Source organism: Eubalaena glacialis, chromosome 6, assembly GCF_028564815.1.
Source record: "Eubalaena glacialis isolate mEubGla1 chromosome 6, mEubGla1.1.hap2.+ XY, whole genome shotgun sequence".
Lineage (NCBI taxonomy): Eukaryota > Metazoa > Chordata > Mammalia > Artiodactyla > Balaenidae > Eubalaena > Eubalaena glacialis.
The window spans coordinates 61,699,532-62,852,964 of NC_083721.1; the positions used below are offsets into that span (position 1 = coordinate 61,699,532).

General features: G+C 37.3%; 2 protein-coding genes and 1 non-coding gene across 14 annotated transcripts; 1 reads left to right on the forward strand and 2 right to left on the reverse strand.

Moving 5' to 3' along the window:
• The first annotated feature begins 52,823 nt into the window (after positions 1-52,823).
• TIGIT (T cell immunoreceptor with Ig and ITIM domains) lies at positions 52,824-68,424 on the forward strand. Its single transcript, XM_061193107.1, has 4 exons — positions 52,824-52,887; positions 54,247-54,576; positions 56,941-57,047; positions 68,194-68,424. The coding sequence occupies exons 1-4, from the start codon at positions 52,824-52,826 to the stop codon at positions 68,422-68,424; spliced, it is 732 nt and encodes a 243-aa protein (XP_061049090.1).
• TRNAR-CCU (transfer RNA arginine (anticodon CCU)) lies at positions 56,457-56,529 on the reverse strand. Its single transcript has one exon. It is a non-coding gene; the product is annotated as a tRNA-Arg (tRNA).
• Positions 68,425-98,247: 29,823 nt separating the features above from the next.
• ZBTB20 (zinc finger and BTB domain containing 20) lies at positions 98,248-893,433 on the reverse strand. Of its 12 annotated transcripts, XM_061193108.1 has the most exons (12): positions 893,394-893,433; positions 891,286-891,380; positions 712,738-712,789; positions 657,314-657,359; positions 564,365-564,438; positions 460,743-460,790; positions 265,519-265,558; positions 146,626-146,726; positions 138,881-139,044; positions 138,318-138,505; positions 110,384-111,988; positions 98,248-99,590 (listed from the first exon to the last, which is right to left on the reverse strand). In XM_061193108.1, exons 9-12 carry the CDS (start codon positions 138,889-138,891, stop codon positions 99,169-99,171), a joined length of 2,226 nt encoding a protein of 741 aa, XP_061049091.1. In that variant the 5' UTR covers positions 138,892-139,044; positions 146,626-146,726; positions 265,519-265,558; positions 460,743-460,790; positions 564,365-564,438; positions 657,314-657,359; positions 712,738-712,789; positions 891,286-891,380; positions 893,394-893,433; the 3' UTR covers positions 98,248-99,168. The 12 variants fall into 12 exon arrangements, with proteins under 12 accessions (XP_061049091.1, XP_061049095.1, XP_061049093.1 ...); XM_061193112.1 differs by lacking the exon at positions 712,738-712,789; XM_061193110.1 differs by lacking the exon at positions 564,365-564,438.
• Positions 893,434-1,153,433: the final 260,000 nt, after the last annotated feature.

A 1,153,433-nucleotide genomic window follows, 5' to 3' on the forward strand; every position in this document is an offset into this window, starting at 1 on the left:
GCCAGCACACAGCCTCTGAAGTGTGTGAAGAAGAGAGGAAGAGACAATTAACACCGAGCACCAATCTGCATTTCCTTTTTAGCTGCCATTGACACGCTGCTCAGGTTTTGAAAACCAGCATTTCATGCTACTCCCTAGAGAGCCAGCACCAGCTTCAGCAGGATCCATCTGCACAGCAGTCACAGCGCTGAAATCTTCAGCCAACCCAGAATTCATTTATTTATTTATTTATTTGAAAGATGAGAGAAGAGGGGGTGAGTGTGCGAGCCAGCGAGCTGGGTGAAAAATAGATTAGAAGCTGGTAATATTTCACAAGCACGCTTGGCCAATCCCTGCGCCGGTCTAGGCAGGGGTGAGCGGTGGAGTTTTCCTTTGATCATCATCTAGATTTGTGTGAGCGGTGAGTGAATGAGCCGGAGCCGTGTGACCACAGGGGATGACAGGCTGTGGGGTTCGAGGCAGGAAGGACACACGGGCTGAGCTTCGGTGCCGCTCATCAGCCTGTGTGTCAGCACGTTCTTGCTGACGGGGAACAGCAGAGAGAAAAGCCGTCCTGGGAAGTCGCTGCTGGGGTAGGATGAGTTACAAGATGCTTCTGGAGGAGGGAAATGTGTATCATCAACTCCTCAGGTCTGGCCAACTTGCTTTACTTCCTCCAGCCCCCAAAGGGTTGAGAATTGAAGCCTAATAGCTTCGATAAGCTTGCTTATTTTATCATTATTATTTTTTAAACTGAATTCACCACCATGGGAGGTCACAGAGTCAATGGTCACAGCTGGCTTTTAAAAAGGGGATGAGTCATTTTGTGACTGGTAAAACAGAGTCTCAGCCTGAGATGGGGGTAATCAAATTTCCTGCTTCAAGGCACCAGTTGATCACTACAGGGGTCAGAAAGAAGTGTTTTTCTCATGCAAGTCCTGGCACGAATATCTAGGTGAATGCAAAGCAAGGTAAAAAAAAAAAAAGGGTTGGCTTTATTTTTTGAGAGAGCAGCAGGGCTGAAAAACCCATCCTTACTTTAATAGACCAATGAGTGCTCTAAGTCCATCTAGCTCTGCCCAGATGGCAGTTGTGATTATAGCGTTACGGACACATTTCTCAACTAAGCAGGGCAAGATGGTACTGTCTGCATGGGCCCAGATTTGTCCATGGGTGGGCACAGGTGTGCTCAGATGGGGAAAATAATTCAGGGCAGGAGTAGGAGGTAGGGTGAGCACATGGCCGTTGAAATAGAAATTGGCGAGTTAAAAAAAAAGATTCATAAGAAGCGCATAGTGATCTCTGGGTGCAGTTGTCAGGTCAAACCACATGTTCTCAGGATTCAGGGGTGTTTTGCATCTCTCGTAGCAACACAGATGTGTAACTTGGCCTTCTCAGCCCACCAGCCAGGCAGCAAAAATAAGGTTATGAAAAACAGCTTTTGTTTTTCTGACTCTGTCCTTACTAGGTGGGACCTCCAATCCTTCAAATCCTCAAATAGTTTTTGGAGTCCTCCATGACAAGGATGTCTCTCTTCTACTGTTCTGAACAATGCCCCCCCAGTCAGACTGTGTGGATTCAAATCCCGACTTCATTCATTCAGTCAAAGTACATTTAAAAGGAGTGCCCACTTATGAACCTGACACTATAGGAAAGAGCAGTCCGAGTTCTCACGGAATTTAGTTTCCAGGGAAGGGAGACACATGTAAACAAATAAACAACTGAGTCTGTAATATTCCAGATAAAGATAAGTGCTATGGAGAAAAATACATTGGGGTGGAAGATAGGGAGAATGGGTGGGGAAGGTAATGGTGGTTCCATGCTAGATCAACTGGGCAGTGAGGGGCTTACTTCTGAGGTGGGTCTTTAGTAGAGACTGAAAGGAACAAACTGTCTAGGGGACAGAATCCTGGAGGAGAGGGCAGCAGGCACTGAGCCAGGGAGCAGGTGTGCTCAGCGTGTCCCAGGAAGAGCGAGGAGGCTGGCTGACTACACGAGTCTGGATGTCAGAGGGGACGTGTAGCCAGGTGGAGCTGTCACCTGAGGGTTGGTTGTAGCCAGAGAAGGGAAAAGACCTAAAGACTGAAACCCTAGGAGATTCCAGCATCTAAATGTTGAGGGAGATGAGGAGGAACAAGCAAAGGAGATGGAGATGACCAGATGGTGACAGAGTGGTGCTCTGGAAGGGAAGGGAGGGAAGCATTTTAAGAAGGAAGGTATGAGCATCTGGGTCAAATGCTGCTGGAAGGTCAAATTAGAACTTACCACTGCATTGAGCATTGAGTGGTCATTGGTGACCTTGGCGAGAGCTGTTTTAGTAGAATGGAGGGAACAAAAGTCTACTTGTGATGTATTTAAGAAAAGACAGAAGAAGGGATTCGCTAGCGGTCCAGTGGTTAGACCATGGCACTTTCACAGCCCAGGTTCAATCCCTGGTCGGGGGACTAAGATCCTGCAAGCCGGAGCATGGCAAAACAAAACAAAACAAAACAAAATGAACAAAAAAAACCCCCAAAAAACACAGAGGAGAAGAATGGGAGAGAGTGAATGAAGACAACCATTTTAAGGAGTTTTGTTGTGAAGGGGAACAAAAATAGAGCAGTAGTTTGATTTAGATGTGGGATCAAAGGGCCTTTGTTTGTTTGTGTTTTTGATTGGAGAAATAGCACCGTGTTTGTATACAGATTCAGTGGATAAGGAAAATTGTTATGAAAGCAATGTCATTGAGTAGGCACGAGGGGATGGGATATAATGCAAAGTGGAGGGGTTGGCTTTAGGTAGAAGATGGACAGTTCATGCATAGCCACAGGTGGGAAGGTAAAGTACATGGACATAAGTGCAGAAAGATGTAGATGTGATGGTAGAAACTTGTGCCAATTCTTTTTCTGATTGCTCAGATTTTCTCAGTAAATTCGGAAGTGAATTTATCAGCCAAGAATTGTCAAGGAGGAAGAGAGGTGTTGGAGGTTTGAAGAGAGAGAGGAACAGGTGAAATGATCCTGGGAAAGTAAGACGATTAGGGAAATACAGCAGGCTACCAGGCAGCACTGGGGAGGCCCAGTTGAGGCCTGTGATAACGACTAAGGTGAGACCAGTCAGCAAGGTTGTTTTCTTCAGTCATGCTTAACTGCTCAGGTGCAGGTATGGAGTAAGGGGAGAGTTGTCTTGCACTAGGCTTAGGGTTTTGCCAGCTGAGTACAATGAAGGGAGAGCAGGTTGAGGATGCTGAAGGTCTACACAGGGAGTAACACAGTGATGGAATCTAAGTTGGGTAAGAGGGCAGGAGGTAGGGAAGGGTGGGGGGCAATAACAAGGTGCCAGGAACAATGGTTTGTCAGTCCTGGTGTGGTCCAAGAATTGTTGGAACTGGGAACCTAGAAAAGGTGAGCTGGAATGGGAGGAGACCGTGGTCTCAGAGGGAGATGTTGGAACAGAGAGTGCGGTTGCATTGCAGTTAGTGATGTCCAGGTGGTGGCCTGAACATGGGCTGGCTGGCCAAGATGGTAGCAGCGAAGTCACTGGAAGGAGAGGAGCTGAAATAATGGGGGGGGGCAGCACTTGGGGAGGAGCATCTCCCTGCCAGGCAGCTACCCCTCGGGCTCCCCTACTTCCTGCTGTGGTTTATATGGGTGGTGTCTTTTGGAGCCCAACTCCCTGAAGTCTAGTTGGATGTTGCAAAGCAGCAAGAATTATGATAGAAGAAGTAGCTTTGGAAAGAGTCCAACTAACTAAAATCTTCAAGGAATGAGTGGGAGGGATGCAGAGGTCAGTGATCAGGTGGGGACATAAGGAGGAAGCCCAGCTCACCGCCAGCCCAGGGCCTCCGGAAGAATGGAAGCGAAGGCAGACTCCATCATGGTGGCTGCAGCTCCTCCGTTGGTTTGTTAAGTGACTCTGGGAGAGTTATTTAACTTCCCTGTGCCTCAGTTTTCCCAAATGGAGAATGGAGAAAGTAACTGTACCTCCCTCACAGGGTCATTCTGAGGATTTAATGAGATAATGTATGAAATGTGCTTATAATACAGTACACGGCCCAGAGTGGGTTTTTGTTTTTTTGATTGAGAGCACTTTTATCAGTTATCTGGGTCACCAGAGCCCAGTGTTTGTTTTTTTTTTTTTTCCCTTGGGTGAACGTTAATTTTATTTTTAAAGACAACTTGATTGCAAAAGATCATATGGCAAAATAGACAACAATAGTTAGAAAAACCCTGCAGGAGAAAAGTGAGGGAGCTGGCCCTGCAGATACAGCATCTATAACTTCAAAAGAGTGGTGCTGGGGCAGCTCCAAAAATCATCAAGTCAAGTCAAGTACGTTCTCACGTCAGCACAGGAGGGTGGAATCTCCAATCAGTGGGCAAAAGGTGAGCTTTCGATAAGTGGAAGGGGGATACCTAGACACCTGCATGGGAAGGGTGACACGGACCCCTTCTCTGCCCTGCCCGTCGGCATCCTGCATCAGAGATACAAATGCAGAAATGAAACCACACACGCACTGGCAGAAAACAGACGGAGTCTTCTAACCTAGGACTAGGAAGGACTTAAAACCCAAATGCTATGGAAGAGTGATCAATTCACCCACGTTTAAACAAAAGAACTTCTGCAAACAAAAACATGCCATAAGCAAACTAAAATACCAAAATGATTCTAAAAATGATACACTGACTTTAAAAATGTGACTTGTATTGCAAATATCTCTATAATCTGATAGAAAGATGGGCAAAAAAGGCAGGTGCCCCACTCATAAGGAAAATGCAAATGAAAACTACAGGGACATAATTTCTTACAGGTCAGCGTCAGGCTGTGGGCACACAGGCTCTCTGCTGATGCATCGCTGGTGGGACAGCAACAGCGGCAGCCCACATGGAGAGAAATGTCACAGTTACTTCCATCTAGAAGGCTGCACTACCAAGACCACACGATTTTAACCTGAAAATGATAATAACTACAAAAGACTGAAGACATATCAACTATACAGAAATCCACGGTAACATAGCACTTTAACATCACATTTTTAAAAATGTGATGGTTCACTTTGTTTTTTAATTAATAAACTGTATTTTTTAGAGCAGTTTCAGGTTCATAGCAAAATTGAAAGTACAGAGTTCCCATACCCACCCTGCCACCTCCCCGCCACGCATGGCCTCCCCCACCATCAGTGTCCACACCAGGTGGGGCATCGGTCACCGCTGAGGAACCCGCACCGACAGGTCATCACCCCCCAGAGCGCACGGTTCATGCTGGGCGCGGCAGTTCACTTTTGGAAGCTGCTTCAGCACTGAGTTCTTACTCTGAAGTCAGACAAAAGAATCACGAATCAGGCACGGATCCCACCTTTCCTGTAGGGACGGTATTTTGGAGTAACCAACTGGTCCCCGATGGAAAATTCTTCCTTACAGGCCTGCTCCAGCTGCACCGAAGGTGAACTGGAGGCACGTTTCCCCAGGAGGTGGGGTTGGAAGTGCTCAACGAAGCAGCAGGGCAGGCGGGCGTCACCTCTCTCTGCAAAGGGCCGGTGTGGCCAGAGCGCGGGCAGCAGTCGAGAAAAGAGAAGAACCGGGCAGAGCCTAGAAGCAAATCAGGAACTGGGGAGTGAGTGAGAGGCACTTCAGGAAGGTTCTGGAAGCAGCGAGGCTGCGATTTCCTTCCCTGGGCAGCTTGGGGCCTTTCTGAACCTTCTAGGCAGAGGCCGCCCAGTCCCCCCACGGCCTCTAGGACGGGGTGACAGCCGGGAGCCACCGAACCCTCTGAAGCCCCTTCAACCAAGATTGTGTCTAGCTTTACACCCTGTGCCTTGTGTGTTTTTCCAGCACGAGGGGTAACACTCAGTACGCGTGTTCACATCCCCCTCCTTCCTACCCCCCAGTCCGGACTCTCCACGGGCCCCGAGGCCGAGAGACGCGTTGGCATCGGCGTCCCTGCGGAAACGTCCTCTCGTCTCCCGTGGCGCGGCCGCCGTGGGACTCCCACCCTCGGCCCCCGGCGGAGAGCCGCACGTCCGGTCCAAACCCCTCTTTTCATCTGGCAGCTCCAGGACGGACCCAGAGGCCCCGCAAGGAGGTAACAAGCCGCGCCCACCGCCCGCCTTCCGCTTCCGCCGGCCGGAGCCCAGTGTTTTTGAAGGGATAGAACGAGCCCTTGGCAGGTGCTGAGGAGCTTCTCAAGGAGGGCGACGTGCAGGCTGAGACCGGACGAGAAGCCGACTTCGCCATGAGAGCTTCAGAGAGGAGGGTGAAGAAAGCAGGCCCACTGCCAAACGGGGCAATTAAATATGTAGAGGGCTGAGAGGCTTGACGGGAAAAATGGAAGTAAAGCGTGTTTATACTCAGAGCCATGACGAGGGCTGCCCAGAGGCGCTATTGGTAACTGATGTGCTCTGACAATAATGACAAGCAGTTTCTGTGGACTTACAGGGTAGAGTCGCGTAGTGATATTACTGACCACAGAGAGTAGTGTCTGGAGTGAAAATGGATATTACTGTTTCCTCAGAACACATTAGAAGGTGACTTCATGGTGAATAGATTTTTCAAGATATTTGACGTTCACTGACTTTCCATTTAACTCCTCTTAGTCATAGAGGCCATTACCGTAATGACAATCCCTGGATTTATCTCTGTTAATGGCAGAAGACATGTGAGAGATAAGCCCTCCCTGTGTGTGTCCTGGACACGTGAATTTAGCTGCTTGGCCGCCAAAGCCACTGAGACCTGAGGGATTCCGGGAGCGCAGGTGGCCCGGAGTGCAGCTTCAGCCCAGGAGACACTCACCCACAAAGGCTGAGGGGCGCGATTAGCACGAATGGTATTGCCTTTTTCTAAGGTGATCTTTATTTTATGTCACTTGGCATTAAGCGACATAATGCATGTAAAATGCTTAGCACGGAGCCTAGCACATAGCAAGCACTCAGGAAGTTTTGACTCCTTAACTGTTATTTTCTCGGGTTTTTCTGACGAGACTTAGGGGTCTTCCATATTTGGCATTCTCCAAGGCCTGGGGATGTGTGGGAAGAGTTGGGGGAGGGTCGGTGGCACTACTAGGCCACGAAGCTAGTGGGTTATATTCCCCTTGGGAGGCCCAAGGGAGTTTTTCCTTGGGTGGGCTTTTCTTGGGGCATCAGCCAGGACGCAAGATGTCAAATGGCAGTTCACCAGCAAGGATACCACATAGGGGTTTGAAGGCAGAGCTTTATAGGTCAGACAGGATGCATTTGCCTTCTGCCCTGTCTGCATTGGCAGCCAAGTGAGCAGTGATGTGGAGCCCAGGGAAGGAGGCATGGAGAGCAACACCTCTAATTGTAGCCCAGCCTCTGGGCCAAAGGAGCAGAGCCCTCTTTACCAGGATGGGGAACAATAGCAAAGGCTTTTTGAACCCCACGGATGGTTCTCAAAAGAAATGTTATTGGCATTACGGGAGGGACAGTTCTTCACTGGGTGGCACTGTCCCAAGCAATGCACAATATATGGCGCCTGTGGACCCCGCCCACTAAATGTCAGGAGAGCCTCTCACCTCACAGGTGCTGCAATAACCAAAAAGACCCTACACATGTCTTAACCTCCTCAGGCTGAGAACCCCACATGGACAACATTCCAGGGACAACATGCCTGGAATGTCCTCCCTGCAAATATGCCTGCACACCTGCTGCCTGGCCTCGGCGGGGGCCCCTTCCTGTTCCTGGTTCTCAAACGGGGGAGGCTGACAGCTCGAGCTCTCACGGTTGAACGAGTATTTAAAGATTGCTGACGCTGACTGTCTCCTCCCTGGGGATGTGACCCTCTCTGAAAGAGCTGTGTTAGTCACACTACCTCTAGCCATGCATGAGTGTCCCACTTGGTCACATGCCACCAGCAGAGGGGAGGACAGTCTCTAAGGCTGAAGAAGCTTTAAGATTCAGAGCCTCTGCCATGGCTCATGTATGAAAGAAACTTGAGAAAATCCCCCAATTTGAAACCCATCTAACATTTCATATGACGTTACTATCATTTGAGAAGTTCGGCTGTGGAATGATGTTAAGAATAGCTACAAATTATTACCAGGCTGTGTGTGTGAACTGGACACCGTATACCAGGTGCTTTCAACAGTCCTGTGAGTTCATTTTTTTTCATTACTACCTACTTTATGATTGGGGATTGAGGTGCAGAGAGGTTAAATGCCTTGCTGAAGATCATACCAACTGGGTTAAGAGTCAGGATTCGAACTCCTACGTTTCTGATTCCAAAACCTCACATACTCTGCATTTGGCGATACTGCCTCACAGGCGTGGGGATAGTTAGTTAACACAAGGAGGTGCAGGTCAAGTGAAGGGGAGAATTGGCTAAGAGGAACAGTGGGCAGCAGCCCGAGGGAAGTTGAAGAGTTTGACCAGGTCCAACTCAATCTGGAAGTTACTCTTTGTGGAAAAAACAGTGACGTTGCCTTCCTCGTGCTGACCAGAGTGCACGAAGCCATCAGACTGGTCAACTCTGGAGCAGAGGGGCAGGCCAGGCAAACAGACAGGAAAATCAGCAGTGAGCATCTCGCTGAGGTATTGGAGGGAACGGCTGTTTGAGGAGAGTTGTTGGTAAAGACTCGGCATCTGGAGTACATGTTGAACGCATACAGGTATCAAGAATGCACATTTTCGGGAAATAGTAAACAAGGCATGTAGACAAGAAAGATATACCCCAGCATGGACTCATGTGGGGCAAAAGCAGTGCCCAATAGAGAGGAGAATTCCAGAGAAGCCAGAAAGAGACACATTTTCTTACCCACAACAAGCAAAAGTATATTTCTTCAGTTTCTTAGTGGGGAGGAGTTTGAAATGTACAAACCCCTTTTATATGACTTATTCATTGTTGTGTACAATTATGCTTAAGCTATGTGCAGTTTTCATTATATAATGTAGATTTATTATCAACAACTACCTTTTTTGTCATCATAAAGATCCACTGGGTTATTTGACAATTAGCAGTGAAAAATGCACATGCCCTATGAGCCACTTGTTGGAATGTGTCTTATGGAACTACTGGCCTGGGCAAATAAAGCTATATGGACAAAGATATATTTATTATAGTACTGGTTGAATAAATTATGATTCAGCAGACAGTGGATAATTATGCAATTATTAAAAAAAGTTTGAATAGATGTTATATTAAGTAAAAAAAGCAATATGCAAAATAATCTTATTGTGCAACATGCAAACAGTCTTATTATTTAAGAAAGCCACTGTATGTGGATATATATGCCTACACATATTCGTGTAAACATTAAAGAAAAAAGCCTGGAAGGACTGTGGATACCTTTCAGAGCTGAAGTTAGAAATAAGAAGGAATTTTCAGTTTTTACTTTATCCCCTTATGCAAAAGGTAGAAGTGATAGGATTGTGGGTGATTTTTATTTCCTTTTTGTGCCTTTTCTATATTTTCCCAAATTTCCTATAATGACCCTGTGTTGCTTTTATGATCAAGCTTCATTTCTGCGTGCATGATGTAGAGGCTAAGCTTGTGAGTCCGGAGTCACGTCGCCTGGGTTCATACCCCAGCTCTGCGGCTTTGCCATGGCTGATGACCGTGGTGGATGACTTCACCTCTCTGGGACACAGTTTCCTCATTTGTAACATGGAGATAACAACAGTGTGCACCTTATGAGATTGTTTGGAGGGTTAAGTGAGACCTTTGTGTAAGGAGTGTGGTCAGTTTTGGGGAAGTGTTGGCCATTACTGTTGAGTATGGACCTCTCTACAGGAAAGATCAAGCTCAAGGGCACCGGTAGATGGTTTGATGTTGAGGAAGCCACCTGATATTGGAGGGACAGGACCCAACTGGAGGCAGAAACTTGCCAAAGGAAGATGGAAGTAGTGGGAGCTTGATCGGGGTGATTTTCCTCTCTCGGTAGAGCCACAGGGAAAAGGTCCAGAATAGCCCTTTCATTTGGGTTCATTTGGGTTCTTTCCCACCTTTCTTGTGGTCCAGCAAGGTTTTTCTTTCCTCCTGCAGGCTTCAATACTGCCTGATTTTCTGCGAATGAAGTCTGAATGTTTTCGAAGAGGACTTGCTCTCGTCCTGCTCCACTGGGAGGAAGGGACAAAAGGAGTCCACCCTTCCCCCCAAGATCTGCAATCCCTTTAGCAAATCTGACCAGGCTGGACCTGTCACTGAGTCATTCCTCAACTTTCTTCATTCTGAAGCTTGAACAAATGATGAGACAACAGGAGCTGGGTTCTGCCCATGGTGGAAATTGGTTTCTCAGAATTTACTGTTGGACTCTAAAGCGGTGGACACTGAAAATAATTCATGGCCCCATTTGGGATTCCTTTTCAGATAAGTCATAAGCCAGACAAGTCCACACTTTGACTGGTTAATGTAACAGACAGGCCTCCACATCACTGAAAATGGTCACCTGGATGCTCTCTGAGGACAACTACACACTGAAAAACAATCTAGCATGTGGAAGCTCCAGGTCTGAGGGCAGCCCTGCCTCTTGCTGGGTTAGACTGCTGCTGTGCCAGATTGCCTCTTGAGATCCCTTACAGTTCTGAGAATACAGGGGAAGGCACATATGGCCTAGATGCCTCACAGTGTGGCCCCGGTCAGGACAGCAAGCTTCACCTCCCACCAATTTCCCTTCCCTGCACTCTGCCCCCTGCCCCCCAAGCTAATTTGAGACTCGCTCGTCTCTGACATCCAAGTCGTGTTTGTTTCCCTCTCCAAGCCAGCTCATGCCCTCCCACCCACAGTGTTTTTGTGTTGTTTCTCTGATTGGCTACTTCCAGTGGATCTTGAATGACCTAATTCAACTATAATCTGTTCTATAAGGTCTTTCTAGAGCCTTCTATGCAGAATTGATTATCTCCACTTTGGTGTTTCCTAGCACTTCGTTCATACTTATCTCTCTTATTTTCTTTTTTACTTTATTAATATTTTAGTTCCTTATTACCTAACTTATTTATCTTATCGTGGTGTGTTATATAGTTAATCAGCAGTCCTCAAAACTCAGTGGGCAAAAGAATTTAAAAGCAGCAGCTGCAACAACAATCTATTGAATACCTATGATGTTCAGGCCTAGGACTGGGAAAATAGTGGCCTGCCGGATAGATGGGGCCCCAGCCTGTGTCTTAGGATATTGTGTCCTCTCTCCCAGATGGGACTTCTGATTAGGCAGCTCTACCACGGAGCCTGGGAATCTGCATGTGTTAATTAATTATAACCCCACTTGATTCTGATTCAAGTGGTCAGAGACACACTCTTTGGGTAACAGTGTAGTAAAGTTACAGCTTATATGAATGTAATGAATATCATTTATAATATTGCTGTAGTATAAATTTGAATCCAAGTGTTTTGAGCCTGGTATGTGAGAACTAGACATTAACTAGTGCATGAAGCTAACTAATCATCTAAGACCCCTCATGTCAATGATGGTTTGTGGTTCTCTTCCAGTCTTTGAATAAATGGTGTAGCAGTTCCTAAATAGGTATACTGGGGAACTTATTCTGCAATACATGGGAAAATGTGCTAGGTGCTATAATTGCAGCATAAAGAAAGTATTATTGGGCAATAGAAGAGGGCGAAATTAATTTTGACTGGGATAATTAATTTATAGCTAGCAGTTGAATGAAATGCCAAAAGCAAACAAACACACACAGGTGTTCGGGATTGTTTTTCTGACACCATTTGCTATTCATTTGTGTGTTGCCTGCTATGAGCAGCAACATGGGCCCAACTGGAGATCTGTGAATGCCAATCTTCAAGACAAGGAGCTGCCAGGGAGGACTTTGATATGGTCAAAGGATTTTATTTTGTATTTCAGAAATCTCATTACAATTATACCTGAATAGAGAATATTGAGATATATTTAATTCCAAGCCCAAGAAAATCATAACTTGGGGAAAAGACTTTGCAGACATTACACAATAACTTACCTTTACAGAATTTTGACATTCCCCAGAGGAAGAATGAAATTATGCAACTTTTATATGACTGATCAATTCCAGAATAGTCTATTTGTCTGAGCAGTGGACTTTAGGCAATTCTCTTTCTCCTCGTAGCAGTGCTTTGTTGATTGGCTGAGGATTTAGTCAGAGGAGCTAGGGAAAGACCCTGGGATTTAGCAATAAACAACCACGTTTACATAGGACATTTATGTATTCATTAACAAATTCTAGAACTATTTGTTTAGCATCTACTATATGCCAAGCATAGTGCTAAGCACTGGGAGTCAGTACTGCACAAAACAGGCCCTGACCTCACTCTCATGCAGATACAGTCTAGTGGGAGCTACAGAAAAGCACACAGGTAATTTATAAGATAGTGTGACAAACTCTATATCGGAGCGTGTACAAAGTGCTATGGGGCACTTAAGAGGGGTATCTGTTTACATTTGAAGTGATTAGTAAAAGTAGCTAAGATTGTTTCATGGCCTGAGAAGTAGGGGTAATGAGGAATTCTTTGGGAGAATCCATAAGCTGACTCATAAGACAGACAAGAGAGGAAGTGCAAAGTTAGTTATCAGAGGTAGCAAAAAGGCAATTAGAGGCAGCAATTTAAGGACTGCCTGTGGGTGAGCATTCCTGAAAATGATCCTTTTGTCTGGTGTCTCTAAAAGCTGGGCATGGGTTTGCTGTGTGATGTGGTGTCCTAAGGGTGCCACCCAGGGACTAATACTCACAGATGTGAAATGGCCTGGGCCTGGAACAAGGCCTCCAGGTAGACTGAACATGTCTCTGACTAGTGCCCCAGAGACTTACAGTTCATGCTCTGTATTGGTGGATTCAGCTTCAGAGAACAAAAACCATTCTAATTAAATTCACTAATTTAAGCGGAAATATTACCAGATACTAATATTACCAGATATTTAATGGCTACAAAATTACTTGAGGGCTGGAAGAATTGACTCTAGGATGAGCTTCCAAAAATACTTCCAGCCCCCGAAGTCATATATACCTCATTTATAATCAGAACAGTTGCATGTCTGCTGCAGGAGGCTGCTAAATTAGGAAGCTGCTGGCTCTGGAACATGCTGCCTCTGCCTTAATCCATGCCAGAAAATGGATGGATGCTCTGTCTCGCTCCTTTCAAGTTTCTTCAGTGAAACTTGAGTCTTTCTGGAAACCTAGCTGCAAGAGAATCTGGGAAATGTAGTTTTTGGCTTTCTGGACTCTTCAGCACAGGCAGGCACACTAGGAGGTTAGAATAAATTTGGAGCAGGCTAATTACAATATCTGCTACAGGTGCATATCCCTCCTAGGTCTAATCAGGTGCTATAGGGAGATATGAAGCCCAAAGAACATGGAATATTGGATCCTTCTGGCTCTGAAGGGTTGGGGACATGGGGGAAATTGGGAGGTTGTGGGAGCTGGAGAAGGACAGCCATGGAGTTGATGAGGATGTGATGGGGAGGGCCAGGCACAGCCAACAGAGTATTAATAGTGCAATGCGAGATGTGAGAGGAGTGACAAGGGTACAGAATTCAGAGAGGGAGCAGAGCCTCAGTGGAAGAGAAAGCTGTTGAGATTTCAAAAACAGGAAGTCAGGAATGGCCACCTGGTTATTCTGATTAATTCTGCTAGAAGTCATGATGTTGAGCCATTGCTGAACTAATCACGAGGACATATGCATACTACCAGTGTCTTCCCAGCTTCCTGGTCATCTGTTGGTTGATTTTAGCCTCAAGCTTTTCCGAGAGACAGATCACTGAATTTGATTACCTCGGTGAGCAGCTTGCCTTCTGAGATAGGCCTTGCCTTTGTCTTTCCTGGTGGGATTGGGTCATAAGCCCCCACCTGCAGGCTCAGTCTGATCCAGATCCTGAGCCAATCGTGACAGAGGCAGGAGGTGAAAGAACTCCAGCCTCATCATTCAGGAGGATTCAAAATGAGGACTAGATGCCAACAGACCTGGGATGTGGACCGTCATAGATTTATTCCTTTATTCACTCACTTAACCACATCTGTTGAGCCCCTGTCATGCAGCGGGCACATGTGTACTCTGCATGGTGATACACTGGCAAGCAGTCTGGAAGATGAGTCAGACTCCCTTAGGTGGGAAGTGATGGAGAGCAGATAGGCAGAGAGAACAGGAAGTTCACAAGCCCTGTTGCTGAAGTAGGAGCAACAGGAAGCAGCATGAGGGATGGGCAGGGCCTTATTGGCCCCATTGTGGAGCTTTGCTTTCTCCTAAGGGTAAAGGGAAGCCGCTGAAAAGGGTTTTAGGTGGGAGGATGGGCATGATCAGATCGTGCTTTGTTATCAATCCCCTCTTTTCTTTCTCTCTTGAAGGACTGATAGAATGGGGAGGGGCAAAAGTGGATACTGGGGAATCAGGTAGGAAGCCTTTGCGGTGATAGTGAAGTTAAAAAATGATAATAAATCAGAGGGTGATGGTGATAAAGGGACAGGACAGAGACATTTAGAGGAGGAAGACAAAAATATAAGAAAGAAGAGCAGTTTTGTTCTTTCTCTCTACTCTAGTCACTTCAAACTCTATTTTCACTTTTGGCTTGGTTTTCTGTTTTCATATGTATCTTTTCATCTTATATCCTGGTATAAGAAAATCAAAGGGGATAGATTTATTTAAGAAAAGTTACATCACAATATGGATATGCTTACATAGAACCCATGCTCAAGACTTTGAAGTGGTATAAAAATCTGGTTTTTTTTTAGTGCCATAGATAAGAGCATGGATTTTGCAGACAGAGTATTAGCTATGTGACCCCAGCTGAGCTATTTCACCTTTCTAAGCTTCAGATTCACCATCTATAAAATGGGGAAAAAAATAGTACCTAACTTGGTGGGTTGCTCTGAGAATTAAATGAGATAATCCATAAAAGGCCATTAGCATAGAGCCTGGCATAATGAAAATGCTCAATGAATGTTAACTAGTATTATTATTCATAGCATTTAGCTGACCATCCATGATGCAGTTGACTGATGCTCTTGCAGGCCTTCAGAGCCAGCACCGAGCACGGTACAAACAATGATTGTACGACAGACTTGTGCACAGATTGCAAGGACTCTGAAAAGGTGGCTCAACATATTGAATCTAATTCTGCCTGTTTTCTCCCAAGTCAGGTTCTGCCTCCGAGACTGTGCAGAACTTGTTGGAGAGGCACTGCCTGGTGGGGAGGATGGGGAGAAGAGGGGCCAAGAGGATGGATGAAAGGGAAGACTATGAAGTGGAACACAGGATTTCTGCTCCTGTTGGCTCATTTTGGCAGTAGCTTTATTATGGCTCATTTTTTTTTTTTTAAATAGGGCTCTGATTTGTTTTCTTATTCCTCATTCATTTAGTGAACAATTACAATGTGCCAAGCATTGTTGCAGGTACTGGAGAGACAGCCATGAACAAAGTCCCAGCTTCTGTGGAGCTTACATTTTGGCGGGGTTGTCTCTTGTGTTAGCAGATTTTATTCTCCTGGAAGTCTTAGCTGGCCCAAACTTCTTCCTCCCTGATAGGAGTGAAAGGAGCCCATGGAACACATTGCCTGTTCTAGATCCATATTGAAAAGAAAGTTCTGTTGTGTGGAGTTTGGAGCTTAGTCCTCCTGGGGGAATTCAGTTTGTATTTTGTAAGGGAGGAGAATAATGGAGACGTCAATAACCCCAATGAATATTCCTCCTATTAGTCTTCAGAATATCCACATATGTAATGTATTATTGTCACAGATGAAGAAACTGAGGCTGAGAGGTTACATGATTTTCCCAGTGGAGGTGGGACTCAAGATTTAGACTTCACATCCCATGCTTTATTTCTTTCTTTTATAAATTGGGAATTATTAGCTCAACTGCAAACAAATAAATTTAGTGGCATTAGCTCAGCTGGCCGTTGACTTGTTAGTGGTTGGAATTTCTGGTTAATAGATTTTACGCTTTCAGATAGACTAGTCTTCATGAAATATAACATAGCTTAGTGGTTCCCAAATGCTGGTCCATGGACCAATGATGGTGTATGACAAAGTTGTCACCAATCTCAGCAAAATGCCAAATAAAGTAAATTTAAGTTAAAGGCTGTTTCTTTCATAATCTGCTTACCCAAATTTCCACTATGGAATGATTGTGTTAGTAGGAGGTAGTTAGGTTTTTGTTTATTTGTTTGTTTGTTTTAAAATGTTGCTTTACAAAATAAAAAGTTGGCAAGCCTATGTCTGTCAATTCTTTTTTTGTTAAAATTTACCGTTTGGTAAATTCAAAAGGCTGGGGAAACCTGATATAGCTAACTAAATGAAAAATAGAAGTTCTGTTTCTGGCAATATGGAATACTAGATATTAAAAAAAATCCTTCTGGTGCAGAGCACCTAAAAAAGAATGTAAAATTGGAAAAATTATATATTTTAAAAAATGCATAGTTGTATTGGCAAGAAGGAAAATTCCTAGAGGCCAAAAATGACAAGAAAGCAGAAACCAGAGAAAACTACATTTGGGAGAGGAGAAACAAATCTTAAGGTGTTAGCAAGGTGGAAAATAGGATCAAATACTGTTGCCTAAAGCTGGTGTTCCCCAAAGATGACATCCTTGGTGGAAAGAGGAAATAGGAAAATAATGTGCCCCTCAAAGGAAGCCCAGTTAAATACAACTTCTCACCCTTGGGATGCGAGGAAGGGTAAATTTCTTCTGAGAAGTTCATAACCATGAGTCACTCTCATTGGATTTGAGGTTAGAATTCCCATCATTAATATGAGCTGAAGAATCCCAAGCTGAGAATTCAAAATAATCTGAGTTGGGTAGTGCCCCCAGGTGCCTGATAGGAGCAAACATAAATTTTCTCTGAAGGCATGTGCTATGATTTCAGGCCTCAAAAAGTTCCTGCAGTTATGATTCCAATTAAATTTTGGCTCAAGATTTTAAAAAATCACAAAATAAATGAGGAAATAAGATGTCGGGAAGAAATCAAGAGAAACATCAAGAAGCAGAATCAGAACTTTAAAAACTTCAGATATTAGAAATGGATACAATATATAAATAGAAGTATTGAAAGGATAAGAAATTACCAAGAATATTTATTGAAAAGAATCAATTAGCACGACTTCCCTGGCGGTCCAGTGGTTAAGACTTTGCCTTCCAGTGCAGGGGGTGTGGGTTCGATACCTGGTCAGGGAGCTAGGATCCCACATGCCTCGCGGCCAAAAAACCGAAACATAAAACAGAAGCAGTATTGTAACAAATTCAATAAAGACTTTAAAAATGGTCCACTTCAAAAAAAAAAATCTTTAAAAAAAAAAGAGAATCAATTAGAACTTGTGTAAATGAAAAATATAACCACTGGCATTTAAAAGTTTCAGTTACACAGGTGAAAGAGAGTTAATGAATGTGACGATAGATATTTTCAGATTACTTTGAAAGCACAGAGGAACAAAGAGATTGAAAATATGGGAGGCAAGTTAAAGAGAAAGGGAAGATAAAGTGAGAAGGTACGATATACATCTAATTGGAATTAAGGAAAGTAATAATAAGAGATAATGGCAGAGATGCATATCCCAAGTTATAATGCATGAAAAGTTTCCAGAATTGATGAAATACAGAAATCCTCAGATTCAGAAATCCTTGTGCGTACCAAGCATGATAAATTAGAAAACCACACCTAGATACTTTAATCCTGTTTAATCCTATTAAAATTATAGAATACCAAAGATAAACAGATCTTGAAAGAAGCTACAGAGAAAAGAAAAATGACCTATAAAGGAATGATGATAAGCTGATAGCTGACTTATCAACAACATCAGTGAAAATGAGAGATATACATTCAAAATCCTTCACTAAAAAATAGTTAAGAAGCCAAAAGTCATATCTAAAGAATTACACCTCAAAAGCTTTACATTTGATTAGCTTTAAGAAAACACATGTTTACCTGTTAAGAGGAATGAAGTGCCCCACAAACTTGGAATTTGAACATGGGCCTTTCCCCCCTATTTTTCCAACTAGCTACTTGTTCACGTGTCCTACAGGCCTCATTATTATGAAGCTTAGCATCTTCTTACAGTTCTTATGCACCTTGAATTAAATTGTCTTAGAACATTGGGCACTTACTCCAAAATGGGTTAGTCCTCTTCTAATGCCAAACGTAGAGGGAACTGAAATTTGGTCTGTTTATACCACCCAGCGCAGTTACCGTTTCACTGCCACATGTATTGCAATTGAACATTTCTATGGATATTTGTCCATTACAAGGACGCCTTGACAAGTTCAGATCATTGCATTCACAGTGAGACCCCACTTGGAGTCTCTTAAACCACACCTTTCTGGAGTGACACAATCATAGCTTCCCAGGGAGCAGGAGGTCACACTAACTGCCAGCACCCCCCTCAGATGCAAAATTACTGTCCCTGTTTCTCAGAGTGGCCACCTTATTTTCCAGAGTGGAGGCAGAGTTTTAAAACCACAAGAAACACCAGTGGTCTTCTATTCATTTTTCCCAGGGCAATGCTTAGTTTAGCCATGTAAATGCCATCTGAATGAATTGCCCCACAAACTTGGAATTTGAATATGGACATTGCTCCCTATTTTTCCAGTTAGCCACTTGATTGCTCACATGTCCTACAGGCCTCATCATCATGAAGCTCAGCCTCTTCTCCTGAGAGTTCTCATGCCCTTTAAATTGAATTATCTGAGAACATTGGGCACTGACTCTAAGTCTGCTTAGCCTACACCTATGACCAGGGGAGATGGCTCAGTGACTCTCACAGAAAAGTGATCTCTAGGTGATATTTTCTCCTCTGCTATAGATTGTGTCCCTCCAAAATTCATATGTTGAGCCCTCACCCCTAATGTGATAGTATTTGGAGATGGGGTCTTTGGGTTGTGATTAGGTCATAGAATGGAGCCCTCCTGAATGGGATAATTACCCTTATAAAGAGACCCTAGAGAGCTCTCTTGTCCCTTCCACCATGTGAAGACACAGTGAGAGGACAGTCATCTATGAACCAGGAAGTAGTCTCTCACCAGATACTGAATCTGCCAGCACCTGGATCTTGAACTTCTCAGAACTGTGGGAAATTGACTTCTTTATAAGCCACCCAGTTTATAGTATTTTGTTATAGCAGCCCAAACCAAGACATTCTCCTAAACCAATAAGGTCATCTTACTGCTCTTTCACAGTCCACTTTCAGGAACTGACTCCAAATGGGCAGAATTTATTTATATCACAGCATAGCTGCTAATTTCTCTTGCTAAAGGAGAACAAAACTCACAAAATCAGTCTTTTGTGGGGCAACTCTATTGGGCAAACCATTTCAACTGAAATACCAGAACAGGGTTTTACCTGCGGGTGACAGATTTTCTTGTGGGAAAATCCCACTCCTTGTTTATTTCTAAATAGGGAAAATATTTCTGATGATATATAATTCCCAATGAATTAATGTTAACAAATATTCACATATATTGTGAGGGAAAACACAGGCAAATCCTAAGGTATAATCAGTTGATATCGAACTTGTTTTCCTTACTGGAAAATAGGTCTGATTGCTTGGCATGAATATTATGTTGGAAAAAAGCAGCTAGGCTTCTCTTCATTCAGAACACTAACATACATCCCAAAGTCCGAAGGTAAATCCAGTATCACCAAACCACATTCATTCAGCAGCAAACATTTAGAAATCAGCTGAGGCCAGCAAATGTGTGTGTGTGTGTGTCCGTGTGTGTGTGTGTGTGTGTGCACACAACATATTGACATTAACACAAATCAAAGTACTTTCCTTGTGATCAACTCCAAGAAGATTAAAACCTAACCACCTGCTAAAAGGCATTTATAAGTTAACCAGGATTGTAAAGAAAATGAATGTTCATTGAAGAGTGCCTATGCTAAACTCTCATTTTTTACATTATTGTATGTGGACTCATTTTTAAACTACCTTATTTATTAAGTGTGGCCAAGCAGCTCTGATCTTTGATCCTTGATCTCAGTTGTTTTTATTTTTTTAAGGTATAATAACACCAGGACTTTAAAATTCTGTAATAAAATTCATGTTTTATAAGAAATAATAGGAGTCACTTTTATTCCAAGGTGCCATTTTTATTAAAATATTTATTGCAAAATAATACATGCTCTTTATTTTTTTTTTATTTTTTATTTTTTTTAAACATCTTTATTGAAGTATAATTGCTTTACAATGGTGTGCTAGCTTCTGCTTTACAACAAAGTGAATCAGTTACACATATACATATGTTGCCATATCTCTTCCCTCTTGCATCTCCCTCCCTCCCACCCTCCCTATCCCACCCCTCTAGGTGGTCACAAAGCACCGAGCTGATCTCCCTGTGCTATGCGGCTGCTTCCCACTAGTTATCTATTTTACATTTGGTAGTGTATATATGTCCATGACACTCTCTCACCCTGTCACATCTCACCCCTCCCCCTCCCATGCTCTTTATTTTTAAAAATGCAAACAATACTGAAGTATATAAAGTAAAAACTGAAAGTTCCCCACAACCCTGGTCCATCCCATTCCCCATAAAGAGTCACTGTTAACAGTGTTACGTTCATCCTTCCAGATCTGGATTTATTTCCTGCAACTTGCTCTTCTATCTAACACTGGATCTGGGACACATTTAAACATCACTACATACAGAGATATCTTACTGTTTCATAGTATTTCATAGACCAGATGTACCATAATTTCCCTATTGATGGACATTTAGATTGTTTTCAATATATTCAAAATAAAGCAATATAAAACATTTGTTTCATATATAAAAATAAAATCACAGTATTTTTTTGTACACATAACTGCACATTTATGAGAATAGTTCTCTAGGCCAGATTTCTAAAAATCGAATTAAATGTCAAAGGGTCTACATGTTTTACATTTTAATACATTGTATGCATTTTTTAAAAGTTAAAATTTTTTCCTGAGTTTTTCATTAGTTAAAAGTTAGCTGGATTTTATTTAGTTTCTTGTAGCTCTAGTTTAACCTCTAGAAAACTGCTGAAATGGTTTAGAGAAGCCCCTCTACAGAAGACTAAAGAAGCTGGGAGACCATGGAAGAAAGAATTAGGGCTCACCAGGGAAAACCACACAGCTACACAAGCATCCCCACGTCCCTGAGAAAATGCATCAAAACAAACTAGTATAAGGAAGTCAAAAAAAAAAAAAAAGAAAGTGCTGGGTGTTCAAAACCACATGAAGAAAGAGATTAAAAAAACACTAAAGCCTTAAATAGTCTTAAATGATGCAGTAAAATGTGCCCATTCATATGTGGATCCTTATCTCCTTAAATATAAAATAATTAAATGTGGCAGTATTTTTAATATTCTAATTCGTTACAGGTTTCAAGTATTTCATGACTTAAGTCTGCCTATTTCTCACAAAGACTCGTGCTCCTCAAGACTAGAGATAATGTTTTAGCACAAAGAGTGCTTTCAACGAATCTTTATAGAGCTGCCTTCAAGTGCCCAACTCTCCTGTCACTAGACAGATGTGAATATATATATATATATTCCAGCTCCTGGAACCAAAACTCTCAGTTCCTAGTTGGCTAAGGACTGAAGTCCCGGACAGTGACAGGCTATAACAGTAGCTCAAGACTTAGCTACTATATAGCTATATATATATGACAAATAAAGGATCAAGGCTCTTTTACCTTTCAGACATCCCCAAAATAAAGAACCAAATTCAAATTTTCATAGGTTTGGCTTTCAGAGAAGCCTGAAAGAAGCTGAGCATACATTTCTTTTCTTCTCTTCTACAGCACCCTCCTCCTCGTTGTTTTAAAAATATTCCTGAGATGGCTTAGTGATAAAACCTGTGGAGAGAGCTATGGCTGAAGTTTCTGCTAAGTGCACGATAACCAAGAGGTTTCAGATGCCAAGTAAGATATTTCCCGTGGCCCAAAGATTTTTTCTTAGTAGTTATATTCAAAAGGTCTTTTCTCAGTATAAGTGCTCTGATGTTGGCTGAGGCAGGCCCACCTGCGAAAGGTCTTCCCATTTATCTTAATTAATAGTTTCTTTCCAGCATGAATTCTTCGAGGGATGAGCAGCAGCTCTTTTCTATAGTCTTTGCATTCAGAGCGCTTCTCTACAGCAGTACTCAAATGTCAAGGAAGAGAAAAGCTGTCACAAAAGGCATTCCCACATTATTTGCACTCACAAGTTTTTTCTCTAGTGTGGATCTTATTATGCCGGACAAAAGCAGAGCGGTGGGCAGAGGCCTTTCCACATTCCCTGCACTCATAGGCCTTCTGGCCAGTGTGAATCTGCGGGTGGTACACGAGATGTGACCTACGGCTGAAGGCCTTCCCACACTCTGCACACTTATGGGGCTTCCGCCCAGTGTGAATATCCTCCTGTGCCGGACGAAGTCGACCTTTTCACGAAAGGCCTTCCCACACTCCTGGCACGTGTAAGGCTCCACTCCAGTGTGGATCCACTGCTGTCGAACAAGGAGGCAATTCTTGTTAAACACTTTCCCGCATTCTTTGCATTCGTAGAGGCTCTTCCCTGCAGGAACCAAGCTGTCACTTGGTCCCTGTGAGTCACATTCACGGACAGCATCTCCTGCAGAGTCTTGCTTTTGTAAAACCCTTGAGCACTGACGATCATCCTTCCCCACCCCACTGCGCTCCAGGCTAATTCTCTTAAGGAGAACCTCCTTGTGGGAGGCTGTAACTGGCTTTAAGTGCCCTTCCTGCATTGCCAACAACCCTTCCTGATCTCTGGCTTGCCCCAACCCTGGAGCACCTTCTGGCTCCCTGAGTCAGTCTTCCCTGGAGCAAGACTCACCTGGACAGGTGCTTCAGCAAAGAACTCCCTTCCCTGTCTCTTACTGCTGCTTCTGCTGTTAGGTCCACTCTGGCTTGGGAACAGCATGGCCCAGTGAGACACAGACTCTGCAGGTCTCCAGTGTCACTTCCCAGGACAGGGTCTTCTGGGCCTAGTCCAGCTGCCCTCACTCCTAACAACTGAAGGTCGCGGACATGTCCAACACCGCTGCCCGGGACGCTACTGCAATAGAGCAAGACAAAGGTCCACGCCACACCAGCTTCCGCCTGTGCAGAGCGCTCCTCCGACTACAGATACCAGGGAGCCCTGCGCTCAGCAGCTGGCGGGACTACAAGTCCCAGAGGCTCCAGTTTACTCGTGTACTTCTGGGAATTGAATTTTCAGTTACTCTGGAAGGAAGTTCACAAGTGTGGATGGAAATTCTCTCCAATTTTGGCACGGAGAACCTCCAAACATGCACGCGCACATACACGCAAGGAATTTGGTCCTGCAGGGTGTGGGGAGGGAAAGAGCCCTACGTACCGCTTTACTTTATCCGCTGACCCACATCAAACTGTACCCAGAGGATGGGTGTTAAAGTCAGTTCAACCCAACCAACTACGGAGTTGGAGAAGGCTGGACATTCAGGATCACTTTTACATTGCTGATGGTTCTGTCGTTAGGAAAACCACATTGAAAAGTTTTGGCCTTGCCTCGTAAAGGTCTTTCCAAAGAGAAGCTTTCCCACAGGGGTACCAGAAGACATGGACCAGAAGGTACACGATAGCAGGCACCAGGAGAGAGTCCAGAAAGGAGGATGGATAAACGGCTTCTCCACAGAATGGAGAAGAAAAATGGAGAATTCAGCGGCACGGCAGTGCTCTAGTTCGCTGCTGCAGCGGGGGAATTGGAAGCACCACAATTTACGTTTCAGAATCTTCAAAAACTAAGGGCCCATCAGTGCCAAGTCCTGGAACTGGTGAGGACGGGAGAAAGACCTGGGAAAAGCCAACAGAGTTTTCTCACCCAAAGGGTTTGGTGGAAGTCAGTACAGTCAGGAGACAAAGCAGAGAGCTCAGCTGTGTTTTTTCCAGACAGCAGGACTCTCTCTAGGATGGGAGGCAGTAGTGGATGGCCATGACTGAGGCGGCTATGCATGAGCTGGTCTGAGTATGTGCTGGACTGTCTTGCCCGGACAGGTGTCCCTGTCAGTCTCAGGATGCTACACATTTGAGACAAAGTTCTCTCCAGCAGTGGTTCTCCAGTTGTGGTCCGTGGTCTCAGTTATGTACACTTTTAAGAGTTCAAGAAAGGCTGATCACTACGTACTGGCGTCATAACCATGATAATGTGGGCAATTACAAAATTAGCTGGCTTTACTTCTTGGAAAAGTCTAATTTTTTTCTTTAGTGAATTTGTCTTTCAATATATGGTTTAAATGGTATATAACAGTTTCCAAAATGATTAATACTCAGTCATTTAAGCTACCCCAGTAGTAATGCTTTTATTTTATTTTTTTAAACATCTTTATTGGAGTATAATTGCTTTACAATGGTGTGTTAGTTTCTGCTTTATAACAAAGTGAATCAGCTACATGTATACATACATCCCCATATCTCCTCCCTTTTGCGTCTCCCTCCCACCCTCCCTATCCCAGCCCTCTAGGTGGTCACAAAGCACAGAGCTGATCTCCCTGTGCTATGCAGCTGCTTCCCACTAGCTATCTGTTTTACATTTGGTAGTGCATATGTCCATGCCACTCTCTCACTTTGTCCCAGCTTACCCTTCCCCCTCCCCGTGTCCTCAAGTCCATTCTCTACATCTGTGTCTTTATTCCTGTCCTGCCCCTAAGTTCTTCATAGCCATTTCTCTTTTCTTTTAGATTCCATATATATGTGTTAGCATACAGTATTTGTTAGTAGTAGTGCTTTTAAATAGCCTGACTATCTCAGCAGGAAGTTGGTATACATGAGGTGGCATCAATACCTATACCATACTCAGAGTGCCATCTGGGAGTTCTCAGGAGGACTTCTCGTGAAGGCTCATGTGTCAGCCTGGGCTGTTGCAGGTGACTTCACTCTTGTGAGTGTAGACTGCCACCTGTGATTTTCAGTTCTTGGGCGTAGCCATGGGTTGAGTGTCCACCACCACTCCTTTTCCTCCCTTTAGCATTGCAGCCCAAGTATGAGCATAGACTTTTCCTCTAATATTAGACCAGGCTATGAGTTTATTAAGACTTGGTTGATGACTGAGGATTGCAGAGGGACTTCCACACAGAGAATAACTTACAACCGGCCTCTTGCCATGGCTGTTCTTAGACCACCTGTTTCCCAGTCTGTCCTCCTGGGGCCTCTGAAGGACTGCTTTTCTGTACAAAACCCATTCTCCCCACTTAAGGAAGAGGCCAGGTTTCCTCTACTACTCAGAAACACCTCAAACATGCCTCCATTCCCCAGAGTCTAGGCCCAAGTCAAGGTTCAGAGAGAGGAAGAAATTTCCTTTTCAACCCCATTTCAGGCCTGCCTTCCCTATTTTTTATTCCCATCTTTTACCTTTAAGGATGACTAATTGGTGTAGCATCTACTTCCTCTAGTGGAGACTCCACCCCCACTCACACAGTATTGGTCTTACCTTGTGTCTCCAATAGTCTGTCCCTTTAAAACACAATAGAGCAACCTTTCTACAAGGTAGCGTATCGATACTTACTACTATGGGTTGAACTGCGTCCCCCCAAAAAGATGTTGAAGTTCTAATCCCCAGTACCTGTGAATGTGACTTTATTTGGAAATAGGATCTTTGCAGATTATCAAGTTAAGATGAGGTCATTAGGGTGGGCCCTAGTTTAATATGATTATGTTTCTTCTTTTATAGTTTCAGAAAAAAAAGAAAGCTTCTTTTTTAGAAAAGAGTGATTATCTTGGGAATGAATAGTGTTTTCAACAAATGGTGCTAGGACAACTGTATTCCCATGAGAAAGAAAGAACAACTTGGATCCTTACCTCACACTATACACAAAAATTAACTCAAAATGGGCCATAGACTCAAATATAAGAACTAAAACTATAAAACTCTTAGAAGAAAACATAGGAGTAAATTTCTGTGATCTTGGATTAGGAAATGGTTTCTTAGACATGGCACTGAAAACATGAGCAACAAAAGAAGAAATAAATCGAACTTCATCAAAATTAAAAACCTTTCTGCTTCAAAGGACACCACTGATAAAGTAAAAAGACAACCCACAGACTAGGAGAAAATATTTGTGAAGTGCATATTTGATGAGGGATTTGTATCCAGAATATATAAATAACTCTTACACCTAAATAATTGAAAGACAAAAAGCTTAATTAAAACGGGCAAAGGGCTTGAACAGCTATTTCTCCATAAAGGATAAATAAATGGTGAATAGTACATGAGAAGATACACTAACATCTTTAGCCATTAGGGAAATGAAAATCAAAACCACTTGATACCTACCAGGATCACTAAAATTAAGAACACAAGAATAAGTATTGGTGAAGATGTGGAGAAATTGGAAACCTCATACATTGCTGGTGGGAATGTAAAATCGTGCAGCCATTTTGGAAAGCAGTCTTGTAGTTCCTCAAAAATTTAAACATAGAGTTACCACAGGACCCAGAAATTTTACTCCTAGGTATGTACCCAAGAGAAAAGAAAAAATATGTCCACACAAAAACCTGTACATAAATGTTCATAGCAGCATGATTTATAACAGCAAAAAAATGGAAACAACCCGAATGTCCATCAACTGATGAACGGATAAGCAAAATGTGATTTATCTGTACAGTGGAATATTATTCAGTCACAAAGAGTGAAGTACTGATAGATACTACAACATCAATAAACTTTGGAAACATTATGCTATGTGAAAGAATTCAGACACAAAAGAACACATATTGTATGATTCCATCTACAATATATGAGTTGTCCAGAAAAGGTAAATCTACAGAGCTGGGGGTGGGAGGAAGGGATGAGGGTTGACTGCTAAGGGGTATGGGGTTCCTTTTTGGGGTGAGAAATATGTTCTAAAATTATATTGTGATAGTTGGACAACTCTGTGAATATACTAAAAACCAGTGAATTGTATACTTTAAATGGGTGAATTTTATGTATGTGAACTGTATCTCAATAAGACTTTTTTTTAAAAAAGAGAACCATATTCAAGTGTTCAAAGAATATTTCATTTCAGGCATATAGATAATAATACAGTGACCGCTCATATACTTAACATGCAGCTTAATAAAGAAAATCCTACAGATGTAATGGAAACCTCTTGTGTATTTTTTCTTGATTCAATTAACCTAACACCACCTCTGGAAGTAACTAGTTTGTTTACTAGCGGTGAACTTGATATTTATCATTTGTTATTTCTTGAGTGTTTTGTCCTTTTGCTACATTTGTATTTATGTATATATATGAAAACGTGTATTTATTCATAAACAGTATATGATACTGATATTCATATATTACCCCTTTTATTTTTAACTTTTCTAAAGGTTAGGTAGTTCGGTTTTAAGCAATACCTTGCATAGGACATCCACGGTGTAATTCAGGCTGGGTTTCCACAAGCCTTGTGGGGATCTTCTTCCAGAAGCCCAAAGAGAGGTAAAGATCCTTCTGCCTACAAGCTACAGGATCAGACAGGAATTTAGCTCCCTGAATGATGGCTGCTCCATTACCTCTACTTCTCAGTGGTCTCCAAGTCCTTTTTTTTTTTTTTTAATTTATTTTATTTTATTGATTTTTTTTATACAGCAGGTTCTTATTAGTTATCTATTTTATACATATTAGTGTATATATGTCAACCCCAATCTCCCAATTTCCAGTTCTTTTAGGAGATGTTTCAATATGGTTAACGTTCCACTGGAGAGCTCTGTGTTTCATATATTCTAGAAAAGTGTGCACTTTATTTTCTAGATCTGTTCTATTGCCAGTTAGCAGAAAGAGAATACTCCCATCACTTCATCTTCTGGTCCCTGAGTCTAGTTATAGCAGCAAAGGATCCCAGTTCTGTCACTGAGAAGACCTGAAGCGGGTCATTTCTACCTGGGAAGTCCTGAGCATGGCGGGGCGCCCTTGGACTTCTTTCCCACTTGGTGCTAGGTCCTCCATGGGTCTGTTTGTGCTGATAGGCCTAGAGTCTCTGCAAATTTGTCCTCTACAAACGTTCAGGTCAGAAAGAGCGTCCCTCACCATGTCAGATCTGTCTACTAGACTCTGTGTAAAGCACAGAGGAGGGGGAGGAAAAGGAACTTCCAGTGTGAGCACATCCAGGGCTGAGCTGTGGAGCTGAGCCCTCCTCTCCCGTCACTGGGTGCTGGTAGAGAGGAAGGGAGCAGTCAGGTCAGGAGCAGGTCTGGGGAATGGAAGAGAACGAGGTGGCACCCAGCCCTGCTGAGATACTCCCCTTTGGCCTGTGCGGCCACCGGTCCTGCCCTCAGTCACATCCCACAGATATCTTGAATGCAGCCAAGTCCCATTCCTCCCACCGTAGCAGGCCTGTGAAGCTGGCCCTTGAAATGCTTCAGTAAGGAGATAGTGGAAGAGAAACGAGAAAGCTGATCGACCCTGGGCTCTTAGCAACAGGGTCCCCTGACCTTCAGGCAGGAAAATGCAAATTAAAATAGCGACTTTTAAAGAGAGCGACATGGGTAATATATTTCCACGCTGACACACTTTCTGCCTTCAGAAGAAAAAAAACAAGCAAGTCCAATAGAAAGGAAAGGTCTTGAAATGTTTTTGAGGTGAGTTAAAACAGCTTTAAGTGCTGAGGGTCTTTTGATTGCTCCCTTCCCCCATCCCAGCTCCTGGAGGAGGGAAGACCAGTGGGAACCCAAGACAGTATTTAAAGCAAAGGAAACAAAGAAACAACTAAATCTCCGTAGGTACTTCTGGTGGTCTGCCAGATTCTAGAAATTTATTAACTCAATTTCTTTCTTCCTTCTGTGGAACAGGCCTCTTGAAATACTCATCCTTTCCGGACTCACATGTGTCTTCCTTCACCTCTTTGCCTGTGCCTTGCTCCTGCCTGGAAGGTTTTCATTCCCTCTCTAAATGTCCCAGGCCCAACGAAAATGTCCTTTTATCCCAAAATGCAGATTCTCCTTAATTCTCCATGTTAGGAGTAAACTCTTTTTGTATTTCCCTAGTCCTTTATCCTTTATCTCACATCATCACTCTTCACCTTCTGCCTAGTGGTGAGGCTGATGTGTGCACAGCCTCACTCTCCCCAGGCCACAGCTCACAAGAGCAGAATTCCTGTGGAATTCACCTTTATATCTCCCGGAGCAAGAAACACTGTGCCTTGCGTGTGGGCCATGAGCAAACATGTCTTGTCCGAGTTGATTCCTTTTATAAGTCAGAAAAAAAGTGTTTTCTAATCTTTTGACCAACGAAGAGAAGCATGTCCCCAAGATGAGACTGACCAGCCCACGTAGAAGTCTTTCAGCACCGTTTGCTGCTTCAAACAACCAACAAAAAACCCCCAAACGTCAAAGCCAGTAAAGCGTCTCCATTGGTTTTCCGTCTTGGGAGCAAACTTCCCTTCACGTGGCTCAGCTCTGTTTCTGCCTCGCGAGGGAGCCGGTCCACTTCCCAGGCAGAAGCAAAGCGCCTCCTGACACAGTCGAGGACCAGCTCCTTTTCCCTTTCTGCTTGTGGGAGTCGCCTCTGGGCACTGGAGCTGCTTGAGGAGCTCAACACCTGCCTCTCAGATGCCCAGCGGATTCTGAAGTCCTTCCCCATGGTGGTTGCTGTAGGGAAGAATGAGTTTCTGTTTGCCTCAGAAGATATTCTTTCTGACTGGAGGTTTCCCATGTGCTTCTGGTCTGTTCTACTTGTCTGTCATTTGCCGACAGGTTGCCTGACTCCTCAGTTTTTCATATAAATAAGTAAGTAAATATTTGTTTATTGGCATGTTTCCCATTACCAGGCCAACAGTGAATCCTTCAGAGGTTGTTATAAGATGTCAAAGTCTCACTCTGTAACATCCCACTAAAAAGATTCAGAAATAGGAAACAGAGAAAGCTTCATTGCTTCTCAGCCTAGGAGGATTTAACAACTCACCGTGGGGAGACCCAGGTTTGTCAGTTTCTTCACTGAAAAGGCAGGATTAGATCAGATTATTCTGATCTATTAATTTTTTCCCTCACCACTTTTAGGCTATCTCAACTAGTCTGCAGTGAGACTGTAGGACATGGGTCATATAGGTCCAAATGTGAAAAAGTGAATAAATCTCAGGCTAGGAAGGGAATATTAAAAAGAAAATGTCAGAAGCAGAATTCGTGAATTCATAGAACCATAATTACATTTATAACTCCAATTTGGGATATAAAAGGCAAAGATCAGATGGACCTCTATGTTCCATTTTAATTCAATATATCTCAGGATTCCCCACGTCAAAACTCTCAAAGTCCTTTGCCAAAAAAAATCTGGTCCAGTCTTGGCAGTCTCTAAGCATCTGGATGGATGATCATGCTATCCCTAAGAAATCTTTATCTAACTCCTCCCATTCCCATTTTTCCCAGCAAGACACTCCCAGCCACAGGATGTGGGCTAAGATGAGGAAGGAGGGACCCTGAATATAATCCATGCTAAAGTCTAGTAGGGGATCCCCAAACCATGCCTTCCCATTCTGGGCTATGCTAGCCCTTGCTCATAGCTTCTTCTTATTTTCTGGTCCAATTTGAGGCTGCTCCATACTGTTGCCAAAGCTGCCAATTGAAATCTCTTCAATTAGTGGCTGGTCAGGTGTGGCTGTTACTTTTTGAGAATTTCAACTGTCCCTCTGAAAAAATTTTTCGGTCGCCTTTCCATAAGGCGGGTAACGGAGCTCACCTGGGGATGTGCTAGGACTTTTTTGCTTTTTGGTGGATGTAGGACTGATTGCTGCAGTGCTGCCCTCTGGAACTAGCCTTATACAAAACAGCTTCATTTACCCCAGTGCAATCTCTCGCTCCAGACTCTTCAGAAGACAGTGCTCAGTTTTATAGATTTTTATTGTGTCCACAGTTTGAAATTCCTCCCTAGGAGTTGATAGAGAATAGCTCTTCATCATCCTGACATTCTGAGTACATCCCAGAACTCGAGAGCAAGTCTTCCCTGGAGAACCCTCTCTTCAACATTCTCCATAATAGAGGAGTATACATCCTTTAAAGCAGGGGTCTCCAACCCCCTGGCTGCGGACCGGCACCTCCTGCTGTGCGGCCCTGTTAAGAACTGGGCCTCACAGCAGGAGGTGAGCAGCCGGCAAGCCAGCGAAGCTTCATCTGCCACTCTCTATCGCTCGCATTACCAGCTGACCCATCCCCCCCTCCTCCCCGGTCCGTGGAAAAATTGTTTTCCGTGAAACCGGTCCCTGGAGCCAAAAAGGTTGGGGACCGCTGCTTTAAAGTACCCAACTGGTCTGGTCCCTAAGTATTTCTCAAATAGCCTCTTTGATTTATTCATTAAAGCTTAATTGAAGGACTCTGGTTCTGGCCAAGATAGAATAGCTCCATTTCTAGTCCTCCCTCTTACAACTAAAGAAAACCCAGACATAATACAACAAACACAGGGAGACTCTGAAAGGTGGAAGGAAAAAGGTATACTGCTTCCAATCTCAGGACTTGAGGATAGACACATGGTGAATTCCGTGGGCTTTCCTCCAGTATATCTCAAACTGCAGGGTGCTGGAGAAACCTTCAACCTGGAACCCCTAACAGGCAAAGACAAAAAAAGCCCCAAGATTCTTTTACCTGTAGTCAAAAGACCAGGAAAAGAGAAGCCTAGTAGAACAGAAAGTCTTTTTGATAATACCTGGCTCACTCCAGCCAAAAAGCCAATACATTGGAAAACCAATGATCAATTTGTGGTGACAGATATATAAAGTACAAGTGGACACGGGTGGGGGGGAAGGGGAGGGTGGCACGAATTGGGAGGTTAGGATTGACAAATATACACTACCACGCGTAAAACAGATAGCTAGCGGGAACATGCTATAAAGCACAGGAAGCTCAGCTCGGTGCTCTGTGATGACCTAGATGGGTGGGATTGGGGGTGGGTGGGAGGGAGGTCTAAGAGGGAGGGGATATAGGTATACATATAGCTGATTCACTTCATTGTACCACAGAAACTAACACAATTATACACCGATAAAAAAAATAAAATAAAATAATCTATCTATCTATATATATAAAAAAAGAGTGAACGAAGAGAGATAAGACTGAAAATGTAAGCAGGGCGTACATGTGGAGGACCCTGAGTACCAGATGAAGCATCTTTGTTAAAAATCTTTAGACTTTATCTTGTAGATTTAGAGGCACTACAGACATGATTTAAGGAAATAAGAAGTTTAGATTTGAGTTTTAGGTGGATCGCTGCAAGGGCTAACTCCAAGTGAGAGATGAGGAAGGCTTCCACTTGGGCAGGGGCATTGGAGATGGGGAGGTGGAGAAAGATTCCAAAAGTTTAAGCACTTGGTAACTGGATGTTGAGGGTAATGGTGAAAAAAAACTAAGTGTCAAGAATGACTTCTAGGTTTCTAACTGGGTGACTGTGTAGATGGCATGTCATCGACTGAGACAGAGAGCACCGGGAATGAGCTTGTTTGGAGGAGGAAATGTTGAATTCACCTTTGAACATGGTGAGTTTGAGGCGCCTGTGGATCACCCAGATAGAGAAGTCCGCCCACATCATCACCCGCCCAGGTCTGAAGGGAGCTGTCTGGGGGGAAGAAGTAGATTAGAACCCAGTTAATATGTCACTGACACCCTGGGGCTCCGAGTCCTATGCAGATGAGTCTGGGGCATATGGTCATGACTCACCCATAATTTTCCCCTGGAGCTCAGAGTTATTTTGTTCAACCAGGGCCTTTCCATGGTGCTACACATCTAAGTTTTTTTTTTTTTTTTAAAGACCTGGGTAGCCAGTATTTATGTAGTACATTAAATTAAATTAAATTAAACTCTCAGGGTGCTCCTGTCTTAAGTTGAGCCCTTTGAACAGAGGTAAGAATTTTTAAGATGATCAAAATGGGAGCAACCTTACTTCCCCCAAAATTTCCCCCTGATATTTGGTGGGAGAGGGAATGAATGAATCACTGCTGCAACTGCAGACTTCTTACATGAGAGCTGGAAAGGACACTAGTTTTACTTTTAGTTGAGTTGAGGGAAGAAGGGAACTTTTGCCTACAGGAGAAGGGATGGTGGCCAGAAACAGCCTTGACAATGTGCTATTCTCTGATGACTCAGATAATCTTGAATCAGCTTGGATCACCAGGCTCCTCGGCAGAGACAGCCAGCAGCATCCGGACCCACAGATCAGCAGACATCAAACTAAGAACTCAGGAGTTCGGCTACCAAACCTTGCAGAAACTCCTTTGTGTACAGGAGCAGGGAAGGTATGATTCATATCCACAACCCTGGATAATAAAGGCAGTCCCTGGGAAAGGACACAACCTCAGGCCCCATAGTCCCACAGAGGTGATGCTAAAATTTAATTTATTACTCATTAATGCTATGATTTAATCCTGAAAAGAGATAAGGTGGTTGGTTATGAATTTAAGAGCTGTCTCATGATGAGGGAGAATAAGGTGGGGAGGTTTTAAAATTAAGTTGGTCATTAATGATTTATTAGGCTCCTGTAATTTGCTAAGCTCTGCAGTTTGTGCATTAGAGAATATGAGGATTCAGAAGACGCTGTCCCTACATTCAAAAGGTTTACAGTGTGGTGCGAGAGGGAGATGTACACAGGTGGAAGTGAAGTCTAGAAGATGTTGTTAAAATCGTTCCATGCCCTTAGAAGTCACAAAGGAGATATTCAAAGGCATTGTTTAGAATTGTTAGAATACTTATATTTATGTAGTGATTCTCTTCATTTTAAGTCATTTATACTTTTTGGTTCTTAAAACAGCCCTTTGTGGTTAATGAATGGTATAACTCACAATTTGTGGATGAAGAAACTTAGTTCAGCCAATTCCTAGTGCATGAGGTTACAAGACTTAAGAGTGACAGGGTCTGGGCAAGAACTTACACCTCCTTGACTAAGAATCGTGGAAATGGCTTGCTGGTAGCATGCAAGGAAATACCGCTGAGCCAGAAGTGGCCTTGCCCACCCAGGAACAAGCAGTGATCTTTCTCTTTTTACCTGAGTTTCCCAGGCCTCCTCTGCAGACAGGAATGGGGGTGATTAACTTAATAATTCAAGTCTCATTCCCTTTTTCCTGTTGGTATAGGCTTCCCACCCCTGGAACATTCTTCCCTAATGATTTCTTGGAAGCCCCATCCTGGGGAGGGGATTCACGTGGACTCGACACCAGTGAAAGCAGGCATCGTCACAGGATATTCTGGGAATCTCCCTCCATGGAAAAGCAGAAGAACACTCCCCTTCCTTAGTGATAAACTCAGTTACAAGGAGGCCTTAAAGTAGGGACAGGAATAGCTCTTTCAGTTTTTATTTTAAAGGCTTGTGTCTCACTAGAATCCAGGATCCAAACTGTGTCGAAGTGTTGGGAGCTAGGATAGGTCCAAGTGACACATGCCATTCAGGATCTGACAATCACAGCAATTCTGAGAGCTGAGGATGTTTCCTAAGTCAGACTGTCAGTGCCTCCCGCTGTCTTCTGTCTCCTGTGCTCTCCAGTCAGTCTCTCCAGCAAATAGGTTCCTGGCAGGCCTGCCCGATCTGGGTCAGACATATGCAAATTCCAATTTTTATGATATAAAGAAGGGGCCGAGATAGGAGCAAGGCAAGTAGCATGCAAGATACAAAATGGTAGCTCTGAGGTGGGGGACTGAGGGGTCTGAGCCCAGTAAAATAGCTCAAAAAGGAAAACAGAGGGTATCACAAAATGTCTTCCAAACAGGATGAAGAGATAGGGTGGGGATAGAGACTAAGGGAAGTCTGGACATCCTATGACCAAGCACAGCAGCCAAGTTAGTGAAGAAGGACCCACAATGGCAAAGTTGGCGTGTCTGAACCCCTAGGAAAGGATCTGAAGGACTGATGAGGTCAGATGGACTGAAAGGGACCATTTGATTCTCATAAACCTGTACTACCTCCAAGAGCCCTCAAGAAGCAGAGAGAAACCCAGAGAGCTGGGAATAACTGTAGGGTTAATCAAGCTCTTTTCATCTGGGTCTGGATGACTGAGTGGTAGGAAACATTGTGGGTGATATGGCTGAACTGTAAACTGCTTGCAGCAGTTTCAAAAAAAAGGTCCCAAATTCTGTGAGACTCCTTTCACTGAGAGGTAGTGTCCATGTCCCCTTCTCTTGAATCTGGGTGGGTTTGTGACTGTTTTGACAAATAAAACATAGTGGAGGTGTGTTATGTGACTTTTGAGTCTAGGTCATAAAAGGTCATGCGTGGTTCTCTGGAGGCAGGCACCAGCCTCCATGTAAAATGTCTGACTACCCCAAGGTGGCCAGGATGGAGATACCATGTGAAGGCTCTCCAGTCAATGGGCACAGCTGAGCTCAGCCTTCCAGCCATCCACACCTAGGCACCAGACAGGTGATTGAGGCCATTTTGGATCCTCCAGACCATCCCATCTGATAACTAAGTCCGACTGAGTGACATCAGTGAATGCACAAGGAGCAAAAAAGCCCACTGTATGGCCTGAATTGTATTCCCCTCAAAGTTCATATTTTGAAATCCTACCCCCCACCTACTACCTCAGAATGTGACTGTATTTGGACATAGGGCCTTTAAAGAGGTGATTAAGGTAAAACTGAGGTTATGTGAGCAGGCTCTAATCCAACATGACTGGTGGCCTTATAAGAAGAAGTTAGGACACAGACACACACAGAAGAAAAGACCATGTGAAGACGTATGGATAAGGTGGCCATCTACAAGCCAAGGAGAGAGGTCTGTTAAAAGAAAATTCCGGGACTTCTCTGGTGGTCCAGTGGTTAAGACTCCATGCTTCCAAAGCAGTGGGCACAGGTTCAATCCCTGGTAGGGGAATTAAGATCCCGCATGCTGCGTGGTGGGGCTAGAGAAAAAAAAAAGAAAATTCTCCACAGACAACTTACTGATCTAGTAGGCTTCATTTGGCAGCATCCAATCTAGCAGATAGAAAGGAGCTCCAAAGAGTTGTACAAAGCAAGAGGGATTTTAAAGACCAAAGTGAGCAGGAATAAGGCAGTAACACTGGGTGTTTGCTGATTGGTTAAAGCAGGGTTACTTTCCTTACATGGTGCAAAGGGGAGTCCTGGAGCTGGTTCAGGTAACGGGCTGAGCAGGCAAGCCCTCATCAGCTGACCTTATTCTTCTTTTTCTGGGAGAGCTGAGGGTAGAGACGTAGTTAAATTTTGGTTTGCAAATGTGGGGCTTAGCATCAGCGATTCCATCTTGGATCTAGTCTGGTTACTTTAATAAGCCTCAGAAGAAATCAACACCTTGGTCTTGGACTTCTAGCCTCCAGAACTGTGAGAAAATTAATCTCTGGCCTTGCAGACTAATATATTCACCCAACTAAGAATTTGTCACAGAAACTGTGAAAGATAACAACATCGCACTGTTTTAAGTCGCTAAGTTTTGGGATAGTTTGTTCCACAGCAATAGGAATGGGGACAAGCTTGGACTGCTAAAGTGACTCTTCTTCTAAAGATATCTCATTTTCTAGTCACATTGTCAATTTAGGACAGACCACGGTGGGCAAACTTGAAGAATTGATACCACCAGAGAGAGGGAGAGGATGGAGTAAAGGCCAGAGCCCAGACTCCAGGATTTGGTGGCACTTGAAAACCAGAAACTTTTAAACAGAGGTTTAAAAATATTTTCTCATTAGTCTGAGAAAAATGTAAAAAAAACACAAAAAACGGTGCATACAATGAATGCAGCTTTATATAACCATGTTAGGGGTATGTCATTTGGTCAGGTGGGATTCCTTGGGAGAGAGAATTACAGTACCAGATTGCAAGCTGAGGGCCCCATCTGACCTACATTCTGATTTTTTAAAAGAGTGATTATAGCTCTGGAGGCAGGGGTGAGGTCTCATGGCCTCTACCAGGAAGCACTTTTCTTAGCCGTGGGAGATAGTACATTACAGCTAATTACAGGCTGTCTGCTAAGATTTTCTAATTACTTCACTTACGTTAGTCTTGCTTTCCCAAGGAGCCTGTAAGTTTTTGGAAAGCATCTTGAGGACAGGGGTGCACATCTCTGGATTTTTCTACACCAGGCAGAGCCCTCTTCAGTGTCCCAAAACATATCGGATAGCAGGGCTAGGTGGTAGAACATGTGTCACTGTAAGCATGGGCTCTGGGGTCCACCTGGTTGGGTTCAAATCCAAATTTTACTTATTAGCCACGTGACCTTGGGCAAATTGTCTAACCTCTCCAAACCTGTTTTCCTCATCTGCAAAATGGGAATACTAAAAGTAACTACTTTATAAAGCAGTTGGGACTGTGCCTGGCACCTAGTAAATGCTCCATTCACACTGTAAATATTCACATTAATAAACTTTCTTTTTCCCCTTTCATTTGGCCCTAAAAGTTCAAGAGCTCCCTCCTACTCACTACTGTCAGGTTTGGGGTTTGCGTGTGGGGGGAGGAGCAGGGAGCAGAAGCTATTGGAATTCAGGGGCATGGGTTTTGGAGAGATCTGAAGCCCAGCTTCCATTTGTGGAGGGGCGGTGAGTTTGCATACACCTCCATCTGTGACATAGGGCCCTGGGGCAAGGATTGCTAAGGCAGGGCTGTCCCTGCTTCTCTCTCCCCCTACTCTCACTCTCAAGTGGACAAATCGCAGGGGACCATCAGCCTTCTGTATTAGACTGGAGGCCACCACCAAAGCCAGAAGGACTAAAGATCTTCCTCAGCCATGGCAGGGGCTTTGATAAATTAAGAAGGAGCAAGTTAATTAGAAAATGCTTAATTAAGAAACCAGTTCCCTAGAAGAAAGGGAATTAAATGAAAAATAGACCTTAATCAAGAAGCTTTGGGCACAAAAATCCAGTGCTGGAGTTGGCTTGTTTGAGACGATTGGGCACTTCCCAAACTTCTTTTTTTTTTTCTTTTTAAGATAGATCTTTATTGGAGTATAATTCCTTCACAATACTGTGTTAGTTTCTGTTGTACACCAAAGTGAATCAGCCATATGCATACATATGTCCCCATATCCCCTCCTTCTTGAGCCTCCCTCCCATCCTCCCTATCCCACCCCTCTAAGTCGGCACAAAGCATCGAGTTGATCTCCCTGTGCTACGCTGTTGCTTCCCACTAGCTATTTTACATTCGGTAGTGTATATATGTCGATGCTACTCTCACTTCACCCCAGCTTCCCCCTCCCACCCCGTGTCTTCAAGTCCATTCTCTATGTCTATGTCTTTATTCCTGCCCTGCAACTAGGTTCATCAGTACCATTTTTTTAAGATTCCATATATATGCATTAGCATACGGTATTTGTTTTTCTCTTTCTGACTTACTTCACTCTGTATGACAGACTCTAGGTCCATCCACCTCACTACAAATAACTCAATTTCGTTTCTTTTTATGGCTGAGTAATATTCCATTGTATATATGTGCCACCTCTTCTTTACCCATTCATCTCTCGATGGACACTTAGGTTGCTTCCATGTCCTGGCTATTGTAAATAGAGCTGCAATGAATATTGTGGTACATGACTCTCTTTTTTTTTTTAAATTTATTTTATTTATTTATTTTTGGCTGTGTTGGGTCTTCGTTTCTGTGCGAGGGCTTTCTCTAATTGTGGCAAGTGGGGGCCACTCTTCATCGCGGTGCGCGGGCCTCTCACTATCGCAGCCTCTCCTGTTGCGGAGCACAGGCTCCAGAAGCGCAGGCTCAGTAGTTGTGGCTCACGGGCCTAGTTGCTCCACGGCATGTGGGATCTTCCCAGACCAGGGCTCGAACCCGTGTCCCCTGCATTAGCGGGCAGATTCTCAACCACTGCACCACCAGGGAAGCCCCTATGACTCTTTTTGAATTATGATTTTCTCAGGGTATATGCCCAGTAGTGGAATTGCTGGGTCATATGGTAGTTCTATTTTTAGTTTTTTAAGGAAACTCCATACTGTTTTCCATAGTGGCTGTATCAATTTACATTTCCACCAACAGTGCAGGAGGGTTCCCTTTTCACCACACCCTTTCCAGCATTTATTGTTTCTAGATTTTTTGATAATGGCCATCATTCTGACCAGCGTGAGGTGATACTGCATTGTAGTTTTGATTTGCGTTTCTCTAATAATTAGTGACGTTGAGAATCTTTTCATGTGCCTCTTGGCCATCTGTACATCTTCTTTGGAGAAATGTCTATTTAGGTCTTCCACCCATTTTTTGATTGGGTTGTTTGTTTTTTTGATATTGAGCTGCATGAGCTGTTTGTATATTTTGGAGATTAATCCTTTGTCTGTTGATTCGTTTGCAAATATTTTCTCCCATTCTGAGGGTTGTCTTTTTGTCTTGTTTGTAGTTTCCTTTGCTTTGCAAAAGCTTTTAAGTTTCATTAGGTCCCATTTGTTTATTTTTGTTTTTATTTCCATTACTCTAAGAGGTGGATCAAAAAAGATCTTGCTGTGATTTATTTTCTTTATTTTTTTGGCTGCATGGGGTATTAGTTGTAGCACGCGGGCTTCTCTCTAGTTGTGTCGCACGGGCTCCAGAGTGCGTGGGCTCTGTACTTTGCGGCACACGGGCTCTCTCATTGAGGTGCGTGAGCTCAGTAGTTGAGGCGCGTGGGCTTAGTTGCCCCAAGGCATGTGGGATCTTAGTTCCCCGGCCAGGGATCGAACCCGCATCCCCTGCATCATTGGAAGGCGGATTCTTTACCACTGGATCACTGGGGAAGTCCCCTTGCTGTGATTTATGTCAAAGAATGTTCTTCCTGTGTTTTCCTCCAAGAGTTTTATAGTGTCTGGTCTTACATTTAGGTCTCTAATCCACTTTGAGTTTATTTTTGTGTATGGTGTTAGGGAGTGTTCTAATTTCATTCTTTTACATGTAGCTGTCCAGTTTTCCCAGCACCACTTATTGAAGAGACTGTCTTTTCTCCATTGTATATCCTTGCCTCCTTTGTCATAGATTAATTGACCATAGGTGCGTGGGTTTATCTCTGGGTTTTCTATCCTGTTCCATTGATCTATATTTCTGTTTTTGTGCCAGTACCATATTGTCTTGATTACTGTAGCTTTGTAGTATAGTCTGATGTCAGGGAGTCTGATTCCTCCAGCTCTGTTTTTTTCCCTCAAGACTGCTTTGGCTATTCAGGGTCTCCATACAAATTTTAAGATTTTTTTTCTAGTTCTGTAAAAAATGCCATTGGTAATTTGATAGGGATTGCATTGAATCTGTAGATTGCTTTGGGTAGTATAGACATTTTCACAATATTGATTCTTCCAATCCAAGAACATGGTATATCTCTCCATCTGTTTGTGTCACATTTGATTTCTTTCATCAGTGTCTTATAGTTTTCTGCGTACAGGTCTTTTACCTCCTTAGGTAGGTTTATTCCTAGGTATTTTATTCTTTTTGTTGCAGTGGTGAATGGGATTGTTTTCCTTAATTTCTCCTTCTGATCTTTCGTTGTTAGTGTATAGGAATGCAAGAGATTTCTGTGCATTAATTTAGTATCCTGCAACTTTACCAAATTCATTGATTAGCTCTAGTAGTTTTCTGGTGGCATTTTGAGGATTCTCTATGTATAGTATCATGTCATCTGCAAAGAGTGACAGTTATACTTCTTCTTTTCCAATTTGTATTCCTTTTCTTTCTTTTTCTTCTCTGATTGCCGTGGCTAGGACTTCCAAAACTATGTTGAATAGTAGTGGTGAGAGTGGCCATCCTTGTCTTGTTCCTGATCTTAGAGGAAATGTTTTCAGTTTTTCACCATTGAGAATGATGTTTGCTGTGGGTTTGTCGTATATGGCCTTTATTATGTTGAGGTAGGTTCCCTCTATGCCCACTTTCTGGAGGGTTTTTATCATAAATGAGTGTTGAATTTTGTCAAAAGCTTTTTCTGCATCTATTGAGTGATCATATGGTTTTTATTCCTTAATTTGTTAATCACATTGATTGATTTGTGTATATTATCACATTGATTGATTTGTGTATATTGAAGTATCCTTACATCCCTGGGATAAATCCCACTTGATCATGGTGTATGATCCTTTTAATGTGTTGTTGGATTCTGTTTGCTAGTATTTTGTTCAGGATTTTTGTGTCTATGTTCATAAGTGATATTGGTCTGTAATTTTCTTTTTTTGTGATGTCTTTTTCTGGTTTTGGTATCAGGGTGATGGTGGCTTCATAGAATGAATTTGGAATTGTTTTTCCCTCTGCAATTTTTTGGAAGAGTTTGAGAAGGATAGGTGTTAGCTCTTCTCTAAATGTTTGATAGAATTCGCCTGTGAAGCCATCTAGTCCTGGACTTTTGTTTGCGGGAAGATTTTTAATTATGGTTTCAATTTCATTACTTGTGATAGGTCTGTTTATATTTTCTAATTCTTCCTGGTTCAGTCTTGGAAAATTGTACCTTTCCAAGAATTTGTCCATTTCTTCATGGTTGTCCATTTTATTGGCATATAGTTGTTTGTAGTAGTCTCTTATAATCCTTTGTATTTCTGCGGTGTCAGTTGTGATTTCTCCTTTTTTATTTCTAATTGTATTGATCTGCATCCTCTCCCTTTTTATCTTGATGAGTCTGGCTAAGGGTTTATCAATTTTGTTTATCCAGACTTCACATTCTGCGACATGTTCTTGGTAGCTTGAAATCGCCACAGTGGGAGTATTTACGCCACTGACATTGACTGAGGCTATAGACCTGGGACTTTTTTCTTGGCAATCTGTTGTTAATCATTTACTGTCATGCAACTGCAGAAATCTAACTTGTGCTCCCAGTCAGAGGCCTGTGTGCCTCTGGGCCTAGAAACTTGTAGTGGAAGCACAGTCTTGATTCCTTCAAAGCTGATGTCTCCAAAGTAATTTGCACAACATGAATCACTAGAGTGTATAAAGAAGATCTCAAATTCGTTATATAAATATTTTTACTGCATAGCTACTTTTTTTTCTATTCTCAATTTTTGTTGTATAACATATAAAATATATTACTACAGCCATATGTGTACATACTTTATGTGAATATACACATTTGGGAGGTCACTCCTTAAATTAAAAAAAAAACTGATGGTGTGCAGAATAAAAAGGAATACGTGGCGACCATGGTTTTAGGGTAAAGGAAACAGGAATTAGTTCTAAGAAATTCAGACATGGTGATTCAGGTGCAGTGTTTGTGTGTGTGTTGGGAGGGGTGGTGTTAGAAGTTAGAGGTGAAAATAAAAGGTGGAAAGGGTGGCCTCACTGCTGTTTTAGGGTGAGGTATTGAATTAATATGCAAGAAGGAAGGTTGGTCTGTGCAGTGATCAAAGTGGTGAGACGGGTTTTTCTTCCAAGATCTGGAAGGAGAGTACTTGCAGGTGGACGTCACAAATGCTCAGTCACCTGGAGGCTTGTTACAGCAGAGACAGCTACCCCCAAACCCCCACCCCTGGGATTGGGATTCAGTAGGTTTGGGATGGAACCTGGGGATTTTCATTCTTCCAAGTTTTTAAGTGATGTGATACTGCTTGGCCAGGCTCACACTTTGGAAACCAGTGATTTAAAGAAGAGTTTAAGGATGAAAGGGGTATTGCTGATGACAGTCCGTGAAACCCAGAGAACAGAATGGGAGACTTTGGGGTGGGTGAGGCCAGAAGGGTGGGAAATCAGGTCAGATTAGAGCCTTAAAGGAAGAGAATCCAGGTGATGAGCATTGACCTAGGAGGCTTGGACTTCTGATATTGGTTAACACAAGCAAGATTACAAGTCATGCTGGGCTTAGCCCTACATAAAACCTCCTCGTTGGCAGTGGTCTTTGGGGCAGATTGTAATGGTGAGGCGGGAGGTGGTTTGGCTTGGTGGAAGGTGGGGTGAGGTCTTACTGAGAGCCAGATAGAGCTTGGGAGGGCACAGCTCACTTTTGACCCCTCTTTGTCCTCCAGGCAGAATTCTACATGCTCTTGGTTATTTGTTCCTCAGATCACGTCTCACCTCTTTTTTTGAAGTTTTTTCTTGGACACTCTGGAAGGGTAACCTCCATTCCATAAGGCAAAGAGGACGTGTGTCTCTTTCGAGTGAGGATGATTATGGGGCCACAGTCTGACCCTCCCACTCGCCCTCTGGCCCCACTGGAGGCACGCTTTCCCTCAGCACTGTTAGGGGAGCATCAGGTATTTGTGTTTACACTTGACCTGTTGGACCAAGGGAGCAGGCTAGGTGCATCGACCCGGTGAGACCAGACAGGGACTTATGAATCAATAGGTCCCTCTTTTACTGAGACTTCTATCATACCTTCCCTTGAGCCACGACAACATCCACCTCCATAACGTTTTGTTTTTCATAATATATGTTTGTAAGCATTTGTCTAAACATGCGTGGTGTCCCACCGTATCTCTGAGGTGTTGCCTAGGAGCACACGAATCTGGGTATGAGGATTAACAGTGTCATTGCAACTCTGTCCAGGCATTGGCTGCATGCCAATTGTTGTTACTGCTTCTGCATTTACTTTTATATTATTTCGATATGTCTCCTTGCTCTGAGATGAGACATCCTTGCTTCATCCACACAGCTACCGCTTTCACCTTTTACTGATACAAATAACTATCCTATAAACCCACCTTTGTTCCTGTGTATGAGTCATTTGCACCTATTACCTACCTTATATTTTAAATTATTTTGGTTTGGGTATAAAACTTCATAACTAGGTCGTAAACTCCTTGAGTAAACTTTTTCTTCTTCCTATCAACCATAATGTCTAGCACAGCAGTTTTGCAAAGTAAGTGCTCAATATCTGTTGATTGATTGACATGAAGAAATGTGTTGGGGCTGTTAGGTTTGTTGTGACAGAGAATCAAGCAGCCTCAGCTCAGACCAGGAACTGCCTATCCAATATGAGGAATTTGGCTAAATTCTGAAAAGCTCCTTTAACTATTAGGCCACTTAAAAATAATTATATATTTCCAACTGTATTTTTTCAGTTGTACGCATAATTATTATTATGCTGAACAGTATTTATACTTAAATGTTTGGTAGTTCATGTAAGCGACTGAAATTAGTAATGTTTTACAGCTAAACCACATTCATTTTTAATTGTTCTTTTCTCACAGCCTTACTATTGACAATTTCTCTGATGCAATATTCATTTGAATTCTAACCACCCTGTCTCATGGGCAGATGGATTAAAACACAGAGGTCCTGAGTTCACTCCCATAACAGGCAGGGGGTCTCCTTGTAAAGGGGTCTTGCCCCTGGGCTTTTCATCCACATGTTCCCCCAAACTGCCTGCACATCCTGTCTGGCGCCCTGTTTCTCCCAGCTACACTTGAACATTTCCTTGCATTTAATTTTGACTTTTTGCTATGAATTTTTAATTTACAGAGAAGTAGAAAGATAAAAATTAATTCCCATTGCCTAAATTTGGCAAGCAACATTTTGCCACCCTTTCTTCATTATTTAAGGATTTAAAAGTTACAGACATTAATACATTTCATGCTTAAAAATTTCAGCAGAAATCTCTAAAAAAATTTTCCTACGTAACCACAATGTCATTGTTATACTGTGTTAGTTTATCGAGATTACTGTTACAAAATACCACAGACTGGGTGGCTAAAACAACAGAAATTTATTTTCTCACAGCTCTGGAGGCTGGAAGTCCAAAATTAAGGTGTCAGCAGGTTTGATTTCTTCTGAGACCTCTCTCCTTGGCCTGCAGATGGCCACCGTCTCAGTGTGCGCTTACTTGGTTGTCTCTCTGTCTGTATCTCTGTCTCTCTGTCCAAATTTCCTCTTTTTATAAAAACAACAATCATATTGGGTAAGGGCCCACCCTAAAGACTTCATTTTAACTAAATTAGCTCTTTAAAGACCTTATCTCCAAATACAGTTACATTCTGTGGTGCTGGAGATTAGGACTTCAACATAAGAATCTGGCGAGGGGGGGGGACACAATTCAGGTCATAACACACACTTAACAAAACTAACAGTAGTTTATTAATATAATTAATGTACAATCCATATTTGATTTCTTACAATTGTCCCCCAAATGTCTTTGTTCAAAATAAGGGTCAATCGAGGACCATGATTTGCATTCGGCTGTTATGCCTCCTAAATTTATTTTAATCTAGAATAGTCCTCTTCCCCTCTTTTTTCCCATGACATTGTCTTATTGAAGTAATTGCCCCACATTTTGCATTTTTCTCTGCTCTGTAGTTGGGGGTAATTTAACTTGTTCACCTATATGCCATACTGGGTTTCCCATAAGCTAGAAGTTAGGCCTGAAACCCTGCTTAGATTCAGGTTAAACATTTTGGGAATGAATATTTCATGGATGATATATACACTTAATATTGGGTCCAATTATGTGGCACAGTATGTCTAGCTGTTCAAATTCAAGTGGCATTTAGATTAGTCACTGGGATAAAATGGGGACACCTTGATCCCTCCCTTGAGCAGTTATATTTTCCCCCTTGTGACCAGAAAGGAATCTGTGAGGCTGCCTTAGCACAATGGAATATCCACTTTGCCATCACATTTCACCTAATGGTTTTCGTTTCCATTGGTGATCCTTAACTAAATCAATTATTTCATTAGGGTTGACAAAATTTATTCTCTATTTATTAGCTGGAATTAGTCTGTAAAGAAGTGCTTTCCCTTATCAAGTGGGGCTATTTAGCTATCCTTAAATATAGTTCCAAATGGAAAGACAGGATAAATCCTTTTAACTTTAATTACCAATTTTTAGAACAAGAAGTTGGTGTAGTAATTGCTTCCAATAGTGACAAATGAGGCTTGTTTTGTTTAGAGTTTTCTGTTTCTGGAGTGTCATTTATAGATTTGTGGCCTTTAATATATCCTTATAGCCTTTTTTCTTTTTCACACTCTATTTGACCCAACTTTGGCCATTTGTGGCCCCTGCAAATTGGTCTGGTCTTTTTGACATGACCCCATGAATCTTTGAAAGAATGAGATGTCCCAGGCTTACCTTGTATATTCCTTGATCCAAACCTGGAGTCAATCATTTCCCTCAGAAGCCTGGTCCCTCAAATGCAGAATGGTTTTAGAAAGCATTCTGCCCCTAGTGATACTCATTGCTACTGGAATATTGTTGTTTTGGGGCTCTTTCAATGGACCACACTAGACAATATATATATTCTTTTAATTCATGGCGTTGTATTGATCAAATTCAAATTTAACATTACAGGGTTTTACTTAATTAATTGAATTTATACTTCTATCTATTTTCTCTTATACTGAAAAGCTTGGCTTCTAACAACATTAATGTAACAACTTTGTTTTTGTATCATTATTTCAGAATTATAATACAACGGAATGACTGGAATATATGGTTTTTTATCCTAGAACATATCCCACTAAGTAAATACAAAGTGCTCAGTTTTAAACTCAGTTGATTATTTTCTCTGTGTGATTGTGTTATTAACTTTAAATGTGATTGGATTAATTTTCTTTTTGCCTTTGATTTTTAGGGATGGTTTTTCTTTTTCATTTTTATATAATACATATCATTTGAATATGTAAAACAGTCACGTGTCTTAGAAGTTAAAAGCTATATTCCAAGAAGTTCCTCTTCCATCCCAATTCCCCCCTCCCTACCCCTTCTCCCACCACCTAACAGTAACCAAATTTTAAAATTAATTCTGATCAGTTCTTACAGTGTTTCTTATTACAAATATGGGCAAATTTGTACTCATATTCTTACTCCCTTTTGTCCCTTTCTGCAAAGGTTGCATACTGTATTCACTGTTTGGCTCCATGATTTTTCATTAACAATGTCTCCTGGAGATCACTCCATATCAATACATTGGAATTGTTCTCATTCTTTTTATGGTTGCCCAGTTCTCCATTATATGGAGGTACCATAGTTTATTCAGTAAGGGGCTGGGTATCATAGTTTATTCAGCCAGGAACCTATTGATAGACATTTGGATTTTTTCCTGTTTTTTTTGTTTTTGTTTTTGCTTTTGCTAGTGACTGATGTCTCAATGAATAACTTTGTGCACATGTCATTTTCTATTTGTGCAGTTGTGTCCTTAGAATATATTTCTAGAAGTGGGATTCCTGGGCCAAAGGGTAAACACAGCTGTGATTGTGATAGATATTGACCAATTTTCTTGCAAAAGAGTTGCATCATTTTTTATTCCTAACAACGATATATGACACTTGTTCCCCCACAGCCTTACCATTAGAATATATTGTTAAAATTTTGATTTTTGTCAATTTGGTGGGGGAGAAATTGTATCACAGTATAGTCTTAACGTAGCCCTCTCTCTCTTTATGACTGGAGTGAACTTTTCAAATGTTTAAGGGACATTTGTATTTCTTTTTCTATGAACTTTCAGTTCATGAATTTTGGTCTTTTTCATATTGATTTTTAGAAATGCTTTATGTTAAGGAAATGAATCATTTGGTTGTGAAGTAAGTTCCAGTATTCTTTCCTAGTTTGTCATTTATCTTTTGACTTTTATGATTTTTGAAATGCAAAAGCCTTTTTTTTAACAAAAAAAAAACTTTATGTAGTCAAATTCCTCACCAATTGTATTTATTGATTCCAGATTTTGAGTCACAGTTTAAAAAGTTTTCTCAGCTCTCAGGGTTTAAAGGAATTCACCCATGTTTTCTTTCAGTATTTGTAGGTTTCATTTAAAAGTATATTTGGATAGCTGATTCATTGGAGTAAAGTTTTCTTAATATGGATTTTGCACATTTCTTGTTAAATTTATTTCTAAGTATTTTATTTTATTTTATTTTTTGCTGTTATTGTAAATGGGAGATCTCTTCCAAAATATTTTCTAACTGGTTAATGATTGTATGTAGGAAGACTGTTTATTTATATTAATTTTATATCCTGCCAATTTTACAGAATTCTATTGTTTATGATATCTTTCCCATTGATTCTCTTGTGTTTCCGATGTATATAAGCATGGTAACTAGAGATAGTTTTATATCCTTATTTCTAATTCTTACTCCTCTAACTGCTTCTCTTAATTGAATTGGCTAATACTTCTGATAAGTTGTTAACTAGTTGTGGCAATAGTGATCATTCTTTTTTTTTTTTTAATAAATTTATTTTTTAATTTATTTTTGTCTGCGTTGGGTCTTGGTTGCTGCGCGGGCTTTCTCTAGTTGAGACGAGCAGGGGCTACTCTTCATTGCAGTGCACAGATGCGGTGGCTTCCCTTGTTGCGGAGCATGGGCTCTAAGCACGTGGGCTTCAGTAGTTGTGGCTCACGGGCTTAGTTGCTCTGCAGCATGTGGGATCTTCCCGGACCAGGGCTCAAACCAGTGTCCCCTGCATTGACAGGTGGATTCTTAACCACTGCGCCACCAGGGAAGCCCCGATCATTCTTGTCTTATTCCTGACCCTAGTGGGAACACCTCTAGTGTTTTCCCATCAAAAGGGATGTTGGCTTCGGGGCTGGTGTGTGTGTGTGTGTGTAATTATGTTAAGAAAGAATTAATTTTTATTTTACTGAGTGGTTTTTTCTTTTTTCGGTCAGTCATAGGGATTGAATTTTCTTTTCAGTATCAGGAAATGACCGTATACTTTTTTCTATATAGATCTTGTATTTAATATTAAAGGATTTCCTAGTATCGAATCATCCTTGTAATCCTGGAATAAACTCTACCTGGTCATTATGTATTTTGCTTAATTTGCTATTGGCATCCGTGTGACGATATTTTATTTAGAATTTTCCCCTCAATATTTGTAAGAGATTAGGATCTGATTTTCTTTTATTGTGTACAATCTTAATAATTTTTACAACAGTTTGAAATTCACTTCATAAAACAAATTTGGAAGTGTTCCTTTATGTTCTCTGTCTGTATATTTTAAGTGACATTGAAATTATCTGCTCTTTACAGGTCTGTTATATCCCCCTATGACACCATCTTGGTCTGGCATTCTTTTTGTTGGTGGAAGGAGGATGCTTGATGATTGAGACACTCTTTGAATGATATGTTCGCATGTATTTCTATCCCAGTTCTAGTTGTCCTGGATGTTGAGGGATGCAGGTAGCAGGAAGCAGGAAGTAAGTTTCCAGGGGTAGAGGACATCTTTCCCACGGCAGATGGAGCTAGGGGGTGACTGATAGTATAATCACATCTAGGATGGGGGTGGAGGGGAAGCGACGTTGGTGGGTGGGAGGGCTGTGAAGAGAGGCTGCAGAAAAGGTCTCAGCTGAAGACAGAAGAGGAGTTGCTTCCTCCCAAAGACTTTTCTTCTGATTGCACTCCAGCCTCTCCTGGGAGCCTCTGTCCTATTTTCACAGCTGAGAAGGCAAAGGAAATTTACCATAATCCTCGAAACTCCTTGGCAGCGTTTACTGGGGTGCGGGGGTGGGTTCCTCAGGGTCACCTCACCCGAGGGAGCTTGAACAAACAATGGCAATCCCACCCCCAAATTCTCCCCATTGGCATTCGCTCTGAGCCAGTTGCAGCCAACAAACCGCCTGGCTCACAGACTTATGAAAGAGCCTCAGGTCAGAGATACTCCTTTCATGTTGAGTCTTTGATTTCCTCTCTCCACAAGGGGCTTTGGGACCACCACCCACTGCCTGGATGGCTCTGCTGTGAAGTCACTTTGCTATGGCAAAGGGCGGATGGGGCTGAGGGGGACGCAGGGCAGGCTCTTCCGGGTGCTCTGGGCGGCCCGGCCGCGTCCCCTTCTCTCCCCGGTTTCCGGTCTCCCTGCTCCCACAGGCCTCTGCGGACCCTTCGGCCACAATACAGCTCACACCAGGAGGCGCTGGTCTGCGGGGCAGAGAGAGAGGGAGCACTTAGCTGGGAAGGTCACCGCCCCTGCAGCTGCTGGTGTTGCAGTTGGTAAGAGGCTGGGAAGAGGGCGGAGAAGACAGTTGTGATATCCCTGAGGCTCCCGCACCCCTTCTGAGCCAGAGGGAAAACTCTGGAGACTACGAAGTCCAAAGACAGCTGAGAGATTGGTCTGTGCCCTGAGAGAACACTAGGTTGTATTTCGCGTATATGAGTCATGGCCTTGTGGAAAGTGTGACCACCCTCAGCCCCCTGGGCCCAGTGCTTGTGACCTCCCCCCGCCGAGCCATGGGCTTCCAACTGGAGCTGGGGAGCCAGCTGTGGGCTCGAGGGGGGCTTACAGGGAGAGGGGAAGGCTGGGCTGTGAAAGGACTTGAGGGGCCTGGTGAGGGTTTTACATTCTAGGCCAGTGCTTCTTCCCCCTTTACGTGCAAATAGAGTCCCTTCCCCGACACCTACACCCACCCCACTGCCTCAAGGCTAACCATCCCTGTCCAGCCCACAACCCCAGAAGTCAGGGGAGAAAAATATGGTGGCTCCTTTTAGAGCTTTAAATGGAAACGTGAGTTGGCACCCAACTAACCACAGGGGTTCACACTTTGTTGCAGGAGCTGCCAAGGGGGACCCCAAAGGCTCAGCGTGGCCCGGGGAGCTCTTGCTCCAGACCTGTTCCTCGCATCTGTGCTGCTTTGCTCTGGCTGCTGCCAGCGACTGTTCCAAGAGGAGTCCCAATAGGAGGCTCCCAGAGGGATTTGGGAGGTTCCCTGGGGAGACTCTTCCGTCATTCACCTTCCTCCAAGGCGTCCTCAGGGTTTGGCTGGTACAGTGGCTACTTTTCCACAGTAACATCTTATTCTCATATTTGATATCAGATGCCTAAGCCAGAATGAAGAGATTTGTAGAACTCTGGCCTTGGAGTCCAGAGACCAGGGTTTTACTCCTGGCAAAATACATGATATAGACAGGGATATTCTCCTCTGATTTTCCTTTCACTTCCTTAGTTAATGTTATTATCAATACTATCATTGATGTATTGAACCCTTCCTGTGTTCCAGGCACTGTGCTAAACACCTTACCAGACATTAGTTCACTGAATCCTCACAAGGACCCTATGAGGGGGGTGAGGAGCGGGTACTATTGTTTTTATTTACAGATGAGGAAACCGAGGCTTAAGGAGGTTGAGTAATTTCCCAAGGTCATCAAACCAGGATGAATTTGGACCCAGGTCTTTTTTCTTCCCTAGGGTGTTAGTCACCACCTTCAAATGTCTCTGGAGAGCACCACTGATCAAAATGGACTTGACCGTGCTCTTCTTTGGACTGACTGCTTAGAAACAAATAGAACAATTCTTTAACCCACTCTAAGTTTCTTTGGATTTCTAATTATACAGTCATCCTTCAGTATCTGTGGGGGATTGGTACTGAGAACCCTGCAGACGTTCAGGTCCCTTACATAAAAATGTCATAGTATTTTCATATAACCTAGGCAAATCCTCCCATAAAATTTACATCTTTTCTAGATTACTTATAATACCTAATAGCATGTAAATGCTATGTGAATAGTTATAAATACAATGTAAATGCTATGTAAATAGTTGCCAGTGCATGGCAAGTTCAAGTTTTGCTTTTTGGAACTTTCTGGATTTTTTTTTTTAACATTTTCAATCTGTGGTTGGTTGAATCCACAGATGCAGAACCCATGGATACAGAAGGCCAGCTGTATAAGACAGGTCCTGCCTCTGTGGCTTTTACCAACCCCCACTATAGAAACACAGTCTCTGAGTTTTTTATAGTCCAAACGCCAGAGTCCGCCTTTGTGCTCTATTCCCCAGAGCTGCTGTCGGCTCTCCCACCCCTCGCCCCTCTGCCTTGGCAACCAGTTTTGAAAACACCCCTCTGGTTCAACCTCTGTGCCCACATTAGGTGGACACGCGTTACGTCTCATAGCTTCTTCAGCTGCAGGCTCTGTGACTGTGGAGAGGCGGTGGAGGAGACGTGTCTTGATGTGAGCCTTGAAGGACAGGTCGAATTGGGGTGGGCAGAAAGACATTGGTGAGGCATAAGTTGTCTAAGGGGCTGGGGGTGGGGTGTAGGCGTGTACATGGGTCGTAGTGTAGAGTTGGGAATAGGTAGTGTAGAGTTGGGAATAGTTTCCTCCCCAGGGAGGGGAGGAAACTGGTTTGAGATGGAGCGTCCTGCAGAAGAGAAGGAGGACAGGAGCCCGGAAAGTGTGGAATGCTCAGGGTGCTGGGCTGGAATGAGAGGCAGAGCACCAGGCTTCAGATGTTCCCCCGTTGGAGCAGCAGACTTTCAAGACATAACACCACGGGGCATGGCCAAGGCAGGTGAATGTGTACCCTCCACCTCCTCTCCGCAGGGTGTGGCTTCACCAGAGCAAGCTTTGACTTTGACAGAAGGGGCGGTGATTATCTACCCTCATATCTCCAGAGCCTAGTCTCGAGTCCAATGCGTCGCAGGCACTCAGGGACTTTCAAAGGCATGAACTGAGAGAGGGAGGGCGGGAAGCAGGAAGGAAGGGTGGGTCAACAGTAGGACTTGATGATGAGCTGGGAGCTCCAGACAAGTGTCAGCCAATCCCGATCCAGGGTCAGGCAACTGGGGCTCACCCTTCTTTGCATCCCCGATTGTCACGGGGTCACGGTATGCGAGAAAACTGACTCTTCTGGTCTCCTCTGACTCTACTGGGTCAGAGAGACTAAGCCCGAATTCAACAGTTTCTCAGTCCAAATAAACAAGACAGAAGAAATAAGGTTCAAGGAGAGAGAATCTTAGTTCTTTCCCTCATTCAGGGGAAAGTTGCTCTGTTTGACCAAGACTTTTGTCCCACTCATGTCTTGTTTCTGAAGTAAATGTCTCTTGTTCCCTCGACCATTAGATTTCAAGTGCAGTTCCTGGCCTTTAAGTGCACAAACTTAAGTTTCTCTTGTCATTGCACAGTCGGGGCAGCCCAGTGAACCCTGTCAGGAACAGGTTCTCCAGAATCTTGGGCATTACACAGATGTGCTTGAGCTCATTAAATAAAGGCTAATTTAAACAAAAAGTGCATTGAGACAGAACTTAAAAACAATAGGTTGACTAATAGTAATCCAAAGACCAGTGTACCTCTAACCACATTTTTGTTTATTTTTAAATGTGTTTCCTTCATGGTCTTTCTTGTGGCTCACCCTGTGCCGTTTGTGCACTTGTTGTGAGTTTTATCTTCGACGTTGTTTTTGCTGAACTTGGTTTTTCCGAGACCTTGTCTCCTCAGAGGCTCAGTTTCACCCTGCCATCAGCAGTTGGCCAGTTTCGGTGGCAGAAGAGGCCACAGCTCCTTCCTGGGCAGCAGCATGCAGTGGTGTCTCCTCCTGCTCTGGGCCCAGGGGCTGAGGCCGGCTCGCCTCCCTGCCTCAGGTACGGCCTGAAGTCTAGCCTGGGATTGGAAGGGGAGGGAGAGCGGGTGGAGGAAGTGGGAGGCTGGAGCCATGGTCTTATCATCTGAGGGAAGGAAACACAGTTTTCAGAGCCCTGTGTCCCCTCGTTGAGAAACGGCTGTCTCTGAGAAGGAGATGCAGTTCTGTACTAGGCGGCAGATGAAGGACTTGGGGATGGGGGGTGCCCGACTGGCTGACCCAAGGAAGGAAGCAGGAGGAGAGAAAGGGACTAAGGAGGAGGGATGATGAGTTTGCTGAGAGAAGTTCACTCCTGCACCATCCTCCTTTCTTCTGTCCTTGAGGAAACTTCTAGAAAAACATTGTATTTCCGTAATGGAAAAACCTGCACGAACTTTTTGGCCAACCCAACATGTTTCCTGTGGATTAAAAAATGTCTTTGTGGGCTTCCCTGGTGGCGCAGTGGTTGAGAGTCTGCCTGCCAATGCAGGGGACACGGGTTCGAGCCCTGGTCTGGGAAGATCCCACATGCCGCGGAGCAGCTAGGCCCGTGAGCCACAACTACTGAGCCTGCGCGTCTGGAGCCTGTGCTCCGCCACAAGAGAGGCCGCGAGAGTGAGAGGCCCGCGCACCGCGATGAAGAGTGGCCCCCGCTCGCCGCAACTAGAGAAAGCCCTCGCACAGAAACGAAGACCCAACACAGCCATAAATAAATTAAAAAAAAAAAAAAAAGTCTTCGTCACAGATTCCAGAGATTCTACTATTATAGATTTAATTTATGTTAAATCTATTTCCTTCTATATTAAATATCATAAACAAATATTTCTGAGGGGGGCAGAAATATTTAAAAACTGTAGTATAATATTGTTTCCCTGTTGCTTTCTGAACCGTCTGGAGCAGGGGTGGAGGTCAGTGTCGAGGATGGTGGCTTTGCCTGGAGAAGCAGATTTGCTCTCCAAGCCTCCTTTCCTTTGGATGTCATGGCTCTCCTGAAAAATTTTCCGGGCACCCCAAATGGCTGTCAACCAAAGCAGCCAGGTTTTGTTTCAAAGGATAATGTGCCCAGCACAGAACTGGCTGCTGGAAGATATAATCAAACAGAAGCGGTGGCTGACAAGGGCTTATATTCTAGGTAGAGAGACAAAATAAGTGTGTGGAAATGATCAATGAGTTCATCAGGAAGGTGTATTCCCACAGAATATCCTAAGAGGGTGAAGTGCTACGTTGTGTAGTAATTACAGTCTGTACGGGGGAATGACAGGGCAGGCTGGAGAGACTGTCATTCCAAAAATCAATTCTGGCCTAAAGCCGCCTTGGAATTTCTACAGGAAGGTTCAATGCCAGCTGCTAAAAGTGCATGCTTCTTTTGCCCCTTCCCTAGGAGCTGTGACAGGCAGAATAGTAACAACGGGGAACATTTCTGCAGAGGAAGGTGGCTCTGTCACCTTGCAATGTCACCTCTCCTCCACTACTGCCAAAGTGACCCAGGTCAACTGGAAGCAGCAAGACCAAGTTCTGGCCATTCATCATGCCAGCTTGGGCTGGCACATCGACCCAGCCTTCACGGAGCGAACGGTCCCAGGCCCCAACCTGGGCCTCACCCTCCAGTCACTGACCAGGAATGACACAGGAGAGTACATCTGCATCTATCACACCTACCCTGACGGGATCTACAAAGGGACACTCTTTCTGGAAGTCCTACAAAGCTCAGGTATGCCCTCTGGAGCAGGGTGGCTGGTGATTGTCATCCTCTAGGGTAGAAAATGCATTCCTGCCCAATACTGCAGAGTGGGGCCTCCCAACCCTGGTTCACGTTCAAATCACCTGGGAGCTTTTAAATGATACTGATGCTGGCACCCCATCCCAGACCAGTTCAGTCACAGGGGCAGAGCAGGTTGTGCTAGGTTCTAAAAGCACCCTGATGATTTGAATGGGCAGCCAGGATTGAGAACCACTGTTCGGGTAAAAGCACCTCATGTATATTTGTTAGGAAGACCAGTTGTTCAGGTCTTGTGAGAAAGGATCTCATTAATTAGTTTAGCATCGATCATGCAAATTAGAATTAGCCACTAAGTTTATAAAGGATTAGAGCTCAGTGCTAAGTGTAAATGTACAATAATTTACATTTCTGTGGTACTTCATAGTTTCCCAAATGCTTTCACTTTCATTATCCACCTGGACACTTAAACCAGTTCTCTGGAGGGTGGGAAAGGGTTGTTATCATGGCTGAGGGACAGGATAGCAGAGTCATGATGGGCTCAGGCAGCCTGGGTCCAAATCCTGGTGTTGCTGTTGACCTCAGACAAGATTATTGGGCTTCTCTGTGCCTTGTTTTTCTCGTCTGTGAAATGAGGAAAAGATGTAAGACCTCACGAGGAGCTAACATAGGATTTAATTACTTACTAAAAAAAAAATGCCCTTAGAACAGTCCCTGGAACATGACAAACATGAATTCAGTACGTAAGTAAGCATGAACATAAGTATGAACACGATCCCCCGATTCCCATCTGACTGTTGGGTGGAGGTAGAAGCTGAGGCTTGCCCAGAGCGGTACAGCCGATTTTAACACAAGTGTTCTGGTTCCACTCAACTACACCCTCAGAACTGCTATTTGCTGACATCAGTGGTGTTGGAGATTAAGTTTGATGAGTTAGCAAAATATGTGTAAACTGAGAAGATAAAAGGTTATCTTAAAGTTTCTTCTCAAGTGCTGCTTCTTGAGGGCCCCTGGCATAGGCCAGTGCAGCATGTGGGGAAGAGCCTCCATCCTTTTCTGGTTCTATGGAGAGCCCTCTGCAGCCCCTCTGACCCTCTCTAACTTTGGTCTCCATCAGTCCTCTTTCCCTACCTGTGGCCAAGGCAGGAGACTGAGTCCTCAGAGCAGGAGGAACACATTCTGGGGAATTTGGGCTCCCCCCCTGCTCCTGGTACCTTGTGGGTACTGGGGGTGCTGCCCTTGCCCTAAGTGATTACATGCTTTAGCCATCCTCCCGGCAATCTAAGCCCTTTGTTAGAAGGAAGAGGGGCCCGGCCTCTGCTACACCCTTCTCCTTTCAAGACTGCCCTGGACACCCGGGTTCTGCCCAAGTTCCTGGGAAGGAGGTGGGGATGGGATGAGGCAGCCTGGAAACCCTTCCACTTATAGTCCAGCACACATCCTGACAATTGTCCCGTTTCCCTCACACTCTCCTTGGGTCAAGCATCACTCATCTTTTCAAAACTCTCTTCCTGGCTCTTCCTCCTTGCATTTACATTTTACATCTTCATAGAACTTCACTTACTCATGCTTTAATTCATGTCATGAATATTTATTAAGCACCTGGTAGGTGCCAGGTGCTGGCAAAACAGCAAAGGATAAAGCTCCAGAACCTTACTCCCTCCAGGGTCTCACAGCCGAGTTGGAGTAAGTGTTATAGGCTTAAGGTGAAAGGTTATATGCTTTTTTACTTCTTTGTACTTTAATGTTCTTTTAATTTTTTTTTAATATGTATTTATTTATTTATTTTGGCTGTGCCTGGTCTTAGTTGTGGCACGTGGGCTTCTTAGTTGCAGCATGCAGACTCTTAGTTGCGGCATGCATGTGGGATCTAGTTCCCTGACCAGGGGTCAAACCCGGGACCTCTGCATTAGGAGCGCAGAGTCTTACCCACTGGACCACCAGGGAAGTCCCTGTTCTTTTAATTTTTAATTAAACTTTTTTTATACTAGTATGATTATAAATATGAAGTTTAATAAAGAAAATAATCACTTTCTGGTTTTTTTCTTGTTGTTATTCGTTTCACTTCATGATTATGACTGAAATTGATTTTGTCAAAAAGAGAAAGGAGTGTTAAAATGGTCTGCGCTGGTGTCAAGTGTGTGGGGTACACCCCTTGAGAGATCAGGCATTAGTTTCATGATGGGCCCGGCAGATGCTCTGCTGTCCGAAGAGCTGGACTTGAAGACGCCAGTCCTGTGGTTAGAGAAAGGCCTGGCCAATTCCCACGCCCGTGCCCTGACACTGAGGCTTCCCTTGTAATGGTTGCCCTTTGCTTCCGGCCTCTGCCCACTCACCTTTGTTTTGTCCTCCCTCTAGTGGCTGAGCACAGCGCTGGGTTCCAGATCCCATTGCTTGGAGCCATGGCCACAGTGCTGGCAGTCATCGGCACAGCAGTCATTGTGGTGGTCATACTGGCCAGAAAGGTAATGACTCTGGCTGCATATCTCAGTCCTGGGCATCCCATTTCTGCCACCCTGGTCCTTTCATGTCCCCTTTCTGTCTAGAAGTGATCTCTCCCACTGTTCATTGTGCCTTCTTCACAGTCCTTGCTCTGCCTTTCAGTGGCATTGTTTATGCTCTTTTGCTGTCCCTTCCCTGGTCTGGGAGCTCCTGAAAGGTAGGATCTGTATCCTTCCCATCTTGCTGTGGCCTACAATTCCTGGCTTCTGCTTGTCCCTTAAGCCACTCCTCTGAGAGTTTGATTTAGCCACTGTGATTTTGATGCGTCTTGGGCATCTACTCTGTGCCAGGGGTTTTTGAACATTAGCTCCTTTAACTTTAACAACCCTTCAGTAGTGCTGGGCTATCTAGCACTTCCACAGAATGAGAAATCAACACTCCAAAGATTTAGGGGTAAAAGGTACATGGCAAGATGAGTAGGTTGTAAATCCTCCGTTACTCTTGCTTAAGAGGTCACGTGGCTGAAAGAGTATTGGATGGGGAACTGGAAGTTTCTAATCTCAGCATTGAGTGTGTGATGATAGGGATGCTGTTTCATCTTCCAAGTCTCCATTTCTTCATGTATAAAATGGGGATTATGATTCTGCTCGCTCTATATCACAGGGTTGTGATGAACAGGTGGCATATTGCATGTGAAAGCTTTGTAAACAATGAAGAAATATATCCACATCCTTGTGTCGTAACTGGTAGTTAGTGATTAGAATAAGCAAAAGAATTCCCACTCCTGTTTTGTCTGCCCTGTTGGGTCTTTTAAGCCATCCCAGGTTGACTTAAGTTACTAAACAAACACTTGGGGGAACACAGGCCTGTGATTCCCAACATTGTTTTCCACCTTGTTTCAGATCCTCTTCCCTAGAGCCTGACTCACTTTCCGTCCAACTCTGGTTCCCCTCCGTTAACAATTCAACTCTGCAGCCTTGCTTTGCTCTCTCTGGACTGGTACCTGGTGCTGTTATTCCTGATACATGTGGGTTTACAGTTACCACTTTATTTTCTTCATATTTGTTTTGCCTGTTTTATTCCCCAATCTTTCTTGCTGCCTTTTGAATTAAGTACTTTTTGTTATTAAAAAGATCTATTTAGTAGTTATGCATTTTTCTTTTCTTTTAGTGGTTACACTAGAGATTACAAAATAGATCCCTGATTTATTAAAGTCTAATATGTATTAGTACTTTCATCATTTCTTGGATTTTGCAAGAACCTTAGAACACATTAACTCTTTACCTACCTCCCCAACTTACTGCTATTATTGTCATGGATTTTAGTTCTCTATTTTAAACCCCAAAGAAATGATTTATTGTCTTATGAGCCAATATTCATTTAGATTTACCCTTTCTGTTGCTCTTCACTTCTTCCTGCATGTTCTTTCTTATAACTAGGATAGTTTTCCTTCTGCCCAAAGAATATCCTTTAGTATTTCCTTGTGGGCAGGCATGCTAGTGATGAATTATCTTGCTTTTTGTTCATCTGAAAATATCTTAATTTTTCCTTAATTTAAAAGTGATATATTTGTTTTGCTGGGTATAGAATTCTATGTTGGCAGTTATTTTCCTTCAACATGTGGAAAATATTGTCCCATTGTCTCTGGCTTCTCATATTTCTGTTCAGAAATTATATGAGAATCTTATTTTTGCTCCTTGGAAGATAATGTTTTTTGTTTTTTTTTCCTGGTTCTTTAGAAATTTTCTTTCTCTTTGGTTTTCAGCAATTATATGGTGATATAATTGGATATAGTCATCTTTGTATTTATTCTCTTTGGGGTTTGGAGTGCTTTTTGAACTTGTAGCTTGATATCTTTTGTCAGTTTTATATCATTCTTGGCTATTATTTCTTCATGTATTACTTCTTTGTCCTTGTTTTCCTCTCCTTCTGGAATTCTAATCACGTGGTATTTTCAACATTTTCACTTTTTCCAACATCCCTTACCCTCTTTTTTGTATTTTCCATCTACTTGTCTCATCAAATGTTTTCTTTGGCCATGCCTTCCAGTTTACTAAGTATCTTCTTTGATGGATCTACTCTTCTGTTAAATCCATCCCTTAAGTTCTTAATTTCCGTTATCATATTTTTCAGATCCAGGATTTCTATTTTGTTCTTTGTTTGGATAGTTTAAAGTCTGCCAAAATTCCCAATCTTGTTTTTAATTCTTTGAAAATGTTAATCATAGTTATTCTGAAATCTGTGCCTGATACTCCTATTAATTGGGTTCTCTATGGGTCTTTTAATATTCTCTCTTTTTGCTTGTTTTTTGGACCTATCTTATCTTTTTGACTGTTTACTTTTCATTGAATGCTATATTTCTACATGAAAACCCGTGGCCATAATTTGAGGCTGTGGATAATAACATCTTCCTCTAAAGAAGATTCCTTTTTGCTTCCATCAGGTAACTAATCTTCAGGCAGTAGCATTCCCATCACCTTAATTAAATCAGTAGTGAGAGGATTTAAAGCTGGATTTAATTTCTGCTACTTCCTTACTTGTAGAGTGTAGTCCTTTGGGGTTCCAACTCAAAGCCTGTAGTGTTTGCCAGAGTCTCCCTTCCTCGGTGGCCTCTGAACTCCAAATTTTGTCCCTCCAGCTAGAAATTCTGTGTAGCTCATTTGCCTCTCAGCCATGACTTTCAGGCAATTTCTCTAGGAGAAAATCCATACCTCTCCCAACCCCACAATGCTCATCTCATCTCTCTGGGCTTCCTACTCCTGGATCTTGCTCCCCAGACCACAAATTTCTCACTGATTTGATAGATTTCTGATTAATACAGATAGATGTTTATAATATTTTGTTCAGTTTTTCTACCTATTCTTCCTGGAAAGGTTGGTTCAAAGCAACATAGGCAATCATTGTTCTACCAGAAGCAGAACTCATATTTCTGATGTTGTATTTCATATCTGCACTCAAAGGCTGACTTTTACAAGCAGAACATATTTACCCAGTCCACCCACTCTGTACCTTTGGCTATATTGGATCAAGACCCCCAACTCGAGTTCTAGCCCCTCTGTGCCTGATTCCTGAACAGCCATTTAGCCTGAATGTGGCCAGGTCACTGCCAGTCCCATAGAGGGAGGGATTTGGACAGATGTGTGTTCTTAGGCTCTGGTTCCATCTTGCTTGCTTATTGTGAGTTCTTGTCTTCTTTTTCCTTTTCTCCCTCTCTCAGAAATGGACCATCCTTTGACTTTCTCTTCTTTTTTATTTAACATCTATTTTACTATTTTATTCTTGTTACTCCTCTGAAGACCGAGAGCTACTTCCCTCTCCAGGCCTCAGAGTTGAGATGAATTGCACAAACTAGAATTGCTTAATAAGAAAGTGCTATTGTAATGTTCCTCCACTTAGACCTCATGGTATTTTGCATTTTAAACAGCCTTAATTCTATATCCCTGCCTAGGATAAAAATTGTATATATTTTCCTAGTGTTAATTCTGCTTATGGAGTTACACTTTTGTGCACATTCATGTCTATTACCAGTGACTAATCTTGAACATTTAGTCTAATATCTTACATCTTAAATTCTCTTAGTTTGCTGTGTAGATAAACTCAGTTTGCTTTCTGTAACCTACCATCAATAACTAGGGTATTGTTGTAAAAATAACACGTTCCATTTGACACATGTTCTGTCTTCAGTCAGATCTACAAATGAAGAGAGCCCAGGAACACTCACTCTAACCTTATTTTACTGAGAACAGATTGGAGTGAGGATGGGAAAAGGTATTTTGGTAGCAAAACCAAAGTCTTGTTCCCCTCTGAGTTACAAATTGGCCAGGTCTCCCCCAGTCACTGGTCTAACAGTGCTCCAGGCACCTGTTGGACCTTGTTAATTTGGTCTAGAGGAAGTGAAAGAGATTCTCCAAATGGTAGGAAAGCTCATGTGATAGGTGAAAGTTACATAAAATCTAATATCAGAAGATGACTGCCTGGTCCACCAACTTGCCTACAAAAATCTCTTGTCCTATGGTTCAAACCCTCACTTCCAGGTTTATGAAACAAACACTGAGATTGCTGACCTACCTGGTTCATAGAGATGTGGCCACTTATTCCTTGTCATTCAACAGACATCATGGAACAGAGTACTGGGGATCCAGCAGTGGCTGAGATGTGGCTAGTGCTATCGAGGAAGTCAATGACTTACAGTATTTTCATTTATGTCTTGGCTATCACAGTAGACAGGTTTAGTAAATGAAACCTCTAGGGGAAGATGAGGGAAAGAGAAGTGATTGACTAGAGGGGAGAGGTGAAGAGAATGTTGATTGATCTCTGAGCTAGGCAGGGAGCTGTTATGGTGGTTGGTGAACAAATGTCCTCTGCTGTCACCAGAGCTCTGTAGCTCTGGCATGGACATATGGAAAGCTCTTTAGAAGCAGCAGAACACATTTTCCTGTTAAGGATTAAGACTGGTTCATTTTCAGGCCAGTATCCCAGAGCAACTTTGGTCATCTTTGTATAAGGGAAAGGGGAAAAGGTGAAAAGAGAGAGTCCAGTAGCTATCAAGTTCTGTGGCTCCCCTTCTAAAATGTTTTATTCACCAGTCCCCTCTTTGACATGTCCACTGCTTCCTGTCTAAATCAGTTCCTCTCTGTTTTTTCATGTGCTTTGGCTATAGTTTCCAGTCTTCTCTCTCTCTTTGCTCAAATGCATTTTATACCTGTATTATTCAAGGTCCATCAGGGAACACATAGTATTCTCAAGATGAGTAGTTTGAGGATAGTTTAATACGGAGATTTACAAAGGACTGGGAAGCATATAAGGAAACCATAAGCGGGAGTGTAGGAGTGTGTTGTTACCAACCCTAGTTCTTTAGGGGAAAGGAGAGAGGATGATTACTGGAACCTGGGAGGGAGGATGATTACTAGGACCTGGAAAGAGAGAGTTGTGTGGAGGGATCACCTTGAGAAGTACTGTAATCTTTGATTGAAGGCCACAGCCAGTCCAAGTCCACCCTGCAGAGAGAATGCCAGGAGAATATACACCCTCAGCTCGCACTCTTTCCCTCCATTCTCCTATTGTTGCTTTGCATTGGCTAAACCCAAACTCAAGCCAGAGGACAAGGGAACTCACTGATTCAGTACACGTAGTTCAGTCTTCTTTGGGCACAGAAGAGGGTGCAGAAGGTTGGAGAGTGACGTTGAGGGGTGAACAGACAGTATCCAAGCCAGTACTATTATAGACCTGGAAATGGGCAAGAAATCTTGACTTTCCATGCTTCAGTCTACTCTCATGCATCCTTGATCTTTTGGTTATACATTTAAGCAATACCCTTGTTGGCTGTCCATCTATATTTCTCCTAGGAACACACTGGGCTTTATTAGCCATCTTAATATCCCTGTGGGCCAGGCTTCCTTGGCTGCCATTGCAGTAGTTACATCCACCTTGTTTCTTAAGTGCTGCCATCTGTCCCTATATTATTTTGGGATCTCCTCATCCCTCTTTCTACTGGGGATCCAGTTCTGTAAAAGCATCGCCTACTTCAGCCCCAGCCTACAGAGGAGAGATATCTCTGAGCCCCTCAATGATGCTGGTGCTCCCTTCACTAGCACATTCCTTTCCACCTCAGTAAAAGTGTGTCTTCTGGATCTTCCCAAGAAACATAATCAGCTGTTGGATTTAAAAAATTACTTAGTACAGGGATTGGCGAAGTTTCTTTGTAAAGGGCCAGGATCTTTTAGCTTTTGTGGACCTTACGGTCTCTGTTGCAAAAATTCAGCTCTGCCATCGCACTGTGAAAGCACCACAGACAACATGTAAATGAGTGAGTGCCACTGTGTTTCAATAAATCTTTATTTATAAACACTGAAATTTGAATTTCATATAATTTTCATGTTTAATAAAATACTGTTCTCTTGAATTTTTTTTCAATCACTTAAAAATATAAAATCCATTTTAGCTCATGAGCAGTACAAAAGTCTGTGGTGCCCCAGATTTGACCCATGGGCCTTAGTTTCCCAATCCCTGATTTAGTAGACTGTATTGGGAAAAACTCTGTGTCTTTTCCTCTTCTCTACTCTTAGCACTGCACAGAACACTTCTGACACTAGATGTGTGGGTTTATTGCCACACTGACTAATTCTCCTACAACCCCTGAGTGTCCTACAGTCAATCCAGTTCTGACACTATCTGCTTGGAGTTAACATCAGGTTAGGGGCTCAGTTCTCCAAGACTGCCCTCCTTCAGATGCCAATTGCAAGTCCCAGGTTGTCACCTGTACCTTTGACTGACTGGCTGTATATTGCACTTCCTACAACCCTCTCCTCGGATTCAATAATTTGCTAAGACAACTCACAGAACTCAGGGGAACACTTACTTACATGTACCTGCTTATTATATAATAAAGAATTTGATAAAGGATACAGAGGAATACCCAGATGAAGGAAATACATAGGGTGAGATCTCGAAGTGTCCTGAGCACAGGTGCTTCTCTCCCCACGGTGCTGGGTGTGCCACCCTCCCAGCATGTAGATATATTCATCAACTCCAAATCTCATACTTCTGGGATTTTTATGGAGACTTCATCACACAGGCAAGATTGGTTATTAACTCATTTTCCAGCCCCCTCCACTCTCTGGAGAATAGGGAGTGGGGCTGGAGGTTCCAAGCTTCTCATCATGGCTTGGTCGTTCTGGTGACCAGCCTCCATTCAGGAGCCCAGCAAAAGTCGCCTCATTGGAACAAAAGACACCCCTGTCACCCAGGATATTCCAAGGGATTTAAGAGCCCTGTGTATGACATTCCTATCACTCAGGATATTTTAGGAGTTTAGGGAGCTCTGTGTCAGGAACTGGGGTTAATAGAGACCAGATATTAGCAGGAACTGGGGATAGAGACAAATATATGCTTCTTACTATTCCACATGGGTCCATGATAACATCCCCACTTCTCTGAGCATTTTGTTTCTTTCTTCCCTAGTTTTCCAAAGCACTGTTGGCATCTCTGTTGACAGCTGTGTCCCAGGGCCTTGTGAGGGTGTTAGATCTTGAGTCATGGGATGTGTCCTAATATTGACAAATGATGTGTCCCTCATCCAGTCTTAAGTTCTACTCACCCAGCCCTGATCCACTCCCCTCAGGATTCACTCCCAAACATACTCTCCCAGTTCCACCAGTATGTGTTAGCTCCTTTTGTTACAACCTCTCTCCTCCCTCAGCATGCCCAGGATTCCCTCAGTTAGTGTAGGTTGAGATTTTTGCTAATTATGGGCCAATGGCCAATAGGGGAGGGGAGGCAGGTCCTGACAGGACCCATCTTCCATCCCGGGGAAGGGGGTTACCTCTGCATCTCCAGATGATGCAAGAGAAGCTGGTGGTTCAAGGCTCCCAAGTGCATCTACCAAGAGATCCTCCTCCCAATGCACAGAAATGCCTCCATTCCCGCCCAGACACTGATTTTGGTGGAGTCTTGCCCAGGCTTAGAATTCAGCCTTCTTTGAAGTTCTGTCGCCCTTATAGGTAGGTCCTCTGCCTGCTCTTCAGTGTTGGAGGTGAGTGTTTCTTTAAATGTTGCCCAGGAAGAGGAGCTTTGATTCTCACACTTTGCTTTCAGTTGCTGGTAGATCTGTCATGTTCTCTTCTCAGTCCAACAGCAGAATTTAGTAAAAACCACCCAATCCCACAGTCCTAACAAGCACTGTCTGCTCTATACTTCTCAAATGTCAGAGCTGTTGCACCACTCATAATCCCCTTCCCTTTGTGTCTCTTCCCATTTCACCACCAGTGGTGGGGTCTGTATCCCATCCAGCTGGTGAGGGATTCCCCTCCACAATCCCATCCTAGAGTCTGCCTTCTAGGGCCATTCCCAGGAGCAACTGTTTTAGATTTGTGCCCAGACATAGAGCCTGGCATGGGAATTCCGGTGAGAGTGACTTATTGGGCTGGGCTCTCAGATGAAGAGTAGTGAAGGAAGCAGGGTAGGGCTAAGGGATGTGGTTTTGGGGGAGATGTGGTTGAAGCAGATTTGGTCACACCTTGAGGAGGGAGCCAGCCTTTTGAAAACCCACCTCAGCCAGTTGTTGACTGCTGGCTGCTCACCAGGAAAGGTCCAAGAGCAATTCTCCAGAGAAGGGGCAGCTGTGAGCCACTCATAGCCTAGTTTCCCAGTGTCTGGGGAAGGGAAGCACTGGTCAGGTGGAGAGGCGATCTCAGCAGGGCACCAACAGTATTCCCTACAGACCCTGAGAGCCAGTAGGTTGAATTATTTAGGAGTTTGGCGTTTGGAATCAGACTTAGGGTTTGGATCCTGGCTCTACCACTTGAGTAGCTGGGCCACCTAACTTTGCTGACCCTCAGCTTCTTCATCTGTAAAATGGGAACAATTATGGTATTGCCCTATTAGGGCTGTAGAAAAACTCAACTCATATAATTCACATAAGGCCCCTGGCATTTTTCCTGGATGTAGTAATAACCATTATTTATTAAGCTCTTATAATTATTATAAAATTTATTTACTGCAGCACCTCATGATACCTGGTGCTCAATAAATTAGTTATATTGCATAGAGTGATTGTGACTAAATGAATGGATGTTACTTGCTAAGCTACTACTGGGAAAAGTGCACCCAGGGGAGCTTCTGTGAGGAGAGATGGGTGTGTCCATCTCCAGGACGGTGACTGCCAAGTGTCTGTTCTCACGTGCTCCGAGAGGGTAACATTTGTCCTGCAAATCTCCATAGTCGCTATCGTCGTAGCTTCGTTTGGTCTTTTAGAACAACATCAAGGCCTTAATTCCAGACTTGTTTTTTACACTGATTACAATTACAGGGTTCCCTGTGCAGGACGGAATGAAAACAGAACAGCTGAGAGACCCAGCTCAGGCATATTTACATTTCCCAGAGGATTTTTGGAAGCCAAAATAGTCCTAAGATTCAAAGGCAAGGGTAGGCAGTCTAAGAATGGGAACGAGAACACACCAACACAAAAAGCCACAATCAGCTCTTTGAGAAAGAATTGGGTGTCTGTATTTTTAAAATGGATAGGGTGGCATCAAGGGATGTAGGACTTCTCTGAAGCAAAGAATCAGCGTGACCTACGATAACAACCCTTTTCTTCACACCTACAGTAAGGTGCAGCCACTTCTACTGAAAAGGAATGAATGAAACAGTCCGTGGGCCCCAGCTCCTCAGGGCCCGCAGTGAGGCCGCACCTGTAACTTCTGATATGTGTTCAAGGCGCGCATCCATGCCGCCCACCCTCCCGCTCAGCCTCTCTGCGTCTATTTATGTCCTGCAGAGCTTGACACCAGCCGATGAGGATGGTGCTGTTTCCTATCCCGGAAGCAGGGGGGTGGGCACAATGAAATTTGGTTTGTGTTTGTTGTTATTTTCCAAGCCTGTGTGCGGTGGCTCTTTGTGATTCTGTCATTTGGACCTACAGTGGGGCTAGGTGACCTGCTTTAGAGCAGTATCCATGAAGGCCGAGAGGCTGTCACCTTTGCATTGCGCGCCATTAGGCATTTCTTCTGCCATCCCGCTTGTGCCTGCTGTTCTTGGATTTTCTTGCCTGTAAAGCACACCCCTCACCTATGACGCTGCCATATGGACGTGATGGCTGATTTCACATCCTTGATTTTCCCAAACAGGTTTCACGGTCTATCCTCTTGTCTCATAAGTGTAAATGTACTTGTCTGACCATGAGTCCATATTTTGATTTGGAAAATCCCGTTTATTTAGATTTGGGGCCGGGTGGCGGGAGTGAGCAAGGAAAGAGAGAGAGAGAGTGAGTGTGTGTGTGTTCGTGTGCATTTCAGTCCTAAGACCTATACTGAGCATCTGTTATGAACTCCGAGGTTACCAAGAGGAATACAGCACAGATCCTCCCCTCAGGGGAGCTCACAGTTTGGGGCCTGAGGAGACAGAAGGGTAAACAAATTCCAGGCAGCACTGAATGTTACAACAGAGAGCACCCAGGGCCGTAGTGGAACACACAGGAAGGATGTTACTCTCCCGGAAGAGTCAGGGACGTCTTCTTGGACAACGTGCTGCAGAGCCGGGTCTGGAGGAGCGAGCAGCCAGCTTTGCAGGGAACTGTGGTGAATGGACAGTGGGCGTAACATATACCAAACTGGAGAGGCAGGAAACAGTGCATGGCATTCGAGACACTGCAAGATGAGAGGCAGCTTGGCTGAGAAGAGCATGGTCTGGAGTCCCACAAACCCAAGTCAGAACTGGGACTTCACCTGTCTGAACCTATCAGCTCACTCACAAGTGGAAACATCATTAGGGTTGTTGCTGAGATGACATAAAGAAGCTAGCCCGCGTGGTGCTCACGGCAGATTCTCAATCAACGGTGCCTCTCTGGCATCCAGGCCCTATACCAGGAGTTGGGCTGTTGGTTGGGGAAGCACTGCAGCAAATGAAGCTGGAAAAGTGAGCGTGACCAAATCACAAAGGGCATTTTGGGGGGGCATCACACACAGTCTGCTGTGGGGCGTAAAGCGAAACTACACGGGGCATGTGGGCTTGCTGTGGGTGGTGAGACCCGCCCGCAGCTGGACCTCTGGGTCTGGAGCTCAGGGCGGAAGCCTGGGCTGGTTTGGATAGGGATTTAGGAATCCCTAGAGGAGAGAGGGTGGCTGCAGCTGTACATAAGGATGAAGTGTCGAGTGTGCTGCACAGAGGAAGAGAGAGTACCGGGTGCGAGAAAGCAGAGACCGAAACCCCGAGGAACCTCTTTACCTGGGGAGCTGAGTGTCAGCGGAAAAAAAGAGCAGGCCTGGCCGCAGAGGAGGAGAAGCGGAGAGAGTGATGCCACGGGGCCCAGGGAAGGAGAACATCTCGAAGAGGAAGCGGTCAGCGGCGTCAGAGGCAGCGAGGAGTAAGAGAGAGGTGGGACTGGAAACCGCCTGCCCAGCTCAGCGAACAGGCAGGAGCGCGTGGGCCGCCGTGCGCGTGCAGCCCGGAGCCTTTCAGGGGAGCGGTTAGTGCTGAAATCTACTGTGAAAAGGCTGAGAAATTAAGGGTTAAGGAATTGCTGTGGATAAGAACACAACTTCGTGAGTGTGTGTGTGTGTGTGTGTGTGTGTGTGTAAGAAAGGAAGAGATCATTAGAACTATGGATCACGTTGGGGAGTAACTTTTAAATAACATCCCCATATACTCACTCTGTAGTTTTTTTGTTTTTGGAAGAAATCGCTCAGAATCCGTTCTGCGGAAGGTGGCCTCGGGAGGAGGCCATCTGAACAGGAGGAGTGGAGGCCCAGCGTCCTGTCCTCCCCAGGCAGCTGTGTGCGGGCGGACGCCGGCCTCTGCAGGGAGCAGCCGGGAGAGGACCACGCAGAGCCCGAGCCGCACGACTACTCCAACGTCCTGAGTTACAGAAGCCTCGCGAGCTTCAGCGTCCCCGCCGAGAAGGGCTAGCTCCCGGGGGCACCCTCTGGGAAACACAGTCCTGTCTGTGCTATCAAAGGTGGACGCATTGGCGTCTGCCCATCACGGCTGTGTGTGTGTGTGTGTGTGTGTGTGTGTGTGTGTGTGTGTGCATGTGGACGTCTGCACACGTGTGTGTGCGGTGTGTTCGGTTGAGTGAATGTATGTCGTCCTCCTCTGTGTCTGCATTCCCTTTACCCTTCCCTTCTGTTCCATCTTGGCAGATCCCGGGGAGGAGCTTGTATCTTGATTACCAATGCAAAGTTAAAAAAACAAACAAACACTTGACCTGGTTTTGAATCTGGCAGTTGGAACAGATCCTGTGGCTGAGATCTGCATTCCCCCTAAAAGCACTGGGCAGGGTTCAGGGCTACAGGAGTCTGTGGTGGATTTCAGGGATGGGTGACTGCAGAGCCACCTCATCTCATTTGCCACTGTCGTCTGCATCAGCGTTCACACATTTGTGGCATTTTAGGACTAAGGCATGCTACCAGCTTGTATGCGGAGATTGGAGGATGACTAAACCATCGACCCGGGTCCCAGCCCTTTGAGAACTTAACAGTTCAGTGGGGAGACAACATTTACATTAAAAGGTAGTGAGGAGATAAGGGTCCAAGACACAGGCCTTTGGGAAGAGATGTCAGTGCAGGGTGAGATGGTCAGGATAAGCTTATCTGTGGGGAAGTGGCCTGGGAGGATGTAGGGAACAGTGAGGCTGGGCTGGGAGAGCAGGATTTTTGTCTAGGGAATTCATAGATTCTAAAGTTGGGAGCTGAAAGTCCCACATGGAAGACCCTGGCATCAAGGCAGCCAGCCAGACTTCCGATTCTATTCTCTGGGCAGACTTTCAAATCTCCTTTTGCTTGATGCACGCAGAAGCTAGTGATGGCCTGATATACTCTAGGCTCTTCCAGTCACGTGCGTTGGGGAAGCCCACAGAAATGGTGTATATCCGCTGCAGGAGCTGTAGTTCAGCCCTTGGGCCAAGATCCACCTCTTCTCTATCAATCTGCCATTGAGCCTTTGAAGAAAGAATCTGTTTCCCACCGAAAGGAAAATCTGGATTTTAAAATAGGGACTCTTCACAGGAAAACAAAGGAGGGGGATGGAAGTTTTAAAAAAATGATCACCACAAACTAGCTGCCTGGAACCCTTAAATTCACACCCTGAGCTCTTTGTGCTGGGGTTAGAGTGGCATCTGAGCTGCTCATTTCTGTTTAGCTGACATTCAGGCTTTCTCCTCCCACCACCTCTCTTAGAAGGATGAGGGAGGTTGGGTTTATAGGAGACTGATTTTCTTTCATGGGCACAGGAACTGAGAGAAAATGTGAAGCAAGACTGTCCTTTACCAATGGTTAAAATAGAACATTGCCCTGCTCCCTCAGAATTAGGCTGGTTGAGTGAGGAGACAATTCAACTCCTACTCCTCCTTGGACTTTGATTTTGATTTTTGTCAGTTCTCTACCAAACAAGTATGTAGTCAGGAGCAATGAGCTGAAATCTGTCCAGAGTGCCAAGTCCTTTGGAAGAAAGATAGATATCTGTAAAATGCTGTTATTTGCCATGGCAGTTCACGGCATTTTTATTGCAAAACTAGTGCAGAATTGTTGGGAGTAGAAGACAATTCACAATTCACAGTTCACAAATGAACTAACATATAATGACAAAAAGGGAGTGGTGGTTTGATTTGGAAAAGGTGTACATTGGGCTGAGGCTGGACTGACAGTTGGGTGTTATTTAACGTGATTATGGTAACAGGGAAACATTTACAGATGCCATTTGGATGGTGCTAAAAATACAAAGGAACCCATAGATGTTGTAAATGGGACAGGTTACTAAAATGAGATTGAATTAGATGGAAAATAAATTTGAAAGTGGAATTCATTGAACCAGATTTTCCTTGGAGAACTGAGAAGACAATCCCCTAAAAGCCAGATTCCTGGAGACATGCCTGTCCAGTACGGCAGCCACTTTCCACATGTGGCTCTCACGTGGGATGTGGTTAGTCCTATTGAGATGGGCTGTGCTAGAAGTAGAAAATACATGCCAGATTTTGAAGACTTAATGTGAATAATAAGAATGTAAACTGTCACATGAGTAATTGAAAAAATATTGAGTACATGTTGAAATTATAATATTTTGTATATATTGTGTTAAATAAAATATATTATTAAAATTAATTTCACCTGTTTCTTTTTACTTCCTTAACGTGGCTACTGGAAAATCTAAAATTGCCTATGTGGCTCCCATTGTATTTGTGTTAGACTGTGCAGCTGTAGACTCTAAACCCCAGCCAATGTGGTACTGGGGTAGGGTGTCTATCACTGACTGGTGGGCTCTGTTTCTCTCTCATCCAAGACAGGGCTTGAGGAGTCTTTTCCCTCTTATTATGTCTTTTGAGAAGTATAAGGAAGGATCACAGGAGAGATTGAGGTGGGAGACCACTAAGTGTAGACAGGAAGAGCTCCTAAGCTCTCCTGGATTCCCTCTTAGATTCCATGATAGGGGGAAGGGAGAATAAATGAATCAATAAATGTGAGTTCGAAGAAAAATACATTTACTGACTCCCTACCCCTTATTACTCCACATTCTAAGCCTGGGTATATAGAGTCTGATCTGTAACCCAAAGAATTATACTGAACAAATAAGAGAAATTTATGAGTCATGGAGCTTTGAGGTAGATGATCTTCATGATTGGATAGAACCTTCCCATGCAATTTTATTTCATGACTTGTTCCTTCTCAGCCTGCGGGCCCCTGGAAATGAACCATCACGGACTCAGGTTTATACAGATTCCATCAGTGCTGGGCTGGACAGGCAGGGTGGCCGTGTGTGCTGCACACGAATGGCAGCGTTCTGGTGGGCTCACCAAACCCCACCAAAGGAGGGAGTCAGCAGCATGGCTGTAGCTGCCAGCTGTGAGGTGCGAGTGTTTTGTTCCATCTTCTGGTTCCTTCTAGTCCTGCAAAACTGCAGTAATCCCCCACATCCACTCCAAGCACACCTGCCCAGAGGCCCAGGAGAGCCTTATGCGTGTAAGAGCCTGAGTTTTCTGGAAGTCAGAATTATATACTTTGATGCTTGAGAGAATTCTTTTTTTTGCATAAGTTAGAGTCTAGGACAATACTATCCGATAGAGCTTTCTCTGATGATGGAAGTCTTCTATACCTGTGCTCTCCAACATGGCAGCCCCTAGCCACACGTGACTACTGAGCACTTGAAATGTGGCTAATATGACTACGGAACTTAACTTTAAATTTTATTTAATTTTGATTAACTTAAAAGTAATGTAAATAGCAACATGTGACTGGTGGCTAGTATATTAGATATCATGATTCTAATAATTGCCTTGCATGTGGAGAAAACACAGAGATGAGTGTCTATAAGCCATTGGATGGATCTGCAGATGTTATGCATTTGAAAGGGCTACCACCAGGAAGAAACACGGAGGTCTTCTTCTGTTCTCTTCTGTCCTTCCTTTGATCGAGACAAGCATGACACCAAAAGCGAGCTGTGCATTTACTTATTTCAGACTCTTCCCCAAAGGTTATCTGTGGTAGCTAAGTGGTTCATATAAACAGGGGAAGAACTGGCAAGAAGTCTGCAACTCACAGGTGTTACGCAGGAGTAGACTTGCGTCACAAGACTTGCCTTGGCCTACAGTCATTCTGACTTCATGTCAGAATGTTGTTAGGAACGTCGCCTCTGCCACTAAAAGTCTAGTTGATTTTATGGAGGTCAAAAGAGCAGTAGCTGTGGTGGTGTAGTAGCTGTGGTGTCGTGGATTGGGAGTCAGAACACTTGTCCAAGTGCTGAACGCTGCTAGTTAGCCTCACGACATTGGATGAGCCACTTAACCTCTTGATCCTCATTACAAATGTTTCCTTATTTGTAAAATGGTAATAATAATATCTACTTTATAAGGTTCTTGGGGAGATGAAGTCAGATAATGTGGTTGAGTGTTTGTAAGCTGTAAAATGCTGAATTAATGTTATTATTGTGCCTGGCACTGCTTATGGTGCCACAGAGGTCCCTGGGGGGCATCAAATCTTGTTGGGATTTAAGGAATGCTAAGACGTTGCAGATGTATCCTTGAGGTCTGCAAGCTCTCGGTAAGTATTTAAAACTTCTCTGTGTTAAGTGTGATGATAGTCTTTAGAAAAGTCAATCGTGTCTTGGATATTGATGACCTTCTTATAATAAGGTACTGTCATTGTCTTCAGTTTTCATATTTGTGTTTCTAATTAAGTTGATTTCAAGACAGGGAAGCTTAATTCATAAAAGATTCATTTGCTCCAGGAAGGTGGAGCAGTGGAAGAGTTTGCAATAGTTGAAATACTAGGAAAGTGATGGGAGAGTTGTTCTTACTTTGTACCCTGTCATGTGGGGCCGCAGCATCAGGTCCGGGGCAGGCAGTGCACCTCTCTTTGTGAGCAGTGACTTCAAGTCAGCAAAGCCTCATCCAATATATTAAATTTGTGTCGTTTACCTGTACTTATTTTTATTTTAGTTTTTTAAAAAACTGAAGTATAGTTGATTTACAATGTTGTGTTAGTTTCAGGTATACAGCAAAGTGATTCAGTTATACTTATATAACATATACATATACATTCTTTTTCAGATTCCTTTCCCTTATAGGTTATTACAAAATATTGAGTATTGTTCCCTGTGCTATACATTAGGTGCTTGTTGGTTATCTATTTTATATATAGTAGTGTGTATATGTTAATCCCAACCTCCTAATTTATCCCTCCTCCACGTCCCCTTTGATAACCGTAACTTTGTTTTTTATGTCTGTGGGTCTATGTTTTGTAAATAAGTTCATATTTTAGTTTTATAATTCTGTGAGAGGTATAAGCATAATAGGTTTACCTGGTGTTATGTTTGAGCATATTTCAGAAAGGGTTTAATAAAAATACATTATATTAATTATTAATTAATGTATTAATAGGCATTATAATAAAAATAATCACAGAGTCTTCCCGTGGGGAGGGGGTCTGTGAGAAGTACTTTTTTCCTTTGTAAGTAAGTATATACACATTACTCAAGTTTGAGAAACACTGGTGTGGTATATATATCATTGGATTTCAAAAATTTGACTTCAAGCACTAGTTTATTAATTGTTTTATATTGGGAAAGACATATTTCTGAACTTCTGTTTCTATAAGTTAGTGTAATAATGTTTCACAAGGTAATTGTAGGGATGGATAAAGCGTGTGAAGGAGAAGCTTTGTAAACTGTTAAGTGCCGTATGAGTAGTCCATGTGCCATTTACTATTGTTACAATCCGTGTATAAACCACACCACCACATTTTCAACAGGCAGGAAAGAGGCTTCAGGAGAGATGATGCACAGAGAGATCAAGGACTCTGGGTGAAGCTGGCTGGCATCATTAAGATGTTGCTAAGAGTCACAGAAATCAAATAGGGCAAGATCATGCATCAGGAAAATGTTTTCTTCCTTTTGTTTTGTACTTCCTAGAATATCAGGTGAACTTAGGGGCTCAGTGATTGAGTTGCAAGAAGTCAGCATCTAAATTCATAGAGGTCACCTTTCAGCCCAGGTTCTCCCCATCCCAAGCTCATGCCTGGGTATCAGTGTGTTCCTCACACTGGTGGGAATGTCCGTCCACACTCACCTCCTCCAGCCCAAAGCCTGCACATTCTTGGGAGTCCCCAGACGAGACTGTGTATTCCTTGAACACTTCCTTGATGGACCTGCCCGTGTCTCTTTTTGTTAGTTTATAAACTCCCACGGCACTGAGAGTCTGAATGGTACAATCTAACTCTTGATGTATATGTATCTTTATTTATATATTTCTAGTTGTTAGATTTGAAAGCTCACCAAGAGCTGAAATAATTTCCTCCATTTCTTGCATACACTGCACAGTTTTGAATGAAATGTAGATGCTTACTGAAGACAGCAAATCTAATTCAGTTGGGTTGACATCACCCGGGACAAACAAGATATAAGTTTTCTCCATCACACCAGCAATTTCTGTGAGAATGATGAGGTTAGAGAGCCCTATGGGTAGGGTCGCATATGAGAAAGGGCCTATGGAGCAAATAGGAGTCCCTCAGGAGTCCCCACAGTCATCAGATGGGGACGTATTTTGAACCATGAACTTTCTTTGGATACAAAGATACAGGGATAGATGGGCATAGTGTCATATGGGATTGGTTATTTCCACAGTAGGCAGAGAGATAATGATTTGCACATGGAGAAGGGGGAAAAAAGGTGAATCAATTCAGGTAACAGTAAATGAGCCATGTGCCATTTATGAGGTGTGGACAGGAGAAGGAAAATGCCCCAAACGGCCTTATATTTCCCCAAAGTGATTTCAGTATCACCCATCCCGGAATTCTCACTTCTTGTAGCATGAGGATTGCTATGTTGAGAATTCTCCTAGCCTTTCAGCTATAATTCTCAATTTGGATAATCTCAGACTAGGCCTAGGCCACAATGTATGAATGTGTAGAAACATTGCCACAATATAAAGAAGACACAACGGGAAACCAAGAGAAGAGTTTTTTTTTTTTTTAATTATTCCTTCATATTCAAACTTCACAAACAGTGTGAACTTGTACAATACCTCGGAAAGTGAAACTTACAAAAAAAGTGCTGGTAACATTTAAAAAAAAACAACAAAAACCCCAAAAAACAAACATCATTCTTAGCAACATCAATTACTCTTCCACACAAAACAGAAACCTTGTAAAATTTATTTTCGTATTTTTAAGGCGTAATACTTCCGTATAAAGTATATGCAAGAGATAAAACTTCACAGTATTCCAAAATGTCACAATAATAATAATAATAATATAGTATAATGAAGCGCTACAGTTAATTTTTCTTTTTTTGAATGTTTTTTTCCTGTTTAAATAACAAATACAAGTCACAGGTAAATATACGTGAGAAAAATACGAGGCTAATATTAAATGGCAGGTAAGGATACTGTCACTGTAAGAAAAAACTGGCAGGATGTGTGTATTTAGTCTATATTTTAAAGCACTTGATAGAAAAGGCGTATGCAAGGTTTTTCAAAACAATTTTTTCGTTTGTTTGTTTGATAACTGACAACAATTTAAGAGTATAATGAGAAAAAAAAAAGGAACAAACTCCCTCTCAAAACTATTGACCTGCTCAACCCAAACCACGTGTATATATTGATGGTGGATGGGTGTGTGTTCGCGTCTCCATGGGTTTGTACGGTACACAGACTGATACAAGCAGTGTCCCTTGCCCACCTGCAAAGGTTGGAGGTTACAGTCTCTGCAGTCATCGAGCTCAGGTTCCTTGTGGGAAATTATTCTTTCAGTTTAAAGCTCTCTTTTTCCTTGCCTCTCCCTCCTTCCAAACTCTTCCCCAATTCCCAGGTCTTCAGTCTGAAAAGACAGTCTGGTTAGAAAAGTTGCCCTCCACTTAAAATTCACTGGGAAATAGAAACTGCGTAAACAGTGACACCCACACAGACACTGAAAATACCACTTGGACGAATGAATATGTTTGTGCATGTGTGTGGGGTGTGTGTGTGTGTGTGTGTGTGTGTGTGTACAGTAGCAATTGCAAAAAAGGGACCATATTCCTTTCCATACTAAGATACAATGTGATAAGAAACATTTCTGTGCAGGGAATAGGGCTTCTTCGAATCTTATCACAACACTGTGGCGGGAAGATCAGGAAACGGGTTCACCTTTCAGCAGTCACCACAGTAAACTTCATTGAGAACACGCATGCCCAGCTCTCTCGTCTGTGCGCATGTGTGTGTTAACAGCTAGCCATTCAGCCAACAGGTAACAGAAAGACAGCAGATAGCAAAACACGTCAATAAGGTGCTCAAAGAAAAAAGTGGCACCCATTCCTTGAATGGATGGCCACATTAAGGTGCTTCAAAAAAGTTTTTTTTTTTTTTTTTTCAGTTTTATTTCAAACATTAAGAGAGTACTGATTTGCACATGGTAGTTCTGAGTCAGGCCAAGGGTTTTGAGATTTCTGACATCTTCCACTGAAAAGGGCTTTCGCTGTAGTTGTTTTGTTCAGTTTGTTGTGGGTCACTTGAGTTTAAAAATGTTTAATAGCCGAAAACTGAAATCAAATCAACATGACTAAAAGAAATAGGTGAAATGGTATAGAACATTACTGCATTCCCATTGGATCAAGATGGTTTCGCCCATTTTTCCTCTTTCACTAATACTGTTCCTTTTTTTCTTTGTTACAATCCATTCCTTGTGAACATACAGAAATGACCAAAGTCACTGCAAGTGGCTGTTTTTATTTTTTGTGATCTGTTGCAAGAGTCCAACCTTGTTTCCTCTGCTGCTGTTTGTGTAGCATCTGGTTTTGTAATGAAAGCATCTGGATTTGTTATGTGCATGTGTGTATATATGCACATATACACACCTATACATGTATAATATATACACTATATATATATAGGGATATATATAGGAAGTGTGTATACATTTATACATAATATAGTGTATATCGTTTCAACTGGAGATAAACTGAACTGGGTTCAGACACTAGCACATGTTTATCTTTCCCCTGCCCCCTCTGTACATTTTAAACAGTCTGGAGCTTTTATGTATTTATTTTTAAAGTGCATTTTTAATGCAGAATAACTACTCCACTGATTCCTTGGAAAACATTTTTGATGAGAAAAAATCTGACGGTTCGCAGCCCCCAGCAAGAGAAGCCCGGGTCTGGCCGTGCCAGGGGCTGACGTGGCAGTGCCAGGCTTGTGCCTGAGTGATTACTGGGCGTTCTGGACTCTGGGCACCTCAGCAGCAGCAGCGCCTATGAGAAGGCAGAGACAGAAGAGGAAGAAGGAAGGAAAGCTCAGATGAGGAAGGATGAGTTTGCGGTGTGTTCCGAGTCGGAAGCGTTAACTTCGTGTGGATTTGTGCAGTTCCTGCTTGGCTTCGGCTCAGAGATGCCATCTAGTCCCCTCCCCACCAACTGACACCAGCCTCCTGACGCCCTGCACGCTCCAGCATTGCCCAGGCGTCCCCGCTCCCGAGGCTGACTTCTGGGTCAGCTCCCCGTGGGGATGTGAGTGCCAGCGTCCAGTAGGAATAAGGCACCAGAGAAATCAAAATGTTACAAAAAGATGCAAAACCCCGTTTCAAAGAGCCTCTCCCATTGCTCCGTTAAAATATTGCATGTGATACCATTCGTGTGTAAAGTGTGTCATATGCAGTCTCTGAAAGGAACTGGAGGCCCTTCAGCACCAGAGATCTTTAGGGATGCACCCTTTGTCAAAACACACCCACTCTCCCCACTCCCACGCCCACCCCACGCCACACGCAAAAGCACCAAAGTGGGAGAACAAGGCTGCGTGCCATTGCTCACCTCATTTTTGATAAAGATCAAAGAAGTGTACGAAACGAAATTTTCAGGAATTGCTCTAAAATTAAATGGGTTTTGGCTGTCATGTAGCCGGTTACTTGATGCTCTAAATGTCCAGAGAGTATGATGAAGGGGTGGAAATGTTTGTGTTAACGTTTGGGGGAACGTGCTAAACAAAAATTACTTCCTAAATGACACCCAAGTCCTGCACTAACACTTCAACCTCCCCTATTTTTTAAACATTGTGAAAAAGGAAGAGGTTCATCTAACTATAAAAGGAAAAAAATGAAGGCACAAGATTTTATTCGGTCCCACAATCCTTAAGAAAAATGGTGTTGTGCAAGTGTGTGTGTGTGTGTGTGTATGTGCACACACAAGTGAGATGGCAGACCAAGGGCCATTGGGGCAGTCGTCCAAGGGAAGCTGGAAAAGGAGAACAAGAGAGAATTTCGAGACAGACAGAAGAAAGGAGAAAGGAGGAAATGGAGGCCTCTCTTCAGCTTTCTGTCATAGACAGTCTCAAGATTTGGCTGCTTTAGGGTCCAGAACGGAATTCATTTGTCTTGGTCTAGAAAGTGCCCCCAGTTAAATATCTCCAGTTACTCATGTTACAGCTTTTGGTGTTTCCCTTTTCCCTTCCCTCCAGCCAAATGATTTTTTTTTTTTTTAAATCACAGTTTTAAAAATTATTTTTTCAATCTTGAAAAAATATGGAAAAGCTATTGAACAGCCTTAGGGCACTCTGCCTCTCCATCTTCACAGTGAGCAGATGCACGGACAATCCACACAGCCAAGGATGAGGCAGGCAAGCTCCCCTGTGCTAGGGGGTCCCTTGCCCCACCTTCCCCAGGGCTGGGGGTGCCTTTGCAGCACCCACAGCCGCTTCTTTCCATTGGATCCTTCCTCCCCCCACCCCATCCGTGGAAGGTGGGCTGCCGAGAGAAGCAAAGCCATTCTAGAGAGCGATGGTAACAGGAAGGTCTTAGAAGCCGAGGATGGAGGCGATGAGGGGGCGTCTCTGCTCAGGCAGGTCAGCACTGCTCTCTCGGCAGCCTCCCCCCAGGATGGGAAGCGTGGCTGCCCGCTGAGAAGTTGAAGCCCCGCTCACATGGACTTCACGAGACCTCAACTCTCAGGCTCACCACCTTTATGCCTCTGTTGCATCAGAACTGGCCCCCAGTCCTTAAGAAGGCAATGATCCAAGACGGAGAGGCAGAGGCAACCGGCTGTGTCATACAAAACAAAGGGCTACGGACAGTGGGATTTCAGAAAGAAATTTAACTTTGGTTTTCCAACTTTTTCAAACCGTAAAAATTAAAGCAGGTCTTCAGTGGCTTCGATCATCCGACAGCTGTTACATTTTTTCTCATTTGGCAAGGCTAAGGCAGGGGGTGGGGGGAAGAGAAAAGGGGTTTCCCATAATTGGTCGAAGACACAGGGTGGTAAAATGCTTCCACACTTAAACTCACAGTCCAGTGTTTTTGACATTTCATAAATAGCTTTTTTTTTTTTCTCTAAAAAAAGAATAAAACAAGAACAATCCCTTTACTTACTCATCTGAAACAAAATAAACAGCAGTGGGTACAAACTTCTTCTTGTAACAATTACAAAAAACAACAATATAATCCCAACTTTTAACACGCATCTTGAATCAGTTATTTTTTTTTTTAACCTCAAAACTGCAGCATATCCTTAAGGGCAAACTTTTCGATTAGTTTTTTTCTTTTTTTTTTTTTAAATAATGTCTTCACCAAAAAAACAGTCTTGTACCAATAAAATGCATTCAAAAATAGAAAATATTACACAACAAAAATATGTATCCTTCCTTTCCAAAAAAGATTCTTCACAAAAAAATGTAGAAAAAATTCCAACAATTTTTTTCCTCTCCTAAACATTAACTTTCAGTCTAGGGCACGATTATTTATTGATTTAAATGTCTGCTTTTGCATAAAACATGGAAGATGCAAAACAATTACTGTATTAGGTTTGTGAAGTTATGTCCACTCCCACCCCAACTCTAAAACAAAACAAAACCAGAAAAACCCAGCAAACATTAAACAAAAGATACAGCTGGTTGACTAGAAAAAAAATCTCTCTTTCCTTCCACTGTGCCTTTGTATGGGTTACTGGCTCTGTTGGTATCTGGGAATGCTCAAGAAGGGAGATCAGTTTGGAGTCAAGAGGTACTTTAGCGTTAGCTGATGTTCTGAGGAGTCATTTACAGTCTCCCATGTTGTGGGTTTATCTGCTGCAAATCCTCAGGGAGAAAAGAAACATGAGGATAAGCAGAGGACTAAACTGTGTCTACGTGTGTACTGTACAAATACCTCTATACAAGCCAGTTTCTCCATCATAGCACATTTTTCTTCCCCCTTACAGTGGAGCTCAAGTGTCCGATAAATGGTAACGGAGAGCTCCAGTGGTATGCGGAAGGCTGGGGCTATTTCCTCTGTAGTCACCACGCCCACATTTAACCAGTTTGGGCACTAATTGGAACAATAACGAGATCTCAAATCTCAAAGCAATGTCCTGTTTTCCCCATCCCCATGGAACCCAGGTATCTTTTCCATTTCAGTACTGCACCTTAAACATATATTTTTCTTATTTGATGGTATTCCTCTTTTGTGTGGGATGTATTTTGTATGTGTATCCAGTACAAACAGATTTTTTTTTCCCCAAGCTTTTTTTCCCTGTTGCTTATTTGGTTGCTGGTTTTTTCTTTGTGGTTTTTGTTCTGTTTTGTTTCTGATTTTTTAAACAGTGAAATATGTCCAATTTTATTTCCAGTGCATTAAACAAATTTTAAATTAAAAGAAGAAATAAAACTTTTCCCCCATCCTTCTAAAGGAAATGACCCACAAAAGTACAATATAATAAAATCAGGCATTGCCAAAAATAGCATGATGTGCAACCTCAATTACATCAAAGAAAAACAAACAGACAAACAAGAATTATAAAACATAAGCATGAAGGAGCCAAGACTATAATCCCAACTATGGTATGATTGGCAAGCACTGGTTAAAAAATAGGTAAGGCTACTCTTAGATTTCTAACTCAACATAGTTAACCACTGCTCTCCTGTCTTTTCCTTCAACTCTTAATCTTTCACTCACTAGTTCTTTATATCTTTAAAATGAACAAAATTTTTTTTAATATTTTTGGTCTACAGTAGAATTACATATTAATAATATAATAAAAAGGTATTTCATTAACAGGTTGGTACTGCATCTATGTGGGGAAAATAGAAAAAAAGCACTCAAAGAGACATTGCAAATGGACTCTATTCTTATAAAAATCACCACAAATATGATAGAAATTATGATCAGGGCAACAGATTCAACTGAAAACAGGTGGAAAAAGATATCTTTTGGGTAATACAAACTCCTGACAAGCTATGCCCTAGAATTACAGCCTCCAAACCTTTCCTGTGATTTCCACCTTTCCATAGGATCACTCAAAATTCAAATGGAAATGGAAACAAAACGAAAATAAAGTGGACAGGTGAAAGTGAGCCAGCCAAAGCTTCCAAGTTATCTTAGTTGACTGGTCAAGACCAGCTGGACAGCATTTGAGAAACTGGTAGGCCACAGGAGAGCCACTGATGGTATTTGTTTTTAATATTGGAGGAGTTCCCAGCCCACTGATAAAGAGAGAAACCAAGGAACCAAACAATTCTTCTGGTACCATATAATATATGAGATGAAATATAATTCCGATAGAGGGGATATGAGGGTGAGGTGGGAAAGAGAAGAGACAGGAGAAGTAGGCAAACTTTGGGCACCACCTCCCTTTGTTTTCTTCAGCACATTGGTTTCCTTCTTTCTGAGCATCCTTTAGGATTGGCCCTGGGCCCCAATGTCCTCTGAGCAAATATGTGTCAGCACAGCTCTTGACATGACATCTATGCTTACTGGCTTTCCTAAGGGCTCGATGGCTCTGGAGGCTCCCTGCCCCCCCCCCCCCATGCCCTTGATGAAGCAGAGAAGGGGTGTGAAGTTGTAATGACAGAGGCCCTTTCCATTAACCATTCCTACCTGATGGTTAATTCACACCGATGGTCCAGTGTGGGGAAAAAAATAAGAAGGAAAAGAATTGGTAAAAGTTGAGCTTGGTAATCAACAAGTGTGAAGTTTTCTTTCAGGAAAAAAAAAAAAAAGAAGACGAAGAAGACAAAGAAATGACATCCGTCAGGAAATACTGCTTTTGGTTTCTCTGAACTATCCTTGGTTTTTCTCTCATTCAGTTGCTCCAGTTTAAAGTTTAGAATCTAGTGCAAATATCATCACATCACAGCATTCCAGGAGCAATACACTATCCCTTCATCCTAGGTGAATACTATCCCTTCAGACCTCCTCAGAAGACTGGGGGCAATGATCCAGAAAAGCATAACTGAACAGATTATTAACCTAGTACTCGCTACAACAAGAAAGGCACTATCACAAGAGATCAGCCTCAGCATCTTCCTTGCCGTGGGCATGGATGTTTTCACCACTCCAGCAACTACAATGAAACCCAGACTGTGGCTTTTCCAGTACTTGAACTCACTGGCCAGTTATCTGACTCTCCCACTGGCCACTGCTGTTGGCTCCGGCCGTGCAGAGCGCTGACCGGCTCTGTGTCCATGCTGCCCCACATTTCACCAGTGATCCTTGTTTGGTTCTACATGATTTAGCTCACTCTCTTCCATGGAAGTTTCTTTCTCTCCATCAGTCTCCAGGTCATGACTCTATTATAAAGACAGTTTACAGTGTCAAGTACTAGCGCTTATCTATTTTTTCCTAGTTTTTTAAACCTCTAACCAAACCCTAAGTCATAAAGACAATTCAGTAGCTCCTCTAACAACAAGTCTCTTGTAAATATCACTGTGAACAGAATGAAAACCAAAGTATCATCCCTTGACCACCAAAGCATATCCCTTGAGCCTGTTGTATTACTTTTGTCTGCAAGAGAGGAGGTGGGGTTCTGGAAAGGAAAATCTTTGGTGACAGAACTGGAGTGGGTATGCAAGTTTCAAGGAAGAAGTTATTTTCCAAAAGCCTCAAGAGAAGTATCCTAGGGCAGTTACTGTGAATATATTTTAAAAGGTCAATTATTTCTTTCTGTAACTTTGGTTTGGTGCAGTCGGCATCTTCTCAGTGCTTACCCAATACACATCTCTAAGTACCTGTTAAGAGCTCTGAATTTAGAGTTTCTTATTTGAAAGGGAGATAATACTTTGAGCGCTTAAGGGACTGCTTCCATTAGTTCTGAAAGCTCTAAATGGAGTTTTTCTGCCTAGCAAGGCTGACAGCTTCCTTAAAAATTTTTTAACTTGGAAAAGTAGACTTGGATGGATGCTAAGGAGGAGAGAGAAAGAGATAGGTATCAATGTAATCTTAAGAAAGGCCGCAACCGAGAGTTTTCCAAACTGATGCTCCAACATGTGATAGTGATCAGAGAAATTCCACGTTACCCATTGATATGGGTTGCGACCCTTTCTTACTGAACCAGAATCTTCAAAGCTGTCACCTTGGATTCTGGACAAGTCCTTCAGCATCTTCACTCTCCTGTTATTATTCCCTACACAATCTATTGCTTTTCCTGTGGTGAAAGATTCTTTTATTAATAGTCACTAAAGAGCTGTCAAATTCTAATTACTTCTAAGATTTAAAAAGGCGATAAAAATAAATCCAATAAAGAAAAATTGAAAGAAAATGCAACAACTTCAAAACTAGGCTTTTAGGCACTGTTAAGGTCTTCTGCTTTATAAAGGATAGTCTCTGATGGAGCAGCTAGTAAGTAGGTTCTGATTAATCCTCCAACGCTTCCTCCAATTTCAAAGTTGGCCTAGCTTGTTTCAGATAAACCTTTCACCTCACTGGTCTTCAATGTTTATTGCACTGTTCCCTTACTGTCATCTTAAAGGATTTTACCACATGCATGGCCTTCCTCTTTGGTTAGCCTGATCTAGGTTTCACCCAGCGATGAAAAAGCAAGCTCAGGCTGAAAGGACACCTCCAATATGGACAAGGTGAGGTTTTTCTGAAAGGAGGCCCTACCTCGGGCCAAGGCGAAGACTTTCCGGTCACCTCGGTTGGCTTCCTCACCATCGCAACTCTTACTGAAAGCTTAGTTGGAGACAACATTGGGCAAACTTCTCCTTAAACGTCTTCAATTTACAGTACTAACTCAGCTTCTTTATAATAAGAAAACAGATCCTATCAGCATGGCAGTTTCTAGGCCTGATCAAGAGTTGGCAGATTCCACAGATTTTTACCAACCCTGCTAAGACCAAGCATGACGGAAATAACCCTCCATTTTTGTGGTGCTTCTAGTTTCAAAACTTGCCTCTTTCTTTCTCATACCTCACACACTCTCTCCCGGCACAAGTAAATACATTTCAGTAGTGCAATGCAGTGCAGTCATATTTATTTAGTGCAAAAAAAAAAAAAAAAAAAAAAAAAAAGCCCTATTACAGCCCCAAGCTCAACCCTAAACAGCTCTTACTAAAAGTTACCAGTGCCACAAAAGTGGGAAATTCAGTCTTTACCTCACACTTCTGTGAGTCATCTCTTTCGTTGTCCCTGTTTGGTTCAGCTCAAAGGAAGGAAACAACTAGCATATGCCTAGGCATTATTCTGTAAAATGTTAAGCCAATAGGCAGAAAATAAAGGGAAGGAGTTGAGTTGAAACCAAGGGTAGTATTTAGAAGAGGAAAATAGCTATTTAATGCAAAGATCAGTAGTGGTTTTTACTGAATGCTTTTCATCATGTCAAATGGCTCCGATGCTAGAGGGAATGGGTACAGAAAAAGATAAAGCTTTCCTGTTTCCCAAAACACGGTCCTAAATTTAACAGTGCTGGGTTCTTATATTTGAATAGTGCAATCAGCTATTCCTCGAGGGCTTTGGGCAGCAGCCACCTTACCTAACATAAATAGGGACACTAAGAGCACTCACTTTTTCACATTGACCTTCTCTCTTGCCTCATTCCTCTCCTATCCATTTTTTCTGACTACACATAAATACAGATCTACATACACATACACAGAAATTCTCAAGGCCCCTCTCAGGATGACAGATTGAAAACTGGTACAAATAGCTCAATGACACACTCACACAAAAAGTACAATCATTAAATATAAAAGTGAATTATTACACCAAAATTAAGGGTCTGCATTGTACCTCTTCTTGTATTATTCTGTAAGAAAAAACATTCATAGCAGGATGTCTTATGGAACTTACTTTTTGCTTAAGATTAATCTGGACTTAGTTTGGGATATGGCAGTACTGAGTGATTTTGGAGAGATGCCTTGCATTTGATCATCCTCCAGAATCATTCTCTCCAGTTTGCCTGGGTCCCTACCCTCCAGGTGTAAATCTGCTTGTCTGCACATACCACATGCATGCTGGAAGTCTCAGGAGGATCAATATGTAGTTTAGAATAGATTATGGAAACATTAGTGGGGTCAGCACACTCAAATTCCTTTGGAACACTACGCTATCATAGAGTTCCTTGATTCTATCAACTTCTTGCCTTTGTTTGCCACGATGAGGATTACCAAGAGACTCTGCTTTCATTTACTCTGAAAACCACAGTTCTTTTAACGATAGTGCAAAAAACCAAATTTAATTAGATATATGAAAGTTACCCTTAATTTATATCTCAATAGGCCCCTCGGGAAAACGTAATCACTGGGACTAAAGAAGGAGTTTAATTGCTGACAATGCTTTTGATAATCCTCTCTTACAAATCTACATATAGCTGGTTCCAAATCAAAGTCTGTGCCAAGGACAGCAGAGCAGAGTAACTCACCTTATTTTTCAAAGAACCCTCTGGCAGTGAACATACACTAAGCACTTTAGTCTATGTCTAAAGCTTGTATTAAATTTGAACCATTATTTTATTGTCCGTTATCTCTCTGCATAAGCCCCGGAGAGCAGATTAGTAATGGGAGCAGTCAAGGGTTTCTGTAGTTTCTCTATCTGGTTTTGATAGCATTAAGAGAAGTCTTAAATCACAAAGAAGTGAGGTTATTTTACTAATTCTTAGGCCTATAATAGTGAGAATGGGCAAAAATGGCAAAGGGCGAGTGGTGCTGACTTTCCCTGCTAACCCTGAGAACTGGCTTTAGGAATCCAGAACTGTATCAGATTTAGTCCCATCACATTGTCCTGTTTCCCCTCTTTGTTTTTCCTCTGTTCACTTAATTGAAATTGCAGTTATTTTAAAGATTCAGCTAAGAATGCAAATTATAGCACAAAAGACAGGTTATAAAAAGGTTTGTCAGGCTATCTGTAAATTGAATTGAGTTGAAAACAGTATGCTTTCAAATGAAGCACTACAATTTCCTCTTTTTTTAAAGTTTCCAATTTGGTTTTTCTTTCTTTTGTGGTGGTGAGAGTACGGATGGGTGAAGTACTGGCAATGCCAATCTCCCTCTGTGACTGTCACCTCCAGTGCCAGGTTGGGGAGAGGACAGGCAATGGAGGAGTGGTGTTTCACCATTTAAGACCTCATGAACACATGCAGTTTTGAAATGAAGAGAACAGAAATCTGAACAATTATAGCAATCCAGAGATCAACTGATTTTGGCATTTTAGTAGTATCCTTTCTTTTTCTTTTCTGGTGATTCTGTCCTATATTAATAAGAAACATCCAAAGAGGATTTTCATTACATCAGTCTATCCTCAGCCTTATTTCAAAAATTTGAGGAGACAATAAGGATTTGTAGTGTGAACTTCCTTCACAGTCAATTCCCATCCTTAGGCCTCATACCTGTAAGTTTAGGTAAATGGGGTTTCTTTTTCAAGGAACAGCTTTTATTTTAACTATTCTACCCTCAAAGTGCAGGGAGACTCTTTCTCCTCAAAGCTCTCACATTCTACTCGAAAAGGAAGATAAGATTTTCATGGAGAATAGACTCCTTAATGATAGAATGGAAGGCTTTTCATTCTAAGAGGGAAAGGAGTAAGGTAAGGGTGGGCAGTGATCTGACTGATGCCTATGGCCATGGACAGTATCAAATGAAAGAATCAAAATTTTTTACTGCCTTGAGAAGAAAGAGATAAAGGGAAACAAACAAATCAACAAACAAACTTCACTAAAATACACATTCCTCCAGTTTCAGGTTTCTAAAAAGTAATAATTATGCTTAAATCAAGGTTTACAGATAGCAAACAACTGTTTTAATGTGTAAAAGTATTATCCCTTTGCTTTACTATGTTAGTTTCACTTTCTTTGAAGGAATTGTATCCGTGCACACTTGTCCTAAAGTCCAGTGCAGAAAATAAACTGGTTTGCTACCAGCCTCAATCTCAGAATATTTCCTAAGCTCTATCTGCAAATCCTAAAACTATATATCTGTAAAATGAGATGCAGAGCTTCTGAAATGCATTGTGGGGGTGGGGCCGGGGGAGGAAGCAAGCTTTTTATGGAGGCAAAGAAAGAAATCCCTTCCTGTCCTCCCAAATGTATACTGTAATGTTTCTGACCGTTATTTTGCTGCATTACTTACCGTCAGGGCTACCGGTGTTAGCTTAGAAAAGCAGGAGGCTCGGAAGTAACAAGAAATTCACATCCTGGACTCTCCAGAATATTCAACAGGATTTCAACATTAATCTAGACTAATGCAGAGGCTGTGGTGAGAAACCTGGGGTGTCAGGGTTAGAGCTCTTCTTGGAGCACTAGAAGGAACAAGGTCAAGAAGGCATCCTGCAAGAATCTTTGTGATAAACTGGACCCACTGGGACCTATCGGGACCAGATACGCTCCTCTTCCACATTATACTTTAAATGATGGCATTTAGGATTTAAAAGAGAGTCTTTTGTTCTTTCAGAAGTCAATGCCTGAGGAGAGGAATACTTTAGATGAAGAGTACTTAAAAAAAAAAAAGATAGAGGGAGTCAGAATGGACAAAGAAATAGAAGGAGATAAGAATGATGGGGAGAACATGCTAACTGAAGATGACGGTCCTAAGCAACATACACACTGACTTTAAGAAGTGTTGGTTTCCTGCTAGATGTGGGACTCAGGGAGGTTTTCGAACCTCTTCTTTATTTCATTGCTCTCTATGCTGTGAGCTGTTAAAAATTGGTTTGATTAAGGTAAAACCTGCGTCAAGCCTCAGATCAAATTAAGACTACATTTCTGACATTAATGTTGCTTCTGTTTGTCAACGGGTAAAGCAAGAAATGGAAGCATACCCCTGTGTGCTCAGAATCAGGTAGCGCTCTAGATGCCACAGAATGGTCCACCCAAGAGCCGAGAGCCAAAGCAGTATCACAGTAAGAGTGCTGGACGGGGAGTCAGGAAAGACTGTGTTACAGAGTTGTTCAGATTGCGTCATAAGCGTCCTGTAAAGGGGGAGACCCAGAAATGTATGAGTCTTTTGGACAATGCTCTGGCAACCAGACAGCTGTAACTCACTGAAATGAGATCTAGCATGATGACCAAATTACATGGTGAATGCTTAGTTACTGGGGAGTGTATTACATGGCTCTTCAAGTATCTGCTCTGCCCTATTATTATTTTATTTAAGCACATATTACGTTTATGTTTAAAAATATCTGGTTGCAAAATAGACACTTTAGAAACTTGATGGATCTTTTCATCCCTTAGTAAACTACTGCTTAAAGTTCTAAACCAATCAACAATTATTTGTTTTTCAAAAACATGACGTGAAAAAAATTCTCCCTAATTATCTCCTGTGATGCCTTTGAGTAGAAGTGGATTTACCTGTTTTAGAAGAGCTCACTAGGGCTTGAGCAGGTATCAAAATTATTCTGAAATATTACCCCTTTCATTAGATTTCTCTAAGTCTAGTACCTGTATGTCATTTGGCTAAATATTAGTAGGAGTTGAAAGAGTCATCACTGATGATTTTTTTTCTCCCTCAGAAATGGTCTACTCATATCAGGAATTTGAACACTGTGGTATTTAAAAAAAGAGAAAAAAAAAAAAAACCAGAAAATATTTTTCTCTCTGTCTTTGGCCAAATGTGAAGGTGAAAAGAATTTGTGACCTCAGCTAGTACGGCTGACATTTAAAACTGTGACTCAGGTCCTCCCACTCTCAAAAGAATATTGATAACTTTTAAAACCTGAAGGTACAGTGAAGACATGCTTCACTCTGCCTACGAGTCTCATGCTGATGAACTCACTCGTGTCAGTGCTCTTTCACCACATAAATCTCAAAGGAGGACATTCACAACGGGGTAGGGGGAAGGGAGGGAAATGAGCCCTCAGGTGTCATGATGATTAGAGTTCTTAAGGCAGTGAGGAGAGGAAGAGGTAATTTAAAGTCTTAGAGAGAAACAAGAAATAAAGAGAACGGGTGAGGAAAAGGAAAGAGGAAAATAGTGACGTTGATACAATTTGGGTATTAAGTGATCACTGGAAAAGGAAGAGCTCACCTCACCCTCAATTCACTATGATGTTGGTCTAGTAGAAATATATTTAGTTGAAAACTTTGGAGAAACAGGTGGATATCTTTGCTTTTAGGCTCAATACTAGCCCCTTCCAAGCAGATTAGAGCAGGTAGTTCCTTAATGAGTACTGCAAGTAGAGGGCAAGGAGGGGAGTTGGATAAGGGGAGGGGGGAGGGCTTGTTGGAGGGGCACAGCAGAATGGGATGGGATTTGAAAACAAAATCTACTGGAAAAGACGAAAGGAAGGAATTGGTGTTATTCACACTGAGAAGCCTTAACGGGTGGTTCAGTGTGGGAAGGGCTCTCAACACTGAGTATGACGAACAGCTGTTTTCATCCTGTCCTGAATGTAGAACTGGTCTCAGGCATCCAGGACGAATGTAAAGTTTATCCATCAGTGGGGTTTTCCAGGCATTGGGTTGAGTAGCTGAGGGAAGCTGAAGGAGCTCTTTATCTAAAAACACTATTTGAAAATATTTCTTGTGAGGAAGACAGGATGCCTGATTTCTGACGTTTCCGTGATGGCCTGGTTAAAGAAGAAAGGCACCAAGTTCCCACCTTAACAGACAAATGTAGATATTGAGGGCTAGATACCCAAGAACCACTATTTTATGGATTCTGCAGACTAAAAAAATGAACTATAATTTTCTGAGTTCTAGTTCTATCAGCCTCTGTCATGAAAAAGTTCCTAAATTCTGATTTTATTAAAAAGAGTCTCCTAGGAAAATGAACATTATATTGCTAAGCTGCCTCCAGGGAAGCACTGAAGACTAGTTAAAATAACTGTAAGCATACTGAAAACAGAAAGTAGTCAGTAAAGAACTAGTATTAAAAATCAATATTTGAAAATACAGTTGGGACAACTAGGCCTTTAACTGCCTTCTGCTTCTCAGATGAGCAGCCCTTTGAAATGCAGCCTGTAATTGTTGGTCAGATCATACGGAGGTTAAGAGGCCCCTTGGTCATATTTTTAAAAGCAAATATAGACAGTGACAGTCCTAGAGGGGAAAATCACAGATACATTCATATGCACTTCTTTTGTTCTTCAGATATTGAGAGGGTCAGCTAAACAAGATCACTTTGACTGTGAACCTCTTTGTGTCGGCCACACCAAAAAAAATGTTTTCTTAAAAAAAGTTTTCACTTTCCTACATTTGCTAAGTCTGAGCTTAAAAAAAATTCTAAAATCCTGTAAAGACAATACTGAAGCTGATAATATAAAAAGCAAACTAGAGCAGTAACGATTATTATTAAATGCACCAGATTAACTGCAGCAGGTTGGTGATGGGTGATAAATGCAAAGAAATAGTATTTCAATCAACTCATGATCATAGGCAGATTCAAAAGTTAAAATGAATATAATGTAATATATATTTCAATATAGAGTTGTTATATATAATGTGTATGTTCTAGCTTTCAGAAATACTGCAATGTAGTGTACTGTATGTAAGTAAGCATACCTAAATAGTAACTCATATTCTTCCACAAAGTCACTAGTACTGTTAACTAAAAAAAAAAAACTCATTTTTTTCCAGTAAAAAGAAATACCTATGGTTACAGTCACAGACTTCTTTTGGATATAGAAAGACAATATACATTTAAAACAATAGTAACAACAAAAAGATTGCAACTGTAAGTAGCCTTACTTAATTGGGGAGGGGAAAAGTCACCAAAATAGAAGAGGAAAGAAAACGTCCTCTGAATTCTGTAAGTGAGCAGAAATAATCCACATGTCATAAAAAATAAGAAACCATCTAGTAAAAGAAGGGCGTGGGAGTGAGAAAACTGAATCCGACTGTTTCCAGGCCACCCTTCAAAGTCAGCTATGAGAGCCAGGTCCGTTTGTTCAGAATAGTCCACTAGAGCGTGTTCTACTTTAATGTTCGAGATGGGCAAGAGCCATCAATTCTTAGAGATTACCGAAAACGATTCTTCTGAGAGTCTATTGGTTTGCTAGACATGGTAAACAACCCACTCCTGGAAAGACTTCAGCAAAGGCCACATTGGTTTCAGGAGACACAGTTTGTGATCGATGATGGTTCCCTGCAGATGCAGGCAGGATTAGGAAGCTTTAGTTTGGGAGTCAAACTTACAAGTGGGTGGGTGTTTGTGTGCACACACTGGGTTGCATAGAGGAAGGGAATGGAGGCTTTTAAGCCATGGAAGGGCTCAGGCAAAAGTGTGCATGGGCCTTGCCTGCCTGGCCTTGGTGCCCGCTCCTGCACAGGAAACCTGGGTAGAGGGGGTGCCCCACATTGCTGCTCCCTCTTACCTACTTGCCAGTTGAGTACATCTGTTCTACCTTCTTCTGGAGGAAAGCAGCCTGTCACTGTGGGTTTGCTGTGGATCCAACAAGCTGCCTTTGTGTCTCCCAACTCTGAAACGCTACAAAAAGCAACAGAGTGGGCAGGTGACTGCTTCCTGGGAAGGGAGCCACCAGTCTTGAGCACGATGGCGGGAAGAGGCAACAGTATCTACGCACCAGGACCTATGCCCGTGTGTGCTTTGTTTGAGATGCACACATACTCCCAGACCACAGCAAGTACACATGCAAACATGCATGTCCACACACACGTCAGTAAATCCAATAGAAGTGCAGTTCGTTAAGTGCACTCTCCTCCACACAAGCATATTCAAGTTTCTCATGAAAGGGGTACATAGAAATTACTGATGGCTGGGCTCCTTCAGAATGCCCTAAAGCCTCATCACAGACAGTGGACAGCACTAATGCACCCAACTAAGGCAACGGAGCAAAAGCAGATGCATGAGATATCTGAGACCTTTGACTAACTATAAATTCCAGACTTTATCTTGTTGTCACCAGGGAATACGAATGTGGAACAGTTTTGTACTGAGAGCACCTCACGCTGCGTGTGTACATGCATAATGTATACTCATTTACAGACATTTTGGACAGCAGCTGTGACATACTAGATGGGTTAAGTCCCTTTCATTACTAGAATCTACATATAAATTGCAATGATTCTGCTGGGCAACAACAAACTTCTGTTGCAACGGTAGTAGAAACAGATGTCTCCTATGGGGTTAATTTTTTTTTTTTTTTCCTGCCTTGGGTTAGAATCTCATTGAAGCATTTTGAATCAAGAAAACCTCTGAATTTGAAAGAGGGCTAGTTAGGGACTTTTTACACCCTAATTAGGTATCTCAAAAGCCAGGACTCCAATAACTGCGGCTAGATTTTCCCTATGATCTGCAGATCGTGCTCCTTCATTGAAGACTTGAAAGTTGTGAGTTTGCATTTAAACAAAGAACCACCAGATAACCCAGATGCTCACTGAAACTGAGAAAAAAAAGTTTAGAGATACACACTGTACAGGAAAAGACAGCTTTTTGTTGAGATTGTTCTCTCTGTTAAGGAAATGGTTCAAACTAGCATTTTAGGCACCTGTGATTGTGTCTTATGGGACTCGCTATTTAGCTAATAGGATGTCTATTTTACATCCAGCCCAGACCTATGTCACTGAGATAGGAAATAGCAGCCACTTCCTGAGGGCAGCCAGTTCCTGACAAGTTTGGTGCCTCCCCCTAAAGCCACTGTTTCCATAGTCTTCAGTCATGAATAGGGCTCATTTTTGTAATAATGCAACCATAAAAAGGCAAGAAGTGTCCACGTCTTCACACCCTTCCAATCTATCTTCTGTTCTCTTCCCTGGGCTTTCTGACTTAAGGCAGTAACTCTTTACTATAAGTGGCTTCCTGTGAAAATACCTTAACTGAGGTTGCTTCAGATAAGGTTTAGTCTGAAATTATTCAGTTTTTGGAGCAACAGGCTGGGCCTGAAGAACCACCGGAAACCAGGCATTTTTGGTCAGCGGTGTGGAAAATGATGTTTCTTGTTTCAACCCAGGGCATTTCTACCCCTCGTTCAGTGAAATACATAGTTCTGAAAAAGAACGCATGCTGTGCAGCCCTCACCTTCTACCTCTTCACCCTAAAAAGAATCCAGACGGACCCTAGTGTTCCATGCCATTTTCTGGGATCTGATAACGCGCACCACTGACCACTATGGATTTGGTGTCCCAGGAGAAAAAATATTCAGAGACTAATCAAGTTCTATGGGGTGTTTTGGTCAGGCTAATCATCTTAGCACCTAGTGTTAGAAATGATGCTTTGGGTTAGTAATTTCCAGGCTCTGCGTTTACAGGAACACTGAGTCACCACAGCTTTCCTACTTGGGGAGGTTTAAGCAGTATCAGAAATGGCAACTCTACACAAACAGCTGTTGCGAATCTGAAAATATTCTCTCTGGAGCAAGAGCTCCTCTGTGCCCCTTTTCTGTCTCCATATGCGGCCTGAGCCCCAGGGTAGAGATTGCTTTTGAAAGTTTGCCCCGTGTCATCTATTTCCCGGGCACCTAAGAGAACAGCCCCTTTTTTCACGAGAGCACAGAAGAGAAAGCAGCTGCTGCCAGACCACCGTGAGGGCGCGTCTAGCCTCGGAGAGCCCGGCTCAGCTCAGGCACCCTCCTCGCACACCGCACACCATGGGGCACTGGGTTGCCCGGCTCTTCTGTGGAATCAGGGAGTCGATTGAAATTCTAGTGCACCCTTCCTTTTGTTAGACACCAAGTCCCATGGTTCTGTCTTTAGTGTCGTATTTTTCTCTTTATAAAATTTCTTTCTCTGGGGGACAAAATTGGCCATTTAAATAAAGTTCTTTTATAGTTAGTAAAGAGGTTTCTCAGAGCCAGACATCACTGAAAAGTCTGTCAACCCTACCCATGGAAAAGCCCAGAGCTTTCTCTAAATGCCTCTTGCCAAAGCTCCTAGTGCTGCGATTGGATGCTTTCTGGCTTCGCATTATTGGTGCTGAATACGCTTTGCAATCCTTCTGTTCCCTTCTCCAGGGCTCCCACTACCCTGGACTTCAACTCATGACTATATTATTCTTTCAGAAGATTTCTTTTAAGAGTCAGGTCACAACAGAAAGGGCGCTCTCCCTTTTCCTAAATCCCAAGGGCATCTCAGGTGGTGCCTACTCCTCCCTTGCACCTTCGTTTTGCCTCTTTTTGCTGCGGCAGCGCACTGGCTATAGCAGATGCAGACCTGATGTGGTTATCTGATACCTTTGCTGCAGTCACACATCCTCTGCTCCCAGCCCCGACTGATTAAATGACATCTTCTAGAACAATAGAGGAAGGCTCCAAAATGGGCATAGCTAGTGGGAATCCTGGCCAGATCTACCTCACTGCTCTACCTTTCCTCAGGGCAGCAGGTATTGGGAACATTCTGGAGGAGCCACATCGAAGATGCGACGTGACCCTTATTATGTTCTCTCGGGGCTCTGAGGGATTTTATACGAAGCACACCTCACTTTCAACTTCTGTGCTGAGGGAAAACACTGATTAGGGGCCTGGGCTGGGCACATACTGTTGGTGTGCTTGTATGATGGGGTACAGGTAGGTGAAGGCATTAGGACTAACATGAAACTAACACACCCAGAGGAAACCTTTTCTCTTTTCATATCACAATGCACAAATTCTAACTGTTCATGAGTTGGAAGAAGTTTTCTTGGTCCTTACAGAATGTTGAGCTGATGATACAAAATAAAATCCCTGTGACTTTTAAACAAAGCAAATTCAAGTCTTTCCTTCTAAGGCCAGGAGCTACTGTGACCTCCGAGATGCCTAGGAAGAAGGAATGGGCTTCAGCCTGAACAACAGCAGGAAAGTATTCACCACACTTACTCATGGCACAAACAGATTCAGAGCATTAGGAATTTGCGGAAGAAAAAGTCTATAAAACTGTTATTAGAAGCTAAAGTTTACAACTCAAACTGTATAATAAGAAATATTTTGATATAGAGACTTTCATTTCAGAGTCTATTTTGCCCTTGCTTGTTTCTCAATCTTTTCCCATGTGTAGATTTGTATCAGATCCATATGTCTCAATTCCTTCCTTTTTTTGGGCTCTATTTTACACATTTGGGGCTTTGGGGGGGGTACAAATTTTGGCATTTATTATATCAATAGGGGAAAATTTGCCCACTCTGCTAAGATGCTACTGATGTTTTAGTGCTAGAAAATTTTATTTTTCATAAACTGTATCTAAATGTCTAGAGATAAACGTTCCCCTTTGACTTTTTCCTTTCCTTTGTCCAGCTAATCCAGTTTTAAGTCATAAATTGCTAAAAAAAAAAAAAAAAGAAAAAAAAGAAAAAACAGTACTTTTCCATACCAGTTCTTGTTCCCTGTACTCATCCTAAGAGGTCTTAAATCTGGAACACTTGCTTCCATTTCATCTATTTTTTTTTTTCCCTGGCTACTGAAATTTTTTTTTTTTTAGCATTCATAGCATCCTAGCATAAAGTTCCAAATGTAAGACTGTTGGATCTGAAACTAAAAGAGTAAAAGAATCATGCTCATCTTCTATTCTTGAAGCAAAATGTTTCCCCTTTCCTAAGATGTTGGTGATTATTTAATTTGGAAGGAAGGATTGACAAACTAAAAGCATCTCTATCCTTTTGAAATAGGCACGGACTAGTTTATTTCCTAAAATGTAGGTCAGTTTGGAAGCAGCCCTTTCAGAGGCCAGAACATGGAGTAAGGTCCCACAGCAAGTTCACTGCTCCCCAGCTTAGATCTTCCACTCCAATCTAGCTGCTTCCTTTCTCCAGAGAACAATCTGTCAACTATTTTGGACTATGAGATGTTTGGGAGGAACAGACACACAGTAAGAAAAAGTCTACTGCTATGCAAACCTGGAAAGTCCATATTGTTATAATGATTACATCACCTCACCAGGAATCCTTTGGGAGTCCTCTAACATTTAAAAAAAAGAGATACTTCATTTGAAGGGAAAGGGTGAATATTAGGGTTTAAACCCAACTGGTATTTTTTTCCCCACGTGTTGTATAACAAAAAGTAAATTTTAACCCAATTGCTTAGTTTTTTACATGGCAGATCAGCACTAAGGCGAATGGGTCTCCCTCAGATTTGACAAGCAGATAGCTAAATGTGGCCCATACTGCCACCCAAGATCAAGTTTCTGGAGGTCCTATAACATCTGTCTACTTTGCTAAGGTTTGTGTAAGGCCACTCTTTTAAACGAGCTACTGTCCAATAATTCAAAATATTTTAAAGTGGCTTTTGGCCTTCTTCCATTTGTAACATATGCTGAGTGATTTCATGTCATTTTCCTCTAGATTAAAAGGATCTTTTTTTAACGTCAATTTTTTCTTTTTTACATCATGGGTTGAATGACTTGTTTTTCAAAATATCAAAATTCTAGGCCATGGTTAATTAACTAATGCTCCCTCTGTTGGTAGTAAATGGAAATACTGGAGTCTTACTTAAGATAGCTATTTCAAAAAGCAAGAGAAAATGGACTATTTCTTGTTTCTGAAGCTGTTTCCCACTAGCTTTTAAAACAGGTCAATTTTGGACAGATAGTTTTTAGTAGGACTCCTCTTAGAAATCACGATGGGTGATACTTAAAGGTCAGTCAGTTAATCATCCAAGTCTACATTAAAACTACTAGCAAAATATTTACTGAATGAAGGACCACAGGACCAAATGAAACTCACATATACGCCAGTCCAGTCGCACTAACCCTACTAAACATCACCAAGAACTTATGGAAAAGATACAAGTTGACCAATCCTAAAATGTATGAGTAAAACCAATTTAGTTATTATACAGTTGCTTCCCATGGAAGATTTCTCCTCATCTGTTGCACAGTTTTTGTAAATAAGTTGCTGATAGGAAAATTAAATTAAAATGCAAAGTAATTTTGAAACTGAAATACTTTCTTTCCTTCTTTTTTTCTTTTTAAACTGTAGTTTAGTGTTTCTGCTTTGTTTAAAGATTTACGTTTCCCCTTAAGTGTGTTAAAATATGCCCAGCAATGAAATCACCTTTGGAGTTTTCATTAGGTTTAAAAATTCCTATATTTGAGTTGGAATCCCTTTAGGACACTGTCTATAATGGAAAAATCTCTATTCTGATACCTTGATCAGGACCGAGGAGAGAAATCCCAACTAGGAAGAGAGAGTGGCATCTAAGATGATGCAATGAATCGGTGGCCTTCTGAATGGTGGATGTTGGCATCTGGGAGATTTTTGTTAGTTTCTTTAAAACCTTACCAACAAGCAAGGGTTAATAAATCATCTAAAGAATAATCATCTTATTTAGCCCTCTCAACCATGGTGGAAATAGAAGGTGATCTTTGAAAGGAAGAAAGTAATTTCGGCATCGAGGCATTCTGATCTGCAACAGGCTTCTGGTAACGCCGCTCTCTGTAGTCGTGAAGGGTGAGGAGGGACAGTAGAGTTTTGTGAACTCCTCCTCCCGGCTGACCACAAAAGGAAAGAACACTTTTGTCAAGACCTCTAGACTACTAGTGTTTCATCAAAGAAAAAAGGTAAAGTCAATAGAAATTCTAGAATCATAAGATCTCAATGAACTTTCAGAGAAGCAAGAAATCTGTTTCTGAAAGATAAAGTCCCTCCCATGAAAAAGAACAGAATTCTAGATGAATCAGTTGAAAAAAATATTCAGTGGAGCAACATAAGCTTGCTAAAAGTCGAAAGACTACATATCAAAATACAAAGCAGCAGTTCAAATTACAGCAGGGGTGGGCTGGCCAGAGGCCCTCATCAACCCAGGCAATACTTAAAATAATAAAAATTAAGAAAAATTTAAAAAAATATGAAGAAAATATCCTTCCTCTCTTTCAAATATAACTTTAATTGCCTTTTATTCTTTCTATCTGGAAGCAGTATCGCTAACCTTAACAGTCTTGACTTACCAAAAAATATATATATGTGTGTGAAATAAAATAAAAGAGAAGGGATTGGTGGCAGTGTATGCAAAACCAAAATGAAAAAAAAATTACTTTTAACAATCTCACTTTTTTTGTTTTTTTTTTTACACAAATACTGTTGTAAATATATTAAAAAAATCAGCATTCTATCTGGTAAACGTCACTTTTGCCCCTCTATAAAATTTTGAATTAAAAAAGCCTCAAGAACTTTTTATTATTCCCCCCCCCCTCCATTTCTCTTTCTTTTTCTCTTCCACAAGAATATATCCTGACACTTTTTTTTTGTTTGTTTTTGTTTTTTGCAAAGATTGTTGGAAATAATCCTTCTCTTGTACCTAGAAACATAGGTGCAAACCTCTGATATCTTTGTTTTATCTGCATTCCTGCCTTTCATGAAAGTCCCTCTTGATTGTGCTGAGTCTGGGGCTCAGCGAAGACACTGAATAAATACGATAGCCACTGTTGCTTGATGGTTGTCCAAGTCTTCCTGGCTTCTGCTGAAAGGGGGGGGGCATGGAGGAGGTGGGCCAGGGTGTGTGGACCGAGCAGAATCTGGGGGAGAAGCCTGCCGTCTGCCTTTCCCACACCACCAAACCCACGCCCCTTCCCACACCCGCAGCCCTTGTATGAAATCAGACAACGTTGGGGGTGGAAAACAGCAGGGCCTTTCCTCTGGGTTTTCAACCAGAAAGTGATATTCCACAGTTTTAACTGGTTACTGTGAAGTCCAAGCGGCCAGAATTGTGAAAATGTCCACTGAAACACTGCAAGCGGTGTACTTAAAGACAGTAGGCCTTTTAGATTTTGTTATATATTTTTGTAGTGCTCTTCACAAGTGAAAAAAGAAAATTTTTTTTTTTTTACTTTTTTTTTTAAAGATTTTTTTGTAAAGAAGGGTTGTATTTAGAGGCCAGTAGCTAGAGATCCAACCAGTGGACCTCCTGAAGCACTACCAGGCCTTAAGGCCACCATCCGAGGGAGACTGGGAGAACTATTATTCCCCTGAGCCTCCGAAATGTAATGTACCAGCAGGCAAAAACAGTTCTTCATGTAGTACAAAATGAAACGAAACAAAAACAAAAACAGAAAGTAAAAACGAAACCAAAACATTTCTTAAATTCTAGTGCCATAGCTTTTTTTCGTTTGTTTCTTTTTTGTTGTTTTGTTTTGTTCATAAGAAAGAGAGAAAGATACTACTTATCCGTCAGACACATGCATCCTCATGTGGTCGTTGAACTGCTCGATTTGGTCAAACTTTGCTGGACAGACGGAGCAGACGTAGGTGGTCCCCTCCGTGCAGGCCACCACCCCTGGAGGGCCAGCTCGGGCCCCCGGGGGTGTGCCTGCGGGAGGGGTCCCGTTGCTGGCACTGTGCAGGGCCACGTGTCGCTCCAGGAGGGTCTTGTGGGAGAACTTCTTTTTGCAGATGTAGCACTCGTAGGACTTCTCGCCCCGGTGGAGGCGCATGTGCACGTTGAGGGAACTCTTCTGGGTGAAGCGCTTGTTGCAGATACTACACTGGTAGGCCCTCACTCCCGTGTGTGTCACCATGTGCTTGATAAGGTAATCCTTTAAGGAGAAGGAGCGCCAACAGATGCTGCATTGGTGGGGCTTCTCACCTGTTCACGTGGGAAGAGACAGCAAGCGGGACAGAGCGAGACACAGCGAGGGAGGGAGAATGAGAGACAGAAAAACAAGACAACAGAAAACAAAAACAAAAACATTAAAAAAAAAATCTGATTGGTTAACGGATCACCCCTGATTGGAAAGGTCCAGTCCTTCCTGGCCTCTCATGTTCTGAGAAAACTTGCTTTAAGGTGCTGCCAGGACAGTCTAGAGTTTTCCATGTCCCCATGCCAGAAAATGTCTCTCTTGGAAAGCTACTCGACATTCTCCAGTAAAAGTCTTCCAAGGTCATTCTGTGGAGAGAAGGGAGTGCTACTTTATAGGGGTCATTTTTAGTGCCATCATTCGGGGATTTAACTGTGTGTTTGCCATTTGCATTAGCAAACAAATATAAGAAATAAAAGAGAGAAGAGTTCTTTGGAGACATGGGGTCTCTAGAATCTTTGGGAACTAAGGTTGGTGGTCACACAGCTTGGCTCTTTGGGGACAGTCTCCATTTCTGGTATTTTGTCTAGTAAATGCACTTATGCTTTGATTATAGGTCTGGAAAATATTGCCCATCGTAGGAATAAGTCATTCTGAAGAGCTATGCCTTTGATTTTTATCTATTTTAGACAGCAATCTTCCTAAAATGTAACTTGAGAGAGTTAATTGGCTATTCTGTCTGGACTGCCCTGAGCTGCAGATTGGCCTTGTCTGGTGTGGAGGTTGAGTAGGTGGTAGACAACACAGTGATCTCGGAGTCAAATGGTCCTGTTCAAATCCAGGCACCAACGCATGGCCTGCCACTCTGACAAATCTGCAAATGCCTCTGAGGTATACAGTTCTGCTTACCTTACTGTGCTGGTGCTGACATAAAATACATAGGAAATCACTTTGCAGACCACCAAGAGTGGTGTGGGAATACTTGCCTGGTGTTCTCATTACAAGACTATCCACCAACACCCCCTCCCCTCATTAAATGGTTCCATACGCCTTTTTTGAACTCTTGGGTCAATTTTTAAAATAGTTTTCTCTTTCTTTGCTCTCAGTGTGTTGGCTGAAACCCTTCTTTCTCCTCAGTTTACTGCATTGGTTTGCTGTTGGCTTAGAGACCAAATGATCAAGCTTGCTAAAAAACTGTAACGTAAATAAGAATATTGTCACCGAATGACCACATGAAATATTCTTCTATAAGTTAACATCCATGGGCCTGTAACATCTCTTTGGATAAAGAGAGACTTGTTTTTGTTTGTGCTGTTTGTTCTCGGCTCTGCTCTTGGCGGGTGAGATGAACGACATTACAGTGTTTCCATCTCTCCCAGCTCACCGCTGGTTGCCCAATGCAGGCACCCACCTCAGAGAGGAAAGGCTGTCCATGTACTCTTCCATAACTCAGCCTAAAGCCCAAAGCCTCTGAAACTCTCTGCGGTAATATTTCAACATCTGGACGAGGCATCAGGGTAGGAAATCTAGTTCTTGAATTTGAGTTAACATCCATTTAAAATATGTGCCTTGACTGTGTTTCCATTTTTTCCAGCATGAAACAGAAGAGGTTTGATGTGTCATGGTGATAATGGCAATGAAAACAACCACCACGTATTCTGTGCTTACTGTGTGCCAGGCTCACAGCTCGTGATCTGCTTTATGAAACTTTATATCAACAGAAAGCTTTTTCGTTGTGTTTGTAAACATAAAAAGATATATTTTGAAGCACACAATCCTAAGAAATGGCTATTTGGTTCAGGAATGACTCCACAAATTTCTAAACCAATTTCCTTGATCTTTGAACTTTTTCCTTTAGTTATTCACAAACGTTTTGGCCTAGCTCCCTCTCCCCTCTGCTGTCTTCCAGTCTCCTTTCCCTTCATCCTCACTGATGAAAAAGCATGAGTCATAGGATTGCAGAGTTAGAAGAGAAGAGTTTCACTTTTAGGCTAAAATGGGGAAATTTAGGGAGGCCTCATTCCTAAATGAAGAGTTCAGTCTCTGCATGGTGTTTATGTAGGTACATTTTTTTGAAATGAGAGATTCCCTAAGAGAGACAGTCATGCATGTTATTTTTAGTTGGAACATTTCTGTCAGCTGTAAACATGCTTGGAACTCAAGCTGGTCTTTACCATCCTTGTGCTTTCAGTACACTTTCTAGAGGCTATGCTAGGCCGGCCGACTATCTTTTAAAATATGTCTACCTGTCACCTTTAATGGGAAGTGTGCCTTCTTAATTCAGGTGGTATTTTGGCTGCTAGGAAGTTGAAACTTTGTCTGTGTTAAAAATTCTCCTGCTGTTTGAAACTTTCACCTTCTTATAGTGTATTTTTCCTCTAGGCAAGGTCAGTGAGGATGGCTTTTTACTTTCACACCCTTCTAATCTGACTATAAGTTGATACTTCACAGTTGTCATCTTTCCCTCCATAGCATATATATGTCTTGATATGTTGTTTGTATGCACCTAGTATTGGTTCGGCCATTAATTATCCGTGTGACCCTGGGTTTTCTAAGTGTTTTCATCTCTCTGGGTTTGTTTCCCCTTCTCTAAGTGAGGAGTTGGACCAAGCACTTGCCATGTCCCTTTGCAGATTTAGTGGCCTTCTGCCCACCATGGGCCACGCCCCAGAGGACTCTGGTCCAGGTCTTGTCAACACATGACCTGAGGGCAACTTGCTTAAATCACTCAATGCATCAGCAGTCCCACATTTTAAATAGGACAAAGTATCCTGCCACAGAAAAATGGTGTGATAGTTAATGAGTAAAAATGTTTGCAAAGCACTTGGGAGCTCCATAAAGGAAAGTGCTCTAAAATTATTCAGGTGCTGTGTTGGTGGAGCATAGGCATTCCAGGAACTGTCTTACTAAACAGGGTGCATTTTCAGATTAGTCAGGTATAAACAACTCATTTCTCTATGTATGGATTTGAAACAATATCACTCACTAGAAATGAGTGATTCTTTCCCATTATCTTCCTGCATATTACTTATAGTGATCCCCAAAGGGCTTTCAACATTATACATGAAATGGATGTGGTCTGTTGATTATTGCTCTCAGTGTGGAGAAATGAAGTTAAGATGAGTGGTAGTGGATGGCTTTTCAGATCTGAGCCTATGGCCAGGAATGGTAAGTCTGATTCGTTAGAAAGGGACACAAAGTACTAAGCAGAGAGTAGAATTAGACACAGGACGGGGAAGCTCATATAAGCCCCTATACTTCAAAATGATCCATTTTGGGGCCATACAGATGCAAGAGTCAGATATGAACTCCATTTCCTTGGCTGAATGACCTGGGCATGTTACTTCACCTCTTTAAGCCTCAGTTTCCTTATCTGTAACTTGAGAATAATACAGTTAAGCACCTGTCTTGTGAAGGTATTTTGAAAATTAAAGCGATAAAGCACTTTGCACAGAGTATGTGATCATTTCAAGAAAAATTCAACTGTTCCCTTCAGCACAAAGGAAGTGGTGATAAATGAAATCAACTGAAAAATGACTTCCATGGCATGGGGAAGCCAACACAAGATTTTGAAAAAATTGTTTCAGGTAATCAATAAAGCAAGTGATTATACTGCAGCTATGCAATTCAGAGTTAAGGGTCTAGTCTAGTCTCAGCTACAAATGCTAACGGAAAGAAGTGGCACCATGAATAAAATGTCAGCGAATAGCATAGACAGAGGATTTCTTAGCAGGCAGCAACTGAACTCTGGAGGCTGAAAAACCAGACAGCAAGTGGAGGAACAGAAGAGGCGGCAGTGTCCTTTACAATCCCATGGGTTGGGGAGTAGTGAATGCATATATTTGTCTCCATTTTTGGATGCCTGCTCTCTAAAGCATCACTTTCCAGCTCCTTCTCGTGGACCAGCACTGACACTCTACCATGACTGACAGTGAGAAAAGAAAAAAGAGGAAGAAAGATACTGTTAGGTTAGTAGATGCAGAGGGTCTGCCCAAAGTTTGGGGCTGAGCCACCCCAATTCTGAAGAGTGACCTCTGTATTGGGGGCTCAGCAAGAACCCATTTATTCTGCTGAATCTTTTTCATTCTAACCAGGCTTCTCCTAGGCTGCAGAGAGGACAGTGAATGCTGTTACCAGGACACTTGTTTGAAACACGGTTCCCACCTGTCTCTCGCATTCTCTCGGCCTCTCCATCACCTGCTCTAGCATACACCTTCCTTCAGGTGAGTACAGTGTGGGGTCAGAAAACCAAGCCTGGGTGCTTGGTGAGAGGGCAGACAGCAGGGAAGGAAGGGGCGAGCAGGGGCAGGGGAAGGTGGCTACTGGCAAGGAAAGCAGAAGGGGTCCTGGAAATCGCAAGTCCTCTGAAAGGGGAAAATCAAGACTGGAACAGAAAATGGGAAAGGTTCAGTGACAAGAATGGAAGGTGCTCAGCTCGGGTCATGCAGAGCCTTCACTGGCTGAAGAGTGTGCTCTCCACCCAGAGGAGTCGAGTTGGAGCGGGGCCTTCACGACCGCCTGCCGGCCTCTCTCTCCAGTTCCAGGGATGCGGTCCTGGTGCCATCTTGGTCTGTGAGGCTGTCTAGGGGGGACTGCCTGCTGGGGACACACTGCATTCACAAAACTTCTGTGGCTTTAGCAACAACTAAAAAGTTTTGGTGTCAAGCAGAATTTTAAAGATCTCAGGGACCTTCACCCACATTACTTGACTTTTCTTACAGCTTTATGAGGGGGTAGATGTTAACAGCCCCAGAAGATGGTCTCTCCATTAGAGTGGTAGAATAACATCCTGCAGGTCCCTCTACAAGTCAGTAACAGCTGAGAGTATGACACCCCCTGAGCCAGATCATCCCCTCCTTCTCCAGTTAACAATTTCCTGCTCTCTAGATTATGCTGCAAAATGTATGATGCTGCTATAAAACACAACATGTAAGTTCCTAAATGGCTTGGGTAATTTTAAAGTGTTACAGGTAAGTGCTTTCACATAAATTATGTTATTCGATTCTCAGAGCAACCATGTAAACTAAGTACTATTAAAATCTGTACCTATGTGACAAAAAACTGAGGCTCAGATTGACTACAGAATTTACCTAAAGTCACTCCGTCAGAAAGTGGTAAAATCAAGGCTTTCTCACTTCAAACCTTATACTTGTTCATTACTTCACTGGCTTGATACAATTAATAGCCCAAGCTCTATACGAGGATGATCACATCACGATCTTGATCTCACTATTATTACTATATGGATGACATTGTTATGCTACTATCATCACTATATCTATTTATATAAAATCCATGGCCAAAATAGCTGAGCTTCTTAAAGTAACAAAGAAAATTATTAATCGTCCAGAGGACACTAATGGGCATTAGTGACCATCGGGTGGGCTGTTGACACTATGATTCAGAAAAGGCCCAACTGTCTACCATTTGTTGGTGAAGAAAACACAAGTGGGAACACAGATATAATACAGTCTTTGTGTATAGAAAAAGAAGAAAAGAAAAAGAAATTTAAGTCTTGCTGAGAAAATAATGCATTTATATATAAGTCTCCTGAATTAAATTCTCCTGGAAAGCATGCTCACATATTTTCTCCTGGAAATTGAGTGAACGTTCATTCACTCACTCAACAAATATTTGTTAAGCAACTACATATGCCTGTATTCATCTATGGATTTTAAAGCAAGAGTCCTAAGATTGGGTCTTAAAAGAAAGCTCTGTCTGAAGAGCACTGTCAGATAAAATACATGGCACCAGGTTAAATCTAAATTTCAGATAACCAATGAATACTTTTTTAGTATAACTACACCACATATATTGAATGGGACATACTTAGACTAAAAATTATTTGTTGTTTATCCAAAAATTCAAATTTAACTGGGCATCCTGTATTTTTGTTTGCTAAATCTGGCAACCCTGTACCTGGTGATAAATAAATACCCTGAACGCCATCTTAGTCAGTCTTGTTATTATGTGTGCAACTTTGTTATAAAGGGCAAAGTACGAACAGACAGAACGTGGTATCTGAAATGTGCTCAGATCCTTGGAGAAAGTACTTCATATATAAATGTGCAAAGTATTTTTGCATTATTTCTATGGAACTACATCATACAATAAATAAACAACTCTGGAAATAGGCCACTTTTCCGTTTGGAAGTGATTAGATATCATCAGAGAAGGATTCAACTCATTCATTGATTAAATATTTCTTGAATGTTTACTATGTGTAAGGTGTTATGCTGGGTATATTGAAGTATAAGATATATATTTCTTTATATATCATATATATGTAATTATATATAAAATTGTTTCTGTTTTCACAAAGTTTACATTCTAATGGGAAGGCATAAAGGCACCTACATAATGATAAGTCATTGTTATAAGTCAATGTTAAGTGCCAGAAGGGGTACATTTGCCATGGAACCTTCCATATGCAAGACATTTGCTTCCATAACATAATTTATCACTATAAAATCAAGCTGTTGTCCATAACTATGTTTTACTTTTTCCAAACACATAGGTTCTTGTGAGTGGAATTTTGGGGAACAATGTTATGTAACAAAAGCAACCTGAAGCCATCCTCCTCCTAATCACCCAGGCCATCTAGGGAAGCGATTCCCAACTTAGTGTGAATCAGGGCTTGTTAAAACACAGATTGCTGGGTTCCCTCACCAGAGTTTCTGATTCAGGTCTGGGATAGGTTCGAGAATTTGCATGTTGCTGCTGCGGGGATCACACTTTGAGAAGTACTGCTCCCACGTTATCTTTGAATTTTCCCTATTGCTTGGCTTCCACATCCACGTTCATACCCAGGCTTATCCTCCTACGTCCTCTGTCTTTTCCTTCCCTCCCATTCCTTTGACTTTTGCTTTTTCTCTTAGGAGAGGGCATAGAGGAGTCCTGCTTTGTTCCATGACAAGATGGTTTGTGTTATCTTTGCTTTTTTCCAATTCTCTTGTTTTCAAATGTGTCCTTAACTCTTGCTTTTCTTCCTCACAACTTTTATGAAGCTGCAGTAAAGCGAACTTGGGAAACTCCTAGAAGAGATGAAGTCCTACCATGGTTTGTTTGGCAGTAGATAGAGTGGTTTGGTGAGAGATTTTCTTGAAAAAATCCTTAAGGGATGAAAGAAAAAGTTCATGTTATGGAGGAAGTTCAAGGGAAACCCAAGGGGTATCACATTGCTTCAGCATTTGAATTCCAGTGAAGAAGGAAACATGTCAAGAGTTTATTACTCAGAGATTGGAGATAGAGCAAAAAAACTCAATGCCTCTGGGAGAGGAGGGGGCTAAAGTAACGATGACAATTTTTTTTTTTTTAAAAACATTAAGTAGTACTTTACCTTTTATGAAAAGCTCTCACATGCGTAATACCTTTACAGCTACTCAAAAGGTGGGAAATTATTATTTCCACTTTAAACTCAAAGAAACTGAAGGTAACGAAATTAAATGACTTGCATAAGGTCACAGTTAGAGGAACCAAACCCGAACCCAAATAATCTAATTCCAGCACAGTCGTCTTTCACTTATGTCCCTACTCTAAGTTTCAGTGTTATAATCATTATGGAATATTCTCTACAACCAGAGCTTCCTTGGTTCTCTAAGGTAGAGCTTAGCTCCGAGGTGAATACGATGGACTACTTATTTGTTACAATCACATCCTTCCAATGAATATGTGGATCATTAACATAGAGTTAGAATTCAGATCTCAGAATCGATTCTCTGCAGTTGTTGAAAGCAAGTATCATTTACATTAAAACTTGCAGTTGCTAACCTGCAAAGCCAGTTATCATGCATAGTGGCTGTGAGGCCGAGAACCTAAGTTGCTTTCCTTTTAGCTCTGTCAAGCTATTCTTTCTTGGTAAGATTCTTTTATGTTAGACCGTAGGTAAGAATACAGAATCCATCTCTACTCTTCCAAGTAGTCTAGAAAGTATCTACTTTCTAGAATCTTATTTTAGACTAACATTTGGACTTTCTGCTGTGGATTATTATCATTTCCACTGGGCTCCTGTAAAGTCGGGAGGCCCCACTTTTTTGATGTTTTCCCAAGAAATTGGAGAAAACTTTGTTTTGAAATGTCGGCCAAAGTGAATCCAGGTCCTGAATTACTTCCATATGTTCAGGCTGTCTTGCCTTTTGAAAACCTAGACTAACTGTTCCTAAACTTTGTTAGGTTATAGACTCCTTCACTCAGACAAAAGTCTTGATAGAGACATGACCGTTCCAAACTGCCACTGCCAAATGATTCGGGGGTGAAAGGGAAGAGTGTTGATTCTTTTAAATGAGGTGCTTGAGTCATATATGTACATTTATTGTTCCTGGATGTGGCTAGGTTATACACACCAACACAAAGACCTTCATAATTTACTGAGAAACTTCATAGTTTACTAGAGATCTGAAGGCTACCCTCTGAGCATAACTCAGATTTATAAAATGACTATACTTGTAGCTTTTGTATCTGTGATGTCTAAATTTGCAAACCCATTGCTGGTTTTCTTATGGGCAAATCTAGTTATTTGGGTTAACCACAGAATCCTTTGGTGAATCCATTGAATAAATGTGTTTATACACCCAAAAGACACTTTTCGGTAGTACGCTAAAAATTTTATGTTCCAGATTTAAAGCCTTATTTCAATACGTGATCTAATAGAGTGTGTAAACTTTATATCTGCTAGGTCTACTGGAAGAGATGCAAAGAAGGGGAGAGTAGAAATGTTCAGGGATCCAAGACCAGCAAAGTCAACTTTGGCTAAGAATACACTTCCACAAATGAGCTCTTTTTTCCCCTTAATCCTTAATTTGATGGATTTATAAGATAGCTGCTCAGAGAAGGAAAGGACATAAACTATGGGAGAGCACTCTGTAAACCATATATTGCCACATAAATAAAAATATTACTATTTGATTAATTTACTAAATAATGATGATACCATACCACATGGAAAATGTCCTCGATTGATCTCAGGTTATTAGATATTCACATTTACCCTAAGTAAACATAGTGACTTACTACTACTACCTGATTTTCTTCCTGAATTCAGTAGTGAGTCACTATGTTTTCTGGAGGTATGAAAACTCATCTTTAAGAACAACTGATTCACATAAAGGCACATACGTGGATTTACATATTGTCCTGACTTAAGTTGGACTGCAAAGAAGGAAAATTGCATCCTAAGTAATGTTCTATTTCAGTTGCTCACTTCCATGTTGGTGTGTCTGTTGCTGTCCTTCCCTTCTATTCCCCAATTTAAATTGATCTGCTTTATGTCCTATCCCCTAGCTATTCCTGCTAGCTGACCTGAGAAACAATGTTGCTTTGAGGAACCAAATTGTTTTCATGTATTGTAATTCATGTATGTAACTTCCCCCTGACAATTTATTTGTCATTTAACAGGGACATTCTGGAACTAGAGGTTTACCTAGAGAGAAGAGTGATTCTCATAATAGGAATTCCAAATATGGTGATCGACATTGGGGTAGGTATTTTCAGGTACAAGAGAATCCATGTGAAATCATATCACATATGTAGTCCCTTATATGGAGGAGCATCCATGGAATTCTCGCTTCTATGCCTGTCCCATTACGGAACTAGGATAGGGCACTGGCTGGGAGGTCAGGAGATCTTAGCTCTAGAATCATGGACTCCAGGGATGAAAGACCATCTTGCCCAACTACTCGCCTGATGGATGATTGAATTGCCTCTATAACATTGCTATGAAATGATCTTCCATTCTCTCCTTGAACACCTCTAATTACAGGAACTCACTCCCTTTGGAGGTTGTCTGCCTGTCTTAGAGCAACTCTGCCTGTTAACAAACTTCCTCTTTTATTTAATTGAATCTCTCTATAGCTTCCATTCATTGGTCCATTTCTACATTTTGGACCCAAACAGAACAAGCTTAAGGGATCTTCCCTCCAAACCATTTAAATAATGCTAACAGTGTGAACAATAGCTACCATTTATACAGTGCTTATTATGTGCTGGAAATTGCTTTAAGAACTTCATATATATTAATTCATTTAATCCTCAAAACAGTACTACAAGAAAGAAATATCACTACTATCCCCATTATATAGACAAGGAAACTAACGTATAGAAAGGTTAAGCAACTTTGCCAAGAGGACAAAGCTCAGTAGGCACTTTCAATTCAAACCTAGGCACTGCTGAACACCTCTGGCACCTTCAGCAATGACTAATATGCCATGGCTTCACGTCCCTTTCCATCTTACTCATACTCCTCTGAGTGTGCCCCAGTGAGTCTATTGTCCTTTCAATAGGGAGTGCACAGAACTGACTGTGGTATCTAGATGTGGAAAATAGAGAACAAGCACTAGAAAACAGAGCAAGTCTATCACTCCTCCTCATTTCAGGGACCATAAATGCAGCCTCCGCTTGCATCAGCCTTGTTGTGGCCTCCTCAAGCTGATGGTTCATATAAAACTTACTACAGACTAAAACCCTTATTCCTGTTCTGCCTACACGACTTTGGTCTGTAACACAAGGTGACTGGAGTATATGATCTCCAAGGACTTTTCCAGTTCTAACCATCTAGGATCAAAAACATATTTCAAAGTTCAGTGAAGTTAGGGAATGTTGTGCCTGCAAATTCTGTATTAGGTTTTCTCATTTGGCCCTTTTCCACAAAGGGTTTCTGTGACTTTGTCTTTCGGTGACAGGGTGCTTGGTTCCTGGGATGGGGGCATAGTCGGGGCTTCTAGAAGATGGTTTACAATGGGGTCTTCCTTAAAATCTGAAAGATGACTCCGTACCTTCCCTTGCACCTGCTGTCCTGCACCCCCCTTCCCCAGCCCCCTCAGCCCCTCCCCCTGCTGCCAGCTCTCCAGGGGGGGCCTGCGCTCACCTGTGTGTACGAACATGTGCTTGACGTAGTTCTGTTTGGCGGTGAAAGTCTTGTTGCAGAGAGTGCACTCATAAGGCTTTTTTTCGCCCTGCCCACTGGCTGTGCTGTGGCCGGCGGATGGGGCCAGGGGCTGTGGCGCTGGCAGCTGTGCAGTAAAGGTTGACAGGCCGGGCTGGGACACTGTCACAAACTGGGTCTGCTGGCCTGCCAAGGGCTGTGGCAGGCTGAAGAGGAAAGGCTTGGGGCCGCTGCCCGCGGGCTGGGTGGTGAAGAGGGCCGGCAGGTAGGTGTTGCCGGCTGTGCCAATGACCTGTGTGTTGCTGGTTAAGGTCAGAGGCATCCTCAGGTTGCTGGTGAGGGTTTCCGTCTGGCGTAAGTAGAGCTGGGTACTTGGCAGTGGCTGCCCGATGGACGTGTTGACCGCAGGCTGCTGCAGGGCGCTCTTGTCAGAGCTGTTGCTTACGGTGATCACCGTGCTGTCCATCTCCACCTCGTTGCTTCTTTCCGGGGAGGAGGCACCGGTCTCTAGCTGGTGCGGCGGCGGGGCGCCCTCAGCCGGGGCTTCCGCGGCCTGCTCAGGTTGCGCGGATTCGGCCTGGCCGTCCCGCGCCGCCCCGGGCCCGAACTGCTGCTCCACGGAGTCGGGTTCGGTGCCTATGGAGGAGCTGACGCCCGAGTCGAAGCTTTCGCCCTTGGGCTCACTCTCGGTGCCCTCGGCCTGGTCGGTGTCTTCCGTACACTCCTCGGACTCGTTGCGCTCCAGGATCTGCACCCTCTGCTGCCCGTAGTAGTCGTAGTCGTCCTCCATCTCCTGCTTGATGTGGATGTTGCCCACCAGGGTCTGGATGCGCACCGGCCGGGGCTGTTTGCGGCAGTGCGTGGTCTCGGGGGTGGTGGATAGGTAGCGCTCCATCTGCTGCGAGCGCTCGTGGATGCGCGTGATCCAGCTGGGGTCTTCCATGTGGTGGTCGCGGGGCAGGCCGAGCGCCGTCTCGTGGTGGCTGACCACCGCACCGCTGTAGAAGGAGCGCTCGCCGCTGCCATTCTGCATGGAGCAGGCATAGAGCGCCGAGTAGATCCTGTCCACGCTGTGCTGCGGGTGGCTCTGCAGGTAGCCCGACTCGGTGTCGCTGCTCTGGCCCGAGGTGCCCGACTCGGGAGTGCCCCGTGGCGTGTCCTGGCCCGAGTCCTGGATCCCCGGGAACACATCGCCCACGTTCTGCGACACGATGCGCGTGCACTCATCGATGACCGTTTTGATCTGCAGGATGCTGGCGGCCGTCAGGATCTGCAGGGCTTCCGACTGCGAGACCCGCAGCACGCCACTGTACATGAAGTCAATGAGCTTTTGCACCGACTGCACCGACACCACGGACGGGATCTCAATGTCGCTGTAGCCCAGCAGCAGCTTGTCCTGGAAGAAGGGGCTGCCGGCTGCCAGCACGCAGCGGTGTGCGCGCAGCATGCTCCCGTGGATGCGCACCGTCACGTCACAGAAGTGGCCACGGTTGCGCTGCTCGTTGAGGGTCTCGAGCACGGAATTGCTGAAGTTGTGAAGGTTGATGCTGTGAATGCGCTCGGTCATCCCCTTGCAACTGATGTCACCTGCACGGCAAGAGAGACACAAGACAGGGCATGGGTCAGATCTAGCTGACTGCATCCCTAACATCTAGTCTCAGGTGGGCAATGCTCATGGCCCCTAGAAGCACCCTCCCCCCACCCCTTGCAGACACAAGCAGGCTCTGTGGCTTTGCACAAGGGTCAACTTGTGGGTGTGATGTCCTATGGGAACAAGGCCTTGAATTTTGTTCCAGCAGTACTCCAGCTATTTTGGTGTATTGAATCCATTTTAACCCCGTGGACCTTCAGCCAGGGTTGTCAGTTGAAGCAGAGCAGCCTAAAACACAGATGGGTCATTGCCTGCTATACTACAACTTCAGCAAAGAGGGACTGAAAGGCAAATGTAAGACTTGTTACACTTTAGGCTCAAGCAGGCCCTTTAAGAAAGCTTACATTTTCCTTATCAAAATTTCTTACTTTATTCATAGACAGCAAAAATACTTATAGTTAAATTCCCTTCCTATTAATTTATACGGCACATACCCCAAATCCATACGAGGTAGGCAAAAATTCTTGGAAAATTCAACCCTGTCTAAGATATCCACCCAACAGCTGCCACCATGTTTTCCAGTTGAGGGACAGGCTCTAGAATGCAGTCTGCTGGCTAAAGGGGCACTTGCCCACTGCTTTCTGTATCTACACATTTTTCTCATCATCTCTCACAACCTGTTTGAGTACTTTCTAGGGTGGCTGTCTGTGATGTGGTGGTGGTCTGAATTTTCCGAGACTTACTGAAGAAGAAATGTTAAACAGGTCAAAGATGGCAGCGTTGACCTGGGAGACTGCAGTACACTAGGTGACCATATTTGCCATTCAAACTGGGCACTTTTGAGAGTGAAAGGGAGCACTGTTGATAATTAGGTCAGGACAGCAGGAGTAAACCCTGAGTGGGATGTACGATCACCCAGGAATTGGGTGCTCTCTGTGCTTGCTAGAGGGAGGTATCAAACAGCTCCCAGTAGGAAGGCAGCAGTCAGCTACGTGGAGGATGTGGATAGCCTGACCTATTGCCACCCATATACCCCAGGCTGTGCAGGCAAGGGGTAATATTGGTAACATCTAGACCCCAGATTGAGAAGGATAACAGGTGTCTATAACACTGAGTTTTAGGGCTTTCCTATTTTTCTACTTTACCTCTCTAAAGAATCCCTCTCTCCAAACCATTCTTCAGTCAGATTCCCCATTCTTGCCTTCACAACTGAACGATCAGCTTGAGGGAGGCCAAGTAAGTAGGCTTTCAAAACCAGGTGACCCAAGTATGGATTGTTGGCTGTGACCCAGATCCTTATATCTTGTTAGAAGTAACCCAGAGGTAATGGCCTACACACAGAGGAATGTCCACCTCCTCACATTCTTTCTCCTCTGCCCTAGGAGAGAGGGCCGGCTCAGGGAAGTCTGAGCTCAACTAGATTTTCTACCTTGCTACGCCCTACCTCCTCATGCTCTCTGAGCTCAGTGGATATGACCTCATTCTTATATACGAATTCATTTCCTTTGCTCTCAGCTTTACATTTAGTCAGCCTCACATATATCCACTTAACTTAATAAATGCCTATGGGCTCTATGTTCTCTTTCAGTGATATGATCTGTGCAAATTTTTACATAAGAGAATTCCTTCTCATTCCGACTTCCGTTAGGTCTGTTACGTGCCTAAAATATTTCATTAGGCTACTGTTTCTATTTCTTTTCTTTTATATAAAACAAATTGTCTTTGCCAGAGTAAGGAATCATGATGAATCCTCTATAGCTGTGTTAATACAAAACATGGCACCAGAGGAAGGGCCCAATAACCTAGGAAGGAAAATTCAGGAAATCAGTCAACAGACCAAATTCCAACATCTTGCTGAGTCCCTGATGCATGTGTACTGCGATACACATGAGCAAACACTTTTCAAGAGCTTACTATGTGTCAAGTTCTAACTACTTTATGTATATTATTTCATTGAATCCTCACAACAACCCTATGATGTCGGTAGTATTATTATCCCCATACCTCAGATGACGAAACTGAGGCCACAGAAATTAGGAAATCCACTCAAGGCCATGTAGGCAATTGGTGGTCGAGCTGGCATTTGAACCCAGGCAGTCTGGTTCTAGAGTTCACACTCTTATCTGCTTCACTGTATTGCATTCTTTGCCCCTGAATGAAGTCTGGCCCTTAGGTGTCCATGGTCTGCTGTAAAGTTGTGTGAAAAGGTTTGTCCAGCATGCTCTCCAGCTACTTCTATACCTATCCATAAATTAGCATGCTGTTCATGTTTCTAGGCCTTGGGACTTCAACATAGCCTCAGTCATCTAATAAAGAACATTTTTTGATGTTTATAAATGGAACAGTGCAAGAGATAAAAGTGAGGCCTGGCACTAAAATGTAGAGTTTTCTATATACAGTTTTACTATCACCAAGATCTCCATCATTTAAGTAAAATGGTAAGTACTAAAACTGGTTGAGTCTCTGATAAAATCACCATCTCTGAGTAGGATGGGCTTATTAAAAAAATTTTTTTCCACACAGGTGAAAACACTCTTTAAACCCACAATTGCTCATAGCACCACTTGCAGTTATATCACTAGCGTTATATATTACAAAGAGTTGTCTTCTTTCTGATAATCCTGGGAAGAAGCTCAATCACAATTATCATAACAATTAATAACCATGTAGTGTTTTACAGTGTACAAACTCTTTCACATGTATCATCTCATTTACTCCTTATAACAATCCTATATGTTTTCAGGACAGGTCCTATTATTACTATTTGATGTAAGAGGAAGTCGAGGCTTTCAAAGTATCTAAATGACTTGACCAATGTTTTACACACCTAGTAAGTGGCAGGGGTGGGATTAGAACCCATGCCCCTTGATACTCTTTTTATCACATGATACTGGATTGCTGATGAATGAAACTTGGATTGCCCAAAGACTGAGGGCCATCCTAATTCTCAGGACGTAGAAGAAAAGATAAAGACGCTGAAAGTGATGATGGAGGTTGCTTTAGAGTTGGAAATGGTCAACAACAAGAGCTATCATTACATTACACACATTCATACATATACACATACACACACACACACACACACACACAAACACAGAGTCTCAAGAAGAAAATTCAAACTGCTTGTTGGACTGAACTGGTCAAGTCAATCTAAATAATCAGGTAACCCTATGGAGATAATCACAACAAAAATTGCTAAATAGTCTGAGTTACGGTTATTGCAGTAATGTTGTTACCAACTTCATTAAAAACCACAGAGACAAACTCAAACCTGCACACATATACAACTTGACCTGACTAGCCTAGCTGGATTTTTGTAGACACAATTTTTAAACGTTTCTCCAAGAGCACTGGTCCTGTACTGCAGTGAGCAGCCGTGAAAGGCTGAATCGTTTTGCTGATATGTGTACAGATGTGATGGGGGACCCTGCCGGTCCATTCAAGCATGCCTCGTCCCTCCAGCACACAATGCTGAAGCAAGTCCTTTCCCAGGCTTTCTTTCATTTTTAACACTAACACAGTGGGAAAAAGTTTCTGCCACGGCAAGGCAATGTCCAGGCTTTTGTGAAACAGGTCCTTTTCATCCAGTGGGCATTAATGTATAGATTCCAATGGAATAAATCTGAAATACTCTACTGTAGAAGATTTGTTCCCCATTGAAAACAAACCTTGATTAGATGGTTATTCAGAGACTGTATAGGAAGGAATGGTGTGAAAATGTTAACTCCATTCTTTCTTAGATTGGCACTGAATAGGCAATTGGGCTATTCAAAAAAAAAACAAAACAAAACAAAAAACAAAAAAAAAACCCCTCATCTACAAAACCATACAACTTAACAAAGATTTTGTGTGTCTGGGGATGCCACGTCACCCTCCCCTCCCAAAAAAAACCCCACAGTGGTGTGAACAAAGAACTGATGGGGCAAAATGAAAAAAGTGATAAAAATAGTTCTCTGTGTGTTTTAAAATAGTAACCTACCTTCTCTCCACTAGAGTAAAAATGTAGAGTCAGCCTGTGATGGCATTCACTAGGACACACAAGGAATTCTACTCCTGAAAGAGATCATGTGTTCTAAGTGATCGTGTTCTGTGAGTGGGCACAGGATGGATGAGCTGAGGCAGGAGTGAGTACTGGAGGGGTATTCTGCTCGTGGTGAAACAGCTGATGGAGGGCCTGGCTCTCTGTGCTGTAGGAAGCCAGGTCCTGCCTGTCCCTGAAACGGCGGGTGTCCAGGGATAGGACTTAGCATGAGAATAAAAAAGCTGCCTGTGCACAAGGGAAAAGGAACAAGAAAGGAAACAGCAGGCAATACAATCTCTTTTAATTAGGTGTGAAATCCAGTCCTTTCTCAGCCCGGATATATAAAATGAGACTAGTGCAAGGGTGAGGTGTTGTAGAGGGAGATGGGAATTGGAAGTCTCTCTGGCTTGGAAAGAAACACCAGCTCTCAAGTTAAAACCAAGATGAATTTTGGTCAAGTCAACAGGCCGAAGTCAAATGTCAGGGCTGAAGAGCCCTTGAGCTTTCAATCTGGGCCGCCAGGCTCACGTGCGCTAAGTGGGTCAGCACATGAAATAGGGCCAGGTGGCCAGGCCTCCACAAGCAAGCCTCTTATCACACCCTTTCCCAGATTGTGCTTTGATAGCATGCTGAAGTTGCTCTTTCATATATCAGGTGATTAGTGATGATGTTAAACTCTCACATTTTGGTGCTACCTACCAAGCTGGTCCCACTGGGAAAGAGCCAGTTCTTGCTGGAGAAAGCTGGGATGCATGTGGCAACTCAGGCCTCTTCCTCCCCAAATCGACATCTGTTGCCCTGCCAGGGGCAAGACCTCAGTCATGTATATACTTCACCTATGTGTCGAGGGGATACCTGCTGAGCCTCTGCACCACAGGAGGTTAGGGGTTGCTTGCTCACAGGTTCCACCATCTACAGCAGATGGTCCTGTATGTCCCTAACCCCTCATTCTATCTCACTGGCATCTCCACAGTCTTTGGAGGGTGGCTCTGGGGAAATCACTTATGCAAGTGAAAGGTGGTAGGCAGACCAAGACCTTTTTCTCCTACAGTGGCTCCATACACCTAGCATATCCCAGCTCTCATTGCCCCTGCAGGTGAACTACGGGAAGGTCATCAGCTTACAACAAGGAGAGGTGTGCTGCTTTACTTATCCATTCCTGGTGATAAGGGGGATGCTTTGGGCCATCTCCCAATGAGAATTCTCCCCTATCTTCCAGATTGTCTTAAGCCTGCGCTACAGGAACCATTAGCGATTTCATCATTTTCTTTTTTTTATCATCAGTAACAGAATTCTTCTCCTAAAACATAAATCAATTCTTCAACTTTCAGAAATCTGACTTTCAAACAAACATATTTTCAGGAATACACGACCAATGAAAGTTGGGAGCACCCTGTATGTACGTTTATAGTCACTGCTTATTATTTCAGGTAGACAGAGATATTAAAATTACTAATGCTTTTCTATTAAGGATCTCAATATTATGGTTGGGTATGTCTTTTATATTACTTGAATTTTCATTCATATATGTAATTCATACATTTAATGAACTTTCATCCATTCTGGAGCACATTTTAAGTATTTAAAGGTCCTTAAGAAGCATATGTAGTGGTATCAATATATATATATACAATAGAGTACTACTCAGCCATAAAAAAGAAGAAAATTTCGCCATTTGCAGTAACATGGATGGACTTGGAAGGCATTATGTTAAGTGAAATAAGTCAGACAGAGAAAGATAAATACAGTATGATATCACTTATACGTGGAATCTAAAAAATACAACAAGCTAGTGAATATAACAGGAAAGAAACAGATTCACAGATATAGAGAACAAACTAGTGGTTACCAGTGGTGGGGAGAGGCAATGTAGGGGGTGGGGGAGTGGAAGGTACAAACTATTGGGTGTAAGATAGGCTCAAGGACATATTGTACAACACAGGGAATATAGCCAGTATTTTGTAATAACTGTAAATGGAAAGCAACTTTTAAATATTGTATAAAAAATTTAAAAATTATTTCAAAATGTGTATTACATATATGTATTTCATATACTTATATAATTGTAAACTCAATAAAGGGACCAGTGTCAGCATTATAGTTGTATGAATAAATGAGTTTTGTGACAAATAAACATTAAAATTTTACTTGAAAGAGTAAAAAAAATATTAGGCCACGTCTTAGCAACTATATAGGACCTATGGTATGCTTTTCTATGTAAAATTTATCCTCGACCTAATTCAATTCCTTATTTTACTTCTACTCTGATTTCTTTTTTATAGCTATAGATAAATATATTTTCCTATTTATTAATGTATTGAATATTCTTTTAAGCCAACTTAAATCCTTTTAGCTATGAGGTGAGGATATTATCAAACAATTAATCAACAAATAATTGTACATCAACTTTATGGAACCAATTCTAAACATAAGTTAACACTTCATTTTGGGGTATTATCAAGCCCCATACTTTATGAATTTACATACTTTGAGCATCTGATTCCAGTGGACTAAAACACTGAAAGTTCAAACACCTTTACTCTCTTACAGTACAGCTTGTGAAAGCTAAGTTTTAAGGCTGTGAACAAAGGCATTGGATAGCTATAATCCTAGACAACATTCTGAAAGACACCTATGCCCTCATTCCAAAGCTGAAATGAAATGGCTTCTTCTTGAAGAGGGAGGACCTGCTGGGACTAAGGAGAAAAATCAATGAAATCTGAGGTTGATGCCTTTAAATCCTCTTATATTGTAAACCTTTTGAGACACCTTTTAGGAGTTTGATTTTTTTTTTTTCCTAAAGCTCTTTCCTTACAAATTTAGCTGTTGCCCTATTGTAACCTTTTCCTTTGTTCACTAAATCTGGGGAACAAAAACACAGAGATACTGCATCCCTGGGTGGGATAAAAAAAATGAACAAAATGATCTACTTAAATTCACAAAGGATGCAGTTTGAACTTGCTTTGGATAGGCCTTAAAGAAGGGCCCATATATTCAAATGCACAGTTAATAAATTAGGTCCGTTATTTTTCTTGAGAAGAAACTATACACTTAAATAGTGTTTATATAAAAACAAGCATCTTTTTGGGCTTCCCTGGTGGCGCAGTGGTTAAGAAACCCCCTGCCAATGCAGGGGACATGGGTTCGAGCCCTGGTCCGGGAAGATCCCATGTGCTGCAGAGCAACTAAGCCTGTGAGCCACCACTACTGAGCCTGTGCTCTAGAGCCCGTGAGCCACAACTACGGAAGCCCGTGTGCCTAGAGCCCGTGCTCTGCAACGAGAAGCCACTGCAATGAGAAGCCCGCACACTGCAACGAAGAGTAGCCCCCGCTCACCACAACTAAGGAAAGCCCGCACGCAGCAACAGAGACCCTATGCAGCCAGAAATTAAAAAAAACCCAACCAAACAAAAAAAACAAGCATCTTTTTACTTACTAACCTGTTCACCTTTTGATCTCTGCATCATCATATACTTATGTTTTAAAGGAAAAACAAAATTTTAACTTCAGTGAGGTCAAAGATCCAGCATAACTCCCAGGAATGGCATTCCTTTGGAAAATATCATCAACTGGTGATGAAGTATAGTTAGGTAAGAAATTAATTTTTTGACTTTGGGAAAACTTTTGTTTGAACTTCAGTAAGTGAGAAAACAGAACCCTATAGTGTCATTTTAAAAAAGCTTTTTGACTAATCACGGAGCTTCCCAATTCACAGAACCTCCTCTGTTGCTTACTGTTCTGAAACTGCTTTTGAAGCATATCTTCAGATTCATGCTCAAATGATCTCTTTGCTTGTGTCTCCCTGGAAAAAAAATAAGTTGCTTCCATTGTGACAGCTGGTTTTTAAGCATAGCTGTTTGTTGGTAGGAGGGGGCTAAACTCTTTCTCTATGGAAAGTGTGGACTTGAGCCATGATAGACTGTAGATTCCTACTGAGGAATGAAGGCCTTCTATCTCAAAGTAACAAGGAAAAGCCAAGGAAAAAGGTAAATTTGTTTTGCTGGATGACTGGTTAAGATAGAAGCACAGAGGTGATTTGATGTGGGCCAGTTTAAGAAAGTAGCAGAAACTACATCTCAACAGCCCACCTAGGGTGATCCATTATAGAAGCAGGCACAGGATTTCCTTAAGAAAAAATAAGATGTAAGTTCCTTTTTGGCTCATGCTGAGATGAAGAAGAGTCTAAATAATTGTTGTCAGAACTTAAAACCTTGGGAAGCACTGGTAAGTAAGTGAAGTGGAAGGCATACTTCGTAATTATTCTCATTAGGAGTAAGGTATTTTTATTTTATTTTTAGTATATTCTTGATGTATTCTCTTATATAATATTTTATTATATTATTTACGTATTACAGGAAAAAAGATATGAAGCTGTAAGAGTCTTCTATTGCTATAGGTAACATTCTAATTATCTTGACTTACTTCACTGATTTGATTTGATCTTATTTTCTCATTTTTCCCCAAATAAAATCTCTGCATTAATCTAAGAAGTCGGACATTTTGCCATCTCTTGATGTATTGCATTCATTCTTAGTTCTCTTCTCCTGCTGAATTTGTCCTGAGTTCTGAGATTCTTGTGCTTTCTCTACTTTAACAAATCTTATGTACCATTTGAGAACCCTATTCAAAGTTCTTCCTTCTCTGTGGAGCCTTCTTTGATTACTGAACTCCATCCTGAGTTTTCTCTTTAACTAGTTCCCACTGATGGGTGAGGTAATAAACTGAAACATTAATTTCTGTTTTTTCCCCATGGAATTAGAAGACTTTCATAATAATAAGGCAATTAAGAAAGACCAAACCTTCTATACCATTCTGGGCTCCCTTACTCCAGGGACTTGTGCCTTTAGAACCCAAATCAGAAGTTAAGCCCTAAAAACAAAGGCCCAAGACAGAAGGCTTTGTTTTTTGAATCTAGGTCCTCTATGGGGAATTAAGCTGGGCCCTTTCTGGGTGAGGAGGGGGACACGGGTGCTTTGGAGTTAGACTGAGGTGGCCTGACAGAGGAGAAAAAGAATCAACTTCTCCTCAAATGACGAAGGTGCCAAGGTTTGAGGTCTCTGCCTGTACACGACTCCAGTTGGGGTGATTGCTTGGCACACTTTTGGAGGCTGGACATAAAAAGACACCCAGTTGAGAGGAACAGTGACGCTCCTGGGCTGGGCCCTTGCTCAGCAGAGAGAACCATTGTGAAGTGTGTGTCTAAACCCAACTAACACAGTAGTACCGGGCAGTCAGATGTACCGGCCAAAATGGCATCTTTGTCAGGTAGACAAGTCATGTTGATGATGAAGACCATTAAAGACTAAGGATCTGACTGATCCCTAGATTTTATGAGTCTTGTATAAGTCTAGGGAGGGGAAGGGAGTCCTAAAACTTGACTAAATTTCTTGCTAACTTAGTGATAGGGGCCTTGGGTTTAATTTTCTATAGAAAAATAAGGAAATGTTTCTTGTACCTGAATGTTGTAGGACAGGTCTGAACTTTCTCACAGTCCTTAACAGTATATTATTGATTATTGTGCCTTTCCATTTTTTTTGCATTTGTGCCCGCCTTATCTCTATAAGAAGACTCCCAGCTTCCCGAAGGCTAGCACCTTGCCTTGTTATAACTACAACTACCGTCACAAATTATCAGATCCCTCACTCTGCCCAGCACACTTCTTTCCGCTGAGTGGGTCTTGTCTGAGGGTTTACTTGCTCAGCTCTCCACCACACATCACAAACACGCTAACAACAAGTAGGCACCTTGTGGCTCCTGAGGGTGCACCTTTTCTCTGAGCTATGTCTGCATGATGTAGTCCCAGGGATCTTTGTGCCCCTGAAGTTCTGGGTAATGCTCTTCACCCCGTCCTTTATCACCGTACCCCCTCTCATCAGGGAAGTTCAGTGTTCAGTATGAATTCAAGGTCTAAGGCAATTGGTTTTTTTATGTGTTCACTGCATTTCCCACAATCTGTGCTCCTTCATTTATGATTTCTGACACATGCCATACTGTTCCCATCTCTTTGGTTCCATTTCCCCCAAGTGACAGCTCATTGGGTCCTCCTGTCGTCTGAAAATTCAGTGGAACCTTGCAACTCAAAGTGAGAAGAGACAGCCAATCTGTGATGTGATATAGAAGTGATCAGGCCAAACTCCAGGCACTCTTGCCTAACTTAGTGAAGGTAAACTGCTCGGTAACAGATGTTACAGAGATTATCTATCAATCAGCTTTGATAATGGGTATTTATATTTGCATAACAGTGTCAGGGATTGTTTAGAATATTTTCACTTGGTGGCCACTGGGTGTCCTCATTTACAAAGTAAATATGCAATATTTAGTCTGGGTCACCATAGAGGATAGAAAGACACTAGTTTTCTCTTTGGCCTTTCACATACTGGATATAAATTTATTGCTGAACTCACAACCAGGTCACACATTAATACTATTTAAAAAGGTTCAGGTCAACTGTTAAAGTTTATAATCAAAAGTAACTTCTGCAGATCCCAGACATGAATTTACAAGGCTGCTTCCTCAGTCAGGGGGATTGTGATCCAGCTATTAGAATGAACGCGTACTCATTTGAAAATTGGCATGGGACTTTGGCTATCTGCCGAGAGAGTCAGGAGAGAGGAGCAGAGACGGTCTTAATTTATTCTTGAAAGAAAAGAGAACACCAAATATCTCCATGGGATATTTGTTAAATTCTGTTTTTATCTCAACTTTTCTGAAAACCAAGTAAAAATAATAATGAGAAAGATAAAATATGTCCTTTGCTTGGGAAACCTGAAATAATGTGAAAAATAGTACAATAAGCTGTGTCATATAATGGTTATCAATCATTTCATATTTAAAGACAAAGAATTAAGTTATTCCTTTGTGGACCAATTATCCCACGTGTAAAAGAAAGAAGCTTGTGCCTCACAAGGATGGTGTAGGACAAATAAAATAGAATCTGAAAGCATATAGGGTTCCTAAGAAGAGAAACAGTATACAAGATAGATTTAAGGCATTACTAATCTTCTAATTATGGGTGAGTCACAGTTGTGTGACTTGTTCCTGATGGCAGACAGGAGTCAAGGCCAGAGCTCACGCGGCAACAAATATTTATTGTTGCGACCACACCAAGGCACTGCGTGTGACATGCTTCTGGGCAATCACTTTGTGCTCCCTAAGGTGATTTTTGCATGCTTGGGATGGTCAATGCTTCTAAATCATATTACATATATCTCTGAGGAGATTATTTCCTTGCATGGCCAAAAGGATTTGCTTCCCCACCTTGCAAATTCTCAAACTTGAGATAGAGACCGACTACTGAATATATAACAATACTTGCCTTCAACTAGCTAATCTTTTTCAAAAGCAAAGTTAACTGTAATTTTTTTTCACTAGTGTGTATCTCCAGATTAATAATTATTTGCTGGCATGTCATTTCAGTACATAAATTAGCAATATGATTCTGTGCCATAACCAACAGTTTATACAGATAATATCAGGGAAACTAGGAAGATCCGACAGCTAGTCACTGCCTTGCAGAGATGCTCTCTGGTCGTACTTGGCTTTGCTTAACAGCCTTTTCTGCTTTTAAAGGACCACCCACCCATGCCTCTAGTACAGCCATCTGTAACTCTTAATCAACTGTTTAAATCTGCAACAAGTGCACAATAGCCAGGTCACTTTCACCCTGAGATTCTACTAAAGGATCGCCAGGTATTCAGAGCGTATGGAGAAATGTCTCATTTCTTCTAAGATCCTTAAATTCCTGGGATCTATAGCATTTTCTAGCCCTTTAGTTAGTAGATTCGTTTCTGAGCTACTGTAACCCTAAGACACATATCTGCAGAGCCCTCCTGATTGTGTTTTAAGCGAAGCCTTTCTCCTTTCAGTCTCCTCAGTTTGCTCCTTTAATTTCACTGTGAGTACTTCTCGAGGCTCGGTGACTGAGCGCCACACAGCGCAGGTCTTATCTGATGTGCCGGCGCCTGGTGTGGTCTAAGACACACTGGCGTTTTGTTCTTGAAGTATGGGACTGATGTTCTGAAACCTAGACTCCAACGCAAAGGAGATCATTAGCCCGTTTTGAGTGTCTCTCTTCTTCCCGCCTGGCCTCCTGCTACCCTCCCGGATACTTCCTTAGTCCTGTGCGTTGGCAGCAGATGGCAACCATGTTCCAAGGCTGAGCGTGTACAAAACCGTGCTATGGAGAACAGAGTGGCTTCAACGTTAGCTTTCTGTTCAAGTGGGGCGGCGGGGACTTCTGGAGCCGTGACTCATCTCTCGTTCATTTAATCCTCCACGTATTCATCCAGGAATTTGTTTTTTGACACATCTTTCTACTGTCCAGCTAGTGGAGGGAGGGTGGCTGGGAAGTACTCTCTGGAGGGCCCTTCCAGCATGAGGGCCCCAGGATTCTACGCCAACCTCTTGTTTCCCTGGGCCAGCTCTGCCTGCTGCAGATCACATCATGCCCTTCCCGTGAGAGGGGCTTGGGAGCACTGCGTGTGGAGTGGATTTCTCAAGAACTGTCTCCTTGCTAGACTGACCGTCGCACGCTGTACTTCCTAGGCAAAGCTTTTTCACCTGGGAAAAGGGTGAAGCAAGGAGGAGGCTGTGGGGCTGCAGAAACCTCTGCAGGATGGCACAGTCATGGGAAGTGGGAGGGGGAAAACCTTTCCTTTTTGTTGTTTCAAGGTTTGCTGGGGCTTTCGCCTAATCATCTGTTTGAGCATCTTGAAAATAAGTGTCTATTTTCATGATATCTATCAAAAACAGGCACCAGATTATCCTACAAAGTCGACCTTAACCCTGCCATATTGCTACTAGAATCAAAACATGTAGCAGCCTACATCCAACAGAAAGGGATTCTCTTTTCCCAGCATAAAAACCAGAGGGTATCTGTGATACACTTTGTTTTGTAGGTCTGCTGAATGAAAACAATTAGGTAAAAAATCAGTAACTCTACTTTTATAAACTGGAGTGATGCTCACAAACACACTATGCTCTCGCTTTTGCTCAGTTCTCCCTACCACATTCACTCATTTATTCATTCAATAAATATTTGCTGAGCACCTACTATGGCTAAGCACTTCTCTGCTAGGTGCTAAGAATTCAGCAGTGGACAAGATAGACAGAATTTATGCCCTTACAAATTCTTCCACCTGGCCAGAATAAGCATTTAATAATTTAACTGCTAGAATATTCCTCAAGGAACAGGAATAATTAATTTGTCTTACCTAGTATTTCTTCTGACTCTTTCTCAAACATGTTTCTCGAAGGTCCAGACTCCTTTAACCAAGAAGTTCTGTCTTAAAACTCTCTCTATTGTTATATTCATTCCTTTCTTGGCTACAATGTGGAGAGTTCAGATTGCAACTGCTACACTTTTTTTTTTTTTTTTTTTTTTTTTTTGGTGGGATTGCAACCCTGAGGATCTTTACTTTTCAAGCTACATGTATATTTTCTCTGTAAATATTGTATCATCTAATTTGTGTCTTTGGATTCTGCTGATTAGCCATCAACATGTGATTTAAGGAATACAGCATATGAGATGTAGAAATCATGACTCAGTAAGTTATTAGTTTAAAGCTCTGACTTGGGATTTCTACGGACTTGCACACAATCTAGTTAAGCACTTGATCTGCGACTATTACTAAAAGCCTTATAGCTCAAGTTCCATACCCGTGTGTCTCTGGAATTCTATACTCAGCAGCAAAAGTGCTCCAGAGTTGAGAGAAGCAAATGTCTGAAATTATCTACAAGCATTACCCCAAACTATGCAGGCACCACGGGACAGGAAAGGCTCACTAGGTACAATCAGCCAATAGGTCTTACTGAATTTCTTAAGATTATGTTTTTTTGCCAACTACTGCGAACTGCTTCAGAATGGAAGAAGGTAAGTGAGCTGAGTGATTAAGAGAATCCTCCTCGGCAGTGAAACACATTTACTCTTGCAACTTCACTTCTATTCTGATTTATTTCAAAATACTCTGAAGCCACCAGGCAGACTGTCTTTCAAAACAGGTAAAAGATGCATTTCTTTAGTTGTAAGTGCGTCATTTTGGAAGGGGCTGTCTGATGTGGCAGCACAGCAGTTTGCCCATTCTCAGGACCTGATGTTTTGGCCTCTTCAGGTATCAGGGCTGGAAGATGGACAGTGAGAGGATGCCTAAGGGTGCACAGTAGAGGCACGCACAGGTTCCACAATGCAGTCTGAGGTCAGACAGTAGAAAAATCCGCTCTCCATAATCTGAAAATCTCTCATTGATTAGAATGTACTTGAGACAAGAAGGAACTTAATAGGTTAATACTATACTATAATGTAAATAATACCCTAAGCCTTCCCTAGACCAAGAAGAAAACATTCCGAAAGTTTTTTTTTTTTAACTTCTCTGAACCACAGTTTCCTTATCTGTAAAATGGGGTGTTTTGTAAGAATGATATAATGTATTTGACAAAAAGTAGATGTTTAGTAGTATTAGTTCTCCTCCAATGTTAGAAAACACAAGAAAAATGGGGGAATAAAAGAAGGCAAAAAGATGATGGAGAGGCTTCCCTGTCTGCCCAGGCCTGAATCCAAGAAGGGACAAGGAGAAGGGCATTGGCCATTTCCTGAAGTGAAGAACAGACCCTCCTACAGACCTATGGCTTTTGTCTCAGTCATTCTCAGGGGGAGGGATGGAGCACCTGCTACAACCTTCATTTATGTCGCATCCATTTTAGTTCACATTTACTTAATAATTTAAAACGCTTAAACTATAGCTAATGCTCAGATTCACTGAGTGCTGTCTGTCTGGTCTGTTTTAGGGGCTTTCCATATAGCAGTCCCTCTAACCCTTATAATAATGCTATGAGATAGATACTATTTTCATTCTCATCATGCACTCGAGGACATGGAAACATAGGGAGGTTAAGTAAAGGCACGTAAACTGCATGCATAGGCTGAAGTTCACATGAAAAAGGGCAAACAACCAGACCAAGGGGTAAGAAAACATTTTCAGAGCAACACATGGTCCGAATCTTAGTCCGTTATCAACATGTTCAGGAAATAGCTTTCGAAGTCTGTTACCACACCTGCCCCTGCCCTGAGGGCACACTGAGAACCCGAAAGAAAGAGCTTCAGGAGTCAGTCCACATCGGACTTTTCCTCCTCTGCTTCTTGGTTTACTCTTGGGGGCCAGGTTTGAGGATGTAGATTCTGACTGGGATTTGTCCTGGGGAAGTGGCTCTTTCCTTCTTTTAGTTCTCTGACCCCAATCTAAGCAAAGTTACACACTCGTGTCCAAGAACAGCCCGCACGTTGGCATGCATCCACGTGTGCCTATCTTCTTAGGAAGTTCACAGACTCTGAGAGGGAGGCCCAGTCATGGTGCCAGTGGAGTTTAAGGCCTCCAGCTCAGGAATTCCTCCTCTGGAGGGAGGGGTTACACTCTGCTTAAAGTCTCTGCCTGTGCCACTACCCAAGGACACCATGTCTGCTGGGGAGTGCCACTCAGCATGTCAGCCAAGGATTATGAGGCTGCTTCAGGAGCCTAGGATCCAATCACCCCTCTGGGACCTAATGTCAGGAATAAAATGGAATAGGCTACATTTAGGGGGGGTTTCTTAAAATTGGAAAAAAATATCCAGGCCTGCCTGGAGAGACCTACAATATTTCCCTGAAAAAAAAGATATACTTCCTTTTCCATGGGGTTAACTTCTCATGGTTGAAGTTCAGAATTTGCATGTGCATTTTCCATGAGACGTGGGATTACACTCTGTAGCTCAAATTTATATACACCTTTCTTTCATTATCTCCTTTATATCCAAGTACTGGTTGAGATATAAGGCAAAGAGACAATAAGTGATTATACAGGCAAGGAAATCATTACAGCAGAAAACTGAATGACAAAGTTAATTTAGTTACCACTTCTTGAAATTGTTCACGTGGTGTTCTACGTGCCACACCAAGCTTTCTTAAAAATTATGCATGCCCTCAGCTAATACTGCGTGAGATCTTGGCATAAAATTGATAACACGAACCTAGCTAAAACCACTGAGGATAAATGAGTCGGAGGAAATTCTTTTTTGGAGTTGGAGAGGAAAGGAAAACCTCCTCAAGGTCCATTTTGACGTCAACTATGAATTCATTGTTCCCTGTGAAATTATAAAAACTCATATTCAAAATTCCTCCATGTGGTTGTTTGTATAATTTCTAGTAGTGAGAAAATAATTTTCTTATTTAGTTTTACAGTAATTTAATAGCAGAGCGAAATAGCATTTCATTTAGTTGGTTCCAGAGCACCACCCTGAAGTAGGAGTAATTGCAGATACTGTGTGTCCAGGGGACTGTGGCCTTAGGGGTGTGTTTAACCATCAAAGAGAACAATACAGACTAAATAAACAAGTGAAAAATGCCCCACAAATAATGAACTTGATGTCTTGTGACAATGCAGGAGTACATGAGAACAACATATAGGCTTGTTATTAGCAACTACTTGAATTGGATCTATCATGAAAGAAAGTCACAGAATGTGGCATTTAAAAAAAATGGATTATGCTTTGAAATAACTTGTTTTAAAAATTTTTAGAAAAGTTAAAGGCTCAAAGTCTATAATATCTGTCCTCTACCTAATGCTCAGAGATTACTGAGGGTTCGTGAATATTTGTGAAGTCATCTGAAGAGGATGTAACAATTTTCGCCAGACACTAGTTCTTATTAGCTACAGGGAAGAGGAACCAATGTCGGGAAGAAGTAGAGAAAGAACTAATATAATAAAATTACTGATTCTTTGGGCTTGGGTAGTGATTTCAAATTTTCTTTACATATACTTATCATCCCAACTGCCCTGTAAAATGAGAGATCTAATTCTCTCACCTTGCCTATTTAATTGCAGAGTCTCCCTTAACACTGGTTTTTATTCTTCAGTCTATAAATGGGCTTGGGGCTGCTGTATCATAAAAATATTCACCACCCTGCTTTTGCATTACCTGTTCATTATTTCTTTTTAAAGTATTAAACTTTAAAAAAAACTGGTTCACTACTGTTGGTGTTCCATTCATTCTGTGTGCTCCTGAACCCTTTTCTAAGGTGTTTGCGTGATGCATCGGACTCTGTTCTCTCGACAGCCTCTGGGAAGCTGCAGTACCCGCACTGCCTATCTTCTACCTTTCCTCTCCCTGCTGGTCTCTCTGCACTGTCCTGCTTTTCCTCCTATATATTAGACCATCTTTTCTTTCCCTCCTTTGAGGGTTCTTCATTTTCTTTCTCTTTCTTATCACTCAATATAAATATTTCCCAAGGTTCTATTTTCCTTTTTTTCTCTCAACAAAAATCTTCTTTGAATTTACTCCTACATTCATGGCTTAAAGTATGCCCCTCTTGGCCAAAGCATTTGCTAGCCCTAATTTCAAATCATCCTGCTTTACTCCAGTACCCTATTTATAACGCAATGTTAGTTGCCTGCACAGGGTCTACCCCTGGTATCTCATATTCAGCACTGTACAAAACTGAATTGTATTCTGCTCCTCTCATTATTCACTTTTCACCTTCTCTCTTTGATATCTTGGAATTATCTTTGATGATTTCCTCTCTCTTATCTAATACTCTGTCAGCTCCTGGAGCTGTCCACCCTCATCCACAAAGTCTGTTGAACCTGGATCTTCCCCATCCCCCTGTCACCAGCCTCCTCAGGTTACCAATAATCTGAACAACTGACAAGGCTTCCTGGGCTCTGCCCTCTCTCTAGTCACCCCCTTCCACATCCAGGCATGTTCCACATCCCTGTTGCTAGATTAGATCTTCCCAAAGCAAAGTCCAGATCATGGCAACCCCTACTTAAAACTTTTCCACAGTTTTGCCCCAGAATACAAACACCTTATACCTTACCCTAATGCCTAACCTCCAATGAAATTCTATTCATCCTTCAAGAGACCTCAGATGGAACCTTCCCTGATAAACTGAACTGGATGTTAATGTTAACTGGATTATAATGTATTTTATGAACTTTCTAACTTCTATCTAAGATAGTGGTGATTTGAGGGCATGTACTAAGTCTTAGAATTCTTGGTGGCAGGGTCTGTTTGTCTCCAACTTTCTACCCCTGCAGAACTCAGTGTAGTGCCAGACACCTAAGATATACTCTACACATGGTTGCCAAGCCAGTGAATCGAGTCAATCGATGCTCTCGTGCATCTGGGTAAACAGGGACGTAGCTTTAACCACCCTGCAGGGCGGTTGGTTGTGCATGTATCTGATCTTCTCCATGCGACTCTAAGCCTCTGAGCACAGGGCTCCAGTTCATAAAGCTGCATCCTGTACAATACCTAGGCTTGGTCCTCTACACGGAAGGCATTCAGTAAACTGATGGATAAATAGTCCTGACTCCTTCTGGTTCAGAGAATGTAAGTTCTCTTAGACGCAGACTCAATAACAGGCAGCGCAGTATGGTGGGGATGGAGGGAGCAAGGTTCTATTTTTGGCTCTTCCATTCACTATGCTGAGAACCTTTTGGTATGACCCTTGTTCTCTTTGGGCCTACGTTTCCCCGTGTATATAATAATAGGTTTAAACCAGCTAAACTTTAATCTCTTTCAATGTTGATGAAAAGTTCTAACTGCACTCGTTCCTTAGAGAGAACAATAGACGTGGGAGCAGAAGAAAAGCAAAAAAAAAAAAAAAAAAAGCAGATGTGCTTATTCAGCATGTGGTAATAAGAGGTTTCACTACAGTACCTGGTATGAAGTGATTGGTGGAAGGATCTGACTTGAAATTTCTAGAATCTTCATGCATGCTCTCGATCAAATGATCCTTCTCTGAAGGCAGTAGTACATGTGTGTGTTTGTTTTTTTTTTAAGGTCAGGATGTGAGAGGCCCTGACAGATATGGAGGAACACTAATTTCATATAACGAAATTTGCCACGAGTGGAGGAAGCACATATGAAACTGTCACCAGCAGCTGCAGATAAGAATTAAAGATGCGCTTCAGCAAGACATGAGATGGAAAGATGAAGAATAGAGCCCTGAAGGTCAGCAATCAGCCTTACCAATTATACGTGGACAATCATAAGCACATTCATGCAATATCTGGCAGAGTAACACGACACGGTGTGACTCAAAGCAATGGGCCATGAGACCAGATTTCCCAAGGGACCTGGGAGGATTTCATAAGAAGACTGATGGCTAGAATCTGGAGGGACCAGGAGTCAATGACAGAGTTCCAGCATGGCCCTTACAGGTGACTCTATGGCTCCAGAAATGAACCTCTCAATAAGAAAAGTTATTTTGAACGATTCATCAATAAATTATCACTAGATTTTTCCTAATACTTTCCTACATCTACTGACCTCATGCAAAGAAAGGCACTTTTCCCATTAGAAAATAAGTGGTGTCTTGCTTTATTATTTATTTGGAAAGCAAATGTCTCTAAAGGGACATGTAGCTCAGCCCAGCTGACTTTTAATGACAGGCAATGTTACCCAAATACAAACTGTCCTGTGAGTTTAAATTAAAATGAGGCAAACCGTAAGAAGGTCTGAGTCTGGTAACTGAACTGCCCTGTTTTCTGAGAACACCACGCTCTTTTTGTGCCTCTGTGATTTTGCTTCTGTTCCTTCTGCCTGGAAGGCTGTTCCTTCCCTCCTCAGCTTTACACACACCTATTCCTTCCTGATCCAGGTCTAATGTCACCTCCCCTGCGAAGCCCCTTCCACTGCTTCAGGAGGTTGGGAGCTTTTTGTGTATCATTAGACATTTTCTTACCACATTTGTATGTCCCCTTTTACAGGTTTAAAAGTTGGGGAAAGTGTGTGGGAACACCATGAGTTCCTAAAGTGTGGGGACGGTATTTTGCTTGTACCTTCACCCCCGGTCCTAGCTGAGGTCTTGGCACAGACGCAGGGGTTCAACAGCATTTGATGCGTGGCTAAATGGAGAAAGGCATGAGTGAACAAGGTAAGAGTGACTTCCGGAAGTTACTGAGTCAAATGGCTATGGAAGATGTCCAGTTACATTAGCATTGTAGGGAGAGGACAATTTTTATTAAAAAGAGAAACACTTTCATAAAAAGAGGTAGATTGTGACATGAAACTTCAAGACACATGATTTTTAAAAATAAATGTGTCCCCAGATATATGAAGTGGAAACTCCAGGAAATTAGAGCAAATAAAAAAAAATTAACTGGCCTTCTAACGTGTAAGTGTGGGATTAACACTCAAACCTCTAAATGAGAGGGTATCAAAGGTAATAAAAATAATTCTAAAGAGATTATGTATCAATTAACTCAGGAAAAGAAAGGTGACTTTTAAAGAGGGAAAGACTATCTTTAAAGAAATGAATCCACACTTAATAAGTAAGAGGTTTACTTGGTTAATGAAATAGCAGGAAAACAAGATTAAACTGTTAGCAATGAAAAGGTAAATATATAATTCTTTATAGGAAGTAGAATAAAGAGGAATGTGAGACACTCTGGGGACAATGAGAGCATTTAGTTACATCAAAGATGCTCTATTTACTGTTTAACTGATATGGAATCTATGAGAAAATTAATAGCAAGCCATAGGATAATAACTATCTGTAGTGGCTTATTTCATCCCATTTTGACTATTTCTTCTGCAAATTAGTGTGACCCCAAAATGTTTTCAGGATTGTCCAACTTGTCCTAAATTCCATAAATAAACTCTTTCAGAGGATGCTGTTTTTTGTCATGTCTCTATTACAGTTCTTCACAGATGGACCATTTTTGTCCTTCCAAAGTCTAAGAATAACTCTTTCAGTTATCAAGACATACCAAAATCCAGTACAGCTGCTCCTGTGGGATTCCAGTTAGTTTAGACACATCTGCTGAGATACATGCATTTGAATCCAAATGAAGCTTTTGTTTGATGATACATTTTGAACATTTATGGAGGTTTTTTTGGGGGCGAAAATGTTTTTCATTTTTTGGCACTCCAAACAGAGATCTTCAGTTATAAACACTGCCTTCTGAGCACCTCCAGCAGAAATCCAATCCTTTCATGCGAACAGGTGCCTCAGGAAGTTTTTGGAAGGTTTTACACTGAATCAGCTTTCTGATTGGAAACTTTCTGAACACGCAGTCGAATTTGCCAAAGAGACCTTCAAACTTGCTTGAGCAGTTTTCACTCATACAGACATGCATTCACACATACAGACAGCCCAAGTAAAAGCAATCAGAGCCCTGTAAAGCTGAAGTCTTTTTCTTAAAGGTTAGCTACTACACACAACCAAGCTAAACAAAAGGAATACATGACAGGAGAGATAATGAAGAAATAGCAAGTACAGAGGTTCAAATTCTCCATAAGCGTGTTCCCCTTAAAGCTTGACCTGAGCATTTAGATGACACATCCCTTCAGTAAAAATTCTATCATCTCACCCAGTTTCAAATAAACCTTCAAGTATTTGTGTTCTTAAACACTGTACCTCAGAGTATTGCTACTAATCCTTTTTACTAACAAACTTGTTCAAACAGTTATTTTTGAAACACTTCCTTCTCTAACACAAATAGGTCAACCAGATTCAAATCTAAAGGAATTAAAAACACTGCTCTGTAAATCAGGGATTCTTTGGAAAAAACTCTATTTTACGTGAGTCCCTACGACTTTTCTTTTCCAGTTTGAATATAAACTGAAAAGCTGTTACAGAGTAAGACAACTTTTTAAGCCTTAAGCCTGAAGAGTTATTACAGAGTAAAATCACTCCCCCATTGGGCATGCCCAGAATTCAGGGGGAAATCTGCTTTGAAGTTGTTCTGATGGCCCTGGACCAGATGCTCTAAGGTGGCCAGAAACCTCTGTCTACACCCACTTAGCAGATTTCTGGCTCTTTATCAGGGACTAAGGATTATTTGCAGAAATGAATCATTTCCTTCAAAATATCCTTTACCCTATTTACATGCTTGCATATTCCTTCCATTTTCTTTTCCCCCTACAGCTTTACTAAGGGAATTAATTATCTAGAAGAACAGGAACATACAGTAAGTACATCTGAGATGCAGGATGAGACACAGTATGTCATCTATTAGGCCTGGCTAAGACCAGCAGCTGATGCTAAATGGGAAGGAACATGCACCAAATGTTTTTTAATCACAAAGTTAGTAATTAATTGCTCTTTAAAATACATTTTATGCTTCTTTCTGTCTGTGTACATGAAATACACATTTATTACATGCCAAAAATTACAACATTATGGCTTAAATGTGACTGGCACGGAAGTCCGGAAATCAGAGTTAATGTTCCCACAGCAACTTTAATTCTGTCCGTGCGCACATGTAGAGCTCTAATCGTCTTCCGTTCCAGGATAATACATATAGATGGTTTGGGAAGGGAAGCTAAAGACCCATATCCTCAACTGTAGTTACAGGAAAAAAACAAAGGATAAAAGCTGTGCTCCTTTCCACGTACGTGGATGAAAAACAATGTCCCCACGCCTGGTGTTGTGTAATCCGGGAATGAAAGAATCTGCTATAATACTGGGACTCAAGGGGACAGTTTCTTTTGCTGTGGGAACCTGAACTTTGCATTTCCTGACTTTGGGGTAATTAAAATGTCAGCCTTAATGTGGCATTAATGGAGTTTGCCATAAAAAATCCTCTTTGTTTTGTTCTCTAAAAAAATTGCTTAAAAGTTCACACTGAACCAAGTGTACTGATATCTTCAGGCTTGGGGACTGAGGCAAAGGGGTGGGAGGGGGAAGGCCAATGAAGGTGGACGGCAAGAGAGAGCCAAGGAAGGACCTACCCGGCTCCTTGACAGCGTTCAGCCCGGCAGGGTCATGCTACCTACAGAGCGAAAGTTAAACCCACCCTCACAACAGTTTGGTAATGTGTAAAGGTTAAATTAAAAATAAATAAAAACTGCTAACGTGTAAGCGCATCTTGGCAAGGACACAAAAAATGAGACGATCTGATGAGGCCAGTGCAAAACCTGAGAAGGTAAGTAACCACGGATGTCAGCTTCCAACGAAACAAAGACATTGGACTTAGGTGGTTCTACAGCCCAAAGCAGGGAGACTGCCAATGGGGGTGGGATGGGGGTGCAGAATCGCTTCTCCCTTCAGTGGGAGCCTTATTTGGGGGAAAACAAAATGGGAGCATCTTTCACATGTACATGACTGTGATGTGCTACGGCTTGATAGTTGTCAGGAAAGGTTTTCCCGTGGAGAGCTTCGTCTGCTCTCCTGACTTGGTTTAGTCCTGTTAAGTGTTTAAAGGGAGAGTCTGGCTCAACTCATCCTCAGCCTGTGCAGTGGGAACTGTTCTGTCAAACGCCTAGGGGTTTGGTACCCTTTGCATTCCGAAACTCATCCTAATGCCTTCCGCTCCCATCATCTGCGTTTGTTTACCATGAGACCGTTAGAAAGGGTGACGAGGTGACAAGCTAGGGGGTGATGGGGGAATATTGCTAAAAGGTGATTGTAGTGGGTGCACTGAAAAGCAGCACACGTTTCAGTAGCGATATTAACCTCACCATTTCACCAAGGAAAGCATTTCTCAGCCATATTCCCTCTTGCTTTGACTTTTACTGGGATCTTCTGCTGAATTTGAAGTGGCTCGCAGGTTAAATAGCCAACTGAGAATTTAAGGGGTCGGACTTGTTCTCTTTGCTCCAAAACATGGCCTGTGTCCTTCAGATGCAACAACGCCATGGCTTGCCCACCCTGATCAGTTCATAGGCAGAGCTGACTTTTCTTCCGTGGGGAGGTGTACCCATCGTGCTCTATAACCTCGTCACCAATATGAGTAGTTGAACATTTTCAAGATGCCTGTTTCGAGCCAGGAATGCCATCTCCGGGCTCAGAGCAGAGAATTCAGGCTGCTCACAGTGAGGGCAAATCCACAGACATCCCCCTCTCCCCCTCCCCGTATCTGAACGAGGCAACTACTAAGCACGGCATTCATCTATCTGGGTGTCAATTTTCTCAGTTTTCTCATCTGTAAATTGGGAAGAATTATAATGACTGATGGGAAATGGACATTAAGGCATCACTAAGAATAATTTTGCTAAACACATGACAAATAAAAAGGTGCTGTAATAATTCAGGCACTTGTGAAAGCTTGGAACACCACGTACTGGTGGAATGTTTCTGAAGTTAAAGATACTAACAAGTCAAGGGCACTATTTTTAAATGCCCCAAATCTGTTAGTTCTAAATAGAAACTGAATATTTTACCTTAAAGAAATTAGGCTTTTAAATTAATCTACGGTTAGAGTGACATTTGAAAGTAAAAAAAAAAAAAAAAAAAAAAAAAAAAAATCCTCTTGAATGCAAGAAGAGCATCCAAAAATCTTAACAGCTTAAAATAAACCTCTTTCCTGTCTTCTCTCAAGCAAACTCCAAATGGACAGATTTCTGTGAATCTTTCCTCAAAACAATTTTCTTCTAAGTGTAGGCTCAAATCAGGACAAACTACAATCCAAATATATTTGGAGAAAAGTATAATCAATTTAAACAACAGGTTGGAGCAGAGAAGGCTTATACATCTTAATGGCAAAATCAGAAGGACTTTCTGAACAGCTGGAGATTAGGCTTCTCCTCCCTATTTGTTCTCCTTCCAACTGTATTCAGACCTTACTGAGCTTGGATCCACTGGCTTCCTCAGGGTCACCAAGGGGCTGTGCCTTGTACATATTCCAAGCTAACGCCCAGGCCTGGTCAGATGATGCTTATGGCAAAGTATAATACACAGAGCCCAATGCTCTTTCTATTCAGCAAAACATTCATTTTATTGTAGTGGGATTTCTGGGCTAAGGCCATTCTATGTAATCTTCCCCATAAGCTGTGGCAGAAAGCCAGGCATTGGAGGTCTGCATGCAGGAGCTCCAGGTCCTTCTCCACAGGAGCAGGCTACCTTCCTGGTAGGTAGGGACAGTATGCACATGTCTATGGGCACCGCGCCACGCTGTTTTCCAATTCTTCCTGTAATTACTATTAGGCTGGAGACTGCCAGGCAAGAAGGCCAAGGATGTTACCATTTTGATGGTCCACTGAACACAGTCCCTGCTTCTGACCCCCAAGTTTCTGTATAGAAGCAGCAGCTTTGTACAACTTACATGGGCTGCAGAGATTTGGATCCTGTTATTTCTCGTTTCGTTTTCTAGTGACAGCTGGAGTGTGGTCTCAGCTCAGTCACGAGTAGAAAAAGGCTCCTTCACCCAAACCCCAACCCCTAGGTCATGTCCCTTTATCCAGGGACTATTATGATGAAGAAAGTAGGGAATGGAATGTCCCAGGCTCATTCACCTCTCACCCTTTTTGCAGAGTTACGTTTGCTTTGTCAGAAAAATAACAACAGGAGATTTAGAATCTCATTTCCTAATTAATAATTTTTGCTTTGTGGACAGGATAAATGGAGTCCTTTTTGGAAAATAAAACTTTCTTGGTCTTATCTTAATCCAAAGACGAATACGCCAGCTTTCTGCCTGACATCCACTGTGGAGATCAGTTCTGAATAGTTGTCGGGTATCTCAAGACTAAAAGGAATATTCTTTCCGATTGGACTCCAAGTGATTCCATTCCTTTCCATTGTCAACACATGTGTTTCTTTCTCTCTGAAGTATTGAGTTACGTTTCAGAAAATACCTCCCAAACGTGATTTATCAACTTTCTTAAAATAGAATTTGAAGAAGTGACGACTCTCAGATTATTGGGAAGATAGCAAAAACAAACAGCAACGGAGTGACTTCAGTAGTGACAATCTCATTAAGCTGCCCATTTCCCAATTTAGCTCATAGGCAGTTGTTTTAATTAAAAAATATTTTTAACCTAAATTCTTATTGGCTACGTGAAGTCTGGGTGGCTTCTGAATTCTTGGAAGCCATTCTCTTTTCTTCTGTAAATTTATGCTGTCCTTTAACCACTTCAAAATAAATTAAAAACTGGAAAGACAGAAATTCAGCCAAGCTACAATAACTAATGCAAAGCTGACTTGTGTTATGTAATCTCAAAATGGAAGTTTCCTTTTGAGGTCCATATTTGGTTGTTCAATTTTGTCATGGTGGAAGTACCATTATTCAGATCATGGGGACAAAAGAATAATTAGAAAACAGCGACACGGCTTCTGTTTTTGAGTTAATGTTATGAAAGAGAATGTGATTGATGTAATTAATCAGCCTTTTGAGGCCAAATGGCTGGTCACCTGGTTTTGAAATACACTCTAGCTTTGAAAATATAGATGTTGGCTGACTCAAAATGGTGGCAAGTTACTTTTGGCTACTTTAGAAGACCGAATGGAAACAGCTTGCTCTGAATGCAAAAAAGCCTGAACCCGGGGGGAGAAGCCTGCTCCCGGCACCGCGAAGACACCATCACCTTAGTGGTGTAAGTGGTGTACTCACAATCAGATGACCCGGTGTGAGCGTGAGAGTTTGTCAGTGAATGTGTTGAGTGGATGAGGGCTGGGCCTGGAGACAAAACAGCTTCAAAGTTCAGGCAGGGAAGGCCCGGCTTGGCGCTGGATCCACCCGGCTGAGTAATCTCATTCTCCTCAGATGCCTTCTGGTTTTCAGCTGTCTTGGGTTTCTTCCTGAAAATAAACAAAGGGCCCTTTGAAGGAACTGACTGCATATTTGGGAAAAGGCATTTTTAGAATCTGTTAAAGATAACTTGATTTTTTTTTTTTTCTGAGGGGGGATGGGAGGGAGTCCAGTATGTCCCTTGTTTTAAAACAAGCTGATTCTTGTTTTTTTCCCTCCAGTAATGGCCTAACTGGGAACACATGAAAGCATATGGGCCAAGCAAACAGCACCACATTTGGACTCTGTTGGCTGCATAAAAAGACCCTGTCCCAGAACTTTAGACAGCTTGAGCTACGTATGGCTGACATTATCCAAGAAAGCATCCTTTTTTCCCCCCTTAAGAGTTTTAACATGGTCTGGAAAAATACTAGTGGAGGTTTTACCGTTCTAGCATTTGTCAGGAAGCTTAGAGACAGGACCCGTGGAGTAATGGGAGGAGCACTGGACTGGGAGTCTGGAGACTTGAGCTATGGTACTAGCTGTGCCTCTAACTTGCTGTGTGGCCTTGGGCACCTCACTTCACCTCTCTGGGCTTCAGTTTCCTCATCTGTAAAATAAAGGGCTTGGATTAGAAGGCCTTAAAGGTTCCTTCCGGTTTTCAGTTTCTATTCATGGAACACATTATGTAACAGTCAACTTTCTTGCTGTTATTAGATTTTATTTTAGATCAACATATAATTTCAAATCACAATCTAAATTTGCCGGTTGTACAGATGAGAGGGGTAGTGATGAAAGGATTTGTTAAAGCAGCAAATGAAAAGTGAAAAGAAGAGCTTAGACTCCAGTAGGTAAAGAAGGAAGGTGTCACACAGAGATCCTCTATTCCAACTCTTTACCCACGTGAAGCTTAAGATTCCCTTTGTTTTTTGATTTAGTGCATGATCCTGGAATACAGGAGTGTGATTGTGTGTTTGGGACTGTGTGTTTGAAAAGAGATGGGTGAAGGGAATTAGAAAGTAATTGTCACTAATTGTTGTTTGGGACCAGGAATAAGAAGTAAAAGAGCTCAGCCATCAGTCAGCTCCTCTCCCTAGGACCATGCAACTGATGTAAATGAATAAATACTTAGCTTATGCTGCATGCACCCTAGGCCCTAGTCAAACCCGATTGGATTACTTGTCATACCCTGAACATCCCCCCAATTTTCTTGGTTCTGTGCCTTTTTTGTCATCATGTGTATGGTGAACAGAAAAAGTATTTTCTTATTTTTTTGGTAGGAGAATACGTGTGGTACAGAATTTGTTGTAAGTAGGTCTGTTCCCATGTTTCCCTTGTTTCTCTAAGCATGGCAATGGACTTGTTATACAGAATATTTTGTATTGAAATTTGTTGTACTGGGTAGTTAAATCTACCCTCACAGAATATGGTGTTATGATTAGCATGCTGTGTTTCTGGTCCAACAGGTTGTGAAATCAAATCTGCTTTTCCAGAGGGCAGGAGGCAGAGATGGCATGGTAAAGATGAAAATAGAAGGAGAGCTTTCAGACATATTTTTCAGGATGGAGGAAGCCAGTACAAAAGCAACAAATTGGATTCCTTTACCCACTCTTTGTTGCATGGGTGACTAAGGAACAATCCCCCAAATCTTGAGGGTCTACATGGACCTTCAAGGAGCTCGTTTCTGGTTTTCAGTGTAGGGAAGTATCCGAGATCAAAGTTTCCAAAGCCCAACTCGTTTTTTTCCATGGAAACCAACGCTTCCTCTACGGTCCCTATTTCTATCACTGCTGTCTGTCACCAGGTTTGTCACCGGGTTGGAAACCTCAGGGTCATACACCTTCCTCTGCCTTAAAGCCAGTTTGTCAAGTCCTGACAATTGTGCTTCCTTCATATTTTGCACATCTATATTTCCATTGCTATCACCATAACACTTTTTATTTAGACTGTTTACTTTCTGACTCCCATCCTCCTTGACTTCTCTACTCTCACAGCTTTGATTCACTAAATCTGAGATGACCACGTTAGGCTGACAGTCAAGGTGAATTCCATGTCTATGAGACTGTAAACTCTCTGAGGGTGAAAAACATGTCATAGCTATTTTTGAATTCCCTGTGTTCACCCATTCGTTCCTTCTTCCTTCCCTCCCACTATTCATTTATTCATGTATTCATTTCACAAATACTTGTTACGTGCTTATGATGTGCCAGCATGGGCTAGGAAATAAAACAAGCCTGGTTTCTGCCCTCCCAGATTTGCTGTCTAGTGTATACTGTTAAGCAGAGTTGCTTAGACAAAGCTGTCATTCAATATAGGTGTGTTGATGGAATGAAATTGAGTTGAAATTAAAGTATATTTTGAGAATAGTTATAGTCTGAACCCCAATTAAGTTTCCTATTCTTTATGCAGCAGGGAAATCTACCTTGACTGGCTGCTTTTCCTTTGAATCCATGAAATGCATTTGATAAGAGTAGGACCACTTTGCTCACTGAAGCTAGGCTGGTCCTCATGAATCATTTAAATATTGGGATGAAACACTGACAGACATCACTTAACGGAAAAAAAAAATTATTTCTGATACTCATAAACAAGGCCTAGGCTAGTTTCAGATGTGTGCTTCAGGAAATTAAGGAAGCCCTCTTCCAAACATGAGTACGTGGTCAACCCACCAACATTACTCTTTTATTTTTAACTTTGCAAAAGTTGTATTGTTCTTTATATCAATGGCCTTGCTTCCTTCCCTAGATTTGATCCTGCTTTCTAGCTGACATCTTGCACCATATTCTCCTGTTTGTTGTCTCAGGGGTCACCTCTGGAGAACATTCAGAGCACAGAGGCACTGAAACCACTTCTACAAACAGAAAATACTGAAAACTCAACCTTTGGGCTCACCCCTTCATTTGCCTAATATCACTTTACTTGTCCTTAGACCACTGGGCCGTTTCCCAACTGCACAGATAACAGAGAGACACTCATTGTCCTTAGAAACAATTCATTTTCCATCTCACTCTCTCTAATAGTTCTTTTGGACTCCTTTTTCCAGAGCTGAGAAACATTAAAACGTAGCAGCAATCTACATCTAGACATGCACAGGTGCAGTTATTTTCACCCTATTTTTGCAGTTCATATTTTATTAAGGAGGAAAAAGCAAGTCCTTAGTAATTAACTGAAAATACCTTCTTTGGCTGTGTAAAAGAATTATATAAGCACAGCACATCTGAGGGCAAGTCTCTCCAAGCCTCGGTGGCTGTGCACTATTCCCTGGAGCCTGTAGAGGGCAGCAGCACACCGGCGGACTCCAGGCAGCATGTCAGGCAAACTCCCCACCACACCAGAACCTTCCTTCTGGTCACCATGCCAAAGGTTGGTTTGCCAAGCTCTGGCCGGCCGCTTAGCTTCTTTCTTTCTTTTCCCTCTCTCTCCCTCTCCCTTTCTCTCTCTCTCTCTCTCCCTCCTCCCTCCCTCCCTCCCTCCCTCCATGTTAAAATTATACACTCTGATGAAGTCGCCCCTCAACCGGAAAATGAAAGCTCCAATGAAAAATTAGGCGAGCCAACGACAACAAAGAAAGAAAATGGGAGAAAGGAGAAAGGGGGCTGGTGAGGGGGAAGGATTTAAGAACAAGAAACGGGCAGATGTTTCGTAAATACATGCAAAGCAAAACTGGGTGTACGCGAACACTTCCGCAGAGAAACAGACCAATCACTGTGCACTTCCTCCCGCCGCACGGGTGGAGCTCTGCATTCAAAAAAAGTGTGGCCGCAGGCACCTGCGTTTCAACGGTCAGTTCTGACATTCTATCTCCCAATTGTCCAAAGAGAACAAAAACATTTTCATCTCCCCACTACAGACATTTCTGTTATGAGAAGAAGGCTGCTTCAAGAACTGGGAAGGCGATTTAAGGTGACGGGAGGCTGAGTTAGCCAGCGGGACCTACTGGTTTTTAACTCTCATTGTGCTGGCCCTGGCAACAAGTTTTGGGCTGAAACACAGCAGTGAGTAAGGCTGCGGATGATGCCGGCTCTTTCCTTACTAAGACCGTATTTTATGTGTCAAGAAATATACACGAAAACATACTGAGGAGATGGTAGGTATTAAGCATGTTAAATGCACGGAAATTAACTAGGTCGGTGGCATTTGATGTATAGATTTCACACTTCTTTGCACATATTGCACACATACAGCGATGGCAATGCTTTTGGCAACATATGGAAAATAAATATTTTATCTGTGTGAGCTCTCATCAGTCTCCGGGGGCTGCTGAGGGAAGAGTGTTCTCTTCTGTCCCCCTCTCCCAATTTTCTCTCTTCGCTGGGCTCCCACCCTCTCCTGCACATTAACATGCCTTCCACTTATCAGCCTGGTTGGATGGAAAAGAATTAGTCAGAACCTCTTTTTGATAAATACTCAGTCACTGGATCATGACAATTTTGACCCATGACCTTGCTCATGAAGTCCTTTCCCCACCCCAATCGTTTTGGCGTGGTAACTATTTATTTGCTCTCCTTCCCAATAATACATGGAAGAGGCTTAGTAGAGTGTTTGGGAAGAGGGGCAAAGGGGAGGTGGTAACAAACCACCCCAGTGGGGGTTGGTAGTAGAACTGAGCTCTACCATCAGTAGCTGTGCACCCTAGGCAGATTCCTCTGCTTCTCTGGGCCTCAGTTTCCTCATCTGTAAAATGGAAATAATAATACCTTCTAGGGCTGATGTGAGGATTAAATGAGACACTTCCTGTCAAGTGATTGGCATAGCGCTGGCACACGGTCAGTGCCCCATGAGGGTAGCTCTTTCACAGAAAGCATCAGTTCTGCGGTTTTCATCATTTCACCTAGAAGGAGGCACTTCCTTTATCTTTTTTTTTTTTTAACATCTTTATTGGAGTATAATTGCTTTACAATGGTGTGTTAGTTTCTGCTTTATAACAAAGTGAATCAGTTATACATATACATATGTTCCCATATCTCTTCCCTCTTGCGTCTCCCTCCCTCCCACCCTCCCTATCCCACCTCGCTTTATCTTTTTTAATATCTAGATTTGGGCAAGGGCAAATGGATTGTAATTGCAGCAAAGGCAGAAAGAATGCTAGGATAAGCAAACTCTTCTTCAACACTTTGATTTTACTGTATCACCCCCCCTGACACCTTCTTTCTATTCACGTGTTTGTCACTGCTGCTACTACACTATTAGCTCCTCTTGAAGTTGAGGGTCAAGCAAGCTACATTTGGCCTAGAGAAGCCCATCAAACCTGAGGACTATGGTCTATTCATTGAAACCAACCTTTGGCACTCTATCTTATCACATCTTCTTACAATTTATCCTCTCACCGCTTGGTCTAATGTTCTCAGATCCATTTAAGATGTTTTCATGATTAAAATATTTTATTCTCTCAATTTTTCAACCTTCTTGGCAAGGTTGATTTATAATGTTTTTCAGTATATTTCTCCCTCACTGTATCAGTCAGGATCTTGGCAAGAAACAGATGGCACACTCAGAGGTTTTAACTGAAAAGAGTTTAATGAAAGGACTCTCTACTGGGGTACAGAGGAGGTTAAGGGATCCTCAAGGGATGGTGATACACCAGGGACTAGCAATGGTGCGAGGTTGTTAATCTCAGCGTTAAACTGCTAAACCGAAGGAGCAAGGAAAGGTGTGGAGTTCCCTAAGCCTAGTCAGAACTGAAGTAGGGAAGGGGCTGGACTCATAATACCCTGACCCCACTCTCCTCCCACTCTCATGTCTCTTGCTGATGCCTCCTATTGCCTAAATTCAAAGGGAAGCCAGAGGAGAAGGCAGCCTAGGTAACATGGTCCAGAGAGGTCGGTCTCCTGGGCCATGTATCAGGGCAGAGAATGTTCTGGGGTTTTTTGTGTGTGTGTCAGGGGTAAGGGGGAGATGAATAAGCATACTTATTTTTCCCCTCTCCATTTCCTTTACCCTTTTCTTCCCAATTATACTTTCTGGAAGGAAAGACACAGCAAATCAAATGAAATCAGTTCTCTCTCAGTGTCCATTTACCTGTTTTGTCTATTTGTAATTTATGGGGGAAGAAAACTGAACATAAGCTATGTGAGAGCAAGGATTTTTGGTTTGTTTTGTTCGGTGCCACACCCCTAGTGCCTAGAACAGTGCCTGGCACATAGTAAATGCCCAGTAAATTTTAGTTGGCTGAGTAAATATACTCATGTCTGCTGTGCCAGACGCTACATATACGTTATCTCATTTAGTCACTGCAACAATCCAGGTAAGTAGGGAGGTTGCCGAGCCCAGTCGTGCAGGTGGTGTGGGAGTGGGTAGGCCTTAAAATCTAACACTCACCCGCTCCTTACCCACCTCCAGGCCTTGAAACTTCACCCAGGTATTGTGAATACATAGGGAGGGATACATTTGTAATTAGTCCACATTTTTATACCATATTCACCTTACTGAATGAAGGTTTTGCACCTATCAAGTCTCTGTAAGTTTTATTATTTCTCTTTTACACATGAGGAAGCTGAGTTTCTGAAAAGCAAAGGCTGCAAGGATTAGAACCCAATTTGTCCATTCTCTAGGACCTGCAAAACGTGAATGCAGGCACTGGCATTCTGCATAGGGGAAATATGTCCAGTGGCACAAACAGAGGCTCCCTTGTGGGCTTCCCGGAGATTTTTAGGAAATCTTAGCTCCTGATTTCTAGGTCTGGTTATGGGTTCTCTGCAGTACAGGAAGGTAGGAGTGGCAAAGACTCTCTTCCCTCCCAAAGGATAAACCAGGCTGAAACTTTGGAAACAGGCTGCATCCTGGTGTGCCTGTGATACTTGCACCAGCAATAGTTACTCTGTGATGAAGAAAAACTCAGAAAACTGTCCTGATGTGGGGATTTCTAATGCATTCTTTCGCTTGAACTTAAGGACGAATGAAGGTGCTTCCACAAGCAAGTTCCTTGCATGGGTATGGAATGAGGACACTCTATTTTTGACCTTTTGTCATGTCTTTAGTCCCCAGTCCCTCGAGCCCATTAGTACTGTAGATCAGTCTGATGGTTCCCACCTCCAACCTGGCCAGGCAGGCCTGCCTACTGCCTTCATATCCGTCACCACCAATTACAATTCAGGTGACTGACAGCATTAAAGGTAAAATGCAAAGCAAAATAAAACAACACAAAACTCTGACTTCATCCCTTTGGGTTTGATTTATGCCAGAATAGCTAAAGACAGAGAAAATATGAATGTGAAAATCCTACCTGAAGCCTGAGTGGTTTGGAGACCTGAAGTCTCCCAGGTTTGGCGTTTTCCAGTAACAGAGATGTCTGTAAAACACCATCCCGTTACCTGCCTCACACCATATAGGAAAATGTGTAAACATAACAACCAGAATGAGTTTTTGTTCTAAAATGTATAATTATTTTGCACGCATAGTCTCTAAGGAATCTAAATTTCTGGATTTTCTAGTAAAAGAGAGCATATTTTCATCTGTTACTTCTAGCAATGATCAATGAATACTTGATGTCACTCCTTCATCAGTATTTTTCTGTAGGCATCATAGCTCCTACCCCAACTTATTTCTGCAACTTGACTTGCAAGGGTTGTACTTCTCCTACGTAAATGTCTGATGTGGAGGGAACTAAATCAAGTACTCAGAGCTATGCATCCAGAGGGCAGAGCTGACCTGGGCACAATGGTTTAGAGATACGGCTGAAGAAGCCCGCAGCTGCAAGGGTGGGTGTTGGCCCCCTTAAGTAACAAGAAGACCACAGCACGGGACACAGAGATGCAGCTACATCACAGGTGGACACAGGCATGGAAAGCTGGCTCACGGATGTGTCCAGGGTGGCGTGAAATGACAAGCTGCAGTGAGATTCAACAGAGTGGCAAAGAAGGGGGATGAGAAGCAAACAGATAGGGCTGGAGCTGCCACCGCTTCAGGCAGAGGCGCAGATGACCAAGCAGAACAGCACCAGTCCCTGCAAGGTGCCCTCAGATGCAGCTCAGCACAGCCACCCAGCGAGGCGGGCGCGATGCTACCCAGGGTGCGCACTGCAGGCTGGAAGCAGAGAACCAGTGCACTTCAGGACGGAGTCTGGTCACCTTGCCGCATCCAAGAGATGAAGCCATCTACAATTTCATCTGCTCTTACAATTGTGTGAGTTTTTTAAAAAAAAATTAAACAAAGTGAACTAAGAAGCCTTTCATTGGAGGCATAATGTACTCACAGTAGTTTTCAAATAAATGGTGTCACTCTTCAGGTAAATCACTCCAAGGCTTGGGCCTAGTGCAGATGTTCATTGGGGCAGGGAACAGAGAGCGGCTGCATCTGGATCAGACAAGGAACAAACAAAAATAAGGCTGTTAAATGAAGAGGTGATGGTGATCACTCATTCTACAGAGCCAGAACCGTGGGACTTGGTTGAGAGTCGGGTCCTGCACTTTGCACCAGAGAACAGTGAGTCGGGGAGGGAGATGGAGAGGGTGTTGTCCAGGCCCCGTTTTCAGTGTTTCCACATGGCTGCCTGTCTGGTGTGAAGCTGTCAACAGCACCCGCCAGTGTGGAGCTGACCGTGTGATCCTGAGTTGGAGTTGAGGTGGAGGGTGAGGGTAGGGGAAGCCTGGCCACAGCGGACTCTTCTTCCAGTGTTCATTCCACCGCAATCTCTCTCTCATTGTTGCTCTGAGATTCTTGCCTATCTTAAAAACGCCCACTGACCTGGCCACGTTTCTGAGCTCTTGCCTTCTCTCCACCCTTCACTACACTCTGTTTTCTGCCATATCCTCTAACCCCGAGGAGTTCAGCCTCAGGGGCTACAGAATGGACCCTTGTCTGTCTCAGAGCCTCAGGCCCAGAGGTCTTTTCCCAGGACTTTCCCCTTTGGCCACACTGCGCCCTGATGACCACTTTATTCCGGAAACTCTCCTCCCTTCTCATTGGGACGCTGCATCATCCTGACTTCCCGCTCTCAGTTCTCTTCTGCCTCTTTCACTGGCCTGCCTTCTCTCTCCTGTTTCCTAAATGCAGACAGGCCTCAAGATTCTCTCTCTCCTCAAGCTTTGCCTACACAGCCACCCTCCATGGCCTCAACAGTCACTTCTCCATAGAGAACACCCACATGGCTATCTTTAGTTCTCGCTTGTCTACAGAGCTCCAGACCCGCATTCTAAATAACTGCTGGTTATCAGTTCGCTGATTCATTTGCTTGTTTGTTCATTCATTCATTGTTTACATAGACTCTGTTAGGCACCTAGAAAAGATGAATAAGATGGGGCCTCTAACTTTGAGAAGCTCACATCTCCATCATACACTGCACAGGCACTACTAATTCAGAAAGTTTCCAGCAGAATTCATTGCCTTTCCCTCAAAATATGTTCCTTCTCCAGCCTTCCCATTTCCTGCTACTGGTACCATCTTCGTCCAGTTACTTGTGCCTACAATGAGGAGTCTTCTTTAGTTCCTCCTTTTCTTTCATTTCCCATATCCAATCAGCTGCCAACTCCTGTGGTTTTTACTCAGGCTGTGAATCAATACTCACTTTTTATCCCAACATCTATTTATCGTTTTATCACGTGTTGCCTGGACTTCTATGAGTGCCTCCTAACCGGCTTCCCTTCCCCCAGATCCTCTGTACCTCTAGTCCATCCTTCACAACAACACTACATTTACTGTTCTAAAGTACCATTCTAAACACATTACTCCTTTGCTCTTTGCTTACTGGATTAAATGCAAACTTCTCAGCTTGGCATTCTAGCCTCCTACAATATAGCCCCAATCTAATTTCTTACTCTTTTTTTCTACAGTGCATTCCACACTGCAGAAGTCCCACTTGTTCCCACCATGGTCATGGTCTTTCCTCCCCTTTCCCAATGTCTACATAGAGCTTCTTTAGGGGTCATCCAAACACCACCTCGCTTATGAGACATTTTCCAAAGGAAAGTGCCCTTCTCAAATCCTTAAGCACTTTTTGCACCACTCCCTTCCCACGTTCTATGGACTCTAATAATTATTTGTGTAATTTGTCTCCCCCCCCTTAAGCTTCTTGAAGGCAGAGGCCATTTTTACTTTGTGTACTTTTTACTTTGTACCCATAGTGTTCAATGCCTTGCACACAGGTTAGTGCTCAGCTGATGTCTGCTGATTCAGACCCCAAATAGCCAAAGCAATTTTGAGAAAGAAAAATGGAGCTGGAGGAATCAGGCTCCCTGACTTCAGACTATACTACAAAGCTATAGTCATCAAAACAGTACAGTAATGGCATAAAAATAGAAATATAGGTCAATAGAACAGGATAGAAAGCCCAGAAATAAACCCACATGCCTATGGTCAATTAATCTGATAAAGGAGGCAAGACTGTACAATAGGGGAAAGATAGTCTCTTCAATAAATGGTGCTGGGAAAACTGGACAGCTACATGTAAAAAAATGAAATTAGAACATTCTTCAATAACATACACAAAAATAAGCTCAAAATGGATTAAAGACCTAAATGTGAGACCGGACACTATAGAACTCTTAGAGGAAAACATAGGCAGAACATTCTCTGACATAAATCGCAGCAATATCTTTTTTTGATCCGTCTCCCAGAGTAATGGAAATAAAAACAAAAATAAACAAATGTGACCTAATTAAACTCAAAAGCTTCTGCACAGCAAAGGAAACCCCCCTGAAAAATGATGGGTTGGGGTAGATGAGCTTTAAGGTCTTTCCATAAATAAAACGAAAACACAACCCGCAGATTGGGAGAAAATATTTGCAAATGATGTGACTGACAAGGGATTAGTCCCCAAAATTTACAAACAGCTCATGAGGCTTAATATCATCAAAACAAACAACCCAATCAAAAAATGGGCAGAAGACCTAAACAGACATTTCTCCAAAGGAGACATACAGATGGCCCAGAGGCACCTGAAAAGATGTTCAACATCACTAATTATTAGAGAAATGCAAATCAAAACTACAATGAGATATCACCTCACACCAGTCAAAATGACTATCATCAAAAAAAATCCACAAACAATAAATTCTGGAGAGGGTGTGGAGCGAAGGGAACCCTCCTATACTGTTGGTGGGAACGTAAATTGGTACAGCCACTATAGAGAACAGTATGGAGGTTCCTTAAAAAACTAAAAATAGAGCTACCATATGATCTAGCAATCCCACTCCTGGGCATATATCCAGAGAAAAACATGGTCTGAAAGGATACAGTTCATTGCAGCACTGTTTACAATAGCCAAGACATGGAAGCAACCTAAACATCCATCAACAGAGGAATGGATAAAGAAGATGTGGTACATATATACAATGGAATACTACTCAGCCATTAAAAGGAATGAAATAATGTCATTTGCAGCAACACGGATGGACCTAGAGATTGTCATACTGAGTGAAGTAAGTCAGACAGAGAAAGAGAAATGTATGATATCGCTTGTATGTGGAATCTAAAAAGAAATGATACAAATGAACTTATTTACAAAACAGACTTAGAGAACTAACTTATGGTTACCAGGGGAGAAGGGTGTGGGGGGAGGGATAGTTAGGGAGTTTGGGATTGACATGTACACACTGCTATATTTAAAACAGATAACCAACAAGGACCTACTGTACAGCACAGGGAACTCTGCTCAATGTTACGTAACAACTTAAATGGGAAAAGAATTTGAAAAAGAATAGATACATGTATACATATAACTGAATCACTTTCCTGTACTCCCGAAACTTTCACAACATTGTTAATAAACTATACTCCAATATAAAGTAAAAAGTTAAAAAAGTTCTAAAATAAAAGTTTATTAAAGAAAATAAAAGCAATAAAGATGCTTGCTTAGAGTCATGGAAGCTGAGATTGAACTGGAAAGACCTTAAAGCTCATCTACTCCAACCCCTCATTTTTCAGATGAGGAGATCAAGGGAACTGACTTGCTCAAGGCCACATCCTTACTAGCAGCTGAGCAATGACAATTGATAGAAAAGGTCACAAATCTCTGAATATCTACCGGTGTTGCTTGGCACCAACAGACCCAGCAGATCATCAGCAGTGACCAGACCAGAGAGAGTGAGGGGTTGGGTGCATAGCCTGCAAGGATACACTGGGTTCCACAAAAAGAAAAACTTTGTTTCACTTATTCACTTCAATAAATCAAACTAATAAATGTCCTTTTATAGTTAACTGATGTTTAAAAAATGAGTATGGATTTAAAGAACAAGGAAGCAAACCTTTTTAACATTACCAGCAGAAACAATTGTGACAATACTGCAAATACCACTGGGGTGATTCAACTCAGGGTGAAAAAGCAGAATGAAGAAATTTCTCACGCTTTTGAAAAGCAGTGGGTTCAGCTGAAGTTCTTGGTGAGAATATGCTGCGGTAATTCTATGGTTAAATTCATCTTACAGCAACATAGGCTATTGGCAATCTTGCTATTATGCCACACCAATAAATCTTTTTCCACCTCGCTTTGCCCAGTATTTATCTTATAGGCTTGTTTAAATTTTTACTTATTTTCCTTTCATTATATCACCAATCTACTCGTAGAAAAGGATAGATGACTGCTCCCAGGTCTGTTCTAATTTTCGTCCCCTGTTCTTCTCTTGTGGTAGACGAAACATTAATTGTTTAATCTCTCTATCCTCATTCTCAAACAGAATCATTTTCTTTCTCCTGAAGATGTAAAGCCCAACAAAACACGTTGTGGGGATAACAGTGTTTACCTAGGTGAGGAAAACAGACTTTTCCAGGGGATCTCAGTAGATTTTACTTGTCCAGAAAAGCTCAGCTCTTAAATGCTAGCCTCCGGCCCTACAAGACTTCACCTGTCTCCCCCAGGTGAGCACCTTACTCACTGTTACTCACCATAGGAGAAACGTGGTGCTGGTCATTATATTCTCTTTGGCCAGTATGGTGGAGCCATGCTATGCATTGGGAGATCCATTAAATAGTAACACCCACGTAAACAGCAAATTGGGCTCAAGAGTTCCTCATAGTTCTTACTAAACCATCACATGGCTGGACAGTTATCAACTCTTCACCAGACAGAGCTTCCTTCTCTTTTCTTCCCTTGGCAACTACATTAAAATGATAAAGGAAATCACTGGTCGGTATGTCCAGTACATTGCAGTGAAAAATCACCTGGAAGCATACACACCCATTGTGTAATTACATAAGTGTACATTTTAAGTATGTCTAACATTAGATTTAAATTGTGCATTTTATAATTAAATGGAGACATAATCTTTCTGTCCTTTAATCACACTCCTCTTTCACAGCTCCACATTTTCTTGCTATGATTTTCCATTCACTTCTGGGTATATTGTCACCTCTCTCCTTCTTCTTATTTCCCTCTTGCCTTAGCACACACCCGAGGGTTTTTAATTAGAACTATTGCATGGTGTGTCATATTTCATTACTTAAAGAGTAGTTATACTCTAAAAAAGACTCAGTGAAAATGCCTTTATGAGGTTTCATATTTATCCTTTTTCCATGGCGTCCATATCCAGTGTACTCAGTTTTTAAGTCAAAAGGTAAAAGGCTGCTGGGGTCATACATTTTTCCCAGAATCTGGAAATCCAGCTATTCTCTCTGCCACTTACATCATCACTGTAATAAAGAATCTGCCCTGGGAGCCCAGCTGGCAAGGTTCTGAATGGTGCCAGAGGCAGAAGAGACAGTGGGTCATTTCCATTCCAGACTGCTGTATTGTTGACAGCTCTGCAGATCTGTCTCGGAAGCCCTTAGAGAGCAGAGCTGTTATGTAACACACTGACACAGACTGCTGCGAGGAACTTTCTGTGGAGATCTCATTTCAGTATGGCCATTCCCCTTCTTTGGAAATCACACCAAATCATTCTAAAACGACAGATGGGGCTTCTCTGACAAAGGCTTACAAAAAAGATAATAGTAACAATAACTTGTTAGATGTCTAAATGTTGTTAGGGACTGCATGAGGAATTTTTATGTGTAAGTTCATTCTTATTTAATCCTCACAGCAATGTCGTGCTGTAGGTGTTAGTATACCCATTTTACAGATGTGGAAAAGTGAGACTCAGAGTGCTTAATGAACCACTCCAAGATTAGAAAGCTGTGGAGAGTGAGGCCAGAATTCAAACCCAGATCTTTCTGACTCTAAATCTGTGCTTTTTTTTACTACACAACAACTGCTCCAACACAGCATGGACACATTTCTAGTTCCCACTGTGATTTCAGCACAAGAAAGAGGTTTATGTTATTTCCATAATGGTTCAGAGTCACTGAAAGAACTGGGAGTACAGAGCTCAGGTGAAGGAACTCTTTCAGAAACTATCAATAAGTATAACTCCTTCCTAGCTCCTTTCTAGTTGAAGATGAGGATGCCTTGTACTGGTTTTCTCAAACTCTAATGAACAAATGAATCACCCAAGATTTCTGATTCAGCGTGCCTGGGGATGGAGTCTGTGATTCTACATTTCTAACAAGCTCCCAGGTGATGCTGATGACACTGATCTGGTACCATAGGTCCTATGTCTGACACTCACCTTCCTACTGAGGGTTGTTTTCAAAGGAGCAGTTCAAGCTGAAAAACTTGGCTAACAGCTCACACGGCATGCCTGACTTCTGATTCTGGGCCACTTTGTCAGGTCATCGGGCATTAGACATAATTCAAGGAGCTTCTGGCACAGAGCACATCGTGAAAAAAAATCATTTCTAGATCCCACAACTGGAAATTAAAATGATAATGTCTCTAACATATGAAGTTCCTATTTTTTTACATTATTGTTATTTTTAACAATAGTATCTGGTAATAATTCAAATAACACCTTTCCTCTGAGAAATTCAATGAGCTTTACTAACCTTAATTGTCTAACAGCGATTCCCAGGTGTAGAGAAAGCTGTCTCAAAGATCACAGTAAATTTAAAATTGTTCCACTTCCCTCCTTTCTTCGCCCCCAAATGTAGTGATGAATTAGTGGTGAGGGGTTACTAATTGGCAAAGACCCACTAGCTCATAATTTGAGGCACAGGAAATTTCGTAAAGCAAGGATAAATGCAAGAAATAATCAACAGAGAGATGGTTGTAAGTGCAGAGAATGTTGGTGAAAGAGAAAACGAGAGCGTTAAAAAGAAGTAAGAGTAAGGAAAGAAAGAGCAAAATCATAGAACTAGCTGCATGACCTTGGATGAGTCACTTAACCACTAGGTGGCTCAGCTTTTTCATCTGTAAGAAAAGGAGGTGAATTTTATGATTTTAAAAGTCCTTTAAAACTCTAATAGTCCCCTGAGAAGAAAGATGTGGGAATTAAGTAGCTCATCAACCTGTTAAACCACTAAACCTGTTAAAGAAATCTGTTTGACTTTTAACTTTTTAACTAATTACCTGAAACGAATTCCCAAGTCTATATTACCAACCCACCTCCCTGGAAACTGATGAGAAAACCATTTAATGAATAAGGCGCCAATCATGGCCAGAAAAACTAATCAGGAACCCCATCTTCAGCTTTTTGATGCTACAAGAAATGTTTTACTTAAAAAAATTTTAGCTCCTTAATTAACCACTAGTTAATACCCATGTCCAGAAGAAGTACCTCTGGTGGCCTGAGGACCCCTGGGATAGCCCTGCCAATAGAAGGTCCCACTCACTGTTTGTCCCTTTAAATCTATGTTAATTTTCTCTACAGGGATCTTGATTCCTCTTTGACAATTCATAAACTCTGTTAATAAGAGTTGCACATCCCAGGAGCCTTAGTGTTGTCAGGTACAGTTGATTTTTGTTTTTAAAATAAGAGCTCTTTGGGATCAGGTGAGAGATAGATATATAGATATAGATATATACATACACACATACATATGCATATATACGTGTTTATACATATGATGATACTTTTTCTGTTTTTAATGAATACCTGGTGATGGAAACCCCTTCTCTAAGTCATTTGATACTGGAATCTTCTGGTCCAAAAAGGCTGCCACAGGACCTGGTCATAAGGTCACTTTAAACTCTGTAATGAGGATTCCAACATGAGAACAATTTAGAGTGCAGCATGTTATTTGGTGTTATATCAGAGTTATCTATACTTTGCCCCTCGCACTGAGCATGTTTTCTGGACTAATCATTACATTTGTGGCTAAATGGAGAAACATCAAAATGGCATTAGCCAGAAGAACACATTGTCACTGTCTCCAAAGTGAAAATCACTTCCCTCTTCCTGCTTTCATCACCTCCATAGTAATCTGGCTACCTGTATTAAATGCTTACTGTGCAGCAAGTCTTGTGCTTGGCACTTTTTATACATTATTTAACTTTATCTCTTACACTCACTCTTCAGAGATGGGAATTATATTCTGATTTTATAGATGAGGAAGCTGATGTTTAGGAAAGGTGAAGGTTTTTTTTGCCATAGATCACGAAGCTAGAGGATAACAAAGCAGGGCTCTAGGGCCAGGTTTTAACCACAATGCTTTGGGGCTTAACCTACACCAAGCTGTGATCACTAAACAACTGATCTCCTGCCTTCATTCCACTGCGGTTTATTTGAGGTCCTCGTCATAGGCTTATGGTATTAGATTCTCCATCATGGTCCACTAATGCCTTCTTCAATCTTTTTTTAAACTTTTCCAAAACCTTCTATGCTTGATTTATGTTTTCCCTCCCTACTTTCATTAATATGTCAACCTAAAACCCATTACCATTTTTTTTGACAGACCTTTATCATCACCTTTTTCAGCTACTTGATAGCCCTCATTCTCATTCCAAATTACTTTTTTGAGGCCTCACATTTGACCTCAAGTGTTCCAACCCCAGCTTGAGAATTCCCCTTCCTTAACGCCTAAGGAACCTACTCGTTTCACCTGGTCCATTAGTAGGCTCCTGCCGGCTTCACCGGATGTCTTTGTCCAGTCTGACCTTATCCCATGATCAACCATTTCAACACTATTCTCAACAACTCTCCAGATTTCCTTGCTCCCCTGGCCTTCTATGTACAGGGCCTCTTCTTATGTTATTCAGTTATGAATCCGTATCACCACTCACCATTCCCTCCCACTCTCAGTACGAAACCCTGCACATGCATGCCATCTGTACCCTTAGTCCTGCTCAGTGTTGTTTCTGAGTACAAGCCTACACTAGTTTTTCTTCATACGTTTTACTTTATCAAGTCTCATTCTTCATTCTCTTTTTCAGTTGATGACCTTGCCTCCTACATTAGTAAGAGGATCTAGAGCATCCAGTGTGGTAAGCTCACTGGCTCTCATCTCCTTCTCCAATATCTCTGAAGTTTTATCATTTTGTTTCCTCAAGATATATCTTTACCTTTTTCTACATTCCCCTCCTATCTTGGAGTTTATCCTCTCTACGTCTGATCTCTATGCTTCCCTTTGGTTCCATCAGTGATATCTTTTATTTTTTCTGTACTTGAAGACAGAAAAAAATAGTAGTACTATTAGTACTTCATAATAGTACTAAATTAATCGCAACAGTGTAGTGTTTTGCCCTGTCATCTACTCCTGCCCTTCAAAATCTTTCCAGCTGGTATATCTCAAAGTGAGTTTTATAGAACACTAGAACCTCAAGATGAACCTCAAAAAAAGTTCGTTGGTCAAACAGATACAGGAAACACAGAATACGATATGTCTCTCTTACAAACTCATAATGCCCATAAGGATATTAAAGGTGTTAAGACCCCACCATTGTCCAAACTTACTGGATTACAGAACCATCCCCCACTCCCCCATCTTTCTACCGGCACATTTATTAACTTCAGAATATGCTTAGAGAAGATGCTTTAATGGATTTCCCCTGGCTCTAAACTCTTTAGCTTGGGTATGTTAGTTCACTGAATCTGTATCAAATAATCCCTCTCAGATTTCCTTTCCGTCAATACTCCATTTGGTCTAAACTGGTTAACTTACAGAATGTCAGAAAGACTAAGCACGTTCGTATCTCTGAGCCTCTGAACATACCATTTTGGCTGCTTGGAAGGCCTCTATGACCTTTTTGTTATCTAGGCCTTTCCTTTCTTTCAAGGCCTGTATCAATCATGTATCTGTTATGAAAACTGTCTCAGCCCATGCTGACCTCTGCTACTCATTTAACACTTAGATAAATGGTTGTAGTTTAACCCCTGTGTCCTCTATCACTGGTAAGAATGTAAATTCTCTAGGATATAGACCTTGGTTTACACATTATAAAAACTCCAGCACCTAGGGTGGCCCTTTGTGCAATACTAGGGGGTTATAATCATATTATTAGAGGCCATGAACAGAAATAGTTAACACTGGGGCATGTTAGGTCAAAACTTGATTTCTGTAGCTATGGGGTCAGTTTAATATGCTAAAGGCCCAGGTGAACGTACCACCACCTTGTGGGGAAGAAACACCATCCATTATTACCATCATCACCTCTACAAATGGTAACATGTATGCTTTGGGGAGATGAAGGCTAGATCTAGAAGAGCAAAGGCAGCTCTGTTCCTAGGTGAAGATGAGACTTTGCATTAGTTGACTCCAAATGGAGAGAAGACTAAAATAATCTAGGACCATCAGAGGACCCATGAAAGGAACCAGTGGAACAAATGCCTCTCTACCAATGAGGAAATCATCATTCATGATCATTAAATCATGGTACCTGGATGATAAAGAAAAGCCTCTTTTCCTGCACAAGGAAGTCGGTCTTGTGCGAGGATCCACTGCTTATCACCATGCCTGGGACACAGAATATGCCATTCTGTAGGGTAGCAACCACCTGCAGGATGTCGAAGGACTGAACGTGCTCCTGCCTTCCAGGCATCTTCCAGCCTCTATCTCTTTGGGTCAATCTGGAGACACGTTGCATTGACGAAGTTAAGACAGCTCGGCTGCCGCTAGCACAACATGTTACCCCCAAACAATGAATTCCATCATTCCCGTAAAGCTCTTTTTCTGCCACACCACATAGACCACTGAGCAGATTTTAAGTCTCAGGCGAGTGTGCAATAACCAGATATTAAGGGGCTTTGAGTTTTTCAGATTAGATGTATTCTGAAGTTAGGACTTAATGGATTCCCTAATAGTGAGTTTGTAGTGAGGCTAGGACTAAAAATTTGGTCTCTTGATGCCCAGTCAGGGAGTTTGATTATGAGAGAAACAGACTGTAGCTTTCTTCCTTAAAACTGCAGCAACATATGATTTTCACATTTTGGTAGAGGAGAAAATGAATTTCATTAAAGTATAGTTTGTGAAGTATTTTGCTATCTTCCTGGATAAAAAGTGGTATACAAACCAAAGATTTAATTGAAAACTATTTATAAGTTACAATGTTTACTTAGGCTTACTTCAAAATAGGTATATATTGTATTATATAATGTATGAAAATAGTAGGATAATGGTAAAAATGCTATAATAGAAAATTCTGTGTTGGTCCTTAGTTAAAATTCATAACAATGTATTATTTATTATTAGTAGTAATCAATAATAAGCATTTTTAAAACTGGAATTTTTATTGTGGGAGATTATTGGGTGGGTGAAGCTAAATGGCTTAGCTATTTTTCTGTCATGTCCCTGCTTAGAGTTGCTTTCTGAACAATTTATACATTTGAGAGTGAAAATGAAGGGTAGCCTGACTTTTGAATGTGTCACAGGCCACTGGGTCAAGGCTGTTGCTTTCTGAGAGTCATGGGCAGTTTCTGCAGTAAAGTATCTTAACTTCTTCTTTTTGTTGTAAAAATAGTTTACTTTTGTGTTCTAGGTGAAATTTGAGATCTCTGCATCTCTCTCCTGATGTCACACGTGGTGGAGATGGGGGGATACTACTGGCAATCTCTGCACTGATTTAGACCCATCAGAGCGTACGTGGTACTTTCATGGCCACTCTTTAAAAGTGAGTTCTCCCCACCACGAGTTACACAGATGAGAAGTCTGGGGTGGGGGAGGGAGGTTTAAGTTGCCCAGCTAATGAGCAGAAGAGTTTAAATCTAAAAACCATGGTTTTCAGCAGAAAATCCTTTTTTATCCCCCAAAATGCCATGGCTGCCAACAAGCTTTGTAGCAAATCCGAGAAGCAGAGTACTAGATGGAGAATCAGAAGAACTGCCTTGTCTTCTAGGATCTGATAAGTACTAGTTGTGTGATCATGGTCAAGTCACTAACTTTTCTGAGTCTTATAAAATCATGAGCAAGGAAACAATGAATGACATAATTACCTTCCAGCCATAAAACCTCTCACCTGTAAAATGGTACTGATTAATAATGTGTGCTTGGCCTCTCTCCCAAAGTTGTGAGGCTAAAATAAGCTGATGTACGTGGAAATGCTTTGCATTCTGTGAAGTGTCGAATCAGTGTAGTCGCAAAGAACAGCTACTGGAGGAATCAGGAAAGGGCCCCATGTGTGTCCACACACACAGCCAGTCCACTTCCGTTCAGGTTTGAGGAGAAGCTGTACTAAAGCACCGGCAGCAGCTCAAATCTCACTCCATCCTCTCCCCTTCCCGCGTGCTGCAGAGCGTCACTGGAGCAAAGTTACTTGAATGCGTGAGCCAAACACTCAAGTTCCAACCTTGCTGAGTAGAAGCCACAGAGGATTCTGAGCCACAGTGCAAGGTAACAAGCACTGTTCCTCCAGGTGTGTCTGAAACACGGGGGAGACCCTGGGGCGTGATGTACAGGAAGCTGGGGAGGGAGGTCAGACATCCCTGCTCCCGAGGCCCAGTTTTCTCTTGTACACAGCTCCAGCCCACATGATTTGGCCTGGTAGTCCCAGGAGACAGAACAGACCCAGAAAGAGCCAGGGGCCTCCTCTCCTGATAACCTAAGTGCTCTGATTGAAAGGCAGAGGGTATCAGCAGAATGGCTGTACTGAGTCGGCATTGATTTCTCCAGCCTTTGTCTGCGTCTGGTTTCTGTCTCGTTTGGAGGTGGTTACTGTTACTACAAGCAGCATGAATCATGTCTCTGTTAAAACACAGAGCTTCAATTGTCTTACATAACCCCTGGTAACTGCAAGTCTAATAATAGCAAGCCATTTACAGGTAGGGAGTCTGTCTTCTCCCAGACGTACACGCACACACTACTTCCAGTGCCTCCCAGTAAAGTGAGACAGGCAGCAGAGGGAGAAAGGGGACAGCACGATTGACTTTGGGGGCAATTTTAAAACATATTGAATAATCATGCATCGCAGGGCCTGATGACCAACATGTTTAACTAAACTAGTTTTATAAACTGCAGGAATCAAGCATTCTTCTTCAAAGTATTTGAAACAGCAAGGAATCCAAACACGCCAGATAGACACCTTCTCTAGCATCCTAATACCGTATAAAACCCCCAAACTCCAGCGATGGGAGGGTGTGCAGGGGATAGGAAGGAGGCAGAAGTTTCACCAGATTTGCAACTAGCTTGCACCAGATAGGTTTAATTTTCCGAGGACTTTTTCTTCTCTCCTTTTTGTGTGACCAGACAGAGATATTTCAAAGGTTCTTGGCTACAGTCATTGCATAAAATTGTAGAGAGTGAAAAGCACTGAAAACATGGCTGCAATGTCCCACTCGTCAGGCTATACCTTGTTGGGTACTGTTACCTGAGCCACTTTCTTTGGGAGGGAGAACCTTGTATCTGAAGACCTGTATTTCCCCCATGAGCATAATCTCTGCCTTGTAAGACAAGATGAGGTCTTCTTGTACATGATCCCCACTCCACCACCCGTTAAAGTGATGACCAAAAAGCAAAATAAAAGGACAGGCTGGAAAAAAATGACTCAAAAATTATGAATGTAAGTTTTTCTTTAAACCACCCATTTGACCGGGAAAAAAATGGCTCTAGATAGCAAGTTTAAAAGTGTATGAGGAAAAAATAATCTAAATTTGTAACATGCATGTCTCCATTTCCTCACTGCCTCATCATGGCCATCCTAAGAAAAATCACTGCAGGCTATGTTTTTGGAGTGTGCATTCCCAGGAGCCCAGTAGCTCTAGATATCATAGAAATTGGACCAGGGGAGGACTTCATGGAAAATTACAGAGAGAGGCTACATCCTGTCACTCATTTGGGCTAGGACCACAGAAGGAAAACTTCCTTCTCTGTTTTGACTGTTCAATACCATGAAACAGTGGGCTCGGCTAGTTCAAATCAAAGAATGCCCTAGGACACACCAACTTTAAGGACCAGCGCCTGGGCTATTCTGTATGCTCTTCAGCTGTTTAGGAATACAGAAAGGCATGTGGATATAGTTATAAGTCAAAATGGTTATGTTGCCCTCAAAATAGTATTTATTCTGCCTATTTCCTTTTGGAATACTCCCTACATCCATAAGCAAAAGAGTTTTGAATAAAAGGAGGAAAGAAGAGAAAGAAAAAGAAAAAAAAAGAAGAGAGGAGAGAGGAAGAGGAAGGAAAATGACTAATGTCCTGTTATCCCAGCCTGCAAACCTGGCAGGAGTTGATAACAAAACCTCTACTACTGCTGTCTAGTAGTACTTGCTACGTGCCATGTGGATATGGTTTCTGAAGGAAATGAGTTCTAGATTTTCCTCACAAATATCCAAATGCAGAATAGTAGGGATCTTGACCACTAAATCACCCCACATAACAGCAGTGGAATGTAGCTGACGGGGCTAGACTCTTATTTCATTCACTTTGTGAATTAAATTGCTCTTTGAGTTGGTATGCTGGTGAATTAAATGTTTTAATAAAAACAGCCACGAGACACCACAGTTTCTTTCACAAAAGACTTTTCCCTCTGACTGCTATTGCTGAATGATTCCTGCTTCTGGAAGAGCAGGTAGTTTGCCTCTTCTCCTTTTCGTGGTCTCAAAAGCCAGGCTCTTCTATGCATGTGTGAAGAGACTACACTCACCTGGTATTTCAGGGCACTATGTCAGCCAGTTCCTTCACAATGGTGTGTTTGGCACTCGAGCTAGGACTTGGTGGGCCAGACACATTTAAAATGTAAGAGTGGATTATTATATTATTTTGCACTGCAACAGTAAGAGTATTTCTGGATTGTGGCTGACAAGTAGATCATAATAACCGTATGTGGTGCAACAAACCACAAGACATTGTATCAGAAGCTCAGAGGTAATATTTTCAAATGACCCAGAGATTTTTTTGAAAAAGAGAAATGATGGATGCTTTTTCCCCCTTTCAATAAGCATTTATTGAATGCCTAATGTCAGTGATGGACTCTTTATTCACAGAAGGGAGCTGGGCTACGCCAGACTCTCACCATGTTCTTTCTCTTCTAACACTGAATGAAATATCAGTAAAACACCAAGTACAGCCTTTTTTCAACCTGATAGGCAATCAGTATGTAGTAACTGGCCATGTTGATGAGAGCAGGAGCTGGTGATACTGATGGCAGTGGGAAGGACTTCCTTACAAAGGCACCTCAGTTTAGGAACATCCAGGGACAATTCAGAGGGGATACCTAAGCAGATCTGGTTTGACCTATTTATGCTTTCCAACAAAGGTCTAGAACTCTAGAAATCTTGAAAAATCTAATAATATGATCATTTCATTTTTACAGGAATGATAGAATTTTTATGAAGAGGCATCTCTATTTATCCAGTGAGCTTCTCTGTATTTGTAGAATACTCAGAATACTTCTGAGAACCCATCTTAATTTTTAGAACCATTTCTAAGAATCCAGCAATTTATTATTTTAAAATAAACTTCAAAGCAATTAATTAAGAAGCTTGTTGATAATCAAGATACACAAAGCAAGGCTGGTAGGATAAGGCAAATTTAGAGTTCTCCAAAACGACTGCAGAGAAACTGAAGAAATGACAAGAGTGTTTGGCTGGAAGGCATCTGACTGTAGATCAGACGATGTGGGTCCCCAGCCATGTTTGTCAACTGCTGTAGATATTACAAGTCATCAAACTTCTCCTGAGTCTCACTTTTCACCTATTTAAAATGGGAGTGTTGGATGTGATGGTCTTTAAAATTCTTTGCAGTTGTAACATTTGATGATTTTAATCATCAAATGTCCTCTTGTTTTGGTAAACAGGTGGCTTTCCCTTCATCTGTGTCTATGTGGTTTGCATTGGGTTTTAGGTTTCTAGGTTCTAGAAGTCACATAGTAAATTTTCAAGTCATTTTTCCTTGTGTACATGATCAAATGATAGTGGATAACTCTCTCTTTCTTTCCATATCCATGTCTCTTCTCAAATCAGACTTACACGCCTAACATTAAAACACAATCATTCCGTCACTGACGAAGATTCTTCTCATCCTCATCACAGACCCTCACTCATGCTCATGCAAGCTTATCAGATTGGGTTATTTCTATATTTATGTCCTGGCTATTTTTTCTCTTCCAACTTGTTTATGAAATCCCTGGTAAGCATAAAGCTGCAAAAACAAAAACAAACAAATAAAACAAAACAGCTCTGTTTGAATAATTTACTTCAGTTAAGGGAGTATAAGAAAACATTCTAACACTCAGGGGAAAAAAAGCTTTAAAAAATACTCCTGCCATAAAAAGAAACAAAATTGAGTTATTTGTAGCGAGGTGGATGGACCTAGAGTCTGTCATACAGAGTGAAGTAAGTCAGAAAGAGAAAAACAAATACCGTATGCTATCACATATATATGGAATCTAAAAAAAAAAAAAAGGTTCTGAAGAACCTAAGGGCAGGACAGGAATAAAGACGCAGACGTAGAGAATGGACTTGAGGACACGGGGAGGGGGAAGGGTAAGCTGGGACAAAGTGAGAGATTGGCATGGACATATATACACTATCAAATGTAAAAGAGACAGCTAGTGGGAAGCAGCCACATAGCACAGGGAGATCAGCTCAGTGCTTTGTGACCACCTAGAGGGGTGGGATAGGGAGGGTGGGAGGGAGACTCAAGAGGGAGGGGATATGGGGATATATGTATGCATATAGCTGATTCACCTTGTTATACAGCAGAAATTAACACAACATTGCAAAGCAATTATACTCCAATAAAGATGTTTAAAAAAAAAAGTACTAGAAAGACTAGTACAGTGGCCACCCATATACCCAACGCATAGATTAAAAACTTATTGTTTTGTCATAAGAAAAATACTCCTGTATCTTAGAAAAGACTAAATAAAATGTTATATCAATGATAGCTTCATATGTTGTTATTCTTTTTCATTATATAGAATGCTACATATGGGGTTTATAGTCTGTTGTACAGATGTGGATATTTTTCCCAATCTTTCTCAGGCCACTGCATCTTCGAAGCCAAGAAGGTCCAGGGCTTGCCAAGCTACCTTTACATAGACAAAGGAGCCACAAAGAAAACCCAGTACCTGGAGCTTATATCATATCCTGCCTAGGCACTCCATTTACTCATGACTCACTCTTTTCCATCTGTGTCCTGTTCCTTTGCTGGTTTGACTCCCTTCACCTAGGATGCCCTCTGTTTGCCTCCCTTTACTGCTCAAAATTCCCCCTATCTTTCAAGACCCACCTAGCTCAAGCCCCATTTCCAAGAAGCAACTTAGGTTGACCCAACTTGGGACCCAGTGATAATTTTCATGGCTAGCAATCGATAATTAGCCCTTGTAATAACTGGAGTCACTGAAAACACGTATCTAAGAAGTTCTCAGAGAACACCAGAGAAAAAGGTTGTAAAGAGTTGCAGGGTCCTCATAAAAGGAAAAAAAAAATGGTAGTTTTAAGAACAGGACCAATATAGAAGCTGTGGTACAAAAAATAAAAGTTGTAGCCTTGTAAAGAAAAGCTGTAGTTTGTACAGAAAGGACTTTTTTAGAGTTGACTTTTTTTTTTTTTTCTTTTAATAAAGTGAAGGATATTCTTTCTTGAAAGTAAGAGTTAAGACACTGGATATAGCAATGTACAGTATCATGAAGTTTGGTTGCACTAATTGTGAAGCTAAAATATCAAGATTTTAATAGAAAGAAAATGGGGCACAGATTAATAAGGCAAAGACAGAGGTGTGTGTATAAAATCTGAATTTCATCTCCCCCCAGTCTCCCTCAGTCTGACGGCCACACCATGCATTACGATCAACTCTGCCAGTACCTAGCTGGGCTTAAGTGATGGGCCATGATACATTCTGATAGTAAAAGATAGAATGAAGCTAAGGAATGCTGGATGCTGTTATACATGTATATGATTTTATTTATGTGTATATTTTTATATCTATATATACAAACATATATATTTGTATGATGTTTGGCAACCTCACCCATGGTATTCCTGTGAAGTAGGCATGTGGTAAACATAATTAGCCCATTAAACAGATGGTAGGGCTCTGGCATATCTCACCATATTCTAAAATGGTGGAGCTGTGAGCAGGGACTGGAGAGAGAGTGCAGTTTGATATATGGGTAGCTGCAAAGCTCTGTGAATTGCTACTTTCCTGAAGACAATCTGGGTAGGTTGCATTTGGCTGAGAACTGGGGATGGTTTGGGAAGATTTAAAAATATACAAGGGGACAACTTTTCACATTCATTCAGATATAGTATCTTCATTTTCACTTACTAGAGACTTTTTTTTAAAAACAGCTTTTTCTCTTAACTCATCTGTGTTCCAAGCAAACTCAAATTGCTGAGCAGATTAAAAAAAACAAAAAACAAAAAAACAAACCCTACACGTCAAGTAGAAACACCAGGTAAATTTTTTTTTATTTGTCTTTACAAAGTGCACTCTTGGAAAGGATCAAGTTGAACAGAGGTTTGGTACCATAAATATAAACACATAGCTCTCATTGTCGCTCAGTGACCTGATATGCGCAAAAGCACATGTGATGAACTTTTACCTGGCTGAATTATGTGGCCATGGCATTGCCACTCCATGGTACAGCTGGCTGCAGAGAGCCTGTAATCAAATATTCTAGCCCAATTCTTGGTCAGTTGAAATAGGGGCTAGCAGAAGAGAAAGGGTTACTACAAGTTAAGACCTGAATTTACAAATGTATTTGAACTGGCTTCAAGAAGACGTGAAACATCAATACATCTGGAGAATAGAACTTGCAATTGACTGTTCTTTACCATCTGGTCTCAAGAACATTTTCTGCTTGGAAGTTGCATAAGCAATGAAAAAACACACAAACAACTTCCTGTACCACGCTTTTGGTCACTTATAATGATGCATTACAAAGTAAACCAGCTAAATATGAGCAACTCTGCCTTACTCCAGATGACAAATACAGTATATAACTAAGATCAGTGACAGAGAACATCTTTATTTTAAGAGATCTAGACTAGAAAAAATATTCAAGAACAAATATCCTTCCTTCTAAGGTATTTGTCTTGAGTAGTTTTGGCTAGATTGATTTTTAATGTCACTACAAAACCATGTCTAATTTTTTCCAAATTAAAAAAAGAACAACACAAAGAGCTATACTGGGGAATGAAACGTTCCATATATTTTTTTTTAATGACATAAACTTGCCTCTTTAAGCAATAACATATATCTTACACTTTTTTTAAATAGAAAACTTTTACATATCTCTGTTTTCTTAAACAGAGTAGGCTGCTATCATTTACATTTTTTCTTATAATACAGGGTTATCCTTGCGAATACCCATTGCTCCTATTTTTCAGAAATACACTTTTTTTTTTTCTCTTGAGAATCAGCCTCATCTCTCTCTGCTCAGTCTAATGGCCTCAGTCTAATGATCCACTGCCATAGCTCGTTGGTGTCACTGTCCCAGTTTTTAAGAGCCATCTCCTTCCAACCTGTTATGCTATGTATATTTTCTACTCTGCTTAGGATTGGAAAATTAGATAAGTGAGTGCTATAGAGACATTATTGCCTGGAAGGGTTCGGTTGGAAACTTTGGGACGCTCATTTTGATGTTTGAAGGTCTTCATTTATTTCTTTGTTCAGGGTTGTAATTCAGAAGTCTGAACTGCAAGAAAGCAGACTTCGAGTTGTTGTACAACACCGAGTGTGACATTTATGCTATTTTATTCCAAGGGTTTTTATTTTCAAAGAGTTGCCCAGAAATCCATTCTTGATCACTTTATTTGTAGGTCTCTGATCCATTCCATTTCACTCCCTTGATTTCTGCAGGCAATGGAACTAACATGATAACATTGAGAAGTAAAGAAATAGCACATTTTTTAGGATAAGGTGGGACAGTCTTGGTAATTGACTTCATCATAGGGATAGAAGCAAAAGTATATAGTCAAGTTAGAAAATCTCTCTGGACTTCCAATTTTTTCCTAGATTTTCAACGGGGCTCTGGCCTTAGTGGATATTAGAAAAACACTAAAAAATTGTAAAGCTATTTATGTTAATTTAAGCATTCAGAAAAGTAACATCTGATCATCTTTTTCCCCTTTCCCCTAAAGGAGAAATCACTGTAATTCAAAATCTGTGATAGTTGGGATAGGGATTTTGTTGAAATTTACCTTTTTCCTAATCTCTGAAAATGGGACTTCTAAGTAAACTAATAGTGTTAAGATTGTTGGGAGGGAGGGAGAAAGGAGAACCATGTTTACCTATAGGAGGAGAAAATGAAAACTTAAAATATTTAAAAATACACATACCTGATATGCCACTGACAATTCTTATTTATTGAAATCAGTGCTTAAGAAACTCTACCTGTGAACACTTTGAAATCCCAGTTCAAACCACATTAAAATATTCCATGATTCATACTTTCAGCCAATTCAGATTGGTCTCTCTTTCCCAGTTTATCCCAACTGGTGAAGTTTTACAAAATAACCATCTTGAGCTTCCTAGAGTTACATTTTTACTTGTTTGACTTATTTGCTGATTTTTGTAATGTGCTTATATGATAAAAATTCTATGTAAGTGCTAGGACTATTGGTTAGAGATTATTTTTGGATCAAGAGAGTTTGCAAGAAACTGTCAATTTTGTAGCAGCCAAGGTTATGCAGACTAAAGCAGAAGTTCGGGCATAAACTGTCTTCCACCCGTTCTCCACAACAGCAGCTGAGGACATGGCTGACGAGTTCTGAAATTCATTTACAACATTGCTAATCTTTTAGGAATCTTATAACCTTGCCTGAGCTTTCCATCATCACTGGAGAAAGACCTTGACAGAATTAGAACTGGTCGTCATGGTCTCCCTTCCTTCTAGTGATCCACTTTTTCTCTGGTATTGGAACAGTCAAAAGACTCCATGTTTTTAAATTCCGTAGAAGACTAACGATTGAATAATTTTCTCACATCTCTGTTTGCACTTTCGCAGTCTGGTTGCATTGATTTGTGTCTCATAAGTAGACATTTCCTTTGTTGGTTACAAATCAATGCTATAGAACAAACCTGCCAGCCCATTCCCACCTCCCCATCCCCCCTTGCAGTTTGAAAAACAACTCACAGTTTTCTTTTTAAAAATTAATTTAATTGCTTGGTAACGTATTAAAAAAAGAGGACCCCCCAGAGTTTAAAAAAAAAAAATCCATGGGAAAAAGAGCTCCTCCCAAGCGGGTGGCTGCGTCTTCTACCACCTAAAGCAGGGCCTGCCTAGTGGGAGGGCAGCGCTCAGCCCCATCCTCCTGGTTTGCTCCCTTAACCCAATCACTGACCTCACCTTCATACCCCACAAGGCTGCCCAAAGCAGCACACTGTGATGTCACAGTCAGATATGATTTCATGGCAGGGAAGAAACAAAAAGGCGGGAAAGGTTGAATGTATTCTGCTTTTATTCAGATCTTCTAAGAGGGGGCAAAAGGGAAGATAATTTTTTTTTCTAGGAGAAAAAGAGCACAAGCTTTCTCAATGTGAATGTGAAAACTCAGTTCTGAAGATACCCTGGCGCTTTTACCCCAAGTGGATAAGCACGAATAAAGAAGCACAAAGAAGTACTATCATTAATCTGAAGGCTCTTGCCTGCACTCAGCTACAGGTGGAAAGCAAGCAGGCACGATTTGATTTACCTAGATTAAAAGAGCAATTTTCTGTCCTCTTTTTTTTCCTTTTAAAAATAGCCAATCGATTTTGGCCTAGCTGCTGCTGACTGTACCGGGTCCATTTTCATACACCACTGATTAAATGGTATGCTCGTGGCTGAAGGCACTAGAGCAGGAACAAGCAGAAGCTGCCGAAGGAATGGGGATGGAGACCAAAGGCCACAGCTCAGGAAGGCCCCAGGTTCACGCTAGTTCCGTGCTCCATGAAGGCCACAGTTGCTAGCACTGTACTGCTGATAGCTCATTTTAGACTTGGACTAGCTGAAATATAATTCTGGGAGTGTGAAGCCTGGAATTCATTTAGCTTTTTAAATTCTGACCTTAAGTACCAAAGGAAAAAATAAAGAAAACAAAGTCCTTTTTTTTTAATATGGATGGGGAAAATATTGTGTCCTAAATTGCAACGGCATCTGACATGAAGATGGGAATGTGCTTCTCAGGAATCAGCTTATTTAACTGTTTTATGAAAAAGTTAAATTTTTATCTGTTACGGAGTTAGAGTCATCTACCAAAAGAGGATCTAGTTGTTTTGAGACCTTGGTGGGTGAAATTACATGAAAACGAAACACAGAATACAGGACTTTTATATAGGGTGACTCTATGCTGGGATTTATTGAGCTGCCCTCTGAAAAGAGAGATCTCTACTAGTTCTGGGAAATAACCATCTTGGTTATGATGAGAAAGTACAACCTTAACCAGAATCTGTGTGGCTGGGAAAATAAATTCTGGAGGGATTCTCTCAAATCACTCTTAGAGAGACCCAACAGCCACAGATGTGTCTTCAGAAAAAGGCAAGTCCACCTGACAGGTGAGGCTATAGCTCGACAGTAGATCTGAGGACACAGGGACTGGGTCTGGGAATTAGTAAAATCCATTTCTAAAAAGTGAACCTACTTTTTTTTTCTTTCGCCTACTGCTTCCTCTCTCCCTTCTCTCCTTTTTTTTTTTTTTTTTCTCTCCCATTATTGTTTACTTAATTTGAATCCTGGCCTTAATGTGGACAGAACAGTATCCAGAGGTACTATTAAGATAAGAAATTTCAGGAAGAAAGATTTAATGACGGGCTTAGGAGTTTTTGGAGGAAGAATAGAAAATTAGAGAGAAACGAGAGAAAAACTCAGAAGTTAAATGTCAGAATCAGCACGATGGCTGAAGACAAGCTTCTGCAAGACACAGCCAGCCGGCCTGCATTTTCCAGAACAAAAACAAACAGGAAGTAACAGGGCCAGAACCCCTCTCTCCTCCATTCCTCCCTCCCATGTAAATTGCGGGAAAAAAACGAAAATGTGTCCAGATCAAAAAGTTTTCCTTCAAAAGCTGGAAACTGACCAAAGTAAAAGAAATAAGAGGGAGCTGGTTCTAGCAGGTAAAATGCCAAAGAGACATCATATTTTGGCGGGGGGTGGGGGAAGAGAAACTAGGGATCAAACGCACACACAGTTTGGAGAAAAGTCAGGGTGTATGGGTAACTAAGGGTGAATGTAGCAGACAGGTGGCAAATCAGAAGTCTGGAGGAGAGAAAGGGCTTCGTTTCGGACAGTCATTTTCTGGAGGAGGGGTGGGGAGTGCTAGGGAACATGACCACTCTTGGGGTGCAGGGGAGACAAAAGGCTGAGAGGAGGCCAGTGAAGGAACTAAACCAGGGCGTCGTCTGGGGGCACTGAGTCAGGTCGGGGTTCATTTTGGATGATAACAAGCTCTCAGAACATGGCTTTGAGTCTTAGAAAAAAACGTCGCTGGAACAGATGGCTACTTACAGGGTTAACAACACACTAAGCTCTTCCATTTCCAAATCTGATGCTGAAGTCCTGCCTAGAGCCGCAAGCACGTACATGCAAAACATCGAAACTCCACAAAATGTGGGTTCGGGGCCAGAGAGGAGTTGTGTGAAATGTGCCACCTTCTCGTGCACACCCCAGGACAGCACAGAGCTCTGGCAGGGAAATCGCCAGTGAAAGCGGAGACTTCCAAGCCATCCCACAGAGATAAACCACCCCAGGTCCCCAGTGACTTCAGGCAGCAACGAGGACGGTTTTCATGTTCCAAAACTAATTGGACAGTAAGGAGTGTCTGTAAGAATAAAAGGGGGTGGGAGTGGAGGATGGAAATAAAAGGGGAAAAAAGTGTCCTTGTTGAAAGTTTTAAATTACAGGCTCAGTAAAAAACTGGCATTCCACCACATCCGGTCTAGTTACCAAATGGAAAAATAGGGTCATTAACATGTTTATTTGAATTACATTAGTCCTTCTCTTTCATATTTAATTTATTCTGTTAGAAAAAAACCACAAGGCTCTGCAGGCTGGTGAAAGGCAGGAGTGTAATGGATCAGGGAGCTGAAATGCAATGATCTTTACCCATTATCTACCCTGCTAAGGCTTTTCAGAACTTACTAGGATCATTCAGGGATTCTGCCCCTCAGGAGGAAGGAAAGGGTACAGAGAGATGAAAGGCACGGATGCCACTGAGTTATTAAAACATTGAAGTACATTTGAACTAAGGTGTGGGAGTGGGATTTTAATGTAAAGGAAGTTGAGGAAAAGAAGAAAAAGTTGGGATAAATGACCTCTTTCTGGATTGGATGTCCAGACACAAGGTCGATGCTAGGCTTACTGAACATTCTCCACGTGATATGGATGGTGTAGAATACAGAGAAATCTCCATGTGATTGGTTTTCTGGGTGTTAAAAGGTCAAGTCTTCATGATGATCTCATGAGCCTTGCTGTTGCCCAAAACAGTTCCGATCAACATAAGTATAAGCAAGTTTAATGCAATACATTTAGGGGAAAATGAAAGAAAGTATATTTTTAGGACGGTGTCTGGAGATGACCTGGTTATCACTGTGGTAGTGACAAGACCAGTCCTTACTCTACAATTTACTCACTACACTTGCACACATAATTTAATCAGTTCTCCCCATCCATAAAATGGGACCATGAACAGTTACCGCCGAGTTGAGAGGAACAAGTAAGGTAATCTATGTACAAGTGTTCCCTAAAGCACTATACAAACGTAAGACATTCTTATTTCCTGAAGATTGCGGTGCCAAGTACAGGCCAAACAATGTGCCAAATAGCCTTAGAAACAGGATTAGAAACAAAGCAGGAAATGCTCTGACTAAACTGAGGGGACACGGATCCTCCATCTCAGGGCTGACTGGTGGTATCACTCACTACCTGCAGGGACTTCTCACCGGGGTGTTGACCTTGGGTTCACAGACTGCCTCCACAGTAGGCTGCCACCCACTCATAGTGAGTCACGTAAAGTTCAGATCTTACTTCGTGCTGCCGATGCTAATGTTGAGGTAAGCAGGTTTAGGCTTTTTAGTTGCAGATTTCTGCTGGCATTGTCAGAATGGTAGCCCCCGCCTCTCACTGCAACACAGGCCGGCCAGTCCAACCTAGACTTGGTTCTGGGCCCCTGAGCGCTCCAAGTTCAAGTTCCAGTTCCAATGGAACAAACTGGATAGGGAAGCACTGCCTTGTGCCTCTTCCTTAGGACCTCCAAAATGAGTAAAAATTTCAGTTTCTACCTTGACCTTCAGGCAAGTTTCTCACTTTGCCACAGACAGAATCACATTTTCTGTTATGATGCTTCCTTTTGGTCCTGTTTGTTGAACATTTTGCCAGCTGCCTCTAAGCTGAACCTTGGCTCAAATACAATCGCATTCACATTAAGATCATTCTGGTTTGAGCCCAGAGTATACCTAGGATGTAATTTTGACAGAGGATGGGGAGAGTCAAATGATAACAACTCTATTAAAGATAATGGTAGCCTGTTTGTGGGACACTGTTTCTGGATGAAGCACTTTGATAAACAAACAAACAAACAAGCAAATAAATAGATAAGACTAGGAGAAAGCTCAGAATCCATGGAAATAATCATCATATAAGATGAAGATTTCCATTTATAATGACCAAATCCAGGAAGGGATATGATAAATGTCTATAAAAAACGAAAGGCCTGGGTAAAGTGAATGCTATGGATTTGTTTATCAAATTCTAGTGTACGTGATATAGAAATCATCTTGTTACTCTTTAAAAGAAACAAATTAAGTAAAAAATCGTTTACACAATAGGCAGGAAACATAAAATTCATTAAAAGTTGACGACAGAAACAGTATCATGACAGCTTAGGTAAATTCATGGATAATAAATCTATAGTGGTTTATTCAGGGAAACTAGGATGTCTGGAGGAAAGTAACTCTAATTCTTGAAGTTATGAAAGGACAATTGTGTCTTACATAACAATTTCCTGGTCCTGTGATCAGAAGGTGAGTGCTGAGCTGAAAGGTCCATGGGCCCACCCAGTGGGGCTTTTCTTATAACCACATGCTCATAAGAAACTAGCAGCCAACTGTAGTACGGAGAGTAAGCATGCTGGGGCCAGTAGTGTCACAAATTCTCCAACCTACAGTCACGTGTGTGGGACTGCCTAAGTCATGTCTTTCTCTGCAGCAATTGTTATCATCTCCATGTTATAGATGAGAGAACTATGGATCAGAGAAGTTCAGAGAGGAAAAGTAATTTAACAAAGGACACACAGCTGGTAAGTGGCAGACCTGGGATTTGAACTCAGGATTATCTGCTTCCAAAGCTGTGCTACTCCACTGTTGCTGTTTTCTTCCCAGTAGCCTGATATATTAACAGCTTACAATGACCAGTGTCATCTGTTAAAGCTACATGAAGTCTGGTTCTTCATTTCCCTCCATATCTAAATTGTGTGTGCAGTAGCTTCTTGCTAAGAAACCACATGAACATCCACAACTTTAAGATGACTCCAGGTCTCATTAAGAGGGAACAAAAGAAGCAAGCAGATCATGAGAGGGTAAAGGCATATGGCTAGTAACACATGCAGCCATGGATTACTATAGAGTACCACCGACTACACTGTATACTAACAGCAATTCTTTCTTATCTTATCAACCCATCTAAGGATTCATTCTTACTTTTCCTAATCTAAGCTCATATATTTCAATAAAAGTAACATCTAAGAAGTGAAGGGATATTGCAGATGCCAAGAACCTCCTTGCCTTATTAATTCTAATGATGACTGGGTTATCTAAATGGAAGACGGGAAACGCAAGAAAGATCTGGATGGTGGGGAGAAGCATGGTGAAGAGGAGAAGAGAAATCAGAGAAAAATCCAGGGTTCACTTTCCCAGACTCTGGGTGATTTAGGCCTCATGAGCTTGGTTTCCTCCATATTTTGAAGAGCTTAAATTCAGTTGCAGGAGACTTTGTGATATAAGAGTGCTGCTAACCTAAAGCTATGATAACATATTTTAGGAGCTTTCTGTCCCTCAAAACAAAAATAAGAAGCCTTTCAAAACTGTTTATGCCTTTGAATATGTTGGTAAACACCTGTAATTTAACTTCTGTCCTTGCAGAGTGGGGCCAGTTATTTTTTTATATATTCAGGATTATTGTATCCATTTGTAAGTGAATAGGAACTATTTATGTGTATTATTAAAAATTCAGGTAAAAGTAAAGTCACTTATAATCTTTTATCCAGGGTTCTCTTCCATTTTCTTCTTTGCATTTCTGTTCCCTTTTTTCTTTTTGCATGATATTAGCCACAGGTATAATAAGTTTCTATAATACTTACTGGGCACTCATTGCTTTCACAAATACTCCCCTGGAGATGGACTACCCAAATAGTGACTATCACTTGCCAAAGAAAAATCAGTGTGGTGGGCTTCCCTGGTGGCGCAGTGGTTGAGAATCTGCCTGCCAATGCAGGGGACACGGGTTCCAGCCCTGGTCTGGGAAGATCCCACATGCCGCAGAGCAGCTGGGCCCGTGAGCCACAATTACTGAGCTTGCGTGTCTGGAGCCTGTGCTCCGCAACAAGAGAGGCCACGATAGTGAGAGGCCCGTGCACCGCGATGAAGAGTGGCCCCCACTTGCCGCAACTAGAGAAAGCCCTCGCACAGAAACAAAGACCCAACACAGCCATAAATAAAAAAAAAAAAAATAAATAAAAAACCCACAAAAAAACCCAGTGTGGTTTGATGTTATTTAGAAAGGATTGAAATAATTCTGTGAGCAGAAATTCTTTTATTATTTAAGAATACCTCCTACCTAAAGACTTACTTTCCCTCAACACCAATTTGACAATCTCACCCTAAATAAGGCCTGGGGATGTGGCATTACCAAACCTGGCAAAGCTATGTCATGATGTCAGTGCTTCACTGAGTTAAAGAAACTGGTAAGAAGAAAGAGGATATGAGAAAAATGTCAGGGGTTATTGTCTAGACCCAGAGAAACACTTCTCATTGTGTTAAAAGACTCACATCATGTACTGACTGGACTCTCTTTACTTTCCATGCAGCAATATTGACTGTAATATTTAATTTTCACAGTTTTTTCCTACTGGTAAAATATCATTGAAGACTGGTTAGCTCAGCCCCTTGAATTTAATTCTGACTATGTTAAGTTGTGGGATTGATCTCTGCTTAGCTCATGCCCTTCAACTTGGGGGAGGAGGGACATACAGTGGACAGAACATTAGAGTGATGACCAGCAGCTCTGAGCTCTGGTTCTGGCTCTTGATACTAATTAGATGTGTCGAGTTGGGCAAAATGACCGAACTGTCTAGGCCCAAATGCCTTCATCTGTAAAGAGAAGGACTCCTTTCAAATTTAAAGCTCCGATTTTGTCTGACTGTTTTTCTTGGTTAGAGTATGGTTTCAATGAGGTTAACATCATAAATTCATTCTCATACAAGTAAGATGGCCCAGTATAGTGCTTCCCACATAGCACTTGCTCAATGAACATTTGTTCAATCACTACATTTCTTGGTATAGAGAAAAACTCCGTTTCATAGTCAAAGATTCTAATTTAGGTTAAAATGGAGAGCTGCCAAGAGAGACCATAGGGCTTAGTACCAATGCATCTCAGCCCCTGGGCAAAATAATTCAAAACACAGGTCTCACTAATGTTGAGTCAGTGGTATTGCTATAGCTAGTTGTGGTATAAGAACAAGGTCACCATCTGTTACTCCTAAAATCAGCCAAGAGTGCTCTTCCCAATACTATCTTCCAAAAAGATATTAATTCTAAAAGAATTCTCTGAACTTGAGATTACGGAATAGCTCATCAAATCCTCATGGCACTCATTTGAGGTATGAAAATCACAGATAACTTTCTCTTCATTTTTCATGTGGGAAAAGAGAAGCCTGCTTCCATTGCAGGTCACCTTAGTTGCTACAGGGGTGGGAAACAAGTTAACCTTTAATACTTTAAAGCTTGAACCACTACCTCTTTGTAAAATACTTGAGTCTAGACTTTGCCCATATGTAGGATATCCAGTGATTCAGGTGGTGATATATGGCCCCAATTTTGCCTCAGATAATGAGAATCATGTCATAAAAGAACATGTAAAAATATAAATTAAGTGAGACAGTATCAACCACCAGACCAATGTAATCAGATAAACCATAATTTGAATTCTTTGGCAATACTTTAAAAACTAACTAAAAAGAGGGATTAGAACCTGGGAGATGAAGGATCAAACATTAGAACAAGTCACCTCAGATCATAAATGTTCTCTGACATCTTCAATTTGCTTCCAACATCTAGGGTTTTCTTTGTTTCCTTTTGTTTTTGGTTCTACGAGTGCATCGTGTTTGCCTTCTCTTCTTCTAGAATAGGCCAGGTAGAGCTGTGGAGGGTGAACCCATCCCAGAGGGCTGACAGAGCTCCTCCTCTGGCCACACAGCAGATCTACCGAGTCTCAGGTCTCCTGGGGGGGCCAGCAGCAACAAATAAGCACTGGTTTTATTTTAGTAGCTCCATTGCAGTCCTGCAGGCAGCTGTCCTTACTGCACACAAGCAGTCCCTCTTTTCAGGGGGTTATAACTCAACCATCAAAATACCAGAATATGCTCTGGTTTGAAACTTGGTGTACAGAGTCCCAAGGCCCAGAATGACTGTGGTTTACTTCCAAATTTAAGAAAATATTGAGTTTTGTAGGTTATTTGTTTACTGTTTTCAAATATGTTTGAAGAGTCTTTTAAACTTTCCATAGGAAAATGTAGTAAAAAAGACACACCATTTTAGCACCTTTGGTAATTCATTCTGAATTTCAGCATACCACTGAAAGGACCAAGTGGTGGGGAAGAAAAAAAGTTTGTTTTATTTTCTTACCAAAATACAGATGTTTTGAGCACTTGGGTCCTCATCAGTGTTCAAAATATTGGTGTGTTGTAACACAATAAAATAAAGGCGTTAACCTCTTTGTTTCATTCCTTTCAGTGACGTGCAGAATGGATTAATGAGTTCTTGTTTTGGCCCTTGTATAACTCAAAAACTCGTTTCAACTTAGATAAATGAAGTAAGTAATTAGTTCATAATATGGCCTAATCACCTCTGGTATTTTGAAACAAACAAAAACACAAAAATGGCTGTTGCACATTTGTACTTAATTACTTCCATATAAAATACCCGTGGAGATTTTATTATAGGTGGCATACATTTCAAATCTAAGCTTTGTTTGCGATAGAAAACCTGGGCTAATGTATTGTGTAGATTCTGTACCCTTCCCTACTATTTTCCTAAAGAAAGACAGTCTATGAAACCACATTCTTGCTCTCTTAATTGGCAAAGGAAAGCACTTCATTTCAAAAACTCTGGAGAATAGGTTACTTCCCTCAGAGGCTCAAAGGATGTTAATAAAAAAAAATAGTATCATTTCTAGAATTTATGCAATGTTCAATTTTTGCTCTTGGAGTCTGAGCAGTTCTTGTTTGCATACACGTCTATCTGGGGATTGCTCCTGGTGATCAGGACAGCCTTATGGAAATCCTTCCAGATGAATACACCCAAAAGAGCAAAAAATCTTGCTATGTCTCTAATGTAAAGGGAGAAAGGACTTTTTAACAACTGCGTAATTGTGAGTTTTAGCCTTAAAGGAACTTTCTTGGCTTGGATTTCTTCCACCCTCCCCCTCAGATACTTAATAATCAAAGTATATGCCAAGAAACTAATGATGCAAACCAGAGTACTGCACATGAACCTGGACCTCCTTCCCATTGTGTAGTGTGCGTAGTATGACCAAGATTGGACCCAGAAAGTCAATGATAGAAAATAGACAATCCAATATGATCAGTCAGGAGGTGCTGCCACCTTGGGTGGACTCACAGATCCATTTCCTAGCCTCCATAAATGGGTAAAAAGAGCCCCAGTATAGGTTTTGAAACTTCTAGGCTAATCTGACAACCAGCTGCAAAAGGAAGAAGGAAGAAACCTTCATTAGTAAGCATCCAGGTCATTTCCTCGGCATGGACCCACTGCCGTGTCAGCTGCACACCTCACTGTTCTCTAGGTGACATATTTATAACACCTTTTGAGTTCTGATACAGAAATCTAAGCACAAACAAAAATTTCCCCAAGCTGTGACAGCTTTATGTATTTCACTCACTTTAGAACTTGGACCCACTTTTCTTTGGATGTTTGGCCTGGGAGAGCTCTTCCTTTAGCTTTCTGACTCATGCAAATCCATCTCATGCAGAGCTGCGACCCTTGTCAGTTGTGGCCATCCCTTCACTTAGCGATGCTTGACACATAGTAGGAGCTCCATAAACATTTGCTTTCCAGAATTGAACTAGCCTTATTGTAAGGGAAAAGGGAGTACATAACAGAGTTCTAAATGAACTTGAAGGAGGACTGATAGATCTTGAGTACATTAAAAAAAAAATTCAAGCAGTGAAAACAGTTGGGGTTTGACACAGCTTCCCAAGGGAAGTAGTGGAAGTTTCATTACTCAGGGCATTTTAAACGAGAGTAGACAAAACACTAGTGGGGTATGTTGAAATAAAATATGCGTAGTCCGTCTGTGAATTAGTGTTTACTTTCAATATAATTATAAGTGAAGCAACACTGTAATGGGAATTTTTCATACACAGGAAAGCTATGGCTACTATGTTTCCACATCGACCATATGTTGCACATATTGGTTGGTGTGGATGTGCATCCCTACTGCCCTCTAGTGGATGAAATGTAAGACCTACCTGATCAGACCAATCTAGCAAGCTCCTATGGCCTGGGGATATATCAATCCTTAATCATTTAGGGTACAAAGAAAATAGCTGTGTTGATGCATTCTCCATCAAATTATAAAATTGAAGGGCATTAAAAACAACAGAGTCAAACTCTGTAATTAAGACTGCCATTTAATGTTTGTTCGCACACGGTATTCATTTCTGTGTATCTCTGCCAAAGATCCATTGTGTAATGTTGTCCTCACATGACATTAAAAACACCAGTTCCCTGGTAAATGTAAAAAAGAAATCGTGCTGCCTTGAAATACATGGAGTTTACTTTTGGAAACAGAAAATTAATACAAACGCAGTAAAATAATTTGAAACACAAATAATGGCTAGAAGAAACTTGAAAATCAGGACTACTCTTTAAATCTGAGCAAGCATATTAGCAAACTATGGGTGTGCTGGCTGATATTCAGAAGAGGGCAGGCAAAATGGGCTTCAGAACAGGGAAGCTTATTTAAAAAGGACTGACTAAACACACTCTTACCCATAGTAACGGAGCAGGAAAATAAGTCAAAACACATATTTGGTACTGTGGGTATATATTTAATGCTATCATATTTTAGACTGCTTTTCAGGTGTAGAATCCAGATGCTCTATCCACTAAAGAAAGATATGGCTCTGTGTAGTTCTTTAGTGTTTTGGCTTTAAGACAAGGGATAAATCTGAAGGCTGTTCTCTTTGTATAATATCATTGTTTTAAAGAATTTATACTTTAATCACTAAACTTTAGTTTCAAACATAGCATGTGAAATAATCCTCCTAAAATACTGAGAGGGAACAATTGTAAAACCTGAGTTGCCAAAACAACTGAAATTACCAGGTAGAGTAAATGAAATCGGAATGAAGAGAAACGTAGCCTATGCATGCTGAGTGCAGCAGGCCAATGGCCATGACTATAAATGTGTAGTAATGTGTACAAATGTGTGTGTGTGTGTGTGTGGGGGAAATGGACTAATTCTTTAAATATCATAGATTATTAGAAGCTGGTGATGTGTATGGTGCAGGTAGGTGTACATTTGAGGTGAGGGGGATCTAGATGGGCATGAAACCAGATTGCTCCCTTTGAGGGAGTGACAGTTTTCACAGCACCTGATTTGGTAAAGGAGTGATGGTTTAGCAATCAAATGTAGATTCCAGAGGGCTTCCTGTCAACTTTAAAAAAGCAACAGACCTACCTAGATCAAGGTGAAAAACAACAGGAAATCTCTCATTACCTGAGTGACCTAGAAGAAAATCTGACCCAATAAATATCCTGATAAGTTGGTTTTCACCTCAACCAGATTTACTGTGCAGCAATTAGCACCCCTATAGACAGATGACTGGAAGCCCCAGGAGAATTGGGGGTAAGCAGTATGGGCCACAGGGAAGAAATCCAGCCAATTTCCTACTTAGCACCACGGACAGAGCTGTCAGCAGTAAGGAACATCCTTGGCGTTATCCTTGGAGTTAAAGAAACACAAAGAAATCAGTGTTGTATTTTAAAGATGCTTCCTATCCCCAGTATGACTAGCTTGTGGGATTGTGTTGGAATTGTGTTCTGCTGCTTCCCCACAGGGCAGCCATTGGAGATGAAAAGGACTAGCTCTGAATAGAAAGGTGTCTTGCCCACCTGTGAACATGGAGGAAGGAAAGGTTGATACTGGAGAATGATGTCTCCTTGACCTTTCTGTCAATTCTGGTCTTTGAAAAATCATAGTACTCTGAGGAATAATACCCAGGCTTTCCTATGACAAGATGAGTCCACATGTATTTCAGCCTTCGGATCTCTAGGGCACAGAAATTGCTATGGGGCAGAACTAAGAGAAAAGACTAAGTAAAAACAACCTTAAAAGAAAGTCAAGCACCTCTATTCCATCTCCTGTCATAGCAGATCACAAATCAGACCCTCTTTTTCCTCTTAGTTCTGGTCTTTACAGGGTGAAAGGCACTGTTCAATTCCGTAGCTGAATAACAGAATCTGGGAAATTAAGGTTATCTCTCTCACACCTGAGCAGTGAGTGGGTCTCCTTTTCTGTCCTGCTAAAGCTTGATGCAGAGACCTAGTTTAGGGAAAGAAAGCATCCTGGCACAAATTATCTGACGTTAAATCTTACTGTTGCTTGCTGAAAATTTGGTCAAAGCTTTTCCTATTTGATTAACAAGAAACTTATCATTTCTAAAAGAACCTGATTGCAGGGAACTTCTGGGTTGCAGTTTTAATCAATTTTTAGGGTTTTCTTTGATATCTTTTGTTTTTTAGGCCTTTATGTCCACAAAGGGAGTTTAGGGGGGCTATAAAGGGAGTTGGAACCTGGAATTTCTGTTGGCTCACTACAAATGTTCACCAAATGGTAAAGTCCTCACTTGAAATCCCAGCAAGACAAGATAAGCTCTGTCTGCCCAGCAGCCTTTCAGAGGCATTAAGGGTAAGAGAGAAGGTAAGTAATTCACTATGCGTCCCCATTTCTATAATGGGAAAGGACGTCTTGATACATTTACAATACTCCTCTGGGGATATTTCATCAGTTATACCTAAACTCTAATGGACAATAATTGATTTGAACTTTCCACTTAGCACAGAGCTGTAAACAGCTTCACTGCAGACGGCAGCAATGAGCCGACGTTTTGTAAAGTGGAGAGAGATTCAGAAAACTTTTGTACTGGGTCAGGCCGTAGCCTAACAGCTTTTGTATCCAGGGAAGAAACAGTTTGTCCTCCTGGTTTTAATAGCTGGGCTAATCGAGTTTCAGGCCTGCAGTAGGTATAGGTTATCTCTTGAAGGCATTCCATTTTAACCCCTTACTATTATGATGGGTTTATAACCCAGCCATAAAAATGCATTCCTAGTTTAGGTACACATCAGGACACACTCAAAAACATAACTTGCAGAATGTTAATTTCCTAATGAAGGGGAAAAGAAGACATTAATAACATTTTAAGACTACAGTTTTGTGGGCTTTTTTCCAGCTCTCTGTGGTTGGTGAACCTCTCAGGGAACATATTCCGTTTCCTCAATGTCTCTCATCTGGTTGACATTGCTCTGTCTCTTCCCCTCTCTCCCCCGACACCTCACTTTGTTTCTGGCCGTATCCTAGTGCAGTCTCCCGCAGAAGGACCCCGAAGCCTCATCTGTTGCAAGGCACGGGCCGAGCACGAGGGTACCTCTGTTCCACAGCTGCTTCTGCCCTCCCTCCCTAGCCCTGCTGAACACAGAAGTAAATGAAATTTGAGGAATTCTTATTCTATTTAAAACAGTTTTTCTCTCTCCCTCAGGCATGACAGCAGGTAAAAAATAAAGAAATGAAAGACGAACTATATTTTGCTTAGCCCACTGCATCTTCTGCTCAAATTGTGGCTTTCCTACCTTGTCCCGTGATTCCTCAAAATGGGATTCAAAGCGCACCTGGCTGCCGCTCTAAGACAACAAAGGGCAGAGACGCCTTTGGAGTTGTTGCTGCCGCTTCCCTGGTGTCAAAGATCCACAAACCTCATGGCAGGACCTTATACAGTCACAAGTTATAGCTTTGTAAAAGCAACTTTGGTCTGCTGTGTGAGGAATACACAGCAAGAAGGTACATTTTGTGAATATAATGCTACCTGTCATTAGTCACCTTATGTGAGTCTGACACAGAATATGAATTTTCTGGTAATTCAGCTGATGAGATTACCAGAGCAAAAACATCTCACTGTCAGAAAACAGATTTACCCTCCACCCCCAAATGTAGCTCCCTTTCTAGAAATCTACAGGAAAAACAAGATACAATCAGGTTTTGTAAGATGTCCAGATTCTGAAATGGATTAAAATCAAGCTAAACATTACTTGCTCCACTTGGCCCTGAAAAAACCAGTCTGTGGATTCCAGACATCAAGCCTAGTTCTGGTTTTGATTCTCACTGATTATGTAGGTAACACTAAGTCCCAGCTTTCCCATTCCCCATTTGGAGAGAGTGATACCTGTGCATTTATATTCATTCAGATACATGTTCATTCATATTTATGTACATTCATTTACTGATGAGATGAATGAAATTATATGATAAGCCCCTAGACAAAAAGATGTTATATATTTAAGGTCAGTCACGTTTAGAGTGGCATGACCAACGACTGACAACAGTGAAAGTTCACTGCATTTTATTCCCTTCTTGGGTAGAATGCAACACAGAAATGGCATTTCCTACTTGCTGGCTCTAGCTCTACCCAAGTTCTTTTCTAGGCAAGCCCTTTTCTTCCATGGTCAAAGGGAAATATTTTAATATTTGACCTTTGAATCAAATTTGGCATCCTCAAATTTGGTTTTACCAATGTTTAAAATTCGCCTAGCTTTCATTGAATCACGAATACCTTCTCTCAGCATTAAGCTTCCATGGAACACTCTTTAACCACAGAATTTCATACGCTGGTACCTGGCGATTTCAAATTATTTTTCTCAACAATCAACAGTTTAACAATTATTAGTCTGCAGGTATTTATAAAGTAGACCATCACTGTATCAGGTTCTGCTCTTATAAATTTTGCTAAGCATAAAATGCGCTTTAAAAATAAAATGATAACAAAAGTTAACAAAGAAGTGGATAACTTAAATTCACTCTGTCTTTTATATCAACCTTGGGATTCAAAGTTCCATAATTAATGGAGATGGGAAAAGCTTAGAGTGGGTTCAGGACAAAGGTCAAAGAACTCTCCCTCCTTCCTTGCCCAAAATATTTTAAGAGGTGATTTGATAATGGTTATCAGTAAGATGATGTGTTAATAGATGTTCTTCATCTAGAATTCAGATCAAACATTTAAAAAGGGGCTTAAGAAACATCAGGGATTTAGTTTAGTTATAAAATTCTGACATATTTCAGGAGGTGTTAAATCCTCATATGAAATACTGTGATGTCCTATTATAAGTCTTATGAAACACATTTGGTCTCCTTTTGTCTATGACAATTTAGCTAGAAGGCAGGGTAGGTAAACCAAATGAGTCCTAGGCTTTAGCTTTTTATAAAAGTTAAAAATGAGTTGTAGAGCTTATCTTGAAATAATCTTTCACAAAAAGCTTATTTGTGACACTAGGACTGACACATCCCCCATGCTAAGTTGACTGCTGTCACAGGGAGCCAATCTCATATGAAATGTTTGATCCCGTTATTGATCAGTCTTTATAAATACTTGGCAGAGGTCAAGGAAGCAGATCTAACACCTATAAAACAAATAAGAGATGTATTTCCTTGTTTGCTTTTAAAAATGACATTTACTGATTTTTTTCTTTGTAGTATTCAGCTGTATGCAGCCATATTATAATTGTCATATAATAACCTTAATTCAGGGACACATCTTTTAAAACAATGTATTATTCAGCAACCTTCGGTAAACATGCAATTTAGGAGTGGAAAAATGCGCACAGAGACAAGTAATCATAGATACAAAGCATGGTGAATTTCTGTGCCATGCACTTCACACCCCAACTCATCTCGCAGGGAAACTAGAGAAGGGGCAGAACCATTTCTATTATGATAATTCACAAAGGGAGGCCATATAGATATGCATGCAAAGTCTCTCCCCACCTCTCCATTTACATGCCAGGATTTCAACTCTGTGACACTGAGTCCCTTCATTTAGCCAATTAGTCTTTCCAGCTTCATGTAATGCACGCCAAGAAGAAGGAGAAATAGAAGTGCTGACGTTCACTGCTTTGAAAGTTGCTATTCTAATGCCAAAGCTGCCTCTTGAGCAATTTCCAGAATGTATTAACATGGGAGCAAAGCTCTATTCCGAAAGACATGGATCACATTATGCAGGGGAGCCCCCTTCAATGTGTCACAATTGCGCAGAATCTCCTCCATCTCTCACAAGACCTTAACAGTTGTAGTTAGCACGGACTCAAATTTATGGTCCTTACTCAGGCAAAACCTAGGAGGTCTTCCTGAAGAAAAGGGGCCAATTTAAAAATATTTAACAAGCAAAGCACGACATGTTTTCTGGACTATAGCACTGGCCAAGTCTTTGCATGGCTGTACTGAAGAAAGCCAGTGAAGTTCCAAAGCAAACCAGTTTCTCAGTTTAGGTTACAGTGAAGGATTCTTCAGTTTCAGTCTTTTTTTTTTTTTTTTTTTTAAACCAACTGAGTCTAGGTTCAGTTTTAATTATTTTAATTCAACATGCAACCCCTAGAATTTTCCCTCAATATTAAGAATCAATATGAAAATGAAAAGAGTTGATATTTAAACAAAACATAAATATGCTTCTACACTTGCAAAACTGTGTAGCTGTGCATCTCGTACCTGCTTACACACGTGATTCTGATACTTGGCAGGCAATAAGAAGTTGCTCTGAAATACTCAAAACTATTCATTCCCCTTCTTCTGTTGACCATCCTGGCCAGAGCTGAAACAGTGATGGAGATTTCAACATCACCCTCTCCTTTTCTCTTATCAACGGATTTACACACGTCTGTTTGTGTCAGTCTGGCCTCTACAAATTCAGCCTTTCTTTGCTTAAGTCATGACATTCATAAGAAGTGATGGGACAGGTCCTTCACGGAGGCAGCACAGCACAGTGGAAGCAGCACGTGACCACGATCAAAGACCCCTATGACCTAGTTCTGGTTCTTCTACAAGTTAGCTCTGCTTAACATGACCACTTCTCTCTTTGAGGCTTCCTTTTTCCCACACACAGAATTTGGGCATTGGCTGAGAAGATACTGCAAGGTTCCTTCAGTTTCTTTCTGTTTCCCCAAAATCCTTTTCAAAATGGTTTCTTACTTTGTCTTTGCCTTCTGTAGTTTAAAATCTTGGCTCAATCTTATCCCTTCAATTATTCCCTCAATATTCCTTTACTATCTTCTAACTGTGCTGTCCCTCGAAAGGCATCATCTTAAGACTCAATAGTTTTTTCTTCTTATGTTCGTGCATTTGAGGAGTTGATACACTGATCCATCTTTTCCTATAATCTACCTCTCTTAGTTTTGGTTAACTAAGTTAATTTAGTAAACACTTCTTCTTTGGAATACCTCTGATGGGACGTTCTGCTAGCACCTCAAATTCCCTACAGAGCATCCTCTCCTTTTAAATCATTCTGTTATCCAAATGCCATGAAACCACAGTCCATGACACCATCCAATGCCCCAAACTTCCGCTAAACTTTCACATTTTAAAATATTTTGCTTCTTATATATAGTCAATTACCAAATATAGAAAGTTTCTTAAAATGATCTTAAACATACATTTTTTCTACTATCCTTGGCTAATTCTTGATCACAGTATACCTAGGATATGAAAATTGCCTCCTCACTCCAAACATCTTCTCAATGGTTTGATTATCAGAGTTCCCTCTTCAGTCCTCCAGTCGATTTCTATCCTACTTCAGATCAGTTATGAATTCCAAACTACCAGCACTGAAAGCCCTTTACAGGTTTGCTCATCTAATTTGTCAGAAAATGGTGCCACGAAGGCCTCCCTATATCCACTAAGGAAACCTCCTTTACCTTCTGGCTTCTTCCCATTGAGAGTCTTTCCTTTATGTAGAAAAGTCCATCTCTGAACCTTTCCCACATAAGCCTGCATCTGTGGAATAATTCCTCAGCACTGAAGAACGTTTCTCCTTCCTTCAAATGATAACTTAAATGCTGCTTCTGCTAGAGAGACTTCCAAGATTACTGTCAGCCAATTGCCAACCCTCTAAAACAAGGTAAAAATCACCCTAGCTGCTTTACCACACTTTAAAAAATTTATTGTATTTTAAATGTATATTGTAATTGCTTATAAATTCCATTGATGTTAGGAAAAGTATAGTGGGTACTCAACCAATACAGTTTGATTAATTTATTGTGTTGTAACTTTAGGTCTTGATTTCAAATAGTTATATATATATATGTCCTGTTTTGTTACTTTAAGACACATAAAGCTACTTAAGTCTCCTGATTTTTGAGACCTGTCAACTGCTCTGCATTTGGTAGGTGTCAGTAAACACTTGTTGAATTGGGTTGAGGAGGTATCATCTTAAACAGGTTACTCTTGGAGGAGGGAGTAATCAGAAGAAGACTATTAACATAAATATTCTATAACAACTTCTAAGTGTAATAAAAAATAATACTCAAATGAGAGTTTCTCAAATTTCTCTCATCCTCTTGATTATTTAATAGTATATTGATAAAGATATACTTTTAAAAATAGCTTTGATTTTAAAACACTAAATTTACACACCAAGAATGAGACACTAGCAAAATCTCCTAGTCTGATTTATTTCTCTGTAATATATCTGTCGTGAGAACATCAGCAGGAATACACCGAAGAAATATGTCCCTCACGGGATCAACTATATAAAAAGACAGAACACATCATCAGCACAAAAATCATTATCCATCTAATCCCCCATTCTAGATGGCTCCGGTGAGCCCCTCCATCATTACTGACTAGGGTTAAGATCGACCTTAATGGATTAATTAAACCGAAGCAGGACTGAACTGCAGACCGAAGAGGAGGCAATCCTGACACAGACGAGGCAACAACCCTGTTCTTTCATTCAAATGTGTAAGACTTGGCCTCCCCCAAGTGCTGTACCTTTCTACTGTAAAGGAGCTGTCTAAAAATAAGATTTGGTGACTGTTGCCTGGGTCTTGCCCTTAGCCCTCATAAAAATCAAATACTTGGGTGCTAATCAAAATTTATCATGCAAGAAATTAAATGTTCAGAAGTTGCTTCAGGAAGGTGGGAGCATCTGCAAGAGAGGTAAAGCAATAGAGGCAGCACGGTCCTTCTGGTAATCAAGAAGGGCCAACGAGGGGAGAAGTTGTTGTTGGAATGCTGGTGAGACTCTGAGAGAGGGCCAGGACACAGAATGTGCACAAAGAGCTGAGAGGAAGAAATGCCCACCATAAAGTCCCCGGGACAAGCCCAAAGGCAGCTGTCAGTAACAGCAACCTTGAGAACTGCTTATTTAAAGAGGATTTTGAAATTCAAATGTAAAAGGAGAAGATGTTAATCCAAAGGCACAATTTAGGGTCTTTTTTCTTCTTGTAAAAGGAGAAGGAAAAAAAACCCCAAAACAACCCAGAAGTACTGTACCATACTGGCAGTTTACTCTTTCAAGAACTAAATCAACATATTAATGACATGAACACCTACTTTCCTGATGGGGACAATTAGGCTCTATCACACACAGCATTAAATATGCAGGTATTAAAAGAAAAAAAAAAAAAACCCACCAGAAACACCTCACTCTGGAGGTGGTGAGGCTGACTGGGCAGACCGTCATTAATATCAAGCTATCCTGAGAGTCTAGAAAAGCATCTATGAAGACTAGAACTGGCCGGCCTCACTTCCACCAAAGCGGAAGTGTCCTTAAGGATTCCAGAAGTGGAGATCTGAGCAGCTTTCAGTTGCTTTGTTGAAGTAACAGAAGCAGGGCAGGCTCCTCTGGGGGTCAGGCTGGCCCCATCACGTTGAATCCCTGTATCTAAGTGATAAGTAATTGAAATGAAAAGACACCAATTTCAATGGCTGCTCTGAGTTTAAAAAGCAAGTACAAATTCCCACCCCCCTAGTAGATTCCACTTGTGATTCTTGCACTAGGGGAAAAACTGGCACGAAGTTCAAACAACAGCACACCTCTCAAAAACACACGTCATTTCTCACCGGAGAGAAAAAATAGAATTATAGAGTTGGAAGGGTTTCCTACCTTAGTGATTATTTAATCTAGTCATTTTGTAAATGATGAAACTGAGGACTTGTCAATGGTCACAGAGTTAATTATGCAGCTGGCAATTTTATCAGAAAGGAATTCACAGATAGATTCAGGGCTATCAGTGATCCAATGGAACCGGGTCCCTTAAGGCCTTTCATTTACACAATCATATATATATACATATATATATATATATACACACACATATATATACACACACACACACACACACACACACACGCATACACACACAGAGGGAGAGATCTACAGATACAGATATATATATACATATATATATATATATACATAAAATATATTGCTGGACAGTAAAAATAGGATCCTGTGTCACTATCATGGCCACTATGATGGTCAAGAAGCCGCAGGCTAAATTTGTTTACTTGACAAACATTTATTGAGCTCCAACTATGTGCAAGTACTACAAAAAATTCTCAAAGAATTTTACATCTGTGACACAATCACGTAGAATAATCGAGTAGTCAAACTTGTTCCCATTGGATGAATGTAAAACTTAATCATTAATTTTGAATCAAGAGAGAAGGCATTACATATTAGTCAGAGATCAGAAATAATTTGGAATGTTTCTAGTACCCCAAACCTAAAGGTTGAGCCACTGATTTCAGCTGTTCTGTGCATTTAGACATGTTTTCCCTTCAGAATCTACCCCGAATTCACTGCCCTAAGTAGCTCAGAAACGGGGCTTTCTAGGCCTTGCTGCTCTGCTCCTGCTCCTGACCGGCCTCTGAGAGGGTATTTAGGTCAAGGATGAGGGTGGAGCTGGGGATAAAGCAAAGAACCTGGCTGAGCCATGCGTCTATTAGCTCCAACACACTACTTAATCTCCAAGTCATTTCACTAACAGTTATATTTTAGTATATATAGCACAGCAGAATGATTTCCTTTGAGATGAACAAAAATTGAGTGGCTAAAACCTAACGAATATGATTGGTTCAAGTAATCTGGATATGGAGAAAAATCACTAATAGTAAGCTTAAGACCAAAGAAGTGATCATATCACCCAGGCATTTCTCTTAAAAAGAAGGGAGGAGAGAAATAATAAATTTAAGTGCCTACCATGTTTCAGACACTACGCTAGGGGATTTACATATATAATTTTATTTAATCCTGACAAAAACCTTCCAGAGTAGAGATTATCATACCCCTTTCTTCAGGTAAAGAAACTGAGGCACAGCAAGACTGTGGTTTAACTGGACTTGCAAAGTAGAAACTACCTTATGACACTCATATACGGATCTAAGTTTGTCCAGCTACAAAACCTGTGTTCTTTGCCAAAGTTTGCTGAGAGGGAAACCCAGAGGTGAAACAACTATGAATGCCATTGGAAAATATTTTTAGTGAGTGTCTGCTATATGCTGCTAAATTGTGTGAAGAAGTTTATACAAATATAAACACACATTTTCTACCACCTTGACATTTAAATATGCTAACATGAACAAACTGACATTGGACCCACCAAAAAGAATATTAAATATAGAAAATTCAAATGACTCATGTACAAAAGCGTATTTTTTTTTCCGGCTATAGAAGACAGTCTACCTGATACTGCAAAGCTTTTGTGCATCTAATGCTTAAAAACATAAACAAACAAACAAAAAATCCCCAGACTCTTTCAATACCAGAAAAACATGCATAACCCCACAAAAATCTAGCACAATCAATTCTCCAATAATTGCCAATAGACAGGGATTTTTCCTCAGAAAGTATTTAAAGGTGAGCACATAGTTTGTGCACAAAGGCTTCATTTTCAATCCAGGGTTGACATTGTCACTGCCTCCGCTTACCTTGTCTTCATAAAGTGTGGAAAGGGAAAAAGGTTTGAGTTTTTCTTCCACATATGAAGGCTTAGCTGTAGGGAGAGGTTGTTTAAATAAAAACACCGAGTTTCTTTCCTAGAGGTAGGTTCAGGCATCAGGAGATCCCCTCCTCCCTGCGCTCCACCATCCACTCACTCACACACACACACACACACACACACACACACACACACACACTCCAGTTCAAGCTTCCACCCAGTTGCATGAGAGGTAGAAAAAGAAAGGGAAGAAAAGAAAAGCAGGAAAGGGTGTAGAAGACGAAGAAAGAGGGAGGGATAGGAAGAGTGGCTAAGGAAGTAGTGCCGTTCGTTCTCCAGAGTGCTCCAGAAAGTGAAAGTATGCAAAGAGCCAGCTTAGAAGCACACAGCTCCCAGCTCTCCAGGGATGGCTCTCTCAGAGCATCAGCTGCAGAATTCAAGCTTTCTGTGGCCAGGATGGCGCTGAAAGAAGGAAGACGCTGGACAGGGGTTGGAGAGTGATACTAGAGAGCTTTCCAGCCCCTTCCACCCCACATGTAAACACAATTATTCTCGAACTACTGTAACTTCCCAGGGTTTATCCAAATGCAAGGGAAAGGTGCATTCTAAGATGAAATGTGATGCAAGAATTTTTAATTATTTATTATTACGTCACAATTATTTATTTTAATTATCTATCTATGACACTGCAATCTTCCATTGCCACTTGATAATCATGATTACAACACGTCACTTTAATTGCTTTGCTAAAGAAATAAAAAAGAGGGATTGAGGTGGACAGGAATTGTACTGCAACAATAAGGACACATGACCGATATCCCCAAATCAACAACAAAAATGTCGATGGCAAGGTCCTGAAATCATGGGGGTTTGCCTAATTTTTCCACACTCAGAACCAAAGGTGAAATTCAAGTTGTAATAGGCCCTCAATAGATAGTATTGACGGCTACTGCAGTTAGTCTTTTTTGAATAAAATTCAAGGTTGGGATTCCAAAGATTCCCCCATGCTGGAAACTGCATTCATATTAGCTTTTCTGGGGAGCCACACAGAGGAGGGAAAGGGTAGAAAAGGAAGCATCCTCTTCTACCCCCTTGATGGGGGTTAGCTGAAGGCCATGGAGAATAACAGAGGTGCAGTCGGCTCTTTCTTAGACAGACAGCAGAGGGGGGCGGAAACCACACACTTGTATTTTGCTAATGTAAAAGTCCCAGTGGAAACATTAGCACTCAAAGACATTAATGTGGATTTGGGACACTCCCTGAAGGATTTTGATTCCATTAGAAAAAAAAAAAAAAAGATGGTGACAGATATAATCCTGCTTTGATATGTTTAACGCCATTTAAAGAGAAACTGCACCCATTTACCTCAGGCCAGGACACCAAGAGTTCAAAAAGTGAAATATCATTTCTCAGTGCAAAGAAAAAGCTTGGAAAATATTATGTGAAAATTAATTTGGCATGCTTCTTTGAAATTTTAGATTTCTGGGATGAGCAAATGGGTACAGTTTTCTTTTAACTGTTTTTGAACACCATGTGTTGAGAAGAAAACAACAGAATGGCAATTGCTCATCCAAAATGCTAACTTGTGGCATGGCACAGTCAAGATGGCCTGCCACAGCCAAAAAGCAGGTGTATGCTATGCCTGTCACTTCAGTAGCATGCACGCCACATGTCCCTGCATTCGGCAACCTCTTGCATTTGCTTTCGGAACCTTTCTGAGGGGGACAGTAAACATGACTCAACAGAACGTCTAGCCTAGGAGGGACCGGCCCCCCTGGCTTTCTGTGAGGCAGACTCTCTGAGGAAGAACCGAGGCACAATTGGAATAATATACCTATTTTGGAATTCTGTGACCTAGCACGGCAGTGACTGGTTTCAGATCATTTTGTGTGGCTGAAGTGTAGGATCTAATCAGGATGGAGAGTAATGGTGATGCTTTTGCATGGCTGGAGAGGGTCTATGCAATCGGCTGTCTCATTCAGGCTGAGGACACGGTCAATGCAGCTGGTACAGATCTTACGCACCTAACGTAAAAGCTTAGAGTAATAATCCCCTCACCTCTCAGGTCCACGAATAAGCTCAATGCATAGGATGTTCAAAATCATTTGGTGGGCTGGGATGCCACAGCTTCCTCAATCTGACATTATGAATCTGATATTACATTTGTTCCAGAAATTAAAATGCTTTTATATAGACTAGTTCTCATTCAACTATGTAACAGTCCTATGAGGAAGAGGAGGAGACAAAAAAAACAAAACAAAACAAAAAAAGATTTTCCTTCTTCCCTGTAAAAGGTCTCATAAAGAAGCCAAATTAAAAACCGTAACCATTTTTAAGCCTAAGCCAGGTACCATGTGGAATGATAACTCAAGATATCTGTGTTGCAAGGGTTGACAAGGTCTGAAGATAAAGATGTAGATGGAGACCAAAATGAATGTTTCAACATTAAGAAATGGGAAATGACTGCTTTATTCTATGATTTTAATTGATAAATCAAAACCATTTATTAAAAACCTACTATGTGAAAATACTGTCAGCGAAGAGTAGGGAAGAATGAAACCTATAAATACTAAATTGGAAAAAAAAATCCTAGAGCTTTACAGATATAATTGAATGATATATTCTGTAGGCTACTTTCTGGGTAGGCATTTATGGAGCTCAGAAAAGCTAGTTTGTTGCCAAATATTTATATGTTATTGTTAATTTCATTCATTAAAATTACATTATTCACTATATACCTTTTATTTCTGACGGTACATTCTAGGTGCTGAAGGAGATACAAACTGTATAAACACAACCTCTGTATTTATGAGCTTGCTGTGCAGTGTGCAGTGGTAGGAGGAATGACACACATAAACATACTCTAGTATAGGACAGTACGTAATCAGTGCCAAATGAGACATATAAATAAGTGCTTCAACAGTTCAGAAGAAGCAAGACCTCCTGGCTATGGAACAACACTTTCATAGATTTACTAAAGTTGCTCAGTGCACAAAAAGGAAGGGATTTGGATCAAACTTTAAGGCACCAGGCATCCGTGTGCATAGGGGTTTAGCTAGGCTATGAGGGGAGGGGTATGTACCCTGGATCCATAACGCCTCTCAAGCTGAGTTGTCCTGCAATTAATGTTGACCAAGAGCATGCGTGGCTGAAAGAGGAGTCAATATGGTTGATAGGCTAGGTCAGTGGTTCTGCACTAACCCTAGATATTAAGATGATTATTAATTCCCTGTTCGAAGTTGGCATCATAATGACATCATTTTCTTCCCATACAATTACAAAAAGTTCAGTCTTTACTCCAGCGTGGTGGGAGGTACAATTCAGGGCTCATCCTTCCAAGTGAGGGAAAATGTAAAAATGCCATTGGTACAGGAATCACAATGTTTTTCAGAACAGCAACAAATGAAATCCCCCACGCTCCCTTAGGAGGATGAGTCAGAATCCACGCTCCCTAGAAATGATGACAATGGAGTTCGGGTGAAGCAGCTATGTTGGGATCCACACAAGAAGGCAGGTTACCATTCAGTAGGAAACAGAATTTGGGTATCCTGACTTCTAGGTCTGGGTTCTATCTATAGAATCACTTTCTTTTTCAATTTTTTATTCCTCTTGGACACTCTAGCCCTTTACATCATGAATAGTGGCCTTCTGTAGTTGGTCTCTGTGTGTGTGTGTGTGTGTGCGTATGTGTGTGTGTCTTTTTAAGAGGGAGGATGGCATTACTGATGTGCTTTTGTAAAGAATTCAAGGTTGTCTGGATCCTCAAAGAATGCAATTGAAAAAAATACTGTTTCTTTGAGTCAATGGTGCTTACATTTGGGCAGAGTTTTCTTTTTCCATCCTCAAATACAGTATTTGAGACAATCTACCCACAATGGAAAGATTTTAGAGCTTCAAAAGTGTAGGCAAACCAAATCAGAATTAATCTCTGCGAAAACGGAGACTCAGGCACATGGAGAAAGTTTAGAAAAAAATCTGGGCAGGAGGCAGTCCCAGAGAAAGATGCCTGACATCTCTCTGAATTTAAGGTGAGCTAGAGTAGGACAGGTGAGGAAGGGCCAAGGAAAGTTCCAGCTGCCATGTGATCTGCTGTTTCACCTATGTCCATCTAACTTGAGTCTGTGTTATCAGGGGGTCTAGTTGATTTGGTTAAAATGTGTCCTATGGTCTGACTGCATGAACCCAGAGGAGGCTAATAAAGGGAAGTCTAGGCTAACTGGGGCTAAGGTGAAGTGGCCAACAGCTATTCACTCGAAAAGGACTGACCAGATCAGTCTGCAGGGTATCTCTAGCAGTGTTGCCTTTTATTATCATATTAAAAGCCATGTATTTTATTGGGAAAAAATTAATTAACTAAAAAAAGAAGACTTGCAGATCATAGAAGCAAAAAGGGTAGAAGATAACAATGATCACTTTTGAACACTTGGTATATGCCCATCAGTTTTTCTTCATATGTGGATTTCTCTACATATGTTATCTCATTTGATCCTCATGCTAACTATGAAAGATTGACATTTTGCCCATTTTCTACGCGAGGACCCTAAGGTTCAGAGAAGCTAGGTGAATATCCTCTGGTCACACAGCCAGTAGGGGCTAAGCTGGTATTCCAGTCTGAGTGGTAGGACACAAAACCTGAGCTCTTTTCCGTGCCTTGTGCTTTTCATGGCATGAAATCAGTGTTGGGGGAACTCTGCCCAGCATCTCTGGTTAGCAGAGTGAATCGCTTTTATCTTTTGCCAACATGTCATAGAAAAAAACCAAAACAACAAAAAAATTAAAACTCCTGGCTCTAGGAGATTTCCTATCAACCACCTGAAGTTTGGCTTTGTTACATATTATTTGAATATCTTGACAATCTTATAAAAAGTCTAACAAGAATAAAGAATTTTGCATTTATGCTAGCTCCTGTGTTAGTTAAAAATCTCCTATTCCTGCATAACAAGGTGCCTGGGGGACTCGCTCACAGCCAGAAACTTATCTGAAAATGCTGGAAAGTCAGAATTTGGGGCCTATATACTGACTAATATTACCAGCTGTGAGTCGGCTTGAACATCAGTAATACGATATTTCCCGCTACAATTTGATTTGGTTAAAATGTGTTTGAAGTTCACCCTTTTATTAACTAGAATTACCACCCCCTGAAACTGGAGGGCCCCTGAGAGCAGGCTACTAGTGCAATCCAACCTCCCACCCGCCATCAGTGCATTTCCTGGCAACAAATACTATTAAATTGATAACTACAGAAATAGGTCAAAATGTCTTTTCAATAGTTGCTAATGTTCCCCTAATGCTCCATCTCCTCCCTTTGATTCTCCTGCTAACATTTTCTCTAACATCACAGGAGCAACAACTAGTATAGAGAAACGACAAGAAGATGGAGAAGCGGGCAGCAGTGGATGGAGGAGGTCTTAGGCATTCCCCCAATTATCAAATAGAAAAGCTAAACTTCCCTAGGGGCCAAGGGCCCCCAAATCAGCTCTGCCGCTGAGTTGGGTGACCCGGGAAAAAAAGCTGTGTCCCATATGAGCCTTAATATCCTCCTGTGCAAAAGAGGAAACTCAAGATGACTGATTATTCAAATTTGTAAAATGCTCAGAGTTCACAGGAGATAGGAGCCTTGACTAATCTCAAAGCAGTGGGGTTTTAAACTTATTTACACTACTTTCGTAACCATATCCATTAGAGCCTTGGCTATCCAAGATAGAAACTTCGTTTTATATAAAGAAATGATACCATGGCATATTTTTGTGAAAGAGACCCTCTGCAATCATCCCGGGTTTGATTATTCACTATGTAAACCTACATCCACACCCCACCCCCAGAAGAAAGTTTGATTTTCTGAATTCACGTCACATATGTGACTAAAGATAAAGAAGCGGACGGGTGGGTACAGATGTATCAGGACATGGCTGATTCTAGGCAGATAGTCTGGCTCAGAAGGGACAGCCACCTGCTGTAGGCAAGGAGCATAAGCCCCCTTGTTAATGAGGTACATTTCAATTTCCAACACTTCTGAGATGCAAACGTAACGTAGGGGTTTAAGCCATTTGTGCCTGGATGCTCTAATCACTTCAATCCCAAGAGGGTTACCTCAGTGTAAAGTAGTTTTGAATTGGAGCTGGGGGGGGGACAGGGATAATTTTGGAACTGGGGAGGCTGAAGGAAAAAATCAGATGAACACAAGGACCCTGGGCCCTGGAGGCAGAGGAGAGGAGGAAGGGAGTGGCCATGACTGAAAAGGACTCAATCTATTTAGCAGTTTTTGCTCAGGGCCTTGTCCAGAGCTAGTGAACCACTGAAAAAATCTCTTGCGAGATGCCATGGCCTCCGAGTAATGCTTTTGACCTTTCCTCTGTGCCATGGTTGTACTGTCACTAGACAGGAGGTCAGCATTGATTTGAAAACTTGCAAACTTCGGTCTACCTGGTTCAGGCAAATAAAGGTTATTCTAATCTTCTATAATTTAAACTCACAGAGACTGCACAGTCTGGCACCTCTCCATCAGCTTCCTCTGCCTTCCTTCCTTTCATGGGGGAGGGAGAACAGAGGTGTGGAAGAGAGGGCACGGGAGAGGAGGAGGGGAGGTGGAAGGGGCTCTCCTTCCAGAGTTTTCGATGTGAGTGAGGCTTTGTGTCAGACGAGCCTCTCTCTGGACCCTCCCGGTAACCCAGGAGACAGTTAGTGGTAGGAAGTATTTTATAGGTTCAGGGAGGCTAACTAGCTTTAGGTGGCCATTCAGGTTCCTTCTCCCAGCTCCTAGTTCCTCTGGCACATTTCCTCCTCCTCCTGGTTATGGGTGCTTAGAAACTGGTTTACAACCCAGTCATCTAGAATATATCTTTTGGGAATATTGAGGATGCCCTGAATAATCACAAGCACATCTGGCTGGGAGTCAGGAGCCTTGAATGCTTCTGGTTAAGACCTAGTTCTAACAAACTATCACTGAGGACAAATCCAGGTACCTCTATGGGGTCTGATCCTGACTTTACAATCCTGTCATTCACACTCATCAAGGTGGTGGCAGGGGTGTGAATGCACAAAATTCAGCAGAATCATTCTCATTATATGTCATATGTAGATTAAAGCGAGGAACTCCCTCATGCTAATGCCAGTTTTGGGTAAGAAGGATGAAAGGATTGATAGGAGCTGAAGGCAGAAGGGGTCATGAGAAAGATGTGGAACACACAGCAGCAGCAATGGAGGAGCTTAAGAGGGACGGAAGCCCAGGCCAGAGCTGGGAGATGAAATTGTTTGTTGAGTACACTGATGTGTTTGATCACACAGTGGTTGGAAAGTCCTAGTCTAAAATAAGCTGAATGTTAGATGTTCTTTTTTAAATCTCAATTTAATGGTTGAAGCCTATTTTAACGAGCCAATAACGGGCAAAGACCTCATTACTACAACTATTTCTCCCAAGTATTAACCTCTAGCAAAAAAATATTTGGCTGAGACCACTACAGAGTTTCTGATTACAAAACAAGACCATCTTGATGATAATCATATCAAAGTGTTTGGAGGAAGGAGGGAGAGATGGGTTCTTCTGAACCATATTGTATGGACAGAAATCTTCAGAGTTGAACACAGGAATTAGCTTCTGAGGAATCAAGAAAGAGGATCATTTTAAGTAAGAGAAGATATGTGACTGATACCTTCAGTTGGCATGCCAGGAAAAGATAAATTCCAGGCAGGACCAGCTACATAATCTGTGGGGCACAAGGGAAAATGAAAATGCGGGGCCCTTTATTAAAAAAATCATTAAGGATTTCAAGACAGCAACAGCAGCGCATTAAACCAAGCCCAGGGCCCTTGTGAGCCCTGGGTGTGACCGCTCAGTTTGTACAGCCAGGAAGGTGGTCCTGATTCTAGCTGTATTGTTTTCACCAAGGCATTCTAGTCCCATAGTCACCAAGACCTAAATTAAGAAAGATGCACCACCACTCTCAAAACTCTCAGTTAACCGTGTCTTCTTAGGGTAAGGAGGCAACTGAATTCTGCAGTAAGGATCAGAAAGATCTGGGGTCTGCCAACATGTTTGATAGAGTGCAACTGCACTGGCTTCTGCTACATTTGTTACAGCCACCAATCCCCACTTCTGTCACCACCCAAAGATGCCCAGGATATCAATGTCTGGGAATTGAAACATATTTTCTAAAAACACAAATTTCCCTGAAAAACAAAACAAAACAAAACAAAACAAAACAAAACAAGCAGAAGTTACTAAAAAGAAGCTGAGTTTCCTGGATATAAGTCCTATCCCTGATTTCTTACTGGGCTTACCTTGAGCAGGTCTTGGGCATGTGCTCAGGCTCAGAAACACAGGTGAATTACCACAATAACTCTTTTCAGTTTGGGAAAAAATAGAGGAAACAGGAGAACCTGGTCTTAGCCCAGCAGAAACTCACTGGGTTCACTAACAGTGTGCTTGCTCCCTTTCTCTTTCTCTCTCTCTCTTTCTGTCTCATTATGCTAAGTCGGAGCTATGACTTCACTCTCCATGGAAGCTAAGTTTCTCTTTCCTGGGTGCTTGGAATGGACCAGGGAAAAGCCATTAGAGGGTAATGGTCATGTCTAAAAAATCACATTTATTTATCTTCACCTGCCCTCCTGTCATTATCATTCCACTGAGGTCTGTATATAGAAAGCAGAGATTAAATAGCCAAGATGAACATCAAAAGAATAACAGCAGTACCAAATAGATCAATGTGACCTCTTTCCCAATGATCTTAGGGGCTTTATATATACTGAGCCTGATTCTTGTAGGGACAGACCAGTAGCCTGGGCAGATGCCTAGGATGTTTGTGTAGGCTGACACTTACCCTCCCCTTACTATACATCTCTGTTCCATTTTCTAAAAAATAAGGTCTAATATAGAGAACTAGTTCACGTCTACAGCCAGAATTATACCTTGATACTAGACCTTGATTTAGGACTTTTTTTAAAGATATTTATTGGCAAAACTAATCTTTTTTCTTTTTTTTTTTTGCTTAATAGGTTTGTACTGCCTTGAGTAAGGCCACTAGGGTCCATAAGTAGATGGAAATGTGTTTGAATCTCTATAATTATGTTTAGATTTCAAAAAGTCTTCCATTCCACAGAGGTGATATAGGTTCAGTCATCATTTTCAAGTGTTTTAACAATTGGTAATTAGCAGAGGAGGTCTTAAAATTAAAAAAAAAAAAGTGATTGACCTTCACAACAGATGCATATATAAAATCTTGATTCATTTATTTTCAAATCATTCTCCTGCTGGAAATATATAGCTATAATATATACATTTATATATGTGTGTACAATCAGCCTTAGCAATACCACTGAGAAGGAGATGAGGATAGATGGTTTTCTATTTATTTGACAAATACACTATTACATAGACAGGTTAAGTGATTTGTCCTGTAAGGAAGGGTGGAGCTGGAAAAAAAAAACCTGTCACATCTGCTCTCAGGTTATACCACTCTGGAATTGGGTAGCCGTTATTGTTTTTGAGCGACCTGATCTAAATGTTTGGCGAGGCAATTTTCCTGAAAAAAGATTTTACACTTTTTTTTTTCCCTCGGTACTTTCTTTCCCCCTCTCTTTTCCTCCTCTCTGAGATTATTATAAACTAGCGATAAATGTGTCCGCTCTAAGTTTATGCTTGCTCTTCATGGATTTGGATGGATTTTAGCTCTTAAGAAAGCATAAGAAAAAAAATCACCTCTGAAAGGTAATAATGATAAATAATGCTGGGACAGTTGGTTTGAATTAATGTCACTGTAATAGTTGATATGGGTACAAGTGAGGTCTTGGACTCACCTTTCACAAGAGCTAGTCTGTTGGCTCTGCACTGACCCAACAAGAAGCAAAGGCTTCTATGAGGCAGAACTCACTTGTCAATTCCCTGCTGTTCTCCTGGGATCTCAGACATAGGCCAAACATTTCTGTTGCACCTTTCTGTGAACTGCTGCATCTTGGAACTGCCCTCTACTCTACATTAGGGCTACACCCTCTAAGTTCTTGACCTTAGATAGTCCTTCTCTATTTTGGTACATATTTGCATGATGCTCACAGTGCTATACTTGATTAAAAAAATTGGCCTGTTATTTGGCCAAGGAAAGACTATTTTGGTATTGTTTTAATTCTTTACTATCTATTTTGTTAATTATTTGTGTGAATACAAAAAAATCCTAGATTTCTTGCCTCTTGTCATGCTACTATTTCCCAATGTTATCTGGTAAATACTTAGGAAATACAATTTTATTTTAATATGTCCTAAACAAAACACAATTGTGAAAGAAAACTGGTAGAGAAAAACATAATAAATTTTGAAGATAAATAACAGTTAATTCTGAAATATCTGCCACTCTTACTCCTTTACATTAGAACCTAATGTTGCCAAGAAATTAGTTATCCGTACTGATTTTTTTTTAAATGAAGGGACAAAATAAGTTTCTTTTCTGATGATAAGAACTGTAACCCCTGCAGCATAACAGCACCTGAGCAGCATCTGTGATGTGAAACTGGCTTCAGTGATTTCTCTTGAAGAAGACTGCTCAGTCAGGACCTTCAAGAAAGCTGCTGCTGTTTAGGACCCAGACTCTACGAGGAACGTCCCGGTTCCCTACAGAACTTGGGCTGGCTGTCATCCCATCCGGTACCCAGTCTGCAGTTGCCACTCAGACACGTAGAGTGTGTGTCTGGGGACGACACACAGTAGAATGGGAAAGGATACAGAGCTCGTCGTACCAGCACCTTTATTGTAAGGAACTAGTTATGCTGCAACTGCTTTGCTCTTTTATATTCTAGGCAACACACCGGTGAATATAAGTCATAACGAACATATTTAACATTTTTTCCATCAGTTCAATACATTATTCATAAATATTAGAGATGGAAAAGACCTAGTAGATTATGGAGTCCAAACCTCCTTTCTGTACCTCCCTTTCCCCCAACTGTTGATGCTAGCGCAACAAAACAAGACAACAACAAATCACACAAGGAAAGCGACAAATTCACAAGTTTTACAAGTAAAAAGGAAAGCTCCAAAGAAGTCTGTATGGAGGGTGAGGAAGTTCAAGGCCTTCTCTTCCTGCTGGTGGTGGAGCTCTGAAGACTAAAAGTATGGTGGCCCTTTGCTGTGAAGGCAAGCCAAGGGAGAAAAATGCCAGTTTCTCCTCTTGAGAATCAGAATTCAAGGTAAAGCGCAAGAGGCAATCCCATGTCCTTGGCTAAGTGCTTCCTATCTGTCTCTACAACCTGGTGTGGATTCCAGCATTCTTCTCTCCTGTTAGAACTTGAGATACTGACGATAATGATAAAAGAAAATGTATAAATGAATAGAGAGTTAAAACTACTAGAGTATGCTCCCTGGGATTATCTGTACTATCAAGATAGGGAAACTTTGCAGATGCTACTGTCTCTCTAGAGGAATAAATGCTTGCATTTTAATATTCTCAGCAGCTGGTTCCTGTTGAATGCCATCAGGATGATTCAGCCACCCACCAGGAACACCAGTAATGGCAAGTGCACACAGAGAAATCTGCAAAACTTTCTTCTCTTGATGCCAACACTATTACTCTGGCAAAGTCAGAACCCTTTATTGAATTACCAGTTCTACTAAATGTGACCTTGTTCCCCTCACAAATACCGGCTCGCTTTCAAATAAATGGAACTTCTGGCTGATTAAGATGCAGCATACTTCCTGATTTAAGCACACCCTACGGTCAGCTTCTCCTCAGCTATGGCCATGTGATTTGCCCCCTTTTATTTTCTCACTATTCACTGTAACCCTGAACAACCAGTAAGATGCATATATACCCTGAGTCCACCTTGTATGCCATCCCACCAACAGCTGACTTGAAGTATTTAATGCTATATCTCTATCCTGACATGCCTCAAGTTCTTTTATCATTTCCAGTTTTTAGAAGTTTCTCATTTCCACAGAATGGGGTTGCATGCCAGGAAAACAGAAATGTGTAGATGAACTGCATTGACCCTAGACCTCATTGATACAGAATTACCATACCACATTCAAGTTAGATAAAAAATTATATACTTGCCCCCTTCTTCAAACAGACCAGCTTAGACACTAAAAGAAAGAAATGCCAAAGATGACAGCTAGCTCTCAAAAATGTCTCACTGCCTCATTTTCTGGTCCCCAAAGTAAAATCTAAGGACATTCAACACAGATTCAGGAGCTCTCAACAGCCATGAAAATATATGGCTGGAGAGGGAATTTATAAATGTAACGAATACACAATTGGCTTATAACAGATGCAACTAAAATTAAATTCGATATCTTGACCTGCTCTCCAAGTGAAAGTTTCCAGTTCAGGCTGCAGACAGAGGTATAACCAGCTCATTAATCACAGGAGCCAGAACTATAAGCTGACACTTCTGGGGATGCTGCAAAGAGCAATCCTATGTGACTGGGGGGCCTGTGTGGAACCTGAAAGGGAAGGCGGCACTGACAGTCTACAGTGAGCAATACTGATATTGTTTATGGCGTCCATAGTTTGGCCAGGGCTGACTATTCTAAACTTCCAGGAAAGAATTGAAGGATCTTTGTAAGGAGGTAATGGGGCCTATGGACTTGCACAAAAAGATTCAATATATTTTTATTCAGCTCCTATTATGTAAAAGTCATTGTGTTTGTTGCTTGAGGAGATTTTGAACTCAATAAGATCAATCTATGAGCTCGAAAAGAATACTGTTGGGGAAGAACTAGGGGAAAGGGAATATGAATAATAGTAGTAGTAGTAACAACAACAATGATACTGAGCGATGATCATGCGCTAGTCATGGTACTAAGCACTCTATACGCTCCATTTCAGGAATTCTTACAATATCCCAGCAAGGTAGTTATCATTTTCCTACTTATAGATGTGGAAATTGAGGCCCAGTGAAATTAAGGGCACTGCCTCAGATTACATAGACCTGTTCCTTACTTTACAAATAAACATACAAATGGCTAATCTATAAGAGAGAATATGACAAAAGCCATTAAAAGATAGAGTATTGTAGAAATAGAGAAGGCAGAATTTGTCTCTATTTGGCAGCACCAGGTGAAAAGAACAGGGGTGTGGAAATGTAGTGTGCGCTTAGGAGACAAGGAGGAGCCCAGTTAAAATGTGTTTAAACTTATTAACTCAGTACCCCCTGATTAGAACTCACATTTTGATACAACAGTTAGATACACTGATTTGTACAGGAAGATTTCTAAGGAGAAGGACTTCTTTCTAAAGGATTTTCTGACTACAATTTCTCAAAAAAATTTTTTCTTTTCTTTTTTCTTTCTTTCTTTTTCTTTTTCTTTTGGTGGGGATAGCGGGAAGAAGAGAAATGAGATACAAGGTTACCTTGGAGGGGATATGAGGGTTGCATGAGGGAAGCAACATTAACAGCAGAGAGTGTCCACGGAGTGCCAATGTGGGTGTATTTTCTTTCATTCCCCAGAATGCCTTATCCTTACCACACATATTTGCCCCCTACCCCATGTAAGGTAGGGTTATTGGTATAGAAATAGGAACGCTAAGGGCCTGGTTACTTTGCTTTCTTCCTCAATTACTTCTGAAATATCATCCACTTTTTATTTTTATAAAATTTGTTTTAGGGGTCAGGCTTGTGGTGTAGAGTAGAAGCTAGAAACCTTGAGTTCTCGTACAATTTGCCTTTCTCATCTTGAGAAAGTTATATCACTTTTCCATTTACATTTTCCTATTAGCATGGTGTAAGCCCAAATAGCATTTCTTCTTCTGTTAAACACCCTGTCCCTTTGGTGAAAATAAAATTTTGTGCTTTACTGAAAAATTTCCACTCTTCTCTATTTATAACCCCTGGTTCACAGAATCCAATGTATAGCACCACTAGTCAAGATGAATTTGTGGAGCTTTAGTTTCTCTGTTTTTTAAGCTTTTATATTAAATAGTGTTTTCCAAATGTAAGTCACAATATATAAAATACATATTTTTAAAAATTCTACATGGTCCTGCACCAGATATTCAGTATTCCTTTCTGGAGAGTTTGGTAACCCACTCACCCTTACTGAGATATCTAAGGCTCCTTCAAGTTCTAAGATGCCATGATTATGATTCTGTGATGCTGACATTTGCTTTGTCAACACTTAAAGCAGAGCTTTTCAACTTCAAACAATAGCATAACAAGTTGCTATAACAATTACACTTATATGAATCTTTAAGCAGATGAGCATAACAGCTCTTTACAACTATTACCACACTGGACAGCCAAAGCTTAGGAGGTTGTTGTAATTCTCTGCAAAAGTGAATTCTACACTTGATTATATCCTATAAGGAAAAGTATTGCCTTTCTATCTACTTTTAAAATTCATGGACTGTTCTTTCTTGGTATCTGTTAGTTTTGCAGCCAGCTACAAGCTTTAAGCATCTCCAATAACTTTCATCATTAGCCTCCACTCTGTCATGGCTCCTGTGTCTCACCCTTCTGACCTTGCCCACTGAGGTCACTCTTCCTGATGTAATCACACATGCTTCTTTGTAGTTACATTCGTCACAGTGCTCATTAGAATTATCATCATTCCTACTGCACCTTAGGTCAACGAAATTAAATGTGCTTATGCAATTTGTTGTCATTTTAATTTTTCAGCCAGGATTTCTTCATCCAGAAGGACAATTTTATTTTATCTGATCAATAAATAACTAGCCAGTCGAATGACTCTGGAAAGGTTGGTAGAAAGTCGTTCATTGGGGCAAAATCTTAAGTCTAGAGAGGTTTTTGTAAATTTGGACAGTGGCATTTCACTGACCTTGAATCCATAGGTTCAAAATGTATTGATGTCAACTTAGTCTTTCAATCTAGTAAAGCAATAAGGATAAAATATGTGTGATTTACATTTATGTGTGTGTTGAATTTAATAAATTAGTCAAGAGTCAAGGCATTTTTAAAGAAATATTGAAGTCTGTTCCACAGTGACTAATTCACTTTCAGATATAGTCTAAAATATTCTTTTTGGGTTTCCCTGGTGGCGCAGTGGTTAAGAATCCACCTGCCAATGCAGGGGACATGGGTTCAAGCCCTGGTCCGGGAAGATCCCACATGCCGTGGAGCAACTAAGCCCGTGAGCCACAACTACTAAGCCTGCACTCTAGAGCCTGCATGCCACAACTACTGAAGCCTGTGCGCCAAAACTACTGAAGCCCACGTGCCACAACTACTGAAGCCCACATGCCTAGAGCTTGTGCTCCGCAACAAGAGAAGCCACTGCAATAAGAAACCCGTGCACCACAACGAAGAGTAGCCCCCGCTCGCTGCAACTAGAGAAAGCCCGCGTGCAGCAACGAAGACCCAACACAGCCAAAAATAAAAAATAAAATAAATAAAATAAATAAATTTAAAAAAATATTCTTTTTGCTGTAGCTTTAACCTTTTTTTTTTTTTCAAATAAAGAACGTACATAGACTGTGAAGTGGCAATGTAGTTCATTGTGGCAGTCTATATATTCCTCAACTTTTGTTCTTTCTATGGTCAGGGTATGTACAAATAAATAAATCTACAATAGTTTAAGTCTAGAAATTTTTGTTTGGCTAAACTCTGAAAACATAGCTTAAATAGAGTTGAAAGCTTGGCATCTCATCATTTCTTTATATTATAAGGCTTACAATGCCACCTTATAAAAGATACATTCGCTTATTTTCATGTTCAATCAAAAGTGTAGGGTTTCAGGTCTAGGAATGGATTACAGATCGTTCTCTCCTGGTTATTTTTGGTTTTAAGTATATTGATCATTTTATCATTTTCTTGTTTTAAACTGCTTTAAACACAGCACAAATGTTATTCTCATCATGCCAGAAATGGGTTTGGAATTGATTTTGAGTTTCCATCAGTTTTACTCTTTGCTCTCTGTGAGAAGTTTTTCACTTGCTTAAATTCAAAAGGATAGTTTTGTTCAAAAGATGTCAGAGTACAGCATTCAGAGATCCTTAGCTGGACAAGAAAACTGACATTTTCTTCTTTACAAAAAAATAAAAATCATTGCATCTATTGCCATGGACTTTATTGAAATTAGTGAAGAATCATTCATACGAATGCAATTTCAAGGGCTTCCTCCCTCTTTCTCTTCATGTAAGTGTTCGACAAAAGCATGCATCTTCTGAGAAGCTGGCCTGATTGGTCCAGGTTGGCACTGTTTCAGTGTTTGGCCTACAGCGGCTGCTTAGGAATAATTTCATCTCATCCTCTCTGTTTTTCTGGACTGTATTGGACTCAGACACGTGGTATGCAAAGGAAATCCAAGTCCCTTAAAAATGCTATTTCTTTTGGTACTAAAGCCAAGCCCAGTTCTACTTTGGCCAAATGATCTTATCAAGATTTAACAAGAGATATTCAGTAATATCTCCAATCTGGGAGAAGACATTCCACTAAGAAAGATAATTTACTACAGAATATCTATATTTTCTCTTCTGGTACCAGGCAAGGACATGATCGAACTTTATCCTATTGGTACTGAGAATACTATAACACTGACGCAAATTTTATGACAATTATTCATTTCAATTAATTTAAACGGAAATAAACAAGTAGCTCTTTCCATATTAAAGCAGATACTGGAGATCTATTTTCAGTTATTGCTGAAAATATTTTGGCTTCCATAAAGGCACCTTCCTAACACAGCTGCTTTGCCCTCCTCTGCACTGTCACAATTCAGAATTTGTCACATTTCAGCCAGGTTCTCTAGACTAATTGGATGAAACAATTGCATTACAGTATTAAAATTCCTTTGCAGAATCAAATGAGAGGAGATCTGCACAGTTCAGATAGCCTGGAAGATTTGCAACAAACACAGCCCAAATCCTGTATGTTCCATACATCTTTCTGCATTTACAGTAATAATCACGTCTATAGTGTTAGGAGTTAACTTCACACTTGAGAATATCAACAAACATAGGGAGAAATTTAAATATGTAAACTTCATTTCCCACCCCATCCTTCCTTCTCCCCTGTGCTGTTTTGTGTTTCAAAGCGGAGTGCTGCATCTTTTTTGAAAAGTGTCAGGAAATCGCTTTCCTAGCAATCTAGGCCCTTGAGTTTATATGTGTGGTATGACACACCTTGAAACAGAGAGCCCCACAAACCAGAGTGGGACGTTAATTTAAATACAGACTTAGGGGGAAGAGCTCCATCTACTGAATCAGTTAGATCACAGTTTGTACCCTATAGTTATCCCATTCACTACTTTCAACCTCTTAGAGGCTCTGGGGAAAACGGAAAAGTTACAGACCCCCAAACAGCTTTGAGTCTGATGCCATTTTGAATATTTCCCAGTTACCCTGAGCCCCTTTCCTTTGCCCTTCCCAATCTCCAAAGCTTTGCATGTTTCAATATGAAAGAAAAATGGGATGCTTTGCTGGATAAATCATCCCTGGAAAAAGGTAGAAATCCATTGGTAATTGAAGGAAAAGCCCCAAATACCTGAAGGGAAAGCAACAGAAAAAAATCGCTCTACCTGACCAGTTGGCAGCCCAGGTAAGAAGCAAAGGGAAGAGTAGCCTACTCACTCCTCCCGCCTTACATCATTGCTCGGGAAGTCTGCAGCCACCCAGGATCAGCTCTTCTGGGCTCTCCCCAGCTGCACAGTGTTGTTGTGGCATTGGGAATTTGCTGTGGCTTCATAAGATTATGGGGATATGCTTCAGCAAGCCAAAAAAGTCACAAACAAAATTCAGGAGAGAAAATAAAGTACAAAACCAGCTGATCTTACTGGAGAAGCACTTGGCATTTTCCTACATATGCCACAATTTTCTTTGGTATTTCCTGGTTCTATGATCAGAAAAGTTATCATATCATGTTTATTACTGTTGTGTTTTCAGGGTTGCTGATGGCGGGGCATGGTACAGTGAGAGCAAACAGACCAGACATGGGAGTAGCAAGGTAAAGATTACTTCTCCTACTTGTTTGAAAGCTTTCCAGGAGATCATGAGGTTAAAAAGTTTTCTTCTTCAGAATACTGAAGACATATAGAAATAATATACAGAAAAAATAGCCATAGCCTTTCTAGATTGGGAAAGTAAAAAAACTTGTTTAACACAGTAACAGATACGGAACAAAGCAAATCGTATCGGAATAAACCTGAATGTTAATACAGCTGCATAAGATTCAGGAGTATGTAAGACTTATAAAAATACTTTATAAGTTGAGATAAATTATTAGAATACAAAAAGACATTAATAAGTATATACATATATTAAATAATCAGAGGGAGGCAATAGTTAATTGGATTTTTAAATTACAGAAAAATAATAAAATATAATAAATTAATAAAAGTTTGCATTAAGGCTAATCCTCTTTCATGTAAAAATAGAATTAATATAAATGTAAAGTGAAGCTGTGTCTCTATATGTGTGTGTATGTGTATATATATATGTATATTTGCACAAAGTATTACTGACTGACATTGAAAGGTGATATGTTGCATAGAAATAAAAACTTTGAATTATTTTAAATTGGGCATTTAAAGTATCACCATTAACCTGGCAGGTTTTTTTCTTTTTTTAAAATAACATCTAATTTTCAAGTTCTATTTTAAATCATAGAAAGAAAAAAAAATTAGAAAAGCATTGCATAGATGCACAATATGTATTTTGTAAAAAATTTCATTTCTTAGAATATTTAGTTCTCAAAAAACGGCTAGTTGGCTTTTCTTCAAGCCTCTGCAAGACAAGTTCAGTTCTGAGTCAAGAAAAGCTATGAGAAATTTCACCTCAAAATGAAATTTGTTTGGATAATTATAAAGGCCTGAAAAATGAGATTATCTCCACCATAACTATAACAAACACCTAATGAATAAATACATTTTGGCAAGAATCGATAAGAATTGCAAAGCCTGAGAGGGTCATTGCAGACTTGAAAAAGGTAACCAAGTGAGGAAACATCAAATGGAGTTAATGGAGATAAAGCATTCTGAAAAATGTAAAGTGTTAACAGTCACCGACAGGAAAGAATATACTTCCACAGGGATGACAACAACAAAATGAAACAAAACAACCCAAAACAACTGGAAATATATACCTCCTGGAGCAAAGTATGACTACTTATTCAGCAAGAGGAGAACCTACTTCTTTGTCATTCCTTTTGGAAGCCTGGTTTTAAAAAAAAAAAAAAAAAAAAAAAAAAAGGTTGCACAAAAGATACATGTGTTCTTTTTCTGGTATTATTACAGGCCCACCTAGATTTAGCTTTTGATTCCAGATGAGATCAGGCATGTTCAGACTAGCACATCTTTGCTCTGTAAGCACAGAGCTGCTATCTTTTCACTGGCAAATTCTCGGATCCCCAAATTTATGCACAATAAATGCCCTTAAAAATCTGCAAATTTTCTACTTCAGTCAAATACCTCATTGAGTTCAATTTTTTTCTTATTTTACTCTTCTAGTAGTAAGCCGAAAAGTTAAGGCAGGCGACTCCCATAAGAAAGGAAAGTTGAATAGTACTTACCCTAAGTATAATGTGCAAGCCTTAATGGGGGAATCTACTTTTGCTCTATGGTTTTTAGAAGGGAATCCAGGTTTAAACTCAGCTCTCGCCCTTTTCCCTTCTGGAAAACTGAGTAGACTCACTGAAGGTGGCTCTGAGAAAGATCCTACAAATCAACAGCCTTACCTGTGGCCATTCAGAAGACTGCACTTTGGTGTGTGTTTAAAACTATGAATAAAGTCAGACACAGCGCATGCTCAGCAGGCAATTTAAAAATATTTATAACATTGTTGTTTCAAAAACAAATTTCCTCAAACAAAGCAAAACTCACATTTCCGATCCATGCCAAGTTTAACGTTCTGAGACAAAGCTGTTTTGGAGTTTTCTGCTGGGGAAAAAAAGGGCTTCTAAAATTTTTGTTGAACGAAAAATAGTTCCCTCTTCCCTTTTGGATACTCTTAAAGAGGTGGAATAAAATTCCCTCTAAGTTTCAACAAAATTCACCTTGGGCTAAGATAAGGCAGTAGATATTTAAGGTCTGTAAAAAATAATTTTGGGGACAGTAACAAGGAACTACAAACTATGAGTTTAAAGAATGTAATGGTCATCTGTACCTTCAAGGCAGTCTTGCTTGTTACTATACAAAAAAAATCCTGATACAAATAGGATATATTATGTTACGTATAGATAGGTTATGCGTTGATAAGAATAATGCATAGACAACTATTTGCATACCTAGAGAAGTTATGTTTTTCTTTTGCTAACTAAAATCTGAACTCTTGAAAACTGAAAAAGAAATACATCAAAAATTTAGGAGAAACCCAGGAATAATGTCAGTATAATTCCTCTGTTTTACATAGCAGGCATGGAGAGGAAGGCAATCACGTATCTATTAGTTAAATTTTGAGTTACACAAAATAAAAATTGGATTAAATACAGTTTTTAAGGCCCTAATTGCAGCAGGAATGCCTGTGTTACCCTGACTGGAAATTTTTTCTCCTCCTTGAGTATCCCTAAGTATTCCATTTTACCATCTATCACCAAACCCTGCCCGGCCCACAGATCTCACAGATCTTATTTAAATCTCTCACTTAATTCTTAAGTCACTGAATGACTTTCAGCCCCTGCTCTACTTTCCAGGGGTGCTCAGCTGGCCTCACAAAAGCTCCACAGACACATCGTTCAGTATCTCTGATGCTTTCAAGCTCAGCAGAGGGTGCCAAAAAAAAAAAAAAAAAAAAAAATCAATGATTAAAAAAAAGTTTATTAAAGTGAAACTAGGAGTGCAGATTTGAAGAAGTTGCTTCTACTTTTATTTCCCTCTCAACTCAGCACAGGTGTTTCCTAACTTATACTATTGTGCATGCTGATGAGGGGGAGGGTGAAATTAAGGTGAGGGAATGGGCCAAGGGCCGACCAGCAAGCATTTAGGATTTCCAGCCTCATGTATTAATGGACATGTCTAAAAATGGACCCCCCAAAAGCCTAGAATGAGGTTTCTTTTTGGCAAACGATTAAACCAGTACACTGAAATAATTAAAGCTTTGTCCTTAAAGAAAGCATCAGATCAACAGAACAAAAACAAAGATAAAAATTGCACACACATATGCATGCGCGCACACACACTCTCTCGCACACACAGATACACAAAACTAGCGGGTGAGGGGAGAAGGAAATTAAATAAAAGAAAACAAACAGAGTCCTAACAAGCCATTCTCCGAAAAGGAATCGAAATAAAAAGTCATATGATATCTGATAGTGCAGGACACGTCGCCAAGAACTGGAGCGGATTGCCTACAGGAAGAAAGGGCCAGTGTATTCCAGCTCAAAGAGCTTTTCTTTCCTCCTCCTCTATTTTTTTTCCCTTTTCTCCTCGACTGTGAATGTGTTACTCTCAGGTCAGATGCACGAAGAATCCCAGAATGACAGCTATCACCTTTCACTGTACTCCTGGCGGCACAACTGGCTCATAGGAGCTGCCTGAGTTGGGATCAAGAGGGGCTAGTGCAGCTTTCAGTAACAGCCTCTTCCAGTAGCCCCTCTGTCTCTTTCATAGACCCCCTTGGTCACATTAAAAATAGAACAACAACAACAACAAAAAAGCACAAGCAAAAAACAAAACAAAAAACAAAAATGCAAACACAACAGCCCACAGCAACAAAAGAGTTCAAGGGAGAAGAAAAAATCAGAAACAAGCCAAAAGGGGGGAAAAAAAAAAAAGCTCTTGCCTTCAATATAAAACTTTTTCAAGACCGAGTTTCTTTTCTCTTATTTTGATGACTTTGTTTTTAAAGATCTTTTTCTCCTTAAGCACTCTTAAGAGCATTACAAATCTCTACAAAAATACAGAAAAGTCTCAAGGCAATACAAGAATTTTCCTGAGGAAAACACATAACGGTAAGAAGTGAGTTACCCTAGAAAAATTTGGATTCGCCAAAAGTTCCCCTAATTCTAATGTCTTTCAGCGACTTCAAGTGCAAACACTGGCCACCTAGCTCTTGTTTTTTCTCTGGTGGGTCATTACTGAGGCAACACATACACAGTAAGGTTTCCCGAAAAGACTCCTTGTTATCAAGTTACTTCAAACATAAGGCGCTCACACCTCCCAGCCAGAAGGGCTTATTGACTAGACACCACTCTCTGCCCTGATATGTATTACACCCTTAAGAAGCAGTTACTTAAATGTATTCTAAAAATATGGAAAAATGTATATATTTTCCCTACAGTTTCCCACCCCAGGGACAGGAACAGATTATACTTTCAGTGAATGAAAAAAAAAAAAAAGAAGAAAAGAGTTTCTGAATCTTGAAACAACTGTTGTAGCGGGTTTCCACTTAGTAAAATAGTTATCTGTAGTTAGGTACTGTACATAATGTATATTTAAGAATTTTTGTGGTGCTTGTGAATTTTCCCCCTGTTCAGTGTCGTGTCTATTAAGTATCTTAAAGAGATTTCCAAATAACAATTGAAATATAAATGCATTAGGAGGAGAACTTTTAGAAAGAAAACACTTTCTTGAGTTTATAATTCAAGGATGTCAGTATAAAGATATAAATGTACAGCATATGTAAAAGGTGGAATTGTTTACACGTCTTGCACAGACAGTTCACATGATTTCTTTCTTCTTTTGTTGGAGCATTAATTTGAAAATGATAAGCATTCTGGAATGTTTGCTACAAACACAAATTCATGGTGAAAATATACATGCATAGGCAAAAAATCAAATGGAGAACACGCAAAGCTACGTGGCAATCAGAATCGTAGAAAAATCTCTGTGTAGACTATATTTCGCTTGAACTAGGATATCACGGATGGGGCAGTAATCTCTCTGGGGTTTTGTAATTTACGTCATTAAATAGAAACAAAAATAAAATACAAATATCTGTTCCCTTAGCACCTTTTCTTAATAACTGACAAGTGACACAAGCGGTACCTTTTAAACGGATGCAAAAACTTGTGAGACCGAATGAACTAATGTACCCCATTGGTATTTTGGGAACCCAAATCCCATAATTAACTTTTTACCTAAGTGGCAAAAGTAGAAGATGTCCTTGCCACTAAATTGATTATTTTGTGGAGTCTTGTTCTCTCCTCCACAGGATTTTAGGGACCCAGAATGGGTGAAGAGATGATAGCAGAGGATGAATCCTGAACAACTTTTATTGTGAGTAGAAAAAAATAGCATAGAGTGAGCATAGAACAGTTGGATTTAGAAAGATTAAAAGACGAGAAAAGAGCAACATATCCAACTTAATTAGTCTTTTTCCTTTTCATTTTTTATGTATATATATTGGGGTGATGGGGAGAAAAGATAACCGGATTTCTTTTGAATGTCTTTGTGTCTTTATAGAGTGAATGTTCTGTTCCTGTCTCTCTCTTTTTAGGCGAAAAACTAATAAAAATAGAAAAACATATATCAGACATTAAGCTCACTCCCCCCCCACCCACCCCTTCCCTTTGTAAAGAACTCTTTGTTCTCTAGTGAAAATGCTGAAAAATCCCCGGGCAGCTACTCCCTGAAACAAGTGCAAAACACTTAGAGGCTTTTGGGCTGGCTGGGAGCCAGAAACCCTCCCGCTGTCTGGTTAGAAGAGGAAAAAAAGAAGAGAGAGGGAGAGAGGGGAAGAGAGATGGGGGGGGGGGCAGAGAGAGAGAGAGAGGAAGAGAGAGAGAGAGAGGAAGAGAGAGAGAGAGAGAGAGAGAGAGAGAGAGAAATTGGAGCTTCCTTTAATAGACATAGGAAGCAGCGTTTTTTTTTTTTCTTTTTCTTTTTTTTCAAAACTGGCGGTCAAGCGTTAAGTAACTCCCGTCTAAATCCACCTGCTAGAAATGAACTTGGGTAACCCCCCAGGGGTGCACAAAGACAGGGAAGACAGTAACATAGTCCATACTCTTTCCCACCCCCCGTTGTACTGCTTCCATTCTTTCTGCTCCCATACACAAATGCCCACAGATCTCACGCCACCCCCTTACCCCCCAACAACAAACACAGCGAAATACATGCTCCCTAGGTCTCTTAAAAAAAAAAAAAAGGCTTTTCCATCTCGGTTGCGACACAGTGATAAGGGGTAGCGAACATCTCATACCTGGTGTGAATGCTAATCAGTCAGGAGTTCTCCTTTTCCCAAGACAGGGAACTGTTTCCTTCCAAATTTATTAGAACCTCCTCCACTGCCTCTTTGAAAAACCTTCTTTGTCACCCTCTCCCAAGTCCCGATACTTCTTTAAAAAAAAAATGGCTTCGGAGCTCCTTCTATTCTTGATATTGATTCTCTCTCTCTCCCCCCACCCCTCCTCCTCTCTCCTGTCTGTGTCTCTTCTGAGTGGTCTATTGATAAGTCCCTGGAGGCACTGGGTCAGCCTGCCCGTAGGAAACCAGACACAATGCACAAATCTCCGAGTGCCATTCTGCCATCAGCAAGCAGACCACGTTTAGGAGAGAGAGAGAGGAAAAAAAAAAACAGTAGAGCAAGAGACAGAGAGAGAGAGAGAGAGAGAGAGAGAGAGAGAGAGAGAGAGAGAGAGACCAACCGAGGGAGGGAGAGACCGAGAGGAAGAGGTGGGGGAGAGAGAGAGAGAGAGAGGGAGAGAGAGAGAGGGGGGGAGAGAGACAGAGGGAGAGAGACACGGAAGGAGAGAGAGAGAGTGTGAGAAAAAGACTGATTGGAACAGGAGGGAGGGAGAGAGAGAAAGGGAGAGGGAGAGAGAGAGCGCGAGAGGGAGAGCGACACTGCCAGTCAGGTTAATCATCCCTACTTTAATTAGCTGTTCGGCTTAGACATAAAACAATTGAATTTGAATGATCTGTCAGCAGGCTCGGCTGAACCAAAGGGGAAAAGCGAATATTACAAAAAGACTGTTGGTGTGTTCTGATAAGCAATACTGCTCCTACTGACAAATCCTCAAAGGGGGAACTATTAAAACTTACAACTAAACAAAAAGTGCAAATGTAAATGGTACTAGATAGAGGTCTTTTCAAAAAATGGAGTTTTCTACCCTAGTTTTATCAACGTAGATATTTATGTGCAGGTGCCAGCATATTAGGGTCTGTGTGTAATGTGTGAAAGTTTATTAACGATGGTCTAGGAGTGTAGCAGACAGATGCTGCAGAGAACAAGACAGGTACAGTCGGATGCCGAGTCTAGACCTTGGAGGGAGATGGATGCTGGAAGAAGAGGAACCGTGGCAAGAGATCAGCACAAAGTCAGTGGGCAGACAGGCAGACAGATTTTAGGCACGGCACGATCGCGTCTAAGAAGGCAAAAGTTCTGATGTAATAATAGGTGCAAAACAATCCATCCATCCTTCTCTCTCGGGAGCACTCCAAGGTACAGTTAAAATGCATTAACCTTTGTGACAAACAGAGCTGGCAAGGCAGACTATGGCAGACACTGAAGGCGATTCGCAGACCCAGAGAATACCAGAGCCGGGAAAAGCCACAGAGATCAATCTCTCCAACGCCCTAGCAGATTAGGAAACTGAGGGCCAGAGACTCAGGTTAATAAATCATAAAGGCAACAGCATTGTCGACATTGGAACCCAGGGCTCCAGTGGCCCACCAGTGCTGTTTCCATCATACGAGACAACTTCCAGCTTTCTTTAAAGATTCTGGCCCAACAGGTATGGAAATCACCCTTGTCTTCATAATAATAAGATTCTTCCACCTATACAGTTAGTGCACAGACCTCTAATTCTTAAAAATGTCTAAATAGCTAAGTGGAAATTTTTTGGGGTTCATTTTGAATTCTAGGGGTAGGGATTTAAGTGCTTAATTCATTCTCAGAGAAAAGCAGAAAAATATTACATTGTACAGGCCCAGTCTCAGCAAGGTATAGCTGGTGCCACATTCCAAGCTAGTGAAGGCCAGTTGATCGATCTACAAAGACCTCTCCCAGACTTTGCAATTCTCTTTGTGAATATCGTCCACTATACATCACCATGTAAAAAGATGTGGTTCTTTCACACAACTCATTTTTAAAATATAGGCACACTGTAGGTGAAAGAGATTGAATCTTTCAGTTTACAGTGTCATTTTCAATCACTGATGAGATTTTCTACCTGGAAGATTAGCTATAGGCAACTTTTCCTATATGTTTCAATTGAAATGAGCTACTAAAATAGAAAGGGGGAAACTGTATTATCTGCCTATGTATTTGATGGTATCTTTTTTGGACATATATGATCATATTCAGTAAGGATCTTCCTCTTACAGCAGATAATTGAAGGTAAATTTTTTTTAAGGGGGAAAGGGGTGCTTATGAAGAGAACAGTTCTATCAGATGTTACTGGAGAGATTAAGTCTCTTGTCCTAAAACAAGAATCATGGTGTATATAAAAGTGAAAACTCTCAGTCATGCTTCAGCAACGACGTTGCTACTTAGGGTGACAGAAGAAAACTGAAAGAAATGTCAGGCACCTGGGAGCCCACTAAAAGGCAAGTAATCTGAGAGAAGTCATGGCCAGAGTAATTTAGTTTATTTGCATGACAACCTCTTTAACAATGACTGCTGTGACATGTCTAAAACATACGGTCCACAGTCAATCAATTTAGGGGGAGGAGGAATCAGTGATTTTGACATTGGTAGGTCCTCCTGCAGGTCTCAAAGCACCTGATAGGCAAGAACCCAAGGCAGAGCAATGCAGTCCTTAGTGAATGTGTTCTAGGTGACCTGCGTGAAAGGGGAATGAGCTTTGGAGTCAAACAGACGTTTGTAAAAGTGTGTAAGTCACAGCTGCTCTCAGAGTCTCAGTTTCCCTGTCTGTAAAAGGTGGTAATATCCATCCCATAAGGTTATTTTGAGGATGACATGAGCTAACACAGATAGAATCTGTGGCTGGTCATTACATGGTAGCTTTTATTGAGCTTTTATTGAGGAAGGCAGAAAATGAGGGTGTGAATAAACAAAACTGCATACTATGGATGTGCTGAGTGTATTACGTTCAAAGCATGCAGGTTCAAGACATGAATGCGCGTAGCAAAGCAAGGATCTAATACAGATCCAGAAGTCTAATACAGACTTCTGTTGGAAAGGGTAAAGTTTAAAAGCCCTAAGTTCTGGAATCTAAACTTCAAGGATTATCTGAGGGGTGTTTGATCTCTTTGTTTCCAGACTTTGGTATATTTCCTGGCTAATAATAATAATAACCAACATGTCACTGAGCACTTGATTTGTGATAAGCACTCTGCTAAGTACTTAACATTTTTCATCATACTTTAGCGCCACAACAACCCTATGAATTAGGTACTACAAATCCTCACTTCATAGAAAAGAAAATCAAGGCATAGAAGATTTAGGTGACTTGTTCAAGAGCACACAGCTAATAAGTGTGGAGCCAGAGATGAAACACAGGCAATCTGACTTTAAAGCCTGCATTCTTAGCCATAATGCTGGGCTGGCACAGGGTAGGTATTCAGTAAATATGTGTTGAATAAATGAGCAAATGCATAAAACACCAGTGTTTCGATTTCATTACAAAATAAGTGCAAATCCATTCACGATCACCTGAGAGGATCTTGTGCTAGGACTATACAATCTGTACCTCCTCTGTAGCTCACTTCAGGTGGCAGCCCTTCCTCAGAAGCCAGGGTCAGCCATGTCCCTGGATGGTGCTGAAAATGGATGAGGTGAAGATCGCTGGCTATGACCACCCAGGGCATTTAAATATCTGACGGCATTTTCAGCACTTTGAGGGTAGTGTTAGCACATGGGTTATTAATTGGCTTAATTCCAGTTCGGATAATTACATCGTGTCTCTTTAATTTTTCCCTGACTATGCCATTCTTCACTTCCTGTCACAAATGTGCTCTTTAAAAAAGCATAGGAACACACACAAACATATAGTTATATTTAAGGTTTGTATAATCATCTAGGGTGTTCTTTTTTCTAAATGAATAGTATATAGTAGCCATGTAATAAATGAATGAATGGGCAAAAGAATTAAAGTCGTTGCAAAATAAAGATAACTAGTTGAGATTTTTGTTTGGCACTGAAATAAACAGATTTTTAAACCATTTCCTTGGTGACAGGATTCCAATCATTTTTTTTTTCTCATGGGCAGATATTTCAAGAGCTGATGACCTGCTCATGATAAGCTGATTTCCTTATACTGTGTAGTTTCCAGCATAAAAAATAGCAATGAAAACTGATCTTTTAAAGTAGAAAGTAAGACTAGGTCCCGAATGGCATAGTATATTGAACTCATAGGTTTTAGAACAGTCATTAATCCAGTTATTAGCCTCTGACTTATTTAACAGCATTTTTCTTCACCAAACATATTACTAGAATAATCTTCAAATAAAGAAGAAAAGGACAAGGGTTCCCAATTTAATAAGCTTAGGAAAGTTTGACAGTCATAAACACACACAGACCACCTCTTTCTCCCAAAGAATTCTTGACCTTTGAAATACTGACTGTGTCTACATGATACCAAAGAAAATCTCCTAGAGGCACCCATTTTAGTCATGTGCACAAATAGTTAAGTGCATCCATGGCAGAGCGTGGTTTATTAGTCCTTTTCAGTGTACATTTGTATGAACAAGTCACCAAATATAAGGAGCATAGAAAGGAAAAGAATAAAGGGTTAATTTATTTACTATGCATGAGAGTGTCTAGACCTTTGCTTCCTCAGCTTTTAGTTCAAAATTCCATGCATACTCTGCACATAATAATAAATGCCATAATTCAATGTATGCCATAATTTGATTTACTTTCAAGCACCTTTTCTGGTTCAGCTCTCAAAGCTTTCCTTCCTATAAACTTCCTCCAAATTATTCTTCGTGACCCTCTGTAAATCATCATTTGAAATTGGTGTTTGTGGGATGACTCTAATGCTGCAGAGAGATTTGTATCAAACTAGTCCTGTTTTCTTTTGTGAATCAGTGGTCAACTTCCATGCCCTTATCGGAGAACAAGCCAAATTAAATTTTTAAAAAAGAATAAAACCGGAGCCCTTTCCCACTTCTTTGACCCCTGTAATAATGACAGCAGTCATTCAGTGACTGTCCTCTCATTTGTTTCTCATGCTTTGAGACTGAGATCTTCGGGACAAGGTCTGTACACTCTGCTCGGCGTATTTAACATATTGTCTGGTATCACATCTGGCTGTGGTGGTAGATGATATCTCAGAAAAGCGGGCGGCAACAACTGTTAACTCTCTTAGTTCTTCATATGCAATTGCAATTTATTTTCTCTGTACCTCGAGTTTCCAATATGTAAAAGGGGTATACTTATTGCCCTAAGACTAGTGATTTGATGCTTAGACTAAAGTAGTATTATTGGGTAGGATATTTAAGAATTAGCAAGGGAAAAGCACTTATACTAGAGATTTTTATAGCCTCACCACTATTTTTATAGCAAGAAGTCCTTGGATAACACATTCTAAATTCAAAATTTAAGTGAATTTTTAATTCAAAAGAAAAGTGGACAATATTTATACTGAATATTAGAGATAGTAAACAAACTCTTGGTTTTAAATTTAAATGTCATCTAGAAACAGCCTGTTAAATTTTATAAAAGCACAGAATCTTAGCCCTAGGTGGCATTTAGGAGATTCTCTGGTTCTTTCAGTTTGCAGAGAAAAGCTGAGTGGCTTAGACATATTATCTGATAAGTACTGGAACCCAGTTTGTCTGTTTCTTGGTCCCATGCCCTCCTCAGCCACAGTGGGCAACATGGCTGTCACACTCTTGCCTTTCATAGTCCTGACCACCCTCCTTTTGGACATATTTTATTAAAGGGGCTCTTAAACTCTGGTGCTGAGAAAGGGGTTCTGTGTTCCATGTGTAGTCTGATAGACATGCCACAGTGGAACTGTGGTAGGCCGAATAATGACCCCGAAAAAGATATCTCTAATCCCCAGAACCTACGAATGTTGCCTTATATGGCAAAGGAGTCTTGTGGATGTGATCTAAATGTAATCACAAGGGTTTTTATAAGAGAGAGACAGAGGGTCAGAGCTAATAGTAAGAGATGTGATGACAGAAACAAGAGGTTGGAGTTATTTGTGGAAGGGGTCGTGAGCCAAGGAGTGCAGATGGTCTCCAGAAGCTAGAAAAGGCAAGGAAATGGATTCTTCCCTAGAGCTTCCAGAGGAACCAGCCCTACTATCAGCTACCTTGATCTGGACATTATTTCACAACACAGCTAAAATATTTCTTAGCTTTTTTTTTAAAAGCAGATATATTACCTTGTTGATTCAAACTGAGTTTGTGATACAAGATTTCTTACTAGTCTTCAGAAAAATATTGACTAGGATAGGTCAAGAATGGGTCTCTCCTTCTTGCCCTTAAGAACTTCCTCCTAAGTTGACATGGAGAACTATATGTAAAGATTATTGGTTAATGGATCAGTTGCCTATGGATCCATCTAATCACACTTGCCTATGTCCAGTCTTACAGCAGCTCTTCATCAGTGGGTTGGTACTCATCTCCAAGTTAATCTACAACAGTCAACGGTAGGTTCTAGTTAGAAGCAAACTGAAGGGTTTTGCTGTGTAATTCTTGAGTGCAAGAAGATCGAAACTTATTCTAAACAGTGAGGTGCTCTCTTGCTAGCCCCCACCCCAAATTTGTTCTACTTTTTCCTAGTGGAGGTCAGAAATGGAGAAAAGCAGCAGCATAAGGCAACATCATGCAAAACAAACTTTCTTCTTAGGACTTTGCCACTCAGATATGCATACAATCTGAGGACAGTGCTCCTAAAAGAGTGGTTCTTGGCAGCATCAGCATTGTCTAGAAACTTGTTAGAAAAATAAATTCTTGGACCCTACTCTAGGTCTACTGAATCAGACACTCAGAGGTGACTATCTGAGTGCCTCTGTTTTAATAAGCTCTTTAGATAATTCTAAAGTCTAGCTGAGAATCATAGGGCAAATCTGTGAGATCTGGCAAGGCTAGTGAAAAACATGTTGGACTCTGAGTGATATCACCTGTTCATCTGGGTGTACTTTAATTGTGGCTCTGTTGCTTGCCCACTATATGACCTTAGATCATGTTCTTAGTTCATCTCATCACATACAAAATGGGGATGACAATATTACATTATTAGTAGTATTAGTATTATTATTAGTATTATTATCATTGCCCTGTCTATGCAAAGGGCTAATATAGGACATAATAAGATCATGAATATGAAAACACTATATACTTTATAACTGCAGCATTATTATTATGGAAGAAACATCAATTTGGATTGCGAGTGTCCTGGGACCAAGGTGTTGGGGATATCACCTTGATATTTCACATTAACCGAGGCTCTGAAGAAATAAGAGTAAAAAAAAGTTCAAGAAGCTCAAATGTCAGTTCTAATTCTCCAAGCCAAAAATGAAGCCTGGAAGTCTGTAGACTTTTAAAGGATGTGATAATGAATGGAGGACCCACTGACATTTTTAGCTTCTAGAACCAGGTGCTGAATTTTTTGATTTGTTCATCAGGTAGCAAAATGCAGTGGCAGTTTTGAATGCTATATCACCAATGAAAGCCTGTGGCTTGTGAGATTCAGAGTCATACTTCTTTATAAATTCCCAGTGCCACTCAGTTTTAGTAAAGCAGCCCATGATCTCTTTCATTTCCATACCATATTCTTAAGTAAGTAAGAAGCTCCAGGAAGCCAGCTCAAAGACAACTGATTATATTCATAGATTTTTCAATGGAAAAGATATAAATCCTGGTAGGTGGGAAGGGTTGTCCAGATCAGGATTGAGACTTTTTTAGATATTGAAGTCCAACCTCTTAAGGAGCCGAAAAACCTCCCACACAACCAGTTCAGAGACAACCATGATTTTCATGGAAAATCATCAGGATTTTATCCAATTTCTTAGTAATGAAAATTCACAGTATTTATCAAGGGCTCTGTATAAGCGGGAAAAAAATATCTTATAAAAGATAGCTAACCATCCCTTTTCCTTCTTGCATGAAATCATAGTAGGTATGCCTTTTGGCCTGAGGGCTCTTCCATCCTCTCATGATTAAAGTCTACATGTCACATTTTGGCAACTCTTTGGTGCCTGGTGCCTTGCAGGACAGTTGTGGTGTGGAAAAGATTCTGTTTGGATTGCTACTTCCTCTGAGCCAGTCACAACATGTGCATCAGGGGAAGCAGCTGCACCTTTTAAGAGCTCTGTGTCCTTAAGCAAGTCATCTGCCCTTTTAAATTCATAGATTTTTCACTTGTAAAATGTGGATATGTGACTTAATAATCTCACAAATTGTTGAGATCACAAGTTGAGGATCAAAAGGAATGATATATTCTAAATGCTTTGTAAGCTAAAGATCCCATTTGCTTGGCACTATTGATGTTATTATTTACACTTCAACAGAAGAGTAAAGGTATATATGGAAATACTGCATATGGTAGCCTGCACACTTTCAGGCATTTAAGTTGTATATACCACCACGGTTTTCTCCTTAACTTACATTAATCTTTTTGTCAGGTTATAGTTAAGGTGGTAACTAAGGATGTTATTTCCTTTAAATCCCTATATAATCTTTGGGTCAATTATGATCAGTTATACATTAAACAGACACTGCTGCAGAATTTATTATGGTTCTGTTCTGGCCAATACTCCCTAAGTAAGAACAAATTCAAAATAAAAGCAACATAGCATCCAAAGCTGGTATTGAGGAGTGAAAATATCTTCAAAGGCCATTCCTTGGTTGCTTAACATCAAACATCTACTTAGAAATGTCTATTAGTTCAACAAGCATTCCTGAAGGAAAATCTGTAGCAAAGCTACTGGGTGTTCAACATTTCAAACGACAGGAACATGTATTTTGCCACGATGCAGATTATTATTGCTTGAATTGCCCAAACTTTGTTTAAACTAACCTATGAGTAGAGTTCAGATGAACAGCCCATGCACTGTTGCCACTCAGTAGCTCTAAGAATAGGTGGTACCCAATCAATGAGTCCTTCCAATGGAAGGGAAATTACCTGGTATATTTTAATATAAATCATTAATGTAATTGTGCAAAGAACATATCTAAGCATCTAGAACTGTTATTTAAATCTTTAATTGTTGTATACAATCCCATCTTTTCTGTTGTGCACCCTTAACTAGACTATATGCTCCCTGAGGATAAACCCTGACTTACACTTCTCTGAATTTCCCAATGCCTCCAGTACAGTGGTTTACACATAGCATTTGCTTCCAAAATATCTGCTTTTTAATTGGATTCAATTCTTACTGGCTTTTCTTGGGGGCAATTAAGCCACATAAAGTGGCCATAGATAAAGGCATCATTATCACTGAGGTGAAAGTTGCAATTCTTAATTTTTTTTAAAATTATGGATTGGGCCACTTATTTTTCCCATGTGACACTTAACCTGACTAATTATAGAGGTAAATAGAAAAACATGATTCTCTTCTAAAAAGCTCACTTCACAAGCAACGTTTTTAGGAATTCAGCTAATATGTCAAGCAGAATCATTCTGCACAATGAAGGTGATGGTGAGTATGTACTACAGCTTTGACGGCAAATATTTTAAATTAAAGCAAGCTACACACAAATTACATAAACATAAATATGCACTCTCTCACAAACCCGCATTTGCACATCCTTAAACTTAAATTAATGCAAAGAAGAGATATATTCTTTTGTTCTAGTGGAATACAAATGATGAAGACTAATAAATGAATACGTAAAGCACTGGGTAACCAAATCAATGTCTGCTCAATTCTGGTCAAGGAGGTGAAGTGAGGTTTCCCTTTGAGTCAGAGAATGTAGTGGGTAAAAAGGACGTGAATAGCTGGGGGGATTTCCTGAGGCCATTGCAGACCAGCTCACATACTGTTAAGAGGCTCGTTTTTATGAGACTTTTGGTTGCATTTGTAACGCTTGCTCGAGGTCCCCTAGAGCATTAAGTGCCACATCACAGCACTACAACTACAGGACTAAATGTGAGAAGTACATTCTAAGCTTCTTTTTCTTTCAGATCCAAATATCTGGGAGGTTGTAGATATTTTCAAGACCGTTTTTCCTCCTTTGTTTCCCCCCTCCACTCCCATCCCTCCCCCCCAACAAAAATCCTTTCTAACAGGACTACATGGAAAGGACTTTCTGTTTTCAGTAAAAATCTAAATTCTTGTACTTAAAAAAAATGATCAACTGTAAAACCTGTGGATTAGTACAGTTAATTATTTCCATAGATAGAACATATTTCATTAAAAAAAAACAACAACAACAAAACCTGCTCTGACTGGTAAGTTTTTTCTAGATTAAGGATTTAGCCACAGTTTGATAAGTATTTGTTGTCTGCCAGGCTTGGTGCATATTAATTGGTGCACATTTTACTACTGCATTAAATTATTGATATTTTGAAATTATTATCTGGTACTGCCACCATTTTTTTTTTTTTTTTGAACACTGCCACACATTTCTTTCAAGTTTGGTTCAAAACAAAAAGTCTGGAATCTAATTTATCAAGAAAACAACTGTGAAGTTCAGAAAAAGGATAGGAATCACCAAAAGAATGAGATCCAATCTTAAAATCACTAGGGAGAACAAAAACTCACTTAATCCTCAAAGCATATGTAAAAGTAGGCATTCTGGTTTTGTTGATGAAGAAGCTGAGGCTTCCAGAGGTTAAGTAACTTCCCCAAGGCGCAGAGTTGACAGGTGGCGGCGCTGTGTGTCACACCTTGGTCTGTCTGACAAAGCCTGTTCTATTTTCTTTTACACTCTCCATCCCCAGAAAGTCTCTGGCTATCTAGGAGTTTCTTTGGGATGTGCCATCAGGTTCATGGGGTGACATAACAATTACAACAATTATAATAATTGTTAAATGTATACGTATATGTATTATGTATTAGGTATATACATATATGCTTAATATACATATGATTATATATACTATATATGCCATATATATGAATACTTAATACTTAGCACTTAGAGTGTGCCAGATATTATTCTAAGTACTTTATTGTTTAGTATTTATTCTTTACAGTTTAGTACTATTTACTTAGTCTCATAACATCTCTGTCAGGTAGAAAATATTATTATCATCCCATTTTACAGCTAAGAAATGTAAGGCATACAGCTAGAAAGTGATACAGCTCAAGCTACTCTCCATTACCCTACCTGTCTCAGGTACATTTTCCTATGTGTTACTACCTGGAGAACATACCTGACCTCTGCCTATTCTTTGAAGACTTTGCTCCCTCTTAGGAGATAATGAGTAGCTCTTAGAAGGCAGAGTAACTTAACTAGTCAATAGTTTACTTTCTAGGGAACAAAAAGACACAACTTAGTGGAAAATTCCCATTTGTAGAAGAGCAAGTCTCCAAAGCAAGATATTATGGCCTGGAAAGTAGGGAAGACACTTTGGGTAGGTGGGTTTTCTGGGTCTTTCAAGCCCTAACGCATATACGACCATTGATACATAAACCCAATTTAATTCAATATATATTTAATGAGCACCTGCTATGAGTAAAAGACACTGTTAGAACCTAAGACCTAGAAAATAGTTACAAAGATGAATAAGAAGCCATAACCCTAATTTTTAGAATATGGGAGAAAATAAACACCACATAACTAAAATACAATGCAAAATAAGGCCATTACCATAAAGTGTTGCTAACAAAATTCCGTAGGTTCAGTGGCTTAAGGAATATCATCTGATGATGGACACTGAAAAAAGTTACCCTAGGAAGGCAGTGTTTGAGATGGACTTTGGAATGTGGGAAAAGTTCCAACTGTTAGAGTTTAAGCAAGGACCATGGGATGAATAAAAGCATGGAGATAGTAAAGCATGAACTGTATTTGAGGTTGATTTGATTAGCTTCTAGCATACTCGAAGGATAGCAGCAGGAGTTTGAGATGCTCTTGGTGGCACATCCAGGTGGGTTTTTCTAGTTGGCAGCTGGTACCATGTCTGTGGTACCTGAGTCTACAAGCTAGGACTAGATACTCAGATCTTCAGGGAGGTGATCCGAATGTCTGGATGAAGCTAAAACTGCTCACAGACTTCAATAATGCAGCGAGGGAAGAAAGAAAGGCAAACTTACATTTTGTGGGCAGATGAAGGAAGAATGCATGAAGGGGCAAGAAAGAGCATTCAGATGAACAGGAGGATCATGAAAACAGATGTTATGGAGCCAAAAGGTAAAGACTGATCTAGAGAAGTGGAGATAGATGGTCAAAACAGTCAAATCAGTAATGGTGAAGAGGCATATTTAAGAGCTAGAGTCTTTCTTCATCATTGAACTCATCTTTAAAAGGCCTACCTCTGGAGAGACCTTCAAGATGGCAGAAGAGTAAGATGCGGAGATCACCTTCCTCCCCACAAATACATCAGAAATACATCTACATGTGGAACAACTCCTACAGAACACCTACTGAACGCTGGCAGAAGACCTCAGACTTCCCAAAAGGCAAGAAACTCCCCACGTACCTGCGTAGGGCAAAAGAAAAAAGGAAAAACAGAGACAAAAGAAGAGGGACAGGACCTGCACCTCTGGGAGGGAGCTGTGAAGGAGAAAAAGTTTCCACACACTAGGAAGCCCCTTCACTGGCAGAGATGGGGGGTGGCGACGGGGAAGCTTCGGAGCCATGGAGGAGAGCCCAGCAACAGGGGTGCGGAGGGCAAAGCAGAGAGATTCCTGCACAGAGGATCGCTGCCGACCAGCACTTACCAGACTAAGAGGCTTGTCTGCTCCCCTGCCGGGGCGGGTGGGTGCTGGGAGCTGAGGCTTGGGCTTCAGAGGTCAGATCCCAGGGAGAGGACTGGGGTTGGCTGCGTGAACACAGCCTGAAGCGGGCTAGCGCGCCACAGCTAGCTGGGAGGGAGTCCGGGAAAAAGTCTGGAACTGCCTAAGAGGCAAGAGACCATTGTTTCGGGGTGCGTGAGGAGAGGGGATTCAAAGCACCGCCTAAACAAGCTCCAGAGACAGGCGCGAGCCGCGGCTATCAGCGCGGACACCAGAGATGGGCATGAAATTCTAAGGCTGCTGCTGCAAGAAGCCTGTGTGCAAGCACAGGTCACTATCCACACCTCCCCTCCTGGGAGCCTGTGCAGCCCGCCACTGCCAGGGTCCTGTGATCCAGGGACAACTTCCCCAGGAGAACACATGGCACACCTCAGGCTGTTGCAACGTCACGTTGGCCTCTGCTGCCGCAGGCTCGCCCCACATTCCGTAACCCCCCCAGCCCCGCACCGTGGCCTGAGTGAGCCAGAGCCCCCTAATCAGCCACTCCTCTAACCCCATCCTGTCTGGGCAGGGACAGATGCCCTCAGGCAACCTACACGCAGACGCAGGGCCAAATCCAAAGCTGAACCCCAGGAGCTGTGCGAACAAAGAAGAGAAACGGAAATCTCTCCCGGTAGCCTCAGGAGGAGCGGATTAGATCCCCACAATCAACTTGATGTACCCTGCATCTCTGGAATACCTGAACAGAACAAATCATCCCCAAATTGAGGCAGTGGACTTTGGGAGCAACTGTAGACTTGGGGTTTGCTTTCTGCATCTAATTTGTTTCTGGTTTTATGTTTATCTTAGTTTAGTATTTAGAGTTTATTATCACTGGTAGATTTGTTTATTGATTTCATTGCTCTCTTCCTTTTTTTAAAAAATATAGATATATATATTTTTTTCCTTTTTCTCTTTTTGTGAGTGTGTATGTGTATGCTTCTTTGTGTGATTTTGTCTGTATAGCTTTGCTTTTACCATTTGTCTTAGGGTTCTGTCTCTCTGTTTTTGTTTTGTTTTGTTTTGTTTTTTTAGTATAGTTTTTAGCGCTGGTTATCATTGGTGGATTTGTTTTTTGGTTTGGTTGCTCTCTTCTTTCTTTCTTTCTTTTTCTTTTAATTACTTTTAAATTTTTTTAATTTTTAATAATTTTTATTATTTTAATAACATTTTATTTTATTTGTTTCTTTCTTTCTTTCTTTCTTTCTTTTTATCTCCTTTTTCTTCTGAGCCATGTGGCTGACAGGGTATTGGTGCTCCGGCCAGGTGTCAGGCCTGTGCCTCTGAGGTGGGAGAGCTGAGTTCAGGACATTGGTCCACCAGAGACGGCCCAGCTCCACATAATATCAAATGGTGAAAGCTCTCCCAGAGATCTCCATCTCAAGGCTAAGACCCAGCTCCACTCAACTACCAGCAAGCTACAGTGCTGGACACCCTATGCCAAACAACTAGCAAGCCAGGAACACAACCCCACTGATTAGAAGAGAGGCTGCCTAAATCATAATAAGGTCACAGACACGCCAAAACACACCACCGGACGCGGTCCTGCCCACCAGAAAGATAAGATCAAGCCTCATCCACCAGAACACAGGCACCAGTCCCCTCCACCAGGAAGCCTACACAACCCACTGAACCAACCTTAGCCAGTGGGGGCAGACACCAAAAACAATGGGTACTACAAACCTGCAGCCTGTGAAAAGGAGACCCCAAACACAGTAAGTTAAGCAAAATGAGAAGAGAGAGAAACACACAGCAGATGAAGGAGCAAGGTAGAAACCCACCAGACCCAACAACTGAAGAGGAAATAGGCAGTCTACCTGAAAATGAATTCAGAGTAATGATAGTAAAGATGATCCAAAATCTTGTAAATAGAATGGAGAAAATACAAGAAACGTTTAACGTGGACCTGGAAGAAGTAAAGAGCAAACAAACAATGATGAAGAACACAATAAATGAAATTAAAACTTCTCTAGAAGGAATCAATAGCAGGATAACTGAGGCAGAAGAACAGATAAGTGACCTGGAAGATAAAATAGTGGAAATAACTACCACAGAGCAGAATAAAGAAAAAAGAATGAAAAGAATTGAGGACAGTCTCAGAGACCTCTGGGACAACATTAAACACAACAACATTCAAATTACAGGGGTCCCAGAAGAAGAGGAGAAAAAGAAAGGGACTGAGAAAATATTTGAAGAGACTAGTTGAAAACTTCCCTAATATGGGAAAGGAAATAGTCAATCAAGTCCAGGAAGTGCAGAGAGTCCCATACAGGATAAATGCAAGGAGAAACATGCCAAGACACATATTAATCAAACTATCAAAAATTAAATACAAAGAAAAAATATTAAAAGCAGCAAGGGAAAAACAACAAATAACATACAAGGGAATCCCCATAACTTTAACAGCTGATCTTTCAGCAGAAGCTCCGCAAGCCAGAAGGGAGTGGCAGGACATATTTAAAGTGATGAAAGAGAGAACGCTACAACCAAGATTACTCTACCCAGCAAGGATCTCATTCAGATTCGACAGAGAAATTAAAACCTTTACAGACAAGCAAAAGCTAAGAGAATTCAGCACCACCAAACCAGCTTTACAACAAATGTTAAAGGAACTTCTCTAGGCAAGAAACACAAGAGAAGGAAAAGACCTACAATAACAAACCCCAAACAATTAAGAAAATGGTAATAGGAACATACATATCGATAACTACCTTAAATGTAAATGGATTAAATGCTCCCACCAAAAGACACAGACTGGCTGAATGGTTACAAAAACAAGACCCGTATATATGCTATCTACAAGAGACCCACTTCAGACCTTGGGACACATATACACTGAAAGTGAGGGAATGGAAAAAGATATTCCATGCAAACGGAAATCAAAAGAAAGCTGGAGTAGCAATTCTCATATCAGACAAAATAGACTTTAAAATAAAGACAATTACAAGAGACAAAGAAGGACAATACATAATGATCAAGGGATCAATCCAAGAAGAAGATATAACAACTGTAAATATTTATGCACCCAACATAGGAGCACGTCAATACATAAGGCAAATGCTAACAGTGATAAAAGGGGAAATCAACAGTAACACAATCATAGTAGGGGACTTTAACACCCCACTTTCACCAATGGACAGATCATCCAAAATGAAAATAAATAAGGAAACACAAGCTTTAAATGATACATTAAACAAGATGGACTTAATTGATATTTATAGGACATTCCACCCAAAAACAACAGAATACACATTTTTCTCAAGTGCTCATGGAACATTCTCCAGGATAGATCATATCTTGGGTCACAAATCAAGCCTTGGTAAATTTAAAAAAATTGAAATCGTAACAAGTATCTTTTCCGACCACAACGCTATGAGACTAGATATCAATTACAGGAAAAGATCTGTAAAAAATACAAACACATGGAGGCTACACAATACACTACTTAATAACGAAGTGATCACTGAAGAAATCAAAGGGGAAATCAAAAAATACCTAGAAACAAATGACAATGGAGACACGACGATCCAAAACCTATGGGATGCAGCAAAAGCAGTTCTAAGAGGGAAGTTTATAGCAATACAAGCCTACATCAAGAAACAGGAAACATCTCGAATAAACAACCTAACCTTGCACCTAAAGCAATTAGAGAAAGAAGAACAAAAAAACCCCAAAGCTAGCAGAAGGAAAGAAATCATAAAGATCAGATCAGAAATAAATGAAAAAGAAATGAAGGAAACAATAGCAAAAATCAATGAAACTAAAAGCTGGTTCTTTGAGAAGATAAACAAAATTGATAAACCATTAGCCAGACTCATCAAGAGAAAAAAGGAGAAGACTCAAATTAATAGAATTAGAAATGAAAAAGGAGAAGTAACCACTGACACTGCAGAAATACAAATGATCATAAGAGATTACTACAAGCAACTCTATGCTAATAAAATGGACAACCTGGAAGAAATGGACAGATTCTTAGAAATGCACAACCTGCCGAGACTGAACCAGGAAGAAATAGAAAATATGAACAGACCAATCACAAGCACTGAAATTGAAACTGTGATTAAAAATCTTCCAACACACAAAAGCCCAGGACCAGATGGCTTCACAGGCGAATTCTATCAAACATTTAGAGAAGAGCTAACACCTACCCTTCTCAAACTCTTCCAAAATATTGCGGAGGGAGGAACACTCCCCAACTCATTCTACGAGGCCACCATCACCCTGATACCAAAACCAGGCAAAGATGTCACAAAGAAAGAAAACTACAGGCCAATATCACTGATGAACACAGATGCAAAAATCCTCAACAAAATACTAGCAAACAGAATCCAACAGCACATTAAAAGGATCATACACCATGATCAAGTGGGGTTTATTCCAGGAATGCAAGGATTCTTCAATATACGCAAATCAATCAACGTGATACATCATATTAACAAATTGAAGGAGAAAAACCATATGATCATCTCAATAGATGCAGAGAAAGCTTTCGACAAAATTCAACACCCATTTATGATAAAAGCCCTGCAGAAAGTAGGCATAGAGGGAACTTTCCTCAACATAATAAAGGCCGTATATGACAAACCCACAGCCAACATTGTCCTCAATGGTGAAAAACTGAAACCATTTCCACTAAGATCAGGAACAAGACAAGGTTGCCCACTCTCACCACTATTATTCAACATAGTTTTGGAAGTGTTAGCCACAGCAATCAGAGACGAAAAAGAAATAAAAGGAATCCAAATCGGAAAAGAAGAAGTAAAGCTGTCACTGTTTGCAGATGACATGATACTATACATAGAGAATCCAAAAGATGCTACCAGAAAACTACTAGAGCTAATCAATGAATTTGGTAAAGTAGCAGGATACAAAATTAATGCACAGAAATCTCTTGCATTCCTGTATACTAATGATGAAAAATCTGAAAGTGAAATTAAGAAAACACTCCCGTTTACCATTGCAACAAAAAGAATAAAATACCTAGGAATAAACCTACCTAAGGAGACAAAAGACCTGTATGCAGAAAATTATAGGACACTGATGAAAGAAATTAAAGATGATACAAACAGATGGAGAGATATACCATGTTCTTGGATTGGAAGAATAAACATTGTGAAAATGACTCTGCTACCCAAAGCAATCTACAGATTCAATGCAATCCCTATCAAACTACCACTGGCATTTTTCACAGAACTAGAACAAAAAATTTCACAATTTGTATGGAAACACAAAAGACCCCGAATAGCCAAAGCAATCTTGAGAATGAAAAATGGAGCTGGAGGAATCAGGCTCCCTGACTTCAGACTATATTACAAAGCTACAGTAATCAAGACAGTTTGGTACTGGCACAAAAACAGAAATATAGATCAATGGAACAGGATAGAAAGCCCAGAGATAAGCCCACGCACATATGGTCACCTTATCTTTGATAAAGGAGGCAAGCATATACAGTGGAGAAAAGACAGCCTCTTCAATAAGTGGTGCTGGGAAAATTGGACAGGTACATGTAAAAGTATGAAATTAGAACACTCCCTAACACCATACACAAAAATAAACTCAAAATGGATTAAAGACCTAAGTGTAAGGCCAGACACTATCAAACTCTTAGAGGAAAACATAGGCAGAACACTGTATGACATAAGTCACAGCAAGATCCTTTTTGACCCAGGTCCTAGAGAAATGGAAATAAAAACACAAATAAACAAATGGGACCTAATGAAACTTAAAAGCTTTTGCACAGCAAAGGAAACCATAAACAAGACCAAAAGACAACCCTCAGAATGGGAGAAAATATTTGCAAATGAAGCAACGGACAAAGGATTAATCTCCAAGATTTACAAGCAGCTCATGCAGCTCAATAACAAAAAAACAAACAACCCAATCCAAAAATGGGCAGAAGACCTATATAGACATTTCTCCAAAGAAGAGATACAGATTGCCAACAGACACATGAAAGAATGCTCAACATCATTAATCATTAGAGAAATGCAAATCAAAACTGCAATGAGGTATCATCTCACACCGGTCAGAATGGCCATCATCAAAAAATCTAGAAACAATAAATGCTGGAGAGGGTGTGGAGAAAAGGGAACACTCTTGCACTGTTGGTGGGAATGTAAATTGATACAGCCACTATGGAGAACAGTATGGAGGTTCCTTAAAAAACTAAAAATAGAACTACCATATGACCCAGCAATCCCACTACTGGGCATATACCCTGAGAAAACCATAATTCAGAAAGAGTCATGTACCAAAATATTCATTGCAGCTCTGTTTACAATAGCCAGGACATGGAAGCAACCTAGGTGTCCATCATCGGATGAATGGATAAAGAAGATGTGGCACATATATACAATGGAATATTACTCAGCCATAAAAAGAAATGAAATGGAGGTGTTTGTAATGAGGTGGATGGAGTTAGAGTCTGTCATACAGAGTGAAGTAAGTCAGAAAGAGAAAAACAAATACAGTATGCTAACACATATATATGGAATCTAAGGGAAAAAAAAAAGGTCATGAAGAACCTAGTGGCAAGATGGGAATAAAGACACAGACCTACTACAGAATGGACTTGAGGATATGGGGAGGGGGAGGGGTGAGATGTGACAGGGTGAGAGAGTGTCATGGACATATATACACTACCAAATGTAAAATAGATAGCTAGTGGGAAGCAGCCGCATAGCACAGGGAGATCAGCTCGGTGCTTTGTGACCACCTAGAGGGGTGGGATAGGGAGGGTGGGAGGGAGGGAGAAGCAAGAGGGAAGAGATATGGGAACATATGTATATGTATAACTGATTCACTTTGTTATAAAGCAGAAGCTAACACACCATTGTAAAGCAATTATACTTCAATAAAGATGTTTAAAAAAAAAAAAAATTGAAGGAGAAAAACCATATGATCATCTCAATAGATGCAGAAAAAGCTTTTGACAAAATTCAACACTGATTTATGATAAAAACCCTCCAGAAACTAGGCATAGAGGGAACTTACCTCAACATAATAAAGGCCATATATGACAAACCCACAGCCAACATCGTTCTCAATGGTGAAAAAACGAAACCATTTCTTCTAAGATCATGAACAAGACAAGGTTGTCCACTCTCACCACTATTATTCAACATAGTTTTGGAAGTTTTAGTCACAGCAATCAGAGAAGCAAAAGAAATAAAAGGAATCCCAATCAGAAAAGAAGAATTAAAGTTGTCACTGTTTGCAGATGACATGATACTATACATAGAGAATCGTAAAGATGCTACCAGAAAACTACTAGAGCTAATCAATGAATCTGGTAAAGTAGCAGGATACAAAATTAATGCACAGAAATCTCTTGCATTCCTATACAGTAATGATAAAAAGTCTGAAAGAGAAATTAAGGAAACACTCCTATTTACCACTGCAACAAAAAGAATAAAATACCTAGGAATAAACCTACCTAAGGAGACAAAAGACCTGTATGCAGAAAACTATAAGACAGTGATGAAAGAAATTACAGATGATACAAACAGATGGAGAGATATACCATGTTGTTGGATTGGAAGAATCAACATTGTGAAAATGACTATACTACCCAAAGCAATCTACAGATTCAATGCAATCCCTGTCAAACTACCAATGGCATTTTCATAGAACAAGAACAAATAATTTCACACTTTGTATGGAGACACAAAAGACCCTGAATAGCCAAAGCAATCTTGAGAAAGAAAAACAGAGCTGGAGGAATCAGGGTCCCAGGCTTGAGACTATACTACAAAGCTACAGTAATCAAGACAGTATGTTACTGGCACAAAAACAGACATACAGGTTAATGGAACAGGATAGAAAGCCCAGAGATAAACCCACACACATATCATCACCTTATTTTTGATAAAGGAGGCAAGAATATACAATGGAGAAAAGACAGCCTCTTCAATAAGTGGTGCTGGGAAAACTGGACAGCTACATGTAAAAGAATGAAATGAGAACACTCCCTAACACCATACACAAAAATAAACTCAAAATGGATTAAAGACCTAAATGAAAGGCCAGACACTATAAAACTCTTAGAGGAAAACATAGGTAGAACACTCTATGACATAAATCACAGCAAGATCCTTTTTGACCCAGCTCCTAGAGAAATGGAAATAAAAACAAAAATAAACAAATGGGACCTAATGAAACTTAAAAGCTTTTGCACAGCAAAGGAAAACATAAACAAGACAAAAAGACAACCCTCAGAATAGGAGAAAATATTTGCAAATGAAGCAACTGACAAAGGCTTAATCTCCAAAATTTACAAGAAGCTCATGCAGCTCAATATCAGAAAAGCAAACAACCCAATCCAAAAATGGGCAGAAGCACTAAATAGACATTTCTCCAAAGAAGATATACAGATTGCCAACAAACACATGAAAGGATGCTCAACATCACTAATCATTAGAGAAATGCTAATCAAAACTACAATGAGGTATCACCTCACACCAGTCAGGATGGCCATCATCAAAAAATCTACAAATAATAAATGCTGGAAAGGGTGTGGAGAAAAGGGTGCACCCTCTTGCACTGTTGGTGGGGATGTAAATTGATACAGCTGCTATGGAGAACAATATGGAGTTTCCTAAAAAAACTAAAAATAGAACTACCATACGACCCAGCAATCCCACTACTGGGCATATATCCTGAGAAAACCATAATTCAAAAAGAGTCATGTACCACAATATTCATTGCAGCTCTATTTACAATAGCCAGGACATGGAAGCAACCTAAGTGTCCATCGACAGATGAATGGATAAAGAAGATGTGGCACATATATACAATGGAATATTACTCAGCCATAAAAAGAAACGAAATTGAGTTATTTGTAGTGAGGTGGATGGACCTAGAGTCTGTCATAAAGAGTGAAGTAAGTCAGAAAGAGAAAAACAAATACCGTATGCTAACACATATAAATGGAATCTAAAAAAAAAAAAAAATGGTTCTGAAGAACCTAGGGGCAGGATAGGAATAAAGACGCAGACGTACAGAATGGACTTGAGGACACAGGGAGAGGGAAGGGTAAGCTGGGACGAAGTGAGAGAGTGGCATGGATATATATACAATACCAAATGTAAGATAGATAGCTAGTGGGAAGTAGCCACATAGCACAGGGAGATCAGCTCGCCACTTTGTGACCACCTAGAGGGGTGGGATAGCGAGGGGAGGAGGGAGACGTAAGAGGGAGGAGATATGGCGATATATGTATATGTATAGCTGATTCACTGTGTTATAAAGCAGAAACTAACACACCATTGTAAAGCAATTATACTCCAATAAAGATGTTAAAAAAAAAAAAAGGACTACCTCTTATCCCTTTCTACTGTTTCCCTAAACTCATACATATACTCAACCACACACATGAACAAACTATTTTTTTGCGGGAAAAATTTATGTCATTATAAACTCTGAAGCACCCGACCTACGTCTGGAAATTCTATGAGTAAAGTTCAAATTTTATTGTTTGATCTTTATTAAAAAGATGACTGACTTTTTGATGTGCAAGTCAATTGTTTTTTGGTGGGAGTGCAAATTTATTCATATTTAACAAATACTTTTGGAGGCTTTCCTATCTGCCAGGCATTGTGCTAAGTGCTGGGATCACATTAATTTCCATAAATGCTTAGACGGCTTTTACTTGTTAGTTTTGCTCCCTATGGTTGGCACAGAGTTGATTCCTTTGCAATGATGAGTTTCAGTTCCAGCCCCTGAGAGTTTTTGTGTTCATATTATAAAGTGCATATTTATGTGAAATTTTTCTGCTCCAAGATGTTTACAAAATGTTTTGAATAATTTTTGGTATCAGCAAAGGGTACTTTAGAAGAACAAACCAATTCCAGGTCAACACAGGAATTGGTTCTCTTGCTTTGCCATGGTGGTAGTCTAGCGTGTGGGCAAGCAGGAATGGCTTCTCAAGTATTTAAAACAACTCTGAAATTCTTATTCTTAATTGTATCCTCTAAAGAATAAAGACAAGAAGAATAATCAGCTTCAGATAGAGAGATGAAAAATAGCTTCAGGATATGTTCCAACTGTTGGGTAAAAATGGAGTAAAGAAGTCATATGGCAGGGGATCTAGAATAGATATCCTTGGGGCTTATTTATTTACTTATTTTTATATATTTTTTGTATACGTGTACATTTTTTAAGCCTGCCCTGAGACATCACTTTAGCCTTCTTCCTCTGTGCATAAATATTTTTTCTCGTACAAAACAGGAGTCTTGCTGTACAAATTGTTTTGTAACCTTCATTCTTTCAAGACATATATTTTTAAGCCCTGTATAGTATTCCATTCTATGGATATATCAACATAGTTTTAAGCAATTCCCTATTTTTGGACATTTTTATTGCATTCTAATTTTTATCATTTTCAATAATGCTTTGTTGAACACCAGTGTGCATAGCCTTTGCAATACTATCATTTATTGGAAAGAAATTTTTGGAAGCTTTAAAACTTAATACCACAAGCAAAGAAAGCAAGGAAACTTAATACATATACTGTAAGCAAAGAAAGAAAAGTGAAGTGCCTCTAGGAGCCAGGGTGATAGAGTAAATGAGTTTAGTGGATGTGACATAAAATGTGGGGCAATAGGTACTTTGTCTAACAGGAGACAACATGGCTTGTCTGAAGGGAACAGTTACTACCCAGTTCCAGATACTGGTCCTGTGTAAAAATGCAGGTCTAATATTTCAAGTTCACCACATTTTCAAGATAACCTGGAAAAGATCTGGATTTCTTTTCCATGAGATCTTGATCTTTAAAGGTTGGCTCAAACTCTCAAATTATTTGAAAATACTATATGGACAAAATTGTTTTTCAATAGGCTAGTTCGATGCAGCTCACAGGTCACTGGTTTGTAACCTTCAAATTAAAGAAAAGAAAACATGGTGTTTGAAAATATATTTCTAGGCATGAAAATATATTTCTAGGCAGTGAGTTAAGCAAATAAAGTTTGCTTCAAGTTTTTGCAGTAACAAGAGATGTGACTGGAGAAACTGAACCTGAATATGCAAATCTTGGAAGGTAGGTAAATTCTGCTCCCCATTTAATCATCCATGAAATATTAGCTAGAAGACGCTTCTAAAATGTTTCAAACTTCACAAAGAACCATGCTTTAATTATATAAAACTTTAACCCAAGGTACTGTATGATGACATCTAACGATCATTTCCCTTCATTTTCCACCTGAACACACATTTCACTTTAACATCCACCTGCACTACTTCCTTTCGTAAAGAGGAGGTGGTATTTGGCTATTCTCTGGCTCTGATTCATGAGAAATCAGCCCAAGACCAACATTTCTGTTCTTAACAGATTTTGGTTTTTAAATCAGTAGAACACAATGTTTCCCTGGGCTGAGTTCTAGCATGCCAAGTTTTGGCTGGCCACAGACTTTGACATCTGAGTGAAAAATCTTTCAACAATGGCATTTAAACTGAAGAATCAACAGACCTTTAATTATAACACTGCTTGTAATCCCCCCCTCCCCACTCCTTTTATCATGATGTTCAAATTGCCTAAAATCACTAACTGCACGGACAGCATGTTATTTCACTTGCCATTGGAAATATCATAATTTGGAAACTTGGTAGCTTGAGCTTGTGTATTAATTTTTGAAAAATCAGTATTGTTTTATTCACTATAAGTTAAAGAGGCATATGGAATGAAGTTCAAAATTATTGATTCATTCCCAATAGGGAAAAACACTTGGCATACAAATTTTCAATTTATCTAAAATGTTCAAGATTTATTTAGATAAGAGTAATATTTCTACTTGGAAATTAGGCATTAAATATATCAAAATATGGAGTCTCTTTTTTGTGAAATTTCTCTAAGTGCCTGGGTATTTTTCCATAAAATGTTAAGTGATCATTTTTTATGGCTTTTTTAAATGACACAGCCAGAGAGTACCCTACGTTTCCCTTATATAATAACAAAAGACACTTCTAAACTGCTAAAGTATATTAGGAATCCTTTGAAAACTTCCTTTTTAGAAATCAGTGTTGAAAAAGTATAGTTTATATCCAATCTGTCTATCTGGATATACTTAATGGACAAATTGGGGTTAAAAATGTAAATGTGGAAAATGTTTATTTCCATATTCTATAGTAGCTAGATAGTTTTTTGTTTGTTTTTAAATGTACAGATCGGTTATATGTGGAAAGTGGGCAAAATTTCTGTTCCTTTTCATCTTGAAGAGAAACCTGGCTCTAGATCTCCAGGAAATGCATTTATTTAGACCAAACAATATGCCAGCTTTTTACATATAATTTCTAATCTTCATAATATGTCTGCAAGATGGGTGTCATTAATCTTGGTCAAATTATTTGATTTATCTGCGCCTCAGTTTCCTTATCAGTAACAGACTAATTATAGGGGCTTTTGAGTCTTTTTGTCATTGTATTTTAAGTGGTGGAGTTTGTATGTAACCCCAGATCTGACTTCAAAGCATCTGCTTTCTCTTTTGCGGGGAGAAAAATACCTCCCTGAAGTGTAGACAACTGTTCCCTGTGTTACTGACCTTGCTTTCTGAATACAATGGGTTATCAGAGAGGTCACTTAATTATGTTTAGCACTCCCTTGTGACTCTGAAATTCATCTTCATTCAGAGTATAAAATTCACAGTATAAGAAGTCATAAGTCTCCGATTTCCTGCAACAGACCTTGTTTCCAAGCTTGCCTTTTATTATCCCCACAAATATGCTTGTATTTATAAAATTATGTCCTGTTTTTGTTCATAAAATATGGTCCCTATCATTATCAACTTTCTGTGTAAAGTAGCAGAAAAGGTCAAGTGCAGGAAACTGGTCCTGACCAGCACAGTACACTCAAGAGTTAGCTTCTCCAAGGTAGAACCAGTAGAGGAAATGTGAATCAAAGTTGTTGAGGGAAGTGGAAATAATGAACAATATTAATACTGTAACTACATGTATTGAACTCCTAACAAAATGTTCCTGATCCTATTCATATATCATAGTTAATCCTCACAATATGCCCATTTTACATGTGAGGAAACAGGCTTAGAGATGATAAATACCTCACTTAAGGTCATACGCCTAGGAAGTGGCATCTGACTCCAGAGCTAAGCTTCATCTATTTTACTAAAGTATCTCCAAGATCAGGGGAACAAAAATCTAAGAGGTAAATTTAAAGAGCAGTAATAAGATTATAAATAGAAAATGGAACCAAGGCTCAGAATTTGGAGTGGGAACAGATTAGGAACAAGGTGGTAGGTCCAGCATGGTGGAGGCCAGCAGGTGTTTGATACATGGTGGTGTCATGTGACATTAAAAGTATAGCAACAGGGCTTCCCTGGTGGCGCAGTGGTTGAGAATCTGCCTGCCAATGCAGGGGACACGGGTTCGAGCCCTGGTCTGGGAAGATCCCACATGCCGCGGAGCAACTAGGCCCGTGAGCCACAATTACTGAGCCTGCGCGTCTGGAGCCTGTGCTCCGCAACAAGGGAGGCCGCGACAGTGAGAGGCCCGCGCACCGTGATGAAGAGTGGCCCCCACTTGCCGCAACTAGAGAAAGCCCTCGCACAGAAACGAAGACCCAACACAGCCATAAATAAATAAATAAATAAATAAAATTAAAAAAAAAAAAAAAGTATAGCAACATGCAGAGCTGAGAGAGAGAGGTAGGGTGGGAAGGCAGAGAGAGAGGGAGAGGGAATATGCGTGGGGGGGGGTAAGGAAGATACATAGGTCCGCTTGGCTGATTTCCTCTGTTATTTTCTTTTACGAATGTAAATAAAGCTTTGTGTGTTGGGGCACAGAGGGCAAAGAGGATGTGTCTGAGAGACCTACTCAAAAATATCTCTTTTCCCTTGTCATTAACTGGAGGAAAAAAAACCGGTTGTCTAACAAGCTTCATTTTTAAAATACAAATTTCTCCAAGAGGGTTAAACCTCATTCACACCTTGGAGTAAATTACTTTAATGAGGCTACCAGACCACCTAACTGAGTGTAAATAGTCAAGATGCCACAGTTTGACTGGGGAAAGGTAATGGATAACTGTGGGGCTGAGGAGTAGAAGAAGGGTGATGGGTGATGATACAAATGAGGATGAGAGAGGATTTCCCTAGTCGAGAGGGAGGGCACAAATCTAATTCTGTGAAAATACTGTTAAGATCCATATGAATGTAAAGTATCATCATTATCGTTAGTTCTCCTCTGCACTTAGGTCTATGGGAGTAGCCAGCGCTCAATCAAAATTACAACTGGTCGCTAATTTCTGGTGTAAATAAAGACTCAGCAGAATGCCCTACTTATAGCAGCTCCTCAATAAATACTAGTTGGGCAAATGGGATGTCAAAATTAGTTTGGAAGTTGGAAACTTTCAGATTTCCCGTGTTCCAACCTGTTTCTCCAGTCTGACCGGTCAAGTTCAGGAGACTGTTTCCTCAATGGGAGGAAGGGAGAAAGAATACAGAAAGTGAACGAAGAATTGACACCTCAGCCCTCTCCCTTCTTCCCACCTGCGTGGCCCAGGCCAGCACGCTCTGAACTCTGGGGCCCTCAGAATGTATCTCTTTTTGCTGAGGCAATGCTGTAATAATGGAGCTATGTACAAGTTCAATTATGAAATGTATGATGAAAAACGAATAAAACAAAGAGGGTGTGTTAAAGGTGAGCCCATTAATCAAGGAGAGGGCTCATCCTCCCCTGGAATCTCAATAGGCTTCAAAAAAATTTCACTCTAGACCCGTTCTGGGTCTGCCCTATGGTCTGAATGTCTGTGCCTCCCGCCTCCAAATTCATATCTTAGACTTCTAATCCCCAGTGTGATGATATTAGAGGTGTGGCCTTTGGGAGGTGATTAGGTCATGAGGATGGAGCCCTCATGAATGGGATCAGTACTCTTCTAAATGAGGCCCCACAGAGCTTTCCAGCTCCTTGTGCCACGTGAGGATACAGGAAGTCTGCAGCCCAGAAGAGGATCCTCACCTGATTATGCCGGCACCCTGAACTCGGACTTCCAGTCTCCAGAATTGTGAGAAATAAATTTCTGTTGTTTATAAGCCATCCAGTCTATGGTACACTATTTTGTTATAACAGCTCAAACAGACAAAGACAATCTACACAAGAACTTCTGACATGCTGATATATGCAATCTAAACAAGCACGGTGGGAGCATTAAAATCAACCATAGAGCACAGGCATAGCTGGGCTCTGGGTGTGTGGCTAGTCCCCGGGTGCACAGAGAAGCGCTGCTGTAGGTGCGCACGTGCCTGACCCTCCCTGGTTTTCTGCCCCTTCCATCTCCCCCGTCACACTTATCTTTCACACTGTATAACATCACAGGAGACTTCTAAATTATAGTGCTTTTCAAATACATTTTCTATCTTACTCTTAACTTAAAGAAGAGAGAGGGAGTATTTTGTTATAGATGGAATTTGACAGTAAACGTTATTTTGGATATATTTTCTTATTTGTCAATTGTGGCAAAAAAGGCCCATTTTGTCTGAAGGATTGCTAACTCTTTAGAATGTAAGAGCTGGAATGTGTAGCCCAGTGGTTACCAACCCTGGCTGCATATCGGAATCACCTAGGAAGGTTTAAAGAATACGGGTTCCTGAGCCTTGGCCTCTGCCCCTCCCTTCCCCAAGTGATTCTTATATAATGTCAGTTTTGACTGCTTTCAGCTAGTTATGGTGACCAGGGATCTTAATCAACGTCTTCATTTAACTGATGAGGAATCTGAGACCCAGAGAGGTACAGTGACTTCTCTAAGGTCACACAGGAATATATTATATGTGAAGATAAAGGCTGTGGATCATGTGAAATTGATACCATTAGCTATATTCCAAATTATTTCATTACTTTAGAGTATATTTTGTATGTTTTTATGTATAATTCACACACTTGCAAGCCACTTATGTGGCATTCCAAATACGGTTAAGAAGAGAAAGAAAGTGTAAAAGACCTGCAAGTCAAGTAGACCACACATAAATCCCTCAAGTCTCTCTGATAAGCTCTGCTCTCGCCACTTTGTCCTCTTTGTCTTTGAGACAGAGACAACATCTTGATCTCCAAGCCTTGCCCTTCTGCTGCACTGTAGCCTCATGTCTCCAAAAGCCCAGCTGAACTCTCATGGATTCCCCGTCCGTACCTTCATGCTGTATGTTCAACATTAAACTCGTGCTTTCTGCTCACAAATCTGCTCCTGATCTTTAGCCCTCTGCTTCTGTTTATGGCCCCACTCAGGCTCAACATCATAATGACGTTTTTTGTGCCTTCCTCTTCCTTGCTCTCCAAATATAATGGATTAGTTCTCCTTCTGCCATGTCTCAATCAGTTTACCAGCTCCGTTCGTTCCCTCTGCCCCTGCCCTAGTTAGGGCCCTTGTTGCCTTTTCCTGGACTACTGAGATAGTCTCCTACCTGATCTGTGTCCTCTGGTCTCTCCCTACTCCAATCCATTTTGCTCACGGTTGGCAGAGCCAATCTGAGGCACAGCTCTGATTATGTTACTCCTACTAAAAACTTTCAATAGCTTCCCATCGTCTACTGAATAAAGTCCAAATTCCTGGCCTGGTAATCAAGTCCTTTCACTTTCTGGTTCCAATTTATTTTTACCATTTTATTTCCCACTACTCGCCTTCACACACTCCATGCTCTAGTTAAACCCAACTACTTCTTTGCAGAGTCATTACCCTTTGATTCTTCCCGGCTTTGCTCACGGTTTCAGAAATGTTCTTTTCTTCTATCTGTCTGCTCAAGTCCTCCTTGCCTTTTAAGGCCCAGATCCAGTGTCGCCTCTTCGGTAAAGCCCCCAGTTAGCTCTTCTCTGAACTACAATAATACTTCATCTATACTGCTTTCATAGAGCACAGCACTTTCTACTATGGATTCTAGCAAAGTAGGCACACATCTCAGACCTGCTGCTGGATGAAAACTTTTCTGAGGGCAGGATTTGTGTCTTGTTTATCTGTGTATCCCTCCCACTGCTGAGTACACAGTGTACCACACTTGTTTACATATTTGTTAAGTGAATGAGTAAATGCATGGACTTTATGTGCAACCTAAGTGATGTTGGTTGTTTTTTTTTCCTAGTCTGAAGCAGATTAGAAGTAGTGTATTAGAGAAGAAATGCGGATTAAGATGAGGCTGGCACAACAAGAAGAAACTTGATCACTGAAGAAGAGAAATAAAAACTGTAAAAAGAAGACATGAGAACTAAGAATATTATAGTAATCTGGGGGTAAATAAACACAGAAGCAAATAATCTTAGAGACTAAGGACCAAATAGTTAATGCCACTTGCAAATGCTTGGAAACCACAAAACAGTATTCAAATATACAGCATTATTTTTATACTTCCACATCCTCATCAGCATCAGTAGAAACACAACACAATTGTTGTTTAATGATGATGACCCTCAGGCATTTAGAAAAGTATGAATTATGGTAAATATATTCTAAGAAAGCTGGATATCAATTTAAGATACTATACATCAAAACTTAATATTAATAAAATAAAATATCTTTTGATAATTCAGAGGAGATAAGCTTCTGTTATATGGGATACTCTATTTGCATAAACTGATTTCCATAGTGAAGTCAGATAAATAAGCTCTCTCCCTTTACACATGAAGACACCTATATATTTTTCTAAACATAAGAGAAACAATTGTTGTATCATTAAAAATAAAATATGCTCAAAAAAAATATGCCCATGATATACAGTTTAGGAAAACAGAAAAGGGCTAAGACAAAAAAACATAGTTTTCCAGGATCTACAATTTATTACTAAAAAATAGTTGTGTGGATACATGTACACGTATGGCTAAGTCGCTTTGCTGTTCACCTGAAACTGTCACAACACTGTTAATCGGCTATACTCCAACATAAAATAAAAAGTTAAAAAAATAGTTGTGATTACACAATATGTATAATTATATATGCTGCCCCTCAGTATATAGCATAAATAGTCCAAGTTATTATAAGCTCTTCATAAGCATTTTAATGACTCAAAAATTTTAATGGATATGTCATAATACACTTAACCAATTCCCTAGAGTTGAACATACAGCTTATTTCTAGTTTTATAACATAGATGTGTCTAAGAAGATTTGCTATGAGCTGATAATTGTTGCTGGGTGAGGAACTCATGAGGGTTCACTATGATGTTCTTTCTACTTTTGTATATGTTTGAAATATCTACAATGAAAAGGTAAAACAAATATTCATGATAAACATTTTGTGTACAAAGTTTTTTATTTACTTGTAATTATTTTCTTAGGTTAGACTTTGGTACTAGCTGCCTGGTTCAAGATCTGACTCCATCATTATCTAGTTATGTAACTGCGGGCAAACTGCTGATGTGTTCTCAGCTTTAGTTCTCTCAACTGAAAAATGGGTGTGATAATGGTGACTGATAGGGCTCTAGTAAGGATTATCATATGACATGATATACATCACGTGCCTTGCACAGCACCTGGCACGGTGTTAGTGTATGATAAATATTACCTTGTAAAAACAAAATACTGGTTGCATAATTATATGTGTTGTGGTTATAAAAAAATCATCATGTATAAACTGAGAAACATGCCAGAAATAACACACTGAAGTGTGCATCATGGCCATCTCCAGGTGAGGCATTTATTCTAAAGATACTGACAATGCTAAAATAATTTAGACTCTTAACTACCATTATGGAGCATTTTCTATGTGACCGATACTGGACCAAATGTTTCACACATATTGATATTATTTCATTTAATCTTCACGAGAATTCTTGGAAGCAATTACTATTACTATTCTTATTTTATAACTAAGGAACTCAAGGCTAACCGATTAATTAACTTGCCCCCAAGGACACAGGAATAGAAAGGGCCTGTTGTCAAACACAGGTCTGAACCCCTGGAATTCATCCCTAAGCTATTGGAAATGGCCTTTGGACCTTGCTCTCTTTTGTAAAGACCTCAGTGTTTTTTCTTTTTTTTTTTTGGCCGCGCCCTATGGCATGTGGGATCTTAGTTCCCCAACCAGGGATCGAACCCCTGTCCCACTACATTGGGAGCATGGAGTCTTAACCACTGCGCCGCCAGGGAAGTCCCCTCAGTGTTTCTAATCTTTATCCCTCAGAGGCAGATTTAAGTTTTGGACAAAATTTTGGCCCAACTTTGGAAGTTAAACTGGACCTCTGGTTAGAGCATATTTTCCTCCCTTTCACTTTCGTCAGTATTATTTAATTAGAAAAAATGTATTCTAGAAAACAATTTTAGAGAAGAAGAAGGAGTACTCCATAAAATAAGCTGCTCTTTAAGAATGCACATCTCATGGTCCAAAAAAATTAATATACATGTTGGTTTAGAACAATGATTTCCCATTGGTTTGATTAACTTATGTCCTAACTGTAAAATAATTCATTATCAAACACACGCACATGCACACTTCTTTAGAAAACCTATAAAGTGGTCCATAGTACATATTTCACTTTAAATATATAATCTCTAAATGTGTATGCATATGTGTATATGTGTAAGATACAGACAGTGAAAGTTTGAATTTGGAAAATGCTTCAAAAGTCGAAAAAGATGGTTTTCTACAAATGTTACGAGAAATTAAGTCACAGGAAGTCTTAATTAAAAAAAAACGGTCAGATGGCAAATTAAGTCTTTTATTTTGGGTCTGGGAGGCTACTCCTGTGCAATGTACTCTAGACAAGAAACACCAAAGGGGATGCTGCATCTCTTCTGCCTCAGACAGCACGTTTATGCATCTGTATTATAAAACATGTGCCAGCACTAGCAAGCTCACAGTACGGAGCAAAGTGCTACAGTTACAGCTAGGAATCTGTATTTCAGGGCTGCCTCTATTTACCGGTCGGTGGGTTTTTTGGGGGGGATCTGTTTCTCCCCGGGGGTCCCAGTGGGGTGTTTTTTGTGGGGTGCGGTGATGAAGGAAGGAGTTTTTGTGAGTTCTATTTTGGATTTTGGTGAGTAGAAAAGCAGGGAATTTGCCAGCCTGCTACTCAGTTATACTGAAACATGATGCAAACTGCCTCAATTTGGAGCACAGAAGGTGCTGAAAAAATTTTCTGAGGAGGTCTTGAAATATCTAAGCCTGTCTTCAAGGAAGGACTCGTTTCTCTCAAAAATCACCCAGTAAATAATAGAGTATGTTGTTGTTGTCTCTCCTCCCATAAGTGGCTCCCTAAGCCACTACCCAAGGTATCACACTTGAAAGGTAGCCATTATGATATTTAAAAATTACACTGTGTTCTTTAATAATTCCCAGGAGAGTATTAAGAGGAATATGCTTGAATGTGGGCCTTCTTTACAAAGTCACGTCCACATGTGCACACTGTTAGGAGTATAGGCTGCAAATGTTTGAACAAGCTGTATTTCCATATTTGCATTGTCCAGTCTATTTTCTTTTTCCTATTTTCCTGAATATGCCTGAACACATGTGTCCAGTATAAACCTACAATTGCACGGCCATGTCTACGTGTGTTTCCAATTCCAAACTATCTTCAAAATGGTTCAGCTTTCTAGAAACACAGCCATATAATTTGTTTGATTTGAAAAACTGCTTGGCAAATGCACGCAGGTCATAATGGCAGGTAACAGATCATTTACTGAAGTGCTGAAACAAACAGAAAACAAAGTCCAGGACACCATCGCAGAGCAGCACTTCCCTTGTGAGATCCTCTCGGCTGAGGAAGGACTGAGTGAGACAATAATAAAACAAATACCCGTAGGCTTTTCAAACAGTTAACAACCCGCTCTGGGTTAGCAGCGTTTCTGGACCTTGATGGTACAATGATGTCCTCAACCCTTGCTTTCAGACACTGGATTGCTCCTTGAGTAGCCTTTATCATTTCCCCCCTCATTTTTGTTGAAGATGCCCTTGAAATTAGATCATATTTGTTCCTGACAAAGCATATGCATATTGTGGCATCACTCTAAAACCAAGGATGGGTTTTAGCTCTATGAAGAAAAAAAATTCCAACAACCTTTCATGCTGAGATTTCTCATGCTAGTTCTCAGCACAGAAGTGATTTTTTTTTTTTTAAAGTTGCATAAAGCCTAGCAAGGTTTAAGTTTTCCCAGCAAGAAGAAAGTGTTTTTCAGCTGTTAAATTTTTCAGATGCTTTTTCTGAATTTGGATACAACTCAAAAACATGTTTGTTTTAAAATGTAAACCTTTTTATGTACAGAGGTTTGCATATCGAGAAATGCTATTACTATGTTTAAAGGTACTTGCTTTTGAAATAAGGAAGTCATGGGCACTTAAATATAACAAACTGAACGTTGCATTATGGACATTTCATTAGGCACTAACATAAATACGATGTTCTGGAGGACCACGGAGCACACGTTTGCTGGCAGGATCACTTATGACACTGGAAGTGGATGTATTTCCATGTGAGAGCAAATGGTGGCCAGGTTTGGACTGAAGGGCATCCTTACAGTCATCTGGTGTGCTTTCCCAAGACCCTTCACTCCAGTTGCGTGGCACTTCTTGGCCCTAACTTGCTTGATTCCTCAGCTTGTTGACTGGGCCAAAGTTGATACAGCATATGGTATTTTAAGCACAAAAATGAAGAAACACATTGAGGTCTCAGCAGAGAGGCAGAGATGAGGGTAAATCATCAGAAGGCCTGCTGTCTGCCTATTTAATGGGTCTAGTCACTCTTCAATTTTAAGCACATTGTAGATATGTTGAATAGGAAAATATATTATCTTGATCTACCCATTTTTTAAAAAACATTTTTATTGAAGACTCACAGTAAGAAGTTCATTTTACATTGTGATCCAGTGATTGTTTACATACATACATGGAGATACACACACACACACACACACACACGTGTGCGTGTGTTCCAGAGACAGAAGGTAACCAATCTACCCGCATTTTAAATCTTAAGATTCTTTGTAATTCTATTGAGTATTTTAAAAATTTTATTTTATTGAAGTATAGTTGATTTACAATGTTGTGTTAATTTCTGCTGTACAGCAAAGTGATTCAGTTACACACACACATATATATATATATATATACATTCTTTTTCATATTCTTTTCCATTATGGCTTATCATAGGATATTGAATATAGCACCCTGTGCTATACAGTAGGACCTTGTTGTTTATCCATTCTAAACATAATAGTTTGCATCTGCTAATCCCAAACTCCCAATCCGTCCTTCCTCCCTCCCACCCCCATTGAGTATTTTATTGCTTGGAAAGTTGAATATCAAGGATTAGAAATTCAGCACACTTCAAACTTCTAATCAAGTACTTTCCAAAATTAAGAAAAGTACCTGATCTTATGGTTTAGTCTTTGAAATGCAAACAAAATTCATCCTTTCCCTTATTCATTCATAATTTATTCATTTATTTATTCTCCAAACATTTATTGACAGCCTACTATATGCCTTACACTATATACCTGCAATATTTCTAGGCCAGTTACTTCACAGTTGCTTTAGAATTTATGGCAGTGCTGGCCAGATGGTTCTTGAAAAGGAGAATCTTCCAGAGTAAAACAACCTGTTCATAGTGCTTCCTATCTAGCAACTAAGAGCCCTGATAGCATCTCTCCTAACCTCTTATTATGGTTCTAGTATAAAACCATAAGTCTATTTTTATTTACTTTTCATATTTAACCCTAATTTTAAATGTTGAGTGCAAACATGAGACTTTAAGAATATTTGAAAATAACTTTCCCAATATAAGGTCTTCCTCACATCTTACATGATACATAGAGAATATTCACACAAATTTTCCCATGCTACTGATATGCAGAAAACTGACTTACCTACTTTATAGTGATTATGAAAATAAATGAGCTAAAGCATGTGAAGTTCTAAGAAGCAGAGTAAATAAACATTATTATACTAGAACCACCAGAGACAGTGTGTCTGCTCCCCTCTTGATGAGGGCAGTATATGTACAGTAAGAAGACAGGTTCTAAATATTTATTACGAGACCTTCTTCAGGTGGGTGTGTCCTTCTATTGCAGTAGAAGCCATTATATAAGTATAGAGCTGGAGCCCAATTCAATTACTTACATGGGTCTTCCAGAAAATGGTTAAGACCAGGGACTTAGAAAAATGCAGAAGACTGACCATACACACAGGTGGAGGAGAAATGAGTCTCTCTCCTCATCATGTAGGTCATAATTCAAGGTCATGGAGTTGCTACGTTTTAAGAGTAAAATGTTTTGAGGCTTTTAAGAGAATTTTAAATGAATTAACTTTATTTTGGGAACTATGATTTGGGCATTATTAAAATATTACAATTGGATATTGTTTCATAAACATAATTATAGGCCACCTTTTCAAAAGATCTTAATAACTCAGTTTTTTTACGGGTACAGTCAGTTGTCTGTTTAAAGTTATTACATCTTCCAAATCATGTTACTTTGCACAAATGACAAACTGGCATGTGCATATCAACACAGAGAAAGAAGGAACTGCTAAGGTCATGTAATTAGGGACATGGCAGGCTTCAAGCACGGAGGCCAAAGGTGCCAGAAACATGGGCAAACAGCTTAAAATTGTCCCTTCTTTTGTTTGTGCATTGTTTCTATATGGAAAATTACATTTCTCTGAGAGTATATGTGTAAATATGCATCTGCTAGTATTTTGGCAACTCTAAGTTACCTAAATTAGTTTTGATCAACACTGTCGGATTTTTAAACCCACCAACGTAATAAAAGCAAGTTTAAAAAAACACAAACAAATCCTACAGTACATTGTGTGCTCTGCTGTTCCAAGCCTCAGTTTCAAGACAAAAGGAGAGCGAGACTTTGTCATTTGCTAGCTGTTAATAATCAAGAGAAGATCTGCCAGACAAGCTCTTCGAGGGCTCTGTCTGTCTGGACCAGGTATATACTGCAATACACAAAGGGCTTTGCAGGGGGAGAAAAATGAGTGTTCATGGACAATGATGCAGCTTTCTTAATTAAGATTTTCATTACTGATACATACATTAAGTTCTGCAACTGCAAGAGCCAAAGCACTGTCATGTGCAGGTAGATGTCCCTGATTCCACCTTCAGGCAGTAAAGCTAAAACATATTAAATGTGCACCCAGCAAATGTTGTGGGAGCCAGGAGAGCTCCAGAAATATTTCTGTTGAATGCAGAGAGGCCCCATTAAAAGCAACTTTGTAATGCATCTAATAGGCAGGAGAAAAGCCCATACCAACAGACAGTGCGCGCATGTGCTCCTGTACGGGACTGCTTTGAGGGTCCAGCCACAGACAAAGGTAGCTGTAGCTGACCTAGAAATAATCTCTACAATCACATCAATAGCTCAGGCCTGAAAAGGACCTTTGATCTTTAAGGTTTTTTAAATGCCTGTTGTTGAGAAAGGAAATAAATGACTGATTTGGGGTAGTTTTTGGAAGATGGTAAAGACTCCTGTCCAAAGCTGGCCTTGACTCTGTCCCTTTGGGTCACTCAGTCTGTTTTCCCTGGATCCTCAGGCTGGTCCACAAGTCAGTGTGATCTGCCAAGGGTGTACTGTTCCCATGAAATAATCTGACTGTGGTGTGGGGAAATCTTTCTTCTTAGATCAAGTTATTTTTTGCTAAGAGATGAGAGGAAAGTAAACCCCTGCACAATCCTAGAAATGGATGAATATCTAGAGTATGTGTTTTCGATTACATCTTAACTAAAGCCTAACTCGTTTTAGGGTTGCTGGCACTGTTAATGTGCACCCAGCTCTCCCTTGTTTTTCTGGCTTCTAATTGCATCCCTTCCTGTTTCAAAGTCTGTGTCCCTTTGCGGGGCTACCCATAGAGCTCCTGTCTCCTCTCTAAAGAAAACCCCTATCTCTTGGTCATTACCAAAGACGAAATGATTATTAGACACTGAACTTCATGAAAGATCATTGTATCACAACAGTCAAAAATTATACATTCATTTCCTATTAGGTAAAAGCATTTACCTGGAATTTAAATGTAATCCCTCATTTTCTCACAAAGAATAAACCAGAATCCAATATCAAAATCACTCAAAAGGATGTCTTTAAAGTGTTTTGGCTATAGTTCTTTGTTGTTTGAGGAAAAGGGGAAAATTCCCAATAATAGTGGCCAGTAAGATCTCTCTTGGATTCCTGCACCAAGATTCAGATCTCTGAAGTAGTTTTCTGGATGTTAGTGTACATTTCTGAAATTCTTTTCCTAGGTATATCAGAGAGTTGGAGTGGAGTGGTGAACACACAGCCTACTGTGAGGTGGCTGACCTCTGTACCAATTCTAGATGAGTGATGTTAATGACTGGTGATAATAAGATGATCAAGAAATTGACTCTTTATAAATAGATAGAGATAGATAGATATAGACACATTGTCAACAGATACTTCATGCATTTTGGGAAAACTAAACAGTATTAAGGTTCTTCCTAAGCTTCATTGAAAAGTCCTATTATAAAACTGGTAGACTGGTAGTCATATAGGCTCAAACACATTCTAGAAAAAAAAAATCTACATTTTCTTACTCTCCTCCACCACATTTTATGATTGTGGTGTCCTCTTTTGCATCTTCATGTTCATCCTTTTGCTGTTCATTGTGGTTATCATTGCTTTCACAGATTTTTTTTTTTGATTTTTAAAAGAATATACATATGTATAACTGAGTCACTTTGCTGTACAGAAGAAATTAACACAACATTGTAAATCAACTATACTTCAATAAAATTAAAAAAAACTGGTAGAGGAGTATGTGGAATCTATTGGTAAAGAACTAATGTAGTGGACACTATTCAAGTCTGATGATGATGGAGAAAAGCAGGGGGAAAAATCCCAGAAAATGATTCTAACTAGAGACTTCCTGTTACTTCTCTTATGCGTCCTTGACTAGGTTGTAAGGACCAGAAAGAAGGACATTGTCGGAGGATTTAAGTGTAACTTTTACTCAAATTCTGTCATGAGACACAGGCTTCTCTCACCCAAAATACAGGGTTAATTTTAAATTAGAGGTGATAATTATTTTCCATGTACTAAAAGCCTAGAAATTTCCAGGAAGGAACTAAAGGTGGAATCAGTTTTACCCTACCAAAGTGTGAGAGGTAAGGTGGTCCATTTTAAATAATCTGGAAATGATTCTCTGGAACAAGGTAGGTATGCCTGATTTGTCTTCAATAACCTCACATTAGAAGAAATGAGAAATAACAGAGACTACAGAAAGAGTGCATAAAAGAAGAATCCAATGAAAGAAAAAGAAAAAGAAAAACCTTAATTTTATCACTACAAAGACCTCCTGTGCAAGAGAGTAGAAAGACTCTTTGAATAAGTAGGTGGCATATATACCATATATATATGTAATGTATACCCTATATACACACCTTTGCCCAGCTTTAAATTGGCAACCATGTTTGGGGAAGAAAAGAAAAGGGTGAGAAAGAACATGAGGAAGACTCAACGTTAATTAATAACACTCAACATTAACCATCATTATTGGGTCCCTGTTTGGCCTCTGAGTATAAGCTATGTTATAGAGGGAGGGGTATAATATGTGAAGTTTTCTAAGGGCATCATTAAGAAAGCCAGACATTCGGCACTCTGAGTTGGCAGTATGGCAGCGCGGTCTCTAACTGCTCCAGGGGCATCACTGAAACCCAGCTCGTAGTCACGTGCTCCCACCTCCTGGGCAGTTTCACTGCTCAGGTAGAGGAGTCATTTACTAGGCCTGGTTCCTACCATTTGCCTTAGCTTGTGGTTGGCTTAAAGGAGCTTCTGTACAACCTTGAACATGATTGCCTCTTTTCTGCTTTCTTTCTGGACACTACCTAAGGATTTAAGGCACTGCATATGACTTTCAGACATGGTTTTCTGTTAAAGAGGGAGAAAGGATGCCCCGGAGCACGTGCCATCCCTTATCATCTGCAAATGAACTTTTTGTGCTGAAGGAATGCTCCAATTACCACTCAGAACAGCGCTGCACAACATCTGCCCCTCTGAGAGGCTTGGGGTACACACTCCGGGAATCAGATGCTCCCTATCCCAAAACACAGGGAAGATGCTCTGTCAGTCTGCACTGTGAAGGGCAGGGGCTGATGCTGTCAGTGTGGCATTTCTGCCTCTCTAGCGTCTTTCACTTTCCCTGAAGTTGCTGATAAATATTCCATTTCATTAAGTATGTAGTAATACACATGGGAGTCAGAGAGAGAGAGAGGGAAAGGTGGAGGTCACTGATGACATGGCCTCTAGCACTTTATTTATGAGAACATCCAGAAATCTCTATCTACGTCTGGTAGAAGAATAGTGTCAATTCTGCCCTGGAGACATGGATCAAGCAATGTTGCCAGTGTGTATTTTTCCCTTCCCAATAACTGACTGATTCTGGAGTCTGATGGCAGAGCTCAGATGATCATTTTCACATTCATGTGAGTGAGCAATTAGCCTGCCGCTTTGGGGGATGGTGATGTCAAATAAACATGAATGTATGTAACCAAGGGAAGTACTATCAGTCCCTCACCCAGGAACTCCGCGGGTCCCCTGAGTAGTGCTTTTCCCCCCACAGCTTTCGCTGGGAGGGCGGTGAGGGTGTGGGCTGCGTGCAGAGCACAGGAAACAGTGCTGGGGGTGACCTCACAGGACCTGAGGAGCACTGCCTTTGAGCAGAGGATGAGACTAAACAACTAAACACTTGTGAGGCTGCTCATTTGCCCTCTCCAAGTTTTTACTGTATTATTCACCTTTTCATTGTTGACTTATACCTACTCTTAAAATATTAGGGATATACAGCAGAAACTAACACACCATTGTAAAGCAATTATACTCCAATAAAGATGTTAAAAAAAAAAAAGAAAAATCAGTGAAAAATTCAGCCAAAAAAAAAAAATATTAGGCAGATGTCACAATATTTTCCCCAGTTTTTTTAAAAAAAATACTTTCTACCATAGTGATTTTTATTTTCATGTAATAAAATTTAATACATTTTTCTTTAAGTTTTCAGACCTGATTGTATGCTTGGAAAAAGCATCTCATACCCTCAATACGAAACTCTTCACTTATATGGCAAAAAGTACAATTGACAATTATAGAATTAGTGAAGATGCAGAGAAATGGGCAGCCTCTTTCTTTGCTGGCGGGGGTATACATTGATACAGTTTTGTTGCAGGACAGTTTAGCAGTAGATAAACTTTACTTTGGCAGTTCCACTACTAGAAATTTATCCTAAGGAAATAATCAGGCAAGTGAATTTTTAAAAAAATGCACACATGTATAGAGATGATTACTGTAGCATTGTTTAGTTAGAAAAAATTTCCAAATATCCTAAATATCCATCAATAAGTGACTAATTCAATAAATTACCCTCCACTGGAGTACAATGTGGCTGTCAAAAAGATAATGTAGATCTATATTTATTAACATGGAAAATGCTTATTACAATGTTGAGTAAAAAAACAAGATTACAAAACAGCCAGTAGATTTTCCTTTCATTTTGAAAAGAGAAAGACAAAGAGAAAGAAAAAGAGACAGATAAATAGATATGTTTGGAAATGTATTCCCCAAAGTGTTACCAGTGGTTATCTCTGGGCAGTGAGATTTTTGAATGGATTTTTTTTTCTTTTATATCATCATTGTAACAAATGCAAGCCAAACTAAATGTATACTTCAGAAGTAAAAATTAGAATTTTAACCTTAGGGGAAAAAAGCTTAAATTCTGCAACAACTACTTAAAAATTCAAATATGAGTTTCATAGTCTTAGCAGTTAGTAACTCTCTTAAATAGGGTGACCATTCTCTTGAATGGGTGGCATCACTGCCTGCCTCAAGTTTCCTCCAAGTTTGACAATTCAGGTGACACATTATAGTTCTCACCTTAAAAGACTTTAAAGTATAAAAGCTCAAATACTGGAAATAACCCAAATATCTATACCTAGGGCATTGTTAGGAAAATTCTGGGGATTTTATATGACAGAAAATTATTCAGACATTATGGTGGCATTTACAAACAGTATGTAATTACACTGAGAAGCACTTGTTAGTAAAAAAAATTAGGATACAACCCTATACATACAGTGTATGCTCAACTATGTTAAAATTCAGAGAAAAGACTAGAAGGTGATCTAAAAAATTGTTAATAATAGTTTTTTTCTGTTTAGTGGGATTGTGGATGTTTTCTCCATACTCTATACCTTCTTAATATTTTACAATAAGTGTGAATTATAGAATCATGAAAGAAGTAAATATTAAAAAAAATACAGCTGCTTTGCTCAGCAGCTGCCAAATTTTACCCCAGATGTATCTGCAATTTAGTTTTGAGTCAAATGGTCCTAATGTCATTTCCTAAAGGGAATTTAGCAGAATGGAATGTGTTCAAATAAAGGAAAGCTGTCATTACCACCACCTCTTTGTAAGCCACCACTTTATAATGCTTAGAATAAATCTGAGTGAGGAATCCTACTGCTACTGGAATTAGGAATTTCCATATTCTTCAGATCTTCTTCATATCTTGTCTTACATTACCAGAAGCTGGAATTTAGTTAGTCTATAGCACTCTGGAATGTCTCCAGGTCTGGAAGCTGTTTTGGAAGCTGACGGTGTAGGCCACCATTAGGAATGGAGGCTCATCTACTCATTTCAGGTGGGAGTTCCCTTGAATGACAAGGGTGAGCTGCTATATAAGGTCTTCTATAGATAATTAGCTTTCTTTTTCTTATTTTTTTCTTCTCTCTCATCTACCCACTCTTCTTCTCTCCATCCCTCTTTTAAATAAATCACCTTTCTGTATAGTTAGAGGGAAGCTTTTAAAATTTAGAGAAAATTCACACGGTACCAATACCACACTTCAAGTAGATGATCTAATTGTTCCTAAATGACCGTATTTTAGCAAAATGATGATGGGAGAAATCAGAATTGTCACTCATATTTGTATGATGCATATTAGAGGCTTGGCAATAAGGCAGACAGTAGATATTTTGTGAGAAAGCAAGAAAATAATTGGGTAATGCCAGGATGGGAGGAAGGAACGGGCAGAAGAAAGAAAAGTAATGACGTGGGTTTCTGTGTCTTTTGGTAAAGGTTATCTAATCACCTGTTCCTGGCCTTTTGGACTAGATGGCAGCCTTTAAACTTCACTAGACTGTTTTTTCTGTACCAAACACAGTGCCTGGTGCAATGTAGGTACTCATCAGATGCTTAGAGAACTGAACTGAGCCCTTTCACTGCCTTTTCATTCTGGCCTCTAATAGAACCAAAAAGAAGCTAAAAACTCTAATATCTTTTCATGTACATTAGGTAAAGCTCCATCCTAATTTGAACTCAAGTGCACATCTCCTCTGAGTTTCCACCTTCATCACTGAACTGCTTCATCACTGAACTGCTGGAGAAAATCACACAAGACAGACAGGTACCACATTAACCCACCAGGCTCACCTGGACCTTCCACACTGCCAAGGAGAATCCTACTGTTTTTCTGGCTAACCTACTGTCCCATTTGTCCCAAGAACTATTTTAAACCTCTACTTTCCTCGAATCTCCTCCTCACTTATTCTTAGCAGGACCTTGCTCCCTAGGAGCCATCACTTGGGAAACCTCTCAACTTCTCACTATCAAACCTACACATGGCTCGCATCTATCCCTACCCTTCCTTCTTTTTTCTTGTAACTATAGAAGAGATGTCCCTCCTTCTCTCCTTCCACTTGTGCTCAGGAGTCCATGTCTCTGTCCTTATCAGGAATCTTCCACCACCAATCATCCCATCCTCTTGTCTCTCCTGTACACTGAATCTCTCCTCTCTACTGTATTCTCCTAAGCATATAAAGATGCCAGTATCTCCATTTTTTCCCCCAAATCTTTGACCTCACTCCCCCATTCCAAAGATATTATACTAGCTCATTTTCTTTTCCTTTACAGTAAAACTTCTAAGACTGATCCACATTTGCTGTCTTTGTTTCTTCACTTCTTACGCTTTCCTCATCCTATGACGAATAAATTACTGCTTCTACCTCTTCAACAAACCACCTTTGGCTAAGGTCAACAATAACATCCAGATTAATATATTAAGTGATATATTTTTCAGTCCTTAACTTACTTGACTTCTCAGTGGTCGCTACTGACCGCTCTCTTTGAAACACTTTCTTCTCTTGGCTTCCGTGCCAATGTTTTCTGATTTTCCTACTACCTCTTAGCTGTTCCTTCTGAGGATATTCACAGCCTCATTTTTCTCTACCAGCTGATTAAATATTAAGAGTTCTTCAAGTCCCAGTTGGGGCCTTCTTCTCAATCCAACCTTGCCCCTAGGCAATTATCATCCATGCCAACAGCTTCATTCGCCTTTGCTTTACTTCTGAATTCCAGTTGTATATATTCCTCTGCCTACTCAATATGATCACTTATCTCTATCAAAAGCATCTGACAGTAGACATTTTAAAAACAGATCTTATGATCTTTTCTCCAACCCAGTTCTCCTCTGGTGTTTCATACAACCCTGAGTGGCACCATCCTCCATATTGTTTTACAAGCATAAAACCAGTAGTCATAGTTGCCACTTCTTTCTCCTTCATCTCCCACATCCAATCCATAAGAAAATCCTGTATATTTTGCTTCTGAATTACCTCTTGATTCCATTTATTATTCTTCCATTCCCTTTGTCACTACCCTAGTCTATCTCTTGTCTGTTCTATTACAGCAGCCTCCTTACTTTTGCTCCTTCTAGACCATTTACCATAATGAAAATAGCTTGATCTTTTTCTTTAACTTTTAATCTCAAGATTATGGTAGTTTATCATGCAATTGTAAGAGATAATACAGAAAGATCTGGTATACCCTCTACCCCTCTATTATTGATATATTGGCCCAATATAATATCTTGTTTAACTATGGTACAATATCACAGTCAGGCAATTGATATTGGTACAATCCATCCACCTTATTCAGATTTCACTCATTTTGCATGCACTCATGTATGTGTGTGTATGTAGTTCTACGCTATTGTATCCTTATGTATAGATTTGCATGGTCACCACCACAGTCCAAATACAGTTACATCATAAGAATATTCTGGCCTACACTTTTACAGCCACAGTCAGCTCCATCTCTCCCCCACTCCCTAATCTCTGATAACCACTAATCTGTCCTCCATCTTTATAATTTTCTCATTTCAAGAATCCTATATAAATGAAATTGGCTTTTTCACTCAGTGTAACACCTTTGCTATTAATCCAAGTTGTTGTACATACCAAGAGTTCATTACTTTTGAGTGCTGAGCAGTTCCATGGTATGGTCGTACTACAGTTTAACCATTCACTCATTGAAGGACATCTGGGTTGTTTCCAGTTTTGGGCTATTTTGAATAAAGCTGCCATAAATTTTGATTTTTGTGTGGATATGTTTCTGCTTGTTTGGGATAAATGTATAAGAGTAGCATGATCTTTTTAGAATAAAAAATTGATCATGCCACTTTCATTCTTAAATTTGCTTTCCTATTGCCCTGAGGCAAGTCCTTAATATGGCCGACAAAGATCCTGATATTATCAGGCCCTGTATTATCTCTTCAGCCTCAACCTGGCTGCTTTTCACCTCATTCTCTCTATTCTGCTATATTCAGGGCCTTCATTCATGCTGTTCCCTCAGCCTGGAAACCTCTTCCACCACCTAATCTCACTTCTTATTTTTCATCTTCAGATGTCAGCTCAATGTCACTTCCTCAGGGAAGCTTCTCCTGTACTTCCAGACTCACTTATTAAATATTCCCCTCCTATATTTATTATTATTATTATTAAATATTCCCCTCCTATATTTGTTCTTAGAAAACCTGGCATTTTTATGTCATAACAGAAAGCACAGTTTGCAATTATAAGTTCTTTCATGTGACGGTTTGGTTAATATCAGTCTTTCATCCCCCAAATTATAAACTCCAGTAGGGCAGAGTCCATGTCTGTTTTGCTCATTATTATATTTTCAGCACTTAGTGGACATTTACTTTGTGTTTAATGAAATTCAGCCAAGGCTTTTAAGACAGATAGTCTTGGATTCAAGTTCTATCCCTATCACTTCCTAGGCATTCTTGGAAAAATTACTCAAACATACAAAATCTCCATTTTATCTTCAAAATTAGGATTATAACATCATCTATTTAATAAGAGTAGTTGAAAAGGTTAAATCATATAACCATTACAAGTATTTTGTCCACTACCTAAAGAAAGGCAAGCACTCAACAAATGTTATTTCTTATTGTTATTACTAGTTTAACAAAAGATAAGAGTTTTTGTATTTTTTTTCCCAAGTAGGTTTTAGTCCATTATCTTCATTTCTTGCTTGTCCCTGGGATTCTGATTCTGGTAACTTTGAGAGTCTGAAAAGGATCCCTTAGTTTAGGTCTCCAATAATTCTATGACTACTGGTTTCAACCTCAGGTATGTCCCCTTAGGCAGATGAGAGCCTTATTTGGCCTCTTGGCTCTGGTTCCCATTTTCATCTTACTCAATATTTCCTCTTCTTGTTTTCCAGCCTGTGGATCTTAGGGTTTATAGGAATGCCTCTTCCCCACTCCCAATTTCCATAGGGAAGTTTTCTAAACATATCTTGCCTCTGGCCTCATTCCTTATACTTCTCCATGGAGGAGAGTCATCATGTTGGTAAGACAGCCCTTGGTCCATGTTTCTCAGTTAGGTGGAACTGATCTATCAAAGTTTATAAGTACAGGAATTTAGACTTTCTCCTTCCTTGACTACTTAGACTAGTGGGAATTAGTGATCTGGAAAAGTGTTGTTCTTATGCAGACCCAAATTTTCCCCTGGGAGGAAGGGAGTCAGTGAGCTCTTTTTACCTCTCATACTAAGTTAACATCTGTCCCCCGAGACTTTGGCAAAAATTTTGGTTCCTCAGCCATCAGTTCTTTTGTCTTATTTTCCAATGGGTTTAGAATTTGAGTGGGGAAAAACAGTGCTATTTATTGTACCCCTTCAAAGATTCCCACACTTAGGTTTATGCTTTTGCTTGGAATACCATTCCTTTATTCTTCATCTTGTTTACATTCTAGCCATTTTCAAGACCCAGCTAAATCGCATTTTACATGAAGTTTTCCAGCCCTCAAGGCTCTCTTTCATGAATGAAATCCTATAGTACTTATTGGAATGTCTCATTCCTTTTGGAATTGTTATTTATTATTTTCTATGCATATGAACACTCAATAGTATGACTTCTTTTCCTAACTGAATTTTAAGTTTCTTAAGAGCAAGCAAGGGCAATGTCCTAGTTTATGTTTTAACTCTCCACTAAATATGATTCTTTGTATATAGTAAGCACTTATAGCTTATGGATGATTGTGTTTAAGGCCGGCCTACTAACCAGGCTTTGATTTGAAGGCCCAAGTTACAATTGATATGGCTTAGTGGCTGGATGGTTCCTGAAGGGTTAGGGTTAGGGTTAGTGGTGGCAGTGGCCTAAGAAAGAAAGGTTAATATGAGTGTGTCCCTGAGATGTGTATCAGTGTGTTTTCATTTTAGTAATATACTCCCCCCACTTCCTTTATGAAAAGCATATGGAAAGCATGGCTTAATAGGTAGAAAGGCTAAGAGAAATGCAAGCAGAGGGAGGTAATGCTCCTGGCTGTGGTAGACTGGTCTGCAGAAGTGTTTTGATTCTCTGAATTAGTCAAAAGATTGAAAAAAATAGCCACTACTACTACAGGAAAAAAAAATGAGGAGGAAGGGTCCTGAAAATGGTATCTGAGCAATGAAAGACAGTGAATATTTTAAAGATCACTGAATTTAATTTATTCAACCTAAATGCATAAAAGTACAGGTGGGGACATTATTTATGCAGGTATATGCAAATCACTTTATAAAATAGGCAAAGCCCTTCTGCTTTTTATAAGTTGCCAAGGTGGTTCCTGATATTTTAAAAGCTATGCACCTTTCATGCAATTTCCTAAGAGTTGGAATCCCTCTGTCGGAATCATAGTCATTGTCAGAGCAAGTTTATTTTTTTTCTCTCCTCTGGGACATTGACAAGGCTCTCATAACCATCACAAAAAGAGTGGTTTCCACAGCGATGTGACTGGAAAAAATCACTTGGAAATCACTGAGGAGCAAGTCACAATGTTCAAAGCAGAGAACATAGGCTTTGAAAACATGAACCCATCTGACCTCTTGAATTTAGAACAGTGAATTCCTGAGCTCTGAAACATGGGGCCCGGCTGTGCATGCCATATTGGTGCTATAAGACTGGCAGTAGGTTGGCTGTGGCATGGTCTATTTCAAACTCCTTCACAGTGCCCAGTGTTGCATGTTCCCAGATGACATTTGGTTGGCAGAAGCCGGGCCTCCAAAGCTGGCAGTCTGGAATGCAGCCCACTGTGTTTTGACAAACACATAATTGACCATCTGATCACCAGCCTACGTTCTGCACTCAGGTCACTGAAGGGACCTGGGCTTTCAATAGGTCTCTACTCCTTATCTTGTTCATCTCCTCAAACCTCTCTCCAGAAAGTAATACAGAGAAGACTTAAACACACCCACAGACATCCTCTCATTTGCAAAAGAGAACATGGTACACACAACATAAGCTGTTGAAAATTTCCTTTAAATTGTCCTGGCAGCCCAAAGTGAACAAGAGGAAAGCACACTTATGGTGAACTCTAATTCAGAAAGAAGGAACAAATATACTGCATTGTTTCAATACCCGGCTGTGCATAAGTTGCAATTCAGCTCAATGGCCTGGAACTTCTCCTCAGAAAAGGGAAGCAGTGGGAAAATGATAGGAAACTGGGGCAATGATTGACTTTAGGGGGATATTATTAAGAAATGGTTTCATTTTCAAGTGAAAGAAGAGAAAAGCGGGACACTGGCAATGTCCTCTCCTTTTCTGCCTGCCACTCCCCCAAGGCCACTATGGGAGAGAGAGACACACATCTCTGGAGAGCAGTAGGTCAGCCTCAAGTTGCGGTCTCTGGTGAAGGTCCCATAAAGGTGCATTTTGGCCTGAAATTTGGCCCCAAACAACACATCAACCTTTCTCCTAGAAGGCAAAGATTATGCACGGGGCCAAGCCAGGCTGGCATTAGGCAAATGTCAATGTCTATGTCGGCACTACCGAATCGCCCCTCCCCTCCACTCCCAGCCCCACTGCACAGTTCAGGCCCTAGGTTTTCATCTATGACCTGGTCTCCCTTTTCTCAGTCACCAGACTGCTCTTCTTCTAAAACATAAATCTACTTAAAATTCTTCAAAGCCTCCCCAAGCCTGCTGCTTCCTGTCCAAACTTCTTTGCTCGGCATACAAGGCCCTCGTGATCTGCCTCCTGCCCACTTTCCAGCCTCATCTCCTTTGAAAGGATCCCCTTTCAATCACCAAGCTCTAGCCACGAACTCGGGATGCGGCTGCTGCACAGATGCCTCCTGACTTCCCTCTGGCTTTTTTTCTGATTATGATCCCCTTTTGCTTTCCCCTCCCCCCATCCACCTGGTAAACTACAATTCACTCTTTAGACTTTCAGGCCCAGCTTGGGCACCTCCCATATGCAGGCGGGCGCTCCCTTCTTGTTCCCCTCGCTACATCTTGTATATACCTCCATTCCAGTGCCTATCACATGGCATGGCCTTTATTTACTATATATCTCCCCTACTGGACTGTGGGATTTTTAACAATGGGGACCATTTCTTATTTATCTAGCAGTTTTAGGAACTGAGCATAGTGACGAGCTTTCCATAAATGTTTGTTGACTGAAAACTGAATGAAGAGCTGCGCATGATAATCAAAACCTAAGCCAAGCAGTAGTATTAGCTTCTAGAAGCAGGGTAGGGGCCTACTAGCAATCTAATGAAGGCAGAAGACCCCAGCAGTAAGGCACTTTAGACGGTTATCACAGGGTGAAAGGAAGAGTGAGGGATAGAGGGTGTGATGGAGGAATGTCTTGTTAACAGAGAATGTAGGCAGTTAATTTTCAGCCTTTTCAACATTTAGTTTTCAATATGGAAAGGTGTTGTTCTGAGAATGAACCTTAGTCCGAACTGTAGAGAGGTCTACCTTTCAAGAACCTAGTTTCTCAAATAGGGCGAGTCTGTGCTCTCTGCTTCAAGGCAGCATGGCAGGTTATAGAGGGCTCCTCTTTGATCTGCTAAAGATTAATGGGATGAAACACTTTTGGGGGAACATCTGGAAGCTATTCAGCTCCTATTGAAATCTGTGTCAAATCCAGACTGGGACTCTGGACTAAATGCAGTGCCGAGGAGAAAAAAGTTGAACAGGCAGAATGCTGCACCTGTCTGGAGGAGGCCATTAAAGAGGCACTAGGAACCAGAAGCACTGGGGAGATAATGTTTTGATCTGTCCCCAGGGAACTTTTCTTCTCCCTTTGACGGCACCTGGGGCACCACCTCTGGAGCCATCAGCTGTGTCTGTGGGGCACTTGAGGACAGCAGGACTGTCATAGGCCTTGTCACCTTTGAAATAAAGGCAGTCTCAGGATTGGGAACAATCTAAGCAAGCATGAAGCCTGGCCTGGGGGGTGGGAAAAGGTTAGTGGATACGTGGATGGGCTATTAGCCCATTCAGGTCATTTGCTCAGCCCCCTCTCTGGTTAAAAACTTGGATCTCTCTAGAAGCTGCGAGATTGATGGTTGATATAGCATAGAATCAGCTTCACATTTTCCTATGAGCCAGAGACAGCCTTTCAATTACGTTTTTTATCTCAAAGGTCTCCCCTCGATTTCTAATCCGTGACCCAGGTCTCCAGGCTGCTGCACTGCTTGTGTCTGAGGCTTGCCCTCCAGTGCTGACGTCATAATAGCTGAGCCGTGCGGGCAGAAGTGCACGGTGCTGATTCATCCCCGGTGATGTGAGGATTAATGCCTTGTCTAACACAGAGCTATTATGTGAACTGTTTTTACACAAAAGAACTGCAACAAAAATGATTTGCCAGTCAGAGGACTAGAAATATGCAGTGCTAGGTAACTGGAGTCGGGATGCAGAGACGTAAAGTGGTAACCACAAGCATGCACGCTGACACCCTCCGAAGCACTGACAGACCCACTCTATCAACACCAAGAATGAGGAATAACAAGACTTGTCAGGGGCAGAGAGGACCCACCCCTGCTGTATAAATGCATTACACACAGCACCAGTCTCTGGGGAGTTTAATCAATCTCCTTTCTCTGTCAAATAAATGTCACTTTAGACTTTAGCCTTAGCATCCTTTGGAGGATTCTACTCCCCTACATATATTTGCAACTAGCTTCTAGGAATGTGAGTGGAAGCCACACGCAAGCAAAAGAGCCATGGGAACCTCCTTTCTGTGCAAATGATTGCAACACAAGAAATACCTCAGAGTGTGAAGGAGTCGGTGAAGATAGTATGTTGTGAATAAGGGACAGTGTTCACCAGATAGTGAGAAGCAGCTGGAAGGATGCTGATAATATTTATCACGTGAGGTAACTGCCATTACCTGTAGCATATCTTGGGTGGTGTCTCAGGTAGTGACTTTGATTATTTGGGTTCGTGGCCCTAGAATCTCTTTCAAGCAGCTCAAGGTGAAATTTATCCAAACCAACTCAGTGCAGCCTGATTTGGGCTTTAAATTATAAATGTTCTCTCTTTTCATCTGAAATCAAGTTGTGTTTTTTTTTTTTTCCCCAAATGACTTTCCATCTTTTCTAAAAAAAGAATGGTACCTTCTATAAACCTCCTGGCACATGATTTCTCTCTCTCTTTTTTTTTTTTTCTGGACTTTACTATTTCACATACAATTTTAGCCTAAATAACTAAAGTTTTGTACTTCAGTCTTGTACCTCCTGTAAAAGGATATTAGAAATTTTGTCCAAAAAATGAAAGCTCTGATCTAGAAGTTGAAATTAAAAACTATTGGGCCTAGGGATGGGTGTATAACTGAAGAATAAATAATTGCCCATTGATTGACAGTGGAGCAAAAGCCCAACTGTGGCTGGTATCTGGCTGAAGAATGTAAGCTGTAGTTTAGAAGAGCAGTGACTTTTGCAAACAGCAGCCGTGGCTGAGTCAAAGGAAGTCTTTATATAAGTCCAGTGGCTTGGGCTGCTGGTCTTTTCAGCCCCCTCATGATGGCAACTACTACTACCACCAACAGCATTGACTCCAAACACAAAAGAAGCTAATACACACTGAAGAAGCACTGGAAACCACAACAATGTCAACTGGAGAACATGCCAATAAAGACCCAAATTTCCCAAATCTGGTGCTTTTTTTGAAAAGTAAAAAAAAACCACTTTTACTTACATAAAGAGAAGGGGCAGGCCACAGAATGACGGTCAAGGAACTGAAAATCAAAGACAAAACAAGGAATTAAAAATAAACCCAATGATACTGTGGAGAGAAGGAAAGCAAATCTAAGTTTAGACAGGACTAATTGCTCCTAAAGCATGAGCAGTGAGAGCCCATTTTGTCACCTGGAGCCCAAGAAAGAGGAGATTCAGCCTCGTAAAATTTCCAAAGGTGTGACCTGCTGCTATCTGACCAACACAGAAGGAGTGCCAACCTCTTTCTTTGTCAGCTTCATTCTGATCGAAATCATACGAGCATTATCTAGAGCTGCGCTGTTCAATACAGTAGCCACTAGCCACATCTACCTATTTAAATTTAAAATATTTAAAATTTTAGTTCCTCAGTCTACTAGTCACATTCCCAGTGCTCCACAGCCACCTGTGGCTAGTGGCTGCCTTACAGATAGAACGTTTCTATCGTTGCATAAATATCTATTGGGCAGCACTGATGAGAATAGATAAAAGCTTTACTATGTAGTGCGTGACAGATCTTAGCTAATTTTGACAAAGATGAGTGAAACTGATAAACTTTGCTTCTTTTAAGGGTTAGATTTAGTATGTTTAATGCCCAGAAGATACTCTGGGCAAATTCAAAGCCTCCATGTATTGTCAATTGTTAGCTGAGGACTGCTATTGCCTTGTCTACCCTGTCTCACCAGCCTAAGAGTGTCCCCTCTGACAAAATGATTTTAAACGAAAGCATTTGTCCCCCAAAATGCATTTTTAATAATGAAAACTTCAGGTTTGGGGGGAGTTGACCTTAACAGTTTCTCATTCTATATTTCAAGTCTGATAATTCTCCTTTGTAATCTTCAACACACAAGCCAAATAAGCGATTATGGGACTGGCCTGTTTGCCACTGTTTTGATAGCTTTTCTTACAGAAGAATAAAACTGAAGTAACAGAAGATCCAAGAGAAATTAATAAACCAAACAAGGATGCTGAGAAGACAAAGCAGGTCTCCCTACCCCACCCAACTCAAATATGTCAAGGACTTAATATACACTGATTGAATTCTTGTCTCTCTGATACCATGATTTTAACCACTTCACATATGGCCTTCAGAAATATGAAAAACAAACTGTATTAAAAGAGATCAAGTAGAAGGACCTGACTAAAGCATAGAATAAGGCTAAAGTAGAAAACTAGCAATTAGAGACTTCACTTCTCAGCAAGTTTTCTGGGAAAATGCACCATCACAGAGGTTCCTCCAAAGAAAAAGTTTTTCCTTTTATGGACAAGGTGAAACCCTGTTCCATGAACATGCAGGAGTGAAGTATGGTGTTCCCCTCTTTGGACAAGAAGAGTTAAGATGAAAATCTGCAGCCTGGACCATAATGTATGCCAACACAAGAGAGGCTGGAGGTCTCCAATGTTTTGAAATTGTTTCACAAAATTGATGAGCTTAATAAAAATTTTAAGCAAGATAATTAACTTATGTATGATTCATTGAAAGTACACACAAACTTGAAATACGTACATATATATATATATATTAAAAAAAGACCAACTAGCCTCAACGACTTTAAAGCTCTAAGTTTTGCTACATTCCAATCCCTTCCACAAGCTAGGATCCTAGACCACTTCACTGGTGCATCTTTTAAAACCTTTTTCCTTCCTTCCTTTCTTCTTTTCTTCCTTCCTTCCTTCCCTCTCTCTTCCCTTTTTTCCCTCCCTCTTCCAACCTTTTTGAGCTTGCTTTCTCTCCCAACCCTTGAGAAAATGGAGAAAAATATGATTAGTGGTTATCTATGCAATATGCTCACTTATTTTTCTGTTGTATGTTATAAACCCAGTAAGTCTCAATAATAATTATGCTCTTTTTGAACTATACTTAGTATTTATGCTCTTATATCTGAGAGCATAACTTTCCTTTCTAGGAAAGGAGTATTTATTCATAAAAGTTAATCAGTCAAAATTAAATTTTTGATGTGATCAAAAGAGATCGATGTAAACTGTACCCAGATTGATTAATACATCCAAGGTCTGGAATGAAAAGCTATCTTTCCTGGATGTCAAATGACACACAGGCTGTCAATGACAGGAATCCAAGATGGAGAGAAAAATCACAGTGTGTATGTCACAGTCTAAGACAAATTAAAGCCAAGGTAAATTGAAGATTTTATTGGATATAATTGTTGTCTTTATGTATTAATGAAAAACAATACTATCTATCCCAAATTTAATACTAAGGCTAAAAATTTAATCTCAGAGTTCTTATACAATTTATAAACATTCATAAATGTCAAAAGGCCCCATTTCTTGACTGAATTACAATCTGCTATGCAATTTTGAAAATATGTATTAATCTACATGGGTTTATTTTTGTTCAGTTCAAATTGTTATTTTATTGATATGTGCCCTTTCTGCCTAAGTGATATTCACCTTGTATGTTTGTAAATTGTTTTCATCTGAAATGCAAAGAATTATCTATCATAGTTTTGCATAAGCTTAAGAACATTTGCATTAAGCATGCTGGGTTCAAAGCACAAATATCTAGCCAAGAATATAGAACTATAAAGCCCCAAATGAATCAAGACCTTAAAACCTGGCGGGGGAGGCAAGAGTAGAGAGGGGGAGAAGGGGTGATTTGTAGTGACGTCTAATTTTAGTTTTGTGATTTCTGAGTAGAAATTATTATATAGTATCAATCTCCAAGCAACTAAAAGTATTATTAACTGTAACTTAAAGATTAGTCCATTCTGATTTCCGTTTATGTTCTACGGCAATGGTTCCCAACATCTGAGGTGATACAGATCCCTATGAGAATTTCTCCTCCCAGAAATTCTTCAAAAACAGCAAGTTCCAAGCATCTCCCAAAGTCCCTGAAGGTCTTCCAAGAATTCCAGGTTAGTAACCCTTGGTCTAAGGGGAGAGGGGAGAAAATGCTCTTTCAGTCCCCCTGCTCTTCACCTCTAGGATGTTTTAACAAGTCGCTATAAAGTTAAAGCCAGGAGTAAAATGAAATGTACAGAAAATGGATCTCTACATGGGTGAGTGTGTGTCACTAGAGACACACAGACTCCTTTACAGGACTTCCAGACTCTGACTTTCCTAGTCCCTTATAAATTCTTTTTTAAAAAGTCCATAGAGCCTTAGGAACAATGAGGTAGAGGAATAGTGAGCAGAGAAATGATAATAAGAGTTACTAGTCACTGAGTACTTTCTGTGGTTCCAGGCATCTTAAGTAAATGTTTCTTAAGTTTGAATACGGGTGTACCCAGGGAGGTGGAGCAGTCTGACAAGAGTGTGCAAAGCCACAGCATAAATAGTAAAGACACGGCTGTCTCTTCAGAGGGTCAGTTGTCTCTGTGACTAAGTAATTTAACCTCTTATTTGTATATGTACTCATTTATCCAATAACTATTTCTTGGACGTTATAGAAAAAAAGAACAGATCCTGTTCTTGCCCTCATGGAACTTCCGGTTTAGTGAAACAAACAAGGATAAATTGAGGGGTAGAATGCAAAATGTGTATGTATCTTGTAGGATGAAACCCGAGACCTCACTGAAAAGCCTTATTTGCAGCAGACTGTTTCAGGTGATGTCCAGGCACCCCGAATATCGGATGCTCACCTTAGCTTGATGATCACCTCCCTGGAAGAGTTTGAAAAGCAGCATTAACGGTATATCATTTAATCCTGACTACAAGAGTAAATACTATTACTTCCACTTTACCAGAGGAAAAAGGGAGATTTGAGAAATTAGGAAACTTACCCTAAATCAGACAGCTGCTGGGATCTGAATAAGTCTGTACCATTCTGAGGTCTACCTATTTATAACCCTTAAGTTCCAGTACCTATAGGTGTTTCCCACTTTATGTTTGCCCTTGAAGTCTGGCCTCATTAAGAATTTTGTAGCCTAGTTTAAGTTTCTCCTTTGGAAGGAGACAGTTTTGGCTTGATTTGCATTCTAAATATTTCAGGGTGGTAAGGGAAAGCTACTATTGTACCCATTTTTGGGTGCAGAAGCTGAGACACTTGACAGCTGAGGTACCTGGCTGGGTTAAAAAAGGAGTCTGGGCTGTCAGTCTCTCGTTCCTCTTGACTAACTCCAAGCCTAGGCAATGGTACTGTCCAAGGGCTTTTCCGCACGTGGGATTCACACTGGCTGATAAAGAGTGAGAGAAACTTTGCTAAGGGAAAATAATAGTGCAATAAAAAAATGGAAAATAAGTAATCATAACTCACAAAAACTGGTTACTTTTAGCATTGTGAATAGAAAAGGGAGAGCTTATTCATCACAAATGAATCAGAAAATTAGAATGTGTCACAGCATTGATGACAGAGCTGAGGAATTCAGATGAACTGAAGTTCAACACTTATCCTTCTATCTGAAGAGGGTAAATGATGTGACAACAGGACAGAAAAGACCTCTTAGACATGCCTTTAATCCATCCAATTTTTTTTTTCAACTACTTTCTCCAGCAGTTAGGGGGGTTTATATCTTTGTTTTCTATGGGTAGAGATAACATTTTAACATCCTTTTAATGTTCTAGAAGTATTGTGTTAATTAATTCTTATGTGGGAGTCATTCCAAATAGTAGGATGAAGATTTTTACCTTACTGATTTTCCTAATACCTTTCTGGCTTCCAGTGTTTTCAAAGGATGAGGCCCTATTGGATTTTTAGATTCATATGTCTCATAATATGTGCCAGCTTCATAGGTTCCTGTCAATTGATATTCCATCTTCACTCTGGATACATGATTTCCTTTATCTGACAGATTCAAGAAATTTTATGCTAGATATAATGACATTTCATGCACCCTGAATTTGGAGGTTTTTAATTCTCTATTTTCTACCTGGCAAAAGATTTATAAGTTAAAGTCAGATGGAAGGCTTATTCAGACGTGCATACAAAACATGCTCAATTTCCCACTAGGTACTTTGGGGTCTCCTGCAAGTTTCTTGAAGTGTTTTCATTCCTTTGGTCAGTCTTAAGGAGACTGACTATAAATGCCATAAATGGTCATTCATATCTTGGGGTCTGCTTTTCAAGACCATCTTGAGAAGAACAGTAGGGAAATCACAGTGAATGCCTTACCTTTCCTTAATATGCTATGATAACACAGAATGATGTCTGTCTTCAAAAACCGAGATGATGAAATCATGATCAATAAAAAGAGAGAATTCAAAAACTAAAGTTCAGCAATTAGGTATAGGACTGTTTCTGAGCCTGAGACATTGCTGAGATACAACTTGACACTCTACCCCATCCCATACAAATCCTCTTGAGTCTTCCTGATTCTTACAGGTATAAAGCCTGAGAAATAAGAATGAAGTAAAAGCAGTAAGGCTGGGAGGGGTGGCAGGGCAGGGTGGGAGGTAGTATCAGGAACTGAATTTGTTTAATATATTTAGGATGATTTCTTACAGCTCCTAAAACAGACTTAATTCGATGGCATGATGACATTCAGGAGCTCTCTACAATCTTATTCCGAACAACTTTCCTTCCTTATTTCAAACTCCTAAAGTTATAGCTTTACATGTTCTAAATGGATTGGTGTACAAGACCTTTTATTATAGTACATTAATATCTTTTAGGGGATGCTGAAAAGGTCTGGTATTGTTATCATGTGGTCCAATCAAGTAGAAACACTTGGTCATAATGCTGCTCACAGCTTACTATTAATGCCATTTGGTACAAAAAAAGTTGTGCCTATTATAGGACAAACTCATCCCAAGACTCCTTGGTATATAAACACAGAAAGTAACATGTTAGTGGTACAGAGGGCTTTGGAATAAATATGGGCACAGCAGGAGGAAGAAACATCCAGATCAGTGTGAACAGAAGGCTGTCTTTACTCAAATGGTTCCCTTGAATTTTTTTTAATACAAAGGGAAAAATTATAACACAAAACTTATATCGAAAGATACAAATTAAGCAGGTACTTTCACCCGATGGTCTGTTAGATACTAAACCACGAGGACAACGTGGGCACAGTCTGTGTTTTAAAGACTTGATAAAAGCTTTCCATAATACAGATTGGAAAATGTTACTTTTGTCCTTGTCACCACCAACTATTTGCTTAAGAGCAATCCAAGATCTTTCACGATCTGGCCCCAATCCACCTCTCTTGTTTTTCCCCACCACTGCTTCCATACGTACTGTAACAGGCTATTTGCTCTCCCTGAACATGCTCAGGCCACCTCTGTCCCTGAGCCTTTGCTAACAGTTCACACTAGAATCTCCCAAGCCTAGAACAGTGTCCTAAACACAGCATGACACTCCAATGTTTGTTGAATAAATGCTGTCCATCTATTTCAGGAGACAAAGATGATAGAAAAAAGTTGTTAAATCAGTAAACAAATAGCACCAGAGAGAGGGCAAGGAAAAGTTAATTTTAGTGCATTTTAGAGTGGGGGGCAAAATGAGCCTTTAAGATTAAGAAAACCGATGCTCTTTATTCTTGGGTCTAGCCAATGCTATGAGTCAGTTACTTTTTTGGGAACAAGTTTCAACCTCAAGGTTAAATGAACACAAATGCTCTGTCCATCAGCATATAATGAAAAAGCTGTGGCTATTTCTACATCGGCACAGTGAAATTAAAATATGCAGTGCCTTTCTCAGGGGCATCATGTATGACAGAACTTTTTAAAATAGTCCCCTTTGCCACTCTTGTACAGAAAGAGCTATAGAGATAAAAGTAAATGTTTAAAAAACTGGAATAATTTCACTTAAGAAAGAAAGAGCTGAGGTGTATCTTCATAGTTTTCTGACTATAAGAAGAGTTGTTATAAAGAGAATAACGATAGGTATTTTTGTCCTAGGGCGAAATGATATTAAACTGTCCAGTGAAGAATTTAAGTTAAGACTTAAGGATGAACATCTTAAATGTACAAGTGGTAAATAATCAAACAGATTGCTAAGAGCTGTTATGAAATTTCTATCTTCACGGTTATTTAAAAGTAGGAAAGATCCTCATCTATTTCGGATGGAATAAATACAGCTCTGCCTCCAGTCAGGAGGGTGAATTCAATACTTCTCTAGTCTTGTTTTGCTCTATATGACTACAAAATCCTATAACATGCTGACTCCCAAAATCGTACAGAATCACAACACAGTTGAGTAAAATACATTTTATGGTTAGACGAGGATAAGGCAACACAGAAAGTCTGTAAGGTACTAAATTCAAAATAGTGTATATAGTGCTTATGTATTGATTCAATTTGCCAAGTGTATATGAATTACTCAAATAGAATTGAGCAAAAATATACTTGAATCTACTATGGTTTTAACGTAATGATTAGCTACAGTAAAACATTCTAACAATTAATTCTTTCACGTCCAAGAAATTTAGCTGAATATTTCATAAACCTGTTATGAATATGCATTTAAATTCAATATCCAATTTTTTTTTTAAAGTTAGAAAAAAGACCAGAAAATAATGTAAGAATTCACTGTTATTATTCCCAGGACTATCTTCAAAGACATCAGGAGAACCAGTGAACAAATACTTTTAAATGGCCAGAATGGGCTCCATATGACTAAGAATGTAAATCTTATGACAGACTCAGGGAAAGCTCTAACAGGGGCGGCAAGTTACTGGCTTTCTTATCTATTTACCTTGCAGCTTTGGAGCTCAGCAGAAGTGTCCATTACATACAGCACACAGGACTAGATGAACAGTTCCAATGACCTTGTCTGAACCAAATTCACTTAAAGCAGTTTGCCACATTTCTTAAATAGAAGATGAGCCCTTTCTATCTATGGCCCAGATTTGGACTGGATCACTGAACTATTGCCCAACTCTTATAAGCAAAGCAGTAACATGTACCAATCAACAGGCAGCCCATAGCAGAGGCATCAGGAAGGTCAAAATACACACACATAAGAAATTGGCAGTACATTATAGAAGAAAGCTATTTCTAAAGATGGACTTTGGCTACTAAAGACTTTGAGTGTTATTCAACCTTTGTTAGGAAAAAAAATCAGTCCCCATGTAACTTGTAAAGATCTGGTTAAAAAAAGAGATTGAGACAGAGAAATGTAGTTTTATTTTGCAAACCATTATTTTCATAAGGACACAAATCAGAGATAAACTACGCCAATTTCTTCATAGCTGACTTTTTATAGGATATTATTCTAGTCTTCACTAATGACTTCTGGAGGTTGGTTATTGCTGTGATCAGGAGCTGGGAGGATAGACGTCTAAGACCTTTCAAGAGAAACATTTTGTTCAATATCAGTACAGAAAATAAAGCCAGCATTAAGCTGACTTTGACCACCTAACTAGGATAATGGTTGGTACATGTAGCCATTGCTTATGCTGTTTCGAATGTCAAGAATGAATTGAGGACACAGGGAGGGGGAAGGGTAAGCTGGGACGAAGTGAGAGAGTAGCAATGACATATATACACTACCAAATGTAAAATAGATAGCTAGTGGGCAGCAGCTGCATGGCGCAGGGAGATCAGCTTGGTGCTTTGACCACCTAGAGGGGTGGGATAGGGAGGATGGGAGGGAGATGCAAGAGGGAGGGGATATGGGGATATACATATGCATATAGCTGATTCACTTTGTTATACAGCAGAAACTAACACAACACTGTAAAGCAATTTTACTCCGATAAAGATGTTAAAAAAAAAAAATGAACGAACTGAACAGCAAAGGTGTCAAGCTAACCAGCAACTGGAATTTTGAAAGCCTGTGGTACAATAAGCTGATAATGTTGTTGTTAGAATTCATAAAGCTTACTCCTGGCTCCCTCCCTCCATCCCTTCCTATTTCTACATCCACATTCCTATCATCAGGCAGTTGAAGAAAAAGAAACAAATGTGACCTGGACTGCCTCTTCGGGGACACACTCAGTCAGCTCTCCATCCTCCTCAACCCCAACCTGCTCTCAGTTATCTGAAAAGTTATTAATTTAACTGCTTTTAATACTTCTTCTTAGGGGAACTGTCATTTTCTTAACTGTCTCTACAAGATCCAAATGCAGGTTTTTCCAAGGTAATGAAGGAGGTATTTGGTGATTATGTGTTTGTGTGTGTGGTGATGGTGGTGGAGGTGGATTCTGCTCTGGACTCTACAGATTGTTCAGCTTTACTGCCCAAGGGCGTCACCTGATTCCCCATCTCAAGAAGCAATACTGCCTATAGTTTAACTGCAAATAAAGATACATACATATACATGCATATATCATATATATGTGTGTGTATATATATATTTCCTTTTGGAAGTTATAAACATTGTGGGACTTTCTGTCTATACACTCGGTGAGGTGTTCATACTGATGTCAGAGTAATTTAGGCAGAAACATAAGAAAACATAAATGGTTTGCTCTGAAACTTTACAAACATGTTCTTTGTTAGTGATTTCCTCCTGGTTAATCTCCATTGGTTCCTGGCTCTTAGGAGCATGTGCTCAAGGAGACTTTTTCACAGTATCTTTCTGCCTCAGAAAACCCTGTGGGTGAAATTTACTTATAAACACCTGAATTCTTGTATTCACCTATTAATGATCTAGGAATTGATGATGTTTCCTGTCTGCTCTTTCACCTTCCACTTCATGAAAGGATTAGACTGTAAACAACCTAGAGGAATCCTTCAGGCCAAACCCTGGCTGAGCTGATCTCAGCAGGCAGGGAACCCGTGGAAGCCTGTGAAACACAATTATGAAAATAGAAATAATTCACCCATATTTTCAGGAAGAAATTATGTTGTTTCCAAGATGAGACCTAGAAAATAAGGCACATTAAAAGAAACTGAGCAAGACATGAATTTAAAGATTCAGCAGAGGTAAATTTCAGAAAGTGCCCAATTTGCTAGAGCCCTCCTCAAGCCGCAGGTTCATTTTCAGGATCTGACAGTGGCCTGCCCAGATATTTCAAGTGAGGTCCACTCGTCCCTGACAAAAGGCAGTGAGTATTTCTCACCTCCAAAGGCAATCAAATTTGTGCCACGGAGTCTGAAGGTTCGTGGCTTTCTTTTATTTTTAGAAGTCTGTACATGTGTGGTTCCTCTGTATGAGCTGGTCCTGAGGAAGTGATCCACCCACAACTCTACAGAGCGAATTAACCCCATACTGAGCTTTTTTTTTTTTTTTTCCCCTCATTTCACACACCTACTCAATGTTTTAAATGACCCAGCAGTAGCATGATCAGATGATTTTTTTTTTTCTTCTCAGTGAGGAAAGCCTGGTGGTGGGAGAGCTGGGACATATCTGCTCTAATTCAAAACAGAAGTGTGGCCCTAAAACATTACCAAATAACATTTTATCAGCAGTGCAGAAATGCTCAAAAATGCTTGAATGAAACCCTTTCATCCAACTTACTGAAGTTTCTATTTTAAATAACAAATAATACATAATAAATACTGAGGTAGAGAAGTTTGAGCTATATCCTGAAAATTTTTTAAAATCCCATTTTACTGGAAAAAAATTAAAGAGACCCACAGCCTCCTTCCTCATCTTTAACAGCTTCAAGAGAAGGACCAATGAGAAGAACGACACAACCCATCCTTTTTCCATTTCAAGGAATAGGCTCATGTTTTTCCAGATTTATTTTTGCCAAAGTGAATGTCTTGAAAACTCTAAGATGATCGCTGTTTTCTAACTTTTCAAAAAAGAAAAGAAAAAAGTGAACATGATGATGGTGGGTGATTTAATGGAATCAGCTTGTCAACATGATGAAACTGAAAAAGCTTTTACAGAATATGTCCACATGCTAAAATAAAAAATCTTTAACATAATGTATATAGTGTAGCGTGATTTTTGTTATGGCAAAAGAAGGGAATATCATTAATTTAGACAGTAAGTGTAAGGTTCTGCTAAAAACTCCACGGATAAATCATAGAAATACATCTTGGCCAGACAAACGGAGCCAGACAAGTTCTAGTTCTTTCAGAAGCTATCAAAAGAGCCATCAGATTTTAAGTCTGTCATCTCTGGTATGTGATAAGAAAAATTCTGAGCTATTTCCCTCAGTTATACTAGAATACAGCTTCAAAATTTTAACGATTTATACATAAATGGACAAGAAAATGACCTCTCCTGAATGTCCCATTTTAGGCAAACTATCAGACCTCTCTCATTCTCAAAAGTAAGTGTGGCAAATTGGCTCATTTTGGTAGGACTTGGCCATAGAACATGCACGTCTTGTGTGAACTTTCAACCTCTCTTTCTTTTGCAGAGTGATTTATGCACACACTATTTGATGCCCAGGAGTTCTGTAATTCTTAGCACAGTAGTCAGTAAGTACAAGGGAAAACCTCTCACATTTAAAATTCATGTTTGAAGTGTCTTAAATCTTATGCTTTTGAACTGAAGGCCTTATGAAAGTTCTAAAACACATTCACTACTTCCCCCTAAGCGTCTTATAGGTGTGGCTGCCAACTGAAAGTGTTAGGTTGGTAAAACTGGTTCAATAGGCAAAAAAGAGGGTCCAAATGAGACAGTGCTTTTATTTACACTGGTTGGAAACTTTGTATTTGATTTATAGCCCAAATCAAGCTCTTACATCTGTGCCTCCAGCCTTTGGCTGGAACTGCTTCATCTGGTCAACCTATAGTAGGATTGTTGTTATGATTTCAAAGACTCCTGCCCATCACTGATGCTAAGGGATTCTAAAGGACTTACCATAGTCTGCGAGCCCCAATCCCTCACTACCTCTCTAATCTCATTTCTCATCACTTGCATGCACAATTGGTCCAACTGCAACAGAATATGGTTACCTAAGTGGAACAAGAACAGGAATGTGAACGAGGATTGAAATGAATAAATTAAAAACAATCAGTGACTCTATGCCCTTGTGAAAATTTAACTCTCTCATTGGAGAGACAACTGTGTTTGTAACTGAGACTAAGAAAGTGTATGAACTTTCCTTGAGAATTGGTTAGATAAGGGAGAACATGCAAAGCATTGTCCAGATGGCTGCATGCATTTATTCATTAATTTAACAGAAGTTTTTTCAGAGTCTACTATTAATTACTCTGCTAATTGGACTCCATTCCCGCTCTCAAGGACCTCTACTCTAATGTACACTTTAGAGAGTTTTTATGTCTCCATTATCACTAACAGTTTACTAGCCCGCTTAGGTAGGTTATCAGAAATATAACCACCTACCTATAACACTTCTTGTTCCTTATTCACTCTTTTCAATTGCCCTGTGACACCCATTAAGCCCTCATCAATAATCTGACCCTTTGTGGCCTATATTATCAACTCAGTTAATGTCAACTTAGATAAGAAACCCTTACCCCACCACCAACTACCTTTTCTTTTTCAAACAGTCAAGAAAATATCATAAATGTCTTCCCAGAACTATTTGTTTGTAATGGGTCCTTACAATCTTATTTAAAACAGCATTTTTGTCTTTTCTTTTCATTTCCTGAGAAGCGTATCTTGAGTTACAGACAAATTATGAGTCAGTGGTCTCCCAGACACAACACTCACTGCTCTCTGGGGTAGAACATTTCAGCAGCCAGCAGAGAATCCTCATCTTAAATAAGCTCCATCTCAGGAAGGATTTAATGGAGCACATGTCTCTGGTCCCTCTGCCCCTTGTAAGGAGGTACCCCCTCCATTATATTTCTGTCTTTTCTAAACTTAGCTATCTTAGGTCAATTGCAGTGAACATGGTATAAACATCACTAACTCCTCAACTTGTTAAACTTCTTCTCCCTCAAATGCCTTATAAACAAAAATACAAGAATTTAATGTATGTACAGAGCAGCAAATGTTCTCTCCCTGTTTCTTTTCAGATATTTTCTTCTTACATAAACAGTGGTGATAGAATTATAAGTGCCACTGCTCTGCCTCCATGTTAATATTCTTATTATCTTGTATAAACAGGAGTGAATGAATACGTACATGACACCAATCAATCCCTTTTTTAAAAATGCAGTTCTCATCTTTTTAAACAGTGGAGGAAGAATTAATGAATTCAACATGTAGTTTACCTGTCTATATTTTGGATGTTAATAAAGTAAAACCAAATTATTGCCTAAGTTCTTTTCAGACTTACATCAGCCATTAACACTCTCCATGCCAGCATGGGCCAGGGGAAAGTGGAACTCATGGCCCTGGGTCCAAGTCCCTGGAGTCAGCTGGCAAGGGGCTTGGAAGGCTGGAGAGGATGTTAAGCTGCTAGGGCAGGAGATTTTGGCTTGTTGGGTAGATAGGAGATATTCACTGGCAGTGAAATAAATTCTTTTTGTAGAGCACATTGCTAGGGAGAGGTCATCTGGGGCATTAGGTGACAGGAATATCAAAACCAAACATACAAGTGCTCTGAGGAAACCAGGGAAAAGGGAAATCACTATTTTTTTCCATCTCCTCATTGGCTTCCCTTCTTCCCTAGTATGCTTTCTCTTTCCATCACTTCATACTTCTTCCCCCTCCATTCTTCAGGTTTTCCTCTGCCTCTTTCTAACAAAGAAGCACTTAGGAACAATTTTAGGGACTAGTGAGACCAAAAAAAAAAAAATTAGAGAAGACAGGATGATATACTGTACATTTATATATACACAAGAAAATACAACCTATATTTGATTGACCAAGAACTATAAACTGGGAATTTTGAGATTTAAAAAATTCATGGTATGTCTGGTCATATTAATCTCCAGACCAGCTGGTTTTTAGCATCACTGGAAAGAGCTATAAGAGAATCATGAGCAGGAAAAAAAACGGGGGAAAATGGAATTGTGTAAGGATTCATATTTGTAAGGAGAAAGGGAATTTAGAGCTGTCTATTGAAATTCCCCCAAATTATTTTTTGGACTTATATATGACAATACCAAGAGAAGAAGCTTGGGAATTCTGATTGGGTTTGGGGAACTACTAAACCCTGTGTGTTGTCAAGCAAATAAAGGATAACCAGAGCATGGCACCTCACAGTGGGTAACATGGGTGGCTTCTCTGCCACCCTGACATATGGAGGCAGGGCCCGCAGGAGCAGAGGTGCCTTATGAATTCCAGAGAGATGCTCAGGTTCATCTGACTGCATAGGGAATGAAGGGCTAGCTGCACCGTGTCATCTGTGAGGTACCTAAATGTATCCTGTAACCAAGCGCCGCCATTTTAAGCCTTGTCGTCTTGGAAAAAATTCTAATACAAAGCTTATGGAAATACTTTATTTGGTCGCCGGGTGGGGGAAGATGCTGGGACATATGACAACATTCAATGGCCAAGGACAGGAGGAAGCAAGAAGAAAGAGGAAACCCAGAAAGAGAGAGTGAGTGCCAAAAGTAGGGTGCCAGCTCTGGAGATTCTGTAACCGAATAAACAGAGAATCTTAAACTAAGAGAGATAAAAGAGCATGCTTTGAGGGAAACATCAGTATGCTTTTGGAATCTGAGGCAAGAAGGAAAAATATTTGCCTCTTGTCAATTTTCACCATTGTCCTATGGAAGGTTCCTCTTTCTTCCACTTTTACACACACAGGTATATTCTTTTCCTAAGGATTAGCCTTCTGTGATAATGGTGGTAATGATGGCAGTCTTAAGTTATTGGCAAAGTTGGGAATGAAACTCTGACCTCCAGGCTATGTTTCTGAGTCCAGTCTATGTCCTCCAAAGTGTTCAGTCTACTTTCTGTGATTTCTCTGCGACCAGCGGCAAACGGTATGTGTGGTAGGGGCGGACTTCCTTCCTGGGATATACATGGCTCCAGAAAATAAATGCCTTCTTACCATGACTTTTTGATTTTCTTTTTTTTTTTCTCTTTTCTCCTAGGCTATTAATCTCCAATTTCTTCTCTACCAGTCTGGGCCCTCATGGTTAATTTTAAGACATCCACCATTAGTTTCCTCATCTATGGCTCTCAATTGTAGCTCGCTAGTTCTTGAGGCCAGAAGAACCCATTCAAGTATGTTTGCCTCAGCTCCCAGGCTGCTGAGCAATGCTGAGGAAAAATTGAAAAACTGGACAGCCTGCTGCCCTTCCAGAGTCCTGGTTTCCAACTTGAGCTGGGGTTCTGGAACTACTTTACAATTCTTTTATCTTTCCCTAGTCAGTTTCCTTTTTTAATCCCCAGTTTCCATTTATCATTGTAATTAACTCCTTGTAACTTACCTCCTACTCTTTATTCTCAGCTACTGTGTTAACCTTGCCTCTTTTTTCACAGAGAAGACAGAAACCATCAAATGGCAGTCCCATCACCATGTTACCTCTGTCAGAACCCATCCCTAACATCTGAGAGACTTTTTTCTCTGGCACTAAAAATCTCCTCCAGGATCTTACTATATCACTTACTCCTTTCTTCTGTATTTTCCATTTTCCTACTGCATGCCAACATGCTTCAGTTGCCCACATGTAAAACAAACAATAACAACCATAACAAACTAACAAACAACAAACCATCTTCTGTGGACCCAATCTTTCCCTCCTTTGAACCACTTTCGAGCTTCCTAAACTCCAATTTATTCCTCAGCACAGTAAAATCTGGTTTCTCTACCTGTGTTTCCAATTAAACTGCCAAGGTCTCCAAAAACCTCTGAATTGCTAGTTCCTAAGATCTATTCTTCAACCTTCTTGTTTTATTTCTTCCTTTTTAAAGTCAGGTTCATTGATGAATAATTTACATACAATAAAATTCATCCTTTTAGTACCCTTCTACAGTTCAATAGGTTTTGACTTCTGTGTTGGTTCCTTGATGTCTACAAAATAAAATCCGAATGCCTTGAATTCATATAAAATCTATTCAAAATCTCTAGCAGTCTTCCCCATGTAACCCATTCTCTGGTCATACATCATTTAACAAAATGTACTCTGTACATTCATGCCTCTGGGACTTTCTTCATGTTTCCTCTCTATAAACACACACGTTTTTGTGTAATATAGTAAACGTTATTAATATCACCACATCAAGTTCCATATAGAATTATAAAACTAGATGCTATTTTGAGAAGTTGATGTTTTCAAAATAGAAAGTAACTTTAAAAATATTACTACCTGAAGATCTCTGCTGTTTTAGTGTTATGGGTTGAATCGTGTCCTCCTCAAATTCATATGTTGAAGTCCTAGCCCCTAGTACCACAGAATGTGACTGTATTTGAGAATAGGGTCATTGCAGATATGATTAACAAAGATGAGGCAATCCTGGAGCAGCGTGGGCTGCTAATCCAATATGACTGGTATCCTTTTAAAAGGGGAAGTTTGGACACAGACAAGCACATGAGGAGACTGCCATGTGAAAATGAAGGCAGAGATCAGGGTTATGCTTCTATAAGCTGAGGAACACCCAAGATTGCCAGCGAATCATCAGAAGGTAGGAGAGAAGCATGGAACAGATTCTTCTTCAGAGCCCTTGTAAGGAACCAATCCTACTGACACTTTGATCTTCGGTATTTAGCATCTAGAACTGTGAGACAATAATTTCTGTTATTTAAGCCATCCAGTTGTGTGGCACTTTGTTATGGCAGCCCTAGTAAAGTAACACATTTAATAAATAAACATCTTTGAGTATGCTGGAATACTAAGTAGCTCATTCACTCATCAAGTCCTTAATTGATACCTACTATGTGCTAGACACTGCTCTAGGATACGAGGATGCATGGTATATATGAAAAGCTCAAACAATATTTGTTGAATGAATGAATAAGAACTTCATCATGTTACTGTATTTTTTTGAATACTAATAAGCAGTTAATCTATTAATCAACATAGGATTGATTGAATGCCTGCCATTTATTCATTGATCAAATATTTATGGAATACCTACTATGGGTCAAATAACATTCTAGGCACCAAGGATAAAGTTATAGATAGGACAAGTTCTCCACTTTCATGGAACTTAAATTCTAATGGGGGGAACAGACATCAAACATGAAAACAAGTGAAAAAATTATGTAATTTTACTCTGTGCCCCACATTGACAATCACAAGTATTTATTCTGTAAACCCTCTAACTCTTGAACAATGCCCAGGGCAGTACTAAGACTTAAAAATATTCCTAAATACCATGCCCTGTTATTTCCCTTACGTTCCTGCAATCTACATATAAGCCTGAAATATCCCTAAGGTTAATGACCTTAAGCGGTTCTTTAGACTTTCTGATTTAATAATAGTTTTAGGAGTTTACACATTACTTCAGAGTCTACAAAATAAAGATCAACATGATAAAGTCCAAGAGTGGAGGTAGGGTAATCCACAGGCAGTGCACAGGCGAAAACTGTTTGAGCAGGACATCCCCAAAGCTGGCTTTCTCAGTCAGTCAATGTCATTCAACACGTATTTCTTAAGCACCTCCAGTGTGTCAGCCCCTGTGCTGAAGATAGCAGAACTGTGGGCAGAGCAGGCATGGTACTGACCCCCATGGAGCCTACATTGTGAAGGGAAACACCTGAACGTCTAATTTCATAGTCCATTTCTTAATTACGATTGTGATGAGGCTGTGTGAAGAGAGCTAGAAGAACTCCTGGGTTAGGGGACTTGGCCGTGAGAGGTTCGTGAGAAGCTTCCCTGAGGAAGTGGTACCTCAGTACTGGCTTTGGGGCTGGGGTATGGGTCTTTGTTTGAGCAGGGATCACAAAGTCTTATGTTTCTTCTTCCTCATTTCCTTTCATCCACGTGCACACATTTCAAATACTTAAAAGTATTCTTCAAATACACTAAGAACACCAAAACTAAACACAAGAGAAGGACTCTCCAGAGGAAAGAGGCCAAAAATAGAAGGGAAAAATACCCCTAATCTCACCATTTGTTTTGAAAACACCCAAAAATGATTAAAACACATTATAAACTAAAACATATGAACTAATCACTTGCCAAGTTTCATTTTTAAATCATAGCCATTTTTGAGGTTCCTAAACTGAAAAAGAGTCTTCAATATGAACTTGTGTTTTTCTTTTCTTGGCCCTCAGTTGGCTTGAAGCATTTGCTGTTAAGCTGTATGGAGGGAAAGGGATCCAGCTGGTCAGGAACACATGGCATACCTCCCCTAGAAGGGAAGTGCCGTGAGATCAGGCCTTTGTCTATTCGTAGTTATATCCTTAATACACAGAAGAGTGCCTGGAAGATAGTAGGGACTCAATAAATACCTGCTGAATGGCTAACTGAATGAATATTCTGGGCCTCTGAAGGAATTCTCCAGCTCTCTTTCCTTACCCAAGCTGCATCTTGCTTTAAGCCAGTGGTCCTCGGGCAATTTTTGCTCCCACAGGGGACATTTGGCAATGTCTAGAGACATTTTTAAGTGTCAAGACTGGAGAAATTGCTACCGGTATCTAACGGGTAGAGGCCAGAGATGCTGCTAAACATTCTACAATGCACAGGATAGCTCTGCATAACAAAAATTTATCTTTCCCTAAATCTCAACAGGGCCAAGGCTGTAAAACCCTGCCTTAGGCCCTTTTTACTAGTGGGCTGTACTTGGGAGTATGGTCCTCCATATATTTGGGAGAAGTTCAGTCCTACTGTATTTGGGGGGAGTATGGTCCTCCATATATTTGGGAGAAGTTCAGTCCTAGAGGAAGCAACCAGATGGATGAAACCTTGTTTCATCCTCATTCCCTTCATGAACTGCCCCCCCTGGGACTTTTGACCCCACTGGGTCAATATGCAGTTGCTGGAGAAACCACTTGAAAAAGTCTGTCTCTACAATGGTGGGGAATAATTTTTACAGTGTATTGGTAATTCCCCTGAGCTTACCTAAGAATATAACCTAATTTAAATAAAATTAGCTTGTTTAGAGTCTAGTCATGTGTCTGTAAGAAAAAGAATGTCCTCCCCTAATTCAACCAGTTTCTCCATGTCTGATCAGGGTGTGCACACCAGTCTAGCTTTATAATAAATAAGATCAACTTCAAGAATCCCCCAAAACCCTATAATGTGCCCGTAGAGAGACTGGGTTTATAGCATTTCCTCTGCTCCCTTCCTTGCCCTGTGTATTAAAATAGTAGTATCTGATTCCAGTTTCAGTGGGGGGAACTTCCATGGTGCCAGAGGAGTACATGCACCGATTTCCTGCCAATGATGGTTGCTCCAGGAATCTTGGTGTTGTGGCCTGTGTCCCAGTTACCATAGAGACCGCATACACTAACAGTGTAACATTATGATTGGTGGGGAAGATACATTTTGCAGAAGCTTTTTGGAGGGAGAAAGAGAAGACAAGAGAAAGAAAGTGAGACTGCCAATAAAGAGGCACAGCAAAGAGAAGTCCCTGACCATCACAGATTCTAGAAATTCGGGACCACAGAGATTACAACTAGTAATATAAGACCAACATAAACTTTCCCCCAAAGGCTGCCTCCATCAGGAAAATTTCAAGTATGAGGAGAAAGAACTGATATAAAATATTCTAAAACAAAAAAAAGTAAATAAATGAACCTACCAAGGTCTAGAGGTGACAAAAGTGGTATGGCAAGAAAACATTTTTAAGTGATTCAAGGCAAGGGAAAAAAAAGAAATCTAAGAGAAAAATAAAATTGAAAGTTACATTCCTGAGGATGGCTGACTTACAGAGAGGCTGGCTGGCAAGGAGTAACTTAAGTTCTGAGTGCCTATGTTTCATGCCCCGAAAGTGGAAAGAAAAAGAATAAAGATGAGTCCCCTCTCATTTTTTAACAAGGGTCTCCTTAAACCTCCCAATGGTTTGACATTATAGCAGATGAATACACGCTGGTCACAGAAAATCTGACAAAAACTCTTAGCAAATACATAAATTAGGGGACATTGTTCACAATGCAAATAGGCTCATTCCATAGTTTCATAAAATAATGAGAGCTTAAAGTGCACTGACAGTGTGCTTTCATGTACATACTAATTCTCTGCATACAATTTTGAGGTATAGTGTTTTTACAGAGATCAAGGCATGTCTGCAATGTAAAGGGTCCAAGTGTTGAATTGTAGATGTTTTTAAATAGAAAGGAAGGCTGGAGATAGGATGTGGGTTGGTGTAGGGGACGAGTAGGAATGAATTTAGGAGAAAACCAGTCTAAGGAAATGTCAGATAAGTGATTATGTCCAGGTCCTTGACCTCTAGGTCTATGTCTGGTAATGTTTTATTACACATACTTCAGCCTAATATATCCACTGCCCACTGGAAATCCCTGTTTCCAAATTTTAATTATCATCAATATATTAATAATCTCTGAAATCTATATCTCAAGCCATTAGTTCTCAAATCTACATCTTGAGCCATTAATTCTGACCTCTAGCCCTCTATATCAAATGATCTACTTGACAATTCCAACTGGATATCACAACATGTCCAAAGCTCAATTATCTTCTCCTTTATAGTTTCTCTCCTTCCTGTCTTCTCTATGTGAGCAAATAGCATCAATATTCACCCATATGCCCAAGGCCCATACCTGGGAATCATCACCCCTCAAATAATCACCAGATTTGTAATTCTAATGTAATTTCTTTTAATAACCAACGGAGGCTTTTGTGCATAGAAAGCAATATTAACAGTTAATTGGGTTTTAAACTATTATGTGTGTGCATGTGTGTACCTATCTATATACACATATATTATTCTATTTAATAATCTAAAAATTTTTTTATAAAATAAGAAAAATGCTTTCAGGAAGGGTGAGGTTACTAGGCAGAAAATTTGGGACCTCAAACTATTTCAATAGTTGGGACCTCAACTATTTTGGGAAGAATGAGAGTTAGGATCTGATCTGGGAGCACCTTCCAGAATGATTCTTTAGGGTCACCAATGAACACACCAAATATTCTTGTAGTGACTATGATGATGAGGGGTTCTAAGTCAACATCCTACAAAGGGAATTTTACAACTCATGTCCTCTGTGTTCAAGTTCCACTCTTATCCAGTTCTTTTATAATCACTTTCCACTTTATAGCCTGATAAAGGTAGACAGCATTTTGTTTTCTCCATCAATCAGGTTTCTTGACTCTGGTGACCTTTTACTTGATGATGTTTCTCACATTTCTAGGTCTCTTGCTCCCACTGCACCACATTAGCTTAGGCCTCCATTGCCTGTCACTTGTAATATGGTAACAGTCCGTTGTACTATGTTCTCTTACATTTCTGAGCCTTTGCACATGTAATTACCTGTGTCTAGCACAGCCATATTCCCTGATAAGCATTTACCAAATGAAAAAAAAATGCTTTAGATGTTGCTGCTTTGGGTACTAAACAGAAATAGTGGCCTATCTAATACTCTGGATAAACCTGCACAAAGTGCTCTTACTTTCAAAATTAATTTTGAAGAATGAAAATTTTGCCATGGAGAATCATGGGCCAATGATACAATTTTAAGTTTTGCATCTAATAAAAACATCTGTAAACTCAGAGACAGAAGCACTCATTTTTTTCTTCAATTCATCCAGCAAGTATTTCCTTAACACCCTTTATATACCAGGCGCTATTCTAGACACTGGGGATTTCTTAGAATGTAAAACAGACCAAAAAAAACCCCACCAAGATACAAACCCCTGCAATCATGGGGCTCATATTCTATGACAAGGTGAAATAAATACGTAAATAAAATATTTATCCGAAGGGAATAATTGCTATGAAGAAAAATGAAGCAAAGGAAGGGGGTACAATTTTAAATATGGTTGTTATGAAACGCCTTACTTAGAAGTGAAAATTGAGCAAAGACCGGAAGACAGTGAGCAAACAAGACTTATCTGGGGAAAGCACTGCAGGTGGTGAGAAAAGCAAGTGCAAAGGTCCCGAGGTGAAATCATGTATGGTAGGTGAGGAAAGCAAGGAGGTCAATGAAGCTTGAGAGGAGTGAGTGAGGGATCAAGCGTTAAATGAGGACACAGAATTAACTGAGGAAACTGAACGTGTAGGGCCTTGTGGACTACTCTAAAGGCTTTGGTTTTTCCTCTGGGTAGATGGGGAGCCATTAGAAAATTCTGAGCAGAGGAGAGACGTGGTCTGACTTAAATTACTTTACATGCATTACAAAGAATCACTCTGGCTACCATTTTGAGAATAGACTGTATGTGGCAAGTCCAGAAACAGAAAAGATACAGATAGGAGGCTATTGCAATAATCCAGGTAAGAGATGATAGTCGCTTGAGTCAGGATAGCATGGTGGTGAGGATGAGAAGTGGTAAGATTCTGGATGTATTTTGAAGGTAGAACTGCAGAATTTGTTGATAGGTTGGATTTGTGAGATAAAGGGCTGGGAGGGAAATAAATTTTTGACTTGAACAACTCTAAAGATGGAGATGCTATTTACTACAGAGGTGGGAAAGAATGCCTATTTGTCAGGTAAAACAAGGAATTCCACGTGGGGATGTCACGTTTGTGGTGCTCATTAGACTTCCGGTGGAGATTTTGAGTAGGCAGTTAAATATGTGAGCCTAGAATTCACATATTCTAGCCTAGGGTAAAGGCCTGGACTAGAGATACAAACTTGAACCGTAAGCTTAGGTATGAATATTAAGGAAGTGAACAGAGATGATTAAAAAAGAGGTTCAAGGACTGAGCCATAGGACGCTCCAGTGTTTACATGTTGGGAAATGAGAACATATCAGCCAAGAAGAGTGAGAAGAAATGGCCTGTGAGGTAGGAAAGAAATCAGGTGAGTGTGGGGGACTGAAAGCTAAGGGAAGAACAAGTTTTAATGGAGAAAGAATAACAAGCCATGTAAACAATGCTGAGAGATCCGGAAAGACTGCAAATTGCTTGATGGATTTGGCAACATGGAAGTCACCGATAGTGTGAACTGCTTTACCACGTTGGTGGGTGCAAAGCTAATTAGAGAGGGATCAAGAGAGAATTAGAGAATAGGATTATTGGAGAGTGTCTATAGTGAGTACCATGACATTTCTTGAGAAGTTTTGCTATAATGGGAATCAAAGAAATGGGACAGTAGCTACAGGGAGTGTGGGATCATAAGAAAGTATTTTTTAGGGTGAGAGAAATGACAACATTCTTGCGTGCTGATAGGAAAGATTTGGTAGATAGGGAAAATTGATCAAGGAAGAGAAAGGGGAGATTTTTCAGGAGCACGGTGGATGAGTGAGTGAGAGGGGGCGGGGTCTAATGCACACTGAGGGGTAGGTTGAACAGGAGCAGGCAGAGTTTATCCACAGTTACACGAGAGAAAGCAGAATATGTGGATACAGATGCAGATGGGAGCGTAGATGTGATGGGGAGTGAGTGTTTTTGCAAGTTCTTTTTTCATTGCTTCTATTTTCTCAGTGAAGTAGGAAAGAGGGTCATAAGTTGAGAGTAAGGACGGGGAAGGAGGTGTTGGAAGTTTGAGAGAGGGAAAGATGAGAAATATTCTCGTAGTGGCATGGGAAAGCGAATGGACAGGGAAGTGTCATGTAATTACATGGCAGCACTAAGAGCTTCTCTGAGTGATCATGAGTTTAAAGTGAGAGTCATCAGTTTACCTGTGTGCTTTTCTCCAGCCTCACTCAGCTGGCATACAGGCCTGGAATAGATGGGGAGTTGCATATGATCGGTGTAGTTGAGATTTGCCAGTTGAGAGGACAGTGAAGCAAGAGAAGACCGAGGGAGTTAAGGGTGTATGCAAAGAAATGATTAAAATAATCGTCCATGGAATCTAGGCTACATAAGGAAGGGCAAATATGAGGGGCTATGGGTAGAATCAATGTATTGGAGGCCCTAGTAGGCTTCAGGGATTGTTGTAATAGAGGGAACAGTGGGATTGGGTTGGAGAGTGGGATGCTTGAAATTGAGGTTATGGAAAATTTGTAATTATTAGTAAATAAAAGATCAAAAGTAAAACCATGGGAGTGAGTAGCTATGGTAGGGGAGAGGACAGATCATGAGAGAATTAAGGAATTGAGAGGTAAACTATTGGAAGGGTTATATATTTAGACACTGAAATGACCGAGAATTGTGATGAGGTAGAAATGAAAAGAGCGTTAGTGAGCCAGCGGCTAAAATCCTCAAGAAACTGGAGGTGGCAACCAGAGGTACTCCATACTCCACTGAGAAGGGGTATGGGGACGGTGAGCTTTCCTACCCGCTCCCCAGCTTTTCCCCTCTCTCGCTTACCATCTTCCCAGCTTATATGACTGGCATTAGCAAACTTTTAATTTCCCAGACTAGCTAGCTGTAAATAACCCGTGACTTCCCTTTGTTCTTTCTATCTGAATTACTTCCAAGTCTGAAGAATTTCCACTTTCACATACTGGCTCTCCTTTCTCCCCATTTTGGGCCATCACTACTCTTGCCAATCACTCTTTTTTCTATAACTCAGTTTAATGTTCTTTATGGTATTAATCATCATCAGAAATTATCTTGTTCATTTATTTGTTTGTTTTTTGTTGGAGGGACGTTCTATTTTCCCTCATTAGAATGTAAGTTCTGGAAGGGGGAAAAGCCTTGACTGTTTTGTGTTTGAAATATAATATCCCCCTCAATAAATATTTCTAGAATGAATTAATGAATGGACCCCTGTCACATGCTGATGAATCCTAATTTTCTCAGGTTCACACACTGGCCTTACTTTACTTACTACCTCTTTCTACTTCCCCTCCTGCTCAAACCAACCATTTCAGCAGTTAAGGGTATTATACTGCTCCCTCCAAACATCCTGTTAATTTCTATCCTGATGATTTCATCATATTTCTCCCCTGCTTTTAATGTCAGCCCCCCCCACACCAATTCTTCAAGGCTCAGCTTGGGTCTCATCTCCTGGATGGCTTTTCTATGATTACTCTGAGACCTGCTGATTTCTCCCTTCCCGAAAATCCTGCTATGCCTAATAATGTCAGCTGCCTTATTTTTTGTAACTGTTTAAGGGGTGTTAATTTTATCTTTTCACTTTGAACACAGGTTTATTTTTGGCTCAGGGATCTTGACTTACATCTATGGTACACTCTGTAAGAATTAACATAACATAGGACAGATAATGAATGTTCCAAAAAATACCACGGCTTCATTGGATAGTTTCATTGACTTCTATCTTCAACAGTCTGACAAACTTGACTCCTTTCCCACCTTTCATTCTGCTTTTTGCTAAATCTTACTAATCTTCTTGCTGTACTGATATTGTCTTCAGGACCATGCCCTCTGTCCGCCACGCAGAGTTCTTCACCCTTGCATTGCAATTTCCATAACTAAATCATTGTCTTTGCCATTATTGTTCCTGGAGATTCTTGGCAATTTTGCTACGTTCAGGACATAGCTGCCAAGATCATCTTTCTTCTTGGTTGATTTGAATCTTTCTTTAAAAAGAAATCCTTGCAGTTCTTTTTCATCAAACCTTATGTATCCCCTTGGGATTTATTTTTCCTTGGCTCCATCGTTGGCCTGGTCCTTCTCTACTTTCTCTAACTGTGTTCAGTCCCTGCTTCTCACTCGATTTGCCCTTTGTCTCATTTGAAGGAATCGGTTTTCACACCTTCTTTCAAACCACCCAGTATATTTAGAATAGCTTCTCAAATAATATAAAATTTATAATATTTACGAATAAGTGACACAATGCCAAGATATGCTGTCTCTTCTTTCAAATAACATCTGAAGATGCACCTGTACCACTGAGTTCTATATTTAAGACATTGAATAAGTATCATTCATCCATCTGCTTTCATTCTGTCTTGCATTTTTCAGGACCTGCTTAAGAGTTGTATTGTGAGGTCTTTGGGGCTGGGGACTGTCTGGCATAGTTCACAAACTGGCCTCTGCTCTGTATATTCATGTTTCTTTGACAAATAATAAATAATAATAATAGCCCATTGTGCTTTTTTACATTCCATGCATAAGACGCTGGAAAAAGGAAAACTAATAACCAGGGATTATAATAGAAACTCTGAAACAAGACTAACCTTTTGCCAGGTTTTGCTGCGGTAACACAGACTTCTATCGGCCTATATTCTAATAAATAATTACCTACTTAAGTCATTTGTAAATTGCTCCTTTGCCAACATTATGTATCATATCACATGCCTATGTGGTTTTTAGGACAGGGAAAAACAACTAGAACATTACAGCTATGTGGGGGATCGGAGCAAAAGCAGCAAAATAAGAGGTTTACTCTGCTGGGTGCACAGTTTGTAAGAATTAGTCTCACAAGTAGAACTACTTGACAGAATACATGCCTGCTCTCCCGTTCCCCTCCTCTCCTTCCCCTTCTCTTCGCCACTCCAGATCTCTCCTCAATAACGGAAGACTTTCTTTTCCTTCTCCTCCTTCTTCTTCTTTTTTAAAAATTCTAGGTGGGAAGTGTACCATTTTGTATGAAAACCCTGTTTTTCCTGTGAGTGTAACAAATGTTCTGATTGAAGTTGCTCTGTGAGAACGGCTGTGTGTGTAAGGGACGAGGGGGGGACTGTTGTAGGGGGTGGAGTACCTCCGTACTTATCCACAGATGAGCCACATTTAAACTCCAGTTTTCAAATGAAGACAAAAATGTTATACCATTGCCTTGTTACTGCAGTGGCCACTAGATGGCAGGTCCAAAAATCTGATTCGCACCTCACAGGAGGGCAGTTCTTACATAGGAAGTAGAGTAATTCTGGCACTCAAGCACTGGTTTATCAATAAGCCTTTGTTGTTTGCCAAAACACTGGGTGGATAAGACAATATCCATGTTACTTCACAGGGCTGCAGTGAGAAGGAAGCCCTTTGATATCTAGGTTTGTACAGCATTGTCATCACATACTCACACATCCAGACACAGCTAGATCTTTGGACTTCTATTAACAGACTTTCTCAGACCTGGTTTTTATAAATGTTCAGTTGTATTTCATTATCTAATGGTCTTCGCAATACCTTGCCATAATCTCAGGGGTATAAAAAGTAGTTGTCTAATCTGCCTCTGTAAGAACACATGGAAAAAAGACTGTCAAACAGGTTGGGGGTATATATAACTGCACTCTGTACCACTTAGCAATACATATTTACCAGTAATTCCAATTTAGTATTTTCTATTTCTATCTCTATATGTCGATCTATATCTATATTTAATATACCAGAGGCTGGCTACATATTCACGTAAATTGTTTTGGAAAAGAGAATGTTTGCATATAAAAGATCTACTATTTAATAGGAAAAACAATTAAGCCCTATGATTGAAATGGATATGAGTAAATTTAGAACAAATTCTTTGCTGTACCCAGTGTCATTTCCATTTTCCTGCACTGAGATGGAAGACTTCTAGAAGTGGATCTTATGATACTATAAAAGAAGTCATTCTTAGGCCAGTTATTCTGAAGATAGAGTTCATCTCTCCCTTCATGATATTTTTCATGATACTAGATTATCCTGATGTAAGTGATTTGACTACCTGGACATTGAGTACTTTTCTTTACCTTTTAATTAAAGAGTTGATCTTACGATTTTTAAAAGTAAAGAATCACAAGTTCTGAGATAATTTATCCTTCTCACTTGAGAAAATATGTTCTAAAGTCAAATTTATTTTTGTACAAAAGTTGTGACATGCATTTTGATATACATTTAAGCATCCATGCCAATTAAAATTCTGTAACAATGAAAGCAACACAAACTCAATTATAGCCGTACAACTCACTCATCACTCACCTTTTGTTCCCTCTTTCTTTTAAAATTTAGGTAAGAGAATAATTGTAAACATGTTGATTTCATCTACCCTTGCTCTGTATATTTGGACGGTTAAATGTCTACATGAGACATGTGAAGAAGAGGACATATACGCTGGTCTTTAGAATAAGAAACAAGTTTTTCTTTTTCATAAGGAATAAATATGGACTATACTGATTACAGAAGAGATTTTACATCAGCACTAGATGACTTCCTTTCGTTTGGCAGTAGAATTTAAATACGATGACAGAAACAATTTATGATGAAGCTCCATGGTTATTTCTACATAATTGTGGTGAATGGAATTTAACCTCCTTTTTTCACCCCACCAAAAATGCTAAAGCTTGTGCTTCCCTCACAGAAAAAGCACTGGAATGGAAGCTGAGGCCTGGGCTCTACCCTGGTTTTGACAGTGCTTCACGGGGTGAGATCCAGAGGGTAAGGCCTCCCCGGGCTCCTCTTCTTCGCCTCTGAAATGAGGCTTTAAGGAGAAAGTCCGTGATCCTTCTCTGCTTTAACATTCAATAGCCAGTGAAGTAAATTACCATGCTTTGTAGATTTTTTTTTTCTCAGAAATAGACTAATTTTCTCAGATGAGAGAACAATGTTGTTAAGGAGTTTGTATTGAAAGCTAACATGTCCCAACCAACATTGTGGATCTGACTCATGGAGGGGAAGCTGGAATTGCTTCTTCCTTCGACCCCTCCTTTCCCCTTTCTGCATCACTCTTCCACGGACTCCCCCATTGTCTGTAAGTCTAAGTCCTACCCCAGAGGCCCTCCCTGACCCTTAGGCAGTCACTGGCTAATTATTCAAAAAAACCTTTACTTTTCCTCTTAGATATATAACCAAACTCCATTTCCCAGCCCTTCCTGCAGACAGCTACAGCCTTGTGACCAAATTCTGGCCAGTGGGATGTCAGCAGAAGTGACATGTGCTGCTCCAGGGCTAACCCGTAAAAGTTCCTTTGCAATTATTGCTCTCTCCCTTCACCAGTCTTCTGACTGGATGCCACACCCAAGGTGACCTTGGAAGCTACGTGCTGAAGATGACAGAGCTTCGGCCAACCTGGATCCTTGACCAGTCTTTACTTGAGCAACAGATAAACTTTTATATTAGGCCACTGAGACTTGGAGGTTTATGCATTATGGAAACTAATATTACCTTAAATAAGAAGCCCTCTAAACCAGAGATTGGCTCTCCCTCCAAGACATTTTATTTATGTCTCTTTGATCATGTTTTCATCTTGTAATGGATTCTTTATACTGATATGTAAGATCTTCGAGGACAGTATGTGTTTTATTCATTTCCTCATCCTTCACAGATCTCTAGCTAGTTGAATAAATGCTGAATAGAACATGGCTAGTTTGGAAATTGCAGACGGTGGTAAAAGAAGTTTTGATTAAAAAAAAAATCCTAGCTTTTTTCTTGTCCTATTTGGGTGGAAGGCAGGGATGATGAGCTTTTTCAGAGTGGAAATGTTATATTGTGACAACCGTAGCCATTTAATATATTTTGTGTACTGCCTTCCTAATAACCATGCTCCTAAAATAAAGTGCAAATTAAATATTTTGAAAAATTTAAAAAAATACCAAAGAGGGGGATAAGTGAAGAGATAAATTGAGAAATGTGAGAACTACGGGATTAAAAAAAAATGTCTAGAGTTACAGGGGGCTTCTACTAGCCCTATCACCTATGAAATTATAGCTATAAACTATTATCTCAAATAATACCTTACTCTCAGTGTTAGTATTGACTTCTTTTGAGCCAAATTCCTTGGACATTTTCTGTTTGATTTGTAGTTGGCTTCACCACAGCCCCTCCCTGAAACACTTCACCCTTGGTTTCCTCAATACTGGCCGGATTCTCTCATTCTCTGTCTCTGACTGTCCTTTCTCATCTTTTCTTTGGCTCTCTTTCTTATCTACTCTTTAAGTATTAGAATTTCCTAGTATTCTGGTCTGGGTCTTTTCCTCACAACTTGTCCTTGAGTCATCTCACCCAGTCTCATGGTTTCACCGACCACTTCCTAACGAGTAACACCCGAATATCTCCGGCCCAGCACTCACTTTCTCTGGAGCTTCGGTCCTGTATTGTCTATGGTGTGCTGGACATTTTAAGACATTTTAAACATCTTGCAGCAACCTTGAGTACGAGTCCCAAAACAAACCTATTCTTCCTCCTCCTGTGCTCCCTCTCTCGGTAAACAACATCGAGTTAGACTCATTAAACTCTCCTTACTCTCCTCTGTCCCTGATCTAAGTTAGCTAATTAAATTCTAAATCCTAAAGTGTTTTTACAGTCTTTTTGAGATTTTTAACCTAAGTTTGAGGACTAGAGAAGTGAAGGCAGATTAAAAATAGTACTTCTTTTAACTCAATGTCAGAGACCTACCACTATGAATTTCTTCACACAAACATATAAAAAAGGCAAGAAGTATAGAATGACAAAAAGGAGATTTTCATACCCTTCCATCATACCCAAGTTACTCTGTAAACCAGCAGAGAATCATGAGAGCTGTTCTGAGAGTGAACGTTCTCACATTCTGTTTCTTAAGTTGGGACTGCTTTGAAGCAAAATTGAATCAATGGAAAGAAAGGATTTTCGCAGAGGTGACAGGAGCTTTGCTCACTGCTGTTCCTTCCATAACCTCTGCAAAAGAAAAGTTTAAAAAATGTCCCTAATGTCTAAACCTACAGAAATTTTAGACCTGTGGCTTTCATTCCTTCCTGGGTGTAATTGTAAGAGCTCGCATTGATTTTAAGTGTTTTATTTTCCACTGACATTCACATGAGACTTCCCCCTCATCTGATCAGTTGCTTTGATTTCTTTGTCTTAAAATTCATTCTTCAGTGTTTTGTACAATTCTTCAACATTAATAATAACCTCCTATAGCAACTGTGGTCCTTTCTCTTCCCCTGGTGATATATTTATCATCTATTACACAAACTCCTCTTTGCTTCCTCCTTTGCACCACCAGCTCTAACATCTTAAATTTTCATTTGACATACTGCTTACCTAAATTATTTCATGTGTGTTCCCATCCATGGAAATTCATTTTTGTGTGACATAAATCCTTACCCTATTCTATTTCACAGTAATAAAACTTTATACTGAATTGCCAAAGAGATAGGTAACCAAGCACACAGTTTAAATTAAGTGCAAGATACACATGTTTGAATATTCTTCTCTCTGTCTAAGATGTATAGAGACAGGTCCTGCTTGTGTCTGAGCACTCTGCCATGTTACTCAAATTGCGGGGGTTAAACCACGTAAGAACAGGTTTCTCACTTTGAGTCAAAAGTAACTGCTGCTAGGAAACAATAAAATGCACAGTAATGAAATCATATGTGCATTAAAAAAAATCTCTTCTAAATAATGGTTATGATTGGGTACAGTCTATGAAAGAAGCAGCTCCTGACTTGAGCACATGCCAGTGAGATTAAAACTCATCCAGGGTTGGCATTCTCATTGATTGCTGTCCCTTAGCACCTTCAGTGGTTTCCAGTCTTCGTCCATGCTAACCTTTGCTAGTTGTTGTAGCCATGGTAAATACCCTGTTTACTGGATTTTATTAGGATTTTAAATTTTGACATTTGGAAAAAGCACAATCCTTCTTTTCCATCCTGTCGTTTTTAAGGTATAAGTGTCCAGGCTTTTTCCAGTTTTAAGTTTCTCTCTCCTAGCTTCAGAAAATTATAATTTTGGAAAGTCACAATTATATTGCTAGTTTGTGGCCAGAACATTATCAATTCCATATAACAAAATTTTAGTCTGAGGCATGATTCATAAAACTTAAGCACCAAAGTTTACTTCTGTTCCAGTTACTTGGCATTTTTGGTGAAATGAGTTTTGGTCTGAATCACCCATTTAACTATGCTGATTCTCTACCACTTTTGGTGACATAATAGTTATAATGCTAGATATCTGCATAGCACTGTAAAGTTTTCAAAGTGCTGCCATATACACAGTTCTTACTTGACACGTTGTATTATAAGCAATCAGATATTACAGCCATTTTATAGATAAAGAAACACAGGAACAGAGAGTATTACTCTGGATCACACATGGTTAGCAGCAAGGCCAGAACAAACTCCTATTCCAGGGTTCTTTCCACTATATCACATTATTATTGTTTTTATTATTTACTTACCATTGCATACTTATTACTGCTTTTCAAATATCCGATCATCACATCCTTCTCTGCACTGCACTAATGTTGTAACCCTATTGTATTTGATCTCTTTACTAGGTTGTACCCACCCTTACAGTTCCCTACAGCCCTCACTAGACTGTGAGCTACTCCAGGACAATGTTTCATCCGTGTTTGTATCTCTAGCCCCTGGTGAGATCCTACCATGTGTTTGCCAAGTGACTGTGCGGTAAATATTCACCTTCTCTTAGTTGTAAACTGTTTTCAACTCACGATTTTTAAAAATACGATATAAAGGTTAGTATTATCTAAGAGGAAGGCATTTCATCCACGTCACAAGTAGGAGAATGGAAAAATCAAGAGAGTGAACGTGGTTTATTTGAGAGTATCGGTGAGTCAGTGACAGAGATAGGAAACAAAAACAACCAGGGGTCTTCATGCTCAGGCTACATCTCTACCACCACAGCCAAACTTACTGGGACCGGACAGACTGTGGGGACTGTGTAAGCAGCGTGAACAGTATTTCCACATCCCTTGGGCAGGCTATTATTGTTGAAAAGAACTGTGGCAAACTGGACATTTTGTTCCCTTCTAATTTATCTGTGTTCCTGTAGCCATGTCTCCACTTCTAAACACTAATCACTTCTCTAGGTGAGCTTAAGCACTTAATTATTAAGAGCCCTCCAAATTTCTAGTGCCATCTTCAATACAGTTAGTGCCCTTTCTGTCCCATTTGCCCCCTGTGCTTGGTACTGAATCAGTATAGCAAATATCCCTAATGAAGAATCATGACACAGGGTTAAATTTACAAATTAAGCAATTCCTTTAGTTTTTATGTCGATTCCTTTCATCTTTGAATCCCCATCCTCCATTTGCTTAAAATACATCCCACTGTGAAACTAAAAAAAACAATGCTACTATGACAGTTCAAAGAGAAATACTGAAACCTAGGCCATTTTCCAGAGACGCGTCTCACCTGTAAGCTCTTGCATATAGCATCAGATAACCTAGTCTTCCAGGGAATGGTAGGACAATACATTAGCAGATTTAATATTAATCTCCAGAATCCCAGATTTATTCCCGTCCAGGTTAAGTGCTCTTTTGATTATTATAGCAAAAAATAATACAAAAAATCGATTACAACCATTAATGGAGGCTTAAAATATTAACTTCCATAGCTTTAACCCAATATCTATAATTAAATGCAGAAAAGCTAAGTTAATGTAATGTTAAGGTTGAGCTTCTAATTGCACAAAAGTCATGAAATTTAAAATTAAGGTTTCTAGTGCCACTCTCTGTTAGTTCTACAACATTCCTCATATGATTTTCTACAATATATGTTTCATTTAAATGTGTCTGTGATAGAGTTCCTAAGAAAGAATATAAAGTACAATCGATTAGAATTCAACTCTTAGATGTCTGCTTAGAGTTTTATGTAATCAAAAGTACTGGAAAAGTGCAATTAGTTTAGAATTACAGTGCCCCATTTGAGTGATTACCATATCCTTGTTTAGGAATTTGTCCATTTTCCCTATAAATCCTTTAACTTTCACTTCTAGCCATCCCCTGGAGAAGAAAAGAGAATTTATGTAAAAACAAAACCAAAACAACCTGTGGGCTGGGATAGTACATATGGGTCTGTTCTTTAAATATATGACAAAAGGTATTCATGTGAAACTACTACTTAAGAGAGTAACTCGGAATATTCAAGTTTATGGGAACATCTAATAGGACAAGCCAAGGCTACAGAGATGGGTAGATAGGGATTCAAGTCCTTTTAATGCTACTTACTAGCCAAGCTGACTTTAAGCAAATTACCTAACCTCTCTCAGTCTTGTTATCAGAGTAATTATACATACTTTGTAAGGTAATTGTGAAGATTAAACGAAGTGACATATGTAACACAGGCTTTGCAAAGCTCTCTTGGAATTTATAGCACCATCTCAACTATTGTCATTAAAGAATGAATGACCATAATTTAACCATCATTTGGTTGTCCACATGTATTTCTGAAACACAGAATAATCATTTAAAATTTATTCTATTGAAAGGTACATAGAGCTGTTATATATATTTTTCATAATAGTTTCCTTAGGATAGGTACATGTCTATGGCTTATTACTGAGCATCCAGATATGTTCAATACATGATGGATCAGGTACATCAGCTAATTCTGAAGGCAGATGAGTGAAATGAATTCTTGGATATTGGGCTTCCATGCTCAATATTTTCTTCAAATGTTATGAAACAGTTGTGTCTAAATAGAGAATACGCTTGAGAAGTTCTAGTCCAACATGCAATTTAGAGAGAAAGTTATAAATCATAAATATAAGGGCTTAAAGCTAAAGTGCCACCTCAACCAAAACAATCATAAAAACTCCTAAGTGCATTCTGGCAGGAATAAAAGCAGCAAAGCCTGTTGTGGACGCTGCAGAGCCCAAGAAGGTAACCAAGTGAGTAAACAGTAAGGCAGGATTATCCTTATTTGGGAGGAATCCATTCCAGACAGGAATTAAAGGGGAGGGGGTGAGGGAAGGAGAATGCAGTTTGGGAGGAAGGGCTTTTGCATCTGAAAGCAGCTAAGTTACCTTGTGGAATGAAAAGGAAATTTGTTTTTTCCTGTCAACAGTAATCTTGTTTGAGGTCTAGCAGACAGGTACACAAAAGATACATGTGTTCCATCTACTTGGTTTTTCTCCTCTGGCAGTGGGGTATACAGGCAAGGTTCAGGTTAATCAGACCCACTCAGAGTGACATGGCCAAATTCCTTTCCAAAAGTATAAATACCAATTCTTCAATAGCTTTATTCAATAGACTGATAATTTATTGCACGGTTCCTGGCACATTCACAGCCAGGATTTGCTCCTGGGTGTACTACAATGCAATAAATGGGTTTTAATGAAAGGTGGGGAGATTTATACTGAAACCATGAATCACAATAGATAATTATTGAAACCCAAAAAATCTCACACACATGTAATACCCAGAAAAACATACATAACCAATAATTTCTGAACCCTGTTGGCTCTTCCTATGTTAAATCAATGGTATAAATGAGATTTCGAACAGAGGGGAGTAGTTGGATCAATGCCCTCAGCATCACATATCATCTCTGACTTCCTGTGATGTGAAGCAAGTTACCTATCTTTTTTGGTACTTCATTTTCTTAACAATTAATAAATTGACTATAAAACCTTTAGCTAATATAAATTCTATTAGAAAATGGCCTGTTTCCAGAAAAAGCCAAGGACACTAGCTATCTACACCCAAAGACTTATATTCCCCAAGCTTTTTAACAACATCAGCATATATTTATAACATTACAGTTTATATTTTTGAGACCAAGAAAATAGTTAAGGTTTCAATGGTCATAAAGAAAGCAATGGCTATTTTCTGAGAAAGGAAAGACTTTTCTTTCTATGATAGTTTAACTCAAAAACGTTTGAAGTCCTTTTCTTTAAAGATTTTCATACATCATTTACCTTTGAGAGTAAGCGTGAAAAATCTCAGGAAATAGGTAAATATTGTTCATTTAAACACGTCCCTCCCCACTCCAGGAAGCCTCACAAAGCTAGATGACAAACAAATTGGAGGTACTTCATTAATTCATTCAGCAACGATTTATTGAGCACCTACTATGTCTGACATGAGGCAGTGAACCAGAGGGTCCATAGATAGCATACAACACCATCTCCTAGTACCATGAAGGGAAGACTAGTCATAGTTAGGCTTAGTGGTTTTGGTTATGAGGTAAATGAAGTTCAAAACAGTGATCATTTGTTTCATTTCATTAAAAATTTTTGAAATAATTGTTTATTTATATCATTTAAGTGTTTGTTTACAAATTATCTCCTTGCTAAAATGCCAAGAATTGCCAACTGAGCCATTTTTGAAATAACGAAAACAAATCAATAAAAAACACAGTGATTTGGGGGAAAAATCTATTTTATAAGAAAGGCACATTACCTAAGACCAATAAAATTACATGAAGTGTTCTTAAAAACTATATTTTCAAATGTGTAGGGTTTCTTCCAGCTATGTTGAAAACTCATTCATTCAGTCTGTATTTAATTAGTGTCTAGAACATGGAAGATAGTATCTCTAGTAGCTACTTTTACTCCATCAATATATTTAGAAGAATGACTACCTATTTCATGCAGTTATCATGAAGAAACCCTGTCAGAAAACTAAAATGAAATGGCTCATGAAGTTGATATTTATATTAACAAGGATTCTGCTCATACCTCTTCTTTCTCCTTGGGATGGCATTGTCCATGAGCATCCCTGTATATGAAGGAGGCAAAAACTGCTTTGGATATTTATGCTCCTGGCTAGGCTAGTCAAAAAGGAATATGAACTTGTTACTGGATGCTTCTGTATGACACAGAGGCACAACGTATGGCCTTTTGTACATAACCAAAAGGGCTGCTAGTCTCTTTAGAGTGTTTAGAATAAAAGCCATTTATTCTCTTTTCAGGGTAATCTGAACATTGCCCTTCTCAGGACTTTCTGCTTCCCACATAAACTACCACCTGTGCAACACTTTCTGGTTTGAAAAATGCTTTCACGTGTGTTGTGTTGTTCAGTTAGAAGGCAGCAGCGTGGGGACTAAGAGAACTGGCTTTGGCACCAGAGAGATCAGGGTGTTTACCAAAGTCACTTACTAGTTGTGTACTATGTGCAAGCTGCTTGGTCCCTTCAAGCCTTTTTCTTATTTGTAAATTGGGGATAATAATGCCTACCTTGCAGCAAGGTAGAGGTTAGCTATGGTGTAGGTAAAGTGTGATTGTCATCGACAACCCATTGCAGGGACACCAAAGGCTTCTCAATAGTCTGCTTCTCTTTATCAGGCTGGAGGAAAGGGGTCCACACCATTACTTAAGAGTAGACACAATCCAAGCCTCTAGCTAAACTAATGGTCTCTTCAAATCTTTGATCTGAACCATCTTCATAAAACGTTTCTTTAATTCATGGCCAAAACAGGCCTTTCCATATACTCTCAGAGAGAGAGCCCTTCTTTGGGAGCAAGAGATAAAAATTTAATTCTACGTCTTTTTTAACCCTGAAACTATGTTCCCTGAAGCAATCCATGTGCTGCCATCAGATTTTATTAGGTGGGCTAAAATAGAGTCAGAAGGAGATTTTCTTACATAATAGCTGTCCCCATGAGACCTTCGGAGAGTCAGTTAAAGTTTTCTAATGAAGAATTTTTGAGATCCATAAGTACAGGAAAAATCTTGATGGCCTCTCTTGCTTACTGATTCATTGATAATTCTCAAGCATTGGGCTGGCACAACTAGAGTAAAATTTTGCACAGTGTAAAGTGGTGGGCGTGGATGTTTCCGGAGCCAGTCAGTCTCTGGCAGCTGACTGAATCACACTTGTGCTTTCCTGCCCACTTACATCTTCAGAGAGCAGCCTGGGTGGGGATGCTCATCAGATGTGCTCATTTAAGGACAAACCCATTTGAATATTATAACAACATTTGGCAAACTTCCTCTACCGAATGGTGAACCTGGCCCACTGCCTCTGAGAACTATTGCTTGGCTGGGAAACATAGGTCCTCTGATGTTCCTCACATGGTAGACCATATTCAAGGCCTCCCAACTAAACACCCTTTGTAAGAGTCCTGCTCCTCAAACATTTTCAAGTTCCTGGTCTGGACCAGTGGGTTACAGACATGCAGTGAGTCCTTTTGCAACATATGGCTATTTTTAAACGTGTCTGGAGAATCCAAATGTCTTATTGAGATCTAGTGGTCACACACTTCATTAGGAAGTCAGAAACGGTCTACTGAAGAAGTTCTATGTGGAGAATTCTGCACCATACTTAAGGCAATGCTCTCTATTCCCTTAAGATGTCTGTAGTCTTGCTGGGAATCTGAGAACAACAAAACCTGTTCAGGCAAAACTACTTAACACTTCTAGATCAACATACAAGTGAGTACAGACAGGATATATAAAGACTAGGGTAATAGGACAGAAAAGAATTTGGAAGGGAGTGATGGATCTACATATTCTAAAGTGAGCGAGAAGAGCATCACAGAGTGGAGAGAGAGCATGGACAAGGGCATGGGGGTGGGAAAGGGTCAGCCTATGATGCTTGATGTAGAGAAAGCAGGGCAGTCAGAGCAGGAGGGTCACTGTGGGTGCAAGGAACTGCATGAGGAACTGACTCATCTGGTCATAAAGACTGCCAAGATGCCAACCAAACCCCTGTTCATTCTGCTTTGGGGGAAACAGAGGTTAATGGGGACCTTGGAGCTGGGGAAGAAAGAGAGGCCAAGGAGAATAACTGATAGTAGAGGAGCTTACAACCAGATGAGGAATTTGGATTTTAATCTAGAGGTAGAAAAGAAGAAGAGTAGAATCCTAAACCAAGAAATGGGATGAAGAAAATGATGGATGAGGGCAATTATTTTAGATGCTTAAAGGATTGTTTTCTGAAAACAGCCTGAAGGAAGGGTGGCCTATTTCTAGTGGTTCAGAAAGGAGATGAGGGCCATCTTCTCCAGGCCCACTGGGAGGTCCTGAAACTAAAGAGAATAAAGAGGCCAACTCAAGAGATGTGGTTGGGGGAGAACTGGTAGAATTTAGTGATTGATTAAATGGGAAGTAAAGGGCAAAAGAAACCTACAATAACAAACCCAAAACATTTAAGAAAATGGGAATAGGAACATACATATTGATAATTACCTTAAATGTAAATGGATTAAATGCTCCCACCAAAAGACACAGACTGGCTGAATGGATACAAAAACAAGACCCATATATATGCTGTCTACAAGAGACCCACTTCAGACCTAGAGACACATACAGACTGAAAGTGAGGGGATGGAAAAAGATATTCCATGCAAATGGAAATCAAAAGAAAGCTGGAGTAGCAATTCTCATATCAGACAAAATAGACTTTAAAATAAAGACTATTACAAGAGACAAAGAAGGACACTATATAATGATCAAGGGATCGATCCAAGAGGAAGGTATAACAATTGTAAATATTTATGCACCCAACATAGGAGCACCTCAATACATAAGGCAAATACTAACAGCCATAAAAGGGGAAATCGACAGTAACACAATCATAGTAGGGGACTTTAACACCCCACTTTCACCAATGGACAGATCATCCAAAATGAAAATAAATAAGGAAACACAAGCTTTAAATGATACATTAAACAAGATGGACTTAATTGATATTTATAGGACATTCCACCCAAAAACAACAGAATACACATTTTTCTCAAGTGCTCATGGAACATTCTCCAGGATAGATCATATCTTGGGTCACAAATCAAGCCTTGGTAAATTTAAAAAAATTGAAATCGTAACAAGTATCTTTTCCGACCACAACGCTATGAGATAGATATCAATTACAGGAAAAGATCTGTAAAAAATACAAACACATGGAGGCTACACAATACACTACTTAATAACGAAGTGATCACTGAAGAAATCAAAGGGGAAATCAAAAAATACCTAGAAACAAATGACAATGGAGACACGACGATCCAAAACCTATGGGATGCAGCAAAAGCAGTTCTAAGAGGGAAGTTTATAGCAATACAAGCCTACATCAAGAAACAGGAAACATCTCGAATAAACCTAACCTTGCACCTAAAGCAATTAGAGAAAGAAGAACAAAAAAACCCCAAAGCTAGCAGAAGGAAAGAAATCATAAAGATCAGATCAGAAATAAATGAAAAAGAAATGAAGGAAACAATAGCAAAAATCAATGAAACTAAAAGCTGGTTCTTTGAGAAGATAAACAAAATTGATAAACCATTAGCCAGACTCATCAAGAGAAAAAGGGAGAAGACTCAAATTAATAGAATTAGAAATGAAAAAGGAGAAGTAACCACTGACACTGCAGAAATACAAACGATCATGAGAGATTACTACAAGCAACTCTACGCCAATAAAATGGACAACCTGGAAGAAATGGACAGATTCTTAGAAATGCACAACCTGCCGAGACTGAACCAGGAAGAAATAGAAAATATGAACAGACCAATCACAAGCACTGAAATTGAAACTGTGATTAAAAATCTTCCAACACACAAAAGCCCAGGACCAGATGGCTTCACAGGCGAATTCTATCAAACATTTAGAGAAGAGCTAACACCTACCCTTCTCAAACTCTTCCAAAATATTGCAGAGGGAGGAACACTCCCCAACTCATTCTACGAGGCCACCATCACCCTGATACCAAAACCAGGCAAAGATGTCACAAAGAAAGAAAACTACAGGCCAATATCACTGATGAACATAGATGCAAAAATCCTCAACAAAATACTAGCAAACAGAATCCAACAGCACATTAAAAGGATTATACACCATGATCAAGTGGGGTTTATTCCAGGAATGCAAGGATTCTTCAATATACGCAAATCAATCAACGTGATACATCATATTAACAAATTGAAGGAGAAAAACCATATGATCATCTCAATAGATGCAGAGAAAGCTTTCGACAAAATTCAACACCCATTTATGATAAAAGTCCTGCAGAAAGTAGGCATAGAGGGAACTTTCCTCAACATAATAAAGGCCGTATATGACAAACCCACAGCCAACATTGTCCTCAATGGTGAAAAACTGAAACCATTTCCCCTAAGATCAGGAACAAGACAAGGTTGCCCACTCTCACCACTATTATTCAACATAGTTTTGGAAGTGTTAGCCACAGCAAGCAGAGAAGAAAAAGAAATAAAAGGAATCCAAATCGGAAAAGAAGAAGTAAAGCTGTCACTGTTTGCAGATGACATGATACTATACATAGAGAATCCAAAAGATGCTACCAGAAAACTACTAGAGCTAATCAATGAATTTGGTAAAGTAGCAGGATACAAAATTAATGCACAGAAATCTCTTGCATTCCTGTATACTAATGATGAAAAATCTGAAAGTGAAATTAAGAAAACACTCCCGTTTACCACTGCAACAAAAAGAATAAAATATCTAGGAATAAACCTATCTGGGGAGACAAAAGACCTGTATGCAGAAAATTATAGGACACTGATGAAAGAAATTAAAGATGATACAAATAGATGGAGAGATATACCATGTTCTTGGATTGGAAGAATCAACATTGTGAAAATGACTCTGCTACCCAAAGCAATCTACAGATTCAATGCAATCCCTATCAAACTACCACTGGCATTTTTCACAGAACTAGAACAAAAAATTTCACAATTTGTATGGAAACACAAAAGACCCCGAATAGCCAAAGCAATCTTGAGAACGAAAAATGGAGCTGGAGGAATCAGGCTCCCTGACTTCAGACTATATTACAAAGCTACAGTAATCAAGACAGTTTGGTACTGGCACAAAAACAGAAATATAGATCAATGGAACAGGATAGAAAGCCCAGAGATAAGCCCACGCACATATGGTCACCTTATCTTTGATAAAGGAGGCAAGCATATACAGTGGAGAAAAGACAGCCTCTTCAATAAGTGGTGCTGGGAAAATTGGACAGGTACATGTAAAAGTATGAAATTAGAACACTCCCTGACACCATACACAAAAATAAACTCAAAATGGATTAAAGACCTAAGTGTAAGGCCAGACACTATCAAACTCTTAGAGGAAAACATAGGCAGAACACTCTATGACATAAATCACAGCAAGATCCTTTTTGACCCAGTCCTAGAGAAATGGAAATAAAAACACAAATAAACAAATGGGACCTAATGAAACTTAAAAGCTTTTGCACAGCAAAGGAAACCATAAACAAGACCAAAAGACAACCCTTAGAATGGGAGAAAATATTTGCAAATGAAGCAACTGACAAAGGATTAATCTCCAAGATTTACAAGCAGCTCATGCAGCTCAATAACAAAAAAACAAACAACCCAATCCAAAAATGGGCAGAAGACCTAAATAGACATTTCTCCAAAGAAGATATACAGATTGCCAACAGACACATGAAAGAATGCTGAACATCATTAATCATTAGAGAAATGCAAATCAAAACTACAATGAGGTATCACCTCACACCAGTCAGGATGGCCATCATCAAAAAATCTACAAACAATAAATGCTGGAGAGGGTGTGGAGAAAAGGGAACCCTCTTGCACTGTTGGTGGGAATGTAAATTGATACAGCCACTATGGAGAACAGTATGGAGGTTCCTTAAAAAACTAAAAATAGAACTACCATACGACCCAGCAATCCCACTACTGGGCATATACCCTGAGAAAACCATAATTCAGAAAGAGTCATGTACCAAAATATTCATTGCAGCTCTGTTTACAATAGCCAGGACATGGAAGCAACCTAGGTGTCCATCATCGGATGAATGGATAAAGAAGATGTGGCACATATATACAATGGAATATTACTCAGCCATAAAAAGAAATGAAATGGAGGTGTTTGTAATGAGGTGGATCGAGTTAGAGTCTGTCATACAGAGTGAAGTAAGCCAGAAAGAGAAAAAGAAATACAGTATGCTAACACATATATATGGAATCTAAGGGAAAAAAAAAAAAAAAGGTCATGAAGAACCTAGTGGCAAGATGGGAATAAAGACACAGACCTACTACAGAATGGACTTGAGGATATGGGGAGGGGGAGGGGTGAGATGTGACAGGGTGAGAGAGTGTCATGGACATATATACACTACCAAATGTAAAATAGATAGCTAGTGGGAAGCAGCCGCATAGCACAGGGAGATCAGCTCGGTGCTTTGTGACCACCTAGAGGGGTGGGATAGGGAGAGTGGGAGGGAGGGAGATGCAAGAGGGAAGAGATATGGGAACATATGTATATGTATAACTGATTCACTTTGTTATAAAGCAGAAGCTAACACACCATTGTAAAGCAATTATACTTCAATAAAGATGTTTAAAAAAAAAAAAAGGGCAAAAGAAGAGAATTTTAAAATGATCCTAGTGCCAGAGCCTGAGGAAAGGGTCTCATGGATAGTAATTGGAAAAGAAAGCCGACTCCTGGAGTGGAAGATGCTTTGGGTAGTGATGGGATGTACAAATGATTAGGAGGGTGTGTGTGTGTGTGTGTGTGTGTGTGTGCGTGTAAACTATAGACCTGCAGATTTAGAAGACCCCTTTTCCCTAATGTTACATAAGAGCTTACAACTTTCATTCAGTTACTTAATTTTTTAATTAAACAAGTGTTTATGAAGGGCCTATATATGTGTAAGGTTTACAATACAGCTATGTGTAAAGCTTAAAATAAGGAGACATAAAAGTTCCATCACTAAATGGAAGATGGTTTAAACCTGTTTGCAGCATTATTTAAAGGGTACATTTTCATTTTTTTATATTAATTTTCTATTGTTCGTAATTCTTAGGGCACCGACATAGCACTGCTTTCATCAGTGATAGATGTGCCATCTCGACACAATTTATAATCAAGTAATTTTTATTAGTGTACTTGGATATCTTCTTTTTTCTCAAATAGCATTTACGCATTTAAATGAAGCCAGTTGAATAAGATGGCTTTTGGTTACAGCAGGTTTAAATTTCCACTCAGATCAGTCCTGATCAAAAACCATGTAGTTCCCTGGAAAGATACATGTCTATATGCATATTCTATGCTTCACTCAGGTTTTGGCCTTATGGCCACGGTATTGGAACTACTATCAATTATATTGTGAATTCCTGCTTGTTTGGGGTTGAGAGGAAAAAGGAAAATTCATACTTATTTTGCACAAAGCACTGTGCAGGAATCCAATGGCTGTAGCCTCTGTTCATCGTCAATTCAGGTATGATGGAAACCTGTGGGGAGCTGACCTGCAGTACTGATCTCTTAGATCATCTCCCTTCTCTCATGCAACTGATATCTAAGGAGCTGCAGAGCCCCAGGCTCTCAGTTATTCTCGGAATCGAGTTCACCTATACGTATACCAAAAGAAAATCATTTTAAAAACACAGCTGGATTATTTCTTAAACATTAACAAAAAGCAAAAAGAGCACAAGAAATGGATGTAGGAAACTCATTTCTTTATATTTATTAGGACCTGAAAACCTACCTTGAAGAAAACTAGTCATGGATAAGAAAATAACTTCTTCACAGTGGTTAAAGAAAAAAGTACCCAAAGAAATAAACAAACATATGAAAGCCTCTTAATATACCAAGGTATTACTATATTTATTTCTGACCTTTGGCTACTGAGAAAATACGAAGGATGACAATTCTATAGCTATTCTATATAATGGCAGATGTTCCTCTTATTCAAGGAAACAAAATCCTTTTATGACATTTTACTAAATGTCTATCCAACCAAAGAGCATTTTATGTGTTCATTTTAGATAGTCTTGCTCACCAGTCCTTATAACTTAAAAATAAGACCTTTTCTTAAGCAGTCCACCTTGTGTATGAGTGTATTGAATATTTTCTTTAAGTGTTAACTTTGTAGTACATGATCTAGTAGAGTGGGACAATTATATACAACAATTCTTCTATCAGTCTTATATTTCTACTTCCTTTTCTAAAATATATTTAAATTAATGGCAAAATTCTGTTAAGTGTTCAATGTATATCCTCACTGCTGATTTTTTCGCCATGGTACCATTATTGGTACCACAATGGCTCCTCATGTCTTAAGTCTATGCAGTACAATCCATTCTCTATTACAGCATCATTTTCTTTTTGTAAATAGAAATTTGTCTTTCACACAGCAATTTCCACTAAACTATAAAAGTGCTAATGATGCCCAATTTAGGACATAAACAACTTACTACTGTCTTCCTTTGAGCCTTTCTCTTTTTTAATTTCTCTAACTCATTACACTAAGAATATTCTTTCTTGAAAAGCTGTGGCAGGATTGATTTCATAACGGGTTACAAGTTGACTTTTTAAAAAAACTGATGCTCATATTAGACTTTTGGTTAACCTATCAGTTAAGAAGTGTACTTTGTACTTGACATTTTTCTTGCTTGGGCAATTGACTCCAAATATCCTTCTTCTATTTTGCTTTCCTCACTGTGCATCCTCAATTTTCTTTCTATAAAATATCCTTTCTACTTCTATATAACTATATCTTCTTTAATTATTTTTCTCACTTATCACATCTGATCCTATTTTTCTTATGCAATTAAAATATTTCCTGAGTACATTTTATTTCAGTAGCTGGTTGTATTTACATCACTTATTCCACAGTTTGTTTGATGACTTGCATAAAGCACATAGATTTATCAAACTGACTCACATTCACTGTGAATAAACTGAAGTCCAAACTGCAAATGGATTTGTCTATAGCTTTGTGTAAACATGATGCTGGACAAGACTGCCATTCTTCAACTCTGTTTCCTTTTCACTTATGGAGGAGGCCTTGAAGACAATAAGTGTGTTGTTTTAGCTTTGTAATTTTTCTTTTTTTTACTTGTCCTTAAGGAATTACATTCACCCTTTAGGAAGAAATTATAATTTCTTATTTTCTGGTCTCATTCTTTTTTTTTCGCTGTGCTGGGTTTTTCGTTGCTGTGCACTGGCTCTCGCTAGTTGCGGCGAGCAGGGGCTACTCTGTTGCGGTGCGCAGGCTTCTCATTGCAGTGGCTTCTCTTGTTGCAGGGCAGGGGCTCTAGGTGCTCAGGCTTCAGTAGTTGCAGCACGCGGGCTCAGCAGTTGTGGCTCACAGGCTCTAGAGCGCAGGCTCAGTAGTGTGGCGCACGGGCTTAGTTGCTCCGCAGCATGTGGGATCCTCCCGGCCCAGGGCTCGAACCCATGTCCCCTGCATTGACAGGCGGACTCCTAACCACTGTGCCACCAGGGAAGTCCCCTGGTCCCATTCTAGATCTCTTTATTTTCTTCCTGTTTGTGTATTTGGTCTCCATTTTAAAAATCATAATTTATGAGTTGTCTTTTGAATATACAGAGCTTAAGATAAATTTTTCTAAAGGGGATCTGGAATAAAAGATGCCTGAGCATATGAAACAAAGGGAGCTTATAGACTCACAAGGATTAAAAATTACTTTCATTCTCTTTCTAATTTGGAATATAGAGATGCTTTTATTTATAAGTCTGTCCTTTAAGTAGTATGGAAAACTCAAAAAAATTTCCTGTTTACAATGAAAGAGATTCAATTTGAGTTGTAATATTTATTGAGAATCTACTATGTCCAAGACATTATATCAAGTAAACTTCTTTCACTTAAAGAATTAACATCTAGCAGACGAATTAGACTAATACCAGATGATGACACAAATTAAGTACTAAGTTTCATACAAGCAAAAATTGTGGGGAGAGGAGTCCCTAGGAGGAATCAATGACCTTTGCTACAGAGAAAGATGAAGAGAAGTAGGCATGAAGGGCTGCATGAAAGTAGTGGACTTTGAGATGGGCCTTAAGGACAGACAACATTTGACAGATGGAAATGAAGGAAGGGGTATATATGCAACAAAGTAAAGAAAAGAGTGTTAGATCAAAAGTGGGATATTCAGAAAAAAAGTGCTCTTCTATGGAAACTGTAGAAAATATTTCAGATTCTACTCTTACAAATTATTCTAAGCAAAGTTGCCACTCATTATATGGTACTCGATGTAAAATCTTCTCTTAGCCTATAAGGTACATTACTAGTGAGACCAGAAAGGATGTAAGTAGATGTGAGGCTATGACTAGACATACCCAGATTGTGTCCCAGATGTTTCTGTAAACTTCTCAATATGGTCTTTAAAGAAATAAACCTCACAGAACTTTTATTGTTTTAGACCACTTTTAATTCCATAAATAAATGGAAATATCTGCAGCTAAAAACATGGAGATTCCAGATATCTATGTGTCTATTTACTATTACAGCTTAACTCTATTTCCTTATTATTTTGTCTCTAGCTAAAGTTCTCTGGCAACAGACATCAAGGGAAAAGACCTCAAGAGTTACGAAATCTAATCTAAAAAGATGATGGAGTCAAGGACAGTGGCACCTTTTTGAACTTTTTACTTGAATCCTCCTGGTTTTTTCCTTTCCTAAGTCATTCACTACTCCGTTCTACTTTACAACCATCGAAATAACAGAAAAGTTACAGAGATTCAGTAAATGTTCCTATGGCCTGTTTCCAAGTAGCCCAACATAAATAGGGGAAATAAAGTCAAAAGAGCTTTTTCTCTGACATGGGTTTCTAAACAATATAATTATGGTTCACTCCATGGTTATGAGCTTTTGGAGCTCCCACAAAAAAGTCTTTGCTGCAGATGTGGCCACTGGCTGTTATACCCGGCAATTTGATCCATGTTTGTTGTTGTTTTAAACACACACACACACACACACAATCTTCTTGTGTTCGGTAGAGTAGGATGAAGCTAGATACAAAGGTCAGGTATTCCAATATGGTCTCTCTCTATTTGCTCATTCATGACCAAGGTGGAAGCTTACACATTTGATGCATGTGAAGATTGTGCCTATTACTCCGTGTTACATTTCTGACCTCAGAATTATTTTTTTCAACAACATTATTTTATATAAGCACAAAAAATAAGTCCAAGCTGGACTACTGACGTTGGGTCACTCCAAGAAGTGTCTTCAATGTAGCTTCAAAAATTTACCCTCTTCTCTCTAAATCTAGGTTTATTTCATGGGACAGTTATATGGTGTCTTGCCAAGAAAGGAACCGAGAGTAATGCCTCATGTTTAATTGGGCATTTAGACTTGAGAAGCAATCCAGTCCAAGACTTTACCATAAGACTGCCAAAGCAACTAGATATCAGTGACAGTAAAAAAGACCTTAAAAAAAGACATTTTGTTTTCTACATAGATCTAGGATGTGGCACATAAAGTATTAACACTTCATGAGCATAGTAGCTCAATTTTTACCAATTTCTGGCATGTATATTGTTATTTTTTAGGAAAAATAAAATAAATTGAAGTATAATTTAACTTCTGTTTTCCCAAACAGCCTCTTCTTACCATCCTTCCTAAAGTATTTCTTTGATCCTTGGCAAATCAGTGAAAGAAATCAGGATTTTGCATTTGACTATGTGTACATTTATTAAAAGCATACTGGGCTTCCCTTTTCTGATGCTATTAGAGATTAATTATAACTTTCCTAACTCAACCTTAGTATTAGACTGGTAAAATTTATTAGTTAAAATGAACACCATAAATTCACAGTATAACTTATCTGGTACATTCTTATCTGGTACAAACTACTTGTAGTTTAAAAATGTGCTGTTCAGGACTGAATGCCTCAAATATAATCAGATTTTATTTCTAGAGAAGCAAAGTCTATACTTGTATGTGACCCCATCAGCAATTAACTTTGTCCTAATGGAATTAATACAGTGTATGAGTTCAGAATTGGGTAGATGAGAAGGGGAAGGGAGAATGAAACTCATTCACTCCCTTGCTAGGTTTTGCAAAATAGCTTCCTTATTCCCACAGTGTGACATTTCTTTTCCTTATTTCCAGCACAGTTCAGTAGCCCTCAAAATCTTCTACATAGAGATTTACGTTTTTTCCCCTAAAAACATAAAGATGAGCTTGTGATTAAAAAAAAAAAAAAAGATGTCTCCTGCTAAATGATAGTGTCAGGTGGAACAGTTACCAAGCAAAATTTTGAAGAGTTAGTCATACTTCATGCTACCTTTCTATCCTTGTCTGCTTCACAGATTTGAGGATGGGGGTCACAGCTAGTTTATCCCTTTTGGTTAGAAAGCCTTTCCAGATGAGGTCATCGTTTTCATCACTGTTTCTTTCTCTCTCCCTAGAGTGTCTTTCTAAAGGCAACTGAGGACCTCTTTAGTGAAATATTGAAGGCAGGGGATGCCTAGAATGATTAAAAGACACAAAGCTTTCCCATAGCACTTGTCCTTTTTTCTGTAAGGAGATGAGGTGATATATAATCTCCTTCCTATATTACTACCACAAGGGCAATTTGTGGGAGGAAGAGATGGATTTCTGGGAGTAAAATCCTATTGCATGGCCAGGGTTATTTTCAGAAGGGCTTATCTTCAATATCCTCATTTCAGAATTGGTCTCTTTGCTCAGAGCAGTACCTTGGGCAACACTGAGAACCCCCATCTTCAAGGTAAGATTGAAAGTTATTTCCTTGTTGTTGGAATATCTGATGAAGAAAAAGGAAAATGCAAAAACAAGAGATTCTGCTAATATAAGGTGATGTGTATGAATAAATGTCAAATCCTTCTGCTATGTCTCATGTGGTTTGTCTGATATCCCTATTTACTCTTCTGCTCTGCAGTTTCTACCACTGGACAGCCCCCATGTGTAATCTGGACAGACAGCTAGTTTGCTTATATACAAATTAAATAGCCTCAAGTGCCAGTAGACCTCTGTATCTTTTTAATACCCCAATAACTTCTTCAAGCAGAAACAGTTACAGAGAACCTTACCATAGAACATGGAACTTGCACTAGCCAAAGAAATCACTACATGTGTAAATTAGACTAATCATTACTTCCTTTCTGGATACAGTGCTAGCTTTGCCTCAGAGTTTATGTTGAAATATACATTTTTATGAAATATTTCTCACTGTAGTCGGTATCAATTTAGGAATATTAAACATGCATTCCCAGTTCCCACACACCTGGAAACCAGAGAGAGAGGGAAGAGCTGAAAAGGGTAATTGACAAAGGCCTGGACTTTTCTTAGATTTTAAGAGGCCCATTGTATTTGTAAATTCCTGATTAAAAACCTGACAATTGTCACTGCCAGACTATTCCTGAGCTTCTTCGTCATATATTTTTTTCCCTAAAGTTTATCAAAGAACTGAAGGGCTTCCAGAGATGAAAATAAACTTGAAAATCATGTTGCAACTCAAACAGATCCTGATTCTTTTCATCACTTTTTAATTCACTGCAGATGGTGTAAATAGGATGTTTATTGGCTGGCAGGTAATGAGTCTTATTGTAGATAATAGTGATGGACGGGCTCTCATGCCTGTTGACCGCCCAGCATCTCAGAAGCTGTATATGACTATCACCTATTGCATGGTAGCACGTACAATATTGTGACAGGATGCAAAGTCAAGTACATTCCCCTCAATAGAAACAGTTACTGGTACACCTGAATCTCACTAGCCACATATGAGTTGCACTGATTTCATCCTCACTGTCCACATGGGTAGACAGTCTAAGATGTGATCTAATGTCTACTGCTCTAAAAGGAAAATGTAATCTGTTTAAACATCCAAACACTCCTCTTCCCAGGTCCCGCCATTCATCACAACTGTCAGTGCTTCTGTGGAAGAGTAATGACCCTCAGGCATGGGATAATGCTCCATAGGGGCCTTATGAATGCCACTGCCAAGCACAGAAATTGATCGGTTTACAGTGGAGCTGGTATGTGCATCATGAAAGACCTGCACTTACTCACTAAATTACAAGTGGCTGTTTACTCCTTATACAATAAAGCCTGGGTTAGGGAGCCACAGACCCTGCTGACTTTAATTGTCCCAAACATGTGAGCACTAGATTTGGGCCCATCAGTGAGATAGATTTAAACAGCTTGAAACTGAAAGTTGGATCAGAGTCATTCAAAAATGCATTGGGAGATAACATAGGTATTGTTGCCTTCCACTCTTTTTTCTTTTCCTTTTTTATCCCCTCTAGCAATGAAAGGTAACAACATCCCACTATCCAATATAAACACAGTTTAAAAAAAAAAAAAAAACCAGAATAAATGTGCCAGTGAAAAGTTAATTCTTTGTTTCCTTCCTGTGGACTTCCCTCCATTTCTGGATTTGCTCACACATTACTTCTACAAAGTAGGATAAAGATGAACAGTTACATAGTATGAACTCAAGATTTTCAAAATATCTCCCAACAGCTCTATTTCCTCATTTAACCTATATTGACCTTTTCCTTTAAATCCTCCCTATACTCCCAATCTCTTCTACGTTTACTATCAAATCTCCTTGGGAGATAGGCTAACTTGCACTCTATAGACTATTCATACCTTGGTAAATGCTCTATTATTTGAAAGTTTTATTCAAAATATATCTCTTCCTCAGCTCTCAGACTTCCTTTTTAAAGCTGGATATCCTCTTGTGATCTCTCTTTTGATTTTATCTCCCTTAGTTCTAGTAGCAGTAATTTATTTTCAGGGCTTTTAGAATCTAGAAAGTCACCATGTTTTTCATATTTCTTTGATATTATTTCCTAATGTACCATTAATTTTTAAATTTCTGTCCAATCTTTTTTGTCAATAACCTCGAGAGTACCAAACATTTTACTATAGTTTATTTCTCAGTAAATAGGTTTTGGTAGTTCTGTTATTTTATTAGATCATAATATTTTTATGCTTTTCTTTTTTTAAGGGGGTAGAGATAGCCAAAACTGGAGGGAAAATAAAAGATACCTTTCAGAATGTCACATCTATGTTAAGTCACAAAACACTAGTTGGTCTTGCCTTGAAAACTGTTTTCCAACCTGTATGAGTTGAATGGCTCAACATAAATAAATGAAGGAAACTAAATCTTTTACTAACATTGACTCATTCCATTTTAAGAAAATTTACTAAGTAATGAACGGGCCCTTATGAAATCATTACAGTTAGGAGAGCTCTTTCTACTTGAGACTTCTCTGTTCCTTTGGCAGTTCAGGGTTATGCCCAACTTAACCATACTTTTGGTGTTCAAAATATTCTGATTATTAGTATTTCTAATGATGGGACTCAGACACGTTCCTGGGAAGAGAGACTTACAATTAGAGAGATCTTAATAATTAACGAAATATACCAATGAGATAATGAAACTGGAAGCTCTCAGTATACTGCCAGGGATGAAGAAATCTTTTTGAGAATTAGGAATATGCTAGAAGACAATAAAAAAGATCAGACAGTGAACTGAGCAAAGTGACCTTTGATGTAAAGTGTCAGCTAAAAATGTCAATCCAATTCAGGACTGGATACAAAGGGATATTGTGTCGCTGAGCAGAGAGGTATTAAGTTACCTGATTATCTTCTCTGGAAGAATGCATTATGGTTTAGACACTTTTATTACCAGAAAGATGTAGACAAATCAGGAAAGATTAACAACCAGTTTTATTAGGAGGTAGCAGATCAGCTGGTATGAATAGCTCTGGTTGTTAAAAGTTCTGTATTCTCTTCGCAGCTTTGATATGCTCTCGAGTGGGAATAGTCATTCTTGAAATTTAGATAGGATAAATTATATTCTGTTCCCCAGAGAAAGGGCAGTTTGGGAACTGAAGGGAGGGAAGGTTTTAAAACAGCAGAAAGACCTGGGGTGGCAGAAGGGCAGGAAATTCTATTATAAGATTTTCAACTTTAATTAAAACAACAAAACAATAACAACAACCATTTGTTAAGCCTTCATTTAAATAAACTCAGCACATTTAGTATGTGCAATATGTCTTTCATATTTAGTACCTAGTTGTTTTTGGTACATGCAATAAGATTATTCCATAATACTACACTATTATGCTCATGTTTCCCTGGAAATATAATTTGCAAGGCCATTCTAGAAACTCTGATTATGAAATTCAATATCACTTTCAGTTAGTTACCCTTAATTCTAGTGCAGTTTTCTCATCTCTTCACACTTACCCTGAAGCTGTAACCTCTGGTTTCATAGGAATGTCCTGGTGGAAGAGGCTCCTGATCCTTGCCTTCTGAATGATTTTCTAGATATACTTTCATATATAATTACATATTTTACCAATTAACACTATTTATGAATATCATTGGGAAATGATTCATATAATTTTCTAGTTTATTAGTGAAAAGAAGTTGTCCAGAAGCTAACAATAAATTACCATTTTTTACACAGGCCATTATTCCTGGGTGTATTTATTATGATTTACCATTTATTAAAGGATCTCAATTGGTTGACAAAGTATAATAGAACTAAACTTATTTCAAGAAATGTTGGTGACTCACTAAAGTCCCAATACATTATACTAATATCTATCCCTGGACTCCATCTTTTAATTCTATTGGGAAACACCTATAAACATAACATAATTTTTTTCTTTTCTGATGTTCATTCAAGTTACATTTGCCCCCAATCACTGCAGTAAGCTTCTCTGTAGACTACCTTGAAGGGTAGATGGTGGTGAAGAATCAGGACATTTAAACTCATATTTAAAAGGGGCAGAAGAAGAGTTTAGATGACGTGTGATCTTAGGCAGGCTTTAGGAGAAGAGGCGGACTTGTGATAAACCTTAGTAAAATGAGCCCAAACTCTCAGTCACCCCCTTACCTACTGAGGTGCCCGGTTATTGGTGACTTTCTCAATATCTTTAACAATCCTCTCTCCACCAAATAACTCTGCTTCATTTGCAAACATTGTTGCACTGTGTTCACATTTCCTTTTCCTCTTCCTCTAAGGAAGAACACTTTTAGGCCAAAATAATACTTTAATAGACCAAAGACAGGAGATGCTGCTACACATCATAAATCAGTTTCTGCTCTCTTGGCTGCTCAACATAAGACATCTCAAAATCTCCATGAAGCAATATATTACACTGTCATGAGTGTAATCTCCTTATTATCTTCAGTTCCGGACATTTTCTTAACTATTAGTTGGGATTACTTCTCTTCTTGCTCCTCTACACTTCATTATCTCTCTACAGCAACTACAACAATTATCTCAAATGTGAAATCAGATCCTACTACATAAATCTCCAATAGATGCTCACCACAACTAGAATAAAATTCAAACTTCTCACCCTGAAGCCTGCATAATCTGGTTTCTGACTCCTCTTCTGATCACGTCTCCAATATACTTCTCCTTATTCCCTGACCTTATTTCGTAATTCACATGCTTAACTCATTTTAGTCTCAGAGTCTTTGCTGTTGCTGCTCCAATTTCCTCTAGACCGTCACATGGCTGGTTTCTAAGATCATTCAAGTCTCAGCCAGAGGCCATCTTTGTACACCCTATCTCTATTAGGTTATACTCTTATTGTCTTCATTTCACTTATCAGTGTGTGCTAGTGTGTCTACATATTTATTAACTATCTCCCCTAACTAGAATGTCTCATGAGGAAGAAGACCTTGTGAGTCCTGCTCACTATTATATTCCCAGTGCCTAGAACAGTAGGGGGCTCAATAAATATTTGCTGAATGCGTGAATAAAAGAATGACTGAACAATAACAGAATGAACAGTTAACAAGGGCAATACCAGTGCTTTTTATCCCAATGGTTCTTTAAATGCACCTCAAATGCTTAAAAAACAAAAATACACTTTCCTATCCATTAGCATCAAAATTACTAATTTTACTAATTAAAAGACTGGACCTCAATGTACATTGATGACTGTTTCAAAATCATGTGACAAATAGGGATTTCATAATTCTGGTCTCAAATTATGTGGGATGAATTAGTCCCACAGTGTTTTTCTTAGAACAAAATTGTAAACCAGGGATAATTAATCTGAGGTCCACCATTAGGCTTTAGGGGTTCTGTGAATCCTCTGAAAAGGTATTATGTCCTCTTTTGGGGAGAGGGTCCATAGCTTTTACCAGAATTTCAATGGAAGCCCTAATTGGAGGAGGCAAGGAATCCTTTCAAGCAGTACCATTCTAAAGCACTATGCTATCCCAGCTTCCTCTGTGATGGTATATGTTCTTTTGAATACAAAGATGCTAGGTAGCAAGTTTCATCCACTGTCTATTTGAGGTTTGTTTGTTTGTTTTTTCCCCTAATCATTGCCTTTGTCTATTAGGGTAAAACTCACTTTACTCTAAAGCTTTCTTATGAGTTTTAGACTGTTACTTTTTGGAATGAGATACATGCCTGTATCCTCAACTCTGCTAAAATATCATTGGCCAGTTGGGATTCAATCTCATTTTTACCTGAATATGTTATATACAAGCATTTTATTAGCCTAAATTCTACATAACTCTGACATTTATTAATTACAAAATTTTGGGGAAAATTTTTAATGCAAGTCCTAGAAGGTTCAAATGAAATAACACTGGGTAAAAAAAAAAATAACATAGTAGCAAAACAAAACAAACAAAAAAACTGGGTATGTTGAACCATATGAAATTGCCATTTCTGAAAGTCAAAATGATTGAACATTGGCAAAGTGAAATGGTTCAACCTGTGGTTCAGATGTTAACTGCTACTGTTGTTAGAAAAATTATTCTCACTCTCCAATCCTCCCTTCCTGTAAACACTTCCATTCATGTGGAATGCATTGCTGGTAAGTGGCGCTGGGGGATGGGGTTGAATTTGCCCGTGATTTTAATTCATAATACATAGGCTTTCTTAGTTCTTACCACAGCAGGTACCTCCAAATGACAGAGAGCCTGGAGAATGGGCCTTAGAAAATTAAATTTATAGAGGCTTATTTTTCTCATACCCAGGTGCACCTTTAACTGGACAACTTTTGAATGGGTATCGAATCCATGGAGCAAGTTCATGGGGACTGTATTGGTTTCCTATTGCTGCTGTAACTAAGTACCACAAACTTAATGACTTAAACAATAGAAATCTGTTAGAGTTCTGGAGGTCAGAAATCCTTAATCAAGGTGTCAGTGGGCTGCATCTTTCTGGAGATTCTAGGAGAGAATCCCCCTCCTTGTCTTTTCCAGCTTCTAGAGGCAGCCTGCACTCCTTGGCTCACAGTAGCTTCCTCTATCTTCAAAGCCAGCAGCCTAGCATCTTCAAATCTCTCTCTCTCTCTTTGATTCTGCTTCCTTCGTCATATCTCCTTCTCTGACTCTGACCCTCCTGCCTCCTTCTTTCCTTTACAAAAACCCTTGAGATTACCTTAGGCCTACCCAGATAATCCAGAGTAATCTTCCCATCTTAAGATCCTAATTTACTCACATCTGCAAAATCCCTTTTGCTATGTAAGGCAATGTATTCACAGGTCCTGAGGATTAGGACATGGACATCTTTGGGGGAGGGGGCCATTATTCTCTCACTGGGTTCAAAATATTCCAGATACTCAAATTTCAAATAGCAAGCATGACAGTATCATATCATTTCTTTACAGCTACATGGAAATTTTTACATATACCCTCTTATAATTTTTAAAGAGATAGTAACTTACAACTCTCCAGCCTCACTTTTGGCGCATGAGTATGGAAATCATAGTCTTAGTTTTGGTTTGTAGAGTCTTATTTTATCCCTTTACCCAGTTTCAGTTAATCCTACTTATATTCTAACTTGTCCTTTCTGTGGAAATCATACTGCTATCTCTAGCCAAAGAATTATTAATAAGTTCTTTCAGCACTATCTTCTATTAACTCTAAAAATAAAAATAAAAGACACCGATTTTTAGCCAAGAACCAACCAGGACAGATTCCGGCACTTCCCATCACACCTTTCTTGTGCCCTTCCCTCAGGCAGTATATACAACCTGTCTGAATAAGCTAACCAGCAGGTGCAGGTGTTAACACACATGACTATACCATGAGAAATGTCCTCCCTCAGATTCTCACGTGGATAAACTTAACTCAAATGTCTTCCTTCTTCACTCACCAGAAAGACCTGCTTCCCTGACCTGCATCTCCCCTGTCCACTATCTCAGTGAACATTAGCGCTTAAACATTTCAGCTTCATCAGCACAGGCCCATCATGACAGCATAACATCTTTGTCCTGCTAGAAACTATTCAGCATCCAGAGGACCATCTTTATGCTGATAACACTAAAATATAAAATAATGCCAACAGCTGGTGCTACAAATGGCTTTTAAAAACGATGTTCATTCACTAAAATTCCTCTTGCTACTTTTGACATGAAACACGCAGTCTCTAATTATTCTGATCAAGACGGTGAAATACAAAAACAAACTTTAATTGTGTTTAACAGATATTTAATCAGGACTCACTGAACTACAGATTAAAGCTGAAATTCATAAACCATAATTACCCGATTGTCGCAATCTTTTGGTCCACATTCTCCTTCCGTCTGGGCGTCTGGCACCTTGCCCCGAATTTCTTTTACTGTCTTCTCAGCTTCGTTACTGTTCATGTTTTCCAGCAGAGATTTAGCACAGATTACAAAATATCTGTTCTTGGCAACTTTCTTCATTAGCTTTTTTTCCCCCTTGCAAAAAAGTTTATTTATTTTTTTTCCTACCAGAGTAGCTGAAACCGGCATACGTTTAGGGTGCTTTGGTGACACAAACTAATTATATAGTTATCAGGAGATAATAAGGCAGCGATAACGAGAGTTACTATAGCTATCACGTAGGTATCATGCAATTTCTCCAGTATGCCATGCAGTGTGTCCCAGTCACCATGTAATTACCTCATCACTACCCCATTGTTTTATGGAAAATGCTTATCTCACCCTAACAAAACCTTTTCTGCCACATTTGGAAAAAACGTGGAATTCTTAGTTCTTATTTCCAGTACCACTTATTCCCAGTAAGATGCTATCTTGCAAATTTAAGAGAAACACATGTCCTCTCCTGAAAATTTGCTTTTACATGGAGCAAATGGAGCAATTCTGTTTTCTTTTGCTTTATTTCACCCAGGTGAGAGAAGTAATTACTAACAATTCATACATTTTCTCTTTTGTTTTTTTTTTAAAAGCAAACAAACACACACACACACACACACACACACACACACACAAAGACCCAACCTCACCCTATTTACTTAGGATTCATTTAGTCTGGCACTTCCCCCCTACTCTTCCCTTTCAAATCTCAGTCACTCACATTTGTTTTTTCCTAGAATTATGGTGTAAATCATTCTTAACAAGCTAGCTTGAAACATGTCTCACTCAGTAGAAACACATAAGCCACTATAATTGAAACATGGAATTGCAAGCTTGAAACTCTTTCTAACTATTTTTTTGGGCCACTCTTCAGAAGGACATGCCGAGTTTCCCTCGCAGTGCCGTAACCCCTGTGTCACACAGTTAGGATAACATCACAGACCAAGACGAAAGGATAAAGAGAAGGCACTGGCAAAAGAAGAGATGGGTGGTTCCTTTATTCCCCCCAGTTGGGCAGACAACCCTATGAAGCAAGGGTTGTAGTTACTGCTTATTTATCTCAAGTTGATGGCTTGAAGTTTGACCTCACTAAGACCTCTGGATGACATCCCACCTGAGAGTTCCAGTTTAAAACAGGATGGAGTGGCTTACTTTGCAGCACAGATGAAAGCTGCTTCCAATTCTGCTTTTATTAGTCACCTCCCAGTCTGATAGCTTCCCATTCATTTGTACACTTAACTCAAGTTGGGGTCAAAATCACCCTCAGATTTAGAAGGGCCAGAAAAATTGCTATCCCATCCTATAGCATTGCTCTTCAATCACACAGTTTCTCTAAATATGGTTGATGGCCTTTGAGATGCAAAATGCACCACTTTAATGTAGTAGAAGTCCCTTTCATTGCATTGCCAAATCTATTTAGCAGAATCTGCTTGGAATAATCTGTCCCTAGACCTGAGGATGTGCAGTGATTTTAAGCATTTTAAGCTAACGATAATGGTTAGTGCTGAGAACAGATGTACCTGGCTGTGATGTGATCTATTCCAGTAGGCTTTTATGAGCTGTTCATTCCTATTGACTTAGCATTTTATGTCTGTGTTTTTGCCTGGTGTGATGGTTGCATAGGGGTGTCATGTGTGTATTTTCCTGATGTGTGATGGCTGCACGGGGGGCTGTATTTTCTCAGTGCAGTGGCTACACAGGATGTTGTGTGTGTGTTTGCCTGGAGTTATAGCTGCACATGCCATTGTGTGACTCTTCCCCCCACCATTTGATGCCTGCTAGCAGGGTCCTATGCGTATCTTTTTCCTAGTGCAATGGTTGCACTCGTTGCTCTTCTAATGATGGACATTTCTAGCAATTATCTATCTACAGGGTCCTGGGGAAAGAATTGCAGTAAAATCAATATACAGTTCTAGACAGGGCCTTGTAAACATGAAATGACACCCCTGCATAAATGCCTTTTCCTACCATAGCATGTTAAAATCCAAGTGCTGTTACCTTATTGGCATTGGGATAAAATTTCTATGGTCTCTCCATCTCTTTCATATATTGCAATCGTTTGGGGGAGTTTGAGATTAGTGCTGGTTGGAGGGCTTTTACACATGAATCTATCTAATGACATTTTTTACTACATTGTCCTACGCATTACTTCTTATACTCCATCCTGACTTGCTCTGGTATAACAGCTGATATTCTGAAAGTGAATATGCCTTTTATTTATTCCTGCAGTCTCACCAGGCCCTCCCCACATGCCCACTACCTCACACACACACAACCTCCTCCTTTACTGCTTTCTGGTCTCTGTATCCCTCCTGCGTTCACCAAATGGGACTGACAAAGAAAAGAACCAATGAGGTTAAAGTCTTTTGAAACCCCTGGAATACAGACGAGCTGTGAGGCATCTGGAAACAAAACCAGACACTTGAAATCAAAGAGACAAGTAAATTACTATCCTAATCTAGGAAGAATAACTAAAGGTGTCAGTGGGGTTCCATTGATAGCACTTGGCCCTGGGCCAGAATGCCAAAGGTTCAAACTCCATACCAGCTTTGGGCTCGGGCCCAAGACTTGCCACTGCAGGGTGCAGCAGCATGTGCAGCAGTATTAAAGGTGTCAGCCTTCTGCAGAGAGGTTAAGTCCACGTTCTTCTGCCTGCTTGTCATTATACCCCAGAGGGATGCAGAGATAACCCTCGCTTCCTTTCCAGTGCCTTTCTCAACAGGACAGGCTGTGGGGAGCTGTGCTCAGCAGCAGTATTTACTAATATCAGTACTGTACAATTAATGAAATGCCCCTTTTCTGATAAGGCTGCTTGAAGAAATAAAGTACGTGCGAGAACATCCAACTGCCTCCTCCCTTCTCCCTCCAAAAAACCTGATGTCTGTCCTAAAGATTCTTCCATCAATGCAAAGAGCTAAGTTTGGAAACCTAAAACCACGTGTCTGAATGAAAGGAAATGTTTTCATTGGAACAGCTTACATGTCTGGTACACTTGCATAAAAACTATCGCGTAGCATTTTAGAGCTAAAATTGCTATAAAATGCTTAATACAGTAAGAATAATTATGAGATTTTGCACGCACAGCTGGTATACAACTAAAGTCTCAGCCACAGATTCACTGGAGCATGGGAAACCATTTATAAAAATTCCTGGTATGCCAGTTTAACTCACCATCAACAGCCCATCAACACTCCCTCCATTCTTTAGGTGGATGGGGAAGATATTTACCTACCGAATGCTTTATTTCTCCTTTTATGGATGTCACTAATACTCGATTCAAGGAATTCTAGTCATTACTTGACAGTGGCAATATAAATAAATTGTAATAGGACACAAATGCCCTGAACACAAGGCTTTTCCATTGAGCACAGGAGTTACACAGTAAACAATAAACCAAAAGACCAAACTATTAAGTCTACCTGTAGTACCATCCCCCTTTTTCCTTCCTCTTTCTTCTATTCCCTCACCGCTTCTCATCTCCCCTCTCTTTCTCTAAGATTCAAATCCTTGAGTGACTTCCTAGGTATTCTGGAGGCCCGTGGTCACAGCCCACCTGGCCTTGTCTTCCCCTGGGTAACACCCCAAGGACGGAACTTCACTTTCTCCTCAAATTATAATAGTTCTTTCTTCTCCATTCCCCTCAGCATCAGCTAACAATCACTTAAGAAGGAGCTAAAGTAATTTGGATGAGATGTTAATGGTTAATAATAATTTATTATTATAAATTATTATTATAATTCATTATTATATAAATGATAATAATTTATTGTTACAATTTATTATTATAAATTATAATAATAATAATTTATTATTATTTCTTGATAAAGATTGAATTAAAAGACAAGGAAGAACCTCTTTATTTTGGCTTTATAGGGTCTATGGAAAATGCCATAATAGGTGAGATGATTGTAATCAGAGGCATTGCTGGATGCTTCATTGCATGGCTTTGGTCATAGAAAGAGAAGCCACAGTGGGTATAAGGGAACCCTCAGGGAGACAGTCTGTGGACACAAAGGCAGCATAGTACAATATAAAATGAATTGGACCAGAATCAGGAAATCAAAATTTGAGTATCAGTAAACTTTGCCAACAAGTGTTTGGGTAAGTCATTACACTCTCTTAGCTGAGAAACGAGGTCCTTGGATTAGAAAATCTCCATGGCTCCTTCCAGCCCTGAAATGAAGATCATGTCATGGCTCTCTGACTGAAGATCAGTTGTTTCTCCTAGTTTAGCTGCTTCCTCCAGCTAAGAATTAGTGGCTCTCAATAAAAATGGCTGACATTCCACATGGAGCCATCTAACTAAAGGAGTGTTGATGTCCATAAATAAGTTTTAAGCTCTTTGCCTACTACCTGCATATACTACTTCTGAGCTGGCTCCTTTATGCTCTACAGATATTTTCTTAGCATTTTGTTTCTCATTTACTTAATTTGACAAACATTTAATGAACACTTTCTATATATGAAACACAGAGCTAGTCACTGAAGACAAGGCAGAACAGGACACCATCTTTGTATCCTAAGAAGCACAAATGAGTCTATTATTCTTGTCCATTCTCTCTGTGTATCTCTCTTTCACTTCTGTGCATAAACATGTATACTTCTAAAACTATAAGAGTAGTATAGAAAAAATAAGGGGAATTAGACTTATCTAATCTGTGCTCAGTCCAAAGTACTGTTTATCTTCAGCAAAAGACTGATAATAATTGGTATTAAAAAATTATAGTCATTCAAATATGCACTTCAGTTGTATAAAGGGTATTTATCAACATGTATTTTGAGGTCACTGATGTACATTAAGAACAGCAATCTGGGTGGCAAGAAGATTATAAAGGCAAAACAATCCATCCTGTAGGATTCCTGATAAAATTGTAGGATAAAATTGGTGACTCTTTTAAATAGTCTCTGGGGAAGTTAAGAACACAGAATATTTTTGTTTAGTATTTTTTTCTTCTGAGGATTTTGGGTTCTTATCCCTCCAAACTTTCTTCTTGAATTAATAATAATAACTGCCATTTATTGAGTGCATATTAAATTACAGGCACTTCCAATACAATATTGTATGATAAGAAAATAATTCTGCAATGTAGATATTATTACCCTCATTTTACCGATGTGAAAACTGAGGCTGAGGAGGGTGAAATAATTTGTCAAAGATAATACAGTGTGCAGAGTTGGGATTTAACCTCAGGTTTGTCTTTGTCTGTGAAACATAGCTCCATAAACGTGTCTTGGTTCTGCCAAATCTAACTATCTAAAAAATAAATAATCTTGTTTGAATGCTTTGTTAACAAACAAGGAAAACAACCTTCATATTCTTTCTTCACACTCATTCATTCCATTACATATAGTACAATGAAAACAGGAGATGGTTAAGATTTTTCTAAGATTTGGCTGCCTTTTCATATTTATCTGGACTGAGATGAATAATTAAGTTTGGGGCTCTCAATCAAAAGTAAAAGAATGAGCTATTTGCTATCTGAATAAATATTTGTTGTTAATTGATCAGACATGGATAAGGGGTGTTATTACAACTATATTTGTGAGATATGATTTACGTTGTTCTACTGCATATTACTCTGTGCTGTTTTTCATTTTCTTGCACTTTGGACTTTCTGTTTTGTTTTTATGAATTTAGTCACAGTTGGTTGTGTTTTGAACTTTGTAAAAATGTAATTCTAAGAAAATTAAAAAAAGAAAAAGAAAATATTTTCAAAATGATGTCAAAATCAAATCTACCCCTCACTAATTGGATTTGTAGGAAATGGAGAACAAAGTATTGAAAGCAGAATGCTTTTTAAATACATCCTAATCACTTCAATGTGCAAATGGATTGACTAAATCAGAGCATGCATTTAACACTTTGCACTTCAATTGTGCTTATTCATCTAAGTTCTATAGATAGCAATCCCATTTAAAAAAAGGAGATAAACTTCACTATAGTCAGTCATTCTATAGTTATCTGGGGAAAACTATCATTCTTAAATTCAAGCTTACCTCTCAAGTCCACTCACTTCTGGACTAATGCAGAAGATCATTAGTCCAAATAATACAAAATAATAGATAATTTACTGCAGCTACTCAAGTTTTCCCAATTGACCCTATCTTTCCTGTTCTTCTCTTCTGCTTTTAGTGGGTGAGCTGAGGGGGTGGGGTAGTAAAGCCACACAGTATGAAGCAGACAGAGTGAGTCCTGAGGAATGATGCTATGGGCTGGAGATGATACACAATCTAGGCTGGGATGGAGTTATGATGTCAGGGTTACTTAGGGCTTGGTCTGGGACCACCTACACCAGAATCTCCTGAGAAACATGTTAAAAAGACATATTTCAGAGTCTCACCCCAGAGTAACTAAACTGAATGAGTGTCTCTTGAGGTGGAACTCAAAGATCTACATTTTTAACAAGCTTCCCAAGTAATTCTTATGCTACTGAAGCCCGAAAAGCACTGGCTTATGCACTTATGAAGCTCTCTGATTCTATATCCAGGGACAGCATCGCTTGTATACCTCTGTACCTTCTGTCCCAGTTCTCAAGATGCATGTGCAAGTACACATAGCTGACCTGGGAGGCACTAATTGTAGTAATAATAGCCCAAGGGCTTAGCCAGGCATGGTGCTGTTTGATATGCAAGATCTCGTCGGATCCCCACAACAAGGATTATGAGTTAAGTATTATTACTATTCCCATGTTTCAGATGAGGAAATTGAGATTCAGAGAGATGTAGTAACTTGTTGTGAGTGTCACATTAATTATCGCAAGAGCTCTTAAGCCTTAACTCTTTAACTCTTAGCCTTGTGGAAAAATATGTTCTTGAAAGATGTTTACTCCCAAAGATGTTCATGATTTGGTGATAACATCATTGTAAAAGAACTTACCTAAATACTAGTAAAGTTGGTTATATAATTAACCAATCATAGGTTAATGTATAATAACCCATACATAGGGTGTGAGCATTTGTAACCAAGTAACTCTTCCCTTAGGTTATTTGTATAGTTACTAAGATCATCTAAACTAAGTTGTTGATCTTTCATTAGTTCATTCAACAGTCATGCACTTTGCCAGAACCTGAGGTGACAAGGATAAATAGGACAAGGCCTCTGCCTTCGTTAGACTTACAGTTCAGTAAAAGAGATGAGCTTGTGTACAACTGGTTCTGGGTTAACTTGTAGTCAGTGGAGGCCTGAGCTGGAGAGAGAGTGGTCATTCTCCTGGCAGAAAGGAAAAAGGGTGCGGTCTGGAAATTTTTAGTTACTCCAGCACTATGCCATTGGCCAGTGTAAGGAATCCAGATTTTTTAAGATTACATTTTTACTTATACAGTTTTGTTAGAAAAAGGGCAGACTAAGTTACTTGTGTATTTTGGGCCGATAAAACTTTATGTGGTTCATTCTTTCCGGCATCCAACTGGGTTTCTTTTTTGGCTAAATTCTGGGTACAGAGCCAAGTTAGTTGTTATGTTTATTCATTCTTACACAGAGCAGCCGAGATTCTCCTCTTGAGATGGGTGCCTGATAAATGTTATCAGTAGTAGCTCATGCCACCCAATAAAAGTGACTCTATAGAGACATTGGCTGTGTCCTTTACTTCATTTTCATGTGTTTCAATTACTCAAAATGCTATTATTAGATTATGAAATTTTTACAATATGAGAAATTTAGGAGTTAAAAACAATTGAAAACATAAAGAGTGCTCTAGATTTCTTCCCTTGTGATAATCTCATATACATGTAAATGTGGTCTGAGATATTAATGTCAGAGCTGATTGATGGACTAAAAAAAATGAGGTTCTGCAATGTCAAAGTGCAGGCTGATAATCTAAGGCAAATGTACAAGAATCTAAAAAAGAGAAAGAAATTCTGGGAAACACTGGGCAATAGAAACTATATGATATGATTCAGAAAATATATATCATATTTAATATGATTAAGATTCTAAAAATTGATATCTCAAATACTTCAAAAGCTTAATAAATTGGAAAAGCAAAACATTTTAATCCCTTTATGAAGTGATAAATAGTAGACATGCGTTCTTTTCTTAAATTGAATTATTATCAGAGTTGGAGTTATTTTTATTTAGATTATTTGCTGTTTGCTTAAAAATTTTACTTTTCTAATCATTAGAGTATTTTTAGAATATTTAGAAAGTTTAAGAAAAAGAAGAAATAAAATATCACTTAATTCCATCATACAGAGGTACTAGTACTATTCATATTCTAATGTATTTCCTTTGATTGTAACCAAATACATTTTTGGTTACATTCATTTTTCTAATTTGGGATCATTTTGGGATCATGTTAGGTATACAAGTTTCTTTTGGATCAGGTATTTTCAGTTACAATGTTTCATGAACAATTCCTAGTAAAATAATTACTTAAAATATCTTTAATAACTATGTAGTTAATAATTATTATATAATAATATATGTATGTTCCATAATTTGCTTAATAATTTCTTTGATTAAATATTTAAGATCTTCTCTTCTTTCACTTTTATAAATGACATTGTGATGAACAAGTCTTTGTATACAAATCTTTGTCTGAGTTTCTGGTTCCTATAGATAGATTCCTAGAAATTAAATGACTGGACCAAAAGACACATTTTTAAAGAAAGGTTCTTGATAATGTAATGCCATATTACTTTGCAGAATTTCATGTCAACACATGCCCCCTCATCACTATTATATGAATGACAGTTTTACTGAACATTTATCAGCATTGAGGATTATTATTTTTATAAATAATGTCTTTGAGTGTTAGTGAGTTGAAATACTTTTTCATATGTTTATCAGACATTTGTATTTCCTCTTTCAAAATTTTTCTGTTTATAATCTTTTTAGATTTTTTTGAACAAATATACATCTCAGTACCTTCATATCTTTTGCTTCCACTTGATCTCTAGAGTATCACTATACTCCAGACTCTCCTTACCTAATCCTGAACCTTGGCATAATGTCTGCCTAGTCTGTAGTTCAAATTTCTTCCATTCTTATCCATTCTGTACACTACTGCCTAACAGTATTTTGAAAATACTGCTTTTGTCATGTCAGTCCTGATCAAGAACCTACAGTAACTCCCAGTTATTTATCTATTGGCTAAATTCAACTGCCTTCTTCAGGGGAAAATTAATCTCGTTCTTGGATATCTCCTTATGAATTCTGTTGATTAACTTAGGTTATTGATGTATGGAACTTACATGCAGTTAAGTTTTTATATATGAGTTTTTATATGTGCGTATTTATATACAATAGAGAGAGACACACACACGATATTGATACTAGACATTAGCACTGGGAAGGGGATTTACAGAGCATCAAACCCAACTCTTTACATTTATAAATGAAGAAACTGACTCAAAGAGTTCAACAAATTACCCAAAGTCATAGAGCTAGTTAAATGATAGAACTGGGACTAGAAATCAAGTCTCCTGATTCCCAGTTCAATGACTTTTAAATAGGGAATAATAAAAAATCATTTTTACAATTTAAAGAATAGAAACAGCTAGGAAAACCATTTAATTTCAGACTGATCTTATGTATAAAAGATTGTTAAAATCATGACACATAGAAGGCTTTAGTGTTCTTATAAACATGAATAATATGTACTTATAAACTGATCAAAGTGTCATTACAATTTTCATAAAATTTGCACATCAGCAAATGACCCAGTTTATGCTAGTTCGCTTTCTTCTTGTTAATCTACATTGTTTTATTTAATCTGCTTTGCTACAATAGAAGCACGGTATTTTTATTCTAGCATGTTGCAGATCATCATTAAGTTTCTTGGTAAGATCTAGTGGTATTCAATGGAAAATCCAATTTGCCTAGCAACTTCTATAAAGAATTTCCTTTAATAATAATTGGGGATTTTAAGAACTACCCTTAAAAAAGAACTATTTCAAAATTCCTCTATTTAAATAGTAAACAACATGAACTATTTTGTAAGAAAATGGGCTGTGAGACTGGGAGTTGCCAAATATACTAATTATTTATAGGGATAGGGTAGGGCACAAGGGGCCAATGTGGGAATAGCTATGAACTGAACTAACTTGGATAGGCACTCATTGACTGTAAAGCGTTGATTCACAAAGCATGTGTTTGCCCAACAAAAGTACTGACAGAAAGAGTGTTTATTAAATCATATGGCAGTGCCACAGTTACAGAATCCAAGATTTAAATGAATAGATGGGTCATCCAGCAGTAGAGGGCGACTAAAGAGATCTTAGCTATGTTTTCTTTCTCTGTGTACATGTGTGTGCACACAAAATAGGTCTATTCATTTCATACTCAACAAACATCTATTAAGCACCTACTTTGTGCTAGAAGCTGTTACCAAAATAAATGATCCAGCTTTTTGTGATTATCCTCTCCACAGCTGTATCATAGAGATGCATAATAATCTATACCTGACTAATGCATTATAACAAAAACTGAGAAAGTGGGTAGGAGGAGAGGATTGAAGGAGCGGCATCCTAAATTTCTCATTTTATACAGCATACAATTTCATTAATGTTGATAATTTAAAAAACTAGGTCTAAATATTTTTTAAAAATAACAGTAATCACTACTAGAAGAATAAACTGTGCTTTAAAACTCCCAAATTGCTAGACTGATAACAAACAAATAATATAGTCATATACCAAAAGAGAAAAAGAGAGAGAGAGAGGGCCAAGGATGCAGAAAAACATAGAAAGTAGTAAATAAAGTTTCTGAGATAGTACCAGATATATTTTTTACAACAATAAATATTAAGTTAATTAGTTTATTATTAAAATAAACACTATAACATAGGCTTAAAAAACCCACAAAAATCTAACCATAGGATAGTACTTTAAGAATACTAGTTTTGGTAGTGGAGAAAACTGAGTTCAAATATTACTTCTGCCATTTACTAGTCATAACCTCTTTCCTAAGAGGAAATTTATTTAGCTTGTTTATATCAATTTCCTAGTTTATAAAATGTAAATAAAAATAACTGATTATAGAGAGAATTGAATAAAATAGTATCTATAAAGTTCAGTGCCCAGCACCATTAAACATTCAATAATAATAACTATTATTTATAATATTTGTTTTAAAATGATGTATCTAAATGAAAGAGAGGTAAAAATCAAAGGAGTGTTGTCCAAGATATACTGATAACTGAAAAAACTGATACAATACAAAATGAATAAAACTAAAGAGGCAGAGTGAGACTTAAAAAGAAAGTAATCATTTCTGCAAAGAAAAAAGCAGTGAGGAGGGCTGAAGTCATAAGCCTACTGAAATCTGGATCCATAAGCACATAGAGGTGGCTGGGAGTCTAGGTCTTTGAAGTAATGGGGCCAAAAAGTTGCCATATGAAATGGTGGATCTAAGTCTGTCTTACTACTTCAACAAGAGTCTACACAAAGTATGGCCAACTGCTGCCTGGGGCAATAGCTTATATAGAGCTGAAGGCACTGAAAGGTGGATGGATGAAGATACAGCCTCAGCCTTGAGATCAAATATTCCTAAAGGTAAGCTGAAAGGACACCTTTGTAAGATTTGGATTAGGACTAGAAACCCAGGAATGCAGATAGGGGCAACTGGAAAACCATTAGTCAGGGAGGTATGAAAAAATTAAAAGAGAGAGAGAAAGAGAGCGCTTACCAACAGGCAAGACAAAACAGCCTTATGATCCACATTAACCTGCAAAACAAAATTCTAAAACATAGCAAGGTAGGTTTATTCCTAGGTATTTTATTCTTTTTGATGCGATGGTAAATGGGATTGTTTCCTTAATTTCTCTTTCTGATCTTTCGTTGTTAGTGTATAGGAATGCAAAACAACCACAAAATTAATAATTAGAACATTCACTCCAGATAAATTTGATTTTATAGAACTGTCTGACAATGACCTCAAAATGAGTATATTTGCAATGTTCAGAGATAAATAAAAGAATCATACCTGTAAAAAGAACAAGAAATTATTTTAAAAAAATAGACAAGATAAGAATAGATGAATAAAAATCAATCAGAAATCTTAAAAATGAAAAAAAATGTTCACTGACATAAAAATGCAATAGATGGGATAATTTAAGATTGGGCTGTTTCAAGGAGAGGATTAAGTGAGTTGGAAAGTGATATTAAGGAATTCACTCAGAAAAAAATATCGTGGAAAGTAAAATATGCTTTTAGAAAATGAAAAAGCGGTTGAGATATGGTAAATTGACTGGGAAACACCAAAATGTAGCTATAAAAATCCCAGAAGAATAAAATGAAGGTAATGACAAATATACAATAAAAGAAAAAAAATAGCTGAGAATTTTCCAGAATTAGAGTCTTGAGATTAGAAAATATATCCTTAGTTCATGACTGATAATTTAAAATAAATTCACATCTAAACACATTTCAGAGAAACTATAAGATATTAAGGATATAGAAAAACTCTAATAAGTTACCAGAGGGAAAAGGCAGAGTACTTAAAAAGAGATGAAAAATAGATCGATAGCGGACTTTTCTTAAGTAATGATAGTTGACAGAACAATAGTCTAAGATATGATTGAGTAATACCTTCAAATGTTGAGCAAAAACACCCAGTTAAATTGTTATTTAAGGTAAAAGATAAAATAAAGACATTTTTAGGTATACATAAAGAGTGTACTACCCAGGGCCCTCCCTAAACAATTACAGAAAGATGTAATTCAACAAGAAGGAAAGTAAATCCAGAAAGGAAGCTATAGAATCCACAAATAATGGTGCACATAGTAGTAACTAAAACTGAGTAAATACAATAAAGTGTTGATTATAAAAATAAATGATAATTATTTTTGGACATGTTTAAAACAAATAAGTAAAACTAAAACTCTATTCAACAATTACAATAATGAAAATGATACTTAAGAAGTAGATAAAACATGCTAGACACCTTTTTTTTTTTTTTTTATATTAAGGACAAAGCCAGAAATACTAAGAAGTGGATCTTATTTTTTATTAGAAAAATATGTAGTTAGGTATACATATAAAAATTTTAGTATGAGCACTAAAGAAAAAGATAAGCCACCTATGGACTTCAAGCCCAGCAGTAAAATCCATGTACTAAAAAGAATTTTTAAAACATTTTTTTCAATCAAAGTTATATGAAACATATCTTATTATAGTGCAGTTAAATTCAGAATCAGTAATAAAAATAGAGCAAATATATGTTTAGAAAATAGAAATGTACACTTTTTAATTTTTGGCCGCACTGAGCGGCATGCAGGATCTTAGTTCCCTGACCAGGGATCGAATCCACGCCCCCTGCAGTGGAAGAACAGAGTCTTAATCACTGGACCACCAGGGAAGTCCATAGAAACATACACTTCTAAATAACTTAAGGGTTAAAAATAAATCAAAAGAGATATTACAAAATATTTAAAATTGAACAAAACTACATATCAACACATGCTATGCAGCTAATGAGAAACTTGCTACGCAGCTAATGAGAAACTTGAATGAGAATTTAGAGACCGATTTATTTTGAAAAACAATAAGAAGTATTAAAATTAAATGAGTAATAATTCAACTCAGGAATCTAGAAAAAATGATCTAAATAATAAAGTAGAGTGAAAAAAATAATGTTGACAAAAGCAGAAAGTAATGATATAGAATACAAAGACACAATAAAATAGGTAAGCAAAATCAAAAGCCAATTTTTGAAAAAAGTTAATGAAACAGAAAAATGTCTAACAGCTAGTAAGAGAAGAAGCTAACATAAATAATATTAGGAATAAGGGGACATAATTAAAGATAAAATTAAAAATCATAAGACTTTATGAAGAGCTTTGTGCAAATAAATTTAAAAGTGTAGATTAACTGTTAATTGTATATTTTCCAAAAACAACTTCTTAAAATTGACTTAAGAAGAAATATAACCCTTGAATAAACCAATAGCCATGGAAGAAAAGGAACTGATGATAATCAAAAGTCCACCCTACACTACCTACCCCCTACTAACCAAAAATAACAGGTCCAGATGATCTTAGAGGCAAATTTAACAAAATCTTCAGAATAAGTAATCTGTATAATATAAAAACTATTTCAGAAATAGAAAAGAAAAATAAGAAAGAAACGTTGCTCAACTTATTTTATGAGGTTAGTATCACCATGACACCAAAACTCTGCAACAACAGTTTTAAGAAAAGAAAATTAAAGACTAATCTCCCTATGCAAACATACTATTAAACTATCAGCAAATTAAAGTCAAGAGTGGATTTAAAAAACACAACAGGACCAAGTAAAGTTTTTTTTCAGGAATGTAAGAAGTGTTTACTATCAAGAAATGTATTAATATCACATAAAATATTAACATATTAATGGGGAATTTTAATCACATTATTGATGCAGAAAATGCATTATATAAAATTCAACTAGTATTCTTGATTAAAAATGCTTAGCAAACTTTAAATAGATGATGGGAACTTTCTTACAATAATTTTGATTTATCAAAATCTTAAGCAAATACCACATTTCCAAAGCATTTCCATTAAAGAAAGAAACAGAGCATTCCGAACATCACTGCTTCTACTCCATGCTATATAGAGATCTCAGTAATGCAATATGACAGGAAAAAGAAATTGAACATTTAAGAATCGAAAGTTAAGAGACAAGTTGGAATTATTTACAGATGATATACATGTCTATGTAGAAAACCTAAGAGAATTTCAGTTTAGCCAGTGGAACTAATAAGAGAGTTCAGCAAAGTTGCTGAGTATACACCAATAATAACCAATAAACAATACAGTGGAAAACAGATTCTATACATAATATCATGAAAACTACGTTATATGAGAGGAACTCTAACAAAACAGGTTCAAGCGAGACCTTTATGGTGAAAATTATAAAACATTATTAAAGAACTTGAAGGAAGAGCTGATTAAGTAGAGGAATATAGTCTTAATGTCAGAAAGACACAGTGTTATAAGAATATCCATTCTCCTCCAGATTATTCTCTAAAGTTAATGTAAATACAAACAAAATTCAGCAGGGCTTTTGCCAAACTTGACTGACTAACCCTAAAATTCATATTGAATAGCAAAAGGCCAAGAAGAGCCAAGAGAACTTTAAAGAAGAACAATGTAGAGAGATTTACCTTACCAAATAACAAGAATATTATAAAACTATGGTAATTAAGGCACTTTTGTGTTAGCACAAGAATAGAGAAACAGTCCACTGGATAAAGATCCTAGTAAACAGATTTGATGTAGGCGAAAGATGGCATTACAAATTAGTGGGTAAGGATGACTAATTTGTTAAATGGTGCTGGGATAATTGGGTTATCCACATGGAAAAAGAGTAAAATAAGATGCATGTAAGATACCATATACAAAAATAAATGCCAAGAAGATTAGAGATCTAAATGTAAAAGGCAAAACTTTAAAACTGTTAGAAGAAAATATAGGAAGGTTTCTTAAGTATCTTGTCATATGGAAGGATTTTTTAAAATGACCTAAGAGCACAAACCATAAAGGAAAATATCAATAAATTTAACTGCATTAAAATTAGAAACTCTTAAAAATAAATGCTACTACAGACACAGTTAAAAGAGAAACTGAAAATCGGGAAAGGACATTTGCAATCTATATTGCCCAAAGGATGAGAATCCAGAATATTACAACCACCACCAAAACCAAAACCAAAAGCTGTCCAAAACAACAATAGCAAAACAAATACCCCAATAAAAACATGGGTGAAGATACAAATAGGCAACACACATGAGGAAATCCCAGTGGTTTATAAGTGAAAAAAATTTTAAATGATATATTATTCAATCCCCCTCAGTCTGACAAAAATGTAAAAACTTTGGCCATTCCAAAATGTTGTGAAGCATGTGGAGAAGATTTCATAGATTGCTAATGAGAATGTAAATTGGTACTACCATTTTAAAGAGAGAAATTTTATAGTTCTTAGTAAAGTTAGTAAAGTTTAATTTAAAAAATAAAAAATATATAATAAAAATTTCAAAATGCATTATTTCTTACAGTTTAGCATTTCCTCCTCTGTGTACAAACACGTACAAAAATGTTAACTACAGTTTTGGTGGTGATTGGGAAATACTGGAAATAACGTCTAACAATCAGAGACTCAGATTTTAGTGATACATACAGTAGAACGCATTTTATGTAAGTCATTATACATGGCTTATGTAAAGCTAATTCATGATGATAGAGATCAGAAGAGTTTTGCTTGTTTTTAACGTTTTGTTAAAGTTTTGGAGGATATCGCCTATAAAGGGGCATGAGGGATTCTTCCTAGGTGTTGTGAATGTTTTGTATATCTTGGATTGAATATTGTTGCATGGATGTATACTTACATAAAAGCTCATCAAGCTATACACTTAATTTGTGTACTTCACTATATATAACTTAGAATAACATACGATAAAAAACAGGTTGGGAAAAAAATTTTCCACATTGATTGAGGTTTGTTTAACTTGGGTGCTGGATTCTTGTATGTTCACGTTATTCTTTATACTTTTATATGCTTGAAATATTTTACATTAAAAAATTGATAAGACAAAGACTACTGCGTTTCCTAACTAGAATTAATCAAGGTAAAAGAAAGCACTAGTGTCATCTTCTCCTCTTCACTGTCCCTGACACTAGGTCCAACTATTCCAGGAATCAATAAACACTTCACAGCCAAACATACTTACAAAGCGATCATTCTGTTGAATCAAAAGCAAAACTTTCAATTCATTTCTTGACTATGTGTAGAATCTAGGTTTTCTTAAGTGAATGACTAGCAGTATGTATTGTTGATACGATGCTACTAATGCACAAAGATCATTCATCCATTTAGGTTTTTCAACTGATGAAGTACGGGATGCATTGCCAAGGATTTTTTTGATGTGAATCAACAGGTGGTTTGGCATCAATATTGCTATTTGTTTCTGGGCTTCACCTCTGGTTTCAGAAAAGAAAAAGAGATGATACCTTTTCAATGCTGTATTTCAAGTCAACCATATGGAAAGCAAGCTTTTATTCCAGCCAATTCTCTTTCTCTCAAAACGTGGAGGAAAAGTGCCAGCCACTGCTACTCTCGCCACCAGCCACGGTACAGATGTTTGGAAAAGGCCAAAATAGAGAAATGAAACAAAAAGAAAACCCTCAAAAATAAGTTTTGCATAAGTGAAAAATAGAGTATATTATTATCATAGCTGCAAAAAGGTAAATGCATTTTGTATATTTTTCCCTTGTGTTAAACTGAAAGAACCAAAACAAACAAAAACATTGATGTTTTAACTTAATGTTTTGTTGAAACTGACGATTACGAAGACCAACTCAAACGTGGCTAAAAGTGGGAATAAAAAACGGATTTCTTTTAATCTGATAAAAGATTTTTTATCTCCAAGAATGTTAGAATATGACCTACTTAAATGAATATTTATTAAAGGAATAATTATAGACCCATTTAAAAATACATGTTTTCAGGTGCCAAAATGGGAATGGAGAAGTGTTTCTTTGAAATCTTGTAGGAGAAAAGAAATAATTGAAATTATAATGGTTCCTTATACGACTCAGGTAAAATACAGCTTGGGAAGAAATGTCTCCATACTGTTCAAATGTACGTCCCTGAATTGGCTTAGCCAATTCGTAGACCTGGTTTTTCCAAAAGCAAATGTCCTATTAGATTTAAGCACATCGATGTAAATTACTCTTTGTTTAAAAGAAAGTTTTAAAAAAATAATGTAATTTCTGAGACAGTATTGCCTGAATTGAAAGTTAGATCTCGATTTAGGTCTAGCTCTGCCACAATCTTGTTGTGTACCTTTGTTCCTGTTATAACTGAGATGTTTGGATCTCAGTATCCACATCTGTAAAGTGGGAGTGTGACACAAAGACAAAGCCCTCTCATCTAGCTCCTTTCCAGCCCCACCATTCTATGAATCTAATGAAATTACTCCTGCATGAGAGGTTTTCTTTACTTCCTTCCTTTCTTAAAATAGACAATCAAATAAGTAAATATATATTAAAAGCACATACACTAATCATCTATCCCTCTGAATAGGAAGAGAGAAATATTTGTTTTTGTTGCCATTATCTATTCCCTAATGTGTATTTAAAAAGAGAGCTCCCATAAAAAAGATTTTTATTTTTTCCTGAATCAAAAATAGCATATCATTTCTTTGCTATTTACGTTCTATTAAGAAAGAAAACAGAAAATCATTACAGAAATCATATTAGGAACTTTAAGAAGGAAGAAAAGTCACTAAAATTCCATTTAAAATTCAAATGGTTCATTTACATTTTTCTTTGACAGAAGATATCACTGCCACCTCAAACTCCCTTCACTTCCTTTTCCAGGGGCAATATCCTTAACTGTGCAAACCAGGACCCTCGTCACACACCTTTCCCACCTGTCTTCTGAGGTAACAAAGCTGCGGTATAGATTACAGCCTAAGATACTTGGGATGGGAGTAAAACATTTCATCTGGGACACAGTACTGTGATACATTTGCCAAATCTAGAAGAAAGTTAAGCCCCATCACTACGTTGGCAAGAAATTTCGGTTCTCATGACTGAACAATGATCATCATTTTTACACAAGACTCTTAAAAATGAAAGCACCTGGGGCGCCAGAAAGAAAATAAGTCTGAGAATGCAATTTTTTTTGTCAATATTTAAACCAGATAAGACACTATCAATGCACCCTTAACCAAGGGTCTGAAAAGAATTCAGGGCACCTGACACCTTGGTGAATAAGAGAAGCTCAGCTTTATGAAAAGGCCAAAGTCTTTGGGGGCGAAAGCTCCATTGTTCCAAGTGCTGATCCGCCTAAGACACCAGCAGAAGCAGAATGCTTGGAGGCAATAAGCAAGGCTCCTGTTACAGGCTCCAGCTCTGGTGTATATGCTGATAAGCCTGGGACCCACCAGACGCACACTCAGGAAACACCAAGGGTGGGTCCCCCTGGGAGCGGAGGGCTCCTCAAACAGGAAGGCGAGAGTCTGAAGTTGCACAGTGTGTGAGCACTCCCTACTGGCTGCTGAGGTTGGAGATGAACTGGTGGTTTCTGAGAAAGGGCTGTCCCAGGTTTCTGTGAGGAGGCTGATGGACGTAGCTCATTTTCTAGGGGATAAGGGCGTGGCTCTGATTAGGTTTAGATTGCTCCAGATGTCATGCTGAATGAGAAGGAGGTGAGGAAAGGCTACGGATAGGAGGAAATCCAAGAACTGGCAAAAACTGTGTAAAACTGGTATATAATTTTCATTACCTCTTCCAGCTACAGTATTCCGCCCTTATCTGAGGGGGATAGGTTCCAAGAACCCCAGTGGATGCCTGAAACTACGGATAGTGCCAAATCCCATATACACTATATTTTTTGCTATACATACATACCTATGATAAGCCAGACACAGTAAGAGATTAACAACTAATAATAAAATAGAACAAATATAACAATATACTGTAATAAAAGTTATGTGAATGTGGTCTCTCTGTCTCTGTCTCAAAATATCTTTTTGTACAAATTTAATGACTTTTCCATCTTAACTGAGCACTTATCATGCACTGTGGCCATAGCTATTGCAGTTTGAGGTGCGACAGCAAAACTAACATGAATTTCTTTCTCCTTCTTCACAATTTCATGGATGGAAGATTCGTTCTTACCAGAGATCTTAGCAACCTCAGCATATGATTTTTTTTCATAAGTTGAGAACTTCCACCTTTTCAACTAAAGGAAACACTTTACAGCTTCTCTTTGGCATATCCGATTTGCCAGCATCACTGCTCTTGTGCTCTGGGGCCATTATTAAATAAAATAGGGTGACTTGAACATAAGCAGTGCCGACTCAGTGGATCTGATAACTGAGCCTCCTACTAAGTGACTAACTGACTCCTACTAAGTGACTGTGCAGTAGGATACACTGGAAAAAGGGATGATTCACATCCCAGGTGGAATGGTGTGAGAGTTCATCATGCTACTCAGAACGGTGCACAATTTAAAACGAATGAACTGTTTATTTCTGAAATTTTCCATTTACTATTTTCATATTGCAGTTGACTGTCGGTAACTGAAACCAGGGAAGGTGAAACCGTGAATAAGGGGGGACTTCTGTATTAACGTTTTATAAAGTATATACAGACCTGTGTACGCACATGTGTGTGTTTGGGGTGAAGAGGGTGTGGGAGGAAATGAATTTCTATGTGGCTCATTTTATCCCAGCAACAGGAATCCTTGGGACAGTCCAATGTGGTTATACTATTTATGTTTTACCAGAAAAATCCCATCCATAAACTTGATGAAACTGCCTGGTGTGTTCACTATACCGCTGCACCTAAGCCCTAGACAGGTGGTCCCAAGCCTGGGGCAACAATATGCTATGTCCCCAAGGCTCTGCTATGTTTGGGTTCTTCTGTATAATAAGATGAAGGTCAAAATGGCAGCCTGCTAAAAGCAGAAGCATTTCAGTTGCAGGAATAACTTGCTTGTCATCAATTTGTTAATGCAATAGTCAAACATTTCTTTGACATGTACAGTATCAACTAACTTCAACAGATAAAGGGTCTAGAACAGGAAGATGCTGCAGATGCTTTAGCTCGGAGGAAGGCTTAGCAGAGCCAAAACGTCAGCAGGGCCTGTTTGTTCCATACTTTCCACCGGGCTCTGTGAAAGAAATGTTAGATTACTGCAATGACAAGTTTGTGACAAGCAAGTCATTTGTGCAACTGGTGCGCTCCTGTTTTTATCTGTTTACCATTCAGACTTGTGAATGCCATTTCAAGCACTTACAGGATTTCTGGCTCCCATTAAGGGGAAATGGTTTCTCCATGTTTAGAATTTTCTGCCTCAAAGAGAATTACTAAGCAATTATTTATCCCTGTGGTCACAGTGTCACACAAAAGCACTCTTGTGTTGTTTAGTCGGACTGAATCATGAAATGGAGTCCTGGGGACTGGATAGCTTGGAGCATCAGAAATTTCTCATCTAGTTTATTGGAATGACTACAAAGTAAGTCTGTAAGAGTCAATAAAATTGTGGCCAGCTTGAAATACCTTGCTCTTTTGCTCTGGGATCATATATCAAGGCCATATGTTTTAAGGCACATAAACTCACTTCTAATGAGTAGATCCTGAGAAGCCAAGGCCTATGTCACAGACACTGATGTGATCTAACATATGATAGTTTTGGTGACAAGGACTGCTTTAACTGTTGAGAAGGGGATTTACATGGCCTTCTCCCTGTGTTCTGTGGGTAATCAAAGGCCCATGCAGAAAACATTTTAAGTGTGTGGTAAAAGGTAATATCATAATCTAAAATTAACACTTGGGATCATCCTTCCTAGGCTGACTTTTGCATAGTAAATGGCAGATTTTGGATCAAGAATTCAAGATTGTCTCATGGGATTCTTCCCCTGAGATTGCTGAGTGAATTTTCGTGAGTCATTTTAACCTCCTGGGAGGAGGGTACAAAATAATAATACCTGTTTCTTGTTTACCTGACATGAATGGTCTCAGGGTCAATGTTATAAAACATGAAGAATGCCTTCAGAACTCATGAACAATATTTCCTAAAAGTCATGTATTCTTTTTATGATTTAAATTTTTTGTCCATTGTTGGTACTGGATTTATAAATGATTCTAGGTATACCTCTTAAAGAGGTATACCCCTTAAAGAACATGGAAGCATGAAGTTTTGAAGCAGGGAGACAGACGCTCACAATATCTAGGGAAGCAAGTCAAAGCTGGAACAGAGGTTGGAATGTTAAGAACCAGCCAGAAAGTGATGATGTAAAATGAGGCAGAGCTTGGTATGGTGACTAGAGAATGTTACAGAAATGTATATTTGTCCCTGCTGAATAAAAATTTTATTGTTAGTAATCATTTGCCAGACACTACATGCATTACACAATTTACATGTCTAATATAATCTTTATAACAGCTCTGTGGTGTGCGTATTATCAATTTTTTTTCACCTGTGGAGACTAAAACTTATAGAAATTTAAATACTTTACCATAAATCTGTAAGTAGCAAAGGTTTGAAACTATTTTCCCTTAATCCAAAGCCCTGATACTCTTAACCACTGAAGAACTGAAGTCACTTCCACTGCCTTCAGAAGACTTTTCTCTCTAGTTTACTGGGAAACATTTTAATCTGAAAATGTGGATATTTGAGAATTTGATACAAAAGGCCTGGTGAAAATATTCTGGCTCTAGCTGTGTTGCCATCCTTCTTAGGCCTCTGGGAAAGCTGAGCTTCATCAAGATGTCATTCCTTTTGCCTCGGCCTGACCTATTCCGGCTTTAACACACTGGGGAAGAGGTGAAAGGGATTCTAACCTAATCACGTATCTTTGTGCAGTGAATGCAGGGTGTTTGGCTGCCTCTCCCTGTGTCCATGCCGACTCCTTTCTCTCTCTTCATGTGTATAGCCTTTAGTTCACCCTACTCTTTGCTCCTATGTTACCTCCAGGGAGCCTTCTTTTGTCACTTGTCTGCTATTGTTTTTAGATGGGGGAAGGGGCAGACACCTTTCTTACCATGACAAGGATTACTGAAACAGTCTAAACTTCAAACTTTGCACAGAATGTATCCTTTGTTCAGTCTTCTGCTTTGTTTCTCTTTAATGATAGCTTTGCCACAGGTTCTTCCTATGTAACTCAGAGCTATGCAAATCAAACTGGTAAGCAAGACTTTGCAGCCGTTCTATCTTAAAATGATATGTGTCCAAGAGGTGGAGGCCTGAGTGAGGCATATCTTCTGAATATTACATGTCTAATGGCTGCTTTCCTTGCATGAGTAGCAAAAAATGAGCTCAGTGAGATTCCTGGGTCTCTTTTTAGTGTGTGTTCAGGGTGGATCCCAAGAGGTTTTAGCTTACACAAACTTTTTGTTTCATGATATTTCTACTTTTTAAAAAATAAAAAAAATTTACTTCTAGGGGTTTCCCCAAGCACAAGATTCTTACTTAAAAGTTACTCAAAAAGACACCATGCATCATGCAGAATCATAAAATCACAGGGCAGTGTGTAAAGGACCCTAAAACCCTGTGGTCTGAGGCTTGATCTGGTGTCTGAGTTTGCTCGCTGCAGTCATTCAGCCTCTGCTGCACACCGCCAGGGGCATGTTGCTTTCAACCTCGCAGACAACCCAGTCCTGCTCTAGGACACTTCTATTTGTACAAAATGTTCTTCCTTATATTAAACCTTAACATGTCTTTCTAAAATTCCCCATCATGGCCTCTCGTTCTTTTTTACCACACTTTTCAATCCTGAGAGCTTCAGGGAATTAATAGTTTAATGGCTCATTTAGTGACAATTCTTATGCATTTCATATACCAACAAAGGGTTTAGATTGTCTTGCCTTGTCCCTCTTCCCTCACCACACATAAGTTAAATTCCCATTCTACCCCTCTGACAACCCTGGGAAGAATGAGAGTCAGTTAGTCTACCCAGTTTTTTCATTTCCATTTGGATGTAGATAACACATGTGACAAAGCATTCTTAATCTCTTCGATTTTCTGTCCTACTCTGTGGAAGTTTTGCTGGACAACCTCAGGCAGACTTGACAGCTATAGCTATTCATAGGGTGACCACACAGTTTACTTTCCAAATGGGGACACTTTTTGAGGGTGAAAGGACCCTATAAATAATACCAAGACCACAGGCAAAACCCAGAAATGTCCCAGGCAAATCTGTACAATACTTTTCATCTACCTTTACTCCAACACCCATCTCTTCGCACCTTAGTTCTCTGTTTCCAAGTCTTCTTCTCCCAACAGTCTGTGAGCACTCTTTAGTGATGGACACATTTATCTGTGTACCTCTAGTTCCTAGAAGAGTACTTCGCAAGTAGGAAGAGCTTGGTGTATGTATATTTTTAAATGAGGATATATTTTTTCCTACTTGTTTACTGTGGACTTCTCCCCTTATTTTTATAAGCAAATTCCACCAACACATGTTGGCTTCATATTTTTGGAGATGAATCAAAAATACTTAGTGTCATAGGAGGGGAATGATTTAAGTTTAATAGAAATGAGTTTGACTTTGAATATTGAGAGCAACAGGCAGAGAGTGAAATGTGCTAACTTTTCCACTAAAAGTCTACTGTACCTCTTTACAGAACACTGAAAATATGTTCTAATCTCTTTGTTCACAAGTAATTTATTTCAGCAGCTGTACCCACAATTCCAAGTTTGTAGTAAATCAATTATTATAGGCAATGATGGTAATATAGTGTGACGGTTACATATATGTGATCATATGGAACAAAGGGTAACATAGTGTGATTCCTGAGACTTCTCCACTAAAACATTGGTGGCACTTCTGTTGCTTTCACCTTGGCCAACCACATTTAGCAGTCCTGGTGGCTTTTAGTAGTGTTTGCTTCTGAATAACAGTGGTTTTTAAAAAGACAGAAGAAGAAAGTCCTGAAAAATGAGAATCACCTAGAGAAGTCATTGCTTCCTTTCATCCTGACACATTTAAACCATTCCATAAAGATGTGGGTCTATCCTGTTTAGGTTAAAGAGCTCCAGAGAAGACAAACCCAGAATTTCCCTTTCAGTGTTTAGAAGCCTCACCATCAAGAGCTTACCTCATTATCAAACCTAAAGATTTTCTGTTGCAGTGTAAGCCTATTTCAGCACTATGGGGCCTCAGTGAAGAAAAGAAAGTCTCATTTCTTACTTCCCATAACTTGCTTAAAAATTAATCTTAGCTCACTATCTCAATCTTCTTTTTTTTTTCTGTTAGGATGAAAAAACTCAATGGTTTGACTTTTCCTTAAAGACTTTTTTTTTCAGAATTTTATTTTATTTTTTAAAATTAATTTTTATTGTAGTATAGTTGATTTATAATGTTTTTTTAACATCTTTATTGAAGTATAATTGCTTTACAATGTTGTGTTAGTTTCTGCTGTGCAGCAAAGTGAATCAGTTACACATATACATATACCCACACTTTCTTAGATTCTTTTCCCATATAGGTCATCACAGAGTATTGAGTAGAGTTCCCTGTGCTTGTATACAGTAGGTCCTTATTAATTATCTATTTTATATATAGTAGTGTGTATATGTGAATCCAAATCTCCCAATTTATCCTTCCCCCCCGCTTTCCCCCTTGGTAACCATAAGTTTGTTTTCTACATCTGTGACTCTATTTCTGTTCTGTAAATAAGTTCATTTGTACCATTTTTTTTAGATACTGCATATAAGCAATATCATATGATATTTGTCTTTCTCTGTATGACTTCATTCATATGACAATCTCTAGGTCCATCCATGTTGTTGCAAATGGCATTATTTCATTCTTTTTTATGGCTGAGTAATAGTCGATTGTATATATGTACCACATCTTCTTTATCCATTCATCCATTGATGGACATTTAGGTTGCTTCCATGTCTTTGAATTTAAATTTTACTGGGACAGGGTTTAATAACTCTTTCTCTCCAAAATGTTCATATCCAATTTCAGCTGAATATCAAACAAGCATGATTAAGTGTCTGATCCATGCTCAGAGGAAATAGTAGAGATATCTATATTCTTCATGCTTCTTATACAGTCCACTATTGCAGTTACGTTTAAATTTCAGTTTCACATTTCACACTCCTGATTTACTTTCTATGCTCTACTTCTAGATGCTATTTTGCCCACAAAGCTAGCCATTCTTTATTTTCAGTCCATCAGTGACATTTACCAAACCATCACGGATAATGGAAAATATAAGACTTGCAAGAAGATTCAAAGAAACAAAGTTATAAGCCTTCCCTTACATATGGCAAACTTATAGAGAAAGAAGACAACCTCATAGAAAAGAAGCAACGGGGATATGCATATTCAGGTACGTGGTGTTAGTTTAGCAGCTATTAAGACGTGCAAGCTAACATGGCTATACGAACTCAGATATAAACGATGAGAGAGTAGTGAGACAAGTTGCCACTTGTGATGTTTATTTTCCTTCCTGAGAATATTAACATTAACGTTTATTTAACAAGATTCTGTTGATTTTCTGTTTTAGGGAGTGTTCATTTTAAATTTGTCCTTTTTCTGAAGTGGTTGGTTATACCTATGTCTCAAATTGCTGCTATTTGGACACTGTGCATAAAAGTACTGTACTTTGAAAGCATGCATTCCCTGTCCTCAACATCTAAAACAGTGATTTACAACTAACTGTTTAGAATCTCTGGTGACCTGTTGTTCACGTGATTTGCATCCCTCTTCCTTGACTACTCCTTCCTAAAGTATAATTTTATATTAACATGCATTTTGTTTTGAGATTTTTGAAATGCTGCCACCAATAATTTAGAATACACTGGGTTTGTTAATATTGGAAAACATGTGTCTAGTTAATCAAGGTAATTGAAAACCAGAATCCAGAATGGCATACCATTTCTCCATTTCTCCATATTGACTCCTGAGAATTCTGAAGTGCTTGGCACCAAATAAACAGATTAGAAATTGTTTTTGTTTGCTTATTTGTTTTTTGTCATTTGAGACAAAATCAAAAGCTCTGCTATTTACGTGGAGTTAGATCATAACTCTAGCTTTGCCTTAGTTCACCAGAGCTCTCATTGGACCAAGAAAGAAGACAAGGTATTATACAGCATGGCATTGTGCTGGTTAATACCTAGAGTCCTGGTATTGTCAAAGGATTGCCAAATAAGTTTTACCAGGGCTTTCCTGGGATATTTTATTTCACATAGGTTAGATTTCCATGATTATAACTTGCAGATAGCAGTATTAAAATGGTTGTAAATGGTGCAGTTTCCCAAATAGTGAGTTTCATTTTGGCAGAGAAGAGACAGTGAAGGTAAATAGAAAAGTATCATCACCTGCAAACCAGAAAGGTGAGCTAGAGCAAAACTGTACCTTTCTTGGGTGATCAGCCACAGAGCACCATTTTTTAAAATTGAAGTATAGTTGATTTACAATGTTGTGTTAGTTTCTGGTGTACAGCAAAGTGATTCAGTTATGTGTATATATATATATATACATATATATATTCTTTTTCATATTCTTTTCCATGGTGGTTTATTACAGGATATTGAATATAGTTCCCTGTGCTATACAGTAGGACCTTGTTGTTTATCTATTTTATATATAAAAGTTTGTATCTGCTAATCTCAAATTCCTAATTTATCCCTCCCTTACCCCCTTTCCCCTTTGGTAACCATAAGTTTGTTTCCTATGTCACAGAGCACCATTTATATAAGAATTTGAATTTCTATACTGACCTTATTTTCAAATTGCATTGAATATAAATATAATAATGCTGTTAATAAGCAGCTCATTTACTAAATTTATAGAGAAACTTTCTCCAAAATAGATTACTTAGTCCAATCTATTACTTTGTCTAATCTATTCTCTATTTTGCTCCATATATTGTTTTACAGAATTTTATTCTATAAACATCTATATCATATATTTTCTAAACAGCATAATCTATTCTTTGTTTTTTTAAATAAATTTATTTATTTTATTTATTTATTTTTGGCTGCGTTGCGTCTTCCTTGCTGCACACGGGCTTTATCTAGTTGTGGCGAGCGGGGCCTACTCTTCGCTGCAGTGCACGGGCTTCTCATTGTGGTGGCTTCTCTTGTTGCAGAGCATGGACTCCAGACACACTGGCTCAGTAGTTGTGACGCACAGGCTTAGCTGCTCCGCGGCACGTGGGACCTTCCTGGACCAGGGCTCGAACCCGTGTCCCCTGCATGGGCAGGCAGATTCTTAAGCACTGAGCCACCAGGGAAGCCCAGTATAATCTATTCTTATACCCAATCTATTCCGCTCCCAACATACAATTCCAAGAGACTCACATACATAACTCCAAATTCATTACTTTGGGGCACATAAATGGTCTCTGGGTCCATGACTGCTAGTTAAGCAGGTAGCTTCCAAGCCACTATTACATGAGTAGAAACTGAAAACTATATGCTTTATAATTATTGGGTAAAAGAAGACTTTCACTATGGAGGAGCATATAGTTATTTCAAAAGCAGTGGCTTCAAAAGCAATGGCCCCGGAGGAGGAGCTTCAAGATGGCGGAAGAGTAAGACGTGGAGATCACCTTCCTCCCCACAAATACATCAGAAATACATCTACATGTGGAACAGCTCCTACAGAACACCTACTGAATGCTGGCAGAAGACCTCAGACCTCCCAAAAGGCAAGAAACTCCCCACGTACCTGGGTAGGGCAAAAGAAAAAAGAAAAAACAGAGACAAAAGAATAGGGACGGGACCTGCACCAGTGGGAGGGAGCTGTAAAGGAGGAAAGGTTTCCACACACTAGGAAGCCCCTTCACTGGCAGAGATGGGGGGTGGTGGCGGGGAAGCTTCGGAGAGCACAGCCACAGGGGTGCGGAGGGCAAAGCGGAGAGATTCCCGCACAGAGGAGCGGTGCCAACCAGCACTCACCAGCCCGAGAGGCTTGTCTGCTCAGCCGCCGGGGCGGGCGGGGGCTGGGAGCTGAGGCTCCGGCTTCGGAGGTCGGATCGCAGGGAGAGGACTGGGGCTGCCTGCGTGAACACAGCCTGAAGGGACTAGTGCGCCACAGCTAGCCGGGAGGGAGTCCGGGAAAAAGTCTGGAAGTGCCTAAGAGGCAAGAGACTTTTTCTTGCCTCTTTGTTTCCTGGTGCGCGAGGAGAGGGGAGTCAGAGCGCCGCCTAAACGAGCTCCACAGACGGGCGCGAGCCGCGGCTATCAGCGCGGACCCCAGAGACGGGCGTGAGACGCTAAGGCTGCTGCCGACGCCACCAAGAAGCCTGTGTGCGAGCATAGGTCACTATCCACACCTCCCCTCCCGGGAGCCTGTGCAGCCCACCACTGCCAGGGTCCCGTGATCCAGGGACAACTTCCCAGGGAGAACGCAAGGCGCGCCTCAGGCTGCCGCAACGTCATGCCAGCCTCTGCCTCTGCCGCCGCAGGCTCGCCCCGCATCCGTACCCTTCCCTCCCCCCGGCCTGACTGAGCCAGAGCCCCCGAATCAGCTGCTCCTTTAACCCCGTCCTGTCTGAGCGAAGAACAGACGCCCTCAGGTGACCTACACGCAGAGGCGGGTCCAAATCCAAAGCTGAACCCTGGGAGCTGTGCGAACAAAGAAGAGAAAGGGAAATCTCTCCCAGCAGCCTCAGAAGCAGCAGATTAAATCTCCACAATCAACCTGATGTACCTGCATCTGTGGAATACCTGAATAGACAACAAATCATCTCAAATTGAAGAGGTGGACTTTGGGAGCAAAGATATATATATTTTTCCCTTTTTCTCTTTTTGTGAGTGTGTATGTGTATGCTTCTGTGTGTGATTTTGTCTATATAGCTTTGCTTTTACCATTTGTCCTAGGGTTCTGTCTGTCCATTTATTTATTTTTACTGTAAAAAATTTTTTTCTTAATAATTATATTTTATTTTAATAAATTTATTTTATTTTATTTTACTTTATTTTATTTTATCTTTTCTTTCTTTCTCCCTTTTATTCTGAGCCGTGTGGATGAAAGGCTCTTGGTGCTCCAGCCAGGCATCAGGGCTGTGCCTCTTGAGGTGGGAGAGCCAACTTCAGGACACTGGTCCACAAGAGACCTCCCAGCTCCACATAATATCAAACGGTGAAAATCTCCCAGAGATCTCCATCTCAATGCCAAGACGCAGCTTCACTCAACTACCAGCAAGCTACAGTGCTGGACACCCTATGTCAAACAACTAGCAAGACAGGAACACAACCCCATCCATTAGCAGAGAGGCTGCCTAAAATCATAATAAGGCCACAGACACCCCAAAACACACCACCAGATGTGGACCTGCCCACCAGAAAGACAAGATCCAGCCTCATCCACCAGAACACAGGCACTAGTCCCCTCCACCAGGAAGCCTACACAACCCACTGAACCAACCTTAGCCACCGGGGACAGACACCAAAAACAATGGGAACTACGAACCTGCAGCCTGTGAAAAGGAGACCCCAAACACAGTAAGTTAAGCAAAATGAGAAGAGAGAGAAACACACAGCAGATGAAGGAGCAAGGTAAAAACCCACCAGACCTAACAAATGGAGAGGAAGTAGGCAGTCTACCTGAAAAAGAATTCAGAATAATGATAGTAAAGATGATTCAAAATCTTGGAAATAGAATAGAGAAAATACAAGAAACATTTAACAAGGACCTAGAAGAACTAAAGAGCAAACAAACAATGATGAACAACACAATAAATGAAATTAAAAATTCTCTAGAAGGGATCAATAGCAGAATAACTGAGTCAGAAGAACGGATAAGTGACCTGGCAGATAAAATAGTGGAAATAACTACTGCAGAGCAGAATAAAGAAAAAAGAATGAAAAGAACTGAGGACAGTCTCAGAGACCTCTGGGACAACATTAAATGCACCAAAATTCAAATTATAGGGGTCCCAGAAGAAGAAGAGAAAAAGAAAGGGACTGAGAAAATATTTGAAGAGATTATAGTTGAAAACTTCCCTAATATGGGAAAGGAAATAGTTAATCAAGTCCTGGAAGCACAGAGAGTCCCATACAGGATAAATGCAAGGAGAAACACACCAAGACACATATTAATCAAACTATGAAAAATTAAATACAAAGAAAAAATATTAAAAGCAGCAAGGGAAAAACAACAAATAACACACAAGGGAATCCCCATAAGGTTAACAGCAGATCTTTCAGCAGAAACTCTGCAAGCCAGAAGGGAGTGGCAGGACATATTTACAGTGATGAAGGAGAAAATCCTACAACCAAGATTACTCTACCCAGCACGGATCTCATTCAGATTTGATGGAGAAATTAAAACCTTTAAGAGAATTCAGCACCACCAAACCAGCATTACAACAAATGCTAAAGGAACTTCTCTAGGCAGGAAACACAAGAGAAGGAAAACACCTACAATAACAAACCCAAAACATTTAAGAAAATGGGAATAGGAACATACATATCGATAATTACCTTAAATGTAAATGGATTAAATGCTCCCACTAAAAGACACAGACTGGCTGAATGGATACAAAAACAAGACCCATATATATGCTGTCTACAAGAGACCCACTTCAGACCTAGAGACACATACAGACTGAAAGTGAGGGGATGGAAAAAGATATTCCATGCAAATGGAAACCAAAAGAAGGCTGGAGTAGCAATTCTCATATCAGACAAAATAGACTTTAAAATAAAGACTATTACAAGAGACAAAGAAGGACAATACATAATGATCAAGGGATCAATCCAAGAAGAAGATATAACAATTGTAAATATTTATGCACCCAACATAGGAGCACCTGAATACATAAGGCAAATGCTAACTGCGATAAAAGGGGAAATCGACAGTAACACAATCATAGTAGGGGACTTTAACACCCCACTTTCACCAATGGACAGATCATCCAAAATGAAAATAAATAAGGAAACACAAGCTTTAAATGATACATTAAACAAGATGGACTTAATTGATATTTATAGGACATTCCATCCAAAAACAACAGAATACACTTTCTCCTCAAGTGCTCATGGATCATTCTCCAGGATAGATCATACCTTGGGTCATAAATCAAGCCTTGGTAAATTTAAGAAAATTGGAATCGTATGAAGTATCTTTTCTGACCACAACGCTATGAGACTAGATATCAATTACAGGAAAAAAATCTGTGAAAAACACAAACACATGGAGGCTAAACAATACACTACTTAATAACCAGGAGATCACTGAAGAAATCAAAGAGGAAATCAAAAAATACCTAGAAACAAATGACAATGAAAACACGACAACCCAAAACCTAGGGGATGCAGCAAAAGCAGTTCTAAGAGGGAAGTTTATAGCAATACAATCCTACCTCAAGAAACAAGAAACATCTCAAATAAACAACCTAACCTTACACCTAAAGCAATTAGAGAAAGAAGAACAAAAAAACCCCCAAAGTTAGCAGAAGGAAAGAAATCACAGAGATCAGATCACAAATAAATGAAAAAGAAATGAAGAAAACGATAGCAAAGATCAATAAAACTAAAAGCTGGTTCTCTGAGAAGATAAACAAAATTGATAAACCGTTAGCCAGACTCATCATGAAAAAAAGGGAGAAGACTCAAGTCAATAGAATTACAAACGAAAAAAGAGAAGTAACAACTGACACTGCAGAAATACAAAGGATCATGAGAGATTACTACAAGCAACTATATGCCAATAAAATGGACAACCTGGAAGAGAAGGACAAATTCTTAGAAACGCACAACCTTCCGAGACTGAATCAGGAAGAAATAGAAAATATGAACAGACCAATCACAAGCACTTTGAAACTGTAATTAAAAATCTTCCAACAGACAAAAGCCCAGGACCAGATGGCTTCCCAGGTGAATTCTATCAAACATTTAGGGAAGAGCTAATACCTATCCTTCTCAAACTCTACCAAAATATAGCAGAGGGAGGAACACTCCCAAACTCATTCTACAAGGCCACCATCACCCTGATACCAAAACCAGACAAAGATGTCACAAAGAAAGAAAACTACAGGCCAATATCACTGATGAACATAGATACAAAAATCCTCAACAAAATACTAGCAAACAGAATCCAACAGCACACTAAAAGGATCATACACCATGATCAAGTGGGGTTTACCCCACAAATGCAAGGATTCTTCAATATACGCAAATCAATCAATATGATACACCATATTAAAAAATTGAAGGAGAAAAACCATATGATCATCTCAATAGATGCAGAGATAGCTTTTGACAAAATTCAACACCCATTTATGATAAAAACCCTGCAGAAAGTAGGCATAGAGGGAACTTTCCTCAACATAATAAAGGCCATATATGATAAACCCACAGCCAACATCGTCCTCAATGGTGAAAAACTGAAACCATTTCCACTAAGATCAGGAACAAGACAAGGTTGCCCACTCTCACCACTATTATTCAACATAGTTTTGGAAGTTTTAGCCACAGCAATGAGAGAAGAAAAAGAAATAAAAGGAATCCAAATCGGAAGAGAAGAAGTAAAGCTGTCACTGTTTCCAGATGACATGATACTATACATAGAGAATCCTAAAGATGCTACCAGAGAACTACTAGAGCTAATCAATAAATTTGGTAAAGTAGCAGGATACAAAATTAATGCACAGAAATCTCTAGCATTCCTATATGATGAAAAATCTGAAAGTGAAATTAAGAAAACACTCCCGTTTACCACTGCAACAAAAAGAATAAAATATCTAGGAATAAACCTACCTAAGGAGACAAAAGACCTGTATGCAGAAAATTATAAGACACTGATGAAAGAAATGAAAGATGATACAAACAGATGGAGAGATATACCATGTTCTTGGATTGGAAGAATCAACACTGTGAAAATGACTCTACTACCCAAAGCAATCTACAGGTTCAATGCAATCCCTATCAAACTACCACTGGCATTTTTCACAGAAGTAGAACAAAAAATTTCACAATTTGTATGGAAACCCAGAAGACCCCGAATAGCCAAAGCAAGCTTGAGAAAGAAAAACGGAGCTGGAGGAATCAGGCTCCCTGACTTCAGACTATACTACAAAGCTACAGTAATCAAGACACTATGGTACTGGTATAAAAACAGAAATATAGATCAATGGAACAGGATAGAAAGCCCAGAGATAAACCCATGCACATATGGTCACCTTATATTTGATAAAGGAGGCAAGAATATACAGTGGAGAAAAGACAGCCTCTTCAATAAGTGGTGCTGGGAAAACTGGACAGCTACATGTAAAAGAATGAAATTAGAACACTCTCTAACACCATACGCAAAAATAAACTCAAAATGGATTAAAGACGTAAATGGAAGGTCAGACACTATCAAACTCTTAGAGGAAAACATAGGCAGAATACTTTATGACGTAAATCACAGCAAGATCCTTTTTGACCCACCTCCTAGAGAAAGGGAAATAAAAACAAAAATAAACAAATGGGACCTAATGAAACTTAAAAGCTTTTGCACAGCAAAGGAAACCATAAACAAGACGAAAAGACAACCCTCAGAATGGGAGAAAATATTTGCAAATGAAGCAACTGACAAAGGATTAATCTCCAAAATTTACAAGCAGCTCATGCAGGTCAATATCAAAAAAACAAACAACCCAATCCAAAAATGGGCAGAAGACCTAAATAGACATTTCTCCAAAGAAGATATACAGATTGCCAACAAACACATGAAAGGATGCTCAACATCACTAATCATTAGAGAAATGCACATCAAAACTGCAATGAGGTATCACCTCACACCAGTCAGAATGGCCATCATCAAAAAATCTACAAACAATAAATGCTGGAGAGGGTGTGGAGAAAAGGGAACCCTCTTGCACTGTTGGTGGGAATGTAAATTGATACAGCCACTATGGAGAACAGTATGGAGGTTCCTTAGAAAACTAAAAGTAGAACTACCATACGACCCAGCAATTACACTACTGGGCATATACCCTGAGAAACCATAATTCAAAAAGAGTCATGTACCACAATGTTCATTGCAGCTCTATTTACAATAGCCAGGACGTGGAAGCAACCTAAGTGTCCATCATCGGATGAATGGATAAAGAAGATGTGGCACATATATACAATGGAATATTACTCAGCCATAAAAAGAAATGAAATCGAGTTATTTGTAGTGAGGTGGATGGACCTAGAGTCTGTCATACAGAGTCAAGTAAGTCAGAAAGAGAAAAACAAATACCATATGGTAACACATATATATGGAATATAAGAAAAAAAAAAAGAAAGGTCATGAAGAATCTAGGGGTAAGACGGTAAGACGGGAAGAAAGACACAGACCTACTAGAGAATGGACTGGAGGATATGGGGAGGGGGAAGGGTAAGCTGTGACAAAGTGAGAGAGTGGCATGGACATATATACACTACCAAACGTGAAATAGATAGCTAGTGGGAAGCAGCTGCATAGCACAGGGAGATCAGCTCGGTGCTTTGTGATCACCTAGAGGGTGGGATAGGGAGGGTGGGAGGGAGGGAGATGCAAGAGGGAAGAGATATGGGAACATATGTATATGTATAACTGATTCACTTTGTTATAAAGCAGAAACTAACACATGATTGTAAAGCAATTATACTCCAATAAAGATGTTAAAAAAAAAAAAAAGAAAAAAGCAATGGCCCCCATATTGGTGTATGCATCTCAGAAATTTGGTATCATATCCCTCCCCTCACCCTTTTTCAAAGTAGCTCTCAAGATGAGTACTAAAAAGCACTCCTTTGGTAGTAGTAATACCCCTTGCTTAGGGTACTTTTGAGTTAAAAGTGGGCAAATGGTCTTTTTAGGAAGGCAGAAGTAGTAATCATTATAAAATCATTCAATCATTCATAAACTAAAAATAAAATGGCAATTTATTGGCCCAAAATAGAGGAGGACAGAGGTCTGAATAAAGGTACCCTTGTGACTGGGATATAACATAGAACTGGAACTAGATAGGTCATTTACCTCTGGTGCCTTTGGGTTGGAGGTTGTGGGTCTCTATTGAGTGGTGTCTAGTGCTAAGTATCACAGAGGCATCGACAAAGCTCATCTCCATAACAACAGTAGATTTTACTCTATGTTAAGATAGACCTGTTTTAAAATTTTTGAAAAAATGTTTAATATTTTATTTTTTGATTCTTAGGTTGATATTGCGATTTGATTTTATTAAAAAAATTTTTATTGGGGTACAGTTGATTTACAATGCTGTGTTAGTTTCAGGTGTACAGCAAAGTAAATGTCCATCAGTAAAGGAATGGATAAAGAAGATGTGGTACATATATACAATGGAATATAACTCAGCTCTTAAGAAAACAAAATAATGTCATTTTCAGCAACATGGATGGACCTAGAGATTGTCATACTGAGTGAAGTAAGTCAGACACAGAAAGACAAATATCACATGGTATTGCTTATATGTGGAATCTAAAAGAAAGGCTACCAATGAATTTATCTGCAAAACAGAAATAGAGTTACAGATGAAGAAAATAAACTTATGGTTACCAGGGGGTAAGGGAAGGGGGATAAATGGAAGATTGGGATTGACACATACACACTACTATATATAAAATAGATAACTAATAAGGAACTACTGTATAGTACAGAGGACTATAGTCAATACCCTGTAATGGACTACATGGGAAAAGAAGCTAAAAAAGAATGGATATATGTATATGTATAAAAGATAGACCTTTTAAACAACCCCATCAAGTGTTCTGTTGATTATCAGCCACACAGTCAGGCAGCTATTTCTTTTTTGTCAGGGGTAGCCAAGGCAGAAGAGTCAATATATGTGCCTTCCCTGCTGAGGTGGGATCAGACATGCTCCCTCAGCACTTTTGTCTGTTCTTATTTCTCTCATTTCACTCTGTGATCAGCAAACAAAATACACACCAGGGAAGAAAGAGCTGAAGAAGTTGCTAGGATTTCTAAGTAAGAAGAACCCAAATCTTTCCTGCTTTTAGGCAAGAGAATGTTTTTAGTATTAATGAAAAGAGATGGTTAAATTACAGCCCATCAAATTTCAAATATAGTTCCAAAGTGTGTCTAAAATGATCCAAAAGAAAACAAAATTCCTCCTGTCCTAATCTATAAATTCTGCAGGCTGATCCTATGTGCTCATCTCATTCCTGTTTCTTGTTTTGCCCCAGAAAGGATTAGTGTCTAACATTAAACAAATAGAATACAATGAAGAACAGATATAATGTATACTCATAATATTCTGAGTTCAGAGCAAGAGGAGGGTAAGTTGTTAGCCCAGCAGATGAGTCTTACTGACAGGAAGAGAGACCTTTTCTAATTCATCCATAGAAGGTGCTGAAAATGTCCTCTAATATATCTTGAGATGAGGTTTTGGTGGTATAAAAATCTTGTGGTTAATACGGCATATTGTTGTTGTTGTTAATTTTCCTCCTCTCTAGGACCACAAAAACAGAGCTAAGTATAGACATGTTTATTTCTTCATTAGAAGCTTTACATGTTACTATATTCTATTGTAAATGAATTAGAAAGAAAAATACCAAATCCCTTGATGCAGGCCATGTTACAGATCCATGTATACCTATGCTTTCCTTTTTCCTATTCTCGCAATCCTTGCGCCCATTTTGTCTTTTTTGAATTTGAGGCTTGCCCTTACATTGCCAGATTATTTCTGGTGGTGGGAGTCCTTGTGACATTACTTTGTCCATCCACGCTGTCTAGTTTGATACAAACTCCCAAGGGGTCTTTCTCCTACCAATGATGGTGACTGACTGAATTAAAAATGATGACTTTTGTATTATGACATAAAATCTGGAGTCAAAATGAACTTTTAGTTTTATAAATAACTCATAATTATGAGGCAAATAAATATATGTATTTCCCTTTCTGAAGTATAACTAAAGGTTCTAGAGGTCCTAAGTTTGTCTTCAGTTGTTGTATTGAAACTGCATAAATGCAGTTCATTAGGCATTTCTTTTCTCAGTTCCAACAAGAACCACCCTAAAATCTTCTGTGGTGTATAGCAGATCCTGGCAGCCCACATGAAAGCAAGTGCTCAAATGTTAGGGACTTAAATTGAAAATCCAGACTGGGAAATGTCTGTGAGTGACATGAAACTTGGGCAAATTCATTCAACTTAGGAGTTATTGCTGGTCCAATGGATCCAAGGAAAAGGTCATTACTGACCCACTCAAGGGGCATCAAGAGTTCCAGGTTAGTCTCTTGGATATCTGGAAACCTGGATTATTTGACCTGAGCATGACCTAAAGCTTGGCAAATTCTTCCATACTTATTCTAGGTTGGATGCAGATCTCCAAGACACTCTCATCTTCCTTCTTCCTTTTGTTAAAGTTCAGATTCTTGGTATATTTTCATTACACGTTATGGACAAGGTTACACATGGGTTGAGAGCACACTGTAGTGCAGTAACTAAAGTGTTGTCTTAATATTGGTCTCTCTTACAAACCATGAAAGGCCAATATGCTGTTATCTGGGGCAGTTCATGGGAAAGTTGACATAATAATGCTTTCATGATTCAATTTATAAATGGGCCATTTCACTGGCACAGTAGGAAGGACACTAAGAAACATTTGCAAATGTAAATAGTTTTTGTTTCAGAGAACAACCCTATCTCACCAACTCATTAATATTTCTTCATTATGTAGCTAAATCTCTATCACTCTAAGTTCATACATAATCTAGGAAGACTTACTTAGAAAGTCCCAACATACAGTCTGTTTTCCATATCCATGGATGCCATTTTATACATGAGACTTGAACATCTGTGAAGTTTGGTATTTGTGGGAGTCCTAGAACCAATCTCCCATGGATACTAAGGGACAACTATATATATATTTCTAGTATTAAATGGCAACAACAATTCTGGTTCAAATATCATAACCTAAGCAAAAAGAAACACCTAAAATATAATAAAAATGTATTACCTATGTATATAGCTATATACAGAGCTTCCTTGACTTATGACGGGGTTACATCCTGATAAACCCATCATAAGTTGGAAATATCTTAAGTAAAGAATGCATTTAATACACCTAACCTACTGAACATCAGAGCTTAGCCTAATGTACCTTAACCGTGCTCAAAACACATTAGCCTACTGTTAGGCAAAACCATCTAATGCAAAGCCTATTTTATAATAAAGTGTTGAATATCTCATATAATTTATTGAATACTGTACTGAAAGTGAAAACCAGAATGGTTGTGTGGGTACAGAATGGTTGTAAGTGTATCGGTTGCTCACCCTCGTGATTGCATGGGTGATTGGGAGCTGCAGCTCATTGCCACTGCCCACCATCAGGGGAGCGTGTTGCACTGCATATCTTTAGACCAGGAAAAGATCAAAATTCAAAATTCGAAGTAAGATTTCTACTGAATACATATCGCTTTTGCACCATCATAAAGTCGAAAAATTGTTAAGTGGAACCATTGTAAGTCGGGGACTGTCTGTCTATAAAACCCACCAAATCAAGATTGTGCAATGATGCTGTTTACTTCAGTTTCATTATAGTATTTTTTGGAGATTCCTATTTTTGTACACAGAAGGGAATGACATCATATAAATGAAGCAGACAAACAGAAAAGTGCAGAGGGTGAATGCAAGATGCCCATATACTGTCTACCAAGAGTTGCCAGTTGTGAAAGGATCTGACATGCTAATATCCACTCATTTGGACTCGTTACTGAGACACTAAGAGCTTGATGGCTGGCAGGCACTACATTTAAGTGCGGTTACCGAGGCCCCCCAATATTGACAGAGTGCCAGATTCTAGGAAACTATTGATGTACACAGCTGGCCACAGCTCCAGACACCTCTCAGACAGAGTCTTTAAATGTCACAGATAAATGAATTTTCATGAAACTGTAAGAGAGAAAGGAAGAGCAAGAAGAGAGAAAGAACATAGAATGGGAAGCAGGGTAAGAAAAAAAAAAAGAAAATCACTTTTATACCACTGACATGAAAGCATGTGGCATCCCATCTCTAAAGAGCCTTACAAAGGATGTGAGATCAAGCCTTCTGAATGCATTCTGTGTTACCAAACACTAGATCACGTTTAATAATTTCACTGTGTATTTAAAAAGTTAAGGGAGATACATGTTAAAGAATAGCGTCAATGAACTATTTCTGAACAAAATTTGGTTCAAATATAAATATTGTAAAACTCAATCTTAAAAAATTCAGAATAAAATAAAGTAAGGGAATCACAGGTACAAATAAACATGAGAAAGACTCCTAAGCAGTTTTCTCTGTATATTAGAGGTTAAAAGTCAAGGTGCCATGAAATCCGTTTTTCGCCAAGGCACAGATGTGTCCTCTGACAGTTTCCTTTCCAGAGTCCCACTGAAAGCAGTGACACCTAGTGGGTTTATAACAAGATATTGAGGAATATCTCTCTCTCCCTGCCTTTCCACAGAAAACACCTACCAGGGAAATATATGAGGTAAGTCAGTTACTTGACACATGATAACGGAAATGAGCCATGGTTATAACTAGAACAACCAAGTGTTCCTTAGAAATCATATGTAACTCAATACATTTTAAATGTAAATGAAGCTTTTTCACTTTGAAAGTCTTCCATCTGCTGAGGGCACCTTCCCTTGACCTTGATGCACTGTGTCATTAAAAGCAACCACATTTTTCAAGGTTAGAATAGTTAGAATATGGCTTGCTTGTGCATTTACTTTTCCGTATTAGAGTTGTGCAATCTCCACATTTTACATAGAGCAATCATGCCAATGCCCACAAACAAAATTCTTCCTCCTATTCAAAAGCACATGGATAATTTTTTTTAACCTGTAGCAATATGGTTTTGAAAGCCCCACTTGCCTTATTACTAGCATCACAGTAAGTCTTGATGTAAATTACTTTTCCATATCTGGTTCTCTCTGTCTTAGGTACCTGGGACATTATCAGGTACTTGGAGAATAAAGTTCCATAGCTCAAATATTCAAAAGAGGTTTTGTTTCTGCATCAACTTTTCAATGATTTCTTAGTGCTTTTCTTTTTTACATTAGGACATAAAATGAAAGAATTTAGAGTTCCTGCCATGGGAAAAATAATTATTTTCTCTGTTTTTGAAGGCTTTTATTTTGAAGACAAAATCAGTTTTAACTCAAATGGATGCAGTAAAATCTCAGATACTGTAATCAGTGACTGCATTAAAACTCTCAAGAAGTATGCCAACTTTCATGTGAGGCCACAAGTCAGCCAGAATCACAAAGAGACATTATCCACCTTACCTCTGGCCATTCTAACATTTTATACTGTAAAATTATAGATCAAGACAATCATCTCTAACATGTTCACACAAATACACATACATACATACACACACATACAGTAATTATTTTCTCCTGTGTCTGTATGATAAGCAGAGAGGTTTTGGTTTACTCTAGGCTGAGATCTAGCAAATACATAAAAATGGGTATTAAATTTTTCTGATTCTAAAAGTAATAGTGTTCACCAAATATTCAGCAACTGATTAAACACCTGTGGTATACCCCTACAAGGAATACTGTGAAGTTGTTAAAGAGAATAAAGTAGATTTATATGCTATATGACAAGATCTAAGACATATATGATATGGTCCCTCTTATATGAATAAAATGAGGACACATATAGATATATACTGGCATATACATAAACACATTTTTTTGTGAGGGAGGAAGTACAAGACACTTTTGATTGAAGGGATGAGGAGAATTTTACTTCTAATTAAATATTTTTCAATTATATGTTTAAAAATTAATGCCAAGGTGCTGGGAAAACTGGACAACCACATGTAAAAGAATGACATTAGAACATTCTCTAACACCATATACAAAAATAAACTCAAAATGGATTGAAGACCTAAATGTAAGACCAGATACTACAAAACTCTTAGAGGAAAACATAGGCAGAACACTCTTTGACATAAATTGTAGCAGCATTTTTTTGGATCTGTCTCCTAAAGTAAAGAAAATAAAAGCAAAAATAAACAAATGGGACCTAATGAAACTTCAAAGCTTTTGCACAGCAAAGGAAACCATTGACAAAACGAAAAGACAACCTACTGAATGGGAGAAAATATTTGCAAATGATATGACTGATAAGGGGTTAATCTCCAACATATATAAACAGCTCATACAACTTAACATCAAAAAAAAAGTCCAGTTAAAAAATGGGCAGAAAAACTGAATAGACATTTTTCCACAGAGGACCTGCAGATGGCCAATAGGCACATGAAGAACTGCTCAACATCACTAATCATCAGGGAAATGCAAATCAAAACCATAATGACGTATCACCTCACACCGGTCGGAATGGCTATCATCAAAAAGAACAGAAATAACAAAGGCTGGCAAGGATGTGGAGAAAAGAGAACCCTTGTACATTGTTGGTGGGAATGTAAATTGGTGCAGCCGCTGTGGGAAACAGTACGGAGGTTTCTCAAAAAACTAAAAATAGAACTACCATATGACCCAGCAATTCAACTCATGGGTATATATCTGACAAAAACAAAAACACTAATTTGAAAAAATAAATGCACCTCAATGTTCATAGTAGCATTATTTACAATTGCCAAGATATGGAAGCAACCTAAGTGTCTATCAACATATGAATGGATAAAGAAGATGTGGCATACATATATATGTACGTATGGAATACTACTCAGCAATAAAAAGAAGGAAATTTTGCCATTTCTAGCAACGTGGATGGATTTGGAGGGTATTACGCTAAGTGAAATAAGTCAGACAGAGAAAGACAAATACTGTATGATATCACTTATATGTGGAATCTAAAAAATGCAACTAATGAATAAGACAAAAAAGCAGCAGAATCAGATATAGAGAACAAACTAGTGGTTACCAATAGGGAGAAGGAAGGGGGTAGGGGCAATATAGGGGTAGGGAATTAAGAGATACAAATTATTAGGTATATAATACAAATTATTAGGTATATAATAAACTACAAGGATATATTGTACACAGGAAATATAGCCAATATTTTATAGCTGTAAGTGGAGTATAACCTTTAAAAATTGTGAATCACTATATTGTACACCTACAACTTATATAATATTGTACATCAATTATACTTCAATTAAAAAATTAATGCCAATAAGGCTATCTAAGTGGCAAAGTTATGAGGAATTTTTTCCTTGTTTACAATATATGATATTTTAACAGAAAAAAATCTCCAAAATAAATTTTGTAAAAGTAGTTCATGTTAGTTATAAGAAATTTGAGAGCACTAAAAAAGCATAAATAAAGCAAAAACAAAACCAAAACAAACCCATAATTCTCTGACCCAACAATAACCACTGTTGAATTTTTGGTGGGTTGTGTCCAGTTTGCAAAGTCTCTTCTCTGCTCTACTTTAGGAGTAAGAAGGATCCTTTTCGTTCTTTTAGGCAGAGAGACCCAAAACAGCTCTACAGCTGTTTTGCTATATAGCTTCCTGAACACCCTCCAACACCACACAGTTTTTTATTTCTAGGACATTCTCGGAGCAGCATAAGCTATATGTGACACTTCTCAAATTTCATAGGTCTTCCTTCATCTGGTATTGCTCCCTGAAAAGCATGATTCCTGTGCCACCTCATGATCTCCGTGGAGTTGGAGCAGGGGGGACCTCATGACACCACACAATTATTTGCAGTGAAATCATTTCAAGAGGACTCAGAAATGCTCTGTTCTTCTGAACACACAGAGATGCTTCTCTGCAAGTTACCCAGCCTTAGAACATCTTCAAAAGTGAAGGAAGAACACAGAGAGGTGATATACTTGGTGTTATTTTTTAGGCAATTGACCTAAAGATTACAACACCTTCAAATACTTTATTTGGTCAGGATCATTTTCTGAAGAAGGGTATTAACCCTCTCTTCCACGCAGATACCTGAGTGTTACTGTTACTGTACATCCTTTAAGTACCTTATCCTCCTTTCAACAAATTTAAGCATCTTCCACCTTTGTTGCTGCTGTTATTGAAAATAAGATAATGATAATCCTTATTTTTATAATGGCTAATTTCCATTGATTGATTTCTACGGGTTGGGCAGTTTACTTACACTATTTTCATTCAATTCTCAAAATACTTCTGTTGTGGTTGTTATTATTATTATTCCTATTTTATAGATGAAAAAACTCAGACTCAGGAATGTTGAAAAACTGCCGAGTGTCACAGACCTAGTAAAAAGCAGATGAAGACTCCATCTACATCAGATTGATTTCAAACCTTCCTTAAGATCATTTTCCAGATTAGATTTATGTGACTCCTTACTCGCAGGTACAAACCATGCCCAGAGCTTTCTTATCTCTCTAGTATCTTTCTAATGCTCTCTCTGTGTGTGTGTGTGTGTGTGTGTGTGTGAGAGAGAGAGAGAGAGAGAGACAGAGACAGAGAGAGAACTTCAAATAAAATGTTATAAAATTTCTCTAGAACTCTATTTTCCTCACCTCTAAAATTGATAGCACCTACCTCAGAGGTTTATTGTGAGGACCAAATGAGATAATATAAGTGAAAACACTTAGTACATCTAAAATAAAACATCATCATTATTGCTGTACAAGTTTTCCTCTTTTGCATAATGGATGTGTTCTAGAGAAGGTGATTATGAAAATGTATAGGCTTAACTTCTATTATTAAATCACAGAGCAACTGCATAATAAAATCATAGAAAAATAGACTCCTAACATATTGAGATGAAGACTTGATGTAAGGCAGGGGTTCAGGTAGAGGTTGGGTCTATGAATGTTATACTGGGAGCAGTCTGTGTTGGCAGCATTTCTTTCTAGATACTCTTATCTCCCTTTCCTCAGCCTCCTTGGTCTGGTAATTTCTTGATCTACTCCAGCAGTTTCCAGAGATGATTTCCTTCTTTTCCTTTGTCTGGTTATGAAGTCCAATGATATTTGTATGCAACAATACTTCATCTGATGGCCCTATCCCACACATGATGTACAATAGTTAGAAAGTTCCTTTAATTTGAGATTGCCAATTAGGTAAATTCATTAGTGCCCTATTTACTCTGTATGTTTGGTTATAAGTTTCAGTCACATGTATTAATACTATTTGCATTAGCTTCATCATGTTTATTATTTTGAAAGGCTTCTGGGTCAGAAACCATGTCTTCTACTTTTTTGGAAACCCTACACTTACTAGTGAGTTCTATAAATAAAATGAAACTTTAAATAGTACTGACTTCATCTTCAAATCATAACTAAACCTGACTCTGGGCTTGAAGTGCTATTTTCTCCCTGTAGTCTCATCAGATATGAGTGTGTCATGTTACTAACTGAGGCCAAGCTATATGCTCCCACAATTCACTTCTAACAACCAGCTACATCTTGGTGCTTGCCTTTTCTTGAGGTACCAGGACTTATTCTTAAATCAATGCCTTAATTTTTTCTCTCAGCACATCCTTTACTTGTGGAAAACATTCAGAAAGAATGGAATTTAAAAAATAAACTATGTGCTGCCCAAACCTTGGGAAAAGCAGTGATGTTTGAAAGCATCAGATTCAACTAATCAGAGGCACAAAAGCCTTATTTTTTTTTTAATTAATTAATTTATTTATTTATTTTTGGGTGTGTTGGGTCTTCGTTTCTGTGCGAGGGCTTTCTCTAGTTGCGGCAAGCGGGGGCCACTCTTCATCGCGGTGCGCGGGCCTCTCACTGTCGCGGCCTCTTGTTGCGGAGCACAGGCTCCAGACGCGCAGGCTCAGTAGCTGTGGCTCACGGGCCCATTTGCTCCGCGACATGTGGGATCTTCCCAGACCAGGGCTCGAACCCGTGTCCCCTGCATTGGCAGGCGGATTCTCAACCACTGCGCCACCAGGGAAGCCCCTAGAAAAGCCTTATAAAATGTATTCACTTTCTTATCTTTAACGCTCAGGTAGGAAACAAGATCCAACCTCAGCATACCAATGGGTATCAAGTGAGAGAGGTCAGCATAGTCTACACCGTTATAGGGTAGCTTGGACACATCAGCTAGAAGTATTCTTAAATTCTAAAAGGAGATCTTGTTCCAGATTATCTCACACATGACAGCAGCCTGGGAAGCCACCAGACAGCCTCCCTTGTTCTAGACCAATTCAAACAAGGCTCATTTATATTTTATTTAATATTTTGTCATAAGAAGACTATAGGATCTACTCAAGACCACTTTTATTTTACTGCTTGTTCATATTCCTATATTTGTCCACTATCCCCTCATTTTACCATTCATCCATTTATTCAGTATATAATAAATATCAAGTACCTTAGGGGATGGGTAGATGGATAGATGATTGATAAATAGATAACTCAATCAATAGATAGATAGGTAAATAAATAATAGACAGTTAGCTAGATACAATTTATGAGTAATGACCTCAAGAAATGGCTAAGGAAGGAGATTTCAGATGGAGAATCCTTGAAACTAGGTATTAAAGGATAGATGGGATTTCAAAGTATAGAAAGGGAAGAGAAATCATTTCGAGCAGAATAAAACATATGAACAAAAAGGTTATCATGCAGTGGGAAAAGCAAATCATTTGGTTTGTGAAAGGGAGCAGCAAGAAATAAAATTGGTAATGTTTAGGCAAATTAGGGCTAGATCACAGAGGAACTTGAGTGCCAACCAAAGAACATCACTCTGGCAATAATCTAAGTCTGAAGAAAGTTCAGTTAACAACCTAGAAGCATTATAATTTCAGTAGAGAGTACTGTAATACATCACAGACTCTGAGGCTTTGGGTTCCATAGGGGAGATGCTACATTAGTGGTAAAGAAAATGTCTTCATATCTAATGTCTTACTCCAGTTAAGATTATTGTGTTTCATCTATTAAGATTAATAATATCACAAAACAAGACTCTTACCAGCTCCTAATCACATTGACATTGGTCCTTCATTCTCAATAATAAATCCTATAGAGTTGCCTAAAGGCTGATGGTGAGTCTGGCTTAGATGAGAGAGGTGAGTAACCTAAGCACATGTGAGATGTCTGTTGAAAAGTTTGATATAAGCTGTCATTTGAATTTGAATAGAACCAATATGTTCATAAATAATTGGTTACTTATGTAAGTTTAGTTCTGATTTTTCCTATGATACAGAAAGTCATTTTAGTATCTTTGGAACTCTGAGATATCCTTACATATCCTTTAAAGGTCATTGCTGAATGTGTAGGATTCCCTGATTCTAGTCATCAAAGAAACACCCCTTTCCCAGCACTTCCTATCCCCCTCCCTCTTTCTTGCTCTCTACTGTACTTACAGACTTCTGATATGCTTTATATTTTATGCATGCATTTGTTTATTTTCTGCCTTTCTCCTCCAAATATTAGCTCTTTGAAGACAAGAACTTTTTTAATGTGTCTGTTTTGTTCACTGTGTAACCCCAGCACCTAAAACAGATACTTGTTGAAAGAACACTTTTGAACCTGAAGGAAAAATATAGAAGAGTGTGAGCAAATATTAACTGGAATGTGGGAAAATAAAGCTTTCTACATAAAGCCTCCCCCTAAAAATTCATGCCATATCATATGAAAATATCGTCAGCTAATAACTTCATGAACTAATTTTCTATAGTACTCAAACATTTAAAAATGTATCTATTTGCTTTTGTACTGTTTTTGAGATAATGATCTCATTCTTTCCATTGACTACAGATGGAAATCATGGCAAGGAGAGATGCTCTGGGGTACACCAGACGAACTCAAGGCTTCTGACACCAAGGGCTAGGTTCTATGCACTATTTTATACCAGTTTGGATTTCATAATTAATAAGATGTTAGTGCTGAATTGCATAAGATACTAGAATTCGAACCAATAAATAATGCCATTAGCTTATAGCCTCCCTGCTAGCATGTGGCCTTCTCACAGAAACAAACAAAAAGCAAAAACAAACAAACAGCAATATAGAAAGAGGAAAGGTGAAGACCTCAAAAGGCTAAACATTGTTATTCTTAATTTTCCTTTTAAAATCCAGATTGGCCCTTTCATCATAATTGTATTGCATCCTGCTGGCAGAAAGGAATGAGATTTAGTATGCTATGCAAGTGATAGCAGGTTAGCCACAGCTTATCAAGCTCTGGGAACATTATGGCTTTTCTTTCCTAGATCCTCTTTTATCCTGAAAATATCTTCTGGATTAAAAAATCTCATTCAATAGATGTATTTTTCAGTATAAAAATCTAAGCTATCAAAGTACTAAAAGAAAACACTGGCAAATCCTTTCATGATCTTGGCATGGGAAAGGACTGTCTACCTGACTCAGTATCTAGGAGCCATAATAGAAAAGATTGGTAAATCTGATTATATTAAAAGCAAACTTCTGTATGGCAAAAAAATATATACATCATAAGCAAATTAATTAGACAAACTGGGAAAAATATTTGCAACTCATATAGAAAAAAGAACTATCTCCTTAATGTATAAATAGCAAGACATCAATAAGAAAAGACCAAGAACCCAATCAAAAGAAAAGGCAAAAGATGAACAGACACCTAATAAAAAAACAAACACCAAAATCATTAAACATATCAAAAGATGCTTGGCATCACTCATAATAAGGAAAAGGCAAATTGAAAATACAGTGAGATATCATCTTTTACCTATACAACTGGCAAAAATCCAAAGTTTGAAGAAACACTACTTTGTTGAGGCTGGGAGTAAAAAGGCACTTCCATATATTGCCAATGGGAGTAGTCAGTAATACAAGCCCTGTTGAGATCCATTTGGCAAAGTTTCTCAAAATTTAAGATGCATGTAATCCTTTGACCGACAATTTTACTTCTGAGAATTTATCCTGCAGAAAATCTGCACGTCTATGAAATGATTTATGTACAAGGTTGTTCACTGGAGCATTGTTTGAAATGACAAAAATTGTTTATAAATAGGAACTGGTAGAATAAACTATGATACATTTACATAATGGAATACTGTGCAACTGAATAAAAGATTAATGTAGCTCTCTATGTACTGCTCTGAAAAGATCTCCAAGATATACTGGAGAATGCAAGATTGAAAACTGTGTTGAAAATGCATTGAAAAATGTGAGATTGACTAATTCAAGAATAATATCATATAAAAGTGAAAATGAAAGTGTTCTTGCCACGATAAAATGGTTCTTGCCGTGATAAAATGGTTCTCTTGCTCCCCCATCTTTTAGTCACCGGTGTAGCCAACATTTGGGCAAATGTGGCCAGTATTTAGCATCACTGGGACTCCATCACCTTGAACCATAAAATGCTCTAGGTTCTTCCCTCCCTAGCTCTGTAGCATTCTTATGACGTTATGACGTATGATGCTCCTTTGTAAGCTCAATGGAATTTTTAGTAAAATGTAAAATGTCATTAAATGTTTCAGCTATGAACTAGTTGGGACAAATCCCATCTAAAAGCCTGGGGTGATTCCCCATATGGTCTACTTTCCACGTGTTGAGTGGAGAAGATCTGGTAATCCACCTGATGATATATAAGAAGAAGAAAACACATTTCTCTAGGAATTTAAATGTATGAGATTATTGAAAATAATGAGCGTAACATATGCATTTGATAATATTTATCAAGATTCTAAAGTGCTCAGGTGATGGCTTCAGTAGCCATAAGATTATTAACATGAGGCAGAATATAGCATTAGGTTGATGATGTATGTTGAATACTTGGGGGTTCCTAAAGGAGAAGCCTATATAAACAGTGTATTATAATTAATAATAAATTTAATAGCAGCAGCCTACTTTTTGTGAAGTAATCAACACATTCATCCACTACTCAGAAATTATAGCATAAGTCCAACAAACTGTTTCTCCAAAGGTTTCCTCACATATGTAGTCAGAGTGCTATCTGGAACAAACTAGAGGTCACAGAAAAGAGCATGTGTTAAACTCCTAAATTTGATTTCCCATTTCCTTTGTTCCATTACGTTTTTGGTAAACAGATAACCAATGGGTTATCCATTCTGGGTAGAAATGTCTTCCTCTGGGTTGTGTTATTTATTTCAGGCAATTATTTTAAAACAAGGAGGTAGGTAGGTAGGGAGTATTGATTGATTGATTGATTGATTCTTCATTAGTTAAACACCCAGTACATTCTGGGTATTTTGCTAACATTAAAGATGCAAAGATAAAGGCTACAGCCCCTGCCCTGAAATATTTCAGTCTACTGGGGAGAAGGTAAAGTAACTATCCAAATAATTATAACATGGGGTGATGCCTGCTATAAATGAGTTAAGCATAAATTACCATGGGAGAACAGAGGCGTGGGACCCTGACTTTTAATGAGGAGAGATGGAAAGGGTCACCAGATAGAGGTGACAGAAAAAAAATTACAGAGCAAGGCAAAACATAGTCCATGCAGGGAACTGCAGGTGGTTCCAGACAGAGCTCTGGGTAGCACTTGGGAATATGCTACCCAGAGGTGGGTTGGGCTCACCCAGGCTGTGATAGAAGCACCACTTTAGATAAGGTGATCAGCGAAGGCTGAGGACATGAATGAAGAGAAAGAGTCAGCCATACAAAGCTCAGGGAGAAGAGCATTCCCAGCTGAGAACTGTACTTAGTGTACAGATAAGTCTATTCCCAGGAGTGTTTAGAGAGCTAGGGGCTCTGATTCCTGGTTGTCAGAGATGAGCAGAACTATTCCAAATACTATTCCCCTGACTATTATCTGATCTCTTTTGTTGTCTCTGGAACCATGGCTCTTTCCCATCAATGAATTCATTCAGTCCCTGTAATCAACTCTGATTAGTGTTGTTTAACATCAATCTTTTCTACTTTTTTTCAAAGAAAAATACCAATCAGTTCTGCACACCCTGCATGTTAAAAGCAGCACCTCTCCTGCTGACTTACCGTTCTCTTAATCAAAAGGGCAGGAGGAAGCAGTTGGGATTCACTTCTCTTTTTTTTCTTTCAAAGTACACAAATGTCAACTTCCTCAAGGATGTTTGGCAGAGCGGAGTTCAGTCATGTTACGTACAAAGTCAGCTTGATCAAAAGGTTGCAGGCTGCCCACTGCTAAAATGGAGCGAGAAAAGGAAACCGAGGGCTTCTCTGAAGTGTGAATGAGTGCATAGGCCACTGTCACATGTGTATTTACACTGAGGACATGCTGAGCCGACAAGGGAGCTCAGGAAATGTAAACCTCTACTGCTACACTTCTCTATCTTCACCTTCAAAACTCGAGCGGCACTTTCTTTTATTTTCTACTTTTATTGTTGTACTCAGCTAAGGACTTTCCATTTAGCTTTGTAGCAAAGCCAAGTCATGGACATGTATATGTATTTAAAAAATTTTTTTGACACCAGTCCTCCAATGTTTAGCTGAAGAGTATTACCATCCTTGTCTCCAAGGACTTGAAAGTGTTAGCATGGAGAACAGGCACCAGCTTATTCATTCATTCACTCATACCTTCTCTTACTCTTTCAACAAGTCAGTATCCATAACGTGGTTGTCAATGTGACAAACCCTTGTCAACAGTTCCCATGGAAGACACTTCTAGCTGCCAAAAGAAGAAAATAAATTTTCCAAAAAGTTTATTATCTTAGATGAAATTGTAACTCAATTTGGTTTCAGAAATAGGTAACAAGTCTGTAAATAATACTTAACGGACATGTCTAAACCTGAACACACATTCCCGTCAAGCGCAGAAGTCATCATATACGGTCCCCAAACAAAGTTACAGAAGTTATTTAATATTCGTAACAATGTAGAGCTGGGATAGTTCACAAACAACATTTTGTGCAACCTCATCATTATTCTAATGTGAAAACTAAAGTGATGGAAGGTATAAGGTCACATAGCTCTGAGCTTCAGCCAGAACTGGAACTCAAGCCCCAAATTCCTAATCTAAGGACTTTTATTTCATGATATGACCATTTATTAGGTAGGGGTGAGGGGTGGGGAAGAGGGGAATACAAAGTCTTAAGGTCATTGATATGGAGGGACAAGGAGAGACAAGAGATGCTTAAAAATCATTGGTATAAAGAAAGGCTCTTCTTTTACTCTCTTGAAATGCCTCTGAAATCTCGGGAAGAACATAGGAGAAGTGTATATATAAAATCATCAGTCCCCCTCTTTATATGTTCTAAAAAAACCTCTATAGACCAGTATTCCCAGACTTCCCTGATCTTAACAATCAACTAGTTTCCTTGTTTCAGATACAAATGCCAAGGTCACTCCATGGAAGTTTCTGATTCTCTAGGTCTGGTGGCAGGAGGGAGGACCCAGACAAGTGCATATTTCACGTGTAACCCTGATGATTCTTAGGATCAGGGATGTTTGGGAAACACTGTCCTAGAGAAACCTTTGCCACAGCATCTAGAAAATTCTTTGTTCCTAATGAATTGTCCCATTTCAGCATTTCTGTTGTGCCTTTTAAGCAGGTGCAGACTCTCATAGCAAGCCATGAACTTACATGTTCATTTAACATGACTTTGATACACATACTGAGTTTTAGGGCTTTTAGTGATAGCAAAAGGTCAAATGGGGTTCTTACCTAGCTCACTTTCACAGAAACAGCAACCTATAACTCCCAATTACCAATCCCTAATTTATTTTTTTTTAAAAAGCCTTTGCTCAGGCAACATACTTTAATTGAATACAGGATTCCTTTTTTCCATTTTCATTTCACTGTCTGTTGATCTAGTTGATCAAATTACTAATTTCTACCCTACTGAAGGTGATCTTCAGAAAAATCAGTTTGCCTTTGTTGCATAGTAGAGATATTAAGAAGAATAATAAGAGGAAAGCATACCAAATAAAAATAACTAGGAAAAGAAAGCTCTACGTTTGAACCCAGTCCGTCTCCTATTCAATGAAATATCTGTCTTATACCTTTTTGACATATAGAAATAAGCCCTTTTCACATCATCTCACCTCTCTTTGACAAGACAGTCTCTTTCTTTCCAAATTCTGTCTGAGACAAAACTCTCCTGCTTTCCCATCTACCTTTTAGAAAGGCAGAATCAGGAAGCACTGTCTCAGATGAGCTCACTTCTTGTATCTTTCAGTCAGACTTTTATTAAATGGATACTACACAAACCAACCAAAAAACGAAAATACTCCTGTCACTTCTTTTGCAATAATGCCACAATCTTGAGGAAAATTGAATTTTGGGGGAAGAGAATGGTCCATTCCCTCTTATAAGCATGAGAGGAAGAACAATGACAAAAAAGAAGTCTGTTAATTGTGGTTGTACTGTAGTTATATTAAGAATTGCACAATTAATTTCCACTATCAAATTAAACTGGTAAACAGGCCTAGATTAAAAACACAAGTTTGCTCTGCTTGTTTTCTTCAGTTATATACAAAGTAATCATAAATTCACTTTGCTATCACTAGTATGTTTTCACTTTGGGGGAGAAATATCTTTCTGCTCACAAGGAATATTCATATTGAGACGGTAAAGACCACGGTCAATGATGTATATAGTTGTGGGGGTGTGATAGCTGCTAAAGTAAGCACCTAGTTTAGTAGACTATTTCCATTAGAAGCCTGAAGCACAATAATTTTTTCCTACTGGGAGGGAGTGTGTCTCTTGAGTGGGACAGAGGCTGAGAGGCAGCCTGCAGCAGGAAATACACTTAACAGGCAGAATCCAGGAGGATCAGACAGCATCCGAAAGGCATTAGAGATGGTGCCCGGAGATAGCAGAGATGTGTGTACTCTTGAGGCATGATTGAAAGATGATAGATGGTGGGTAACCATGGTTTTAAGAGTCCATCGTCACTGGCCACAACATTGGCAGTCAACATTTGCAAGGTCTCTATAATTATGTCAGTGACCAGAGCTAGCCTCCCAGGTTAGGCTGGAACAACAACTAACAAGCTGCCCCTAGCCTCCTTCAGGATTCAAATGATAAAGCCACAGCCATCACAGTGGCGGTGGCGGCAGCAAGAGCACGGCTTTGACCTGCAGTTCTTGCCCATCAAAGAGCTGTGCCCTGTCTGCTCCCACTGACAGGCAGATAAATACAGAGATCTGCTGGCAAGTACATATTTATGTGTAGCTACAGCTCCTTCATCCAGACCTATGCAGGATGCATAACAGCTTCCAGTGGTGTAACATATGCACCCACTAATGGGGTGAGACCCATTACTCACAAATGGGTGAAAAGAAGCCACAATATGCAGGTCTTAACCCTGGTTTGTGGGCAGAAGCCTGTCACTCCATTGCAGGCCGATAGGTCTCCTATTCAGACAGTCCTTGTTTAATTTCCCAAACACCCTTCCTCTAAATGGTGCGCCACTCTACACTCTGCAGACAGACAGGTTTGACAAGCAGAGCCATCAATTTCACATTCCCTATGCCAACTGCTGGGGAAAATTAGGCTTAGTAAGTACCTGGGATTGACTGGTTGGGGAGCCAAAAGAGTTCGTCACTTAGGAGGTATTTTCCGCATCAGAACTCAAGATGGAAACCTCATGGAGGGCTGTCCCTGTTCAAAATGCATGAAACCAAGAGAGTCCATAAATGCATACTGGTGGTCTACTGTGGGGCATATGTTATGCTGAAACCAGAAGATAAACAGAAAAGCAAGGCATGGTCCTGTCTGGAAGGAGCTCTGAGCAGGCAAGAAAAGGCAGTCACTCGAATAGCCATAAGATAAAATGGGGCACTTGCCTTAGGAAGGAATCCCAGCAATGTGCACACATGACTCTTGGCCAATAACAAGTTGAATATAGATGTGATATGCTGGTCAAATTGTTACCCTTCAAGGAATGTCAGAACTGTCCAAAGAAAAGGCTAACTGAGTGCATGACTGATAATGATGGCACACAGCAAAAGACAAGTTAATGAGTACTGTTTCTCACAACCAAGTACAAGAATACCCTTGGGGTCTCTGAGACCGTCCAGGAGTAAGACAGAGCTTGGGATGTCCCTGAAATCTCTGCTAGCATATAGTCTCTACTGAGGTTTCCTTTTGGTGTTGATATGGTTTAAGTGAAGAAGGAAGGGAGAAAATGTAGAAGGGTTCTGTCGCTATTTCAGGAGTTAGATAGTGAGAGTTAAGAACTATATAGTTAAGAACACTCCTCCAGAATCTCTCCTGAGAGGATCAGCACTCTTTGATTTGCTAGATTTCCCACAGAGTCTTGCCTATCAGGAACTCATAAGTATGAACCCAAAGGAGTCTGTGTGTCCCCTGAGTTTATTCCCCAAGCAGTCAAACTTCGAGAGCATGTTACGTTGTTCAGGAATATAATATAATAAAGCTTCACTGATTAGAGGCTTGAGTAAGCCTGAGGGTCCATTCTCCATACTGACCCTGCCTTATAAGTAGTAATGGACTTCACTAAAATCAAATCAAAAGGCAAAAAGGATCCCACATTTAGGAGATACTTTCCATTTAAAGTTATGGTGGGGCTAGGGTTACGGTTGGTAGGAAAGAGACACAGAGAGTGCCGTTAATGTTTTTAGAAATGTCCCTTTTTTTATCTCCACAGTCATGACTGTATTTGAATTTTGGTTGCTCTGCATCTGAATGATTGCAATTACCTCTCAGCTGGCATCTCGGACTAGTCTCAACCCCCTCAAACCACCCTGCACACTATAGCCAGGTTAACTCTTAAAACACCACTTTCATTATTTTTGCTTGCCTCTCTAAAATGTGTCAATTATTCAGCAAACCCTTACTGAGTTCTAACTGTATGCCAGCTATTGTTCTCATCACCCACATAAAATAAATTTTGGACTCCACCTGCCTTTCCAAATTCATATCCTAATCTTCACGAACATGGATCTTATTTCCAATTTCATCACTTCCTGTATGCATCAACTTCACTCCCATTGCTGTGCCTTCTTTCAGGTTAAAATTTTTCTTCGTTCTCCCTACTTCTCTGTTATCTGGTATCACAGCACTGCATGCCATCTTCCCTTCTCTCCAAAAGACCCTTTTTTCATTTATCCTTCAATGCCTAGCTTTTACATCCTCAGCTAAAGTACTCCCTCTGTTATCAAGCCTCCCATATACCATTAGAAACCTCCCTGATGTGAATTCTTGCAGCACTCACTGACTTTCTTTACTGCTCATTTTGGTGCATAATAACAGGCTAGTGATTTCCACCTAATTAGTTTTAGGACCTAATTACTAATCTCTGCAACAAGACTATACAAACTAGAAGCTCCTTGTAAGCAGGTATGGTCTCTGATAATAGTAACACTGGTAATAGTAACCCTGTTAACTATTGTGAGAAATACTAATTAAGTTTAGTATCATACTTGTTTCTAAATTTAAATTGTACCTCTTCTTTAAAAATTTTTTTTCTCTCTTTTTTATGAGCCCCTTCCAAAAAAAAGTGACAATAAGAGGAACACAATAAATACGTCAAAATGTAATGGTGAATGGTGTTTACCAGCTGCAACGATGTTGGATTTTGCTGTTAGTTTCTCTCCCTTTTACATGTGATATTTACTATTAGATGTACTCCACACTAATGCCAACATTGCTCAATTAAATTTTACATTAATTAAGTTTGTTAGCATCAGCCTAGGGGTGGAACAGCTATAGGGCAACTGAGACCAGGTTCAGGATATCAGATCTCTGATATTTATCAAGGGACTAAGATAAGGACCATTGTGGAAGCATAACAAATGGTACAACACGTGGTCTGCCAAGGTGGTTGAATGCTGTTTCTTACAGATAGGGCTTGATATCAGCTTTCACTTACTATTGATGTAAGCATATTTTTCTCAAAATATAATAAATATACAAAAGGGTGTGTGAAACACATGATATGAAGATCAAAATCAAGGTTAGAACCAAGGGTATCAGATTAAAATACAAATGGATAATAATCACTTATAAGATTAAAGTTCAGATTTCAAATGGGAAGAAGGTATAGGCAGAGGCATAAAGAACACAGTTCTAAGGATAGTGTCAATGGTTCCACAAAGGAAAAGATGAGGCAGATAGGAGGGCAGGCCTACTACAGTGACTGGATATCAGTACTGAGAGTTTCAAATCAGGCAAGAGGAGAAAAATAACTAGCAGAATCTGGATTGGAAGACAGAATAATAACTAGGGTTAGTGAATGCAGTGGCCTAGATAAACAATGAGGTTAACATTTAGAACAACAGGTAGCCAGCACTAGGACCAAAGTGAAGATGGTGAAAATAGAACATTCATTCATTCATTCATTTACTGCACATTTATTTATTGAGCTGAAACTATAATGGTGAACCCATCAATAGATTTGGACTAGATCATGCTTAACAGAATTTATGATTTAGGAAGGTCTTAAGTGATGAGATGAGAACAACTAGAGTGAGTTATAGGCGTGAGGACCAGCCACTGCGTAATTCTGCATCAAGTACTTAAACCAGTGTGAAGGCTGAATTTAGTATCAAACCCACCTCATCCAAAGCATGGAGTCCTTATATGTTCTCTGCTTAGGAAGACACTGAAATTAACATATAGGTGAAGCTTAAGCCCACAGCTGAGGTAAGCAAGCACTGTTAGGTGGATGGGGTGTGTGCATGTGTGTTTGCGTGTGTGTATGTGTGTGCATGCACACACATGTGTAGGAATTTTCCTAACAGGTATTAACCAAGACTCTATAGTTAGGAATAAGCGATGAAGAGGAGGATGATAATGGTGATTATAATAGCAGCTAATGTTTATTGAGTGCTTACTGTATATCAAGTGTTGGTTTAATTATTTTACATTTATTAGATCATTTACTCCACATAGTAATTTTATGATGAAGGTATCATTATCATCCCCATTTTATATATTAAGAAACTAAGGCACAAGAATTTAATAGCTTTCCTAGGGTCATATAGCTAGTAAGTGGCAGAGCCCAGAGAGTCTGCCCTCTTAATCACTCTGCTATGCTGCCTAAATCCAGGAGAACAATAGGAGAGTTGTACTTCTTCATGACAGAGCTTATCTATGTCTACATAATATCTCACTTTTTTTTTCTTACATTCCCATGGATATAAATGGTTTGAGGATACTCTTACTAGAGCAGTATCGCTTCTCAGAAATGTGACAATGGCATATTACGTTGTTCAGGAATATAATGAAAATATCATGGTAACAGATGAGAGAGATTCAGCTCTTATAGACTTTAATTTTTAATTATACTAATTAAGCAATAAAGAAATATTGTGATGAAGCAGTAGAACAATAGTCAGGCTAATATGGAAAGTAAAAACTTCAGTCTCAGCCACTAATTGTGGGTCCAGCTATCTACCTCTCCATCCTCCATTCCTCTACAGGGTGATATAAGGGTTAGTAAGATCACCGAAAACACATTTACCTTATGAGGAGTCATAAGTTCTATTACTATTGTGGTTTTCTGAACCATGATAATCCTGCTGGGATTTTGTATTTAAGACAGTATGTAGATAGATGATTCCCTAGCCCAGGAAAGAGAGTGACCAAATAAAATGTCAGCCATAAGAACTGAATAAGTTTAAACTCCAGTGTCTAATTTTGTAGTGGCCTCTCTGGACAAAGTTGATAGTTGATGTAGGGGCACAAACGTTTTCATTAAAAACCAAAGAGAAACATACATAGCTTTGAATCTTTCCTTGTTGGTCTCCTGGAGTTAATTCCAAAGCATCATCTAATAAACACAATTTGACAATTTGCAATTTTATTTAAATTTATTTTCTTCAGAATATAAACATTCAAGTCAATTATTATGGCTTCCAATTTTCAGCTTGACTATATCTCAGGACAGAATGGACCCTTTAGACGTCTAGGGAATCACTTTTGTGGGGCATTGTATAATCTGTACCTTACTGGATACTATTCTAAGACTATCCAGTACTAGTATTTTCACAAGAGATCATGGGTCAAGGCAAAGAGAGGAAAGAATGGGGCAAACACTTACAAGCTGTAAACTCTGATGTACAGGTAAGTTTAAAGGTCCCAACTTTTCTAGCCTCAACATGCTGGAAGACTCTGACCTTAAACAGAAATAGAGAATGTCTTCAACCAGGAAAACAAGAACACCTATATTCTGAACTTGCTGGGGAGTTTCTGACCCCTTTTAACATTTGACCTTCAATGAATAATATAACTGCTTTTAGCCCTTAGCCTATACCAGCTGCAAAGGTGACAGGTACCTGTCATATTTTAGGATGGCTTATCACCTCAGCCCCTGGAGTGATTTGAGTATTTATAGACACAAAGATAGAAACATAAAACACATATGTATAGGCAGGAGTCCCACGGAGGTGGCGATTAGGACTAGGCAGTAATTTTAGCTTGAAGTTCCTATGACTTAAATAGCCACTTGAGCTCTGCTCTTCCAGTTTACGATGTCAATAGAACCCCTAAATGAAATTACAGCCTTCTGATACACAGCAGGATACCCTTTCTTTGCCATGCAATGTACACGGCCAGGAGAAATTGCTCTGTATATGGAGTTTCACTAAAGCAGAATTTATCATAAGGCTGCTCTGCTAAAATATCATTATGCTGTTATTCACTGGATAACACATCTAATGACTCGGGGTGCACTTGATAGCCATGTTTCAGTGAACACAGACGCACGCCCTGATGTGAACTGGGCACTCCAGTGCTTCAAAGCGCTATCGATTTCAATTCTACCATAATTTACACCTGGCTTGTTTTGCCAATAGCTTGAACCCATGCTAACACCGGAACATACACATACAAGTATTAGAGAAATCAGAAATGAACTGTATGGCGACATGCATGCAGCAAACTTTCCAGGATTCTGCCTTTATAATCTCCCTTAATGCTAATTAAATATTCTGTACTACTTTCTCTGTTATGCTTGGACATTTCCTCTGTTAGCACTGTCCATGGTTGGTGGTGATAGTAACCTCTTATATTTTTACAAACTGTGGGTGCTTTCAGGGCAGGATCTGGGTACTAGTCATCTTGGTTCCTCCACAATCTAGCACAACGGCTGGCACATAATAGTTGCTCAGAATAATCTTCTCTAAGACTCCTCTTTCTCTCTCTGTGCCATAAATGTGCTTTACTCCAAGGATCTGCTCCCTTTTGCTTTCTGTCAATAAATTTTCCTTGAGAAAAGTCCACTCTGTAATTTTAACTATTATCCTGAAGCTGACGACTCAGATGATTGCCAGACTCATCTCTATCCCTGACCTATCTCCAGCTTTCCTGACTAAATCCAACAGCCTACCAGGCATCAGTCTGGATAATTCCCCAACATCTCAAAATTAACACATTCAAAAGCAAATTTATCATCTTCCCCCAGCCTACAAAACCCATTCCTCCTCCTCATAGCTTTTCTTGCTTAGTTGTATAAGGCAGAAACCTGGGAGCAATCCAAAACTCCTCCTCTTGATGCCCAGCCCAAAGGTTATTAAATTGTGTCCATTCTGCCTCTTATCTCTCGAATGTGTCTCTTCCGCCCTATTCCCAAAGTTATTGTCCTAGTTCAGAGCTTCATTGTGTTCTGTCTGAACAATTTTAGTTGCCTCCTAACTCATTTTTCTGTCTCTATTCTCCCATTCCTCCAATCTATCCTCCACCCTGCTGCCAGAGTGATCTCCTGTAACACAATTTGATCATTAACCTTCTCTACTTAAAACCTTTCAATGGCTCCCCAAATGCCCCAAGATGAAGTTAAAACATCTTTGCATGGCAGTCAAGGCCCAACATGATTGTTCCCTGCCTACATCTATAGCATCATTTCTCCACACTCCTCTACTGAACATTAGTGATACTTGTTCCCCAACTCTGTTATGCTATTTCCTATTTAAGTGTCTTTGCCCCTTCTGGTCCTCTTACTGAATGTTCTTCCTCCCTCTGACCATCTGGGAAAATCCTTCAAGGCCCAGAAGGGACTTATTAGCTCTTTTATGAAGCTTTCCCTGACCCTTTATCGCAAGGTACATTCGGGTAAACATTCACTGTTTTGTGCCTCTGAGGTTCCTTGAGCATCCTCCAGTTACGATACGTAGAATATGCCATTATCCCTGCTTGCTTCCCTATCTGTCTCTCTACCAACGAGCAACTTGAGGTCATGTCTTTTCATCTCTGTATTGTCAGTGACAAAGCCAAAACCTTCACAACAGCATATAAAGGCCCACGTGCTCAGGCCCCCACTGCCTTCCCTGCCACATCTACCATCCCCCTGCTTGCCCACTCTGATCCTGCACACAGACTTCCTTGTTACCCCTCAGACTTGCCTGATACAACTCCATTTCTGTCCAGGGCCTTTGCACTTGGTAGTTCCAGGCCAGAAATGCCTTTGCCTAGATATCCACAAAACTTGCTTCTTTTATCTCTTTCAAATGTTGTCCCCTTAGTGAGGCATTCCATTTCTACCCAGTTTGAAATTGCAGCCTTACTCCTGACACACACACACATATACACACACACTCTCTCTCTGTCTCTGTCTCTCTTTCTTATTTCACTTTTCTCCACAGCACTTATCACTACCGAACATACTATATATTTTACATATGTACCTGTTTGTCATCTTTCTCCCCTGCCTAAAAAGTAAGTATTCTGAGAATAGAGACTCCTGTTTGTTTTGTTTACTGTAGTATCCTCAGCCCTTAGAAAAGTGCTAGGTGCATAGTATGTGCTCCTTAATAAATATTTGTTAATAAATGAATCAAGCTTTAGCTTCTAGAATAATATCTGACACAGAATATGGTTCAAAAGTGTTTCCTGCATTAATAAATAAATGAGTGAATGAATGAATGTTAAATCCATGTTTAATGAATGTAATGAAGAGACAGTCTTTGTAATCTGATCCTCATAACAATGCTGGTAAATAAGTCAAATGGGTACTATTATCCTCATTAGACAAATGAAGTAGATGAATAAGGATAGGAGCCTAAGTTAAGGCAATATGGGTAGTTTAAGGTTTGCTACTCTTTTAACTCACTGTTAAAAGGAGGAGACATTTTTCTGCATTCTGTTTATGATGCACGTCTAACATTTATTACACTATTTTGGTTCCTTTTGACTAGGAAGGCAATTAACAGGAGATGCAAGGTGCTAACACTTTTTATTACAATTTGTGTCTTTCCTTATTAGGTGCTTTTCATAAAAACAGATCCTTTTCTTTCATTTTCAAAAGTGGATTAGGCACTCATACAATTTTGCCCCTCAGAGTGGTTTGAACATGACTACCCAAGAGGACATCATGCTACAAATCCTGCCAGAATGAACTGGAAGGTGAGTGTGGCATTTGCAGCTTGAGAATGAACAGGTTGTTTGGTGCCAAGTTTGCGCTAATGGAGATGTCCTCTGCGTGTTAACACCCAAAGGAGAACATATTCAACAACAAAACATTTCAGTTTTTGGCATGTCTATGGAGAGTTAACTTTCCATTGTTCAAGGGTTAATTATCCGTTATGTGAATCACTCCTTTTTCTCCCTCTGGCTGCTTACATCTAGGAATTCAGTTTACTGGAGGATAAATAGGAAAAATAAAAAGAGAGGGAAATCAAACTAGTACATATCATTTATATCTATTAGAAGCTCTAGAAAAGAATTCAGTGTAGGAGACAGAATTAGATGTAGTTTGGGGATTGCCAAGTTGATTGACCATTGATTGACAGTTGATAACAGATATAATTAAATTTCACGAAATATTTTGGCTTCTTTTAATTATTGTTTATTAGGGTCAGCTTGTAGCAATATGAAGTTAGTCTCTGGATGTTATTCGTGTCAGCAGGGTACCATTTAGGGTGTTGGAACGGGCCCCTCTCCTCCGATGTGTCCAGAGCACCAAATGTGCCTTAGTGTGCTCCAGCTTACTGACTGAGGAAGCACCAAGAGATCCCACCAATTTCTTTACTTATTCATGAGAAACGATTGCCCTTGGCTATTTTCAGCTATTATTTGCCTAAAACAGGGCATTTAATTAGTGCCTGTTAAGATCGTGGAAATGATTTGGCTGCCTGTCCTCTTGCCCCCCTCTTTATTGTGCTGTCTGTCTGCCCCACCCCTCTCCTGTCTAGTTCATGGGCATTCATAGCTAGTCTTCGTGCCTTTCCACATCTGACATCAGCCTGAGCTCCTTAGATGCTGAGTTTGAGGAAAGGAAGAACCACTGACTGACTGTAAGCAAGTACTGACAAGCTGGAGGAGCCTTTGGTCAATATGATACATTAGAGGCCAGTCTGGTACTTTCAGACTGCAGGAGCAGACCAACCTGGGTATTTGGCCCCCTCACGAGTCCTGGAAAATGAATGGAACCACTGCAAGCTCAAGACTCCATGTCCCATCAGAAATCACCTGGGCATTGTGGAGATTAGAAAAGCTACCTTGGCAAATGACTGGAGTTGCTGTCAGCTAGCTGGAAGATCTAATATGAGAGTTTAAGGGATTCAGATATAGAAGAATCTGTTGATTTGTTTTCTGGATGTATTTCTTCCTTACGATAAGCAATACGTACTCAATGTCAATGCACCGCCATATAGATATCATCCGTCCATTCATCCATCCATTCATTCATCACATATTCATTGATCTTCCATTCAGATTAAGGTAATTTGACATTGGTTGGAAGGGAGATAAATAAACATAAAATGTAGTATCTTTCCTCTAACCACGTGTAGTTTCATACATATAAAAAAACTTCAATTCAAAGCAGTACATGATAAGTGTCAAACGAAAGCTACCGATTTTTAAAATGCAATTAATGTCAGAAGGGGAAGTTCACTTTTAATCTGGGTTATTATGGAAAGCTTCAAAGAAAAGTGTGACTTCACAAGAATATGTCTTGGCTGGTTATCTTGAAAAGGTATTTGGGAAATTATAGTTGCTGATGCTGATATGTAAATACAGCATCAAAGTATTTAATGTACAACTAAGTAGCCGAGAAACTAGAATAAACTGGGTCATTTGTATATAAATTCATTCTTACAAAATAAAGTGAATCATTAAATATATTCTCAATTTTCAGATAATTAAAAGCAATTTAATTTCTTTCTACTTCATTTTAAACTACTTTATACATATAGCAATTAATATTCTGAAGTCGTACATAAATAGAATTTAAGCTAAAAATCTAACATGTATGTTCTATGAAGGATAATTACCAATCTTATCAGCTAACCAAATCTCATCTTTTGCAGATACTGTTCATAAATATTTGTGTAAAATTTCTGTGTTGTCAGTGTGATAAAATGTCAACTACATTTCACTTATGGTTGATTTGCAAAACGTTTGATTGAATTCAAAGGCAAGTAGGCCTAGCTAGGATTTGGTTATATTTTTAATAGTTGAATATAGGTATGTGATTATGCAAAGGATAACATACATACACAATCACATGATATAATGAATCAACGCCTTCGTCCTAACGTTTAAAGATATGTATCTTTTGAAAGGAATCGCATAAATATCAAAAAGCATTTCTATATAAATAAGAAAGAATAATTTCTTACTGGGGCAATAATAATTCTGTTATTTAGCAATGTCATTTGTGTGTCTTTGTGACTGCCTAATTAAATAAATATAACATAGGAAGTGCTTACAGCAAAAATGCACATGCAAGATAATATACATTTTATAACGTGCATCCTCTGAAATGAAATAAAAATTTGGGGGATCAGCACTGGAAAACTGAATTATTGATAGTACACTATGAAGGTTTATAACATAGGTTTTGAAAAGATCAGGTAACCATTTACAACCATTTAAATGGAAAGAAATACATCATTATCTTGCCTTTTTGTCAAAGGTGTACTGATCAAATTCTGACTTAAATACTCCAACTTAGCCATAGAATTCCTTCTTCCACAGCCATGTGGAACTCCAGATCTTGGCAACAATGAGGAAAATTTCTCTGTCAGGTTATATTTTTAAAATGTCATCTCTTGGGATGTACTCTTAGATATTTGTGTTTACCTGTTTTCTGCTTAAAGATGCTCATAAAATTTCATATACAGGCTACAGGACTTCAATAATAAAATATTTTCTAAGTATTAGATATACAGCTTGCCCTCAGTGCAGTCCTAATAGACATCATCCCTACGAGCGATGAACAGACAATTCTCCCAGCAGTCTGTGCAGCCTAAGTGTTAACTGAGGAAGGCACAACCTAACGTAGGTCTTGGTGGTAACGGGGTAAAACTAGTTACATTTTTTTATATCAAACTTTAAAAAAATTTTAACACTATTTTCCCTTTCAACTTCTTTCTTTCGAAAAAAAGAATTAATGGAAAATCCCCAAGAAACATTATACATACAAGTAGTATGGTCATAACTAACATGGCCTAACTGAAATAGGCAAGTTTTCCATTATATACCATTAAACTTTCAGCACACTGGTCCTAATAAAACTCTGGGACTGCTTCCTATCACAATGACAGCTCAGGAATTTGATGTGCCTCACAAACTATAGGAATTGTGAAAGGAAGCTGCCTCTTTGTTCTAGAGGTCACTGACAGACCCTGATGAGGCTGTAGCAGGGGTCAGTCTCTGTAGGGACCACAGGGATAAACAAGCATGCGTGAGTTCAATGGTTAAGAATCTGAATCGCCCAGAGTAGCAAACAAAATTCCAAAGCCAAGTATCACTGTAATATGCTGGATGACTGTACCAACTTGGACAAGAGTACACACAACAGGCACACACAATACACATCTGGTTAAATGTAAAATCAACTATTGCTAAAGCATTTTCAACTTTTAGGAGGAATCTACTGGCAATGTGTTAATAGCAAGGAAAACTAAAACAATAAAATAGCATCTCTTTCCAAATATTTAAGAACATCGAGTAAGTGCCCCTTAGGCTGGGTTGTGGTTCTTGGAAGTTTTAGCCTATGAGAACCATATTGGGGACTTCAAAGACTCCTCCCTCTCTCCAAAGAGCAATTCACTTCAGATGCTGCCACACAGTCAAATGCTTTTATGGCCACCATGTTTTTTTGTTTTCTGTTTTTTCCACTCTTAATATTTTGGAACATGCTGGATTCTTGAAATTGGAAAGAAGACAAGAAAACACAGTAAGATCAAATACCTCTGAAAGAGCAACTCAGTAGGGACCTGATGGTAAAAGACAAATACACATTCCAACCGAAACTCCACTTCCAGGGAGAGTGTGAATTATTAACAAGGACACGGAAGGCATGTATTGGCACCAAAAGCTGGTCTGTTGACTCCTCTGCTAGTCTCATATCAGACAGCATGCAACCACCCCCATTTCATTCCTTCGACAACTTCCCAGAGCACACTCAATCAGAATCTCTTATATTGAGGACAATACTATATTTGGGTTTAATACTGTGAGGACAGTCATCTAGTTTTCCTCTGTCACAATGATAAATTTCCCTGGAACCAAATAAGGATTCTCCTTGCATTCTTCTGTTTGATATCATGAATGCAGAAGAATAAAGGAGAGGGTATGACAAATAATATTTTCCAAAGGTCGGGTGGAGGGAGTTTCCCTAACATTTAAAAACAGCCAGTTCTTAGCAAAGTGATCTTTAGAAGAACAGTATTAACAATATTCTTCTGCTATGCATCCACTTCTCTTTCTTGCTTAGCTGGGTACGTTATGTATTCTGAGCATAATGTAAATGTGCAGAAGAGAGATGCATGAAAAGTTGGTAGAGAGAAACTCCAAACAAACCATGAATCCCACTTTCACTTCCCCCTCCTACCACCCCGACTACTACCTCCCAGCTGCACTCACTCACCTACCTCCCTCCTCCCACAAGCATGTTTGCCAGGCCTGCCAAGGCTGACATCCATCGGTGGCAGCATGAAACCTAAGCCTGCAGGCTCCTCCTGAGCACAGACTCGAGGCTCAGCCATTGTCCATAGAGTGCTCTCAGCTGTGCACAGTAAAATCTCCATCAGGCCGTTGGATTGTTTGGTAGCTTTTTAAAAAAACTGCATTCTTTTTTTCCTTTTTAAAAACACTCGTTATTTCCTGACTGCCTCAGAGACACCAAGAATAGAATCCTTGACACATCAAATTCTGGAACCTCACCACTCACCAGGACTATGGTTCCTGATCCAAGGAGTATCGACTGAGAATCAGCACAGTCTCTTGAGAGTGTCCAGGCCTGGCTGCTAAGCTCCCTGCTCTGATTAGTTTGTCAAGTTCACAGTGTTCCAGAGTGCTGAAGCACAGAAATTAGGGAGGGGAGGTGGAAGGAAAATCACTGGAGCCTCTTACGATCTAACTTCTACTAACTGAGAGGAAATGTCTTATAAATAAACAACAGCAAGAGAAACAAAAAAAAAAAAAAAAAGAAAAAAAGCCCATCCCGTCCTGCCAGAGGAATGTTCATCATTGTCTCCCGACGGAAAACTTTACACCACACCAGAATGCAGCCATGTCTCCTGAAACTACCTCCTTCAAAACAGAAAGAAAAAGAGAATCAGAAAGAAAAGGAGAACAAAAAAAGATTTTTTTTCATTTCCTTGAATTCTGTTGGGAAGTTCATGTCAGTTCCCAGTAGACAAACTAAGCAGTTCCAACAGTGTCACTGCTCTAGGATTTCTTGTGGAGGCTGCTTATTAGCAAAATTTCATTTCTGCCCAGATCATTGCTGTGCCATCCAGACATTTTCAGAAGGGAAGTTCAGGGAAGGGGTGGGGGGAGGGTGCGATTGTGGAGGAGAGGAAGGAGAGGACAAAGGAACATTCCTGATGAACCGGAATGCCCTAGACACGGCCATGAAAAAGCCAGCTCCACCCGCCACCCCACTACTGCTTGTTGAGGACTTGGTGATGCAGTGTGTTTAATCTACTTACTCTTTCTGCTCGGGAGGCTGAGGTTCCTACATTTCCAGCTCATGCTGGACTGTACCGTAAGCAACAAGTGAAATGAGTTCAGTGATCTCATTCTAGTCCTTCGACTCCTGTCCACATCGCTAAGCGACTGCACAGCTTGGCACAGGCCAGGATGAGTCAGCAGTCTCTGGTCATGAGAGGCCAGGCCTGGAATAGCAGGGGGGGTTTAGGTCAGAAGCAAAATGAAGCAGAAAGGCAGTCTAGATGGCAGGGCTCAGCTCCGCAATTCACGGAGATACTGCAGGTCAAAGTGAAAGAGCCTCATCAGCTCTGGGGTGAAGATTGTAGGAGTGTACAAAAAAGGAGCAGCAAGGGAAAAACTTAGAACAGCTGCCTACCAAACATAGCAAGAACAAATTAGAGTACCACAGACAGAAAAAGAGGGCACGGGTAGAGCCCTGGAGGAGAAAAGATGCTCATTAAGATCTCTGGAATACCTTTTTTTCCATGTGCTCCTGAACTTGATTTAAGAAACAGTGGTTACCTATACACTATCCTGGTATTTAGATATTGCTTTCCCAGTTTGGTAAGTAGCAAATCAAACAAATAAAAGAAAAGCACTGCAGTAGAATAGCAAGAGGAAGCCTCATGTTCCATAAAATAATGTAATTATAAGTAAAAGCCTAATATCTCAAAGATGTGCATTTGGGTCAATAGTGTCCTTGTATAGCCTGTAAAATCTGGTCACAAAATGGTTAAAGAGAAGCACTCCTTAAATTAAGCTTGGATGGCAGTAGAGAAGAACTAAGAGAAAAGAAAGACATAAGTTCAATGATGGAACACATGGGAAATATGAAATTGTGGCCATATTTCTACCCAGTGGGGTCAGCATAGACCTCCAGCAGCAAGTGACACTTCTAGTCAACAGGACTTTCAAACACCTCTTCCTGTGCAGTAGTACTGTCATAAGCAAGAGGAGAGGGAAAAGAAAACAGCCAGAGGAAAAAATCAGGTTCAACCTGAAAAATAAATCAGTAATAAACATTTTGTTTTGGAGGAGGCAAATCACCTGAATGAGCCAATGGATAAAGAAAAGACTTAGTGTATGAAACAAACTTAGAGGAACCATTTCTAGATAAGGAAACTGAGGTGGGGACAGAATTATCAGCAAATAGTGGTGATGGCCCCAAAATAAGGAAGAAAGCAACTTCAAAAGTCAGATGGGATGCAGCAAGGATGGCAGGGAAAAGAGAATACCATCAACAGAGCTGGGAAATGTTAGTAAAATATTTCTTTACAGTGCTTTGAACAGGACTAATAAGGACCCACCATATATTTCTAATTGTTATCCCTTAAGGACATACAGATGTGTAAGATGTGTAAAAAATGTAAATTTTATTTAGTTTTCATTCCAGAGATCATTAAATCATCTCAGCATGTCTCTGATAAACGCTTAACCTTGAGCAAATGAACTTTCTAGCCTCAGTTTTCTTTTCTTTGAAATGGAATATTATCACCTTGAATTATTATAAGGACGGAATGAGTGTTTGTCAGTCCTTATCACAGTAGTATCTATCACAGGTTGAACACTCAATAAAGTGTTATTGTTTATATTTGATTATCATATCATCTTCATAAGTGCCAGTGAAAGAATCATTCCCAGTGTCGTTGCACTGTATTGAGTGGAACCAATACGAAGACTCCAGTAATATCAGTTGAGCAACATTCCTCAGAGAACGTTGCCTTAAAAAGCTTGTTTCTATCTGGATACGTTAAACATTATGCTTGAACACAGAGGATGTTAAAAATCTATTATGTTTAAATTTTGATTTGGGGTATCTATGTTGTCAAAGCAGCTTGGAGCTTAATAGCATTCAGTAACTAGAGACCTAAAAAAGAAAAGAGGGATTTTTAGAAGCTTCTCCAAAAGCAACAGGATAAAAGTGCTATCGGCCTTGACCGCATGATGAGGGTTTTTTACCAAAGGGAAAACTTAGTCCAGTTGATCATCCCAGCCTAATTGATTAATTGTGGGTCTGACCATCTGGCTGATGAATGCTGACACCCAGCAGTGATTACTGTGAAACACAAATCCGGATGTGCTCTCCCTGATGCCTCCCACAATAATGGCAACGCTGAACTTAAGGTTAGTTTTTTCAGGCCTCTTGGCTCCGTCTCTTCATGGAACAGCAGTTGTGGCAGGGAATATTTTACTAGACCTGGTCAAGCATTATCTTCTCTTATTTCAGTTACCCACCCCTTTCCAACTCCACGCCTACCTGCTCCTGAGCCCTCTCTTGTATATAATCACTTTTCATGCAAAGCATTCCATCTGTAGTTTTCATCATACTGTCTGATTCTCTCATTTCCGGTTGCTCTATTCTGAAAAATATTCGATTGGTCTAAAAGACCTGTACTGCTATATCACAGGGAATCCTACTGAAACATTTTTATCGTATCTTCTTTGCTACTGGTTTACTTCAAATTATCCTGTGCTTCCAAATAAAGAAAATTATTTCACCAAACTCATGAATCTGATTATAAGGCCCACATATGGCTCAAGTTCTTCATGAGGTTAATAGAATACAAGGGTTAACAGAAGATAATTTCTGCATCTTAAACCTACAACTGATCCTTAGTTAGGGTGTCCGTTGGAGAAGATTCTCCCCACAAGGAGTCTGGAGCACATTTCAGTGCTAGAGAAAAAAGTCAGGCTCACATAAATAACAGGAATCAATAGCAATGCCACCCACAAACCAATCAAGATAACCTGTACATGGGAGAATTCTCTAACCAAATCCAATTTGAATGCATAAATATAAACCCTGGAGAATTACAACCAAATTATTTTATTATTGTGGGAAGGCACAGGGGAGTAAACTGACATAAAATGTCTTGCAGAAAGTTGGCCAAAGAGTCACAATGAAGGAGAATCATCCATTTCCCCTCTCCTTTTCCCAGACTGACTTCCATCTCAGAATTCATCATTTTTCTTGCTCCCCACAGATGCTGAATTCTTCTATGTTCCAGGCTGGGTTAGTGTTAATTTTCGGTAGAGAATGGCAGTAGCATGCTGAACTACAGAGTTCCAGACTGGGAGTTGGGAAATGTTTTTGGCCTGACTGTCAGTAAACAACTATGTGTCTAGGGCAAGTCAAGTCCCTTAACTCCCCATGTCTCAGTGTCTTCATTGAAAAATGATAGGGTTGGACTGCCTGAACTCCATAGTCTCTGCCAACACTAAGATTCTATGGTTCTATAGCTCATTTCCTTTTTCTCTCTGGCACCAACTGCTCAACAACTCTGCTTATAGTCATTTCTCTGCTCTCAGTTACTGATGGAAAAATATCGCCTTCATTTACTACCCGGTATTTGGTATCTGTAACCTTTCTCTCTTTTTTTGATGCTAGATACTTTGAGTCGTAAACATGAACATATCCAGATAGATGCTTTAAATTTGAAAGCATTTAAGGAGAATAGCTTTCCCATGTAGAAACATTTAGTGCAGCTCGGCATGGAGGAAGCCAGGCATCCAAAAGTGGAGCAAAGGGGCCAATTCACAAATGAGAGGAAGCCTTTCATAATAAGAGTCTCCAGACTCTTCAATTTAGATAAAGCTACCAAATTCCAACTACTTTTCCAATCAATCCCAGACACCCTCACAGACACTTAGGATTATAAATTTGAGGACCAGCACTGGCAGTGATGCAGTTCTTATTTCACCTCCACCATGTATTGCCAAGTAGGATTTAGGATGGCATAGTAGTAAGAGCCAAGAGGACAATCTGTCATTTATTTTCCTCCAAACTTTTCAAAATTTCCCATTTGGGCTCTGTTTCCCAGTTTTAATTTGGTAACTGCCATTTTTCAGCATTTCTTTTAACAGGTTACTAATAATTTCTGGTACAGGATCTCATATTTCATTTTGTGCTGCTAGAACTGCTGTTAATATTTCATCTGCCTTCAATTCAGCTCTGAATAAAGGCTGCTGGGTTTTTAATACACGGTTAACACTTTGGTTCTGGGGGTTTGATCACCAGTGTTCACCCAGTTTGTCCATATCTTGTTAGGTAAGAGTAGTAGATTATCTCAGAAATATCTCAGGGTGTGTGCTTTTACATTCTAGGGTTACATTACAGTTTCTTTTTCTGGATATTTGATGAAAACAACACAAACAAGTGTTCTGTGTTTGTTCTCCCAGGTAGCTTGCTATTTACTTCAGTACGAGTGTTCTGGAAGCAGAGAGCAATGGTTTAGAGCCAGGGCTCACAGGCAGATCTAAGTTCAAATTCTGGCTCTGAAATGTTACTACACATACCACATTAGGCCAGTTCTTTAACCTTCCTGAACTTATATTTTTCTATTTGTAAATAGGGATAATAACGTTATCTACCTCTATTGCTATGAGTTCTCAAAAAATGATGGGTATCATTATTTCCCTAGCATTAATAATCTACATATTCACATTATAGTGTTATTATTTTGCAACATCTTTTCAAGGCTAACAAATTATTTTTGAGTCCAGCCTTTTGTTGTTTGCCTTATTACAGTTTACATTTTAAAAAAACTCTCAGTGAAATCAAGTAAAATATTTTAAAACTGGGTCCTTAAAACCATACGTACAGTTAAAAATAGTATATAGCATCATATTCTTATGTCACTTTTCAATCTAGCATCAAATTCTCAAAACTCTTTGTTCATCTAATAGCCAGGCCTGGATGAGGCACATCATACTAATGCTAAACCATTCCATAAAGAGATGACTGACTTCCCCTTACTCCCAAACAACACAGATTATTTCAATATTCTTTGGTCATGTATCAGTCAGGGTCCATCAGGAGAGAGAAACCACACAGCAATTTGAATAGGAAAAATTTAATATAAAGAATTATTAACTATAACAGGGGATTGGAGTAATGAGGAAGTAACTAATAAGAGAATTGTAAATTATATAAGAATAAGCAAATATAAGGAGCAACCACAACTTCTAGGGCTGATAGAGAGTGCCCAAGGAAGAGTCCCTTACACCTCTAGACTGGGATCTAGTCCTTGTTGGACAAGGCATACCCAGTGAATGAATGAATGGCAAAGAAGTTGCTGGAGAGCTGTGTCAGTAAAACTTGCTGGAAATCTATACTCTAGGGTGCCAGGGAAGCTGTTCACAGGGAGGCTGTCTCATTTGAGGCACACTACTACATAAACCACCCGATGTGTGTATGTGTGCACGTGTGTGCATGCATGTGTGTTGGGTGCTGCACGTAGCCGCTGGCTGCGGGGAACTGGAGAAGCTACCTGTGCTTCAGCTGTAGGGCACCGGGGCAGCTGTGTGTGCTGCAGGAGCCAGGCCTTAGAGAACCATGCGCACGGCAGGAGCCTGCCAAAAAATACACGGGGGCCAGGAAGGAGAACCTCTTTCTCCTATAATGTCTGTCTGATTCCTCACTGACAAAGCATACTCACACAGTTAGGAAAGGAAAAATATTTAAAGCACCCAGATAAATTTTTGTAGAGCAGGCAAGGAAGGGTAAATTTGGATCTGAGAGGCAGTATATTGATAACTGGTAGAGTTATTTGCTTACACACTTTATGAAATAACTCACTTCGGAGACTACAATCCAGTGTTCTCTTACTTACTATACTACTTACTAGGCCTGCTGTTTACCTTTAATAATATACTGACTCTCTGCATAATGAAATAAATATTGTCAGAATTAAGGAAAATAATATTCTATTAAATAAAAGTGGCAATACTTGTATTTGTATAATGACCTTCTTTCCTCCACAAATGCTGCCCACATATGTTTTCATTGTTTATAATTAACAGATTAGGAAAAATGTAAAGAAATACTAAACTATTGACCTAAATTTACGCATTAGTGATCCCAGTCCAGAATTTCAACTAAGTGGGTAATCAGGAGAGTCACTGAAAACAACCCACAGCTTCAAGAGTGGTAAAGATGACTTCAACTATTATTTTTCCTTTCTCTCTCCTTTTCTTTTTGTTGACTCTAGAACCCATATTTGCTGTTCCATGATTCATTTTTGGGAAGGCTGTTAACTGTAAGTTGCTATTTTTCAGAAAAATGTCACATATTTAGCAGGAAATTTTTCCTATGATTCTTGTCCTATATTGTTCTACCTTCAATATTAAATAGAAAAGCATAAGTAAATGACCAGTTTAATGCATTCCTCAAGGTATACAGTGATCATTGTCAGAAATAATTTTACATACGGATGGGGAGGTATACTCAAATACCTCCACTGTTTTCACCTAATTCCTTAAGAAGGGGACAGAACCTTTTACTCTATAACTAGAGGTAGGGTTTAAAGACACAAACACTTGACATTAGAAAGGGTTGTGGTGGTGAGAGGCTGAGAGCACAGAAAGCAACTGGGTGAGAAGAGGGTCCTGTGGAGAGAAGACTGTCTCAAGACTAAGGCCACAAAGCACCCATCTCACCCATTCATCTGTTTTTACTGATGCCTGGCTATAGCAATACTATCTGTTCCCACTATTATGGGAAGGATCTACTTGTTTCCTTCAGTTGCGTTTTCTGAAAACCAGTGCTATTATCAAGCAAAACAAGCCCTGTTGGGCTGTCTCACGATCATACTGTAGGCAGCGCTGGCAGCTGCAGGTGGTTGTCTTTAGGATTTTCTTTTGTTTGTGTTGTGTGTGAAGACTGAGGATAAACCTAATGACCCTGCGTACATTTGATCCCCACCTCCCCAGCAAACACATACGCACACCTCTCCCCTGCAATTCCTGAGTCCAAAAGTAGATGATGACAAAGAAGAATCGTAAGTCCATGTGAATCAGGCAGGCAAGTCCATTTTATTTTAGTTTGCCCTTCTGTTCAGCTGGCTTTTCTGCTCTGACCCACTATACTTACCCTGTCGGCTGTTCTTACTAGCGACATGCCTTTTTAATCAGCCTTCCTGGGGTCTGCATTTGATTACAGCATTTGTGTTCTATTTTGATTCTTTTGTACTATGCCCTGTGGTGTTAGCTTGAAAGGTGTTATTTATAAAATGAAATTCTATTGTATTGCCACTTGGATTCAAAGAGGACATATAATATTAATGCAGAATGTATTTAATATCTTGAATCTATTAAATCAATTTCTTCATGAGAACACAGAATGGGAGGGAGGCAAGTGGGTTGGTAACCCAGGTAATAAGACTTCAGAATCACCTGCACTTTCCTTCACAAGCATTCATGAAAGCTGGCATGAGAATCTTTCTCTTAACGTCAGGGTTTCCAGAAGGAAGAGACTACCTTTCCTCAGCCAGACCAGTGCAGTGTGCACCTGTTTAAACATTCAATCGTGAAAACCAAACATCTTCCTAGGCCGCAGATGCAAATTTTTGACTAAGGAAACCATGAGACGAAACACGGATATGACTTTTTTACTACCTAGGAAGATTTAGGTAAAGAGGGAAACCTAATCACCTGTTTCCAAGGAGCTGCTTGCAGGATTTGTAAAAAGAAGTAAATTCATTATGTTCCTAACTCCCCTCAAAAGAAGGCTAGGGAAATTCTAGTGATGCTAAGAACTGAGGCAGAGTTTCCAGGGTGGCATGTTCAGAATGACGTTCTCGCCTAGCAAAAGCACAGGTTTCTTTATGGCTGCTGGACCTATAGTCAAATGTTTATGGATCAGATTGACGAAGGAGTCCCCAACTTTTCTTCACTTCTAATTTTAGTGCAAACTGAAGACTGGAACATTATATCACTATATCACAACTTGCGTGTCACATCTGTTGCTGTACACATTCCATTCTTCCACTATAACCCTTTTTTTTCCAGGTGATACATCTGAAATCATCAATGGCTGCTCTTCAGATAAGGAATAAGGAAGGATCAGGTGTGGAAGATAGTTTAGCAATCAGGCTCTGCAGAACTTGCTAAAAGAAACTGTCACTCACAGGGGAAGCTGGCTATGCAGTCCTGGAGTGAGGGTTCCTAGAATTTCACCTGTTCTCGCTCACTTGCTCATTGTATAACTCCAGGAAATTTAGGGTCCAGTTTTCTAATCACTAAAATTTGAATAACTATATTTACACCTTTCTACTTGCATTGGACTTCTTTAGGGATGAATGAGATAATGGTCTGGAATGCTCTAAATTCTCTGCAATGAAGGTGGGATACAACTGCACAATATTATTAAAATGATAGTTCAGATCCCCTTTTTTTTGTTGTTTCTCCAAATCCAGATATGAAAAACTAACAAATGAATGAATTTCCTCCCCTTTGGGAATAAATCATATGCCCTCATTCATAAATGACATCCCAAACATGAGGAGCTAGGATGTGTTGGGAAATACACATCTCAATCTTGAATGCATCCAGTTGTAAACTCCTTGCATGAAAAAATCACGTTATTTATCTCTGTATCCATCTAGGTCCTACCATATTGATTTGCATCATGTAAGTATTTCATTAATATTTGTTGAATTGTACTGAAAAATGAGATCATACAATTCCAGAGCTGAAAGTTGCTGGAGAGCATGTGAGTCCAGTTACCTCATTTTGCAGATGAGAAAACTGATGCCCAGATAAATTAAGTGACTTATCCAAGTGCAATATTAATAACGTTACAGGTCTTTGGAGGAGTTAAAGATCTGTCACTGGAAATATATAACTCAATCAATTAAAACAAAATGAATGTTCTTTTGTCAAAATAAAAAGTACTCTTCAGCTCAAATAATCTGAAGTATTCTAATCTAACCAAGGAGGCTGAAGCCTAAAGCAATAAGTAAACTTCACTAAATGGCTACAGACCATAAGTGTGCTAGAAATGCCATTACTAAGGTTATACATTTTAATACCATGCCTATCCCCCACTCCATTGGCATATTTTTCAGGTAAAGTTAAGGTTGTGAAAACAAAAAGGAATTGCAAATCCTTAAAATTATGTGGGATTCATGGAGGTGCAATTCAAAAATGAAATTACTTTCATTTATTATTTCAGTTTACTATTTAGCCATATTGTAGATGGTAAACCAAATTTAAATTCCAGGGTTCGGGAAACAAAATAGGACAAGACACTTTATCCTTTGTTAAATAGAAAGTGAGCAGGACTATGAGAAAGATAATTTCCCTCCAGTGGAAGTTACTCATGTGGTATTTGCAGAACCAAGTTTGTTTGACTCTTGGCCTGAGTTGTCTGGTTAAATCAGTACCATGACAATAAAAGCCAGTCAAACTATCCTTTTGACCAACTTGATTTTTTTTGAACAGTATTAAATTTCTTTTTCTTTACTTAAATCAATCATGATATTTAAATTCTTGATTAGAATGTAAACAATTTGTAGTCAGGTATTTTAATGATCTCCTAAAAACTGCAGCAGACTGACTGGCATAGAACAGGAACTGAATAAAAGTAAAATGTCAATTACTGTAGAGTAGGAATCTAGGAATCTCCAGCGAACTACTTCTCATTTTTCCAAAGCTCCTTTCACAGTGGAAATCCCTGAAGGTCACAGAGAACAGAACTTGGAGAAAAGGGGGACAAGTGACAGCAACAGACTCTAGGCTTCCAATAGTTGGAGGGCCTGTTGGAGACTATCATTTGTATATTACCAAAACTTTACTCCAGAAACATAATCAGGTTTTCACAGATCAAGTTCAAATTATTAACTTGATATTTCAGCCTCCATTTCTTGCTCCACCTTGCTTAGGCATCCCAGGTTCCAGTACTAGCCAACAAGTATTCTAGAGTGTAGCCAGACTATATTAGTGTTTCCCTTTATCTTGGTATTGCCAAGTGAGTCCTAAATTTTAAATTTTGTATTCTATTATCTCCATGATTTATTAAATCATGTCTGGACTTCTGGGTTGGAATATTATACATTCATTTACTATGATTCAATAAGCATCTATTATGTGTGAGACACTAGGAAAATAAATAGGAATAAGCCTTACTTCCTGCCTTCAAAGAATTGAGGAATTCACAAAGCAGTGTCTACTTCCCATATATAGCATATATGTTCCTGACTTTAAGCTTTTGTTCTTCCCTTAGCTGGAGTGTCCTATTGTCATTCTTTTATCAGTCTAATTCCTTTAGTTATCTTGTAGTCCAGCTTATGTTCTATCACAGCCATAAATCATTTTCCAGTTTTTGTAGTCCACATTAATTTTCTTTCTTCTTCTTTTTTTTTTTGACTAGTACAGCTGGAATAGACACTATTGCCTACTCAATATCTATTCCCCCATTCCTTCCTACCTACAGACTACTATTTTGTTCAGAGTGGCAATGTGCTTAGTCCTGAACGATGAGTTATAATATTTCTAAGCCAATTATGACAAATCTGTTCCCTGATTTCTTTGCCTCCCTAGCAACCAAGGGTGGCCTTGGGACCCAGTCCTAGTCAATAAGATCTATGTGGCAATCTGCTTGAGAAGCTGGTTTCTGAGAAAGCTTTTTCTTTTCTGATAGAGGTAAAAAGTGATCCCCTGCTTCCCTCGTCTTCCTTTGAATATGGACATTATACTTCCAGCTGCAGCAACTATTTTGTGAACATAAGGCAACAAGCATGAAAAAAAAGCAAAGATAAACCCAGAGATTTTGACCCTGAGTTTATCACACACCAGCAGCTCTCTACCTCTGGACTTGTTACGTAAGAAGCACAAACCCCTATTTGTTTAAGCCACTCAAGTCAGAATTTCTGCTACTGAACGTATTTCTAGCCAAGAAATAATTTTCATAAGTTGAGTTATCCAGACTGTTCTTCCTAACTAGATGGTAGACACTGGTCACATTCTTGGTATTTAATAAATATTCATTTGCTTCATATCTTGGTTATATATACTAGACGTTCCATAAATGTAATGAAATGCTCACTCTGAAAACAAGGGGGAAATTTCTGTTAAGAAAAGAGGATTAAACCAGGTCAAAACAGAAAATTTTGAGTCTAAAATAAGAAGTTTTATGACAAGAATTTGTTACAACCTAGTTCAGTTATTAATACAATAAAAACAAACTTGTAAAATTTTCTAAAATTAGTAGAAATATATTTTAAGTAAGAAATAAGACATTAGACTAAGCCCCAAAGGCATGGATGTTTTAAAGAAGAGATGATATAAATAAGATTTCTACTAAACATAGAGAAAACAATGCAATGCAGTTCTGGCTCTGTTAAAACTAAGTGAGGAGACAACACGCGTTAAACATCACTAGCGACAAGACATTTTCTCTACCCCTCAGGTAGCACGGCTGTGACTCACCCAAATGCTCCACACTCCTTAGCATGCTAATTAGCTTCCAAAACCTTTCACCTGACGTTTGAACCCACGAGTAAGGAAACTATTGCAGTATAGCATTTGCTTTTGGGGAAAAGGCTACATAAGTTAGGACAGAAGCTATTTTCAAGTCTTCCAAATATTACAAATAATGGGGAACTGTTGAAGAGAGAAATAAGTAGCTTTGGGTCGTTTTAGGTTAGTGACCTTAAATATAAAGTATGATTTAATCAGAAGCCAGAGTAATCATGGCAGGAGGTGGGGAAAAAGACTCAGAGCTGCCTGGATTTGGGGAGGACTTTGGTGGCAGCTTTCAGCTCGAGCTAAAACTGCAGGATTCTGTCAGAGGCTCCACAAACACAGGGCTGCATTATGTAATGCATCTTGTATTCCTTTGTGAACTATTCCACAACAAAGTTTCATTAGTTTCCCCTCTCTAGACATTTTACCACTTCCAGGCTGCAACTTGTCCGGAAGGGAAACTTTCTACCTCAAATAAAAGTTTAAGTTGCAAGAAAACTGACATTTTTCCAGGAACTAAATCAAATAATTTGAACCTTATACAGACTAGGAAAATACTTCTTAAGCTAGGTGGACCAAAGTAATCTCATTTGAAGAATTTCCAGATAATTCAGCAATAGTTAGAAATAGTTATCAAACTCTCTCTCGAGCTGTCATTTTCTGGTTATGTTATTCTGTGTTCAGTGTACCACTCTCAGAGGGTCACCGTTCAATACAGCACTTTATAGGCAAAATTGGAAGACAGCATGTTGCGTGGATAGTACATAGCAATACATTCTCATAAATAGTACCTTTTTTTTTCAAAACAAAATTTATTTTTGTGCCTGTCATGAGGATATTCTAAGGTTAAATACAGTCCTACATTATCAAATTTAGTTTTGGTATATAAAAATCTATCTTTTAGCAGTTTAATTATTTTTATCAATTACTAATATAATATTACATAATATTATTTTGATCAGCTGTAAAAATAATTTAACTGTTGGACAGATTTTCCCTCGTGACATTTCAAATGTTGGTTTAATGCCTGTCAGTTAGACCCCTATGAAAGTGACTAAGGTTTACTGGGGAATACTGCACAGAACATGTCTGTTTGAGTTTCTGGGTTGTACATAGTCAAAGTTTAGATGGGAACCCCCAACGACCAAGTGGTATAAAAAAACGTGGAATCTGAATCTCAGCAGGTGACACTCTTCCTTCTGACTTGGTCTTAAATGGATGCCCCCAGACTGTCATCTCTTGGGCAGAGCATGAGACTGAAGCATTCAATCGTGCTTATAGTGTTTAAGAGCCAACTTCATGGGAATTGGGAATCGGGGCAAGTTACAGGTCAGGTATAGGAATTTTGATTCTGCTGGCCTTTTTTCATTCCAAATGCATCATTCTTAAACCCAGAATTATGTCCTATAAGTTGAATAGTCATATTTCCCTATTTACTCAGGATAGTTTCAGTTCCAGCTGTTCAGGCACAATTATTAATAGTGGTCACTTTCACTCTGAAAATTGCCCTAGTTTGGATGATAAATTATGGGGTTACCCTACATATAAGCTTTAAAAAAGTTATTTATAACACCATTTACAGTGATAATCATTCTCTTTAGGGCAAATTAAAATAGTCACTATTGGTCAACTTCTGTAAAGAGAAAGAGATAAACTAAAACTTTATTACTTTAATCCCAATGCTTCAACTGGAGAGATCTTGCCATATAAAAGTTTATTTTAAGATAAGAATAATTTCGGAAAATCATATTTCTATGAATTATTTAGGTTTTCTAGTCTTAGGTAGTACTGGGGTTTTTTTTAGCCCTATTTCATACAAGAAGGTATATCTGCCCCTAAATTTTGTTGTAATGAAAAAAACACAGTTTATGAAGTAAAATTCTTTAACTCTTGGATCTGAATCCTAACTCAACTGTTTGCTCAGTTGGCAAATTCAAATAATCTCTGTGAACATCATTATTATTAACCCCTTCTAAACTACCTTTAAGGACATTTTAAAAACCAGAAGTGAAAGAGCTATATAGTCTGTAAAAAACTGATATGATTTCAAAATAGTTATTATTATTAGTTTTTTATAATAAAGACGGCTTTTGGATGGACGGCAGAAAAACTGCAGTAGCTACGACTGAGCACACATATGGGAACAGGGGTCTTTCTCTAGAAGCTCCTCCTTCTACAGCTTCATCACATTTCTGGGTGATACCTGTGCATGGACATTGGTGGCCCACAAAGATCTAAGGGGGAAAGACTATGGACCCTGTGCACAGAGGCCTGAAAATGAAAGGCTGAATTTTCAAGTACACAATTGTGGTCAAAGGTTTTGTTAGTGGTTTCATGAGTTTCTGATATAGATACTCTTTCCTCAAAGGGAAAAGGAAAGGGAAACTTGGGAGCAAGAGGAGCTGGAGTAGAAGGGCTGGTTTGTGGAACAGAACAATTTTCTCTTTGCTCATCACATTTTAAAAAGAGATTTGGATCCCTACTGACATACTCCTCTTTCTTCTTATTGATGATTCTCCTCTTTCTTCTCTGAAATTCTAAATTCTTTGGCCCAGAAAAAAATCTAGGTGTTCAGAGTTAATTCTCTTAGTCTGACATCAAAATTACATGGAAAGTGTTTTTCAGTTTTTCATCTATATGAATGTAATCAAATAATTTTATTTTTTAAAAGGTCTCTGATCTTTTCCCCCAATTTTTAAAAAGACATTTCTTTCTTTTAGTAATTATAGGAAAGTTCTTATAAATTGCCCTTCATTTAAATAATTAAACAGGTAAATATACTAAATGGAGAGTTAATCCTTTAATGTGTGGCATTTTTGTCTGTTTACATTGACTACTGTGAGATTTAGGGCTCTAGTACCTAATGTGAGGCCCAAGACCTTCAGGTTTGTACAAAGTTCTATCAAGCAATTCTCTAATAATTCTCTGTTTTAAATATGTACTATTTGCAAAGGTTACTGGTAGGATAAAAGAGGAGTGACTGGTGAGAGCCTGCAGAGGGGAGAGGAATGCTAACAAGACTGTACTTGTGTACCCATGGGCTCAGAAAGAGCACTGGAAATCTTCTCCCCATCACTTAGAGAGAAAAATCTCTCTCACACATTCCATCTATTAGAAGTTCATTTGTGTTTAACAAGCCCCTGTTTTAAAATGCAAATCTGCCTTGTGAACCTGTAAACCTCATTCACAACTTACTGTTAATTACTTTTATATTCTAGAATCTGATCAACACTTAACTGATATTGGCAATCTAGGAATGAACAAATAGCTCAGGGTGCAAAAAAGGGAAATTTGAGTGGAGTGGGGCTGGAGGTGGTAGGGTAAAGATTTCATTTGTGAGCAATAGAGCATACTGATATTTTGCAGTTTTGTCCAGTAGCTCGGAATACCACAAAATGAGAACTTTTCTTGATTGCCAATGCCTGGCTGAGATCAGAACAGACCTGGAAGCCTGAAAATTTCAGGTTTCAAATATTTAGCCATAGCAAGTTAATTGAGTTTACTCTTTCCTGGAAACCTTTCTAGCTAAGTCTCACTATCTCCCCAAGTTGGCAACCCTGGACTCTAAGACTCATGGTTCAGCCTCCCAGGTTTGAAGCTCAACTGATAAATGAATTCCAAAAAAAAAAAAAAAAAAAAAGTGAATGCGGCCCAGTCCTTTTTCATTGTCTCACTAGTCATTCACATTTTTGGAGACTATGGTATGTAATCCTAGAACATACTGTAAGCAGTTTCAGAAGAATATAAGATGATATATTATTTCTGTATCTGTTTTAGTAAGTGCCATTCAATCTGATATCAAAAGGATGCAAAATTTGAATTAGACTTCAGTTGACTTAAACTGCAAGTCTTGGTTAGGCAGAAATTCAAGGAAAAATATTTTATGACCCCTTATAACATTATTAATCACCTCTCCTTTTACATGAAAAATAAATATGCTAAAATCTTCATTGTTAAGAAAAGGGGTCATCTTTCCCACCAAAATGGCTAATTTTAGTTTTTATGTGGTTTGATACATTTGTAAACTATTACATGAAAACATATGGTCGGAACATGCTTATTCCTTCATGAGTATTCTTTTGAGGATGCAAAATATTCCTTAGTTGTTCCATGTGCTATTTTGTTGTGCTGATGATTTCTTGTTCTAAATATTTTTTTTTCTTTTTCCAGCATTAATGAAATGAATTCTAATAAGGAAAAAAAGAAACTCTCTAATGAAAATCTCTTTCTTGCAGATGTGGGCTGGGAACAGACATAGCTCACAGGGGGACAGCAAACATTATGTCACACATTCTTCAATCAATTGATCCCTTTGTGATTTATTCACCTGAATGTATTTTGACAAGTAGTGAAGCAATAGTGGAAAAGGGATTATTTGTGTGGCTAATTTTCATTTACCTGTAAAGTACTAGACAAGTTTTTATTTCTTACTAGCTACACACTTTTATGACCCATAAGATCAGTGAACCACCATTTTAAGCTATGTCACTGATAAAGAACAGTGAAAAGTCCCACAGGTATTAAAACTTCACAAAGCCTGACCTTGGAGTTTTGGTGTATGATTCTCAGTTGATCTTTGAGTATAATAGTCAACTATCAAATTGGTATGGTTGAAGTGCAGGTCTTTCAAATAGAAAGGTATTGCAGAAAAATTGAGAATCCCTCCAACTTTTAAATTTGATTTCTTTATATTTTGCCCTTACCTTTCCTTATAATACTCTTCCTTTTTCCCCTACGTGTATTTATTCCCATACCTTCCCAATTCTGCTTGACAGAGATACTCTACTGTTTTGGCATATGAAAGAGTCTCTATAAATACTTGTTGAATGCACAAAAAGCCACTTGGACAAATATTTTGAAGTGGAAAAATAGAAAAACATTAAAATAAGCAAATTAACAAATCTACAGCTTTGGGAAAAATCCATGAAATTAACAAAATGATTAATAATTTTAAGTATATTTAGGAAGGATGAAGCCTAGAAGGTTAAAAATTAGAAATTCTAGAATTAGAAAAGAAAAAAAATAATACACTTCAACACAGTTGAAAGCACATGAAGAAGGAAGCTAATACATTGTTTATTAAGAAATTAAAGACTGAAATTAGAATGCTAGTATTATTGTATCAAAAGCAGAAAATTATTTCTTTCTTCTCCAACTCTAGAGAGAAAAACAAATTCTCTAATGCCACCAAGAACAGAATAGGGAGAAATGTTTGGAATTAAATAGTTGCAGTATATAAAAAAGCTAGTTGTTCAAGGCAAGCCAGATTGGTTTGTGTGGTACTGGTTTCCAAGATGACCCCCTCTGATCCCTGCCTCCTGGTATTCACACCCTTGTATAGTCCTACCTACAACCCCTATGAGGGTTGACTTGTGTGACCAAAGCAATGTGGCAAAAGTGCTTTGTGTGACTCTCAATGTGAGGTTAGAAAAGCCATTGCTGCTTCTCCTTACTCTCTTTGATCACTCACTGCGGGGAAGCCAGCCCCTATGTTGTGAAGACACTTAAGCAGCCCTATGGAAAGGTTCATTTGGCAAGAAACTGAGACAGTCAACACTGACTTCTGAATCCTGTGAGTGAGCCACCTTGGAAGTGGATCTTCTAGCCCCAGTCAAGCTTTCAGATGACTGCAACCGCTGCTGACATCTTGACTGCAGCATCACGAAAGATGAAAGATCTGAAACCAGAACCACCCCGCTAACCTGCTCCTGAATTCCTGGTCATGAGAGATTCCTGAAAGATAATGCATGTTTTGTTTTAAGTCACTAAGGTTTTGAGGTAATTTTTTTTTTAGCAATAGATAACTGACATAATGATTGTGGCTTTTTTTTTTTTTTTTTGTACCTCAGGTATATGGAATTGGATAAATCATAATCCTTGGTGCATGATGCATACTCATTATTGGGCCATACCTGGCCTACTTTTATTCACATAGTTATTTTTTAATGAAAAAAAAAATAAATGTTTTAAGTCTCTGAAAGAAGATTTAGGAGCTTTATAATAACCTACATCTATCGATACAGTTTTCCCCATCTTACATTCTTGCCTCTTCCACCCAAGATAACCATTAACCTGATTTTTAAGTTTATCATTTCTTTGTTTTCCTTTTCATGTAGTTTATCACATCTATAGGTATTATTAAATTTATGTTTGTGTATATGTATGCATATATGTATATATATTACGTATGCAATGTGTATATATTTTGATTGCTTTTAACTTTATAAAATGCTATTATGCTCTACATAATGTTTTGAGATTTAATTATTTTCACTTAATATTATACTGTTAGCATTTATCCATGTTGCATATCACTGTAGTTCATTCATTTTGTGTCTAACTATTGATGTTGCCAAGGTGGTAAGTAAGACAGAAAAATGGGACTAATAAGCCCTTATATTATGGAATTATGTAGTTGTGGGTAGGCAGGATAAAGTATATTTAGGATATAATCTAAATAAATTAACTAGCTCTAGAAATGAAAAAAATAAACAGAAAATTAATATAGAAATTAAAAAAATTCTTTCCCTATGGATAATGGATAAGCAATAGCATATTTTTTTAAACCGTACACGTTTATTGTAAATATAATACAGTTTATTATACACAGACATACGAACTATGGGCCCCACAGGTGTTTGTTGAAGTGATTATTACAAAGATCAAAGATACATGAAAATATAGTAAAAGTAAATGTTAATGTTCTAAAGGACCCATTGTAGGAGACTACATTGGTGAGCGAATACCAAAGATCATCTAGTCTTATCTTTAAGAATTCACATAATACATTTTTATGTAAATAATAATTATGTATAGAAATTTTCTTTACTACCAACTGTTCTCAAACACATATACATTATCAAAGAATTCCTATATATGATTAATTAATAACCACCTCAAACCTTTATAACTACAATCTACAGCATTACTGACAAATCTAATTCATTATGTAGCCAAATGGTGAGGATCTCTCAACCTCACCTCTCACCCTCTTCCCAATCACTCAAAGACTATATTCCTTTGTCTTGCTAGCATTATCCAGAAGCTGGACTCATTTGTTAATTCCAGAAATGTTTTAACTATATTTGTTTCAGCCAGCTGCTTCTTGATATCTTTCGGGCTAGCATCAGTTTACAATGGATAGTACTGCTGAAATTCAAAGTTATTTTATTTTAGTATTATTATTAGTTCCCCCACATTCACTCCCTCCCCCACCCCCACCCAGTGCCTCAAGGAGGGTTACTGAGTCATAGAGATTTAATATAAGCTAAACAGACTTCTAACACAAGTAGACTTTTGTTATGGAGTAGCCAAATTAATTTTATCCATTAAATTAGGATTTATCGAGCCACTTGGCTTTATGAAACAGACACAACCACTTTCTCTGACTTGACACAATCACAAAGAAGGTGTATGAAGACTATAAAGCAGGAGATATCTCATTCTTAGTTCTTCACTAAACAAATTATGTAGGATTGAGGAATAGAGGAAAACAAATTGATGAAATAGAGCCCTCAACTATGGTATAAAATCCGGAGCATAGGAGGGGCAAGATGGCGGAAGAGTAAGACGCGGAGATCACCTTCCTCCCCACAGATACATGAGAAATACATCTACACGTGGAACTGCTCCTACAGAACACCCACTGAACGCTGGCAGAAGACGTCAGACCTCCCAAAAGGCAAGAAAATCCCCACGTACTTGGGTAGGGCAAAAGAAAAAAGAAATAACAGAGACAAAAGAATAGGGACGGGACCTGCACCAGTGGGAGGGAGCTGTGAAGGAGGAAAGGTTTCTACACACTAGGAAGCCCCTTCGTGGGCAGAGACTGCGGGTAGCAGAGGGGGGAAGCTTCGGAGCCACGGAGGAGAGCGCAGCCACAGTGGTGTGGAGGGCAAAGCGGAGATTCCCGCACAGAGGAGCGGTGCTGACCAGCACTCACCAGCCCGAGAGGCTTGTCTGCTCAGCCGCCGGGGCGGGCGGGGCCTGGGAGCTGGGGCTCGGGCTTCGGTGCTAGCCGGGAGGGAGTCCGGGAAAAAGACTGCAGCTGCCAAAGAGGCAAGAGAATTTTTCTTGCCTCTTTGTTTCGCGGCGCGCAAGGAGAGGGGATTCAGAGCGCCGCCTAAACGAGCTCCAGAGACGGGCGCGAGCCGCGGCTATCAGCGCGGATCCCACAGCAACAGGGACGCAGAGGGAAAAACGGAGAGATTCCCGCACAGAGGCTCGGCGCCGAGCAGCACTCACCAGCCCGAGAGGCTTGTCTGCTCACCCGCCGGGGCGGGCGGGGGCTGGGAGCTGAGGCGCGGGCTTCGGTCGGATCCCAGGGAGAGGACTGGGGTTGGCTGCGTGAACACAGCCTGAAGGGTCTAGCGCACCACAACTAGCCGGGAGGGTGCACGAGAAAAAGTCTGCAGCTGCCGAAGAGGCAGGAGACTTTTTCTTGCCTCTTTGTTTCGCGGCGTGCAAGGAGAGGGGATTCAGAGCGCCACTTAAACGAACTCCAGAGACGGGCGCGAGCCGCGGCTATCAGCGCGGACCCCAGAGACGGGCATGAGACGCTAAGGCTGCTGCTGCCGCCACCAAACAGCCTGTGGGCGAGCACAGGTCATTCTCCACACCGCCCCCCCCGGGAGCCTGTGCAGCCCGCCACGGCCAGGCTCCCGTAATCCGGGGACAACTTCCCCGGGAGAGCGCATGGCGCGCCTCAGGCTGCTGCAACGTCACGCCGGCTTCTGCCGCCGCAGGCTCGCCCCGCCTCCTCCGTACCGCTCCCTCCCCCCGGCCTGACTGAGCCAGAGCCCCCGAATCAGCTGCTCCTTTAACCCCGTTCTGTCTGGGCGGGGAACAGACGCCCTCAGGGGACCTACTTGCAGAGGCGGGTCCAAATCCAAAGCTGAACCCCGGGAGCTGTACGAACAAAGAAGAGAAAGGGAAATCTCTCCCAGCAGCCTCAGAAGCAGCGGATTAAAGCTCCACAAACAACTTGATGTGCCTGCATCTGTTGAATACCTGAATAGACAACGAATCATCCCAAATTTAGGAGATGGACTTTGGGAGCAGGATATATTAACTTTTCCCCTTTTCCTTTTTTTTGTGAGTGTAGATGTGTATGCTTCTGGGTGAGATTTTGTCTGTATAGCTTTGCTCTCACCCTCAGTCCTAGGATTAGGTCCGTCCGTTTTTTTTTTTTTTTTTTTTTTTTGGCTTAAAAAATTTTTTTTTCCCTAATAAATGTTTTCTTAATAATTTTTTCCTTATTTTCTATTTTTAAAAAAATTTTTAATAAGTTTTTTCATATTTTTTATTTTAAAAAATTAAAAAAATGTTTTTTCTTAATAAATTTTTTCTAAATAATTTTTTTCTTATTTTTAGTATAAAAAATTAATAAATCTATTTTTAAAAATTAAAAAAATTTTTTTTCTTAATAAATTTACTCTTAATATTTTTTTTCTTATTTTTTATTATAATTGCTTTATTTTATTTTATTTTATCCTCTTTTTTTCTTTCTTTCCATTTTTTTTCCCTTTTATTCTGAGCCGTGTGGATGAAAGGCTCTTGGTGCTCCAGCCAGGCATCAGGGCTGTGCCTCTGAGGTGGGAGAGCCAACTTCAGGACACTGGTCCACAAGAGACCTCCCAGCTCCACGTAATACCAAACGGCGAAAATCTCTCACAGATCTCCATCTCAACATCAAGACCCAGCTTCACTCAACGACCAGCAAGCTACAGTGCTGGACACCCTATGCCAAACAACTAGCAAGAGAGGAACACAGCCCCATCCATTAACAGAGAGGCTGCCTAAAATCATAATAAGGCCACAGACACCCCAAAACACACCACCAGACGTGGACGAACCCACCAGAAAGACAACATCCAGCCTCATCCACCAGAACACAGGCACTAGTTCCCTCCACCAGGAAACCTACACAACCCACTGAACCAACCTTAGCCACTGGGGACAGATACCAAAAACAACGGGAACTACGAACCTGCAGCCTGTGAAAAGGAGACCCCAAACACAGTAAGATAAGCAAAATGAGAAGACAGAAAAACACACAGCAGATGAAGGAGCAGGGTCAAAACACACCAGACCTAACAAATGAAGAGGAAATAGGTAGTCTACCTGAAAAAGAATTCAGAATAATGATAGTAAGGATGATCCAAAGTCTTGGAAATAGAATAGACAAAATGCAAGAAACATTTAACAAGGACGTAGAAGAACTAAAGAGGAACCAAGAAACGATGACAAGCACAATAAATGAAATTAAAAATACTCTAGATGGGATCAATAGCAGAATAACTGAGGCAGAAGAACGGATAAGTGACCTGGAAGATAAAATGGTGGAAATAACTACTGCAGACCAGAATAAAGAAAAAAGAATGAAAAGAACTGAGGACAGTCTCAGAGACCTCTGGGACAACATTAAACGCACCAACATTCGAATTATAGGGGTCCCAGAAGAAGAAGAGAAAAAGAAAGGGACTGAGAAAATATTTGAAGAGATTATAGTTGAAAACTTCCCTAATATGGGAAAGGAAATAGTTAATCAAGTCCTGGAAGCACAGAGAGTCCCATACAGGATAAATCCAAGGAGAAACACACCAAGACACATATTAATCAAACTATCAAAAATTAAATATAAAGAAAACATATTGAAAGCAGCAAGGGAAAAACAACAGATAACACACAAGGGCATCCCCATAAGGTTAACAGCTGATCTTTCAGCAGAAACGCTGCAAGCCAGAAGGGAGTGGCAGGATATACTTAAAGTGATGAAGGAGAAAAACCTACAACCAAGATTACTCTACCCAGCAAGGATCTCATTCAGATTTGATGGAGAAATTAAAACCTTTACAGACAAGCAAAAGCTGAGAGAGTTCAGCACCACCAAACCAGCTTTACAACAAATGCTAAAGGAACTTCTCTAGGCAAGAAACACAAGAGAAGGAAAACACCTACAATAACAAACCCAAAACATTTAAGAAAATGGGAATAGGAACATACATATCGATAATTACCTTAAATGTAAATGGATTAAATGCTCCCACCAAAAGACACAGACTGGCTGAATGGATACAAAAACAAGACCCATATATATGCTGTCTACAAGAGACCCACTTCAGACCTAGAGACACATACAGACTGAAAGTGAGGGGATGGAAAAAGATATTCCATGCAAATGGAAATCAAAAGAAAGCTGGAGTAGCAATTCTCATATCAGACAAAATAGACTTTAAAATAAAGACAATTACAAGAGACAAAGACGGACACTATATAATGATCAAGGGATCGATCCAAGAGGAAGGTATAACAATTGTAAATATTTATGCACCCAACATAGGAGCACCTCAATACATAAGGCAAATACTAACAGCCATAAAAGGGGAAATCGACAGTAACACAATCATAGTAGGGGACTTTAACACCCCACTTTCACCAATGGACAGATCATCCAAAATGAAAATAAATAAGGAAACACAAGCTTTAAATGATACATTAAACAAGATGGACTTAATTGATATTTATAGGACATTCCACCCAAAAACAACAGAATACACATTTTTCTCAAGTGCTCATGGAACATTCTCCAGGATAGATCATATCTTGGGTCACAAATCAAGCCTTGGTAAATTTAAAAAAATTGAAATCGTATCAAGTATCTTTTCCGACCACAACGCTATGAGACTAGATATCAATTACAGGAAAAGATCTGTAAAAAATACAAACACATGGAGGCTACACAATACACTACTTAATAACGAAGTGATCACTGAAGAAATCAAAGGGGAAATCAAAAAATACCTAGAAACAAATGACAATGGAGACACGACGATCCAAAACCTATGGGATGCAGCAAAAGCAGTTCTAAGAGGGAAGTTTATAGCAATACAAGCCTACATCAAGAAACAGGAAACATCTCGAATAAACAACCTAACCTTGCACCTAAAGCAATTAGAGAAAGAAGAACAAAAAAACCCCAAAGCTAGCAGAAGGAAAGAAATCATAAAGATCAGATCAGAAATAAATGAAAAAGAAATGAAGGAAACAATAGCAAAAATCAATGAAACTAAAAGCTGGTTCTTTGAGAAGATAAACAAAATTGATAAACCATTAGCCAGACTCATCAAGAGAAAAAAGGAGAAGACTCAAATTAATAGAATTAGAAATGAAAAAGGAGAAGTAACCACTGACACTGCAGAAATACAAACGATCATAAGAGATTACTACAAGCAACTCTATGCTAATAAAATGGACAACCTGGAAGAAATGGACAGATTCTTAGAAATGCGCAACCTGCCGAGACTGAACCAGGAAGAAATAGAAAATATGAACAGACCAATCACAAGCACTGAAATTGAAACTGTGATTAAAAATCTTCCAACACACAAAAGCCCAGGACCAGATGGCTTCACAGGCGAATTCTATCAAACATTTAGAGAAGAGCTAACACCTATCCTTCTCAAACTCTTCCAAAATATTGCAGAGGGAGGAACACTCCCCAACTCATTCTACGAGGCCACCATCACCCTGATACCAAAACCAGGCAAAGATGTCACAAAGAAAGAAAACTACAGGCCAATATCACTGATGAACACAGATGCAAAAATCCTCAACAAAATACTAGCAAACAGAATCCAACAGCACATTAAAAGGATCATACACCATGATCAAGTGGGGTTTATTCCAGGAATGCAAGGATTCTTCAATATACGCAAATCAATCAACGTGATACATCATATTAACAAATTGAAGGAGAAAAACCATATGATCATCTCAATAGATGCAGAGAAAGCTTTCGACAAAATTCAACACCCATTTATGATAAAAGTCCTGCAGAAAGTAGGCATAGAGGGAACTTTCCTCAACATAATAAAGGCCGTATATGACAAACCCACAGCCAACATTGTCCTCAATGGTGAAAAACTGAAACCATTTCCACTAAGATCAGGAACAAGACAAGGTTGCCCACTCTCACCACTATTATTCAACATAGTTTTGGAAGTGTTAGCCACAGCAATCAGAGACGAAAAAGAAATAAAAGGAATCCAAATCGGAAAAGAAGAAGTAAAGCTGTCACTGTTTGCAGATGACATGATACTATACATAGAGAATCCAAAAGATGCTACCAGAAAACTACTAGAGCTAATCAATGAATTTGGTAAAGTAGCAGGATACAAAATTAATGCACAGAAATCTCTTGCATTCCTGTATACTAATGATGAAAAATCTGAAAGTGAAATTAAGAAAACACTCCCGTTTACCATTGCAACAAAAAGAATAAAATACCTAGGAATAAACCTACCTAAGGAGACAAAAGACCTGTATGCAGAAAATTATAGGACACTGATGAAAGAAATTAAAGATGATACAAATAGATGGAGAGATATACCATGTTCTTGGATTGGAAGAATAAACATTGTGAAAATGACTCTGCTACCCAAAGCAATCTACAGATTCAATGCAATCCCTATCAAACTACCACTGGCATTTTTCACAGAACTAGAACAAAAAATTTCACAATTTGTATGGAAACACAAAAGACCCCGAGTAGCCAAAGCAATCTTGAGAACGAAAAATGGAGCTGGAGGAATCAGGCTCCCTGACTTCAGACTATATTACAAAGCTACAGTAATCAAGACAGTTTGGTACTGGCACAAAAACAGAAATATAGATCAATGGAACAGGATAGAAAGCCCAGAGATAAGCCCACGCACATATGGTCACCTTATCTTTGATAAAGGAGGCAAGCATATACAGTGGAGAAAAGACAGCCTCTTCAATAAGTGGTGCTGGGAAAATTGGACAGGTACATGTAAAAGTATGAAATTAGAACACTCCCTAACACCATACACAAAAATAAACTCAAAATGGATTAAAGACCTAAGTGTAAGGCCGGACACTATCAAACTCTTAGAGGAAAACATAGGCAGAACACTGTATGACATAAGTCACAGCAAGATCCTTTTTGACCCAGGTCCTAGAGAAATGGAAATAAAAACACAAATAAACAAATGGGACCTAATGAAACTTAAAAGCTTTTGCACAGCAAAGGAAACCATAAACAAGACCAAAAGACAACCCTCAGAATGGGAGAAAATATTTGCAAATGAAGCAACGGACAAAGGATTAATCTCCAAGATTTACAAGCAGCTCATGCAGCTCAATAACAAAAAAACAAACAACCCAATCCAAAAATGGGCAGAAGACCTAAATAGACATTTCTCCAAAGAAGAGATACAGATTGCCAACAGACACATGAAAGAATGCTCAACATCATTAATCATTAGAGAAATGCAAATCAAAACTACAATGAGGTATCATCTCACACCGGTCAGAATGGCCATCATCAAAAAATCTAGAAACAATAAATGCTGGAGAGGGTGTGGAGAAAAGGGAACCCTCTTGCACTGTTGGTGGGAATGTAAATTGATACAGCCACTATGGAGAACAGTACGGAGGTTCCTTAAAAAACTAAAAATAGAACTACCATATGACCCAGCAATCCCACTACTGGGCATATACCCTGAGAAAACCATAATTCAGAAAGAGTCATGTACCAAAATATTCATTGCAGCTCTGTTTACAATAGCCAGGACATGGAAGCAACCTAGGTGTCCATCATCGGATGAATGGATAAAGAAGATGTGGCACATATATACAATGGAATATTACTCAGCCATAAAAAGAAATGAAATGGAGGTGTTTGTAATGAGGTGGATGGAGTTAGAGTCTGTCATACAGAGTGAAGTAAGTCAGAAAGAGAAAAACAAATACAGTATGCTAACACATATATATGGAATCTAAGGGAAAAAAAAAAAAAAAAAAAAAAGAGGTCATGAAGAACCTAGTGGCAAGATGGGAATAAAGACACAGACCTACTAGAGAATGGACTTGAGGATATGGGGAGGGGGAGGGGTGAGATGTGACAGGGTGAGAGAGTGTCATGGACATATATACACTACCAAATGTAAAATAGATAACTAGTGGGAAGCAGCCGCATAGCACAGGGAGATCAGCTCGGTGCTTTGTGACCACCTAGAGGGGTGGGATAGGGAGGGTGGGAGGGAGGGAGATGCAAGAGGGAAGAGATATGGCAACATATGTATATGTGTAACTGATTCACTTTGTTGTAAAGCAGAAGCTAGCACACCATTGTAAAGCAATTATACTTCAATAAAGATGTTTAAAAAAAAAAAAAAAAAGAAAGTGAAAAGACAACCCACAGAATGAAGAAAATATTTGTAAATCATTTATCAGATAAGGAAACATATAAGGATCCAGAATTATGAAAGAACTTTTACAACTCAATTAAAAAAAGACAATTAACTCTATTAAAAATGGGCAAAAAATTTGAATATACATTTCTCCAAAGAAGATATGCAAATAGTAAAACACATGAAAAGATGCTCAACATCATCGGTCATTGGGGAAATGCAGCCAAAACCACAAAGAGATGCCACTTCACACCCACTAGGATGGCTATACCTTTAAAGAACAGAAAACAGTAAGTGTTGGTGTGGATATAGAGAAATTGAAATCCTTGTATATTACTGGTAGGAAGGTAGAGTGATACAACCACTTTGGAAAACAGTTTGTCACTTCCTCAAAAATTTAAACGTAGAATTATTAAATGACTGAGACATTTCAAAAAAAAAAAAAAAAAAAAAAAAAATCCGGAGCATGGTCAGAAAAGAATGCAGAAGATTAGCAGAATTACTGAAGGTGATCATAAGTACTGATAGAATAGAGTCACCTTTTTATCCTTAGTCGTTTTCCTAAGGCCTTTTATAAAAATAGGGCATAAATATTTTAGGAACAAATTTTTCTGAAATTTCTCAGTTTTCAAAAAATCTCTACACAAAAAAGGACTATATGAAAAGCAGCTAAGTGGAAGAACAACAGGAGTATGTGTACCAAAGAGGAGGCTACCCAAGCCAGCCCTTGCCTTGATGCCCTCTCTCAGTAGGATTGCAGTGGATGGGAGAAGTTAGGAAAACATTTATGTGGAGATGAAAAAAGCAGTGGAAACCCTAGTTTAAAGAGAGTGAAAGGCATATCTTTTCTCCCTTGTACTAGAGATTGTATTTGGAAAAGGAAGCGTCTACTTTCTTCTAATGAAAACTACTTCTTCCTAATGAAAACTCCACTAGGAACATTTGCAATAGTCAAGGCACAAGGCAATGGTAATGGGAAAGAGAGACCAGTTTTAAGATTTGCTTTGGAGGTTGAATTGATAGAATGTGGTGAAAACAAGCTATACTGAACAATAAGTCAAAAAATAGAATAATCTCTTTCTTCCAGTCTATTGCTATAACTGAGAGTTAGTTGACTTTTACACTGCAAATATAAAGAAAACAAAAGTTTCATTCAGCCTCCTATAATCATGCCAATATATTTGCTATTAAATTTCCATTCAAACTCTCTATTTTGTTTACTTACAAGGGATATGATCCCCTTAAACTTTCCCAGACAGTTTGTATGGAAATCAGTTGCTAAGGGTATTCCTAAGGGAAACTGCAAAATGTTGGAAGATAAATAACCTCAGTACAATATGCAGATTAAGTAGAGGGGAAGGCTTAAGAGTTACCTTTAGTAAGGAAAAGAAAAGACTTAGAATTCTGGGCTAGAGTTGCTAGTTAATCACTGATTGGAAGGAACTTTGTCAAGGTAGTTTTACCCTTCTTAAGAAGGGAGGACTTTCACATTTTTCCTCGTAGGAATAAAGGTAAGAGTTATCATGGAGAGGAAGCTGAAGAGGAATGCTCATCACTACTAACCTTACAAAGTTCCTTTTCTTCCTCCCTCTACCTCTACAGCTCTTTCCTTTCTTTTAGCTCAGAGATAAAGAACCTAAGAATAGGAAGCCATAGATGGCAGCTGGGAGGTCTCAAAAAGTCTAAAGTGAGGTTAAACTTCCAGGAAAATCTTTTGGCAATTTACTTAGGTTGAGTGAAAGAAGCCATGTGATGTGCTAGGGAAAGCATGGGTTTTGGGTCAGACAGCCATGAATTTGAAACCAACTCCACTACTTATTATCAGCATGACCTTGAGTAAGTTAACCAGCCTGTTTAAACCATAATCATCTCTAAGATGATGATTACCTATGTGTTATACATACTATGCAGGTTCTCAGTAAGTACTAAGCACTTCTCTAGTATCTCTCTAAACCAGATTTGGAGTAAGGAGCTAGTAATCATGACATTTATGGAAGAGAAAGAAAGATGTCTAGTCCTGAGAGCACTCACTGTCTGTAACAACCATTTGACTATTGACCAGATGGTACTTTGTTGACATCTCTTCCCTTGCTAATTGATAAAATGCTAGGAGTAGAAGAAAAAGGATTAATCTCTAATTTCCATCATTTGAAAAAAACTAAAGATCAGAACTAAGGAACAGAAGACAGTACTAGATTATTTTTAAGGTTAATCCTTTAGAGATTTTTCACAAGCATAACGTGTTTAAGTTTCCCACATTATAGAACATGTTTTCCACTTATACTTTGATATGGTTATCTATCAGAAGAGTAAAACAATGTACTTTAAAAGTAAATATTCACTAAATTTTGTGCTTTGTTTTGACTAGTTGTTTTACCCATATTTTTGAATTTGTTATGATAGTCCTTCCATTATTGCCTTAGCACTGCAGTTAATAAAAAATTTACTAAGGAACTTATTAGTTAACATAATTAATACTTATTATTTATTACATACTAGACATTGTACTAATCACAGTCTTATTAGTATTTTAATACCATTAATAGCTATGAACATATTATGTATAATAACAATAGGAACCTTATTGAATGCTTATTGCATACCACATTTTGCTAAGCATTTTATATACATTTTCACAGTTAATACTTTCAAAGACCTAATGAGCTAAGTATCATAAGATAAATGAGGAGACATGATAATCTTCTCTTATTAAGGAAAAACTCACCATACCCAGTCTTCCAAGCACTGATAGAATAGAATAGTAATATCTTAAATTTAGAAAGTGCCATTCAAAAAAGTGTACTATTAACTACTTTACTAATTTGTGTTCTATACAATAACAATGTTATATTACATAGGACTGGCTTCCTCCTAAAAGATAGCATTTGATAAATTATATACAATAAGCCACTAGACTAACAGCTTAATAGAGGAATGAAATTCCATCTGAAGTACAGAGAGAATTTAGAAAAACTAAACACTTTAGCTTGACTAGAATTTGCTTCAGTATATTGCAAAGTTCATAAATATAGTAGGCAAAGGTCACCAACACTGTCAGGGAATTATCATTAAATTTCAACACAAAGGCAACAAACTCAAACAATGCAAATACAGAAAGTAATGCTCCCAAAATAAAAGTAAAGCAAATATTATGATTTACTCCAGCTCTTACTCCTTTGACTAACCAGCAGCCTCAGAAATTAAATATTTAAATATTTAAAAATAATGCATCTTTAAGCAGTTGACTAATATGTTACTAAATAAATGATCCCAATTACATTTGAAGTGTCTCCCAGTTCAAAAATTTAACCTATATCCATCCATTTCCTTCTCCCCAAATAATACAATAACTTACTTATCCCATAGTTTAATCTGGCAGAGGAGCCAAAGAAGATATGTTGTTCTTTCATTGTTACTTTACTTCAGGAAAGGGAATACAATATGAACCATATGGAAAACCTTACGTGTGTGGGTTTGTGTGTCCCACCACCACAATGCTTTTACTACTACTAACTCTCTTGTTGACCCAATACAAAATGTTACCATTCAATTAGATGAGTCTCCACAAAGTTAGAAACATTCAAGTGAAATTCATAAAATAAAAACGATAAATGGACTCCAGAAATTCTAGTTCTTGAGACGCTGATTACACAGAAAAGGGCTATTAAAAGTGAACGGGTTAGTAGAAAATCTTCTGGGCTTATTTAATAAGAGAATGTGGAATTCCATCAGATGTTTTTCTAAAGAAACCACTAACAATGTTGTAGATCTACAAAACCTAAAAGGGTGCACAAAGGACTCGAGTCTCTGCTTTGTGATACACGGGTATGCTTTAGCAGGATGTACTTCCTCTTTTACAGGATCATATAGGTGAATGAACTGACACAGTCTATAGAGAAGAGAAATCCACATATGTCATAGGGATAAAATTGATTTGATCTCAAGTTCTATATACGTTAAAAACAACTAATTCTAATCCAAGCCTTGAGGAACTCAGTACTGTCGGTGGTGTTTTGCCTTTAGAATGTTCTCCTTCTTTTGCTTCTAGAATACAACTCAAATTACTTTAAATTTACACTAGGTAGATTATATATTTCCCAAATCTTTTATAAAAAGATAGGCTTAATGAGACAACTTCTAAAGGCCAGTTGGAAATGTCCTTTGAAAAGTAGTAATAATAACAGAAGCAATACTAATAGAATAAGAATGAGTAACTGAATGCACACTATGTATCAGGCACTATGCTCAGAGTTTTACATGCATTCATAAACTAACAAGGCAATCAATACTTTTGAGAATCTACTCCAGACTAAGTAAGCACTATACAGAATATGTCACACACACACAAAAGATGGAAGCAATTTTAATTACACAACAGAGCTAGAAAATATAATGGATAAGGGTATCATGGGAGATTTTTGGTAAAACTGAATAGGTCCTTTGAATCTTTCCAAATATCCCTAATGTCTGCTTTTAAAAAGAAAAAAAAAACTATAATAATTTTGAAAAAAATTATTCACAAAGAAAACTCCCACTCTTTTATATGAAGCAGTAATTCTTAACTTAAGACACCCAATATTCTCTACTATTTCTGAAAAGTCATCGAGAAGTAGCCATAAAAACTTAAATAATAACTTAAAATAGTCTTCAGAGATAAACAGGCCAAGAAGAATTCTTAGAATATGCACTGGCCTCCATGCACATTATTCAAAGCCATGTACTTTTATCTGTCAGCACTTTCTTCTGTTGTTTTTTATATCCTTAGATTGAGGAATACCAGCATTTGTTTACTGAGAGTGCTTCCACAAATGCATATTCTTATGAAGACCAAGAAAACAAGAAGAAAACATGAGAGTCATAGTATTCTGAGGTCATTTAGTCTTTTTTCTTATTACTATCACTATTATTAGGCCTACTGCCTATTTCTAATAGGCCAAATCTTTCATTAGACCCAAAATATAGCACTCTTTATTTAGGACCTGGACATAAATATCAGTTGCTCAGTTGCTATTTTCATGGTCATTTTAAGCGATTTCAACCATAAATGCTTTAATATCCTGAATATCCTAAAGCTGTCTAAGTACAAATATACTCCCACCACATTCTTCTATGCTAAAAAGTAATGTAGTTGGAATAAAGTTTCATTAAAATATATGAGGAAAATTGGTACATTACTAACACTTAAAAATGTAACAATATACATGATAGTCATAGGACATAAGATGTAGTTAGGGCTTCAGAATTTCTGATGCATCATTTTAAAACATCTTTTCTCGTTTTGATAAAGCCGAGGTCAAGTTTCTAAAAATGCAACTTGTTAAAAGCAGGAATAAATGAATGAGGGATGAGTCAGCTCATTTGATGGAAAGGGTAAAAAAATACTTCAAAAGCACACCCCATGACTTGGTAAATATTCAGTGTATCAAAATGCAGTTGCCATCTGGCGTTGATAGACTGGGCTAGAATATGTGTTTAAAAAAAAGCAGGAGGGGAAATAAGTCAGCCAGGTTAATGTGCTCTTGTCTGCATTTCATAATTCAGGTATTAGGTGCTTTAAAAAAATATTCACTACAAAAGAAATTGTATTACAGTCAGACTTGTGCAGTGTTTGTTGGGGGTGGGTGAAGAGGAGTAAAATAAGACAAGACCTGATGACACCTATGTAAGCTAAAAACAGTGTTTTAGGTAAAGCAGAATTCTCGATCATGTGATAATACTGCCAAAACACCAGCTTTACGGTTAAATGCAGGGAAGTGGTAAGCCTACATCTGGAAAGAAACTGAAATCTTGCTTACGGTCATCTTTGAATATTCAATTATTCTTTTCTTTGACGATGACTCTTTAAAAGTGTAGAGTAAACCAGAGAATAAACAAAACTATTGGTTGGATAGTAGAAAGAAGGAAAAATTTGAAAGTCCTGAAATTCTTTAAGTTTTTAAGCTTAGAGTTTGCTATTAACTTTGCAATATGTAATCAAACAAAAAGTAAATGTGAAGGACTTTATATCCCTCTTGCTCAAGAAATGAAGCAAATTTAGAAAACAATATCATTCACAAAAGAAAACTGAACATAATCAGTGAAAACTTGCCTGAAGTAGCAATGCCTATCCAAGGCCATATCTGGGCTTGTTATTTGATTCCTCTTTCCTTAACCTTGAACATTTCTTGGGTTTCCAAATCTTGACAATTTATGTTTTACCACATCTCTTGGAATCAAGGCAATAGGAAAAAAGAAACGTTTTAACACAGCTTTGAAGGTTAATTAGGACAGTGCCCGGGGAAACTGTTAGCAAAATGGATGAAGCACTTCAGGTGAGAGTTGATTAGAGTCAAGCATACATCGTTTTAAAAAATTGAGGTAAAATTTACATAAAGCAAAATCCATGGATTTTAAAGTGTATATAGTGCAAAGAGTTTTGATAAATGTATACACCTATGTAACCGCTATCCTAACAAAGATTAAGTTCCTTGTGCCCCCTTCCAGTCAATTCCCATCTCTCGTAACAACCAATATTCTGATTTTTACCACTATAGTTTTGCCTTCATACAAATAGAATCATACAATATGTAGTCTTTTGGGTTCTGGCTTCTTTTGCACAACATATCTCTGAAATTCATCCACAGTGTTGTCTGTGTTATAGTGCATTTGTTTTGTTTGCTTATTAGTAGTCTATTCTGTGAATATACCACATTTTGTATACCATTTTCTATATTTGGGTGTTTCCATTTTTAAGCAATTATGAGTAAAGTTACTGTCAGCATTCTTGTGCAAGTCTTTTTTGAGGGTATAGTTTTCATTTCTTTTTGGGAAATACCCAGGAACGCAATTACCAAGCAATAGGGTGGGTAGGTATATGTTTAACTCTATATGATACTAAGTGTTCCAAGGTGGAACATTCCCACTAGCAAATGTAAGAATACCAAGTATTCTACAACCCTGCCAACACTTGAGTGTGTCAGTCTTTTTTGTTTTAGTCATTCTAGTAAGCATAAACTACGATCTCCTTGTGGTTTTTTTTTTTTTTTTTTTTTTATGGCTGTGTTGGGTCTTCATTTCTGTGCGAGGGCTTTCTCTAGTTGCGGCAAGTGGGGGCCACTCTTCATCGTGGTGTGCGGGCCTCTCATTATCGCAGCCTCTCTTGTTGCGGAGCACAGGCTCCAGACGCGCAGGCTCAGTAATTTTGGCTCACGGGCCTAGTTGCTCCGCGGCATATGGGATCTTCCCAGACCAGGGCTCGAACCTGTGTCCCCTGCATTGGCAGGCAGATTCTCAACCACTGCACCACCAGGGAAGCCCTCCTTGTGGTTTGAATCTGAATTTCCCTGATGACTAGTGATGCTGAGTAGCTTTTAATGAGTTTATTGGCCATTTTTAGATCTTCCATTGTGAAGTGCCTATTCAAGTTGTTGCCCATTTTTAAATTTCGTTTGTGTACTTGTTATGGATTTGAAGACATTCCTTATATACTCTGAACATGAGTCCTTTTTTGATACATGTATTGCAAATATTTTCACCCAGTCTGTTGCTTGCCTTTTTACTTTCTTAACAATGTCATTTGATAACCAGAAGTTTTTAATTTGGATGAGGTCTGATTAACCAATTTTTTGTTCTATGTTTAGGGCTTTCTGCATCCTATAAACATCTTTGCTTACCTCAAGGTTATGAGGGTTTTTTCTTTTCCCTATGTGTCATTCTAGAAGCACTTACAATCTTAGTTCTTGCAGGTGTTTAATACATATCAAATTAATTTCAGTGTGTAGTATGAGATAGAGGCAAAGGTTTAATTTTTTTTCTGTATGCTTGTTCTTTATTGTTCAAGCACCATTAGCTGAAAAGATTTTCCTTCTCCTAAATAAATGATATTGTCATCTTTGTTGATATTAATCAACCATATGTTTGGAGTCAATATCTAGATTCTCTCTCTATTCTGTTCCAATGGCTTATTTGTGAAGTGCTTTTTTCTTGGTAGGGGAGGTGATAGTATAATCTGTTTTTATTTATACTTATAGAAAGTCTTGAACTAGATAGTGTGAGTGCTCCAACTTTGTTCTTCTTTTTCTAGGTTATTTGCAATTCTATATACATTTTAAAATTAGCTTGACAATTTCTCCAAAAATTAGGAAAAAAAAAAAACCTTGTTGAGACCTTGACTTGAATTGTGTTGACTCCATAGATCAATTTGTGGAGAAATCATACTTTAATTAAATATCGAGTACTCACCCACAAACAATGGATATTTCTAAGGCTTTTTTAGTTCTGAGTGTAGAGACCTTATATTCTTTTGTTAAACTTATTCCTAAGTATTTTGTATCTTAACGTTATTGTAAATTAACTTTACAATTTCATATTCAAATTATTTGCCACTACTACATACAAATATAATCAATTTTTGCATAAAGATCCTATGACCTTTCTAAACGCACTTTTAAGCTCCAGTAGTTGTTTTGCATATTCCTTAAGATTTTCTAATGTAAACAATCATGGTATATGTGAATAAAGACAGTTTTCTATTTTTATTTTATTCCTTTTCTATTTTTTAAAAAAATTAATTAATTTATTTATTTTTGGCTGCATTGGGTCTTTGTTGCTGTGTGCGAACTTTTCTCTAGTTGCGGCGAGCGGGGGCTACTCCTTGTTGCGGTGCGCGGGCTTCTCATTGCAGTGGCTTCTCTTGTTGCGGAGCATGGGCTCTAGGTGCGTGGGCTTCAGTAGTTGTGGCACGCAGGCTCAGTAGTTGTGGCTTGCGGGCTCAAGAGTGCAGGCTCAGTAGTTGTGGTGCACGGGCTTAGTTGCTCCACGGCATGTGGGATCCTCCCGGGCCAGGGATCGAACCTGTGTCCCCTGCATTGGCAGGCAGATTCTTAACCACTCTGCCACCAGGGAAGTCCTCCTTTTCTATTTTTTAACCTTTATTTTTCTTGCTTTATTACTCTGGCTAGGATCTTTAGTATAATATTGAACAGAAATAGTAAAAATAGGTACCTTTGCCTTGTACTAGGTATTAGGCAGAAAGCATTCATTCAGCCTTTCATCTTTAAGTATGATATTAATTGTAGGTTTTTATAGAAGCCCTTCATCAGATTGAGGAAGTTCCTATCTCTTCCAGTTTTCTGAGTTTTTATTAAGAATGCTTATTAAATTATTTCAAATGCTTTTTCTGAATCTATTGAGATCATATTTCTCTTTTTTATTCAAGTAATATGGTGAATTTACATTGATTTATTTTCAAATGTTAAGCTAAACTTGCATTCCTGAGAAAACCTTTAGTTGGTTGTGAGGTATTACTCATTTTATATATTGCTGCATCTTTTTTACTAATTTTTAATTTTTTTAAATATTGAAGTGTACTTGTATTTGCTAATATTAAAAAAAAAAAAATGACTGTGCCCAGACCCATGAGGGATACTTGTTTGTAATTTTCTTACCTTTTTCAGCTTTTGCTAATTATGGTTATGCTGGCCTCATAAAACAAGTTAGGAAGTGTTTTCTTCTATATTTTCTGAAAGAATTTGTTTGGATTAATATTATTTCCTCCTACAATGTTTTATAGAATTCTTCAGGGAAACTATTTAGTCCTGGGGTTGTCTTTTTAGGAAAGTTTTTGATAACAAATTCAATTTCTTTAGTAAATATAGGGTTATTCAGATTTCCTGTTTCCTGTATCAGTTTTGGCAACATGTATTTTAAAGAAATTATCTGTTTCATCAAAGTTGTTGAAATTATTGGCATAAAGTGCTCATAATATTCTCTTGTTATCCTTTTAATATCTGTGTGATAAGTAATGATACCCCCTTTCATTACTGATATTGGTAATTTGTATCTTTTCTTCTTAATCATTATTTCTAGAGGCTTATCAAATGCATTTATCTTTTTAAACAATCAAGTTTTCCCTTTGTGTATCTTTATTGTTTTCTGTTTCTTGGATTTTTGCCTTTATTATTTATTTTCTTTTTTCTACTATTTTAGTGTTTAATATGATCATATTTTTTCTACTTCATTAAAGTGAAAACCTATGTCATTGATTTTAAACCTTTCTTCTTTCTTCTGATTAAGAATGAAACCCCTAGATTTCTGCCAAGACCTTCTTTAACCTGTATGATAAATTTCAATATATTGCATTTTCAGTATAACTTGATTTAAAATATTTTATAATTTCTCTCATGACTTTATCCTTTCAACTGTGGGGTATTTAGAAGTTTGTGGTTCAATTTCCAAGTGGTCTTTTCTAGATATTTTGTTTTTTATTTATCCTTTAGTTACATTATAATCAGGGAACATATTTTGTAGTATCTCAATCTTTTGAAAATGTTTGTAACTCATTTGATGGCCCAGATTGTGGTCTACCTTGATAAACATTCCATGTGCAGTTGTAAAGAATGCATATTTTGCAGGTGGGAATAGTGTTCTATTCAAGACAAATAGGTCAAGGCATTTGATGGTGTTTTTAATATCTTTATGTCCTTACTGATTTTCTGTCTACTTATGCCATCAACTACTGGGAGAAGGGCATTAAAATTTCCAGTTGTTATTATGGATTTCTCTATTTCTCTTTATTTTTTGGTCAGTTTCTGCATATATTTTTATTACTTATGTCTTCATGATAATTAGACACATATCATTATAAAAATCCCTCTTTATCTCTAATAATACTCCTTGTCTTAAAGTCTACTCTGTCTAATATTAATATAGCCAATCCAGCTTTCTTATGCTAACTCTTACTGTATGTATATTTGTATATATCTCCCTATTCTTTTACTCTCAAGATAACCGTAACTTGATATTTAAAGTGCTTTCTTTATAGACAGTATATAGTCAAGTCTTACTTTTTAATCCAGTCTGACAGTCTTTGTCTTTTAATTGTAGTGTTTAGACCATTTACACTGAATGGAATTATTGCTATGGTTGAGTTTAGACTTACCATCTTATTATTTGCTTTCTATTTTCTTTTTCCTTTTTTGTTCCTCTGCTTTCCTTTCTGTTTTTAATGGCTTAGTAGGTAATTTATTATTTCATTTTAAATCCATTATTGGCTTTTTAGCTGTACTTATTTTGTATTGGTTTTTAGCAGTTGTTCTTGGGATTGCAATATGCTTCTTTAATTTATCACTGTCTACTTAGACTTAATATTGTACCACTTCATGTAAACGTGTGAGTCTTACAGGAGTATAATTCTATTTACCACCACTCTGTCCTTTGTAGTATTTTTATATATTTTTAAATTTATAAATATTATAGATGCATGATAAAGTTATAATTTATGCATTAAGCAATCAGTGTTTTTTTTTAATTAGCAGAATAAAAAACATATTCTTTTACATGTACTTAGATATTTACAACTTTTAGTGTTTTTCATTCTTTTTTTAAAACCAAGGACTTGGTTTTGATGTCTGTCTTGGTTCTGATGTCTTTTCAGCCTAAAGAACTTCCTTTCACATTTCTTGTACAAGTTCTGCTGACAACAAATTTTGTTTATATGAAAATTCTTTATTTTTTCACCTTTGGAAGATATCATTACTGTAAGTAGAATTCTGGGTTGACAGTTTTTCTTTCTAATCATTTTTTCTAGCTTCCATCATTTACGATGAGGTGTCAGCTGACATTTACTTAATCGTTCCTCTATAGGCAATCTATTCCCCAAATACTTTTGGATGCTTTCAAGATTTTTCTTATTATCTTTGGCTTATAGAAGTTTGAAAACAATGCCTATATGTGGTTTTCCTTGTATAATTTTGCTTTTTCACTTAATTTTGAACATTTTCTGCCATCATTTCTTCAAATATCATTTTTGTTCCATTTTCTCTTCTTCCATCTCCAATCTGCTGCCAAGAATTATTTTTATTTCAGCTATTGTACTTTAACCCTTTGGTTCTTCTTAATAATTCCATTGATTTTCTCTTCTCCTGAGATACTCCAAGAATATTAGACTGTTTGATGTTGTTCTACAGATTACTGACCCTTTGCACATTTTTTCAGTCCTTTTTCTCTGTCTTCTTTATACTAATAATTTTTATTAATCTGTATTCAGGTTTACTGACACTTTCTTCTGCCATCAATATGATGTTAAGCCTCTCCAATTATGTTTTGTTTATTTGTTTCAGATATTGTACCTTAACTTTTTGGCTTTTTAAAAAATAATTTCCATTTCTCTGCTTATTTTCTCATGTTTCCTCTTACGACCATATTTTTCTTTAAGTACTGAATATATTTAGAACTTTTGCTTTAAAGTCCTTGTATGCTAATTAAAACATCTATATTACCTAGGGATTTGTTTCTATTGACTGTTTTGTATTTTAGGTTAGCAGTCACATTTTCCTGTTTCCATGTCCAGTCATTATTTAATTGTATTTGTACCTTATATATGATATAAGACCCTCGGTTCTGTTATCTTCCTCTAAAGAATGGTTTTTAATTCTAGTAGGCAATTAAATTACTGGTTGACTGCCTTGACATTGTGGTGGCTTAGTTTTGTGCTTTGTTAGGGCCTTTCAATGTTACAGTTTTGTCCCTTTTTCTCAAATTAATTTCTTAGTCCTGATTCACCATCTATATTTCTAAAGTGTGGGCCTTCTGTGTTTTAAGCAAAGCTTTAGACATTTACCAAACCCTTACAACTTAGTTAAACTCATACTCCTAATTTTGTCTTCCCTTCATCAGATATATTTTCTCAGCTCTTCCAGCCTTCTAGTTGTTCCTTTTCTCCAAGTCCTTATAGACTCCCCTCTGCTTGCATAGTCCACAAATCAGCCAAGACATTAGGAGAGTTTATATACAGATTTATGGGTGCCCTCCCTCTGTGGCTCCATCCTTCCCAAAATTTGTTCCCTTAATTTCAGCCACTCTGCCAACTCTGAACTCCATCCTGTGACACCTCAATCCAATAAGATTGTGGCTTGCTGCTTCAATTCTAACTGTCCCATACCACACAGACTGGGAAGTTCCTTGAGGGAAAAAGCTATCATAAATGTGGATTTCACCCAGTACGTTTCACTCCAGATTCTGTCTGCTTTTGGTCACTTTCCAGTGCCTTCAAATAATTGTTTATCAGTTTTCAACTGCAGTTCAGTTTTTTGTTGTTGTTGTTCTTGTTTTTTTAAATTGCAACCAGAGTTTAGAATTGTTATCTGTGGATATCTTTGTCCTGAAATAGTACAAGCTACTCCTCCATTACCAAAATCAGGGCTATCAAAAGTGTTGTTTTATGGTAGATAGTATTTAGAAATTGATTTGGAAAATTGCATTATAATCAAAGTGTCAGCAAGTTTTCCTTTCTCAATAGACTGCTTTTTCCTTATGAGAAAAGACTTTTTTTTTTTTCATCTTTTAAAAAAGTAATTCACAGTGCCTTGGAAAATGGTATGTATTCCATTTACTAAACATGGCCAGGAAATATTTGTATAATTAAATTCAACAGGATACTCTATATGAGTGAAATGAAATACAGTTACAAATAAAGAAAGGCACCTTAATGAGAATGCTTGGGAGATTAGTGATGTGAGATATTTCTGACTATGACAGAGAATCTGAACATGTGGTACAGTTGTGCAGGGAAAATGGGTAACTTCATCCTCACCATTTATAAAGCCTCATTCTAAGACAAACATTTACTACGTATTTTATATAGATGAATTTATAAAGTGGCCCAGGTAGTCAGACTCCAGAGTTAAATTTCAACCATTTTCTCATATTGCCTACTTAGAATTGAGATCAAACTCATTCACAGTACTCATCACTTGTTCTAACAATATGCATTTCCTATTAATATTCTTCCCATCTCCTACATTAGCAACTTGCTTCCTTCTGTCATGTAAACTTGCTCTCCATCCTTCCCATACAATTCTTGCTCATTGTATGGAGCAGCAGAAAAATGGAGCTCTCAGATTGAAGCAGGGAGTGGTCCAAAAATACCTCTGGAATCAGTGAACCTGAAACAGCCTCTCCAGTTCTGTCCATCCCTTTTGTCCTTTAGAAATCAGTGTCAAATTCATCTCTTCCAGACAGCCTCCAGTATTTAATCTGGAGTTTTTAACCTACTACCCTATCTCACCAATTACCATGGAAAATTGATATAACAGACCAATTGTTAATTATTTATTTTTATGTCTCAACAACATTCCAGGTGCTGTGAGGAAAACAAATTAAGAACAAGACAAGGTCCTTAGCTACAAATTACACCTTGGTTAGGGAGAGTCTTACCCATCACACAGTGACCTACAGTGTAACCTTCATCCAATTTATCAATCTCTATGTATATATATATTCTGATATGTTAGTCCACTTTTCTTTCTTCTCTGTAATAATTTTATGCAGGCTATTCATTTCAAGAACCTAACTGGCTTCCTATTGGTACCCATCCCTTAAACCCTGAGAACTGAGGGCCGAGTGGAGCCCTGTGGCACCTATCAGGTCCTTCTGGTGGAATTCAGTCCTTGCTGCCTCATCCAACCTTCCTCCCTCAGCTTGTAATCAACTTAACTTTGAAAGTCTTTGTACACATTAGGTAATATTTGTCCTCTGTTCTCCCAGGGGACTGTGGTCACTGCCCAGCTAGGAAGCCCTACCCTTCATTATTCAGCCACAGCTTGAAGAGCATTCTAATTCTAACTTTCCGCCCTCCGACGGACCAGCTGCATCAAAGGCTGTGTTCCCTTATTTGTTTGTTTTTTTCCTAAAGCAGAATCAGTATTTCAAACTAAGTCATTTACTAGAAGAGTAAGGACTCTGGGTCCAAATTTTCAAAACATGTCTCTTCTGTGAACCACGACAAATCTAAACTGAATTATGCTTCATATTAGAGTCAGGACTCATGTGGTCCCTTTTTCTTTGCCCCTCTGGATCCCTGCATGCTGTTCAGGGGAAGTTGCTGGCTTTTGAACTGACAGTTTGGAAATGAAGGCATTTTTCTTTTAGGGAGAAGAGTCCTTCAGTGATTCAAACAACAAGGCTTGTGATCAAAATAATTCATAAAGGAAAAGATTTATGAAGTGACTTCACTAGCACACAATGCATTTTTAAAACTTTGTTTTTTAAATAAATCTGTCAGTACACAAGCCAAGACAACACATCTGAATGCAATATCAGTGGACACACCCTGAATCTCTTCTCCTTCCCTTGTCTGAGACTGTGGCAGAAAAGGAAAATGCTTCTCATTGTCTTTTTTAAATTTAATATTTGTTCTTTTAAATTAAAAATGTGAGTTCTATGAAAAGACTTTAAAAAATTGTGCATACTATCATTTCCTACATAAAATCTGTCTTTAAAAAATGCATTTTCCATCTACCACTTGTGCTTGTTTAAGAGAATAAAAAAAAAATAAAGAAGTCTTACTTATAATGAATCCCCCTGGCATAAGGAAGCTTGTCCTAATCTCCCTTTATCAGGTTTGACTGATAGTTCTGTTCAACGAGTATTGACAAGGCCGTCCTGTTTCTCAGGCTTTCGTTTCCCTCAGTTGGAGAAGGATACAGTGCATTTTCACATTCTCAAAGTCTGCAGTTGTTTTTATATAAGAAGCAATTTGCTTGGGTCACGTCAGGTCGAATGGGATGCCTGCCCAGCTCTTGGTTTTAAAGGAAAAACATACAGAAAGACACAAAAACACAGCAGTTTCCTTCATTAAATTCCACTCTACCTGCCATGGGCTTCTAGCCACAATGGAATTTCCCACCCTGGCCTAGACTAGCCTAACTTTTATTTTTAGGGATTTTTTTTTTTTCCCCTTAAATCTTATGAGCTTTCTTTCAAGTGAACTTTGAGGTAAGGATTATTAAACCATAGAGTAATTGCCTGGTTTAAAAAGAATCAGACTTGAGAAACAAATGCCTGCTGACCTTGCATGATATTATTGGATAACCACCCCCCTAGATAACAGCCTTTCAAAAAACTGTTCATAATCAGCACAAGAAGACAGGTAATGTAATTCAAAATCAAAACCTGAATCATGAAATGAAGAGAGGAATGGCACCTTTTCAGTAATACTCTCTACTTACCATTACATTGGATAGACAGAATTTTAGGATAAAAAATGTAAGTGAATAACTAAAAAAATGAGGAAGTATATATATAGAAGAGGGAAGAGGGAGAGAGAAAGAGGCAGGCTTTTGGACCATTCTCTCTTGAAAAACCATTTATGCTTTTGCCCATAGCCTGGGGGCAACTGATTTAATCAGGGTTGTTCATGTGGATTATCTAAACTATGAAAAGCAACAGGGAGAACTTCCTAAGAAATCCCGACTGGGTCTGCTGCAAAATACTTGGTTTGCAGCCTGGAGCTAAGTAGTCTGTTCACATTGTACTCAGGGTCTTAAGGAAAATGGATCAATGCCTCTATAATTCTTTGTCCCTTTGATCTACCTCACCATTTGGTGTCTCTTGGCATTACGAGAGCTCTTGAAAATGACCCTGCCTAGTTAACTGATTTATAGTCCGGGGACAAAAAAAGCAAAGAAAGAAAAAAGGTCTGGTAATGAGGAAAGAACAATGTACTTTCTTGCTATCTTTTCTTAGCATAAATAAAGATTGAAAGATGTGATTTTGGGGGATGTGAACCCCACTCTCCCCACATTAACAATAGCCTTGTCAAAGCCAAACTGAGGTCTCATCTCAACCAACTCTCTTTAAAACATATCAAGTTGGCCCTCTCATTCATTATTTTCAAGTGGATTTTGCATAATATTCCTTCAAATGGCAAAGTTTACTTTTCAGGCATGTCATTTGCTTTGTTGTTCTTCTTCACCCATTTCAGCTTCTTACCCTCAAACCCCGTCTCCTTGTTAAAGTTGATTGTTAATGCAGCTGTTCCATTAGCATCACAGCACATTTATAAACCAAAGACTGGTTCACTCTACCTGGCTTCCAAAACCATTTGCTGATTGAGACCATTTCATGAGTTTGTCTACTCATGTGAATAAACAAAAATTTGTCTATAATGTGAATTTGGAGAAGGAAAGAGCAGCTGCCTGGTACAAAGTCTACAGAGGCCAAAATTACTGCCATAGGCTTCATGGCCGCTCCCCCCAATGTGCTGTTCTACATTAACTTCATCTTAGATATTAGGATTTTGGTTCTTAAATGGATTCCATTTTCCTCCAGTAAAACCAAGTGGTTTACCCTGACATTTAACAGTGATTTAGTGAGTTTAGAGTTTCTTCTAACTCTAAAGTAAATGTTCATGAGACTTGTGAACTCATATCTAGGCAATTAATCTGAGCATTTTAGCAGTTCCCTGAGGCTGCATATGGTCTCTCATAGCCCCTTGCAAACCCTGAGATTTTGAACCACTGTCTAGTTTGTGGTTGTGCTGCCAAGGAGTAGAGCAAAATCGTTACTTATGGTGACCTCCCCTCAAGCATAGTGAATTGAAATACAAGGAAACCTGCACTATACTTTAGACAGAACATTAGGATTAATGCTGAAAACCAAGGAACTAAGAGCCTGTAAATATGCCAACTCAAGAAGGAGAAGATGGCAAAACAATATTGGAGTTTAGAAACAAAAGTAGTACTGTGTCAACATGTCACTATGCATCAATCATCACACCAAAACTAACCGAAGGTCAGCCTCAACACCAATGGCGATATTTTTGCGTAAAATTCTTGAAGCACAACTTGAACTGGATCTATAGGAAACAGTTCTCATAGGTCTGTTACTTATCCTTCTCTCTCTCTCTCTCACACACACACTTACACATATATACGCATAGTAGTAGACTAGGCCTGTGGCTACTGTGTTAAATTTGCATCTGTGAGCCACTAAGCAGCTGCTTTACGTATACACTGTAGAAGAATGAAAGTGAGAAAACTGGCGTAGAGATGGTTTTTGTGTACTATCACAAGGAAAGAAAATAGGCTGAGAGCAAGTTAAAGGGAAATGGACAATGATGAGCATAGAGAACAAGTTAGGATCCCTCAGGAATTGACAATAGGACTAACCTGACTTAAAACATTTATAAAGGACTTGCTCACCCCAGCATCTCGCACTATGCCTGGCATATAGCGGAAGCTCAATTAATTTTTGCTGAATTCACCAATGAGTAATCTGAAACTAAGAGTGCACAATAAATTATCCAATTATGTGGATGGAATTAAACTTTCCTGAGCAGGGTAAAGCTAAGCTGATGGGACACAGTATTTGTCCAGGTGTGCAGAAAGGTGGCAGTGTGAAACATGGACAACAAAAATATTCAAATATATGAAAAGGATAGCTTTAAGCCTTAACCAGGAAAGGGACTTGAAGGTCACTGGGCTCTTTCAGGCAAAAAACAAAGCAAAACAAAAACAATGCTTCAAAAACTTGGTCATTATTAAGGGAAGTGTTAAAATAAAAGTTATACTTCCTTTATATTAAACTCTCTGCACTTATGTAAAACCATCTGCACTTAGAGTACAAAGTTTCTCTGACATAACATCCCAGAGCCTCTTACATAGGGCAGTCATTAAATTCAAACTAGATTAATATAATGTAAGCTAGTAGAGAACAAGTTATTTTGAGATTTCATAACAATTCATTGACTATGAGAAAAATGCAAACAAACATGGTTGTTAATAAATGTTATTTAGCAGACGTCATATTGACATTTCTAAGTAACTGGCTACCAAGGCAGTTTCCTAATAAGTCTAATTTTCCCTACTCTCTGAGCTTATGGGCTAGTGATCTTGTAGTTTTGGGTGTTTACATTCATTTATCCATTCAACAAACTTTTATTGAATGCTTCCTCCAGCTGTACCAGTCTGGTAAGATCAGACTGGATCTTAAATGAACACCATGCTTCCTTTGCCCCTTGCATTCTCTGGTTTTTACAGGAGGTTATCTCTCATAATTGCACATTCAGATTCCTGATCCTAGCTCCTTTCCCACCTAATTTTTTTTTTTTTGATTTATTTCCCTTTACCCTATGTCTATCTCCCTATGAGTAGACAAGAGGCTGTATAGTTCTTAGCAGTGGCCATAGTGCTATCTAGAGTGGAACTCCATCATCCCCATACACATTGCCTTGTTGAAGAGATATAATGTACTTTCCACACTTAAGAGATGATTTGATTTCCTTTGCCTCAGTAGAAATATTACAAGCTAACAGTGGTTCTCCTGTTATAAGCCACAGTAACTATCTGCTCACCAACATCAGTTGCTAAATTGTATCATGATAGAATTCTAAAACACATGTTAAACTTTCTTTCTACAAGTTGCCTATTTCCTCTGAATACAGCCAATTCACCTGGCAACAAAGATTAATTAGCCGCTGGGTTTTTGTATGCAAAAAGAAAAAGGTATGATTTCTCTTTGCTTATAAGAACTTCTGGTAAGTGGTGATAGGTTTCAAAACCCTCTTCTTTTTTGGCAACCTTGGTTCAATTATCAGGAACTTCAAGTTCAGAACTGGAGAACATTGACTCCGTTCTGTGATTTCACAATTGCTAGGGATTGGTTAATTGCTAAAGACTGCTCACATGGAAGACGGGACACTGTTCTCTTTATTTATAGGGACAAATAGGAATATTAAAAGGGGTTTTAGAGTATCTAAAACATGATAAACTCGTGGCTTTCTTTTAAAAAACTATTCATGAGGTTCTCCTTAGAAATAGGAGAGACTGTCTAATTTCTATGGGTGGAAATCCCACCTGTAACGATGTTTTGCAAAGACACATACTACCAATACCTTTTCCAGTGAGATGCAGATACTAAAATCATATAAGCTAGACAAGATAATTTTATAATATAAGCAGAAAACAATAAAAGCTACTGTGATAGTCTAGATTACATATGAAATGTGTAAAAGAATCAAATGAAAAGTTCTCTAATTTTTTTTTGAAGTTGCATCAGAATTTCCCTTCCATGTTGTAATCATGCCTCTTTAAATGTATATGAAAAGTAACTTTGCTAGGCTCATGAAGAATGACCTTGATAAGCATGGCATAACTGTAAGCAAAATAATTTTTAAAAGAATGAGTCTACATATATAATTTCATCATTTCTAGAAACATGGATGTCATTAGACTTGAAGATAGCCAGTGGATTAAATCAACTTATTCTGACATCAACCAAAATGTGATCTAATTGCAGGCCACAGTGATTAAACACTTTTGGAAAGAAATAGGTCTCTCCTCTATTTCTCCAACTGCCCACCCCTCTTCTCCTCTTCCGCCACAGATCTGTGGCAGCCTAACTTCCAGCTAACAAGTTAGAAGACTGGGTGAAGCATCAGTTTGGAAGTATTTTTAAAAAATTATAAATAATCAAAAGAGGTGACAAATGTTTCAGTGGTTACTAAACATTTAGTGGGTAGCAAGGTATAAATTAATAAGTAAGGGCGTTAATCTGTGGACTAATATTGATGCTTAGAAAGCTAGAAGTGTCAAGATGTTCTTTCAACCACAGTATTCCAGATTTAGGAATTTTTTAGTGGGTTTAGTATAGGAAAAAAGATGCTTAGAAATGCATACTTAAAAAAATAATAACTGATTTATCTATCATCTAAGTCCTTGTGTTTTCTGGACAATATATTAATGAGAGGTGGCATTATTTGACAGTTAAGGAAGGAAAATGGAAATCATCTGTTGTATGCCAACTATGCTCATAAGCAAAATAATATTCTCTTAATCCTCAAAAGGAAAGGGGCGATTATAAAATAATTTGAGACTCTCTGGACAGAACTGAGATATTCTCTGAAAATTTTGTAAGTGCTATATATTTTAAAAGTAGTGTAGTATTACTATAACATAGTTATTAAATATGTAATTCTTTTCTTTCCGATAATCCCTCTCCCTTAAATCTGAAGGGTTGATTAATTTCTTCATTTATTCTTTTGGATAAATATCCTGTTCAGAGATGCTTGAAATCCAGCCCATCACTTTCCCTTTAAATTCTAACATATTTTAAAGAACTTTAGAAGATCATGAACTCTGGAATACTGACTAATTTGGAACCTGCCTCCGTCTCTTACAGGCTGTATGACTTTGACCAAGCTACTAAAATTCTTAGTAGTCCAGTTTCTTCACCTGTGAGAATGGCATAGTAAACATACCTACTTCCTATGGTTACTATGAGGATTAAGGGGTTTCATACAGCCAATGTGAAGATGTGAAATTGCTTTTCTGAGTCTTTGGAGGTATTTGAAATCAGGCTAAGTCAAGCAAAGCTGTGGTGTCTTTGTTTGGCAGGTGATCTCCAAATTTCACTTCAAGGTCTTGGACCCTCTCGAATCAGTGTAGTGAAGAGCTCTTTGTGTAACTGCCATCTTTCTGCCTCAAAGCCAAGATGGATTTACCTGTTAGTTTTAGTTTTTACTAAAGATCTCTCTTCAGCTGTGTGCACTAAGGGTAAAATATCAACAATTAAATTATTTGAAGCAGGCAAATGTTGAAAGGGGAGTTTAGTTAAGTCATAGCAGTGTGCCAGCTTGGTCTGACTTTCAGAAAGATCACCATAATGAGGAGACCAATAAATAAATTAAAAGTATAAAATATACATCTATGCAGAATCTTAGAACCCCTTCTCTGACACATAAGTCATTAAAGGAAACTTTGTGTCCTGCCTATTAATTCAACATTTAAAATAGAACCCAGTTTTATGGAAGAAATTCACAGGTGAGAATTACTGAGTTCCTTTGGATCAGATTTTTCTGTGCTCCATTAAAAACAACAACAACAACAGCAAATGAATAACAACAACAAAAAACAATGGTTCTGGTTGTATGTAATGTATACCACTAATCTAGTGGTTCTTAACAGAGGAACAATTTTGTCCTGCACCCCCCAACCCTAGGGGACAATTGACAATGTTTGAAGACAATTTTGATTATCACAACTGAGGGGTGCTATTGGCATCTAGTGGGTAGAGGCCAGGAATACTGCTAAACATCCTAGAGTGCACAGGACAGTACCGATCTGCCCCCAACAAAGAATTTTCTGGTCCAAACTGTCCATAGTGCTGTGTTGAGAAACCCCGTCTTGATTTGATATACCAGAGACACTGGCCTTGAACCATCAGCTGCATCAACATTTAAGATACTCAGTCTATGGAGTAGTCTGACAGTTGAAGGATACACCTAGAAGGAATACCACTTTGAATATATAACTGACAAATCTGGATACAGTGCTAAGGGAAGAACTGGTAAAGCAAATAATTGGTGGCTAATTATGCCAAATATAAAAAGATAATTTTACATTACTGAGTAAATCAGATTAATATTCTTCTTTAATCCCAGGGGGTCTAAAAATAAGAAGTTATGGACTATGCAACGTTATCCTGACACAGATATTTTGAAACGGTTTATAAAAAGCAGTAAACGTGTTTTTTTAAAAAAAAGATAGCCCAAATGAGGTATGAAGAATTAGAAGTCATTTTTCTAGGTCAGATTTCTTTTCCTACAGATCGGATTTTCCATATGCATTCATTCATGCAGATCACAAACTACACTTCTAACACTCTTTCTCTCTGAAGGCAAATCAGGCTAATACTAAGAGTTTAAGAACCATTTCTGTGCAAGAGTAATTTTCAGCTAAGGGAGCACAACACAAGCTCTAAGGTAGGTGTGAAATTTATTTTTAAATTAAGCCACAACTATTCTGCAAACATTTAACTCAGAACCACACTACTGTTAAAGTTTGTTGATTCCATACGAAAGGAAGAACCAACATAAATTAAATTTGAAAATGAAGAAAATAAAATATGTGAAAATTATTTTTAATATGGCTAAAATTCAAATATGTAACATTTTATTCTTTTTACAGGTTTCACTGTCAAAGACAACATGTATATTTTTCCGATGAAAGAGGATGACTGAAATTGACATTCAGGTGAGCATCTGGACACTACCAGTATGTGATGTTGCACAAATTTACTCACATCTGGAGTTATCCTCGTGCTTTTGAATTTTATTTTGGTTAGTGTTACCAGGAGTTAAAATGTATTGAGGGCCTCAGAAAAATTGGCTTTTATTTATTCCCACTTAGAACCCCAGAAGTTTCTTCCTAGGCAGGCACTTCTTACTGATGAGGAAATCCAAGGTGAAATAACTGGCTTAGCCACAAAGAGAATGGAAGGTCATTCATTTCTGAGCTGCCAATATCTTTTCTTCTCCTTTTTCTCATTTTAACTTCTAGATTTAGCTCCAAAACATTTGCTCGTTCTCCCTTAAGGGGAAATTCTAGGGTCAGAAGGTTAGTGGAGGGGAGGGTAGTGATGGGTTTAGGTTTTCGTAGCAGTTCAATTCAAAACTGTTAAGTACCTCCTACCAAGAGACCACCACTAAAAACTGCTTCTAGAACAAGGCAAAGGGAGAGATTTAAACATGGGGGAAAAAAATGGAAGGAAACAAGAAAGCTCTGGCACTGTGAAAGATTCAGAAAAAAAAAAAAAAAATTCTGATTTCTGCTCTCAAGATGCTTATAATCTTATTCTAGAGGAAAAAAAATGAATTCCACTTTAAATAACTGAATAACAAAAAGAAACAGTAAAGTGTAACAATGGGTGGTAGAAGCAAAATGCTGTGGGGAAGCCATGTCTCTTACCTCTTTTCCAACTCAGAGGAAAGAGACAGTGGGTCAAATTCAAGCTACTCTAGTTTTTGATATTAGTTTCATAATACAGCTATAATCCTATTACAAAGAACTTCAAGGAACTGTTGACATTTGTTTTTTTCCTGTCCTGTAGTTTATTGTCTCAAGTATTGCTTGAAATACCAGGCTACATGCAGAGATGTTTGCTCTAATGGTATTTGTTGACCTGCATTAAGTTAGGGTCAACCTGAATAAACGGAGATGCACACTACAGGGAACCAGTTAGTCAGATTGTTTGTAGTTAGGCTTGCATTATTTTTACAATACTTTATTACTTTTAACCTAAAGACTAGACATTATCCTCAAATAATCTTGTTATTATATGAAACAGTAATATTTATTAAGAATGCCTCTGGAAAGCCCCAAATGGGGATATGCAGAGGAGGATTTACTATGAATTTAATGGAACTTAAACTTCAGGGCCCCTCACTTGCACAGCCCCTCCCAAGACCCTGTACTGAATTTGTAATCATAATTCTGTATTCTTTTCCTTAAAGAGGGTCCCCCAAATAGTTTAAGCGTCTGGCAAAATCTTCATCCACCTTGGGTAGAAAATAATCTTGAAGGAATCAAACCTGACTATCCTGAAAGGTCAAGTCAGAGAAGGATACAAAATGTACTTTTACAAGCATATATAAATTACATTTCCAAATGTATCCCTCCTATCATTGCTGTCTTCCACCCCCGGCAAAGGATAGATGCCATCTTACTCACTGTTACAAGGTTTCTAGACTCTTTTAAATAAAATCTGTCTGTTCAGTGACTGGGAATAATCAGTGTTTAAAATAAAAGATGAAAAATTCAGAGACAGAAGATGATTTCTAAGAGTAAAAAGAGAGACACAAAATTTTTTACATAAATAGTAATAATTATTATTCATAGCTAAGGGATACATGCATTTGAGAAAAGGAAGGACTTGGAAATTCTCTCAGTACAATTTACAGTAGCACCTATGAAAAGTATGGTGAGTTTAGGCAGAGTGTGGGAACTTTTACGACAAGTAACACCACGTGTCTGTTTTTCTGGTTTCTGAAAACCCCAAATAAATCCCACAAGCACCTCTAAACCCCACCATGGAATTCTGACACTTCTGAGTAAGAAGTTCAGAGGAAAATAAAAACTTTGGATGCACTATGTCTGTCTACAGTTTTTCCTATAATGCCTTGTCCTGCTTTTTAAAGAAAACTGAATAAAAATTAATTCAAAAAATGAATGAAATTACCCCAAATGGAATACTAAATTGAGAAATAGTAGTTAAATTGTTCATAACCATTTTCTGTTATATTTTTTTCCTCTCTCTCTTAGAAATGGAGTAAGAATGCTTCAAATAAAAAACGTAAAACCCATCCCATTCCATAAAGGGCCCACTCACGTAAACAGGAAGCTCATTAAAAACGCTTTTCTTGGTTTCCTGGCAAAGCCCACTTTTTATTTTGGTGGCAGCACCTATTAAGTAGAGGACTCTTTTTGTGGGCAGGGTGAAAAATTAAACATTACAATCCATCAGGCACCCGCTGGATTAGCGATAGTTGAGCGGCTCCTTGACGAGAGTGAACAAGGTAGCTTTGAGATCAAGGAACAGGCTTTGGTCTAGCCCTGCCCTATAGATGATGGGCTTCTCTGTCCAGGCATCACAAATCAGCTCGAAGTTCCAAAAGAGCCAGGAGACGCCAGTTCATAATAGTGTAAAATGTTTCACATGCACATTGAACTATTCTCTCATTTCCTTTACATTTAAATACTGTTTTATTTGTTTCTTTCTTTGCTTTCCCTTTCTGGGAAGCACTGTAGCATAATGGAAAGAGTATGGGTTTTGGAATTTGAAATCTTGGTTTCTAGTCCCTGCTCTGCCAAATATTGTGACATCTTGCCTTCCTGAGCCATCATTTTCTGATCTGTAGAATGGGGACTAACAATTCTTCCTTAATCAGCTCAAATTTTTCAAAGTATAGGTAAGCATCACCTGTCTCAAAAATCAACTGAGGTGAAAATACAAATTTCAGGGCCCCTTTCTGATTCTCTGTAACTTAGAAAGCCTTGAAATCTGCATTTGAAGCTTGCTTCCCAAATAATTTTTGTACACACTAAAGTTTTAGGACCACAGCAGGTTCTTATTAGTCATCCATTTTATACACATCAGTGTATACATGTCAATCCCAATCTCCCAATTCATCACACCACCACCCCCACCCCCGCCGCTTTCCCCCCTTGGTGTCCATATGTTTGTTCTCTACATCTGTGTCTCTATTTCTGCCCTGCAAATGGGTTCATCTGTACCATTTTTCTAGGTTCCACATATAATAATAAGAACCTGCTGTATAAAAAATAAAATAAAATTCAATAAATAAATAAATAAATAAAGTTTTAGGACCACACATCCTAACTTGTCTGAGTCAGAATTAAATTAAATCATGTAGGTGAAATTTATTTCAATCTGTTAACTGCAAATCAAGATGTGTATGCTTAGGTGCTCTCATTAGTGATATTTTCCAGGGTAGCTCAAAGAACCAAAGGAAGGACACAGCACCATTTTCCCAAAGATCTTGCTTTGAGCCATTCCTGCCATGCCAACAGCATTCTGCTTTACCTTCAGTTAGGCAGGTTGGTGGGTTGGTGGGGAGAATACAGCTGAGAGCTGTGACACAGGCGAGACTTCTGTAGAATTTCATTTATGTGACTGTACCTACCCCACAGGGTGATATAAGGATTAATTCCTATTTGGTAATTTACTGTGTGTAAAATGCCTTGAGCCCCTTGGAGGAAAGTGGTATATAAATGTAAAATAATAATTATAATAATAATAACCTCAACTATTTAACTGATCAGTGAATTAGCTAGAAGATTTAGGCTGCCAAGGGACAAGGCTGAAACCATTATAAGTAGGAACATTTTACATCATCATATCTCATAACTGTTATCACAGAAAGGGGAAACAAAGGGTGAAAATTAAGATAAATCCATGCTCTCCACTGATTTAAATGACAGAGGATCACTAGTAATGGTTCATGAAAGCCAGGAAATGCAAAAATGACAGCTGCATTGTAATTCTAACTCAGGCACACATCCTGAGATTTTATACACTTTGGTCTTTTATTTGTATAGAAAATATCTCATCAGTGCAACATCTAAAATTTAGCATTATTAATGCACTTGATTATGCTTTTGCTCAGTTGGAATATGTTCATAATTCACCCCTATTGGTAGATTATGGTTTTCCTATATGAAAGGTATTGATGTTATTCTACGAAGTTCCAGGTAATATTTGTTTTTTTTTTATTTTTTTATTTTTTTTTATTTTTTTTTTAAATTTATTTATTTATTTATGGCTGTGTTGGGTCTTCGTTTCTGTGCGAGGGCTTTCTCTAGTTGCGGCAAGTGGGGGCCACTCTTCATCGCGGTGCGCGGGCCTCTCACTATCGCGGCCTCTCTTGTTGCGGAGCACAGGCTCCAGACGTGCAGGCTCAGTAATTGTGGCTCACGGGCTTAGTTGCTCCATGGCATGTGGGATCTTCCCAGACCAGGGCTCGAACCCGTGTCCCCTGCATTGGCAGGCAGATTCTCAACCACTGCGCCACCAGGGAGGCCCCTCCAGGTAATATTTGAATCAGTTGTTTACAAACAACTTGATTCCTGTGTATCTTCCTAAGAAAACTAGGGATTTTAGGAAACTAAAATATATAGGAGATAACTTCTCTTCCCAGGAATAAAATATTTTGGTGCATAAACTTGCATGAGTTCAACTGCCCTCAGTTCTTACATTATTTGTTTTATTTATCTGATTCGCTTTGTGCAGACCCTTCCACTAAAAAGCTCAAGGGGCTGAACCCAGAACTTTCATATACTGAACATGAATCACTTCTTAAACCACAAGAAGCAAAAGAAAAGGCTATAGAAATCTTAATGGGCAAGCTTCAGATGCTCAAAAGCAATTGTTTAGTTACTCTACTTAGTTATGCATCGTTCAAAACACTTTCTAAATCGGGCAAGAAAGGTTCTTTTGTGAAGAACAGGCTTTGGGGCCTTGGACAAGTTTTAAGTTGTTTTATAGCTCACACACACAGTAGTTTCGATGTGTATGTAAAGAGGTACTTCCATGCGACAAAGTTTGTAGTTGAGTACTGAAAGGGAAATGGAAAGAAACAAAGCAAGGAGAGGAATTGAGCATGTGGTACCTTGTTCTATTTTTAATTAGTAATTCCTAGCCTCAAAGATTTACACTTTTAAAAAAATCCAATACTGAGTGTGTAAAAACAGGTGTAGACTAAGGTGAATGAATACCAGAAAATAAAGTTAATCAGTATAACTTCAAATTATCTTATAAATACTAAAATTAAGCTTTACTCTGTCTAAAGGAGGAAGAAAGAAAGACAGACAAAAATAAAAAAACCAGACCTTGCAATGAATTTTCTTTGCCTGAAATAATAAATATTAGATATACCTTCTGATTTATAAAAAGTCATGTGATACCTAATCCCCAACATTACAAAACATTCCAAATGTGATGTGTGTTTAAACACATCCATACATAAACACACATGCACACACATACACACACACATCAAAAATATCGGTGTTCTAGTATAGCCTTCTTGCTTTAAAGGGCCTCTAAAAAGGGCAGAAGAAAACGGGTATCTGATAAAATGCTTCTGGCTGGGGTCACCAGCAGAAAGCAAATCCAGTCAAGTGCTGCCAATAATCATTTCTATGACAAACGTTTTTAAAATCCATCTTCTTTACATATACTTTTTCCTTTGGTATAGCTAATATGGTGGCCAATGTCCCGGTCTTCTAGTCACATTGGAGTTTCTTGCCCTTGCATCACAAGCTCAGCTGCACTCATCAAAGTGGAAAAGCTGACAGCACTGTCTGAAAGACACAGCTTGGGATAATTGCTCCTTGTAGTTCCCCTGTCAATGAATATTATCATATTCTTCTCACGAGTAAGGTTACTGTATTTTTTTTTTTTTTTTTGGATTTCTACACACTTAGCCATTAAGCACACCACTATTCCTTTAATGAAATGGACTAAACATGACAGTGTGAACTGTGGCCTAACATTCTCAAGATTCTGTTTTAAAGCCTCTGTGTTCATATTTTTAAAAATAATCTTTGTCCAGAAGAAGTAAAAATGACAATAATTTTTTACTTGATATTACTGTTTTCTTAAGAAGGCTAACTGAGAAATATCAATCGATAGGTACAAAGCAAAGAAAAAAAACACATAAGGCTAGCAAATATACTCTCTTACTGAATTTCTTTCACCTAAATATACAATGGAATCCTCTGACATAATGTGTTTTCTTTCCCTATCATGTTAGGCTGAAGAATAGTTCTTGGGCAAAAGTGGTAAAACCATGCTTTAAGTCTCCTTGTGATCTACACCTTTGAAATATTAGCTCCTCTTTAAATTTTAAATGCTAGCTCATTAAGAAGGAAAAAATTTCAAAGTACTGCAGTCACTAATAACAAAAGCAGCAGCAACAGTAACAGTAACGATATTAACATCAACATTTATCAAACTCTTAGATGTCCTAGGCACCACTGTAATCACAAGAATTGACTCATTAAATCTTCACAACAACTCTGCCAGGTAATACTATTATTACTCCCATTTTATGGATGAGAAAATACAGGCACAGAGAGATTAAAATTTTATGCAAGATCACATAGCCAGTAAGCAGAGGAGCCAAGATTCAAATGGAGGGAGCCAGACTCTGCCACATAATGAATGCTTGACACCATAGGGCCCAGTGCTCCTTACTTCCCCTGAAGCTCTTCCCGAAGTGGCCAGTGATCAGTGTTTACTTCCCTCCTGAACACTTACACACTTGTTGGCACCTGTGGTTAAAAGCTCAGGATCTGGAGTCACATATAAGAGATTTACCCAAGATACCAGCAGTGCTTAACTCTACCAATATCTGTGCCTCAGTTTCCTCCTGTGTAAAACAGTAATAGTAATACCAATGTCATGTAGTTGTTGTGAAGGTTAAATGCGATAAAGCACATTAGAGCTCAACGGAGGGTCAATGCTTAATAAATGTTAACTTCATTATTACTGATTTTTATCTCTTAATATATATGATCCCTTTCCCCAATTAGATTGTATTTCTTTTCAGAGAAACTGTCAATATGAATCCTCATTGTTTTGTGTTGGGCTTTCCAATTGTTTAATATATGTTGTTGAAATCTTAGATGTCCTAGGTACCACTGTAATAACATGTATTAACTCATTAACTCTTCATAACAATTCTATGGGGTAATATATTTATTTATAATATTATAAGTAATATAATATTTATACCAGTATCTAAAATTTAGTGAGCACTTACTATCTGTCAGGAACTCTGCCAAGTGCATTATGGCATTATCTCATGCAATTCTCCCCAATCCTCTGAACTAGGCACTTTCAAAATCTCAACTTTACACAGGAGGAAACTGAGGCTCACAGAGGTCACACAGCTAAGTGTCCAAGAATGTGAACCTCTAACCACAGCCCTATACTACCTGCTAAAGAATGAATGTAAGGTAGGTATTCAATAAATATTTGGTCCTGATGATGAATCGACTATATTCTTAATTATTTCTGTTACCAGAAAACTGTGCTCAAAGCAAACTAATGTGGCCTAGCCAATATCATTCATTCATTAGTTAACTATTAAAAAGAGATTACTGTGTGTTAGGTACATGCCAAATACCGGCAATAAAAAGAAAATACTACGGATCTAAAATTTTCTCATCAAAAGCAATTAAGGATTTAATATAATTTCACTTACCATCATTTCTATGTCAACTCATAAAAAATCAAACTTCTTCCTCTCTCCCTTTCCCTCCCTGCCCACTCTTTCTTATTCCTTCTTTTAAACCCAAGTTTCATGGTATTAAATTTATAAAGATTTTTGCCGATAAGAAGCTTATATGTCAAGGCAAGGAACCATTTTAATTATATTTACTCTTCATTTTGAGAATATTTCTTTTTCATATCTGACAAAGACTTTTGAAGTGACTAAAGAAAGGCAAAGCAACCTGATTTAAAAAAAAAATTCTTTCATGTACAATCTTTTTTCTGTAATAGTCTCATAATAGCTTCGAAATTTTAAAAGGTTTTAGCTGTTTTTGTTCTTTTCAAATTGGCAAAATTTGATTTTTTTCTTCACATGTTTAGATTACCTTTAAAATCAACAAACAAGAAATAAGAACATATTCAGTTTTAAAAATACACTCTTCATTGGTACCTTGGCATAATCAACTAATATCAGCATCACTCTGAAAACTGTGTTTCTATTCTTTTTTTAAAAAAGAGTTGAAAAATGCACCCACAGAACTCACACAAAACCAAGCCTACTATCTTAAGGGGAGAAAAACTTTAAGGGCAATGGGAGACCATAACCATTGCTATTAACAAACTCTCCAATCAGCTGGCAGATTTTGTCAAAATTTCCTTCACCTCCACACTGAAGGTATTTCATTTTGTCTGTGAATTAAAAAAAACAAAACATCTATTTAAGGGTTTAGGTGGATACTTCTAAAGTCAGTAGTGTTCAGGTTTACTTTGCAGAATCATTATTTCTTATGTATGACTTTAAGTTGTACTGAGTTTATAATAAAAGCCTCCTGAAATTCTGTCATTAAATGGCTCAATTATGCAGAATTATTTAAAATGTAATGCCAAAGAAGAACATTTTATACTTATCTAGAGTGCATACACATAAGAATGACCTTAGGAAGTTAGTTTAATTCATTAATTCATTAAAGGTACATTTATTGTGTATCTGCTATGTGCTAGGCATTATGATGGACAATAAAAATACAAAGAGCAATCAAATTAATCTGAAAAATAGTAGGGGGCATAAAGATGCTGCTGGTGAGAGAGAACAGAGATGAGCTAATAAAGTGATTATAATCATAGCTTCCATGAGCTGACGGCCTATCACATATCGAGGGAATGTACTAGGGCTTTATATGAAGCACTTCACACCAACGCTGCAGGATAGGTATAATAATCTTCTCACAGATAAGAAACCAAATGGTTGATGGATTATAAAGGGCTTTGTAATGACATACAACAAAGTTTAGATTTTATTTTATATGTAATGAGGAAACATTTTCAAGGTGAGGAATGATAGGATTGAAGTTTTGTTTTAGAAAGATAACTTTGGTGTTGCATTCATTTTCGTATAGTACCATTTTCCCTGGCTAAAATGTCCACCACACAAAGATATGATATTTTGGGTGGAACTGTGTGATTCTCTAACTAATCCAGAGTTTATCACCAATAGAGCCCCGTATGAATTAAGTACTATATGGTTTCTGGAAAACATAGACTGGATATCACTCTTCTTTATTTTTTTAAAAAGTCACCTTTAATGATTCCCACTAATTAACCAATAGAACTCCATTCTGAGACATCCACGATCTGCTCCTGAAAATTGAACAGCCTTGTCTCCCACTAAATTCCTAATGCCCTGAAGTCTTGCCACACTAGTCTCGTCACTGTTTCTGAAAACACTAGATTCTATCACGGCTTCCCACCCCAGTTCTCCTGATGTTCCATCAACTTAGATTGCCTTATTCTTTTTTCTATCAGGTGAAAACCTCACTCATTCTCCAACATCTACTTTCCAAAGTTTTCCCTCTCAATCATCTTAGATCAACCACTCTTTCTGGTTTGCTTCAGCACTTAGTCTGTCCTTCTACAATAGCACCTTTTCATTCTGCTTTATATTGAAGCTATTTGTTTCTAAGTCTCCCTCCCTCTAGAATCTATTTGGTAAACAGCCTGAGAGTATTGATCTTGAATCTTTCATCCAAGTTTTACAAACAAAAAAGGAAAAGAAGCAAAGTGTATTGTATACTTGGCCAAGTAATGATGTCCAAACGCTGCACTGCCATAACCAATGCTCAGTAACTGACTGGTGAATGAGATAGAGTCATTCATTCAATATTTTACTCACTTTTTCATTTATTCAACAATTCCATATGTTCATATTTAGTAGAAACTAAAGACTGCTTTATAAAAAATTTTCTGTTCATTTAAATAAAAATCTTTTATAAATCAACAGGCTAAGAAAAAAATCCATTATAATTACTACTATTGAATCAAACAATGGGACATCTGAAGAGTACATACCATGTTAAGAGGCAGGAAAATTTGTGATAAACTGAGAATTGTACGAGCTCACCATTTAATATCACTGCCTCCTGTATTTGTTTTTCTCTTTCTGACTTACTTCACTCTGTATGACAGACTCTAACTCCATCCACCTCATTACAAACACCTCCATTTCATTTCTTTTTATGGCTGAGTAATATTCCATTGTATATATGTGCCACATCTTCTTTATCCATTCATCCGATGATGGACACCGAACAGCCTATAGGTATTTATTGACTGTCTCAGACTAATGTGTGAGTGCCTGTGGCACTGGCAGAAATATATGAATTTCCTGCCCAGAGATACTAATAGATACATATAGATGTTAAAACAAACAAAACAATTTTATAGCACCACAAGGGAGAAAAGACTAACATTTACAAAACTGTTTACTGTCCAGGCAAGACTGTAGACTCCAAACATATTATCTCATTTAAATCCTGATAAAAACACTAAGATGGCTAATGTTTACACATTTTAAATAAAAACATAACTGAGTATGAGAATCTTAACCAAATTCCCAGAGGCCACAATATTAGGAGGCTGGAGAGCCAGAATTAAAAAGCATAGAGGCCTTAGACTTTTCCATTTATATTACATTATTTCTTCTTAGGATCTACTTCTAAACCAAAGAAGTTGAAATCAATGTGGATATATATTTTAATAGAAGGGTTCACGGAAGAGTGGGATCTTAATGTAGACATCAAAAGATAGAAATTAATAGGTAATATTTATTGAGTACTTACTACTGTTCTGAAAATTCTGGATATATTCACTCATTTAATCCTTACAGCAATTTTTTTGGAGGTAAGTAATATTATTATTATTACTGTTATAACTGTGCAGTATGGAAACTAAGCCAAAGAGAAGATAATAAACTTCCCCACAAAGTCACAAAGCTGGTAAGTGTTGTATAGACTTCCTTGTCTATAGCCCACAGAATTTAACTATCATGCTATACTGCCTTATTAGTCTGTAAGGGTATTTAATGTGATGGCTTGAATAAAGTTCCAAGCATGGGGCTATTGCTACCACATTGGAAATTAGGGCTTCTACATATGAATTTTGGGGGGACACAAACATTCAGTCCATAACACTAGCACTTCCCAAACTTTTTCATGTCATGGCACACATAGAAAGGGGTAATATTTGTCTTGCTTGCTTGCTGGGATAAACTGGGAGGGATCTGGAGCCTTAGAGGAGGCTCTGCTGGACTAGATATGACTAACCCCTGGAGCTCCAGTTGCCACTAGGCCTCCCTGAGGGGATCAATAACCATTCTACAAAGTTTGGCAAACTACACACTGTACAAAACCACAAACTCTTCAGAACACAAATAGCATCAGCCATTATAATCACTGTCTCAGAGCCTCCTTTTGGATCTTTCGCAATTGAGCTGATATTTTTCTGGAAAACAACATTAGTGTAGAAAGGGGTTTCCTAGGAGGTTGATCAATAATCACTGGAGAAAAGACGAGGATATTTAGAAAACTGCTGCAGGGCATAGTACAAATTCCAAATAAGTCCACTTTGGAAAAGAGCAGATCAGATAGTTGACTTTTCTTGAAGAGAATGTTTCTAAATATTTATAATTTTACAGTTCTCCGGGTGTCAGCAAGAATGTTGAGAAAGTAAATGGAAATCACCATTTCTTCCTGAAACAGATACTTTTTTTTTTTTGTACAGATTCAGTAATCATCAATAGTTTAATCTTCCTAGAATAAAAGTTGAAGAAATTTCCTAAAAGTGGGGAAGAAAATCTTTTTTTTTTTTCTCAGAGGAGTACAGCTAACATGCAACATCAGGTCCTTTTGTACTCACATGGGGCCAAAATAAACTACGTGGGAAATTAAGATCCCTTTTCCTGAAGTGTCCTTCTTCTTCAGTCCAGAGTGGGACATTGGTTAAAAAGAAGGAGGCTTGTGGTGTTAGGGTGATCATCTTGGTCACCGCACCCTGGACATAACTTTAAAATTTCATGTCTTGGACACTGAGATGCAGGAAGAGAGTTTTGAACTTTCTATCTCATTGTTATTTGTGTTCTGGCGCTTCATTAATCTCTCTTACAGAACGTAGACTCTTCCCTGGTGCCAATTATAGATACAGAGGATCTTACATTTCTATCTAGAAAACAGCTATCAACAGGACATCACCATGTCTCATTTCAGACTAGACTCACATAATCACAGCAATAAATACCCCAAAACAAGAGTCATTCAAAAGCCTGTTGAATTTGATCAGATACTTCAGTATCTGCCACTATTCCTACAGTATGACTCTGAAGTACTCAACTTTATTTTCCCCACCTTGATACGGGAAAGATGATATTTAGATTCTAACACATTCTCATGGATTCACCTAGGGTTATTTGCAATTTCTAGAGTACAAACTAAAACATAACCCATTTTTCTCCCACTTAATAAAGCATATTAGAAAACACAGGTGTATAACTTTATTATAGGGACAGCCTTATGTTTGTTTTGATTTTTAAAAGAATAAATCATATACTTCAGAAATTTATTAATAGCAACAAATTTGTTGTAACGCATCTCACATGATTGAAACACACCAGTATTTCTTATTACTGGAAATAAAAATCACTGTGCAGATTATGTATCTCATCCGACAAACATTAATTGAGTACCTACTATGTGTCAGGGCAGTGCTAGATATAGGAGACCACAGATGAATAAACAATGTTTCTCCCTCCAAATGTTACAGTCTATTGACGTGAGCAACTGGGCTTCTATCTAGCTTTGGGAATGGGGCTATGAATGGGCAATAGCTCACTGTCTAGTAGACAGTGAGTAGACAGCAGAGAAGCAGATGCTGTGAACTGACTGATTAAAACAAACAAAAAGTCTTCTGACTACCTGACTCATTTTGGGTTCCATCCAAAGAAGAGTCTGAGACAAGGACTTGGTGCAGATAGTAATTGGGAAGGTGACCTCAGAAGGCAGTAGTGAAGGAGTGATGAGAGTGAGTCAGGGAGGAGGACTGGCAATAATAAGGATATGTCAAAGAGGCCAACAGCAGTGCAATTCCACAGGATCTCTGAGATACATATATAATGCCTCCAGAGGTGTCCATCTGAAGGAAATGGAGGCTGGAACATTTCTTTTCCAGCTCTGTTCCTCCTTTGGTTGAGAGTTGCCCCCGCAGAAATTAAGCTGCCATTCTAGTTCCCCAATCCAGTGTAGATTTATTGAGCTCTCCCAGCACTGGAAAAGGCCCTGGGCCAGAATGTGGAAGACCACCACAGAGGCCGAGTCTGGGCTAACACTGAACTGCTTCAGTGTGGCTGAAATTACAGGTGAGCTGAGGGATCTGTCCCACATACCGGGTAAAGCAGACTATAAAGACGTCTGGGGGTGGAGCATAGACACTGAGCAACCTGATCTAGCACAATCTGATCTAAAGGATGGTCTGGGGAAAGGTTAGACTGACATCTTTTTACTAAATTATATTCCACGTAAAGTGTCTCTGACTCCTGCAAGAAGTCAAACTTTGGGATAGTAAATCCTGACACTGCCCAGCTTAGAAACAGAAAAATGATGATTTGCTAATTGGCTTACCTGATTCTCTGGCTATGATGTCAAGATCAGACTCTTAGCAGTTCTTATGAAAATCCTGACACTCATTCACCAATTACCCTCTAGGAGTTGATATACGTCGATCTCCCTGTGTTTCAGGAGAGAAATCTTTGAATTGCTTTAGGGAGCTTTTCCAAAAATGGCGATGCATTTTTGCATCATTTTGTCATGACTGGGCCTACTGAAAATCTCCTGACATTCTGAATTCATGGCAATGTTATCTGTGCTGTTGTAGTTGGTTTGCATTTTTTTGTTGTTGTTGTTTTGTATTAAAGTAGAGGAGAAGTAAGAAAAGGTGACGGGTTGCATCTAAATGTATTAAGCTTGAAGGCTTTCAACATAAATGAGAAGATTTATAGAAAGTTATTAAGACCTTTAAGCTTCTATAAACATTTCATCATTGCTGACAATATCTACTTTCGTTAACTCTGCCCAAGCAGTTCTCGTGTTGCTATAAGGCTGAAGGTGAGTTTATTTTGCAATTTAGCAAGCAGCATAGGAGCTTTCTGGAGAATTTTGGTTTGGGGGCCCAGATCATAAGGTTAAACAATAGATATTTTATGGTTACAGGAGAAGAATTTATAGGCCCTTCATTCTTCTATTATAATGTATAAAGGATATGACTGTATTCCTAATCCCTAGAAAATGTGGTGGACTGGTACATTATGGACTCTTATATGAACATATGTAGCGTCCCTTTGACCACAAGTGGGCAAGTCTTTAAAAAAGTTCTGGGAGAATAAAAAGAGCCCCAGGGACCATTTAGGCTCTGTCGGTGAGTTCCATTCTGAGACATCAAATCCAGTTGCCCAGAAACCAAATGTCAATATTTACAAAGCTCTTTCCATCTTATATCCACTTCCTCTTCATTTTATGCTTTTTCTTCCCCTTTTCTTTCCTTCCTTCTCCTTGATTCTCTTCTTCACTCTTTATTCCATTTGCTCTTATTTTCCCCATGCCCAGTAGTCAGCCCACAGCCTGTGCATCCTGAAAGCGGCTTCAGTGATGGAAAAGAAAAGGCCCCAAACAAAGCCATTGACGTCTAAGACAGGGAGCTCTGGAGGGTGGTGGATGGTGACTGGGGCCAAGCCTGAGGATGAGTGCTCAGGGCTCTGAGGCTCTTAACCCACCCAGCAAGCCATGCGGCTTCTGCAGGCCTGATGGCTGTATGAAGCCTCGCGATTTCAAAACTCTTCTGCACTGACAAGGACTTGCTAATTTCAAACTTTCTAACCAATTACAATCACAAGGAACTGTGGACGACATCAGTGAGCAAAGTGAAAGTGCTGGGGTGGAGGGGCCCTCATAGGTTTCACTCTGCTGGTAACATGCAGCTGGGACTCTGCTCAGTGAGTAAATAAAAACACAGCACAAAATACAAACTGCTCAGTGGGTCCCTCTGGCTGTCTTGTTCCCAGTAGTGGGGTATGTAGGAACCTTGTCCTGCATTTAGCCCATTAATTTCTGATGGTGTTAATTAAAAACTTTTGATGCTGATTTGAATGGAAAATACCTCAAACAGTGTTTTCTTTATTGAAACACCAAGTTCCAAGTCTTGGACTATTAGGTTAAGCTCTCTCATCAGTGAGACCAACATAAATGCTTTTCATACCATCTGCTTTGACTAATAATAATAATAATAATAATAATAATAATAATGATAAATGAAAAAGAAGAGAAACTTTAGATTGAAACCCCCTTATTTTAACCTGTTTTTTTTTTTAAAGGACTAAACTGAAAATCTGGGTCCCTGAATGTAGAACATATGATTCAAAAAAATCTTTTTTCAAATCCTTATAGAACATTCAAATCACCCAATGTTCCAGGACCTGAATTTTTTATATTTTCAAATGGGGAAAGCTGCTTAAAATAAGTGAATCAGCTGCTAAGTGATTTCTCTCTGTCTCTTCCCCTACTTTCCCTTTCAAAACGCTGAAAAAATGCTTAAAATGGTATATGAAATTGATATGTGCTGCTTAAGAAGCTTAATATAATTACTGAGGACGCAGAGTTTCTATTTAAAAACAAGATAGGGGAGGGCAATAGAAACTGAGTTGTGAGTATTCATCCTTTGTGAGGTGTGGGGAATGCTTCCAAATGTTTAATCCACTGAGCAAGGTAAAGGGGTGCAAAGTAGTTATTCACAGATTTCTCTGTCCTCCCGGAAACCTACAGAAACCTGGGAAATCCAGAGAGCAATGCAAGGGGATAGTCTGACAGATGCTGTGCAAGAAGTGAGCAAATAAAAAGTCCATCTCTGCAATCCAACACTTTTGTGAAGTACTAAGTACACCACTAAAACATCCTGATTGGTTTCTAAGACTCTTCTCCAATTTTATTTTTTAATCATATTTCCTCTTACACCAGGGCCTGAAGCTTTGGACATCTAGTCTGAGAGGCCCCATGAATGTCCTCTCACAGATGACAGCTTTTCTTTTTCTCTTTTGTGTTTTCATATACCTAACTATCATTTTCCATCTCGTAACCTGTTTATTCACACTGTTTGCAATATTATCTGAATCCTTAAAAGACCACAAGCCTTTCTTTTTTTACTCTGAAGGTCTTCATCACTCTTGTTCTTGTTTTGATCTACAGATCTCTAAAGAGGATGAAGTTCTCCATAAAGGCTAAGCACTTTGGCAGATCTCCTTTCCTTCCCTCCCTAACCACAGGCTGCATTGACCTCACCCTCTTGGAAAAGTTTGCAGAATTGGCCTCCCAGCCTGATGGGACATGATAGTGATCCTTCAACAACAACAAGGACGACAATGACAACAATAACAGAAAAACACTCACTGTAACAGCATAAAGCAGGTGAGGGCAATATGTAGGGCAACAGAACTAAAACTCTAAAAAGGAAATAGGCCTGAGCGAACCACAACATGAACCTATTTGTTCACAAAATTTATGATGTTTCCCCCAGAGAAAACTGATAGGTGATATTGTCTATAAAGAACTAGTAAATGCAAATTAATAGATATGTAGCAAATGAGTGCACTTAATGATGATTTCCAGCTGAAATAATTTTTTTTTCCTAGAGACCAAGTTTTCGTTAAACTTAATCCTTACTCTCTTCCCTCTCCAGCAGCAGAAACATCTGGTCAGTTTTAGATTCCCCTTGGATTTCCAACTTCAAAGGGAATTATAAAGAATAACAAATTCATGTACCGGCACTAAAAAAAATGAGAGCAGCAGGAGAGAATGGTAAAATTGTCCTTATTTGACTGCTAGTGACAGGCACCACAGGCAGAACTACGAGGAAAGACAAAGGCAAGATCACTGGTTGACAACCCGAGTTCCTGGAAAAGACTGAATCTTTGGCTAGATACAAATATGCACAGGGCCCTTACAAACTGTAAGGAGCTTTCTCCTTGCTTACGTGAAAAATAAATAAATAAAGTATACGGAGTAAGAAGGTAAAGAAAAAAAAAAAGAAATGGGTTCACATGTACCTGTCACATAGCGAGCATCAACAAAAGTTTGTTGAAAGGGTGATCTGGAAAGAATCTTAAAGATTCACTTAACCTATGGGTTTTTGATTTAATTTGCAGAAAATGGTGTGAGTTCTGATTCTACAAAGGGCTGGATAAGCCATCCCAGAAATAACTCAGGCTCCTAAGAATCTACTAGACCTATCATGTCCTCATAGAAGATTAGACCTCCAAGTCTCAAAAGCAGTCTGTTTCTTCTTTGCTCTGCATCCTTATCAAAGGATGGCTGGAAATCAAAGTCCTACCAGAGTGGAGGAATAGAGTTTGAATGAACTATTGATATTTGTAGCTGTGCCGAAGTTGTGCTTGACATCACTTTATAGAACTGGATTTACCTTTCTCCTTTGTCATTTTCCTAGCAAAACTGAAACACAATTCTTAGAGTGCAGGTCTTGATGTAATCAAACATTAGAAAATGAGAACAGTTAAAGAAAGTACAATTTTGTCATTGTAATTACCTCTTACAAATAGCCTTTCCTCTTTCCTGTTTTATGTGCAATGTGTACAGCAACAAAAATAAAAATACAGATATGATTAGCCAATCAACTTGTTTGTGGACAAAGAGAGAGAGAAAGAGTTAAGGGCTAAAATGTCTTTAAATAAGTAATTATAAAGGTCTTTAAACTTAGCATTCAGAGGTTACAGATCCCCACACCACAAATACATTAGGTTGATTCACAGAATGGCCATCAGAAACTTAGAAAGCAAATTGCTTTTGATAAAAAAGTATACATCATACACTGATGTGTATAAAATTGATGACTGATTAAAAAAAATTATTAAAAAAAGAAGTATACATCAACGGCACCTTAAGAATATTTTATGGAGTAGGATAGAACAAATAAAACCAATTTTCTATGGAGCCCAGCACGGTTTGCTAATGCATCAGTCCCCCCAACAGCAGACCATCTCCAAAGGAAGTTCTTTATATCACAGGCTTTGAGTAATCGCTAGTGAAGGGTGAAAAAACGGAGACTTCTCAGCATTTCCAATGTGAAAGGACTGAGCTGGCTGCAAAATCATCTCCTTGAATATCTTTGCCTTGAGTGGAGTTTTCATCCTTATCTCACCACTCCAGGTAAAGCAGAATCGCCAAAGTTATCTCAGTAAAAGAATGCCATAATTCCCATCCTTATGTTAATTGTGCATGATGGTGTGTTACGTGTCTAATAAAGTTTATCCAGAAAATACGCCAACTTCTTGAAACATAGGTCTGATGACATGAACAAAACATTTTTTTTTCTTTTGTAACTATCTGTATTTAAGTCTAAAACGAAAGTCCTGGCTTGATGGGGGATTTTCAAAGGATTTCCTGCTCTATCTAAGCAGAATCATCCAACCATGATTATGAACTAAACTAGAGGGAAGGAGGTAGAGGATATGGAATACTACTTTATTCCAAGAAGTGTTGTTTTATAGCAAATGTAACAATTGAACAAACACCAGACCCAAAGGCCAAGCATAAGAAAATGCCACACACATACACCAAGAAGTGAACACTATCATTAATCATAGTAGTAGTAGTAATAATAATAATCATAATAATAGCTGTTGTCGTGATGAGACATTTAAGGTTCACTTGGGCATAATGAATAATACTTTAGCTAGAAAGAACTATTGGTAAACTTACTCTTCTCTATAAAAGTCACTTTATATTCTAGGTTTATATTACATGAGCTACATAATCCAACACCACGTGTAAGAAGATGATGCAGGAAAAAGTGAAGACTTACATCTTTATTTCAGTTGTTGTGTTGTCAGCATCAATCTTAAAATAATGATGAAAAGGTTAACTGTTTTAAAAAATGGGTATTATGGGTTATGGTAAAATATCCTTGCAGCTTTAAAATAGTATAGTAGCTAGCTCCTACCTATCTGTTTTTGGAATGCCTGCTTCAACGCCAAGCTGTCAGATACATTCCTGACCTTTTGAGGACATTTTAATGATGGTAATGCCAGGCCAGGATAAAGAGAAACTGAAGTGATCAGAAGACTGAGGGGAAAAAGAAATGAGATGGAAAGAAAAAAATAGTTTGTACTGTTTACACCATCCAGTCTGGCAATTTTTACAGATGCTTTCTGTTTGCTTGGGATAGTTTATTGCTTATGTTATTTCTTTTCTTTCTTTCTTTTCCATGTGCTTTCCTCCACCAACTCTGTTTGAAAATATTTTGTATGTGTCCATACTGTTAACCCTCATATTTTTCTAGAGATTTAGTGCAGTGGGGAAGCTCTTTTTTCTTCCTTCCCCAAGGGTTAGGCACATCAATATTCTAGCTACTCACTTTCGAGGCCAATGGAAAATGTGCTCTTAAGTTAAATAGACGTGAGTAACACATAAATCCAGTTTATACTGATGCAGGATGTTACGCAGTTACTCACATCCTGAATCTCTGATGAGTGGAACGCACCTGTTGGAACAGTCACTGACCTGCAGGTCAAAGACAGCCAGGAAGGATAAAACCTTCACTACTGGTCTTCTGCAGACAACGTACTTGCATGAAGCATTCCTCCTTGTGGCTCTGGGTATAAAGGAGGTGGTCTAGCCATGGGAAACTGACCCACAGAAGGTTCTTTAAATATTCTCAGGATAAACTGGAGTTAACACACACAGGCACACAGGCAGTGAGTGCCCTTTGTTCTGCAAGGCACCATCTCCCTCCACGCCCACTTCCCCAAACATAGTGCTTTTCTGAAAAATTATTCAGACTATTAATGGATAATTCCTCCCTTTTCAGACTTCCTAAGTACCTCCTTAGGAAGAAACCTTCTGTTTCTGCCAATAAATCTTAAAAAACTGTACACATTTAAACCCAGTGTTACATTTGGTTTAAGTATTTTCACCATATTTATCTAGGATGGGTTGGCTGCAGCCATGCTGGACTTCTGAGTAGTTAGAGGGCTATGTTTTCCTTTCACCTCAAATATGGAATTGTATATAACACAGCATATATCCAATAATGAGTATAATTAATGCTGCATCGATCTGGCATGCAAATTATTATCCTAAGTTTGAGTCAAGTAAAAAAAAAATACCAAAAAAAAAAAAATTCATCCAAGAAACCTAGCCAAATCTGTAAAATGTCTCTCTAGTCAACCAAATTGTCCTTTGGCTTACAGATGTGCCTAAGAATGTTATGAAACACACTGATGAGATTTTATGATCAATTGTTACATTTTAGAAAATGTGATGACAGTACACTCAGAAGAAAACTACTCCTCTACACAATGATTAGAACTATTCATCTGAATGTTTTTAACATTAAAATGTAAAAAGTTCTTTTTTTTCTTTCTGATGGGCCTGAAATATTGATGGACTAAAATGCTATAATGACTGGGGTTTGCTTCAAAATAACATGGTGGTAGCACGGGAAAACAATAGACCATGAGTTAATCACTGTGCAAGCTGGGTTATGGGTACATGGGGGTTCATTGTAGTCATCTGCCTACATTCATGTATTTTAAATTTTTTATAATAAAAATTTTAAAAATTTATACTGATTTGAACTTTCATTCATTTACTCATTATTTATTGACTGATTCATTTACTTTTTATATGTAAGATTATGGAAACAAAAAGTTAAAAAAAATACTCTTGTTGGACATTTAGGTTAAGTAAGCTATTCCTCTTCAGAAATAGTATATATTTATTTAAAATGATGTTTATAAAGACTATGTAATTACATGTAGAATTCTGAGGTTAAATTTTGAAAGCAGGACATAAAATTATATGGAAAGTATGATTACAGCATGTTTTAAAAAATATATCCTCAGGGGAAAATGAGCGTAAAGAAATATATCAAATGGTTATTAATGGTTGGATTTAAATTACAGAAATAATTACTTTAATTTTTCTTCATTTTACTCCAATGTGTTTTTCCAAATTATTTTTAATAAGCATGTATCATTTTTAAATGAAAATAAATATTTATTCATTAGTGGATAAGATGTGCTCTCCTTTCCCAAGGAGCTTTTTATTTACTAAAACAGAGAAACTACAAACACACAACATTGCCCTGATAGTTTAAATCTTCATACCTAGAAGTGAAATACACCCACAGGAAAAGAAATGTCAATACAGATTTTATCTGATCATAGAAACATAAAGAGTTTTCTGTGTGTTGGATAGAAATAGGGGAGGAACTGGCTTCTTTGCAAGCCAGAAAGAGTGTGAAATTCAGGCCATTTTGTTATGAGATCATTTCACAATGAATGCAGGGAATGACAAATAAAAGTTACCAAATGAGCCTGTCCCTTGAGTTCTTGACATTCTCACTCTTTGTTTTGGGGCAGTATAACAAGTAAAGCTTGGGAGTGGGAGTAGGGAGTTACAATCTAAAGGCTTGTGCCCTTCACTGGCAGGATGGGTACATTCAGAGAGACAGATAGATGTACAACAGAATTAGAAACAAAAATACAGTAGACAACTGTGGATTATGTGTAATGGATATGGAAAGTCTCTGCTAGAAAGCTATCTTTATTACCCCAAGAGATTACTTTCCTCATCTTATGCAAATTCATATAAAGTGAAGTCAAGAGTGTAGCTGCTAAAAGTTTGGATGAATATGATGCTCATGACTAAACAGGCCTGGCTAGAGCAAGGGAGAATATATTCAGATGCCAGGTAAGTCACCCCTTTACTCCTCCCCTCTCTGGTATATCTGCCAGTGCATTTCTATGCAAGCCAATCTCTAGCAAACTCAACTCTTTCAAGCTCTGTCTGACTTGATGATGTTCTACCAATATACCCTCAGTCCTGACCTGCACTCTCCTCCCAGCCACTGAACTCTCAAGAATTCTAGAAACTTTGAATTTTGAAACTTTACCAATTCTCACTAAAAGACACATAGACCTCAAAGTTTCAAACCTAGGCTAGCTTGAAGCCCTGGTGTTGGTCCTCTTACTTAATTGGTAATGTTGGTGGTAGTGGTGAGGGTTGTCCATGTCCCCTTCGTTTGTGCATACCCACAACAGCAGTCATGTCTGATTTTAAGACTGATCCACATGAAGTAAATGCACCTCAAATGTGTAGCATATCATCGAATAATAACATGTAGTTCAAAGCATCACAGAATATGTTTGGAGGGTTTCGTTTGCATAATGCCAAAACACCCAGTGTTCCACATGGAAACATCAGTGCCCAACTTCACCAAATCACCTTCTCTGTCCACTCAGGTGTCCTCTGAATACTTCCACCCCAGTGTAGCAAAATCACTGTAAACCATTTGTTGAACTCTGTGACAACAGGTTTCAAATCATGTTTCTTATCATTCTAAATGATGGTATTTCAAATGAACAAATAGGATATGAAATAGGTACCCTTCACCAATGTCAAAATACGTTCTGTTCAAATTTAGTACTTGAGGTGGTGGACTCACCACAGCTTTAGGTTTAAGTCTTTCTGAGGTTGGGAGAAATATACTTGACTTCTTTGTACCTCAGTATTTTGGACCGCCATTTAGAGATGATGAAAGTTGCTTACCAGACGGCAATGTCACGAGGATAATCCAGTTAGTGATGGTGAAACATTCTGAAATGAAAAGAACACTGTTGCTGCTAGGTATTTAATAAATCTATGACAATCATAGAAAATAACCCCATTTACTTTTCACTCAGGCCACTGACACACTGATACTATATAAAAAGTAAAGGATGCTCCCCTTTGGGAATGAAAATACAACTGTGCCCTGAGAAAGTGCTTTTGTAGCTGTCTGTGTGCTTAACTTTAAGGCTCTAACCAGTTGCAACCAGTTGTGAATGACTTGCTGCCTATTTCTGTAATTCACTGTAACTTGTGTTGAGAAAGTTATGTTTTATGGTTAATTATCTGTGGTCTGTTTAAAAAAATAAATCAAACCATTGTGAACCACCAGGATTTGCAGCTCCATTTGAACTTTACTGTACTTTTGATTAAACATTTTGTAAATAAAAACAAACTGGTTTCTCCTTGTTTGGAGTTGTTTGTTACTTGTGTTCTGGATATAAATATTGTGGCAATAGTGGTAGAACAAGCTATGGATTATTTACCCCTGGTTTCATGAGTTGTGAGTTACTGGCCTTATCCTCTTTCATGAGTATAAATAAATGTATAGCATTATATTCCAAGTCCTGTAAGACAACTGGAATGAGTGAACTGAAACCTTTCAAAACCAAAACCTTTTATGCTAAGTCACAGAACAACAAAACAAACCCCAAATTAACATTTAAAAAGCTTCTACTGTGGAGCAACAAAATCCCCAAATATTATATAATCTGCATTTTAAAAACTGCTTCCCTAACAAGCAGCAGTCTACCAATAATTCCACACACATGTCTTTTCACTGCTTTTATAATGGAGACGCCATAGGTGGTTTTACCAGAGATCACCTCCCACCCCCAATATCACCACCAGAATGAGGCCTTGAAAATAGCCAGCATAATAACTTAAGCCAAAATTGATTTAGCAAGATCAGGAATTACTGTAGCTAAAAGTAATGAAACAATATATAAAAGAAGAATTCTATATAAAATTTGTCTGTTGTCATCATCCTAGGACCTGTGTAAATAAAAGAAGTCTAAAAAATAATTGCCTAGAGAAAATGAGAAAAGCCAAGATTCAAAGGACCCTGTGGCAGAGTGTAAGAGGAGTATATTTGAGACCCAGAATCCTTATATCCCTAACACATTTGCATATGAAACTTAACCAGGATTACCAAAGTACCTTGCTCAAAATTATGTTTTTTAAATGATCCAATGGTCTGTGCAGCACTGACCATTACAAAGGACCTCCAGGAAAGATAAAAATTTCCTTCTGCAATTTGTTATTTTTATAAAGACGGAGACAGGATAATAAGGGTTTTCTTATAAAATGGGGTGGTCGTCCCTTGCTGAAGCTTGGAGTGCTGCATCTGGTTTCACCTTACCCCTTTGTTGCTCACATTGCTTACTGCTTACCTGCATAAGTACTAAGAGAGAACAGCCACCGCAGCTCCCCAAAACATATTCATGAAGCAGATACTATGTGCCAGGCACAACTAGAGTGATTCTTCTTGAAAAGGTAAGTCAGTGACTGAGGTCCTTGCAACATTTAAAAATATCTATTGTGCCAATAGAAATGAGAAGCCAGGTTAAAAGAGTTGTGAAGTACTTCTGAAAAATTAGAAAATGTCTAAATCTTCCCCTAGATTCTTGAACACCCTGGGAATAGAAAGTTTAGGCCTGCCAGCCCTTCCTAAGCCTGGATCCCATATTGCAGAAGAAAAACTAGAAGTAGGCTATATGTTCTCTGTGACATGGTTACAACCGAAAAAGAGGGCTGAATAGAATCAGCTGGCATTCATTGGGCGTTGAAAGGTCAATTCTGCCCTGAGTATGGTTCAGAGAGTGCAAAAAAACTCACCGAGGTGGAATTGGAAGATATTCTGATAAACTGAGGCAGGAAAAAAAGTCCAAAGATGTTTTACTCAAAGATGTTTTCCTCTACTTCTTTGATAACCAGATGGCTCCAACTATTTTTGACAATCAAGAAAATGCTCCTCTACAGAGGTCTAAGTTTTCTTTTAAATCCAAGCAAACCCATTTGAAAAGCGGGGTATTCTAAATGATTCCCTGTATACAGAACTACACACCAAAATTAAGTGCTTGGCTACAGATGATTAATCATGTTACAATTACATTATAAAGAAACATTTTACATGGTGCACAATTCATTTTGATAATCAGGTACACACATACAAAACTGCCTATTGGAACCCACACTCAGCTATAACTGAGAAAACCATAATTCAAAAAGATACATGCACCCCAATGTTCATTGCAGCACTATTTACAATAGCCAAGACATGGAAGCAACCTAAACGTCGGTCGATGAATGGATAAAGAAGATATGGTATATTTATACAATGGAATATTACTCAGCCATAAAAAGAATGAAATAATGCCTTTTGCAGCAACACGGATGGACCTAGAGATTATCTTACCAAGTAAAGTAAGCCAGACTGAGAAAGACAAATATACAATATCGCTTATATGTAGAATCTAAAAACAAAATGATACAGATGAGTTTATATACAAAATAGAAATAGACCCACAGACACAGAAAACAAACTTATGGGGCTTCCCTGGTAGCAGAGCAGTTAATAATCTGCCTGCCAATGCAGGGGACACGGGTTCGAGCCCTGGTCCGGGAAGATCCCACCTGCTGTGGAGCAGCTAAGTCCGTGCGCCACAACTACTGAGCCTGCGCTCTAGAGCCTGTGAGCCACAACTACTGAGCCCGCGCGCCACAACTACTGAAGCCCGTGCACCTAGCCCGTGCTCCGCAACAAGAGAGGCCACCGCAATGAGAAGCCCACGCACCGCAACGAAGACTAGCCCCCACCCGCCGCAACTAGAGAAATCTTGCCCACAGCAACGAAGACCTGACACAGCCAGAAATAAATAAATAAAATAAATAAATGTATTAGAAAAAAAAAAGGAGAAATCAAACTTATGGTTACCAAAGGGGAAAAGGGGGGAAGGATACATTAGGAGTTTGGGATTAACATATACACACTACTGTATATAAAATAGATAACCAACAAGGACCTACTGTATAGCACAGGGAACTATACTCAATATTTTTTAATGACCTATAAGGGAAAAGAATATTAAAAAGAATAGATACATATATGTATAACTGAATCACTTTGCTGTACACCTGAAACTAACACAACATTGTAAATCAACTATATGCCAATAAAAAAGTTAAAAAAATATGAAGAGGGACACAGAAAAAATATATGTATGAATATATGTGTGACTATCCTGCTTAAAGGCTAAAATATTGTGACCAATTTTCATTATATTCCACCAACATATCTATCTGAGCTATAGATTCTTTCAAGGAAAAAAAAAGCTGAAAGGAGACATATTTACAAAATACTTTAAAAATGTATGCTAGCTTAGTCATTATTCATATTAAGACAACAAAAGATGTCCCCATGTCATCATACATACAGAGATATGACAACCCAGTGATCTTGATCATTCAGTTGTTACAACACAGAGCCACATATTCAGGCAATGAAACCTGAAAAACCAGACAAAACTCTCCTGGCTTTGATTTTTATCTTTATGCACCAGACTTTTCCATACAAAAGGAATCCCAAATTCAATAGCTAACACATAAGAGAAAGTTAAACAAACTAGGAAATAGCCTGAATCTTTTATAAAAAGTAAGGAAAAACTCACCTCCTACCTTTAGTAAAATTAAATGAACCAATTTCATATGGCCTTACCATCCGGAAGTAAAGTGTGACCTAAAGGAATGATACTGATCCCAAATACACAGAGATGAACCTCAGTAGTTCCTACTCAGATCCATCCTCTCTCCCGCCTACTTTTACCTTTCCTTATTGTATTAAGAACACTCAGACCTACCACCACACTACCTCTCACACAGGTGATCTCATTTTCCTGTAGCAGAAACCTCACAATGCCTAATGCTGTGCTCTCTAGAATTTTGTATCCATTTAAAAACCATTTGATAGGCAGAAACTAAAAGGGAAGAACAGACAACCCCCCAAAGCCCTCCAACCTCCCTCATCAGAAAAATGCCCGGTCCCCAGAGGACATCAGTCAGTTAAGTGAAACAAAATATCATAACAAGGAAGGAAGACTGATAAACCTTAGACAAATCTCACTGTGTTCCCATCTGGGAAGGGAGTTACTCCAATGAAAAAGTAGTGGGTGTGGGAAAGAAGTGAAGAGCTACAAAAAGAGAAAGAGGAAAAAAAATACTTTTATAATATGTTTGAGACTTGAAGGCAGTACAATGAATCCAAAGGTGTTCCAGGGAATAGTGTGAAAGTTTTAAATGAGAATTCCAGAGACTACAGGTTCGTAAATGAAACTGTTGTTCAAAGGGTGAATTCTATAGGGAGTTTGAATTAAGTGTCTCTGCTGTAGCATCTAGATGTTTTCTCTTTCCTTAAGACTTTGGGGTTTGAATGTACTTTGTCATGAGAAAAAAACAGTAGAGCTTTATACAGCTCCCAAAGTAAAAAGCAAGAGAAAGACAGGGTTTATATAACCAGCTTTTTACATAAATATTACATCAGGATACATTTCAAATGAAAACACACACATACACACACACGCAGCTGTCTTCCTTATCCTTTCTATTTTAAAATTCATTTCATACTTGAAATGTTGTTGATTTTTCACAAAATAAATAAAAAAGCATTAAACACCTCAGAATAATTTTAGTCTTATATTACCTGGAAAATTTACCACATCATGGAGGGTCACAAAATCTTGTTTTAAAGCCAGTTAAGACACTGACAATTATGGGATGTTTTGCTGCAGCCCAGGGCAACTAGAAATGGTCGTGAATGTTAGCTAACTCCCTTCTCAACAGTCTGAGAAAAGGGAAAAAAAAGTGTAAGTTTTCCCCATCTGTTATTTCCTTTTTTTTCTTTTTGGCTGTGGAAAAGTAAAATTATGCAAGAGCTTTTGAATGTAAAGGCTGTGTGTGCTTTTTCCCTTTTTGTCTCTGTGTACCGGTTATGTGATGTTGCGTAACTGAGTACAGAGTAGGCGGTTAGCGTTTACTATTGATTTACACTATGCCATCTAATGAATTCAGAACACTAAAAAGAAAGGAGCAGGAGGGGAGGGAGGAAAAAAGAGAAAGAGAAAAACAGGGAGAGAAAAGAGGAGGACCGAACAGAGGGGAGAGAGAAAGAGCTCATTTAGAGAAACAATTCTAATGCCTGGAATAGTTTCATTCTTATTCCCTGTAGCTCTGACTTTCCGTTATTGTTCAGGTCTCAGAAAAACGGATTTGAGCTAGTGACCCCAATATTCCAATCTTATTTCTAATGAGGATTACTGGCAGGTGAGTGTCTGAAAGTACTAATGTGTCAAATTACTTGAAAGCAATTCCACTAAACTGTCAGACTTCTCCACATGCACCTATTTGTCATTCTCTTGATGCCTTTGGGAATCTGTATCTGTGATAGCCAATGATATGGTCCAACTAGTTTACCTAGTAGCAAATATTATTTGAAAGACACACAGGGATATCATCAGGGCAAACAGAAATATATTCAATTTTACCCATCTTCTTTAAAAATGCATGAAGAACGCGTTTAGAAATCTTTGAATAGATCACTATTTTACTTTGGAAGAAGACATGCCACACATTATTTTGCTAAACAGAACAGCCCAATATAGGACAATGACAGAGAAATGGGCAATGAGAAAAGATTCTAAACTGATGAACATGCTTGTAAAGGAAATTTAAATAATTTCTTATATTGTGCTTATGGAGAGCACTTAAAATTTAACTTTTGATCTGGATGACTACAGACATCTCTAGTCCTCTGAGGTTGCCTGGTGCTTCCCATGCCATACAATGAGTTCCCAAAGCTGAGGCCAGAAAGTAAGGGTGAAGTTGATTCTCTTGCTAAGCACAGGACCGTCCTGTACCTGAGTGCCCTCCTATGGCTGAGGACAATCACTAAAGTGAGAAAGAGAAATAGAAGTTCTCTTTATTAGCAGCCAGCTAGAGAGCAAGGCAGGGAGCTTGTACCCTTCTTGAATCTGCATTTGTAAATGGTGACTAGAAAAAAAATCACAGGAGCTCATCTAAAGGAAAGAACAAGAGTTTGGTGTTTCATTTCTGATCATCCAGTGATCTTCTCTTTTCATCCATTTTAGCTTAGAAAATAATAAACAGATGCCTACTCCATCCATTTTCAAGGATGCTTTAATGATGGATGGCCATGTGCACACAGTTTATACCTAGCACCTAGCACAGTGCTTGGCACATTCTCTATGCTCATCAATATTTGTTGAAACAGTAAAATGATTATGGGAGAAACATCTCTGTAGGAAAAGTATACTAGAAAAGCCTCAGAAAATATATTCCAATGACTTACAGGAAATCTTAGGCTGTGCTTCGGCTGTAGACACAAAATAATGATGTAGGTAAAGTGTCAAATAGCTATTTGGGGATCAGTTCACTTTAGTTCCATTTTATTAGAAAAAAAGCTTAACAAAATTATAATACTGGTAATATCAGCAAAGTTTTGTGTTCATTTCCACCATCCCTTTGGACTATTTTTCATTTCAGACTTGGGCACAGAAAAGTCCATTTTAATTTCCATGGACACATTCTAAAGGAAAAGTCATGGGATAGCAACATAATTCATCTTTTAAAAAATACTGAGAAGAATATAGCCATTTAGTAATGGGAGAGAATACAGCATTTTGTTGAAGGGCAAGGCAGGTTGAGTTTTGATTAGGTTATGCAAATTTAAATTAATAGAAGGGCAACCAAGAATGTACTGATTTCCATTTTCTTGGTTAAACAGGAGTTTTAAATTTCTGGATTAGAAAGTCAGAAATGCCATCTTTCAGTTAATTGGAGAATAAGACCTTAAGAGAAAGAATTGAAAGTATAATCTCTCAAAAATTCCAGTTGAAGATTTAACTAAAAGTGTGTTTAGCAATGGTAGCCATAGTACTTTTTATAAAGTGGGGCTACCGTCTTGTTAACTCATCCGGGACTAAGCATGCACATATCAGTAAAAACTTCCAAACTTTTCTTTTTTTTTTTTTTTTAACTTTGATCATTAGTATAATCTAATCTAATTCAGCAACTTCCTTCAATAAGCATCCTGGCAGTAGGTCAACAAGATAATACCATGTGCTGTTTCATTTCATGGATTCTTAAAAGTGGATAAGAATGTGCCTGGCCCCCTCATTTTATATGCAAAGATTCTGAAGCTCAGAAGGTAATTTTCTCAGGGGTATATATTCTGAGACAGATCTGGGAGTAGTACCTAAAGCTCACAGTTCATTTCTCCACAGCATAGAATAAGTCAAAGTTGCATAGAGTGAATCTTATTTTAAATGCTATAAAGAGAGATTTCAAAAGATTTTTTAGTAAGATTTGGACTGCTTACATTATGTAAAATGTTCACCTCAAAGCTATCTTATACTTAATTTTCCATCTTTAATCTGAGTCTCCTCTTCCTCCTCTTATTCTTTAGATCTTTGGATTGAGTCTTTTCTACTCTGATTCTCACTCATTTATCCCCATATCTGACTTCAAATTCTTCCCTTTTATCACTTTTTATCTGTTTCTCCAACTTGTATTTATTACTCTTCCTCATAAAAATCATTTCTTTTCTGTTCATGTGTTTTGAGAACCTCAGAAATCATAAAGGAAGAACAAGTTTGAATTTAGTACCATACAATAATCTTTGGTATACACTTTGGAAAGTTTTTTTAAACTGCAACAAGATACTGACAACCTGAGGTTAAACTATAGCTAGAGGCTTTGCCTGTGATACAGCTGTCTAGACCTCTGCATTGCTGGAGAGGAGACTGGGGCCTAGTGTTACAAGGAATCTCATCTAAGATAGAGAGCAAAGTCTCACAATCTCCAGACCTGACCACTCATTTTTCTACTACACCAGGTCACCTTTTTGTTTCCTTTTCTTTCTCTCCATTCCACAGTCACAACTATTTTGAGACTGATTGTGGCAAAGCAGGAGGAGATCCAGAGAAATCCTAGTGGCTTAACGTGGTTTAATGATACTGGCCAAACTCTCAATGCCAAAAAAAGACAGAAAGCTGCATACTAAATTTGTAGTTACACAGAAAGTGGAGTCTGAAGAGGTTCAAAGAGAACTTGGACCTGAGAAAGGTCTCTGTGTAACAGTGACATTGCTGCCAGAATCATTTAGGTTGTGTCATTGTTTCCCTCATAAAGCTTAACTCTTACGGGGTTTACAATTCAGCTAAAATGATCAGCTCCAGGCTGAAATGCAGCTCTAGATATCTTAGAGTGGGAGGGTCTTTTTTTTTTCCTCCTTATTCCTTAACAAAGAACATGTACAGCAACTATTCATCCATTTCAATGACATCTGGATTCTGACCACATACCTCTCCCTAAAAAGGAGTAGGTGCTAATCAAGGAGCCTAATCTACAGTGAGTTAAAGTGAGCAACATCCACTGTGGAATGAAGGACATGAAATTGGTATATGAATGGGCAATACACAGATGTTCTATTATTTTAAAAGGCTTAATGTACATCACTTGGATAGATATTTCATTCCACTTTACTGATGTGAATAGGATTTTGGCAGTAGCTTGGTGAAGTCTCCCATTTGTTAACTAGAAAACATTACAATTACAGGAGGCAGAAATTCCTGGTGCATTCCTTAGATCTCCTTCCTCATAAGCCCATTCCCAGGGTAGCTATAAGATAATCAATAATTTTAGAAACTCCTTGCTCCTATGTCTCTTGTCTCTAGTATTGGTTATAATGTCTACAGTATGATGCTGTGCCACAGTGTTGAGAAGGGATAGGAGGAGGAAGTCCCAGACATAAATTAAAATTAATAGGCCAGAAGGAAACTAGCATTTATTGAGTACATATTATGTGCTACATCCTTCATTGATATTATCCCATTTAATACAAATCCCCTGTGAAGTAAGTAAGATTGGCCTAAGTTTCATAGATTAGCAACCTAGTTACAGAGCTGTTAGCTAACTTGCTTAAGGACACAGAGCTAATTAAAAAGTTGTGCCGGGGAGGATAAGGACATGTCTGACTCCCAGGCCCACACGTAATGTAATGTACCACAAAGCCAGGAGCAGAATATGAAGCCACCTAACCAAAACAAAATTTCTCTAAACCAATGACGAGAACCACCAAAATCCTCAAGTAGGGGGTGGGAAGGATAAATGACTCCTAAGGACAAATAGATTCTTGCTTTGCTCTTGGCTATGATAAATCCCTGTTTTCCAAATGCATAGTTGGAAAATGTTCCTTGTCATAGGTAAAGAAATGCACAATTTCCCAGGAACCTTTAAATCAGACCAGATATTTAAGTGTTTTTAAAAATTCCTTTAAAGATTTATACTGGATAAAGGTAAAAAATATAATGCATATAAAATCTGAGGATTAGTATATTAACAATTGAATATATCTGTGTATGTATATGTATATGTGTGTATGTGTGTGTACATACAATTTTTTTTCTCTTTGCTTAAGTTTCTGGTCATTGCTATAAACTGCTTGACAAAATCTAAACAATGAATATGTTAAGCCAGGAGAAAAGGAAAGAAACAAAGAATAAGAAAAGAAGAGGCATGTGTGTGTGTGTGTGTATATAACTTTCCTCAGAATTTTAATCCTAAAATATTTCTTAAGCTAAGTAAGTCATAATGCTGTAAGCCTACATTGTGTGTGTGTGTATACAATTTTTTTTCTCCTTGCCAAAATTTCTGGTAATTACCGTAAAGTACTTGACAAAATCTAAACAGTGAACATGTTAGGCCAGGAGAAAAGGAAAGAAACAAAGAACAAGAAAAGAAAAGAAATGTGTGTGAGCTCGGTGCTTTGTGACCACCTAGAGGAGTGGGATAGGGAGGGTGGGAGGGAGACGCAGGAGGGAGGAGATATGGGGATATATGTGTATGTATAGCTGATTCACTTTGTTATATAGCAGAAAATAACACACCATTGTAAAGCAATTATACTCCAATAAAGATGTTAAAAAACAAAACAAAACAGATAACTAATGAGAACCTGCTGTATAGCACAGGGAACTCTACTCAGTGCTCTGTGGTGACTTAAATGGGAAGGAAATCTAAAAAAGAGGGAATATATGTATACATATAACTGATTCACTTTGCTGTACAGCAGAAACTAACACAACATTGTAAAGCAATTATACTCCAATAAAAATTAATTTTAAAAAAATGTGTGTGTGTGTGTAAAGATAAAGGGGTTTAACAATGTTAATTTGACAAATGACTGTTTTTCAAAAGTTTACTTTTCTATACTGAATCTTTTATATGTAGACATTTTATAATGCTCATGAATAAACACTTGTTGAAGATAACATTAGAACTCATTAAGTAAATAACAGCAGTTTTGAAAAGTCTACATTTTGAAGTACTATAGAGTTTACCAACTTTACATATTGCAATGCAGCATTCTTTCAAAATAATAAAATGGAGCATATACTCCATTTTTCATACAGTACAGGTTTTTGGAATGAATCTTTCACAACTGTATTATTGTGTGTGTGTGTGTGTGTGTGTGTGTGTGTGTGTGTGTGTTAGCTGTCCTATTCTCAAGACCTTTGGGACACTTTTCTTAATATATTTTTAAAATCATAGTTTGGTGAAGAACTTAAAGTAATAGCAGCCAAACAGATGTGAAAGGAAGAATTAACAGTTCTTAGGCAGCACCAATTTATTCCTCAACTTTTAATGAGTCCTTCTTGCTCTGTCCTTCCCTCCTTTTCTCCCTCAAGTACGAATTCGTTTGAGAGCAAGAAGAAACACTAGCTTCTGGCTTAGAAGAAGCACAAAAGAGAAGAGAACTAGACCACCTTCTGGGCCCCCATTTCCCATCCTTATAAGGAAAAGCAATAGTAAACTGATCAACAGGAAAAGCGATGACAAGGACTCTGACACTTTTGTGGTGTGAGGCAAAAGCGGGATTTGCATTTGCACAATTTCAAGGACTTCCTTCAAAATTTAGCTTCTCTGGATGTTCTTACAATGACACTGAAGAAGACACATGATCTGTTGAGGGAAATAGGTGAGATTTGGGGGAAAGAGGAGGCACTCCTTATTTCCATATAGTATTTAAACACATGATCAAGATATAACTTGCAACATTAAAAAAAATTACCCAGTTAACTCGAACCTGCTAAAAATAACTCAGAATACCCTCCCCACGAAAACAAAACAAAATAAAGCAAAAACTCACAACCAGTTATTTTGACTGGTGAAAACAGTGACATGAAAGTAACAGATGGAAGCCCAGTTTTACTCACACAACATACTCACTAAGCACAGTCACAAGCATCCCCACGAAAATAACTTAACAATGCTGACTCTGGCCTTATGCTTAAAATATCTCCTTTAGGTTGGTTTCCTTGAAGACTTCAGGGGGCTTGTGAAAAATGACATAGAATGAAATTAACTCATCTGTCCATACCCAGAAACAGGAAAGAGCTGCCAATCACAGCCTATAAAGAGGACCTTTGTCAAGTCCTTTCTCAGGATTGGAACAGGTGTTCTTTTCTTATGTATTATTTTTTTGTTGTCTGGTAGTATTTTTAGGAAAGGTGATGTATCTGTACTTTTAAAAACACCACACTACATAGCATCTAAAAACTTTCATAAAACAAATAATTAAAAGTAACAAATCTTCCTGCTAATTACTCCTCAAAGCTGTAAGAAAGGTTATTTTCTTACCTTACACCATGCCTTCTGATCTGACAGCATCATTCAATCAATAATTTCAATGTCAGTTACTGATTTTCACCTCTTTTATTACAAAGACTTCCAGCAATAATGAAATGGTGCTGATCTGCTTGCTTTCACTCTATATCACGTCTATATTTATATGCTTTGCTTCTATTTGGATCTATATTTATCTGCTTTATCTGCCTACAGTGCATCTGTTTCTCATACACACAGACATATATTTATATATATACACACATACTGTATATATATATAGGTTATATATAAACACACATATCCACAAAAATGTATGAATGTATGCTAGTGTGCTTACTTCAACAAGCATGCAGGTGCATAAATACTCAGACACATGACAAATATACAAAGAACATAAATGTACATGTAAACATAGTTGCACACGGAGAAGAATATCTCAACAATAGGCCTGTCTAAACACTTGGCTGTTGGCCTCTGAGGCTTACACACCACTGAGTGACAGCCATAGACTACTCTGGGAAGGAGAAAAATCTTCAGAAGGCAAAGCTATATAACTAAATAGAGAGCATTCATTCTGATTTATTCATTTTAAAGACTAGGAAACTGAGACACTGAGAGGCTAAGAGCAAAGATTTTACAGCTTTTTAGTGGCAGAGCTGGAAATAGAACCCGAGTCTCTGCCTTCTAGACACTCTTGTGCTACGTTGAATTGAAGTGATGAAAACATTTTTCTCAAACCCAGTATCATCTTGTGATTTCCACTCTTTTCTAGTTTTCCTTTTCCTTGCTGCATGAAATCTAAGCAACCAACATTCACTGAGGGTCAGGCACTGTTCCAACTGTTTAAATGTGCTATATCATTTAATCTGCACAATATCTCCAAAACGTAGGTATTATTATTCATGTCCATCTTACAGATAAAAAAATCTGAGGCTTGGTGGGTTAAATAACTCACCCAAAGCGACACAGCTTGTAAGCAAAAGAGCTGAACTCCTGTGATACTCCGAGGCCCATGTCTTTTCCACTAGATCATAATGCTTTCCTTAATATACACCTCAATGTCCTATGAACCTCCCCTCCCGTCCACAGCCTAACCATCATACAAACCTAAAAACTGGTCTGTTTCAGGATATATAACAAGCCTAAAGCAGAAATTCTGTCAGACTAAGAAAAGTAAAGAAGGGTGGAACAGGTATAAGTTACATATCCCCAGTATGTAGCACATACCCACTACTAGAAAGCTGAAATATGCAAAATTGTGTCCGAAAAAATTACCCCACGAGTAGTCTTATGTGATTTAAAGTCTTAATAACTTCTAGTCTGTGAACATTTTATGTTATTTTCATCAAAGGATCACAGCAAACTGATACAATTGAATCAGATGGGAAATAGAGGCACGAGCAAGCAAAGGGAAGATAGCAAAATGAAGAAAGAACCACACCCCCTCTTCTTCCTCTCCTGGGGCAACACTTCCAAAACAAACACTCATCAAAAAATACAAAGCTAGTACCAATAATTGGTATTTCACCCCCACTGAAGTGTCTAGAACAAATTCAGAAAAGAAACTATGTCTACATATGGTAAGGTAATTTTACACAAATTTCCTCAGCTAGTAACCAGTCCTGAGCTATCCCAACACTTAGGAGTTTTACACTTTGTTCAGTTCACACAGAACCCAGTACCAGGAGATGCCATGTGGATTTGTGAAACTCCCTGGGGCATACTGCATCCGTAAGCCAAGGAACAGAAATTACACTGATCCATATATGCAGCTCTTCATCTGTGACATATTGATAATTACTCTTTATTTGTGAATTACATCCAAGTTATAAAAACAAGTTTCAGACATTTGTCACAAACAGGGTACATTTCACTTAACTCTTTCAGAACAGCATCTCGATGTGGTGTACAGGAAATGCGAGCTGTCGTACAATGGAGTCTGATGTTGTGGCAAGATTATAACCTTGAGAGAGAGACTGACTTGAGTATGAATTCCAGTTCTTCCACTTATTAGCAATATAAATTTAGGCACATCACTTAAACAGCCCTAAATCTCAGTTTCATCACCTGTGGAATGAAGAATAAAACCACCTATTTTGCAGGAACATTGTGAGGATTAGAGATAGTCCCAGTGCAATGTCCTCCTCATAAAGAGGGTCATTAAATATTAATTATTATATGTTTAAGAAGGCCTTTTGGCTGCGACTTTCTATTGTAGATCTGATACAGAATTCTTCTGAGGTACTTTTTATGTTCATTTAATCAAAGATAAACTTTTTGGTGATCAAGTATGTTCCAAGTAATGATAGAAATAAAAGCATTTCAAGGAGTAACATTTTCACTGGAAGATCTTAAAGTACTTAATAACCCTCGACTTTCGTGATGGCTAGTACTCTCATTTAACAATTGGGCAAAATGAAGCTCAGAGATACATCCCCCAAATGAATTATAATAAAAAAATTCACCAGCAGGAGTGAGTAGAATTTCTGTCTTTAACATCTAAACCCCATAGTGTCCAGCTGAGTAATAACTGCTGCAAGGTCACAGATACAAAGGGCCATGCTCTCCCCAAGGCTCTTTGAGATTATTCACCGAGGCCAGAAACATTAGGTAATGCTGTGTACATCTGCTGAGATAACAGGGCTGAGTCAGGGTTAGGTCAGGGTTTCAGGTTATAGGGGTGGAGTGAAGAGTGGCTTTCAGATCAAATGATGAGAGTAGTTTAATTTAAGCAGATAACAAGCCATACCGTACTTAATGTAAGAGGAAAGGAAAGGGGAGACAACCACAGCCAGGAGAAGGTGGGTGGGAACACAGACTCTGTGGGGCTCAAATGGGTAACTGTGCCTCACAGAGGAAACTCTCCCATGTTCATGCACACTGAGACGTGAACAAAAAAGCCCAGGGTGCAGCATAAATCCTGCCATCCCAATAACACACACAGATGTTCCACTATTGTTTTCTTTTATGCACATTTTAATTAAGAGATCAGAATCAAGCATTAAAATGTTATTAAATGGCTTGTTTACATTTTCACTATATGTCATTTATTTTGTATTCTCTAAATGTGTGCATATCTATTCAGAAGGATTCTTTGGAACTTTTATATCACTGTTACAACTGTCCCTCTAACTCAGGCCATTTTTAGCGAACCAAGGGAAAGCCTTTTTGGTCCAAACAGTGGGGTAGAGACTCTCACCTCTTTAATTCTCAGCCAAGCAATGCCCATCCCCCATCAAACAACTTTGCCTAGTGACAAACTGCACTCCAGAACTCCAGCGCTACAGGAGGGCCCAGGTCCACCACAGCCTTTTTGATTACTAATGAAAGACCCAATTACAAATATTGCCCCATTGTCCTCACAAGAAAATAGTCTTTCTATCCACACCACACCCTTTCCCTAAGCAGTTTCGAAAGCCTCAGAAACCCCAAGCTATCACATGGAGGAACCTGGCCTCCTATCAGTGGCACAGACTCCCTTGGAAGTAGGAAGGGACACAGTAGGAGAAATGGGAATAAGTAGATGTTTTTCTCTCCTCAACCCATCACCTAGTTCTAGTCTACCACTTATGTCTATTTCACACTGCAGGAGTCCCTTGAGTTTTCACTATTATTCTAGAGTTGAAACAGATAGCCACACTTTTCCTTCTCTCAGACTCCACAAATATTAAGACTTAGTCACACAATCCACCTGCAAACGTGGATCACAAGTATTGTGTAGTCTGCCTGTACCATATGGTTCAAGCACTTTAACAATAGGGCATTGTCCTAGAAGCCCACAATTCGTATAATGCCTTATGAATCATGGTACATGGAGTTGTATGGTCTCAGAGGGCAGGACTCATGTCTCCTGCATGTTCAGTTCAGTGGGCAGGACTCATGTCTCCTGCATGTTCAGTTCAGTGGGCAGGACTCATGTCTCCTGCATGTTCAGTTCAGTGCCTAGAGTGCTCAATCAGTCCAAATAAAGAGGTGTTTTGTTTTTTTTTTCCTTTCTTTTTTTTTTGTCTGTTTTTATCCAGGGTAAGCAGAACACTTGTACAGAGCAGTCATAAGACAGGAACACATTCCAATCCCACTGTCAAATTATATTCTTTAAACTGTCTCATTTATAGCATAAATGATCTAAAAAAGGTTTACGTATAACCTTAAGGGAAGAGTTAAATTGAGTCTGCTATAACTGGTGGACCAGATAGGACTCAGAGAAAAGCAATGGTACAGCTTTAAATCAAGTTCTTTTGGAAGGAAACTTTAAGATGTTACCACAGACAGAATGAAATTGGTACAACTCTCAGGAGACTGTCTTAGCAATATGCATGAAAAACTTTAAAAGATATAAATGCTATTTGATCCAGAAATTTCACATCTAGGAATTTATCTAAAGGAAATAATCTAAGATCTGCACAAAGATTTAGAAGCGAGTGCTTACCATGGTTTACTCACAACTGTGAAAAACTGAAAAACTTGTCTGACGATAGAGGGTTGATTAAATAAATGATAGTACATCCATATATTGGAATACTATGCAGCTATTAAAAATAACATTTTGAATACTACTTAGTAACATGAAGAAATGTTTTTGGTATATTAATAGATGAAAAGGCATACTAACCAATAATATGTAAAGGTTGATCTATTGTATAGGTAAGTATTGCTAAGTTAAATATTGTTTAAGAAATGATAGATGTGTACACACATAATGGAAAGACTGGAAAATATATATGAAAACACTAAAATTCATTGTTTCTGGACAGAGGAATTTTAAGTAATTTTTGTTTATTTTGAACTTTTCCATAATTAATTTTACAGCAAAATATTACTTAAAATATTAATCTACACCAACCTTCCTTCCCTAAAGTCCTAAAAAGTTATTTTCTATAGGCATTTTGTCCCTAGTAGTCTTCTCTCTCCTATTTTTAGAGAGAGTATACGCTGCATTCTAAAATCTTTAGTGTTTGAGACTATGTAGTTATAATAGATCCTTTACTTCTTAAATCAAAATCTTTAATAGCCCTATGATTTTTGTCTTAGGCTTCTCCTTAGAAAGATTTCCAATGGCCCGTAAGTTAATCTTAAAATTAGAACAGAGCTGCTGTACCTATTTATCCTAAAGTCCTAAATTTTTCTTTCAATTCAGGCTCTGTAACAGCAATTAATATCATTAAGTTATATTATTTAGGACCACAGCATAACACGCCCTTTAGGATTTCCAAACTCTTTCATTTATTTCACCAGTGCTACACTGTTTAATAGATGCTGATGCTATAGAGAATAAATGAAACATAGAGAGTCAACCATTCAGAAAATATCATCACAGGTTTGGTCAAAAAAGGAGGAGCTTAGTTCAATGCAGTCTAATTCCCTCTGTGGTATCTGATGTAATAATCCCTGTACTTCTCATACTGACAGCTCCTTGTAAGAGATACTACCCCTTCCACAGCTTTTATTCACCTGCACACCCATACCCAGCCATAGGTGATTGTATTGTGCAAGGGACCATAAAGTAGGAAGAAAATGGAGGAGCCGTGACAGCCCACAGGTGGTTCCAAGTTATAAAAAGCAGGAAAAGGATAAACATTCTATTAATACTAAAGGAAAATTAGGCAGAAATGCGGAGAAATGCCAAGCCATGATATTTAGTCTACTATAGTAAAGTTCCATGAACTCCTGCCACAAAGGTTCCTGGAGCAGCCCTGGATCTGGAATGATCTCACCAGAACCTCTCCTTAGAATTTCTTTATTGTGCCATGTGTATCTCAAAAACATATCCTCAGCACTTGAGGAAACTGAGTCTCTATTCCTTTAAATAAAATAATAATAATAATAATAAAAACAATAACAATAATATCTGACAGCCAAACTTAGAGGCTTCATTAGAATTCAAAACACAGACTTTCCTGAAACCCGAGTTGCTGATCTCAATATGGCAATTTCAAATAGCTAAAGTGAAGCATCACAAGTTTGTATGTAGGGTCTGTGGGATTATAAATTTAGGTCCATGATATACGATAGTGTAGCAACCACTTACAAAGACAGGGAGTTACTCTTGAAATCAATTTGTAGGCTTCTGGGTTCCCACTGGATAATGGCAGCAAACTAAATTTGAACCCTCCAAATATCTTCCAAAAGTAATGTAGATTAAGAAGGAGAGAAAATAAAACTACAACTTATGCCCATAGCATAAACTAAAGACAGAGAAAGCTACAAACCTCAACTTCTGTGCAAGTAAGGAAATAAACATTTTGAAACAAGAAGAGCCAGCATGAGAGCCCATACTAGCATGGTGACTGGAGACAGCGCTACCTAGGAGTCCAGCAGGACTGTTAACTCTAGTAAATAATAACAGCTTTAGGGAGGAGGTGTGTTCTGGAAGAAGCTCCCTGTGAAAAAAAAACAAATGCTACAGCGCTTCCAAGACCCATGGAATCAGATTTTCCAGAAGTGATACCCAGGCATCCATATTTTTAAGCTCTAAAAGTGATTTTGAAATACTCTAGAGATGAGGGCCAGTGTGACTGGGTAAGTTCAACCGTGATAAATTCACCTCCCTTAAATTCATAAACAAAAATTCAGCTCCTGCCCAGCCAGTCTCCTTGTTCTCCATCCTTGCTTCCCCCTAAAAGGAAAGTTAATTTATATCTTTCTGCATCTGCTCCTGACTTCTCCCTATCTGGAAAGCCCTGCCTGCTCCTTCCTGCCTCTTTACGTGTTCCCCAGTTTCAAAATTGGGTTCAAGTTTTACCTCTCCTTCTAACTCACACTAATTCCACTCGCATTAATAAACTACAGAAAATGTGTTGTCACCTCTGTCTTACATCATTATGGAAACAATAAGTTATGTTTGTCTTACATCCCAGTGAGATCATAAACCATATGTGTCCTCAGGAAGTGTTCATATGGTTTTGTTGGTACCTCTCTGCTAGACACATCCGGGACTTTCCAAAGACAGCAGAACGGATGAAAGTAGCACCTGTATATTCATCATCGAATAGCACAGGGTGGGCACATTTACCTCCAGAAACTGCTCATTGTCCATCCCTTGCGTTCCACAGGCTTACATTCTAAAAATAATGCTCATGTAGAGATGAAAAAAAAAAAGAGTTTGCATCTCCAGCCCTAATCCCTCCTCTGGGCTCCTAAGTTATGTATCTAACTGCCTACTGAGTTTCTTCACTTGGATAAGAATCTCAAAGTCAACATGTCCCCAGATTAACTCATAATTATCTCTGCCCCCAAATCTGCCCTTTCTTCCATATCCCCATAGCACCCAACTCCATGGAGTTACTGATATTGCCATTCATCCAGTTGCTCAGGCCAAACACCTGTGACTCATCACACCTGCTGTGTTTCTTTCTAATCTACACCACATCAAGCCCCTCAGCAACTGCCTTCAAATTACCGCCAAATTATTCAGAATTGAATCACTTTTCCTCCCCTCCACTGCCGTGGCCCGTCTCATACTCGGCTACCACAATAACTCCTAACTGGTCTTCCTGCTCCACCCTTGCCCCCTTAGGTCTATTCTCCACAGAGTAGCCAGAGAGCTCTTTAATCTATAAATCAGACTGCACACCCTTTTAAAAACCCTCTTATGACTTTCTATCAGTCTTTACCGTGCTCTTCCTGGAATATTTAAAGTTGTTCTTACTTAACAATATCTATTCCCTCTGCCTAAAACCCTCTTCCTGCTGATCACCTCATGCTTAGCTCCTCTCATTGTTTAAATCTTTGCTCAAATGTCTCCTGCTCAGTGAGACATTCCCTATTAACCTTACTTCAAACAGCATTTTCTCTATTACTTATCCCTATTTTCTACCCCCTTACCCTGCATTATTTTTTTTTGCCTGATCTTATCATTATTTAAAATGATACATTTTTGCTTACCTAATTATTGACACTCTCTCCTTTCACTACAAAGTAAGTTTTATGGGGGACTTTTTAAATTTCTCACTATATTCCCCGTAATTAGAATAATGCCTGAAACATTACAGGTGGTTGATAGATCTTAAGTGACTGAATGAATAAGTGGATGGCTAAAATGTTCCAGTACTTATCAATCTCACCCCAGTCACATCAACTTTAATAGAAAATCTTTGTTCTGCATTATGTAGTGGCTGCTCTAGATTGTCCCAGAGGTCTCTGTTCTTTCCATCTCACTGCACAGGCCACTTACATGTTACAGCTCAGGTCTTCGAATACTGTTCTTAGAATACAGTCAAATAAGATAGTTAATTAAAAATACTATCTCCGAGTCTATAAAGGGAATAGTTTTCCCAGCCCAGCTGACCCTGGTGACTTAGACTGGCATGGAATGCTGACATGGCGATCTTGTGCCTGAGGAACTCCCAATCTGGAGGGGAAGTTTGGCATCCTTTTATTGTGAAAGTACCAAGTACAACTGCTCTCTGTGTCCAAAAAGTTCAGGACATTTCTGAGTAGATAGTAGGGTTCCAATAAATGTTTATTAAACAAATGAACAAACTGATCTGTGAAACATACAATAACAGAATTTTAAGTGCTGCTCTTCTATGTCTAAGCTTTGTGATAGTGTTAACTAATTTCAGTGAATAAAGCACTTGCTTCAGTTAGACATATGATACATAAAATTCATTCTTGCAGTCTTTTTTCCCTTCGTAGATTAGATTGAAAAACTCATTGTGAGGGACCATGTATTATCTATCTTGCATTGCCGGTTCTTAGCATGGCATCTAGCTATAAAAGGAGAAAAATTCCAAAGCAAAGGATAAAGAAACTCGAAGTCCTGGCAGGAATCAGTGAGTATTAAAGAATGCCAGTCTGACATCACTATCAGATGTTAGGTGATGAAAATCATGCCAACTAACATATGGATTCCTACCCTGTTTCTATGGAAGACTTGAGCTCTAAAATTATTTCCTCAACACAGGGGATCAGAGCTGATTCTGATTATTTACTATGAGACTGCTACTTTTCAGAATATTGCTGATCAAAGTGCTAGACACTCAATGCATGAAAATCTACACCTCTTAACTCTCTCTTACAGTTAGGTAAAATGCTTTAGCAAATGGATGTTAAAAAAAAAAAAGGGTTACTAACAGCAGTTTGTTCACTAAATATGAAAGTCTTTTCAAATATAAGATGAAATATATAATACAACCATTAAGTCAAATGCCTTGAGAGTATCCATCATGATTAGGGTACTAATTGCCTTGGTTTGCCTGAGACTGAGGAGATTCCTGGGATGTGGGACTGCCAAGGATAAAAAAGGGAAATTCTGGGCTAGCCAAGGTGACTAGTATAGCTTGCTAATTTAATCATCAGATTTCATATGTATCTATATGTAGGATTTATATATAGCTGTAGAATATAAAATAGATAACTAGGTTATTACCAGGTTACAAATACAAGAGGATGAAGAAGAATTACCCTTGTCCTAGTGCACCATATGAAGTGTAAATCCCTTCTTTTGTTTTCTCTCCATTTCCCTCCTATGTTGGTCCTCTGACTTATGTTTTAAAATTGTATGCTTGTATTGATTTTATCATAGTCAAAGGATATTAATTTGGGTGTTAGGACAATTTCCATCTCTTCAAAAGAAAGGGAAAAGTGAGACGCAGCAATGGAGACTGGTCTCGATTGACGCATGGGCTCATCTGTTTTTAACAATCCCAAATGTGGTAGTTTATGATGGTGATGTCACTGTGGGGAATTTAAATTTTCCTAACTCAGAATGTGTGTTTTCTACATATTCCAGAACTGAACACATGCAGATTAAGTTCCCTAATCCAAGGTGAGATCTAAAAATCTACCTCAGCCCAAATTCTGCTGAGGTATTTATTATGACAAACTGGGACAGACCCTTGTGGTCTCCTCTGTCTCCTCCAGATTCTGTGGCCCCCTCACAAGCATCATCTGGCTTTAAGAGGCTTCAAAAGAGTAATAAGCAGTCTTTGGGCAAAGAATAGCCATCAGAATCTGGACTTCAGTCTGAAAAATATTGCATTTTCCCAAGAGTTTACAATGCCAGATTTTAAATATTGAAGGGCAATGTCTTCTTTCTAAATATCTCTGGTCAGTCTTAGCAACTAGACCTACCTTCAAGGCTCCACTTCTTTTGTGTCTTTTAAATTTAATGATAAAGAAGAAATATCTAAATTTATAATACCCATGAAACAGCTAAATTAGGAAAAAATTCTCTTGTTTTTGTTTTAAGCTCCCATGACTAAGAAGATCAACAGTTACCTACATTTGTAATATTTATGCCTCCTAGACTCAGTGTAATGAGTTTCATCTCTGATTGAATTTTTATAACTGACTTTCATTTACCTGTGAAATAGAAAGCCTTGGTAGGCTCTTGCCCTACAGAATCAGATGCAAAAGTTAGTTCTATTGCAAGGAAGAGAAGGAAAAATAAAATGTCACTCTAATACACTGCTACAGCATTCCTCTGGTTTTTGCAGGAGAGAAAAGCTATGGGCTCCAGATATAATTGCCGAAATTCGTGAAGTACAGAAGACTGATTAATCTAAACCTGAAAATCATAGTCTTCAGCTGTCTTCCATGAAACTGTGGTGTGTCCTCTTAACTTTGACCAAGTGCCCAGTTAAGGGAATTCTTCCACGAGATGAGCAGGTTTCAAAGCAAACTCTTATCCTAATTGATGGTTTAAGGAAGCCCAACCTTACATTCTGTTCAGAGCTTTGGTTAAGTAGGCAAGCCAAAACAGAGGAGACATGACTTCCTCCATTTAACTGGCTAGAACCCAGGCTAAACTAATTCAGCCTAAATAAAAAACCTCTGCTTTTCAATCCCTTTGTTCTCTTGGATGTCACAGCTCCCTGCTCTATTCACGCTTCCTTTTATAGTCTTTCCTCACCAAGCATTTCAGGAAAAAAAAAAAAGCTAAATAAAGATCACAGCCTGTTCCATTGTGTCCCCTTCTTCTTCATCATCTTCTTTTCCATTTGTGCAATGTTGTGGCACCTATTAACTACCAATGTTTTCAGAATGACATTATACAAGGTGCAGGCTGTACCACTGTGCCCTAAAAATATCAACAACTGCATTAGTCTCACAATAATTAATGGCAGGCATTATGCAAATGACAACTTTTTCGCTGCAAAATAATGACATTTCTTCATTTTGAGCAGAGTTATGCAAAACAATGAATTTAGGATGATAAATCACACAGGAGAATTAAGAAAGCCATAACGTTCCTGCCCAGGCAGGCAGAAAGATAGACAGACCAACAATTTAGAAGACATTGTTTGTTCTCACACCACTATAAAAAATCATAGCCAGTCGGCCATTAATGTGTGGGTTTTTTTTTTCCTTCTCCCCTTTAGGCAACAATGCATAAGGGGATGCTAAATTCTAGCAATTGGATCATTACAAGTCACAAGCAAATTTTTCTTTATTAACCTTAATAAGTCATTCACTCACAGACTATAGTCATCAGGCAAATAAAAAGTATCACATGCCATTCTGCTACACATTAACTAATTCCTTATGCAAACATCACAACATATAGCAATTACTGCCGCTCAAAAAAACAAAGTCATTTTCAATTTATTTTATTGCTTTTATACTTGGCCATTTCCTGTAGCACATTATCGTTTCTTTCCATAACAACCCGAGGTGGAATGGAGAAGAATTTCAGTAGAAATGAGCACTTCCTCTAGCCACCTCTGTCACACCTTTTTCCCTTCCTGGGGCGGCTAAGGGAGGTTATTAGGGTATGTGTGTACTCTTTCACAGCACATCTCCAACAAGCTCTGATTGGAATGGCACACTCCGCCACTATCCCTGTGGCAAAGAGGGTCGGAGGCAGGCAGAAAGACTGGATCTGACTGTCTCCCTCATTTACCACCATAATGCTGCCAGCTTTCCTTGATTCTGTACAACAAGGTAAAAGCGCAGGTTTAGATTTGCCACTAACAGGTGAACATTAAAGTCAATATATTCAATGTTAACCTGAGAGATGCCCATTATGTTTAATGAGAATTATGAGGCTAGTTCGTCATGCTTCACTCAGCGCCTAACATGTCCCTTCAAAAGAGCTAAGTGAAGAGCAATAATATATATTAAACCCCACCCCCCCAATGTTAAATAGACCCTCTTTGATTTTTCTGTTTTATTCCACATCACCCTTTATCCAAAGCTCTCAGGATGTGAAACAAACACTAAGTAAACCTTATATACAGCCAGTAGATTTTTTTTAGCCCATTTTACAGACTGACAAATGGATTCTAAGCAACTAGTGGCTTTTCACAAAGTTGGACAATGAAACAGGTCTGATCTGACAAACTCTCCAATGTTCTAACCTCTGAGGCCCATGGCCTCTTTCTCATAATCATGAGCACTCTTTTCTGCTGGTAAACAATTAGGCTGAAAACAGTCTGTACTTGTCCCTGTTCACACAATAGGATCATCATCTCCCTCTGTTCTCCTAAATCCACAATCCATCCCCCCGTTTTTAAGGTAGAACACTTCCAAAATACACAAAGGAAAAGCTCCCTTTTCGGTTTTTCTTTCTGAAGGTAATAACATTTTGCAGTTCTCCTTAAATAAAATCCAGCCCATGCTGGATCAATAAGAATGATGCCCATTTCCCTAATGGCAGCCGATTGCCATTTGCTATTCAAATCAGACTAGATAAATTACAGTACATGCCAGGGAACAGGCCAGTGAATTAAGACAGGCCTCCAGAGGACCAGCGATATTATTAATCTTTTAAGACACTATCATATTTCTTCTTGACAGTGTGCGTAGACTCACAGACACACTGCACCCAGATTGAAATATCAGCTGCTGAAAAAATCAATAGTGTTAGAAACACAATAATTTTTGGTCTGCAGGGCCTACACTAAGCAACACTTGTACCCCTCTGTGCCACCTCTTCTCCTCCTTCCCATTTCCCATTTTCTCCTAGTACCTTCTTGCTCTGCCCTTTCCATTCTCTGATTTTAAAAGCTTATGAGCCCAAAGGACGAGATACTATGAAGTTTCCACTGCTAACACTGGTCACTGTGGTCAGAGCATTGATTTTCCATGGGCTGTTTGAGATAAAATTTCACTAGACTAGTAAACTGTTTTGGTGTGGGGCTGTTCTTCCTAAGCTCTTAATATAGAACCCCCAAACCCTGTGCACTTGGTTCTGTTTTAAGAAGAAATGCAGACATTTAGGGAGGTGGACATACCCAGAAAGCCCTGGGGAAAGTAGAATGGAAAGAAAGAAAAATTATGGGAACCTGGACCAGAAATGAAAAAAAAAAAAAAAACCCAAAAAACAAAAAAAGCGCATTCACTGAAGAGTGAGGGGAAGAAACAAAACAAAACAAAAGCCTACAGGACAAGTAGAGGGAGAGCACTGCATGGTGGGAAGAACTTTGAATTATATTCTGAACATTTGGGTTTAAAGCCCTGCCTCTGCTGTCTGCACACTGTATGACTTTGCTCTTTCAGAGCCTTGGTTTCCTTATCTGTTAAATAACCCAATATAACCACTTACCTTGTAACAGTCTTGTGAGGGTTAATTAGCAAGATGCGATTTCTTTTGAAATAATATGGTGCTTTGTTAATGGTTAAAAATGGTATAAATTTTATTTCTACTAGAGAGAGATTTCTGAAATATGTCTTATAATTTTTTCCTTTCATAGAATTAGAATACCATAAATGAACTTAAGATGTTATCAATAAATAACTAGACTGACAGTCACAGAAATGTTATTTAGGGCCATTTTACCAACAGCTGGCAGAACTTGAGCTAGAACCCAGATCTGTTGAATATTAACCAATACCTTTCATATTTTACCAGACTGGCTTTGCCTTTTCCATATTTCTTTTTACTATAGATTTGATTCTCATTCATGTTGTTTTTCAACTGGGGAAGCAGATTAAACAAACAAATGTGAAACATAAAACAAGACAAAAAAAACTACCATACTTTGCAAATCTTGATGATACTCTCTTGATCCCAAGTCTCTCTCAGTTGCTTCTCATTTGCCTTCCTTTCATAGCAAAATATATTGAAAGAATTGTTTATATTGGCTATTACCATATCTTCACTTACTATTCTTTCCTCAACCTATTTCAATGAGACTTTTATTCATTCTATTTACCGTATCTGCTGTTGCCAAATCCAATGGTCACATTTTCATTCTCATCTTACTCAACTTCTCAGCAGCAATTTAATATGGTTAGCCACTTCCTCTCACTTTAAACACTGTGGCTATCTTCTGGGACACCTCTCTTTCCAATTTTTCCTACTACCTTATGGGGCACTTAAAACCTATTTAAGTCTCATCAAATTTGAAATCTGTTGCTAGTAATTCAATCTCAAGTTATTTCTGATTTGGGATAAAGACAGCATATTTGGCAAAACAGTCAACTCTTAGAAGGTGCCTGTGAGATTCTAGGTTTTGAATGTCTGGCTTTATGACTTTGAAATGAAGAATAGAGCAGAAAATCTAGCTCTTGATTTGGCTTGAAGCTTGTTTATTCTTGCTGCAAAAATTATTAGCAACTAGCTTTAGAATATCCATAAATGATCCTTTACCTAGAAACTTGCCAAATGGACAGATTTCTACATATGGGCAAAACATAGAGTGTCTTCAATGGCTCAGAATTTCAGAGACCTCCATATTAAATTTGAAAGTCACATACATGCAACACCTCATAGTTCTCCCAGATTAATTTAATTGCTCTACCCAGTTTCTTCTAACAACTGTTCCTTGAGGTCTACATTATAAGAAGTAAAGATGAAAACCATTCCCAAACAATCCAAAATAACCTGAATATGGTTTCAGTGCTAGGTTGTACCCCTGAATCCTAGCAAAAGCATGAAGATTTCTTTTTAAGATATACTCTAGCAATCATCAGATAGAGCTCTTTGTCTCAGGAGAAGAAACAGTCCTTCTTGACTTATGAAAGCAGTTGGAGGGCAGTACCTGAACAGGGTGATTTCTCACCCCATGTCTGACTCCAAGTTTTGATCATGATGTAATATATAAAGTCAATGACACAAAAAAATATTGTAAGATAGCACAGGGCTGATCAAAGCCAAAAATTATTCAAATACACTATTTGGAGAGAATCCCAACAACTTCTTTTGAATGTGATATTACCAGGAATATGAATAAAGGGCATTTTCCTAAGAAAAATAGGATGTTCCCATTATTTGCAAGTCACCTGCCATCTAGGAGTAAACTCTGCCTCCCCTTTCTGCTTAAATTCTTCCAAAAAGTCAGCCTGCCAGGCCTATAACTAAGGTCTTCTTTTATCGAGACTAGAACAAATATTCCATTTTGAGTCATGAGAACATATCAGCAAAATTCCCAGAGTTAATACTTTTATTTAATTATATACACATATATTTATTTTTTTATGTGTTGTTCCACTAAGTTAAACTTCAACTATATTAATCCAGGGAAAAACCCCTGATTATCAACTAACAATTTTGTAAACAGTTATCTCATGAGTTAAATATTAACTTGAAAAATTTAACTCAAAACTCCAAACAAGCAGGAGCCAAAAGGCCAGTAGGAAGGAGTAAAGATTTTGCTGCCTCTGGTATATCAGGTTCCTTTGGAAGACTGTGACATAGTAAAGTGAGGGAGTATTCTGGTGGCAGCTGGATGGTTTGTTGGAATAGGGGCAAAGGAGAGGGGAAGCAAGAAAGGAGCCTGGAAGACACCTACTGCTTATCATCAAAACCTCTAAACTTGGAGCAAAGAGGTCAGACCTCATGGAAAAGAAAATTCGTAGGAATATGAATCCACTGGTAATGTCCATAGGAATTCAGGGATAATAAAGCTATGCCCTTCAAGAATATGGACACTTAAAACAAATCGACACAGTTTAAGCTATCCATTACAAGGCTGGCTGGACCACACTGCCAGCCTGCAGTGAACCTCAGGTGGAGCATTCTGATACCACTCTCCCACTAGAAACAGTGGAATGAAGACTGATCTACTTGTCCTGGTTCCATTTAATAATAAGAAGAAAACAAAGACGTCTTCCTGCAGTACTGGGTTGTTAGGGACTGTGATTTCAAGTTCCAAGCCATCATCAAACTGTCCATCAATTTACTCCCTGATAAATAGAAACACCCACCTATGAAAAAAATTGAATCTAGGCAGTAGACTAATGTCTGAACAGCAATGCTATAAATATTGACTTTGGTGAGGTTTTTGACTCAAAACTTTCAAAAGAATCCACATGGCCAAATAATTTGCACAATCTTATACCTGTGGTGTAGGATAAAGTTGATTTATTTTTAATGCTGTTTAAGGAATGGTTAGGAACTGTTAAGATTCTTCCTGTCAGTCTGTTAAAGATCAGTCTTGCTTGCTGATTTCTAAAAAACAATTATGAAAAAAGGAAAACATTCTCAGTGAAGATCTTTTAAGGAAGGCTCCCATTTGCCCTGTAGATGGAAAGAGTGAGACCAAATAATGTGAGTTGCTCACAAGAGGGTTGAGACAAGATGGGAAAAAGGGGAAGATACATGAATGTAGGAAGTACCATCCTTAGATACACATGTATATCTTATTTAGATTCAAGACATATGATATGGCTCATCAGACCTTACTTTTGATATTTTTAACTATATATTTAATACATGGACACATGCTTGTTGGAAAATATTTAGACACTATAGACTATATGTTGTACTCACAGAGCTTTTTATAGTTTATAAAATGCTTTCACTAAATTAGCTTTTGATTTTCTGACAACTCCAAGAAGTAAAAAAGAGCAGGTTCTGTCATCTTTGTTCAATAGACATGGAAGTTTCACTCTAGCATTGATGTAGTTGGTACAGAACGAACTTGAACAGAGGAACTAGGACCCATTAGCATCCTGGCAATCCATATGAACACGAGGAGGGAGGGGGTAGCATGATGACTGTGAAATGGAAAGACTTTATAAGTTAAGTGGTCAGAGGAGGGTAATCAAGGAGGGAGAGGTTTCAAAATATTCAAAAGGAAGTATAGACAAGCACCAGAAAAAAAAAAAATCCAGAATGATCTGTGGGAAAAAGTGGTGAGAGCAAGGAAAAAACTCCAAATTCAGATCACTTATTTGTTTGGCATATATGAATTGTATAGCTACTATGTTTGAGTTTCTCTGGATGCCATTGTGCAAACAATGATGACCTGTGCCTGAGGTACTTAATATCTAATTTTTGAGACAATGTCCAAAAATAATTATAATACAAGGCAATTCAGATATTCAGAATAGGGGTTTAGAGAAAACCATATCTATTAGGCTGACAATGGAAAACTTCACTACAGTGAAGAAATCTAGCTGAACTTTGAAAAATGTGTAAGATTTGGGAAGTAATATGAAGATTCCGGTTATGTGAAGGGCATGAAAAAAGGCATAGAAGCAGAAAATTGAAAGATATATTTGGGAGCAGCAAATAAACAAGTTAGCTGTAATTGCAATAGGAAATAACGTTGGAAAGATAGGTTGAACCTGGCATGGGACGGGAGTCCTTGAATACTGGGCTGAGCAATCCACACTATCTTGTGGGCAAAAGAGGTCTATTAAAGGCTTGTAAGTAGGGCACTGGCACATCATAATGGTATTTTAGTATTTAGTATAAATAGTTGGGAATAATGGGCAGAAACAGGGAAAGCCTAGAGGTATTGAGAGAGATGGAGAGAGAGAGAGAGAGAGAGAGAGAGAGAGAGAGACACCATTGGAGTAACCCAGGCGATATCTAGTAGTGTTAGTAGAAAAGGAAAGAAAATGAAATGTTCTCCAGACATTGTGAAGGAAGAAATGGTAACTAATATTTATTAAACCTCTACTATGTGCCAGGCACTAGACTATGTGCTTTACGTAGATTAACTCATTTAATCTTCATGTCAGCCCTAAAAGACAAGTAACTTTATTGTTTCTGTTTTACAGATGAGGATTAAGCAACTTTTTCAAGTTTACACAGTTAATATGTGACAAAATGGGATTCAAACCCAGATCATCTGCCTCCAGAGTCTGCCTGCTTAACCTCTATGCTTAGTGGTTAAGCATAGGCTTAGGGGTCTTGGTGGTGCATTATATATGACAAGATCTGATAGAACATGATGATTGGTTGATTACATATGAGTCATAAGACCCTGAGATCCTTGGGAATCTTGATTCTGAGATTTTGGGGTGATGGGTAGAATGGTAACACTATGAATAAAAACAGGCAAATGAAAAAGATCTTCTGGATTTCATATTTTACATTTGCTCTTAATGGTCCAATTGCTTTTTGTATTTAAAATGTCAATTTACCATAAAAGTCACAAAAGCAACTGAACCACCAAACTTAAAAACTTTTGAAGATAGATACTGGCTGATTCTTCCTTCCTAGTTTTACTAATGAATATGTGGAGTATAGCACAGTGCTTGGTATATAGGAGATGCACAACAAAAATGTGTTAAATAAATCATTGGAGGGTTATTAATCATAAGTAAGTGAGAATAAAGGGCGGGTGGGTAGTAGAGTCAAAAGTGTATGACCCAGAGTCAGACAACTCTTGGTTCAAATCCTGGCTCAGCAACTTTACAACTAGAAGACCTAGGGCAAATTACTTTAAACACTTCGTGTAATATGGAGTAATAATTCATGGGAAAGCCAGACATCTTTCTGGATTCAGTACTTCTTTGTAAGGCAGTGGGTCTATGGAGACCTAGAAAGGATACCCCCAAAGGCCATTATCTCTGACAGAAAATCTGCAATACTCTTCTCTTACTGAGTTTAATTTACAAACATTACATTGAGACCTATACAAAAAAAAAAAAAAAAAAAAATCTGCCAAGTAATTGCCAGTTTTAAAAGAAAAATAAATTATTTTCAGAGAAGTGAAAACTGGAGTTTCAACTGAGGGGGAGATTTTAATTGCAGGGAGACAGATCAGCTGAATGGTTCAGCTTGGACTTGTGGGATCAGTAGCAGCCAGTGGGATACATATTAAAGAAAAACCAAGTTTAATTAGCCTTAAGATTTTATACAGCTTGGCTCTTCCCTCCCACACCTAGTCTGATTCCAGCGGGTCAATATCCTTTTCAATCACGTTCTCTTCCATCTTTTTCTCAGTTGCTGTCATGACAAGCCAATGGGAGAATGACATACAGATGAAAACAAGGCTTGAATAATTACTGCACTGCGGCTGGTTGTTGTTTGAGCATCATTCTATTTCTTCCAATCACACAGGTCCTTGGACTTCACAGTCCTGTGTTTCAGTTGGGGGTGATGCTGATTATATTATGACATTACAGCAAAGACAGGCAGATCAGACAAAGTGAATTTCGCTCCGTAATTAAACTGCAGTATCTTTTGTCTAAAGTCCACGGCAGGATTAATCGAAAGGTAGCTCTTTATCATCTCGATTAGTGCTGGGATTTGACGAGTGAGTTCTGATTTGATAGCCAGCTCTGAGTCGAGCTGACTGGTGGCCCCATATCTGTCTAACTGGCAAAAATAATATCAGATCAAGATACATTTGCAAGGTTATACCCTTTCCTTTTATTTTTATCTGAAGGAAATTCAGATAGATTCAAATATGCTGGCATTTCCATTACCCTGTTTTCTATTACGAAAATGTCTATTGAAAAGAACAGGTCCTTCTAAACCCAACAGCATTTTACAAATGATTTCCCATAATTCCACTTAGCTCCATGCTCTAATGGCTTCTTATTTCTTGCCTTTTCTTTATGTGAGACTCAAATCTGAATTGGATGGCCCAAGTAACAGCTTCTAGAGCTGCTCACAGGGTCCCCTTTTATTTCAAAGGACTCGTTGTTGTAGAATTTATGAAGGGATTTTGCTTCCTTCAACTGCTCTTTTAAAGTATATAATATTCCCAAATTCTTCATAGACTAATGAGTTGGATCAGTGATTCTCAATCCTGAATCCCTATAGAAGCACCAGTGTGGCTTTGTAAACAATCAGCCACCTAGCCCCCACTCCAGACCCAATGATTCAGTATCTGTGGGGTTAGACCCAAGCATCTGTATATTTTTAAAAGTTCATAGTTCATTTGAAAATGCTGCCAGGGTTGAGAACCACTGAGTCAGCTATACAGCACATCAGCTGTACTTGCAAAAGACTCATCAAAACAAGCCATTATTAAGGGAAATAAAACCTGATATTGTGAAAATTTTCTTAATAAAATTATAAAAATGTTTATTTTAGTAACATTTGCATAGAAAAATACATATCAGGTATTTTAAGGGCTAAAGAAGACAAGGTAGATTATAAAACAGACAGGTTTATGTGGACAATGCTTCCATTGATCCCTCTGATAACATTGAAGGTGATGATTTACTGACTGAGCTCATCACAAGATAATACTATAGCTACCAGCCATATAATTTAAGATGACTCTCGACTAACCTCATAAAATCTCAGAGTTTGGACACAAACTTGGAATTAGCTGTTATCCACTTTAATACTTTTACTATTCAGCTGTCTTTTTAGAAAAAGGCAGGATTGAAAAGCTCTGATTTCAAATTCTGACTCAGTCTTGTTTTAGAGTTTAAGAACACACATTCTGGAGTCAAACTGAATCCAATTATCAGTTGGTTGGCCCTCAGAAAGGTATTTACTTCTCTAAGCCTCAATTATCACATCTCTAAAATGGGGCTAAGAATCTTATCTCACAGAGCTATTTGGGTTTTACACTGATTAATTTAGATAACAGTGCCTGGCAAACAAAAGTATCAGAACTAAATATCTGTTGAAAGCAAATGCAATATTTACTAAAGGTTGGCACTGAGCCTCTGTGCGTAAAAACTGTCAGTTTTGAGATTCACAGATCAGTTTTCTGGAAGATTTGATCCACCAGGGAAAAAAAGAATGAATCTGAATAGGAATGGTGTTCAAATTTTTTTGTGCGTAAGAATCACCTTACGCACAAAAGTGATTGTTAAAACTGTAAATTGCTGGACTCCAATCCCAAAGATTCTGATACAGTATTTAGGGATGAAATCCAGGAATATGCATTTTAGCAACCATCCAGGTGATTCTGACTCAGGGTCAAGGATCCTCAAGTGGATAAAACAGCTATAAAGGAATAGAAATTAGTCAAAAATTTATCCCCCCAAAAACCACAGTGTGGCCTGACTTGGAAGAGACAATGCTTTCTGTTCCTTAGGTCAGAATCCAGTTAGATGAATTTAAGTTATGCACATGTAACATGTTCACAGAGTATGATTATGCTCTGAGTAAAAAGTCTATTTTTTCTTTAATGAAATATACTTCCGGAATAATTATCATTTAGCCACTAATATTATCTTCAATTTTTTCATCACCGCTAGGTACATGTAAGTATATAGTCATGGGTCAGATTCATTATCAACTCATCCTTTTCCTTTTATAAAATAATAAAGTAACTTTCTGAAAATTGGTAAATTCTCTAAATAAACAAAAGTAGCTATTTCCTTCTTTAAATGCTTTATAGAATAAAGTATTTTTGAAATGCCTTAATTAAAACTGATGATGGAAATCAGTGCACAATTGTAAGTTGAATACTTTAAATGCAGTTGATAAATTAGTCTGCTAAAATGCAGATACGCAACCTATTACTGGAGACTCTTCTGGATCTAAGGGGAAACTTTAAACATTTTCACTTCCAAGATTTTCCTAAGGGAAGACAGTGAGACAAATGCCAGAACTAGGTTTAGTTCGTAATATAATATACCAGCAGATAGGCATTAATTCTCTATATTCTAAAAGTTATTGTATAAGACAACAAGAAAATTATGGCCTCTAATTGCAACTGAGCATATAGTTAAGCTAGGGAGAAAAAAGATGCCAGTAGGAGAAAAGTTTATCAACATTACAGGACAGTATAGCCTACTGGTCAAGTGTAAGTCTTTTTAATACATAATGTGTGACCTGGGGTAAGCTACCTAAGGTCTCAGAAACTCAGGCACAGTATTTCTTTGAGAGGGCTGAGGTGACCATAGTGGGTACTGAATAAATGTAAGCTGTTGTTTATTGTAACAGTTGACAATTTCTTAGATGAGATCTGTCACAGGTAAGACTTAAATGAATGGTACAGACATTGAGAACTATAGAAACCCCAAATTAAGAGAATGTCATCATGACTGGTAAGGTTTTTGCAAGGAATGGTATTTGAGTTGGATATTTCAGAATGAATGAGATTTGGCTAGACAGAGGGTAAAAGGTCATTTTAGGCCGGGCAGGGGGTGGGTCTTGATATGAGCTGCAGGTCAGAGGTAAAAAGTGTTTAGGGACTGTTAACTAGTTTAGGGTAAAACTGTGAGAGATAATTTGGGTTAAAACAATAGAAGGTTCTGAATTCCAAAAGTCACTTTTGGCTTTTTTGTAGAATTTTTTATTGCTCAACTATTTTCCCAGTGTAATTCAATATCTCTTTAGAACAGTGGTTCTCAAATTTTAGTATGCACCATAATCACCTGGAGGGCTTGTTCAAACACAAGCTGCTGTACTCCACCTCAAGGTTTCAGATTCCATAGGTCAGGGTGAGGCCCAAGAGTCTGTGTTATAGTGTATTCCTGGTGATGTTAATGCTGCTGGTCACTGTGAACCATGGCTTTAGAAGATGATAAGACAGAGGTGGATGGAGAAGGTTTTTCCTTAAAATAAGAAATAATTCAATAACTGAATAGCCCTCTTTATTTCCTATAAAATTTCATCCTCACTTTCATGCCAAGTCAAAGAAAAACCTACATGGAGATTACTTACGGAAGAAAAATGCTTACTTTGACTTCCTAATCTATCAAGTCCAGGTCCTTAACTGTGGGAATAAGGGGCCCCTGATCCAAAGGACCCCAGTCCAACCAGCCTGGAAACTTAAAGAAGACTTAATCAGCATTAAGGATGTTCAAGAATTGAAAATAATAAAGCCAAGAGATTGGAGAAGGTGGGTGGAATTTTTATTACAAAGAGCCTCTATCAATCTATGCTAGACATTTTGTACTTGGGTTACACTTAACTGCCTGCCTCATAATCCACAAACTATTTTCAACTTCCCTTCATTTACCTTTTTCTTTTCTTCAACAGGCACTCAGGAATGAGCAAGGGGAACAAGACCTCTCAACTTAGGCCTGGGTCACTGTTTAAGCATCTCCATCTCCTGCTTCAAAATCTTTCTCCAAAACATACTTCTACTATGTAGTGACTATACTTTAAGAAATATTTTAAAAGGCAGAAAGAGGAAATGGAATGCTCTGAGAGACTTTATTTTCTCTACATGACTCCGAGGGCACTATCTCACAAGTTAGTACTTTATTTTCAATGGCAGACCAAAAAATGTTGTGTTTTAAGATTTATGTAGAAGTCTTTGTAAAAAAAAAAGCCAAAAATGGATCTAAAATGTTTGAAACTCCAAAAATCTCTCAATTAGAGTAGCTTGTTTATTTCCTAGACATTTACCTTTTCTTAAAATAAGAAGCTATATAATTACAAAGTATAATTAATAATAATAACAACAATTACCACAAGTACAACAGAAATAGTGATAGTAAGCACCATGGGCCCAGATCCTCATAGTTATAAAAGATAGGAATTTGTCTCAGTATTTTCAAGAACAGACAGCAGCCTAATAATACAGGGGAAAAAATATGAAAGGAAAAAATCTTTCCTATGCTCCCTGGAAAATAGCACAAAAAATAGACAATAAACTTTAATACCTGTTGTTAAGGATCTTCATTTTACAGATAAGTTAAGGCAATTTAAATAGACAACAACATGAGGCCTCTAACGTCTCTTAGGAAACAGTATCAACATTAATTCCTGTCTGGTCCCAATTCCATTTCTAGTTAAGCATCCCTATCCACTCATAAGAAGAAAGAAATAGCATTTGTATAGTGTTTTACAGTGTGTAAAGCACTTTCACAAACATCATATCATTTGATTGTCTCAACAACCCTGTGGGATATGTAAGTAGGGAGAGTATTAATATTATACCCATCAGAAGATGAGAGAATTAAGGATCAGAGAAGAAGGAAATAAATTAATCTTTACTAAATATCTACATTGGGTCAAACTCTATTCAGACTTGAAAAGAAGCCTACATATAGAGTTTTACATAACATGAAATAGGCTCAGAGAATCTGATACCTGCCCAAGATTACAAATGGCAGAGCTAGGACTTGAATGTAGATAATCCAGTTCAAGATGCCCTGCTCTTCCACCAAACCTTAGCCTTGACTCTCAGTTGTAAATGTCTAGTTACAGTAACTGGCCCTCTTGAGAGGAAGCTTGTTCAATTGCCAAATACCATAACCACTACTAGTTCCAGGGTTTTTGTTTATTTTTAGTTAGTCTGATGAAAAAGGTATACATTCCTCGAGAAAATGTGCATCTTTATAATATCTAGTATGTCAAGAGAAAAAAAAGAGAATGCATTATTTCATTGGCTTAGAACACTGACTTTTAAAAGTCAGTCCAACTACCCACAGACACAAGAGACAACATAGTCACATTTCCAACAAAATACTCATTACAAGAAAGAGAAACCGAAAGACTAACCAATCTCAAAGGCTAGATTCTGGCATAAGCTCAACTTTAAACTATTATTATCTAAATAAGTGGCCAATACACATTCATGCTAAAATGAGGGAAAACGGCAGAGTGTGCATGAACAAAATAAATCATCCATTCCTTGTTCTGTCTCAAAGCTATAGATTCAGATTTGGAAAACTCTTGACAATACCACTTTTTATTTTTATTTTTTATGTGCATTTATTTGTACAATTTGTCTGTTTTGTTTTTTGTTTTAAGATATGAGTTATAGTCTCCCTCTGCTTATGTAGGCACAACTTCTGACTTAGAGTATTTAAAGGTTTGACAAAGCAACATCCTCCCACAGAAGAGACAGAGGTTTCACCTAGAAGGTATCTTGGGAATTTGGTCTGCAGAGGTTAAGGGAGGTCTAGGATATAAGTAAATATTTGTGAAATTAGATTGAATTTTTGAATATTAAATGAAGGCATTTATTGAAAGAAGATTGCTCTATGTACTGAGCAATTACCTTGTTACTGAGCATTTTCAGAGAATTGCAGAATTTCAGAGTTGATGCTGTACTGGGGATTTTACTTTTATAATGACAGAATATTCGTGTTGGACTTCATTAAAATTATATATTACAATCATCTGTCTAAGGCTTGAATATCCTGTAAACATCCATGTAAAGCAGTTGTCTATGCTTAAACACCTTGATCTTAGGGAATTAATATTTGTTGATATTAGGGACTGTTGGAAACTGAATATGTTTCCTTCCTCCCCCTTTCATATGTTGAAGCCCTAACCCCCAATGTGACTGTATTTGGAGATAGGTCCTTTAAAGGAATATTTAAGGTTAAATAAGGTGCGGTTCTAATCCAATAGGACTGTTGTCCTTAGAAAAAGAGGAAGAGACTCAAAGGATGAGTGTACTTAGAGAAAAGGCCATATGAGGAGACCCAGTAAGAAGAAAGTCATCTGCAGGCCAACGAGAAAGGCCTCATGAGAAACCAACCCTGCCGACACCTTGATGCTGGATTTCCAGCCTCCAAAACTGAGAAAAAACTTTCTGTTGTTTAAGCGGCCCAGTCTGTGATATTTTGTTATGGCAGTTCTAGTAAACTAATACAGGCACTAAGGTTTTCACAACAACCTGCAAGGTAGGAATTGATTAAATCTACTTTACTGGCACAGAAACAGATTATGGGAGATTTGAGAAATATCCCAAGAGACACAGAATACGTAAGTGGAATAACCAAGATTAAAGGTAGGTAGGTCTGTCCTCCAGACCAATATTTTTTTTCCTCCTTGTCTGTTTTCTACCTTTGAGCACATAAGAGTGTTACAAAGTTAGTTTTTATATTGACCTGAATATTTTATTCTTGTATGTTTCATCACTGGCTTGTGTTCTACTTGAAGTCACAGAACATATAATTTATTTTCTTTGTGACAGTCCTTAACTTACTAGAACACAGTTATCCTATTCTTACTCTGTGAATTTCCAAACAATTCCAGTTCCCTTAAGCATTCCTCATATCATTTGTTTCATTTCCCTACCATCCTGGTCACTTACTCCTGAAGATGTTGTTATTTATTCAGATTTCTTGTACTGGATTGTTAAGCTATATCTCCCCTATATCATTCATGAGCAGTCTTTTAAAACTATAAAGACAAAATCTTGTATCTATCCGTTTAAAAAACTTCATCTGGTTAGATGTAGCACATCATTCCAGTCTTTCAAGATGTCTTTGGAACTTGATTACATCATTCAACAACTTTTCTATGTATTTGGATTCATGTCATCTGCAACTCTGATGAACATGCTTTCAACAAAGTTATTGAAAAAAAATGGCGGTCGAGGCTTAGGATATTCCTGCAATATGCCATAAGAATTCCTTCCACTTTAACACTGAGCCATTTGTTTGTACCTAATAGTGTGGTCACTCAACCAGTTACTAATCTATCTGTACTTAGATTAGTTACTAATATATCTGTACATCTAACCCAGGTGAGATCAGATCATATATTACAGACATGCTTTCACTGAAGCCATTCTGGTTTCTAGCAAGCACCACTTCTTTCTGGGGATCATAAACCATTGCTTTATGCTTTACTGTTTTAATACTCGATTGTAGGCTCTTGGTCAGGACTGACATCAAGCTGTTTGTACTTATAAACTGCCTTATTATACTTTCTAAAAATTAGAACATTTTTAATGTCTCTAGTTGCCTAATATTTTTTCTCTTCTCTTCAGACATGAATGGCAGTAACTGATCTTATTAATAAATCCTCTCATTAGCCTATGGCTCTCTACCCCTATTTCCAGGCTCCTCTCTTTTTCCTTTTTTCTGTGTCCTTCCAAGGAATAGAGTCTCTATGTGTAATCATGGACCACCTCCAGAGATGGTATGCTGGTCAGAGATGTATCTGCAAACCAGAAGAGTAGAGAGGACTTAGGGTGCTGACTTGGGCCTGGCTGTGCTGGCAGAGGAGAAGGAGCTATGATTAAGTGAGGCTTTGTGCTCATCTCTATGTATGGCCCTGCCGAACTTCCGTTTTTCACTTCTGGCTGTGCACCTGGATAGGGTTACATCCTTTTCCTATTCACTCTGGATGATTTTCTTTGCCAAAGATTCAAGTCAGCTTTGTATTTTTCAGTCTTTAACTGAGAAAGGTTGTAACATATGATGCTTTTATTTTCCCATGAAGACTTTCTCTGAGGCAGGCATGTACCCTGACCTTTACCTAATCAAGAAAAGTTGTTTGGGGGATGGGAGATGGGGAGGCAGGTTGGACTTTAAATGCACAAATCAGTTCTAATAAAAACACTGAGATTCAGGTGCCTGAGGTTAGAAATACTAGAGGGAATTCAATTACACTAATTAATATTTAAGAAGGGCTAGAGATCACATGCTGAATGTGGAAAACTAGGCCAGTCAGACATGAGCATATGAGGAGGGCAAGATCAACTGATAAAAGTAACAAACATATCATACATAAACACTCCAACAGGAATGAAAAAGAGAATAGAAAATAAATGTTCCAAATGACAATGAAGAGGAGGTAAATGGTCTACCAGATATAAAAGCAAAATGTTCTAACACACACAACACTTTTTATTGGTTTTATATAAACACATATCTTATAAAAATGATTTTTTCAAATAAGTTAGTAGGAAATGTTATCCATTTATAAAAACACTTAGTTTGGGATCTGTGGATTCAGAGCATACTATATCCGCTCTTGTTTCTCCACTGGCTGCTCAAGTAGTAGTCTCAGTAAGGCTTGACTTTCATAATAGGTAGTTCCCTGATGGTTTAGTCTAGCTGGAAACCCAAAACCTGATGCAAGGTCGGAAAGCAGCAGAGTATTCTGGGTTCTACACCAGCTTTTTAGTTCTGGCTCTGATATCATTTGGTTGGTATCACAGCTTATACCACATTCTCTCGTTGAACTTGATTTTTCATTCGTGGCCCAGACAGTCAATTCTGATTTGTGGTCACTCTTTTGTACACTTCAAAGCTTTCTAGAGCAGGCACTAATGGTACCAGCATTACCTTGCTTCTGCCATGTAAACGGTTCTTTCTTCTACTCTAGCACTTACCTACCCTTTTCCAGTCCTTCTCTACCTCTAAGCCCTGTCTTCCTCTGTCCTTTTGCTCTAGTTCATCGGAAGGTTACGCGTTGAACCTTGTACTACTACTCTACCAATCTTATTCTTTCAAAGCTCCACCCTCTGAAAGCCACAGTTTATCAATTCACAGCCCTATCTTGGGAACTTTGAAAACTGGAAGCCAAGATAATTCACTGGATTGCTTTTGCTATCGACACATCATGAAGAAACAGAAGTAGAAGCACAGAGTAGTAGATGGGAGGAGGACTGAGACAGATTTGGGTCCCTTTTCCAAATTCTCTAGTGTACACAGATGGTAACTAAATGACTTTGGACAAACCCTATGTCTATGTACAATGTGTAAATGTTAGGCTGGTGGTGAGAACACAGCAAAAAGACAAAAACAAAATTCTTGCTCTTCAGTTTAAACTCCAGTTGAAGAAATAATTTAAATAAACCAAAACCCCCGAAATAAAGCATCCCCAAATCATCAAATTGTCCTTAAATAATAGAAGAACAGAGAGAGAGAATAAGGTTACTTCCTAGAAATTTGAACCAAATTAGTGGTTTTCAAACTATGCTTCATGGTCCTCAAGCTTAAGAAGAGATGATTGCAAAGAGATTGATTGAGCAGTTAAATATGTAATTAAAATGTAAATTTAAAACATTACATATTTGTATCAATTTACAATTGTGATAAAAATGACATGCAAATTTAAATGTATTATATAAATTTTTAAAAGATCAATGTGTTGTTACAAGTTAAATATGTACAATAAGGTTTACTAGTTTTCATGCAGGTCTCAAATTAAGACCCAGAAATTGGAAGGCAAGTTGTTTAAAAAAAAAAAAAAGCAGAAAACAAACAAACAAAAAGCCCTGTAACCATGTGCAACTACTTAACTGTATACAATGATTTTCTTGACACCATATAGTAGTGCATTCCTCATACAAAAATACACTGAATTCTTAAAGCCAATATAATAATCTGATCCCGAGTTTCCATTTCTTTGTATATTTGCCATTATATTCTTATTGATTGACTTTATAATATTTAACACAATCATTTGGATTTATAAAATGAGTTTATTTTAATAAAATGCTACTCATTATTTCATATGTAAAGGTTCTAATGAGATTTATTTTGAAAAGAGGGTTCTGTTGTTTAAAGAAATATGAAAAATCTCTACATTAAATAATTTGTATGAACTCTCCAACTCAAGACAGTATGATTCTCATGCTTCTGGCTCCAGGCTGCTCAGTTTCTGAATTTATCGACTTGCTGGCTCAGACCACTGTATACAGCAGATATACTAGGCCCAAACGAGATTTCATACTGGCTACTATTCCTTCAGCCTTAAGATGATGATAGTTTTACACTGAGGAATAGATTATATATCATGAAACCATCACATGTCGAAAGAGGTTACCTTATCTTAAATTTACCCAATACATCAAATTTATCAGATACTCTTAGAATGCCAGTTATCAGAATTTAATATATTAGTTTAAAATTTAAACAGTAGTAGCAAATCTAAGTTAATGGAAACCTCTTTATTAATCTAAGAACCATTGTTTAAATTCATTATGTAATATGTGGACATTTATTCATTTATTTTACATTTTCTCAAAATATACCAAAAGACTCCAGAATATTTTTTCCTAACATTAATCAGCCATTATCTATAGCTAGGAAGAGAGTGAGCCAAAAGTGACTTTCTACCACTACAGAGAATGAAACTAGCAAATCTGAGGAAAGATCCATTTTCTAAAACCTGAACTATGTTCTACTATGGAAATGTTTCAAACTTCTATGATGCTTAAGTATAAGTAAAGAATAAACTGACTTGAGGCCTTTCATGGTCTCTATATAGAATAGTTAAACCATAATTATGTACATATTTGTTTGTTTTTTAAAGGCTGTGACTTGAACGGTACTACAGTATAAAGGTTAAGAATGCACCTGCGTTTCTATTCTGGCTCCACATTTCCAGTTATGAGACCTTGAGAAAACTACTTAAACTGTCTAAGCCTCAGTTTTTATTTTTGTTAAATGGAGGAAATATCAATAATAAGAATAACTCTCCTCATAGATTTGTAGTAAGAAATAAATGAATAAGTGAAATAATGAATGAAAGTTACTTGGTACATTGCCTAGCACATAAAAAGCTCTTAATAAATATTATTAACGGTAATAATTAAAATTGCTAAACACCTAAAAGCCAGTTGTTTTCTTCCGATTAATTTTTTCTATGACCTGATTTTACTCATAATTTATTGACTTCTTCCTTTCTGGAATGATGTTTTATTTAATTTCTTTTTCTTTGTTTCTAGAATGTTCTCTAACATCTCTTCAGCTCCACCCCAATCATCAGATAGGATTGCAGGGCTTCATTTTGGTAGCTCTGTACTTGCTTTTCTGTCACTGCTTGTGTTATTTTCTCGTTCCTACTCAGTGGTTTAAAAAGTAAAACCCAAGGAAGAGCTAAACATTATGAGGAATATATTGAGATGAATGGTTATCAAAATTGGGCAAAAAAAGGATATTATTAAAAATAAATCACACCAAGGGAGAGCAGCTGATGACAGCAGGTGTGAAATGGCTGTACATGGTGGGAATCAGTGAACCCCAAAGAAACAAAAGAAAAAATAATGGAAGGTCATGAAACTTACATGATTTACAAGGGAAGTGTAAACTTAATGAACAGCCTCTGAAGACTAGAGGAGCCAGGAGAGTCACTTCTGGATGAATATTTGGACAAGACAGTAAGAGGGAAAGGACTGATGTTCTCTGATCAAATGGGAATTACTAATAAGAATGGAATGAGAAATAAGACAAATGGAAATTTTTACTGTGTTTGATTTCTTTACTGCATAACCTGCAATGAGGGGACAATGTCCTTGTGTATACCAATATAGATGGGATGCTTAAAAAATGCTTGGTAATGATGGCAATAGCAATAAGGATGATATATTTTTAAAAGCCAAAGTTAGATTTCATGGACAAGATAAATTAAAATTAGAACCCAGGTTGGCAGGCATTGGGGCAGGGTATTCTGTGACACAAAAGCTTTTCTTAAATAGGACTCTAAGGATTTAGTTGTTTGAAAAATATTTCATGTAGGCAACACAAAAACAAAGAGTTGGTTTACTGCAAAGATGCCTGCAGATGTATGGCTTTTTGCCTTGTACCTGGGTATGGACCTGCCTCTCAACTTCCATGAGCACGAAATTAAGTTAAAAACTAAAAACAAAGATACTGCCAGGGAAATTGAGATGGTAATATAACATCACGCCAGAGAGAATAAACCATTGAGACAAAATGAACAAAACCAACTGAGATGGGACAAGTAAACTTAACACAAGTCAAGGAAGCTGTGTGTAGTGTTAAAATAAAAATACTACTAAACAGAACCAAACTTCCTATTCACAGGAATTCATGGGAATAGCAAGTGAAGAATTTTTCTCAGAATCTATGTAGATGACTCCTGTGAGATTATTCCAAACATGCGGAATTTTTTCAGAATTGCCTTTGTTTCCAAATGAAATTTTAAGACATTTCATGAAACAAATGAGCCTTTATCAGAAATAACCCTTTAAATGACTAAAAATAAAAGGCTAGCCTACTTAGGAAAAGAAAACTCAAGTCAGGCACAAATGTTGAGGTAACTGTGATTTAGGGAGACATAGTAGGAAACATTTTCATTAAAGCCCGATATCTTCCCTTCTTGAGAAGAAATTGCTCCACTCTGCTGAAAACCTAAACCAATATTCAAGGAATATTCATTTGAAATCTCCAGTTAGGAAAAAAAAAACAACCCACATTCATTCTCATTCCAACACGAACTATGTGAACTTTTAAAATCATCTTAAAAAGAAAAACATCACTCTTTCTTCTAATTTAGTGTTTTTGCATTTTCCAATAGTCGACATTTGGAAAATAACAACATGCAGGAGGACAATGTCATAGTGAATATAGTCACCAGGTCAATATGATAATTTAATGTATAACTTTAAAATCAAGCTTTCTTCCTTTCATGCTACTGTTCTATAATTAACTTCTTTATTTTGCCATGATTAAAATATCTTTTCATCAAATTTGATATAAATGCATTAGATATGGTAAACATATTTCTGGCTTAAAATGACAACAATGCAAGTTATATGATAAAGACTATATAATTGTCCCATTGTTATTTTGATAAAATCTCTTTTTAGGTGATATCATTTCACATTAGGCTTTTTTGTGCTGCTTAATATTATAATTAATAATTCATATTTTTGTCTTTCCCCTCTCACTCTGACAACTTTTATTTTTAATCGGTGGGCCTGTGCAAAGTTGGTTTGTTATTTATTTATAACATAAAGTGACAAGGGAATTGAATATGTGAAATAAGATAGAGAGATTCTCTTTCATGCGACAAAAATTTCTTAGTAATAGGGATGTTTCTTGCTTACCCTAATGGACTCAAGGATTTTGGAGAGGTTAGATCTGATGGCACCAGTACCTCATATGACAACACAGGATAAATATATTAAATGGAACTGTTCATTTCTGTTTTAAAATTCATTTTAATTTTGTGAAGACAGCTGGGCACAAGCATAAAAAGAGGACAAAAAAATACCAAAACTCGTAAAAGATCCCCTATTTTGATAGATCTTTAAGTGCAAATTAGGTAAAAATTCTGACCAAACAGATCTACTTGTATTTTCTTTCCTAAATGCTAAAACATGCAAATTTAATAGGAACAAACAGAAATTTTCAAAGATATGGAATTTCCATTGACACAAAAAGTTCTGTCTGTAGGGCTTTATAGAGCATTAAATAACCCCTTCAGTTCTGCCCATAACCAGAAACCACATAATCTGAAGGCTAGAGCATTGAATGTCTGTGACAGAAAATTCAGAGTGTGGTCTCAAGGACATCAGCTACCAAATCACCGAGGTTGAGAAAAATGAAGAATCACAGGCCCACCCAAGAATTACAGTGGAATCAGAATCTGTAGGGATATGGGTCTAGAATCTGCACTTGAAGTCAGCTCCTGAGGTAGAATTAAGTTTGAGAACAGAGACTTGCCATAAAGAACAGTCTTATGGCAAGTCCCTGTATCTCACCACAGTTCCCCATCAGACATGCTCTCTTAATTCATCCTTTGTGTCGAACATTAGAGAACTCACAAGATATAACACATTTGATCAAGCAATATGCTTCACGAAAGATTCTAGTGTCTCAAATTTCTTCTATTAATTTAAAAACCATAGTCTACTGTCACTGCCCTACATAAGCCAGCCCCTTATCTCTGGCTCTACCTTTGTTGTCAACCTGTGCAGATTTTCAGCTTTTGACATCATTCAGTCGGTCTCCAACATTTGGAACAGGCGATCTTTTCCTAAAAATTTGGTCCCAATTCCCATTTAAAACTTGACGATTAACAGACTATATTTGTGTATAACATTGAATACTTCAAAATAATTTTATGACACATTGTTTTGACCATTATTCAAATGTAGGAGGTTGTGGAGGGTAGATGTTGAGCCAGATGAGGGAACTGATACACAGGGAGGTTAAATCCTTTAACTAAGGTTGACCCATTAAGTGGTAAAGTATGAACTAGAGCATAGGTATTCTAACATTATACCACACTGGCTTTCAACCTTCTTCCTGAGCAAACCTTTCCCTGCCTTTAAGGAATATGCCATTTCATGGGCTCTGTATCTTTGAGATATTTTCATCTATACTTATGTGTACATGGTATTTATCTTTCAAAAATGGACTATGGAAAACCTAATTTTACTGTGTTAGTATAGGATTATGCAATCTGGGGTGGTCCAGTTTAAAATGGCAATAATAATGATGCTAATGCCAGTCTTGTGAGGTACTATTTCTGACCTCGTAATAGCTACATTTTAAAAAACTTATCATTTTGAATTTTCATAATTCATTTTAAGGTTTGGTGCTACTGTAGATATGAGAAAGAAAAAATAACTGCTGTCATGTTGAAAATGTATCCAAAAAAAATCACTAATAGCCATGACTACTACTTGGTTAGCTGTATCTCAGTATTCGAATGTAACCATGGGAAGTGATGTTCTAGAATCTCATTAATAATAACTGCATATAATGAAAGGAACTAGAAGCTATTAGCATAGGTGTAACGTTAACAAACTGGTGAATTTTCAAGAGAGCTCTATCAGACCAGATTATTTGAAAAAATGTGCCTCCCCCAAGCATATATCAAAATCTTCATATTTAAGTTTTTAGAGAAGAATGCCAATAGACCTGTTTGTTAAACACTTTACTTAAATGGCATGATAGAGTCTTTCAGAAATGGGAGTTGATTTAGATTTCAGGAGTTTTGATCCCCAGAGGTTAGGGCAGGGGGATGGCCAGAGGAAGAGGAGGGCAGGTGAAGGGTATGGGTGGGGGTGTAGAGGTGGAGGGAGGTGCCCACTTGCGTGAATTTAAGCACCCTGAATTTAATGAAGAAAAATGTCATTATTCTGTGTTTATGTAGCATTCTGTGAAACAAGTACTGTTCTCTATAACTGGAGTTTACCTATCGTAACACCCTTTGAGAATCTTTTTAAACATCAAAATGTATTTTTCCAAATAAAAACTTCCATGATTTAGCTTTATTAAAATCTAAATGAATGTTTCCATTGACTTGTCCAGAAAAGGGGTCTGAGTACAGTTTAGAGAACAACCTTTTTAATGATGATGGGTATCAATGTTTCCCTTCTATCAGAGAGCAGGCTGTAGAAACACAAAGCAATAGATGTACACCTAGATAAAAATAATACTGTAGAGTCCAACTGGTATCTGTGAGGACAGGCTGAGATGGACTCCTTGGCTTCCTTCTGTCCAAAAATTTTCTGTTTCCCTATTGCCTATGGTTACCACCATGGAACATGTTAAAATCTCAGTAGGGACTCTGTTTCAACTTTTCCTTTCAAAACACAGTGAAAAAGCTTAATGGAAAAAAAATGTCCTTCCTATCTCCATGCCAGGCACAGTGTAAGATCCACAAACTTAAAAGCCAGGCAAATAGTCTTTTATGTGCCCCAAAGCTCAGCAAGTGACCTAGTGCTACAAAAATTCCCAAATAGGCATGTGACCTGACTAATGTGTGCTGTGAGATGAGTCAAGGAAAATGGAACCATCTGTACTTTTATTGGACAGTCAAATAATTCCTCTCTGTCTGTCCAAAAACATAATTTGTATACTTTAAGGGAGACACAAGGGGAGTTTTTTCAAAAGGGCTCTAATTTTTAAAATTGATGGTATAAAATATGATCTAGTAAACATAGGTAGAGATAAGCAAATGTGCTTAGAAAACCATGACTGCCCTCAGAAATTGTTACTACTCATCTGTGTACTAAGACATTTTTAAGAGTCACAGGAGGAAATCCGGGAAAATGAAGGGACCAACAAGATGGCATAATCTTCAAGAAGTGGGATGTGGGCACCCTTCTTCCCCTGCGATGAAAGCTACCAATGACTGAGAGTAGGTGATGGCAGAAAAATAGCAATCAACTGTAGGGCCATGTTAGTTTTTGTATGTTTACAAAGCTTTGCCGTTCGTTTTTTAAACCTAGATGTCAACCATGCACCATACCTCCATTACCCTATATGGGAATTTCAGTGGATTTGTTCAATTTTACAAGTTTTCAGTCCTGATGGGAAAAAGGAGGACAGAGTAGTGATAGCTGTTAAAATACAGTAATAAAGGTTGAGTCTGTCAAAGACAGCACCTAACAAAATATGTATATTTAGGAAGTGAAAAGGCAAGATGGAACTGAGCAGGATACTGTGGATAAGGTGACAGACAAGTATCTACAGAGAATCCTAAGATATTTGTCTTCCATTTCATAAAGTGCCCCCCTCACTTCACAGATAAGGAAACCAAAGCGTAATATAATAACAGCAGCTAACGTAATACATCCGTACCTTGAGCCAGGAACTATGTCAAATATTTAAATGTATCATCTCATTTAACTCTCGTAAATATCTGACAAGGCAAGTATTATTATTTGCATTTTACCGATGAGAAAACTAAAGCTGACAGAGATTAAATAACTTGATCAAGTTTCACAGTAACTAAATAGAAGAGCCAATATATGAACTAAGATCTCTCTGATTTCAAAATCCAGGTTCTTAACCAGGAGGTCAGTAGATCTCAACCCAGATTCCACATTAGAATAACCTGGGAAGCTTTTAAAACCTACTGCTGCTCAGATCCTACCCCAGACTGTTAATCAGAATTGCTTACACATGGAACCCAGACATGGGTGTTCATTTCCAAGCTCTCCTGGGTGATTGTAACATGCAGCCTGGATTGCAAACCACTGCACTATGCTCAGTCTCTTTGCAGTGGCTTTTCCCCTGCCCCACTATGTACTCCTTGCTACGTTCCTTCATCATGACTATCTGGAGAAGTAATATACATGTGGAAATTTTTACAAAGCACTGTCACAGCAGAATATGTTCACAAGTCCAACCAAAGAGAAGCCTGTTCATATCTATCTACAGGCTATGATGAGTGAACACAAAGAAGACTCAAATTTATCATTCTCATCCCCAAAGGGGCAGTATAAGGCTGGCCTTATAAGCCTTTCATACCAAAGTTAATCACTAAAATTTGGAAGGTCCTCCTCTTTTTCCTTCACAAATCCAATAAGAGTAGCTACTAGACCCAAGGGGAAAAGATCCAATTACCACTCCTTTACAATGCTATTTCACTTAGGATCTCAAGACAACCGAAAGTCATTCCAAATAAAGTAGTAGAAGTAAAGAGAAAAAAATGTATGTAGTAAGAAAGTAAGATTTCAAGTCAGAAGCCCTAGGTTTTTGTCTGTACACTGCCACTTTACTGCCGTGAGTTGACCTTTGGTTTCCTTTTCTGTACTTAAGCTACATCTCCCTTAGCGCAGTGATTTTAAAAGTGTGGTCCCCACCAGCATCACCCGGGGAACTTGTTAGAAATGCAAATTATCAGTCCCTACCCCTAGACTCAGAATCAGAAACTCTGGGAGTGGGGCCTAGTAGTCTGTGTTTTTAACAAGCCCTCCACGTGATTCTGATCATTTCCAGGTGATTCTGCTGTATCTACTTCATAGGGTTGTTGTCTAAGGACAAAAGGAGATTGTGCAGAAAGTTGTTGGTTTTTATTGCTACCTGCTTAAGTCAGAAATCTCAAATTCTCTAGCAGAAATAGAGAAATAATGTTATAGCCTACATTAGTTAGATTAATAACCTCATTTCTGAATTTCACTTTGTGTAGACGAGGCACAAGTCAACCAGAGGTTATGCAATTAGCTTGGAGTCAAAGAGAAAGCAAGGAGTAGAGCTGAGAAGGAAACCCCAGAATGAACTTGATTTTAATTCAATCAAACTGTTAAGGTACCAACCACGCACTTTCATCTATAATCACAATGAACCTTTTTATAAACAAGTCTCTATCTCTCAGCTTAAAAAAATATAACAGTAGCTTTTTGGATTTTAAAATGGATTGACTTCTATAATTCTGGGCTAAAGGCAGCTCAGGAAGCAATAAGAAATCATGAGCTTTCTACAGTGAGAAGGTGCAACGCCCCAGACCTCTCTATGTGTGAAGTGCAGACAGCACTCCCCTTGCTCACCTCACATTTCTGATTATTGCAATGGTGGAAACCATGAGAAATAAAAGTACGTATCTAGTGGTTGAGTTTTCACTCTGTAATATATATATATTATATATATATAATATATATATATTATACATATATATATATATATAAAATATATATATACCCACGCTTCTGTAATATTATTATTTGGATGCTGTAAAACATAAACTGGATTTCAGGATATGCTTTGGAATGTTTTTTCCCCCATCCTCCTATCAGCAGCACTCTATCTTCTTACTGTAATTTATCTGATATAGCTACTAAGATGCTTGATAGTTTTACATGCAAGGGTGCAGAAAAACAAAGAGCAAGGGAATGGGTTGTTAATGAAATTCTCTGATTGTAAAAAGCACTTTGGAATGATCAGGTGGTAAATAATAATAAGCGGAAATAACCTAAAGTGCTTAGATGCCACAGCAACAGTCACTGTAGAAATGCAGAAGAGATCAGACTTGAATAGAATTTGCATTTTATGCAGCTTCTGTGTGTGTATATAGAATATACAGTTGCTAATTTTTCAATAGTGCTGGTAAAATATTGTTCAAAATCTATTCTTACTACCTTATCACTTTAAAAGGCATCATATAGAAGCACCCATGTGTCCTAGTGAAATGGAGACTGTGTGTAAAGAGGCTAGAGAAAGAGTCTCTTTCACATGAAAAAAGATCCCAAATAGAGGGAGAAAATGAAGAAGAGAAAATAGTAACATCATTATAACAGCTATGGAGACATACACAAAGATGATCTCTGAGAAACATCAGGGACAAATAACTCTGTTAATGTGTGGCAGAGGAACTACAATGAAGATATATGGTCATACACCAAAAATACAGACACGAGCTCTCTCTCTTTGCTGGGCAATTTTTATGGTGGTGGTTGTTTTTAAATGAAAACAGGGAGAGGGGAGTGAGAAGTAAGGTTTTTTTAATTGTTGTTATTGTTGCTGTTTAATTTAGCTATATCACTAACAGAAATTCCATACGAGGTACTTCCAACAGTTGCATGACCTCAGTGCTTATCATGAATTTACCTTCAATTTTCTTGTTACTTTCCCTTATTACTTGTTCATAACCCAATGCCCATTCATTAAGGTATACCAAACTTTTGTCCATGGTTACTCTACTTTTGCAGATGAAGATGCAGAGTTTGAAGAGTTGGAGATTCTCTTAGTTACAGGGGAAGATTCTGATTAGAATGCTGAGAAAGCAGAGACCTTAAAAAGACCACTAGCCAAACAATAGAGGACTGAAGATTGAATCAGCCAAAATACACAATTCCCTCCTTTCCTTTGTCCCTTTCCTTTGTGGATCCTTTTGTCTCTAGGATCTTTTCTGTCTCTGGTCATTTAAAAAGCACATCCAGCTATACTTCAAACACCTCAAATTTCCAACTTGGAAGAAAACAAACTCAGAGAAACTAACTCTGTGTATTCACAAAATTTGCACTTATTTCTGGAATAAGAAAATGGAGAGATAATTACCAACATAAGAAAGGAATAATAATAATAACATTAGTAATAATGATATTGATACCAGTACTTTGGATTCTAGAGCATGTTTTATCACAAAGACTCACCTGTATTAAGGGAGACTCCAGGACAAGGAGTTCATTAGGCCAAAGTCAGACTCTCTGGAAAGCTGTAAATGCTCCCAGAACAGACTTTAGTAATGAACGAACACTGGGACTGTAGCATAAAAGCATCTCCCTGTCCCTTGTTCTAAATGTTAACTATTAAACCATATGTTGTTCATCCTGATTTGGTTTACTCAATTCTAGAAACGTAGATGCACTGATCAGATTGCGCTGGGCAACTGAACACTTAGTGAAGGCTTCGTGAAGACAGTGTTCTTTCTTCCCACCAGTCCTACCCGAAGGGCTTCTATTATCAGACTATCAATTCCTTGTTGCTGATGAAGGATGGAAAGTATCATCTTTTGAAGAACAAGTTCTTTCTCTCCCTGAGTTTTCTGGTTTTGGTACATTCAACATTTTAAGTGCTTAATCTCCTCCTCATTCCACCCCTCCCAAACCATTTCCTCTTTTCTAGTTTATTCTTTTAATTATTTACAGACTTGCTTGTCTGGACACTTCATTCTAGTAGAAGTTGGCTGATTTTTTTCAACACCTTTTAGTGGAATGAAATAATAGACGAATAGAGAGGGAATTGGTCTTTAATGGTATTTTTAGGTTTCATATGTGAAATAGATTTTTTTCCCTTTATTGATTTTTCCTGTATACTGTCCACTCTACAGCTTGAAATGGCTACAACAGTGTTTGAAAAATTGGTTGTTTATCATTGTTTAAACCTCTTTTTAAAACAGTTTTTGCAAGCCCCATTTTACTCTCTGTTTTAAGGAAGTTTTTGTTTGGTTTCGTTTTCTTTGTGGAGTCATGCTGGCAGAGAAAAACAGTCTAGAACATTGCTTTTAAATGTGGTATGATTGGGAATATAACCATATTGAATCTATATTCAAAATTTATTAGATTGAGCCATGTGCAGCTAAAAGGAAAAAGAAGTCGTAAGTCTTTAATATTTTTCACAAATACGAGCAACAAGGGATGCGAATGTTAAAATTCATCAAGCACAACACGATACCCGACTGTTGGAAAGACATTTTCTCTTGTCCAAAATTCATTTGGGGGGGCAAGGAGTTGGGACATTTACATGTGGGATTTTCCTCCATATTTTTGATAATGAGTATCTGGGAATGTGTCTTGATATCTATGTGATATTATATTTGTGAAAATGATACATTATAGGTTAGAAACAGCATGATAGGAAGTTCATTTTGAATACAACTAAGAATAGGAAATTTTCCTATGCTAACTTTCCGGAACTGTTCATTTTCACTTATATTCCCTGGACTCTATGCTTTACAGAGAAGAACAAAGGTTGAAGAACTTGGGGATAAAGAAAAAGGATGAAGATAGCCCATGGTATTCAGATTTGTAAAAAATAATGGCAATATTTATTTGTTTAAAAAACAGGATTTGGGGCTGAGTTTTGGAGTGCTTTTTTGATAAATGTACAATAAAGCCTTCTGAATCTTCAAAAAGTGAAAGAGTGAAACATCTACCCTACTTTAAATTTAGAGTGATAAATAATAGTGTAGACATACATCAAAATTGGCAACAGTCAGAATTCGAGAGAAGGAAATTGAACATTCATTGTGACTGGAGGAAGGGTGAGCATGAGAGATGCAGCCCAAGAAAAGCACTCATGATGTGTAATCCAAAACCCAGCATCATACATAAGGTTTTTATATTTTTCTTCTCAGGGGAATATTTGAAGAACGATGGTTCCAGGGTTCTTGTTATAGTTTTTCTTTTCTTTTTTTTAGCTAAAATTTCACTCTGAATTCTAGGGAAATTTCCAGAGTTCCTCTTGGAGGTTTTGACCCAAATGAAGTAAGTGGTTGTGGCAAAGAGACAAATTAAGCCAATCTACACTAACGTCCAAGTCCTTGCTCAAAGCAAAGTCCTGGGATCTGGACTGCAAACTGGCAAACTCAATGGTCCAACTGTGGAAGGGCAAATACTAAGTAGTACCCTGGAAAATAAAGATTCTCAATCTTGGTAGGAGGGTAGTCCTACCACTGCTTTACTGTATGTGCGCACTGTAGCTAAATTATATATCTCCATTTTAAGTTACCCTGTGGAAAAGACAATGTGCTATCTGTTTGGCATACATTTTCCAAACTATAAACCATAAAGTGCTGTGTAAAAGTAAAGTGGTATTGATTAGTGCCTCATAAGAGAAATATATAGATTGATGATGAAGGATTAAAAATGCATTACGTGTGTGCTTTATAAAACTACTAAATACTACTAGTACTACTAATAACAATTCTTCAGAAATTTGGTGGGAGAAAAAAGATCTACAGAATACATTTGCTGAGAAAAATCATCAGGTTTTAATTTTGGAGAAAAAGACTAGGAGAAGTCACAGAAGTCTTTTGATGGGAGGTCTGAAACCCCTCATCTATGAACCACCCATTTTAAGCTCCAGTTTATTCAGAACTAATAATAACCTGTCTCCTGAAAGCAAAGGGAGCAGTAAAGAAAGTTGCCTACACTCATGTGCTTCAGACTTCTGGAGACCTAGTGAATCCATAGCCTGAGGCTCATATTTCTATAAAAATGATAACAGTTAAATCTCATCATCACTATGTTTGCTTTGAGGAAATTGGCTATGCCCCCAATTAAATTATACTACAAACTTCCTTCCCACTACCAATAATGTAAATATATAACCAGGCACAAAAATGTGGTAAAGGAGAAAGGATGAGTTTTAAAGTCTTAGAACCTTGGGTTTGCATCCTCTTTCCACCCCTTAACAAGTCACTTAACCTCTCTAGGTCAAAGTTTTCTCATCTATTAAGTGAAGATAATGGTACCTATCTCACCGGATTGTTTTAAGAATTAAATGTAAAATTCTTGGTGCAGAGAGGTCACTCAATAAATGGCAGCCAAATCGCTGTCTGCAGTAAAATCCAGATATAACATATTTTGCCTGGACTGTTGCTCTGTGTGGTAGGTCTGGTATCCAAGCTACAAAATCCATTAAGCCGAAATAATTTGGTCATTTTAGCAATGCATTTTAGAGATATTTTTAAATGACATTTCCCCAAAGTCAAGCTAGCTTATGGTTATATGGAATTGCTGTATTTAAGAGGGAGCTTTATTCAGTTCATAAAATAGTGTATCTAGTGTTGTTCCCCAAATCTAGGATCGTAAAGACCTTCCACCAAAGAGGATAAGAGTGACATTTAGAAAAACAAGTTTTTAAAAAACTATAGTAGGAAATGAATGTAGATTATCCAGATGACAGGAAGTGCCCCAAGTCAAAGCAACATGGAGAAGAAATATGTCCTGCAGATGAAGAAGAATGGAATGACACTTTAAACACTCGAGAGAGGTGGAGTAAAGATCAATACCAAGCCCTAGACGCCTGTAGGTTAAAAAGTGATTGAAACTCTGACTCTAAGGTGAGAGGTAAAGAAAGATTCAAGAATACGTATCAGTGGGAAGAAAAGCAGTGAGAGCAAAATTCCTAGGAACCAAGAAGCATTTAGTAATAAAATCCTTAAAAGTGGTATGCTCGCTCCAAGGTGGTGCTAGCTTCAGAAAATACAAATATTGATGGGTTAAATCAGGACTGGAGAAAATATAAAACCAAATATGGGCAGCTCTGAGAGAAAAAAAAAGTAGGCAGCTTGGGACTCAACTGTCATCACAATTCATTTGTGTTTCACATCCCACTGTTTGTGACATGAACAGAATTTCGAATTTAGCGATGAACTATTTTTGTATTGTGAATCTCTGCAGCCATTTTCCATATGTAGCTACCACTGAAACTAGAAATAATAGCCCTATGATCTTTAAAATACTTCCAATTAATACTATGCAAATTAGGGGTCACCTAAGACTTTCTCAAATTAATTCACTTTTTCTATCATTTGAAGTGGAGTGTTAGCCCTGTTCTTTATTTGCATTAAGTCTAAATTATTTGACTATGTTGGTAACAGATCCTTTGGTGGCTTTTGCTTTTATTGCCATTTCTCGAAAGATAAAGTTAGTTTTAGATTTTTGAATTTTATCTTCTTTAACTAAAATAAATAAAGCAAATCTTTTCATAAAGGCATTTAAATACGTAAACTTTACATGTAATGCTCCTATGGTGTGACAAATATTAAGCAAGACAATCAGGTATTAGTATTTATTATATTGGAATGTATATACCAATTTACATGAATCATATCTATATTTAGATATATAATGGGCTTATATTCATTGTACACAGTGCTTTTCTGTCTTATTATTGTTATTGCCATTGTTAATGGATATAATTTATCGAGTATCTATTATGCCCCAAGAACTCTTCTAGGCACTATACAAACATACCGTGCAATGGGGCCGTTGTGCTCCATTTTCTGTTTAAGGATTTAGGCACAAGAAATAAGGTGTCCATGATCACATAATTTGTAAATGGTGGAGGTAATAACCAAATACATGGCTGTGCAACTACAAAGTCTACATTCTTTTCACTATATAGTTCTGCCTTTCATACTGAGGCAAGCCTACTATTTTAAAAACAATGTAATATGTTGTCAAGATTCCACACAACTGATTTTTTCTAATATATTGTTATTCTTTTGTGTAATCTTTCTCTTAAAATCACTTACACTTCTACAGAACATCTACATTGATGTTCACATGCTTTTTCTTGTAAATTCTAAATCAATTGAAAAATTATTTAAGCATCTAATATGTAGCATTGCTAGGCTAGGTATCTTTGTTCACCATTACGTTAAAATACAGATCTTGACAATGCAGAAGTTTCTGCTTCCTGAAGGTGCCTCTTTAGGTCAATTTATATTTCTAATCATTTTCAGTCACTGATGGTATAGAACATTAGGGCTTTGGATTCAAAAGTTCCTTTTAATAAAACAACCTAGTTAACCACAAATTGTTGAAACAAAATCTGTAACATGAAGGGCATTTAAGGCAGATTTAAACATCATTTCCATTTAGAAATAGAAAATTAGTCTGCATAATGTCATTTATCTACCGAGCTAAATTATAATTTTCAGCTATAAATCCAGATTCTTAATGTGTGTCGCAAAGATGATATCTCTGACCCACCCTCAGTAGGAAGCATGTTTTGAGTTGTTTTGTCAGTAGTGACAATGGAGTTGCTTTGGACAAAATATGTTTTCAGCAAGTTTCCTTGGTAATGAAAATAACTGTAATAGTAATAATAATAACAGTAATCAGCATCATAATAATGATAGCACTTACTGAATACTTTACTATGTGCCAAGTACCGTGATTAGCACTTTACATGCATTATCTTAATCATTTCTCAAAATACCTCATGAGGTATGTACTGTTAATAATCTAGTTTAACAGAGAAGGACACTGAGACACAGAGAGGCCAAATAAGCTGCCCAAGATCACACAGACAGAGAAGAAGCAGAGCCAATGAATCTGACTTTCACACCTATATCAGGTGGGGGTGATAGCAGGTGCTATGATGTTTGTTCCAGAGAACACTCATGGTGCTCTTCTATCTACATCAGCTCCAGTTGGGGCCCAGCTGGTTTGTAAGCCCAAATCTGAAGACAGCTAACAGGAGTCAAAGTTTGAGTTGCTTCTATTCATATTGCCTGCTAATTAAAATGTTCCCTTCCGAGAAGACAGTGGCTGGCTGGCATAACCCTAGAACATAATACATGCTCAAAAAGTATCTTATGAATGTTAACAATGGTTTCTCAAGTGCTGAGTTAACTGGTGATTTCCACACACCCCCTTTTTAAAAAAAATAGGTTGTCCTATTGTCTAAAATATTTTCACCATGGACACATACTATTTAGGTGATCAGGTGAAAAATCAGAAGTTTATTTTAAAAACTCCTTTTTGTTTTGTTTTACTCTGAGGTTGTTAGTCTCAGTTAAAACCTGACCCCCTCTGGGAAACCTTTCCTGTTGCCTATGCTCTGATCTATTCTAGGGCAGTACTCCTTCCTGTGTCCTTTAGAACATTATCAAAGCCACATACTATTGTTAATTGCTTGTCTTCTTTATCTTTATTCACTTGAAGATTGACCCCATAACTTACCTAGGTCTTAGACACCTGGGTATACTGAGTGCCTAGCATTCAGTTCATTAAACAATGAAAAACAAAACCCAGGACACACACACACACACACACACACACACACACACACACATATAAGCAAAAAGATGAAAAAGAAGGATTTTGTAGTTGACTGTGCACACATTTTGGTCCTTGCAGGTGGCTTGTCTTCCCCTTACATTATGTGCAGGTCCCCATGAAAAAGGGCTTCCCGCAATAAGGAGAGTCCTGAATTGACTGGTTTGTTCCCCAGAGTTCATAAATCCATCAAGAAATATATATATTTATACACACACACACACACACACACGCACACACACATACATAGATACATACACATTATGAAATAACATGAATATATTTGGAAGTCATGGAGAGTGCAGTAGGCAATGTCTCAAAAATGAAGCATATATTTATATTTATATTACTTTACATTTTATATTTAGTAATTTTATTCCCTTTCTAACCCTAATACATTATATACGCTAATATAAATTTCATGAAAGTAGAAACTTTATTCATCACTCTATCCCTAGTTCCTAGAAGAAAGCATGGCACTAAATACGCAATAAATATATGTTAAAAAGAAGGGAAGGAAAGGAAAAAAGGATATAGAAGGTCTCACAATATTTCTCATATTGTTCTGGAAATAATAAAGGGGGAGGGTGTCTCCAGTACTTTTCCAGGAAAACATGAATCATCAATGAAATTGCAAGCTCATCCTGTCCCTCAGACCAGCTACCAAATTCCTTTATGCACAAAATGTCTCTTCTAGCCTGCTGACACCAATTTCTGGCACTCATGGGACTTGGGAGCAGGGTACTAGGCAGGAGCAGCTCAAGTTCCTCCATATTTTGCCCTACCTGACAAGTAGGGAGGATGCTGCCATAGGCTCCAGCATTTCCTATAGGTGAGCTGCCCCAGAGGGGCAGTGGAAAAGGACATACAAGTCTTCATAATGTTAGGAGCATTCACTTACACATTTCTGTCCTCCTCTCAAAAGGAATCCTGGTAACAAATCACTGACTGATGATGAGAGAAATGCAGTTAGAAGTTCCCCATGACACCTCCCATTCCAGTCTTGGGGGATGCAGTCTCCTGCTGAGGGGAAGAAGGGGGAACCCACAATGGTTTCTTACGTTTTGCCACATCCAAATTGTAGCGGGGTCCTGTTATGCGAAATTTCTACCAAGTATAAACTCATACTGATATAATACAATGGAAATCTTCAGTTTACTCAAGGGAAGATTGTGTGGCAATTCACACTTACTCTAGTACAGAGAAGACAATATCCTAGTAGTAATAAATTATCCTAGAATATGCATTTTTTTCAGACAATGGGCGGACTTGTTCTTTTTCATCGTTGTATCTCTAGTACCCAGACGCAACATATGACTTAACACATAGTAGTTTTCAGTAAATGATAGCTAAAAAATTTAAGAACATCTTCCTGTAATGGTGAGATATGGCTTGAAGGGTTCAAACAAATGCAGAATGTTCTTCTAAGCTTGATCTTTCCAGTCTCATGAGCAGGCAATCATCACTTATTATTGAATGTGCATTAGTGTTTTGGTCAGTGTTAATATAATAAGCCCTCATCAACTATGGTGTGGAAATCCTACCATTTTATGTTCATATACTAGAAATTTTAAAGTCATGATCTTGAAATAGTGGTTTTCAAACTTTAGTGTACATAACTAACCTAGGTAGCTTCCTAAATTGCAGAGCCTCAGACTCTATTCTCAGAGCTTCTAATTCAGAAATTCTGGAATGGGGCCCAGGGATTTTCATTTTGACAAACATCCTAGGTAACTCTGATACAGGTGGTCCTTGGACTACTTACTATGGATTGGGCTACAAAGGTAATGTGAAAAGAAATCTTTCTGCTTCATCTGTTCAATATGGAGAAAAGACTAGCTTATTCAATGAGACTTAAACCATCAAAATTACCTGTGGAAAGACCAGGCAGTTTGCTAAGACTTTTGAAAATGAACGAAGGGAGGATGCAAGGGCAAGGACCATTATATTCAAGACAGAAAGGGTCCTTTTTACAACTTCACAAAGACTGACAGTGTGCTTAAAGTAAAAGTAGGAGAAGAATGGCAGCAGTGCAGCAATGTTTCATTAACAATTTAGGGAAGCAATGTTGATTCAACAGGTTTATTTGATAAAATGTGTTTTAATGGCTATTCTAAGAGTGGAAGCCTTCTAAATCTTTGATTTAGTGTTAAACTATATATGTATATATATATTTACATGAAATAATTTTTGAAGTTTCCTCCTTAAATCCCTATATTCCATAATATCTTGGTCTTGCACTAATTGAAGCTTCCCCCTCCTCCACCCAAGAAACTTCTCCCCTGGGAGTGAAAGGAGATTACTGCAGTGTACTCCTCCAGACATGTCCCATGGAAGGTATAGCTGCTGATTCTGCCCTGACCTCTAGGTCTCTGCAGCCTATAATTATTTTCAATGGGAGTTGTCTTAGCACTGAGTTCTCTAAATATTCAGAGTCTGTCATTCTTCAAGAACTTTAGCAATGAATGATGGAAATTTTAAAATTATTCTTATGAATGTTGTAAATTGCATAACTTGTCATAGTTTTCTCTTTGACTTGACTGCATGAAAGTTTAAAGGCAAATGTATAGCACTTCACCAAATGTAGTTTGTGTACCGAATTCACTCTTGACTCCTTTTTATATCTTTGCTCTTGTTTATTGTTTTGGTTTTTTTTTTTGTTTGCCTTTCTTATCTACTTTTAATTCATGTATTTCACTGTATTACTTGTTTCTTTTCCTTTGTCAGCCATTTTAATTCCCTTTTTGGAACTAGGTGGCAGAAATAAATGAGGAAAACAAAACAATACAAAAAGTGTGTGTGTGTGTGTGTATATTAGATATATATATATCAAACTCACCTAAAATATAAAATAAAAACTAACCTCCTGAAATAATGGAAATATTTTATAGTCTTTGGGCTAATAGATTCATTTGATTATTTGCAGGACTGCAGTTTAGGAAGGCATAAAATTAAAATACCACTATGAGAATAGCCATATGAAATTGAACATAGGTATTTTCGGCACCAGATCATTAATTCTGACATCCTTCAGTTCTGAAAGCCAACTATAGCTGTGTTAAAATCTGTGCCTTCAGTCTTTTAGACTGACTGTATAAAAAAAAAATGACCAACTCCTAGGCTTAATCAGTCTAACAAAGTGTGCAATTCTAAAAATATTTATTCTTTTAAAAATTATATATGTATGCATGCAATAATATATGCATATATTACTTACTTATATGTATTTTGCATACATATATATGTATATATCTTAGAATCTTCAACCAAACTCTTCAGTCCTTTGACTCCATTATTATTTTCTCTTAAATAATTTTCATTAAGCAACAAAGAGTGATAAGTCATCTCAACAATGAAAGCTTATATTCAAGCTGGGTTTAGTCTATTTTCTGCATTTCTTCTGATAATGATCCAGCTAGTCTCAGACTGATTCTAGTAACAACTCAGGTTAAGTTAGAAGAACTCTAATTGGGCACTAGACATCTTAACAATGATACTCGTGTTAATTTGTCCTTATCTAAGCACCTTGGGCTGAAATATTATTGTGTTTGGGACCAAATATGACTTTTGTTCTTGTATTAATTTCTGGATCTCATATCCTTTCAGATACCAAAGGAATATAGTACCATGCTGGAATAATGCCAAGTTATGCTTGTTTTTTTCTTTTTCCCCCCGTCATGGGCAACCAATAGTTGATTCATACTTCCATTACATCACAGCTGGATTACAGATGTGCTCTTTAGTCTGACCTCCGCATGTCTCTTGCAACTCATTTGTAGATAGTCCAGAAGCTAGCAGCTGGATTTCATTTTTGTTCCAGCAGTCACCATTTTATAATGTTTCTCCAATTCACTGTGAGTTTCACTATTGACAAGTCAATCCAAAACTCCAAAAGGCATTTAAACATAGTGAGTTAAATCAGAGAGAAAATACTACCATTAACTTGCCATAGGTTCATGTCACTCAACTACATTTTGCCACCACTCCCCATACATCAAAAGGGTGTAATGGTACAATTCTCCCACAGAAGACTAATGAAATACTTAGCAAAAGTAAGTGGTTACAAAAAACTTTTTAAAATATAAGTGCTGTATTTTTTTTTAATCTTGCATAGAACTCTGGTTCAATTTTTGAGCCTTTCCAAGTCCTCATAATTCTGTGGTATTCATAATAAAGCAGGCAGATGGTTTAGTCTTTGAACATATGCTTTAAATGCCCCCTTTGAAAATAATGGGCCAAATTGTGCCCTCAAATAGTCACAAGAAACTTTAAGGAGGCTGCTTCTTGAAATCTGAGGACAGAATGTTATCCAGTGGGAATTAAACCTTTAAAAAATATATTTTTAAAACTTTCTTCTGAGCTCTATTCTATATAATAAGGGAAGCCATTTTTTAATAAAATAGGATATAGTAAGGAAAAATCTTAACCAGCACAATATTGCATGGTTCAAGGAACAGATAAGTAGGTAAAATATGTTTTTTATATTTATATTTTAAAATCCTGATTGTCTAAAACCTTATAAGAGTTGTCTGATTTAATTTTTGAGTGATTGCCAGACTTTCCATTTTTATTATTATTCCTATTATTATTACTATCATGTAGATGTTTTATTGTTAAAGCACTTTGCAATTATTAATTAATTTAGTTTAAATTATGTTTATGCCTTTGTTTTAAATCCATGTTATTCATAGTTATTATAATCCTAAAATGCTATTTCGCCAGCCAATTACTCTCATTTCAAAACAGTTTGTTGTTGATGAAAGCACATTTTCACAGAATATGAAATTCATCCTCAGTGGATATATGTGTTTTGATAATATTGTTCACATAACCTAGTTGTACTTAGCAGTATACCTCTGTTTCTATATGTCAACATTTCATACATAGAATGAGCCTTCATTTCCACACTCATATTTTTATGTATTTAAATTTGCTTTTGAAAAAGTCTCTAATCTAGTCTCACTTATCTTACAACGTCCACAGAACTCAGTAGTTTGATTAATACGTCAGCTAAAAAGACCACACAATTGACAATAAGGACACTTTGGTTATTACAGAAGCCCGAAGTTCAAGGAACTATTCCAGAACTGTAACGTCCCTTTAGAAACTCTGACAAGGACTAGCTCGGTGCTAATGTAAAACAGAGTTTACTTTGAAAAATAAATGCAATAGTTGTACCCAAATGTGTTCAGGACACTGTTAAGACAGGTCATAATTAACAATATTGAGAATAACTGAAGAGCCTTAAATCAAGCGATAATTTCATACAAATGCCCACAAATATCTGAGCAAAGTTTATAACTATTTTTTGGGGCAAAACATTAACATACTCTTCTGCTAATAAAGACACAAAGTAACTCTGAGAAAACCTCCCTCCTCATTTCTCTAACTTTCACAATAAATGCAGCACTGAAACTGAATTCTCAGTCAACGTAGAAATATGCCGAGCAGTATTCCAATAAACAACAAATTGATTTAAAAAAAAACACCAGATTAAAAAGTTCCCCCTTTCTCTTGCCTCGCTTCGTTGTTTCACTTTCCATGCACACACAATCACACTTACCTGCACAAGTCTGAAACATCAGCCTATGTAATTTTTTTGAAATGTACTCTGTACCGATGCATTTTTCTGTGTTTCTTTCTAACCCTCGGGAATGTTAAGAATTTAGGAAGAGAGCCACAGCTTAAGAGAGCAATTATTTGCCAGTAAATACTCAATTTGCTTGTCCTGTGATTTTTCTTCTAACTTGCATATTCAATAATCCGTCCCTGACTGCGTCACGAGCACAAAAAGTCTTTTCTCCGAAGGAGAACACTTTCGCCAATCAACCTTCAGCCATGCCAGGGCACAGCTCGTCAGGGTGATTTGTTAGCTTTAATTAATAATTCCTCACGCTGGCCACTTTAACAAATAATGCGGTGAGACTGGGATGCTAGATGGCTATGATTCAGGCCAATAAAACTACAGTGGAAAAGAGGTGGGGAGGGGTGAGGGGGGGAATTCAGATGCCGTTTATAAACACCTCTAATCATACTCTTTCAGTTTACAATATAGAGGACATCTCTGCTGAATTACCACGTTATGTCCACCAATTTGTATTCAGATGGGAGCCATATGTTCCTCCACTTTATCTGCTAAGGCCTCCTCGGTGCCAACTCAGTTATCGGGCAGACAACATTTACAAAAGCGGTCTCTAGCCTCCAGATTGCAAAAGTTTACTGCAGGCTGAAGTTGGGAAATCAGACATATATGGCACTTCTCAGTGAGCCTGTGTAACGATTGAGAGACTCTACAGAGGTAAAAATTATGAGTGTCAGATTTGCTCTCATCCGCTGTCTGATACTGGGCATTTCATTTAGTCTTTTTGTTTTTTGTTTTTTTTTTAAATCTCATACCTCATCTTCAAAACAGTTAACAATAATGGCTGATTTATTCATGCATTCCACAAACATTTACTGAGTCCCAACTATATGCCAAGCACTGTATTAAATGCTGAGAACTGCTTTTGAAAGTAAGACTTTTCCAGCTAACTGACACAATCCATGTATTTATTATATAACATAAGATTATGTACTTGAACAAAGCCACCAAACAGGCAGCGTGTGAATAAAACTAAGGATTCATAACATTGTATGGTCCAGTCAAACAATCAGTACTTGACAGCACACTTGAGTCCATGTGCAAAAGTGATGCTCAAAGTAAAAACAAAGAATAAAAAAAGGTAAAAAAAAAAAAAATTTTTTTTTTCAAAGATTAGAAAGTTTCCCTCAAGGTGACTAGAACATTCAGAAATATATCAATCTATTCACAAGCAATGTTAAAAGGTTCACAAGCACTTAAGGAACATGCGAAGTTATAGGACATTTTATTCATGCCTTGATCTAATATGTGTGTGTGTGTGTGTGTGTGTGTGAGACTGCAAGTTCATTAATTTATTGGGTATATATTTATTGAGCACCTACTCTATCCTAGGAACTGAATAATACTATGTATCAAGAGATAAGTAAAGCACTATCCTCATCTTCAAGAAGCTCACAATTTAGCCACCAGATTCAAAAAGGGAAAATCTAAACAGAAAACGATTGGGTTGGCCAAAAAGTTCATTCTGGTTTTTCAGTAACATCTTACCAAAAAACCCAAACAAACTTTTTGGTCAACCCAATATAATACACTATAACAAAGGGAATGACATAAATATGCATAGAAGTATAAGGCAGGGCTTCTAGAAGTGATGCATGGATTGTTTCTAAAGGTAGAGTAGAAATATCACTGGTAGAAGAACATTCTAGAGAGAGGCAAACCTTTGAACTTTTATTAGAATTAGATTACCATTTAGAAACTATGGTATTTAAAGCATAATAAATTCGGGTGCATAATGATAAACATTTCAGGATTTTAAAATGAATTTCTTAAGAAAAAAAGGCTCCCTAAACTGTGATATCTTGACATCACCAGAAAAGTAAGCAGTATCTCCAGAGTGTTTCAGTTGTCTTAGACAAATAGGAAGCATTCACAACACATACTGACTTTTTGTTTTTCTCCAGTCCATTTATCTTCTTTCACTATGTACATACTTGTACAGCTTCTGTTTTCATTATACCATAAGATAAATCATATCTGCATGACCAATAAAGGAAGGGGAAAATCTATATCCATTTATTGGTCACACATATAACTCTAGCCAGAGAGTATAGGCTATACAGTACTAAGGGTGAAAATGTTGAGGAAAAGAAATGATACCCCAATACCAAAAAAAAAGCTCTTTTAGAGCTAGGAAATGCTCCTGAAGATTGTGTAGAGTTCTTAACGACATTAAACATTTTGTTTTATATTAAGCTCAATAGTGAGGCAGCCGGCAGGATACTGCATTTACCATAAATCATTAACCACTAGCCAGTTTAAAGAACTGATACAATTTATTAATTTATTCAACAGACGTGTATTGAGCTCCTGGCATGTACTAAGCACCTACCAGTTATGGTTTGATTTTTATTTCTGTAATACTCATATATAATAAGTTTACCATTTGTTGAGTGCTTACTATATGCTAGGAACTGATCTAAGAACTTTACATATATTACCTCATTTAATCCTCACAATATTACAAAGTAGGTACTATTACCATCTCCATTTAATAGATTATGAAACTCACAAGTGGTGAATCTGGATATGCACTATGTGGATTCATTCTAAACAATGAGACCAGTGCCACTAACACCCACCAAAAATCAGTTCCATTACTTTATAGTTACCTAGTCACATATAATATTTATGTTATTATTTTTAATCTAGCAAAATTAAGGTAGTTTTGAGGTTAATTTGAGAATTAAGCTAAACTTCTATATTTAATGAGACGCATGTCTCATAAAATAAGACTGGAAAATAGCATTTATGGTATCAACAGGCTAGCACTTGGGACAAACCGGCAACTAGCTTGAGTTGGGCATGTTTTAGATAATAAAAGCTAGCACCACAGAACCACATGCTATGGCAGCCCCCTTCTCCCTTATTAAAACTTCACAAACTCTTAGAAGGTAATTCAGAATCTTCCACACCTTTAGAAGCAGAATGAGACAGTGGTTTAAAAAGTGAGAGGAAGACCTTGAGTCAGAAAGGCTTAGGTTTGAATCCTTGCTTGGCCACTTATTAGCTGTGTGCCCTCCGTCAAATTAATTAGGTTCTCTGAGGCTCAATTCTCTTATCTCTAAAATGGTTTGTTGTGAAAATTAAAGGAGGTAATGTAGTAGGGTACAAAGCATAGAAATTAGCCCAGAATAGATGCACAATATATGGCATTTGAAGCATTCAGAGTTAAAGCTTATTACATACAACTAAAATTTACTGTTTCTGAGCCAAATGATACATGTAATATGTAAGCCTGCCTTAGACAATAAATGTAAATAAGTCTTAGCTAAAGCAAATTGGACTTGGTAGTCTGGTAGAATTTCCTTTGAGAATGTTAATAATATAGTTGAAATGGTTGTGTTTAAGAAAACAGAGCTGACCCACAAAATAGAGAGAGATGGCACAAGAATTTACCAGTTAATAATAGAAAAAAAAATCTTAATTTTCCAAGTGATTAATACAATGTTACATTTCATTTAGTGGAGATGTAAAAGCTTATTTGGGACTCACTGCGAAAGCCAGCACTCAGTACAGTCATAGGCTCTCCTCAGACAACCCGATGCTGCTAAGTTTGCTAACTACCAGCTAACTACCAGCATTCTCCAACTCCAGGCACCCTGATGCCCTTTCCACATACTTTCTTCTCACTTGACCTTGATTTAGACCAGCCATCTCCAGTTCTTGATCTAAAGTATAGAGCAAATATTAGTGGAACACACATTTACTGATGGTGATAAAGCTGGTTGTAGGTGAAATGGGGGTATTTCTTCATGGAGGGGGTCACTGGAGGGGCTTCACAAAGGCTCTTCTTATTTACTTGAATGTGTATGTAAGGTTTCTCCTTTGAGGATTCCTTTGGGATAAGGAACTGCCTGGACCCTCCATTATTGGTTCTTATTCGATGGCCTCTACCTGACATCAGGAGACGGGGAAATCAGCAGACCAATTAATAAGCATAAGGATTTTCTGAGCCACAGTAGCCTGAGTGGGATCTCCTGGGCAGTCAGAGCTTTCTAGAATCTGCTTATTTCTCAGTTAGAAACCCTAATGGATAGAAAGAAGAAGTATGGAAGACTAATTCATGTACTCTTTCCCTGGGATACCTAGGTTGGTAACAATGACTTAGTAAAATTTTGGCCAGGTTTAGTCTCCCTTTCCTTATTAACTACCTGATTCTCCAGCCTTATTTAGGGAAATTTAATCTTCTGGTTAAAAATGATGACAAGCAGACATTAGAACAGAAACAGTTCAAAGTTGATGCTATTTTTTTTATAACATTTTCTCAAATAAATTCCATATATTTTACAGTTTCCAAACTTATGCATTTTTACATATGTACATAAATACCTAATACCTAAATATTTCACTAAGTGATAACTGGATAATGATGGAGGGGAAAGGTGATTTAATTCTACTTTCAAATTTAGAATTCTGTCTAAACAAGAATTTTAGAAATATTCATAAATTGTTAAGTGGTGATCAATATATTTGACTGTACTAGGTTGAGATTAAAACCTTAAATTTCTCAAAAGGTCCTTGTCCCTTGAGGCATTACTTTTTCAGTGAAAGTCTCCAACCTTTACAAATGTGAAAATTGGGATTCCCCGAAGGAGAAAAATATTTCTTGTCAGAAAACTAGTCATGGCTAGTTCACACAGTGAAGGAGTCCAAGACCTTGTCAGCTTTCCTGTGACCTTGCTATGTGATTTGCTACAAGTCATTTAATATCCCCTTTTGTCTCAGTTTTCTATCTCCTTATCTATGATACCTAAATGATATTATCAAGATAATGTGGAGAAAATATTTCTATCGTCTCATAGAGCATATGCTAAATTCCTAAATTTCAGAGTATCCAATGATACTACCAGTATCAAATGGGTAGAATGACACCAACGCCCTGTATAATCTTAAATAACATATTTAGTACCTCAGTTTTTCACTTTTTCAGCTATAAAATGGGTATTGTCATGTTTACATTTTTGTTCAAATACTGTATTAGAATAGAGAGACTATTGCATAATCTATTAAAACTTTTCAACAAAAATTTCATACAGTTTAAAAAATATGACCAATACAATCAAGTCGCCAAAGCTGATTTTCAAATATTGATATATTAGAGGAATTGATCTTAAAATATCAAGGCATAAGATGAAGTAAATATTTCTAAGCATATTCAGATATTTATGAAGCGAGACTATTTCTAAAACTATTTTTATGGTGGCTCTAAGACCCTGGTAATGAGAAAGCCGAATCAGGGAAAGTGACTTTTAGCAGACTGTTGAATGATATATAAAATAAAATGTATTCACTAATGGGTTGGCAGAAATGTTATACATGAGGTTTTGGAACCAGAACTGCTTAAGTAGCTTTTCATATTTGGCAAAGCCGTGTTCCTGAAGTGTCGCCTCCCAACCTCCTCCCACCTCTCATTTTTTTGTCCTATAGTGCCAGGTGGGAGTAATGAAAAAAGGGAGGGGCAAAACAAACAGAGACAGTCACTGTGGCAGGAGCCACTCCAAAGATCAAAGAGCCAATTTGGCTGTGGCTGCCAAAACTGGAACCACGGTGGGTGGCTCATCAGCATGGTACCCTGAGAACCACATGGGCCACTCCTGGTAGGTCAGCACCTGTGGGCACAGGCCCCTCATCCAGCCAGGAAGGACTACCTGCTAAGAACTAAATGTGCACATTTCCTTACCCACTCACAGCAATTGACTTCAACACAGTTCTGCACTACCATTATGTTTGTTGAATGATCTCAGTGTGATAGACACTATACAAAAGGGTAAGTCTGCTCTACTCAGATTTCACACCTTACAGAATTCTAAGGAGAACTCTGATTTTCCTATACTAATGGGTAAACTCCTGGGTAACTAGTAGACAGGATAATACAATTTCTAATATTTTAATCAGATATATTGCTTTAACTTTCACATCTGTCATGAGAAAATAATACATTAATACCCCTATTACCCAGCCTTCTCATATTCACCTATAACTATACCTCGATTTAACATGGTCATGAACCCAGAAAAGAGAAAATAGAGTCCTTGAGAAACTAAAAAAAGATGCCATAAAGTACACATGATTGTCCAAACTAATCTTTATTCATCAGTGAGACTTTAACTTGGAACCTATGTATTCTTCCTTACTACATAGTAGTATTAGTTATCTGGGCCCTCCATTCATGTTAGATGGAAAGATGAGATACTTCCAGAAGAAAGCACAATGGGAACTGTAAGAAATAATCATTCTGTGTCTCAGAATGAAGAGGAAGAAAGGAGTAGGGGAGAGATGAAGTATCCAAGGCTGAGAACTATGTACAGTTTGCAAACATATCTATAATTGTGTCCTACATAAATCAGTGTGGCAGAGCTCTACACAAAAAAATACTTATATTTGTTATGGGTTGAATTATATCCCCTCAAAATTCATATGTTGAAGTTCTAACCAATAACTCAGAATGTGACTTTATTTGGAAATAGGGTCATTGCAGATACAATTAGTTAAGATGAGGTCATACTGGAGTAGAATGGACCCCAATCCAATATGATTGGTGTCTTTATAAAAAGGGGGATTTTGGACACACATATGCACATGGGGAGAACGCTATCTGAAGATGATGACAGAAATTAGAGAGATACTTCTACAGGCCAAAGAACACCAAAGATTGCCAGCAAACAATCAGAAGTTAGGAAAGAAGGATGGTACAGATTTCTTCTCACAACCTTCAGAAGAAACCAACCCTGCTGATTCTACCTGCCAGAACTCTGACACTGTACATTTCTGTTGTTTAAGGCATCCTGTTTATGGTACTTTGTTACAGTAGCCCTAGGAAACTAATACAGTAATGATGATCACAGAATCATTATGTAAAGATTAACTCATGTTTGCAACACTTTGTTTAAGAAGGTTGAAAAATATAAGATTCACTTCAGGAAAAGTGTCATTGATATGCTTTAAATAAATAAACCATTCGATGTCTGAGTGATATCTAGATGACCAATATACATGAAACGTACAGTTTTCAATTTTTGCTAATGCAACGAGATATTGCCACCTTTACTGAAAAGATAAAGTGATATATACTCTACAGAAGCCATCAAAGAGTCCCCAACCTCTAAGAAAAGCATTTTGACTAGCAAGGCAGATAAATTTGAATTTATTTTTGCTTATTTGTTTGTTTAAAATACATACATAGCCTAATGAGGTTGGGATGGTTACCAAAAGAAATTATTGGTAGAGAAGAGGCTGGCTACTTAGAAGAGAACAATTAAGAAATGGGATTTGAATCTAGGTCAAAACTAGGAGATGTTTGTCCAGATGAGAAGTTACAGACAATTCTAAGTATGAGGAATACAGAGGGAAAGTAAGAAGACTGAGGCAAAGCAAGAGAAAGAAGGAAAGGGTGAAACAGTAGTGGAGGAAAAATGAGAGAAAGTAGCTGGTATTGAGAGCAAGACAATCTGAACTGGGCACAGAAAAGGAAAAAAGTCCTGCAGATGTTAAGAAAGACAAGAGAGGGTAGCATTCCTGTGTTCTGAACAAAAAAAAAGAGAGTTAAAAACATCTAGTGCAAGAATTAAGCTCTCTTTAAAACTAGTGCTCTGAATGCTTTTGTGTGAAAAAGAAAGACTGTACCTTGATTTTTCTTTAAAGATTCAATAGTGGAATAGAAACCTTTTTTTCTTTAAGTGTAAGCTAAGCAGTTATGGCAGGTAGGTCAAGGAAGAAATACTTCATGGAACAGGAAGCCATAACTTTATACAATGTGTTCTCTGGAGAATTTACCAAAAAAACAAAACAAAACAAAACAAAATAGTCCCACAAAGTTTGTTTTGTTAAGTAGCTTTAAAATCCTACCTCTCCTAATTGTTATTAACATTTTATTCAGCCAATTATCAACTTAATCTGGGGAAAGAAAAATCAACTTGACTTTTTGACAGCCAAGTCAATCCAACTGGAAAATTCTAATCCTACAAGAATAGGGCATAGGGAAAACTCTGCATAACAACATTTTCAACTGTCAACAGAAATCCATAATATTATAATCATCTTTTTCTTCCTTTCCCAAACTCATTCTCTCTAAAAAAATTGATGATGATATAATGATATTCTTGGGTAAAATGAAAAAGTGAAGATAGCCATTCATTCTTTATGGTAATAGGAAGTTCTTGTTCAAGATGGTAAAAATTGTAATCTTTTTTTATCCTTCAAAGAAGTTAGAGATGGCCTTGTCCATGTCCCTAAAACAACTCAATTATACCACTAAATAGAAGAATTACAGTTTAATTTCATCTATTTTCTATGTTAAACAATTCACAAATCAATTTATTTATTCATTGGGGGAAATTTTAGCTTAGATGATGATATTCAAGTAGGGAGCTAAAATGTTGAAAAAGAAAGTGATGGATTTTTTTTACAGGTATTACTTTTTCTTTCTACTGATTTCTAAATGATTTCTGCTATAGAATTGACTTCTACAGAGCACTACTGCTTCTGGTAGATGGGAAATAATGCTCTCAAAACTGAGATAGTAGTAAAATGAATAAATTCAGATCATTGGAAAAGGAAATGAGAAGGGAGTGAGGAAAGGGTTACTGCTACAGCATTAAAAAAATATATTCTTTGATGCTTACTGAAAATAATGCTTGCTTAATCTTTCTCCTCTGAAGAGGAGTAATTGAATGAAAAAAAGAAAAAGGAAGGGAGGAGGGAGAGAAGGAGGGAAGAAAAGAAGGAAGAAAGGGAAGGAAGGAAGGAAAAGCAAGAAAACAATTGATCGATTAAGCATAAAAGCAATAAAGTAAGAAGGTGAGAAAGTAGGAAAGAAAGAGAGAAAGCCATTATAGAGGTACTCTCTCATCCCCTTCCCACTGGTTGGCCCTCTGATCTTTTTTTACCTACTATTTACTCCAACTCAAATGTTTGGGACGCAACTGCGATAGTTGAAAAGGGAGTGGGGAAGGAAAATTACTCCCTTTAATTGATGCTCACTTAGGTACCAATCTGTAATTCAGCAGCTCCAAGTGCTTTTAAGCTCATGTACCCCTTTGAGAATAAATAAAATCCATGAACCTCTCCGAGGAAGAAAGAAAGGGCACATCTACCAACACATACAAATTAGGTGTTGCAGACTTTAAAAATATGCATACACATACATATGAAGCATATTTGCATGCATTTTCAAAAGGCCCATATAAACTCTAAACTGATCCCTGCACTCTCTAACCATCCATTAGATCAGTGTAAAGAACTATTGGCTCTAGAATCTGAACCAAGCCAAAATAAATAGATGAGGGTAGGGACTTGGAGAAATGGAAATGGGATATAAAACAACCAACCAACCAACAAACACATACATAAAAAAAAGTCCCTTGTCTCCAAGTCAACCCTTAAGCTTCTGACTCTTTTCATTGGTTTTGGAACTTACGACTAATGAACTATTTAATTAACAAAAATAAAATATATAGCAAGATATATAATATTTTAGTGATTCTGCATGTTTTTAATCAGTAATTTTACATTCCTCCCTGTTAATTGTCTTTGATAGTGCACTGACATCTAATACTGTCTTGATTTTGAATATTAGCTCTAACAATTACAATAACATTGAAAACCAACACTACTTACTATTGTGAATAGCAACTCATCAGACACATAAGAAATGACATGGAGACTTGGCAACAGGTATGAAAAAAATCAAATAAAGAATAATAAACTAATTTCAACATTTTAACTAGACTGCATATATTTGAGGACACAGACCATGCCTTAGCTGTAATAATGAGAATTATTTCTATTTATTTAAAACATAATTTTTTCATAGTATTTCACAATCTTTAAAGGCCTTAAGGTATCTTTATTTCATCTGATTTAGACATCAATTCTGCAAAGTAAATGGGAGAGATACTATCTTTATTCTACAAGTGAGGAAACAGGCTATATGTGATTAATTGACATGCTTAATATCATATATCTAACATGTGATGAGGTAAAGATGGGAATTCAGGAATTTTGATAAGTTTCCCAGTAATTTTTCTGCTACCCTATACTGCACTCAAAAAATGTTCATTACACATAACTTATTTAGGCACTTAGTATTTAGTAGTGGCACATGTTGACAAATAATTTATAAATCGAATCAACGTAAATACATGAACAGCACAGTAGAACATATTTTGAGAAAAAAATATAAATACACATTATCTACCTTCAACTATCCTTCCTATTAGTTGATAAGTGGTTGGTTACTTACACTGGATTTATCAAATTAGAAGTAAAAACTGACTTTAAAAATATATTAGTATATTTTCATTCTTCCATCTTTAAATAGAGTCTAAAATTTAGTTGTTGTTAAAGTTTTACAATTTGATTGTCTTTATATTCCCTGTTTTCACTTGGGAAATTAGTCTTTTAGCTGGAAAATTCTCCTTCCTATTTTTTATTTTAATCTGAGATATACAGCCATATTTTAAAACAAATAAGATGGTAGATTGCTAGGATGAGCTAATTTCTTACTTGAAGAAATGGTATAACAAATCACAATCTAGTGGATTTACCTGTATTTATCCCTTAATGTCCAAAGCAACGCTTATATCCCAGACATCAGAACCCACCTTGAGCAAAACTGTGAAATGTAGATGAAATTTGTCCCCAGTTCCTATTCCTTATCTCCCTTTGACCTTACTTCCTTTTGACCTTCTTAGCCCTTCCTTCAACCTTATCAAAAGATTTATTTCTGGTCCCTTTTCCCTGGGGCACTAGAAACTTCCAATTTAATTTCAGCTGTAAACTGAGGTCCTTAGTCAACTCGGATTCCTCCTACTGCATCCTTAGCCCACCTTGTTAACCCATCCATCAGAATGCTGCCATGTATCTGACCAATTTCACTATGCCTTATGTCATGCCTTCACTCACCACATCATGCTCTCTTAGGCGCCAGTGAGAGACTTGAGATTTTCCTATTTCCTAGCAGGTTATAACTGCATTTATCTCGGCCCTCCATGTAAATCATCTCTACTGATATTTTAGTAATCCCATTTCAGGTTTATTCAATCTTGGCTTACTTCCCTTTCCCAGTTGGGCTACCACTATGGTTCTAGCATGCTCTGGGGAGAATAAAAGGGTGTCAATGAATAAAATCTGTCACCATAAGCCTGAAAACTTCCAGTCTAGCTCAGGCTTTAATGATCAACATGGTTTTTTCCTGTGCCCTAGTTGTTCTATTTATCAAGTGAGAAAAAATACTTTTTACCATAAGCTATATGAGGATGAATGTTTAAGTTTTTTAGGAGAAAACCTACTAATAGATTTTGTAAGTATTCATACTGCCTTTCCTTCTGCTTCTAGAGCAAAAAAAAAGAATACTCAGAGTACTCCAAAAATAAATACTGGAAGTGACCCATTATTCTAGAATTCATCTGTAGTAGGCAAAATAATTGCATCCCAAAAGTGTCCACTCTCTAAAACCTAGAACCTTTAGTACATGGCAGAATGTTATGTTACATGGAAAAGGAACTAGCTGAGGCAGTTAAAGTTATGGACCTTAAAATAGAAAGGTATCCTAGATTATCCAGGTGGGCCCAATCTAATTACCTTAACAGCAGAGAACTTTTTCTGGCTGGAATTTGGAGAAGAGATGTGTTATAAGGGGAAGTCAGAGAGATTCCAAGGGTGATAATCATGTGAGGTACTCTTGCCTGCACAAAGATATAGGGGCCCATGCGCAAAAAGCTGAGGATGGCCTCCAACTGACAGCCAACAAAAAATGGAGATTTAGTCCCATAACCACAAGGAGCTGAATGAGCCTGGAAGCAGATCCTTCCCAGAGCCTCCAGTTAAGAACCTGGCAGTATGATACAAGTTTGGTCTCGTGAAACCTGGAGCAGACAAATCAGTTGAGCCAACCCAAACTTCTGATCTGCATAACTATGAAATGATAAATTTGTGGTGTTAAAAGCTGGTAAATTTGTAGTCATTTGTTACAGCAGCAATAGAAATGTAATATACCATTCCAGTTCAAAGGTCAATAGGTACAATAGTTTAAAATTATATGGTAAGGAGTTGGAACAGGAACCAATGAACACAGAAAGTTCTTGGTACTATAAACACATTTTTCCCTTGATTTTCCTTCTTTCAGTCATATCCCCAGAGAAACAAAGGACTAAAGGACAAAGACCATGAGGAGTGTATATCTACTTAAATGCAAAGTGTCTTCACCAAGGAGCTTCACAAATATGCCTTTTTGTCACAGGTAAGAATACCAATAGTGCTACACTACTCACACCAACTAAATCCACTGTCTTGAAAACGAAAAAGAAAAATCTGAGAATAGTTCAAAGGATTATAAAGATATGATAATAACGGCCATTTAAGAGAAAATGAAGACAGAATCCAAGCAAACGTACTCAGAATTCACAGATCATATGTGTATTAGGGTGTGTTTTCCCCACTACATAAGTTGTCTTATAACCATACATTTAAAGAAAATTATTTTCAAAATTAAAATTATGTATTTTTATATGGCATCAACAGAGCTATTTTTCAAATGTAGCTTCCAAACAATTTTCTTTCTTATTCACATTTTTTTGCACAGCCAGATTCTGGCCTTGACAGAACAAAACAATATTGGAGGAAAGGCAGCAATTTCCAATGATTTTTCAGCATGGAAGGTCTAGAGAACTTGACTTTTGAAGATATACTCAAAAGTCTAAAAAACCTAAAAGTTTTTGAGGTATAACAACTTGCTGAAAACGGATACTTTTATAATCGACTAGAAATGATTCTCACAGTAAAGGGTAAATGCTCAGCAAGTTGTACATATTCTACTTTATATCACAGTATGAAATAATACAAATGAAAAAAGGAAGAAAAACAAATGTAGTGATTAAAAATTCTTGTAGAAACAGGATAAATGCAATTAACTTTTTTTTCTGTAGAGACAGGAAATACATGAGGTAAAAATTTCTAACACCACACTTTGCAGCTTTCCTTTTGTGTTGCATGAGGCCACAACAGGAAGTATAGCTCTAATGGCTTGGTTAAGAACTGTGCAGGATGAAGGCCATGTGAGAAAAAATACTCACCTTTCTCTTCTTTTGAACACTACATTCTGTTTACTACAGGTCTCTGAAAACTTATTAAAAACTTTGGTCATTTTATAAGGAGATATCATAATCTTGAGGGACTTTGAGTCTCAGGCACAGCAAATTAATCCCCATTTTATATCTGTCCCCATTTAGTATTTCCAAAGGGGGCGGATATAATAAATCCCGCCAACTCTCTTTTTTAGGGCTATTCAGATACTAAATAAACCAGGAACATTTTAAAATGCAATCTCACAAAAATCTGCTTTGCTTAACCTTCTCTCCGTCTTTAAAAAATAAGAAAGCCATGATGTTCTTTTTTTTGTTAATTAATTCATTTTAGACAATTCCTTAAATTTTCATTTTAATAAATTTTCGTGTGGGTGCATTAATTACTTTCAAAGACAGCTTTACAACTGTTACCTATTAAAACGCTTTGTTAGTGAATAAAAAAAAAAGAAAAAGAAAAATAAAAAAAACTCCCAGCATGCGCCCTCCCTTCTCTATTCTGAGCAGGTCCTTGCTATCAACTGCTGGAGTATGCTTGCTTTGCACCTAGAGCTATAATTATTTTGCTTTAATTTTACAAAACCTTTTGTTCCATTCCCACGAGCCCACCTGATCCTTATATTACACTCGCTCTATTAGAACACTCATGCAGAACAAAGCATGGCTGTACTGATTCATAAGTAACTTTTTTTTCTCAGAAAAATGCCACTGGCTAGGGTTCGGGACATAGTCCTGGGCTTCACCTTCCTCTGCCAATTTTCATGTGTTAGAGAAAAAAAAATATGTTGTTTCAGAGTGTCGTATTCTTCCCAAACGTCCTTTCTTTGTCCCGGTGGCTTTTTGTGCATTTTAAAAAATATTTTGTTATCCATAATTTTAATCTGCCGCAATATAAAGTGATACATTGTTAAGGATGGTGGGTATATTAAAGGATTGTAATCATGTTGAGATTTCTTTTATTCATATGGTTAGGATCTTTTAAAAATCACTTTTCTCTCCTTACTCCACTCCTTTTCCTTGAGATCTTGCAACACATGTGGGCTTCTGGCAGAAAAAAATTGCAGTGACTCATCAGGAGAATTGTTTGTTTGCTCTGAGGAGCACCCTGAGGACCCTCTGGGCTGCACACGGAGCCCTTTGATCCTAGGAAATTTATTTCTTCCAGATGTTTTCCCCACAGCCACCTTTCTGCAATGTCCCTCTTCATTAGGTAGCATGAGGATAAACACTCAAGACCCACTGCTACAGCATACAGTTTTCCTGAATGGAGTGTGACAGGGAGTTGACATTTGACTGAGTCATTGGATTCCCCTTGCCTTAGGCACAATGATGGAGGAAGGTTAACGCTGAGGAAGGCAGAACTGGCTCTCTTCAGGCAAATGTCCTTAGAATTAAGATGGAAATTATGTGAATCAGGCCAAAAAAATACACAAAAAACACAAATCTGCAGCCCATTGCGCATGAACCTAGCCTTATCCAATCTTATAAAATCTTAATGCTTGGATCTGTCATGTGACTTGCCCATTTGTTCAACCTAAAGTATAAAGAGTGAATAGGAAAGTGAAGTCTTTGGACATCTCTTGCATTTTCTTGGTCTGGCTGAGTGTGCTAGTAGAATGAAGGGAGGACAAGGCAGGAGAGGGAGAATAGGTGCACAGAGAAAAATGGTCTGCTAGGCTAAATAAGCCCCCCTCTGCACAAATGATAGCCACATCCTGATCCCTGGAACCTGTGTTTGTTACCTTATATGAAAAAAAAGGACTATGCAGATGTAATTAAGTTAAGGATTTTAAGATGGGGAGACTGTCCTGGGTTATCTAGATGTGCCCTAAATGCAATCAGAGGTATCTTTATAAGAGGGAGATTTCACGCAGACACAGGAGGACAAGTTAATTGGCCATGAAAGCAGAGATTGAAGTGATACAGCCACAAGCCAAGAAATGTTGACAGTCACCAGAGGCTGGAAAAGGCAAGGAAACACATTCTCTCCAGAAAGAACAAAGCCCTGCCAACACCTTGATCTCAGCCCATTGATACTGATTTTGGACTTCTGACCTCCAGAATCGTGAGAGAAGTTTCTGATATATTAAGTCACCTAGTTTGTAGTAATTATGTTATGCTGTCACAGGAAACTAATATAGATGGTAACTGCTTCAAGACTCCATTGTTCAGCACATTCCTGAAATCATCAAAGTCTCAGGTTGAAGGAGGAGTGGAAAATAGGGTGCTACGATTTGACAAAATTCTCTGTGCAGATGCTGGAGTTCTTAACAGCATTTGTGATCTACAGCACGTTGAGAGTGAAAATAAACAGAGAAAAGAGAGTACAAGAGGTCATTTAACAGATTTTACAGATTGTAAGTGTAAATGCTCCAATTTTCTAATACTAGTTTGCGTATTTTATGAAGTAGGACAAATCTATTACATTTTCCCTTTAAAATAAACATTTATATATAATGTATGACCAGTCATTTTCCCCCTAAATTGTCAGTATAATATAATGAACTACAGCAACAATTGATTTGGCATATACATACCAATATTATATTTGGCATATATAGGCTATGCTATAAAAGTGAAGATCTGTCTGCACTTGAGGTAACTTTCTATTAGCTATTCAAAGGACAGTCAATTTTAAAGATTAATAATATAATAATATAATATAAGATAATAAGATAATAATATAATAATATAAGATAATTTGGAACCTAAACCCAAGAATTCTTAAATAGATGCATTAAAATAATAACAAATCTGGAAAAGTCCAATAGCAAAATGACTATTATGTGACCAAACTGCTCAGTTTATCACTTTCCCTAGATCATTAAAAATCTATAGCAGCTGCATCATTTAAAAGGACAAGGAAGACTCCTCAATTCCCATGCTTCTTTTCAGCTATTGGGTTTTTCAACAACCAAACCATTAATCTTCATAAACAACATGAGGTCAGTAGACCTAGACCACTAATATAGATGAAGAAATGGAAGATCTGGAGAGCCTAAAGAGATTCTAGATCAATCAGCAAATGATAAGAACTGAGAAAATCAAGTAGAAATGCTGACTCTATTCTCTAGTACCTTTGTAAAGCAAATAGAGATCGAGTTGTCCTTTTGAAGATAACACTCCAATGACAAAATATATAAAAGATGGTCATTTATTTTTTGCTACTTTCATGTAACTACCACTGAGTATTCATTTGACAGTAGGTTTAAAAACAGAAAAACATAATACTCTATCTTTTAACAAAATAAACAGATAATAAACTGATGATTAATACAACTAACACACTGAAGAAAGATATCCCAAGTTATTCAAAGTACCAGGAGGCTAAAGAAACTGGTGGTTGTCCCCATGAGCCTACATTTGGGGAAGCACGAATAATGAGAATCTCCTTGCATTCCTTCTCCACTTCCCACCATGACCAGCTGTATCCTGACCTGAGGCAGTTCAAGCTCTCAGGACTTCAGAGATTCACTATCTGGAGTGAAGAGCAATCAATGCAAATTCCACCTTCATACTCCCATGTCTCATTGTTTTATTTGCTTTAGCACTATGTACACCTTATCTTTGGAAGGTCAGAATGCATATCTTTGCTTTGAGTGTGGTACAGGTTCTCACAGCACCATATAATTATAACTGCTCTTTACTCATTTAATAACCCTTCCAACAACTCAGGAGGCAATTGTTAACATTCGCATTTATCACCATCCCACTTGTTTCTACAAGTTCCTAAAGGGCAGGGAATATGTTTTTCTTTCAACTAGCTTCCCTTAGCTCTACAACACCTAGTTAATTCTTAAGGAGTAACCAGCTGATACGTAACTCAAGCACAGGAGAATGGGTGGCCAGGGTCAGTGCGGATTGGCCCATTTGACTTTGCAAACTTTGTAATAAAACATTGTTTGCTGAAGAGATAAACAATAAAAGAATTTTTTAAAAATCCTAATACAAAGGTACCTTAACTCCTTTAGCATAGGTTATGATCCTGAAAGTTAATAATCTGTACTGTTCCATAACAAATACACTGAGCCATAACAAATATAGGCGGGTGAGTTTAGTATAATATAGTTGGCTGTGATGGAGATATGGTTGAGATGAATGGAGCTTTAAAAATCAAGAGTCAAGGACATTTGGGAAGATATAAGATGTAGTTGGGTACCTTTTAAATGACCAAGGACTTGTCTCCAGCATTTTAATTATCATGTTTCTGGGACTTGAATTAAAGTCCCAGGTTATCAGTTACTTAGTGTAAGTTTTCCAATAAACACCCTTTGATTATGCATTTAGATCTTCAAAGTGGGTAGACTTACACAGTCCTTCCTACACAGGCAAATTACGTAGGTTAAAAATGTAAAGTTAATATTTTCTTCTTTGATGCAGTTTAGTGAATTTTTAAAAATCTGTAATGAATAAAACCAGACTTTAAATTCTGGATAAAAATGTTCTACATCAATGACTATCATGATGTGTCTTGGTTACAGATTACTGTATTTTTTTTTCTTAATAAAATGGGATCTCCGTCAAATACATAGATAGATCATAGAGTCTTCCCATAGGAACCTTTAAGATCATCTAATCCAATTGCTCATTTTACAGATGAAGAAACACTATGTGAGTGTTTTAATAAAGCATACTTTACTATTTGCATTGAGACAAAAAGGATGTTACATGAAGAGAGAAACAGAAGAGACTTAAAAGTAGAAGGTTGATGAAGGAGAAGAAAAAGAAAAGAGAAGAGCTTTTTCAGTGGAGTAGAGCACTAAGCAGAGATGCATTTTCTAATATGCATCCAAGTCTTTGCTGGCTTAAATATTACAAAGATGGTAGCATCCATATTTTAAAGAATTGCTTAGATTATTAACATATAAACAGTTTAGACAGATTTACCTCTAGGGAATCACATAACTTATCATAAATAAACAAACATGTTCTGTATTTCTAACATGTAACTGTCCATTCATTTATTCTGCATATCACCTCTCACTTCCCCAGCATATATGCAAATTGAAGGGAAATACAAAGAGCATTATTAAAATCTATTTTAGGATAAAGATTATCCCCCCACAAAACAGAAAATGTGAATACTTTTTAGAGTTATATAAAGATAAGTTCTGATTTGGATACTTGCTACTAGGAACTATGTGAACTTGTTAAAAGTGTAAGGCTCTGGAATCAGATTTCCTGGGACTGAATATTGACCTTGCCACTTAGTTGACTTTGGGCAAATTTATTCCTCTCTGTGCCTCAATTTCACACCAGTAAAATTAGATAACAATAGTGACTATTTAAAAGAGCAGTAGTGAGGGTGGAATAATAGAACTTTACATATAAATCTCTTAGAACAGGAACTGGCACATAGTAATTACTCAATAAATAGCTGTTACTACTAATATGTACAAGCCTGTTAAACACTTTCAGGGGGGTAAGGGTATTCTCATTAATGAGACTTGTTTAAGTATTCTGTCTTTCAATCTGTGGCCTAATTAAATTCATACCAGTATTCCATCTCAGCATGAATAATGTAGTATGAGGAAAAGCCTCAGTTTGGTTTACTTAGATGTGTTTGAGACAGGGATTATCATCCTTTTAAAAGGAATAAACTAAAAGGCTGCATCTGGTTCTGACTTAAAGCAACTGAGAGGTAACTCTTAAAAGGCAAAGGAGAAAATGAGAGAGCAGGAGAGGCTTAGCAGGATGCATATATTGTCTGATGCTGTGGGGAACATGAGAGAACACTCTAAGAGGAAAGTGAAGGTGCAAATGCCCCCCTTATATGACCCCACAGTCTCTTATGCATGTATCAAAGTCATTAACCTTCTACTATGTAATTATTTGTTTACTTATTTTTTTTTCCGATTGTACAGTGATCCAATTGAGGACAAAAATTGTTCCATTCATTTTTGTTCAACAGTTGCTCAGTAAAATATTCACTGAATAAATGAGAACTAGTTAATTAATAACAACTACTACAATGGGGGAGGCTAGTTAGCAGTCCCTAAAAGAAGAGCTAAGACTCTCATAGACACTCCTATTCAATGGAGGGAAATGTTGAGGTAGAAGTGACTGGCCATGGATCTGGCAATGGATCTGTGATCTCCGTGCTGGGGATAAATGTTCTCAGTAAGAATAAAATATTTTTGAAGTCTTAACTTGTGTAAGTTTTGTGAGTTTTCTTCCATAACTTTCTTTAAAAAAAATCACAAATATTTGAGAGTCTACTATGCAGAACTTTACAAGGCAGAAACTAACTGCAATGTGGGGAGCAAATGTAATCAGACTAATAAACCATGGCAAAAATCTGAAAGTAAATTCAACAAGAGTCCCAGACAATGTGTTGTGGAAGATCAGAGAATAAGTAAGTACTTATAGCTGAGGAAATAAAGGTAATTTTAGTAGAGAGGGTAATATCTCAATCCTGATGCAAATACTTAATATAAATCTGTGAAAACAGAGCATTATATCTTTAATTTGGAAATTGATTGATGTGCAGATATTAGTGGAAATATCTGTGAATGAATGACATAAACATCAAAGGCATTCCTTTGTAATTGTATGAAACTCAGAGTATTAATATATAGTTCATGGCTATTAGTTGATATATATGTCCCTGAAATGGCAATAAGTCTAAGTAAATAAAATAATAATAGTGTCCCTTAGAAAACTCATCCATTTGTGAATATTCATTCATTCAACTTAACGTGAGGACCTACTGTATCTCAGATTTTGAACTGTGCTGAGTACATTGGATAACATGTGTGGTCAAGATGGAATAGGTGTTCTGTCCAAGAAGTAGATTCAGACAATTAAGTTAATAACTACAACATGATGTATTCTATGTTAGATGAAGAAGTGGATGTTATGGGAATGCATATTTGTAAGCGATTTTACTTTAACTCATTCCAGAAATATGGCAGAAATATATTTGGACAAATATAAAATGCTAGTGGTTTTTATTGACCTTGAATTTCTTCTGACTTGGTCTCGTTTAAATCTACAGAGTAGATTGCCACAAGTGGGTCTTCTGCACGCTGCTTGCTACTCAAAATTTTGCCTTTTGAACAACCTATCTAATTATGGATATATCGAGCAGAAACAAATTTATTTTCTTAATTTCTTTAAGACCCAACATGGCAGCATTTTTCCTACCTCAGGGTTTTGGTGTTTTTTTTCTGTTAAGGTATATCTTTTATCATAAACAATAGCAACCTCAGGAAGATGACTGTGATAATGTCTGAAACAGAAAAAAATCTTCTCTCTTTTGTGAGATTATATCTACAGGCCTGCGAAAAGTAAAATCTTGCTTGGACCAGTAAATTGAACAAACATAACACAGGAGTCACAGAGGAAGCAATTACAGGCAACACCAATTCTTATCATTTTAATAAGTAAAGGTTTGAACTGGTCTTTTTGTTGTGATTCTTCTTCAAATCCAAGCCATAACCTATTCCCTATACCAACTATTTCCCCCCAAATTGTCAACCATACAGTGAGTCTGTCTTAGAAACCAAAATTCTGGATTTATTAAAGCAGAAAACATATTGCCTTCCTTCATTTCAACTCTGAGGAAGGAATAAAACTGTTTTCTTGTTTTTCTTTGCATGAAAAGTATAGTTAACTAGAGCTGCCACAGTCTAGAGAACTAACAGAGTAAAATACTAAATGATCCAATACATAGGGCATTTGTCTCCCTGGATTTCATCTAGTTCAGCATCATGGCTTTGTAGTCTAAGCAATAGATGAAGAGCATCAATAAACTGGCCAAATAATGTTTTATGTGAATAGCATAGAAAAGAATGGACAAAAATACAGTTCACCATTACACAGAATACAATTAAATATTGTACCGTATTGTTAAAAAAATAACAAATAGCAGCTGACTCTCAACCCGATCATAGAAATGAATGTGATCAGTTCAAATAGTCTTAAATATGGTAAAAATGTCCTTAGGATATACAGGATGAGAGAACAAAATGGTCTCTCCCCCATCTGTTGGACTCAGGGCCGGTGTGCTGCGTGGCGGTCATTTAAGTGCTCTGTTTTTATTCCTATCAATACTATAAATTATGCATGCATGTTTGTATTTTAGAAGTACATAATTTTTTTTGGATTAACTCGTGGAGCTATTGTAAAGAAGGATGAACAAATCATGCTGAGAAATGAGAATGTGAATAAATGCTAATTCTTCCCCAGATCTGAGATGAGATACCCTCACTCCTATTGTAAGAAAATGAAAGATAGGATGTGAATTAATCCCTTCTCTTTAGGATACCCTACTAATTAAACACATTGACACTAATTATAACAATAAGTAACAATTTTTGAGCACTTACCATGTGCAAGGCGGTGTTATAATCATTTCATATATATTCTCTTATTTAACGCTCACAACAACACTATATTACATATAAGAAAACTTGAGACAAAGAAGTGAAATAACTTGTTTAAGATCAACAGGCTAATAGAAGGTGGAGTTAGGATTCAAACCAGACACTCCAGAGCCCATACAATATTAGAATATTCTGAACCAAAGAGATGAAAGGGATCTAACCAATACCTTGGGAATATCATTCGGCTTTTCTCAATTTTAGGTCCTTCATCTAGGACAGGGGTCAGCAAACGTTTTTTATAAAGAGCCAGATCATAAATATTTTAGGTTTTGTGGGTCAAGCGGCAATATCAAGAATGCTATATTATGTGGGTACTAATATAACAAGAGAGAAAACAAATCACATTATATATTTTTAATAAAAATTATTTAAAATATTTAATTTAAAAATTTTAATTTTAAATAAAATTATTTAAAATAAATCACATTGTTATTTTATTAACAAAATTTAAAATATAATAATAAAGTCTTTTTTTTTTTTTTTCCAATACAGGTCTCCTAATGACAAGAACAGAATTCTTTTTTAGAGCATAACATATTGCTTAGCTGAGGTTCAAAGACAGTGTCCTTATCATGAAATCAACTGCAAATGTTCATCTGTAAAAATCATTCTTACCTCACTGGCCATACAAAAAACAAACAATAAGCTGGCTTTGACTCACAGGCCACAGTTTAGCAACCCCTTATCTAGAAAACAAAGTTACTGTACTAGATGATTTCTGAGAACCCTTCCAATTTCAAGATTTTATGGCACTATCTTACTTTACAAATATAATAATTTTGATTTTTCAGTGTCTTCAGTACAGTTAGATAAGAAGTAAAATCTAAAAGCCCTATACTCTATATATGCTAATAATTAAATGAATAGATGCATGTAACTACAGCATCAAATATTTATATCTGCCTTGCAGATTATTGTTTTCTTAATTTTCTTAGGACAATTTATATTTTATTGCATTTCCACGGGTCCCTTTGAATGTCATCATAGAGGAAAAAGCTTTATGTTGATAAAGCATTTAAGTGGTATGTTAGAGGCAGGGAGACAATCAACATAGCCTTACAGTGAAATAAGAAAAGAGTAACTACGACATACCGATAGTTTCCCTACTAAAGGGAATTGTTTACCTGATTTAATTCTGTGTTTCTATACTAACATTTGGTACCTTAAACTAATAGTATAAATTCATACTTCACATAAATTGGCATTGGATTTGCAAACTGTGACTTCTATATTGCTTTATTATTATTATATTGTTGTTGTTATTATTATTGAAACTCCTATGGTTAGTCATGGGAATTTCTCAAGAAACTTCTAGATTCTCTGACAGTTTTCATAGGAGGTTGTAAAAACAGAGGGCTTCCAGCACACATAGAATCTTTTCAACACACAAATAAATAGTTTTCTTGCCCTTACGTAAGCAAAAATATCAAGAACTTATTGTCGCACATTTATTTACACTTAAATACCTATTTTCAAAAAAAAAAAGAATTAAAAAGTCGATCTATGATATTTGAGGTCGAATGTCATATGATTTATCAGTTCTTTAAGGTATAATTGAACACTTCTGTAACAGTCAAAGTAACAGATAATTAACAATTCTGGATGACTTTATAGAAACTTACAGAAGAAATATGTTTTCTGGTTTCTGATGCAAAGATCTATAAAATAGTGTTATTATGCAAATTCCTTGGTGGTCCTAAATAAGGTTGACCCAAGCAAAATTGCTAAGTCTTCAAAAAGGCTTACTTTCCCCAAATTCTGTTTTATATTTTCCCAAAATACTACATTTTATTTTCCCAGGTAAGAGTGAATCAACAAATCAATTAATGCTATTTTGTTCTTCCAAGGCAACATTTTAAATTTTGACAGGGGTTTTTTCAACTTAATTTTTTTTTTTATTTGAAACTACTGAAAACTATCCCATTCACCCACAGACAAATACAAAATGAAGTTAAAAAAATTACAAACAATCCCACCACTTAAAAATAAATTTTAACAAGAATGGAAGAAACCCCCTCTGTCACTGCAATCTTCCTCAGTCACCCTCTAAGATAACCAGTTTGGAGTGCATTCTCCCCATTCTTTGTGACAGTTGTAGTTCACTTGTATCAATGTAAGATAAGACAATTACCTATATTAAACCTACAACTTTGTAATTTAAACTTAACATATATTATGTAAAATTTCAGGGCAGTATATATGGATCTATTTTATGCTTTGTAAAAGATAGATATAGTCTAATGTAATAACATGTTAAACCATTTATCTTTTGATGGAAATCTAATATGTTTTGAAATTTTTGCTACTTTGAATAAAGCTGCAATGAAAATCGTTGTAATATATGTGCAAGTATTTCTTATGGAAAGATTACTAGAAGTGGCTTGCTGAATATTAAGATATACTCCTTTAAAAAGCTTTTTTTGAAGGCAATTTCTTTAAACATTAAAAAATCAAGCAAATTTGTTAATAAAATAATTACCATTATTTAGTTCCTAACATTCTAGGCAGTGTGGCATGCCCTTTAAATGCATTCATACATTTCAACATATAAAATTTATTATATATAAAAATTCTGATGGTCCAATTCTGAAGGACCTTAATTGTCACACTTTGAGTTGGATTATACTCCTATGAGCAATGAGGAGTCATTGAAAGTTTCTGAGTAGGGGAATGACCCATCTCCCTCATTCAGAGTAAATCATTTCTAGGAAGGCAAGAGAGGAAAGAGACCCATCCAGTTGGTGGAGACATATTAAATGGTATCTAGAGGGCATGGGACCAGACAATGGAGAACAATCCTTGCAAAAAGCTAAACTTCTTCTGCACCCAAAAGTGAAGCAGCATAGCATGGCAGCCTTAACAGGAGATAAGCATCTTCCTTCAAGTATTACCTGTCAGACAATGACACCTAATCAGAGCAAGAGTAGGTTAAGGGTGCGCTTTCTCCTCCTGCCTATTGTTTCCAATGGCTCCGGATAACCACTATTAAATTGGAAAATGTGGAGATGAGGAAAACACGGGGCCAGTTAAAAAAGAAACACAGAGTTTCCAGGTTTAAAAACTATCCAGTTGAGAATTTTGCTGTGGTTACTCACATATGGAAATGGCCTGAAACAAATGGACCAGAAGCCAGCTAAAGTTCTGAGGAAACTGTATTGCCAAAGATAATAGAATAAGAAAAAAAGATGAGATACAGCATTAACTGGAGCAGGCCTCTTCCACCAGGATGGTGCTATTCACAGAGATGGGGTGGGGAATCAAGATCTCTTACTCAATTTAAGGTGCCTACCGGGCATCCAATGTAGACAGCAAGTAAATGGTTCTATTTCTACGTCTAGAGCTCAGGCGAGAGATTAAGGTCAGACCTGAGATAAAAATTTCGGGGTCATAGACATATAAATAGTATTTAAAGCTATTGGATTGGAAGAGCTCCTCTAGGGTATATAATGGACCAGAGAAGGAGGATCTAACAAAAGTGACAAGTCAGTGAGGTAGGAGGAAAATCAGGAGAGTGTGAGGAGTGTGAGGTCATAGAAGCCAAGGGGTGACATTATTACAAAAAAAAAGGATTATTTCACATTTTGAAATGCTTCTGAGCGGCTGAGTAAAATGAGAGTATGCCTCTGTATCAGGGTATAGACAATGTCCTGCAGCAAGGATGCATAGTAAACAAATTAGTTAATTATGTTACATTGTGATATTAAAGTCCATCTTTGTTAAGAATAATAAAAATGTTGCCTTTCTTGCCATACTTAGTAGCTAGATGTAAATCCTGGAAAGACAGTGTTAGTTTTTAATTTTTAAGCTGGTAGGAATTTTAGAGATCATCTAGGCCAACTTTCTAATCTTATGGACAAGGAAATGAATTTGGAGAGGTGGAATGATTGCTCGAACTCCAAAACTGCAAAATGGCAGAAGTGGGGCTGTGATGCCGGTCTCCTAACTCAGGACAGGACTCTTTTCTCTAAAAGAAAACGTGTGTTCATTGACATAAGTTTGTTTTCATTTTTCCAAAATGTTATTTTAAAGTAGAGACCAAGACCCATTCAACACCTGATGTGCTGATCTCAAAGAATTTTATTTCAGCAACCACATTCTCAATATAATTTGCCTCAACATTAGAAGTACAAACAGAACTATATCTTGATATTTTTCATATTGCCCTTTCCTAATGTACCACGTATTTTTCACCTAACTGGTTGAGATATGGCAAGTATTCGACAAATGTGTGTTGAATGAATACATTAATTTTGTTATACCTCATATCTAGAATTTACGTAGGTACATACACTATTTCAATCTACATTAGAATTTGATATAAACAGGTGATTTTTTTTAGATCTTCAAGAAAGAGATTTCTGAAAAATTATATTAATGCACTATCATAGAGAAAAATAGCAATTCTGGGAAGAGGAGGGTAAAACAAACAGTATCAGAAATATAAAAATAATAGACCATATTTTGTTTCCTGTGGAAAAACATACATAGGAGTAGAATATCTCTAGAAATGAGTCAGGAAAGATTATGAACCCAGAATCACATTTTCATCTATAGCTTTAAAAAATGTAGTTAAAAGAAAAAAAAAAAAAAAAGTGTTTCCACTACACACCTATTACAATGACTAAAATAAAAAATATTAACAATACCAAGGGTTGTCAAGGATGTGGAGCAACGGGAACTCTTATACATTTCTGGTGGGAATGCAAAATGGTATAGCCACTCACTCAGCAAAACTGTTTGGGAGTTTCCTATGAAATTAAACATACATATTACTTCTGACCTAGCAGTATGACTCCTAGATATTTACCCTAGAGAATGAAAACTACGTTCACACAAAATCCTGTACACAAACGTTTATAGCAGTCCTATTCATAATTGTCCCAAACTGGAAAATAAAAAACAAAAACACAATGTCTTTTGATGGGTGAACGTATAAACAATCTGTGATACATCCATACGAAGGAATAATATGAAGTAATAAAAAGAAACAAACCATTGGCACAGGCAACAACATGGCTGAATTGTAAATACATTACGCTGAGTGAAAGAATCCAGTCTCAAAAGGTTACACACTATATGGATCCATTTATATGACAGTTCTCAGAAAGACAAAACTATGGGGATAAAGAAGAGATCATGGTTGCCGGGGGGTTGGTGGATAGGGGAGGGATAAAGGGATAGCATAAAGGAGTTCTTCTGGGTAATGGAACTGCTCTGTACCCTGATAGTGATGGTGGCTGTTACAAAAATCTATACATGTGTTAAAATTTACAGAACTTTAAACCAAGAAATTTATGAGTCAATAAAAATGTTCAACATTTTCAGGAAAGTAAAAAAAAAACAAAACCACTGGCTCACATATTGAATTATTGGAAAAGTATGGACTCAAACAAAGCCAAGGCTTCTCCTACCTAGAAGATAATTTGGTAAGAGATAGTGCTGTTGGTAAAAAAGAAACCTGTAGCTCTGCCTCTGCCATCAGTTAATGAAAAATGAGAATTCTAATATAGCTTTAAGCATTTAATAATAATCCTGTTTACTTAAAATTTGGTCTCTGTAGTTTATTACAGTCATTACTGTTTGAGAATCAAGGATAATACCAACACTTGGATTTTATAAGTATGACTGGCCTCAGTAGCAAAGTACAGACTATTACTTAAACTAAAATGTTATTATATTTCATAAAACCCTAATGATTCTGTGAATAGACTACTCAGTTCAATTGTGCCGTCTAACTCTGTAGCTGCAATCCATTTTCACTGAAATTTCTTAAGTTTTCAAATGTACATTTCTTTTTAAAATTGTGGTTAAATATATATAACATAAAATTTACCATTTTAACCATTTTTAGGTACACAGTTCAGTAGCATTAGGTACATCACTATTATTGGCAACTATCACCACCATCCATTGGCAGAACTTTTTAATCTTTCATACTCTGAACGCATTAAACAATAACTCTCCACTCTTCCCTCCTCTCAGCCCCTGGTAACCTCTATTCTACTTTCTGTCTCTATGAATTTGACTATTCTGGTACCTCATACAAATGGAATCATACAATATTTGTTCTTTCGGGTCTGGCTTATTTCACTTAGCATACTGTCTTTAAGGCTCATCCATGTACTTACTGTGTGTCAGAATTTCATTCGTTTTTAAGGCTAATATTCCATTAAATATGTTTACACCACATTTTGTTTATCCATTCATCCAGCAATGGTCATTTGGGATGCTTCCACCTTTTGACTATCAATTTTACACCCCTTTGACATTGCTGTCAGCCACCATTTATTTCCCCACAAATCAGACTCAAGGCATATTCTGGTACCATTGAGCAATGTATGGCATTTCATTTTCAATACAGGTTTAAAGAGGACTCTTAAAATTTCATTAACTATACTTAGTTTCTAATTAATTATGGTAAAAGCAATTCTATGTATATCAAATTTTTGTTCAAGTTTGGTCATTAGCTTAATGTGTGTGCTTGTGTGTGTCACATGCATGTCTGTGTGATAATACATAGATACAGCTGTATTATGCATAATGTTAAAACTTTATTGTTGCCTGGTTAGGAAAGTAGTCATTATCCAGAAAAAATGGTTTTCCAGTGTGAAGAAGCATGTTAAACTTAACTGAACTGAAAATTTTGAGATGAAATAAGAGTGTGGTTCCTGTAAGGGTCTAGCGTTGTAGCTAAACTCCACCCCTGACCAATTAAAACAGAACATCTAGGGTGAGGTCAATGCATTGGTATTTTTTTCTTAAACTTCATAGGTGATTTTAATGTGCAGCCAAGATTAGGAATCTCTGAGCTGCAGAAAGAGATCCTGAGTCAGGGGGAGTAAACAAATGAAAGTAACTGTAAAAGGCAGTCTGGGTCTAAAGCACAGAGGTGAGGAAAGAGAAATTTAGAATTGTAAATGACAGAAGAACCATTCCAACTGGGAGAAATTAAGTAGCCTTTTAGTTAAAAGCAGAAGAGCAGAAGAGGTGTCAATTATAAGGATAATTGACATTTAGATTTTAAAGAGCTACAGAACCTAAACTAGAACATAAGCTATGAAAATGGTCTAAGGGCTTCATTAGACCTTAGAGAGATATAAGGTGAGAATAAAATAAAAAGGTGAGCCATAAGGTGAGAATAAGATAAATAGGTAAAATATTTAGAAGACCAGGAGATACAGAGTTTGGGCTATATCAAGTCTCTTGATTGTGTGTAGTTTTTTTTCTCCATTTAAACGTTTGTACCATCTGAGCTTTATAAGTGGAACATGAAGTGATTTCTCATTTAAGTAAACATTTATTTTATATAGAAAAGCATGGTTTGAATATATCCATTGACCTGCCTTGCTTCTCTTGACTATTCTTTCCTGAAGTGACAAGTGTTCTGTTTGAGTTATATTAATCCATCCCCAGTAATTAGATAATAAACCATCTACCTCACAACCTCCTTCTCCCAGTCACTCCACCAAAGCTCAATGGCTATTTGAGCATTAAAAATGACCAGAATATTACACTATAGTAGCATCTGTAAAGAAAAAAAAAATTCTCAGCAAGAATATCATGTCACTCAAATTTGAAATGAAATCTCTTCATTATAAGAGATGCAACCATTAAAATTATTTCATTGATTAAAACTAAACAAACTAAAAAGGCAGGATATTGCAAGAGCACTTTTCCTTTTCTTTTTCTTTCTTGCCATTTTGGAAAACAAAAAGAATGGAAGAGAAATGAACAATAACCACCTAGAAACAAACACTTAATATTTTATACAAGTTTTGGATCTTGCTTTTATCCCTTGACATTATATAAGCATTTTCTTATCTGATTAAAATCTCTTCACAAACATTATTTGTCTTTCTAACAACACCTCTATTGTTTGTCACCTTTCTAGCTAGAGTGACTGTTCTGACCAGACTATTGAGGCTCAGGTAGGAGTCACATAAGATAAACAAGAATTCATGTTTTTTCTGCATAAATTCTTTAAACTGAAGGCATAGGGCAAAGAAGTGAACCTACAACTTTGCGCAAGCTTGCCATGATCAGCTGCCTTTTGACTTCTTCAGTCCCCTAGAGTTAAGAGACACAAAAGTAATTGCGAGCATATTCTAAAGGGAGTTTCCCACAACTGTAAATGGTTCACTCTGAGTCAGCACTCTCTAAAAGGAAGGAGTGGACAGCTGACTGGCTGGAAGTGCCAAGAAGACCCAACCCACCCAGGGTTGGACTCATAAGGGACCAGGGAAGATTTGTGCAGATGTAGAGAAAGTCTGGGGTACCAAAATATATTTTATTTTTTCCTTCATGCTTCCTAATCCCATAACCAATCACCTTCTTCCACTCTTGTACCCTCTCTCCTTTTTTTATTTGGGAGGAGGATATTCTTTCTTTCTCTTTATCCCTTCCCTCTCCCAGTCCCCCGATCCCTTTTTTTCTCTCCCTTCTTTTTCTTAAAGCCTTTATCATAACTGACTATAACATGAAGTAAAGTACATCTCTTTAGCTGTGGTTATTATACTACAACTTTCCTGTGTTTTTAATTTAGCTTATGGTACCTCTGCCCTTTATCCATAAAGGGTGAGTCATTGTCAGGACTACTCTATGATGGAATCTAGAATGTACTGATTCTGAGAAATACAGTACCTCAGATTGTGCAGTCCTCTCTTGCCTGATTCCAATTCAGATGTTCTGCCCATCTCATTGGCTGAAGTCTATTCAAGCATATTCTAAAGGGGACCTCTGATGTTTGTTTTTAACCTAAGGCTTCTGGGTCTGCTCCTTCAATTACTTAAACTTCTATGAATTTTCTGTTGGGAATATAGTCCTGAAAACTTATCTTGCAGAAGGTTTATTTATTTGTTTATTTTTCCTCAGTGAGTGAGAGAAATAGAAGTCAGAAAGTCTAGTGAGATTTACAACAGAAAGAGAAGAATAAGTCAGATCCAGCAAGGAATTTGGAAGTGAGCAGAAAAATTAATTGACCTGGGCCGAGGAGAGTTAGTGAGGGCTCTTGAAGAGGAGAGTGAGGAAAAGGTAGAGAAACATTGGGGGTATCTATAATGGAGAGATATATTGTGGATGAAAGAGATGACAAAAAAGAACATTAAGTTTTATTTTTTCTGCATTGCAGGTTATATATTCAGAGAAACTATAGTAAAGAATCAAATTACTTTTAATAACTTTTGCTTGCTCAACTATTATTCCTTTGTATGTGGTTCCAGTCATGAACCTGTATCATGAAAAGGCTCAGTTTTACATACACACACACACACACACACATTGTGCTTGTTAACAAGAACCAACACCATCATTTTTTTCATGTTTGTGTTCATATAAACACACAAATATATTTACTCATAAATATTTATTATCCTGAAAATTTGCTCTTTCACCTAATAAATTATGGTCATCCTTCCAGGTCGATAGCAATAGATATAATTCATTCTTTCCCTAATGGCTGTATAATCTTCAATAACAACTGTACATATCACATGGTATTCATGTAGTCAAATTAATGAATGCAGTATTCTTTTTTTAAAGCAAATTTTACTAAAATTTTACTAAATTTTTACACAGGATACTCAACAAACACTTACTGAATACCTATCTGGCGCCAGTTTTAGTGACTGAGAAAATTAGTTAATTACCCATGGTTCTTTCCTTCAAAAGAAAAAAAAAAAAATCAGTCCAATGTGGGAAGTAAAGCAGTTTAAAAATATTTTTTTAACTTGAGAGAATAAGAGAATTTATAATAAAGAATGGTTTAAAAATAAATCTTTAAAAGAAGTAATTTATCACCGGCAATTTATTCTTAGTCATTGTTTCCAATGTATGAACAGTACTTAGCAGCAACAGGGTACTTCTCTGTAAGGCAACTCAAGAAACAAACTAATTTCTAACCACTAAGAGCTCAGATAAAGCACCTTACTCCTGAGACCTCAAAGTGATTTATAATTCCACTAATACTTTTACTGTGATAGTAATACATGATATTTATGAAACATCTTTATTCCGTGGAACTCTAAATATCATTTGACTTCTTTGCATAATGTCTGTAAGATAGAGAAAAGTGTCCCCTACAGATAAGGAAAATGATCTTAACACAAAACTGTTTGACAATGCCTGAATCAAGTCTCTAGATAGTTAGCCCCTTGCTCCTTCCTCTCAATTACACTGGCTGTCTCTCTGGTGGTAACTGCAATGATTATGTGGATAGCATTATGTCATCAATCAGAGTCTTGTATAGCAGGATAGAGTCAGTTCTTATTAAAAAAACAAGAGCTTTTCATGCAAACTATTTCTCTGTCTGATAAAAGGACTTATACATAAAACTCTGCTGACAAGTTTTCTAGGTGAGATGAATCTAAGTTAACTAACTGAGCAACCAGTCTAATTGGTCCCTCCCACTTTCCAGTCCTACAAGAGGATAAGACAACTGTAGCGTTAAATGTGTAACCCAGGCTCACAGCTATTCCTGGCAGCCCTAATCCATAGAGGAAAACAGAACTCAGTAACAACAATGACAATGATAACAATGTTAGACATATACTGGTTATTGATTATTTAATAAAGTTTTACAATGTTCAAATAAGGTAAACAAAGAACAGTTCAGTAAAATTGTAGCAAAGATTAAGCAAATTTCATATGGTTAAGTTAATGCAATTGCAAATAAGAAAACGACTTTGTCAAAAATCTAAATCTTCTACTACTTGGTAACTATTATTTTCCTGTGTCTCTGAAGACATTTTATCATAAGAAGTTTATAACCCTGAGAATCTGATATTAATCAGAAGACTGACTTCATTCTGTATTCCATTTCTCATGACCTCCTGAAAGAATGTCAGTTCAGCATGGCCTCCTTCCTTTTCCAGTTGATTCAAAGAATGGTGCTTTCAAATTGCCATTTGGGATATATGAAGCGGTGCATTTGGAGCCAATGTGCTGCAACCTGAAGTGTAACACTCTTTATTGTTCTTGAGAAACGTGTGCCTAATTCCCTGGAAATTTACTGTTTCAAAGAGTCACAAGTCTCCTGATTGCTTCTCATCAGTCTTGAGGAGATTAGATAAGCTTCCTCCCTCTTACAAAAGCTTTTCCTTCATTCAAAATTCCTTTGAGAACAAAACACTGAACCAGAATTGGATTTTTAACAAAATATTATAATATTGTAGATAACATTTTTTTTTTTTTTTTTTCTCCTGAGGAGACCCAGCAGTTCAAAACATATACTAATGTACTTTCTGATTTAGGGCTACTAGCCACATATTGGAGGAGCAAGGCTGAGGTAAAAGAACAAAGTCCCTTCTGCGAAGCAGGAAGGATTTTTTTCACTGAGTTATTTTAGGAGACTTGAATGGACTGCTAAGGCTTTCACACAGAAAGACTTGGAAGTCAAACTCAAGAAATACAGAGGAAAAAACAAATGCAGAACTATAACAGGTAGGCATTTCTTCTAATTACCATAAACTTGTTATGCATACTGGTGCTATTCTATAGTGACAGATAGTTTTAGAATAATCGTTCAAGTGTAACAACAGTAGAAATGACCTCAGAAATGGAGGTATATACATGTGGTGTTGCAAAAGTTGACACGGAAGGAAATTCAGGATCATGTTTGCAGTAGGACCTGCCATCAACAAATGTTTCAAACCTCTCCCTCTTCCTCTTCTTCCATATTGTCTCTCTCCCTCTCTCTCTCCCTTACTCCTTCTTTCCCTCTCTATCTCCCTCTCCCTCTCCCCCTCTCTCTCTCTTTCTCTATCTCTCCTGCCCTCACCAAGTAGTTCATTTCTAATGTTTTCCTCAGTGGTCATTAGAAAACAACATTAACAATTGATAAATATGTTTGGATTTTCTGCTTTGCATTTTTTTTAGTAGCAGTAATGATGAGCACTTTTATTGACCTATATCTCTGATCAGGCTTATAAGGCTTCAATTAAGTTAGACTTGAGAAGGAAAATGTAAACCTTATTCTTTCTTATTGGTCTAATAAACACAATATTTTACTTCTTTCACTTTTCAAAGATGTTTTCAAGTATGATCAAGGTTAGTAGTACCATTGTCTGCGATATGATTGGGACCTTGGGCACAGACACACAGTGAGTCAAGATGATATAGAGATGAAAGACTAATGTCATGGATTTGACCAATCTTCCAGCTCTTCATTTCTGAAAGATGGAAAAATATATAGGGGCTCTATTTATTTCCAGGCAAGATGATATAACTTAACCATAAAAGCATCCTCTCAACATATTCTCTTTTTTCTTGGGAAATCTACGAGAGCATGTATTAAATTCTACTTTGCCATATAAGGAGTTGAGGTATGCAGACCATAGAATACTAGCATCAGGAGAAGAGCAGACTTGGAGGTGGGTGGAATAATGGAAAGAATACTTGGGGTCAGAGAGATCTGCGTTTGGATCCTGGCTCTGGGTTTTACTAAGATGTTGGGTGGCGGGGGGCTATTTAATCTCACTGTTCCTCAATTTCCTAAAATGTAAACTAAAGGTTATAATATTTATTTTGAGACACTGTTGTGAGAATTAAATGTAAAGAGCTTTATGCAGAGAGGGCACCTGCTAAACGTAACTTTTTTCTTTACCTTCCTAACTTTTTTCAAAGTTTTTCAGACATTCGGACTGTTAGAGAACTAATGGCCTCTGTGACCACATGACCTGAAGTGATAACAAAATGCAATAGATAAAAACACCAAACAGGAGATAGTACAGGGTTTGAATCAGTTAGGTCTGGCATCAATACAAAACTCACTTACTGGCTTTGCAATCTTGGACGTTACTTAATCTTTCTGGATCTCAGTGTTCTCATTATAAAATGGAAATTACTCCTGCTTTGCTGAGGGGCTGCTGAGGGTGGTAGCAAGGATTAGAGACAACTTTTATAAAGCATCTGGTACATTAAGTAAACAGATTGTGAGTAATATTTATTGTTCAGATTTTTATTAATTAAAATTTGTCTATAGATTCATCTCCTATACTTAATATTCCTTTTTCCACCCAAGACCTTGAAAGGGCTACAATAGGGGCTTTGATCACAGATTAGCTGGTTTGGCTGCGGTAATCTAGCTCTTAAGCATTAGAATTACAGTTCCAGCCCTGCCATTAACTATTTAACTGTATGACTTGAACAAGAATTCTAGGCCTAAATTTTGTTCATCTCCAAAATGAGGAGACTAGAATAAATAATTCCTAAGGTTCTCTGTAGACATAATATTTTGATTCTGGTGTCTTTTTACTGAGTTGCAACGGATAAGTACTCATATCTTTAGAGCTTAACCTACTTCTCTATGGTTTAATTTTCACATTCCCTCTACTCTATTTCTTCAATTGCAAAAGGGGATAATGTCTATCACTTTGCAAACAAACCAATACCTCTATTCTGATTTAGTGGCATTCCAGAATATTAATCATCATACTTTAAAACAGTCTGGATTGTTTTAATCCAGAAATTCAGTCATATTATAGGTAGTATTAATGAGGATAATGATGATTCATTTTCAAGGCTTTCTATGCCTCCAGGCCCCTGGCCATTGCACATGATAAAATACATCAAAATTAAAAATAAGATTAAGGTTTAACAGTTAAAAATACATTCTAAGAGTAAAACACAGTTTTGTACTCATTTCTACACTATACAACGAGCACTTAAAAATCAACAAAAATAACAGATTCATTAAACAACAACAGAATTTTAATAATTATTAACTAGAAAGGAAATAAAATTAACTTGACCTTATCTTAGAAGGTTGTCAGAGACCTATTTTGGTTATGCAGATGGGAAACATGTTGTGAACTATTAGACCTCTGTTTCAAAAGTCCAAGCCCTCCTCAAATTCAGAAGTAAACCTTCAGTGAGGATTCAAAATGAATATATAGATGCTATAAGCTTACGAATATTATGTACCTTTGAATTATCTTCATCTTGTTCTATTCTTAAGCTATTCTTCAATTAATATTTATTTACTCATTTACTTACTTTTTTTTGCATGTCTACTATGTGCTTTTCCAGGGTATTCAGAATAAAATCCAAATTCCCCACCCTGGCTACTTCTCTGACCTCACCTCCAGTCACTCTCCTCCTTTGCTTCTTTTGCTCTAGCTACTCTGGAATCCTTTTATTTCCTTGAATACACAGTTTGTCCTTGCCTCAGGGCTTTGTCCATGCTGTTTCTGTTGGGAGCTTTCTCCCCCTCTCAAACTTCCATCCCCACCCCAAATTCTTCACCTGGCTGATTCTTTCTGTCTTTCAACCCTCAACTTAAATGACACTTTCTCTAAGAATTCTTTCCTGAGCACCCAGTGGACAGTCAATAGATTTTCCCCACCCATTATTGTCTTGCATACCAATTAGCTCTTCCCATGGACTACAATTTGTAATTTTGTAATTATTTGCATACTTATTTGATGTCAGATTCCCTTAGAAGACTATAAATTTCATGAGACACTAAGGGATCGTTCCTTTATTCCCAATATTAAGCATGGCTGAATAACGAATTAATGATTCTATTGTGGTAGATTCTATAGGCTTAAGAAATATTAATAATTTAATATGGGCTCTATCCCTAAGAATTTGCTTTCTAGTTAAAAAAAAAAAAATAAAGCATGCCCATAAGTATTATTTAAAAATATAGAAAGTAATTCATGTCTCAAAAAATGTGTAGGATGGTGCTGTATTAGGCTTTTAGGCTGCTGTAACAAATTATTACAAACTTGTTAACTTATATAAATTTATTCTTTCACCATTTCGAAGACCAGAAGTCCAAAATGAGATTGTTGGCAGGGCTGCTACAGGTGCTAAGTGAGTTTGGTAGGTAGGGGAGAGTGGATTATTTCTGGCTAGGCCAGGGAGAGAAGGTTTCATGGAATAAATAGCATTTAAAGTAACCTGGAAGGATGGATTAGATTTGCATATGGAAAGACAGAATGATGGCCATTCCAGATAACAGAAACAATACTAATAAATGAGGGTGAGGAAATCTGGCCTGAGTGTATGGTATATTAAACCATAAAATTAAGTCAAAAATGGGGACAGAATTAGATTTTAGAGTGTCATGAATATTGGTTAGGCATTGTTTGGTAATTACTATAGAATATTTAAAGTTTTGTCTGAACAAAAGTGACATGATCTTAGGGCTCCTGCTTCATGAAACCTAATGGGGCAACAGTGTTTAGGATGAACAGGTCTCCCCTCCCTGTTTCTCCCGACTAGGAGATTAGTACAACCAAGAGAAGATGAAAACCTGACGAGGACAGAGATACCAAAAGAGGAGAATTACTGGCCATTTATGGGATACTTGGCGGGGATAGGAGAGGCAAGAATGAGATATTTTGAGCCAAGATGACCTGGAGAATTGGGGTGAAGAAAATTAGGATAGTCAAAAGAAGGATGATTTTTAACTAGGAGGATAATTACTTGATATATTGATTCTGAGAAACTGGTGTGATACCTATACAGTTGAAGATTTAAATAAGGAAACTGGAAATACAGTGCTGTAGTTTGGGACTTAAGATATAAATGTGTGCGCTATCAACAGTGAAATAAATGAAGTCATACAACCCTGCAAAACAGTGTCAAATCATGGGAAAAGTATGCATGTGGAGTTTGACAGACATATTCACATCCTATCTCAACCAATTAACTTTCGTATGACCTGGGACAAATTGCTTAATTCTTCCACTTTCTCGTTTGTAAAAAAAGGGGAAAATAATATTATCCCTTAGTCACGATTACCTGAGTTGAGTATTTAAAAGACCTATCATCTTTAGATCTGCTTTCATATTCTGGTGGCATGATTCCCAGTAAGACATATATTTATTTTTCAATTCATTATCTTAAAAATATGTAACATACTCTTTTTACAAACTTTTTTTTCTTTGATTCTATTTCTTAAAAGCATATTGACTGTGATCCTCTAAACTGATTTCATGACCTATGAATGAGTTGCAACCTATACTTTGGAAAACACTGGCCCTAACCAGCATTCTATACTCAGGTCACACCATTACCATTGTTTCCTCAACTTCCCTCTGCCTAGGCTGCTTGCTGATATGATATTATTCCTTGATGGTCCAGAATAAGTGATAACCATTTATTTCCTCTACTACACCCATAAAATACTTTGTCTATAAGAAAGATGTATCTGTTGTCCAACTACTACTCTGGTCTCTTTGGATTGCCAAATGACAGAATCCAATAAAGGAAACCTGAAATAAATTACCAGGGCAAGTAATTCATTTTAAATTATTAAAGTTTATTTCAATTTTTCCAGACCCTGAGAAACTTTTCTCTGATGGAAATGACTCCTGGCAACAATGACATTCTGACACCATGCCTGATGCACCCTCTTTGGGAAGTCTGAATTCCATGTCACAATGGCTGTGTTCAGATTACTGGTTTCATCTTGCCTGTAAGCCCAATTAAACTACTGATGTTTCTAATGGTCTTCTGTCCACTTTGTAAATCATCATAAAGAATATTAAACCAACCACATAAATTTGCCTCTGTGTGACTCAATGCACAACCAGAGGCACAATACCAAAATGCATAATAAAAAAATAACAATTTTTTGATAACAATAAATGCTTTTAGAATACCCTTTATATATGAATTTTGGACTAGTTGGTAGAGGGGACCACAGTTCAGTGGGTCTCATAAGATGAGCCTAAGGCAATTTGTTCCTCAGCAAACACAACTCAGACCCTGAGTGTAGAAGAAAGATCAAAGCCTCAGAGTCCAAAGTTGGGTTTACTCTCAGGCCTAGATGTCTGAGGATGATTCGCATTGGTGATCAGCATGGTTTGGGTAACCTGCATGCCCTACCCTGGGCCTCAATTTACTTATTCCAAAATGGGATGACTGGACTTTTATTTCTTATATCCTTTCTACCTGTAATGTTTGACGATGCTCTGCCCTTACATCCCTTTCACCTCAATCTTTTAATCTTAAAAAATGTGAAATGTGTTTATAAAGTTCTTTGATGTCCCTAAATGTTATTCAACATGATAACAGTACAATTCATGAAGCCTAAATTTTATCATTTTAGCTTTGCCTCAGAGGCCAAGTTTTATGAGAGCCTTAATTTGCACCACCAGAAGCTAATTTAATTACAATGAAGGGACCCCTTTTAGAAATAAATTAAAATTGGTGGAGGAGGGCAGATAACTTTATGCAAAAAAAAAAAAAAAAAAAAAAAACCAGGAAACTAAGCTTAGAAGGGGTCAAATTGTTCTGAGTTCTAAAGAATGCTGTGGTCTTATTTGTGCTGAGAAACTGGTCCTGGCTTTTGACGCACTGAAAGTAGAAGTTTCTAATGGCAACTACCCAAATCTCTGGACTCTTGACCCAATACCTTTTGTAACATTTGCCCCATTTTCTTGAAGCACAATCTACTGCATAGCAATTAGACAAACAGGTACAGAGTACCATCCATCCCAGAGTCAGGTAGATTTATCTTTGGAGACAACTTAAGTGTGTGGGATGTAAGACACAACTTAAACAGAAAACTAGTGAAGACCACTTCACAGACAAAAAGGATATGTATGAGTGGGCACTTCTCATTCTGCTCCGGTGAAAGAAGTATAAAGTCAAAGAGGAGAAAGACTAGGCGACTGATGCCTAATGTTATGTGGTAAACAGTAGGTTTGTCTTTGACAAATTCCTTTATAAATATCTTCCTGACTGTCAAAAACTTTATTCAACCCATCTTCACAATATTCTCTGAATGAATGACTCCTAAAGTTCTGACTTAAATTTTCTAATTGTACTAATAACAATAGCTGTTTCTTGATTACTACTATTATGCCAAGTACTGGGGATTATAAAAATCAATAAGAAATAGATCCTGATTTGAGAGACCTTACCATCTATGGTTTTCGACTGTGGTAGTTATGACAAAAATAACAATAACCATCATTTATTCACTCATACCATCCAGGCACTGTGCTCAGTGGGCAGCATATATAAGCTGCCAAAGTTCCCTCCAGTTCACCAGATACCCTGACAGTGAAGTGATCTTGCTCTGTCCATGCATCATCTCTCAAAGCAAAAAAAAAAAAAAAAAAAAGGACCTAACAGGAATTCAGACAATAGGCAGGGATATTTAAGCAACGTCAGAACTGTCTACAGTAAACATACAAGAACTGCAGTCAATAATGAAAGAGTGCAGTAAACCAAAGTGAAAATGGAAGAAATCATCTGAACCACCTTTAGTGTACTCTGTCGAGAGGAACTGTGACACTTTGAAAACCACGATGCAGTAAACCCCACATCCGGCATTCCAAGGACATAAGGAGATGAATGCTATTTAAGTGTTTTAAGACTCTCTAGCAAAAGACCTCATAACACATTAAATTGTGAAACTTAGGAAGACATCATAACCTTCTGGACTTCACTATGAAAATGTACATTTTGATCTAAAATTTAAAAAAAATAACACTGAATTTCCTTGTAGTATTTCATAACCTTTGAGTGCGGCATTAAAATGCTTTTCTTTTTTCCCCCACCAACTCTAAGCTTCTGTTTTCTTACCCTGGGCGTCTGAATCTTTTATATGCTTGGGTTCTATTCACTGCCTGTTATTCAGACATTGAAATCCCAAATGTTAATTGTTCTTCCAAGTACATTGACAAAACAGCAGCTAAATAAGGGTAGACCAGACTGTGGTAGACTCTGACATGCATTTATGGAACAATGGGGCTCTGAGAGACAGCCTTGTAGCTCACGGGAAGACATAAGATGTGCTATTTTGACTGCTTCATAGCAGAATGGGGAACACACGCACACAAGGGAATTATGCATTTTACTTAGTTTTGCCCAAAGTCCTCAAAGCAACAGAATCTTGTGATGTCATCATGAACTTTCTTTCTCTCCATTTACATTGACACAAAGGCTAAAAATTTCTAATGACATCACAAAGGAAAAAGGAACCTACTTTGATTCCATAAGAAATCTGTTACCTTCTAAGAGACTTGTACCAAAATGTAAGAATCCTTCCTGACAGGGTGTATGTCACTGTGCTGATGCACGGTGGGTGACACCCTCCCTAATGCAATTCAAGCCAGCCAAAAGAAAGGATTCACAATTTAGGTTGGATAAAAAAGACATACTGAATATTGAGCCTTACAAATTTTCTTTTTTTAAAGAAGGAAATCATTTAAACATGTATTTCTTCAGGGATATTCAAATTTTTACTGATGTCTGGTTACTATGTTACCAATATTTTTGTCCTTTTTTTGAGTTGGTCACAAAAACACAGAGGAAGGTAGAGGAAGCTTTCACTTACAAGAATGCAGTGCAGCTCAATCTTTTGTTTTTAAGGTGCAGTGATTTCAGTCTCTAAATGTAACTTCAGGCAGTCTGAAAAGAAACAGGTTAAAATCTCTTTCAGTTATAATTGGTATTTCAGATTTAATTAAAAATTAAACTTTCATAATGTTTCACCATCCAAAGCAATGCATTATCAGTCAAGCGTGGCATTTTTTTTTCCTAAGGAAAAAAAAAAAAAAAACTCTCTTCCCAGAGTCGTTTTTTTAATGAAAAGAAAAGGATCTAAAGAGGAAAAAAAAGCAATTCTGAAAAACAAAATATGCCGCCATGTTAAGTACTTCATAATGATATGACTAGAAGCTCAGTGCTTCTGAATTCTACCTATATTCTGATTTTTAAAAAACTCCTAAATAATTCCAAAGCCTCAAGATTACATAAAATGTTATTTCAGAGAAAAAAGAAGAAAATCTACAATCTGAATACACATATTAAAGGGAAATATAACGTCAAATAAAATTGGAAAAAAATGTTACATCTACTACTTTCAAATGACTGAATTGGTGGTGGGGCAAATGGTGAAGTAGAGGTAAAGGAACATATTTAGCAATACAAATGCCCACTGCAAGGTATTGTGGGTTTAGTGCACTCCAGACCACATCATACTGCATAGCTAGTCACATGCAGCACTGCTATTTGAAGCAACATGGGAAGACCATCAGGGTTTGAACCAGCCTTCTTGATTTAAATAACTGTGAACGCATTTAAAAAATACCTATTTTTAATCTTTGAATTAAGAGTCCAGGCATTAAAATAAAAGTATGTCATAAATACTTGGGCTTAAAATGTCATACTAATTTTTTCAATCCTTTCTTTCTTAATACAACACCATCTATGAATAAGATAATAGTTAAAAAACAGACTGGATTAAGTCATCCCTATTTTTAGCTTCAAATAACTGACACAACAGGTTTAGAAAAACATAGCTTTTTAGTGTAAAATGGAGATAGAACAATTATCTTTCTTTTACTTTATAGCATGGCAGTACATTTTTTATATATTTGTAGCACTAAATATGGTATGTTTATGTCCACCTTCCTATTAATGCAAGGTAATATTTTAATATCACCATATATGAGACTATGATCATAGATCAGCCCTGAAATTGCATCTGTTTTTAGAAAATGCATCTAGTTCTTACCTGTGAATTCTATTTTCTTTTTCTCTTGTATTATACAGAGGAATATTTTGGGTATTGCGTCTATTTGATGCATATAGATTTTAAGTTCAAACTGGCTTAAATCCACTAGGTCTATCCATGAATGGATCCAAAAAAAAAAATCACTGACATTGACTAACTAAACTTTTCCCCTGCTTCTCACATGCCTGAATTAGACTAAAAATGCACCAGTGTAAAGACAGAAATTATGGAGGCGTCACCAGGGACAACTGACTGAGAGGAGGGGAGTTCACATATTTCCTTATAAGGCAACAAAACATTCATAAAAGAAACTGACAAAAATAACTCATGCTCAGAAATAATAAGGAATAACAATAATCCCCAATAAATGATTCAGAAATATAAAAACTGCTCACCTCTATATAAATCTGAATCACCAATTGGTATTGTTCTACTCACCGATCACATATGGTTAGTGAAACGGATTCAACTGTCTAGTTCAGACAAGAAAGGGTGATAGAAACTAGGCTGCATATTTATATATAAACTACTTAACTGACAACTAGCAGTTCAATTTAATCAGTCAGATTTCCTTTTCCTTAATTCACCAGATGTTGAGTGAATTGAACTTTTAGTTCAAAACAATAAAGCAGTTTCTACGAATAGAAAGTCAAGTTACATTCTCCTCTTCTCATATCATTCCTCTTTCTCTTCTTTGACCTTTCTCTTCCCTTCTCTATCTCTGCCTGTTTCTTCCTTACTTTCACTTTCTTCCTTATTTATTTTCTCCCTCTCTCTTCTCTCTTTTTTTTTCCGCCTTGGTGAGGGTAATGAAGCTCAAAAATAACATCTTGTATCCTGTTGAGGGAAACTTGGTCACAACTATCCTTCCAGATGACAAATTCATTCTTAAATGTCTGCTTCCCAATCCAAAGAAAACAGAGCAATTGAGAAAATAGAGATGCAACATCACTTAGCACTACCAACACCACCACTTTTAATTCCCATGTTACATTCATCACAAGGAGGACTGGAGTTGATTTACGTTATCCCCTAACCTCAAATAGGACCACAAATAAGACTAATAACAGGACCATTTTGTGGCACTCAGGCAAACGGCTGGGCAAAACAGATGGATCTTACTTTGCGCCAGGACTCAAAAAATGCAGTCGCCAACACACTGTTGGCGACTACATATCTTGGCCCAAGGATGGACCTGGAAGTGGGACCAGTTGTCTTTGATATGAATACTGTTCCTATTCATATCTGCCTCATGAGAAATCATTAGCTCTGTTCCTATGTAGTGGGGTTAAGTATTGGGTAGAAACTCTTTGGAAGATTGATCATCGAGAAAGTGAAATATTCTGAAGGCATGTCAGATTAGATTAAGGAGCAGAGAAGTTAGGACTAGGACCTTATTTTTGGCACTACTGTCTACTTTTCAACCTCCTGTTTTTTTCAAGTTCAGTACTGTACACTGAACGCACTTTTAAAATACTAGATTTCCAGAGTATGTGTCATCAATAAGAATAACTTGCTGCTGACGTTTTGGGTTCCAAAATCTGTTAAAATTTTTTCAAGTTATCCAGATCAACCTCAGTCATTATTAAAACTGACCACCAATGTCAGACTTCTTTAATCAAGACAGAACTATGTAAGGCTTTATAGAATACACCCAGTGATACACTGGGGAACAGCTCAGTAATCAATGCAAATTACAAAGCCCGGAAGAATGCTTCTCTTGGCAGAGACTATTTAGCAAAAGAGTTGTACATTCTGCACTAGTTAAAGATTCTGAATGGCTTTCCAGAGAAGTAGCAAATGCATTATATTACAGTAACCCATCCTGTAAGTCTTCAAGGCCAAAAAACAAAGCCCCAGACAATAAAAAACTGAAGGGGGGTGAGGAACTATAGATCTTAGTATTGATTAGGAACAAAGGACTGCTTCTGACCACACTCTACTTTTTAAAATCCTCGCATAGGTAGGAGTTTTAGGTATCACCAGGTCACAGAACTTCAAGGAAAGAGCAACAAAGCACTCCAGTTTAGGAAGTCTGTGCTAATACAGGCAATTCTCTTAATGCTTTCCCAACTATTCAGCACCGACTGTATCTTGCTCAGATTGTTTTTGAGAGTTCACTCACCTCTCTATGATTTATTCATTCTGACACTGTTCAGATTTGATTTTTAACAGACAAGCCCTGTTTGTGGTCAACATAGAGACCAAATTATAATGTTTTAATTATTTCTCTTAGTCTTTTTTTTTTTTTCCTTTTCACTTACAACTTTTCTTATTGTGAAATATTTCAAATATATGCAAGAGCAGAGAGTATAGTAAAATGAACGCCCCTCCCCCCGCAAAGAAAAGAATTCCTATGTACATTGCTTTATTGCACTTTATAGATACTGCATTTTTTACAAATTGAAAGTTTGTGGCAACCCTGCATCAAGCACTTCTACCAGTGTCATTTTTCCAACAGCATTTGCTCACTTCATGTCTCTGGTAATTATATCTTGGTAATTCTTGCAATATTTCAAATTTTTCATTATTATTTTATTTGTTATGGTGATCTGTGATCAGTATCTCTGATGTTACTATTGCAAAAAGACTACAACTAGCTGAAGTCTCAGATGATGGTTAGCATTTTTTACCAATAAAGTATTTTTAAATGAAAGTATGTACATACATAATGCTATTGCACACTTAATAGACTACAGTATAGTGTAAACATAACTTTATATGAATTGTTGAAACCAAAAGATTTGTGTGACTTGCTTTATTGTGGTGGTCTGGAACTTGAACCTTAATAATTCTGAAATAGGCTTGCATATAGAAATACAATTCACTTGTGTATAATGCTCTTGTACCCAGCGAGCTTGCTGAACTCATTTATTAGTTTGTGTGTATGTGTATGCATTCCTTAATATTCTCTACATACTTATGATATTTTCTGCAAATAGAAGTTTTACTTTTTACTTTCCAATCTGGATGCCTTTGATTTCTTTCTTTTCTGTCTGTTTCTTTCTTTTTTTTTCTTTCCTTGCTTTATATCCTCTTTTTCTTTTTATTTATTTATTTTTCTTACCTTTCTGTACAGAAACTCCAGTACAATTTTGAACAGGAGAGGTGAGATCTGACAACCTTGCCTTGTTCCCAATCTTAGAGAAACCCGTCAGTTTTTCATCATTAAGTATGATATTAGTTGCAGGTTTTTTCATAAGTGCCCCTTATTTAGGTACAGAAGTTCTATTCCTAGTTTGTTAAAAGTTTCTGTCACAAATGCATATTGGATTTTCTCAAAATTTTTTTGTGTATCTATTGCCACAATAGATACACATATAGATACAATATACATATAGATACAATCGATATAGTCATGTGGTTCTCTCCTTTATTCTACTAATATGTTATATTACATGAATGGATTACTGGATGTTAAACCAATCTTGCATTACTAGGATAAATCTTACTTGGTCAGGGTGTAAATAATATTAGATTGCTGTACTTAGGTTTGTGAATATTTTGTAGAGGATTTTTGTTTCTATATTTATGAGGAATACTGGTTTATTTTCTTATGATGTCTTTGTCTGGATTTGGTCTCAGGGTAATACTGTTCTAATAGAATGAACTGAAAAGTGTTCCTTCTTCCTCCATTTTTGGAAAAGTTTGTGAAAAATTGGTATTATTTCTCCTTTAAATATTGGCTAGGATACAGTGAAGTCATTTGCATCCAGACTTTTCTTTGTGGGATGACTTAGTTAATAATTCTATCTTTTTACTGTTATAGGTCCATTTAGATTTTCTGTTTCTTCTTGAATCAGTTTTGGTAATTTGTGCATTGCTAGAAGTGATACCATTTTCTCTAAATTGTCTAATTTCTTGGAATATATTTGTTCATAGTATTACATTTTAATCTTTTAAATTTCTATGGGTTTGGTAATGTCCCCTTTTTCACTTCTGACTTTGGTAATCTGTTATGTCCTCTCCTTTTTCCTTGGTCAGTCTAGCTAAAGATCTGTCAATTTTGTTGATCTTTTCTAAGAATCAACTTTTGGTTTCATTGATTTTCTCTATTATTTTCTTGTTATATATTTCATTGTTTTCTGCTCTAATCTTTATTATTTCCTTCTACTTTAATTGAGTTTTGTTATATAGTTATACCATATCTATGTTTACCTACATAATTATATTATCAGTGCTACTTATCTCTTTGGGTGTATTTTAATTACTGTTTGCTGTCATTTCTTTTCAGCCTAAAGGATTTCTTTTAGTATTTCTTGTAAGGCAGGTCTGCTAGCAGCGAATTGCCTCAATCTTTATCCTACAATATCTTTATTTTACCTTCACTTTGAATAGTTTTGCTGGATATAAAATTCTTGATTGTCATTTTAAAAAATCTTTATTTCCTTCAGCCTTTGAATATGTTATCTCTCTGCCTTCTGACTTTAAATGTTTCTGATGAGAAGTCAATTGTTAATCACAGTGGTGTCCCCTGTATCGAATTTCTTTTTCTCTCTTGCTGCTTTCAAGCATTTCTCTTTCTCTTTGGCTTTCTAAGTTTGGCTATGATGTGACTATGTATGGATTTTTCATATTTATGATACCTGGAATTTGTTGAGCTTCTCAAACATGTAGATTAATGTTATTCATAATATTTGGCAAATTTTTGGCCATTGTTCCTTCCAATATCTTTTTTCTTCTCTTTCTTTCTTTTCTCTCCTCCTTCTCTCCCATTACACATGTTGGTATGCTTGATGGTTTCTCACAGATCTCTGAAGCTCTACTTTCTTCATTATGTTTTTCTCTTCTTCAAATTGGATAATTTCTACCGATTAATTTCAAGTTCACTGATTTTTTTCTTTTGCCATCTCAAATCTGCTGTTGAGTCCCTCTAGAATATTTTTCATCTTAATTAGTGTACTTTTTAACTCCAGAATTTTTGTTTCTTTTTAAAATAATTTCTATCTTTATATTAATATTCTTTATTTGAATAGTAATTACAGTAATACTTTATGTAATTATTTAATATGATTTCCTTACTTACTCAAACATATTTGTAGTAGCTCCTCTCAGGTCTTTGCTAAATTCACCTTCTGCTTTCCCCCACAACCTGGAGATAGTTTCTGTTGACTGCTTTTTTTTTAACTGGGTGTGGATTAAACTCCTGTGTCCTTACATGTCTCAAAAATTTTTTCTTGAAAATTGACATTTTATACAATATATTATAGTAGTTATGACTTCTGATTTTTCCCTCTGGGGGTTTCTGCTGTTTTTGCTATTTATGTGTTTGTTTGTTTAGAGACTTACCAGTCTAATTCTTTGGAATCTGTCTCCCTCATACTGTTCAGCTGCTGATGTCTCTGGTCAGTTTTTATAATTCCTATTTTCATTTCTTAGCTAAGACTTGCCCCTGTGTCAGCACAATTTGCAGTTTATATCCAATGACTGGTCAGAAGTTGTACTCAAACAACTTAGGCCAATAAGCTAACACCCTTTGCTGATGAATATATGCATGGGTTGGGGAATTCATTCAAAGTTCAGTCAGCTTACAAGTCTTCCTTGCCTCTTACATTCCACTGGGCTCTCCCTTATCTCCTCTTTGCACTAGGCCTTAGGGTCAGTCTGGGGTATGTGGATATCTTGGACCTTCTCTGATCTTCCCTGAAACATGTATGCAGATTTCCAAACCACCAGAGATATGTGTTAGTTTCATCAAGGCTCAATATGGCAGTCTCCTCATCCAATTCTCCTTGTTAAATTTCTGGCTAATATGCCAGTCTATTGCCTGCCCCAACCTGAACTGCAATCTGAGGCTAGCTGTGATGTTTACACTTCCTTTTTGTTTGCTGCTGAGACTGCTACTGTTTTGACAGCACCCAGGGGCATGTGGTTTTTCAGCTTGATGTTCTATTCCATCAAGTCAGCCCCTTTCAGCAGTGAAGGTGTGGATATTCATGGCTCACCCTGCCCTGATGGAACTATTGTGCCAGTGGAGTTTGGGGAGGGGTAAGGAGAGGAGGTAGTCCCAGCTAAAACACCAGACCCCACTTATGTCTGTTGTCTCACAATAATCTTTAATGTGGCACCTTTTACTCTCAAAAACATCCAATTTAGGTGATAAAATTTATAGTCTCCTTCTACATAGTGATCATAAACTACTTACGGTATTCCTTCAACAAATGCCCACTGCCTAATTCTTTGCCTTGTAATGCAAGAATCAGAGGCCCAGCTGCACGGGGGGTGTGTGTGGGTGGGTGAGGAGGTCCAACTGCTACTGAATGAAAGTTTCCATGATGGTTACATGTGTACAGAAAATCCTCTACAGCTCTAGAAAGTACAAACATTTTGGGGGATTAAGAATATCTGTCAATTCTGAAAATCCTTAGTTGGGTTGGGCCATGAGAATTGGGAGGTGGATGGAGGATGAGGATGAGGGTGCCAAACTTCTCCCATCAGAGAGAAATAATTTTGCCTTACTTTACAGATCTAAGAAGAATCACTCAATGAGAAGAGGTAAAATTATGTGGTTTATAAAGGATTTCTAGGAAATTTAGAGCTTGAATCAGCCGAAATAAACCCATTCCAAGTCACTGTGGAGAACATGTTATCTAGACTTAATCTTACATAAAATAGTAGCTCAGAGATCTCACTAAAGAGGTCCAAATACTTACTTGGATCAGTTTAGTATTTACCAAATTGTTCCTTCACGGTTTCCTGTCCCTCTCAGTTTATATCTACTCAGGAACATACTAAGGTGATGCACTCCTCTGGGAGCTTAAATAACTCTTGCAAATCAGAAAGTTCCCATGTAGAAATAGGGAGTAATAAGCACTTTAGAAACGATTTTTGCTTTACATGATGATCCACAATAAAATTCCCTTGAGAGATTCTCCTAGAGCATTTAAATTATGAATAGATTTACAAAATCACTCCTATCACATAAAATGAGATAAACATGTAGTATCTGCTTCTAGGAATTTTCAAAACTGTTTTTTTCTTTTTGTTCTTCAAAAAGACTTAAAGGATTGGGAAAATCAGTAAACTTTGTGCAGTAGAAATTCAGAACGTATGATGCATTAACTTCGAATATCTTACTGATATTTTTGGATCAACATTATGCTTCACAATTTACAAAGTACTGAAGAAATCAAAGTATTCACCAAACTTCATCTAATTAAAATGTCATAGCAATTCACCTTTAACCAAGGAATGTGTAACAGTAAATATTACTATTTCTATTTGGAAAACAAGGAATCTAATCCATGAAACAGAACATGTAAACATCACATAAATTGCTTAATGACGTGAATAAGTCTGCTGATGGAGTATATGATGAAATTCCATCACCTTGTAGCATGAGATTATCAATTAGGCAATATCCAGGCTGTGACAAAGAACAAACTTGGAACCTGCATCTTCCATTTTGTGTATATTAGAGCAGAATCAAAATAAATGTTTAAAGAGATTTTTTTTTGTCCTATGAAATGATACTTCTCCAGCTAATCTCTCAGGTAAAGTGGGTAGACATTTTTTAGCTGTGTGTTTTTGTTAGGCTTTTCAATTTCTGTAAAAGAATTTAAACACAACCCCTAACTTGACTACTATTTCTGCCCTTAATTAACAAAGAATAGCTGTATTCCAAGTGTTTTCCAATAGTACAATCTAGAATTCACAGTCATCCAATAGCAATCAAAGGCCTAACTTAGAGAAATAGTATATATAGGAAACTGTCTGAAGGATGTGCAGTCCTTTCATTGGAATTCAGCATCTAGATATATTCTAAAATCTTCCTTTGAGTTATACCAGAATGGAGTGTATCATCTATCTGGTCTGTATTTTATGAGACTGAGAATACCAAATTGTACATTACTGAAATGTTATCAATCTATATTGAGGGCCACAAGAGTAGAAGTGTACCTATAAAATATTCTTTGTTTCTCATGAAAGTGAATATTGATCATGATATTCATAATAAAATACAGGGATCCCTTTATATACTTAAGGGTATCAGAGGAAGATATTTCTTTCTAGTCTTAATATCGGCAATGTATTTCTTCAAAACATATGATAAGAATCTTACTTGTAAACATATGTAAGATACTATCTAGGGTGCTTTTTTATATATAGGTCTAATTCTTGCCCTCTTCTCATGTTTTTCCCTTGTTTACCCATTTCAGTTTTCATTTATTTCATTTATATTATATACTTCACTTAAATTTTATTTAATTTCATTCACAATAAATATATATATGTGTGTGTGTATATATATATACATATATATTTATATCGTATACCTATGTATCCCTTTAAACCATCTTTATTTCTTTTTGGAACAAAGACATGTCCATCTGCCTCTCTGTCTTCTTATCTACCTTTTCATATACCAAGTCATCTAAAGTTACTAGAGGATACCCCAAAATTTAGATGTAATTTCAAAATGTCAACCTAGTTCTTCTAGGAACTGGACTTGATAGACTTATTTATACTTTTGTGGTAACTTCATTTTCTTCTACCCTCAATGCTATTCAAATCAGATGTCTGAAGCAAAGTAATAGACTTGTATCGTGAGGGTCCAAGACTAAATTAAAGCTAAGATAAGCATCTTTTTGCTAACTCATCTAAAGGTGATTCTTGGCTTTCTATGAATAGAATAATTTGGAACCTATGGAGCAACAGTAGCTATTTTCAAATCATTAATAAAGCATATAAAATAGGGCAGTCATGACTGACTGTGCAGGTTGTGCCCTGTACAAGGGCTCCCAGTACAGTGGTGTGTTCCAATTTAGAAGCCATACTCCCTGGCCCAAGCTACATCACCTGGAACAGGGTTTCCTTTAATAATTTGCACAAAGGTGCAACCTCTTCCTGAGTTGTTCTAAACCTCTGTACAAGTAACAGAAGCCCTCTATAACATGTTTCTATAGTATTTCTAACAAAATATAATTAATTGCATTGATATTTAGCCAGCTTTCTAGCTGTTACATGTTACATGAATGTTTGGGTAAGCCTGCTAGTAATGACCTCACCACCTGAGTTTGAGTCTACATGACTTGGACTAAGCAATGCTTCAAAAACAGAATGTTAGTTATAAGTACAGATCTACTCAGGGAGACTGACTCTGAAACAGAATAGGAGGAAAAGGATGCTCCTAATATTGTCTTTCTTTGTAGGAAACAACATATCTTATATCAGATCATATTCTCAACATACTAAAGGCTTTTCTTCTGAAGTAGAGTTGAGAAGTGGGTACAGAGCATAATGTTATTCATATTATTATTATCTCATTGATTAAATTGTCTCCAGTTTAGAATTTTCAAGCAATGAGAAAAGTGACTTTAAAAAATCTTCAATAAGTTTTGCAACAATGGATTATTTGTATAATGGAGTACTTTGCCCTTAAATTTAGCTCGTGGTTTTCTCTCTCCCTGGGAAATTTTATACAGTTAACTCTCAATAAATGATTTACAAGTGAGCTATGCATGAAACATTTTACATTAACTTTTTTTCTGACTGCAAAATTAACACATACCCTTTGCAAAGGAATTGGAAAATGCAGAAAAGTATAAGAAAAAATGATAAATACCAAAAGTCTGATCACAGAGTCAATCAACCACTACTGGCACTTCAGCATTTAATTCAGACATGACAAACTTTAATCCCAGTTTGGCTTTCTTTTCTCCTCCTGAACATCACTGAGCTGCCTCCTATTTTCACTTTTTGGTATTTACTCAAGCAATAGTAATTATTTTCTACAAATTAATTTAGCAATTAAACAAGTATGATTATATTTCATAGATCTGATACAGATTATTATTCATTCTTACTGTTCATTATAACATGAGATAAGTTTTATCTAATCATGCCATATGAAGATTATAATACATAACAAAGTATGACATTACATACGTTGTGTTAGATCATTTCTGTTTCATAATATGAATGCTAGAAATAGCTTCATTAACTCATGAAAAACAAAAGTAAAATGGTAAATTTGATGTTAAAAAGTCAAATACTGCATGCAAAGACCAAAGACAAATTATTTTAGATAATACTCTTGCTTCTTTATTTTGATTTTTACTATCTTTACTTCAAAACTACAATATTAGTATGGAAAACTGAGAGTTAGCTATGCTTATGAAGGTAAAGCACCATAAAAGCCCCAGTGCATCTTTCTCAAGAGTCTAATCCAATTCTATCTGAGGAGCTATCCTCTTTCCGTGAACTCTGTCATGTAGAATTACATCATCTCCCATGGCTCAAATTATCTCCAATTCATAAAGTGCTTTAACAAAACTATTATGAAGTGGGTTCTGTTATATATTCATATAACTTCCTCCTCACTTTGGTTTAGCACAGAAATACACAATACATCAATATGTATTTCATTAAGACAGTTGTTTCGATATGGTAACAAGCTGGGCAAATAGAGGAAGTGTGTTGGATATAATTTATTTACATTTTAGTAAGATCTCAGATGAATGATACCACACAGGAAGCTCATAGTGAGGTTAGGAAGAAATGGTGGCTGAAAGATGTCTTGAAGTTTGGAAGCTGTTAAGTATTGCTTAATCAATAGTATTGCTTCTGAATTAAGATAGGATAACAGTTCCACAGGGATAGGTATTGTGGTCCATGACAAACATTATTCAATGCAGGCATTAAAACTTAAGGGGGGATATAAATTTTCCAAAATATGATAAATGTTTAAGGTTATAACTTAGAACATACATCAAATGCTAAAGTTTAAAATGGGTGGCCCTATGATATAAAAATCCCATCAAATCCCAAAGGATGGGACTATGCTTCTTTAATATACCAAAGCTTACTGCTAAAATTTCCTTTTAGTAGAGATGCTAACTTCATGTTAGCATTTGGATTTCCTCCTACTTTGCATGTTAATTCTTTTGTGAATGATTCTGAAAATCAAAGCAAGTCCTTTAATGAAATAAGAAATTCAGAAAGCAAGGATTTTCAGTCTACAATTATAGTAGCCTGCACTATTTCTGCTTTGAAATTATGAGCAGGGTCACCTTTGCGTAGGACAAATTATCACTGGTAATATTTTAGAGATTAATGTGTGTAGCATTTGTCTACCCAGTGTTGTTCCAAACAGAATTTTTTAAAATCTTGCAAAGGTAAATACAATTTTCAAGCAGAAAGTGAGAAAATAATGGTAAAGGTACAATAACAATAGGAAAAGCATAAAGAGGCCAGGGTGAGGCCAACATACAAAAGGTAAATTGTGAGTTTTAATATATGTGCTTAAATATAGACTAAGAATATGACTATATTTTTATTAGCCACTATAAAGAATAAGTATTTCATTAGCATTTGTTGTTTTTGCATTTTCCCCTTATTTATATCTTAATCTGCCAACTAGAACGTAAGCTCATTGAAAGTATGTAATTTTTGTTTTCCTGTACTATAATTCATAATAACTAGTGTGATGCTGAGTAGAAAACTGATTCTCAATCAATATTTCTTTATTTGTTTTGTGTGAAATATAAAGAGTCTGGCGAAGAGGGTATAGTTTAAAAATATCATATGTTCATTCATGCATACTGTATAAAAGAACAAAATGAAGGATTCTGAAAAATAAAATAAATTATAACACTAGATGGGGAAAACAGGATAAATTATGCTAAACTACACTGAAGCAGTAAAATAAATACAAAAAAAACACTTCAATTGAAAATAAATCAATGTAAATGCACACTTAAAACCTACAGACAATTAAGACTTCCAGAGAAATGAAAATACAAAGATGGCACCATGAAAGTGATTTGCCCCAACATCACATACCATTTCTGTCATACTATATAAGAAGTGATAAATTATGATCAGGAATTCCAATTTCCTGATTCTACAGAATATGAACTATCTATATTATAGAAGTCTATAAAATTTCAAGTTTTATAGATGTCCCTGATTAGAATTTGAGCACTATGACTTCAGATGTAAAAACTCATAATTTCAACTGTAAATCAAAATTTAACTTTTAGCAATTCTTAAAATTCACATTTTGACATGGTAAACAATTAGGTAGCCTTCAAAGTATTCTTAATAAAGTCTTAAATGTAAAGTTTTTCTAGTGATGCAGGGGAAATTTAATAATGGGAAATCAATTACTATAAATCTCTTGCTGAATTATCATAATCTGAATAATCCTATAATATTTTTAAGGGAAGGGACTATGCCTCTGAATTCCAATGCCTAGTGAACAATTTCTGGCACATGGTAAGTGCTGAATAAATGTGTGTTCGAGTTGATTTTAATTGAAAAAGACATCACAAGAAAAGTCTATGTTCACCCACCAATTAGAGTTTGAGAATATTTACCCCAAAAGGCATGTAGTGTACTTCAACACATTCCTAATAAACAAAGAAAGGGTGAGAGAGTAGTATTCTAACTCACCTTACCAATGTAACAAAGAATATCTGTCTTAAATCAACAACTAATATCTGCCTTAACAATGGAATAAATTAGAGGCATTATCATACAATCAAGAACGAGACAGCAGCAACTAACACAACAATGTAAAGCAATTATACCTCAATAAAGATGTTAAAAAAAAAAAAAAGAATGAGAATGCCTCCTATCACCATGATTACTTAACTGATTTGGAAATTCTAGTCAATGAAATAGAACATTAAACAGAAGTAAGAGGGAAAAAAAGAAGATAAAGTCATCAATGTTTGCAGACAATTTAAGGACCTTGAAAACTCAAGAGAATTTATAAGTTATTAAAATTATTAAGAAAGTTGAATAAAATAGCTAGATTATAAATATTATAAAAAGATATGGTTTTTCTACTGAACAATGACAAAACAGAATGTAAGCAATTAAAGAGAATAACAAGAACAAAGCATGCTTATACTTGAATTAAATAAGGAATCTGCGGACCTATATGAATAGAAAGACACAGTTTATTTGCATATGAAACATTACATAAATAGAAACATACGATGCTTCTAAATGTGATGACTGAATATTGCAAAGATATGAATCTGCTTTATAGGTTTAATAAAATTCCAATGGATCATTTTTATGAAATCAATGAAATAAATCAATCTTAAAGAATAAGTAGGTGACAATATTCAAAGTATTTTTGAAAAAAGAAAAAAAGGAAGGATTTGACTTTACAGATCTGTAAACATACTGTGAAGCTCTAACGGAAACAGTATGGAACCAGTGAGAGAAATGAAAAAACAGGTAGTCCAAAAATAGGTCCTAATGTTGATTTAAAAATTAGTAAGCAAGAAAGATGGTACCCAAATTAGTGAGGAAATGGTGCTGGGATAGTTGATTAACAATTGGGAACAAAATTAAGACACATCTCATACTTTAGGATAAAATAATTTCTGGAAGGAATAGAGAGTTAAAAATACAAAATAAAAACATGATGATACTAGAAAACCGGTGAATACTTATCGGACTTCAAGCTGTTTAAAAAGAAGATAAAAGCAAAGGCTACAGTCATAAAGAAAAAAAATACAACAGAATTGACCATATAAATATTTAAAATTTTCTCACACCAACAACAGCAAAAACAATTTAATGGCATATGAAAACTGGGAGAAACCCTTTTGCAACACGTTTGACAAAATTAATGATTTAACATTTAAAAAAATCTTATAAATCATCAAGACAACATGAGTAAAGGACATGAGCAAACAATTTATAAAAAGAAGAAAACAATGGCAAATAAGCATATGTAAAACATTCCAGCTCCATATTAATCAGTTCAATGTAAATTAAAACAAAATAAATCCATTTTTTGCCTGCCAAATTGGAAAATATTTATAAAATGATACTATTCAAAGCAGGTAAGAAGTGTAGTTAGAAAAGTACTCTCACAAATAATTAGGGAGGAGTTATCAAAAAAACCCTGAGAAGTTTATATCCTCTAACCCAAAAATCAACCTTCCAAGAATATATGCTGAAAACATAATCCAATATGCAGATACAAATTTAAATATAAGAATAGTCCTCAGAGCAGTAGGAATAATGGTGAAAAATAGCCAAAATGTCAAATATGGAGGATTTAAAATTTTTTTGGTACATAAATAAGGTTCAGTATTAAGCAACCATTAAAAATGAGTATTTTATGACTCAGAGAACTAATAATATAATAAATGTTAATTTAAGAAAGAAGAATATAGACTGTATGATCCAAATTTTTATTTAAAAATACAAACACATATATGAACACATACACTTAGAAATATACATATAATTAGAAAGAGGCAGAGCAAAATCTTAGAATTGTTCACCCCTGATTTAAATTTTATTTGATATATATATATTTCTATTTACACAATTATATTCAATGAGCATACTTCACTTTTAATCTGAAAAAAAATGTATTTTAAACCTAAAAATAATTTATATGTGTTTAGAATCTACTCAAGAGAAAAAAAATTCAAACATCAATAAAAATCAATTATCCTATACATATGGAATTACTATGCCCATTCATCTGTGAATCTCCATAATTTTGTGTGTAAAGAATACCTATTGAGATATTTGATTTTCTTATTTTTATTTCTGAAGAACATAATACTCTCTCTAAATTAAGAATCAAAGAATGTAAAGTCACTTTTAAGTCCCATATTTGACCATAGTGTTCTTCAAGTGCTCTGATGGCCTTTCCTCTAACAACTTCTAAAGTAAGGTAAATAAAGTTTACCTATTCAGCAATATTCAGTCTCAGAATGTTTACTTGGCCCATTTAGCCAATACCAAGGAAGTCACCTTCAACCAACTGTGACCAACATAGTGAATAGTGCATTTGATTTTCACATTTCTTTTGCCTGGAACACGAATCATGCTGAGTATTCTGAGAGTAACAATGGATGGAAGTTGGATTTTTCATCAGTGCTTAAAAAGTAGCTGCCAAAGTCAAGACATGCAATAACCTTCTAAGTAAGTTTGCTGGCTCCATATTGTGTTTGAAGGCACACCCCCTCCAAACGTCTGCACTCACCATCTGCTACTCAACTGCAGAATAATGCACTCAAGTCTGGTGTTGCTTGGCATAGGCAAGGGCAGTCAATGTCCAACTCCATTCAGACATGTGCACCATATCAGGAACCTTATGACACAGTCCTCAACTTCAATGCAGCACTTTCAAGCCCCACTGCACATCAATCAAGTACGTATGACAGTCAAGCTGATAGACAAAATCTAAGCCAACCCTAAACACCTACTGTTCATGGATCTCTCCAGTTTGCCTGCAGCTCACCTTCTATTAAGATGATAGTGTTGGCCTAGTCTTCCATGCCAAAAAAAGTCCACGGAGTCACTCTGGCAAGAAGAAGGGTCTATATCAATGTCAACAAACAAGTTCCTTACTGCCGACCCTACCATCTGTCCTCCTGCTTCCCACCTACCTTACTTTACGTGGACCTTGATGAATGGGATTCTAGTAGTCCAAGATTCTGGTTTAGCCAGCCTTTGCAGATGGGGTCAACATGACTGCCCTCTGGCCAAACACCCAGGGTAACATAGCTGAAGGGTTACCTGGAGAGTGCCTTTTTGCAAATTTGATGTTAGAAACAAAGCAAATGACAAAGTTCCTATCAGTTTTTGAATTTCAGGTTTGTGAATAAAGTGTTGTGTTCAGTGCTTAAAGTGAAGATGATTTCCCATTAAATTCTTTAAAAATGTTAAACACGCTAAAGGATAAGTTCCATTTCAACACTATGGATAAGGGAAATAAAATAAATAAATAAAAATAAAACTGAGATTATTTTAAAGTATTTACAAAGAAGTTTTAAGAGAAAGACTTGTAAAACATCTCAGAAATATGTAGAAATAAGACTTTAAAATGTAATATTAATATAGAAGTAGAACATTTCATTCTGCATTAGATTTAACAATATTAGAGAATAATGCACATGCTAAATGGAGAATAATAGCTTTCAGACTTATTCTCCAGAAGTTGTATAGCACTTACAGAGACTTCATGATAGAGCAGTAGAATATGATATAATCTTAAATATGAATAGTTTCTGGGGAAATCTAATTTTTTGATCTTAAAAAAGATATATGAAATATAATACATCAACATTGCCTCAAAAGTCGTAAAAAAAATATTTTTGTGAACATTTTGACAAACCTTTTCAATTAGGTCATTAAAAATACACTTCAGACTGAACCTAATGTCACATAAAACAAACAGAAAATTTCAGGAAATGCCACTGGTTCTAACCAAATCAATTTAATATGATGATACAATTATGTGCCTTTATTTTTTATTCAAGGGATGCTAAACGTATTTGTAGAATGGCCTCTGGATTCACCAAAAACAAAACAAGCAAAAACTCTACCCCAAATTCAGAATATAGCTCCTCTGAAACTCTAGGCTATTAAAATAAGTAATAATTGTAGGGGGAATCTTTACCACACAAATGAGATAATGAATGTGAAAATATGTTATACACCATAAGGCACCATGCACAGAATTATTCAGAGCATCTATCACAGTTTTTTGTACATAGTAAGTACTTACTAAATGTTTATAGAATTGATTAGAATTTAATTGAAAGGAGAGGTATAATGAGACTCCTATAAGTAGAATTCAGATCCTTTCAAGATCATGGGAAAAAGTTCAGTCAAATTATATTACTAGGTACATCAGTTGTCTTTGATGTTATGAATCAAGATGAGCTCCTATTGTATCTAAAGAAAAATTTTGTAGGATCCTCTTTGGAGAAATCACAGTGGAATAAAAAGCATGATTATTTTTAATTTTTAAATATCCCCAAATTTTCTAGCATTCTCTGGTCAAGTAAGATAACGTTATAGAAATTCTACATAAAACCCGAACTTACAATGTCCTGGCCTAATCATCTGGATAATCTCTTTGAGTTTTCCTAAAATATGCTCCCATCCCATTTTCTATGGGAATTCTCCCACTGATTAACACAGAGAATGAGAATTTGGCCTGTGCTCTATAGACACCATTGAAATGTGGCCACCTGAGGCATGTAGGGAGGGCATCCAGCTGGCACACCACATGTTGCCCTGGAGTAGTGTACAATGAGAAGGATATTTTGGCTAAGAATACCTGGACAGTCTCTACAAAAGCCCTGATTATGAAAAGAACTTCAGTATCATCATTGTCTCTTGAGTGTAAGACGAGCCAGGGAAACTTCTATTTCTAAGTTTATATATTTTACCAAAAAAAGCACTTACAAGAAGAATCAAAGAAAGCTGGGCCATTCATACTAGAATTTGAGCACTATTCATATCACTGGTAGAAACTTTTTTGAGAACCCCAGATACTTTAAAATTGATGCTGAAGCACATTACAGACTTGACCATAAACTAAAACATAGAAAACTGTGTAAAATAAAGAATGCGAAAACACAGAATGAAAATTTATGTCTGTAGTGCAGTTGTTGGACTACATATAACGAAAATCAATTACGTTCATACTCACTTAAGAAATATCTGTTAGTTTTATTTTTATTTTAGGCAACTTGTGAGAAAGAAAAGCCAGGCATTTGAACTGCAATGCCAATGAAACAATTTTGTCAATTCTGAATCTACTTTTTTCAAAACACCATACGTGATTAGAACACATAATGCACTAGTATTTTTGCCAATTTTTGTTTTAAAACCAAAGCTGTTTTTGTGTTACATAAGCACAAAATCAGAAATTCAAAACCAGCAAACATATTTAGGGGTGAATTTTAAAATAAGCCCACTTGATGCTTTGTTAGATCAACTTTGAGCGCCAGGAACATTTTTTGTAAAATTCCACTGGGGTAAATAGGGTAGCTAGGAAACGCTCCTCATAGTGAGAAAGAAGAATATGTATTATTTTCAAGTTTTGTTTAGAGTTTTTTCATCCTCCTACTGAATGTTTCTGGTGATATTTACAATACAATACAAGTATAAATCTTATGGGATTTATGATGTCACCAAATGCTAAGAAACAATTACAGCTGGGATTTACATTTGTTTTTATGTATAAAAATGTATGTTTTATGTATGTTTTTGCCTATAGATTCCAAAAACCAATGAAGAAAAACTTTGATACAAAACACATCTTGGAACTGAAAGACAGATTCCATCTATCAGTACAACCGGTTGATAGTAATCCTAAGACAGAGTTTGACAGAAAGTGAAACAAGCAAAAATAATGGTTTAAATATGCCACTTCAGCCATTAGAGCTGTCATTCAAGAGGCTTTTTTTTTTTTTGCATCATTAATTCAATGCCATACAAATAGGAATTCTTACTTTTCAACAAATTTTGGTGACAACTCGTCTACACAAAGGAAACCAACACCTATAGGGAAACCTTTGTTTTGTCATCATGTATGTCCATTTGAACTTACTTAAAATATTATAATTTATTTAATTTACACTTTTTTCCCTAAAAGCTCAAGAAAATCTCAACGATCATAGTGTTCCTAAAACTAACGAGTCCCAATTTATGTCAGAGAAAATAGAAGCTCAGAGAGATAAAGAATATTGGCAGGGATCATACTGCAAGTCCAGCAATATACTCAGTGTAGTCACTTGGAATCCTAATAAAACCATACAAATTACCATCTTACATTTTTTCATTAACCTATAATTTCACTTAATTCAAAACATTGTGCAGAACAGTTTTATTGCTGGCTTAAATAACTGAAAAAATTAATTAATTTAATAATTTTTGTAATTCGTAACGAATAAGGTTTGGCATACTTCTTGCCTTTTTCTTCAGGAGTTTAAGGACTTCCCAAACCTTAATATCCTGATGGATATTTAAGTCCTAAGAGGATAGAAAACACTGAGACTGAAGCTGGCCCCTCTTCCATCTTTATTGACAGAAATTCCAAGTGCCAAAAGCCTGTGCTGCTGGTTACTGTTCATCATATCTAAATATTGATTCTTCTAAAACTTGTATTTTGAGACTTTCCTCAATTTAGAATTACAGGTGGAAAGTCACTTCTCTTTGATACAAACTGCATGAAATAAAGAAGGAGGCAGTCCCACACAATAAATATTTAGGGAATGGTTTTCCACCTCTGCATGCTGTAGAAAATCCCACTGAGTTAAGTAGGGTTCTACCAAGGCCACTTAAACATATTAGCCTATTATGCTCCACATTTCTTTGTTGTTCTCAGAAAGCTAATGAAATGTTCCAGTGTAATGTTTATGCTGGAGTACTTTTAAAGGCATTTTAGAAGTGATGTTTCTCTCATAACTCCAGAAGGGGGTTCCACTTCCTAGAAGTATTTAGTTGACCATGCAGAGACCATGTAGTCTCATTACTCAGACTGTTTAGTTGCATAGCTGGAGAATAAAATCCTTAAAGATAATCACTTAAGAGTTTCAATGTGGGTTTTAACATCATTGCAAAGTGACAGGAATTTAAAAAGTGGCAGGCATACATGATATACTGTACTACTGAATTAGATAGGATAAAAATACTGCGTACTGTCTACTCGTAGATAACATCGAGCTATATTGTCAATCTATTGGTTCAGAGTATCAGAGAAAAATTAAAGAATCAATTCTTTCTCCAGATTCAATTGTTTTTATAAATATAAGGAAATATAATCTTCTATCACCGAAACTCAACCAGCTATCTTCCCTGTTGGGGTGTCAGTTTCTTCATCTGTAAGATGGAGGAATCAGACCTGTTGATATCCATGATCACTTCTAGTTCTAACATTTGCTGGTTTTATGATTCTAAATACCAACACTGTGTGTTGAGGAATAGCAAAGTAGGCAAATAACAAGGAACAAAATTTCATTAAGGTACTAACTTTCCAGCAAAATTGAAGGTATATAATTATGCCTGGAGTTGCCATACACGATCACTTCACCCACTAAACATCATCAATAATATAAATGAAAGGTTGAATATTAAGGTCACATGTGATAAGATTAAGGTTAAAGCCAAGACTAAGAATATAATAATGAATTGAAAAATGAAAGAATTATAAACTTCTATTGAACTAATAATGTGATATGCCTTGACAAATGGCGATTTCTTATACAATTATTCTGAATTAAAAACAACAACTTGGAGAGATCTTGGAGTTTTTGTTTTTATTTTCAAGAAATCAGACCATAATACTAAAAAAGTATTTAACAGAGTTCATAGCGCTGACCTCTACTGGATAATCCTAAGAATATCCTGTTCTTTTTTTTGAAATGAGACATTAGCACTTAACACGGATATTGCAATTAATTAATGCCAACTATGTTCCACCTGCTTTATTTGCATTAACTCATGTAATCCTTCCATTAACACTAGAAGGTAAGTACTATTAGAACACAGAACCAAAGGGGTGGCTATCAGTAGTGCTAGAATATCAGTGGGTACCCCCATTTTCTCAGTGTGGCCCAGTGTTTCAATAAATAAATATGACTCCTATCAAATGATTATGTTTTTGTATTCTTCCTAACAGTAACCACATGAGTAACTTATTCTTCCATACATGAAAGGAAAAACAGAAGCGATGATATTGGAAGGTATACACTTTTTTTCTCGGTATAAGTCTGAAGACATCCCCATAAATTATTAGAGGCATAAAAACCAATAACCAATGTGAATGAAACTGTTTGAAATTACATAGCAAGCTTTTAAACAAGTGAATTCTTGTAGCATAATGAACACTAAAATGGGCACGACAGACCTATATTATAGTCCTGAAGCTGCCACCATCAAATTATATCATCATGGACAAGTTAGTTAACTATTTTAGATGCATGTTTTAATTTTTCCTAAAATGGGGAGATTTAGATCTCAAAGTTTCCTTCTAATAATAGCATTCGATAGCAAGTTACCTATGAAGTCAAGTAATGATTTGTTTTGTTTCATTTATTATGTAACAGTTACTAATCTAAGTGAGTGGTATATCCTCAGCTTTAACTAAATTACAGCAAAGATCTGGCCTGCTTTGTAGTCATCTCTCTAACTGCAGCTCTGATATAATAAGGTGCTACCTTGAACACTGAGGGACATGTCACTTTCATTTCTGCTCAAGATTTAGGTGAAAATATATCTTTGCAGTAATCAGATAATATAAAAACTCAAAAGTGCATAAATACTAGGACTTAATCTTCTTGACCCCGTCTATAATTTTTGACCACCGTTTAAAATCTCAGCCTGCTACTCATGACCTCTAATACTGCCAAGTACTAAAAAGTTCCCGGATGTAGTACCTGCGCTAAGAGGCTTGAGAAAGGTGGAGGAAGGGGCAGAAGTATAATAATTTGGTAACACATTTCTTATGTTTCTTACCATTTCTTTAGTTATATTAGTTCCAGGAACTATTTTAACACATGACTATAGGTAGAAGTCATGTGTGACAGGCTGGTATTATAAGTAAAAACAAAAAATCATGGGAACAATGGAATATTAGGTCCTGGAGTTTAAGCATTTCTACCACTAGAAATACTTGACAAGCATACCACCTTCACTGTGCTCTGGAAATTGTTTGAAGATAAAGCCAGATAGCAGAAATCCAGCTTCTATATTTTGGGCATTAAAAGGTCATTTGAAAAGGAGAGCCCAGGTCAAGAGCAAGGCCCTTAAGCCTACTCCAGAAATTTCACTAGAGGGTGCTCTTGGGCTTTTATGAGTTGTCAATTCTCCAGTATGAAAACCAAGTATCACTTAGAAAACATGTTCTGTCTTAGCATAATGTGGACTTCATCATGGAACCCATATCCAATACTTCAATATAGACGTAAGGATATCTCAGGTAGACCTTGGGCCTCGTTCCTATTTTCCCTTGTAATGGCCTTGTTTCTACCAGTAGTACACTTGTAGGCTTCACAAATGTAGGACCCACAAGAGGTCTCCAAAAGTCTACATTCTAGTTAGATAACTACAGAAACTTCTGAGATGTCAAAGTGAGATTACATGGGGTTAACTGATGGAGCTATTTTTGCAAACATATTTTTGCAAACATATTTTAATCTTGTAATAGGTTCACAATTTATATACCTACTGAAAGGATTTTAATTATTCTATAGGACCTATAGAGGTAATCTTACTGTCAAGTAGATCAATCTGAAGCAATTACTTATATTTATTATTCATATTTATAATGACATCAAATATTGAGCCCTGAATAAGTACTCAATAAATATTTCTTGATCCTTTATTGCATATAGAAATTTCTGTACTATGTTCCTGGTAGGATGACGTAGGATTAAATCTTAATCTCTACTCCATATGTTAGAATTTTTTTCTATAACTGTAGTTTCACCTTTCTTATTAAAAGAGTTTCACCTCTCTCCTCAAAAAATTAAAGAAAGTCATTTCTTATTAAATGACTTATTCTAGTTATTTCTAACGATAGCTGCTTTCTTTATGTTTCCTGTTTTTGCTATGTTCTTAAGAGAAAATGGAACATGGAAATTGTTTTGTTATGTGATTAACTTTTTAATGTTTTTTGTTTTTTTACTAGAAAGACTGAGTAGGTTTTTTGTTTGTCTACACATTAAAAAATTGGCAATGACATATAACCATACACAGCAATGTTCTTAAGAATTAAAATGAAAGACTAAGTAAAATTCTTCTTCACCTTCATATTGTAAAATTTCTTCTGAGCCACTGATGGCCACTGGCCATTATACCTGGTGTCATGTTGACCTTCTCATCACACCTGTTGCAATCTTGATGACTTTAGCATCTTTAGGGTTGACAGGATAATTCTGAAGATGATTATGGAATACTAAGGCTTTGTCTGCATTTCCAATTTGGTTAAATTTGAAGTTCCATTATTCCCTAATTGAATTAAGCTTAACAGTTTCTCTTAAAAATTACCTTGAAGCTTCTGATAAATAAGAAATTCAGGGCTAAATAGTAGTCCTTTATAATGTATACATTTGTATAAAAATGTGCTTTAAATTCTCATTTTGTAAAAGATAAGCCAGTTTCATTTATGAATTCTGATTCCTTTCATCACCCGGCCCGGAATGTAACCAGCATGAAAAGTTGGGAAATTCTGAAGTGGATTCAGAGCTCTTATGGTCACCTGAGCTCTTAAGGGGCCCTCTTTGAGAAGCACCGGAGAGTTTAAGCATACACATCTGATGCATGTTATCCCCCCATTCATCTTGAAGAGCAGAATCACCAGCATATATTCAAAGTGTACTTTATCTAAGCTGGTGATAAATAAGCTTAAAGCACTCTATAAAGAACTGGCAAAATTCCCATGGATACTGTGAAAATAAAGTAAATCAATGAAAAGATATAATTATTTTAGCCCTATATGTAATTAATTGTGGGTAAGGTCATTTTCCCTTAAACACATTCAAGCTTCTCCAAACACAGGTCAAGGTTTGCTGACTGATGGGAGAACCCATTTGGTTTAAGTTTTCCCATGTTCATATTCATTTCTATGTCATAGCAAAATAAAATGTCATAAATCATCACATCTGCAAAAGAGGGTTCAAGCTGAGGCAGAGTGACAAGTATTGTTGACTGTGAATAAGAAAACCGCTTAACTATTCATACATGTTCTTTCTATGATTTTCTGTTCTATTCTTTCTACTGGAAAGAAAGAAACAAAATAGTTGTACCTCATTTTATGAATCAGATGCAATAAATTTTTTTTTTTTACCTAGAAGTTATATAGGAGATCTAAGTCCAACCTGATTATTTTACAGTTAGGACACTAGGACACAGAAAAAAATAGTAGCTTCCTATCCCATGCCATGCAGTTAGTACATGGCAGGTCTTATTCAGGGCTCCTAACCCAGTGCTCTTTCTGTTTCACAACTTTCCACTGCTGTTTGTTTTTTCCTGAAGGGTCTATGTATCATGTCACAATGTCATGTTGACCTCCACTGAAATTTCAGAGAAAGAAAAAGAGATATAAGGAAAATTACTCTGAAGTATCCAGCTCTTCAATTCAGGCAAAATTCTTATGTGCAATGGTCTAATGGTCAACTGACCTATATGAGCCTGCATGCTCATTAAAATTGTATGCATCACAAAGCACAAGTAATGTTCTAACTGACTAGAGTGACCTTGTATGTTCCCGTGGTTACCCAGCCTATGTCATCCTGAATCTAAGAGGCACCCTGTATTTCTCTGAAAATCAGCCCAGCATGGAAATACTGCCTACCTTGTAGGAATAAGAGTGCAGGTGTACTCTTTGCTTTAAGAAGACTCAATAAGCCAAATTCTGAACTTACCAAACAGATAAATTAGGCGATGATTATTCACATTGTAAAAGGATTCACCACAGGATGCTTTTAAATCATAAGTTGCTCTACTGCATTTTAAATAAATTGATTTACAAAGCTTCCTTTATAAGTGCTTTTCACAATCCAGAGTTCATGGCGACCTTATCCAAAGGCAGTGAGAGATTGGTAAGCATAAAGTCCTATCACTTATTACCTGCTAGGCCAAGATTCTTTTTCCATATGAAAGAGTAACTAGCACTGTAGTTCATTTTTGAAAAATTAAGGAATCTTTCACTCCTGAAAAATTAGTATCTTCTGAACACTTACTATGTGCCTGGCACAGTGCTAAGCATTTTACATAATGATCTAATTTATTCCTCTTCACCACAACTCTAGAAGATTAATACAATTATCCCAATTATAGATGAGGAAATTGGGACTCAGAGAAGTTAGAGTTAAGTAACTTGACTAAGTTCATGCAGCTAATAAATGATAGTGTCAGAATTCAAAGCCAGATCTGTACAGAGCTCTTGCCCTTACATGCCGTACAATACTGCTTCAGATGAAATTAATGGTGGCCCTTACTTCTCACCTAGCTGAGCATAGTTGTACTCCAATGTACTATTCCAGTGCAGCAACTCTGTCCACAGCAACAGAGACCTGCCATGCAACCCGTATAAACAGAGACAGGGGCGTCACTAACAAGGTTGCCTATTCTGATTACTGCACTGCTATGTCAAACCAGAACGTATCTCCTTATAATTCCCACCTATTGGTCCTAGTTTTGCTATATGGTTGTCGAAAACAATTATAACCTGATCTCCCCATAGCTATCATATTTCTTTCACGGTTTTTTCTCTTCCAGGTGAAACTCTCCAGTTCTTCCAACCTTATATTTTATGCGATGGGTATGTCTACTATTTGTGTATATCTTATTCTTTCTCGAAACTCGTTCTTCTGGAGCACTGAGAACTTACCTATGACATTTCTAAGCAGGCATATAACTAATGAATGCTTGAGAGGCTGCATAGCATAGTGATTAAGGACACAAGCTCTGGAACTCAGACTGCCTGAGTTCATTCAAATCCAAGCTTTACCACTTAATGCATCTGCTTCCTTGTGAATTTACTTAATCTCCCTCCTATGCTTTAGTTTCCTCCTCCAACTATGTAATGAATATAGCAATAGTACGTTCTTTGTAAGGTATCTTATGAAGATTTAAAAGAGAGACTGTAAGTAGAACAATTAGAGTCCTGCCCTATAGCACTTACAACCTGCCTGTCCTAGCAGGTTGTAAGTGCTATAAATGTTTGCCATTGTTATAGATGCTATAGGAGTGGACAAACACTTAACTGCATGGAAAAATTTATGACCTATATCATTCTATGAGATTGACTTTATTGTCCAGGTATAAAGAAATTAAGCTCTACTAGAAAAAGCACTTGACTGGAGACCAGAGACTTGCTTCTAGTGCCAGCTCTTCCACACACCCCAACTTAGAGATCTTGGACTAGTCGCTTTACCTACATCATATATTACACAGAGGAATAGGACTATACTTCTACCTCTAAAATGATATGATTTTATTCTAGGATTCTAGGATTCTATGGTCCTATTCCCTTAGACCCTGCTTAAATTTCATTACTAATTATGTTTGAAAACTACCATTACAAGACTAACTTTTTATCTGAATATTTATATTAATCTGTTGAGATTTCAAGCAGCTTAACTGCATTATTTCCAAGACAGAGAATAAGCTTCTTAGATTCTATTGATGGGTTTCCTGGAAAATGAAAGATATTATAATTTCATAGAAAGGAATTTAATGTTACTTTTGAGGTGATAACACAAAAACCTATTCTGCCATGTCAGCAGATCCTGCCCTCTCTCTGCCCAACCTGGCCCAGTCCATTTTCAATCATCTTGCTGAATCTCAGAGCAGTCCTTTGGGTAAACACAAATTCCAGGTTTAGGTGGAATGCTAAGTTGACATAATAATCATTAAGTGTTCTTTTCCACAAAAGTGAATCCAAGTCAGACTACTTCCCTACCAAAAATCACCTTATTCTGTGATATGTATAACACTCAGCTAATTTTATTATGGCTGAATATGGCTGTGTTACTCATGTGCCTCATTATTCATTTCTAGAGCTAATGAAGGCCTGGTATCAATATGAAAGCAATTGTCTTCAAAGAGAGTGACAATCTATTCCAACAAAGTAAATTCCACAAGGGGGCAAAGGAACAAGCACCCCAAATTCACTAGTGACAAAATCTTTGACATTTTTAACTGAGTGCATTTTAAAAATGCACTTTTCTGTAAATAAAAATGATGTCATTGTATTCCTAAAAGCCAGGAAACATCATCTTCTCTATTTCTAAAAATCTCTATGCTCAAAGTTTAATTAAGTATTCTTAATTGCATGGACAGCTATGATGTTTCAAATCTTAGATACTAAACTTGTGCATTGAATGAATCTCCCCTCCCCCACTTAGATGTGACCATTTCCGTTCTTACGTAAAAACAGATGAATATTTTAGGCCAGTGTTCTATTTTTGATAATTGACTTATATAGCATCTGTCTGAGAAGGTGGAAAGGTGACAGCTTATTTCAGGATATCTACAATTTCATAACACTAATATGGCCTTTTAATAATTCTGCTTAAATAATGTTTAACTCTCATTCTATCTGTAGCCCTTGCATTGTGAAGAAAAGCTTGATGCTGAAGGAAAGACTTCAGTAAAAAGGATATGAGCTTTATACTCTGAAAGGTTAGAAATATTAGAAAAAACAAAGAAATGAAATTAAAAATTTTGGAATCTGGTTTTATTTCTGACTATACATAAGAAAATAATCTGGCCCATATATATTGATTTACTGAAAAATCATTACAATGTTACTCAGATTGTCTGATGCTACACCAGCTTTGTTTTGGTTAATGTTTGCATGATAAGTCTGGTTGTGTTATAGGAGAGCACTCAGCAGAAACAGAGTCGTTTTTACATTTATTACATTATATACATACAAAATCATCCCTTAAAGTGCAACACTATTGCTTTTGAGAAACAGACTTTATATAATATTCATTAAAATGATTAAGTCAACATTTTCATAGCACTTTAAGCTTCCCTAGTAAGTTTCCTATTATTTCACTGAATGGTAAGAGAACCTCATAGTAGGTATTATTAATCCCATTTTACAGATTAATAATAATAATAATAATAATAATGCACAGAAAGGTTAAAATGAGTAGCATAAGGTCAACAACTACCAAGTAGAATTAAGCCAGACTTTGAACTTTGACTTTCTGTATTGGAATCTCAGGGTTCTATTATTCCCAAAACAACCTTGCTAATATACACATCAGACTGCACTGATAAAGGAGACCCATTATCTCTGTATATGATACTGCTCCTAGGAAATACAGAACAATACTAAAAACACCATCCCATCAAAGAGCTTGGTAATATCTATTGAATGTTTTAAGTCTCAGCTGTATTGTAAAGTATTCTAAATCTTGAAAGTTAAAGAATAGCGCCATATCCCTCTAATTTTGTAACTCTTTAAAATCTAAGAAATATAAAATGAATTCCTAATTCCTGACTTATAAACCCTGGAGAAGGAAATTTATAACAAAACCAGAGACAAAGCCCTTCCAACTGTGCCCATGATGCCATGGACATACAAATCTGCCCCATTTTATACTACACAAAGAAGACTGGAATTCAGCTGTTATCAGAGATAATAAACTTCTGGTGAGTCAGTCTCTCAGCTTCATATTTACATTCCCACTGTCAGCAAGAGTTTTTAAGTTAAACATTTTTCAGAAGTAAAAATTCAATAAACAATATATTACCAATAGAATGTGTTTTCATCACTTTGGTGCTAAAATATCTGATTTTTTAGACTTTGCTCTCTTCTTTCTCTCTTTTGTCCATCTCTTAGCTTCCTTGCTAAAAACCATGCCCCCTCTCCACACTTGTTCTCTCCCGAAGCTTCAGGGAAGAGGACTGCAAACTGCCTGGATGCCTGGACCCTCACACTTCTGAGATTAAACCCAGACCCACCCATGGCATGGGTCCCATTCTTTGTCTGAAGCCAGCATCTGATTGAGTCAGATATGGAGATATTATCAAATTGAACAGCAAGTCTGTATTATTTTTTTTGCTATTTGTATAAAAAATGTATGATATTTGTATAAAAAAATGACTATCTAATAAACTCTCCCAAAGAAAATAGTCTTATTATATTTTCACCCTATTTCCTCATTCCATCCTTAAAGCCACAGTGAAAGGAAAATTGTTGTGGTCACTCCAAAATATTCTTTTCCACTGCCAGTTAAGGTCTGGTTTGGGCAAAGCTAAGCAATAATTTTTAGTTTGTATTTAGAGATACTAGTTACTATGGATGTTACCTGGCCTACTGAGGGGTCCTTGGAGTGATATCTAAGTTTGTCACTTCCTTGACGTTATGTTGTAGGTGTTAGGAGGGATTTTGTAAAGCTAATTTTCTCTCAGTACTATCTTATCCCCATAGGGAGTAAACAAGATGGAAGGGTATTTTCCCTCAAAATAAGGCTTATGGCATTGACCAAGGCATTTAAATGTATCTTTACAATCCTCAACTTGGTCTCCCAGGAATAGCTTTTATAGATTTAGATATTTTTTTGTCATAAAGTATTCTATTTATTTCTCAGCAGCTGGTGTCAAAAAAGTTGTTGTTGTGTTTTTTTAATATTCCTTTTAAATAAATAAAATCTGTTTTCATATTGTGTAAAATTAGTTTTGCCTGCTGTGAGTTTATGGCATTATAAAGTGATCATTTCTTCCCATGAATTATTTAAAGTGAGGATATCAAAATCTGACGGAACAATACAATGCACTATACAATACAATTTAATTTTTATAATATACCAGTTCTTACTAGTATCTCACAATGCATAGCAGTTGCAATGTGTTGGCTTAGAATTAGCAAATCAAGCCTATGCCTCTCAGTTTATTATTTTCGTATCTGAGAGGCAAGTCTAAATTTTCCAGTGGGCTGGAGAATCTCCCCATATTTGGCAACACATAGATAGCTAAATACATTTTTGCTAACTACGCATGCAGAGCACTGATGTTCAACTAGCCTGGGTGATATTTACCTTTTTTTAAAAAATTCTTTAAGCAGTTGTTCACCCTCTCATTACAAAACACTGTTGGTATTATCAGCATTTCCTCTGGATTTTTCTGATCACTTTGTCTTATGGGACAAATGCATATATGTAACCACAATTATTCTCACCTCTTATTCTTACTACAGAGTTTGTACAGGAAGGGAAACAACGATCCACTCAAAGTCCCCACTGCACTTATAGGACTTATAGGAAAGCTGCTACTAAATTTTAAAGTGAGTGAGGTGGCATGAATCAATTACTAATAAATACAGAAATATATGATTATAAGCTGTAACAAAGTTTGAATCAAGGAGAGAGCAAAGGTTACCCTGTATGTGCTATCTGTGTTGTAATAAATTATAACCAAAATACTACACTGATTTTTTTTCTTCGGTGGATTTTGTAGCACTCCGTAAGAGAAATTATGCCTGATTAACTCACTATATTGAAAGGATGAAGTTAATGTTTGCTATTTAAGCATTCAAATAGTCTCTGACAAAATTCCACCACAAAGACTAAAAAAAAAATAAAACTCACCAGGACACAACATATTATGGGATATTAGAGGTGGTTTACCATAGCAAGAAACTGGCTTAAAGCACAGAATAGAGATCAGTGGGCACTTCCCTTGCTATGTTCCCATGCTATGGACTAATCTAACACACCCAAAACAAAAAACCTGAGTCCTTAACACCCATGTTGCCACTTCCTCCTCCAACCGAACTGCATTTCCTTCATCTCAGTGAAAGGTGCCACCATCACCCTATTGATCAGACCAAACATTAGGAGCCTTCAGATTCCTTTTGCCTCACTCAACACATCGAATCCATCAAGAATCCCCATTAACTCAAACTGAAAATTACATTCCAAACTCAACCATGTCTCACCATCTCTGCTATCACCAACCCAAAACATGATTATCTCTTAACTGGTCTCCTAATCAATTTCTCTGTTTCCATTCTTGTCTCTGACAATCCACTTTCTAAACAGAAGCCAGAGTGGCCTTGAAATGCAAGGCAGATCATACCATTCCCTTGTATAAAATCCACAGTGTATGTATGTTGCAAGAAGAATGAAATCCAAATTCAAAACCCTAACTAGTAAGTTCCTCCATTATCTGTTTCTGCCCACCTGTCTGATCTCATCTCCTACCACTCTCCACTTACTCACTGTGCTTCTGCCTCAGTGACCCATTATGTCCCTCAAACAAGCCAAGACTATTCCTACTATCCCTACTCTAGCTATCCCCTCTGCCTGGACTGTCCTGCCTCTACATCTTCACATGGCTGATTCCTCATTACTCTTAGCTGAACGTTACTTCACAGAGAGGTCTTTCTTTGCCTGATCATGGTCTCCAAAGCATCCCCAATTCACTCTATCCTGCTTTACTTTCCTCTTAGAATGAATTACTAGTATCTTCCTCATTTATATATATTGTGTGTGTTGTGGAGGGATGTGCTCTTTACCAGAGTGTAAATTCCATGAGAATGAGGTTCTCAGCCACATTGCTCTATCAGTTATCTATTATTGCTTGACAAGTTATCCCAAAATCTACTAGCTTAAAAAAACAAACATTTATTATCTCACAGTTTCTGTGGGCCAGGAATCTGTGTGCAGCATAACTCGGTGCTTCTAGGTCAAAGTTCAAAGTCCTTCATGAGGTTGTAATCAACCTGTCAGCCAGGGCTGTGGTTTGAACTGAAAACCACATTCTAAATTCACTCGCATGGTTGTTGGCAGGTCTTAGTCCTTTGTCAGGTGGGTGTCTCCACAGGGCTGCCTCATGACATGGCATTTGGCTCTCCCCAGATAAAGTAACACAGGAGACAGTGAGAGAGGCATTCAAGATGAAAGCCACAGTCTTTTTTTTAACTTAATCTTGGAAGTTACATCCCATCATTTTTGTCTTTTTTAGAAATAAGTCACTAGGTCTAGTCAATACCAAAGGAGAGGGAATTACACAAGGGGGTGGGATATAGAATATGGAGATTATTGGTGGCCAATTTAGGAGTTGCCTACCACCACCAACTACCACTGTACTCTCAGTGTGCAGAATAATTCCTGGAATTTAATAAGTGAATGAATAAAAAACAAATCTCCCATGGATTAGTACTGGAACCTGTCCTAATTCAACATCTTGCCAATAATGAAGAAAAGTAGTGAATAAAAACTCCTCAAAGTAGTGACATTGAGCCATTCAAACCAAAGAGATAACCAATCAGAAAATCAGGTCATGTGAGTAAGCAAAAAGTAGTAATACAGTCTCAGTTTCTTCATCTGAAAAATATAGAAAGTAGTTGTACATGTTGGAGATTTACTGAGGTAACTCACATGGACTATTTAATACAGGGCCTCACAAGTCAAAGGCACTGGATAAATATAAGTTATTATTCTTAGTGAGAATAAAAGCAAGGCAAGCCCTTTGGGAAAAAATAACTGAAATTATATTTTTAAGATGATATGAGATATCAGATACAGTCAAAAAAGTATCTATAAATCACTTTGAACTGTTTACTAATGATATTAGCTTAATATGAACCTGTAGCCAAAAAGACTAATAAAATGTTGGGACTCATCACATGTACTGAAAACAAGCTAGAAAGGTTTTCCTATTTTTATGTAAAATTATGACATATTTGAATGTATGTAATGATGCATTTCTAGTCTGTACAATCCATGAAAGCTCAAATGGAGAGGGTTGTGTGCAGTTTTGGAATGGAAAGATCCACAGTATGACTTGGGGTTAAAGTGTCTGAAAAGTTAAAGGAAGGGCACTGAACCTGGGATTATGAAAGTTATGGACAGGATAAGCACAGAATTATTCATGAAATCATAAAATATTACTACTATAGGACAAAGTTCAAGTTTGGAAAAGTAAAAATAGAGTCAGAGGAGAGGGTGTGGAGAAAAGGGAACCCTCTTGCACTGTTGGTGGGAATGTAAATTGATACAGCCACTATGGAGAACAGTATGGAAGTTCCTTAAAAAACTAAAAATAGAACTGCCATACAACCCAGCAATCCCACTACTGGGCATATACACTGAGAAAACCATAATTCAAAAAGAGTCATGTACCAAAATGTTCATTGCAGCTCTATTTACAATAGCCAGGACATGGAAACAACCTAAGTGTCCATCAACAGATGAATGGATAAAGAAGATGTGGCACATATATACAATGGAATATTACTCAGACATAAAAAGAAATGAAATCGAGTTATTTGTAGTGAGGTGGATGGAGTTAGAGTCTGTCATACAGAGTGAAGTAAGTCAGAAAGAGAAAAACAAATACCGTATGCTAACACATATATATGGAATCTAAGAAAAAACAAATGGTCATGAAGAACCTAGTGGCAAGATGGGAATAAAGACACAGACCTACTAGAGAATGGACTTGAGGATATGGGGAGGGGGGAGGGGGAAGGGTAAGCTGTGACAAAGTGAGAGAGTGGCATGGACATACATACACTACCAAACATAAAATAGATAGCTATTGGGAAGCAGCCACAAAGCACAGGGAGATCAGCTCGGTGCTTTGTGACCACCTAGAGGGGTGGGATAGGGAGGGTGGGAGGGAGGGAGATGCAAGAGGGAAGAGATATGGGAACATATGTATAGGTATAACTGATTCACTTTGTTATAAAGCAGAAACTAACACACCATTGTAAAGCAATTATACTCCAATAAAGATGTTAAAAAAAAAAATAGAGTCAGAGAATGAAACACTCTTCAGTATTTTAAAGAATACCTCCCTTGAAAGGTAGCAAGGATTTACAGATTAACTAGGTAGTTGGAGAAATTTCATGGAAGATATACCAAAATAGATTACAATGTATTTATATTTGAGGTTGGCATCATGGAAGAAAATCAAATGTCTTTCAACCTATTTATTGATGTCTCCTTTTGCAACCAAATAAGCAGGATGGATCATAGCTTTGATGAAGCTATTCCAAAAGCATGAGCAGCATTCCTTTAAGATGTTATCATTCTTGCCTATTAGCAACAGAGTGACAGTCACTGTTCTACTGCTGGTCTCCATGGAGAATCAGCACTAACTAGCCATTTGCAAATATCTCTGTATATTTGTAACTTTAGCTTTCTGCACTCTGACTACCCTAAATTCCAAAGATATACCTACTGTTTTGAGAGCAAAACAGTTCCTCTGATACCGAGTCTTGAGTCTCGTGGGTTGAATGCTGGCTCTCTAAAAGATATGCCCACATCTCAATCCCCAGAAGCTGGGAGTGTGGTTTTATTGGGAAAAAGGGTTTTTGCGGATCTAATTAGGTTAAGGATCTCTAGATGAGATCATCCTGGATTATCCAAGTTTGTCACCCTGGATTATCCTAAATACAATGACATGCGTTTATAAGAGACAGAGGAGAAGACAGAGACACAAAGGGAAGGCCAAGTGAAGAAGGAAGCATAGACTGCAGTTATATAGAGCTGCAAGCCAAGGAATGCCTGGAACCACCAGAAGCTGGAAGAGCAAGTAATTCTCCCCTAGAGCCTTCAGAGTGGGTGTGGCCCATGCTGATTCCTTGATTTCAGATTTCTGACTTCTGGCCTCCAGAGCTGTGAGAGACTACGTCTGTTGTTTTAAGCCATCAAGTTTGTGGCAATATGTTACAGCACATATTACCCTAGGAAACTGATATACCTAGAACAAGTAATTGCTCTGCAGAGAGGTAATGGAATGGATTAGAAAGAACATTTAAGCAAGATAGACTCAGATTTTAAACCTAGATTTTCTCTGTATAAGTTGTGTGATGTAAAAATGGAAGTTACTTTAAATCTCTGATGTTCAGGCTTTTCATTAGTAAAATCATGGTAAGCTCTCATTGTAGGATCACTGTGGGATATGGAGGTATGAAAATACCTCACTTGCTGTAAGCATTACAACAGCAGGATATTATTCTGATCAATATTCAATACTCAACCTATTAATAATAAATTCAAAAATGTGCCACATATCTATAAAAATTAAAAACTGTTGTTTTCCTTGAGAATCAACATTTTAGCAATTAGAGCATAAGGGATTGATTAATGTGGAAACTGGTTGTGCAATACCAAATGTTTTGACAAACCTTTATTTCAAACTAACTATTCATGCCATTTTAAGCAACCTCCTCGGTTGTCAGTGGAACCATATTCAGTCAGGTTCCTTTACTGTCTCATTTTTAATATCCTCCCTAGTTTCTTATAGACAAATAATGGAAAGTAATGCCAGAGTATTACTGGAAAATATTTGCATCTAGCTTGGGCTTAAGACAGCCAGATAAAGAAGCAAAGACTGTGATAATAGAATTTTCCTAAATGTTAGTCTAAGAAAATTGACAACAGCATAATAATCTCTAGGACAAAGTTGTCATATTCATACCAACCGTGAACACCTTTGGTTATCCCTGACATTAAGGAAGACAAAAAAATAAAAGGAGCTCTAACAATAATTTTCCTAGCGGGACAATATAGGAATCATGCAGTTTGGGTATTTCATATTCTGGAATAACTCCTTAATACCAGAAAATTGAGACTCTAGTAAAAGCTATTGAAAATACACACAACAAAAGTGAAAAAAATTTTCAAGAATTGCTCTTTTTTACTTTTCTAAGGACAAACTTGGCAAATATCATAAAAAAATAAAAAATTAAAGTGAAAAATATAATAGATTAGCTATAATGTTACTTCTGGCTGTTAAAATTTATTTATTTATTCTTTCACTCATTCATTCTCTCAACAAATATTTATTAAATGCCTCATCAATACCAGGCATTATGTTAGGTGCTAGAGATACAGCCTTGAATGAGATATCCATTCCCTATCTTAAAGGATATTTAGATAAAATAATCAATTAAAATAAGGCACACATTATAGGAGTACAATGTAAGGCAACCCTAATTAGTTGGGGAATGAGGGAAGGCATCCAAAGAAAACGAGCTTTAAGTTGAGACTTGCTAAGTTATTTCAGTAAGGGGGAGAAGAGAGAAATGGAGACTTATTCCAAACGAAGGGGAGGACAAAGACCAGAAATGGGAGTGAGGTGTGCACTGAAGGCATGAAAAGAAGTTCAGTATGATTGGAGCATAGAAAGCCAGGGAAAAAGTGATATAAGTCAGGCTGGAAGAGGAGACAGGGGCCAGATTTTAAGATTAAGGACATCAGGAGAACGTTGCAATAACTTAGGTGAGATAAAATGGTACCCTAAACTAGAATGGTAAGCTTTGATATGGAGAGGAATGAACAGATTTAAAACATACTTAGGAGGAAGATCAAGAGAACTTGGAGACTGAATGAACGTGGGGACAGTAGGGGATATGGAGAAGGTAAGGATAATGCCAGGTTTCTAATGTACGCAATTATGTTGCGACACTGAAGGTTAAGGGCATGTCTGCAGGGAAGATTATGAGTTTCCTTTGGGATATGTTGTTTGGGGTGTCTATGGGTAATCAAGAAAAGAAGTCTAGAAGGCAGTACTCAGAGATAAGTCTGGGTAGGAGAGAAAAATGTGGTAGCCATCCATATGAAGATACTAATTGAAGCTATGGGAGTAAATGCGATTGACCAAGAGTTCTATCCAAAGTGAAGACAGAGCCTAACAGAGAGTCTTGAGAACATCTGTCTTTAATACTGCAAAGGTTAAGTAAGATTGCCTTTAACGGACTTCGTAATTCCCCTTCATAACAAACCCTTACTTTTCTATAGCAATTCAACACTTTCCCTTACATGCATTCTCCTTTTTGGCTCTCAAACAAGGTTATGAAATAAGCAGGGGTGGCAGTATAACTCTTTACAGATAAGAATCAAGGTTCCAAGAAGTTAGGCCTGAGGTCACTGCACACCAATGTGAAGACTGCAACTTGAAACTTATTTCCAGCTTAGTTTTCTTTCCTTAACACTACTCTGCTCTCAAACATCAGCTGCTTACAGCTTCTTCCTTAATGCTAGCCTGGGCAACAGCCTACTTGGCATCGCTAAAGGTGTTAAGCTTTGTGTACATATCAATCAAAAACCTCTCCATCTAGAACTGCTCTAAGGACAGAAGGGCTAAACTGAGGCAACATTATGAAGTAGGAGAACTATTTCTTAGAGCTTAGAGCTTCCTGCCTTCTCTATCTCTATCTTTCCTTCTGTAAAAACATTTGTTCATTCACTCACCAATTAGTTACTAAGCTAGATACTTTGTGAATACAGGAGTTAATAAGTCACACCCAATCTCCACCTGCATGGATCATACACAACAGCAGGACGGCAGATGTAACAACTAAATATACTTAAAGTTAGGAAAGAGAGGAGTAAGGAGCTGGGGGAGCAAACAACAGGCAGACCCAACCTACCCTCAAGAGGCTGGGGAACACATCTTAGAACAAGTAACATTTAAACTGAGACTTAAAGGATGGTTGAAGTCAACTATCTTGTCCGCTGTTTTAACGAGAAAAAGTGAGCCTATCAATTAATTCAAAAAATGAAAATAGAAGCTTATAGGTTAATGGACTACCTTTTATATTTTTCAAAAAGGAAATCCCAGAGTTTGTTATGCTTGATCCAAGAGAAAGAATCTCCTTAAATTGTGACATTCCTGGAATTGCACCATTCAGGTCTAAGAGATAGAGAACATCACTCACACACACCTCAACTCACACCAAGTAGGCAGGCATTTAATTTCTCTCCTCCTGAGTCCAGATTTGAAGGCAAGGAAAGAATTTTAAATACATTTTCTTATTTAGTCCCCATGACTCTGAGTTATATTATTCACATTTTACAGAAGAGAAAATCATCTGAAATAGTAGGTAATCTGCCCAAGATTACAAGCCAGTAAATGGGTACTCAGAACTTGAAATTAGTTGATTGGTTTTAAAGCATCTATTTGTTCTACCCCACACCACTGTTTTTGCCAAATAAGTGCTCTGTGCTAATGGGAAACTGTATGGGGGTTCTTTCAGCAAACAATAGAGATGCTTAAAAAATATTTCTAAACATACTAGCTTGACTACCCTATTTAAATTTACTATCCACCTACTCACCATACATAAGTCTCCATCTCTTTTGCCCTATTTTTAAAAAGAACTTTGTTAAAGTATAATTGAAAAACAATAAATTACACAAATTTAAAGTGTACAATTTGATAAGTTTTGACACATTGACCAATGAAATCACTACCACAATCAAGATAGTAAAATTATTCATCACCTCCAAAAGTTTCCTTATGCAACCATTGATCTACCTTCTGTCACTACACATTAGCTTATATTTTCCAGAATTTTATATAAATGGAATCTTATAGTATGCACTTGTTTTGTCTACTTTCACTCAGTATAATAATTTTGAGATCCACCATGTTGTAGTATGTATCAATAAATTGCTCTTTTTATTGTTGAGTAGTGCTCCATTGTATAGATATAGTACAATTTGTGTATCCATATCCATTCACCTCTTTATGGACATTAGGCTGTTTATAATTTTTAGCTTATACAAATAAAGCTGCTATGAACATCTGTGTACAAGCCTTTACAAAGACATATACTTTCTTTTGTGTATATACATAGGAGAAGAATGACTGGATCACATGAGTGTATGTTTAACTTAAAAAAACTGTCAGAATGTTTTCCAAAGTGGCTGTACCATTTTGCTTTTCCATCAGTAATGTATGAGGGTTCTGGTTTCGCCACATCTTTGCCAATATTTGGTATGGTCAGTCTTTTTAATTTCAGCCATTGTAATAGGTGTGGAGTAGTATCTCATTGTGGTTTTAATTTACATTTCCCTAATGACTGATGATGCTGAACATCTTTTCATATGCTAATTTATCATCCCTTTATCTTCTTGGGAAAGTGTGCTCAACTACAAGGAGCACATGCAGCTCAATATCAAAAAAACAAACAACCCAATCCAAAAATGGGCAGAAGACCTAAACAGACATTTCTCCAAAGAAGATATACAGATTGCCAACAAACACATGAAAGGATGCTCAACATCACTAATCATTAGAGAAATGCAAATCAAACCTACAATGAGGTATTACCTCACACCAGTCAGAAGTGCCATCATCAAAAAATCTACAAACAATTAATGCTGGAGAGGGTGTAGAGAAAAGGGAACCCTCTTGCACTGTTGGTGGGAATGTAAATTGGTACAGCCACTATGGAGAACAGTATGGAGGTTCCTTAAAAAACTAAAAATAGAACTACCATACGACCCAGCAGTCCCACTACTGGGCATATACACTGAGAAAACCATAATTCAAAAAGAGTCATGTACCACAATGTTCACTGCAGCTCTATTTACAATAGCCAGGACATGGAAGCAACCTAAATGTCCAGCAACAGATGAATGGATAAAGAAGATGTGGCGCATATATACAATGGAATATTACTCAGCCATAAGAAGAAACGAAATTGAGTTATTTGTAGTGAGGTGGATGGACCTATAGACTGTCATACAGAGTGAAGTAAGTCAGAAAGAGAAAAATAAATACTGTATGCTAACACATATATATGGAATCTAAAAAAAAAAGGTTCTGAAGAACCTAGGGGCAGGACAGGAATAAAGATGCAGACGTAGAGAATGGACTTGAGGACACAGGGAGGGGGAAGGGTAAGCTGGGATGAAGTGAGAGAGTGTCATGGACTTATATATCTACCAAATGTAAAACAGCTAGCTAGTGGGAAGCAGCCACATAGCACAGGGAGATCAGCTCGGTGCTTTGTGACCACCTGGAGGGGTGGGATAGGGAGGGTGGGAGGGAGATGCAAGAGGGAGGAGATATGGGGATATATGTATATGTATAGCTGATTCACTTTGTTATAAAGCAGAAACTAACACACCATTGTAAAGCAATTATACTCCAATAAAGATGTTAAAAAAAAAAACATATAAAAGAAAAAAACAAAACAAACAAAAAAAAGAACAGAGAGTACTAGTAAAGGTAATTAGGTAATTATATTTTTTAAAAAGAATATAAATGGATTTTTCTTCCTTCTCATAATTTATTTGAAAGCAATTTAATAAAATAATATGTATATGAAAAAATAAATAAAAAGATTGGGTCATATTATTATTGAATTTTGATATTTTTTTATATTTTCTGGCTACAAGTCCTTCATCAGATATATTCTTTACAAATATTTTCTTATAGTCCGTGGCTTGTCTTTTCATTGTGTTAATAATGTTTTCGAAGAGCAGAAGTTTTTACTTTTGATGAAGTTCAATTTATGCTTTTCTGGATCATGTGTAAATGGATAGTGCACTGATCATCTCCTAACATACTTCATGATTCACTTTTCATTGATGGATTCCAAGTGTCTAGAATGGTACCTAATACACAGTAGGTATTCAATGAACATTTGATTAATAAATAAAAATTTCAAGAAGTTAAATGCAAATTGTGGAGACAGTTTGTAGACAACATAGAAAATAGTCTTAAGTACAAAGGCATGTTCAATTTTTGTTATCTGATCTAATACAAATGTTTATTGATATAAGTACCCAAATGTACTAAATTCTCTCAGTTAAAGAACCTGGTACTTTTTACCTGGAGACAAATTCTTTCTCCCCCAAAATATGAATTTGAAATTCTGTAGAACTTAAATGTAAAGTAGTAAGTCCCCTACCCATCTCCATTCTCCACACCCCCAGTAACTCAAATCCTGTATGAATCTTTGTAAATAAATTAAAGCTGATGAACTCTCAAAAACTCTAATTGTGCCAATTATAAATAAGCCTCAGGATGGATTTCAACCAGCAGCGTCCCCAAAACCATTATCTGAAACTCTAATCCATTATTTTTTCTTTCATAATTAATTTTTCTAAGTAGGTCAGTACTATTCATTTTATTTAAGTGCTGTTCCAGTAATCCCATTTTCTTAACAACCAAAGTCAACTATAACTATATCCGTATTTTTAATTAAATACACCAAAAACATTCTTATATTATGCAAAACACTATATTAGGCAGTAAAAGTTTTTTTCTAATAAGTAATATGATAATGTACTATACTGGTCCTCAATTGCACATCTTGGCCATATAAATCTGGTAGAGTCTTATAAGCACCTCAAGGATTTCCAGATATATGGGTGCTTAAATAGGTATTTCCCGCAAGAAAAAGCTTATTTTATTATATTTTAGCATCTAAATCACTAGGAACAATTACCAGAGATGTATATAAGTAAACAGATAGATAAACACATGATGTGGTAGACATACATATTATATGTTATATGTATAACTATATATACCTACATTTTGTGTGTGTGTGTGTTTATGTATAACATCAAAATTCAACTCACTGGAACACAGGAGATAAAATGGTCAAGCAGCCAACAGAATTTGCCACATTGATGTACTTTACTCCTAAGAGAGCTTCTCAGGTCCCCCTCACTCAGAGCTTACATATTCTCCATTTAGACACAATTCTAAAAACTCTGGGATCTGCTTTCCTATCCTCAACAGATTAAATGTTGATAACTCAACAGTGTAGGTGGATTTGTGGTTGATACTAGCTGCAAGCAGCCTGACATGGGGAGAAATGAGAGCTCTGATAGAGCCCATCTAAGCAGTGTCCTGGTGGGGTCACTGAGGCCTGCTGGTTAGGAGGAAGCTTAGTGGAAATGGGTGAAATTTCTGGGAGGAAGGGTCTGATGTTCTCAAAGGATGAAATATTCGAGACTCAGTGACAAGGTGATATGGATCCAATAGGAGACTGACAGCAAATAGAAATTCATTATTTTGTTATTTAAGGCAAGTTGCTTTTTAAATTATTCTTTCCCTATGAATCTTACCACCAGGTATTTGTGAATATTCTGAGTGAATTAATGCTTCCTGACTTATTAAAGCACTTTTGACACTATAAATTAGCTAACTCTTTCTTAAAAGATAATAAGAAGATAAGGCTTTGCATTTCTCATAAAGGAAAATAAAATCACCACAAGTATATCCATTACGAACCACTGAGGTATGAATTTAGGGGAAATTAGGATGAATATAGAATACTATCCTAACTTTCTGCAGTACCCCCTGAACTGTCACCAGAGTTCTTAATTCAAATATGTACTCTTGATCTAAAAATATGCTAGCCCAAGAACCTGAATGATTACCCCTCAGCTGAAAGCATATTTAGTGATCTGAGATAGGAGAAATTTCATTTCAGTCAAGCAAATGGTTTTGGTTTTCCAACCAAAGGAAGGCTTCATCATGTGCGAGCCATCATTATAATGGAATGTGACAGAATTTTTTTAAACAGATGTATTTTAACGTAGATCTCTAATAAGGGCTATTTTTCATAGTAGTCATCCTGGTAGAAACTTACTCCAGGGATACTGTCATTACTTGGAAGTTGGGGCATTGCCTTTAGAATTAGTTCCTGAAAAAAAACAGTTTTTTTGCTTCATAGTTACCCTTTCTCTACCACCACATGCCCCTGATTACCTTACTACGAATGTGCCTCACTTACACTGATCAGCAAAGAGCCTCCTCCTGGGATTGGTATCATGGCCTTCTTATCCTGGGCTTTGCTGAGGGTTAGGGGTTTATGGGAATTAAGAGAGTCTATTTTTGACCACCGCATCTGTGTGGCATATCAAACTCCTTTGGCCAAAAAAGCAATATAAAATTGAGATTACCAAGGGCCCTATTCCTGGGACTAGAGAATGAGAAAAATTCTCCACGACAAAATAGAGGACTTTTAGGAATCACTTTTCATCTGAAGTTCGTGTGTGCATGTTTCCGGCTTGGCTCTTAATTGACCTGCTCTTCCAGTATCTGCTGCCTGGAATCTGAAGGAAAACTCTGACCTTACCAAGATGGTTGTCATAGAGTAACACGGTAAATAAAGTATAATGAGTTAATTTGAGCACCTAGTCTAGGGTTCTATGTACACTGTGGGTCTTCAGTAAGAATTTGTTGATTATGTCTGACTCACTTGCAATGTGAATAAGCCACATACATATAGCTATTAAAATAAAACAAGCAACACAAATACTTTCTAACTTCCCAGAAGTGGAAGTAAAGTAGCAAATTGGAAGAACCACTCTCATCCTTCCTAATCCCCACTCCCTGCAAACCAATTCAAAGGAAGAAAAGAATATAAAGGGGAAAATGAACATAAGAAAAACAATTAGCCATTGCAGTCTGCAAAGGCTGTAACGTTATCTAGAATGACAACATAGCCATTGTTCATGCTGCCAGAGCCCTGCATGTTTGCTAGCTCACCCGAGGTCCTGGGAGAATAATAAACTAAGCAGATTAGATGTAGACTGATGCCTCCATGCCACCACCACCTCACACAACAAGCACACTGTTCTGAGTGTCTGAACACATGCGGGCAGGTAAACCCAGAGAATGGGCACTCCATGTTGGCGGGAGGGGAAGAGGCTGCCAACAAACAGGGCCTGTTTATTATTTAACAGTTGGTACTGCTAGAGGCCTGGCACTGCTATAGAGCACTCTCTGTTTCAGTGCAAGTCAGCCTGATTATGAGAGCGTGTGAGCCAAATCGTGTTTACCATAGTCTGTGAGAACCTCAGTGCCCCCAACAGACATGGAAATTCTTACAATAGCTCTCATCCAAACAGAGAACATCATTCCTGAGATGGAGGTAAAGGGCTTTGTGTGCTTAAATCTTGTCTGATCATCTGCTCAGTGTCTCTATGTGTACTTGCTTTTCTCCTGCTTAAGACTAGTCATTCCTCTTTAATGACATATTCCTCTGCTTTTGCTTACTCTACTTCAGGACCTAAATCAATCAAATAATGTGTGAATCACCCATCTACTAATAGTGCTGATGCTGTCTTGCACGCTTTGGCTTTCCAGCAAAAGAATCTGCTGCCCAGGACAGCTACCTCCTGCTTCGCCAGGACTGCCTCTGCAGTGAGTCTCTTCTCTGCCAACGTGGGCCACAGGTGGATGCCTTCCTACAAATCCAATCAGCAGGATAATGCACGACTATCACAAGAATGGACCTTAATGACAAAGAGCCCTGCTTAGATGGTCACCCCATTAACTTTGATTTGATTATTCTGCCCCAGCAGAACACTTGGCTTCATAACCACTGATGGCACCAGCCCAACATAAAACCTGTAGAGAAAGTAGTTTGGTTCATAGATTTTCAAAATGTTAAATATGATATAAAATACAAAAATGGTAAGTATCGAGATAGTCCCTAGCTCCCTAGGAAAGCTCCAACTTCTTTTAAAAAATAAAAAAGTTCAGAGCACATGAAACAATCGTGATAACTAGGCAACACAGATCATCTAATCATTTCCTTTGAAATTCAACATAAATCAACCACTCTTTTAAGTGTAAGAATCTTGGCTTTTATCTTCAATACCAAGGCAGCTTTTGATATTATGTGAATTTATTCTATACAACTGTTTATAAATTTGAGATAAAATTGGCTCCATATAAACTAATTCAATATTTTGAAACTTAATTGTACCTTGGATACACTTTCCTTATGATCATGTGTAAATCACCAAAATGCTTTCTACCAATAAAGATAGAGGCATAACAAACTATATTGTCTTACCTGAAACAATGTATATTAATTTTTGTCAATTTTCTAACTGACAGTTGATATTTACATGCTGAAATATCAAAATACTGTTTGTTTTTCCTTAATAATCTTTCAAGTTTAAATGCCACTCAAAGAAAAGAATATATGCTAAGTATAGTTAAATAAAGTCATAATTTTATATTTTTCATTTTATTATGTTTTCAAAGAAAGTACTTGTCCTTAGGTCATAGATCATATACACATACATAGTAAATAAAACTACAACAACAGAGAAGGTATGAAAAAATAATTCCCTGTTTAGGATAAAGTTAATTCCTAATTTAATTTAATCACTTCCTCTACTGATCAGAGATGCTTCATAAACAGCCCCAAATTAAGGAAGTCAATTCTAAAATCAAGGGGCTTCTCCCAAAGCATTCTGCATATAATAATGTTCATAACTACTAGTTAATAGCAGAGCAATGGATCCAATTATAGGTTCACAAAGGGAAAGGTACTATTTCAGCCATGACAAAAATATGAACAGGGATTTTTCACAATGAGTAGAGTAAAGACAATGACATGTGTTTATCTTTGTGCTAAAATACTTCACAGATAGAAAGAGACATTAGTAACAGTTCACACTTGTCGAGAGCTTACTATGTGCTAGATACTCTTTTAAGAGCTTTATATGAATGTACTCATTCAATCCTTACAACAACCAAATAAACATGTACTATTATTTCCTCCATTTACAGATGAGGAAACTGAGGCACAGAGAGGTTAAGTAACTTGCCTGAGGCAGAGTCTAATAATAATCACTGTGTTGAGCTTTTCATAGAGCTGATCATTCCATCTGAGGTCCATGTCTAATTTAAAGCTATGTGGTTCCAGAGGCTGTAAATGTTAGAGCTAAAGCAATTTAAAATGATCTAGTGCATGGTTCTAGAATTCCAGGTTGGAGGAGAAGGTTTGGGAAGACTGTGAAACCTCAAAATTTTGTGGATAGATATACTTTTCTGAGAAAAGAATATGAACCATGAAGCTAGTCTAAATCTCTCAATTGAGAGATTAAGGAAATAAAGCCATGGAGCAATGCATGTAAATGTTACATATTATAAGAAAAAAAATAGAAGAACCAAGCTTAGAAACTAGAGCTCCTTTCATTACCTTCTCAGCCCTAACTCCCTCAGGTGACTGGCCTTCCATGGCAGAAGAAACCTGAGTGAATGACACAGAGACTTCACCTCTGCCAGTTCCCCATAACTCAGTAAAGCAAAACAAGGAGACAAGAAGAACAGAAACTCTAGTGGAGTCTGTTCTTGGATACTCAATGCTAATGGAAAAAAGGTGCGGGCACATTTAAGCGATAAGAAGAAAAAAATTCTCTAAATTTCTTTTTATTTCTCTTGGATCTCTTAATGGTAGTTTACCCATAAATCATCTATTGTGTCCACATTTTTCAAATTTATACGTCAAGTATTCATAATAATTATTTTAACTTCTTCTATTTCTATGGTTACTTCCCTTCCCGTATTTCTAATTTTGTGCATTTGTAGGCTTTCTCATTTGGTGATTAAATCATGGAATGTTGATTTATTTATTGTTTTGTCATTCTGTTTGTAAAACCCAATTCTAATTTATTAGTGTCTCTCTTTCTGTTCTCTAATTCATTAATTTCCGGTTTTATTTTTTATCAATTTTTTCTTTCTGCTTTGCAGGTTTTTTTTTCTTTTAACAAACTTCCTGAAATGAATGCTAGTATGTTTATAATTATTTTTCCCTGTAATGTTAATATCTAAAGCCATGGATTTTCCTCTGAACACTGCTCTAACTATACCCATATGTGCTTATTTTCTGTAAATTCGGTAATCTTTGTTTAATTGAAAAAATGGATTTTAAAAGTTTAAAGTTTACCAAGAGATAATAGTTTTAATTTTTTCTTTAATATTAATCTCTAACTCACTGTGTTATGATAGAATATAGCCTGATTTTCTCAAATGTCCTTCAGGCATAGTAGTTTTCCTTCTTTGATTTTTTAACATGGTTAATTGTATTAGTAGACTTCCGAATAATAAACTATATTTTTAATAGATGACTTTAGTCTTATACTTATTGCTTTAAAATATATTCTTGATCTTAATTCTGCCACCTTATTTTATATTATTTTTAAAATCACTTCCTTTCTTTTGTCTGATTTGCTCCATTACTGTGTTTTCTTCCTAACAGTTTGGAAGTTTTATCTTAGTTTGTTAATTCTTCTATTGCAGTGTTTCTCAAACCTATGGGCTTTATTTAAAACATAGATTCCAACTCTCATCCCTCTCCATCAAAAGATTCAGTAGGACACTCTTGCACTGTTGGTGGGAATGTAAATTAATACAGCCACTATGGAGAACAGTATGGAGGCTCCTTAAAAAACTAAAAATAGAACTACCATACGACCCAGCAATCCCACTACTGGGCATATACACCGAGAAAACCATAATTCAAAAAGAGTCATGTACCAAAATGTTCATTGCAGCTCTATTTACAATAGCCAGGACATGGAAGCAACCTAAGTGTCCATCATCGGATGAATGGATAAAGAAGATGTGGCACATATATACAATGGAATATTACTCAGCCATAAAAAGAAACAAAATTGAGTTATTTGTAATGAGGTGGATGGAGTTAGAGTCTGTCATACAGAGTGAAGTAAGTCAGAAAGAGAAAAACAAATACCGTATGCTAACACATATATATGGAATCTAAGGAAAAAAAAAAAAAAAGGTCATGAAGAACCTAGTGGCAAGATGGGAATAAAGACACAGACCTACTAGAGAATGGACTTGAGGATATGGGGAGGGGGAAGGGTAAGCTGGGACAAAGTTAGAGAGTGGCATGGACATATATACACTACCAAACGTAAAATAGATATCTAGTGGGAAGCAGCCACATAGCACAGGGAGATCAGCTCGGTGCTTTGTGACCACCTGGAGGGGTGGGATGGGGAGGGTGGGAGGGAGGGAGATGCAAGGGGGAAGAGATATGGGAAAATATGTATATGTATAACTGATTCACTTTGTTATAAAGCAGAAACTAACACACTATTGTAAAGCAATTATACTCCAATAAAGATGTTAAAAAAAACTTAAAAAAAAATTCAGTAGGTCTGTAGTGAGATACTGGGTATTTTTTTTATTTTTTTATTTTTTTATTTATTTATGGCTGTGTTGGGTCTTCGTTTCTGTGCGAGGGCTTTCTCTAGTTGTGGCAAGTGGGGGCCACTCTTCATCGCGGTGCGCGGGCCTCTCACTATCGCGGCCTCTCTTGTTGCGGAGCACAGGCTCCAGACGCGCAGGCTCAGTAATTGTGGCTCACGGGCGCAGCTGCTCCGCGGCACGTGGGATCTTCCCAGACCAGGGCTCGAACCCGTGTCCCCTGCATTGGCAGGCAGATTCTCAACCACTGCGCCACCAGGGAAGCCCTAGATACTGGGTATTTTTTTAAAGGATTTTATAATACTCATTCTGATGGTCTGATGACCACATCTTGAGTCCACTGTTCTAATGGTTAACTTTATACATTTTAATAATGGAGTTAAAGTCCTATTTTTGATTTCATGACTTTATAATACAACTTTGGATTATCTAAAACATTACTCTAAAAAATCATGAAAATACTCCCCTACACTTCCTTTTGTCCTCCACTCTCTCTTTCCTCTCACGACTGGACTTTGATTAAATTGTTACTTTTAATTCTTCTTCTTATATTTATAGCTTTAAATAATGCATCTACATCTGTGTTACTTTGTTTGCCAAATTTAGACAGTATTGATCCCTCATTCCCAGCTATGAAACACAGGTGAATGAATCCACTCTTGCCTCCTATTATTTCCTCTTTACCTTTCAAACCTCTCAGGTTCTGTCATGTTATTATTTCTATATCATCAAGGTTTACACCATTTACTTTCTATTCTGTAACATCCTCCCCTCCCTACCCACATTGTTTAGTCATAAGTCTATTTTTAAGTTGATTTGAGATTCACTAATGTTTATTTATCATGGCTTCTCTTAATATTTTGGTAGCCTAAACTCATCATTAAAATTTTGTTTTGTTTTGCTTGTTTACCAGAATAGTTCATGGTGTTATAGACTCTGAGTACTTGCATTTTAAAATTTTGAGGCAAATCCAATCTCTCACCTTTTGATATTTTTCATATATGCTTTCCAGGTGTCTTTCTTCAGCCAGGAATTTCTGTAATTTCATCAAGATGGATCTCAGTGCTTATTGCTCAGCACCATGATTTTCCTAGGATACAGTGTGCCCTTTTCAGTATAAAAATTCAGGACTATTTCCAGAAAATTTTTATTCTATTATACATTGAAATTGTTTTCCATTTGTTCTGTTCTTTTTTTCCTCCACAAATATCAGTTGTCCCAATTATTCCTTTGCCTTCCAAAGGTGTAACATAAAATTTTGTTTATTCAATTTTAACAGATAACACATTTACATGATCCAAAATACAAATGTATGAAATGATACACAGTAAAAAGTCTACGTTTCATCCTGTTTTCCATCCACCCAGTTCTTACACCATCCTCTGACAGGTAACTACTGCTATTAGTTTGTTGCTTTTCAAAAAACAGATATGTCAGTAAAAACAAAATATATTCTTTGTATGTATGTTTTTATATAATACATGCTGCTCTACATCTTGCATTTTTCACTTAAAATATGTACATTGAATGGAAATCCAATAGTTCATTAACCTAAGCCCCTTTTGACAAACATTTAGATTGTTTCCAATATTTCCAACAACAACCAATGCTGTAGTGAATAATCTTATGTATATATTATTTTACTCATGTGGAATAAGTTCTTAAAACCAGAATTGATGGGTTAAGGAGCATATGTACTTGTTATTTTGGTAGATATTATAAAATTTATTCTCCCTTTGAAGTTTATTTTTGGCATTTTGATAGATGAAAATGCATCTTGGTGTTTTTCTAATTTGCATTTCTCTTATCATGAATATTTTAATCTTTATTTATCTTATTATGTATGAGTTGAATATATATTAATATGTTTAAGAGCCATTTGAATGTTTTGTGCCAGTTATCCTATTGAGTTGTTGGTCTTCTTCCTTATCAATTTGCAGGAGCTCTGATTTATTAGGGAGATAATATTTTTATTTGAGATATGAGTTGCCAATCATAATTATCACTTTCTCACATCATTTAAAAACTATTTTTAAGGGTTTTTTTCTCATTCACAATTCTGGTGGTATTGTTAGAAGTTCTTTCCTTCTGCTACTTTCTATATCTAACATGGCTTTTAGTTCTAAAAGTTTTATTTTTCTCTTCCATTTCTTTCCTGTTCTCTCATAGGTCATTTTATTTCTCTTTTTGTTGTTTTACCTCTTTAATCCTGTATATCTAATCTTTGACCTCTTATTTTTCAAAAGCTACAGTTTCTTCTATTTCTTTGCTACTATGGAGAAAATATATTATTTTCTGGTATAACTCTTTTTCTGGTATATATCTTGATCTGCTTTTCCTTATGTCACTTTTGCTTTAAATTAGCTAAGAATGGGCCCAATGCTGGTTCCTTTCTGATTATTTCTCATTTTTCAATCAGCCAATTTTATCAGCTTTTTGCTGAATAGAAGAGGCTGGAGGAGTGAATTGGGGCGGTATGGAGTTTCATTTTGGTGCCATGTTTGCTGGCACATTATATCTTTTCTCTCCAGCTCTGCTATGCACACTGTTCAAGGAATATGCCTCTGCTCAGTAACTTCCCCATTTGGGTTGATGGGAGCCCTAAAGGACTTGCATGGGGTCCTATATGTTACAGATCTTGCTGGTCATAATTTAATGTTTCTTTTTCTTCTCCTAAATGTGATCAACACGGCAAAAGCTAATATGGGTTACTATCTCCACCTTGCCACCCTCACATCCTGGTCTGGTACATGTGGCAGGTTGGTAACATTCCTTTCACTGCCAGCTTCTCTGTTGACCTGTGTTGCAGAATAGGGCTCAGGGCCGCATCCACAGACCACCTAGAGCCTAGACTTCCCTGTTCCATGTAAGTAACAGTAGCATGTGTCCCTCAGGGTCATTCCATCTACTTTGCAGGTTCTGGCTACCACATATGTTTAACACACTCTCGATATCCCCCTTAACTTGGTCTAAATTTCATAGTATTCCATGGTTTGTGATTTGGGATTGTGCCTGTCTTCTAAAGGAAGAGAAGTTTTATGTGTCTCGTTTTTGTTTGCTTATTTATTTGTTTGATTGCATATTTGGTTTTTGCATAAGAAGGTATGAAGTAGAATTGCATTTATCATCTATGTCCTCTTAATTGGCAAAAAGAGAACTTAATTTATTAGCTCCTCTTCAACTCTTCCCTCAATTAAGTGCTTTGCCATTCCTGTCCCTAAAACTGGACTAACCCAATATAAGGTGTCAACTAAGTATTTACATTAGTTGACCATTGTATGTCTCCCATCATAAGCGTATTTGCAATAGGGGACTTTAAACCTTAGACCAAACCTGAGACTTCCAGATGAAGCTATGAAATGAAGCTATGGTTGTAGAATGACAAGTAATATGGAAGATGTGGGGAAGAAGTTAGAGGACCACAATTAGTATCTGCAAAATTACCTCATGTGGGGCTTCCTTGGTGGCGCAGTGGTTGGGAGTCCGCCTGCCAGTGCGGGGGACAGGGGTTCGAGCCCTGGTCCAGGAGGATCCCACATGCCGCGGAGCAACTAGGCCCGTGCGCCACAACTGCTGAGCCTGCGCTCTGGAGCCTGCGAGCCACAACTACTGAGCCCGCGAGCCACAACTACTGAGCCCGCGTGCCACAACTACTGAGCCCACGTGCCACAACTACTGAAGCCCGCGTGCCTAGAGCCCGTGCTCCGCAATGGGAGAGGCCACTGCAATGAGAGGCCCGTGCACCACAACGAAGAGTAGCCCCCGCCCGCCGCAACTGGAGAGGGCCCGCGCGCAGCAACAAAGACCCAGTGCAGCCAGAAATAAATAAATAAAATAAATAAATTTATATAAAAAAAAAATTACCTCATGTGGGTGACTGACAGATACGTTTGAGTTGCTTTAATCTCTAGAATTTGCTACTGTAATGCCTCATTTTTTCTACAATAAGAGAATAAAAGGAGAAAATAAGTAAATTTTCTAGTTAACTAAACAATTTTCTTTTAAACATTAAGGTGGAAATCTTTATAATTATTTCCAATCTTCTAAAGAAATGACTTGATATAGTGAAAGTATACTGGCATGAGAAGTTCTGAATTCTTACACTCTGTCTGCCATGTATTATTAATAAAACTTTGGCAAATCATTTAACCTACTCAAGCCTCAGTTCCCCCATCTGTAAAATGGGAAAAGGAATACTCCTTTTCTTACCATATAGGTTTTCTGTAAATAAAATAATATTATCAAATGCTTTGTAAACTAATAAACAACCAAAAAAGTAAAAGCTTCTTAATAATAAAAGATAATCCAGATAAAAATAAGGTATTATGATACTGCCAAAGATAATACAGACATATGGGGCAGTTTATCCTATACAACATGATATGCTTTTGTGTGCTTTTTCTAATTGTTCAGCTAAGCTCTGAACTGCCATTTCACTTCTCATTGCTTTCAGTGAGTCTGCCTCTAGGAATAAAACTTCCTCTCCCCCTGCTTCTTCTTCCACAGTACATTTATATAGTTCTTGTGTATTTTTTTATGTTTTTTTATTGCCTCAAGTCTGCTGTGAAAGATAGTATAGAGTAATGAAAAGGGAAAGAAGCTCTGAAGTCAGACAGACCCGGTTGAATCCTGGCTCTCTGTTCTTGTGCACTTTATTTAACATCCCTGAATCTATTTCCTTATTCCTAAAATGAATGTTATAAGTATTGTTATGAGAAAAAAATTGTATCATATCTACATAAGGTTTGGTACATAGTATGCATTTTTAAAATCAGAGATACTCTGAAGGACTATGTAATATGTAAAGTTCTTGGGTTTCGTCAAATCTCATTTGCTTTCTTAAAAGCATATTTTGTCTATTTCTACGTTCTTAATTGAGGTTTTAAGACAGTTGACAACTGATATATTGTAATACTTTGATCAACAGCTTTTTTTTTCATGAACCATTTCACTTTTTTCTAAATGCCACTATAGAATCTACTTTTCCTTAAGATCTACTTTTTATTGATATCCTTTACTCATCTTAAACAGTTCCAACAGTTTCTCTGTTTCAATTAACTTCTTTTTGTCTTAAGTAACTTTTTTTTCTCTCATGTAAAATAATATATCCCACTCATAAACCTTCAGGACACAGACCATATTATCTTTGTTCACAATGCTCTGAATATTATGTAAAAACAATACCACTATTAAGTAATGATTATGTATGTGAATATTATGGCTTCTATGAATTTACCCACTCTGCCTGAACTCATACCTAGAAGATCACAGAATATTATTATATGGCACTTACATAATCCTTTATCATTTTGCAAACATCTCATAATCATTTAATGGAAGTCTTCAAACCACTAGAATAGGTTGATCTTGTCATTACTGTTGTTGAGAAGAGGAAACAAAGATGAAATGATAAAAACTTGTCAGATATCACATCTCATGCTATTAGGAAAAGTAGGATGAGCACTCAGTCTCTTATTCTCTTATCTGCTGATATCCATTGAGCTAGAGTTATCTTAGCATCAGAGGAAGAAATAAATCTATTCATTTCCAAGTATCATTATTTGGAAAAGATCTGTTCAGTTTTAAAGGGTGGTTTTCTTTATTTTCAAAATAAATAAAAGGTAAATCCCAGTGATTTGGGGCGGGAAGGGAGGCAGGAAAACCCACAATCTAGGGCCAGAGAACAGGAAGGGGGTAAAATTGGTGGTGAGTGAATCCTCAATCCATCATCACATGGGAGAAGTATTTAAAAAGCAAGGCCACTGTCTTTCCTCATCTGAGGTTTCCTCCAGAACCCTGTAGGAGAGGAAGACATACTGCTGTGCCTTCATTTGGGGAGCAGCAGGGCAAGGCAGTATCTCCTCAGCCAAAAGAACCCCTTCCTGACAGCTGTAGGGATAAATGTTTTCTAAGGGGCCACTAGGCCCCTTAGAAAATTATTCCCTAAAGTCACTATTGTTGTCAGTCAAAAAAACCTAAAAACAAAAAACAAATAAACCAAAAACAGCTTCAAAGAGAAAACAATGTGGGGAGAGTAAATGAGAGTAAATAAAATACAAAATTTGATGTGACCTTCCTAGCAATTTTGTGGGTTTAGGGTAGAGAGTAGAAAACACTCTGAGTTGGGATTTAGAAGTCCTGATTTTAGTTTGAGCAGTTTCACTATCTAGCTGTGTGACATCAGACAAGTGGCTTAACCTCTCTGGACCTATGATCCTTCATATTTAAAATGAGGGGGTTGGTTAATAAGTAATGTCTAAGAGTCCTTCTAGAGATCAAAATTCCCCAATTTATAATAGTAATAATTAACATTTTACAGTGCTTTACCACCTATAAATGGTTTCCACATACATTATCTAATTTGATTCTCGTGCCAGTTCTGAGGTAGTAATATTATGAGTATGCCCATTTTAGAGGAGAGATTTAGAAACCACAGAATGGCAGAGTTGGCACTGAACAGATGTTCCCAAGAGGAAAATACCCCTTCAGTAAAAGAAGTAGCTAATGCTAACAAGGAAAAGTAACAGCAGATAATTTAGGCTGTGAGCTCTTGTTTAGGGGTGCAACAGAATTTCTGGATGCTACATTGGGGCAATGATAATCCACCCTGTGGAATGTTATCTGATGATGTATTTATCAAAAAAAAACTAATAAAAAGAAAATTAAAAAAAGATACAATAATTGTTACTGCACTACACCCTAATGAATTATTGTGTTCAAGGTTCCTACAAAAAAAAAGTAATATTATACTCGGCTTATGTTTTAATTGATTTATTAATATTTTATCACAGGAATGTAATTTAAGCTCCTCATGATTTAGATCTCATAAACCTTTAGCATTTTGCAAATTCAAATTCCAATTTAAAGCCAGGGTGAGCAATTAACTTTTCTATCATCTTGTCAGGGGAGAAGGTTCGTGTTTAATTTGAGACAAAGTGACAGAAATATATATACACTGTATGTATTACTCCAATTTAATTTATGAGTCAGCACCATCCACCTTCAAAATGTAGATTTAATAGAATGGGAGGAAGAAAAGGCCGTGCTGTCATGATAGGGCTGTGATACCTGCCCTGAATTTCTTATAAAAAAAAAAAAAGTCCCTGGTTTGTTGAGATACCAGGCTAGATTGATTGCAGGCCTATTTCCAATTCTTTTGTTTTAAATCCAGTTACTAATTCTTTGCTCATAGAGAACACAATCTCATGGATATCATGGGGAGCTCCTAACCCCCCACTTCTACCTCTGCTCCTACCCAGTTCTCGGTTTCATGTAGAGCTGCCCCTCCAGGTTTATCCTAAATCTAGGCAAGTGAGATAAACTATGGAAAATATCGCCTCCAGGTCACTTCTTCATCCCCTTTCTCATTTTCCAAAGCAATCTTTTAAATACTCTCCACCTAAAACAAGCAAGCAAACAAAAAACCTCCTCACAACTTTGTATACTAATTTACAGGATACACGTGGCAGGTTAAAACCGTGGCACTTTCCAGTGATCCTTTACAAAATATTTAAGGACAGGATCAGAAGAAATGACCTCAGACCACAGAAGGTAGTCAGGTGAACAGAAGGGAAGTACTTCCCTTTAGTGGTCATTAAACACTGGAACAGGGCTGCAGAGAGAGGTTAAGGAATTCTTCCTAGCTGGGTTATCCTATAATTCACCAAAGGCGCACAATGCTCTATGCTGATGAGATGAGTTACATGACATCTCCTCCCTGGTTCAATCAAAGGGAAGCAATTTACATCTCAAACCAGTTCTCTCATCAGTGGGACATAAAAACTGCAGAAAAGAGACACAGCAAATGTGCTTATTTATACAGCATCAACTCAGTTGCCACTGTTCTTTATTATTTTCCTTCACTCCCTCCTCCCTTGTATGGTGGCCATTTTTAATAGGATGCCTTAAATTCTAAAGTGAGAAAAACACAGGACTAAGAACAATTCAGGACCAAAATTAACTAAAGATTTCTCATGATTCTGACAATCACTGGCCCTTGTGGTATTAGGCCAGTCCCTTTGTTCCATTTAAAAATAAAATTGGATTCCCTCTGCACACCACAAGAAGGGAATTAGAAGATGGTTAATGGAAAACTCTGGAAGGTAGCCTGGCAAATGTTTATTCACTTTCCAGGCATACAATGCTGTTCTACATAAGTGAATGCAGTGCATTTGTCAAAGAAAGGCTATGTTGAATGAGTGTGAGGTCGTCATTCATAAAACGAGCTTATTTTACTAATAGAGTCTATTAATCACAGCTTAATTATGTCAGATGTTTTGCACTTGCACACGACAGTGAAAATCGCCAAAAATGCATTTACCGCACCTGCTTAAATGCAGTCATATCCCAAAAAACTATTCCAGGGAAGGGGAAACAGCTCCTACAGACATGGCTTTTAGGCAGAATATGGGATTATGGCAGAGAGGTTTAAATACATGAGGTAAAAATGGTAATCATATTCATCAAGTACACAAAGAAGTAAAAACAAGAAGCTCTAGATAATTCTTTTTAGTGGACTCACTAAAATAACAATAACATCTTGATGAAGAGAACATGATTGTCGAAAGCTTGTCCATTTTACATTTTCTCTTTACATGGTGCAATAAAAAGGGAGCACCTGCAGTTTCTACTTGTGGGTTTTTTTTTTTCTTCTTCTGATGTTAAAGGAAATCATGGGACATCGTATTTGCTTTAGGAGCTGCTAGTCTAATCTCAAGTACACTCTCCCTCCCATAAAGTTACATTTGAGCGCTCTAGGAATACCTGTGCAGTGCAGAGAGGTTCTGCAGCCTACAAGGTACAGTCTTCGCTTCACACACTTTTTCTTCATTCAAACACACCAGCCCTTTATCACTTTGGACATTCAGCTAAAACAGATTTCTCTGTCATGAACATTTTTAGACAAATTAGACCAAAATATCTTGTAATTTCTATTACTTGGTAGCATCTATTTTACATCACCTCACTACATTTTCACTATAGTTGTGGTGTCCTAACACTTACCTAAAAAAATTCTATTAACTACCCATCATGGGTATTTGAAGTGCATTAGAAAGCCATACACTTAATTACATTGGAGGGCTGGTGTGATCTCACATGAAACATGAGCTACCTTTATTAAAAATAGAAATTGCATTTATTTAATGTGTCTTACAGTAAATCGGTCAATTTTAAACTTTCAAGATTATATAATGAAGCAAAACAATATTTGAAAAAAACAGAAAATGTCTACAGATTTTAATAGAAGTATTTTACATGCCAAGAGAAGCATTCTCTTTCCCATTTCTCCTTTTTAACATTCTCTCCTTCCTTTTCTTCCCTTTCCCCCCTTTTTCCCTTCCACCTCCCTCCCTCTTTTCTTTAATTTGTGGGATGTGGTGGTAAACTTTGAGTAAGGAAAAAATATTTTTGTTTCAGAATCCGTGTGCTTTTACTACTCCAAAGGGTGATTTAGAGGAAAATTTTTGGTGACTTCTTATGGCATTCTCTTTTTTTTTCTTAAGAGTCCATAAATAGCCTTCAGGGATCAAGCTATTTCCAGACATTCCCATCATGGCCTCCAGTACTACACACTGCAGTTTGTGATGTACCCTAACAAAGGTAGTCTTTTACAAAAGACTGCAATAGCTAGTGAAGAACTATTTTTTCAATTACTTTTGTAAAGGCACAAAATAAATGACAGTGGAGTATGTACATAAATAAAGCAAAGGTTCAGACTTACAACTACAATGTCACTAATAGACATCATCCCCCCTGCTGTGCTACATATCTAGATTCAAGTCTGAGGCTTTAAACTATCTTTTACAGACAAAACAGGGTAAGGGACAAACGTGTCTTTCATGTTCCAATAACAAAGAAGGTATGGGAGAATAATTTGTTTCTTCAGGTGTCTGTCACAGTAAACACCCAATATACAAAATTCTGAAGTTATGACAAATTTAGGATCTGATTATGTGTTTTACAAAATGATTTTCCATAGACCTCTACTGAGGAGATAGTAACTCCAAATACATCAAAAATTGTGGTTTAATTTTTTTTTTATTTTCATAAAACATTTTAAGAAAGATTGCTGTCATATAAGAAGTGTCAGTATTTTCAGAACAATCAGAAATTTCCAGAAACAGAACAACATTACAGCTTACAACATTACAACAGACACTTCTCATACTCATGCATCTAATAAGATCAGCAAAACCAGTGGGTAGGAAGTACCTACAGGTGATTGTGAAGGCAGATGCTTTCTAAGTGGAGGAGGCTGAAAATAAAGTCACTCTTACAGTGCTATGCTTTCATCTTTCTTCTTGCCCTCCCAGTCACCCTGCATCTCTCACTGTGGTGCTTTAACTGTCTTGTGGCCTTCCTTCTTCAAGCACTTTTGGAGGAATAAACTTGAAGTCTTATGAGAATAGATTCAGTCCTGTGCCACTGACTGAAGGCATTTGTTCCTTTTATGGTTTTACTAAAATCAAAAGTATCATGAATATGTCTTAAAATCTAAGACTGGAAATTATATTGTAAGGATGTCTTAAAGTCCTCCAGGCCTACAGGTTGTACAAGGCAAACAAAAGTACATCATATGGGCCAGTCTCTACCTGACTCTTCAAGATTCTGAAGATTGTCAAAGTTCATAAAGCGCCCTTTTTTTCTTGGCATACACTAGGCTAAGTATTACCTCAGGGCCTGAGGACATCTTTTTACCTATGCCTGGAATGTTCTTCCTCTAGAGCTTGACATTTTCATTCTCTTTCTTTATTCTCATCTCTACTCAAATACCACCTTTTCAGGAGACCGACACCAGCCATCAGATTAAAATGGCTCGCCACCTTCACTCTACCCTACCCTGCTTTATTTTTTTCATAGTATTTATTATTTACTGAAATTATATATTTATTTGCTTATTATGTGTCTTCCCCACTAAAATATGAGCTTTGTGAGCCAAAGACTTTCATCTTACTCCCCATAGCATCACTAGTGACCGGAACTGTGTCTAACATATGGTAGGTGTTCACTATATATTTCTCAAATAAATAAAACTTAGGGCTAAGGTGCTTTCTCTTAAATTTTACAATTTAAATACCATCTTCTGCTGATAAGAGAAGGTATCATACAATGACCTTTCACACTCTAGACAATGAATGAAGTCAACATGGAAGAGTCACTTTTCTAGGAAGAGTATGTTCAGACCCAGCTTGAAATCACAGCCTGTTGCTATGGGGTGTTTACTGTCTGCCATTTTAGTTAGACCACTGAATTGATGGAATTAACAAAAGACCTGACAAGACACAAGTACACACACACCAAAAAAACAAACAAAAAGCCCCCAAATCCTCCTTACTCTTGGAATTGGAGTGCATCGCTACTTTACTCCATGCCAACAACAGCTAGAGAAGAGAGGCATAAATCGGGAGACCTTTGAAAGCTATTTCACTGAACCTGCCACCTGTCACTCATGCAAGAAGAGGCAATCATCCATCTATCCAGACTGGTAGGTCATAAAGTCTTAAGTGCCATTTATTTACCTGAAACTAGTGATTCCTTGGAAATTTTTTATATCACATAATAATGAAATGACATGATCTGTTTTTCCTTTAGATAAACATTGAACATTTGCTTTAAGATTGCATATAACTTTTAAAATACAAACACCAATTAAATGAAGTATTTTTTGTTAGAGGAAAAAATGTCTATCATAATTTTAGTGGCAATAATAGTTCTGTACATTTCCCTTAGCAATTTTAACCTCAGATTTCTAAGCACTATGCAAACATTAATTTACTAAGTTCTGCTGTGTTCTCCATGTGAATTTGAATTTTAACATTTCTTCATTATTTTCAGATGAGAATCACATGGACAGGTCCATGACTTGCCAAGACCACCTAGCAAGGACATTAAGAAAAAAAGAGCAGGATCTTTCCTTTTTGAAAGTGGACGCTCAAGGAAGAGTAATGAAATAACATAAGAAAATATCTAAAATAGCACCAGGTTTTTCTTACACAGTGCTTCCATTCAAATTTGTTTTGGGAAGTGAAATAAGCTGATAGCTCAGTTCAGACGCTAAGGACTCTGAATAAACACCCCTGAAAATAGTAGGGTCAATCTTTAAGAATAGTAGTTAGCAATTATTGAGCATGTGCTATGTGCCAGGCACTGTTCTAAGAGCTAGTGGAAATAGGGAATTGTGTCTTGTTCACCACTGTATGCCCCGAGCCTAGAACTGTGCCGGGGCCAGAGTGAATGCTGAATCAGCACTCGTGATAAATGTATGTATGAGAGAAGCATTCTTGGTTCCAAATGACTAAACTGCATGAATTTTTAAACACAACCTGTTTGTAAGTTAGAAGCAGCCTATATAAATGCTTACTCTTAAAAGTGGAGGAGAAAGGAAGAGATTTGATTTGACCTGGTGTGTAACTAAATCTAGGGTAGCAGTGAGCCTCTATACAATAGAATCCATTGATTTAACAAATATTTATTGAACACATACTATATGCCAGGCATTATAAGGGGTTCTAGGATTAAGTACAAGGTCTTTTTGTTATGGAGCTTAAATTATTGTTTATGTACCTGAGAGGAGGGTAACTTTGTATATACACAATTATGAGGCAAGAATTTTTATAAACCAGTGATTCCTGTTTGTTTGGATTTACCATTTTATCAACTTAATTTGCCAGTGCTTCGACAATTCAGTCTCTTTCTGTATGTCCATGAGAAAACTACAGAGAAATGTAGGTGTACTGATTAATTAAAATATGTATCTATAAAGTGGGTGGTTAGCTGACAATTACTTAGACAATCTGATCAATGTCTGAAAAGTTAATTTAGGCATCAGGGTGAGTTCTGAAAGGTCTGAGTTATCTATTTTAGTTACCCATATTGTCAATTCTCAACTTCACCTATACAAATACACTCTAGAGCTTCATTTGGACTACATAAAATTGGACTCCAGATACAAGTCTTAATATATAAGATCAAGAATGATGCCATTTCAATGAAAAGAAATTTAAAAGTACACAGAATATTAGAAGATAAAAAGGTCTTACAAACTCCCTACAAAGGCTGGCGATCTCATCTATGGTCAACCTTTGGGTGCTAGCTCTGTCCCTACCACACAGATTCTCTCAAAACATAGCTGACCAAAGTATGGCTTGTTGATGAGTATGCATAACTGAATTTATTTCACTCTGATAATCCACCAGAGATGTTTAGTTTTTTGAAAACAATCTCATTTCTTTTGGCTTTACTTTTAGGACACAAAATCAAGCTTTTGAAAATATTTCTGCTGTAAACTGACTCTTCAGCTGTGCTATGGAAGTTTCGCTCTGTAAGAAAACCAAGGAAATCCAAGGCAATCTAAGTTTGATGTTTAACCATTGCTAGCAGCCCACTAAAGGTATATTTCTCCTCCAAAAATTAAGCTTTCTGAAATATATATTTTAGCTGGGAGTTCAGCAATGCCGGGAAGACACTAAACATTTGTTGGCAAAGGAAGAAAAGAAAAAATTTGGTATTGATGTATTTGATTTTTAGTATATTGAAATCAAGAACTAGATTCAAGTGACAGTTCTGCTTCAACCTGCTGGGTCTGTGCATTTGAAAAACTGAAATTTGATATCTAAAAATCACTATTATATTCAGAATTACTCAACATTCCTTTTCTGTTTATACATGTTCATGTCAATGATACAACAGCCCCAGGCATTCCACTACCAATCTCCTTGCACATGTCCATTGACATTGTCTCTATCAAATTCTATCCAATAAAATTAAATGGAATTAAATAAAACAGTCTGCTTGAACCTCAGTATTTCTCATCTCTTATTATATTGTACTTCTTATCATTTCTTATTTATTTAGCTGTGGCAAAAATGTTTCCAGACTCAATTGTATTTTCCCTCTTGGTCTCCTATTTCTTAAGTATTTTTTCTTTGAGTAATGTTGTTCATCTCAATTGCCAAAAAAATAAAAAAAGAATCCTTATAATTCTATGAAAATAAAAAGGGTGTAATAATAAAGTAACTGCTATTGTATAGCAGAAAGGACATTTCCATCTGACGTTTACCATAAAATTCTCGTCTGATTCCAATAGTTTTCACAACTATTGCCTTTGAGAAGATTCCAAATTGCAGAAGGCAGATGGGTGGAAGGTAACCCAAGGAGAAACTTGGTAAGGAAGACAGATTTCTAGCTATGGCTTCAAGAGTTAAATTTTAAAATAAAGTAAGGAGTAAGTGTTGAAGAAGATACGCAATTGGCTTATGATTTCTCCCATCACTTTTAGACATGAGAGTAACCCTACAGTTCTCCCCTTCATTTCCACACTCCCTTCTATCTGAACATGGATTTTATGCTTCCCCCTGAAAGCTGCCTTTAGTATTAAATTTAACCTGATTTCATGTGTTTATAAACATTTGGGGGGGGGGAGTTAAGACACACAGTATGATTTTCCTCTGGAATTCTCTTTCTACAAGCAACAGCCAGATGACAATCAACCTCTCCTTAATCTCTTGAAAAAAAAAATCAGTAAGTTTCTTGTGTCCTTCATACAGGATTGCCATTTATTACAAATCGTGCTGAAAGACCTCACACACAGCAAACTGAAGCATGTGGGATTTAATCCATCACACAGAATGATTAAGGATTGAGTCAACACTTCTAGGGCTTCTGCCCCCCAACTATGCATTTCCATGGTGCCCATTTCCATGGTGTTCAGACCTTCAAACAAACACATTTGTCTAAAAACAAACACATATGTAGGAAAACAGTTCTGAGGGCTCTCGCCTTTTCAGCTGCTTTTGGTTGACAGTTGAAAAGTCAGATACAACATTCTGAAATTCTGAGTCTTCTTGTCTTATGTACTGGAAAGGGAAATATTTGGTCCCAGGTAGTGAATCTTTCATGGCTTCTATTAAATGGGCAAGAGAGTCACAAAAGGAGGCCCTCGGGTTTTCATCCTGTAATGGCCTCCTCCTTGGTTTCCCTCCACCTCCCATCCACTGGTTTCAACTTCATTTTGAGGATACATAAAATTATTCTGAATAAAAACCATTATTTTCACACTCTCTCTCAAAAAAGTTTTCTAAGAAATTGCTTCAAAACAAGATTATCTATAATATTAAGAATACATTAATATCTTTCAATACTTCTCTAGATTTCATAAATCTTACCTATCCAGGGATCAAGTGGTATAACTTGAGGGCAACTAAAGAAATCTCTCCTCAACAGTCTTCCTGTGCCTGAAATTCTATCACTTAAAATTCACAGATAAAGGCAGTGTCCCTAGAAATCACTTGATTCTATGTTGCCCTGAGAAGGGTACCATTTTATTTCTCTTTTAGAGATGAGGAAACGAAGGTACAGAGAAGTTAAGTCACTTGCCTAAAGTCTTTTGGTAAGGATTTGAACCAATGGAGTCTGATACCATAGCCTTAGCCTTATACTGATTCTCTGTAAAGTAGAGATCAGTAGAGAGGAATGGCTAAACACATGATTTTGGAGTCAGCATAAGTTCAAATCCTACTTTCACCACTTACTGGCTGTGTGAGCTTGGCCAAGGATCTTAACCTCTATGAGCCTTTATTTCTTTGTGTGTATAAAAAGTAGCTAGCCTTCACTGAGTAGCAAGCTATGTCCTAGTCATCAAAGTGTTTTACATGCATTAGCTCATTTGATTCTCACAATAACTCAACAAGGCATGAAGTATTATCATCCCCAAATTAGAGATGAGGAAACTGAAGTTAAGTAACTTGCCTACTGTTATACTGTAAGTCGTAGAGACAGAATTTGACAAAGGGTAACCTCACTCTGGAAACCAATATGCTTAATCACTAAATTTGGTGATAATAACCAACAGTATTTACCTCACGGGGCTTTGGGCTGTATTTTGGTCAGGATTAAATGAGGTAAAGCATGTGTGATGGTTACTTGTATGTGTCAGCTTGACTGGGACACAGGGTACACAGATATTTGGTCAAACGTATTCTAGGTATGTCTGTGAGGGTGTTTTTGGATGATATTAACATTGGAATCTATAGACTGAGTAAAGCAGATTGCTCTCCCTAATGTGAGTGGCCCCCATCCAATCAGTTGAATGCCTGAATAGAATAAAAAGGCAAAGCCTCCTGGGATTAATAGGGAATTCCTCCCGCCTGCCTGCTTTTGAGCTGGGACATTAGTTTTTCCTGCCTTTGGACTTGAGCTGAAACACTGGCTCTTCCTGAATCTTGAACCTACCAGCCTTTGGATTAGAACTATACAATCAGCTCTCCTAGTTCTCAACTTTCAGACTGTACTGGAACCACCCCATTAGTTCTCCTGGGTCTCCAGCTTGTCTTCAGATCTTGGGACTTGTCAGCTGTCATAATTGTGTGAGCCAATTCCTTATAATAAATGTGTATATGTGTGTGTATAGATATACAGCAAATATGGATAGAGATAGACAAAAATCTGTCTGTCTGTCTGCCTGTCTATCTATCTATACATCCTATTGGTTCTTCTTCCCTGGAGAATCCTGACCAATACAGTATGTAAAGTGCCTGAAACAGTCATACAGAAATAGTAATTGTTTCTTAAATTGATTTCCCAAGAAAAGCCAACAGAAAAGAAATTACAGGATGGCAAAGCCTCCTTCAATAATGAGAGTAAAGATAGGTCCAGAGGAGGAGGATAAATAGTCTGTAGGCACTAGGCTCTTAAGAAAGGAGGGGGCAAATTTTAAAACACAATCTGCAGCTAAGTCAGCTGATTAGTTTCTTTATGTAAAATAAGAGATGGTAGAGAAACGAGTTTGATCTGGACATCAAGAATAAAAGCTACTCTCATCCTCCCCTGCGGTGACCTGGAAGGGAATTTTGGTTCTTTCCCATGATGGCAAACTCAGTGGGAACAGATATGACCTTAAGAATCAACAGAAAAGGTCAGGTTTATTTAATGCCTGACTTACTGTGTACTAATTCAGCCAATCCAACTTCTACATATGCATTTTGTTCCCTGCTATAAATTATGAGGAATAAAAAGACTTCTCCATGGAATAGGTTAGGTCCCCAAGGTTTTCAGCTAAAAACATCCTGGAGACGGCAATTTCAAGTTTCCTAATGTATGTCATTTACACTGATATCCTTGAACTACTGATTCAATTACCCCTACCCACTGTGGTTTTCACCCATGAACAGTCCTCCCTGACAAATTTCCTTCTGAATATATTATTCAGTTAGGGTTAGCCAGTATCGTGACTTCAAGGGGTTCACATAGGAAGAAAAGAAATGAGCTTTCCTTTAGGTTTCAGTGAGCATGTGTTACTCCCATCATCTGAGCTAAAAATCAAGGAAGCTGCAACAGCTGGGAAAGGAAGGAAAAGCAAATTTGATTTTTTAAAGAAAATAGAAAATAAAAGCAATTCTTCCAATTCCAGTGTGTGGCATCTATGCTGATTTTTCTCAAGGAAAAGTGCTTATCACCGCCAAAATCCCCAGAGTAACCACAGCTGACACACTTCTCAGCATTAGAGCACTTGGCAACTGGCAATAAAGCCTGCTCCTTTCCCAAGCAGATGAGAAGCCAGGCGCTCCCCAAACAAAACCAATGTAGCTTTTCTTGATTCTTCAGCTGCCTTCATGTCTCCTGACCATAGCATTTTGTCCTGTGCAATGGAAAGCTCACGGAGCAAACCTATTTCACCCAATGAATCAAAACCAATACAATGAATTTTTTATATTCTTCTGGCTACATTAACAGAAGAACCTACCCTCAAATGTTGCTGCTGCTGATGTACACATTATAATTGTACAAAGGACTGAGAAATACTGTCAATAAATTAGTCCTGCTAAAGAATGTCTAAGTATGCAAAGGGATGCAAATATAGGCCCTCTACCATACACAGGATCCTTGTTTATACCAGTTGCACATGATCAATGGAAGAGGACATTCAAAACACTTTTTAATAAACAAACTGTCATCTTGCATTAGCTTATACCAATAGAATTCTTCCAAGTATTTTTCATAAAAAAAATGTGTATAGATTGATTTGATTATTTTTCACTCTTATCAAAGAAAAAAAAAATCATCTGACTTAAGGTGTTTCCTCTTATGTGAAAGGAGGAAGCCAATTTCAAAGGCTACCATTTTCATAACAAATGCCTCCATTTATATTTTTATTAAAAAGCCTATTTCCTTATCTAAGTTCTATGTAAGTATTTCTACTTTTCTCACATTAACTACATGTGTGAAATTCCATCAGTGCTATTACCAATATTTATTCCTGATGGCCACAGCTTTTCTATTTTTTGTGTAGCCAAATGCTTAATGTTACATAATCCAGTGGGAATTCCTTTTTTAAAAACAAAAAATAAAATGTAAATTTATGAAACTGTATTCCTTTTTTATGCTAAAAGTAAAAACAAGAGAAAGTTTCTAAAATGGACATTAGATAATGTATAAAATCCAGCTTATAAAAAGTGTGTTATTTACATCAGGAAGTCTTCCCACAGCCCTTGAAATCCCAGCCCTGGGGTGGCAACATGTTCCCAGACACACCAATTGAAGCACATCTACGTATGTCAGTGGTTATTCTTACAGAGAACAATTTCATGACTCAACAATTACCCTGGTTGAACTACATTTAATTCCTAAATAACAACAATGACTAATAGTATTTTATTGGATATTGTTTATTTGCTAACATTTCTTACAGGCATCTTGATTAATTGGCTATCTAATCCTCCAAAGATTATTCTAAAACATAATAATGCCTAAAATGTAGAGTTCCTTCCACTGAAACTAAGCACAAATTTGTTGTGACTAATATAAAATTGCTTTGCAAATCTGACCCCTAACAAGTATAAACACATGAATTAAGATCAGCATGTAGGTGACATGCACTAGTAATTAGGCCATATGAGGGGAATGCTGTCTGGTATGAATCACATACTGGTTGGCCATCACGCCTATACATTTATGGGGTTAAACTTAACATCAAGAACAACTGATGAAGAGAGCAGAAATCACAAAAGAAGTCTAAAGATGATTTATGAAACACTGGAACAATTCTGAGCCTCACTTCTTCACTGTGTTGTGTTGGTGATGGAGGTGGGAAGGTAAGAACAAAGCTGTGGTCCAGATTATACCTAGTTTTGATCCAAAGAAATAGTAGCCAAGCAGAAAAAGCATACTAAAAACAATTTCAATTTTTGTTCAGTTTCTCAAGAAAATACCAAAAAGAGGAAGAATCCCTTTTCTCTGTCTTGGCCACATTGGTAATGGACAGCACCTGTGCCTCAGAATCTCTCTCTACTCTTCCTTTCACCTACCAGCCCAGACCTCTCTCCATCTCATCTATTCCCAACAAGCATTTCCCCTTCTTCCCTGTTTACTTTCCTTTTCATCTCTATTTTTTTCCTCTTACTGTAGTGAAATTCTGGCACTTTATGAAGAGCTCTCCACCCTTTCCCCAGCCATAATCACTTTTCAAGTTGTTTCCCATTCCCAAGTCCTAAGTTGCCAAAGTCCTGAAGTAAAGGCTTAATGCAGGAAAAAGCAGCTTAGGGAAAGGAAGTTGAATTAGTTCAAGATATTTTTGGTAGCAAGAGCCAGAAGGACTACAGTTGCCAGAAATGTAAACGGGACTGACTATGGAGCAAAGCTATGCTCCAGTGTGCCACTGAGCATTGAGTTCAGTGATTTATAGAGTTTATTTGAACTAATACTCATAGTCACCCTGTGAGGTAGGAACTATGAAGAAACAGAGGCTCAAAGCAGTTATGATTTGCTCAGATAAAAACTGGAAGAGCCAGCATTCAAACTCAGGACTGATTCCAAAGTCCACCCTTTATACATTCAGTATTGGCCTAAATCCAAGGAGGCTGTGTCCATAGAATTAGCCAAAAATTACTTTATTTCCTCAAAGACCAAAGCCTAAGAAAGACTTTCTATTATCCTAAGGCTCTTAGTATGGTAATAGTATAATCAGCTAATACATTTATAGTATAATCAGCTAATATGCTTTAGCATAGCATATTTGAGATGGAGATACCTTGGAAATCTTGTGTTCCAACCTCTTATTTTGTAAATATTGAAGATACTAAGACCAACTAGCTGAATTATATAGATTACTAAGGAGAGAAGTTCTAAGAAGGAATAAAGTACAAACTCTTTGCTCCTAAGGCTGAAGATCATGAGAAAAATACCATCTCATCTTGTGTAGGTGAGCTCTATAATGCCAGGCAATTTGTCTCTTTTTTGGCTAACTGTATCTCCATTATCTAGGACATAAATGGTACTGTTACTAACACATAGTTACTAGTCCACACTTTACAAAAGGAGGTGCCCGAATAATATTTGATTCATGAAGGGAGGAGTGGTTCTGTGTATGAGAGTGTATATGATGTAGGCGCAAGTGTACAATTAATCAGGAGATTGGCCATATTAGTTAGATGTGACTAAATTAATTTTTATGTGCCATTTGGATCACATCATTTCCTCCTCGACACAGTGACATATTAAATGCCTTACATAGCAAGGTCTTTGGGTTTGAATGCCTTTATCAGGAATCAAGAGTTTAGTGTACCACCAATAAATTGAATTTGCAAGGTGTCCTTTGGGTAGAACCATGAAGAAATTTTTTAAAACTTATCAAGAAATGATGCAATAGATTTTGATAAAGTGGTAATATGAACATTTCAACCTTATCTTCGATTCGGGGGGTGGGAAATACAGAAGCAATGTTTCATTCATAAAACCCTGTTCCAATGAAGCTGAGCAGAAGGGTGGCTTGTAACGGAATTTTCCAGCCAAGGTCTCGAAGGGCCCCCAACAGGCTTTCTCAGTTTGTCCTCTAACAATCTATTCCTTTCCAGACACTCCTTGGAAACCAAAGATTTATGTCATTCTCTTCATATTTTAAAATGAAATTGATCTTGGTTAAAGAAAAAATGAAAACTGAAAGCTTGTCTTTATTGCAGGTACCAATGCTGCCTGGACAAACACCTCATTAATACGTCGATTCTGAAGACATCACCAATGACTTTGCCTCTGCAGCATTCTTACCATTATTTGGACATTTCTAGAAATTAAGCTTGCTACAGGCATTTGTGAAGATGAGTTGTGCTTAGACAGAGGACTAAAAAAGGAAGGTAAATAAACACTCTGTTTGTCAGGTTATAAAGGGGAAGCGGACCCTCCTTATATAAGTGACATAAATGCCCTGCTCAAATTCCAGACTAAAGGAAAAGTTACACGGACTAAAACCATTTTTTTTAAAAAAATTACTATTCACTTAGTAATCCTGAAATGCCTTCTGCTCTTTGAATATATTCAAACAAGTAGGTATCAGAGCATTTCATTGATAGCTTATCAAACCACAGAACAGAACAGGAAGACTGAATAAAAGGGCTTTCCTAAGGGAGCTCCACGGTCATTGTTCTATAAAAACATATGAACATATTACTATAAACTCATCTTCACAGGAAGTCACCCAGCTTAATAAGCACAGACCTGCAAGTTAATATTAAAATTCACTTTGATTTCAGCAGCAACAAAGCTGATCCAACTAGGAGCTATTACATAAAACCCTTATTGTCATATTCGTCATCACCACTCTCAATAGAGACCACTGCCAGCACCAAGAAACCCTCAGTTCACCTCAGGAAATATACTACGCAGACAGCCATCCCAATAACAATACAGCCGTGAGATGGCCCTGTTTATTTTATCAGAATGGCACTCCCTTAATTTTTCAATTCTCTTTATTGATGTCCTCTTTCATGTATAGGTCTATTAGATTCTACTTCCTCTACTGTCCTCCCAGGAATTGGTGCTTGCCAACTACAATAAGTTGTTTTGACAACTTGTCTAGCTATACAATACTCTGTTTCTTTCCCTCTGCAGTCTTTTTGGCCTCAAATGAGTGCCTTCAAAATATAGCAGAGACTATCTAACCAAACTATGCAACAGGGGGAAAGAACAGCTTTCTATGCGTAAGCACCATCCTGCCAAAACCACAATCTTTCCTGTGCTCATAGTTATCTTTCTTTTTCTCTTTATTTTTGTGGATAAATTCCCCTTGCTATCTTGTCTACTCCTGTCTTAATAAGGAATGACTGCCGTGACGACCCCCATCTAGCTTACGCCATTCACCGCCAGCACCTCTGCTCTCCTCGTGTGCTTCAAGAAGAACTGATTAGCACTTTGCATAATTAACCTGATTAGCACTGTGCATAATCAAACTGATTAGCACTTTGCATAATTAAAAAGAAATAATAATAATAACAATAATAAGCACTAAGTAATATCAAAAGCTGTTAGTCCCACAGCCCTTTGGTTTCCTCCAAGATGAGTTCAGTGCAGCATATTTTGCACCTTCACGTTGAAATCTTTTCTTTAACTCAAAAGTCAAGAAAATAAATCAAAATGCTTTCAATCCATAGACTCATTATTATTTTTCCTATCCCTATCAGTTACCAAAATAATCAGTTCGTGTCCATGCGTGCCCGCCTCAGTTTTAGTCTTGCGTATTTTACCCGTGCCAAAATGGAGAAAATGTGGATATAAAACCAAACCAATGAAAAATATTTGGAACAAAATTGGAACCAAGATGTATGCTGATTCTCTAGCTATATAATTCTCCCGTACACTGTTTCTCGGTAATAATGAGGTATACAAAAAGAACTGGACAATCTGTCAGGAAAATCTGGCTCTGACACTTACTGTGTGACCTTGGCTAAGTCATTTAACTTCTCAGAACTTCAGTTTCTTCACTTGTAAAATGGAAATAATAATGCCAGTTCTACAACCTTAAGGGTTGTTATGAAAATAAAATAAGACTAATTCAGAAAGATACTTTGTAAACTATAAGGTATAAGACATACATGAGGTATCCCATTCTGTCCCTAAACCTCTTATTCCCTAAATTTTATTTCATACCATGGAAACATTACACACATTTTATTTTATACCATGGAAACCTTACATATTATGAATAATAATAAAATGTTATATTTCTAATACCTTAGAATTAAAAAGTTATAAAGTCTTTTGCATACTTTATCTTATTTCCTATTCAACGGCTAAATGTGATTAAATTTTGACTTGGAGTTATAATTTAACTTTAGTCATTATTGTATCCATCACAGGCCTCATTTGTGTTTCCACAAAGGTTAAAATCAAGCTGTTGCTGCAAATTCATAAGAGAATAGAAGAAAATCTAGTATATTTCTATTAGCTTGGGACTGCAACTTAGAGAATTCTGCAGCTCTGCTTTTCTCCACCCCACCATAGACAATCATCTGCTCCTTATGACTTTCAAGTCTTATTACTTCAGTTCCACCTTCCTCCAAGAAACCATCTCAGACCCTCTTTAATCAGAATTTCTCTCTTTCTCTCTCATGGTCTCGTAATATTTTATCTGTAACTCTACTTTGTACAATTTGCTATGTATTAAGTATATGTACGGTTGATTCCTCTAGAAACTAGGAGCTCCTAGAAAGAAACTGCTCTGCTTACTTATCTTTGCCCCCAAAATAGCTGCCACGAGAAGTGATGCACGTGGTAAGCACTCAACACATTTGTTACTTGAGAAAACTGGACAGCAAAGTATTTTTTTTTCACTACACACTTATCATACAACTGCTATATGTGAACCTGAGGAATTGCTTCACTAACTGTTTTCTGGAGACTACAAAGGTATTGACATACCCATAACCACTTTACTGACCATTAAAATATTTAATGTATGTGATATCATGTTTCATTTATTTATCAACTCAATCATTCAGTTAATCATTCAAAAATAAATGTGAGTGCTTACTAAGTGCTAGGCATTATGCTAAACATTTAATACAGCATTGATGAAGTTCAAAAGGAACTGTGGGTTCCTCTCAAGGAGCTTATAGTATACATCACTTTTAAGGAGCCTGTGGCAGTCTTTAAGAGGCTGGGGTGGAGAAGTATGGAAGGGGAACCTTAAAGTAGCCAATGATCAATTGCAAGGTACCCACCATGGAGCCACTAAGCTTCTATCGACCTAAAGGAAAGGAACCCAAATAAACAGTATTTCTGGGCCAATCACCCATTTTACAATTCATTTAATTCAAGAAAGAAAATGCTGCTGTGGAGATTATTCAAGTCCAAATGTTCCTGGTGAAGGTGCTTCCAGTAATTCTGGGAAAGAAGCCAATCCTCTAGTTTTATATGTAAATATTTTAAAAACACACACATATATATAAGCACAAAGGAAAGGTCAGGAAGACTGTCTTTTAAAATCTATTTTAATGTTTTTTTTTCTATAACTGTCCACAAAAGTTTGGGCTTTTTTGTAGCCTTACATTTTCTTTTACACAATACACCTGCTTTTTTTTTTTTTTTCCTAAACTAAATATTTCTTCCACCTAATGACTCTCTTTATTAGACAGCATCTAATTTGCATACATTTACATACAATTTAACTGCCAGCTTGTGAGAACAAAGAAATGGCTCTGTATTGTACTGAAGGACAATAATCAGTAAAGGAAGGTATAAAAACCAACCAGCTCGGAGACTGTGTAAGCTCTTTGTTTCAGATATATCAGGCTCTTTTCTTTTTTTTTTAAAAAAAAATACCAGTTAAAAGGGGCAAAAATTATTTCATCAAACAATGAAAGAAAGATACAGCACTATGTTTAACTGCCCATTTCCTCCCCAGCTTGGTTACTACAATTCAGGGGTCCAAGTTCCCTGAATCTACTATAATTTCCTTTATTAGATTTGATGGATTCAATCCCTTCACATATTTTTGTTTCTGAGCCGCATACCTAAAACAACCTGGGATTCCACTGTGATAAAGCTCTGTTCTGATGCTAATTTGTGCTGCCACCCTCCTTGTTCCCCAGCAAACAGGGGAGAATATGGCATACTGTTCTCCAGTGAACAATACATACCCTTACCCTTAGCAAGTTAACAGATTTAACTGAGACTTCAGGCTTTTATGTTATGAACCAGCTCTTTAAAAGAGGTTTTTTTTTTCAGTGTCCACTGAGGAGTAGATGAGAAAGGAGGTCTTGAACACAGGGAGGGAGTATATGCTGGTGAAAGAGAAATTAGAGGTAAAAGAGTACTTGAGTCAACTGTTTCTCCACTTAGCAATGCTTTCCCTTTGTAAGTCTCCAAACTTCTCATTTGAAAGTGAATTCACATACTCTGTAACACAGGCTAAGTCACAAGTCACCTTGCCTCTACTATGAGCCTCTCATCCTTGATGCACAGAGAGGGAGATTAGGGGAAGCAATCTTGAAGAGTCTGGTCAGGTGTTCTGTAAATACTAACTATTGAAAACACAAGAAATAAGTAATAAAACTGGTCACAGTCAACTGAATTTAAACACTAGAGGGATTCAAGTCTTTGAAATCCCATGTGTAAAATATCACAAAAATAAAATATGATATAGAAAAATACTTCAAAATTGTAACAAGTGATACAAATATAAAGCACGATATAGGGCAAACTGAAAATCATAAAGCCACGTATGAACTGGCCCCATAGGCTTGATGGAAATATCATTTGTGACTGGGTGCTGAAAGTGGTCATGAGAGATAGCACTTCTTTGGAAATAACATTTAATATCATTAATTTGGCCTCTTTTCTGCAACTGATAATGCAGATTTACAATTTTAATGACCAAAAGAGGTGTGAACTTGTCAGTGATAAGTGAAGAAATTCTACCGCTCTGTGGGGTTGCAGAATGCCCACATGATTTGGAACTTTCAGCAGTCCAACAGATTGCACAATCTCTACCAGCAATCTTGAAGCATGTCTGATTTTCCACCTGGTGAGAAGAAGCCTGAGTTAGAGACTTGTATTAATGCTGGAGTGCTGTCATAGACCAAGTCTGCCAACTTCTTAACCCATAAGCAATTATGAAAAATGATAAAAAATAGCACTTAAAAGAAATGTTTAGACACTGTCCTTTTAAAAACCTTAGGTACTGACTAGATTTTAGTCACTAGAACAAGTAGGCAGGAAGGTGTTGACACCCTGAAAACCACGGCTTATTTCTAAAAACGTCCTTAAACTCCAGGGAACCTGGCTCCGTCTTCTAAACTTCCTACTCCACGAGGGAATGAGACAGCCACCTCACGAGTGATCACCAGTAAGTTTTACTGTCCTTTCAGAGATTATAAGTTTCACTTGAAAGTTCTATTTCTGAGGCTCATTGGATCTCTCTAGTTAATATAAATTTGAGGTAATACTTATTTTCATGTCATGGAATATTATCTGTTGGTACCCAGCATCAGACTTATTTTCTACACTCTAACGTATTAAATTCTGCCTTGTTTGTTTGTAAAGCATCTCTTAATACTAACTCAGCCAATGTCACCTGTGCTGGAGGTGGTTAAGATCCACCTCCCCAAAGCATGTTACCACGGTGACAAAGTAGTGACCTAATTTGCACACACCTGCTGGGTTAATTGGGCCAAAATGAAAGATGATGTATATGCTCAAAATCCAAAACTGATTTTTTCCTCAAAATTAAACATTTGATTTTTTTAAATTAGCAGTTTCTAAAGCTCAGTAAGGTACTCCAGGTGTGCATTTGCCAGTTAATATACCCTGAATGTTTCATGACACTTGAGGAGCAAAATATATTGAGTAATGATTACAAATCTTTTATGTATTTTCTGTGTGCAATCATTAGTGTGAGTAAGTGGTCTCAATCACTGTGCCTGAGGGTCGGGCTACTGCCTCAAAGCAAATAGGGACATCAGAACTGTGGCTAGTTAACATGCAGAGTCTGAGCCACCTCGAAAAGTGCAAGTTTGCTTTGGAGAAAGCTGCTCTCCATAGCCTGCAGCAGCTTGCAACATCTCCTCGACAAAAAAGGCTCTTACCTCTGCTTTACCTCTTCCCACCTCTTTGTACTCATCTTTCCCAGACCACTGAATAGCTTTTCTTTGAGCCATATAAAGTTATATACCAAGAACTGATAGGATATGAGCAAACAGACACTCTATGAGACTGCTGGTAAAGTCACAGCAATGCGTAAGTGGTATAGCTAAATGCATGAAAGGCTTGAAAAATGTGTGTATCTTTGACTCAGCTATTCTACTTGTAATAACTTGTCCTAAGGACATAATCAGAGATGTTCATAAGAATGTGTGCACAATGATATTAATCAATAGGTTATTTGTAATAGAAAAAAACTGGAAGCAACTTACATGTCCAAGAATAAGAGATTGGCTAAATTATTTTAACACATCCATTGCATGGGATACTATATAATCAATTTAAAAAAACCATGCCAGAGAAAAATCATTTATTAACAGAAACAAATGTTCATAACATATTGCTAGTTGAAAAATCAGAATCCACAATCATGCAGAGTATAATCTTATATAATCTTATATATTTTGCATGCATATATAACATACATACATCAAAATGTTAATAATGACATTTTTCTAAGTGGTAATAATAACATCAAGGGTGGTTTTATTGTCTTCTTTCTGCCTTTTTGTGTTTTCCAAATAGTTTTACTATGATGGTGTGTTACTTTTATAATAGAAAAGATGAATATTCTATTAAAAATAAAGTGAAGGATAGGAAAAAGCTAAATTGCATTTCTCGATTCCTCTCCCTCACTTAGATTCACATTTAATCTGTCCTTACTTCTCTCCAAGTCAATTCCAGTCATAAGTATAACAGATGTTAAACTGAATTATGTTCTTTTATTGGTAAATATTCAACTTTCTAACTGAATGGCTACTTTGCTTATTTACAAACCTTACAAAGATGTCAGCTAACAGAACTCTTAGAGTCTCCAGGCTGCTTTTCAAGCTTAGAAAAACCATACAAAGTAATTGCCTTTTAGTAATGATGATGACTTGAAGTGAACTTTTCAAGGAACAGATGTATCTGTTCATCACCTGGCTACTGCGTCCTGCTTAAATTAGAACGTTCACATTTTTATTTTATTTGTACAGTTATAGGTCTTACTGATAAGTAAGTGCTTTTCTTAAGTAAGTAAAATTAACATTGCCATATGAACTGAAATTGCTGTTAAAGGTATCTCGCTAGGGGTTTGATTTATTCTATGATGCTTTCACTGATTTAATCATTGCTTAGATTATCAAAATATAATAATTTATTCTCATAAGTAAAAAAGTTTCTTGGGATTTTCCTATGTCATAAACAATAGACATCAGTGATTGATAAATAAAGAAATATATGTCAATTTTGACATTTCAGTTCTCAGACATTCAGTCTACCAATTTTTTTTTACGTTAGTGCTGATCTCTGCCTTCCTAAGGAACTCAGGGACAAAAAAAAAAGTCTGTTTCTTCAAGTGATAAAATAAAAATTGTTTAATAAAATTCCCCGAAATGTGTTAATAATTTAAAAAATATATATATAGTGTACAAAAATAAAATTTCATTGAATTAAAGCTATAAATATTCAGAAAGACTAAATCACAAATGTACTAGAAGAAAATATGGGTAATTTTTATTGAATATTCTACGTTATAAAGGAAATGATTGATAAATGCAGCTACATAAAAAAACCATAACAAAAGTGAAAAAGCAAATTAAAAACTGAGAAATATTTTAAAACCTATTACAAAAAAGTGTTATTTTCCATATACAAAGAGGTTATACAAATCAATCAATAGAAGACAAAAAAGAAAAAAAAAAACCTATAGCATAATTGGAATGTATTTAACAGTCACTCACGGAAAAAGAAATACAAATAGCAAAATTTTAAAATGGTGTTTAGTCCAACTCACAAATAAATAAATGCAAATCAATGCAGTGATTAAATATCATTTTCACTTTTCAAACTAGAACAAAAAATTTGTTAAAACCAAGTATTGGTAAGGCTGTAAGAAAGTAGGTATTCTCATACACAGTTGTTAGAAGTATATATTAGTACAATGTTTTTAAAGGAAGATTTTTAAAAGCTATCAAAATTTTAATTATACAACTATATGTAGGAAATTATACTATGTATACATTAGAATAAATACAAGATATACTTAGAAGGCTGTTTATTGTAATAGTTTTTGAAGAGGGAAGAAATTGAAAATAACCAAGTGTCCATAAATTAGACCATGGTTAAATACATTTTGTTACACTCATAAAATGGAAATATTAGGAAGCTATAAAAAAGAAGATGATATAGCATAATATATTACAGTATAAATTCTATAAAATCTCTAAGACATAGTATTAAAAAGAAAACGAAATACAAAGAAAACGTGAATGGTGTGATTCCTGCTCATTTTTAAAATGTAGGTATATAGGTACATTTTTGTACATGTACACTTGAAACTGTCTATCTCTAGTAATAGTACTATAAGTTGGTAAAAAAATAATTTTCATTTTACATCTTTGCGTACCATTTTATTTTTAAAATTTTCACTATGTGCATGTATTTTAAAAATAGCAAAAAATAAATTGTGGTAGATGGTGAAAAGTGAAGTAAAAATGGTGAAAATGGAAGTAAAGAGTACTGCATTGCTGAGTTCTTCACTCTGCACTTGTCTAGTCCTATTCAACTTCACTATGTTTTCATTTCCGCATATGTAAAATAATTGAATTATACTAAAAAGATAACGTAAATTTTCTTATAGTTCTAACAGTTTATACTTTTAGATCTTAATAATCCAATACAGAACAGTGGAAAAATATGTTTGAGATTTAAATATCTATTTTGAGCATCTGTACCTACTATAATGAACAAATCTCTATTTGGTACTTTGTAGACAGACTGTAGTCATGTCTTTATGACAACAGAAAACAAGGTATTATGATGAAAATCTTGATAAGCTGAAAAAACTAAACATTATCTTAAATACTACACTCATGGTACAAGTAGTGCTTCTAGGTCTTCACAGTTTAGTTCTGCACAGGTGTTGAAACATGCCAAACAAGACTGATCAGAAATATATTTCTTATATAATTCATTGCCAACTTTTAGTATTGGGCCTGGAGTTTTCTTGAATCTATTCTTGATATATGCTCTCAAATATACAACTTGAGTAGAACAAAAGGTTGAAATTGGTTTATAATTCAGGTATATTTTATCACAAACACTCTTTAACACTTTGTGATATTCTATAACATTATAGTACATGCTTACAAGTTATAAAAAGTACTATGTATCTTTCTAATTTGTGGTATTTGAAGCTTCAGTATGATAATGGCCTTCTTCCATTGTGGCTTAATATTCTTGACACTTGGATAGTTGTTTTTAAAAGCCAAATATCTCAGTCATGGTTGGATGACAAATTGTATGGTTACCTAAGTTACATAGTGAAAATTGTGCACTGTAGTATTTCTGAGAAAGACAGTAGTTCTTGCCTTCATTTTTGGTTTCCATTATTGTGATAAGAACAGAATTATGGGAATTTCTGTGGTAATACTCAGTGGTATAACCGTTAACAATGTTGTGTTATCAAACATACCACAGTTTGGTTTATACATAAGAATGCAGATAAAGCCTAGCAAAAATTATATTGAGAGATTTTTAGTTTCTCTACTCAGAAAAAAAATTTAAACCCTTTCTTCTAAAAACCATTTCTGAAAATGTTATTTGGCTCTATTTTTCAAATGTTCACAACAGAGTGTGTACTTCCTTGTGCATTTTTTTCATATGGTATCATCCTGAGTCCTGGTAATACTGTCATCTGTTATAGCAGTAAGCAATGGGAAAATAATAATGCCGTGAGTACAATGTTGATTAGACACTTAAACTCAGGAAAATTCAATCAAATCTCATCGGTTTCAATAATTTACCACCACACGTCCTTGTCTAGTTATGGATAAACAATTTAATTTTGAATGAAGTATTTGGAGAAACTTCTGCTTGAGAATGAAAGTAGAGATGAGAAGAACAGATTTCTTGTGTTCAATTCAAATGGAAAGATAACTACATATTCCTAGAAAGTTCTATGTTAAATCTTGACCTCGTATGAGACTATTAAAAAAAATTAAATCTAAGGAAATTCTGTTTGACCTTCCATTTTCATTTAAAGCCTTGATATACAGAAAAAGAAGAAAAGGAATGATATTACTCCTAGAAAAGATGATTTGCCAAAGGGAGAAATGGTTGTTCAAGAATTCCTGTGGCTCCTCTACCAATCCTTGGCATCAAAGTGGGCAATGGAATCGATAAGGGCAGCTAAGAGTAACAATAAATCCAGTCCCTCTCTTTGTGGCCTAACTAACTTTGGCTTTTACAAATCAGAAGTCTGTAAAATTTTAGGAAGATATAATTAAGCTTCTTTAATCCATCCCTGAATGCTTATTTTTGCTGTGTTTACTATCAGGATGAAGAGGAGGGTCAACTGGATGCCCTCGAAGCAGACCTCCTAATTGTACATTGTTAATAGCTAACAGACAGGACATGCATTCCCTTACTTCCCTACTCTAATACACACACACCTTGGTGGCACAACCTGTAAGAATATAGAGATAAAATTTCTTGTACTCCAGCTCTTTCCTTGACTGGCTCCTTTATATTTTTCCACTCTTAGTTCAAGCATTATTTCCACAGATAGTCCACCAATGACCACTCTCCACCCCCCTGAGCCATTCCTATTTTTTCTGCTGCACTTTCTGAATAGCCTACACCACTTTCTAAACATATCTTATTTATGTATTTGTTAATTCGTTTATTGTCTCCTCCCATACACACACACTACCACCCTACTGCCATGTTAACTCCATAAGTTACAGTATCTTAGTCTTGCTGTTCAGAGCTGTATCTCCAGTGTCTGGAACTAGGTCTGACTTTCACCACAGTGTAATCCATACCAGAGAGTAATCTGCAATTTAGCGAAAGGATACTTTCTTCTCTTTGGTTCTTATAGCAACAGGAACAAGACAAATCAGAATAGGTTAATTCAATTAATATATTTTGGTTGCAAATCATAATTTTGTAAATCAAAATCATTTTCACATTTAACTGTATTACTATTTCAGAGATTATTTAATTTTCATTTTCATTTCTATTTAATCTTTATTTTTTTTTTTTGGCAGGGATATCTAATACCTACTTCTAATTTCTTCTGTCCTATGAGCATACAATTATATTATCCAGAACAGAAGTACACCAGCCAAGCTCCAACTTATAGGAATTGTTCAGTAGATAAGACAGGTCATAATTCATATAATTACTAATTATCTATTTTTAAAATTCAAATTGTTGGCTTACTGAGTATTCGTAAAGAAAACACATCTGTAATATCCCACAATCATGAGGTGGAAACTACCCACAAATGTTTCTAATTCTATTCCAATTCTTTTTGGACTGTCTTTACTCTCTACTGCCTCTATTTACTATCACCCTAATAATACTCCTTACTTACATTTTCAACATAAAAACATTTCAACACTTTGGGAATCAACTTGGGAGAAGTAGAAAGAATGCAGGTATTTCACTTGAATAGGGCTGAGCTGAAATTCTGTCTCAGCCACTTGCTGGCTCTATAAAGTTAGAAGCTAACTTCTCTGAGCACAGCCTTGCTTTCTCAGTCTGGTCCTGGATACTCAAGACTTCCAGTTACCACTTAATGGAGGTGTATTTTTATATACAGCCAGATTCATAACTGTCTAATAAAGACCTTGCCAATGCTAAATATAAAGATTATCGCATGGTTTCAACAAACTATTACTCAGCACAATGCTTTTGTCACTCTATGACACTAAATTTCAGGTGCATACTTGGCTTATAATATCTGGAGATCATTATGAAAAAATTATGTAACTCATAATCTAGGTCATGAGTAAAGTTATTTGAAAATACCATGGACTATAAAAGTACATTTTGTATCTCAATACACATGGATTCACAGAAAAGTTGGATGATATCAAAGTCAGTTTTTAATTTTGCACTGCATCTGTGGAGTAACTGTAACCCTGCTGATTACCTGTTCTATGCCTTAAGTTCAGCATCTATAATGAAGAGGAAGTTTCAGTAGTTTAAGAATATGAAAGAAAATGACTCATAATTCAACTATATCCATAAAAAATGCCAAGGTTTTAAGGCAGCAAGTATTCTACAAATGCTGAACAGATAAACTTTGTCAACTACAGAGGAGAGAAAGGATTAATGTGTGAGTGTGTAAATAAGCCTTCCATAGTTATTTACTACAGAAACTTTAAGTTATACTCTATAGTATGTTGAATATGTCCTCCAAATTTTCATGTCTACCTACCTGGGACCTCAGAATCTGATATTATTGGGAAATGGGGTCTTTGCAGATATAACTAGTTAAAGATCTTGAGATGAAATCATCTTAGATTTAAGGTGAGCCCCAAATCCAACGACTGGTGTCCTTATAAGAAGAGGAGAGAACAGAGACACACACAGAAGGGGAGGCCATGTGAAGATGGAAGCAGAGTTTGAAGTTATGCTGACAAAAGCCAAGGGACATTTGGGGCCACCAAACACTGGAAGAGGCAAGAAAAATTCTCACCTAGGGTCTTCACTGTACCTTGATTTTGGACTTCTGGCCTTCATAACTGTGAGAGGACAAATTTCTGTTGTTTAAAGCCACTCACTTTGTGGCAATTTGTTACAGCAGCCCTAGGAAGCTAATACACTTTCTCTGTGCTTTCCAGGTCTAAAACAGTAAAAGAGGGTTCAGCAGTTTCATAAGTGTAAATGGTGACCTTGAAGTCCCTAGTTGACAGGAGCATCCAAGGACAAAGAGAGATCAATGAGAAAACTCAGTGGGAGGTTATAATGATGCTTGCTAGTAGTAGTAAGTCAACCTTTAAAAGTGATAAACTGTTTTCTACTTGGAGTTGTTCCCTCTTAAATCCCATAAATAGATGTCATCTAAAAGTGATATAACCTCTTCTAATCCCTTACTTTCAAGAAAGCCAGAAACTAGTCTTAAACAGATGTTAGTCATTTTTTTTAATTATGAGATTTATATTTTTAAAAATCTCAAGTACCATATTGACATAAATAATTAATAAATATTTTATGACAATACATGATCAATAGCAAAGGTATCCTTGAAATCACTTAATTGGACATGATTTAAATCAGTCATCAAATGAAAAGTTATTTATGTTTTTGAAGAACTGGATGCAGAAAGTAAATATACCTATTTTTGATCAATGGGAAGTTAAATATAGTATCGAATGACAAATTTACAGGGGGAAAATCAATTTTCTTATAGCCGAGGGTATATTCTATTCTGACACTGGCACAGACTCTAATAAGTATACATTGCTTTGCTTGAGGCATCAGACCAGCATGATTGAAGAGTATGTTTGAAATATCTCATAATATCCAAAATTAACCATTTATTAAAGTAATATTGAACTCAGTTACCCTATTTGCTACATAAAACTAACACATTATAAAAGCAACATTTTTAGTTAATTTTCAGCTTATCTACTTTTTTCTGTACATATCATTATACAACTATACTTACTTAAATCTCAAAATTCAGAAGACTGTAACTCATTTACATGTTTTTATCTTAAAAAGTCATGATGTTTAGTACAATCCTATTTTGATGTTCTTAACAAAAAATGAGAATAGTAAATAATGTGAAAAGTTAAAATACTTTAAAGAAAATATATTTTGAGAGATGAAAGCTATATTCACACATTTTTACCCTAAAAATACAGGGATGCATATACTTAGAAAATTAGAAATTATTTTGATAAATTCCCTTAAAGACCCTCAAAATCATAAGGATGATACAAGCATTCATCATTAAGCATTACATGTTCAAAGAAGGAACTGTTGAAGGGATTATCTTTCTAGGAAATGGCAAACATCAATTTTTTTTTTCTTTTTTTTAACCTAAGAGATGTGTACTAATCACTAGCTATTAGTAAACTAAATTGTTTCTGCAGTTAATATATATTAGTTAGCCAATCTTGTGATCAACCTTCTAGTCACCAAATATTCTAAAGGTAGAAATAAATGGTTCTTACAACTCAGAGATGAGCCTATTTATATTTGAATTGTTTTAGGAGGCGTTGGTCTCCCAAGACTTTATAAGTTCAGTAAGATGTAGATGATTATGGTTTCCACATAATCAAGTGGAGAATGAATATAGTTATGTCAATAGCTAGAATGATTTGCATTGAATAAATGAATGAATGAATGAATAAAACAAAATGTGATGTTTAAAATGAATCGGTATGAAACACTCTATAAATTATTAATATTAAATCATTGTTACAGATGAAAGAAAATTGTTATTGAGAAGCAAATGATTCGACAGTATTAGTAATGACTAGGTTATAGAGTATTTCTTAAATTCTTATTTCTTTTTAGATAAGTGTAATGTTCTATTCAAAGTGCACAATAAATCTGTGAATAAGTCCTATGTTTCATGTTATTTCAAGGCCTAGCTCAAGTCCTGTGTTTTACTTGCAGCTCACTGAGCTCTTATTTCCACTGAATATCTTTAATATTTACTTAATGACTTGTTCAGCGATGACAAATGGGTTTCATCTTAAATCAACTGCCATCAATTTGTAATGGTTAGCTGAAGTGTCATCCTCAGGAGAATTCTTAGGTGAAGTTCTGGTTTAGTGGCAGAGAGAACCATGATGGATTAGTGAGGTCCTTCATGGGCAATGAAGGGGAGTAGGGGGACATTGGGTCTAGAGCCTTCATTTGACAGCAAGAGTGCTGATATTTTTACTTTTATAGGATTTATTTTTCACCAAATCCAGGTCTAGAGCGTGCATTTAATACTGAGAGTGTCTTACTTTAATTTATATCATGTCCCTTCAAGTATACTATAAGATTCTTATAGTCAAAGACCATATATAGTTTTTTTATGTCCATAGCATCCAGTCATGCCTTGCAAAATCTGCTGATAACAAAATGACTTTTTATAGAATTCACTCTCATTACTATTATTCATAAACTCAATAATCTCAAAAGATTATCAACATTAAACCATTTTTAAAGAAACTTTACTACATAAACTGTGAATTTTAGGTAAATGTGTTGTCTTTATCATCTCCAGGTTCAAATTAAACATCAGTAGATTGGTAATATTTAAGAATGAAATATATGCCTGCCAAATAATATGTTGTTCCAATAATGGAACAAACAGAAGATAAAGAAAATAAGTGTTTTAAAAATGGATTTAAGCCTTTTAAAAAAATTCTAAATATTTAAAATATGTTTTATGTATTTAGTAGGTCCTAGAATTTTTAACCCTTTTTTAGTAGCCTGCATCTTTTTGCACCTAGTAAGTGTTGAAGAAATCCATGTCGATTAGTTTAGAGTTACATTAGAGAAATAGTTCCATTTTATATTCCCTCCTCCTAAGCAAATGTATTTATCATATTCCATAACAGTTCACAGTTTGTTATACATTAACTGCTCATTCTCTGTGCCAATAAGACTGTGCTGGAACAGCAAATGAATTTGGTACGTTCATTTAAATGATTCTGCAAACCACAGGCTACCCAGTTGTCTAATGATAAGAGAGCCCCAAAGCCACCTGATCACCATTATACTCCCTTATATTTTTGGACTAGCATGGTCAATACTGTCAGGATCTCAACACTGAGAAGAATAAGAAGGAAAAGTTTACCTCAGACATAATCATGAAAAGGGGCTTTATTAATTCAGGCACCAATGGTGATATGGTTAGACTGGAAGGAGAATGGAATATAGCATTTGAAGTGCTTTATCTGCTCCAAGACCAATGCTGGTTTTGGCACTTCTTTCACTGTAGTGAGTTGCAAAAAAACAAGCAGGTGCTAGCAATCTGAGAGACCACATGCCAGCTACAGCTGCTTCAAACTGATTCAATTACATCTGCCTGAATAGTCCCAGGACATCAAACCAGTTGAAGAGATCCGTAGGTTGCAAGGAGACCTAGTCTATCCTGAGACAACCACCCGCAAATCTCCACGTTTGGATAAAAGTGATCATTCTATCGCCAGGCACAGGAAAAAAGACCAGAGTGGGAGGGAGGGGGAATGTGATTTTAATTCACTTTAAAATTAAAAATTGGTTGGAGAGAGCATAAAATGTCTCTTTGAATTTTCATGTCTAAAATCTGAGAGTAGCTGAGGTCTTAAGGATACTTTGAAACAGCCTGATTTTGTGATAACATTTCCCAAATCATTGGGTACAGCACATTTACAGAACATGCTCTTGGGATCCAGACTTCGCTCCAAACCTTGTTTGTACAAAAAGGGGCCAAGCAGCTGGGAAATTCTGGAGTGGAGTGTGTCCTCATTAGTTTCCATCTGCCACCAGAACTCAGCTCATGGCAAGTCTGGCTAAGTCCTGGTGTACTCCGGTCCAAATGTGGGTCAGTTTTAATTACACTATACAGAATCCAGTGTGCAGTTTTTAAATCCTTATTGTACAGCACAGAGGAATGGGCAGCTCTCCAGCTAATCAATTTTTTAAAAGTACATATATAAAACTTTTAAACCAGGCTAGACAGACAGTGGATGGAAAAAAGTCTTATAAATGAGTACAAGGGTTACTTAAGACAATTATTAGTGAAATTGGGTCATGAGCAAGTCTGCTTTAAAACTTCAAAGTGAGAACAAACTGTTCCAATGGTAAGATAGAAAACTTAAAATAAGGTGCACAATGCCCCTTGCTCCTCAGTGTGAATAAGTAACAACAAGGCTGTGACCAGTTTATAGTAAATACCTATGGCAGCACTGGCTTTCATGTAAGCAGAGATATTTCTTATTTTGTTATTCTTTACACTTACTCCCCTTCAAGGAATAACTCATGGCAGGGATTGTAAAAAAGGAAAAAAAAATCACAAACTACCTGTTAAGACTGAAAACAAAGATGAAAGAGAGGAGTGAGAGAAAGAGAAGGAGAGCAGAGTACACATGTGTTGAGAAGCAGACTCTGAGCATGACTTGGCTCTCAATGCCATCCACACAAACTGGGGCCAGAATCAACCCATGCAGTTCATGTTCAGAATCCATCCTGTCCGAAAGCTTCATCAGGTGCAGAAGAGCTAAAACACTAAGCCTTCAAAGACAAGTGTCAGCAAAAAATTCAGGAGTGAAGATGTTGGCAGTCAATGTTGGGCATTCATACGATAGAATAATGCACCATTTTTTGATGGATAAAATGTCCTTTGGCACAAGCCCTAATGACAAAAAATATATATATAAACCTTAAATGCTCAAAGTATTTTGGGGGCTTTTGACTGAGTTGTTATGAAACTTACCCATTAAAAAGGCAGAATTGAATTCTGGGTTCAAATACTAGCGTTTAACATTTACTGGCTGTATGATAAATCTGGACAAATTGGACAAATTTGGACAAATTGCTTATTCTTTCTGAGTGTAAGTTCTTTTTCACCTGTAAAATGGGGAAAATAACATCTACCTAATAGATTGTTGTAAGGATTATCAATAATAATATATATATATATAAACATCCCTCTGGAATATAAAAGTCACACAGTAAATGTTAACTATTTTAACCCAACTGTTATGAGTTGAATCATGGCCCCCTCAAAAAAAATATATGTTAGAGTCCTAACTCCAGTACCTCAAAATGTGACCTTATTTGCAGATAGGGTCTTTAGGAAGTAACCACATTAAAATGAGATAATAATTGAAGGCTCTAATCCAAGATGACTGATATCCTTATAAAAAAGGGAAATTTAGACACAGAGACAGATATGCATAGAGAGAAGACAACGTGAAGAGACACTGGGAGAAGATGGACATCTACAAGCCAAGGAGAGAGGCCTAGAACAGATCTTTCCCTCACAGCCCTCAGGAAGAACCAACTCTGCCAAAACTTTGATCTCAGCCTTCCAGAGTGAGAAAACTTCTATTGTTTAAGCTGCCCAGTTTGTGATACTTTGTTACAGCAGCCCTAGCAAACTAATACCCAACTAAATAAAAATTTCCTTAAGCATTAATGTTTACCTTGACTCATCATAGTCAAAACTGTACACTTGACAATAGGCAAGTCAACTTTATTAACTCTACTGAATAATGGTCTATTTCATATATTATCTAGTGCTTTATCCCTTATTTCTTTTCTGATTGCTGTTCAGGAAGATACTGCTGCAATATAAAGAGCCTGGTAGGGGGAAAAAAAAAAACAACTTGTTTACTATAATTAAGATTATCTAGTTTTTATTAGAGATAAGGGAAAATCATACATACAAATTCACAAATCCACTTTTCTTATCAAGACATTTTACTACACGAATTTCCTTTTTGAGAGAAAAAGAAAGCCTTATAAAGCCATTTACTCATTGCCAACTCTGCTCACTAAACCTGTGGCTGCTTAGATTGTGAAAACCTTGCCAACAGAACCACCTTCAGTTCACTAGGATGCATGTAAGAGTACATGGTTTAATTAGCAAGCATGGGTTCTTCATTGTTTACGAGATTAGTTTTAAGGGTATCTGACTTTCAAAAGAGGGGTGAAGTTGCCCGGGAGTTGTATCAGCAGCCCTTTCATTGCAAGGCACACTTCCATAATCAACAGACATTTAAATGGATGTGATTATCTTCACCTTGAGCTTTTCTTTAAACAGCCCCAGCTTCTACAGATATGTAGCATGTTCAGTTAGAAATGGTGAGTTTGGGACTTGCCTGGTGGCGCAGTGGTTAAGAATCTGCCTGCCAGTGCAGGGGACACGGGTTTGATCCCTGGTCCGGGAAGATCCCACATGCCGCGGAGCAACTAAGCCCGTGCGCCACAACTACTGAGCCTGCGCTCTAAAGCCCTCCAGCCACAACTACTGAAGCCTGCGCGCCTAGAGCCCGTGCTCCACAACAAAGAGAAGCCACCACAAGGAGAAGCCCGCACACCGCAACAAAGAGTAGCCCCCGCTCGTCACAACTAGAGAAAGCCCGCGTGCAGCGATGAAGACCCAACGCGGCCAAACATACATACATACATAAATTTATTAAAAAAAAAAAAGAAATGGCGACTCTAACCAAGATGAACTGAGATACTCAACTGCAATCATCAAAGGCATAACTTTGCCAAAATTAACTTTCTTAATGAGTGAATCCTATACTTCCTCCAAATTCCTATACTGCCTATCATAACAACTTATATTTTAACAACGGAAGAGAAAAGAATATTTATGAAATACTAGTGTGTATTATGTACTAAATAAAGTATTTTGTATACCTAATCGACTTTAATCTTCACATCTATCGTTGAAAAGGTAGACATTGTTACCACCAAATTTTAGATAAGAAAACTCGAGTGTTAGCAAGGTTAGACAACCTTGATCAGGTCACACAGCTACTGAACTGTGGAACTGGAATTCAGTGAAGGTCATTTGAACTCCAAAGCTCCTAAATTCAAAGTCAGGCAAGAGATTCAGAATCCAGATACCCTAACATATCACTGACTTTTAAGATGCTGATTTATTTAAGATATACGCAGTCTCCTTTAAATCATCTGAAGTCACTTAGATAGTAGATGTCTTGGTAAACTTGACTCAGTTTATTCTCCTTAAGAAGAAACCGGTTATTCACAAACACAAACTAAAAGGCTTCAATCAATTTAGATGAAATTAACCCCTTTATGAGAAAACCTGAAGGTCTTTTAGATTCAGTGCAGTGATAGCTTGTCGTGTGGTTAGTATTCCAACAACTTGATATAGTCCATTTACTTCCTGGAGATAAGGAATCAACTCTCCAATCACTAGTAGAAAAAAAATTAACACTAATATTTTTCTATATGAGGTATCTCACACTAGACCAAGAATCCAGAGTTTTGGTTTCAAATTCTTACATCTCTCACCTACTATACTGTATAACCCTGACAAGTACATAAACTTTTCTGAGCTTATTTTCTCACCATGGATAAAACAAAGATATTAAATAGTTGACCATTAAGGTCTCTTCAAGTTCTAACACTATGTGATTTTCAGGACTTCTTCTAAATCCCTAGAAGCAGAGGTAACTAGAGAGAACCTTTACGACAATCAATGTGACAATGTCCAGACCAGGGTACCTGCTCTCAGGCAAGTAGAGGGTCTTTCTTCAGCAACTAAATTGTAGTAGTGGTGGTGGTGGTGCTAGAAATAATAGTAGTATAGCTAAGATTTATTGAGCACTTGCTACATGCTAACCACTGGACTAAGAATTGTATGTGTATTATGTTATATTTAACTCAACACAGCAATACATAAGGTAGGTACTATTATTTTTCCAATTTTCCAAAGAAGTAACAAAGGAACAGAAAAATTAGGTAACTTGTCTGGGTCCATACTAATAATAAGTGGTGAAGACAAAAGGAGTTCTGCTGACATATCTTTGGTTCCTACTAGCCTGTATGCTCTTTGAGGGCAAAGACTTTATCTATTTAGCCTAGCTCAGGGTCTAGCAAATAGTAGGTATTCATTATTGTGTGGAATAAAAGTAAGGAAGGAAATGAGGAAGGGAGGGAGGAAAAGAAGGGGAGAAAGAAAGAAATTATATCTAGACATGCTATGTTCTCAATAAATATTGATTTTCTTCCTTTATTTCTTTAACCCTGAAATCACAGGGAAATCTGCATTTATGCTTAGGAATCCTAGGTGATTTCTCCCTCCTGGGTATTCCATACTGTAATTTCTAGTACAAGTCACTGAAGCATTTGCTATCATCTGGTTTAATATTCTAGCTAATACATGTTCTTGGTTCATCTCTTAATTTCTAATGTTAGCCTAACAGAGGATATAGTTGATTCTACCAAACTAAGTTTCTGGAAAAAAAAATAATGTCCCTGATATTGGCCTCTCACCCACCGGTGTAAACTAAGGTGAAAGAAAAACTGTTCCCAGAGGAAAGATACTTCCAAGCTTAATAGTACCCATGAATATCATCAACCAGTGGTACTAAAATTTGAGAAGTCTAAACAAGATGTTTTGATGCAATAGATACTGGCTCACTTTGCTACCTCTGCCGTTGTTATGTGACTGCCTCATGCCATACAAAATGGAACTTGAGAGGGGTCTATCTAAAGCAGGTCGTAACTCACACTATTTTGACTCTACCTCTGCTTGGCTTCATATCTACTTATTTACAGTTAGAATTCAATGAATAATAGAAACCATAATTATAAACATGTATACAGCAAACACAGGGCCCATTACTTCTGTTTAGCAAAACACAATTTTTTTAATATGATCTAATCTTACCAGGCCATAAGTCAAAGTACAGCTTATTTTTGTGTTTTCAATGAGATAGAGTTAGGGTGGGGGTAGGGGGTTTGGGGGAGAAAGTGATTGCTCAGGAAACTCATGGCACTGCTCACATAACACAGAGATTTATTTATTCCTATACTGAAAATATTTCCAAGGTGACAAGTGACTTAGTCATTGAATGCCTCAGCATTGTGCATAAAATACAGATAATATAAAGACTTTTCTCTTTTTTATAACAAAGTGAATCAGCTATACATGTATATATATCCCCATATCTCCTCCCTCTTGCATCTCCCTCCTACCCTCCCTATCCCACCCCTCTAGGTGGTCACAAAGCACCAAGCAGAAACTAACACACCATTGTAAAGCAATTATACTCCAATAAAGATGTTAAAAATAATAAATAAATAAATAAATATATATATAAGAGTGGGGGAAAAAAAAAAGATTTTCTAGACCCAGGGGGACTGGCCAGGTCCCCAGGGCTCAAGAAATTCTAAGACCCACTCCCTTTCTTATTGTAAAAAAAAAAAAAAAGACTTTCTCATAGTCAGCAAAATGAATACAAAGCACATTGCAAATAGTGTTATGGCAATTCTTGATTGTGACGAGGATCAATTCTTACATATTCATTTCTCATTTTAAGGACAGAATTTATCAGTATTCTCATCTCCGTCTCATCAGCAGTATGAGAACTGAAGGAAGTCCATCAGGACCATCCACAATATACAACACGTAACAAGTTTCTAGGACTCTTTATCCCTCCAGACATGTTTTATTCATACATGCATTCATTCAACATTTACTGACCACCTACTATGTACAAGACATTGTATTAAGAATCTGTGGACAACCGTATATTTAGCTCAGTACCGATGTTTCCTACTCCCAAAGAGGTCAGTTAAATTCATATTATGGTAGTTTAAAAAAAACAGATTTAAATGGGTCAATAAAAGGAGAAGATACACAAGCTCTAAGATTTTATGTTACTAAATACTGATGGAAACTCCTTAGCATTTTTTTACTGAAGCATTTTTAGGAAGAATAATGCAGGTTATTAGAGTAAGTTTTCAATACTGGGAATTGGGTACAACCAAATAAATTATTCAATTAAATACTTTGTTTATTGAGTTGCGACTTTTTAAAAAAATATTTATTTATTTATTTTGTCTGTGCCGGGTCGTAGTTGCAGCACACGGGATCTTTTAGTTGTGGCATGCATGCGGGATCTAATTCCCGGACCAGGGATGGAACCCGGGCCCCCTGCATTGGGAATGCCTAGTCTTACCCACTGGACCACCAGGGAAGACCTGAGTTCCCACTTTTTATATTATATTTATAGACCTTTACTTAACTAGTATAAGATATACTCTGTAGTAGCTTGTCTATATTAAAAATACAGATATTTGTCAGAAAATATATAGAGCTATTACCCAAAAGAAACAACATCACTAACAGCAACACTTAGGGAAAAATATCAGATGACTAGGATTTGACAGAAGTAAAGGATGATATTCCAGCCTTAAAATTTACATCTGGATTTTAGCCCCTTTTCTAAGATTATTATTTAATTGTTGCTTTTTTTTCTCTCTCATTTCCACCCTATTGCAACAGAGGCACATGCACAAATCAAGAAATCATCTTACAATATACACTTAAATTTTCTGAATATGCCCCATGTGTCCACTAATAGCCAAATGCTTTCAAATCTGTTCAGCTAAATGGATCAATAACTACATCCAGCCTCACATAGTGGGGTTGCCAACATAGTGAAATTGAGCCAAACAGAAAGTGTCTCTATGAGGACAAAAATTATTATCAACCCAGTTATCTTGAGAGATCCACTCTCTCCAGGTATCCTTTAAAGAAGTTAACATAAACATTATCTAGGGCAGTCAATAGCTGCTAAAAAAATATTTGAGACTGAGAACGAAGAATTTGGATAAAATATTTGGGAGCTAAAATCAGTGAGTTTTATAATAAACCAATGTAATAGTTCAAGGTCTACATCAAGTAAGAATCTTTCAAACTCGAAGTACACAAAATACGTAACAGCACAAGCAAACTGCTAACAAGCTTCTCTGTGCGCTCAATCTTATGACACAGCTGCAAGCAACAATTGAGCAGGTGCAACCAAGCTTTTGAGAATTCCTGCCTGTTGCCCAGGAACCACAACACCACACAGTTGAGATTTTTAAACAGGTGCAAACATTTTTTTCCCGTTACTCTAGTGCTTGAGACAGTGAAGCAGACATCTGCAACTACTCCTTACCTAAAGCAACCACCACAGAAAATAAAAAGCAGCACAAAAAGTTTGAAAATAAAACAACAGTGTCAAAAACAGTGGTTTTGCAATAGTCTCTGACTGCACGTCAGGAGTTGCTTTAATAGTACTGTTCCATAAAACACTCTCTAATCTCTCCACAAGATGAATGCTTTGTAATTAAAATTATTCTGCTTCATCAAATCTTAGAAATGTTTATTTGATTCTTACAATAGAGTGAAATGCAAGGTATGTGTAAAATGTACTATCCTTTGACGCTGTCAATATTTGTAAGTACTCAAAAATTAATTTTCACATTATGAAATCTGTAAGCAATTTTAATACCCCAAATTTTAATAACTTGCCAGTTAACATACAGATTAATATAACTATAGGTAATTCATATACGTACCTGTGCAGCTATGGGGTACAAACAGACTTGCAATTTATCAGGTACTCTGAAATGTAAAACAAATATATTTTTTAAGTAAAAATTATTTTCTAAGTGCAGCCACTATTTATGCTGAGACAATTTCTGCAGAGAAGTAGAAAAGACTGCAGTTCTTAAATAGGTGGGTTATTTTATATCTATATTTTCCCCATATGATATCTCAGTTCACCCTAAATTCATGTGTGAACTATATACACACACAGCATCCCAGAGCAGTGTGATCAAAAACAAGTACCATGGCCTCTGAAAGGAAAATGCTTTCACTAGAGAATGAGACAAACACTTAATGGTTTTTTTCTTTGGTATTCTTCCAAGGCTATTGCTTTCTAATACAAATATGACTGCTACTCTATAAAATGAAACCACTCAGATTCATCTCCACTCACTATGGATCTGTGTGGAAGAAAGATGCTTTTGTAGAGCTCCACAAAAATGCATAATTAAATAAAAGTAAACTCTATGTTCATTAACTTCAAATTACAACAGCAAATAGAAATGATATTGATCACTACAAGAGGGAATGCTAAAGCCACACTAGATGTGATGCCTCGACGCAACACTCTTTGAGATAACTGCCAATGAAGTAGGTATTGATAAAGAAGTCCAGCTTAAACAAAGTATGCACAGTTCACAATTAGACCCGAAAAATATTTGCATGTAAGTGGAAACTGTATTGCAAAATGTAGCCTCTGAACTACTGTGACTCTTAAACATATTTCATAATTCTCTCTGAAAGCAAACTACTTATTTTATATACTTCTGAACATAGTTGATGATAGTAACATATTAAAGTCATTATATCTAGTTGATAATACTTGCTTAAAAGTGTGTAGAAGAAATAATCAATTTTGATGATGACTCAATGAAACACTTCGTCATACACTTCTGATAGGAGTGTGAATTGCTAAAAATTTTCAGGAAAACTATTGAGTAATATGATCAAGAACTTAAAGTTCAGAATCTTTACTCAGTAGTTTTAATTCTAGGAATATATCTTACATAACTGAAAACCAACAGAGATTTATGTTAAAAAGGTAATTTGTATGATAGCGAAAAACTGAAACTAACCTAAATGTCCAACAGTAGAAAAATAAATAAAGCATAGCACATCCATATAAAGAAATATTTTTAAACAATCCACAAGGTAGCTTGTGGTACTATAATGTTTTATAAATATATAGAGTACCAACTGAATGGACATAATGAAACTGTGCAGCTGAGAGAATAAAAAACCACAAAGAACACACAAAAATATTGAGTGATTATATCTGGATAATAAGATTATGCATGTTTTTAATTTTTTCTTTTTACTTTCATATATAGTTAATCTCTATGATAAACATTACTTTTATAGTAAGAAAAATATTAGTTGTCGGGGGGGTAAGGGAAAAAAGTTTTAGAGTGCCATATGGAAGTGATAAATCTAACCTTCGTAAGTATAATAAATTAATTCAGTCACGCATAAAATCCACTAAGTATACCTACAGTGAGAAACTCATCCTTACTGGTTCCTCATAGGGGTATAGCCAGGGTCTCTTTTATCCCACTGCTTTAGAATCTAAACCAGTAATTCAATAACACATTTTTAATCGTCTTAGTAAAACTTCCTTAATTATGCAGAGTGAAATGATGGCAAGAACAATTTAGGACTACAAACCTGTTCAACCTATTACAAACTAATTTGTTCAATAAGTCAACAGTATATAGTGAGCATCTATTGCATTCAAAGTGTTGTTCAGCATTATGATATTCTAAAAGACAAATTAGAAAACATCTTACCTTCATAGAACTAACAATTTAAAAGTGCTGGACTTCCCTGGTGGCACAGTGGTTAAGAATCCACCTGCCAATGCAGGGGACATGGGTTCGATCTGGGAAGATCCCACATGCCGCGGAGCAAATAAGCCCATGCGCCACAACTACTGAGCCCGCACGCTGCAACTACTGAAGCCGGCGCGCCTAGAGCCCGTGCTCCGCAACGAGAGAAGCCACTGCAATGAGAAGCCCGTGCACAGCAACGAAGAGTAGCCCCCGCTTGCTGTGAGTAGAGAAAGCCTACGTGCAGCAACGAAGACCCAACGCAGCCAAAAAAAAAAAAAAATTTTTTTTAATTAAAAAAAAAAGATTTTAAAAAATAAAAAAGTGCTGAAAAGTATGTACATAATACCTTCCTATTAATTTTGCTGTGAATCCAAAACTGATCTAAAAAAATAGTCTTAAACAACAAAAAACTAAACAAAAAATATGTACATACAGCTCACATAAAGATGTAAGCACAATACATACAGCTTAAGGCATTTGTGACAGATCTGGTGCACTTTAAACTAAGAAAACACATATCAGGTTTTTTTTTTTTGTATTATTGAGCAAAAACGGATATTTACATAACACTCAACAAAATTCTTAAGTACGTGAATGTGTATCACTTATAAAATGCCCTAATAAATTACTATAAGTATGTATTTTTTATCCGTATGTAGTCTACTGTTTATTAATAGAGTTATATAATAGGAAACCGGGTATGAAAGAATACTGAGTCAATCTCAGATACCAGATGTATAAGATTGTCTCAGATTACCTAAAGCCACATAAACATATGCACAGTTATTAACAGGATATAGTTATTTATTGTCAACCAAAGTAAATAAATGAATTACTTGCTAACCTTGCCAAAGACGCTGCTATAACACCACCTCCAGGGAAAGAAAAGAAGGTAAGGGTGGATAGACGAGTGCTGAGGGGATCTCTAACAACCAAAGGGGGTGGTGGTGGTGACGGTGGTGGTGGATGTGAACCATTTTTGTTGTGCAGATAAAATAATGCAGCACAGAGTTTCTCTCAATGACAGTTCAGTTTCCTGGTGGCCTGTAACCATAATCAGCATTTGCCTCTCTGAAGCTAGTGTCACACGATGGTTCTGAGGTTCAGTCAATGGGGTCAGCCTGTTTGAGGCAGTGCCAAGCGGTAAGAGAAGCTATTCAAGTGATCAATGATCTGAGGTTGGAGACAGCGGCAGAGTTATATGAGGTAGGGTGGTGGTTAAGTGATTAGCTTTTGCTATCAGAGAAACCTGGAATCGAGTTCTAGATCTCTCTTTTCAATTGTGTGATCTTGAGTGAGTTACATTTTCCCTGTCTGTAAAATGATGATCATGTTACCTACCCTATAGGATTGTCTGTGCCTATTACATGTTATAGGCATGTAAAGGAACTAGCACAGTACCTGCTATAAAGTAAACTTTGCTGAACAGAAGCTATTAGTACTGTCGTAGTTGTATGAGAAAAAGAGGGGATGTCTGTACCTTTAAGCTAAAGAGCTAAGCTAAAGAAGGAGGAAGGAGATAGAAAGACAACTTGCTCAGGATATCACTCTATATTCCACAGCTCATCCAAGAGCCAGTCATGTGCTGGATGTTCACAGAGCATCTCTGAATCAGGAAACACTATAACAACATTAACAGCCAGGATAAGCAACCCTAACCTGCATTTTAAAGCACCATTTCTATCACTGAAGGGGAAGGCAGTAGGATCTAAGTAATACGTGCAGCAATACTGCCCATTTTCCTGAATGAAAAATGAAAGGTCATTGTCTATACCCAACTGAAACAATCAGGAAATGGAAATATAAGGATAAAAGTGAACATAATTATGCAACTGGAATCAGGACCATGTGTTGTAGACTCCTTAACGATCACACGTGAGCAGTATCACTTTTTTATGTATTCTAAAGAGACCCTGCAAATGACCTGAGCTCACATATAACACAAGGTTTGCAAATATAAGTAAAAAATATCACAGTGGGTTTTTCTCTCAGGGCTTGAAATACACAAATGAATGCATACTGATGTTGTTCTAGACCTTATTTCTGTTTTGATTTGGAGGACAGCACAAATTCAGAATTGTTACATGGTATCTTTAGAATCCATTGCAGTTTATATAATCCCTAGAATTGTTTGGGTCATATGAGGGTGAAGGTACTATCAGTACGATTCCAGATGGAGATATACTATAGAGGATTTTTTTTTTAAGTTCTTTTTACTTCTAGGTTGGCACAGCTGTGTTCCCCAGTGGGAACTGAATAGGTCCAACTATATGCTGTGAAGTGCAAGAAAGTTTATCTTCCCTTCATACTGGATGGGCCTGAGGCATTAATAAATCTAATACCTAATTCACTTAGGACACTGAAAAGGGCCTCGGCTGGGTCTGCAGGAGCAATGGCTCCATAAAAGAGCTCTGAACCTAAATTTAGACTAAAAAACATTTCCCCCATGACTGAGTAAGCATTCTTAGGAATATTTAGTGCTTTATATTTTAAATTTGACCTATTTTGAGAAAAGACACTATGTAATCCAAAATACTTTTATTTACCATGTGTTTACTTCTTCCAGACCCACAACTAATCTGGGTGCTCTATCATTATTATATTATTATAAAATATAGATTTTAATGATCAATAAAGACAATTTACTTTTTTTTAAATTGAGGTGCCCTAACTTCTGGAGTTTATCTGAACAGAAAGTCTATGAAGATTAAGAGAAATCATAATTTTAAAAGTAGGCTTGAAAAACTTTAGTTATGCTTATTTTTTTTTTTTTTTTTTTATTTATTTATTTTTGGTTGTGTTGGGTCTTCGTTTCTGTGTGAGGGCTTTCTCTAGTTGCGGCAAGCGGGGGCCACTCTTCATCACAGTGCGCGGGCCTCTCACTATCGCGGCCTCTCTTGCTGTGGAGCACAGGCTCCAGACGCGCAGGCTCAGTAGTTGTGGCTCACGGGCCTAGTTGCTCCGCGGCATGTGGGATCCTCCCAGACCAGGGCTTGAACCCGTGTCCCCTGCATTGGCAGGCAGATTCTCAACCACTGCGCCACCAGGGAAGCCCTATGCTTATTTTTGTAAGTTACAGAGTTAGAGTTAGCCCTATCAGAAACAGGAAGAAAGAGAGGCAACAGTTATCTATTTATCAACCCTGTGAACTGGAAACAGATAAAGGGCAATAAGGAAGGAAAAGGAAATCATATGATAAACACCCGTTAACCCAAGGGCACAGTTGGTCTGTCTAGACCTTAGGTTAGACCAGCTCTAATAAAGCTACAGAATGTATGAAAAGCTAAGCTTATAAAATAATTCTATATTTAAATTTTCTATGACTATTGGCTACCATTTAAAATGAAACAATTTAATATCAAATTTTATGTATAAACATGATGAATTTGAACTCTCCAGTAGAAACCTGATCCACAATACACTAAATGTTAATAACTCTATCTTATAAGTCACACTTCAGAGTGTATTAAAGAGAAAATAGTTTTTTAATAGATGATTTTTAAAAACTTAACTTCTTACCTTAAAGTTTAGGATCTAGTAAAGAAAATTAACAAAATTGGAATTTAGATAAATGTCAAGAATAATATTTTCAAAATATTTGCAACCTGAAGCTACGACTATGGAAAGGATTTATTCTTATGAATGTGAAAATTCTACTGACTAGCTTGTACACATTCCTGGGGTCTTAATTTAAATATTACCTCCTCCAGAATCTGATGTCCTGTGCTTAATCTTGTCATAATAATCATCACACTGCATTGTAATTGTCTTTCACATAAGACTGTAAACATAGGAACAGAGGTTTTGTCTTATTCACCATTATGTCATTAGTCCCTAGTACAGTACCTAATGGATAAATAGTAGGTATGGGTTAAATATTGGGTAAAGGAATGTTGAACGAATTGTGTTATCATCTATTCCTGATGATTAAGAAAATTCACAATGCATTGAAAAATTAAAGAATTGCATTCTTAAACAAATTATTTTTCAATCTTTAAAGGACTAATCTTCCAACCTCTTTTCTTTTGCTTTTCCCTCTTACTTATCCTCTTAATCAGTACAAAACTAGATGATCAGAATCTGAGTCTCAAATGTTAACAACAGATTAGAAAGCCTGGTTGGTTTGGCCCCAGGGTGAATAGGAGTCATCCAAATCTCGCTCTTTAGCAGACACCTGGTACGGTAGAAGTTGAGACACAGAGTTCCCTCAAAGGGTTCTGCAGTTCCTAACCAATTGTGTGGTTCTTCTAAGTCTCTGAGAGGCTGGATCTGACTACTGTTCCTGAGACAGATCCAACCATTATTTTATTCTTTTGTGGAATTCATTACAGTTTGAATTATCCGTGCAGTTATTGGTTTATTTGTTTATTCTCTCTCTCCCTCACTAGGCTATACACTCCATAGAGGCCACATTATTTTGTTCAGCACTCTATATCCAGGGTCTGGTTTAGTGCCTGACACACAATAAACACTCAATAAGTATTGGTCAGATGAGTAAATATGAGGTTCAGAGCAGGAGTTTTCAATCAAAAGAGACTGTAAAATTAGATAGGTAACAGCTACCCCTACTGTTATTTGCTCTACATTCCAAGTCTATCTGTCACATGGAAGACTTGATGTTGTAGGTACTCTTTTATTATAAATTCTGTTCAATCAATGGCAAGTTTGGAAAACTTCAAAAGCAATACTAGGTAGGCTGTAGGCACAATGTCTAGACGAAGCAATGGAACCATTTCCAATTAGAAGTTTAGGGTTTGAATTCCAGCTTACTCAGTGTGTATCCTAGGGGAACTTACATAATCTCCCTAAATACTCAGTTTCATCTTATTTAAAATGGGGGCCTTTTATCTAGCATGCAGAGTTTTTAATGGTGACTAAATGAGATTGTATATATGAAAGCAACTACTAGTATAATTCATGGTATTTAGGAGAAGGTTCTTTTGTGTTGGCCAGCCAGTGTCTGCAGCAAAATAGAGATATGATTTGACTAAAAGCCCAGGAGCAGACATTTTGGGTAGAGAAAAATGAAAGAAAAAGGATTCAAAGGCAAAAAAAAAGTAAGTAGATGTGAGGGACAATAAGTAAAAAAAGCATAAGACAGAGCAGTAAGAACATAACAGCAGTTAGAAATGGAAAGACATTTTAACATGACAGAAAAATTGCCAAAAAAATCTATTAGCTTTTTCTTAGGTGACACAGCCTTCCCCACATATAAAATAATTGCTACCATTATAGTTAGGACAAAAATCAACTGAAATGTACATTAAACACATATTAGAGATTTAACATTCTTCACTTGAATTCACATACTAGAAACTCAGCCTGTGTAAATATAGTCATGAACTTTATTATTTACTGTGATAAGGTAATAGCATATCCTCCTCTGTGTACTACCTGCAGAGTTATAAAAGCCAAATGTGTACTAGCTCTTTAGGTACAATCACAAGGCATCAGAATGTAGAGTTAGGCCCTTTCTTTGCATTTTGTGATCATCATACAGTGGCTACCAAGATTGGAAGAGAAACTGGCTATCATGAAAACTTTATTGGAAATTCTTTTTTCGTGCTTAGTTACTTTCATTTTCTTACTACCGTAGTCAAACTACTTCAGCTCCCTCATTAAGATTGTTTTCTGGCTAAATCATTATCTTTCTAGTCTGTCTGTGTGTGTGTGTGCATGTGTATTCTTTGGTCTGTTCTTAGATAAAGAAAGAGAATAAGAGGTCTTAGATACATTGCATACCAGAAGTAAGCACCATGCAACCTCATGGTGGGCAACCTCAAGGAATGCCCACCTGGTACCAATAAGTTCATTAAAAGAGTTCATTTGAATTCATAACCTTTGTCCACCTGTGGTGATACAGTGATTTTTTTTTAAGTCTATCTATGCTCTCTGTAAGGCTGTCATCTTCATGAGGGCTGGAATCTTGTCTATTTTTCTTTCCTTTGTATCATCACCACCTAGTTCAGGGACAGGCACACAATACACAGACAATGAATATTTCATCCATTATTAAACAAATATTTATTGAGTATTTACTATGAGCCAGTCATTATTCTAGGTGGTGAAAATATAGGAATGAACAAAATAGATGAAAATTTCTGATCTCACGGAGATTATGTTTTTGTGTGGGCAACTGACAATAAGCAAGAAAAATAAGTTGAATACATAGAATGATAGATAATGGTCCATGCTAAGGAATTAAAATAAAGCAAGGAAGGGAGAAATAAATTCTAGGATGGGGGAGTTGTGGTTGAAATTTCAGATAGTATGACCAGTGATGATATCATTGAATGATCACATTTAGGTAAAGACCTGAAATAAATACAAAAATGAGTCAGGAAGATAACCTCAGAGAAAAAGCATTAAAGCCAAAGGAATGGTAAAAAGGTCCTCTGGAAGGGGTAGGCTCTTCTATAAAATGTTAGGCTAGATTCACACAGGAATGTTCCTGTTAAAACACAGAGGTACCACATTTAAAACAGAAAATATACAAACGCATACACAAGCAAAACTTTTAAAATGTCTGATCTTACAATAAATTAAAATTCCAGAAAGATAGGAAGAAAAGGGATGTGAAAGAGAGGGCATTATTATGATGTTATATAACACGCCAGAGGTATTATCCAACTCAGTAATAATCAGGAAGCCTCAGGGACAAAAAGCAGGTTTACAATAATGACAACCACAGAGAATGGCAACCAAGTAATATGCCTGGACTACCTAGAAAAAGAAAAAAAAAAAAAAAAACAACACTCTCTACCAGGACACCTTCAACAACCCAGATTATGTGGGAGTCTCACAGGAAAAGCAAACTTCAATTAAGAAGAGCTCACATATCAAAGATATCAAACACATAAGGAAAGGCTTTTTCATAAAGGAGTCAGCAGACACAAAAGTGCTTTACATCAAATATAAGCATTAAGTTAGAAAATGAATAGGGAGGGAATAGTCTTAAGAATTGAAGAGAATATTAATCTCAGACTTCAGTGGGACAAAATGTTTAAAATGATAAAAATTTTAAAAGAAAGAGGCAAAAATAAGCAGAAAAAAACATGGAAAAGCGGATTTGATAAAAACCAAAGAGATTTAAAGAAATGAAATTTGTATTAAAGTTCGCATCTGAAACGAGGCTACATCACATTAGATGCAGATAAGGAAAGAATTACTGAAATGAAAGATAATTCTAAGGAATTTACCCAGAAGAAAAAGAAAAAGGTGGAAAATATAAAAAGGAGATTAAGAAATATGAAGAACAGAATAAAAAGATTTAACATGTCTAAAAAGTATATGAGAATGAGAAAATAAAGACAAAAAGGCAATATCTGAAGCAATAATGGATCTTTTCCAGAATTGAGAAAGACATGGAACATCAGATACATAAAGCAAGTCCCAAAAATAATAAATAAAAATAAATCCAAATCTGGAGATGTTATAATGAAATCTAGAACACTGTATCACTCATGATCCAATCAAGGAAACATAAACCACTCACAGTGTTTAAAATGAGGCAATATAAAGTATGCAGAAGAGGCTGATAAGTGAACCAAGGTATGATGACACAACCCAGAAATTAGCAATGGCAAGGGACAGAGGGGTAAAATAGGGAGTGCTGGTGAATCGGTTCATCAGGAGTTGGGTCCACTACAGAGATGTAGCAGTGTTTGGAAATGTCACCCAGGCTGACAAGGGAGACAGTTTTTAATTTCTCCTTTCCTCCTGTTCTCAGTCAATCACCAGTGATTCCCACTGGATGAAGCCTGGCAGAAGAAAACTGATTTGGGAGCCTAGGAAATTCAGCCTGAATGGTCAGCCCTCTTCAAAAACAACCAAGAAGAAGAGAAAAGAATGAATCTTAGAGCCAAACAATCCGCAACCTGTACAAACACCAAAGACAAAGAGTAAGGACAGATTATCTATAGAGGAAACTCAACTAAATAGATAGTTGATGTCTCAACAACAACAGTACAGAGTCTAGAAAACAATGGAATAGTATCTTCAAAGTATTGAGGGAAAATAAATAAGTATGGTAGTTTATATAGTCAAATAAACTATCATTAAACAGTGATAATATCAAAATCAAAACTACAATGAGGTATCACCTCACACCAGCCAGAACAGCCATCATCAAAAACTCTACAAATAATAAGTGCTAGAGAGGGTGTGGAGAAAAGGGAATCCTCATACACTGTTAGCAGGAATATAAATTGATTCAGTCACTGTGGAGAACAGTATGGAGGTTCCTTAAAAAATTAAAAATAGAGTTACCATATGATCGAGCAATCCCACTCCTGGGCATATACTCAGAAAAGACAAAAACTCTAATTCAAAAAGATTCATGCACCACAGTGTTCACAGCAGCACTATTTACAATAGCCAAGACATGGAAGCAACCTAAATGTCCATCGACAGATGAATGGATAAGCAATATATACAATGGTGTATATATATATATATATACACACACACACACACACACACACACATACACAATGGTATATTACTCAGCCATAAAAAAGAAGGAAATAATGTCATTTGCAGCAACATGAATGGATCTAGAGATTATCGCATTAACTGAAGTAAGTCAAAGACAAATATCATATGATAGCACTTATATGTGTAATCTAAAAAAATGATACAGATGAACTTATTTATGAAAAAGAAATAGACTCACAGACATAGAAAACAAACTTATGGTTACCAAAGGGGAAAGGGGTGGGGAGGGATAAATTAGGAGTTTTGGATTAACAGATATAAATTACTATACATAAAATAACTAAGCAAGGATTTACTATATAGCACAGGGAACTATAGTCAATATCTTGTAATAACCTATACTGGAAAATAATCTGAAAAATATACATTTCTATATAACTGAATTACTTTGCTGTACACTTGAAACTAATACTACATTGTAAATAAACTAATATTTCAAATTTTAAAAAGTAAGAATAAAGTACATTTTCAAATGAGGATCAAAAGTTTACTTATAATTTGCCTTCTTTAAAAGAATATAAAAATATAAATCAGTAATAAGTAAATTTAACCCAGAATAAAGGATTGGATGAAAAAACAAATGAAAAACAAGAATACTGGCAGTGGTGTACTGGTAAATAGTCAACAAATGATTCTTCCAAGAAAAAAAAAGCCCAGATTTGTAGTGTTTACTGATTTCTATTGTATAAATACTCCCACCATGGCCAACTTCAAACTACAAACATAATGTCACTGAATGAAGAGTTGGAAAGAGATACACACAATCAGCTTTTGCCAGTCAACAGCACACCGGAAATTGGTAACCACCTAAGGAATCTTAAATAAATTCTTACTATAAAAAGTTAAATAATACCAGTCATTAAATGGGATATAAAAACAAGTTGGATCTAAAATATTAGACAGTATTAATATGTAAGATAAGGGCAGGGGTGATTGAAGATGAAATATTTTAACATTTTTATATTGTTTGAAAGGAGGATAGAGATACTAACATCATCAAATCAAGTAGGATTATACAGTATTTAAAGGTAATCACTGTCTGTTAGAAAATTTTAAATATGCATAATTTTCAAACTAATAGAGGGGTGAAAGGAACTTAAGAAAACTCAATACAATAGTGAAAAGCAAGAACAAATTTTTTTTTTAATGCATTGTAAATAGGGGGCACAAATTAGGATTTTAGTAATTAAACATATAAGTAATCACAATAAATATACACCAGTTAAATTTCTGGTTAAAAGTGAGCAACAATTTGAATTTTAAAAAGTCAGTGGCATGCTATTTACAAGAGACTCAGCTAAAATATAATGTTTGAAAGTAAAGAAATGGTAAAAATTGAGGTAGCTATATTAATGTCTAATAAACTAGGTTTTAAGTAAAAGAATTATTAAAAAATAAATATGTTCATTAAATAATGAACGTGAAACAAATCATTAACAAGACACAATAAACTGCCCCTCTAAGCATCTAACAACAGAGACATAAAATATATAAAACACAAATAGCAAAATTCTCAATCATAAAGAAAGATTTGATATTTATAACATTAATTGCAAGAGTAAGCAGGCAAGAAAAGTAATGATAACTTAACAAGGCAGATCTAATTAACAAATATAAAGCCTGCACCTAAGAATTATAAGATACACATATCTTCCAAGTACAAATGAAAAATTTACAAAAATTGACCTTACATCAAGCCACAAATTGTCTTAACATTTACTAAATAATTAAAATCATTGAATCATCTCCTCTAATCACAAGTAAATTTAGACTTTAATGAAAAAAACCATAACCCTGACCCCCTCCAAACCTCCAATAGTTGGAATATTTAAATTAAAATTTTATGTAATTCATAGACAAAAAGCTAATAAATATTTTGGAAGTTAGAGAATATATAGAACTCAATGACAATGAACACAATACATACCAAAACTCAAGGGATGCAGTTAAAGCAGTTCTTAGGGGAAACTGTATAGCTCTAAATTTATACGTTAAAAAGACTAAAAATTACGAAGCTAGAAAAGGTACATTAAAGTAAAACCAAAAACTTTAAAAGCAGGAAAATAACAAAATAACATCAGAAATAAGTGAAATGAAAAACAGACATAAAGACAGTCGACAAAGTAAAATATTTTGTTTCTTTGAAAAGACTAATAAAAAGACAAATCATCAGGAAGTTTTATCATAAAAAGAAGGTATACCAATAAATAGCATTAAAAAAGAAAAAACAAATCTGTTTGAAGAATTAAAATAATTACTGAATACTATGAACAACTTTATGCTATTTATTTGAACTAATTATTCAAGCTATTTTAAAACAGATTAAAGGACATTTTTGTTGAAAATATAACTAGCTTGAGGGGAACTAGAAAACTTGAATAGATTTTTATAAACAAAATATCTCCTAAGCAGTTAAAATCTATATAAACAAACACACGCACACACACACACACACACACACACACACAGGCGTGCACACAGGCCTAAATACATTTAAAGGCAACACATAATAAACCTTCAAAAACCAGACCGTCTGTTATAAAAACTATACTGCAGAAAACAGAAAAGCACCTTGACTTATTGTATAAGACTATTAAACATTCATTCCAAAACTAGAAAAAGGCATTATGAGAAAGGAAAATTATTTTCTATAATAAGTATTAAGAAGTACAACCAAGCAAAGAACATTGAGAAGAAAAAAAAAAGAGGTACAAGAGCTATCATTTATCTAACTTCCACTAAGTACTTTGCCAAGACTTCTGCATATATAATTTAATCTGTACATCATCCATATAAGGTAGTTTTATTTTCATCTTTATCATCATTTTATAAAGGAAGAAAGTGATGTTCTAAGAAAACAAACTGGCTCAAGGTCACAGACTTAATAAGTAGCAGAGCTTGATATTAGGAGACTAAAGCCCATTACTTAAACACTACATTCTACAGTTTCCTCATCTTTTTAAAAAATATATTCAAATACAACATTATAACATCTACATAACACTAAACATAATTTTGAATGCAGTATTATTTTTGGTTTTCAACAATTTTATTATTCCTAGGCATTGTTTTCATCAAATTTATCATGTCTGGGGTTTGCTAAATTTCTTGAATCTATGTATGTCTTTCACAAAATTTAGGAAGCCTTTACCTTTATTCTTAAAATACTTAAACATTTTTTTCTACCCATTCTTATTCCTCAATTGCATATATAGTAGATGTTTTAAAATTGTCCTTCAGGCTTCTGAGGTTCTGCTCATTTTTTCCATCTTTTTTTCTCACTCTTTTTCAGATTGGATGAATTCTATTGATCTAACTCAAGTTCACTGACTTTTCCTTTGGCCACATCCATTATGCTATTAAGCCTATTCAGTAATTTACTTATTTCAGATAATGTATTTTTCTGTTCTAAAATTTTCATTTCGTTTTTTTGTATAGATATATATTTTAAAATTTCTCTGTTGATATTTCCTATTTTTTATTCATATTAACAATATTTTCTTTTACTTCATTCAGCAGTTGTAATAGTTTCTTTAATTTTCTTGTCTGATAATTTTAATATCTGGGTCATTTCTGAATTTTCATCTATTGATTTTCTTTCCCTTTGAGAAAGGGTTACAGTTTAGCATGCTTTTTTTGTATTTGAACTAATTTGGGGTTGTATCTTGGACACTGTCAATGTTAATTGTGAATACTCTGGATTCTGTTATACAGAGACAGAGGGTGCTGGTGTTTTTTGTTTTAGCAGGTCATTAGCTAGTCTCAAGTTGCAAACTCTGTCCTATTCAGATCTCAGTTTGGATTGCTTTCAGTCTATCCTATGCATGTGTGGTTCAGGGGTCAGCCATAGAGTTAGGGAGAGTTTGTACATGGAATTTGAGTTTTCCCATCTCTGTCTCTTTCCTTTCTTGAGTTACCCCTCACTCTCTGGCATCCCTGTCCCTTCCCATGTTCCTCCAGTCTGAAAGCAGCAGGCTTTCTTTTGAAGTTTAGTTTCCCTATGTTGCCACTACAACTGCAGATACTCTCAGGAAAAGCCACAAAAATGTGAAACTCACCCCACCCTATGCTAGTTGCTTAATACAAGTTTCAACTCCTGTCTAAAATCTTCCTACTATTGTTCATTCTCCAAAATGCTCATATCATATTGTATTTTGACTTGTTTGTTTTGCCTTGGTTTTTTCTTTGGTCAGAGTTTATGGTTGTTATTTGTAGGTGGGTTGTTTGATTAGAGATTTATTTCTCCATACCAGAAACATCTCATGAATTATGATTAATTCTGGGAACAGAAGGATCTAAATAGGTACCAAGAAGTACAGATAAAAAGTGAAGTCAATGGGCTAGAAACATGTCACTTGCTTCTGGAAGAGGGCTAAACAACAACACACGACGAAAGGGAGAAATGAAATGGATAAAAAATAAATTTAAAGAAATATGTACCAGCAAATGGCTAAGAATGCAAGTGAAATTTATATATATATCAAATTCTCAAAAGTTTTGGAAGTGGAAAAAAGTTGTCAGTGAAATGTCTCAAGACCAACACCCTTCATCAGATCCCAAAATCAAAGTAGGGAAAAAAAAGAAACTTAAAAGAATCTCTGTCCAACGTTCTCTGCCAAGATTTACAGTAACCCACAACATATCTCAAAGCTTGAAAAACTATCTCAAGAACTGGTCATGATTAAGTTCCCAAATAAATTATATTTTCTAAATTAAAAACGAGCACACACTCAAATGCAAAATATTTTTTAAATTGAAGCTAAAGCAAATTTGCTTTATAGTTGAAAATAGAGCCCATATATCTCTGTCATTACAAGATCTGTTTTCAGATCTTGATGCATTATAGGATATGGTAATATCAGATAGTAAGGAAAGAAAATCTTATTTAAAACTCAGCAAGAATATAATCTCTACAAGATATCCATCATTTGAAATAATTTCATCATACTTTTTTCTCCTTTGGTATGCCTCTGGATCTAATTCTACTAGGTTACAGCAAGAAAAACTGCCCCCACCTCCATCAACCATCAGAAGATATGGTTCCACTATTAAGCAGCAGTGGGACTTTGGACAAGACCCTATCAAGGCTTCAGTTTACTCATGTGAAATGTGAGTCAAGAAGAGACGTTTTCTACTTTCCAATTGTAGCAGTATACCACTATATAAATAGCCCCCCCCCTTTTTTTTTGTTGTCGTTCCCCAACCAGTGATCGAACTGGCATCCCCTGCGGTGGAAGTGCGGAGTCTCAACCACTGGACCACCAGGGACGTCCCTAAATAGCCTTATTTCTGAACTCCTTAATATTTGAAGATTTGTATGATTTCTACAAAACAGGTCTGGTTAATTCCTCAGATTTCAGGCCCGTGGAGAATATTTCAAGAGAGGTATATTGTCCCTTTCAGAAAAGTGAGAAAAAAAATGCAGGCTCTCACATACAATCTCAAGTAAATCATCAACTGACACCTGAAGTTTTCATACCTATGGAGATAAGAAGCTTGTTTACATCAGTACTTCAGCTGAGTGGGAAAATTTTGTGAATGGTGTGTTTAAAATAATTTTAAGTTTGAATATTAAACAACTGGACACTGGCTACAAGTTTCAAGAAAAAGATGTTGCAGATTGTTTAAGAATCTGAGAGCTTTAGATCTATCTTCTGATAAAAACTCTGCTTAGAACCAAAAAACAGGATAAGTAGTACAATGCTGTTTATAACTGCTTGGATTACATTCACTCAAATAACATTAATAAACATTTATTAAGCACCTGGTTGGTGCAAGGTGCTGTACTATTCACTGCGAGACACATCCATGTAAGAAAGAGTTTTGTATCTGCCTTTAGAGAATTGGTAATCTACCAGAAGAGATACATACGAGAAGATATACATATGTAAATAATAACAGTGCATAGCAGGAAGAGGAAAATACTATTAAGGAGGAACAGAAAGAGCCCTGTGCCTCAGGCTTGATTCCCTGTAGGGAACTAAGGTAGTAGGGGTCACACTGCAGAAAGGGGCCAACCACACAGCATGCAGGACATTCAGAGCTAGCCAGGGAAGCAGGAGATGGAGGGATGGCTAGAGGAACCTGGAGAAGCAGGGGCAGAGCGGTGGACCTAGAGGACCAGTAGTTGGTTGAAGATCTAACAGGTGCCTGCCTGGATGATAGGATCTAATTCCTGGGCCAAGGATGATTCCGTGCAAGTGAGTGTTGAGAAAGGACAGCAATGGAGTGAGTATTCTGTTATGGGAAGAATGGTGTTACAAGTTGAGGAAATATCAAGAACAAAAACCACAGCAGAAGGAATTTTTATTTTTTTCTAGTTTTCTGCCTCATGAACATGCCAATATAAGCAGAAATTATCTGAACAAGTAACAATTTCTATCAGTTTACAAATTCTGGCAGGCTAAATTAAACCTGAAGATGAGGACAAAATTACCTTCAAGTTCCTATTTACAACTTTCTATCCCCTAAAAGGCTATATATATATATAGCTTATACGTGCAACTGAGTTGCATCCTTTCTAAATCATTCTATTTAATTGTGAAATGGTTGGAATCAAATATCACTGGTCTTCATTTCGTTTTAAAGGGGAGTAAGAATGAATTAACCTATAATCACACTAATGACAAGAATAAGAATTTTAACTCCTTCTTTTGAAATGAAGAGACAAATAATTTAGCCAAGAGCTTCCAAGTTTAATTTACAAATCACAAAAATCTACAAACGTAAATTATGTAGTGAAAATTTCACTTATTTTTACTTGAATATAACCATAATCTCTTGAATATCAGTTTTAACAAAATGAATAAGAGTGCAACAGAGTTCAGATGAAGCTTATTTCTTGCCAAAATCCATATGAATGCCAAATACCTTCCAAGCAGATTGTCTGGCCACTTAGTACAGATGAATCTTTTTGCCTTCCATTTAAACTAAAAAAAAAAAAAAAATACTCATATTGGGCACTTATCACTAAGTTACAGTCTCCCTCTTCACTGCTTAGCAGTGAACAAGAACTAAGTGAACTAAGTGAGAAAGAGTGAACCCTTTAGGCCACAAGAGTACTTACAGTAGACCACATGTATTAGAAACAAGCAACAACAGTAGAAAGAGAAGGTATGTTATGCTCTACCTATGAATCTTGGCTTACAGGATGGGGGAAGGAAGATTAGGAGAAAGGGAAATAATATTCAATTGTACCCTCTTTGGGCTGGGCACTTCGCAAATATTTTACAACTTAATCTCATCACAATCAAATGAGGTACTAAGACCATGTAATACAAGAAGGAGTGGGTTTCAAAACGGCTAAGTTACTTTCGCAATGTCATTTATCACTTAACTGGTGACACTATGACTTGAGTCTAATTTGACTCTGAAGCTTCTTTGACTTCCCTGACATTTATTTTTGTTTATGTCCCAGTTAAAAAAAAATAGCATACCTTCTTAGGGTTGCACCTCTGATAGGCAGGAGACTCCCCTCAAGCTGTTTTGGGGTAACACTGATTGTGTTAATGACCACCTCTTCTCCAGATCTAGTGTCATGGATCATCATAACACAACAAGCTAAAGGAGTATTTATCTAACACATAATCTAAAGAATTGATTCCTAAAGCGGTGAGTCTCACTACCACAGTAGCGGCAGCAGCCTGTCCGAAGAGTGATAAAATTTCGTCTTTGCTCTACTGGTTTCTGCTCCTTAGAGTCCGCAAGGGATACTCTACCATTACTGGACCTACAACCATAGTCTCCTTTCTTTCCAGGCTTTTCTCCCTGCCAAACTTAACATGTCTAGTTTTTTGATATCATAGATATTGTCAGACCCTAGGCCTCCCGAGTCTTCTGCTTTTTGAACCCTTTAACATTGTTTTTCTCACCCAGCCCAAACCCCATGACCCATCACTTTATTCTTTTACTAATACTCTCTATTCACTTCCTGGTTTTCCTCTGTCTCATTTACCTCAACTTCGTTTGGTTAAGATTCTGAGACAAGAATTTTGTGTAAGTAGTTTATTTGGAAGATGACCCCCGGAAACACTAATGAAGGAGAAAAGTGAGGCAGAGAAGGGAAATGAGATAGTCTGCAAAGATAACCATCAATGGTTCTAGATCCCTGTTCTTGCATATTGCCCCGCCCATCAGGAGAAAAAGTTTGTTTCCCCCCATCTTGAATCTTGGCTGGCCTTGTACCTTGTTTTGACCATTTAATTACAGCAGAAGTCACACTGTGCCAGTTCTCACCCAAGACCAGAAGAGTTCCGGCAGCCTACTTTTATTGCTTTCTTGGGATGCAGACACCATGTAAAGAAGTTCTGACTAGATTAGTGAATATTAAGAAAGCATGTGGATAAAAAGAGGCTCAGACCCCAGCTATTCCACCCTTTGCACTGAGGCCTCAACTTGTGAGTAAAGCCACTGTGGACATTCCTGACCCAGACAGGCTCCCAGTCAAGTGCAGCTACGTAAGTGACCTCTGGTATTCCTAGGCAGAGCAGAAGCACTCTCAGCTAAGCCCAGCCACCCCACAGAATTGTCAGAAGTAATAAATCCTACTGTTTTCAGCAACTAACAAACTACCTAAAGGGGTAGTTTGTTACACAGCCACAAATGAAACAGGTAGGAAGTCAATAAGGGGTGCATTTATTAAGCAGCTTACTGGTATGGTGAATTGGAGCTTAATCTTATTGGCCTATTCTGGGAAACAGTATAAAACATGCCTCACAGTTATTCCACATAAAAGGTGGGGATGCTGGGATATTTATCCACTAACTTGCCACCAGTTATTTGCTTAAGGCTTCTTCTAGTGACATTAAATCTTTGGCACTTCAAGCCTGGCCAGAACTTGAGCCAAACCTGCTGAATATCCAGGGAAAAAAAAGCCAGTAGAGAGTCACAGTATCAGCCATAGGAAGTCTTCAGTGACAAGAGATGAATAGTGGAGAAAACAGAAAGAGCACCAACATCAGAAAAGACCCAATCCTGGAGCAGTCCAGCTATCTGCCTCCTCTATCCTTATATTTCAGAAGCTAAAGAGGGTCTCACAAACTTGCTGACCATAACCACTACTCATCCTCAGCCTTTACACTTAGCTGGGCCCTAAATGTTGCTTAATAATCCTTCCAGGTTTCCTTAATCAACTTTCTCTCTACTTCTGTATATGACATCTATTTCAAATCTTCCCTCGTTCCTGAAATCTTCTATTCCACCCCTCCCCTTTCAGTATCTGCAAAGAAATCTGCTATCTATACCAATGAGAAAATAAAATAAAGCCCATTATATCAACTTTTTGGTATCTCATTTACAAACAACTGCATTCATACACTTCTATTTATTCTTCCCTACTAGTACCACAGTAAAGGATCAACCTTACTCCAGCATTAATTCATCCACCTCCACCACTGGAGACCCTGCCTTAGGGATTTTGTCCCTCTTATGTAATTGCCTTTGTCTGTCTCTCTTAACACACAAATTCTGGAGAAATGGAAGGATATGATCTATTAAAATCCTACACACCAGTCCTATTGCCTGAAATGTACTCTTTTTTTCCCTCATGCCTCCCTCAGACTCTTGCCTGGAAAACACCTCTTCATCCTTTAGGTCTCAGCTTACTATTAACTGCCTCAGGAAAGCTTTCCCTAACCTTGCCACTTCCCAAATCTAAGCTTACCCCATCACAGTGGTTTGCTCTGTATTGAAATTGCACATTCCCTTTCCTGATATTTCTCCTTCCTCTCCCACTGAATGTAAGGTCCTCCAAGTCAGGTACTTGTCTTATAAGTTTTTGAACCACAGTCTCTATGCTTAGAACACAGGTGGTGTTTAATAAATATTTACTGAATAAATAAATGAACAGGGTCCTCTCATTCTCTCCTCACCATCCCAGAGTAACTATAGTGAAAGCGGCATGCAGGACATAACATATTGTGGCCCTTCCTTTTACCACTATCTTTGCTTCCTTTTAGTCTGCTATGAAGTATGATACTGTGGCCCTTTTTAATTTTCATGCAATTTAGTAAAAAATAGCAGAGCAAAATGCACTTGCATAGAAGCTCAGGAATCCATTGCTAACTTGGAACTTTTTGTTTTGTTATAATGCTATGAAGAAACAGACTTCAACACTGGATTCTATTTCTCATCAACAAAAATTCAGAACTTCTTAAGTTTTAAAAGACTTTTCAGCAGAAACTAGCACAACATTGGAAAGCAATTGTACTCCAATAAAGATGTTAAAAAAAAAAAAAAGAATTTTCAGAGGCAAAAATGCATACTTGTATATTCACAGTGAGTTGTCTAAAAAATGTTTCTGGAAATGTAAAATAACCTCCGTTTTAGTAGTTAGATTGATGGGTCTATCTATATCAACTTTTATAGGTATGGTTTTCACTTTCATCAAGAAATGAGCCCTCAAGTTTAACAGAAATGAAAAAAAAAAAAATCCGTTTGGGTTTATGGTCACTTCTGAGCCCTACTACCCAGTCCTAGAGTCTTCTCAAGCCATAAGCCAGATTCCCTGAGAAAGGATTTGGAACAAAGAATATATACTTCTTTGCCTCCTCCCTACCATGTTCTAAGCAATTGAGGAATGTGGGACATTTTAAATCTTTCATATAATATTAATCCCACTGCTTTAGAATGCCTAAAATCTGCTCAGAATGATTCTCACCTTCCACCTTCCCCTCTATTGCCATCTTTTGGAATAGGTGAGGGAGGTGAGGTGGCTTTTAAAAGCTGGTCTTGAGGGAGAAAAGGACACTGAAATTCCATTCCAACTATTTTTTATTTCCTGCCACCTCAAATCCTGAACACATGTGATATTATGAAGTCTTTATGTTCTTCATTAAAAGCAACCTTCTAATTAAGATTTTTTAAAATTTAGATTAAAGCAAAAATGCAGAAAAGAAGGGTGAAATCAGATTAGCACACCATCTGAAAAGCCTTGTCATTTACAAAAATTGGTAAGATATAGGAAGAAGCATGTTTCCCGGTCTGTTTTCTTGGTCTGTGGATACCTGGGACATAATTTAGTTTTTCATCCCCTGTTCCCAGATCAGCTCACTCTGTTCAGCTCCATCTTCACTCTGGCATATAATTACTTCTTCAGCTCCTGTGCTATTTGGTTTTAAGCACCTCTTACCCCCAAGGCCTCATGGTTCTAAGGGCTTGTTGAATTTAAACAAGCACATTTAAATCTTTGTCTTTAAATGAGCAAAATAAAAGTCTTAACACCTCACACAGAGTACTCTTCTATCCACCTACACTCTAAATGTGCGTGTTATAATTGTCTACCAGATCATAATGAGTATCTATCTATCCTCAAAATCAGAGAAAGGAGGACTCATTCTAGAGGTAAATTTACAATAAATGGTTTTATTCTTGATTAGCTCTGGGTGTTTGAGGACACAGAGATTGATACATGCATAATTTAACTACCTAATAAATATCAGATGATCAGGGACATCTTAGAAATAAAGGTGTGAAAAAGATAGTGAATGAAAAACAAAAGAAAAAAAAGCAAAATTACTAACAGAAAAAAATAAATAAATAAGACAAGTAAAGGAATTTTAAGCCTTACCTCTCATACAAAACCTTCTGCACACTTACACACACCTGCTACTCATGCATGTACATGCATATGTACATACACACACACACACACACACAAACATTTTATAGAAATGTTAAACTATATGCCTTTCCTGGAGACTTACAGTAGGCCTGGAATCTACTACCCTTGCTGCTAACAAATCATAAATAATATCTATGGTCTTAGTTTAGGCTTGAGTAAATGAGTGATCATGATATTTGTTCTATATTCTTAATTTATCCCAACTACTGATAAATGAGTATTGAATGAGACTTACATTCAAATACACTATCAAAAATGAAGCAAAAAGAAGTATTATAATTATGACTATGAATTATAAGAAAAGTTTCTTAGTGAAAAATGAATAGATTTTAATAGATCTTAGATGGAAAAAAAGGATATTTAATCTAATGAAGGAAATAGAAATTTTAAAAGTGGAATACCATTCTTTCATCTATCAAATCAATGAAAATTCTAAAAAGAAAAGAAAAATATAGTGTCGAAAAGCTGCACTGCAGTGGGGGTATAAGTTGGTACAAAGTTTTTTGAAAGAAAACTGGACACTATGTATCAAGAGACTGAATAATGATTATATGCTGCGTCAGTTTAGGTCCTCTGGTGCCAAGACCAATTGGGTTTAAGAGATCTCTATTGGGAGAATAACTTGTGAATGATAAAGGAGGAGGGGCTTAGGCAAGGAAAGTGCTCAGACCATGATGCAAGTCTGACACCCATGAAAGGAAAGAGGAAAGGAAGGGTTTCACATGCAGAGGAGTTCTAAGAAAGTCTCAGCCAGGTTGGGAGGAGTCCTAGGCTAGGAGCAGCCCAGGAGAAGCACACCTTCCATGTGAATGTCTGAATGCTGAGGTGGAGCCAAAGGTGTGGCAGCTGGAGGCTGTCAATCATCTATACTCTCCACAGCCGCCTCTTTTGAAAGGAGATCTAAAAAGGACACCTCCATGGCCACCACATAAGGCTTTATTCTAAGTCTAGGAATTTATCTCAAATACTCTAAATACTAGGAGGAAAAATGCTTTATGCACAAAGAAGCTCCTCACATTCCTTTTTAAGATAACTGAAAGCTGAAAACAATTATTGTCCAAGCATAAGGATTGGGTAACTATGCTATATCTACTCTATAGAATATGCTGTAGCTATTAAATGGAAAAGATACTTATATTTTAAGTAAAATTAAAAATTAAGATACAACATAGTATAACCATTAAGATTAAAATATTCAAAAAGATGTATTTTTTAAGACTGGAAGAAAGTAAACCAATATGGTATTAGGAATATTTTCTTTTTTGGAGTGTTCTAAAATTTTCCAAATTTTGCTTAATAAAGTGTACAACGTTTAATTGGGAGAATGAAGTACGAAAAATATGAAAAAAAGCTTAATATTTTAAATAGTTTAGAATGGAAAGTAAGGAAAACATGAAGATATATATGGATGAAAAAGCAAGACCAAAAAAATTTGAAGAATACTGTCTTTAAGAATTCTGGAAAACAGCTTCATGGATCCAACATCCCACTAAACAGAATTGAAAGGGAAAGTTTTTAAAATTTTAATCAGGGTATTGGGTGCTTGAATGAAAATTAATGTTTCATGCACTCTTCTACGACTATTCAGTATAGGTGTTCTACAATCACTGTAAAGTGTGTCTTCTGCATATTTCTGTGTGTGTTCATTAGTGTATTCATTTTCAAGCATACTATTGAACATTTTTTGAGAGTCATCATATGTCAGGCACTGTGCAAGTAAATCAAAGGTCACAGTGTAATGTGATAAAATGTATGCTTTAGCCCTTTATTCTAAAATTGTTTATAGTAAATACATATTTCAACTATAGTGCATTTCATTGCTTTTCAGATTCTCTTCAATATGGACGTGAGTGACAGAGTCTGATTACAATTTTATTAATTCATATAAATGAAAAAAGCAGGACATTATCCATTCATTTCAGACTCTCTTTGGACTGTGGAAAGTGGCCTGAACTGCTATAGTGTGCCAAACACTCTCAGGGTAGAAACCTATTTACTCACAAGCAATGGTTTCATAGATTGCTGTCATGCTCCCTAATGATACAAATATGTTTTCCAGGTATATTTGAATGACATCTCTGATGTAATGCATACCTATCTTCTTATTCAGCTTATGCATACTTTTTTTCACTTAAAATCCATCAATTAATGATCTGTGAACTTCAAGTAACTAATTTAATGATTCAAAATAATGCACACCCTTCAAAGGAGCCAATATTTTCTATGTTTATGTTACAAAATTGGCCTTGGGTGAACATCGTTCATTCCCTGAATTTCATAATGGTTCAAGGATAAACTGTTTCTTCTTCGTAATTCAGTAAGTTTGCTCCAAAGGAGACTATTGCTTCTCCACTCAACAATGAGTAAAATGCATTCAGGGACCTTAGGGGACCTATTCTTAAAAAGATAGAATCCTGTCCCAGTTTGCTAAATTCACTGAATTTATATCTCATTGTTACTGACAAAGGAATGAACCCAAGCTTGTTACTTGATTGATCTCATAAAACCCACAGATTAAATTTGGTGCCATTTTTTTTAAAACATAAAATAACCAAAACAAAAGTACAAAGGATGTGAATAAGTTATGGATAGGAAAGCGGACTTTATATTTATCATCAGGCAAACTAGAGAAAATTTGTATCAAAACTGTTTTATGCTTCTGAGCAGTGCTATAGTCATCCACTATCATCAGTACCACTAATGATGAGGAGGATAACAGTAATAATCTCCTACATTTGCATAATACTTTTACTTTGGAAAAAGACTGCTATATACATCTTTTCATTTGATCTTCATAATGACTTTTTGAGAAAGTAAGGTAAATGCTTTAAAATGTCTCATTTTATGAAGTAGGAAATTAGAGTACAGAGAAGATACGAGACTTGCCTGACAGCAACACAAAACTGGAATTAGGTTATTGGCCACCTGACTCCTATTTTAGGGTTTGTTTTTTAATATTTTCAAATCAAAAGAATCCATGATTAGCAAAATTTTTCTGAATTTTGTATAAACCACTTAGAGCCATGAATTTCTATCAATCATAGCAGTTTAAAACACAGACAATTGTTATGCAGGTGTGTGATAAACAATTTAGAAGCTGGAAAGGAAGATACGTCTCTAATTAGCAGGGCAGAAGGGAAGATAAGTCAAAGATATCTAAGGGTTCTACAGCCCTTGGAATAATTAATTGGTACCTTTACTTATTTTCATTCTTTGTTTCAAAATGTATTCAACTTTTGAGACTTTCTTCACTATAAAATACAATGGATTATTAATAACAATAAATAAATCTCCAGTTGTCTAAATAGATATGCTTATCTAGGTACTCACTGTTCAGCTTCCATTATAACTGCTTCATTTTACCCAAGTTTCCAGTACTGGATATCCTAGGACAAACACTGATTTTTATCTGCTGCTACTGGTTTTACTAATTGAATATTACATTATATATGGTTCATCACATTATCCAGGGAGGTAAGAAAGTTCTAGGGGAAAAAAATCAGTAAATCAAAATAATTTCAAAAACTATTTATACCCCATTTACGAAACTACTTTCTATACCTATTCACTACTATTACCACAAGATACACATGAATCAGTTTTAAATAACATTGATTTCCCTTTATAAATTACTTTACCCACTATTAAAGGAACTTGGCACCAGTTTATGACACAGGAAAATATTAATCATAGTTCAGTACACAAACTGGAGAAGGATATATAGCCTACTAAAACAATTGGTATTATTTGGATTCTCAGAATGCATGTAATTACCTAAATTAGAAGATTTTCTTTGCACCAGGGAAACCAACTTTCTTTTAGAAAACAACAATTTTATTTTTGGTAATTTTTAAATTTCGGAGGAGTATAGCTCTAACTAGGGTGATTAAGGTAATCATTCAAATGGAGATTGATCAATTCGTAAAAGCCAAATGAACTTCAGTAACAGTCTTCTTGTACTTTTAAATACCGAAGGAATAATATTTAGATACAAATAAACAATAAACGTAAGGAATTCATATAAAGGGGATTATAAAATATATTTGGAAGAAGAAGGATATCTTCATAAATTACTTTGTAAAGAAACAAAGTAGTTAGCTCCCATCCACCCTCAAATAACCTGTTAATCAAACAGCATTATAAGAGGGTGCCCAGTTCTACCATGATAGGATGGCTTGTATCAAAATACACCTCTTGCTGAGAAAATTATAAAAGCTGAATAAAATAAAAGTTATTTAAAGAACTGTTGGAAGGCCCAGAGATCAACCAAAGTGGTTTCAGTTTAAAATTCAAGATATTGTAAAGAAGGAAAACACACTGAAGCAAGCTCTACGATGTCTTCCACCTTTGCATTCAAGGCATTTAGTGATCCTACATATTACAGGGCTGAGAGATTGAGCACAAATCTCTGGATCAGAGCATTAAGTAGTCTACTGCAGGGGGAAAGTCAAGAATCAACTTCAGAACTGTCAAGATAGCCGAAACATGGAGAGCCAAAATCCTGGACAGAAGGTAAATGCAATGAGATGAAGCCTATATTCTTTTATACTTTTAACCCTTGAAGCATTTGCAGATTACCTTTCATGGGATGAAAAGCCCCAAAAATAAAAAGCAGAAAGCATCAACCTAGATACTAGAAAATTAAACAGAATGTTCAATGCCAAGTTCTTATGTTCTTATGGTGCCAAGGAGGCAAAAACTGGAGTTTAGGGACCACTTGAAAAAATTCCATAATTTTATTCAAGCCTCTAAATGGCTGTTTATAGGAGTAATGGCAGAACAGAAAGAGGTTAACCATCACAAAGATATAAACCCAACTTCAAGTTATCTCAATTCCTGATTAGATCAAGGTGAATTAACTTTAATTATCTGCAAGAAGAAAATTATATCCTCCTCTGAAAAATACAATATCATAAAAAGCCTTCTCAAATTTTCATATGCAAAGACCATCAGGCATGCCAGGAGTTATGATCAAATAACCAAAAGCCAAGAAAAAAATAAACATAAACTCAAAAAATAATAAAAATAAGAGAATTATCAGACATGGACTTTTAAATACCAATGAATTGGTTTAATAATTAATAATTTTTAATAATTATCTATTAATTTTATAATTAGAAATTAATTTAATGATTGGCTGATTAATTGATGATTAATATGGTTTAAAAAGTAAAGAAAAAGATTGAGTATTATCAGAAAGCTGGTATCTATAAAAATATCAAATAATATTTTAGAATTAAAAATAAAATAACTGATATTAAGAACTCAATAGATAGGTTTGACAGCAGATTAGACACAACAGAAAAAGGGATTCATGAACTTCAAAATAGGTTAATAGAAAATAGCCAATCTAAAACACAGAAATAAGAACGAAAAACACAAGAAGAAAGACATATGAGACAGGGTTAGAAAAAAGTGTCCAATATACAAATAATTTTAGTTCTAGAAGGAAAGAATAGAGAGAATAGACAGAAGCAAAATTCAAGCAATAATGGTCAAGAATTTTTCAAAACTGACAAAAGATATCAAGCCACAGATTAACGAATGTTTAAGAACTCCAAGCAGAATAAACACAAAGAAATTGACACAAAACAGTGTTTTGGGTTTTTAAAAACTGCTTAGAAAATAATAATCAAAGAAGAAACATTAAAAGAGCCAGAGGAATAAAAATGCATTGCTTTCCAAGGAGTAATGAGTCTGATAGCTGATTTCTCATGGAAATCAGAGACCAAAGCCGTGATATCTTTAAATGCTTTTAAAAAGTAACTACAAACTTAGAATTCTATAACCAATGAAACTATCCTTTAGTTGAATGAAGGCAAAAGAAAAATATTTTCAGGAAGACTAAAGTGGGAAAAAATTTCACCAGTAGAATCATTCTCTAAGGAATACTAAAGGATATCTTTCAGGTAGAAATTTCCATATCTCAGACAGTGATATGGAAATTCAGGGAGAAATGAAGCACACCAGAAAAGGTCAACATCTAAGTAAATATAAAAGAATATATACTCACAGGGCAAAATCCCAATAATAATATTTCTTATAGCAATTAGAGCACCCAAAGAATTATAATATAGGACAATGGCACAAATGGTCCTATATTTGGATAGGGACAAATAGAGTTTCCTTGCTGAAAAGAGATAAAAAGTATGATTTATAGTAGGCTTTATTTGGATAACCATTAAAGAATTAAAAATATACAATTAGCAAGGCAAAATGGAAGGAATGAAATAAAAAGATTGACTAATAACAAAGAAATTAAGAAAAGAGAAATGGGAAATGTAAAACAGGTAGAAAACATAGAAAAATATAGTAAAATAATAGAATTAAATCCAAAAATATTACTAATTTTATTTAATGTAAATAGACTAAATATTACACTTGAAAAACAAATACTGTTGAAGTGCATGTTAAAAAAAAAAACAATATGCTGTTCACAAGAAACACACCTTAATATGAGCTTACAGAAAAGTTGAAAGTTAAGGGGTGAAAAAAAAATTACCAACCAAATGTCATTTTATTTTAGAAAGCTAGGATAACTACACATTATACTATCAGTCTAGGCAGAATTTAAGACCAGATATAGTACAAGAAGAGCATTTAATAATCTACTAGAAAGAAATCAAAATTCTAAATTTCTAAAAAACTAATAATATACTCTTAAAAAGCAAAATCTAACAAAACTAAAAGGAGAAACAGACAAATCCACAACCACATAGGAAATTTTAACATAACTCTCAGCAAGTGAAAAAACATGAAGGTAGAAAATCAGTATATATAAAATATTTGAGTACCAAGATTTAACAAATTTGCCCTAATTGATATGTATAGAACCCTATACCCAACAACTACAAAATACACATTATTTCCAGGTACACATAGAACATTTATCAAAACTTCCCTTAAACTGGGTCATAAAACAAGTCTTAAATCATATAATGTATATGATTAAATCATATAATATACCTGACCATAGTTAAACTCGAAATCAATAACAAAATGTTAACTATAAAATGCCCCAAACATTTTAAAATAAAGCAATAGATAAAATGAAGAAATCCAAAAATTGTTTTTGGAAAGACAAATAAAAATAATAACCCTGGGCTTCCCTGTTGGCGCAGTGGCTGAGAGTCTGCCTGCTAGTGCAGGGGACACGGGTTCGAGCCCTGGTCTGGGAGGATCCCACATGCCGCGGAGCAACTGGGCCCGTGGGCCACAACTGCTGAGCCTGCGCGTCTGGAGCCTGTGCTCCGCAGCGGGAGAGGCCGCGATAGTGAGAGGCCCGCGCACCGTGATGAAGAGTGGACCCCGCTTGCCGCAACTGGAGAGAGCCCTCGTGCAGAGACGAAGACCCAACGCGGCCAAAAATAAATATAAATAAATTAATTAATTAAAAAAAATGCAAATGAGTTTAAAAATAATAATAAATAAATAATAATAACTCTTAAGAAATATGCATTTTAAAACAAAAAGGAAAAAGTGCAAATAACCTTAATAGGAATGAAAAATGGGGCATTCCTATTGACGTTATAGATGTTAAAAATATAATGAGAGGATATGATGAACAATTTCAGATCAATAACTTTGAAAATTTAGATGAAAGGGTAGATATTACAAAGATAATAGGACGATATGACAAACAACTTAATATCAATAAATTGGAAAAATTGTATGAAATGGATAAATCTCTTAAAAAAACACGTAATACCAAAATGGATGAAGAAATGAGAAAAATGTATAATCTTATTTTTTAAAATAAACTGAAATTTTACTTTTAAAACCTTTCCACAAGGAAAACTTCTGGCCCAAATAGCTTGACAGGTAAATTTTTAAATTAGATAATTAATTAATTAATTATTTTTCTTTTGGCCGTGCCAGGAGGCATGCGGGATCTTAGTTCCCCAACCAGGGATTGAACCTGTGCCCCCTGCAATGGAAGTGCAGAGTCTTAACCACTGGACCACCAGGGAAGTCCCCACAGGTAAATTTTTTCAAATATTTAAAGAAAAAAGTAGCACCAGTAATATACAGACTCTTTCAAGGGTAGAAAAAGAGGACTACTTTCCAACTCATTTTATGAGAATAGTATAACTATGCAACAAAACCTGACAAGAACATTAAAAAAAATATTACAGGCCAATTTCTTTCGAATGCAGACAAATATTTTAAAAGAAATATTGGCAAACTCAATCCAGTTCCCTATTTAAAAAAAAAGGATAACATATCAACATCAAGTTTCATTTATTATAGGAATGCAAGAGTGGATTAACATTTAAAAATAAATTAATTGAATTTATGATGTTAACAGAATAAAGGGGGGAAAATACAATTATTTCAATGGATCCAGAGAAGCATTTGGTAAAATTAAATATCCCCTCATGATGTAAACACACACACACACACACACACACACACACTCATCCCAACTGAGCAAACTAAGGAATCAAGAGGAACTTTAAAAATCTGATAGAGGGCATTTACAATAAAAACAAAAACAAAAACTAAAAACCTAGATAGAGCAAACATTATGCTGCTATTCAATATCGTACTAGACATCCTAGCTAATGCAGTAAGTCAAGAAATAGAAATTAAAGGTATATGGAAGGCTCAAACTACTAGTTATAAGATAAATAAGTTCTGGGAATCTACTATAACAATACTGTATTACATACTTAAAAGTTGCTAGGAGAGTAAATCTTAAATGTTCTCACCACAAAAGAAATAGCAATTACATGAGGTAATGGAAGTGTTAACCAACATTACTGTGGTAATCATTTTGCAACATATAAGGGTATCAAATTATCATATTTTACAACTTAAACTTATACAATGTTGTATATCAATTATCTCAGTAAAGTTGGAAAAATAAATAAAATAAAGGTATATGGAGTGTACAGGTAGAAATAAAATGGTAATTATTCACAGAAAACATGATTGCGTTCCTTAAAACTCACAAAACACACAAAAAAGTCTAATACAAATAATAAGTGAATTTATCAAGATGCCTGGCACAAAGTAAATAAATTTATAAATGAATTGTTTTCTTATATACTAGCAACAGACATTTAGAAAATAAAATGAAACAATACCATTTATAAGAGCATAAAATAAAATACTTGAAATAAATCTAACAAAAAAGTATGCAAGTGTGCAAGTGCTCTGCAGAGAAAACTATAAAACATTACTGAGAGAAATTAAAGACTAGAATAAGTGGAGAATATAATGCATTAATAGGATATCAGTTTCCCCAAAATACAATCTCAATCAAAATTCCAGAAATTTCTTTTTTGTGGATATTGACACACAGATTCTAAGCTTTTTATGGAAACACAAGGCACCAAAAACAACCTAAACAATATCTAAAGAATTTACACTACCAGATATAAGACTTCTTCTAAATCTACACTAATAAGCAACGTAATATTAGTACAAAGATAGACAAATAGACCTGTTCAATGGAACAGAATAGAGAGTCCAGAGATAGACACACAAATCTGTAAGCATTTGATTTATGATAAAGTTACTGCTGAAGTACCTGGGGAAAGGTCTACCATCCCAACAAATAGCGCTTGATCAATTAGACATCAACCTCAAAAAATAAAATGAATCTTGTCCATCCCAATCCCTACTTCACATTGTACACAAAAAATGAATTTCAGATAAAATGCAGACCTGAATGTTAATGGCAAACAATAAAGCTTCTAGAAGATGACAAAGGAACATGTCTTCATGATCTTGTGTTAGGCAGAGGTTTTTCTTTTTAAAACAGGATTTAAAAAACACTAACTATAAAAGAAGAGATTGATAAGTTAAAGTTCATTAAAATGAAAAACTTTTGTTTCTCAAAAGACAACTAGAAGAGGATGAAAAGACAAGGTTTAGAGTAAGAGAAGATATCTGTAATATGTATATCTGACAAAGGACATACATCTAGACTATATAAAGAAACACCTACAGGTCAACAACTGGAAAATGGCAATAAACTTTAAAATGCTCATCACAAAAGAGAATATCTAAATGGAATATAAACACATGAAAAGATGCTTAACTTCACTAGTCATTAAAGAAATGCAAATAAATATCACAATGGGCTACCCTGCCACGCATACTAGAAAAACTAAAATGAAAAAGATAATACTAAGAGTTGTCAAGGATTAGAGCAATTGGAACTCACATATACTGATATTAAGAATAGTAATTGATACAATATCTTTGGAAATTATTTGGCATTATCTACTGAAACTGAACATAAGCACATCAGAAATACCACTCTTTAGTATATTTCCAACAGAAATATTAATACTTAGACTTGTAAAGCAAAACATGTTCTAGAATGTGCACATGGTAACCACTATTCATAATGACTCTAAACTGGAAATAACTCAAATTCCATCTATAGTAGAGTAGCTAAAAAAAATTAAGTTGTGATATATTCACCCACAGGAATATTACAAAGCAATGAAAAGTTTTTAAATAATCTGCAGCTTCACAGAGATGCACCACAACATGAATGAAGAAGTGAAAGAAGATATACCACATGATTCTATTTATATTGGGTTGGACAAAAAGTTCATTTGGGTTTTTCCATAACACCTTACAGAAAAACCTGAACAAACTTTTTGGCCAACCCTATGCATTGTTTAAAAACAGTCACAACTACTCTCTTGTATTAGAAATCATGACAGTGGTTGCCCTGGAGGGGTAGGGGAGTAGAAGGAGGGATAAGGAGACCTCTGCGGTCTGGTAATGCTTTGTTTCTTGGAGGGTGCCACTTACATGGGTATGTTCACTTTCTGAAAATTCACCTAGATGTATACTTATGATTTCTTCACCTTTTTACGTGTAGGTTTTATTGCAGTAAAACATTTAATTTAAAAATTAGCTTGAAAAATAAGCTTATGGTCCCAAAAGGGTTGGGTGAACTCCCATTGCTTTTATTTTTCTCTCTCTGTCCTCTCACCACTTGGCCTTGAACATAAGCAGAGTCACAGAAATGTACATCAGAGTGCAGTAAATAAAGCCACAGCTTGCTGGCTGAAGGACCACAAAGTGGAGCACCAGGTAACTGAAAAACACCAGTAATATCATGGAGAGAAAAGTACTCAGAAAAGTAACCTAATAAAGTTGTTATTCTGGGCTCCTCTCAAGCTGCATATACATGGATCTGATTTTAATCAGCATACAAAAGAAACTGAGAACTAAATAACAGATAGACCAGTGCCTAAGTCCAATACTGACCATTGTACACATACAGGACAGATCTGAAAAGCACTGAAAATAAAACTGGCATTGAAACCACAGAAGGCAGCTTGTAACTTGTGACCTCAACCTAACGAGATCAATTACCTGCTAAAACAAAAATACCAACATTCTCCATACAATTTAAATGATTCAAAATCTCATAATATTAAAAATGTCCAGGTTGCAATCCAAAATTACTAGGCATGTGAAGAACCAGGAAAATCTCAACTCACATGAGAAAAGATAATTAACAGTCACAAACACCGAAATGAGACAGATGTTGAAATTGTCTGACAATGATTTAAAAGTAGCTATTATAAAAATGCTCCAGCAAGGAACAGTCTTGAAACAGAAAAATAAAACCAACAACAATAACAACAAAATCACTCAATAACAAAATGAAGATGACAGTGAAAAGAGTCACTGAGCTTTAAGACAGATCAGATCCAATTTGAACAACAGAGAAAAATAAGTAAGAACAGGCTCAGGGACCTGTGGAACAATAACAAGAAGTCTAGCATTCTTGTCATCATAGTATCAGAAGGAAAGGGAAAAGGGTTTAGTGCTGAAAAAATATTTGGAGAAATAATGACTGGAAAGTTCCCAAATTTTGTGAAATACATAAATCTACAGGTTCAAGAAGTGTAGGAAACTCCAAACAGAATAGAAACAAACAAACAAACAAACAGAAAACCCATGTCCAGATACATGAAAACTAAACTGTGGAAACTGAAAATAAGGAAAAATATCTTAAAATCATCTAGAGGAAATCACACATTACCAGTAAGGGAACAATGATCCAAATGACTGTGGATTTCTCATCGGAAACCACGGAAGCCAGAAGGACATGACATACCTTTTTTAAAGTGCTGAGAGAAAAGAACTATCAACATAGAATTCTATATCCAGTAAAAATAACTTTACAGAAGTGAAATAAAGACATTGTCAGGGGACTTCCCTGGTGGCGCAGTGGTTAAGAATCTGCCTGCTAATGCAGGGGACACGGGTTTGATCCCTGGTCTAGGAAGATCCCACATGCCACGGAGCAACTAAGCCCATGTGCCACAACTACTGAGCCTGCGCTCTAGAGCCCACAAGTTACAACTACTGAGCCTGCACGCCACAACTACTGAAGCCACTGAGCTGCTTCAGAACTGCTGCTTCTGCAACTACTGAGCCAGCATGCTGCGACTATTAAAACCCACGTGCCTAGAGCCCGTGCGCCACAACAAGAGAAGCCACTGCAATGAGAAGCCCGCACACCACACCGAACAGTAGCCCCCGCTCGCCACAACTAGAGAAAAGCCTGTGCGCAGCAACGAAGATCCAACGCAGCCAAAAATAAAATAAAATTAAAAAAAAAAAAAAGACATTGTCAGATGAAAAAGAACTAAGAAAACTGGTCGCCAGAAGAACTGCTCCAAAAGAATTGCTAAAGGAAGTTCTCCAGACAGAAGGAAAATGATACCAGAGGAAATTTTATACATCAAGAATAAAGGAAAAGCAACAGAAATGATAAACATGCGTAAACAGAATGAACTGTTCTTCTCCTCTTGAGTTCTTTAAAACATGCTTTATAGTTGAAAGAAAAAATTGTAACATTATCTGATACGGTTTTCAGTGTATGTAAAGATAATATATGACAACAATATTGCAAAACTGGGAGAGTAAAAGAACTTATATGGTGTCAAGATTTCTACATTCTACTTGAAGTGACAAAATACTGATTCTAAAAAGACTGTGAACCTAAATGGGAGGGAAATCCAAAAGGGAAGGGATAAATGTATATGTATGGGTGATTAATTTTGCTGTGAAGTAGAAGCTAACACAACATTGTAAAGCAACTATACTCCAATAAAAATTAATTTAAAAAAAACAAGCAATTCCTGTTAGCACCTGAAAAAAAATAAATAAAAATTTAAAAAATAAAGACTGTGAAAAGTACACATATTGTAACTTATAGAATAACCCCTAAAAATATACAAAGATATATCGTCAAAAGCACAATAGATAAAATAAACAATAAAAATGTTCACATAACCTCAAAACAAGGCAGGAAATGGGAAATGGAGGAATGGAAAACAGAGGGAGCAAACAGGAAACAAAATATAAAATGGTAGACATAAATCCACACATATCAATAATTACAATAAATGTAAATGTAATTATTGATACACACATACATTTACAATTTCCTGGAGCCATATACAGCTGGTCCTCCATATCCACAGGTTCTGCATGTGTGGCTTCAACCAACCACCCATCTAAAATATTCCAAAAAATTTCCAGAAAGTTCCAAAAAGCAAAACTTGAATTTGCCCTACACTGGAAATCACTTACATAGCATTTATATTATATTTACAATTACTTACATAGCATTTACATTGTATTAGGTATTATAAGTAATCCAGAGATGATCTAAAGTATAAAAAGGGACATATGCAGGTTATATGCAAATAATAGGCCATTTTATATAAGGGACTTGAGCATCCTGGGATTTTGATATCCTTGGGGGTTCTGGAACCAACTCCCCCACAGATACAAAGGGACGACTATATACTAAGAGGGAAAAAAACACAGTACTGTGGTATGAATTAACAGGAGTGTCCTACCTTAGACAGGATGATCTAAGAAAGTTGCTGTGGAGAAGTATCATTTAAGCTAAGATTATGGAGTGAAGAAGGACCCACCCAAGAAAAGAGTGAGTTTAAGAAGTGCCAGTTCCAGCATGCTTCAATGAGAACACTGAGAGAACGTGAAAGTTGAAGAGTCACAGTTCTCCTCCAAAGCAAGATAAGATTTGCAGCACCTCAAGTGCACTCAACAGCAAATACTATTAGAAGCCAAGCACTACCTGGGGGAAATACCAGAGGAATAGAAAAACTTCACTGGGTCCTGGATGGAACAACATCTTGTGGAGGTAGATAGATTCTACTCTGCTCTGGCTAATATTGGGCAACAAGGAAAAAAAAAAGGTGACTGCGCTTGCAGCTGTCATTGCTGCTAACAAAGCTCCTAAAGCACTTTGATCATGGCTGCCAAGTAGAAGTCTGGAACTCTGCTTCATCCCATAGAACAATCTCACCAGAGCAGGTGTGTCCTGAGGTGAACCATACTACTGCTACTATGGTTACCTAGAAGTTAGAGATCAAGCATTCAGCCCCTCATCAGCACAGGGTAACCAGCACAATGAGCCATTCCATGACTGTGAATGAATTCTGACAACTCCAGCTCCAGTAACTCCTGGGCAAATTCCTAAATGGCAGTAACCAGTGACAGAATAGCCTCCTGCTATCTACCTGGGCACTCTAATTAACTCTCAATGTACCAAGTGGTTGAGGACCAATATAAACAAGATACAGTTTCCCAAGTTCTGTTCATACAGCTTACCCAGAAACTTCTTCTTTTTTCTCTCCATATTGCTTTGCTTCATTCCTAGCTTTTGGATTGAATTCACTTGTTAGTTGCACCATTGTGCTTGGGTTTGTCTTCTGATCTTGGTTTCACTGACTTAATGACAACCACTCTCTAAGGACTTCGACAAAATAAAAAAATCACTCTGTTTCTTTTCATGCTGCCCAACTCAAGTGGGATAAGTCTTCATTATCTTAGCTCTTGTACTCAACCCTTAAGTCATCCACAGAGATGCCTCACAGGTAAGGTTTTTCTCATTGTAAGGGAAGATTAGGGCACTGGTAAGTCCCCTCATCAAATAAGAAATGATGGCTCCAAATGAAGAAAGGGAAAGAGAACTAACACTCCATCACTCCATCTCTAACTTTGGCTTTCTATGAAATCTTTTCTTTTTTCCTGGGCAAAGGTGAACAAAAAAGTTGGAAAGAGGAAGATACATTTTATTTTGTTTTGTTTGTAAAGAAATGGGCCTATTTCCACAGACGGAACAATATGCCTGGAAAGTAACTGGGAGAGGAATCTAGTAAAAGTGAAATAAGAAAGGGCAAATTCTGCGACATACTAAGTCTAATTGTTAAAATCCCGTTTAAAATTTGGTGCCAAATAGTGTTGTTTTACTTTATAGATGGATCTGAAGTATCCATGTACAATGCTAAAGATTTAATACTAAATGTGTTCTACTACTGCAAATAGGACCAAGATCTCTAAACAACCAGATAAGAGCATACCATACTGACAAAAGTGTGCAAAAATGCTAATAAACTCAGGTCATAGGAAGAGGAACTGATTGTTATGATCTCATTCCTTAAATATAAATCTCCAACTCAAGGCATTCTGCAATTGTCACTGGGTCAACACAACAAAAGCAAGGGATTAAGTTAAATCCTGCCTTTTCAGTCAAACAGATGGACAAATACTCATGAGAATAGCTCATGGACCAGGAAGATGATAGCAGAAAATTGCCCATGCTCAGCTCACCTCTGCATGACTAAACCCTGTTCTGCAGGTCTTCTGATGACTTAAGAGAGCAGGGTAGGTATCCTGGAAATAGACAAATAATGGTCCTCTACTAGGAAGATATACTGAAATCACTAGGGGAGCTTTTTTCCCCCAAATTAACCCTTTCCCTCCTTCACCTGAGAATGACTAGATTTAATTGGTACAATCACTTTAGGTAAAGGACATGAAGAAAATGAAGGTATATGGTAGGCTTACCATCAGCAACTATGCCTATTAAAAATACTCTGAAAAGCCAATACTCTGACAATATTCTGAGAAGCCAATAATATTGGTTAACTTTATACAACCATGATAAATTGGACACTGCACCAAAACATGAAGGCTACTTGACTCCACATTTGCCTCAATCAACAACAGGCAAGGGAGAGGCCCAATATGCCAAGTCACCATCCCACAGCTTAGGGATGACTCACTTTGACAGAGTAGAGTGTTTTACTCTCATCTCATTGAACCCTGTTCATTTTCACATAACATCGCATGGTTCATAATATGCACCACAGAGGCAACTTTGAGTCTTTAGATCCAAATGCCATGAGTGAGCTGGGGTAGTGCTGTTTCTCTTCCCTCATTTTCATGGCAACAAAGGGGAAAGGTGGCAATCAGACTTTATACCAGGACTACTGGCGTATGGGCCCAGGCCTCTCCCCAAAAGAAATGTGGACTACAGTCACACATGGAAATTACAGGCTCTGCTTAGAATAAAAGGAAACCAAGTCATATTAAAGACAAGTTATTTTGTCTTGTACCCTGTTCTTACTAGGAAATTTAAAGATCTCTAAAACATTGTTTTCAAACTGTCCAGTATACTATTAGTGGTCTTGAAGTTAAGAGAGTGGGTTTTAGACTTTAAAAGAAAAGGAAAAATAGAAAAGGATAGGATAGAATGAGATAAAATTGATAGAATGGAAAATACTTGTAGGTATCATGCATAGAAAGGGTAAATACTGTGAAATTTTTGTTTCAATTTATAAATGCCTGCATTAGTATACTAGGTCATGATTTAAATGCATTTCTTTCTGTGGTTTATGAAAATGTTTGAAAACTACTGCCACAAGTGATACCTTTCTAATTCCCCAAATAGCATTTCGCTATAGAAATGCTACTGGCTTTGGGAGCTGGCCAAGTCTCCTTTGTAAGTAATTAGTCCACATATTGCAGAACTTAAAGTCATGTCTTTTCCCTATCTACTAAATTCCAGTAGTGTTTCCTGGTAACTGTAACAACCACACATTTCCAAGTGCTACCTGGGAAGTGATGTCACCCTCTATAAAGAAATATGAATCCATAGATCAAAGGTTGCTAACTCAATTCATACCTGCTGAAAAGAAAGTGTTTCCAAGTATTCTTTTGTATCCAGAGCTTGACCTCCAATGGCGATTGCTTTGTAGGCCCTTATCTGGGAAGTGTATACTGCTCTACTTAATCTGCAGATTAAGTCTTCTGTTCCAAGCACCCATCAGTCTGATACTAAATTCATTAGCAAAATGAAATGAAAAGAACACAACATAAATTGCTATTAATGGAGTTCCAGGCATGTCACTCCCCACACAATGTACTAAAAACGGACTCATCTCTATTTGAGTGTATCCACACAAGTATCTGTGCTTTTCAATACAGCATTTCAGAAGGGAGGTTTTTCTTATGGCTACAAAGACATTTTATAAAGCTCCCTTTCAAGGCTAAACTTCAGGAATTTTCACCATCAATTTATGCTGACTGAGTATTTACTCTTTGGTGGATTCTCTCTTCTACAGACAGGATCCAATAAGGAGAAATCATGGTTTCTGGCCTAAAGAATTGAAATTGTTATATTTTTTTGAGTCCAGATATTTCTTACTTCCTGTGACTTATTTTGTATGACAGTGATAAACAGCTCATAATGCTTCATCTGCCATTCTTATTCACAGAATCGGGGAACAATATAATATATAAAATTTTAAAAATGAAGACAGAATCAGCTGGTAGCATCCTATTGCAGCACAATATTTATACTTGCACTTGTGTGGGGGAATTGTTCTTATTTGGGGTAGAGTACAATCTTTATAGATTTCTAAAAGTTAGATATTTTGAAGATATCAAGAGAAATAGTCTAAATTTATAAATTACTCAGAAATGGTAAAATTGTACTTGAATTTTTCACAAAATTTCCTATCTCTGGCTAGCTGGGGACCAAACTATGTGTAACCAAGATTTAAGTAGACCAAAACCTAAAATTCACAAATACTCTGAATTACCCAGCTATTTTCCTTCCAGGACCCCAAGAGGATCTAAATAGAATTCTCACTTCCCTCACTTCCCATAATGAGCACCAATGGACAATTAGAGATGGACAAGCAAACCCTAAAGGAGTGTTTTTAAGACAGAAAATTCCACAGGTGGCTCAAGGCTTACCTTCAAATAATTTATTGGATAAAATGTGAAGAAACAAAAAAATGGACATGAAGAAAGATAAAAGTGGAAATGGGGAATATCCTACTGTATGTTTAAATGATAAAGTGAACAAAGAAATATGAGAAAAAAGACCATTTATTTTTTAAATGGAAAGATTGATCAAATGAGTAAAAGAAGGTCACGTAGTGGAAGGTCTGGGGGGTAAATCCAGGTAGATTGCACATTGCAAGTGTTCAGTAAAAATTATTCAAATTGAGAAAGAAAATCCATTCGATATTGGGTAAGATAAAAAAAAAAATCCATAAGAAGAAAAATGAGGCTGGCAAGGGACAGCAACACCAAAACCAAGTGAGTTTTCTTTTGTTGTTCTTGTTGTTTCAATTTTGTCTGTTCATTTGTTTTGGTTTTTTGTATGCCAAGGGAATAAATAAGTTAGCAATATGTAGGGAAATTCAGAGATGTTTTATTAAGTTAGTAACAAAAAATGTATACACACATACTAAGCAAATGCACACCCATACACACACACACATGCACATACACTAGGAAAACATTAAGTAGATTCCCATGCCTCAGATGTATTTTGAAGCACACAAATTCAGAGGTTCTAGATTCAAAATAATGACAAATACAAAGCTTATTCTAAAATTCATTAACAAGCTAAATGTAGATGAATCACTAGCATTAAATGGGCTCTAAGAATAAAACTGTGTCCTGAATATCCAACTAACCTGTCCTTAAAGTGGCCATTTTCACAGAGACCTGAAAGTACATTGGCAATGTGACCCAATCACATGTAAAAAAAAAATAGGACCAAAGACAAATGAGGGGAATATGTACAAAAGGGTAAGACCCTTGAAAATCTTAAGCCCTACTTGGTTAATTGAGCTTCTCACATCCAGGCTTCCTGTGGGGTTAATTAAGCATTGGTGAGTGCAGTAACCATAATATAAAATCTACTCAGATTTTCAAAAGTGTTTTGATAAAATTTCATAGCAAAAACTGTGCAAAGAAATTTTAAGTAACCATGGAAGTAGGAATAGTTCCACAGGCATGGAACTATCTTAAAAATAGGAAGTAAAGTGTGAAGTGTAGATGTGGAAAAGACAGGCAAGCATTTTTATAAACTTTGACTATGTAATTCAAAGTCATAGCTGCACATCCTTTAGAGTTCACTGTCCTCTTCAGGTAGTAAAATATCAAACCATAGCATCATGGAATCCTAAAGAGCTGGTATGGCTCCTCATATACTATAGATTAAGAAACTGAGATTCAAGGGGGATTAATAATTGCCTAATATTAAAACATAAACATCAGGAAGATTTTATAAGATGTACAAATTAGAACAAAAGTTACATATGAATTCCCCTGTGGGCATGTGTTGAGTATTATTGGGTTGGCCAAAAAGTGCCTTCGGTTTTTAAGTAAAAATAAAAGACACATTTTTCATTTTCACCAAGAACTTTATTGAACAACGTATATTGAACGACGTATTCAATACGTTCCTTTTGTTCCACTACCTTCTGCCATTTTTCAGGCAACTTCATAATTCCATCTTCCCAAAACTTTTTATCTTTTTGAGCAAAGAACTGTTCCAGGTGCCTTTTACAGTCTGCCAGGGAACTGAAATTTTTTCCATTAAGAGAATTTTATAAAGACCTAAATAAATGGAAATCCAAAGGTGTAATGTCTGGTGAATACAGCAGATGAATCAGAACTTCCCAGCCAAGCTGTAACAGTTTTTGCCTGGTCATCAAAGAAACACGCGGTCTTGCGGTATCCTGATGGAAGATTATGCATTTTCTGTTGATTAATTCTGGACGCTTTTCGTCGAATGCTGCTTTCAGATGGTCTAATCGGGAGCAGTACTTGTTGGAATTAATCGTTTGGTTTTCCGGAAGGCGCTCATAATACAGGACTCCCTTCCAATCCCAACATATACACATCACCTTCTTTGGATGAACACTGGCCTTTAGTGTGGTTGGTGGTGGTTCATTTCACTTGCCCCACGGTCTCTTTCATTCCACATTATTGTACAATATCCACTTTTGATCTCAATTTGTTTTAAAAACGGAACATTTTCACTACGTTTAAGTAGAGAATCGCATGCGGAAATACAGTCAAGAAGGTTTTTTTCGCTTAACTTATGTGGAACTCAAACATCAAAGTGATGAACATAACCAAGCTGGTGCAAATGATTTTCAACGCTTGATTTGGATATTTGGAGTATGCTGGCTATCTCCCACGTGGTATAATGTTAATTGTTCTCAATTAATGTCTCAATTTCATCGCTGTCAACTTCAACTGGTTTACCCGACTGTGGAGCATCATCCAGTGAGAAATCACCAGCACAAAACTTCGCAAAACCACTTTTGACACATTTGATCAGTCACAGCACCTTCTCCATACACTGCACAAATCTTTTTTTTTGCGTTTCAGTTGAGTTTTTACCTTTCTTGATGTAATAAAGCATAATATGCCGAAAATGTTGCTTTTTTTCTTCCATCTTCCATATTAAAATGGCTACATAAAAATTCACCAATTTTGATGTCTTTTTTTTTTTTGATGTCTTTTTTTAAATGCACACAGATATGACAGCTGTCACATATAATCTAACAGAATTGTTTTGAATGAAGTTAAAGACAACTAAGTGCTACTAGAGCCATCTTACGGGAAAAAATGAACCTTTTGGCCAGTCCAATACGTATTACTAGTAATAAAGAATATAAGACTATGTACTTAAAAACAACCTTTGAAACATGGTCCCCAAAAAAGAACCTTAAAAGAATTATGGTACATTCTCTGAAAACATCTCAATGTGTTATGGCTATACAGATGCCAAAAATACTGGGCATCAATAGAAGCGCTTTGGATCCAGACTTGAGGATCTCCAACATTTAACAGCTAGTTTTTGGAGAAGATGGCTGCAAAGGAAACATCAAGGGAGTAACAAGGGGCATAGGAAGAAAATCAGAAGAGCATGATGGCATGGAAAATAGGGCAGAAAGCATTTCACAAAGGAGGAAGTGGTCAGCAAGATGAAACGCTCAATGAGATCTCAATAAGAGTTACTTTGGTGAAGTGACAGACGTCTCAGAAGCAGATGGGGTGAACTGATGGATGCACTGGTGAGGAAATGGAAATACAGAGTATAAACATCTCTGGTGAAATTTGAGTGTAGATAGGGAAAAGAGAGAGGGCAGTAGCTAGCTGCATTTTCTATCTTTATAAATGATCCTTTCACTCACCAAATCCAGGAAGCTGGCTTATTCATGACTCCTCCACCATCCTCCATACCCACTTGATCATTATGTGGTATGGATTATATTTCCACACTCTTGAATATACCATCTTATATTTATCTTCCAATGACTCACCAATGGTGATAGGATAAAATCCAATCTCCTTAGTACAGGATTTAGGGCCCTTTATAGTCTGACCAACATTACCCATCCAGCCTTACTTCTTACTTCCACCCTAAGGTGCAGCCATACTAAACCAGTTGCCATTTCTGAATGAGCCAGGCTTTCTCATTCTTCTGGGCCTTCATGCATACTATTACTTTTTCCTAGAATGCAACCACCCCCTGCCCCTGCCTGCCCTTCACCTATCAAACCTATTCATCTTTCAAATTTCCATTCGAATATGATCTTTGTAAATCTTTCCTTGCTCTCCTAAGCAGATTTTAATGTTCCCATAGTAACATTTTAGGCCCCTCTTAAGGTATTAATACTTACAGAATTCTTTTGTGTTTGAGACCCCAGCAGCCTATATAGGGTGTCTCTTGAGAACATACACCCTATATTTTCACTTGTATATCTCTTTGCTTTGCACAAAGTTAGCACTAATAATTTTTTTTTCTTTTAGTGAATGAAAGGATGTATTTGTTACCAAAGATGTGTTACACCAAAATACAACTAGCTTTAGTTTAGGTCATAGGTGGGATATATATAGTTGGCTACTAGAGGAAACTAGTGATTTATAAGTCAAAGGCGAATTTATTTCCTTGAAAACTTTATGTATTTGAAAATTAAGATGAATCACATTCCGATGCAAAAGAAGTTTCTTGAACCACTCTTCAATTTGGTGGCTCTCCTCAGTGACCTCAGCTTCTCTTCATTTAAAGCAAGAATCACCTAAAAAATGCACTGCATACCTGTAATATCCAGAGCACTAAAGAGGATATAAAGTTATAAATGATATATTGCCTGTTCCCACAGTTCATAATCTGGAGAGGATCTAAGACGTGCAAATATATACTTCTTTGAAACACCTTCAAGTGCTATTTGGGCAATAAGTGCCTTATAAGTAGCAAAAAAGGTATATAGTGACCCTGTCTAAAACGTATGGTTTCGTTAATGCCCCTAAAATGAGAAGACATTTCATTCTAGAGTTCAAAGCCAAGGAATATCTTGAATATCGACAAGGATGATCTCTCCTATTGTAAATAGGTTTTAAGTATCCCCTTACTTAGACTTAGCAGAATGGCCACAGATAAAATAACTTTGCCTATCTTTCTAGCATCCAATTAAAAATGTATAATAGAAAACATGAGAAATTAAAAACAGACAAATAAATAATTTTTATTTAAAGGATTCAGTTTAAGTATTTCAAGGTACAAAACAGGTCCTATCCTATTGCTATGCAAGATAGATGGGTAATTAGGAGGAGTTTATTGATTTTTCGTGGCTCATTTAGAAAACTTGGCTTGTTTCACATGTATTTAAACACCAAACTTGGCAGCCTTTTTTTCTTCTTGAGGGTTTATGTGTTATTTTTCGGGGGGGGTTGCTTGTTTCTTCACTGAACCCCCAAACTTAGTCTCTGTTAACATAAAATAGGAAGATATGATGAGAGCAGAGGAAAATTCTGTGATTTAAAAATCTCTGTTCTATTTTCTATATTTAAACTTCAAAAGATTAAAAGCAGCTTAATTATCAATTGGTCAAACTGTTTTCTAGTATTTTTGGCTCTCAGACAAGTGTCTATACAAATAATTGTCAACCTGGGGGAGGTTAATTTGAAAAGAAAAGACCCCACAAGTGGTAGTTTTGATCTCTACTTTCTCCACTTTGAGAATCACTGTTCTTATTCAGGCAGCTGATGTATTGCAGCTGTAGTGATTCACCTATTTTCTTTTCAATAGTATTATTTTCACTCTATGGACTTAAAATTTTATCCTAAACTCTAGAAAAAATAAATATATGGCAACTGGTCAGTTTTTGAACATCCAGACCCCGTGATTTTAAGAAACAATTCAATATTACCCATAGTCAGGCTTTTTTCACCATAATTCCCAGTCACACCTATCATAAGCCTGGGAAGAAGACCTCGAAAGAACTTACTTAGAGCTGTCCTTTTTTACATGGAAAAACAAAAAAGGCATCTGGCTTGCAATAGGGCTATAGACCTTGCAAGTCTTCTGCATTTTGGTTTAATCAGAGATTTTCCAAAAGTCTAAAGATGATGATACATCTTTAAAAAAAATAAGAGAACCATACAGTTAACTTAGCTCTGTAAACCATGGGAAAAACAATTATCTTAAGAGATGCCTTATGGGGTCATTGTTTCACATGATAAAGCAAGGAGATTAGGGGGTCAAGTCTCGGTTAGAAGTCTTGGATCATTCGAATTGTTCTAACTAACGATTCTTCTTTAAGGAAAAAAGTGGGCTCCATTTCTGTTTTTAAAAATCCAGAGTGTCTGTAATAGCGCAACTAATGACAACCTTCCCGTTATTCTCACTTAAGAGGAAACCCTATAATAAGAGCTTCCCAAAATGTCAAATAATACTTGTCTCATAACAGGGCTTCTTTGTTCATTCACCATGTCTCTTTTGATACGCACAGATAATAAAAGTTCATGTAAAACTGAAGGTAATATAGAGCAGAAGCCAACACTAATTCTGTATAAATATGTCTGATTAATAAGAGTGCCATTGTTATGGTTACTTCGTAATGTCATGATTGTTACAAGAATGGAGGATAGAAGTACTCTTACTCTCGCTGTTTTTGTTCATCCTCTGTCATCCAACCAGTTTGCGAATTTTTCTTCAACGAGGGAAATGAAAGATAGACTTTGTCCATTAATTATTTCTGTTTCATTAGTTCATCTCATGAGCTGTGAAACTACCTTTAAATTCAGGGGGAAAAAATTAGAGTTTTATTCTAAAATTAAACCTCGCATCCTCAAAAAAAACTGAATACATGCTCCAGGCTTAATTTCTAGGCTCCCTTTTCTACATGTACAACTACTATATCACTCCAACGATAAAATTTGGCATGATAGCACTAAGACATGGCTAGGAGCCTAACATGTTAAACCAAGGTTGTATGTGAGATTCAATTCCAAAAATTAGAAAAACCCCACCCTGTGAAGTAATAAGAAAGTCCAGAAGTGAGTATATGGTTCCTTATTGGAAAGTAAATAGAAAACAAGTAATAGATAATAGCACACATTCATGGCAAACAGACAGGCTCATAGATTTTGAAGATGTTGTCTTAGGCTGGTAGATAAGTTTGTATTGTCATTACTTTGCTTTTCTCTTTAAATTCTTATCTCCCAGATCCTGGCCTCCCCCGTTGGGGCAGCAGTATAATATAAAAACTTAACAGTTGATCTTAAACTTAGCTGACATTTTTATATCCTTCATAACATACTCTTTAGATTGCACCCAAGAAGGAGATCATTAAACAGTAGCAGGAGACCAGTTACCAGACCATTTTGACTGAACAAAAAACACTGTGCCTTCTTGCTGACAAATCAAACAATATTCATACAATCATTACAATCAATTTCATAAATAAAGAGCTATTAACAACTGGAGAAAAATAGGAAAGAAATTCTATTTCACCCAAGTTCCTGCATCCTCTCCTCAAAGCTCACAAAGTTTCAGCAGTGGAGGACGCTATGCATGAGAAAAAATGGACTTGGTTGAACTGCAGTCTCCTGTGAAGCAGATTTTGTCAGTCAGAAGGCAAGGACACATTTCTGTGATTATTTCAGCCTATTTTTTTGTAGTAATTAGCCAGAGTTCCATTTTGCTGGGGCTGGCATCGCTCACAGCTCACTTATTTTTTTTTTTTTTTTAAATTTAGGCTTTTCTTTCCTTTTTATAAAGTAAATTTACATATTTTCAGTCTCTCAATCCCTTCTATGTTTTATTTATGAATATAGCCCTTCTTGATGGTAACTTTAATGTGAAAGTGGTAGTAATTAATGTCCCAGTCTGCTAGGTTAGTCCCTTTCTACATTCTCTATAGAGAAGTTTAAGGTAAGTAACAGTTTACAGTCAATATTAGGTTTAATTATGCTTAATGAGAGTTAGTGTCTATGTTTACTAACTGCATTTAGGTGTGTGGATCCTAGATGAATTTTCTCTTGGCCTCATTCTGATTTTTTAATAGTGCCACTGTGTACTGTATACTCAATGCTTAAATCTATAAAGCTGTTCCTGGAGAACAAAGCAGGGAAGGCACCTCTTTCAGTTAGGACACCATTAAATGAGTGCAGCCTTAACACAAATGCACCTTTCTTTGGGAAGGGAGGTATTATTTTATAATGCTTTCCAAACATCCATTTGAGAGGCTAATTATTGCCTAAATTTCAGATCCTGAGTAAGTCTATACATATAAAAAGCTGTTTCATACTAAGTACTATCATCACTAGTGGTTAGTGTAAAATTATAGAGTATTAAATACTTCTAAGACTTTATTATATTAATCCTTCAATGTTATCATTTCAAATAATAAGATATAAAACTATTTTGACAAGTCACTGGTTTGGTCCCTCTTTTTTTTTGCCTAAAAAATGTCTTTTGTCTTAAAATTGTATTTAAATTCATTGAAGCATATAGGACAAAACTTTTGTTTCCTTACTGAGCTATAACAATAAGCACCAAAACAAATACTCAGACCTAGAGGGAATCCTGTAGTAGTGATCCAAAGGAAATTTAGTACACTTATTTTTCTTAAAGGATTCATTTTTGCTATGTTTGTGTTGTGGATAAATTTTGAGTAGAATTGAGTACTACAGTTAGTTTCTCTAAGTCTATTGATAGGCTAATCAATTCAATAAACATTTACTGAGAACCTGGTCTGAGCTAAACACAAAAAATGAAGAAGGCATATTTCCTTCCCTCAAGAAGCTTACTGTCTGGGAAAGGAGACATACTTGGTGAAATAAAGAATTTGTTTACAATTAGTTTGAGAAATTTCTTGTCTTTTGAAAATTCTACCTTTAGTTAGTAATAACCTGACTTTACGTTTGCTTTTAGGAAAAAAAAATAGAGGCAAACATTTCCTTAAAAACCACAAACTAATGGGCTTAAAAGGAAGATAATGCAATCCAAACTATATGCTTAATCAGAAAAAGACTTTCTACTGCTTAGATCCTGTTTTAAAAGTATTTTAGAAATAACTAAACACATGGCCTATGATAAGTATTTGCCTCTTTTTGGAAAATTAATTTCCCCTTTTGGGGTTTCTATAAAGTTAAATGTTTTTTGTTTTTGTTTTTTAAATCTTAAAGTAGCACACTCAAACATACAAGGGAAATATATTTTGTAGGAAAAAATTTTAGGAACAATACATTGGATCCTTTAAGAGTCACTTTTCTTAAGAGGTCTTTATTTTCAATGTCATCATCTAAATTATTAACTTTTCATATGAAATACATCATGCTAACAGCAGCCTAGAGAAGAATTTGAACAAAACCAAATTATCCATTTCTAAAATACTTGAAATACAAAGGGATGGTTATGTACTTCTAAGAAAAATATTCAGATGTTTTTAAGTAATCATCTCTCCATAATATTTTAGATTTAATTTTATGAATTTAGCAACAAAGAACATGGTTTAATACAAAATGAGAAAAATTGCTTTAAAAGTGAAGAAATCATCTAAATATTATTAGATTTTTATTAAATAGCAACAGAAAACTGTATGCTGAACTACTGTCAGATATATGCATATCTTCTTTTTATCCAATAAAAAAACACTAAATTCCTCCATTTCAAATACTGAGGATACCAGCAAAGTGTTCACACATCTGGACGTCTTTCTGCACTTACCTAAACTGACCTTCCTGCTATGTACTTTCCATCTCAGTACCTTGAGCTATGCACATTTGCGAAAACCACTTGACCAGTTTATATTCTCCTTCATCATGCTACATTGAACCATCTTGAGAACTTTCAAATTACTGACAGACACTGAGCATTCATAGGCACCAAGTTCTGTATCCCTGCTCAGCAAAATAAAAAAAGGGAAAACACCTAGAATCAAATAGTAATAAAGTCCCTCTCACCCTGATAAACATCATTTAAAAAGTCAGTCTCATCCTGACACCAGTTATATAAAACAAGTATGATCTTAGTGTTAACTCACAGGTTATTATATAAAAATTTCTATAGTTATGTATAACAGGCTTAATATATAAATATGCATAAATATATTTGAATATAGCATGCATATGCAAGCCAGCTATTTATTATACTTGAATGTACATATTATACATATGTATTTTTTTACATGTAAACATTTATTCCTGAAATTTAAAGGGAAAATACTTAAACTATTTTCATAACACAAGTTCTAACTGAAATGAAATGTCCTTTAAAAAGTGTAATTAATGGATGCTATGTCAAACAGTGAACCAAAGGGTCAAACCTTATAATTCACAGTTTGAGAGGTCATAGCTTAAATTATAACTTTAAAAAACTGATTATCTGTGAGTAATTTGACAAATCCATCTAATATACTCTGAATGCATATAAAGTCTTTTTGAGAGTAAAATGAATGTATGTCCAAGTGGACAGCTGATGGAAGAAATGGCCTTTTTACTGAACAAGGCTGAAGTCCAGCATAATGACTTGGAATGCCTTTGAATGAGCATGCAAGGCTGGAAGGCCAAACAATACAGACATCCAACGGGAGCATAATGAACAATCTAATCGGAAGACAAAAATATTCCACACACATGTCCAAAGAGAAGAAGGAAAAAATATACATTTCCATCACCTGCTCTTTCATCACTGCTACTACTACCCAATTCACAGATAAACTCAAATTCTGGACCATTAATAAACAATCTTCAAAGAAATAATTTTTGTTTTTTAAAAATACTAGAAATTCCCATGACTTTTCAATCTGAGATTGAAAATACTTATGGAAGTCACCTATATCATATATAGTAAGCCAGATTTATAAAATTGTTTTCTTTATGACTTACCTTGAAAGCAAATATTGCTTCACCTATCTTCATCCCAAGGCCACCCACCCCTCAAGACACAATCTGAAATAATTTTGCCAGCCTGCATTTTTTAAATCTAGAAGTAAACCTCTATTAAGGAGGTAGTCCATTGAAGATAATTCCTCCAATATAGACCAAACTTCTTAACTCATGCCAGAATTAAGAAGTCCAGAAAAATGTCATTTAGTTATATGTCTATGTTATAATATTTACTTATATGTGTATTTTATTTTCTTCTTAGTCCTTCTTTCTTATCAGTTCCCCAAAGGGGAAAGACTATGTCTCATTTTTTCAACAGTTATATCTTAACCCCTAGGAAGTTCCTGGCACAGAGCAGATATTCAATAAATATTTGCTGGAGGATGGAAAGAAGGAAGAGAAGGAAGGCAGGAGGTCTATAGTTAGTTAATCTCTTCTAGCATTATTTATGTGATTGTAGGAAGAAAAATTTGGAAAAAAGTGTACACTTTAGTCAGTTTACCTACCCAGCAATTCACTGACCCATGCATCTATTCTAGAAACTAAAAAGATTTAAAACAGCTTCCAAAAGTGCATATTACAAGATAAAATAAATTAAAATGGATGAAAAATAAAAAGGATGGAAATTAGAGTGGGAAATAAGATGTTTATGTATGTATACATGTAAAGACAATTAAATCATAGGAAAGGAAGGGAATTTGCTTTCTTAATGTCTTCAGTTTAAATCTTATTATAACCACTTATTATAATGTTCTTATTACAACAAAACACTAAGAGATATTTACTAGTTCCTCACGTGGCCATGTACTACAGCAAACATTACATAACCAGGTTTCTTATATCATAAGCCATAGAGTCTATTGTCAATTATAATAAAGTGTAATGAGTAAGTTATAACAGTAAAAACATAGATTTTTGTGAGAGAGCAAAGAATTCTTCTCTGAACCAGAAAAAATGCTTGCTTGGTAATTGCTTTACTTCGATGCTACTATGTCCTGTTACATGTATCAGAAAGGAGACTTTTGTAAACACTGTTGGCTCTTGATGCACAGGGAAATACATGCACTCAAATGTTACTAGTACAAAGGAGATCCGAACATGTAAATTATTATATCATAAGAAAACATATTTGAAAAACAGTCTGTTTCTTATAAGTGAAAGCCAAACTCTGATTCCACTTAGCCTGGTAATGTTTCTGTCATTCCCTTGGACCAGCCCACACATACTGGGCTCTTGATAGGTCCTGGGCTCGACCATCTGGCCCTCTATTTACTTAATTCTTTTTTAACACTGACAAGTGTATTAGTAACACTTCCTTGATCACTGGTAAATATAGAACCACCACACAACTAAGATTTTCCCTAATTCTGAAAGTCACTAATTAGTTGTGGGTAGGGGTTGGGGAGTATTACAAAGATATGTTGAGCAGTACTACAATAAGTAATCTAATTCCCAAGAAGAAAGCATGTTAATCTGCTTCCCACTTCATTAGAGGAATAAAAAAACATCTTGTCATCACTAAAGGATACAAAAAGAGACCTGGATATTTGGGGGAGTGGTAGATAGGGAGGAAGAATGAATGCAGCATTTAGTCAAGAAACACAAGTCCCCTACACATCTTGGACAATGGTCATGGTTTTTCTTGGTATCTTTTGATTGCTCTATTTATCAGTGTGTTTCATGAGCATACTTTATTCAATTAACATAAACACAAGCTTCCAGAGGAAACAAATATGGTAAATGAATCCTATTTAATAGAACTGATCATTCTACTGGTACTTAAGTTATGCATTAAGCAACTTTGGAAGCTACATTAATATTTCCAAACCAGTAAAGTCTCGATTACTTGACCTTGCAGAATAAAATACTGTAGGTTTAAAGGAGAGAATACAGTTTCCAAAGGTGCTAATAAGTCATTTAGGGAGAAGATATGGTCTAATTATAAGTACTAAAACTGGAAATTTATGTATTTTAAGTCCATTAGAAAACATATTTATTTTTAGGTTTTTTTTTTTTTTTTCTGTTGAATGAGAGATAGTCTAACACTGTTTAATTTCCTATAAGGTTTAGATTCTTCAAAGAACATCAGCTGATTGTTGTCTGTGTTAACTCAAGCATCAAGTTTAAAATATCATAACTCAACTCCCTGAAGCTAAAGATTTTAACTGTGTAAGGATGAATCAGTTGTCCTCATTTCTGGGATCAAACAACATAACACCAAGCAAAAGCCTTTAAGAGACTATTTTGGGTTTCAGTCTATCTCCTTTGTTCGTTTTGGGGAAAGGATGATGTTCTCTTTGTATTTACCCCAAATAACTATAATCTCAACTAAAAACTTATAAAACTGTGTATTGTGAGGTAGGTGTAAGTATTTCCAAATCTTATAACTAATGAATAAAATTTAATTGGCTCATATGCAGAAGTAAATTGATGAGAGGCTGAAGAATAGAATAAACAAGGGGGGGAAAAGCACATTGTTTGCTATGTAATTTAAGAACTGTCAGAGAACTGGGGCATGTCTTATTTACTGGTATATGAAAAAAGAAGAATGAATGCTTTTGCATACAAATAAATGCAGGTATAGAAACATAACAGAAGCTTTGTGTTACAATGGAACTTAAACTCCTCTGGGCAGTGATCAGCTAAGAAGGAACAGAGACAGTTACAACGCAGTGATAACTAGCTGACAGATTTATTATTCATGGCAGGTATGTAAGCAGTCAGGGCAGAGATGTTGGTGGCCTCTCCTCATCAAGTAGCTTTGCCAGTACAGACTGGATGCCTGGAACCAGGCAAGACACAGAAACAATAAAACCTAGAGCCAGCTAAGGGAAGATTCAGCACAATCCATCTCCAATTTTAAACAGTACTAGAAATCTCCATTGAAGAATGTTTTTCCCTTGGGATTGGCATATATTGTATTTACAGGACATTGACCAACACTCCTCTCTATTTATCTTACTGTGCTTAGCAACATACCTGAAACACCTACCCAGAAGTTCCCAGTATATTACAGAAAAAAGTGATTTTAACATTAGTTGGCAAAAATTTCTGTTGATAGGTACGTCATTACATGAACAGATGGTCAAAGTGAGTCCATTTCACTGACAGTATATTACATGGGTCTTTTTATCTCTGAACAACCAAACCAAGCAAAAGCACAGCACAGAAGAGGTCATTGTGCATTCCCTCATTTGGTTGGCAGCTTTATCTTTGAAACATGAAAATAAAACTAACATGGACTATAATCCTCCATAGTACCATTTCTGCATAACATATACTAGAATATGTAAGTGTTCATATTTAAAAATCATCCTGATATTTGTGAAAATGGAAAAATACAAGGGATATTTTTTATCTTTCAACTCCATGATCTTCAGTAAAAGGAGAAAAAATAAAGGTCATATTTCCTATTCTTCAGTTTTTTATCTAACCAACTGTTTATAAGAAGAAAGCAAGTTACAATTCTTTATTGGTATTCAGGTCTTTTAATGAAAGCTCAGGAAAAATATATTTAAAAAAAACAAATCTCCATAAAAAATCTATTTTCCTTAGATTATTTTTACTTAATAATTTTAAAATATAACAGCTGAAATATTCATAACCAAATGAATTAATAGTGTAGCAGATATCCAATCACCAATTACTACATTTTACACCATGAGATCTCTTGAAATACACACACACACACATACACACGCACACACAGACACACACTATTTGGATTCTTAGTATGATAGCTTCATCAATATAACCAACCCAAAATATAGTTTACCTTGATTTTGTAAAATAAAAATAAATAATATTATGAAGCAAAAGAAAAACTAAAAATGTATGTATATCTATAACAGCTAGCAGTCAAAACAACAGCTGAAAATCACACTGCTAAAACGCATCTACACATGTGGCTGTGAAAACTTAAGTGCAAGGAAAATTCTGGTTACCTACCTTCAAAAGGAGCTGATGAAGTATAAGATTTAAGAGTACATCTTTAGTACTTCTGTACCTTAAAATATTGCCGAGTATTAATTTTTCATCAAGTTGTCATTTTCTCTGACATTTGGTTTTATTAATCAAGGCATTTATCATTAATTTGTAGAAAATATCGTAATTAAGCCAAATAAAATAAAATCCTTAAAAGGTTAAAATTAGAAAGCAGGTGAATGAGAACTTTGACATTACCCTGTTGACATACAGGAGTTTTTTGAAAGTATGGGAATCAAGTTTTTGCAGTGAGTTTGGTGCCTCAATCTTAGGGCTGGCTGGTTTTTTAAAATGTTATAAAGATTTGATTTAAAGCTCTCTGACAGTTTTGACATTCAGGTGAAAGTACTGCTGCTGCATTTGGAACAATTTGCATATCCCACTGCTAAACGGAATGTTTGAGGTGTGCACTGGTGTAAAGAAATTAAAAACAAGCTATCACACATGCTTAAGTGTATGTATTCACAAAACTGATGGTTGGATCACACCACCCCATCTCCCTCCAATGTAATCTGTGATTTACTCTTCTATAATAAATTACCCTACCATGTTATTCTCGCTGGAAGATCTAACCATGCATGTAAGAAGCAAAGTAATTACAGTCCCCTCTTGTTTCAGAAACCTTCTTCAATCCCTATGGGCTCTTTATACACAATGCAGCAACACAAGTCTATCGTAAACTTCTTGCCTGAAATTCTGGATTTCTGACTATGAGTCGCCACTAAATCTTGTCTGCACAGTTTCATTGTCCCCCAAAAATGCATTTTTATTTCTAATAGTTAGTTGTAAAGCTCTTGCTGAAGAGGAATTGGTACTGACTTTTTGACTTTGAGCCAATGTGTCTATTTAAGAAAAGGGCAAGGTATAAAATCAGAAGAGTTCCAAACTGATTTAAAAAACAGGGGAGGGGCCATAATACATTCCCAAATAGAAGAATCAAGGGGTATATAGCAACACCCAATTAGGGTGACATCTTCTGAGATGACACAAGGTTTCTTCTTTTTTTGACCTATAATTTCAGATTGTTTTAGGTAGACATAGAAAATTTTATTTAACGTGCTAAAGGGCAATAAAGAAAAGACCTGAGGCAGTAAACCCAAGGCCTTTAAAATTATGAAACTTTCCAGGAAGATAAAAACCTATTGAAGAAAATATCATTGGATATTACCTTTAGTCTTCAGAGTCTCAAAGGGCAATTCTTAACACTTCTTTTTGTGTGACTGTAAAAGATAAATACTTAAACTTAGTAATCTGCCAAGGAAACAATTTACATTTCCATAATATCTTTATGACTAGTCATGAGAAGTAGGTAGTTGAGTTTGTGTTTGCCAACTAATATCTATAGTTTTTTGTTTGTTTTGTTTTGTTTTGTTTCGGCCGCGCCATGCAGCACATAGGATCTTAGTTCCCTGACCAGGGATCGAACCCAAGCCCCCTGCACTGGAAGTGTGGAGTCTTAACCACTGGACCGCCAGGGAAGCTCCAATATCTATAGTTTTAAAAAGAAAAATAAGGGCTAACACATTAATTTGTCTATGTGCAGAACAAGTACTCAGTAAAATATGGCATGAATTTACAATTTAAACCACTGTGTGTACAGGGTTTAGATGGAGAACAGAATATTTATTATAGTATTATTAGAAGCTTTATTAATTTACACAAACAGATGTTTTTACATTTATATTTTTTAAATTAAAAAAACTGATCTAAAAAAACCCACTAATCTCCAATAGTCTTTATTACATTTATTTGTTTATTCTTAATTACCAGAGATTTTGCAAAGATCTACTACCCATAATACACTGGTAAGCACTGGTAAGTTAGGAAGTATACAAAGATAAAATACAAGCCCTGTCCTCAAAATATGAGTGAGGTTGGAGAGATTTTCATAAAAAAGATAATCTAAAGAGAATAAAAAGTAAATGGGTGGAAAGAAACAGGGAGTAGAGGGTAACATGCTCAACAGAGCTTGAACTGGTCTTTAGTACCTAATGCACTGATATTAGAACATGGCTTTATGTTCCCTGTCTCAGCAAGCAAGGCTAATAGGAGGGTCCTACTCAGATTTGGAGGCAGGGATGTCAAACAAATGGATCAGTCACTTTTTTTTTTTTTTTTAATTTTTTTTAATTTTTACAAGAGATAAATAGACTGACACCAAGCATTGTACATGGATGACCACAACAAAAGCAACAATGATTGCAATTACCAAACATGAAACACACTCATACTATGTCATAATATTGACATTCAGGATCAGTCACTTTTAAACTATCTTCTGACCAAATGCTTTTGATAGTACAGAATGAAAACTAGGACTGGGAGCAGTAAAGCAGGCAGGATGCTGAGGTGACTTTAAAGCCAATTTGGTGAGTTAAAATATAAAAAGATTTAACTAGAAACAACTCTCCTATTAAAAATTGAGTTTGATATTGTATGTCCTCGGAAAGTGATCTCTCTAAATTTGCTATGAAATCTCATTGAGGACCTTGATGTCATATTTGCTAATAATCTCCAGAGATTCAGCCATTCATATTCTCAAAAGCAGTTTTACTAATGGAAATGCGTACATAAACATAAGCCAATCCTGTAAACGAGTAAATCTACAGTAAAAGTTCTATTAAAATGAAGACGGTCTAAGGGTTTTAACTGACTAGATCTTTAAGATGCAGAAACAAAGGGAAAACAAAGACTCAATCAACAAACCATACCAGCGATCCTGAGCTTATGCTGTACTAATAAATAAATGGGATCCAGAAAAGGAAGGTGATAGTTCTGCTATAGTCAGGGTACCTGAGTAATACCACACTTACTCTGCAACACCAACTTTAGAAGAGGCTCTGAAAATTAGAATCTGCTAGGAGGAGTGAGATAATAACCATTAATCATGGATAAACAGAGGATAACTCAGAATGGAAAAGAAAAAAAAAATGTTCAGGTTGTAGGGATGAGGTGGGGAAGGATACTTTGAAGGAAATTAATTTGGCCATTACATGATATTTTATAAAAGTAATTTTTATTATTTATTGTCTGTCTTCCCTCCTAGAATGGAAGGGCCATGAGATCAGGCCCTGTCTCTTTCACTGTATCCCCCATTTATATGACTAGTGTCTGCTACATAGTAGGAGATCAATGAATATTTATTGAAGGAAAGAATCAACAGCCTGACCAACCTATGAAAAGGCACTAAGTCTACATCTATTTACAGATGAAACAATTTAAGCTTAAAGAAGTTAAATGTTATATATTAAACTTTGACCTTTTGCAACTGCAAACTTCTACAACCCATTTTTCATAGTCTTTCACTCAATATTCATTCTAGCAGGGGAAACAAACAATAAGCAAATAAATCATTAAACCAATAATGTCCTATAATTAATACTATGAGGACAAACAAAGCAAGGTAATAGCATTGAGAGTTACATGGGCTGATGTTTTAGATAGGTCTGGACAGAAAATCTTCTCAGAGAAGGCGACAATAAGAAAATTCCTGAGTGAAGTAAGGAAAAGAGTCAAAAAAAAATATCTGGGGCTATATGGGCTGTTATAAGGATTAAAGGAGATACACACTACCTTTCTTAGTATCGTGGCTTGCAAACAGTACTCTAAATAACTATTATTTTATTACGTTGCTATTATTTTTATAAATGGTGAATTCCCCCACTAGATTATAAATTTGTCAGACATCCATTTTTCTTTCCCTACAGCTCCTTAAATAGTGCCTAGAAAGAATTCAATAAACATTTATAGAATTGAAAATATGAAGACACAATTATCAGTTCAGTAATTAGAAAAACAGACCATATGAATATGAGACATTTACCGTATTTCATATGCCTAAATCAATCTAATTCTGTTAAATCAATGTCACTTAATAATTAATCATTTATGGATTAAAAAGAAAGGAAAAAGGGAAAATATATAAAATGGTTAGAGCCAATAAGTCATAGATAAAAAAAGAGTAAGAAATAATCAGAAAAAAATGAAGGTATTGATACTAGCCCACTATCTTGACCATTCACACGCTCTTTGTCTGCCTCCATCAGATTAATACATGTTTCTAGCGCAAGAACCCTACAGCACAGGCAGCTGATTCATTTATGTGTTCCTAATACAAGCACAGGGCCTGGTGTATAGTGAACAGTCAATAAATCTTTGTTGAACTGAATTGAACTAAAATTATTTTTAGTAGTTCTGATGCTTTAAAGCTAGTTTAATTTTTTTAAGTGATAAAATAGAATAGGAGATTACAATAAAAAAATAACAAGTATTAGGTATTGGCTCTGCAGCAAAGAAGTAGAAAACAAGGTTAGCTTTTACCAAAGACTGAAATATAAGTGACAGTGTGATAACTGTCATTGGAAGAGACAGATCTGTAGAACAAACCATAGGGACTTCAGTATGGGGTAAATATTACAGGTTGCATTTCCAGAGTGTTGAGATAGTTGACTCATTAAATGACCAAAAAAAAAAAATTGTTCCCTCCCTTTGCCATGCACCAAAACAAAAATCAGATTGATATATCTGAATACCGTAATTAAAATAATCAAAGAGCTTTAAGAAAACTTATGTATATAATTTTCTGAACTCCAAGGTAAGAAGGCCTTTTGAAGCACATAAGTAATAGTATATAACATAAGCACAAAGATTTATGAATTTGATTACTTAAAATTAAAACTTTTATAAATCCAAAAGTATCTTGAACAAAATTAAGATGTCTACAACAAATAAAGACAAATATTTTTAACTTATATGATATTCATAGCGTTAATAGTCTTTATCTAGAAAGAAAGAAAGAAAGAAAATATCTCAGTTTTTCAAATGAACAAGTAATTCACAACAGAAGAAACTTAAGATATATATGAAACAATATTAATCTGTAATTGCAATGAAAGAAATGCAAATTAAAATAACCTAAATACTCCATAATAGTGAACTGTTTAAATAAATTTTATGTGATATAATGATAAGCTTCCATTAAATAAGGCAAGTAAAAATTTATAATACACCATTAAGCTCAAAATTCAGGTTGTAAAATGGTAATGATATTAAGATAGCAATTTTTAATAATTTGTGTATACATAATATACATAAACTATGCAAATTTTTGGTCATATGCATATATAAATGTTGATCTATATGTATGTGTGAGTACATATGTATTAGAAAAAAATATATGTATTATTAAAAAGCATGTAAGCACCTATATACTAAATTATTCCCAGTACTTATCTCAGATATTAAGATATAATAGATATTTTTCTTTTTACAATTTCCTTCCAAATATACTACAATACATACAAATTACTTTTCATAAAGACAAAAAAGCACTAAAACAAGACACTTAGTCTACGGTGCAGAAAAAAAATTAGATGATATATCATTAGATTTCCTGAATGTTAAGAAAGCCATTCGAAAATGTCTATCTGTCCTATTTTTGGTGAAGGCCACCTCCATTAACTGCATAGATTTTTAAAAAAGAGGTAAAGAAGGGAAGAAGATGGAGTGAGGGAGGGAAGAAATAGAACAACAAAGCAAAAAAAAGAAAGTAAAAGGAAAGAAAAATAAGATTTGTTAAAAAATAAAATAAAACAGCAATCACACATAATGGTACCTATTAGATTCCTAGAAGCCAAATTTTAATTGTCCACATATTTGATCAAATTTTCAAAGAAAGGCACAGCCTGGAATGTAGAAAATTTAAGAAGTTTGAGGTTATATTTATACAGTAAGCATACTATTATAAGAGAAAACAGATAAAACATGTATCAATTTCAGCAATAGGACCACTACAGAGAGACAAACAAAATTTGCCATGAGAACAAATGAAGCATCAGTTTTAGAGGTAGGAGGAGTATAATTTCAAATAAGTAAAAATTCAAACTAAGCAAATGACAGGCTGGGACAAAATGAATAGAAACTGTTAAAGACTATTTGTTATCAATAATTACAGAACATGTCTTCATCATTAAATAAAGATTTAAATACAAACTGTGGTTGTATCTGATCAAAGATGTCAAATGAAAACCAATTCACAATCCTTAAAGAACATCAGAAAGAAAGAACCTGTACATACATGGTCAAGAGGATAAGACATATTCTAAGACTAGAAAAGACTAATTTAGTTCTAGTTCATCCATGATGGTGCTTCTGAAGGTGGAGGTATTCATTCTGGCTTTGGGTATTATCAAAGTTTTTGAAACACCAGAGAAATCTGATAAGTTCTACGGTAGACTTCTCCAAGAATCCATAAAAGTGACCTGGCTAAACCCTACACTAAAGCCATCTAAAATCAAATCAAATTCCATTGAGCCAGAGCTCTAGGGCAACAGAAGACCATTCACTTGACTCAATTATTCTTTCTGTTAGGTATTTCAGTTTCCCTTCCAAATAGAGGGGAAAAGTTCAGAAAGATTATGTACTAAATACTGCTTTTAACCCTAAAATCCAATCAATTCCTTTTTTTTTTCTCACTTGTCTCTTTAACAGTAACCCAAGCCATTTCCTTTATAATGTGCAGCTTTACTCAGTTTATTTTTATTTCCCAATAGCAGAATGCCTTAAATAAAATCTTAAAAACCAACACACCAACAAATAAATAAATTAAAACACCATGACTATAAAAAGTACATAGTCTAACCTGCTTAATTATTAACAGGTAAACAGAATGCATTTCCGAATTATTTACTTAATCTCCTTCAATTAAAAACTTTAAATAAAGTTTTTGAGCTTGGAATGTGTACCCTTTCTAAGGATCCATAAAACAATTATTTAAAAATATCCTATTAAGACATTTTAATAAAAGCAACTAAAAACACCAAAGTAAATGTGAATTTAAACATTTGCATAAGTGCATAAGAAATACAACACATTTTTAAGATTTCAGAGTTCAATAAAATTCCCTTTCTTCCAACTTCCCCTTGTCCTCTTTCAGATACTTTATTCCACAGTGCCTTTGGACAGAATAAGTAGAAATATTCTGTACTAAATTATATTAATGAGATTGATACAATAATGGTTTTGAAGCAAGCATTTATATAATGCTTTTACTCCTAAGCATATCATAAGAAACATACAATTATGAAACTATTGCAAATGTTAATAATTCTGAAACTAGGACAAGAAAGAATGAACAATAGACAATAATCACCATTTTCTCTGGACAAAATACCAACTCAGCTAATATACTGAAGAATGATTGCTGCTTGACATAAGTAAGCATTGATTACCTGGAATTCTGGCTAATTAAATTTTCTGGCTAGCTAAGTGTTCACCAGGGAGAATAAAATTTTCATTTTGATCCTTTTAACTAAAAACCTAAAATATACTATTCGATTTTTCTGCCTTGGTATATAGGGTATTATACTTTTATCTTCACTGAAGACAAAAAATTTATATTGCTTCAGAGGATGGTTCTTACTCTTTTGGGGGATCATAATTCTCTCTGAGAAGATGATAAAAACCAAGAATCTCTTTCTCTAGGAAAGTGTACATGTTCACAAAATTTTGAATAAAATTTCCAGGAGTCCATGAACCCATGTAAAGACCACTTGTCTTCTAATTTTACAGAATTCTAAGTAGGTAGACATAGGAGACTGTACTGACTACACAGTGATCTCAAGACATAACAAGGATGTTTAAAGTTGCTTTTTGAAGACGCCCCTAATAAGGAACTATCACCTTATGATTTGTCTCTTTTTTTTCAAAAAGAGGGGTATAAAAACAATTCTGTTTAATTTAACCTTAATCTAAATGTTAAATAATGTCTCCTTTTAGGACAATTGTACTACCATTGCTTTGAGTTTTAAAACAAAATAGTGCTGTTTTCAAATCATTCCACATTCTAGAAGTGGCAACAATTTTCTTATACATTTGTAACTCTTAGAGAAGGCAGGGTCAGAGAGAGAGCTACTTAATTTTTACCTTTACTTCTAAAGATTATCAGAAAATAGCAAATACATAAGCATTTCCTGTACTCAGGTTTTGTTCTAAGTACTTTTATGTATATTTACTTAATGTAAAATTAAAAAACAAAAAAACTCTAAGAGGTAGTTACCTCAAAATCAGATATCATTATCCCTATTTTATTGATGTGTAAACTGAAGCACAAAGGGATTAGGAACTTTGCCAAAGATCACCTCTCTACTGAGTGGCAAAACCAGGATTCACACCCATTCAATCTTCCTGCAGAGTCTATACTCCTACAAACCATACTACATTTCCAGTTTCAATCCTTCATGAGGTGATGGGTTTTCTTGCGTGGTTTTATATTTAACACAAGTCCACCTCTTCACTACCATACAAGCAATATTCATAGTGTTGTGCTCAGACATAGCCATTTGGGGAGTTGTTCATAAGTTACTGACAAAACTAACACCACCTTTGTGACAGTTATATACCCTTGTAAATTTCCCAGAGTCAACTACTCAGAGGAAAATCCTATGATAAAAGCTGACCCCTCATTTCCTTTTCAGAAATAGCTCTGATGAGATAAAAAATTGAATGATTATATATTATTGTGAGGGCCAACCAAGATAAGTGGGCCATATTATCATAACAGCTCCCAAAGGTAAGACTGTCTGTTATTCCTAATTTGTCTGAAGAAAGGAACAAACCAGATTATATGATTTTTACTTTCTAGTCTGAAATAGTTTCTATGAAATAGAAATATTAAAGTAAAATGTATATTTAGTGAGGGCAGGCAAGTTGCTTCAGTGGCTAAACCTGCCACAACATGAAAATTTTCTTGGCATATCTTTCTCACTGACAGATTGAGTGTTCACAGAGAGAGCAACCAATTTGTTGCTCAGGATTTGCTTTCAGTGTACCAACCTTTACATTTGGAGTAGTCCCATTGAGAGTAAAGTTTGATGAAAGAAAGAAAGAGAGAAAGAGAGGAAAGAAAGGAAGGAAGGAAGGAAGGAAGGAAGGAAGGAAGGAAGGAAGGAAGGAAGGAAGGAAGGAAGGAAGGAAGGAAGGAAGGAAGGAAGGAAGGAAGGAAGGAAGGAAGGAAGGAAGGAAGGAAGGAAGGAAGGAAGAAAGAAAGAAAGAAAGAAAGAAAGAAAGAAAGAAAGAAAAGAAAGAAAAGAAAGAAAGAAAGGAAGGAAGGAAAGGGAGAAAGGAAAGGGAGAAAGAAAAGAAGGAAGAAAGGAAGGGAAAGAGAGAGGAAGGAAGGAAGGGAGGGAGGGAGGAAGAGAAAGAAAGAAAGATGGGAAGGAAGGGAGGGAGAGAGGAAGGAAGGAAGGAAGGAAGGAAGGGAGGGAGGAAGAGAAAGAAAGAAAGACCGGAAGGAAGGGAGGGAGAGAGGGAGGGAGGGAGGGAGGAAGGAAGGAAATCCCATCCTTACAGTTTGTATAGGAAAGCTTTCCATTTTAAACTTGTTCCATTTTTATTGAATTACTCCCTACATGTAATACAATCAAGGAGGTACCAGTGAGAGACAAATATAAAAAGGCAAAATAAAGCAGAATGTTCAGAGTCCTGAAAAATTGTTAAAGATCACTTAGACAGGAAAGAAAGTACAGCAAAAGTCAAATACAAATACAGATGCAAGACTACAGAACAAAAAGGACCTTGGTAACTGAGACAGCTTTCCTTTATTAGACCCAGGGACTGTTATGAAGTAATTGATTGCAATGTAGCCAAACCAGGCTGAGAATGAGAACCTGGTTAAAATAGAAAGTATGCCTGGAATAAAACATCATCCTTGGCTCCTTCTGTCTTTAAATCATCCTACAAACCACAATAAAACAAATATTTGGAAATCATCAAGTTATTGTCTTATTCCCTATAATGATTCCCAACCACTTACAATATCAAATACTTTGTGCTTGGTTTTCAGAGTCCTCCATAATCTGGTTCCATTATGTATCCTCTCTTCAAATAATGCAGAAATTGTACCCTCCAATCCAATCAGGTAAGATTTCAAACCAATATACACTGATTCAGCAAACGTTTTTTTGAGCCTACAGTGTGTCTAGGAGTGTTCATGTAACTGAAATCTACACAGTCTTGGAGCCAAAGAACCAAGTGTTAACCTCCAATTTCTCTAAAACTCTATGTGAATTCTTTCTCCCTTCCCACTCTTCTCTTATTCCTATCCAGACACCTATTCATGACCTTCTCTTGGATTCAACAAAAATTGATTCAAATAAAATTAATTCAATCACTCTCATTTGACTTCAAAAACCTACATATCTGTTTAAAAACTATTGATTCTTTGGGTACCTAAGAAAACATACAGAGGGCCACCCTGATACTAACACTCTCCCACAGACACAAAATATGGTGGATCCTAAATTAACACAACACACACATACACACAAACTCTTTCACTAGGATCTAGATACACTGGTCTTCTTTCTGTTCCTTTGTGAGGCCACAACTGGTTGGGGTTTTTTAACTTGTTCTTCTAAAGGCTCTTCTCCCAGATCATTTCATGGTGGCTTCCACTTCTCGTCATTCAATCTTAGCTCAAATGGTACCTTGTTACTCTTTATCCCATTATCCACCCTTTCTGACACAAATCACTCTTTATCACTCTCTGCAATCATTATGTTTTAAATTTATGAACTCATTCATTGCCCATCTTCCTACATTAGGGAGAGCTATACACTATCCACTGCCAAATCACTTGTTTCTGGTCATTATGCCTGGCACGCAGTGAGCACTCATATATCTGAGGAATGAATAAACAAACACAAAAAAGTAATTATGAAGTTAATATTCAAGCCATAAATATTTATCAAGCACCTACCATGCACAGGTGATTTTCTTTAGTTGAATCGCAGGCTGAGGAATACTCTGCTCCTAATATAAGTACTTTGGGAGAAAGGTCCAAGATAAATTTGATGATGCTTATTTTGAAAGATTTCTAAACAAAATAGATTGTTACAGAATAAGACCTAAAATGCCTCCATATTTAAGACTAACAACACTGTTTTTCTCAGCCACAGTTCCCTTCACATTTCCCCCATTAAACCTATTGATAGATCATCATCAACTTTTATGATGTCAAGGACAGTTGAATGGAACTGAGTGAAGGCAGTGACAGTGTCACATATGTCATTTTGGACCTTTATTGCTGAAACAGATGGGTCAGTCCCCATGAAACACAGAAGATTTAGCTTAAGACTAAACCCTAAGAGTAGTAACATGTACAAATTCACTCCCTCCTTTATACAGTGTACAAATATTCTACCTATGCCCAGACTTGACAACAATTCTAATGCTTCTAAAGGTTAAAAAAATTCATGTAAACCAGGGATCAGCAAACTATCTGTAAAGGGCCATATGATAAATATTTTAGGTTTCGTAGGTCATGTGGTTTCTATCTCAAATACTCAACTCTGCCATTGTAGCAGGAAAGCAGCCAAAGGCAATAAATACATAAACAAGGATGCCTGTATTTCAAAAAAAACTTTATTTAAAAAATAGAGAGTGGGATCATCAGGTAAATGCAAATCAAAACTACAATGACATTCTGAGGTGGTGCCCACCAGCACCAATGTCCACGTGATGGGAGAAGCTCCCAGGAATGGCTGCTGCCAGGGTCTACGTCCCCAGGGTGAGCTGCAGTTGCCTCCTGCTTCTCTGGGAGACTCTCTAAGACCAGCAGGAACTAAGGGCCCTACTCAGGTGGAGGATAGTGACATCATGCTGAGACCCTAGACTAGTGAGAAGCAGAGGTTGATGATTGAGATTCCTGGAACACCACCCTTGTTACCTTATCACTAACCAATCAGAAGAAAGTCATAAACCCTGAAGTCATCACCCCAAATGTTGCCTTTAAAAACTCTTCCCTGAAAACCATCAGGGAGTTCAGGTCTTTGGAGAACGAGCTGCCTGTTCTCCCTGCTTGGCCCTTGCAATAAACCTTTCTCTGCTCCAAAAGAAACAAACAAAAAAATCACAATGAAATATCATGTCACAACTGTCAAAATGGCTATTATCAAAAAGGCAAGAAATGCCAAGTGTTGAAGAAAAGGGATATTTTATGCACTGTTGGTAGAAATGTAAATTGGTGCAGCCACTATGAAAAATGCATGTAGGTTTCTCAAAAAATTAAACAGAACTGCCATATAATCCAGCAATTCCATTTCTGGTTATTTATCCATAGGAAATGAAAACACTACCTTGAAGAGATATCTGCACCCCCATGGTCATTGTAGCATTATTTACAATAGTCAAGACTTGGAAACAACCTGAATACCCATCCATGGATGAATGGATTTTTTAAAAAACTGTTTTATATATACAATGGAATATTATTCAGCCATAAAAAGAAGGAAATCTTGCCACTTGTGACAACATGAATGGACCCTGAGGGCATGATGCCAAACGAAACAGGTCAGACAGAGAAAGACAAATACCATATGATCTCTCTTATATATAATGGAATCGTATGGAATCTACAAAAAAAAAAATGTACTGTAGATACAGAGAAGAGATTGGTAGTTGCCAGAGCTGGGGGCGGGGGGAGTGGGCAAAATGGGTGAATGTGGTCAAAAGATACAAACTTGGGCTTCCCTGGTGGCGCAGTGGTTGAGAATCTGCCTGCCAATGCAGGGGACACGGGTTCGAGCCCTGGTCTGGGAAGATCGCACATGCTGCGGAGCAGCTGGGCCCGTGAGCCACAATTACTGAGCCTGCGCGTCTGGAGCCTGTGCTCCGCAACAAGAGAGGCCACGACAGTGAGAGGCCCGCGCACCGCGATGAAGAGTGGCCCCTGCTTACCACAACTAGAGAAAGCCCTCGCACAGAAACGAAGACCCAACACAGCCATAAATAAATAAATAAAAATTAAAAAAAAAAAAGATACAAACTTGCAGCTATAAAATAAATAAGTCCTGGGAATGTAATGTACATCATAGTGACTATATAGTTAATAATACTGTATTGTATACTTGAAAGTTGCCAAGAGAATAGATCTTAAAAGTACAAGGAAAAAAACTGTAACTATGTGGGGTAATGGGTGTTAATTAGACTTACTGTGGTGATCATTTTGCAATATATACATATACAGTATCAAACAATTATGTTGTACACCTGAAACTAATATAACGTTATATGTCAACTATACCTCAATTAAAAACAAACAAAACAGAGAGTAAGACAGATTTGTTGACCATTGATCTAAATCTATCAATAAAGCCTATGGAATTTCTATATAGGGCAAACAGAGCAACAAAATATGATTAGAAGGGGTACTAGCAGAACTTGTATTAGAAGCCATCTTTATGTGATATGCATGTTGCTTTTACATGAATTGTATGAGTATTTAGGGGGATCAATAGAGATTATGGGGGACCCAAACCTCTCAGGTCACCCTTGTCACTGCCACCTAATTCCAATTTGGGTATATTTTTGGTACTATATTTTGGCCTTAAGTAGATTCATTGCCTTTCCATAAATATTCAATCCATTAGATTATTTGTATCCTAATTTTTAAATTATTTTTGAAAAGCTACAACAAATACTCAGTTGAAGTTAAAAAATGTATTCCCTTTATTCATGCTAATTCTGCAATTCTATTTTAAACAATGATTAATTTTGTCAGACATGATTTGTTTGTAATAAACTCATCTTGTTCATTGGTCATGATTCCTTTGTCTTCAAGATATTTACTGATTTTTCTTGCAGTATTTTATTGAAAATGTTGTCAAGCCATTTCAAGCTACATTTTCATTACATTCATTACAAGAATTGTTTCTTCCTCAAAATCTTTTAGGTCTTCTAAATTTCCCAATTAAAATAAACCTTCCTATATCTGAAGTACTAAATACTCCTTTACCTGATTCGGGTTGATAACCATCTTAAAAGGTATTTTAAGCTTCTCAAAATTGTATCCCAACACCAAAACAGCTACACAATTAAATAAAACTTGGCTGGTAAAGATTCTAAATGATAGTACATTGATCCACATTCTCATGAGATGCATTATTTATTAATTAGTAATATTATCATTTTCTATTCTCTGTATTACAGTTGCTATGATAAATCCTACTGCCAATCAGCTTTCATTAAGTTATCAGGCCTTCTATTTGTGGTAACCAATAAACTGTACTCTACCTTTCCAACATGAAATTCTGCTTTATCTGTTCTGGCCACATAAATCTCCAGAACCTATGGTGTCAAAATATTTTTTAAGCTTCAACTAGGCTTTTGCACAAATGCTAAAGCTGTAACATCTAAACGTAACGTTTACAATTAAGCTACAATTAAGCTACATCAGCATGTCATACAACCATGAATTTTAAAATAAAATAAGAAAATATAAGATTTTAGACAATATTATAAAAGCTGCTTCAATTGGATTCAGTATTCAATAAATGAAAACACTTGAGAATCCTAGTAAAAGTAAACCTTGAGGTGGTTGAAATATCCATTCTAAATAATGGGAACATTTAGGTAATTATCTAAACAAAACAAGGATCAGGCTTTTTGAGGTCATAAAATGCTTGACCTTCCCAGGTAAGATGAATGTGGAAAGCTTACCACTAAATTACACAATAGGAATAAGACTGTTGAATCTATCTGAAAAATAACATTTTCAAAAGTTCCATAAAGTAACTGATTCATTAAATAAATAATTGGAAAGATTTTTTTCTCTTTTCTGATATGAAGGAGAATCACAAAATTTTGCAATATTTGCAAAAGAGAATGAAGTGTTCACGTCCCACTTGTGAGACTTGAATACCTTTATTACCTATGCTCTTGCTACGTATAGAGAATGTTAAGAAAAGCAGTTCCAAAGAACACAGGTTTGCTGATACTGGGTTCCTGTTAATATCACATGATAGATTAGGAGCTTTCACACACAATCAAGCTGACAGTCACTTACTCTGTACTCAGAGGGACCAATTTTCCCCTGTAGACATGAGTACTGTACAAATCATAAAATGCCAAAAATTGAGTGTAAGTGCAAACCTCTCAACTTCACTCAGGTGTCAGCAAAAAGCACCAGTTTAGTTATATGTGAAAAGAAGTCAGATTTAAGGAGTTGAAGGGGAGGGCAGATTGGAATTAGAATAGTTTATTGTCTCTGCTACAGTTCATCTGCCTCACTGAAAAGAATTAAACCAACCTTGCCAAAGATTTGCCTTGTTTAGGTACAAGCTATCTTATCAATGCAATCTCGCCCACTCCACATGCTCTCCCTATCTCCCTTCCTCTCCTAAACTGTCTTTTTCTTCATAATAGTCTAATAGTCTCTTTTTCCACCTAAACTCTTTAACCTCTCTGTAAGGAAAAAAAACCAGTAAAGATAAAGAAAATTTAAACAATATAATTAATAATTTTGGACTAACTTATGTGTAGAAACTTCTCCCCTCAAGGACTACATATTTTTTTCAAGCTATTGTGTAGTATTTATAAAATTCAATAATTATTGATCCATAAAAGACTCAACAAACACCAAAGAATTCATATCATAAAAGCCATGTTATCTGACCACAATGCAATAAAATCAGAAATTAAAACAAAACATACAGATTAAAAACCCATATATATTTGGAAACTAGAAAACTCAGTTATAATCAAATAAGCCATGAATCAAAGAAAAAATCAAAATGGAAATATTAAATACTTAAAACTGAACAACAATGAAGACACTACATATCAAAACCTGTGGGATGCAGCTAAAGTGATACTTAGTGGAAAACTTATGGCCTTTAATGCATATATATGATATTAAAGAATTGTAAAACTAATTAGCTAAGGATCTAACTTAGCAAGTTAAAAATATAATAATAGCAGAATAAAGCCAAATAAATAAGGAAATAAATAATAAAGATTAGAACAAAAATTAATGACATAGAACAAATATATAATAGAGCCAAAACTGGTTCTTTAAAAAGACAAATAAAATATTAGGTTAAACCATATGAAATTGCCAAAATTCAACCTGATAATAAAACCTATACTGATCAAAATAATATTAATTATGAACTATGAAGCAAGAAAAAAGGCACAAATTAGAAACTTTAGAAATGAAAGAATGTATCTCTAAGATAGAGGAAACATTAAAATAAGAGAATATACTGAACAACTAAAGGACAATTTACAAAGTCAAATGAGATGGGAAATTACCTGGAAAACTGTAACATACTGAAATCAATACAATAAGAAATAGAAACATTGAATAATGTTATGATCAATAATTGATAATGAAATTGATACTAAAAGTAGAGAGCATGAAAAAGGAAAAGTATATCCTGATCCCACTTAAGAACTTAGATGCAAAAACTCTAAATAAAATAAGAGCAAACCAAATAAAGCAATGTGCATATGTATATGTGTATGTATAAACATAAATACATAATAACTACAGAGAATTGACCCCAGGAATGTAACAACTGTCCCACATCAGAAAATATATTAAGTGATACACACCATATTCAGAGATTAAATCAATAAAACCTTTGTTATCTCAATATAAGCATAAACCAAAAAACCAATACAAAACAAAACCCAAACACTATAAATATGGATAAAAGACATGCAATAGACTAGGAAAATACATACATCCTCGGTGAATCACTCCTATTTAGAATATATAACAAGCTACAACAAATCAATAAAAAATAAGCATTATAATTTTAAAAACTGTTGAGAGAATACAAATGAAAAAAAAATCAGAGAAAATAAAACCTGATTGGCCAATAAGAATATGAAGAGAAGCTCAACTTTATGCAAAAAATAAAATTAAAGTAGCAAATACAGTTTTACTCTTATCTTTTTATAAAAAATTTAAAAGTCTGTCAATACCTAGAGTTGGAGAGGATATGGAGAAAGGGGAACTCAGAAACATTTGGAGAACAATTTTTCATTACCTTGTAAAGTTAAAAAAGTTTATTCCCTAAACCTATCAATTAAAATATAGAAATCCTCTCACATGTACACAAGGAGATATTAACAAAGATGTTTAGTGCAACACTGACTGTAATAGAAAACTAAAAAAGAAAAAAAAAAAACAAAAGAAAGGAAGGAAGGAAGGCAGGGAAGGAGGAAAGAAGGAAGGGAGGGAGGGAGGAAGGAAGGAAGGAAAGAGGGACAACATAAAGAAAAGAATGACGGTAAGTGTAGTAAAGGGGAAGGGAAGAAACACTTAAATGTGCATCAATAAATTGTGTTACTGAGTCACATATAAATTGTGACTCAGTAATGCAATAGAACAATATACAGTACTATACACAGCAACTAAAATGCCTTGGGTCTATATGTACCAACATAGATAACCATGAATGAACATAATGTCAAGTGGGACCAAAATGTGTTGCAGAATGACACATAATTTTTCAGTTGACGTGAGCCCTCAGTGTTTCATAATTATTTTTTCTGGAGCCCTTAGTGTCTTAGTAATGTTTTATCAGCAAACTTCGCCTAAAATATTACCTAACAGATCCATTTATTGAGTAGTTTAGTTCTAAACAACTCAATAAGTATTTATGTCCCAATAACATAGTGGTCATAAAAAAAATAATAAACATACATTGAAAGAAAAATATTTTCTTAATTCCATTCTTATATAACCATTCTTAAATTACTTATTATTGGTATGTGTATGCCTGTGGAGTACTGCACAACTTCTCAAAACTTTAAGTCATATTGGATACTGTCATTCTTATTTCCTGTACTATATTGATTTTCACACACTTCTATATTGATTTTCACGTCTACTTTCTATGACAGCAACTGCCAAAACCCAGCTTCTCAAAGACATGGTACCATCAAGAAGAATGTACTGAATGTTAAATGTGTATTCTGAAACTTTACTGAATTCATTTATTAGTTCTAATAGGTTTTGGTGGGGTCTTTCGGGTTTTTTATATGTAATATCATGTCATCTGCATATAGTAACTGTTTTACTTCTTCCTTGCCAATTTGGATGATTTTCATTTCTTTTTTTTGTCTGATTGTTGTGGCTAGGACTTCCAATAGTATGGTGAATAAAAGTGGCAAGAGTGGGCATCCTTGTCTGGTTCTCGATCTTAGAGAAAAATCTTTCAGCTTTTCTCCATTGAGTATGATGTTAGCTGTGGGTTTGACGTATACGGCACTTATTATGTTGAGATATGTTCCCTCTGTACCCACATTGTTGAGAATTTTATCATACATGGATATTCAATGTTGTCACATCTTTTTTCTACATTTATTGAGATGACCATATGATTTTTATTCTTCAGTGTGTTAATGTGATGTATCACACTGATTGATTTGTGGATATTGAATCATCCTTGCATCCCTGAGATTAATTCCACTTGATCATAGTATATGATCCTTTTAATGCATTGTTGAATTTGGTTTGCTAGTATTTTGTTGAGGATTTTTGCATCTATGTTCATTAGGGGTTTGGCTTGTAACTTTCTTTTTTTGTAGTGTCTTTGTCTGGTATCAGGGTAATGCTTGTCTTGAAGAATGAATATAAGATCTGTTGCATTTCTATACACTAATAATGGACTATCAGAAGGAGAAATTAGGAAAACAATCCCATTTGCAATTGAATCAAAAAGAATGAAACACCTAGAAACAAATTCAGCCAAGAAGGTGAAAGACCTGTACTCTGAAAACTGTAAGACACTGATGGAAGAAATTGAAGAAGTCACAGATAAATGGAAAGATATACCACGCTCGTGTATTGGAATAATTAATATTGTTAAAATGTCCATACTACCTAAAGCAATCTAGAGATCTAATGCAATCCTTATCAAAATACCAATGGCATTTTTCACAGAACTAGAACAAATAAGCCTAAAATTTGCATGGAAGCACAAAAGACCCAGAATATCCAAAGCAATTCTGAGAAGGAAGAATAAAGCTGGACTTATCACATTCCCTGATTTCAAATTATACTACAAAGCTATAGTAATCAAAACAGTATGGTACTACCACAAAAACAGACACATAGATCAGTGGAGCACAATAGAAAACCCAGAAATAAATCCACACTTACGTGGTCAATTAGTCTGTGACTAAAGAGGCAAGAATATAAGATTGGGAAAAGGCAATCTCTTCAATAAATGCTGTTGGGAAAACTAGATAGATATATGCAAAAGAATGGAATCGGGCCAACTTCTTACACCATATACAAAAATAAACTCAAAATAGATTAATGACTTAAATGTAAGACCTGAAACCATAAAACTCCTGGGAGAAAACATAGGCAGTATGCTACTTGACGTTGGCCTTAGCAATATTTTTTTGGATTATGTCTCATTAGGTAAGGGAAACAAAAGCAAAAATAAACAAATAGAAGTACATCAAAATTAAGAATAGAACTACCATACAATCCAACAATTCTACCTTTGAGTATCTATCCAAAGAACACAAATATAATAATTTAAAGATATATATACACCCCTATGTTCACTGCAGCATTACTTAAAATACCCAACATATGGAAGCAACCTAAGTGCCCACCAATAGATGAATGGATAAAAGAAAATCTGGTATATACATACATACATATATACAATTAAAATATTACTCAGCCTTAAAGAGAATGAAATCTTGCCCTTTGCAACAACATGAATAGATCTGGAAGGTATTATGCTGAGTGAAGTAAGTCAGACCGAGAAAGACAAATACCATATGATTGCACTTATATGTGGAATCTAAAAAACAAACAAACAAACAAAACGAAACAGACTCATAGATAAAGAGAACAAACTGGTGGTTGCTAGAGTGGAGAGGGGTGGAGAATAAATGAAAAAGGTAAAGGAGATTAAGAGATACAAACTTCCAGTCATAAAATAAGTCATCAGGATGGATGTAATGCACAGCATAGGGGATATAGTCAACAATATGTAATAACTTTGTAGGGTGACAGCTGGTTACTAGACTTATCATGGTGAACATTTCATAATTTATAAAAATGTCAAAATACCATGCTGTAAACCTGAAACTAAAACTGATATAATACTGTATGTAAACTATATTTCAATTAAAAAAAGAATAAAATCGAATGTTGAAACTGTGAACTACCACCAGCTAGTAGTTGACCTGGCTTCTGACAGATGTTGGATACTGCCATGTTTCTCTTGAAAATTTAAAATATCCCACAGCACATCAACATGTTCACTGTGGTACTCCAGGAGCACCTTGATACCTAGATTGGAAACCATGGCATTATAGTGAGATATGATTTATGTAAATTTGTAAATTTACAAAACTATGCTAAATGTTCATGGACACACACACAAACACTATAGCTATATATTATTATATAGAGTAAAAATATAAACTTAAAACGTATTCATTAATCTCAGGAGAGTCATTACCTCTGGGGAAAAAACGATAAAGAAATATAAACAGGGACTTCAACTATTTCTCTATGATGATTAATTTCTGTAAAAGTTTTCTTAAGCAAATATGGTTAATGCTAACATTTTAAAAATAAGTGATGGGTATTTGATATTTATATTAATTCTGTGCCTTACTAATTTTTTAAAATAGTTCATTAAAATAATAAGAAAGGACTGACATTGTAAGGTTTCAAAAGCTTTACATAGGCTGCTACTTTTAGCATACCATTTAAAATCCCAGGACATCTGTTTACTGTTAGACCTACTTTTCCAGAGTTCCATAGAATCATTAAACTATCCACTGGAAGTAGTCTAACATTTAATGAAAAAAAAAAAAATTCAGTGCAAAGACCTCTATTTTGAAAGCTCCACCCTAAGTCACAAATATTGCTTTCATTTAGTAACTTTGGTAAAACTCTCAGCATACCTGAAATATAAGCATTTTTTATCCCCTTCCTTCATAATATAACTATTTGCTCATTTTACTTCCTGAAGATAATGTCACGGTATGACAGAACATAACATTTATTTATTTGGTGCTATCACAAACTCTACAAATGTTTGGTCCATTTCAGGAAACATACCTATTCCCAGCCTTAACCTTAATCTATTTATTTTTTAGGACCAGCAAAGTTAGAAGTGCCAACTACAGTGAATCAACTGATGTTTTACAGTTATGTTAGGATACATTAAGTTTGTGTTAGTCATGTGTGCCAATTCTCCATATTCATCCCTTTGCCCTCTCCCAGCTTCAGTATATTTTTTTAAAATTATTATTACCTTCATTAGAAGAAGGAAACTACAGATGTTGTGGGACTGTTGGTAACATTGTTGGTAATACTGGACAGATTTCAGGATTTCTATATATCAGTCAAGGCCTTATGATCAATAATATCAGTTACAATAATAAAGAAGATAGCAATTATCCCATGTGCACTGGTCAAGCCACAGCCTGTGTCTTACTTTAGACACTCCATTTTGATAAGGACATTGCCATATCAAAAAACCTATAAAGAAAAACATGCAGAATGGTGAGAAGTCTTGAAGTAGTGGGGTCAGTTGATACAACTAGGGAGGGATGGCTTGAAAAAGGGAAGACCAAGAGAGATCTCCAGCATCAACATATTCTTCATAGACTATTAGGTAGCTAAAGGATCAGGTACTTGAAAAAATCACTGGAATAGTACACACTGGATCTCTAGGAATGACTGCTAGGACCACACTGTAGAATCTTTGGGGTGATGAAAATATTCTAGAATTAGATCATGGTGATGTTTGCACAATCTTCTGAACATATTAAAAGACACAAAAATTGTATTCTTTAAATGGCTGAAATTTTATGGTATGTGAATTATATCTTAATTTTTCAAAAAACTATTTGTTAGATGTAGTACAGTATAATCACAAGTGAAAGGTCAAGAAAAAGGAACAATAAAAACTGTGGTTTCGAACAAGGAGAAAAGAAATAAGGTAATAGAGTCCTATCAATACTATCAGTGACATAATTATATCTACATTTAAGTGAACTAGCATAAACTTCCTCTTATATTGATATGTACCCAACCCTTGATTGTTTCTAGGAAGAAATGATATCTACAGTGGCCCTTTCTAACCCTGATGTCATTTCCCACAAATCAAAAAACCACAAGAGCCTATGTTCCAAAATATCACAAGTGCGGTAGGATTCTGGAAAAAAAAATTATACACTTCAGTGTTTTACAGGGTTTTTTTTAAATGAGTACTTTAAAAAATTAATAAAGTATTACAAAATAAATTATAGCCCTCCAATTAAAAAAAAGTGAGAACTACTCTTTTATTTCCAATGGAATACATGAATGAAACAACGTGGTTGGAAACACTTCATGCCATATTTGACATAGATTCCAGAATAAAGTTAAATATGAGAATAAAAATATGATCTTGTGACCAACAGCAGTATTATAAATTTATTATGGGAGGCTGTTCGTTTTCTAATCTCATATGGAAAAGAACAATTGGGAACCATATGGAAGCAAAGAGTAATTTAAAGTATTTACACTAGTTGAGGTTTTTGTTTTTGTTTTTTTTGTTTTTGTTTTTGAGAAAACAAGAGTCAGGCATTACAACTATACAAAATGCAATTGCTTTCTCATATATCACCAATTAACCACTGAAATTTGAAATTATAACAGGACACTATTTACATTAGCACAAAAATATTAAATAAATTCTTAGGTATAAAGCTAATAAAATATACACATTATCCATATGAGAAAAACTAGAACTCTGATGAAAGACATCAAAGAACTAAATAAATGAAGAGATATCCCATGTTCATGTATAGGAAGATTCAGTATCATCAAGATGTCTGTTCTTCTCAACTTGATCTACCTATTCAATGTAATCTCAGTCAAAATCCCAGCAAATTATTTTTTAGATATCAACGAACTGATTCTAAAGATTATGTGGAGAGGCATACTAGTCAACTCTATATTGAAGGAAAATAACAACATTGGAGGACTGACACTACCTGACTTCAAGACTTCCTATAAAGCTACGGTAATTAAGGCACTGTGGTATTGGTACAAAAATAGACAAATAGGTCAGTGGAACAGAAAAGACAGTACAGAAATAGACCCACATAAATACAGTCAACTAATCTTTCACAAAGGAGCAAAGGAAGTACAACGGCGCAAAGAAAATCTATTCAACAAGTGGTGCTAAAACAACTGGACATCCACATGCAATCAATTAATCAATCAATTTATCTAGACATTGACATTGTACTGTTCATAAAAATTATCTCAAAATGGATTACTGAACTAAATGTAAAACTATAAAACTTCTAGAATATAACATGGGACAAAATCTAGGTGATATTGAGTTTGGCAATGAGATTTTTGATATAAAAACAAAAGCATGATCTATGAAAGACATAATTGATAAGTTGTATTTTATTAAAATTAAAACCTTCCATTCTGTCAAAGATAACTCATAGACTAGGAGAAAATATTTGCAAATCACATTTCTGAAAAGGACTGGTATCCAAAACATAAAAAGAACTCTTAAAGCTCCACAATAAGAAAAACAACTCAAAAAATGGGCAAAAGATCTGAACAAACACCTCACCAAAGAAAACATACAGACAGCAAATAAGCACATTGAAAGATGTTCCACATCATAAGCCAATAGGGAACTAGAAATTAAAACAACAATGAGATACCAGTACACACCTATTAGAATGGCTGAACTCCAAAACAACTGACACCACCAAGTGCTAGTAAGGATGTGGAGCAACAAGAACTCTCATTCACTGCTGGTGGGAATGCAAAATATAATAGCACAGCCACTTTGGAATACAGTTTTGGCAATTTGTTGCAAAGCTAAATATAGTGTTACCACATGATCCAGCAATCACACTGCTTGGCATTTACCCAAATTAGTTGAAACTTACGTCCACACAAAATCCTGCACATGAATGTTTATAGCAGATTTATTTATAAATGCCAAACATTGGAAGTAACCAAGGTGTCTTTCAACAGGTGAATGGATAAACAAACAATGGCACATCCATACAATGGAATATTATTTAGCATTAAAAAATGAGCTATCAAGCAATAAAAAGAGACGGAGGAATCCTAAATGCATATTGCTATATGGAAGAAGTCAATCTGAAAGGTTACATACTGTACAATTCCAATTATATGACATTCTGGAAAAGGTAAAACTATAGAGACAGTAAATAGGTCTCCAAGGGCTTGGAGGTAGGAGAGAGAGTAGTGCAGGGGAGAAGGATAAATAGGTAGACCACAGAGAATTTTTAATTTTTAGGTGGACACATGACACTATGCATTTGTCAAAACCCATAGAGCTGTACCACACACAGTGAACCCTAAGGCAAACTACGTATTTGAGCTAATAATAATGTATCAATATTGGCTCACTGACTGTAACAAATATACCAGGCCAGCATGAAGCTAGTTAATAACAGAGAAAACCGGGGGTGGGGTGGGAGGGTAGGAGTGGGTACCTGAGAACTCTGTACAGTCTGCTCAGTATTTTTTTGTAAACCTAAAACTGCTCTAAAAAATAAAGTCGATTTATTTTTTAAAAAAGAGTTAAAACCACCTATTTCTAAAATTAAGAACAGGAAACATAAAACTACTAAGTTTAACAGATCTATTTCAATGCCAGTGACAGACAATCAAAATGGAAGGAAGACTATGACAAGGGAATGGAAGAGACAGGGAAGGTGAGACAGAGATAAAGAGGAAAGGAAGGAGACAGAGCAAGAGAAAGACAGGGGCATGACCACTAAGAAAAGACATACAGGGCACACACACACAGAGAAAGACAAAAAAAAAGACAGAGTGTTTGTGAGACTCGACTGCATTAAATTGAGGCATATCTTATAGTGCTGATAAAGTTGAAAACAGCACGGTTTTTACAGCGAAATCTGTGATTAGAAAGTAAAATGTTCATTTTTAAAAGACATAAACCCCACTCTACAATTGAACAAGTTACTTTCTCTTCCCAGAATGTCCCTTCTATCCCCACCTGTCAAGGTTACAAGCTATGTACTTCTAGGTTCAGCTTGACTGTCATGCCCCAGTTACAATGAATCCCTCCCTCTCCTGTATTTATATAGTGTTTTTTAACTCCAAGAACTCTTAAACCTGTCTTGTAGTCCAGTCATTGAAGGGTATTCCCCTCCCTCACTATGTGTCCATGAGTCGGAGCTGGACATATTATTTCTTCATCTTTGCATTTTGCATTATTGCCTGCTACAGTGTTTTGCATAATACACGTACTCAATAAATACTTAACTGCACTGAATTGAAGAGACATATCACATATCCAAAAGTTAAGGATTCCAATACCCTTTATCACAATAGAAGTAATATCTTCATTCCAATGATTCTATCATTCTTGAAGTACTATAAGTTACATCTTTTGAAATTGCCTTTAGAGACCACAAAACCACACAAGATAAATGGCATTACTATGTCCATAATGTTAAAAAAAATACCCTTTTTGATCACCCCAAACTGAGAGGCCATAGCCTTAGAAAGAGTAGTCTGAATGAAGTGGATGGGACAAGGGCACCAAATTGGAGTAGGCTGAAGAGTTGGAGGTGAGGAAATGAAGATACGGGATTTAGAGAACTGTATTAGTCAGAACAGGCCAGGTTTTGCTATGGCAATAAACTTGTAAACATGGCTCTAATTTACCCTGAAATATTTTTTACAAATAAATCAAAGGGTCTTTGTCAATGAAAATATTCAAAAGGATTTGTCGTTGGCTCTGAAGGCAATTCCAACACAGTACAATATTTAGAGCAATGGCTGTACTTCTTAAATGAAGAAATATCTCACAAGGTGACTACTTTACAAAGACTAATACTCATTTGGATGCATAAAAGTCCATTACATAATACACAATATTTATCTTAAAAATATGAGTTTTAGAATATGGAGTTAATTCTTTTTATATGATAAACAAGTATAAATCAAAATTTGTGAATAGTACTTTTAAAATATTTTGCAAAACGTAATTCTTCCATGTATCAAACCAACATTCCTTAATTTGTCTCTTTTCTCAAATCCTAAATTTTCATCAATTAGGTTCTTAAAAGTGGAGATCACTTGAATTACCACGTGGACAGATTCTAATCTAGGTAACAAATGTCTCAATTTTTATTAAAAATATTTTGAATAATGAGCCATAAAGGCCAAAATACTGCTATTATTCAGAAAAAAATCAAAATGCAATGAATTCCTAAAATCATTATACTAGTGTGTAAATTGCATATTTATTTTGATCCAAAAGTCCAGCCACTTTCAAAATGTCTCTACTCATTTTTTAATGAGAACAGCATTCTCTGTATAAATGTGTGAAATGTTTTAACATAATATTTAGTTTGACAAAGATACAAACATTCCACTGTTAGAATACACTATTTTTTTTCCAGTTTTATTGAGCTATAATTCACATACAGCACTGTATAAGTTTAAGGTGTACAACATAATGACTTACATACATCATGAAATGATTACCACAATAGGTTTAGTGAACATCCATCATACATATATATAGAACATTAAAGAAGTAAAAAAAACAACAAAAAACTAGTTTTTCCTTGTGATGAGAACTCTTAGGATCTATTCTTCTAATGACCTTCATTTATAACATATGTCAGTGCTAATTATCTTTATCATATGAACATTACATCTTTAGTACTTATTTATGTTATGACTGCAAGTTTGTACTTTTTGACCACCTTCATCAAATTCCTCCTCCCCCCCCATCCCACCCCCCCACCTCTGGTAACCACAGATCTGATCTCTTTTCCTAAGAGTTTGTTTGCTTATTTTTTAAGTATAATTGATCTACAACACTAAGTTAGCTCCTGGTACACAAAATGATCACCATAAGTCTAGTTGTCCTCTGTCAAAATTACAAAGATATTACATAATTATTGACTACATTTCCCACAGTGTACATTTCATACCTGTGACTCATTTATTTTGTAACTGAAAGTTTGTACCTCTTAATCCCCCTTACCTATTTCTCTCCCCTCCCCACTCCCCTCTGCTCTGGGAACAACCTGCTTGTTCTTTGTATATATGACTCTGTTTCTGTTTGTTTATGTTTGTTAATTTGTTTTTTTAGGATACACCAATTTTAAGTGATGGTGACTTTTTGAGTAAGGAGGAGAGTGGATTTTTTGATTTGTAGAAGTAGACCTTGATGGCAGAACAAGGATAATAGCATTATCCTTCCAACAGACCTCCTCGGTTTGTATAGAACATGTGCAAATTTGTTTACTTTAATAGGGAGTCATGTTTGACAGTGACTCAAGTGCATTCATTTTACAAAAAATTTTAAATAAATTTTCACTTTATAGGACATCATTGAAAAGAACAGCTTCATTACACAGAAACTTTATTTAGTAATGGTTTTAATTTTGCATAAGTGTAGGGTTTTTTTTAACAAACTTTCGTGTATGTGCACATATACATATATGCTATTTATATAAAATATTAGAAAAAATATATATACATTTACAGTAAGCTTGTTAGAGAAAGATAGTGCTTTTTGAGTGAGTAAGGTTGCTTTTGTCTTTGCTGCTAACCTTCATAGGTTTAAGCCTGATTTTAATGAGAAATCAGGATGATTATATCTGAAATTCAAACATCAAGTTCTTTGTACTAATGCAAGCTATTATCCTAGAAAAAACAGTTAACTATTTCTCTTAAAAATACTCTAAATTAATAATGGTATTCCAGGGAATTCCCTGGCAGTCCAGTGGTTAGGACTCAGAGCTTTTACTGCCCGTGGCCTGGGTTCGATCCCTCGTTGGGGAACTGAGATCCCGCAAGCCGCACGGCATGGCCAAATAAATAAATAAATAAAATTAAAATGGCATTCCAAATATATGAAGGAAAAATCAAATAGCACACACATATAATGTTGACTTTTGTAACACGATAAAAATTGACCATTAATGTAAGGTACAAATTATAGAAATAAATAAGGGATGAAAAATCTGCAGTCCATGACTGCGACTTGCCCTTTACTTCATCTAACAGCCTGTAAAAATTTCAATTAAGTTCTACAACTAATAGGACACCCAACCATACAAAGTTATACTGTAGCAATACAGTTCTGCCTCAATTTAGTGTTAAAAGAAGCTTCCATGTAATAGAAGGTAAGTCTTTCATTTGGCATAAAACTATCTGATATAAAATCCGCCCTAAATAATTATTTCAATAAATGTTTTAAAAGACTCACTAAATGAACATAAGTGGAAGAGAGTATGCACATGTTTGTATATGTACATATAGAAAGACTAATATATATTATACATACATGTTTATTTAAAGAAGGAGGTGAATAAGCATGAAGAAGAAAATCAGATTTATGTATAGAGAAGAGAGAATATAATGAGTATAGAACAATGAAGTCCTAAGATTTCATCTTTTCTTTATCAGCCTTAAAAAAGACAATTAAATGTTTTAAAAAGAAAAAGGAAAGAAAGAAAATATTTCTTCGTTGAACTGCTTTTAAGATTCCTTTGCACTAAGTGAAAGACTGTGGCTGCCATCAACTACTTGGGTCATTAGTTTATCTAAATCTGTCTAGGCCTGACTACAGTGTTTCTCATTATATATCTCCGAATTCATTATCATTTGCAAGGGTCTGAAACCTTTGGCACTGAAATCACTTTCATGGAATTTAACAAAATATTTTGAAGGGTTTTTTAAATACTGAGGCTAAATTGACTCTGCTGATTGACTGTTATTCGTTATTATTTTTGGTAATCCATAGGGGTAGCATAAGTATGTTCACACACATATAAATTTTAAAATTATATTTGTCTTTTTGTATAAGCCATCAAACACTAAAGGTAAACGTGTTACATAAGACCCTGGGTACTTCAGGTGGCTGAAGGCATTCGGCTTTCGGCTTTTTACTTCAAAATTCATTTGAGAAAGTGCAACTAATCCTAGTGCAGAGTTGTGTTGCTCAGGAATATCTTGCTCTTCAACTCTTACAGGAAAGAGCAAGTACTTCACTTCCATTCACGTTGTCTGCTTTTTACACACAAAATTTTAAAATCCTTTTCTGTCAGCTGGGCTACTCTGCATTAACATCCCTGAATTTTTGCTGTTCCTATTTCTGTTGAGACATTTTTATTTCTTTTCTAATTATTTCTAACTCCTCGCTGCATTTTTTTGTTTGCTCAGTTTTTCATTTTATTGCTTCACTGCCACCTCTTCAGAGCTCTCTGTCTGACCAGAAGTTTCACTGCAGTTTTACAGAACCACATTGACTCTTCCTGTCACTTCTGGATGCCTGGACCTCCGTAGGAAGAGACTGCACTTTGTTCCATAAATGTTCTTCAAACATCTTCCACCTGCATGCAGTATATATTCAGACTTCATTTAACCTTTCTCTAAATTCTCTTTCTGCCCTTAGTCCATTAATTTTGTAATATAACTTTTATATGAAACGAAAGTTCCTAGGCACACTGAAGACTAAAATAATGAATAAGGTACTCACATATCCTCTAATTTTCCATGGGTCTAATGTTAACATTGAGACCATTTCAATTTCTATTAAGTCTGTAACTTGTTTTTATTACATGTAAAGTATGAATATTTGAGTTTTGGAGAACTAAAAAAATAGAGCATGCACTAAATGCCTCAGGGCAGCCTGTATTAGATAATTCAGTTCATTAAATGCCAGGCAATTCTCAGCCTTCATTGTGTTTAAAATACAGTAATTTCTTTTGGTGCATCAGAATTCTCTTCTTAAAATACAGTCCCCAAATATGATCATTAATCATTCAACAACAAACTATTTAAGTTCCAAATTAATACATCTCAAATTGTTTTCTCCCTCAAGAAGAAGGACAGATTTAAACTGCTATCTTAAGTAGACAAAGGTAACAAAAGAATTGGGAAAAATTAGATTTTTCTTTCTTTGCAGCAGTACTTAAAAATATATTTAGTCAGAGTAGGTGAAGTGAAGTGAGTAAACTGCTGAAGTCCAAACTAACTATAATTTGACCTCAGCTCAAAGGACAAAAATCATACAATTTGGAGGCGAGAAAAGTTAACACTATACTAAAATTGTCAAGCAACTTCTAAACTAGATCAATTGCCTTCATAATATTCTCAGAACAAAATGTTCTCTAAGAGCAGATCTGATATGAAGAGCCAAAAAATGGAAAATATTCACTATCAATTTACTGCAGTCACCCATAAACTATTACAAGAACATTATGTATCGGGGTTCAAGCCAGCAAGCTATTAAAGCAGACTGCTCTGGTGTCTTTTCATTTTACTTCAATGCTACTGAAGCATTAATAAGTCCTCAGGGAATTGAAGTTATATTGAAACAGTCTTATCATGTAATCAATTTTTCAAATAATCCAAGTCTCTTAAAATGAGCTCTATTTCTTTTCTGTTACTTGTTGGTCAATGTCATTCCACCTTCACAAATGCCATCATCATTTTTGTTTGTCTGGTCCCAGTCATGCTTTCATCTTGGAAATATATCAATCTAAATAGTGCTAATTGCCATAGTTAATGAGTGCCAAGACATTGAGCACCCTTGGCTCCACTACCACTTTATGTGCTTCTGCTCATGAAGAGATCAAAGAACAAAGGATGGAAAGAATCATCTTCAAAAAATGAGAAGATGCCACATATACAACTTTTTTGGTCTGTTTGTTTGTTTGTTTAAAAACTTTGATTGAGGGCGTAAATAATTCTGCTAAAATTACTTTCCTTTATAGTCCCTGGTTAATTTTAACTTGTGAAAAATTTTCTAACTTAATTTTTTTCTTATTTAAAGGATAGCAATGATACTCTGTCAAAACATGATTAACCCAATGATCTAATGCTTTTAATTCACTATTCACTGTTTCCCCTTGGTGACATAAATTCCAGGCAATTGAGGCATCTGTCAATCTATTGTACTAATGGAAAATATTCGTGCGTATAAACTTCCTACAAAATAAGAAGTCTCAGTAACTTTCATGGATACAAATCAGCAATGATTCAGTTTGTAATTGAAACTGTAGGTGAAAAGAAAACTAGGCATAAGCAAGTTTAAATCTGGAAAAAGTTACTGAAATATAAATCTCAGCAAACTAGATATTTCTTACCAGTACAAAATTAACCACAATTTAGTAGCATTAACTGAAGGTGAATATTCATATATTTGTGTGATTATTTAATATGCTTATGTGGGTGAGTATATGTGTATATGTGTGTGTAGATACACATATCTATCTCAATTAGGCTGTAAGATCCATAAGCCATGCTTCTTTTCATCACCACTGCATCTCCAAATTCCAACACAATACCTATAACACAGCATTTCCTCAACATATATTTGTATAAGTAGGTGATAATATGAATATAGTAGTACAAGATTTAAAATTTTAAAACCTTTAATATAAAAGAAATCTGGGAAAGCATTAGTGATCACATATTTCCTCAATGTGTAGTTCAATTTACATCTCTTTGTGATAGCTTATTTTTGTTTTTTTCTTTGCCTGCTGCAATGAAGATTGCTATCTTAAGTATTAATTTATACCATAAACTTTTCTTGAAGAGATTTATTGACAACTGAGCCCAAAATAATTTTATCAACCTTATCATATAGTAATGAAAGAGTATGTTTCTTTAGTTGTGCACAAACCATACCTTATTTTTACTTCATACTGCTTATCTTAATTAGCAGATCTAGAATATCCCTGTTTTATGTTTCTTGTATAAGCCTCTTATGTAATTAGTCACATTCCAATCAAACCTACATTAAAATAATAAGCAACTATTTCTACCTGAAATAGTATATAGGTCATTTGAGACCTATCACACAGTAGGTAAACAAACACAGCCCTAGCTAAACTTCTCCCCATTACTTCCATTTTGTCTTCCTCATAAAAAGACTACAAGAAGTGATGTCATTAAAACAGTCAATAAGGTTTTCATTGAAATTGTTTCCTCAGATTCTTATCAAGTGACATCTTTATAAGCTTATACGTGAGATCATACAGTAAAGAGCTAGTTCGTTTTGTCTTGTTTTGTTTTACTTTGTTTCACCAGACTTCTTGACAAGATGCTTAAGCCAATGTTTTAATGAGAAATGTTTTAATTACTCAAACAAAAAACAAAAAATAAAAAGACAATAAAGACACTGAGAAACATTCTTTGATAAACAGACACTGACTTTTAGAGCCACCTCTCAAAGCTAACACCAGACTATAGACCCCATGAGAGTACTTTTTTGGTTCACTGCAATATCTGCAGTACCTAGGAAACTGTGTGATTCACAGTAAAACCTCTATAAATATTAATTGAATTGATTTGCATACATACTTTAATGAAAAAAAATACAACACACCAGGGCTAAATGAGGCAAGCAGTTTGAAACTATAAATGCTCTGTGTTCCTCTACCTTTCTGGATATTCTTTTTTTTTTTTTTTGTATTTCATTTTATTTTTTTTTACAGCATGTTCTTATTAGTTATGTATTTTATACATATTAGTGTATATATGTCAATCCCGATCTCCCAATTCATCACACCACCACCACCACCCTCCGCCACTTTCACCTTTGGTGACTATACGTTTATTCTCTACATCTGTGTCTCTATTTCTGCCCTGCAAATCGGTTCATCTGTGCCAATTTTCTAGGTTCCACATATATGTGTTAATATATGATATTTGTTTTTCTCTTTCTGACTTATTTCACTCTGTATGACAGCCTCTAGATCCAACCACATCTCTACAAATGACCCAATTTCATTCCTCCCTATGGTTGAGTAACATTCCATTGTATGTATATACCACATCTTCTTTATCCATTCGTCTACTGATGGGCATTTAGGTTGCTTCCATGACCTGGCTATTGTAAATAGTGCTGCAATCAACACTGGGGTGCATGTGTCTTTTTAAATTATGGTTTTCTCTGGGTATATGCCCAGTAGTGGGATTGCTGGGTCATATGGTAATTCTATTTTTAGTTTTGTAAGGAACCTCCATACTGTTCTCCATAACGCTATATCAATTTACATTCCCACCAACAATGCAGGAGGGTTCCCTTTTCTCCACACCCTCTCCAGCATTTGTTGTTTGTAGATTTTCTGATGCTGCCCATTTTAACTGGTGTGAGGTGATACCTCATTGTAGTTTTGATTTGCATTTCTCTAATAATTAGTGATGTTGAGCAGCTTTTCATGTGCTTCTTGGCCATCTGTATGTCTTCTTTGGAGAAATGTCTATCTAGGTCTTCCGCTCATTTTTGGATTGGCTTGTTTGTTTTTTTAATATTGAGCTGCATGAGCTGTTTATATACTTTGGAGATTAATCCTTTGCCTGTTGATTCGTTTGCAAATATTTTCTCCCATTCTGAGGGTTGTCTTTTCGTCTTGTTTATGGTTTCCTTTGCTGTGCAAAAGCTTTTAAGTTTCATTAGGTCCCATTTGTTTATTTGTGTTTTTATTTCCATTTCTCTAGGAGCTGGGTCAAAAAGGGTCTTGCTGTGATTTATGTTAAAGAGTGTCCTTCCTATGTTTTCCTCTAACAGTTTCATAGTGTCCGGTCTTACATTTAGGTCTCTAATCCATTTTGAGTTTATTTTTGTGTATGGTGTTAGGGAGTGTTCTAATTTCATTCTTTTACATGTAGCTGTCTAGTTTTCCCAGCACCACTTATTGAAGAGACTGTCTTTTCTCCATTGTATATCCTTGCCTCCTTTGTCATAGATTAGTTGACCATAGGTGTATGGATTTATCTCTGGGCTTTCTATCTTCTTCCATTGATCTATGTTTCTGTTTCTGTGCCAGTACCATATCGTCTTGATTACTGTAGCTTTGTAGTATAGTCTGAAGTCAGGGAGTCTGATTCCTCCAGGTCCGTTTTTTTCCCTCAAGACTGCTTTGGCTATTTGGGGTCTTTGTGTCTCCATACGAATTTTAAGATTTTTTGTTCTAGTTCCGTAAAAAATGCCATTGGTAATTTGATAGGGGTTGCATTGAATCTGTAGATTGCTTTGGGTAGTATTGTCATTTTCACAAAATTGATTCTTCCAATCCAAAAACATGGTATATCTCTCCATCTGTTGGTATTATCTTTAATTTCTTTCATCAGTGTCTTATAGTTTTCTGCATACAGGTCTTTTGTCTCCCTAGGTAGGTTTATTCCTACTTCTTTTATTCTTTTTGTTGCAGTGGTAAATGGGAGTGTTTCCTTAATTTCTCTTTCAGACTTTTCATCATTAGTGTATAGGAATGCAAGAGATTTCTGTGCATTAATTTTGTATCCTGCTACTTTACCAAATTCACTGATTAGCTCTAGTAGTTTTCTGGTAGAGACTTTAGGATTCTCTATGTATAGTATCATGTCATCTCCAAACAGTGACACTTTCACTTCTTCTTTTCCAATTTGTATTCCTTTTATTTCTTTTTCTTCTGTGATTGCCATGGATAGGACTTCCAAAACTATGTTGAATAATAGTGGCGAGAGTGGACATCCTTGTCTTGTTCCTGATCTTAGAGGAAATGCTTTCAGTTTTTCACCATTGAGAATGATGTTTTGCTGTGGGTTTGTCGTACATGGCCTTTATTATCTTGAGGTAGGTTCCCTCTATGCCCACTTTCCGGAGAGTTTTTATCATAAATGGGTGTTGAATTTTGTCAAAAGCTTTTTCTGCATCTATTGAGATCATATGGCTTTTCTTCTTCAATTTGTTAATATGGTGTATCACATTGATTGATTTGCGTATATTGAAGAATTCTTGAATCCCTGGGATAAATCCCACTGGATCATGGTGTATGATCCTTTTAATGTGTTGTTGGATTCTGTTTGCTAGTATTTTGTTGAGGATTTTTGCATCTATATTCACCAGTGATATTGGTCTGTAATTTTCTTTTTTTGTAGTATCTTTGTCTGGGTGGGTATCAGGGTGACGGTGCCCTCATAGAAGGAGTTTGGCAGTGTTCCTTCCTCTGTACTTTTTTGGAAAACTTTGAGAAGGATGAGTGTTAGCTCTTCTCTAAATGTTCAATAGAATTAACCTGTGAAGCCATCTGGTCCTGGACCTTTTCTGCTGAAAGATTTTTAATCACAGTTTCAATTTCATTACTTCTGATTGGTCTGTTCATATTTTCTATTTCTTCCTGGGTCAGCCTTGGTAGGTTATACCTCTCTAAGAATTTGTCCATTTCTTCCAGGTTGTCCATTTTATTGGCATAGATTTGCTGGTAGTAGACTCTTAGGATGCTTTGTATTTCTGCGGTGTCTGTTGTAACTTCTCATTTTTCATTTCTCATTTTATTGATTTGAGTCCTCTCCCTCTTTTTCTTGATGAGTCTGGCTAAAGGTTTATCAATTTTGTTTATCTTCTCAAAGAACTAGCTTTTAGTTTTATTGATCTTTGCTATTATTAATTTGTTTCTATTTCATTTATTTCTGCTCTGATCTTTATGATTTCTTTCCTCCTAATTTTGGGTTTTGTTTGTTCATCTTTCTCTAGTTCCTTTAGGTGTAAGGTTAGATTTTTTATTTGAAATTTTTCTTGTTTCTTGAGAAACGCTTGTATTGCTATAAACTTCCCTCTTAGAACTGCTTTTGCTGCATCCCATAGGTTTTGGGTCATCGTGTTTTTGTTGTAATTTGTCTCTAGGTATTTTTTGATTTCCTCTTAGATTTCTTTGGTGATCTCTTGGTTATTTAGTAACATATTGTTTAGCTTCCATGTGTTTGTGTTTTTTACGTTTTTTTCCCTGTAATTGATTTCTAATCTCATAGCATTGTGATCGGAAAAGATGCCTGATATGATTTCAATTTTCTTAAATTTACTGAGGCTTGATTTGTGACCCAAGATGTGATCTATCCTGGATGCTGTGTGTGCACTTGAGAAGCAAGTGTAATCTGCTGTTTTTGGATGGAATGTCCTATAAATATCAATTAAATCTATCTGGTCTATTGTGTCATTTAAAGCTTGCGTTTCCTTATTAATTTTCTGTCTGGATGATCTGTCCATTGGTGTAAGTGAGGTGTTAAAGTCCCCCACTATTATTGTGTTACTGTTGCTTATCTCTTTTATAGCTGCTAGCAGTTGCCTTACGTATTGAGGTGCTCCTATGTTGGGTATATATATATGTATAATTGTTATATCTTCTTCTTGGATTGATCCCTTGATCATTATGTAGTGTCCTTCCTTGTCTCTTGGAACATTCTTTATTTTAAAGTCTATTTTATCTGATATGAGTATTGCTACTCCAGCTTTGTTTTGATTTCCATTTGCATGGAATACCTTTTTCCATCCCCTCACTTTCAGTCTGTATGTATCCCTAGGTCTGCAGTGGGTCTCTTGTAGACAGCATATATATGGGTCCTGTTTTTGTATCCATTCAGCGAGCCTCTGTCTTTTGGTTGGAGCATTTAATCCATTCATATTTAAGGTAATTATCGATATGTATGTTCCTATGACCATTTTCTTAATTGTTATGGGTTTGTTTTTGTAGGTCCTTTTCTTTTCTTGTGTTTCCCACTTAGAGAAGTTCCTTTAGCATTTGTTGTAGAGCTGGTTTGGTGGTGCTGAATTCTCTTAGCTTTTGCTTGTCTGTAAAGCTTTTGATTTCTCCATCGAATCTGAATGAGATCCTTGCTGGGTAAAGTAATCTTGGTTGTAGGTTCTTCCCTTTCATCACTTTAAGTATATCATGCCACTCCCTTCTGGCTTGTAGAGTTTCTGCTGAGAAATCAGCTGTTAACCTTATGGGAGTTCCCTTGTATGTTATTTGTTGTCTTTCCCTTGTTGCTTTCAATAATTTTTCTCTGTCTTTAATTTTTGTCAATTTGATTACTCTGTGTCTTGGCGTGTTTCTCCTTGGGTTTATCCTGCCAGGGACTCTCTGTGCTTCCTGGACTTGGGTGGTTATTTCCTTTCCCATGTTAGGGAAGTTTTTGACTATAATCTCTTCAAATATTTTCTCGGGTCCTTTCTCTCTCTCTTCTCCTTCTGCCACCCCTATAATGTGAATGTTATTGTGTTTAATGTTGTCCCAGAGGTCTCTTAGGCTGTCTTCATTTCTTTTCATTCTTTTTTCTTTATTCTGTTCCACTGCAGTTAATTCCACCATTTTGTCTTCCAGGTCACTTATCTATTCTTCTGCCTCAGTTTTCTGCTATTTATTCCTTCTAGTGTATTTTTCATTTCACTTATTGTATTGTTCATCTTTGTTTGTTTGTTCTTTAATTCTTCTAGGTGTTTGTTCTTTAATTCTTCTAGGTCTTTGTTAAACATTTCTTACATCTTCTCAATCTTTGCCTCCATTCTTTTTCCGAGGTCCTGGATCATCTTCCCTATCATTATTCTGAATTCTTTTTCTGGAAGGTTGCCTATCTCCACTTCATTTTGTTGTTTTTCTGGGGTTTTATCTTGTTCCTTCATCTGGTGCAAAGTCCTCTGCCTTTTCATTTTGTCTATCTTTCTGTGAATGTGGTTTTCTTTCCACAGGCTGCAGAATTGTAGTTCTTCTTGCTTCTGCTCTCTGCCCTCTGGTGGATGAGGCTATCTAAGAGACTTGTGCAAGTTTCCTGATGGGAAGGACTGGTGGTGGGTAGAGCTGGGTGTTGCTCTGGTGGGCAGAGCTCAGTAAAACTTTAATCCGCTTGTCTGCTGATGGGTAGGGCTGTTCCCTCCCTGTTGGTTGTTTGGCCTGAGGTGACCCAGCACTGTAGCCTACCCGGCTCTTTGGTGGGGCTAATGGCGGACTCTGGGAGGGCTCACGCTAAGGAGTACTTTCCAGAACTTCTGCTGCCAGTGTCCTTGTCCCCACGGTGAGTCACAGACACCCCCCACCTCTGCAGGAGACCCTCCAACACTAGCAGGTAGGTCTGGTTCAGTCTCCTCTGGGATCACTGCTCCTTCCCCTGGTTCCCAATGAGCACATTACTTTGTGTGTGCCCTCTAAGAGTGGAGTCTCTGTCTCCCCCAGTCCTGTCAAAGTCCTGCAATCAAATCCCCATAGCCTTCAAAGTCTGATTCTCTAGGAATTCCTCCTCCTGTTGCCGGACCCTCAGGTTGGGAAGCCTGACGTGGGGCTCAGAACCTTCACTCCAGTGGGTGGACTTCTGTGGTATAAGTGTTTTCCACTTTGTGAGTCACCCACCCAGCAGTTATGGGATTTGATTTTATTGTGATTGCGCCCCTCCTACCGTCTCATTGCGGCTTCTCCTTTGTCTTTGGATGTGGGCTATCTTTTTTGGTGAATTCCAGTGTCTTCCTGTCAATGACTGTTCAGCAGTTAGCTGTAATTCCGGTGCTCTTGCAAGAGGGAGTGAGCGCATGTCCTTCTACTCTGCCATCTTGAACCAATCAACGTCAATATTCTGGTTGTGATATTGCATTAGAGTTCTGCAAAATGTGAGCTGGTGCCCCACCTTCATGCATGACTGTGGGTGAATGCCACTTCAACGTGGGCTATCTGTGCCTCTGTCCCTTTCTGAACTCCCGGCACCCTCCCTAGGTATTCTGATTAGACAAAGTCATAAAATAGGCTACAGATGAATCAGGGTGTTAATTTAATTTAAAGAAAGCCTACAAAGAGGATTTCTCTAGAAAACTCTTTTTAGGACCAAGAAAGAACTTTAAAAGCTGTATCTGAAATACTGACATCTTTATGAATGAAATTTTATGATATCTTAGATTTGCTTTAAAATAATTGAGTGTGGATGTGGTTTATTGACCACTTATTGATATTGAAGCTAGGGATTTATTATATCATACTGTCTTCTTTTGTGTAAGCTTGAGATTTTTCCATAATATTTTTTTAATGAGAATACACACATACATTACATATTTTCTTCTTTCCAAAAAACAATGTTTTTAATTTGGAGGCTTCTGACAGCTTTTCTCACCTATCCCCACCCCCCTCAAAATACTACTAGCAACAATTAATAAAAGGAAGGGATACAACTTACTTCCATAATTTTAGAAAAGTGGAAGCCATGAAAAGAGAGACAACTGATATAGCTCCTAATTTGCAACATTCTCTCCCACCAGAAATAGTTTTTAAAAAATTGAGTGGAAAAAGTCCTGAAACAAACTTCATTAATAGCCCCCAATTTAGAAAAACATTCACTGAGAAGTGTGACAATCTTAAGATGGGAGTAGGGGTATTAAAAAAAAGACAAGACTAGAAAGCCCTCCTTTAGGAAGGCTTTGCTTAGGAATCTAAGCAAACTTCCTTAGCTGGGAAAGGTAAATGGTCAATGCTCACCATTTTGTTTTTTCTTTACTGGGAGGAAAGTAGGAAAGGAAAGACAAAATCATGTTAGTTTCTCAAAACTAATTACCTTTAGTAATAAATTGGCACTTAGTACAATGTAAAGCAGAAGAGAAAAATAAAAAACACACAGTCCTGGGAGGAAAGAGGAGTCTGGAGGGAAAAGCCACATCAGTAGGCACAAACATAATCCCTAGTTGCCAATTCTAGACTATCATGGACTGAATGTCTGTGTCTCCCCCAAATTCATATGTTGAAATCTTAACCCCCACTATGGTGATATTAGAATGTGAGGGGGGGAGACTTGGAAGGTAACTGGGTCATGAGGATGGAGCCCTCATGAATGGGATAAGGCCACTGAGCTAGGTAGGTCTTCCCCCACTCCCTGTGAGGATACAATGCGAAGTCAGCTGCTTGCAACCTGGAAGACAGTTCTCACCAGAACCTGAGCATGCTGACACCATGATTTCAGATTTCCAGCCTCTAAATTTCCTGGTTGATAAGCTACTCCATTTATGGTATTTTTGTTATAGCAGCCCAAGCTAAGACATAGTCTAATGTTGTAATAGCAAAACCCAACAATTTTTACCTGATTTGTCCTCACTGCCTGAAAAAGGATGAGAAGTATGGTGGAGAGAACTGGTAAATAGGAGAATCTATGCACCTGGACTGATTGGCTGTTAAAGTAAAATTTTAGTTCTCAAACAAAAGTTCAGAAGATAAGTCATTAAGTTTGGATTCAGGTGGGGTGGGAAGAAAACCAAGGAGTTTTTACTCACATAGTTTTCAAGCATAGAGATTAAGGGCTATACAGTAATTTGGACATTTCCTATTAAATGAAACAATTACATAAAAATAGTACAGGAAAAATTATGTAGCATGAAAAAATATATCTGAAGAATGCATTCCAGAAGAAAACCTAACCCAAGTAACAAACAAAAAAAGTCAAGAAGAAAAATGCAAATAACCAAGTAGAAAAATGGTCAAAGGAAATGGAAATATGTCTTAAGGAAAAAATATATAAATATCCAAGAAACATAGGAAAAGATGTTCAATCTTACAATACACACATACCATTTTCCCTTATCAGGTTGACAAACTTCTTAAAATTGGATAATATTCAGGGTTGGTGATCATATAAGAAAAAGATATCACACCTAGTGCGTGGGGGAGTAAAGTTTTTGGAGGCCAACTTAGAAATAACTCTTAAATTTTTAAATTTATGGTAAATTCCACTGCCTCCTATACTCTTACGCCCTGATTCATCCCCTACCAAGAAAAAGTTTGCCATCACATACATTGGAGACAAAGAAGAAAATCAGTTGTTTCTAATAACAAAGAGATACAAACATTACTGAAGTGACTCTCCATTTTAATCCATGCTCTCTCATTAACTTGTCTTTATATTAGATATTCATCTCCCCTTTCTAGGACTGTTTCTTCACATATAAGATCAATATTTGGGATTTTTAGAATGTTCAAGGACCGTTCCACCTCTCAAATGTTCAATGTAACTTAAAAAGAAGTTTTTCTTTTTATTTTACCTACTCATCATCAGGAACATTGTCATAGTTATTTTTCCAATATTGGTGAGGTATTGATGATAGATTTCCTCTAATAGAAACATACATTCTCTCCTAGCCCTGGCTTTAAACCCAGCATAACAAATCTACAGGGAAACTGTAGGGGAATAAAGGTTTTTCCAAGACATCTTGGTGGATGATACTGACATTCAAAGATATGGGAAGGAGAGAAGAATTATCACATTTTAGAGTGAAGATAAAATTTGCAGTTTGAACCATGTTAAGTTTGAAGTGCCTATGGAGGTCTCTGCTGAAGATATCCAGTAGCCAGCTGTATGTATAAGTTTGGAGAGAGATGGAAGTGCTAAGATATGTGCTGAGATCTGAGAGTCATCAAAATAAAGATGATGAGTGAAACAAAAGATGTGAATATAATCACCTAAAGAAGAAGAGGTGTGATGTGAGGGCAAGAGAGGGAAGAAGAAAGAGAAGGAGGAGGAGAAGGGAGAAGAAGAAGAAGTAGAAGGCAAAGAAGATAAGGGAGAGGGAGGAGAAGAGAAGAAAGAGGAGAAAGAGAAGGAGGAGGAGAAAGAAAAGGAGAGAAAAAAGAAGGAGGAGGAGGAGAAGGAAGAGAGGGGGAAGGGAGGAGGAAGAAGAAACATACAGGGACGGGAAGAAGAAGAAGCCTACAAAGGAAACTTAAGAGAGGCCAGAGAGGGCCAGGAGAAAAATCAAAATGTATCGTGAAACCAATGGGAAGACGGAGTTTCAAAAGAAAGGAGCCGTCAAAAATGTTAAAAACATCCAAGATATAAAATAAGGTCAAGACTGAATATATTCTATTGAATTTGACATTTTTATGACTTTTTATCTCGCTGGGAATAATTTAAATTACAGTCTAAGGACAGAAGTCAGTTTTCAGTGGACTGTAGAGAGAATGAGAAGTGAGGAATTAAAAATTCCTTCCTGAAGGTTTGAATAGAAATAAGAGAGAAGAAAATGGTAACAGCAAATCTTTTTAAAAAGAATTTTCTTTCTTTTTGTTGTTGTTTGCTTATTTTTTGTGTATATTTGATGGAAGATGCTTGCACAAGTTTATATGCTAAGAAGAAAAGGTTGAGTATACAGCTGAGAAAACGGGATTAGCAGTAGAACACATAGCAAGTTTTGAATAAGTATTTACTCAACAGCTAATTGTGAGTTAGCAAAGTCCTGGGCGTTGAAAGTGTGATGGCATTCAGAACACACATAGTACACTTTATTTAAAATACTCTGATTTTCTCTTCTTTTCCGTTTCTTTCTTTTCTTTTTTTAATTTCAGAAAATGGTATCCCTACATTATTCAAAATTAGTAGGCATTATTTGGGAAATTAAATAATGAAACATATTAGAAAAATATCTTAAGAAGTTGCAGTCATAAATTACATTTTACTCGATTTTCTCAATAAAATTAATGTGTTTTCCAGAGGAATCAAGAAGAAAATACATTTAGTTCAGAATTTTACTTGAAACATTACACTGATTATGATCTGAATACAGTGACTGACTGATCTGGCACAATGAGAAATGGAAACAAATATAGATGGAACTATTTTGCAGGAAATTTTCAAATACTCTTACTCTCCTCATTAAGTTTACTAACAAGCTAAAAGTCTGAACCACCCCCCCACCCCGCCAAAAAAATAACTATACTAATTCAGGAAAAAAAAATGCCTTAATTGAGTTTTTAAATAAAAAGAAATAACAAAATTAGGTCAAACTGAAAAAAATTCAAATTAATATAAGGGCATAAACACTGAAAATTTAATAGGAGAAACTTGGAATATATTAATGCCTAAAACTCTAAACATAAATGTCAGGCTATTAAAACAGATTAAAAATTAGATGGGTTGGACTTCCCTGGTGGCGCAGTGGTTAAGAGTCCACCTGCCAATCAGGGGACATGGGTTTGAGCCCTGGTCCAGGAAGATCCCACATGCCATGGAGCAACTAAGCCCATGAGCCACAACTACTGAGCCTGTGCTCTAGAGCCCGCGAGCCACAACTACTGAGCCAGTATGCCACAACTACTGAAGCCTGTGCACCTACAGCCCATGCTCCACAACAAGAGAAGCCACCACAATGAGAAGCACATGTACCGCAATGAGGAGTAGCCCCCGCTTGCCACAACTAGAGAAAGCCCACGCATAGCAACGAAGACCCAATGTAGCCAAAAATAAATAAATAAAATGAAAAATTAAAAAAAAAAATTAGATGGGTTGTCTTAAAAGGTACTCAGTTCCTTGAGCCTGGTGATGTCCAAGCACTGTCTCCAGGACCACTTGCTGGAGGATCTGCAGAGGAGGCTCAGGATCCAAAGAGGTGATGGGAATAGACGGGATTTAAGGTGTCCTTCAGCTAATGACACTATAATGTATGGTTCTTTTAGATATTTTGCTAAAACATAAAGCCACAATATATTTTGTGTTGGCCAAGCAGGAAGATAACATGTTCTGAGCAAGGAATAATATTCAAAGGAAATAAAAGAAGTGCCATCATTTTACATATTCTAAACTTTGCTAAAGGACAACAAAAATACCCAAAGAGGTAAAGAATAAAATATACATTACCAAAAGGATAAGTTTTATGACTACTTTAATTAATATGAAAACACATTAGAGTGGAGAATGTATGTATGTATATGTATGTATGTATGTATATATTTATTTAGTTATATATTCTTCTAGCAAATATTTAGTGAGTGCCTACAGTGCTGGACACTGTACAAGAGCAACAAAGAAAATAGAATATTTCTGTCCTCATAGAGATTTCAGTGTACTATGAGAAGAGGGGAGGATATACGGTAAACAAACAAAACAGTTAATTACAAATTAAGAAGGTCCTCTGACAATAACTAACAAAGATCCAGGCAAGGCGGAAGGGTGACTATTTAAAAAAGTAGTATCTTAGGATGAGAGGCATCCAAAGATGCAGAAAGCCAGGGCAGGTAACAGTATGTATGAATGCTCCAAAGAAGAAAAGCACCTGACATTGCCTAGGAACAAAAACGACATCAATGTGGCTAGAATGTTGTAAGTTATAATGAGAGTACTTTTGAGATGAGGCTAAAGAGAAATGGAGAGATAGACCTTACAGAATTTTACTCTAAGTGAAATGGGAAGTCACTGAAGCATACTTCTTGGACATAATCCAAGAATAAACCTGTTTCTCATGCAGAACGGATTGCAAGCAGCAAGGCAGTTAGTGAGAAGATCAGTTAGGGGACTAATCCAGTGGTCCATGATAAAGATCATGGTAACCTCTACGAAGAAGGCAGCAGTGGAAATGGAGAGAAGTGGATAGAGATTTGTAATTAGGACCTGAATCACCTTAGTTCTTACCTACTCTCTTTGGGCCTCAATTTCATCTTCTATAAACTTGAATTTACAGAAGCAAGTTTATAGAATGCAAAGAGATGTTCAGAGCACTATGTGAGACAAGATATAAGTACCTGGTATAAGGAAGTTGCAATAAATCTCAGTTCTTTAAGAATACTTATTTAAAAATAATATTCATTCCAAGTTCATACTAGTGATAAGCAACTAAAATCCAGTATGATATGAACCGTTTGTCTTTCAAATGTATATAATTTCTGAGGTAACAAAGGAAAATGTTTAAATTTTTGATTTAAAAAATATTTCGGGTTATACAAAAGTTACACAGATATTAATCCAATGCCTAATTGATTACATCAGAAAATAAATGAAAAAGGTGAAAATTTCTATTTAAATTAGTTTCAATCACATTGTAACAAATATTTTAAAAACCTATTAATTTAAAAGTGAAGAATTAAAAACAAATTCTTTGGAATAAAATCCCTCTCCCTAGAAATGGGCCTGTTGGCTGGAATACAGTGACTGCTCAATTTCCCTCTGTCTCTACTTCTCCTCCATTAAAACACACACACACACACACACACACACACAGCTTTTTAGCAACCCTGTTTAACATTTAGAAAGAAATAAATGACATGACAGAATAGGGATAAGTAAACATGTTGCATGGACTCTATATAATTGAACATTCTTCAAATTCTGTAAACAGAAATTTCAGTGCCATGGAGATCCTTAAAATGAAGACAGATAAATGTGACCAAATATCAAATATCTCTTGTCAAAATTTAGAGAGATCTTCCATGAAAATGATAAATAAATAAAAATCTCACTTTAAAATTATATTATAAATGTGTCCCTCAGTTCAAGAAATATTATACCCTTTAAAATAGAACAAAAGAAAAACTGGCTGTGTTCAGTGTGAGAAGAATACACAGAATCTTCATCTCTGAACAAAGAAAGAAATGGCACCCAAGGAAGTGGACTATGGCAAATGAAAGACCCTCTTGTGTTTTGTCTTTCCTTTGTTCATGTATAAAACCAAAAAAAAAAAAAAGTAAAGAAAAGAAAGAAAGAGAGAAAAAGGCACAAACCCTAGGGCTAATTGCACTACACAGAAACTCATTTCCAAGAGTTGGTGTCAAATCTTGCAGTCTAAATCTCCAAATAGCTATCCTCTAATAAAATCTATATACCCTGCTTCCTGAAAAGAGAAAAAAAGGGAAAAAAAGTAAGGAAGGAAACAAGGGAGGAAGGGATGGAGGGAGGGAGGGAGAGGAAGGAAGGAAGGAGAAAAAGAATAAGGCACTTGATCACAGAATACTTCCATATAATGTAGTGTTCAGTCCTGTATATACAGAAATTATAGGCAAGGCATTGTTTCAGTCATTTTCAACCATGGTAATGCTGCATATATAGATAGCCCTCCACACTCTGTTCAGGACTAACCCCAAACTGGATAAACTCTTACAATATGAAGTTTTCAACAATTCATTTCTCTTTGTACTTCTTTCTTTCCTTTTTAATTTTTCTTCTCTTCCACTTCATTTCTTTGTACTATCTCCAACCTTTACAGTTTTTTCCCCTTTCTCCTTTTTCTCTCTCCCTTTCCTAATTTTACATCACACTGCTGATGGACTTGGTTGGGGGAGGTGGTGGCAATGATGCTAAAATAAAGCAAATTTTCTTTCCTGTCAGAACATTACTAAACAATACTTCCAAGCACTGCTAATTCAATCATGAAAGCTCAGTTAGGATTTTAATGATGATTCCAAGTTATATCTCCTTTCTGAATCAAATACTAAAAGACTACTAATTTAGAGATAAAAGTATTTTATTAAATTATTTTTTAAGAGAACTAGTCATTTATATGTGTTATCTACATCCTATTTCCCAACTATGCTACACAGTCTAATTTGTAGTACACAAAAAACTTCTATAGTTGTCCACTTCTTGCAGGACTAAATCAGAGATCTACTGCTGGCATAAGGCAAAGTTGGTCAAGGCAAAAAAATGTACCTGATAGTGTTTGTCTTCAGATTCTCCCTTCTTCTTCCTTGCAATAAACCTGATTTCCTAGATTCTCCTTTTTTCCTTTAGTCATTCAATAAATATTTACTGAACCCTAATTATTTGCCAGGAACTATGGTAGATGTTATTGACAAAGACATGAAATAGGCCTTCTCTGACATGGAAAAGTTTATAACCTAGGTGGAGAGGCAGGAATGTAACTGCAATATAATTTGATAAGGCCCTTAATGGAAGTAAGAACAGACTGCAATCCTCATTACACATCCAGCTACTTAGACTCCTCTACTTTGTTCCTTAGATTTTCCCTGTACTTGGAATCTACTTCTCTATCCTCCTCATTAAAACTTACCTACTGGGGAGGAGCTTCAAGATGGCAGAAGAGTAAGAAGTGGAGATCACCTTCCTCCCCACAGATATATCAGAAATACATCTACATGTGGAACAACTCCTACAGAACACCTACTGAACGTTGGCAGAAGACCTCAGACCTCCCAAAAGGCAAGAAACTCCCTATGTACCTGGGTAGGGCAAAGGAAAAAAGAAAAAAACAGAGATGAAAGAATAGGGATGGGACCTGCACCAGTGGGAGGGAGCTGTGAAGGAGGAAAGGTTTCCACACACTAGGAAGCCCCTTCGCGGGTGGAGACTGCGGGTGGCAGAGGGGGGAAGCTTCGGAGCCACGGAGGAGAGTGCAGCAACAGGGGTGCGGAAGGCAAAGCGGAGAGATTCCTGCACAGAGGATCGGTGCCAACCAGCACTCACCTGCCCGAGAGGCTTGTCTGCTCACCCGCCAGGGCGGGCGGGGGCTGGGAGCTGAGGCTCCGGCTTCGGAGGTCAGATCTCAGGGAGAGGACTGGGGTTGGCTGTGTGAACACAGCCTGAAGGGGGCTCGTGCGCCACGGCTGGCCGGGAGGGAGTCTGGGAAAAAGTCTGGAGATGCCAAAGAGGCAAGAGGCTTTTTCTGGCCTGTTTCCTAGTGCAGGAGGAGAGGGGATTAAGAGCTCTGCTTAAAGGAGCTCCAGAGATGAGCGCGAGCCGCGGCTATCAGCGCAGACCCCAGAGACGGGCATGAGACACTAAGGCTGCGGCTGCAGCCACCAAGAAACCTGTGTGCAAGCACAGGTCACTATCCACACCACCCCTCCCAGGAGCCTGTGCAGCCCGCCAATGCCAGGGTCCCGTGATCTAGGGACAACTTCCCCGGGAGAACACACGGCGCGCCTCAGGCTGGTGCAACGTCACGCCGGCCTCTGCTGCCACAGGCTCGCCCGGCACCCGTACCCCTACCCCCCCCAGACTGAGTGAGCTAGAGCCGCCGAATCAGCTGCTCCTTTAACCCCATCCTGTCTGAGCAAAGAACAAATGCCCTCAGGCAACCTACACGCAGAGGCGGGTCCAAATCCAAAGCTGAACCGCGGGAGCTGTGCGAACAAAGAAGAGAAAGGGAAATCTCTCCCAGCAGCCTCAGGAGCAGCGGATTAAAACCCTACAATCAACTTGATGTACCCTGCATCTGTGGAATACCTGAATAGACAACGAATCATCCCAAATTGAGGAGGTGGGCTTTGGGAGCAACGATATATATGTATTTTTTTCCTTTTCCTCTTTTTGTGAGTGTCTATGTGTATGCATCTGTGTGTGATTTTGTCTGTATAGCTTTGCTTTTACCATTTGTCCTAGGGTTCTGTATCTCCGTTTTTTTGTTTTTGTTTTTTGTATAGTTTTTAATGCTTCTTATCATTGGTGGATTTGTTTTTTGGTTTGGTTGCTTCTTTCTTTCTTTTATATTTTTTAATACTTCAAAAAAATTTTTTAATAATTATTTCTTATTTTTTATTTTAATAACTTTATTTTAAAATAAACTTATTTTATTTTATTTATTTTATCTTCTTCTTTCTTTCTCTCTTTTTTTTCTCCCTTTTATTCTGAGCCATGTGGTTAACAGGCTCTTGGTGCTCCAGCCAGGCGTCAGGGCTGTGCCTCTAAGGTGGGAGAGCCAAGTTCAGGACATTGGTACACAAGAGAACTCCCAGCTCCATGTAATATCAAAGGATGAAAATCTCCCACAGATCTCCATCTCAACGCCAAGACCCAGCTCCACTCAAAGACCAGCAAGCTGTAGTGCTGGACACCCTATGACAAACAACTAGCAAGACAGGAACGCAACCCCATCCATTAGCAGAGAGGCTGCCTAAAATCATAATAAGGCCACAGACACCCCACAACACACCACCAGATGTGGACCTGCCCACCAGGAACACAAGATCCAGCCTCATCCACCAGAACACAGGCACTAGTCCCCTCCACTGGGAGGCCTACACAACTCACTGAACCAACCTTAGCCACTGGGGGCAGACACCAAAAACACGGGAACTACAAACCTGCAGCCTGTGAAAAGGAGACCCCAAACACAGTAAGTTAAGCAAAATGAGAAGACAGAGAAACACACAGCAGATGAAGGAGCAAGGTAAAAACCCACCAGAACTAAAAAATGAGAATGAAATAGGCAGTCTACCTGAAAAAGAATTCAGAATAATGATAGTAAAGATGATCCAAAATCTTGGAAATAGACTGGAGAAAATACAAGAAACGTTTAACAAGGACATAGAAGAACTAAAGAGCAAACAAACAGTGATGAACAACACAATAAATGAAATTAAAAATACTCTAGAAGGGATCAATAGCACAATAACTGAGTCAGAAGAACAGATAAGTGACCTGGAAGATAAAATAGTGGAAATAACTACTGCAGAGCAGAATAAAGAAAACAAAATGAAAAGAATTGAGGACAGTCTCAGAGACTTCTGGAACAACATTAAATGCACCAACATTCGAATTATAGGGGTCCCAGAAGAAGAAGAGAAAAAGAAAGGGACTGAGAAAATATTTGAAGAGATTATAGTTGAAAACTTCACTAATATGGGAAAGGAAATAGTTAATCAAGTCCTGGAAGCACAGAGAGTCCCATACAGGATAAATCCAAGGAGAAACACGCCAAGACAAATATTAATCAAACAATCAAAAATAAAATACAAAGAAAAAATATTAAAAGCAGCAAGGGAAAAACAACAAATAACATACAAGGGAACTCCCATAAGGTTAACAGCTGATCTTTCAGCAGAAACTCTGCAAGCCAGAAGGGTGTGGCAGGACATATTTAAAGTGATGAAGGGAAAAAATTACAACCAAGATTACTCTACCCAGCAGGGATCTCATTCAGATTTGACGGAGAAATTAAAATCTTTACAGACAAGCAAAAGCTAAGAGAATTCAGTACCACCAAACCAGCTTCACAACAAATGCTAAAGGAACTTCTCTAGGTAGGAAACACAAGAGAAGGAAAAGACCTACAATAACAAACCCAAAACAATTAAGAAAATGGTAATAGCGACATACATATCGATAATTACCTTAAAAGTAAATGGATTAAATGCTCCAACCAAAAGACACAGACTGGCTGAATGGATACAAAAATATCCTATATTTGCTATCTACAAGAGACCCACTTCATACCTAGGGACACATACAGACTGAAAGTGAGGGGATGGAAAAACATATTCCATGCAAATGGAAATCAAAAGAAAGCTGGAGTAGCAATACTCATATCAGACAAAATAGACTTCAAAACAAAGACTATTACAAGAGACAAAGAAGGACACTACATAATGATCAAGGGATCAATCCAAGAAGAAGACATACAATTGTAAATATTTATGCATGCAACATAGGAGCACCTCAATACATAAGGCAAATACTAACAGCCATAAAAGGGGAAATCGACAGTAACATAATCATAGTAGGGGACTTTAACACTCCACTTTTACCAATGGACAGACCATCCAAAATGAAAAAAAATAAAGAAACACCAGCTTTAAATTATACATTAAACAAGATGGATTTAATTGATATTTATAGGACATTCCATCCAAAAACAACAGAATACACTTTCTTCTCAAGTGCTCATGGAACATTCTCCAGGATAGATCATATCCTGGGTCACAAATCAAGCCTTGGTAAATTTAAGAAAATTAAAATCTTATCAAGTATCTTTTCTGACCACAACGCTATGAGACTAGATATCAATTACAGGAAAAAATCTGTAAAAAATACAAACTCATGGAGGCTGAACAATACACTACTTCATAACCAAGAGATCACTGAAGAAATCAAGGGGGAAATCAAAAAATACCTAGAAACAAATGACAATGAAAACACGACAACCCAAAACCTATGGGATGCAGCAAAAGCAGTTCTAAGAGGGAAGTTTATAGGAATACAATCCTACCTCAAGAAACAAGAAATATCTCAAATAAACAACCTAACCTTACACCTAAAGCAATTAGAGAAAGAAGAACAAAAAAACACCAAAGTTAGCAGAAGGAAAGAAATCATAAAGACCAGATTAGAAATAAATGAAAAAGAAATGAAGGAAACTATAGCCAAGATCAATAAAACTAAAAGCTGGTTCTTTGAGAAGATAAACAAAATTGATAAACCATTAGCCAGACTCATCAAGAAAAAAAGGGAGAAGACTCAAATCAATAGCATTAGAAATGAAAACGGAGAAGTAACAACTGACACTGAAGAAATACAAAGGATCATGAGAGATTACTACAAGCAACTCTATGCCAGTGAAATGGACAACCTGGAAGAAATGGACAAATTCTTAGAAAAGCACAACCTTCCAAGACTGAACCAGGAAGAAATAGAAAATATAAACAAACCAATCCCAAGCATTGAAATTGAGACTGTGATTAAAAATCTTCCAACAAACAAAAGCCCAGGACCAGATGGCTTCACAGGCGAATTCTATCAAACATTTAGAGAAGAGCTAACACCTATCTTTCTCAGACTCTTCCAGAATACAGCAGAGGAAGGAACACTCCCAAACTCATTCTACGAGGCCACCGTCACCCTGACATGAAAGCCAGACAAAGATGTCACAAAGAAAGAAAACTACAGGCCAATATCACTGATGAACATAGATGCAAATGTCCTCAACAAAATACTAGCAAACAGAATCCAACAGCACATTAAAAGGATCATACACCATGATCAAGTAGGGTTTATCCCAGGAATGCAAGGATTCTTCAATATACGCAAATCAATCAATGTGATACACCATATTAACAAATTGAAGGAGAAAAACCATATGATCATCTCAATAGATGTAGAGAAAGCTTTCAATAAAATTCAACACCCATTTATGATATAAACCCTCCAGAAAGTAGGCATACCGGGAACTTACCTCAACATAATAAAGGCCATATATGACAAACCCACAGCCAACATTGTCCTCAATGGTGAAAAATTGAAACCATTTCCACTAAGATCAGGAACAAGACAAGGTTGTCCACTCTCACCACTATTATTCAACATAGTTTTGGAAGTTTTAGCCACAGCAATCAGAAAAGAAAAAAAAATAAAAGGAGTCCAAATCGGAAAAGAAGAAGTAAAGCTGTCACTGTTTGCAGATGACATGATACTATACAGAGAATCCTAAAGATGCTACCATAAAACTACTAGAGCTAATCAATGAATTTGGTAAAGTAGCAGGGTACAAAATGAATGCACAGAAATCTCTTGCATTCCTATACACTAATGATGAAAAATCTGAAAGTGAAATTAAGAAAACACTCCCATTTACCACTGCAACAAAAAGAATCAAATATCTAGGAATGAATCTACCTAAGGAGACAAAAGACCTGTATGCAGAAAATTATAAGACACTGATAAAAGAAATTAAAGATGGTACAAATAGATGGCAAAATATACCATGTTCTTGGATTGGAAGAATCAACATTGTGAAAATGACTATACTACCCAGAGCAATCTACAGGTTCAATGCAATCCTTATCAAACTACCACTGGCATTTTTCACAGAACTAGAACAAAAAATTTCACAATTTGTATGGAAACACAAAAGACCTCGAATAGCCAAAGCAATCTTGAGAAAGAAAAATGGAGCTGCAGGAATCAGGCTGCCTGGCTTCAGACTATACTACAAAGCTACAGTAATCAAGACAGTATGGTACTGGCACAAAAACAGAAATATAGATAAATGGAACAGAATAGAAAGCCCAGAGATAAACCCATGCACATATGGTCACCTTATCTTTGATAAAGAAGGCAAGAATATACAGTGGAGAAAAGACAGCTCTTCAATTAGTCGTGCTGGGAAAACTGGACAGCTACATGTAAAAGAATGAAATTAGAACACTCCCTAACACCACACACAAAAATAAACTCAAAATGGATTAACGACCTAAATGGAAGGTCAGACACTATTAAACTCTTAGAGGAAAACATAGGCAGAACACTCTTTGACATAAATCACAGCAAGATCGTTTTTGACCCACCTCCTATAGAAATGGAAATAAAAACTAAAATAAACAAATGGGACCTAATGAAACTTAAAAGCTTTTGCAGAGCAAAGGAAACCATAAACAAGACGAAAAGACAATCCTCAGAATGGGAGAAAATATTTGCCAATGAAGCAACTGACAAAGGATTAATCTCCATAATTTACAAGCAGCTCATGCTGCTCAATATCAAAAAAACAAACAACCCAATACAAAAATGGGCAGAAGACCTAAACAGACATTTCTCCAAAGAAGATATACAGATTGCCAACAAACACATGAAAGAATGCTCAACATCATTAATCATTAGAGAAATGCAAATCAAAACTACAATGAGATATCATCTCACACCGGTCAGAATGGCCATCATCAAAAAATCTACAAACAATAAATGCTGGAGAGGGTGTGGATTAAAGGGAACCCTCTTGCACTGTTGGTGGGAATGTAAATTGATACAGCCACTATGGAGAACAGTATGGAGGTTCCTTAAAAAACTAAAAATAGAACTACCATATGACCCAGCAATCCCACTACTGGGCATATACCCTGAAAAACCATAATTCAAAAAGAGTCATGTACCACAATGTTCACTGCAGCTCTATTTACAATAGCCAGGACATGGAAGCAACCTAAGTGTCCATCGACAGATGAATGGATAAAGAAGATGTGGCACATATATACAATGGAATATTACTCAGCCATAAAAAGAAACGAAATTGAGTTATTTGTAGTGAGGCGGATGGACCTAGAGTCTGTCACACAGAGTGAAGTAAGTCAGGAAGAGAAAAATAAATACCGTATGCTAACACATATATATGGAATCTAAAAAAAAATGGTCATGAAGAACCTAGGGGCAAGACGGGAATAAAGACGCAGACCTACTAGAGAATGGACTTGAGGATATGGGGAGGGGAAAGGTAAGCTGGGACAAAGTGAGAGAGTGGCATGGACATATATACACTACCAAATGTAAAATAGATAGCTAGTGGGAAGCAGCTGCATAGCAGAGGGAGATCAGCTCTGTGCTTTGTGACCACCTAGAGGGGTGGGATTGGGTGGGTGTGAGGGAGGGAGATGCAAGAGGGAAGAGATATGGGGATATATGTATATGTATAACTGATTCACTTTGCTATAAAGCAGAAACTAACACACCATTGTAAATCAATTATACTCCAATAAAGATGTTAAAAAAAAAAAACTTACCTATTGGTTAATCCCATCTTTCCCCTCAAGACACACCTTCTGGATAGGTGTCTTGGGAAAACAGTCTCACAAATTAAGTCACACTGGGTATTAAAAGAGTAAAGCATGTACATCACATCTCTTTTGCCTATTAATGTCATTCTATTTGAAAGGAACTGGTTGCTAATGCTGGGAATTTTAACTGTATAGTAAGCCGTTATGAAAGAAATTTTAAGAAGAACTTCCTCATACACTTCAATCACAACAGCAAGGGGTTAACAATTCCACATAAAACGTGCCTTTATATGCCTTGACATTATTATTTTTAAACAAAACAGCATGCTGCATATTTATTCACTTAGGAAATACAATTAAATCTAATTATTATTGTTAGTAGTAGTAGTAGTTACTGTTAGTAGCTACTGTTACTAAAAGGGACTATATTGATTTAAAATTATAAAAGTTTGCCTTATTGTTTGATGTTATTATGAAGGTTTACTTCAGATACAAAATTTAGCACAGGACTGTTTTTTAATTGGAAATGCATGATTCTCACAGTAATAGGAGTAAAATAAAATCAGACATATTTAAATATATCAAGAAAAATGATTCATTCAATCACATAATCAAAATTGTACCTATCGAGGAAAACAGAGATTATTTAATGTAATTCTTATAGGAAAAAATAATTTAATATCTGTGAACTTAGGTTTTCTCCCCTGTAAAATGAAGGGTTTAAATCAGAATAAGCTCTGTGTTTGCTCCCAGGCTTGATACTTATGTGAATATTTTGCATAAATATTTCCCAATTCTCCTATGACATGAAATTTTACATATTCTGCAATATCATAATGAAGGAGTCTGCATTAATAGTTGAAACCTCTTCTATATTTGTGTCCCTAATGTTAACAATGCCTAACCCAAAGTAATTGGCATAATAAATTTAAGTGGATAGATTGAAGATTGTATAAACAGAAAAACGCATTGATGTAAAGGAATGTTACAAAGTCAGGGATATATCTAAATATCTAGAGACATTTAATGAGAGACATGGAAGACACAGGAATGAGTATTTTTACAGATTTCAAGCCTCCATGGGAAGCTTAAGAAATAGCTAATGTTTAGTTTGGGGGTCAAGGCAAGATATTTTAAAATGGAGAAAATTGAAGTAAGTTAAATAAGGTCCATTCTCACTAGGACTATTTATGACGATTCTCCCTCATCCACCTTCTGCTGTTCATTGTACTGTGCTTACTGACAATCTATCCCAAATAACTCCTGGTAGTTTGAAATCATTTCATCATTAATATATAAATGTCTCACTTACTTCAATTGTACGAATCTCAGATCTCATCTCACCAAAGTTTTCTGAAAATTAATTGTTCTTCACCTAATATCTTTAGAACTCAATTTCCTCATCCGTAGAACAATAATACCTAATCATAGAGTTATTGTGATAATCAGATAGACTCAATGCATGTTGTATTTTCATTTATTTATCTTCCAACCCACTATCATTATCCTTCTACTTGAGGTCAATCCCTCCACTTGTATACTTGATTTTTATATCCTCCTAAAATCTCTGAGACTTTGCTCTATCAATTATCACTTCTCTCCCCTTATCTTCAGTATCTTCTTTACTGGCTCCTTATTTTTTGGAACATGTAAATCACCTTCATCCTAATGCAAATCCCCTTGACCTTGTGCCTCCCTTTAGCAATATCTCTCCCTTCTTTTCTCACTTCTGTTCATTGATTAGGTAAACAAAAAAATTTAAAATAATTTATTTTTCAACATAAAAAACACATGTGGGTTTATAAAAAGAAAAATATAGAAAATAAAAAGCAAAAATAACAAGAGCAAAAAAAAAATCCCCAAACCAAAACAATAACAACAAAAAACACCTGTTGTCAAACACAGGCATTTCTTTACAGTTGTAATGTATAGTCACTATAACTAAAATGGACCCTTCACCTAAGTTTCAATTCTAGTTTTCTGACCTAATAAACCTATATGTCAGTTCTCCCCAAAAGAATTCATAAATATAGTGCAACCCCTATTAGAAGTCCAATGAAATTGAAAGTTGGGCAGGAGGTGTAGGGGGGTGGGGTGGGGGGACCATGATTAAGTTATTCTAAAGTTCTTATGGAAGATTAACTGGATGAAAATAGTCAATAATCTTATAAAATGAAAAAATAATAAAAGGGGACTCTCATTAACAGGTTTAAACTGTATTGTAAAAGCCACAATTGTTAAAATAGCATAGTCCAAGTAAAGAATACAAAAACTGAAAGAACTGAAGAGAAAAAATAGAAAGGCTGGAAATGGAATAGAAAGGCATGAAACAAACCCATTTGTAAATTAAGTATTTAGCATATGATAAATAATGCATTTCAAATCAACGGGGAAAACATAGATTTTTCAATTGATGGTGCTGGGACAACTGGTTAAATATTTAGAACAGAGTAAATTTAGAGCCTATCTCATGCTGTATATCAAAATAAAATTCCAGATGGTTTAAAGAGTTATATGTAAACAATGAAACCATAAAAGAACTAGAAGCAAATATAGGAGGATTTTTAATCTAAGTTGGAGAGGTCTTTCTAAGCATAAGAGCAAAGGCAGAAGCCATTAGGAAAATATAGCAGGTTTTTAAAAAAATAGTAGATTTGAACGTATAAAAAATGAAAAGTTCTATATAGCAAAAACAAAAAACATTAAAAGGCAAATAATAAATTCAGAAAAAACTATTTGCAACATGTGACAGAAAACCATGTAGCAATATTTTTAAAGTCCTGTGAAAATTATTAAAAATCTGGGAAAAAATGATCAGTGTATGCTATTAAATGAAGAAAATGTTACAAAACAGTATATATGTTATGATCCCAACTTTGTAACATATATGCTTGTTTGGGTATAATGGCTTCCCACACACACCATGTTTATAATCTCCATGCTTTTACTCACGCAGTTCCCTCTGACCTAAGAGATAGTCCCTCCCTCATCTAGTCATCTCCTATTCATTTTTCAAGGATCATTTCCTATATCTCTACAGATACCAAGAAGTTTTCCCTGAATTTCCAGGCTGCAATAGGTGCCTTCCTTTGTTTACCAGTAGCACACTGTTGCATACCATCAAGTTATTATTACATAATATTAATATCTGTGTGTGCATATATCATTCCACTCCTATGAGTAAAGTTCCTCAAGAGAAAGGACTATATTTACTTCTCTCTTATTCCCAGTGCCTATCACTATAACTAACATGTACCACACTTCAAAAAATATGATTTTGAAATATTGCTGAAATCTCGTTTAATCAGGATTATTCAAAAATAGAGCTAATGTCAATTGGGAGTCAAACAGTATAAGAAGGATCAAACAGTATAAAAAGGCTGAAAGAAAAAAAAAAACTTAGCTACTTAATGAGAGTTTATTCTGTCCTTCTTGCCAAGACAGACCAGAAGCTTCCTTCAGTATAGAACTCAATGATTCACCCTAGAGCACCTTCAGTACATATTGATCTTTTAAAAAATCTAAAGACATACACCACTTACAGACTGTGTCCCACAATTTATCACTTAAAGTTTATTGTTATTTTATTATTTCTCATTTGTGAATATTTTCTCTCTCATCAGATGTTGAGCTCTATTACAGGAAAAGGCCATGCCCTATTCTAATTAGGCATCTTATTATGTATTTGGCTAAATAGCTTAGTATTTGAATAAACTTTCAATATACAGTTATTTTATTTATAGCTTTGAATAATTTTCTATGTTTTTATATACATCTCTTCCTTATTCTCTAGGACAGGGCGAGTGAACTCCAATTTCCTTCCTTCCCCATCACCATCCAAAATGGGAGATATATACTGAGTAACACAGAAATACTTGCACTTGCTGAGTAAACCTGATATTATCTCATCAGAAGAACAGCTTCATCTGTGTTAACCTAGTTGCGCTAGGTCATGAATCTTTCTGAATTTTCATGAATTAGTGAAGGTAATATTGCCTCATTTTTCTAATAAGAGGATATTTAAATGACCTCATCTCTATTCAATAATAGGTCTCCTTGAGCTAAATCACGAGAGGAGGTACTAGTAAGAATTTTTTTGTTAGTCAAAACATTTTTCTACATATAGCCTAGTATATACAATGTCCCAAAACATACAGTACTATTTACTGTTAATGCCAATTTACTGCAACATTGCTTGATATATTCCAAAGTTTTCCAATAAGCTATTGACCTCCTATAGGTTAGAAATAAAATCATTATATTTAAATTATTAAATGCCAAGGAAGAAAGTCATCTTTTTCTCCTTCTTATGTCTTTGTTTCACAAAACTATTGTCATACGGGACATGAAAACAACTAAAAACAAAAAATTATATGGTGTAGTTAATTGAAAAAATGCTTTTGCTGCACACAGAAATTGACACTAAGTGCTGTATTAGCAGGAAATCAGTGATTTTCAATTGACATTGCACAGGAAATCGTTTAGTGTCAATTGATATTAAATGGGCAAAATTGTACTGAATTAGTACAAAATGATTTGGTAAAAAGAAATGTGCTTCCATTAGGTGACTTGATATTAAGTGGGCTCAAATGTAATAAGTTTTAGAGGTCACTAGTCAACAAAAATTAGGGCATGGTATCCAACCCTGAATACATCAGACTGGTTGCTTTTAACATATTTATCAAAAGATAAGTTAGTGTCATACTATCAAGACAAAATTGTCTTCCTTTGAGCTTTCAAGAGAAGTGGGAAAATTCAATTGTTTTAAATGAGTTAAATTAACCAGTGGTAAGAATCATGACTTCTTGGGCCTATTTGGTGGTCCTAATCCTTTTAAAAATATATTTTATAGAATTTTTCATGTGAAATAAAAGGCAAAATAATAGCATGTTTTATGTAATAAGGTCCAGATTGAGTTCTTTGTATAAAATTGCTTTGACAGTAAGCACACAATAAATTATTGGTTGAATGAGTGATATGATTGGATATTATGAAGAAATCACTTTATAGGTCTTTAAAGAAACCTGTGATTTTTTAAACCTGAGTAATTGGGAAAGGAAAGTATGTAGATGCCGGAGATATGGGGAGGGGGAAGAGGCAGGAGGAGACGAGTTATATAGTAGCTACAAAGAGAACAAGTTGCATAAATATTTTAGATATTTGCTGGGGATAGAAGTGCAGATGTTTGATGTATAAAAAACCATAAAAATCACGTGTTATTCATCATACAAAAACAATTATGGGGTTAAAGACAAATACACAATATTCCTGAATAGCCAAAACAATCCTGAAAAAGAAGAACGAAGCTGGAGGACTCATATCTCCTGATTTCAAAACTTACTAAAACGTTATAGTATTCAAAACAGTGTGGTAGAACATAAAGAAAGACACATGGAACCATAAAATAGACTACAGGCCAGAAATAAATTCTCACATATTATGGTCACATGATTTTCATTAAGAGTGCCAAGACCATTCAATGGGAAAGACAGTCTTTTCAACAAATGGTGCTAGGAAAACTGGATATCCCTATACAAAAGAATGAAATTGGACCCTTACCTAACACCATATACAAAAATTACTCAAAATGGATCCATGACCTAAATGCAAGACCTAAAACTATAAAACATTAGAAGAAAACACAGCATAAAAGCTTGACAACATTGGATTTAGCAATGGTTTCTTCGATATGACACCAAAGGCACAGGCAACAAAAGAAAAAGTAGACAAATTGGACTTCATAAAAATTTTTTTTTTAAATCTGTGCATCAAAAGACACTATCAACAGTGTAAAAAAGGAACATATAGGAGTAAACATTTGCAAATCATACATCTGGTAAGGGATTGGTATCAAGAATACACAAAGAACACCTAAAACTCAACAACAACAAATAAACAAACACCCTGATTCAAAAATAGGCAAAAGACTTGAATAGACATTTCTCAAAAGAAGATATACAAATGGCCAATTAACATATGAAAAGATGCCCAACGTCACTAATTATTAGGGAAATACAAATCAAAACTACAATGAGATACTACCTCGTACTCATTAGGATGACTACTATCAAAACAAACAAAACAAAACAAAACCCTCCAGAAAATAACAAGTGTTGACAGGATGTGGAGAATGTAGCATGCTTGTACACAATTGGTGGGAATGTAAAATGTTACAGCCACTGTGGAAAACCACATGGCAGTTCCTCCAAAAGTTAAAAACAGAATTACCATATGATCCAGCAATTCCATTTCTGGGTATATACTAAAAAGAATTGAAAGCCAGGTCTCAAAGAGGTATTTGTACACCCATGTTCATAATAGCATTATTCACAATAGCTAAAACACAGGAGAAACCCAAGTGTCCATGGATGGATGAATGAATAAGCAAAATGTAATATATACATACAGTGCAATATTAGCCTTAAAAAGGAGGGAAATTCTCACATATGCTACAACATGGATGAACCTTGAGGATATTATGCTAAGTGAAATAAGCCAAGCAAAAAAAGACAAATACTGTATGATTCCACTTATTTGAGGTGCTTAGAGAAGTCAAAATCATAGAGTCAGAAAGTAGAATGATGGTTTCCAGGGGATGGGGGGAGACAGGAGAATGTGGAGTTATTATTTAATGTGTATAGTTTCAATTTTTCAAAATCAAAAAAGTTCTTGAGATGGGTGGTGGTGATGGTTGCACAGCAATATGAGTGCCACTTAAAAATGGTTGAAGATGGTAAATATTATATTGTTTATTTTACCACAATAAAAATAAAATGGGTAAAAATGGTAGGAGAGCTTTGTAACTTTTTACTTGCTCTTGCCCCTCCAAAAAAGAACAAACAAAAAATTAATGGGGAAATCACCTTGCTAGGCATTGGGCTGAAGAAATAGTATGACTTTCTTTTTCAAATTTGGCCAAGAGAATGAAAAAATAATCCTTTGAAAGAACTCTAATCCCTCAGAGAACTTATCATGAAGGTACAAAAAGTAAACCAAGAATATTCCCTAAGATGAGCAGGAAGCAATCCAAAATAAAACTCAGTTTCATCCCTGAAGGAAGGAAATTAGTTTTACAATGAAGCGAGAGCTACATTCAGGACAATCTTTAAGAGACAGGGGAGTTACTAATTCAAATGGGTGATACAGAGAAAACTGATAGGATAATGATAATAAGTTATGATAATTATTATTTACTGAGCTCTTACTAATGACAAGCACAATATTCAGCATTCTTCATAAAATATCACAATTCTTTCCTTAACAATCTGATGAGGTCCACCTAGTTTAGAAACAAAGACCATGAGATTAAGAAAACTGACCAAAGTCACAAACACAGAGTAGTGTAGTTGTTAAACCTACATCTATCCAAAGTCTTGAATTTTAACTAAGTAAGTAGGACTTTCAAAACTTAGATATAGTTGGTAGTTTAAAACAAAAATCCTCTTACAAAATACCTGAATCTAAACTGTTCTAAAAAACAATTGGAGCTGAGACACATAAGAGCTAGCAGGCTTTGAGTAGAAGTATGAATATACTGGATGACTTAATCTGTGATGGGAAGGGGTTTTAAGCAGTGATTGACAGGAGATTAGTATAAAAAACACATAACTGAACCTAGATATGGCTATTCCTTTAAATCTTGCTTTGAGTGCTATTTTTAAAATAAAAATAACCACTAGAAACACTTATTCTTTATTATTTTAATGTACAGAATTTCATTTTAATTTCTAAACAGTGCAAATGAGTTGAAAATTGTGATTAAATAATTAACTCAGTTATCCTAACTATAGAAAATTTAGCTATATTCTAACAATGAAGTTTCACACAGGTGCCACTACCGTCTACATAGTCACACATGACTAAGCTATAGTCAAATGTATAAAAAAGAAATAAGCAGCTTTTCAGGATTAAACTTCCAATCTAAAGCCTACATATGATGATAAATGTCACAGGCTCAAAGACCTACAAGGAAAATCTATATAAGTTTGAAGGGAGGTTAACCAATACACATTAATCCAAAACGCATTTGTGAAGAGAGCAAAGCAAGCACTCACAAACCCAGTTAACAATCTTCAATGACAAAGCTTGTTCCTTGAGTACATAATAACACCATAAAACACTAAAAGAGCAAATACAACACAAGAAGAAAACTGACTTGGCCTTATAGGGCTTAAAATCTAAACAGAAAGTTAAAAATTACAAACAAATAGATGAAACACAACCAGTCACATCAGTAAATGTACTGCACATACTTAGTAAATTCCTAAGTAGTCAAGAAAGTAAGAAGTGAAAATAACATGCATTACTTGTTTACTGGACTAAACTCATCCCAGGGAAGTTTTCTTAAGATATTTTTTGCTATATAAATCATATTTTTCCTTGAATTTTTATTATAAAATTGAAGGTATATTTTCCTGAAACAAGTTTATCTCTAAATATAAGAATGTATCCAAACTTAGAGAAATCACAAATTCCATAAAAAATATATGCTTTTATAAATTATTAACATTGTTGTGCTATATTCAATGGAAATGTTAAAAATACTGAAATTTAAATTATACTGTAGTTCTAAAAACTACTAAATACTTTGCTTAATATGTCTGCAATATGAAAGTGGCAAAATTTAAAAATTTAGCATTTTAGCATAATATTTTCAATAGTTTTTAGCCAGTGCATGGTGTCTATATTTAATTCACACAATTGTTGCCCTTTTGTTTAATTTTTTCTCCTTCTTTACTGAAGATTACTTGGCTTCTTCTCTAACATTATTATTAGATAATATCTCAGTGAACTGTTACTGTATCCTTAGAAAGTGATAGTATCTCCAGTAAGGTCAATATGAGTCAACTGTGTGACACGAACATTTTAAAAAAATCAGATTAAATCTTAAACTGTGCTAACAGAATAACAGTATCTAGAATGAGAGAGATAACATTCCCACTCTCATCAACAATGATCAGATGACATGATCAATGTTGTGATACAGAGTGACCCAGAACTACTATAATATTTGAAGAAAGGGGACAAAAATGGTGCAAGAATAGAATCACAACAGACAAGAGATAGTTGAAAGAATCAAGGGAATTGCATGTTACTACTTATGGGATTGGGGGACTATTTAGAGTAAGAAAGGTTCCAAATATTTGAAAACTTCATATTAGATTTACTCTGCATGGCCTCAAGGGATATACTAAAATAATGGGTTGAGAATACTAGATATAGATTTCAACTCAAAGTAAATAAGAACTTCTTAACATAAGAATTGCTCACACACAATATGATATCTCACCTGAGATATTAATGAGAATATGGAAACTGGAGGTGTCTGTTCACAACGTGGGGAGTTGGACTAGATTACCCTTAACAGCAATTTTACCATATGATTCTATGATTCTTCTCAAAGCTAAGAACTGAAATATTTAATCTTGCTGAGCCATGGATGTTTTTCTCATGGTGCCTGAAATCTGCAGTTATCAATCTATTATTGTCTGATTTTTATTAGCAAAATATTAAAAAGTTGTTCTTTTTCCCATTTAATAAGTAGTTTGTGCAATGGTGATTGCTTTTCAAAAGCTGTCGTTGCTTTTTTTTATTTCTAAACATTTTTTTATAGGAGTATAGTTGCTTTACAATGTTGTGTTAGTTTCTACTGTATAGCAAAGTGAATCAGCTATATGTATACATGTATCCTCTCTTTCTTGGATTTCCTTCCCATTTAGGTCACCACAGAGAACTGAGTTCCCTGTGCTATACAGTAGGTTTTCATTAGTTGTCTATTTTATACATAGTATCAATAGTGTATATATGTCAATCCCAATCTCCCAATTTATCCCACCTCTCCCCCTTTCTCCCTTGGTATCCATACGTTGGTTCTCTACGTCTGCGTCTCTATTTCTGTTTTGTAAATAAGATCATCTATACCGCTTTTTTCAGATTCCACATATATGCGTTAATATACAATATGTGTTTTTCTCTTTCTGACTTACTTCACTCTGTATGACAGTCTCTAGGTCCATCCACGTCTTCATTGTTGAATTGTTACTTCAAGTAGTGTGGCCTGACAAAGTGTTAAATGACTCCCTGACTGAATCATTCAATCATTCATTCAGCAAATATTTATTCAGAGCCTGATATGTGCCAGAGACTGCAAGGTGGCAGACAAAAAGAGAGAACAAGATAGGGCCTCTGCTTACAATCTGTTGGAATAAGTAGACACACACACAAATTGTCATTTTATAGAGTATTGGGTCTTATTCTAGAAGCATGTGCTCTGAGAGCATACTGAAATGATGTTTAACTTTCCCAGGAGAATCAGGCAAGATTTCACAGAGGAATTGATATTTGAGCTGGATTTTTAAAAAATTACTAGAATTTCACTAGGTAATAAGAGAAGAGAATGACATTTTAGGCAGAGGAAGCATCATGTTCTCTGAGGAATGGAAGTACATGATGTGTTTAGGAGAAATGGCAAAAAATTTGATAAGGCTAAGTGTAAGACATGTAGTGAGGAGATAATGAAAATAAGATTGATGAAGTAGTTTGTGGTTAAATACCTGAGGCCAATATAAGGATTTGTGTTTACCTTGAGCACAAAAAGAAGATGTTTCCAGGTAGAAGGGTGTCATGATCAGATTTGCATTTTAAAAAATTTATGAGTGACAGTGTAAGAAATTCATTTCTTTCAAATAGTTTTTTTTCTTTGAAACATATTTCAGGGGGAGTTGAATTCTCGAAATACTGGCATCAGCAAGGGTAAGTTAATAGGCACCAGACGGCAGAATAGAGTGTCCAATTATTTATAATATCAGTTATTATTTCTGAGCCTCTATTTTTGACTTAAATAATTCTTAAGCTCAAAAGTTTCATTAAAAGAATGAATCTTATTTGGACTGATTGGTATGAAGTATATTACTGTAAAGGAAATAAGCACTTTTAAAGAGTTAAAGACCATGTTGATGCATAAAGGGGAAAAGGCATTTAACTCAAGGAGGATAAAGATATCTAGATCAAACTAAAAGTACAACCTTTAGTTCATTGGGCTTTTTAATTCCTCTTGTAGAAGTTGTCATTTATTTTGAAATAATAATAAATACATGTGTACACCCCCTAAAATTTGTAAAGCCATTTTGTATTCATCATGTCTCCTCTCTGTCTTGATACCCATCATGACTACATCAACAAACATTACTATTCTCATTTTAGCAGGAATGAAACAGGCTCATATAAATTAGATTACATGCTCAGTTTATGTTACAGTTAATAAATGATAGTGCCAAAGCCAAACCTCTACTTTCTGATTATAAGTCCAGTCCTTGGTTCACTTTGCCATGTTTCACAACTGAAAACAGTTGCAGAACTAGCACAAAGTTAAGATAAGGAGATGACAGAACCAAATGACTCTATGCAATTCTATGGAAAATAGAGAAAAAGAGAATGCAAATAGTATAAATTGGATTGCACCCTTTTCTGAGGTTTATTTTGGAAGAATTTTCATGCCAAAGAAAATGATAACCAATATTTAAGTCCACCAGGAAATTTACATTGAAGAAATTCTTTACATTTTTTTTGGTTGGAGTTGATAATTTATTGATGAGATGATTGACAAGACACACAGAAATGATTTGTAACTTAGGACCTAAAAAATTTCAAGTGGCTATATACTCCTTATGGAGAAATCAGTTCTGCCTGCCCTGCATCATCATACCTTTAAAAATAGGCACAAAAATTTGAATACTTAATAGTGAAATCGTATATTTAGTAGTACAGAAGGTCTTCCTCTATTTTCTAAGGGAATATCTATAATAACTCATCCTAGATTATGACAATAAAAAGTTTTTTTTTACTCAGAGAGTTTATTCTATAAGTGAGAGGTAACTTTTTTTGAAAATTTGAAAAATGTTCATGAGATCTACATCAAGAAGCTACATATTTCTCATACTCTATCATCATACTACATTTCTGCAACCAAACTAAAAAAAAAGTTATGCAAAGAATAGGGCCTAATACCTTTGATCATAAGTGTTGTAATCCAAAGGTAAATCTAACTTTTTGATTTAACACAAGGGAGAAAATAATTACCTACAGATATGTCATTTGAAAATTTTTCAGTAACTTCTATCTCTAGAAATTCTGATTTTTCCAGATTTTCGCTACATCTTTCTAGAAATATACATCCATTTCCTTGCTTTACCCTGGAGATATTGTTTTTATTCATAAAGTCTCATGTTGACAATATTTCAAATCTTGACTTATAATTTATATGATACCAGAATGAATCAGCACATTTCATATGTGATAACTTAAAGAAATAGTTTAACCCTGAAAATATATTCTCTGAAAGAGTTTATAACTTCCATAAACGAATTATAAAAAGGTAGCTGGAGCCAAGAAAGAGTTCATCAACTACATAAGAGCAGTTTTGAGGTATGGTTTTACTTTACGTTTTCTGTGTCTCTTTCTTCATCCTCTATTATTTCTACTTCCTTGAATTTATAAGCCCTATTTTCAGGATTTACTCTCCAAGAGGTTTCAAACCATATAAGACTAAACATTGGCATGTTGCTGCCAGTGAGCCTACTTCTGCCCTCTTTGATTTCCGAGCGAGAAAAACAAATCACTTAATCCACAGCACTGATTTTGATTTACAGAGGTAAGCAGTAAATCATTTTGTTTCTAGGTGTCACACATACTTTTCTCCAAGCTTCAGACCTTAAATGTGAAGTTAAAGCCTAATGTGGCTCAGTCCTATTACCTGGGTAACCTGAAGGTGAAATAAACACTAAAATTTTTAAAAATAATTTTAAAAAACAGACAGCTAAATCACATAATATTAGTTTGTGGACTTTAATGGCTATTTACTAAAATTCTGCAAAAAATGAAACTACTTTGGCCATTATCTATGTCAGTAATACCCAATCATGGCTATCCATAAGAATCACTTTGAACTTTTAAAAACATACCAGTGCTGGTGTGGCTAAGATGACACAGTAGAAAGACCCTAAGCTTACCTCTTCACACAGGCACATCAAAATTACAACTACTAAAAGAGCAACCATCTACAAGTACAACCGGAAGAGGGGCAGAAAAGATTTTCCATAACAGAAGATATAAAGAAGGAACCACAACAAGATGAGTAGGATAGGCAGAGAGGCGGTGTAGTCAAGATCCAAATCCCTGAGTAGGAGACACACAAATGGGAGGATAATCACAATTTCAGAGGTTCTCCCCAAGAAGTGAGGGGTCTGAGACCCACACTGGGCTCCTCAGTCTGTGAGTTTTGCACTGAGGCCCCAGAATGTCTGACTTTGTCAGTAGAGCTTGAGTACAAGAGAGAAAGAGGGCTGTACGAAACAAAGACGCTGCTCTTAAATGGTGTGTACAAAATTTCACATGCTATGAGTTCCAGAGGCAACAATTTGAAAGGAGCCTACGTCAGAAAAACTTGCTCATATTGGAGAGCCTCCCAGAGAGGAGGAGGCAATTGAGACTCCCTATGGGGACATAGCCCTTTCTACCACAAGGATACTGGTGCTGGCAAGTATCATTCTGGAGTCCTTCCTTTAGCTTGTTAGTGCTGGGGGCTTACCTGTCCACCAGCAAGCTGCCACCAACCCTTGGCCCCCTGGCTCTGTAGCCAGCTGCCTGGGACCTGGAACCACCCACCAGTAGGCTGGCACCAGCCCCAGAGCCAGATGTGCTGGGACCTGGCCATGCCCACTAGCAGACCAGCATTAGCCCTGACCCAGTGAAACCCCACAGCCAGCACACTGGGACCCGGCCTGACCCACACTGAGCTGGCAGCCACTGCAGGTGGCAGGGCCTGGCAGCCAACTGGGTTGGGTACCACACTGCCTACCAGCACTTCCACAGTAGTTGACCTTACCACAACAAAAAGGCCCATGAAGGCCACACAGGGAGCATCCCTAGAGCACATAGCTCTGGTGACCAGAGAGGAGTGTGCTACTGGGTCCCATAGGACACCTCCTATACAAGGCCACATTTACAATATCAGGAAATGTAACTAACTTACTGAATACCTGGAAATAAACACAGAGAATTAGGAAAAATGAGGAGGCACAGGAATATATTCCAAATGAAGGAACAAAACAAAACTCCAGAAGAAGAACTAAGTGAAGTAGAGATAAGCAATCTACCTGATAAAGAGTTCAAGGTAATGATCATAAAGACGTTCATGAACTCAGGAGAAAGAATGGATGAACAGCTTTTCACCACAGAGCATGATGTTAGCTCTGGGTTTGTCATATAGGACCTTTATTATGTTGAGGTATGTTCCCTCTATGCCCACTTTCTGGAGAGTTTTCATCATAAATCAATGTTGAATTTGGTCAAAAGCTTTTTCTGCATCTGTTAAGATAATCATATGGTTTTTATTCTTCAATTTCTTAATGTGGTGTACCATATTGATTGATTTGTGGATACTGAAAAATTCTTGCATCCTTGGGATAAATCCCACTTGCTCATGGTGTATTATCCTTTTAATTGGATTTGGTTAGCGAATATTTTGTTGAGGATTCTCACATCTATGTTCATCAGTGATATTGGCCTGTAATTTGCTTTTTGGTGTGTGATATCTTTGACTTGTTTTGGTATCAGGGTGATGCTGGCCTCATAGAATGAGTTCAGAAGCATTCCTTCCTCTGCAGTTTTTTGGGATACTTTAAGAAGGATACGTGTTAACTCTTCTCTAAATGTTTGGATGCTCACTCTCACTACTTTTATTCAAAGTAATTTTGGAAGTCCTAGGCACAGCAATCAGAGAAGAAAAAGAAATAGAAATGAAAACTGGAAAGGAAGAGGTTAAAACTGTCACTGTTTGCAGATGACATGACACTATACATAGAATATCCTAAGGATGCCACCAGAAAACTACTAGAGCTCATCAATGAATTTGGTAAACTTGCACGATACAAAATTAATATACAGAAATCTGTTGCATTTATATATACTAACAACAAACTGTCAGAAAGAGAAATTAAGGACACAATTCCATTTATCATCTCATCAAAAGAATAAAATACCTAGGAATCAACTTACCTAAGGAGGTAAAAACCAGTACTCAGAAAACTATAAGACACTGATGAAAGAAATTAAAGACAACACAAACAGATGGAAAGATATACCATGTTCTTGGCTTGAAAGAATTAATATTGTTAAAATGAACACACAACCCAAGGCAACCTACAGATTCAATGTAATCTCCATCAAAATACCAATGATATTTTTCACAGAACTAGAACAAATAACTTTAAAATTTGTATGGAAATACAAAAGACCCCAAAAAGCCAAAATAATCTTGAGAAAGAAGAACAGAGCTGGAGGAATCACACTCCCTGACTTAAGACTACTACAAAGCTAAGTAATCAAAAGAGTATGGTACTGGCACAAAAACAGATCATGGAACAGAAGAGAGAGCCCATAAATACACCCAGGCTTATATGGTCAATTAATCTATGACAAAGGAGAGAAGAATATACAATGGGGGAAAGGCAGCCTCTTCAATAAAAGGTGTGGGAAAACTGGGGAGCTACATGCAAAATAATCAAACTGGACTACTTTCTCAGACCATATATAAAAATAAATTCAAAATAGATTATAGACTTAACTGTAAGACCTGCAATCATTAAACTCCTAGAGGAAAACAAGCAGTATGCCCTTGACATCAGTTAGTAATATTTTTTTGGAAATGTCTCTTCAGGCAAGGGAAACCAAAGCAAAAATAAACAAATGGGACTATATCAAACTAAAAAGCTTTTGCACAGTGAAGGGAACAGGAAGCCTACTTAATGGGAGAGGATATTTGCAAATGATATATCTGATAAAAGGTTAATATCCAAAATATACCAAGAACTCATATAACTCAACGACAACAACAGCAGCAGCAACAAAAACCTGATTAAAAAATGGGCAGAGTACCTGCATGTCTTCCAAAGAAGACATACAGATGGCCAAAAGACACATGAAAAGATGCTCAACATCACTGATCATCAGGGAAATGCAAACCAAAACACAATAAGATATGATCTCATACCTGTCAGAATGGTTATTATCAAAAAGACAACAAATGACAAATGTTGGCAAGGATGTGGAGAAGAGGGAGCCTTTGTGCGCTGAAGGTGGGGATGTAAATTGGTACAGCCAGTATGGAAAACAGTATGGAGGTTCCTTGAAAAATTTAAAAAAGAACTACCATACGATCTAGCAATTCCATTTCCGGGTATTTTTCTGAAGAAAACAAAAACACTAATTTGAAAAGATATATGCACCCTTATGTTCACAGAAGCATCATTTACAATAGCTGAGATATGGAAGCAACCTAAGTGTCTACGAATAGATGAATGGATAAAGAAGATGTGGGGGATATACATTTATAGGTGTATAATAAAGAGAGATATAATAAAGGAATATTACTCAGTCTTAAAAAGGAATAAAATCTTTCCATTTGCAACAACATGGATGGACTGAGAGGGTATTATGCTGAGTGAAATGTCAGACAGAGAAAGACAAATACCAAATGATTTCACTTATATGTGGAATCTAAAAAACAGAACATCAAGTAAACATAACAAAGCATAAACAGACTCACAGATACAGAGAACAAGCTGGTGGTTGCTAGAAGCAGGGGGGTGGGAGGATGAGTGAAATAGGTGAGGGAGATTACGTAGTACAAATTTCTAGTTATAAAATAAATTAGTCACAGGGATCTACTGTACAACATCAGGAATATAGTCAATAATATCGACTTTCTACTGTGACAGTTGGTAACTAGACTGGTGATCATTCAGCAATGTATAAAAATACCCAATCACTATAAGTTGTACATATGAACCAAATATAATATTGTAAGTCAATTATACATCAATGAAAGAGGGGATTAGGTCAGAGACAGGGTGATCTGGGGATGTCAGTGTGGACAGTATGAGAAATAGGAAGGCATGGGGCATAGGGTGCAGAGAGAGTGGAAGAGCAGAGAAACTCTCAGGTAAAGGGGTATTAGCAGGGAAAGAGGGAATCAGCTCCCCAAACCAGAATTGGTCCTTGAAAATTAGGACTCAGAAACAGTCAAGATCAAATCTTAATTATTTGGTATATTCCACAATGTGAATGATTTCTTCTAAGATCCACCCCCCTTTTCCCCATTTACTATATATCATCACTTTAACTAGAGGAGCAGAGTTAAGAGAAGACAGGCAAGAGAGAAGTATAAGTCTGTTTCAAAATCATGTACATTTTTTTTTAACATCTTTATTGGAGTATAATTGCTTTACAATGGTGTGTTAGTTTCTGCTTTATAACAAAGTGAATCAGTTATACATATACATATGTTCCCATATCTCTTCCCTCTTGCATCTCCCTCCCTCTCACTCTCCCTATCCCACCCCTCTAGGTGGTCACAAAGCACAGAGCTGATCTCCCTGTGCTATGCGGCTGCTTCCCACTAGCTATCTATTTTACGTTTGGTAGTGTATATATGTCCATGCCACTCTCTCACTTTGTCACATCTTACCCTTCCCCCTCCCCATATCCTCAAGTCCATTCTCTAGTAGGTCTGTGTCTTTATTCCCGTCTTGCCACTAGGTTCTTCATGACCTTTTTTTTTTTTTTTCCCCCTTAGATTCCATATATATGTGTTAGCATACTGTATTTGTTTTTCTCTTTCTGACTTACTTCACTCTGTATGACAGACTCTAACTCCATCCACCTCACTACAAATAACTCCATTTCGTTTCTTTTTATGGCTGAGTAATATTCCATTGTATATATGTGCCACATCTTCTTTATCCATTCATCTGATGATAGACATTTAGGTTGCTTCCATGTCCTGGCTATTGTAAATAGAGCTGCAATGAACATGGTGGTACATGACTCTTTTTGAATTATGGTTTTCTCAGGGTATATGCCCAGTAGTGGGATTGCTGGGTCGTATGGTAGTTCTATTTTTAGTTTTTTAAGGAACCTCCATACTGTTCTCCATAGTGGCTGTATCAATTTACATTCCCACCAACAGTGCAAGAGTGTTCCCTTTTCTCCATGTATCCAAGTATCATTTGAAAGTTATTGCTAAATTGAAGGATTTTTTCCTTCTCATAATTTTTATCTTTCTACATTTTTATTTTATTACTTAAAATGTATTACAAAATTAGAACATGCTCTTTGTTTCAAATCAAACAATACTGAAGTACCAAAACAAAAAATGAGTGTTCTCTCCTCCTTCCAATAACACCCACTAAAGAGCAATACAGTTTGATGTATCTTTTTACATTTTTATAAAATACTATATATAAGGACCCCCCCTTTTTTACAAAAATGAGAATATATATTATACTAACACTGTTGCACTTTCATTTATTTATATATATCAACATATTAATTACTACATAGTATTTCAGGCAATGGGTATACAGTTCTTCTTCATCCCATACTCTTCTGATAAATATTCAAGCTATTTCCAGTGTTTTGGCACTACAAATATTGTCAAAATAAAAATCTTTACACTAAATAAATAAATAAGTAAATAAAACATACAAATGCCAGAGCCTGCTGTTCACTGATTAAATCACAATTGGCAGTGTCAAGTTTAAAGCATACCTGGGATAGAGTTTTGTTGTTAACTGTTTAGGAAGAGTTATTAAAAACTCAGGCTGTTTTTAACCTATAAGAGTCTCAGTTTCCTCACCTCTAAAATGGGCACAATGATTACATTATGTGGATATTGTGAGGACTGAATGAAATAATGCTTGTAAGGAACCTAGAACAGTGACACAGTATGCACTCAAACATTTGTTGGTCTTGTTGTTCTGCATGGGTAGAGCTATAGAAAGGAAATGGTGTGACTGTGAATAAGAAGGAAGAATGTTCTTCCAACATCAACCTCAGCAAGCAATGTGCTACATCCATAAAACATAGGGAAGAAAGTAGCAAATCATATTTGGGCTTCCTCTGATGTTACCCTCACGGAAGTATCCTCATGTCACAAAGAGGACTACAAAAAGCTCTATGGTTTTCAATATTCAATTTCCTGTAAGAACTTATCACTCCCATTCATGAAGTTAATAATTATTTAACATTCTTCTTCAATTTCCCTATATCAAATTCCAACCAACTATAAAAAATGTAGCATATGATCTTTTTTATATATACATATAAACATATATAAGTATATATACACATATACATATATATATTAAAAAATACTAAAAGAGTCAGGTGATTTTTCTTTGGTCTATATAATTTTTTTGCAATGACTGGGTTTTCTACAATAAGTATATTTCATTTTTATAATATCTAAAACAATAGAGCTATTTTCATTTGAATTAAATAAAATTTATATCTATTAAAAAATACAAAGATGGATGGACCTATTGCGTATTACGCTTACTGAAATGTCAGACAGAGAAAGACAGATCCCATATGATTTCCCTTATAGGTGGAATCTAAACAGTAAAACAAACAAACGAAACAAAACAAAACAGAAACAGACTCATAGATACAGAGAACTGGTGGTTGCCAGAGGGAAGGGGGTGGGGAGATGGGTGAAATAGATGAAGGGGATTAAGGGGTACAAACTTCCGGCTAAAAAATAAGTAAGTCGCAGGGATGTAATGTACAACATGGGGAATACAGTCAATAATATTGTTATAACTGTATAGTGACAGATGGTAACTAGACTTATTGTGGTGATCGTTTTATAATGTATAAAAATATTGAATCACAATGTTGTGCACCTGAAACTAGTATATATTGTATGTCAATGATAATTCAATAAAAAATATTAAAAAGAATACAGAGAAAATACACTTTTCTAAAACTACATTTGTACAGAAGAAATTTGTCTACTGATATTTAAATTGCATATACTGACTTTACAGTTTCTTAAATAAAAAAAAAAAAAGAAAAAAACTGGCAAGCAACTAAATGTGATCAATTCAGTCAAATTCAGAGAGCTACATATTCTCCAGAATGTCACTAATAGGGAAGAGCTTATAACAGGTAAAGAAAAACTAAATAAGAGAGGAAGGGGATATATGAGTATAGGATTTAACCCTCCCTTTCAGAAAATTAGGAAAAAATTTTCAGGACAGAGATATTTCTTTGTCTCTACCACTTTCATATTTTACCCCTAAACTCAAATTCTGATCTGAATCTTTTTTCTCTACTCTTTATTCTCATATTGTAAAATTCTAAGACTGTTTCTCAAACTGTTGATTTCTGCTAGATCACCTGACATGGGCTCAACAAATGCGGATCACTAATTTCAGTTGAAAGAATGCTATCATTTGCAGTCTTTAATCAATGTATCTTTATCTGGCTCAATGGTGAGTTGTTTGAGCCATAGATCAACTAAAAATTTTATACAGAAACCATTTTTTAATTTTTTTTAACTGAACAGAGAATCATGATTTACCATTATAGGTCTCTGGGGTTAGTAGCAAGTTAGAGGTGGCTCTGTCAGGTAATTCTGGGTTACTTATAATAACTGTTAAGCCTGAAGTTATGGAGTTTCTCTTTGAGAACTACCTTCAGTATGTATCAGGTGCTGTGTCAACAATTATTCAAACCTCAAACACTGAAGGTTTCAACTTGAATTATTAATTCATCCTTGCGCACATTAAAAATGCAGCATCAATCCTTTGCCCTCAAAATGAAAGAAGACATCAAATGTTGAGTAAGGGTCATGCTCTCAGTGATCATGGAGCCATTTGCACCAGAGTTTGTATTCTGAAGAAATCCTGTTTTCTTATCTCAACTAAAAATCATGTTGACCCTAAATTAATAACTTAAGTCTACTTAAGAACTAATATGTACACCTTGACTATGCTACTTGCAATTATTGAAATAGTCTTTACCATTATAAGTATTAAGAAGAAATATTTCTCTCATCCCTCATTCATATTTGCCAATGTAGTTTATGAATTAGCTTTTAAGAGAAGCCATTTTAATTCACATATAACAAAATCTCGCCTTGCTATGGGCAAGACTGTTCTCCATACTGTAGCAATGACAATTTTCCAGTCAACATCACAGCTCAGAAAATAATTATTAAAAACAAACAAATACAAATCTCTATTGTAGAGTGTGGGTTTTTAGTGATAAACAGAAGAAAAAGCAAGTATTTGTCCCTTAGATATTCTCGGCACAAATGCCAAGAGCTGATTTAGACCTTCCAACTTAAAACTTAATTATCTGCTAGCACATACATTAGATGGTATCTGTTTTTCCACATTGTATTAATGTGTTGATATAATCCAAAATCAAACAATGTGATTTGATAATGTAATTTTATCAATAGCCTCTTCCACTTTCTCTTTAAGCTTATTTGTCACTAACTTTAAGGTTGATTTAACAGTTTTAAAGCAATCCTTTGCATTACTTGTATCTGTTTTTCTTTGAGGAGTACAACTTTGAATTAAGCCTTTGTAGTTTTTATCTTTTCACCCTTGGCAACAAAAGTCATCAAGTTTTGTACCAGAAAGTGTTAAAAATGACAAAAGGTTTCAATAACTTCCTTTGATTATTTGACAAAGTTTGAGAAAAGACAACACTAGGAACCAGTTGGAGAAAGTACTGCTGGTATTTATCATTGGGCTTTTCTACTTGTACTGTTTAAAGTGCATGTATGAAATCGTCACAACTGCATATTCACTTTTCCCAGCATACAGTAAATATATGGTCTATATTGCTCCAGAATATTCACTATTTATATTTGTAATATTGTTTTGAAATATTTAGTTAAGAATTTCACCAATACCTTTATATTTCAATGAATCTATTTTTATCTACTAATACTTTTTTGTGAATTGGGAATATAACAGAAAAGTAACAACATCTGCAAGTTATATAAAAACATATCAGCCAAGACATATCAATACTGTATCCTATTATTATTGGTTGAGATAAGCTGTCTTTGCAATACATATGTGAACTTTAAGCACTAAGTCTGTGAAAGTATAATTTCTTATATTGTGAAATGATTGTAAAGTTAGTGTGAACAAAACTATTTCATTGCTTTTTTTTTCTCTAAAACTACCAAAATTCATGGGGCCCTTGATAACTTGCCAGGTCCACTGGCAACAAATTAGGAAACTACTGATATAAAGGACAAAACCCAGAAGTCTGAGTTAGGATAGATGATGCAGCTAAGACAAATCTTTACTATACATAAGAAAACTACTTTAAGTAATTGAGAAACTTTCAAAAATAGCAACTCATTCACATCATAAACAATCTTCCTTGCTGTCATCTGTGACTGAAAAACATGCTTCATCCAAATACCTTATTATGAAACACTGTGAAAGAAAACACCAGCCACAGTTACATTCAATGGATTTCTTGAGTAATAAAACTCAGATACACAATCCAGTCTGCAGTATAAAATGGCTTGTGTGGCATCTGAAAAGGATCTTCCTTTGAGCAATAGCTCAAACAAACAAGCAAAGCAGAACACCACACTGTAGATGTGATTTCAGTAGATTTTGTTTCTAAATGTTTGTTTTATTTTTACAGCAAGCTCATGCATGTGTGTGGCACCTAAAGATACAAATTCTTATGTAAATTCTCACCTTCTAATGACCATACACTTCAGTCATAGTACCATGGCTTCTTTAAACATATTGCAAAATGAGAGGCCTAGGAGGAGATGGTTGTAGAACAAAGAAGAATGAAAATTGTAAATATGCAATCCAGGTTCTTTCAAAACAAATAGGTCTTTCCTTCTTCTGTTATCAACTTTCATCAATTCATTTTTTCTACTGCAGTATTAACATAATGTCTGAAGTGGTAATAACTTTTTTCTACTCATTTTTAATGACACTGTAAGAGGTTCTGCTTTTGTGAACACCAGACATTTCTGCCCCAAATACAAATGTTCTATAGGCTTGTTTGGTTAACAAATATAACATGAAGAAGCTACCTCCTACTCTTTCCCCTGCTGAGTTTCCTTACCCTACACATATTGCAACCAAAATTTCCTTAGGAAAAAAAAATGTACTCAAGAGTACAGACTATAGATTTTTTCTCTAGTTATTAAATTGAGTGTTTTCTGATATATGGTTGGAATTATATTTTATAGGAAACAGAAACACAAAGAATCTAAGGCCGTGTCAGAATGTTGTCACAATTTAGTCAACAAAAACAAATTATGATTTAATTGTTGATGAACAGCCTGCTCCCATATGTAAGTTTACCTTATGATGGTGGAATTGGGTGTTTACAATGCTTGTTCCCTACGTAACTACCTGTAATTGTGGTAATTCCCTGATTCCAGAGATAGTATGATCATGAAGTTGGAATAAACAAAACAAATAATTATTAACAGCAGAAAAATTTTTCTATATCAAATACCAATTCTCCTTTTATTTGAAGAATATCTATTATTCTTTATACAAGGAAAATCTATTATTTCTATTTCAATTCAATTAGCCTTTTATTCCTGAATTAATTTGGCCAAGACAGAAAAGTTCCCACACACGCCTATGCAACATCCCATTGCAAGACCATCTCAAGGTCTGCCTACTTAATGTAGTTTAAAACCTATGCCAAAGTCAGGGCCTCGGGTTTATATGATTTATATTGATAAATCATAATGATAATTATAATAATATCCCAACAGAAGTAGGTGTCATTTCAGGTAAGATAAATAATCTTGGCTTAATTAAAACAAATGTTGAGATGATTATTACTGTGTACATTTCAAAGCAACCATAAGCTTCACAAAATGAACTGAATTCACAATTGTTACTCTCACACAGTTATGTATTAAGGACTATTATGAAAGGTCATCCATCAGTCTTTGCTCACACACATAGGAAGCAAAATCAATGATCTGTCCTTTGTTTATAAAGATGTGAGTATTTTTCAATTTTTATTTTCATTTTAATTGAGTATTTCTTAACTGTCTTAAAATAGTAATTTTTAGATGATCTACAAAAGGGTATGTATTAAAGACTAAAAAGGCATTTATAAAAATCCATGCATTTTTAAAGCTTACCTATACAAATTCATTTTTCACAAGTACATACACTCTTACTTCCAAACGTCAGCCATATTGAAGTGTCTGAACACTCACGAACCTGTCACACACTTTTTTTTTTAAACCTCCAGGCTTTTGGACAAGCTGTTTTCTGTCCTACAATATCGTTAACACTTCTATCTTTGACTAACTCCTTTTCAGTGTCATCTTAGCCATCATGTCCTACAGGAAGTCTTGCCTGGCTTGGGTTAGTTACCCTTCTATATGCCTCCATATCTCTCTGAGGTAACTTGTTTCCATAGCAATTATTGCAGAGTAATGAAAATGTCCAATGACCTGCCTGTCTCCCCCTCTGAACCACATGTTCTTTGAGTACAGGGAGTATTTGGTGATTACTTTTATATCTCTAGCATCTAGACAAACAGGAGGTATTGACAAAATATAGTATATTCTAGAATATAAGGTAAACTGTTTCTCAATATTATTTCTCAGAAGAGAGTCTCCATTTATGGGGCACACTCCCAATTATTTATTTTAAACAACAAAGTACTATTTAAGAAAGATGTATTATCTAGAAATAACCTCAGTTATTATTGGTTTTGGATGGTCTTACAGGTCATTCTGATAAAATAGTTTAAAATGAAGGAAAAAATTTTGATACAAGTTTACTGTTTTTTCCTGGCAATTTTACTCAAAACTGCAAATATTAGATACCAATGTAAATGAGGCTTTCAAAGATCACTTACAAAAGCAAAAAAGCATATAGTTACATCATACAGGTGATAAATAAATACTTAAGGGACAAATATTAAAAAACAATCTCGTTTTGTTAAACAAATGGTATCTGTGTCTTGTAATGAACTTTTAGGTGACAGTATATAATATTGTATTCGACTGGATTTAAAACATGCTATAACTAAAATAACAGATAAAATTGAAGATTATGTGCTTCAGAAAACTTTGATAAAGATACTAATTTCAAAAATGTATGTAAAGAAAGGGCAAACAGCAGAAGCAAGAACTACAATCCTGCAGCCTATGGAACAAAAACCACATTCACAGAAAGACAGACAACATGAAAAGGCAGAGGACTTTGCACCAGATGAAGGAACAAGATAAAACCCCAGAAAAACAACTAAATGAAGTGGAGCTAGGCAACCTTCCAGAAAAAGAATTCAGAATAATGACAGTGAAGATGATCCAGGACCTTGGAAAAAGAATGGAGGAAAAGATCAAGAAGGTGCAAGAAATGCTTAACAAAGACCTAGAAGAATTAAAGAACAAACATCTAGAAGAATTAAAGAACAAACAGAGATGAACAATACAATAACTGAAATGAAAACTACACTAGAAGGAATCAATAGTAGAATAACTGAGGCAGAAGAACAGATAAATGACCTGGAAGACAGAATGGTGGAATTCACTGCCACGGAACAGAATAAAGAAAAAAGAATGAAAAGAAATGAAGATAGCTTAAGAGACCTGTGGGAAAACATTAAACACAACAACATTCACATTATAGGGGTCCCAGAAGGAGAAGAGAGAGAGAAAGGACCTGAGAAAATATTTGAAGAGATTATAGTCAAAAACTTCCCTAACATGGGAAAGGAAATAGCCACCTATGTCCAGGAAGTGCAGAGAGTCCCAGGCAGGATAAACGCAAGGAGAAACATGCCGAGACATATAGTAACCAAATTGACAAATATTAAAGACAGAGAAAAATTATTGAAAGCAACAAGGGAAAAACGACAAATAACATAAAAGGGAATTCCCATAAGTTTAACAGCTGATTTCTCAGCAGAAGCTTTACAAGCCAGAGGGGAGTGGCACAATATATTTAAAGTGATGAAAGGGAAGAACCTACAACCGAGATTACTCTACTTGGTAAGGATTTCATTCAGATTCAATGGAGAAATCAAAAGCTTTACAGACAAGCAAAGCTAAGAGAATTCAGCACCACAAAACCAGCTCTACAATAAATGCTAAAGGAACTTCTCTAAGTGGGAAATGCAAGAGAAGAAAAGGACCTACAAAAACAAACCCATAACAATTAAGAAAATGGTCATAGGAACATACATATTGATAATTGCCTTAAACGTGAATGGATTAAATGCTCCAACCAAAAGACAGAGGTTCGCTGAATGGATACAAAAACAAGACCCATATATATGCTGTCTACAAGAGACCCACTTCAGACCTAGGGACACATTCAGACTGAAAGTGAGGGGATGGAAAAAGATATTCCATGCAAATGGAAATCAAAACAAAGCTGGAGTAGCAATACTCATATCAAATAAAATAGACTTTAAAATAAAGAATGTTCCAAGAGACAAGGAAGGACACTACATAATGATCAAGGGATCAATCCAAGAAGAAGATATAACAATTACACATATATATGCACCCAACATAGGAGCACCTCAATACATAAGGCAACTGCTAACAGCTATAAAAGAGGAAAGCAACAGTAACACAATAATAGTGGAGGACTTTAACAGCTCACTTACACCAATGGACAGATCATCCAGACAGAAAATTAATAAGGAAACACAAGCTTTAAATGACACAATAGACCAGATAGATTTAATTGATATTTTTAGGACATTCCATCCGAGAACAGCAGATTACACTTTCTTCTCAAGTGCACACAGAACATTCTCCAGGATAGATCACATCTTGGGTCGCAAATCAAGCCTCGGTAAATTTAAGAAAATTGAAATCATATCAGGCATCTTTTCCGACCACAGTGCTATGAGATTAGAAATCAATTACAGGGAAAAAAAGTAAAAAACACAAACACATGGAAGCTAAACAATATGTTACTATATAACCAAGAGATCACTGAAGAAATCAAAGAGGAAATCAAAAAATACCTAGAGACAAATCACAACAAAAACACGACAATCCAAAACCTATATGATCCAGCAAAAGCAGTTCTAAGAGGGAAGTTTATAGCAATACAAGCCTTTCTCAAGAAACAAGAAAAATCTCAAATAAACAATTTAACCTTACACCTAAAGGAACTAGGGAAAGAAGAACAAACAAAACCCAAAGTTAGTAGAAGGAAAGAAATCATAAAGATCAGAGCAGAAATAAATGAAATAGAAACAAAGAAAACAATAGCAAAGATCAATAAAACTAAAAGCTGGTTCTTTGAGAAGATAAATAAAATTGATAAACCTTTAGCCAGACTCATCAAGAAAAAGAGGGAGAGGACTCAAATCAATAAAATTAGAAATGAAAAAGGAGAAGTTACAACAGACACCGCAGAAATACAAAGCATCCTAAGAGATTACTACAAGGAACTCTATGCCAATAAAATGGATAACCTGGAAGAAATGGACAAATTCTTAGAAAGAATAACCTTCCAAGACTGACCCAGGAAGAAATAGAAAATATGAACAACAAATCACAAGCAATGAAATTGAAACTGTGATTAAAAATCTTCCAACAAACAAAAGTCCAGGAGCAGTTGGCTTCACAGGTGAACTCTACCAAACATTTAGAGAAGAGATAACACCCATCCTTCTCAAAGTTTTCCAAAAAACTGCAGAGGAAGGAACACTCCCAAACTCATTCTATGAGGCCACCATCACCCTGATACCAAAACCAGACAAAAACACTACAAAAAAAAGAAAATTACAGACAAATATCACTGATGAATATAGATGCAAACATCCTCAACAAAATACTAGCAAACAGAATCCAACAACACATTAGAAGGATCATACACCACGATCAAGTGAGATTTATCCCAGGGATGCAAGGATTCTTCAATATACACAAATCAATCAATGTCATACACCATATTAACAAAATGAAGATGAAAAACCATATGATCATCTCAATAGATGCAGAAAAAGCTTTCGACAAAATTCAACACCCATTCATGATAAAAACTCTCCAGAAAGTGGGCATAGAGGGAACCTACCTCAACATAATAAAGGCCATATATGACAAATCCACAGCAAACATCATTCTCAATGGTGAAAAACTGAAAGCATTTCCTCTAAGATCAGGAACAAGACTAGAATGTCCACTCTCGCCACTATTATTCAACATAGTTTTGGAAGTCCTATCCATGGTAATCAGAGAAGAAAAAGAAATGAAAGAAATACAAATTGGAAAAGAAGAAGTAAAACTGTCACTGTTTGCAGATGACATGATGCTATATATAGAGAATCCTAAAGATGCCACCAGAAAACCACTAGAGCTAATGAATGAATTTGGTAAAGTTGCAGGATACAAAATAAATACACAGAAATCTCTTGCAATCTCTTACACTAACAATGAAAGATCAGAAAGAGAAATTAAGGAAACAATCCCATTCACCATTGCAATAAAAAGAATAAAATACCTAGGAATAAACCTACCTAAGGAGGTAAAAGACCTGTACTCAGAAAACTATAAGACACTGATGAAAGAAATCAAAGATGACACAAACAGATGGAGTGATATACCATGTTCTTGGACTGGAAGAATCAATATTGTGAAGATGACTATACTACCCAAAGCAATCTACAGATTCAATGCAATCCCTATCAAATTACCAGTGGCATCTTTTACAGAACTAGAACAAAATACCTTAAAATCTGTATCAAGACACAAAAGACCCCGAATAGACAAAACACTATTGAGGGAAACAATAGGAGCTGGAGGAATCAGACTCCGTGACTTCAGACTATACTACAAAGCTACAGTAATCAAGACAATATGATGCTGGCACAAAAACAGAGATAGAAACAGGATAGAAAGCCCAGAGATAAACCCACGCACCTATGGTCAACTAATCTATGACAAAGAAAGCAAGGGTATACAATGGAGAAAAGACAGTCTCTTCAATAAGTGGTGCTGGGAAAACCAGACAACTACATGTAAAAGAATGAATTTAGAACACTCCCTAAAACCATACACAAAAATAAACTCAAAATGGATTAGAGAAATAAATGTAAGACCAGGCACTATAAAACTCTTAGAGGAAAACATAGGAAGAACACTCATTGACATAAATCACAGCAAGATCTTTTTTGATCCACCTCCTAGAGTAATGGAAATAAAAACAAAAATAAACAAATGGGACCTAATGAAACTTAAAAGCTTTTGTAAAGCAAAGGAAACTACAATCAAGATGAAAAGACAACCATCAGAATGGGGGAAAATATTTGCAAACAAATCAACAGACAAAGGATTAATCTCCAAAATATATAAACAGCTCATGCAGCTCACTATTAACAAAACAAACAACCCAATCCAAAAATGGGCAGAAGACCTAAATAGACATTTCTCCAAAGAAGACATACAGATGGCCAAGAAGCACATGAAAAGTTGCTCAACATCACTAATTATTAGAGAAATGCAAATCAAAACTACAATGAGGTATCACCTCACACCAGTTAGAATGGGCATCATCAGACAATCTACAAACAACAAATGCTGGAGAGGGTGTAGAGAAAAGGGAACCCTAACCCTCTTGCACTGTTGGTGGGAATGTAAATTGATACAGCCACTATGGAGAACAGTATGGATGTTCCTTAAAAAACTAAAAAGAGAATTACCATATGACCCAGCAATCCCACTACTGGGCACATACCCAGAGAAAACCATAATTCAAAAAGACACATGCACCCCAATGTTCATTGCAGCACTACTTACAATAGCCAGGTCATGGAAGCAACCTAAATGCCCATCGGTAGATGAATGGATAAAGAAGATGTGGTACATATATACAATGGAATATTACTCAGCCATAAAAAGTAACGAAATTGGGTCATTTGTAGAGACGTGGATGTATCTAGAGAGTGTCATACAGAGTGAAGTAAGTCAGAAAGAGAAAAACAAATATCGTATATTAACGCATATATGTGGAACCTAGAAAAATGGTACAGATGAACCAGTTTTCAGGGCAGAAATAGAGACACAGATATAGAGAACAAACGTAGGGACACCAAGGGGGGGAAGTGGTGGGGCGGTGGTGGTGGTGGTGGGATGAATTGGGAGATTGGGATTGACATATATACACTTATATGTATAAAATAGATAACTAATAAGAACCTCCTATATAAAAAATAAAATTTAAAAATTCAAAAAAAATGTATGTGAAAAATTTGAATACAACTGATTCTTCAAATTAGGATTGAAAAAATATCAGTAATTTAAATATAATACTATGTGACATTTTAATTACACATGTTACTAAATTACCAAGTTAAATAAGTAAACATTTTCTATTGCATCCAAAGTGCCCCCCAAAAGTTTTTTCCATGATAAAGTAGGGAATCTACTGACTTATAATCAGAGTTACCATATTTGGGGGCATGTACAGAATTTGATAAGTGTATGATTAAATGATTGAGTTAATGAATTAAGCTCTCTTCCATCTTCTTTAGAAACCAAAACTAGCTTTACATTATTAAACACTTTTATGCAAAAACAATTTATAATATATTTTACAAGTTTAAATAAGTTGGTGATATGCGTATTCATAGATTGATCCTCTGCATCTCACAGTGGTTTTTGACATTTATTTCAACTTCTACAAAAGCTACTACAAAACTCAATTAGAACAACAGGAAGCTAAAGTCAATCCAGAATCATAGAAAGACAAAATTACAGAAACTGATTTTTAAATGTTGCTCTATCATTTTCAAGCACTTTCTTCAATTTTAGATATAAACTTTTGTCCTAATATTCAAAAATCCCAAATTGGTGGTATATAAATTATAAATGATTTAATCAAAATTTTGTAATGCTAAAGCTTTAAGCTTAAAGTACCTTGGCCAAATTTTTGGCTGGGTATATTCATTCAATAATTCATTCAGATATTTAGATACTAATTCAATAAGTAAGTATTGAGATTCTATTATATTTTGAGTATATGTTAGTTTTTAGAATGACAATGAGGAGAATAAAACAGACACGATCCCTGTTTTCATATAACTAATGCCTACTGGGAACCAGACAATAATTTATAATTATACAAATGATTACATACCTATTAGTAGAGAGAAGATTTTGGAGGAAAAATTTAGGTTCTATGATAGTATTTGAGAAAAGGACCTGACATATGCTTAAGAAGGTTCCTTTGCAGAAGTGACGTTAAAGCTGAAATGTGATGGATGGGTAGGAGTTTAGCAGCTGACAAATTAAAGCTGGTAGGGGCCAGGATTAAAATGTAGTTTTTTTATTAAATGAATATATAGGCTAGTGATAGCCGTTAATTCATTGTTGGAATAGAAATTAATGTTGCTAAAGTAATATCTTAAAGATAGTTTGTTCTGCTAAGTAGGCTAGAAACTATTCTAGTCATGTTGGTCATAATCTCAATGTGCTTCACAAACCCCTTTTTCATAAGTCAAATTTCAGCAAGTTCTTTTTCCAATTATTTTAACTTTGGAATTAGTGATATCTTAGTGGATAAGGTTTAATCAGAATTTAATAATACTAAAGTTTTCTAAGGACAGAAGTGTCTGGACCACAGTACTACTTTGTGTACTAAAGAAATATGGAGTCAAAAAGATGAGATTAGAATTATGTTGTACTATTAAATGGGAATCTATCATCTTTCATCCTGAAAAATTTAACTAAAAGATAAACATTCCATTTGGAAGAGGCTTGTCAAACTTTCATTCCTACCATTGACTATCCTATACAAATAAAGAAACAAGAATACCTAATTCAATTTTAAAATTCATAAATTTAAATCTCTGAGAGTTTTATTATAATTTCTGAAGTATATCTAAATTTTTATTACAGAACCATAAATACTTCTTGAGGAAAATTAGAAAATGCAAAAAAGTAAAATTTCAGAAGAAAAAACTGTTCAGAATCCCACCACTGTAAAACAACCACTGTAAATATTTTGGGGTTTGAATTGTTTTTAGTTACTAATAATAATGTTTCATTGTTTAATTGTGTTTTTAATTAAAATTTAAAATCTTTATAGTTAGTCTCTCTGATTATTCAATTTTTATTACTCTCTAGTAAAATCTACAATAAAGACCAAAGTGAACGCTAAAATCTGTGCCTATGATGCTCTCATTTAGAAAGCCACTTTGGCTCCCTTTTTTGAGCCACTTTGGCTCCCTTTTTCTCTTTTTGGAGAAAAAAAACAAAAGAAACACTAATCTAAATCATTTGATCTATCTCTTTAAAAGATGTAGCATAGTGAAGACTATACACCTTCTTTCTACAAACCAACAAAGGCTTTTTTTCCTTCATTATTACAACTATTTTTTGTTTGTTTTGTTTTCCTTTCAGTTCAACACCTTAGAATGTAGTTGGATTGATTTCAGAGGCTATATAGCGTTTTTTTAAGCGTCAACAAATATTAGAAATATTCAAATCATTCAGAATGGCAAGACGTTCACATGAGAATACAGGGATCAAAGCCAACCATGTCCTCCTGTCTGACTCTGAGAGTGATGAGCTCACTAATGAGCAAGAGCTCATTTCAGTGGAATACGTGTTAGACATATTTTTTTTCTTTCAATGGATGTTAAATTTGTATAAGTTAAATATACTTATATTAACTTATATTTATTGATGAGATTCCACTGTACTTCTTCCTAAGTTTCATTGCTGTATATATTCATTATATAATTTGGGAATTTCCATACTGAAAGCTGAGAATCATTTTTCCTCTTTATTTAAATTATTCCAATACCCTGTGAACCAATCCATTACACTTAAATTCTGAATCAAACTTCTAAGAGAGACAATATGATAATACCCACAAAAACAAATTTTTTAAAAAAAGATGAAAACAGACTAAAACAGAATGTATTATTATCCGGATATATTGCATAGTTTTTATTTGGTTTAGTTTGTGGTCGGTTTGGCACTATACTACAAAAAACAAAATAAAACAAAAAACCAAAAAACAAACAAATTAAAAAAATCATCTTTACTGTAAACTACTAATGATTGTAATTTCAATTAAACTGAGCTTTCATCTCAAGTCTGCAAGTTTCTCAACTAACTCCTAATATTAAAGATGGAGAATTTAGGTTCAGAGAGATTATTTAAATTGCGTCAATTTTTTGCAATAATTTGACAGCAGCATTAGAACCCAAACTCAAATCTTTTTTCAGTCAGGTGTTCTATTAGAACACTACATCAGGTTCTGTTTTTAGTCTTTCTAGGTTTAGTTTACACAGTTCAAGTGAAAATCATGCAAATAACTTAAAGTTATCCATTATCATGCAAGCAACAGTTACTTGGATAATACAAAATTGGTTGATTTGACACTCTGATCCATACAAACCTAAAACAAACAAACAAAAAACCAGAAAGGGCTCTTAGGTTGGCCCCTAGAGGAATTATTAATATCACTACAATTATTCCTAAAAGTAACACAATCTTGTTGAATTTTTTTTAGCACTTTATCCTTTTTACACTAATTTTACTCTTATAATGCTTTACACGCATTGGAAAATGTACAAACTAATCATAAGAACTATTAACTACAAGACTTGCTCCAGTTCTCATGCTAGTTCATGTTGAAGGTCTTCAACCTCCAGTCTGAGGTGTAGAAGTCAATTACAGACAATGATATTGTCCTGACAACACATAAACACTCTAGAGGATCCCTGAAATCAGAGCCATGTACAAAACACAGGTCCCAGCTTTTTGGATTTCCTTTTCCTATTACTAATATATAAAGCCACAGAGCAATTTTAACTGTCACAAACTTTTGCTACCTCCCTGCAATTTCTCTCTCTCTCGGGTCACTTGCCTTGGGAGAAGCCAGCTGCTATGTCATAAGGACACGCAAGCAGCCCTATGGAGAGACCTCTATGGTGAGGAACTGAGGCTTCCAATCAACAGTCAACAAGAAACTGAGGCTTCTTGCTGATAGCCATGTGTATAAGCTACCTTAGAGGCAGATACTCCAGTTCTCACAAGACTGCTACCCAGGTTAACATCTTGATTACAACCTCATAAGAAACTCTGAGCTAGAACCAGCCAGCTAAGTAGCTCCCAAAGTTCTTACCCACAAAAATAATAAGACAATAATGTTTGTTGTTTTACGCCACTAAGTTTGGAGAAATTTGTAATAAGACAATAGATAGCTAACACCCACTATGAGAAATTAAGTAAGTTATCTAGCTCTGAATCTGTTTCTTTACTGTTATGAGAAAATAAACATACCAATAGCTAACCTATAGCACTATTGTAATGATAAAGAATATAAAAACACCTTGCATAGCAGACAGTAAAAGCTCAATAAATGTTATTTAGTGTTTTCTATTAATATTATTATAAAATATTATCATTATTAATCACAGAAGTTTACCACATTTCATAATATTTTGCTTGCTCATGTTTACTTCATTAGCTAAGTGGGTGAAATTCATACACTAAAATAAGTACTGAGAACTAAAATTAATAATAGAAAATGAAACAATAAAAGTATTAGAAGAAAATACTAAAACTATTTGTATAGCCTTGAGGTAGGAAAAATTTCCTTAGCCTAATGCCAAGGTAAGAAACCTTAAAATAAAATATTGAGAAATAGGACTACATAAAAATTAAGACTATCTGCAGAGTAAATGATTTTATATAAAAGTCAAACAACAAGTGTGAAAACATATATATATGTGTGTATATATATATGACAAAAGTGAATACCTTTAAAATAGAGTTTTACAAAATAATGAGATATATGAGTGAGTATGCATGTGGGTAATCTAGTGTAAAACAGAGTTCTTACAGTGAAATTTTTTTTAAAAAGGTAAGTAAATAAGAATTTCACAAAAGTTCAAATGTTCAGTAAACATATAGAGATCCTCAAAAAAATAAAAGAAATACAAAATCAAAAATGTGAGAGAGTATCACTTTTTTACCTAGCTTAGACTGAAAATATTTAGTGGAGAAACTAACATAACCTTATGAGAGAATAAACTGGCCCAGAAAGTCTGAGGAGCACTCTGGCAATACATATCACAATCTAGTACGTGCCCCTCCACCCCCAACCTGGCAATGATTTTATCCTAAAGAAATAATCACACAAGTATGCAGAGAGTCTTGCAAATGATACACAAATATCCTTGAAAGACAAACATGTCTCTTCTATTGCTGAGTTTTTTTTTTTAATTAGCATATAGAAAGATATGTGTTATATATTGAAATTTGTGTTTTTTAAAAATGTCTCCTCTTCTAAAATTATAAAAAATATACAGAACTATAAATAATGTTGTCTATGACTACGAGGAGAGTATTAGGGGGATCCTCAGTTTATATCCAGATAATTAAATCATACAGCTATCTAGCTTTTTCATAGCCAAATCTTCCCTTTTCAATTTTATGGCATATTGATTAAAACAGTGATTACTAATTTTCCTTAGAGCATGTTTGGGCTTAATATGAGAAGAGAAGAAAAAAAGACATAGAAAAAGGAACGATCTTTCTTCTTTTACTTCATAGTACAATTTGAAATGAAAAGTATCTGCATAATGATAGGCTGTGTCTAATTTGTGCCCCAAAGTGCCTGATCTATTCTGTTGGAATTTTAACTGGGATTGCATTGATTCTACAGATTGCCCTACAGATTCTTACAGATTGTAAGAATCAACATTGTTAACAGCATTGAGTTTTTGAATCCATGAACATCATTTATCTCTCCTAATATCTAGTTCATCTTTAATTTATTTCAGGAATATTTTGTTAGTTTTCAATATACAAGTCATATATCTATATGTATATATCCTTTCTTTCTATGTATCTATCTATATATCTATCTACCTTAGAGTTCATTTTGTACCTAAATATATCCGATTTTTATGCTATTATAAATGGTATTTTACATTTTCTCTTCTAAACCTTAATGTTAATTATTTTCAAAATAGGGATAATAATGCAGAATCTACCTCAAAAGGATTGTTGTGAAGAATATATAAAACAGAGTAATAGTCAATAAATGTGAGCTAATGTTATCACTTGTAAAACTTTTCCCTATTTCTTTATATACACATCCTATTCATAATTCAAAGCCCAGTTAAAATGTACCTCTAAAAGAAGTCTTTCTCCTACATCCAAGCTGAGAGTATGCTTTCTTAAGTAGGTCATTAATAAATATTTGCCAAAAACAAACGAGCAAACACAAACATGACTATCTAAAAAAAGTTTTTCAAAAGTTTATGAGTCTGCTTAAACCTACTGCCATAATTGTGTCAGATCCCTTGCTTACACCAAGATACATATGCTTGCAACATTTTCTTATCTAATAACCTAGTTTACTTTATCAAAAAGAAAAATGAGATTAGTATGACATGACTTGCTCTTGGCAAAATAATGATATGGCTCTTAATAACCACTTTGGTTTCTACATGCTCACAAATAGTCTATTCAATGTTTCATTTCAGAATTTTGCTGGAGATAAACAAAATTAACTCTGTAGGTTACAGAATTTATCTTTATTTTTAAGACCTTATACTTTTGCTTATATCCAGTATTTTATACCTTCCAACTCTCTAAATGTGATCATATCTGGAAGTTATGAATTTTCAGTGGAAAAAACATAGGCTTCAGAGCAAAAGTCCTTAGGTTTGGATTCCAGGTGCTCTGATGGACCACTGTGTGGCTTGAAAAAAAAATTATTTAATTTCAGTTAACACATCTATAAATGGAGATAATAGCATCTTCTTGGGTATAGTGAATATTAAATGAGAGTAGTATTCAAAATTCTTTAGTTGCTCGTTTTTCTGTTTCCTCACCTATAAAATGGGAATAATCATCCCTCCTTACTACTCAGGATCACCATAAGGACCCAGTGAAATATATATATATATATATAGACAAAGCTTTGAAAAACACACATTATATAAATGGGCAGGATTTTTTTTCAAAAATATGATTATTATCATTCTGGAAAAAATTGCCAAACTCTGTGAGAACTTGATTTTAAATTTGCCTATATGGCCTCTTACTAACCAGTTCAATCATTGAGTTCCATTGCTTTCTTCCAATTTGAATGTTATTCCTCTTAGCAGAGAAAAATGTAAGCAAAATAAATGTTCCTCATCTCTTCCTTCTTTGTATCACCTCCTAACAGTGTGTCATATTCTTCCAAGTAATGGCCCTATCTATTCAGTATGTGTGACTTTTCATATCCCTTCTCAAAGTTTATTATTCTAAAAGACTAAATTAGAATGTTCTTGATGTTATTGGATACATGGAAAAGAAAGCTGAAAAAATTTGGAGTGGATTTTCACAGATAACGGAAAAAAATCCATTGAGATATCCTTAAAAAATCAGTAACTAAGTATTATAAACAATAAAAGTCAATTACTTTATGATGAAAAGATTTTAGTGTAGCTATATATGAGTATATACTGGATTTTCTTTCAGGCCATAAACATTAGTCTTTTCTACCAACCACCACACAAAAACTAAATAATATGCACTCTATGTCGTGAAAAGACAATATAAAAATATATATTCCCATCCCTATTAATTGTCCAGAAAGTATTTTCTCACCCTGAACTTAGACTGACTACAGTACAGAATCTGTCATTAAGTGTTCAGTTCACACACATACACTCCAAACTGGTCCAACAACTTCTATTATGCCAGTTACCAGCATTGCCAGCCCCTTTGCCCTTCACTGCCTGGAGAACGTCCATCAGAAACAGGGCAGCAGAGCAAGCTGCCACAATGCACCATTGATGTTTGAGCAAGGCTGCCCAAGCAGCTGCAACAACGGGGCAACTCTTCAAAGTGTCAGTATTGAAACTTAGAATTCTCCCTCTCATACAACTGTCAATGAAAACCTTTATAAGCTACAATCAATTACAAAATAAATCTGTGAGACAAATCATGTTCTTTCTTCATTTCTCCTCTCCTCTTTCTCTTTTCAACACCAAATGTCCTTGGTTTAAAAAAAAAAAAATTCAAGGAGAAATTCCCTCCTTTTCTACCTCGATCTCTGTCTCTGCCTCTCTTATGTTCTAAAAATTCTCTCAAGGAGGTTTAAGGATTTCTGCTAAACACTTTTGTTTACATGTTCTGGGTTTTTTGTTTGTTTGTTTGTTGTTGGGTTTTGTTGTTGGAGTTTCTTATTTAAAAACTTCAAAAGGCACTTGATATTTTGAGCACACTCATACTGGAATTTTTGGCAAAGCATGTTTTTGATTATTGAAAGATAATCTAAATTCTGAAGTGCATGCACTGAATCACATAACCTCCATATTTTTGTAAACCACAACAAAAGTGGTTTTACATTAACTATAGATGAATAAGTAATGAGTCGGTGAACAGTTAAAAGCATTCCATGAGAATGCACAAACTAGCCATGTGAACTTTTCGATAGGAAAAAATCCTAAGTGTTTAGACATTACTTAGAATGAGGGAAAGCGATTCTTTAATAAATTCACCCTGTTTAATCTGTTTTATGTGGCTATACCTACTAAATCAAAATTTACTTTTGTTTTTTCTATTTCTCCTTAGCCATTGGTAGTTAATGGCTTCCTTTTATTTGGAACACATATTTGGAACCGGATAATTGTAATAACAACTTTTAGATTTCACTCCATAGCTTTTACCAGGTAAACAACATGAGTACCTCATAGGAAAAAGAGGAAACTCCTCTAAATAATATCATATTTATTCTCAACAGACAGAATGTACAAATTTCAGCAATGCCAAGGTGTAAACCATTTAATTCCTCCAGATAACTAAAATACGCACACTTCATCAAGAGTCATTCTTCTATCTGAAAAATCAAAATCCAAAATATTTATGTTCCTAATTTGTTATAATTTTTAAATTATAATTTCTCATTGTTTTCAAAGTAATACATCTACATAGTTTACTAGTTAACTAGTACCACAATGTTTCTTAAAAAAAAACAAAAACAAAAACAGCAGCCCATATCCCAACCTTTGAGACCCGTGTCAAAATTCTTTCTAGTGTTTATCTCTTTATCTCTAAATAATATGCTTATATTCTTATTTTTTATTTGTAAACTGCACATATTACTAATTTTCTATCATGAAAGATAAAGTGTTAGCTCTCTTATACCACCCATTTCCCTTCCTTTCATTCTCCCAGTATTCAGCCAACTGGTACATTTTTTATACATTTCCTTCCTTGAGTAACAAGTTTTCCTTCCTAGAGTTAATATTGCCTGTTTTCTCCCCATTCCCAAGCTCTGCAATAGAAATGTAAAACCTCTCTGAATATATCTCACACTCTTAAATATGAAGCATTCTATCAATTCCAACTCTTCCATCTGAACACATCCCTTTCTGGAGTTTTCTATCTTCCTGCTCAGGTAAGGATAGATTATTCTTAAGATCAATGCACAGTTGTTGTCCAGGAACTTCCCTTCACCTTTCTCATCTCATTCTCATCACTTATTTCCTGAATCCTCTGCCTTCCTCTTTCTCCTAGGTTTCTCCTCCTTTGGATATAGCACAGCCTCCAAAAGATTCCTGAGAAAGCAAACATGGAAGGTAAATGTTGAGGATCATGCACCTAAAAATGTCTTTTTTTTCTACCTTCACACCTGATTAATAGTTTGACTAGATATAGAATTACAAGTTCAAAGTAATTTGGCCTCAGAACTTTAAAGCCACATTTTCTGGCTTTGACTGTTGCCATTAAGAAATCAGATACCATTTGGATTCTTGAACCAGTGTGTATGTAAGGTTTGTATTTTCCTTCTAGAAGCTTCTATCATCATCTATATACTGCTGGTAGTCTGAAATTTTCCAGTTATGTACCTTGGTATAGATCTGCTTTTCATTTTTTTTCCAGTTTTATTAAGAAATAATTGACATACATCACAGTGTAAGTTTAAGGTATACAGAGTGACAGTTTGATTTACATATATTCTGAAATGATTATGGCAATAGGTTCAGCTAACATTCATCATCTCATATAGATAAAATAAAAAGAAGAAAGAAAAATATTTTCTGCTTTACACTTTTTATGGGCATCAAGCAGACCCTTTCAAAGTGGAAACTCATGTCCTTCAGTTTTGAAAAATTTTATGATATAATTCCATGCTAATCTCTTCCTCATCATTTTCTTTGTTTTCGCCTGTTTTCTGGAACTGCTATTAATCAGAGTTTTGGTTTGTTAGTCTGATTTTATTTTCTCTCCTGTTTTCCATTATTTGACTTTCCACTCCATTTTCAGGAAAGTTTCAATCCTATTGAAGTCATTTCAGCTATTATGAGCACTTATTCTCTGATTATTCCTTTTTTATATCATCCTGTCACGTCTCATGGAAGCACTATCTTCTATCGCTCTGAGTATATTAATTATAATATGTTTTTACTTCAGCCATTGTCTTCTAGAGGAAGTGCTGCCTCCAATTCTTGAGCCAGTTCTGGAGAGTGAACTGGCTTGCCTTCTCCTTGGCAAAACAGTCTCTAGGCACTTGTATTTAGCTAATTCCTTCATCCACTTTACATCTTCCAAAAATTGTATCTCTTTCACATGTTGCTTCCTCTTCCTTATGCTTGTGGATTTGTACTTTTTTTAGTCTTTTACTCACACTTTTAGTCCCTTACTAGGAAGGAACAAGGGAAAACATGTGTTCAATCACCAGGTTTAACTGGAAGTCTGTTGTTAAAGTTTCTAAGATGTTAATCCTATAGTTGCAATCATGCCATTTATAGGGTCATAACATCATAGGGTTTTTACTGTTAAAAAGCTTCTCAGAGATCATCTGATTCAATCCTCTTTTTTAAGAGGTGAGAAAATGGAAACTTCAAAAGTTAAGTGGTTTATACAAGGTTATTTAACTAGCAATTCATACAGCTGGTACTTGAACTTGCCTTCATTACCATACTGCCTCTTCACATAGATAACCCCTTAAAGTCCCTACTCTCCAAGGACTCCCACACACATAATAAAGCTAAAACATCTGAATAGAGCAGTCTAACCTTTGGTTAACAAAATGGAGGAAATCTGCCATTATTAAAAAATCTGAGAAAAAAGACTCCAAGAATAAACATCTGATTCCAAACCTATTTTTTACCAAAATTCCCTAATCAATACTCTCCCATGAAACTCACTCTCCTGCTTCAACATGCCGGACTTATCCTAAGTTTTACTCTTTCAGGTCACAGGATCACACCATATTTTCTCAAAGCAAAGTAAATTTATGTTTGAAATCAACTGAATTATTTATATTCTTCTTTATCTCCCATCCTCACACTCTCCCTGACCTCAGCCTGACTGCTTCTCCTAAAATAATCTTTTCCTCATGAATAGCACCATCCAGATACTCAAGCAAAACACTTGAGAGCCATCCTCAACTTCTCTTTTTTTCTAACAGCAACCAACTCCCACCCCTCCATCTAGGAAGTCCCCAAATATTAACAATTCTACCTCCTAAAAAATCTCGTGGATCCATCCCTCTTGATGTTCCTCACAGCTTCACAGATACTGTTTCAGTTCAGGCCCTCACTGTACTTCATCCTGATTATCATTAATTGTCTGCTAACTGGTCTCACAGACTCTAGTCTCTGCTCTTTACACCCTTTCTTCTACACTCAATTGCTGAAATGTTTTTTCTCAACAGAACTAGGGAGCCACTTCCTTACATAAAACCCTTTAGTGGATCCCACCTCATTTCCAGATCCTTAGCATGGCTTATATAAGGTACTTCATGGTAGCACCTGTGTATCTCTCCCTCTTCATCTCCTGAGGCTCCTAAACTTGCACTTTATTGAATTAGAAACCAGGTAGAAATAAAGAGGCTTCTTTTGGGTTTTCTGTTTACACTGGATTTTCACTACCAAATGACAGCTGTCTTTTCCCATCTCTGCTCTCAAATAAAGAAGGAATCAGATGAAAGGAAAGAAGGTGATATGATTAAAAAACAGTATTAACCCTATAAAAACAGTTAATAAAGTTCTGTTTACCATAATATTTTATATTTATATTTATAATATTTTATGTTATCTTTTGGGGGATTATAGTGTGTTTAAAGATATTGGCAGTACATTAAATTCAGTATCCAGAACACTGAAGATGCAAATGAAATATCTGATCATAATAGCAATTATACCTTCTGGATGTGAAATAATTAAAGGATCAACACATTTTTATAGTAAAGGCCAAATCTAAGAATGTTTTATACAATAGCCACTAGACTACAAATTTTAGTAGGCAGGGGCCATGTCTTAACCATCTTTGTATTCTCTACTGTGCCAAATACAACCCCCAACATAATAGGTGCCCAGTGAATGAATGAATGAATGAATGATTAAATGAAATTATAGGTAATATCAGGCCAACAAACCCAGGTAGCAGTAGCTTGTCTACTATTCGATAAGCCAAATAATTCAATGGAATTTATTTATTATTATAGCTGATAAACTTAGTCAAAATGTAATGAATATGTATTTTTTAAAAGTGTGTATGTATATATATATATATATATATATATATATATATATATATATATATATCTATATCTCCAGCAGATCTTTATATCTTTATTTGGGCATCTGTTAAATCATTCAATAGATAACATAGCAAAAATTTTCAACATAACAAAAAAATATATACTATTTGAAAAACAAGTAAAATAAAGATGTTTCCATTTTTAGTATTCTTATCTTTAGATTGTCCTCCACACGTCTGTCTAATACAGAGAAATAAGAACTTTCTTAGCTAGAACTTTGATCAAGTTACTGCCTTTCATATCATTGTGATGATATCCAAACTGCCTTCTAAACCAAATAGAAACAGCACCATTGTGCATGCACATAACCTAACTGTGCATTTCTGCTACCATAACAACCTCAAGTCCCATGATATCCCGACTGCTATTAGGCACTAGACTCAACTTGCTTGCCTAAAGTTTAGCAATTCACCCCAGGCCAGTTACAGAAACGCCTTAATCCACAACCTAAAATTTAAAATATCGAGGGGCTACACTTAGTCGGTACCCCTGGGCCCCAGAGCCAGCTGCGTCAGGACCTGTCTTCACCTACCAGTGGCTGGCAGACTCTGAAAGAGGCAGGGCATGGCAGCCAAACACACTGGGGGCCAGCCCTGCCTACCAGTGTTCCCACAGTAGTTGGCCCCACCACAACAGAAGGGCGCACTCGGCACACATTGGGGCACCCTTAAATCATATAGTTCTGGTGACAGGAGGAAGTGTGCTGCTGGGCTGCATAGAATGTTTCCTCCAAAATGCCACTTCTCCAAGATCAAGAAATATAACTGACCTACCTAATACAGACAAATAAACAGAGAATTAAGCAAAATGAGAAGACACAGGAGTATGTTCCAAACGAAGGAACAAGATAAAACCCCAGAAGAAGAGCTAAGCAAAGTAGAGATAAGCAATCTATCTGATAAAAAGTCCAAGTTAATGATCATAAAGATGTTCAATGAACTTGGGAGAAGAATGGATGAACACAGTGAGAAGTTTAACAAAGAGTTAGAAAATATAAAGTACCAAATGGAGCTGAAGAATATGATAACTGAAATCAAAAATACAGTAGAAGGTACCAACAGTAGATTAGATAATACAGAGGAACAGATCAGCGAACTGAAAGACAGAGTAGTGGAAATCACCCAAGCTGAACAGAAAAAAGAATTTCAAAAAATGAGGACAGTTTAAAAGACCTCCGTGACAACATCAAGCATCTAACATTCGCATTATAGGGGTCCTGGAAGGAGAAGAGAGAGATAAAGACAAAGAACTTATTTGAAACAATAATAGCTGAAAACTTTCCTAACCTGGGAAAGAAAACAGACATCCAGTAGTCTGAATACCTAGCCTACGGTACTACAGTATAAAGATGGCTATTTTCTGGGATACTGCCTTGTTTTTATAAATTCCACTGTTGTCCTCATGTAAAACGACTATGGAAATGGTGTAGCTAAAGAAAAAATGGGTGAAATTTAAATCAACAAACTAAGGAATAAAAGTATAGGTTAGAAAGAAGGATACATGTTAACAAATGCTGACATACAGAAGAGCAAAGAAAAATATGTGAAGACACACCTGAGGGCAAAAGGCTGAGGACAGCCAAAATTGATAGGACATACAATGATTGAAATAAAAGCACAGGAAAGAAAGAGTAGAGGAGAAATTTGAATATTACTAATGGGTAGGAAAATGTATGTTGTATGAGCTGAAGTAATGCCAATGCTATAATGAGCCATGAAGTAGAAAGACAATATTTCTTCTATCCAAAAGTTTTACGACAAGTAAGGATGGACTACAGTATGAAAACCAAATAGACCTAATTCCATAATAGGCATAGAAAGTGACCAATAGTGATACTTCTATTGTTTAAGGACACAAAAGGGTACTTAATAACTTTAGATTATACCATTTAAAATTTTTTTTTCAACATTGGAAAATGTCTTAAATTCTACTTTGCTACCTATTTGCTTTAGTTTTTAAAATTATGGAAGTGCCATGCAAATCATCTGTAGGAGGTGAATAACGTCACTTATCTGAATAGTAGTAATTAAAAAGAACCCATTGATAGCGCATTCACTCCAATGCCACCAGCACTGAATCAACCACTGTAACATCCAAACCCAGGAGGAAACTATCAGCAGTGTTGGTATCATCTCTGCCCCCGGAGTTTGAGCTTTTTTCTATGAGAAGCACATTCTTACACAGGACAACAGGATGTGAAATGATATGAAAATGTGTGGGCCAGCACTTAGAAAGAAAGCAGGTAAATGATTAATTCTCCTCCTAAAAGCAGATTCTAAATGTGGATTCATTAATGAAAACCTGTAACCTGCTGGTCAGCCGAAGCATTTAGGAATTGAAGGCATACAGTACAATGCCTACCCTTACAATCACTGTTTGACTATGACACAACTACTCCAGTTTAGCTACCAGTGTTTTTTTGGTCAAGATTTTTTTTCTTTTCCTTTGTTTGTTCTCTATTTACAATTGTGAGAGAACTATGTAGAGAAACATCTTGACTAGATCTAGACTCAGTGTGGGCAGGTGCCTGGTAAGCATTCCACAAAACTCCACCAATACACTTCAAACTCTCCACATCATTTCAATCCTTTTGATAGTCTTCAGCTGAGACTACATCTAACACTTTCACTTGTGTCTCACCTACAATTTCAGGTCTTGGCATTTCCTGAGAATAGGTAGTTATAGTTAAACGTTCTCTTCTCATAAATCCTGAAAAAAAGGGTGGGGTTGGGGTAGGAAATGGATAGTTTCAATGCCAGCCCAAACAGAACTATTATGTCTTACTCCTAAAATATTCAAATAGCTGGCAGCAGTGATCTAAAAGATTATGTTTTTTAATATTGGTGTACATAAGCCCTTCAGCAGATAAACTCAGAGGAGGAGGAATAGGAGGAGGAGGAGGAGGGGGAGGACAATGATGTTGATGATGATGATGACGATAGCTAATGTTTTTAGTACTTGTGCCAGGCACTGCTCTAGGTGCTCTGCATGTATTATCTCATTTAATCCTCATACACTCAAAAAAAAATCCTTGTTGGGTAAAATTATTTTTATCTTCATTTTAAACAGGATACTGAGAAACAAAAAGAAGTTGTTTAAAGGAATTTAAACATACTTAGCTCATTTAAAGTTAAAACATAAAACTTTACACTGATTGACCAATCTTTTGATATAGGATCAAGGGCTGTCTTTGACTGCTATGTCACACTATTCTTCTTGCTTAAACTGTACCACAATGTATCATCTATTTAAAGTGAGTGAGAGTTTAAAGGTTTTGGTTTATTTAAAGTCAGCGAGTGCTTAAAGAGACTGGCAAAGCAAGTTGAATGCAGGATCCTTCCAAATTTTTACATTCATCCCTTACCCCTGACACAGGTAATCTTTCACTGTTGTCTTGCCCACACCTATTTAGACTCTAATTTGTTCTGGTGATTCACCCTTAAAAAGTCTTTCCAAATCAATCAACTTAAATTTCATAAAATCAACAACCATTTATACATTTTTACTCATATTTCACCAGTTTGCATAATTAAATTACAATTGCACATTCAACTGGCATAAACAAATTTGAAAACAAACACAAATGACTCTAGGTAAGCATACAGCAGGTAAACAGATAAACAGAAATGTACCATATTTCAGATTTTCCTGTTGGCCTAAAGCAGGAATTGGCTAACAGGGCTTCTACTATATTCATACCTTCCCTAATCACAAAGAATACTACTTAATAAGTATATTAGATTTCTGGCAGAATGGATTTACAATTGAAAAATACAATCAAATTTGATGGAGGGAGAGACCTTCAAGATGGTGGAGGAGTAAGACGTGGAGATCACCTTCCTCCCCACAAATGCATCAGAAATATATCTACATGTGGAACAACTCTTACAGAACACCTACTGAACGCTGGCAGAAGACCTCAGACTTCCCAAAAGGCAAGAAACTCCCCACGTACCTGGGTAGGGCAAATGAAAAAACAGAGACAAAAGAATAGGGACAGGACCTGCACCTCTGGGAGGGAGCTATGACGGAGGAAAAGTTTCCACAAACTAGGAAGCCCCTTCACTGGCGGAGACATGGGGGTTGCGGGGGGAAAGCTTCGGAACCACGGAGGAGAGTGCAGCAACAGGGGTGCAGAAGGCAAAGCGGAGAGACGCCCGCACAGAGGATCAGTGCTGACCAGCACTCACCAGCCCGAGAGGCTTGTCTGCTCACCCACCGGGACGGGTGGGGGCTGGGAGCTGAGGCTCGGGCTTCGGAGGTCAGATCCCAGGGAGAGAACTGGGGTTGGCTACGTGAACACAGCCTGAAAGGGGCTAGTGCATCACAGCTAGCCGGGAGGGAGTCTGGGAAAAAGTCTGGAACTGCCTAAGAAGCAAGAGAACATTGTTTCAGGGTGCGTGAGGAGAGGGGATTCAGAGCACCGCCTAAACGAGCTCCAGAGACGGGTGCAAGCCATGGCTATCAGCGCAGGCTCCAGAGACGGGTGCAAGCCATGGCTATCAGCGCAGACACCAGAGACGGGCATGAAACGCTAGGGATGCTGCTGCAGCCACCAAGAAGCCTGTGTACAAGCACAGGTCACTATCCACACCTCCCCTCCCAGGAGCCTGTGCAGCCCACCACCGCCAGGGTCCCGTGATCCAGGGACAACCTCCCTAGGAGAACACACGGCGTGCCTCAGGCTGGTGCAACGTCACGCCAGCCTCTGCCGCCACAGGCTTCCCCCAAATTCCGTACCCCTCCCTCCCCCCAACCTGAGTGAGTCAGAGCCCCCGAATCAGCTGCTACTTAAACCCTGTCCTGTTTGAGCTAAGAACAGACGCCCTCAGGTGACCTACACGGAGAGGCGGATGCAAATCCAAAGCTGAAACCCAGGAGCTGTGCAAAAAATAAGAGAAGGGGACATTTCTCCCAGCAGCCTCAGGAGCAGCGGACTAAATCTCCACAATCAACTTGATGTACCCTGCATCTGTGGAATACCTGAATAAACAACGAATCATCACAAAATTGATGTGGTAGACTTTGGGAGCAACTGTAGACTTGGGGTTCGCTTTCTGCATCTAATTTGTTTCTGGTTTTATGTTTCTCTTAGTTTACTATTTAGAGTTTAGTATCATCGGTAGACATGTTTATTGATTTGGTTGCTGTCTTCCTCCATTTTTTTTGTTGTTGTTTATATATAGATATATGTATATATTTCCTTTTTCTCTTTTTGTGAGTGTGTATGTGTATGCTTATTTGTGTGATTTTGTCTGTATAACTTTGCTTTTACCATTTGTCCTAGGGTTCTGTCTGTCCGTATTTTTGTTTGTTTTTGTTTTTTTAGTATAGTTTTTAGCTCTTGTTCTCATTGTTGGATTTCTTTTTTGGTTTGGTTGCTCTCTTCTTTCTTTCTTACTTTTTTTTTCCTTTTTTTTATTACTTTTTAATTTTTTAATTTTTAATAATTTTTTATTTTAATAACTTTATTTTATTTTATTTTATTCTTTCTTTCTTTTCTCCCTTTCCTTGAGAGCCGTGTGGCTGACAGTGTCTTGGTGCTCTGGCCAGGTGTCAGGCCTGTGCCTCTGAAGGAGGAGAGCCAAGTTCACGACATTGGTCCACAAGAGACCTCCCGGCTCCATGTAATATCAAATGGCGAAAGCTCTCCCAGAGATCTCCATCTCAACGCTAAGACCCAGCTCCACTTAACAACTAGAAAGCTACAGTGCTGGACATCCTATGCTAAACAACGAGCAAGACAGGAGCACAACCACACCCATTATCAGAGAGGCTGCATAAAATCATAATAAGGTCACAGACACCCTAGAACACACCACTAGACGCGGTCCTGCCCACCAGAAAGACAAGATCCAGCCTCATCCACCAGAACATAGGCACTAGTCCCCTCCATGAGGAAGCCTACACAACCCACTGAACCAACCTTAGCCACCGGGGACAGACACCAAAAACAACGGAAACTACAAACCTGCAGCCTGAGAAAAGGAGACCCCAAACACAGTAGGTTAAGCAAAATGGGAAGACAGAGAAACACACAGCAGATGAAGGAGCAAGGTAAAAACCCACCAGACCAAACAAAGGAAGAGAAAATAGGCAGTCTACCTGAAAAAGAATTCAGAGTAATGATAGTAACGATGATCCAAAATTTTGGAAATAGAATGGAGAAAATACAAGAAAAGTTGAACAAGGACCTAGAAGAACTAAAGAGCAAACAAAAAATGATGAATAACACAATAAGTGAAATTAAAAATTCTCTGGAAGGAATCAATAGCAGAATAACTGAGGCAGAAGAACAGATAAGTGACCTGAAAGAAAAAATAGTGGAAATAACTACCACAGAGCAGAATAATGAAAAAAGAAAGAAAAGAATTGAGGACAGTCTTAGAGACCTCTGGGACAATATTAAATGCACCAACATTCGAATTATAGGGGTCCCAGAAAAAGAAGAGAAAAAGAAAGGGACTGAGAAAATATTTGAAGAGATTATAGTTGAAAACTTCCCTAATATGGGAAAGGAAATAGTCAATCAAGTCCAAGTCCAGGAAGTGCAGAGAGAACCATACAGGATAAATCCAAGGAGAAACATGCCAAGACACATATTAATCAAACTATCAAAAGTTAAATACAAAGAAAAAATATTAAAAGCAGCAAGGGAAAAACAACAAATAACATACAAGGGAATCCCCATAAGGTTAACAGCTGATCTTTCAGCAGAAACTCTGCAAGCCAGAAGGGGGATGCAGGGCATATTTAAAGTGATGAAAGGGAAAAAACTACAACCAAGATTACTCTACCCAGCAAGGATCTCATTCAGATTCGACAAAGAAATTAAAACCTTTACAGACAAGCAAAAGCTAAGAGGAATCAGCACCACCAAACCAGCTTTACAACAAATGCTAAAGAACCTCTCTAGGCAGGAAACACAAGAGAAGGAAAAGGAACACAATAACAAACCCAAAACAGTTAAGAAAATGGTAATAGGAACATACATATCGACAATTACCTTAACTGTAAATGGATTAAATGCTCCAACCAAAAGACATAGACTGGCTGAATGGTTACAAAAACAAGACCCATATGTATGCTGTCTAAAAGAGACGCACTTCAGACCTAGGGACACATGCAGACTGAAAGTGAGGGGATGGAAAAAGATATCCTATGCAAACGGAAATCAAAAGAAAGCTGGAGTAGCAATTCTCATATCAGACAATTTAGACTTTAAAACAAAGACTATTACAAGAGACAAAGAAGGACACTACATAATGATCAAGGGATCAATCCAAGAAGAAGATATAACAATTGTAAATATTTATGCACCCAACATAGGAGCACCTCAATACATATGGTAAATGCTAACAGCCATAAAAGGGGAAATCGACAGTAACACAATCATAGTAGGGGACTTTAACACCCCACTTTCACCAATGGACAGATCATCCAAAATGAAAATAAATAAGAAAACACAAGCTTTAAGTGATACATTAAACAAGATGGACTTAATTGATATTCATAGGACATTGCATCCAAAAACAACAGAAAACACTTCCTTCTCAGGTGCTCACGGAACATTCTCCAGGATAGATCATATCTTGGGTCACAAATCAAGGCTTGGTAAATTTAAGAAAATTGAAATTGTATCCAGTATCTTTTCTCACCACAACGCTATGAGACTAGATATCAATTACAGGAAAAAATCTGTAAAAAATACAAACACATGGAGGCTAAACAGTACACTACTTAATAACCAGGAGATCACTGAAGAAATCAAAGAGAAAATCAAAAAATACCTAGAAACAAATGACAATGAAAACATGACAACCCAAAACCTATGGGATGCAGCAAAAGCAGTTCTAAGAGGGAAGTTTATAGCAATACAAGCCTACCTCAAGAAACAAGAAACATCTCAAATAAACAACCTAACCTTACACCTAAAGAAATTAGAGAAAGAAGATCAAAAACCCCCCAAAATTAGCAGAAGGAAAGAAATCATAAAGGTCAGATCACAAATAAATGAAAAAGAAATGAAGGAAACAATAGCCAAGATCAATAAAACTAAAAGCTGGTTCTTTGAGAAGATAAACAAAATTGATAAACCATTAGCCAGACTCATCAAGAAAAAAAGGGAGAAGACTCAAATCAATAGCATTAGAAATGAAAAAGGAGAAGTAACAACTGACACTGAAGAAATACAAAGGATCATGAGAGATTACTACAAGCAACTCTATGCCAATAAAATGGACAACCTGGAAGAAATGGACAAATTCTTAGAAACGCACAACCCTCCAAGACTGAACCAGGAAGAAATAGAAAATATAAACAAACCAATCCCAAGCATTGAAATTGAGACTGTGATTAAAAATCTTCCAACAAACAAAACCCAGGACCAGATGGCTTCACAGGCGAATTCTATCAAACATTTAGAGAAGAGCTAACATGTATCCTTTTCAAACTCTTCCAGAATACAGCAGAGGGAGGAACACTTCCAAACTCATTCTACGAGACCACCATCACCCTGACACCAAAACCAGACAAAGATGTCACAAAGAAAGAAAACTAAAGGCCAATATCACTGATGAACATAGATGCAAAAATCCTCAGCAAAATACTAGCAAACAGAATCCAACAGCACATTAAAAGGATCATACACCATGATCAAGTGGGGTTATCCCAGGGATGCAAGGGGTCTTCAATATATGCAAATCAATCAATGTGATATACCATATTAACAAACTGAAGGAGAAAAACCTTCAATAGATGCAGAAAAAGCTTTCGACAAAATTCAACACCCATTTATGATAAAAACCCTCCAGAAAGTACGCATACAGGGAACTTACCTCAACATAATAAACGCCATATATGACAAACCCACAACCAACATCGTTCTTAATGGTGAAAAACTGAAACCATTTCCTCTAAGATCAGGAACAGGACAAGGTTGTCCACTCTCACCACTATTATTCAACATAGTTTTGGAAGTTTTAGCCACAGCAATCAGAGATGAAAAAGAAATAAATGGAATCCAAATCGGAAAAGAAGAAGTAAAGCTGTCACTGTTTGCAGATGACATGATACTATACATAGAGAATCCTAAAGATGCTACCATAAAACTACTAGAGCTAATCAATGAATTTGGTAAAGTAGCAGGATACAAAATGAATGCACAGAAATCTCTTGCATTCCTATACACTAATGGTGAAAAATCTGAAAGAGAAATTAAGGAAACACTCTCATTTACCATTGCAACAAAAAGAATCAAATACCTCGGAATAAAGCTACCTAAGGAGACAGAAGAGTGGTATGCAGAACACTATAAGACACTGATCAAAGAAATTAAAGATGATACAAACAGATGGAGAGATATACCATGTTCTTGGATTGAAAGAATCAACACTGTGAAAATGACTATACTACGCAAAGCAATCTACAGACTCAAAGCAATCCCTATTAAACTACCAATGGCATTTTTCACAGAACTAGAACAAAAAATTTTACAATTTGTATGGAAACACAAGAGACCCCGAATAGCCAAAGCAATCTTAAGAAAAACGGAGCTGGAGGAATCAGGCTCACAGACTTCAGACTATACTACAAAGCTACAGTAATCAACACAGTATAGTACTGGCATAAAAACAGAAATATAGATCAATGGAACAGGATAGAAAGCCCAGGGATAAACCCACACACATATGGTCACCTTATTTTTGATAAAGGAAGCCAGAATATACAATGGAGAAAAGACAGCCTCTTCACCAAGTGGTGCTGGGAAAACTGGACAGCTACATGTAAAAGAATGAAATTAGAACACTCTCTAACACCATACACAAAAATAAAGTCCAAATGGATTACAGACCTAAATGTAAGTCCAGACACTATAAAACTCTTAGAGGAAAACATAGGCAGAACACTCTATGACATAAATCACAGCAAGATCCTTTTTGACCCACCTCCTAGAGAAAGGGAAATAAAAACAAAAATAAAGAAATGGGACCTAATGAAACTCAAAAGCTTTTGCACAGCAAAGGAAACCATAAACAAGACCAAAAGACAACTCTCAGAATGGGAGAAAATATTTGCAAATGAAGCAACTGACAAAGGATTAATCTCCAAAATTTACAAGCAGCTCATGCAGCTCAATATCAAAAAAACAAACAACCCAATCCAAAAATGGGCAGAAGACTTAAACAGACATTTCTCCAAAGAAGATATACAGATTGCCAACAAACAAATGAAAGAATGCTCAACATCACTAATCATGAGAGAATTGCAAATCAAAACTACAATGAGGCATCACCTCACACCAGTCAGAATGGCCATCATCAAAAAATCTACAAACAATAAATGCTGGAGAGGGTGTGGAGAAAAGGGAAACCTCTTGCACTGTTGGTGGGAATGTAAATTCACACAGCCACTATGGAGAACAGTATGGAGGTTCCTTAAAAAACTAAAAATAGAACTACCATATGACCCAGCAATTCCACTACTGGGCATATACCCTGAGAAAACCATAATTCAAAATGACTCATGTACCACAATGTTCACTGCAGCTCTATTTACAATAGCCAGGACATGGAAGCAACCTAAGTGTCCATCGACAGATGCATGGATAAAGAAGATGTGGCGCATATATACAATGGAATGTTACTCAGCCATAAAAAGAAACGAAATTGAGTTATTTGTAGTGAGGTGGATGGACCTAGAGACTGTCATACAGAGTGATCTAAATCAGAAAGAGAAAAACAAATACCATATGCTAACACATATATATGGAATCTAAAAAAAAATGGTTCTGAAGAACCTAGGGACAGGAATAAAGACACATACGTAGAGAATGGACTTGAGGGCACGGGGAGGGGGAAGGGCAAGCTGGGACGAGGTGAGAGAATGGCATGGACTTATATGTACTACCGAACGTAAAATAGGTACTTGGGGAAAGCAGCCACATAGCACAGAGAGATCAGCTCGGTGCTTTGTGACCACCTAGAGGTGTGGGATAGGGAAGGTGGGTGGGAGATGCAAGAGGGAGGAGATATGGGGATATATGTATATGTATAGCTGATTCACTTTGTTATAAAGCAGAAACTAACACACCATTGTAAAGCAATTATACTCCAATAAAGATGTTAAAAAAAGAATTTGATAGAGGGCTTTACAATAACTCCAAAATTCCATATTAGAAAGGTAATACATTCAATCTTATGTTTTTTAAACAGAAATCCTAGAAGACTCCTTCACTGATAAAAAACTAAAGTCATAAAATTCCATCCCAAACTCAATTAAATGTAACAAAGCCCCTTCCCAAAGCATGAACATACATACTCACACACATAAAAACGTATAATTAAATAAACGAAAAAACTCATATTTTAAGAAAGTTCCTACCAGAGGAAACTATCACCTTATGTGGAAAAATCTCTAAATTTAAAGTTCAGGTTCAACCAGTTACTACTTATTTGATGTGGGGTAAGTCACTTCCCCTCCCTGAGCTACACTTTCCTTATCTAAAAAAGGAGACAATAATACTTGTTCACTCCATCTCACAGGACTATGGTCAGAATTATATAAAATAAAATATATGAAAACACTCTACAAACTATCAGTCATCTTACACATATAATTTACTGTTACTGGAAATGCTAGCTTGTATTTTGAACATAGAACTTTAGAGTCAGGGGAGGTCATTTCACAAGGGACGAGGCTGAGAGCTCAAAGCCTAAATTACTTTCCTACTTACAGTGGCATGGATGATGGAGCAGAAATAGAGAATCCTTGATTAACCTGGAAAAGGATATCACAGTCATGGGAGTGGGATCAGTTGGAGATTCAAGGAAGCCAAAGTGCCCAGAATGAACTAATGCTGCAGTGTAGACTGTGAACAGAGATAAAATTTTAAAGGCTGAGCAGTTTCATGCAATAAGTTCTGGCAGTGACTTTGGTGAAAATATTAGAGGAGAGATATGCCAAACACAGATTATTATTTCGTCTTATATAACAAAATTTTGATGCCTTTTCAAACTAAAGAAAATTGCAAATTTGAGATAATTCTCTTTTTTATGCTCTTCCTTGCTACTGGTCGGAGTAATTAACCATAGGTTAAGAAGTTAAGAAAACAATAGGATGCATGTCAGTAAAGTTCAAGTACTTTAATTGGATTGCTTTGGGTACAGTTTGTTTCCCTTCTTCTCTAGCCATTAACCCAGCGGGGGAAAGTGATCTAACACAGCGCCATGGCACGAAGGGACAGACCCTAAGAGCCTGTCTCTGTGATGACTGTTCTTGTGCATCCAGGCCGCCTATTGAAACTAACAATGCCTGCCACTGCTGCCGAAGAGGATCATCCAAACTCTGAAAATGAAACGCATCACACAAAGGGATGAAAGAATTCTTATTCCACAGGGTTTAGCTTGTAGCTGGTCATGCATGCCAGAGGGATGTGCCATGAGGATGAGAAAGAAGCTTCCAAAGAGAATGGCTGGGGCAGCCAGTTGGACATTTTGAAATACTTAGGGAATTATTCTTTTGAAACTAAGGCAAATAACTAGACTTCTTTACAGCAGAACTGGGAAGAGTCAGGGGTTCTTTTTATCGCTGCAATTCACCCAGGTGTGAATATTCCTGCCATTAAAAGAAACAGACAATTTCTAATTGATTATACATTTTTGGGGTTCCCCATTTATAGTAAGAGATCATATTACATAATTGATTGATTTATTTTTTCTGTGGGCTGGTGCTCAAAGTCACTTTGGAGTTTAAAACTGAATGCAGGAATAGGTGCTGGGTTTTTCAGCAATTGATGAAAGTACACTGAATAATGTGCTTGTTATACAAAATAAAACACTGGTTAGGACCACAGACTTTGAGGTCAGATCAGGGGTGAAACTAATGTGACCTTCATTACACGGCATTGGGTCCCATGGGCTCTAATAGCCTGGAATAGCTGTGCTGAGTAAGTTTGCCCACAAAAGATGTTCCAAATAGTGTTAAAAGTTGTAAGAACCTTCCCTGCAGTCACCATTGCTCCTGGTCCCTCAACTGGCCTCAGCAAGGCATAATGCAGTTTTCAGCTGCCCTGGACATCACTGTACAAAGTAGTGCCAAAAGCAGCACCTAGAGCTTTGTAGGGAAATGCCACAGCGAGGCATCAGCCTTTCCTGATAAACTCACTCTTACCAGCCAGAAACACAAACAAGAGCTTTTCCACTCCTGTTCTAAAAAAGCTCATCTTCCTCTGTTTACTGGATAAAAGTAAGAAACTCCTTTCATTGCACGTAACAGTACACACATTAGACTTAGCAACTTACGTTTACCTATTATACCACTGATTCCAAATAACTCCACCATAACTAGATATGTAGCTTTATGGAAGTTATTTAATCTAATTTAGGCTTACATTCTTCATTTATAAAATGTAAATAATATCTGCCTTGTGAGACTGTTGTGAAGAATATGATAATATTTACCTCATAGTCCAGTTACCAGCACAAAGGGTGACTCGATAAATGGTAGTCATTGTGTGTGCTGTTCTCTATAACAGGAGTAACAAGTAGTTTACATAAGAAACTAAAATGAGAAATGGAATGCAATATCAAGAATATTCCGCTACCTTGTCAGGATACTACTGTGGATTCAAACATTGTATCATTCTCTCAGGTTAGATCATACTTTGTAAGAAGCATTACTTCCTTGCAGGATTGAGTGAATAGAAATCACTGGGAGAAAACCTTCCTTTCCACGTATTCAACCCATTAGTTCTAATTAATGTCCTTCAGACCACTGTAAACAAATTCTCATTACAAGTGTTTTAACTTTTCAAATAGCTACTATTATATTTTATACAAGGGTTTCCATAATTGTTCTAATGTTTCTTGTTCCCCCACTTCTACCAGGGCTTCTACTCTCTCAGTAGCTCTTCTAACTTCTCTCAAAAAGAGAAGACAATTTGGATGAAAATTGATACTACAAAAACAAATTTGAAATATATTTGAGAAAAATTAATTCTCACTCTCAGTCCTTATACAGGCACTATCCCACTAAGCTACACAAAATGAACTTTTAGCTGTGAGTCCATTACCAACATATTCTAAAGACTAAAAGAAGCAGTCTTTCAGAAAGACCTAAAAACTAACAGGGAAAGAGAAAAAATATATACACATACAGATATAGCATCCAAAGAGAAGAGATTATAATGAGGAAATATGTATGTAAAGAGACAATGATATTTGTAGTACAATGGAAAATTATCCTTATACAATAAAATAAAACCCACAATTTATTTCCCTTAAGAAATATAAAATATTATAAATTCAAGCTTTATTCTAGTAAAAAACTAAAACAATTTAGATAAATTGTTTCCTATCATTAATTACTTCTTTACATTGTGAATTTTTGGTCTCAAATTTTTATACTAAAATCCTTCACCTAGGGCTTCCCTGGTGGCACAGTGGTTAAGAATCTGCCTGCCACTGCAAGGGACACAGGTTCGAGCCCTGGCCGGGGAAGATCCCACATGCTGCGGAGCAACTAAGACCGTGTGCCACAGCTACTGAGCCTGAGCTCTAGAGCCCGCAAGCCACAACTACTGAGCCCACGTGCCACAAATACTGAAGCCCACACGCCTAGAGCCCGTGCTCCGCAACCAGAGAAGCCACTGCAATGAGAAGCCCGCGCACCGCAACGAAGAGTAGCCCCCGCTCAGTACCCCCGCTCACTGCAACTAGAGAAAGCCCGCACGCAGCAACAAAGACCCAACACAGCCAAAAATAAATAAATAAATAAATGCCTTTATTTAAAAAATAATACTAAAATAAAATAAAATCCTTCACCTAGGTGCCAAAGAAGACAAAAGAACGTAATATTTCATTCTAAAGGAATTGATCAACAATATTGAAAACCTGACCCATCATTTTTCTCACCATCCCTTTTAGCAGTACCCACTCAATCACCAGATCCTGTCAGTGTTCTTTCTACTCCCACTGTGTTTGCCTAGAACCCTAAGTGATCTAAGTATTTTCATCCTCTAACCTCTGTCATCCATCTTTATGCTTCTAGAGTTACCTTCTTTAAAAATAAAGGCTCAAGGAATTTCCCTCACCTCCTCAAAAGCCCTGGGTGGTTTACTGAATAAAGTCCAAACTCTAGCATAGCATTCAAAGTCTTTCACAGTATAGCACTAAACTACAATTTGCGGTAATTAAATTGAATGTAAAAGATATTCAGTAACTGCCTGCTATGTTCCAGACTCCATAGTAGTGGGTTGGTAGTAGGAATAAAGCTGAACCAGATATAGTCCCCATTCTCGAAGAAGCCCGTGCAATGAAGAGGCAGATAAGTAAACTAAAAACTGTAATGCAGTGTAGTGAGTACAAAAAAAGGTAACTAACTACAAGGTACTAACAGAATTAGATGATAAGTCCCAAACTCAATGAGTGGTGAAAAGTGAAAGTAATATGTTGGTCCTCTGCTTCTGAAAACGATGGAGTAATAGAAACAGGACTTAGCCTCCTGCCTTAAACAACTAAAAACTAGGCAAAATACTTTACAGACATCGGACAACAGGCAGCACATGACGAGGTCAGCCCCACAATTGCTATAGCTTACTTCCTGGACAGAGTTACCAGACCACATCTCAGGGCGGAAGAAACCAAACAGAGCCTGTCTTCCCCAGGGCCACACTGCTAATAAGGAGTTAAATCTGGGCTTCAGATAAGAGTCCTTCTGACTGCAAAGTCCAAGAAGTTTTAACTTTTACTTCTCTACCACCTTTAAATCATTGCTTAGACTCTTCGCTCGGCCTAGAAATCCACTCACTCCTACCCCTTTACATTCCCTTGCCCTGTAGAAATCATGTTGCAAGGCTTCAGTTTAAACATTACTTCATCCAGGAAAACTCCCCTAATTCCATTGCCCCCAGCCATAGTAAAAATCAGTATTATCATCCTCTATAATACTGTATTACTTTCTTTTTATTGTTTTTGCAGCATTAATTTTATTCTGCTTTATCTAATAATTATATTAATGTTAACCAACATTTATTGAGAGCTTACTATATTATTGCTCTAAATGATGTACATGAACCCAATCACTTAATCCTCAGGACACTCCCATACAGTAGGTTCTATTTTCAGCCTCATTTTGTAGATAAGGAAATTGAAACACAGATAGGCTAAATAGCTCGCTTAAAGTTACACACAACGAGTAAGTTTCAGAGCAGGAATTCAAACCGACTAATCTGACTCCAAAGTCCTTGCATATAAGCTAGTTGTTTCCTGTCTGAATAGCTTACTAGACTTCTTGAATAGGGACAGTTCATCTAAGTAACCTTGCTATTTGTATATCTCATACCACCTGGGACTATGTTTTATACTTAATAGATATTCTATGTTGTTTTGCATATGAATGAATGAACAAAAGAGCACTATGAGGCTGTGGAGGAGTAATAACACTGAGTACTAAACCAGACCTCTGGGAATCTCTAAACTATGGACAAAAGGTACCTGTAATTCTTTGAGAGAAATTACTCTTCATCCTTCAGCTCCTTGGAAATTTCATCCACAAGCAATTAAATCTCTCTCATGCTGCAGTGATAGAGTCTTACTTCACCCTAGCTAATTTCAATATTGACAAATTATAGATATATTATTTTATGCTTATTTTAATGACCATTGTAAGAAATATTTCATACACTTATTCTAAGCTTAGAACAACACTACTAGTAAGAATATATAGAGGTGGGAAATACGTATGGGAGTAGAGAACTGGCAAAGGTAATAATAAAATGGTAGCAATAAAATCAACTACCATTTCAAATACTTACCATGAGCCAGGCACCTGCACTATCATTATTATTAATGGCATTATAATGCCCGTGCATTACCTCACTTAACCCTCACAACACCCATGAGGTAGGAATAAGATGAGTCCTAAAACTCTGGTATTCTCATTTTTTAACCATAGTGTCAGATGCCTTAAAAGAGTGTATTCACAAAGGTCATAACCATTTTATTAAATTAGAGAAGAAGCTTAAAAATCATGGCTCTACGTTTTTATCAATTATTGTTTTTTCATCAACTTCTCAAGTGTTATATAATGGGTTGGCAAGCACTATTATTCTGCTTACATCAATGCCTTCATAAGTTCATATATGTCCAATATCTACTCCACACAAGCTTATTCACAAATTAGTACATTGTTTACTAAGAAAATGTAGTAAAGTTGCCAGATTCTTAAGGTAGAACATAATGGTACAGGACTTCAAATTAGATGCTCTCATCCACTTACGTAGTTAACAAGTGCTGGAATCAATGCAGTCCATGAATTGCTTTGAATAATCAATCCAGGTGATCGAGAAGTTCCTCCACTTCCTCTCCAGAGTTAAGGAGTTTTGTGTGCAATAATCATAACCAAAACAGAAATAATAAAACATACATGCACAACTACAAAATACCCTAGTCTCAGAATTAATCTTCAGTCCCTAGTGTCTTAAATCACAAAGGTTTATCAGGAAGTTTAAGTTTTTTTCATTACTTTAATTCACTCCATTCTTATAGTAAAAACTCTGATATGACAAACTTTCAATAATTCAATAGCATATTAGCCATGCTTTAAGAACAATAATAATCCACTATAACTCAATAAAGTGAAAAAAAAACACACATTCACACACAAACACACACAAGAATAACAATGATAATATTACATCATGTCATATCCCATTACATTACATTATTAATGGATATCAGTAATTAAGTCCCTATTATGTGTTGGGCAAAATAATAGGTGCTTTACAATATGATCTCATTTAGTCCCCATCACTCTGGGAGCTTGGTTGTCTTATCTGCATTTTACAGGTGAGTAAAATGGCTCAGAATAACTTGTCCATGGTCTCAAAGATACTAAGCAGTGTGCTAGAACGGCGGCTCAAACCCACCTCAGGCTACCACAAACAATAAGAGAATTTTTGCAAAGTGGGAGTTTGCAAAATTAACATACAAAATAAACAGACTTCCTATACAGAAACAAAAAGCCAGTTAGAAAATATTATGGAAGAGAAAACTGTTTAGGATGTAAGGATGTAAAAAAGCAAAAAAAGCACTTAAATAAACAAATGAATAGAACACCAAGGAGCAACCTTAGGAGCAAATGCTCAAAACCTCTATAAGGAAAACCGTACAACACTTTTGAAACACACAAAAGTTATTTAACAAGTTGAGGGAAAAAGCAGGTTCTTGAATAAGGAGACAACCTCATAAAGATATTAATTGTCCCTATGTCAATTCATGAATTTATCATAAGTACAATAAAAGTAACATCAGTTTTATTTTCCCCTTGAGGTCTGCTAGTTTATTATATAAAGTTCACTTGGAAAAACAAGTAAGCAAGAAAAGTCAGAAAAACCCTGAACAAAAAGAGCAATGGTGGGGGCAAGGTGGGAGGCTAATACTTCAGATATTAAAACATGTTCTAAAATCTCTATAATTAAAAAAAAAACAATAATGGCATATGAATAGATAGCTCAACAAAGAACAGAAAATCTAAAAGTATGTATAATTAGTTGCATAGGAAAATTTACAATAGGAAATCATGCAAGTACTGTAAGAAAACATAGATGAATTCCTTTACAAACTTCAAGTGGGAAAATTTTTTCCTAATTATGCCTCAATGACATAAGACCCAACAAAGTCAACTAAATAATATTAAAGGCAAATGCCTCTTTTGGCCAGTAATCATCACTGTCATGGATTTTATGAAAAGCTCAATCCAACACACCTCTGGGAATCACAAAAATTGCAGAATTAGATTATATGAGTTAGAACTAACTCTAACACCTTCTCTTTCTTCATCACCATATTTAAACCCCAGCAGAAAGACTGTAGTAATATAACCAAAACCTAGGAGAATCTAAACCTCATCTATAGAATTTAGTTGGAAAGAAACTACACTACTCTATACCCCCATTCATATCCAAGACTTCTCCTTGCATTTCAGTATTATATTTACTTTTAAAAGGGATTACTATCTTTGAATATCTTAATCCACTATTTATGTTAAAAAATATATGTGATTTCTATGTGCTACGGGGCAAGGTAGATATTTAGATTTATCCTGTAATTTTAAAATAATAATGTAAATGTATACCAAAGCCCTGTAAACAATATTTTCAAAAAACTTGTTGTGGAGAAGGACCCCTGGTGTCCAGCTGGATTCAAGCCAGTCTATAGTGTAGCTGTTGACTGCATAGCATTTGAGTCCATGATGAGACAGCATCTTTGCTTACTTTGAGATATTTTACCTCACTCATAAAAGATGTCAAGCCTCTAAAGTTTGTAAAGAATACGTTTAGGAAGCAAAATCTAGATTGTTTTACATTTTTCCCAACATTTCAAGAAGCATGATATAGGTTCTTTGGACACTGAACACACCATTACTGGCTGACAGGAATGTATCTCAGACACAAAAATTACAGTGTCTGATTAGTGTCTCCAGAACATATAGATAACATCTACATTTATAAAAATGAGAAATATCTCCACAAGTAGCCTCTGAAAAAGCTTTTAAAAAAAAACAACATAAAAATGGTACACTGGCAAAAGACATGATCACAGCCTTGCTGTACATGATCATTGCCTTGCAAATGAAAACCTGCACTGTTCCTTATGATCAGGGTTTCACCCATTTATTTGGTTAATCATTCAAATGGCTAAACAGACCTCTAATTTGAAAATAAAAACCAATTGATGCAATCACAAACAAGTTCTAAAATTGCGGTTTATAAAAATTGAAATCTTGTTCTAAGCCAAAACACACACACAGTTACCTTTTCCTAATCAGAGCATTCATTTCTCCTCATTATGATCTCACAAGCACATTAAAATCTTATTAACATTAATTACTTCTGAGCGCCTATGCATGAGCAGTGACAGTCGTGAGCGTGCGCGTGTCTGGATCATATCTACATTTATATACCTTGCTGCACTTTGCTTATAAAACATGTGAAAATATTTCTGCTAACACCAATTAGCTAATTTCACACACACACAGATAGTAAACTGCTGTCTCACTGCACAGCCTATCAGAGACCAGTAACCATATGGACAAACGGACGGGAAAGAAAGCAGAAACACCTTTGAATGTGAGAACTAAAACGCCTTATACTTGCGCCTTAATTCTTGAGGTGAAAACAAGTTGAGAGAACAAAATAACAAAAAATTAAAAATCATTAAAATTTTAAAAACCAAGCATTCTACTTTCTACGCAGATGGGTTCAATTATAAAAGTGACAGAGACAAAGAAAAACTGGCAAGCAAAAAGCAGCAGACACAGGAGAGATAGAAAGAGACATAAACAAAGACACAGAAATGAAAGTGTCCTTTTTTACACGTGTACACACGTACACACACGCTCACACACACACACACACACCTGCTTCACATAATCATATTCATATTTTACTTTGAACAAAAAAAATATAATCTTTACTCTGACTGTAAGGTAAGAATAATAGCACACCACACCTCAAAATCAAACAGGTCTATCCTCACAAGCAATAAAATTCCATAAATCGGATTCTATTTATACCAAGAACATTATATACAGGAGCCACTCATCCTTTACAACAGAAACTCTACGTAAATGTAGAAAACTAGGTAGTTATAGCCATAAAACTACATATAATCCTTATCTCTTTTCTTCACACTCTCCTCTCAGCATCCAACTATTTTACCTTTCACACACACACTCCATCAAATTATGTCTTTCTTTCCCCCATCATCTGTCCTTTAGTAGGAATATTCATAAAGAATATACCATTGATCATTACATCCACATTTTTTTGTTAGATCCATGTATCTATCTTCTCTTCACAGCCTACAGTTTATACTAAATCCAAAGACCTATGTAATACCACTGTATCTTTATCCACACATTCTATCCTGAATCTTTCCGCCATCTTTAATTTCTTTGTTGCCACTGACCACTATCCCAACACTATATCATTTTCCCAAAGAAAATATTTCAAAATTCCTAAGGAAAACACTAGGCAATGGACAAAAAAACTCATGTTTAGTTCCATAATGACTTTTTCAGGGGGAAAAACAACCTCTTTGGGTCATAATACCTATGTTTGTAGGAAAAAGGAAATAACTTAATTCTAAGATTATACTCATTAGAATATTTGACTAAGAATAAAATATAGAAAGAATATGAGACATTCAACCATCCAGTACAATTAATGCTGAAGATGATTTAAGCAAATATAGCTCATTCTATAATTCCAATGTTCAACCTATTGTCCAGCAGCCTCATCGGCCTATAGCATGGCGGTCAATTACAGCAATACAAGTGTGCACCCTATAGGTGTGCTATGCAGCAAAGGTCTAAGTGCTCTCTCCATAGTGTAGTGCATATTGGAGAAGAAATGGTAGGAAGCAAGATTTTTTAACCTTTATGAAATAGTATTTAAAATATTGATATTGGTATCATACAAAGTTTAAATGAAAGCAAAGTATATACTGAATTTTATTTTACTTCAATGTTAAACAACATGCTCATAACTGAACAAAATTTAGTGGACATTCTCTGGGAAATCTAAAACATGCTAATATAAATTTCATTAGTAAATGAGGTGTTAAGAGTTTTTTTTTAAAAAAATAAACTAAAGGATAATAAAATAAGGCCAAATATAATAAAATGGTACTTAAAGATGAGCAAGAGTTATTTCAATTAATTGCCAACCTACCATAACAACTTAAAATAAAACTCAAATTACCATCCTTATGAAGTTTACAGACTTTGTATAGCTCAACAGCAATTGTTATAGTACTATTTATGACTTGCAAATATTCTGATTCACCAGATTTATCAAACAAAATTAAATGTGCCCTTTACAAGAAAGACTACAGAACTGAGAAAATAAAAATCTGAAAACCTAAAAAAATAGTGGTTGCCTGTCATAACACAGTAACACGCTATGCTTTAAAAATATATTAGTTTTTAATTAGTAAACACTTGAATATTTGTTTATAGGTCATTAATAGCTTAACAGAATCTGGGAACCAGAAATTAGAATGTTAGCAACCACTGCCAAATGAAGATCAATTTTATTTTATTTTTAAACCTGTAAATGTATAGATCAGTGAAAAAAATATGAGATTTATCAAAAAAATCAATTTACATTGAAATTTTTAAGAATATATTGCATTAAGATATACCCCTAATGATCAGAGAAGTATGGAAAAGGAGGAGGCAGCAAAGAAATCATCTTGGGTAAACATCAAAAGAACCACAATGCTCTATTATCAGTCTGCTATGTTGCAGATAGCTTCCCAACGATCCATTGACATATGACCATGACAGAACTAGCAAAAAGTGCAAAAAACAGACTGAGACTTAGAACCCACCTTCGCTCTCAAAAATGCTACATCACAAATTGCAAAGATTAGGTGGCCAAATTTCAACATCAAAGGTACACTTGGCATTTGAACCAGGTCTAAGAATTATGGTCTCTGTTTTCCAATAAAAGCTAGTAAGCTGAGGTTTACTTAACGCTTTCCTGTGTTTTTGAGCTTCTCAAGGATTATTGAAATTGGAGACTACATGTGAAAAAAGATAGTTCATCATTTCCAAAAAAGATATTCATCCAGATTGCCCTCCAATCCGTGAAATCCGAGATGCCTGAGGAGTCTTCTTTGTGAAAGCCTTACAAATATATCCAAAGATGGTGAGTCCCATATGGCTCTGATAAATGAAACCCGTTATTGTGAATTTCCAGCTCTTCTTTAAAACAAAACACTACTGGGTGGATTTGGTGCTCATGAAACAAAGCACTAATTGCGTGGCCTAACAACACTCTGAACCCTCTCCCTAGCAGACATTTTAAGTTGTGCCAAATTGGTTTTGGGATGTGAACACATATCCTGCAGCCAGACTCTCACATGCACGCACTACTCCCTGGAAGTAAGTTGGACACTCCTGGAAACGGCATTAACTCTTTCAGGCCACCAGGGAACCTAACTCTCTCAAAAAGAAAGTCTTCTTTGAGGATGAAAATAAGTCATTCAGTCTCAAGTCAAACTCAAATAAGAGGTAAAGTAGAAAAAACTGATTTGGGGCCAGTTCAGCAATAAAGTACCCGTAGATATTAGAGATAGCCCCTATACCGCGATGGATGCTTATTCAAATGTATCCAGAAAATCTTATTCTTCTTTCCCTATGTGTGCATAATTTCCAAGACATTAATAAGAGTTGTGTGCATTCAGGAGAGGAGAATTCATTTTAAGCTTAATATGCCACATTTGCCTCAGGCAGAGTGATAAGAAACTTTTGTTTCTTTGGTAACCACTTTCACCTTATTATAACAGAAAACTTCTTGAGTTTTTGTTTCACCACATGAGATATAATTTCCACACTAGGATTTTTTCTATGCTCTTCCCATCCTGGTTCAAAAAGATGCCTACAAACCTGGAACTGCATATTTAAATGGCAATTAATCTAATCCCATCTCCCTCTCTTTCAAACTTAGGAATTAATAAAAACACTTTTTAAAAGTAACTAAATGTAAGAAAAAAATCATAAATACCAGCTTCTTCCTTCTTTCTTTTTCTCTCTTTCAGTCTCAGTTTCTTCAGAAGCAAAATAATTTCTTAGGAACAAGGTTTACGTTTTAGGGAATTTTAATTAAGCATTTTATTTGCAGTATGCTGACAACAGCATTTCCCCTTTTAGCTCACTGATAAATATCCTGGCTTTTATTTGTCCTCAAGATTACCCAAATTCCAGTAACTATAATTTTACACTTTTAGGTCACTGTCATTCTATGGCTGTCACTCTACCCTTTCATCTAAAAGGCTTGATAAAGATATAGATAAAAGGAAAATTACTTTTTTGGGTGAAAATAACTAAATGCCTGTGGAGTTTTTGTTTTTTTTTTTAAACAATTCACTTCTAGTATAAGCCTTCTGTGATATATTTCTTAGAGAACCATATTTAATTTCCTGCCAATTGGTGTGAATTTAAGAGTATTACCAGAAGCTTATGTCCCATTTCTAACAAAGCCTTATATTCTAACAATTAGCCTGTGTGCTGCTGCCAATGACTCTATTGCTAAGACATAAAAAACAAAAACAACCTCATCAGACCCTAAAAGGAAATGAGCTGCTATTTGCAAGTAGATAGGACACATTTGGTGAATCAAATGTGTAGCTGCTTCTGACCTCAGTTAATTCAAACTGCAATTCTTAGAATAGAAATCAAGTCTGCAGATGTGTCAATGTGAGGACATATACCTGACTTTCATTGGAGTTTTGGAGCTCTGAATAACTCTTAAATATTTCCCAATAAAAATTTAGAGGATCTGTTAGTGCATTGGGGCCTGTTTGTACTATGTCTGATAATGGCATTATTTCTAAGCTCTGGGGCATACTTGTTTAGTTAGTTGCTGGTAACAAAATAAAACTCATGTTCTAGTTGAGTTTGGTAACTAGAATCATACTAACGACATTAAGACGTAAATGGTAATACTCAACAGGCACCTCTACATCAAAAATGTTTTACCTATTTTTTTAAAGTGAGTATTTATTATATCAGTGACAAACTGACTGAATACATATTGAAAACTTCAACAGAGTGATACTAGGGCCAAGCAGCAATTTTCCCATGGAGTCCAAACAAAAGGGATACTGGGGCAGTTATAAACACTTTATGGAAGACTGAAGTTTTGATTTATATTTCTAGCATGGTCCTCTTTTCCACCCTAAATCCATATAATGACATCAATTTAGGAAAGATATTATCAAAACTTGGCATATGTTCATTTCAAAGTCTTACGATTAACTATAATTAGGACTTAAAACAACAATGGTCTTTCTTTAGTATGGTATGCTTATATTAGTATGCTTATAGTCCTTACTCTTTTTGTGCGTGTATTTACTATAGGTTTTTGTTTTGTGGTGACCATGAGGTTTAAGCACTGAAAAACAAACAAAGCTCAAAGTTAGTAGAAGGAAGAAAATAACAAAGATTAGAGCAAAAATAAATGAACTAGAGACTGAAAAGACAGTAGAAGAGATCAATGAAACTAAGAGCTGGTTCTTTGAAAAGATAAAATTGATAGACCTTTTAGCCAGACTCACCAAGAAGAGAGAGGACTCAGATAAATAAAATCAGAAATTAAAGGGGAGATATTACAATTGATATCATAAAAAATACAAAGGATCATGAGAGACTACTATGAACAATTACATGCCAACAATTTGGACAACCTAGAACAATGGATAAATTCCTAGAAACATACAACCTACCAAGACTAAATCATGATGGAACAGAAAATCTGAACAGACTGATTACAGCTAAGGGGATTAAATCAGTAATCAGAAACCTCCCAACAAACAGAAGTCCAGAACCAAATGGATTCACTAGTAAATTTTCCACATTCAAAGAAGAATACCAATTTTTCTCAAACTCTTCCAAAAAACAGAAGAGGAAGAAACTCTTCCAAATTCATTTCATGAGGCCAGCGTTACCCCAATACCAAAACCAGACAATATGCCACAAGAAAATTATAGGCCAATATCCCTAAGAACATAGATGCAAAAATCCTCAGCAAAATATTAGCAAACTGAGTTCAACAATACATTAAACGGATCATACACACTGATCAAGTGGGATTTATTCCAGTGATACAAGAATGGTTCAACATCCACAAATCAGTCAATGTGATACACATTAACAAAGTGAAGAATAAAAATCATATGATCATCTCAATAGATGCAGAAAAAGCATTTAACAAAATTCAACATCCATTTATGATAAAAAACTCTCAACAAAGCAGGTATGGAAGGAACATACCTCAGCATAATAAAAATTATATATGACAGGCCCACAGCTAACATCATACCCAATGGTGAAAAGCTGAAAACTTTTCCTTTAAGATCAGGAACAAAAGAAGGATGCCTACTGTCAGCATTTGTATTCAATATACTATTGGAAGTCCTACCCAGATCAACTAGGCAAAACAAAACAAAACAAAAAACAAACAAACAAACAAAAATATTAGAAAGGTAGAAGGAAAACTGCCATATTTGCAAATGAAATGATATTATACACAGAAAACCCTAAAGGAAACCCTAAAGTCCTTCATAAAACTATTAGAACTAATAAATGAATTCAGTAAAGTTGCAGGACACAAAATCAGTACCCAAAAAATCTGTTGTGATATACTATATACTAATATAGTATATTAGTTCATATACACTAATGAACTAATATATACTAATAATGAACTATCAGAAAAAAATTAAGGACACAATCCCATTTACAATTACTTTAAAAATAATAAAATACCTTGGAATACATTTAACCAAAAAGGTGAAAGACCTATATATTGAAAACTACAAGACATAAATTAAAGAAATTGAAGAAGACACAAATAAATAAAAAGATATTTCATGCTCATGGATTGGAAGAATTAATATTGCTTAAATGTCCATACTACCCAAAGCAAATACAGATTCATTGCAACCCCTGTCAAAATTCCAGTGTCACATTTCACAGAAATAGAACAAAGAATCCTAAATTTTTATGGAACCATAAAAGACCTTGAAGAGCCAAAGCAATCTTGAGAAAGAAGAACAAAGTTGGAGGCACAATGCTCCCTGATTTCAAACTAAACTGCAAAGCTATAGTAATTAAAATAGTATGGGATTGGCATAAAAACAGACACATAGATCAATGGATCAGAATAGAGAGCCCAGAAAATAAACCCATCCATATATGATCAATTAATTTACAACAAGAGAACAAAGAATATGCAATGGGGAAAGGACAGTCTCTTGAATAATGGTACTGGGAAAATTGAACAGTCACATTCAAAAAAATGAAACTGAACTGCTACTTTACACCACACACAAAAATTAACTCAAAGTGGATTAAAGACTTGAATATGAGACCTGAAACTAAACTCCTAGAAGAAAACATACATGGTAAGCTCCTTGACATAGGTCTTGGAAATTACTTTTTAAATCTGTGCCAAAAGTAAAAGCAACAAAAGCAAAAATAAACAAGTAGGACTACATCAAACTAAAAGGCTTCCACGCAAAGGAAACTGTCAACAAAATGAAAAGGCAACCTACTGAATGGGAGAAAAATATTTGCAACCCATATATCTGATAAGGGACTAATATCCAAAATATATAAAGAACTCATACAACTCAATAGCAAAAAACATACAATCCAATTAAAAAATGGGCAGAAGATCTGAATAGACATTTTTCCAAAGAAGACATACAGCTGGTCACTACATACATTAAAAAAAAAAAAAAAAAAGCTCTACATCATCAGGGAAATGCAAATTAAAACCACAATGAGATATCACCTCACATCTGTTAGAATGGCTATTATCAAAAAGACTAGAAATAACAAGTGTTGGCAAGGATATGGAGAAAAGGGAAACCTTCTGCATGGTGGGAATGTAAACTGGAACAGCCACTGTGAAAAACAATAGGGAGGTTTGTCAAAAAATTTAAAAATAGAACGAGAACTACCATATGATTCAGCAATTCCACTTCTGTATACTTTTCTGAAGAAAACAAAAACACTAATTCGAAAAGATATATGTACCCCCATGTTTATTGCAGCGTTATTTACAAAAGCCAAGATATGGCAACAACCTAAGTGTCCATCATTGGATGAAAGGATAGAGAAATTGTGATACCTATCTACCTATCTATCTATCTATCCATCTATCCATCTATTTATCCATACACTTACATATAGGGATATTATTTGGCCATAAAAAAAGAATGAAATCTTGCCATTTGGATGGACCTTGAAGGCATTATGCTAAGTGGAGTAAGTCAGACAAAGACAAATACTGTATGATCTCTCTTACATGTGGAATCTAAATACACACACACACACACACACACACATACACACACACACACACACATACATATATTTTAAAACTAAGCTCATAGATACAGAGAACACATTGGTGGTTGCTACAGCCAGGGGGTTAGGGGTGGGAGAAATGGGTGAACTGTTTTTGTTTTTTGTTTAAATGAAATTAATTTTTAAAATACTAAGAAAATTTGAATAAACTATGAACAGTACTTAATAATAATGTATCAATATCAGTTCATTAATTTTAACAAATGGACCATGCTAGTGTAAGATGTTAGGGGAAATCATGGTGGTGAGAGAGTATTATGGGGACTCTTTACCATCGGCTCAATTCTTTTGTAAATCTAAAAACAAACAAACAAACAATGGCCTATCTTTTATTAGGTGCCCATCACATTTTTCATGTTTAGAGGTATGCCATGAGCTCAGACCCAATTTATTCAAAGTCATTTTTTTTTTCTGGTTCCATGTTCATTACTTAACATAACCCCAATAAAATAGAGGCAGAAGGCTTAACATGATGCATGTTGTTCTTACAGCTCAGCTAGTTCTAAAAGGCCTTAATAATCAAAATGTTTATTCAACTAGCTTATAAACCTGAAATTATAAGCAGAATTATTTTTTTAGATGTTAAAAGACAGTAGCCAAAAAACAAAGAGGGAGGGAAAAGGGAGTGGGGATATTAGAAAGGCATCTTGATCAACAGAGACACTGGATTGTCCAGTTGTTTTACTGAAGCAACAAATAACCTAGTTCCCAGGACTAACCTCAACATTAGAAACTACTACGTAACTTTAGTCAAATTATTTAATATCTGTTGGTTTCTATTTCTTACTCTGTAAAACAGGGGTAAATTTCAGACACCAACTGCTTTCTTTATCCCTACACTGGCTAGGATCTTTTAAAATGTATTCCCTGAGCCAAAACCTCACCCACATGCCATCAGTTATTTTCCCTCCTTTTTCCTGTCTCCTTTGCCTCTGCAGAGAAATAAAATTAGCAGTCAAAGTTAAACAAGCCCAGCGGGCAAGACAGTCTTCGGTTTAAGGAAAGGGATGGAGTAAGTTGTGTTGAAGTGCTCATTTGGCCCCAAAGATTCATTGTTGGGACACTACCTCCCACAACTAGATCCACTGGAATTTTTCTCAGGAAAATGGAGAACTGTTTTAAGATAGACATGCCCTTTAAGCTGGTCTCAAATCAAAATAAATTTAGGATAGTCAAAAACACCCTACAGGATTTTCCCTGTGGAGCCTAAATAAATCACTGGCCAAATTTTCCAATTTATGCTCTGCTGCTAAATGGGACATTCTAAAAAAAAAAAAAAAAAATCATGTTTTAATTTCTACATCTGAAAAAGGAGTATAGGTAAAAGTCTTCATTTTATATTTTCACCCTTCTCTTTTCATGGTAGCATTCATTTGCTTGACAGAATTTAAAAGAATGCTGTTTGGGAAAGACCACCCCTAGAGCAGAAAGTTGAAATAAAACCTAATTTTCTAAAAAACTTGAAAGTCTGCTAAAGACAACACTATATCCCCTGATTAGTGACTTTGTGGGTCTTTTTAAAAAATGTATGTTTTAATACATAATTACAGAGGCATCAATAATATCCCCAAAATATATGCATATCAAATTTATAAAATCATGATTATTTTCACACCTAAAAGATATATTTCAGAGCTCCAAAACTGTCAACACCCCTATTGCATTTAAAATATTATTAAATCTATAAAAACTCATAAATATAACATTTTTAGCAATTCATATACCAGGTAAATGAGAAGTTGTATTAGTTTGTACACTACACTGTATACATAGGCTGTCATTTCATACCATGAGGCATTTTTTTAAAAAAATAAGAATACCAGAAATGCTCAGGAATCAGTTTTTGGATTTTATAAAGCACTGATGCATTGATTCTATTAATGTTTTTATTCGATTTTAAATGTGAATCAATTATTTTAAGACCAATAACAATGGCTATGGAGGCCATGAAATTGTTGTGTTCATGGCATGTCATACAAGGTAAGATGGAAATTTTCATTCAAATAGTCTGTTCCATCAAAGAGTTTCAACCTCAAATAAAAATATAAACAAAAGCTTGTTCACTTCAACTGACTTCCCTAAGGTTTATGCATAGTTAACACCAAACTTTACAAGACGTAAAAAAAAAAATTACTGGACTGATTAAGTGTGGCAAAATGGTTTGTTCCCTATAAAGAAAATGAACTTAATTCCCACAAAGTTTGATTAGCATTTAGTAGCTGGTACTTACCAAATTGAGGGACAGCCTGATTCTGCTGGTTAACTGTAAAGCAGAGTTAGAAATTGCATATACTGGGGGTTAAGAGCACTAACTTTGATGTCAAAGTTAGATTGAATCACAGTTCAATCCCAGTTCTGCCATTTAGTAGATTTGCAATCTTGGGTAAGTCACGTACCCATTCCAAACCTGACTTTCTTAATCTGTAAACTGGGGTAAAAAATACCTCACAGCAAATGCATGGGGGTTAAAAGAGATCCTGTAGAAAACATTTTTTAATAGTTCAATAATTACAATTATTATTGATAGTTAAACCCCTTCTTACCCTTTAGAAAACTTGAATTCTACCTCCAGTTAAAAATTATTTCTTAATGGAAGGATAAGAAAAAATTTCAATTAATTTTACATAGTGTAAGCAATACTTATTATACCATATCAGTAAAGCACTTTGTGGCCCTCAAAGCTAAACATTATCACTTAACATAATGGAAACCTGGTAAAGATTTACTGGATTAGGGAAAAAATAATACGATATAGTAGAAAGAGTACAGGCTCTGAATCCTGGCATTGACACTTAACAGGTATGTGAACTTGGCAGTTTATAAGCTTCAGGGTTTTTGCCTGTAACATAGGCAGAAAATAGAGTATACAACAGAGTTATAAAGATTAAATTAAGCAATTTATGTGAAAGGTGCTCAGTAACTTCTCTTTTCCTTAATTTTGGTGTTACACGGCGAGAGTGGTAATTGCTGTTTTTCAAGCCTAAACTTTTCTTACATAGCTGTACCAACTTACCCTTCTATGTAAAGTGAGATTATGTTTAGTGAAGGAATAATGTGAATGACGAGAATGAATTCAGGTGCAACAGTAAATATATTTTAACAATATACCCTAAAAACAAGAGCAATGAATCTCAAACCTTGCAATATTATTAGACTCTATGAAGTAGTTTTTGTAAAATACAGATGCCTGAATATCAATGATTCTGATTTAGGATATCTGGGAGTTGAACCTAGAAATCTGTGCATTTAAATATCCCCTAGCTCAATATGATGTATAATAGCAAAGGCAAGTAGTGTTTTCTAACATGTGTGGACCAGCTGAAATCCAGGATGGAACCCTATTAGGGATGGAGCTCTAAAATCTGAATTGTAACAGACACCCATGGTAATTCTTAAGTACACTAAAGTTTAAGAACCAGTGGATTAGAGTCCAATACTACAATACCAAAAAGGTTTATAAAATTTTTTCATCATATTTGGTTATTTAAAATTTTTACCTTCTATTTTAAGAAATATCACTCTCCAAAATGAACATACCAGGGCTTCCCTGGTGGCGCAGTGGTTGAGAATCTGCCTGCTAATGCAGGGGACACGGGTTCGAGCCCTGGTCTGGGAAGATCCCACATGCCGCGGAGCAACTAGGCCCGTGAGCCACAACTACTGAGCCTGCGCGTCTGGAGCCTGTGCTCCGCAACAAGAGAGGCCGCGATAGTGAGAGGCCCGCGCACAGCGATGAAGAGTTGGCCCCGCCTGCCACAACTAGAGAAAGCCCTCGCACAAAAACAAAGACCCAACACAGCCAAAAATAAAAATAAATTAATTAATTCATTCATTCATTCTAAAAAAAAAATGAACATACCAAAGGATATATTGTACAGCACAGGGAAACATAGCCATTGTTTTGCAATAACTTTAAATGCAGTACGATCTATAAAAATAGTGAATCACTATGTTGGATACCTGAAACTAATATAGTATCATAAATCAACTTCAGTTAAAAAAATGAACATATGAATGATGCATTAAAAATTTATCTAAAGGAAACACTAATTTTAGGCTCATAAGCATTATCATTATTATTGTTATTGTTATTATTCTTATTATTACAGGTTTTTTAATTAAAACTTAGAAAACTGGGTAAACATATCATCTCTGAAGAGCCTACGCCACTGAGAAACACTCCAACTAAGAAATGCTAGGAATTTCAGTGTTCTTCAAATTTGTGTGTTTTGCTTTGATTTAGGTTTCTATTACCCATTCCTTCTTTAATTAGAGCAGTAAAAATAAATAAATAAATAAACATTCTTAAACTGGTATAGTGCTTTACTATTTATAAAGAAATTCCATATACATTGTAATTTAATCTTCACAGTAACCCTGTGAGGTAGACAGGAAGGGTAACATTTATTATCACCTTTCTGCAAATAAGAAAACCAAGCTTAACCAGCCTAAGCAACTTGCCCAAAGTCATACAGTTTGCTATTTAAGGTAATATATGGACTGAAAACCCCAGATGTAAATTCCATGCAAAAATTCTGAAATTTAAAACTAAGCACTCATTTTTAAGTGTTATAAAAAAATTTTAAATAGCATAAAAGAGTCTCTAAAGTGCAAGTAGTTTGTAGTCCTATACCGAAGCTTAGTTCATTGTGGTATTTAAATTTATTGTAATTTATTTATTTTATATTTAAAGGTTAGAAGGAAAGTGGAGCTCAATTAGCCAAAATCAAGCAAAAATATTGACAAAAAATTGGACTGTCCATCAGTTATAATACTATTTACACTGCCCATTTGCAGTTCTGCCCTGTATAAGAAAAGCCCTTGCGTCTCAGTTTCCTCTTCTAAAACATGAAATAGCAAACAGTACTTTCAAAGGCTAGCAATTTAATTTTCAGCAATCATAGCACGTTAAAAACTGTTAAACCAAATATACAACTAGAGTAACACTAGTATGTGTCTAATCCCTATTAAAAACCCTGAATAAAAAGTACCTTAAAATCAAGTAGTCCAGTCTGCTCATTTTATGCATGGGAAACAAACCGAGAAAAGTTAAGCATCTTACCCAGGATAACACAGCAAATTTGCTGTAAAGGTAGAACTAGAGATTAACTATCTTTACCCCAAGGTCAACTACAATATACACTCGTGAACAGGCAGTATTGTTTTCAAAATCAAAAAGAGAAACAATCATTTTTAATGTGAGAGAAAGTAAATTTATAAAGGGATGTTTGGAAAGTAGGTGGTATCAGAAGGTATTTTTCCAAAGAGAAAAAGCTCTAAAATTATTTAAAATTTAAAAAATAAACAATAAAAATAAAACAAATAAGTTATAAACAAGCCAGACATAATCATTTATTCAGACCTCAAACATCTGAGTGCCTCTGGGCTGAATGCCAAAGAAAGTTCTAGATGCAGAAGGATGAATAAGACACAAACACTATCCTGGAGGAACTCATGGTTTAGTTAAAAGATATGCTTACAAACAATGGCAGTACAATGTGAAAAGTGCTGTTACCAAGGTATGCCTATAAAAGTTGCTCTGCGAATGTGCTGGAAGGATCACCTCACTGTCTGAAATGACTGGGCTGGGGCTTTACAAGTGGTAAGAATTAGGTGAACATCTCCAACAACCCCTGCCTTCCTCATCCCCCTCTCTAAATTGAATGCATCCCTGTTTGTGCCTGGAATTTTTAAAGTATTTTTAATATACACTGGAATGAGAGAAGGGGTAAAGTGAACACATCCTAACTTCTCTTTGGGTAGTAAGAATTGCCAAATACACTAAAACATAGATTTTCGTGCAGCTACTGCAAAATCAGAGCTTGAAACAATTTGCCCAATTTTTGCAAATATCCTGTTCTTTCCTTTTCACTGTGTCATGCATCAGATACTCTCACAGCAATAGGGACACAAGGTGGCACTGTCGTGCTGACATTCATTTCAGGACCCTTTCAAAATGGACAAATTGGAAAGAGGCAAGAGGCCCTATTGCGACAACTAAAACCAGAGTTGTAATACTGGCCTTCTCCTAGGTCTACCAGCATTAATAGTGGCCAAAGAAGGAGCAAATCATTTTGCATTTCACGACTATCACATCATGCCTGTATAGAAGAGAACATATTCTCTGATGGTTTCTGCAAAATGTCATGTGTGTGTTCACAGACTCGTCCAAACACATATAGCACAGCTTTGCCAATAGAAAGTTGGAAGTGAGCTGTTTACTATGGGCAAGGCCATGGGCATGGACCACCTCTCCACCTAGTGGCCAGTGGGGAGGAATGGAGCCTTAGTAACCATGTTGTGCTTCATTCAGTTAAAAGTAGCCCTTTTTATTGGAGTATAGTTGATTTACAATGTTGTGTTACTTTCTGCTGTACAGCAAGGTGAATCAGTTATACATATACATATATCCACTCTTTTTCAGATTCTTTTCCCATATTGTCCTTTTTCTAAATTTTTTTTCTCTGGCTGCATAGCGTGGCATGTAGGATCTTAGTTCCCCGACCAGGGATTGAACTGGCGCCCCCTGAAGAGGAATGGTGGAGTCTTAACCACTGGACCACCAAGGAAGCCCTGTGCATTATTTTATTTTATTTATTTATTTTTTAATAGGTCTTTATTCTATAAAATATTGAATCACTATGTTGTACACCTGAAACTATTGATAATATAATATTGTAAGTTAACTAAACTTAAATTTAAAAAAAAAGTGTTCAAAAAAATAAATAATGCACAGATTAAAAAAAAAAAAAAGTAGCCCTTTTATCAAACCACCCATAGGCAATTATGTCACTTTGTCTGACAAATGACAACTTTTGGTTTATTGCACTCATTGAATTATTAAATAGACCCAATAATATACTGTGATATATACTGAGGACAACAACAACCAAAAAATTAAAGTACGTGTGTGGTCTCTCAGATCACCTAAATTCCCTTTATTCTTCCATCATTACCAACCTAAACTTTTCTCCATACATTTGTGATTTATAGGTAGAAAATGCAAACAGAATTACATATATATATATATATATATATATATATATAGCTATTTATAATAAAAGCACACAATCTTTAAGATAAAAGAAAATCTAAAAAAGAGATTTTCCCTTCATTTTACAGGCAAGGAAACTGAGGAACAGAGAGATTATGATTTATTCGAAGTCATATAGTCAGTTAGGACTAGGCCTCCAAATTTAACCACTTTAAATCCTTTTTGGCATTAGTTAATGCCTCCTGTTCTCCAAGGCACTGTTTTTTGTTTGGTTGGTTGGCTGGTTGGTTTGGTTTGGTTTGTTTACCACACCATAGGGTTTCTCTCAACATACTAGGAAAAAAATTAGTTTCTAAAACTTTCATTCATGTATTTTCATGCTAAGTTGATAGGATTGTTTATAAGTCCTAGCACATCTTTATATTCATGGGTATATTCTGAGCCTATTATAAGAACATGCTCTTTTTTAAACTAAGGAATTATTCACATTCATTTAACATTTAAAAAGCAAAGCAGCAAGTGGGCAGGGAATGGAATAGAACGTGCTGGTCAAAACCACTATACAAAAATGGTGTCAGAAAGCCACTCTAAAAAGAAATCTGAATCCTTTCAGACTGATAGGAAGTTTAGAGTTGTTTTTGTTTTGTTTCATATAAAAAGTATTTAACATTTTATTTTAAGAGAGAAAACACACACGCACATGCATACACACACACAGACAAACTTTTCAGTCGATCATTTCATCCATTTTAATTAAAATCATGATGCTGTTCTGTGGCATGCCTTGGGAATGCTTTGCTGGGAAGGCTTCTTATCAAAACAAATGAAAGCTGTCCACCAACTATGAAAATCTGCTCACAACTCCAAACCCAAGGCTTAAAAGGAAAAAGGTATGAAGAAAACCTGGCAGTGAATGTATTAGAAATGTGATTCGTTATGACTTTCTCTCCTATGATCTCTTGGCAGTACCACTGGATTCTGTCTTGGAGTGGAGGGAGAATTTAGGTAGATCTGTTTTAAACAGTCATAGGGAGAAGAGAATGCTGTGCCAACAGATTAGATGGCTTTTACTGAGGGTTGGGGAGAAAGTCTTTTTCTTTCATTAGACTTTTAGAAGCTTCAAAAGCCCCCACTCTCTCCACCCTCAGCTTTACTTATATTCTTATCTCCATTTGCTTCTTAATCATCTCTATTCTCCTCCCATCTAGAGACAAGGTGAAGGGATAAAGATTTTTGTTGATTTGAGGAACTAGAAAAAGTAAGAACTATTCCAACTCTTCTTGCCCAGTCTGGGGTGATAAGTGCAAACAGCCAAGAAGATGGAAATATTAGTAAATATGTTCAAACCCAAAGTACATTTACTGGGCCAAAAAGAATTTTAGTATGTCCAGTTTTTAAAAACAACAATAACAAAAATAACAACAACAAACCCAACAGTATAAAGCCACCCCTGAGACTATATTACCTAGTTCCTATTTAAGCAATAAAAGAGAGGACCGTATTCTCACTGTTTAAATGTCCTGGTGTCTAAATAAGGGGGTTTTGTTGGTTTATAATAATAACCATACAGTTTTTATATACATACATACTATCTACCAGAAAAACTACATAGCCTAGGACATTCATAGTTTTCTGCTAGTAATAGATTTTGTTTTGTTTTTTTTTTACTAAGTTTTAATTTGGTACCTGAGCAAACTGACAATATTACTTTAGTTTTCTCCTACTTGCATTTCATTTACTGGAAAGAAGCTCATACTATAAAAGGAATTTGCCAACAACAAATCATAATTTGATTACAACAGTAATTCACAGAACATTTCTGAAAGGAAAGGAAAAAATAGCAAATATCCAGGCTCATTTAGTAAAAAACTAAAGCCTTCTAAACATTAGAGAGAATTAAATTTTAAATAATTTAAATTCAAATACGGTTTAAAAAAAAGTTTAGATGACAAATTTCTAAAAAACAAAATAATACTATTATGTATAAGATTAATAATTATTATCATTTTTAGTTTCAATTTATTGGACATCTTTTTAATTTCCAAAAACCCCAAGCTCCATTAAATAGTTTTATATTTGTTGAACGCAAATCCTTACATTAGTTATTTAATATGAAAAGCTTTCAAATAAATTCTTAACGTTTTAAATGCATAATGTGTAATATGTATGTTAAATTCATCATACCTCATGACAGAATTATGCAGTGGCAAAAGTACTTTTACTATCAAGAAGATAAACACATTATGCTATAATTACCACCTTCCCCATCAAAGTTTCAAAGGTTAAGACTTAATATTCAGAAATTAGTAATAATATCTGCAGTTTCCATCTGGTAACTAGATGGATCAATGAATTCAGCCCTTGCTCCTATATCAGTATACTCACTTGGAAGTCAAAAACTAACTTTCCCAAAGTTAAAGCAGTTATATAAGGGTTGCTTTGGTTAACTGAACTACAGAACACCCCGAGCTGAAGTTTCAATTGAGTGTCAAAAGATTCCAAAAAGGCAAGGTCCACGTCCTCAAGCTGATTACTTTCAAGTTAACTGTAGAATCACAAAAAGGCTTGATCCTGGAGTAGAAGAGAGGTTATGAAGCCAAAGTCAAGCATAATTTTTCCACAGTTTAGTGCAGAAATAGCAGGCCACTTATTCATTATTACAGTTGAACAGCTAGAGTGGCAGAAAAGTCCTTTTTTCTTATAGGCCCTTGAATGTTGTTTCCAACATCTGCTGTAGTGGTTACAGATACACGATAATAATAATAGATGGCATTATTTCTTCCCACAATCTCAAAAGATTGCCTATGTTGAAATTAGAAGTAATAGAGCTCAAGGAATATATTTTGATACATTAAACATAATTGGCATCGTTATTTGATGATTAAATGTATAATATCTATGTTACAGGAAAACATATGAATTCAGGCTTTCTCTAGAAATTCTAGGATATAGATATTGCCCTTGGGTTTTTGGTAAAGAATTAAAAGGATTTTGTTAGTTATTTGGCATTGCTATAATCCCTGAGGATTCTGCAAAATGCTAGAAATTACTTAAGCAATGGAAATGCATGAAACATAGGTTTTCAAGAAAATTGCAAATTTCTGGTTTTGCCAAATAACCTAGGAATTGTATATCTGATTTGAAAGTTTGGAGCAAAGAATCAAATGGCCAATGCTGACTGTAGTAACACTGTAAATAATACCTAGTGATTGCATAAGCTAACCAAAATGGCTTATACAACATGAAAAAAAAAATCATATAAAAGGGTTGATTTCTAATTTAAGAATAACTTTTGCATGTACACATTTGTTCAACTGCTAGTGTTTATTGTTCTTGATGTAGGGTGAACTATTACTATGTAAGCAATGTATGATTTCTATGTGCTTGCGATAGTCACATGGCCATGTAAATGGAAATATTTAGGTTTTTTTTCAGCGCTATGCAACTTTTCATGCTTATTAGATTCTCACTGGCTACGGACCTTAGGATGAACGTACTAGTTTATTCTTTTGCAAAAGTTTAATAAAGTGTATTTTCCATTGAAAAATGTAGTTTGTTAAAATATAGTTCTAAAGTGGCCTCCAAGACAAGTCAGCTCTAATACCCATTATCAACTTTTAGACCTAAAGAAGGCACCCTTGGGACTGAAAAAGGCTGGAACTAGTGGCATTCAAAGAATGTCAACATCAGTCCTTCCTTTGCCGGCAAGGGTCACTAGTTAGCCGTCAGCCAGATGCTGCTTCCACACACCTTGCCAGACCCTGGGGCAACGCATTTGCTCAGGGTCCGAACTTGGCTCCTATGTGGCAGCATGACTAGCTGCTACTCAAGCTTGGGCAAGTTCATGAACACATCCACTGATAATTTCTATATTTATAGAAAGCCAGAACATGTGTAGATAATCACACAATTGGATATTTATAAAGTGCCAGATTTTATGAATACGGGAATTTGTTAATTAGCACAAGGACTAATCATTAAAATTCAAAAATAGATAAATAAACAGGAATACCATTTATTTGTTCACATTTCAGGGGAAAGTATGCAGCTGCTATCCTTTTGATGAATGTAGGCTTCTGGAGAAAAATATGAAGAAGGAAACTATCCGCAAGTTTTGAAATCTTAATGAGTAAAATCCAAGAAATTACTATATAGTCTTTACATTAAAAATAATCATAGTGATTTTCCCCTTAAAGAAAAAAAGTTTAAACCAGCATGTGCTTAGCATTTGAATTACACTGTCTTGTATTCCACTGTTTTGGTCCTTTTCAAGGAGCCATAGCTGATTTTCATCGGATAGGAGTTTAAAAGCACACACACGTCACTCAATACCAAATTGTTTTAGCTACAGGGCATGGCAAAGCATGAAATAACTGCTTTAGAGCACTTCCTCATGTGGGTGTGTTAGATAACTGTCTGCTCCAACATTAAAACGAAACACACTGTGACCTGACCAAGACTCCAGGGCTTTCAATAGGCAGATTTCATGTGCTGATAGGAAAAGCCCACCATAACCAGCAAGGCTGGTTAATGAATTCTTCTGGCACTCTATAGCCCTCCTGTGATGCAAGCCTTTCAGCTTTCCAAATCCCTATATAGCAGAATACACTGGTTTAGAGTTTACTTATGCACATTTTATAATGTCCTGCTGTATTTAGATTGTGACAGTCCCTCCCAGAAAAGGCTAAGATTATTTTTCATACTAAAAATATTTTAAATCTACTGAAGGCTAAGAATTATAATGCAAAAGAAAACATATACACATTCTAAAAATCAAGCCAACCATAAAAATGACTAAATGTTTACTCTTTTATTCTTTCTAGAAGGTTAAAGGAAATTTTCATCTTCTCTTAAAAACCTCTCTGTTTTTTGTTTGCTTCTGATTAACATAAACATGCTTAACATGAAATTTTAAGATGTCATATCCACAAAGAATCTGTGATTTTTTTATCCATACATGTATGAGAATATGTACATAAACATACACACATGCACACAGATATCTCCTCACATACATGTGTACAGAAAAAAAAATTATTGGTCAAGAGATATATTAAAGATTTCTTTTGAAAAAAGGGTAGAATTTTAGGTAGTTCTCATAATATTAATATAGAAAATGACAGGTGCATGAGACATGTACAGTTTTGACATATTAGTTTTAAAACAAGTGTTTGGGTCAAAGAGTATGAAATGGAGAAAATCACATTTGAAACACCATATATTGCATACCATATGAACATACACTTTCAACAGATTCCCCCCACAGTTCCCCTTTAGACCTTCAGGGTTAAAAAAATCCCTGACAGGCCCTGACTGAGTATACTTAGCATCTGTACTACTCTTGGTCAAAGCTGGCCTTCCAGTTTAGGTAATATAAGCAAATTAAAAGTTTAGGTAATATAAGCAAATTAAAAGTCTCTGAATAATTTTTTTAAAAGAAAGGAAAAAAAGACTTTTAGCAGCAAAAGTTCACCACTCTCTTGGAATAATGGATTTTTAATAAACATTTTACTAGGCTTGAACCTTGAGAATGTGTTTGGGAATCTGCTCTGGCGTCCCAGGTGGGTTAAGAATATTGCTTTATGGACTTCTTTGTGTTGTCAGAGAGGCCTAATGGAATTTAAAAAAAGAAAGAAAGAAAAAAAAGAAAGTCTGCCACTTCTATTAAATAAATAATTTATTATGAAAAAGGTGATTGTTATTATCAAAGATCTCTATAGATTAGCATCCATTTTCTATCACTGCTTAATGTGTATGCTGAAAACATTTGCGTATCTTACCACCTGACTTAATTTTTATCAAAGGAACAACAGTTTTACTTTTGGACAAATCCAAATAAAACTCCACTAAGGAGACCATTTCAAATGGACCTATTTAACTACTTCTTTGAATTTTGAAGAACACTGTTCTGGGAAAACTCTTCAACAATGTTACCTAGTTGTGAATGCAACTTTTCCCACCATAAAAAAGAAAAATAAATAATAAAGGAAAAAGAAAGCACCTCAAAACTATGTTTGAAATAACAAGTGCATTATTTATAGTTCTCGAAATGTTAAATGAATACTTACAGTTGTTGCATAAGATGGCCTGATACACTTCATAGCTTCCACTTTGTAAAAAGACGGCCAGCCCCCCACTTCTCCCTCCCCAAGCATAAATAAACAGTAACATACTGAAAGGAAACTGTCCTAGGATAAAAACTGCTTGTTAAGAAAGTTTGCAATCTTACTAACCACAGTGATATCCCTACAAATGTAGAAGTCCATCTGCAAAATACAAGTTACAAAACAGAGTAGCTTATTCCTTTCAGAATACCCCCCACATGTAGTATAGAAGAGTATGTAATAATAAAAATAATTACTAGATTTTTACCCGCCCTCAGTGACAACCCCTCACCTTATGGCCAATGCTATCCAAAAAACATACTGGCAAAAAGTGTTCAACCTGCTTCGAGGATTTAAACTGTAAATATGGACTTTAAACTTCAATGTAAAACAAAGAACAAGAGTCTCACTTTAGTAATACCCAGGCTGTCACTGCAGCTAAAACTCGTTGGCACATTACTAACAAAACCCAGTTAGCAATAAATAAGGACAACATGATATATAGACAGACAGATGGAACTGCATAAACAGACAAGAAAAGCAAAGAGACTGACAAACATACGAGGGGTCTGTTTTAAAACAGTGAAAGATACTGATTTATTTGGGACTTTAGTAAGAAAAATAGGTTTGTTTGTAATTATTTTAAAAGTAATTAAACTAAATCACAAGGGCACACCCTTAAATAAGTAGGAAGAAAATTAGTAGAGGATAGGCCTCCTATACATGTTCTAAATTTTAAGCTAGCAATACCTCTGTCAAACTTAAATCTAGAAATTAAAATTCAAGGGAGAAAGAATAAAAGCACTGGGGGCTAAAGGAGATGATAGGTAGAGGGGGGATTGAGGAAGCAGGATTTTTTTTTTGAAAGTTGTCTGCCCTACCTTCTTCCCCAGCGCTGAGTTTCTCTTCTCATAATCGGTGTCTCCCTGGAAGTACAGTGTGAGTGGTAATGACTGCCTGCCTCCCTAATGAGTCCATTTTCCTGCTCTTGATGTTGTGTATATACACACACTGCAACCTACCTTACAAACCACAGAGACGGGAAGAGAGAGAGAGAGCAAGGCAGGGGGTGGGGGGCAGAGAGGGAGAGAGAGACAGAGACAGAGCAAGCGAGTGAGAGAGAGAGAGAGAGAGAGAGAGAGAAGAGGAGAGAGAGAGAAAGAAAAACAGAAAGAAACAGAGAGAGAAAGGCACAGACAAAGCCCTCCTACCAGACAGCAGACAGCCTTCCTTCCCCTATCCAGCAAAATGCAACTCGTCTAATGCAGCAACAGGTTCAGTATTGCCAGACTAACAGAGTGAAAAAGGTATATTCTCTATATCATTACTGCTTGCAAATAAACACTTTAAGAGCAGCTGGCTCCACCTTCTTTATTTATGCTCCATTATGAGGAATGTATTGTTTCAGTTCTGGCACACAGTACATGTAATTATCATAAATACATTTTTTGCATATTAGCAGGAAATAGTGAAATACATAGCTTATTTGTGCAATCTTTTAAATTTATTTTTTTTAATGTGAAAAGAGTGTCAACAAATCTGCTCTGACAAAAGCCTAGTAATGATTTTAAAGTCAGAGCAGTCTTAAAGGAGGCTCTGAAAAAAACAGACTCCATACAATAGGAAAACTGATCTCAGACAAAACTGATAACTGCAAAGAAGAAATCATTGCTCAGTAAATAAATCAAGACCATAAGCAACATTGCAGACAAAAGCAGAATTAAGTTTAATTAAGTAACTAATAGATTGGTACTCTAGAAGAAGGCAGATTGGTTTCTTATTTGAAGCATCTCTCTGTAAAAAAACACCACAATGCAATGTACTCTGTGTGAACAGGTGCAATGCATATAGTACATAGTGTTACAACAATAGAAATAAATCCCACAAGGAGCTTCCATCACAAGCAGGACAAGATTTCATAGAATATGGATCTGATACCACAGCAGAACTCCCTTGTTTTTATTAGGAGGAAAAAATAAAAATAATCAATGCTTCCTTAAAAGAAAAAAAAAAACAAACTGTTTTTCTTTGTCTAATGCCTCTAACCGTTTTTTTGTCTACATGCTAGAACCAAAATAATGCTGATATTGCACTCCTTACCCCATCACGTGTTTCCCCACCCCTTCCCCCATGCCTTTTCTTATTTCATAAGTGATACATTTGCAGCTATGGAATTACAAAGATCAGAAAACAGAACTAGTTTCAAGCCCTTCTCCTTGTCCCCCAATTTTTTTAAACTAGACTCTGCCTGTCTACCTAGACAGCCACCTTCCTTAAAATATTTCTATACTGTTTGGCTGTGTGTCATTTAGATGGGACTTAGAAACATTACAATACAGGTTAAATATTCTAAAGAAAATTTACATAAAAATGAAAAAATGACTGATTCTGACCCATTCAAACCCTGCATTTGGGCACCAATAATTAAGTACATTCATTGTAAAACCATCCTTTTTACATGGTTTAGTGTTTTACCATGCTTCAAAAATTAGGATGTGTTCCTTTGCATAAACAAAACTACTTCAGTACATAAGTATCAATTCTTTTGTTTAAAAGTCAGTTTTCAATTAATGAATAACTTAATTACTTCAATATACAACTTACAGATTAACTCTATCTTCATCTGATTCACAAAAATCTTTTAGAATGTCAGTTAAATCTTGGGTCATGTTCAGAACCGAGATCAATATTGTTTTAGCTATTATAAGAGTAAATAACCCATAGCACAGAAATTAAAACGTGATGTCTGGCCACACATGCACACTGTCCTGGGAAAATTCTAGCAAGAAACCAAGACTCCAGACCCTCCACTCTCACCGTAAACCACCAATTCTAATTCTCTGGTACTGCAGTAGTGTTATACCCCTCTCAAGGGTGGCTGCTTAATAAAGAGGGGGCAGACACACGTGAAAGGGGAGGTTACAGCCCCCTACTTTTGGTCACATGTCTTGAGAAAAACCTTTCTAAGACTCACTTAGTGTGCCTAAGGTACCAGCATGCATCTCACCCCTTACTGCTCAGTCAGGCAGTTCTGTTTTTCTACTATTGCCCTATTGTTTCTCTGAAGCTTTGTTCAAATGTATGAAGAAAAATGCCACTTAAAAAAGCACACAAGCTGCACAGTTTGACAGACTGATTTGAATTATATATTAGTATGTCCTGACTTTTTAAAATAGGGTTCTAGGTATTTTTGTTTTGTCTAGTTTGCTTTAACACAAGGAGAATAAGAAGACAGTATTTGATTTCTACCAGCAGGAGTCAAAAGGAATGTAAAGGACCATGAGGGCTATTCACCTTTTCTAAAGAAAAACCAGTTAGTTGAATTTAAAAAAGAAAAACAAATATTTTGGCTTAGTGAAAAATGCACAACACCTCAACACTTGCTCTGTATCTGCATACTTTACTAGATTCCAAGCACAGTAAGTGACATATTCTTAGTACTTTCTGGAGTTCAAGATACACTTTCCCTGCTAGAACTCGAGACCCACGTATTAAATTAACCATAGCACCACATGAAGCAATAATCCTAACTGACTATCAGACTCTGAAGTTATAAAGTTATTAAATTAAATTGTTTCATATGTTGATATGCCATGGGGCAATTTCATCCTGTAGAAACATCCTAAAGTGGGAGTTAAGAACTGGTTTTGGTCCTACTGTCACCATGAGTAGTTTGTGTAACCTGGGCAAGTCATGTAGCCATCCTCAGCTTCATATAATAAATTAAATTAAATTTGAAAGGAAGGAATTGAACTGGTTAACATAATAATGATTATGATAGCTAATGCTTAAGTCCTTACTAGTGCCAGGAACTCCTCTAAGTACTTCGCATTTATTAACTCATTAAATCCTAATAATGACTCTATGAGGTAGGGATTGTTTTTAGTTTCATTTTCCCAGTGAAGAAACAGAGAGGTTAAGTGATATGCCCAAGATCACACAGCACAGCAGTAATGAGATTTGAATCCAGCCTGTCTGGTTTAGAGATCATGTGCTTAATCCCTACACCATATTGTCTCCCAATATCTAATTCTAGCTCAGGCCTCATCAAGGCATAAGAATCTGCGCTTATGAGTCAAATCCAACACATCCTGATGATTCCTCCTAACTTGTTTACTAATATAGCAAATTTGCTCTTCTAATTTACACCCAGAACTCTCAATACATTTGGTTTAAGAGTCTATTTAAAAGTTTACATAATCCATTCAATCGCCTGTTTCCAAATGTCCATAAATATGTGCAACCATTTGCTTGAAGTGGAAAATAACTTGTAACTTGTAATAAGGCTATCAATTCATAAAGCCTACTTGCACTATATGTAGTTCCCATACATTATTCTCCTGAATACCCTGTGTTTAAAAAAGAAAACCAAAAAAACAAAAAAACTACACAGTTCTTAACGGTTCCCTAGTTCAAGTATCAAATACGAATGCAAGTAATTATTTAAAGAACTAAATAAATAATAAATAAAATACAATTTTAAAAATTCTTGTTTTCCATAGCCTGAGAAAGGCATGGAAAAAAACAAGGATTTAATTATAAATGATTTGTAAGAGATGCTGAATAATATCATCCTATGATTTTTACGCAGTTGGTTTTAACGTTAAATTATTTAGAGATATATTCTCAAGACTTTTATACTAATGTCTCATTCTGCGAGAAAATTTATCTGCTCTGATCTTTGTGCATTAATTAAACATGTATTTTGTGCCCACTATGTGCCATACACTATACTTGAGGGTGAAAAGTGAAAATAAAACATATGGTGTAGTTTCTGCTTGTGAAGACTTCACAGGCTGGTGGGAGACAGGCATGCGAACAATATTAGCCCAAGCAAATAATCTTGCCACTATTTAATGTAATATCCCATGTAATGCAGTGCCTTAAACTTCCTGTACTTCCATCAAAAAGCTAAAAATGAAATTAAACAAAATAAATATAAATACCTAAATTTAAAATGTGGCTTATGAAAGGTGTGTGTGCCTGTGTGTGTGTGTGTGTGTGTAGCAGGAGGAGGTACTGGGGTTAGATTGGAGATAGTTTTTTCTCTAACAGTGTGGTTTATAGACCCATTGAGTTAATTTTGTCCATTGTCCCCCAGGTGCCTAGTAAAGTGTCTTCTACAAGTACACAGCACATGTACTTCTTAAATGATTGTGGAAATCTGTGATACCTATTGCCCTGGAGCATAAAATTTCATTAATTTTAGGGTTACAATGTACTTTGATCAGAGACTGTTGACTTGGCAAATGAATACTTCCACATGTACATGAAGGGTGATACTTCTTTAATTTTGAAAAGAAAGTCAACTAAATTCAAAACCATTTATCCCTATCCCAAGTATACTTTTGCCAAGTCCTTTCTCAGGCATCATTAATGTTTTTATATTACGTGAGGTTAAATAGGAAAAAATGTTGGGACAGTTTAAGATTGTTCACAAGAACATTCCCAAAAGATACTTTTATTGCACAGATTAAAAAGAAAAAGAAGGGGGAGGAGTGAAAATAAGAGTCATGTTGCAATGATGGACAGAACAAGACTTTTAGCCCTAGTACGTGGGTAGAAAAGCAAAGTCTGGATTAGTGGGTCAAAATGAGTAAGTGTCACTAAGTACTGAGGCCACCATCATAAAGTCAATTCTATCTGGCCTAATTAGATAATGATCCTTAATCCTTAATCTTGGTCATCTGTCTTAAAATTGTATCTCATCAGTACCAAGAAAAAATAGAAGAGATTATAGATAAATCATAGTTTACTAGTGGTAGGTCAGTAGTATGACCCTTATATGGGAAGAGATGCATATCTAATGTCAATTCTAGTCAACAAATATTTAATTTTAAAACAAAAACAAAGCATTCCATGTAAACTACATCACTGGGAGTACCTTTATTATACACTTTGCAGTGCTGTAGACATCTATCCTTTAATACACCGCCCTTCTCCACCAGACTGAAGGAACCTCCTAGAACAGAGGTTCTACTTATTAAGTTTTGTCAGCTTAACACCTTGCAGAACACCTGGAATATGGGTGAAGCTCAATAAAGTTTTCTTGAATGAATGAATAAACAAATGAATGAATGACTGAACAAATGAACAAACAAAGCAATATATGGGATTTATAAAACTTGGCTAATTAAAAACTTTAATAAATTTGAGTTGCAAGGATGATATAAACAACCTGTAGATAGTATTTTAACACATTAAATCACATATAGAATGTATTCTTACTTTAAGATCTTGGGGAAAAAAGATCTTGGAAAAAACAAAAATGGTTACAGTAGACAAAAAAAGTAATACTCTTCAACTTTTCTGTGTCTGAAAATTTTCATAATAAAATGTTGAATAAAAAAGGTATTGTCCTATAGCTAGCAGAATTTTAACTCATCTCTGAGAAAAAAATTCAGCTTCCCATTACATTTTGTTCATCCATTTTTTCTTTCACATCTACAACATAAGTGTTCAAGTATAAGTCTGAAATTGGCCTTAGAGTGCCTCATAGGAATAGAACCATATCCTTTGAGAAAAATACCTTTTAAGCTGGTTAGGGTCAAAGAGTGGGACCTGAATAATTCTTCTTGTGTGTTTAAAGTGTGCTGCAAAAGAAATTAATAATAATTTGAAGGTAGGGGAGCATAGAAATGAGATGAGAGGAGGAAGAGAGGAGAATGACAGGAAAGAGGGGGGCAGTGAGAAATTCCCCAATGTCAAGGTGGCCACAGATTTTTTTAAAAAGAGTGACACCTAATATTAAATTCTAAGAGGTTTGCATTTTTTGCAATGCAAATATTCTTCTTCTCTCCAAACCTGGAAAGCTTGGTATATTCTACAACCCCATTTAATAGTATAATAAGGAATAAAAAGATGGAAAAATAAAGTACTGCCATACATTCACTCCTATGCTGTAGCCTTTGCAAACATAGAAGCTTCTTAATTGAGACAGAAAATACTCCAGGAGTTGCACGGAGTGACCAGTGGCACTTTGAATTGTGGCCAGTAAATGGCGAATAGTGAATAGTAAAAAGTCAAAAGTATCTTTAACATAGAATGACTCAGATATGGAGATGAGTCAATCACCTTTTTTTTCCATAAACACACAGGAGAAATATGGCCATGTGGAAAAGAGGCACAGAGATTAATGTCTGAATTACAAGCTTATTATGACTATTACTGTTGTTACTACCTCTATAAACTGATCTTAAATGATATGAGTATCTTCAGAAATGTAGGGGAGGAGAGTTCTTTTGTGACACAATCAATAAATTTTGAATCAAAGAATTAAAAAACATAAAAATGTCATTCTCAATATCTCCCTGGCTCTAGAAAAATGTATTAGGTATATATGCTACATTAACTTTTTCTGCTCCCTGCTCAATCTTCTCTCCTAAACAATCTAGAACAGTGTTAGCAACCTTCTTTAAAGTTTCAACACTTACATAATAATTTATCCATATGTACACGTTATATTCAATGCACAAGGAAAAAGAAACAAACTACAGAGTGCATTCTATAGGAAAAATAAAAGTTACATAGAAGATATAAAAGAGGCATCTTAATTGCTATAGATGTTGTTTGTCCAGCAGGTTAGTGAGATCCCCACTGTCCTGCTTGGTGACTCTACATGCAAAACCTGTCTCCGTATTCTTCTTATCTACAAAAGTTGCTACTATTAGTAAGGATGCATTCTTATAATAAAAGTTATCATTATTATAATGTGTCAGGAACTGTGCTTGGTGTTACATACACTAACTCATTTAATCCTCCTAACAGCATTATAAGAAAAGTAATATTAATGTTTTCATTTATAGATGAGGAAACTGAGGCCCAAAGTCTTGCAGCTAATACGTGGTAGAAGTCAGGCCTAAACTCAATCCAAGTGGAATTTTTAAGGGATAAAGGGAGGAGCTTGACAAAATTACTCCAAAAATTTTCTAGAATAATGAACTGGTGAGATTAGGAAGAAATTTTCGGAAAAAACTAATGATGAGAAAGAAGTTTGAGTATATATATTCCCCAATAATAATTTCAATATTCATTTTACATATATTTGAGAAAAAGTATACCTGTCTCAAAATAAAATTTAAAGAAAGGATAATGAAGAAAAGCAGAATATAAATAAATAACTTTCAAAAGTGATGAAACATACCAGGAACCAGTTTGATTAAAGAGTTGGAAACATTAATAACAATCTGTCCAGTAATATTGAAGCCAGATATTAATAATAGAGTCAGCATGATAAGAGCCTGCTAACTCCTCTGAGGCAACAGGCCACAGGGACAATTCAAAATAGGTAGAAACAGTATCTCTTATTTTTAAGAAAGCTCATTTAACCCCGATAAGTTATAGGCTTACAAACATAACCTTTTAAATATGTAAGGTCATATCAAGCTTTTGGAAAAGAACCTACATAAAATCTCAATCTTCTTTATTTCTATTAATAACAAATACAGGAAAACCTCATTAATCAGAGTATATACAAATCAGAAGGTATAATGTATCAGATACATCCACAGGATTCTTGTGAAATAGAAATTTTGAAATGAATTTCATTAAATTAAATTTTATTTTGATAATTATGTTAGGTGTTTCAAAATTATCAAATTATCAAAACAAATTCTACTTTATGTTGAATATCTATAAATTTAGGATTATCACTAAATTAAATGTGGTGTCCTCCTCTATTTCAAACTGATGACATTTTACCACTTAAAATGTAATACTAACTGGACCTTCCACAACTCAGATAATACTCCCAACATCATTTAAACCTATGTAGAATATGAACATAAAAAAACAAGTGTCTCATCAGGAAACAGTTTTATTAGTAATCAATAAGAGAAGAACACTGCCCATAATTAAATCTGTATTAATTATGAAAACGGTTATTAAAGAAATAAATCATCATTGTGGATTTCATTTTCAAAATTTAATGATCTGAGACTCCAATACACACTTCTTATGAAATCATATCTAAAAGTTTGTAACTGAAATAAACTGCAAAGCACTCTAAGCTAATATTTTAATAAAATCCATGTGGTTTTTGCCTAAAATAAACTTCTTTAACTATACTCCCTCCACCAATAAATGCATTTAATTCAATATGCCACTCAATAATTACTTTGTGCTGTAGCAGTTTAACTGAATGTTTACAATGTATTTTACAACAAAATAATAAATATTATAAAATATTTATGTTATAAAATAAAATGTTAGATATTATAATTTTTAAAAACTCTGAAGTTTTCCAGGTGCTACATTTTAACTATACTATTATTTTTAAAGTTAAATTAATAAGTGTATAGAAATAAATAATAAATCAGAGCAGTTTTTAGGCAGTGGTGGCTGATACACAAAATATTTATAGCTGGAAAGGCATGGGCATAGACCAACGAGAAATGTTACTGTAACTAGCAATCAAAACAGATACTGGTTGTAAATAAATGATATATTGCCAGTGTGTGTTTCCTGAACAACAACCCTTGTTTTAGATAACAGACCAGAATCCATTTTCTAAAACAAGTTAATAAAATTTGGAGGAAGATGTAGTTTTACTAATGATCTACTACCCCTATACTCTAGATCGATGGATTCTCCAATTTTTAAAAATTATACATCTCATCAGTAAAAATATTTTGAACTCTACGTAGATGATTTGTCTGTTGGTTCTCAACTCCATTCCCACCTCCTCCGTGTGCTCTTATGCGGTGGAACCTGAAAACTACATTTCCCAGATTGCTTTACCAGGATGGGATGCACTGGCAGAAGATCAAAGAGAATTTTTTTTTTCCTTCTGTTTGTGGCACCAGCAGTCTCAGCAATGGTGCTTCAGCAGTCTCTGTAGCACAGAGCTCTTGGGATCTGGCTCTTAGGACTGCTGACTGCAGCAGTAGTACCACAGTTGCAGAACAGAAGCAGCCATCAAAGGTGACTGGAAGCTCTACCAGCCAGGGCAAATACAACAGCATTGGAGGAACTGTGGACTCCTGGGCTCTTGCTGTGTCAGTAGGAGTGTGGTCACCTGGCTTCCTGGCCATGGTGATTCTAACATTTACAGCAGAAGCAGTGCTCCAGTGCCTCAGCAGCACAGTGCTTATAAGCTCTGGGTAACAAAACTTTCCCTTGCTTTCTACAGGTATTTATTGCTAAAAAACACTGCCACCATCTTTTCCTTCCACCAGACTTTTCAACAGTTTTGCAACCAATTCCCTGGATTAAAGTCCCTCTGTTTTGAGTCATATCTGTTTTTCTGACTAGGCTCTGATTAAATATAAGCCCACACTCGAATATATACAATTATTTATAAATTATAGACATATTATAGATATTATAGAACATATGAAGTAATAGTTGTTTTAAAGAATGAGGTAAACAACAAATAAACAATATTTTAAATAAATTTTAATTTTGCATTTATCAACAATTTTCAAATATTTTTGTTCTCACTAAAAAACACAATTTTTAGAGTAATGTGATTAAATATTTGTCATTCTTTGTATCTTGGTTTGGTTTTACACTTTGTGAAGCGGTCATTTGAAAATCTGGTACTACTTTCAGGTTATTATGATGCTTAGCTGTAATGGTTGTCATGGAGGGGGGAAAAGCCTCACAAAATAGTAGATCCAAATGGAAGAAGAGCACCATTAGCTGTGCTTATTCAATCACAGTACTCAATTTTCAATCCCAACCAACAATTGTGTAAAAGATTTTGTTGAAATTTGGCTAGTAAATTTTCATCTTCCCAGATGTCAATCGGTCATTCTTAAAAACTAAGAGGTACCTGTAGCATTTTTATTTTTTTAACAAAAGAATTTTTAAAATCTATTTAAAGATTTCATTTGGAGGATTGTAAAACAAGTTATAAAATTCTGTTTCAAGTTTTAAAAAATACTCAGATACAGTTTTTGTGCAGGTTTTAAATTATACAGAAACTGGAGTTTTACAATTACCTTGGTTTTGGCAACAAAATCACATTCTTTGGAAATAACAACAAACATTCAGTATGAAAATGTCCTCTCCATACTATGGATCTTTCAAAAAGCAGTTATCTTCTCACTCATTGTTAGTATAATTACTTAAAAAAAAATAAAAAAAGATCAAGTATATTTCTTTTTTTTTCACATTTTTAATTTAAATTTTTAATGTAAAGGAAATCCTTTATCTTGAGGTTATATATGTACTACACTTTTGTTTCCAGATTAATTTTATTAAATTTATTTTATTTTATTAAAATGTGAAATTCCGAATTCCTAACATGGCTCTTTCTGGCTGGTCACTACCCAGTGTGTTTCCTGAGCTCCTTTCACACAGGATTTCTCACTTTCTCTAGACCTGCTTGAGCAGAACCGTCACATCCTATCAAAGTCTTACCTGTCAATTCTTGGGGGCCCCAGTGTGTTTCCAGCAATTCCATCCCCATCAAATCTGAGGCGCTGTCACACCGAACCTAAAAAGTACTGTACAGTCTCCACCTTACTATGCTGGGCAGCCTATTCCTACCTGCTCTTGCAGATGCTACAGTTCTCTGCTGGCCCCTCTTCAGAGCCCACCTGGCAGTAGATGCCAAACTGGGAAAACTGCCCTTTCTCCTTTGTGTTTCTCTCTGATGTGGTCCAAAGCAGCGTTATTTGGGGCCCTATGTTTCTTTTTTTTCCAGAAATATTTGTTAGAGAGCACCTGTCATCACAGAAAAGGGCAGCAAAATTAGAACTCTTGTCATTTTGTAAAATAAAAATGCATAACTGCAACAAATTTCATATCGCTTCTCAATGATCTCCCACTGAATAACAGTGAACCTCAAGTGGTACAAACAAAATTCATGGTCACTTTCCATCATACTACAAAGTATCATAAAGATTCCACTTCCATATTTGATTCTGTTTTCTACTACATTTTAAAGATTTTATTAAAAAAACAAAAACAAATTAATCACATCAATGACATCCTGCAGCACTTGTGTATCCTTTCACTTGAACTGATTTGCTAAAATAGCTTGCTTATAAATTATGAGCGAATGAATTACATGAGCAGAAGTAGCTCTGTAATCTTACCCTGAAATCTTTTTCCATTCCAACCACATCAACCACTCCAACACTACAAAACTACGTTAACATAGTTTTTTCAGAATACATTATTTTACTTAGAGGGCATTTTGATTCTTGGCAGGTATCTTTTCCAGTAATCCTTTTAGTGATTCATAAAAACAGAGTTCTTCATATTACTGAAATTGAGCCTAACAAATACCATTGGTTGAAATATTAGAAATACTTATACTTTCATTTAACAACACAGTGAACCTCTCACACTATATAATTTATTCAAACACATTTTTTCAAATCTTCAGTGTTTTCTATGCATCATCTAACAGCATTTGCTGACAAATAAATGTTATATCGTTTGTTGTAATATTATTTTTCATGCATTATTTCAGTCATTTTTCTCAGGGCATGCCATATACTAAGGATGAGGTTCATCCTTAATGAGGGTGAATATAAATCCACATTTCAAATAGACTTCTTGATCATTATTTTTGGTTGACTTAGTGTCAAATATGATTAAATCATTATTTAAAAAATTTTTGTAATACAGCTGACAACGGATTCATACTATGTATTAGAGATATTCTTGTTCAAATGTGCTTATTAGTATTTATCCTTATTCTGCTATTTTTTTCCACAGTCGGTTTGTTTTATGAGTTGAGTTATTTAACACTAGACAATGTAATCTGTGACTTACAACAAGGCACAGATAAAATTCAGTATCCCAAATCTTAAAGCAAATCAACTCCCGCTCTTCCCTCAGGATACCTTATATAACTTACAATGTGTGTAAATGATACTTTGACATTACCAGCAACAATCTACATATTAGTAAATCTTAATTTCTTAGATTTTTTTAAAATAAAAATATATATAAGAGTTTTGATATCTTCTCAAATATTTATTGTATTTCCTAGAGTGCATGTACACTATTTTTGAGACCACTGTACTACAGCATGGGCCTTGGACTCAGATCTGAATAACACATATTGGCTATGTATTTTTAAGCAAGTTACTTTTCCATGTCTGGTATACTTCATCTATAAAATAAGAATAGCTATTTCACAGAGTTGTTTTGATAATTATATTAGATTGATAATAACAGATAATACTTGTTGAGCACCTACAAAGTGCAAGGTACTATTCAAAGCACATTGAATGTATTAATTTTTAAGTACAGTGTCTACACATTATGAACACTTGCTAAAAATTAGTTTTCTTCCCAGGGAAAGAATGAGATTAATTGTACAAAATCAGGAATATTTATTAGGGCAGATAGAGTAGGTTGTTTACATGCTTATCTGTTTCACAAAATTACAAGGCTTCTGATGGCAAAGTCATGTTGTAGCCATCCCTATATCTTAACAGAGTGTAAAGTACAATGCTTCAAATGTATTAAGTGCTGAAAAATTAAATAAATGGTGTTGAATGAATGTATATAGGGTACCACCATCAATTTCTGCTTATTGTTTGTAAAACTTCTGACAATTCAATTATTGATAGGAATGATCAATTAACTGCACAAGCAATGCAAAACATGCTATTGTTTTTATACATATTCCATTATACCTTTTCAGGAAGGAAAACACTCTCCAGAGCTTTTGAAAATACTATAACCCTTAATTTTTTGTACTAACAGATGGAACGTAAGGTATGAAAAATCCAAAGATAATTTCTATTTGGATTTTGAAATGTACTTCCATATTTACATTTGATATGCCTAATGTTCTATAAAAGCAAATGTATTTCCAACAAAATAAGCTACACTGAAAAGCTGACTTAGAAGGAAGATGAGTGTGATCTTTCCTCTTTACTAAACTCATCTGTGTAACCTACACCACTTTGATTACTCAAACTACATGGAACTTGCCTTTTCTCAGACCCTCTCCAGAGGATAAGAAATGTTTAAATGTTGGTTTCCAGTGGGATACTTTGTGCATAAAGTAGGCAATTCTCATCAATGAATTTGAAATCATGATTGCCTAGGTATTATAAAATACCAATTGAAATATATTATGAAATATGCCATTTGCTTCACCAAAATTAAGAATTTTGATTTTTACAAAATATTCATTTGTGAAATGTATTATAAACCATTAACGTTCTTCATGACTCTTTTTCAAATAAGTGATCTGAGATAGAGAAAAACTAGCGGGTGACTGATATACAATATTTAGTTACTTAATCACATCTGAAATTTCACAGTTTTCTACTCAACTCATAGTGCTGTTTAAAAAAAAGCAAACCATTCTAAAATATTTAGAGACAGTAAAAGGATGAATAATAAATATAAGGTGTCACTGTATCTTAATGAGAACTTGAAAGATTAGCTTTTCACCTTACTCTCAATTATCCATGTACAGTACACTCCATCTCTACGTGTGCAGGAAGCAGAGTGTTTTGGTAGAAAAAACATGAGCTTTAAAGTCAAACAAACCTGAATCAAATGTCCACATTCACTAGCTTTCTCATTTTCCATGATTTCAGTTTCCTCATTAGGAAAAATGGGGCATACATAGTCAATGAAAACAGATATAAAGTGTTTGACCCATAGCAATAATTCATTAAATGATAATACATTTCCTCCTTTTATTCCTAAACCAGAGGTCCTCAATTTTTTTGTATTATGGATCTCTTCAAACTAGTAATGATTCACATCAACAATTTATATTTTGCCTATCATATAACATCTTAAAAACTTTCTTCACATAATTACTGAATTCAATCCTCCCTGCCACACTACGAAGTAATTTGACATTATCCTAATTTTTCACAGAAATAAATTGAGCTTCAGAGACAGTAAATAATTTGCACCAGATCTTGTAAGAAGTAAGTTACAAAATTGAACTTTCACCTACCATTCCATCAAGCCTGGTTCCCCAGCTACTAAAAAAAAAAAAAAGTCCTATCCATATCTAACAAACAGAATGTTTTATACTAAGAAAGTGATATATATAATGATAATAAATATTATTAAACTATTTACCTAGGCCCAAAGTGAAGTACATATGAATATGAAGGACATATTCACATTATTATTACTAGTGGTTCTAGCATCTCAGAATTTGGTTGGTGAAGCGAAATATTTTTGTAATACATTCCTAGAAAATAGCTTTTTATGAAAAAAAACTGAATCAAGGAAGACATACCCATAAAAAATGTAATAGCTAGTATGGTCATTCAAGGTGGGGAATGACTTTCAAATAAAATTTAGAGTGCTATTTTATACTCTTCATTAATACACTAAGTTTCCTCAGTAATCAGTTTATTTCTTCCCAAATGATATTATAAGATGAATAAGTTCTGGGGATCTAATGTACAGTGTGCTGATTATAGTTAATAATACTGTATTGTATACTTGTAATTTGCTAAGAGAGTAAATCTTAAGTGTTCTCACCACAAAGGAGATCTTATGTGTTCTCACTATGTGAGGTGATAGATGTGTTAATTAACTTGATTATGGTAATCATTTCACAATGTATAGGTTTATTAAATTATCACATTGTATATCCTTTAAAAAAATCATGCTATGCAACCTAAATATATTCAATTTTTGTCAATCACACCTCAGTAAAGCTTGGAAAAAAATTTTAAATAATAAAAAGTGCACATAATCTTAAAAAAAGCAGTTGTCCCTAAGTACTGGAATCATACACTTTGTTTCTGAATACTTTTCTGTATTTTGCATACTTTCTAAATAGTACATACATTATTTTTATAGTTATAAAAATATCTTAATAAAATAATTGCTATTCATAAAAAATAATGTTGGAAAAATAGGTATGTCTAAAATATTGGGTGATCCATTAAAACAAGATCACCATTTCATCTAACCAATTCTGAAAGAATAGCTGATTAAGAACTTAGATGATCACAAGACTCTCAGGATCACACTTAAAGAATCATTTCTTTGAGCTCTTAGTTTCTCTTGTATCTGTTTCTCACTAATTAGGAGGAAACAGAACATAAAAGTTAAAGGTGTGTGGGTTCTAAATTCAGACTGCTTAAGTTCAAATCTTGACCCTACTACTTCAGACAAATCCCTTAATATCATTAAACATTTTGCCTTCTTCTTTAAAATGGTGAAATAAAAGTACCTATAGCATAAGGGCTTTTGTGCTGATTAAATGAGATAATCCAAGTATCGGTAACAACTAGCATTTATCAAGCATTTTACCATATGACAGACACTATGTTAAACATTTTACATATATTATCTCATTTAATCATCACAAAACCCTATAAGTACTATCATCAAACTTTTTACAGGTGAGAAACATGAGGTCCACGGTCCCACAACTAGTACACCAGAACCAAGATTTAAATCCAGTAGACTCATTCTAGAGTACAAACCCTCAAACGCTAAACTCAATAAGCTCAGGCACATAGTAAGCACTTAATAAATCTTAGCTTGTGTTTTTGAGCTTATTTCTGCTTTAACTGTCAACCTCTTATTTAACAGTTCTAAATTGAATGAAGTAGTTCCCAAATATTTCAATTTCATGAGTCCTTGCTTTTACCCTACTCAACACCATCATACTAAAAGAGATTATTGAGTGAGAGAGAAAGGGAGAAAAGAGGGGGTGCGGTGAGAGTGACAGAGAGGACACTAAATTGTGAATTACTTATTTAGGGTTACAAATAAGGGTCAGATTTGTATATGACATTTAACTAATAAAATTCAATAGGAAGGCTTTCAGTTTCTGGTTCCACACGTAAGGAGCTTGGAAGTCACCACTCTCTCCTAACAAGTAAAAAGCTGAAGAGATAGAAAAATCATCAATTCCTCTCTTAGGTCCATGAGATTGAAGAGACAGACAAGTGAATATAAGGAGTCACAGCTTCCTGGAACAGAAACTCATGAGCAGAAATCGTCACAGGAACTAGCACCAGGGTAGGAAAACCTGAACGATAATTGACCAATTGCTAGAGGCTCACTGTGAACAACTCTGAGAGTTAAAAAATCCAGGGGGTCCAGTCATAAGCAGGTCCCCACAACAAACCAATAAGCTGGACTTCATTAATATTAAAATTTAAAACTTTTGCTGTTAAAGACAATATCAAGAGAAAATATTTGCAAAAGATACATCAGACAAAGAACTTTTACCCAAAATACACAAAGAACTCTTAAAAGTCAACAAAAAGAAAATAAACTACCCAATTAAAAAACAGGCCAAAGAACTTAACAAATATCTCACCAAAGTAGATACACAGATGGCAAATAAGCATATGAAAAGATGCTCCAGTTATATGTCCTCAGGGAAATGCAAATTAAGACGAGATACCACTACACACCTATCAGAATAGCCAAAATCCAGTACACTAACAACATGAAATGCTGGCAAGGGATGTGGAGCAACAGGAACTCTCACATATTGCTGGTGGGAATGCAAAATGGTAGAGTCACTTTGGAAGATAATTTGGTGGTTTCTTACAAAACTAAACATACTCTTACCATACAATCCAGCAATCATACTCCTTGGTATTTACCCAAATGAGGCGAAAACCTAGGTCCACAAAAAAACAAAAAACAAAAACCCAAACCTGCACACAGATGTTTATAGCAACTTTACTCATAATTGCCAAAACTTGCAAGTAACCAAGATGTCCTTCAGTAGGTGAATGGATAGACAACTATGGTACCTCCAGACAATGGAATATCACTCAGTGATAAAAATAAATAAGTTATCAAGCCATGGAAAGACATGGAGAAATCTTAAATGCATATTAATCAATGAAAGAAGCCCATCTGAAAAGGCTACACACCATATGATTCCAACGATACAACACTCTGAAAAAGGAAAAATTATGGAGACAGTAAAAAGATCAGTGGTTGCCAGCAAAGGTTAAGTAAGAAGGCAAGGAGATGAATAGGCAGAGCACAGATGACTCTTAGGGCAGTGAAAATATTCTGTATATTATGATGGATATATGACATTGTACATTTGTCCAAACCTATACAATGTACAACACTAAAAGTGAACCATAAAGTAAAAAATGGACTTTGGGTGATTATGATGTGTGAATGTAGGTTAATCTTTGGTAAAAAAATGTACTATTCTGGTGAGTGACGTTGATAATGGGGGAGTCTATGCACTGTGTGTGTGTGGGGGGGGTATATGGGAAATCTCTGTACCTTCCTCTCAATTTTATTGTAAACCTAAAACTGCTCTAAAAATATAAAGTCTTTAAAAGTAATGTGGTATCCTGGTTGGGATCCTGGAACAGAAAAAGACATTAGGTAAAAACTAAAGAAATCTGAAAAAACCATGTACTTTAGTTAATAACAATATGTTAATATTCGTTCATTAATTGTGGCAAATGTACCATACTAATATAAAATATTAATAATAGAGAAAAATGGGTGTGGGATACATGAGAACTTTATAGACTACGTTCTCAATTTTTCTGTAAATCTAAAACTGCTCTAAAAAAATAACATCTATTTGAAAATATTCAACTACAAAAAGTCAATAGGAGTTGTTTTGGGAATGCAAACATAAAAATGTAGACTTGAGGGGGATGATACTCTCAGGCTGCATTTAAGTCAGACAGGGGCAAAATACAGAGTGTTATAGTACCTTAACACAGGAAAGGCATTTTTTTTTAATATACAGCTTTGAATGGTTAAAAATCCCCAAATGAGAAATTGAAGAGAATTAAGATTAGAAGTAAAATAAAATATTAGGAGTAAAATAATTGCCCAGAGTCATAAAGCTAGTTAATGAGAAAGCTGGGACTAAAAAACCCATAACTCCTAATCCTGTGCTCTTTCTACTATGACACATAGGCACAGTAGAACATGTTTGCCTTAAGGCAATAATGTAGTACACTGAAGAAAAAGAAAAGAAAAGAAAAAGAAAGAAAAAAGTAACAAAATGGAAAATCTTTGAGTCAGACTCAAGTATTCTACCTAGTCTGGCAAGGAAGAGCCACAATTCAAAAACAGCTTTAACCAGAAGAGAAAGAAGTAGACTAGAAATTTGAAAATAGATGAAACTTCAGAATTAATGGGGCGTGATGACAGGCTTCACTGTTTGTTAGTTTCAGACCTGAGTTTTTGCCTTTAACATAATAATTCAAAATACTTTAAAGCCTGGACTGACCACACTAAATAACATAAAATTATAACCTGTTGAGATAAGGTTAATTTTATGGTCTGTGCCCTGAAATTCCTGAATTCATATCTAGTTATAAATGGGCAACAAACCCATCTGTTGGTTAAGGTAATTTATTTAATTTTATTTTTCTGACTGCATTAAAATTTTTTTTATTATAAAAAATTTCAAGCATACAAAAATAGTGTACAATGAATGCTCTTGTACCCATTAGACAATTTTAATAATTCACATTTTACCTTTCATATTTTACCTATTGCTTGCATCTTTTTTTTTTTCCTGTAGTGACTGAACTAATTTAAGATGAAGAACAGAACCATCTTTGGGAAAAGGAAAAAGAAAGGATGGAAGCAATATTTTCAGTCTGTTATTCATTGAGACTTGAACCAAAACGATTCCAGACTGTAAGGCAAATAAATACAAGAGTCAAGGATGGTAACAGTGAAAATCTCTTAGTAGGATAGCCTAGCTATGCTATTTGACAATTAGTGGACCTATTGCCTATGGGGAAGGAGGGTATTTTGAAGAATTATTTTCCAACTTTTTTTAGTTTGACACAAAGAAGTAGGGCAAGAAAGATTGTAAAGCTTCATTGAGATTATAGTTTCTAAAGATGCGCTTATCTTTGAGGAACATAAATCTATAAACCTGTAGAAAGAATAGTTTGTACTATTTGCAAAATTTCAGTATTACCAAATCTCAGTTTATTGTGAAAGCTCGTTTATTTTTATAGTAAAACATTTTTATTTCCCGTTAAGTCTCTTTGTGTGCTTGAGAAAGCTTTCCGACTTTTAGATTTTGACATTTTAAATTAGAATATAAAGTGACTTTGTCAAGTTCAGTGCTCTTTTTTGTAATCTTAATAAAGGTTTCTAGACCTTGGAGAATTCTTCTGCACATTTAAAATCTCACCGAAGTTTCCTAACTGTTGAAGGTAGAGACCATTAGAAGCTGGCTATGCAGCAAATATAAGCATATCTAAAACATCTTCACTGAAAAGAACATGTGAAAAATGTCATGCTGAACTGTCTCAATTTTCATCATGAAACAAAAGGCAAAAATTAGCAGGTAGATGATGGGGAAAGAGGAGTTAAAATGAAATAAATAGCAAGGCCCAGCTAAAGTCTTAAAGCATGAATCTAAATATCAAATACACATTCTTTTTCTCAAATTTGGGCCCCTCCGATTGACTTTAGGTTGCAAATCCAATGAACAGAGACTCATTCTTTCCTCTATCTTCATTAGCAAAATGTTAGCATATAGCAATCTCTTGCTCTCTATTCTCCCATAAACTTAAAAAATTTTCCTGGGCTTCCCTGGTGGCGCAATGGTTAGGAATCCACCTGCCAATGCAGGGGACACGGGTTCGATCCCTGGTTCAGGAACATCCCACATGCTGCAGAGCAGCTACCCCCGTGCGCCACAACTACTGAGCCTGCGCTCTAGATCCCGCGCGCCTAGAGCCGGTGCTCCGCGACTAGAGAGGCCACCGCAATGCGAGGCCCGCGCACTGCAATGAAGAGTAGCCCCCGCTCACCGCAACTAAAAAAAAAAGGAAAGCCCACGAGCAGCAACGAAGACCCAACGCAGCCAAAAATATATAAATTAATTAAAAAAAAATTTCCTCAATCAAAAATATTCCTTCCTATGTTGCATGAAATTAAGTTAAATTATATCTCTGTACAGTCCTATATCTCTGAGGATATCCTTGGTTCTCCACAGATTTTGAGTCATTCAAAAGGTATCACAATCCCATAATGCCTTTATTTTATGTGCCCTGCTTTTCCATATAGTCTAACTGCCTGCTTTTTCAATAAACATTTGTCTATAAAGACCATTCACACATTGATCCTATTCTTCCTCTTTCTGACCACACATTCCTACAATTGCTATATAGTCTGAGTAATATATTTCTATACCTTATAAGTCCCTCAGTGTCCATTCCCTACTGGCAATCAGCTTTTCACTAGCCTACATTCACACAGCTAGATCACTTTCCAACTATAACTTATCCCTCTAAATTCTGCCTTCTCTACACACTGATTTCCAATATTAAACACCCACTCTTGAGGCAAAACTATATCAGTTAAAAGGTCAGGGTCGAGCAATTTATCTCAAAATTCCAATCGTGAAAAACATGCATGACTATCCATTAAGTTCTAACTCTTACTCCTTTCCAAGTGATCACAGGCTAGTTCTGTGTGCTGTGCCATCATACACCTCTCCCTATTGCAGCCACCCCAGGTCAGTGAAGGTTCTTCCCTCTACTTTCTCAAATCTATATCCCCTTAAGATATCTGGTCAGCACACAGTAGAAAAATTAGGAGTCTCATATTTCAGCTCTTTGTCACCATCTCTTAATATTTTTGTGGGCACCTATTTTCATTCCATCCCACAGAAACCTCTTTCTCCTTAACATCTGCCTTTCCCATAATTCAACAAATACTAATACCAAGAATAGCATATTAATAGTTGAATATATTTTAATATGTGACATTAATAAAACATATAATTATTTACCTATCTGATTGTATATTTTTATTTTAAAAATCAAAATAGACAGAATAGAAAACAAAAGAAGTAAGCATTCAAGAACACAAAGGATTAAGAATGGAGGCAGATTAAACTGTCAAAAGTGTGTCTTTACTAGAAACAGTAAGCAGAATACTTGTCAATCCTCTGACAAATAGACCACTATACAAGCTCTGGACATCTGAGAAGGGAAAAAGGCAAATGAGTGAGGGAGGTTCCACCAGCCAAAGCTAAATATGACCTGAGATCTGATGCCACGTCACACATACAATCAACCTATTACTCAAAACCAGTAACTATACATCCAATCTTCCATTTCCAAGGCAATTTTACATACTTCTTCAACGTTATATACTTACATCTTTTGTTCTCTCTCAAGATGGCTTTGATGTTAATGTTTGATCCTCCTGAATAAAAATATTTGGTGCTAAGGCAGAACTGAAGGAAGGCTGAGGTATTTAACCATCATAGAATTAGTTCTGTGGAAGGGCAGCTCAGTGAAGTTTTCACACGGAAACATTTCTTAGTACTACGTGAATTTACCATCTGAATCCCTAATAAGTGAGCTACCAAGCTATTTAACCTCTTTCAGCCTTTGTTTCCTCATTTGTAAAATGGGGATAACTACCTCATGGAGTTGTAAGGAACCAATGAGTCAAAAAATGTTAAGTACTTAAACACTGTCTGGCATTTAGTGATATTAAAGACAGCTAAAATTGATAATAATCATCCCTGAATGGATGCAATTCCATGGAGTAATTTATATTTAGATTCATAAAAAACTGCTAAAAGCAATGTTAAGTGAATAGTATACACTTTTTATATTTTGTTAAATTAAGAAACTATGATATCAACTTGGAATCCTAAAATAAATAATTGAATCTGGAATGGTATTCAAATTGAATTAGTTTGAATATTATAAGACTGGCATTACATTTTGTTGGTTTTTTGCTTTTAAGTTTCATAGGCTGGCATCATGAACAAACCGTAAGCCAAAATAAGCAGTTACTGTAAGAAATGCTTTGGATAAACTTGAAGATATTAAAAAAAATGTATTGATAACTAGGTTTAATACATACAGAATGAAGCATATAGCTTCTAAATTGAAATTTAGCTGGGTGGGGGGAGGCTGACATTTAAGGAAAAGGTAGAACGAAAAAGATGAATTCTGGGAGACTCTCCCCACCACACATAAGGACATATTATATTATAAAGCTCTAGTAATTAAGAAAATGTGTTGTTGGCATAGGGATAGTCAAATAAACCAAGATCACAGAAAAGAGAGTCTATAAACAGACCCCCATTTATATGGACTCTTGCTATATGAGAGGTGGCAAGGCAAATCACTGAGGAAAGACAAGAATATAAATTAAACAGAGCTGGAAAATTGTGTATCCCTTTAGAAAGCAACTTAAACTTTAATCTCTACATAACATACAAAAATCAATTCCAGAGTAGGATTTAGTAAAAGAAGATAGAAAAAGCACTAACCGTAAAAGAAAATAATGATAAGTATGACCATATAAAAATTAAGAATTTTCTTTTCATTAGAATACCCTACAGGAAATGAAAAGATAAGCTACAAAGCAGAAGAAGAAATAGAATTAGTATCTAGAATATATAAAGAACTCATGCAAATCAATAGAAAAGATCCATAAAAAATCAAAAGAAGAAAATGGGCAAAGAACAGGAACACTATTTTACAGAAGAGAAAACATACATACATACATGTTCACAGTTTTGGCAAACAAGAAAATGCAAATCAAGACCACAATGAGATATTTTCTTATTCATTCAGGTAGCAAAAATTAATAAATCTGACAATACCACGCTTTAAAGAGAATAAGGATCTACAGATATATTTTACACATTGTTGGTGAGAGTGTAAATGGGTAATGCCATTTTGGAAAAATAATTTGACAATCTCTTGCAAAACTGAGCATTTACATACCCTATGATTCAGCAATTCCAAACTCAGTATATTCTGAAAAGAGTGTATTGCAAACGTCACCAAGAGACATATACAAGAATGTTTATACCAGCACTGTTTGTATTAGCAAAAAGTAGGAAATAACCCAAATGTATGTTAACAGGAGAAATAATAAATATACTGTGATGATGTCATGAATATAATACAAAATTAAAAATAAATGGTGTGAATTAGTTACTTACAAAAATATGGATGAATCTTAATAACAATGTTGAGAGCAAAAAAAAAGCATATTCTAGGAGATAAATACAGTATTATATTAATATATTATTTAGTCACACATTTATAAGTGGTATAGCTATATATATTATTTTTTGCAAAAATAATGGAATAATAAACACAAAATTCAGAATTCTGGTTAGGGGAGTGTTGATACGAGTAGGAGAAGAATATACAGATAGATGTAAATTATTGTTAATGTTCTAATTCTTTGGTTGGGTCTTGGGTTTACAGGTATTTATTTTGATTAAAAAGAACAAATGAATAAAAGAATGAAATAAAAACAAAAGAGGATAATAAATTGTACAATGATTATGAACCATATCATAATTAACCAATTCTGTGCACCTGAAGTCAAATTTTTTTAAATGGCAAATTCTTTAGCAGTGTTTCTCAAATTTTGATGTATGTATGAATGACTTGCGATCTTATTAAAATAAAGATGATGATTCATTAAGTCTGGGATGGGGTTTGAGATTCTGCTTTCTAAGCTCCCAGGTGATGTGGATGTTGCTGATTTCACAGACCGTAATCTATACCATCCACTGATTTCCAAACAAGAGGTCCAAGGGACACTAAAAAGATTTATACTGTTCAAGGCCATAATAAATATAAAGCCATAAATGTAAAAGTTTAAACAAATAAGAATTTTTATTTGGTCAAGTTAAGACTTAATTTTAAAAAAAAGAATAGAAAAAATAAAAACAACCATGGTTTTAAGACTGAGCATCAGTGACTCAAGAAATTCAGACACTTTGAAAGATAAACTAAGTAAACTAACCTGACCACTGAATGGGATAATAGGTGCCATATTTTGGAAAGTTGATTACAGTGTTAAGAAATAATGATTTGGTATCACTTATATGTGGGAATCTAAAAAAATGATACAAATTAACTTATTTACAAAACAGACTCACAGACATAGAAAACAAATTTATGGTTAGCAAAGGGGAAAGGAAGGAGGGACAAATTAGGAGTTTGGGATTAACAGCTACACACTACTATATATAAAATAGATAAACAACAAGGACCTACTGTATAGCACAGGGAAGTATTAATAACCCATAATGGAAAAGAATCTGAAAAAAAATTATACATTTATATATTGAATATATGTGTGTATATGTATAACTGAATCACTTTGCTGTACACCTGAAACTAACACAACACTGTAAATCAACTATACTTCAATTTAAAAAAAAAAAGAAATGATGATTTTGTTTCAGTCCATTCCAAAGTGAAGAGGAAGATACTGATAAAAGATACTGGGATTCAGGATTTACTTAGAAGTGAAAGAAACTTCTTTCCTGAGAAATAAGAAACTGAAAGAATATTAAGAATTAAGAATTAAGGTATGATATTCAATACTCTGTAATGACCTATATGGGAACAGAATCTAAAAAAGGGTGGATATATGTATATGTATAACTGACTCACTTTGCTGTACAGCAGAAACTAACACAACAGTGTAAATCAACTATACTCCAATAAAAAAATTTAATTTAGAATAAAGAATTAAGAGATGATCACTTCGGTTTCTTAAGACTGAGATTAACAGATTACTTGAAGATTTCCTTGCAACTTCCTATCAAACTGCAATTTGCATTTGGGGGAGTAATCTTTGGTGGTTAGAAATTTTCTTGAATGGAGACAGAGAAGAACAGAATTAAAAGATGACTGGCAATGACATATACATCTAAGTATGCATACAGAGTATTCTAAAAACTCCTTCTGCTCTAGTAACACTAGTATTGCTAGACAAAAGTGAAGAGATATTTTTTAAAATATATGTCACAATTGCTGTTAATTTCATATTTGATAAGATAATCAAAACACAAATAGAAAATGCAAATATATTGATTAGAATGACTTCATTAAGTGAAATATAAGATATCAAAAAGAACTAATTCAGGTAGTTTTTACTACTAGCCTTGAATAAGGTCTATTTAAAGAAATGCAGAGAAAGATTGATCTCTTTTAAGATCTATCTTTTCAACTTTCTTGTAACATTGTCTCCACTACTGGAAGAATAGCAGAGAAACTAACTGAAGGAAATTAGACTAGTGAAATAGTGAGAATATTTATGCAAAAGTCAAAGCCAAATTATTGGGGCAAGAAAATTTTAAAATGAGAATGTATTCTTGGAAAGAGTCAGGTATAATTTATTGAGACTTAGAGAAACAAGTCCATCCATTCCATTTTTTCAAAACAGAATCTAGGTATCTTTAATAGTATAGTATAGTCTCTATAGTATTAAGATTATAACTGTTTCTTTAATAAAATAATGTAAATGTTTTTACTCTTTTGTAGTATTAGTTTCAACCAACAAATCATAATGTAGGTATTCCCTTATAGTCACACACACACCCAAAATCAGCCAATGGCACATCTGGTGCCTGGTTACTAAAAGATGATAAAGATTTTACTATTTAAAGTATTCATGCTATAGTCACTATTAACTGCAGCTATAAATTACAAGGAGAGGATTTCTAATGAAATATAACAACAGATTACACCACTGTGTTTAGCTGTCCAAGGCCATTTATTAAGCCAAAACACAACACAACACTATTATCATGTCCAGATGAGATGAAGGCCCAGACTTCCCACAAAACATTAATATCTCTATACTAGAACAGAGGACATCAGGAGATATACCTAAATAAAGAATTTCCCTCAATGACCAGCAAAATAAAGAAATTCTGGAGACTCATCTTAAACTTTAAGCAATTAAATGTATTCACACCTTCCATAGATCCCAGTTTTGTCCATTTGAGGCTTTGACAGCTTCATCAGTAATACATTCTATTACTGATATGTCAAGAGGCTTAACATCAAACATGCAACTTGAAATACATATATGTATATATATACAAAATATACGTCCATTAAGTGTAAAAAATGGCTGCATTCAGATTTTTATTATCATCAACATTCTTTGCACAATGAATTATGTTTTTCAAAGCACTTAAACATTTATTACTTCACTTGATCCTCAAAGACTGCATGAAATAAGTGATGAAAGTACACTATTTTAAAGATTAAGATTCTGAGACACAGGAGTCAAATGGTTTGCCTGAAATCATGACTTCTAGTCTTATTTTTAAACACCCTTGAATGCTTTCATTTCTACACTTTATTACCTTGGTAAAATCATTACTTAAAATCTATTATGTCAATCAGAAAGTATTTATTTATTAAGCAACTTCTACGTGCAAGTCTTCCATTCATTCATAATTGTTGTTATAATTAATTTGTGAAGTGATGGGGTAATATTAGAAATATTTTATAACTGACACAGAAGGTACCAATCAAAGAAAATGAACACTGAACAAAGTGAAACATACCACCTAACTTTTACTAAGGGATATCAGCTGCATGTCAGCCCTGACATGGGGATGATCCATGTAATTTGATTTGATCTCAAACTATAAATCATTAAGTTTATTTGGCCTGAAATGCTAGACAATTAGCTAAAGATTTTTTAGAACATGTAGAAAATTCGAGTAGCATGTGATACAAAATTAAATAAACAGCAATTGTAAAGGAATAAAAAAAATCCCTTGGTACCAATATTGAAAAATATGAAATCATTACCATCAAAAGTAGCCATAATATTTTTAAACACTTTAATTTGACTTCTTAATACATATACAGCCAAATGTACTTAATTTTATTAAAAAGCATAAGTAGGATTTTGAACATGTTTTTAGTGCAATTTTTCTTTTCCTTTTATTGCTTGGCTCTCTGCTTCTCTCCCTCTATAGTTCCTCCCATTCAAAGCAATCCATTTTCACAACATCGTATGCACCCTTCCATATTCTCCCTTTGCAAATAAATAACTCTACTATAAAGCAGATATACACATATAGATATTTACATACAAAATACATATTCAGGGATTTTGCTCATTATTTTATAAAAATGTAACATCAACACATACTTTTCTATAACTTGCTCTTCTATCAATAACTCCAGAAATTCCTCTAGATCACCTGAGATATCTTTAATTCACATCTTTTAATAACTGCATTATAATCCATGGTATGAATTTCCATTATTTATTAGCATTATCTTATTAATGGAATTACTTTCCCCCCCAGTTTTACTACTACAAAAAAGCTGTAACAACTTTGAAACCAAAAAATTCATATGCCCTTAAATATCAATACTTGTATTTCTATGGGATATATTCCCAAGAATAAAATTGTTCAATCAAAGGATATAAGAGGTGTTACCAGAATGCATTTCAAAAAAGTTAAAGCATAGCACATTTCCACCAGTAACAAGTAAGAGTCCCTTTTTGCCACATCACCACTGGCAATAAATATTAAACCCATCAGACTAACAGAAATTTTAAATGCTAAGACACATTACATCACTGTTACTTAAACTTGAATTTCCCTAGTGAATTTGAGCATCTTCTCTTTTGTTAACCAATAGAATTTGCTTTACTGTGAATTATCTTTTCCATTTACTTTGGGTTGTTTCATAACTTTTTTCTTAGCATTGTCTAAGAGCTCTTGGATATTAACCTTTCATGTTAATAAAAGTCAAATTATAAATACTTTTCCAAATCTATATTTTTCTAATAACTTTTATTTTTATATAAAAGTTTTTTTTATTTTTATGCAATCAACAATGTTAAATCATTTTAAACTTTTTGCATTTTCACTATTGTTAAAAAATTTTATAAATAGTCTCCTAGATTTTTTTTGGCAAGTTTTTTGTTTTGTTTTCATTTAAGCATTTCATCTTAAATGATTTTTGTATAATGTGCGAAATGAGAATATACTTCCATTTTTTTCCACAAAATAATCTTTTATGCCAATTCTATTAATTAAATGATTCATGATTTTCAAACTAAATTGTCATCTGTTTCAGGATTCTCTAATCTATTTAATGGATCTATTTGTCTATTCCTATGCTATTAACATATTGTTTTGATTAGCTGGCTTTGTAATATGTTCTACTATGTATAATGCAAATCCCTCTTCACTGTTCTTTTTCATATTTTCTTGCCTTTTTTTAGCACTTAATCTTCTATGTAATTTAAAAATAACATTGTCTAACTCAAAAAAGAAAAAAAAATCCCTGCTAAAAATTTAATTGGAATTGTATTAAATAAATGTATTAACTTTGGAAAAATTAACATTTTGCTATTGTTTTCCCATACAAAAACATAATTTGTGCATCCTTTAATCAGATCTTGTTTTATGTCTTTAAATAGTACCTCTTTTTTACATACATGTCCTATATTATTCTTGGTAATTTTATTAATAAGCATTTTATAATTTGTGTTTCTATGGAAAATTAAATAATTTTTTCCTGTTGGGAAAAAAGGTTCCTAGGTGCCTATTACTTCCAGAGAAAAGTTATCAATTTTCATCTAATTATTTTCTATCCAACTACCTTTTTAATTTATCTTACCAATTTTTCTAGATTTTTAAATTAGAGTTCTAAAATTTTTAGGTCTGATATCAGCCAAAAGACATGTTAAGTTAGTCTCTACAAATGTTAGTGTTATTTATACCTTTGACTATTATATTTGCTAAAGCTCCCTACTTAATGTTAAATAATTGTGATAAATAATTACTTGTCTAGTATCTGATATTAATTGAAATATTTTTAAGATTTAACTATTTCAGATTATATTTTCTGTTGGCTGTGAATAAAAATATTATATTTAAGCCATTTTATTGAAGACGAATGTATAATTTTTCCCTTTAACTTGATGATGTAATGAACGATATTGATATATTTCCTGTTGTTGAATCATGCTTGAATTCCTACTTCAAAAGAAAAAAGGAAAATTCTAGGTCCTAGTATATTACTCTTTTAATTCATGCTGATACTATTTGCTAATCTGCATTTTATATAGAAATTTTGCATTTCTTTCATAAGTGAGATTGAACTATAATTTATTTCTGTACAATTTTTATCAGTTAGATATTAAATGAAATTAGAAAATATTTCATTATTTTTCAATGGCCTAGCATATTTTAAATTATATCAAAATTAGTTATTTCTTTAAGTTTAAGTGATCACGTGTGATTAGCTTTCCAATTTCTTCAGTACTAATAGGTATCCATTTTCTACTTCTTCTTAGGCCGATATTTATAATTTGCATTTGACCATATGATGTTCTGTTTCTCATGGGTTTCAAAATTATTGCCATAGAGTTGCATTAGATTTCTTTTTTTTAACCTTTCAGTTTTGTCAAACCTTTCAGTTTTTTCATCCCTAACTAGTATCTATTTTTGCTCAATTTCTTGTTTGTAAACTTTATTATTATTAGCATAAAATTCATATAACATAAACGTCACCATTTTAACCATTTTAGAGTATACTCTGTGGTTGCTTTTAGTACATTCAAAAGGTTGTATAAACATCACCAACTATCTAGTTCCAGAACAAGGAAATCCTATACCCATTAAACAGTCACTCCCCATCTTCCTTTCCTCCAGCACTGACAGCCACTAATCTACTTTCTGTCTCTATGGATTTGCCTATTTTGGACATCTCACATAAATGGAATCTTACAATATGTGGCCTTTTGTGTCTGACATCTTTCACTTAGCATAGTGTTTTCATGTTTCATCCATGTTGTAGCATGTATCAGTATGTCATTTCTTTTCATGGCTGAATAATACTCTATGGTATGCATACACCACATTTTTATTTATCCATTTATTAGTTGATGGAGAGTTTCTTTGATTTGAGTTTCTTCCACTTTTTGGCTATAATGAAACTGCTGCTATGAACATTTGTGTACAAGTTTTAAGTGAACATATGCTTTCAATTCTCTTCCACTTCAGAGTGGAATTACTGGCCTCATTTTCTTTTTTGCTTTTTCATCTTCCCAAGGAGTTTATGTATTATATTGTCTTTTGAAAGAGCCAGCTTTTAGATTGATTTTTTATTACATTTTGTTTTCCATTCCATTAATTTCATATTTTAAAAAATTAATTTCCTTTTATTCTCTCATATTAGTGTTTATTCTAATTTCTTAAAGTTACTAGATAATCCTTTATTTTCCATCTTAATAATGAAGGCCTTTAAGGCTATCAACTCTACTCCGACAATCTCTTTACCTGTTTTCAATAGGTTTTTACATAAAATATTCTCCTTTTCATTGTTTTCCAAATGACTTCCTTTTTATCCAAGAGTTATCTAGGAGTGTTCTCTTTAATTTCTAAATAATTAATAATTTTTTGTCACCTTTTAGAAAAACTTCTAAAATTCTAATTATACTAGCTTATAATCAGAGGATGTGCTTGCAAAATCTCTGCTTTCTAAAATTTATAAAGTTTTCTTTGAGGCCAAGCACAGAGATGTTTAAAAGTATTTCAAGAATATCAGATACTACAAATATATTGCCTCTGAGTTACAGTATTCCATTTCTCTTAGTCATTGTTTGCATGTGTTTAACAGAGCTGTCTAGACTTTTCCAATAGTTTTTACTTAACATACTTATCTACTATAAATAAGCCTGCTGTATACAGAGTTATGTGGTTATTCTCTTCATAAACTATGCCTTTCATCATTACAGTGCCCCTTTTTGATATCAATGCTGTCACTCATGTTTCTCTGTTTTCCTTTTGTTTGCCTTTGCCTGATGTCTTTTATGTCCACCACTTTACAAACAACATTTCTTTATAATTTTGACACAGGTGTTTTTCTTGTAATATAATTTGAGTGGCTTATGTTTTTAAATTCAATCTGACATCTGTTTTCTTAATGGGAGAATTTAGTCCATTACATTAAATGTAATAATGTGCCTAATTTTATATCTTCCAATTACTTATATTTATTTTTAATCTTACATTATTGTTTCCTTATTTCCCTTTTCCATATTTTTTTGTTTGATCAAGTGGCTCTGCATTCTATTTTCTCCTTGCTGCTATGAAAGTTCTACATTATGTTCTATCATGCTAACCTTCCCTTTCTCTACTCTAACAGATGTATATATATATATTTTTTCATGTATCTATCTTTCTATCTAAGACAATTTTTTTCCCCACCAAGAGGTTCTATCCTCCACCCCTTTCTCCTAAATAAATGAGATCTTTAGGATACATTCACTTTTCTCCTCTTTTCTTCCTCCTCTCATCTCCCACCACTCATTTTCCTCCTTTTTTACATTCCTCCTGTCTACTCCCTCCAACAACTAAGTGTTGAAAAGACAGTTTTAGTACATTAAAATTTTTCTTTACATAAGTATGATCCTTTTATTTCAAAAGTCTGAAATTGTCTATTTTATTACACATTTACTAGCCATCTATCTTTATCTCTTAAATGAAATTATACACACAACACACACTCACACACACACACAATTACATACAAATGCTCATTATTTACCACTATTTCCTTTCCTTTTCATCTTGAAATCTTTGTCCTGGTTCATTTGTTGTTTGCTTATAATCTATCCTCAGACATTTTCTTGGATGGGGAATAATAATTATATGTTCTGAGTTCTTGGTTTTCCCTAAATGTATTTCTTTCACCTTGGCTGGCAAATGACAACTTTCTGGGCATTGAGATTCTTGGACTGTAGTCATTTTCCTTTTGCAGTTTGTAGATGTCATTCCACTATCTTCTTGCTTCCTGTTACAAATAGGAAGTTCTATGATACTTTGAATTCTCCTCTTTATAGGAGAAACTTGTTCTACTTGGGAGTTTATGTTTCAGTTTATTTTTAGAGTTCAGAACTGTGTCTTTTCTTTCAATCAAGACCATAAATCAATAAACCCTTTCAATCCACAGACTCTGATCTTTCTTACGCTCAAAGAAATTTTCTTCTATTATTTAATTATACCTCTCCTCCTTCTGTTCTTATTTCTCCCTCTATAATTCCTATTATTCACATTTTGATTTCTAAACTATCCTCCAAGACTCATCCTTTTTATTCAATATTTTCATCATGTTTTATTTGTGCTATGTACTTTGATATATTTCTTGCACTTGGTCTTTCAGTTCACTGACTCATGTTTCAACAGTGACCATGTTCTCCTCCGATTTTTCCACTGAGCCGCTCAATTGAGATGTGTTTTTCTTAGTATCTGAATTTTTTTTGTTCTTTGTTTGAATGTCCTTAAGTGCTCTTAATATATTTCAAAATTCAGGTTTCATTTATTTTTGCCAATAGTACTAGTTGCTTGGAGTATGTACTCTAATTTTCCTGCCTGATCTTCCTCTCTCCCTCACTACTGGCTCCCCTTTGATGGATTGTTATTTTTCATTGATAATTCACTGGAACTCTGGTCTGGTTGTCAGAGTATCCTAAATGGCAGAAGTATAACACTTGGAGAAAAGAAATGTAGACAGTCTACCAGTTCCCTGCCAAGGCATGAGAAGGTAGATCACTGTTGCCCTATCTCTGAATTTCTTTTCAGCCTCAGGGACAGAGAAAACTCAGCAAGCACATTCAGCTACTCTGACTTTTTAGCCTGTTGGGAGACTTGGATACATAAAATAGGCAGATATTAACTTTCTCCCATACTGGTTCACAGACCTCTGAAGCCCAAGCTCTTCTTTACAATGTCTACTGTTTTCTGATCTTTATCCCTGAACTTCAGTGCTATTCTCTAGTTGCTTGCCCAATTGATGGTAGAAGTTTTCAAAGCAGTGTTTCTCTGCCCAAGGTGTCACAGCAATTGTTCACAGATCTCAGTAGCGATTTGATTCAGAAAGACAGTCAGGAATTGGAAGTGAAGGGGAAGATGGCCATACATAGGTCACCTTGTTTTCAGAATCCTTAATTTTAAAAATATTGAGAAAGGGGAGAGGTATGTGGGTCTGGGGTTGTCTGGGAGTTCATTATCATTATTTCCAAGAATCAATACTTTCCTCAGAAAGCATATTCTTGAATATACAAAAACAACAATATGCTCTCTTTATGTTCTTAGATACAAATTCCAAAATATACCATAGCTACTAATCACTTGAAGTACGCTTTAATGAGACTCCAGTTTTAATTATCCCAGGACATAATTATCTTTTGTTTTGGAAACAACTTCAAATCAATTTGCTATAGCTTCAGTTAGTAGAGAGACAAACTATGACTTTGGCAGATCATGTAAGTCTCCCACTGTCTAACTAGCAGGTCTTATAAATATGAAAAAGCATGTTAGCTGTTATATAGGAAAGAAACATGCACCCTACACAGTGGTTTACATGACATTACCCTCCATATTGTTCATAGCCCCATTACCATTTTTGCTTTCTAGAAGAGCTAAGGATATAATGTCAATAACATTAAAGTGTTTCATTGGACTGACTTCTAAACAACTTAGATAATAAGGTTAAATAATCTAAAGCTCTGTTTTTTAATTGTGTGAAATTTTATGAACTTATCTTTTTAAGAATTAGGAAGCTCATATAAAATGCTCAAAATCTCATTATAATCTATTAAGTGCAAAAAAAAAAATATTCTGGACTGTTTGTCTTACTATCCAGATAGGAATCATATAGGATATGAAATTTGGATTTCACCCTTGAATCACTAGGTAATGTAATTCTGTGTACTCTATTTAATACAATATCCTGAATTGATTGTAGTAGATTTGCTTTACCACTGATGGGCGATATCTGATATATTTCTTTTCTGAATCACGGTAAATATAATTTTTTATTGGAACTTCTGCCATGACAGAATTTCATTAAGTATCTAAAAGGATAAAAGATCATGAGCATGTGTAAAAATGTTTGGGTCTTAGAAAAGTACAGAGAAACCCTGTAATAGGTATTAATGATTGTAACAGTGCTAAATTTGAACCAGTCAAAAGAAAATAAGGAATGAATAGCCTGGTAAGCAAGAATCAAAGTAATCTTACTAGGACAGCTACAAAAGAGTCTAATCAACATTGAATCCTCCGGTGTGCCAGGTACTGTGCTAAGCACTAAGGCTTCAAAGATTAATAAAATACGGTACTGCTCTTAAGGATCTGCAGTTCAGTGTAGTATAATTCTGAATGCTATCTCTCCTGGGTGATGAATGTCAAAGAATGAATGCACCCATTTTTGCATAATAAAATTCATCATTACACAAATAACAGATAGAAACAGAGGTATGCATAACACAAAATTACAGAAAAACAGCAACCATTTATTTTTGGCTTTTATACACTCTAGCAATTCACTTTATAACAACTGTTGGGACTGTTATGTGAAATACCTGAATCAGAAAGGTCTGGAATCCTGTTCACTTTTCAGCTCAAATCACCCCTTCAACATAATATTGCCTTGTTCTCAACCCTTTGCTAGAACAAGAAAGATTATTGAGAGGGTGAGTTTTCAAAGGTATTTCTCTAAGGGTGAGATATATGACGGGAAGGGAGGATGCAAACAACATAGCTGTTAAAAAGACTAGATACCACCAGATGTCAAAAGAACGAGAACAAAAGAGTACCAGTGACAATAAACCTGAAGGGGAAAGGTGTCATGCATAAACTGAATGTTGATTATCTTTCTAACTTCACAGTATATTGTATTAGTGATGTATCAATTTGAAACATACAAAATGATTATTGTAATATATTTCCTAATGCACTAGAAATAAGAGTCTGAAGGAAATATCAGAGATATTGTAATAAGGAAAACTGAAGACACATAAGTGATAGTATAGCTCTTCCATTATTCTTTGACTCCATTCAGACAATCCAACTCTTCCCCACCTCTATATATATACATAATATAGCTCAACAATGAATATTATCTCTTAAAAACTTTTGAAGTCTCCAGTACCTTGTAGAAAAAGGGTATGAGTATGTATACATGGCATACACATCTGTTTGTATTTGGTTTGATGTCATTAAAATTATTTGAAATGACAAAAATTCACTTTAAAAGCTTATATAATTCCCTTTTTATTAACTCATGCTGGCAATCATAAACATAATCCAAACTCATGTACACTGACTTTACCTGGACTGATCATTTGAACCGATTACTCTGATAGAAATGCATTTATCCTATCAAATAAAATTGAACCTTTCTTTCAGTATAGTGACAATTGAAGGAAAAGTTTACATAAGAGAAGTCTACACTCTATTCCACCTTAAGCCTGGTAGAGCCTGGCTCCATGAATGTAGGAAGAGGAGATATCAAAAGCTAAATTACGAAATGAAATGAAATAAAATTAAGGTATAATTTGTTTTACCCATCAAATCCTCAGAAAAGCTAGCAGATGTTTTCTTATATTTGAAAACTGGACAGCAGACGGTAACTTGTACTATAAATGCCCCCCAGAAACAGTGATTTCAGAATTGAATGGTACACAGCGGGTACTCAATAAATGACAGCTATTCTCAGGTTTATCACATAGGTTTCTGTGCTAAATTGCATTTCTTTGTAATGCATCTAAACTTACTGCCTAATTCTAAGTTAGTATTGATGATCATGTTTTTTGTGCCAAAACCATAGCAGTCTTTGTATCCCAGGCTCTAGGTGGCCCCTATTTAAGCCAGCTGTTGGTTCTGAAACAAATCTAAGGGTGCAAACAACAAACAATAAATGTTAGGGCCTTTCAAAGTCAGTAGGATTCACCAAAGTTTTGAATATATTCTGTTTCTGTTCTGCCTCACCCTTTTTTTCTGCATGATCCCGATTCTTGGTTACTCAACCTGTTAGATTTAGGTCTTCTTTTCGACCTCTGCCTTCCCAGTACTGCCAGTATCTAAAGCTCTCTTTGACCTGTTCCTACTCATGATTTCCTCCATCTGCTTTGACATCTGTTACCCAGCTCCACTGTTGTCCATCCAACCAAATCAGGCAGTGGCTACCCAGTCCATCCTCTGTTAAAACCTTCAGATAAACTCCCTCACAGGAGTTGTACTTCTAGACTGAAGGGTTAAATTTTAAAAACAAACTTTACCATAGCAACCATTCCTCCCACTTAAGCTCTTTCACTTTGTGCCTTTCTCTGGAATCTTCTCCAAATCCACTATGCCTTTCTTGAAATAAAATTACCAGTATTAATCAGGGCGAGTACTAAGTGAAAATGGTCCCAGAAGAGAGGCATGATGAGGTGGTGATTAAGAGCTTAGGTTTTCTAGAATTGGACTTGAGTTTGAATTCCCAACTGTTATATACTAGCTGTGTGACTTTGAATAAGTTATTTAACCTTTCTGAGTCTTAGCTTATCTTTAAAAATGACATAATAAAAGTGCCTATCTCATAGGATTATGAAATTAACTGAAAAAAATTCAGATATAACCAATGTCTGGTACAGAGTTAAGTGCTCATACATGTTGGCTACTGTTGTTTAATACAAGAACAGAATGTATTTTATTTTCTTTCACTATGCTTACAACCAATAATTTTGCCAGTCTTTTTGGTACCAATGCCTTTAGAAAAGAGTCTACATTAACTCCTCAGTACATGTGCTGGGTTTCAGTTAACTTATAGTCTAAAATCAGCTTCCCTTCTAAATATCTCTTAGAACGTTTTTTCCCCCTTATTTGCATGCATTGAAGCACTCATACCACCTTTTTTGCTCTATGGTTGATCTAAAATTTTTCTTGCCATTTCTCCCAAATAGCTTAGCATTATCTAACATATTGTCGCGTTTGTTGTATATTCCGTCTATGAGGTAATTTATAAAATGTTATGAGCAGTATCAAGAACGATGGATATGTATATGGAAGGGGAAGGAACCAAGGATTATATAGCTTTCTCCAGATAGCTGTTTCCATTTGTGAATAGGTAAAGGATTTGACGGTTTTGAGCCTCTCACTACCATTCATACTAGCAAAAGGAATGTGAGTCAATTAAAAAGAAACTGAGAGTGAAATTCTAAATGAAAACTTTGAGGTCATCATTAATTAAATACCCACAAGCAGGTACACACAAATTGCATGCAGTTTGTTTCAGATTCTTCCCACTATTCTTCATCAAAACAGAGTCAACGTTCTTTGTCTATCTTATCAGTCCTCCTATGTAAATCTACCCCTGGATGGATATAATGTAGGATCAAAATCAAATGCAGCAGTTAAAAATTACCAATTTTATAAGATCTATATGGAGATGGCTCCTGATTACTTGAAGTATATTTATTTTTTGCTTTAAAAATTAGGCACAAAAACCAAGTTTACCTTTTTCTCCGAATATATCTATCTATCCATATATTTTATAGAATTAGAAAACAACTCTGAGTTAATTCATTCTATTATTACCTGCTTTCTCCAGTTAAGCAACTTTATGCAGAGTAAAATGCAAAGAATCATGTTTATAAATTCTATTGCCAATATATCTACATGAGTGAAGGTGAGCTGGTAAAAATTTATGTAAACTAATAGACATTACAGTTACCAACTATAAAAGATTATCAATACTTAATATTGTGGCTCTTGTACTACTATGCTATGTTTGAAAGCAAGTATCATTAAAATGAAACTTCTATCCAGGACTGAAAGTAAAAATCAAAGTCAAATATTTTACATATACTCTTTCCTGGTGCCCCCTGCACATCACATCCAGTCACGTTATCTAAAGCTAAAATAAAGACTCAAGTATCAAAAGAAAGATACTCATATTATTAGAGCTGAAAGGGACTCTGAAGATGAAGGAAGCTAAGGCAGAGATCCAAACAAATTATGTGAAATGCCTAAGATCATACAACTAGTTGCTTGTAACATTATACCAAAAACAATATTTCCAATCTCTACATCTGAAATTTTTGACAATGTGCAATAAAATGAAAGAATTAAATCAAATATATGAGGGATTGGCTGATAAGTTAGACGTCCCCTCAAGCTAAAAACCATTGGATTTAATGACTTCTACTTACTGGATTTTATATTCCTAGGAAAATAAGTTTAAAATAACATAAAATTGTAAAAACTGACTAGAAGTAAAAACAGCTACAAAGAAAATTTATGCTCTTTCTTAAATCAAAACCATGGAAAAGGATATTCTTTTAATGCCTAAAGGAAGCCAGAGATTTATGGTTGTGTGTACATGTATGGTAGTGGTAGGGTTTGTTTTGTTTTGTATTGTTTCATTTTGTAAATTGTTAGAGGTTCCTTCTGTGATGGTAATTTGTGTCCCAAAAATGGGGGTACAAAGAAAATGAATTTCTGATAATTTATAAAGTACTTAACCATATATAAATAAATAAGTCTCTAGAAACTTACTAATGACAGTAAGAAAATGGTTGCCAATAATTTCAAAACTAAAAATCCAAGTCTTTTTAATATTGTTTGAATTTAAAATAAAGAACATCTTTTTTTAAAAAAAGGTCAAAAGTAATTGAAAAAGAGATTAAATCAGTACACTTAATTCTTTAAACTGTGTGTATATTTTTCCTGAAGTGCGTATTCATGAGCTGACAGTAGAGACAGGCTGGCTGCTTTGTTTGACTATAGTTCTGTTTACCTCATACTGTCAAGAATGGATTTTGACACTCACAGTATTAATATTGCTATTTTTATTGATATAATTAGCACTGCTATAAATAACTCCTTGGCCTGCCACATCTAAGTATATCATTAAAATCAGCAATATTAGGGCTTCTTTTTTCTTATATGATGCCTTAGAAACAGTCTGCTGGCCCAAAGAACCATGGTGACTTCATGATGCGGAAGTTACTGGAAAAAAAAGTTGTCCTGTCAATAGAGACTACTGTTTTGTGTATGACTTCACTAAATAAACTAGTTTATATTTGTTTGAAACTAAAGTTTCTTACCAATCTGCTGTTTCACTTTCACATCACACCATATTGTACCTAAAACAGGCAATCTGGATTCCCGTTGCTACTTCCCTCCATCCCCCCACCCCCAATAGCTCAGGAATGGGTTTGAATTATGAGGCTTGAATACACAAAGCAAAAGAATTAAGACACCCAAAATTCAGAATGGGTAGGTGAAAATAAGTGTGCTTGAAGTCACTTGTATAACTGCTAATGGGTGGTCCACTTGTGAGTTTTTAATCATTACATGAAAGCAAAATCAAAACATTTTATCTTGCCTCTAGATCACATCAGCTGCGACAGTAACCTTATCTAAACCTTGAATAGTCTGTTCATAAAACAAAGTGGGGTGACTGACCCAGTGCATATTCAACACAGAATATGAAGGCCAAAACAAAATGACAATACAATTCAAAACAAGTTTGTGGAAATTTTGGGCTAGTATATTAAACCTTTCTTTGTCTCTATCTCTTGACAGATGGTTAGCCTTCATACAGTCTAGTATCTCTGGCAAAGAAATGACTGTGTCTAGCCAATAACACCCCAAATTTTGACTTAAAATGCACTGTACACATACTTAACTTACCTTAAAAATATGAATATTAATTAGTCTTTATTTTATTACTATAGAAATTTGACATGTCAAGACTTTATATTTTACTCTATGAATACCCCTTTTGAAACTCTCAACTATCTTATTATGTGGATCCAGTTTAGATTTCACTTTAGATTTCATTCATTTTATGTGCTGCTTAGTAATCATGCTTTAAAAAAACTTCCCAAAATAAATTTTAATCCAAAATTATTACAAAATTTACAAAGATTTAATTAGCTTGTATTTCTATGTTGCTCGGAGCAAAGGTTTGGTAAGTAACAGAGTATGTTAAACAAAATCACCTGGGAACTTTGAATGCCTTCCATGCAAGGAACACAAGGCAGGACTGGAATCATTTATCCACTAATGAAATATGTCTTTATTCAAAAACTGATCATATATAAATACATACTTACATGCACAGAAGGACACATTGATCAACCATCCTTACTAGAATTAGGGAAAGTTCTTAATTTTTAACATTCTATTAACCATTCTTCCACTTTGCTTTTTAAAAAAGATTTCAGCTAAAACAATATATTCTATTAGTTACAGTCTCTGCTTTTTGTCCTAAATCTTCCTATTTGTAGCTTTCGGACGCTGCCTGGTCTGTACTCAAATAGCCACAGGCAATCTCAAAGTTCTCTAAAGTGCATTAATATGTACCCTTTCTAGAAGAGTTGATGCTACAAATTAGCATAGAGATCTAGTGTAGGTATAGATTCAAGCCCTTTACAGCAGGGGATGGGAGGACTGTAGGTAGGAGGATTGTGTGTAAAAAAAAAAAAAATCATGCTACTTAAGAACTGAACTCATATTTGACTAACAAAATAAAACTCACTGTGATAGAGAAAAATAACGAAAATAAGAACTTGTTATTTGAGAAGCATGAACTAGGTTTTGGAAAGGTGAGACACCCACTACTTGAAGCAACAAACTCAGCTTCAAAAACATATACTCCCTTAACCAGGCACCAAGTTTCCTTCAGTTAGAAACCTAGGATTTTTACACCTACAGATTAAATGATTAAAGTAATACTAAAATACTTTGTAATGTTCCTCTTGCATTACAAATGGTCTATTAAATCAGAGAAGTGCCAATCAAATGCTTTTGTAGTTTGAAAGAAAGGTTTAAATAACAAAGCATTTTTTGCAGGCCTCTCTTTTTCTCTTTTTAAAGTCACCTATAAATTAATTACAAGTTTCCACCTTCTCTTGATAAAACCACAACTGTAAAAGATTTAGGCACTTGATTTTTCAGACATATTCTTAAAACAAATTCTAACTAAACAAATTAAGATATTCTAGCTTATGTTTACCACAATTTGCTAACAAGACAAAAGCTCCACAGGAATTTTACAGTAAATTCCAAGACACAGAATTTTTTTAATATAAAATAACATTTTATTTATTTCAAAGGCAAGCTTAAAATTACGAAAAAATAAGACCCCTATCTGTTAAAAAGACCTACTGAAACGTATGGAGAATATTTCATGACAATAACAAAGGGTACAAATAAGAAATACAGTAAGCTCTTCCTTTCTTATCATTGGCAATTGGTAAAATCTCCCTGCCCCTCAAACTTCTCTAAGCTTTTTCAAATCATATTCCCCCAAATGAGAAAACAGCTAGGTTTTAAAGTTTCATCCAAAAATACCTTCTTCTAGCAATCTGAAGTACCCAAAGTGTATGCGACATTAGAATGTAAACTCCACATGGGTAATTTTATCTCTTGTTCACTTTTACATCCCAAGTATCTAGAACAGTGTCTAGAACAGTTTGATGAATTTAAAAATCCATTTCAGAAAAAAAATTATTTCAGAGAATAAATCAGAGCCCATCAAGCTCCACTTCTGTATTCCAAATGTTTTAAAGAATCTCTTCTTACCACTTATTCAAAGGTATTTCGAATAATTTGTAATTAGTTTATAAATTTTAGATCCTTTATAGGAACTTAGTTGTATCTTTTATTGTTCTTCTAAAATGACCTAATTTTTTCTAGGAATTCCAATTTGGTTGGAAAGTCTTCTGAAAACTGACTACTGAGATAAAAGTAATTCATTTAAAATGGCTTTTTCCTTGGATTTTATTCCTATACCAAGTAGTCAAAGTCGTGTTAATTTGACAGCAAGAGCAATTGTATATGCATGGGTCTCAAAAACTTCCTGACTTTACTTAGGACACTGGCAACACATCAACTAGTCGTTCTGAACAATACCCCTCCTCCCCCTACCACACACACACACACACCAAAATTACAACCCTCACATGTAAGTTGTTCTTTCCTCTAGTACTCCACTTAAACTCATATTGTCTTTCAGTAGCTAGTTGCTAGTAGCAAGTGTACACATTAACTATACCTGTATTTTCTTGGTATAGTAGTTATTTCAAAATACTGGCATCTTAAATGAACTGAACAGGTAAGCATAAAGAGTTCTTCCTAAAAATGGATAAAATTTGACAATTTTTAGTCTTAAACTTCTTTCTTTAGTCTGTTAAAATTGGGACCTCACCATGAAAGGGCGTATTGCTTTGGAGGCTGGTAGCCAGTTAACTTGTCACCTGATCTTCATATGCAAAAGGCCTTTATTCCACTGGTCTGTGAGATCTGAAATCACAAAACCAAAAATACCCAACTGCTGGACTCACTGAGCAGATAATTATATTTCTAGAAAACTCACTTTTTTTCCTCTCCTCACTGTTTGAGCATGATGTATTCTCAAGGCTAAAGCCCTCCAAAATTGAGCTCAATGGAAATCACATCCCCAACCTTAAGAATTAAACCTTGAGCGCTAAGCAATGAATAACATCAGCAATTCTTCAAGGACAATACCAAAAACTTTGAGAGAAGACTACTTCCAAGAGGGCACAGTGAATGGTATTACCATGCACTATATGTGCATCAACTTTGATACATTCTGATTAAGAATGACAAAGAGCAAACAAGGGCATTAAAAAAAAAAAACCAGTGTAAATTGTTCTTGCTGTTGTTCTTTTCCAAGAAATACAGAAATGCAAATACGTAGCCAAAATTGGACTGGTCAAATTTATACGTGGGGGTGTGATGGGGTAGAAGGGTGTATTTTAACGATTCCCAAGCGATAGCAAAGGGTGCGTGGGATTAGGAGCAACAGGTAAGAAAGTAAACCATTCATGAATTTGTCGATGGTAACTGATTATTCAATGTGTAAAGCTAGAGAATGTATTTACAAAACGGTCCTTATAATTCATGTTTTAAAACTTTCAATAGCGACAAGTTAAGAATACTAACTGTAGAACAGAGCTTGCTTGAAAACATTGGGGGAATGAGTGGTCTCTTAATTTTCTTAGCTGAAATTTACACATGACCACGCAGTGAGAAAATTCCACTTGAGCAACATTTTGGTATTTTTAATGGTAAGAAGCAGTTAAGACAATTTTCACATGACTAGAAGATTCACAAATTCAACTTAGCTTGGGCCAATGCTGATGTGAGGACAGTACTTTACCCACGGGCTGCTTCCAAATTACTTCCTGTTTCATTCAGATTTTTACTGGAGAACTGTCATCCTGCTACTGACCCCATTCAACTGGGTTGGGTTAAGAGATCAGCGGATTACCGCGCTAGTTAGTGTAGCTGTACGCCATATTGTGTTTTTCGCGAATGTTTATCGTTTATGTGTGTGCCTAGCATATGTTTGTACAAGTGTGTTTATCAATACAACTTTTAGAAAATCCCTGTCTCCTGCCTCTTCAGCATCCTTAAAAAGGCTAACAGCTTCAGGAGGGCAGGGCGTGGGGCGGATGGTGGGAGAAGACCAGAAAGCCACACGGACAGTAATGCATTAAACAATGTAAAGGAGAGTGCATTTCTTTTAAACTTTCAAAAAGCTTCCAACCGTTTTCTCTCAGCTATGGAAAAAGCGTAAACATTTTTTAACGTTTCCAAAGGGGCCCAAAGGAGGAGAGAAAGAAGGAAAGCTGTCTTCCCTTCCCATGCCCCCTTCTCTACAGTCGTAGCAGCGAAGCAGGCGGCGGCCGTTAGCTCCGGCGTCTGGAGGGGCGTCCAGCGGCTCTGGGCCAGGACCCCTCCCGCCCCCCAGTTCTCTGAAGACGCTCCAGATACCGCCAGAGCCACGGCAAGCGGGGAAGGGCGAGAAGGGAGGGGGCGGAAGACAAGCGGGCGCCTCTAGCAGCTCCTGAGCCCCGGCTAGTCCCCCTCAGCTCCTCTTCTTGGTAGCGGCAGCTCCAGACGCGGGGAGTAGAAAGAAGGCAGAAGACACGTTTCCAGCTGCGGGACGCCCCGCCCGATCCTGGAACCCGGGACCTCCCGCGTTCCCTCCCTTCGCGCCGGGTCAGGCGAGGCCACCGCCGCCGCCCGGCGCGAGGAGGGGCGCTCGGGGGAAGGGGCCGCCGGGGGGGAGGGGGGAGGCGGGCGCTCGGGGGAGGGGGCGCGTGTTCGGCCGGCCAACAGCCCGCGGGCTCGCCACTCTAACTCGCTCCCCCAACCCCACCCCGCGCCCCTCCTTTCCCGTCCCACCGCCCCCAACTCCAAGCGCCTCGCAGACGCCCCGTCCCCCACAGCACGCACACACCCCTCCCTCCAGCCCGCCCCACAACAAATTAGAGTTTTTGGCGTTACCTCCTCGCGCTCTTTAATCTTCTTTCCTCAACTCCTAAACTTCCCCCCGCCCCTACTTCTTCGGCAGAAGGCCCACATTGGGCGCCTCACGCCGCGAACCCTCTATCTTTTCCTGCTATTGGGTTGCCCTCACGCCACTCTTGGCTTCAGTGAGCCAATAAGAATGGGACGCCCCTCATGAGGTTGCCGCCCATAAACAAAATACACTCTTCCTCCTCCCCTCATCTGTCCCCGCCCCCATCTGCCTCTTCCCTCATCTCTGCCAGCTTCGATTGGGCTAGAAGAGGCCCAATCCGCTATCTCAGACACCCATTGGAGCATGGAAACTTCGCTCAGAGAACTGTTAACAGGCGATTGGTCAGCAGTCTTCCCACTCCCCCCCATCACTCCGCCGCACCTTCGTCCACTCTGGAGAGGTCAGTCATATCTCGTCGTTCAGTGATCCGAGAGGTGGGAGGCTATTGGTTGAGAGAGCCCGTCAGACCGGACTAGAGTGAGTCGTGATTGGTCAACACAGACACGATCATGTTTGGTTGTCTAACCTCCGCCGCGCCCCCTTTTTTTCTCCAAGCCCCCGCCCCCTCCTATCTGCTTTTACTTTCTACGCATTTCTATTTCCTCCTTTATTTATTTATTTGTGATAAACTTAAATGACCTGGCGACGGAGGCGGGACTCGAGGCGAGGCCGAGGATGACGAGGGACGGCCGGGGGCCAATTGCCGAGGGGGCTGCCGGGTGAGGGGCAGCGGCGGTGGCCAGTGAGAGGCAGGTGTCTGGAGCGCGCTAGGCCTATGGAGTCGGGATGCCCCAGCGGAGGCGGCGGTTACCCGCTGTCTGGCGCGGCGACCTGGCGCGGGGAGCCGCGGGAGGGGAGGAGAGGGTGTCGCTGTCGCTGACGGCTGAGGCGGCAGGAGGGAAGCTGGATCCCGGGCGGTGGGAGGGAAAGCGGGAGAGAGGGTCTGGCGAGGCGGCGGCGCTCAAGGCCACGCTGGGTCAGGCTTGGTTCTTGTGGAGCGGGGTGCAGGTTGCCAAGCCAGGAGGTCGGCAGAGGCCGCTGAAGCAATGCCAGTGCTCAACGGGAAAATGCGTTCGTTCAGGAGGTTTAGAAAAATGCTATGTAAAGCAGTTTGGAGTAAGCCGCCGTTAATATAAATGAGAATATTATTCTAACGGGAGAAGCAGATTGTTTCGTATTACTAAACGCCTGAAGTACCAGCGACCCAACCCGAACCCACAAAATTCAATATCCTGAGGGCTAGAAGGAACAAATAAAGCAACACGGAAAATTAAATGCGGTTCAGATGCTTCAATAAAACCTTCATCCTCATCCATTTGTCACTCAACCTAGCACTCCCCAGAGCCAAATTCTTACCAAGTGTTGGTCCAGTACTCAGGCATGGGGGAAATAGAAGAGGCTTAAAGCCGGCAGGAAGCTCAGGGAAGATTCCTAAAAAGGATTCCTAAAAAGGGCTAAGAGGGGAAGGAAAAAAAAGAAAAATCGCTTTTCACTATACAAAAAAAAGAAACCTGCCAAAATTAAAAGTTGCAATATTTGGGGAACTCAGTAACAATTTGTCACAAAATAAGGGACTCTATTAAAAATACCATGCATACAAATAATATACTGGATTTGCAATTTGAAAACAATTTTTTTTATAGGACATGTATTTGATGTATAGTTTCTAATAGACTCAAGTCCTCTAATTTTTATCCTAGGCTTCCTTGGGACATACAGCATGCCTTAAAGAAAAAATTATTCATGAAACTTGTTAAAGATGGTTAGGCAGATTTTATTCAGGACCATTGAGGTAGGTGTAGATAGGATCATTGCAGTTGAATTTTGCAGGGGGTAGAGAGATTGGGCTCAATTTCATATTAAGAGTAGGCAAGTGGGAACTTCAGCCAAGGAAAAAGGTGAGGGTCAGTGGATGGAAAATTGCTAAGAGGAAACATTAGGGGTAAGGGAGATTTTGGCTAAACCAACCTAGCAGTATTCTTGCTGAAGACAGGCCAGGGTGATCAGACATCACCTTGGGGATGGTGGAAGATGAGGAACCTGATCATATATCTAGGGTAATGGGGGTTGGGGGGAGTTCTTGCTAAAGCTGTATTTTGCAAGGAAGTGTACAAATGCCTGGCTTTGATTAGCGGTCTTTGGCAGAACCTAAGCAAAATAAATAGGCCCTGGTGGAAAAAAATGTACAAGGCCTTGACATCATAAATAACATTAGATCTATCTTCTGAAGAATATATGTATGAAGGTCTCAGAATCCACAAAATTATTGCATCAGGTGTCAAATTTGAAGACCAGTAAAGTGTACAAATTTCTATTACATCTGGAAGCCAAAACGTTTTAGAATTTATGTATAAATCTTAGGTACAACATGATGTAGGGACCATAGTTTTTAAGTATTCCATACAGAATAATCAGCTTCACATGAGAAAATTCAGTAAAACTTAACAAAGGTGTTTAAATAGTTTAATTCCACAACTTTAATGAGGTGCAATAGCTACTCTCTAAGTACTACTTAATATTCCTTTTCAGCAAGTTTTTAAAGCTATTTTCAGTATATGGGCATGAGAGCTGTTAGGATTATAATGATAAGGCATTAGGAAAGCAACGTAAAATATTCTAATTCAATATTAGTGATCAGGTGAGGCCTTGGATGTTACTGCCCCTATTTAAGATGGTGGTTATTTATACCACCATCTCGTGTTATTAGGATCTGGGGTTAAAATGCTTCTGTCTATAAGGAATGCCTCAATCTTTATGTTTATATTACACATGCACAGACCTCAACCACCAGCCCCCCACACACAGATATACAAACATCCCAAAAGATGCAGCAAGAATTCCATAGTAATGTTAAATAGTTTTCCTATACACAAGCAATAACAGAAAATGTAATGGGAAAAATATCCCTTTTTACAACTGTGAAAAATGCTATAAAACATTTTCAATGGTAACAATGAAACACTGTGTGATCTGTGTAGATTAAACTGAAAAATTACTGTGGACATCAACTAAGATTTACAAATGTCAAATTGCAAGTGACAGAAACCCAGTTCAAACCACCTTCACCAATTAAAAGAAAATCATTGGCTTGTGGTACTGGAATGATAGGGGTGTAGTTGGTCCCAGGCACAACTAGATCTGGGACTCAAGGAGGTCCCTGAGCCTTATGCTGAACATCTATTTTTTTTATCCTGTGCTTTTTTGGGGACTGTTCCTCCCAAAATCCAGTCATGTGATTCAGATAGAACTACCAGTTATAATGCCCACCTCCTGTTAGCAGGTTGAACACACCATCTAGTCCTTGTAGTGCCTGATACTGATTTTTATATATGCTATGTAAACCAGAGATTCAGTTAATTTTATGTGTTTACTTATTAACTTTGTATCCAGACATCTTGGTGAACTCTTTTATCATTTATCAGTTGACTCTCTTGATTTTATGTAGAAATTCATATCATCTAACAGTGATAGTTTTTTGTCTCTTTTCAGTGTTTGTAATATATTGTTTTTCTTATTTTGTTGGCCAGACTGACAGCAAAATGTTGAGTAGTAGTTACAGTAGTGTGCATCCTTATTTCTGCATTTTTGATGTTGCATCTTTAATTTTGTTTCTTGCTGAAAGTTCTGTTAAAGAAGTTGCTCTATCATCACAGCTTCCAAAGCACTGCATTTTAAAAATCATGAATGAATATTAAATTTTATCAAATACCTTTTCTAAATGTATAAAATAACCATAATTATTTTTATTTATTCTGTTAATGTATTGAATTATAATGATAGATTTACCTAGATAAATTTTCTTAATTTTATTACTATTCAGTAAATAATATGTTTAACTTACTATTATTTTTATTTTGGAATTTGCAAACTTCAGACATTAGTATTCATAAGTGGCATGGACCTTGTTGAACCTTTCATCCAATTTTGAAATTTTATTGGACTAGCTTCTTCGAATTAGTTGGGAAAATTTTGTCTTTTACCGTACTTACGGCTTTTTTCCTTTTTTTAAAAAGGATAGATCTTTATTTTCTCAATTCTGTAATTTTTGGTTATTGTACCTTTCTACCTCTTCCTTAGTCATTTTGGTAATTTAAATTTTCTTAGAAAAATATTCATTCTAGATTTTCAAGTTTATTTTTTAAATTTACATAATGTTACTTTTATCACTTATCTTTTTAAAGTGTCCATAATTAGTGTCTATCCCAGCACCATATTTATTTCTTAGTGAACAGGTTATTTTATTTGTTCATGTATTTATTTGTTTATATAATTGTGTTTGCAATTTATTTAGTTTTTAAATTGTTTTAGCTACATACATCTGAATCATCTTCCTACATAAGGGGAATGTTATAATTTTACCTTATCTATTACGGTGTAATAAACTATTCCAAAACTTAGTGACCTAAAACAACCACTCATTTATTTGCTCCTGATTATGTGAATTAGCAATTTGGGCTCTACAGCTCTATGTTTGGGGCTTCGCTCCAGATCACACAAATGTCAGAAGTTCCACTTGTTTCCCCTTTATCCTATTAGAGTCACTCTATGGTAAGCTTTCTCAGTACATGCACAGACTCAATAGATACTCCTCAGGAAAAAGTAGTTGGAAAACGCAGCTTACCCAGGAGAAGCTCTTCTGTCTCTAGTATTTTAATTCATGAGTTCCTCTTTGCATCCACAAGTCTCTGATGTTTTTAAAAATATAGTTTTTGTGATTTATCTCATGTTTTTCCTAGTTCAAGTGGGAGTTATGGCCTGTTACTATCTTCTCCATCCTGTCTGGAGGCAGAAGTGAATGTTTTAATTTCAGATATAGTATTTTTCAGTTGTAGAATTTCTGTTTGATTCCTTTTGATGAAGTTGTGTCTATGCTGAAATTTTCGATCTTTTCCTCTTATTCTAAACATATTAAACATATTTATTGTAACATACTTGAGTAATCAACTCCCACACCTGTGAGCCTATATTTATTGTTGTTTTCCTTTTGTGTGAATCATTCATTCCTGTTTTTTAGCGTGGCTCATAATTTTTTACTGAATGCTGTATATTGTGATGAACAATTACGGAGATTAAGCTGCTTCTGGGAGGCAGAGGGCAAACACAAACAGATCACCTTGATCCTTGTAAAGGTTGGTGTTACTGTTTATTCAGGCAGGTCTGTTTCAGGCAGATTTATTTCCATAGGCATAGCCTTTCTGGGGTCTCAAATAAATGTCTGGGTGTTACAGTTTCTCCTTTACTTTAGCAATCTCTGAACTCCATCCTCTGTCTCCCAAGCAAGGAATTTCTGCTCAACCATAGCCTCATAGTTACTGTTTTGTTACTCTGTTGCATATCCAGCTTAAAAGTTCACAAATTCCTCAAGGGGAAATCAAACACAGAGTTTTAGACTGACTTCTCTGTCACTCCTTCCTCTGAAATTTTGTCACTCAAGCTTCAATCACTTCGGCAGAGTCAAACTCTATCCTCTCTTGCCTCTTCCCAGTGAGCCTGTAGCTTTCTACTCAGACTCTTGTTCCCTCACTTTGTGAATTAGAAATGCCTCAGAGAAGGGGCCACGTTGCCGTTAGAGCTGTCCTCCTTGTGCTTCCCTTCTCTCAGCAATCATAGCCCCTTAAACCCTGTCTGTATCAGCTGTCTTCAAACAAATGTTTTATATATTTATATTTTATTTGAGTTTTGTCGTTGTTTCTGACACAGAATTAATCTAATATGAGCGCTCCATTTTAACTAGAATTCCTGTGAATTAACATAAATCACTTCACCAAGCTGAGTGTACAAACCCAGGCCGCAAGTCTTTTAATACTCAAATGTTCCTAACCGTTGTCAAATAGAGCAAGTATGACTTTCATCTAAACTCAGAATGTCCTAATGATAAGTCTGAGATTTTCAGAGTTGCTTACTAAGTCCAAGGGATCATTTTTACTCATTGCATCATGACCAGAATATGTGATTTATTCACTAGGGAGGGTTTTTATTGATGCTGTTGCTTCCATCCAGTGTTGCTTTGAAAATTGATGGGTCTCTGTTTATGGTAGATAGTGTTTTAGCGTCTGATACGTATGTCACTACAGCTGGTTCCACTCTGATTTCTATAGTGTGGAAACCCCTTTCCCTGTGTTAGTGTCACAAGCGTGGGATTCAAATCTTACAGTGATTTTATTGTAGGGCTCTTTCAGAGAGAGAGAAAGGGAGTTTTCTCTTGGAAAGGTGGTGGCATCAGAAGGATTTCTTGCTTCAACCATATGCTGAGCCATAACAAGCCCTTTCCTACAAACTTTGTGTCCTAATTCTCAAGTAAGAATGGAATTATTTCACTCATTGTCCTAAGGTCTGCTCCAGATTCTGTCACTGGGTTAAATCACATTTTGGCTAAGGAAAAATTTATGATGATACCAAAGAGCAATCATTTAAATGAAATTTACACAACAAGGTTCTCCCTTTCTGGGGCTATGTTGTTCAGTGAATGCCTCAATTTTGACATGAGGATCACTTTTAGTGTTAAAGAATATCCACAGATGTGGTTTATATTGGAAAGCTACTAGAGAAGATGTATTAATTTCCTGGTGTGTTGTAACAAATTATCACAAACTTAGTGGCTTAAAACAACACAAATTTGTTATCTTACAAGTTTGGACATCAGAAGACCAAAATCAATCGCAGTGGGCTAAAATCAAGGTGTTGCAGGACCTTTTCTAGTTTCTGGAAGCCACTGCATTCCTTAGCTTGTGGCCCCATCCTCCATCTTCAAAGCCAGTAGCATAGCATTTTCTAATTGCTCTCTCCCTAATTCAAACATCTTCTTTTTCTAACTCATTCCTTGCCTCCCTCTTATGAGCATCCTTGTGATTACATTGGGCTACCTGGATAATCCAGAATAATCTCCGCATCTCAAGAGCCTTAATCACATCTGCAAAGTCTCTTCTGCTATGTAACACATTCACAGGTTCTGAGGTTTAAAATATGGACACCTCTGGGAGCAGAGGGGACGATTATTCATCCTACCACAGAAAGCTTCTTGCCACTTTCATCATTGTACTCTCATATAAGCCCAAGGAATATAGGGCTGTAATTTTTAAAATTGAATTTAATATTCTAAACATAATTCCCTAGGTCTTAACAACAGTCCTTGAGCGGATCTTTCTTTTATAGAATTCCATAACCCGAGGATTAAACTGCTGAATTTCTATAGCTCAAGAATTTCAGGACTATTTCCTAATGTGTAGACCTTCAGAGGGTTAGGGTGGATTAGGTAGAGATGGCAAGTAGGGTTTCTACATTGCTAATTGTTTTTTAGAGAACAGGTTTAAAATCTGTTCTTTTAAGATATTTTGAAATTATGCAACAGGCGTCAGTTTGGAAATAGCTCAGTTTATCAAAGATCAATTACATATCTCTCACAGGGCAATGGAAAATGCAATGGCATCTAATCAAGAATCACAGCCAGGAAGCTAGAGTCAGAAGAAAGACCAAACTCCACCAAAGTTTCTTCTTCATCTCCTTCCACAAATCCAGTAAGCCTATTCTCTAATAGAGAATTATTTTACTTTTTGTCTATTTGTAATTGGCAGAAAGAAACAAAAAGACCTTTGGTGACCTGTTTTTTTCTTGAAGAATATGATTTTTACATTATGACAGAGGTCTCCAGCTTTGTGAACCCTTCCAAAAGTGGATCATGCCTCTAGGTAAAGAAATACTAACCCTCATCACCTGCTAGAGAAAATATAAGAGAAATTTGAGAGATTGGTTTCTTTTTTTCAAATCGTGCATCCCTAAACTATTTGTGCAGAAAATTAATATGCCGTGTATTAAATCTCCAGAGAAGATTTGTTTAAAACCTCTTTTAGTAACTCCAGTGTTTCTTCAACGTCTTAGAATTTTAATGTTTCCAGGTTTATGAAATGCACCTAAATGATATTCTAAATGCCAAGGACATTTTAAGTTTCAAAACAGGATGCCTTTCTGAGATTAAAATTTAAACAACTGTCCTCATAAAAATCATTGGAAAGGACAGAAGCCACAGGGGGAAATGACAATAAACTTTTAAGTTTGAAGACTGAACTGGTATTTTGAAAAAAAAAAAAATGCCTATTTTCAGTGCCTTTTAAAGATATACAATAAATGTGGTTGTTCAAGAATATACAAGTATATTATGTTAACTTGATTTTCTTGGCCTATTTAGAGATCATAAACCCCCCAAAAATGTAAGGCTTTTTTCCCCCAGTTTTTTAACAAGTTATCATGAAAAATGTTTTCCTTGCCTTCTAATCTTATCATTTCCTTCAAGCCTTCATAGGCTATACACTTTGCAAATAATGTTCAAAATTGTGAGACTGCAGTACTGTCATTTTGAATGAAAATTTTTCTTTGGATCCATACACATCTGTCATTATGGCCAGTACTGATAAGCTCACTATGGGGCAGAAGGCTGGCTTTGGAACCAAGAGCTTTAAAAATGTTCAAGGGTTTGACTGAAAGGCTAGTACTGTTGAAAGCATATAAGAACTAAACACTTGGAATAGGTGGTTATATTTTCCGGAAATTGGGATGATTTAGATTTGGGGGACATGCAAAGGAGTGGTTCCTTATAAACAAAAGATCTAGGAGCATATAATCACAACCCTTGCTAGCCCTTTTATTTCCTGTCACTCCTCAGGCATTTTAGTGCTTCCCATTATCAGCAGTGTAAGAGAAGTGGTACATATGTCTGAAGTAAATTTGAGTACCTTCCTAGAGGAGCAGAAGGCCAAGGGAAAGGGAAGGAAAGCCATTTAGACCTATTTCCTGATTCTCATTTTGAACACCTTGATTTACTTTAATCTGTACATACTTGCTTTCCTTGTTGTCAATATTACCTACACTTCAAATTTAGAGATAATATAAAATTTGAATTTGGTAGGAATGCAAAGCATAAACCTTGAAAATTATTGCATTGTGCATTGTTATTTGCATTTATATATGATGATTTAAATATGATTTATATATGGCTTAAATATTGTAGGAAAAGTCTTTTTCTCATTCTCCCCCAAGGGTAATAGAAGTTTGAACTCTAAACATTCAGTTATTTATGTATTGAACATATGTTTATTGAGAACTTCCTAATTTTGCTAAATATTGCACACATAAATACAAATTATTCATGGTCCCTACTCATCACTAATCACACAGTCTACTAAAAGAAACATGTTAATTCTGTTACAATCTAATAAGGGCCATGGTGGAGGTATGTTTTAATGTCTAACATTTATTAAATACTTACTATAAACCTAAGAACTGTATGTACAGTTGATTTTTCTAATAGTTTTATGAGTTAAGTACAATTATTATCTCCAGTAATACAGATGAAGAATTGAGGCTTAGCAAGGTTAAAAGCATAGTGAATTCAAGGAGTGTCAAATAGTTTACTATGATTGACATCTATGTTACAGTTGAGGTATCCTTTATTGTGAGACAGAATTGACTCTTGAGATTTTTCTTTTTTTGGTAGACTGGTTGAAATATCATCTAATACAGCTATCCTCTTTTTCAATCTCTATGTTAACCATCAAACTTATGGCCTGCTTGTCTGATTCCCCCCAGTGTTCTGCCCATTTGTCAGAGCCTAAGGGTGATGGGGGTGGAAAAAGTTTTGGAAAGAAGGGGCCAAAACCCCTCTAACAATGACAGATGCATGGGAGAAGAGAAAAGTCCAGAAAAGGATAAAAACAACACCCAAAGAGAGATTTCCAAAACAGTAACTGCAGAGAAAAGAATGAAGCCATAGGGATGTCAAACCTCTTGTGTCATATGGGAAGTTTCAGCCCTTAGCACTGGAGCCCACCAGTGCTCTTGGCCTTGATCCACATAATCTTTCTTTATTCATGATGGTGTTGGAAGGAGAGGAAGCCTTAAACCTCCTTTGGAAACTGGAGTATAAAATAGATAATAATCCTCCAATGGGGGCATGTAGAATGGGCACCTAACCAGCTATTGAGAGGGTGATGAAATTATCTAAACCATTTTTGAACTTTTTTGGTAAATTTTAGTCAGTACTGTCCTTTAAAGTAGCAAATTGGTTCTTTTGCCTGAATAGTAAATTAAGGTTTTCTGACCAATGGTCATATTAATATTCAACTTAGTTCTTAAAGATCATGATATTTGCATTATTTCTGTTTTGTTTCCAAATCTGGTTCTTATAATGGCCTTTTCAATGGAGGAATAATCCAGTCTTGGAGCCACTAAATTGTGCAAAAGAAACACTACTGAATTAGTCAGGAGTCTACATTTGCAAGTAGAAGAAACCCAACTCAAATTATTTTAAATGATAAATTATACTATATTAGCTTCCATATGAAGATAGTACCTCATTGCTCTTACCAGAAAACAGTCTCTCCTGTTCTTTCCTGGATTTTTTTCTTCGCTTTGACTTTATTCTCAGGTGGGCTATCTCTGTGTAATAGCAAAGATGGTAATGAGAACTTCAGGCATACATGATCTTCAGCACAAACTGGTTTAAATACTAAATGTACTGGCCCACATAACAGAAGTCCAGATGTAGTACAGTTTTGGATGTGGTTTGATCAGACTCTCTGGGATTCTCTTAGCCCATCTTTGTGTGTTAGCTGTAGTTATAGTGGTCCTAGGCCTTACAGATGCCACGTCATCAGAGTAAGTAAATCTTTTCCCTCAATTATTGGACAAAAATTCTGAATTTCATTCTGTGAGGACCAAGTAAAGTCATCGCCCATTCTGGAACCAATATCTAGAGCAAGAGATTTAGAAACTCTATTGATTGGCTTATATTAATCAGGACCCACTTCTGAAGTTGTATCAGTCCAACCCAAACGCCTGTTACATAATGGGTGGCAGGTAAGATGGACACTGAAAAACGTAATAACCAAAACCACTGAATGCGTATTTCTGTAAAGTCCTGGGGGTTTCCCATTGGGAGAGTTCCATTTACTGACACAAGCCTCAGGCTTATCTAGGCCCCCCTGAATTAAAAGTAGAGAATGAGTGGGTCTCCATATGGCAGAGAGGAGTTTGGGGAGCTCTATGTACTAGATCACATCTCCAATTGCTCTATTTTATATTCTGCATGGAGATTAATCTTGTCTACTACCATGGACACACAGACTAGAAAAATTATATTTTAGAATTCTTGAATACTAACAGCTGAATTTTTATTTAGAGTATGAAAAGATTAGATAATATTTTCCAATGGGTGGAAAAAATTGAGATTTACAGCATTTCTTACATAGAAGGAAGCAATATTTGTTTTTCTGGAAATGAAAGCTGCAAGAAAGTAAATCATGTTTTAGGAGAAATTGGTAGAAAAAGACAGTTTCTCCCAATCCTTTCATAAAATGTGAGAATTAGCATGGCTTTCAAAGAAATGCAGTGGTGGCTGATACAGGGACTTAATTCTAATGAAAGGACACACAATAGTCTTTGGTATTAGGAAGAATATTTATGCAGTTTTTTCTTAATTAGAAAAATATAGTACAACTAATCTGATCCTGCATACATTTTAAAAAATATATTATTGCCTTTCTTGCATCTTTATTGGTACCTTTAAAGTTAAAGTTGAAGCTTTAAAATTTTGTAAAAGTTTCAGATTCAAGTATAGACTTCCAAGGAAGGATCAAAGTTATGAGATGTAATTTAAGAATATTGCTAAGTAAAATACTTCCAAGGTACCCTATCTTTGATTTATCTTTTCTATTAAAGATTAATAGTTTGAAATGTCAAAACATCACAGACTTGAGAAAAACTTCAGCCTTGTAGAGTTACTCTGTATACTTATGTATAATGAGCCTCTAGTGTGCTGTCAGAATGCAGTGTGGAGCTGAAGCCTGAGAGATAATATCCCACCTCCCCTGCTTCTATGCCCCAAGGTGGGTGTGGTTAGTGGTGGGGCATTCAAACAGCTGACAATATACATAGCTGATATTTTCTGGCCCACCTTCATTTGTCACTCTGCCTCTCCATAGTTATTTTTTCACCTCCAGGTATGATTTTTATTTGTGCAGAGAACTGAGAAATGAAAAGTTTTTCCAGCAGACATTCAGTGCTGTGAATACACAGTAGTGGTTTAAGAAGGTTGCTGGTTGATTCTTCATTTCTAATGGTGGTAAATTAAATGCAGGAGAAAACAATGGATTAGATAAACTGTTCTTTCTGCTATCTGGGAAGAAGTCGTATAGGACACCCCACATCTGAAAGAAAGAATTCAGCTGTCATTATTGAAAATAGCGTATAACACATACATTTGGGATAATTTTAAAATTAGTTTTAGAAAGAATATCGGGATTAGATGTCACTCCAATTTAATATGTTCTCCCTGAGGATCTCAGTGTGTGAACACTGTGCCAGCTCCTTGGGGAAGATACATAATACCTCTACCTTCAAAGAGCTGATGGTCTCAGTAACTAGAAAGGCACACATGCAGCTTGCAATGAAAGATGCAAGACAGCATATAATAAATGGATAGTGTTTTAGTCAGTTATTTTCATGTCCAGTCAAAAAAGCCTCCCTGGGGGTTTTCATTAGAATTTGTGTGATAAAAAGAGAGGTGACATCTCATGGAACTCCAGGATAAAAATCCATGCCATGGCAATATAGGAAGGTGAAATGCTGGAAACTTTTTCTGGATTCGAGGCAGCTAGTAGGACCCCTGCACAAATGCTCTTCCATTAGTGTGATATGACTACTTGCTAGGTATATTCTTTTTCTCTGTCTTCCTCTCTGCTGTCCTCTCTTCTAGAGTTCAAGTTCAAATTCCTGAGAGAGAATCTGTTCGACTTAACTAATTTTGCTGAGCTTTTCTTGCCCAGCAATGGCCAGTGGGTAGATAAACTGTTTGTTAGGGTTGGGGAGAGGAAGAGTGGTCTGTGATGAAGGACACTGCTCCCTTGGGGTACCTCTTCCACCAGGCTTTGTAAGTGTGTGGCAGGGGGTACCATAACCAACATGAAAACAGCAGTAAGCATATTGGTAATAAATGCTCTGGGAAATCAAAGAAGGGAGTACTTAATATGGAATTGTTAGCCTAGTGAAACTTCATGGTAAAGGGGGATTTGAACTGTGTCCTGAATGGTGAGCAAGAATCTAGTTGTAGAGACTAGGGAGGGAGGGAGGGATTCTAATATAAAAGTGTTGTACTACCTGAATAGTAGCTACAAAACTCATAGTAACTGGGACAAATTTTTAATATCACTTTAAAAAATTTGACTGTGAGCCCAAAAACACTTATAGCATTTAATTAGATTAAGGACTAATTTTCTAGCTGTGGAGGTGAAGCCAGGAACTTTTTTTTTTTTTTTAATCTCCCTACTAACTGAGTGGGTCTTTATGCAGAGATGTGATCTCAAAGTAGAGATAAGCATATGCTGACTATATTGCCATCCTAACATGAACTAAGAGGGGAATAAAGGGGAAAATCCCTAGCAAAGAGAAAGAGTTAGGAAGTACAGTTTCTTACAACTCCACGTGAATTATTTTAGCCAGTAGATTGAGGCAGAAGTGGAAGTATGTCAGTGGTCAGCCTAGGTCAAGAGGACTTGCTTTTTTTTTTTTTTTTTTAATATTTGTGCACTTCTGCCATTACCACAGGAAGAATAGGCCTAGCCAGCTTGCTGGACCCAGGAAAAGAATGAGAGACATGCAGCTCATAAGTGCCCCAGCTGGGTTACTCCCATCAGCCCATTCTAGATCAGCCAGCCTCTAGTCAAATCACTGATGAATGAGCTAAGTAAATGCCACTGAGATTTAGAAGTTCTTTTTCACATAGTGAGAGCGGACACAGGCAGATTTCTTCAAAATATGTCTTTAGATGTCGTAGCTTTAACCAGAATGGGATTGTGGGCGTGACCGGCACTCAAAGTGCCACAGACTTCCCTCCAGCAAAGAGGTGTTTCCCTTAAAGCCCAAGACACAGAGACCGCAAACAAGTCAAAAGATTGATAAAACAAAAAACTCCAACAAGGAAAAATGTATCTCCCTGTGTAACTACATATACAAAAATCTTAATCCTTGGTGCTCTAGGCTCTGAGTATGGCTGGTAAATTCAATGTAATGGTTTTAAACCTGGCAGGGAAAGGAGTCCCAGGCATCTATTGGAAGGGCAAATCTATTAGTAGCTGAGACTTTCTCATACCTTTCCTTAATGTAAGCAACACTCATGGGGAGCTGTAGAAAATGCAGGACAACATAGATATTTGACAGGATCAGGAAGTGCACATGGAGTTTCAGGTATGACTTGGGCCAAAACCCAGTAGCCAAGAGCTAGACTTCCTCTGGGGAAGGATCTTGGCTTTATGAGGTGGGAATGTCAGTGTAGCTGTTAGAGTATCCTAGAGATGGTTGAGACTACAAAGAAGCTTTTCATAGCCTTTACTCCTTATGGCTCAGGGCAAGAGTGACCACCATTAGTATGCGTGGGGCATTTGTAAGCATGATAGCCAATATTGCAATTTGCCTCCCACATGCTATTTAATAATTTTACCTTGATTTTATTTAAATAATACTTTTCTTTTGGTACTCTGTGTAACATGTTTTCAAGGAAAAGGGGGAGTATGTGTAAAGATTGCTAAAATGTAGAGTGAGATTTTCCCAGGCATAAGGTATGGCTCAAAACTAAAGAAGTGTGTAACACTTAAAGGTATAAAGAACAGTGTACACCATTTTCTCTGTCTCTATATGATTCTCCTGTGGTTGAAAAGACAAAATTCTTACATATATATAAGAACAATTATTGACTATGGGAAAATCTTAACTGGCCAAGGAGCTTTCTGGAAAAAGTCTTATTCTATAAAATCTTTTAGGATAATATTCAGCATAATAAAGATAAGGTTGTAACAACAGCATTTAATTTTTTCTCTTTCTAAATTGATAAATATGTTAGAAATAGTAAACTATGCTATAGTCTAGGACAAACTACTATTAATTCTTTAAAAGCCTTTTAATTTACGACTATGCTATGGCAATGTGGTCAAGTAAATGAAGACTCATATAGGTATGAGTCAGACAGTCAAACGTTATTATTCTTAATGTATTATACTTTATGACCATACATCTACTTTTATTTGAAAAATGTTAAACTTATGATAATGCAGAAAGGACTTCTTCCTTACGGTGTTAATTCTGAAAATTTTAGGCTTTAAGAACCAATTTTGGCATTTATGAAATGGATAAGATTTCTTGGTTCTTTTTATATTAATACATGTAGGATAATATACCACTACATAAGTGTCTCCAGACATATAAATAACAACAAATACTGCTATAATATCCACCTTGAAATGAGTTTTTAATTGGTTTGATGACTATAGTAGCAATTCCCAAAATATGCTAGCTCTGTTTACTTTTAATTTTATTCAGCATATGGGCATAGGAAATCATTAGCATTTTCCAATTCCAAGGACGAATGTGTTTAATTTTAAAATAACTCAGAACAGTTTCATGTTTTTCATCATGAAGTTCAAGCAAGAAATATAAAAACAGAAACTTGGGTCTGCTGCTGTTTTTCTATATAAATTTGGTCAAGCTGTCAAGGATATGATTACAGAGAGCTTGTGGATCAACTATTTGGGCTTTCTTTAACCATCAACTCAACTGAACACATGGTACAATATTATTTTCACCAATAAGCCAATTATTGGAAAACATTCATACAGTGTAGACATGTTTTTAACTTCAGTTTTGTCTGTCATCAATTCTGAATATTCTTTTCATACAGAGAAGAGGCTGTACTGATTGGTGCCATACCTGGTAGTGGAGTATCAGAAAATGACAGGAGTTTGGGTTTGAGTCTTAGTCCACACAGCCAGCTTGCAATAAATATAACTTTCATCTCTTATTTCTCAACTGAATTTTATTTCAACTTTGAGACCTCATTCTCCTGAGTGTTGGAAACACAATCACTTTGGAATTATACCCCTGTTCTCCCACTGTTGAGTTCAAGATCCATGGAACTTGTAAAATGCCAAGTCATTGTGAGTGGGGGTAGAGGGAATGGTTATGGAGGTAGTGAGAATGGTTCTAAAATACGGTTTTATATATATATATAATGGAATATTACACATCCATTAAAAATGTTTATAGTTTTTATTAACAAAGGGGAAATTATTCTGATCACTAAGCTTAAAAAAGCATATTACAAAATTAAATGTGTAATATGACTTTATGTAAAAATGTGCATTAAAAATACAGGAATTATGTCAAGATTAAAGCAGTGTTTGCCTCTAAGTAGTAGGTGCTTCTTTTCCCACCTGCTCATACTAATATCAGCAAATTTTCAGCCTGTGATCCTCTGCAGGATCTATTTTCCATAGAAACATCCTCAAATATAAAATACCACATCATTGTAATAGATGGTGATAACTGATCCAGATAAGTCACTCTTACTTCCCACCATCCAACTGATGGGATCTTTGCCAAATGATCTCTCTAGGAAATCTTACAGTGCCCATGTTAAGAAAAAGTCGATTTTAGCTCTCTTTAAATGTTACAAAAACAAGGGAGCAGAAATGATGAAATATAGCCTTTAGTAGGGGTTTCTGAGTAAATAGTGTTTCTGAGACTAGCAGCGCCAGTGTCACCAGGAAACCTGTTAGAAATACAGATTCCTGAGCCCCTCTAGAGACCTGCCTAATCAGGAACTCTAGAGATGAGGCCTAACAGTCTGTGCTTTAACAAGCCTTGTAGGTGATTCTGATGCTCGACTGTAAGAGCAACTGGCCTGAAGACCAAATCTGCCCACTTATTGTATATAAAACGTTATTGGAACACAACCTTGCTCACTGTCTACATCTGCTTGGGGGCTACAATAGCAAGCTTGATTAGTTTCGACAGAGACCTTAAGGCCCACAAAGCCTAAAATATTTATTTTTTACAGAAAGTTTGCCAGCCCCTGATCTAGAGGATAAAAACCTCTTGAATTTTAGCTCGTACATATTTTTTCTCCCTTGGAAGTACAAAGTCTATGTTAAGCATTTACCCCATGACATGTGTTTTATGACAAAATATCTGTGAACTTATAACTTTAACTGAATATGCTGATGTGGATTCTATTAATGTAGAGACTTTTTGGGGAATGTGGAATGATCATTCTTGCCTACTATCATTAACTTCTGTTCTATAAATAAATACTAAATCAAAAAAAATTCTTAAAAATGAAATCAGAAAGGCTTATATATTGCTGTGTTAAAGTGAGAAAATAAATCTAAAGGGTTCCACCTGCTGGTAGAAATTAAAAATGACTACAAATTAAAATGCATTTAAAAAATTATCTGGTAAGTCAAAAGTGATAGTTACTGAAGTTTAGATGGAAAGGACTATCATCTAGTTTCTTTATTTAAAAAACGAACTGACATTGAATATAAAAATAAAATTATAATCCATTTTAATAGATTACACAAACATACAGGTAGCAAGTTTTTTTCTGACTATAAGCTTTGTGAAGGTATATTCCCATCACTAAAGTGCTATTATGCAAATATGTATAAATTATTTTGTCATATGATTTAGAGCTGCATAAAGCACTCAATTGTTACAGAAAGTTTTGTATTTTTAATTTAAAAAACCATAAAGTTATGTTATGAAACTACAGAAACACATTTAGTAATAATTTTACTACTTAAATGGAAATTCTTCATTAAAGAATTTAGCATAAATATGTCATAATACATTTTATTTCTTAGAAAGATAAATGTGTCGGTCAGGACAGACTCTGCTATGCTGTGATAAAGGATGATGCCTAAATCTCAGTGGCTCACAACAACAAAGGTTGTTTTCTAGTTCACATCCGTTATGGCTTGCCTGCAGGTTTGCTCCACATGTGTCTTCATTTTGGGACCCAGGTTGTTGAAACAGCTTTATCTGGAACGTAACTGGACATCTTGACACAGAGAAAGAGACTCGACCCATACACAGACTTTTTCCTTTTTTAAAACGTGTGTATTGCGGTATAATTTCCATACCATAAGTCTACCAATTGTGAGTGTACAATTCAATGACTTTCAGCAAATTTATGGAGTTGTGCAACTGATCACTGCAATCCAATTTTAGAACATTTCATTTTCATCACCCCCAGAACATCTCCCATCCCCATGTGCAGCAAATTCCCATTCCTACTCCTGGCCCTAGGCAAAAATTAATCTGCTTTCTGTCTAAAAATTTTCCGTTTATGGACATTCCATATAAATGGAAAGATATAATATGTAATCTTCTGTGTCTGACTTATTTCACTTGGCATGTTTTTGGGGTTCATCTATGTTGCAGCATGTATCAGTTTATTTCCTTTATTACTAAATGATTTTCCATTGTGTGGATATATTGCATTTTTTTAATCCATTCACCAGTTGATGGAAATTTGTGTTGTTTCAGGTTTTTTACTATTACATGTAAAACTGCTGTGTACATCAACACACAGTATTTGTGTGGACATATGTTTTTATTTGTCTTGGTTAGATACCTGGGAGTAGGTTTGCTGGGTTGTATGATAAATCCATGTATAACTTATTAAGAAACTGCCAAACTTTTACAGAGTGACTAGCCATTTTACGTTCCTACCAGCAACATATGAGAGTTCCACTTTCTCCATTTCTTTGCCAAAACTTATTATTATTTGTCTTTTTTATTATAGCCATTTCAGTGGGTATGGAGTGGTAGTTCATTGCAGTTTTAATTTATATTTTCTAGTTCAAATGACTAATATGGTTAAGCATCTTTTCATGTGCTTATTAACCATATCTTTGGTGAAATGTCTATCCAATCCTTCACCTGTTTTTTTAGTTGTCTTCTTTTTGAATTTCAAGAGCTCTTTATATATTCTGGATAAAATCTTTCTCAAATATATAATTGGAAGATATTTTCTCCCAGTCTGTGGCTTGTCTTTTCATTTTCTTAAAGTGTCTTTCGAAGCACAAAAATTTTTTAATTTTTACAAAATACAATTTATCAAATTTTTTTTCTTTTACAAATTATGCTTTGGTGTCACATCCAAGAACTCTTTGCCTAACCTAAGGTCATGAAGATTCTCTATTATGTTTCCTTCTAGAAATTTTATGGTTTGTGGTTCTTGTATTTAGGTCTATAATTCATTTTGAGTCAGCTTTTGTGTTTAGTATGAGGAAATCTGCGTCATTCTTAATTTCTCCCCATTAAATTTCTGACTAGTTTGCCAGTCTATTGTTGCCCTAAACTTAATTCACAACTTAAGGATACCTGTGATATTGTCCCTCCTGATTGTCACAAAGTTCACTATTGTTTTTGACAATGCCCTGGATGTGGGAATTTTCCACTCTGTCCAAATTAAGTAGACTCAAGTAGTCTACTTCCGTAGTAAAGATGATGATTTTCATGGTCTGCCTGCCCTGAGGAAGGTGTAGGAGTAGCCCCAGGCTAAAATGCCGTAAATACCTACTGTTCTTACCCAAGGTTCAGTAGTTTTTCTTGAGTAGATGTTTCTTGATTAACTATATGCCTTTGGTTGATTCTCATAGTTGGGATTTTTTTTTTCAGGGTTTTTTTTTTTGTTGTTGTTGTTGTTGTTTTCTTTTTTGGGGAGAGGATTTGCCAAGCTCCTCACTCCACCATTCTAGAAGTCCCAAGCTCTCTGAAACAGTTTTCATAGCAGGATTTTAAAAGCTTTAAAACATAATAAAGTATGTTATTTCTATCTCGATTTCATGAGCCAAAGCAAGTCACATGTCATTTCTTTGTTCAATAAGATGGGGATAATCTTCCCATAGAGGAACATCACTGAGATGATGTAGTAGGCAACTTCTGATATAGTTCCCAACGGTCTCTGCCTTCTGATATTCACACTGTTGTATCATCCCTTCTCCGTGCGTGTGGCCTAGACTTAGTGACTGTCACCTAATAAATAGAATTCAACAAAAGTGATGGAGTATCACTTCCATAATTAAGTTATACAAGACTGTTATTTCCGTCTTTTTAGCTCTTGCTGGCTTTTCCTCATTCTTTCTCTTGCCTTCTTGGGTTGCTGTCATTGAAAGCAAGCTGTCGTGTTGGAGAAGTTCACATGGCTAGGAACTGAAGGTGACCTCTGGTCAACAGTCAGAACAGAACTGAAGACTTCTGGGTAAATCCAATAGCCCACAAGGAACTGAATGCTGCCAGCAACCAAAGAGTGAGCTTGGAAGCCAATTCTCCCTCAGCTGAATCTTGAGATGACTGCAGCCCTGGCTGATGCCTTGTTTGCAGCCTTGTGTCAGACTGAAGCAGAGGACCCATTTAAGCCATGTCCACATTCCTAATCCACAAAAACTGTGAGATAATAAATGCTCACTAGCCACTAAGTTGTGTGGGTAATTTCTTATGCAGCAATAGATAACTAATACAGATAGTAACTAAAATATTTGGTGAAAAGTCAAGTAATCTGCCACAATAAACACAATAGACATGGAAGTGGACAGGCTGCTCTTTGCCATATACAAGATCAGTACTTCTAAACAAATCAAATTTTATTCAGAGTGGTTTTCCATGGGACTTATAACCTGGCATTTGCCCTGAATTTCTGTTCTTATTTTATAAAATCATAAAATACTGGGGTCACAATTTCAGTAGCTCCAGAAACTAATTATAGAAATACTATTAAGCCACAACAAAGTAAGTATATTTTTGTAAAATGAGTTTGAGAACGTAAGATTTCCTTAGGCATTGTTTATGGAGTGCTTTAATTTCTCATTGATTATTTTGTAACTGGTAAATGTTTTGGTGGCTGTCTACTCTTTATAATTTAAAATAGTATAGAAATGCTAAAATCAACCCTCACTTATATAAAAAATTCTCAGTAATATAAGGGAAGATTCTTCCCAAGAGTAGAGTATGGAAAGGGAGACGGAAAAAAGTAACTTGATAGTGGAGAAACCTGACTAACATGACCTCTAGCCTGGTGAGCAAGGTTAACATCAGTAGGAATGAGTCATATTGGTAGTGTATATCCTTGATAAGATGTGATGAGAATGCCACTTTTGCTCTGTGGTATTCCTCCCCAAAACACATTGCCCCAATCCAATGATGAGAAAAACATTAAACAAAGCTTAGTGGAGGGACATTCTACAAAACACCTGACCAAAAATTCTCAAAACTTTCAAAGTCATCAAAACCAAGGAAAGTTTGAGAAACCATCATAACCAATACTGAATACAATGTGGTATCCTGGAATAGAAAAAAAAAAAAAAACAGTAAAAGTGAAGGAAATCTGAATAAAGTATGGGCTTCAGTTAATGATAATGTATTAGTATCAGTTCATTAATTGTGACAAATGTACCTCACTAATGTAAGACGTTAATAATAAAGGAAACTGATTGTGGGATAAAGGGGAACTCTATTATCTTTGCAATAAAATTCTTTAAATACAAAAATTTCTCTAAAATAGTTTATTATAAGATACAAGGGGAGAAATATCTCTTAATAGCAACAAAATTATGAAATTTCTAGAAATTAAGAAAAATATGCAGGATCTATATGAAGAAAACAATTTTTCTAAATAAAGTGATCAAAAGTAGACTTGAATAATAGAGAAATATGCCATGCTTCTGGATCAGAGGGCCAAATATAAAGTTGTCCTTTCTGCCCACATTTATCTATAGTTTCAAAGTCTTTCCAAATATATCCATAATATTTCTCATTGAACTAGAGAAAATGCCTTATCTGTTAAAATAAATGGGCAAAAATATTCAAACTGTAAGCAGATGGGGTAGGGGGTCCCTGGAAAAAAGGAACCAAGCATGGCTTTCTTGGCGTAAGAGGCCTAAGCCATTTTGTGACCTAAGCCTGTCCACACTGCTTGCCCTTGAACAAGTCTCAGTAATTAATAATCTTAAGGTAACAAAAGAATGCAGGAACAAAGGACTATTATCAGGCAAGAGAAGTAACAATAGCAAAGATAATAAATCAGTAGTAAAGACTCCCAGTTCTATTTCAATGTTAAAGATGAGCCTGAAACATATTCTTGAGCAGTTTTGCAGAATTCAGACTCCCCTGGAGCACTCAACCACCAGATCAACTGGAACCTAAGGAATGATGATGTTGACCTTTTCTGACCCTCATGACTTCAATCAACTAAAGCTTGAATTCTGTCAACTTTTGCCCCAATTTTATGCTGAATTCTCCTCTGCTCAAGTCCTTTCATGAATATGCATACACTCCCCAAACCCCTTCATGTATATGCATGTATTCTTAGCTTAAAAATTCCCCAGTTTTGCTGTTGGGGAGACAGTGCTTTGGGAAAGATCCCTGATGTTCGTCTTACTTGATGCAAGTAATAAATCCTTCCTTCTCCCAATCTTTGGCTTGGTTGTGTCTTTTGGCTTGATACTCACCAGGAGGCAAACCCAGTTTAGGGGTAACGAAACTACATTTTAAAAACAAAATAAATGTGATGATGTATCCAGTCACATTAAAACATAAAGTTATACTCATTAAAATAGTGTAGCACTGGCAAAATAATACAGTATTTTGTATATATAATATATATAGAATATATAGTATTTATCATATATAGTATTTATCAATTAATATATAGTATTTATCAATTTAATATAGAACTGAGAGTACAGTGCTGAGGAAGTCAGATATTATCCCTGCCCTCATGGAGCTTACAGTCTGTTGGGTTGCACCCCACAGGCCTGCAAGCCCTGTAGTTGCTCAGCCTCAAGAGTGAAGAAAGAACCCAAAGGCATCAATGATTTAATGGACGGGGGAATCTTACATGTCTGAAGCAAGTTCCTGGAGTGACACTCCACCATGTGGGGCAGATGTATAGATAGGAACAGGAAGGTGGGGATGGAGAGGGAGGTTACCAGTTATAGAGGGAATTGATGTCAGGGAAACCAGCAGAGGGGCACATCCCTTTGGTAAACTGTCATAGTGGAGATGGTTCTGATGTAAAGATTAGAACAATCACTAGCTGGGGCTGGGGGCAAGTATGTAGACATTTACTGATTAGGCACGATGATTAAGAGGGAAGGTCAGTTAGGTAAGTAGGGTGTAGGTAAGGCAGGGACTGGTAGAGTAGGGGATGTACAGAGAGCAAGAGAACAGCCATCTTGGGTGGCCTGATCATACACAGTGTTGGAGAAGTTAGCTATTGTTTACAATTAACAATACAAATGTACTTAGTGAATCAGAGAGGATATACTAGAGGAAACTGTACTTTAGTTAAGACTGAAAGAATTTTAGTTAGCTTGGTGTAGGAGGGAAAAGAGTTAAAAGATCACGATAGGCAAGGTAAACAGTCCATGTGAAGGCTGGACTTCACAACTTCAGAAAGATGTCCAGTATGACTAGACATGGAAACCAAAGGGAAGAGTCATGAGATCAGTGGCTAGAGAGTTAGGCAAGTGCCACATTGCATAAAGTCTTGTTGAGAGTTTTAGTTTACCCTAAGGACGTGGGAAATCATTGGGGATTTTTAAACTGGAGAAAGATCCAGTCAGATTAACACATGTAAAATATTACTTTGATTTCCTTGACAAAATGAATTAGAATTGAGCCAGGAGGTATGCTAGGAGATAAGAAGCTGTTGCAATAGATGACATTATGAAGATTTAACAGTAAAAGGAAGAATAGAAAGATGATGAAGACTTGAGTTATGGCAATAACAGGTTGAAATGTACAAATAAGAAATTTATTATTGTTATTTAGGAAATTTATTAGCCAGCTTTTCAGAAGGAAAAAGACTTTCTAAACATAGTAGTAAAAAAAACACCAAATAATTGACTTGATTGTGTTAAAAATTATTTTTACTTTGTACCTAAAAAATTTCAGGCATGTGTTAAACAGTCAAGAGAAAGGAGTTAATATTTGTAATAAAATAAGAAAAAGATGAATATTCTAATGAAGAATAGGCAAAGAACATTAATAGACATTTTGTAAAATGAGATTTACAAGTGGTTGAGAAGCAAAAATACTACAACTCAGCAATAATAATTTCTATAATAGTCAATAATAAAGAACTGCAGATTTTAAAATAATAAAGTGCTAATTTTAATTTCTGGAAGAGGTAGATGAAAAATCAGTGATAATATCCAGTGTTGGTGAGGATGTGGAAAAAAAAGGTTATCTCACAATTCTAATGAAAGTTTAAATCAAAATTCTTTTTATACAGGACATTTTAGCCATATATTATGTATAAAGAATTTTTAACTTAAAATAATTCCAGAATTTAACCTAAGGAATTAATCTGTGATGTGAAGAAGTATTTCTGTAATACAATATTTTCACTACAACACTACTTATAATGGTGAAAACAATTTTTAGCAAGATAAATGCCCAACATTAGGAAACTGTTTAAATAATGGCAAGTGAGAAATTACTTGGAGTCATTGAAAATGATATTTTTGGAAAAATTTAATGACATTGAAAAAGTCTTATGACCTAATTTTAAAAGAATAAAATTTTAACACAATATTTATATGGTAATATCCCAGATAAATAATGATATATTTTTAAACAATTATTTCACACAAAATTAATACATATTCATTATAGAAATTTTGAAAATACAGAAAATTCTAAAAACAAACAGAAAAATTAGGTCATTTATATTTTCAGCACCCATGAGTAAATACTATTGATGTTTTGGGTGACAATTTTGAATTTTCTTCTTAAATTTTCTGGGTATATTTATGAAGTTTCAAGACTCAGTTTTTGTTTGTTTGTTTTCCATCAGTAAAATAGGCTTACCTTACAGATTTGATGTGAGAATTAATGATTGTATTATTTAGAACTCTTTTGGTTGCAAGTGACAGAAACCTACTACAAACTCGATTAAGCAAAAGATTTATTGACTCATGTAACTAGAAAAAAAGAAAAAAAAAAAAAACAGGGAATAGTAGAGTCTAACTTTAGACACTGCTAGATCCAAATTGGGACACATTTTCAGCAATTTTCTCTACTTTGTTTTCCACAGTGCAGATTTCATTCTCATGCAACTCTCGCCAAGTTGGACCTTGGGGTTCCAGGTTTACATTTTATAAGCCTGGTGCCTCTTTCCCAATAGTTATAACAGAAATTCAGAGATGAAGTCTAATTGATGTAGCAAGTTCCCATACCCCATGCCTGAATCAATTTTGTAGCCCGAGGGGATATACTTTGTTGAGATACAAAGGGGTCAGCTCCAGCTGAATCACAGCAACTGAGAGTTGAAAAGGAAGGTATACCAAATCAAAATTAGCACTGTAATCAGAATAAGGAAGAATGCATAGTGGGTTTACAAAAACAATAGATCCAGTACAAAGATAATGTGCCTAGTTCCTTGCCTGACATACACCAGGGTTCCTCAAAGTGACACTTAATATTTGTAGTGTTTTTAGATTCAACAACTACTGCAGTTAATTTCTGCGAAGGCTATAAAACTACAGCCCTTGAAACAGGTTTTGAGAAGTCATTTTTAAATGCTCTCTTGCCTATAGTAGTTATTCTCTAATCCCATTGTAGTTCTTTCATTCTTTTATCCATTCATCTGACAATGATCAAGTATCCACATGCCATAACTATTGTTATAAGGCTAGGGAAGATTAAAATCTGTTTTTAGAACTTACTGTTTTGTAAGGGTGATATGTGCACATATTACTTGTTAGAAATTGTTAACAATTACAAAAGAGATTCAGAGAACATACTTTGGGCATTAGAGACTGCTTCCTGCTTGGGGCTAAATCAGGAAAAGCTTTAAGAACTAGTTTATATCCTAAAGAATGCAAGAAATTGGACAAGTGGAAGTGAGAGATTAAACACTCCTGTGTTCAAGTGAACACCTTGAGCAAAAACATAGAAGCTGGAATGTGTAGAGTGCACTGAATGTTGAGAGCAGTTCAGTTTGCTGGAGTATGAAGATGACTTGTGGGAGATTATAAAATGATAGGTTAGCTTTTGTGATAGTGAAGACCACCCCATGAGAACACACCTCTGGCTGGATTGCTCAGTCCTTCTTTGGAGGAGTTAAAGGAAACGTGAGAAGTACTTGAAGCCGAGTTCTAACTCCTTCCCCTGGCTGCCATAAAACTGAGTGATTATCAGTCCAAGGGGCTTCAGTTTACTTCATGAATGTGTGGCTTTGCTTTCAGATGATTAATCTGACAACAGCAGCCAAATGAGAGATAGAAAACTGAAAAAATGGTAAGGAAGCCAGTATTAAGTTGATGATGATTGGTGGTTGAACTGGAAAACTGTTGGTGAGAATAAAAAGGAAGTGTTGTGTGTTACAGATATTGAGGAGGTAAAATCAATAAGATTTTGTAATTGGACCTATAGATACGGGAGCTGGAAGGATTCTTAAAAGGTCATTAGAAGGGTGATGTCTTAGTCCATTAGAGTTGCTATAACAAAATAACATATATTGTGTAGCTTATAAAGAAACAGAAATTTATCTCTCACATCTGGAGGCTGGGAAGTTCAAGATCAAGGAGGCAGCAGATTCAGTGTCTGGTGAGAGTCTTCTTCCTGTTTCATACACCGCCATCTTCTTACTGTAACCTAACATGAAGGAAGGGGGCAAGGGAGCTCTCTGGGGTCTCTTTTTTAAAGACACTAGTCCCATTCTTGAGAGCTCTGCCCTTATGACTTAATCACCTCTGAGAGGCCCACTTCCAAATACCATCACATTGGGGGTTAGGTTTCGACATACAGATTTGGGGGAGACACAAACGTTCAATCTAAGGCCGATGATATTGCCATCTTTGGAAATAGGGAAATTAGGCTTGTTGTGGGGGAAGTGGATGAATACTCTTTTAGACATTTTGAGTTTGATGGACTAATGGGGGAACACCAAGTGGAGATCTCCATCATGCAGTTGGCAATTTAGGGTTTGAGCTGTGAGACAAGTGGGGCCAGAAATAAAGGTACTCTCTCTTTTCAACCAACCATGACCACTTAGTAGAATCAGTAGAAATCCTGCAAGTGGTTGGAGTTAGCAAAGAAGCCAGCATGGAAGAACAAGCTGATACCAGACACTATGACATTAACCACACTTAAGGTCTAGTAGAGAAAGAGGAGCAGGAATGAAAGGAGATCATGACACTTAGGCAAGTCAAGTAGGGGAAATTGTGTCTGAGTGTGAACCTCTGTATAGAACATTTAAAATCTGGGCCTAGTTAGATCAAGGAATTAAGAAAGAAAAATGGAAAAACAAATAAGGTTTTATGTATTTTAAGAAAATAAAATGGTAACTATGATATTAGATAAAAACAGAGTGGACAGCAGGTGTTCTAAAAATTGTTATTAAAGAAATGTACCAACAAATAAACTTTTATATTTTCCTACAATTCCCAGTTTTTCTCCTTTATCATACAAGTTACTTTCTTCAGATTAGCCGATAATATATACTATAAATCTTTTTCCTAAAAGAACGAGAGTATGGTATTTTTTTAAAGTATATTTTCTAATGGCAGGAGGCAAATGTGATTAAGAACATCCTTATCTAGCTAACATATCTCATCTGTAAAATGGGGATAATAAGACTTGTCATTAGCTGCTCTCAGAGAATTGTCATGTGAGTTAATTGAAAAGAACTGTGCAGCATTGTATGAATGTAAAACTACAGTAATGTGCAACATAATATTTAGGGATGTTTTTGTTTTTGATCTTATGCGGGTAAAATTGTCATTACTTTAAATAAGCCATAAATATCCATTTTTTGCTCTATGTTCAGTAAATAAATGTTCTCATCTTTCTTGCACTTATAAATTTACTGTAATTTTGCCTTCTGTGAGATGCTTGCATTTATCTTATTTTTGCCCACTTCTGCTCTGGCAAATACATGCCAACTAAAATGTGAGTATCAGCAAACAAACATTTTTGTTGGGTGTGTCCACACTGTCCAAATGTTTGTTTTTAGCCAGAACTATTTGTTTCAAAAGCTTTCATGAAACATACATTTGTTTTTGAACCATCCCAACAGTTCAGATATTTCTGTCTACATTTCCTTAGATCACCTTCTATTCATCATTTCTTATGAATTCTCCTGCTGGCCAGAATTTTTTCTGAGGCTTCAGTAGTTGCCTAGTAGGAATGCTTATAAAAACATTTGTGGATAGCCCAAACATTTTCAATAACATTTGCTTGGAAAAATTTTACTGGCAGTCAAGACACATTATTTAAACATATTTCAAAATATTTATGCATCCCTGCAATACTTTGGCAGTGTCTGTATATCAAGGCTGAATTGATGGTTTTCTAGTTAAGTCTTTTTGTTTGTTTGTTTTTGGTCATTGATAGTGGTTGATTGATGAGTGTTTGATAGAATTTCCACGCAGTTGATTTCATTACCTTGATAGTAAGGTGGCTATAAAAACCAGTGAGTTTTGAACTTTCTTTCTTCTCAGAGAATGGAACTTAATAAACAAATTAGATTGACTTTACCATAATCTCTTCAGAATGCTTGATTCTCAGTTGCTATTTTAGCTTTTTCCTTCATCTCCTTCCCAGCAGTAATTCAGAAAATGTTAAATTTGTTAGGATCATTTTAACATTAGTATTTAGTAAAAGAAGTAGCTTTAGTGAGACCTGCGGTTCTTATCTAGGATTTCATCATTTTTAAAAGTTATTTTTCATATTCCATGACTGTGTCTAAATGAAGAAAGAAAATGGATAAATTATTTGTACATTTATGTGGAATAGATAAAATAATTTGTTTTATTTTGTGTATGTTTTATTAGTAGGGTTCATTTTTTTATTTTTCCAAAATAAAGAGGGAAACCTAAGCCTGTGATTATATGTGGTCCTTGATTTTAGATGATGTGATCTACAGAAGAAAGAGTAAGAAATAGTACCTTAACTCCGGCTTATCAGAGATGATAAGGCCACATAAATTAAAAAGGCTTTAGTAGGCACATCTTTAAAGACCATATTAAAGAGTTTTAGTTCATGAAGTCCTCCTCTCTGATTTTGCCTTCCCCATATTGCTAAGTTGGCCTTCTGCATGTCGTTTCTTGCATCTCTCCTTTCTGTATTTTTGTGTGTAGCTGTTTTTTCTCCATGTGTTTGTGCTGTATTTTTTCATGTGACTTTCTCTCTGTATACCACTGTGTGTACTCATCTGATTATGTGTCATTTTCTATGCCTATATATGTATGTCCAGTCTATTTTTTCTTTGGGTGTCTCTATTGTGATCTCTGTCTATGCCTTTATTGGTGCGTGTCTCCATGTGTCTTTGTGTCTGCATGTCTGTCTGTCTAGATGTATATCAGTTCTGTGTTCTCTGTTTCTATGTCCATTTCGATGTATTCCTCTACTATATGACTTTGTCCTCTTTCTCATTGTCTTTCTGTGTTTCATTTTATGTATGGCTTTCTCAATTTTTATCTGATTTCAGTTTTCTATGTGTGTCTTCCTTCTTTTGTGATTATAAACACTGGTGTTTTGCTGTGGTACTATATTTATCAATTAGAATTTAAAATTTCCTGATTCATTCTATTAGAAAAATGTGTTAAAGATTATGAACAAGCAATTCATAAAAGCAATACAAGTGGGCTAATCAATTTATAAAATAGATATATTCTCACTAGTAATTAAATACTAGTAATAATTAAAATAATTAAAATAATGAGATTATATTTATTGACTATCAGATTGACAAAGATATCCATTGGGGGAAAATAGTAATAACTTATAATAGTATTGAATCAACATTTTAAGAGGACAACATATATTAAAGTTTTAAATATACATAAGCTTTGATTCTGCAATTCCACTTCAGGTATTTGTCTGTCAAAAATAACCAGATATTTGTACAGCTGTTTGTTTCAGAATTGCCTTTAGTAGTATAAAATTGAAAGTAAATGTCCATTAGTAGGGAATTGGTTAAATGAATTATGATACAACAAATACAACAGAATATTAGATTTCTATTGTTATAGAAAAATTCTATTGTATATTGATAACCAGAAAATAATCAAATTCAAGAAAGTATGTAAAAATGTACATATTGTATATGCCATTTATTCATTCAAACAATCTGTATATTTTGTGTCCCTTCTAAGTGCTAAGCCCTATAGAAACACTATAGAGATATCCATATTGTTTCATATGAGGTGTTAGATAATGAGAGAACTTCTACCTTCTCTTTATTGTGGATTTAACAATCATATATTATGAAAAATAACGAAAAGCATCAAGAATTCTCTTAAATTTTAAAACATGAGTATTTTTCTATTTTAAAATATTAAATTAAATTGATCTCTCCTTTTGTGGTTTTTCTTTCCTTTTTTTTTTTTTCCTCCTTCCCCCACACTGTGGATCAGTGACCCTCTGTAAAAAGTGATTCCTAATCGTAGCCAAGGCAATATTCTTAGGTGTTCTGGAAATGCTGTGCCTTAGTATATATTGTATTAATGAGTTGTCAAGAAGAAATATTTGTTTAAAGCCTTTGGAAAGATAGAAAAAAATTAAGCCATGTATGTGTCAAAATGTCATTCCAATGTGAAGCAGGGAGAGTTAGAGTGTGATGTGAAACTATAAAGGAGAATGCTTTACTCAGTCATTGGAAATTGACACTAATGTCAGTGGAAAACCAAACTTGAAAATTTAATGTTTAGTACAGTAATTCTCAAACCTTCCTGTGATCAGACTCACCTAAGGAACTATTTTTAAATGCAGATTCCTGGACCCCCACCCCCAGAGAGTCTGATTTGGTAGGTCTGAGTGGGTCACAGATTCTGTATTTTAATAAGCTTCCCAGGTAATTCTTATATCTAATATAAGAGGTTTAAGGTCTAGTTCAAGAAACAATGCTAATGAGTAAGTTTCAATAGCTGATCTACTTTTAAAATGACAGATTTTTGTTAAGTCATATCTATTAGGTACATTTCTAGAAGAATTCTTTGAACAAGGTTATTTAAGGGATCGTGGAAGTTATTTAGGGGGATTGTGAGTTCATAGGCAGGTTACATTCCATTCAAGACCTATTGGCTTTCTGGACCGCAACTTTGAGCCAAAATTTTAATGAGCTGCCAATGTTTACTTCCGTCACATAAAAATTGTCATGCCTTTTCCTCAAACAATGGCATTAGTATTTATAGGTTTCCTTTCATTCTTATTATTTTATGATAGGTAGATAGTGTTCCCAAGAATATTGTCATAAAAAAATGGCAAAGTATAAATACTAGACCACTACAAATGCAGAATTCTGATCAATGAAAGCAGCTATGTAGTATAGATAAAAGACTACTTTAGAGCACTTATACACAGTCAGAATATCAAATCTATAAGTCTTAAAAGACTGAATTACATACAATGAGTATATCAACCACCAGAACAGTTTGCCTCAAGAGTAACTCTGAATTTCCTGAAAAGAAGGGTCATGAGATATACTGCAAGAAGTTTATAATGTTTTTACAACATATTGTAACCTACCTGTGTATGACCAAGGTGTATGCTAAACATACAATTTAATGACTTTGTGATCATTTAATACAAAACTATTTATAATTCTATTTTAAATAAAGTTTATATGGGTAGGAATCCAAAAAAGCCTTCCACAATGAAGCTGATATATGAAAACACCTGACCAGTTCAGACAACCAGAGAGTTTTATGGCTGAAAAACCATTCATTTCAGTGTTTCTCAAACTTTAATATGCAGAGGAATCACTTGGCTATCTTGTTAAAATGAAAATTCTGATGATAGTCTAGGGTGTGGGACCTGAGATTCACATTCGAAACAAGCTGTTGTTCCAGGGACCATACTTTGAATTGCAAGTATTTATGTCAACCCTTTTGTTTAATAGAGGGAATTGGGCATGGGAAGGGCATAGTTTTGCAGGATGTGACTGTGGCTCTGGTGGACATAAAGTCATTGGAGCTGAATGGTATTAATGGCAGTTCCTCAAACTCTTATCACTATGGTCTCTGGTGAGGCCTTGGTTGCTGCCCTTCCTGAGTGGAGGCTTTCAACTTTTCCTTTCATTCTGTGAGAGAATTGAAAGATTCCTTTCAATGAATTTTCTTTTTGCTTGAACTATCCAGAGACAGTTTCTGATGCAAAAGAATATAACTAATACAGGCTCTGGGTTGGGACTTGCACTGCAAATAAATAGACCATACTTACATCACAAGGAAATAGATTCTTCTTCCCTGGAACATAGTAATAAATATATTTTCTTAACTATTTACACAAGTCCACTACTAACTCCCAGATGCCTCTCTCCATCATGATTCTCCCCTCCTCTTCCAGACTTTATCCTACATCCTATTTGATATCTGCATCTAAATGTCTTATTGGACTTCTGAGACATTAGGCATCTCAAGCTTACTGTATTCAAAATCCAAAATTGAATCTCCCAAACTTGATGTTTCTGTAGCAAATGGCACATCTTTTCAAAGCAGTCCACCTTCCTGCTTTCCAGTTGCTCAAGTAAAAACCTAGGAATTGTCCCCATTTTTTTTTCCCCTTCTCACATTCTATCTATTAGCAAGTTCTGTCGGTTCTGCCCTAAAAATTTAGCCAGAAATCAACCATTTCCATCTCAATTGCCTCAGTCTATTCTAAACCATCACCATCTCTACCTTGGACAATTGCAATAGCTTCCTAATCTTTCTTCTTGCTTCCACTCTAACTTTTCCACGTGGCAGCTAGAGTGACACTTTTAAAATGTAAACTAAGGCATGTTACTTTCATGCTCAAAACTGGTCAGTAGCTTCCCATACCACTGAGGAATAAAATCTAAACTCCTTACCATGATTTACAAGGTCTTATGTTATCTGACCCTTTACTAAATCTCTTACTTCATCTTGTTCCAATTTCTTCCTTGCACACGCTGCTCCAGCTATACTGCTCTCCCTGATAACTCTTCAATTAGAATGTTAGTCCCAAGGACAGAAAATTTGTCTGTTTTACTCACTGTTGTATCCTAGTACCTAGAATAATGGCTGGCACAGAGTAGATTTTATTTAATAGTTCTTGAATAAATGAACAGAGAAATGTATACCAGTGTAATCAATTAGGCACAGAAAATAAGACAGACCAATCACTGGAATTCTGATAGGAAGTGGGTGGTTGGTCACAGATGTGAGACAGGATCTCAATTATCACTACTAACCACTTATACCTCTAATCATCTGCACATGAAATTACCCCCAATTTTGAAGTTCTGGGTCCTTTTTAATAAACATAGAACAAGAATAGCAGTAAGGTAGGTTGGCTGTTACCTGAGCCTCTCAATTTTTCCCAACCAGAGGAATACACATGTTGATGGCCTTCAAGTGACCTTAGCAGGGAGTAGAAGAGAAATGCTAAGGAAAGCAGCCAGATAGATGATTATGTTACTGTTATGGATTGAATGTTTGTGTCCCCCAGAATTCATAGGTTGAAATCCTAATCCCCAATATGATGGTATTAGGAGGTGAGGCCTTTGGGAGGTAATTAGGTCTTGAGGGTGGAGCCCTCACGAATAAGATTAGTACTCTTATAAGAAGAGACATAAGAGCTTGCTCTCTTTCTCTCTCTGCTCTCCACCATGTGAGGATACAGAGAGAAGACACGCATCTGCAGACAAGGAAGCGGGTTCTCACCAGAACTGAATCTGCTTGCACCTTGATCTTGGACTTTCCAGCCTCCAAGCTCTGAGAAATAAATGCTTTGGTTTAAGCCACCAGTCTGTGGTAACTTGTTACAGCAGCCTGAGCTGACTAAGATAGTTGCTGTTACTATAGACAGTTTGTGTGCCTTTAGTAAGGAAATAGGGTGGATACCTTGCAGTATATCAATTAACCAAATGAATTGCTTGTCATTCATTTTTAAGCCTGTTCTCAAGAGAGGGTTAAAGATACAATATGTTCATAAAATGTTATATAAGAGAGTTGTAGCTGAGAAATCTTGATTGAAAAAAAAGATGTGGGTGTGTTCACAAGGACAAAGGAATAAACAGTAAACAGATTTTTAAAAAATCACTCAACACTCCTCTACCTTGGAAAGAAGGCATTCTAATTTCTGTGAAGTAGTGTCTATGAGTATTGCTGTTCTGTATGCACGTTGTCTCCTAGTCCTATGACCCTCGTTAGCTCTGGGATGTATATTACTTAGGATGCAAGCTCCAACAGCCTTTCTCCTATAGGCTCAATTTTGCAACTACCTGAACCAGTGGAAAACAAATATTAATTGCTGAAATTAACAAGCAGATAGGGCCTAGAAATAGCAGGTGGCCTCCAGTCCGAGTTTTAGTGTCCTGGGTAAAGTCCTTTGCCACTGGCTTTCGCCGTGAGGAGCGATCTGCCCAGTAATATTCAACATGTATAACTAGTCCATGTGCCAGGGTTTTGCTTCCTTTGCAGTGTGCAGTCCACCTTCCTGCTGGGACTGTAGCCGTGGCTTTAACCTCTGCGCCGCTTACCTGGTGCTCTGATTCTTTTTTTTTCTGTTAATCTGCTTTCCCTGGGGCTGGGCCTTACTTTCAGGCCCTCTTTCAAACTGGACTAACCTAACTGCATCCAAAATATTTGCCCAATGATGAGTATAACTACTATCCAGAGACTCTTTGTACAGTGCCCTGTCTTCTTAGGAATCCTCTGAGTATCAGCATAAGCCTGGACTGGGTTCAAATTTGTACTCCTCTTTGGGGACCAGCCCTACTGCCAAGTTAATTCCCTTTGCCCCAATTCTGCTGGTATTTCATTCCTTTTTTCTGCTACTGACAGCATAGCATTCCTGAGCACAGAGTCTACGTGGGTTGGGACACATTCCTGAAGGTCTGAGAAAGAATGAGATAATGAAGATGCCTGTGAATGCTGCTGTGTTGTGGGCTTGAACCTATTGCACAATTCTGTGTTCTGGGGAAGGAGGGGGAACACTGGTGGAAGTAAAAGTTTCATAAGGCTCTATGAGGACTTTCAAAAGTTTAAGATTTTACCTGTTGGTTTACTACAAGTAGGACAGTCATAATAAAGATAGGTCCTCTATTTGCAAATGTATAGATTAATAATGCTGATTTATGGAAGGGCTAAGAAACCCCTAGCTGGAATAAAACCATACTTTTTTTCTCTCAGAGTTGAAATCCCTGATATTCATAGAAGGGATGACCACTGCTAATATCCAGTTTAAGATTTTTTTTTTTTAGTAGATCTTTATTGGAGTATAATTGCTTCACAATACTGTGTTAGTTTCTGTTGTACACCAAAGTGAATCAGCCATATGTATACCTATGTCCCCATATCCTCTCCCTCTTGAGCCTCCCTCCCATCCTCCCTATCCCACCCCTCTAGGTCATTGCAAAGCACCAAGTTGATCTCCCTGTGCTATGCTGCTGCTTCCCACTAGCTATCTATTTTACATTCGGTAGTGTATATATGTCAATGCTACTCTCACTTTGCCCCAGCTTCCCCCTCCCACCCTGTGTCCTCAAGTCCATTCTCTATGTCTACATCTTCACTCCTGTCCTGCCCCTAGGTTCGTCAGAACCTTTTCTTTTTTTTTTTAGATTCCGTATATATGTGTTAGCATACGGTATTTGTTTTTCTCTTTCTGACCTACTTCACTTCACTCTGTATGACAGACTCTAGGCCCATCCACCTCACTACAAATAACTCAGTTTCGTTTCTTTTTATGGCTAATATTCCATTGTATATATGTGCCACATATTCTTTATCCTTTCATCTGTCGATGGACAGACACTTAGGTTGGTTCCATGTCCTGGCTATTGTAAATAGTGCTGCAGTGAACATTGTGGTACATGACTCTTTGAATTATGCTTTTCTCTGGGTATATGCTCAGTAGTGGGATTGCTGGGTCATATGGTAGTTCTATTTTTAGTTTTTTCAGGAACCTCCATACTGTTTTCCATAGTGGTTGTATCAATTTACATTCCCACCAACAGTGCAGGAGGGTTCCCTTTTCACCACACCCTTTCCAACATTTATTGTTTCTAGATTTTTTGATAATGGCCGTTCTGACCAGCGTGAGGTGATACCTCATTGTAGTTTTGATTTGCATTTCTCTAATAATTAGTGATGTTGAGCATCTTTTACTGTGCCTCTTGACCATCTGGATGTCTTCCTTGGTGAAATGTCTACTTAGGCCTTCTGCTCATTTTTTGTTTTTTTGAATTTTATTTTATTTTACTTATTTATTTTTTAATACAGCAGGTTCTTATTAGTTAATAATTTTATACATATTGGTGTATATATGTCAATCCCAATTATTATACCAACAGTGTTAAACCTTGATAAAAGTTGAGGACAAATTAAATTAGCCATTTTAAAATTTATTAAATGTTTATATAGCACATATTATGTGCCAAGTCTTGTTCTAAATTCTTTACAGATGTTAACTGATTTAATCCCCAATAACAACCCCATGAGGTAGGTTCTGACATTATCCCAGGTGTACAGGTGAGGAAAAGTTAAGCAGTTTTAAGCCAGGCCACGTAGTTAATAAGTGGCAGAGCTAGAATCTGAACCGGACAGTTCTTTAACAACTCTGCTAGACCACCTTCCCAATTTAGTAAAAGTGTTTCTGTAGGGTTAAGCTAAGGAAGTCTCAGTATGTAATTTTTTTTTTTTTAATTCTTTTAAACTTTATTTTTTAAAAATAATCACCAGCTTTTAAAAGTGCTTACTATGATGTAATCTTAAAATAGGGAGCTTATCCTGATGGATGGCCAGGTAGACCCAATCTAATTATATGAGCCCTTAAAAACAGAGGTCGCTGTCTGGTAGTAGAAGGGGAAGTAAAATATTCTAAGCCCAAGAAGGATTAGAAATGTCCTTATTGGTTTGAGGATGAAGGGGATTATGCAAGAAAACAGAGAACTGAATCTCTGTAGCCACAACTGTTGACAGAACTGAATTCTGTCAACAACCAGAATAAGTTTAGAAGTAGAATCTTCCCCACAGCCTTCAGGTAAGAGTGGAGCAGACACCTTGATTTCTGCCTTGTGAGACCCTGAGCAGAGAATCCAGATGAGCTACTCTGGGCCCAGACTTCTGACCCACTCATTGTGAGGTAATAAAATGGGTGGTCTTTTAAGCTGCTATGTTTGTGGCAGTGTGTTGTGACACCAATAGAAAACAGGCACAGAAGGAGAACTGGAAGAGTCTAGTATCACAAAAGCTAATGTAGAAAGAAAAGATGTATTCATTCATTAAGAAGTCATTGACATTTGAGGAAGTAGTTTTTCCTCTTAATGAATAAGGTTCACTTATGACTAGGGCTAGTTCTAGCAACCACCATGACTTATACAGCTTGGATTTGAAGTACAATACCCGGCAGACTTAGCCTGATATGAATCATTTCTTATTGATAGCACTTTATTTTTCTAACTTCATTTGGGTACTAGGTCTTTTTCCAATCAAAATGACCTCAGCTGCAGCAATACCAGTTCTTATTATGGCATTTTGCTGTGCAGCTGGGGTCCTTAGGTAGGAGTTGGAACTGAAGCCAGTGATAGAGGGCAGGGAAATGTGGTAAGGATAGAAACAAATCTTCTTTGGGAGTGAGGATGGGATGCAAAGGAAGATGATGCCAGTGGGAGCAGAGTCCTGTGACAGAAGAGTGGCCCAAGGGCTGCTGCACGTCACAAGAGTCAGGGACTTCTCCCACCTTCTGCACACTAGAGGCTGATAAGTGTGTTCTGGAGTGTGATATATAATAAGAAATATATATTTGGTCTTTGTCTCTGTTGCTTCTGGCAAAGAGCTTCTAAAACCCTTGGAATTTCCTAGGTGCTGAAGAGACAAAGGAGTCTCTTGTTATGTTAATGAGGTGACTTTTGGACCACACCTAAGGATGGGGGCTGGTTGCCAGGAGAACCAACCATGTGATTGGAGGGTTGGAACCTTCAGTTCCAACACCCACCCTTACGGGGGAAGGGGGACTGGAGATCGAATCCGTCATCAATGGCCAATGATTTAATCAATCATGCCTATGTAATGAAACCTCTATAGAAGTCCAAGAGGATAGGCTTCTGAGAGCTTCTGGGTTGTTAAACACATGGACATCTGAGGAGAGCAGTGCACCTGGAGAGGGCATGGAAGCCCCACACCTCTTCTCACATACCTTGCCTTACACATCTCTTCTATCAGGAGGTTCATCTGTATCCTTTACCATCTTTTTACAATAAACTGGTGAATGTAAGTAAACTGTTTTTCTGAGTTCTGTGAACCACTCTAGCAAATAAATTGAACCCAAGGAGAGAGGGTCATGGGAACCTCTGATCTATAGCCAGTCGGTCAGAAGCACAGGTAACAACCTGGGCTGGCAACTAGTGTCTGAAGTTTGTGTGTGTGTGTGTGTGTGTGTGTGTGTGTGTGTGTGTTGGGGTGGGTGGGGCAGACAGTCTAGTGGGACTGGACCCTTAACCTATGGAATCTGATGCTATCTCCAGATAGACAGAGTCAGAATTGAGTTGAATAGTAGGACACCCAGGTGGTATCAGGGGATTGCTTGTTGGTATGTGGAAACCATCCCCCCTACGTTTGAATTGGGTCCAGGAACATAAAAGTGGGAGAACGAATGTAGCTACAGTGCTTGTAGCACAGGCTAATGCCAAGGGAGGCAGTACTGAAAAGAAGGAAGCAGTCCTGAAGCAGAGGCCAGGGTGTGGAGCTGCTTGGCCCATAGCTACTCATGGTGAATTTACCGGGTGCTAGCTGTTCAGGAACTATTTCTCATCCCTTCTGGGAGGGAACAGGGAAAGGCTCTTCCATGGATGATGTTAATGAGGGCCTGAGTCAGAAAGCAGTTTTCAGTTGCTGTCATGACCCACATACAGTAATGAAAAAAGAAATCTTTTCAGATCAGTGGAGCCTGAGGTAACATCTATTGTGTATTTATAATTTTTCTAAGCCCCTCTCCAGAATGTTTCTTGTTTGATGGTTAATTCAGGCTCTCACTATTTATCCAGTTTGTTATTAAGTAGGCTTTCACTTCCTTTACATACTTAGGACAAAGATTTTCTTGATGTTAGGTTGCAAAAACTGGCTGCTTCTTTCCATCCTGTCTTTTCAGATGCCAAGATAGCATGTGATGTTTCTAGCTCTTTTATCTTAAAATTCTAGTCCATCTTATGTATCATTTTGTCATCATCATTCTCTTTCTCAAAAGTGATACTTACATCATTGACACAAGTTAAAATATATGACCCTCTGTTAACTTATTTCTGCAATGTAAGCATGGGAAGAGTATCCTTTCTTTATGTGAAGGTTTCTTTGTTGTAGTGCTTCATCTTGTGTCTTGGTTTGTGCTCTGGCAGCTTGCTTAAATACATATCTCTTGAATCTGCACCTCGCTCTTTATTCCCACTGCCATTGATTTATTCAAGCTCCTATTATTTTCTCCTGGGACTATTACAATAGTTTTTCCACCTCTGGCTCCACCCACACTTATGACCCATACTGTATACTGTAGTAGGAATGACTTTTTAAACACACAAATCTAATTATGTCAATGTGTTCCCTTTACTGCTTAACATTGCTTATTAGATAATGTCTAAATGCCTCAGGATGGAAAACTAAGCCTTTAGTGAGCTGTGCCTACCTGTCCAATCTCATCTACTTGACTTCTAAATAAATTCTGCATTTAAGCAATACTAAATTACTTGCAGTTCCTGGCCTCTGTGCTTTTGTATACGGTGTTTATTTTCGTTTCTCTACCTTGTTAGTCAGGTCCCTGTCTCTGTGCTGCAAAGCACCATATTCATATCTCTGTTATGGTGCTTAGTCATGTGAACAGCTACAAACAATACAATGTCTCTTCAAATAGATAGTGAACTTCTGGAGGGCCGGAATTATATCTAGTTATCTTTGTTTCTTAAATGAACCATTCAGTTTCTAGCTGGAATTAATAGTGATTTGGTATTTGTCTCATACTGTTAATGTTTCTTTCCCCTTTTAAAATGTGCATGTTTAATACTGAAAGTATGGCCAAGCACCAACATCCAGGTATGGACATCACCCAGGAACTTCTTAGAAATGCAGAATCTCAGGCTCTAAACTTAGTGAATAGGGATCTTCATTTTAACAAGATCCCCCTGTGGTTCATATTTACCACACAGTTTAAGAAGCACCGCTGTAGGAGATATTTCACCTAATAGAGAGTTCTTTTTATATTCAGGACACACAGAAACCCCTTGCCAGTGTCTCACATATGTACTTTAATGGAGTATACAGCTTTAGGAGTTGATAAGCTTTTCCCACCAGCCAGAAAATTCTTGCCTTACATGACAAAGCCAAGTTCTCTGAAGAAATCTTTATCATTTGTTAAAGAAATTTATGCACCTGAATCTAGGTGGTATTCAAATGTGGATTCTCCAAAGTAAGCTTTAAGCAATCATCCGCCCAAATGGGAGTTAGCCTCACTCATCACAGCCCTGCCCTTTCCCGTGGACAGTTCTGGCATTTGCGTTGGCCTCTCAGCCTTCCCCAGATGAAAACACCTGTTTTTTTTTTGTTGTTGTTGTTATCTGTTCTTCTCTACAAGAATATTTATCTTGGGTTGCTTCTTTCTGTTACTCTATTGTCTTTGAAAGCTAACTCTAATCTCCCATTTTCTTTTTTCTCATATTTCTTCTTTGCAGTTACATTCATCCATCACTCTGTCCTTAACATCATCTAATCCTAGTTTTACCCAGCTCTTTATCTCAAGTATATTAATGAGATAAATATGAAAGGCTGCATATAAACAGTTCCATAGTCCTTTGTTTATTCTTTAGTTCTATTCAATTGTCTCAGAGTTTTAAACAAGCCATAGCATTTTTGTATACCTTCTGATCCCTTTTATATCTTTTCACATATGTACGATTACTAAACATTTATGTTTGGGCATTAATGTATTTTCTGGAGCTGTGCCCATCTACCTCAAGCAGTGTTCCTCCTTGCTTTTAGGACTTGACTATTCTCTAAAAGCAGATTTATATTGGGTTGGCCAAAAAGTTTGTTTGGGTTTTTCTGTAAGCTCTTACGGAAAACCCCGAATGAACTTTTTGGCCAACCCAATACCTAAGGTCTAAGCTCCCAGTTTTCTAGCTAACCTTATGCTTGAAATAGTCCACATATTTTTCTTGAATAGCATCATCTCCAGTTCATCTTTTAATAGCAATTGGTTTGCATTGTTCTACTTTGCTTCTGCAAATTTAATAACCGACATATTTCCTTTTAAAACATCCTCTCCTTGCTGTATCTTTTAACACAGGCCAAATCATTTTTGTTCGCTCTCACTACCATCATTTTCCTCAAGTGTGTCAGAGGACACGTCCTGTTAGGAGGGCTAACCAGTCAGTCACAAAGGGCTTAAAGTCGCCTCAGAGTCCTTTCCTTAAAACTTCATGGTCCAGCAACACAATGTGGTTAAGTAAGGTAAAAGGAAGGCAGGGGAGAAAACAGGAAATTATACTATCACAGGAAATTGTAGTAATAAAGTGAAAAACCAAGGAAGCAACTGGCCAGCAAGTCATAAAATTCTAATCACGCAGCAGGGATACATTGAATCTCTGCTCACTGGCTGGCAGAGTTCTGTATTGTTCTTTTAGTCTTTATTCACGTCTAAGTGGTTACCATTGAGACTTGAAGCTCATCTGGTCATTTTACAGTTGAAGTAACTAAGACATTTAGTGATGTACTTAATACTGGAGGTTTCATCAAATGACTGGTAAAACCAGGTCTAGGATGTGGGTCCTCTGACTCATAGAGCAGGATATTTTCCCTAATAATTTAGAAAATTTCTTAAATAAATTTATTAAAGGGTCAATAAGTTGCCAAGCCCTGTCCTTTTCACATTTTAATGTAGTAAATCCTCCCCACAAAGCCATGAAGTCTACTTCCCATTTTACAGATGGGAAATCTGAGGCTGTGGGAGGCAAACATGAGGTTCTTCATTATGAAAGTGTTTGCCTTCACCCCAGAAGATAGGCTCACATGCATGAAATGACTTTCCCAAGTGAGCAATAATATCTTACAGACCTGAGATGGCAGGAAGATGAACAAACTCTTTCTCAAGGAAGAGAGGTGCCCTGTAGTTGCTATAGCAACTAGGAACTGATGCAGAGGCATTCCAGCTAGAGAATTTCCGTAGATGGAAGATGTCTTTCTGTCTGACCAGGACCTGAAAAAGTTTGATTAACTTTGTTAATTAGAGCAGAGGTATCCCAAATAGTGAGCATGTACCCTAGGAAATATGCAAGTCAGTCTCCTGGAGTTTTAGAAAAATATTGTTTAAAAATCTTTTTTAATGAGATATATACAGATAAGTGCACATAAGTGTATAGTTTAATGAATTTTCACAAACTGAAACATCTGTGCAGCTAGCATCAAGATCAAGAAATAAAACTTTAGTAGCATCTTAGAACTCCGTCATGTTCTTCCCTCTAATCAGTACTCCCCCACAGGTAATCACTAGACTGACTCCTAATGCTATACGTTAGTTATGTCTGTTTTTTGAGTTTTATGTCAATAGAATCATACTGTATGCACTCTTTTGTGTCTAGTTTGTTTCATTCAACGTTATATATGTGTGGAGTGTGACTAAGTTTTTCATCTTGTTTAATTTTTTTGTGTGTGTGTATTTTTGATGTGTATAACATAATCGTTCCGTATTAGATCCATATAATCTATAAATAAACATAAAATTTACTGGGGATATTTGCTCAAAAAGTCTAGAGTTCTTGGATTAAAGTATGACACCACTTCTGTGAATACCCTGACTTTAAGCCCCAGATAGACTCATTAGCTTTGCTCAGAGAGAACCATTCATAACCAGACTATGATCTTGACCTCAGCTAGACATTTGCTTTCAATAAACATATTTTTTGAACAGCCACTAAGCACTGGTCTTTGTAGGTACTGTGACACTTACATTGGCAAAAGAATACATGGCCTAGGATCTCAAGGAGTCTATCACTAGTGGGAGAAACAGAGCAATAAACTCAAATGATTAATACAGGCAGAATTAAGTCTATAAAAGAGGCAAAATTATAATGATGTAGGAGGCTGGATGAAGGATGAACAATCTTCCAGGAAGCTAGTAAAGTCCCATTAAGAGTTTTACTAGATAAACTTTGAATTCCCTTCTGCTTTCCAGTTTCCAAGATTTAATCAGATTTCTCATTACAGAAATAGTATCTTTATTCCCACAGCCCATCCATTGCATTATGTATGATTCCAGTTTAAGGCTGCATGGTATCCATAGCTCTTAATAGTCAAAAGGGGGCAGCATTCACCCTTTTTCTGAAAATCAGAGAACCCTTTGGCCATATCCATTTCTTTCTAGGAAAAGAATACTTTTATCAGATAACATTTTAGAACATACATATATTTTAAGTGCCCTGTTTTAATTGTTCGTTTGTAGAGATAGCAACTTATTTGCACCTTCATGTCATTGAGACCAATATATTACACATCTGTAAATGAAGTCGGGCTGTCTCTGTATCCACAGTTCCCCTATTTCTGCCTTTGTCCCATGATTGGGCGTGGCAGTCTTGCTCAGACACAGATTGCTAAAGGGCGGTGGCTGGAATGAACAAAAGGAATCAGACCTCTACTTTCACCCTGAGAAAAAGATTGCCAGGAGAAGCCTGGGGAGGAAGAGAAATGCTGTGTGCCTCCATCATAGTTTTAATTGCCAAATGCATTTTTTTTTTCTCTTCTGAAATCTTACCCTTTTAAAATCTCTATTTATAAGCATAAAGACTATATTAAAGGTAAATAAAGAAGATATGTGCACTATGGGGATATATGACTGCACTCAATCTTAGGGCCGGTCCTTATTAGCCAAGCAACCTTTAGAGTTTAAGTAATGCACAGTTGCCTGCAGTTCTTTTCTTGCTGATGCAGTAGCAGAGGGTATGCTGTTGGAAACTGCAGACGTTTTAATGCTGAAGCTGTCAGACTGTGTATCTCTCTGACCTCTAACCACCAGACCACCAGATGACTGATTCTGTATTGTTAGTTGAAACACTGATTTTAATGACTAACTTATATCGACTCCCATGTTCTACTTGATTGGTTTTGAGAAAATCAATGCTGACGGCCAAAATTCTAAATTAACTATCGCTTTCTAGATTTCATCATACTGTATACAGCCCTAAACAGTCTCCTGAATGACTTTTTCTTTTTTTAATTTAAAGAGTAGACCTTAACCAAATGTCTCTGAATGATAAAGGAGAGTTGGCCCACCCCATAATTAGCTTTTGTAAGTATCAAGTCAAAGATCAGAGCAAAGGTCATCTGATTTCTCTCTTTTGTGAAGAAAACAAGGGTTTTAGACACTATGACTGATGTCAGAATAGTAGCTAAGGATGAGGTCATTGCTTCCTTTCTAAGCAGAGACTACAAATGGAGTGAATTTGGAAGAGCCACAGAAATAATTACATTGATATTAATATAAAATAACAGCTGATGATTTTTGTAGCAGTTACAAATACCTGTGATGCTTAGTTGTAGATTTTGTGAAGTGTTTTGCCCTGTCAGGTAAGTGGTGCTGGGAGAACAGCTCTTGAGAAGATGGCTGATGACATCATGTCACTGTGCTCTGCCACTTTTGAAAGATGTCATACCACAGTCAATCAAAACAAGTAATGTGGTATATCCAAGAATTTCACAAGCCAAAAAAAACCCTCAAACTTCAACTCTATTAGAACCCATTTACCTAATTACCTAAATGAACAATGTATAAGGGCTAAAGGCTATGTGAGAAGTAAGACAAAAATATTTGCATTTCTGCTGAAATTAAACATCATAAAGTTGAGACTATTACCATTTAAACCAAAGTGAATTTAAATACATTTGTATCAAGTGATGAGTTAAGACTTACTTATGGACCAAAGGATAAAGCTGGGTGACCAACTATCTTACATCACCAGGAACTGAGAAGGTCTCCGGGAGATGAGATGTTCAGTTTTAAAATCAGAATCATCTCAGACAAACCTGGAAAAGTTGGTCACCCCAGCTGGAAGAGATCTTTGAGTCTAGTCCCATTACCTTATTTTACAGTTGAGAAAAATGAGGCCTCTGGAAATTGAAAGATCTAACCTAAGATGTCCGCAGAATCATTTTTCTCCCAAATACTTGTCTGTATTGTGCTTTTCCCATTTTCTCAGGTCACATATTAAATTTAGACCATAGGATCATCAACAGAAACAACTGGCCCTCCTCATCAAGTGGACCTGGCAGGGAGCTGAGTTGGATTGAGTGGTTTCAGGAGTAGCCATTCTTCTTAGATCTGAAGGTCCGTTGGCTGGCTGTGGAAATGCCTGGCTACACTTCCAGGAGAGTACAGAACACCCTTATCAACAGCTTGAACACTGTTTTGTACCTTTCTGAGTGACACTGCAAAGTACCAAAGACAGAATTGGAGCATTCACAGTCACAGCGGGGGGTAAAACTAGGTTTTCTGAGACTTGGGCTACATCAGGGATTCACAACCTTTCAAAAGTAAGAGACAGGTTGCTGACACCTATTCATCTGGGTCATAAGGAAAGCAGAAAATGTAATTAAATCATTCAGCCTGATCTAGGGGCTTCATTTATGGTCACTCTTAGGAGGATTTGCCTCTCCATGAGGACCATGGAGGGTAATAATTAAATGAGTGAAGTGGTTGAGTGGGAGGTTTTATACAGCTGTGTGTTGATGAGTTAGGTGGTGGAGAGTGGGATAAAGACTGCTTTCAGCATTTTCTTCAAGTCATTCCACGGAGATGACTGCCTGAACCAGAAAGAAAATGAGAACTACTAACAAGATTTCATTTCCATTCATGATGGAGAATAATTACAGAACTGAAGAAGAGAACACACATGGTAAAAACATGGTACAAATAAGTTAAAACATGCTCAAAATAGAACAGATGGAGGCAAGGGTAATCAAAGCTACTCACAAACCTGGTACAAGGTTATCCTTCACTGAAATAGAGACCTGTGTCTTCCATCCCTATCTGATCTGCCAAACACATTACTTCCTCTCATTTCACTGGACCTTTCTGTAATCATTGTTAGTTCTCAGCCTGAATATCACTTCTTAGGAAAGCCTCTCCTAACTCCCTAATTCTATTTTAGGTTGCCCTGTTAAAAGCCTTTATAGCATTCTGTACTTTTTTTTTTTTTTTTACCATAATTTGATACAAAAATTTAAGTTAGCATGAGTTAAACTAAAATTACACTTATAATAATTTAATATCTGTATCCCTGCTAGACTTTAAATTCCTTATACACACAGACTGTATCTTCCTAGGTTATTGTTGATTGAGACTCCTGGTACATAGTAAGCACTCAATAAATGCTATTTCCTGAGTTAATGAGTTAATTCCAACCATTTGGAATGAGTTCAGGTTTTCAAATTTTGTATAGGCTTCCTATTTTATAGATTTGTAATATGTGGAAAAATCAATAAAATATATTATAAACAGAACATTTCCAATGTGTGTATGTCGTATTGCTGTTAGGAGAACTGGCTCTATAGAAAGACAATGGGATCCAAACGTTGGCTCTCATACTGCCTCTGGAAAGTTACTTTGAAATAGCCTCATTTCCATCATTTGCAAAATGAAGATAATTGTGTCTACTTCAAAAGTTTCCTCTGAGGACTAAATGAAATAATGCAGGACAAACATTAAGCACAGTACCTGGAACATATGTTTTCCATATTTATCAGTTTATTAATTTGAGTAATTAAAATATAGAAACAGGCAAATTCCCCAAATTTCTCAAGATGGTGGAAAATGTAATTGACTATGTGAGTAGAAACAAGAATTTAGTTCTAGTTTTCGCACTGAGTCATCATATAATGTTAGGCAAGTTATAAATATCTTTTAAAAATGAGAGATTTATACAATTTTCTTTGGGTTCATGGTGAAAATCAGAGTGCTGTGAATGTCCTAAATTTATTTAAAGTTGAATGTTTATGTTGTCATATTTTTCCAAACAGAACTATATCTTTTATTAGATTCTTACAAGAGAATCTTGTGTCACAAGTCAGGTTGCTGGGAAGCAGACTCAGATGGAGATCAGGGTGCGGGAAGTGTACCAGGAAGTGCTCTCAGCATTACCACCTGTTGGAAAAAGGAAAGAAACAGGACTAGACAGAGGGAGAAACAAGCAGTCAAAACAAAGCCCTTGGCCAGACCTTCCTTGGTGGATATTTTGCTAGATTCTGTAGAATAAACATGAACAATATGACAAATGTCATGCCTTCAGCATTTTTATGATTTAGAAGAGAGCATGGCAGACACTTTTAGTATCTTCCCAGCATCCCTCCCCCTGTGAACTGCTTCTTTTTTCATTCCAACTATGCAATTTACAGGGTAGATGCCATGTTCTTACAGACTCTGCCACCTTGCTACTGTTGATTGTTCCTGAGTTGAGTACCTAACTCAAACTGTGGGTCATTTGAGTACATTTTTAAGTTTACCTGGGAAAGAGTTAACCTCTGGTGATGGGGGACAAAATGTGAAACTCAGGTTTGGCCTTGCTTATGATCTCTGTGGGTGAGGAAGCCATGATGGACTTCAGAACCTACCCATGCATATTACATAACAAAGAATTCAATCTCTAAGTCATAACGATCCTAAAAATGTGTGCACCTAAGAGAATTTCAAATTACATGAAGCAAAAATTGATAGAACTGGAAGCAGAAATAGATAAATCCACAATTATAGCTGGAGAATTCAACACTCTCAGTAATTCAGAGAACAAGAAAACAGAAAAACAGTAAGGATATAGAAGACAACAGACACTATCAACCAACTTGAACTAGTTGACTCTCACAGAACACTCTACTTAACAACAAAAGAATATGCATACTGTTCAAAGGCATATAGAACATTCATGGGAGACCATGTTCTGGGCTATAAAACAAACCTAAAGAAATTCAAAAGATTGAAATTATAGAGTATGTTCTCCGACCATAATGGAATTATGCTAGAAATACATAGGAAGATATCTGGAAAATCCATGCATATTTTGGAAAGTAAACAACATAACTTCTCAATAATCCATGTGTTAAAGAGGAAGTCACAAAGGAAATTAGGAAACAGTTTGAATTAAATGAAAATGATGCAACACATCAAAATTTGTGGGATGAATCTAAAGCATGCTATATGTGCAATTTATGGAATCAAAAGCTTATATTAGAAGAGAAGAAACATCTCAAACCTATGATTTAAGCCTTGAGACTCCAGAAGAAAAACAAATTAAACCTCAAAGCAAACAGAATGAAGGGAAAAATAAAGATAAGTGTAGAAATAAAAATTAAAGACAAGAAAATAGACACAATCAATTCAAAAAAAAATTCAAAAAAAAAAAAAAAGTTGATTAATAGGTACCTAGAACTAGTCAGGGGGGTGGGATACTGCTAATGGGGTCTGGGGTTTCTTATTGGGATTACTAAAATGTTTTAAAATTAGATTGTGGTTATGGTTCCACAGCTCTGAATATAATAAAATACACTGAACTATAGACTTTAAAAGAAAAAAAATACAGACAATCAATGAAACAAAATACTGGTACTTTGAAAAGATCAATATAATTGATAAACCTCTACCCAGACTGAGCAAGGGGGAAAAAAGAGAAGACAAAAAATGACTAACATCAGAAATGAAAGAAAGAACATCACTGTTGATTCTACAGACACTAAAAAGAGAAGGGGTTATTGCAAACATCTATGTTCATACATTCAGTAACTTAGATGACATGGACAAATTACCTGAAAAACAAACTATCAAAAAGCTCATGTAAGAGTAAATAGATAACCTGAATAATCGTGAACAAGTCTACACAAACTCTTCCAGAAAATAGAAGAAAGAAAACTTGTCAACTCATTTTACCTCAACACCAAAACCAGAAAAAATATTACAAATAAAACTAAAAATCAGTATCTCTCATGAACATGGAGAATTCAACACTCTCAGTAATTCAGGGAACAAGAAAACAGAAAAACAGTAACATCATCAAAATACTAGAAAACTGAGTCCAACAATATATAAAAAGGATAACACATTATGACTAAGTGGGGTTTATCCTAGAAATGCAATGCTGGTTCAACATTCAAAAATCAGTGTTACTCATCATATCAGCAGATATTTCTCTAACAGAGGAAAACATAATATTTACAATAGAGGCAAAAAATATTTTATAAAATTTAATATCTATGCATGATTTAAAACAACAATAAGAAAACTTTCAGCAAGGTAGGAATAGGAGACTTCATCAACCTGATAAAGGGTATGTACAAAAATACATACAGCTAACCTCATACTTAATAATGGATTACCGAACACTTTCCCCCTAACATTGGGGAAAAAAACCACTGATGTTCTCTCACACCACTCCTGTTCAACATCACACTGTAGGTCCTAGTTAATGTAATAAGGCAAGGTCAAGAAATTATTGGTACATGCAACAACATGGATAAATCTCAAATACGATTATGCTCAGTGAAAGAAGTCAGATTCAAAAGGCTACATACCATATGAATTTATATGACATTCTGGAAAAGGCAAAATGGTGAGAACAGAAAATGGATCAGTGGTTGCCAAGATGTGAGCTGACAGGGAGAGTTTGAGTATAAAGAGGAGTTTCAGAGAGTCATAGGATCATTCTGCATCTTGTTTATAATGGTGGTTACATGACTGTATGTGTTTGTCACAACTCATACAACTGTATACTAAAAAGGAAGTATTTTCTATACGTAAATTTTACCTCAATACACTTCACAGAGAAAAGGAAACCCCACTCACAGAGAGAAACTGTGATGAGGGTTTTTCTTTGGAACAAAATTGGCATTTTATCTGTGGTTGTAGCTTTTTTCAGAGGGCGTATCTGGGTGTATCTCTGGTCTTCTTTGAAGTTTGGTAGTTCATGTAGTTTATGAATTACATGAGTCACCCAGGATATTTTCAATTTAACCTTCATATTTTTGCCCAAGCAAGTTTGAATTAGGTTTCTATCACTTGTAACAGGCAGTCCTGAGTAATGCATGGAAATAGACACAGGCATAAGTAATTGTTATATGAGGATGTGTGAAAAGTGCTATAATAGAGGTAAAAAGCATATGGAAGCAGAGAGGGGAAAGTGATTAAGTCTGACTGGGGATATCAAGGGCAGATAGTAATTGAGTTGGCCTTGAAGGCTTTTTGTAGTTGTAGTGAGGGGAAGTATATCCCATTTTCAGGGAACAGCAGGAATATATGATGTGATTAAACAGACAGATGAATGAGAGTATATGGTGTCTTCGGGGACAAGGGGTGCAGTGGAGCTGAAATGTGGAGACCAGGGACCAGGTGGAAGATGAACTTGGAAATGTAGACTTTTGCCAGGCAGCAGAGAGACCTTTCTGTGGGCAAATGTTTGAACTTTATTCTAGAGTTCTATAGAGAGTAGGGCATGCTCAGATAAGAACTTTTGAAAGATAATTTAAATGCAGTTTGAGGAATTATCAGACAGGCTTATAGATAGGTCAGTTGGGAGGCAGTTGCTCTAGATTAGGTGGGTTAAAGATGACATGCCCTGAATAAATAGGGTGTGGTGATGTTGATGTCATTGTTATAGCAGTTACCACTTACCACTTCCTATGAGCCAGGCACTGTGCTAAAGTGCTTTAGATACATTATCTCATTTAATACCAACAATCATATAAAGTAGGTACTATTATGCCAATATATTAGCCAATGACTTTTCACTCAGTCCATGTGGGTACAGCTGACCCCACTGCCTTTCCCACCTTCCCAGAGGTGGGGACATTAGGGATGGGCGTGTGTCCCAGGCCATCTAAAAAGCATATTCTTTTTTCCCTGACCAGAGCAAATGGTGAGGGATAGGTATATAACTCATTATATTTATTTAGATTCGTCCTATGACTTTGGTAGGAATTATGAATAAGACAAGAATAATTTCATCTGCTTTTGATAAAGGATGGACAAGAGCCACCTGGAGACATTTGTTAATTGATATTTATACTTTAGCCCGGTGTTTCCCAATAGGTTTTCTCTGAACATTAGTCCTAAGAAATATTCTGTGAAAAAGTGTCCTATTTTACACATTAACTGGAAAAACATTGCATATTGTATCTCCCTCAGAACATATTAAAGGCTCTAGAAATCCTGCAGTAGAGAAATGAATTTAACTTTGTTTAATTCAGCTTTCTCAAAGGTATGCAATGAAGGTGCCCTTTTCACACATTTGTTGATTACTATCTACCACATTTGGGGAAATACAACTTTAGGCATTTATCTGCCTACCTGTAGTTACACAATTCAAAATTTTAATAGCTGAATAAAAGGCACTGCTCACATTCTCTCTCATATCTTTCGAGGCTGCATTTCTCAGCCTTTCCCTTGGAACACTTACAAAGTTGCAGATCATGATCTGAAAACAAATAATAGAATGTAAAAACCAGGGGCATGTTTTTCAATTTGGACTTACGCAATCCCGTATAACACCACTGCGGCCTTAAGGAGACCCTGGAATCCATCACTTGACAACTGTGGAGAACACAGTGTCCCATCTGGCATATAATCGTGCCTGAGACTCCCAAAGAAAAGAACTAAACAGATTACTTAAGAAAATGAAGGGTTGTTGAATGATAATGTGAGGTAGAAGTAGAATTTGACATTCTCAGCAGCAGTTACCTGAGGGTCTCATTTATTAATATGGATGTGAAAAAGGCTTAAGGAGTAATTGAGAAAATGCCCAGCATGCTTGGCATAGTGCTGGGTGTGGTAAATACAGCTATAAAAAGACCCAACCATTGTTATCTTCATGGAGCGTTCTTGTAGCTTCAAGTGACTTCAAGTCTCTGAGAAACCTCCCATCAACTTGTAATTTATCTCAGATCCCCTTCCTTATAACATTTGATGAAGTGATACATAAAATGCAATGAAAGTGAGAAAAGGAAGAGCAACATCGTTTCTAAAAGAGAAAAGCATTTTACAAGATTGAAATAAAAGCAGATTCATAGAAAAGGTCATCAATGGGGCATCTGTGACTAACATAGGATCTGAAATAATACCAGTGATAATGAAAAATATTTCTTTCTGAGGCATTTCAAATGCAGGATTACTCTTCTCTCCTCAGGAAACTTCACAGTGTTTTGCTGATGACAAACTGCTGTAATAAAAACAAAGACATATTAAAATGGAACTTTTACAATTGTGATCCTTAAACACTTAGCACTGCTGTGGGAAAAAATACAATATACTTTTACATACCCAAGCTATCTTATTTTAGCACTGTTTTGCAAACAATTGAGAAGGCTTAACAATCAATCCATGTTAAAATTAGCTCAAAACATATACTCTCTGAATGAATGATGTTGAACAAGCTCAGGGAATCTAAGATGCTTTCAGTTTTTCATTTAGAAACCCCACAACTGGTGTTTCTCATCTTGCTTAGCAGCTTTCTGCCTACAGAAGGGTTGAAAATTATAATAGAAACTTCTAGAATATAGACATGTCTTAGAGCTGATGGTGATTTTGAAGCTGAAACAGTATGGGGGACAGAAAAGACAATGGGCAATGTTTCAGGGCAGATATAATGTCTGCTCTGAGAGAGCTTACAAATTTTGGGGTGGGAAATAGACATGTACACAACTGAATACACTTAAGGGTATCATGGAGTGAGAATGGAAACCATCCACACAGCTTATTTCTGCATTAAACTGACTTTACTATTTACTGATGTCATCAATCTAACATTATCATTCCCGTGTACAGGAGGAAAAAACGTTTCCCCTCTAGGTTCTACCCTCCTAGGTTCTCCAGCTGGTGCCCTGTAAATTAGACTGACAAAAGACAGGTTAAGAGAAAAATAAACAGGTTTGTTAACATGTGCATTGCACTTACAGATGGGAGTGCTCAAAGGGTTGGTTAGAACTTGGGCTTATACAGCATCTTAACAAAAGAACAATGGATATTTAGAGAAGTGACAGGACAAAGGAAAAGGACTTTGAGGTTCTAGGGTCAGAAAATTGTGGGAATATAAATGTATGGGGGAACTAATGGAAGATAAGGGCTAGTTATGTAGATTCCTCTGATGCTACCTCTGGGCTGTTAAGAGTCTAGAGTTTTCTCTGGTGATTAACTTTGTCCTTCCTGATAAGAGAGTTGAGGGGGGACAACTTTACAAATTTATGTCCTGCTTTTAGGAAAATAAGGGCAGGGAAGGGAGGGTTTTGTTTGTTTTGTTTTGTTTTGTATCTGCTTCTTATTAATTGCATTCAGCTCAAAATAATCCTTATGCCAAAGTGCATGTTTTGTGATGACATATCCTGCTCCTCTTCACCAGGATGCTCTTGCCCTGGAAGACGAAAGTTACAAATAACATTATTGCTCATTCCAGGAACTTCCCAAAAGACCCATCAACTCTTTAATAGAAAGCATCAAACACAGTTTACACCGCAAGACTTCAGAACTCTTCCTTTCAAAATACCTGCTTTGTTGTGTCTACCAATCCCAAACCATCATATAATGATCCTTGCCCAGTTCTAACCAAGCCTCTTCACTGAAAGACCTGCTTTAAACCAGGCCTTGAAATCTCAATAAATATCCTAGCTTCTCTCTCTCCCCTCTAAGATGCTACTAAGACTAACAAGGCAGTGCTCTCCCTTACAGTGAGCTTTGTCTTATTAACAAGTTGCTTTGGTAATATTGTGGATATTTGGGGGAGCCAGCATTTGACAATCTTGGAGGCTCTAGGAAATTCAGTTGAAATGGGGACTCAACACAGGTTCTGACTTGAACACAGCGGTTCCCCTGTGGCCCTTCAAGCCTTCTCTGAGCCTACCCTGGGGTGAGTCTCACATTGGCTTGAAGTTTGGTTTCTTTTCATTGAGCACCCTGAATGCTGAGTTTATTTTTTCTTTTAGGAATAAGGAACCCTGTTCAGGAATCTTCTTGTTTATCTGATCATATTTGAAAAAAACTGGTATCTGTGATGGAAATCTGTCTAATTACCGACGACATTCTTTGTCTCTGTGGTTTAAATTTTGTTCTTTCCTCTCTCCTAAGATGGATAATTATTACCAGCTCCTTTACTGCGTCGGCCCAGACTGCTAGTGTGGTATCCACAGGGGGAGTATCAGGGCAGAGCAAAAAGCCTGCTGGAGCAAGGAGTTGATGAAAATACATATGAGTTGCTCAGCCTCATCATTCACTTCTTTGCCCTTCTCCTCCCAGGAGAGATTGTTTCCTTCTGTTGCTGTCCTATAGGTAGAAAGGTGAAAACTTGAAACCCTTTCCAAAAAGGATGATAGCAAACAGTGAACAAGAATTGCTTGGTGTGGTGGTGGAGAATGGTTGTGTCTCAGCTCAGGCTGCCATAATAAAACCATAGACTGGGTGACTTAAACAGCAGAAAGTCGTTTCTCACAATTCTGGAGGCTGGGAAGTCTGAGATCAAGATGTCAGCATGGTTGCGTTCTGGTGAGAACTCTCTTCCTGGCTTTCAGATGGCTGCCTTCTTGCTGTATCCTCAACGTGGCAGGGAGGGTGGGGGTAGGGTAGGGAGGGAGAGCAAGCTCTCTGGTCTCTTGCTATAAGGATATAAATCTCATCCTGAGAACTCTACCCTCATGACCTCACCTAAACCTAATTATCTCCCAAAGGTCTCATCTCTAAATACCATCACACTGGGGGTTAGAGTTTCAACATATGAATTTGGGAGTGGGGCACAATTTAGCCCATAGCAGGTGGTAATCAAGAATAATTATGTTCTTCTCCTGGTTCCTCCTTTACCAGTTCATCCCTGCACCCTCCTCCACATCCCTAGTAACTTCCAGCACAGTGATCTCACTGATACAGTTATTAGCTGTTAGCTGCATAACCTGGAGCTTTGGAAGCCACAAGCACTAGGATCCCTGGGACATGTTTTGAGGGAAGGGGGTGGTGGCAGTAGTAAGATCACTTAGCTGAAAGATAAATCAAGGAGGAAAGAACTAGTTTCAAATGCTTGGAAAAGCACAGATAGTCTCAGCTCTGAGAATGAGAAGAAAGAATAAGATGTCAGACTTCTGTAAGTTTCAGGGAGTCAGAACTATTGGGAAATAAGTCATTTTAGGTAACAGCTTTGTCTGCTTAAAATTTTATTTAAAGTTTAAGGCATCTATTAAGGAAAGATTTCTAAAATGGATTGCACACTTTGCTGCCTTCTTAATTAAAGAAGACTGAACGTTATTTAACCTTTTCTTGATGATTCAAGGTCATCATTGTGCACATCAGTGATTATTCTGTAAAGCAATGATGCCCTCAAGGGCCATCAGTGTATTCCGGGCTGCTCACTTCTACATTACTCTTTCTAGATTGCTATGATATTTGAGTTTGTATTCACTCTTAATTGCCTTTACTGTTGCAGGCACTATACACATACCTTTTCCCACTATTATCGATGTACAGTATATCAGATCAAATAGATCCTCTCCCTAATAAAAATGTGTTGCTTACAGTCTGCTGTGGTCTTGGCAACCATGAAGACAAACGTTAGAATTGTACACTGAAGTGATTAGGTTCTGATTGGGATAGAACAAATGAGTGCTCTAGCTCACAGCATTTGGTGACTGTGACTTTGGCTGCTACTTTTCCCCCATACATACCAACCCTACTCATATTCCAGTTAGGTGAAAAGTAGATGATATAGTGCTCCTGATAGGTGAGGTGCTATTGAAACAGGGAAAGCACAGACAGATTGCATTGTGATTGTCAGTTCATTAGTGACGTCATGGCCCTCCTAGAAGATTAACACTTGCTTGCTTCTCTGTGCAGGGTTTCATGCACCAACTTGAGTAAGAGCCCTGTATCCCTTTTCTTGAATACTTAGCCTAAGTGTCCATTTTAGTCAGTGATTTTAAAAAAAGAAGATAAATATGATGATAGCAGATATATTAATTTGGCACCATTATTAGCACTTCAATAACAATTCCTCTTTAAGTCAGTTAGCAGTTTCCAGAGTATTTTCCCATGTATGTTCTCCTGGATTCTGATCACCACCTTCCACAGCAGAACTGCCCAAGACCTGGCGCTTGATCAGGGCCATTAATTTCCCAACAGACAGGCTATATAGATTCTCTCTAAGCTCAGTGTCTGTGAGATCCTTCCTGCATGTCAATGAGGCCATCATCGCAAGCAGTTGTAGCAATTGTCCTACTCGGAAGTAACAGATACGCTAATTAAAAAATTGCTGAGGAAAAGGGCACAAACCTTGAAAGCCTCCATCAAAAAAATGAATAAATAAAACAAAATTACTGTGCACACTGGTTTAGAAGCCTCTGGGGAATTCTCAACGAATGAATGACTATCTATTTCACAGCAGCCTAGCTGCATTCTTCAGTATTATTTTAAATAATCTTCAACCTAAGAGTCGCAAAAAGCAAAGACTATTTATTTGCAAGAAAGAAAGCCACTTTTACTTTGGTGTATTTTTCAGTTCAACCTCTGAACCTACACTTCTGCAATTAAACATCTGTTTATCTTATGACCACTTTCTTCTTGTGTGAAGGGCTTTTATTTTTTCACTTTAAATCAGTACAAGAGAGGACGCAAGAGTAACTGTGGATCTTGCACTGAGGCAGCTTACTGTGTTCAGAATCTCTTATCTGAAGTAGCTATCTACGCAGTCAACACATTTCTTGAGCTCCTCTGATGGTCCAGACACTGTTCTGGATGATGGGGTTTCAGCAGTGAACCAGAGATGAAGGCTGGAAGTGGAAAAGGCTAACAGGTTCTCCTGACCTGCAGTGTATGGATTAATTTATAGACAACTTCAGACATGTGATGGTAGTAACAGGCAAGAATCCCAAGAATCAAAATAGCTCACTGATTTTTTGTCTTCAATTCCACATTGATGTAGGAGAGCCTGGGAGATGGAAGAGTTTAAGATTTTATTTATTTCACTGGACACCAGGACTTGTTTCTTGTTCCCTCCTGGATTTGCACTAATAAAGCTTTAAATGTGGGCTTTAAGATGGTGCTGGGTTGCAGTGGAAAAAAGAGAGTCATTAGACCAGGGTGGAGCCCCAGATTTGGAAGACTGCATGATTTGGGGCAAAGATTATGGCTTTGGGATCAGACAGATTTTATTTGCATACGGGCTCTCTGACTTCCTAACTAGGTGACCAAATTATTTAAACACTCTGATTTTTGGTCTCCTGTCTTCAAAATGAAACTTTGAAATTCATTCACTATCTCTGGGAATTTAGATGTTGGCTGACTTTCCTTCCAGAATTATAAGTCTGTGACTGTGGCAGTACAGCCTATTATTTACGTAGAGTCACCTGTTGTAATATAAGCCAGGTGGTTTAGGGATGCCATTTCAGGATTGATTTGTACCTTAGAAATCCATATAAATTTGTGCTATTTAGGTCGAGTAAAGATGACAGGAAGTACGGTATATACTGTTTAGTAAGTTTTTTTGTAGTGGTTTTGGTGATGATAAAATGTTCTACCTAACGTGTGTTATTTCTCTGGGAAAAAAAGTGGTCAAAATAAATTGAGTCTTCTCAACCAGGATATGAAAATACATATTATGTTTTTTCATTGTTAAATTGAAATCATATGATTTAGAATGAGGAAAAGACAAGCGTAAATAACAGCATAGACTGGACTGCTTAAAAATTTCGAATGGTTATAAATAATGAATGGATGTTATACTTAGGTTTAAGCCAAGAGGGTGCTCACTCAGTGATTTAACACATCAATACCCTAACAGTGTTTATTAGGAATAAAAAAATTTCTCTCATCCTCTTCCTTTAAAAATACAATGTATAAAAATGTCAGCTATCTCTTTATGAGAGATGGAAACACTTATAGACTGTAGAGTTATATACGTAACTATTTTGAAGCAAACCCAAGGTTCAAGAAGACAGGGAGCAAATTGTCACTTGAGGGGCAGTCCTGAATCAAGGATTCAGAGTAGCATGAGGGGAGAGAGGTAGAAGGAGGGGGTAATCTAATCTCCCTTCAATGGCTGGTTATGCCTGATTGAGAAGAGCTGGGTGTGTTTACGAGTAAGGAGTAGAGATGTATCACTTTAGGTTAGAGCAGTGGTTCTCAACTTTGACTATATTAGGTGGTTGGGAAAAACATGGACTTTGCAATGGTGTTTTGGAGCTGGTTTGTTCCAGTTCATGAGAGCAGATTGTTAAATTTTCACTGATCTTCTGAGCCAGCTGTTACATAGCCATTATTAAAAATTAAATTACACTAACATACAATTAAAGAAGTAAATTGTATGAACAAAGGCAATAGATGCTTAAAACTCATCACTTCTTAATTGTTTTAGTACATTTTTACTTTATGTTGTTATTGACATCTACTGTATTGGTATGGTGAAAATATCTTCAAATAGTGTGCTGCTGTGCCTCTGTTTCCAACTCTGAATTCAGTGGTATGACTTTGGTTACTTGAAATTGGCCACGGTAGTATTTACGCAATGCAAATTAGCAAATGCTACAAATCAGGGGTTTTTTTGTTTTTATTTTTTTCCATAAAGCTGGTTTTTAAACATTTACCAGTGCACCCCTGGATATGAGGATGAAATATTAGATTGGACTGGACTAAACTTAGAAAAAAGTACTTTATTAGGAAACATTTCAAATATACACAGAAATAGAATAATATTAAGAATACCTATGTATCCATTCCCCAAGTTAAGTAATTATCAACATTTTGCCTGGAGTATTACAAATCAAATCCCAGATATTATCGTTTTTAATCTGAAAACACTTCTGCATACATGTCTAATGCTTAGGTACTTTAAAAAGACATAACCACAATTTTATTATACCAAATAATATTAACAATAATTCAATGATTTTTAAAATATCAATCCATATTCAAATTCCCTGGTTGTTTCAAAGATGTATTTTGAGAGTTGGTTGGTTTGAATCAGGAGCCAAACAAGTGAACTGGTCTTTTTAATAACTGAAAGAGACCAGAAAGCTGTGAGATCTGTCTGACGTGTCATTAAAGAGCAGGAAAGGAAGATTTGACAGAACATAGTTCAAAGTAAGGATTAGAGAAAAATAAAACTGTTTCATGTTTATACCCTACTGAGATCAGACTCTTCAATAAACCGGTTATACAAAAAAAAAAGCACACAATATATTTTATGCCCTTAAAAAGCTCATGGTTTAGAGCAGTAGTGATATTTAACTTCTTGGGGGCGGGGACATAGACACCTCTGAGAGATTATGAAAATTACCTGCATATGTGTGCCTGCATAGTTACAAAATTATGCAGGCTATTTGAAGCATAAACTCATCCTGGAGCCAGTGGAACCAGAGTTAAGACCTAGGATTTAGAGGGCAGGAGGAAGACATGGAAATGAATAGTTTACAATCCAAAGCAATATTAGAACCAAACGTGTGCTATGGGAGCACAGAGCAAAAGAGTGTCTAATTTCTCTTAGGGCACAGGGAAATTGATGTTGGAAGTGAAATTTGACATTTTGAGTAAGAGTTTCTCAGTCAGAAATGGTAACTAAGGCTGGCATGCTAAAGTTGGGGGTGACAAGAGGTGGTGCTAAACAGACAGCTTAGCTGGCAGGTCCAGAGCCACACAGAGCCATATGAAGGAATTTGAGTTTTAATTTGCCCCAGTCATTGCAGGATTTTGAACTGGGGAGTGATGTGATCATATTCTCATATGGGAAATGCAGCAACAGTGTCGAGAGAGGAATTCCAGGTAGAGAGACTGGACACAATGAGGCCTGGTAGCTGCTATTATAATAGTTGCAGTAAAATACAACAGTCTGGACTATGGCACAATCAATGAGATCAGAGAAGAAGGAAGATTTTAGGAGGGATTTAGGAGATAGAAGGAAGTACTATATACAAGTAAATGATAAAGAAAAAGGAGAAATCTAGGAGAGCAACAATTTGTGGTTTTAAGGTTCTAGTTTTAAGGTAGAGAAGGTAATGCTATTTATTGAAATAAAGGATACAGTATGCATAGCTGTGGTCGAGGAAGGAGAGGGGACAGATATAGGCCATTAGTTTGGGGCATGTTGAATTTGAGGCATCTATGGTACAAACAGGAAGGGATTTCCAAAGGAAGCTAGATAGCAAAGAGCCCCTCTAAGAGTTGGCCCAGTGCTTTAAGTGCAGAATAAGCATGGTCATTTATGGTCAGAGATAGACCACAATTCGTTTTGGGACCCAGTGAACTTTTAGGCCTTCTCCATGGCCAAAATTTTATCTCCAGAACTTTATCCAAGAAGCACTTAGATTAAAAAAATAATTGTTAATCTCTCTATATTCTCTCTCTTTTTTTTTTACTTGAATCCCATCTCATCTCCAAACTACAGATCTCCCCAAATGCAAATCTGATCATACCCCTTTCCTGCTCACAACCTTTAAATAGCTCCCCATTCCCCCAGGACAAAGTTCAAACTCCTTACCCTCTCCTACTTATGATAATAATGATTATTTTTCAATGTGGATATTAATTCTTCCAGGGAGCCCTTCCTGACCCCGCAGAGCCAGGTCTCAGTGAAGCAGAAAGTATTGTAATCAACTTTCTGTTTAATCTACATTTCCTTCTACTAAGCAACTTGTCAGCACCTGGTTTCCTTGAGTGACTTAGAAGAAGGTGGTTACTGTGGAGTAGAACTGAAGGCCTACTCTGTGCCAAGTAGTTTGAAAGGGGTTGAAAATACAGTGGTGAGGCATTTGAAGAATAAACTCTAAATTGCTTTGTGTCAATTATGTATTGTGTCCTCAAGGGATTAAAATGATAATCTTAGTTTTTAGACATAGGATATGCTCCTGATCATTTCTCCTGGGTTGATTATAGAATTCTCTCTGGCTATAAAATTGGACTCTTTTTTGGCCAGTTTCTGCCTTCTGCTCGCTCCCAGCAGGACTATTCTTTCAGCTGTCCTCAGTTTGATTTCTTATCCAAGAATGAGAAATGAGACTCTAAATTAAGAGTTGAAGATGAAGGTGAGAAAGAAGGCATAGAAACTGGGTGAGAGAAAAACAATGTGGAATTTTTACCTTGGAAAGGCAGCAAGTGAAATGAGCAAAAGAAGAGGCTCTTTGAGTCATGTTAAATTCTGTGCTGTGCCATGTAAACACATCATGAGAAAAGTGTTAATCTAATGCTGAGCACACTATGAAAATCTGCCAGTCCAAAACTATTTTCCATTTTCAAGGGACTAGAGCTTTGCATTTCTTGGAAGCATTGATCAGCGTAAGTACAGGTCGATCAAGGCTTTTGTATTTGCATTTAAATGTTAATCAATCACGTTTTATTAAAAATTTAAGGCAAGTGTGAGAATGGAAAAGTGTATGGGTCTGTGCTTATGACAAAGAAGTCAAGTTGAGATCCATTCAGATATAACTTGAGAATTTCATAATGTGTGGAATATTAGAGACCCATCTGGACAGCAGATACTGGTGATAGTAATGATGAGCTGGGGTTGGGGTAGGACTAATGAATATTTATTGACAATCTCTACTTTGCAAGATGAGAAAGTGCCTTCCATGATGTCTGGACAAATCAACAGAGCATCTAAGCATTCCATTAACCATTCCACAAACAGTTATAGTACTAATTATTACCATTTAAAGTGTTTCAAATAATGCCATTTAAAAATATGCACTTTTTTTTTACTGTGGTAACATATACATAACAAAATTTACCATTTTAACCATTTTTAAGTATACAGCACTGTGACATTAAGTACATTTACATTGTTCTGCAGCCATCACCACCATCCACTTCCAGAACTTTTACATCTTTCCAAACTGAAACTCCATACCTGTTATACAATAACTCCTTATTGCTCCCTCCCCTGAACCCCTGGTAACCACCATTTTTCTTCCATCTCTATGAATTTGACCACTCTAGGTATCTCATATATGTGGAATTATACAATATTTGTTCTTTTGTGACTAGCTTATTTCACTTACCATAATGTCCTCAAAGTTCATCTATGTCATAGCCTGTGTCAGAATTTCCTTCCTTTTTAAGGCTGAATAATATTCTATTGTATGTATGTACCACATATTTTGTTTATTTATCAACAGACACTTTGGTTGTTTCCATCTTAGGGCTATTGTGAATAATGTTGTTATGAACATGGGTGTACAAATAAAAGTTCAAATCCCTGCTTTCAGTTCTTTTGGACATAGACCCAGAAGTGGAATTGGTGGATCACATGGTAATTCTATGTTTAATTATTTGAGAAACTACCATACTTTTCTTCAGAGTGGCTACACCATTTTATGTTCCAACCAGCAATACACAGTGTTCCTAAAAAAAATTTTTAACTGAAAGTTAGTAGGAGAAACGCTGCAAAATGTTAGAAAAGAAAGCGGGGTTATGAAAAGCCAAGTGGAAGAAAATTAATTTTCTTGCTCTCTCTTTTTAATTCTCTAAACCAGAAGAGTTTCCCAACTGATGAGCTTCAGATATGTTGTGATGCTGATCCTCTAAGCTCTGGTGTAGAGGGGAGAGGTAGACTGTGGAGGATGGGGTGCTGGGACATCAGGCAGGGCCTGGGGCTAACAGCCTGAAGTTTGGAACAGTCTCCCCCATGTACCGCTGTGTGCCTAACAAATGTTATCATTTTCTATGTAGGCTAGTATATGAAAAAGTTTAGGATGCCCTAGGGGTAAAGCCAGGATTAAAATCAGGAAAGGATGTAAAGGCATAAAATATTTGTTCAACAGTAGTGCTTATTGAGCACCTGCTCTATTCCAGTGCCTAGGTCACAATGTGGGGATACTGTCAGATAAACAAGATAGAAACATGATGCTTTCAAAGAGCTCAGTCTCTTGAAGCTGAGGTATAGGTAAATAAGCAGTGAAATACAGTTTGTAAAGTAATCTACTGAGGAATGAGAAAACTACAAAGTGTTACATATATATCCCAGCCACCAGCCCCCAGCCATTCAGATCTTGAGATTTGAAGAGAGATCCCTCTGAACTCTTCTCATTTTCCCTGCCATGGGAGGCCAAATGTAATACCCACTTCCCATTTTGTGGGACGTGGATGCTCAAGGTAAGTTGGCCATGTCAGAAGACAAATGAACTGTATGGATTGAATGTAGCCACGTGTTAAAAATTTTAGAAGTAGTGTTTGATGGATAAGGTGTCAGGACTTAAGAAAATACTTTGCATTACAACAGAGGAAGAATTATGACAACTCAAGGACTTCTCTCTAACTGCTCTCCAGGCTGAGTTGGCTCTGATTCTTCTCCTTCTTCTGCTGTCAGCACCCTGGGTTTATTTCTCATGAGAACCACATAATACTGTGGCTGTTTGATTATTCACCTAACTCTCCCATTTATCTCTGAGTGTCATGGTAGAAGGAATCCTACCTAGAAATATTTGTTGGATAGATAAGTAAGTGGGTAGAAAGAGAGCTATAAAATAATTGGGACCGTCTACATGAAGTAGTCAAGATACTCACAATAACTTAGAGAAATTGTTCTTGGAATTTAGACATTAAATATCCACTGTTGGGAATTCTGACAGCTATAAAATGGTGGCATGGTACTACCCCACAGTTCTTCCACTGCAGCACAGTAATTTCCAAAATGTCCTGTTAGATCTCTTCTCTAAAGTCTTCCCCTCCCCACCCCCCCCAAAATAATCAATATATGACTGAATGTCTACATAGGTTGCAATTTTCTGAGTTCATGACATTATTGTACTTCTTTGTTAAATGGGTATAATCTAGCAAATGAGACACAGAAATATTGCCAGACTTTATCTGGAGTAATTTTAAAAGATTATCATAATTAGCACAATCATCTCGATTTTTCATCCAACTATGATTGCTTATATTATACATACGTTTGATTTGAGGTAGAAGGATGATAGAAAGGTCTCATTTTAGCTTTCCCATTTTTAACCAGAAGTAAGATTATTTCTAAAAAGTCAAAAAAGGATATCCCAGAAGAACTTAGGAAATATGGAATGTGGACTGTGGTAAAAAGTGCTTTGGTGATAAACATTTTGATGTGAAATGTTGTAAAAGCATACACATCCTAATGGGAAGAGTATAAGTAATATCTTTTTAACGCAGAGCATCAGTATTCCAATCTGGCTGGAATTCTGGAAAGTGCTGGAAATTCCCAAAGCGAAGTGCCGGATGTCATTTCTGGATCCCAGATACGTAGGCTTGGTTGCTAAGAAGATGATGCCTTCTCCCCTTTGCCACACTCATCTGACACCTGAGCAACAGGGAGTTGATGTAAGCAGGGCAGGGATCTAACAATGTCAACTGTGCTGACATCATCCTAGCTGTGTGGGGCTGATGGGAATTCAGAATATCAAACATCATATCAAGGGCAGCGACCAGGTGTGACTCATTTCCCTGGAGAAGCGGGAGAGAGGAAGGGAGAGGGCAGGATTATCTTACACTGACACACACACAGCCTTTCAAACTGAGCAATTTGACTGGCTTGCTTAAAAGCAGCAAAACCTTGTTCTATCATTTCCCTCATTTTTCTACCGGAAACACTTTGTGTTCTAGTCCAGTGTGTTTCAGTATAGAATCGAGCATTTCAACATCATAATATATTAAAATACACATTCCTTAGGATCATTAATTTCTATTTTACGTAAGCCCAACTATGAGAACAATTCATACAAAGAATTTTGCTTTTCTGTATTTTCCCTTCAGCTATCACCTAGTGAACTGTTGAGATATCACTGAATTGAAAAGAGCTGAACAAAAGAGCATGCTATAGGGCTGATGACATTGCTTTGGGATTGCTAAATGAGCACAGTGCTTCAGTATCCTAGCAGAGTATATTGCTTGGTGTGGGAGGAGGGGATGCACAGTGAATGTTTCTTGGGTGAATAATATGAAAATCCTGTAAGTTTGTGAGAGTGGGTGCCAATATATAGGCTCTCACCTACTTTATGGACTTGATTATTTATAAATTGCCTTTAAGGAATAATGGGCAGTGAAACTGGGCAGTGATTACTGGTACAGTAATCATTTTGGTATTAATAAAGGCACTGGTTTCACAAAGTTCTTGTGCATTTGGAACATTTCATTAGAATGATGGGGCTAGGGCAATTATATTAGAAAGGAACGCACATCAGAGCAGTCAAAAAACCTTCTGCTTCCAAAGATTTAGTGTTTATTAGTAACCCAAGAGGTAGAGTAGGACAACTGAGGGTTGTATGCTCTCCAAAATGATCCCAGTGTGTCTTATCACTCTGTGGAATACTAATTTATCTGTGTCTTATGTCAGCCATAACATGAGGAACCAAAGAATAATAATTATTGTTACCTTGTACTCAATGTTAGAAAAAGAAAGTACCATTTATTCTTTCATTCACTGTGAATGTTTAGTAAAATGACATATGCATGACAGATTGTGAAACGTATTGGAATCGATGTATATTGGTTGTGATCTGTGTAGACTGGACAGAATCAGGATGATGTGTTTCAGATCAATCTATAGGAGAGTACTTGTACAGTTCGGATGGTGTTGGAAGCAATGGGAGGGGAGAATGTAAAAAGGGAGGGCTGGTTTCTTTAGGATGATATCTAGAACGACATAAAGAACTCCAGGTTGTTGTTATGAGATAATAAGTAAGTTGATAAGAGAGATGAAAGCATGTTATCATGTTCCTAAAGGCATCTTAAATGTCTGAAGCAGATGTTGGGAAATGTAGAACAAACTTATATTTCATTTCCTCTCCTTTGAAAGTTACTTGGTAAGGGATTTCTCTGTCTACTCTCCTTTGAAAGTTACTTGGTAAGAGATTTCTCTGTCTCTTTGTCTCCAATCGTAATTCCTAATAGGGAGACTGAGAATCACACAATGATTGCTAGTAATGTTTGATGGTGATGATGATGATGATGATGACGATGAATTTGTGCACCCTAGACAAGTGATCCTCAGACTGGCTCTGAGGGTCTTCTAGAATGTCCCAAGGGAGTATCTCCATGTTCCTGAAGAGTTGCCATCATACTATTCCCTGGATCATGACTGCTATAAAAATCCCCTCATATTTTCTCCTTCAGTTTCCAGAAGGACCTACCTGATAGTTGTTATGGGTCCCCTTTGGGGATGACGTGATGTGCTGCTACAGGGTAGAAAGGGTAAAAAGATATGAAATCATTATCCTTGATACAGAATATTACTTCAGTTGAGAGCATGTGGTTATCACTATTTTATAAACCATGTGGACTAAGGCAGATCTTCTCCATGTGCACCCCACAGAGAGAAAATAGTATTGCTTATCACCAATGGACCGAACAACACTCTAGCATATCTCCCCTTGGGGGTCAACCTTAATACTCAGCCTGAGATGTGAAGGAAAACTTTAGGCGCTGTAAGGGAGCAATTTTTATAATTGCTCAGAAAATTCCTCCTCTTAGGTTTTGTTTAGGGAATGTACGATTGGTGGTCATGCCTACATTTCTTTTGAAGGGAGACGTAGTTGTTTCTCTCTTCAAATAATCATATCTAGTAAAGAAAGCTCCTGTACAGTTCTGCTACCATAAGATGCTGAATTAGAAGAGATGTAAACAAAGAATATGGAGTTCTTGAAAACTTCTTGAGCTTGAAGTGCAGAATAGAGATCAAAACAGTTATGAGCAGAGTTCCCTGTTACTTTGCTGACTACACGGGGTTATAAAACTATTATTAGCCCCCTTCTAGGTCCTTTATGATAGAATTGTATAATCAAGGATTATTATTAGAGTTGGGCTTACTTATTTGTCTTGAAAAAGTCTACTATCTATGAGATTTGGGTAGTGTATATTAAGATAAATGGGAGGTGAATTTGCTGTGTACGCACTAAAACTGCTGTTATAAATAGAGCTCAAAATACAGAGGTTTAAACAAGACAAAGTTTATTTCTCTCTCATATAATAGTCCAGAGTGGTAAGGTGACTCTGTCAATCTCAACCTCAGTCTTTTATCTCAGTGTGCAAGAGAACAATTCCATTTCTCTCCATCTTCCAGGCAGCCAGTGGAAAGGAGGAAGGAGTCAGGGGAGTGCATGTCCGATTGTTTTAAAAACAAGACCTGGAAGGGACACATATCACTTCTCACATCCCATGTGTTCGAGTTTATAATATGGACAGATTCACCTGCAATGAAGGCTAAGAAAGATCTTTAAATACTCAGGTAAAACTATTGCTATGGAGAGCAGATATTGGAGACAACTAACAGTTGTCCACAAGGCCTATTGCCAAGTCCCTAGGACATCTGGGTTTGGAGGATGCTGAGAGATATCAAGCGACTCTTCTATAGTGCTCTTCAAGGCACCTTTATAGCCTAGAAGAGTCACTCTAACCTAATGGAGAGTGTAGTAGGTTTGTGACTGTTTCAGTATTCAGAGGAGGAGCACCTATGGGAAGGTGATAATATGTGCTGCCAGGAGAAATTGTTTCACCTGGTGACTCCCAAGGTAATAATTGCAAATTGTGGCCCTAAAAATCCCTTAGAAGGCCTAGAAAGGAAATGCATGCTCTCAAGAGAGGCTAAGGAAGCCCAAGCTTTAGCCAGGGAATGATAACAGGGATAGCCAATAGGCTTGGAAGCTGAGTCATGAGGAGAAGGGAGACTTTGGGAACGTTAATGTGAGAGGCTGATGGACAGAAAAGTGTAGTGTATAAGAGAAAAAGCCTTGGGGACATTGATCTGCACCCTGTTAAATCTTTAGTCAAGAATGCTGGGAGTTCTGTTTGGGAAGTTTCCAAAAGGCAAAAATCTAGAAGCCAGTAATAGCCGAGGCTCTAAGAGCAGAAGAACTACGGGACTGGGCCAAAGAAGACTTGGAGGCCACCGATTTCTTTCTGCTATATGAGTTGCTATGAAGGGGAAAGGGCATGCCAATCACTTCAGGGGAAGTTGCAGCTAGCTTTACAGAAGCTACTTGTTAGAGGGGATGATTACTTCCACTAGCAACATGTTGATCGTAGTCATAGGAACACTGGATCTCCAGTGATTAGAGATTTTGGAATAAAATCTGCATAAGATAATTGATGAAGGAGGTGGTACTAGAAAGGGATTGGCAGTTATATAATCCTTTAGAAAAAGCCAAATTAAGTGGAGGCATGTTGTTAGCTAATGTGACTGGTTCCTTAGGGGTCCCACTGTTGCCCAGAAGACTGTCATATATTCTGTATAACTTTAAGAGATATAGGATTTGCCATAATGGTTTCAGTTAAAAACATGCCGTGGTGCAAAATTACAAGGATTTCACTAATCCTAGAAAGGTCAGATGTCTATGGCTACAGACATGTGGCATGGTCTGCAGAGCTGGTGATGGTGGTGGCTGGCAGGGCAGGGTATAATATGGAAGGGAAGTTAAGGGTGATACACACAGAACCCGCAGTTAATCCATAACATTTTCCTGGTTCAAGCTGTCTATGAATCAGTGTTCTTCCAAAGGTAAATAAAGGTTTGAGGATGCCTTAATGCATTTACATTACGCTGAGAATCTGTGAAAATCCTTGTCCTATTTAGCTCTCACAAGGCCCTCTGGAATAATCTTAGATTGGCAGAGGTCACTGGGTCTCCAGAACTTGTGAGAAGTGAGTTCTGACATTGATGCGAAAGTATCGATAGATCCCTTCAGCCTGGGCTGTTTCTAATCTGAACCCTGACGTGGTTTTTTGTCTCTGGGCCTTAGCCAAAACAGTGCCCCAGGCAGTCTACACTCTGCAAAAGGTGCAAAGAAGAGGTGTTTCCCCATCCAGGTAGAAACTACTTAATACATGCCTACAAGCTTCATTGCTAAGACAATAGTAGACTGAACCCACAACTCCTAGAGGATTTATAATTATTTGCTCAAATGTTGTCGGTATATTTTGTACTTTTTGTAACAATGGAGTCCTGTCAAAACGGTGTGCAAGTGACCAGGTCTTTATGTTATTAAGATAGTATTATGATGATATTTGGCCAAGGGATCCAGAATATCTACATCCAGATCTTTACTAGCCATTCTCATCTAGGAAGACTCCAAGAAAGAGTTACACAGAGGAGGCAAATCAAGGAAAAGCAACATATTGTTATCATCTAGAGCTTTAGATCCAAACTCCAATGCAGAACTCTGGTGCATTTAGCTGGACTCTGTGAAGAAGTCCTTTACTTAAGCAATGTATATATTGAATGGCCTAAAACAAGAGGCTGAAAGGCCCACTTGCTTCATTTTCACTTCCCAGCTAAAACCTGGGCTTGGATATTACAATTCAGGCCTCACACACCCTTGAGAAGCAGAAGGGAAAGCAAGGTTGAGAGACCTAAGTAAGGTGGGTAAGAGTATGAATTTTTGGATCATATTTTAAATCTCCAAATTCCTGGACTCAGTGTCCAAAAAGGAACCCAAAGGCCATTCCTAATTGCTTTGAAATTTTCAACACTTGGAACTGAGTCCTAGTGTGCGTCCTCTTATTCGACCAATTTAAATCAGCCCACCTCCCATTTGAGGGTGCAGAGGAAAGAGGGCACTGGAGAGGATATAGGCAGGGAAGGGTTATCAGTGTGCCCAAGAAGTCCACGAAGCTCCTTTAAGAGGCCCTTAGTTACCTCATTCTCTCCAGAAGTATTATATTGCTCTTGGCATAATGCAAATTGAAGAAACAGGCCACATTTATTGGATATTCCCAATTGAGAACTCTGCATTTATGCTTCTGGCTTTACCTGGGCTCATTATAGCATAGATTCAGTGGATGAATACTGAGAAGGGGTGAATGGAAAATACTTGGGACCCCACCAACAGACACAGTGTGTGGCTCAAATCCTCACAGTAATTTCAATGGCATAATGTAAAATAGAACCCAGAGCTTTCCCCATTAAGGTCATTGCCCTGACCAGATCAAACTTTTCCCCTTCCTTTGAAGAAATGCTGCCTGTGGTGAGTTCTGCACATATGCTTTAAATAGCTCATTATTTTCTCACAGGATCTTTTGCTAATGTTTAGTCATTTAGATATTATTTCCCTGATATATATTTCAATATTTTCTTTGTTATTTTACAACATTAATTTTGTTTTAAATCCCATATCTCCTGAAGCGCACCCTTTTCTTGCCTGGGGTTATAGTTTTCCACTTGGCACTTCCATTTTGATTGAGGGATTGAACAATAAAGGCTCATCTTTGTACAAAAGACAATGTATTATTTATGCAAATCAGAGAAATGTGTAGCTTTTTGCAGTGTGTGGGAAATGGAAGGAGTGAATATACAGCTCATCTGATTGATAGTTATATTAAAGGTTATAGTCAGTTAAATAAGTCCCTTTGGATTGATATGATAAGAGCCTTAGGTTTTCCTTGAAATATTATTTCAGTAAATATTTGGTGTTTACAATTTATTGCTTATCCTGATGTATTTTCCAACTGCGGTCCACCAAAGGATCACAATAGGAATATTGCTGTAAAATGTTAATTGTTGAAAATGTGTTTTGAAAAATAATATCTAACAAAACTATGTTTTTGAAAATCGTGTGCTTCCTAAAACTAAATATTGACATTTAAGTTCCTAGGTTATTGCATTGATCTTTCTCCGGTGGCTCTGAAAAAATCCCTTCAGGCAATATTATTTAACATAATTGGCTTCTTAGCATACTGAGAGAGAAGGAACAAAGTAATCTAGTGTTCCAGTTTGGAACTGGAATGTCATATATACAATGACCAAGCTGTGATTTCCTCTATTACAGGGACTGGTATATTTTTCTAAGTTGAAGTATTCTTTATTTTCTTTTCTTTTGAATCTTAATCCATCATTAGTTTTAGAGGATACTTTCTAAAAGAAAATAAAATACTACTCCAAAAACACACTGTGAAGATTGATAATAATAATTCTTTTTTTTTTTAATGTCATCAGGTTGCTTTTAACTTTTTTTTTTTCCATTTGGTTAGAAGTATTTTAGAAGTTGAAAAGCATAAGTCTGAGTAATATCCTGAAGTAGTGACACTAATTCACTGTTTGAATCGGCAACAGTGACTCATCTATTTTTCCTACCTTCTATTGAATAGTATCTAAATCCTAAAAATAACCCTTTTATTCACTGTCAACATTTATACCCATTTAGAATTCCTGAGTCCTTAAACTCACATTGAAATAATAATAAATTGCCTTTACAACATTAAAACTACTTTGTAACATACGGTTTTTTGGAGGGGAAATAAAATGGGCCATCGGAAGTATCTTTAAAAAGATTATGTGATGAGATAGCTTTCACACTGCCCAGTCCCATCAAAATACAAATGCTGGGGACTTCACCATGCTCATTGCTACCAATTAGCTTTTGGGTATCAGGGTGCACACCATTTTTTTCAGGAGCTTACAGGTGTCCTGGAGATGTTCATACCAGAAAGCTCAAATGGAATTCAGTCAAGTCACAGGTTATGGTTTTGTTTTTTGGTGGTTTTTTTTAACTTTTTATTTTATATTGGATTATAGTTGATTAACAAAGTTGTATTAGTTTCAAGTACACAGCAAAGTGACAATTCAGGACATCATGCAGGACTTGACAGAACTGAGTAGGATATCCAACTTGGGCCTCAGCCCATGTGTTGTGCTCAGTTGAATGGCCACACATAGTCTACGTATGTGGGTTTGGCCTCCCGTGTGGATCCCCTTTAAGGGATATTCTAGGTCTTTCCCCTTAGCTTTAGGTTCTACCCATCTCATCTATGGTCATGCTCCATCCCATTCTTTCTCCCTCCTGCCAATCTGTGTACCCCTCATTCAGAGATCCTTGGTCAGAAGTCTTCTGGGACTTTCTATCTATTGTCTGTCCCATCTACTGTTACATGTAAATCTATATCTTGCCTGTTTTTCAAGAGCTTTTCTGCTCTTAACAAATTTTACTTTTTGCAAATCCAAATTTGTATGAATCAAAGCTATTGTCAAAATTGTTGGGTTTTTTTTTTAAGATTTATTTTATTATTTATTTTTTATTTTATTTTATTTTTGGCTGCATCGGGTCTTAGTTGCATCACGCAGGATCTTTGCTGAGGCATGAGAGCTCTTTCGTTGCAGTACGCAAGCTTCTCTCTAGTTGCGGCGTGTGGGTTTTCTCTCTCCAGTTGTGGCGAGCGCGGGCTCCAGGGCATGCGGGCTATCTAATTGAGGTGCGCGAGCTCAGTATTTGTGGCCATAGGCTTAGTTGCCCCGCAGCTCGTGGAATCTTAGTTCCCTGACCAGGGATTGAACTCGAGTCCCCTGCATTGGAAGGTGGATTCTTTACCACTGGACCACCAGGGAAGTACCCAAAACTACTGTTTTTGAAGAGGGCTTTAAGAGACCATTTGGAAGTTAAAAAAAGAAAAGAAAAGAAAAGAAAAGAATAATGACTAGCTGAACTGCTGAACTTTTTGTACTCCTACTATAAATATCCCAATTCCCCTTTAGGCGCACCAGGAGAAACTCATGTCCAAGGGAAAGAAAAGCACAAAGAACAATCCAGGTTTTTATTTACTGCATTCACTATACTTTAGAGGTACATATTCTTAGTACCTTTAAAGTACAGAGCTACTATACCCAGGCAGGATTAGTGAAAATAAACACTTTGGTGAAATTATTGAATTACAAAGATAAAGAGAAAATTTTTCAAACTTTCAGAGACTTAAACAAAACAACACACACACACACACACACACACACACACACACAAGAATACCAAACATACAAGACCCTCCAGTTTATTTAAAAAGGAAAATGAGACTAGCATGAAACTTCTCATCTCCAACATTGGAAGCTAGAAGATAATGGCACAATATCTACAGCTTATTAAAAGAAAAGGAATGTGATCCAAATAAAATGATTAAAATATTTAAAGAAAATTTAGAAAACTGTTGTATGATCTTACGCCTGCAGGACCCTAAGAAAGCAAGCTCAGAAACCATAAAGGAAAAAATATATATATTAGACTACATTAAAATAAAAGTGTTTGAGTGTTAATAAATTCCATAAACAAAGTTTAAAAATAACAAAGGATTGACTGGAAAAAATTATTTGCAACCCAAATTATAGACAAAAAGCTAATACAATTTGATTCTACATATTGATAAGAAAAAAGATCTAATAGAAAGATGTACAAAAGGTATAAATAACTATGGGAAGAGAAAAATCTAAGTGGTCTGTAAACATTTATTAAAATGTTTTACCATTTTAACAGGAAAATAAAAATTAAAGCAGCAAGATGATATTCTCTACCCATCAGATTAGCAAAAACTACAGAGTTAGATCTAGTGTTGTCAAAGATACAACATAGATTGCTTTGGCACCTGGCAATGTGAAGTGCTACAACCTTGCTATGAAAAATAATCTGGGAATTTCTATTAAAATTTAAAAACACATATCCATGACCCAATGACTCCCCAATGGAGATTCATCTAGGAGAAATAAAAGCAGAATGTAGGCCATATGCACAAGAATGTTTTACTGTGGTGCTATTTGAAGTGACAAAAGTTTCTAGAGAAGATTTGATTGACTATCAGTAGAAAGATGGTAGAATAAACTAATGCATAGTTTTGGACCATTTTGTAACTTTTACCAGGAATGAGTTAAGTCCCTTATCTATCGACCTGATAGAATGTCTATAATATACTATTAAGGAACAGTATTCATTGATGGGTAATATGTAGTGTTTGCGATCCCATTTTTATAAAACAAAACAATGGCAGCCACCACAAAACACTCTGTATATGTATATTTTTGTTTGCAAATAGATGTGTGGGTGTGGGGCAAGGTATGGAAAGAAAAATAAACTGGTTAGCGTAGGAAAGTGGGAATAAAGGAAGGGTAAGGAAAACGACATCTTTTTTTATGACTTTGCTTTTTTTCACCACTTCTTGTATTTATCTTGTATTTATCAATTTAAAAAAATTAATACATTTTGAAAATATTTATTGTGTTTATTGGATGTTTGTATTGAGAATATTGAGAAGGGGTCTATTATTTTGACTTTCTAACCTATGATCCAATCTATGGAACGTTTTTGCTGAATGCTTGAGATGTGACAAAAATTCATAATGCCTAAATTTTTAGGTTCTTACAATACAATTTATCCTATTAATAATGAAAAGCTATTTTAATCAACCTATAACTGTTAGGGTATAAACTCCTTGAGAGCAGGGTCTTACATATTTCCCTATCTTTCTCAGGATTTTGAACAGCATTTGTTGAAAATAGGCTGAATGAAAGTATCTCCCAAATTATATCTTTAAAAAAAAAAAATGACCATGTTCCTTCCAGACATCAACAAAAGAGTAAAATGGATTTTATTGTATTTAGAAAATCAACAATTGCAGTATGGATTCAAATATCACTGTTTGATGCAACCAACTTGAATCGAAGGATGCTTCAAATCCCTCTATGCTGGAGATAAATACACTCAAGGCTTTGAGAGCGTCTCTTGAGGGAATTCAGAATGGGGCAGACTCTCAGCTTTACTTCACGATTTTAACTATCAAAGGAAGTAAAGTAAGACCATCTTGTAACCAAGTGAGGATTGCTAGGCCCAATCTATGAGTTAATTTTAGTCACCAATTTTAAACAAACTTAATTTTAATGCTTTAAATGATTTCTGTGAAATGTTGTATATATTGTCAAGTCTTAAAAGAATCATTATGTCTCATGTAGCTTAGTGATTCAGAGTGTGGGCTATATATCTAGCCTGCTTGGATGTAAAACCAGCTCTGCCACCTACCATCTCTGAAACCTTGAGCAAGTTACTTAATCTCTGTGTGCCTCAGTAACCTCTTCTGCAAAATGGGGATAATGAGAATACGTACATCCTAGGGTTGTTGGGAAAATCTTAGAAGAGTTTCTGACACATAGGAATGCTAAACAAATGATAGTCACCAATATTTATCATATGCTTGATAATTAGGATTAGTACAAATATGCTTAGAGATTATGGCTCACAAGTCAGAAACATGCAGAGACTTGGATACTGAAAATGGTCTTTCATAAATGGTCTCTAGCGGTAGAAAAATCTTGCATGCACAGCTCAGGTATTCAAATTTTTGAAGTCTACTCTATTTTTATATTATTTCCCATTTTTCTCTTCTTCTCCTCAAACCCAATGGAAATTCTTTGGACTTCCTTATTCTTGTGTTTACAGCTACCATGATGGGCTTATGTATTAGCTATGTATTGCTTTGTAACAAATTATCATTAAATTTAGAATCTTGAAAAAACAATAGGCATATATTATCTCACACAGTTTCTGTGGGCCAGGCATTCTGGAGCAGTTTAGTTGGGTGATTCTATCTTAGGGTGTCTTAGGAGAGTGTAGGCAAGATGTTGTCTGGGGCTGTAGTTATTTGATGACTTGACTGGGGTTGGGGGATACACTGCCAAGATAGCTCACTCATGTAGTAGACAACTTGGGGCTGGCTGTGGACAGGAGGCTTTGGTTTCCCACCATGTGACCAACCCATAGGACTGCCTGAGTGTTCTTATGACATGGTTGCTCCCTTCCCCAAGAGCAAGTGATGGAAGAGAACACAAAGTGAAAGCCACAATATATATTTTTGAAGACTTTTAATTTTTTTAGAGCAGTTTTAGTTTCACAGGAAAATTGAGAGGAAAATACAGAGATTTACCCACATACTCCCTGCCCTCACACATACATAGCCTCACCCATTATCAACATGCCTCACTAGAGTGGGTGCTTTTGTTACAATTGATGAAATGACATTGACACATCATAATCACCTGAAGTCCATACTTTACATTATGGTCACTCTTAGTGTTCACAGTATCTCTCATGACTTCACCTTGTAAGTCATATTCTGTCATTTCTGCAGCAACTTATTGGTATTCAGTGTGGGAGGGAATTACACAAGGGCATGAATACTGGGAGGCAAGAATCCTTAGGGACCATCTTGGATGTTGACTACTACAACATTTTACCTGTTTCATATATTTTATTCTTTCAGTTAGTATATCTGTGCATTATCTCTTACAGCCAAGGTACTACTAGGCCAGGTGCTGTATTGAGGCATAAAGATGTGTGAGTTGTGAGTTCTGCTCTTAAAAGCTTCATACTTGGTGGGGAGAATGAAATCCCCACTTGCATAGTTATAGTACAAGGAAGTATGGAATATATATCAAGGAAGTATTGATATCAGTAAGCTCCTTAGATGTTCAGAGGAAGAGGAATAATTTCTGGTTGTAGCTTCAGATGAAATGGAATGTAATCTGAGTCTCTAAGGATGAAACAGAATGCTGTGAGTGGCAACAAGGGAAAGTGCATCTCATGCAGAATAAACAATGTGAACAGGATCACAGAGTCGAGAAAGCAACCTGAATATAGAGGCCAGCAACCAGGACCCTTTAGAGTAACATTTTATGTAGGCAAGTAAAGGGAGAGAAAAGTAGACAAAGGCCAGTTTATCCAAGTCCTTAGAAGCTGTAAAAGTTTAAACTTTTAAAATCATTCAGTAAACAATGGGAGCTTATGGAATTTTTTGTTTTTTGGGTTTTGTTTGTTTTTTTTTTTAGCCGACAAGTAATGTGATAAAAAGGGTCTTTTAGGTTACTCTCAAGGAGGAGTTAGAGAGGGAGAGATCAGAGACAGAGAAACTGGGTAGGAAGAACTTCTAATAGTCCTAAGGAGAGCAGGTAGTACAACAAATGCTGTAGTAAGATTATAAAGCAACAGACAGGAATAATCTTGAAGGGGGAATTTGCATAATTTAGCAACTAGTTTGGTACTTCATTTGAGGAATCTGCCCCAATAACTTGGTTTAAAGAGGAAGATGATGAGTTTGTAATAGGATGGTGACTTACAAAGGACTAGAAGACCCCCTGCTCTCTTTCCTTTTTCCCACACTGAGGCTGAGTCTTCCTAGGGAATCCTAGCACTGAGGTGAGGAAAGAGTGCAATGGGGGACATAAAAAGGCTAGAACCTCAAGAAATTGAGTTGAATTAGTCGGCTCAAGATTCTGTTGAGCTCAGTTGGTAACTGTAATGGTGGGCAAGGAATGAGAAGATGAGAAGATTCCGGGATGAGATAATATAGTTGAGGTCACATGTTAGGGATCATATGGACACGGTTTCAAGTTCAGCTCTCCATTTCTAGCAGAACTAACTATTTAATTTTCAGGAACCTCAGTTTCCTAATTTTTAATGGGATTCATAATAGGGTCTTGTGAAGTTTCAATGAAATGTTTGACATGTAGAGCTCTTGGCATGGTGACTGGCAGGTAGTAAACCCTCTATAATAAACAGTAGGTTTATTGAGATGGTGAACTTTATGCTACTGCAATAGGAGATTGATATTGTCCTAGGATGTTTTAGGCCACATCAGCAGAATTACTGATCTCTTTTAGAATTTGATTAGTCCCTTACTGCACATAGTTGGGAGAGATGTGTGTGTTTATATTATCAGAAGGTATCAGGTGAATATGCCGGCATGAATGTGCCAGTGTACCAATACTCTAATATTCATTCTCATTCCCTATGAACTTACGTTCTTGGTCAATGATTTTAAGTATAGTCTTCCCTTACTCCAAATTAACAAATGAGGGTTGGCATCCATCCAACTGTGGGATCCATCCTGATGGGAAGGTATATTAAGATGAATTTTGTGCTTATAAAATTATATATAAAATAATAAACATGATTTCTTAATGATTTATCTTTTCTTTCAATTAACTAAGATTAATGGAAAGAAAGTTAGTATTCTTTGGGATGATTCATCAAATATAGGGATAAGTTTGTCAAGAATCTTTGAGTTGCAAGTGACAATAAATCCAATTCAAGCGGGTTAAGAAGAAGGGGTATTTATTGGTTCAACTAACTGGGAATTCCAAGGGAAAATGGCTTCTGGAAAAGGTGGATCTAAAAACTAAAAAAACAATGGCTTCAGGGTTCTCTTTTTTGGTACTTGGCTCTGCTTATCTCTGGATTAGGTCTTTTCTCAGGCAATCTCTTTCTTTTAATGGCAATATGATTGCCAGAAGTTTTAGGCCTTTAATCTTATGTTTTTAGAAACCTCATCAGGGAGAAGGCATCTCCCTTCTTGTGGCTCCAGAAAATTGTCTCAGGATTAGCTCAGATTGTCTTTGCTATTATCACGTGCTCTTCCCGGAGCCAGTCGCTGTGGCTAGAGGAAGGTCATGCTCTGATCACCTTAGCCTGTTTCACATGCCTTCCCCTGTTACTGGTGATGGAATCAATTCTACCAAATGTCATGGATTGAAAGTGGGAGGGGGGCATTTCCCAAAGAAAATCAGTATCATATTAACAGGGGTAGGGGAAGGGGTACTCTGAAGGCAAAACCTTCCCACAAAAATTTCCTATAATTCATGAGTTAAGTTGTTAGTCAAGATTCAGGCATAGGAGTGCCAAGTACAGCAAGTGAGAGAGCCTTAATCACTCTCCTCTCTGTAGGTTTTCTGCTTTTTAGTCTGCTAACCCTGTGATAACACATCCTAGGCAGTCAATCAATATTTGTTGAATTGAGTTGAACCTGATTCAGACTCATGGTTTTCCTCAGTTGAATGATTCAGGTTTGCTCCCACAACTCATTCTATTAATTTTCAGAACCGTTTCTACAGATACATGGTACAGAACAGAAGATCAGGGGGTCTGAAAACAAAACTTACCTTCACATATTTTTCCAGGTTGACCCTATATTCCTCTCTTCCTGCCCTTCAAGCCTCTCAGAGTTTTTTCAAAGAAGGAAAAATGGATATCTCTGAATGACCAATGGTTTTTAAGAGGAAGCCCTGGTGGAAAGTTGGAAAAACTGTGCCAGATATAGAAAATTAATAGATGGATGAAAATACTTAAGCTTCCCTAGATGAGAGAGAAGAAGGCATCTTTTTCCAAGTGCTCTGGAAGGGCAGCTCAAAGCACTTTAATCTTTGATGAATGTGATTGAACTCTTTCCGCTACTCAAGGAAAAATAGAAGTGTTCACAAGGGCTCATCCTGTGCTGGCTCCCTGCCACCCATCAACCCTGCCTTCTGCATAATTATTAGGCCTTTAACTTTCTCTGATTCTACTATTTTAAAATCCCTCTTTCAGACAAGAAAATACAATTTTTGGATGAGACACATGTGCAAATGGAAACCAGGTATTACAGTAAGCTAACACCAGGATGAGAGCCAAGAATTTAAGGCTGGGTGCTTCATTAGGGGACTTGCACAGCTGTAAGTTTCCAATGTCTGTTCTATCATCTATCACTGCCTCTACTCCAAGAGTGCCTCCTAGCTACACTGTCCACATATCGTGGAGGACGTACGTGGCCAAAGATGCTGTGGTGTTACAGATCCAGTGACGTTAGGATGAAGACCAATGGATAAAACAAGCCTTCTGGATCAATATGTGAGATATTTGCTAGTTAATTAAAATATTATATCTCTTAATTTGATGGTAAAATACTTACAAGTACACCAGAAAAGATGAAAACACAGCTCAACTGTACACCAAGACTGATAAACACCTTAATGCTTCTGTGTAGGAATACTCTCTACCACCTATGACACATATAGAACTGTTCTGAGGAAAACAGACACACACACAAATCAACTAACAAAATGATGGCAGATCCAGGCTAGAGAAGACCTGGAGAAAGATATTCACCAATCACCAGGATCTGTGCCTACCACAAATCTAAGGTATTTTTACCTTATATATATATATTTTTTTTTTTTAATAAATGAAGCCTATTTTATTACTTCAAGTGTTAATGATAAAAAAAATTTCAGCACAGCTGTTGCATTTAAAAAAGTGAAACTACATACTATGTTTCTAGCTTGGTAAACAGATGAACCTGATGTCTTTGAATGACATAACAATTGAGCATTGTACAGTACATCTTATGAAGACTCGTAAATTAAAGAGCTACTGGTTTAAAGTTAGTGATTATGAAACAAATATGTATTCATACTTTCAGCTTCTTTTTTCTTCCTTGGCCATCAGGTGCTCCCTCCATTTTACGTTTCTGGGTTGAAGGTTTTGGTCCTCTTTTCTTTTTCTCTGCCTGCTCCTTGTCCACTGTAGAATGCTGCTTTTGTGGTATCTTGATTGACACTACAATTTCCTAGGAATCCATCTACATGCATTCTGAGAGAGCATCCAGAGATCAGTTAAACATCAGAATAGGAGGAGTATTTGCATGTGTGTGCACGTGCATGTGGTGTAGACAAACGTGGCACATTCCATCTTGGAAGATGTACTCCTTAAAGGAATGTAGGTAGCAGTATATGCTGGAATTTCCATTTCCCATTTATTTTCTAGATTCAGAGAATCAGAGACCAACATACAAATGTGACAGATGCTGCCACCTTAGTGGAGAGGAGCTGCCCAGGTGAATGACTGCAGTGAAATGAGGAATGAGACTTTTTAGCCATGATTTAAAGCTGTAAATCCATGTGTGTATTTCTCTGTTTTCCAACTTTTTTAATCATGAAAATATTATATTAAAAAGAATCAACTCCCACTGGTCCTACACTTTGCAATTTATAAAGCATATATTCACCTCTTTGATTCCTGAAATAATCCTATGAGTTAGGGATGGTAGATGTTATTCTACAAGTGGAGATGGCAAGGCCCTGAGAGGTGTTTAATATCTTGCTTAGCTTATAAGAAGGGAATGTTATCAAATGTTCTTACTCAAGCCCAGTTATCCTTTCATAGTTTCAGACAAACAAACCAACAACAACAAAGACAAACAAAGGGTTAAACCAAGGCCCACCAGAAATATTTGGAGCCCAAAACAGAGTGAAGGGTGGCAGATGGCTATCTGTATGTTAAGGTAAGACAATGCTATGGAAAGAATGAACTAGGTAGGTAGAAGCAAGGGTGAAATGAGGAAGTTGGAAAAGACAGCATTGTGGAATAGCTTTTGCTGTTGCTGTCATTGGTAGTGCCACTCTGTTTTTAACTTTTCAAAATCCATATAGACATAATACTTATTGTTGAATTTTTGGCACTCTTTTAAAACAATTGTTTGTTGTCTCTCATTTTCTCCTGTGGCTTAAGAATAATTATATTAAGTTTTCCTTGCTACCAAGGCACCTCTCCATCCATAATCAGAAACTCCCAAACTTCCCTGTTGGTTTTGCTGAAACACCTGTAATAACCTCCCAACAATGTCTGCCCAACTTAAGTTGCAAACCCATGGGGCAGGCACCGGGAATAATGATCCATACTGTAGCCTACTTTGAGATCAGACTTGTGGAACACCAAGCCTTGTTTTGCCCCCTTTATCCTGCCTGTCTTTATGCTCCAGTCCCCTTGCCCATCTAGCACTCTGTACCTTACTGGGAAAGTAAGGCTACAGCCAAACAGGTGAGCATGGAGCTTTGTTTATGAAGGGCATATGAGTTTATCTCTCTGCTTCAGCTCCTTAGTGTCTGATTTCTCTTTCTACACATCTCTGCAAACTTAGGTCTGAATGTATGGTCTCCTGAAACCAGAAGCAGATGAAACTCATCGGGTCACACCAGTGCTGTTTCTGAGCTTCACCTCAAACCTCAGGAAACAAAGCCAGGCATAATATCCTCAGCTTTTATCTTCCTTTTTTGCCTGGCCTGGAAAGTTGCAGATAGGATGCATCTAAAATTGGAGTTTAGGAGGAATACTTTTTCAAAGGGTTTTTACTGGGCAGGAAATGCCATATTTTAAAGGGTAGCCCTGTGTTTTTATAGCTGGTTCAGACATATGAAATCATTTAAAACCAGCATGAAAGATAACTAAACTTTCAGCTTATAAATTCACAGGATAGAAGAAAGAGTTGGCAATTATTTGGATTGTGTATTCACTGTAAAGAACCAATTAAAACATAGATAATTCAGGATCTTTTGGACTTAGTGTGCCAACCAACAGCATAAATGGATTACAAAAATCATTTCTATTACTTTAAATATATAACTGCAGCTATAACTTCTGAAATGTTGAATGAACACATGAGGACCAAAGTTTTGGTCAGTACAGCGTAAGCCTTGCAGTTGGCACCCCTGTGGTCCCAGCTTCTTTTCCTGGCACAGTGCTAAAACGGCACATACAACTTTCATCAGCACTAGCATGTTGTTCATTTAGCATTTAGGAAACACAGTGAATAGCAATTATCAGCCGAATAGCTGGGAAGTGAAAATGACCTAGTAATCAGAGTAAATATGCATTATGCAGTCATATTATAATGTGTAAATATTGGAGAGAAATAGCAGAACATGGACATTCAGAATCTTTCTTTTGAAGGCTTGTATGAACTCAAGTGCCGTCTTGGCTCTCCTGCATGCTTTTTGGATGACAGCTACTAAACATGCCGATTTGGTAAATAGTAGGTCATCCTCATCATTTGCTCACTTAGAGGTATCATGACCAGAAAAGGCATTGCGCTGATTTTTATAAATCCTAAACTTGGCTCCCAATGACCAGTAGACATATGGCGAAATGACAGCAGCTTGGTGGAAGTTTAGACATTATAAACCTTGCACAGCCAGTTGCTTTAGCTGCTTATTGCAGTCCAACTGTATGTTAATATTACAGAACCCTTCTTCCTTTGTTAAGATTGGAAAATGCTATTTTGCTTATCAATGGCTTCCAAGCAAATCAGGTGGGGATAGTATCAATGTTGCAAAATGTTGCTAAACTGAGCACCTGGATTGCATTCTGTGATACATCGGGGCACAGAAGAATAGGCAGGATCTTTATTTTAGAAGCTTCTGTGAATATACTGGGAAAATTAGGATAGCTGATGGGACAAGTTCATTAGCAAGGTTCTAAACAGCAGGCACACATAATTTCCCCACTTCCTCTATTAAGGGCTAACAGACTTAGAATACATCTAATAATGCCTCCACAGCAGAAGAGAAAGGTGGGTAATGGTTGTAGTAGATGTTTGCAGTTTGGGAGGTACCCAATATCCTTCTCCCGTTGTTTAAAGCTTCTTGATATTTTGGGGAGTAGAAGGGGGTGGATTCTCTCCCTATGTTGGGTGAAACCTTGATGAGCTGGCGAATTCAGGTACCTATTCCATCTCTATGGAATCATGGGCTTCTCTAGAGGTTCCCTCTGCCAGATTCTCTTTCTAGGACAGCCAAGCAGTAAGCATGTACCCTAACTGTGGCTAATCACACTCTCCTGAGAGACAAAAAAAGAAAAAAGAATCCACTCACTTCAGTAGAAGTGCATCTACTGAGATTCTGTTGAGACCTTCAGGAGCTACCTGCACTTGATTGTTCTAAGTTGGGTTCTTCAGTCTTCTATTTGATCACGTGCATTGCCAAGTAGCATTTTAATAATATAGCTCTTAAATTAACTAGAGTTTTTTCTCTTCCTAGCAACCAAAGAACCCTAAATAGCTTTTTATAACCTGAAATACTGAGAATGACTACTTCTTATAAGAGCAGAGGGTCAGAAAGACCACCAAGTCTGGAGTGGATCTTTGGTAGTAACAGAGTCAGTTTGAATATGGAATTATAATATTTGGATTATCTAAATCATAGGGATAATCTTAATATTTCAAAATGGTGGTTCCTCCCATTTTTCTAGTCCTTCTCTACTTCATCCTGTCACAGCTTGATTAATTAGGATGGAGTTGAGCTATCTGTGCCTTCTGGCCCTAATAAGACCCGCAAACATAAGACAAAGTTACTTAGAGTGATCTTGATTCAATGTATACCTCAAACACTGTTATACTCAGTAGGCAAGGTTGCAAAGAAAACTGCACCGACTGTGACCAGATGAAATAATTTCCCTTGTCCGTAACTCAGCAGCAGTTAGGAAGTATTTTATTAATTTTTGAAAAGTCTTTAGAGAACCCTGAAATCAAAACATTTGTTAAGAAGGATATACAAGTTATTTGTCTTAGCTGCTATAAGGAAAACAAACAGAAGGTACAGTTTCTGCCCACAGAAAGCATATAACCTTTTTGAAGAGATTGCCAAATAAACACACTTGAAAGTTCTTTGAGAAAGAAGATACATCTTTAATCTGGAGACACCAGGAAAAGCAGAATTGTATTCATTGAGAATTATTGCTGACTCTCAGCACCCAGCTGATTTCACAGAACTTCCCAGCCTAGGCTAGGCCTGGACAGCATCACTGCTTTGTCAGGCCAGTCGTTCAGCTGGTTGTACCCAGGATGGCCTCTATGAAGGAGAACTTGGGATGATGATAACTAAATGATTTTAGTCTAAGGAGTGTGCGTGTGTGTGTGTGTGTAAGGGAGTGTCAAAGAGCGACTTATCAGTTTGCTGCGTTCCATGACCTTCCTTGAAAGCAGAAATGGAAGGCAGAATGTTATCTCAAAGCAATGTATTTTGTAATGCTGTAAATTGTTGTGAGGAGGAAATTTGTGAATGGCAATGCACAAGTAATAAACAACTATTTGAACTGAGGCTCAGGGGATGAGCACCCCTCTATCTACTTGTTCTCTCATAGTGCCCAAAGATGTCTGAATTCTTTTAGAATGTGCTGTTTGCTAGAGGTTTAATCTCTGACACTTGCTAGGTCTATCTGCGTATGGCTAAATCAGGCTGGATTGATTACATTTACTTTGCTCTTATTTCGTAGAATAAGGAAGCAGTAGAACCAGTATTTACAAGTTCCCATTTTGAGACAGCATGTGAAAGAATTAGGGTTCATTATAACATTTAACCCTTTTACTCACCTTCATTATAATAAAATATAGGAGGCAGAAACTGTTCTCCATTTTTTTCAAATGGGGAGAAACGGAGGAACTTTCCAAATATAACTGAATGGCAGAGTCAGAATGGGAAGTCCAGTTTTCTGACTTCAAACAGCTTGTTTCACTAGGGCATGTTGCTTGCCTTTGAGTATAAAATAAAAATAGCCCAACTTAATCAAACTATGTTTGCCAAGTTCCAGTCTATAAGGAACTTTTATTTTTATAGCCAAGAGAAACAAACACTCTATACACGGCAGTATTGGGACAACCTATGCTATAGCGTCACAAATGGAGTACAAAAGCCCGTGGGCATATTTACCTATTAAGAGTTGTGTTAGAGAAAGAGAGCAGTCCACAAAGATAAATGCATGACCACTCCACCCAGCTGGTAAAAATCTCTTGTTTAATTCTGAAGCTGAAATATCATTTGCAGTGCTTTCCCTCTGCTACTATTTTTTTCAACATTAGTAAATTATAACTCCTACCAGGCAAGGCCTAATCTTGTCAGAGATAAATGCTTGTTGAATGAACAGATGAATAAATGAGTGAACAATCTTTAAGGTAAAAAAAATTTTTTATATCTATCTGAGTAGGAATCAATGAGTATATAGACAAATTGAATCCAACTATAATGTAATAATAGTATTTATTGAGTGCCAAGCACTCTACTAGGTGCTTTATGTATATTAGTTCATTCAGTCATTGAAACAATTCTGTAAACTAGGTATTATTGTTAGCTCTATCTCCAAAATGAGAAAAGAGGAGATCAGTGTAATCAAGTTTGTACTCATTGTCTCACAGCTAGCAATGGGAGGAAGAGGGATTTGAATCCAAAGCTAGTGCTTCTGTGATTAACTTATACACAAATAGCCATGAAAAATGCCAATTAGAGTATGAGTCTCCCAGCCAAAGCCCCTTACATTGACTACTATGTAGGTGAACACTTAACTCGACTACCCACACCATGTCACAAGGCAGGTTTCTTTTCTAGAGGGGCATTGGCTCGATTTCATTTAGAACACGGAGGAGAAAAATGGAAAAGTCAACAATTAAGCAGTCTATAGACAAATTATGGCATTTTAGAGAAAACATTGTAAATGTGAGCATTCCAATGTTGCTTATACTTTCTAGAGAAAGTTTAGTTCCTATTTTCCTGGGTAGTCCAGAGTCAGGGCAGCAATGTGAGAGCCTCACTCAAAGGTGCGTTCATTATAAAATGCAACCTTTTTCTGAACAGCTGTTTACCCTAGACTACAGGATAGCCCTCAACTTTCAGTCTAATGTTACCCTGACCTTGAAGTCCTTCTAACCTCTCAATGATAGGCTAGAGAGTCTTTTCTCAAGGACTTCCTATCACCTATCACATTGGCTTAATGAGACACTTTAATTTTGCCCACCTTTCTCCTTCAACTTCTCCCTAAACACTGAGCAGGTAAATAACCTAGGATTCACAGTGAAAAGAAGGGTCACCTCCATTTCCCTTCTCCCACCTCTGGTAAAGTTGTGTTCTCTGTACCAAAGTTTGCTTGCTCTGGAGCCTGCCTTCATTCTCCTGAGCTCTGAGGGAAGAAAGGGCACATCAGAACATAGAATCTTTGTTTTCACAGAACAAGATGCTTGGAAAAGAAAAAGAGATCATTTTGATGTTTGGTGTAATTTGGCTTTTAGTTGAGGAAAATTTGTTTTGTTTTTGCACTTTTTTTGGTCAATACACATGAAAACCTATTCTGAAAGCTACTAGTCATCATTATCTGGCCCTAGCAACTCTGATCCAGGACAAAGATCCTAAGAAAATGTCATTGTGTGACATGACATGGTGTGATAAGGGCACCAGGATCAGGAGGTGAAGAGGTACCCTGGGACGTCTAGGGAGGGAAGGTAACGTGAGAACAAAGATGATCCAATAGATCTTGAAACTAGAGCTGCTTTGTATATATTGAAGCATGATTCTCCTCCAGTGTCCAATCACTTGTGAAGGCCACACTCTGGATGAAAATCTGGACACTGCCCATTCTTACCATCTTACGATCTTGCGTTTAAAGAAAAAAGGAAATAGTATGGGCCCACAGCTCCACCATGACAGCTTCCCACAGAGTACCACACATTTCCTTATTGGTGTAATTCCAGAAATATGGGTGATTGTTTCTGCTGCTTTTAACTTGACGCATGTGATCCACAAATCTCTAAGGAATTCTGCTCTGCTAAATATTCAAGAGGGTGTTTTACAGAGGGAAGAAAGGGAAATTAGCAGAGACAAAAAGGAACTGGGCAGAAGAAATAAAGCAGTTATGGGAATTTACAAAATAGGAAGGAACTTTTTATATATCAAAGAATTTACTGGATCCTACTGGGAGAAACGAATCTACCATATCTATTATTAACAATTTAACCATTATTTCCATTAAACTATAATATTTCAGAAAAGAGGATAATCAGCTTATGACAGCATGATTCCCTTATAATTCCTTTTTTTTTAATTTAAAATATTTTTTGGATAAGTTATTTGGAGAAAGTATCCTGTTTCCTAGTGAGAGGAAAACCCCGCCCCTTTTTACATGGTGTGATGATTCTAGTCCAAACGCGATGAGTTTCTGGAAATGGCAAGTGAGACACTTGTTGTCATGGTGATTGTTAATAGTTCTGACTCAGATATAGTGTTGCTATAGCAACTGCATCGAAGCCCTTGGGAGGGGGTGCAGTCTTTTTTTTTTTTTTTTTTTTTTAAAAAAGAGGCCAGGAAGAACCATTTTAGTAGTTTCTTGCTGCACTGCAGTGACGAAGCTTTCAAGGCTATTTCATCCAGATGAAAGATCGTCTAGTTCCTGCACTGATGAAGTAGATATGTTATACTGCAGGATAAATATAGTCCCATATATCTTAGTAGCAAGTACAATATCTGCCTGTTAATGAATTCTAATTTTCTGACTGTAATGGTTTCTAATAACACAGGTAGTGTCAAGTGAATATCTTGAAGAATCCTTAAATGTCACTGGCAATACAAGAAAGCCAAATGTCAAAGACCAAATAGTGCAAAATCATTGAGATGTAGACTGTTTCAGCTGAGATGCATCCCTGTAAGGGTAGGACACATGGCCAACAAAACATTTGGAAGATCCATTTTGGATGGTCTGGGTTTGGTTCTCTGCAGTGTATGCTTATATAACAACTTACATATACCCTGTTCTTAAAATAGTGATTGGCATACAGAAGACCCTCAATAAATATTGTGAGTGAAAGAATCAACTTGTTAGACAGTGGACAGTAGTGTTTACTTTTCCCTAAGACCACTCATATAATTTTGCACCATTCAAGGCCTTTGATACATTCTGGAGTTTTAAAAGCAACCCCTCTGTGTAGCCTCTTTTCCAGTCAGTAGATCAGAGCAAGTCTCTAAAGACTCCTCACTGCTGAACCAGGATTTGAAAGTGTTGGGATAGCATCACTGACTGGACCCTAAGACTGCCTTTTCCCAATATAATCCACTATCAACTGCCCCGTTTTTTGTTTCCTCCCATGGACTCTTGAGCTAAGGTATGTTTTCCTTCCTCCACTATAAAGCTCCCTTGAGGGCTAAAATAGTGCTCTGTTCATCTGTGCATATTTCATAGCACCTACATGGTGGCTTCAGATAGTAGGAGCCCAGTAAACCCAAGTTAAATATAATAAAAGGAAATTAAATGTTTCCTCCTACTGCAACTTACCTTTTGATTGGATTCCTTCTTCCTGCCTCTGAAGGTAGCAACTAGTTTATATGAGAAAAGCATAGGTGTTAATGCAGATGGTTGGCATTAATGGGAGAGTTGCCTTTTGGGTGAGAAGAGAGGAAGGCCTCTGAATAATTTGAAGAAGCATTGAAATTCTCTGTTATCACACACCATGGAAGCAAGCTGCTTGTTCTGCTCATTTCAGATCTAGACCTGGTTCTGTATATACAGTAAATATTTGTGGTATGAGTGATTATCTTTTTCGGGAATCCATAAGCTTTATACACGAATTGTTGATTCCACAGAATAGTGGGCTGTCTTAGTTTTCTCTCTTCTTGGTGCTCCCTGCACAGCTGGAAACTGTAACAGAATGTTGGCTATATGCTAATGAACAATCTAGCCCTCATTAGGCCAGTACTGAAATAGTTATTCCCTTAAATAAAAATCCTTTTCCAACAGGCTTACCAGAATGGCTCTTTGTAATGCTTTCTTTCCCCATGTTGTTAGACTGTGCTTTATTCATTTATTTTTTTAATATTTATTTATTTATTTATTTATTTGATTGTGTCGGGCCTTAGTTGTGGCAGGTGGGCTCCTCAGTTGTGGCTCACAGGCTCCTTAGTTGTGGCATGTGAACTCTTAGTTGTGGCATGCATGTGGGATCTAGTTCCAGGATGAGGGATCAAACCCAGGCCCCCTGCATTGAGAGCACGGAGTCAACCACTGTGCCACCAGGGAAGTCCCTAGACTGTGTTTTAAATGTTTGAAAATGACTGGAACCTATCATTTCCCATCTTGGTAGTTCATAGCTGTTTCTCCCTTTCTAATTAGTTTCTAAATTTTTGAGGGACTTCATATTAGGCTGCTTTTTTCTTTTTCTTAGTTGAAAACTTTTAAACATGAATGGAAAGTTGACTTGAAGTTTGTTTAATGAGCTTTTTTAAAAATGGGGCTTCTTGTGTAAAACAGCACCTGGATAGTGGGTCCTAAAGAAGTTCTGTCATGTCTTCCTACGGATATACTGGGTTGGCCAATAATTCGTTTGGATTTTCCATAAGAGCTTATGGAAAAACCCGAATGAACTTTTTGGCCAACCCAATACCTTGAAGATGAGAAAAAGGTGGAAACTTGCAGTGACCCTGAAAATGGATGACTGATAATCAACTTATTGCTGGCATCTGAGGGAATTTCCATTAGCTACAAGGTGTTTGGCTCTAGATTGAAAAACTCAACTGGTGGCTTACCTTTATTATGCTCAACTGAAAGTACTTAGGAAGACCTTCCTCTCTCCTTCCTCACCCTCCCAGGGTATGCCCCTTGGTTCACAAAAGCTAGCTCTGTTTCAAATAAAAACTTGGGCAGCTATCCCTCTACCACTTTGGGGATAGCCATAATGCTGTCTTCTCTCTTTTCCCTTTCCTTTGCTCCCAATCAAGACTTCTCTCTCTCTCTCTCTCTTTTAAATTGTGGCAATATATATATATATAAAATTTACCATCTTAACCATTTTTTAAGTTCACAGTTCTGTAGTGTTAAGTATACTCATAATGTTTGAAGACCTCTCTTTTTATATCCAACTAGAACCTACAACACCAGGAAATAATTGAGTAGGGAGGAGGGGAGATTGATAGAGCATTGCATCATGGGAAGTGGGGAAGTATAGTCTTCGCAAGTAAAATATAGTTGATAAAAGAGACAGGAAGAGTGTTGGCTACAGTATAAATGAACTCCATCAGTTCAGAGTGCAAGAAAACCAGGAAGTGGGCCATTTCAGCTCAGTAGAAGTTTATGGAAGTCCCTGTTGTAGATGTCAATCCAGACCACTTGTATGTCTAAGAAGAGGATTCAGCAGTACTTAACTATATAAGGACTAGGAATCAACATGGTGGGCATGAAGAAATATTGCAGAACAAGGGGAATAAAGTTATTGTGAAAACTCAAAAGAAAAAGCATACCTATGAAAAGGATTTTGCAAGGTCCAAAAGAAAATTTTGGAAAATTGACTTTTTCAAGAGAATAGAATACATGAAGTCTAGGAAAGGGAAGCAGAAATCTGAAAACATCATAAGATAGAATGCAAAGGCAGATGGATAACACATAACTTGTGTCTAACACTGTGCTCAGCTTGGTGGACTGGTATAAATCACCTGACCCTAAGAAGCTGTAGAATATTAACAGATTAAAGAATGCATAGGAATCTAGATGGTATGGAATAACCTGTTAATTAAGGACCAAAGTAAATGATATAGATCTTCTGTGCTCTGGGCAGTCAGGAGGAGGCAAGATCAATGTTGGTTGGAATTATCAAAGAGAACTGAAAAGATTTGGTTCAGTAGGAGAGAAGCCAGAATAGAATTCCAGGAAGAGGCAGTAGCATGAGCAGAAGCTCTTATTGGTTTTGGGAAAATGCCATCCTCCTCAAACTGTCCTCAGATAGTCTTATTCACACAATTTTTTTCATTCATGTGTTTAACATTTCAAAATCTGAAATATTAAAAAGATACCACTTTCTGGCCAATATCATCTTACTCATGCTTCTTCTGAACTTTTTAGATAAGGTTTAGTTCACCTATCCATCTCCAGCTCATGAACTTCTCTCAGACAAGACTGTAAAACATCTAACGTCTCAACAGCACGCTAATTTTTCTAACTTCATTCAGATCAAAAATGGTTCAGGCATTCTCCTATCACAGTAATGTTGTGTCGTAGTCAGGGTTGATGATAATCATCCCATTTACAGGCAAGAATAATAAAAAGTTAAAGGATCTTTCTAGATTTTTCTTCTATAAAGCAAGAAAATGGTTAGGACTTAAATCCAGGGTTTTTGATTCCTCATCTCATTGTCTCTTTGACAACATAGGTGACTGAGTAGCAAGAGTAAGGGAAGAGAAAGGTGTTGGAAATGAGTAAGTAAAGATGTTTTATTTAATTATTTTAAAAGATAGGAGTAGGACTGTGGGTGTTTGAAAACACTAAGAAAGAACTTGACTTTCCTCTCCAACCACAGGCATATCTACCCCGATTATTTACTAAGCTATGGAAGAAAGGATGTTAGGATTAGAGTGTCATTTTTGAGGGAGAAAAGTTAAGGCACATAAGATATGGGCCCAGTGGGAAGGGGGAGTCCATCTGGATAGCTACTGGGACCATTCACCATGTTCTGGAAAAGCAGAAGTATAAAATGTAAAAACCATTTGTTTTAGCAAGTGAATACAGCTAAGTAGAAGTGAGAAAGAAGCAAAGAACAGGAAGACCAAAGAAAGGAGAAAAGCAAAGGGGAATGATGATCCAGGGAAGAGCCTAGTGTCAGTAGGGGACATTTCTAGATAAGAGAATATCACATACCCAGAATTGTGGTGCAAGTTTGGTAACAACCATTTGACAACTGACAGTCAAGAAGTCATATTTATTTTCAAGGAAAGATAGTGTGCCTCTTACTGCTTCTTTCGACAGTGCTTCTGACCCTGGTCTATGCAAGGGAATAGTAGTCATGCCTTACTGACAGTAGAGACTGTTGTGGGAAAGCAGGATGCTGGAATGACTGGAGGGATAGTTGGTGATACGAAGTGTTCACATGACAATAAAGTAGCTTAGTGTAGTCAAACTGGTTTAACAATCTGATGTGACACTTGCCAATTTGTATGTTCTTTGTCCTCCATGTACTCTTATGCACTTGATTTTTGTTTAATCTACAATGTTGTTAATTCCAGTGGTCACTTCTCCCCTGTTTGAAAGGTTTGTGAGGAATCATGTACAGGGATACAAAGGCCAGAGGTCCTCTAAGTGAGAACAAACATGGTAACTCTTTATCCATTACCCATGAAAACTTACAGAGCTGCACTTAGCCATACTTTCAAGAGAATAGTTAAAAATTAACATGCATTTTAATTTTGTTTTGTTTTGCCCAGAGAATTAATTACTATTCAGGCTGCAGGCACTCACATTCCCAGCAGTATTTTAGACCGAGAGAAAACCAGGCTGCTGGATGTGTCTGACTTTTCAGGCTTATCTCATACTCCACCTTGCCTGACCTGTTTACTGCCAGAAATATAATTCTGAACTCTAGAAACACTTGGTAACCCTCTCATTATTTTGATGTGTTTTGGATATACATAATAAAATGTCTGATTTTCCTCCTTTTTCATTGAATTAACACTAATTGGCAGTCACTGTTTAGCTGTTGCTTCCCTGTTTGCCCTGCCCTGAATTCTTTCCAGTTTCTAGACCCTCAGCAGGGAAATCCTTCTTACCTGACAAATGGACATGGGCCCATCTTCTTGAGGACTACTGCCACTGCCTTGGAATTATATTAGTTTTCTGGGGCTGCGATAAAAAATTACCACCAACTGGGTGGTTTAAACAGCAGAAATTAATTGTCTCACGGTTCTGGAGGCTAAAATGTGTCAGTCCAGTTGGTTCCTTCTAAGGGCTGTGAGGAAGAATATGCTTCATACCTCTCTCCTAGCTTCTGGTGGTTTTCTGGCAATCTTTGGTTTGGTTTGGTAGAAGCATCACCCCTATTTCTGCCTTTATCTTCACGTGGTGTTCTCCTTGTGGGCATGTCTGTTTCCAAATTTCCCCTTTTTATAAAGACACCAGTCAGACTGGATTAGAGCCCACCTTCGTGGCTTCATTTCAACTTGATTACCTTTGTAAAGACCCTAACTCCAAATAAAGTCACATTGTGAGGTACTGGGGATTAGGCTTTCAACATATGAATTTAAGGGGCACAAAATTCAACCTATAACAGTAGTATAGACTTTCTACATAAAAAAACACAAGAAGACAAAACACATTTAAAGAGTTACTTTGGAATGTGTTCTTTACTGGTTTGGCTTCTTTATTTGGACTTTATCTTTCTCTACTTCTCTTCTTTAATCCTTTCTTGTCCAGGACCCTCCCTTAGAAATCTATTTTCTTTCAATCCTAATTATCTCTTTTAAAGTCTTTGTTCCTTCTTATGGGTTTTTTTTTTCTTATTTCTACTTTCTTTTCATTGTGGATACCTGCTTCTGCTCCCTTTATTCAAAAGAAGGGTTAACATCTCTCTGAACCAGTGATTATCAACAAGGGAGGTAAAATACCCTGGGTTGAGTGAATCGCAGGCTTGTGAAATGTGTTCAGATAATTTATTCCTTATAATTGGTAAATACCCAATTCTACCAATGATTTGCCTTTTTAAAATATGTATTTTGGAATAAACCCTTAATAGTCACCCATGTATTTATACAGTAAGTCCCCTGCCTACGAACGAGATCCGTTCTGAGAGTGTAAGTCCAATTTGTTCGTAAGTCCAACAAAGTTAGCCTAGGTACCCAACTAATACAATTGGCTATATAGTACTGTACTGTAATAGGTTGATAATACTTTTCACACAAATAATACATAAAAAACAAACAAGCACAAAAAATAAAGAAAACATTTTTAATCTTACAGTACAGTACCTTGAAAAGTACAGTAGTACCAGCTACATCACCGCTGCTTTTATGCTTGCTTCCAGACATCCTGGGCTTCAAATAAAGATACTGTACTACTGTACTCTATACAGTAAAATACATAAAAGCACAACCACTTGTAGAGGATGCATGCACGTGACAGTGTACTCCAGACACTTGAACTAACTTATGCAATTGGACATGCGAACACACGTTCGCATCTTTGAAGGTTCGTATGTAGGGGACTTACTGTATTCTGATATGCTCTCTTGAAGCAGGAAGTAAGGGAAGTTATAGCCAGCATGCGGGAATTTGTATGTAATGAATAGACCACCATATCTGTGCCCATGGGGATGTGTCACACATGTGACTCTCATCCATCATGTGTGTCAAGGCAGAAAAAAAGATGAGACCCAAAAAGTTCTTGGGTACAAGGGGCCTCCCTTGGGGAGATAGAGAATAATTTGTTTTCAGTCTAGACATGTTCTATTTATGTCTAAATCAGATATTATATATATATTCTCAGGTAAGGCAAAGCTAATTTTGTTATATGTGGCAAAATTTAATTGACTGTCTTTACCTTTATACTTTAATGTTCAGTAAACCTTGTGTGTTAATAAGTTTAAATTTTCTCATCAAATTAAAAATATCAATGATCAGTTTCTCAGATGAACATCATCAACACTGGGCAGGAAGTTGTGAAATTTGAGTTTTAATCATAATACAGATACTAACAATTTACTGTCACTTTGACATGTCACTTAGATTCAGTAGATTACAATTTCTTTATCTGTGAATTATGGTGTTTACATCAATAGCTGCCAGTTATTGTTTTATAAGTTTTAAAGGATAATTTATTCAAATGTAAAATTATGAATCTTATACTAACATAAAATGAACAAATGTCAAAGACTTTTATTTAACTCATTAATTAATGAGGGAGCCAGTAAGATGCAACAATTAGTTCCCAAGATAATTTAAACACACACACATATTTCTTGTTACTTAACAAGAAATAAGTTTACTAACAGATGCTAAACTGGTCAATATCCACAAGGCACTATTTCAGGCAAAAAAAAAAATCATTTGCCTTTCTATGGACAAGAATCATTTGCATTACTGTAAGCATTCTATAACTTACAGAGTTGTGAAATACTGCAAAGACAATAAAAGGTTCAGTCTTCTTCAAATAAAATAACCTGAAAGGAGGTACTTGACAGGATATTCAGTATTCTATTTTTGTCCATTTTAAAATCCTTTACAATTTTTCTGAGATAAATATTGGAGTCCTTTGTTTCAAACAAACTGTTCTGTGGAATCAATCTCTAGTCATAACTCATATGAAAAGCAGAATCACTTTGGTTGAAATGAGTATAGGGGCTTCTGATTAAGCTTCCTCCTTATTTTTTCTCTTGGACTTTTCATTGAGACCCTAATCCAGAGTTTTTAGATCTGTGTAAATCACAGCTTGGAAACCATTAAATGATTTCTGTAATTATTGATTGGCCTTATATTCAGTCCCTCCACTTTCCTTTTTTTAAAAAATAAATTTATTTATTTATTTATTTATTTTTGGCTGCGTTGGGTCTTCGTTGCTGCACATGGGCTTTCTCTAGTTGCAGCAAGAGGGGGCTACTCTTCGTTGCGGTGCATGGGCTTCTCATTGCGGTGGTTTCTCTTTGTTGCAGAGCATGGGCTCTTCATTGCAGTGCTCCAGCTTCAATAGTTGTGGCACGCAGGCTCTAGAGCACAGGCTCAGTAGTTGTGGCGGACAGGCTTGGTTGCTCTGCCGCATGTGGGATCTTCCCGGACCAGGGTTCGAGCCCATGTCCCCTGCATTGGCAGGCGGATTCTTAACCACTGTGCCACCAGGGAAGTCCTCCACTTTCCTTTAGTAGTTCCCATGCCCACACATTGCACCCATGCCTCTACCTGCTCCCCACTAAACACACACACACACACACACACACACACACTTCTGCTATATCAAGGAATGAAGGTAACCCTTTCAGGGTCCTTACGTATTCTTACAAATTATCCACAACTCCAAAGCTATCCACAACTGTAGAATTTTCCATCTCTGAATTTCATAGAATAATTGCGAGTTACTTGAAAGAAAACTTCCCACTTCATTAAATAACCCACACCCTAAGAGCCTTAGAGTATTCTTGAAAATAATTTACAAATGTATCAGTTGTGTTTTAGTGTGATGCCTTCTTTATCATTAATGTATTCAGTTTATTTTCTAAATTTTGAATAACATGGCCATATTTTTAGGTGCCTCTGGGCACATGTACCAAAATATCTTTATAAATTCTGTAATCATGCTTTCCTGTTCTTTATTTCTATTTCAAATTATATGGATTGTGAAAGTCTGTTGTTATGTGAAGACTATGATGGACTTCCTTACAAATAGGACACTCTTTCCTCACTACCCATTCTGGCCTAAAATCTTTCCCCCTCTATCCTGTCTGTAGACTTTACACTAATCTGGCCTCAGTCCTGATCCTGGGCACTACATGTGTGGGATTCTTAGTGGCAGTAGTGATTTCATTTCTTAGAACCCAGGGTCATTGTTAGTAATTCACATCATTTAATCCACTGTCATATTGTCCCAGCTCTGTATAGTGAAACTCAGATCCTCAATTAATTTTCTGATTCTTGCTACTTGTTCTTGCAAGTACCCTTCATTTCATTGACCTATAATCAACTGTCCAGCTGACCTCCTAGACTTGACACTTTGCCTGCCTGAACCCAAGGTGCCTTCCCATTTCCTTTTTCTTGGCTTAACCAAGAATAACTCTATACGTGCTCTACACTCCTGTGCTATTTTGGCTAGTCTTTCCTGGCCTATCCTGTCCTTTAGCTGCCCAAATCCTGACCTGACCTTCTTTCTGTGTAATCCCAGAGTTGTAAGAGACCAAGATGTTATACTTCACTATTACCTAGCAAAATATCAAAAGTTGCTTTTCTTGCCCTAAAGCTATCATTCTCCCCCGTTTCAACATCCATCACAGTGATATGGAGTATTTTCATAAGAGATCAATATTTTCTTAAAACAACATTACATGAAATCACCCCTTTAATTCTATTAGGTCCACTGAAAACTTTTTGTTTTTCTTTCCCTTCTAACCTTATCTCTTGACTAGGGCAGAAGCATAGACCAATGAGAAAACCTGATAAGATAGCTAATTTTGCTAGGTAAGGACTCTATACTACGTGTTATGCTAAATGTTTTAAAAGTCTTATTCTACACAATATTCTCTAAGGGAGATACTATTATTCCCATTTTACAGGTGAGAAAAAGCTGAGTAAGTTGCCAATGTCACCTAAATAATAGCTTATATAACCAGGACTCAAATTCAAGCCTTTCTGACTTCAAAGCTTATTAAACTCTACGTCCTCCCAGGATAACACACTAATATCACCATCCATTACTAAATGAGTGGCAACCTTGACTGCTTTGCATCTCAAAACATTTACATTCGTTTGTGGTAGAAATGTTCAGAGGCAAATCATTAATCAGAGGGAAATATTAGAAAAAGAAAAGCATCAAAAAGTAGTGGCAGAGGCGCAGGTCAGAAGATAAGGAGGCCCAGATTCTAGTCCAAGCTCTTGTGCAAGAGGTTTCTGTTTCGGGGTTTCTGTTTTCTCATTTGTAAAATCAGACTTTTGTACTAAACAGTCCTTAAGGTTTCTTTCAAAATGTAACTGTTTTCTTCCTGAGGGGGGCTAAAAAAATCCAGACAGTATAATCGTCTCTGCAGTTGAAAGAGAGCCATGACAGCGCTGTACCTGTGTTGGGCTTGCATGGTGAGATTAATTATGCAAGTCAGTCCAGCTCACCTGTTGGTCTTCTCCTCTCTTACTCTGTAGCAGGGCAATTGCTGAGTGAGTCAATGAGATCCAGGCAAGTGTGGCAGCAGTGTTACTTCCTAGGACTGCTGTCATCAAAATGGAAGGTCAGATCACCACCTGGAAGGTGGATGTGCATTCTACCTTAAAGTCAGTCTCTCAGCATGGAAGAGCCATTCCAACCCGAGGACACTGGGTTGGGCTCATGTGGAAAAAGGGAGAGATTAAGAGAAGTATCCATAGCAGATGATGTATTGTAAGTGAAAGCTTAAAACTACAAGACGAAAATCTGGAAAACATGCTGTACAGATTCCTTGGAACACAGCTTGAGGTAGGGAAGCCTGGCTGAGTATTGTTGAGCAACAAGAGCAGCAGACAGATTACTGGTATGTGGTAATCACGAGCGAGGGTGTCAGAACATCTGTTATTGTGTCTGCCTGGCTCCCCTTTCTGTTGGAAACTGCTCCTCTACCACATCAAGCAAATCTGATGTGGCCATCTTTCCTGCCACCCAGGGGTGGGCAAGTGATTCAAGGTGGCCAATCAGAGTATCTCATTTCCCAGGGCCCAGATATTGATTGACCAGAAGTGGGTATGAGACCTAAGTAGGGCCAATTAGTATCTTTTGAGGAGAATTTCTATCGTTATAGGAGGAGAGGAATTCATTCTGAGTTTGAGTTGTAAAGATCATTGTAAGATGGAAGCAAATGGTGGGCCCCACCACTTGGAAAGAGTAAACCAACATGGAGTAAGGAAGGACAAAGGACATTGCTTAAGTACCCAGCCCCAAATATGCCTGAAACCAGAAAACACCCAGATATCTTAAATGTATGAGATTAGAAATTCCTCCACCCCTTTTAGGACAGGTTTATTGGGGCATATTTTACATGCAGTAAAATTCACCCTGTTTAGGGCAGAAATAGAGACACAGATGTAAAGAATAAATGTATGGACACCAAGGGGGGAAAGTGGTGGGGTGGTGGTGATGGTGGTGGGATGAATTGGGAGATTGGGATTGACATATATACACTAATATGTATAAAATGGATAACTAATAAGAACCTGCTGTATAAAAAAAATAAATAAAATAAAATTCAAAAAAAATAATTCACCCTATTTAGATGAGTAGTTCCATGAATTTTGATCAATGTATAAAGATTGTATAATCACCACCACAATCAAAATATGGACTATTGCTGTCACCCCAGAAAGTTTCATCATACCCCTATGAAGTCAATCTCCTTCTTCCACCCTGCCCCTTGGCAAACACTGATCTGTTTTTCTACCCCTCTAGCTTTGTCTTTTTCAGACTGTCACATAAAATGGAATCATAAAGTATGTAGCCTTCTGAGTATCAAAAGTTTCAGTAGTTTGTTCCTTTTTATTGCTCAGTAGTATTTCATTGTATGGATATATCACAGTTTTGTTTATTCTCGGGTTCATGAGCGTGTGGACTGTTTCCAGCTTTTGGTGAATATGAAGAAAGCCACGATAAATAATTGCATACAGGTTTTTGTATGGACACATGTTTTTATTTCTCTTAGGTAAATATACCTAAACATAGGATTGCTGAGTTGTATGGTAAATATATTTCTAATGTTACAAGAATCTTCCAAACTATTCCAAAGTTGCTGTACCATTTTGCATTACAACCAGCAATGAAAATTTCCATTGCTCCTCTTTCTCACCAGCATTTCATGTTTTCTTTTCTTTTTCAATTTGAGCAATTCTAATAGATATGCAGTGGTATCTCATTATAGTTTCAGTGAAAAATGATGTTAAGCATCTTTTAAAAAATATTTTTCCAGTATTTATTATGAATAAATTGGCCTCCTGGAATTGTTCTACAGAATCATGATTAAATAAATAACCCTAGCGGTGCTACACCTGTCTATGTGAGGAGCAACTTGATTTCAAATCAAAATCAAGCATCTTTTCATATGCTGATTTTCCATCCACATCTTTAGTGAAGTATCTGATCAAATCTTTTGCCCATTTTTAATTGTGTTTGTTTTCTTATTATTATATTATGAGATATAGATTCTGGATATAAGTCCTTCATCAAATTTATGTTTTGCAAATATTTATTCCTAGTCTGTGACTTGTCTTTTCATTTTCTTTGCAGTTTTTTCAAAAAACAGAAGTTTTTAACTTTGAAGAAGTTCAGTTTACCAATTGTTTTATTTCATGGGTTATGTTTCTAGTGTCCTATCTAAAAAATTTTTGCTAAACCCAAGGCCATGAAAATATTTTTCTAATTTTTTTTTCCCTAGGCACTTTCTAGTTTTAGATTTTACATATAGAATTGCGATCAATTTGGGTTTTATTCTTGCATACAGTGCTCCTCCCTTTTAAAGATGACTTAATTTGAGCTTTTGCCCCTGACAACCAGAGTCTTGACTAATATAAATGGAGTTGTTCACAAATGTTGAATGAGAAACATTTTAAGAAAGGACTTATTTAGTGGAAGAATAAAGGGGTGAGAAAGCAATGAATTTTATAAAAATAAAGAGACTTGGGCTCTAGATATTAAAACATACAATAAACCACAAGTATGGTACTGGTATAGGAATCAGTGGGCAAAACAGACAGCCTAGACACAGGCCAACATATATGATTTATATCAGTATAAAATTTTTTCCCAATGAATAGTGCTGGTAAAATTAGTTTAAAAATAAACTGTATTCTTAACTAACATCAAAATTCCAAGTGCATTAGAATGAAATATGAAAGACTGAAACATTTAGAGGAAAAAATTCTGAAATGGCAATTCAGAGCTAGTATCTTCTTGGTTTTTTTGAAAACTAGTTTTGCTCTTTTTGGGTGATTTAACTTGATTGCATGATTACCCATATAGTCTGCATCTCATTTCATTGTACCCAGGTTATGCAAGAATCTAGATTATATCAGTCTTTGTTGAAAGTGTAAGCACTCTGTTTTGATGCATAATTTTATTTATTTTTGTCAGAAGCATTTGTATTCAGGCAAGATTTGTGAAAATATTTTCCCCACCAAGTTAAATATGGCTTCTAATATATTCCAGAGGGAACATTTTATAGTTAACTCTGAGGGTGGGGTCTGGGGGCAAAGTCGAGGGCCTGAATTGACTGCGGTGTTTCTGTGAGGTGAAGCCACATTTTTCTTCTCTTCATAGATGCTCCAGCCTAGGGGATTAATGTTTACCTGGATTTAATGTCTCATCAGAAGCATGACATCCACAGCAGTCTGGCTGCCGCAGGATTAAATGAAGCATGGCCGTTTCTTCAAGAGAGACTTAAACCTCAAGCCATCAGCCCTAGAGGGGAGGGGCAGGAGATGAAGAGAGAACAAAAATCTATCGAACTACTAGTGATACGGAATAAGAAGGAAAAATTTAACCTTCTTCACCACAGGCACAATTTAGGGGCAGAGATGAGGTTTGTACTCAAGAAATCTAGGAGTTAAGTAAGAGGCTTTAGGCTTTCAGGGAAACTGCTCTGGGAGTCGAGGGAGGGGCTCAGCTGCTCTTGGACCACCTCTACCCCACACCACACCATGCAAGTGACCTTGAGACAAAGGGATAAGCCCTATCTTTAAGGGAGGAAAAAAGGGAGGTTATTTTCAGTGTTTGGAAATGGACTCCAAAGCCCTGTCAGGACAGATTTTGCCAGAGCAGCATATTCCTTCTCCCAGGAGCAAGCAAGTGAATATAAGAAATGCTAAACTGGGGCAGGGTAAGGGCCAGTCCACCCAGAACACTGCCTTTGGCAGAGGATCAGGAAAGGGCTGTGGGAACCGAGCCTTACGGGGTTCTTTTTCCACCCCCAACCTCAAATCTTCTGAGTTCTTTCACCACATCATTAAGGATCTGGTGCTCATGAAATTATTTAAGTGTTTCTTGTATCTCTTGTATTTTTACTATTTCAATGGGATAATGAGTTCTTTAAACTCACTTAATGTTGTATAAAGTGGTACTTCTTATTTGTCCTAAAATTAACCACTTTGAGTTTCATGGGGTGGATCTAAATTCTTACATAGCAGAGTGTTAGGATTCTCACGTTCATTCTCTCCATCTTTTTCATGACTTCATAGGCTTCTACTAGGTCTTTCCTGTTGTGGCCACTTCTCTCCCCTTCCAACTCTTTCCTTCTCCCTCCCTCCCTCCCTTCCTTCCTCCCTTCCTTCCTTCCTTCCTTCCTTCCTTCCTTTCTCTTTTTCTCTCTTTCTCTCTTCCTTCTTTCCCCCCTTCCTCTCTCCCTCTCTTTTTCTCTCTTTCTCTCTTTCTTTCCTTTCTGCCGTACTCTCTTTCTGTCTCTGTCTTTATCTCTCTCTTTATTAGTAATGCTAAGGAGAATTATCCACAGTAGGCCTTTGGGCCATGCCCTTTCTTTAGTCATATTGTACTCCTATTTAAGTCATGCTTAGCCCTATAAGAGGCAGTGAACTTGCAGATAGAACACGGGCTCAAGAGTCAGACAAAACTGGGTTCAAATCTTCCCCGTATCATTAACTACTTGCATGACATTGAGTAATTAAGCTTCAGTGTTTTGTTTTGTTTTTTATTTGAGAATAATACACACATCCTGATGAGTCATTATGAAGATTATGTGATGTTGAAAAACATTAAATGAAAAAATATATAGTTTGAAAAAATATGTAGTTCAACATTATTATAATAAAACGAATCTAATTTTTTAAACAAATCAATACAAGTCTCAAGACAGGGTCTGGCTTGTTATCAAATCTCCCCTGTACTTTGAATATCAAAGTTAAAACTTCCAGTGGGGCCAGGTAAATGGTGAAAACTTCCTTCTTTCCCTAACGGACAAGAACATGGCAGTCAGTGACAAATAAGTGGAGAAATTGCTCATCACTTCCCCATCACACCTGGTAGTAGCAATCTTGAGGGAACATAATGAGGAAATCCTCACTGGAGTGAACCTAGAAGCTGGCCAAGTATGAGCTAATGCTTGCCATCATAGTCTATGACCACAAAGAAACTGCTCCTAGTACAAACATTCTCACAAACTTATTTAAAAGACTTGGCCAACCCAGTGGGGAGCTCTTGAGCAAGAATAGCCCGTGAGCATTTCACCTTTTGGACTGAAATTACTGGGACTTTGTATTGTCACTTCACTAAGTCACTGAATGTGGGCTGCCCTAAAAAAGGCATGACCTTGGGAGAGGCATTTCTCAGTAGCTGAGGTAAACCCTGAAGGAGCTGACAGTTGTATGCTGTCTGCCAGCTGCATTCCCACAGCTGGGCAGCAAGTCCTTCCTTGAAGGAGAGTTTGGGCATCATATGTTCTTGTCTATTACAATAAGATATTGTCTTCGAAATATATTCTAGTGCTTTTTATGTCTTTATTTCTACTTCTTTAGTAAAATCTCTATGTCTTTATTCCTACTTCTTTAATGAAATAACATAATGAAATAATATTGCAACATGCATTATTGATATGTAATAAAACACTCCAATGTTTAGTGACTTAAAATAACAATGATTTAGTATTTCTTAAAATTCTTTGTGTTGGCTGGGATCAACTAGATAGTTCTTCTGGGGTCTTGCCTGAAGTCATTCATGCGACTCTAGTCATATTCTCTCTCTGTCATGGATAGAGGATCTAATAGGATCTTATTCATATGTCTTGGGCCTTGCTGTTGACTGGGTCTCTCTCCATGTGATCTCTCTCTCAGTAGCTTAGCCTATTTCTTTATGTGGGAGTGGAGTATTCCAAGAGGCAAATATGGAAGCTGCGGTACAGACACCAGAATTGGTTACATTCTATTGGTCAAAGCAAGTCATAAGACTACTCAGATCCAAAAAGTGGAAAAATAGTTTCTATTTCTTGATGGTAAGAGCTGTAAAATATTGTAGCTCCATTTTTCAATCTACCACATTCTATTCTCTGGCTTCCAAATGCAAAATGCGCTCACCCTCTCCCCACAAAGCTATTCAATGCAGCATCATTATCAAGTTTGAAGTCCTCAATCTCAATGTAACTTGGAACAAAACTTGATCATTTTCATTGCCATAGATCTCGTTGTGCTAAAGAGATCTGCCATCTAAGAATTGCCATTCTTGACACAAGTTACTATCTAATTTCTACATTGGGTTTATATGATTTTTCTGGGTGACTTATGAAAAAATCTTTAGATCTGCTGTAAAGACTGTAAGCATCCTACATTATTAAACACTAGGGCTTATCATTATAGAAAATCAGTTCTGTTAATGTCCAATCAAATTCGAACTTGATCAGTTTGTGTAGCAAATAGGTCTTTCAGATAGCTCATTCCACCATAAATCTTGAGACAAAAAGTGGAAAAAGATTGTAAAGGATTGTTTGTCAAATATACCTTGAAAACTGTAGCACTTCAAGAGAAAGTTGTAGATGGGGGTTCATTTTTTAATCTCTGGGCCATCCAAAATTTATCCACATCTACTGTGGAAAAGTATGCTTGGGAGAGAGGCATCTCAAAATTCTTCTGACTCCATACAGATTTCAGGAATCATGAACCCATTAAAAATCTAATAACAGCCAAGAAAAATTATCATACACTCAGGATTTGGGGATTCATAGATTCCTTGAGATCTTTCATGATAATGCTTGAGTTCTTAAAATTTAGAATGCTTATAAATCAGCTCAGGTGCTTGTCAACAAAGGCAGAGTCCCAGACTCTAAGAGTCAGGATCTGTGATTGGATTAGGCCAGATAAGGATCAAGAATGTCCATTTTTTTACAAAAATACCAGATGAGTCTGATGCAGGTTAGTTTTGAGTTTGGTTTCATCTGAGAAACCTAGGAGTTCATAAACCTTCCAATTAAATTCTTTGCTCTTCTGGAGATAGATATATAACTAAAAACAGCAAATGAATTATTTTTTTCCTTTCCTCTGGTCCCAGAACAGTTAACAAGGATTTCAGTGATTCACCTATTACAACTGGCTCAGCTAATGATGACACTGGAGTAGACTTCAATTGGATAGTTGTCTCATTGTACAAGTAAAAATATGACATTGACTTGATTACTTAGTTGCAATTTTAAAATTCTGATTCCTTGAACATACCCCAAACTGTTCTTGAAGACTAAACACCAACTATTAACATTCTTCAAATCATCTAATTACTGTTAATATATCTGTACTCATTTTCACATAGTTGGAATCAGTGTGGTAATCTTCTTTCTTGTAACATTTTCCATATAGAAGGCTGTAGTTAATTCCTTTTATCAACATCATCCACATATTTGTATTTTGTATAGCCATAATATTCCACTGTGCAAATGTGTCAGAATGTGTTTATTTCTCATTGGTAAGCTTTGGGGTATAGATTCTATTTAACATCAGTTTTATGCAGTGGTACCTCTTTTTTAAAAGTTATTGTGAAGGTATTATCATGTGAAAACATCATGGAAACTGATTTTGAAAGATACTTGAGCCTTATATCAACACATAATTAGTCCACAAAAAATGGGCAATAAATTGAACCCAAAATGTCGTCAAGGAGGTAAACAAAATTTTAGGCATCATTAAGCATGATGTTAATAGATTCTAGACAAGAATATGGCAAGTAGAAATCAATCAAAAAGAAGAGGTGGGGAGAAGCTCCTCCCAGAAGAAAAATATATCAACTGTATGCAAATTTATGAACTTGAGTTTGTAAGCATGGCAGAGTGCAGCTGGATGATATAGAAAGAGAACTAAATTGAAATGATATTGTGTGATGTTTCACAGGCTTGCTCAACAGACAAAATATGCTTCCTTATGGCAGATTATAAAGATATATATTGGTGTTTCAGGAGACTTCAACTCTCTTGGAATCTGTTGGAAGTCTAACTTGGCTAAAAGGAGGACATCTGATAAATTTTTGAGTTGCCTGACTGCTTTATTACTGAGAAAGTAAGAGATTTAATGTAGGCAAATTCATCCTGGACTTGATTTTAACTGAAAAGGAAAAACTGATTATTAATGTAACAATAAATGCCTAATACCAAAGAAAAGAAACACTGGGCTCAGTTATTCAGGTGCCCTAGACTTTAAAAGTCAATTGTTAAAATGCTTCCTTGAGATTCTGAAAGGGAAAATAGACGATGAAGGGTGGAAAGTTCTATAAATGTAATTCTGTAATTTAGACTATACAAAAGTTTTGAAAAGTTCAATGAGAAAGGCAAAAGGAAAGATATCTAAGGAAAATAATGTGGTTGCATAAGTATTTAACTCTGAGTCCAGGTTCATAAAAGGCTTTTACAAAAGATATAAAGAGAGACATATAATGAAAGATGAATATAAAAGAATGACCAGAATATAAGAAAAGCACCAAGAAGCCTAAAGCACAAGCGAAGTGAATGAGGTAAGCTTTAGAGAGAGAAAGAAATGACAAAAACAGTTATTCTAACTAGGCAGAGTAAGAAGAAGCTATAGGTCCATGGCAGGACAAAGAGGTACCCTAAAACTCGAGACTTGCATATGCTATTCCAATTTTTTAATTAATTTTTATTGGAGTATAGTAGCTTTACAATGTTGTGTTAGTATGCTATTCCAGTTTTTAAAGGGAGACTTGTTCCTGCCAGAAGGTATGAACCGAACAATTGAATTTTAGTTTTTGTCAGCATTTCGGATTGGATTTTTAAATAGAAGGCTTGTGAACCTTTAGAAAAGAATGTGGTGATCACTAGGAACCAATATGCACTCACCAAGCACAGTGAAGCCATATTGATTTCATATCATTTTAAGATGATGATTGACTGCTAATTCAGAAAAGTGTCATTGACTTAGAACCTCTTGATTTCAGTAAAGCGTTTGACTATTTTTCCTTCATGTTATTTAGGATAAAATGGTAAAACAATTCATGAATTATTAAATGAATTAATAACTTATCTAACAGATACTGTTTAATGCTTAAGGAAGGAGGTCTTTATTTGACTAGAAAATGGTATATTCTTGGCAGTTCAAAATTTATACCAGTGACCTGAATGAAGGAATATATTGTGTACTATATAGCACACATAAGTTTTAGATAAAAATAAATCTCACTAAAACAATTTTGTGTAGGATGTTGTTTACTCAGATTTGAATCCTGAACACCACAAGTGAATCTGAGTAAGATAGAGCCACATTGGACTATAAGGATGACAAGAAGGATTTATTGACTATTCTTAACTAACCGTCAGTCTGTGAAAAAATATTGTTGAGAGTTCACCCCACTGTGGTAGGCTGAATGATGGCCTCTCAAAGATATCTAAGTCTTAATCCTTGGAACCTGTGGATATGTTACCTTATGTGTTAAAAGACACTTTGCAGATGTGATTAAGTTAAGGACCTTGAAATTGGGAGATTGTCCTGCATTGTTTAAGTGTACCCAGTGTGATCACAAGTGTCCTTATGAGAGGGACCCAGGAGGGTCAGAATCAGACAGGAAGACAGAAGCAGAGGTTGGATTAGGTGGGCAGCCTCTAGAACCTGGAAAAGACAAGGAAATGGAGTCTCCCCTAGAAGTCCCAGAAGTAATTCAGCCCCTGACTTCTGACCTCCAGAATGATTAAATAATAAATGTATGTTGTCTTAAGCCACCAAGTTTGTAGTACAGTAGGTGCCCAACATATGAACCTTCAACTTGCGAACCTTTCAAAGATGCAAATGTGCGTTCGCATATCCAGTCACGTAAGTTAGTTCACATGTCTGGAGTCATTGTCACATGCATGCATCTTCTACAAGTGGTTGTGCTTTTGTGTACTTTACTGTACAGTACTGTATAGAGTACAGTAGTACTGTATCTTTGTTTCAAGCCCAGAATGTCCAGAAACAAGCGTAAAAGCAGTAGCGATGGAGCTGGTACTATTGTACTTTTCAAGGTACTGTACTGTAAGATTAAAAATGTTTTCTTTATTTTTTGTGTTTTTTTTATGTGTTACTTTTGTGAAAAGTATTATAAACCTATTACAGTACAGTACTCTTTAGCTGATTGTGTTAGTTGGGTACCTAGGCTAACCTTGTTGGACTTATGAACAAATTGGACTTATGAACGTGCTCTCAGAATGGAACTTTCATATGTAGGGGACTTACTGTAATGTGTTACAGAATCAAATGGAAACTAACACACCCATACAGAGAAAACTAAGGAATATGTGATGAGATCTGATATAAATTTCTAGTTTTTCCTCAGGGAGGAACAGGTGATAACCATTCACTGGTGGGGTTAAAAGTATTGTCCTTATCAATATCCAAATATCAATACTTTGGACCCACTTCTACACATCCTACATTGCTCTCGTTCCATTTCATCCTACTATGGCATAACTACTAACTCAGTGCCCCTGTTACATGGCACTGTGCTGAATTTTAGTTGGTGAAAATATAGCCTTTTTTTCTTATAGACTATTAATACAGTTCCAGGCTTTACTAATGTTTTCATCTAAGGACTATTGCAAATATTTTGTGAAAAATTTTAAAACGTACGTTTACACTCTTAGGGAGTTAGCTAATCATTTATTTTCTTCTTTTTCCCCAGCTTTATTGAGATAAAATTGACATAACATTCTGTAAGTTTAAGTTGTACAATGTGATGATTTGATATACATACACATTGTGAAATGTTTAACCACAATAAAGCTGGTTAACACATCCTCACCTTACATAATTACCAATCTGTTGTTGTTACAGTGAGAACATTAAGTCTCTGCTTTCATAGTAACCTTCAAGTGTACAATACAGTATCATTAACTATAGGAACCATATGGTACATTAGATCCTTGGAACTTATTAATCTTATAACCGAAAGTTTATACCCTTTGACCAATATCTCCCCATTCTCCCTACCCCCTGCTCCCAGCCACTGACAATCACCATTCTATTCTCTGTTTTTATGTACTAGACTTTTTAAAAAATTCCACACATAAGTGGTAACATGCAGTATTTGTGTTTCTCTATCTGGTTTATTTCACCTAGCACAATGACCTCAAGGTCTATCCATTTGTCCCAAATGACAAGATTTCCTTCTTTTTATGGCTGAATAATATTCCATTTTGTGTGTGTATATATTGCATCTTTGTCTGTTCATCCATTGATAGACACTTAGGTTGTTTCCATATCTTGGCTATTGTGAATAATACTGCAATGAACATGGTAGCACCAATATCACTTTGAGATGATTATGTCATCTCCTTCATATATATATCATAAGTTGGATTGCTGGATCATAGGATATTGTTGGATAGTTCCAACCTCCATACTATTTCCCATAATGGCTATATCAATTTACATTCCCACCAACAGTGCACCAGATTTCTTTTTTCTCCAAGTCCTCACCAGTATTTGTTATCTCTTGCCTTTTTGATAACAGCTATTCTAACAGTTGTGAGGTGATAACTCATTGTTTTGATTTGCATTTCCCTGGTGATTAGTGATTTTGAGCACTTTTTCATGTACTTGTTGGGCATTTATATGTCTTCATTGGAAAAATATCTATTCAAGTCATCTGCCCATTTTTTAATCTGATTGTTTCTTTGTGTATTATTGAGTTTTATGAGTTTCTTATATAATTTGTATATTAGCCTCTTATCAGATATATGGTTTGCAAGTATTTTCTCCCATGCTGTAGGTTGACTTTTCATTTTGTTGATTGTTTCATAGGCTATGCAGAAGCTTTGATGTAGTCCCACTTGTCTATTTTTGCTTTTTTTTCCTGTGCTTTGGTGTCATATCCAAAAAACCATTGCCAAGACTGATGTCAAGGAGCTTTTCTCCTGTTTTCTTCTAGGCGTTTTACAGTTTCAGGTCTTATGTTTAAGTCCTTAATCATTTCAAGTTAATTTTTGTGAGTGGTGTTAGATAAGGATCCCATTTCATTCTTTTACATGTGTTTTATCTACTTTTCCCAACACCATTTATTGGTGTTAAAGAGACTATTCTTTCCCCATTTAGTATTCTATGCTCCCTTGTCAAATATTCAATATTAGTTTACCATATATGTGTGAGTTTATTTCTGGGCTCTTGATTCTTTTCCATTTGTCTGTGTGTCTGTGCCATACTGTGTTGATTACTAAGCTTTGCAATACAGTTTGAAATCAGGAAGTATGATGCTTCCAGCTTTGTTCTTTCTCAAGATTGCTTTGGCTATTTGGGGTCTTTTGGGGTTCCATATGAATTTTAGGATTGTCTTTTCTATTTCTGTGAAAAATGCTATTGGAATTTTGATAGGGATTGCATTGAATCCATAGATGACTTTGGGAAGTTTAAACATTTTAGCAGTATTAACTCTTCCAATTCACGAACATGGGATATCTTTCCATTTATTTGTGTCTTCTTCAATTTGTTCATCAGTGTCTTATATTTTTCGGTGTATAGACCTTTCACTTCTTTGGTTAAATTTATTCCTAGGTGGGTTTTTTTTTTATGTTTTAGAAGCAATGGAATTGTTTTCTATATTTCTTTTTCAGATAATTCATTGTTAGTGTATAGAAATGCAATTCATTTTTGTATGTTGATTTTGTATCCTGAATCTTTACTGAATTTGTTGATTAGTTCTAACAGTTTGTTTGTGGAGTCTTTAGAATTTTCTATATACAAGATCATGTCATCAGAAAATGGACAATTTTACTACTTCCTTTCCAATTTGGATACCAGTTTTTTAATTTTAATTTTTTAATTTTTAATTTTTTGGCCTGATTGCTCTGTGTAGGACTTCTAATACTATGTTGAATAACAGTGGTAAGCGTGGGCATCCTTGTCTTGTTCTTGATCTGACAGGAATATCTTTCAACCTTTCACCGTTGAGTAGGATGTTAGCTGTGGGTTTGTCATATATGGCCTTTATTATGTTGAGGTATATTTCTTCTATACCCAGACTTGTTGAGAGTTTTTACCATGAATATGAATTTTATCAAATGCTTTTTCTGCATCTGTTGAGATGATCATATGATTTTTGTCTTTCATTACACTAATGTGGTACATCACACTAATTGATTTTCATATGCTGAACCAACTGTGGCAACACACTCTCCACATAAGAGTGTGCACTGTAGTGGAGGCTGGTGAGGGTGGACCAGCCAGGGGTGTGCAGTTGGATGGCTGGGGGACTAGTTGCAGGTGAGCCCAGTGGTGCAGGCCAGTGACTGGAGATAAGGCTGAATCCAGGCCCAAAAGCAGCGATGGGGGCCTTAGCTATCACCATGCAATTCTGTGGCTACAGGATCTTGCCACCTGGTGTACACAGCAATGGGGGTCAGCTGCCCAGTCTAGGCTGTCATCTTACACTCAGGCAGCTGCAAGATCTGGGACAGCTGCCAGTGTGAATCCTGGACTCTAGCAGGGGTTGGGATGGAGGAGGAGAGAGCAGAGAAGAACTCAGGTGACTGACATCAGCAAGTGTGAATATCTGTGGGGCAAAAGCCTGGAGAAATCTGCAGGGGGTCTCCAGCAGCTGTGCTGGCCCTTGGCTTCTTCAGTAGTAAAGCGCTGGGGCTGTCTGAAGAGTTGGTCACTAGGAACTGCAGTCGCTTCCACTGCATAGATGATATTGATAGCTCCTGCTTTTCTTCCTTGTTCCTAGCCAACTCTATTCATCTCCCTTTCCCTGTGAGGGAAGCTCTTTCTAGTTGGGGAGTTCCTCTTGTTGCTGAGAAGTGCTGGCTGGGGATTATACAGACAAAACGATACTATTTTTCTTTCCCTTGTTGTGTGGCTATTCTCAGGTTTTTTGTTCCACTGTTTTGCTGAAGTTCCTTAAGTGAACTCCAGAGCTCTCCCAGAAGTGTTTTTGTTTGTGTCTAATTGTCCAATGTCTAATTGTTGATCTTTGTGAGGGGACAGAAGCTGGGATCTCTTACTCCACCATCTTGGTGACATCACTGTAGAAATAGCCTTTCAGTGGTAGCTCTTCATCAGATGATTGTTACTGAAGATTTTGTTTCCTTCAAATGCTGGCACTGTCTATAGGATACTGTAGCTCTCCGTCTGTCCAATCCACGTGTTCTGCATTGGTGTTCTTTTCTGTTGTGATAAGCGCTGTCTGCTCTGGCACCATAGTTCTTGGTTCACTATGTCAATGAGAGGGGAGTTTTAAATCCCAGAATGCACTCAGTCAAAAAAGAAACCTAATCATTGTGATTTCAGGGGATGTCTGGATGGAACAAGTTACATCAGTAAAATGTGGAGGTGTTAGGTCAATTCATGATAGAGAAGTAGTAGAGAGAGCAGTAAGAACCAATTCTTCTTATGATAAATCACACAAACAAGGCCATTCTTAATACCTCAAATAAAGGATGACAGTCATCTCCACAAAGAGGTAAAGAGGGAGGGCGTCTTTCTTGTCTTAGAACCACCTGTGTTATTAAATACTTTATGGGGTTAGTAATTTATTACAGGACTCAGTACCAAGTTTAACTAACATAGTCTAATCCTTCAAGTTTGAATCAAAAGACGACACCTTCACAAAAGCCGGAAGTCATAACAAAGGCATGTTTTATATTCAGGCAGCAAACCAATGAGTAATCACTAACCCATGTTCCCATTAAAGAAAAAAAAACAAGATAATGCTCTCTTTGTGAGGAAGGGAATAAAACCATCAGATTTCTCCCAACACCACACTCTTGATAATCTTCAGTACAACATAAACAGGCCATGAAAGGGCAATAGAACCATACACCATCATAAAAAGAGATTTAGCTTTGGAAGCAACCATTGAACAGAAAACCCAGACATACAAGAAAAACTTCGGTCATGTAGAACTTTGGTCTTGCTATAGACAATTTTACAGCAATATCTGGCTTTTTGCAACATGAAATATATGTCTGGTCTAAGATGAAGAATCAAAATAATTTTTTAAAAGTATTCAAAAGTAAGATTGAGGCTAAAATACAAAAATATTTTGCCCAAATAAATATTCAGCCCAATTAATGGTTAGCACCAAAGATACAAAGTTAATCGGCAGCTTTTCAAGTAATAAGGTGAATTAGCTAAACTGGAAATAAAAAACACCTGATCAGTGAACGGTATTAGAATTGACCTAGTCTGCACCACTGCCAAAACCCACAGCTGAATCTGTTTAGTCTCCATCAGAATTCTTAGCACTGCTCCATTTTGGTTTCTATTATTAGTCAAGGGAAATTATAAGAAATGATAGGCCAGTCACTTAGAGGTATGTATCAAGACAAATGTCAAAGACAGTTCTGTAGTGAAAAACCTGCCTGGCTTACCAAGCAAAGATAGTGTCAAAAAGGCCTTTCTGACCTAGCCAGTTGAGAATATTTTGACTCCCCATTCAATTAGAGAGAACATAAAGAGGATATTTACTTAGGATATCAAATAATAGGCATCAAATACTGATAAGAATAATTTTAAAATGAGACTGCTAAGTACCTTATTATTCCGGAGGATGGGAAGGAAAAACCTTCCAAGTTTGTAGACCATGTTATTTGAATGTCCTGTAATTGAGCAGTGCCATGCCTCAATGTTCTCACCTGCAGCTGCTCAAATGCCCACATTAACTATTTAACGTGATAGTTATCTACCAGAATGCCTGTCCAACCTCTCCCTCACTAATCCTATTAGTCCTTCAGACACAGCTTTGATGTAATCACCTCCGGGAAGACAAGACTTCCTGGCCTGGGCTGGATGCTCCCTCTTAGGAGCTCCTATATGATGCTACACTCCTTCTGTCTTTCTAGTAGCATTGCCAGTTTATTATTTCTTCTATGGGATTAAGCCATTCAAGGGAAGGGACTGTCATTTTTATGAATGCATCTATAGAAAATTCTGACACATTGGAGATGCACAATGATTTGTTGAATCAATGAAAAATGAGTGCATGTATGACTTCTCCATAAACCAGAATAGAGCAGACTTCTAAAAGGGCAGATTTCTTAGCAAAAGTCTCTAAAGATAGGACTTTAGAGCTTAACAATCTGTACTAGAATATAAGTGCCATGAAGGCAATGACAGTTGTTTTTATTTACTGTTGGGTCTCTAGCACCAGGAACATTGTTTAATAGACAGTAAGTACTCAGTAAGTGTTAAATGAAAAAGTGGAAATTAATGAACAGAGGATCATTTGAACTAAAACCTTGTTTCAAAGGCATCTATCAGAGAGTCTCAAAGGTAACCATAATTATAACTTGAATGGTATTTTACAGTTCACAAAACGTACTTACTTCATTCAATTCTCTTAACAACATTGCTCTGTAGATTTCATTGTAACCACCTCCATTATGCAGATTAGAAAACGTGAGCTGAGAAAATGGCACAGTCAGAACTGAAACCCTAGTTCTGTACCACAGATTCTGGGATTTTCACTACACTGAAACTTCTCAATCCATGACATTAAATGTAATGATTAGGTGGGAAAAAAAGGAGCCCCTCTACAGAGATAACATGCTTTGTTTCAAAAATAAACATCTAAAAGATCTGACCATAAAGTGGGACTAGAAATAAAAATAAATCACTATGGTTCCCTGAATAACATTAAAAGAAAGTTATGAGATACCATGTCTAGGGTAGAATTCTCCTTTCTAAAAATAGAAGAAAAGCAACAAGATCTTTAGTGAGACAGTCCACTGATAAAGAAAATGGATTTGATTTTTAACTCATTGAGTGAAACTGTCAATATGCATACCTTCAGTGACAAGCAGCTGACAAGTCTTGGAATAATCCAGAAAGAATAATTATTTGTAGGAATTAATAGAAGAACTGATTAGTTGTAACTGTGTTCTAGGTAATAATAAATGATGATGACAGGTTGGGAAAACATATTAAAAGGATTATACTCTACAGTATCTAGGGAAGAAGATATCAATTCAACTTCTAGATATGCAAAGATGATTGGAGCTGGATTTGTAAACCAACCCTAGGTCTCTGCATTCTATCAGCAATATGTTTAAGGGCATTGCCTGAAATACTTATATGAATGTGGTAGGCTTAATAATGCCCTCCCCCCAAAGATATCCACATCTTAAACCCTTGTATAAGGGAATTTTATCTTATATGGCAAAAAAAGGTTTTGCAGGTGTGATTAAATTCAGAATTTTGAGATGGGGAGATTATCTTGGATTATTCAGGTGGGTCCTAAATGCCCATGTATCCTTATAAAAGGGCACAGAGAAACTCCCTCAAACAGAGGAAGATTTGATACAGCAAAAGGGAAGGCAGTGTGACCATGAAGGCAGAGAGTAGAGTGATATATCCACAAACCAAGGAGTGCTGGCAGCTATCAGAAGCTGGAAGAGGCAAGAAATGGATTCTTCCCTAGAGCATCTGCAGGGAGGCTGTTCCTGCCAACACCTTGATTTTGGCCCAGTGAAACTGACCTCAGACTTCTGACCTCCAGAACTGTGAACGAATAAACTTCTATTTTTTAAGCCACCAAGTTTGGGGTAATCTGTTACAGTTATCATAGGAAACAAATATATCCACTATACATATAGCAGCACTAGCAGGTAGCTTTCCTAAAGTGCTGCCTTGATTTAGCTGAGGGGACTTAATAGAATCAAGTGCTTTTGAACTTGTCTCTGGTACTGAAAATAGAAAATCTTCTGCTTGATACTAGAAGAGGACTCTGTTTCTCTTCGCTAAACAATTCAAATTGGTTTGAACTTTTGCGGGGGTTAACACATGGAAGCAGTCAAGTGGAAAGCATGATGGAGAGAATAGTCTTACGTTGAATCGTCTCCACTGGAAAGTTGAGGGATGAGTCTTAGTTTTTTAGCTTGGGCAAGTAGGGTCCATGGAGGAGACTGTTAGAGGAACCGGTTGGGATAGCGCGGGCAGAGGTAGAAATCTAGTTTCATTTTGACACTTTAAATTTAGGCTCTCTGTTAGACACCTAAGTATACATGTCAAGCAGGCAAGTGAACATATGGATTTGAAGCTCAGGGGAGAGGTGAAGGCAAGAGGCAAACATTTGAAAATAATCAGCACAGAGTTAAAGAGAAAGTAAATGTTAGAAATCTGACTTATACTTTTTTCTGAATAGCTAATATACTGATGCTTATTTTATTGATCAGGATTTATTTTTAAACAGTATTACTATTTCTTGCCATTTTTGCAGCCCTCTCTTTGTTAATTAAGGTTATATAAAATATCACTGAATCCCATACCATTTATTCTTTAAAAACTATGATGCTCAATGAAGTCATTTCCCTATACACAGTGAAATGTGATAAAATCTATCCATACTAGGAAGCTTTTTCTCATTAGAGGTGACAGAGATCTGAGCATTTAGTTTTTTGTTTTTTGTTGTTTTTTTTAAAGCTACTCTGGACATCTTTAAATCATTTACCTAATGGATTTTTTTTTTAATTTTATTTTTGGCTGTGTTGGGTCTTCGTTTCTATGCAAGGGCTTTCTCTAGTTGCGGCGAGCAGGGGCCACTCTTCATCGCGGTGCGCGGGCCTCTCACTGTCACGGCCTCTCTTGTTGCAGAGCACAGGCTCCAGACACGCAGGCTCAGTAATTGTGGCTCACGGGCCTAGTTGCTCCGTGGCATGTGGGATCTTCCCAGACCAGGGCTGGAACCCGTGTCCCCTGCATTGGCAGTCAGATTCTCAACCACTGCGCCACCAGGGAAGCCCTGAGCATTTAGTTTTTAACAGCTTTATTTTTTATCAGAAGTGAGAACAGACTGACCCCTTGCTAAAATAATCACAGAAATCAGAAAAAGAATATCATTATATGCATCATAGTACTACATGTAATTATATATATTGGTGTGTGTGTGTGTGTGTGTATATATATATATATGTATTTTACTTTAGAAAGTTAAATGTTTTTCTGAGCTAACTCTTGTAAGAATAACTTGCTGCGTGAACTACTAGAGATGCTGTAGAATTTTTTTGTTTTTTTGTAAATTGAATGTTTTTTTTTTTAATTATATATTCTCTGAGAAACTCTTTATGATAATCTCACTCAAAATACTCAAGTCTGTAGGTAATATGAAGTGTGCTATAGTTGTGCAAATATGTTCACATCATTGCATATTTTGAATCAACCACTTAGTCTCCACCTTTGCTTTTAGCAGCATATACAGACCTTTTGAAATGTCTAAGAATCACAAGGACTTATTGTTATAATCTACTTACATAGTCCAAAAATGGAACTGGCCTACCACTCTCTCATGGAAAGAGAAGTGGAGTCTCATTAGTCCACTAGCAGTGCTGTTTCTTACTGCCAAATGGTTCCACAGATGAAGGCTGGTCTTACACAGCCTAGCTGACTGTACTTATCCAATGCTCATTGTAGGGTGCTCCATGCCTGGGGTTCTGAAACTTCAGCTTCAGCACTCAGCTAAACATCACCTTCCAGGGATTAGCTGGTGCTAGATTCCTTTTCTGGTAGTTATCCGTGTATCAGAATGCTTTTCTTCCTAAACCTTTCAAACAACACCTTCTGAAGATGGCTGTTATCAGAGAGTCAAAAGTGCATTATCCTTCCAAGGAAGACTTTATAAGTGATTTTGAAGGGATTTGGAGGGCTCTTTATCCACAATAGGAAAGAATCACAATTTAATTCCTTTTGGCTCATGCCATTTCATAAAAGATAACTCCAAATAAATTCTAGCTTAAAAAATAAAATACAAACCACAAAGCATTCCGTGGGGGAATCTGCATGATTTTCTAAATATGGCAAAAATTTCAATGATGTGCTGGGTATCATCGGGACGAGAATAATTTTTAATTACAAAGCTCCATCTCAGCTAACAAACCATCATGGTTTTATACTTCATTACTTTGTGTACATTTAAAAAAATGATAGCAAGTTGAAAGGACTTCTGCCTTAGCCATGCCAGAGTAACTTGTTTCAAACTTGCCCTCCCACTGTAATCCAACAATTAGCTGGAAACAATAGTATAGGACTGTGTTTCCTACACAAGGGAGACAAATAAGATGAGCCCTATGATAGCCCCAGCTTAACACCCTTGAGATAACTTCTAGACCATAATGTAGGAAGAGAAAATCAAAGCAAAGCCTCGTGTGCTCACTGAATCAAGGATACAGAGATTAGAGTTAGAGAGGTGAAGATGGTATATGGAACTTGTGGAGCAGAGAACTGGATAGAGAGAAACTATACATAAAAAGAGCTCCAGAAATTTGCATAGGGATCCCTTTTATATGTTGATGAATAGGAAGCTGTGCATAATGGATGTCACAACTCCACATGGTCAGACTAGTACTGTTGGGGTGATATAAACTGAACAATTCCAGGAGATATCACAGAACTGAGGCACTTTCAAGTTCTAATCAGCCAGGGTAAAGACTCTTTGTTGAATACCTGAGGTACTCAGTAGAGATCCCAGAAGAGTTGTATCTTAGTAGTAGGGTTAAACAAGCCCCAAAGAAAAGGATACTGTAGACCTCCCCATTCTTACACAGCTTAAAAACAAGCCTCAAAAGGATCAAGCTCATACACAAGTAAATTTAATGCCTGCCAGGACAAAATTCAACACTTTTAAAAAAAGACAGTAAAATCCAGGCACTGAAGAATGAAAAACCCAGTGTCCAGCAACCAACAAAAAATTAGAAGAGGCGGTGGTACTAAGCAGAAAAACTGACAGATTACCAGGAGAAAAATGAATTAACAGAAACAGTATAGATACAGACAAAAACTTTAAATATTATAAACATGCACATTGATTAAATAAAAATAGAAAAATGAGCTTGGAAAGAAGAGAATGAGATGATACAATAAAGAACCAGAAAGTTTCCACTTCGGCTTAACATATAGAAAACTGCAAGAAAATTACACTTCCAGCCTGTAGAAAGCTAAATAATGGCCCTCTAAATATGTTCAAGACTCAATATTGATAAAATGTCAGCTCTCCCCAAATTGATCTATAGATTCAATGGAATCCCAATAAAAATTTCAGCAGACTATTGGGTTTTTTGTTTTGTCTTTTTAGAAATCAACAGTCTAATTATAATATTTACATGAAAATGCAAAGGATCTAAAACAGCCAAAATTATTTTTAAAGAAGTAACAATGTGACAGGGCTTTCATTTATTTCAATACTTACCATCAAGCTATAGTGATCAAGCTTGTGTGGGGATGAATATATAGAAGACTGGAAATATGACCACAAATATATGTTCAACAGATTTTCTACAAAGATGTCAAGGCAATTCAATGGGGGAGGGGGGAGGACGGTGGGGAGGGAAGTATACTCTTTTAAACAAGCGGTACTGGAAAAACTTGAGGCTTATTTGTAAATAAAATTGATCCCCCACGATGAAGAGTGGCCCCCACTTGCCGCAACTAGAGAAAGCCCTCGCACAGAAACGGGGACCCAACACAGCCAAAAATAAATAAATTAATTAATTAATTAAAAAAAAAAAAAACATTGATCCGCATCTCACACAATACCAAGATTAAGTCTAAATTTATCATAGACCTAAACATAAACCTAAAGCCATAAAACTTCTAGAATAAAATGAAAACTATAGCACTACTAAAATGTAAGAGAAAATCTTCACAACTTTGGACTATGCAAAAACTTCTTAGGACACACCACCATGAACTAAAAAAGACTGATAATCAGACACCATCAGTCAAAGTTAAAAGTTCATACGCTATAATAAAATAAAAAAAGCCACAGACTTGAAGAAAATATTCACAATACATATGTGCATGATATATATTTAAAATGAGTTGCACAGATACTTCACAAAAGATACGTGAATGGCCAATAAAAATATGAAACTGTTTAATATTATTTGCCATCATTGAAATGAAAATTAAAACCACTGCATGCATCCTAGAATGGTTAAAAATTTTAAAAGAGTTATAATACCAAGTGGGAAGAACAAAGCAATCGAAACTCTCAGACATGCTGGTAGGAGGGTAAAATGCTACAACCACTTTGAAAAAAGTTTGCTAGTTTCTTATAACGTTATAGATAAACTTACAGTTCAACCTAGCAATTCTATCTGCAAATGTTTACCCAAGAGAATTAAAACATATGTCTACACAAAAATTTATACACAAATATTTATATTAGCTTTATTTGTAATAGCACAAAACTGGAAGCAACCCAAACATCTTTCAACATGTCAGTGGGAAAATTGTGACATATATATATAGCATATATATGACACACACTGGAATACTACTATATGGTAATAAAATGGACAGAGATACTGCTATACAAAATAACAAGGTTATATCTCAAAAAATTCTGAGTGAAAGAAGCCAGACACAAAAAACTACATACAATATTATTCCATTTGTCAGATAATGGAGAATAGGTAAATCTAATTTATAGTGAGAGAAAGCAGATCAGTGCTTGCCTGGTGCCACAGGTGTGGTGATTAATGCTAAGAGGCACAAGGGAGCTTTTAAGGTGATGAAAGTGTTCTATTCTTCATAGTGATGGTGGTTATACATATGTATACATTTAGCCACATTCATTAAACTGTACACTTAAAATAGGTGCATTTTATTATATGCAAGTTGTAGCTCAATGAAGTTGACTTTAAACAAAGGCAGTAGATCTAGAGAGAGGATACTAGACTGAATGATAAATGTTAGATTCCAGCTTAAAAAGATAAAGTCTGAGGGAAAATAAGACCAAAGGTTTTAAAATTTGAAAATCAAAAGTAGGCTGAACATATACTTAAAAAAAGAAAAAGAAAAAAAAAGAAAACACCTCAGTATTTTAAGAGAAAGTATCTATCATAGATTGAATGTTTGTGTTTCCCCCAAAATTCATATGCTGAAGCCCTAACCCCCAGTGTGGGTGTGTCTTGAGGTGGGGCCTCTAAGGAAGCAATTATGGTTAAAGGAGATCCTAGAGTGGGGCCCTGATTTGATAAGGATAGTCCTTATAAGAGACACCAGAGAGCATACATTCATATTCTCTCTCTCTCTCCTCACACATGCATCAAGAAAAGGCTATGTGAGGACAAAGCGAGAAGGCAGCTATCTACATGCCATGCCAGAAACCAAATTTGCCAGCCTCTTCATCATGAATGTCTAGTCTCCAGACTGTAAGAAAATAAATTGTTTTTTAAGCCATCAAGTCTATATATTTTGTTATAGCAACCCAAGATAATTAACACATATCCTTTAAACTTAAAATGGTAAGTTAAATTATGTAAAGGTTTGTAACACTTCACAGAATGGATAGCAATCTTATAAAACTCAATAGTCCAAGCAGAGAGAGTTCAGAATAAAAAGAAGTAGTTTCAATAGTAGATCATGGAGAACACCTTTGTAATTTGCTGGTAGGCAGTACATCAGTATATTTTAAGATTTACTGCTACTTTTGTAGTCTTAGGTCAAGAATAGAAATCTTCTCTACCCACAAGGGCCTTGGTTCTCAGGTACTTGTCCTCTCTCTGTCTTGCAGAAGGACAGTCTTTCCATGTATATCCCTTGGCTTATCTTGTATTTCTTAACTACCCTTTCAATATTCTGTACATGTTTATATCACTTGTCAGTGGGTCCATGTCTTCCTTACTTCCATTATAACATGTATTAAGGTGGATGAAGAAACATAAGAGCGTATTCTCACACCTTACTGTCTTATTATTATCACTGTCTTCATAGAACCTAGCACAGAGCTTGATGAATCACAGGGACTCTATACCTTGTACCTGAATATAATCTTCAGGTGTAATTCTCCAGTCCTAAAGTCCTTAGCACATTTATCATCCCATCCATTTCCCACAGCCCTGCAGTTTTACAATAGGGAAGTAGAAAGAACTCCAGGAAAGGAGTTAGTAAACCTGAGTTTTGGTTCTGGTTCTGAGAATGACTTTTTGACCTTGTAAATTTAATTCAACCTTCCTGGCTTTAGCATTTTCACCTACAGAATAGGGATTAAACCCAACTTCATTATTTCAGAGCATATTGTGAGAATGAAATGAGACAATGTATGTGAAAGTGACTTCTAAACCTCCAAGTTTAAATGTCAGTCATCATTGTGTTTACCTTGTTATTATCAGACCACATAGATTGCATCTGCCTCTGGGCCTAATATAAAGCATTTACTCAGTTATATTCCCACTACCAAAATGATTTTGGAAAGGAGGGGGAATTGAGATCTCCTTCATCCATTCTTTTAAATAGTTGGTATATCAATGAATTAGTGTATTGTTGTTTTTAAGACGCATCAAGAAAAATTAGGTTTATGACTATTCTTAACCTTGATTGATTCTAGAAAAACAAATCAATATTTTCTTATTTTCAATCAGCCCAGCCACACATAAAGAATTTTATTTATATTTTGGAATACTTTCATTTAATATAATTCAAATGTATTAATTGACATATTAAGATTATGTAAATTGTATTAATATAAGCTATTTCTCATCATTTACCTAGAATTAGAAAACAAAATTATGTAAAAATGTAGTCATGCAAATATAATGACTACATTTTATGTACTATCATATCAAAATTTCAGGCTTTGCCTTCCTGCTAAATTTAGGAACAAGGCAGGATGCCCACTCTCACCACTTCTATTCAACATAGTATCTGAATTCCTAGCCACAGCAATCATACAAGAAAAAGAAATAAAAGGTATCCAAATTGGAAGGGAAGAGGTAAAATTGTCATTATTTTCAGATGACATGATATTCTACATAGAGAACCCTAAAGACTCCACACAAAAACTATTAGAACTAATAAAAGAATTCAGCAAGGTAGCAGGATACAAGGTTAATATACAGAAATCTGTTGCATTTCTTTACACGAACAATGAAATATCAGAAAGAGGAAGTAAAAAAAAGTCCTGTTTAAAATTATATCAAAAAAATAAAATACCTGGAAATAAACTTACCAAGGAGGTGAAAGACCTATACTATACACTGAAAACTATAAAACATTGTTAAAGGAAACTGAAGATGTAAAGAAATGGAAAGATATTCCATGCTCTTGGAATGGAAGAATTAATATTGTTAAAATGGCCATACTACCCAAAGCAATCTACAGATTTAATGTGATCCCTAGTAAAATATCCATGACATTTTTCACAGAACTAGAACAAATAATCCTAAAATTTATATGGAACCACAAAACACCCAGAATTGCCCAAGCAATCCTGAAGAAAAAGAACAGAGCTGGAGGCATAACCCTCCCAGACTTCAGACAATACTACAAAGCTACAGCAATCAAAGCAGTGTGGTATTGGCGCACACACACACACACACACACACACACACACACAAAGGACATGTAGATCAATGGAACAGAATAGAGAGCCCAGAAATAAACCCAAACACCTACAGTTAATTAATCTATGACCAAGGAGGCAAGAATATACAATGGAGAAAAGACAGTCTCTTCAGCAATTGATGTTGGGACAGCTGGACAGCTACATGTAAATCAATGAAATTAGAACACTCCCTCACACCATAGACAAAACTAAACTCAAAATGGCTTAAAGACTTAAATATAAGACATGACACCATAAAACTCCTAGAAGAGAACATAAGCAAAACATTCTTTGACATAAACTGTAGCAATATTTTCTTAGCTCAGTCTTCCAAGGCAAAAGAAATAAAAGCAAAAATAAACAAATGGGACCTAATCAAACTTAAAAACTTTTGCACAGCAAAGGAAACCATCAACAAAATGAAAAAAACAACCTACGGAATGGGAGAAAATATTTGTAAATGATGTGACCAGTCAGTGGGTTAGCCTCCAAAATATACAAACAGCTGATACAACTCAATATCAAAAAAACAACCCAATTAAAAAGTGGGCAGAAGACATGAATAGATATTTCTCCAAAGAAGACATACAGATGGCCGACAGTCACATGAAAAGATGCTCAATTTGCTAATTATTAGAGAAATGCAATTCAAAACCACAGTGAGGTTTCACCTCACACTGATCAGAATGGCTATCATCAAAAATCTACAAATAATAAATGCTGGAGAAGGTGTGGAGAAAAGGGAACCCTCATATGCTATTGGTGGGAATATAAATAGGTGCAGCCATATGGAAAACAGTATGGAGGGTCTTCAAAAATCTAAAAATAGAGCTACCATATGATCCAGCAATCCCATTCCTGGACATATATCCAGAAAAGACAAAAACTCTAATTCAAAAAGATACATGCACCCCAATGTTCATAGCAGCACTATTTACAATAGCCAAGACATGGAAACAACCCATGCCAAGCAACAGATGATTGGTTTAAGAAGATGTCATATATATATATATATATATATACACACACACACATATATATACATATAAAATGGAATATTACTCAGTCATAAAAAAGAATGAAATATTGGCATTTGCACAACATGGATAGAACTAGAGAATATCATACTAAGTGAAGTAAGTCAGACAGAAAAAGACAAATATTATATGATATCACTTATATGTAGAATCTAAAAAACAATACAAATGAATCTATATACAAAACAGAAACAGACTCACAGACATAGAAAACAAACTTATTGTTACCAGAGGGGAAAGGAAGGAGGGGGGCATAAATTAGGAGGATGGGATTAACAGATACAAACTACTATACATAAAATAAATAAGCAACAAGGATTTACTGTATAATGCAGAAATCTATATTCAATATCTTATGATAACTTAAAATGGAGAATAATCTGAAAAAATTATATATATATGTATGTATAACTGAATTACTTTGATGTATACGTGAAACTAACACAATATTATAAATCAATTATACTTCAATTAAAAAAAATTTAGGCTTTGTAGTGTATATCCTTTTCCTGAAAGATGCAATAAGCATAATGCAGCACTAAAGGAGTATATTAAATGTTTGTTTACCAGGAAATACCCATTTATTTGGAGATAAGGTTATGGTGAAACCACATATGATCAGAATTTGTAGAACAGCATCCATGAAACCAAACAGACAGTGATGGAAAAAACCTTTTGAAAATATATGCATCATTTGCCAATTTTTTTATCTTAGCTTTTCAACTTTTTTTTCAGCTTATACACAATTATTTCTGCTCAGTGGCATGATCATTTTCCTCATGAAGTTTATGATATTTTCATAAAATGGAGTAGTCCCTGACAGATTTATTTTCAGTTTCTTCATTAAAATTCATGCTCTCTGTATTTATTGCATAGGTAAGGCACTATGGCATCATCATCAACTGGTCACTTGTAGGCCACTCAATAAATGCCAAACACCATGGCATTTTATTTAATTATTAACATGTCATGAATTTTTTAAATGGGAAACTTAAAAAAAGTCTTTTAGAACAATCCCATTGTTGGTGTGACATAGAGGAAAATGTGTACCATGTTCTTGGTGAAAACTTAGGTGCTCAGAAATACATAAAATATACAGTATGGGCACAAATTAGAAAGTAATCATGTTTACTGATTGGGGGACTACAGAGAAATTGACTCTCGAGCTGGGTATTAAAAAAAAAAAAGAGTATGACTCCAGGAATATAAGGAATGGAATGCCTTCTTTAAGAGAAAATAAATGAGGATGTTGAAGTGGTGAGAGAGAAGGTTAGGTAAGCAAAGTCTAGAGGGCCGATTGACAAGTTTGTACTTAAATCTGTAGGCAAAAGGGAAATGTCAAGTTTTGTTGTTTTTTTTTTAAAGTAAAAATTTTATTGAGATATAATTCACATGCCATAAAATTCACCTTTTAGTGTACAATGGAATGGTTTTAGTATATTCATGGAGTTGTACAATGATCACCATAATCTAATTTCAGAACATTTTCATTATCCCCAAAAAAACTCTATACCCATGAGTAATCAGTCATTATACACTCTTCTCTCCAGCCCCTAGCAACCAATAATCTACCTCTGTCCACATGGATTTGCCTTTTCTGAAAACTTTATGTAAATGGACCCATATAATATGTGGTGTTTTGTGACTGGCTTCTTTCACTTAGCATAATGTTTTCAGGATTCATTCATGTTGTAGCATGTACCAGTACTCCATTTTTGTGGCTGAATAATATTCCATTCTGTGGATATACTACATTTTGTTTATCCATTTATCAGTTGATGGGCATTTGGATTGTTTTCACTTTTTGGCTGCTATGAACATTTTGGTATAAATTTTGTGTGAATGTATATTTTCATTTCTCTTAGGGTATACCTAGTAGTGGAATTCCTGGGTCATATGGTAACTTTATGTTTCACTTTTTGAGGAACTGCTACAGTGTTTTCCAAAGTGGCTGTACCATTTTATATTCTTACCAGCATGTATGAATGTTCCAATTTCTCCACATCCTTGGCAACACTTGTTATTGTCTGTCTTTTTTTATTTTAGTTATTCTAGTGAGTGTGAAGTGGTATTTTATGTGGTTTTGATTTCCATTTCCCTGATGACTACTGATCTTGAGCTTTTCATGTGCTTACTGGTCATTTATATGTCATTAGTGTATCCCTTCAAATTCTTTCCCATTTGTTTTAGTCTGTGAGGGCTACCATAACAAAATGCCACACACTGGGTGGCTTAAACAACAGAAATTTATTTTCTCACATTTCTGGAGGCTGGAAGTCCAAAATTAGGGTGTCTGCAGGTTTGGTTTCTCCTGTGGCCTCTCTCCTTAGCTTACAGATGACCTCCTTATCACTGTGTCTTCACATGACCTTTTTTCTGCACATGTACCTCAAAACTCTTCTCATAAGCACACCAGCCATATTGGATTAGGGCCCCACCCTTATGACTTTATTTAGCCACAGTTACTTCCATAAAGGCCTCTTTCCCAGTCGCATTGGAATTAGGGCTTCAACATATGAATTATGGGAGGCACAGTTCACTTTGTAACACCACCTTTAAATTGGGTTATATGACTTTTAATTGTTGAGTTATAGGAGTTCTATATGTATTCTGAATACAAATGTCTTATCAATATATAGACTTGTGAATATTTTCTTCATGATTTTTTTTTTACTTACTTGATTGTGTCCTTTGAAAGAAAATGTTTTCAATTTTGATGAAATCCAATTTATCTATTTTTCTCTTTCATCATCTGTGCATTAGGCACCATATCTAAGAAATTATTGCCTAAACTAAGGTCACAAATATTTGCTCCTATGTTTTCTCCTAGGAATTTTATAGTTTTACATTTTATATTTAGACCCTTGATCTACTTTGAGTTAATCTTTGTATATGGAATGCATTAGGGTTCCAACATTATTCTTTGGCATGTAGGTATCCAGTTCTCCTAGTACCATTTGTTGAAGACTATTCTTTTCCTATTGGATTATCTTTTCACCCTTGCTGAAGATAAATTGATAATAATTGATAATGTAAGCATTTATTTCTGGAATGTGAATTATATTCCATTGATTTATATATCTCACCTATACCAATACCACCTTATCTTGATTACTATAGCTTTGTAGAAAGTTTTGAAATTGGAACGTTTGAGTCCTCCAACTTTGCTTTCCCATATGAATTTTAGGACCATCAGGACAGCTACATTTTTATAAGCATTGTGTTGAATCTGTAGATCAGTTTGGGAAGTATTACTCTCTTAACATTATCTTCCAACCCATGAATATAGGATATCTATACATTTATTTAAGTTCTTCTTTAATTTCTTTCAACAACATTTTGTAGCTTTCAGTGTACAAATATTGCACTTCCAGGGTTAAATTTATTCCCAAGTGTTTTATTCTTTTTGATACCATTGTAAAAAATGGTTTTCTTAATTTCACTTTCCGATAGTTCATTGCTAGTGTATACAAAACAATTGATTATTATGTGTTAATCTTTATCTTGCAACATTGCCGAAATCATTTGTTAGTTCTAATTTTTTTTTGTTGAATATTGCAGATTTTCTATATATTAGATCATGTCACTACACATAGAGATAGTTTTAATTCTTCCTTTCCAGTCTGGATCCCTCTTATTTCCTTTTCTTGCCTAGTTTTCCTGGGTAGAACCTCCAGTACAATGTTGCCTAATAGTAGCAAGAATGTATAGCCTTGTCTTCTTCCTTATATTAGGCTGAAAACATTTAATCTTTCACCATTAAGTATAATATTAGCTGTGGGTTTTTTATAGCTGTCTTAATTTTTTTTTTTAATAAATATATTTTTATTATTTATTTATTTATTTATTTTTGGCGGAGTTGGGTCTTTGTTGCTGGCGCGGGCTTTCTCTAGTTGCGGCGAGCAGGGGCTACTCTTTGTTGCGGTGCACGGGCTTCTCACTGCGTTGGCTTCTCTTGTTGCGGAGCACGGGCTCTAGGTGTGCGGGCTTCAGTAGTTGTGGCTCACGGGCTCTAGAGCGCAGGCTCAGTAGTTGTGGCACACAGGCTTCGTTGCTCCGCGATATGTGGGATCTTCCCGGCCCAGGGCTTGAACCTGTGTCCCCTGCATTGGCAGGTGGATTCTTAACCACTGTGGCACCAGGGAAGCCCCTATAGCTGTCTTTTATCAGGTTGAGAAAGTTCCCTTGCATTCCTAGTTTAAGTATTTTTATTATGAAAGGTTGTTGAACTTTGTCAAATCATATGATTTTTGCCGTTTTTTCTATTAATGTCATATATTGATTTATTTTCATATGTTATAGCAACCTTGCATTTCTAGTGTAAATATACCTTGTTTGTGGTATATAATACTATTTACATGTTATTGGATTCAGTTTCCTAGTGTTTTGTTAAGGACTTTTGCACCTATATTATATGGGATATTGGTCTGTACATACTTTTCTTGTGATATCTTTGGTTTCAGTGTCAAGGTAATACTGGCCTCATAGAAGATGCTGAGGGATTGTAAACAAGAGGAGGGTAGTAAAACTTAACTTGGCAAGGAATAAAATAATTTTTCAGGTAGCTCACTCCAGAGCATGGTGAGTGGATTGGAAGATGTGAGGATGGGAGGGGTAGAATTTGGAGTCTTGGAGACCAGTAAGAAGATAATGAAATGACGTAAATTGGAAATGATGAGGTTCTGAATCGAGGTTGTGGGCATGAGGATTGAAAGGAAGTGCTCAAAACAAAATATATTGAGGAGGTATATGAGAAATCTCATTTCTATATTCTCTAACCTGTATTTTCTTGGTGTTCAGTGGGTAAGTATACAGGCCCTTGGGGTTCTTTCATTTTATTTCTGCTGACACTTCTGCTCTCCCTTTCTTTATCACACAAGTATTGGGAAAACTATTCTCTGCTTTTATATAGCTGAGATCAGATGAATTTTAGAAAAGGAACTTTGCTAAAGGACCCATGGAGAAACAAAAGAGAAACAAGAAAAGAAAGCATGCAGCACACTCAAATGTGCCTCAAAACACCATCAGACAAACATAATATAGGTTTCTGACATTCCAATAGCTAATTCTTGCCCAGTAAGCAAGCCCAGTTCTAATCTATATCCTATACAAGGGCCAAATTTAGAGAATCCTCTTTTTGTTTCCCTCCCATGCCCCCTCTACCAGAGTCCATGTTCAAACAGAACAGATTATCTGTAAAATTCAGTGGAAAAAATCAACGGTATTACAGGTACTTGAGTCATCCTTGGTAAAACAATCAAACTTTCCTTAAGAATCCATCATCATAAAAATAAATTGAGAAGAGAGATTCACTTTTTTTCCTCCCATAAAGGATGAGGTCACTAAGGAAGTTTTTTCTTTCCTCTGTGGCAGAGTTCATCCTTAGACATTCAGTATCTTGGTAGAAATATCAGTTCTCGCTTGTGTCTCTCAAAGGGCAGAGGGGGCATCTACTCATCCATTCATTAAACTAACTTTTTCTGACAGCTCACTATGCATCTGTCAGTAACTTACCAGGCCCTAGGTTCACAGCAATAAAAGGGTCCATCCGTTGTCCCCAAGAGGCAAGAGTTGAGGGGAGCAGGGCTAACACCTAAAGAACCATTTGTAGTACAACGTGATGAGAAGACTGATAAAAGTTAGCAGAGAGAGCACACAAGAGCAACATCTCAGTTGTGTATGATGCAAAGAAAGGGTGTCTGGGAAGGCTTCTTGGAAGTAGTGATTTGTGCTTGAACAATGAGTATTTGTTAGCCAGGAGAGGAAAAAAAGGATATTGGTGTCAAGGAAAGGCATTGAAGCAAAAAATAAAAAACTATCTGGATTTTGTATATATCTGCTTTCAGGACACAGTAAAGTTCTCCTAGATGTTCCCCAAATAGTAAACCCAACTGGTCATCTGATAGGACACTGGAATGAGACTCACAGATTGCTTCTAAATTCTTACACAAGTTGCTTTATCTATCTAAGCCTTAATTATTTTACTTTTAAAAGGCAGAAGCTGTATTCTTAATGAACTTTACTGTTCTAACATTGTATGCTCTCCTCAGAAGAGTATTTTTGTCTCTAAATAGGTAGTAGAGATATCCAGAAGGGACTTTTTGGAGTGTAATTGGAATCCTGGGGTGGTTGGAGAGATTTGGTGTGGGACAGCTGAGAGGACTGGAATTGTAGGTAGATTGAAAGGCAGGGCTGTGGCTTCATTTGGGAGTGGATCAGAGGAGGAAAAGACGGTAGAGATGGTTGTAATGCACTTGGATTGTAGGAGATTCAGGAAGGATCCACTTCTATTTGCTGTACACATAGTTTTGTGTGTGTGTGTGTATGTGGGGGGGGGTGCGTGTGTGTGCGTGTATCATTCTGAAATTCATAAAGTGTGGTCTTATATAACAGCAGTGTGCTGTGTGCATCTGCTCAAAGGAATTATGGCCCAGAGATGAATGAATGAATGAATGTATGAATGTCTCTCTTTCTTCCTTTTTTTTCCTTCTCTTCCTCCCTTCCCTTCTTTTTGACTTGTTCAGAAGGAATTCCTAATCTTGTCACTTTTCCAAAAAGAAAATGCTAAAAATACTAACTGAAGAGATATCATTGTTGAGGACGATCCCTTTATTAAAGTGTAGTAAATACCTAAACATAAGCTAGTGTCCTCTGGGCTGAATACTAGACATATTTGGTCCGTAAAATATGTTTAAAGATCACAAGCCGTAATTTAAAACTAAGATTTCACATACAAATTTGAATTCCTAGCTTCTCTTATAAAGTCACAATACTTGATAGCATTGGAACACTAATCTTAATGACAACAATTAGTTGGACTTGAGTAGTATTTGCCCCCTTTACATGGGGTATGTGCTTCTAACTTAAATGCTTTGTGTCTCAGTTTTCCTACCTTTAAATTGGGGGATAGTAAGGGAACCTCGTGGTTTGGAGGGTTAAATAAATTAATATGTGTAAAACTCTTCAACTTATGCCTGGTACAGAATAACTGCTATATCAGTGTTTGCTGTGATTATGATTATTATTCCTTCCCAATTAAACATAGCCTTTACCATTTGCTATTGTCTTCCATCCATCCTGAGTTACTCATTTATGTTTCCTGCCTGGCTTCTATAAACATTTGTGTTTTGATCTCTGCTGTAGGCTTTTCACATTTGTGGATTTGACATTTGTGATTTTAACCACTCTAAAGCCACCCAAATATCCATGACTCATTGAGAATTGTGATTCTGTTGAAGCAAAAATTAGACTCACTCATCTTGAAGGCCTGGTCAGCAGAAGCAAACCACTTAGTTTCTGAGTGGGCCTGGCTCAGCATCCACTTCTTACGTGGTGCTGTTGGACTCCTGTTCTGTGCAGTAACTCTCCTGAGGGGCTACCTAAAGGGAAACATCTATTGTAGTGTTCATTTGGCCATCAACACATGCCTTCTGTGCACCTCAGGAGAGTGCCTTTTTCACTGTGATGCAATGTTAGCCCTGCTTCCATAATAAACACTCTAATAAAATATTATTCTATGGCTCAAAGGGTTGGAACACTTGAAAAATAAAGTTCTGAATACAATTGTGAATAATTTCTATGAGAAGAAAAAGAAGGGATGTAGTTAGAAACTAATTGGCTGCACAGAGAGCGCCTGCCAACTCAGCTTTTTTAATGGACCCACAATCATGATGGTAAGACGAGCATCAACAATGAATCCAAAAAGGGGTGTCAGGTACCTGGATAAATAGTTGAGGAAAGCAAAAATCCAGCAGGAGCTCACTTTTGAGAAAAAAAAAAGACAACTAAGAATAATAAAGGATCTTGGGTTGAAAGAAGAAGAAAAAATACAGGCAAGGCCTGCAGCTGCAGAAAGATAAATGTGATACTAAGAGATAATGGAAAAATAGAGAGAAGGCAGAACTTTCTGACTCAGATCTTGTGATCATCTTTTCTGGTAACCAGAGGTGTCCAACAATGGAATAAGTTGCCTGGCAAAGTTGTAATTTTTTTAGACATTGAAAGGGTTCAAGCAATGGCTGGAAAATCACTGGTCAGGGTGCAGAGCCATCAGGCTCTTGCTCCCAGAGATTCCTCTGCTCAGGTGGACTGGGGACATGAGTTCTACAGAAAGGTCCTGAATCCCTCTCCTGCACTAAGGAAGTACCACTAGGACAGACCCTACTCTCTCAGTTCATCGCTTGCTATCTTGTTTCTGATTCTCTTCCCAGCTCTTTGGATTGGTGTTTTATTTGATTGGCTCTTAGTTTGATTCACTTTTTTTAAAAAGTCTCTTAAGCATATTTTACCCATCTGAAGTTCAGCCCAGTCTCCGGACCCTTTCCTGTAGCTTGAAACTGCTAGTTTAAGGAGAAAAATGAGAGAATATGTTATCGTAAATCTAGTGGCCAAATGAAGGAATCTCATTTTTTTCTTCATTTTTATGAGCCTATTTTTCTTTCCTGTTTTATGAAATTGCACTGTAAGTAGGATATTTGGCAAAATTGCCTTTGTAAATCAGTTCACGTATTTGGAAGATGATTGTATGATTTTACAGCATTTGGAGAAACAGACCGTCACATTTTCCTAATAAGGGCTAGGGAGAGAAGAAGGTGACTACAGAAATTGCAAAAAGAGGTGGGAAAGTTATTTTTGTCTTATCCCTTTCTCCTTCTACTAGAGTTAAGTTTTTTCCTGTTAGTAAGAAGGCACGCTGCTCTGCCTCCACTGCCCTGTGACAGGTCTGCAAAGGCCAGAAATGACCCTTCCATCTGACCACAGCATTATGCTATAGCTGCATTCAGGAGTCCTCATGGTGCTGCCGTTACATTCCTCTTTGGCTTTGTGGGCTGAACTGGAGTGCAGAGTGGCAATTGGCCCTTAGCTAAATATAGCTGCGGATATTGCTTGCCCAGCTCTTGGCTATATTAATAGGGATTGTTGCTTGGTCACAAGAGTATAATTAATGTGCCTCTCTTCCTAGGTGACAGAAGTTACCTTTAAAGAATTGGCTAAGCATGTTCCTTCTGTAAGTTCCAATTCCCCCATCAGAAAATTATGAAATTTAATAAAAATTTTGCAATGATCATAGTAGGTTATTTGTTATAAGTGTGCTTTCAAGATACAGAGAAATATTGCTGAAATCGCACACTGGGGAAGAGGGGTGGCAGTATAGATGGAGGGGGAGAAAACACAGAGAAAAGTTCTTTCTTGTCCTAAAAAAAAATAGAAAATATTTCTAGGGCATGGTGTTCCATAGAACACGCTGAATGGACAGTCTTGTGAAACCCAGAGGCAAACAGTGGAGTTTTGCCCCACTGAGTTGCCATTATGGATAATCTCTCTCTCTCTCTTTCCCCCCTAGGTATCCTTGTCTCCTTCTCTGTTTTTGAACCTCTATTACTATCTACTTCTTGTACTCTGCTTGTTTTTCTTTTTCTTCCTTCCTCCTGTATCCCATAACTTAACTTCTATGCTTCAGTTCGTCTCTCTTTCATTCATTTATATACTGGGACCACTTCTTCTGTCTTCCCTGTGTATGTGGCCACCCCCACCTGTCCTCAGGCATTGACTCATGGTGTTGACATCCTTTCCCACACACCTATACCCACACACTTCCTGTACTTCATGGCTTCAATCGTTCCTTTGTTGGTGTACTCCTTTGCCAGCACTGACTCAGTGGGGCTTCCTCTGCAATTCTGTGTTGGTGTCTGTTTGGATCAATGTCATTTTAGTCTGACATGCAAATAAAGAACCACTCAAAGTTGTTCCTACAGAGCAGAAAGCATGGGAAATGATCTGGGGAATGACAGGCAATGCCATCTGACTGTAAACTCAGTAACATGACTTTTGAACCTCACTGTTCTTAATGAGTCCTTGTACACGTAATCTTTTTAATGAGCTCTAGGTCTTTCCCCACATTAAATGGTTCAGTTCAGGAATTTTTAGTTTTTGTTTACTATTTGGTATTGTTTGTAAAAATATCTACCTTCTTAAAATTTAATGTTATTTAATGGTCTATTCATTTACTTTTTTAAAAAGACTTTATTTTTTAAGTAGGAGTTTTAGGTTCACAACAAAATTAAGAGAAAGGACCTGAGGTTTCCCATAACCCCCTGCTCTCACACATGTTTAGCTTCCCCTATTATCAACATCCTCTGTCAAATATCTAACCTTTTTAAGCTTCTAGTTGTATGATTTTTTTTCCAATTTATGGCATTTATCTTCCAACCTAAAACCTTCTCCAGAAGGAGTTAGTTCCCTTTGTCTCTGTTCTACCATAGCAATTTGTCTATGTTTCCATTGTGCCATGTCTCATGCTGTATTATAATTATATGTTTACATGCATCACTTTCTCTTGAGGACAATTTTTTTTTAAATTTTCTTTCAGTCAGTGCCAAGAAGATTGTATAGCAGCTACAGCGCTGACCTTTCTAAACGTGTGGCAGAATATGGTCATGCCTGTTCTCAGAAAGCACCTAAATTAACAGAAATGGAAAAATCTTAGGTCCTACAATGCAGGGTCAGATAATAAGAGTTGCATAATCTGAGGTGGAGGTTCAGAAATAAAGGGATCACACAATCAAAAATTTAAGTACCCAGAACCCTTAAAATGAGTCTGTATAATGCTGCTTTGCTAAGGAGCATAACTTTGTTCTATATGGAAGCATAGGTTATATCTGTGCACCTTCATGCCACTCCCACAGGGGATAGAAAAGATCTTGGGAAACTCCTTTTCAGATACTCTGCTCTGGCTGGTTCCTTTCCCCATGCTGACTGCCTGTCAGCACCACCACCCTAGATATCCTACCTCCAAGAAACAGAAGGGTGCCCAGAGAGCTTTGTTCACTCTGATATAACTCTTTGTCTCTGTGGTTCTCCTATCATTTTGATGTTTGAGAAAGTTTGGACATAGAATTGGCCAATGCCCATGAGTTTTTTCCTCAGTTCCTCAAATCTAGTCCTTATCTTTTTAGACCTGGATCTAAGATAGAATATAATGAATGAATTTGCCACAAAATCATAGTTTGATATTTTAATTCCCATCATATTCACAGGTTCTGCCTCCACTCAAGGGGAGGGAATTATAGAGGGAGTACACACCAAGGTGTGGGAATTTGGTGGGCCATTTTAGAATTCTGCCCACTACAATAAGCAAAGGAAAAATAAACTTGTGTTACAATTTCTATATTAAGATTCTTTTGACTGCAAGTAGCTATATCAATTCTAAATAACTTAGGCTAAAAAAGAATTAATTGGACATATGCTAGACAATCTTACAGATTCCAAGGAAGAACTGGGCAACCAGCCATTGGGAGTAGGTTCTGGGAAAGTCCTAGAGACCTCAGTTAGTGGACCAATTCTTCAATGAACCAAAGTAATTGTGCCTCTTAGTTTGAAAGTATAGTAAATTCCTGGGAGAAAATTTGGGGATAGGTGCCCACCCTAAATCAGTCAAATACAACCTGGGATAGGGTCTCATAGTATACACATAGTTATGGAACCCACTCCTCTATACTGGGAATAGTTATCAGAGAAACACTAATCACTGTGAACTATTCAACTACCCCAGTGGGAGTCTATGCCACAGTGAGGCAAAATGATGCAGTGTTGACATATATCAATAAGTTTTGTGTAGCTAGCACGAAAAATGTCAGCCAGATAGAAATGATTAAAGTGTTATGTTGTTTAAGTTATATTAAAATACTTAAATTTCAGTGTTATAAATTTGTCTATTTTGATTAAACTGTTGCATTTTAACTGATGCAATTTAAAGAGCATTAAACCACAGTCTATATCATTTTAACTATTTTCAATAGTTTTCAAATGTTTCCAATAAGTAGGATATGTACCCTTCCTGCCTTGGAAGTTTGGAAGTGCGTGGGAAATGCTCCCTGTTCCCCAGGTGTTCCCACACCATGTCTCACTTGTGAGATGGACAGGTGGGGTTAGACTGGGTGGAAGTAATTTGAGAAAAGTTTAGGCATTGTATGCTAACTACACCTGTCACTGCAAGACCCCCTCTGCCACCATACTTCAACCTTTGACATAGGTGGGTTCGACATTGCAGTCTCTGATGTTCATAAGCAATACTGAAAAAATTATATATATTTTACTTTTGCTGAGGCATGAATTGGAGCCATGTGTACTGGGAGACTGAGGTGGAGTAGTGAGATGCTTTGCCAGTGAGTGAACACTGCTGACCACACAGACCCTGAAACATTTATTTTGTCCCTACTACTGTTGTACATTTTATAAGATGAGAGGAATTAATTGCAATAGTGGTGTTCACCTTGGTTTCATTAAATTTCCAAGGTGTGTTTGTTTTTTAATATAATGATTTTATGTGCAGTTTAATATATATTTATATAATACTTAACAGATTATAAAGCACTTTTCTATATACTATCTCTCTTGATTCTCACATAACCCCTAAGGCAGTCAGGTAAACCCTATTCAGAGGGAAGAAGTCAGAGGGCATTGGAACTGAATGTTAGATTCTGGAGCAGGATCCCTTGTCTTTTGACTTCCACCCCTGTGCCTTTTCAATAAAAAGGTACCTTCGTTTCTGTCTGAAATTGTGACTGCCAGTGAAAATAACAAAAACCTAGCATTAGCATACCAGTGAGGTCTCAATAAATATTCAATGTGACTAGATGGCCATTTTTTTTTTCTCAATTGAGAGTCCAGGAATCTCTTAGTTAAATGTGGAATCATCCTAGTAATGTTTTTCTCTTTGGGCTTTGTTCCTAGAAGCTCTTTGAAGCACAAACAAAATAGACTCATCCATTATAATTATTATTTATTTTTTAACATCTTTATTGGAGTATAATTGCTTTACATTGTTGTGTTAGTTTCTGCTGTACAACAAAGTGAATCAGCTAGACATATATATATATCCCCATATCTCCCTCTTGTGTCTCCCTCCCACCCTCCCTATCACACCCCTCTAGGTAGTCACAAAGCACCAAGCTGATCCCCCTATGCTATGCGGCTACTTCCCACTAGCTATCTGTTTTACAATTGGTAGTGTATATATGTCCATGACACTCTCTCATTTCTTCCCAGTTTACCCTTCCCCCTCCACGTGTCCTCAAGTCCATTCTCTATGTCTGCATCTTTATTCCTGTCCTGCCCCTAGGTTCTTCAGAACCTTTTATTTTGAATTCCATATATATGTGTTAGCATACGGTATTTGTTTTTCTCTTTCTGACTTACTTCACTCTGTATGACAGACTCTAGGTCCATCCACCTCATTACAAATAACTCAGTTTCATTTCTTTTTATGGCTGAATAATATTCCATTGTATATATGTGCCACATCTTCTTTATCCATTCATCTGTTGATGGACACTTAGGTTGCTTCCATGTCCTGGCTATTGTAAATAGAGATGCAATGAACATTGGGGTGCATGTGTCTTTTTGAATTATGGTTTTCTCAGGGCATATGCCCAGTAGTGGGGTTGCTGGGTCGTATGGTAGTTCTATTTTTAGTTTTTTAAGGAACCTCCATACTCTTCTCCGTAGTGGCTGTATCAATTTACATTCCCACCAACAGTGCAAGAGGGTTCTCTTTTCTCCACACCCTCTCCAGCATTTATTGTTTGTAGATTTTTTGATGATGGCCATTCTGACCAGTGTGAGGTGATACCTCATTGTAGTTTTAATTTGCATTTCTCTAATGATTAGTGATGTTGAGCATCCTTTCATGTGTTTGATGGCAATCTGTATATCTTCTTTGGAGAAATATCTATTTAGATCTTCTGCCCATTTTTTTGATTGGGTTGTTTGTTTTTTTGATATTGAGCTTCACGAGCTGCTTGTATATTTTGGAGATTAATCCTTTGTCAGTTGCTTCATTTGCAAATATTTTCTCCCATTCTGAGGGTTGTCTTTTGGTCTTGTTTATGGTTTCCTTTGCTGTGCAAAAGCTTTTAAGTTTCATTAGGTCCCATTTGTTTATTTTTGTTTTTATTTCCCTTTCTCTAGGAGGTGGGTCAAAAAGGACCTTGCTGTGTGATTTATGTCATAGAATGTTCTAAGGTATGTTTCCTTATTTATTTTCATTTTGGTTGCTCTGTCCATTGGTGAACGTGGGGTTTTAAAGTCCCCTACTATGATTGTGTTACTGTCGATTTCTCCTTTTATGGCTATTAGCATTTACCTTATGTATTGAGGTGTTCCTATGTTGGGTGCATAAATATTTACAATTGTTATATCTTCTTCTTGGATAGATCCCTTGATCATTATGTAGTGTCCTCCTTTGTTTCTTGTAATAGTCTTTAAAGTCTATTTTGTCTGATATGAGAATTGCTACTTCAGATTTCTTTTGATTTCCATTTGCATGGAATATCTTTTTCCATCCCCTCACTTTCAGTCTGTATGTGTCCCTAGGTCTGAAGTGGGTCCCTTGTAGACAGCATATGTACAGGTCTTGTTTTTGTATCCATTCAGCCAGTGTATATCTTTTGGTTGGAGCATTTAATCCATTTACATTTAAGGTAATTATCGATATGTATGTTCCTATTACCATTTTCTTAATTGTTTTGGGTTTGTTTTTGTAGGTCTTTTCCTTCTCTGTGTTTCCTGCCTAGAGAAGTTCCTTTAGCATTTGTTGTAAAGCTGGTTTTGGTGGTGCTGAATTCTCTTAACTTTTGCTTGTCTGTAAAGGTTTTAATTACTCCATTGAATCTGAATCCTTGCTGGGTAGAGTAATCTTGGTTGTAGGTATTTCCCTTTTATCACTTTAAGTATGTCCTGCCACTCCCTTCTGGCTTGCAGAGTTTCTGCTGAAAGATCAGCTGCTAACCTTATGGGGATTCCCTTGTGTGTTATTTGTTGCTTTTCCCTTGCTGCTTTTAATATTTTTTCTTTTTATTTAATTTTTGATAGTTTGATTACTATGTGTCTTGGCATGTTTCTCCTTGGATTTATCCTGTATGGGACTCTCTGTGCTTCCTGGACTTGATTGACTATTTTCTTTCCCATATTAGGGAAGTTTTCAACTATAATCTCTTCAAATATTTTCTCAGTCCCTTTCTTCTTCTCTTCTTCTTCTGAGACCCCTATAATTCGAATGTTGGTGCATTTAATGTTGTCTCAGAGGTCTCTGAGATTGTCCTCAATTCTTTTCATTCTTTTTTCTTTATTCTGCTCTGTGGTAGTTATTTCCACTATTTTATCTTCCAGTTTACTTATCCGTTCTTCTGCCTCAGTTATTCTGCTATTGATTCCTTCTAGAGAATTTTTAATTTTATTTATTTTGCTGTTTATCATTGTTTGTTTGCTCTTTATTTCTTCTAGGTCCTTGTTAAACATTTCTTGTATTTTCTCCATTCTATTTCCAAGATTTTGGATCATCTTTACTACCATTACTCTGAATTCTTTTTCAGGTAGACTGCCTATTTCCTCTTCTTTTGTTTGGTCTGGTGGGTTTTTACCTTGCTCCTTCATCTCTTGCGTATTTCTCTGTCTTTTCATTTTGCTTAACTTACTGTGTTTGGGGTCTCCTTTTCACAGGCGGCAGGTTTGTAGTTCCCGTTGTTTTTGGTGTCTGCCCCCAGTGGCTAAGGTTGGTTCAGTGAGTTGTGTAGGCTTCCTGGTGGAGGGGACTGGTGCCTGTGTTTTTGTGGATGAGGCTGGATCTTGTCTTTCTGGTAGGCAGGACCGAGTCCGGTGGTGTGTTTTGGGGTGTCTGTGAACTTATTATGATTTTAGGCAGCCTCTCTGCTAATGGGTGTGGTTGTGTTCCTGTTTTGCTAGTTGTTTGGCATGGGGTGTCCAGCACTGTAGCTTGCTGGTCGTTGAGTGGAGCTGGGTCTTAACGTTGAGACAGAGATCTCTGGGAGAGCTCTTGCTGATTGATATTTCGTGGGGCCAGGAGGTCTCTGGTGGTCCAATGTCCTGAACTCAGCTCTCCCACCTCAGGGGCTCAGGCCTGACACCTGGCCAGAACACCAAGACCCTGTCAGCCACACGGTAGTTCTGTGATCTTGGACCAGGCAGTTAACTTCTCTGTGCCTCAGATTTCCTTTTGTGCAACACCTCCTTGCCCCATAGGCCCAGTCAGGTGTGAGGGAAGGGCTGTCACTCACAGGCTGTGCAGGGAGGAAGCCCGTGAGGCTGGCGCATGACGCTGGTGCAGGACTGAACTGCGCATGCCTATAATCATTTTTTAATTTCTTTCCAATATGGGCATCAGGGAGAAAGGACACTGAGTGGTAGAAAAGAAGTGATATGGAGCTAGTGATGGGTTTGGCCTTGGGGAATCCCTGGGAGTCCAACAATGCAATACACCAGTCTTAATTAACAGAGAAGTGAATTGTATACAGTCATACACACAGTTTAGTTACATCTTCTATTCCTTTGTTAAGTTAAAAAATACTGGACATGAGTATATGTGTGTGGGGAAGTGATGTTAGTGACAAAGTGGGCTGGAAGGCGCAATGATAGATAATGGTCTTATATTGCCTTTTGTGACCTGAACAGTCTTCTGGGCTGGTAGTTAGTCTTTTGACTCACAGCTGTGCTTTGCTAGTTGGTTGATGTTCCAGGTATCATTTTTGTAAGTGAAAAACAAAATGAAAAATAAATGCAGCATACCTGTTTTGTATCCTTTAAAGATACAGTGATGACTTTTTAAATATAATGTTGCCCTAGGGCTCTGTATGGTCCTGAAAGTCTGCTATGTTCAAGACGTGTATAAAGCCCAAAGGCAATATTTCATGATTAAAGAAAAGATTTTTGCCAAGGCAATAAACATATGATGCTTTAGTGTCCTTCACATTATCAATCCTTTGTATTAACATCCTTTCCTTCACCTCCTCTCTTTACCACCTGTGATACAGGTTTTGAATCACGACTCTCGAGGTGATTTTTTGTGATTTAGTGATAGTGTATCTTTGGTAATTTTTTCCACCTCTCTCTTTAATTGTTCATTCTTTCAATTTTTGAGTCTCCCTTTTTTCTACCAGAACAACCATTTTCCCAAGGTCTATTGAAGAGAAAGATTATCTTGTTACCAAATTAGCAATAAAGTGCTAGTAATTTTAGGGAACTTTGCATTTAAAAGAGGAAGTGTGAACAACTTTTGAATAGGGGAATTTTCTTGATCAATCAGTAGGTTTCACAGATGAGGAAGTGGGCTAAAAACTGGTCAGGAATTAACCCAGTTAGTAAAGGATGCAGGTGAGATTTGTCTTCCTCCAAAATCTGATCTAATTTTACTGCCTAGCAATGCTGACCACAAAGGAAAGAATTTCTTATAGGGGGAATTCCTAATAATGAGAATTATGAAACTTTAAAGGATAAGGTTGTGAGGTCTTGCAAAGAACTCTTAGACCTCATTGTATTTATTTTGCTCAAGGAAAACCTGACTGCCCAGAACGAACTTTGGTAAAAAGTAAACCCTGCTTTCTTCTCTTTGTTAGGGTAGGCTCATTGAGGAAAAAAAAAAAAAGGTAGCAGCGAGTGGGAAGTAGAGCAACATCAGTTCTGTGCTGTCCTAAGCTCTTCAGTTTCTCCCTGCACACAGGTACAGATCTGTGTTTACCACAGCCTGGAGAGAGTATGTCTGGTCATGCTCAGAATGGGATAGCATAAAATAATCTACCATTTATCTCTCTGAGGGATGTAGAATCACTCTTAACCTGCCCACTAATATGGTTAGGGCTCAGTAGGGATGAGTGGTGGGGATGAAGCTATGTGTACAATGCTTAAGATGGGGAGTCTGGTATCAGTCAGACCCAGGTTTGAGGCCTGACTTTGCCATTTATCAACTATGGAACTTCAGGCAAGTTAATTACCATCTTCATTTAAGAGATGAGATAACATCAGGGCCTACCTACCTCCTGGGCTTGATAGGTGGATCAAATGAGATAGTGAACATAGTATGTCTAACATTTATTGAACACTTCCTCTAGGAAGAGTTCAATAAATGTTAGCAAATTTTAAAATGCTAATTTAAATAACTCCTGTATGAGTTCCATGTAATTGTTCCTTTCTGTCATTGCACTAATGGTGTGGTCTGCTACTAAATGATATGCCCTGATGAAAGAGAGAAAAGAAGAAGGGATATGTGTGGGGGAGAGAAAGGTAAACCTGGCTAAATAGCCCACAGATGCTAATGTAACCCGAAGCCTCGGAAAAGCCCTGGATATCCTTCTCTCAGAACATAACCTGTGAAACAAGTCCTGCTCGGCTCTGCTCTAGGAAGGCAAATGTGCCATTTCCTGCAGTCCTGGCTGAGTGCTTTGTTGCAGGGTTAGCCTGGCCCCCACTTTGCTTGTCTTTGCAGGGCTGTCATTGTGTGATTCATAACTCAATATGAACCACAGATGAGGGAGGAGTGAATAGGGGAATTTTCTTTCATGTGACATAAAGTAACGGGGATCAGGGCTTTTCTACAGAAGCATTAATTACCCTTGTCAGTCTAACCAAGAACAAATTTTACTTCAACCAAAGATCATGCTATTTCATAGGCATACCGTGAATGTGCAATGAAAGCTTTGCCATTTATCCATGAGTATAATACATTTAGAGTCTCTTGTGATTTATGATTTTCCCCCTTTCTATTTAAACTAGTATGGTATCTATTAATAATAAGCACCCAATTCCAGAATGTGAGACAGAAGGAAGTTTATTGGTGACAAGACCAGATTAGCAGTATGAAAGTTAAGTTTTTTCAGACTTCTCAGTTCATTACTTCTCTTACCCTTTTTTCTTCACCTGTTTTTCCCTTTATTGATTGTGGAAACTAATTGAATATTAGAATTAGAAAGAGCCCAAGGGATCATCTAATCTATTTTAAGGAAAAATTGCGAAAGACTAAAATTTGATGAGCGCCCTGTTTGATTCTTATCTTTGATAAGCATACTTTACAACTCTGCCAAGATAAAAGTTAATTTATAAAAAACTGATAACAATGCAAATAATACCTATTTATAGAAATGCATCTGGTAGAGTGCAGTTAATTATCACTCTATGGATATAGATCAGTTTTACTAGTTTTACATTTGTAAATTCAGCATTCCTTACCGATTACAATTGTGTGGCATTTTGCATTCTCTTTTAAACCAGTTGTAATATCTCCTTGGGTCCTTCATCAAAATCTTGGACGTGTTCATTTTACATATGTGCGAGTAACATGATTTTGTCTTTTTAAAAAATGATGCTTTAACACTCCAGATGATGAAAGAAAAAAAGAGAAAGGGAATTACACAAACTTTTTGTCATTGTTTGTCATTGTTTGACTCAAATCCATGTCTCCTGACCTTGATTCCAGAAACTGAAATTTACACCATGAACTCTTCCCCAATCTACTTTTCTGTATTCTATAATTCCTCACATTTTCTTGGTCCTTCAAAATCAGACCATGTCTCCAAAGTACAATTAATTGATAGCTTCAATATCTCCTTGGTACATACGTATCATTTTCCCCCAATCAGATGTGTAGAAATTACTTTGCAAAAGGTGGTGAAGATGCTAACTATGGTATATGCTCTGAGGAGCTACTGAGATCCTCTCTGCTTCCTTCTCCACACCCCTTTCCCTGACAACTCAAAATGCATCTCCTCATCTGACTCTCACTGACACTTGGGTGAGTACTAACACAGCATCATTTATTTTAACAAAAGGACGTGATCCTAAATAAAACACAAATATACCTGGAGGAGTAAATATAGTATTTAATACAGATGAGTTCATTGAATTATTTCCAGTTTGAACTCTAGATGAAGGATGGTTGATAAAAAGAAGACTGGTTTAAAGGATGTGGACATTTAGTGTTTTTGGGGAGAGGCTTATTCTGTCACACTCATCATCTTATGATATCTGTTTATATAGTTTTGGTATTTGAAAGAACTGGTTCTACTCTTATGTCGCTTGACTCCTTAATCGTTGTGCCTCTACTTTCCATGTACTTCTCCCTTCACACAGGCTAAACTTAGTAGTGAGAGGTTTCCTAAGACTGAAGGTGATGACTGTTGGAACCTCTGAAATTTATATCTGAGAATTTCAAATTAGTTTGCAAAGTCATATTTTTCTGCAGTGCGCAGGGGTTATACATTTTATACCTTTCTCTCTTTTAACCTATTCAGCATTAAGACCTTCTTAAACTGATCTGTTTAACTCTGGTACCCAATCTTCTCCTATAAGCTTTCCTGATAGGCCTCACGATAATAAGTTATCATTCCCTTAGACCCCAGGTTTTTATCTAGTCATTGAGACAGATATCTACCAGGTTACTTAAACTCAGTTATAATCGTCTCTATTCATACATGGGCAAATATTAATGAAGCTTCACATAATATGGTATTATACAACATACTACGGAGGTACTTAATTTGTACAGACACTTGCTCTCTGGATATTCTTAAACTCTAGTGAATACCTACTTTTCTATATCGCAAGGGCATCCTTAAATTTCTTAATTAACTTCCTTCCACCTCTTCTTTCTTCCTTCCTTCCTTTTTCTTTTATTCCTTTTCTCCCTCCTTTCTCCCTTCCTTCATTCCCTCACTAAGTACTTACTAAGTTCCCAATATGTGTCCAGCACTTTGCTAGGCACCATGGAATGTGCTATATCATCCGAATTAAACATTTTTTAGGTCAAAGTTTTAGAGGTTATATGAACTTAGAATGTACAAAAAGCCCATTTTTGCCTGGAGATGATTTTTGTTTGTTTTTGTAGGGAGACATGAAGAATATTGTTTGAAATTTCTACCATTTAGAAAATTTAGACAGGCCAACTTTAGGTTGGGTCATGACAAAATGTAATCTTTCAGCATGGTTAATGAGCACTTGTTTTGGTATATATTTTTAAAATATCGAACTGTGAAGATAGTAATAGTTATTTACATTCTGAACATTTTCTATGTCAGCCCTCAATAAGGCATTTTATATATGGTTGGCATGATCAAACTTAGTCTGGGACCCAGAGATAATGTCCTTAACTAGGCAAAAGGAAATCATATGCAATGATAGAAGCAAGAAATTCAATTGAACAGACACTTCTAAGTGATTATCTTCTAGAATTGAGAAAGAACCTCTAAAATTGATATTTAGATAAGATGTTTTTCAAGCCAGGGCTCAAACTGACCAATATCAGCTCTATTGAACTCTTACTTTTCCTTTTCCTTCTTCATTCTGGGTAATTCAACAGTACTTCAAAATTAACCTTTGGAAAACCTTCCTTGAATTTTATGTTTGTGTGAAATTCCCCTTTATTAAACTGTTTCATGTGATAAGATGTAAGAATAAGTCCTGCTGGATATGGAGAAATTGGAACCCTCACACATTGCTGGTGGGAGTGTAAAATAGTGCACTTGGAAAACAGTTTTGGCAGCTCCTTAAAATGTTAAACATAGATTTACCATATGACTCAGCAATTCCACTCCTAAGTCTAAGCCCAGAGAAGTGAAAACATATGTTCACACAAAACTCTTGTACATGAATGTTCATAGCAGCATTATTTATGATAGCCCAAAAGTAGAAACAACCCAAATATCCATCAACTGATGAATGGATACATAAAATGGAGTATATTCATGTAAGGGAATATTTTGACAATTAAAAAGGAATGAATATTTGATACATGCTACAATATGAATACACCTTGAAAATATTGTACAAAGTGAAAGAAGCCAGTCACAAAAGACTGCATATTGTATGATTCCATTTATATGAAATTTCCCAAAGAGGCAAATCCATAGAAAGAGAAAATAAATTAGTGGTTGCCCAGGGCTGGGGTTGGGGGTAAATGGGTGATTGCTAATGGGTAAGAAGTTTCTTTGGGCACTAATGAAAATGTTCTGGAATTAGATTGTGGTGATGGCTACACAATTCTGTAAATATATTAAAGCTACTAGAATTGTGTATACTTTAAATGTTTAAATGGTGAATTTTATGGTATGTGAGTTATATGTCAAAAGAGCTGTTTAAAAAAAAAAAACCTTTCAGGAAAATATGCTTAAACGTAAAAAAAAATCCTGTAGTACATGGATTTCCTTCTGTACCAGAGCCAAGAATAGTACCATATATGTGAGGAAACTGAATAAATATTATTGATCAGGCTAGCTGGAAGTTTGAATTTGAGCTCTTGCCAAATTCTAGGTGGTTATTTCAAGGAGAGATTGGGAGATTCAGTAAGGGCTGTGGAGAACCACTAACAGTTACTGGCTGTGACTGCTGGCTTTTGTTTTCTATTCCTTGAGAAATGACAGTAATGATGTCCCACAGTGGGGCATGGGGTGTGTGTGTGTGTGTGTCTGTGTGTGTGTGTGTCTGTGTGCGAGAAAGAAAGAGAGAGAGCCTGACACATAAGGGTACATTATTTTTTTATTACTGGTGTTATCATTACCTTTATCTAGGAGAGCACAGCTTCAGTGCCAGATGTCACATTTGGGACTTGTGTTTAGGGTAGGGAATATGTTAAAATAGCCACAGAGACACTTGGCCTTCAGCTCTCCTGTATTTAAAAAATTTTCTTCTTTGTCTCAGCAAATTATTACTTCAGTGAAATGAATTTTTTCTTTCTGAATTTTCAAAGTGTAAGTTCTTACACTACAGTACTTGGCTATGAAAGGATTTTTTTAGGAACACCTTTTTTTAAAAATTGAGGGCTACTGAGGTGAAGTACAAAATTAATTGAAAGCTGTGTGAATTTAAAAGCAACTGAATTTAGTTATTTTTAAGAGTGAAAGAATTATCAGTTTAAATGCAAAGAACAAGGCTCTAATTAGATAATGCAATCAATGGCAAAAATATCCTTCTGAGATGAAGAGACTTTAGGGACTCAGTGAAGGAGCCAGGTGTTAAAAGGAGAGAGAATTCGAGGTTAAAAATTATAGAGAGAAAGGCAGAGAATAACACCAATGCTCCCCAAAGTGCTGTGTTAAAAAGCTAGCACATTTAATAAAACTGCTAATTAGTTTAAAGCTTAAAAAGCACAAATATTGGGCTTCCCTGGTGGCGCAGTGGTTGAGAATCTGCCTGCCAATGCAGGGGACACGGGTTCAAGCCCTGGTCTGGGAAGATCCCACATGCCGCGGAGCAACTAGGCCCGTGAGCCACAACTACTGAGCCTGCGCGTCTGGAGCCTGTGCTCCGCAACAAGAGAGGCCGCGATAGTGAGAGGCCCGCGCATTGCGATGAAGAGTGGCCCCCGCTTGCCACAACTAGAGAAAGCCCTCGCACAGAAACGAAGACCCAACACAGCCAAAAATAAATAAATTAATAAAAAAAAAAAGCACAAATGTTTTAAGTATATGTGGGTTTAAAAACTCTATTGTTTTTCAAAGAGAAATCAGACCTTTATTCAAGAATGTAGTATGTGTTGTTAGCATATTTTTAGAACACAACTGTGGACACAAGTGGAATTATCGTATGTTTTCTACATCAGAAGTCTAAATAATTTTCTATTTTAAAATTCTAAGATAAACATATTTTCATATCATAATATTCCTGAAGTTTAAAAAAGTTGTATTGAGAAATGGTAGAATTTTCTCTTTTTTCTTTTTTCCTTGTTTTCTGAAAAGCTGCTATCAAAATGAGGGTGCTATTCAGTGGCATCAGAGAATTAAGAAAAATGGTAAATGTAGTGTTACTTTATGGCTACAAAATGGAAGTTCCCATAATTAAGCTAGCCTTCATTAGACGAAGAAGTGTACTAGAAATATGGACCATTACAAGTCAGGAAGCTAAACTGTGTTACCACCTGTGGTGACACGCTGGGATGTGTTTAATTGCAAAACGCTGGGATGTATTTAACGTCCATTCACATTCTGAACCATATAGAATTGTGCTGTCTAATATATGTGGCTATTTACATTAATTGCAATTAAATAAAATTAAACATGTAGTTCCTCAGTCACATCAGCCATGTAGGGCTAGTGGTTACTGTATTTTACAGTGCAAATACAGAATATTTATATCATCTCAGAAGGCTCTGTTGGATAGTGCTAACATACAAAGCTACCAAAAAGATATTTGTTTTTGCTAATGGACTGACTTTATATCTAAGTTGATTGGTTTAGGTTACTAATAAGGCAGAATTTTGACAGCAACCTTGGGCTTTAATTTCACATAGAATTTTCTCTTCAGTGGCCATAGAAATGTCCTTTAAGCATATCCAGAAGCATCATCGACATGTGTTAATAGACTCAGGGACTGGGTGAGAGAGTACAAAATAATCATTCAATCATTCATTCATTCAGCAAATACTCATTGAGCACCTACTATGTTCTGGGCTTATGTTCACTCATGCTAGATCCACATGGTACAAAAAGGAAGACACTGTACTTGGCCTAAAGAAACTGTATCATAGCAGACCGAATTAAGTCAGGGCTTAATTATGGGGCTAACAATAGAAGTGGAGTCTGTGGGAACACCGTGAAAGGAATTGGGTACCAAAGGGAAATAATTGCAAATCCTACTTTAGTTTTTTTTAAAGCGATTTGTGACACTTAAAAAGAAGGTGGGTTCCCTGGCAATAAGGGAGAAGAATTGCATGGAATACTTCTCTTTTATCCCCCACAGAATCCAGCATAATCCTAAATTCATAATAGATGGTCAGTATATCAACTGAATAATTTAGCAAGTACCAACCACTTAACTGTTTTTAGATCTTTAGAAGAGTTTTCTTAAAATAGCTATCTGTTTTAAAAAGCAATTAAAAAAAAAAAAAAAAGACAACCAACCAACCAAAGGAGGAACATATCAGGATGACTGCTAGAAGTGCAGGGTGGTTATGTGAGCAGAAGTTAAGGCAAACATAACTTTCTTAAATTTCAATGTATTTTTAATTTACCCTTATTTAATATCAACCAAAAGGGCCTTATAGATATCAACTACAGAGGTTCGTTTTTTTTTCCTGATAATTTATGATAAACTATAGATGATTGACAGGGACTATAATAGGAGGTCTGAGCACTACCTACTGGGTTGGAAGTAGTCTGGACTTGGTAATGTTGAAACCCTGCTAAAAAAAAAAAGAGTCAGGAATCAGGAAGATGTGTGTAGATGAACAGTTGTGGTGAACAGTAGGGTGGGCATCAGCTCTCCTGAAAATATTTATGGATTGGGCAGTTCCAAACAATCATTTTATTCTCATAGTTACCACCAGATGGATTGCCCAGTTCCTCCTACTTTGTATTAAACAACATGTCTAATAAATATTCAACACTTAGCACATGCAAACTGTACTTGTTGAGCCTCCCTAACAGCCACTAATGAGGACATTAGCTTTCAATTAACTGTGTAAAGCTTTGGGTTTGGACTAGAACATTCATTCAGCACAGGCATCAATTTGTAGATCGTTATAGGACATTAGTTGGTTGCTAGACAACCACGTGTCCCAGCAGATTTTAGGCTGACCTCCAATGATAAGCAAGGCTTTCAATGCTTAAATTGTGTCTTATTGTCTCTTCCACCTGGACTAGTCTAACAATTCTTCAAGTCTTACCAGGCAAAGATTTAGGGGAAGCAGCTGCTAAGTTCAAATGATGAAATAAAGTATGAAAAAGTAGAATATTTCTCTTGAATTCACAGGTAAAAATGTTAGTGTAGCTTGACACTGGTGACAATCTCAGCCAAACTGCTAAGAGGACTGCCACAGGGTATCAGGTATAATTTTACAGATTAATTTTAGTGTCTTCTTTGGATTTACTAGAGTTTCATGATTATTATACTACTATTTTAATAAAAATTTTCTATGAGAAATATGATTTACAAATATTTTCCATAGTTTTGTCTCATTATATACAAGTATTTTCCATATATATGCCTGTGATATTATAATGGAACCAATGTGAAAAGTTGAACATAAATATTACTTTGCAAAAGCAAATTGCTCTACCTCAATGTTCTACTATTTAGTTGTGTTCTACAAGTAATCTTTAATAAGCAGATCTCCCAGATTGTGTAAAATGGCCACAAGACAGAGTTGACAAGTTGGAACACGGCAAATAAGTTGATTTGTATGTCTTACATATTTGAGTCAGGTTTGCAAATTTTGTGAGGCTTGTCTATGGAGTGCTGGTCATGGTTGTGGCCTCTGGGATTATTCTACAGTTTACATTATATTCATTCCATGAAGCAGGATATAGGCCCTGTCTGTTCCTTCCCTGTCGTTAAAGGTTGAATCATATTTCTTCAAAATTCATATGTTGAAGTGTTAACCCCCTAGTATCTCAGAATGTGGCCTTATTTGAAAATAGGGTTGTTGCGGATGTAATTAGTTAAGATTATGTCATGCTGGAGTAGGGTGGAGCCCTAGTCCAATATGACTGGTGTCCTTATAAAAGGGGGAAATTTGGGTACAGATATGCACACAGGGAGAACGTCATGTGAAGGCAGAGATCAGGGTGATGCTTCCCTAAGCCAAGGAACACCAAAGATTGCCAGAAAATCACCAGAACAAGTTTAGAGGCATAGAACAGATTCTTTTCCATAGCCCTTGGAAGGAAGCAACTCTGCTGACACTTTGATCTTCATCTAGACTCCAGAACTGTCCGATGATAAATTTCTGTTGTTTAAGCCACCCAATTTTAGGTATTTTCTTGTGGCAGACCTAGCAAATTAATACACCTGTAGTAGTAAAGTAAGCAGATGTGTATTCACTTTCTGAGGTAGTCAGTCGTACCAAATATCCTGCACTGAGGTAAAGCTTCAGGCTACTGGCCATACAACACTTTCAAAATGTAGAGGGGATAGAATCAATAGACTTAGATGCTGCTGCAAATTCATTTGTGTCCTCCATCAATAATACAGCCCTTGTGGCTGATCCATATCAACTTCATTCCAGCAAGTGATTTTCAATGATATCAAAAGAAGCCACCCACTGTATTCATTTTCAGAAGCATGTGTCAGCACTCCCTAAAACCCACACTGATCTCTTTCCAATAGCCTCCCCTGCTTTGAGGAAGCAGAGAAGGACCTGATAAAAGCCCAATTTAAAAGATTTGCCATTGATTGGGGCATTTTTCTGGATATAACTGAAAGCATCTCATACATCTTCAGTCCATTAGTGTAAGCCACACCTGCCGGAGGCTCATCGGCAATTAAAAGTTACAAGACACTGAATGTCCCCAGTGAGTCCTGTAAGGTAAGAGATAAACACACACTGAACTGGAAAAGTGCAGTGCATTATGATGCTCTTCACATTTGGTTCAAGGCCCTGGTTGGGCTCTATGGCCATTAATACCAGTATTTCTATCTGGGACTGGTCTCCTTTGAAGCAGTTTCCTGAAACTGTTCATCACACGTAGTAAGCACTTAGAAAAATCTATTGATAGAATCAATGGAGGGATAAATAAATAGAACTAATGCCCTAGAGGTGGGTTCTGGATTCACCCCTAAGCTCTATCTCTGTTTCTTTTTAAGAGCCCTTGACTGGGTGTTAGCACTGTGTGATCACAATGTCTTACACACTCATAAAATAAAGTTCCTATATCTCCTTGCCACAGGCTTGTCCTATTGCTACACCTCTTATCTATTACTCAGCATCAAGTTGTACCTCATTCCTCAAAGTGTATCAAAATCCACCTAGCTCACGGTCCATTTGGCAGATATTACTGACCATGTGTTTACTCAGTTGTAAAAATAAGTTTTATACGTTGATCAAAATTTGGTGAACACATAAGCTGCAGCACAGATTGAGGACAACTAATTTATTTGTTGGGATTTAGATTCATTTAATCTCCCCTGAAGGACCCCTAGAACCCCTTCAGTTTACGTTATTAATTAACCACTCTAATCGTTGCCATATGTGTATCCAGATATCAGCATAAGCACACACACTCAGCATCATTCTCTACACTAAAGCAGCAGCAATGGAGACTAGAGTTCAGAATTCACAACGGAGATTCCCAGTGAAAGGGCTGTAGTGAATTAGCAGACACGTAAGGCCAGCAATTTTTGGCTGGTTATTCTACTAAGAAGGCTATGATTAGTCAAAATGCATCTGGCTATTTCCTCTCCTGATTTAGACAGCTGGATTCCTTATAATTCCCTTCTTTGACATTGTGAATGATAGTGCCCTGTCATTTAAAGGACAGGGAGTGATATAGATTTATGGGAAGATAGAGGTCAAGTTCTGTTAGCCTTTGAACACAACAAAGATGGCACTGATGACCCATCATCAATGCATATGTTTACCCTTATTTATCCAGTGGTCAGGATGTGTTTCTACTTATCTAGTTTACACGTTCTCATTTGGTATCTTTTTAAAACACACTTTGGATCTATAAGGCTCTAGCCTGAATTTGGACGATGGAAGAGGGCAGGCTTTGGCCTAGATTAAGGCCAACACAAGGTAATGATCAACCTCATGGCCTTGGCCTTATCAGCATGATGTTCTCATCTGAGAGAAGCATGAAAAGTGGAAAAACCATGGTTCTCAGAGTCGGACATACCTGGAGTGGTATGTCTGCTATTCACAGGCCAATTCTCACTGAAAACTTATTAAAACTCTCTCAGAAACACAATTTCCTTTGATTTAAACTCAGGCTAGTAATAGTACCTTCCTCCCATATTTGTTTATTTGTGTGTGTGTGTGTGTGTGTGTGTGTGTGTGTGTGTATCATGACACAGCCTATGTTAAATAGAATAATATATTGGAAAGTATCTGCCACAGTGCCTGGCACCAAGCAGGTGTTCAATTGCTAATCCCCTTTTCTTCTTTCTTTTTAACCAAACCAGGATGCTGGAAATGTTCTCTCTGACTCATAGCCCTGCTTGCAAAACACTGCCCCCTTTAGACCAGAAACACATAAACAAATAAATATCTGACTTGGACAAATTCTTTTTAAATCAATAAAAATAAACTTCACCTTTAGGAGACCTTTAACTGCTCGACAATAAAGACCCAGTTGTTTTTTTTCACCACTGCGTAATTGTTACAGTGTGATCTGGAAGAGAGGTGGGTACTTTGCCAAAATACAAATGTTGTAGACGCTTTGAGTGCATGAATAATGCATATCCAGTAACTACCTGTCTACTAGAAAAATGTCATTTTTAAGACCAGGATTTTGGGAATAATCAGAAGATATAGGTTTTGATAATGAATAAACCTCTTCCCAATTCGATGTATATCATGTTATAGTCCCTCTTACTCTATCTTGTACATTTTCTTTGTTAGCAAAATAGAGATCACTTCATACGTAGTAAGACATTGGCACAGGTGTTTGTCAAGAGAAGGAGCTTGTTTATGTCTCTTTTGTCTGTATTTAGACAGAAGACCCTCAAGGATCTTGTGCTATTTTGTAATCTTTCCTCTTACTTGGCATAGTGCTGGCCACAAAGGAAATAAATTCTCAGTGATTGGAACTGAATGAGTCAGAACACAGAATTATGGCCAAGAATAAAAGAGCAGGATGAGTCAGAGAGGAGTGAGAGGAGCCAGGGTTTGAATGGGGAAGTAGGAGGAAGAGAAAGGAGAGACTAATGTGTAGAGATAGCAACTGCTCTGGGGGTGGAAGCTGTTTGGAGAAGCAGACGTACTAGAATCCGACAATCCATGTCTGAAACATCAGCCAAAAAAATCCTATCTTATACTGTCCTGTGAAAGTAGAGAAGGACCTAATTGTACATATTTGGCTCTTCATATTAGTCTCCTCACCTCCTTCTGGTATTGGCTCAAATATCAACTTACCAATTAGTTCTTCTCTGACAACCCCACCCCCCAATCTATCCTTGCATTCCTTATACCTTCCATTATTTTTATGTTTTTCTCCATAGCACTTATCATCATCCAACATACTATATATTACTTAAATCTCCTTTATAATATTGGATCTATAATTGCAGGAATTTTCCCCCTACTGTTATATGTTTAGCATACAAAACAGTGTCTGGCACCTAATAGAGGCTCAACATGTGTTGAGTAGGTGAAAGAATGAACTAATGAATGGATGGATAAATTGAGTGTCTACTGCATTCCTGCTACTGTGTTAAGTGGATACTGTGGACATAAAGACAATAAGGCAGTCTCCTTGCCCTCAAAGTGCATGTAAAGGCAGACAATGAAAGTGATAGTCTCCAAAAATTATTATTCATGTCCTGAGCATTTTGGTAGAGGTAAATGTGGGTTTCTGTGGGAACACAGAGAAAAGACCTCTAACCCTGGCTTAATTAGGAAACGAGAGGCTCCAAGAAGTGTTCCTTGAATGAGTGGTCTGAACTGGGACCTGGAGAATGGGTAGAAGTTAGCTGGATTCTAAGGAAAGCAAAGGCCCTAATCAAGCAATATATGTCTTGAGTGCGTACAACTGTACTTTGAAAGGTTAAATACAGTGATCAATTAACCAAAACTATAACCGGTTTATGCATAGTTCTGACCACGCAGACCTTAATAGGCAAGGAGGGACTGGCCATTAGAGCTGTGATAGAATGATAGCTTCTGAAGCTGAGCATTAAAGATGAAGCCCTAGATTAGGCACCCCAAAATAAGGCAGATGCCAAAAGGCAATAAGAAATCAAAGAAGGTAATAGGCATCCCATTTCCCTTCTTAGAGAATACATTAGGAATTTTTATACTTAAATGAAGAGATTGTCTAATTCAGTTTGGATAGAGCAAACCTATACAAATTTTGATGTCCAATACCATAAAGATACCAGCTATGTAAGAAAAAAGAACATCATCTACTTTGAGCCCATGGTGTACTGGAGCCACCTATTTAGCTCACAAGAGCCAGTTCTTAAACTTTCAGAAATCCTGAGCCAGTTGTTAAACATCCATTACTAAATTATATAAACTTTCAATTAAATAAATTATATTAAAACAAAGATGATAAGGACTCCAAACATGTTTTACTGCATTTTACTATTAGCTCTGCTCTTGAGCAGATTTATATTTATTATATCTATATGGTGGAAACACTTTGGAATGAAGTGATGCACAATCTCTTCGCAAAACCCTGAATTCAGTGATGATGTGTCGGTAGCTAGAAGTCAGCCATGTTTGGAGTATTTACTGCATGGAAATTGGCACACATTAGGAATCATGTGCCCCCCCGTCCAGAGAGCTAGTCATTAAACATTTCCTTGCACATCACTGCTTTGAACCTAGCGACCTAATAGCTTGATGGTCTGAGGGCTGAGTTTGTCAGGTTCAGCCCACAGAGTAGACCTTTGTCATAACTACAGTTGTTCAGTACCTTTTAAATGCTTTTCTTATATTTTGGTAATTTCCTGAAGTGTATTAGAGTCCAAAATGCCTCTCCCACCTCCCTTGCCACTAGGCACAGGTGTGTGATCTAAGAAGAGGGTGCTGCTTGGAATCTTTGCTGCTGGCAGGGTTGATGGAGTGTGGGGGAGGGGTATGAAGCATCAGGGGCAGTGGTGGAGCTGCTCCTATGATGGCCTCTGGGTCTCCTAGGCTGTGAGAACTGTGCTGTCTGCTTGTGCCATGTGATGGGTAGATCACACATTCAAGGAACTGCACAAGTGACGTGGCTCTTATTCAGGGCTTATCAACCTCAGAACTGAGCCTCAGCCTGATTTTCTGGCTGTGTGTTTCTGGAGATCCTGTGATCTTCCTCTTTCATCAATTTATCTTCAGCTTGAAATAACTAGAAGGTTTCTGAGGTTTCAAGCAAAGGACCCATTAATGTAGCAGCTTATTTCTATTTTAGTACACCATAAATGAAACTATAATTGTTAAACTTTGACATTATAGAACAAAAATATAATTATATGGCATAGATTAAAATCTTTACTGCCAATTTATGTTTTTATAAAAATGTTGAAAAATGTAGAAGTTCTTATTACCCATGACTCATCACTACTAACACAATATTTCTTCCTTTCTCTTTTTTGTGCGCAGTATGTCTTAATAAGAGCAAGCTCACACTGTTTATGTTATGTTGCATTATAGTACATTGGTGGCATTAGTTATATGTATTTAATAAGCACTACCTGCATTTGTCTTTCTAAATCAAAATTGTATTAATTTCTCAATTTAGATATAATTTATATGAGAACTTTCTTTTGAGTCTGTTTCTTCTGAAGCTTTGCTAATTTCTGATTTGGGGAGAGAGAGTCTGATATTCTGGAACAAGCATGGCCTTTGAAATTCATTTATTCATTCATTCATTTATTTAATAAATGATTGTTGATTATATACCATGTACAAGGCACTGTTGGTAAGTGATAGAGATACAGTAGTGAGTACATAGACAAAAATCCTCACCTTCAAGGAGCCTATACTTTGATGGGGGAGATAAGACAATACAGTTAATGAGTAAGTACATTAGAGAATATGGGAAAGGTGATAAGGTACTATGGAGAAAGATAAAACTGAGCAGGGAAGATGGGAAATGCTGGGGGTAGGGAAGGTATGTACAATTCTAAGTAGGGTAGTTAAAGTAGGACTTGCTTGTTTGCAATCCCACTCCTGGGCATATATCTGGAGAAAACCATAATTCGAAAAGATACATGCACCCCAGTGTTCACTGAAGCACTATTTACAATAGCCATGACATGGAAGCAACCTAAATGTCCACTGACAGATGAATGGATAAAGAAGATACGGTACATATATATACACAATGGAATATTACTCAGCCATAAAAAAGAATGAAATGATGCCATTTGCAGCAACATGGATGGACCTAGAGATTATCATACCAAGTAAAATAAGTCAGACAGAGAAAGACAAATATCATATGATATCACTTACATGTGGAATCTAAAAAAATGATACAAATGAACTTATCTACAAAACACAAACAGACTCACAGACTTAGAAAACAAACTTATGATTACCAAAGGGGAAAGATGGGTGCGGGAGGAGGGATAAATTAGGAGGTTGGGATTAACATGAACATACTACTATATATAAAATAGATAATCAACAAGGACCTACTGTATAACACAGGAAACTCTACTCAATACTCTGTAATAATCTATATGGGAAAAGAATATGAAAAAGAATAGATATATGTATATGTATAACTGAATCACTTTGTTGTACACCTGAAACTACCACAACATTGTAAATCAACTATACCCCAATATAAGATTAAAAATTTTTTTAATAATAATAAAATAGCACTCACTGATAACATGACAATTGAGCCGGGACTTAAAGGTGAAGGAGTTGCTGGGGAAGAGCCTTCCAGGCAGAGAGAGGAGCTAGTGGAAAGGCCTGGGGTAAGATCTTATCTGTAGTATTTGAGGAACACTGAGGAAGCCAGTGTGGCTGAAGTAGAATGAGCAAGGGGGAGAGTAGTAGTAGATAAAGGTGAAAGAGATGAAGGGGGGAGTTTGGATCATTTAAGATTGTTGACCACTACAAGGAGTACAGTTTTTACATTGAGTGAAATGGGAAGACATTGGATTTTTTTGAACCAGAAGAGAAACATGATTTCAATTATGTTTTAAAAGTATCACTCTGACTTCTGCTATTCAAAGTGTTGTCTGTGAACCAGGAACATTGGCATCTCCGGGAGCATGTTAGAAACGGAGACTCTCAGGCCCCACCCCAGATCCGCTAAACCATAATCTGTCTTTAACAAGATCCGCAAGTGATGTGTATGCACAATACAGCTTGAGAAATAGTAATGCAGACTGAGGTGGAGGGTAAGAGACACATCCAGGGAGCAGTAAGAGGCTCTTTTTTGCTATACTCCTGGTAGGATATGATAATAGCATGGGCCAGGGTAGTGTCAGTGGAGGTGGAGAGAAGAAAAACTGAATGTGGGTGGTAAGAGGAAGGCCAAACCAAGAATGACTTTATAGTTTTTGGCCAATGCAAGTGGAAGGATGGAGCTCTCATTACCTGAGTTGGGGAAAGAAAACAAGCAGAGAATATTTCGTCAAATTATGTTTGAGATGTGTGAAGGTTAATTATATCTCTTGACTTGGAGAGTGTTTTTGGATGAGATTAACATTTAAATTGGTAAACTTTGAGTAAAGCAGATTGTTCTCCATAATGTGGGTAGGCTTCATCCAATTAGTTGAAGGCCTGAATAAAACAAAAAGACTGGCTTCCCCCAGCAGGAAGGAATTCTCCAGCAGACTGCCTTTGGACTTCATCTTTATCTGTACAATTGGCTCTCCTGGGTCTCTGCCTGTCAGCCCACACTGCAGATTTGGATTTGCCAGCCTCCACAATTATGTGAGCCAATTTACCAATTCCTTATAATAAATTTAATATATAAAATAAAAGGTTTTGTATATAAATAAGGTTTTCCTGTTGGTTCTGTTACTCTGGAGAGTCCTAACTAATACAAGATGTTAAATAGTTATGTAAGTTTAAAGTTTAGGGAGAGACCAAGTCTCTGGACAAAAAAAAAAATTGAGACTCACCAGCATAATCTAAAGTCATTGTATTAAATACAGTTACTAAAGAAGTGAGGTAGATAGAGAAGGGAGGAAGCCAAAAGGACTAAATTTGGGGCCCTCCAATGTTAAGAGGTCAGAGAGAAAAGAAGAAATCAGCAAAAGCTGTAATGGAGAAGTCAGGGAAGAGGAGAAAAATCAGGTGGATGTGATGCCTGGAAGCTAAGTGAAGAAGTTTCAACAAAGAGGTTGTAATTAATGCGTCTAATGCTATTGATAAGTGAGATAAGATGAAGACTGAGAATTACACATACTGATATGGAGGTCTTGGATGACCTTGATGAGGTCAGTGTCCATGGAGAGGTGGAACCATGGAAAACCTGACTGGAGTGAGTTTAGGGGAGAATGGGCGGAGAATGATTAGTTAAATATGTGTGTATGAATATTTTATTTATTTTAAAATTATTTTTAAAATCAATGACTTTTTATAGCCGCAGTGGGTTTTACAGAAAAATTGAGCAGAAAGTACAGAGAGTTCTAATATACTTATCTCTCACAGTTTCCCCTAATATTAACATCTTGAATTAATGTGGTACATTTATTACAATTGATGGACCAGTATTGATACATTATTTTTAACTAAAGTCCATAGTTTACATTAGGGTTCACTCTGTATTGTATAGTTCCATGAGTTTTGACAAATCTATGATGGGTCAATCCACCATTACAGTGAAACTTCTGAATCACAGATCCGCTGCTTACTAAGCTGTGTGACCTTGAGCGAATGACTTCTAACACTGAATCTCTATATATTGTTATTCTTAAATAAGATAAAATAGATGAAAATGCCTATCATAATTACTGGCATCTATTAAGTGTTAATACACTTCCACTCTCTTTTGAATGGAAACCATGAGGTATTGCCAAATACTCGCAGTTTTATTAAAATGCAACGTTGCAATTTTGTAATAAATGTTTTTAGCTTAATGTGACTTTTTTTCATTTTAATCTCAGGGCATCTATCTTTCCCAAATAACTGTTTTACTACCGTAATTGTTGGTATTTGGTCCAGGTGACTGTTGGTTCAGGGTGATAAAAAGGCCAAGTCATCAGGTGATCTTCATATGGGTCAGTTAATTCTACAATAAGAAAAATGGTTACATTGCCACAGATACATCTCACCAACCCTGGCCATCCATCTCTCAGATAGACTGAAAGAGGCCTCAGCCCAAGCGAACAGATAAGCTCAGTGCAATCTTATCACTTTTAGAAAAACAACAAATGCCTTAAGTCTCTCAAGTGGTATAATACTTTTTAGGTGAAAACCATTTCCATCTATAGTTTTTGGCAGAAGTTTAAACATTGCATGGGAGGTTAATTAGACAAACTTTAAGGACCCTTTCAGCCTGACACCTTCACAAAATTTATATTTAACAGCTAGTAAAATAAGTGTGAGATTCTGGAGTCGGAGAACAATACTCTTCAGGGAGAAAAGAATATTGACTGTTGAAAGGAAATCTATTTTAAAACTTGAAGTTTTGATGGAATTTATAGAGCAGAAGAAAGGTGAATATTTCTCTAGGCTCTATTAGAAGGAGATTTTTGGTTTGGTTCTGGAAGCTGTAATGATCTTTTATTTCATGGAATCAAATTTTTTTATAAGATAGTATTTTAGGAAAATATATAGTTTGTGGAACTAATGACTAAGCTGAGCTGAAATGGATTGGTTCAATAAGAATATAGACTATGGAAACAAGTTTTTTCTCAGTTTTTCTGAAAAATGCATTAATTATAACCTGTCCTTTTGAATTTTGAGTGGAAGTCTGACCATACTTCTTGGGTCTCAGGTTGACAATAAATTCTGGCATGGAGGTGGAGTTCACTAAGAAGAGTGAGTATGTTAGTAAAGGTGGTGGTAGGGACTCAGAATGGGACACAATCCATCTATCAGGTAGAATAAGTCAAGTCAGCAGCAGTTTTTATAGCAGCCCAGGATTGGACAAGGGAGGATTAGAGTGGGCATAGGTTTCACAGTGCTATGGATTAAAGTTTCAGATAAAGACTAGATAAGATTTAGGGTCAGGCTAACCAGATCAGGGCAATGGAAGTCAGGAAAAGCAAAACCAAAGAGATGCCAAAGAGAACTCAAAGATGAGACAAAACCTTCTAGCTAAACCAGGTTGTTTCAGTTTGACTGGTTGCCTAGGTTTCCAAGGTACAGTCATCTACCAGGTAACTCTTTATGGCCCTCACATAATTAAGTTTCCAGTTACTCAGACATTCGCATAACATTTTCCTGAGTTTTGGTACATTCAAGTAGCACTATATGATTAGCTACTTCATATGTATTTTCTTAAATGGATTGACTTTTAAAAACCTTAAGCATTAAGTATATCTTCTTTAAAAGGGAACTTCTTATCACTATTTAAAATGTGGAAAACTTTTCACTGTAGAAAGAAGATAACTATAAATATAAATATAATGGAAACAAAGCAATGTTTATTGTAACTAATTATTCTTTCCTGCATTTTTCCAGACTCAGATATAGATATCCATTATCTCTTTATTAAATGGGAGATTACCTTAGTATTGGATCACTGATCAACTAGTATCAAATTGAGTCTTCCTCTCTAGTCAGAAGGGCTGAAGGAAAACAGAAAAAGGCATGATAACTTTTTTTCACTATTTGATTTAATGCTATTTATTACCTGTTCTAGGCGTGTTATGAAACATTCTCACAAACCACCCAAAATCATTGCATTTACAACTCAATTTCATTTTAAATGTCATATTTCATTTTAAATGTCATTTTAAATGTCATATTTGGGGAGATACTACTCTAGAATAAAATTTCTAAAATCTGGACAAGTTCCAAACCTTAGTGTATAGACTGCTGCTGATCTATCAAAGGATTGATGATGGTCCATATTGAAATAAATTTAATGAGGGCAATATGTGAATTTTTCTTAATGTTAAATTCATTCAATTTATGGTTCTTATGAGATTAATCTTATTTTTTAATGTTAAAATGTTTATTCATATGAAATGACAATAATGATGGAGGATGAATTTTTTTTTCTTATTTTATATTATAAACATATATAAAGGCTTATCCTTTCCTATTTTGAGAAAATATTTTTCTGATTAGTCAAGACCACAATTTTGGAAGCCTCAGGTCTAGACTTTTAACTTTGAAAGACTGCAGATTCTCTACTTATTCTTGTGCCCCTTTTGCTCCATCATCTCAGAATGTGATCTCCATCCTCAAGGTTATCTTCTTGGTTCAACATGGCTGCTACAGCTCAGCTATGATGTTGAAGTTTCAGGTTAGAGAAAGAAAAAAAGGAGAACATATAAAATGGGTGCCTGATGATTTATGTTCTTTTAAACAGCCTTTCTGGTTGTCCATACAACACTTTTGCTTACATCTCATTGACCGGAACGTAATCACATGGCTACAACCAGGTGTATATACGCTTGGAAATGTCTTTTGACTTGGTTTCCATACAAGTAGAATCAGGTTTCTTTTACTAACGATAAAGAGGAAAGCAGATATTGAGTGGCAACTGGTGTCTATACTGCACCATCTTTCAATTCTAGCTCAAGTCACATGGTTCTTTTTCTGAAACACACAATCTCTTGTAGACTCTCTCACCTGAAAAAACATCTTTATTCTGTAGGATTCATTTGGTTTTTTTATCACATTCTACTTTCCTTGCCTTCTTGTCTTTTCTATCCAACTATATAATAAGCTCTTTGAGTGCAGTAGTTATTTTTATACCTCTTTAGATCTACATGCATTATCTAGCACAACATCTTTTATATAGTTGATGCTTAATAAACTTTTGTCAATTATTTTATTAGGGTATCGAGAATGAGTAAAGAGGTACAATGGCAGAGTTGGGAGGAAAACAATTAAATCTCAACTCTCTGCACCAACATACCTCTCCTCTCCCCAAAGTTTTTCTGGGGTTGACCCAGCCTGTACTACTCAAAATCATCTGGTAGGCCATCTCTCCTATGCATGCCATTGTTACCTTTTCTCAGAGCTACTTTCCCTCATGTAAAACTTCCTTTCAAACTTCATTTTTGTGTGTGTGTGATTCATGACCAAGAGAAAAGTTTTCAGGAGTGTAGATGGTTCTCTGTGAAGCAGGAGTTGGTAGCCATCCAACTTTCCTGGGCAGAAATCCACACTACAATCTGTGAGTGTCCAAACTGGCAAGAATTCTCTGGATTCAGCAGAAAGAACACTACCTGGACAGACAGCAGAATTTGAAATCCAAATTGCCTTTTCTGGCTTGAGTGACTCCCTAAAACTCATTGCCAGCGAGGATGAGCTCTGTGTGTCCCACTAACTCTAGACACTGGGCCCTCCAGTCAAAAAAGGATTAGCCTGGATCCTCCTCCCAGGACTATATTTTGAAAAAGGAGAAGAAGATTAAGAAGAGAGCCTTTGTTTCTCAATCACCTGTGAGTATATCACTCGCAGGAAGTGAAGTAAAACTCGCAGGAAGAGAAGTAAAACATGGCTAGTTTCCTGTAATTATCACCATATATTTACATATATTAAAGATTAATGCTAGACTAAATAGTGAGGCTCTGTGTGTGTGTACATATGCGTGTACAAATCAGTATGTTAAATATATCTGGTAAATTTTCATGTCTTTGAGGGAGTCTTTACCTCTAAATGTTTTAACCTAGTTAGCCTTTGTTACTTGGAAAGAATAGCTGAAAAAAGGAGTTCGTCAGATAAATATATGAATCTGTGAAGGTCACAGTGAAATAAAGTAATGAAATAAAATATCCAGGGCAACCAAGTAATACTTTTACAGACCTTCTAAGAGACGGCTGAAATTTCCAAAGAAAATACATTGGGGTCAGAAATCAGTGATGCAACTATTGAAAATAGTCTCAACCATGTTCTTCTTCTTCTTTTAGGCAGCTTGCAAATGTAGCCATTGTGGTGTGAGCAGAGAAATCAGTGATTCTTAACCCAAGAGGTTTTGTGAATTGTGCTACCCTAACTGCCTGAACTAAGTTTAGAGCATTTGAACTGTAAGGAGTTAATTATTGTTAATCCGGACCATTGAAGGAGGGCATGCAAAGCAATTTTCAAGTAAACAGTTTCTTAAACCTTTAGGCTTTGGTTTCTCACCTATAAAATGAGAGAACTGGACCAGGCTAAGTCAGAGGCTTATTTCAGCTCCATGTTTCGTGGTTCTACAGAATCAGCTGAGTAGAATCAAGGTGGTGCATTGACTTCATGCCAAGTTTGATTAAATTTCTGACACCCTTAGTAAGGTTTTCCTGTCTGAACCAACACAGTCACATTGAACACTGATTACATTATGCTTCCTACCCCTCCCCATTTCCTCATAAACATGGGTTGTTGCAAACAGTTTTCCTCAGGTTTAGACTATGGCTTGGTTGAATTCTTACTGACTCATTTAGATGCTGTATCATTATCTAATTTTGTTCATTGCTCACTTAATCAGGTGCTTCTATGGAATGCAGTCTCCAGAATGTAAAAAGCAAATTGTTAGGCAAGGCAAGAAGTGGAAAACAGGTGCACTATGCTCAGCACTGCTAACTTAATATAGCGGAAAACTATAATCTGGTTTCTGGGGAGCACCCAGCCCTACCTATCAAAACCTGGGTAAAGTTATTGCTTCTCCCTCATAACTTAATCACTCACCTTCATTCTCAATATATATGAAGCAATAACAAGATCAATACCATCTCCCCTTCAGGCTATTACAGCACCCATAGCTTGCATTTTCTGATTGCTTCAGACTTCAGTGAAAATAGGGCATAAATTACTTTCTTAGTGCCCTCTCCTTGTCTCTTCTACTTCTTTCGCAGGAAAGTTGTGACTTTCTTTTTAATTAAAACAGATAAGTGATCTTAAATGGCTTCACTTCCTTCATCTACTTTTGCTCATTTCTCCCACTGACCTCAAACTATCCCTGAAAATAGTATATTTCTTTTTAAACAGTGAATATATATTCACGATATCCTTTTATAGACATCTTTCTGACTATCCAAAAATTCAATTAACAAATATTTGTTAAGCATCTACCAGAGATGCTAAAACAAATAAAGCATGTTCCCCTAAGGAGTTCACTGTCTAGGGAAACCTGTAGACATGTAAACTGACAAATACAAATAGCATGGGCTATGTCAGAGGTAAGTACAGGATATATGGGAACAAGTAGGAGAGAAGCACTTATGTCCGGTAGGGCAGTCAGACAGGGTCAAAAAAAGCTTCTCAGAGGAAAAAACACCAGCAGTGAGTTTTGAAGAACAATTGTGAGTTAAGCATTGAAGTGAAGGAAATGGGGATTTCAAGCAGAGAGAGAAACTAAAACCTATGCCAAGAGGTGAGCAGGAGCATGGAGCAGCGGAGTAATTGCAAATGGCTGAATATCACTGGAAAATAAAGTGGAAGTGGGGGTAGGGGGAATGGCAAGAAATGACAGTGACAAGCTACACGGGGGCCATGACGTGGATACTCCAGTAAGCTATACTACGGAGCTGGGATTTTATTCCAAGGACTGTAATTAAATCAAATGATTTTAAATAAGAGAATAACATGATTAATGTGCATTTTAGTGATACCACACTGAATACAAGGTAGGGTCCAGAACCAAGAGCAGGGCTAGGCATGTAGTAGGACCCTGGGAAGTTTTTGTTGAATGAATTAATGAATGAACGAAATGTGTCAGGACAAGAATGGATGCAGATATAGATAAATCGGGAGCAGGGAGTCCTGGTAAAAGACTGTAATACTGATTTAAAATGATAATGCTGAGGATGAGGAGAAGAGAATGTATTTGAAAACAATTAAGGAAGTATAATTGATAGAACTTGGTGATTTTTTTAATATACATGGGCAAAAGACAAAAAAGGAATTCAAGATGACCACCAAGTTTATGATTTAGAGAATTGAGTTGAGAAGTCTGTGACATTCACTTAGATAGAAAACACAGAAGGTGAAGTAAATACTAGAGGAGAAGATGGAGATGAATCATTCAAATTTGGACAAGTTTGATTTGAAATGTAGTACAAGTTGAAATATTCAGTTCATTGTTTAAATCAGGAACTCAGGAGGTAAGTATAAGTTGAACATATATATTTGAGTGAATAAGTAATAATTAAAGTCATGGAGACTAAGTGGAATAACATGAGGGCCTGAGATAAAGTTGGGAAAAAGATGGAGACTTGAGAATGCCAACCACTTTGATGGATTTTCCTACTTCCCCATTAGTTGTGAATTGCTCTCCTGTCCACTGAGTTAGCTAAAACATACTGATGAAAATCTGGGATTCTAAATATGAATTTTATAATGAGCCTGACCACAAACAGAACACAAAAGAAAAAGAGTAGATGAATATACTAATAATCTGTACAGGTAAGTAGGCAGATAATGACTGCGGTGGACAATTTAAGTAAGAAAATTGATTTGAGGGAGACTTGTTAAAAGATTTTTAGGTATGAAACTCAGGGGAACATGAAACTCGGGGCTCAGTTGTCATTAGAGACTGGAATTATATCTAGAGTATAATAAGATGCAGTAACCCTGAGAACCCAGGCTAAGAATTGGCTGACTAGCCTGAGAAAGAAAGTGATTGGATTTATAAAATTCACTTTTCTGAACTATGCTGTGGTAAGCTGGATGCAAAGAGTTAGCTGGATGTCATGGTTAGTTTACCTATATGACATTCCTCACCTTAGATGAAGGCAGACTCTCTATATAACATGGCTAAATAAAAAAGCTACATGGTAACACACTATCTCAGAGGCTATAGAATATGAAATAGGACTGTGACCCAAAAGTAAGTTTGTTTCCTTGAATGTTTGTGTCAGAATTTACCAGAAGATCTCCTGGAGGGTTTCATATACTAATATTGTCTAGGGTTTCACTAACCTTTGAGTTAAGAGATTCTTTTAAATGTAATCATTTTGGTTGATAATAAAGCTTATTTACACTTGTTCTTCCCTTAATAGGAACAGAATATAACCACCCACTATCACTCCTACATTATCCAGTAATATCTTAAAGATTAACCAAATCTCCCTACATTTTTTTTCTTTTTCTTTTTTTATAAGATTTTTTTAACATCTTTATTGCAGTATAATTGCTTTACAATGGTGTGTTAGTTTCTGCTTTATAACAAAGTGAATCAGCTATACATATACATATATCCCCATATCTCCTCCCTCTTGCGTCTCCCTCCCACCCTCCCTACCCCACCCCTCTAGGTGGTCACAAAGCACCGAGCTAATCTCCCTGTGCTATGTGGATCTTTCCCACTAGCTATCTATTTTACATTTGGTAGTGTATATATGTCCATACCACTCTCTCACTTTGTCCCAGCTTACCCTTCGCCCTCCCCGTGTCCTCAAGTCCATTCTCTACGTCTGCGTCTTTATTCCTGTCCTGCCCCTATGTTCTTCAGAACCATTTTTATTTAGATCCCATATATATGTGTTAGCATACAGTATTTATTTTTCTCTTTCTGACTTACTTCACTCTGTACGACAGTCGCTAGGTCTGTCCACCTCACTACAAATAACTCATTTTCGTTTCTTTTTATGGCTGAGTGATATTCCATTGTATATATGTGCCACATCTTCTTTATCCATTCATCTGTCGATGGACACTTAGGTTGCTTCCATGTCCTGGCTATTGTAAAGAGAGCTGCAGTGAATATTGTGGTACATGACACTTTTTGAATTATGGTTTTCTCTGGGTATATGCCCAGTACTGAGATTGCTGAGTCATATGGTTGTCTATTTTTAGTTTCTTAACGAACCTCCATATTGTTCTTCATAGTGGCTGTATGAATTTACATTCCCACCAACAGTGCAAGAGGATTCCCTTTTCTCCACACCCTCTCCAACATTTATTGTTTGTAGATTTTTTGTTGATGGCCACCATTCTGACTGGTGTGAGATGATAGCTCATTGTAATTTTGATTTGCATTTCTCTAATGATTAATGATGTTGAGCATTCTTTCATGTGTTTGTTGGCAATCTGTATATCTTCTTTGGAGAAATGTCTATTTAGGTCTTCTGCTCATTTTTGGATTGGGTTGTTTGTTTTTTTGATACTGAGCTGCATGAGCTGCTTGTAAATTTTGGAGATTAATCCTTTGTCAGTTGCTTCATATGCAAATATATTCTCCCATTCTGAGGATTGTCTTTTCATCTTGTTTTTGTTTTCCTTTGCTGTGCAAAAGCTTTTAAGTTTCATTAGGTCCCATTTGTTTATTTTTGTTTTTATTTCCCTTTCTCTAGGAGGTGGGTCAAAAAGGATCTTGCTGTGATTTATGTCATAGAGTGTTCTGCCTATGTTTTTCTCTAAGAGTTTGATAGTCTCTGGCCTTCCATTTAGGTCTTTAATCCATTTTGAGTTTATTTTTGTGTACGGTGTTAGAGAGTGTTCTAATTTCATTCTTTTACATGTAGCTGTCCAGTTTTCCCAGCACCACTTATTGAAGAGGCTGTCTTTTCTCCATTGTGTATTCTTGCCTCCTTTATCAAAAATCAGGTGACCATATATGCGTGGGTTTATCTCTGGGCTTTCTATCCTGTTCCATTGACCTGTATTTCTGTTTTTGTGCCAGTACCATACTGTCTCGATTACTGTAGCTTTGCAGTATGGTCTGAAGTACGGGAGCCTGATTCCTCCAGCTCCGTTTTTCTTTCTCAACATTGCTTTGGCTATTCGGGGTCTTTTGTGTTTCCATACAAATTGTGAAATTTTTGTTCTAGTTCTGTGAAAAATGCCATTGGTAGTTTGATAGGGATTGCATTGAATCTGTAGATTGTTTTGGGTAGTACAGTCATTTTCACAATGTTGATTCTTCCAATCCGAGAACATGGTAAATCTCTCCATCTGTTTGTATCATCTTTAATTTCTTTCATCATTGTCTTATAATTTTCTGCATACAGGTCTTTTGTCTCCTTAGGTAGGTTTATTCCTAGGTATTTTATTCTTCTTGTTGCAATGGTAAATGGGAGTGTTTCCTTAATTTTTCTTTCAGATTTTTCATCATTAGTGTATAGGAATGCAAGCAATTTCTGTGCATTCATTTTGTATCCTGCTACTTTACTAGGTTCATTGATTAGCTATAGTAGTTTTCTGGTAGAGTCTTTAGGATTCTCTATGTACACTATCATGTCATCTGTAAACAGTGACAGCTTTACTTCTTCTTTTCCGATTTGGATTCCTTTTATTTCTTTTTCTTCTCTCATTGCTATGGCTAAAACTTCCAAATCTATGTTGAATAATAGTGGTAAGAGTGGACAACCTTGTCTTTTTCCTGATCTTTGAGGAAATGGTTTCAGTTTTTCACCATTGAGAACGATGTTGGCTGTGGGTTTTTCTTATATGGCCTTTATTATGTTGAGGTAAGTTCCCTCTATGCCTACTTTCTGGAGGGTTTTTATCATAAATGGGTGTTGAATTTTGTTGAAAGCTTTTTCTGCATCTATTGAGATGATCATATGGTTTTTCTCCTTCAGTTTTTTAATATGATGTATCACATTGATTGATTTGCATATATTGAGAATTCTTGCATTCCTGGGATAAACACTACTTGATCATGGTGTATGATCCTTTTAATGTGCTGTTGGATTCTGTTTGCTAGTATTTTGTTGAGGATTTTTGCATCTATGTTCATCAGTGATATTGGCCTGTAGTTTTCTTTCTCTGTGACATCTTTGTGTGGTTTTGGTGTCAGGGTGATGGTGGCCTCGTAGAATGAGTTTGGGAGTGTTCCTCCCTCTGCTGTATTTTGAAAGAGTTTGAGAAGGATAGGTGTAAGCTCTTCTCTAAATGTTTGATAAGTTGCCTATGAAGCCATTTGGTCCTGGGCTTTTGTTTTTTGGAAGATTTTTAATCACAGTCTCAATTTCAGTGCTTGAGATTGGTCTTTTTATATTTTCTATTTCTTCCTGGTTCAGTCTCGGAAGAGTGTGCTTTTCTAAGAATTTGTCCATTTCTTCCAGGTTGTCCATTTTATTGGCGTAGAGTTGCTTGTAGTAATCTCTCATGATCCTTTGTATTTCTGCAGTGTCAGTTGTTACTTCTCCTTTTTCATTTATAATTCTGTTGATTTGAGTCTTCTTCCTTTTTTTCTTGATGAGTCTGGCTAATGGCTTATCAATTTTGTTTATCTTCTCAAAGAACCAGCTTTTAGTTTTATTGGTATTTGCTATTGTTTCCTTCATTTCTTTTTCATTTATTTCTGATCTTTATGATTTCTTTCCTTCTGCTAACTTTGGGGGTTTTTTTTTTCTTCTTTCTCTAATCATGTTAGGTGTAAGCTTAGGTTATTTACTTGAGATGTTTCTTGTTTCTTGAGGTAGGATTGTATTGCTCTAAACGTCCCTCTTCGAACTGCTTTTGCTGCATCCCATAGGTTTTGGGTTGTCGTGTTTTCATAATCATTTGTTTCTAGGTATTTTCTGATTTCCCCTTCGATTTCTTCAGTGATCTCTTGGTTATTTAGTACTGTATTGTTTAACCTCCATGTGTTTGTATTTTTTACAGATTTTTTCCTGTAATTGATATCTAGTCTCATAGCATTGTGGTCCGAAAAGATACTTGATATGATTTCAATTTTCTTAAATTTACCAAGGTTTGATCTGTGACCCAAGATATGATCTATCCTGGAGAATGTTCCATGAGCACTTGAGAAGAAAGTGTATTCTGTTGTTTTTGGATGGAATGTCTTGTAAATATCAATTAAGTCCATCTTGTTTAATGTATCATTTGAAGCTTGTTTTTCCTTATTTATTTTCATTTTGGATGATCTGTCCATTGTTAAAGTGGGGTGTTAAAGTCCTCCTGTGTTAAAATCACAGCTATGATTGTGTAACTGTCGATTTCCCATTTTATGACGGTTAACATTTGCCTTATGTATTGAGGTGTTACTATGTTGGGTGCATAAATATTTACAATTTTTATATCTTCTTCTTGGATTGATCCCTTAATCATTATATAGTGTCCTTCTTTGTCTCTTGTAATAGTCTTTATTTTAAAGTCTATTTTGTCTGATATGAGAATTGCTACTCCAGCTTTCTTTTGATTTCCATTTGCATGGAATATCTTTTTCCATCCCCTCACTTTCAGTCTGTATGTGTCCCTAGGTCTGAAGTGGGTCTCTTGTAGACAACATATATATGGGTCTTGTTTTTGTATCATTCAGCCAGTCTATATCTTTTGGTTGGAGCATTTAATCCATTTACATTTAGGGTAATTATCGATATGTATGTTCCAATTACCATTTTCTTAATTGTTTTGGGTTTGTTATTGTAGGTCTTTTCCTTCTCTTGTGTTTCCTGCCTAGAGAAGTTCCTTTAGCATTTGTTGTAAAGCTGGTTTGGTGGTGCTGAATTCTCTTAGCTTTTGCTTGTCTGTAAAGGTTTTAATTACTCCATCGGATCTGAATGAGATCCTTGCTGGGTAGAGTAATCTTGGTTGTAGGTTTTTCCCTTTCATCACTTTAAATATGTCCTGCCACTCCCTTCTGGCTTGCAGAGTTTCTGCTGAAAGGTCAGCTGTTAACCTTATGGGGATTCCCTGGTATGTTATTTGTTGTTTTTCCCTTGCTGCTTTTAATATTTTTTCTTTGTATTTAACTTTTGATAGTTTGATTAATATGTGTCTTGGCGTGTATCTCCTTGCATTTATTCTGTATGGGACTCTCTGCACTTCCTGGACTTGATTGACTATTTCCTTTCCCATATTAAGGAAGTTATCAACTATAATCTCTTCAAATAATTTATCAGTCCCTTTCTTTTTCTCTTCTTCTTCTGCGACCCCTATAATTCGAATGTTAGTGCATTTAATGTTGTCCCAGAGGTCTCTGAGACCATCCTCAATCCTTTTTATTCTTTTTTCTTTATTCTGCTCTGCGGTGGTTATTTCTACTATTTTACCTTCCAGGTCACTTATCCATTCTTCTGCCTCAGTTATTCTGCTATTGATTCCTTCCAGAGAATTTTTAATTTCATTTATTGTGTTGTTCTTCATTGTTTGTTTGCTCTTTAGTTCTTCTAGGTCCTTGTTAAACGTTTCTTGTATTTTCTCCATTCTATTTCCAAGATTTTGGATCAACTGTATTACCATTATTCTGAGTTGTTTTTCAGGTAGACTGCCTATTTCCTTCTCATTTGTTTGGTCTGGAGGGTTTTTACATTGCTCCATCATCTGCTGCATATTTCTCTGTCTTTTCATTTTGCTTAACTTACTGTGTTTGGGGTCTCCTTTTCGCAGGCAGCAGGTTTGTAGTTCCCGTTGTTTTTGGTGTCTGCCCCCAGTGGCTAAGGTTTGTTCAGTGGGTTGTGTAGGCTTCCTGGTGGAGGGGACTGGTGCCTGTGTTCTGGTGGGTGAGGCTAGATCTTGTCTTTCTGGTAGGCAAGACCGAGTCCAGTGGTGTGTTTTGGGGTGTCTGTGAAGTTAGTATGATTTTAGGCAGCCTCTCTGCTAATGGGTGTGGTTGTGTTCCTGTCTTGCTAGTTGTTTGGCATGGAGTGTCCAGCACTGTAGTTTGCTGGTCATTGAGTGGAGCTGGATCTTAGCATGGAGATGGAGATCTCTGGGAGAGCTTTCGCCATTTGATATTACATGGAGCCGGGACGTCTCTGGTGGACCAATGTCCTGAACTTGGCTCTCTCAACCTCAGAAGCACAGTTCTGACACCCGGCCAGAGCACCAAGAACCTGTCAGCCACATGGCTCAGAAGAAAAGGGGGAAAGAAAGAAAGAAAGAAAGAAAGAGAGAGAGAGAGAGGGAGGGAGGGAGGGAGGGAAGGAGGGAGGGAGGGAGGGAGGGAGGGATAAAGAAAGAAAGAGAGAAAGAAAGAAAAAGAAAGAAGATGGAAAGAAGGAAAGTAGGAAAGAAAGAAGATAAAAGAAAGTTATTAAAATAAAAATTTTTTTAAACATTAAAAAGTAATTAAAAAAAAGAAAGAAAGAAGGAAGAGAGCAACCAAACCAAAAAACAAATCTACCAGTGATAACAAGCACTAATAACTATACTAAAAAATAAAAATAAAAGGACAGATGGAACCCTAGGACAAATGGTAAAAGCAAAGCTATATAGACAAAATCACCAAGAAGCATACACATACACACTCACAAAAATAGAAAAAGGAAAATATATATATGTATATATATATATATACACATATATATATATATACACATATATATATATAAAAGGAGGAAGAGAGAAACCAAATCAATAAACAAATCTACCAATGATAATAAACTCAAAATAGTAAACTAAGAGAAACATAAAACCAGAAACAAATTAGATGCAGAAAGCAAACCCCAGTCTACAGTTTCTCCCAAAATCAACCGCCTCAATTTTGGGATGATTCGTTGTCTGTTCAGGTATTCCAGACATGCAGGGTACATCAAGTTGATTGTGGAGATTTAATCCGCTGCTCCTGAGGCTGCTGGGAGAGATTTCCCTTTCTCTTCTTTGTTCGCACAGCTCCTGGGGTTCAGCTTTGGATTTGGCCCTGCCTCTGTGTGTAGGTCACCTGAGGGCGTCTGTTCTTCGCTCAGGCAGGACAGGGTTAAAGGAGCAGCTGATTAGGGGGCTCTGGCTCACTCAGGCAGGGGGGAGGGAGGGGTACGGATGCGGGGCGAGCCTACAGCAGCAGAGGCCGGCGTGATGTTGCAACAACCTGAGGCGCCCCGTGTGTTCTCCTGGGGAAGTTGCCCCTGGATCACAGGACCCGGGCAGTGGCGGGCTGCACAGGCTCCCAGGAGGGGAGGTGTGGATAGTGACATATGCTTGCACACAGGCTTCTTGGTGGCTGCAGCAGCCTTAGCGTTTCATGCCTGTCTCTGGTGTCCGTGCTGATAGCCACGGCTCGCGCCTGTCTCTGGAGTTCATTTAGGCAGTGCTCTGAATCCCCTCTCCTTGTGCAGCCCAAAAGAATGGTCTCTTGCCTCTTAGGCAGTTCCAGACATTTTCCTGGACTCCCTCCTTGCTAGCTGTGGCACGCTAGCCCCCTTCAGGCTGTGTTCACGCAGTTAACCCCAGTCCTCTCCCTGGGATCTGACCTCCGAAGCCTGAGCCTCAGCTCCCAGCCCCCACCCCCAACCCCCGCCGGGTGAGCAGACAAGCCTCTCGGGCTGGTGAGTGCTGGTCGGCACTCATCCTCTGTGTGGGAATCTCTCCGCTTTGCCCTCTGCACCCCTGTGGCTGTGCTCTCCTCCGTGGCTGCGAAGCTTCCCCCCTGCCACCCCCGTCTCCGCCGGTGAAGGGCCTTCCTAGTGTGTGGAAACTTTTCCTCCTTCACAGCTCCCTCCCTGAGGTGCAGGTCTCGTCCCTATCCTTTTGTCTCTGTTTTTCCTTTTTTCTTTTGCCCTACCCAGGTACGTGGGGAGTTTCTTGCCTCTTCGGAAGTCTGAGGTCTTCTGCCAGCATTCAGTAGGTGTTCTGTAGGAGTTGTTCCACATGTAGATGTATTTCTGATGTATTTGTGGGGAAGAAGATGATCTCCACGTCTTACTCCTCCACCATCTTGAAGATCTCCCACCCCAACTCTTTAATATTGCTTGAAATTCATTCAATCATTCAACAAGTATTTATTGAGCGCTTACTTATGTACCAGGCACTCTATTAGAAGCTGAGGCAGTAAACAAGTTGGGTAGTAAGTCCTGCCCTCTTGGAGTTGATTACATATTGGTGGAGGCAGGAAACGAACATGTAAACAAAAAATAAGAATTTCAGATAATGAGAATTGCTATGAATAATATTACGATATTGTGATTTGTAAGAAAAATATATAACTGGTTATTCAGATGACCAAAATATATTTCTCACATATATTTGTTCTTCCTCCACAGTTCAAAATTTTTAAGTGTTGAAAGTGATAAAGTTGTCTTTTGTTATGTTAATGAGATCACTTTGTAAAAGCACCTAAGGTTGGGGACTGGTGCCAGTGAGGCCAACCTTGTGATTAGAGGGTTGAAACTTTCAGTCCTACTCCCTGACCTCTAGCGGGGGAGAGAGATTGGAGATTGAGTTCATTCGCCAATGGCCAAGGATTTAATCAACCATGCCTATGTCATGAAGCCTCCATTAAAGCCACAAAGGATGAGTTTGGAGAGCTTCTGGGTTGATAAACATATGGAGATTTGTGGAGAATGGTGTGCTCCAAGGAGGCATGGAAGCTCCATGCCCTTTCCCCACACCTTGCCCTATGCATCTCTTCCATCTGGCTGTTCCTGAGTTATAACCTGTTATAATAAACCCGTGATCTGGTAAGTAAAATGTTTCTCTGAGTTCTGTGAGCCACTCTGGCAAATTAGTGGAAACCCAGAAGGAGGTCATGGGAACCTCCAATCTGCAGCCAGCTGGTCGGAAGCAGAGGTTACAACCTGGGCTTGCAACTGGCAACTGTAATGGGGTGAGGGGCAGATTTAGGGGGTTAAGCACAAGCAGTCTTGTAGGACTGAACCCTTAACCTGTGGAGTCTGAAGCTATCTCCATGTAGTGTCAGAATTGAATTGAATTACAGGACATCAAAGTGGTGTCTGAAGCATTGCTTGTTGGTGCTGGGGGAAACCCAAACCCCATATTGGAATGGGGTCCACAAACCCTAATGAAAAATAAAACAGGAAATTGGATAGAAAACGATTGAGATAGGGCAGGGGAAATACCTTAGGCAGGAGAATCTGGGAAAGCCTATGAGCAGGTGAAGGTCTAAGAAATCCTGAGCATATTGGACATGGCCTTTAACTAAGGAGGGTCTCAGTGAAGCTTGGAAATTATTTCTAAATTCATCAAGAACTTTTTATAGTAGTATAAAAGTAATACATGCACCTACTAAAACATTTTTAGAGCATAGTAGGATATAAAAAGCCCAGCCCTACTCCTCAGGGCTATATTATTAACCATTTTCTTGTGTATTCTAAAAAATCCCTATCTTTGTATATATAAATGCATGTATATATGAATAACCTTTCTTTACAAATGGCATCATATTAGCTTACTCTTCTGAACCACTGAGATCCCCCTTCAAGAAAGAACTTCTTGCCCAGTTCCAAGGGATGCAATGAGCTGATGGCCTCCAGCTTTTAAGGTCAGCCTCAGCATTTGAGCCAACACTGGTTCCATCAATGACTGAGCCAAACTATGGTACAAAGGCCTACCCATTTCTACTCAACTGACACTTCTCTAATAAGGCACATTTAAGTTACATCTGTTTTTACTTTGCTTTGGTTTGTTTTGCTATTAAAAACAAGGTAGCAATTAGCATCTATAAACATACATGCATGGGTGCTTATTTTTCTCCACCCTCTAATACTGTTCAATATCTAATTTTAGTCTGATAGAAGAAAAACAGCACTTCACTAATGCTTTATTTTGCAACGTCATAATTATGAGTACATTCAGAATTATTTTATATCTTACTCACCATTTGTATTTATCTCTGAACTTCCTCTTTGTGTTCTTTGCCTTTTTAATACCAGGTTGTTGGTGTTTTTCTTATTGATTTGCTGGAGTGTTTTGTAAAAGAAATAAACTCTGTTCCATAAATATTGCAAATACTTGTTCCTGTTTGTGGTTTGATTTTTAAAATTTTAATGGCATTTTCCCCATTCAGTAGTCTTAATTTGTGCGTAGTCAAATTTATCCTTTTCCCAATATAGCTTCTGAGTTTTGTGTCATGGTTATAAAGTTCTCAGCTCTAGTAATATTTTCAAAATAAGTCCTTATCTAATTATAATATTTTTAGATTTTTTTCCTTTAAAATTTGTGTTTCATCTACAATTTTGGTATAGTCAGGTAGAATTTCAGCTTTTGTTCCTTCGCCAAATTATCCTCATCATTTCTGAATATTCCATCTCTTCCATGCTAATTCTAGATTTTTCTTTTATAATAAACTAAAACTACATATCTATTTGGCTCTGTTTCTGAATTTTATATTCTATTTTACTGATCAATTTTTGTATCCTTCACTGATACCAAACCGTCTTTTATTATTGTAGATTTATCATCTTTTAATAGCTTGTAGGAACTAAACCCTCTAATTTTTAACTCTTTTTTTTTAATATAGTAATCATTTCTTATCAACTGTTTATTATTTTTTTCATAAATTTATTTATTTATGTATTTTATTTTTGGCTGCGTTGGGTCTTTGTTGCTGCGCGGGGGGCTTCTCTTGCTGTGGAGCACAGGCTCTAGGTGCGCGGCTTCAGTAGTTGTGGCTCGTGGGCTCTAGAGCGCAGGCTCAGTAGTTGTGGCACACGGGCTTAGTTGCTCTATGGCATGTGGGATCTTCCCGGACCAGGGCTCGAACCTGTGTTCCCTGCATTGGCAGGCGGATTCTTAACCGCTGTGCCACCAGAGAAGCCCTAACTCTTTTTAAGTTATCTTCTTTCTTTAGGATCTCCCTGGCTATTCACTCATGTTTATTAGCAATGTTTATTTTTTACATTATTTTCCACAGATATCTTTTGCTTTTGGGTGAGTAGCTAAAATGTGAATCTAAAACAAATTCAATTTTAACCTTTGATTTATTTTTCATTCAGCATTATTTTAAGTTCTCCCTCCTCCCAAATTTCATTATTTCAGATGGGATAGAATTGGCTTTCTAGAATAAACAAGCTTTTCATATTATACTATAGTTTTGCAAGATGTTACCATTGGGGGAAAGAAACTGGATAAAAGAAACGTAGTCTCTTTCTTCATTTTCTCTTATAACTGCATGTGATTCTACAATTACTTCAAAATTAAAATTCTTTCTTTTTTTAAATACCTAGTACAATGTCTGATATATAGCAGATTTCCCCGTATTCTTTTTTTAATATTTATTTATTTATTTGTATGGCTGCACCAGGTCTTAGTTGCACACACGAGATCTTCCTTGTAGCATGCAGGATCTTTTAGTTGTGGCATGCCCAATCTTCAGTTGCAGTATGTGGGATCTTTAGTTGTGACGTGCGGGGTCTTCAATTGTGGCATGTGAACTCTTAGTTGCGGCATGTGGGATCTAGTTCCCTGACCAGGGATTGAACCCGGGCCACCTGCAGTCCAGTGGCTGAGACTCCATGCTTCCCCATATTCTTTAACATAAATTCTTACAGGTACTCTTCAGTTTCTGGGTAAGCATTCATAAATATGTCTCTAAGGCAAATTCAGTTAGCTTCGAGCCAAACTATAAAATTGGTGTTATACTCCCACATCTCTAGGAGACTGATTTGAAAAATAGTTATAGCAATTAAGAAGTATGAGAATGTGCACTAAATTATAATAATTGGCTGCTGGATCATAGGATCTTCTCCACTAGGGTTCTTTTAAATTTTGTAGCAATTCCTGTATTTAATCTTTTTTCTCACTTTGAAATTTCTCCATAAATCACTAGCACCCCTCTCCCTTCCCAAACTAGAAGAAATGGACGATACATGTGGGTGCGATGTCACTTTGCATCTGGAATTTTGAAACCAAAAAATCTTTTTTGCTTGCCACTTTTCTAGGAAATGCAGATTACTGACAGGGCCAGTCGTAAGAAAAATTAGGAGGTAAATAAATCCTGCCTTGAAACCCAAACTCATTTCCCTTTCCAATACCATCCCCCAAGGAGTTCCTGGGGGACCATTTTCTTTCCCTCCTCCTGCTAGTCTCTCCCAGTATTTTCTATTGGCAGAACCTCATGGGAGCCAGCTGGCAAAGCAGCAATGTTGTCTGAAGGGTCCCAGACACAGCAAGAACAAGAGTATAGAAGATTAAGTTTGAATCTGAAAAATAGTACCTTGATAACTAGCACACTATTTTGTTTTTAATAGTCTGTTATTTACCCATAAATTCTGCTCACAGTTGTCTTGGGTCAACTTCAGTAATGATATCTATTCATGTGTCCATTGAACTAGTGACAAGGGAGATTTTTTAAAAAGGTTAAATGTCAAGAAAACTTGACTCTTGGACTTGCTCTGCCAGTATCTGGTATTTTTTTAATTTAAGAAAAAATAAATAATATAAATTTTTGTTGTTTTTCGGAAGGTATCATAAGGGCCATCTAATTTCATTCATTTGTTCTGTAGAGTATCTTAGTAATTTTTTATACAGTAGGAATTCTTTGCTATCTGTATGCAACCTATTTTGTTTTCTATGAAATAGGAGTACTGGACCAAATGACCTTGACTCTGTGTCCAATATGTGTTTGCCCATCTCTGCCAATATCTCCTCCACCAACCACAGCCTATCATTCAGTAAATATATAACTAAATGTTTGACATTGTACTAAGCCCTGAAAGTGGATTTCCTGTCTTCAGGAATATTACAATCTATAAAGGAGACAGAAAGACAAACAGCAGATACTAAAATAGTGTTTTAGGTGTTCTGAAAGAGGTACACACAGAGCGCTAGGCAACCATGGACGAGGGGCATTTAATCCAAACTAAATGTGGATCTTGAATTGAATCTTGAAAGACAAATGAGAATTAGGTATCTGAGAAGAGAAAGAATAGGAAGAAAACAGGAGGCCATTCCAGGCAGAAGGAATAACACGTGCAAACGTTAGGTCATGGGGGGAAGTTGCTATGAGCAACTCTATGCCAATAAAATAGACAACCTGGAAGAAATGGACAAATTCATAGAAAAGCACAACCTTCCGAGACTGAACCAGAAAGAAATAGAAAATTTAAACAGATCAATCGCAAACACTGAAACTGAGACTGTGATTAAAAATCTTCCAACAAACAAAAGCCCAGGACCAGATGGCTTCACGGGCGAATTCTATCAAACTCTTAGAGAAGGGCTAACACCTATCCTTCTCAAACTCTTCCAAAATATAGCAGAGGGAGGAACACTCCCAAACTCATTCTACAAGGCCACCATCACGCTGACACCAAAACCAGACAAAGATGTCACGAAGAAAGAAAACTACAGGCCAATATCCCTAATGAATATAGATGCAAATATCCACAGCAAAATACTAGCAAACAGAATCGAACAGCACATTAAAAGGGTCATACACCATGATCAAGTGGGGTTTATCCCAGTAATGCAAGGATTCTTCAATATATGCAAATCAATCAATGTGATACACCATATTAAAAAATTGAAGGAGAAAAACCATATGATCATCTCAATAGATGCAGAAAAAGCTTTCAACAAAATTCAACACCCATTTATGATAAAAACCCTCCAGAATGTAGGCATAGAGGGAACTTACCTCAAAATAATAAAGGCCATATATGAAAAACCCATGGCCAACATTGTTCTCAATGGTGAAAAACTGAAACCATTTCCTCAAAGATCAGGAACAAGACAATGTTGTCCACTCTCACTCTATTATTCAACATAGTTTTGGAAGTTTTAACCATAGCAATGAGAGAAGAAAAAGAAATAAAAGGAATCCAAATAGGAAAAGAAGAAGTAAAGCTGTCACTGTTTGCAGATGACATGATACTATACATAGAGAATCCTAAAGACTCTACCAGAAAACTACTATAGCTAATCAGTGAATTTGGTAAAGTAGCAGGACACAAAGTGAATGCACAGTAGTCTCTTGCATTCCTATACACTAATGATGAAAAATCTGAAAGAGAAATTAAGGAAACACTGCCATTTACCATTGCAACAAAAAGAATAAAATACCTAGGAATAAACCTACCTAAGGAGTCAAAAGACCTGTATGCAGAAAACTTTGAGACAATGATGAAAGAAATTAAAGATGATACAAACAGATGGAGAGATATACCATGTTCTTGGATTGGAAGAATCAACATTGTGAAAATGACTATACTACCCAAAGCAATCTACAGATTCAGTGCAAGCCCTATCAAACTTCCAATGGCATTTTTCACAGAACTAGAACAAAAAGTTTCACAATTTGTATGGAAACACAAAAGACCCCGAATAGCCAAAGCAATGTTGAGAAAGAAAAACGGAGCTGGAGGAATCAGACTCCCGTACTTCAGACCATACTGCAAAGCTACAGTAATCGAGACAGTATGGTACTGGCACAAAAACAGAAATACAGGTCAATGGAACAGGATAGAAAGCCCAGAGATAAACCCACGCATATATGGTCACCTGATTTTTGATAAAGGAGGCAAGAATATACAATGGAGAAAAGACAGCCTCTTCAATAAGTGGTGCTGGGAAAACTGGACAGCTACATGTAAAAGAATGAAATTAGAACACTCCCTAACACCATACACAAAAATAAGCTCAAAATGGATTAAAGACCTAAATAGAAGGCCAGAGACTATCAAACTCTTAGAGAAAAACATAGGCAGAACACTCTATGACATAAATCACAGCAAGATCCTTTTTGACCCACCTCCTAGAGAAAGGGAAATAAAAACAAAAATAAACAAATGGGACCTAATGAAACTTAAAAGCTTTTGCACAGCAAAGGAAACCATAAAGAAGACAAAAAGACAACCCTCAGAATGGGAGAAAATATTTGCAAATGAAGCAAGTGACAAAAGATTAATCTCCAAAATTTACAAACAGCTCATGCAGCTCAGTATCAAATAAACAAACATCCCAATCCAAAAAAGAGCAGAAGACAGAAATAGACATTTCTCCAAAGAAGATATACAGATTGCCAACAAACACATGAAAGGATGCTCAACATCACTAATCATTAGAGAAATGCAAATCAAAACTACAATGAGGTATCACCTCACACCAGTCAGAATGGCCATCATCAAAAAAATCTATAAACAATAAATGCTGGAGAGGGTGTGGAGAAAAGGGAACCCTCTTGCACTGTTGGTGGGAATGTAAATTGATACAGCCACTATGGAGAACAGTATGGAGGCTCCTTAAAAATCTAAAAATAGAACTACCATATGACCCACAATCCCACTATTGGGCGTATACTCTGAGACAACCATAATTCAAAAAGAGTCATGTACCACAATGTTCATTGCAGCTCTCTTTACAATAGCCAGGACATGGAAGCAACCTAAGTGTCCATCGACAGATGAATGGATAAAGAAGATGTGGCACATATATACAATGGAATATTACTCAGCCATATAAAAAGCGAAATTGAGTTATTTGTAGCTAGGTGGATGGACGTAGAGCCTGTCATACAGAATGAAGTAAGTTAGAAAGAGAAAAACAAATACTGTATGCTAACACATACATATGAAATCTAAAAAAATGGTTCTGAAGAACCTAGAGGCAGGACAGGAATAAAGATGCAGAAGTAGAGAATGGACTTGAGGACATGGGGAGGGGGAAGGGTAAGCTGGGACAAAGTGAGAGAGTGGTATGGACATATATACACTACCAAATGTAAAATAGATAGCTAGTGGGAAGGAGCCACATAGCACAGGGAGATTAGCTCGGTGCTTTGTGACCACCTAGAGGGGTGGGGTAGGGAGGGTGGGAGGGAGACGCAAGAGGGAGGAGATATGGGTTTATATGTATATGTGTAGCTGATTCACTTTGTTATAAAGCAGAAACTAACACACCATTGTAAAGTAATTATACTGCAATAAAGATGTTAAAAAAAAAAGAAGAGCTGGGGCTACATGTTTTCTCATTTCACCGAGAAGATAAACTGGGTTTCTCCAACTTGGAAACTTGACTTCATTCTTTATCTTCAGTTAATACAGTATACAGTTAGTACCTACTATATAGCAGAGCCATGAACAGTGAGGCATAACAAAATAAATAATTTCTGTCTTGCTCTCACTAATCTTAAAATTGGTAGGTCATTTCTATTCAGCCAACTGTCAGCAGAGAGGTTCCTGAAACAGAAAAGACCAGGCAGAGGTGAGGATGAGAGAAGTGGTTCTTGTCTCATTAGTTGGTGGGGTGCAGAGGAGTTTCTGTTTCCCAGTACTGGAAGACAGGGTCCTGGAAACCACCATCACATCAAATCTCCTGGGATTTACCCCACGTGGAAACAATTCTGATCTGCTATCCCTCATCTCTGCCAGTGTTTCTCACACATATGGTTTCTATGGTTCCCCTGAATCTCTGATGCCTGGGAGGGACCCCTGCCACGTATGCCAGCTGGCTTGTGGGCCCTGTGTTCTCACCTCATTTCTGCCAACCCTGTTTCAGAGAGCTGGGCCTGGTTTCCATTTTATCCAGCCTTATCTCGGAGAACATTTTTCTGAACACAGCCATCCTCAGAACGAGAAAAGAAATATAATCAGGATACAAGTGTTTCAATACTCATTGGATTCTCTGTTTGGAAATTTGCTCTATTAGAGACTCATTTCTTTGAGTTAATACATTAGCCTCTTTTGGAATTCAAATGCCTTTGGGAATAAAGGGGCACATTAAAATATTAAGACAATAAAGAGGAAGCAAGCAAAACTACTAAAACTATAGTGTGAAAATGTAAATCAGGCATTTGGATTATAGGCTATCAGAAGTGAAAGAGCTATATATATATATATATATATATATATATATACACACATATACATATATATGTGTACTTAAAAATGTTTTTATCCTTCCTTCTTGTTTTTACAGAATGAGGACACTAAATCCTGGGAAAGCACAGCAGCTTGGCTAAGGTCACAACAAAGGTTCTTGAATCCCTGCCTCTTTAGAATTTGAGGGGTAGAACTTGTCAACTGTTAAGTGGAGATCCTTAGGCCTGCAGTCAACAGGCTGTGACACTGAGCACCTGGGTTAGTATCATGAAGAAACATGTTTCTGGAAGCCCTTTTCAGTTATGCAGCAGTTAAGGACTTGGGTTCTGTTTAGAGCAACATAGATTTAGCTCTTGCTTTGCTATGCGAATTGGGCAAGTAACACCATCTTTAAGTTGCAGTGTATTCACCTGTAAGAGACAGATGGTGATAGTATCTGCTTCATAAATGTGGTATAAAAATTAATGAGCTAAAGTAGGAAAAGCATGGAGCAAAGTCCTTGGCTTATAGGTAGTAGGTAGTTGGTAAACACTGACTGTTAAAAGTGAGTGATTAAAGTCAAGGTTTACCTACTTCACAGTGTCGTGAAGGGCTCCCCCAGTGTCTGGAAGGTTGCTCCAGCCATCTAGCCTCTCATTCACACTGCTTCTCTGCATCTCAATTTTCACAGCTTCAAAATGGAATAGATGATTCATTTCCCTTACCTTCCTCCCAAGAGTATCCCATTTTTTAATAAAACATTTAACTTTAGATGGGCATATTCAAATCCATACTGGAGAATATGGAAGGGCTAGGGAATGTGGGAGAAGCAATGGAAATGGTAGAGTTTTGAGATACTTAAAGTTAGCACCCACCTGTTTCCCCTGCTTTCCATTGGCTAAAATGTAACACGGATTGAAACCTGAACATTTGGAATGCCACTGTGTTCCCTGGAAACTCTACCCTGAGGTTTAGAGGTTAGAGCAAGGTTCTGTGTGGTTCTAGTGTGCTCCACCCAACTCTCTGATTCATCTCAAAGATCCAAGAAGAATACAGAGTTTATGTAGCTGGCTTACCCCAGCAAAGGAGATGGGCTCAGACCTTTCTCCAAAAGAAACCAAATTCTTATTAAAAAAAAAAAAATTTCATGCTCTTAGAGGAAAAGCAGACTTAGGTCTTAGACACTGGAGTGAAAAGACTTTGTCATGACAATAAGTCATCTTTGTGGCTTTCCCAGTCACTTATTCCTCTCATAACAGCCTAAGTTTCTCTGAAGGTCCATGGAATCACCCAGGAGTTTGAAAATGCAGATTCCTGAGCGATACCCTACAGAGAGTTTGGTTAGGTAGATCTGGAGTGGAGCTTTGGAATAAGAATTTTTAATGAGCAACCTTACCTGATTCTGACTTGAGGGACCATTTGAACCACACTTGGAAATATATTAAGTGAAATACATGCACATTAAATTCCTGTATCAGTTAAACACAACCCACATCTCTTTCATGTTCTTAACTCCTTTTTACAAGAACCACTCATTTTACCTGGAGCTGAGATATGATTTCATTGCCTGAGAAGTTGAATAAAACAGAACAAAGGAATTTAGAAAGAAGCTTCTAATTTCAAAATATACTGAAAGGGAAAAGAACAAGGTAAAAATAGTCTGCTACCATTTTTGTAACAAAGAAAAGGAAATCAGAATATACAGACATATAAACAAATATCTTCAAAGGGAAACACAAGATTGTTAAAACAGAAACTAAAGAAATTGGTTGACTACTGGGGAAGGGTGAAAATAAAGCAATAATACAGGGAATAATATTTTTCTAAGTTTACCTTTCAATCTAGTTTTGACTTTTAAACTACATTAATGTTTTGCATATTCAGAAAACATTATCAATTTATCAAGCATATAGTAAAATCTAGAAATTGAATACAAATAGAAACACATGAATTGAACTGTATGTCAAATTGATAATATGAACACAAAGAAGCAAAGCCAGAATTAATTCAAGTAAATTTTGAACACTGTTCTCTGATTGCATCCCACCTTCAGTGGAATATTTTCTAAAGATGAAAAGAAACTATTGGTGGTGGAATCGTTTGAAACTATTTTGTGTGTATTGCAGAACTGAGCAAATGAGCAAATATGTTGGTGTTTGGGGGGCATAGAGTTCTCATGGTAGGAGAGTGGTAAAAAAAATATGGAAAGGGGGAAGGAGAGCTCTGTTGTATTGGATTAGAATTGGAAGTACAAACTCATGACTTTATCAAAATATATATTTTCTTGCTGGGTACAAAGAAAGGGCTTAGAACAATTACACTTAAGTAGCAGTGAATGTATTTATCACCCTGATCTTGGTTTCTAACTACCACTTTCCATTCAAAGGAACCAGGACTACCTGGAAGACTGACTGACCCTAAGTCTGGGGCAATGAAGTACAAGGTGAGCCAGGAGCATTGAATTGAATCAAAAAGTAAAGAAGTGCTCAAACACTGATAGGAAAATGTCAAAAATAAATAAATAAATAAAAACATGGATGCCAGATTAAAGGGGCTTCCATTGACCAAATTTGAGACAACTAGAATGTCAATTTAAATAATGGCAGGGATGGATTATAATAAACCTCTGTGAGGCCATAGTGGTACCAAAAACAATGGGAGTGGATGGAGAAAAAAAAGAAATATTTATTTCTAGAAAAGAATAGTAACTCATAAATGTAGAAAGAATGTTAAATGATGGTTTTCTAAGGCTGTCAATGACCACTGTAATAAGTGATTCAAGCAAAAATCATCAAAGCATGCTAAAACTATTGTGTAAAATGTTGATCTAATAATCACCCAGTTTCAGAACTATTTATTAATTACAGAGGGAACATGCTACATTTACAATGGAGAAATTTGATAGCATCACTGTAACCAAATGATGAAACTTACAATCACCAAGTTTGACAAATTGGCAACATATGCCTCCTGATGTGATGTACTACAAAGAACACATCCTGCCAAAAATGTTTAACCTTATTCTAATCATGAGGAAGCAATCAGAAAAATCTAAATTGAGAAAGAGTCTGCAAAACAACTGGTCTAGACACTTCAAAATGTCAGTGTCTTAAAAGTTAAAAAGAAAGGCTAGGCATGGTTCTAGAATACAAACTATTAAAGAGATATGATGACTAAACAATGCATAATTCTTGATTGAATCCTGGATTTTTTATAAAGCTATAAAAGACATTTTTGGAACAGTTTGGGAAATTTGAACATAGATTGTATATTATATAATATTACTTATCAAGGCTAAAGTTTCCTAAAAATGATAAATTCCATTGTAAATATGTAGGAGAATGACCTTGTTCTCAGAAATACATACTGCAGCATTTTGGTGTCTACCACTTAATAGTTCACCAAAAAAGGAAAAGAAAAATGAAAGACAAAGCAAATGTGGCAAAATATTAACAATTGGTGAATCTTGTAAAATATTATCAGGTGCTCATTTTATTACTAGTGCAACTTGTCAGTAGGTTCGAAAATTTTCAAAATAAAAAGTTAGAGAGTGTGGAGGGGGCAAATAAAGAAGGCAGTATTGGTTGCAACCAGTATTAGTTGCCAGAATGGTGTGGTGTATATACTTCTGCTTATCACTGACTGGGCGGGGTATGTGCCTGCTAATAGCCCCACTCATTAATTCATTTCCCTCTGCAGTCTGGCTTTCTCCCTTCCCCCTCCCCTCACCAGGATGTGCTTAGGTACAATAGTGAGGGGGGAGGAGGAACATGGAGAGCATTCTCTGTATTACCATCTCAGAGGGATATTCCCACTTCAAGCACCTCTCCAAAGGGCTAATGGCCTACAGAGCCTTATTACCATCCTGGGATAAGTTCAATTTTTTTTTTTTAATGATAGCAATTTGTTACACCAGTTTGCCACTTGCCTGCTGCTTCCTTGTTAATCCAATAATCTATATGAGCAAAGCAATTTGACGTACCTCCTTCCCATCTGCCGCCCATCATCCAATCTATATCTTAACTATCGGTGATTTATTAGCGGAGTCTGCATTAAGCACATCTCCACTCCATTGTTGCCCTCCGTTTCAGCCTCTTGCTTGGATACACTCTCTGGGTGTGTTAGAAGGCAAACTCAGCGTGGAGATTAAAAACAACAACAGAATAATAAATTGAGCCTCAGTTCCAGGAGTTGTTCCTTTCAAATAATTAGCATTTATGCACATCCACACACTAAGCAGATCCATTTCAGAGCCAGTCTTAAGAAATGTGAGAAACTAGGATATTTCTCATGATGTTTTTCACTCTGTCCCCAACCTCGACTTTTTAAAATTGGTTGAAGTTAGTCATTGGAACCTGCAAATAGACAGTGGCCCAGCTGCCCTAACTGCCCTAACTGAACGTTGCATTCCTCATCCCCAACCTCCTGGATGTCCATTCACTTGAATTAAGGGCCTGCATGAGCCCTGGACCCTGAACTCTTTCCTGCAGAGACCAAAGGGCCAGGTAGCTATTGGCTAGATGTACTGAAGCAGCTCTGAAGAAGGGACTTTGTTCTCGAAAGTATAAGCCTGGTTCTCTGAACATCAGGGCATTACTTGTGATTGCTAAGCTTCATTTTTCTCCATGTACTCTAGCCTACCCAAGAACAAAGGCTCCAGGAAGACACTCCCAGAGGAGGGGCAAAATGGAGTTGGGCAGGTTGAAAATGGTGGTGTACAGCAATGTCTGCTGTCTGCTGTGGGCTGAACATGCCATTCACTTTGAATTCTGTGCTATCCTTTGCCTATAGAAGCTTGATGCACATGGCCCAAGCTAAAACCTATAGTAAGAGAAGAAACATGGGCATAGGATGGAAATTTCTAGAACCCATTGCTATCACTATCTATTCGCAGTTTCCACATAGTAGGAATCCGGATTGCGTAGTGGTTAGCTCACTGGCTGATAAGTGAATTCTGGTTCTGCAAATTCCTATTTCTGCTAAATAGCAAGTTTATTAATCTGTAAAATGGAACTGCTTCGTAAGGTGGTGATCAAGAGTAATAATGATTAATCAGTAAATTGTTTTTATTCTCCTTTTCTCATCAAATGTCATCTGATTTTTAATTCTGTAATGACTCTCCCTTTTTTTTGTAAACAACTTTTTTTTTCCATTAAGTGCCTCAGGAGTCGTAGTTGCATTTGCCTTTTGTCCTTGGTTCTGTTTGCCTTGGGCTGATTTTACCTGGCTTGTTTGGCTGCTCGGGCTTGCATTGTTCTTGATATCTCCATTCCAGACAGTGGCCTTGAACTGTCGGCTGAGTGAATGACACATAGCTTGTGGTGTGAGTGAGCTGCCAATAAATAGAGGGGGACTTTCCTGAGTTGATGGGTTTTAAGAAAAGGAAAATGAAAAAAGACAGTCAACCTGACTCTACAGTCTACATTTAACATTCCTGTTCTTCCAAAGTCAAGGGTGGCATCTTGTCATCCTTTTAAGCTCACCTAGCAATGTGCTTATAATAAGGCAACAGTTCTGAACAGCTAGCATGTTCCATTTCACAAGTGACCAAAACTTGTAATTTTGCATATAGCCGTTGTTGGTATAAATATTTTATCCTCACAAGTAAATGCCAATTGGCCAAAGGGTATAAATTGTCTGATTTCATTTCTTTTCCCCTCATGGAACTTAGCATGGTGCATTGTACTTAGTAAGTGTTCGATGAATGCTTGAGGAACAAGTAACTGTGGTTTCACCTTGCAGAATGATAACATATTTTACTGATTCATTTTCCTTTGAGTCGTTTTCTCTCAAAACTCTGTATTATGAAACTTTATCCTCTGTTCGAGTTGCATTGCTTTCTAAAAAAAAATCCCCCTCCATCTTTTCTTAATTAACAGGCTTTTCCAGGACTTTTTTTTCTTTCTCTGTGACAGTTTCCCACTATTGTCTGTTTGCAGCTGTTACATGGTTGAGAACTGAGTAGACACGCTAATGATTGCCTGGTGTGTGGGCGGAGCACCTCTGAGTTCTCCTAGACTGGCCATGCAGCCTGTTCCTACTTACTCTTTCTAAAATAAGCCTCTAGTTGGCAGCCAGGGGATGGGTTATTTGCAGTTTCTTTCTGTGGAGGAAGTTCTTGCTTGGACTAGCTATCTGTGTTTCTATTTAAGCGCAAATAAACATGTTGCTTCTCCCACACTCCTTAGGTCTACACCACACTCCAAATTGCCTGAGTCAGCCATGCACAAACTCGTCCAGATGACTAGAAACCAGCTGTGGTTTCTGTGTTTAATCAGTTAATTTAGCAAATTATCTTGTGTTTTTTTTTTTTCTTTTGTCCATATCCAGTCTCTTCCTATATTGGTCTTAGATGTATTCTCTAGAAAATTGAGTCATTATATCACTGAATGGATTTGGTCCTTGTAATTGTCCTCGGAACTCTTGTGGCTGAAACTGAACAGCTCCATCGAGGAATTTTGAGCACTTCATTGTTTATTTATTCTTTCCTGCAGCTTTGAGGAAATACTTTTCCAAGAGGCATTACATAGGTGTCTGAATTTCCTAGCGTCTGGGATGACGATCTGTAGTACTAATCTGAGATTCTCATTCTGAGTCATGTATTTCAGCCAGTAGACTGGAATCAAGCTAGTTAATCCCCTTTCAGTATGTTTTGCAGCTGTTAGGATTCCATGACCGTTATGCAAAGACACAGAGAATCTCACTGATCAGAGAGCAAGCTGGAGGGGACAGGTTGGAGGCCTGGAGAGACGGCAGGCTTTGAACAAGGCACAAGGCGGTTGCCAACCACCCTGTTAATGCAGGCAGGGTCTCAATGACCTTTAGGATGCTTTTAGCTTTCCAGTCTGTCCTAAGACTATTCTTCTTTTCTTATGGAGCTTCTAAGGTGGCTTTCCTTTTGAAAATAAAAGCCTGAAGTGTCCATGCCTAGAGAAGTGGCCCTCATTAAAGACTTAAGACAGCAGGCTAAGTTCTTTCTATTTTAGGGGTTCTTTGGAACATAACCACTATGTCCATTAAAAACCAGGAAATCATGTAGAAGAAGCTGGAACAATGAGATTTCTTTGACAAATCTTTTACCCTGCTGCCCACTGAACATAGAAGGGAACTATGGAGAAACAAATACACCTCTGGGTTTTTCTTTGAGGGAAAAGAAAAACTTTCTCTGAGGAGGTAGGAATAAGGGATAGACAAAGTTAGATTATGCATTCTTGTGAAGGGGATTTGTCTTATTTATCCTACTTCTTTGCCAAATTATTCCTCCTATTCCTACCTCTCCAGGACATAAATGAATAAATCTTGGCATTTCCTAATCTCATATATTTTCATAGATTCATATATATCACCTGCAATAGTAATGAGATTCAATTTGAAATTAGCGCCAATTTTGTTTACGTGTGCCAGGAGCTGTGGACTTCCTCAGAGCCTCAAAATACAGCACCACAATTCATTTCCTGAGTTCTATCCCATGGCTCAGTGGTGCTGCTCTAAATAAGTATTCAGGTTAAGTTGCTGGTAGGTGTTTATCACTTTACTCATCATTTGTCTCAGCTTGGGGAGTTTTTATTGAAAGAGTCAACATAAAAAGTAACTCTCACAGCTGGAGAAGTTGCAAATATGTGATGAGATGATCAGACTAATTGGCCAGGTCTGATAATCAGTAGGTAACCCACTAATTTTGACATAGAAAACAAACAAGAGATTGAGTGGAGTAGGTTGATTTTTCCAGCTAAGAAGAAAACATCCCTTTAAGATGGGGAGACTATTCTGGCTAGAGACACTAGGATATTTTAATTGCTTTGTATTACATACTGATTTTACTCGCGGACTGTGAAACTAGGTACAGATGGTTGGCTAAATAAGAATTGCAGTCTGTTTAGGATTCCGGCTAATGTGGAGAAAATATAGAGGGAGAAAACTTGAGAATATTTCAGACCAGCTTATAGTGGACATTTGTTTTTAATCCAGTGAGAGTGTGAATAAAATGGCACTGCTATCACAAACAATAAAATGAAGGCAGAAATATCAACAAACCCCCTCCCCTCTCTTGATACCATGTCTCTTTGTGGTCCAGTGTCTCTCCAATCTGTTATCAAAACAAGAAGTCATAGCAGTAGTTCTCCCTGTGTGGTCCCATCTACCAGGGGCATCAGCATCCCCTGGAATCTTCTAAGAAATGCCAATTCCCAGGCCCCACTTTGGCCCTACTGAATCAGACACTCTGAGGGAGGGGTCCAGAAATCTGTTTTAGCACATTCCCCCCGCCCCACCCCCCGATCCTGATGAACACTAATGTTTGAGAACCACTGGTGCATAACCTTGCTATTCAGAATATGGCTTACAGACCAGTGGCCAGGGAATCACTAAGAATTTGTAAGAAATGAAGAATCTTGAGCCCCTCCTCACAGTTTGCATTTTTAAGCAAACCCCCAGGTGATTAGGGTGGCCATTAATATTTGTGAAGCTCTGGTCATTATCCATACTTTCCTCTTCTTTAATGAAGACCCAAAATGTTTATTCTGATACTTGGAATAAAGATTACATTTCTGAGCCTACCTTTCAACTAGGTCTAGCAATGTGTCTGAGTTTTGGCTACTGAAATGTAGGCAGAAGTCTTCTAGGAAGTCTTCTCTAAAGACAGGAAGCATGAACCATTTTTGTCCTTCCTCCATTCTTCTGCCTCTAACATGGAGGTGATGATTCAGGCTCCAGCAGCCAGCTTTGATTGTGAGAAATAAGGTTTACATCAAGGATGACATAGTAGAGAGATGGCAGGAGCAGGGTCCCTGATGAGAGTGGAGCCAGTCCTAAATTGACTTCTATTATGTATGAGAGAAGTAAACTTACCTCTTTATAAGTATTTTTTAGGTCTCTGTTCTGTTTAGGTCTCTGAACTTTATCTTCAGTGATTTTTAACTCATAACTAGTTATCACCAAGACTTGCTAATTTTACCTCAAAATTTGTTCTAAATCTATCTCGTTTTCTCTATACCTTATAACCCAGCCCTTGTTTACACCCTAATCATCTCTTACTCAAGTTTCCAAAATACTTCCTGTGTTCAAACCTCCAGTTCTTTACCTTTCAAATTTATCCTCCATTGATGCGAATTATCTAATAAAAATGGAAATCTCATCTTGCCATTCCTTTGTTTATACACCTCCCTTTCCAGTAGAATAGTTTTCTAGCTTGTTTTCTATTATTTCCCTATGCCCATCATAATGCCCAGGCATACAAAATGTCTTACAGTCCCAGAATTCCTTTTGATTTGTTATGGATCCATGCTGTTACTTTCATTCTGGAATGCTCTATCTCACTTCTGACTAGAAGGCATATTTTTAGTTACCCTTCAAGATGTGCAGCTCAAGGGTGACATTTTAGTTGTGTACCCCATGAGACAAAAATTAGGAGCATGGAACCCAAATTTAGGTATGCTAATTTGCATATTCAAAATTTATGCTTGTATTATTGTATTTATATTACATATGTACATTACAAAGCCAACACAAAATTATAAATAAAAAACAAGTAGAAGTTTTCAGGTTTTATCTTCACTCCCATGAACTGGTTTGTGTCTCCTGAGGTAAGAGCACTGAATTTGGGAGACCAGTTTCTCTAATCTGCAATGTTTGCTGTGATGATCCGCACCAAAGCAGAACTGATAATGCTCTCTTTTGTACCTCCATAATTTTATATTTGCTGACCTGTTTCTCCTTCTATTTTATGAGATCCTTTAATCAGGGGCTGGATCCTATTCATTTTTGCATTACTACCAGCTATTGTTTGGCCAGTATTCATTTATACTTTAATTCATTCAATCAAATGCCAATCAATAGTTATTGAATGTCTGCTATATATTAAGCAGTATTAATGTCTGCTGTATTGTTCTAGGTGCTGGGGACTCAGTAGCAAATTAATCAAAGTTCCTGACCTCAGTTAGCTTACATTTTAGTGTATGTGTGTGTGTGTGTGTGTGTGTGTGTGTTTGGGGGAGGGTTGGCGGGGGAGAGATAGATAATGAGCAAACAAGTAAATGTAAATAAAATGCTAGGTGTGATATGCTCAGTGAAGAAGAAAATAGTGACATCATTTGGAAATAGACCTAAACTGAGGTTCTAAACAGTTGCCTGTTTCTGTAAACCTAACCACTTGAGACATCAAACAGCTGTGTGGTTCTCTTCATATGATTTCTTAATCCCCCTTCCTATCCCAGCAGAAAGGGTGGATTCTTATCAGTATGATAAACCATGTAGAGAGAAAGGTTTGTAAAACACCAGGTTCCTCTCCCCCTATTGCTTTACTTCTTTTATTAGAAAACTAGGGCTATTTAGTTCTACAATTGTGTACATTAATCATTATTTACTTGGCACTTCTCCTGTTCTATTGCTGAGAAGTTCCTCTAGCCTACTTTCTGACCTTGCTCTTCTAATGTTTGTTCTGGACCTAGCCCTGCATGTGAATCCTCCTCCCTAATACCTGCATCTCTATTCTGTTCAGGGGTGACATCCAAAAGGCCTTCTTATGTCTTATCCATCCCTCAACCAGTTCCTTCCCCTCTGTCCTTTGATCGTGGATAAATTTCCTTTAGTCTTCAAACTTTCCCTCAAAGATTTGGCCAAGATTTGCCATTTTCTTCAGAGATACCATTCCTCTCCCTACCTCTTCAATGAAGCCAGGTCCATTTTTTAACTCCCCTGTCTCTCATGACCAGAAGAAGAGATAAGTATGTCCTTGTTTCTTTGTGGTCCCTTTAGTCCACTATCCCATGATAACATCTTCTTCATTAAGGTTCTTCTATTTGATCATGATACATACCTTCTTTATTTCCTTGTTACAAAAATCTACACATATTATGGAAACCCTTCCACCTCCAAATTCAATAGGTGAATCACAATTATTATTTATGTACTTATTCATATATATATTTTTTTGACTAGCACATTTCTTGTGATTTAGTCCTCTGTAAAACTTAGCCATTCATGTGGTTGGGACTTTATTAATAAATACCTTGGTTCCATACTTCTTTAACTTCCTCATTGCTTGTTATCTCACTCAAAATGGCCCCACACTCATGATCTCGAGCTCCAGATTCCCTTCTCTGATCACAACTTTGTGTCCTTCCTTTTCTTCTCTTTCATTCCTGCGACCTGCTCTTTGTCCTTATGACCTTCAGGTTCTTGACTCCTCCTTCTTCAAGCTCTGCTCTAGCCTCATAAGCCTTCTTCTCCAGCCTATACTCTATAGTAGGTTGTTTCAGTTATGCAGCTGCTACCATTATAGAAACTATTATCTCCTACACTTCATGACATTTCCAATTATTATTATTATTATTTTTTAGTCAATCACTCATAGCAGATGACTTCCTCTTTAGTATGTACTTTACCATTCCCCTCTTCTTTTGTTTCCATTTCTGAGGAGAAGGTGCTGGTCTTCTTCCCTGCTGAACCATTGAACCTAGTCCTAGGCCTCCTGCCTCAAGATGGTGTCATGGAGAAAGCATGGCCTTTGGCCCTTGCCTCACAAGAGCTAGAATTTCAGGCCTATTGTGGACGTAGATATATGTCCTGGAGCAACATGTTTAACCTCCTTGCACCTTAGATTTTCATCTTTAGTAGAAAATAATAATAACATCTTTCTCACAGTGTTGATGTGAGAACTAAATAATAAAACATAAATGTATCTTGCACAGTATTGGGACCAAGTAGGCACAGAATATATGTTAGTTTATTCCTTTCCTCTGGTGCTGTATTAAGAATTCTTACCCTGCTTTCGCTTTTTACATAAGCTCTCTAGGTCCTTTTCCTCTGTGTACACATGTGCTTATACCTGCCCTACTCTGAACAAGCTTTCCTCCATCGCTAAGTAGTAAATCCCATGGTCTTTTCTTAGTTCTAGGCTTCCTTGGTCTCAAGGTTACATCTGTTACTACTGACTACACCTTTCTTCTTGAAACTGTCACCTCCCTTGGTTTCCATAAGTAAGTTGCTATCCTACCTCTTACTGCTCCTTATTTCTTAACTTTTCTGTTCTTTTTCCTGCTTCTCCTAACAAATAAAATGTCCCCCTAAGATAAGACCCCTACTTTCTGCCCTTTTCTTTCTACAGTTATTTCCCCAGTGTTTTGATTCCCTCCCCTGGCCACAGTTCTCACCTTTGAAGTGATTTCTTCTACCAAATCTCCCCCAAGGCCCAATCCCAGATTTCTACCTACTCATCTCCACCTGCATGTCCTAGTAATACCTTAATATGTGTAAAACTGAACTCTTCATTTGCTCTTCTTAATAACACCCCCAAAAAGGTGCCATTATTATTAAAAATAATCTTTACATTTTTCTCTATCTTGCCTCACATCTAATCAGTTGCCAAGACCCATTAAGGATACCATCACAAGTTTGTGTTTCTCTTCAGAAATTATTGTTCCTAGTGCCATCACTCTACTTCAGACGTTCATTACCTCTTCTCTGTACCTTAGAAGTACATTCCTAGCCAGTCTCCCATCTTACGTCTACCTTCCCCATCTATACTAGATATACTTAGTGACATTTTCCAATTCAAAGCACTTTGGGGGCTCCCATTGCTTTCCAGCATTCCAGGTTCTTCATAATGTTGTCCTGGCCTATTTGACACCATCTAACATATTTATCACTGCTTGACTCCTAATGACCTACATTTCAACCAATCTGGAGTATCTGCCCTTCTCCAAGCATGACTTACCTCTTTTTGCCTTCATTTGCACATTTTTAATGTACCTTTGGTCTGAAATGCCTTCTGGTTCTCCTTTTATAATTTGAAATCCTACCTCTCTTTTAAGACTCATCTCAAATCATTCTTTCTTCTTGAAATCATTTATGTTCCTCATCTAACTTCTCACAACTTTAAGAGATTTTTTTCTTTGAGAAAGAAATTCAATTCTTCTTCATATTATAGTTATTTGTACACTTATCTACTATCCACATAGTATGTTGTCTAAGAGCTAAACTGTGTTTTACTCATCTTTTTCTCCCATTTTGTGCTGAATACATTATCTTGCTAATAATATTTAGACCACAAATATGTGTTGAATTGACTTAAACTGGAAGTACACACTGGTTTATTATGTGCAAATCAAAACTCTGATTTAAAGAAAAAGGAATAACTTATTGATTGTTAGGCTTTTTCCCTCATATAAAACAATATAAAAATCCACAAAAATAGTCTAAGCACAGAAAAAATAAATAGCTGACCAAGAATGGACAGTCAGGTAACAGGCAATAGAGCAAGAGAAAGAGGATGACTGTTTAAGACTTGGTTTCTAAAGGACTGTCATAGAAGCAAAAAAAAAAAAGAAAGAAAGAATCACTCATCACTCGATTTGGTAAACTGGCTTCATTTTGTAGAGGATTCAGTTTAGCGTTTGAGAGACAACAATTATTTGCTTGGCCTCTTACTGTCATTTCCAGGGTAGATGACTCATAAAAATAGTAACCTTGAAAGTCTGGGCTACTAAACATATACACAAAGGTTAAACAATTAAATGTCGTTACCATCTAGCCCTCCATGAATCTGGTAGTGTGTGTTACATGTTTGTGCCTCAATTTATTCATTTTTCAAATGTCACCTCCTTAGAGAGCCCCTCCTTGTCCCCTCTACCTAAATAGCATTTCTCTATCACGTGACCATCAGTCTCTTTACCTTCTTTCATTCTTCATAACACCTGCATGACCCATCTGTCTTCCTCACTGGAAAGTAACCACCATCAGGGCAGGGACTCCGCTATTTTGTTCTCGGTAGTCTCTCTACTCTAGTCTAGAACAGCCTACTACATGGTGAGAGCTCAATATGGAAATATGTTTTGTATGAATGGAAGTGCCAAAAATATTTGACCCTTATATGACATGTTTGTTACAACCCCGAATTCTTTGATAGGATATTATTTTATTTTGTGCCACTCAGGTTTTGCTCACCTAGGCAATATAATTGTAAAGCTTTCTAATCCTTTCTAGAAATCCTCTTTCGTAAATTGGCCAACCTACTCTTTCCATAATTTATTTTGCTTATTCTATGAGAGAAGTTGGCTCAAATTTTCCCAGTAAGTGAAAATGGGTTTCTAATTCGGCTTTCACCGCTTATTCTTTCCTTTTAATTCATGGTCATTCTTGTTCCAGCGAGTCCCTGTTGACCTACTCAGAATCATTACTGGGAACCAGAAGATGGTATGTAATTGAATTGGTATCGCTGCTGTCACCATCAATTTGTGTAGGAAAAAAGGCTGAGGAAACACAAAGGCAGAAACTATAATTGAATATGGTTACTCCAAAGGTAAAACAGAGTTGCAATTTTCAGAGAGCATGGCAGGTCAGATGGTGAATGGGTAGGGGCTGAGTGAGATGGATTATCCCTAGGGGATATGAAAACCAAAGAAATGGACTTCAGCCAAAATGGATGGTCAGAAGTCACTAAACCCACAGCTTTCACAATGTCAATTCTTTTTCTAGGCATTCAAGTACAATTAACACTGGATTATGAGGCGAATAGGGGATCAGGAGATGTGGGTTCTAGTTCTGATTTCTTCAGTGAAGGCAAAACAATTAACAAATTAATTAATTGCCCTGGGCCATAGTCATCTCATTTATAATATTGGGACAATAACATAATTTCTGGCTCTCAGGGCTGCTAAGAGGACCCGATAACATGGTATCTTTGATTGCTTTTGAATAGTGCTTCATGCTGTTTGGAAGCTAAGTCTTATTATTACTTGATCAATGCCTTATTTCTACAATGACTAATCATTTCAGTTAGCTTTTTATCCATTACAAAAAGCATACCACAGAGAATTGGCTTGCTCAAATTATGTTTATTTAACTTCCACCCTCCCATTAATATGTATTATCATGGCTAGGAATGTAACAGTCTGCAAGTCAGGAAATATGGAAGTGATATCTGCCTAGCATCCTTATGTTTCAGTGCTTCTCTTGTCACAGTGAGGGATGATGTTTACTTTGATAATATTTTATCAATGTCATCCATGATTCTGTTGCCTAAACTATTATTTTTGTTACTTTGTTATAAATACTATTGAGGGAACCATGTGACTAGACAGTATGCCCATTATGGATCAGGCCTCCATCCTCTCTTCCACCCAGAATTTTCCCCTACCATTGTTTTTCCTTCTTCAAACCTAACTGCATTTGGTGATATTCTAGAATTCATTCATTGTCTTACTCTAATTCTGGCCCCAATTAGTCATTTAACATAAAGGCTCTGTACGGCTTAAATTTTGTTTCCTTATTTCATATGTCTCTAAAAAATGTTTAAAAGGTACCAACAGGCTAAAACTTATTTCCTTTTGTGTCACCTATTACTCTCAGAAATATTTGCAACTGGGTATAGAGGTAAAAGTTTGAAATCCCAGTGAGGGTCTGGAAATTGATTGTCTATTAAGGACAGGTCATCATACAGCCTAGTATGCCTAGAGGATTCTGGTTTATACCTGGTGTGCAGGAATAATTATCAACTGTACTCCCCTGTCAGCCACAAAATGCCTTATTTTAAGCAATAAATAACATGACCACCCTATTGAGGACAGTATTTCCAAAGCACCTTCCAACTCTCAGAATCATGGGTTATTAGAGCAAGAAGGGTCTTTAGGGTCACCTGCCATTCTCTAACCACATGGACACTGAGTAAAGCTTCAATAACTCTGGTCAACCAGATAACTTAGTTTTGCTGAGAACTAGCCATATAACTTTTGATGAACCCAATTTTTTCTCTGACATTGAGTTTTAGTTCTAAAATGCTACCACTGGCCTAGAACCTGTATGATTTCTCTCTCTCTCTCTCTCTTTGGTGTTTAGTGATATTTTCTGATTATGAAATTAGTACATAGTATTTAAAAATTGAAACATTATGAACCATGTAATAATTAGAAAGAAAAAGTGCCCCCACAACTCTATCTTCTAGATAGAGCCTATATTAAATATATTTGACATATATTTAGTGTTCTCTTTTATTTTATTTATTTTTTTCTTGTGCTAAGATTCAAGGAAAGATGTCTTACAGAACAGTTTTAGAGATCTTTCTAAAGGCAATTAGAGTCATATTGAGTGATCCAAATCAGTCTTTAAACTGGTTTTTCTAGAAATCAGTTCTCTCTAAAGGCACATGAACTAGAAATGGGGTAAGGGCAGTTTTGTTTCTCCTCTTTATGCCTCCCTGTCTTTGCATTAGGAACTGTCATCTGATTGTGCAAAAGTCCACTGATAAGGGGTGGCATGCCCTGTTTTGGCTGATTCAACATGGTATGAATTACCTGCTGGTTATATTGTGACTCCTAGACTGGAATGCTAATGGTCCTCTTTGGCTTCTATGGCTGTATTTAGTTGCAGTGGTTTGCCTGAACAGATCAATGGTGACAGGAGGCAGATGTCCTGAGAGTCCTCATTTCCCAGGATGAACTGTCATGGTGGACAGACTCTCCATTGTGCACAGAATGTGGCTTGGATACCAAAAGCACATGTCTAAAATGAAATTCTGGACTTTATGTTATAATGAAGCCAATGCCGTAGAGCTAATTAGCAAATACGAGTACTAAGCTTGCCTATGTAGCTTTTGCCACTAATTAATGTGAAAGTAAGAGAAAAGAGATAAAATGGCAAAATAGATAAATAACTCTATCATACTTGTCTCAGTTACTGCAGGAAGCCAAGAGGGACACAAAAGTATTTTGAAAAATGTAAAGTTTTACTCAAATGTTAAGCTTAAAATAATTAAGTTTATTATAATTGCTTTGTGGTATTTAGGTGGATATTCTGGATACTTCTGTTATTAAGTTCTGCCTAAGTAAAGTGAGATTCTTGTAGCCTATGCCATTTTGGCCACATTGGGTGGGTACAGTTAAGCTGTATCTTACAGCTCTAGGATATCCCACACAGAGGGATTTTAACACTAGTCCCTTCAGTTTTATGATCAGATATATGTTTGGTCTGGTGTAGAAAATGTTCCATCTCTTGTGTTTAATAATCAGACAATCAAGTTACGCCACTTAATTCTTTATCAGTTGACAATTTGGATTAAAAAATCATCCTTAAATTGTTTCTCACATTAAATTAATCCAAAAGTAGGCTTCTTGATGCTTCTGTACTACTTCCGTCTCCTCTTAGTTTCAGAGTTCCTCATTTTCTAATACTGAGGGCTCACACTCCCCTGGGGTACCTGACCTCTGCTTTATTTCAAGCCCACCTGTGTTCTCATCTTTACTGTCAGGGATCTGATGCTGATTCTGTGCTGGCACTGTCTTTTGAGCTCCTCAGATGTGTATTATTAATGCTACCAATAAAAAATACTTTCATGCAAAGCACATTTTTGGAACCTGGTAACATTACAAAAACAAAAATAATAACAAGGCTGATGATATTTATATGACTATTCAGTTCCACCTAGCTTGGGTTTGATAGCCTGTATGATAATCCACAGGAGTAACAACAATAATAGAAGATGGAGGTGTTTGAGAAATTCACAGTGTATAGGATTGCGCCAGCGAGTCCTAGTCCATCTCTTCCTGCTAATCAAATTGGCGATGCAATCTTCTCCATTCCCCAGGAGTCACCTCTCTCCTCCAGGAATGACAGAGAATATATTTGATGCTTCTCACCCTGCCCAGATCCACGACCTCCTACCCCTTTGAATAGTCAATACTGCTAAGGAACCCAGTGACCCCCATGGCATTCAGCCTTAGCCCAGTAGCCTATTCTTTCTTTGTCTTTTCTCCCCTTGCTGCATTGAATTGCAAATCTAGCCGTGCCTCAGTGAAAGCACTTATATTTCTGATCTGCATCCTGACTCCCCTCCTCCTCTGGGACAGCAAAAACCCTGAGGAAATGTAGTCACCCTCAGTTAAGCCAAGCCTCTGATCAGATTAGCTCCCTGTTTAATAAGACTTGAGGTAGGCATCCCAGCTGTGCTCCATCCCATTTCACATAAGCAGAAGAATCGAAGAATCGATGGCTGAAGACCCTTATTCTATAGAGTGGGGCCTGTGAATGTAGCTTTGGGCCCGGTTTCTCTAGTTTTTATCATGAGAGTTGGGGCAAAAGCCATATTTGCAAGTTTCAACAGGGAGAGTTAAACCATAGAAGAGCTGAAAACCCTTACCTAGGGGAGGCGACAAAAGTATTTATTAGGCGACTAATAAAACTTTAGATCCTACTTTTAAGTATTTAGCCCAAACATGATTGTTTTGATAGCATAAGGTCACAGTCCTTCCACCTCCCCAGCCCTCTGGGCTCTTTTCCTAATATGTAAAACGTATTGGATTAACACAAGCAAATTCTTAAAGCCCCTTTCTGCTCTGAACTCCCTTGAGACCCTCAGGCCCTATAAAGCTTTTATGGAAAAGATATTTTGAGGAAAGGATGAGGAGACCTCAACTTTGACTTTCATTCAACTATTCATTATTTGGCAAACATTAGTTCAGTACTGATCATGTGACAGCACCCAGGTGAGTAACCACAGCACCTGACTGCAAAGAACTCATATTTTACTGGAGAGACCGGGCCATAAAGTATAATCATAATCCAATGTGGTCAGTACAAAATCAAGACCATACAGGGTATTATGAGTATACAGAAGAGAGCTGTACTACAGCTGGCCCAATGGGATCACAGAATAGAGCCTGTTGAATTTATATGGTTATCTTCCAACCCAAATATGTCATCAAAAGTGGAGGTTGGCCCAGACAACCTCCGCTAACCAGATATGTATCTGGTTACTTATCTTAAGAAAGAATAGGTAACCAGCAATATTTTAAAATATTAATGTATCTGTTTTTGAAAACATGCCAAAAATTAGGACAGGAGGGTTTGTTATTAAATGCTTTGTTGCTCTTTGACTTTGTAAGTTGCTGTAGAGTGCTATGTTCTACTTCAGGTTTGGACATAGGCCTTTTCTCTTTCTTAGACAATGTCATTGTGCAATAGAAAAAATACTGGATCACTAGTCAGGAGACCTGGGGTTTGGTTTTGGCTCTGCCACTAACTAGCAAAGTGACCTTGGTCAAATTACTTAAACTTCAGTCTTTTCTATTAAATAACATGGTTGGATGATATGATCCCCAAGTTTCCTTCCAGTTTTGATAGGATAGTTTCTGTTACCCTGTGAATCTCTGATTGTTTCTGATCCCAAGTGTGTCTGTGAATGTGTGTGGTTGACAAAATAGGCTCAAAACATAAGAAATTAGTATGAGGCTATGTCACAGGTTGGGTTCCCTGGGAAGCAGGCTCTGGGATGAAGATTATCAAGCAGATGGTTTATTGGGAGTGCTCTTGGGATGGATTCCAATGGAAGGGAAAGGAATGAAGCAGGAATGAACAGAGGGACAAGTAGAGCTCTGATGCAGTCTCAATGGAAAACACAGACAGGGTGAGACTTCAGAGACATCCTGAGTTGGAAAGAGGGCTATGCCTTGATACCCTTTTGCTGGGCAGTCAATGGATACAGCCTGGGATGAAGCAGCTCTCTTTAATCAAAATAATCCTCAAAGAGGGCTGAAAATTGAGGGCTTTCTGCTGGCAGCACTCTCAGTAGCTGGAAGAGTGAGTCCTTCATTCCTGAAGGGGACACTACATCACAGCATCCTCCCCACAATGTCTGTGTGCTCTCACTATTATGAGCATTGATAGAATATATTTGAAAATACCTAACACTGTGTCCATACTCAATTGTTGTTCATTTGTCCATCTGGTCTACCCGCCCACCCATCCATCCTTTTATTACTTTTTTTTTTCTTTTTCAGAGCTTATAGGACTGAAAGGAGAGAATCAGTTGGTAATTCCTCTTACTAGCAAGAAGGGAATTCCTGTTTAAGGAAGGAGATTGTATCTATTGATTCCCTTCTAATCTGAAGCTACCTCTTTTCTATACTAATTAACAATAACAACTGAATACTGCTCTGGTTTGCAGACTTTTTGAAATATGCTATTTTATTTGATCCTCACAACGAACTTATGTGGCAGGCTAAGCTGGTATTAATAGTCTCACTGTAGAGATGAAGAAACTGAGGATAAATCTAGTAACTTGTCCCAAACCAGGATAAGATGAAAGGAGACTTTGAATCCAGGTCTGCTGATTTCTGGTCCAGGGTTATTTCCATGATGCCAGAGTCAGCAGGGCCTCACAGGCTATGGAGCAGCTGATAACCTGGGCTTGGGGCAACCTGTCTTCCTGGAGAGTTTTTTCTCAGCAGAAGCTGAGATACTGTACAGCAGTAACTGCCAGGGGCAGGGAGCCTATGGGCCCCTTCCCAGTGTTTCAGTTCCCTACATTTCAGCCCCCTGCAGCTCACTGAGCCTGTGTAGAATCCCGTGTGTATATTGTCAGCAGACCCACTAAGCTTGGTAATATTACACACAGAACAGCAGACATTGTTCCCTGTGACTTAGTGTGGATTTACGTTGAGGAAAAGTCCAGGCAGACAGATGTAATGTGTCACCATCCCATAGACCAGTGCTTCTCATACCTTAACCTGCATTTGAATCACCCAGAAATCTTGTTAAAGTGCAGACTCTGGTTCAGTATGTCTGGGGTGGGACTTGAGAGTCTTCATTTCAAGCACGTGCCCAGAGGAGGCTGGTGCTGTTGGTGCCTGGATAATGGTTTCCCTCTCTCCCAGTCACAGAAACCCACGATCCTTCACCAAAGAAGCCCAAGACTGGTACTTGCTTTAAAGGCTAGCTGGAGCCAATGATCTGAAATAAACAAGTCATAATTTTATTGTAGTTATAGTTTCCTATTTCTTTCCGCCTCTTCCTAACCTCCACTCTTTCTAAGGAAAAAAGAGAGAAAAGAAGGTGGCAGATGAGGGAGGAAGAGAAGAAAGTAAGAGAGAAGGAAAGAAAAACGAAAAGCGAATTGGCAATGTAGCATGTGGTCAGAACAAACCAAGCTGTAGATTTCTGTGATGCTGCTAGTAACAGGTGCCCCTGGAGCCTCTTCTTATTTAGAAGGGTCAACATTATCCATTTTGTGAAAGAGGAGAGGAGACCATATGTATAAAGCCTGCAGATACCAGAAGGAAAGATGCTCGTCCGCAGTGTCTTTCCCACTGGTAAGTAAGGGGAGTCCTTGGGGTTAGAAGCCCAGGGGAAAGCCCTGTGATCTTGTTAAACCAGCTCCATTTAATGAGCTGTGGCTGGGTATTTAAGCAACAGAGCGCCCCTCGCTGCAGTCCCTGGGGTGTTGATTTACTCCTTGATGGTGTCTGTACTGTAGAATATGGCTTCATTTCCTGGCTTCTCAGGCTGGTGGAGGGGGTGGGTGGAAGCAAATGCTTTTGAAGTGATTTTTTTGCTAAAACATTCAAATTGCTTTTCCCTAAAGGGGATGAAATATTTTCTGAGTTTTTGCCACATAGTTTCTCCAAGCAATAGAAGGAGGGGGCAGGGAATAGAAGCTGGAAACAACCTTAGTCAGGAATGTTCTCGGGAGTAATACCAGGCAGAGCAGGGGGAGGGGAGCTTTTGTTCTACAAGGCAAGCTCTCTAAAAGCAAGGAGAAGAAATATGAAAATCAGGGCCTGCTCACCAGGGAAAAACTGTCAATGCAGTGGTGGAATATACATGTGAACGGAATATTTAAAACAGGCTTGATCAAAGCTCCATGAGGTATTCTGTGCAGAGCACTGTCTCTGCCGGTCACCTACTGTCTTCCTGACTCTCCATCCTGGTCTCAGGGTGGGGTGTTGGGCAGGCCAGGGTTGGTGCTGACAGCCTTTGTCTGTCTGTGTTCTCAGGGGGGTGTGTGTGTGTCTGTGGTGGGGGAAGGGTGACAGCCAAGGCTTTCCAGGAGCATGTATCTATGGAGACTTGGGGTGGAGCTGAGTTCAGGCCCTGGCACCAGCCTTCCAGAGGGAACTCAGAAGTATGGTAATTAGGCATCTCCTCCCTCAGGCAAATGGAGAAGGAGTTTGCTTTTCCTGAACGCCAACCTGCAGAGATGAAAACCAGGAGGAAACAGCAGGATTCACCTGCCACCCCAGCTCAGGATTCCTGAGGCCCCTGGTGAGAAGGTGGTGCTGCTCTGAGCGTCTGTCACAGATGCCACTTGCTGTTGACTTAAGCATCCTGGTCTCTTTTTCATAGAACTTTTACCCACTTGTTTGAATGATATATCACCAAGAAATCACATTCTATCCTTGAACATCAAAAACTGTGTCTTTTTGAGAAAAATGGCACACTGAGAGGCAGGGAGATAGACAGAACAGGAGTGTATAATTTTACTTAAAGGAAATCTCATGGAACTGGAAATAACTTAAAATAGTCTATTTTACGAGAATGGCGGCAGTTTTCTAATTGATTTGCATGTGTTATTCTATTGATTTCCAAAAGAGGACTGAGGTAGGCATTGTGATGGCTATTTTGTGAATGAGGAGACAGAGACTCTGAGAGACTGTGATTTGTCCAAGGTTACACAATTAGTAAGTGGCAGATCTGGGACTCAATTAAATGTGTTCTGCTGCCTTCCACTATATTATGACAGCTCTCCAAAAATGAGCTGTTCCATATCATCTCCCTCTCTGGCAACCCTATCTGCCTTAGGAACCCATTTTACTATTGCCTGTAGAAAATAGATCATCCCCCACCCCCTTTGTAATTCTGGGTCATATCCTTGGTTGTTATTATCTCATGAGATTTATTTTCTAAAAAGATAAAAGTCTCCCGTAGTGGAATGTAAGGGGAGGTTGCCAAACCTGACCTCTACCCACTGTGATTTCAGGGGAAGCGCAGGGTACCAGCTATGCACCCATGTTATAAAGATGATCCCGCACACCAGCCTTTGCCATATTTTGGTATAAAGCAAGTCAGAGGCAGTAGAGTCAAATAAATATTAGCATGGGCTTTGGAGTCAGATTTCCCTGCATAGTCCAGCCTTGTCACTGATTAACCTTTCTAGGCCTTAATTTTCCTATGTGTAAATGAGGAATAATAATACCTCTCTTAGAGGAACTCTGTGAGGGTTAGAGTAAAGAATGCATGTGAAATGGTCAGTAGAGTTCCTGGTCCCAAAATGTTACTGACTGCTATTTTTAGATTCATAGATTGTGCAGTAGGACCCTTACAAAGAGGTTTGCCTTTGAAAGACTTGCAAGAATTCAAAGTGATTTAAATCTCTTTCAACTGAAAGGCCTTTACTTTTAGCGCTGAGATTCTGTGGGTCTAGGAAATACTATGATTCATGAATCTTTGTATTTCTCACAGTTACCAAGCACAAGGCCTTACATGGAAAAGGTGCTCAATTAATTCCAGTTGACTGGGGTGAGATGAGGAGGAATGTGTATGTGGGGGGGGAGGGAAGGGTGCTGGGTGCAAAGTTATGGGGAGAAGGGGTGTGTGGGAATGTGCCCTTTGACCACAACCCAACATCTTTAGACTCCTTCTTTATACCTTTGCCCTTGGGGCACAATATTCTTTTCTCCTATGTTTTTTCCAGAGTACAGTGTCAACAGAGTTATTCTTATGATTGTTGTCTTGGGAATAATAAACTCTGCTTTACTAGAGATGAGAGAATCTTTGTTCATAATAAAAGAGAAAAGCAATTACCCAAATAGACAGAACTTCCAACTTTTCTTAGCTTTGGAGATTAAGGACTAACCATTTCTGAATACACTGCTATGCCATTCTTGGCCCACACCTTTCTCTTCCTGACTATTCACCAAGTCCACCATCTTGCAGATTTCATCCTATTTCTCTTCATAGATCAAGCTGTGCTTTCCTGGATACCATGGCCATTGCTACACCTTAGGCTCAACAGACTTGATCCTCAGCTTCAATGGAATTTTGTCTTCCAACGGGCTCCTGAACCTTTTATGAATTATCCCTTGAGATCCCCATTTCTATACTGGAGAAAGCAGAGAGGGCCTGTGTTAAAGACCTACAAGGATCTGAGATAAAGAGACCTCTTTAGATTTGTTTACCATGGGGTTGATGACCAGTAAAATGTCTAGTTTAGATCAGAGTCTTCTTGATGGGTAGAGCTGCCTATACGCTGAGATGGAGAAGGGAAGCTACAATGAAGTATGATATAAATGTCATTGAGAATCCTAGTTGTCCCCAAATCATTTCATTATTATAGCATTGAAAGGGCTTAGTGATTATTGTTTATTATTTTTAGCACCTAAAGTCCTGTATTAGAGATGCTCAATCAGATTGAACCAGGTAGACCCAGAATCATTTTCTAGCTTTAACCGTTGCTGGATCTATGACCTCAGGCAAATTACTTTAGTTACCTCATTCTGTAAAATGGCAACTATAATCTATCCCCTTTGTGATTGTGGCATGGAATAGAAATAATGGGTGTAAAGTGATTCTTGATGACTGATATGTATTAGATACACAATAAATGGGAGATATTTATTATTAAAATATTTAAATACTTATAGACTAATATTTAATAGAAATATTAAAGTATTTACAGGCTATTCCTCCATAAACCACACACTGAAATATGAATATGCCTCCTGAGAGAAGTAATGCACCCAGTTTATCAGTTTAACTAGCTTTCATCTTGGAAAACAATGGTGAGGTTTCAAGGTATGGGACAAAGAGAGAAGGGTGTTGGGGAGAGTGAGCAGTGCCCACAGACTAAATTAGAAACAGATGCCTACCACTACAGTGTACTAGTTGTACCCATGATGATTGTGCTGGGGACTATGGTGGATCTGGCCACAGAGCTCCCGGCCATGAGAAGCATCCTTCATCACAACAGTACCAAGTGGGCAGTGAAGTTCCTATTATTTTGATGAAGAAAAAAGAAGCAAATATATCAAGGATCAACCCAAGTTTATAAAACTGATGAATGAAAGAGCTTGGATTTGAACCCAAACCCTGTTCTCTACTCTTAGTATCAATATCATATTGCCTTCTTACTTATTTATTCTTTATTCCACACAAAGTAAGTGTTGTTTTCCTATTAACCACATATTCCAGTTATCCATTCGATATTCATTTAACCAGTATTTGTTGGAAACTTCTTATTTTCCAGGTAGTATAGAGGATGCAACAATTGATAAGGCAAAGCCCCTCACCTCTCAGAGCTTGCAGCCTGATAGGGGAAATAATTGCAATACAAAGCAGAATGTAAAAGATGCCAAAAGAGAAGTATGTCTCTCTGCTTCTCCATTTCTCCTTCCCACAGATAATCAATAAATAATCCTACTTTGTATTTTGCTCATACCTGTCTTCCAAGGAAACCAAATGCTTTGCATGTATTATCTTGTTAACACTTCCAATAGTAGAACAGCTTCATAGTTCAGTTCCAAAAACCTATCACCTTGTAAAACTGTGTGCAGCCAATCTCACACTTTCTCATGTCAGTCAGAGCAGTGACACAATGTCTTGCAATTAGCATCAGAATCTCAAGTACACAGCATCAGCATTGGGGGTCACATGCCTCAGGTTTATTTAGATCTGCATGGGGACATAGTCCCTTTTTTCTTTTATAGCTTATGGACTGATAAGCCAGTCAGTGGGGCTGTGATGAGGGGAAAAATAAAACGAATGAAGCAATTTTATTCCATTTGGCCAGCAGCAGAAGGCAAACGCCCAAGGGAAGTTAAGGAGCCCTGGTAGCATCTGAATGCTGAGTTATAGTGAAGGTTACCACTGAACCCTGACTATGTGCTAGGCATAGTGCTGAGCACCTTATTTTCATCATCTAACACACACACACACACACACACACACACCAGTTTAAGAGGGTTGTACTTACTTTTGGTTAAGCACTCTTATTGCCATTTCCTTACAAATGAAGGAACTGAGACTCAGTTTGGTTAAGTAACTTGGCTTAGGCCAGGCAGTGAGTCTGAAGTGAGCTGGAGCTCAGCCACGGACCTGACTCTTTAAAGCTCACATCCTAATGACTATGCCATACCCCTTCCTAAGATTGGGAGAATCAAGAAAAGCTGCATGTAGATAAAGCCTGGCTGTCTGAGGAGTCTGCGGGCAAGAGCCAGAAAGACAGGAATTGGGAAGCATCCAAGTTTAAGATGAGACCATGAAATATGTAACAATAAGAACTCTTGGTTGAAAAGACTGAAGCCCAACTCAAGCTATCTTAAATTATAGAGGAACTTTTTATCTCAGAGAAGCAAACTATGGCAATAGTGGGAGAAGAGTGGGTCCAGTGGTGTTCATCTAGGAAAATGAAGGCCTCAAGTCTCTGTCTGTCTCTGTCTCCCCATACTGCAGTTCTGCTTCCCTCTTTTCATTCTTTGACACCAGCTCACCCCATGAGGCTGAAACCATGTCTATAAGCTGCCTCAGAATTTTATCTTTAAAGCTTCAAGGCCTGTGAGGAAAAAGAGCTGTTTCCCATAAGTTTCAGTTAGAAAAATCCCTAGAAAATTTCTGATTGGTTTTGTCTAGATTATTTACCTCCCTGTGGCTAGGGTAACACATTGATTGGAACATCACCCCTCAACCAGAAGGTAGGATTAGGAGTAAAACTGTTTCCTCTTCTAGAAAAAGAGGAAAAAGAGATGTTGGGGGAGGAGATCAAGATGGTAGAGTAAGAGGACATGGAGCTCGCCTCCCCCCATGAACACATCAAAAATAATCTACATGTGGAACAATTCTCACTGAAAACTAACCGGAAACTGGCAGAAAGACTCCTGTACAACCATGGCTGTAAAAAAAAACAATACACACATCAACAGGTAGGAAAGGAAGAAAAGTCATCAGGTCAGGACCTGTGCCCCTGGGAGCAGACTCAGGGAAAGGGAGATTACACAGGCGGACACACGTCTTGGGGAGTGAGTGGGTCGAGCCACAGACTGTCCCAGTCCTGGGGTCCTACGCAGAGGAGATAAACCCTGTTGGCTGGTTAGAGGACAACTGGGACAAACAGAAGAGCTGGGAAAGCCTGCACTCCGGTGTGAGTAGCACACACACTGGCTATCCCCTGAGGCAGGGCAGAGAGAGTTCTGCTCTAGTGGCTGCACACCACAACCCAAGCTGAGCAAATGCTCCGGCCCCACTCATTCCATGTCACAGTGTGGCATTGGATCTGGGGTGGGTGCGACCAGGGAAAAGACTTGACAGTGGGACAGTCCCGGGGTGGAGCCTGGGTGGGGTGGCAGCAGCCATTGCTGACACTTAAGCAGTGCCTCAGAAGCTGCCCGGATCTCTGAGGGCAGCCACTCGACCATAGCTAACCTCCCGATACATGCTGAGAGTCCACATGGGTCCTGCCAGTCCTGCAGAGTGGTTCCATAACAGGTCAGGGGCAGTGGAGGCAGGGGGCAGTAATCAGCTGTGAGGGACAAAGGGGACTTGCACCCAAGGCTGTGAATGGGCTGAGCTGCAGACATCTACATAGGCAGCGCATCAGACCTCTGTCCATGCACAGGCCCCACTTGTTTCAACACTCCCCTCCTCTGGGGCTAAGGTCCGGATGTAGGGAGAGTGAAAATCACACACCTAAAGGGAATGAAGCCAGCTCAGGCTTAGCCTTCAGGGTTTCTGCTCCAGCAACTTGGGATCAGACCCCACTCCTGACAGAGTGGTGATGGCCACTGAGCAGACAGGAATCCTGCCTCATACCCTGTGCCAGCTCAAGCCTTCCATCTCCATCCCCACCACTACCAAGTACACCCTGAGGAAAGATGTGACTTGCCTCCACATAAAATTCAGCTCTCCCACTAAAGGCTTTGGGCATATGCAGTCTGTATAGGGACACTCCCACACCAGAACACCCCTTCAAGACTGCAATAGGTAACTGATTCACCTAAATTCATACAGGCAGAGAAAGTTAAGCAAAATGAAAAGGCAGAAGAACTACTCTCAATTGAAAAACCAAGAGAAAACCCCTGAAAAAAAAAATAATAATGAAACAAACAATGTACCAAATAATGAATTCAAAAATTGGTAGTAAAAATGTTAACTGACTTAGGGTAAATAATTGATCTAAACAGTAAACATTTTAACAAGGAACTGGAGAATATAAAAAAGACCCAATCAGAAATGAATAATTCAGTAGCTGAAATTTAAAAACTCACTAGAGGTAATTCCCGGGTGATCCAGTGGTTAGGACTCTGTGCTTCCACTGCAGGGGCCCGGGTTTGATCCCTGGTCTGGAAACTAAGATCCCGCAAGCCACAGCACAGCCAAAAAACAACAACAACAACAACAACAAAACAAAACACTAGGAAGTACACTAAGTAATACTGAAGAACACATAAGTGATCTAGAAGATAGAATAATGGAAATCACCCAATCAGAACAGCAGAAAGAAAAATTTTTTTTAAATGAAAGCAATTTAAGAGATCTCTGCAATAACATTAAGCATTCCAACATTTGCATTATAAGAGTTCCAGAAAGAGAAGAGAGAGAGAAAGGGATCAAAAAATGGATTTGAGGAAATTACGGCTGAAAACTTCTCAAACCTGAAGACAGAAATGGATATTCAGGTATGGGAAGCACAGAGAGTCCTAAACAAGATGAATCCAAACAGACCCACACCAAGATAAATCATAATTAAAATAGCAAAAGTTAAAGAGAGAATTCTAAAGGAAACAAGAGAAAAACAAAGAGGCATATATAAGGGAATCCCCATAAGGATATCAGCTGATTGTTCTGCAGAAATTTTTCATGTCTGAAGTGAGTAGCATGAAATATTCAAAGTGCTGACAAAGAAAAACCTGCAACCTAGGATACTCTACCTAGCAAGATTATTATTTAAAATAGGAGAGAAAAAAAAACTTCTCAGACAAGCAAAAATTTTAAAAATTTATCAATACTAAACCTACCGTTTAAAAAAATGTTGAAGGGTCTTCTCTAAATGGAAAAGAAGTAAGAATATATAGGAAAGGGAAAATGTCACTTGGAAAGGCAAATGTATAGTAAGAACTGAGGATCAACAACATAAATAAGCCAGTACAGAGATTAAAATACAACAAAAATGTAAAAGCAGCTATAATTACAATAAATATTTGAGGGATAAGCAAGAAGATGGGGGTAGAGTGACCAGTTGTCCTTCCACATTCTTATCAGATTGTATGAGCTGTATGAGAGTGATATTTTGGAAAGGCCTAGCTTCTTGCACGACTATCATTTATTGAGCATATCTCGTATCCCAGACATCATGCCAGGTACTTTACATGCATTATCTCCAATTCTGAGAGCCAAAATAGTAGGTAATTTGCCCCGGTCCAAATGTTTATTAAAGGCAGGAATGGGATCAGAACCCCTTCCACTACATCACTGTGGAAGTGTTTTCACAAGTGCTCTAGCAGATCAAGGAGGAGATTTCAGAGCTGTGTGTCTGATGAGATTTAATAATTGGTACCTGCCCACAAACCCATCTCATTTTTATCTGTGCCTGGCATGTGGGTGAAGAAATGAAATTCTATTCATGGTTTTCCCAGAGGATTTTGTGTCTTAGGACAGTGGTTTAAAAGTATGGTCCTCAGACCAACACATCAGCCTATCCTGAGGACATGTTAAAAATGCAAACTCTCAGGCACCATTCTTAACATACTGAATCAGAAACCCAGGGATGGAGGGGAGGGCAAAACTCTGTTTTAAGTCCCCCAGGTGATCCTGATTCACACCACTGTTTGAGAATCACTGCCTTGGGGAATCTTTCAGGAAGCCAATTTCAGCTGAAGGGTACCTTGGTATCAATGGAGAAATGGGAGTAGAGTGACCAGTTGTCCTGTTTTTTCAGGACTGAAGGGGTTTCCAGGATGTGGGGGTTTTAGTTTTAAAACCGGGACAGTCCTGGGCAAACCAGGATGATCTAGTTACTGTATTAGTTTTTTTATTGCTGTCATAACAAATTACCACAAACTTATAGCTTGAAACAAAAACATTTGTTATCTTTACAGTTCTGTGGATCAGAATTCCAACATAGGTATTATTGGGCTAAAATCAAAGTGTTAGCCAGGATGTGTTTCTTTTTGAAGGTGTAGAAAGAATCCATTTCATTAGTTTTTTAAGTTTCTAGAGGCCCCCTTGCTCTGCCTTCAAAGCCAGCAATGCTGCTTTTCTGTGACCATTACTCTGTAGTCACATCTCCCTCTGACCATAGCCAGAATAGGTTCTTTGATTTTAAGAAAGGATCCATATGATTAGATAGGTCCCACCTGGATAATCCAAGATAATCTTCCCCGTCTCAAGATCCTTAATTTATTCACATTTGTAAAGTCCCTCTTGCCATGTAAGGTAGCATAGTCATAGGTTCCAGGGATTAGGATGCAGACATCTTTTGGGAGCCACTATTCTGCCTACCACGATTACCATAACTGGAAGCCTGCAATGCAGGAATTTTCAGTATTAAAACCAGTAAAGTCCTAGGCAGAACCTGGACAAGTTGGTCCCTTAATTGGGGTGGCAGTGTGCAGAGAAGAGCCTTATTTCTGTGGGCGTGACCTCATCGTGCTGTGGTGGAAGAGACTCTGAAAGCAAGCTCTGGAGTCAGGCAAAAGTCAAAAAGAGGCAGATCTGTTTTCCTGAGTTGCCTATTCTGTGATTTTGTGTAACTGATTCAAACTTTCTCTTTTTCATGCTTGTGACATGATCTCTCACTTGTGGATTTTTTTTGTGTGTTGAGTATAACCATACTAATTTATTGTTAGTCACTAACCATGAGTAATTCACTGTTGCTTTTAAAATGCTACATTAACTACTGCTACCATTTAGTTATCAAGTTTTGAGGGTAGCAAAAACAAATCATGACTTTAATTGTCTGAATCTGGCTGTGTGTATGTGTGATCAGCATGTGGTCAGGGCCTTGCTGAGCCCTAAAGAGAACTGGTGAAACATATTCACAGGAATGCAGGCTGTAGTAGTAGCTCTTGCAGGGAAGTAATGTTCCATGAATATTTTATTGTATAGAGTATATAGTAAGGGATTTATTTATTCTCTGTAAATATCTGACTGTCTCTAGTTCTGCCATCTCTTCAGATGAAATGCCCCCAAACAAAATGCCTCCTAAAGTGGCTGGAAATAGATGCGCATACAAAGTATTGATTATGCTGCTGAAACTTTGTGATAAACATGGATAGATGAAACCAACAAGTGTTCCTCTTCTTCATGTTGACCAGGAGGCTGGGAATGGAAGTGGTTAAGGGCTTTGCCCACGTGAGGTCATAGGCGCTATTCTACTTTACATTATGACACAAATGCTCTTCTGTAAAGAAGAGAGCACAGTCCTTGGAATGAAGATTGACATGGAAGGACTCAAATCCCAAATCTGTCCCTTATTCACTGTGTGACCTAAGGGTCATTTCTCATCTTTCTGAGCTTAATTTTTCTCATATTTAAAAAAATAATAATACCTTATATTTGTTTTGAAAGTTAATAATGACATATATTAAATAAGTATTAAGTGTCTGGTGCAGAGTTGGCAAAAATAAATGGTGATTATTAACATTATTGGTTCACTTTTCAAAGACATCTCCAGTAATAATTGAGGGCTTTTCAAGGTTGTTTAGCATAGTAGTAACTATTTTCACTCCCTGAATGGCCATTTATTCGACACACGTTCTATTCTGTGTCAGGCTGAAATTGAGGGTATAAAATTAACAAATGAGTAATCCTCATCTTCCAGAAACTCTCAGCCTTCCTGGAGAAATGACACTTGCTTGAACTGGAGTCATCAATTAGTGACGTTTGGAGGAGAAGAGAGCATGCCACACTTTGGGAGCAGTATGATTGAACCAAAGAACAGAGGTGAGATACAGCCTGGTCTGTTTTGGGAATTACATGTAGCTTGCTATTGCTGCATTATATTAGGAAGGAAGTAGTCAGAGATGAAGCTGAAGATACCAGCTGAAGCGTGAAAGACCTCCTACATGATGGCAGGGAGCTTGGACATTATCTGTGCATGGAGGGGATCCACTGATGGTTTTAAGTAGGGAGTGATGTGATCTAATTAAGATTTTTAAAACATCACTCCAGACATTCTATGGAGAATGGATTGAAGGGAGGGAAGGGTGAAAGGGAAATTGAAGAGATCAGTTAGTAGGCTTTATAAGTTATGTGATCTGCATTAAACAACAGCTAACTAAGGTTATCTCATGATACTTCAGTTAAAGAACTAAAAAGAGTGTGAACAGGGTTAAGGGAACCACCTAGAATGTTAAATTACCCCAGGACTAGCAACAGTGGGAATCGTTACCAACCCCAGGCATGAAGGGTGGAGGGAAGAAAATAGTGAGAGCTGAACCATGGAGAAAGAGCACCTGATAGGAGTTGTAACCTTACTTAGGTCAGGTTCTCCAGAAGTCGACCCCAGAGGAGGATTAATGTGCAAGTCAGTTATTCAGGAAACGCTTCCATGGGGAACTGGTAAAGAAGTAGGGGGAAAGAACATGCATGGACACTATTTCATCAGCATATGGTAGAAGGAAGGTGCTGTGCAATGAGTTAGGAATGAAAAGGAGTCAAAAGGTCTGGTGCCAGAGCCTCTGCCACTTAAGTCATTCAAATCCCTGGTTTTTAGTTTGACCATCTATGAAATGGGGAGAGTGCATCCTTACAGAGCCATTGTGGGAATAAAATAAGAAAGTATAAGTGTTTTGTGAGAGGGTATGCTAATGTAAGGAGCTATGATGTAGGAAAATTGTAAATATTTTAACCTGACTAGTCTGGGGAATATGAGTTCAGAACTGGGGCCACACATGGAGGCTGCTCTTACATCTCCTGGGCCCCATGTTTGTGCTCTAGGCCTGATATCAGACAGTCTTTGAATTAGTTTCTGGACACTAATGACTATTTTTATGATGAACAGAAAAGAGTCTGCTGAATAAAGTTTTAAATTTTTTATGATGTTAAGGGTAATTGGGGAAATTTTTTAAAATATTGTCATTTAAAAAAATTGGATATAGTACCTAAATGATGGTATATAGGTACAAAGTACTATGGTTATTATATTTTTAAAAGCAAAAGTATCTTTTCAGCAACTATGAAGCTGGGGAGATCCCTGCCGGGAGAAGGACACCTGGTCTCATTGTCCTCCCAGCCCTTCCACTCTTCCCCAAAGCCCCTCAATAAAATGGCTTAATCCACAACCCCCCCCCCAAAAAACCCAAAAGTATCTGATATTGAGGCATTGTCACAGTATGGCTCTACTGGCAAACAAAATTTTTATCTATTGTTATTGGAAATCTGACAGTATATCAAATGAATAGAATTGTTGCCCTCTTAAATGTTGTCAAAATCTAATTATTGTTACTATTGCCATTTTATATTTCCCCAAACTTTTCTATAAACATCTGGGCCATAGAGTAATTTCTCACTAAATGATAACATCCATGACCCTGTGAGAAATTTGGTTAAACTTTTTGATGTGGAGAACTCTCGTTATCTCTGGATGTTGAGGAGAAAGAGCAGAAAGGTGCCGAAGCATCTGATTCCATTATGATCGATGCACAAGTTACTTCCTCCAGTGACAGCAGGAAATACTGGTAACCTTGGCAACACTGATGGCCCTTCCCATCCTTTTTCATTGAAATAGCTGTTGCTAGGATACACCCTCAAGCAAAAAGAAGGGAAAAGAGGGGGAGCAAGAGAATGAGAGAAATGAGAATGGAAGGGGGAGAGAGGATGAGAGAGAAAGAGAGAAAATAAGAAAGGAGAGAACGAGAATGAGAATGAGAAAGAAAGATAAAATGAAAATGTCAGGTGGTATTTGAAGGACAGACTTCTGGACATGAAAGAGACTGTTGAATTACCACCAAAATTAGAGAGCATGGGGTGGGGGTAAAAGTAGAATGTTAGTTCCTGATTTACTAAAAATCAATAATTCATATTTCATTTTGACTTTGAGTTTTCTCATGCAAGCTACTTATCCTTAATGTAGGTGTTTTCATATTGCCTTGGAAAAAAAATGTTTATTAGCTCTCTTTCCCTTACCCAAACCCCCATCAGCATTCTTTCTTCTGAGGCCTCACTCTTCCACTAGCCTGAAAATAGAATAACTGTAGAGAATAACATTATATTAAAATGCAGTGAATGCTCCCCATCAGGAGGGCACGGGTGAAGTTTCTCCAGTGTCTAGAGGAAGCCATGACCCCATCATCCATGTTTCTCCCCTCACAGCTTCCTTCCATCCATGCATATGCTTGGATATTGGGTGAAGACAGTTTCAGCAGCTGACAACCTCTGAGTTCAGGGGAAACGTGATGGTTGCTCTGGGTGATTGTAGCTTTTGGTAGCTGGGGAGTCACATCATGCAAAGCTTACAACTGAGGAGAACTGACCTGCTGAATGATTCCTCTCTACTGTGATGTGGAGAAGAGTTACCCTGGGCACATTCCCCATTTCCAGATAATGAGGAGGTTACCCAAGATAGTGCCATAAAGTAATTAAGTGGCTTTGACATCTTAGGCATTTTGCTACAATTGAAGGAGGTTTGTGTGCTTTGTTCAGCATGGTATCATCAGCACCTAGGAGAGCACCAAGAACATGGTAGGTACTCAATAAGTGCTGATGAATGAATCAAAGGAAATCACTTCAACTTTCTGGGTGACAGTCATCTTACCATTTTCAATTTTAGCTTAGGGGGAGCCCAGTCCTGACCTCTAAAAGTGGAGGACCCAGGACTCAACTCATTATTAGAGCACCTCCCCTCTCACCATGGTGATTGATTCAAGAATGGGTCTATGATGAATCAGTTGATGGGATAGACTGAGAATTTTTCTTAGGATTTCTAGCACGAAACTTTTACTGTCTTCCCATTGCATGTGGATAAGAGAGGATATAGTGTCTGGTTCTGCTACAGCCATTTGCAAACATAGTGGCCTGAGACAAGAACTAATCCTAATGGAGCAGAGCCAAGAAGTGAGCACTCCAACTTTCTTCCCAGAGGACTGTTTCCAAGGTCTCCCAAAGCTGCAAACCCCCCAGAGGTCACAGGGATCAGCATCACCTATTCGCCATGCTGCACTGGAGTCACAGGTGTACAGAGATGCTGAGGATGTCCTTTTCCCAATACAATGTCTCACTTTTCTACCTGGTTATTGAATCAACATTGCTTGTGTCTTTTTAGTTTACCAAATTTATTTTTTAGATGGCTCTGTTTGCTTCTTCTGGCAACTTGCTTCTATATAGTCTTAGTCCCTAGTACTTGGGATTTGACTGAGATACAAATAGTTTTTCTCTCTTTCACATCTTTACTTCCATTTCATAGATGCTTCTGAATTCTTTGGATTTTCTCACAAACTTCCTTCTTAAAGACATCTTCAGTTAATGCAAATAATAAAGCAGGCACCAAGAAGCTTCTCACCCACCAATTATCAATATTATAGTCCTTCAGACATTTCTGAGTTTCAGGTAGGGCTTAACCAGAACCCACTACTACAAGCAAAATAAAAGAAATTCTGAAGAACTCAATCATTGTCAACATTCTACGGCTTTGACTCTAATACATGATTTATATATCATCCTAAATTTATAACTTAATATTTATTATGCCCCTGTCATCTGCCAGGGACTAACCTAAACACTGGTTACAGCCTTCACGGATCTTACAATCTAGTGGGCGTGGGGAGTAAATAAATCATAAACAAATGAACAAGATTTCAAGTCACCATACGTTCTACACAGAGACAAAATAGGGTGATGTGGGATGTCTGAGGTCCACTTTAGGGTGACCAAGAGGCCTCTTGGAGGAAGTAACAATTGAACCGAGATCTAAATGATGAGAAGGAGCTCATTGTGTGAAGACGTGGTGGGGAGGTGGTTTTAGACAGAGAAAACAAAGTCTGAAAACCCTGAGGTGAGAATGAGCTTAGAGTTTGAAAAAATGGGGATATCGCACTGAGGGAAGACATGGAAGTATAACATTGGAGGGGATCAAGAGTTTTATCTAGCAGGTTGAATACATTAGGTTGTAATACAGGCGAGAGGTTAGAGCTAGAGATGTACATTTTAGATTAATTCGGCTATAGATAGTATTTTAATTATAAGACTGAATGAACTCACCTGGGGAGAATGTAGATAGAGACATACAGAGGGCCAGAGAATTCCAGCATTTAGAGAAGGCCAAGCAAGCAGAGGAGGAGATGCCAATTAATACGAATCTGGTAAAGAAAAACCATAAAGTTGGAGGAAAACAAGAGAATACGGTTATCAGTCAGAGAAGGGAACAGTAACCTGTATTGAATGTTGCTGAGAGGTCAAGTTAGACATATCCAGACAGGTAACCATTGGATTTGGTAACACTGGTGCCCTTAGCAAGAGGAGTTTCAAAGCAATGGTGGGCTGGAGACTGGGCTGGAGACAAGGCTGAACTGAGTTGAAGAATAAATAGGTAGCAATAATGAGAGACATCAACCAAGGACCGTCCTTTCAAGAAGTTTGGCTGTGAAAAAGATAAAATAAATGGTGTAGTATCTGGAAAAGATTTGAATTCAAGAGAAGGTTTACACTACTTCCAAAGGTTGGAGATACTTGAGAATTTTTGAATATGAAATCAGTGATTTAGCATGAGCCTGCCAATGCCTGTCCCAAATTCAAGGGGCTTGGATGAACAGAGATAGACAGGTACTCTCTGAAAAGCTCTGCAGGGCCCAAAGGCTGCAGTCTCAATAGTGTGCCCCAGTCGATATTTATATTTTGCTTTGTCATTGCCTAACTTTTACAATTCTCGGATATTAAGAGGCCAATTCTGAATCAAAGTTTCCTTATCAAACTGCTAATGCAATATTAGTTTTAGACATCAAATAAGAGAAGAAAGAGCTTTCCTGGGTAGTTATAAATGGAAAAGGCAGAAATTAAATTTAGCCTAATATTAATATTTTAACAGAAAAATAAATCAAATAGAAAAACAGAAATAATGATATAAATAATTTTTATCATTAAAAGCAATCATTTTTATTTTATCTTTCCATTTCCCATTATTTTGGTGTAAAAATAGTTTACCCTTTTTGTTAAGGGATGTGGAAATTTCAGGTGCTTTTGGGAAATGAGGAAAGTCGTCTAGGGCTAGGACCTGATATTATACTTATAACAGAATATAGACTAAGTTTTAGTATTTTTTGAAAGTTAAAAAAAAAAATACTACTTAAAAGTTACTCAGTACTCTGTGGTGACCTAAATGGGAAGGAAATCTAAAAAAGAGGGCATATATGTATATGTATAACTGATTCACTTTGCTGTACAGCAGAAACTAACACAACATTGTAAAGCAACTATACTCCAATAAAAATTAACTTAAAAAGATATGGTATTACCAAGGAAAAATTAAATTTAAAAAGTAACACAGAAAAAAGAAGTTACCAGCAATCTCTGCCTTCTAGGAAGAAATGGGAATTAACTTTGAGGCAGATTATCCTTTGTTCTGGAAAAAGCTGTCCTCTGTAGACTCCTAGGTTAGAAGAATCCCCACCACCAACCCCCCAGGGAAAAGAAGTATCTACACTAATAGTAATGTTCTTATCCTGGTTTCTTATTTGAATTGGCAAAGCAAAAATATATTTATTTGCTCCAGATGTCCCTGAGTGTTGGGTTAAAGTTGGGATGGGCACTGACTATGCAGAATAGTAGTGTTTTGTACAGTCTGATTCTTAAACCACTCTCATCAGCATTACTAGGGAGTTGGCTAAAAACGCATAGTCCTGGATGCCTCTCCAGACCTATTGGATGAGAGTCTTTGTAGATGGGCCCACAAATATGAATTCACTTTTCAGAGAATTCTTATCAGTGGTATGCTCCTACATGTTGGCTCTTGAGTTAGGGGTGGGGGAAGGAGAAGCCCTGATTTATATTATTTACCAATTTCTCCTCTTCTAATCCAAACAGAGGAATTAGAAGAATAAAAAAAAATTGATGGTAATAAAGGGGAGTTTGATGACCATTTTCTTTTTATTTTTTATCAAGGACTATTTTCACTACTTTGCAGTTCAAGCTTGCAGCTGACATTTATATTTAGCAAGCTTTGCTTTCACCTTGCCTCCTCTCTTCTCAGAAAACAGGCAAATCTTTCTGTTTGATAGTTGCTGCCAGTCACACTTTTCTTCCTCCCCTTCTCGTTCCAGCTCATGCATCTCTTTTCAGTGTATCTATCCCTTCCTCCCATAGCACTAGGTGGATGATCATTCTTTTCCATCAGTGTTGTATTTGTAGCTTGGTTTTCAACATGACTAACAAAGCTGGGATTTCCAGGGCTGCTTCTCCCCCTCCCCTTCTTGAAATGAGATTTACATTAACAGGGGCCATAAGAAGGCAGGAAATTTAAACAACTGATCAGACCCAGATCAGTAGCTCACATCTTTTCACTCCAGAGAGAAGTCACTGAAAATTCTCCACCCCTACCGCAGAGTCAGACACATTGCCTCTTTCAACCTGAGGTTGACCTCTGAGCTGAGGTGCAATCCTATCACCCACCTCATCACCCTGTCACCTGATAATGCATCCCTGTCAGATTCTTCTCAATAAACCTTATAATGTCTGCTCTTCTCAACACCTGGGGCCTAATCTCTGAGCAATGATCTCAGAAAGAGGACCCTGAAGTTCCTTTCATTTGTTATAGGATTAACATTATACATCAATGTCCTTTTCTTTTCCCAGTAGGTTATGAGTTTGGTGGTTACAGAGCCAAGTAGCACAAAGAGTTTAAGGATCTGAATTGTTTATCCTGATTCATCCTGCTGTGGTATTTCAACCAAACAGCTTAACAGTTCAGCCTTCAATTTTTCCAACTATGAACGACAAATAATAACATAATAAAAGCTCCCTCCCATCACACACACTCTTATTTCCTAGGTGTTTTTAAAGGAAAAATGGGGATAGAAGTTTTGTCTGTTCAGGATTAATCCTTTGGTTGACTTGAAAACAAAGTTGGATGGTTTAGTATGCCATGTAAAGGTTTAACATTTTCAGAGAGTTCTACTTTAGTGCTTTGTATGAATTATCCCACCCATTCTTCCCAATAACCCTGTCAGGGCTTTACAGCTGAGAAAACTGAGGTTCAGAGGACTTGAAATGATATGGGTGGAGCTAGAATTCAAACTTAGGTGAACTGGCTTCCCCTAATGACCCTCAAATCTATGTCTCAGACATAAGATAATTCTCTGTCAAGATCTTTTTCTCTTGAGCTCCAGATTGTATATCTAAGTAAGTACCTGTTGGGCACTGCTATCCTTTGGAGGCTGACATTGCAAGACAAAGCCTCTTCCTGATCTGGTCACTGCTTATCCATCTGGCCTTATCATTTACCCCTGTCCCTCTCGTACTCTACACTTGAGCCCTACTGAACTACTTGCAGTTCGGCAAAAACACATGCTATGATAGATCCTGTGGTATCCCACATGTATCTTTCCTTTGGGATCAAGGCATACATTTCCACAACTGTCAGGAGTCCTGGCTGTTGCCTACATATAGCTGAGTATTTCGGAAAGGATTGCCTTACCATGCACAAAGTTGCACCCCATTCCAGAAGCAGCCTATATCCCATGACTGGTCAGTGGGGGTGTATAGAGCCCAGTACTCAAAATGTGACAACTCTGAACACTGTTCCAACTCAGCGCTTCCCCCATAGGATGCACTGGGTCCTCTGTTGGAATCGCATTGCTGTTCAACTTCTCCCTCTGCCTAATCCTGCTCCCCTTACTCCTTTGCAAGTATTTTTCTTCCTAAGAGCCCTCTCCATAATTCTGCATTCAAATCTCTGCTTCACAGTCTGTTTCCTAGGAAGCCTGACCTAAAACAGTTGGTACCAGAGTTGTCCTTGCAGCTTTAAAATGGGATTTTGGAGCTATATTAGCTTTTTACTAGCTGGCAATGAGAACCCTATTACTGGTAGTAGGTGGAATTTGAATAACTCCTGGAATGCTGTAGCAATGGGAAAGTTACACCTTTCATTGATGGTAAACTGGGATGGAAACTGAAAGAGAAGGTACTGCAGGTGCACTGTTAAGACAATCGAGAGGTTCTAGGAAAGAAATAATCATAAAAACCATGGAATCAGATGGCTTTGGCTGGGTGCTATCAAGGCATTAGAGAAAGACAATGAAGGACTGAGAGTAATTAATCTCAAATTTAGGGCAAAATGAGAAAGCCAGCAGGCCTGAGGGCAGAAAGGCTGAGGACAAAACCCAGAATGTGATTTTAAGTGTAGCGGATTCCAGAGAAGATAGATTTGTTAACCTGGCAAACCTGCTTCACCAAGGTCAGGGCCTTAACTGAAAAAGAGGCTTGACATGGGGTTATTTGGGTTGATGCCCTTGAAAATCTTGAATCTCTACTCTCCTCTGAACCCACAGAAGTGTTGTAGTCCTTCCAGCTAAAAGTTACCACTTCCTTTTGCTTGCAAAATAGCAAGATAAAATATGTGCCTACACCTCCTTTCCCTTCCGCTTCACATCTCCACCTTCCCTCGTGGCCACCAGAACAAGAACTAGGGGCAAGTCACAACATAACTGGCTGGGGAAGTGTTTGGTCTGTCTACTAGCAGAAGGAAGGAACTGTGCACCCAAAGAGCTGCAGGACCCAGCCAACATGTATCAATAGGACAAGGAGAGAATGTATGGGACTTGAGCCTGAGATCCTGGATCCAGGTGGGAGGGGAGGGGAATTAAAGCAAAACATAAATTTGGATAAGGGAGAATTTATTTATATGGGAACATTCTCTACTGATGCATGATTTAATACCCTGTCAAGGACCCAGGAGATAGTGCTAACATGCTGCTAGAATGGTTCTTTGAAGCTTGGGAAAAGCTATGGCCCACACTAACTAAAAATACCAGAACTTCCATGGCACATGGTGAAAGAAGAGATCAAAAGGTTCAGAGAAGAGGGTTTGCTAGAGTGGATGTACAATGTAAAGCAGAAACCTGTTGACTAACCATGTTTCACTTAATGTAAGGTCCACAGGACACTTCATTTACCATACTGATAAAAAATGCACTGATGAGAAAGTCACCAGCATAAATAAGATGCTCAGTGGTAGCTGTCCTCTGTAGGCTAAGGCTGATAGTATAAGATGCTGCTACAGAATGGGGAACACTGATAGCAATGAAGAGGATGCCAAAATAAGAGAGGCCAGGTGATAGCACTTAACTGTCAGAAACAAGGTGGTCACAATGACCATAATAAATGGCCAGTCTGAGTAATACCCAGGAAGACTTGACCCACACAGGGCCAAGGAGATGGTTAATAGAACACAGTGTATCCGTAGGTAGTCAACAAGGGTATGCTTGATGTATGCAATCAAAGAAGTCAAAGATAGCTATTCAGGAGGTAAAGGGAACTTATTCCAGTAAAAAGCAAAATCCCTTGTTCAGTTTCTGGAACCTGAGCCAGTTCTCAACCCTAGATCCCACTGCTTGAAGGAGAAGTCGGGTCTTCAAGAGGAAGAGATCTGCAACTCCATATTAAGTACACATGATAATTCCCTCAGTACTTCCTCAAGGTACCTATGACTATTTCAATAATAATGTCCTGGGGAAAATGGGAATATCCAGTCATCTTGTGTAGTGTGATACACAGGGTCTAAGTTAATGGTGATATCTAGGGACCTGAAACATCATTGTGGCATCAATCAGAGTAGGAGCATAAGAGAGCCAATTAGTAAATAAATGCCTGGTCCAGTTCCATTTCACAGTGAGTTCATTAAGTCCATGACTCACTATGTAATCATTTCCTTAATCCCCAAATGTAAAATTGGAATGGGTACACTTCCTATTTGGCAGAATTGCTATATTGGTTCTTTGGCCTTTGGAAGGCGTATGCCTTTCCCAACCATCCAAGATTGCTATCATATTTGTGAGCAAACTAATGGATTCATAGCATTATATCCTCCATTCAAATCACCAGTCTGGCTTCTACAAAAAAATTTGAAAAGCAGCTGGATTTTTGGAGATGATAGTGGGCTTCTGCAAACTCAAGTAGTAACCCCAATTGCAACTGCTGTGCTGGATTCAATATCTTTGCAGACCAGATTAACACACACTCAGATCCATAATATGTAGCCATTGATCTAGCAAATGGGTTCTTTTCCATCCCTTTTAGGAAGAAGGATCAGATACAGTTTATGTTCATGTGGAATGGGCAGCAGTATATTATGGTCTTGCTCCAGGCTATGTTAACTGACCTGTCCTCTGTTATAATATAGTCCAAAGGGACCTAGACTCTTTATTCTTCAGAACATTATTGGTCCACTATAACAATGACATCATGTTACTTGGACTGCATGAGAAAGAAATGGCAAGTACATTGGAGGCCTTGCTAATACACATGTGCTGCAAAAGATGGGAGATAAATCTAATGAAAATTCAGGGCTCTGACATATGTATTTTTAGGAGTATAATCATCTGAGAGATGCCAGGATATTCCTTCCAAAGAAAAGGAGAGATTAACGCATCTCATATCTTCTACCCCTAAGAAAAAGCATGACACTTTTAAGTCTTCTTTGGGTTCTGGGATGGCATATTTAATACTTGGAAATACTGTTTCATCCCATTCACCAAGTGACACAAAAAGACTGTGAACTTTGATTAAGACCTAGAGTGAAGGGGCTCTGCAGCCTGCATGCCTGGCATATATGGTCCTGTAGCACTAGTGGTAGTTAACTATGATGGGGAAAGATGTTTGAAGTTTGTGATCAGTCCCAGTAGGCAAATTTTAAAGTGGACTCCTAATATTTTAGAGTAAGGCTATGCCATCTGCAGTAAACAGCTAGAGACCAAAATATCATTTGCAAAGTAAGTCTTGCTATGCTCCTAGGACCTGGTAGAGGAAAATCATGGGACATCAATTGACCTTGGAGCTAAGTCTGCCCATCCTGAGCTCGGGTCTTTTTGACCCATCAAGCCATAAAGTCAAGCTGAACTAACAACAATCCATTGTAAGATGGAAGGGGTATAGTGATTGAACTGGGAATGAGCAGAGCCATAAGGTACAAATAAGTCCATGTTATCTGCCATTGTTACAGTGACACCTCTTCCTCAGATCACACCTATAGCCACATGGGGGTTCCCTTTTGGCCAACTGACACAGAAGGAAGAGGACATGCTTTGTTCCTTGACAGGCTGGCTCTGTATGTGGGTCCAGGTGGGATGAACTCACTATGAACCATATGACTCCAAGTGGTGCAAGGGCTGGCCTATGTTGTATGCTGTGTTATACCACCTAGATCCCCTTTCAGAAGTAATATCTTCATCCCACAGCTGTCAGTGTGTTGGCTGCTGAAAGTCTGTAGCTGATATGTTCTCTCGAAATTGTCCTCCGTTGAAGGGACCTGCCTTGTCCAAGGCCACATGCCTTTTTCGGGGCAGTCCAAACTAATCACCTGATGATGCAGGAGTACAAAGGTTCAGCTTTTGTATTGCATGCAAATATCTGCCTCAGAGTCTGTTTTCCAGACAACTGGACCTGAGGTAAGTTCTCTTCCTGCTTTCAGTCTTTTAAACATGCCAATAAATGAAGTGTTCTTGTCTGTCCTCAGCTTCACCTAAGCCAGTGGCTTTCAACTCTTCCTTCCCTTTAGAATAATTTAATTGATTTAAAAAGTTAAGTCCCAGAACAATGAAATCAGAATCTCTGGGGAGAGAGGCCTAATATCTATATATTTCAATCCTTCCCCCAACCCCACCACCTTGATGTTTCTGATGCATAATGATGGTTGAAAATTACAGATCTTATAAATGCCTGCTTCCCAGTGCTTTTTGAGGATCTACTAGCTATCATTTCTTCTGAGAAGTTCTCCACAGTCTAGTCCCTTAAGGTCCAGACACTCAGCCCTCTGTGCTTACCTGTATTGGGGGATTTATCATACTCTATAATTGCCAATTTACTGATCTTTTTTGCCCACTTGACTATGACCTCCTTGAAACAGAGATTATATCTTAATCACTATAGTAACCCCAGTGAATAGCCCTATGTCTGGCACATACTTCTTTCTTTATACATATGTGTTTAATAAGCAGGATGTAGATGTGGCAGTCACTGGCATACAAATGATAACAAAGCTGGGAATGAGGATGAGATTACTATGGAAAGGTATTCAATTATCAATCTTTTTACAAATGAGAACTCCTTTTTAACATTAAAGTTTTAATTACAACAGAAAATCCAACATACAACATATGTTGGAAGCAATTAGAGTGTATATGTGGGAAACTTAGCACACATTTTTTCAGGTAATGCTTGGTGCACATATGGTTTCAAGGACTTCTTTTGATTATACGGAGGTCTGCCCAAGAATCTCTCTAGAAGAAGTGGAGGACCCAGGACTGAGCCCTTGGAATATTTAGGTGGAAAAAGAAGTGGCTGTAACAGACAGAAAAAAAGATAGGCCAGAGGTAAGAAAAGATCCCTTAAAATGTTGCAGAACCAAGGGAGGAAGGGATGCCAAGTTGTTAGTGCTCAGAAAGGTTAGATAACAATAGCTTTTGGCCCTGGTTTTCACCTTTAACTTTCCTCCTTCTCTTACCCCCAACCACACCCTTTTTGATCAGAGTGGGTTACCAATAACCTGTGTTATGGCCTTTAACCTTTAACAACAACTCTCTCTCTGCATGTTGGGGCAATCAGATTCCCTCTCTTCTCTCTCTTGAGAATTTGAGTTATTTGAACTAGAAGATGTATAAGAAAGGGAGAGTTAACAGTGGAAGCAGAGCTGAAAGAAACTACATAGTGAGCCATGAGATAGAACCTGGGCAATGAAAGCAGAAGCTGTGAGTAATTCAAACTCAGATCTGTAGAACAGTGCAATAAATTAGCAAGTGGCTGAGAGAAGAGATTGAGTTGGATGGGCAAAGAAGCAGAGGCCCAGCAAGAGAAAGATTCGTACAGTCCCTGAGAGAGGCAGCTGCTATGAAGCGGGCCTCCCTGACACTGCCCCTCTCTCCTGGTTCTAGTCCCACTCAGTATCCTGGATGTTACAGCAAACTTCCCTTTTCTTCAGGTCATCAGAATTAGACCCTTTTCCTTGTGATCAAAATAGTAGCCAGGGTACAAACCCAAGTTTTGTGGCTACCAATCCAGGGCTCTCTCCATTGTGCCCATTAGCCTTTGTACCTGCTTGGGCCTTTCTTCTCTACCCCCTGACCAATTTTCTTTATACAACCTATGTTGTGGGTGGGAGAAGGCAAGTAGTCCCCAAGATACAGTTCATGCAATCTATACCAGTTATGCCTTCTATTATTAAGACAACTCTCTCAAACACAACCAGAAACTGTTGAATTATTGCTAGTTTTAAAATTTTTACTCTTATCCCATGATGGCTCTGTTGTTGCATAAACATGCTATCAATCATCTTATGTGTATGAATATGGCTCTGTTTTCTTCCCAAGCATATTTTTTATACTTGCCTAAACTGGTAGAGCAGACCACAAGAATTAGTGTTATCTCTAACAGTTGACTAATAATTTATTTCCCTTTGGAAGCTCACACTGGAAGAATTTAACTCAGCACTATCAGTCAGGGTTCAACCAGAGGCAGACCAGTAGGAGATTACGTTAAGAGACTTATTGCAAGAAATTTGCTTATATGATTGTGGAGGCTGGCTAGGCAAGTCTGAAATCTATAGGGCAGGCCATGAACTCTTGGGCACAGGCTGAAGCTAATGTCCATAGGCAGAATTTCTTCTTCATCAGGGAAGTCTCAGCTCTGCTCTTGAGACCTTTCAACTGGTAAGAGTCAGGCCTACCCAGATTATCTAGGATAATCTTGTTTATTTAAACTCAATTAATTATGGGCTTTAATCACATCTACAAGATACCTTCACAGTTAATTGAATAACTGAGTACTGTAGTCTAGACGAGTTGACATATCAAAAGATCATAAGCACCATGGAAGAGGGCTACTATGAAAATGTGAAATGTTATCATTGTTATGAGCAAAGTAGTAATTTTACTTCTCTAAGCTTCAATTTTCTCTGGAAAAAAAAAAAAACCTGAGCAAATTGGATTTGACTGATTTTATTTGATCAATATTTATTTATTTATTCATTCATGTGCCAGTAATGCACTGTGCTAGCCACTTTCATTCATTTCATCAGCAAATTCTATCAGTTCTGCCTTCAAAATATATCGCAAATCCTACTACTGCTCTGTTTACTGTTACTATCCTGCCCCAAGTCACTATCTTCTCATTTTTGGATTGTTGTAATAACATCCTTAGTTGGTCTCCATGCTTCTCACCTAGTCCCCACTGTAATTTAATCTCCACAAAGTACCTAGTGTAAGTCTTCTAAAACTCCAGACAGATCGTATTACTCCTTTGGTTAAGTGCTCCAAGCAATTCCTTTATCATTCAAAGTCAAAGCTCAAGTCCTTTCTGTGGCCTGTGTGTGCCTACCTGATCTGAGCCCACTACTTCACTCTTGTCACCCAACTCTTTCACCCTCCTTTACTCTATTCCAGCATCATTGTTCTCCTCACTTTTGCTCCAACACCCAAAAAGTATCCCCACTGCAGGGCCTTTAAACATATTATTCTCCTTGGCCAGAATGAGAAATCTGCTTTGTTTCCTCACTTCCTTCAGGTGTCACCTTAACTGTCACCTTTTCATGGTGGTCTTTCTTGGCCACCCCTTAATAAATAGCATCCTTTTGCAATGTCATAATGCTCTATCCTCTTTCCCGGTGTTATTCTTCTTTACATCTATCACTTGGTTTGCTTTATTTGCTGTAGTGCCTAGAATAGTACCTGGAATGTAGTCGGCATTCAAAAAATATTTGTTGAGTGATTGAAAGATAGAAAAATGTCTACTTGTTGTGAGAGTCAGGAAAAAAACCTAAATCCTCTTATCTGAGCACTTTACAGTACTTTTGTGTTGAGAAAAATCCTTCTCTATATCAAATTTGGCAGAGAATTTTCTCTGCTTTTTTTCTTTTTTGAATGTTATTGTGATGTCATTTCTCTCATGACCATTCATTGAATATGTGTTCCTATGGTTACAGTGTTATTTCCAGTCAGAATCCTGTTGAGGAGAAACCTGAATTTTGTATCCCAATAAGTTAAGATTCCCTTGACATACTATTGAGATACAAATGGACTTTCACAAATCAGCTTCCTGTGTCATTCACCAAATTAGCTGGAAAGGTGGAGTGAAAGACATATCAATATTTAGGGTTCAACTCCAGAGTTCTGAAAAATGGCACTGTAGGAAATAGACAAAATGAGTTGAACCCTAAATTATGAAACTGTGAAAACATTTATGTAGCTATATAGATATCTTCATATAATCTTTAAAAGAAGGAACATTGCAAATGCAAATTAATTTGTATATGCATGACCCAAATAAGATGACTGTTTCATGCCCAACCTCAGTTTTATAAGGATCTCAAAATCAGTGTCATTGTAATCACTGAAAAGCAATTTAAATTTTTATTGAAATATCTACAAAATATGGCAAAATAAATTGCATTTTAAAGCATAGGACAACATCCCCACACCCTGTGCCTTGCTGGGACTCTGTTTGCTAGCTTTTTGTTCATAGACTGTCTCTGCTTGCTCAAACCTGTCCTCTTACCACATTAAAAAAAAAAAAATTGTTCAGGACTTATTTTGTCCCTCAGAGTACATGTTATCCTTGAAAGACTAAACTTTAATTCATTTATTCATTCAACAAGCATTTACTGAGATATACAATATACCATATACTCTAATAAGAATAAGAACTGGCCCCTCTGAGTTGAAGAAAATCAACATATATTGTGTGTACCCTGACAAGGTAGGGAGATATGATATAATCAGCATGTTACTGAGCAAGATGTTATAAATTCTGGGAATGAAATAAATACATAAAGTCATGAAAGAGTTTCTGATCCTTCTGGATAACTCAGTTCCTCATTTTGCTGGTGAATAGCCTCACTGATTCTCCATCATTAAAATTTTTCCTCCACTACCCCTTCCAAATTGAAAAGAATCCAAGGCACCACTCCAACCTGAGTTTTAAGGTCCACCTTTTTGCAAATGTATTTTATGGCTAAATTGCTGTCTGTCTGACATAGGTCATTGGTTTCTTGACTAAGATCTATCTATGCCTTTTTCTAAGTCTACCCCTGCACTAAGAGCTGCTATTTCACAAATAATAAATAAAAAATGGTGATGACTGTCTGAGCCTTCAAGATCTACTCACTGGCTTCTAAAACACATCTTTCGTTTCTTTTGCTAGTGAATATGGCAAATGCCTCTTAGAGTAATTGAAAAAGTTAGTTTGGCTGTTCTAGCCAACATTTTTAAAAGGCTGAATGAGAGTAAACAGAATCAATGATTAGGTGAAGTGATTTCCTGGGACTGTGGAGATTGAGTATAAAGAAATATGGCACTTTATCTGGGCCCAAGAAGGGTACAGCTGTTTGTGTTCTTATTTAATCAATTACGATGAAAGGGAAATTCTGCTTAATAAAATGGACTGAGTCACACACAGCTGGCTCTGGAGCATGTCCCTTGCAGAATGTGATTTGGGAGCTACATTTGCAGTTCTCTTAGCCAAAAGGACTCCCGAGTCCTCCATAGGATCTCATCTAATGTGATTTCCTAAGATTGGAATATTAATGCTGAAAACACTACAGGTCACATGTGGCTTAGAAGCTCTGGTGGGCAGAACTGCACCAAAGTCACCTGAAGTAGGCAGGGCAAGCCTAAGCATACACCCACCCTGCTTGTCAATTTCCTCTGACTTCATGTTGGCCTCAAAGGTATGGTTGTTTTGGAGCTGTCACTCTTGCTTATACTGCTTTCATACAAGGCTAGCCATGTGTGTATGTAATAGCCATAGCTATTATAATGTTAATATGTAGTCAGAAAGCCAAATGTTTGGATTAATAGATGAAAATTTCAAGTTACTAGGAAAAATTTAGACAAATACCTAGTTGCTTCTAAATTGCTGTTTGGCATCAAATAGCCAAGAATTTAACTTTCTCACTAAATTTATCAGTTTTATTCAGTTAGGGAATCTCACTCCAATTAAACACTGTTCATATTGGAACTCATTCTTTATTTGCCCTTTTTTTATATTGCTGGGTATTTGACTATACTTATCATCTAAGCTCTGTAGACTTAAACATGTTTGTGTCCATATATTAACTCATATCCTTTGACCAAATAGATACATAAACAGTAGACTTTTAAAATTATGTTTTTAAATTATATCATCAAGTAACATTTAGATTTAATGTGATACAATGTTGATTATGAAGATCATAAAGCCATAACCCTATTATACACACTTCTAATTTGTGTAATTTGTATAAATAAAATTTAGATGTACAGACCTTCAGTAGCGATGACACAGAACTTTGTGCACATGGATATGACAAGAAGGCATTTAGACTGCCACCAATTCCAAATTTGTTACATAATATTTGAAACTGACACAGGAGAGCATGCTGCAGACCTACATATTCCTGAGGGTTCATTTTCCACTGTGATGGCACCAGTTGTATGGAACCTGCATGAGTCACAGGTTATGCTAGAAAAAGCAAATGTCTGGAGGAGCAGTTCTCCTTAAAGGGAGAATGTTCTCCAAGCTTGTGATTGTTGATGCTTTAATACAGTGTTTTGGTGTCACTCTGCTAGATTACTATGAACTAGCATATTTCAGGTCACAAAGGTTGTTCTGGGGGTGTTTTAATGCTCTTCACATGTGGTTTATCGATGATTGAAGATTTCTCATTGGAATAGCACATCTGTTCCCAGGTGAAAAGAAAAACATGACAGCCTCTGACGTGAGAACAGCTACCAGTTAACATTAAGAAGAATTCAGCTAATAGCTGCCATATCAATAGAAGCAGCCCATCAGATAGATGAAATGGCTAAGGGCTTTATGATAATGCTTACATTAGAAAAATCAGTCCCAAACAACAGTTTTCTCTGTTCAGTTACATATCAGTACAGTCTGTGTTTGTGACATTTGGTTGAATTTATTTTGTTTGAACTTGACCTAACCTGTTGTAATTTTAGTAAAAGTGGTCTCTAACACATAATTAAAAAAATCTTTACAGGGGAAGCTTGGTAAAACACTCAAAAAGATGCTTCGTTGAAACCATCTCTACTGTTTAGATCTTCAAATACTTGCCAAATTAAAAACAAAAGGGAACTGATTTTCATATGCCTTGTTATTTCTTATTATCTACTAAATTTTACCCTCTTTGTTCTCTGGCCTAGGAATAAAAAGAACAAAAAAGTAAAATGGACCAAACTTAATAATGTATTAAATGTATGCAGTTGATTACTTCCAAGGACCTGTACTATAGTTACAGTATTCTTAATAAAGCCTGTGGCAGACCCCATCAAATAGTGCTGATCTGCCAACATTGCTTCCCAAACCAGCCATCACCATGGCCTCCAGGCCTTCTCACAATTCCCAGGAAACCTGAGATGTAATGAAATCTTCTTATAAACTCCCAGAAAGTTCATGGGGTTTATTCATTCATTCAACAAATATTTACTGAGCACAAGATACTGGCCATACAGCATCCTGAACAAAGCATACAATCCCCCGCCCTCCTGGAGGATTCGTCCTAGTGGGAATTTGGATGAAATCAGACGCCGCCAGCTTCCTAGGACAGACTGGAACCTGCAGAGGCCTGAACAGGATTCCCCACCAACTGCAAAAAAACCTCCAAAATTGCTGATCCAAATTCCAGCACATATCCTCATTTTCTGGAGTTTAGAGACTCTGGAATGGATCAGAGATTTGGGGCTTTGTCTTAAAAGGACCAGAAGGGTGGAGGACATAATATAGTCTTCCATTCTCTTTCACTGTTACTCAGGTTGTTTTAGTGAAGTGGACCCTCAGGGATGTGTGCAGTTGTCCATCTGCAGTAAAATAAAAAGCAACAAAAAAGCAAAAACAAAATCAAAACAACTCCATTAAATATATTTCTCCTTGTGGTTCTAGGGTGCAGTATCAGAGTAGTGCAGAGACTGTGTTCTTCCTCTCTAGGATCTTAGGAACTATTAGTTTGGCTGACAGCACAGCCCAACTCTACTCTAGGATGTGAGACTTGAAAAACTGTAAAGAGATATGGGTATGAAATACACTGACTTCCACAATTCTCATGTGCAGTATTTGTTCCTGCACAGATCAACTGACCTGAAGTTGACCATTGGCTGTAGGTTTCTGGTACACGGTACACTTGCCAGAAGTTTCCATAATAACACCAAGTAAGGCTTCTGTCTAGACTACCCTCTGCAGTTGCCTCCCGATTGGATTCATAGAACATGTTCATTACTTGTGCTGACACAAGTTTCTTCTGTCTATTTTTATGTTTAATTTTAATTCTCTGCAAAGCAGACTGTCAAAGAATTTGAAGTTTTAAAGTACTGTTTTTGAATTGTTTTTAAAATTCCTAGTAGTGACATAAAATATTTAGGCAAAATTTGTTTTTGTTTTTTTTTGAGGGGGGGTTGAATTTCCTAAATTTATTAGTACACTGATCTTTATTAAAATATGAGCAATAGGTATATTAAGAGAGATTTAGAAACAGCTTGAGACAAACCTGTGAGGGATGTTGCTATATGCACAACAACAGCAAGACAGTGCCAATGGTATGAAAAGGTGAAAACAGCTGACTGATGTGTACAAACTTCTATAAAGACTCAGGGGTAGAAGCAGCCACTACCCATATAGCCCCTGAAAATTTGGGGAATCTGTGAAGACCGCATAAATACGTGGTACCTGGCAAGAACGTTATGACACACCAGAAATGTAGGGTTACTGGGAAGTTTTGTAAAGGTTATTTGAGAGTGCCTAGGTCTTAAATGTACAATCCTTGACCCACAACTTGAAATTTGCATTTATAAAGAGATTTAAGTCCCAGATGAACTGTCCTTTACCACTTCTAAGTCTTCTTAAGTCTAAACCTAAGGTCCAGAGCACACATCAACTATTGCCACTGACAAGTGGTTGAAGACTTCTGTGAGATAGTGGCTTTGCAAAGAACATTTCTTTATTGATCTGGCCATGTGACACAGAGCTACTTCAACTCTCTTTTCTGCTCTGCTCAGTCTTTCCTCTATTAATGTCTCCTCGTTGGAGGCCTCAAGCACAGCTGTTATTGTGTTGGTGCAAGGAGTCTATCTGTAATGACCTTCTATAAAGCCTGGAAGCTGTGTGCCTATGGCCACCCAATTATATCACAGGCTAAACAGCATCTTCTATTGGCTCTGGTGAATGGGCCAGGAAGCAAAATGATAAATCTTTATGATTAATCTCAATCCTGGATAGGAGCATAAAAGACCCCTAACCCCACCCCAATTTTCTTTTTCATTAGCCTCCTGATACTATCTCCTGAATAACATTGAAAGTAAGCAGCCTATAAATAATGCACAAGTTTCCAATACTAAAAGCTGATAAAGTTTATTGTACTTATAAAATAAATAGAAGGAAATGCTTTCAGTTTCCTATTTACAGGTCTCTGGGGAGATTCCAGGTATAATTTATTACTTCAATTTTAAGAATATAGTGTCCCTTCACACACGCGCTCTCTGCTTTTGCTCTCTCTTTTTTCTCTTTGGTATTTTATGTCTCAAACATAACATATAAGTGACCAGGCATAGACAATGTCAAGCCTTCTGTTACATACTCTTATTTTTGTTACAACTCCTTAATTACCTCTTTAAAGATAATTCTCTCATAAGTTTACATTTTTCCTCTATGTTTCTGTTTTTTTCTGTTCTCTTCTTCTTTAGTTAGCATACAACCTGTTGTTTCATTATACCTAAGTTTCTTCCTATTCCATGTTTGTGTTCTGGAACCACCACCTGTGTAGCCATGCCCTCATAAATTTGTGAGATTAACATATGGCTGTTAGTCTGCAACTGAAAATACGAAATGTCCACTTCCATTAATGCTCACCCAGACTTTGTAATTGCTTTATATAGAAGAAAAGCTTCTGGGTATTCGATAAATAGACTCTGAATTTCAAATGCTCAAAAAAAGGGTGGGGGACAGTGCTTAGATAAACCTCTGGTTCCATAGATGCTCTGCTTATTGATTAGCCAATATTGTTCACAGGTTCTGGAAACCTGGTCTTTCCCTGGATATAAAATGGCAATGAGGGAATATGGGGATATATGTATACATATAGCTGACTCACTTTGTTATACAGCAGAAATTAACACACCATTGTAAAGCAATTATACCCCAATAAAGATGTTAAAAATAAAAATAATAAAGAGGAAAAAAAAAAAGTAAGATCTACTTAAAAAAAATAATGGCAATGACTGTGGAGAATATCTGGTGTGATATGTCCTTTCATTCACACCACTCACTATTTCATTATTTCTGAGGTGCTGCATTTTGAAAACAAGTTTGGACTTGAATTATCACCCTATATTTTTGGTATCAAAGTGCACTTAACCTTTCCTTAATTAACTGCACTTTACTCCACACAATATCCTGCAAAGCAGAGGTAGCAGCAGCATCTTAGCTTCGGGGTGAGATGGGAGAGAATAGCGTTGTGTTCCTTTATTTATCATAAAGACCAACTGAAAAGGAGGCCATCTGAGAATGGTGGCTAAAGTCTTTAGAAGTTCAGAGCTTTGCCAAGTGAGGCTTATAAAATGTAGAGGTGTCTTCACCCATGCCCTTTACAAGACAGTTATTTATATTCACATATGGAAAGGCATGGAACAAAACAAAGAATACTATTTTAGAGCATTTATGAAATGCCTTGTTAATTATTTTTTAAAATACCTGACATTTATTGGGGCTTAATATGTGCCAGAAGTTGAGATACATACATATTTTCTCATTTAAATTTCGTAAGAAAACTAGGGAAAAAACTATTGTCCCCAATTTATGGAAGAGGAAAAATGGGGTTCAAATAGGTGAAGTAACTCACTGAAGGTCACATAGGTTGTAGATGGTGGAGCCAGGTTTAAAACTCAGCTCTGTTTGACTCCAAATCTGTGCTTTAACCAAATGTAATTTTAGAATTCCTGCTTTGAGTCACTATATAGTCTCCTCCAAGGTAACTGTTTTTTAAGATTTTATGTAAACATTTGAAACTTGTTTGATTTTTTTTTTTAATTTTGGGGGTTTTGTTTCAGTAAGAGAAATCTGGATAACACCTTGCTATGCTTGATCTTTTATTAAAAAGACATACTTGTGCAGCAGAGTAGCGATTACATAAACAAGAGAAATATTAATAATCAAACATTACACAATGACTTTATATTAGACTGCAAAATTTAATTTTTATTTCTAAAATTTAAGAGGCAATTTTTTTCCTACAACCTATTCCAAAATACTTCATTTATCTTGTCTAACCAAGGTGTAACTCTCTGCTCGTAATGTTCTTCTAGATGTCCCAAATTTGAGTAAAAAATAATATGTTTTATTTAAACTATTGGTCTTAAACAGCACTGATAAGCAGCATAAATACTATAATTCTTAATAAATTACCAAACTTTTAAATTAGGCACTCAAAGATTTGTGCAACTGAGTCTAAATCCATTTCTGTTTTTTTTATTTTTCATTTTTTATTTGTTTTTTTATTCTTCAGCTAAACTGGTAGTTTTCTGTGTTTTCTTCCATTTGGAATGTCTTTTCTTTTGTTAATGCCCTTCCAGTCTTCACATCTTTCTTGTACTGTTTTGACTCTCTCTATATAGAATTATTTTGTTCTATAGTTATTTATCTAAACGTCAAAATGAGGTTTGCTCCTTTTTTCTCCCTAAAAAATGTTTCAATTAAAAATTTTTTGACTATATGTCACTTAGTTCTCAGACCAGACTTTATTTTTAAAAACAGTTTTAGATTTACAGAAAAATAGAGAAGATAATACTGAGAATTCCCATATACCTCACACTCAGTTTCCCCTAGTAACATCTTACCTTAATGTGGTACATTTGCCACAATTAATGATATGTTAGTATTAATAAAGTCCTCAGTTTATCCAGATTTCCTTAGATTTTACCAAATGTCTTTTTCTGTTCCAGGATCCCATAACAATGCCGTATCACAGTTTTCCTGTCTCCTTAGGCTATGATATTGGCTATGATAGGTTTTCAGACTTTCCTTGGTTTTGATGACCTTGGCAGTTTTGAAGAGCACTAGTCAAGTGTTTTATTGAATTCCCCTCTACTAGAATTTGTCTATTTTTCTGATGATTAGACTGGGGTTATGCATTTTGTGGGGGAGGAAAACCTTGGAGACAGAGTGCCATTTTTCATCACATCATATCAAAGGTACATACTATCAGCGTGATTTATCACTGTTGATATGACCTTGTTCATTTAGATGAAGTATTGTTTTTCAGGCTTCTCCACTGTAAAGTTACCGCCTTTCTTCCCCTTTCCCAACTAGTTCTATTCAGAAGGAAGTCACTGTCTGCAGCCCACAGTTAGGGAATAGGGATTTATGGACCCTCCTTGAGAGCAGATTATCTACATACATTATTTGGAAATCTTTTGCAAGAGAGATTTGTCTATTCTCCCCATTTATTAATTTATTCAATCATTTATTTATATTAGTATGGACTTATGGATATTTACTTTATATTTTGTGTTATAGTCCAAAAGCACTTTATTTATTTCCTCAAATTGGGGGTTCTTTCAGTTGGCTCCTGTGTCTCTTCAATATGTTTCCATCAATGTAGGGTTGTTGTTTGTTTTTTGAGCATTCTCTTACTTCCTGGTACTATAAGATGCTTCAGGCACATCTTGTATATTTCCTGCCTCATACTAGAATCAGCCACTTCTCCAAGGAACCCTGGTTCTTCTTACTGGAAAATGGTGTTAGAATACAAGATGTGGATGCTAAGTATGATCATTGTTACTGGTATGTCGTTGCTTCTAGACCCTGTCATCTGACATAGCAAAGAAATATGCTTGTATCTTAACCCATGTATGTACACATATCTATAAATATTTCTATATGTAATCATCTGTATCTATATTAAGCTAAATATGGGTTCATACTGATGTCTCCAACTTTAATCCATTACCACATGGATTATTCTAGCCTCATCCCCTTGTTTATAACTTCCCACTCCAGTGATAAGAAACCTGGTTCCCACCAACAACCATCCACTTACTTAACTATTTGATTCCTTTATATGGTTTCAGAATTGTTAACCCACACTGCTATGGGACACAACTTTATCAACCAGAGTACAGTGCTTATGTGCAATTCTTTTGCCTCTAGTCTTACAGACTCCCCTCATTTTCAAAGTTGCACTTTTGAAAAAGTCAGCACTTTTTCACCCACCCTCTTCAGTAGGCTTCTTTCATACATTTATAAAACAGTTAGGCCCACTCGTCACAATCTGTATTCCTTTATGAGCTTTTCTGAACTTCTAAATTGTTTTTTAAAATTTGCTTTCATTAATGTTCATTCTTTGTGCTCTGAAGTTCTATAGGTTTTGAAAAAAAAGACATAATGCCTAGTATATAAAATAGTTTCACTGCCATAAAAATCTCCTATGCTTCACCTATTCAACCCTTCTCCCCTTCCCTCAAATGCCTGGCAACCACTGATGTTTCTACTGTCTCTGTAGTTTTGCCTTTTCTAGAATGTCACATAATTGGAATCACATGTAGCTTTCTCAGACTGGCTGTCTTCACTTAGCCATTTACATTTAAGGTTTCCCCATATATTTTCTTGGTTTGATAGCTCATTTCTTTATTCTTAAACAATGTTATATTTTATGAATATACCACAGTTTTGTTTATCTTTTCACCTATTGAAGGACATCTTGGTTACTTCTGTTTTTTGGCTATTATGAATAAAGTTGCTAATAAACATTTGCATACTGGTTTTTGTGTGAATGTATATTTTTAAATGAGGGTAAATATCTTGGAATGTGATTGCTGAATCATATGGTAAGACTGCATTTACCTTCATAAAAAATTGCCAAACTGTCTTCCAAAGTAGCTGTACCATTTTGTATTCTCACCAGCAAGAAATGAGAGTTCCTGTTTCTCCAAATCCTCACTGACATTTGGTGTTGTCAGTGTTTTAGATTTTAGCCATTTTAGCAGGTGTGTAATGGTATCTCATTGTTGTTTTAATTTGCAATTCCTTGATGACATATAATGTTGGGTATCTTTTTATATGCTTATTTTCCATCTGTATAACTTATTTGGTAAGGTGCCTATTCAGATCTTCTGCCCATTTTTAAATTGGGTTGTTTGTTTTCTTATTGATGAATTTTAAGAATTCTTTCTATATTTTGGATACAAGATCTTTACTAGATATGTGTTTTATGAACATTTCATGCTAGTCTGTGACTTGTCTTTTCATTCTCTTAACAGTGTCTTTCACAGAGCAGAAGTTTTTTAATTTCAGTAAAATCCAGCCTATTATTTTTTTCTTTAATGGATCCTGCTTTTGTTGTTGTATCTAAAAACTCATCACCAAACCCGACGTCACCTAGATTTTCTCTTATGTGTTCTTCTAGAAATTTTATAGTTCTGAATATTACATTTAAGTGTATGATCATTTTGAGTTAATTTTTTATGAAAGTGTAAGGTCTGTGTCTAGGTTAATTTTTTTTTTTTTTTGCAAATAAACATCCAATTGTTCAACACCATTTGTTGAAAATCACTTCTTAGTTTCATAAGGTGGAAACATGGACTACTAATTTGTGATCTTTTTCTTTTCAAACATAAGATTTAATGCTATAAATTTCCCTTTATTTACTGCTTTCACTGCATTCCACACATTTAGATAAGTTATATTTTCATTTAGTTAAAAATATGTTTAAATTTCTCTTGAGATTTCTTCTTTGACCTATGTGTTATTTAGTAGTGTGTTGTTTAATCTCCAAATATTTTGGGATTTTCCAGATATCTTTCTGTTATTGATTTCTATGTTAATTCAGTTAAGATCTGAGAACATACTTAGTGTTATTTCTAGGCTTTTAGACTTGTTAAGGTGTGCATTATGGCCCCAAATGTGTTCTGTCTTGGTGAATTTTCCATATAAATTCAAGAAGAATGTGTATTATGATGTTGGGTAGAGAATTCCATAAATGTTAATTAGATCAAGTTGATTGATAGTGCTGTTTGAGTCAACTCTATCCTTACTGATTATCTGCCTCTGAAAGAGAGGGGTTGACTCTCTAGCTAGAATCATGGACTTGTCACTCCTCCTTCTAGTTCTATCAAATTTCTTCGTAATTTTGACACTCTGTTAGTTGCATACACCTTAATGATTGTTATGTCTTCTTGAAGAATTGACCCCTTTATCATTATATAATGCTTCTACTTATCACTGATAATTTTCCTTTGCTTAAAGTCTAATTTATCTGAAATTAATATAGCTACTTCCAGTTTCTTATTCTTTCTTCATCCCTTTACTTTTAACTTATTTGTGTCTTTATATTTAAAGTGTATTTCTTGTAGAGAACATGTATAGTTGGGGCTTGTTTTTTATCTGCTCTGATGATCCCTGTCTTTAATTGATGTACTTAGACCAACTTTTTAAAAAAATATAGTCTGAGCCTTGCAGCTCTTTCAGCTTTAATCCACTGTTATTACACTGAAGCCCTGTGTATGTGGTAATATGGAGTGGAGGAGGATAATTATTCTATAATCTTATAATTACATTTCAGACTTTTAGTGGGCCTATGTCAATGGGCTGTGACCTTCACAAGTATTTCTTCACCTTTACCCCTCCAAACCTTCTTACCTTCCCCACACCACCTTTACATAAGACAGGAAGAGTAGAGGGAGTTGGGGAAATGTCCCTCCCCTGGCTGAAATATGGCTTCTTTTTTCACTGGAGAGCAGGCCTTTGTTATGGAAAATGCTCTGGACATATTTCCAAATTGTCACTTTTCTCTTCCCTTTGCCAGAGAAATGAAATGATTTTTTTCTTGTCTCTTTACCTTGAAAACCTGGTGGGGTTCCTTGAGGTGGAAACCCATTAAAATATGCCCCCCCACCCCTAAAACTGTAGCTTCCAGGAGTTTCTCACTCTTTTGATAGTCCACACTCAGCCTCCAGCAATTCATCAAAATAACCCTTTGAGCATTCGTATCATCAACTGACTCCAGAGGCTCCTACTCCAGGTAAGATGATATGTTATTCTCCATATTTGCTTGTCTCTCTAGATTTCAGGGTGAGTGTTTGCCCTGTGACTTTGATAGACCTGCCCAAGACAAGTTATCAATTTTAATTTTTTTCAGTTTTTTTTTTTTAATGCTGTAAGGATGGAAATGACAGTTTCCAAGCTCTTCTAAGCTTATGTATGAGCTCTACTCCATTTTTGTATCCCTGAAAGACTCCAGCAGTGTCTTATGTTAGTGTTTATTGAATGACTGAATTTACAGAAAAAATAAACCAGGTTTAGGTACAGCTGAACAAAATTCCCAAATTTCTCAAAAATTGCGTATTAGTATAAAAGTTAGAAGACGTGGGAAAAAAGAATGTGGAATAACCATGATTCTCTATTATATTCAAAACTTATTTTGTGTGATTTCAATTAAAAAACAAATATACAAGGTAAAAACTGGATAATTTTTTAGAAACATGATTTTTAATATTGCTAAACAAATATTCACTTACCTTCTTGTTTTCAAAACTTTAAGCAATGCATAGGCATATAGATTAAAATGTGAAAATATCTCTTTGACCACAGCTTGCTTCCCACTCACCTATTAAGAAAGGTTTTATTTTGTTTTAATATTTTCAAAATCTTTCTATGTAAAAAAGTCTCCCTCAACCACTCTTTCATTTGACAAATATTTATTGTGCACCTATCATATGCCAGTACTGTTCTAGGTGCTAAGAATGTAGCAGTGAGCAAGACAAAGTTCCTACCTTTATAGGTCTTCTAGAATACTGAGAGATACTGATAATAAACATAAATAAATGAATATATAATGTAATGTCAGAAAGTGATAAATTTTATGAAGAAATTAAAACAAGAGTGGTCAAGAAAGGCCTTATTCTTCTTTACATTTTTATGCCCTTGTAATTACTCAGGTAATATACATCAGTATACCCTTATATATCAGTATACTTATTATCAACTGTAGCTTAATAGAATTGGAATATAATTTCTAGATTTTTATTAAAATACCTATATCTAGCTAATCTTTATTTTTTTGTCTCATTTATTGATTATTTAATTAATTTCACAAATATTCCTCAAAAGCCTACCATTTGCCAGGCACTGTTATATATGTTGAGGAACTAAAGATAGAGCTATACCTGGGGATGGTAGCTCGATGTGAAAATTTGGATTATAGAGAAGCACTTGACACTTCTCTATTTCAAGATATTCATATATTAGCTTAAGTCATTCTTTTATTATAGCCTACTGCCAATGTACTTATACATGGCTTTCAACTCCCTCTCTCAGATTGCCTATTCCTTCTTTCCACAAAGCAAAAGCAGAAAAAAAAAAAGGAGAAAGAAAGACAGAAAGAAAAAAGTGGGGGAGGAGGGAGAGAGAGAGGAAGGACGGAAGAAAGGGCAAGGTATAATGTCTATACAGAGAATATGACTTGTCCCAGGGCCAGATTGTCTCTAATCAGAAGATGAAAATACTTATTCTAACAAAGAACAAAACAACCCCTGCCCCAGTGCTACCTCTTTATATTTGGAAGCTGTTACAATTTATTTTATATGGCGAGTACTTACTTTTTTCTCTTGTCTCTTTTACAAATTGCTTCATTCATGAGTGTTTTTGAAGAAAGTGGCTTTTGAAAGAGTCTATGTCTCATACGGTCCAAATTATAGAAGTTTTCTTAAAAGAGACTTAGCTTCATTTCATGATAATAGCATGTAACATTAAATGCAGGGGAGCAAATCCAAACTCCCCAAAAATAAAATACTGAAAATGTTAAAGAAGCCAAAATAAGATAATAAGACACTGGGCAAAGAATACAGAATAAGCAATATGCCTTTTCTATTATTTTCAAAACTCTACTTTGTACCAGGGGCTGGAAGGAGGGGGGAAATGAGGAATTGTTGCTCGAAGTGTATAAGGTTTCAGTTATGCAAGATGAATAAGTTCTAGAGATTTGCTGTACAGCATAGTGCCTATAGTTAACAATACAGTGTTGTGTAGTTGTATACTTTAAAATATGTTAAGAAGATAGACCTCATGTTAAGTGTTCTTACCATATCCCCCCTCCCAAAACACACACACAAATCCAAGGAAATGTTTGGAGGTGATGGATATGTTTAGTACCTTGATTGTGGTTTAGTACCTTGGTATCATGGTGTATGTGTATATCTAAACTCATCAAGATATATACATTAAATATGTGCAAATTTTTGTAAGTTAATTATACCTCAATATAATTTAAAAGACTCAGTTTGTATGTTTTGAATTAGAAAAAACACGTAAATTTAAAACTGAACACTTTTTAAAAAAATATAAAAGATTCAGCATACTGTCAAATATTTTTGAAAATGGCCAAATAATTGATAAAATGTTTTGAAGACATAGTCTGTGTTTAATTAAAGTGCCTCAGTTGATATTCTCAAGAATCCTGCAGAATGAGTGTTTCATTGTTGCACTGTCTCTCAGATATTGAAGCAGTGGATAAGAGAGAACCAAGGTACCACCCAGTAAATGGCAGTAATGATGCCCATCCTTTGTATTTTGGGGCTGCATTCCATTGTCTTTCTATTAGATCATTCTGTTTCATTGACTCATCTGAGGTCATATGGTTTGCAGAAGCTCTGAAGACAAAGCAGGCTAAATACAGTGGCATCTTACAGACAGTCAATTAGATGCATACACAGTCAACCTAAACAATTTAGGAATAAAATTCCCTCTCTTTTCTCCCCATCAATGATTTGTTTTTCCTGAGTCACTGCTCATAGTGTTCCTCTCACTTGGGTGTATTCATTTCTTCCGGCCATCTATCCTCCTCAAGTCTCTCCTTTGCCTTGAGGCTTTTTTCAAGTATTTTTGTAATAGTGTAAAACTGAAAAGGGCCCAAGTATGTGAATAAGTAAATGATATTTTAACTTAAGAAACGTATTCAACATCCATTCATGATAAAACCTCTTAGAAAAATAAGAATAGAGAGGAACTTCCTCAACTTGATAAAGAGCATTTACAGAAAAAGCCCACAGCTACCATTATATTTAATGGTGAAAGACTGAATGCCTTCCCCCTAAGATCAAGAACAAGGTAAGGATGTCCACTTTCACCACTCTTAATTCAACATGGTGCTAGAAGTTCTATCCAGGGCATTATGACAAGAAAAGTAAATAAAGGGAATACAGATCAGAAAGGGAGAGATAAAACGGCCCCTATTTGCAGATGGCATAATTATCTATGTAGAAAATCCCAAGGAATCTATCAAAAAACAAACAAACAAACAAACAAAACTCTAGCTCTAAGTGAGTTCAGCAAGGTCACAGAATACAGAAAAATATGTTAAATCAATTGTATTTCTGTATGTTAGCAATGAACACGTGGACCCTGAAATTTAAAATGCAACATCATTTATAATTGCTCAAAAACCAGTATTCTTGAGGTGCAAATCTATGAAAACATGAACAGGACGTATATGATGAAAACTTTGTGAAAGAAATGAAAGAAGATTAAATAAATGGAGAGACGTACTTGTTCATGGATTGGAAAACTTAATATAGCAAAGATGTCAATTCTTCCCCCAACTGAGTTACAGGTTTAATGTAATTTTTATCAAAACCTCAGTTACACTTTTTGGGGATATAGACAAGAGTACTCAAAGATTTACATGGAAAAACAAAAGAAGTAGAATAGATAAAAGAAGAAGAAAGAAGGAGGAATCAGTCTACCCAATTTCAAGATTTATTATATAGCAACAGTAATCAAAACTGTGTGACATTGGTAGAGGGATAGAAACACAGATCAATGGACAATAGAAAACCCAAATATACCTACAAAACTAAGCCCACATAATTTTTGACAACAGTACAAAAGCAATTTAAAGCAAGAAAGATGGCCCTTTCAACAAATGTACTGGAGCAACTGGACATCCATAGCCAAAAAGCAAAATAAAACAACAACAAAAAACCCCAGAAAACCTCATGTAAGTCTCACACCTTATGAAAAATTTAACTAAAAGACATCCCAGACTTAAATGTTAGATGCAAAGCTGTAAACCTTTAAGAATAAACATCCTGAAAATCTTCAAGATCTAGGACTAGGCAGAGTTCTTGGACTTGACACCAAGGCATGAACCATAAAAGGACAAAAGAATCAATAAGTTATACTTCATCAAAATTTTAAAATTTTTGCTCTGCAAGAGACTGTTAAGTGGATGAAAAGACATATTACATAGTGGAAGAAAATATTTGCAAATCACATTTTGGCATGTAGTATCTAGAATGCACAGGGAATTCTCAAATTTGAACAATCTGAAAGTAAACAGTTCAATTAGAACATGGGCAAAAGACATGAAAAGTCATTTTACCAAGGTTTTCACATGGTGGCAGATAAGCACGTAAAAAGATGTTCAGCATCATTAGCCATTATGGAAATGCAAATTAAAACCATAGTGAGGTATCACTACATATCTATTAGAATAGCTAAAGTCAAATATGGTGGCAAAACCAAACGCTAGCAAGGATGTGAAAAACCCGGATCATTCATGCATTGCTGGTGGGAATATAAAATGCTATAGTCACTCAGTTTGGCAGTTCCTGTAAAAACTAAACATGCAACTACTTTGTGACCCAGAAATTGCCCACTTGGGTGTTTATCTCAGAGAAGTAAAGACATGTTCACATAAAAACCTGTACACCAATGTGTATTGTGGCTTTATTTGTAATAGCCCAAACTGGAAATAACCCAGATGGTGAATGGTTAAACAAACTGTGGTAAAGCCATATCATGGAATACTACTCAGCAATATAAAGGAATGGAAATATTCTGTATCAGTATCCTGGTTGTGATATTGTACCATAGTTTTGCAAGATGTTAGAATTGAGGAAAACTGGGCAAAAGGCACACAGGATCTCTCTATATTATTTCTTGCAACTTCTTTAACTCTCCAAATATCTCAGAATAAAAGTTTCCTTAAAAAATCATGGAACATATACATATGTGTGTGTGTCTGTGTAGTATGTATAGATATGCATACTACACACACAGTTCTCTCTCTAAGCCCTTAAAATGTTAAGTAGACCTAACTTAAATTTTATTGTATTGTTATCTAACATTATATGTTCTATTCTTACATTCCCAACTATAAGCTTCTTGAGGTGACACATGAAGTGTCAGGTAGCATAGTACTGAATACTTAACAGGCATTCAATAAACATTTTATGAAATCATCTAGATATTTGCTCCAACAATTCCCCTTGGTTTACCAGCATAGACAACACACAACTGCAGACTTATTTACTCTCGGTTCCTTTAACTGCTTTGAAGTTCGGCAGCATTTGACGTTTTTGGCCTCTTCTTCCTCAAAATTCTCTTTTTTCTTAACTTCTTTGACCAGTCTTCTTTTGATTCCCCTAGTTATTTCATATGTCTTATGACTCATTCTCTGATACTTCATCTTTCCAAACTCTAAATATAAATGTTACCTTATTTTATTTAGCTTCTTTCTTTTTTTCCTCTCTAATTTCCACTGATAATTTCAACCATGTTTCTGATATTTTTTTTATTAAGACACTTTTATGGATGGCTTCCTAATTTTCAGTTCCAGGCTATACCTAAGCTCCTAAACTCTAATTCCTGACTGTGTGATAAACATTGCCATCTGAACTGCCCTTGACACTTCTAACTCAACATTTCCCATACAGAACATATCTTTTTTTCCCCTTATCTCATTACACACATCTCGCCCTTGTCTTGTGCTCCCTATTTCTTATAAAGACCCCACCAGCATCAGTGATAATAAACTCTATATGTTCATTGTAGCCAATAAAACTTTCAAACGTTGTACCAGGAAACTGGCCATCTCTGTTCCGTGCTGGAGAGGACCTCTCTTCAGGCTACTTCCTGGTCTCCTGGCTGAGATTATGAACATGAGCTTTAGAGATACCTAACTGATTTTAAGACAAAGCCTGTATTTCTTCCCACTTATATTGGACCCCTAATGCCCCACCTCACATCACATTGCCCCACACATTTACTCCAGCCATTGCTACAGTAACCAGCTACACAAAGGTATAAGCTGACAGCATCTCAGGTCAGCTCCACCACATTTCTTATTTCCTGATCTGGGGCTCCTAGGCCCACGGGGCTACCTGCAGAACCTGCTGAGCCATTCTGACACACACACACAGAGAAGTGGGACAAACTTTGGCTAATAGGGGATGGAAGATTGAGAGCTTACGAGTAAATACCTATCTCTTCCCTGTCAGGCAGGCATTTCTGAGACCTATTCTCCATGGATCCTCAGAGATTCCCCAAGACAGTTGGATCAGCCCCAGTTGTCCATAGCATTGACCTACACAGGAACACAACCTTGTAATTAAGATGAGGTCGTACTGAGGGTGGGCCTCTAAAGCAATATGATTGATATCCTTATAAAAAGAGGAAATTTGGACACAGACAGCACACAGGGAGCACACCATGTAAAGATGAAGGCGGAGATTAGGGTGACGCTTCTATAACCCAAGGAAAGCTAAATATCATTAGCAACCCACCAGAAGCCAGGAGAGAGGCATGGAACAGGTTTCTCCCTCATAGCCCTTAGAAGGGACTAACCCTGCTCACCAGCACATTGATTTTGGACTCCTAGTCTCCAGAACTATGAGAGAATAAGTTTCTGTTGTTTAATCCATCCAGTTTATGGTACTTAGTTTTAGGAAACTAATATACTAGTAACTAGGTGCCAACTAAGAAAGCCAAGAGGGGGAACCCAACTGAGGTGAAGACAAAAGTAGAGACAGGGGACAGTGCTTTCATCTTAGGCATATTTGAGTCAGTAAAAGAGAAACGTAGAGACATGAGTGCAAATTGGATTTTTTTGTGTGATAGAGCAAGAAACATGGCCCCCATTAATTTAGCTGGAAAGGAAAGCATTATGTGAAAAGGGCAGAACTCATCCTCTGCATGTAACTAATGAATCTGCACTTGAAAAAGCATGCTCACTCCTTTAAGCCTTAGATGGATGGAGAAGAACCAATTAGGTAAATTGGGTGAAATTCAGATAAGGAATTTATGAGAATGGAAGATTGGCTTTAGCAAAGATGAAAGGAAAGAAATGTACTTGGCTAGGCTAAGTGATGATTAAGTGGAATTTGATGATAAGGGACACATATTTTAAAGGTGAAGCTTCAAAGTAGAAATAAACAGGTGCAAAGAGAAAGATGCATGCATTGTACCAGTTTATTATAAATACAGGGAAATATTTTTGAAATATGGAGGTGGGAGTAAATATGTTAATTTGTTAATAAGACAACAAAGTGAGAAACCATAAGAGTAAAATGAACAAATTGGATAACAGAAAAATTTGAGTCTGGAATTAAAAAAATCATTTGCATTAAAAATACTAAAGGAGAAATGAAAATAGGAAAAGCATTTTATTACATATGACTGATAAATGATTAATATCAAAAATTTATAAGTGCTCCTATTAGAAAAAAAAGTTATGTCAATTTATAAAGCAGAAAATTTTTTGAAAAGTTAATATATTAATGTAGATGTATAAATAACTAACAGACAGTTGAAAAGGTACTCAAAAGTCACTAATTACCAAAACATGCAAATTAAAAGTATAAGATATTTTTTCTTTTCACACTGGAAAAGTCTTTGGAGACCTAAAATACTTAATGTTGATGAAGATACAGGGAAATCAGTACTTTTGTACACTAGTGAAGGGATTAAAATGGGTCTAGCCTTTTTGAGCCAATTTCAAAATTATTTTCAAAAATTTAAATGTGCATATATTTTGTTTCAAGGTCAACTTGTAGGAATTCATCCTGCAGTAATGCTACCAAAATTTATTAAAGAACTATGTACCATAGTATTTTACTGCACACTTGTTCAGGTAATGCAAAGTTAGAAGCAACCTAAATGCCACTATTAATAGAGAAATAGTTAAATAAATGGTGATGGTCATAACATAGAATATTTGTGGCCATTAGAAAAAATGAGGTAGATTCCTGTGCAATTATTGTGACCTAGGAAGATGCCTGTGACATTTTCTTAAGTGCAAAAAAAGGGAATGACAAGATGATATTAATCATATGAACCTTTTTTTTAGTAAGCAGACACATCTTTATTCATCAAAAAGCCTTAACAATGCTTATCTCTGGTAGGTTAATATTATTAATGACTTGTACTTTCACTTTGCACATATCTGTAACTTTTGAAATGTTTTGAATGTGAATGTATTTCTTTTATAATCAAACTTTTAAACAAATGGATAAAAGAAACCCTAGTTAAGAAAAACAAAAAACATAAAAGGGGAGATGCTCCAGGAATATATTTTTGAAAGGTAGGAGAAAAATACTTGTTGAGAAAATGCTTATAGATATGGGAAGCATCTGGCAGGTGTGACAGTCCATCTAGTTAGCATCATTTTTAAAAAGATCAGCAAATTCATGATGGAATTTTAGCTTAATAAATTAGGTACAATATATCTTTGGATTTTATGGATTTAATGTTTAGCGTTTCCATTGAAACTTTATGATGTAAAGTCATTTTTCATTTTTCCAAGGCATAAACTTGAGTTAGGTGCTGAAAAGCTGGTTTGCGGGATACAAGTCATTTAGCTAGGAGCAAAGTTTACAAATGGGCAAGGATCTTCATTTCAACAAGGCTTTGATTTTTTTTTTTTTCTAATTGCATATCCTGTAACTATACTGTACCACTTACCTGTAAAGCAATAAAATCTCACTTTGTGAAAATATGACCAGTAAAGGAAAAGAAAGGCATTTTCAGATGTGGATATTCACTCAAGAACCTCATGTTATGTTAGTGTACAAGCCTTTAGATATACTAAAAGGCCATATTATCTGTGTTTGTGTAGCACCTGCCTTCCCTTCCACCTACTTCCGGTGAAAGGTCCTTTTCTCCCTGACAGCACATGTGAGCACGTGCTCAAGATTTGGACAGTGGATCAGACCACCTTTTTTTTCCTGATCACAGTAATTACTTAAGGCTTGAAATAGTCAGAATCTGTCTTAGATTGGGTCCCCCAGGAGTAGACCCTGAGATGAGGAGTGCTATGAAATGATTTATTGGGAAATAGTCCAAGAAACATCTAGAGAAAAGTTAAAGAGGAAGGGAGTGATATTGGAAAGGAAGAACACCAAGCAAGGCTGTGATGTCAAGCAAGGTCCTACGAAGGATATTGTGTCAGGGGTCCCCAAGACCACTCCCAGGTTTGATGATTCACTAGGAGGATTCACAGGACTCAGCATATAATCGTGCTCATGGCTATGATTTATTACAGTGAAAGGATACAAAGCAAAATGAGCAAAGAAAAAGGGTGTATAGGGTGAGGCTCAGAGGAAACCAGGCATAAGCTTTCTTGAATCCTCTTCTAGTGGAGTCACACAAGACACTCAATTTCCCCCATAAATGAGTTGTGACAACACATATGAAATGTTGCCAACCAGGGAAGTTCATTAGAGGCTCAGTGCCCAAGGCTTTTGTTGGGGGCTGGTCACATAGGCACCCTCAGCCTGGCACTTACCAAAGTTCCAAACTCCCAGAAGGAAAGCTGGTGTTCAGCATGAACCATATTGTTTGTACAGTTTAGGTACAGTGACTCTTATCAGAGAATGGTGGAAACCCTTCTGAAATCCCAGTTCCCAGATGCCAACCAAGGGCCAACCTTGCAAGTGGACTTTTTAAGGTTAGCAATTTCAGTCCTTGATATGTTAACTCTTTCCTACACAGATACCTTTGGTTCAATCCCACAGGAAAGCTCTGAAAACTGTGTAGGCTAAATCTGACTTTTGGGAATTAAAGACATAAATGTCTAGACACTTCTAGCAATCTGTGTGGGCAGGCCAAGCTGGTTCCAGCTGTCTGAGGGCAAGTCCTCCAACAAAGAGATGCGGGTGTTGGCTGTTGAGAGTGACAGCCCACTGGGAGACATGTGCATAAAAAATAGTCCTGACCCTGAGGGGATATGGGTGAAGTTCTGACAGCATCTGCTACAGTGGTCCTTCCTGGGATTGTATATACCGAACCAGTGATAGAGAAATCATCCTCTTGAGATAGGCAAGCTGGCACATGAGCCTAATGCTGCCTGTAGGTATATTCTCCACCTGCTGGAGAAGACTCTTCCGCAGTAGCTGAGAATGGAATCTGCACTCAGAGAAAAGCAGAGAGAAGACAAGGATAGAAAATTCTAATAGTGTTTCAAGTTCTACTTGAAACCATCTCTAACATCAGTCCTACTAGTGGTCCTCTTTTTTTTCCTTCCAGTTTTATTGACTGGAACAGTGTTTGAGGGGTACAGCATAATGATTTGACTTACATACATCATGAAATGATTAACACGATATTTAGTGAACATCCACCATCTCATATAGATACAAAATAAAAGAAAAAAAACAACCTGTTTTCCTTGTGATGAGAACTCTTAGGATTTACTCTGAACAATTGTCATAAAACAATAGCAGATATAATTGTATTATCATGTTGTGCATTACATCTTTAGTACTTATTTATTTGGAACCATTCCCCCCTCCCTGCAACTCCCCACCTCTGGTAACCACAAATCTGATCTCTGTTTCTATGAGTTTGTGTTTTTGAAGCATAATTGACCTACAACACTATGCTAGTTCCTGATTCACAAACATAGTGATTTGATATTTCTATACATTACAAAATGACACCATGTAAGTCTAGTTACCATCTGTCACCATACAAATTTATTACAGTACTATTCACAGTATTCCCTATGCTGTACATTATGTCCTCATGACTTATTTATTTTATAACTGGAGGTTTCTACCTCTTAATCTCCTTCGCCTATTTCTCTCATCGCTTCAACCCTCTACCATGGATCCTCTTATCTTAGCCTGTAGCACATCTCCTTAATTTAGCCTTTTATAGCTTGCAAGAGAGTCCTGTTAAAAATACTCTGTACATTATCTATTGCATCTCGCAGATCATGGATACCCGATTCAAAGATATTTGATAGTAAACTTTATTTCCTTTTAAAGTTAGGAACCTCGATTAGTGGATTCCATGTTAGGTATTTACTAAAACAGATTTTGGCAAACTAAAGCCAAATCTACCACTCCTGCCCCACTTCTCTCAAGCACCCCTCCTAGTCTGTTTTTGTAGGACCACAAGAAAGAATGGTTTTTACGTTTTTAAATGGTTGAGGGAAAAAATTAAAAGAATATTTTGTGATACATAAAAATCATATGTAATTCAGCTTTCAGTGTTTATAAATAATGTTTTTAATTTCATGAATAAAATATGTGTGGAAATTTGTTTTCTTTCATGTCATATGAGTACCTACATAATAGTCTTGATTTTGCCTCTTGGTCAACAAAGCCTGAAATATTTATTCTCTGGACCTTTTCAAAAATGTTTGTTAATCCCCATCTGAGAACAATGGAAGAGGAAAACTGACTAACCCTTCTTTGAGGAAGGGACCATTTGTTATATATTTTTTAATAATCATGTATAATAGTACTTAGAAAAATTCTCTAAACATGGAAGACATTGAACTGACAAAACTGGATAGCATTTGATATCCTACCCTGATAATGGCAGATGGAGGAGTAGCTTAATGATAGTGACCAACCATCACTAAATGATGACTACAGTGACTGAAGACAATTAATGCTGCTATCTGCTTGCCCTTCAAGGCATAGTAAGGTGAAGGGGAATTGATGAACCTCTTGCTTGTGATTAGGTTTTGAGGAGTCAATTGAGGACTTCTTATATGAGGTATCCAAATCTAAGATACTGACAACTCAAAAATCAGAGGTTCAAGTGTGTTAATTAGCTCATATTTTAAAAGCAGATACATCTCTGAGAATACTAAGCTTCTCAGTCATTCATGCCCAATATGCATGGTTTTCACCATGATAATCAGATTGCTTTTTGTTTAGCTGTTGCAGGGAATGGCTGGTATAAGCAAAGGAAGAATAGATGCGAAAAAAAGAAAATGTGATCTTGGATCCTGAAAAACTTTGGAAGAGGGTGACACTGTGTGTGCCACTCCACTGGGTGGATTTTTATTTTTGTCAGCCTGAGAACTGTCCCCTAAGAGTAAGAAAGAGGAAAAATAGCTAACTTGAAGATGTGGGAGAAAGTGTGAGAGAAGATGTGGAGGATACCAAGGAAACTTGTTTCATTTCACAATTTTATCTAAGGACCAGATCTCCTTATATACCTATGTTATGCTGCCTGCATATAATTAAGAAATCAGTAGGGAGATATTATTACATTAATTTTGATGTTGAAGATACTTTAATAGGCAAGTTGTATATGGAATCATTTAAGTTTTATCCTATACAGATATTTCCTAATACTTTTTCTGTGGTTGCATCATGTCCTTTCCTAAGGGATTACGTCAGACTAATAATCATTTACAAAGCAATACTGTGGCACTATTTTCAAGGAGAATCTCTTAGCAATATGAATGAAGATGGAGGCCAAGCTGGTGAATGAAGATAAACCATAAGCCCACTGACTCCTGTCCTCTCAGTCACCCATTGGGAGGAGTTCCTTGTGATCCACCACAAGGAGGAGATCTAGATGAGTTTCTCAAAGTGCTCTCCTCAGCTTAGTGAAACTTATTAATTGTAATTACTTGAGAAATTCATTAAGTCTTAGACTCAAGTTCCAAATTTGGGGATTCTATGTAGTACTTTCAATACATATGTATGAAGAACCAACTACTTTGTCTTCACTGTGCTCCACCTTAGATAAAATGGTAAGCAAAATGGGAGAGAGCTTACCCTCACGGTACCATCATCTACCTGCCATCTAATGTGCGCGTGACCCTCCAGTCTCCCGTAACTCATTAATATCCAGCATTAGTATGTGTTCAGTCTTTAATACATGCTTATTGTTATGTTCATTCCCACCTAGGATTGATCTAATAAATGAAAAAATTATGAAATTGGGTTCATCAGAGTAAAGACAGATACCTTTTATAATAATAACAACTAACTTTAAAGAGCAATTATTAAGGGGCAGGCCCTGTGCTAAGTGCTAAGTTCACCTGCATTATTTCATATATTCCTCTCAACAACGTTATGTGGTAGGTAGTATATTTTTTCCATTTTATAAATGAAGAAACAGCAGCTTAGAGAAGTTAAGTAACTTGCCCAAGGTCACATCATAAGTGAGCTGTGTTTCAACACAACTCTGACTCTCTCAAGTCTGAGTTCTTAACCACTGAGATATAACGTCTTTCTATAAACCACTGATTATTGCCAGATAATAATTGGTTATCACACAACTGTCTGTCTTATAAGAAGGTTAGAATCAGCCAGTAGACACATTGACTAGGCAAAGTAATTCCACCTAGAAGGAAAAAGCAAAACCTGGAGAGGTAGAACTGGTATGGGTGTTGATAGAGTAGCATGTTCACAATGAAGAGACTTTCTTGGCCAGCAGTGACTCCACATTGGAGTCATGGAAACCAAACTCAGGTAGATCAATGCCATATGTGAAAAATCTTGAAAGCCATGCACAGGAGTTTGAATTTAATGCAGCAGACAATGTAGAGTTATGGAAGTTCTTAAACTAATGCAGTAGCTTACAGGATGCATTAGAGTTGACTAAAATTGCTCTGTAGTTTGGTTTTGAGACATGGTGTTTGGCGGAGATAGAAAGTACATCCTAGTGGGAGGAGAGAAGGGAAAATGAGTAGGTAAACTTTGAGTGTATTGAAATTACAGTAAATTTAAGATGTCATTGGCTGGTTATCCAAGTAAATACGCTCCATAGACAGTTTGAATTAAGATATTGTTTTTTCACTGAGCAGCACTGGGATTGGCAATTGGAGTCTATATATAGGGATGTTCATTGAAGAGGAGAAGATGGAATAAGTGTCAGTGAAGAAGAGCAGACGGCCAAGATAATAGCTTTGATGGAAACCCACAGTTTGGTTATGGGAGGAGGGAGAAAAGCCAACAAAGGAAACAAAGAAGAATCATTCATTAAGGTTGGAGAACAAAGGAGTACAATGTCCTGGAAACCAAGCGAAGGCCAAGAATGAAGGAGCAGGTACTGGACAGTGTCAAAAGTCATAAAGAGGCTGAAAAAAACATTCAGGAGGATGAAACCTGAGGAGAGATTGGGGATCAATGGTGACACTTGAGAAAGAATTCAATAAGGTAGAAAAGGTAGAAACAGATTTCAGGGAATACTTAGGCAGGTATGTGAGTGAAGGCAATGAACATGAGTCCTAGCTTGAGAACTTTGGCACTAAAAAAGAGAGAAATTGAACTGTTCCAGCATAACACACCCTTGATTTCATAATAAAAGACAATAGAAAAGCGAGATTCATCTAAGAGAACTTCACTTGCCAGCTGCATTTGCTGGAGCCTCTATTGTTTTCTTGTGGCAGAAAAGACAGTGGTAGAAATTTGTCTTTTTAATAATGAATAGTGAAAAACATAATTCTCTATTTCTATGTTGCCTTTCCATCAGCATTAACTTTACATTTTCCTTAACTTGTCATCTTCTGTGCTGACAGTAGGAGAAAAAAAAAAAAAACATGCTAATCTACTGAGATAAAAGTGAAATTTTCAAGACTGTCGATGTGCATGATTTCTCTCATGACTTTTCATTGGCAACAGAGTGTCTAATGTTCAAGGACAAGAGGAATCAGACCGTAGGATGCCCGCCAGCTCTCCAGGGGACAGAAACCCACTTTTGCATGCATATAAATGAGTCCTGAAGTAGGTTGTGAGATAAGAAGTGGTATAATGTAATAGAGCGCTACACTGCAAAGGGGCCTGGACTCTCCTGATGGAGGGGGAAGGTAGATGCTGTATGGCTGGAGTAGATAATGACCTTAGAAAAGAATCTTTCCAATCTTTCAGAGGCATGATGTATTTTCCCTGAGTGCTGTGCCAAGATGGCACGTTTTTTAATTGTGTAAAATATAAAACCGAACAGCTCCTTTCCTCTCACCTTCCAAAAATGCTTACGCTTGCAAGGGGAAAGTTTGGCATCAATTTCCATTCATTTCAAAGGATTAAAAAAAGTCTAATGTGGAGATATATTGATCTTTTGAAAGGTCAGCAGCAGATTCATAGTTCAAGGTACTACTTCTGAATAGCCAAAATGCTAAGTAACGGGAGGAACCACAGGATGAAACCAGGGAAAAAAAAAAAACACAGAGGAATGCCCCATGTAAAATCAACTACATTTTATTGTTTTTGTTCCTAAAGAACAATATAACATAGTGTATGTGTGTATACACATACACAACATTATCATCATTTACATTAAGATTAGAGTTCAGACAATTAATTCAGTGACTGCAAGGAATAATTAGAAATATATTTCAGTTTTGTGGTATAACCTTAAAGTTAGGAAAAAAGAGAGAGATACAGAGAAGGGCAAGGGAGGTGGAAAAAGAGAGAAGAAAGTGATAAAAATGGACTGAAGGGGATATAAAGAAGAAACTTAAGGAAAATGAGGGTGAGAGAGAAAGAGAGAGGAAGAAAGGGGTATGTATGCATTGAGCACTTCCTATATTCCCAGATCAGCATAAAGAGCTAAGAGAGAGGGAGGATGGCAGAGCAATGGAAAAGAAGGCCTGACGAATCGTCTCTACATTCTGAGATGATTGTGCTGGTTGGCAATCTGTTGCCTTTTTTACTCACCCACTGTTCTTTGCCTGGTTAGGTGCACCAAAATAGGTGTGCCTGCTTGTCATCATCCTTTAAAATCAGGACTAGATCTCTAGCAGTTTAGATCAGTCCTTTCAGAGTTTGCAATAATACATCTTCTTATTTTATTTTCAAAGTTCAAAGCAAATTTTTGAAATAAAGTTTTAATTTCCTTTGGGATCTTTGAGGTTTCTTCTTAATCTGTGAAGGAATGACTGCATTTTAGAGGCCGACTTTGGAGCCTCAGTGTGTCGTTGCACAAGGTGCTGCAGGAGGAAGTCGTTTGACATTCAAAAAGCAAGATATTGCGTTTTAACACCTCTGATGGTTTATTTTTGGAATCAGCTATTATTTTGTTATGGTGAGCTCTTCTGGCTCCTTGTACATTCAAGTCACCCCACTCTTTTTGTGCTTTTGGTATGTCTCAGTGAGAAATACCTCACTGGATCCATCCCTCCATCCATTCCTTTCTCCCTCCTTTCTACCTTCAGTAATGCCCACTATAGTTCATAGCTCTTTAATTGCTTCTCTTGAACAGTGTGTCAGGATTCCAGGGGAAGCATGTTGATCTCTGACCTGCCTCACCTAAGTAAGCTCATATGAAACTTGGACAAAATCCATCAATGTGCTGCACATCACCTGTCAACTCTAGCCCAGTTACTGAAAATCAATGTACATTTTACCTGGTTCTTTCTAAAACGGTTTCATTCAGGCTGACCACAAACTTCTGAGATATTAAATACATTTTAATATATATTTAAATATATTCTCCCCCTTTTAAAGTTACTGTATTACAAGTTCCACAAGTATAAGGATTTTGGTTTCTACTAGACAAATTCCCCAAGGTGTGATAAATATGTGTTGCTTTTATCTCTGCACAGTACTGAATTGATATAACACTAAAGGTCTCTGAAATGACTTCCTTAAAAATTGGATGCATATGCAACAGTCCATTCAGTACATTGCATGTATTTATATATACATATAGGCTTTTATGGCTGACTTCTTTCATGGCCACTAAGAGCTACCACAGCAGCCTTGAACTGTAAACTCTTGGCTACTAAAGCAGCACATTGTTTTGCAAATATTCTCAATATATGAGGGCTCTTCCATATTATCTTAAAGTGAATTTTTTTTTTTGGCTGTACCAAGCAGCAGGCATGTGAGGTCTCCAACCAGGGGATCGAACCCATGCCCCCCTGCAGTGGAAGCACGGAATCCTAACCACTAGACCGCCAGGGAACTCCCATAAGGTGAATTTTTTTTTTAAATATGGCTGTTTCTCAACTGTGGCCTTTCCCTCTGCCATTATTTTGCTTTCTGGGGAGTAGTTTAGACTCTTATAGCTAATGAAACCTTTGACTCGATGGTCTTCCTTTGTGACAACTCTAGTGCTATTGAACTGAATTGTAGCATATGGGTTTTACAGAGGTTGTAGTTGTCACCTTCAAGGAAATGATCAAAAACAAAGGGTAAAGGACAGCAAGCATTTAGGAATTGTTAGGAGAACTTTGACATTATGAAGGGCTTCATAAACCTCTCTGTAGTCTTGCAGGGTTGACACATATTTATAGGTAAGGTGGTCAGAAGAAACCTTGTATAGGCCTGAAGTGACTTCAGGAGCAGTTTCCACTGAAAGATGAAGAGACCATATCTCCACAGGGACTAAGTTATAATGATGTACTCTAACTCTACTTAGGTTAGTGCTGACTAAGTTAGCCCTTGCATTTCCAAAAAAGCATTCTCCATCCTACATAGATTATACCTTTAATGTAGAAATTGGCAAACTATGACCTGCCAGGCAAATCCAGTCTGCCACCTATTTTTGTAAATAAAGGGGGTTTTTTTGTTTGTTTTTTGTTTTAATTTTTATTACTATTCAGAAAAGCTTAATCCAAATGGTGTTAACTGAGGCGCCAATTAACTTTTGACCCAGTAGGAAAAGATGCAATAAAAAAATAGTAAAACTAGGACAAAATCAAATACACGAAGCACTTACATACATAAGTAACATTCAAAAGCAAGCTAATTGTAAAATGTCTCAAAATTCTACTATTACATTATAAAGTCACAACTAATATAAATCTAAAAAATGTAGCTGGATCCTTTTTTCTTTTTATTTTTTTAATTTTTTAATTTAATTTTATTTATATTTTGTACAGCAGGTTCTTATTAGTCATCAATTTTATACACAACAGTGTATACATGTCAATCCCAATCTCCCAATTCATCACACCACCACCACCATCCCCCCGCCGCTTTCCCCTCTTGGTGTCCATACGTTTGTTCACTACATCTGTGTCTCAATTTCTGCCCTGCAAACCAGTTCATCTGTACCATTCTTCTAGGTTCCACATATATGCGTTAATATACGATATTTGTTTTTCTCTTTCTGACTTACTTCACTCCCTATGACAGTCTATAGATCCATCCACATCTCAACAAATGACCCAATTTCGTTTCTTTTTATGGCTGAGTAATATTCCATTGTATATACGTACCACATCTTCTTTATCCATTCGTCTGTCAATGGGCATTAGGTTGCTTCCATGACCTGGCTATTGTATATAATGCTGCAATGAAATTTGGGGTGCATGTGTCTTTTTGAATTATGGTTTTCTCTGGGTATATGCCCAGGAGTGGGATTGCTGGATCATATGGTAATTCTATTTTTAGTTCTTTAAGGAACCTCCATACTGTTCTCCATAGGGGCTGTATCAATTTACATTCCCACCAACAGTGCAAGAGGGTTCCCTTTTCTCCACATCCTCTCCAGCATTTGTTGTTTGTAGATTGTCTGGTGATGCCCATTCTAACTGGTGTGAGGTGATACCTCACTGTAGTTATGATTTGCATTTCTCTAATAATTAGTGATGTTGAGCAGTTTTTCATGTGCTTCTTGGCCATCTGTATGTCTTCTTTGGAAAAATGTCTATTTAGGTCTTCTGCCCATTTTTGGATTGGCTTGTTTGTTTTTTTAATATTGAGTTGCATGAGCTGTTTATATATTTTGGAGATTAATCCTTTGTCCGTTGATTCGTTTGCAAATATTTTCTCCCATTCTGAGGGTTGCCTTTTCGTCATGTTTATGGTTTCCTTTGCTGTGCAAAAGCTTTGAAGTTTCATTAGGTCCCATTTGTTTA

Bases quoted from the DNA above. Each gene is read 5' to 3' on its own strand.
- TIGIT (XM_061193107.1), top strand. From the start codon at position 52,824: ATGCAGTGGTGTCTCCTCCTGCTCTGGGCCCAGGGGCTGAGGCCGGCT. The intron at 52,888-54,246 runs GTACGGCCTGAA...CCCCTTCCCTAG, and splicing joins GGCTCGCCTCCCTGCCTCAG to GAGCTGTGACAGGCAGAATA. The intron at 54,577-56,940 runs GTATGCCCTCTG...TCCTCCCTCTAG, and splicing joins GGAAGTCCTACAAAGCTCAG to TGGCTGAGCACAGCGCTGGG.
- ZBTB20 (XM_061193112.1), bottom strand. The intron at 111,989-138,317 runs GTGAGTACACCA...CTTGCCGTGCAG, and splicing joins TCACACCGGGTCATCTGATT to GTGACATCAGTTGCAAGGGG. The intron at 99,591-110,383 runs GTGAGCGCAGGC...CCACGTGAACAG, and splicing joins GCACATGTTCGTACACACAG to GTGAGAAGCCCCACCAATGC.